The following is a 1,153,433-nucleotide window of genomic DNA, read 5'->3' as shown; positions in this document are numbered from 1 at the left end:
CTTTCAGAAGCAAGAGAAGCTCCGCAGCTGAATCTGTGTCCCCAGAGGTCTGTACTGCCGGGAGGTTAGCTGGGGACCAGTGAAGTGGTGAAGGGAGGGCAGAGAAGCAAATGACAATGTGCCTAGCACAGCTGGGTGCTTTCCTCCAGTCCCCTTTGAGGGCTGGTAAGATTATCCCAGCCTTACAAAGGAGGAAACTGGAGCTCAGAGAGGTTAATGACTGTGACGGTGGACAAAGCCTCTCAGCTTCCATTTCATCCTCTGTATAATGAGGACAATTTACAAATCTCCCAGGGTTTTTTGTGAAATTTAGAAATAGTGTTAAAGTGCTGGCCAGATACATTAATTTTTTAAAAACTAATTAAGGAATATCTTATACCCAGGCACACTGCTGGGCACAGCAGAGTTACAACACTTAACAAGATAGACACAGTTTCTGCCTGTGGGGAGTTAGAGCCAGGGTGTGTATGCGTGTGTGTGTGTGTGTGTGTGCACACGCACATGTGAATGTAAGTGTGCTGGGATGGGAGGAATGGGAAGAATGAGTAACAAACTCCAACACAGTGCATAAGCGACTGCTGAGGGACATTCGGGGATGGCGATCCTGAATTGGGGAGTTCAGGCAGAATGTGCCACTTCAACATGGGGTTTACAAAAGAAAGAAATTCAATGTGACTGGAGCAGAAAATGTATCTGGGAGAGGGGCAAGAAAGGAGAATGGAAAGGAATGTGAACCTGGGGGAGGTCAGGTCAGACAGGACCTTATACATTGTGTTGAGGGAGTTCTTTTTCATTCTAAGGGCACCAGGGAGTTGTTATAGGTGGTAGGGGAGGGGATGGAGAGAAATGTGGGTTCCCTGCAATGAGGTTGCAGCTGGTAGTTTGGACCTCTAGAGTTTATCTCAACTCAGCAGGCAAAGCAATCCACTGAAAACGTCAGTTGGCTCACATTACGTCTTGGCTCTGGGGGTCCCCATGTACCTCTGTGTAAAAGCCAAAGTCCTCACAAGGCCCTCTGTGCCCTGGCTCATTATGCCCTGCTCATTTTGGATGACCCCCCTGCACACTTGGCTCCAGCCACACTGGCCTCACTCTGCCTGGAATGGCCCACTTACCTCCACCTCTTTGCTCAAATCTCACCTTCCCAGCGAGGTTATCCTGACCACCTGTTTAATATAAAAAATCATCCCTGCTAGTACCCACCTCCCCCACTTTTCATACCTTGCCTTGCAGTGTCCACCAGCCCAAGACCACTAGGAACATACCTGCAGTGGGACATGCTCAGTTAATTATGGTGGCAGTGACAGAGGACATATCAGGTGATCATGGGGCATCTCCTTCAGGAAAATTGGGTCACCTACACTTGGAGATTGACAATACTACAGAAATTACCTGTTTGTTAGGCTTACTTTCTGTTTCTCCTTCTAGCTTCAAGAAGATAGGGATGTTTTGACTGTTCTGTCAGCTGATATATCCAGGTACCTGAAACATGTCTAATACATGGTAGAAGCCAAATTCATATTTATTGAAGGAATTAATTAATCCAAGAGCTGACAGGACTCATGATTGTTTGGGGAAGGGAGGCAAAGGGAGGAGCTACAGATGGCACCAGGCTACTGGCTTTGGTAATGGGGTGGGTGAGTGTCATTCCCTAAGATGGGGAAGACAGGATGATGGGCAGGTTGGCAATGTACGTGTGGAGGTGGAGAGGAACTGACAATCTTGAGCTATTTCCAGTTACAGAATCATTAGCTCATTTTCCCATGTCAGCCTCACCCACCCAAGTGCTGGGCTGCAATCACAACCCCACTCCTACCACACCTCACCACCAGGCATACCTGCACCCTCAACAACAGGAATCATCATGCTCTTTTAACATATGCTAGACTCTGCTCTAAACACTGGATGGAGGCTATTTCACCAAGTCAACATCCCTATGATTTTAACGATGAGGTAGAGGGGGATGAGTAACTTGTGAGCCACCAAGCTGGGATTTGAACACAGGTGTCAACTTGAGTCTAAATCACTGCAGAACATTCAGCAGCCATAATTCAGAGGACAGGAAAAAAGGTGTGGTTGAGAAGATGACGTGGCACCAAGGCTAACAGACTTTAGGGTATAGCAAAAAAAGTCCAATTTTTCATGTGTTAGGAGGGGACTGTTTGCAATAAACACTGCTCTGTGTCCCACAGGGAGCCCAAAGGCTGCCCGAAGCCCTCACAACCACCAAATTTCATTTGGCCTGTCCCGCCCCATGGAGTCAGCCCTGCTGGGTTGTGTAACAGAAAGGGACTGGTGCCCCTGACACTGAGCACCAACTGGGAAACTCATAAAAATTTTAAAATGAGCCAAGCTCAGTTCTTCCTTCCCCACCAAGGAGAGCAGCTGAGATCTGTAAAACTGGGTTATTAACTCCACCAGCTCCTGAGTTGCCATGGATACCACCAGCCCAGCATGACGCTTCTTCGGCCCCTTGGTCCTGAAACTACTTTGCTCTTCAGCCCTGACTCATACTAGCAAAGAGAGGGTTTTTCTTGCCAAAACTGGTCCTAAAAGTACAAAAGGTATTTGAAGACTCAGAGCTGGGAGAGCTCATTCAGTTCCATGTCATCTTTGAATCCTTGATTTCTTTCAAATTCTTGTGCACCATGCTAGCTGCATTCACAGTAACATGAGGCTGTGTGCTTCAGTACAGTTGAGCTCTTAGGAGTATGTACTACAACTGAAGATAAAATACACTGGAGGTCTGAAGAGAAGGAACCAAGAAGCAAATTAACTAGTTCAAGTGTCTGTGTATGTGCCTATTACAAACATGGTCATCAGTGACCCTGAAGCTATATTCAAATTACAGGTATTAACACAGTAAAATGAAGCCTAAACTTTGTCCCCATATTGAAGGCCCCAAGTTCCCCCAACACAGAGACTGTGATTGATCCTTGTGTCCCTGAGACCTCACACAAGACTATGCCTGTCATTCACATGCTCAATAATCATTTATCAGGTAAGCATATTTGATGCTACTTCTAATTTTTTGAATGTTCCTTATCTCACTTGAGCTTCACAACTACATGAAGTCAACAGTACAATTGTCCAACTGAGCCAACATCAGTAATATAAATGATAATCATTTAAAAGTGCTACAGTGAAAGCTTTCTTGAAATGTGTCAGTCCTAAGTGGATTGATGAATGGACAGAGGGATGATAGACGGAAAGAGATGTGAACAAGCAAATATAGCAGAATACCAATGGTAAAATGACTGGGCTGGACAAATCTCAAAGGTCCTTCCATTCCCCTAAATTCTGTGCTTTTATTTTGATTTCCTGAGCTTTTATCAGATACTTACTATGTAAAATGAAGAGACGTTAACATTAGTCAGATAAGACTCATTGAAGATTAAGCTTTGCAGCTACTCAGAATTGAGCCAAGGTGTATTAGTCTGGGGCTAGCTTATGCTGTGCTAGCGAACATCACGGAAATCTCAGGGCTTACAGTTACAAAGGCTTCTCTCCCGCTCATGCTGTATGTCCACTACCTGTTAGCTGGGGGCTTCGTTCCAGCATCATTGCCGACATTGTCATCTTTGTTGTTCTCACTCAACATTCAGTTCACAGAGAACTTCTGTATTTGCCTGAGGCAGAGAAGAGAGTCCAACAATACACATTTGCCTCCTAGCCTTCGATCCACTTCCTTGGTGAAAGCAAGTCAGATGGAGTCACAGAACCAAGGGAGGGAAGCAGGTACATTGAATGGTAATACAGTCCTCCTGGCAGAGTAATGTATGTGCTATTTTGTCCTTTCTCTCTTTTTAAGTTATAAGCTTCTTGGAGTCAGTCTCCATTAGGGTATTTTTTTTCCTTATTATGCAAAGTACATTATCTAGAAAATGTTCACCTCTCTGACACCCAGTAAGCATTTCTCATCCATAAGGATTGAATTTCTAATATATTTACCCTCTGAGAAAAGGATTTTCTTTTCTTTTATGTGCAATACCCTTATTTTGCCAGCTCCAGGATGAAATCCTATGGACAATGTTCAGGTTTTAGAGCCTGTGGGACAAAGGCCTTGTATGGCTTTCTTTGCCGGGTTGAGATTTCAGGCTCCACAGCGGGGCCATCTCTCTTTCTGGAAGCGCTCAACCTGACAGTCTGCTATTGTGCCACTGCAGCAGGGAGCAGGGAAAGGGAATCATTCAAGGACCCCAGGGCTCCTGTGGAATTTCCACAAGACAGAGGTGATAATAAAAACTCAATGGAGTGGGACAGTCATGAGAGAGATAATGATTAGCAGTCGGAGTGGGAGGGGGGAAGGGGATTAAAAGAAACCCTGAGGTTTGTTTCCAAGGCAAAGATCTCATCCCCTCACTTGTGCAGCCCTTGCCCCCTGCGCCCTTCTCCTGCACAGATGTCTTTGAGTCTACTTCTTGCAGTGCTGTGCAAGGCCAGGTCCCTCTCCAGAGGCCATTGAGCCAGATGATTCATGCTGTACATACAACCTGGTACATTCTGACAAAGTACTTCACAGCAAAAGCCAAACAGGTACATAAATGAATCAATACTCAAGTGCTCAGCACATTCACACATTATTTGCTGCAGAAACACCCTGGCCCAGGCCCAATACCTGCACCCCTAACTGTGCTGGTCAATATCACTTGTCAATTAAAAACTAAAAGAGTTTTATCACTCCCCCTGACACCCCAGACTCTTGGCTCATAAAATGGATTTCAAGTCTGTGTAAATAGCTTGCTTTGCCCAGCAGCTGCGTTCCTGAAAAGTTTCTTATAAATCAAATCCTCTTTTAAAATGCATGAAACTTTCTGTTTAAACAGAACCCTGTGATTAATCCTTTTATAAGGAAAAGAGTCTTTCTGTAATATAAAAACACCACTATCACATGCCTCCATATCTGCTCTTCCTCCCCCTGCCTTTCCACCCCTCCTGGTGACCTGTCCCCACCGACCCCATTCTGTAAGGTCAACTTTAGGTGTAAATAACATTTTTAAAAGAAGACTTACATCTTTGTAACTTGGAAGCAAACCAAAGACCCATCTTTTTAGCATGTATTTTACAAACATCCTGCAGATAGAGAGGCCTGCAGAATATATATCGCTTGCTTGCAGATGCCACAATGCACAATCACCAGATGCTGATGAGTTTGGCTATGAAAGGAACTAGCTGATGTTCTCTGTAAGAATGGCTCATCATTCCTCATTCTGAACAAAACTGAAGACAGCATCTCAGAAGACAGGTGGAGACACAGTGAGGAAGCATTGATTTCCCTTCCCCAGCTTACCCCATACTTCTAGTAAAGACTGAAAAATAGGATGAATGATGGAAAATATTCTCCAAATGTTGTTGGGAACATCAGCCTATAATTCTGTCCAAGGATGAGGCCAAAGATTAACCCAATGCTTCTTAATCTTTAGTCATTTGGGATTTTTATCACATCTATGTACCACCTGTATTTTTTACTCAGATTGACTCATTATGCTTCACTTACCCTCATGGGAAACAATGATTCAAGAAAGCATAGGGTTGAGACATATTCATATATTTTTGGACACATTAAAATAAATTTGTAACTATTAAAATATGTATTCATCTGAGCTGCCACCTAATGTCATTCTATGGGCCATTATTGATACACACACCACACTTTGCCAAGACTGGACTAGTTGACCTCACCAAATCTGATTGAATCATGATCGTCTCAATTCCCTTACCACTCTTTACCTGAACTCATTCAAAAGACATTATCAGGTATTTACTATACCTGGGCATTGTGCCAGGCATGGGTGATGAAACAAGGAGAGCCCTTTTTTCTGCATAGCATGATTTCATATTTGAAAATATTGTATATATACACATTTTATGTACTTCTGAAACATCACGAAAGATACATATCACATACCATGAATAGTTCATAATTTCATCTTGGTGTTGGAGGAGAAAGTAGAATTTACTTTGTTTCTTTTCATTTTGGCAGGAAGAGTGGTTGCATCTCTTTTTTTCTATTGAGGCATAGTTGAAATATAATATTATATTGGTTTCAGATATACAACATAGTGATTCCACAGTTATCTACATTAATTAAATGCTTACCCCATCTAGTGTAGTTACTGTCAACATAGAAAGATGTTACAGAATTATTGACTATATTTTCTATGCTATACTTTCATCCCTGTGACTAATTTATAATTGAGATTTTTGTGCCTCTTTATCACCTTTGCTTATTTCACCCACCCACCTCAGCCTCTCCCCCCATGGTAACCATCAGTCACCTCTCAATGTCTATGAGTCTATTGCTGTTTTGTTCATTTTGTTTTGTTTTAAGATTCCACATATAAGTGATATCATATGGTATTTGTCTCTTCACCTGGCTTATTTCATTTTGCATAATACCCTCTAGGCCCATCCATGTTTTCCCAAATGGCAGGATTTATTTCTTTTTTAATGGTTGAATAATATTCTGTTATATATATGTACCACATCTTCTTTACCCATTCATCTATTGATGAGCAATTTTTCAGTTGCTCCCCTATCTTGGCTACTGTAAATAATAAAATAAGAGTACATATACCTTTCTCAATCAGAAATTTTGTTTTCTTTGGATAAATTCCCAGAAGTGGAATATGGTATTTGTATTTTTTGTTTCTTGAGGAAACTTTATACTGTTTTCCATAGTGACTGCACCAATTTACATTCCCACCAACAGTGTAGGAGGATTCCCTTTTCTCCATTTCCTCACCAAAACTTGTTATTTCCTATCTTTTGGATAATGGCCATGCCGACTGGTGTGAGACAAGATCCATGAGCATGGGATAGCTTTCCATTATTTGTGTCATCTTCAATTTCTTTCATCAGTGTCCTATAGCTCTCAGAGTACAGGTTTTTCACCTCCTTGATTAGGTTTATTCCCAGGTGTCTTATTCTTTTAGATGCAATTGTAAATGGAATTGTTTTCTTGATTTCTCTTTCTGCTAGTTCATTGTTAGTATATAGGAATATGAGACTTCTGCATATTGACTTTGCATCCTATGACCTTGTTGAATCCATTTTTTAATTCTAATAGTTTTTTGGTGGAGTCTTTAGGGTTTTGTGGTATATTGCCTTTATTATGTAATTATCCACTTTGTTGAGAGTTTTTAGCATGAAAAGATGTTGAATTTTGTCAAATTTTTCAGCATCTGTTGAGATGATCATATGGTTTGTGTCCTTCCTTTTGTTAATGTTGTGTATCACATTGGTTGATTTGAGGATTTGTACCATCCTTGAATCCCTAAAATAAATCCCACTTGGTTGTGATGACTGATTCTTTCGATGTATTTTTGAATTCAGTTTGCTAATTTTTGTTGAGGATTTTTGCATCTATGTTTATCGGGAATATAGGTCTATAGTTTTCTTTTTTTGCAGTGTCTTTGGTTTTGGTTTTGGAGTGATACTGGCCTCATAGAACGAATTTGGAAATATTCCATCCTCTTCTATTTTTGGAATCATTTAAGAAGGATGAATATTAGCTTTTCTTAAAATATTTGGTAGAATTCACCTGGGAGGCCATCTGGTCCTGGAGTTTTGTTTGTTGGGAGTGGTTTGATTACCAATTCAATATCATTACTGGTAATCAGTCTGTTCAGATTTTCTGTTTGTTCCTGGATCAGTCTTGGAAGTTTGTACATTTCTATGAATTTTCTCATTTCTTCTAGGTTGTCCAATTTATTAACAAACAATTTTTTATAGAATCTCTTACAAGTCTTTGGATTTCTATGGTGTCAGTTGTAACTCCCCCTTTTCCATTTCTTATTTTGTTCCCATCTTCTTTCATTTGTTCTTGTTACATCTGGCTAGGGGCTTGACACAGAGAGATTTTGTGCCTTTAGGAGCTTAAAAATAGTGGTGGGGGTGGGCTAAAAAGAAAAGTTATAACATAAAGCATTGTATAAGGAACTGGGAGGAGAAATTAACTTTCCCTCAGGAACAGGATCCTCAAGGGGAATGTTTTGGCTGGGCTTTGAAGAATGCTCAAGATTCTCTCAGATAGGAGTTACATAGGAAAGGCATTCCAGGAGAAAGAATAGTCATGTGCAAAGGCCTGGGAGCATGTGGAAGGACAGCATGTGGGTAGAGTGGGTGAATGCTTTGTGTAAAGAAGAGGAGGAAATTTTAAAAATCAAATTATAGAGGGCTTTTGGATAGGACATTGTGTAATAATATCCTTGAGGTTCACACATGTAAAATGTGACAGAATTTCCTCCCTTTTTAAAAAGGCGGAATAATATTCCGTTGTACATTGTTGTGGGCTGAATTGCATCTCCCCAGAATTCATATGCTGAAGCCTTAATTCCATGTAACTGTATTTGAAAATAGGTCCTTTAATAAGGTAATTACAGTTAAATGAGGTAAGGGTAGCTCCTGAACCCAGTAGGACAGGTGTCCTTAAAGAAGAGGAAAAGACACTAGGGAGGTACAGGCACAGGGAAAAAGCCATGGAGGCAGCCTACAGCATGCCAAAGAGAGAAAGCTTTGTAGAAACCAACCCTGCTGGCACCTTGATTTTGAACTTCGAGACTCCAGAACTGTGAGAAAATAAATTTCTGTTGTTTAAGCCACGTAGTTGGTGGTATTTTGTTATGGAAGTCTTAGCAAATTAATGCATATGTATATACTGTATTTTGTTTATCCATTTGTTTATTGATGGACATTTGGGTTGCTTCCACCTTATAACTATTGGGAATAATGCTGCTATGAACATGGTGGGTACAAATATCTCTTTAAAACTGTGTTTTCAATTCTTTTGGGTATGTATCCAAAAGTGTAATTGCTGAATCATATGGTAATTCTATTTTTAATATTTTGAGGAAACTTCATATTGTTTTCTAAAGTGCTGCACCATTTACAATCCACCAATGGTGCACAAGGGGTCCAGTTTCTCCACATCCTCACCATTTGTTAATTTCTATTTTGTTCTGTTTTTTATAGTAGTCATCCTATTGAGTGTGAAGTGGTATCTCACTGTGGTTTCAGTTTGCGTTTCTTTCATTTTTAGTGAGTACATTATATGTTTTCATGTTTGTTGGCCATTTGCATATCATCTTTGGAGAAATATCTACTCATGTCCTTTGCCCGTTTTAAAAATCAGGTTACTTGTTTTCTGTTGTTGAGTTGTAGGAATTCTTTATGTATTCTGGATGTTAACCCCTTGTCAGATATATGATTTGCAAATATTTTTCCCATTCTGTCTGTTGCCATCTCTCTCTGTTGATTGTCTTCTTTGAAACAGATAAGTTTTTAAGTTTGATGTAGTCACACTTGTCTATTTTTTGCCCATGCTTTTTGTGTCATATTCAAAAAAATCATTGCCAAATCCAAAGTCAGGAAGTTTTTCACCTGTTTTCTTTTAGCAATGTTAATTTTGGGTCTATGTTTAGGTCTTTCAGCCATTTTGAGTTAATTTTTTATGTAGTGCAAACTAAGAGTACAATTTGATCTCATTGTATGTAGATTTCAAATTTTCCTCATACCACTTGTCCTTTCCTTATAGAGTGGTCTTGGTACTCTTGCCAAAAATCACTTGACTATACACACAAAGGTGTATTTTCTGGTTCTCTTTTCCTTTGGTCTATAAATCTGTCTTTATGTTATTACCACCCCATTTTGATTACTGTAGCTTTGTAGTATATATGGGAATCTGGAAATGTGGACTTCACCTTTGTTCTTTTTAAAGATTGTTTTGACTATTCAGGGTCCCTTGAGATTCCATAAGAATTTTAGGATGGATTTTTCTACACAAAAAAATGCCATTAAGATTTTGATAGGGATTGCATTGAATCTGTAGATTGCTTTGGGAAGTACTGACATCTTAAAAAATATGAAGTCTTCTAGACTATGAACAAAGGATTTCTTTCCATTTATTTGTGTTTTCTTTATTTCATCAGTGTTTTGAAGTTTTCAGTGTACAACTTTTTTATATCCTTGGTTGAGTTTGAGTATGTTATTCCTTTTCATGATATTGTAAATGGAATTGATACCTTAATTTCCTTTTCTGATTGTTCATTATTACAGTTGCTTTTCATGGGTTCATTTTGTGTACTAAAATTTTGCTGAATTCATTTATTAGTTCTAACATTTTTTGTGGAATCTAAAGGGTTTTCTATATATAGTGTCATGTCATCTGCAAAAGAAAATTATCTGAATTGATAATTTTATTTCTTCCTTTCCAATTTGGATGACTTTCATTTCTTTTTCTTGTCTAATTGCTCTGGCTAGGACTTCTAGTACTAAGTTAAATATAAGTGGTGAGTGTAGGCACCCTGGTCTTATTCCTGATCTTAGAGGAAAAGCTTTCCATCTTTCACCATTGATTATGACATTAGCTGTGAGCTTTTCATATATATTCTTTATTATTTTGAAGTTTTTCCCTTTATTACTAATTTGTTGACTGTTTTTATCATGAAAAGGTATTGAATTTTGTCACTGTTTTTCTGAATCAATTGAAATGATAATAACATGATTTTTCTTCTTCGTTTTGTTAGTGTGGTAAACTAAATTGATTGGTTTTGGTATGTTGAACAATCCTTGCATCTGAGGAATAAGTCTCACTTGCTCATGGTACATAATCATTTAATATGTTGTTGAATTAGGCTTGCTAATATTTTGTTGAGGATTTTTGCATGAATATTCATCAAAGATATTTTGCTGTAGAGTTTGGGGGGGTTGAGGTTTTTTGGTTTGTTTCTTTTCCCTTGTAGTATCCTTGTCTGACTTTGGTATCAGGGTAGTGCTAGCCTCATAGAATGTGTTTGGAAGTATTCTTTGCTCTTCAATTTTTTGCAAGTTTGAGGAGGATTGTTGATAATTATTAAGTGTTTGATAGACTTCTCCTGTGATGTCATGTGGATTTTTTACTGGGATGTTTTTAATTATTGCTGCAATATTCCTACTAGTTATAGATATATGCTGATTTTCTGTTTCTTCATGTTTCAGGCCTGTAGGTTGTGTTTGTCTAGAAATTTACCCATTTCTTCTAGGTTATCCAATTTATTGGCATTTAATTGTCCATACTTGACTTACAGTCCTTCTTATTTCTGTTACATCACTTGTAATGTCTTTCATTTCTGAATTTTTTGAGTCTCCTTTCTTTTTTATTACTTAAACTAGCTAAGGGTTTGTTAGTTTTTTTGTCTTTTCAAAAAACTAACTTTTAGTTTTAGTGATTATTTTCTATCCTATTTCATTCATCTCTCCTCTAATCTTTATTATATCTTCTCTTCCACTAGCTTTGCATTTAGTTTTTTCTTTTTATAGTTCCTTGAGGTACAGTTAGGTTGTTGATTTGAGATCGTCCTTTTATTTTTTATTTTTTTATTTTGGTATCATTAATCTACAATTACATGAGGAACATTATGTTTACTAGACTTCCCCCATCACCAAGTTCCCCCCACATACCCTATTGCATTCACTGTCCATCAGCATAGTAAGATGCTGTAGAATCACTGCTTGTCTTCTCTGTGTTGTACAGCCCTCCCTGTGCGCCCCCCCACATTATACATGCTAATCGTAATGCCCCCTTTCTTCTTCCCTGCCCTTATCCCAACCTTCTAACCCATCCTCCCCAGTCCCTTTCCCTTTGGTAACTATTAGTCCATTCTTGGGTTCTGTGAGTCTGCTGCTGTTTTGCTCCTTCAGTTTTTTCTTTGTTCTTATACTCCACAGATGAGTGAAATTGTTTGATACTTTAAGGAGAATGGGTATTATGTGTTCTCTGTATGTCTGATAAAACTCCACAGTACATACATCTGGCCCGGCAGTTTTGCTCTTGGGTAGTTTTTTGATTACTGATTCAATTTCTTTGCTAGTAACTGATCTGTTTAGATTTTCTGTTTCTTCCTTGGTCAGTCTTGGAAGGTTGTATTTTTATAGGAAGTTGTCCATTTCTTCTAGGTTTTCCAGCTTGTTAGCATATAGATTCTCATAGTATTTCCTAATGATTCTTTGTATTTCTGTGGAGTCTGTCATGATTTTTCCTTTCCCATTTCTGATTCTGATGATGTGTGTAGATTCTCTTTTTTCTCTTAATAAGTCTGGCTAGGGGCTTATCTATTTTGTTTATTTTTTCAAAGAACCAGCTCTTGTTTTCATTGATTTTTTTATTGTTTTGTTATTCTCAATTTTATTTATTTCCCCTTTGATATTCATTATGTCCCTCCTTCTACTGACTTTGGGCCTCATTTGTTCTTCTTTTTCTAGTTTCAATAATTGTGACTTTATTCATTTGGGATTGTTCTTCCTTCTTTAAATAGGCCTGGATTGCTATATACTTTTCTCTTAGAACTGCCTTCACTGCATCCCACAGAAGTTGGGGCTTTGTGCTGTTGTTGTCATTTGTCTCCATATATTGCTGGATCTCTGTTTTAATTTGGTCATTGATCCATTGATTATTTAGGAGCATGTTGATAAGCCTCCATGTGTTTGTGAGCCTTTTTGCTTTCTTTGTACAATTTATTTCTAGTTTTATGGTGGTTGGAGAAATTGGTTGGTAGAACTTCAATCTTTTTGAATTTACTGAGGCTCTTTTTGTGGCCTAGCATGTGGTCTATTCTGGAAAATGTTCCATGTGCACTTTGGAAGAATGTGTATCCTGCTGCTTTTGGTTGTAAAGTTCTGTAGATGTCTGTTAGGTTCATCTGTTCTAGTGTATTTTTCAGTGCCTCCATGTCCTTACTTATTTTCTGTCTGGTGGATCTGTCCTTTGGAGTGGGTGTTGTGTTGAAGTCTCCTAGAACAAATGCATTGCATTCTTTTACCTCCTTTAATTCTGTTCGTATTTGTTTTACATATGTTGGTGCTCCTGTAATGGGTGCATATATATTTATAATGGTTATATCCTCTTGTTGGACTGACTCTTTTATCATATGTAATGTCCATCTTTATCTCTTGCTACTTTCTTTGTTTTGAAGTCTATTGTGTCAGATATAAGTACTGCAACACCTGCTTTTTCTCCCTGTTGTTTGCATGAAATATCTTTTTCCATCCCTTAACTTTATTCTGTGCATGTCTTTGGGTTTGAGGTGAGTCTCTTGTAAGCAGCATATAGATGGGTCTTGCTTTTTTATCCATTCTATTACTCTGTGTCTTTTGATTGGTGCATTCAGTCCATTTACATTTAGGGTAATTATTGAAAGATATGTACTTATTGCCATTGCAGGCTTTAGATTCATGGTTACCAAAGGTTCACGGTTAGCTTCTTTACTATCTAACTGTCTAACTTAACTAGCTTATTAAGCTATTATAAACACAGTCTGGTGATTCTTAATTTCTCTCCCTTCTTACTCCTTCTCCTCCTTTGTTTATATGTTAGGTGTTTTATTCGGTACTCCTTTGTGTTTCCTTTGACTGCTTCTGCAAGTAGTTGATTTTGTTTTTTGCCTTTAGTTAGTATTTGGTTGGTCTGCTTTCTTTGCTGTGATTTTATTTTCTCTGGTGACATGTATTTTGCCTTAGGAGTGCTTCCATCTAGAGCAGTCCCTTTAAAGTGCCCTATAGAGGTGGTTTGTGTGAGTCAAATTCCCTCAACTTTTGCTTATCTGGAAATTGTTTAATTCTTCCTTCATATTTAAATGATAATCATGCTGGATACACTGTTCTTGTTTCAAGGCCCTTCTGTTTCATTGTATTAAATATATTATGCCATTCTCTTCTGGCCTGTAAGGTTTCTGTTGAGAAGTCTGATGATAGCCTGATGGGTTTTCCTTTGTAGGTGACCTTTTTTCTCTCTCTGGCTGCTTTTAATACTCTGTCCTTGTCCTTGATCTTTGCCATTTTAATTATTATATGTCTTGTTGTTGTCCTCCTTGGGTCCCTTGTGTTGGGAGATGTGTGGGCTTCCGTGGTCTGAGCGACTATTTCTTTCCCCAGCTTGGGGAAGCTTCCAGCAATTATTTCTTCAAAGTCATTTTCTATTTCTTTTTCTCTCTTCTTCTTCTTCTGGTACTCCTATAATGCGAATATTTTTCCATTTGGATTGGTCACACAGTTCTCTTAATATTGTTTCATTCCTGGAGATCCTTTTATCTCTCTCTGCCTCAGCTTTTCTGTGTTCCTGTTGTCTAATTTCTATTCCATTAATGGCCTCTTGCACCTCATCCAGCATGCTCTTAAGTCCTTCCAGAGATTGTTTTATTTCTATATTCACCCTCCCATCTTTATCATTTAGCTCTTGCATATTTCTCTGCAGGTGCATCAGCATGGTTATGACCTTTATTTTGAATTCTTTTCAGGAAAATTGGTCAAATCTATCTCCCCAGGCCCTCTCTTGGGGGTTGTCTGGGTAATGCTGGACAGGACCAAATTCTTCTGCCTTTTCATGGCGATAGAGGCAGGTAGTGTGTGTGTCAGCTGGGAGAACAAAGTCCCTTCCTGCTTGCCGGTCATCTTGCCCTTTTCCACTGCCTGTGTCAGTTACCCACACACCTGGAGCAGCATCCAGGTCAATCCCCTGAGCTGCCAGTGGTCAGTCTCCATCAGGGTAGCCCAGAGCCCTACGGGGAGTGGCAGGCATGCCGGGTGTGTTCTCCTGCGAGATCAGTGCCCCTTCACACATTGCCCTGGCTTCCTCTGCATGCTGGAAGGAGACTCTGGGTGGTTTCTGTGGGCATGGCCACTCTCCGGCTGCTCCGTCATTGTGGTCGGGGCTGCTCTCCAGCTGTGCAGCTGCCCTCCAGCTGTGCAGCCACTCTCTGGTTGCTTCATTGCTGTGGACGGGGCCACTCCTCTGGCTGCTTCACTGCTGTGGACGAGGCCACTCCTCCGGTTGCTCTGCCGCTGTGGGTGGGGTCACTCCTCTGGTTGCTCCGCCACTGTAGGCGGGGCCACACTGGCCAGGGGGAACAAATGGCAGGCTGCTTATACCCATGAGGGGCTTCAGAGCTGCATTGCCACGCAGGGGGCGGGGGCACCTGAAGTTCTTCAGTATTCCCAGCCTGCTGAGCTGAGTGTGCCGGGACGAGTCCATCCAGCTGTGAAGCCCCTGTCCCCTTAAGACTTTCAAAAAGCACTCGCTTTTCTTTTGTCCCTGGGGAGCCGGCTGCAGGGACCCACTTGCAAATTTTCCTTTTCGCTTCCCTAATATCCAGCACAACATGCAATGTGTGTCTGTGCTCCCGGTGCAGATTACTAGGGTTGGGTATTTAGCAGTCCTGAGCTTCCACTCCCTCCCTGCTCCAACTCCTTCCCTCCCACCAGGGAGCTGGGGTTGGGGGAGCACTCGGGTCCCACCGTGCTGTGGCTTGTATCTTAGCCCTTTCACGAGATGCTGAGTTCTCACCGATGTAGATGTAGCCTGGCTGTTGTACTGTATCTTCTGGTGTCTCTTTTAGGAATAGTTGTATTTTCAAAAAATATATATGGTTTTGGGAGGAGATTTCCACTGTGCTACTCACGTTGCCATCTTGGCTCCTCCCCCTCCATCCTTCTTTTTTAATGACAGCACTTAGAACCATAAATTTCCCTCTTAATATTGCTTTCACAGCCTCCATAAATTGTGCTATGTTGTACTTTCATTTTCATTTGTCTTGAGATATTTTCTAATTTCCTTTATTTTTTCTTTGACCCTTTGGTTGTTTAAGAGTATGTTGTTTAATTTCCAAATATTTGTACATTTTCCAGTTTTCCTTCCACTAATGATCTAATTTCATTCCATTGTGATAGGAAAAGATACTTGTATGTTTTTAATATTTTAAAAGAATTTAAGATATTGAGATGTTAATTGAAATTTCAAGATCTTTTTTTTGTGGCCTAACAGGTGGTCTGTCCTGGAAATGTTCCATGTGCACTTGAGAAGAATGTGTGTTCTACTGATTTGGGATACAGTCTTCTATATGTCTATTAGGTCCAACTCATCTATAGTCCTCTGTTTCATAACTGATCTTCTATCTAGTTGTTCTAGCCCCTATTGAAAGTGGAGTATTAAAGTTTCCTACTATTATTATTTAACTATTTCTCACTTTGATGATACCAAGTTTTCTTCATATATTTAGGACTTCTGATATTTGGTGCATATAGATTTATGCTAAATAGTTTTCACCATTGAAAATAAACCCATAGTAAAAAGTAGTAGATCAGTTAATTACCAAGAAGATGCAAAATTAAAACAAAACAAAAGTAATAAAATATAAACAAAATCAATCAAGGGGTACAGATTGTGACATCTGTACAGATTAAAAGTGCAGATTATGACATCAAATTCATAAGTATGGAGGAGGAAGAAGAGTAAAGAAGTTTTAGATTGCATTTGAAATAGAACAATCATCAACTAATATATGGACTGTTATATAGTCAGGAAGCTATTCTTGAACCTTGTGGTAACCACAAACCTAAAACCTACAATAGATATGAATAAAAACTTAAAAACATGAATCTAAACACAACACTAAAGAAAACCATCAAATAACAAGAGAAGAATATAAGAGAGAAAGAAATCAACAGAGAGGAATTGTAAAAACAACCAGAAAACAGTTAATAAAATGGTAATAAGTAGATACCTTTCAATAGTTACCTTAGATTTAAATAGACTGAATGCATCAATCAAAGATATGGAGTGGCAGAACGGATAAAGAAACAAGACCCATGTATATGCTGCCTGCAAAAGACTTGTTTCAGACCCAAATACATACACAGACTAAAAGTGAAGGGATGGAAAAAGATACCTCATGCAAATAATAGGGAGAAAAAAGTAGAAGTAACAGTACTCACATCAGACAAAGTAGATTTTTAAAACAGAGAGTAACAAGAGACAAAGAAGGATATTACATAATGATTGAGGGATCAGTTCAATAAGAGGATGTAGTCATTATAAATATCTATGCACCCAACATAGGAGCACCTAAAAATGTAAAACAAGTACTCACAGAATTAAAGGGGGAGATAGACTGCAACACCTTCAGTTTAGGAGACTTCAACACACCACACACATTAATAGACAGATCAACCAGATAGAAAACAAATAAGGAAACAAAGACAGTCAACAATACATTAAATCAGATGGGCTTAACAGATATCTGCAGAATTTCTACCCAACAGCAGCAGGATACACATTTTTCTCAAGTGTACATGGAATGTTTTCCAGAATAGATCACATACTACACCACAAAAGGGCCTCAATAAATTCAAAAATATTGAAATTATATCATATAGTTTCTTAGACCACAATGGTATGAAACTAGAAATAAATTACACAAAGAAAACAAAAAATCACACAAATACATGGAGGCTAAACAACTTGCTTCTAAATCAATAGATCAATGAACAAATTAAAAAGGAAATCAAGCAATACATGGAGACAAATGAAAACAAAAACTCAAAGGTCCAAAATTGGTGGAACCCACAAAGTCTGTTCTAAGATGGAAGTAACAGCAATATGGGCCTACCTCAAGAAACAAAAACCCAAATAATTGATCTAAACCCACAATTAAACACTCTAGAAAAAGATGAACAAATGAACCTGAAGTTAGTAGGAGGGACATAATAAAGATCAGAACAGAAATAAATAAAATTAAGAAGAATAAAACAATAAAAAAATAAATGAAAGCAGGAGCTAGTTCTTTGAGAAAATAAACAAAATAGATAAACCCCTAGCCAGACTTACCAAGGAAAAAAGAGAGAGTACACATATCAACAAAATCAGAAGCAAAGAAGGAGTAGTCAGAATGGATACCATAGAAATACAAAGACTTATTAGAGAATACTATGAAAAATTATATGCCAATAAACTGGACAACTTAGAAGAAATGGAAACATTCTTAGAAAAATACAACCTTTAAAGATTGACCCAGGAAAAAACATAAAATCTTAACAGATTGATTACCAGTAATGAAACTGAATTAGTAATCAAAAAACTTTCAACAAACAAATACCAGGACTAGATGGCCTCATAGCTGAATTCTCCCAAACATTTAATGAAGAGCTAATACCCATCCTTCTTAAAGTAATATGAAAAGTAGAAGAGGAGGAAATACTTCTAAACTCATTCTATGAAACCAGCATCACTCTTATACCAAAACCAGGCAAAGACAGTATAAAAAAAGAAAATTATAGACCAGTATCCCTGATGAACATAGATGCAAAAATCCTCAACAAAATATTAGCAAACTTAATTCAAAAATACATCAAAAAGATCATCCATCATAACCAAGTGTCATTTATTTCAGGGATGCAAGGATGGTATAATATTTATAAATTAATCAACATCATACTCCACATTAACAAAAAGGATGAAAACCACATGATCATCTCAATAGATGCTGAAAAAGCAATTGACAAAATTCAATATCCATTCATGATAAAAACTCTCAACAAAATGGGAATAGAGGATACATACCTGAACATAATAAAGGTCATATATGACAAACCCACAGCTAACATAATATTTAATGCTGAAAAGCTGAAAGTTTTTTCTCTAAGATCAGGAACAAGACAATTGGAATGTCCACTTTTGCCACATTTATTCAATATAGTACTGGAGATGCTAGCCACAGCAATCAGAAAAAAACGGCAAGATATAAGGTATACATATTGGTAAAGAAGAATTTAAACTGCCACTGTTTGCAGATTCCATGATATTATACATAGAAAGCATTAAAGACTCCACCAAAAAATTATTATAACTAATACTTGGATTCAGCAAACTTATGGGATACAAAATTAATACACAAAAATCTGTTGTTCCTATATACTAACAATGAACTAGCAGAAAGAGAAACCAGGAAAGCAATTCCATTTACAATTGCATCAAAAAGAATAATATACCTAGGAATAAACCTAATCAAAGAGATGAAAGACCTGTTCTCTGAAAACCATAAGAAACTCATGAGAGAAATTAAAGAAGATACCAATAAATGGAAATCTATCCCATGCTGATAAATAGGAAGAATTAATATTTTCAAAATGGCCATCCTGCCCAAAGAAATTTACAGATTCAATGCAATCCATATCAAAATACCATCATTTTTCAATGAACTAGAACAAATAATTCTAAAATTCATATGGAACCACAAAAGAAGACAAATAGCCAAAGCAATCCTGAGAAAGAACAAAAACTTGGAGGATTACGATCCCTGACTTCAAGCTCTACTACAAAGTTACAGTAATAAAAAGAATTTGGTACTAGCACAAGAACAGACCCATAGATCAATGGAATTGAATAGTCAGCCCAGATATAAACTCACCCATATACAGTCAATTAATATATGATAAAGGTGCCATGAATATACAATGGGGGAAAAGACAGTTTCTTCAATAACTGGCATTGGAAAAACTGGACAGCTACATGCAAGAAAATGAAACTGGATTACTGTCTCACACAAAAGTAAATTGAATGTAAGACATGAATCACAAAACTCTCCAGAGAAAACATAGACACAAATCTCTTCAACATAAGCAGAGAAATTTTTTCCTGGACACATCTTTGGCAAGAGAAAAAAAATAAAAAATGAACAAGTGGGACTACATCAAACTAAAAAGTTTCTGTACAGCAAAGGACACCATCAGCAGAACAAAAAGGCAAACACCAGTATGGGAGACTATATTCATAAACGATTTATCCAATAAGGGGTTAACATCTAAAATATATAAGGAGCTCATATGCCTTAACATCAAATGAAACAAATAACCCAATTAAAAATGGGTGGAGGACCTAAACAGACATTTCTCCAAAGAAGAAATACAGATGGCCACCAGGCACATGAAAAGATGCTCCACATCGCTAATTATCAGGGAAATGCAAATCAAAACCAAAATGAGGTATCACCTCACACCAGTTAAAATGGCCACTATCCAAAAGACAGGAAGTAAGTGTTGACAAAGCTGTGGAGAAATGGGAACTTTCCTACACTGTTGGTGGGAATGTAAATTGGTGCAGTCACGATGGAAAGCAGTATGGAGGTTTCTCAAGACACTAAACATAGAAATACTATTTGACTCAGCAATTCCACTCCTAGGAATTTACCCAAAGAAAACAAAATCCTTGATTCAAAGAGATATGTGCACCCTTATGTTTATTGCCACACTATTTACAATAGTCAAGATATGAAAGCAACCTAAGTGCCCATAAATAGATGAATGGATGAAGAATATGTGGTACATATACACAATGGAATATTACTCAGCCTTAAAAAAAGAAATCTTGTCATTTGTAATGACACAGATGGATCTAGAGGGTATTATGCTCAGTGAAATGAGCAGGTGAAGAAAGACAAATACCATATGATTTCACTTATTTGTGGGATATAAAAATAAAGCAAAACAGAATGAACAGAACAGCAGTAGATTTATAAACACTGAGAAGTGACTAGTGGTTACCATGAGTGGGGGTTGGGGTGGGTGGATGGGTGGGAGGGTGAGGAGGGGGAAAGGGGCACAAAAATTCTCAATCATAATATAAGTTGATCATGGGGTTAGTAGTACAGCATGGAGAATATAGTTAGTGATTCTGTAACGTATTTCTATGTTGACATAGTAACTGCACTAGAGGGGTTGAGGATTTAATAATATGGGTGAATATTGTCTGAAACCAATATAAGTTTGTATGTCAATGATACTTCAATAAAAATTAAAAATCGTCAATATGTAACAATCTATCTTAAATGAATAATAACTTACCTTCAATCGCATGCAAGAACTCTACTTTTCTACAGCTCTACCTTTATCCTGTTTTGTTACTGATTTCACAAATCATGTCTTTATATAGTACATACCCATTAATATAGATTTATAAGAATTTTTGTACTTTTATCTTTTAAATTCTGCACTAGAATTAAAAGTAGACTCATGCACCAAAATGACAATGCTACAGGTCTCTCAATATTTCCATATACTTAACTTTACCAGAGAACTTTATAATCTCATATGACTTAACATTAATATCTAGCATCCTTTCATTTGAACTTGAAGGATTCCCTTTAGCAATTTTGTAGGACAGATACAGTGGTATTCAACTTCTCAACTTAGTTTATTTGATAGTCTTAATTTCTCTTTCATTTTGAAAGGATAGTTTTGCCAGATAAAGTATTCTTGGGTGAGATTTTTTTTCTTCCAACAATTTGAGTGCATCATCCCACTGCTTTCTGTCTTGTAAGATTTCTGCTGAGAAATTCACTTACAATCTTACAGAGGCTCCATTATATGTGTAAGTCAATTTGCTGCTTTCAAAATTCTCTCTTTGTTGTCAAATATGACGGTTTGATTATAGTGTCTCTCCGGGTGGGTCTTAGGTTTATTCTGGTTGAAAGTCTTTGAGCCTCTTGAATTTTTATGTCTATTTATTTCCTCAAATTTGGAAAAATTTTAAGGATTGTATCATCAAATAAGCTCTCCCCATTTCTCTCTTTTCTCCTTCTGAAATTCTAATAGTGCCTTTGGGTTTCCCATATTGATCTACCTGATGGTCTCCTGTAAGTCCTTTAGGCCTTTAAAATTTTTCTTCATTCTTTTCTTCTTTTCTCTTTTTTACTCCTCTGACTCAATAATTTCAATTCACCTGTCCTCAAGTTCATTGATTCTTTCTTCTGCTTGATCAAGTTTATTATTGAACCCCTCTAGTGAATATTTATGATTCATTTATTGCATTTTTCTGCTCCAGAATATCTGTTTGGTTCTTTTTCATAGTTTCTATGTTTTTGTTGATATTCTCATTCTGTGCATGTATTGTTTTCCTGATTCTGTTTAGTTGTCTGTCTGTGTTCTCTTTTATCTCACATAGCATCTTTAAGACAGTTGCTTTAAATTCTTGACAAGGTAATTCAGAGATATAAGTATGTTTAGGTCAGTTTCTAGAGATTTATTTCATTCTTTTGATTGGTCTGAGTGCCCCTGTTTCTTTGTATGCCTTGTGAACTTCTGTTGAGATTTGAGCATTTGACTAAACAGCTTTTCCCTCAGTCTTTATAGACTGATTTTGTGCAAAGGAAAGCCTTCATTAATCACCCTTTATAGAGGTTCTGGGACCTCTCAAACCTATTCTTGGTATGCATATCCTCTGGGCTTGTGTATATGCTTTTATTTTGGAATACACAGTTGTTCTTAACTATCTTAATTTTATCAAGAGATAGCCCTGCTTCTTCTCACAATTTTTTGGTTTCTGCTTTTACTGTAGTCCTCTTCCTATAATCTCTTGTTTCCCTTATGCCTGTCCACAGAACTTCAGTCTCTCTGATGCTCTAATATGCTGTAGTACTTGCCTCTGTTTTAAGAGTGTCCTCCAACCTGGTAACTATTTCCAGTAGTATTCTAAATCATAAGATAGAAACCAGTTCCTGAGGCAGCCACCACCAGACAAGTCAGAATGTTGGACAGAAGTTCTACTCTTTTCTTTCTCTCCCAAAAGAGGATCCACGAATTGGGAGGTTTCCTTCCAGTCAGGCTGCACCACACTGAGAGGAGGAAAGGCCAGAATATGAAAGATGCCCCAAACATTCCTACCATTTTCAGTGGCATTTTTATTGACTAAACATTCTCCTGGGTCCTATGACTTCTCAGCTGTTTATAGAATACTCACAATGGCATTCTAGTCAATATATTGCTATTAATTTGGTGCCTCTGTGGGGGAATGAAGGTCTCCAGCTTTCTATTCTAGCATCTTGCTGATGTTACCTTCATCAGTTGTTTTTTGGAAAAAGGTAAAAAGGCAATTCAATGGAGAAAGCATAATCTTTTCATTAAGTTGTCTGGAATAATTGGATTTCCACATGCAACAAAATGAATCTTTACAATCCTTCACACCACATGTGCAAATTTGCAAACTGGATTACAGGCAAAATTGTAAAACCTAAAACTAAGAAACTTCTAGAAGAAAACAAGAGAAAAATCTTGTGATTTTGAGAGACAAAGATTTTTCAACAAATTCAAAAAGCATGATACATAAAAGAAAGATGTGATAAATTGGACTTCATCAGTCTGTTCAACTTCCTGCTTCTTGTTAGGACAAATTGGCAACTTCAAAGCTCTTTACAGGTGAACCATAAACTGGAAGTCCTTAGAGGCAGGTTTCTTGTCAGAGTTACAACATGGAAAAGGAGATTTGAATGCACAGATGGTATTGGTGTGAACTTATTGTTTTAAATATATATTAATAGATATGGAAATAAAGGTACAAAGGTGCAAATATAAATTTCCTATCTCATCACTTTGAAGGCCTAAGAGTAGTGACACCCTAGGATCAATAAGCACACCAGATCTGGGATTCTAAATACCTTTCTTCTATAAAAATACCAGGGTCCTTGGAGAAATTATTTATTTCAGATCTGGAGCAGGACAACTACAAGATGAGCCCAGGTGCTCAAATATTGCTCGAGTCTTGTCAAAAAGGCACAGAAACCAGCTTAAAGGGCTCCCACTCTGCAAATCTAGGATAATTTGAGCATCAAAATGAATGACAGTAACAGATTATAACTAATATTTTAAAAATAGGAATCCAAGGATCCATACTGATAGACATAAGAAATTGAAAGCTCAAGGAAAAATAGAATATTTACATAAACTCAAATATCCCCCCAACAAGAAAAGTTTGTGAGTTACAGAGGGAAGAAGAACTTTATAAAGGCTAATAGACATCACCTTATTAAATGATCAATGTTAATGTCTCTGGTAATGGAACAGGCCATAATCATGTGCCACCTAATAAGATACAAGAAGCATATTTTATTACTTCTGTGATATTCCTGCCAACGATGCTTAACCTGTCTAATGAGAAAACATCAAACAAACCCAAATCAAGGAACATTTACCCAAATCTTGAAAAGCATCAAGGTCATAAAAATCAAGGAACAAAAGCACTGTGAAAGATTAAAGAAGACTAAATAGACATGGCAGCTAAATACAACATATAACCCCGAACTGGATCCTTTTACTAAAAAAGGATTTGGAACAACTCAGAAAACTTGGGTGGAGTCTGAGGATTAGATTGCAGTAATGTATCAATTTTAAGTTCTTGAATTTGGTGGTTTTATTATGTTTTTTGTAGTTATTAAAATATTCTAAGGTAATGGAGCACCATATTAGCAACTTATTCTCAAATGGTTTATATTGTTTTTACAACTTTCTGTAAGTTTGACTTTGTTTAGAAAATGAAGGCAGCTCAAGTGATTGTAATTGTTGTCCAGATGAACCTCAATGAAAACATGAACATGAAGTTATCAGTGCCCTTATCAGAGAACAAGATGGTAAGGCTATGTTTGACAAGGCTTGGAGATTGCTGTGGATGAGGAGCCAGTAACAACAGTGGAGACTATGATTGTCAGTTTTCAGACCTGGAGGAGTAAAAATATATTGGTGCCTTATTAGGAAAATAAAAATAGAAATAGGTAAGTCAAGAAGAAAATTAGGCTTGAGGGAGGACAAGAATGAGTTTGTGTTTTAGATATGTTGAGTTGAAAGAGCAATTCACACAGCCTGTTCAGACTCCAAGTCTGAGATGCTAAACACAGTGTGTGTGTGTGTGTGTGTGTGTGTGTGTGTGTGTGTGTGTGTGTGTGTGTATTTGCTAGGAGGCACTGATCAATGCTGGGTTTGTCTTGTCCCAATAACTGTCTGATATGTGCTTCAACCTTCTATGATTATCTGTTTTGTCAGCACCCTGATTGTCCACATGTGTGGGGGAATAAGCCTAAATATATAACTGATTAGTCTTGGAAGGTTTCCAAGAGTAAAAGCTAAAACCAGAAACTTCCCAAGCTATCTTCAGAGCACAAAGTAGTTTCAGCTCACACAAATCCCGTTTCCAGATGCTCTGTCAGTGGCCTGGATAGTTAAAGATGTGCCTTGCAAAAGGGTTTCAGCCCCTGGCAAGTTCACTATGGATTCAATGAGAATGAAAAATGACAATGGGACATTCTTGGGATGAAAGTGTTTATACTCAACTTTATTCCCATGGTGGCAGGTCAATCACCAGAATCCCAGTCCACTCAGAGTGAGTCTGCATGCAGCAAGCCTGTCTCTGCCTCTCCATTCCCACAGCGTTCTCAATCTCTGTCCTCGGTGCTGCCACCACTCCAGTCTCATCTCTGCTCTCCTGTAGCCTTGCAGCCTTGCAGCCACACATCAGCCATGCCACCATGTCACCCAGAGCACTGCACGGAGCTCTTTATACAGAGTCAATAATGACGTATTGCCCACACGTGTGCAGTGAACTAGCCGACCAGGACCAGGTGAGAATCCTGGCCATAGGAACCTTTGCTTTCTCCACAGACCAAATGCATTTTGGTTGCACAAATGTGTCTATGATAAATTTATTATTTAGTCCCCTCTATAAAGGTAACTTGTGGCCTCAATACCTTATCTAGGCATTTGAGACTCTCTCCAAATGTAACTTTGTAGCCTTGTTTCCTCTCCTCTCCTAGAGTCCCCATTCCAGCCAGCCCTGTCTCCTTTACCTTGTCCAAGCTTACTGTGCTCTTTCCCGCTTTTGAGACTTTACTTATCTTTGTGAGTTTAAATTCAACTCACTGTTGCCTGAGAAATTATTGTGCCAGGCATTCTGCAGACACTAGTTAATAAGACATGATCTCTCTCCTCAAGGAGTTTGGACTCAAGCAGAAATGGAAGGGCCCTATGTGAGGGACAGGAGGGTCTTATGGAGTCAGATATGGGAGAGGAGTGGCTGTGTGGGGCTTAAAATTGGACAGATGTTTACCTTTACAGTTATGACTTGAAGAAATCAAGCCAACCTATGCCCACATCTCCCATTTACAACTGGCTACCCCGCCACCTGGAGAGTACACCATGCTTTGTCATTGTCACTGTCCCTTAGTGTTTATGCCTCAACTAAAAATAAACATTTCCCTCAGAGTGGCCTTTCCTGACCCACCCCTGCCACTAATTACAGTACAATGAGAAGGATTACACTCACACTTCCTTTCTTTCTCATCAGAGAAAATATCCAAGTATATTATAAAGAACTGGAAGCAGGACATCAAAGAGTTTCAGAAACTCAGAACTGGAATGGAGCCCAGCCCCTCTCATGGCAGATGAAGAAACTAAGTTTCAGACAGGGAAAGTGAGTTACCAGATACCACACAGCAGTTCAGATGCTTTTGGTTACAGTAAATGAAAATCTCAACCAAAACTGGCTTACACCAAAAGAGAAATGATTGGTTGATGTAAGTAAACAGAGTTATATCTAGCTTAGATACGATGTGTTTGGGACCCAGTGATGACACTGGGATTGGAATGCTCTCTCCCTCTCCCCCCTCCTTCCTGCTCTTTCACTCACTCACTCTCTCTCTCCCTTTCTGTGGCTCTTCTATTACCATGTCAAAATAGGTCCTCAGATGTCTTAGAGCTACATACTTCCTCATGGATTCCATTTCACCAGTGATTCACCCAAAGCTCCAGAAGTTAGTTTTGTTAGCCATGATTCACCTGGAATGTTATATGGTATATCTCTGCACCCATCACTGTGGACAGTGTACAGGATATGCAGACTGGCTTGAGGCAAATAGTTTCTAGCTCTGGAGCTGGAGATGGGATCAGCTAATCCAAATCTCATGGCTGAGAAATGCTAGATGCTATTGTGAAGAGAAGGGGAGAATGGATGCTGGAGGTTTAATCCACAGTTGTCCACCATGGAAAGTTATTGGCATAGTCACGGATAAAAGCCAGATCTCCTGGCTCTGATTTAATGTTTCATCACATTCTGGAAAAGCCAGGTAAGATATTGTGGCACCAAGATATAGCAAATGGAGCTTTGCATTCCAACAATTCTATACTGACTCTGGAGTGGCAATGCTGAATTCACCTTCCCTCAGGCAGAGAGGAACACCAGGATCTGAATCCAGACAAAGACGGGGTGCAAGAAGAAGAAAGGTGATTACTATGATTACTAGAACAAACTGCAGGTCTAAATCAGGGATGACAAGTGGAGAACCTGGGTAACAATTGTCCCAAATGTACTGCCAATGGGATTGAATCAGCATAATCAATTTAATCTACACATGGTGAGACAGGTCTTCTGGAAAACTGCCCATAAGCGGATCAGCAAGACCCATAATTGGCATATTTAATAAGAATACTGAGACTAAAGATGTAGTCTTTCCAATTTGAAATACCCAGAACAATGCAAACAGAGACTGGCTGGTCGGAGGAGAGAGGGATAAAGGGTAACAGGTGTGATTTATTTCAAAGGAGCCACAGTTCAAAGCTGGCTCCTTTGGGGATCTTTATTTGTATATTATATTAAAAGCCAACCTCACACAATAATGTTCAATGTAATATGTGATTTTTTTCTTGGTTTAACCACCAAAATATTACATCTGCTAATCCTCTTGGAGTTTTCCCAGTCCCATAATGTTTATCTCTTGGCACATAATACTGTCACTGAAAAGCAGGAATGACTTGAGTCTTCTAATAATTTTTACCTCCATTATTCTTAAGTGTTCTGTTGGAGAGAATGGCTGGAGATTCGCAGGACCATTCTACCTCTTGAGGACCCCTTTAAGGCACATACTCAATAAGAAGGAAAATTCCAATTCCTTGAAATGGCTTTTCATAACCTAGTTCTGGTCCACCTTTCAAATTCAGTTTTATTCTCCATTTCTATCTTTATGGCAACAGGGCTAGAGCAATGAGTTTTTCTATACAATTTCCATGCTTGTTTGATGTGATGCGTTATACAAGCTGCATCCTTTATCTTCCCACACATCTATGGGCTAGATTTACATGGTGGTCTTCGGTTTGTGAACTTCAGATTAAAACTTCACCTTTTTTGGTGAAGCCTTCAATTTCCAACAAAAGGAGGTGAACACTGTCCTTTGGATGCCTCATCTCTCTTTCTTAGATCACTCATTACATGTCCTGCATTGTATTATTATAATTTGTACATCCGTCTTACATTTCATGTTGATCTCTGGATCTCCAAGACAGAAGTCATGGGTGATATATCTCTGCTTAGCCTGGATGGATTTCTTGAAGAAAATTCTGAGGCAGAAACTGTCTGTATTTTACTAACTGCAGCACCTTGAACAAGAACAGTTAGATATGACATGAAGGCTTTGAGGGTTAAAAAAAAAAAAAACAAATTGGGAGAGAACCTGAGTTCATTCTCTGACAGGGCTCTCTAAAACCTCCTCTTGATTGTCACAGCCCTGCGTCTTTCACTGTGGAGGCTGTTTGTCATCCTCAGCCCAGAAGAACCTTTATTTATTGAATTACTGTGACCCTGAAAAGTTACTAATCTGTGAGGCAATTTCAGGCCAACATTCTTGGTGGCACTAATCATCTGTAAAAGTTATTGTGAAGTGACATCCAGCTGGCAACATGCCCTGGACTGGGACTTTCCAAGGAAAATTGTCTAGATTAGAAAAACAGACTCTGAAGTCATCAGCTAAAGAATTAAACTCCAACACAAGGGGACCATTTTCTTCCAGGAGTCAGTGGTATACAGGAAGATCTGATGACATGAGATTTTTAGCTTCAGACAAAACTCATCAACAACACATATTTGTCATTCAAATAAAAGTGGAATGAAATGTAGTAGTAACCACAAAGAATATGTGTTCCAGAGTTAAAATCCAAGGTTTGAAACTGGCCCCCTTAACTGAGGAACCTTGAGAAAGTTATCTGACCTCTCTGAGCTACAATGAACTTATCTCTAAAGTGATGAGAGCAATGCCTATCACAAAGGATTGTCTTTTTAAATTGAGTGAGATCACACAAGGAAAGCTCCTAGCATAGTACCTGTCACATAAGGGCACTCAAAAATGTTAGCTATTATCTTATCTACTCTATCACAATATTAGCAAAGTTTCTTGTGTTAAAATTCTGAGATTGATAGCTAAGAGCCATAGGACAAGCTCCTGAGCACAACCTTTCCTAGAGCTGCAACATAACAGGATATCCAGGCCCCTCTTCTGCCTATAGGAATGTGTGTTATCACATATCTTTGAAAGAATGTCCCTCACCCTTGGTCAGTACCCACCTAGATCTTTCTTTCATAGATTTCAAAGACCAGAGTCAGAACCATCTGTTGGAAAATACAGGGAGGATGATTTAAGCTCAATACTTAGAGATACTGCAGGTTTGGTTCCAGACCACGGCAATAGAATAAATGTCACAATAAGGCAAGTCAGATGATTTTTTTGGTTTCCCAGTGTATGTAAAAGTTATATTTAAACTATACTCTGCTCAGTTAAGTGTGCAATAGCCTTATATCTAAAAAAAGTACATACCTTAATCTAAAAATACTTTGCTAAAGGAAACCATCAATGAAACAAAAAAACAAATTACAGTATGGGGTTAACATTCAAAATATATAAAAATCTCATATGACTCAACACCCAGAAAAAACAAAACAAAACATTAAAAAGTGGGCAGAGGACATGAACACTTTTCCAAAAAAGGAATATGGAAGGCCATCAGGCACATGAAAAGATGCTCCACATCACTAGTCATCAGGGAAATGAAAATCAAAATCACATGAGATACCACCTCACACTAGTCAGAATGGCCACTATCCAAAAGACAAGAAATAACAAGTGTTATCAAGGATATAGGAAAGGGAACAGTCCTACACTGTTGTTGGGAATGTATATTGGTGTAGTCACTATGGAAAGCAGTATGGAGATTCCTCAGAAAAGAAACAATAGAAATACCATGTGACCCAATTATTCTACTTCTGGGAATTTACCCAAAGAAAATGAAATCTCTGATTCAAAAAAATATATCTATCCTTATGTTTATTGCTGTATTATTACAGCAGCTAAGATATGGAAACAACAAAAGTGTCTATCAGTAGATGAATGGATAAAGAAGTGGTACATATATACAATGGAATATTATTCACCCATAAAAAAGAAAGAAAGCTTGCCATTTGCTACAACATGGATGAGTTTAGAGGATATTATGTTAAGTGACATAAGCCAGGCAGACAAAAGCAAATACCATATGACTTTACTTACATGTGGACTCTAAAAATAAAACAAAGGAAAATGAACAAAACAACAATAGACTTATAGACACTGAGAAGTGACTGGTGGTTACCATGAGGGAGGGGTTCAGGTGGGTGGGTGAAATAGGTGAAAGTGGTAAAAAGGCCAAAAATCTCAATCATAATATGAATTATCATGTGGATAAAAGTACAACATAGAGAATATAATCAATAGTTCAGTAACATCTTTCTATGTTGATAAATAAAAACTACATTAGTTGGGGTGAGCATTTAATAATGTATATAACTGTCAAATCACTATGTTGAATACTTGAAACCAATATAATATTGTATATCAACTATATTTAAATAAAAAAGTATATCAAAAAATACTTGGCTGAAAAAGCTAACCATCATCTGAGCTTTCAGTAAGTCCTAATCTTTTTGCTCATGAAGGGTCTTGCCTCAGTGTTGATGGCTGCTGACCAATCTGAATGGTGGTTGCTTAAGGTTGGGGGCACTGTGGCAATTTCTTAAGATAAGACAATAATAACATATGCTCCACCTATTGACTTTTCATAAACAATTTCTCTGTAGCTTGTGATGTTGTTTGATAGCATTTTACCCACCATAGACATTCTTTCAAAATTGGAGCCAATCCTCTCAAACCCTGCCACTGTCTTATTAACTACATTTATGTAATATTATAAATTCTTTGTTGTAATTTCTACAAGCTTCATAGAATCTTCACCAGTAGCAGATTCTGTCTCAAGAAACCATTTTCTTTGCTCATCCATAGGAAGGAACTCCTCATTCATTCAAGTTTTACCAGGAGATTGCTTCAATTCAGTCAGATCTTCAGGCTCCACTTCTAATTCTAGTTCTTTTGATATTTCCACCACATCTGCAATTGCTTTCTTCACTGATCTTGAACCCCTCAAGTCATCCATGAGGGTTGGAATCAACTTTTAAATTCCTGTTAGTATGGATATTTTGACATCTTCCCATGAATCATGAATGTTCTTAATGCCATCTAGAAATGGTGAGTCCTTTCTAGAGGTTTTCAATTTACTTTGCCTGGATTCATCAGAGGAATCACTATCTATGGTAGGTATAGCCTTACAAAATGTATTTATTAAATAATAAGACTAAAAGTTAAAATTCTCCTTAATCTAAGAATGTGTGTTGTGTTAACAGGCATGAAAACAACACTAATCTTGTTGTACATGGCCCTTAGAACTCTTGGGTGAGGTGCATTGAAAGTGAACAGTAATATTTTGAAAAGAGCCTTTTTTTAATGAGCAGTAGTTCTCAAGAGTGGGCTTCAAATATTTAGAACCATGTTATAAACAGATTTGCTGCTATCCAGGCTTTCTTGTTCCATTTATAGGCAAAGTAGATTTAGCATAAGTCTTAAAGGCCCTAGAATTTTCAGAATGGTAAATGAACATTGAGTTTAACTTAATGGGCATTAGCACTTCTCATAAGACAGTCAGCCTGTCCTTTGAAACTTTGAATCCTCAAAGGCATTGACTTCTCCCCTCTAGCTATCAAAGTCCCAGATGATCTCTTCTTCAAATAGAAGGCTGTTTCATCTACATTGAAAATCTATTGTTTAGTGTGACCACCTTCATGAATTACCTTAGCTAAATTTTCTAGATAACTTGCTGCAGATTCTACATCAGCACTTGCTGAGTCACCTAGCACTTTTACATTACAGACACAGTTTCTTTCCTTAAACTTCATGAACCAACCTCTGTTAGCTTCCAACTTTTCTTCTGTAGCCTTCCTCACCTCTCTCAGAATTGAAGGGAGTTAGGAGCTTCCTCTAGATTAGCCTTTGGTTTAAGGGAATGTAGTGTCTGTTTTGATCTTCTATCCAGACCACTCAAACTTTCTGCATATCAGCAATAAGGTTGTTTCACTTTCTTATCATTTGTGTGTTCACTGGAGTAGTGCTTTTAATTTCCCTCATGAACTTTTCCTTTGCATTCACAATTTGGCTAACTCTTGCAAGAGGCCTAGCTTTCAGCCTGTCTTGGCTTTCTACATGCCTTTCTCATTAAGCTTAATCATTTCCAGCTTTTGATTTAATTCAATAGACATACAACTCTTCCTTTCACTTGAACACTTAGAGGCCATTGTAAGGTTATAATTGGACTAATTTCAGTATTGCTGTGTCCCAGGGAATAGGGATGCCTGAGGAGGAAAGAGATGGGGAAATAACCAGTTGGTGCAGCAGTCAGAGCATATACAACGTTTATTGATTAAGTTTGCTGGCATGGATCATTGTACCCCACAACAATTACAATAGTAACATCAGTACTATGAAATAATTTAGGTATCATGTACAGGATTGAACCAGAAGACTTTTGAGGCCTTGACTAACCCTAGAATTCAATGCTATTTCTTTTTTTATTGTTAGCACTTCCCTACAGAAAAATAATTTGCTAACATTGTAAAGCATCCAAAACAGGCATTTCAGCTGGGCACTTGCTTTGTGAAGCAAAGCATTTTGCAAAACAAAGATCCCAAAACTGTTATTTTGGTTAATGGGAAATAATCTCTAACAAACATGCTACCAACATTACAAAACTCACACTTGACAAGTCAAAGAAAATTCTACTTGGTAAACTCTTATTTTATAAAGGCATTCACTGAATTTCTTAGCTTATATGCACCTTGAGCTGAATTAAGTTTGAGAGCAAAATATATATTTTTTTGAAGTGCCTGCTTTCTATCTTTTACTACAACACCCTTCTGGCTTTGGAATGTGTCTTTTACCTTCTGGGGAGAATAAAATCTCTCATCCTAATAAAAAAAGCACTTTTTAGATGCCTTAGTATAATAAAGAATTTGTTGGGTCTTTGTCCACAGTTCCTGGCAGGGAGCTTCTAGAAACCTTGAAATTTCTTGAGTGATAGGAATGTCTTTGTATGATGATGAGGTCATTCATGGTGGGCCCTTATATAGCTTCAGGATGGGGCTGGTCAACAGAAACACCAATCAAGTGATTAAAGGATAGTGACCTTGGGCTAGACCCATCCCTGGAGAGGGGAGGAGGCTGGAGATTGAGTTCAATCACATAGCCATGGATTTAATCATCATGCCTATGTAAAAACCCCAATAAAACTTTGAATACCAAAGTTCAGTTGGGCTTCCTCGTTGGTAAATAGCTAGGTGTGCCAGGAGTAGGACACACCTTGAATCCATGAGAAGAGGGCATGGTAACTGCATTCAGAACCCTCCCAGACCATACCCTATATGTATTCTTATAATAAAATTGTAAGACTAGCTCTTTCCTGAGTTCTGTGAATCATTCTAGTGAATTTATCAAACCTGAAAGTGTTGTGGAAACCCTCCAATTTATAGCGATTTGGTCAGAAGTGCAACCTTGGGGCCCCTGAAGGGTGGCTGGTATCTGAGATAAACATAGTCTTGTAGAGGATTGAGCTATTAAACTTGTGGAGTCTGATGCTAGTTCCAGGTAGTCAATATCAAAAGTGACTTACAGTATACCCATTTGGGGCTGGAACAGAATAGATGCCATAACATAAGTTTATTTCACTGGATAGTCCGTGTCTCAGCAATCCCTTCTAAGGGAGTTTGGGCCACCAGAATTATAAAATAGGAACCTACATCTTGGAAGATGATGTAATCGGAGAGATCAGATGGGAAGAAACTGGACCACTGAAGAATTTTGTGGAACATGTAGATTCTTGGACAGACACTCCATAAGCAGAACACAGGCAGCAAGACTTAAGGTCTGGTCATAGCAATTCAGAAAAAAGAGTGAGAATTTCATGCAAAAGTAATGTTTTTACAAGTTCTCATTTAATTCTTATGGAAGATTATCATCATTACCATGATCATCTTTCCTTTTACATGAGAAACTTGAGAAATATGAGACCCAAAGAGTTTTCATTAATAGCACCAAGCTTGTAAGTGTCAGAGCCAGGATGTTTAACTCATTTCTATTTGATTCTAAACCCTTTCCCTATGCAATATGTGATCCCACTCTTCCTTAGGGCAATTCAAGTGTCTCAACACCACTATCTTCAATAGGAGGTCTCTGAGCAGGAGACATGCTCACTTGGCCAAGACCGTGGGACAGACCTTTTATGGTAAGAAAGGAAAGGCATGAGGATGTGTTTTTTTTTTTTTTGTTAAGAAAATGAAGCATGTAGAGAGGTTATAATGACAAGGATTCATACATGAAGGTATAATACTATAAGGAGAAACAGGGAGAAACTTGGTCACAGAATCAAGGCAGAAAAGAGACAGAGTCAATCCAGAAGTTTCTCAGTATTCTTGAGGCTGAGCAACCTGATTCCTCCTGGCAGGAGCTATGGGGTGAGAAGTCTGTAAAGACAAGGACTGGCCAGACAATGAGGTCATTGGTATAAAAGGACAGGTAATATAGTATAACAGGCGGGATGTGCTTGTACTGTGATGAAACCTAATATCATCTGGATTTATAAAAAATCAAAAGTCTTTTTAAAACACAGAGTAGGCCTAGAAGTTGTATCCATAGTTTACCAGTGTGTCATCCAAGGACAAGTGAAAGGTATAATAGTCATTTGGAGATGAGAAGGGAAATTGAGTAAACTGATTTCTCCCTTCAGAGATGTTATGAGGCAAATACAGACCAGTCTTTGCTTAAATCAAAGAAGAATAAAATGTGCTTACATTAAAACAGGAAAAATCACTTGACTGTCATGGAGATTAAAAGGAGTAGAAAGTCAATGGAAGCTGTGTCAAGGAAACAACAGACAGGTCTACCTTTCTTTGGTTATCAACCTTTTAGAAGTTTTGTCAAGTTCTAGCATCTAGCATTTATTTAACTTTTCAACTCTCATCATATCAAAGAACTTTAAATTCACTTTTTACTTATCTGAATTTGAAGTCACCTGTAGTCTATTAAATAATGTTGCATATTTGAAGCTCATAAAATTGGAATCTGGACATTACCTGTTCCGAGACAAGTAATAAAGACAATGACTTATTGGGTTCCTTTCCAGCTTTGCAGTCCTTAATTTATTTTTGATTTTTTAGTTGTGACATATAACATATATATAGAAAAGAATACTCCAGGTTTCCTAATTTTTCTTGTGTTAGTTTTAGTAAGTTGCACTTTTCTAAGAATTCATCTATTTACATATATTGTCAAATTATTGGAAAACAGTTGTTCATAATATCCATTTAACTTTTTTATATCGATGTATTTGAAGTAATATCTCTTTTTCATAGCTGGCATTGGTTATCTGTGCATTCTCTCATTTTTTTTATCAGCCTTAAAGAGGTATCAAATATTATTAATCTTGTCAATAACTTGATAGTATTTCTTTAATTAATATTTCCTTTCTTCTACTTTAGTTTAATTTGAAGCTTTTTTCCCATTTCATGAAATGGATGCTTAGTTCATTGATTATCAGCCTTTCTTCTTTTGTATATTCATTTAGTTATAACATTCCTTCCAGGCACAGTTAATGAGTTTTGAATGTAGAATTTTAATTTTCAGTCAGTTCAAAGCATTTCTAATTTCAACTGAGACATCTCCTTTGACCCATGGTCAATATGATGGATTATGTAGAAATATATTTCTTTATTTTTACATATGTAAAGTTATTTAAGTTATATTTTTGCTATTGATTTCCAGCTTAAAAACATTGACTCTGAAAACATACTCTGAATTATTTCAATCCTTTAAAATTTATTGAGACTTGATTTAAGGCTCATTAATATAACAATAGGGTTTACTGTAAATGGTGAATTATTACAAATGATTCCTTTGTGGTTTTTGAAAGTATAAATATTTTGCATTTGTTGAGTGTGGTACTTTGATTTTCATTTTTAAAAGTGTTTATCAAAAATTCTATATTCTTATGATTTTTTGCCTGCTTTTCCAAGCACTTATGGAAAGAATAATGTTAAAATTATCCGTTATAATTCTAGATTTTTTTTATTTCTTATAATTCTGTAATTTTTCAAGCACATATTTTGAGGTTGTATTTTTGGGCACATTCAAATTTAAAACTCTGATACCTTTCTGATGACTTGGAAATGTTTTATGAGGTATATATATATATATATATATATATACATACATATATTTAGTGTTATTTTATAATTTTTTTAGTGGCTGGTCTAGTTTACAATAAATATGCAGTCAATCCTTATTATTTATGGATTTCATATTTGTGAATTTGTCTGCTCATTAAAATTTATTTGTAACCACAAAATCAACATTTCTGACTCTTTTGCTATCATTTACAGACATGCACATAATGGTGAAAATTTTGAGTCATTCAGCATACACATTCCCAGCTGAGATAAAAAAGGTGATACTCTATTATTTCATATTTCATAATGTAACCAAATGTCCTTTTCATGCTCTATTTAGTGACATATTTTTCACATTTTTTTGTACTTTCTGTTGGTGAATTCATTTGTAGGATGGCTCCCAATTTAGTCCTGAAGTCTAGTGTTCCTAAGTGTAAGAAGGCTGTGATGTGCCTTACAGAAAAAAATACATGTGCATTAAATAAGTTTCATTCATTAATTAGTTATAATCTGTTGGTTGTGATTTTAATATCAACCAATCAACTATATACATTGTAAGATAACTTTAAACAGCAACACAATAAAACAAGGTTATGTATGCATCAGTTAATGTAAATGTTGATCAGAGGCTTGTAGGAACTTAATTATATAGTTATCTTGGGAAATATACCTCAAAATAACATTACCAAGTCACCAGAAAGATATCAGTGTTCATGGAGATTTTATAGAACACAACTAATGGAAATAGAACAAACTGTGCTTAACTTTTCACTATCTACTAGAGACAGTATATATCATTTTAGCTGGAATATAGGGACTGTCACTATATAGGTCTTTTACTTTCCTTTTTTTATCCTGTAATTGTCAGAAATAATATATTAACATACATTGAAAATCCTACTAGACTATGTTACAATTTTTACTTTTAACCACTGTATGTATCTCATCTTAAAACTTAGAGGGGGGAAAACCAGTCTATTATATTTGCCAATATGTTTGGCATTTCTACTGCTCTTCCTTCAGTCCTGAGTTTCTAATTTCCCTCTAACATCATTTCTCCTCCACCTGCAAAATGTATTCTAGCACTTCTTTTAAAACAGGTATATTGGCAATTAATTATTTTCATTTTCCTTCACTTGAAAATGTCCTCTTTCCATGTTTATTCCAGGAATATATTTTCACTGGATGTAGAACTCTGGATTTTTGAGCATTTTAAAAACATTATTTCACTGCCTTCGAGCCTCCATAGTTCCAGATGAGAAGTCTGCAGTCATTCAAATTGTTGTGACTCTACATGTAACTTTTTTTTTGTCTGACTGCTCACAATTTTTTCTTTGTCTTTGGTTTTTAGCACTATGATATGTCTGTGTGGGGATTTCTTTTAGTTTATCTTGTTTAGGGTTTGCTAAAATTCTTGAATCTGAAAATTTATATCTTTCACCAAATTTAGCAAGTTGCCAGTCATTATTTCTTCAAATATGTTTTTTACACTCTTCTTTCCTTTGGAAACTCCCATGATAACTCCAATGTTAGTCTTTTTGATATTTTCTCACAGGTGATTTTATTTTTCAATCTTTTCCACCCTGTTTTTTAGATCATGTATTTTCTATTTATCCATCTTCAAATTCACACTCTCTCCTCTGTAATGTCCATTATGTTTTGATGACACTATATGAATATTTTATTTCAATTATTATATATTTCATTTTAAAACTTCTGTTTGATTATTTATTAATAGCTTCTATTTCCTTGATGAAACTTTCCATGTGCTTCAAGGAGCATCTATCCTTACTTCTTGGAGTATAGTTATAATAGGAACACTAAAGACTGTATAGTATTTCCAACATTTGGATCATCTTGGAGAAGGTACATGTTGATTATCTTTCCCCTTGCATATTTTTGAATTTTTATGGTAGTTTTTTATATGTGGAATAATTTTATGTTGTATACTGGACATTTTGAATATCATGTTAAGAGACTCTCAGTCCTGCTTAAATCCTATGAAGAATATTTTTACTCATTCATCCATTTGTTCATTGGTTTGTATGTAGTAGGCAATAGAACCAGCTAGGACCAGGTCACAAGTTTTGATCCACTTCTGTTGCCTTCAATGTCTGTTTTGTTTTCAAAGTTTTTGTAGCATTATTCAGATATATTATTTGTATATGCCCCCCAAGGGTCAGTTGGGGACCTGAGTGGTAATCTACCCCCAAATATTTTGGTTCTCAAAGTTGTTGGTATGCTATTTAGAATCATATCCACACATGTGCAGCTTGGAGGTTGAGCCTTAAAGTGTTCATTCAAAAAAATTTCATGGGATCCCTTTCTCAAGCTTCCTGCTCTCCACAATTCCCACACTCTCTTCCAGGAACCCCTTTCCTATCCTCTGGCTAAAAATCTAGGGTTTTCTTCTTCTCAAAGTGCTATGTGCTATGTACTTTCCACTATTAGGTCCACCTCAAGGACCAAATGCAAATGGCTTGAGAACAGAGAGAAAAAAACAATGGGAATCACCCCTACTCCTCAAGCAACAGTTATGGTAAGCAAGAAGGATTCACCTTGCTCAGAATTTTAGATGCCTGCTGGCCACTGTTGCCACCATTGCCTCTGCCAGATTTCACTTTTAGGGCTGGGGAGAGAAAGAAAAATTATAGGAAATTTCCCCCACTCCTCTTCCTGCTCCTCGGACAAGAAAGGGAGGGCTTGTCTTAGAGCTCTTTCTAACCACATTTATTGAGCTGTTCCAGGATCTGGTGCCTTTGAACTAATATCAAAATATGCAAGGTGGGGAAAAGTAAGAAAATCACTGACACATAGACCATACTTTAAGTTCAGGTTTTCTTTGCCAATCTGCCTGATGCCATTTACTTTTCAGAGTCCTCAGATCTGTTCCATGTAGTCTGTTCAGGCCTTTTAGTTACATTCAGTGTGAGAAACAGGATGGAGTGTGTTACTTAACTGGAACTGGAGATGTTTTGTGTATTTTTAACTTTTATATAAATTGTATCATACTGTATCATTCACTTAATATTTCATTTAATTTGATATTATCACAGACATAATATATACATATATGTTAACTGCTGTGTATTTTTCTCTACTGATGAATGTTTACTTTGTTTAACTTTTTACTGTTACAAACAACGTCATAATGAACATACTTGTACATGTTGTCTTGTGTCAGTTGTTAGAGTTTCTTTAGAACATATGCCTAGAAGTGTCATTGCTGAATAAAAAGATATGCCCTGTGTATCAAAAAATACTTTCTAAAGTAGTTGCATCAATTAACACTCCTACTGGCAATGGATGAATATTCTCCACTCCTTTCCCACATCCTTGCAAAGTGTTATTAGATTTTTAAAATATTTTCCACTCTAATGGGTGTGAAATGGTGTCTTTTGATTGTTTTATTTTGTATTTGTTTTTCAAATTATTTGCTGACTGCAAATATGTATATATATATTTATACATATATATATATGTATATACACACACAGTATAAAGGTGATATGTGCTAATATAGAAATATAAGAAACTTGGGGGAAAAATAGAGAAGTATGAAGAAGATCATTTTAAGAATCTAATATGTCAAATTAATACAAGTGATTATCTTGGAGGAATACAGGTAGGACTGGGCACAATGTTCAAAGGGTATTTAGCTTTAGTGTAATATTTTAATTTTTTATATAAAAATGTATTAATGCATTTCTTATAATAAAAATTAATTTACTATGTGTGGTGCTGGATGTTAACTAGCCATTGTAATGATCATTTAGCAAATTTTACAAATATCAAATCATTGAGTTACACACCTAAAATATAATATTATATGTCAATTACATCTCAATTAAAAATTAATTTTATTAGATAATTATTTTTTATTGAAGGGTAGTTGATGCACAGTATTACATTACATTGGTTTCAAGTGTACAACACAGTGATTCAACATTTATATACATGATAATTCTAGGTACCAGCTATCACCCTACCAAGTTGTTACAATATTTTTACTATATTCCTTATGCTATACATTACATCATTGCATCCCAGTTACTTATTTATTTTACCATTGGAAGTCTGTCTTTTTTTTTTTTCTTTTTTTGTGAGGGCATCTCTCATATTTTTTGATCAAACGGTTGTTAACGACAATAAAATTCTGTATAGAGGAGTCAATGCTCAATGCACAATCATTAATCCACCCCAAGCCTAATTTTCATCAGTCTCCAATCATCTGAGGCATAACAAACAAGTTCTTACATGGAGAACAAATTCTTACATAATGAATAAGTTACATAGTGAACAGTACAAGGGCAGTCATCACAGAAACTTTTGGTTTTGCTCATGCATTATGAACTATAAACAGTCAGTTCAAATATGAATACTCATTTGGTTTTTATACTTGATTTATATGTGGATACCACATTTCTCTCTTTATTATTATTATTTTTAATAAAATGCTGAAGTGGTAGGTAGATACAAGATAAAGGTAGAAAACATAGTTTAGTGTTGTAAGAGAGCAAATGTAGATGATCAGGTGTGTGCCTGTAGACTATGTGTGAATCCAAGCTAGACAAGGGCAATAAAACATCCACGTATGCAGAAGATTTCTCTCAGAATGGGGGGGTGAGGTTCTAAGCCTCAACTCTGTTGATCCCCAATTTCTCACCTGATGACCCCCCTGCGACTGTGCCTGTCTTAGGTTGTTCCTCCCTTGAGGAATCTTACCTGTCTCTGGCTAACCAGTCATCTTCCGGGGCCATACAGGGAAATGTAAAGTTGGTAAGTGAGAGAGAAGCCTTATTGTTTGAAATGGTTAGCTTTTTACTTCTTTGCATATTTATGCCCTGTAGCTTCTATTCCCAGCATTTGTCTTGAGGTATCTTTACCACTTGGAAGAATTATGATACTCGGTAAATTTGATATGAGGCACGAATTCTATTTAAGGGTTGTAATTAGGAAGGAAGAAGAAAAGCTATAGAAGTAGCAGGAGGAAGAAAACATGGGAAGATTGATTATTTCTTTGACGTATCTTCTTGTAGAGTAACTTCAGCATATATAGGTTTTAAGCTACTACTTAAATTGCGCACACGCATTAACATAATAGGAGTATAGTTACATAACCAAAGCATATCTGTAATTACCAGACATCTCCAGTGAAACAAAGAAAACCAGTTAGGCACCTTAGACATTTGTGAAAACTTATCTATGATATGGTGGATATTGTCCAACTGAACTTGAACACCCTGAGAGAAATCAGACAAATTAAAACAACCCATTCCTGGGGAATGTTCACATCCCTTATGTTCTTTTAACAGTAAATAGTCTGTAGTTGTAAGATTTTGGAGCGCTACAATTTGCACTACTCCTAATTCTTGGTTGAGTTCCAACAGTATAGATCCAGTCAAATTTGTTGTTTTACTATATGCACAGGCCAGCTTAGATATCTCCTTCATTCCCATGGCAAGTCCAGGAACTGGTGGGATGAGTGCATCTACAGCTGTAGCAGTGCGTGGATCTTTGTTGGGGTTTTTTGATGATCATCTTCTGGCATGAGTCTTCCCGAGAGTGCTGATGTTGGAAGTTCTCTTTCATATCGTATCTTAGTTCATTTTCGGGGTAGCCCAATTAGGCTTTGATCTTCTGTATAAACGCAAACAGACCCTTTGCCTACACTTTTATATGCCCTTTATACCCTTGTGTAGAACTCATTGGAGGTTACCACACAGGAACTGCCCTTTTTTTTTTGTTTCCTTTTGTTTTGTTTTGTTTTTGGTATCACTAATCTACACTTACATGATGAATATTATGTTTACTAGGCTCTCCCCTATACCAGGTCTCCCCTATAAACCCCTTTACAGTCACTGTCCATCATCATAGCAAAATGTTGTAGAATCACTACTTGCCTTCTCTGTGTTGTACAGCCCTCCCTTTTCTCCTACCCCCCATGCATGTTAATCTTAATATCCCCCTACTTCTCGCCCCCCTTATCCCTCCCTACCCACCCATCCTCCCCAGTCCCTTTCCCTTTGGTACCTGTTAGTCCATTCTTGAGTTCTGTGATTCTGCTGCTGTTTTGTTCCTTCAGTTTTTCCTTTGTTCTTATATTCCACAGATAAGTGAAATCATTTGGTATTTCTCTTTCTCCGCTTGGCTTGTTTCACTGAGCATAATACCCTCCAGCTCCATCCATGTTGCTGCAAATGATTGGATTTGCCCTTTTCTTATGGCTGAGTAGTATTCCATTGTGTATATGTACCACATCTTCTTTATCCATTCATCTATAGATGGACATTTAGGTTGCTTCCAATTCTTGGCTATTGTAAATAGTTCTGCGATAAACATAAGGGTGCACTGATCTTTCTCAAACTTGATTGCTGCATTCTTAGGGTAAATTCCTAGGAGTGCAATTCCTGGGTCAAATGGTAAGTCTGTTTTGAGCATTTTGATGTACCTCCATACTGCTTTCCACAATGGGTGAACTAACTTACATTCCCACCAGCAGTGTAGGAGGGTTCCCCTTTCTCCACAGCCTCGCCAACTTTGTTGTTGTTTGTCTTTTGGATGGCAGCCATCCTTACTGGTGTGAGGTGATACCTCATTGTAGTTTTAATTTGCATTTCTCTGATAATTAGCGATGTGGAGCATCTTTTCATGTGTCTGTTGGCCATCTGTATTTCTTTTCTGGAGAACCGTCTGTTCAGTTCCTCTGCCCATTTTTTAATTGGGTTATTTGTTTTTTGTTTGTTGAGGCGTGTGACCTCTTTATATATTCTGTGCGTCAAGCCTTTATCGGATGTGTCATTTTCAATTATATTCTCCCATACTGTAGGGATCCTTTTTGTTCTATTGATGGTGTCTTTTGCTGTACAGAAGCTTTTAAGCTTAATATAGTCCCACTTACTCATTTTTGCTGTTGTTTTCCTTGCCCAGGGAGATATGTTCAAGAAGAGGTCACTCATGTTTATGTCCAAGATGTTTTTGCCTATGTTTTCCTCCAAGAGTTTAATGGTTTCATGGCTTACATTCAGGTCTTTGATCCATTATGAGTTTACTTTTGTATATGGGGTTAGACAATGGTCCAGTTTCATTCTCCTACATGTAGCTGTCCAGTTTTGCCAGCACCACCTGTTGAAGAGACTGTCATTTCGCCATTGTATGTCCATGGCTCCTTTATCAAATATTAGTTGACCATATATGTCCAGGTTAATGTCTGGATTGTCTAGTCTGTTCCATTGGTCTGTGGCTCTGTTCTTGTGCCAGTACCAAATTGTCTTGATTACTATGGCTTTATAGTAGAGCTTGAAGTTGGGGAGTGAGATCCCCCGTACTTTATTCTTCTTTCTCAGGATTGCTTTGGCTATTCGGGGTCTTTGGTGTTTCCATATGAATTTTTGAATTATTTGTTCTAGTTCATTGAAGAATGTTGCTGGTAGTTTCACAGGGATTGCATCAAATCTGTATATTGCTTTGGGCAGGATGGCCATTTTGACGATATTAATTCTTCCTAGCCACGAGCATGGGATGAGTTTCCATCTGTTAGTGTCCCCTTTAGTTTCTCTTAAGAGTGACTTGTAGTTTTCAGAGTATAAGTCTTTCACTTCTTTGGTTAGGTTTATTCCTAGGTATTTTATTTTTTTTTGATGCAATTGTGAATGGATTTGTTTTCTTTATTTCTCTTTCTGTTGGTTCATTGTTAGTGTATAGGAAAGCCACAGATTTCTGTGTGTTGATTTTGTATCCTGCAAATTTGCTGTATTCCGATATCAGTTCTAGTAGTTTTGGGGTGGAGTCTTTAGGGTTTTTTATGTACAGTATCATGTCATCTGCAAATAGTGACAGTTTAACTTCTTCTTTACCAATCTGGATTCCTTGTATTTCTTTATTTTGTCTGATTGCCATGGCTAGGACCTCCAGTACTATGTTAAATAACAGTGGAGAGAGTGGGCATCCCTGTCTAGTTCCCGATCTCAGAGGAAATGCTTTCAGCTTCTTGCTGTTCAATATAACGTTGGCTGTGGGTTTATCATAGATGGCCTTTATTATGTGGAGGTACTTGCTCTCTATTCCCATTTTGCTGAGAGTTTTTATCATGAATTGATGTTGAACTTTGTCAAATGCTTTTTCAGCATCTATGGAGATGATCATGTGGTTTTTGTCTTTCTTTTTGTTGATGTGGTGGATGATGTTGATGGACTTTCGAATGTTGTACCATCCTTGCATCCCTGGGATGAATCCCACTTGGTCATGGTGTATGATCCTTTTGATGTATTTTTGAATTCGGTTTGCTAATATTTTGTTGAGTATTTTTGCATCTGAGTTCATCAGGGATATTGGTCTGTAGTTTTCTTTTTTGGTGTGGTCTTTGCCCGGTTTTGGTATTAGGGTGATGTTAGCTTCATAGAATGAGTTTGGGAGTATCCCCTCCTCCTCTATTTTTTGGAAAACTGTAAGGAGAATGGGTATTATGTCTTCCCTATATGTCTGATAAAATTCCAAGGTAAGTCGATCTGGCCCAGGGGTTTTGTTCTTGGTAGTTTTTTGATTACCGCTTCTATTTCGTTGCTGGTAATTGATCTGTTTAGATTTTCTGTTTCTTCCTGGGTCAATCTTGGAAGGTTGTATTTTTCTAGGAAGTTGTCCATTTCTCCTAGGTTTCCCAGCTTCTTAGCATGTAGGTTTTCATAGTATTCTCTAATAAGTCTTTGTATTTCTGTGGGGTCCGTCGTGATTTTTCCTTTCTCGTTTCTGATATTGTTGATTTGTGTTGACTCTCTTTTCTTCTTAATAAGTCTGGCTAGAGGCTTATCTATTTTGTTTATTTTCGAGAAGAACCAGCTCTTGGTTTCATTGATTTTTGCTATTCTTTTATTCTTCTCAATTTTATTTATTTCTTCTCTGATCTTTATTATGTCCCACCTTCTGCTGACCTTAGGCCTCATCTGTTCTTCTTTTTCCAATTTCGATAATTGTGACATTAGACCATTCATTTGGGATTGCTCTTCCTTTTTTAATATGCTTGGATTGCTATGTACTTTCCTCTTAAGACTGCTTTTGCTGTGTCCCACAGAAGTTGGGACTTAGTGTTGCTGTTGTCGTTTATTTCCATATATTGCTGGATCTCCATTTTGATTTGGTCATTGATCCATTGATTATTTAGGAGCGTGTTGTTTAGCCTCCATGTGTTTTTGAGCGTTTCGCTTTCTTTGTACAGTTTATTTCTAATTTTATGCCTTTGTGGTCTGAAAAGTTGGTTGGTAGGATTTCAATCTTTTGGAATTTTCTGAGGCTCTTTTTGTGGCCTAGTATGTGGTCTATTCTGGAGAATATTCCATGTGCACTTGAGAAGAATGTGTATCCTGTTGCTTTTGGATGTAGAGTTCTATAGATGTCTATTAGGTCCATCTGCTCTACTGTGTTGTTCAGTGCTTCTGTGTCCTTACTTATTTTCTGCCCAGTGGATCTATCCTTTGGGGTGAGTGGTGTGTTGAAGTCTCCCAGAATGAATGCATTGCAGTCTACATCCCCCTTTAGATCTGTTAGTATTTGTTTCACATATGCTGGTGCTCCTGTGTTGGGTGCATATATATTTAGAATGGTTATATCCTCTTGTTTGACTGAGCCCTTTATCATTATGTAGTGTCCTTCTTTATCTCTTGTTACTTTCTTTGTTTTGAAGTCTATTTTGTCTGATATTAGTACTGCAACCCCTGCTTTCTTCTCCTCACTGTTGTTTGCTTGAAATATGTTTTTCCATCCCTTGACTTTTAGTCTGTACATGTCTTTGGGTTTGAGGTGAGTTTCTTGTAAGCAGCATATAGATGGGTCTTGCTTTTTTATCCATTCTGTTACTCTGTGTCTTTTGATTGGTGCATTCAACCCATTAACATTTAGGGTGACTATTGAAAGATATGTACTTATTGCCATTGCAGGCTTTAAATTCGTGGTTACCAAAGGTTCAAGGTTAGCCTCTTTAGTATCTTACTGCCTAACTTAGCTCACTTATTGAGCTTTTATATACACTGTCTGGAGATTCTTTTCTTCTCTCCCTTCTTGTTCCTCCTCCTCAATTCTTCATATGTTGGGTGTTTTGTGCTGTGCTCTTTCTAGGAGTGCTCCCATCTAGAGCAGTCCTTGTAAGATGTTCTGTAGAGGTGGTTTGTGGGAAGCAAATTCCCTCAGCTTTTGTTTGTCTGGGAATTGTTTAATCCCACCATCATATTTGAATGATAGTCATGCTGGATACAGTATCCTTGGTTCAAGGCCCTTCTGTTTCATTGTATTAAATATATCATGCCATTCTCTTCTGGCCTGTAGGGTTTCTGTTGAGAAATCTGATGTTTGCCTGATGGGTTTCCCTTTATAGGTGACCTTTTTCTCTCTAGCTGCCTTTAACACTCTTTCCTTGTCCTTGATCTTTGCCATTTTCATAATTATGTGTCTTGGTGTTGTCCTTCTTGGATCCTTTCTGTTGGGGGTTCTGTGTATTTCCGTGGTCTGTTCGATTATTTCCTCCCCCAGTTTGGGGAAGTTTTCAGCAATTATTTCTTCTAAGATACTTTCCATCTCTTTTCCTCTCTCTTCTTCTTCTGGGACCCCTATAATACGGATATTGTTCCTTTTGGATTGGTCACACAGTTCTCTTAATATTGTTTCATTCCTGGAGATCCTTTTGTCTCTCTCTATGTCAGCTTCTATGCATTCCTGTTCTCTGATTTCAATTCCATCAATGGCCTCTTGCATTCTATCCCTTCTGCTTATAAACCCTTCCAGAGTTTGTTTCATTTCTGTGATCTCCTTTCTGGCATCTGTGTTCTCCCTCCGGACTTCATCCCATTTCTCTTGCATATTTCTCTGCATCTCTGTCTGAATGTTTATGATTCTTGTTTTGAATTCTTTTTCAGGAAGACTGGTTAGGTGTGTCTCCTTCTCTGGTGTTGTCTCTGTGATCTTTGTCTTCCTGTAGCTTTGCCTTTTCATGGTGATAGGAATAGTTTGCAGAGCTGGGACGAGTGATGGCTGGAAGGACTTCCTTTCTTGTTGGTTTGTGGCCCTCCTCTCCTGGGAGAACAGCGACCTCTAGTGGCTTGTGCTGCGCAGCTGCGCGCAGACAGGGTTTCTGCTTCCTGCCCGGCTGCTATGGAGTTAATCTCCGCTGTTGCTGTGGGCGTGGCCTGGCTCGGGCAGCTACTCCAAAGTGGTGGAGTCGCATTGGAGCAGGAGCTGTTGGGAGGCTATTTATCTCCGTAAGGGGCCTCCCTGCTCCCTGCAGCCCAGGGGTTAGGGTGCCCAGAGATCCCCAGATTCCCTACCTCTGGATTAAGTGTCCTGCCCTGCCCCTTTAAGACTTCCAAAAAGCACCCGCCAAAACAAAACAACCACCAAAAAAAAAAAGGAAAAAAAAATTTTTAATTAAAAAAAAAAAATTTTTTTAATTAAAAAATAAAAGGTGGTCGCTGGATTTTCTTTATTCTCCGGTGCCAGCCTCAGGCCTCTGCTCACCGGTCTTGCTGCCCTGTTTCCGTAGTATTGGGGTCCCTATCCCTTTAAGACTTCCAAAAAGTGCTCGCCAAAAGAAAAAAGCAAGAAAGCAAAAAAAAAAAAAATGGTCGCTCGCTTTTTTTATCTCCTCCGACACCTGGCCTCCAGTGCCCGCTCACTGTTCTTGGCTGCCCTGTTTTCCTAGTATCGAGGGCCCTGCACTCTGGCCCGGATGGCGGGGGCTGGGTGTTCGGCAGCCCTGTGCTCCGTCTCCCTCCCGCTCTGCCTGCTCTTCTCCCGCCGGGAGCTGGGGGGAGGGGCGCTCGGGTCCCGCCAGGCCAGGGCTTGTATCTTACCCCCTTCACGAGGCGCTGGGTTCTCTCAGGTGCGGATGTGGTCTGGATATTGTCCTGTGTCCTCTGGTCTTTATTCTAGGAAGGGTTGTCTTTGTTATATTTTCATATATATTTGTTGTTTTGGGAGGAGATTTCCGCTGCTCTACTCACGCCGCCATCTTCCGCCCCTCTCTCAAAAATTAATTTTAAAATAAATTATGATTCTCTTCTTGGGATATCTTTTCATTTATATGTTATATGTTTGTGTGTCAGGTGGTATTGCATAGATATAAGTAGATCTTATTTTTTATTTAAAATCTGTTTTTACTATTTATGCCATAATAATTTCTTCATTAAACTTTGTAAACATTCTTTATGTCTGCTCATAAAAGTTTTCAATTGAGATAAAGCTGACATATATCATGTAAGTTTAAGGTATACAATGTGTTAATTTGATACATTTATACATTGCAATGTGATTGCCACCATAGTGTTAGTTAATACCTCTATCACATCACATAATCATCATTTCTTTTTTGTGGTGAGAATATTTAACTCTAGTCTCTTAGCAACTTTGATGTATGTAATACAGTGTTATTGATTATAATCACAATGCTGTGCATTAGATCTCCAGAACTTATTCATCTTATAACTGTAAGTTGTACCCTTTGACCAAGAAGTTCCCCCATTTTATTGTCTGTTTCTATGAGCTTGGCTTTTTCAGATTCCACATGTAAGTGAGATCTTACACCATTTGTCTTTGTCTGACTGAAATCACTTATTATAATGTTCTCAAGGTCAACCTATGTTGTCACAAACAGCAGAATTTCTTTCTTTCTCATGGCTGGATAATACTCCATTTTATGTGCGTTTATATACATATAACATCTTCTTTATCTGTTCATCCATTGATGGGCACATGATATTTATATATCTTGGCCACTGTAAATAATGCTAGAATAAACATGGGAGAGTAGGTATCTCTTTGAGACACTGAATTCACTTCCTTTGGGTATATACCCAGAAGTGGGATTGCTGGATCAATAGCAGTTCTCTTTTACATTTTTTGAGGAAGCTCCATACTGTTTTTCTTAATGGCTGGACCAACTTACATTCCTACCAATAGTGCACAATTGTTCACTTCTGTCTATATCCTCAGCATTTGTTATCTCTTGTCTTTCTGATGACAAACATCCTTACAGGTATGAAGTAATATTTCATTATGGTTTTGATTTGCATTTCCCTGATGATTAGTGATGTGTGGCATCTTTTCATGTACCTGTGGCCACGTGGATGTCTTCTTTGGAAATGCATCTATTCTTTGACTTTCTCTGACCATTTCTAAATCGGATTGTTTGTTTTCTTGTTGTGATTGAGTTGAATGAGTTCTTTATACATTTTGGATATTAACCCCTTATCCAATATATCATTTGCAAGTATTTTCTCCCCTTTAATAGGTTACCTTTTCATCTTGTTGACTGTTTCTTTTGCTGTGTGGAAGCTTTTTAGTTTGATATAGTCCCACTTAGTAACTTTTGCTTTTTTTTGTTGCTTGTGCTTCTGGTGCCATATCCAAAAAGTTGTTGCCAAAACCTTATGTTTTCTTCTAGGACTTTTAAGGTTTCATGTCTTAGGTTTAGTCTTTAATCCATTTCAAGTTAATTTTTGTGAATGGTATTAAGATCAGGATCCAATTTCATTTTTCTGCATGTAGTTATCTGGTTTTCCCAACATCATTTATTGAAGAGATTACCCTTTCCACACTGAATATTCTCTGCTCCCTTATCAAATATTAGTTGACTATATATGCAAAGGTTTCATTCTTGGCTCTCTATTTTGTTCCACTGGTCTATGTGTCTATTTTTATGTCAGTAGTATACTATTTTAATTATTATAGCTCTATAGTCCACTTTGAAATCAGAAGCGTGATAATGCCTCTGGCTTTGTTCTCAGGATTGCTTTGGCTAAATGGGGTCTTTTATGGTTCCATTTAAGGATTGCTTTTTTCTATTTCTATGAAAAATGCCACTGGAATTTTGATAAGAATTTCAATGAATCTATAGATGGCTTTGGGTAGTGTAAACATTTTAGTAATATTAATTCTTCTAATCCATGAACACAAGATATCTTTCTACTTGTTTGTGACTTCTTCAATTTTTTTCTAATTCTATGTTTTTTATGTTTAAATATATTCCTATGTATTTTTTTGTTTTTGTAAACATCTTGCATGGTTGCATAAAGGCTTATCTGCATATGTACGTTATAATTTACTAAACCCTTCACCCCTTATCAGTAGTGGAAATATCTTCAGGTTTTCCTCCTTGAAGCAGTTCATGGAACATCTTTGTCAACATTTTGGATTGTTTTCTCAGATTAAATTCCCATAAAATGAATTAATGCATTGAAGTATATAAACCTTGCTAAGGCTTTTGATATATTCTTCCTTAACATTCTTCAGAAAGACTAGGTCACTTCAACCAATAAGGGCACCTTGCCAGTATTAGGAAATTTTGCTTTTTAATAATTCTCTAATTTGTTTTTTATGTTTCTCAGAGAGGAATTCCATAGTCCTTTAATTTGTCTAAATTATAGTCTTACTAGAGAGACAGGAAAAGTATGTGTGTGTGTCTGGTGTGTCTGTGTGACTATGTGACTGTGTCTGTGTGGGGGGTGCGGGGAGAGAGAGACAGACAGACAGATAGGGAGACAGAAATAGCACTCTTTTCTTAGCTAAAATGTGGCAGTGGACAATACTAAGTTAATCAGTGCCAAAGAAGGGCTAATAAAACAAAATTAACTTTCTTCTTGGTAGAAAACTTTGTTTTTCAACTACATATACTGCAGTAGGCATGTTACTTCAAAATCCCAGCCATATGTAGGCAAGACAACAAATGCCATCGGAAGCAGCGTCTGCACTCAGTCCATTCATTCTGCCCTGCAGAGCAGTGGAAGGAACTGGAGCTTCCGTCTTTCCCGGCAGAGCTAACCTCTGTCCAAAATAACACAGATAAGACACTTTAGATCCCTTGAGAAATGCTGTTATTAAGTGGTTAAATTTAAAAAAAAGATCACTTTATATTACATATACAAGAAAACAGTTTTTTGCTCCCAGGCAATATACTTAGAGTTGTTTTGGGTTTTTTTTTAACCTTGATTTTTTTCACTTAACATATCTTAGAGATCACTCCAGAGCAGTATAGAGAGGGAGTCCTGATTGCTTTATTTTTTTAAATAATTTTTACATTGAAGTCAAACACATAAAACATAAACTGTACCATCTTAACCATTTTTAAGTGTATAGTACAGTAGTGTTAACTACTTTGTTATATAACAGATCTCTAGAACTTATCTTACAAAATTGAAACTCTGTTCCCATTGAACAATTCCCCTTTTCCTCCTTCTCCTGATCCTTATCAATCACCATTCTACTTTCCTAAGTTTCTTTTTGAAACATCCAAATGTGTGTGAAAATCAAATACACACAAAATTTAGTACATAAAACAATTCATAATTCTATAAGCTAGTGCTAAACATTGCACACAGACCCACTTTGCAAAGATGAAAATTATTTGTGAGTTCACTGTTGAGAATCCTGTTTACAATACTTCTAGTTTTTCACTATGCATATTTTAATTTATTGAGGTAATAGTATGTAGAACATTTTTATCTTGCCTTTTAACTTAACTTTTTTAATGTAAGCATTCTATGCACCATTCATCATGCTTCACAGCATCATTTCTAATAGTTGCACAATATACTATAATTTACTACTTCCTTTGGCTGTCTGGAGAGTTCCTATGAGATGGTACTATGATCATCCCCATTTCGTAGATAAGACAGTTGTGCAGTCTAGCACAGGGATGAAAAAAAAATAGTCATCTAAATGGTGATCCTTGGCTGTGATTTCCATAGAAACTGAGAGTTCAAATAATTGCTGTTTTAAAACTTCATTTACCTTGTTTTAGCTGAGCTGGTGTCCATTTCCATGGAAACAGAATAGCAGCAGAGAAGTGAGAACTGGCTTTGGTGAATGTTAGAAACAATTGCTGCCTGAGAGTGGTATGTCACTTCTGAAATCACACCTGCCCAGCCCTAGGCATTAGATATACAACTTGAGTTAGTAGATTACTGACTTTGGAAAGTAAAAAGAAGAGTTCTGCCAGATTTGACACCCAACTCCCCAGCTAATCTTTGTTGTCAGTCTAATTCAGGCAAAATTAGTTTTTTTGTTTTACCTAAAGTTTTCAGAGAGACTACTTAGTTGTCTCCAACATTTTTTAGATACTTTCTGAATATCTATTTCATTCACATGGAAAAAGCTTACTTTTATCAAAACATGATTACTGTTAAGTGACCTGTGCTCTGTGCATAACAATATAGGGTAAAAATTTTATAACTATGGTCTCACACCTTAAGAAATTATCACATATAGCATCAGGTACAAATATTTTAATGTTTTATTATGGAAAATTTAAAACATCTATAAAATTAAACAGAATAAAGTATGAGTCAGCATATCTTGCCCTTGGGCAAAATCTCACCTGCCACCTGTTTTTGTGGTTTTATTGGAGTGCAACCACATTTATTCACTTACATGTTGTCTATGGATGCCTTCCTGCTATGATGGCAGAGTTGCAGCAGAGACCATATGGTCTGAAAGCCTAAAATATTTACTATTGGGCCCTTTTTAAAAAGTGTACTAGCCCCTGATTTAATGAATTCCTGATAACCCATCCCTCACCTTCACCAATCATCAATTCATGGACAAGCATACATTAGCAGGTGAACTTTATTGGTTTAAGCCTCCCTTTGCATCTCTTATAAGGTTTTCCATGATTTAAACAACATAAATATCAATAGTTAAAAATAGTTATAATTACAGGCATGGTAATTAAATTATGCACAAGTTTAGATAGCAACATAGTATTGCTGTCATTTCTTCCTCCCTCTCTGGACTTGTGCCACTCTGGACTTGGTACTGAGGAAAAGAGGGGAGAATAGAAGCCAAAGATGAGAAGATGCTTCAAGGTTGAAAAGTGTGTTTCAGAAAGACATGTGGCAGCTCAGAAGTGAACACTAACAAAGAAATCTCCAGAACCCTCTCTCCCTCACCTCAAACCCTAGGAGCCTGCCCAAAACACACTGTCAGCACTTATTTCAAGATTTTCTTACCCCACAGCTTAGTCTAGCCACAACAAGACTCAGGGTATGTAGAAAGAACACAGAGCCAACAGAGCCTACCAGCTCTGCTGCTGGTGTGCCGCACAATGTCAGGCAGCTCGCTCACCAGTTCTGGGAGAGTGGGTCCACTGTAGACTCAGCTCATCCAGAAATAAAAGGGCGTCATTCCTATCATCATCCCAGATCAAAATTCTAAAGATCAGATGGAAGGGGTGTGCAGACACCATGCTTTTTAGAGCACTGTAGCTCACTCATGTGATATGCTGAGACAGGAGGGATGACTTGCTGAGACCATCCAAATAACACTCAAGAATTTGGAATGAAACAAACCAGTAACAAAAAACAACAAAGGGAGGAAAATCCTTCCTTTGTGTTCCCCATATCTTTTAACTTATTTTCGAGGTACTTTCACATTGATCCACTTATTTTATCCTCAGAATCTGCCTTTAAGGTTTGTGGGCAATTTATCTAAACCCACATTTTATAGATGAAATATGAAGCACTGAGAAGTAAACACCATTTCTCAAGGCTGCACAGAGGCATGATATTCACGCAGAGCTAACCAATAGGACTTAGTTTCTCATTCTAACACATGCTATCTGTGTCTCTTGTAACAAATTTTAATCCCTTTTTATTTATTTTCTGTCCTTTGTAAAATGTGGACAATACCTAACAGTACTTAACAAATATTTTTTCCCACAATGTGTATTTTGTGGGGAAGGAGCTAAACATGATCTTTGTTGTTTCATTTTGGGCTCTTTATAGGTGAGAGACTGAGAGGAAAGAGGAAACAGAGTCCTGCCCTAACTCTGAGTGACTAGTAGACACAGACTATCACTTAGAATATCACTGTGAAAGGTAGAGAAGGATAAATACTCAGCATTTGAGAGAATGTTCTGGTTCTATTCTCAGACATCCTTTTCAAAACAGCAGCTCTAAATGATTAAGACCACCTAGCCTGGCAAGCTATTAGCCTTGATTCTTGGGAATTAAATCTTCACCCAATACTTGAACCAGATGACTTTTGGGTTGACATCTCCATCTAAAAGTTACTAAGCCATTAGGAATTCAAGGCATATTCATGCTCACAGACTGCCAACAGCTGCACTGGCCCAGCCATGGCACCCTCCTTTAGGGAAGCAGAGATTCTGCAGGCTGTCTATGAAGATACCCAGTGCAAGCAAAGGGTAAGGTAGACACTCAACTGCTGTGCCACAAAACTAGCAGGGCCACAGGCTGGCACACAAATGGCTAAGCACAGAAGTCATTAAAATAATTCCAATCTGCCTTCTCAGAGTCATGCCTCTGCATTCTGTTGGCCATGGTGAGATTTTTCTCCTCTTCAGCCTATTATCCTAGTATTCATCTGTCCTGTCAACACATCATAAATTGTTTATAATGCACACTCCAGAACAGCACTGAAATAATGAGAATAAATAGATCCTGGTAGACATATTGCTACCCACCGAGACTGAACTGCTAAACGGCTCATGAATATTTAGGAGCTGTTGACTTGCTTTTTGCCTCACAAGGCATTTGGGAATTTTTTGCCACAAATGGGTGCCTGATGTTTGGGGAGCCATGAAGAGCAAGGATAGAAAGAGGTGAAAGTGGGGCATGTTCCAAGCTCTGTCGCTAACTGGAGAACCTGGCTGTGAGGTTTTTTAGCAAGTCTCTTAAACTCTCTGGGTTCAAATTTGCTAAAAGGTTCTCCTAGGTTTGAATTCTGATTCTGGGGGAAATAGAGGCCTCTCACATGCCACTTCCATCCTCTCAGCCTCACCTGCCTCAGGCTCTCAGGCTGCTTTTTCCAGCCCCAGCCAGTACTGTGAAGACGGTCCCAACTGACTCAGCCTCAGTGTCACGCGGCTGCACCCTGGCAGCGCCTTACCTCAGGCCTGCACCACCCACCCTCGGGCTCCCGCACTACCCAGTCTTAGAATACTGTGCATTCAAGCTCTGTCGGTCAAAGGTTTGACTAATAGGAGATGGGATCTGGCAGAAATTCTTCTCTCCCCTACTCAGCCAGATGGATTGTTCTAAGTACCATCTTTATTTGGCGTTACAGGAGACAGCCCCATGAGACAAAGAAATCAGTTCCACTTACCAGTGGTGGCCAGTTCATCAAGGCAGCCTCATACTGGCTTTTCTTCCTTCTCTGTCTCACCTCCCTGTCCCTCACCCTTGCTTCTTGGGATTTTACTCACTAATAAAGAGGTAGCACATGAGCTTTGCCACAGGATTTGCTTTCTGGAGAAACTGAGCTAGAACACTTGAGCTATTCATGGATCAAATTAGACACTTTAAAATTACAGTCCAATAAAACACCCAAAGTCCTATGCTTGATTTTTTACTGTTTTCAGAAAGTAGAGTATCATCGGGCAATTATTTTATCTATCTACAAACCTACCTAGAGAAAGAGAAAAAATTCCATTCAGAAATTACCTTTAAGTGAGGCAAGAAAATGGTCCTCCCTATAACTAAGATTTCTGTCTGAAATAACCAGTATTCTTTCTGCCATTGCTGCGTTGCTTGGCTTGAACCCAGCAAGATACCAGGTCTCACCACTGGCCCCCTGAGGCTTTGCCTGTCCTTACCGTCACCACTCACTGCCACCATATCTAGGGAGTGATACTGGCTTAGTTCTGAAAATAATGCTGCCTGAGCTTTGTATGCATTTGTGTGTGGCTTCACTAGGGTCCTGCTCATGAAAGGAAATACAAATTTCAAGTATATAAAACTGAATTCTAGAATCTGCACAAAGTGATTCAATTTCAGTATCCTTTGGGTTATTCTCCTGAACCCTGAAGACACTCTCCTAGTTCGCACAAAGCCATATTTGGGTGCCATGGTGCTATGCTGTCCCCTGCCCAGTGTGCTGCCTCCTGCCCCAGCCTCCACCCTCTTTGTTTACAAACCTTGTTCTCTGGGGAGTTGGGTATATGACCCAAGATGGGTGGTCTTGGTACCTTAAGCTACCCCTCAAGACAGAAATTGAGCCAACTTAGGTCAATCAGAGGCCTTTGCTTTTTTTTCTTAACAGAACTAACACAGAAGATTCCCTTTTTTCCTTTGATAGAAGATTTATAGACCTCAGAATTTCCAGTAGTGATGACTGATCACTGCCAAACAGAAAATTTTTCTGGTGCATAATACAATGAAGTCAAGACACAGAAAAAAAGGTAAGAAATGGATAGGAGACAGAGTCTTGGTATCAAATCTGGGTTCTAGACTCAGCTTCATGTTTTCCTACAGCTATTTTTATTCTCTGAGATGCCTCAGTTTTATGTTACTAAATCCCCTTCTTTGCTTAAGCTGCCTGGAATTGGGTTTCTGTCACTCGCAATCAAAAGATTCCTGGTTCATATAGATGTGTATAAAAAGCAAAGCCCTTTCTCTACTTTAATATGCCTTGTGCAAAAGAATGAATTTGATGTAGAGATAAAGCAGGACATTCTAGTTACTTGTGCACTAGTTAGTTAAGCTGGGTTAATGGGTCATCTTTAGACCCTACTCCATCACCCCCTTTTTTTCATACCATTGGGAAGTTTTATCTGGATGCATGCACAAACAGAAACAGGAAACCATAGCTTAAGTCAACCAAGCCAGTTTGCTCTGCTGTACTAAAGTGTAATTTCATTCATGTATGTAGTAGATGGAGGAAAACTCCAAAACGTTTAAATTTTATTTTGCCTAATTCAGACACATTATCAGGTAAATAGAAAATCCAGGCTTATTCTTTGTATGGAGGCTTTTCACCATAGATTTTCATGATCATTTATTTTTATATCTTTCAGAGGCACAGATAGCTGAATAATTATGCATCATGGAATACCTAATTGCATTCAATAATTATATGGGAAGTTGCAGTGTGGAAAATAAAGAGTTACAAAAATAACACATTGTTTCTGACAAAATGAGAGGAAAGTATAGTTCTGGCTCTAGCAGAAACAGCTGCCTGCCATGAGGCTAGTGCTCTTCCTGTTCATCTGGGCAGCTCTGCCACCCATGCACACAGATGTGAAAATGACTGAGACTTCCTGAGAGCTAACTCTTGTGGCTAGGACATGTCTTTCTTGAAACAAATTATGTGGGCTCCTTTCGTACTTGAAAAAGGCTGTTTTTTCAGAAAAAGAATATTTTGTTCAGAAAAAGAATCTGAAATTGATTTTTAGGCATCTGTCATTCTAGCTTCTGGAAGGTTTTCCTCAAAGATATAGACACTTCAGCATAGGGTTTCACAGCTACACATGCTGATGTCTTAGTCATCCAGCTCTGGTGGGCCTGCCAACCATATACTCTGGATTCTTGTGTGAGTCCATTTGCTCCAACAAACAGCTGGAAGTCAAAATCCCTTGCATTTGCACAGCACTGTCTTTTACACAAAGTCCTTCCATTTTAAATGTGACTTCCATTACATTAGGTTTGTAAGGCAGGAATTATTATCACTGGTCCTAACTCATATAGAAACTATGACCTGACTTGTATAGAAAGTATCTCACATACACACACACCAGTGGAAAGTGTCAATTAGCAGTGATCATCTGCTGCTTATTATTTCTCCCTGTAGATATGAGACCATTCCCAATCCTTCTTTATCTTGACCATAGTTAATACACTACTTGATTAGTAGAAAGTGAACTGTATTAATCAATGTGTGGATTCATCTGTGATCTCCTCCCTTCCTATAACTGCCAGCCAATTTAGAATTGTGTGTCAGTCCTTACATCTTTACAAAAAGAAAAGAAAGCATAATGTTATACCATACCAGACTACTGTGAGCCTCAGGATTCCTAGCATTGGTGTGTTAATTCCACAAAACTTAACATGTCAGCAAAGACCTTTACAAAATTCTCGGAAAGATGATACAGAGATAAGTAAAGAGAATATAGACTGGACACTAGATGGTGACTAAAGCAAGCAATTCTCTCCTATCGTTATTGAAAAGCATACCAGCAAAATTTGGCCCCAAAATTTGCTTGCTCTCATAAAATGTTTAAAGTCATTAGGTGAAATCTATCAGGAAGAAAACTAAGGAAGAGATTGGTAATGAAAGGCTAGAACCCAAGGTGAGGGAGGACTAGACCCCTGAGGGGTCTTTATACATCTTTGTGATTTTGTACAGTGTGAAATGTCATCACACAGTAAAAGCACTGGAGAGGTGGTGTTCAGAGACCATCTGCTCTGATGAGGCATGCCGGGTCTATGACATAAGGTCAGCGGGGCAGGGAAACTGACAAACTGAAGCCTGAATTCATCAGATAGTGGGTGAGCAGAGCAGAGCCATCCCTGCTGCTCAGTCTTCTATTACTTGCTAGCTAACTGGTTATTGTTCTTCTGGGTGCTCAGACACCATTTCTGAGAGGCACTTAGTAACTCACTAGTCTCAGTGGAAAGGGAAAACAGGCTGAGTTATTTTGTGAAGAAAATGGAAGAACAGGTTTCTGGGCATAGAAGACAATTAAAAATGACAGAGAGAGAAATATGTCTGTTTTTGGCATTATATTATGTATATTCAGACTGTCAAAGTTGGTGTTTCAAGCCAACCTACACTGAGACGAAGTGCTAGGACCATGCATAGATGAAGTAGGTAGATATCCACACAATATGAATTAAGAGGTGGGCAGACTCCAGATCTTAATGTAGTTTTCCCCTGGCTGGACCCAGCACATTAAGTAGTGATTGCTTCAGTTTCCTCTATTTAAATGCAAATAACTCTGACATAGTTAATATATTATGAGAATCACTAAGCATCAGTGTGATTAGCTTATCAGATCACTTTCCCACTAGACTCCTAAGACATCCTGGTTCAAGATTTGCTTTGACTTAGAAACTAGTCTGTGATCTTGGTTAAGTCCCTTAGCCTCAAGGTGCCTTGATTTCTTTTGTCTAAACTATGGTTTGCCCCATCTACCTCCCAGGACACTGTAAGAATTGAATAAGATAACAAAGCAACATAGACACTAGCAAGTCATCACAACTGGAATTGGAACAGTACTGGAAGCCTGAGTGGGAAAGGGGATTAAAACACAAGAACAACGTTACAACCTAAGGACCAGTCCCAGACACATACTTATTTTCATAATAACACTGCCTTGTGGTTCCAAAAAAGAACATTGAATTTAGAGTCACAAGACCTTTATTTCAAAACTGTTGAACATGAAAGTAGGCAAAGATTATGAGAAGGAAGTTAAATAAAGAAAGATTCAAATGGCTAAATAGTTGAAAAAATACCCAGTCTCACTGGTAATATAAAAAACAAATTAGTAAAACAAGATGCCATTTCCACCCGTAAAATGTATTAATGTCTTTAAATAATAATACACAGACTGTATTATAGAGGAAAATAAACCACTGATGGTTGTACATACTGGACTATTTAGCAATATGGATCAGAAGACCTTAAATTATACGACCCATCAATTCTAATTCCAGTAGTTTCCTTGAAGAAATAAGTAAGACTATGTAAAAACATTTAGCTACAGGACTTCTTGTTATAGTATTGCTTATAATCACAAAAACAATGGAAATTATCTCAATGACCAACAGAAAAATTGGTCATAAATTATGGTACAAACCTACAATTAAATATTATTTACCTATTTAAAAAGCTGTATAAATATGCTTATTAACATGAAAAAGCACCTAATAACTTTCTAAATGAAAAAATATTGCAAAACTGTACACACAGTATTACATCATATATCTTCTTTCCATCAATGTATCTATTGTAAGGCTGGAGGCACTGGAGGGAGAAGGGTGAGGACAATGAAGGTAGAACAGAGACAGCACCAAGTAGCTCTGTGCCATATGGGGAAGGAATGAACAGCTCTTCCTGGATTCCAGTCCCATGACGTGCTGACAAACCCCGGATGCAGACCCCCTCCATCCGGAAGGAGGAGACCTCTGGCTGTCCATCAACTGATGCTGAGCCAATAAAAAATTCCCCACCTACCTCTAGCACAGCCCACTTCCCCCTCCCTTCCCTGTTCTCTTAAAAACTCCCCGCCTCCCCTCCTGGGTGTGACTTCCCTGGCCTGTGATAGCCAGACTGGGGAATCTCTCCCAGGAATTGTGCTCAAATAAACTGCCTGGCCCTTTGTTGCCTCTTGTCGCCTGCTTATTTCAGCTAGAATTTATCTTACAATTGGTACCGAAACCTGGGAAGGAGCATGAGCGCGGGGCCCTGACCGACCACTGGCGGCCCTGCCCCCTCCATCCCCAACTCGAGACCTCAGCCTGCTCTCTGCTGCGTGGACTATTTCCCAGTGAGTCCCTCAGTTTTCCCTGGTCTGTTTCCCTTCCTAGTTCTGCTTCACCTGGTCCATCCAAAATCGTAGCTACGTCCAGGTTAGGGCATCCAGACCACCCTCTGTGGGCATCCGGCCTGCCCCTGGCCCTGTGGTGCAGGAGATGTCCTTAACCCAGGCCCTATGATATCTGCAGGCATCTGGCCCATCCCTGGCCCTGTGGTGTGGGAGACATCCCTCACCCAGGCTCCCAGCACATATCCCCTGACTTGGGGCGCTTGGGAAGCTGGGTGCTCCTCTCAGTGGGATTAGTTGAGTTGGTGATGCAGACATGGGAAACAGCCCTCAAAAGCAGAGGCTCAGACCCCATTGGGGTGAATCATTTCTAATTTGGCTTCTCTATATTTGTCCCGGGAAGTTCACAAATAGAAGCTAGTCTTTCTTTGCTCTGAGGCCGGGCCTCAGTATCCCTTGGACAATCAATCTTGCTGGCCCCCTGAGGGAACTTTCGATTTTGGCCTCCTCACCGACTTGACAAATTATTGCCACCGGAGCGGAGAGTAAGGTGAAATCCCATATGTGCAGGCTTTTTAGACTTTGCGTTCCCACCCAGACCTTTATGTTAAGTGTTCAATGCCTCAAGTTCTCCTGGCCTGAACTCTGGTTAAAGATTGTCAGCCTCTTACTCTGCTCAGTCCTTCCTCCTTTTCAGATCCGCCAGAGGACCTTGGTTTCCCATTTCTCTCAGCTCGCCACCCCCATCCCTCTCCACCACCATCTTTAAGTTCTTTGTCCTCCCCCGTGTTGTTGCCATCTTAAACTCCTACATTCTCAACCATGCTATCGTCCTGCTCCTCTCCTCTTCTGGTGGCTGCACCACCCTCTCCCCCTTTCCTTCTGCCTTCACTGCCCTCTTCCCCCACTGGAACATGCTCCTCCCACCCTCTGGTTCCAGAAGCCACGGACAAGAAGCTAAAAAGAAAAAAAGCAATTAAATATCAGTAACTCAAATCTTTATATCAGTTTGTCTGTGTATATGTTTTTAAATGAAAAGTGTTGCTAACTGTAGTCATTATGTCTCAATTTGTATGTTTGTGTGTCTAAGTGTGTAAATGAAAAATATTTTCCTACCTCCAGGTGGTATTAATAAAAATTGACTTAAAAACAAGTGCTTGTGAAAATTGGGCATTCTAAAACTTCCAGAAAATCTAATAAAAAATATTAAGCATTAATGCTAATTTAAGTTTAACTGAAACGAACATGTCCTTATAGTTATCAGCTGTCAAAGTTTACTTAAAGTCATTTAAGTTGATGTTATCTGTTAAACATTTCAAGAAGATGCTTAAAGAAAAGCTTGACTTTGTCTAATGTTTGGTAAAAGTTTTATAAGTAATCTAGCATGGTTGCTAAAAATAAGTAAACAAGTGTAGCAAATAAACATTTTAATAATAGTACTGTATTAATGTATAACAGTGTATATATATGCGAACAGCCTGAGAATTTTTGTGGTAACCAAAATTCTTAAAGTTTGCCTAATGAGAAATTGTGCTATAAAGCACATTTCCAAAAATGATAATATATGTTCATAGATGTATCAATCTGAAGAATGCTAGTGTAACAGTTTACAGTGGCCTATTTTTCAGTGTTCACTGAAAGTTAAAGTAATGGTTTTAAGTTCTAATGAAAACTACTTAATATAATAATGAAAATATTTCTATATACTAAAGATGTGTGTTTTAATAAGAGAAAGTAAAAAGAATAAAAATTCATTTTGTTGAGGGTAAAAGAAGGTAATTGTTCTAAAGTACAGCTATTTATTTAAAGGGGGAGAACACTGAATGTAAAGAAAAAGTTGTAGAAAACTTGTAGAAAAATTGATAAAGTCATGCTATATGAAATTAAAGCAAGTGAGTCTTGATATCAAGTATACAGCAAAATTAGAATTTTGTTTTCAGTTAAAAAGACAAAGTTTTCTTAAACTGTTAGTCTGCTCAATGTTGAAAGATTGCAAAAGGCTTTCTAATTGTTCTATCAAAATAGTTTCTCATGCTTAAAATCTCAATGAATTGTCTGAGTATTTAAGAAAATGAGATTCTAATATCAAAGGACTAAATGTTAAACTTTGCTAATAACTGTGTAACCTTCTGTATTTGCCTTTAAAATCTTTTATTGTCATTCTAGTTAAATGGATAAGTATTTCTTCATGGTAACCTATAATCCTATTTAAGCAAATGCCAAAGAAACTTTCTTTTGACAACTTTCCAAAATCAAATTCAAAAAAGTGCTTTTACCTCTAGTTAACTATGATATTTTCCAGAGGGCCCCTAGAACATGTCAGAAGAATTTTATCTCCTCATTGGGAAAAATATTTGGCTTATTTGACTTATTTATCTGATATATATTTACCTAGAAAGCACTGTCAAAAAGAATGATGCTAAATTTTGTTACTGAATGTTTTGTGTTACAGAAATATCCAAATTTCCTTATGACAACTGTCTTATGGTAAGCTCTCATCAGATCTTTAACCATTGTCATTTGTAAGTCTTTTGTCATCTATACTCACTGTTTTATTACTCCTAAACTAGTAAAAAACTAGATTTCAGCAGAACAGGTATTAGTTACGTAATATTAAGTAAACTAAGGAAGATGATTTTGTGGGGGTTTTTTCAAATGTTGTTGATAAAGTGTTTTAAGCTTTTTCTCTTAAGCTGACAACAGTTTAGTAAATAACTGCCTTTATAAGCAGAATTGCAACTTTATGAATTGAAACTTTATCTTTCTCTCTACCTGATCCCTCCAAAATTTAAAAACTCTCAGTGACTATTTTTATATTTCATGGCAGTATGTTTATTTGCACAAGTTCAATAAGAATCTGCTTTCCTTGTAAGAGGATCAATTAAAAACACTGGTTATATTACCAAGGCTTTGACTGGAATGTTATACATGAGAGACACGTGTGTAAACTTAGATATGAACAGACAGCTTTAAGGAACTAAGATCGACTTTATAAAGCCAACAAAGCCCCCTAGAAAACTGGCCTGGGTACCTTGCTTACAGAGTTCCCAGCAGCCTTACCAGGTGAGTAAGGAAGGTCACTTCCTGGCAGGTGCAGGAACCTCAGGAATGTCTTGAGAACCTCAAGAAGAGAAGAATTCATCCAAATGTACAGGTACTGCAGGCATAACCTGATGGCAAGTCTGGCTTGGCTGTCTGGCCTCGAGAGGCCTTTAAAAGTTCAATCTGAAATTCCTTACAAAAAGTTCCAGCAAAGCACATTTAAAAGATCCCATGTAATCAATTGCTCTTCTTGCTGCACTTATGCAAATAATCAAGCCAACTGTTAATTATTTTCTTAATCTGGCTACTTCTAATAAAAATGAGGGTGATTTTAAAGAAAAGTGTTGTTTCAATAATGCAGTCTTATCTATACTAAATCCTAATACTAGTCATCGAGATGTAAACTTGATCCAGAATTCTAGTTTCCCCATGATACCTGGCTATGATTCTCAATTAGACTCTTCATATTTCTAGTTCTCATATTCAGCCATGCATTCTTAATCTCATCAAGTTTGTCCTTCCAGAATAGAAAATCCAACTCCAGATGTTGCTACTTAACCTAATAGCACAATTTGTTCTATCTTGCCTAGAAGCCACAAAACTGCAAACAGTAATAGAAATGAAACTCAGAATAGAAGCACCAACCTTCTGAGGCCCTCTCAACTGTCCAGTGATGGAAACCTAGCTGCACCTTTTACTGCACCACCTCTCAGCATGAAGCAGCCAGAGCGGTCATCGCCCCTTTTCCCTAGCAGCAGCTAGAGTCTCTATCTGTAGAGGGCAGAATGAGACAGGGACCATGGGCTTAGACAGAATAAGGTGAGAGCCTCTGGAGAAAGCAAGGCAGGATATTTTCAGTCAGAGCAATGTAGCTACATGCTAAGAAACCCCCCTCCCACAATGCCCCTTGTCAGCCAGTAGTAGCCATATCGAGTCGTTGCCCATTATAACCAAAAGGCTGGAATGTAAGGCTGGAGGCACTGGAGGGAGGAAAGCGTGGAAAGTGCAGGTGGAGCAGAGACAGCACCAAGTAGCTCTGTGACGTATGGAGAAGGAACAAACAGCTCTTCCTGGATTCCAGTCCCATGATGTGCTGACAAACCTCGGATGCAGACCCTCTCCATCCGGAAGGAGGAGACCTCTGGCTGTCCATCAACCAATGCTGAGCCAATAAAAAATTCCCCACCTACCCCTAGCATGGCCCACTTCCCCCTCCCTTCCCTGTTCTCTTAAAAACTCCCCGCCTCCCCTCCTGGGTGCGACTGATAGCCAGACTGGGGAACCTCGCCTGGGAATTGCGCTCAAATAAACTGCCTGGCCCTTTGTTGCCTCTTGTTGCCTACTTATTTCAGCTAGAATTTATCTTATATCTATCAAGTAATATTTATCAAAATGTTTATAGTAGTTCTGTCTGGGTATGGGACCATAAAGTATTTTCATTTTCTTTTTTACCTGTATTTCCAAAATTCCCACAATTAACTTTTTTTGAATATGTAATAATTATTTGTTTTAAGAGACATCTATCAAAATACAATTCTAGTAGGAGTAGTTTTTTAGATTCAAGCCAAGGATTCCCAGTCTATAAAAGGGGGAAGAGGGAATCATCTTCCCTATGCAGTTTACAAAATAATCAAGCATAGAGTGAAATGAGAGGGAGCCAGGGAGGCAGGCAGAGGCCAAATCACATAAAGCCTTATAGGCCATGATGTGGAACTTGAATTGTAATCTATGTGCAATGGGGGGCCAGTTGTGAGATTTTTAAGGCAGGGAATGACACTTGGCCTGATGACTGAACATATTTCATTGAGTCAAATGTAGATTTTTCTAGGTTCCTCGGTTAAAATACAAACACCCTTGATGGGGGTAGCACCTTAATTGTAATCTATTGATCATATCCTCTTTTCTGATTCCCACTGCAGTCCAGGCAAGGTGAAAGCATGGGTGTCTGACTTAGGAGGTTCTGAAACCAGGGCAAAGTGTTTCAAATAGCAAAAGCACATGTGCACCTGAGAGAAACAAAATTGCCAAGGGCAGACCTTGAAAACATCCTCTAGCATCTATTGATGGTGAGGAGAAGAGATTGTAAACTTTGGAATCAAACAGTGCTAAATTCAAAATCTCATTCTTCGGATTTTGAAGACCCTACTAACCTTGGGCAAATTCCACTCTTAGAAGGTTGCTTACAAAAGTACATGGAATGGGCATGACTTGGTATTATGGGCTGAGCGTTTGTGTCCCCACAAAATGTTTAGGTTGAAAACCTACCTCCCCCAATAAAATAGTACTAAGAAATGGAGTCTTTGGGAGGTAATTAGGATTAGATAAGGTAATGAGGGTGGAGCCTGCATGAATGGGATTTTAAAAGTCACAAGAAAACTTCCTTCCCCTCCTCTGTTGTCCACCACATGAAGATACAGTGAGAAGTCAGCAGTCGGCAACCTGGAAGAGAGCTCTCACGAGAACCTAACCATGCTGGCACTTTGATCTCAGCCTCCAGAACTATAAGAAATAAAATTTCTATTGTTTATGAGGCACCCATTCTGTTATAGCAGCCTAAACTGGCTAAGACACTTGGAAATGTGCTGAAATTTATCTAAGTCATCCTATGAATTCCTGAATTGACAACTGCACTGTAGGAACATGTTATGATTTAATTAACTATCATAACAACTGTTTACAATATGTGTAGAACTACCTATGCTAGGTGCTGGGGTTTCAAAAATGAATCAGACAGCAATAATATCCACAGGCTTTCATACACACTATTTTTCTTAGAAAGCAATGAAATTCGGGAAACAGACTTTGGCAAAAAAAAAAACCAAAAACTTCTTAAGCTAAAAATAGCAGGATTAATATTCCAAGCATTTAAAAATGTCCGTGTGACTCTCCACCAGTATGAAAGAGTACTGCTTTTGGGGATACCTTCTTGTTCTGAATTAATTAGGAAGGTGAGTTGGAATCTACATCTAATCTTTAGGGGATTTGGCAGGATGGCAGGAGTTCTGCAGTATAAACTGTTTAAATAGATGCTAATAGCTGCTCATTTGATTTAATGTGTGGTGTGCTATTCAATTGCTCCAGGGGACGAAGGAAGTAGGAGGATTTCCCCTAATAGTCAATCTTGTCTGTAATTGCAATATCTGCCTGCCAAAGGAATTCACAAATATTTAAAAAACTATTCTATGAAACAATAAATTAAGGAACCTGGAGGATATTTGCCACAACAAAAGCAAGAATGTGAAGAGGCAGAAGCTGTAGAAACTGCTATAAAGAAGTTATATAAAGACTTGCTGGAGTTGGAGTCAAAAGTGAGAAGCAAGTTCCAGAAAGGATTGGAGATAAAAGAACTCAGGTTAAATCTAAAGATAAAATGAATGGAGGGGGAAGGGCCAGTCCTTAGAATTCTCCCACAGACTCTCCCTGCCTTCCAATGCACTGCTACAACCATTTACATTCTCAAAGCAAGGGAAACGTATTATTGGGAGGTACATTCTGGGGCAAACACCATAATGGTCAGATGCCTGACCATCTCAGCTTTTGCTATGCCAAAGAAACTCTGGCATCCCAGGCCAAGTATGCTTGGCCCCCTCTCCCAAACTATAGCCTTCTCTTCGGTGACTTTTACTGATATGAAGTTAATAGACTCTTATCCCTCTAACTTAACTAAGATAAAATAAATCTACTTAAAGTCATCTTTTCTTCAAAGTTGGAATTTTCATTAAAAGTTTAAGTTTTCCTTTAAAGTTAGCTAATAGAGTCCTAAATTGCAGTTTTCTGTCTCCTCCTATGGGTAAAATTGCAACATTTCCAGAACCTCTCACCTGGCCTTACAGCATCTTCATATCAATAGGTGTAGGGAAGGGAGGAGTAGTCCATCTTCATGTCAACAGGTGATTACAATGGGGAGCAAAGGCATATCTGGACCTGAGAGTTTGGGTGGGATCCCTTTTTTGCAGCCCCATCACAAGAGGCACAGGTGAGCAGAAGTGAATGACTGCTTGTAAGCAATAATCCCTTTTGACTGATTTTGGTTTCAAAGGCATTTTGCCCCAGTCTGGGAAGGTGCATTTCCCTCAGGAGTTTCATCTGGTGGTAGTTGGCAGGACATCTGAACCTGAAATCTGTCTACATGGGTGTGACCATTGTGCAGGCTGCCTCTAGGGATGGTGGGGAGGCCCCAGTGGCTGCAGTGGTAGAGGGTGCAGCTTCACTCAGGAGCCCCCTATCTGTGGGGCTTCCAATTGAGGAGACCCTAGTGGGGAATACCTAGGTTAAATACCTCCTAGAGGGGTAGGGCCTTCCCCAGAATTGGGGAAGGGTGGAGACACCAGAAGCTGTGTAATTAGCCCTCCATGAGATAGAAGACTGCTTAGAGGCCATGAGTGACCATGTAGCAGCTGGGATTGTGGGATTTCTGTTTCTCAAGATAGTGGAAAGAGTTATGCAGGAGAAAGATACACTTCAGTGTCACTTGGAGGAGCTAGGTGATGACCTATGGGATGCCCTTAAGAAAGAGACAGTTACTGAGAAGACAGGTCATGCTCTTGAAAGATACATTAGCAGTGAGGGAGGAGGGAGCTGGAGAATCCACTTTGCAGGAAGCCGTTGGGGAGGGGGAGGAAAGAGTGGTGCCTTCAGCCCCAGAGACGGTGGAGGAGATGCTGAGGGATGATGAGGGGGTGGGGCCGAGGGCCAACCTGTTGCTGAGGCCACCACCCAAGGCACCAGCCACTCCCGTATTAAAAGCCTGCCCAGTTATAATTAAGAAAATAGAAACACAACAACAATGGGCTCCTCAGTGGGAGGAGCCTCCCCCTCCCCAAGATGTGGAGCACTCCATGCTCCACCTGTATATCCAGGATGAGCGGTGAATGTGAGCATCCACTTTTGGCAGAAGCCTTTGGAACTTCTGCTTACATGGCTTTTGCATCTCTGGGACATGGGGGTGGAAAACATTGTTATGTCAGGTTCTGAAATGGATAGACTGGCTTCCCTGATGACTCACCTTTCCTTCTGGCAGTGGTTGCAAAGCGCCCATTACACCTCAGGGAATCAGGCACTTCTCGATTGGCTGACAGCAGCCATTGGGGCAGTCTGGCCTATTCACAGTGATTTACAATACTTACCCACTACCTGGAAAATGTATGCAGAACTCCAGCAGGTGTTACAGGAGCTGGACATGAAAAATATCATTTATAATATGGACCCCCAGGGTTCTGATGAGGAATTTTCACCATTGGATTTAGAAATCTGGTGCTCCATACAGCTTCCCCTTCTCTCTTTGGGTCCCTAGTGACCATTCTTAGGATACAGGGCAACCCATAAGTGAGGCTGCTTGTACATTAGCAGATCTGGGGGAGGTTGAAATAATAGGAGCATAGAAGGAAGTACAGGCTATAACTGAAAGGAGAGGTGCTAAGGACCCTGTGAAGGTCTCAAGGACCAGATGTGGGTTGTTTGAAAAAGGCCAGGGTAGTGAAAGAAAAACTTGATTGGCAGCCCAAAAGGAACTTGTTAGAACTGTGGCAGTAATTAAAGCCAGAGCAGCAGTGTCAGCTGCTGAGGTCCAGGACATGGAAGCCTGAGGCAAAGCTCTATGTCCAGCCTGTGTCCCTGCAAGACTTCCTGAGGAACACTACTCGGGCTCTGCCTGAGCCCTCATCCTCACAGGAGTATGATTGGGTGTTGCAGTCTGACTGAGGGTGGTGGTCAAGGCCCCCACCTTGGGGGATGTGGTGGGGACTAAAGGCCACATGTAGAATTAGCAATTCATTGGCTCCCTGTGAATGGGCAATATGTCCTGGCACTGGTGGACACAGGAGCTGAATGTTCTCTGATTTATGGCAACTGAGCCTTTTCCTGGGACTCCTGCTGTGATAGATGGCTAGGGGAATAAGGCAATTAGAGTGAAGAAAGCCCAAATCCCTTTGAGAATAGGGCATTTACCCCCAAAGAAGTATACTGTGTACATTTCTCCCATGTCTGTATATATTTTGGGGGTAGATATCCTGCTGGGCCTGTGGTTACAGATCACTGCAGGTGAGTTCAGACTGAGGGTATGTGTGGTAAAGGCAGTTCTGAGGGGACATGCTTAGCACCCGCCTGTAGCTTTGCCTGTACCTCAGTGGGTGACAAACACTAAGCAGTATAAGCTACCTGGGGGGCACAGGGATATTGGAGAATCTCTATAGGAGTTGGAGAAGCTGAGCATAGTCCTTTAATTCCCTTGTGTGGCCAGTGAAAAAGCCAGACAGCTCTTAGTGTATGACTGTGGATTACAGGGAATTGAATAAAGTTACACCCCCTTTGCATGCTGCTGTCCCTTCTATAGCAGCATGGACACACTCAGTCATGAAGTAGGGATGTATCATTATGTAGTAGACCTTCTAATGCTTTCTTCTCTATGGACATGGTACAGGAAAGTCAGGAACAGTTTGCCTTTACATGGGAAGGCCAGCAGGAGACATTCACTGTCCTTCCACAGGGATACCTCCACAGTCCCACCATCTGCCACAGACTTGTAGCCCAGGACTTGGCCACAGGGAAGAAACTGCAAACAGTGTGGCTGTATCATTACATTGATGATATCATGCTCACATCTGATTCTCTTGCAGATTTAGAAGGGGCAGTTCCTAGACTGCTGCAACATCTATGGGAGAAAGGATAGGCTGTGAACAGCACCAAGGTTCCGGAACCTGGTTTGTCTATAAAGTTCTTGGGGGTTGTCTGGTTGGGCAAAACTAAAGTTGTTCCTGAAGCAGTCATAGGCAAGGTCCAGGTTTTTCCCACTGCTACCACTTTGGCAGTACTACCAGAGTTTTTGGTTTTTTTGGGCTACTGGAGAGTGTTTATCTCACACTTGGCACAAACTCTGAAGCCCTTATGGTACAAAATGGCATCAGGTGGGACTGGGATGAAACATGTGCGGCTGTTTTTACTGGTGCTAAGCGAGCAGTCAAGGCCATCCAGGCCTTGAGTATAATGGACTCATCAAGGCCCTGTGAGCCTGAAGTCAGATACCAATAGTCTACGGGGCTGGTGAGTTCGTTTATGGACAGTGCAACAGCGTTTGAATGAGAAGCCCCAAAAATAAGCATTGAATCCTGTGGATATGCTAACACACATTGCTGCCTCTCCTATACAACTGTAGTGCAAACCAAAGAGGAGTTATTGAAGCCAGGATATATCCAAGAGAGCAACATCCTGCTGCCAGCCCCAACTGCATTGAACCCTGGAGACTCTTTTGAGTGGATGTGGCCCTGGACTTTTCAACACATGAACCAGCAATGGCTGGCCCTTCTGGCACCTTGGGAATAAGGCCTGGAAGCTGGCCTCCTGTGGGTTTCTGGAGTAATATCAGAGTGGCCCCAAAGATCATGGTAGTGTACCCAAAATGTCCAGGTGGTAAGAGTATCTTCTGGGGAAGTTTTGTTTTATTTTTATGGGCAATGAATGTACCTCCCATAGCCCTATGTATTGACTCATCTATAACTCCCACAAGGAGGGGGGTGAAAGTCTTGTATACTAGACCAGTATGAGATCCCATCCTGCCACTGTCCTTTCACAAGACCACTCTCTTGCATGCATCCTACCTGATGGACAAGATTTGACTATGCTGGTGTCATTAAAACATGTACCTTATCGCCCTTAAGGTTATTTTCTTCTATATTCCCTGTGATCTGGATGCACCCCCTGGCTGCAGCTGCCATGTGATGACTGCTCTGAACACTCTACCCATTCAGTTACTGCCTGCCTGTGGAATGGGAGAGCTATGGACTAAATCTGCCTAGGACTTTGAATTTAGCTGAATCCTCCAGCTTAAGGATTTTCATGATTTTATTGTTGTTGTTATTGTATGCTATTAGTCTGGTTACAGTGCTCCAGTTTTCCTGTACAGGGGCCATTGGAGAAGATGGGGAACAAGTAGATTGTGGGATGAGATTTCTGGAGAGGTGGTCTGTGGGTAAAATTGCAATGTTTCCAGAATCTCTTGCCTGGCCTTAGTGCATCTCTGTATCAATAGGTGTTACCATGGAAAGAAGTAGTCCATCTCTACAGCAATAGGCAATTACAAGGGGGAGCAAGGGCATATCTGGACTAGAGATGTTGAGTGGGGTCCCTTTTTTGAAGCTGGGTCACAAGAGACACAGGTTAGCAGAAGTAGACAACTGCTTGTAAGCAATAAACAAGTTTCTCCCACTTTATTTCTCCCTTTGACTGATTTAGGTTTCAAAGGCATTTTGCCCTGGGCTGGGAAGTTGTATTCCCCTCAGAGTTACACATCTTAATTAACCACAGAATCTATTTTTATTTCAGACCTCCATATGAAAAATATAATATGACTTAAATAAGTGACACCTTATCAGTCATTACCAAAAAAATCACTTAAGTCATAGGTGAGGAGGTGGACCTTGGGGCCATTAACAAAATTCCAAAATGACAAAAGAATTTTGAAAAATCTGTAGAGTTGATTTTGACAGTTTTAGCTAAGGAAATGTTTCCAATCTAGTGAAAACATCAGGATATAGTAGGTGTGAGTAGGGTCTAGAGTTATTTGGGTTAGGTTTCAAGAATTATAAAGTTTATCATGGCTTGGGCATAAGGTATGGAAGGTCTGTTGTGTCAAACTGAAAATTTGTATTTTATTTTATAAGAAATGAGAAGCTAATGAAGTTTTTCAAGTAGAGAATGACAGAATCAGATATGTTTGTTATTTTAAAAATTAGTGGAATTGTGGAGGAAGGACAGGAATGAAGGGGAATTTCCAGAAAAGAGGTCAGGCAAGAGACTTGAAGCACTGTATTATTAAATACACCTAATATAAAGAAAAACAGAGAAAGCAATAAACATCTGGTTCAAACCACACAGATTCAATAAACCTTCACTTTTTGGGATATTTGATTCAGATGTTCTAGGAAAATAAGAAATAAAAACTCAGAGACACTATAGGAGCCTTCTGTCTCACTTGGTACCACCCAGGTGGACAGCCTATAATGGGAGACTCTGGAAACATCAGTGAGAATATAAAGGGTAGCCTAAGGCAATGGTAATTAGAAAGAATTTGAGAGAATGGATTCAAAAGACTTCCTTAGGTGTGACTGACAAACTGAGTTGAATACTAAAATGAAGGCGAGGAAGGCTGTCCCAGTCTCTCCAGACTGCTGCACTAAAATACCACAGACCGGGAGGCTCAGAAACAACAGAAATTTATTTCTTATGGTTCTGGAGAGAGGAAGTCCAGGATAATGGTGCCAGCAGATTTGGTGTCTGGTAAGGGCCTACTTTTTGGTTCAAAAACAGCTGTCTCACTGTGTCCTCACATGGTGGAAGGGGATGGGGATCTCCTTGGGGTTTCTCTTTTATAAGGCACCAATCCCATTCATGAGGGGTCCAATTTCATGATTCAAACACTTCCCAAAGACCCCACCTTCTAATACTGTCATCTGTGGAAGACAGGATTTCAATGTATGAATTTGGGGGCTGGGGGTGGAGGACACAGACCATGGGAAAATGAAAAGGGCAACTCCCAGGTTTTCAGCTTGGATATAATTTAGCCAGTGGTACCATTAATCAAACATGAAAATGGTTGTGGCAAAGCAGATTAATAGAGTTTGGCTTGGGGTGGTTCTGAAACTACAAGGAGAAGTCAGTGCTGGAGCAACCTTCCTAGTGTCCACACAGGAATAATGTTCTGAACTTGGTCACCTGAACCTTCTGCCTCCTTGCTCCCAATTTTTCCTTTATTGTAACAATATATAGATGTGGTTTCTCAGTGAACTGATTCCCAGAACTGGAATTATGGAGTGATAGGGAAAGGAGCATTTGGCATCTGGAATTTGAACATACCAAGGATGTGCAGGAATCCTCTTAATAGCTTCCTCTCACCAGAATCAGCTACTATCATTTGACAAATATTTGCTTATCTGATAGACAAAGAATGGTTCCCTTACTGTTGTTTAAATTTGCATGTCTTTGATTATACTCAGAGTTGCACATTTTTCCATATGTTTGTTTACTGCTTTGCATTTCTTATTTTGTGAATCATCTGTTCATGTCCTTTGCCCATTTATCTAGTTCAGTTTAAATGTTTTCATAATCAGTTTCAGGAGTTCTTTGTATAACAAAACTATTAACCTAATGTCATGTTGCTTGCAAATATTTTTTTCAGTGTGCCTGCCTTTTCATTTCAGTTTTGAGTTTCATTTTTGCTTTACATACATATATTTTTCATACTTAATCTTTTGTTTAAAATCTTTCTGCCCTCTACTTCTGAGCATTATATGCAAAACCCTTTGGGGGTTAAATGCTTCCACCTCTCCCCTAGCAATTCATCCCACAAAAATGCATAATCTAGGTATCCTCAACTAACTCTCCCTGCCTAAATGCAAAAAGCTCTCTCATACTTCTAGGACTCAACACTTATGCCCCTAATGGCCTTTCTGTCCCCATCAACCAAGATAACATGTAGCCTTTCAGAATCCAGCTCAGGCATCACCTCTAAGGCAGTTCACTAGAGAGGTTTGATGCAGCGGCTGGAGTAAGAGGTCCTGGGCGGAAGTCCCAGATCTGCAATTTCCTCCCCTGCTAAGTGAGAATAAAAGTAGTGTCTCCTCAAAATATTAAACATACAGTTAATATATAACCCAGAAATTCCACACCTAGGCATGTATCCAAGAGAATTAAAAACATATATTAAAACAAAATCTAGTACCTGAGTGTTCATTGAAGTATTATTCACATAGTCAAAAAAATGGAAATACAGTTGTCTGTCAACCGATGAATAGATAAACAAAATGTAATATACCAATAGAATAGAATATTATTCAGGCATAAAAAGGACTGAAGTACAGATATATGCAACCCCATGGATGACCCCTAAAAACATTATGCAAAGTGAAGAAGTCAGACACAAAAGCCACATATTGTATGATTCCACTTATATGAAATATCCAGAATAGGAAGATTCATAGAAAAAGAAAGCAGAGATTAGTGGTTGCAAGGGTAGGGGTAAGGGGACTGGGAGGTGACAGTTTGTTTTGGGGGTGATAAAAATATTTGGAACTAGATGGTGGTGATGGTTGCACTACATTGTGAATGTACTAAAAGCTGTATACCTTAAAATACTTAAAATAGTGAATTTTATGTTATGTAAAATTTGCCTCCACACATGCAAAAAGGGTAGTTAGTACCTATGCCTTGGTGAGATCCCATGGCTAACGAAGATCACACTTGTTTGGGGCACAGGATGCGGCTGGTCTGCTGTGCTGAGCAAACAGGACCCTGGCATGGGGAAACAGCACACAGGGAGTGCTGCCCATCTCCTGGAGGAGGACTGTGCCCCTTGAAGCACATTTTCACTCGCCTAACCCAGCACATACACATGTAGCAGACTTTGCTTTACCTATCTGGGGGCCGCTTATGCAAAGGACTAGGTTATGATCAGCTATGTGCCCTTGTTGCCCAACATAAGGTCTGAAGTATGCATTTATTTTTGTATAAGCTGAGAGTTGCCCAAGGTTTCAAAGTCAGCTGGGAAGGGAGCTGGGTCTCAAACCCAGGAATATACATGTTGGGTGAGTATGAGACTCAAATATCAACTGGAATCCCAGAATTAAGACAGATGGTAAATACCACTTTGTAATTCCACCTTTTATTACAGGAGGAAACCAAGATATAAAAGGTTGTATATTATGCCCACTCTGGACATATGGGATATGGAAAGAGAGGAAGGATTCAAGATACCTTTCTGAAAATCCCATCTTCCCAAAAATTTTCGGTACCTATAAGACTATGACCACTGTTACGGACTAAATTGCTTCCCTCTCCCCCAAAAAATAATGTGTTGAAATCCTTCCCCCAGTGTGAGGTAATTAAGATTAATAAGGTCATAAGGGTGGGGCCTTAACCCAGTATGGCTGGTGTCCTTATAAGAAGAGAGAGGGATGAAGAAAGACAGGCACGCAGAGGCCATGTGAGGACACAGGAGAAGGCAGCTTCCTGCAAGCCCAGGAGGGAGGCCTCGGGATAAAACAAATCTGCAACCACCTTGATGTTGGACTCCCAGCCTCCAGAACTGTGAGAAAGAAATGTCTGTTGTTTAAGCCACCCATTTGTAGTATTTGCTGTGACAGCTAGAGCAGACTAATACAGTCACCAAGAGGCTATTGGATGCCTGATCAGAACTGTCCCACTCACAGGAAGAAAGAAGCCCTGAGTGATGGAGCACCATGAAGTTGGATGCAAAGGGAGGAGATCTCCACATATTCCTCTCTCTTCCTTCCCTCTCACCTCGTGCCTTTGCCCATTTCTGTGGCTGCCCTTGCTGCAGGAAAGTTTCTCTGCCATTGTTTACCAAAAGGAAAGCTAGTTCTGTGAAGGGAGGAGTCAGATGGGATGAATCTGAAGGCCAAAACCAATGACTGGACTTGTAATTCACAGCAGCCTTCTCCTTCTCCTAAGCCCAGGGTGACCTTTCCCTGTAAATTAATCCCATGAAAGGTTTAAGATAAAGGCACTAAATTAAATGGATCATTTTCTATTGCAAATTCTCCTGTCTTACTTACTTTCTGTGCCTGAAATTAGTTTATTTTTGGTTAACACATTTTTTTTCAAAACAGAGTTAAATGCAAATCCTTGCAGAGCTTGTCCGACTCCTGTAATGCTTAACTACATAAAAATCTCAATGTATTATTTATATCCGGATATGCTGCAGCTGAATTTACATGTAAATGTTCAGAATTCCAAGTTCCTTAACTGAAAAAAAAAAAACCTTCACTGCCACTTGCTATCTCCATCTTTTGTTAAAGAGTGAGTTAACACTTTAAAATGAGACCTCAAATCAAGTTAGCATCTTGCTTTAATTCACAAAAGGATGAAAACTCAACATCTGAAAATGTTTGATCTGTATATAAATGCTCTTAGTGGGAAAAAAATATGCAAGAAATATCCCGGGTCCTGAATAAGTACCATCCCTGCATTCAGGGAGACAAGAAAAGCTTGGCTTCTTCTAATAGCGTCTATAATCTGTGAATTTGTACCCTTAAAATAAATTATTTAAGTCCTGAGTGTGTGGTGAGACACAGAGAGAAATCAAACAGATAGATCTGAGCCTCAAAACCTTTACGCCAATTATAATCTTGGAAAGTGATGTCGATGGGAGGCTAACTCAACTCATAAAGAAGCACCAGGATGCAGGCGAGGGAACACACCAGGCTGCAGGCAGAGGCAGAGCCAGGTTCTAGCAATCAGTGAGTAGGGCTGGACTGTGTGAGGGAGGAAGTCAGGAAATACTCCCCACCCTACCACTACACTCTCTATGTCCCTGTATCCGCCTTTTAATGTTTCCATTGCATAGGAGACAGACTGACCCTTGCTCTTACAGTGAGGGGGGCGTTGGGGAGAGGGAGGGAGAGATGAGGGGGAGAGAGAGCCAGAGAGAGAATCAAAGCCACACTACTTTTGGAGAATGGGCTTGCTTGGAGATAGAATGGCTCCTCTAGTGATGTTTCTGACCAGGAGAAAGAAAACGCAGGTTTAGCTCCCCTTTCTGCTCCTGCCATGTGCCTCTGTGATGTCCTCATAATCTCAACAACAGTATGAGTCTATCTTCAGTGAAGGTAGGTGATTGATGTTCCTTGCAATTCTGAGTTCTAGGTTTCTAAGAATTTGTATTAGAACCATCGAACATGACAATAAGAAGGGGCCCGGGAGCCCCCATACTGCTCTAGATTACAGCATCCCTGCAGGCCCCAGGAGTCCCAGTCTCTGGAGGCAGTTTCCTCCCCAGCCTGTGAAGATGAGAAGAGCGAGTTGGGTTTGTGAGTAGGCTGTGCCTCTGGGGAGAATCGTCACTGTGCTGTCAACTATTCAGAGAACTTTTCCTGGAAGACGTGGGTTACAGGTAACTGGAGAACTTTCAGTAAGAGTGAACTAAAAAAGCCTTAGAGAAACCTGAGCTCTCAGGGGCTAGAAGGAGGTACTTTGTCCATAGAAAGTAGAGAGACTAAGATAATAGACATCAGCTGGAGAGGGTGGCCCTTGAGGTCATCGTGTCCTACACTCAGTGCAGGGCATGCCAGAGCTACATGGGTAGCTGTCTGTGTGTCCCCAGGCTGAGTAACACAGAGGGTCACTCAGTGGGGTGGGAGATGATTCCCAAAAGAAGGGTGAAGACTTTAGGTGTTTCACTCCCTTTGTTCAGAGGAGAGAGGGCAAAGAGGTCTGGAAAGAGATCTTCCTGAACCATCAAAGTTTATGGGTAAAGGGGAATGAACAGACCCCAAACTACAAACACTGATATAATTGCTCATATTCGTTAAGCACTTACATGAGAAGCAACATATTAAGCACCTTACATTTGTTGCCTCATTTGATCTTCACAAAATTCCTAAGACATGGATATTATTATTCTGTATTCTAGAAGAGGGCCCAGAAGCATGGACAACTCAGTAACCTTCCCATGCCAGATAGGGGTTTAATCCCACAGGACCAAAGGGAACTTGCCCTTTAATCCTTGTGAAGATTCCTTAAGATTAGTACTGTCATTACCTCCTGCCCAAGTTCCTCCTAATACTACAAGTATGTGGATGTCTTTCTTAAGAAAACAGAAGTTGGAGCTAGGGAGGCGCTGCCTTCAAGCAGCCAGGTTTGGGCAGACGGAGGTGGAGAGCAAAGCACTGAGAAACAGGGACATCGGGGCAGTGGGGATGCTCGCACTGCCTGTGAGCTGTGTCCACACACCCTTTCCTAAGGATATGTCTTCAGTAAATGGCAGAGAAACAGTGTTTACTACTGGATCGCTATGACATACTAAGCCTGGGAATTTTCAGGTTGGATCAGTCATGGGCTGTTGTGGGCTGACTGTTTGTGTCCCTCAAAATTCATATGTTGAAGCCCTACCCCCATTGTCGTGGTATTAGGAAGCAGAGTCTTTGGAAGTAATTAAGTTTAGAACGGGTCATGAGGGTAGAACTTCCTGAATGGGATTAATGCCCTTAGAGGAGAGTAAAGACGGGAAAGTGCTCTCTCTCCACAGGAGCACACAGCAGAGCTCATGTGAGTAGATGGCCACTGGCAGTCAAGGAAGAGAGATTTCACCAAGAACTGAATCAGCCAGCACCTTGATCATGGATTCCCCAGCTTCCAGAACAGTGCAAAATGAATATCTGTTGTTTAAGCCACCCACTCTGTGGTACTTTGTTATGACAGCTATAGCTAAGCCAGGGTTCTCAGCTGCAAGCAACAAAAACAAAGGGAATCTGTTGAGGATACCAAGACATTCCTTGAATCCATGGAGCAGAGGACTTGGGAAAGGGCAGGAAGCAAGGAAGTGTCATACTGTCAGGAAGGGAGACCAGTAGGTACAGCATCTCTCACATCTGAACAGAGTGAGTGGGACACCAATCATCCCCTCTGTTCATATGTCCCCTGCTCTAATTACCAAAAAATTGTGTCCAGACATCAGCAAACTAGAGAGGAAGGCTCTGTCCTCCTCAGTTTCTGCAATGGGAAGAAGGACCTGGAGCAGGTCTTCCCACGAGACGGCAAATGTTGGAAGAGAGGAAATGCCTGGAAGGCATCCAGGTGTGTTGGGCAGGAAGACAAATCCTGGGCAGGCAGAAGTGAGGATACACACTTAGATGTATATGCAAATGGGCCAGAGACAGGAGAGTTTGCAGAAAAGGAGGACAACATCCTCCCATGTCCACCCCTGCCAGGGAAGTCCTCACCTTCCAGGTGCCCAGAGTCCCTGGGACCACAAGAAATCCCACCACCCAGAGTCACTGATGTCTGTTCAGGGAAGGCTGGAGGGAATGGAAGCGAGGGTCAGAGACTCTAGTCTAGAAGGAGCAGCAGAGACGTCAGAAGAAACCCCAAGGAGACTCACCAAGATGGAGTGAATAAATCCATTCCAGGGAAACAGGAAGGTAAAAAGAAACCACCAAACTACCCATTACAATGAGACCATTTAGCTGCACCTGGCATGGTGTCAGGAACCTAGAGGCATCGGCAGAGGAGTTAGCAGCACTCCTTCCCTCCTGACAGCCTTAGGAAGACAGAGATCCAGCTTCCTCTATTTGTGTACCTTTCTGTTCCTGCCTGGGGAACTCCCTGATGCTTTTTTAAAGCCCATTACCTTCCTGTTTTCACTTCCACTTGACCTCCCTTTGCATTAATTTTTTCTTTCTCCAAGGCTGTTGGATTTAGGAGGTAGGGTTGTGTCACTCACCCAGTCACACACTGAACAACTCTCAGCATTGCAGATAAGAATTTATAAGACAGAGTCAGGTTGGCCTGACCCATTGCCTCCAAGCTGTATGACCTGCGCAAGTCCTCTCTGAGCCTTGGGGTCCGTATCTGTAAGACAGCAATAAGACCTCTCTTATAGGCTTGTGACAGTTTTACATGAGGTAAGCAGTGGACATATACCACCCATCACTGTGATCATGCAGGATTAAAAGTCAGTTCTCTTGTGGACCAGGCTCACTGCTGTTCCTGACTCCATGTTGCTCATTCCCCACCCTTGCTGGTGAAGGCAAGGGAAGAGGGAGCCACCAAGATAACTTCTTCCCCAAGGCACAATGGTGATTTTAATGAAAACTGTCAACAGCTTGTAAGGGTAAACAGCCATGTGCTGACCCTGGCCTCTTCTGATATTGCATGAGAGGTTGTCCCTTGGGAGTTTTTTTTTTTTTTTATACAAGGACAGTTAAATAGCTCAATAGCAATGTCTGTGTTCACTATTCATCCAGGACTGGCAAAAGTCATTCCTCTCCCAGGTTCCAGGGTGAAAATAACAAGGATCTTGGGGCTGCTGCCCCAGATACTCAATTCAACTCCCATTATGCTTGCTCTGTATGGGCTGTGACAAACCCTTCTTTTGAGGATTTGAGCACCAGGTCTTGTGCATGACAACCACACGGGATAGTTATCCATGGACAGCTGTGACTGAGTGCATTCCACCCTAGAGAAACAGAGGATTACCAAGAATCTCCCAGCTCCACTCCACAAAGGGGGCTTCAAGACCATTGAGCTGAAGGTGGTTCATGCACCTCTGGGAGGGGCTCATTCATGGATGGATCCAGACTGTTTCTAAGTACCCTGAAATCATATGAAAATTTTATGTGTGTGTGATATGCAAGTCATTTTAAGAAGAGAATAAAGTTTCCATTGATTCTCAATAGGATTCACATATCCCAAAACATTAAAACTAAATAGCAAGAGTCAAGAGGACATACCCATAGGGACCACAGTGAGTATAAATGCATAAAGCAGGGGTGGAATTATGAAAGGGATACAGTGAACTGGAAAACACATTCATATTTAAGAACATATATAGTAAAAACACATTTTAGGACAAACAGAACATGTCAGGCCAGATCTGGTCCATTGCTCACTGAAGTCCAAACCCCACCAATCAATAAGAGAAAGAACTTAACTAAAGTCACAGAGCCAGATGGGACCACACCATACCTGAACCCTCTGACATCCAGGCAGGGGTCTTTGCATAACACCATTGTGTATAGGGGAGAAATAACCAAAGACTAGGCTTAGATGAGCACTCTCACCAAAGATGTAGGAAATCAGGTGGCATCGAAGATGACGCTGCAGCTAGATCTTGAAAGACAGAGAAAAGTTATGTTTGGTGAAGAAACTATAATGCAGCAGAGGCCTGTAAGGTATTTGTTTAAAAGAGATAAGAGTAAAGGTGAAATATCCCATTGAAAGATTTCACTGAAACCTGCTGTTGCCTAATTAACACAGACTGTTTTTAGAGAGACGGAGGCTCTTCAGGCCATTAGTTCTCTCATGCGCATTGGCTGGAAGGTTCTGAAGTACACTGAGTTTGGAAAATGATTCCACCCAATGGTTCCAGTGCCTAACCCACACCTGTGCTAGATAGACAACATCTCAGTCTGATCATTAGTTCCTATAATCTGAGTCAGGGAAATAGAAACGTATTTTATCATCTCAGTAGCTGCTTACATTGAGGGGAGAAAGGCCAGTTAAATCCTTTCACAGGAGAATGTGGCCTTCCCATTCACCTCCAGGTGACTGGACTGGCTCAGGACAGAGGGAGGGGTAGCCTAAGGAATAGGTGGCTGGCAGCTGAGGGATGTCATTGAGAAAATAATATCCCACTTAGCCCCGCCTTTGGGCAAGGGCAAGGGTAGCGTACCTAATTCGTAACTGCAAGGAGTTGGTCATAGGTCACCAAACGTATGGGAAATCTCCCACCTTTTCCAGCAGAGGTGGAGGGGCAGAGGGGTGATGTGAAGATATTGATGCAGCTGCCTTATGAAAGTACTCTACCAAGCAGGAGAAATTGACTGTAGGAGCCACACCATCTATGACTACTCACACAGCATCTACAAGTAGGGTTCTCATCTCTCCCCAGTCTCTCTCGGCTGAATATTCTCCTTTTGCTTTTCCAGGTCCATCCACCCTGAGCTCTGTGCCAGGAGGCTGACCTGTGTGTGCCACAACAACAGGCTTCCATATCCTCTCAGCCCCAGCAGAAGATTAGTGGGAGGGGAAAAGTGAGGTCAAGGTATTTGCTCTCCCTCCTTGCAGGTCACCATGGCTGGCTGCCAAGATCTAGTAGCATAATATTATGTAAAAAAACTAGTATATGGACACATCTATAAATGAATAGGAAATTACTTGGAAGGACAAAAGCATCAACAGTAGTTACTGTGAGGAGGTTGGTATGATTTGATTGGTGTAGGAGCTGAAAAGAAGCCATTTATCCTTAAATATTCATGTTTGAAGTTTTTGATTAGCATGCATTTGTGAATTCTTTTGGTAACTTTAACATTGTTAAATAACTGCACTGGACATATGTTGTGGTCAGAATACCAAAGATCAGGTACCTTCCCAACATTCCTCCAATTATCGCTTGGGGCCCTGAGGCTTGCTCAAACCATTCCAGCTACATTCTGACATTCCTTCCTATACTGCAGATGTAGGAGACATCAAATCTACTCCTTGCAGCCAAGGGTACTAAACAATTCTTAGGTTCTATCAGCTAGATGCATTCACTTGAGATCATTTCAGAACAGAATAGATTTTAGATGAGCAAGGCATCCATTTTACTGGCACAGACGTGGCAGAGGAGGCTACAGCATTGTTCGTGGCTGCCCCGTTGTGGCAGGCACAACAACTACTTAGTTGGACAGTGCTACAATTTAGTTTTCAGAGTCATTCCTGGAAGATCAGCCTAGACTCTTATATTAGTTAGGATTCTAACTAGATAGGTGATAGGTAGGTAGATAAATAGATAATAGATGATAGATAGATAGATAGATAGATAGATAGATAGATAGATAGATAGATAGATAGATATAATAAAGAATTGGTTATCTGATTATGAAGTCTGGCAAATCCCAAGATCTGCAGGGTGAGTTATAAGCTGGAGCCCCAGGAGAGATGACAGTTTAGTTCAGCCCAAGTTCAGAAGCCTGAAAACCTGTAAAACTGATGGTGTGGTTCCACCCTGAAAGTCAGCAGACTTGAGACATCAGGAAGACCCAATATTTTAACAAACATTGAAGCCATTGAAAACAGTGGGCTTGTTTTCAACTCCAAAGGCAGGAAAAAGCCAGTGCCCCAGTTCGAAGGCAATCATGAAGAATTCCCTCTTACTCAGAGTTAGGGTCAGCCTTTTTCTATTTGGTCCTTCAACTGATTGGATGAGGCCCACCCACATTAGGGAGGGCAATCTGCTTTATTCATTCTACCAATGTAAATGTTAATCTCATCCAGAAGCACCCTCACAGAAATACCTAGAATAATATTTGACCAATATCTGGGCACCTTGTGGCCTAGTCAAGTTGACACATAAAATTAGCCATCACAGTTCTGTTCCTTAAGTCCTCTGAATGATTCTGTGATCTACCTACAGGTCTTAATTAATGTCTTTTCCTTAAACAAGCTTAGTGTGACTAAGAATTTCAACCATTAGAGTAAACCACAAAAGTGTTTACTGCAAGACCAAAAAGTTGTCAAAGGAATGAGGAGATGAAAGTGGCTGACATGGTAGAGTTTGAAGACAGGGAAGATCTAATGACTGTAAGAAGGCTGCACCTAGTGGTCCATGGCTCCAAAGGTAAAAGTTATGTGGTCATTTAGCATCAAGGGCCTACTGAAGTCAGACTTTGGTGGACAGAATGGCCAATGGGATATATTGTCATGTGTTCATGAAGACTGTAAGATATTCCTCAGTATATTAGAAACTTGCAAAGAAAATAATTATAAGCTCTGAGCTATAAATATTTGGCTCAAGGTTTGATAGGTAGGTTTTTTTATAACTACTACAAAAGAATCTTTTTTATCTCCACAGGGTAGACATAGCAAAAATGAGAAGCAAAGTCTGACCCTTTCACCTGTGAAATTCATACACTTTACTAATCCTTTATGTAAAAATTAGGGCATTGAATTGGTGGTGGGAGGGGCAGGGAATGGCACCTTGAGAACTGGATTTGCAATATTTTGGAGGAGTTAATTGATTCTGAGTATTCTAAACCCCAAGCCCAACTGATACCCGTTTTGCAGCAGAAACAGCCATTCTTACTCCACCTCAAGGCTGTGAGGCCTCAGTTGAAGAGCCCATAATGATCCTGCCTAAGGTGGTTACATTGCCTCATATCCTGTACCAAACACCTCCCATTGCATTTAGGCTGAACTCCAGACCTATCAGGTCAAACTTAAAGCCAAACCCAGGAGGAGGCCAAAATACTAAGAATAATTACAAAATTTGAAAATTTATCAAATTTATCAGCAAAAACTGGGGGAAACGTATGAAATAGATTCTGAAGGTGCTAAGCACAGAAGGCAGAAGCAGTTTTATCTCAGGCTGCATCTATCAATGTGGATATGCTTACCGGAGACTCTGGTTCAGTGCATTACATGTTTGCTTATTTGGCTGAGTGAATTTAGACTAAATGGTGACCTGCACTGAACACAGTGTAAGTGCCAGAAATTTATTGGAATAATAAAGAAGAAATGCACAGACAAAGAAAGATAGTATTGCAGTAAATTTATCGTGTGTGGCCTGCTCACCCAGCCCTTAATTATATTTTTCAAGAGGGTCCAGAAGGTACTCCCTTCACCAAGGCTTTGAGAAATACATTATAGTTCCACATGCCTGGACATTAAATCGGACAACTCCTTTCTTTCCCATCCCAGTCCTAATCCATCAGCAAATCATGTTGGCTTTGCCTTCAAAATACATCCATAATGCAAATGTCTCATCACAGCACTGCTGTGTCTCTCCTGTCTTCATGAGGCTCCTGGCTGGTCTCCCTGCTTCTTCCACCGTTGGTACTCTCTACACGGTCTTCCAAACAGCCAAAGTGATGCTGTTTTGAGGAGTTCTTCTGATAACCAGTTCTTCAATTCTCTGTCACTGTCCTACAATTCTATTCAGTTCTGATACTAACTACTCAGCACAGACCCCACAAGTTCATGACTCATTCCCACAGTACTGTCCCCACTTCAGAAGCCATGTACAAATGGGGTCCCTAGGCTACCTCTTGGTGTTCACATTACACATATTATACTTTTTGTAATTGTTTCCAGTTTTTGGATGGTCTGCTCAGTCTTATTAATTTTTCTCCTTGCATTTCAGTTTTGGAAGTTTCTATAGACCTATCTGTAATTTGTCTTTCATTCTACTTGATTTGTGTTTATTTGCAACATTTTTTCTAGGCTCTTGAAGTGGGAACTTAGATTATTGGTTTGAGGCTTTTCTCTTTTCTAATGTATACATTTAGTGCTATAAATTTTCCTTTCAGCACTCCTTTAGCTTTATTACACAAATTTTGGTGTATTTTCATTTCCATTCAGTCCAATGTAATTTTTGATCTACTAAAGGACTTCCTCTTTGACACATGGATTACTTAGAAATATATTGTTTAGTTGCCCAATGTCTGGAGATTTTCCAGTTATCTTTCTCTTATTGATTTCTAGTTTAATTTTGTTGTGGTTATAAACATACTCTGTATGATTCAGTTCTTTTAATGAGAGATTGTTTTATGGCTCGTGATGTGGTCTGTCTTGGTATATGTTCCACAGGCACTTAAAAAGAATGTGAAATCTGCTGTTGCAAGTAGATCTTTTTACAAATATCTATTAGTTCCTGTTGGTTGATGGTGTTTTTTAGTTCTTCTATATGCTTGTATATTTTCTATTTTTTCCAGCACTTGTTGAGAGAGAGGCACTGAAATCTCCAATTATAATTGTGGATTTCTCCTTTCTGTTCCATCCATTTTTGCTTCATTTATTTTGAAATTCTGTTGTCTCATACACAGTTAGGATGACTAGGTTTTCTTAGTAAATTCACCTTTATATCATTATATATTGTCCTTCTCTGTCTCTGGTAATTTTCTTTGCTCTGGATTCTACTTTATCTGATAGAAATGTAGCTATTCCATCTTTCTTTTAATTAATTTTCACGTGATATATCTTTTTCCATCTTTTTGCTTTCAACCTGCCTATATTATTACATTTGAAGTGAGTTTTAGTAGGCATAATATAGTTAGGTAGTGTTTTTTATCCACTCTGCCTATCTGTCTTTTAATTGGATTATTTAGAAAAAAATTACATTTAATGTAATTATTAGGGATTAAGTATATTTTCTATTATTCTCTCCATTTTTTGTTTTTCTGAATTTTTCTGTTTCTCTAATATTTTTTAGAGTTCCATCTTATTTGTCTATAGTGATTTTAAGTTTATAAATGTATTAATCTCTTAGTATCTTTAGTGGTTGCTCAAGAAATTGATTTTATATAAGTAAATTGCCACCATCTACTAGTGTCATCTTTTTACCAGTTAGAGTGACATACAGAAACCTCATCTTCTTTTGTTTCCCCTAACACTCCCATTTGTAATATAATTCTCTTAAATGTTTCCCCTGTATACATTTAGATCCACATCAGATAGTATCTAATTTTTGCTTAAAAAGTCAAAAATAATTTTGAAATCTCAAGGGAAGGACAGAGTATTTTTTCTAACCATTATTTTCCCTTCTGGATGTTCCTAGATTCTTGCATTTACACTTTAAATTATAGAATTTCCTTCTCCATTCTTTTAGGGTAGGTATGCAAGTAATTAATACTCTTAGCTTTTCTTTATCTGAGAATATCATGATTTCCCTTCATTCTTGAAAAATATTTTGATGGGATACAGGATCCTGGGTTGATATTTCTTCCAAGTCTGCCAAATATTGACCCCTTCTTCCTGGCCTTCATTATTTCCTTTAGAAATTTACTGTCATTCTAATTTTTTCTTTATGGGTAATGTGTCACTTTTCTTCTGACTTTCAAGATTTTTTTCTTTGTCTTTACTTCTTAAAATTTTAGTTCTAGGTGTATTTTTTAAAGTTTGAATATACTTGATATACAATATTATATTGGTTTCAGATGTACAACATAGTGAGTCAATAATTATATACATTACTAAATGTTCAACATGGTAAGTGAAGTTACACCTGGTTTTGATATTGCAATATTATTGGTTGAATTCTCTGTGCTGTGTGGCCATTCCTATGGCTAATTTATTTTACACTTTGAACTTTGTACCTCTTTATCTTCTTCATAAATTTTACCCATTTCCCCATCTCTTTCCCCTATGGTAACCAACAGTCTGTTATTAGTATTTATGGGACTATTTCTTTTTTGTTTGTTTTGTTTTTTGGATTCCACATATAAATAAAATCATATGGTGTTTTTCTCTACCTGGCTTATTTCACTTAGCATGATACCCTCTAGGTCCATCCATGTTGTCCCAAATGGCAAGATTTCCTTTTTTTATGGCTGAGTAAAATTCCATTGCACATATGTACCACCTCTTCTTCATCTATTCATCCACTGATGGGCACATGGGCTGCTCTGATATCTTGGCTATTCTAAATAATGCTGCAGTGAATGTAGGTGTGCATATATCTTTTCAAATTAGTGATTTTGTGTACTTTACTTAAATTCCCATAGGTGGAGTTGCTGGGTTGTATGGTATTTTTATTTTTAGTTTACTGAGGAACCTCCATGTTTTTTTTCCACAGTGGCTGGACCAGTTTACATTCCCACAAACTGTGTAGGAGGGTTCCCTTTTCTCCACATCCTCGTCAATGCTTGTTATTTCTTGTCTTCTGAATAGTAGCCATTCAGACTGATGTGAGGTGTTATCTCGTACTTTTGATTTGCATTTCCTTGATGATTGGTGGTGTGGAACATCTTTTTATGTGCCTGTTGGCCATCTGTATGTCTTCTTTGGAAAAATGTCTATTCAGGTCCTCTGAAATTTTTAATTGAATTATTTGATTGGTTTTGTTTTGTTTTTGGTTTGAGTTGTATGAGTTCTTTATATATTTTGGATACTTGCCACTTATTGGACATATCATTTGCAAATATATTCTCTAATACAGTAGATTGTGTAAGAATATAGTAATTTATCCTCCATTTGCCCCATGGTCCCAAGCAGAGAAGCTGGTGAGAATCATGCCTGGGCTTGCCTGGGTTTACCCCGCCTTATCTCTAAACATCCCGACCCTCCCCCAAAGCAACAGGCCAAGTGGATCTGCGACAATAAAAGGCACCACGCTGCTGCCCTCTCTGTCTGTCTGTCTGTCTGTCTCTCTCTCTCTGCTGTTCTCTCTCTGCTCTCTGCTCTCTGTCCCGCTGCTCCCTCTCTCTCTCTCTTTCTCCACCCCCCTCTCCCTCTGGGGCAGCCACTCTCTCTTTTAGATAATAAAATCTCTTGTGTGGGCCCGTTTCTCCTGAGTCGTTCTGGGTAAGGAGGGTCATGGCGAGATACCCTTTCAGATTGCCTTTTCATTTTATTGATGGCTCCCTTCACTGTGCAGACTTTAGTTTGATGTAGTCCCAATTTTTTATTTTTGTTTTTGTTTTCCTTGCCCACAGAGATGCATCCAGAAAAAAAATTACTCATGCTATGTTCAAGAGACCTTTGCCTATGTTTTCTTCTAAGAGTTTTATGGTTTCATGTCTTATGTTTAAGTCCTTAATCCATTTTGAGTTTACTTTTGTGCATAGTGTAAGACAGTAGTCCAGTTTCATTCTCTTGCATGAAGCTGTCCAGTTTTCCAAACACCACTTATTGAAGAGACTGTCTTTTTCCCATTGTGTGTTAATGGTCCCTTTGTCATATATAAATTTACTGTATATGCATGGGTTTATTTCTGGGCTTTTTGTTCTGTTCTATTGATCTGTGTACTTATTCTTATGCCAGTACCATACTTTTTTGATTTTGATAGCTTTATAATATAGTTTTATCCACCCCCACCCCATCTTTGTTCTTTTTCAAGATTGCTTTGGCTGTTCAGTCTTTATAGTTTCATGTAAATTTTAGGATTATTTGCTCTAGATCATTGAAAAATGCCATTGGTATTTTGTTAGGGATTGCATTGAATCTGTGTATTGCTTTGGGCAGAATGGCCATCTTGACAATATTAATTCTTCCTATCCATGAGTATGGGAATAAATTTCCATTTATTTGTGTCTTCTTTAATTTCTTTCATCAGTGTCTTATAGTTTTTAGAGTATAGGTCTTTCACCTCCTTGGTTACATTTATTCCTAGGTATTTTATTCCTGTTGATGCAATTTTGAATGGAATTGTTTCCTTGATTTCTTTTTCAGCTAGTTTATTATTAGATTATAGGAATGCAAAAGATTTCTGTATATTGATTTTGTACCCTGAAACTTGACTGAATTCATTTCTTAGTTCTTGCAGTTATATTAGTGAAGTCTTTAGGGTTTTCTGTATAGAGTATCATATCATCTTCAAATAGTGACAGCTGACTGCTTACTTACCTATTTAGATGTCTTTTATTTCTTTTCCTTCTCTGATTATCATGACTAGGACTTACAGTACTATGTTGAATAAAAGTGGGGAGAGTTGGTATCCTTGTCCTGTCTTGTTCCCAATCTTAGAGCGGAAGCTTTTAGCTTTTCACTTTTGAGTATGATGTTAGCTGTAGGTTTGTCATATTGGCCTTTATTATGTTAAAGTATGTTTCCTCCATATCCACACTGTTCAGAGTTTTTGGCATGAATATATGTTGAATTTTGTGAAACCCTTTTTCAGCATGTACTGATGATCATATGTTTCTTAATCTTTTCTTTTGTTATTGTGACATATTACATTGATTGATTAAAAATATCATACCATACTTGCAACCCTGTAATCAGTCCTACTTGGTCATGATGAATGATTGTTTTGATGTATTTTTTAATTTGTTTGCTAATATCTTCTTGAAGATTTTGCATCTATGTTCATCGGGGATAATTGATCTGTAATTATCTTTTTTGTAGTGTCTTTGTCTGGTTTTGGTAATGGAGTAACACTGGTCTCATAGAATGAGTTTGGAAGTACTGCTTACACTTCTGTTTTTTTGAATACTTTAAGAAGGATAGGCATTAGCTTCTTTTTAAATGTGTGTTAGTATTCACCCCTGAAACCATCTGGTTCTGAACTTCTGTTTGTTTGGAACCATTTGACTACCAATTCAATTCAATTGGTAGTTCAGATTTTCTGTTTCTTCCTGGGTATGTCTTGGAAGATCGTAGTTTCTAGGAATTTATACATACTTCTAGGTTGTCCAATGTTTTGGTGTATAATTTTTCATAGAACTCTGTTATGATTATTTGAATTTCTATTATGTCAGTTGTAACTTCTCCTTTTCCATTTCTAGCTTTGTTTATTTACATCCTCTTTCTTTTTTTCTTGATAAGTCTGGCTAAGGATTTGTCTATTTCTTTTAATCTTGAAGAACTATCTCTTGGATTGATTGATTTTTTCTTCTTTTTTTGGTCTCTATTTTATTTATTCTCCTCTAATCTTTTTCATATCCCTCCTTCTACTAACTTTGGGCTTTGTTTTTCTTTTTCTAGTTCCTTTGTAGGGTTAGATTGTTTATTTGAGATTGTTCTTTTTTTTTGTATTGCTATAAAATTTGTATTGCTATAAATTTTCCTCTTAAAACTACTTTTGTGACATCCATATATTTTGAACCATTGTGTTTCTGTCTTTGTTACATGTTTTTTTTCAGTTTTTTTGTTGTATGATTTCCAGTTTAATAACATTGTGGTTCTTAGAAGATGCTTGATATAATTTAAATCTTCCTAAATTAGTTGAGAATTTTTTTGTGCCTTAATATGTAGTCTATTCTGGAGAACATTCCATGTGTACTTGAGAAGAATGTGTATTCTGTTGCTTTTGGGTACAATGTTCTGTATATACCTGTTAAATCCATCTGGTCTAATGTGGCATTCAACACCTCTGTTTACTTATTTATTTTCTGTCTGAATTATTTATTTACTGATATAAGTGGGATGTTAAAGTCCCTTATTATTATTGTGTTGCTGTCATTTTCTCCCTTTAAGTTTGTTAGTATTTGGTTTATATTACTTAAGTTCTCCTATGTTGGGTGCATAGATATTTACAATTGTTATATCCTCTTTTTGGATGGATCCCTTTATCATTATAATGTCCTTTGTCTCTTGTTACATTCTTTGTTTTGAAGTCTATTTTGTCTGATATAAGTATTGCTACCTAAGCTTTTTTTCTTCCCAGTTTTGTGTAGAATATCTTTCTCTATCCCTTCAGTTTTAATCTGTAAGTGTCTTTAGGTCTGATGTGAGTCTCTGGTAGGCAGAAAATAGTTGAGTCTTGTTTTTTCATCCATTCAGCCATCCTATCTTTTGATTGGAAGATTTAGTCCATTTATATTTAAAGTAGTTATCAATATCTATGTACTTATTGCCATTTTGTTAAATATTTCCTGGTTGTTCTTGTCATTCTTCTCTGATCCTTTCTTCCTCCCTTGTTCTTTTCTCTTGTTTGAGGATTTTCTCCAGTATTATGGTTGGATTCCCTTCTCTTTCTTTATTATGTATCTATTGCATAAGTTTTGGTTTGTGGTTACTGTGGGGTTCTTATATGACATCCTATGAATATAACAATCTATATTAAGCTGGTAGTCACTAAAGTTCAAATACTTTAAAACAGCACTACATTTTTTACTTCCCCTCCTCCACATTTTATATATCTTCTTTTACACCTTTTAATTTAATGTTCACTTAAGTAATTTTCAGATGTAATTGCTATTGCTACTTTTGTCTTTTCTACCTTCCTAATATCTTTTAAGTAATTGATCTACTACTTCTGCTATGTTTGATGTACCAGTAGAAATTTTTCCCATTCTTAACTTTCTTGTTTCTATTTAATGTCTTTTCTTTTCCTCTTAAAGAACTCCCTTTAACACTTCTTATAAGGATGGATTAGTAGTGGTGAACTCTTAACTTATGTTTATCTGTGAAAGGTTATCTCTCCTGCAAATCTGAATGATAACTTTGCTGGGTAGAATATTCTTGATTGAAGTTTTTTTTTTTCTATTAAGTGCATTGAATGCTTCATGCCATTCCCTTCTGGCCTGCAGAGTTTCTGCTGAAAAATCAGTTAATAACCATGTGGGGTTCTCTTATATGTAATTAGTTGCTTTCTTATTACTGCTTTTATGATTCTTTGTCTGTAATCTTTGACATTTTAACTATGATGTGTCTTGTTGTGGGCCTCCTTGGGTTCATCTTATTTGGATCTTTGTGCTTCCTGAACCTGGTAGTCTGCTTCCTTCCCCAGGTTATGGAAGTTTTCAGCTATTATTTCTCAAACTAAGTTTTCTACTCCTTTATCCCTTTTCTCCTTCTGGGACTTTCATAATGCAAATGTTAGGACATTTGATGTTATCCCATTACTCTGTCTTCCAAGTCATTGATCCATTCTTCTGCATCCTCTAGTCTTCTGTTCATTTTCTATAGTGTATTTATTATTTTACCTATTGAATACTTCATCTATGATTTGTTCTTTCTTAGATTTTCTCTTTATTGAAGTCTGCCTTGCATTTCATCATTATTTTCTAATGTCTGGTGAGCATATTTATAACCATTACTTTAAACTCTTTATCAACAATCACTCCTCAGTGTCTATGAGTCTGCTTCAGTTTTTCTTTTGTTTTGTTTAGATTCCACATATAAGTGAAATCATATGATATAAGGTAGGTCTGTTAAGTCTGTTTCATTTATTCTTTTTCCTGTGGCTTTATCTTGTTCTATCATTTGGAGTATATTCCTCTGTCTCCTCATTTGTATGACTTTTTGTGTTTGAGTGTATTAATTATTTGAAAAGGCTTTCTCTCCCAGCCTTCAAGGATTGGCCTTGTGTAGGATGGTCCCTTGTGTAGACTGCATGTGCCTCATGGTGATGGCAAACTGGAAACTGAGTGGGCATGAATGGGATTTTCCTGGTGCTAGGGCTCCCAGGGTGTGGTCCCAGGGGCATCTCTGGGTTACCCATTGGAGGGACTCCTAGGTAAACACTTGTGGGTTCTGTGATACTTGGGGTAGGATGGTGGGTCAATGGTAGGTTGGGGGAACACTCCAGGTAACTCCTAGATTGGTGTCAGCTAAGTCTCCTGTGCCTCCTCACCTATAAGCCTGCACATACTCTGGCCCACTGTAAGGAATCCCATGGTTAATGCTGGCCAGGTCCCACCGGCCAGGCCCTGTGTATGCTCACCCACAGACAAATATGTGCTCTGGGTTGTATGAGGGAATTCTGGCATTGGCACCAGCTGGGTCCTGCTGGTGGTATAGTGGGAGCACTGTGTGAACTCACCCCCAGGTTGTGTGTATTCGGGGCCACTCCAAGGAATTCCAGTGTTGGTACTAGTAAGGTGGGATGGAGATCATTTCCTGCACATTCTCTACCCCTCTGGGGAGTTCTGGCAACAGCACCAATCCAGTTTCAGGCACTCTCCCTTCTGACTAGGGAATTTCCAATCCCATTTATGGGGGGCTAGGCCAGTGGATGGTGGCAGGCAGCTAAGTGGGACTGCTGGATCGCCTGGAGGCACATTTGGGTTGGACGGGGGCCAGGAGTCCACCTAGACCAAGTCTGAGACTGATGTGTATGCCCAGAACCTGCTCTTGGCAGCACCAGAATGTGCAAGGAGAGCAAACAATCGGACTGGCTGGTTCCTCTGATCCCAGGTTACCCCCTGCAGTTTCCTTGCCTAATGGCAAATGTTTAATTCTAAAACGGTTTTTTTTCACTTACAGTATAGTTGCAGTTTAAGCTACAAGGCATTTTTCCTGTGCCTCATGGCTGGGAGTCCATATCTGGCTCTCTCAGCAATATCCCTCCCTCTCCCCTCTGCTGTTTATTGTGGTGGGGGTGGGTTTCCCACTGTTACTATATCTTTGTCTCTCCTGCCATTTTTTTTTGTAAATTTGTATTTGTTTATTTACAACATCTGTATCAATTTCTAAAATGCAATTCATGAAACTTAAAGATATATTCAGTCGACAGCAGCATTTACTAAAGTGTGTTTCTCAAAACCTTAGTCCTATATTCAGTCCACAGCAGCATTTACTAAAGTGTGTTTCTCAGAACCTTAGTCCTAGGAGATGGTTATAAAAGCTAAGTTGGGCACTAAAGTCACCTGGTGCCTCTTGTGTCTAAGAGTTTTATGGGTTCATGACTTACATTCAGGACTTTGATCCATTTCGAATTTACTTTTGTGTATGGGGTTAGACAAAGATCCAGTTTCATTCTCTTGCATGTAGCTGTTCAGTTTTGCCAACACCAGCTGTTGAAGAGGCTGTCATTTCCCCATTGTATATCCATGGCTCCTTTATCATATATTAATTGACCTTATATGTTTGGGTTAATATCCTAATTCTCCATTCTGTTCCACTGGTCTGTGAGTCTGTTCTTGTGCCAGTACCAAATTGTCTTGATTACTGTGGCTTTGTAGTAGAGCTTGAAGTTGGGAAGCAAGATCCCCCCCTACTTTATTCTTCCTTCTCAGGATTGCTTTGACTATTCAGGGTCTTTTGTGGTTCCATATGAATTTTAGAACTATTTGTTCCAGTTCATTGAAGAATGCCATTGGTATTTTGATAGGGATTGTATTGAATCTGTAGATTGCTTTAGGCAGGATGGCCATTTTGACAATGTTAATTCTTCCTATGCAAGAGCACGGGATGAATTTCTATTTGTTAGTGTCCTCTTTAATTTATCTTAAAGAGTGTCTTGTAATTTTCAGGGTATAGGTATTTCACTTCCTTCATTAAGTTTATTCCTAGGTATTTTATTCTTCTTTATGCAATTATGAATGGGATTGTTTGCCTGATTTCTCTTTCTGCTAGTTCGTTGTTAGTGTATAGGAATGCAACAGATTTCTGTGTATTACTTTTGTATCCTGCAACTTTGCTGCATTCAGATATTTTGTTCTATTAGTTTTTGAATGGATTCTTTAGGGCTTTCATGTGCAATATCATGTCATCTGCAAATAGTGACAGTTCCACTCCTTTCTTACCAGTCTGGATGCCTTTTATTTCTTTGTTTTGTCTAATTGTCATGGCTAGGACCTCCAGTACTATGTTGAATAACAGTGGGGAGAGTGGGCGTTCCTGTCTTGTTCCTGATCTTAGGTGAAAAACTTTCAGCTTCTCGCTGTTATGTATGATGTTGGCTGTGGGTTTATCATATATGGCCTTTATTATGTTGAGGTACTTGCCCTCTGTATTAATTTTGTTGAGAGTTTTTATAATGATTGAATGAATTTTGTCAAATGATTTTTCAGCATCTATGGAGATGATCATGTGGTTTTTGTCCTTTTTGTTAATGTGGTAAATAATGTTGATGGATTTTTGAATGTTGTAACATCTTCGCATCCTTGAGATGAATCCCACTTGATCATGGTACTCTTGATGTCTTTTTGAATTCGGTTTGCTAATATTTTGTTGAGTATTTTTGCATTTATGTTCATCAGGTATATTGGTCTGTAATTTTCTTTTTTGGTGGTGTCTTTGCCTGGTTTTGGTATTAGGGTGATGTTAGCTTCATAGAATGAGTTTGGAAGTATTCCCTCGTCTTCTGTTTTATGGAAAACTAAGGAGACTGGGTATTATGTGTTCTCTAAATGTCTGATAAAATTCAGTGGTAAATCCATCTGGTCCAGGGTGTTGATCTTGGGTATTTTTTTTTATTACTGATTCAAATTTGTTGCTGGTACTTGGTCTGTTTACATTTCTGTTTTTTCCTTGGTCAGTCTTGAAAGGTTGTATTTTTCTAGAAAGTTGTCCATTTCTTCTAGGTTATCCAGCTTATTCGCATATAGATTTTCATAGTATTCTCTAATAATTCTTTGTATTTCTGTAGTGTTTGTCATGATTTTTTCATTCTCATTTCTGATTCTGCTTACGTGTGTAGATTCTCTTTTTCTCTTTGTAAGTCTGGCTCTGAGTTAATCTAGTTTATTTTCTCAAAGTACTAGCTTTTGATTTCACTGATTTTTTCTATTGTTTTATTCTTCTAAATTTTATTTATTTCTTTTCTGATCTTTATTATGACCATCCTTCTGCTAAGATTGGGCCTGCCTCATTTGTTCTTCTTTTTACAGTTTCAATTAATGTGACTTCAGACTATTCATTTGGACTTGTTCTTCCTTCTTTAAACAGGCCTGAATTGCTACATACTTTCCTCTGAGAACCATCTTCACTGCGTCCCACAGTATTTGGGGCTTTGTGCTGTTGTTCTTATTTGTCTCCATATATTGCTTGATCTCTGTTTTAATTTGGTCATTGATCCATTGATTATTTGGAAGCATGTTGTTAAGCCTCCATGTGTTTTTAAGCCTTTTTGTTTTCTTTGCACAATGTATTTCCAGTTTTATTCCTGTGTGATCTGAGAAGTTGGTTGATAGAATTTCAATCTTTTTGAATTTACTGAGGCTCTTTTTGTGGTCTAGTATGTGGTCTATTCTGGAAAATGTTCCATGTGCACTTGAGAAGAATGTGTATCCTTTCGATTTTGGGTGTAGAGTTCTATAGATGTCTATTAGGTCCATCTGTTCTAGTGTGTTGTTCAGTGCCTCTGTTGTCCTTACTTATTTTCTGTCTACTTGATCTGTCCTTTTGAGTGAGTGGAGTGTTGAAGTCTCCTAAAATGAAAGCATTGCATTCTATTTCCTCCTTTAATTCTGTTAGTATTTGTTTCACATATGCTGGTGCTCCCGTGATGGGTGCATATATATTTATAATGGATATATCCTCTTTTTGGACTGACCCCTTTATCATTATGTATTGTCCTTCTTTATCTCTTGTTTCTTTGTTTTGAAGTCTATTTTGTCTGATACAAGTACTGCAACACCTGCTTTTTTCTCCCTATTGTTTGCATGAAATATTTTTTTCCATCCCTTGACTTTTACTCTGTGTATGTCTTTGGGTTTAAGGTGAGTCTCTTGTAAGCAGCATATAGATGGGTCTTGCTTTTTTATCCATTCTATTACTCTATGTCTTTTTATTGGCACATTCGTCCATTTACATTAAAGGTGATTATCGATAGGTATGTACTTATTGCCATTGCAGGCTTTGGATTCATGGTTGCCAAAGGTTCAAGGGTAGCCTATTTCCTATCTAACTGTCTGACTTTAGCTCACTTATTATATTATTATTAACAGAGTCTGATGATTCTTTATTTCTCTCCCTTGTTATTCTCCTTCCTCTACTCTTTATATGTCAGGTGTTTTGTTCTGCACTCTTTTGTGTTTCCCTTGTCTGCTTTTGTGGTAGCTGATTTTACTTTTTGCCTTTAGTTGATATTTGGTTGGTCTTCTTTCTTTGCTGTGATTTTATTTTCCCTGGTGACATCTATTTAGCCTTATGAGTACTTCTATCTGGAGAAGTCCCTTTAAAATATACTGTAGGGATGGTTTTGGGGAGGTAAATTCCCTCAACTTTTGCTTATCTGAAAATTGTTTAATCCCTCCTCCAAATTTAAATGATAATCTTGCTGTACAGTATTCTTTGTTCAAGACCCTTCTGTTTCATTGCATTAAATATATCACGCTATTCTCTTCTGGCCTGTAAGGTTTCTGTTGAAAAGTCTGGTGATATCCTGATGGGTTTTCCATTGTAGGTGATCTTTTTTCTCTCTCTGGCTGCTTTTAATACCCTGTCTTTGTCTTTGATCTTTGCCATTTTAATTATTATATGTCTTGGTGTTGTCCTTCTTGGGTCCCTTGTGTTGGGAGATCTGTGGGCTTCCATTGTCTGAGAAGCTATTTCCTTCCCCAGCTTGGGGAAGTTTTCAGCAATTATTTCTTCAAAACACTTTCTATCCTTTTTTCTCTCTCTTCTTCTTCTGGCATCCCTATTATGAAAATATTGTTCTGTTCGGATTGGTCACACAGTTCTCTTAATACTCTTTCTTTCCTATAGATCCTTTCATCTCTCTCTGCCTCAGCTTCTCTGTATTCCTGTTCTCTAATTTCTATTCCATTAAAAGTATCTTGCACCTCATGCTTTCTGCTCTTAAATTCTTCCATTGATTGTTACATTTCTGTTATCTCCCTCTGGACTTCATCCCTTAGCTCTTGCATATTTCTCTGCAGGTCCATCAACATGGTTATGACTTTTATTTTGAATTCTTTTTCAATAAGATTAGCTGTATCTATCTCTCCAGGCCTTCTCTCTCACATTGTTTGAGTGATTTTGGACAGGACCAGGTTTTACTGCCTTTTCATATTGATAGAAATGATTGCCAGTGAGTGGTGCATGTGTCAGGTGGGAGAACAAAGTCCCTTCTTGCTTGCTAGTCACCTTGTGCTTCTCCTTGGCCTGTGCTGGTTACCTACACACCAGGAACAGTCTCTGGGATAATTCCCTCAGCTGCCATGGGTGGGGCATTCCTCAGGATAGTCTAGGGCACTCTTGGGGTTCGCAGACATCCAGCATGTGTTCTACTGTGAGAACGGTGCCCCATCATGCCTATGGACTTTGTGCTGGCTTCCTTTGTCTGTGCCAGGCAGCTGCCTTCTGGTGGCATCATCTGGGTCTGGCCCAGTAAGCTGCATGGTGGGAGAAGACTTTGTGTGTTTGCTGTGGGTGGGGCTGCTCCCTGGCTTGTCTGCAGCAATGATGGGTCAGCCAGTTTGCTTGCAGTGCTGGTCAGGTGGAGGAACTGCAGGTTTATAATTGCTGTGAGGGTCTTCCTAGCTGCCTTGCCACCCAGGGGGTTAGGGCGCCTGAAGTTTCTTAAGATTCCCAGCCTACTGGGCTGAGTGTGCCAGGATGATTTTGACCTCCAGTTAAACCCTTGTCATTTAATACTTCTTTTTGGTATTATTAATCTACAATTACATGAAGAACATTAATTTTACTAGGCTCCCCCCTTCACCAAGTCCCCCCCACATACCCCTTCACAGTCACTTTCCATCAGCATAGTAAGATGCTGAAAAATCACTACTTGTCTTCTCTGTGTTGTAGAGCCCACCCTGTACCCACTTCACATTATACATGCAAATTATAATGCCCCCTTTCTTTTTCCCACCCTTATACCACCATTCCCACCCATCCTCCCAAGTCCCTTTCCCTTTGGTAACTGTTAGTCCATTCGTGGGTTCTGTGATTCTGCTGCTGTTTTGTTCCTTCAGTTGTGCTTTGCTCTTATACTCCACATATGAGTGAAATCATTTGATACTTGTCTTTCTCTGCCTGCATTATTTCACTGAGCATAATACCCTCTAGCTCCATCCATGTTGTTGCAAACAGTAGGATTTGTTTTCTTCTTATGGCTGAATAATATTCCATTGTGTATATGTACCATGTCTTCTTTATCCATTCATCTACTGATGGACATTTCGGTTGCTTCTATTTCTTGACTATTGTAAATAGTGCTGCAATAAACATAGGGGTGCATCTGTCTTTTTCAAACTGGGCTGCTGCATTCTTAGGGTAAATTCCAAGAAGTGGAATTCCTGGGTCCAATGGTATTTCTATTTTAAGCATTTGGAGGAACCTCCATAGTGCTTTTCACAATGGCTGAACTAATTTACATTCCCAACAACAGTGTAGGAGGGTTCCCCTTTCTCCACAACCTCGACAACATTTGTTGTTGTTTGTCTTCTGGATGGTAGTGATGCTTACTGGTGTGAGGTGATATGTCATTCTGGTTTTAATTTGCATTTCTCTGATGACAAGTGATGTGGAGCATCTTTTCATGTATCTGATTGCCATCTGATTTTCTTCTTTAGAGAACTGTCTATTCACCTCCTCTGCCCATTTTTTAATTGGATTATTCATTTTTTGTTTGTTGAGGTGTGTGAGCTCTTTATATATTTTGGATGTCAACCCTTTATCAGATCTGTCATTTATGAATATATTCTCCCACACTGCAGGATACCTTTTTGTTCTATTGATGGGATGGTGTCCTTTGCTGTACAGAAGGTTTTCAGCTTGATATCGTCCCACCTGTTCATTTTTGCTTTTGTTTCCCTTGCCCGGGGAGATATGTTCATGAAGAAGTCACTCATGTTTATGTCCATGAGATTTTTGCCTGTATTTTTTTCTGAGAGTTTTATGGTTTCATGACTTATATTCAGGTGTTTGATTCATTTCGAATTTACTTTTGTGTATGGGGTTAGACAGTTATCCAGTTTCATTCTCTTACATGTAGCTGTCCAGTTTTGCCAGCACCATCTGTTGAAGAGACTATTGTTTCCCCATTGTATGTCCATGGCTGCTTTATCATATATTAATTGACCACATATGTTTGGGTCAATGTTTGGAGTCTCCATTCTGTTCCCCTGGTCTGTGACTCTGTTCTTGTGCCAGTACCAAATTGTCTTGATTACTGTGGCTTTGTCGTAGAGCTAGAAGTTGGGGAGCGAGATCCCCCCCACTTTCTTCTTCCTTCTCAGGATTGCTTTGGCTATTTGAGGTCTTTGGTGTTTCCATATGAATTTTTGAACTATTTTTTCCGGTTCATTGAAGAAGGCTGTTGGTAATTTTATAGGGATTGTATTGAATCTGTATATTGCTTTGGGCAGGATGACCATTTTGAGGATACTAATTTTTCCTAGCCAAGAGCATGGGATGAGTTTCCATTTGTTAGTGTCCTCTTTAATTTCTCTTAAGAGTGTATTGTAGTTTTCAGGGTATAGGTCTTTCACGTCCTTGGTTAGGTTTTTTCCTATATATTTTATTCTTTTTGATGCAATTGTGAATGTAATTGTTTTACTGATTTCTCTTCTATTGGTTCATTATTAGTGTATAGGAAAGCCACAGATTTCTCTGTGTTAATTTTGTATCCTGCAACTTTTCTGAATTCCGATATTAGTTCTAGTAGCATTAGAGTGGAGTCTTTAGGATTTTTTATGTACAATATTATGTCATCTGCAAATAGTGACAGTTTAACGTCTTCTTTACAAATCTGGATTCCTTGTATTTCTTTGTTTTGTCTGCTGTGGCTAGGACCTCCAGTACTACGTTGAATAACAGTGGGGAGAGTGGGCATCCCTGTCTTGTTCCTGATCTCAGAGGAAAAGCTTTCAGCTTCTCGCTGTTCAGTGTAATGTTGGCTGTGGGTTTATCATATATGGCCTTTTATATGTTGAGGTACTTGCCCTGTATGCCCATTTTGTTGAGAGTTTTTATCATGAATGGATGTTGAATTTTGTCAAATGCTTTTTCAGCATCTATGGAGATGATCATGTGGTTTTTGTCCTTCTTTTTGTTGATATGGTAGATGATGTTGATGGATTTTCTAATGTTATACCGTCCTTGCATCCCTGGGATGAATCCCACCCAGTCATGGTGTATGATCCTTTTGATGTATTTTTGAATTCAGTTTGCTAATATTTTGTTGAGTATTTTTGCATCAGGGATATTGGTCTGTAGTTTTCTTTTTTGGTGGGGTCTTTGCCTGGTTTTGGTATTAGGGTGATGCTGGCTTCATAGAATGAGTTTGGGAGTATTCCCTCCTCTTCTATTTTTTGGAAAAATTTAAGGGGAATGGGTATTATGTCTTCTCTGTATGTCTGATCAAATTCTGAGGTAATCCGTCTGGCCCCGGGGTTTTGTTCTTGGGTAGTTTTTTGATTACCACTTCAATTTTGTTGCTGGTAATTGGTCTGTTTAGATTTTCTGTTTATTTCTGGGTCAGTCTTGGAAGGATGTATTTTTCTAGGAAGTTGTCCATTTCTCCTAGTTTTTCCAGCTTGTTAGCATATAGGTTTTCATAGTATTCTCTGATAATTCCTTCTATTTCTGTGGGGTCTATCGTGATTTTCCATTCTCGTTTCTGAATTCTATTGATGTGTGTTGACTCTCTTTTTCTCTTAATGAGTCTGGCTAGAGGCTTATCTATTTTGTTCATTTTCTCAAAGAACCAGCTCTTGGTTTCCTTGATTTTTTCTATTCTTTTATTCTTCTCAATTTTATTTATTTCTTCTGTGATCTTTATTATGTCCCTCTTTCTGCTGACTTTAGGCCTCATTTGTTCTTCGTTTTCCAATTTTGATATTCGTGACATTAGATTATTCATTTGGGATTGTTCTTCCTTCTTTAAATATGCCTGGATAGCGATATACTTTCCTCCTAAGACTGCTTTTTCTGAATCCCACAGAAGTTGGGGCTTTGTGTTGTTGTTGTCATTTGTTTCCATATATTGCTGGATCTCCATTTTAATTTGGTTGTTGATCCATTGATTATTTAGGAGCATGTTGTTAAGCCTCCTTATGTTTGTGAGCCTTTTTGCTTGCTTTGTACAATTTATTTCTAGTTTTATACCTTTGTGGTCCAAAAAGTTGGTTGGTAGAATTTCAATCTTTTGGAATTTACTGAGGCTCTTTTTGTGGCCTAGTATGTGGTCTATTCTGGAGAATGTTCCATGTGCACTTGAGAAGAATGTGTATTCTGTTGCTTTTGGATGTAGAGTTCTATAGATGTCTATTAGGTCCATCTGGTCTGGTGTGTTTTTCAGTGCCTCTGTGTCCTTACTTATTTTCCATCTGGTGGATCTGTCCTTTGGAGTGAGCAGTGTGTTAAAGTCTCCCAAAATGAATACATTGCATTCTATTTCCTCCTTTAATTCTGTTAGTATTTGTTTCACATATGTTGGTGCTCCTCTATTGGGTGCATATGTATTTATAATAGTTATATCCTCTTGTTTTACTGAGCCCTTTATCATTATGTAGTGTGCTTCTTTATCTCTTGTTACTGTCTTTTTTTTTAAGTCTATTTGTCTCATACTACTATTGCAACACATGCTTTTTTCTCCCTGTTGTTTGTATGAAATATCTTTTCCCATCCCTTGACTTTTAACCTGTGCATGTGTTTGAGTTTGAGGTGAGTCTCTTGTAAACATCATATAGATGGGTCTTGCTTTTTGATCCATACTATTACTCTGTGTCTTTTTATTGGTGCATTCAGTCCATTTACATTTAGGGTGATTATTGAAAGATATGTACTTATTGCCATTGCAGGCTTTAGATTCTTGATTACCAAAGGTTCAAGGTTAGCTTATTTACTACTTTACTGTCTAACTTAACTCACTTATTGAGCTATTATAAACACAGTCTGATGATTATTTCTCTCCCTTCTTATTCCTCCTCCTCCATTCTTCATATGTTGGGTGTTTTGTTCTGTGCTCTTTTTAGGAGTGCTCCCATCTAGAGCAGTCCCTCTAAAATACCCTGCAGAGGTGTTTTGTGGGAGGCAAATTCCCTCAACTTTTGCTTGTCTGGGAATTGTTTAATCCTTCCTTCATATTTAAATGATAATCATGCTGGATACAGTATCCTTGGTTCAAGGCCCTTCTGTTACATTGCATTAAATATATCATGCCATTCTCTTCTGCCCTGTAAGGTTTCTGTTGAGAAGTCTGATGATAGCCTGGTAGGTTTTCCTTTGTAGGTGACCTTTTTTCTCTTTCTGGCTGCCTTTACTACTCTGTCCTTGTCATTGTTCTTTGCCATTTTAATTATTACTTGTCTTGGTGTTGTCCTCTTTGGATCCCTTCTGTTGGGAGTTCTGTGTGCTTCCGTAGTCTGAGCAACTATTTCCTCCCCCAGTTTGGGAAAGTTCTCAGCAATTATTTCTTCAAAGACACTTTCTATACCTTTTTCTCTCTCTTCTTCCTCTGGTACCCCTATAATGCAGATATTGATCCTTTTTGATTGGTCACACAGTTCTCTTAACATTGTTTCATTTCTGGAGATCCATTTATCTCTCTCTGCCTCAGCTTCTATGCATTCCTGTTCTCTGGTTTCTAGTCCATTAATGGCATCTTGCATCCCATCCATTCTGCTTTTAAGTCCTTCCAGAGATTGTTTTATTTCTGTAGTCTCCCTCTGTACTTGCTCCTTTAGCTCTTGCATATTTCTCTGCATATCCATCAGCATGTTTATGATTTTTATTTTGAATTATTTTTCAGGGAGACTGGTTCAGTTTGTCTCTGCAGATCCTCTCTCAGGGTTGTCTGGACTATTTTGGACTTGACTAAGTTATTCTGCCTTTTCATGGTGATAGCAGTACCTTTAGGCATGTTGCAGGTGTGTCAGCTGGGAGAAGGAAGTCCTTTCCTGCTTGCTGGATGCCTTGCCCTTCTCTGCTGCCTGTGTCAGTTACCTGCACTCCTGGAGCAGCCACTGGGTTAATTCCCTGAGCTGCTGTGGGCGGGGTCCCCTTCAGAGCAGCACAGAGCCCTGTGGGGAGTGGCAGACACACCAGGTGTGCTCCTCCATGATAGCGGTGCCCCTGCCAGGCAGCTGTGTGCCAGCAGCAGGCTTTGGGTCCAGCCCACACAGCTGTGCATTGGGCTGGGATTCTGGTCAGCTGCTGGCAGCACGGCTGATCCTTCTGGCACTGCTGCAGGTGCACACAGGCCTCTCCTGTGCCCCTCTGGCACCACTGCCATTGGCACACACAGGCCACTCCCAGGCCACTCGGTTCCCACCTCCACCGGTTCGCACAGACCTCTCCTGGGCCCCTCTGGTGCCACAGCTGCCAGTGCAAGTGCTCCACTCGGTCACTGCCACTGTGGGCTCGTGTGGACCTCTCCTGGGCCCCTCTGGGGCCGCTGCCACTGGCATGCCTGGGCTGCTCCCAGGCTACTCGGTAGCCACTGTGGCGGGTTCGCACGAGCCGCTTCTGGTCCCCTCTGGTGCTGCCAGTGCACACGGGCTGCTACCGGTCCTCTCTGGCCCCCCCCCCCAGTGCACGCTGCCACTCTCCCACTACTGGGCCAGTGTGTTGGGGTCTGTGCCAGTTGGGGTGAATGACTGGCAGGCTGCTTAGTGCCATGAGGGGCTTCAGAGCTGTGCTGCCACCCAGAGAGTTAGGGTGTCTAACATTCCCCGGGATTCCCAGCTGCTGGCTAAGTGTGCTGGGACAACTTCGTCCAGCTGTGGGTCCCTGTCTCTTTAAGACTTGCAAAAAGCACTCGCTTTTCTTTTGTCTCAGGGGCGCCGGTTGCGGGGACCTGCCCACAGGTTTTGCTTTTCCATTTCTCTAATATCCAGCACCCCATGCACCTTGTGTTTGCGCTCTGGGTGTGGATTTCTAGAGCTGGTTGTTTAGCCGTCCTGGGCTTTCACTCCCTTCCTGTTCCAACTTATTTCTTCCCCCCAGGTTCTGGGGTGGGGGGGGCGTTTGGGTCCTGCCTGGCTGTGGCTTGTATCTTACCCCCTTCGTGTGATGCTGAGTTCTCACAGATATAGAAGTATCCTGGCTGTTGTACTGTATCCACTGGTGTCTCTTTTAGAAATAGTTGTATTCATTGTATTTTCATGTATATGTTTTTGGGAGGAGATTTCCACTGAACTACTCACGCCACCATCTTGGCTATGCACTATCCCTTTAATACTTTTAAAGCACCTGCTTTTCTTTTGCCCTAGGGGATCTGGCTGTGGGGATCTGCTCGCAGTCTCCATCTCAGATTTTACTTTTCCGTTTCTCTAAAATCCAGTACATCATGCAATGTGTGTCTTTGCTCCTGGTGCAGATTACTAGGGCTGGTTATTTCACAGTCCTGTGCTTCCACTCCCTCCTCACTCTGATTCTTTTTTTCCTGCTGGTGAGCTGTGGCAGTGTTAGTGCTCACGTCCCACTGGTTAACTGCTTTGTATCTTACCCTTTTCATGAGATGCTGAGTTCTCGCAGATGTAGATGTAGTCTGGCTGTTGTACTGTATCTTCTGGTCTCTGTTTTAGGAATAGTTGTATTTGCTGTATTTTCAAAATATATATGCTTTTGGGAGGAGATTTCCACTGCCCTACTCATGTTGCCATCTTGAGCACCTCCACCTCCAGCTATGGGTTGTATTTTTTCTACCTGTTTGCATGCTTCATAATTTTTGAATATATGTCAGAGTTTGTGAAATTTTCCTTGTTGAGTGCTGTACTTTATTTTAGTTCTCTAAATATCCTTGAGCTTCATTTTGGAGTGTACTTAAGTTACTCGGAAATAGTTTGAATCTTTTGATTCTTGATTTTAAGCTTGTTAGGAGGGAACAGAGCAACATTTAGGCAAGGTTAAAATTTTCTCCACACTGAGGCAAAACTTTCCAGTATTTTATTGATCCTATCCTACAATTATGAGGATTTTCCTCTCCAGATGTTGTGAACAGGCATTATTTTGGCCCTTTGTAATCTTCAAGGACTTTCCATTCAATCCTTTGGAGAGTTTTCTCACATGCTTGTGCTGAAGAGTATTAGGACTCTTGTAGAACTTTGGTGTTCTGACTTTCAGTGCTCTCCTCTTCAACATGCTGCCCTGCTAATTCTAGCCACTTTAGTATCCCTGGATCTCAGCTCTCTCTCTTCAACTCAGAAAATTGCTTTGTTCAACCTGGGTTGCCCTGCCCTGTGCTGCTGCCTGGGAATTTGCTAGGGCAATTGTAGGGCTTACCTCATCTATATTTTTCATCTCCCAGGCATCACTGTCCTTCTTTATTTGATAGCCAATATCTTTAGAAATTTTAATGTTTTTTCTAATTTGTTAGTTGTTTTAGGAAGGAAAGCACATCTGTTCTCTGTTACTCCATCTACTCTGGGCCCCCTCAGTGGCCACATCCTCCCAGTTCTAGGCTCCACATCTGGGATGCCCCAGAGTTTGAGAAGATGAAAACCAATAGGCTTTTTGAAAAAATTGCCAGCCAGAATTAAAAGTTAATATAGAAAGGCAATGGGATTAACATAGCTAAAACAATGTTGAAAAAGAAGAATCAGTTTGGAAGACTTACCTGACTTCAAGACTTATTATAAATGTATAGAAGTCAAGGTTGGCATAAATGTAGTTCTACAGACCAATGCAACAGAAAAGAGTCCAGAAATAGAACAACATCCTGTGGCCAGTTGAGTGAGAAAGCAAGTCAATGGAGAAAGGATAGTCTTTTCAACAAATGGAGCTGTGGTAATTGTATATTCATATGCAAAACCCCCCATACCTTTACCTAACACTATATAAAAAAATTAATTCCAAGTGGTTCATAGACCTAAATGTAAGAACTAAAAACTGTAAAACTTCTAGAAAAAAAAGAGAAAACTATTGGTTACACTAAAATTTCCTAGACATGCTATAGAAAATATAAATATAAATGAAAAATTGATAAAATGGATTTCATTTAGATTAAGAGCTTTGGGATTTTAAGAGACACAATTAAGAAAATAATGCAAGTAACAGGCTTTTTGCAAGGGGCAAGTTGTCTAAATACATCAGGCAAAGTACTTGTATCTATAATATATAAATTCTTGCAACTCAAGAACAAGAAGTCAAATATCTCAATAAAAATGAAGGTCCTCCTAAAATAAGGACTGAATTTGTGAAGAGATATTCTACAAATGATGATATATGAATAAACAATAAACCTATGAAAAGATTTTCAACATCACTAGTTGTCAGAGAAATGCCAATTAAAAACTACAATGACATATCTACCAGAATGGCTGAACTGAAAGACACTTATTTTACCAAGTATTGGTGAAGGTAGAGGACAATTATAAGTTTCATTCATTGCTGGTGGAAATGCAAAATGGGACAGTCACTTTGGAAAATATTCTGGTAGTATCTCTAACTGTATGACATATCCTTGCCAAATGACCCAGAAATTCCTCTCCTAGATGTTTACTCAATATAAAGAAAAATTTATATCCATAAAGACATGTATGTAAATGTTTATGGTAGAATAATCTACAATAGACAACTAGTGAATGGATTATCAATTGTGGTTTATCTGTATTATGGAATTCTACACTACAATAAGAAGTAACAAAAGATTAATGTACTCATTATCGATGAATCTCAAAAACATACGCAAAGTGAAAGAAGCCAAACACAAAAGTCAGTTGTGGATGATTCCACTTACACAGAATATTAGAAAAAGCAAACCATAAAGCAGATCAGTGCTTGCTTGGGACTGGGAATGGCAAGTGTAAAGGGGCATAAGAAAACACTTCATGGTGATGTTCCATATTTTATGGAACTGTTCTATATGTTAACTTCATCATATACAGTTAACCACAATTCACTAAACTGTACACTTAAAATAAATGCATTTTATTTTACATAAATAATGCCATAACCTTTAAAAACCAAAAAGAGGAAAAACAGATTCCTCATGACTTAAATGCTCAAGTGTAGGAAAAAAACAAACAAAAGGATAATATTCTTGCAAGGAAATCTTGCAGCTTAGGGGTCAGAAAGAATTTCTTAAATAAGACCAGAAATATAGATGCTAGAAAATAAATGACAATAAACTTTGTTTGGCTAAAGAAGCAATTAAAGTCAATGGACAAATTAGATGGGCCAAAATAGTGTAATGTAGAAGACAAGGATTAAGTTGAAAGTATCATTCAAGGTGCTTCTCAAAACTCTAATAAAAATGCAACACTATTAAATAATTGACTAAGAAAAGGTCATAGAAGAGCAAATGTAAATGGTCACAGATATATGAAAAGATGATTGAATTCATTGGTAGCCAGGAGAATGCAAATTTAAAGAGCAATGAGATGGCAGTTTACATTCATCAGAAAGAGCTACACACTTAATACTCCTGGGGATTTAAAGAAGATAATACGGTAGAAATGTGCAATATTTTTGCCTTTGGCAGAAGTAATCTAGCAGCATTTATTTTTAAAAAATACATATATCATTTAACCTTACCAGGCTTCTCCCAAGAATGTCAATAGAAATAACAGCACATGTATTAATGGACATGGGCACTAAAGTCTCTATTGCAGCATTGTTTCTAATGGCACAAAACCAAATCAAAATGTATGCGGGTCAAAAGGGAACTGGTTTAATAAATTCTACTGCATGCGTACTACATTCTAGTGAGCAACCAGTAAAATCAGTGAATTAGAGCTACAGTAAGTGACTTTATTCCACTACTTATTGTTGAGTAAGAAATGCAGATGTTGAAAAGGGTGTATAATAGGCACTATTTTCTACTTTAGACTCTTCAGTGTTTGATTTTTTCATAGTAAACACAAATTACTTTTATAATCAAAAATTGAAAAAAAATCTCAAATATGAAAGAGAGGTAGGTTATTTAAAATAGATTGTTTGCTTATAGAATTTGCAATACTCAGACATTCATTTAAAAGGATGACTTTTTTTTCCCTTATAGAAAATTTCAGGAGGAACCTCTACATTAAAGTTTCACTATTTGCAGGTGGAGTAGGAGTGATAGCTTCTTGGCAAAATCAAATTTAAATAATGGATTTAAATAATAGAAGCCATTATTCAGGATGAGCTTGATGCACTTCCACCCAGATTGAAGATTTAGGCAGTGAAACAGAGCACATAAAAGCCTTACAGTTGCCTCATGCAAATTATGTCATGTTAAAAAGGATTTTAAAATGAAGCAGAACAAAGACTTCAAGGAGAAAGGGTGAGGGGTTAAGTGTCTTTTTCAGCAGTCAGAAAAAAATGATCTCAGCCTTCAGTGGGCATCTGTCTGGTTCCTACTATTTTCAGCAGCATCATTTCTGTAGCTGTGAATTATCAGAATAACAACAAATGTGTATATTTGAAGATTTTTCATTGCCTTCACCCATCTTCTCAAACATACCCAGAAGTCATAATGCTGGAATTACACTGACACAGTCATCCCCATGGAAACAGCCTGGTGTCATAAACATGGCATTATGACTTCTCAGCAGGAGGCGGCAGATGGAATTTTGGTACTGAATCTCTAAGATTTATTAAAAAACACTAATGTTTTAGGGAATAACACCAAGGCAAAAAATGCCAAAAAACAAAAACCCAAAACTGAGAGGGCATGGAGTTGGTCCTGTAATATGCGTGGCTTATGGCTTGTGCTATGTTTCTGATATTTCCAAGGATTTGTTCACCCCTGGGAGGAATTGATTTTACCTATTCTTTTTCTTTTTCATTGTTGTGTTGAGCGCAGCATGTTCTCATTTTATTCATTGGCTGTTCATCTTGGCAGGGGCTGCATTTTCAGATGGAGAAGTTGAGACACCAAGAAGGGAACTGACTAGCTAAAGTTAGTAACAAGTTAGTGTTGAAGCCAGAGCCCTTCTCCTGAATTCCATTCCACACAGTTTTATTTCCCTTTCAATGTCTCCATTATACTTTGAAAGCATAATTTATATATCAGTTAGGATATTATTTTGGTCATTCTATGAGATCCTACTTTAAATAAAATGTTTTAAACATGAAAACAAGTTAGAAGTTCTTAATCTTTCTCAAAGCAGTCCATGGTGTCAGAGACCAGGCTGTTTCTATATTATTTTTCCACTCTTTCTATTGTGTTGTCTCATGTGCTAGTACAGGATAGTACACACCATACCTGCATTCCAGACAGAATAAGTAGAGGGTGTCCCTCCACCTTCTAAGGGCATAATATCAAAGCTGCACATACCACTTCTATTTATGTCCCACTGACAAGAACTTAGTCATTTGGCCACACCTAGTTTCAAAGGAAGCTGCATAGCTATGTGATCAGACAAAAGTGGGTGAACTGTTATTGTGGGAGAAAGGGAAAACATACTGGCAGCAGCCAATGGTCTCTACCATAACTTGCATTGCCTCCAACAGAGTGTTGCTTTCAGTGGATGGTCAACTAGATTTTCAGCTAATGCAATGGCTGTATATTGATTGTGGTGTTTATTTCCCTAAGGGCATTTAAAATTGTAATTACTCTATTAGTTATAGAAATCACTAAATTAACAGAAAGACTGAACATCAGGCCTCAAATCAAGACAAATTAGTGGACCACTAGTGAATTTATTAAGATTTTAACAGAGACCCTCCAATTCAGTTGCTGTGATAACAAGTAAATTTCTTTTTCACTGAATAGTCCAAGATGTGTGGTCCAATGTTGGTGAAGCCTTTCTATGTGCAGATATACACATATCCAGATTCACTACAGTGCTTCTGTATTCAACATGTGGCTTAAGTTCCCTCTGCTTACTGCCGTTCTCCTATCAAGAAGGGAGAGAGAACAGTTCAGAGAGTTGGGGATTTTTTTTCCTTACTATGTGAGGCAAAAATTTTTCAACTCATTTTATTTATGAGAGCTTAGTCATTTGGCACCAGGGGAGCTGGGAGATATGGTTCCTAGTTGGGCCACTATATCCCAAATCCAACTTCATTATTTTGGAAGATGATCACATGGATTTTAGTGGATAGCCATTAGTTTCCTTTGCAGGGAAGCACAGCTGGAATTCAAGTATCTTTTCACTAAAAGAGAGAGAGAGAGAAAAGGAGAGAGGGAAATTTTTGATCATTTAGGCTTAGGCCTTTTGTACACCTATTGGTAGCTATTGAGGAGGCTGGAGGAAAGAGAATGGAGCCTCTTTGTGTACGTGGACTTACATTCCCATCAAGACTATTCATCATGCAATATTAGGCCTTTCTTTCAAGGATCTCTTGGTTCTAGAAATACTCTTTTTTGTCATTGTGTAGCAGCACTACTAATTTCTCTTGACAAATAGGATCCATCACTCCAACCAGCACAACCATTTTTTGGTTGTTTATCTAGTGGCATCAAGAGTTCAAAATAAGCATGTGAAATTTTCAACTTTCTGTTCAATGTAAACATGGTTGCAACTCCCACGTAGAAAACTTTTCTCTTAAATTCAAAAAGACCTCTAAATTAATAGAGTCCAAATTTATAGACATGGGAAGAAAATTTTGAGTCTACACTTTTACCAGTGGATCACTGTGCCAGTGGATTGGAATATATTCCAGGTCTTCAGGAATTAGTAATGGCTCACAACTGGAATCCAGTAATTTCTGAATAGTCTCAGTGTTTTCATTTCCTTAATTTCCATAGTCTTTAGTCCCATTGGCCTTGGCAAGGAGGGAGATTTCCAGTACACACTTGTGTTATCTCAAAATTCTTACTCAGTGTTTCCTGGTCTTCACTTTGTTCCAGGGGCTGTTGGTCTGTGAATTGATTTAGGCCTTGTAACTGAGTAATGGGCTATGCTTCTTTTCATAGTGACTCAAGTAAGTCACTCACGTAAGTGACTCAAGTAAGTCATAGAAACATAAACTATAAATCTGTATGATACAGCATACAGAGCAAGTAGAACCATAAAGTTGCTCATCTGCTTTGGTCCTAGAGACTCCAGTAATTAATTTACTTGTATTGAATATTATTTCACATATTTCTAATTACTGCTTGGGCTCTGCTGTCTATTATAGAAACTATGTTCAACTTGAAGAAGGTGTTTAATTGTTACTAATTCTCTTCTATCATTTCTGGGTAGCATCATCCCAACTGAAAACGAAAGATCTCATTTGAAGGGCAGACTTTTCCATCTTAATCTCCTTCCTGAAAAGAATACCTTCTATATCCTTTTCAAAAATAAATATGTTCTTCTGTCAGAAATGCAAACCTCATTGAACATCTGAAAATAAATAATGTATGATTTAATTACAGACTAAAAAGGAAAAAGCACACACTTATTTCAAAAATTACATTAAAAAGCATTTTACAAAATCTGTTATCTAGTTATGATAAAAAGAACACCTTAGAGAGGGGCGGAAGATGGCGGCGTGAGTAGAGCAGCGGAAATCTCCTCCAAAAACAACATATATCTATGAAAATATAACAAAGACAAACCTTCCTAGAATAAAGACCAGATGACACAGGACAATATCCAGACCACATCCGCACCTGAGAGAACCCAGCGCCTCGCAAAGGGGGTAAGATACAAGCCCCGGCCCGGCGGGAGCCAAGCGCCCCTCCCCCCAGCTCCCGGCCGGAGAAGAGCAGGCAGAACGGGAGGGAGACGGAGCCCAGGACTGCTGAACACCCAGCCCCAGCCATCCGGGCCAGAGTGCAGGGCCCTCGATACTAGGAAAACAGGGCAGCAAGAACAGTGAGCGGGCACTGGAGGCCAGGTGCTGGAGGACATAAGTAAAGTGAGCGACCATTTTTTTTTTGCTTTTTTGCTGTTTTGTTTTGGCAAGAGCTTTTTGGAAGTCTTAAAGGGATAGGGACCCCAATACTAGGGAAACAGGGCAGCAAGACCAGTGAGCAGAGGCCTGAGCCTGGCACTGGAGAATAAAGAAATATGAGCGACCACCTTTATTTTTAATTAAAAAAAAATTTTTTTTTTTTAATTTAAAAACTTTTTTTTTTTTTTTTTTTTTTGGTGGTCATTGTTTTGTTTTGGCGGGTGCTTATTGGAAGTCTTAAAGGGGCAGGGCGGGACACTTAATCCAGAGGTAGGGAATCTGGGTATCTCTGGGCACTCTAACCCCTGGGCTTTAGGGAGCAGGGAGGCCCCTTACGGAGATAAATAGCCTCCCAGCCACTCCTGCTCCAACGCGACTACACCACTTTGGAGTAGCTGCCCGAGCCAGGCCACGCCCACAGCAACAGCGGAGATTAACTCCATAGCAGCCGGGCAGGAAGCAGAAACCCTGTCTGCGCGCAGCTGCGCAGCACAAGCCACTAGAGGTCACTGTTCTCCCAGGAGAGGAGGGCCACAAACCAACAAGAAAGGAAGACCTTCCAGCCGTCACTCGTCCCAGTTCTGCAAACTATTCCTATCACCATGAAAAGGCAAAGCTACAGGCGGACAAAGATCACAGAGACAACACCAGAGAAGGAGACAGACCTAACCAGTCTTCCTGAAAAAGAATTCAAAATAAGAATCATAAACATGCTGACAGAGATGCAGAGAAATACGCAAGAGAAATGGGATGAAGTCCGGAGGGAGATCACAGATGCCAGAAAGGAGATTGCAGAAATGAAACAAACTCTGGAAGGGTTTATAAGCAGAATGGATAGAATGCAAGAGGCCATTGATGGAATTGAAATCAGAGAACAGGAATGAATAGAAGCTGACATAGAGAGAGACAAAAGAATCTCCAGGAATGAAACAATATTAAGAGAACTGTGTGACCAATCCAAAAGGAACAATATCCGTATTATAGGGGTCCCAGAAGAAGAAGAGAGTGGAAAAGAGATGGAAAGTATCTTAGAAGAAATAATTGCTGAAAACTTCCCCAAACGGGGGGGGGGGGGGAATAATCCAACAGACCACGGAAATACACAGAACCCCCAACAGAAAGGATCCAAGAAGGACAACACCAAGACACATAATAATTAAAATGGCAAAGATCAAGGACAAGGAAAGAGTGTTAAAGGCAGCTAGAGAGAAAAAGGTCACCTATAAAGGGAAACCCATCAGGCTAACATCAGATTTCACAACAGAAACCCTGCAGGCCAGAAGAGAATGGCATGATATATTTAATACAATGAAACAGAAGGGCCTTGAACCAAGGATACTGTATCCAGAACGACTATCATTCAAATATGATGGTGGGATTAAACAATTCCCAGACAAACAAAAGCTGAGGGAATTTGCTTTCCACAAACCACCTCTACAGAATATCTTACAGGGACTGCTCTAGATAGGAGCACTCCTAGAAAGAGCACAGCAAAAAACACCCAACATATGAAGAATCGAGGAGGAGGAACAAGAAGGGAGAGAAGAAAAGAATCTCCAGACAGTGTATATAACAGATCAATAAGCGAGCTAAGTTAGGCAGTAAGGTACTAAAGAGGCTAACCTTGAACCTTTGGTAACCACGAATTTAAAGCCTACAATGGCAATAAGTACATATCTTTCAATAGTGACCCTAAATGTTAATGGGTTGAATGCACCAATCAAAAGACACAGAGTAACAGAATGGACAAAAAAGCAAGACCCATCCATGTGCTGCTTACAAGAAACTCACCTCAAACACAAAAACATGTACAGACTAAAAGTCAAGGGATGGAAAATCATATTACAAGGAAACAACAGTGAGAAGAAAGCAGGGGTTGCAGTACTAATATCAGACAAAATAGACTTCAAAACAAAGAAAGTAACAAGAGATAAAGAAGGACACTACATAATGATAAAGGGCTCAGTCAAACAAGAGGATATAACCATTCTAAATATATATGCACCCAACACAGGAGCACCAGCATATGTGAAACAAATACTAACAGAACTAAAGGGGCATATAGACTGCAATGCATTCATTCTAGGAGACTTCAACACACCACTCACCCCAAAGGATAGATCCACTGGGCTGAAAATAAGTAAGGACACAGAAGCACTGAACAACACAGTAGAGCAGATGGACCTAATAGATATCTATAGAACTCTACATCCAAAAGCAACAGGATATACATTCTTCTCAAGTGCACATGGAACATTCTCCAGAATAGACCACATACTAGGCCACAAAAAGAGCCTCAGAAAATTCCAAAAGATTGAAATCCTACCAACCAACTTTTCAGACCACAAAGGCATAAAACTAGAAATAAACTGTACAAAGAAAGCAAAGAGGCTCACAAGCACATGGAGGCTTAACAACACGCTCCTAAATAATCAATGGATCAATGACCAAATCAAAATGGAGATCCAGCAATATATGGAAACAAATGACAACAATAACACTAAGCCCCAACTTCTGTGGGTCGCAGCAAAAGCAGTCTTAAGAGGAAAGTATATAGCAATCCAAGCATATTTAAAAAAGGAAGAGCAATCCCAAATGAATGGTCTAATGTCACAATTATCGAAATTGGAAAAAGAAGAACAGATGAGGCCTAAGGTCAGCAGAAGGAGGGACATAATAAAGATAAGAGAAGAAATAAAAAAAATTGAGAAGAATAAAACAATAGCAAAAATCAATGAAACCAAGAGCTGGTTCTTTGAGAAAATAAACAAAATAGATAAGCCTCTAGCCAGACTTATTAAGAAGAAAAGAGAGTCAACACAAATCAACAGTATCAGAAACGAGAAAGGAAAAATCACGACGGACCCCACAGAAATACAAAGAATTATTAGAGAATACTATGAAAACCTATATGCTAACAAGCTGGGAAACCTAGGAGAAATGGACAACTTCCTAGGAAAATACAACCTTCCAAGATTGACCCAGGAAGAAACAGAAAATCTAAACAGACCAATTACCAGCAACGAAATTGAAGCAGTAATCAAAAAACTACCAAAGAACAAAACCCCCGGGTCAGATGGATTTACCTTGGAATTTTATCAGACATACAGGGAAGACATAATACCCATCCTCCTTAAAGTTTTCCAAAAAATAGAGGAGGAGGGGATACTCCCAAACTCATTCTATGAAGCTAACATCACCCTAATACCAAAACCAGGCAAAGACCCTACCAAAAAAGAAAACTACAGACCAATATCCCTGATGAACGTAGATGCAAAAATACTCAACAAAATATTAGCAAACCGAATTCAAAAATACATCAATAGGATCATACACCATGACCAAGTGGGATTCATCGCAGAGATGCAAGGATGGTACAACATTCCAAAGTCCATCAACATCATCCACCACATCAACAAAAAGAAAGACAAAAACCACATGATCATCTCCATAGATGCTGAAAAAGCATTTGACAAAGTTCAACATCCATTCATGTTAAAAACTCTCAGCAAAATGGGAATAGAGGGCAAGTACCTCAACATAATAAAGGCCATCTATGATAAACCCACAGCCAACATTATATTGAACAGCGAGAAGCTGAAAGCATTACCGCTGAGATCGGGAACTAGACAGGGATGCCCACTCTCTCCACTGTTATTTAACATAGTACTGGAGGTCCTAGCCACGGCAATCAGACAAAACAAAGAAATACAAGGAATCCAGATTGGTAAAGAAGAAGTTAAACTGTCACTATTTGCAGATGACATGATACTGTACATAAAAAACCCTAAAGACTCTAACCCAAAACTACTAGAACTGATATCGGAATACAGCAAAGTTGCAGGATACATAATCAACACACAGAAATCTGTGGCTTTCCTATATACTAACCATGAACCAACAGAAAGAGAAATCAGGAAAACAACTCCATTCACAATTGCATCAAAAAAAAATAAAATACCTAGGAATAAACCTAACCAAAGAAGTGAAAGACCTATACACTGAAAACTACAAGTCACTCTTAAGAGAAATTAAAGGGGACACTAACAGATGGAAACTCATCCCATGCTCGTGGCTAGGAAGAATTAATATCGTCAAAATGGCCATCCTCCCCATAGCAATATACAGATTTGATGCAATCCCTATGAAACTACCAGCAACATTCATCAATGAACTGGAATAAATAAATCAGAAATTCATATGGAAACACCAAAGACCCCGAATAGCCAAAGCAATCCTTAGAAAGAAGAATAAAGTAGGGGGGATCTCACTCCCCAACTTCAAGCTCTACTATAAAACCATAGTAATCAAGACAATTTGGTACTGGCACAAGAGCAGAGCCACAGACCAATGGAACAGACTAGACAATCCAGACATTAACCCAGACATATATGGTCAATTAATATTTGATAAAGGAGCCATGGACATACAATGGCGAAATGACAGTCTCTTCAACAGGTGGTGCTGGCAAAACTGGACAGCTACATGTAGGGGAATGAAACTGGACCATTTTCTAACCCCATATACAAAAGTAAACTCAAAATGGATCAAAGATCTGAATGTAGGTCATGAAACCATTAAACTCTTGTAAGAAAACATAGGCAAAAACCTCTTAGATATAAACATGACTGACCTCTTCTTGAACATATCTCCCCGGGCAAGGAAAACAACAGAAAAAATGAGTAAGTGGGACTATATTAAGCTGAAAAGCTTCTGTACAGCAAAAGACACAATCAATAGAACGAGAAGGATCCCTACAGTATGGGAGAATATAATTGAAAAAGACACATCCGATAAAGGCTTGACGTCCAGAATATATAAAGAGGTCACACGCCTCAACAAACAAAAAACAAATAACCCAATTAAAAAATGGGCAGAGGAACTGAACAGACGGTTCTCCAGAAAAGAAATACAGATGGCCAACAGACACATGAAAAGATGCTCCACATCGCTAATTATCAGAGAAATGCAAATTAAAACTACAATGAGGTATCACCTCACACCAGTAAGGATGGCTGCCATCCAAAAGACAAACAACAACAAATGTTGGCGAGGCTGTGGAGAAAGGGGAACCCTCCTACACTGCTGGTGGGAATTTAAGTTAGTTCAACCATTGTGGAAAGCAGTATGGAGGTACATCAAAATGCTCAAAACAGACTTACCATTTGACCCAGGAATTCCACTCCTAGGAATTTACCCTAAGAATGCAGCAATCAAGTTTGAGAAAGACAGATGCACCCCTATGTTTATTGCAGCACTATTTACAATAGCCAAGAATTGGAAGCAACCTAAATGTCAATCAATAGATGAATGGATAAAGAAGGTGTGGTACATATACACAATGGAATACTACTCAGCCATAATAAAAGGGCAAATCCAATCATTTGCAGCAACATGGATGGAGCTGGAGGGTATTATGCTCAGTGAAACAAGCCAAGCGGAGAAAGAGAAATACCAAATGGTTTCACTCATCTGTGGAGTATAAGAACAAAGGAAAAACTGAAGGAACAAAACAGCACCAGAATCACAGAACTCAAGAATGGACTAACAGGTACCAAAGTGAAAGGGACTGGCGAGGATGTGTGGGGAGGGAGGGATAAGAGAGGTGGAGAAGTAGGGGGGTATTAAGATTAACATGCATGGCGGGGTGGGAGAAAAGGGAGGGCTGTATAACACAGAGAAGGCAAGTAGTGATTCTACAACATTTTGCTATGCTGATGGACAGTGACCTTAAAGGGGTTTATAGGGGAGACCTGGTATAGGGGAGAGCCTAGTAAACATAATATTCGTCATGTAAGTGTAGATTAGTGATACCAAAAACAAAACAAAACAAAACGAAACAAAAAAAAAAGGGCAGTTCCTGTGTGGTAACCTCCAATGAGTTCTACACAAGGGTATAAAGGGCATATAAAAGTGTAGGCAAAGGGTCTGTTTGCGTTTATCCAGAAGATCAAAGCCTAACTGGGCTACCCCGAAAATGAACTAAGATACGATATGAAAGAGAACTTCCAACATCACCACTCTCTGGAAGACTCATGCCAGAAGATGATCAGCAAAAAACCCCAACAAAGATCCACGCACTGCTACAGCTGTAGATGCACTCATCCCACCAGCTCCTGGACTTGCCATGGGAATGAAGGAGATATCTAAGCTGGCCTGTGCATACAGTAAAACAACAAATTTGACTGGCTCTATACTGTTGGAACTCAACCAAGAATTAGGAGTAGTGCAAATTGTAGTGCTCCAAAATCTTACAACTACATACTATTTACTGTTAAAAGAACATAAGGAATGGGAACATTCCCCAGGAATGGGTTGTTTTAATTTGTCTGATTTCTCTCAGACTTTTCAAGTTCAGTTGGACAATATCCACCATATCGTACATAAGTTTTCACAAATGCCTAAGGTGCCTAACTGGTTTCCTTGGTTTCACTGGAGATGGCTGGTAATTACAGGTATGCTTTGGTTATGTAACTATACTCCTATTATGTTAATGTGTGTGCGCAATTTAAGTAGTAGCTTAAAACTATACATGCTGAAGTTACTCTACAAGTAGATATGTCAAAGAAATAATCAATCTTCCCATGTTTTCTTCTGCCTGCTACTTCTATAGCTTTTCTTCTTCCTTCCTAATTATAACCCTTAAATAGAATTTGTGCCTCATATCAAATTTACCGAGTATCATAATTCTTCCAAGTGGTAACGATACCTCAAGACAAATGCTGAGCATAGAAGCTACAGGGCATAAATATGCAAAGAAGAAAAAAGCTAACCATTTCAAACAATAAGGCTTCTCTCTCACTTACCAACTTTACATTTCCCTGTATGGCCCCGGAAGATGACTGGTTAGCCAGAGACGGGTAAGATTCCTCAAGGGAGGAACAACCTAAGACAGGCACAGTCGCAGGGGAGTCATCAGGTGAGGAATTGGGGATCAACAGAGGTGAGGCTTAGAATCTCACCCCCCCGTTCTGAGAGAAATCTTCTGCATGCATGGATGTTTTACTGCCCTTGTCTAGCTTGGATTAACACATAGTCTACAGGCACACACCTGATCATCTACATTTGCTCTCTTACAACACTAAACTATGTTTTCTACCTTTATCTTGTATCTACCTACCACTTCAGCATTTTATTAAAAATAATAATAATAAAGAGAGAAATGTGGTATCCACATATAAATCAAGTATAAAAACCAAATGAGTATTCATATTTGAACTGACTGTTTAGAGTTCAGAATGCATGAGCAAAACCGAAAGTTTCTGTGATGACTGCCCTTGTACTGTTCACTATGTAACTTATTCATTATGTAAGAATTTGTTCTCCATGTAAGAACTTCTTTGTTATGCCTCAGAAGATTGGAGACTGACGAAAATTAGGCTTGGGGTGGATTAATGATTGTGCATTGAGCATTGACTCCCCTATACAGAATTTTATTGTCGTTAACAACCATTTGATCAATAAATACGAGAGATGCCCTCACAAAAAAAAAAAAAAGGACAGACTTCCAATGGTGAAATAAATCAGTAACCGGGATGTAATGTATAGCATAAGGAATATAGTCAAGATATTGTAACAGCTTGGTAGGGTGATAGCTGGAACCTAGAATTATGTATATAAATGTTTTATCACTGTGTTGTACACTTGAAACTAGTGTAATGTAATACTGTGAGTTGACTTCCCTTCAATAAAAAATAATTATCTAAAAAATAAAAAGAACACCTTAGAAACCTTGTAATAAAGAGAATTTTCCAACCGGATAAAAGGCAGCTATAAAAATATATAATTAATATCATACTTATAATGAAAGACTGAATACTTTCTTCTTAAAATAAGGAACAAGGCAAATATGTACACTTTCACCACTTCTAGCAAACATTTTTTTGGAGTTCTTAGCCAGCACAAGATTGCAAGACAAAGAAATAAAAGGCATCCAGATTGAAAAAGAAGAGGTAAATTTTCTTTATTAGCAGATGACATGACCATCTATGCACAGAATCTTAAAGAACCTACCAGAAAACTATGAGAATAAATAAGTTTTTTGGCAAAACTGTGGGGCAGAAGATCAGTATAGAAAAATCAAAGATTTCTATATGCTTATAATAAATAATATCAAATTTTTAAAAAATGATACAACTTGCAATATAAAAATAAATGAAAAAGCTTAGGGACAAATTGATAAAAGATGTGTAAGATCTGTGCATGGAAAATTATAAAACACTGCTGACAGAAACAGATAAATGATATACCATGCTCATAAATTGGAAGACTCAATAATATTAAGATATCAACTTTTCCCAAATTAATTTATAAATTCAATGAAATCATAATCAAAACCTACAGGCATTATTTTTAGAAACTGACATACTGATTTAAAATCAGTAAAATCGGTGTCATCAAAATCAAAGGAACAATAAACAAAATTATTTTGAAGAAAAAGAACAGAGAGAGAGAAGACTTCAGTACCTGATTTCCAGACTTATTAGAAAGCCTGAGGAATTAAACCAGTGTAGTAGTGACCTAAAGACACATGTGTAGAATAGTGGAATGAAGTAGATTCCAGAAATAGGCCCATCGATACATGACTATTTAATTTCTTACAAAAAGTTCTTGAAGAATTGGATATATTCATGGGGGAGGGGAGACCCATGACCTTTACCTCACACCATATACAAATACACAAAAATGGATTCTAACACAAAATGGACTATAGACCTAAATGTGAAACCTACAGTGACAAAACTTGTAGAGGAAAATATGAAAAGAAATCTTAGTTACCTTGTGTTTGGGAACATTTGTTAAATAAGACATAAAAAACACTCAAAAATAATGAATTGAACTTCATCAAAATTAAAACCATTCACTCTTCAAAAGATAGACAATAAAACTAGAAGGGAAGCCACAGACAGAAAGAAAAAAATTACAATAAAAATATGAAAAAAGATCCCTATACAAAAGATATGAAGAACTCTTCAACTCAGTAATAAATCCAATTTTCAAAATGGGCAAAAGTGGTTCTTCCACTTCTGAGATGAAGAAATTGATATACTTTTGTCTATTCCCCTTTCAAAGTGCAACTAAAATCAAACACTAGAAGAGTCAGAAACAAGGAGAGAAAAAAGCAGACCAGCTAAGGACCTCTGAACCTAAATAACAACATGATGATGAGTTCACTGAGTTTTCTTCTGGCCTCATATATTTCAGACTTAGAGCTGAAGAAGCTGACAACTTGGAAATAAGGGTTGAAGACCAAATAAAGTCCCAGAGAGTGTCCAGGAAAGGGGCAACCTAGCAAGAGAGAAAGCATTTAGTCAATAACTACACTTTTCCAGCCAAACATCAGGGAAAAATTATGATCTTTATCCCCATACATGACATCAGAGACCATGGAAGCCTAAACTTCCACCCTAATGAGGCTGTAAAGAGGCATACCAACACCACCCTGAAAGGTGATGTCAGGGAAGGCCAAAAAGGGATGTAGGACTTCATGCCTGCCAGCAGGTAAATAAGTCCTTCCCTATTCAGTGCGTGTGAAAACAGGACAAGTAGAGAGTAAAAACTTTCACTATAGCCCAGTGGTAATGAAGCTACCCCACTACAGTGTCAGTAGAGAGCACATGGGGAGGTGAAACTCCCACCCCTGCTCAGACCTAATGAAGAACCACCAATAAACAGGTTCAGTGCAGGGTGAGTGGAGAACCTAGACTTCTACTCCCATCTAGTAGCAACAAGTAGTGCCCGTACTTCCCCTGCCAGAGAACTGTCAGAAAAATCCAACCAAAAAAACTTTAAAATAATATCCTGCATTTCATAAAACAATATGGAAATTGTCCAATTTTCAATTAAAAGAAGATCACTCATTACACCAGGAAGAAAATAAAAATTCTAAACTGAATGAAAATATAATTGATGTATGTCAACACAAAATGACAGGAATTTTAGGATTATCTGACAAGATTTTAAAGCAGCCATGATAAAAATATGTCAATGAGCAATTATGAATGTTTGTAATAAGAAAAACAATAGAAAGCATTAGCAAAGAACTAGAAAATTTTTTAAAACTGTTAATTTTAGAACACAAAAATGCAATATCTGAAAAAAATCTCAGTGGATGAGATCAACAGTAGAATGGAGGAAACAGAGAAAGAAATTAGTGAAGATAGAACATAAAATACCCAATATAAGCAACAGGTTTACAGTAATAGAGTGAAAAAAATTGAAGAGCACTTCAGAGACGTATGGTACCATAATAAAGATAGAGTGTGTCACCAGAGCATCAGAAAGAGGGAGAAAGAGAGCATGGCTAAAAAGTATCTAAAGAAATAATGGCTGAAAACTCCCCAAATCTGGCAGAGATATAGACCAGAGAGAACACCTTCTATACAATGAGGTATACAGAAATCATTTTAAAAAATGGCAGGAGAGGGGAGGAGCCAAGATGGCAGCATGAGTAGGGCAATGGAAATCTCCTCCCAAAACCATATATATTTTTGAAAATACAACAAATACAACTATTCCTAAAAGAGAGACCAGAAGATACAGTACAACAGCCAGGCTACATCTACATCTGTGAGAACCCATTGCCTTACGAAGGGGGTAAGATACAAGCCGCAGCCCGGCGGGACCCAAGCACTTCCCCCACCCCAGCTCCCGGCAGGAGGACAGGAGTTGGAGTGGGGAGGGAGTGGGAGCCCAGGACTGCTAAATACCCAGCCCTAGTCATCCACACCGGAAGTGCAGACACACATTGCATGGTGTGCTGGATATTAGGGAAACGGAACAGTAAAACCTGCAAGTGGGTCCATGCAGCTGGCACCCCTGGGACAAAAGAAAAGCAAGTGCTTTTTGAAAGTCTTAAAGGGACAGGGGCCTCACAGCAGGACAGAAGTGTCCCGGCACACTCAGCCCAGCAGCTGGGAATCCAGGGGAAATTCAGGCACTCCAGCCCCCTGGGAGGAAGTGCAGTTCTGAAGCCCCTCACAGCAATAAACAGACACCCATCCATTCCCCCTCCGATGCAGCCCCGCCATAGCAGGGGAGCAGCCTGAGAGCAGCCGTGCCCACAGCAACTTCCCAGAGCCTCCTCCACAGCCGCCTAGGCCAGACTCAGAGGCCCCGCCAGCACACACAGATGAAGGAAGCCAGGACAGGGCTCCAAGTCTCGCTGTTCTTGCAGGGGAGCACACCCGGCACACCTGCCCCTCCCCCCAGAGCTCTGAGCTGCCCCGATGGCTGCCCCTCCCACAGCAGCTCAGGAAATAAAACCGGAAGCTGCTTCAAGGACCTGCAGGGTGACCAGCAAGCAGGAAGGGACTTTGTTCTCCCAGGTAAGACATGCGCCAACTGCCCACAACAACCTCAATCACAATGAAAAAGCAGAAGAATTTGATCTAGACCAGAATCACACAGACAACCCCTGAGAGGTAGCCTGGGGAGATAGATTTAACCAATCTTCCTGAAAAACAATTCAAAACAAAGGTCATAACCATGCTGATGTACCTGCAGAGAAATATGCAAGAGCTAAAGGATCAACTTAGGAGGGAGAATACAGAAATAAAACAATCTATGGAAGGACTTAAGAGCAGAATAGATGAGGTGCAGGAGGCTGGTAATGGAATAGAAATGAGAGAACAGGAATGCATAGAAACTGAGGTAGATAAATATAAAAGGATCTGCAGGAATGAAAGAATATTAAGAGAACTGTGTGACCAATCCAAATGGAACAATATTTGCAATAGGGGTACCAGAAGAAGAAGAGAGAGAAAAAGGGATAGAAAATGTATTTGAAGAAATAATTGCTGAAAACTACACCAAACTGGGGGAGGAAATAGTTGCTCAGACCATGGAAGCACACAGAACCCGCAACACAAGGAACCCAAGAATGATAACACCAAGACACATAATAATTAAAACGGCAAAGATCAAGGAAAAGGACAGAGTACTAAAGGCAGCCAGAGAGAGAAAAAAAGTCACCTACAAAGGAAAACTGATCAGACTGCTCAACAGAAACCTTACAAGTCAGTAGAAAATTGCATGATATACTAAATGCAATGAAACAGAAGGGCCTTGAACCAAGAATACTGTATCCAGCATGATTATCATTTAAATATGAAGAAGGGATTAAACAATTCTCAGACAAGCAAAAGTTGAGGGAATTTGCCTCCCACAAACCACCTCAACAGGGCACTTTAAAGGGACTGCTCTAGATGGAAGCATTCCTAAGGTGAAATACATGTCACCAGAGAAAATAAAATCACAACAAAGAAAGCAGACCAACCAATACTAACTAAAGGCAAAAAATACAATCACCTACTCACAAAAGCAGTCAAAGGAAACACAGAAGAGGACAGAATAAAACACCTAATATATAAAGAAAGGAAGAGCAAGAATAAGAAGGGAGAGAAATAAAGATTCATCAGACTGTGTTTATAATAGCTTAATAAGCAAGTTAAGTTAGATGGTTATATAGTAAACAAGCTAACCTTGAACCTTTGGTAACCATGAATCTAAAGCCTGCAATGGCAATAAGTAAATATCTTTCAATAATCTCCCTAAATGTAAATGGACTGAATGCACCAATCAAAAGACACAGAGTAATGGAATGGATAAAAAAGCAAGACCCATCTATATGCTGCTTACAAGAGACGCACCTCAAACCCAAAGACATACATAGAATAAAGTCAAGGAATGGAAAAAGATATTTCATGCAAACAATAGGGAGAAAAAAGCAGGTGTTGCAGTACTAGTATCTGACAAAATAGACTTCAAAACAAAGAAAGTAACAAGAGATAAAGAAGGAAATTATATAATGACAAAGGGGTCAGCCCAACAAGAGGATATAACCATTATAAATATATATGCACCCAATACAGGAGCACCAACATATGTGAAACAAATACGAACAGAATTAAAGGAGGAAATAGAATGCAATGCATTTGTTTTAGGAGACTTCAACACACCACTCACTCCAAAGAGCAGATCTAACAGACAGAAAATAAGTAAGGACACAGAAGCACTGAACAACACACTAGAACAGATGGACCTAATAGACATCTACAGAACTCTACACCCAAAAGCAGCAGGATACACATTCTTCTCAAGTGCACAAGGGACATTCTCCAGAATAGACCACATATTAGGCCACAAAAAGAGCCTCAGTATATTTTAAAAGATTGAAATTCTACCAACCAACTTCTCAGATCACAAAGGTATAAAACTGGAAATAAATTGTACAAAGAAAACAAAAAGGCTCACAAACACATGGAGGCCTAACAACATGCTCCTAAATAATCAATGGGTCAATGACCAAATTAAAATAGAGATCAAGCAATATATGGAGACAAATGACCACAACAGCACAATGTCCCAACTTCTATGGGATGCAGTGAAAGCAGTTCTAAGAGGAAAGTATATAGCAATCCAGGCCTATTTAAAGAAGGAAGAACAATCCCAAATGAATAGTCTAAAGTCACAATTATTGAAATTGGAAAAAAAAGAACAAATGAGGACTGAAGTCTTGAGAAGAAGGGTCATAATAAAGATCAGAGAAGAAATAAATAAAATTGAGAAGAATAAAACAATAGAAAAAATCAGTGAAACAAAGAGCTGGTTCCTTGAGAAAATAAACAAAATAGATAAACCCGTAGCCAGATTTATTAAGAGAAAAGGAGAATCTACACACATCAATAGAATCAGAAACAAGAAAGAAAAAAACAAGACAGACCCCAAAGAAATACAAAGTATCGTTAGAGAATTCTATGGGAATGTATATGCTAACAAGCTGGAAGACCTAGAAGAAATGGACAACTTCCTAGAAAAATACAACCTTCCAAGACTGACCAAGTAAGAAACAAAAAATCTAAACAGATCAATTACCAGCAATAAAATTGAAGTGGTAATCAAAAAACTACCCAGGAGCAAAACCCCTGGGCCAGATGGATGTACCGTGGAATTTTATCAGACACACAGAGAAGACATAATACCCATTCCCCTTAAAGTTTTCCAAAACATAGAAGAGGAGGGAATACTTCCAGACACATTCTATGAAGCCAGCATCACTCAAATACCAAAACCAGGCAAAGTCCCAACCAAAAAATAAAATTACAGACCAATATCACTTATGAGCATAGATACAAAAATACTCAACAAAATATTAGCAAACCGAAATCCAAAATACATCAAGAGGATCATACACCATGACAAAGTGGGATTCATCTCAGGGATGCAAGGATGGTATAACATTCAAAAATCCATCGACATCATCCACCACATCAACAAAAAGACAGACAAAAACCACATGATCATTTCCATAGACACTGAAAAACCATTTGACAAAATTCAACATCCATTCATATAGAAACTCTCGACAAAATGGGTATAGAGGGCAAGTACCTCAACACAATAAAGGCCATATATGATAAAACCACAGCCAACATCATACTGAACAGTGAGAAGCTGAATGCTTTTCCTCTAAGATCGGAAACAAGACAGGGATGCCGACTCTCCCACTGTTATTCAACATAGTACTGGAGGTCCTAGCTACGGCAATTAGACAAAACAAAGAAATACAGGGAATCCAGATTGGTAAAGAAGAAGTTAAACTGTCACTATGTGCAGATGACATGATATTGTACATAAAAAACCATAAAGACTACACTCCAAAACTATGAGCACTAATATTGGAATTCAGCAAAGTTGCACAATATAAAATTAATAGACAGAAATCTGTTGCTTTCCTATACACTAATGATGAACTAACAGAAAGAGAAATCAGGAAAACAATTTCATTCACAATTGCATCCAGAAGAATAAAATACCTAGGAATAAACCTAACCAAGGAAGTAAAACACCTATACCCTGGAAACTTTAAGACACTCTTAAGAGATATTAAAGAGGACACTAAGAAACGGAAACTCATCCCATGCTCTTGGCTAGGAAGAATTAACACTGTGAAAAGGGTCATCCTGCCCAAAGCAATCTACAGATTCAATGCAATCCCTATCAAAATAGAAACAGCATTCTTCAATGAACTGTAACAAATAGTTCTAAAATTCATATGGAACCACCAAAGACCCCGAATAGCCAACGCAATCCTGAGAAGGAAGAATAAAGTTGGGGAGGATCTCATTCCACAACTTCAAGCTCGACTATAAAGCCACAGTAATCAAGACAATTTGGTACTGACACAAGAACAGAGCCACAAAAGAGTGGAACAGTATAGTGTCTCCAGACATTAACCCAAATATATATGGTCCATTAGTATATGATAAAGGAGCCATGGACATACAATGGGGAAATGACAGCCTCTTCAACAGCTGGTGTTGGCAAAACTGGACAGCTACATGTAAGAGAATGAAATTGGATCATTGTCTAGCCCCATACACAGAAGTAAATTCAAAATAGATCAAAGACCTGAATGTAAGTCATGAAACCATAAAACTCTTAGAAAAAAACATAAGGCAATAATCTCTTGGACATAAACATGAGCGACATATTCATGAACATATCACCCTATGCAAGGGAAAGAAAAGCAAATCTGAATGAGTGGGACTATATCAAGCTGAAAAGCTTCTGTACAGCAAAGGACACCATCAATAGAAAAAAAAGGCAGCCTACAGTATGGGAGAATATACTCATAAATGACATCCGATAAAGGGTTGACATTCAAAATATATAAAGAGCTCACACACCTCAACAAACAAAAAGCAAATAATGCAAATATAAAATGGGCAGAGGAGCTGAACAGACACTTCTCCAAAGAAGAAATTCAGATGGCCAACAGGCACATGAAAAGATGCTACACATCGTCAATCATCAGAGAAATGCAATTTAAAACCACAATGAAATATCACCTCACATCAGTTAGGATGGCCACCATCCAAAAGACAAGTAACAACAAATGTTGGCAAGGATGTGGAGAAAGGGGAACCCTCCTACCCTGTTGGTGGGAACGTAAATTAGTTCAAGCATTGTGAAAAGCATAATGGAGGTTCCTCAAAAAACTCAAAATAGAAATACCATTTGACCAAAGAATTCCACCTCTTGGAATTTACCCTAAGAATGCAGGATCCCAGTTTGAAAAAGACATATGTACCTCTATGTTTATTACAGCACTATTTACAATAGCCAAGAAATGGAAGCAACCTAAGTGTCCATCAGTAGATGAATGGATAAAGAAGATGTGGTACATATACACAATGGAATATTATTCAGCCATAAGAAGAAAACAAATCCTACCATTTGCAATAACATGGATGTTGCTAGAGGGTATCATGCTCAGTGAAATAAGCCAGGCAGAGGAAGACAAGTATCAAATGATTTCACTCATCTGTGGAGTATAAGAACAAAGCAAACACTGAAGGAACAAAACAGCCGCAGACTCACAGAACCCAAGAATGGACTAATAGTTACCAAAGGGAAAGGGGCTGGGGAGGATTTGTAGGAAGTGAGGGATAAGGGGGAAAATGAGGCATTATGATTAGCACACATAATGTTGGAGGGTGGCACGGTTAAGGCAGTACAACACAGAGAAGACAAGTAGTGATTCTAAAGCATCTTACTATGCTGATTGACAGTGACTGTAATGGGGTATGTGGAGGGGCTTGATAATGGTGGGAGTCTAGTAACCATAATGTTGCTTATGTAATTGTACATTAATGATACCAAAATAAAAGAAAATAGTGTAAACCAACAATATTTATGAGTATAGGACCATTGCTGGATTATATTTTTTAAGAAAATTTGTATCCAAACAATAATAACTAAGTATGATTTATTCCAGGAATGTGAATTAATATTCTAATCTACCAATTTAATCTATTATAATTATACAGTAAAGGAGGAAACTGTATTACAGCAATAGATACACAAAAGATACTTGATAAAATTTGGTAGCTACTTAAACTTTGAGTAAAACAGTAGTAAACTACTTGAATTATGTCTATAAATCATGGTTTAAAAATATCAACAGTAAAAATTAATTTAAACAACAAATAAAACATTTAATTTGATGTGACAGTATATAGGGGATACCTGCTATGGCTTGTATTTAGTATAAAATTTCTAAAAACTGTAACAATTCAAAGCATGAAATAAAATTGGAAAAAAACATTGGGAAAAATGAACAACAGACTTTTGTTAATGTTTTCTATAAAGAGAACATTGAGAGGTTGGGTTTTGTGTATTTTTTTCTTTGTTTTAAGAAGCTACGGGAATTTGGTAAGGTGGCTGGATAGAAATAATATAAAAATAAATTATTTATTACAGAATCAGTACACAAAAAAATGAAAGCATTATTTACAAATAATAGATAATACAGTGTTAAGAACAAATTTAAAAGAAAGGCCAAGGACCTATTTGAAGATTATTATAAAATCTTACTGATAAGAGAAAGGCCTGGCCAAGAAACTTATTCTTAAACAGGAGGACTTACTGTTAGTGTTAGTTTTCTCCAAATGAATATAGAAATCTCATGCAATTCAAATCAATAGTAGCAATACTTCTAAAAATCTGGATGAATAATCCTAGAGCATATATTTCCTTGAAAATCATGAAGAATAACTATGATGGAGAATAAAATTTTAAGATTATTTAACCACAAATACACTGCGTTTAAATCAAGGTGATACTTGTATAGGTATAGACAGATCAGGGAAATATAAAAGAGACTTCGAAATAATTACCAATGATTGAGACTTTAACAAATGTTTATGGCATGGTATACTTTTATGGCAAAAGATGGATTATTCAATACATGTGCTAGAACAATTTGCTATCCAGTTAAATTGATTCTCATCTGACATCATATCTAAAAATAATTCCTCATGGGCTCTCCCAGTGTTCAAGTCATGGTGGGCTAAGGCCATACTGGATAACCTGTTCACCTCCCACTGCAGAAAACAACTGTAAAGCCTGAACATAGGACAAAAAGTAATCACCTGAAAGTATGGGAGAGTGAAAAGAAGCAGACAGACTCTAGTGGGAAATGCATGCTTACTTGGATTGGGGTAGTGTGTGAGAAGCTCCACAAATTCCCCTCTGCAGCTCCACATAGTGGTGCACACAGCAGCCATGGGGACGCATGCGTGAAAACTTGCCTTCCTTCTAGCTTGGAAAATCTGAAAATTGAAGGTGGAATAAGGTGAAAATTGAAGAGTTGGAGGTGATGGTGTACCCACATAACTGACTCACAAGCTACACATATGCTGAAGACCCAATGCAGCTCAGCTAAATACAGAAGATTGGACCTGAAAGTAGAGCCACTGCTCAAGAGACAGAGTTTGAAGTTTAAGCACAGGCAAGGGGGTTATCTGCTAAAAACACTCTTAAGAGGCAAATAACAGAATCCAGAATTTTCACAGTTTAACACTCATAATGTCCAGGATATAATGCCAAATTATGACATAACTAACAAAATTGAACATATTCTTAAGAAAAAAAACAAGTATGACTCTCAGGATAAACCAGTTGTTGCAACTAACAAAGTTATTTAAATGACTATTACAACAATCCTCAATGAAGTAAAACAAAACAAATTTTTCATTAATGAAAACTTCTGCAAAGAAAATTTAGGTAGAAGATACAGAAACAAGAAAAAGGAACCAAACAGAAATTATAGAAATGAAAAATGTAATTTTGAAATAAAAAATTCACTGGTTGCACTTAAAATCCAAATGAATAAATGACAGGAAAATATAAGTGAATTTGAAGATTGAGTGATAAATATTATCCAAGATTAAGAACAGAAGGGACTAAAAAAAATAGTCTGATTTGGTGTTTTGAAATATCTTTCATGTCTCTGCATATTATGTTCAATCTTCCTCTCACTTTTAGAACAGATGGAATGCAGCTCTAATGAACATTTTAATGTCATTGTCACCTAATGCAATCATCTGTCATTTCTAGATAAATTTGACTGACTTCCCATTATGGGTTGTTTTTTTTAAATTTTCGTATCATTAATGTACAATTACATGAGCAACATTATGGTTGCTAGACTCCCCTCATTATCAACTCCCCAACACATATGCCAATACAGTCACTGTCCATTAACCTAGTAAGATGCTATATAATCACTACTTGTCTTCTCTGTGTTGTACTGCCTTCCCCATGCCATCCCCCTACATTATGTGTGCTAATTGTAATGCCTCATTTTCCCCCTTATCCCTCACTTCCCTCCCAACCTCCCCAAGTCCCTTTCCCTTTGGTAACCATTAGTCCATTCTTGGGTTCTGTGAGTCTGCTGCTGTTTTGTTCCTTCAGTTTTTGCTTTTTTCTTACACTCCACAGATGAGTGAAATCATTTGATACTTGTCTTCCTCTGCCTGGCTTATTTCACTGAGCATAATACCCTCTAGCTCCATCCATGTTGTTGCAAATGGTAGGATTTGTTTTGTTCTTGTGGCTGAATAATATTCCATTGTGTATATGTACTACATCTTCTTTATCCATTCATCTACTGATGGACACTTAGGTTGCTTCCATTTCTTGGCCTTTGTAACTAGTGCTGCGATAAACATAGCGATGCATACATCTTTTTCAAACTGAGATCCTGCATTCTTAGGGTAAATTCCAAGAAGTGGAATTCTTTGGTCAAATGGTATTTCTATACTGAGTTTTTTGAGGAACCTCCATTATGCTTTCCACATGCTTGAACTAATTTACGTTCCCACCAACAGTGTAGGAGGGTTCCCCTTTCTCCACATCCTTGCCAACATTTGTTGTTACTTATCTTTTGGATGGTGGCCATCCTAACTGATGTGAGGTGATATTTCATTGTGGTTTTAAATTGCATTTCTCTGATGATTAACGATGTGTAGCATCTTTTCATGTGCCTGTTGGCCATCTGAATTTCTTCTTTGGAGAACTGTCTGTTCAGCACCTATGCCCATTTTATAATTGCATTATTTGCTTTTTGTTTGTTGAGGTGTGTGAGCTCTTTATATATTTTGGATGTCAACCCTTTATTGGATTTGTCATTTATGAATATATTCTCCCATACTGTAGGATGCCTTTTTGTTCTATTGATGTTGTCCTTTGCTGTACCAAAGTATTTCAGCTTAATACAGTCCCACTTGTTCATTTTTGTTTTTGTTTCCCTTGTTCACAGAGATATGTTCATGAAGAAGTTGCTCATGTTTATGTCCAAGAGATTTTTGCCTTATGTTTTTTTCTAAGAGTTTTATGGTTTCATGACTTACATTCAGGTCTTTGATCCATTTTGAGTTTACTTTTGTATATGGGGTTAGACAATGATCCAGTTTCATTCTCTTGCATGTAGCTGTCCAGTTTTGCCAACACCAGCTGCTGAAGAGGCTGTTATTTCCCCCATTGAATATCCATGGCTCCTTTATCATATATTAAGTGACCATATATGTTTGGATTAATATCTGTACTCTCTATTCTGTTCCACTGGTCTGTGAGTCTGTTCTTGTGCCAGTACCAAATTGTCTTGATTACTGTGGCTTGGTAGTAGAACTTGAAGTTGGAGAGCCTGATCCCCCCTGCTTTATTCTTCCTTCTCAGGATTGCTTTGGCTATTCAGGGTCTTTTGTGGTTCCATATGAATTTTAGAACTATTTGTTCCAGTTCGTTGAACTGTTGCTATTTTGATAGGGATTACATTGAATCTATAGATTGCTTTAGGCAGGATGGCCATTTTGACAATATTAAGTCTTCCTACACAAGAGCATGGGATGAATTTCCATTTGTTAGTGTCCTCTTTAATTTATCTTAAGAGTGTCTTGCAGTTTTCAGGGTATAAGTCTTTCACTTACTTGATTAGTTGTATTCCTAGGTATTTTATACCTTTGATGCAATTGTGAACCAAATTGTTTTCCTGATTTCTCTTTCTGCTAGGTCATCATTAGTGTGTATAGGAATGCAGCAGATTTCTGTGAATTAATTTTTTATTGTGCAACTTTGCTGAATTCAGATATTTTGTTCTATTAGTTTTTGAGTGGATTCTTTAGGGATTTTTACGTACAATATCATGTCAACTGCAAATACTGACACTTTGACTTTTTCCTTACCAATCTGGATGCTTTTTATTTCTTTGTTTGGTCTGATTGCCGAGGCTAGGAGCTCCAGTAATATGTTGAATAAAAGTAGGGAGATTGTGCATCTTTGTCTTGTTCACGAATTTAGGGAACAAGCTTTCAGCTTCTCGCTGTTAAGTATGATGTTGGGGGTGAGTTTGTCATATATGGCCTTTATTATGTTGAGGTACTTGCCCTCTATACCATTTTGTTTAGAGTTTTTATCATGAATGGATGTTGAATTTTGTCAAATGCTTTTTCAATATCTATGGAGATGATCATGTGGTTGTTGTCCTTTTTATTGTTGATGTGGTGAATGTTGTGGATGAATTTTCAAATGTTGTACCATCCTTGCATCCTTGTGATGAATCCCACTTGATCATGGTATATGATCCTCTTGATGTATTTTTGAATTCTGTTTGCTAATATTTTGTTGAGTACTTTTCATCTATGTTGATCCGGGATATTGGTCTGTTATTTTTTTTTTTTTGTGGTGTCTTTCCTAGTTTTGGTATTACAGTGATGCTGGCTTCATAGAATGGGTTTGGAAGTATTCCCTCATCTTCTGTTTTTTGGAAAACATTAAGGAGAATGGGTGTTATATCTTCTCTAAATGTCTGATAAAATTCAGCCTTGAATCCATGTGGTCCAGGTTTTTTTTTCTTGGGTAGTTTTTATTTACTGATTCAATTGCATTACTGGTAATTGGTATGTTTAGATTTTCTGGTTTTTCCTTGGTCAGTCTTGGAAGTTTGTATTTTTCTAGAAAGTTGTCCATTTCTTCTAGTTTATCCAGTTTGTTAGCATATAGATTTTCATAGTATTCTCTAATAATTTTTATATTTCTTCAGGGTCCATCATTATTTTTCCTTTCTCATTTCTGATTCTTTTTATGTGTGTAGATTCTCTTTTTCTCTTAAAAAGTCTGGCTTGGGGTTGATTTATTTTGTTTATTTTCTCAAAGAACCAGCTCTTAGTTTCATTGATTTTTTTCTATTATTTTATTCTTCACAATTTATTTTTTTGTTCTCTGATATTTATTGTGTCCCTCCTTCTGTGGAATTTTGGCCTCATTTCATTTCTTTTACCAGTTTCAATAACTGAATTTAGACTATTCATTTGGGATTGTTCTTCCTTCTTTAAATAGGCCTGGATTGCTATATACTTTCCTCTTAAAACTGTCTTTGCTGTGTCCCACAGGAGTTGGGGCATTGTGCTGTTGTTGTCATTTGTCTTCATGTATTGCTTGATCTCTGTTTTAATTTGGTCATTGATACATTGATTATTTAGAAGCATGTTGTTAAGCCTCCATGTGTTTGTGAGCCTTTTGTTTTCTTTATACAATTTATTTCTAGTTATACCTTTATGATCTGAGAAATCTGTTGGTAGAATTTCAATCTCTTTGAATTTACTGAGGCTCTTTTTGTGGCCTAGTATGCGATCTATTCTGGAGAATGTCCCATGTGAACTTGAGAAGAATGTGTATCCTGCTGCTTTTGGGTGTAGAGTTCTGTAGATTTCTGTTAGGTCCATCTCTCCTTACTTATTCTCTGTCTTATTAATCTGTCTCTTCAAGTGAGTGGGGTGTTGAAGTCTCCTAAAATTAATGCATTGCATATCTATTTCCTCCTTTAATTCTGTTAGTATTTCTTCCACATATGTTCATGCTCCAGTGTTAGGTGTGTAGATATTTATAATGGTTATATCCTCTTATTGGACTGACCTGACCCCTTTATCGTTATGTAATGTCCTCCTTTATCTCTTTGTACTTTCTTTTGAACTCTATTTTGTCTGATACAAGTACTGCAACACCTGTCTTTTTCTCCCTATTGTTTGCATGAAATATCTTCTTCCATCCCTTCACTTTTATTCTATGTATGTCTTTGGGTTTGAGGTGGGTCTCTTGTAAGCAGCATATAGATGGGTTTTGCTTTTTAATCCATTCTATTACTCTGTATCTTTTGATTGGTACATTCAGTCCATTTACATTTAGGGTGATTATCGATATATATGTACTTATTACCATTGCAGGCTTTGGATTCATGGTTACCAAAGGTTCTAGGGTAGCTTCTTTATTATCTAACCATCTAACTTTAACTCACTTATTATGCTATTATAAACACAGTCTGATGATTCTTTATTTCTCTCCCTTCTTTTTCTCCATCCCCTCTGACTTTTTTATTTTAGGGGTTTTATTCTCTACTTTTTCGTGTTTCCCTTGACTGCTTTTGTGGATAGCTGATTTTATTTTTTGCCTTTAGTTAGTATTTGCTTGGTCTTCTTTCTTTGCTGTGATTTTATTTTCTCTGTTGACATCTATTTAGCCTTAGGAGTACTTCCATCTAGAGCAGTCCCTTTAGAATACACTGTAAAGGTGGTTTGTGGGAGGTAAATTCCCTCAACTTTTGCTTATCTGAAAATCGTTTAATCCCTTCTTCAAATTTAAATGACATTCTTGCTGGATACAGTATTCTTGGTTCAAGACCCTTCTGTTTCTTTGCATTAAATATATCATGCCATTCTTTTCTGGCCTGTAAGGTTTCTGTTGAGAAATCTGATGATAGCCTGATGGATCTTCCATTATAGGTGATCTTTTTTCTCTCTCTGGCTGCTTTTAATACCCTGTCCTTGTCTTTGATCTTTGCCATTTTAATTATTATATGTCTTGGTGTTGTCCTCCTTGGTGCTTTGTGTTAGGAGATCTATGGGCTTTCATTGTCTGAGAGACTGTTTCCTTCCCCAGCTTAGAGAAGTTTTCGGCAATTATTTCTTCAAAACACTTTCTACTCCTTTTTCTCTCTCTTCTTCTTCTGGTACCCCTATAATGCAAATATTGTTCTGTTTGGATTGGTCACACAGTTCTCTTAATATTCTTTCATTCCTAAAGATCCTTTTTTCTCTCCCTGCCTCAGCTTCTCTGTATTCCTGTTCTCTAATTTCTATTCCATTAACAGTCTCTTTCACCTCATCCAGTCTGCTCTTAAATCCTTTAATAGTTTGTTTCATTTCTGTTATCTCCCTCCAGAATTCCTCCCTACCTCTTACATATTTCTCTGTCACTCCATCAGCATGGTTATGACTTTTATTTTGAGTTCTTTTTCAGGAAGATGGGTGATTTCATTCTCACCAGGCCCTCTCTTTGATGTTTGAGTGATTTTGGACTGAACCAGGTTCTTCTGCCTTTTCATGGTGATAGAAGTGATTGCCGGTGAGTGGTGCATGTGTCAGCTGGGAGAACAAAGTCCCTTCCTGCTTGCTGGTCACCTTGCCCATCTCCACTTCCTGTGCCAGCCAACTGCTCACAGAGAGCATTCTCTGGGTTAATCCCCTGAGCTGCATGGGCGGGCCATCTTTCGGAATAGCCTATGGCACTGGCGGGGTTCACAGGAGAGCGGCGTGTGTTCTTCTCTGAGAATGGCACCCCTTCATGCTCTCTGGACTCTATGCCTGTCTCCTCTGCCTGTGCTGGGCAACTGCACACAGGGAGTAGCCTCTGGGTTGATCCCCTGAGCTGCTGTGGGCAGGGTGGCCCTCAGGTGGCCTAGGGCACTGGCGGTGGTTGCAGGCGAACATCACATGTTCATCTCAAGTACAGAGCCCCTACATGCCTTCCTGACTCTGTGCTGGCTTACTCCACTTGTGCTGGTCAATCAGGTGCAGGGACAGCCTCTGGGTTGATCCCCTGTGGTGGTGTTAGTGGTGTGGTCCTTGGGATGGCCTAGTGCACTGGCAGGAGTTGCAGGCCAGCAACCATGGGTTTGCTGCAAGAATAAAGCTCCTTTGTGCTTTCCGGTCTCTGTACTGTCTCTCTGTTGTCTGTGCCAGGCAGGTGCACACAGGGGGCAGCCTCTGGGTCTGGACCAGTTAGCTGCACACTGGGAGAAGACTCTGTGTTGTTGCTGTGGGCAGGGCTGCTTCCCGGCTGGTCTGCAGCAATGGCGGGTCAGCTGGTTTGCTTGCAGTGCTGGTGGGAGGGAATGAATGGCAGCAGGTTGCTTATCACTGTGAGAGGCTTCAGAGCTGCATTGCCACCCAGGGGGTTAGGGCACCTGAAGCTCCTTAAAGTTCCCAGCATGCTGAGCTGAGTGTGTCAGGATGATTTTGTCCACCTGTTAAACCTTTGTCCCTTTAAGTCTTTTAAAGCACCTGCTTCTCTTTTTTTCCCAGGGCATCCAGCTGTGGGGACCTGTTCACAGTCTCCATTTCAGATTTTACTCTTCCGTTTCTCTAATATCCAGTACACCATGCAATGTGTGTCTGTGCTTCCAGTGCCGATTACTAGGTCTGGTTATTTGGCAGTCCTGTGCTTCCACTCCCTCCTCACTCTGATTCTTTTCTTCCCACCAGTGAGCTGGGATGAGGGGAGTGCTCATGTCTTGCCGGGTCACAGCTTTGTATCTTACCCTTTTCGTGAGATGCTGAGTTCTCGCAGATGTAGATGTAGCCTGGCTGGTGTACTGTATCTTCTGGTCTCTCTTTTAGGAATAGTTGTATTTGCTGTATTTTCAAAATATATATACTTTTGGGAGGAGATTTCCACCACCCTACTCACAGTGCCATCTTGAGTTCCCATTGGTTTATAGTATGTTTTATATGATAATTATCATGAGTAGGTATTAAATTTATGCTGGTTTCATAAAGTAAATGGGGAAGGTTTGTATTTTCCATGACCTGAAATACCTACATAACAGTGGAATAATCTGTTCTGTACAGGTTAAACTCATCTTGACTATGGTACCATTACCAATGATAGAATTTGAACAAAGCTCTATTTTTCTCCTATGGTCACTAGTTTATTCAAGCTTTCTAATTCTTAAGTAAATTTAGTGATATCTGTTTTTCTAGGGAATCATCTATTTCCTTCACATGTAAAGTTTGTATGTTGCAGAGTTGCATACATTACTATTCTATCATTTTTAAATGGCTGTAGTTCTTCACTCATTCCAAATCTTGCCTGTTTTGCAGTCTCTCTCTCATCTTAATCATACTTGCAAATATTTCTGCTTTATAGGGAAACCAGACAAAGACACCACAAGAAGTCTACATGAAAATAGATGCAAAAATCCTCAACAAAGTATTAACAGAAAAAAGCAAGAGAATCCAGCAGTATATAAAAATGATTATACATCATAACTAAGTAGTATTTATGTTAGGAATCCAAGGTTGGCTCAACATCTGAAAATTAATATAATATGCAATTATCATTAGAACGACTTTTTTAAGCCACATGATCATTTCAAAAGATGCATAAAAACATTTAACAAAATTCAATGCTTTTCAGGATAAGCTAAGAATAGAAGAAGACTTCCTCAGTCTGCTAAAGGACATTTATGAAAAACAAACAGCTAACATAGTGGTGCTAAATTTACAGTGAAAAGCTGAGTGCTCTCTCCAAAGATCAGGAGCAAAATATGGATACCTGCTCTTTCCATTTCTGTTCAATATTGTACTGTAGGTTCTGGCCAAGGCAATTCATCCAAAATAAGAAATGAAAGATATCCAGATTAGAAAGGAAAAAGTACAACTATTTCTCTATACAGATGATATGACCTTACAGAAAACTCTAAAGGATCCATGCACATAAAAGATTAGTACAGCTAATAAATGAATTCAGCAGGGTTGCAAGATCAATATGCAAAAACAGTTGTATATCTATATACTTTCAATAAATAATCTCAAAACAAAATTAAGAAAAAAATTCTATTTACAATAGCATAAATAAGAATAAAATGCTTAGGAGGCAATTAACAAAACATATGCAAGACTTGTACACTGAAAACTAGAAAATATTGTTGAAAGAAATTAGAGTAGTATTCATAATAGCCAAAACATAGAAACCACCAAAGTGTCCATCAAATGTTGAATGGTGAAGTTGTGGCATATACATACAATGGAATGTTATTCAGCCATATAAAGGAATGAAGTGCTGAAACATGCAACAATATGAATGAATCTTTAAAATGTTAGCTTAAATGAAAAATAGCAAGGTACAAAAATTCACATATATGATTCCATCTATATGAAATATCCAGATAAGGAAAATCCATAGAAACAGAAAGTAGATTAGTGGTCAACTAGAGCTAAAGGGATAGGGAGCTTGGGGGGTGATAAAGGGTACAGTATTTCTTTTTAGGGTGATTTAAATGTGTTTAAATTGATTGTAGTGATGGTTACATAGCAAGGGATATACCAAAAAATATTGAATGTACACTTCAAATGGAATGTGAATTGTATGGTATGTGAATTATATCGCAGTAAAGCTGTTACCAAAATAAATAAACTTCTGGAGTCATTGAAGATAAAGGAAAGTCTGAGAAACTCATAGCTAAGAGGACCCCAAGGACACGTGATGATTATATAATGTGGTAACGTGAATGGGATCCTGCAACAGAGGAAGGATATTAGGTAAAAATTAAGAAAATATGAATAAATTATGTACTTAGTTAATAATACATCAGTATTGTTTATTTAGAGAGGCAGGTCAAGATGGTGCAGATGGAGACCCTGAATTCATCTCCTCCCATAGACACAACAAATCAACAGCTATAGATAGAATAAATTCCTTAAAAAGCCCTGTAACTAGATGAACAGAAGCTCCACCACAAAAGATAAAAGGACTATCTTGGTATGGGTAGGAGAGGCAGAGACATGCTGTCACCAAAAACCCCACCCTATGTGCAGAAATCCACAATCATGAGGGATCTCAAAAATACAAAACCTTTTCCTGAGGAGTAAGGGGACTTTCCCCCACATCAGGCACCCAAGCCTTGAGTCCTGCATCAGGGAGATGAGTTCCCATAAGTTTGGCTTTCAAAACCAACTGGGAATGTGTCCAGGAGAACCGTAGAACTATAGGGAACAGAGAACCTGCTCTCAAAGGGTTTGTACACAGACTCACCTTCCCCAAAACCCAGCACAAAAAGCAACAATTTAAAAAGCAGCAGTCATTTGAGGAGACCTAGTTGCTAATCTTAAAGCAACATTAGAAAAGCAGGAACCTGTTGGGACTTTCTCCAGGGACAGAAGTGTTGGCAAGCACCATTTTTGCAATCTCATTCTGCCTGGCTATTGCCAGCACTGATGGATGCCATGTGACAATCTCACTCTAACCTGATAGTGCTACTGGACATGCCATGTCCCCCAATATCTCAACTACAGCACAACCAGGTAAGCACCCAGCCCCACTCTGTACTGCAGACCCTGACACAGCCACTGGGCTTTGTGCAGCCCACATGGGGGGATGCCCCTTGGGCACCTGTTTCCAGTGGCCAGAGGGATTGCACCTCTGAGCCCTACCAGTCATCTATTACACAAGTCCACTCCTTCAAGACTGGCAGAGGTAGCTGTTTTCCCAGATTTATAGAAGCAAACACAGAGAGTCAGGCAAAATGAGGAACATGTCATATGTTCCAATTGAAAGAATAAGACAAAACCTCAGAAAAAGACCTTAATGAAACAGAGATAAGTAATCTACCTGATAAAGAGTTCAAAGTAATGGTAAAAAAAAGATGCTTACCAAATTCAGAAGATGATTGGAAGAATACTTCATGAGAACTTCAATAAAGAGACACAAAATATAAGAAAGTACCAAACAGAAGCCACAGAGCTGAAGAATACCATAACTGAACTGAAAAATACACTAGAGAGGTTCTAGAGCAGACTGTATGAAGGAGAAGAGCAGATCATCAAGCTAGAAGGTAAAGCAATGGAACTCCTTAGAGCAGAAAAAGAAAAAAGAATTTTAAAAGTAAAGATAACTTAAGGGACCTATAGTACAACATCAAGCAGAATAACACCTACCGTGTCCCAAAAGGAGAAAAGAGAGAGAAAGGGGTAGAAAACTAATTTGAAAAAATATGACTGAATACTTTCCCAATTTGGGGAAGTACATTGATATCCAGGTCTAGGAAGCTCAGAGAGTTCTAAGTAAGATGAATCCAAAGAGATCCACACCAAGCACATTATAATTAAAATGTTAAAAGTTAAAGATAATGAGAGAATCTTAAAAACAAAAAACAAAACAGAACAAAAAAACAATTTGTTATGTACAAGAGAAATCCCATTAGGCTAGCAGCAGATTTTTCTGCAGAAACTTTGCAAGCCTAAAGAAAGTGGCATGACATATTCAAAGTGCAGAAAAAAAAACCTACAATCAAAAGTACTCTACCTGGCAAGGTTATAATTCAGAATAGAAGGAAACATAGAGTTTTTCAGATAAACAAAAGTTAAAGGAATTCATAACCACTAAACCAGCCTTAGAAGAAATATTAAGAGGATTTCTTAAAGATGAAGAGAAAGTAAAGTCTCACTGGAAGAGATAAATATATGGTAAAGGTAGTAGATTCATCACTTATAAAGCCAGTATGAAGATCAAAAGACAAATGTAAAATTAATTAAAACTATAATTAGTTATGGGAAACATGAAAAGATATAAAATGTGACATCAAAGACATAAAATACAGTGGGGGGAGTAAGAATGTAGAGTCTGGAATAGGTTCAAATTTAAGTTGCTATCAACTTAAAATAAACTGTTATATATATAAGAGGAATATGTGAAGCTCACAGTAACAACACAGGTAAAATTTATAGCAAACACACAAAAGAAAATAAGAAAGGAATCTAAACATAACACTAAGGAAAGTTACCAAACAAGAAATAAACAGAAAGAGTAAAAAGGAACATAAAGGAACTACAAAAAAAAAAAGTACCCTGAAAACAATTAACAAATGGCATTAAGTTCATACCTACCAAAAATTACTTTAAAAGTATATGGACTAATTTCTTCAGTCAAAGGACGTAGAGTGGCTAGATGGAGAGCAACAAATAAACACTCACCTACATGCTGAATGGAAGTCTCACTTCAGAAATAAGAACACACACAGACTGAAAGCAAAGGGGCAGAGAAAGTTTGCACATGCAAATGAGAAAAGAAAGCAGGTATAGCTATCCTCATTTCTGACAAAATAGACCTTTTTTTTGAAGTATCATTGACATGCAATCTTACATTGCTTTCAAGTACACAACACAGTGGTTCAACTGTTACCCATATTATTAAACTTTAAAGAGAAGACTGTAATAAAAGACAAAGATGGGCATTACATAATGATAAAAGAGTCAATCCAGAAGGAGGGGAAGATGGCGGCGTGAGTAGAGCAGCGGAAATCTCCTCCCAAAACCACATATATCTATGAAAATATAACAAAGACAACCCTTCCTAGAATAAAAACCAGAGGACGCAGGACAATATCCAGACCACATCCGCACCTGAGAGAACGCAGCACCTCGCGAAAGGGGTAAGATACAAACTCCGGCCCCGCGGGAGCCGAGCGCCCCTCCCCCCAGCTCCCGGCGGGAGAAGAGCAGGCAGAGCGGGAGGGAGACGGAGCCCAGGGCTGCCGAACACCCAGCCCCAGCCATCCAGGCCAGAGTGCAGGGCGCTTGACACTAGGAAAACAGGGCAGCAATAACAGTGAGCGGGCACTGGAGGCTGGGCGCCAGAGGACATAAGAAAAGCGCGCGACCATTTTTTTTTTGCTTTTTGGCTGTTTTGTTTTGGAGAGCGCTTTGTGGAAGTCTTAAAGGGATAGGGACCCCAATACTAGGGAAACAGGGCAGAAAGACCGGTGAGCAGAGGCCTGAGGCTGGCACCGGAGAATAAAGAAAAACTAACAACCACCTTTTTTTATTTTTTAATTAAAAACTATTTTTTTTTTATTAAAAAATTTTTTTTTTTCTTTTTTTTTTTTTTTGGTGGTCGTTGTTTTGTTTTGGCGGGTGCTTTTTGGAAGTCTTAAAGGGGCAGGGCGGGTCACTTAATCCAGAGGTAGGGTATCCGGAATCTCTGGGCACCCTAACCACTGGGCTGCAGGGAGCAGGGAGGCCCCTTACGGAGATAAATAGCCTCCCAGCAGCTCCTGGTCCAAAGCGACTCCACCATTTTGGAGTAGCTGCCCGAGCCAGGCCACGCCCACAGCAACAGCGGAGATTAACTCCATAGCAGCCGGGCAGGAAGCAGAAACCCTGTCTGCGCGCAGCTGCGCAGCACAAGCCACTAGAGGTCGCTGTTCTCCCAGGAGAGGAGGGCCACAAACCAACAAGAAAGGAAGTCCTTCCAGCCGTCACTCGTCCCAGTTCTGCAGACTATTCCTATCACCATGAAAAGGCAAAGCTACAGGCAGACAAAGATCACAGAGACAACACCAGAGAAGGAGACAGACCTAACCAGTCTCCCTGAAAAAGAATTCAAAATAAGAATCATAAACATGCTGACAGAGATGCAGACAAATACGCAAGAGAAATGGGATGAAGTCGGGAAGGAGATCACAGATGCCAGAAACGAGATCGCAGAAATGAAACAAACTCTGGAAGGGTTTATAAGCAGAATGGATAGAATGCAAGAGGCCATTGATGGAATTGAAATCAGAGAACAGGAACGCATAGAAGCTGACAGAGAGAGAGACAAAAGGATCTCCAGGAATGAAACAATATTAAGAGAACTGTGTGACCAATCCAAAAGGAACAATATCCGTATTATAGGGGTCCCAGAAGAAGAAGAGAGAGGAAAAGAGATGGAAAGTATCTTAGAAGAAATAATTGCTGAAAACTTCCCCAAACGGGGGGGGGGGGATAATCTAACAGACCACGGAAATACACAGAACCCCCAACAGAAAGGATCCAAGAAGGGCAACACCAAGACACATAATAATTAAAATGGCAAATATCAAGGACAAGGAAAGAGAGTTAAAGGCAGCTAGAGAGAAAAAGGTCACCTATAAAGGGAAACCCATCAGGCTAACGTCAGATTTCTCAACAGAAACCCTACAGGCCAGAAGAGAATGGCATGATATATTTTATACAATGAAACAGAACAGCCTTGAACCAAGGATACTGTATCCAGCACGACTATCATTCAAATATGACGGTGGGATTAAACAATTCCCAGACAAACAAAAGCTGAGGGAATTTGCTTTCCACAAACCACCTCTACAGAACATCTTATAGGGACTGCTCTAGATGGGAGCACTCCTAGAAAGAGCACAGCACAAAACACCCAACATATGAAGAATTGAGGAGGAGGAACAAGAAGGGAGAGAAGAAAAGAATCTCCAGACAGTGTATATAACAGCTCAATAAGCGAGCTAAGTTAGGCAGTAAGATACAAAAGAGGCTAACCTTGAACCTTTGGTAACCACGAATTTAAAGCCTGCAATGGCAATAAGTACATATCTTTCAATAGTCACCCTAAATGTTAATGGGTTGAATGCACCAATCAAAAGACACAGAGTAACAGAATGGATAAAAAAGCAAGACCCATCTATATGCTGCTTACAAGAAACTCACCTCAAACCCAAAGACATGTACAGACTAAAAGTCAAGGGATGGAAAAACATATTTCAAGCAAACAACAGTGAGAAGGAAGCAGGGGTTGCAGTGCTAATATCAGACAAAATAGACTTCAAAACAAAGAAAGTAACAAGAGATAAAGAAGGACACTACAGAATGATAAAGGGCTCAGTCAAACAAGAGAATATAACCATTCTAAATATATATGCACCCAACACAGGAGCACCAGCATATGTGAAACAAATACTAACAGAACTAAAGGGGCATATAGATTGCAATGCATTCATTCTAGGAGACTTCAACACACCACTCACCCCAAAGGATAGATCCACTGGGCAGAAAATAAGTAAGGACACGGAAGCACTATACAACACAGTAGAGCAGATGGACCTAATAGACATCTATAGAACTCTACATCCAAAAGCAGAGGGACATACATTCTTCTCAAGTGCACATGGAACATTCTCCAGAATAGACCACATACTAGGCCACAAAAAGAGCCTCAGAAAATTCCAAAAGATTGAAATCCTACCAACCAAACTTTTCAGACCACAAAGGCATAAAACTAGAAATAAACTGTACAAAGAAAGCAAAGAGGCTCACAAACACATGGAGGCTTAACAACACGCTCCTAAATAATCAATGGATCAATGACCAAATCAAAATGGAGATCCAGCAATATATGGTAACAAATGACTACAAAAACAATAAGCCCCAACTTCTGTGGGACACAGCAAAAGCGGTCTTAAGAGGAAAGTATATAGCAATCCAAGCATATTTAAAAAAGGAAGAGCAATCCCAAATGAATGGTCTAATGTCACAATTATCGAAATTGGAAAAAGAAGAACAGATGAGGCCTAAGGTCAGCAGAAGGAGGGACATAATAAAGATCAGAGAAGAAATAAATAAAATTGAGAAGAATAAAACAATAGCAAAAATCAATGAAACCAAGAGCTGGTTCTTCGAGAAAATAAACAAAATAGATAAGCCTCTAGCCAGACTTATTAAGAAGAAAAGAGAGTCAACACAAATCAACAGTATCAGAAACGAGAAAGGAAAAATCATGACGGACCCCACGGAAATGCAAAGAATTATTGGAGAATACTATGAAAACCTATATGCTAACAAGCTGGGAAACCTAGGAGAAATGGACAACTTCCTAGAAAAATATAACCTTCCAAGATTGACCCAGGAAGATACAGAAAATCTAAACAGACCAATTACCAGCAACAAAATTGAAGCGGTAATCAAAAAACTACCAAGGAACAAAACCCCCGGGCCAGATGGATTTACCTCGGAATTTTATCAGACATACAGGGAAGACATAATACCCATTCTCCTTAAAGTTTTCCAAAAAATAGAGGAGGAGGGGATACTCCCAAACTCATTCTATGAAGCTAACATCACCCTAATACCAAAACCAGGCAAAGACCCCACCAAAAAAGAAAACTACAGACCAATATCCCTGATGAACGTAGATGCAAAAATACTCAACAAAATATTAGCAAACCGAATTCAAAAATACATCAAAAGGATCATACACCATAACCAAGTGGGATTCATCCCAGGGATGCAAGGATGGTACAACATTCGAAAGTCCATCAACATCATCCACCACATCAACAAAAAGAAAGACAAAAACCACATGATCATCTCCATAGATGCTGAAAAAGCATTTGACAAAGTTCAACATCCATTCATGTTAAAAACTCTCAGCAAAATGGGAATAGAGGGCAAGTACCTCAACATAATAAAGGCCATCTTTGATAAACGCACAGCCAACATTATTTTGAAAAGCGAGAAGCTGAAAGCACTTCCTCTGATATCGGGAACTAGACAGGGATGCCCACTCTCTTCACTGTTATTTAACACAGTACTGGAGGTTCTAGCCACGGCAATCAGACAAAATAAAGAAATACAAGGAATCCAGATTGGTAAAGAAGAAGTTAAACTGTCTCTATTTGCAGATGACATGATACTGTACATAAAAAACCTTAAAGACACCACCCCAAAACAACTAGAACTGATATAGGAATATAGCAAAGTTGCAGGATACAAAATCAACACACAGAAATCTGTGGCTTTCCTATATACTAACAGTGAACCAACAGAAAGAGAAATCAGGAAAACAACTCCATTCACAATTGCATCAAAAAAAATAAAATACCTAGGAATAAACCTAACCAAAGAAGTGAAAGACTTATCTCTGAAAACTACAAGTCACTCTTAAGAGAAATTAAAGGGGACACTAACAGATGGAAACTCATCCCATGCTCGTGGCTAGGAAGAATTAATATCGTTAAAATGGCCATCCTGCCCAAAGCAATATACAGATTTGATGCAATCCCTATGAAACTACCAGCAACATTCTTCAATGAACTGGAACAAATAATTCAAAAATTCATATGGAAACACCAAAGACCCCGAATAGCCAAAGCAATCCTGAGAAAGAAGAATAAAGTAGGGGGGATCTCACTCCCCAACTTCAAGCTCTACTATAAAGCCATAGTAATCAAGACAATTTGGTACTGGCACAAGAGCAGAGCCACAGACCAATGGAACAGACTAGAGAATCCAGACATTAACCCAGACATATATGGTCAATTAATATTTGATAAAGGAGCCATGGACATACAATGGCAAAATGACAGTCTCTTCAACAGGTGGTGCTGGCAAAACTGGACAGCTACATGTAGGAGAATGAAACTGGACCATTGTCTAACCCCATATACAAAAGTAAACTCAAAATGGATCAAAGACCTGAATGTAAGCCATGAAACCATTAAGCTCTTGGAAGAAAACATAGGCAAAAACCTCTTTGACATAAAAATGATTGACCTCTTCTTGAACATATCTCCCCGGGCAAGAAAAACAACAGCAAAAATGAGTAAGTGGGACTATATTAAGCTGAAAAGCTTCTGTACAGCAAAAGACACCATCAATAGAACAAGAAGGATCCCTACAGTATGGGAGAATATATTTGAAAATGACACATCCGATAAAGGCTTGACGTCCAGAATATATAAAGAGCTCACACGCCTCAACAAACAAAAAACAAATAACCCAATTAAAAAATGGGCAGAGGAACTGAACAGACAGTTCTCCAAAAAAGAAATACAGATGGCCAACAGACACATGAAAAGATGCTCCACATCGCTAATTATCAGAGAAATGCATATTAAAACTACAATGAGGTATCACCTCACACCAGTAAGGATGGCTGCCATCCAAAAGACAAACAACAACAAATGTTGGCGAGGCTGTGGAGAAATGGGAACTCTCCTACACTGCTGTTGGGAATATAAGTTAGTTCACCCATTGTGGAAAGCAGTATGGAGGTACATCAAAATGCTCAAAACAGACTTACCATTTGACCCAGGAATTCCACTCCTAGGAATTTACCCTAAGAAGGCAGCAATCAAGTTTGAGAAAAACAGATACACCCCTATGTTTATTGCAGCACTATTTACAATAGCCAAGAATTGGAAGCAACCTAAATGTCCATCAATAGATGAATGGATAAAGAAGATGTGGTACATATACACAATGGAATACTACTCAGCCATAAGAAAAGGGCAAATCCAATCATTTGCAGCAACATGGATGGAGCTGGAAGGTATTATGCTCAGTGAAACAAGCCAAGCGGAGAAAGAGAAATACCAAATGATTTCACTTATCTGTGGAATATAAGAACAAAGGAAAAACTGAAGGAACAAAACAGCAGCAGAATCACAGAACTCAAGAATGGACTAACAGGTACCAAAGGGAAAGGGACAGGGGAGGATGGGTGGGTAGGGAGGGATAAGGGGGGAGAGAAGTAAAGGGGTATTAAGATTAGCATGCATGGGGGGGTAGGAGAAAAGGGAGGGCTGTACAACACAGAGAAGGCAAGTAGTGATTCTACAACATTTTGCTATGCTGATGGACAGTGACTGTAAAGGGGTTTATAGGGGGGACCTGGTATAGGGGAGAGCCTAGTAAACATAATATTCGTCATGTAAGTGTAGATTAGTGATAGCAAAAAAAAAACAAAAAACAAAGGGCAGTTCTTGTGTGGTAACCTCCAATGAGTTCTACACAAGAGTACAAAGTTCATATAAAAGTGTAGGCAAAGGTTCTGTTTGTGTTTATTCAGAGGATCAAAGCCTAATTGGGCTACCCCGAAAATGAACTAAGATACGACATGAAAAAGAACTTCCAACATCAGCACTCTCTGGAAGACTCATGCCAGAAGATGATCATCAAAAAACCCCAACAAAGATCCACGCACTGCTACAGGTGTAGATGCACTCATCCCACCAGTTCCTGGACTTGCCATGGGAATGAGGAAGAAGATATCTAAGCTGACCTGTGCATACAGTAAAACAACAAATTTGACTGGATCTATACTGTTGTAACTCAACCAAGAATTTGGAGAAGTGCAAATTGTAGCGCTCCAAAGTCTTACAACTACAGACTATTTACTGTTAAAAGAACATATGGCATGTGAACAGTCCCCAGGAATGGGTTGTTTTAATTTGTCTGATTTCTCTCAGACTGTTCAAGTTCAGTTGGACAATATCCACCATATCATAGATAAGTTTTCACCAATGCCTAAGGTGCCTAACTGGTTTTCTTGGTTTCACTGGAGATGGCTGGTAATTACAGATATTCTTTGGTTATGTAACTATACTCCTATTATGTTAATGTGTGTACGCAATTTAAGTAGTAGCTTAAAACCTATACATGCTGAAGTACTCTACAAGAAGATATGTCAAAGAAATAATCAGTCTTCCCATGTTTTCTTCCGCCTGCTACTTCTATAGCTTTTCTTCTTCCTTCCTAATTACAACCCTTAAATAGAATTCGTGCCTCATATCAAATTTACCGAGTATCATAATTCTTCCAAGTGGTAAAGATACCTCAAGACAAATGCTGGGCATAGAAGCTACAGGGCATAAATATGCAAAGAAGTAAAAAGCTAACCTTTTCAAACAATAAGGCTTCCCTCTCACCAACTTCACATTTCCCTGTATGGCCCCGGAAAATGACTGGTTAGCCAGAGACGGGTAAGATTCCTCAAGGGAGGAACAACCTAAGACAGGCACAGTCGCAGGGGGGCCATCAGGTGAGAAATTGGGGATCAACAGAGTTGAGGCTTAGAACCTCACCCCCCCTGTTCTGAGAGAAATCTTCTGCATACGTGGATGTTTCATTTCCCTTGTCTAGCTTGGATTAACACATAGTCTACAGGCACACACCTGATCATCTACATTTGCTCTCTTACAACACTAAACTATGTTTTCTACCTTTATCTTGTATCTACCTACCACTTCAGCATTTTATTAAAAATAATAATAATAAAGAGAGAAATGTGGTATCCACATATAAATCAAGTATAAAAACCAAATGAGTATTCATATTTGAACTGACTGTTTATAGTTCATAATGCATGAGCAAAACCGAAAGTTTCTGTGATGACTGCCCTTGTACTGTTCACTATGTAACTTATTCATTATGTAAGAATTTGTTCTACATGTAAGAACTTGTTTGTTATGCCTCAGAAGATTGGAGACTGACGAAAATTAGGCTTGGGGTGGATTAATGATTGTGCATTGAGCATTGACTCCCCTATACAGAATTTTATTGTCGTTAACAACCATTTGATCAATAAATATGAGAGATGCCCTCACAAAAAAAAAAAAAAATGGGACAGACTTCCAATGGTAAAATAAATAAGTAACCGGGATGTAATATATAGCATAAGGAATATAGTCAAGATATTGTAACAGCTTGGTAGGGTGATAGCTGGAACCTAGAATTATGTATATAAATGTTTTACCTCTGTGTTGTACACTTGAAACTAATGTAATGTAATACTGTGCGTCAACTACCCTTCAATAAAAAATAATTATTAAAAAAAAAAAAGAGTCAATCCAGCAAGAAGATATAACCTTTACAAATATATATACACCAAACATAAGAACACCTAAATATATAAAGCAAATATTAACAGAACTAATGGAGAAATTGATAGCGTCCAATCGTAGTAAGGGATTTTAACACTCCTTTACATCAGTGGATAAATCATCCCGATACAAAATCAACAAGGAAACATCAGCCTTAAACAACACCAGATGAACTTAGACCAGATGGACTAGGTAGATATATACAGAACATCCATCTAAAAGCTACAAAACACATATTCTTCTCAAGTGCACATGGAATGTTCTCCAGGATAGATCATATGTTAGGCCACAGAAAAAATCCCAATAAATTCAAGAAGATTGAAATCATATCAAATATCTTTTCTAACCATAATGGTATTAAACTAAAAATCAATTACAAGAAGAAAACTGTATAAACCACACAAATGTGGAAATTAACAACATACTACTGAACAACAAATGGGTCATTGAAGAAATCAAAGGAGAAACCAAAATATATCTAGAGACAAATGAAAACAGAAATATGATATACAAAAACCTACGGGTTGCAGCAAATGCAGTTATAAGAAGGAATTCCATAGCAATAGAAGCCTACCTCAAGAAACAATAAAAATCTAAACAATCTAACTTTAAGGAAGTAAAAGGAAGGAAATAATAAATACCAGAGTGCAAATAAATGAAATAGAACCTAAAAAGACAATAGAAATGGTCAATAAAACTAAGAGCTGGTTATTTGAAAAGATAAACAAAACTGACAAATCCCTAGCTAAACCTACCAAGAAAAAGAGGGGGCTCAACTAAATAAAACCAGACATGAAAGAAGAGAAGTTACAACTGATACTATATACAGAAATATAAAGGATCATGAGAGACTACTGTGGTCAATTATATGCCATTTATAATTATATCAAAAAGAATAAAATATCTAGGAAAAAATTTAACCAAGAAGAAGACCTGTACATAGAAAACTAGAAAACACTAATGAAAGAAATCAAAGAAGACACAAATAAATGAAAAGGTATTCCATGTTCATGGACTGGAAGAATTAATATTCTTGGAATGTCCATGATACCCAAAGCAATCTACAGGTTCAATATAATCCATATAAAAATTTCAATGGCACATTTCACAGAACTAAACATGTAGTCCTAAAATTTGTAGGAAATACTAAAAGAATCTGAATAGCCAAAGCAATCTTGAGAAAGAAGAATAAAACTAGAGATATGAAGCACCTTGATTTTGACTATACTACAAAACTATAGTAATCAAAACAGCAAGGTATTGAAATAAAAACAGACACATAGATAAATGCAACAGAATAAAGAGCCCAGAAATAAACCCATGCTTAGGCAATCAATTAATTTATAACAAAAAGGCAAAACTATATTATGGGTAAAAGACAGTCTTTTCAATAGGTGGTATTGTACACTATATACAAAAATTAACTCAAATGGATTAAACACTTGGAACCAGAAAAAGTCTAGGAGAAACATCAGTAGTAAGCTCCTCGACAAATGGGACTTCATCAAGCTAAATACCTTTGCCCAAAGATGAAACTATCAACAAAATGTAAAGGTAACCTACTGAATAGGAGAAGATATTTTCAAATCATATATGCAATAAGGAGTTAATATCTAAAATATGTAAATAACTCGTATAACTCAATAACAAAAAATAAAAATAAAAATTGGGAATAGGATCAACATCACTAAGCTCTATGCTCACCAATCACTACTCTCCACATCACTAACCATCAGGGAAATGCAAATCAAATCCACAAGGAGATATCACCTCACACCTGTCAGAATGGCTAGTATCAAAAAGATAGTATAATAATAAGTGTTGGCAAGGATATGGAGAAAAGAGAACCCTCACGTACTGTTGGTGGGACTGTGTGTTGGTGCAACAACCATGGAAAATGATATGGAGGTTCTTCAAAAATTAGGAAGAGAACTATATGATCCAGCAAGTCCATTTCTGGTTATTTATCCAAAGAAAATGAAAACACTAATTCAAAAAGATATATAGATAACTATGTTCATTGCAGCATTATTTACATAGCCAAGATATGGAAGCAAATATCCACCAATAGACAAATAGATAAAGAAGATATGGTATATACAGTTCACCCTTGAACAATGCTGGAGTTAGAGACACCAACTCCCCATGCAATCAAAAATCCATGTATAACTTCTTCCTTCTCAAAAACTTAACTGCTAATAGCCAACTGCTGACTATTGGAAGCCTTGCCAATAACATAAAGTCAATTAAAACATATTTTGTATGTTATATATATTATATACTGTATTCACACAATAAAATAAGCTAGAGAAACAAAATGTTTTTCAAGTTGTTGCAAATGTCAAAAAAATTTCCAGCATGTTTATTGAAAAAAATCCACGTATAACTGGATGCATGCTGTTCAAACCTGTGTTAAGGCTCAACTGTATGTAAAATGGGATACTATTCAGCCATATAAAGAATGAAATCTTGCCATTTGTGACAGTATGGGTGTACCAAGAGGATATTATGCTAAGTGAAATCAGTCAGACAGAGAAAGACAAATACTGCCTGACTTCACTTCACTTATAAGTGGAATCTACAAAACACACATGCAAATGAAAAAAAAATCAGATTCATAGGCACAAAGAACAGAGTTGGTGATTCCCTGAGGGGAAGGGCCTTAGGTTGGGGAGTAGTGAAATGGTTGAAGGATGTAAAAAGGTACAAACTTCCAGTTATAAAATAAGTAAGTGGTGAGTGTGTGTTATACAGGATGGGAATTACAGTCGATTACATTGTATTAATTTTGCATTGTGACAGATGGCAACTAGACATCGTGGTGATCGGTTTGCAATGTATACAGTGTCCAATCACTATGTTGTACATGTAAAACTAATAGAATTTTTCATGTGAACTATACTTCAATAAAAATTTTTAAAAAAATATATTGGTTAATTAATTGTGACAAATGTGTCATATTACTGTAAAATGTTAGTAAAAGGAAAAACTGTACTTGTGGTATATGGAAACTGTACTATCTTCAGTTTTTCTTTTATCTAAGATTATTCTGAAGTTAAAGTTTATTTTTAAAACCTTTACAATTCTGAAAGAGAAGATTGAGATTCTAACTTTAATTATATTCCTATCAGTTTCCTTTACTGTATATATTTACTTGCTATTGGTTTTGATGCACACATATTTGATTTATCACTATACAATATTCCTTTTTTATTCTGCTTAGTGATTGTACCCTTAAATCCTACTTTAATTTTAACAGAGCCATTTTAGTGGGCCCATGGCATATATGTTTTCTCCAGGATCACAGTAAAGTGGGATCTTTGCAGTATTTCTTACAATCACCTTCACTCCCCCTCTTCACAGTCTATTTCATGGTCACCACTACTTAAAGACTTCAGGAACTTTTTTGTTCCACCTGCATCTTTAACCTCCCAGCTCATAAATTTGCTGAGTATTTATTAGAATCCCCTCCATCGCACTCCTTCTGTTTGAAGAATTTTTGCCTTTATTGTCCCTTATTTCACAATGTCTATCTATATTCGTTCATAGATGTTCTGTTGTTCACGTTGTTTTCCTGTTTTTTCTGTCTTTTTCTTTAGTATTTGCCTTAGTATTTTCTTTAGATTGAGCATGTGGGTGATATATTTCAACTTCCTGCATGAAAATTAATATTTTTAGATCCATTTTTAAAGCATTCAGTTCTTCAGAATTCACAGGGATCCTGAAGTTTATGGACAACTTAAGAAGTCATTAATGAAGAGTGATTCAAACTCTCTCTCCATCTCTTCATTTCTTTAGAAGGGTAGGAAAATCTACTCCCTGTCTGAGGTAAGTGGAAATTTTCTCTTCCATGAAAGACTCTTAGAAATCACCAGGTATGAAGGCAGAAATTGGAGGTTGCTGGAATTTGCCTGCTGAAGCAGCTGGAAGGATTTGGTGCAAGTGTAAATGCAATCAGCATAACTGAAAGGGCAGTTTGGCCTATTGGCCAGGGAGTGTTTAAGACAAATAGAGCAGAGCTCCACACACTGGCTAAGGGAAGGGAGCCAGCCAAGCCAGCCCAGGCAACAGCAGATAGGTAGTCCTTTTTCTGCTCTCATTTCAGAGACTCCATGAAGCAAGATTTAAATTTCTGAATAGCCTTCCTCATAGAAAGACCTGCCTCTCAATAAAAATGAATTCTTGTTCTGGTACTACTCAGATGTTTTAGCACATTGCTACAAGGCCCGATTCCAAGTAAAGGAAGGGGAGGGAAAACGGAGCCAAGGAGAAGTTGCCATGCCTATCTCCAAGTGAATCCACTAGGTCTTTGTAGCAATCATACCTAATCTGAGATTATTTGGGAGAAAGTACTGGTGTTAGTTTACCAGGAGGAATGGCCTGTCTTGCCAACAGGTTTCAGCCCTGGGAAAGTTCACTATGGATTCAGTGAGACTGAGGAATGACAATGGAACATTCTTGGGGTGAAAGAGTTTATTACTCACTTGTCCTTCTGGCAATAGGTCAAGCACTAGAATTACATCTACATCCAACAGTCTGCAGGTTTGTAATCCTCCTTGTCTCTGCCTTTACCCAGAGCACTGGGCAGAGATCTTTATATAGTGACTCAGTCAATAATAGCTTATTGCCTGTGGATGTGGAAGCAGTAGCCTAGCAGCAGGCCAATCATTAAGTAGTTTAGGTTCAGTGGAGGATCCTGGCCATAGGAACTTCAATTTTCCCCACAGGCCTATTACCTATAGATTTAATACAGCTAGGGAAAGACAAACAGATAAACTTTAAGAACCTGACAAGCTTAACTTAAGATTTTTTTTCATATATTTTTATTTTGCTATTATTAATGTACAATTACATGAGCTATAATATGGTTACTAGATTCGCCCTATTACCAAGTCCCCACCACCTACCCATCACAGTCACTGTCCATCAGTGTAGTAAGATGCTATAGAATCACTGCTTGTCTTCTCTGTGTTACACTGTGTGGATAAAATGAGAGTTCCTGTGGCCAGGATTCTCACCTGGCCCTGGTTGACTAGCTCAGTGCACAACTGTGAGCAATACGTGGCTGCTGAATCCATGAAAAGAGCTCTGCCCAGTGCTCTGGGCGTGACATGGTGGCAGGGCTACAAGGCAAGAGCAGAGCAGAGGCTGGAGTGGTGTCAGCATTGAGGACAGAGGCCCAGAGGATGACTGTGTGGGATGACTGTGCAGAGAGGTCCAGAGGACGGCTGTGTGGGACAGCTGTGTAGGCAGAGAGGCCCAGAGGATGGTGGTGCAGACAGAGAGGCCCAGAGGCAGAGACCGGCTTGCTGCATGCAGACTTGCTCTGAGTGAATGGGATTCTAGTGACTGACCTGCCACCTGGAAATAAAGTCAGGTGTAACCCTTTCACCCCAAGAATGTTTTGCTGTCAATTTCTTTGGTCACACTGAATCCACAGCAAACTTGCCTGGGGCTGAAATCCATTGGCAAGACATACTGCCTTCCCCGTATCCCCAACCCCTACATTATGTATGCTAATCATACTACCCCTTTTGCCCCCTTATCCCTCCCTTTCCCCCATCCTCCCCAGTCCCTTTCCCTTTGGTAACTGTTAGTCCATTCTTGGGTTCTGTGAGTCTGCTGTTGTTTTGCTTCTTCAGTTTTTGCTTTGTTCTTACACTCCAAAGATGAGTGAAATCATTTGATACTTGTCTTAATCTGCCTGGCTTATGTCACTGAGCATAATACCCTCTAGCTACATTCATGTTGTTGCAAATGGTAGGATTTGTTTTCTTCTTATGGCTGAATAATATCCCATTGTGTATATGTACCACATCTTCTTTATCCATTCATCTACTGATGGACACTTAGGCTGCTTACATTTCTTTGCTATTGTAAATAGTGCTGCAAAAAACATAGGGGTGCATATGTCTTTTACAAACTGGGCTCCTGCATTCTTACAGTAAATTCCAAGGAGTGGAATTCCCTGGTCAAATGGTATTTCTATTTTGAGTTTTTTGAGGAACCTCCATAGTGCTTTCCACAATGGTTGAACTAATTTACATTCCCACCAGCAGTGTAGGAGGGTTCCCCTTTCTCCACATCCTCGCCAACATTTGTTGTTGTTTGTCTTTTGGATGGTGGCCATCCTAACTGGTGTGAGGTGATATCTCATTGTGGTTTTAATTTGCATTTCCCTGATGATTAGTGATGTGGAGCATCTTTTCATGTGCCTGTTGGCCATCTGAATTTCTTCTTTGGAGAAGTGTCTGTTCTGTTCCTCTGCCCATTTTTTAATTGGCCTTGCTTTTTGTTTGTTGAGGTGCATAAGTTCTTTATATAATTTGGATGTCAACCCCTTATTGGATATGTCATTTATGAATATATTCTCCCATACTGTAGGACGCCTTTTTGTTCTATTAATGGTGTCCTTTGTTGTACAGAAGCTTTTCAGTTTGATATAGTCCCACTTGTTCATTTTTGCTTTTGTTGCCTTTGCCCGGAGAGATATGTTCATGAAGAAATTGCTCATATTTATGTCCAAGAGATTTTGGCCTATGTTTTTTTCTAAGAGTTTTATGGTTTCATGACTAACATTCAGGTCTTTGATCTATTTTGAGTTTACATTTGTGTATGGGGTTAGACAATAATCCAGTTTCATTCTCATACATGTAGCTGTCCAGTTTTGCCAACACCAGCTGTTGAAGAGGCTGTCATTTCCCCATTGTATATCCATGGTTCCTTTATTGTATATTAATTGACCATATATGCTTGGGTTTATATCTGGGCTCTCTAGTCTATTCCATCAGTCAATGGGTCTGTTCTTGTGCCAGTACCAAATTGTCTTAATTACTGTGGCTTTGTAGTAGAGCTTGAAGTAAGGGTGTGCACTTTATTCTTCCTTCTCAGGATTGCTTTGGCTATTCGGGGTCTTTTGTGTTTCCAGATGATTTAGAACTATTTGTTCTAGTTCACTGAGGAATGCTGTTGGTATTTTGATAGGGATTGCATTGAATCTGTAGATTGCTTTAGGCAGGATGACCATTTTGACATTAATAATTCTTCCTGTCCATGAGCACAGGATGTGTTTCCATTTATTGGTATCTTCTTTAATTTCTCTCATGAATGTCTTGTAGTTTTCAGAGTATAAGTCTTTCACTAACTTGGTTACATTTATTCCTAGGTATTTTATTCTTTTGGATGCAATTGTGAATGGAATTGTTTTCCTGATTTCTCTTTCTGATGGTTAATCATTAGTGTATAGGAATGCAACAGGTTTCTGTGTATTAATTTTGTATCCCTCAACTTTACTGAATTAAGGTTTTAGATCTAGTGGTTTTGGAGTGGCTTCTTTAGGGTTTTTTATGTACAATATCATGTCATCTGCAAATAATGACAGTTTAACTTTTTCTTTACCAATCTGGATGCCTTTTATTTATTTGTGTTGTCTGATTGCTGTGGTTAGGACCTCCAGAGCTATGTTGAATAAATGTGGGGAGAGTGAGCATCCTTGTCTTATTCCCAATCTTAAAGGAAAAGCTTTCAGCTTCTTGCTGTTAAGTATAATGTTGGCTGTGGGTTTGTCATATATGGCCTTTACTATGTTGAGGTACTTGCCCTCTATACCCATTTTGTTGAGAGATTTTATAAGGAATGGATGTTGAATTTTGTTGAATGCTTTTTCAGCATCTATGGAGATGATCATGTGGTTTTTTTGTCCTTCTTTTTGTTGTGGTGGTGGATGATATCAATGGATTTTCAAATGTTGTACCATCCTTGCATTCCTGGAATGAATCCCACTTGATCATGATGGATGATCTTTCTGATATATTTTGGAATTCGGTTTGCTAATATTTTGTTGAGTATTTTTGCATCTATGTTCATCAGGGACATTGGTCTGTAATCTTATTTTTTGTTGTTTCTTTGCCTTGTTTTGGTATTAGAGTGATGTTGGCCCAACAGAATGACTTTGGGTGTATTCCTTCCTCTTCTACTTTTGGGAAAACTTTAAGGAGGATGGGTGTTAGATCTTCACTAAATGTTTGATAAAATTCAGCAATGAAACCATCTGGTCCAAGGGTTTTGTTCTTAGGTAGTTTTTTTGTTACCAATTCAATTTCTTTGCTGGTAATTGTTCTTTGCAGGTTTTCTGTTTCTTCCAGGGTCAGCCTTGGTAGGTTGTATTTTTCCAGAAAGTTGTCCATTTCTTCTAAGTGATCCAGTTTCTTATCATATAATTTTTCATAGTATTCTCTCATAATTCTTTGTATTTCTATGGTGTCTGTAGTGATTTTTCCTTTCTCATTTCTGATCCTGTTTATGTGTGCAGACTCTTTTTTTCTTGATAAGTCTGGCTAGGGGTCTATCTATTTTATTTATTTTCTTGAAGAACCAGCTTTTGCTTTCATTGATTCTTTCTATTGTTTTATTCTTCTCAATTTTATTCATTTCTGCTCTAATATTTATGATGTCCCTCCTTCTGCTGACTTTGGCCTCATTTGTTCTTCATTTCCTAGTTTCATTAATTGTGAGTTTAGACTGTTCATTTGGGATTGTTCTTCTTTCCTGAGGTAGGCTTGTATTGCCCTTTTAGCATGGCCTTCACTGCATCCCGTAGATTCTGTGGTGTTGAATTATGGTTATTATTTGTCTCCATATATTGCTTGATCTCTGTTTTTATTCAATCATTTGTCCTTTGATTATTTAGGAGCATGTTATTAAGCCTGCATGTGTTTGTGGGCTTTTTTGTTTTCTTTGTGTAATTCATTTCTAGTTTCCTACCTTTGTGATCTGAGAAGCTGGTTGGTACAATTTCAATCTTTTGGAATTCACTGAGGCTCTTTTTGTGGACTAGTATATGATCTATTCTTGAAAATGGTCCATGTGCACTTGAGAAGAATGTGTATCCTGTTGCTTTCGGATGGAGTGTTCTGTAGATGTCTGTTAAGTTCATCTGTTCTAATATGTTGTTCAGTGCCTCTGTCACTTTACTTATTTTCTGTCTGGTTGATCTGTCCTTCAGAGTGAGTGGTGTGTTGAAGTTTCCTAAAATGAATGCATTGCATTCTATTTCCCCCTTTAATTCTGTTAGTATTTGTTTCACATATGTAGGTGATCCTGTGTCGGGTGCATAGATATTTATACTAGTTATGTCCTCTTGTTGGACTGAACCCTTTGTCATTATGTAATGTTCTTCTTTATCTCTTGTGACTTTCTTTGTTTTGAAGTCTATTTTGTCTGATACAAGTACTGCAACTCCTGCTTTTTTCTTCCTATTAGTTGCATGAAATATCTTTTTCCATCCTTTTGCTTTCAGTCTGGGTATGTCTATGTTTGAAGTGAGTCTCTTGTTGACAGCATATAGATGGGTCTTGTTTTTATCCATTCAGTGACTCCATATCTTTTGATTGGTGCATTCAGACCATTTACATTTAGGGTGATTATCGATAGGTGTTTACTTACTGCCACAGCAGGCTTTAGAGTTGAGGCTACCAAAGATTGAAGGGTAATTCACTTATTATCTAACAGTCTAATTTACTCACTTTGTATGCTATTACAAATACAACCTAAATAAATATTCTTTTTTTATTTCCTCCTTTTTCTTCCTTGTCCATTCTTTGTATGTTATGAATCATATTCTGTACTCTTTGTCTATCTTTTGGGTGACATCTATTTAGTCTTAGAAATACTTCCTTCTATAGGAGTCCCTCCAAAATGCACTGTAGAGGTGGTTTGTGGGAGGTAAATTCTCTCAGCTTTTGCTTATCTGAAAACTGTTTAATCCCTCCTTCAAATTTAAATGATAACCTTGCCTGGTCGAGTATTCTTGGTTCAAGGCCCTTCTGTTTCATTGCATTAAATGTATCATGCCACTCCCTTCTGCCTGTAAGGTTTGTGCTGAGAAATCTGATTATAGCCTGATGGGTTTTCCTTTGTATGTGATCTTTTTTTTCTCTGTAGCTGCTTTTAAAAGTATGTCTTTATCCTTAATCTTTGCCATTTTAATTATTATATGTCTTGATGTTGTCTTCCTTGGGTCCCTTGTGTTGGGAGATCTGTGCATCTCAATGGCTTGAGAGACTATCTCCTTCCCCAGATTGGGAAAGTTTCAGCAATTACCTCCTCTATGACACTTTCTATCTCTTTTTCTCTCTCTTCTTCTTCTGGTACCCCTATTATGCGAATATTGTTCTGTTTGGATTGGTCACACAGTTCTCTCTATATTCTTTCATTCTTAGAGATTCTTTTTTCTCTCTGTGCCTCAGCTTCTTTGTATTCCTCTTCCCTAATTTCTATTCATTTATTGTCTCTTCTACTACATTGAATCTGCTTTTAAGTCCCTCCATTGTATGTTTCATTTCAGATATAGAATTTCTTAATGATTGAATCTCCATCTTAAATTCATTCCTGAGTACTTGAATATTTTTCTGTACCTCCATAAGCATGTTTATGATTTTTATTTTGAATTCTCTTTCAGGAAGATTGGTGAGTTCCATTTCTTTTGACCTTTTTTCTTGGGTTTGTGAGATTTTGGTCTGAACCATGTTCTTTTGATGTTTCATATTTCTGTGTGGTTCCCTCTATTTCCCAGAAGCTCCAGTCTCTGAAGCTGCTCAGCCCCTAGAGTGAGGTTGGGGGTCATAGGGGAGCGGAGCTGGTGACTGGGGAGAGGAAAGATCTGTTTCCTGATCCCTGTCTGCCCTGCCTGTCTCCAGTGTCAGAGCCAGTGGGCTGAGCACACAGGTGTAAACCTCTGTGCTTGGTGCCTCTAGCTGTTGTAGGTGGAGCCTCCCTCTTGCTGGCCTGAGGCCAGAGCAGTGACTGCTGGCTTGCGAGCAGGTGCTGTCAGGCTAGGAGGAAGGCTGAGCAGGCTGCATATCACAGTGTGGGGCCTCAGAGCTGAGTAGCCAGCTAGGGGGATGAAGTGCCTGAAGCTCCCCAAAGTTCCCAATCTGCTGGGCAGAGCACACCCAGACAACCTTGTTCAGCTCTCCCTTCTCCCACGCCTCAAGCTGTGCAAATCCTGCCCATTCAGCAGCCCTCTCGCTGCTAGGAAGCCTCTCAGACCGCGTACCTTTCCCTTGTCCCAGAGCAGCCGGGTGTGGATCCCGTCCTCCACAAACGGCCAGAATCTGTCTCTCAATCACTCCGCCTGTCCCAGCTCCCCATCCTCCAGAGCACCATACAGTGTAGGTTTCTGCTTGCCAAACAGACCTCCAGGGCCAGGTGTTCAGCAGTCCCAGGCTTCCACCCCCTCCCCACTCCATTTCTCTTCCTCCCACTGGGTGAGCTGGGTTGGGGGGAAGGGCTCAGGTTCCTCCGGATCAAGGCTTTTGTACGTTACCCTGTTTTGTGAGGTCTGCTCTATTCGTGAGGTCTGTGTGCAGTCTGGTGCAGCCTTCTTTCCTGTTGTTGTTTTAGAGTTAGTTGTATTAACTATATTTTCACCCTTTCTGTCATTTTAGGAGGAGTTCTCTGTCTCACCTCTCATTCCACCACCTTGAATCCTCTCCCCTTAACTGAAGATTTTATCCCAGGACAAATGGAATGAGTTACTTCGTTATTTCCTCCCTACTTATTGATGTGCATTCTCTCAGCCTTGTAAATGTTCTAAAACCAATGGTCTGGGCCCAGTGACTCACTAAAATTATTAGTACAATGAAATTTTTAATTAGATCTCAAGAAAGAGCCCCTTTTTTAAGGTAAACTCAGCATTTGGCCTTAAGTATTATGAAACATCTTGACCAAAGTCAGACAGGTGAATCCTAGGACCAGGTGGGAGTATTCAGATAATCTTATATGAGTCACTTCAGTTCCTCTTATTCTCAAAACTGCTCTCACCTTATCATTTGAATATACAACATCTGTGCCATTGTTCTCAATTGCGCTCTCTGATGGGAAGGTGTATGACTTGATCTCTTACACATTATAGGTGTTTCATTAGGATTATCATTTAAAATACAGAAAAAAGGCACACTCCAGGGTGCCACATATTAAACATTTTATCTCTTGCCTTTAAAACAATCAGAGCTAAATGTTTTTACAGATAATCCCAGATCTCATTACAGAGGAATAAATGTGGACTCTCATGAACCAATTTTCAGATTCCTCAATAACCTGGCTTATTAACGTTTTCTTTTTTTCCCCCATTTTCACATTTCACCTAGTTTCCTCGACTTTTGAAATTCATTAGAAACTTCTCTGCCTTGTGTATCCTTGACTGTCATCTTGCCAATGGATTTCAGCCCTGGACAAATTCACTATGGCTTCAATGAGACTGAAAAAAATGATAATGGAATGTTCTTGACGTGGAAGTGCTTATACTCAAATTTATTCCCACAATGGCAGGTCAAACACTCAAACCCTGTCCACTCAGTGCAAGTCTGCATGCAGCAAACTGGTCTCTGCCTCTGGGCCTCTCTGCCCCCACAGCCATCTCTGTCTCTGTCCTCAGCTCTGCCACCACTCCAGTCTCTGATCTCCTGCAGTCATGCAGCCCTGCAGCCCTGCAGCAGCCCAGAACACTGGACAGATCTCTTTATATAGAATCAATAGGAATGTATTGCCCACACATGTGTAGTGAGCAAGCTGACCTGGGCCACATGACAATTCTGGCCAAAGGAACCTTCACTTTCTCCATAACTGTATTCTCCTGACTTCAATTCAAGAGATGGTTTCTGTGGTTAATTTACTTAATGCCACCCACACAGACATACTCATAACACAAAAGTTTGCCTGTAGTGGGCTGTCAGGAGTTGACATGTTTATATAATTTTCATGCTTTGCATTGTATTCTGGAGAGGGAAGAAATCACTGAAGCCAGTCTCTGCTGTCCTTGCTTTGCCTTCAGGTATTATTATTAACTATTGAAAACAGAGAGTCTGCAATTGGTCTCTCCTCCTTCAAAGGGCAAACATGGCTCATGAGCAAAGAAGTCCAGAGACTTTCTTGTCTTCCCCTCTGTGGAGAAAATTGAAGTGCCTATGGCCAGGATTCTCACCTGACCCTAAACTACCTGATGATGTAACTGACCTGCTGCTAGGCTATTGCTTCCCCACACTAGGGAATAAGCTGTTATTGACTGAGCTACTATATAAAGAGCTCCACCCAGTGCCCTGGATGGAGGCAGAGACAAGGAGGATTACAGATCTGCAGGCTGTTGGATGCAGATGTAATTCTAGTGCCATGAGCAGAAGTCAGGTAATAAACCCTTTTACCACAGGAACGTTCCACTGTCACTCCTCAGTCTCACTGAATCTATAGTGAACTTGCCCGGGGCTGAAACCCATTGGCAAGACACCCCCTGCCACTGTGATGGGTTGGGGGTCACTCTAGATTTCCAAAGCATTAGTTCTCCCTCTCTATGTAGGAGGGATCGCTTCATGCTCAACTGCAGTGAGCTTCCTTAGTGGAGCAGAAGCCTCTCAGGTCATCCTCCAGCTCTCCAGGCTGAGCCAGTCACAATCCCTTCCTTGGGAATATGGATTGGGACTGCATAGCAAGATTCCTAGCATGTAAACCCAGGTATTGCTGGTGGTCATGTCTTCCAGTTCACCTGGAGGGAAGCAAGGGCACAGGATGAGGAAGGTGCACAGAGATGAGCCACAATAAAGGCAAAGAGCAGCTCCTCCTTAGTGACATCCATGTCCTTAGTTCTGTTCTGGTCTGGAACCCACCTGCATCATGGACCTGTGAGCTAACTTACATCCTTATAATAAATCCCACTCACTGATATTTTTCTCCTGAAACAGCTCCAGTAGACTTCTGAAGCAACCAACAGGGTCTTTACTAATAAAAATATCTAAGTTTTAAAGAATTCTTCTCTCCTTTTCCCCTTTTCCTACTTACCTGCTTGGCCTTTGCCTTCTGTGGTTTTTGCTGAGTCTGAACATGTGCACTTGTGGGTTGTAAATAGTTCTTCCAGTCTTTATGGGGAAAAGATACATTTTATCCTATTCATAAACAGAGGCAGGGAAAGGCATTTCAGAGCTTTCTCTGGTGACTCATCTGTGCCCTCCTATCAAGGGCAATCACTCAGCACTAGTCTGTGTAGAAAGGCAGAACTGTTTTGATAGGATCTTTTACTTTCTTCATGAGAAATCAGAAATATGAATTTTTATGAGAAATCTCTTGATTTTGAAACATTGACTCAATTAATGTTTAAATATGCAATAAAAACACAAAACAAAACAACACACAAAATATTCTGTAGGCTGCTTGAGATCTCTACTTCAGATCCTTATTATTCATAGTATTGTCTGAAAACCAGCATTATTGGCATGATACAGGAACTTACTAAAAATGCAGAACCTCAGGCTCACCCCAGACCTGATGAACCAGAGTCCTCATTTTAACGAGGTCTCCAGGTCATTTGCCTGACAATTAAAGACTGAGACATCCTGGATTAATTCACTATGCATAAAGTAGGCTACATATTGAAATTACCTGAGGTGCTTTAAATAATATTGATATCTGTACCCCACTCCCAGGGATTCTGTTTTCATTAGTTTGGAATACAGCCTGGGCATTTTTTAAAGCTCCCAGGTGATTTTAACATGCAGCAAATGTCAAGAACCGCTGGTCTACCACAGGATCCACCCCTGCCCCTTCCTATTGCCTCCCAGATAATATACCCAGTAGTTCACTCAGACCTTATCTGCCTTGGCCTGTGAATTGGTCAGCCCTGGTCTGGCATCTCAAGACTTCCACAGCAGTTGCAAGTGGAAGATCCACAAATATTACCAGAAGACTTTTTAGGGTTTTTTTGGCCCAGAACAATGTTTCAAAATCTTTTTTTTAATTTGATGATGCTAACACTTTCTTAAATGCTGCAAAGAAACATTGACTATGAAAATCTTAGGAAAATAAATTATTATATTCTAAAGTACTCAATTACATAGTACAAAGATTCCAAACACACAGGGCTAGCCAAGACCTGCCTCATCGATGATCTCAGGCATCTGAAAATCCCGAGTCCTTTGAAAAAGTAGCCAAATGAGGTGAGAGCACCAAAGGAAAATAATTCAGGTCAAAGCCTGAGAGAACATTTTCTTTTAAATTCTGATACCTAATCTTGCACTCTAATCATTGCTTCTGCATTCCAGCAGCTAAAACAAGGTTTCTTATTTTTTTTGTATCTGTGTTTGTACAAAATTCTCACAGTGCGATAAACTGTGTACAAGAAACAAACCCATAATTCTTTACCCTCCCTGCTTCCATGCTCTTTGCAATGTGACTTTGTGACTCACCCCCTCAAGATGTAGAGTCCATTACCCCACCCTTTGAAACTGGCCTGGCCTGTGAATTCCTTTGGCCAAAAGAATGGGCAGACATGACTTTGTGCCAGTTTTGAGACTAGGTCAAGAGACCTTGCTCACTGCTTCTCTCTTTTTGGACCCCTGCTACTGCAATATGAGCAAGCTGGATTAGCTGAATTTGGAGAAGACCTAAGGCCTTCCTAGGCCAGCTAACAGCCAGATGACTCCCAACATTTGAGAAATCCCAGCCAAAACCAGCAGGGTAACATACCTGACACACCAATGAACAAAGATGCATGGGCAAGCCCAGTCAGACCAAGGGATCACCCAAACAGCCCACAGAATCTTGACTTACATATATGCTTGATTTGTTTTGGAGTGATTTGTTACACAGTGATAGCCAACTGATGATCCCTAGCCAAATTCCTAGGGAATTTCAACTTAGACATTAAAGTTATAAAGAAATAGAGTCTAAAGAAATAATTATAAAATAGTTAAGCTAAACTAGAAAAGGAAAGAATGACAAGACCCTCTTATCAACTTTGTTCCTCCACTGGGCCATATCAAGAAGGATGTGTTAATATGTTGGCCAAGGAGCTGAGCAAAAATGGGGCCAGATCATTGGAGATGGGTAAAAGTCAAAAATAGTAGTGACCAGCATCCGATAGTGATTTCTTATCCACTTTCTAATTCTACCACCACTACTGCTCTTCTGTATTTCCTCCCCAGTGTTATGGAACATCTTAATTTGAAGAATGAAGTTATCATGTCCTGAATAACACCAAGCATATGGATTCAAACTTAAATAATTTTTATGACCTTCTAAGAATTACTGTCTGAACCACACTTCTTTGCAGTAGTTATCTGCATGCCATTTTTCTCAGATATGTCCATACTGTAAAATTAGTATGATTTCTCAAATGATAGCATTACAGGTCCTAAGGTTTTATGAAAAATCCCTAAGAAAACTAAACTGTTTAAGAAAGAACTTTCAATATTCCTGCTAGTTCTGAAAATTAGTTTAAAATTTAGTTCAAATGGCAATAGAAAATAGAAAACGTCAGTATTTAAAAGGGGCTACATGTACCACAGACTCAGTCCTCTCCCTCTAATAAACTAGAAGTGGTATTTAATCATTTTTTAGTAGGCAGCTTTGTAGAAAAAATTATTCTGTGTGTAACTCCCTGTCACACAGGATAAAGGCCAAATTTCTGCCAACTCCTCCCAGCCTTCATAGGTGACTTGAGTTTGCCATTAAGTGAACAAAACCTGACACATAATCCCAGTTTAAGGCTCTCTGTGGCTTTTGAGGGATGCTGGTGGCTACATATAAGGAGGAGCCCAAAAACGAACAAGATTCATATTGAGAAACAAAATCTAAGTCTGTCTCACTTCCAGGTAAATAGAAGACTAAGGACATTGCTTTTTACTCCTAACAGTGAGGCCAACAAGCTAAGCACATGGCATGTATATGGATCTTTGCCCCAGGCATTATGAAGGACAGAGAAGCCATCTTCCATGTAGCTACTGCAGTCAAGGAGCTAACAGGCTGCCTGAGAAACAAGATCAGCAAAGCTGAGATCAACGGTGTGTAGATGAGTGCTGCTGAGAGGAGTGGTGCAAATGGAAAATGGTGCCAGAGTTACCAGAGGTAGGCAGAGGACAGAGGAGCCACAGTGAGATGGGCAGGGCAGGCAAGGCCCTGGGAGAGATCAAACAGCCCTCGGACATCAAGGACCCTGTTCATTTATTTTAACAGCATTTTTGAGATCTAGTTGACAAATAAAATACGTATATACTGAAGGTGTACAACTTGACATTTTGTCTTCTTCCTCCCTTCCTTCTTCCCTCCCTCCCTCCCTCCCTCCCTCCGTTCCTTCCTTCCTTTCCTTCTTTTTCCTTTATTCTCTCTTCCTTTCTGTGGTGAGAACACTTAAGGAAATTTCAAGTACACAGTACTGTGTTGTTAGCTGTAGTTGCCATGCTCTATGTTAAATGTCTACTTCTTATTCATCTTGCATAACTGAAACTCTGTACCCCTTGAGCAACATCTCCCCTTATCTGCCTCCCCAAAATCTCTGGCAACCACCTTTCTGCTCTCAGCTTCTCACTATGAGTCCATTTTAGATTCCAAGTATAAGTGAGATCACACAGACTTTGTCTTTCTGTGTCTGGCTTATTTCACTTGGCAAAATGTCAGTTAGGTTCATCCATGTTGTCACATATGGCAGGATTTCCTTCTTTTTTAAAGCTGAATGATATAATTCTGTGCATATCAATTTTTAAGTCAATTCATCTGTTGATGGATACTTAGGTTGTTGCCAAATACAACCTAAATAATGCTGTGAATAATGTTTGGTTTCCATGAATAATGCTGCAGTGAACATGGTGATGCAGATATTTCTTTGAGGTGCTGATTTCATTTCCTTTGATTATACATCCAGAAGTGGATCATATGGGAGTTCTAGTTCTAATTCTTTCTGGAACTCCCATATTGTTTTCCATAATGGCTGTACCAGTCTACTTTCCCACCAACAGTGTACAAGGGTTCTCTTTTCTCCACATCCTCACTAATACTTGTTACCTGTTCTCTTTTTGATAACAGGCATCCTATAATATGTTGTAGGGAAAATGGAAGTTTCTATGGCCGGGATCCTCACCTGACCCTAATCTATTTGATGATGTAATTGGCCTACTGCTTAGGCTAATACTTCCACACCCCATTAGCAATAAGCCATTATTGTTGGCGTTATTATGTAGAGTTCTGCCCAGTGCTCTGCCTGCAGACAGAGACAGAGACAGGCTTGATGCATGCACACTGTCTCAGAGGCAGATGTGATTCCAGCACTTGACCTGTCACCATGAGAATAAAGCTCAGTATAAACCCTTTTACCCCTAATATTCTTTTGTTATTTGGTTTAACTGAATCTAGAGTGACTTGCCCAGGAGCAATAACCCTCAGGTGAGATACATGTGAGGTTATACCTCATTGTGGTGATTTTTATTTGCATTTCTCTGATAAATAGTGATGTTCAGCATCTTTCTATGTATCGGTTGGCCATTTGTGTGGAGGATCTTGTATATTAACTACTCCTTTACAAGTATATCCTGGATCTCTCTCTTTGTTCACACACACACACACACACACACAAACACGAGTGACAATGCTGTTTTTGTGTGGGGAAGTTGGGGTTCATATGGCCAGGATCCTCACTGAACTTAAACCACCTGATGATGTAACTGGCCTGTTGCTCGGCTACCACTTCCACACCTGTGGGCAATAAGCTATTCTTGTGCTATATAGAGAGCTCGGCCCAGTGCTCTGGGCAGAGGTAGAGATGCTAGTGCTCAATCTACTGCCAGGAGAACAAGCCCTGTAATAAACCTTTCACCCCAAAGAACATTTTGCTGTCAATTTCTTTGGTCACATTGAATCCATAGAGAACTTGCTTGGGCTGAAACCCATTGGCAAGACAATTTGTCTCCTTGAATCATTCTCAGCTCTGGAGGTTCTCAGGAGAGATAGCATGTAGGGTCACTGTTGCCATTTCTTCACATTGCCTTGAGCTAGACACCACCTGGGATAGGTGAAATCCCAGAGAAAGAAATGTTACCAAGTGTTACTGATGAGACAAGAGCAACCTAGACATGTGAATCAGGATCACACAACAAAAGCATCTTTTGATAAGTTCCTGTGAATAGCAATTCTTAGAAAGCTTTCTATGGGATGCCATCTGGCTGCATAACTATTACCATAATAAAATAGCACTTGCTTCCACTCTAGCCATGCGCATATCTTTTAATTATCTATACTCCCAAGTTTTCTGAGCCTTTATGCCTAAAATTAAGGGGAGCTTTGTCCTTGCACATTTGGGTTTTCAATACAATTGTAGCACATTTTCCAAAATGCCAAGTAATCTAAAACTAATTTACATCTGAGCTAGGAGTATGTTGGATTTTTAGGATATTTTCTTTCTTCCTGAATTGTGCTCTAATCTAGTAGTAAAATTAGTTAAGTATTCAACTAGGCACAAGCTGCATGATTAGAGAGGATAGCTGTGAGGGCTGGAAGGAAACCAGACTGATTTAAAATTTATCAAGAGATCATTTAGTTCCATGTAATGAGTATTTCCTGCACTACCAGAGAATCGGTCATCATTATTCATTAAGACACAACCCACATGGAGCTAGATTAAGGGGTGATCATTCAGAGGCCACACTAAATTTTACATACAAATGAGACACTGTTGTCTTAAAAGCACAGACCAGCCTAGAGAAGGTAATTTCACCTTGCAGATTATTAAAATAAGCCCCTTCTTCCAGCTTTACCCAGCAGACAACCATGTAGCCTTACTACAATCAACCTGAAATGCGCTGCACGTTGCCTGTCACTGCCTTAATTAAAGTACACCAATCATCCAATTACACTGCATGATTTCTCAAGCCTGTCTTGAAACAAGCCCATAGAAAACCAGGAGAAAAAATAAAATTGAAGAAGAAAGCCCCAGGATTTCAATAGGCTCCAGTTTGCTCCTAGGACATAATGAGTAGAAATGGAGCAAGGTCCTCCATCTCCTGTGTGGTCTGGAAACAGGCGGGGGATGTATGTAGCTCAGCTGTAAAAGATAAACATGAAGTGCTCACCCATGCCTCATTATGAAGTGACATCTGGCCTCTTACTGTCTTTCTCCCTCTAGGCCAACCAAGCTGGGTGGGTGTGGATAAAATGAGGGTTCCTGTAGCCAGGATTCTCACCTGGCCCTGGTTGGCTAGCTCACTACACATGTGGGCAATATATTATTATAGACTCTGTATAAAGAGCTCTGCCCAGTGCTCTGGGCGACACGGTGGCACGGCTACAAGGCTGCAGGAGAGCAGAGCAGAGACTGGAGTGGAGACAGTGCTGAGGACAGAGGCCCAGAGAATGGCCATGCGGACAGAGGGGCCCAGAGGCAGAGACTGGCTTGCTGCACGCAGACTTGCTCTGAGTGAATGGGATTCTAGTGATTGAACTGCCACCATGGAAATAAAGTTGCGTATAACCCTTTCACTCCGAGAATATTCTACTGCCATTTCTTTGGTCTCACAGAAACTCATTGGCAAGACAGTGGGCTCACCTTGGTTATTAACACAATCTTTGAGAGGAAATAGCTCACTTCACTGACCAGGTCATTCTATACACTTGATAAAGTGACCTGCAAAAGAGATCTTTCACAGAAGGTGTACATCCAAATGTCTCTCTACAAATACAAATCAGCTACCCATGTAGAAACTCTTCTTGACAAATGTAACTAGCACTTTCTCAATCCGTGCTCTGTGAATGACACAGCAAAGCACTCAGGGCACATGATATCTTTAATCTTAACCACTCTACAAGGGGTTCTTGAAGTTCAGAAGGGGGCAATAATTTGCTTACAGACAGCATAAGATAAGATGCAGAATAAGAAAATGCTGTTGGACAATTCGAGAAGATAAGTACAGATATCAATTGTTCACAGAGGACTAAGATATGGTTGGGAGCCTGGACCCTGGAAGCAGATCAACTTGGGTTTGAATTCTAATTTTCCCACTTTATAGCTCTATGACCTTAACAAAGCTACTGAACCTCCCTAAACTTCGGTTTCTTCATCACTAAATTGGAGATACTCCTCTGTACTTTAAATTGCAATGAGGATCAGATGAAGTAATAATTAATGCAAAATACTTAGCACATTATCTATGCAAAATAACCATTGTTGGCTATTATTATTTATTATACTATTCTCCTTGGTTTAATCTCCTTTCAATACCTTACTGGAGTAGCTTCAGAACTTTAGCTAAAGCAACTTCCAACAGATGGATGTAAGAAGCGACTGGAGATCAATTGCCATGATGTTGGTAAAGCAGTAATTAAATTGGCATATCCCTAAATGCAACCAGGCAGGAGAGACTGGGCAGTGTCTTGCCAATGGGTTTAAGTCCCAGACAAGTACACTGTGGATTCAATGAGATCAAAGAATGACAATGGAACGTTCTTGGGGTAAAAGGGTTTATACCCAACTTCATTCCCATGGTGGCGGGTCAGTCACTAGAATCCCATCCACTCAGAGCGAGTCTGCAGGCAGTAAGCCAGGCTCTGCCTCTGGGCCTCTCTGTCCCCGCAGCCATCTCAGTCTCTGTCCTCAGTGCTGCCACCACTAGTCTTGTCTCTGCTCTCCTACAGCCTTGCAGCCCTGCCACCATATCACCGAGAGCACTGGGCAGAGCTCTTTATATAGTCAGTAACGACATATTGCCCACACGTGTGTAGGTAGTGAGCTAGCCAACCAGGGCCAGGTGAGAATCCTGGCCATAGGAAACTCCACTTTATCTACAGCACATAGAGCCCTAAGCTCAGGGACAGATGTCATCTTGACAACACCTTTGCTCTGCTCTGGATCAAAGTGGGCTGTGTGACTCTCCCATTAATAGTGCTGGTCAGTTGCAGAGTAGATTTGAGACTTTTCCCAAGACATAGTTTAAGAAGTCTGGACTTCTTATTCTAGAAACAGTGGGAAGTAAAAAATAGTGTCTGAGCAGACGAGGAACACCATGCTTTTAGCAGGGCTGGACTGGAAGGACAAAACTCCTGTTTGAAAAGCTGGTGGGAAGAAGTACCTGGAGTAGTCAGATGAGTGATAAGGAAGAGGAGATGAAAGTGGAAAGAACAAATGAATGGAGATTGTCTTCCTGCCTTACCACTAGACAGCCTGTATAATTAAACCATGTCAATGTGGTTATATAATGGTCCCATTAGCCTGCAGCATATATTTAGCAAGAATATTCTAGAGCTTTGACCCAAAGGGCTATTCAAGGTGGAAAATGTACTCCAGTAGACAGCTGGGCAAGGAAATCTTTCTGGGAAGGAAGGCTCTCAGGCTCTTATAAATCATCTCTTCCTTTCCTGAGCTGGGAGAGGCCCATCATCAGAGAGGACCTTTTCCGGCCACATCAACCAAAGACTTCTGGGAAATGAAGAGAGATGTTTTTTGCTGTTCTATCATATGAGTTCTTGTCCCTTCTGCCCATCTTCCAATCCAGCAGTGGTATTTAGCCACCAAAGCTTCCTTGCTGGTTCCCTGAAAAATAAGCAAAATCATGTCTTGCTTGAGGGACTATTATGAAAGCACTTCAATGATTAACTTTCCTAAATGTGCAGAATGGATTTTTAAATTGTCAGTCCCATTACTCAGCCCCATCCCTGGGCTTCACTCAAAACTAACGCCATGCCCCCACTTTCTCCATCTATCACAAACATAAAAATGGTTAAAAATCCATTTCTGCCTGCTGCCCCTCATTATTATTACCTTAGTTCTTGCTGTCAAGAGACTTTGCTAAAAAAAAGATTGCTATAATTCAGTATTAGCTTATCAGAAAACACTAGTGGGAGTTGAAATAGTAGGCAAAGGATAAAATAGAACCAAAATTCATCGCAGTCATTTTTGTCTCACACTCCATTATGAGCCAGACAATACCCATATTTGTGATGAACATGAAGATTCCCGCATATCATAGGAAAGGCATCGCGATAGTCAGCTGCTGCAATTTTTTTAAGAAACCATCAAGGTTTCATTCCTCCTCCTGAAAAGAACAATATATATTAGAAATGCTCTGATCTCTTATCTACAAACAGCAGAAAAACATTATAATTTAGCTCACTTTGAAGAAATGATGTTTAAACTGCATTTCAAAAGCAGATGATGTGGGTAATTGGCAGCTCTCTGCCTCTAAGAACTGTGACAGATGTCGCAGAAAGCTTTGTTTGGCCAGCATTTCAACAAGAGGTACCCTGGAAGCCCTTAGGTGCCTGCCTGTTCCCTGACAGGGAGTCATGGAAGAAAGCAGCTTTTGGGGGTGGTGACTGGCTTCAGGAATTCTGAAATTTGGTGAGAGCAGTTTTAAAATTAGAAAGCTAATTCTGAAAATGTTGCCAAGTCATATTAATTAAGGCCAGAGCCTCTTCATTAAAAAGAAATAGCACTTGAGTTCGGAAGTCCAATTTAAGTTGCTACAACAAATTAGAAAGGATGGAAGTTACTGGCTAAATATGCAGCATATGATTTTTAGTTGCTTTTCTTAAAGTTAGTGTCAAATTAAAGGCCAACTGGCTAACTGGGGCCAAGAGAGGCAGCCTAGTGGGAGCTAGTGACTCTGGAGCTTGGCTTAACTGCTGCACAAACGCCCTTTGGCCGTAGCCTTACCAGGTGCTGTTCTTCTGTATTTCTAGCCTTGCAACGAGTCGCTCAAATTCTTCTTCCTTACTCCCAGGCATTCATGTCATCCCTGTATCTTAAAACCCTCCAGTGTCTCCCCGCAGCTCTTAAACTAAAAGCCAAGCCTGCAGGGTTCCCACCCGATTTAGTTCGAGTCCCACCTCCAAACTCACACCTACCGGTTCTGCTTTGCTCTCTCCAATCCAGCAACTCTGGGCCTATTTCTACTTGTTCCCACCTCAGGCGCTCTGCATTTGCAGTTCCTTCTCCAGGATTGCTCCTCTCTCAGATCTTCACCTGGCTGTTTCCTTCCCATCATTCTGTGCTAATGTTACCTGCTCTTAGAAGCCTTTCTGATGTTCCCTATATAAAATGTCTTTGCTGCTGCCATAACTCTCTAATCACTATCCTGTTTTCTTTCTTTTAGTTATCACTCTCTGACATCACTGTACTTCTAGTTTATTGTTCTGTCCCTCCACATGAGAACATAAGCTCCTTGAGAACAGAGATCTCACTTGTCTTGCTTATCCCTAGATCCCAGCACCTATAACAGTGCTCAATCAATATTTTTGGAATGAATGAATGAATTTGTTAGGAGACTAACAATACTTACAAATATAGAGATAAATGTTTAAAAACCTCAGCAATTGGGTGAGTGCATACGGAAACAGGTCACCCTGGCCACGCTTCCCAGAGAACTCTACGTGCACCCTCATCAGAACCCTCACTGGCAACTCCAGCCCTGCTGTTCTTCTGGCTGGCACTTGAATTGTAGGAAGTAATCTATAGGAAGTTGCTTAATAGCAAAACCAGCAGTTCTAGCGTTCGCTTCCCAGAGCCATTTACGCATTCATTTGTAGGTATTTTTACCCAGAGATGCATCCTGCAGTCAGCCCCATTAATATCTTACATAAACAAGCCACAAGGGGCACCAGTCAGAAAGTCTTTAAAACAATGTCTCAAGCAGCCTGTACACAGGCAGTGATTTCAAAGTCTGAGTGACGTCCTGCTCAGGAAAGAGGAGTCTGTGATAAAAAGGGGAAACTGAAACTGACTCGCCTTCTGAAGTCCACGTTACTACCTATTTTTCTTACAGTCTGTTCAGAGGTTGTCCTGGGCTGCCACATGCACACCCAGGGAGCACCAATAAGACAGTTTTCCCAGTTATGATGCAAATTGTAAGCATGCTCACTGGAGCATTGTTTTGCTTCATCTTGAGTCAGTGATCCAGAAGGGGAAGTGGAAAGAGATGGAACCAAATGGGGCCAAACTCATCAACTGTGCTTTTGTTCCTTTTAGAGCATTTCAAAATAAATAAAGATTAATGTTTTGTAAAAAGAAGGGCATACGGTCAGTTTGAATTCTCTTGTATGGTTCCTCCATGACTAGCTGATTTCCACCGGTTACAAAATCTCCTCAGATGTGACATAGATGTGTGTGGTTCCTCTATATGCCAAATGACAAAGAAAGTATTCAGGAGATGTAAATAAAGATGGTTATGACAGTAATAATAATTCAGCTGTATTTCCCTGGGAGTTTTAGATGAGAACTCTGGGAGACAGAGCTGTGTCAGACCTCCCTTTGCGGTATCATCAGTATCACTTGGCTTTATCTGCAGGTTGGCAGCTGACCAGGTGCTGCAAGAGGCAGGCTTTCAGAGTGGAAACTAAAACACTCCAGGGTCTGATGGGCTTGGAACCCCTACATTCACAGTCATTGCTTCTCCTCACAATGACAGAAGTCTGAGGGCATTTACATGAAAAGCATTAACATAATCAAGGTGGAATAGATCAAAGCCAACCTCTTTCTCAAATATAAGAAAAAACAAAACTTTTAGAAAGCCAGACCCACTCAAAAGGGCAGCCCTGTCATTTACTCACTCTCTTCACCTCCATTCAATCAATATTGAAGCACATGTCAGGTCCAAGGTCGTCTTTTCTTTTCTTTCTTTTTTTTTTAAGACAGCTTCATAGAGAGATAATTCACATACCATTCAATTCACCCATTTTGGGTGTATAATGCAATGGCTACTCATATATTCGTGGGGTTGTTCAACCAGCATCACAATCAATTTCAGAGCATTTCCATTACTCTAAAGGTAGTGTGCGGTTTTAAGGAGCTAGTCACTTAGTCAATTATCAAGTTAAAATTATGATCCTTGCCTCTGCTTCTTTGAAAAAATGAAACATGTAGCATGAGGAGCTTTTTGGTCTTGGGGCTCCAAGAAGGCCACCTGCAAAGTGACATTTGGATTAAGAGCTGATGGATGAGTAGAAGAGATGCAAGCAAAAGGAATGAAGTGAGGAGGAGGCAGAGAAGGAAGAGCAAAAGGCTTTGTGTTGCATCTGAGGAACCGAAACAAGTATTTTGATTTTTTGAACAATTTAGAACAATTTTCTATTTTTTAAGAGTTTCAAGTCTGCATGCTCTCTCCTCAACCTACCCCCATCCCAGATCAGCTTTTTAGTTCAGAAGTGTATCTCCTGCTGACGGCTGGGGAATGGATTGGCGGGAGCAAGAGGAATGCAGGGAGACCGGCTGGGAGTCCATCGCAGGGTCCAGCCACAAGATAACGGCAGCCTTAACTGGGGCATGGCAGTGGAAATGAAAGCAGTGAATTGATTCAAGATTTGTATAGGACCTGAACTGAAAGACCTTGGTAATTGATTAACTATGGGAATGATGAATCCCAAGTGTGATGCCTCTACAGATGGGTACATGTGTTATGGAAGGAAAACTAGAAGAAAACCAGGATTTTAGGACTTGGCAGAGAGATCATTACAGGTTCAATATTGGGTGTATTGATAGTGAAGTGTCAGCATATTGAGCAGCTAAGTAACTAGTTGAATATGAGTCTGATGACAGAGGTGAGATCTGGGCTGTCACTGTTGTACAGTAGGCTGTTGACCACTGCCATCTTACAACAGGTGAGACCACCCGGGCAGGAGCAACAGAGTAGAGAAGAGGCCTTAGGCAAAGCAAGGGGGTAACAATATTTTAATGGTATACATGAGAGAATAAGTTGTGATAGAGACTGAGAAAATGCTGCCAGGGGAGGAGGTAAACCAGGAGAGTGTGGTGACCTGGAAACCAGGGGAAGATGTTGCTTTAAGTTGGAAGAGGTTGTTTGTTCAAACACTGCTGAAAGATGTGACCTAAAATAATGTCCTTTAGACTTGGTTACATGATTATTAGTGGCCTAGGAAGGGTCATTTCAGTGACAGACAGGGAAGTGAAAAAATAGAACATACGCAGACTGTTTTGAGAAATTTGGCTGTGAAGAAGAGGAGAATGATGGTATAGAGGAAGGGCTATGTGGGGTGAAAGGAGAAGGTTTGTTTTAAGAAGGGAGAGAGATAAGCAAATGTTAAAGCTAATAGGAAGGATTAGTAGAGAGCAGGAAAGAGAGGAAATGACTAAGGGGTGCAGTGCCTGAGATGACAGTAGCAGGTGAGATCCCAGCATAGGTTCAGGGTTGGCCTTAGGTGGAAGGGAAACCTGTTTCTGCCTTAAGGAGCCTGAAGCAAACCTTGGTTTCAGCTTTAGCCAGGAAGGGACCCATGCCACCCAGGAAGCAGGGATGAGGTTTTCAGAAAGCTTACTTGCCATCACTTGCTCTTCATCACACACTGGGTATGGATGAAAATTCTTGTCCTCCACAACCCCCACCACACACATGCACATACACGCACACATGTGCACTGCACACACACATACATGCACATGCACACAGATACATACTTATTAAACACGTGTTTTGGAAGTAGGAACCTCATGGAAGGAGACCCTACCTCTACCTCCTGCCTAAGAGCTTTCTTAGACAGCTAAAACCTCAGTTTAAACTTCACACATCCAAACTTGCTTTTCCGATTCCTCCTGCTCTTAGAGTTGGTCCATCCTCCACCTTCTTGAGATGATGATAAATGGCCAAGTACCCTGGACAGACCAACTGAGACATAATAAGCAGCAAACGGAAGGTCAGAAGTATAGCAGCCCTCCAGTGGGGGTGCTTGGGTCACCACATAACACCCTTTTACCAAAGGCAACAGACAGGCACTGAAAGGAACAGTGGCAGCAGGGGGAGTGGCTGCTGCCAGCCTCTCACCCCTTCTGACCTATAGAATTCACAAAGCCTTAGGCTTGACCTATGAGGGCAGCAGCTGCTCCTCTCTCCAATAAGAGTTCAGGTAGAATGGCCTTGGTGCAGCTCCAGAGCGACCAGGCAGCGGTGAGGACTGCGGCAAGCTCCAGGAAGAGGGGAACCATCCCAGAGCAGGTGCTCAGTGGTTGTGAGGATAAAACAGAATGATGGCTGGGAAAGGTTCTTGAACAGGTGACTGGTATTGTCATGAATCATTAATGTTGGAAGGATTTGGCCAAGATTCATGTAGACCTCTGGCCTGGTGGGAGCTTTGGGCCAAAGGCCTGTGTGGTCACTACTCTAATACCAACATGGACATATGAAAAGTCAAGCTCCCATATGTGCAACAATACAATGCCTGCATATAGTTAAAATGTCATTTTATGCATTGCATAATGGAGTAACTACTATGCAAATGAGTTGTTTTATGCCAAGCAAACCTCAATAATGATGCTATTGATATACTGAAGTGTTATACTTTTCAGTGCCCTTTCTCACTTATCACCCCATTTTTTCTTCACAGTGACCCTATGAGGGGTGGTTTCCCTCATGCATCTGATGAGGAGAGGGGAGCCACGAGAGACCACTGGATGAGCATGTGTGTCCTCCAGCTCATCGTCAGGTGACTAAAGGCAAGAGTTTGACCAACTGGTACTATGCACTGCTGCCTTGGTCTCCTCTTAAAGTTCCTAAGGAAAAATTCACTGGCATAAAGTATTTTAACCAAACAGTTGCCAGCTCAACTCCTGTCAAGGACACAGGGCACGGGGCCAAAGGAGAAGGAATCATGCTGTGCTCACCCTCTACCTTCACAACAGAAAATTAAGGGCGCTGCCCTTGATGCACTGGAGAGCACCACCCAACTGCTGACTCTGCTAGTTCTACTTATTTACTTCCCTGTTCAGTAGTTGAAAAATCACTTGTATTATTAATTTGTGTAAAATCTTCCAACTTCAGAATGTGACTCTAAACCTATTTTCACAAAGCAAAGTTGGAATTCTCAGCTTTTTGTTTTCAAATGACTATTCAATCAGTGGTTCTCATAAACATTGAGCATTCAATTTTTTTTGCCTTTCATTTTCTAGATGAGATAAACATGTACAAGCTTACTGAATTTCTCTAACTCTCACTGCACATCATATATAAAACTACCAAAACATCCCTCATTCCCTTTCCTATTTTCAGACAGACAGACAATTACAGCTCTCTTTGGGAAAATCCCCATTCATATTAAATATTTGTTATCCACTCTCTTTTCTGTCAGTCAACAAACATCAATTCAGTTTCTGCTTTTCCAGCACTGTGGTGGGCAGTGGGTGGAGACCAAAAAATTATTTAGCCTTTACTGAGTGCTGGGCTTCAGAAGGCTTACACTTCATCTAAAGCAAGCACTGGCCTCATGAAATAATGAATGTAGTAGTAGATACTCTGTATTCTATAATTGTTTGGAATTGCATGGCATCCTTGGGCATTCTGAGGCAGAGACTAGGGGGAGGAGGGGCACAAGGATGGAAGGAATGGATGAGAAAGGACAGGAAGAGTATTTCAGGCAAGGGGACCACATCCGTGCCTATTCTGAAGACCACGAGTAGGCTGGATGGACTCAAAAAGGCAAAGAGTAGGGATCCATTAAAGGTTTACTTACGAGATTAACAAGGTGTTTACATTCAGTTTTGCAGTGGCTACAAGGAAACAGATGATTAGATTTCAGTCCTGAGACTGGATGAGTGGAGCATATAGTCAGGCAAAGTGTTTGGCAGTGGGATAGTTCTAGGGACAGAAAGTGACTGTCATTTCCTGCCAGTGGAAGAAATCCAGGAGGAAAAGAACCCAAAAGGATACTTGGCATATTAGGAAGAGGAAGAAACATGTTAATTCAGAACATTGCTAATGTGGAAGCAGTCCTACAGTTTGATTATGATTTCCTTCAAGGATTCTTGAGTCCCTAGGGTAGCATCACTTCTCTCCTGGGCTGCAAGAAACACATCTTGATAATCCAATCTAAGTCACTGTTCTCTTCAGTGGGGGCTTGGGGCTGAGAAGTGGTGTACCATGGACTATAATTTGAAATTAAAAGGTTCCCCTCTCTCTCTCAGAAGATGTGAGCTTTGAGGTAGTACTGAGTTGTTAGACACTGGTCATCTATGGGTTCAAAAGAACCAGTCTGCATGAGAACAACTCTCCCTGTTTCAAAATACAGCACTCTAGTCAGCTTCTCCTATAACCTTGGGAGATGGGCTGAGGCTTGCTCTGGGATCCTTCCAGGCCTGGCCACAGTCTCTGCTGCCTGTCTCCCTCCCCATTCCGCAATGTCTATCAGGAGTTTCAGCTCCAGGTGGGGCCTCACCAGAATAGGGTCAGGGGCACAAGTAGGAAAACTTCCATCTCATCACCTTCTGCTCACAGCATACAAAAAACTTAGTTTCAACCAAGTCTATGGTTTCATTTTGAAACTACGGATCTTAAAAGGAGTTGAGTTTTGGATAGGAAGAGATATTTACAAGCTCTATTGTCCCTGTCAGTAAAATGTACCATGCACTTGGGAATTCTGGGGGAAGTACCTGCCCAGGATACAGCCCCCCAAGGCTCCTGGGTTCTAAGGAAGCTATCCTTATTGGGCTGGAGGCTCCATTAAGAGTGGGAGAGGGAGGATGCACTGGAGAAGCCAAGCAGCAAAAGTGGAAGAAGTTTCCATTCTTCCCTGTTTACAACAAGAAGCGTTCTCCCTCAAAGGACCCTATTTCAGACCTCTTTTTCTTAGCCATTATTGTCAATATAAAAAGATAGATAGCTGGTTTAAAAAGAAAATAACCCAAAATCAGCTGTTTGAGGAGGTGAAGCAAATTAGTGCAATGAGGCAAGAACCCAAATCGGAAATCATACAGATCTTGGTTCTAACTCTACCACTGATTTTTGCAGACTGTTCAACCTCTCAGTCACTTGTTTCCTAATCTGTAAAATGGGAGTAGTAATGGTGTGCCTCATAGAATTGGTGTTAGGGTAAAATAAGGTAAGTCATGCAAAGAGCTTAGCAGAGGTGGAGCCAAAACTCCTGATGAACATTGCAGGGAGGTGTCCCAAGTAAGTGTATGGGCAGGCTCTGGGCAGGATCCCATGGAAGTCTCTGGGTGTACAGCTCTCTGGTTTTTCTGTCATCTTCTGGGGCAGCAGGCATCCTTTCTTTCTAGCTGAGATCTGAGTCCTAAAACACATTCTCTCTTTGTCCCATTTGTGATTTTGTGATTACAGACAGTAAGAAAGGCAAGCAGTCCCACTCACTGCTGAGGAACTTTCTCCTGGTTCAAGCCAGTGGGCAATTATGGAGAAATGAGGCCATTGGGATCCTGACAGAGGGAGCAGAAAGATGTCAGATTCTGAAGACAGGAGGAAGACGACAAGGAGACTTGGCAACTGATGTAAAGAGCTGTTAAATCTGACTGCCGGTTTGGGGATGATGGAGATGCCATGGAGAGAACACCTTGAAGCCACAATGGCCAACGGTCTTTCGTGGGAGGAAAGAACAAGTTCTTTGTAATTTGGATGAGAAAGTGGCTTAATAAAAGATAGTAGGGCAGATAAGTGGAAGTTTCCAGCAGGTAGAGATAACAGTATATATATGAGTTATGAAGATAGAGATGATATTTAAGGAAAAAGAAGGAGGCACCCTTTGAAAGATAGCACCCAGCCACACTGGGAGTGAAAGTCTCAAGGAAGGAGATATGCACAGTTATGTAAGTGGAAGATGAACTGATGAAATGGTGTAGTTGAAGGCACCTTTGCAAAAACCTGGCCCAACTCAGTCATGTTAAGGATAAATAAAGTGAGCTTCAGAGAGCATCAGTGATTTGTCAGGTTGTCCACAACATCAGCAAAATGGGAGATCTGGGACGTGAAATCAAGTCTGAGACTCCCAGTTTGTGTCCTTTCCCACCATTCTAAGCTGGAGAGAAGGAAATGGCTGTGTGCAAGGTGAATGTTAATACTGACCAGCAGGATCAATTGGCAATTGTGAGCTTCTAAATTGGGGTAAAATACACCTATGAATCAAGGAATGGTGAAGAAAAAAGTGAATAAATAGTCTTTGCCCTGTAGTGTAGGTCAACAAGAAACAGCGACAAAAAAGCAGAGCCAGGACAGAATCTTAAAATGAAACAGAATCTCTTTAACTGAGGGCAGAGTGATGATTTCAAAGGCTGGAGAATCATTCCCCTATTTTTTTCAGGATAAGAACATGGTAGAAAAAATAAAATTTAAACATTTCAGTCCTGCTTGGATTTATCTTGCTCCTCCAGCCCAGAGTCATGTGTGAAGTTGACCAGAGGGAAAACTTGATTGCACTGCCAAACTCCTAGGTCATGAGCTGTGTTTTCATAATTTGCAATATCTCCATCAAAAAAAAATCAATTAATCTGAAGAGCTAGAAATGCACGTTGCATGAAAGATTTCTGATTATAGCACCTACCCTCAGACTCTGAAAACTAACACTGCTTTAAATGACCCAAACCCCTTGGGAACTTATCATTTTTTGTGGTGACTCAGCTAGTATTTGAACCAAAATTGCCACTAGGACTTGCCCCTGTAGTTCACTGTACTGAGTGCATAAGAGGGGAGAGTTAATTATCCTCCTCACATTGTATTTCTCCACCAAACAGAGGAACATGATACGGTGGGCACTTGATGGTGAGTGACTGATGTTACTGAGTTTCTTCATTCTCATTTTATTGCGGGCTCAAAAAGAAAGTAAAATACACTCATGCTGTGAACTTTCATTTGCTCCTTTTCAGCTCAGTGTCACTTGTTTGGTACCCTACAGTGCCTGCAGCAAGATGAACTGGGACCTGCCTTTCTGTCATATGGATATGTCTCAGGTGATCTTTTGGCAAGGAAGGAGAAGGATTAAGCCAAGTTCCAAAGTAAATGTACTTTTAGAGTTGCAAGGTTTCCAGTTCCCACATTTAGGGAAACTGCTCCCTTGTGTCCCCATTGTGCTGTTCATGACACCTTACACATGATGACTGAAATCCACACAGCTGCTACATTAAGGTAGTTTTTGCAGTCTTACTGAGGGCCATGACCTAGGATGAGAGTTGATCAGGGAGTTCTGATCAGACTGTTCCATCCCTCTTTGTGTGGAAGTTTTATATGCAGTTTACAGCAAAGGATACATGCAGGGAAGAAGTTATGTTCATTAGTACATCAAAGCAGCGTGTCAAGAATACATTAGGCTTGGTGTCCTCAAAGTACAGTCTATGCACATTCTGGTGCTATCTTGTGTGGGAGAGTTGGCAAGGGTTAGGACTGATAATTCTTTTCCTAAAGAATTCTATCTAGGACATGAGAACCTGACTCCCATTCAGTTTTGTTTTCTTCAGTCATTTAGACCTTTTCTTTCTGGTCATGGGTAAGAGGCTGCAGCCAGCTCACTGACACAATGGCTCTAGGGCATCCTCACAGCACAGTAAGAGCCGTCCTGGTTGACTTAAGACCTCGGCAGCTTGCAAAGCTCACCTTTCCTGTGGGACCACAAACATTTTTTTTAAATTTCACACACATCACAGAGGAACCAATGGTGTTGGAAAGTGGGGATCGGCAAGGGGATAGCGGGAGGTTCTCAACTCTACCCCAGATGCCTCAAACCTTCAAAAATAGATGAACTTGTTTCTTCATGAAGCATGTTTGAACCAGTCAAGTTTGAGAAGTGTCTATTGTTAATATATATCATTTAAATTACCTCATCTTTCTGAGTTCTAATTTTGTGATTGAAGTCTGATTGTTCAGTCACTTACGATTTGTGGAATCTTGGTTCAGATGCTTAAACTCTGTTCCTCAGTTCGTCCTGTGTAAAATGAGGATGCTAGTAATTTCTCCCTCGCAAGATAAGCTAATACATACAAAGTACTAAACCCAGCATCTAGCATATGAGTGCTCAGTAAATGTAAGACATTATTATCCCCCTTAGTACTCAGGCTAAGGGGTAGTATAGCTATCTAATGTTTCAAACTATCTGGTGTTTCAAAACACCAACTCTTAGATTTTCTGTTTTCTGTTTTTGAATTAATTTCTATTTCACTTTATCATTTTCTTTATTTTGCTTTATGTTTATTTTGTTGTAATTTAAAAATTTCTTGCAACAAGAATTCATTTATTCCCATTCTATCTTTATGATGTTTAAAACTGAATTTTTTCTGAATATGGTTTTAGCCATTGTGTATGTGGTAATTTGACTGTAGTCTAGATAATCTGAAATTTCAGTTCTGGTTTCAGAAAGGTATTTCAAAATAATTTCTAAGAGATAGACTTTTTTTCTTTTTTCTTTTGGTTATTACACTAGTTTTGTTTTGTTTTGCTTGATATAAGAGAATGCAGTCTCTACTATTTATAATTTTGAAATGCATGGAGGCTTTCTTTGGCACCCAAAATATGATCAGCTTCAAAATGTTTCAGGGAAACTAGATGTTGTAACCTCAGTTGTTTGGATATGGAATTAAATATTTATATATTAGTGATTATATCCCATACTATAATTATTTATGTTTATAGATTTCATTTGTCATAGGTGTTACTCTGTGTTCCTCTTTACATTTTCAGCCACTTGCTTTTATATCTTAATACTTACACTAATTAGAGCCAACTGCTAGAATAAATATTGCTCATACACATACACTTGCAGTTTCCTACTTTATGTCTAGATAAACAATTACATCGTTTCTGTCCAAATAACTGGGATAGTTTCTGTCTCCTCACAGAACACAGGCTCAGGAGTCAATGACAGGTGTTCTAGTAAGCAAAATATGGGATGTAGGGGACACAGACTGCCCACAGTTAGTCAGGACCTGATATTTAAGCAGTTTTGCAACATTAACACACGGCCACCACATACACCTTGCTCATTGTCACCCCAGCCTACAGGAATGGGGGAACAGCACAGAGGGACAAACAGAGAGGTTTATGGGCCCAGCCTAGAAGCGGCACTCACTACTTTTGTTCACATTGCATTGGAGAACATTCCATTTAAGTCACAGGACCACGCTCTAACTGTAAGAAAGAATAGAATGTATGGTGTATTTGAGCAGTCACATGCCCACTATAATTCTATTACTACAGAAGTGGAGACCAGATTTTAATGGACAGCTAGCAATTTCTGCTATGATGTTGTTTTTGAATTTGTATGTAGATTTAGGCCATTTATATTCTAGTTACAGATTAATACTCATTATTTTAATTCATTGTCTGATATTAAAGTGGAGAGCTGCAATTATAATGCACCTGGAGACTGTCATTTTTCTTTTGTTTTCTATCTTGTGCTATATGGTCAATTTTCTGAACACCCCCACCCTTCCTCCTGGTAATTTTGTTACTTTTGTATTTGAAATGATAAACTTTAAAAAACTTTTTTTCTTGATATATTAACTTTAAAAAATGAAGTGAATATCGAATTCTTGCTGTGAAAGACTAGGAAATTAGCTCACTTATATTTCTTCCTCAGACCCCACTGAGTTTTGTCAGCCAGCTCTAGGATTTTTGTCCCAGTCCATTTATTACATTATTTCAAATCGTGGTTTTTCTTTCAAAACATCTTTACATTCTTTTCTGTAAGTGTAAATCACATTAATTTTATACTTTCTATTAATTGCTATTAATTTTATATTTTGATGGATTAATTGTTCATAAAGACTTTATGTATTAAGTTTTCTCTATTATTACACTCTTCAAATTGAGTCTGTTGGTTGACTGGATTTTGTCAAATGCTGTTTTCATGAAAGGTTCATAGTTGTGATTCCTGAGTTATTGCATATTTAAGAATTAGTTTGCTGACCAAAAATTAAGAAAATGCTAGTATTAATAGAAAAAAAAAGAATCCATTTGCCTTTACAACTGGTTGGCATAAAAAATCTTAGGTCACACTTACTGACTGACATTGAACTTGGTGTGGAGTTGACCCCTAATGATAGGTATTTTTGCTCTAAACTTCTCCAAGTAGCTTCTTTAAGATGTTTCAATGTTGTTCATTCTGTTAAGTTTTTCTGGAACATGACGTGCTCTCTTTATCTGAAGATTTAATTCCCCCTTATTTAGGGAAAACTTTATTATATCTTTTAATTCTTTTTTCTGTGCCAATCATACCTTTCTATTGATGGATACCAATTTTATGTTGGATCAACCTTGTGTACACCGCCCCACCTTCTCAATTCTTTTCGATCTGCATTCACTGAGATCATCTAATCAAATACCATTATATCAGAGACCTTTCTACAACCAGACTTACATTAATAACCTTTGCCATATCCCCATCCTTATTTTTCTTCATAGCATTTATCATAACATGTCACTCCCTGTCCCCAATGCCAGCTAGAACATAAGCTCCATGAGATGAGCTTTGTCTTTTTTCCATCATCATGCCAGCACAGTGTCTGGCAGAAAGCTGATGCTCAGTAAGTACTTGGTCAAATTATCTCAAGCTTTCCCTATATGTCAGCAATTTAGCTTTTGGTTGGGCATATTTTGTTCTTTCCTTTTCTAATTTATGAAACTTGTTTCCCTAGCTCTATTTTTATTTCTGATTGCATTGTCATATTTTGTTGAGTTTCTCTTTCATTGATTTCTTTTCTCTTTCTTTTAGAGTACAGGGCATTTGTGCTGGAGGATGCTCTGTCTCCTAAAGTAAGTTTACATTTAGAACAGGTCCATTATGCTTTTTTTTCTGTATTATTTTTATATAGTTTAGTTTCTTTCCATTCTTCTCATGATTGGCACAGTGAATTTGTGGGTGCCCAAGTAGAATGTGGGTAAACTTCTGAAATTTCTTCCCAAATTGAACTCCTTTGATCTCTCCTAGCTGTTTCCAGCTGAATCTCTTCCTCTTTACCAATAAGTGAGCGCTAAAGTTTACCCTCTTTGGAAGAACAGTCTCATATGTAAGACACTGTCCTTGGAAACAGGATATGCCCTTGACTAGGCAGAACAAATTAAGGTTTCCTAGTATTAAAATAAAATTACTGGGGAAAAAGGATAGTCATCAAAGCCATTTACCATTGCCCATAAGGCCCCTCTCAGGCAACAAGACACAGGTCTGGGTTTTCAGACCATTTATTGTTGGAGCAATGAGTTCTGGGGGATCATGGTCACCCCTGCTCCTCATCTGCCTTCCTCCCAGCTGAAAAGTCAAAATGACCACTCAAAGCTCCTAGGAGGGAGGCATGACCATGGCAGTCATGCAGTTTGTACACGGCACAAAGTGTCCAACTAAGAGGGCAACGGGGGGCTGAAATCCAATTTACACCTGGCTCTCCAAGCCACAAAGCCTGGTATGAGGGTTTATCTGCTCAGAGACAGGAACTTTTTTTTTGCACAGACGCTAAACCTTCTACTCACAGTGCTGAGTGGGCCCAGAAAGAGTGCCTCTTCCTAACTCACACAGATGTCATGTGGGCTGGCAGTAGCCCTGCTGGAGAATAATGCCTGATGGTGGTGGGGGAGGAACCTCCACCCTACAAGGCCATTTTCTGTCTTTTCCCCCTAGATGCTGACTCAACACTCATCTGATTCCCTACAAATGCATTACATTTTCATAATTTACCTACTGACCTTGTCCTCACCCCGCACAGCTTTTGAGAGGCCAGAGTATAGAAGCCAAATACAAATTCTCATGAGTCTTTTGTCTTCCTGCTGCTTTTAGGAGTTCATGGTGTGAGGCTGTACTGATTCCTTTGTTTTGCTGATCCTTTCTCCATTTTTCATTCATGTTTTTAGTTTCTGAGGTGTAGTTTTATGATCTGGCTGCACAATAGGCTGCTACTTCCAGCCTCTCCTTGATTTTAGTGTGTTCTCTCTGTTCTGCTATGATTTTCCACTTTTTAAAAATGCCATCTATTTAATATGCATGCTCACCAATGGCTAAAAGCATCCCTGAATCTACTCTTTTGAGTTCTGGTGAAAAGTGACATCTATTTAGATATTCTCTAAATGTTATTTGGTGTCCATAAGGCACTGCAAGCTTACCACATATTGAAGATGACATCAAGTTAAACCCATACTCTGGTTTTTTAAAATTGAAATATGACTGTTTCAGACTTAAATAAAATGGAAGGATATCTGGAAAACACCATGTTTGTTAAAATGGTGCTCTGGAAATGTAGTTGAATTTTATATTCAGTCAGGAGTTTCCAACAGACGTTGCTTGTACAATAAACTTACACAGTGAATCTGCCATTGTGATAGAGGAAGGTTTAAATCAGATTTAAATCTTGTCATGCCTGGATAAATGTGCTAATACTTTCAGTCAGTATGTAGTACAGCTGCTAAAACATTATGGCTTTGTAGTCCAAATGGGACTTCTAAAATTCATATGAGTTTTGTGTTTTAATTCTTACTATATTTTGCTTTTCTAATTAGAAAACAGATATTGGCTTCTGTAGAGGTGAACACAAAGATTTACTGATCCCAATATATCTTTCAGAACAATAAATTTTAAATTTATCAAAACACAAAGTTGATACTTATGTCCCAGATTCTGAATGCCTTCAATATGGGAAAACAAGAATTCTGCATATGTAACATTAAACAGGAAACAAACTCATTCAGGAAATATGCATTTGCAAGTGATGTTTGATATCGACTAAGACAGTGACAGATTTCTGGCAACTCTGCTCAGCTAATCAGACTTTCTTTTTTAATTCTTAAAAATACAACATAGTTTGCTTTCCTCCAGATTTCAGCAAATATTAAATATTTCAGGGATTTTTTCTTTATTTCCAGCTTCCTTAGCTATGAAGTGTTAGTCCCTGATTTTCACTATACGAGCATCATGTTTTTTATGCTTGCTTTTCAAACTAGGTTCATCATGATCTCTTCATAAACTATCTTAATATAGCAAGTCAAATAATTACCTACTTTATCATATCCCTCCCTTAAGATGTTTGATAAGGTCAGATTTTACCTCATTCTCAATTTTGCCAACCAGCACATATATGACTTTTTGTGCAAGATCTAGGCAGCATAAGTTATGAGACATGTGCCTGACTCCAGACTTTTCCATGTGTTCATGCATCCATTTATTGATACCAGTTTGACTTGTTACTGAAACCACTCGTCCATACTTTCTTAGATCCTTTTGAGACCTTACAAATGGGGTATATTCTTTACGTGAATTTGACACATCTCAGATAAAACTCCATAATAAGACTGGTCAGAATCATGACTCTCTTTGGGGCCAGGGCACAAACTAATGATTTAGCTGCATTGTAACATTCAGTAAGGAAATAAATTAATAAAATTTAAATGTTTAATCTGCTTTCTATTTTGATAAAAGTTTAAGTAAATTTGGTAACAAGATATGTGTAATGGTAGGCACCATGGATTCTCTTCCATTCCATATCCAGATAAATTAAATGAAAATATTCAGGAGTAATAAACCTAGTATTGTGTACATGAGAACAAAGAATGTGTCCAGATACATTTATTAAATCAGAAGTAAAATTTAATAACTTTCAATTTTGTTTTTACTAGTACAAGCTAGGTTGACAGTCCATACTTCTAACAATCTTACATGTCCTATTTTTAATAAGAGCTCAAAGAAAATGTTTCATTAGGTATAGATTCATTACACTGTATTTCAATTCAACACCTACAGTTAGCATGGATAACAAAACCATAATGATGTTTACAAGGTAAAAATTGTATAATAGCTCTGTATACTAAAATATTACCAATAATGCAATTTTTGAGAATCAAAATATCATTTGGCTGATTTTGCTTTTATGATGCATATTAATATCTTCTTACAGCATAACTAAATGCCACTAAAAGAAGTTCACCATTCTTTCAATATCTTTTCATTCCCAGTATGCATTAGTAGTTGGCAAATTCATTTTAATGGCATTAAGGTGGGAATTTAGTCCAAAGAGCAAAGATTCATTTTGATAAGCTTTTTCATCATAAAATATGCAGGGGTAAACTTTTATTCACAAACTATTTCTATCGTTCAGCAAATATTAGTATTATAGTTGACATAACCATGAAAAATTTTTTCACTTGATTAATAGCACTTCTTAACATTAGATTGGCTATGGCATGCAAGAAGTCCAAGAACTCAGCCAAGGGCATGGCAACCACCTCACCAGCATGATCATTCTATACATTAATGGCTACCTTGGTTAAGGGTCAATACAACACTTAAATACTTCTAGAAAATGTGTCTCAACAGAACTTCTTATGCCTTCCTCACTAGCTAACCAGACATGGGCCATCATTGTTTGGCTTGACTTCTCCTTCCAGAAGCAAATTCATCACAACCTTTGTCAAATAGCTGCATGTTCCTCTTTTTCCCAGGGGTGGGGTGTTGTAAAAGGAAGTCATGTCATCCTACAAAGGAAAACAGTAAGCAAGTCATTTGATTTTTTTGTTTGGGAAGAGTTGACAGGTAAAATCAGTGTCAGCTTAGGGGGAAAAATAAATTCACAGAATGATTTCCTTGTGGAAAATAGGAGCTTCTTAAGTTTTTCTTTCATATTCCTGAGGCTTTATTCTCAGCCCATAAAACAAAGACAAACATTTTTAGTATTCTCCTCTTTGATGATAATTTTTATTTACTTAGGGAACCTTTTTACAGATGAGCATAAAATATTAAACAGAGAGCCTGGAAGTGACTCTATTAGGTAGTACACAGCACCAACATAGCTGCTACATATTCCCATCCTCCCCAGGAATTAATTTTATAGCCTTCTGGAATCTATGGCTCCTCTCTGGAAAAAAACATTTTAACTGCTGACTATATAAAGGAAATTTATCTCTTCCAAGATTTCTTTTTAGTCAGAACTTCATAGCTGAATTGACTAGCAATTAAATAAAAGTAACACTAAATCCTCAAGTAAGACAGACTTCCTCTTGCCCCTCAAGTACTCTATTTTGTACTCTGCAAATCTGTTTTGTATTAAATGATAAAAGATTAGGGGTGATCTGTATGGTTGGAACTCAATCAAGAATTAGGAGAAGTGCAAATTGTAGTGCTCCAAAATCTTACAACTACAGACTATTTACTGTTAAAAGAACATAAGGGATGTGAACATTCCCCAGGAATGGGTTGTTTTAATTTGTCTGATTTCTCTCAGACTCTTCAAGTTCAGTTGGACAATATCCACCATATCATAGATAAGTTTTCACAAATGCCTAAGGTGCCTAACTGGTTTTCTTGGTTTCACTGGAGATGGCTGGTAATTACAGGTATGCTTTGGTTATGTAACTATACTCCTATTATGTTAATGTGTGTGCGCAATTTAAGTAGTAGCTTAAAACCTATACATGCTGAAGTTACTCTACAAGAAGATATGTCAACGAAATAATCAATCTTCCCATGTTTTCTTCCTCCTGCTACTTCTATAGCTTTTCTTCTTCCTTCCTAATTACAACCCTTAAATAGAATTCGTGCCTCATATCAAATTTACCGAGTATCATAATTCTTCCAAGTGGTAAAGACACCTCAAGACAAATGCTGGGCATAGAAGCTATAGGGCATAAATATGCAAAGAAATAAAAAGCTAACCATTTCAAACAATAAGGCTTCTCTCTCACTTACCAACTTTACATTTCCCTGTATGGCCCCGGAAGATGACTGGTTAGCCAGAGACGGGTAAGATTCCTCAAGGGAGGAACAACCTAAGACAGGCACAGTCGCAGGGGGTCATCAGGTGAGAAATTGGGGATCAACAGAGGTGAGGCTTAGAACCTCACCCCCCCATTCTGAGAGAAATCTTCTGCATACGTGGATGTTTTATTGCCCTTGTCTAGCTTGGATTAACACATAGTCTACAGGCACACACTTGATCATCTACATTTGCTCTCTTACAACACTAAACTATGTTTTCTACCCTTATCTTGTATCTACCTACCACTTCAGCATTTTATTAAAAATAATAATAATAAAGAGAGAAATGTGGTATCCACATATAAATCAAATATAAAAATCAAATGAGTATTCATATTTGAACTGACTGTTTATAGTTCATAATGCATGAGCAAAACCGAAGGTTTCTGTGATGGCTGTCCTTGTACTGTTCACCATGTAAGAACTTATTCACTATGTAAGAATTTGTTCTCCATGTAAGAACTTGTTTGTTATGCCTCAGAAGATTGGAGACTGACGAGAATTAGGCTTGGGGTGGATTAATGATTGTGCATTGAGCATTGACTCCCCTATACAGAATTTTATTGTTGTTAACAACCATTTGATCAATAAATATGAGAGATGCCCTCACAAAAAAAAAAAAAAAAAAAAAGTATACACTTCCAATGGTAAAATAATAAGTAACCGGGATGTAATGAATATAGTCAAGATATTGTAACAGCTTGGTATGGTGATAGCTGGTACCCAGAATTGTCATGTATGTAAATGTTGAATCACTATGTTGTACACCTGAAACTAATGCAATGTAATACCGTGTGTCAACTACCCTTCAATAAAAAAATAATTATCTCCAAAAAAAAAATAAATAAATAAAATAAAATAAAAGATTAGGGGTAATTTTGAAGAAGTAAGACAATGAAAATGTTCTACAAAAAGCTATTTACTTACTTGTTTTTCAGCATCCTTTAGTCGACTCTCATCTTTTTGAAATTCATGAAATGCTTCTTTCACCAGTTTGTCTAGATCTACTTTGTCTTGAAACTCTAGCTCAGGATTTCTTTCCAGTACAATGGAAACAACCATCAGTAACTAGAAGAGACATTGAAAGCCAATTATATGAACCATAAAAGACACATAGTCTGGATATGTTTTCATTCTTTACCTAGATTGGTGGATGATCCCTGTATTCCATAGTGTGTTGTGTACCACGTTAGGCTTTAGGATCATCTATGGATGGAAACTTCCTACTCTTGTAAATTAGTAGCATAAGTTCTGTTTGGAAACTGTACATTTCTATTTACATTGTGTGTGTCCTTGGAGCGGTATCAAGCTTTTTTAGCCTCTTAAATAGAAGTAATAGTTTAGAAAAGTGAGTTTCCTAACCCTGTCTGTAGTAGATTGCGCCTTATTCACTCGGTGTTTGAACTCTTTCTGGCCTTTTGGCATTGATCCATAGTGGGTAAGACCAAACGAGTGTCCAGTGGAGCAGAGGCTGCCCTAGGTGACAGGCCACAAAGCCAGGAAAGCCAGGTGAGTTAAGTTCTAGATCTAGGCTCATGACCAAATAACTTGGAGCCCAGCACTGTATAATGAGTCTGTGACATCATAACAGTTTCTCAGGGAATCATCATGTTTTCAAAAATACACTTAACTCTGACCTTTTTATGACACGAATACTTTTTTGTTTATATAAACTACCTTAGTTTTAATGCATCATCCTATTGTTTGGCTCTCCCATACAGTAATCCTAAGTAGTAACATTCATTTTAGATAACAAACTATTACACACAAAAATTGTATCTGAGTATATGATGCTTGGTAGAGATTTTCTGATGATAATTATGGTTCCTACTTTTGGAACAGGAAAAAGATCTCATAATTCCCAGTTTGAGAATTTTACTGACTGTTCTTTATCTAAACGCTTCCCAAACAGAACCTGAAAGAATGAAAGGAAACACTTCGAGAAAAATCCAGGGGTCCCAATATGAGAGAACTTGGGGCAGGGCTTTAGTGGGGAGTACAAATTTTTGCTCCAGTTCTAAAGGAAAATTTCTTCTGACCTTATTTTGGTCAACAAGAAGGACCGCTGTGACCACTGTTGGTCCCAGGTGCTGGGCACTGGACACTGAAAGGCTAACATCACAAGAAAGGGAATCCTAATAATCCCATCTTTTCCTGACCCCAGTTTCTAGCCTTATTCCTACCTGTTACAAAACTGATTAGCTGAGGTGTTTCCGGAATACTGCCACTTCAAAGATAAGGCTGACTGTCGCTAGGCTCTGGCTATAGCTCTAGTCACATTGGATTTTAGGAGGTGCCACATATAGTTCATCACTCAGCAACTTTGGTATCAGTAAGATACATTACCCACCTTAAGAAACACAAAGTCTAATGGAGATATTTCCAGAGAAAGAGACAAAAGGAAGATGAGCTATAAATTTAATCCATTCATTCAGGAATTTGCTATAATTTGGTATAATATTTTAAAATGGCAAATGAGCACATGTACACACACACACACAGGCAATGTATATTTTAGCACTTAACTTCATAGAGCAATGATACAGCACAGAATTACATGTCCTCTTTGTTCACAGAGAGATGTTTATAAAGATGTCCCTTAAAATATCAACACTGACAATCTAGTACTAACAAGTGTAGGGAAAAATTTTTGCTTTCTTTTCTATAATTTTCTGAATTATTGAAACATTCTACCATAATCAATCATTATTTCTGTAAACAGAAAATACTAAAAATAAAACAGAAAAAGGTCACTTCCTCTCTTTTTATAGTGTTGTTGCCCTTGCTATGGAGGGGTGAGTGTGTAACTGGAAAAGCTGGACAGTCCGTCTTCCCACCCAGATGTATTTAAGATGTTTGAATTGTTCATGTGCCTTGACTTGGGTCAAGGACATCTGCCTTCCCCAGGACTCTATATATAGGTTGAGGAGTGGAATTCCTGGTTTCTTGGGCAGTGTTTATATACTGGTTTTCAGGGAGCAAGCATAAAGTACTTCTTCAGCAATCAACATTTCTAAATACAAACCTCCACAATGATCTGTCTGTACTTTGGCTGGTCAATATTTCCCAACATGTCTTCAACAAGAAGAGAAAAATTCATCTCATACATGGTCATATCTGACAGGGTTGGCTGCTGAAAAAAATAACATTAACATGCTGCCTTGTTATACTCTGGTTTCTACTTAATAGAGGAATTTCAGTTTCAAGTCAATAATATTTTCCAGTTTCTATAACGCCTTAGTTAGACAACAGCCCAGCTATACATCTGAATTTTAAATATGTCAAACTACTGAAGCCAACTGCTGACTATTGCGATAAACTTTCCCTCTGTTTTTAGGGAAAGAGACTATATTATATATTGTATTTTGTTAGTGTCTTTAAGGGAAAAGGACTATTTTAGAAAGCTATTTCAAAACACAAATGAAACAGCCAAAAATAGAGACAACAAATAAGAGTACATATTGCTTACAGAATTAACACAAGAAGTTATGTTTGCTGTCAGACTAGAATGTAAGTCAGTTGCTAGTGAATTCGTATAATTTCTTTGGCAGGTCCTTTTGGAGCTGGCAGCATAAAAATGCATACAAATAAGCAAAAACAACATTATGTGCAGAAAGGGCAAGAACACAGAAAAAGCAAAACAGAAAGAATATTCTCTACCCTTTGTTTCATTTAAAATAGGAATATTCCATTGTCTTCCCTTCACTTTTCACAAACCAAATGAAAGGAGAAAATAGACTCAAATTCAAATCCAAATCCAAATCTGGGCACAGTGGATTACCCTCAAGGGTTGGAGGAAAGGCTCTCTAAATGTTAGGCTTGTATGGTAGAAAGCAGATGGAGTCACCAGAATTACTATCAGAGATGATGAGTCATACCTATTGCCTTTTATCCCAATGATATTTACAGTGATCTTAATCATAGCCTTACCACTCAAAATGGGACCCAGAAGGAATGTCCCCTTTCAATTAAATAACAGCAAAGTTGTTTGGCCTGGTATAACCCCTAGGTCCTAAATATGCTCCGTTTATTATATTCTACATACACGTTAATGTTTACAGGTAGTACCTAACTTGGGGGAAAAGAAGCTTGGTTCCTGAACACAGTAATTAAAGCACAGAAATCAAAATTGTTTAGATGTCTAGCAATGGAATTAATGGGGTTACAGAAGGAAAGGAAAACTCTTTCACAGTTTCACATAAATTTCCTTTTAGTGTATATAATTTGAAAAGTTGACCTAGCTACCATGCAATCATGAAACCTAGGGAAGAGACATCAAGTTGCCTTATCTCCCACTCTGAAAAGGCTTCAGGAAGGCAGTGCAGCGAGAAGAGGAAAGGCTCAAAAGGGGGAGGGGTCACACTCTGGGTCAGCTACTTCCTAGGCAGGTGACCTTGGGAAAATCACTTAGCTGTGCCTTAGTTACCTCACCTGTCAAATGGGAATACAGTACCTACCTCAAAAGATTGTTGTGAGGACTGAGAAAGCACTTAGAAAAGTGCCTGGCACATAAAAAAAAATGTATTTATACATATATTAATATGTATTTGTTGTTAGCAAAGAGAGGATACTTAATAGAAGTGGCTAGGAAATCAGACAACTAAAATCTGAAAGGGTCTGCCTGGGAAAGAAGCTAACAAAGGTTGCCACAGCCCATTGAACGTAGACACAAGGCCTAGCAGAAGACAGGCCATGAACAATGGAGGTCTGTTCTTTGCTCAGAGGAGACAGTGCTGCCCCATGCAACCGTCACAGAGCATCTGGGAAAGAGAAGGGACACCTGTACTGGCAACCAAATACAACCACCCAACAGTTTGTGAATAGTATAAAGAACACTTTTTAAAAAGCTTTTATTCATTTTTAAAAATAAGTAATAGGTCGACATAGTTCAAAATTTGCAAATTTAAATAGGGTTTTCAATGAAAAGCCCACCTTGTTCCCCAGACCACAATTCCTTTCCCCAAAGGCAAAGAAAAGAATGCTACCAGTTTCTGGTGGGTCCTTCCAGAAATACTCTATGTATCTATAAACAAAATAAGTGTGGATGTTTGTATTTATTTGTATGAAAGACCCTCATCAAAAATAATTTGGTTTATGTTTCAACACTACAAACAAATATGGTACTCAATTTCTAAAAGGCCTAATTATTCATGTTTGTGTATAAGCAGAATGACTTAGATGCCTGGATAAAGTAAAATAATCAAATGAAAGAAGTAGGTCAGTTTACATAACTTGGGAAACCACTGATGGAGGGGGCACTAATTCACATGGACCAAAGTTAAGTTACATCTCAAGTAAATTTAGTGATTATCTAATAATCTAAAAAAGTTGCACATCTTTTACATTCATTGCAATTCACAAGTAATAATTTCCTTAATCACAGCATTACTAAGTTACCATGCTTCTTAGGCCTGATTTAGTTCTGGCTTTTGAATGTATCTTTACTGTTTGTGAGGTCCCCCAGCACTCCTCACCTCCTGGTGCTGAAGGAATACCACCATTCATAGTAATTCCAATACAAGAAACTCTAAGTTTACTGATAAGTAAACAAATGAAGGGTAGTTTGCTTGACAAAGGATTTGGCCAGGTGGTTCCTTTAAATAGAGAGCCTTCTTGAAACATATGAAACATGAAAATACAAGAAAATTTTTGATTAACTAAAGCTTCTAAACAAAATATCCACTTGGTAAAGCAAGGCTTTTGTAGAGAGGGGCATTAAAATTAAAAAGTAAAAGTAACTCAGATTGGGGAAAAAATATTTCCAATCCAATGGATTAGGCTTCTTATTTTCTAGTATATTCCTCCCATCAGGTATCTGGATACCTTTCCTTGAAAACTCAGGAAATGGAATAAGCAGGTTATCTGCAATGCAGAGGGGAAAAGAATTCTCTACCCCATTACATCCTGCTAGAAATCCCTTTTAGTGACACAAATATAGTGGGGCTGTACCTGTGGTAAATGCTTCCCAGCTACAATGATACCATTGGGCGTGCGCTCCAGGATCTGCCACACTCGGTCATAGAACCCTGCGGGAGTTCTGTTCAAAGACCCATCGATCTGACGCCTGTTCAGCCAACATCTATAGACCAAAAGAAAATGCCACAGAGTGGAAAAACAAGCTTGTTCTGGTGGACAACAGGACTTTCAGTATGGATTAATTGTTTCAGTAGGGTGAGAAGTAAAAGCCAAGATCCATCAATGATGCATTCTACCATGTGCTACAGAGGTTACTAAATATTTCATAGTGAAAATAGAGCTTGCAGGAAAGGAGAAAATCTCTAAGATTTAAAAAAATTCAATAGACAAAACTTTATTCTCCAGTAAGTTATAAGGTTGCTTACTATGTGATGAGATGACTAATATGCAAAGAAACTCCATTTAAAATCACAGGAACAGCCAAATTCAAAATGAGTTTATGTGGTCCTTACATACAATAAAATGTAAGCTCCATGCAGGCATGTAAATCATATAGCTTGATCACTCCTATATACCTCTCCCAGAAAAGTACTTAAGAAGCCTAACTGAATGGATGCTCAAAAAGTATATTTCTAATTTAATTTAAGCCTTATATTTTCATTTTATACCTTATATTTAGTTTTTAATTTAAATGTGGTCAAACTACTGATGCTGAAAAACCAACTACAAAATCATGTCATAATACTCAGAATGTAGTGATAAGCCAAAATTCTAGATTTCTTATTTTCATGGATTAAGTATTAAATCTTAAAAGATATAATACTTCATTCACAAACTGCTAAAGATGCAGAATCTGCATAATTTGAAAAGAACACACAAATGAAAGAGTAGTATATTCTTCTAAAAGCTGAAGATTGCAACAAATACATATTTTTTATACTTGGTATTAAGGCAGGCAGCAGAGTGAAATGTGTCATCAACCACAAGGTAGGCATGTCATGACCAACAATATTTCTAAGTATAAAAATTGTTATGTAAGATACAGTAAACAGAAAAAGGCATTTTTGTTCTGGTTAAAGATAACCAAGGAAGTTTTATCATTATGTAGGTGAGAGAGGCATCTCTTTTGGATATCCAGGTTCTTTTGGTGGACCCCGACTCACATGGCTGTGTTCAGTGCTATGCTAAAGAGAAGCCTGAAGGTGTAGGGGCTCCTTGGTGATGTTTTACTTTGGATAATGGATGTGGAAAGTGAATATCCTCTGCATTTATTTATTTTTTTCTATTCCCTTTGCTTGGCAAAAACAAAAAGATGTTTTGAGAGTTCTATGAAGTCATAGTTAATACTACAAAAAGGAAATGTTTGCTTAGACCACCATAAAAAGTAGAAATGTATGAATACTCATATCAGAGGTAGAGAATATTTTAGAATACCTCTATTTTTATTTTTTGGCTTTTTATTTTGGAAAATTTCAGACTCACAGAAAAGACAAAAAAAATAATTTATAAAGTCCCTGTATATATGTATCTCCTTACTCAGTTTCCCCTACTTTGGTCATCTCACATAAAGAATAGTACAATTATTGGAAGCAAGAAATGAATATTGATAAATACTATTAATCTATGGACCTTATTCAACTTTTACCAATCCACCACTAATGCCCTTGTTTTGGTCCCAGATCCAATCCAGGACCCCACACTGCACTTAGTTCCCACGTCTCCTTAGGCTCCTCTAACCTGTGACAGTCTCTCAATCTTCCTTTATCTTCCATGACTTTGACACTTTAGAAAAGACAGCTATTTTGTAGAATGTACCTCAATTTGGGTTTGTCTGACAATTTCAGATGATTAGACTTCAATTACACATCTTTGGTGAGAATACCCAGAAGTGGTTGTACACTTTTTAGTACATCACATGGGGGTACATGATGTTAACGGGCCTTATTTCTGGGATGTGCCTTGATCATTTGGTTAAGGTGGAGTCTATTGGGTTTTTTTCACTAGGAAATTACTATTTTTCAATTAAGAAGCATCTTGAGTGTACATACTTTGAAATTATTCAAATTTTCCATTTTTCATCACACTTCCACACGCTAAATTTAGCATCCACTGATGGTTTTTGTCTGCAACAATTATTACTGTTGTATTTGTCTAATGGTGATTTTTTGTTTCCATCATTTCACCTACACTTATTAATTGGATTCTACTGTTAGGAAGAGTCCCTTCCCTCCCACTTATCTATTTATATCAGCATGGACTCATGGTTGTTTATTGTATGGGTTATATATAATCCAATACTATCTTTATTTATTTTGTTGCTCAGATCGTTCCAGCTTTGGCCACCAAACCTCCTTCAAGTTGTCTCCACTATCCTTCTAGCACAATTCTATAGTTTTTTGGAGCATTTTCTCACTTTCTGGTACCACAAGATGCTCAAGGCTCATCTTGTTATTTTTCCTGCACCAGTCCTGGAATCAACCATTTCTCCAAGGAATGCTGGTTTAATTTATTAGAAGATGGTATTGAGAGATAAGTATCTGAGCACTAGGTTTGCTCTTTGCCTGTGGGGCTTCATTGCTTCTAGGTCTTCTCATTGGACAGAGCTAGGAAAGATAGGATATATACCTACATGTACACATCCACATTTATTTCTGTATCTTTCCATCTGTGTAAAAACCATTAATTCAGATTGACACTTCCAATTCCAATCCAGTACCACAGGGTATATTCTAGCCTTTCCCCTTTCCTTATTTGTAACTATATTCTCCAACAATGAGATATCTGTCTCTCATTACTAATAATTAAATTTCAGAATTGCTAATCCCTACACCTCTATTGAGAAAAAAATTTATTGACTAGAGTACAGTATAGGTGTGCAGTTATTTTTATCTTTAGCTTTACAGTATCCAGTAAATGTTTTCCAAAGTACTTTGGTTAATTCTTTTTTTCTCCTCCCCCTTCAGTGTGGGAATAGTGTTCATTTGTAATACAGTTAGGTTCATTTGTTACTGTTTGTATTGTGTTCCTTCCATAACTAGATTAATTATAATTAATTTTGTTTGGGTATAGAAGACATTATATATATATATATATAGCTCTGACTCTTTAACTATGGTAATTTACCATAGTTAAAGAGTCAGAGCTATACCAATGGTATACTCAGGGAAATATTGCTCTCCCACTCAACCCTATTGCCCAGAAACTATTTTTCCGTTCTTTCCAGCCTATTTCCACCCACTCCCTGAAGGTAGCCAATCTCATTAGTTTCTGATTTATCCTCCCTATATTTCTTTTGCACAAATAAGCAGATATCTCCTTCTTACTTACATTAGGAGTAGCATGATACCCTTTTGTACTTTGCTGTTTTAACAATATAGCCTAGAAATTACTCCATATCAATTCATAAGAGACCACACTCATTTTTTTTTTTACAGCTGCATAATATTCCATTGTGAGGATGTACCACTGTTTATTTAAATAATCTCCTGTGTATGGGGACTGAGGTTATGGGCATTCCAGAATTTGTCTGCTCGAATACTCGCATCACACTGTTTTAATTATAGAGGATTTTAATAGTATGTTTCACTGTCTGTTCAGGCAATTCCTTCTTCTATGTTTTTCTGGTTATTCTTGAATGTTTGTTTTTTCATATGAAGTTTAGTATTAACTTGTTTAACTCCATAAAACAGCTTGTTGGAATTTCATGAAATTTGTAACTGATATTTTTACAATGTTGAGTGTTCTATTCAAGAATAAGGATGCCCTTCCATTTGTTCAAATACAATTTTATAGAAGACTTCTTCTCCTAAATAATTATATTAAAGTTCTTTGTATAATAAAAAACAAAATCTTCAGTTCAATGCGATCCACAAGTATTTGTTTTGTTGTTATTCTAAAGTTAGCACAAGTTAAGTCTATGAAAAGGTACAGCCCTGAAAAAGTTTACAGTCCACTTAGGGAGAGAGTCACAGGCAACCTATTGCAACAATGTTACCAAATACAAACTGTTGGGAGGAGATGGTGAGTACTACAAAGGTTCAGAAGGAAACTGACTAAAGTGTATGAAGTGTTACATCTACACAGAATAATAAAAATTAAGAAACATTTATAAACTATACCTGAAGAAAGTATAAAATTTAAATCAACACAAAATTACAACCAAAGACAGACATTTTAATTACTGTCTCTGTGCACATTGTCCATCTAGTAGAATGGCCTCTGGTACTCTGCTGCCTTTTATGTCCTTTTAGTACCTTATTCATTTCATAGATGAAATTACTGTAAATCCAGAGTGTCTTATAGGTAACAAAGGGCACTCATTACCTTCCATTCTGTTGAGGCTGGAGAATATCCAACAGAAGCTGTTTAACTTCACTAGGTGACAGCTGATATAAATCTGTGGCTGGCTTGTCTCCACCACGGATCTGTAGTTCATACTCCATAGCATGGATGATCCACCTAAAACAAAACAAGGGAAGTATGAACCAATAACTCCTGAAATAAAATTACCTTGTACTTCTCAAGTAATGCCCTTAACAGCACTGACCCATGCAAAGAGGAGTGAAGAAAAGGTCATTTGAATTTTCTGAACCATTCATATAATTACTTCTATCAAGATTATGTGACATGATCAGATTCTAAAAATGAGGCCTGCTCTTGAATATGTGGTTAGAGAGCAACATGAAAATAGGTAAGGACTTAGGTTCATACCGAATGAGAACCTACCAATTTGGTAGGATAATATACTGTATACAAATAGCTGCCACACTATTACTTTCTCAATACCAGATACATGAAAAAACCAAATAGGATAATAATGATTCACTTTAAGAAGTAGGCTGAGATATGCTATTACATAAATGTTATTTTCCTAAGAAGGACAAGCATTTTTCACCCATTTCTTTCACTTTGCAGTCATTCCCTTGTGATTAGAGGGCACAGAGGAGAAGTACCTGCCTTTGAAATACAGGGATATAGTTAGTTATAATTTAATTATACTAGCTTATTAGATAATATACTTTAACCAATAGATTTCAGAAGAATCTTCTTTATAGATATTTAAATATAGACATTTAAATGCTGTTCATAAAATAATTTTTATTACAGAAATAACTTTATTTAGGCAAGCATTTATGGAGAACTATTTGTGTACCTGGTATTTTCCAAGGTGGTATAGTTATATGGCTAGAAAAGCCTACAATATAATTTACTTTATATGCAAGTAATTTATTGTTTAATTTGAGACACTTTTTAAAAAAAATTTTGGTGTCATTAATCTACAATTACATGAAGAACATTATGTTTACTAGGCTCCCCCCTTTACCAAGTCCCCCACCACATACCCCTTCAACAGTCACTGTCCATCAGCATAGTAAGATGCTGTAAAATCACTACTTGTCTGCTCTGTGTTGCACAGCCCTCCCTGTGCACCCCCCACACTATACATGCTAATTGTAATGCCCCCTTTCTTTTTCCCCACCCTTGTCCTTCCCTTCCCACCCATCCTCTCCAGTCCCTTTCCTTTTGGTAACTATTTAATAAAGTATTTTTACAGTTTCATCTAATTTTTTTCATTTATTATATTCTGAGGAAACACCTTCAATAAACTAGTTATGCAAACCAAAGAAAACTGTGGAAATAATACTGTGCCTTAGGGAACCAGAACTCTATACACCATTAGGAAGAGTTGGTGAATTAGTTTTACACAGCAGATTCCTATACTTTATCCTTAAATCCTTTGGTGAATACTGAGTAAGAAACAGAGAGTGCAGCTAAGCATCTGGAAAAAATGTGCCCTCATCATCCTTGCTGCTTTGTCTCCCAAGAAGGGGGCTGTGTAGCCAACCCATTGGGAAAATGCCCAGTTACAGCAACATAGATTTAGAAAGGCTAAGTACTGCACCCAAATATAATTACCTTTCTCTTGAAGACTTCCTTGAAAGGCAATCCACAAGGATATTGCAGGTACCCAAAGTTGATTTGCAAAACAAGATGCATCCTCATGGGATGACTTTAATGTCTCAGTGGAAAACATGGTAAGAAAAATGTTAAGTCTTCCCAGCTGAGCCAAAGGGGTATCAGTCAGGCATATTCTCCTGCTTGCTGGGCCAGGCTGTAGGCCACAGGTAAAGTGTCCCTCTCTGTGACTGTTCCGCTCTCACTCCCCTCTGTTGCCATTTCTGGAAGTTAGGAGTTTAGCAAAGCTACAAGTCAACTGCAGAGTATATGTGCTGTAAAACCCTGAGATAAATTATAGAGGCATGAGATGGACAAGGATGGAACATAATAATTTTTAAAAATATGTTATTACTATTACTGTGGAGAGTACATAATAGATATTTAATGGTAGCTCACTGGTAAGAACAATAAGATGACAAAGTATTTGCCAACAAGTGTTTGTGAGTGTCTTGGCATGCTTAACAACAGAAATGTGACAATTAAAATTTATAACTTGTACTTCTCTAATTGGTTGAAAAGAAAAACTAGACTAAACCTATGTTAATGCCAAAGACTAGAATTTTATTTGCTCATTGTCATTATTAACTGCATTTTTCAAAATGTTACACAAATATTTTTATGCTTGTAACTAAGGGTATAGTTACTTTAATGCTTTGATGTTTAAGTTGCTTATGAAATTAGCTGTTAAAAGTATTTAACCATTTCAGTTAAAGTTCAGTTATAATAAATTGCTCCAAGGACATTTCTTCAAATAAAAAAAAGCTGTATTTTTAATTGTATAGGCTAGACAGAGTATTCTTTTATTTTTTTCTTTATTTAACATTTAAAATTTACATTTGGGGCAGCTTAGTATAATAGGAGGAACATAAAATTAAAAATCTAAAGACCTGCCTTTTCTCAACAAGTCAATGACATGAAAAGAAAGTGGGGGTGGGGCTACTGTTCTAGATTAAAAGTGATAAAAGAGACCTAACGATTAATGCCTTCTGTGGCTTTGTTTGGGATCCTGATTTTCTTTTTTAAAATTATTTTGGGGACAACCAGAGAAATCTAAGAATTAGATATTAAGTGATATTAAAGAATTATTGCTAGTTTTGTTGGGTGTGATAATGGTATTGTGATTATTAAGCAAAATGTCCTTTTTTTAGAGATGTATACTTACTAAAATATTGAGAGGTAAAAGTAAAAATGTCTAGGATTTGCTTTATAATCTATAACAAAAACAAAGATGAAGCAAATATGGCAAATATAACTAACAATTGCTTATACCATTTAAATAGTGGGAATATGGGCAATTACCATATTATTCTATTATTACACATCTAAAATTTTTCATAATGAAAAGCAAAATCCATAAAGATAGATTTGAATACCAATTCTGTCATTTACCAACTGTGCCCCATTGGCAAATTATTTTTCAAATGGGAATATTACTATTTGTTCAGCTAATTTTATGGAATTATTTTAAGGAATAAGTAAAACAATGTATATTAAAGGACTTTTGAAATTATAAGTCATAAAATGTTAGCAAATTCCTTTTATTGACTTCTCAGACCCAGGTTGGGGGAAGGCAATACAATTTTTTAATGTAAGTCTTGGAGTTACTTAAGCAAGTGCCATGTCCATTTAACTTCAGGGGGTATCCTCCTCTAAAATAAGTGACTTTTAAATATTTTAAATGTTTACATTTTTAAAGTCCTCCAAACATTTGAGTTATTAAAATTAAATGTCTATCACATTTATGTTTTAACATCTTCATTACCATAAACATAGATAGTTGGAGATCTAAAAATTTCCCCTCAGGATTCTTCCTTCTGTTTATGAAATCTCAGCAGTATTGTGAGTAGAATACAGAAAATATTATACATAACAGCCATCAGAGAAAGATGATGACTGGTTTTCATTCATTATTCAAAGGAATAAAACTTATCTGTCAGGTAATTAAAATACTTTGATTCATTCAAAAACATTGGCCAAAGTAATCTTTTTAGATTGGAATTCTTCAAAGGACTAAAATAAAAATAGCAAAATAGCCTTAGGTATAAACTACTATATAGCAGTCAGAGACTTAGAGAAAGTTAAATTACCAAGTGACTAACACAGTTAAGTAAATCAGACATTTTATCCATTTTTAGAGCTACTAATCTGAAAGGGCATTAAGTCCTTCACAGAGGGAAACCTGACTTCTTACCCTCATTCCCACTGACAAAATCAACAAACCTGATTTGATAATTCCAGTGTAAAAGCACTCAATGCAAAATGGGGAATGAAAGAAATTTTAAACAAATGTGGAAGGTCAAAAGACTGAAGGTTATCCTTGGACCATATCCTTATAAATTTAGTCTGTCTGAAGAACCAGAGACATGCTCTACTTGCCAATAAGCAAATTAGAAAGTGGCAGATACACATGACTGATCAGATCAACCTTCATATGTATCAAGGTCTGACTTGAGGATAATGAACTCCTCAGCAGTGCTGGAAAAGTATGAAGTGGAGGACTAGTATTCCTATCCAGGGCTGGAGATAAGCTAATCCTTCTAAAAATCTCTCCTGTTGTGAAGTTAGAAGGCATATTGTATATGTACTAGCATTTTTCTTTCCAACATGCCCCAATCAAAGAGTGAAATGTAAAATAAAGTACATGGAAATCTGACATAATTGGTAAACCAGAACGGTTGACATTTTCTGAAAAAAATGCCACAAAGAATAACACTGATCCATATCAAGAAACAATTTTAAAAATAATCATTCTGAGGCTATTTCAAGATACTATGAAATATTTGACAATTTTGCTGTTAAACAAATGCATGAGCAACTGCCAGCAACTACTAAGCCATATAAGAAGAGATGGGAAATTTGCAAGAAGGGGCTTTTTCTTGACTTATATTAATACAAAGAGGGTGATAATTTGATATGACAAATTGAGCTTTGTGTCTGATAACTGGGAAACAATGACTCACCCACCGCCCCCCATCTAATCATAACAGAATAGAGTAGAAAAGCTCCATCATGGCACTTACCTTGTATCAAATGTCAAAACCAAAGACCAATGGATGAGGAACAAAGCATTCTAATGAACTTAGCATTGCAATGATCTCTTTCTCTTACTGCACAAGCAATTTTAGTGTCTGGTACCTATGACACCAGTGGCCTTCTTTAAGTATTGGATGTGTGATCCACAGATGCAGCTGTGAAGGCATTAGAAGACAAGACATGTCTAGAACACAACTGCTTATGGGGGAAGTCCTGGCAATATGAAACGTGTAGATGAAAAAGGCTTGGTAACATACATCTTCAGGGGTTATCTCCCACTAAAGCCTGACTGACAGACTAGAGAAGAAAGTAGTTGATTGGAGGTCTTTACATTAATGGGCCTGTCAGGAATGTAATCTATTTCAACATGAAAGTTGGAGCACAAATCAATAATGAGACAGCAAATCAAATCATTATCAGAAAAGAATACTATTCCTGTGAGCTGGTTAATTTTGTTCACTGGAGTGACTGATAGTAGTAGCTCTGAAGAAATTGCATTGTCAGGATTAACCTTGTAAAAAAAAGAAAAGAGACATGTGGTATTGGATTTTAAAGCAATTGAGGCAGCAGGTGATGTAAATTAATAAATTTTAAAGATCCAAAAGTCTCCAAGAGAGAGGTTAAAACAGAGGTAAAAGTATACATAGTGCAGGAGAATTATGGATAAGATGTACCATGACTGAGACAAATGTTCTTAATTTTTATGTCCATTCAGCCTAGTGAATGTTGGCCTTTCAGGAAGAATATGGTGTTAAAAGCTGACTTAACTATTAGTCTCTTTATTTATAATCAACATTTAAAAGAGAAACAATAGTAAAAAGTCAGATGAGTCTGAAATGCTTTAATTAACCTGTAAGAAAGTAAAAAAAAAAAAGAATGTTTTCTGTGGATCCTCTCCTTCCTTTCTTTTAAAATCACACTACAATCACTATAATGCACAAAGGGATGATATGGAAGAGCAGCAATTTATAAGAAATTTGACATTCAAGGACTCTATAAGTGAATAATTTGATCATCAATTTAAAGCAAACTAAAACCTTCCAGGGACTATTTCAAGGTAAATTTTGTAAAGGAACATATTGTTTTTGTTACTGGCAGTAAACCAACATGCAAAGAAGCCTTTCATGTAAGGATTAGGAGCAGAGGTCTGAGTAAAATTGACTGAGCTGCAATGAAAATATATTAAAAGATATAAAAAATAAAATATTTTTCTCATTCACAGGGACACTGTTACAAGCCCCACAGACAGGAAAACTGTAATTCTCTTAAGTTGTCTGATATGCCTAGAGTAAAAACGGAGTTCCAAAACCTTACTGTTAATGTGGTAGAAGAGCACCATGGGCACAGGTATAAGGGGTTTTAGGATTTTTGTCATGTATTTCATGAGGTCCCACCAGGTGAAGGAGGGGTGAGACCATGTCAGATGGCAGCAGAGAATCCAAATGGGATTTTGAGTTAAGGTTTCTGTATAAAATGCTTGGGGATCATTCCATTGGGCAAATCTAAAGGAGAATCAACCATGGCAGAAAGGGATACCACCAGGGTGAATATGTCTTGTGGGAAGAGAGGATCTTTGCAAACCTAGGACTAGAATACAAGAGTGAGTGTGTGTGTGTGTGTTTCTTGGGAGGGGAGGAGGTTCCCCTTCCTTGGGATTTGTGGTGTGTAAAAAGATAACACCAGAGGTACTTGTTCTCTAAAAGCCACAAAATAGAGGATCTCAAATTACAAATGTCACAGCAATATTGTTGAAGATTTATCCTTTGCAAACATCTTCACATTCTTTAACCAGAATCCCCACAATACAATGAGGAAGCAAAGCAGGGATGGCTTCCCTATTTTATAGAGATGAGAGCTAGAAGGCAGGGTGGGAAACCATGAACTCTGGAGTTATTCACCCTGAGTTCAAATCCTGGTTTTTGGTCTTGCAACCTTGAGCAAGTTACATTGCTGAAATATTACAGTACCTTAATGTCTCTTGCAGTGTACAGGGCTAACTTAGAATCAATTCCAAATCATCTCCACTTCCTTGGTCTCATGATGAATAAAGGAGCAAAATCTCATGTTTGTTAACTTGTAACAATTTAGACTTCTTGGTGTGCCTTGTACTGTACAATGCTAAACAGTAGTGATTCTAGATTAGAAAACTGACAAACAAAAGACAAAAAAACATCTGGAGCCAATGCACATAACAATTACTACATGAATCCTTGAAAAAAAAAATAGGTCATAAGTTGAAATCCTGTAGAAAGGACCAACAGGTATTAAAGTTTTAGAAATTAACAATAAGGCCTATTTCCCTGAGAAAATAGCGAAAGTATACGTAAGTGAAAACATGTACAAAGCACTTAAGGAATAAAGCAAATCCCAGTTCTTTCACTTACTAGTTTGACTAAAGTTGAATCTAAGTTTAACTTTAAAAAGCAGGTGCTAATGCATGGTGTAGAGGGGACCATGGGGAAGACAGTGTAGCACAGAGAAGACAAGTAGTGACTCTGTGGCTTCTTACTACACTGATGGACAGTGACTGCAATGGGGTATGGGGGGTACTCGATAATATGGGTGAATGTAGTGACCACATTGCTTTTCATGTGAAACCTTCATAAGAGTGTATATCAATGGTAACTTAAGAAAAAAAAAAAAGGAAACAGAAAAAAAAAAAAAAGCAGGTGCTAGTGCCTACCTCAAGGTTGTTGTATGGATTAAATCAGATAATATGTGTGAAGTCTCTTTGGCATATTGCTTAGCATTTACGGGTGTTCAATAAATAATATTTGTGGTTATGTTGATGAAGGAAGAGGTGGAGGAAACAGTTTACCAGAGTGAACTTTTGAGTGCCTTAACCACATGTTATTCATATGTGTATCCCCTTAGATCTTTCCTGGGGATGCTGCATAGAGAGGTACAATTATAAGGCAACTAATAAAATACTCTGTTATAATTAACTGCACCATTCCATTAATAAATGAATAAAGAAAAGTATTACATTCTTCTATTCTCTATTTGTATGACTAGATTGTCATATAAACAAGGCCCCGTTTAACTTGGCCATTTCCTGAGGGACATAACTTGTTCACACCAAGTACATGTATCAAAATTAAAAAGAGTCCTTCATTTCTTTCTCTGAGTACAGAGATAGGCTGTGTTTTGTCTTTCCTAAATTCCCCATCACTAGCTCAAGGCAAACTACTTGAACCTGCTTATAACCTATAAATTAAAACAATCTGTCAAATTTTATCAAGCATCTCCCATGAACTAGACCCTGATACAGACAGGAAGATGAGATCTAGTCTCTATCCATAGCAGAAGTAAATTTCTTTAATAAATTACTTTTTATTAAAACAAAATTAGGCTTCTCCTCAACTGAAAACATCCCAGTGTTTAGAGTGGACCCTGTGAGTCCAGCATAAGAGGGAAATATACATAATGAGATGGCAGGGACACTGTTAATACTCACAATGGGACTATAATGCCAAAATTAATTCTAGATTGAGTTTCAGGACAAGGAATATTAAAGTTTCATGGCAAATTTCTTCATTAGGAGGCTTTCTGCTATCAATAAATACTAAGCCACATGCTGCTGCCCTGACATTTTTATTTTGTGTGACACCATGTAAGGAAAGATGATATAGTATATTTCATGGAAGAAATTGAGTATGTGGAGTTCCAGATACAAAAACAGAGAGAAAACTATTTTTAGAATAAATTGGGCATACTTTACTTCCATGAAGAGAAAGATGTTTCAGGTCAGATTTGAACATTAGATTTTTGAGAGAATATAAATTAGCTTAAAATGTTGAATAAGCAGTAAAGGAAAAACTACTAGAGGCTGAAAGACACACCACTGTAAAATCTTGGGAATGTATGAACTTTTACCCTGAGGCTTTGTTGAAACCTCTGCAAGGATGGCTATCACTTAGAGAGTCTCTCCTGAATAGAACATTTATTACCAAGAGTGTGCTTGGGAATAGTTATAACCTACACTTTAGTAAGCCTCAGAGAAATGCCTGAGTCCATAACAATATAGTACTTTTAATACCTTGTACAGACATGTAAAGTCACAATTTTTTGATTTAGAAACAACTCATATGAAAGACCCATTTCTTGTAACTTCACATGTAGTCAAGTGGTTGGGGTTGAAAATATTACAGCAGGAGAGGGGCGGAAGATGGCGGCGTGAGTAGAGCAGCGGAAATCTCCTCCCAAAACAACATATATCTATGAAAATATAACAAAGACAACCGTTCCTAGAATAAAGACCAGAGGACACAGGACAATATCCAGACCACATCCGCACCTGAGAGAACCCAGCGCCTGGCAAAGGGGGTAAGATACAAGCCCCGGCCCTGCGGGAGCCGAGCACCCCTCCCCCCAGCTCCCGGCGGGAGAAGAGCAGGCAGAGCGGGAGGGAGACGGAGCCCAGGACTGCCGAACACCCAGCCCCAGCCATCCGGGCCAGAGTGCAGGGTGCTCGATACTAGGAAAACAGGGCAGCAAGAACAGTGAGCAGGCACTGGAGGCTGGGCGACAGAGGACATAAGAAAAGCGCGTGACCATTTTTTTTTTGCTTTTTTGCTGTTTTGTTTTGCCGAGCGCTTTTTGGAAGTTTTAAAGGGATAGGGACCGCAATACTAGGGAAACAGGGCAGAAAAACCGGTGAGCAGAGGCCTGAGGCTGGCACCGGAGAAAAAAGAAAAACGAACGACCACCTTTTTTTTTTGTTTTAATTAAAAAAAATTTTTTTTTCTTTTTCTTTTTTTTTGGTGGGCGTTGTTTTGTTTTGGCGGGTGCTTTTTGGCAGTCTTAAAGGGGCAGGGAGGGTCACTTAATCCAGAGGTAGGGAATCCAGGATCTCTGGGCACCCTAACCCCTGGGCTGCTGGGAGCAGGGAGGCCCCTTACGGAGATAAACAGCCTCCCAGCAGCTCCTGCTCCAACGCGACTCCACCATTTTGGAGTAGCTGCCCGAGCTAGGCCACGCCCACAGCAACAGCGGAGATTAACTCCATAGCAGCCGGGCAGGAAGCAGAAACCCTGTCTGCGCGCAGCTGCGCAGCACAAGCCACTAGAGGTCGCTGTTCTCCCAGGAGAGGAGGGCCACAAACCAACAAGAAAGGAAGTCCTTCCAGCCGTCACTCGTCCCAGTTCTGCAGACTATTCCTATCACCATGAAAAGGCAAAGCTACAGGCAGACAAAGATCACAGAGACAACAACAGAGAAGGAGACAGACCTAACCAGTCTCCCTGAAAAAGAATTCAAAATAAGAATCATAAACATGCTGACAGAGATGCAGAGAAATACGCAAGAGAAATGGGATGAAGTCCGGAAGGAGATCACAGATGCCAGAAAGGAGATCGCAGAAATGAAACAAACACTGGAAGGGTTTATAAGCAGAATGGATAGAATGCAAGAGGCCATTGATGGAATTGAAATCAGAGAACAGGAACGCATAGAAGCTGACAGAGAGAGAGACAAAAGGATCTCCAGGAATGAAACAATATTAAGAGAACTGTGTGACCAATCCAAAAGGAACAATATCCGTATTATAGGGGTCCCAGAAGAAGAAGAGAGAGGAAAAGAGATGGAAAGTATCTTAGAAGAAATAATTGCTGAAAACTTCCCCACACTGGGGGAGGAAGTAATCGAACAGACCACGGGAATACACAGAACCCCCAACAGAAAGGATCCAAGAAGGACAACACCAAGACACATAATAATTAAAATGGCAAAGATCAAGGACAAGGAAAGAGTGTTAAAGGCAGCTAGAGAGAAAAAGGTCACCTATAAAGGGAAACCCATCAGGCTAATGTCAGATTTCTCAACAGAAACCCTACAGGCCAGAAGAGAATGGCATGATATATTTAATACAATGAAACAGAACGGCCTTGAACCAAGGATACTGTATCCAGCACGACTATCATTCAAATATGACGGTGGGATTAAATAATTCCCAGACAAACAAAAGCTGAGGGAATTTGCTTTCCACAAACCACCTCTACAGAACATCTTACAGGGACTGCTCTAGATGGGAGCACTCCTAGAAAGAGCACAGCACAAAATACCCAACATATGAAGAATCGAGGAGGAGGAACAAGAAGGGAGAGAAGTAAAGAATCTCCAGACAGTGTATATAACAGCTCAATAAGCGAGCTAAGTTAGGCAGTAAGATACTAAAGAGGCTAACCTTGAACCTTTGGTAACCACGAATTTAAAGCCTGCAATGGCAATAAGTACATATCTTTCAATAGTCACCCTAAATGTTAATGGGTTGAATGCACCAATCAAAAGACACAGAGTAACAGAATGGATAAAAAAGCAAGACCCATCTATATGCTGCTTACAAGAAACTCACCTCAAACCCAAAGACGTGTACAGACTAAAAGTCAAGGGATGGAAAAACATATTTCAAGCAAACAACAGTGAGAAGAAAGCAGGGGTTGCAGTACTAATATCAGACAAAATAGACTTCAAAACAAAGAAAGTAACAAGAGATAAAGAAGGACACTACATAATGATAAAGGGCTCAGTCAAAGAAGAGGATATAACCATTCTAAATATATATGCACCCAACACAGGAGCACCAGCATATGTGAAACAAATACTAACAGAACTAAAGGGGGATATAGACTGCAATGCATTCATTCTAGGAGACTTCAACACACCACTCACCCCAAAGGATAGATACACCGGGCAGAAAATAAGTAAGGACACGGAAGCACTGAACAACACAGTAGAACAGATGGACCTAATAGACATCTATAGAACTCTACATCCAAAAGCAGCGGGATATACATTCTTCTCAAGTGCACATGGAACATTCTCCAGAATAGACCACATACTAGGCCACAAAAAGAGCCTCAGAAAATTCCAAAAGATTGAATTCCTACCAACCAACTTTTCAGACCACAAAGGCATAAAACTAGAAATAAACTGTACAAAGAAAGCAAAGAGGCTCACAAACACATGGAGGCTTAACAACACGCTCCTAAATAATCAATGGATCAATGACCAAATCAAAATGGAGATCCAGCAATATATGGAAACAAATGACAACAACAACACTAAGCCCCAACTTCTGTGGGACGCAGCAAAAGCAGTTTTAAGAGGAAAGTATATAGCAATCCAAGCATATTTAAAAAAGGAAGAGCAATCCCAAATGAATGGTCTAATGTCACAATTATCGAAATTGGAAAAAGAAGAACAGATGAGGCCTAAGGTCAGCAGAAGGAGGGACATAATAAAGATCAGAGAAGAAATAAATAAAATTGAGAAGAATAAAACAATAGAAAAAATCAATGAAACCAAGAGCTGGTTCTTCGAGAAAATAAACAAAATAGATAAGCCTCTAGCCAGACTTATTAAGAAGAAAAGAGAGTCAACACAAATCAACAGTATCAGAAACGAGAAAGGAAAAATCACGACGGACCCCACGGAAATGCAAAGAATTATTGGAGAATACTATGAAAACCTATATGCTAACAAGCTGGGAAACCTAGGAGAAATGGACAACTTCCTAGAAAAATATAACCTTCCAAGATTGACCCAGGAAGAAACAGAAAATCTAAACAGACCAATTACCAGCAACGAAATTGAAGCGGTAATCAAAAAACTACCAAAGAACAAAACCCCCGGGCCAGATGGATTTACCTCGGAATTTTATCAGACATACAGGGAAGACATAATACCCATTCTCCTTAAAGTTTTCCAAAAAATAGAGGAGGAGGGGATACTCCCAAACTCATTCTATGAAGCTAACATCAACCTAATACCAAAACCAGGCAAAGACCCCACCAAAAAAGAAAACTACAGACCAATATCCCTGATGAACGTAGATGCAAAAATACTCAACAAAATATTAGCCAACCGAATTCAAAAATACATCAAAAGGATCATACACCATGACCAAGTGGGATTCATCCCAGGGATGCAAGGATGGTACAACATTCGAAAGTCCATCAACATCATCCACCACATCAACAAAAAGAAAGACAAAAACCACATGATCATCTCCATAGATGCTGAAAAAGCATTTGACAAAGTTCAACATCCATTCATGTTAAAAACTCTCAGCAAAATGGGAATAGAGGGCAAGTACCTCAACATAATAAAGGCCATCTATGATAAACCCACAGCCAACATTATATTGAACAGCGAGAAGCTGAAAGCATTTCCTCTGAGATCGGGAACTAGACAGGGATGCCCACTCTCTCCACTGTTATTTAACATAGTACTGGAGGTCCTAGCCACGGCAATCAGACAAAACAAAGAAATACAAGGAATCCAGATTGGTAAAGAAGAAGTTAAACTGTCACTATTTGCAGATGACATGATACTGTACATAAAAAACCCTAAAGACTCCACCCCAGAACTACTAGAACTGATATCGGAATACAGCAAAGTTGCAGGATACAAAATCAACACACAGAAATCTGTGGCTTTCCTATATACCAACAATGAACCAACAGAAAGAGAAATCAGGAAAACAACTCCATTCACAATTGCATCAAAAAAAATAAAATACCTAGGAATAAACCTAACCAAAGAAGTGAAAGACTTATACTCTGAAAACTACAAGTCACTCTTAAGAGAAATTAAAGGGGACACTAACAGATGGAAACTCATCCCATGCTCGTGGCTAGGAAGAATTAATATCGTTAAAATGGCCATCCTGCCCAAAGCAATATACAGATTTGATGCAATCCCTATGAAACTACCAGCAACATTCTTCAATGAACTGGAACAAATAATTCAAAAATTCATATGGAAACACCAAAGACCCCGAATAGCCAAAGCAATCCTGAGAAAGAAGAATAAAGTAGGGGGGATCTCACTCCCCAACTTCAAGCTCTACTATAAAGCCATAGTAATCAAGACAATTTGGTACTGGCACAAGAACACAGCCACAGACCAATGGAACAGACTAGAGAATCCAGACATTAACCCAGACATATATGGTCAATTAATATTTGATAAAGGAGCCATGGACATACAATGGCGAAATGACAGTCTCTTCAACAGGTGGTGCTGGCAAAACTGGACAGCTACATGTAGGAGAATGAAACTGGACCATTGTCTAACCCCATATACAAAAGTAAACTCAAAATGGATCAAAGACCTGAATGTAAGCCATGAAACCATTAAACTCTTGGAAGAAAACATAGGCGAAAATCTCTTAGACATAAACATGAGTGACCTCTTCTTGAACATATCTCCCCGGGCAAGGAAAACAACAGCAAAAATGAGTAAGTGGGACTATATTAAGCTGAAAAGCTTCTGTACAGCAAAAGACACCATCAATAGAACAAGAAGGATCCCTACAGTATGGGAGAATATATTTGAAAATGACACATCCGATAAAGGCTTGACGTCCAGAATATATAAAGAGCTCACACGCCTCAACAAACAAAAAACAAATAACCCAATTAAAAAATGGGCAGAGGAACTGAACAGACGGTTCTCCAAAAAAGAAATACAGATGGCCAACAGACACATGAAAAGATGCTCCACATTGCTAATTATCAGAGAGATGCAAATTAAAACTACAATGAGGTATCACCTCACACCAGTAAGGATGGCTGCCATCCAAAAGACAAACAACAACAAATGTTGGCGAGGCTGTGGAGAAAGGGAAACCCTCCTACACTGCTGGTGGGAATGTAAGTTAGTTCAACCATTGTGGAAAGCAGTATGGAGGTATATCGAAATGCTCAAAACGGACTTACCATTTGACCCAGGAATTCCACTCCTAGGAATTTACCCTAAGAATGCAGCAATCAAGTTTGAGAAAGACAGATGCACCCCTATGTTTATTGCAGCACTATTTACAATAGCCAAGAATTGGAAGCAACCTAAATGTCCATCAATAGATGAATGGATAAAGAAGATGTGGTACATATACACAATGGAATACTACTCAGCCATAAGAAAAGGGCAAATCCAATCCTTTGCAGCAACATGGATGGAGCTGGAGGGTATTATGCTCAGTGAAACAAGCCAAGCGGAGAAAGAGAAATACCAAATGATTTCACTTATCTGTGGTATATAAGAACAAAGGAAAAACTGAAGGAACAAAACAGAAGCAGAATCAGAGAACTCAAGAATGGACTAACAGGTACCAAAGGGAAAGGAACTGGGGAGGATGGGTGGGTAGGGAGGGATAAGGGGGGGAGAAGTAGGGGGTTATTAAGATTAACATGCATGGGGGGGTAGGAGAAAAGGGAGGGCTATACAACACAGAGAAGGCAAGTAGTGATTCTACAACATTTTGCTATGCTGATGGACAGTGACTGTAAAGGGGTTTATAGGGGAGACCTGGTATAGGGGAGAGCCTAGTAAACATAATATTTCGTCATGTAAGTGTAGATTAGTGATACCAAAAACAAAGCAAAAAAAAAAAAGGGCAGTTCCTGTGTGGTAACCTCCAACGAGTTCTACCCAAGGGTATAAAGGGCATATAAAAGTGTAGGCAAAGGGTCTGTTTGTGTTTATACAGAGGATCAAAGCCTAATTGGGCTACCCTGAAAATGAACTAAGATACGATATGAAAAAGAACTTCCAACAACTGCACTCTCTGGAAGACTCATGCCAGAAGATGATCAGCAAAAAACCCCAACAAAGATCCACGCACTGCTACAGCTGTAGATGCACTCATCCCACCAGTTCCTGGACTTGCCATGGGAATGAGGAAGGAGATATCTAGGCTGGCCTGTGCATACAGTAAAACAACAAATTTGACTGGATCTATACTGTTGGAAGTCTATCAAGAATTAGGAGAAGTGCAAATTGTAGCGCTCTAAAATCTTACAACTACAGACTATTTACTGTTAAAAGAACATAAGGGATGTGAACATTCCCCAGGAATGGGTTGTTTTAATTTGTCTGATTTCTCTCAGACTGTTCAAGTTCAGTTGGACAATATCCACCATATCATAGATAAGTTTTCACAAATGCCTAAGGTGCCTAACTGGTTTTCTTGGTTTCACTGGAGATGGCTGGTAATTACAGATATGCTTTGGTTATGTAACTATACTCCTATTATGTTAATGTGTGTGCGCAATTTAAGTAGTAGCTTAAAACCTATATATGCTGAAGTACTCTACAAGAAGATATGTCAAAGAAATAATCAATCTTCCCATGTTTTCTTCCGCCTGCTACTTCTATAGCTTTTCTTCTTCCTTCCTAATTACAACCCTTAAATAGAATTCGTGCCTCATATCAAATTTACCGAGTATCATAATTCTTCCAAGTGGTAAAGACACCTCAAGACAAATGCTGGGCATAGAAGCCACAGGGCATAAATATGCAAAGAAGTAAAAAGCTAACCTTTTCAAACAATAAGGCTTCCCTCTCACTTACCAACTTCACATTTCCCTGTATGGCCCCGGAAGATGACTGGTTAGCCAGAGACGGGTAAGATTCCTCAAGGGAGGAACAACCTAAGACAGGCACAGTCGCAGGGGGGCCATCAGGTGAGAAATTGGGGATCAACAGAGGTGAGGCTTAGAACCTCACCCCCCCCTGTTCTGAGAGAAATCTTCTGCATACGTGGATGTTTTATTGCCCTGGTCTAGCTTGGATTAACACATAGTCTACAGGCACACACCTGATCATCTACATTTGCTCTCTTACAACACTAAACTATGTTTTCTACCTTTATCTTGTATCTACCTACCACTTCAGCATTTTATTAAAAATAATAATAATAAAGAGAGAAATGTGATATCCACATATAAATCATGTATAAAAACCAAATGAGTATTCATATTTGAACTGACTGTTTAGAGTTCATAATGCATGAGCAAAACCGAAAGTTTCTGTGATGACTGCCCTTGTACTGTTCACTATGTAACTTATTCATTATGTAAGAATTTGTCCTACATGTAAGAACTTGTTTGTTATGCCTCAGAAGATTGGAGACTGACGAAAATTAGGCTTGGGGTGGATGAATGATTGTGCATTGAGCATTGACTCCCCTAAACAGAATTTTATTGTCGTTAACAACCATTTGATCAATAAATATGAGAGATGCCCTCACAAAAAAAAAAAAAAAAAAAAAAGGGACAGACTTCCAATGGTAAAATAAATAAGTAACCGGGATGTAATGTATAGCATAAGGAATATAGTCAAGATATTGTTACAGCTTGGTAGGGTGATAGCTGGAACCTAGAATTATGTATATAAATGTTCTACCACTGTGTTGTACACTCTGAAACTAATGTAATGTAATACTGTGCGTCAACTACCCTTCAATAAAAAATAATTATTTAAAAAAAAAAAAATACTACAGCAAACAGAGACTGAACAAATCACGGTATGATTCGAAGTTCTTATAATTGATTCAGAATACCTCTAACTTTTTGAAAGGAACGATTTTAAGAGATAAAAAAGAAGGTTAAATTCTATGCAGTGTATTCACCTCTTGATCAAAAGAAAGAGGAAACAGAGAATGGAAAATTTACCTGAAATATACTATAATTGTTATCAGACAAATAGCTTAAAAAATAGCAACTGTAGCTAAAAAAATTTTAAGTAAAACTGAAAAATACAATTTTAAAAGGTAGAAGTCTAGACAAAATAACTGACACCCATTTTGTAGGAATATTTTTGAGCTATTTTCACAATACATTATACATATATGTAAAGTATTATTTTTTTATAAAAAATGGAATAACACATTTGCAACTTTTTTTCACTTAACCTTGGAAATTTATAAATTTGGTATATAGGCTTTATCTTGTTACTTGTAATCATTGCACAGCATTTATACTGTACAGCTATAAAACTTAAACTACACCCTACTGATGGATATCTAGGTTGTTCCCAATACTTCAAATAATAGTAAAATGAAGAGTGCTATAAAATATATCTTAATTCCTTGAATCAGAATTCTTGAAACAAGAAGTATGCAGATACTGTCAAATAAGCAACTTTTTCTATGTGACTTTTTGAAGGAAAAAATGGGTAATCATTTTTCATAAAGTGTTCCATACTCACATGCAAAATTAAAACTAAGAAATGAAAAGGAAGTCAACCCATCAATAAAGAAGAAAAAAAGTTACAACAAAAAAGCATGGTAGATAGAAAGCATAAAATAAAAGGGAAGGAGAAGGAGATTCTGAAGATGGTGGTGTGAGTAGGGTGGAGGAAATCTCCTCCCAAAACCATATATATTTTGAAAATACAGCGAATACAACTATTCCTAAAAGAGTGACTGGAAGATACAGTAGACAAGCCAGGCTACATCTGTGAGAGCCCAACATCTCACAGAAAAGGGTAGGATACAAAGCCGTGACCTGGCGGAACCCGAGCACTCACCCCACCCCAGCTCACCAGGGAGAGAAAGGGAATCAGGGTGGGGAGGGAGTGGGAGCACAGGGCCGCTAAATAAGCAGCCCTGGTGGTCTGCCCCAGGAACACAGACACACATTGCAAGGTGCACTGGATATTGGAGGAGCAAAAAAGCAAGGTCCAAGATTGAGACTGAACAGGTTCCCATAGCCAGCTGCACTGGGACAAAAGAAAAGTGGGTGCCTTAAAAGTCTTAAAGGAACAAGGGTTTTTAACAGGTGGACAAAATCATCCTGGCACACTCAGCCCAGCAGACTGGGAACATTAAGGAATTTCAGGCATCCTAATCCCCTGGGGGTAGTAACGCAGGTCTGAAGCCCCTCGCGGCAATTAAGCAGCCTGCTGTTCCTTCCAGCATGCCAGCATGGAAAGCAAACTGGCTGACCCATCATTGCTGCAGAACAGCTGGGGAACAGCCCCGCCTACAGCAACCACACAGTTTAGCACAGAGGCTTCTCCCTGTATGCAGTTAACTGGCCCAGACCCAGAGGCTGCTCCCTGCACATGGTTGGCGGCACAGATAGTGGAGATGGGTGCAGAGTCTGGAAGGCACAAAGGGGCTCTGTTCTCATGGCAGAACACACGCCACAAGCCTGCACCCCATGCCAGTGCCCTAGGCCATTCCGAGGGCTACCCCGCTCAAGGTAGTTCAGAGGATTAATCCCAGAAGCTGTTCCCTGCATGTGGGTGACCAGCACTGACAGCGGAGATGGGGGCAGAGTCTGGGAAGCATGAAGGGGCTCCGTTCTCATGGCAGAACACACGCTGCTCACCTGTGACCTCTGCCAGTACCCTAGGCCATCCCAAGGGATGCCCCGCCCATGGCAGCGCAGGGGATTAGCCCAGAGGATGCTTGCTGCACATGGTTCACCGGCACAAACAGCAGAGACCAGGAGGCACAAAGGGGTTTTGCTCTTGGGGCAGAGCACAGGCTTCTGGCCTGTGACCCTGACATTTCCCTAGGCCATCTTGAAGGCTGCCCCGACCATGGCAGCTTAGGGGATTAACCCAGAGGCTGCTCCCTGTGTGCAGTTAACTGGCATATCCAGCACAGAGAGCACAGACAGGCAAGTACCAGCAAGCAGGAAGGGACTTTGTTTTCCCAGGTGACACATGCACCACTTCCCAGCTCCCATCGCCATGAAAAGGGCAGAAAAATCTCTTTCAGTCCAAAATCCGTCAACCACCAGAGAGAGGGCTCGGTGAGACTGAAATCACCAATCTTCCTGAAAATGAACTCAAAATAAAATTCATAAGCATGCTGATGGAGCTACAGAGAAATATTCAAGAGCTAAGTGATGAATTCAGGAGGGAGATAACAGAAATGAAACAAACAATGGAAGGATTTAAGAGCAGACTGAATAAGGTGAAAGAGACTGTTAATGGAATAGAAATCAGAGAACAGAAATACAGAGAGGCTGACACAGAGAGAGATAAAAGGATCTCTAGGAATGAAAGAATATTAAGAGAACTGTATGATCAATCCAAACGGAACAATATTTGCAATATAGGGGTACCAGAAGAAGAGAGAGAAAAAGGGATAGAAAGTGTCTTTGAATAAATAATTGCTGAAAACTTCCCTGATCTGGGGAAGGAAATAGTCTCTCAGACCATGGAAGTCCACAGATCTCCAAGCACAAGGGACCCAAGGAGGAAAACACTAAGACATATAATAATTAAAATGGCAAATATTAAAGACAAGGACAGGGTATGAAAAGCAGCCAGAGAGAGAAAAAAGATCACCTATAAAATAAAACCATCAGGCTATCATCAGACTTTTCAGCAGAAACCTTACAGGCCAAAAGGGAATGGCATGATATTATATTCAATGCAATGAAACAGAAGGGCCTCAAACCAAGAATACTGTATCCAGCAAGATTATCATTTAAATTTGAAGGAGGGATTAAACAATTCCCAGATGAGCAAAAGTTGAGGGAATTTAACTCCCACAAAACATCTCTACAATGTATTTTAAAGGGACTGATCTAGATGGAAATATGCCTAAGGCTAAATAGCTGTCACCAGAGAAAATAAAAACACAGCAAAGAAAGCAGATGAACCAAATAGTAAATTAAGGCAAAATAAAATCAGCTATCCACAAAATCAGTCAAGGCAAACACAAAGAGTACAGAATAAAACACCTAACATATAAAGAGTGCAGGAGGAAGAAAGGTAGAGAAATAAAGAATAATCAGACTGTGTTTACAAAAGTGTAATACGTGAGTTAAGTTACATGGTTAAATAGTAAAGAATCCGCCTTTGAACCTTTGGTAACCATGACTCCAAAGGCTGCAATGGCAATGAGTACATATCTATCAATAATCACCCTAAATGTAAATGCACTGAATACACCAATCAAAAGACACAGAGTAATAGAATGGATAAAAAAGCAAGACCCATCTATATGCTGCCTACAAGAGGCTCACTTCAAACACAAAGACATAGACTAAAAGTGAAGGGATGGAAAAAGATATTTCATGCAAACAATAGGGGAAAAAAAGCAGGTGCTGCACTACTTCTATCATACAAAATATACTTCAAAACAAAGAAAGTAAGAAGAGACAAAGAAGGACATTACATAACGGTAAAGGGGTCAGTCCAACAAGATGATATAACCAATATAAATATCTATGCATGCAACACAGGAGCACCTACATATGTGAAACAAATACTTACAGAATTGAAAGGGGAAATAGAATGCAATGCATTCATTTTAGGAGACTTCAATGCTCCACACACTCAAAGGACAGATCAACCAGACAGAAAATAAGTAAGGACACACAGGTACTGAACAACACATTAGAATACATAAACCTATAAGACATCTACATAATATTCCACCCAAAAACAGCAGGATACACATTCTTCTCAACTGCACATGGAACATTTTCCAGAATAGACTTCATACTAGGCGACAAAAAGAGCCTCAGTAAATCCAAAAAGATTAAAATTCTACCAACCAACTTCTAAGATCACAAAGGTATAAAACTAGAAATAAACCACACAAAGAAAACAAAAAGCCTCACAAACACATGGAGTTTTAACAACATGCCCCTAAATAATCAGTGGATGAATGACCAAATTAAAAGAGATCAAGTAATATATGGAGACAAATGAAAACAACAGCACAATGCCCCAATTTCTGTGGGATGCAGTGAAGGCAGTTATAAGAGGAAATTATATAGCAATCCAGGCCTATTTAAAGAAGGTAGAACAATCATAAATGAATAGTCTAAATTCAGAATCATTGACACTGGAAAAAGAACAAGTGAGGCACAAAGGCAGCAGAAGGAGGGATAATAAAGGATAATAAAGATCAGAGCTGAAATAAATAAGATTGAGAAGAATAAAACAATAGAAAAAATTAATGAAACCAAGAGCTGGTTCTTTAAGAAAATAAAACAAATAAATAAATCCCTAGCCAGATGTATTAAGAGAAAAAGAGACTCTACACACATAAACAGAATCAGAAATGAGAAAGAAAAAAACACAACAGACACCTCAGAAATACAAAGAATTATTAGAGAATACTACGAAAATCTATATGCTAACAAACTGGATAACCTAGAAGAAATGGACAATTTTCTAGAAAAAAACAACCTTCCAAGAGTGACCCAGGAAGAAACAGAAAATCTAAACAGACCAATTACCAGCAATGCAATTGAACTGGCAATCAAAAAACTACCCAAGAAAAAAAAACCCTGTACCAGACGGATTCACCACTGAATTTTATCAGACATTTAAAGAAGACATAAGTTTTCCAAAAAACAGACTAGGAGGGAATACTCCCAAACTCATTCTATGAAGCCAGCGTCACTCTAATACCAAAACCAGGTAATAACAACACAAAAAAGAAAACTACAGACCAATATCCCTGATGAACATAGATACAAAAATACTCAACAAAATATTAGCAAACCAAATTCAAAAATACATCAAGATGATCATACACCATGATTAAGTGGGATTCATCCCAGGGATGCAAAGATGGTACAACATTTGAAAAGCCATCAACATCATCCACCACATCAACAAAAAAGGACAAAAACAACATGATGATCTCCATAGATGTTGAAAAAGCAATCGACAAAATTCAACATCCATTTATGATAAAAATTCTCAACAAAATGGGCACAGAGGGCAAGTACCTCAACAGAATAGAGGCTATATATGACAAACCCACGGCCAACATTATACTCAACAACGAGAAGCTGAAAGCTTTTCCTTTAAGATTGGGAAAAAGACAAGGATACCCACTTTCCCCACTTCTATTCAACATAGTTCTGGAGGTCCTAGCCATGGCAATCAGACATTGCAAAGAAATAAAAGGCATCCAGATTTGCAAGGAAGAAGTTAAACTGTCACTATTTGCAGATGACATGATATTGTACATAAAAAACCATAAAGACTCCACTCCAAAACTACTAGATCTAATATCTGAATTCAGCAAAGTTGTGGGATACAAATTTAATACACAGAAATCTGTTGCACTCTGATACACTAATGATGAACTAGCGGAAAGAGAAATCAGGAAAACAGTTCCATTCACAATTGCATCCAAAAGAATAAAATACCTAGGAATAAACCTAACCAAGGAAGTGAAAGACCTATACCCTGAAAACTACAAGACACTCCTAAGAGAAATTAAAGAAGACACTAATAAATGGAAACTCATCCCATGCTTTTGGCTAGGAAGAATTAATATTGTCAAAATAGCCATCCTCCCTAAAGCAATCTACAGATTCAATGCAACCCCTATCAAAATACTGACAGCTTTCTTCAATGAACTGGAACAAATAGTTCCAAAATTCACATGGAACCAAAAAAGAACCTGAATAGCCAAAACAATCCTAAGAAAGAATAAGGCAGGGGAGATCTCACTCCCCAAATTCAAGCTCTATTATAATGTCACAGTAATCAAGACAATTTGCTACTGGCACAAGAAGAAACCCATAGATCAGTGAAACAGAATAGAGAGTCCAGATATTAACCCAAGCATATATGGTGAATTAATATACAATAAAGGAGCCATGGATATACAATGGGGAAATGACAGCCTCTTCAACAGCTGGTGTTGGCGAAACTGGACAGCAACATGTGAGAGAACGAAACTGGATTACTGTCTAACTCCACACACAAAAGTAAACTTGAAATGGATCAAAGACCTGAATGTAAGTCATGAAACCATAAAACTCTTAGAAGAAAACATAGGTAAAAATCTCCTGAATATAAACATGAACAACTTCTTCATGAACATATTTCTACTGGCAAAAGAAAAAATGAACAAGTGGAACTATATAAATCTAAAAAACTTCTGCACAGCAAAGGACACCATTAGTAGAACAAAAAGGCATCCTACAGTATGGGAGAATATATTCATAAATGACATATCCAATAAGGAGTTGACATTCAAAATATACGAGGAGCTCATGCACCTCAACAAACAAAAAGCAAAAAATCCAATTACAAAATGGGCAGATGATCTGAACAGAGACTTCTTCAAAGAAGAAATTCAGATGGCCAACAGGCCATGAAAAGATGCTCCCCATCGTTAATCATCAGAGAAATGCAAATTAAAACCACAATGAGATATCACCTCACATCAGTTAGGTTGGCCACCATCCAAAAGACAAACAACAATAAATGTTGTTGAGGATGCGGAGAAAGGGAAACCCTCCTACACTGCTGGTGGGAATGTAAATTAGTTCAACCATTGTGGAAAGCAGTATGGAGGTTCCTCAAAAAACTCAAAATAGAAATATCATTTGACTCAGGAATTCCATTCCTAGGAATTTACCCAATGAAAACAGGATCACAGATTGAAAAAGACATATGCTCTGCTATGTTCATTGCAACTCTATTTACAATAGCCAAGACATGGAAGCAACCTAAGTGTCCATAAGTAGATGAATGGATAAAGAAGATGTGGTACATATTTACAATGGAATATTATTCAGCCAAAGAAGAAAACAAATCCTACCATTTGCATAACATGGATGGAGCTAGATGGTATTATGCTCAGTGAAATAAGCCAGGTGAAGGAAGACAAGTATCAAATGATTTCAGTCATCTGTGGAGTATTAGAACAAAGCAAAAACTGAAGGGAAAAAACAGCAGCAGACTCACAGAACCCAAGAATGGACTAACATTTACCAAAGGGAAAGGGACTGTGGAGGATGGGTGGCAAGTGAGGGAGAAGGGGAATAAAGGGCATTATGATTAGCACACATAATGTAGGGCGGTGCACGGGGAAAGCAGTATAGCATAGAGAAGACAAGTAGTGATTCTATAGCATCTTACTATGCTGATGGACAGTGACTTTAATGGGGTATGTGGTGGGGACTTGATAATGGGGGGAATCTTGTAACCAAAATGTTGCTCATGTAATTGTATATTAATGATACCAAAAAAAAAAAAGAAATAATACAAGGAGAAAAAAAAACAGAGCAGGAATAAGTAAGAATATAAAAGAATTGGTACAAATATGCAATATAATTTCTATTAAAAGATAATTTCATATTGGATTAAAAATAAATACTGTATAAATGCTAAATATAAAAGACTTATACAAAATGAAAGAACAGTGAAGGTTAAGGGATAGAAGACAGTGTACCAAGCTGATAATGACAGTAAAAGAAGTAGGCATGACAATAATTGTAGACAAAAAATAATTCAATTGTTATATTTTATGCATTGTAATGGTTATTTTTTAAAAAATCCTTGTCTCTTAGAGATACAAACTGAGCAGTTTGCAAATTAAATGATATGATGGATTTGCTTTAAATCTAGAGGTTGGTGTGGGTGGGATGGGTAAAGGTTTGAGTGAATTAAATTTGGCCATATGATGATCTTGAAGCTGGGTGACAAAGGGCTTTATTATACTATTTTCTATACTTTTGCAGATGTCTGAAATTAAAAAAAAAAATTTTAAGAATTCAATTGATAAAAATTGCAAAGAGAAATTGATGAATCCATAATGATAATGAAAACCATTTAAGACTTATTAGCAATCAAAGATAAAGTAGAACAGAAATAGTAAAGATACTGATGATCCACCTATATAATTAGCAAGCTATACATTTTATTTACTCTCACACACATGCACATTTATTGTGCCTGACAGAGACTATATATTCTTTTCAAATACTTGAGGAATATCCCAAAATCTGGGGGCACACATTAGGTGACTCTATATGCTCAGGTATTATTTGACCCTTACAGTTATGTGATATTTGTACAATAAAAATATATTTAAAAAGAAAAGAAACATTTATAGTTTATTCAGTGTCATAGGTTTTTAAAACATATCATATCATTTCATTTATATAAAACAATGAGGCTGGTATGAAAGTGGGGATAGACAGGATCTGTCATTTATCCCAGGTCACTGAGATGATGAGTAATAAGTGGCTGTCAGTACTTGTACTCAGTTCTCTGAATGCCAGAGCCTGGTCAACTTGCCTTACCACACTGCCACACAAAATCCTTGGTAAGAAGACTCAAGATTGTGACAGCAAATGGATATAGCAGAATATTATTAAAAGAATATAGAATTTTACCAGAGGGTGTCCTCCCATCCAGCTTTATTGAGAATCATTCTTTTCTTAAGGCTTATCCATTTTATTTACAGGAATTTTTACAAGTACTGTGCTGAGTGTTTTTTTTTTTTTAACATGATGCAGCTGTTTAAATCCCTGGAGTCTGATTTTACCAGAGAAGAGAGTTAAACTTCACTATGTCTAACCTGGGGGTTAAATAAACAGAAAGATTCTTTCAGGCCAGTGGTTATTTATTTCTTCAACCACCAGACATTGTCTCTATGATTGAGGGGAAAGATGTACTTTCTGATACAACCACCCGACCTGGACAGCACTTCACTCGGAGAGGCCAAGTCTCTTAGAGGACAACTTGAACAACTCTCTTCATGTAAAATATTTGACTTACCCAATTCGTATTTTCAGCATGCCACTGAATAACTCAGGGTTATTGGAGATGATCCAGCCAATATGGATGACTAGTTCCTGCTGAATGACTGCCTCCCTCTCATCATGGGTATTACACTTATAGTAGATGATGTTCTTAATCACTCTTGGAGACAAAGGATTAGAGATAACCTCTTCTTCATGACCAAAGGCACCCAGAGTTACCTATAAGTGACAGAATTTTATTGTAAAAATTTCCTAGCTACTAAAAGATACAAGAAAAAAACTTAAGGCTCAGGATGACTGGCAGGCTGAAATTACTCTACTTGAGCTAGGGAATTAGGTAGAATAACTCTTCCTGCTATTTATTAAAATGGCTTTCAAAGCATAACTCCCACTGGAGTTCATGATGGTTCATAGTCTAGTCTGAAATATAAGGGTAGGTGAGGGTTCCAGTTAGGGGAGTGGAGGTGAGTGGATAAAAGCAGGGAATGAATATAAATAACTATTAAAATTATTCTGAATGACTTTTTCTCCCCAGAGAAACCAGAATACACTGAATAAAAATTTTTTTAAGAACTCAATTGATAAAAATTGTATTACTGTCCTGTAAAGTTGACACAATTAAGTATTTGAGAGTATATTTTTTGCTTTTTTTATAATTTCTCATGTGGAACTTTTTGCTCTGTAACAACACTGTACTCTTTTTAAAGGCAGGTGTTAACTCATATAGTTCTAATGTAGCCCCCACTTTTCCTGTAATAGTGTTAGGCACATAGTGAGTATTAAAGAACTTGTTGGTAATATTTCTCCTGTGGAGGGGAACACATGAGGCCCCACATATGTCTAGGGAATGAGAAAGCAGGAGGGAAATAACAATGAAAATGCAAAGCAAAAAGTGTCACTGAAGCTGGCAGGAGGAATACTCTGGTCTCTCTCTCTCCTCTATGCTTGGCATTTTGCTTCCCAGAAGAGTCTGTGGCCCTTCCTACCAGCTCATTCCTTCTCCCTGTCTTCCATGTGCAGAGCATGATTATATAAAGGCAGGAAAAAGAAGAGCATATCAAAGGGCCCTCGTGTTTTCTGAGATGAGGGGAGAGAGTAGAATATGGGGTCTCTCCCCCAACTTCATGATGGAGTGAAAACTGAGAAATGCTTGTTTATTGCACTAGAAGTGGGGCTCACCAGTTAGTCCGAGCATGATTACTTGTATTAAAATATCAGTGTGCAAAGAAGAAAACAAACAAAAGGCACATCATTGCCTCTGGAAGCAATGATGACTAGACCACTATTTCATTCCAGAGAGCTTATGGTGATCTGAAAGTTCTTTGTGGAAACAATATTACTTCAGTTCTCAGGGTGGCGTTTCATAAATGAATGTAAACTTTGCTCCATCCCCATTTTTTTTTTAAAGGGGTGGGATGCAGTCAGTGAATGGATGAATGGACCTCAAAACCTGAAGTGGAGCTGCCAGCCTCCAGGCTTACCTAGCTCTGTAAGTGACCGTTTTTCTGGGAAATACGCTGATCTGAAGGACAATGGCCCAGCCTCAGAACACGCCCAAAGTCTTCCAAGAGGTGGGGAGCAGAGTCTTGGGATCACAGAGGCTGCCAGCCTCCACTAGATAGTATACAGAGTGGACATGGCCAACCCTAACCTACCCTCGTCTCCAAGTGTCAGGTGCCAGACACCTCAAAGACCTCCAAAACCTTCTCATATGTTCATATTCAGTGGACTTAACTGTATTTTCAGATATACTACAGGGACCTAAAATTCAATGGAAAACAGCTTCCCAAAATCTGTTAACTTTCAGAGTGGCTCAGTTCAGGGAAACAAGACTGTGACTGGAGGTAAGGACTGCACTGAGGACAGGCACCTAGGTAAGTTACCTCCTATACCTTGGCTTACTAAGCTGGCGAATGAGGTTGAAAATTCCACCTTTTAATAATTTGGAGAAAACAGAAAACAACATATATGAAAGGTATTTAACTTTTTCTCAGGAGTTTTTAATTAGTATAATATTTTTTTTATCATTATTAATATTACGTGATAAGACAGCTTATTATATAACATTTCAAAAGCTGGATGTCAGGATTAAATAATATCAATTTTAATGAATTAAGAGCCCTGAAATATGAGCAATGGGTTGATTACATTAAAGAGGTTTAAAGTATTTCATATTATTGAAGCTTATTATATCCCTAGGTTAATTGTCAAGAAAATACAATAAAGTACACATATCTCAAAGACAAGAAAGAAAGCAAACAGGTTTTCATTCCAACCAAATGATGATTCAGCCAGGTAATTAGAGCATAAAGAAAACAAAACAAGCAATGAGCAGCCACATCCCACTCTGCATACCTACATGCACAGGCTCAATTCAACCCACATTCCCCAAGTGCCTGCTCAAAGCCAGGCCCTATGCTGGGCACACTGGGACAGGTACTGGAGAAGACCTGGGCCCTGACCTCCAGGGGCTCACAGCCTACCCTGAGGTGAGAGACACATATTCAAATGAACTGGGATCCAGGGCAGTTGTGAGAAATGTCAAATGTCTGGTATGAGAACCCAGAGGAGAGAGGGACCACTGCTAACTGAAGATGGCTCTGTGGGAGGAGCTAACAAGAGCTGGCCATGGCGGGAAGGCAGAAGCTAGATGGCAAGGTGACCTAGTGGGATCTGGGGGAGCCAAAGTATTTATAAGGGGGAGAAGAATCTCATGTGGAATAGAAGGGAAAATGTGCCCTTCACTACTCACCTGTCTTTACTCTGCCTATCCTAAACCTGTCTGGAGTACTTCAGTAGGTTATTATTCCACATTCTGTGTCAGTAACTTCACTCATCTCAAGTTAACATAGGAATTGAAAATTACAGCTCTGAGGTGCAGCAGGAAAAAGGAATGGCCTATTTAGTAACCACATCTTTAAAACTAGAGTTTGCTTGGGGAAGGAGTGTTCTGTAGAAGTGCCTGAGCCATTGTTAATGTGGTTCTGAGAGGCCTATAACATTGAGGCTTGCCAGATTTAAAAGCAAGGATCCTACCCAGAAATCTTTGTGACTGTGACCAAGTGAGAGTCCAAAAATCAGATACTTACCTGTTTGCCCTGCACTAAAACATTAGTAATGGATGGGGCCAGGCTGTCCACTACTTTACTTAAAAGACTTGCTGCACGGCGTACAACCGACCTGGGGGCAAAGAAGAGTTTGACACATCTAAAAGATGATGAATAAATGGGACCCCTAGTTGGGGAGATTTAAAAATATGCACAATTAGGTCCTCACATAGAAGTCAGAGGAAACACTGAGCCCAGGACCCTGGACCTAACAGATGAAATCTCCCAGACTATAGGACTATCCAGAATTAGGCAGGGATTCCTCATTCTCATCTCTGTCATGAGCATTATTCAAGCCATTATCAATTTAAAGAAGAAAAGGCAGCTTAACTATCTCTTTGATGAAGAATGGGGTAGGAGAAGAAATTGACTATTCTGAACCTGCATTAAATAATTTATTATGAAGTCTGTCACTGATACATGTCATCTATTCCTATAGTCATTTTAAATCATATTTCTCTTGGTGCCTAGATAACCAAATCCCTGGATTAGAGGACTCACTTAGTACTCAATTTTAGGTAGTGATACAGTGAAATAGCAGTGGGTTTTTTTTCTTGATAAAGTCAGAATGTTGGAGGAAGGAATTCACACTGCTATTTTTATGTTTCTGAAAAAGTCTTAGTCTGTAGGGAGTGCAGATTTTTTTAAAGCACAGCACATGCAAATATGCATTTTTTCCCTCAAAAGTTAAAATTCATATGGAACTTTTAGATGGAGAAAACAAAAAGAGAAATGTTGGTTTAAAACTGTTTTCTTGTATTTCACGATATCCATGAAAGCATGAAAGCTGACCTACAAAAAGCATTTATATTCCTTAATTTCAACATAGATGGACTAGTAGAAAATCAAGTCAATAACTGATAAAGTTAGTGAAACAAACACTTCCTACTTTTAGAGAAGCTTTCATCCACACACTATAAAGACCAGAGACATGTTTAACCCTCAGAATGCAAATAAGCCCACACATCTCAAGCAGCTTGAGTTTTCCCACATTCTGTGTATGTTACCTGTTTCCCATGTACCAGAAAAGTAGTAATGTGTGGGGCTATAGAGGAAGAAAATTTCTGGGTAAAGGCAGCCCCGTAGCGTACCGCCAGCCTGGGTGGGTCAGTGGAAAGCCACAAAAGGGAAAATACAGTAAACAAAACTTCAGGAGTTGGTTTTTTTAAACATAAAAGTCAGTACTCTCAAGATTTGCTAGTTAATAATTTACGTAAAATACAAGTATAATAGATAAAGCAAATCAGGTTTGCCTTGTCAAAAATAAGACAATAAGACTACAGATGTATTTAAGATTTACTGGCTAAAAAAGCAACATCTACTTACATGCTTAACTATGCTGAGAATTTACAGTGAAAATTTGAGATTTAACCATAGGATTATTACATTATTTCTTTTGTATCTATATTTTCTATAAATCATAGAGTTGAAATACTCCTTAGAGACTGCTTTGTCTAATCCCCTTATTTTAGACATTGGAAACCTGAGGGAGTTTCTTACAGCACTATTTGAGATTTATTTTTTTCAAAATTAGATAATAATGGGTCATTAAAAAATATATACACTCTAACTTTCACAATGTTATATTCTACTAGTAAAACTGCTGGAATTACTTCAAAATGTAGAGGGTCATGCATTTAGGCATACCTACTCCATTGTGAACTGAAGTAATTTTATCTCAACTTAACTAAATTTTTTTTCCTCAATCCCTGGAAAGAGACTACCTCTACAGAACATACTAGTTATTTTTCATGAAGCAACTATAACACTTCGATTCATTTAACTTAAGTGGTGAGAGAACTGCCTTCTATTATTTTTGCCTATGATTAAGTGAACCATTGGTCTGTCCTCATGGCCTACGCTAACAGAACAGGTTTCCTGAATATAAAATAAAACCTAAAGCACCTTGCTGGACAGAGGAGGTGCAGGGTAGGAAACAGTCATTGGCATATCATTCCAGAGAATACTCTCCATCCAGGTGCTATTCCTATGGAGGTCTTTATTCCCAGACATTTTTAAGAAAGCCATGGTACAATGGAATGGAGGCAGATCTGCAGATAGTAACAGAATCCAAGTGCTATAACCTCAAAGTTTAAAAGTAAATATTAGGATGAATACAACTATTTTTAAGATTGGTCTATTATCTCTAGGCTATTGAATATAACAACACAACAAATAAAATATAATGACAAGGACACTAATACAAACCAAAGCTTTTTGCTGCCAGCTCTTCTATAGATTCTCTCAATGTGATCAGAAACAGTACCTAGACATTGGATAGTAGAATCTTTATTAAAACAGCTTTTAATTAAATGCATATTATTTACTCTCCTTTAAAGAAATCACTCTTGATTTTCATTTTGTTCCACTAGAAAGAATCCACATCCATCAATGTTCTTCTGAATTGCCTGACATATTCAAATACATAACCCAAACACAGTAAGAATGTCCCCAAGCCCTTGCTACTACTTAGTTTGAGTATGTGATTTTGGTGAGTACTTTATTTCCTGAAATTTACTGTTTTCTTAATTAGTATGCAATCTAATTTTTTAACAGATAAAAAATTTATTGCAGAAAACAAAAAACAGAATATAGCAAATTGAACAAATACTGTAGACTCTGAATATATGAATCTTCATTTATCTGTTCAACAAAACTTAATGGAGACTCTATTATGTGTATCATTTCAATATATAATAGTGCTCAAAAGACACAACTGAGTTCATTATCTGGCTTCATAATGGGTTTGTCAGTAAATCAACCATATGACAGGACAGAGTACCAAAAAAAAGAAACAAGGATAAATATCTTTATCATTTTACCATGAATTTGTGTTTATAGCTTTATAACAAATTGGATAAAATTATATAGAGATTCTGTAAATGCTTATGATTTTCAATGTATCATAAGCTTTTACAGATCAAAAACTTTAAAGTCAAATATCTAAGTAAAAGATGAGTATTATTCCTGTTTATGAAAGTGGTTTAAAAATAATCCTTTCCACATTTTCATATAAACTACATTTGACCCTTGAGCAATGAGTTCGAACTGTATGAGTCCACTTAACATGCAAGTTTTTTTCAATAAATATATTGGAAAATTTTTGGAGATGTGCAACAACTTGAAAAAATCATTTTCTCTAGCTTACTTTATTACTGTAAGTATACAGTACATATAACACAAAATATGTGTTAATTGACTATCATGTTACTGGTAAGGCTTCCAGTCAATAGTAGGCTATTAAAGTTTTTGGAAGTCATATGTTATACATGGATTTTCAACTGTGTGGGGGTCAGTGCCTTTCACCCCCATGTTGTTTAAGGGCCAATGATTTTGGTGAGTACTTTATTCATGTATCTTATATAAATTTTGTTCTATTTTAAAGCACTACTAAAATAACCATTCTGAATTCTAGGTTCCTAATAAAAAATTTGCTTTTTAAAAATCCTTTTGTTTTAGTTAAAGTATAAATTTCAATTAATGTCCTCAATATAATTTGGATTCTGCTTGTACTTAAAATTTGAAGACTAGTAATGAACATGAACAGTTTTTTTTGAAATTTGCTTGAAATTTTCCTGGTATTAAGAAAATTAAGACTATTCAATTTATATGTATAATACTCAAGAAGATTATCTCTTAGATGCAGTAATGCAAAAACTATGCAGATCTTCTTTGAATAATTATCCTTAGTTCACTACCAAAACTATTAATCTTATTAATTACATTGCTGTTTAGAATACTGACTCAATTTCTAGTTGTAACCAAACTAACATGTCCCTCTGGATAGAGGACTTTCAGATGAGTCAAAACTTTGAGTGGCTAGACATTAAGTATTTGAAATGTATATTAATATATAGTTCTATATTATATATATTATAAATTATACATAGCATAATTATTGTGTATATGATTCTATATTACAAAATGCTAGAAGAAGACCATAATATAGAATTCAAAGATTATACTATATTGAATTCAAGTATATACTATACATAGTATAATTATTACATGTATATGATTCTATATTACAAAATGCTAGAAGCAGACCATGATATAGAATTCAAAGATTCCTTAGAGTAGTGATTCAACATACAAATGTGGATAACTGGTTTTGTCCTTAGTGCAGAGTAGACACAGACATGATTAGAAATGATATATTTTTGTTTACAATCATTAGAGCACAATACTATATTAAATGCATGTTCCATTCCAAATGGCTGCTGCAGACCATGAGGGAGCTAATTTTTATAGCTATAATGATTCAATATTGTTTTTGAAAACATGCAGAAAATAAAACTGGAAACAGAAGCAGTCAATAAGCAACTGTGGAATCATCAGAAGTTAACAGTCACAGACAGAATCCAGGCCCCAACACCATTCAGGTAATCAGAGAAATAATCAGGCATTACTTCATGAAAGCAATTTACAAGTCCATATATCAAACAGTCTATTCTACGCTAGGCGGTATGAATGAACATTTTCCATTTAACAGTTAAAAAAAAAAACAAAGAAAAAAAGAGGTTTAACAGAAGAGCAAATAAATTTTAACACTTTAGTGGATATTCATTTATGCATATTTGATATATATTGAAAAATATAAAGGTCTTAGTATTTAAAAATGTTCTCTTAGACATGTACTCTTACCCTCCTTTGTGATGAAGTTGGGGCCTTCTCTTTTGAGCAGTATACCAAGCAGGATGGCTTGGCTAGCCAGACAACTGCAGTCCTGAAAATACATACCACTGTGAGTAACTGGAATTACATGGATATGAAAGTTACCACAGCGGGATAACTAATCACTAAACTTACATGATGAAGAGAGGAAGTATTCTGCTATAGAACTGAGGAAAGGTATAATGTCACTGATCTACTACCAAGCATAAGATGACATTATACAACAATTCATCTTAGAAATAGCTTAGAGACAGAGGGTAGACAAGCTGCCTTCCTAGGGTAAGATTTAACAATTAAATTTCCAAGGAAATGAAATAAGCAATAGACAGAAAATATGTTGTCTACAAGTATTAATAGTGATTCTGACACTCTCTAGGAGATTTGACCAAGTCATTTAATCATTCCCTTTTTGACTTTACTTATTCAAAAATGGGAGAATTTTCTTATTAACTCATTGTGAAGAGATGGATGAAAGGAGGGGACATGTGTAGAGTGCTTATTATATACCAGGACACGATGCTATATGATTTATACTACCATATCAGATTCATGGTTATGTGTATCTACAGAAAATATCAATCAATAACAAGAACTGATGATGTCTGGTAGTATGTATATTTAGCTTACCTGCTCATATTTGAATGGCCCAACAAGACACCACAGTGTTAATAGTTCCATCACTAGAATTTCATTTCTCTAGGTAAGTACTATATCTTAGCCTCAACCCTCTTCTTTTAAAATGCAAGAACCTTAGGGAAGGTAAAACATTAGGTTGCTAATATAATACTCATGTGGATGTGGTTATAGGATTACTTTCTTCAGTGACTGCAGAGACTGAAAGCAAATATTAGACCTAAATACTAGGGCAGGAGAGAAGATCTAGGCTGGGAAAAGGAGCGGAAAGGCACTGAAAGAGAAATCTGGAGATCTCAAAGGCAACTAACACTGACATAACTTCTTTAATAGCTCATAAATATTTTCATACCCAAGACAACCCAACTTACCCTCACTTCCTAAGCAACTTTAAGAATATCCATGCTAATGTGTGACCATGAGAACAATCTCTCATTACTGCCCCGGGTTTAGACAGGCCATCTACCTCCAGGTTAATTGCTACCTTCTCTGAGAGTACAAAAAGCGATATGGCTTGTCCCTGGGAAGTCCTGCTCTGATCTTCACTCAGGGCCATGAGGGAATTACATTTTCCTCACATTCAGTTTTTGAAGAATTTCATGGGTGGGTTTGTTTTTCCATTCATTAATGGTGATATCTGGTTGGTGCTCCTCTTCAGGAGTATTGGGGGTGCTTTTCTGTCGTTTGACTTTTGAATGTTTTGGAAGTTCTAGCTCCTCAAAACTCTTAAATTCTGGAAGCCTAGAAATTAAAAGAAGTTTCAGATTTCTTGCATTTCTAATGTAGTTTCAAGAGACACAACAATAATCCAAAGGGACTTACTCTTCTGTGTCACTGATTCGTAAGAAGTCAAGTTGTTCTACTACAGCTCCAGATATTAGTGTCTGAAATGTGATTGAGAAAAGATTCACAAGTCTTAAATTTATCAACACATACTTTTCTGTAGGTAAGTAATACTTAAAAAAAGAGTTTACTTAAAATATATATATAAATCTTAGATAACTTCTTAAACAAGCATTCTAAAATCATAGGTTTTCACATGTAACAAAACTCCCTTAAATAGAATATATAGATCAAACTACAACACACAAGTCATAATAATAGGAAAGTCAACATAAGGTGAACTATATTTTCTCTCTGTCCTTAGAATTGTGGGCATTAATTTTAAAGCTGAAATTAAAATTTAGTACCTATTAAAATGTTAAAAATATTTTGAAGTTTGAAAAAACACAAAATATAAAAATTGTTTGGGTGCAAGACAATGTGAAATCACACTTTGGATTATGCTACTGTAACATATGTCAGGGCTGTCCAGTGATGGTATACTGCCAAGTCTTCATTCTTCAGGATCATGAAGGTGTTGCTTATCAAAGTCAGTGCTTCTATACATTCTGGCAGCCATTAGCTCAACTGATTATAGGCTGAGCAAGCTAAATGAGTCCAAACTCAAACATAGTTTTTGTTTGTCAGTGGTTCATGGTGAATAGTTTAAATGAATAACTCACAATGACCCTTAGTAATATGTGTCACTTCTAATTATCTGATGAATTGTCAGATAAAATTGAGAAATGTACTGCATAAAAAACAAGCCATAAATTACTTTTAAAATAAAGCAATTCTTCTATCAAAACTGTCTTATATGTATTACTTTCTCTGTTTTTTCACTGTTCGTATCAAATGTGAAGCAACATGACATAAGGAAGTTGTTCTTATTGGCTGATCACTCAAAGTTGTGCTGCTTTCCCCTTTGGTGCAAACTCATAAACAAAGAAGATCATCAACAAATAGCCACTACAAATGTCAGGATGGATATATTACCAGAAATCATACTGAAGCCTCCTTGCAGAGTCTGAGCAAGGAAGGCCAAACATACAACTGATCTGCAATTCTTATGTGCCCCAGCCACAGTCAGGGTCTGAGAGCAGTCTGCACCTGGGCAGAGAGCAGTGTCAAGCACAGTAAAAGTCTGTGGAGGGGTATTTCTTAAGATGCAGGCTCATACCTACACATCTTGCTCTCTAGCTAATCTGTTAGACAAATATTTATGAACACCCATGATATGCTAGACATTGTTAGGTATTGAGGATATAGCATGAACAAAATACACAAAATTCTTGCCCTCTTCAAACTGGGCTTAGGCACGTGTAGGAAGTAGAGAATAAACAAACATACAAAATAACTAAATACATTACATCAGATGATGATGAGTGCAAAGTAGAAATGGGAAAGGTAGGGGATGGGAAGTGCTAGGCAGGGGAGTAGAAGGAAGCAGGTTTGCTATTTTATAAGGTGATCAGAAAAGTCTTCTCAATAGGGTGACATGTAAGCAAACACTGAATGAAGTATTGTGGAAGAGAGTGCAAGGCTGAAGGAACAGCAAGCGCAAGGCAGGAGCATGCTTGGTGTGCTTAGGAGCAGTAAGGAGGACAGCAATAGATGGGGGAGAGTGGTAGATGAGGTCAGAGGAGGAGGTCCAGATCACAGGCAGCATATTGTCCACTGGAAGGACTTTGAGTTTGATTTTGTAAGAGAGTCATTGAAGGCTTATGATATGTGACATAATCTAACTGCCTTATGATCACGAGAGTAGGAAGATGCTAATTGTCTTATGGTCAGTAGAAATTTAGAAGAAGTGAGAAATAATGGTAGCTTGCACCGTGATGTTAGTGCTAGAAATGGTGGGAAGTAATTAGATTCTGGATATAATCTGAGGGTGGAGAAAACTGGACTTGATAGTGGATTGTAATATGGGGTATGAAAGAGAAGAATCAAGAATTATTTAATTCTCAAAGCTGACAGCTAATACTGAAAATATAAGAAAAAAGTTTTGATTATTTTCTATTTTTATTAGCCTACCCACCATTATATACTAATTCTGTCCATAAATTAAATGTTTAATTTAATAGACAAATTCTAAATTTCACTAATGATCTTTATGCCTTTTGATTTAAAAATTTGGTTGCAGAGGCTCCTAAATTCATTTTATAAAAAAACATTATACTTATAATTAATTTAGTAAGCATTAGTACCTTAGTTTTGATGGTAATTAAATAATTTAGTTTTGTTATATATGTGTCAAATGCAATATTATAATATTCAGAAAGGTATCCTATACTCTAATACTTAACTATCTCCTACCCAACCCTTTCCAACTGAACTCCCTACCTAAGATTGCTTTCTCTTCATCCCAACATTCTGCATCCCCACTTGGCTTTGGTTTTGGTTTGGCTTCCCAACTAGAATAAGTCCCATGAGATCAGAAACCTTGTATATATATTTTTTCACCACTATATCCCAACTGCCTAAAGAGGAAGCTCAAAAAATATTTGTTGAATCAATGAACCAATATTTACATATTTTCCTCAGAGACAGTAGTAGAAGGAAGAATACTCTGGGAATGCAGAGATGAGTAAAGCTTGGCCCAAGAGAATTTTCAACCCATAGAGAGAAGCAGGCAAAAGAAACTAGCTACACCTAAAACAAGAGTCAAAGCAAAGGTTCAAGCAAAATGCCACAGAAGTACACTGGAAGGAGAAATTAATTCCAGTCTTGGAGACTTCACTAAAAAGGTGACATTGACCTAAATTATGCAATTAAAGTATGACTTAGAAGAAAAAAAGGAAAAAGGCAACTGTAGAATAGAACAATAGTATGAATAGGACAAAAATTCCAATTACATTCAGAGATGTTGTAGTTACCAAAAATACTTGGGGAATTGAAAGCAGGACTGGAAAAGAATAGCATAGGAAGATGTCCTGGGTAATGAAGCAGGGACGGCAGTGAGGCCAGTGATGAGAGAGATTGCAGTTCATTGGCTATGGAAATTTGAAAGGGCTTGAAATAAAATCTGAGAGAAGCATATAGCTGCCATTTTCACTTACTATATTAAAGGGAAGATGAAGGCTGGGGTTGGGAGTGGTGAGGGGTTTTTGTTTAATGGGTATAGTGTTTCAGTTTTGCAAGACGAAATGTCTTATTCTCTGGTTAAGGACTCTCTACTCAAGGGTACAAGGAACAGAGAGCAGGAGATACAAAGATTAAGCAATGGATTAAGTGAAAGACTGTATACAGCACAGTAGGACTCCCTGGCTCCCTTCCCTCACCCTTTTCTCAGGACATGGAAGCAAAACATATATTCTTCAAGCAAGAGGTTAGATGTTTATTTTCTGGGTAAACTGTAGAGGCCAGAAGAAAAAAACTCCAGATATTGACACCTGGGGTTTACCCCAACAAAAAGGGTAAACCTTACCACCAAACCATCTTATATAAATGAATTCATCATGACAAGAATCCTTGTTTCCAAGTACACAGGTTACAATAAATTTTTTATTCTTCACTCTTAATAATGAATGTATAGCTAAAGATTACCACACATCTGACAAATGCCTCTAAATGAAAGACTGAGACCAAAAAACAGAAAAAAGAAATAATGTGAAAAGAAAATTTCAAAACTCTCTGGTTAATCTTTTCAGAAAAATATGACAAAAAATAATATCCAGAAAATAAGATATTATGAAAAGGACAATTAAAAACATGATAGCCAAAATACAAAACTTTATAGAGGAGCTACATGATAAATATCAAAGAAATTGTGCCAGCAAGCATTACAAAAATCAAAGCAACAGAAAATAAGGAGAAAGGGATAAAAATCAATCAAGTACACAAACATAAGCTCCATGAATATGTAAGCAAACATACTAAACATTTATTGCATTGCCTACAAAGGTCTTGCTTTATAAATTTTCCTCTTTGTTACGTAGTATTTAGGAAAGAATCTATGGAACGATCACAATGTTTTTTACTAGGAAATAAGTTATTTAGGTCCACTGATAGACTGCAATGTGAGTATTTAGGTTAAAGGTCACAAAGGGATGTTAAAGTAGCAAATGTCATTTCTGGTCTGAGTGATTTATAGAACTGGCCTTTAAAATCTGGTAAGACTTCATGGCCTAGAGCTTCTGAAAAAAAAAGAAGGTTATTCCAGGCAGAGGAAGTGGTGTGAGCAGGGGACAAAACCTCAGAAAGTTCAGAACACATTAATTAATTTGTATTGGTGAAGCAAAAATTGTGTTTAGTAGGAGATAACTGTGGGCAGACAGCCTGTTACAGCTAACAGGGAAACACAGAGGGCCTCTGTTATTTAGGAGTTGTGAAGATAATGCAGTAATGTTCCAATTGGAACAAGAACTATCTCCAGGTTGGATGTTACTGTGGAATAAGGACAGTATCTTGGGCTTGTAGGCACAAGGTCACTTCACCACTCTGGACCCCTGTTTCCTCAAATGTAAAACTGAAGTTAGAGATGAGCTATTAAAGTCTTAAGTTCTGTTCGGGAAACCACTGCAACTGTTCAAGCATCAGACTGGAGGGATCAGATAATAGGAGCAGGAAGGTAGGTACAGAATAAAACCATAAAACAAAAACCTTAAATAGAACATATATTAAGAAATACAGCTGTATCTGTGAATTAATTATCCTTAAAACAGAAACACACTGAAAGTCAGAAGACTACCTGTAGACGATCAACATGAACTTTGACTCCTCCAACCATTCCTTTTTTAAAGGCTGCCAGCATATCTAAAATGGGGTTGAATCGGCTACCTCTGAAAAATATAAACAGATAAATAAAATGTACATATTAAAACAGAATGAGAAATTAATAATCTATTACTAAGTGCCCTTTACACATATATGCAAAACACTCTGCCACAATGCTGAGAGGCATACAAAATAACACTTGGAGTCCTGCTTCTAAAAGGGTCACAGTCAGTGTTAATGGAGGTGAAATGTATGCACCTCACTTCCTTCATCAACCTACCTTATGTTGTCTTCCCGGATGAGAACAAGGAAAAGTGGACGTCCATGCATTTTCCAGTATTGCTTAATGAACTGTAGCGCATTCTAACAAAATAAGAATGAGGCAGGATGTAAAGGCAAAGTATCTGAGCTGACCAGCATGCTTGACCTTTAGTGGCAAAGGGCCAACAAAACTCTCATATATCAAGATAAGTCACAAACCCTGGATTATATAGACTATGTAGGGGTAGAAATGTTCTAATACATATAAATATACAAGTATGAATACACACACACAAGTTCATCTAGAAACCTGTTTTAATTTCAAACTTTGTTCTTAAAAGTACACAGAGCACACATGTTTTAAGGCTGATTTTTTTTTCTGGTGGCCTAATAAATACAGTTCAAGAATGGTCCCAGGAAGGAAAAATCAACCTAGGGTTATCATCCAGAAGATTAATTCTCACTCCACATTACTGTGGATTTATATTAGAGCAGGTAGAAGAAGTTAGATGGAATCTACACAAACCATCAGAAATGTGGAGAGATTTCTTTATTTGACTCAATTTCTACTGTCACCATCATCATCATTATTATATCCAAGCCTTATATAACACTTCACCATGTACTAGGCAGTATTCTGAGTGTGTTACATATATTAACCACTTAGTCCTCAGAACAGCCTTATTAGTACTATTCAGCTATACAGATGAGAAAACAGAGACACAGAGAAGCTTAATAACTTGTCCAAGATCACATAGCTGGTAAACGGCAAAACCAGTATTTTAACAAATGCAATCTGGCTTCATACTTCATGCTCTGGACCTTGAATCTGAGCTTCTCTACTCTGAAAATGGAAAAGAGATTGGAGAAGATTTTAACTTACTGGATGTTATGAGTTAGCTGAGGTTTTATCTGACATTCTTCATAAATATAATATTTGCTAACTCAACTTTTGTTCAAAAAGAGATAAACTAGTACTGTTGTATGAACATGGTTTTTAAAATGGCTTCCCCTCTGCTTTTCAAAACTATATCCTTTTACTCCATTTGTAGAAAGGGATATCAAGTAAAGTCATACAACTTCATATGAAACAGTCTCCATCTATTATTCTAATGCTGCAAGTAATTTAACTCTTTCTCCAAAGTCATACAGATGTATTGTACTTTCATATTTTATACTGTGCTAACTTGTGTCATAGACACCCAATTAAATAGGAGCACTCAATTTAATAACACATGATAAAGTCAGTAGAACGAAGTCATCTCATTTCAATAAAATGTTGTTCTAAAGTTACCTTTATATCATCTATCAGCAGCAAAACATCTTGCGACATGTAGAAATCACTTAGGTCGAAAATGATAGGGTAACAAACCACAGTCTTCCCTAGAATGCGATAAATCTGTAAGGGATAATTTAAAAAAAATATCTATCTATATATATGTATATATATCTATATATATATAGATATATATATACACAAAGCAGACCAAAGGCAGAGTTACAGTAGCATAAGTTCTAATAAAAATTAAAACTGATGTTTAATTCTAGAAAAATAAATCAAATACTATCTTATGAAATATGCATAATATTAAGAAATTGTAAAGTTTCTTGATTGGATTTGTATGCTACAATACAAAGTAGCCCACCTCTGGTATGATGAGAAGAGCTTCTGTTTGAATAAATACTGTTATAATCAGGTATTTCACAACATATAGAAATAATATTGCAGTGAGATGCTTATTCATTCCTAGAGGACTTCTGTGATCTCACACAAAACAAGTAAGATTTTCTTGTAGAAAACAGTAACTCAGATAATTAGCACAAGTATATAATGAAATGTGAGAATGGATGCACAGCAAGTGAAACACATTTTAGTCTGTGGTATTATAATCTGAACACTGCTCTACAAGGAAATTTCGTGAGTACCTTAGATGTACCGAGGCAGCCAATGGGCCTATCTGGCCTTCCAGAGAGTCCTAATTTTTCATTGATACCCAGGTGGAAATAAGCCTGTAAGAAACAAATTTATAAATTAGAATCAGGTAAGAATCCATGCTTTTTCTTTCTTTTTCCCCCTTCTCCCCACTGACTACTGACTGCCTTGCTAATTTCTGATCTAAGAGACCAGGAAAACTGTATTCAATAGACTTGTAGGAAAACAAGCTAGCCAATGATATCAACTTAGATCTGGGGGCACTGAGATTTGAGAGCAAAACTTTTGCAGATCCACTTAGCAGCATTCTAAAATTCTGTCATAAATGTCCAATTTGCTTGGTTCTGTCTGATTTGTAAAAGAACACAGAGACAAATGCTCCCTGTATGATAAAAAATATGGCTAATAAAAGTTTTAAAAAATAAGGCCATACATCTCCTACTAGATTTCTACTTTCAAGTATTTCCCACCAACATGGAAATGCCTTTATTGATTTTTCTAATTATATGTGAATTTTATGAAAAATTTAAGCCATATGCTCTAGGTATATGGTCCTGTTTATTCTTACAACCCCTCAGCAGCTGCTTCACTTTGGTGTATGTTGAAAGGAGTATAATTTATTGTGGATCCCTAATAAACACCTGAAGTGTAGATTGGGTTACAGATTTTAAAAAGTATGTAGAAAAATATACACCCATATTAACACACATATGTACACATTATGTATATATTTACATAAATGTGTTCATATACTACACAATCTATTTGGTGTCTCATTTTTAAAAACTTAATATTGTGGTGTTTCAGTTTGGAGATGGTAAACTGAGCCTATAAATTCTACATTTCAATGTTGAAGTGATTGAAGAAATATAAAGACTGGGAAAAATATCTATAGAACTATTTGAAAACAGGGAAGGGTGCCACAGTGAAGTAGAAACTTTCATAATTTCTATAAGATAAAGGCAGACAGTCTTGGAATGAATTAGGAGTTAATCAGTGCTAGAGCTGAGCCTTAATCAAGAAGCCTTCTTACTCTGTTTAACACCTATGCCCTAATTAGGAAGCTCCCAATTTTTTGTTATTTCAAACTATTTCAATAAACATCTTTGCACAATGTACTGTTATTTCTGTGGGTTAATTTCTTAGACTTACTGAATCAAAGAGAGGAAGACATATTCTCTATGAAACATAATGCCAGGTTATCCACCCTCTAGAAATAATGGATAAATTTACATTGGCATTAACAGTGCACATACAGGTCTTTTTTGTCACTCTCTTGGATCAAAATAATATTTCATTTTAAACTATTGTATTCAAATAATTTTTGGTTGATCATTTCCTATACTTAGTGGCTATTTGTATATCCTATAAATTTTTCCATTTGTTCCATTTTCTATTAGGTATTTGTCATTCTTTTTGACTTGTGAGAGATCTTCATATATTAAGAATTTTACCCTTTGTATCAAATATTTTACCTATTTGCTCATCTTCAATGCTGTTATGAAATGTGAGAATACATAGTAGGTCAAACATCATTTCAGCATGTTGTATTTCAATCTGAACATTTTTCTACTAGGAAATTTCATAAGCCCCTTTGATGTACCAAGTTGTTTATGCCATCTTCAGCTATATTTATATTTGTCAATCATTTCCTTAGTGGTTTTTTAGTATTACTATTATTCTAAGGATGGACTTTCCCTCCCAGCAGTTATAAACTGTTCTCCTACTTTTTCTTCAAGTGATTTTATATTTAAGTCATTAAAAAATATATATTTAAAATTTTAATCTGTCTGGAGTTTATTTTTGTATTTGATAAGAGATAGAAATTTAACCTAAAATTTCCTAAATGGCAAATCAAACTGTCTCTACACTATCTACTGATTATGATTCAAACTGATTTTAATATCAACCTCATCATATACAAAACTAATGTCATCACCAGAGGTCTCTGTTCATCCTGCGATGGTGCACACATCTATGTCAGAGTTAGCTCTGTGTCTTTGTCTCCTCCTGCACTATATATTCCTGGAGAAGAGCATCCCAAGGTGGCACTGTGCCTAGCATATAGATAGCATTCAAGAAATACTCGATGGATGAATGAGGGAGCAACTGAATGTCTGCCTGAGCTACATGTGCTATGAATACTGATTCTGGAGTAGCAGTGGTTTTAGACATAGTCAGCTGGCCAGAAAAAGTACTCTGTAAGAATTATGTTGTATAGCTGCACTGAAACTACAGAGCACAACACTAGATGGAGCCCCCTTTCCCTCACATATTATCAATTTTTCAGACATAAACATACATCTAATCTATTTTAGATCTCTTTTTTAGACAAATGATTATATTAATCAAACACGTACAAGTTTAAATATACTACCCTAGGTAGATATCCTTTAAATACCACTCTATCACAGTAAAAGAATTTTCCTTAACTTTCTGAACCACAGTACAAGCATTGTACAGTGTATAACAATTAAGCAGACAGACCTGGAATGCTCCCTGCATTCCAGACAGTACTGTCCCCACAAGGCAGATAATATTACCCCTACATTTTACAAATTCACACCATTTAATGCACTGAAATACAAAGTAGGGGCCAAACAACCCAGAAGTAGAGAAGTACTTCATTCTAGATCTTCACTGCGTTCAGATTCCCCATGAGGCAAATCACAACACAGCCATGACGTCATAAAACATTAACCACACACAGTAAAAGCTCTGCTTTCAGCTGTCTGCACTCACAACCTCTGAAGTGGGCTGAAGGAGGGTACAGCTTCTCAGAAGCAAAGGATCAATCACTGGCATAAGAATATGTGTATTAACTAAGTGTATTAACTAAGGTTTGAGGGAACACTTCTACTTTTAAAAGACAGGCTTATAAAAAGCAGTATACTAGGCAGTGTATCTTAGAGGATGAATCCCAAGATACAGCTAGCTTGGAAGACAGATGTTGTAGCCACAATTAAAGAATCTTCTGGAAAGTTGAACTTCTGGTCATAAATCTGTCTTTTTAACCATACCACACAGCCAACTGTAAATCATTTGTTTTACACCATCTTTAAAACAACAAAATATAAAATAAGTCAGGACCTGACAATAAGTCTTTACCTTTCTCTGAACAGAATGCTTCCTACCACCTCTATGATTCTACAGAATCTTATATATAGCACTTATCAAAGTAGATTGCAATTACCTACTTTTCCCATCATACCACTAGACTCAGAGGTCACAGGGACAGTCATTTTATCTGAGTGCCTCACAAAGTGCTCTGCCCATAGTAGGTGTTCACTGATGAATGAATGAATAAAATGCCACATTTGAGTCATTTGGAGCCATATTGATCTTTTAAATCTTGTATGCATGTTGTCTGGTAGAGTACAGATTCACCTACTATTAAGAGAAGTTGTTGATATAAATTAGGCTTGAAAAAACCAGACTCAAGTTAATTTTTGCTTTGCTAGCATGTTTATCAAAGAATAATAACATTTGCTACCATTATCTGAGCTTTCAGTGAGAGATTATTAAAGTATATCAGCAAAAACAGCCTGTACTTGAACGACCAGTGCATAGTATTAGAGTCCTGGATTTTTGCCCCTTCCATGCAGCTTCCTCTCCTTGCCTTGTGGATCCTCAGTTCCCTCTTGATCTCATTACCTTGTTCTACCATAGAAACCAGGTTTTCATCATATACATCTTGCTGTGATTTTAAAGTGCTACCTACTCTCAAGACCCTTGCATTTTCAGCCTTATCTTTTTAATGGTGGGGGAATAGAGAGCTCTAAATTTGTTAGACTCCCAAAGAGCTGATACCCTGGGTGACTTGGTATCTAGGTTCTGATTTTGTTGCCAATGGGTAGGATCAAGTCTGATTAACAGCAACTCTGAGGCAACAGAGGCATTTTCCCATGCAACATACACCTCACTTCTCTAAGCCTTTGTTTTTGTTGTAGCATCAAGGCTTTGACAACAAACATTTATATCAACCTAATCGACTTAATCTTGACCATTTGAGACCAAGAGATCAAACCTAAATATCTCTACCAAAGACCATGGAATTTATAACTGTATTCTTTTAACAATTACCAAATAAAATATGGTAGCTTATAATTAACTAGGGGAAGTCATCAATTTCTGCCTCTAAAGAACAGGAATATTCCTAAACACAGGTACTTCTGGACCCATCTGCACTGTAGTGCATGCAAAAGGCCTCAAAATTCACCTTCTAAACCAATCCAAATAGGTATGTCACTGCATCAAAGATAAAGTCAGATGCTATTTTACAATTACTTTGAGACCCAGCAAACAAAAGAGGTAGGGATTACTTCAGTCCAAAAAAAGGGTAAGGCAAGGGAAAAAGGGAAATAGTTATTACCATTAAGCAAGCATTTAGACAAGGAATTTTAAGAATTAATGAAAGGGAAAATAATCAAATCTAATGTAAAGCTCAATTTAGACACAGGTATGAAAATTAGGGCTATTTTGTTATCCAAGTGCTCAGTCTAGGTTAGTAATAGATGTTAAGCAAGGAGAGGAATCAGTAAGACCCAGAAGTATAATTTATACACACACAATGCAATTGTCTTTTAGTAATAAAGTCTGATAAATTAGTTTTCAACTTAATTAGACATTTGGATTAATAACCGTATCTCAGAACCAGATTTTAAATGTGCTCTTTACTGTAAACCGTCTAATCGTTATGCTCCAGCATCTCCAGAAAGCACACAGCAAAGAAGCAGAATCACTTACTTTCACAAGCTCCTGCTGAGCCCAAATCTGAATGGGTTCTACCTGCTGAGGAGTTTGAGTCTGAATACCATACGTGTTGAGGAAAACTTGAAGGCTAAAGAATATGGAGGACAAAAAGAAACACTTTTAGGCGATGCATTTATAGTTTGGAAAATGATCAAAGGGGAAGGGAAAAGGGAAGAGACTAACTTGGAGCATGTGATTAATTTGTTAACGGTAGCAGTATGCCATCTGAACTCAAATGCAGAGGCCCTTTTGTATTCTTCATAAAGCATAAGATGGGAGTTTGGGGGGCTGGCAGAGAGTAAGCACTGATTTGGGGAATCCCCATAATCTGTCTGCACTAATTACTCAAAACTACATCCCCAGGCAACACTAGCACTGGTCACAGTCTTTAATATTTCACATCAACTAAAACAAAATTACTTTTAGACATGAAAAGAATATTGTTCTGGCACTTAAAAATGCCATTAATGACATCTTGAAACCTTGTCAAAGGGGGATGTATGAAATTAATCTCTACTACCATATTCAATATTGTAAGCATGAAGCAGTAAGTCCCTCTTCCTCCCCACCAAAAGAACACACCACCCATCTGGATGTCATACCGTTGGCTTTCTGCTACAAGCGCTACATAAACTACCAAGTCATTTTCCAGTGGTCCCTGTAATACAGAGAAAGGGAGAGGGAAAACATTTTAAAAGATCTGGTCATCATCAGCTACAATGAGAATCAAGAACAGTAGTAACCATCTCTGAGCAATTCATTAAAATGATGGACACCTGCTGGCTCTAAGCAGTCACCTCTTTTTCCTTGCTCTCTACTGCCTACTAATCAATTTGATGGTGTAGACAGAGTAATGGAACACCAAGGAATAGAAAATCATATATCTCACCACTACCAGAGGGCATAGCCTATCAGGGCTGTTTTGAATGATGCATCAGAGTAGTTCGGGGAATGATAGATATTTTCCATCATTTAACTCTGAAAGGAAGAGGGGAAACTAAAAATAAAAAATCCAGTTTATGTATTCTCTGTAAAAAATAGATTGTGAGTTAAAATTGTTCATTTGACATCTTAACCACATAAAGGCTATTCCCTTTCTTGTTAGCCATTTTTCATTTGGCACCTTACCTATTAAAATAGCTTTAGTCTAATATATAGTTCCTGTGGTAGAGAATGAACTACCCAGTTGACTATATAATTATCACTGTGTTCATTAAATACAAGCTGTTGGGCTTAATAGTTCTAATCAAAGATAGTGTTGGATATTTGCTACTCTTTTTCATGTGGAAAAGATTCACTATAGCAAGCATATATTACATTTTGTTAAAATGAAACCAATTTTGAGCTGTATATAATTAACAAAGAACACTAGAAGTACCAATAAATTACAGTATTAGGAAGCTCTGAAAATACTGATCAAATATAATTTCTTTATAGTAATGAATCCAACATTCCCAATAGTATGCTGTAAAATGTTTGATTTACCATCAGCCATTTCCACTCTGTGGTATTCAATATGCCATTAGAATTTATGTATGATGGAAGACAAGAAACACCAGAATACATGTATTAGCAGTAAATATCATAATCAAAGGGATGGTTCCCAGAATCACTGAAAGTGCCATTTCAGGCAGACTTCTGTGTAATTTAAATGATATATAAGAGAATATATGATGTTAACAACCCAATAAAAATACACATTAAAAATACTATAAATTAAATATTTTTATTTGATACTTTAAATTTAATGTTACTCAGAAGGATGAGAAAAAATTATTTAGAGTCTTATCAAGATTTCTAACAATAAATGAAAATATTAAGCCTTTTTATCTTAGATGAAATCTAGCATTCATCAAAAGGAGGAGTAACCTTAGAGTGCACCATTATCTCTAATCTTCAGGACATAGGAATTCTTAAGTAAAAAGCAAGTGAATAAAATGCAGATAATATTCCAATAACAATAAATAAGGCAGCTTAACAGATCCTAATTGGCAAATTGGTATCTTCTTTTTAAATCATATACCATTTAGCATAATATTTTTCCATTTGTATGACAGAGTACTCAGATCTAAAATACCTACTACACAAAACTGAATCATATAAGTATCTCATTAGGGGACTATCAGATGGTTCAAGAACTCATCCATTGTAAAATCTCAGTATTTCAGAAAGTTCCAATTAACAAACTGTCTACCATAGTGAGCATAGGCCTTCAACCCCAGTCTAAGTGGGCCCCTTCACCCCATTTCCATCACAGAAAGAATTCACCCCAACAATTCTGTTTTTACCATTTTCTTCAAGCCATCAACATTGTTGTCTAAATCTATGAAGTCTCTCAAAAACTTCCTAATAGTAATTAATACCTTATATTTCTGAGTGGTGTTTTCCTTAATAATATTGTAATACTTTCTGTATTTAGGTTGATAAAGTACACACACTTACATAGTCAAGCCCCGTGTAGTATTAGTGCTTTCCATTTAAATGTATTTATGCACTCATTCATTTGACCAACAGTTAAAGCATACTAACTGCAATATGAGTCTTAAGAAATACCTATTTGGTCATTCAGATGATCAAATACTTATTTCCAAGATATATTTGGTCTTCACAGTTCCTGAAAACACTGTTGAGTTTAAAGGTGAAATTGTGTCTTGTCATGTTAATGAGAGATTTTGGACCCCATCCAAGAGCAGGGGCTAAAGGTTGAATCAGCCAATGGCCAGTAATTTAGTCAGTTATGACTATGAAATGAAGCCCTCACAAAAACCCCAGGGAGGAGCTTACCTGCTCTCTTACATCCTGCTTTTCTATCAGTGAATGTTTCCATGCTTGGGGAACCAGAACACATGGTGCCACTTAAGACAGGCCCCAAGCTCCACAAGGATACAAGTTCCTTTATTTGGGACCTTGCCCCATGTATCTCTTCATTTGGCTGTTAACTTGTATCCTTTACTAAACTGGTAAAGGGAAGTGTTTTCCTGAGTTCTGTGAGCTGCTCTAGAAAATTAATTGAACCTAAGAGGGAGGTGGTGGGAACCTACAATCTGTAGCCAGTAGGTCAGAAGCACAGGTAACTGCCTGGAGCTTGTAACCAGTGTCTGGAGTGGGTAGTGGAAGGCAGTCTTGTAGGACAGAGCCCTTAACCTGGGGAATCTGCTGCTATCCCCAGGCAGACAGCATCAGGATTGAGTTCTTGGACACCCTACTGGTGTTAGAGAATTGCTTGGTGCATTAGAATTGGATCTGGAACTTGAAAGGAGTTATACTGCTGTGTGTAACATACTATTATTGTTGTTGTATATGAAAAAACACTAACATGCAAGGTTCCATGCTAGACCCTGATGTTACAAGATGAATACAACCCAATGTCCCTCCTTGAGGAGTTTACAGCTACTGGGACAGATAGACAACAGGTAAGTTTTCTATTATGTGTTTATTATGATATAGAAGCATTTCACTGACATCTTTTCTTTGGCAGTATAGTTCTATCACATTGAAAAAAACAGCTGCAGGGCATTACATTATATAGACATATCATAATTTATTTCAAAATGTTTATTTAATATTATATTTATAACAATAAATATTGTTGGGTTCCAATATTTCACTTTTGCAGAGAATATAATAATTGTCACTATTTTAAAGAATTACTGAGGATTTAGGGGGAGAACAAGGTGAATACTAAGCACAGTATCTGATACATAAAAGCAGGAAAGAGCACACAAACTTGCTGCAGTTGTATTTATCTGCACACTTATTCTAAGAGAGCTGCTCTTCTCTTCCTTGTTGAGATTTGCTGTAATATCTATTATGCCTTAGATCCCACTGTCTTCTACCATTCTAAGACATGAGGACTATCCATTATCCCACATTTATATGGCTAGTTCTACAAAGAATTCCAAACATCCTTTATAACAGATCCTCAGGTGACTTACCACCTTCCCAATTTTTTCCCTTTTATTTCTCAAACACAGACTGTAATAATTTCCTTAGCTTACTGTCTCTGTAAACCTATACTCTGCCATCTAACCTGCTTTGCCCTTAAACATGGAAATTCTCACACTTAAATCCTTTGTCTTCTATTCACCCCACTTCTTTCTCTTTCTGTCTCTCTCACCAAATTTATTCATTCTGCCAGATGATTCCATATTTATATTTCTAATTTTAAATTTTCTCTTGAGTTCCAGTTCTCACATTTTTAACTGCTTTTTGGAAATTTTCTCTTGGCTATTTCCAATGTGAATAGTTCTAAAACTCAGCTCTTTATCAGTCCTGCCTCTACTTCAAAAAGGCTCATTCAAACTCAGAACCTCAGAATCATCTTTGACTCCTCTTGTTTACCCTCCATATCCAATTTGTCACCAAAATCCTATTGCTCTTTCCTTCATAAAGTATCTTAAATCTTCTTTTCATTTCTATAGCAACATTCAGTACTGAAAAGTAACAATAACAAACACTTTATATAACATTCTAAATTCTATGTGCAGACATTGTTCCAAGTGCTTTAACAAACTATTATCCCCATTTTACAGGTTAACATGTGAGGCAAAGGAAGCCTCTGTAACTTATTCAAGGTCATAGAGTCAGAGCTTGAATTCAAACCCAGGCAGTCTAACTGCAGAATCTGTGCTCATAATCACTCACTTATTCTGCTTTTCGAAGAATGGAAAGAGGGCAGGTTTTAGAATTATAAGACCCATATACAAGTCCTGTCTTATCACTTGTTCCTTCATGATCCTGGTCATCTAATAGATGCTTTAAACTTATTACAGACAAACTGAATTACTGATTCTTGTCCTTAAATCCACTCACCCTCAAAGTATTTCTCATCGCTTTTTGGTCCCACACTCTGTGCTCATTTGATTTGGTCAAAAATGTGTAAGTCACCCTTGATTCCTTTTCCCTTCAAATCTCATAACCAGTAAGAGCAAAACAAAACAAAAAGCAAAAAAAAAAAAACCCCCAAAATAAAACAAAGAACAGGTAATACTTACTGATCACCATGTAACCAATTAAATTATTTACTCATCAACACACCCCTATTAGGTAAGTTACTAAAAATGGTCTCATTTGCTGATGAGAAAACTGAAGCATGGAGTGGTTAAAAACCTCATCCAACATCATAGAGCTAATAAGCGGCAGAGTGAGGATCCAAATCTGGGTCATGTCATCTATCTCCTAAATATTATAGTATATTGTCTGCCTCTCTAATGTGCTGCTAACTCACCATTAAGTCCTATTGGCTCTACTTTCAAAGCATGTCTCCAACACACCACTTCTCTCCATCTATACAGCAACTATCACCCTACTCAAGTCATCATGCTCTTTCTCTTGGTCAACTAACTGTTCTACCTAACTCAGTCTCACCCCACCATCCACAGCAGTCCATCCTGCAAGGAGCAATGAGGGTAGTTTTCCTAAAAAGTGTATGTCCGACCATCTCACTAACATCCTACTCCCCACCCGACCCCCACATGCATACACACACTGTTTAAAACTCTCCAGTGACTTCCTATTGTCCACAGAATAAGAACCAAAGTGCTTACCATGGCCTGCCAGGCCCTACATGATCCATCTCCTGCCTACCTTTTCTTTCTCTTTCTCCCACACCTCTTTTACCATGTTCAGCCACACTGGGTGTCTCTGCCCACTGAACATGCCAGTAGTGTTCCCACCACAAGGCCTTTGCACTGGCTACACTTCTGTTGGCAATGTTTTTCCTTCAGATTACTGCATGAAGGCATTCTTCTTATACAGGTACCAACCATTGTCTCTTCCTCAGAAAGGCCTTCTCTCTCTGCCATAGCCAGCCCCTATCACTTTACCCTATTTTGTCTACTTCATAGTACTTGTCAGCTCCAGAAATTACATTATTTACTTATATGTTCATTGTTACTCACACAAGAAAGGAATTCCCTGAGGGCACGGACCTTGAACTGTCTTGTCCAGTGCTATGTTCCCACTGCTGTATGCACAGTACTTAGTTGGGTGCTTACTTTTTGATAAATGACTTCCCAGGCAAGTTTCTCAATTCTATGTTTATCTGTAAAATGGGAACAGTATTTAGGCTGCCTACCATTCAAGGAAGCATCAAACAAAAGAGGGCATATAAAATATTTACAAACTTTGATCTACTAAACAAATGATATTTATAACTATTCTGTATCTCAATTAGCCTCATTAAAACCTCAGTTTCTATATTGGTAAATTGGAATAAAAATACCTGCTTCATGGGGTTATGAAAATGACACAGAACACATAAGCATTTAACATGAGTATAGCATATACTCTTTAAGTGTTCAAAATCATTACCCTTTTCATCAACTCCAGGAACACAACCACAATCCTAGATTACTGTAATAGATTTCTTCAGTTTTCTGCTTCATACTTGCCTCTGCTCATTGTCTGTACTTTCTAGTCAGGTTAATTTTTCTTCTGTCACTTGTCTGCACTGAGGAAGTGGTCAAAAATATTTGTTGAGTGAATTAAGAAAAGGGAGGAAAAGTGGGTGAGTAAACAGGTATATTTATGTATATTTGGGATATCCCTTTTATACTCCAAAACCAGTGTTTCCCAAATAAAGCCCCAATTTCCTGAGGACTTTTACAACTTCACTGCATCTGTCATTCCCTGTTTATCTCCCATCTGTTTGCCTTAGAACATCCCACTAAAAATAAACTGTTCATTCATGTTCACCTCAAGTTTCTGTCCACAGGTCTTCTGTCCTTCTATATCTGGACTGCTCCTTTGTTCCTTCTATCTTTCCATTTCTTGACTCACCCTTTCAACTCAGTTACCTCCAAAAATTCCCCCAAACATCAGGATGTCCAGGTATCTTCTATCCCTATCAGCAAGAGCAGGTACTGTCTATATGAGTCACTTGGCACTACTCATGTCCTCTCTTTGGGAGGACTTTTTTGCATTAAGAAAGGTCTATATAACTACAGGGTAAGTTCCTTGAGGGGCCTCTCATGCTCACTTCTCTTACCTAGCATGTACACAGTGCCTTATACTAAAAGAAAGGCAACTGGTGTTTACTTGATGGTCTGGAAAAACATCCTTGGTTTTCTTAAAGTATTGCTGTTTACATTTACTAACAATACATTACACAAACCTTCCCTTGAGTATACACAAATATTTTTATCAAAGGGAAATAATAACTAAATACACATATATAAACTATCAAGGAATGTACACAAGTTATTTTAATCATATGATTCAGGACCAATAACCTGTAGTGGGAAATATTCTGATTTAAAACTTTCATTTCATTTCTATAAGTGAATAGAGTAGGATTGGTTTAACAACTTTCAAAGGGTAATCAAACAAACTTTGACATGAATGTGCCCTAGTGTGTTTCCTCCCCCTTGTTCTTTAAACATTTTTTCTAATAGATAATTCACTCATATGGATCAAAAAATTTTGAATTATGAAAGTTTCCAATTAAGTGTCTCTCCCACCTGTGGCCACTGCATATACCATTTTCCCAGTCTACCAACCAGGTACATGCTATGATCATGTGACCTTCCAGAGTTTCCTTTTGCTTATAAAAGCAAGTAAGAATCTATATTCTTACTTTCTCACAGTTTTAGGCAAAATGCAGCATACTACCAGCATTTTTTTCCACTTAATAATTATATATCATGGTATTCTTTTCATATATTAGTATATAGAACATGTCCTCATTTTTGTATAACTGCATAGTATTCCATTTTGTAGATATACCATACTTATTAATGTCATCATTTCTATCTTTTATCATTTCACGCTAGTCCGCCTTTTGAAGTGAAATCTCTGGGCATGGTTATGGTTACATCAGGTTTTGATTTTGCTTACAAGAATGGAACAAGCCCTCAACCTAAACCATTCAGAGGCATTATTATCCTTGGATTATGGGGGTCACTAGGAGACTGCTATCAGAAAAGATCAGTAGGGCTGAATTTTGGGAGGGGCAGTGTGAGGAGTCTGAATCTTTTCTAGGAAAATGGCAAAGAAAAAATATGTGCAGATGTCAATTTACAACTTATTCATGGAAATACCATGATAGCTTATTAATAAAATTCATATTGTTTTAATGGTTATACTTGCTTTATAGTATAGTTAAGAATATCAAGAAATTAATGTATCTCAAGAGCTGGCTATGTAGCATGTGTTATTTAAACACAATGTTATGCACAATCATAAGAACTCCCATTTTTAAAGATAAGGAAAATGATAAGGAGAAAAGTGAAATAATTTGTCAAAGGTCATATATCCAGTTAGTGGTTGAGGTTAAACCTGCCTGCAGGTATGTCTAAGTCTAGAGTCATATGGCATATGTCAAAGTATGTATTTCACAGTACTACTTGCTGCCTTGCTTTGTATTAGTCAGGGTTCTCCAGAGAAGCAGAACTAATAGTGTGTGTGTGTGTGTGTGTGTGTGTGTGTGTGTGTGTGTGTGTGTGTGTGTAAAGAATAAAAAGAGCTTTACTAAAAAGAATCATCTGGGCAGTTACATAGTCTGGCACGCCCTAAGATCTGCAGGGTGAGTCAGCAAGCTGGAAGCCCAGGAGAGCTGATAGTGTAGTTTCAGTCTAAAAACCAAGTGGCTCAAGACCCAGTTCAAATCCAAAGACAGGAAAAAACTGCATGTCCCAGTCGGAGGGCCATTAGGCAGGGAGAATTTTCTTTTACTAGGAAGAGGGTCAGCCTCTTTGTTCTTTTCAGGCCTGCATAATGACCCACCCACATTAGGGAAGGCTGTTTGACTTGCTCAGCCTACTGATTTAAATGCTCATCTCAAAAACACTGTCATTCTCCTCTAGAATGATGTTTGACTGAGTATTTGGGCACCCCATATATCCTATACAAGTTGACACATAAATTAGCATTGCACACATTAAATTAAATACAAGCATCACACTGTTGTAGTAATGTGTTACAATCAAGGGGAGCAGAGTGGTGAACAAAAGCATTTGTGTCCTACCAACAATTCACTCTTCATCCACTTCAGATCAGTCTTTAAGAAAACTCAACTCCAAGTGTTGTCTTCAAAACCCCTATTTTCTTATCTGCTTTTTATATAATTCTTAAGTTCTTGGCAATTAAACTTTAAAATTACCTCTTCTTTTAAGTAATGTATACAAGTATGTAAAATTCATAATTCTTATTTTTGCAACATTGTTTTGAGCCCTGGTCTAAGTAGCTTCATTTTTAATATGCCTTTTGCTGCATAAGATGATCTACTGTGGCTGGCTTGAATATACTTTTTAACAAAGGAAGGGAAAGGGAGGAGAGATAGAAGGGAAGAAAAAAGAAAGCAACAAATAAACGGCTCACACCTCATCTGAGGGTGGTCTTGCGTCAGATAAGGGCAGTGCGTGTCACGCATTCTATGCCTCTGCTTTTGGGGCCTTACAGAAACTCATTTGTGCTTGTTAGCCTTCATCAGTAGGTCCTGCCAACAGCCAGCATTTTTTCATTATACTCATTTTTCAGCAAAACCTCATTTGCTGAAGAAACCAGGCAGATGCTTTACATACATTTCAATTCCAACTGGAGATACCACACCTGCAGTATTTTTCCTGCAGGAATCAAGTAACAGGCTACGGCAGTCAAATACAGGCACATCCTGGCCAGAGCACACTGGCATTTTGCCCTGACATTTCCAACCAAACCAAAGCAGCATGATAGAGACAAGTTATAGGAGAGCAGAGGAAAGACACATAGGAATATCTGAGGACAGACAACATTGAGCATGGTTAAAAAGCTAAACTTGGCTTGAGAGTAGAGCTGGCCAGGGAAAATATGGCCCTTTAGGATCCTTGCATTTATATATTGCATTAGTGATTATATAAGCTTTCTATTTAAGAGGAAAACAAATGAATTTTAGAAAGTATTCCCAGACCATAGACACACAGTTTCAAATGCCCAAATGAATAAATCAGGCAATGCTTTTTGACAGTAGTTCTTTCAATAACTCCAATTACCTTTGAAGAGAGTACTGATCATCACTTTGTCACACCGAGTTGACTTGTAAAACTGTTTTCACTCCCTTCTAAGCACTTGCTGTGTAACTGGATGTTTCTATATTTTTATCTTAAAGAAATGACAGGGACAAAGGTCTTACCTACTTACTGGAAACAATGCTAAAATAACCATACAGGCCCAGGTGGGGAAACCCTGACCCATGGTGTTCACACTGCTTCTATCACAACCAGAAGGAAGAACAAATGATGAAAAACTTACAGAAACATAACAGGAAAAATCAACATTGGTGAAGTGGTGAAATGAGGGTGAGATGGGGAAAAAGAGGCAGAAGGGGGGATATAAGTTCCAAAAATCTAGTCATTTCCCTCAGGATTTCTGTGCCATTTCAAGGACCTCAAGAATTGGCTTACCACCAATGAAAGAGCCCTAATGGTAGACAAAAGGAAACCTTAGCTATGTAGAAAAATGGGGAGAAAGGAAGTAAGCACAACAGGCCAATTTGGTTTTGGTTTTTCTCCTTTGGGTGCTTGTATTGTCCAGATCAGTTCTCTGGTGTCTGAGTTGAAAATGTCAGAGATGGAAGGGTGGGTAATGAAGAAGGTGTGAGGCAGTTTATGAGAGAGAGTGGGTGGCCAGACTCCAGTTCAGCCAGAGCAGCACAACTATGAACCATTTTATATGCTGAAATCTGCCTACGATATTCTGCCTAAGAATCTGAAGAATGGGTTTTCCTTGGTAAAAATCAGTAATCAATTTGAAGGATCAGGACTGAGTCTCAGAGGGAAATGGCCTAGGTCCTACAGCAAGTTAGTGGCTGACTAAGCAGCAGAATCCAGGTCTCTGGATTGATTTGATCTAGAGCTCCCTCTAACTCAGAGTGCCTCATCTTACTCGCTACAGTAAACCTCAAATCCTAGGGAATTGCCAAACATGTGACTCTACTTATGAACAGAAATGAATATATAAACCAAATGTGCAGCTGGTACAAAGTGAAAGAAAGCCATAACGTGAAAGAAGAGTGGTCTTGAAGGGGGAAGAATACAAAACCTGTGCTACTTTCTCTTTCAGTACTAGATGCCCATCCCAAGAACAAAAAGACTGAGCTGATAAGATAGTACAAGAGAGAACATATTGCAAGATTTAGAGCTGCTGGGTTATAGACCAAACAACTATGGAGGTACCCAGCAAGTTCTAGGATCCAACAAGCTGTTACCTTTACATAGCTGTCTTCACTAGTTGTAGCCAAACTGATTTTAGTGTGGATTCTTAGTGGGGACCTGATGGTGGAGGACACACTCTGCCATCAGTCTTAGCAGAGTAAACCTAAAGCCTTCCATAGCAATGAGACTACAATTCAACGATTTTGTGTACTAGAAATGCTCCTGCCTTTGAGGGTTTGTTCACTCATCCAGACAGCATGGCAGGCACTAGGGATGGCAGAGACAGATAAAACACTATCATTTTTCTTCAGTAACTCACCACATATCAGAGAAGACAAATTATATATGGAGTTCAGTAGGATACTAAATACAATGCTCTTAACAGGTGCTCTGGAGGCAAGGGAGGGAACATCTAATTTAGCCTCAGAGAACTGAGGAGGGCTTTATAGAAAAGGTATATGAGCTGTTATTAGTGGATAAAAACATGCTATTAATGAATGTATTCAGTAAATATTTCTCATATACTGTGGGTCAGACAAACATGACAAAGTCCTTTTACCATGAAACAAACTTACATTTCAGTGGGGGAGAGACAGATGATTAAAAAATAAATAAAATATATAAATAATTAAATAATAAAAAACCATCGTAAATACCAGGATAAACATAAAGGGTGATTAAGTTACTGAAGACCAAGGCTACTTTAGGTTGATAGTCAGAAGATAATTCTGTTAAGAGGGTGTCATTAAATCTGGACTGAATTCTATAATAGAAAGGAGCAAGATCTGGTACTAAGCACTTTAGGCAGAAGGAATGTGTAAAGGCCCTGAGATGGAAAGACTTGAAGTGTTTGAGGAACTGTTAGGAGACCAGTGCAACTAGAGCATGAGAATCAAGAAAAAGAATGGTAAGAAAGGAGAGTGGAGTTAAGCCCCAATAGGCAGCAAGACATTGGGCTTTCATCTAAGTGGATGGAAAAGCTAAGAGGGTTTCAAAAGGAAAAGACCCAATGTAATTTACATTTTCAGAACAATAGTAATAAACACATATATAGACCTCACCACAGGCCAGGCCCTGCCCAAACATTTTATATATATTATATATGGTAGCTTATATTATGATGGCTGCTATATAGACATAGTTTGCAGAGGGCAGAGTAGACAGAAAGAGATTAACTGGAGGCTTCAATTGAGAGATAATGGTGACTTGGGCTACAGTGTGGGAATAAAGAAGGAACAAGTGAAAAGATTTCAGAAACATTTAAGAAATAGAATTAATAGGACTGGATTTGGAAGGGAAGAAGTGGTGACATAGGCAGAGAACAATCAAAGATCACTTTTACACTTTTACAGTGTTTAAAGGAAGAGGGAGTGTTCAATGGTGTCTTTGAGGTCAAATAGACAAATCTGAAAAGAGATCTTTGAATATATCAGTTAGGAGGTAGGTCATTAGTAAACTTTTACATGTGGTTTTAGTAGAGTGCTAGTATAAACAGCCAGACTGTGTGCAGTAAGGAGTGACTGGGAGGTGAGGAGATATGAATGATGCAAGGGTTTTTCCAAGATGTCTGAAAGGAAAGAAGGGAAGTGATAGAGAACCTTGACAGAAGGGCACACTGAAGAAATGGGGGGTTTTGTTGTTGTTTTTTGGGTCAGGGAACAATTAAACATGTCTATAGATTCAGAAGATGTAAGTAGAGAGAAAAAAGTTGAAATATAGAAAAAAGAATGGGTATCAAAATAGAACATGTTAAAGGTGGAGGGGAAAATGGTGAGTTAATGCCTAGGAGTGGGGTTTTTCTTAGCATTCTTGGATTAATTAAACCTTCAGTTAATCTCCTTGTGTCCACTGTGCCATCTGCAAACCATGTCTATATAGCAGCCATCGTAACATAAGTTAATAATATACATAAAATGCTTGGGCATGACCTGGCTTATAGTATGTTCTATATATGTGTTTATTACTATTTCATTTCATCCTTACAGGCAGGGATCTCACAACACACTAGGATCCACTAGTCTAGTTTTCATCTCTATTTTTTTTTCTTTTACTTTTTTAAAAAATATGGAACGCTTCACGAATTTGCGTGTCATCCTTGCGCAGGGGTCATGCTAATCTTCTCTGTATCGTTCCAATTTTAGTATATGTGCTGCTGAAGCGAGCACTTCATCTCTTATTTTTATAGGCCTCATGTGAACTTAAACTCTATCTCCTACTGTTAATAATTTTGACCTAGGACAAGGAAAGGCTCATGCTCTGTTCCATAGGATTACTCACTCTTCATTGTCACATTTAACTCATATTCTTGGGCTGACTTTATTAGTTTCTTCAGTCTCTGATTAATGATATGATTAAAAGACTTATAATCAGTTTCCAGTTATCTGACCATGACACAGTGTCCCTTTCAATGCATCTTCATTAAACCATCTGGCTCTCCAAACTGCAGATTTCCAGGACAGAAAATGTTTGAAATCAGATGCTTTAAAAAATAAACAAGGAGAACAATAAACAAGAGAGGATTTTCTTATGAAAACTCATGAAATTTATAAAATTATGAAATTATATGAAAATTCTATATATTATATAAATACAGCTTTCTTCTAGTCTCTGAAAGTGATTTTCAAAAGCTCTATTTCTTAAGCATTGTATTCTGGCATTACTAATTCAGTATCATTCTTTTTTTTTTGAATTTTTAATTTTATTTTGGTATCATTAATATACAATTACATGAGCAACGTGGGGGTTACTAGTTCCCCCCATTATCAAGTTCCCACCACATACCCCATTACAGTCACTGTCCATCAGTGTAGTAAGATGCTATAGAGTCACTACTTGTTTTCTCTGTGCTATACTGAACACCCCCTACATTATGTGTGCTAATCGTAATGCCCCTTATAGATCCCTTCCCACCCCACAACCCCCCCGAGTCCCTTTCTCTTTGATAATTGTTAGTCTGTTCTTGGTTTCTGTGCGTCTGCTGCTGTTTTGTTAATTCAGTTTTTGCTTTGTTCTTATGCTCCACAGATGACTGAAATCATTTGGTACTTGTCTTTCTCCACTTGGTTTATTTCACTGAGCATAATACTTTCTAGCTCCATCCATGTTGTTGCAAATGGTAGGATTTCTTTTCTTCTGATGGCTGAATAATATTCTATTGTGTATACGTACCACATCTTTATCCATTCATCTACTGATGGACACTTAGGTTGCTTCCATTTCTTGGAAAATGTAACTATGCTGCAATAAACATAGGGATGCATATGTCTTTTTCAAACTGGGATCCTGCATTCTTAGGGTAAATTCCTAGGAATGGAATTCTTTGGTCAAATGGTATTTCTATTTTTAGTTTTTTGAGGAACCTCAATATTGCTTTCCACAATGATTGAACTAATTTACACTCCCACCACCAGTGTAAGAGGGTTCTCCTTTCTCCGCATCCTCACCAACATTTGTTGTTGTTTTACTTTTGGATGGTGGCCATCCTAACTGTTGTGAGGTGGTATCTCATTGTGGTTTTAATTTGCATTTCCCTGCTAATTAGCAATGTGGAGCATCATTTCATGTGCCTGTTGGACATCTGAATTTCTTCTTTGAAGTAGTGACTGTCCATATCTTCCACCCACTTTTTAATAGGGTTAATTGCTTTTTGGGTGTTGAGGCATGTGAGTTCTTTACATATTTTGGATGATAACCCCTTGTCAGATATGTCATTTATAAATATATTCTCCCAACTGTAGGATGCCTTTTTGTTCTGCTGATGTTGTCCTTTGCTGTACAGAAGGTTTTTAGCAAGATGTAGACCCATTTGTTCATTTTTTATTTTGTTTCCCTTGCCCTAGGAGATGTGTTCAGGAAAAAGTTGCTCATGCTTATATTCAGGAAATGTTTGCCTATGTTTTCTTCTAAGAGTTTTATGGTGTCATGACTTACATTCAGGTCTTTCAATCATTTTGAGTTGACGTTTGTGTATGGGGTTAGACGACAATCCAGTTTCATTCACTTGCATGTAGCTGTCCAGTTTTGCCAACACCAGCTGTTGAAGAAGCTGTCATTTCCCCATTGTATATCCACAGCTCCTTTATTGTATATTAACTGACCATATAGGCTTTGGTTTAAATCTGGGCTCTCTAGTCTGTTCCATTGATCTATGGGTCTGTTCATGTGCCAGTACCAAATTGTCTTGATTACTATGTTTTTGTAGTAGAGCTTGAAGTTGGGGTGTGTAATCCCCCCTGCTTTATTCTTTCTTCTCAGAATTGCTTTGGCTATTTGGGGTCGTTTGTGGTTCCATATGAATTTTAGAACTATTTGCTCTAGTTCGTTGAAGAATGCCATTGGTATTTTGATACGGATTGCACTGAATCTGTAGATTGCTTTAGGCAGGATGGCCTTTTTGACAATATTAATTCTTCCTATCCATGAGCACGGAATGTGTTTCCATTTATTGGTATCTTCTTAAATTTCTCTCATGAGTGTCTTGTAGTTTTCAGAGTATAGGTATTTCACTTCCTTGGTTATGTTTATTCCTAGGTATTTTCTATTCTTTTGGATGCAACTGTGAATGGAATTGTTTTCCTGATTTCTCTTTCTGCTAGTTCATCGTTAGTGTATAGGAATGCAACAGACTTCTGGGTATTAATTTTGTATCCCACAACTTTGCTGAATTCAGATATTAGATCTAGTAGTTTTGGAGTGGAGTCTTTACAGTTTTTTATGTACAATATTATGTTATCTGCAAACAGGGACAGTTTAACTTCTTCCTTGCCAATCTGGATGCCTTTTATTTCTTTGTGTTGTCTTACTGCCATGGCAAGGTCCTCCAGAACCATACTGAATAAAAGTGGGGAGAGTGGGCATCCTTGTCTTTTTCCCGATCTTAAAAGAGAAGCTTTCAGCTTCTCGCTGTTAAGTATAATGTTGGCTGTGGGTTTGTCATATATGGCCTTTATTATGTTGAGGTATTTGCCTTCTTTGCCCATTTTGTTGAGGATTTTTATCATGAATGGATATCGAATTTTGTCGAATGCTTTCTCAGCATCTATGGAGATGATCATGTGGTTTTTGTCCTTCTTTTTGTTGATGTGGTGGATGACGTTGATGGATTTTTGAATGTTGTACCATCCTGGAATAAATCCCACTTGATCATAGTGTATGATCTTTTTGATGTATTTTTGAATTCGGTTTGCTAATATTTTTTTGAGTATTTTGCGTCTATGTTCATCAGGGACACTGGTCTGTAATTTTCTATTTTTGTGGTGTCTTTGCCTGGTTTGGGGATTAGAGTGATGTTGGCCTCACAGATTGAGTTTCAGAGTATTCCCTCTGTTCTACTTTTTGGAAAACTTTAAGGAGGATGGGTATTAGGTCTCCTTTAAATGTTTGATAAAATTCAGCAGTGAAACCATCTGTTCCAGGTATTTTCTTCTTAGGTAGTTTTTTGATTATCAATTCAATTTCCTTGCTGGTAATTGGTCTATTCAGATTTTCTGTTTCTTCCTGGGTCAGCCTTGGAAGGTTATATTTTTCTAGAAAATTGTCCATTTCTTCTAGGTTATCCGGTTTGTAAGCATATAATTTTTCATAGTATTCTCTAATAATTCTTTGTATTGCTGTGGTGTCCGTCATGATTTTTCCTTTCTAATTTCTGACTCTATTTACGTGTGTAGACTCTCTTTTTTTCTTGTCAAGTCTGGCTAGGTGTTTATCTATTTTCTTTATTTTCTCTAAGAACCAGTTCCTGCTTTCCTTGATTCTTTTCCTTTATTCTTCTCAATTTTATTCATTTCTGCTCTAATCTTTATGATGTCCTTCCTTCTACTGACTCTGGGCCTCACTTGTTCTTCCTTTTCTAGTTTCATTAATTGTGAGTTTAGACTCTTCATTTAGGATTGTTCTTTTTTCCTGAGGTAGGCCTGTATTGCAATATACTTACCTCTTAGCAAGGCCTTCACTGGGACCCACAGATTTGGCAGTGTTGAATTATTGTTGTCATTTGTTTCCATATATTGCTTGATCTGTTTTTATTTGGTCATTAATCCATTGATTATTTAGGAGCGTGTTATTAAGCCTGCATGTGTTTATCGACTTTTTCCTTTTCTTTATGTAATTTATTTCTAGTTTCACACCTTTGTGTTCTGAGAAGCTGGTTGGTACAATTTGAATAGTTTTGAATTTACTGAGGCTCTTTTTGTGGCCTAGTATATGATCTATTCTTGAAAATGTTCCATGTACACTTGAGAAAAATGTGTATCCTGTTGCTTTTGGATGTAGTGTTCTGTAGATGTCCTTTAGGTCTATCTGTTCTAATACATTGTTCAGTGCCTCTGTCTCTTTATTTTCTGTCTGGTTGATCTGTCCTTTAGAGTGAGTGGTGTGTTGAAGTGTCCTAAAATGAATGCATTGCATTCTATTTCCCCCTTTAATTTTGTTAGTATTTGTTTCACATATGTAGGTGCTCCTGGGTTGGGTACATAGATATTTATAATGGTTACACCCTCTTGTTGAACTGACCCCTTTATCATTATGTAATGCTGTCTTTGTCTCTTGTGACTTTTTTGTTTTGAAGTCTATTTTGTCTGATACAAGTACTGCAACTCCTGCTTTTTTCTCCTTATTAGTTGCATGAAATATCTTTTTCCATCCCTTTACTTTCAGCCTGCATATGCCTTTGGGTTTGAAGTGAGTCTCTTGTAGGCAGCATATAGATGGGTCTTGCATTTTTATCCACTCACTGACTCTATGTCTTTTGATTGGTGCACTCAGACCATTTACATTTCGGGTGATTATCTATAGGTATGTACTTATTGCCACTGCAGGCTTTAGATTCGTGGTTACCAATGGCTCAAGGGTAATTCCCTTATTATCTAACATTCCAATTTAAGTAACTTGGTATGCTATTACAAACACAATCTAAAGGTTCTTTTTTTCTTTTTTCCTCCTTTTTCTTCATCCTCCATTCTTTATATATTAGGCATCATATTCTGTTCTCTTTGTGTATCCCTTTATTGACTTTGTGGGCAGTTGATTTGATTTTGTATCTGCTTAGTAATTAATTGTTCTACTTTGTTGTGGTTTTATTTCTCCTGGTGACAGCTATTTAGCCTTAGGAATACCTCCATTTATAGCAATCACTCCAAAATGCAGTGTAGAGGTGGTTTGTGGGAAGTAAATTCTCTCAGCTTTTGCTTATCTGAAAATTGTTTAATCCCTCCTTCAAATTTAAATGATAACCTTGCTGGGTAGAGTATTCTTGGCTCGAGGTCCTTCTGGTTCATTGCATTAATTAAAGAAGAGAATATTTTTTTATGAAAACTCATGAAATTTATAAAATTACTTATAAAATTACATGAAAATTATATGTATTATGTAAATATAGCCTTCTTCTAGCCTCTGAAAGTGATTTTCAAAAGCTATATTTCTTAAGCATTGTATTCTGGCATTACTAATTCAACACCATTCTTAAGAAGTATGGGATGCAGCAGGATAATGTAATTTGATAAAAGGCGACAGGCAATTAGGTTGTGCCTATACCAAATCAAAACTATCAACACATGGTTAATTTTGAAAATGAAGTTATTTTCCAAATTTAACAAAAGAACCTGTCCAAATCAAAACACCTTCATGAGTATAGGAACAGTCTTAATCAGAAACATGCAAAGAGATAAAAGGAATTTAACAGGTCAAATACTCAAAATATAATTTTCTGTATGTTGAATATAATATAAAAAATGTATTCAAATAGTTCCTTAATGAGGCTAAATGCTTTCTTTACTTCCTCTCCAATTCTTCACAAATTCAAATATTTTATTCTATAAAATAGTCTAACTACAATGTTTAATCAATTGAAATTACAAGAGTTTATGCAGGAAGTATTTTAATATATAATGATCCTCAATAAACTCTGAGTACTCAAAAAACAAAAATAAATGAAAAAATTTTCCAATTTTAAGAGAAAGCATAAGAATGACAAAGACTACATAGTGGTTTCACATTCCAACTTGTAACTGATTGATAAATGAGTATTTGTTGGCTTAGCTATAGAAGCACTACACTAGCTGCTGGTCTGGGAGATGCAAAATATAAGACATGCCCTTTATGACTAATCTAGCTTAGTCATAACTGAGAGACAGCAGGCATAACTAATGAGAACAGACATTAATATAGGCCACACTGACAATGGTTCTTTGTTTGACCAAATTTTATTCAGTCTCCTAAACCTTCTTCCAGGCTCATCTGTGTACTTTCTTTGTAAAATTCAATTTTAGCAAGAATCCTGCTTACTCAATTTAACCAGAACCACTTCCCCTCCCTCGATATCTGACCAGGTCCCTTATCTTCCACTCCCCCAGGTGATGTCTGATCACCCTGACCTGTCTTCAGCAAGTAATCCTGTTAGGTTGATTTAGCCAGACTCTCTCTCACCTGTGATGGATGTTTCCTCACTAATTTTCCATCCAATCACCCCCACCCTGCTCCTTGGCTATAAATTCCCACTAGCCCATGCTGTATTTGGAGTTGAGCCCAACCTCTCTCACCCACTGTAAAATCCCATTGCAGTGGTCTTTATACCTATCGTGATGGGCCTGAAAAATAAAGTCTGCCTTACCATCTTTAGTAAGTAGCACTGAATGATTTTTTCTTTAACGCCATGTGGTAAATGCACATTTTTCACCACACTACACCTACTATATACCACTAACCATGGTGTACATGGCTCACCACGCTACACTTCAGGATACCTGGGTTCCAGTCTTGGATCTGTATCTGTATGACCTCAGGATGTCACTTCTCTTTGAATCTTAGTTTCTTGCTCTATAAATGAGGGAGTTAACAAGATGCTCTTGATAATCTTAGTATTCTCCCAATACTGTAGTCTTAATATTCTAGCATGTATGTGAGTAACAATCAATAAATATAAGGATATGGCAAGCCATTCATTGCTTTATTGATGAAACAAGAAAAAATCAGCTCCTTCTGTTACAGAGTTATAGGTAGCTTTACGGCTTATGCAGACACATTTGGTTAAAAAATAAAACATTCCTTAATATGGGCTAAGGTCTATAACAGTATGTCTGGATCAAGTACATCTTAGGTAAGGAAAGGTTGTAGAAAGCCATTTTCATTTTTAAGATTTTTATGTGTCTTAACTTGTTTCACCTTGTAACCTCTTGCTTTTTTCATTAGCTAATGAATACTATGGAATATAAAATATTTCACTTAGAAAAGTATTGAGTAAGGAGGGATCTTTTAATGAAAAGCAATTTAGCTACACCAACAGTCTTAAAAATGCTACAGTGCTGCAGTAAACATCAAATCTTAATTGGATTTTATTAGGATAAACTTCTAGAATATAAATTACTACATTAAGAGTATAGTAAAGGAAACCTTGATACAGTCATATCAAAAAAATTATAGACATTTAAAATATTTTATAAAAATGTGAAAAATAATGATGATAGTATAAGTACATGTTAGTGAATGCAGAACACAGTATCAAATAAGGTTGTAAACATGTAATAATAGCCAAAATGTTGAAAATATAATGCTTTTCTCCAGACTTTTAAGAATTTTTCTCATTCTCATCAATAAAAAAATAATATTATTTATAAAATAAGTTTTTGGAATAAAATAAAAATAGCAATAATATTTACTTAGCTCTTTTGATGTATAATACATTTTGTTAAGAGCTTTACATTCATTAACAATTAATCATTTATCACCAACATGAGGTAGGAATTATTATGCTTATTTAATAGATGAAGAAAGTAAGGCTCAGAGAAATTAATTAAATTGTCTAAGGTTACACAGTAAGTAGAAAAGACAACTTTTGATCTAGGCTTATATGATGCAAAGCCATTATACTTAAAAATAAAATTTATTACACATGTATGTGGTATTATTTAATCTTCAGGAGAATCATGCAAAATTTTATGCACCCATATTTTTAGAATATAAAGCATACCCCCCTTTCCTTCATTAATTTGAAAAAATGTGAAACCAACATATGTATATGTTTTTAGCTCAAATCTGTATAAATATGTACATGATTTAGTAAATAAGTACTGCCTTTTATCCTAAATTTAGAATCTTTGCAGCTTGAAAAGTAAGCTCTTATGGCTAAAAAGCATTCCTTTCATATTGGCCTTTTCTCCAAAGACTGTCAAAGTAGATCAGTCCATTTTAATTGGCATATTAAATGTGTTAGTCTACTTCTCAGATTCAAAGCCAGGGTGTCACTGAAAATGATAAATGTAAAATTGGATTTTTTCAAGGGTGCTTCAACACACATGATGTGATCTATCATGATAATGACATAAATGTAAAACATTCAAGTAGCTGACTAAAAATACTCATACTTTATTCACCAGTTCGATGGCAAAAATACCTGGAACTCTTCAAAGACCTCATGAGAGAACATCACTCTTCAGGAAGTAGGGGCTCCCAAAGCCCAGTCCTCTGGTTTAGAAGAAAGCAGCAATTTATAATACAGGTCATTAAATAAGAGGGGGTTAAAACAGGACTAAAGAATGGGTTTTTCCTCAAAGATCAAGAGACCCTTTAAAACTGTTAATAGATTCAAAATAAGAAGAAAAAAAGGGAAGTTCAGATAAATGTATAATTTATTTATATTTATGAATAAATATGATTTTTTTTCTTATAGAAAATTACCAGGATTAAAGGTGGGCTCAATGGTTTGCACCAGAAGTGAGACCTATAGTAGATTTATTAAAATAATGGATGTATGATACTATTCCATGTACATCTTTATTCTGAAACATAAACCTAGCTTTTTTACTTGGATCTATTTTTCCTCTTCTACATTTCAGCATGGCTATACAGGTCTTCATCTTTGAGATGAAATATTTCATTATATCTCATGACTACTATTGGAGCTTTTAATTTTAGTAAGTTCTGTGGTTTAATTAGAATGATGCTATTAAATATGTTTAAGCTCATTTTTTTTTACTTCCAATTTAACTTTTCTCAGTTCTGTATATTTTTTAATCAAGGTATTTAACTTTCATTGCCTTTGGTATAAATACTCATTGACAGGAGACTCATTTCCCTTAAAGACTGCAGACAACATTAGCTGAAGAGAATTGCTATGTAGTTGTGGCATCTTCAGCTAGGCTTTCAGAAGCATTTTTGATGCCTTGACTATTTTACTCTGTTTTATATTATGATAATCATAAGAACATCTATTCAGTACTCAAATTCACTCCCATGCTTACGGATAAATTTGGCTTTTTGGTCCCACACAAACACTTCTTTCTTTGCCAAGGTAATGAAGTGGATTTTTTTTTAATCCTAGAAATTATGCCTCAGACTGGTTCAAGTATCTGAGAGCATTAGAATGAACAGAACCATATAAAATGAAGCCTCATGCAAAATTTCCTTAAATCACCTAAGATTAATAAACCTTTTAAAAACTGTGAACAGATTTGAAACGAGAATAAAAAAGGGAAGTAGGTATAAGTTCATATTGTAGGAGTGCTATATAATGAATTTACTAAATTAGGAGACGCTGATAACCTCTCTTGTATCACAGTAAACTCACTTCCTGAACAGATGGTCTTCTGTTTAATCGCTGTTTAACTCCCTGCAATCTGGCTTCTGGGCACAATACCCACTAAAATCACTCAAAGGTTACCCATAACCTAGATCATGGAAGCCAGCAACAGAAGTGCTAGAAGGAGAACTATGAATCAAACCCAGCCAAATGACTTTATAGACTGGAGAGCTATACTCTGGATACCTTAGGAGACCTTCCCAAGATTACACTGAGAGTGAAATGCAAGGCCTAAAGACCAGCACCTGAATTTCCACCAGTGCTGTGCCTGTTCTCCCAGCCTTCTAGGTAGTCACCATCTTGAACCACTGTTTCCAAGTCAAAATTCTCTACAATCCCCATCAACTGACGCTGTTTTACTTTCTCTCTAGATACGTTTGTCTTGCTCCTTTCTGAATGTCTCTACTCCAACGTCTGCACTACCTACACCCTTGGCAAAGAATTGAGCCTCAATAGCAACACAACCTTGCACATTTTTTCCTCTTTAATTTAAAGTACGGGGCACCTCAATTAACTACCATGTATGTGTTGGAAGTATCAAAATGCAAATAATAATAATAGATAACATTTGTTGAGCACTTAACTATAAGCCAGAAGCTGTTCTAAACTCTCTACTTATATTAACTCACTTAATCCTTACAATCACTCTGTGAGGTACTATTCTGATTTTATGTGTGAGGGAACGAAGGTACACAAAGGTTAATCAACTTGCACAAGTTTGGATTCAATTTATACAGTATACCTCCAAACACTGTGCTCTTAAACTGTTTTTCTAGGCAGAATGTCCACATTATGAAACTATTTATATTCTTGAATATTAAAATAGAATTTTCCTATCAGAATGTTCTTTTTCTGTGACTCTACCTTTGATATTAGAATGACTTATTTATGCAAAAATTCTGTTGCATTCAACATCTATTTCAAGAAACAAGATGAATTTTTCTCAAATCAGTTTAAAAATGAAGAAAAGAAACCCAATTCCTGGCTGGTCTAATGCTACTGCCTATTGAGTACGTTAGTTTCAGACAGAATCCTGAAAACATTTAAAAAGGTATTAAGTGTGTTTTCCTATTTAACCAGGAATTTTCTGTCTCCTCATTAGCATTAACACAAATTTCAAAAAAACCCCATTTGCTATAGAACTCCAGAAACCCACCCCTCAGTTGCTATAAATGAATATCCCCTATAAGGTCATCTTATCCCCACTGGACAACTGTAATGCAGAATACAGTGAATCAGTACATGGTCAGCTGACTGGTTTCTGCAGCAATCAGACAGACCTTTTCCAAATATGAATGAGCAGCAAAGGCTGGAAACAAACATGGTCTTCAAGTGACTGTTATTTCACATTAACTTGGCAGAGGCACTGCAGTGTTAACAGTGAGAATTTACAGATAAGAGAAGGTAGCCTATACCAGAATCACCCAGGCAACAGAAAATGATGGACTCCTTACAGGAGCAAGTTAGGGTGAAAGGAAAGAGAGTAAACATTGAAAGAAGCATGCTAGCCTCCTGAAAGTGTTTTCCTTTGGATAAGGAAGAAGGAAGTGCCTAATAAAATTACTAAGCTTTAGACTTGTGGACTTGGTCTCATCGTAGTGCTAACAGGGAAGAAGCAAGTAATGATTAGACCCTTGTAACATGATAAATGTATATGTAATGGATCCCAGCATACATTTTACACTGATTTGACACTTTTGCATTTAATTTTTTCAGATCATTTCCACAGGTCTTTCGGTATCCTAAGGCACAGTTGCAAGTACTTCTCTGTGATGTGATAACGAACTAGGCTATTCAGGAAACAAGCTCTTTCACACCATTATGAAAATCATTGCTTCCAACTATTTGACATCCTTTCTTCCTCTCCTTCTTCAGAAAACACCTTCATATTGGTTGTTACTTCACTACTGTGTGACCATGAAAAAGTAACACTAAACCTCTCTGAAGTTACATTATCTATCTGTAAAATGGGTACAATAATAGTCATTTCAGAAAAGTGTTAAGATCAGGCATAATACATATAAAATATTTTGTGCAGTGCCTATAAACAGTAGGTGCAAAATCAATAGTGGTTATTCTTATTTCTCTCACTTCCTTTCTCTTGCCCTGTCAAATACCAAACTAGGCTGATAGGAGACAAAGAAGAATGAGACACATTTACTACTCTGAAGACACTTGCTAGAGACAAAGGCATAAAGTCCAACACCAGTAGCATGGCAAGTGTTGTAACATGGGGTATGCAAACCTCTGTAAGAAAGCAGGCATATGACAGAGTTACAAACCAACAAGACTTGTTTTCAGGGAGTAATTTATAGGATGATGTAGATAAAATGATTCTCACCTGGCCCTGGTTGACTAGCTCACTGCACACCTGTGGGCAATACATGGCTGTTGACTCTATATAAAGAGCTCCACCCAGTGCTCTGGGCATGCAACATGGTGGCACAGCTGCAAGGCTGCAGGAGAGCAGAGCAGAGGCTGGAGTGGTGGCAGCACCAAGGACAGAGGCCCAGAGGACGGCTCTGCAGGACGACTGTGCAGAGAGGCCCAGAGGATGGCTGTGTGGGATGGCTGTGCAGGCAGAGAGACCCAGAGGACAGCTGTGTGGACAGAGAGGGCCAGAGGACAGCTGTGCAGATAGAGGGGCCCAAAGGCAGAGACTGGCTTGCTGCATGCAGACTCACTCTGAGTGAATGGGATTTTAGTGACTGAACTGCCACCTAGAAATAAAGTTGGGTATAACCCTTTCACCCCAAGAACGTTTCACCATCAATTTCTTTGGTCACACTGAATCCATGGTGAACTTGCCCAGGGCTGAAACCTATTGGCAAGACAATTGGCATAGTTGACAGGATTCACTGTAGACCAAGGAAAAAGAGAGGCTGCCCTTATGGAAGGGGTGCTTCAGTGGGCTGCCCCTGTGAATGGGAAAACAGTGGATTGTCCCCCAGTGGGTATGTGGTCTGAGGTGGCTTGCCTTCTAGAGGACTGGGCCCCACCCCAGGACTGGAGGCAAGTGGAGGTGACACCTGAAGCAGTAGAGGTGGCCCTTGGTATAAGTAGATCCTTTGAGAAGCAGAGTGCCTGTGAGGCAGTGGGGACTGTGGGTTGGCTGCTTCTCACAGCATTAAAAAAGTCTACAGAGGAGACTCAAGAAATGGTGACATGAGAACGTGAGCTGCAAACTTCTGTGGATTCCCTGAGGAAGGAGATGGCATTGATGGGAGAGGAGGTGGCACGAGAATGCCGGCAGCAAGGTGCCATTGGAGAAGTAAACAATTCCTCACCAGATGAGATGGCAGTGTGTCAGGTGTTCCGAAGGAGGAAGAGGCCATCGAGGAAAAAGACAAACTCCTGAGGGAAGCACAGGTAGAGGTGGCATGAGAACGTCAGCTGCGAAGCATTGAGGTGAAGGTAAGAGAGCTTCCAGAGACTGAGCTGGCATTGTTGTGAGGCACTATAGCAAAGGAAGCACTTGGGGGAGTGGAGAGAAAGGTGCCATCAGTCCCAGAGATGGAGGAGCTGGGGAAGAATGAAGGGGTGGTGAAGGAGGCACTAGCCCCTGCTGTATTGAAAGCACACCCAGTGGTTGTAAAGAAAATAAAGACCCAGCAGCTGAAAGTTCCCCAAGGAGAGGAGCAGACCTCTCCCCAGGTCATGGAGCACTCTATGGTCCACCCTTACACTCAGGCTGAGCCGGTGGCTGTGGGACTTAGGGGTGGATGGAATTGTTCTGTTGGGATCAGAGATGGGAAAGCTGTCTTCCCTGACAGTGCAGCCCACCTTGAGGCAGTGATTACAAAATGCGAGATGACACGTACAGTAGCTGAAGCAGCAAGAACCCAGAAAGAAATAAGACCTGAGGAATTTGAGGGGCCTCATGAGGGTTATGAGAACCCAGATGTGGGTTGATTTGATACGGGCAGGAGTAGATGGAAGGAAATTAGATGGGAAGCCAAATAGGCTCCTACTGGAGCTATGGCAACAACTGAAACCAGTGCAACAGTTCCAGCCATTAAGACCAAAGAGGCAGAGGTCAGAGACAGAGCCATGAGTCCAGCCTGTGTGTCTGCAAGACTTTTTGCTGGAGAGACTGGAGAACAATGTTCGAGCTTCCTTGCACAGGGACCATTGTAGAGGACTAAGGGCACATAGATTGAGAGGAGAGAATCCTGGAGGGGTGGAGTGTGGATAAAATGAGAGTTCCTGTGGCCAGGATTCTCACCTGGTCCTGGTTGACTGGCTCACTGCACACCTGTGGGTAATACATGGCTGTTGACTCTATATAAAGAGCTCCACCCAGTGCTCTGGGTGCATAACCTCGTGACACAGCTGCAAGGCTACAGGAGAGCAGAGCAGAGGCTGGAGTGGTGGCAGCACTAAGGACAGAGGCCCAGAGGATGGCTGTGCAGGACTGTGCAGAGAGGCCCAAAGGATGGTTGTTCAGGCAGAGAGGTTCAGAGAACGGCTGTGCAGGCAGAGAGGCCCAGAGGCAGAGACTGGCTTGCTGCATGCAGACTCACTCTGAGTGAATGGGATTTTAGTGACTGACCTGCCACCTGAAAATAAAGTTGGGTATAACCCTTTCACCCCAAGAATGTTTCACTGTCAATTTCTTTGGTCACATTGAATCCATAGCAAACTTGCCCGGGGCTGAAAGCCATTGGCAAGACAGATGATTAGATAACATGTTCTTTTGTGTAATTTGTCTTTTCCAAATCAAATGTGACATAGGTAAGTGGGGGTAAGTGAAGCAGGTATTGTTACCCAATTTACAAAAATAAAGGACAGACTAACACTTTGGAGTAAATTATTTCCTTTCATATGTTTCTTTACCAGAGAATCTGAATAATTTTGGCATTTAATTGACTTGGTTTGCATCTAGTTGGGGCCATTTACAGCTGTTTAATGAACATCTACTCTGCTCAAATCTGAGTGCTAAGTTCACTGATAAAGATCAGAAGCATAAACTGTAGCTGGAGAAAAAGATACTTAACAGAAACAATGAGATAAGACTCAAGCATAGGCTTCTAGTTCTAGGCAGTAAAGTGAGCACATTCACTCAATTCTCATTCTTCAGATCTCAAAGAAATGGCCATAAAGATGTTAAATAAACAAAAGACTAAAGTCTGTTGAAGAGAAAAGGAAAAAGAAACATCAAACATCTCCATACATTTCTAGTGTAAAAGATAGCAAAGCAAAGCAGAGTAGATGAAACGGATATAACCCAAACTATACCATTCAGAGTATCACCAAAATGCTGCCATAGGTATGGGAGCTAATCTACCAAATAAAGTGGCTCCAGAAGGGCATTTGGTCTGCAGATACAATGGAAGGCAGGCAGAAGAGGTGGGTGTGACACAGAACTGACTGAAGGTCACAGCAGCCAGCCCCACATCCCCCACAGGGAACCAAGTCAGCAAAAAAACAGGGCTTTTCTCTTAATATACTGAACAAACCAGTTAGGATGAGTTGAGTTAATGCTTCTAGCATAATAGCTTCCTCAGTGTAAAGTCCTTCATATTCTGGCATTTGGCAAGGGTGATAAGGGTCTAGTTTATTCCTCACCAGATCCCTGATAGGAAACTCCCAATCATACCTTCCTCACTTCTTGTTGAGGTAGTGGGGGGAAAAGACTACTTAACACACTGAAAATAATTAGACCATTTACCACACGACTATATGATTAGATAAATGAGTATCACCAGGCATGTGACAAATACCCAGCAAGAAGAAAGAGAAACACAACATTATGCAACACAAAAATAACTTGGATATCACGCTTAGTGAAATAAGCCAAAGAAAGGTAAATATTGTATGATTAAACTTATATGAGGTACCTAGAGTACACAAATTCATAGAGACAAAAGTAGAGTAGAGGTTACCAGGGGCTGGAGGGAAGAGGGGGATTCACTGTTTAATGGGTACAGAATTTATACCAGGGACAATGAAAAAATTTTGGTTATAAACTGCAGTGATGATTATACAACATTGTAAATGTATTTAATGTCATTGAACTGCATAAGTACAAATGGTTAAAATAAAATATTATGTAATATGTATTATACCACAGTAATAAAAGAGAAAAAATATCACTCTGGAAAGTCAAACTGTGCTGTGACAAATGGGTACTCACATGCAAAGAATTAAGAATGAAACCTATCTTACATCATATACAAAAATTAACTGAAAATGGATCACAGACCTAAATGTAATAAAAGAGAAAAAATATCACTCTGGAAAGTCAAACTGTGCTGTGACAAATGGGTACTCACATGCAAAGAATTAAGAATGAAACCTATCTTACATCATATACAAAAATTAACTGAAAATGGATCACAGACCTAAATGTCAGAGCTAAATTTATAAAGTTTTAGAATAAAGTACAGGCATAAACCTACATGATCCTGTATTAGACAGTGGTTTCCTAGCTATGACACCAAAAGCACAGGCAAACAAAGAAAAAATAGGTAAATTAGACTTTTTCTAAATGGAAAACTTCTTTGAATTCAAAATAAAACCATTAAGAAACTGGAATTGGTAGTCCACTGAATGGGAGAAAATATTTGCAAATCATATAAGGAAATCCTACCTAGGATACACAAAAAATTCTTACAACACAATAATAAAAAGAAGTAATCTAAGTTTAAAATGACCACAGTATCCTAATGGATATTTCTCCAAAGAAGATATATATACATACTGCCAATAAAAACATGAGAAGATGCTCAATAACATTAGTAACTAAGGAAATGCAAATCAAAACCATAATGACAGACCACTTCTCACCCACTAGAACACTGTAATCAAAATCATAGATAATGATAAGTATTGATAAGAATGTAGAGAAACTGACCCCTCCTATACTGCTGATAGGAATGCAAAATGGTGTAGTCACTTTGGAAAATAGTATAGCAATTTCTCAAAATGTTAAATAAATATGGAGTTAGCATATAACTCAGGAATTCCATTACATCCAAGAAAAAAGAGAAAATGCTACACAAAATTTCTTACACAAAATTTCACAGCAGCATTATTCATAATAGCACCAAAGGGGAGGCAACCCAAATGTATGCCACCAGATGAATAGATTAATAAAATGTGGTATATTCATATGATGAATGTTATTCTGGCATAAAAAAGAGTAAAATACTGATGCATGCTACAAAATTGATGAACTTTGAAAACATTAAGCAGAGTGAAATAAGCCAGTCATGGAATACCATGTATTATATGAAACCATTTATATGATATCTCCAGAATAGGAAAATCCATATAGACAAAAAGTAGATTACTAGTTGAATTGGGTTAGAGTAGGGAGAGAGAAAGGTTGAGAAAGTGGAGGGTGACTGTTGAAGGTACAGAGCTTCTTTTGCAGATAATGAAAATGTTCCAAAATTGATTATGGTGACTATACTAAATACCATTAAGTTGTACACTTTAAATTAGTGAACTGTATAAGATGTAAATAATGTATCACTAAGGCTTTTATAAAAAGTGCTCAATAATGATATGATTACTCTGGTTATAAAAGACAGAAGGGAGGGGAGAAAAGATGATGGCATGAGAAGTGTGGCAGAAACCTTTTCTGAAAATCACATATATTTTGAAAATACAGCAAAAACAACAATTTCTAAAAGAGTGACCAGAGGTAAGAGTGCACCAGCCAGTCTACATCTGGGATAAGTCAACATCTCAAGGGTACTGTAAAAAGCCATGACCTGACAGGACCCGATCCCTCCCCTCATTCTAGCTCACTGGCAGGAGGAAGAGAATCAGAGCAGGGAGGGAGTGGAAGCACAAGACTGCTACATACCTAGCACTAGAAATCTACCCCGGGAGTGCAGACCCACATTGCATGGTGCTCTGGAGATCAGAGGGGATGAAAAGCAAATTCTGAGACTAAGACATTGAACAAGTTCCCACAATCGGCTGCCCTAGGACAAAAGAAAAGCAGGCACTTTAAGGAACCTCTCAAAAGTCAGAGGGCTGCTAAAGGGGTAAGGGTTTAGAAGGAACAGGTGGACAAAATCGTCCTGGCACACTCAACCCAGCAGGCTGGGAACTTTCAGGAGCTTTGGGCACCCTATCCCCCTAGTTGGTTATACAGCCCCAAGGCCTCTCAACATGATAAGCAGCCTGCTGCTCCTTCCTCAATGCTGCCACTTACGCACAAACTGGCTGTCCCTGCCATTGTGGCAGAACAACTGGAAGGCAGCCCCACCTACAGCAACTACACAGCTTAACACAGAGGCTTCTCTCTGCGTGAGGTTAACCAGCCATGACCCAGAGGCTGCTTCCTGTGTGGCTAACCAGCCGAGACCCAGAGTCTGCTCCTTGACTGGTACAGACAGTGGAAATGGGCACTGAGACCGGGAGCCACAAAGGGGCCTTGTTATCATGGTGGAACCCACACTGCTTGCCTGATATCCATGCCACTGCCCTAGGCCGTCATTAGAACAACCTGCCTATGGCAGTTTAGGGGATTAACCCAGAGGCTGCTCCCTGCGCACAGTTAACTGGCATAGACAGAAGAGACAGGTACACAGACGGGAAAGCAGGAAGGGAGTCGGTCCTCCTAGTGGACACCTGTGCCATGTGCTGGCAAACACTCCCATCACTCTAGGACTATGAAAAGGCAGAAGAACCTTGTTCAATGCAAAATCCTTCAAACACCAGAAAGAGGGCTGGGTGAGACTAAAATCACCAATGCCCCTGAAAAAGAATTCAAAATAAAAGTCATAAGCATGCTAATGGAGCTACAGAAAAATATACAAGAGCTAAGGGATGAATTTAGGAGGCAGATAACTGAAATAAAACAAACAATGGAATGATTTAAAAGCAGATTAGGTGAGGTAGAGGAAACAGGGAATGGAATAGAAATCAGAGAACAGGAATACAGAGAAGTTGAGGCAGAGAGAGAAAAAAGTATCTCTAGGAATGAAAGAATTATTAAGAGAACTGTGTGGCCAATCCAAATGGAAACAATATTTGCATTATAGGTGTACCAGAAAAAGAAGAGAGCGAAAAGGGGACAGAAAGTGTCTTTGAAGGAATAATTGCTGAAAAATTCCCCAAACTGGGGAAGGAAATAGTCTCTCAGGCAATGGAAGTCCACAGATCTGCCAACACAAGGGGCCCAAAGAGGACAACAACAAGACATATAATAATTAAAATGCCAAGTTGAAGGACAGGGACAGAGTATTAAAAGCAGCCAGAGAGAGAAAAAAGATCACCTACAAAGGAAAACCCATCAGGCTTCCCAGCAGAAACCTTACAGACCAAAAGGGAATGTCACGATATAGTCAATGCAATGAAAGAGAATGGCCTCGAACCAAGAATACTTGGCCTGGTAAGATTATCATTTAAATTTGAAGGAGGGATTAAACAATTCCCAGATAAGCAAAAGTTGAGGGAATTTACCTCCCACAAACCATCTCTACAGTGTATTTTAAAGGGACTGCTCTAGACAGAAGTGTGCCTAAGACTAAATAGCTGTCACCAGAGAAAATAAAACCACAGCAAAGGAAGTAAACCAAATACTAAACAAGTGCACAATTAAATCATCTAACCACAAAGTCAGTCAAGGGGTACACAAAGAGTACAGATTATGACACCTAACATTCAAAGAGTGGAGGAGGAAGAAAAAGAAGGTAGAGAAAAAAGAACCATCAGACTGTGTTTATAATAGTGTAATAAGTGAGTACAGGAAGACTGCTAGATAGTAAAGAAGTGGCCCTTCAACCCTTGGTAACCATGAATCCAAAGTCTGCAATGGCAGTAAGTATGTATTTATCAATAATCACCATAAATGTAAATGCACTGAATGAACCAATTAAAAACATAGAGTAACAGAATGAATAAAAAAGCAAGACCCATCTGAATGGTGCCTACCAGAGAATAACCTCAAACCTAAAGACATACACAGACTAAAAGTGAAGAGATAGAAATAGATATTTCATGCAAACAATAGGGAGAAAAAAGCAGGTGTTGCAGTATTGTATCAGACAGAGAAGACTTCAAAACAAAGAAAGTAACAAGAGACAAAGAAGGACATTACATAATGATAAAGGGGTCAGTCCAGCAAAAGGATATAACCAATATAAATATCTATGCACGCAACACAGGAGCACTTACATATGTGAAACAAATACTAACGGAATTAAAGGGGGAAACAGAATGCAATGCATTCATTTTAGGAGACTTCAACACACCACTCACTCCAAAGGACAGATCCACCAGACAGAAAATAAGTAAGGACACAGAGGAACAGAACAACACATTAGAATAGATAGACCTAAAAGACATCTATACATCAATCCACCCAAAAGCAGCAGGATACACATTCTTCTCAAGTGCACATGGAACATTCTCCAGAATAGACCACATACTAGGCCACAAACAGAGCCTCAATAAATTCAAAAAGACTGAAATTCTACCAACCAACTTCTCAGATCGCAAAGGTAAAAAATTAGAAATAAATTGTACAAAGAAAACAAAAAGGCTCAGAAACACATGAAGGCCTAACACCATACTCCTAAATAATCAGTGGATGAATGATCAAATTAAAACAGAGATCAAGAAAAAAATGAAAACAACAGCACAATGCCCCAACTTCAGTGGGACGCAGTGAAGGCAGTTCTAAGAAGAAAGTATATAGCAATCTAGGCCTTTTTAAAGAAGAAAGAACAATCCCAAATGAATAGTTTAAATTCACAATTATTGACACTGGAAAAAGAACAAATGAGGACCAAAGGCAGCAGAAGGAGGGATAATAAAGGATAATAAAGATCAGAGATGAAATAAATAAAATTGAAAAGAATAAAACAATAGAAAAAATTAATGAAACCAAGAGCTGGTTCTTTAAGAAAATAAATCAAACAGATAAACCTCTAGATAGATGTATTAAGACAAAAAGAGAATCTACACACATAAACAGAATAGAAGTGAGAAACAAAAAATCATGATGGACACCTCAGAAATGCAAAGAATTATTAGAGAATACTATGAAAATCTATATGCTAATGAACTGGATAACCTAGAACAAATGGACAACATTCTAGAAAAATACAATCTTCCAAGAGTGACTTCCAAGTATTTCTTCCAGGAAGAAATAGTAAATCTAAACAGAACATTTACAAGCAATGAAATTGAATTGGTAATAAAAAAAACTACCCAAGAACAAAATCCCTGGACCAGATGGATTCACCACTGAATTTTATCAGACATTTAGAGAAGACATACGTTTTCCAAAAAATAGAATAGGAGGGAATACTTCCAAACTCATTCTATGAAGCCAGCATCACTCTAATACCAAAACCAGGCAATAACAACACAAAAAAAGAAAACTACAGACCAATATCCCTGATGAACATAGATGCAAACATACTCAACAAAATATTAGCAAACCGAATTCAAAAATACATCAAGAGGATCATACACCATGATCAAGTGGGATTCATCCCAGGGATGGAAGGATGGTACAACATTCAAAAATCCATCAACATCATCAACCACATGAACAAAAAGGAAGGACAAAAACCACATGATGATCTCCATAGATGTTGAAAAAGCAATTGACAAAATTCAACATCATTTCATGATAAAAATTCTCAACAAAATGGGCATAGAGGGCAAGTACCTCAACATAATAAAGGCCATATATGACAAACCCACAGCCAACATTATACTTAACAGTGAGAAGCTGAAAGCTTTTCCTTTAAGATCAGGGAAAAGACAAGGATGCCCATTCTCCCCACTTTTATTCAACATAGTTCTGGAGGTCCTAGCTACGGCAATCAGACAACACAAAGAAATAAAAGGCATACAGAATGGCAAGGAAGAAGTTAAACTGACACTATTTGCAGATGACATGATATTGTACATAAAAAACTGTTAAGACTCTGCTCCAAAACTAGTAGATTTAATATCTGAATTCAGCATAGTTGCAGGATACAAAATTAATACACAGAAATCTGTTGCATTCCTATACATTAACGATCAACTAGCAGAAAGAGAAATCAGGAAAAAAATTCCGTTCCCAATCACATCAGAAAGAATAAAATACCTAGGAAAAAAGCTAACCAAGGAAGTGAGAGACTTATGCCCTGAAAACTACAAGACAATCTTAAGAGAAATTAAAGAGGACACTACTAAATGAAAGTCCACCCCATGCTCTTGGGTAGGAAGAATTAATATTGTCAAAATGGCCATGCTGCCTAAAGCAATCTACAGATTCAATGCAATCCCTATCAAAATACTTACAGCATTCTTCAATGAACTGGAACAAATAGTTTTAAAATTCATATGGAACCACAAAAGACCCTGAATAGCCAAAACAATCCTGAGAAGGAAGAATAAAGTGGGGGGAATCTCGCTACCAAACTTCAGGCTCTACTACAAAGCCACAGTAATCAAGACAACTTGGTACTGGCACAAGAACAGAACAATAGACCAATGGAATAGACTAGAGAGCCCAGATATAAACCCAAGCATATATGGTCAAAAAATATACGATAAAAGAGCCATGGATATACAATGGAGAAATGACAGCTTCTTCAACAGTTGATGTTGGCAAAACTGGACAGCAACATGTAAGAGAATGAAACTGGATTACTGTCTAATTCCACACACAAAAGTAAACTTGAAGTGAATCAAAGACCTGTATGTAGGTCATGAAACCATAAAACTCTTAGAAGAAAACATAGGCAAAACTCTCCTAAATATAAACATCAACAACTTCTTCATGAACATATCTCCATGGGTAAGGGAATCAGAAGCAAAAATGAACAAGTGGGACCATATCAAACTAAAAAGATTCTATACAGCTAAGGCACCATCAGCAGAACAAAAAGGCATCCTACAGTATGGGAGAATATATTCATAAATGACATATCTGATAAGGGGTTGGCATCCAAAAAATATAGAGAGCACATGTGCCTCAGTAACCATAAAGCAAATACCCCTATTAAAAAATGGGCAGAGGACCCGAACAGACAGTTCTCCAATGAAGAAATTCAGATGGCCGACTGGTACATGAAAAGATGCTCCACATTGCTAATCATCAGAGAAATGCAAATTAAAACCACAATGAGATATCTCTTCACACCAGTTAGGATGGCCAACATCCAAAGACAAACAACAAATGCTGATGAGGATGTGGAGAAAGGGGAACCCTCCTACACTGCTGGTGAGAATGTAAACTAGTTCAACCATTGTGGAAAGCAGTATGGAGGTTCCTCAAAAAACTCAAAATAGAAATACCAGTTGACCCAGGAATTCTACTCCTATGAATTTATCCTAAGAATACAGGATCCCAAATTCAAAAAAAACATATGAACCCCTATGTTTATCACAGCACCATTTACAGTAGCCAAGAAATGGACGCAACCTAAGTGTCCATTAGTAGATGAATGAATAAAGAAGATGTGGTACATATACACAATGGAATATTATTCAACCATAAGAAGAAAACAAATCCTACCATTTGCAACAACATGGATGGAGGTAGTGGGTATTATGATCGGTGAAATAAGGCAGGTGGAGAAAGACAAGTACGAAATGATTTCACTCATCTGTGGAGTATAACAACAAAACAAAAACTGAAGGAATGAAACAGCAGCAGACTCACAGAACCCAAGAATGGACTAACAGTTGCCAAGGGAAAGGGACTGCAGAGGGTGGGTGGAAAGGGAGTTATAAGGGGATTAAGGGGCATTATGATTAGTACACATGATGTAGCAGGGGCACGGGGAAGGAAGTATAGCACAGAGAAAAGAAGTAGTGACTCTATGGCATCTTACTATGTTGATGAACAGTGACTGCAATGGGGTATATGATGTGGACTTGATAATGGGGAGTATCTAGTAACAACAATGTTCCTTATGTCATTGTATATCAATTATCCATTAATAAAAAAACATAAGAGGACAAAGGGGCCATTAAGGACATTGCTACTGCTGAAGAAACATCAACAAAGAAAAAAAAAAAAAAGGAAGAGAAGAAATCTTACCTAATTTTTTTTTAAAATAATTATTTTTTATTTAAGGGTAGTTGACGCACAGTATTACATTACATTAGTCTCAAGTGTACAACACAGTGATAAAACATTTATATACATAATTCTAGGTTCCAGCTATCACCCTACCAAGCTGTTACAATATCTTGACTATATTCCTTATGCTATACATTACATCCCAGTTACTTATTTATTTTACCATTGGAAGTCTGTCCTTTTTTTTTTTTTTTTGTGAGGGCATCTCTCATATTTATTGATCAAATAGTTGTTAACGACAATAAAATTCTGTATAGGGGAGTCAATGCTGAATGCACAATCATTAATCCACCCTAAGCCTAATTTTCGTCAGTCTCCAATCTTCTGAGGCATAACAAACAAGTTCTTACATGGAGAACAAATTCTTACATAATGAATAAGTTACATAGTGAACAGTACAAGGGCAGTCATCACAGAAACTTTCCGTTTTGCTCTGCATTATGAACTATAAAGTCAGTTCAAATATGGATACTCATTTGGTTTTTATACTTGATTTATATGTGGATACCACATTTCCCTCTTTATTATTATTATTTTTAATAAAATGCTGAAGTGGTAGGTAGATACTAGGTAAAGGGAGAAAACATAGTTTAGTGTTGTAAGAGAGCAAATGTAGATGATCAGGTGTGTGCCTGTAGACTATGTGTTAATCCAAGCTAGACAAGGGCAATAAAACATCCACGTATGCAGAAGAATTCTCTCAGAACAGGGGGGGTGAGGTTCTAAGCCTCACCTCTGTTGATCGCTAATTTCTCACCTGATGGCCCCCCTGCGACTGTGCCTGTCTTAGGTTGTGCCTCCCTTGAGGAATCTTACCTGTCTCTGGCTAACCAGTCAACTTCCGGGGTCATACAGGGAAATGTGAAGTTGATAAGTGAGAGGGAAGCCTTATTGTTTGAAAAGGTTAGCTTTTTACTTCTTTGCATATTTATGCCCTGTGGCTTCTATGCCCAGCATTTGTCTTGAGGTATCTTTACCACTTGGAAGAATTATGATACTCGGTAAATTTGATATGAGGCACGAATTCTATTTAAGGGTTGTAATTAGGAAGGAAGAAGAAAAGCTATAGAAGTAGCAGGCGGAAGAAAACATGGGAAGATTGATTATTTCTTTGACATATCTTCTTGTAGAGTACTTCAGCATATATAGGTTTTAAGCTACTACTTAAATTGCGCACACACATTAACATAATAGGAGTATAGTTACATAACCAAAGCATATCTGTAATTACCAGCCATCTCCAGTGAAACCAAGAAAACCAGTTAGGCACCTTAGGCATTTGTGAAAACTTATCTATGATATGGTGGATATTGTCCAACTGAACTTGAACAGTCTGAGAGAAATCAGACAAATTAAAACAACCCATTCCTGGGAAATGTTCACATCCTTTATGTTCTTTTAACAGTAAATAGTCTGTAGTTGTAAGATTTTAGAGCGCTACAATTTGCACTTCTCCTAATTCTTGATAGACTTCCAACAGTATAGATCCAGTCAAATTTGTTGTTTTACTGTATGCACAGGCCAGCTGAGATATCTCCTTCCTCATTCCCATGGCAAGTCCAGGAACTGGTGGGATGAGTGCATCTACAGCTGTAGCAGTGCGTGGATCTTTGTTGGGGTTTTTGCTGATCATCTTCTGGCATGAGTCTTCCAGAGAGTGCTGATGTTGGAAGTTCTCTTTCATATCGTATCTTAGTTCATTTTCGGGATAGCCCAATTAGGCTTTGATCTTCTGTATAGACGCAAACAGACCCTTTGCCTGCACTTTTATATGCCCTTTATAACCTTGTGTAGAACTCATTGGAGGTTACCACACAGGAACTGCCCCTTTTTTTTTTTTTGCTTTGTTTTTGGTATCACTAATCTACACTTACATGACGAATATTATGTTTACTAGGCTCTCCCCTATACCAGGTCTCCCCTATAATCCCCTTTACAGTCACTGTCCATTAGCATAGCAAAATGTTGTAGAATCACTACTTGACTTCTCTGTGTTGTACAGCCCTCCCTTTTCTCCTACCCCCCCATGCATGTTAATCTTAATACCCCCCTACTTCTCCCCCCCCTTATCCCTCCCTACCCACCCATCCTCCCCAGTCCCTTTCCCTTTGGTACCTGTTAGTCCATTCTTGAGTTCTCTGATTCTGCTGCTGTTTTGTTCCTTCAGTTTTTCCTTTGTTCTTATATTCCACAGATAAGTGAAACCATTTGGTATTTCTCTTTCTCCGCTTGGCTTGTTTCACTGAGCATAATATCCTCCAGCTCCATCCATGTTGCTGCAAATGATTGGATTTGCCCTTTTCTTATGGCTGAGTAGTTTTCCATTGTGTATATGTACCACTTTTTCTTTATCCACTCATCTATTGATGGACATTTAGGTTGCTTCCAATTCTTGGCTATTGTAAATAGTGCTGCAATAAACATAGGGGTGCATCTGTCTTTCTCAAACTTGATTGCTGCGTTCTTAGGGTAAATTCCTAGGAGTGGAATTCCTGGGTCAAATGGTAAGTCGGTTTTGAGCATTTTGATGTACCTCCATACTGCTTTCCACAATGGTTGAACTAACTTACATTCCCACCAGCAGTGTAGGAGGGTTCCCCTTTCTCCACAACCTCGCCAACATTTGTTGTTGTTTGTCTTTTGGATGGCAGCCATCCTTACTGGTGAGAGGTGATACCTCATTGTAGTTTTAAATTGCATTTCTCTGATAATTAGCGATGTGGAGCATCTTTTCATGTGTCTGTTGGCCATCTGTATTTCTTTTTTGGAGAACTGTCTGTTCAGTTCATCTGCCCATTTTTTAATTGGGTTATTTGTTTTTTGTTTGTTGAGGCGTGTGAGCTCTTTATATATTCTGGACGTCAAGCCTTTATCGGATGTGTCATTTTCAAATATATTCTCCCATACTGTAGGGATCCTTCTTGTTCTATTGATGGTGTCTTTTGCTGTACAGAAGCTTTTCAGCTTAAAATAGTCCCACTTACTCATCTTTGCTGTTGTTTTCCTTGCCCGGGGAGATATGTTCAAGAAGAGGTCACTCATGTTTATGTCAAAGAGGTTTTCGCCTATGTTTTCTACCAAGAGTTTAATGGTTTCATGGCTTACATTCAGGTCTTTGATCCATTTTGAGTTTACTTTTGTATATGGGGTTAGACAATGGTCCAGTTTCATTCTCCTACATGTAGCTGTCCAGTTTTGCCAGCACCACCTGTTGAAGAGACTGTCATTTCGCCATTGTATGTCCATGGCTCCTTTATCAAATATTAATTGACCATATATGTCTGGGTTAATGTCTGGATTCTCTAGTCTGTTCCATTGGTCTGTGGCTGTGTTCTTGTGCCAGTACCAAATTGTCTTGATTACTATGGCTTTATAGTAGAGCTTGAAGTTGGGGAGTGAGATCCCCCCTACTTTATTCTTCTTTCTCAGGATTGCTTTGGCTATTCGGGGTCTTTGGTGTTTCCATATGAATTTTTGAATTATTTGTTCCAGTTCATTGAAGAATGTTGCTGGTAGTTTCATAGGGATTGCATCAAATCTGTATATTGCATTGGACAGGATGGCCATTTTGACGATATTAATTCTTCCTAGCCACGAGCATGGGATGAGTTTCCATCTGTTAGTGTCCCCTTTAATTTCTCTTAAGAGTGACTTGTAGTTTTCAGAGTATAAGTCTTTCACTTCTTTGGTTAGGTTTATTCCTAGTTATTTTATTTTTTTTGATGCAATTGTGAATGGAGTTGTTTTCCTGATTTCTCTTTCTGTTGGTTCATTGTTGGTATGTAGGAAAGCCACAGATTTCTGTGTGTTGATTTTGTATCCTGCAACTTTGCTGTATTCCGATATCAGTTCTAGTAGTTTTGGGGTGGAGTCTTTAGGATTTTTTATGTACAGTATCATGTCATCTGCAAATAGTGACAGCTTAACTTCTTCTTTACCAATCTGGATTCCTTGTATTTCTTTATTATGTCTGATTGCCGTGGCTAGGACCTCCAGTACTATGTTAAATAACAGTGGAGAGAGTGGGCATCCCTGTCTAGTTCCCGATCTCAGCGGAAATGCTTTCAGCTTCTCGCTGTTCAATATAATGTTGGCTGTGGGTTTATCATAGATGGCCTTTATTATGTTGAGGTACTTGCCCTCTATTCCCATTTTGCTGAGAGTTTTTAACATGAATGGATGTTGATCTTTGTCAAATGCTTTTTCAGCATCTATGGAGATGATCATGTGGTTTTTGTCTTTCTTTTTGTTGATGTGGTGGATGATGTTGATGGACTTTCGAATGTTGTACCATCCTTGCATCCCTGGGATGAATCCCACTTGGTCATGGTGTATGATCCTTTTGATGTATTTTTGAATTCGGTTTGCTAATATTTTGTTGAGTATTTTTGCATCTATGTTCATCAGGGATATTGGTCTGTAGTTTCCTTTTTTGGTGGGGTCTTTGCCTGGTTTTGTTATTAGGGTGATGTTAGCTTCATAGAATGAGTTTGGGAGTATCCCCTCCTCCTCTATTTTTTGGAAAACTTTAAGGAGAATGGGTATTATGTCTTCCCTGTATGTCTGATAAAATTCCGAGGTAAATCCATCTGGTCCGGGGGTTTTGTTCTTTGGTAGTTTTTTGATTACCGCTTCAATTTCATTGCTGGTAATTGGTCTGTTTAGATTTTCTGTTTCTTCCTGGGTCAATCTTGGAAGGTTGTATTTTTCTAGGAAGTTGTCCATTACTCCTAGGTTTCCCAGCTTGTTAGCATATAGGTTTTCATAGTATTCTCCAATAATTCTTTGCATTTCCGTGGGCTCCGTCGTGATTTTTCCTTTCTCGTTTCTGATACTGTTGATTTGTGTTGACTCTCTTTTCTTCTTAATAAGTCTGTCTAGAGGCTTATCTATTTTGTTTATTTCCTTGAAGAACCAGCTCTTGGTTTCATTGATTTTTGCTATTGTTTTATTCTTCTCAATTTTATTTATTTCTTCTCTGATCTTTTATGTCCCTCCTTCTGCTGACCTTAGGCCTCATCTGTTCTTCTTTTTCCAATTTCGATAATTGTGACATTAGACCATTCATTTGGGATTGCTCTTCCTTTTTTAAATATGCTTGGATTGCTATATACTTTCCTCTTAAGACTGCTTTTGCTGTGTCCCACAGAAGTTGGGGCTTAGTGTTGTTGTTGTCATTTGTTTCCATATATTGCTGGATCTCCATTTTGATTTGGTCATGGATCCATTGATTATTTAGGAGCGTGTTGTTAAGCTTCCATGTGTTTTTGAGCGTTTCGCTTTCTTTGTACAGTTTATTTCTAGTTTTATGCCTTTGTGGTCTGAAAAGTTGGTTGGTAGGAATTCAATCTTTTGGAATTTTCTGAGGCTCTTTTTGTGGCCTAGTATGTGGTCTATTCTGGAGAATGTTCCATGTGCACTTGAGAAGAATGTATATCCTGTTGCTTTTGGATGTAGAGTTCTATAGATGTCTATTAGGTCCATCTGCTCTACTGTGTTGTTCAGTGCTTCCGTGTCCTTACTTATTTTGTGCCCAGTGGATCTATCCTTTGGGGTGAGTGGTGTGTTGAAGTCTCCTAGAATGAATGCATTGCAGTCTATATCCCCCTTTAGTTCTGTTAGTATTTGTTTCACATATGCTGGTGCTCCTGTGTTGGGTACATATATATTTAGAATGGTTATATCCTCTTGTTTGACTGAGCCCTTTATCATTATGTAGTGTCCTTCTTTATCTCTTGTTACTTTCTTTGTTTTGAAGTCTATTTTGTCTGATATTAGTACTGCAACCCCTGCTTTCTTCTCACTGTTGTTTGCTTGAAATATGTTTTTCCATCCCTTGACTTTTAGTCTGTACATGTCTTTGGGTTTGAGGTGAGTTTCTTGTAAGCAGCATATAGATGGGTCTTGCTTTTTTATCCATTCTGTTACTCTGTGTCTTTTGATTGGTGCATTCAACCCATTAACATTTAGGGTGACTATTGAAAGATATGTACTTATTGTCATTGCAGGCTTTAGATTCGTGGTTACCAAAGGTTCAAGGTTAGCCTCTTTAGTATCTTACTGCCTAACTTAGCTCGCTTATTGAGCTGTTATATACACTATCTGGAGATTCTTTTCTTCTCTCCCTTCTTGTTCCTCCTCCTCGATTCTTCATATGTTGGGTGTTTTGTGCTGTGCTCTTTCTAGGAGTGCTCCCATCTAGAGCAGTCCCTGTAAGATGTTCTGTAGAGGTGGTTTGTGGAAAGCAAATTCCCTCAACTTTTGTTTGTCTGGGAATTGTTTAATCCCACCATCATATTTGAATGATAGTCGTGCTGGATACACTATCCTTGGTTCAAGGCCCTTCTGTTTCATTGTATTAAATATATCATGCCATTCTCTTCTGGCCTGTAGGGTTTCTGTTGAGAAGTCTGATATTAGCCTGATGGGTTTCCCTTTATAGGTGACCTTTTTCTCTCTAGCTGCCTTTAACACTCTTTCCTTGTCCTTCATCTTTGCCATTTTAATTATTATGTGTCTTGGTGTTGCCCTTCTTGGATTCTTTCTGTTGGGGGTTCCGTGTATTTCCGTGGTCTGTTCGATTACTTCCTCCCCCAGTGTGGGAAAGTTTTCAGCAATTATTTCTTCTAAGATACTTTCCATCTCTTTTCCTCTCTCTTCTTCTTCTGGGACCCCTATAATACGGATATTGTTCCTTTTGGATTGGTCACACAGTTCTCTTAATATTGTTTCATTTCTGGAGATCCTTTTGTCTCTCTCTATGTCAGCTTCTATGAGTTCCTGTTCTCTGATTTCAATTCCATCAATGGCCTCTTGCATTCTATCCATTCTGCTTATAAACCCTTCCAGAGTTTGTTTCATTTCTGCGATCTCCTTTCTGGCATCTGTGATCTCCTTCCGGACTTCATCCCATTTCTCTTGCGTATTTCTCTGTATCTCTGTCAGCATGTTTATGATTCTTATTTTGAATTCTTTGTCAGGGAGACTGGTTAGGTCTGTCTCCTTCTCTGGTGTTGTCTCTGTGATCTTTGTCTGCCTGTAGCTTTGCCTTTTCATGGTGATAGGAATAGTCTGCAGAACTGGGACGAGTGACGGCTGGAAGGACTTCCCTTCTTGTTGGTTTGTGGCCCTCCTCTCCTGGGAGAATAGCGGCCTCTAGTGGCTTGTGCTGCGCAGCTGCGCGCAGACAGGGTTTCTGCTTCCTGCCCGGCTGCTATGGAGTTAATCTCCGCTGTTGCTGTGGGCGTTGCCTAGCTCGGGCAGCTTCTCCAAAATGGTGGAGTCATGTTGGAGCAGGAGCGGCTGGGAGGCTATTTATCTCCGTAAGGGGCCTCCCTGCTCCCTGCAGCCCAGGGGTTAGGGTGCCCAGAGATCTCCGGATTCCCTACCTCTGGATTAAGTGTCCCACCCTGCCCCTTTAAGACTTCCAAAAAGCACTCGCCAAAACAAAACAATGACCACCAAAAAAAAAAGAAAAAAAACTTTTTTTAATTAAAAAAAAAAAAAAGTTTTTAATTAAAAAAAAAAAAAAAAAGGTGGTCGTTCGTTTTTCTTTATTCTGCGGTGCCAGCCTCAGGCCTCTGCTCACCGGTCTTTCTGCCCTGTTTCCCTAGTATTGGGGTCCCTATCCCTTTAAGACTTCCAAAAAGTGCTCGCCAAAACAAAACAGCAAAAAAGCAAAAAAAAAATGGTCGCGCGCTTTTCTTATGTCCTCTGTCGCCCAGCCTCCAGTGCCTGCTCACTGTTCTTGCTGCCCTGTTTTCCTAGTATCGAGCGCCCTGCACTCTGGCCTGGATGGCTGGGGCTGGGTTTTCGGCAGTCCTGGGCTCCGTCTCCCTCCCGCTCTGCCTGCTCTTCTCCCGCCGGGAGCTGGGGGGGAGGGGCGCTCGGCTCCCGCGGGGCCGGGGCTTGTATCTTACCCCCTTCGCGAGGCGCTGGGTTCTCTCAGGTGCGGATGTGGTCTGGATATTGTCCTGTGTCCTCTGGTCTTTATTCTAGGAAGGGTTGTCTTTGTTATATTTTCATAGATATATGTTGTTTTGGGAGGAGATTTCTGCTGCTCTACTCACACCGCCATCTTCCGCCCCCTCCCTAATTTTTAATAATAGAAAGACTTATGAAGATAAATTATCCATTAACAAAAAGAGAAGAGGGAATAAGATGGCCTAGATTCAGTTTTCCCTCTTGCCCTTCAACCTAAAAATTCAATGGATAATAATTAAAGAACTCCGAGAGCTCGAAATACAGGACTAGCTAAGAAACTCAGGACTCGAAAAACGGCAGTGGGATGAGAATCCTGAGATCCCATGTTTTCTGGGCCGAGCATCAGAGAAATCTGTATCCTAAAACAACCAACATGCATAAGGGAAAAAAAAGAAAACACAGAAACAGTAAAAGTGTGTACTGTGTGGCTAAGGGACTGGAAAACAAGAAGCACAACAGAGACCAAGTGGGGAAATCCAACCCTAGCTCCTCCTGTGAGCTAATATTGGCTAACTTGCCTTCAGCAGCAACTTCAAAACCTCTAATGTGCCCACCCAACCACAGTTTCACAACTAGGGTACTGGTGGGCCAATATTAGCAAAAAAGCCCCAGTGAACTGTCCTGACCCCTGCTCCACAAACCAGGCCTCAGTGTGTTTCACCTGCAGCAGCTGCAGCGGAGGGCTGGCCATCCCAACCTGCACTCCACAACTGGTGCCCCAGCAGGCAGTCTGATCCACCTCCAGCAGCAGCTTCACAGAAACAACCCTACCCAACTCCTGTTCCACACCTGGGGAACCAGTGAGTGGGCTGATCCATGCATCAGCTAAGCTTCGTGTTTCCTGACCTTCTATCCAGTGTTGTAAGGGGACTCAGGTCAGAGAGGAATGACATATTACCTATATGAATTGACAAGGGATTTCCATTTGAAAGTATGGAGGCCAAAGGAAGTGGCACAGTGATTCTCAGTGATGCAAGAAAACAACTATCAATCAGGAATCCTGTAGCTAACAAAAGTATTCTTCAGGAATCAAGAGGAAATAATATTATCAGATGAAGGAAAACTAAGAAACCTGTTGTTTGCTATGCAAACTCAAAATAATAGAGGAAGGTTGGGACATTCAGAAAGGAAGGAACAATGGAATGCTGAAAGATGAGATAAGCACAACAGACTAACTTCATGAGTTTCCTTAGTCAAATTCTATGAGTGAAGCAATCTTTTCACACAATATCATGTATTGCTCAATGAATGCATAGGAAAGACCTAAGAAAGTTATGTTGAAAAGGGAAAGAAAGCTAAATGGAAGTAAGGTTTCTACACTTCACTCAAAGTGGTATAATATAGATACAAGTAGGCTTTTGGTAACTATTTATATGATAATTCCTAGAGGAGCCAATAAAAAAATTTAAGACAGCAACATGCTCAAAAACATTATAAATAATCAAAATGGAATTCCAGAAATTGTTCAAATATCCCACAATTAACTCACTGTCCTTCAATGGATGAGTGGTTAAATGATGGTACAGTCATACCATGAAACACTCCTTAGCAATAAAAAGGAATAAACTTGATACATTCAACAACTTGAATCAATCTCATGGGAATTATGCTGAGTAAAAATAAAGCCAATCCCAAAAGGTTATGTACCATATAGTTTCACTTATATAACATTAATGAAATGACAAAATTATAAAATGAAGAACAAATTACTGGTTGCCTTGGATTAAGGAAATGGGTGAGGGAGTGGGTGTGGTAATAAAGCAGTAACACAAGGAATCTCTATGATGATATGCTGATCATACAATTTAGTATCTTGACTGTAGTGGTGGTTACACAAAGTTACACATGGGATAAATAGAGATAACACTACATACACACACACATCCATACTCACATATAAATGGTGTATATATAACTGGTAAAATCTGAATAAGCTCTATGTATTGTACCAAAGTAAATTTCTTGGTTTCATGTTTTATTATAGTTATATAAGATATTAACATTGTGGAAGGCTAGGCCCTTTCTGGACACTTTGCAATTTCTTATGGGTCTGGACTTATTTCAAAATAAAAAGTCATGAAAATTTTTTTTTTTTTTTGTGAGGGCATCTCTCATATTTATTAATCAAATAGTTGTTAACAACGATAAAATTCCGTATAGGGGGGTCAATACTTAATGCACAATCATTAATCCACCCCAAGCCTAATTTTCGTCAGTCTCCAATCTTCTGATGCATAACAAACAAGTTCTTACATGGAGTACAAATTCTTACATAGTGAATAAGTTACATGGTGAACATTACAAGGGCAGTCATCACAGAAGCTTTCGGTTTTGTTCATGCATTATGAACTATAAACAGTCAGTGAAAATATGAGAATATTCATTTGATTTTTAAACTTGATTTATATGTGGATACCACATTTCTCTCTTTATTATTATTATTTTTAATAAAATGCTGAAGTGGTAGGTAGATACGAGATAAAGGTAGAAAACAGAGTTTAGTGTTGTAAGAGAGCAAATGTAGATGATCAGGTGTGTGCCTGTAGACTATGTGTTAATCCGAGCTAGACAATGGCAATAAACATCCATGTATGCAGAAGATTTCTCTCAGAACATGAGGGGGGAGGTTCTAAGCCTCACCTCTGCTGATCCTCATTTTCTCACCTGATGGCCCCCTGCGACTGTGCCTGTCTTAGGTTGTTCCTCCCTTGAGGAATCTTACCTGTCTCTGGCTAACCAGTCATCTTCCGGGGCCATACAGGGAAACGTTAAGTTGGTAAGTGAGAGAGAAGCCTTATCGTTTGAAAAGGTTAGCTTTTTACTTCTTTGCATATTTATGCCCTGTGGCTTCTATGCCCAGCATTTGTCTTGAGGTGTCTTTACCACTTGGAAGAATTATGATACTCGGTAAATTCGACATGTGGCACGAGTTCTATTTAAAGGTTGTAATTAGGTAGGAAGAAGAAAAGCTATAGAAGTAGCAGACAGAAGAAAACCTGGGAAGATTGATTACTTCTTTGACATATCTTCTTGTAGAGTAAATTCAGCATGGATAGGTTTTAAACTACTAATTAAATTGTGTGCACACATTAACATAATAGGAGTATAGTTACATAACCAAAGCATACCTGTAATTACCAGCCATCTCCAGTGAAACCAAGAAAACCAGTTAGGCACCTTAGACATTTGTGAAAACTTATCTATGATATGGTGGATATTGACTGACTGAACTTAAACAGTCTGAGAGAATTCAGATAAATTAAAACAACCCATTCCTGGGGACTGTTCACATCCCATATGTTCTTTTAACGATAAATAGTCTGTGGTTGTAAGATTTTGGAGTGCTACAATTTGCACTTCTCCTAATTATTGGTTGAGTTCCAACAGTACAGATCAAGTCAAATTTGTTGTTTTACTGTATGCACAGGCCAGCTTAGATATCTCCTTCATCATTCCCATGGCAAGTCCAGGAACTGGTGGGATGAGGGCATCTACACCTGTGGCAGTGCGTGGATCTTTGTTGGGGTTTTTTTTTTTTTGCTGATCATCTTCTGTCATGAGTCTTCCCGAGAGTGCTGATGTTGGAAGTTCTTTTTCATATCGTATCTTAGTTCATTTTTGGGGTAGCCAAATTAGGCTTTGATCCTCTGTATAAACACAAACAGACCCTTTGCCTACACTTTTATATGCCCTTTATATCATTGTGTAGAACTCATTGGAGGTCACCACACAGGAACTGCTTTTTTCTTTTTTTATCATTAATCTACACTTACATGACGACAAATTTGTTTACTAGGCTCTCCCCTATACCAGGTCCCCCCTATATACTACTTTACAGTCACTGTCCATCAGCGTAGCAAAATATTGTAGAATCACTACTTGTCTTCTCTGTGTTGTACAGCCCTCCCCTTTCTCCCACCCCCCTATGGATGCTAATCTTAATACCCCTCTTTTTCTCCCCCCCTTAGCCCTCCCTACCCACCGATCCTCCCCAGTCTCTTTCCCTTTGGTACCTGTTAGTCCATTCTTGAGTTCTGTGATTCTGCTGCTGTTTTCTTCCTTCAGTTTTTCCTCTGCTCTTATATTCCAAAGGTGAGTGAAATCATTTGGTATTTCTCTTTTTCCTCTTGGCTTGTTTCACTGAGCATAATACCCTCCAGCTCCATCAATGTTGCTGCAAATGGTAGGATTTGCCCTTGTTTTATGGCTGAGTAGTATTCCATTGTGAATATGTAACACATATTCTTTATCCATTCATCTATCGATGGACATTTAGGTTGCTTCCAATTCTTGGCTATTGTAAATAGTGCTGCGATAAACATAGGTGTGCACTGGTCTTTCTCAAACTTGATTGCTGTCTTCTTAGGGTAAATTCCTAGGAGTGCAATTCCTGGGTCAAATGGTATGTTTCTTTTGAGCATTTTGATGTACCTCCATACTGCTTTCCACAATGGTTGAACTAATTTACATTCCCACCAGCAGTGTAGGAGGGTTCCCCTTTCTCCACAGCCTCGCCAACATTTGTTGTTGTTTGTCTTTTGGATGGCAGCCATCCTTACTGGTGTGAGGTGATACCTCATTGTAGTTTTAATTTGCATTTCTCTGATAACTAGCGAAGTGGAGCATCTTTTCATGTGTCTGTTGGCCATCTGTATTTCTTTTGTGGAGAACCGTCTGTTCAGTTCCTCTGCCGATTTTTAAATTGGGTTATCTGTTTTTTGTTTGTTGAGGTGTGTGAGCTCTTTATATATTCTGGACGTCAAGCCTTTATCGGATGTGTCATTTTCAAATATATTCTCCCATACTGTAGGGTTCCTTTTTGTTCTATTGATGGTGTCTTTTGCTGAACAGAAGCTTTTCAGCTTAATATAGTCCGACTTGTTCATTTTTGCTTTTGTTTTCCTTGCCCGGGGAGATATGTTCAAGAAGAGGTCACTCATGTTTATGTCTAAGAGGTTTTTGCCTATGTTTTCTTCCAAGAGTTTAATGGTTTCATGGCTTACATTCAGGTCTTTGATCCATTTTGAGTTTACTTTTGTATATGGGGTTAGACAATGGTCCAGTTTCATTCTCCTACATGTAGCTGTCCATTTTTGCCAGCACCACATGTTGAAGAGACTGTCATTTCGCCATTGTATGTCCATGGCTCCTTTATCAAATATTAATTGACCATATATGTCTGGGTTAATGTCTGGATTGTCTAGTCTGTTCCATTGGTCTGTGGCTGTGTTCTTGTGCCAGTACCAAATTGTCTTGATTACTATGGCTTTATAATAGAGCTTGAAGTTGGGGAGTGAGATCCCCCCTTCTTTATTTATCTTTCTCAGGATTGCTTTGGCTATTCGGGGTCTTTGGTGGTTCCATATGAATTTTTGAATTATTTGTTGCAGTTCATTGAAGAATGCTGCTGGTAGTTTCATAGGGATTGCATCAAATCTGTATATTGCTTTGGGCAGAATAGCCATTTTGACGATATTAATTCTTCATAGCCATGAGGATGGGATGCGTTTACATCTGCTAGTGTCCCCTTTAATTTCTCTTAACAGTGACTTGTAGTTTTCAGAGTATAAGTCTTTCACTTCTTTGGTTAGGTTTATTCCTAGGTATTTTATTTTTTTTGATGCAATTGTGAATGGAGTTGTTTTACTGATTTCTCTTTCTGTTGGTTCATTGTTAGTGTATAGGAAAGCCACAGATTTCTGAGTGTTGATTTTGTATCCTGCAACTTTGCTGTATTCCAACATCAGTTCTAGTAGTTTGGGGTGGAGTCTTTAGGGATTTTTATGTACAGTATCATGTCATCTGCAAATAGTGACAGTTTAACTTCTTCTTTGCCAATCTGGAGTCCTTGTATTTTTTTTTGTGTGTGATTGCCGTGGCTAGGAGCTCCAGTACTATGTTAAATAACAGTGGGGAGAGTGGGCATCCCTGTCTAGTTCCCGATCTCAGCGGAAATGCTTTCAGCTTCTCGCTGTTCAATATAATGTTGGCTGTGGGTTTTTCATAGATGGCCTTTGTTATGTTGAGGTACTTGCCCTCTATTCCCATTTTGCTGAGAGTTTTTATCATGAATGGATGTTGAACTTTGTCAAATGCTTTTTCAGCATCTATGGAGATGATCATGTGGTTTTTGTCTTTCTTTTTGTTGATGTGGTGGATGATGTTGATGGACTTTCGTATGCTGTGCCATCCTTGCATCCCTGGGATGAATCCCACTTGGTCATGGTGTACGATCCTTTTGATGTATTTTTGAATTTGTTTTGTTAAAATTTTGTTGAGTATTTTTGCGTGTACGTTCATCAGGGATACTGGTCTGTAGTTTTCTTTTTTGGTGGTGTCTTTGCCTGGTTTTGGTATTAGGGTGATGTTAGCTTCATAGAATGAGTTTAGGAGTATCCCCTCCTCTTCTATTTCTTGGAAAACTTTAAGGAGAATGGGTATTATGTCTTTACTGTATGTCTGATAAAATTCTGAGGTAAATCCCTCTGGCTCGGGGGTTTTGTTCTTTGGTAGTTTTTTGATTACCGCTTCAATTTCGTTGCTGGTAATTGGTCTGTTTAAAATTTCTGTTTCTTTTTGGGTCAATTTTGGAAGGTTGTATTTTTCTAGGAAGTTGTCCATTTCTCCTAGGTTTCCCAGCTTGTTAGCATATAGGTTTTCATAGTATTCTCTAATAATTCTTTGTATTTCTGTGGGGTCCGTCGTGATTTTTCCTTTCTCGTTTCTGATACTGTTGATTTGTGTTGACTCTCTTTTCCTCTTAATAAGTCTGGCTAGAGGCTTATCTATTTTGTTTACTTTCTCGAAGAACCAGCTCTCGGTTTCATTGATTTTTGCTATTGTTTTATTCTTCTCAATTTTATTTATTTCTTCTCCGATCTTTATTATGTCCCTCCTTCTGTTGACCTTAGGCCTCATTTGTTCTTCTTTTTCCAATTTCGATAGTTGTGACATTAGACCGTTCATTTGGGCTTGTTCTTCCTTTTTTGAATATGCTTGGATTGCTATATACTTTCCTCTTAAGACTCCTTTTTCTGTGTCCCACAGAAGTTGGGGCTTCGTGTTGTTGTTGTGATTTGTTTCCATATATTGCTGGATCTCCATTTTGATTTGGTCATTGATCCATTGATTATTTAGGAGCATGTTGTTTAGCCTCCATGTGTTTGTGAGCCTTTTTGCCTTTTTTGAACAGTTTATTTCTAGTTTAATGCATTTTTCGTCTGAAAACTTGGTTGGTAGGATTTCAATCTTTTGGAATTTACTGAGGCTCTTTCTGTGACCTAGTATGTGGTCTATTCTGGAGAATGTTCCACGTGCACTTGAGAAGAATGTGTATCCTGTTGCTTTTGGATGTAGAGTTCTGAAGATGTCTGTTATGTCCATCTGTTCTAGTGTGTTGTTCAGTGCCTCTGTGTCCTTATTTATTTTCTGTCTGGTGGATCTGTCCTTTGGAGTGAGTGGTGTGTTGAAGTCTCCTAGAATGAATGCATTGCATTCTATTTCCTCCTTTAGTTCTGTTAATATTTGTTTCAGGTATGTTGGTGCTCCTGTATTGGGTGCATATATATTTATAATGGTTATATCCTCTTGATGGACTGAGCCCTTTTTCATTATGTAATGTCCTTCTTTGTCTTTTGTTACTTTCGTTATTTTGAAGTCTGTTTTGTCTGATACCAGAATTGGAACACCTGCTTTCTTCTCTCTGTTGTTTGCTTGAAATATCTTTTTCCATCCCTTGACTTTAAGTCTGTGCGTGTCTTTGAGTTTGAGGTGAGTCTCTTGTAAGCACCATATGGATGGATCTTCATTTTTTTATCCATTCTATTACTCTGTGTCTTTTGATTGGTGCATTCAGTCCATTTACATTTAGGGTGATTATTGAAAGGTATGAATTTATTGCCATTGCAGGCTTTAAGTTTGTGGTTACTAAAGGTTTAGGGTTAGCTTCTTTACTATCTTACTGTCTAACTTAACTTGCTTGTTGAACTATTATAAACACGGTCTGATGATTCTTTATTTCTCTCCCTTCTTATTCCTCCTCCTCCCTTCTTCATATGTTAGGTGTTTTGTTCTGTGCTCCTTTTAGGAGTCCTCCCATCTAGAGCAGTCCCTGTAGGATGCCCTGTAGAGGTGGTTTGTGGGAGGCAAATTACCTCAACTTTTGCTTGTCTGGGAATTGTTTAACCCCTCCTTCATATTTAAATGATATTCGTGCTGGATACAGTAGTCTTGGTTCGAGGCCCTTCTGTTTCATTGCATTAAGTATATCATGCCATTCTCTTCTGGCCTGTAGGGTTTCTGTTGAGAAGTCTGATGATAGCCTGATGGGTTTTCCTTTGTAGGTAACCTTTTTTTTCCTCTCTGGCTGCCTTTAATACTTTGTCCTTGTCTTTGATCTTTGCCATTTTAATTATTATGTGTCTTGGTGTTGCCCTCCTTGGATCCCTTGTCATGGGAATTCTGTGTACCTCTGTGGTCTGAGAGGCCATTTCTTCCCCTAGTTTGGGGAAGTTTTCGGCAATTATTTCTTCAAAGACATTTTCTATCCCCTTTTCTCTCTCTACTTCTGCTGGTATACCTACAATTCGTATATTGTTCCTTTTCGATTAGTCACTCAGCTCTCTTAAAATTCTTTCATTCCTGGAGATCCTTTTATCTGTCTCTGCATCAGCTTCTCTGCGTTCCTGTTCTCTGTTTTCTAGTCCATTGATGGTCTCTTGCATCTCATCCATTCTGTTTTGAAGTCCTTCCAGAGCTTGTTTTATTTCTGAATTCTCCGTCCTTAGTTCTTGCATATTTCTCTGCAAGTCCATCAGCATGGTTATGACTTTTGTTTTGAATTCTTTTTCAGGAAGACTGGCTAAATCTATCTCCCCAGATTCCTTCTCAGGGGAAGATGTAGCAGATGCCGAAGCTGTCTGGGTTAGTCTTGTCTGGATCATTTTTTTTTGCCTTTTCATGTTGACAGGTGCTATTGACTGTCAGCTGGGAGGGCCAAAATTTTCACTTGCTACTGGCCTTTCTTTACTGAGACAACTGCGACCCCTAGTGGCTTGTGTTGGGTAATTGCGTGTAGAGTGGGTCTTTGTGTCTTGCCTGGCCGGGAGGGAGAAATTTCCCTTTCTGTGGGTGGAGTTTGTCTCAGGCTGCTTCTCTGCTTTCGCAGCGCCTGGAGGGGTAATGGATGGGGGGGCTGTTTGGCTGTTTACCTCCGTGAGGGGTCTCAGAGCTGTTGCCCAGGGGGTTAGTGCGCCCGGTTTTCCCTGTAATTTCCAGCTGCTGGACTATGACCTGTGTTGTTTCTGTCAAGCTGTTAAGTCCCTGTCCCTTTAAGACTTTCAAAAAGCCCCCGCTTTTCTTTGTCACAGGGGCATCAGCTTTGGCACCCGCTCAGAGGTCTTACTCCCTGTTCCCCCAGTATCCAGGGCCCTCTGAGCACGTACTGTGTCTGCGCTCTGGCCCGGATGGCTGGGGCTGGGTGTTCAGCAGTCCTGTGCTCCGTCTCCCTCCCGCTCTGCCTATTCTTCTCCCGCCGGGAGCTGGGGGGAGGGGCGCTCGGGTCCCGCCAGGCCGGGGCTTGTATCTTACCCCTTTCACCAGTCACTGGGTTCTCGCTGGTGTAGCTGCAGTCTGGCCACTGTCCTGCGTCTTCTGGTGTCTCTTTTAGGGCTAGTTGTGTTTGTTGTATTTTCAAAAGTATATATGTTTTTGGGAGGAGATTCCCACTGTCCTACTCACGCCGCCATGTTGGCTCCGCCCCTCGTGAAAATTTTTATTCAATTGCCACCTCAAAAATTTTTGACTCTCAAAATTTGTAATAACTGTGAGAGTAATTTTAAATATGAAACCAGGAAGCTATGAAGAGAGTAATCAGAGAACAAGAATGAGCTATCAGAAATGAAAATACCATTTTGAAAAAAATTCAATATAAGAGCTGGAACAAAAAGTTAAGAAAGATTCCCTCAATGTAGAGAAAAAAGGAAAAAGAAAAGGCTAAAGAAATATAGATCAAAAGAACTCATACAACTCAATACCAAAAAACCCCCAAAAATCCAATTAAAGAATGTGCAGAGGACCTGAATAGACATTTTTCTAAAGAAGACATAGAGAAAGTCAACAGACACATGAAAAGATGCTCAACATAACTAATCATCAGGGAAATGCAAATTGAAAGCACAATGAGGTATCACCTCACACCTGTCTGAATGGCTACTATCCAAAAGACAAGAAATAACAAGTGTTGGCAAGGATGTGGAGAAAAGGGAACCCTCCTACACTGTTGGTGGGGATGTAAACTGATCCAGCCACCGTGGAAAACAATATGGAGGCTCCTCAATAAACTAAAAATATAAATACATATGACCCAGCAACTCCACTTACGGCAATTTACCCAAAGAAAAACAAATCACTAATTTGAAAAAATACATGCCCACCTGTGTTCACTGCAGCATTACTATAATAGCAAAGATATGGAAGCAACCCAAATGCCCACTGACTGATGAATGAATAAAGAAGAAAGATATGGTACATATACCCAACTGAATATTACTCAGCCATAAAAAAGAAGGAAATCACACCATTTGCAACAACATGGATGGACTATAGGGTATCATGCTAAGTGAAATAAGCCAGGTAAAGAAAGATAAATAGCATGTGATTTCACTTATACGTAGAATCTAAAAAACAAAACAACAAAGGAAATAGACCCAACGGTGGTAACCAACAGTGCAAAATACACTGTTAACAAAGGGAGGAGGGTCGGAGGATAGGTGAAATAGTTGAAGGGAATAAAGAGGTAAAAACTGAAAATTGTAAAATAAGTTAGTCATAGGAATGGGAGTAAAACATAGAGGATATAATCAACAATATTGTAAAATCTTCATATGATAACCATGGCAAGCATCTAGTAATGTATCTAATTATTGAGTCACTATGTTGTACATCTGAAACCAATATAATAACTATATCAACTTTATTCCAATAAAAAAAGGGAGAAAGAGATGTAGATGAAAAAAATACTGGCAATAACTTGAAGGCTACTGAATCTGAGATGAATATTTGAGTGCTCAATTTGGGTACGCATAGTACATTATGTTTGAAAAGTTTTATGTAAAAACATTAATTTATAAAATAAAAAAAAAAAATAAACCATTTGAAAAACAAGGAAGAGATAAGGAGGATTATTTTCTATAGGTCTAAGATCCGATTAATAAAAGAGCCCTCATAGAAAGAAGAGAGAAAATAAAAAAAAGGAAAAACATAATTTAGGCAATTCCCATAGCTGAAGAAAGCCACAAATTGAAAGGGTCAACCAAGTGCCAAGCAGAACAAAGGAACACAAGATATACATAAAAATAGGTTCCCATGAAATTTGAGGACCCTAAAATAAAGACAAATTCTCAAAAGGATATAAATCCCAAAATGTACCTTTATTATTGTTTAAGTTACAAAGGTAATAAATAAAATAATTAAAAATAACTACTAAATATTGGGAGATAAAGATGACAGGAAGGTTGGGGTATATGCACGACCTTTCTAAAACAAAGAAGCAACAGATACTGTGTAAAGGTAAAACACCTTACAAAAGAGTTGCATCTACATCATTCAGAAATTTGGAGACAGAGATGAAAATAAATATGGCTAAGAAAAAAAAGACTTCTCTGGAGATGGGGAAATGGTGGAATGGTTAATATTCCGGACGTAAGGTAATGCAACTGTATTGTAAACTTATCTGTATTATTTCACTTTTTACAATACCCATATAAGTAACTTTTACAGTATTCAAAGAAACAGGCACTGTATGGGGCTTGGATTTAAGGGGTCTGAATGAAAAAGAGGCCAGGGTTTGGGGATGAAGATTACACTAAGTGTGGAGGCCTGGAAGAGGGTGAGGGAAGGAGTGATATTAGATCAGCAAGTCTGCTGAGACTGTAGTGGGGAGATTTGGGAAAACTTTGGAGAAACTGAAAGATATAGGTGAAAAATAAGGAATTGAGGTGACTGTGTAGGGCCTCAAATGTTGGAATATGGAGTTTAGAATCTATCCTTTAGGTAGCAGAGAATCACAGAAGGTTTTAAGCAGGAAGTGACATGAATGGATCCGTGCTTCTTAAGATCATGTGTTGTCAAGCACAGAAAATGAACAGGAGAGACTGGAGACAGAGAGAGATTAGTAAAATCATACCATTTAGCAGTAATGAAGTCTGAGTGGTACATAGCAATGGGGATAAATATGGAGAGACAAATCCAAATGCTACTCTAAGGGCACAGGCCAGCATGATAACCATCTGAATACAGGAGTCACTGGCATGAGGACTACTGAAGACAGTGTCCTTATCCAAAATAGGTATTATGGAAAGAAGAGTAGGTTAGAAGAGGGAAGATAACAAATTTGGCATTAGAAAGCTTGGGTTTTATTTTTTGTTTTCTAAACTACTTGAATGACACACCAAAAAAATAAGATTGATGTACATAAAAAAATAGATATATCATGTATACAACTTGATGAGTTGGAGATAATTACACACCTAGAAATGCTGATTTTTAAGTAGTAGATATGCAGAGAGGTGATCAGGTAGTTGGAAATTCAAATTTAAATATTAGGAAAGAGGTCCAGATTAGTAAAATAGATTTAGAGATATTTGCATGAGAAGTTCACTGTTTCCTACATCATACCTTCAAGCACTCAAATACTCAGGTTAAACACTGAGCACTGAGTACCTCCTATGTAACAGCTGTTGCAGTACTATGATAGGTAATAAAGCTGCAATGCTGAATAGAACATGCTCTCTTATCTCTAGGAACTTACACTGTAAGATCTCCAAAAGGTTCTGTTTGGTTTTTTTTTTTTTTTTGGTCAAAATCTCACAATACTCTAAAGAATATCTGCTCTTGCTCACAATGCTTTTCTTTCTGTTCCTTTAAACTTTATGTTTAAAAGGAACTTGTTTCTTTCTCTAAGTAACATCAAGATAAAGCAGCAATTTCTGATTAGATGAGGGTGGCGAGGAGGGTCACCCCAGATGATACTATACTTTTCTGACCTCAGTCTTCACCTCTGGTACAAAAGTATTTCCCTTTTCCTGAAATTAATTTGCTACAAGTATTAATAAAATCAACATTCTCCATTTAATCCTCAGTGTTTTGTGTTTTCTAATGTGCTAATAGCCTTACACATACTCAATTGTGGACCCTTCCACAATTCCGGCACACTTCCTGTTTTCTGGACTTCAGAAACTTCCTTCTGCAATAACCTTTCCGTGAAGGAATGAGTTGATTCAGCAGGTGTACATTGTTCAAATCCTGAGTATTCCCAAGAAACACATATTTTCAGGATGGGCCCTTGGCTGGCTTCCCGGAATGTTTTCTCAGAGGGGAGTGTTTTTGCATGCGTGAGGTCTTGTGCCATACTGTACCAGTTTGTTCAGACGGTTAATGCTAACAATGTGATTTATGGTGGACATATACTTTTTGTCTGGGGAGCTACAGCTTGAGTAACTGAGGTCAGTCATGTAGGTATTACATGCCTATATGACTGACCCCCAATAAAAACCCTGGAGAGTCAACCTTGAGCAAATTTTCCAGGTCGGCAATACTGTGCATGTATTGTCATCACATATTGTTGCTGGGAAACTACTGAGAGAGGACACTTGGAAGCTTGCTCCTGATTTCCTCAGGACTTGCCCCATGTGTCTTTGTTTATTTGATTCTATATCCTTTCACTGTAATAAACTTTAAGCTTCTGAGTGCTGTGAATCCTAGTGAATCACTGAGGTAAAGGGTGGCCATGGGGACCCCTGATAAATCTCCCTTCAAAGTCAGGGATTTCACTCATTTTTCAGGAATTGTCTGACCTTCACTACTCTCTATTTACTTTTTCCAACATCAAGCAGGATTTAAAGCACCTGGTCAATTCCCACATATCAGTTAATTGCAGAGTCTGATATAATCATGACTGAGAGGTCACTTACACCAACATCAAGCAGAGGGCTATGTCTGACTCCTGTATTTCATCAGTCTATGTCACCCAGCCCTAGCAATGGACATAATCATGCCAGGTCTTGGCTACTGTTTAAATGGTTAAGAAAGTGGCTGAGGTACCTCACCATTTTATATACCACCACAACCAAACTGCCAACAGGGTATGGCATGATGATGCCTCCCAATTTCCTACTGCCAGTCCTTCCCATCATCACCACCTCAGAAACTGTACACAATTCTGCACAGATGTAATCCCCACATGGCTGTAGGAGAGGAGCCAGTCCCTGTTCTTAGCCTAGAGCAAGTCTCTTAGCTAGGTTTTGGCTACACGTGGGAGACATGCCATAGATAATTCAGTAGCAACATTAGGAAATGACTTCAATATAAAAAATATACCTAGGGTGAATCTCTATAAAATTCACTCTCACTCACTTGTACTCTAAGCCTCCTTGAGTGGAAGAGAAAAACCTGCAAGTATATTGTATGTCAAATATTACACACAACCCCATAACCTTCCTCATATGTGTCAAGAATGAAATAACTATTTAAATTGTTCATTTTGTTAGCTGTGTGCTTTGATGCTATATGGTTCCTGCACCCATACCTCCAATCTGTGACCTATCATTTTATTTTCTAAGAAAAGGCTTTGAGATTTCATTACCCTACAGAAGTGGATCACCCATGTGAAATGCTATGTAAATGATATATACTGGTCTTAAAATGGCTCAGAATCACAGTTCTGTGTCACAGGAAGTTAAATGTATTCTGTAGTTTACCATTTCTTCAAGCAAAATTGTATATCACAAATTTGTACAGAATGTACACTTGTACTGCACTGACATGAATGGTAACTAAGATAAAGGTCATATCCCCATTTTACATAGGAGCTAACAAGCCAGTGAAAAACTTCTATCACATATTAACATAATTATTTTATATTTTTGAGAAAATCTTAACATTTTTTTATAAGCCTGCCAAAGAGCTTCTCATCTATAAACAACTCAGAGTAATTACATGGTTTGAAGACAGAAGACTCAGAGAAAATTGTGATAGAATTTAATAGAGCTGGTAGGCTCTCCCTTTCACTAAAACAAGCTTTTATTTGTGTGTGTGTGTATGTGTGTATTATCTGTACATGCATGTTTTCTACAGAAGAGCATTCCAATTCTGTAGGCATATCTTTCATAGATGATGATGCTATTCTTATTAAATAAACATTAACTGCTTGGAATCTCAGGTACACACTCAGGTTCATTCTTTTTCTCCTCAGGCAGTTTCCACAATCCACAACACTTTCATTTTAACAGTCTTCACTACTGGTATCATTTCATACTTGAGGGTTTGCTCAAATCAACATCAATCTTGCTGATCCTGCAAACACTTTATTTTGTTGACACAACACAGAATGAATCCACAGCTACTAAACATAAAAAATTTAAACCTATTTCTTCACCAAACGTGTTTCCAAATACTAAGAACAACTCTTGTCAGTCACTCAGTCCTGTCACAGAGAAAGAACACTGGAGAGTCATGAAGCACAGGGCCTTTCATGGGACTCTACTCCCTTCAATAATAGTGCCATCTCATCTATCACTCTGCCACCTACACATGCTGCATCTTCTCAAAGATAATTTACATGTTAAACTTAAACTCTGTGAAGATGAAAATGTTTACTTGCAAGACATCTTGTTAGACACATCTGACTCATACTTTCTCATTAACAAATATAGCCCTTTACCACATGTAACAAGAAGAGGGGAAAGCCTTGCCCTTAGATGAAAAAATAAACACCCATTCAGAATAACATTTCTTCTTCAATTAAGCTTTAGATGTCTTTGCATAAGTCTAAATTAATAAATAAAATATCCCTACCTGATTGGAAAACCTCATGCTCACGTTACGTTGATTCTGTAGTGGGATATAGCGCTGGACAGGATCAATGTCTTTAGGACTTATTAATTCATCAGCTGAAAAAAAAAAAAAGGGAAACAGCATTATCAAAAATGCATCTGTACACTACTATAAAGCAATTAGACCTAACAGGTATCTACAGAAAACTCCAACTAACAAGAGCAGAATATACATCCTTCTCAATGCACATGGAACATCTTCCACATATTAGGTCATAAAACAAGCCTCAATAAATTTAAAAGGACTAAAATCATAAAATGTATGTTCTCTGACCACAATAGAATGAAATTAGAAATCAGTAACAGAAAAAAGTTTTAGAAATTCATTAATATGTGGAAAGTAAACACACATTCCTGAACTTATGCAATGTAGATAAAGCAAGGCTCAGAGGGAAATTTACAGCTGTAATGCCTATATTAAAACAGAGGAAAAACCTCAAATTAATAACCTATTCTTCTACCTTACAGATGAAAAAGAGCAAACTAAGTCAAAAGCAAGCAGAAGGAAGAAGATAATAAAGATTAGAGTGGAAATTAATGAAACAGTATAAAAAAATTAGAGAATGTAAATGAAACCAAAAGTAGAATCTTTAAAAGATCCAAAATTGACAAACCTTTAGCTACACTGACCAAGAAAAAAAGAAAGAAGACTCAAATTATTAAACCAGGAGTGAAAGTTTCATAGTTGCATCCCACTCCTACTTGAAAGACACCTTGTTGGACACATCTGACTCATAGTTCTCATTAACAAATATAGCCCTTTACCACAAGAAAATCTCAACTAACCAGAAGAGAGAAAAGCCTTGCCCTCAGAAGGAAAAATAAATACCCATTCAGAACAAATCCTTTGCATTTACCAACCTTAAGGAGTAAAAGAGAATACTATGAACAAATATATGCCAACAATTTAGATAACCTAGGTAGATACTGACAAATTCCTAGAAATACATACATTATCAAAACTGACTCAAGAAGGAATAGAAAATCTGAACAGACTTGTAACAAAGTGACTGAAATTTCCTGCAAAAAAAAAAAAATTCCAGGATAAGATATTTTCATTGATGAATTTTACCAGATGTTTTAAAGATGAATTAAAAACAATCTTTCATAAACTTTTCCAAAAAATAGCAGTGCAAACACTTCCCAGCTCATTCTAAGAGGCCAGTCTAAGCCCAATATCAAAGTCAAAAACCCACAAGAAATTACAAACCAAAATCTCTTCTGAATATAGACACAAAAATTCTCAACAGAAATACTAACAAGCCAAATCCAGTGATATATAAAAACGATTATACACCATGACTAAGTTGGAGTTAGCCCACAAAAGCAAGGGTGACTTAACATCCTCAATTATTATAATAGAATATTAATAGAACAAAGGACAAAAAACTACATAATCATTTCAGTAGACAGAGAAAACACATTTGACAAAATTCAACATCTTTTCACCATAAAAAGCATTCAACAAACAAGGGATAGAAGGTATCTTCCTCAGCCTGATAAAGAACGTCTATGAAAAACCTATGACTAAATAACACTCAATGGCAAAAGACTAAATTCTTTGCCCTAAAGATCAGGAACAAGAAAATGTCTGCTCTTCCTACTTCTATTCAACATTATATTGGAAGTTCCAACAAGAGAAATTAGACAAGAAAAAAGTAATAAAAGGCATACAGATTGAAAGGAAGAAGCTATAATTAAGACAATGTGGTACTGGCATAAAGACAGACATAGAGATCAATGGGATAGAACTGTGAGTTCAGAAATAAACACTTACATTTATGGTCAATTGATTTTTGACAAAAGTGCCAAAACAATTAAATGGAGAAAAGAATAATTTTTTTCACTATTTAAATAGTACTGGGACAACTGGATATTCAAATGCAAAAGAATGAAGTTGGACCTCTTCCTCATACCATCTACAAAAAATTAAGTCAAAATAGATAAAAAAGTTAAATGTAAAAGATAAAACTATGAAACTGCTAAAAATAAATAAATCTTTCTGACTTTTTTTGTTTTGTTTTGTTTTGTTTTTTCAGAGTGCATCTCTCATATTTATTGATCAAATGGTTGTTAACAACAATAGAATTCTGTATAGGGGACTCAATGCACAATCATTAATCCAACCCAAGCCTAATTCTCGTCAGTCTCCAATCTTCTGAAGCATAACGAACAAGTTCTTACATGGAGAACAAATTCTTACATAGTGAACAAGTTCTTACATGGTGAACAGTAAAAGAGCAGTCATCACAGAAACTTTCGGTTTTGATCACGCATTATGAACTATAGACAATCAGGTCAAGTATGAATATTCATTTGATTTTTATACTTGATTTATATGTGGATCCCACATTTCTCCCTTTATTATTATTATTATTTTTTTAATTTTTTTTCATTTTTTATATTTATTTTTTATTTTTTAAGGAAGGGTAGTTGACACACAGTATTACATTAGTTTCAGGTGTACAACACAGTGATTCAACATTTATATACATGATAATTCTAGGTACCAGCTATCACCATACCAAGTTGTTACAATATTTTGACTATATTCCTTATGCTATACATTACATCCCGGTTACTTATTTATTTTACAATTGGAAGTGCGTGTATATATATACATATATTTTTTTTTGTGAGGGCATCTCTCATATTTATTGATCAAATGGTTGTTGACAACAATAAAATTCTCTATAGGGGGGTCAATGTTCAATGCACAATCATTAATCCACCCCAAGCCTAATTTTCGTCAGTCTCCAATCTTCTGAGGCATAACAAACAAGTTCTTACATGGGGAACAAATTCTTACATAATGAATAAGTTACATAGTGAACAGTACAAGGGCAGTCATCACAGAAACTTTCGGTTTTGCTCATGCATTATGAACTATAAAGTCACTTCAAATATGAATACTCATTTGGTTTTTATACTTGATTTATATGTGGATACCACATGTATCTCTTTATTATTATTATTTTTAATAAAATGCTGAAGTGGTAGGTAGATACAAGATAAAGGTAGAAAACATAGTTTAGTGTTGTAAGAGAGCAAATGTAGATGATCAGGTGTGTGCCTGTAGACTATGTGTTAATCCAAGCTAGACACGGGCAATAAAACATCCACGTATGGATAAGATTTCTCTCAGAACGGCGGGGTGAGGTTCTAAGCCGCACCTCTGTTGATCCCCATTTTCTCACCTGATGGCCCCCCTGCGACTGTGCCTGTCTTAGGTTGTTCCTCCCTTGAGGAATCTTACCCGTCTCTGGCTAACCAGTCTTCTTCTGGGGCCATACAGGGAAATGTAAAGTTGATCAGTGAGAGAGAAGCCTTATTGTTTGAAAAGGTTAGCTTTTTACTTCTTTGCATATTTATGCCCTGTGGCTTCTATGCCCAGCATTTGTCTTGAGGTGTCTTTACTCCTTGGAAGAATTATGATACTCGGTAAATTCGATATGAGGCACGAAGTCTATTTAAGGGTTGTAATTAGGAAGGAAGAAGAAAAGCTATAGAAGTAGCAGGCGGAAGAAAACATGGGGAGATTGATTATTTCTTTGAGATATCTTCTTGTAGAGTAACTTCAGCATGGATAGGTTTTAAACTACTAAGTAAATTGTGCACACACATTAACATAATAGGAGTACAGTTACGTAACCAAAGCATACCTGTAATTACCAGCCATCTCCAGTAAAACCAAGAAAACCAGTTAGGCACCTTAGGCATTTGTGAAAACTTATCTATGATATGGTGGATAATGTCCAACTGAACTTGAACAGTCTGAGACAATTCAGATAAATTAAAACAACCCATTCCTGGGGACTGTTCACATCCCATATGTTCTTTTAACAGTAAATAGTCTGTAGTTGTAAGATTTTGGAGTGCTACAATTTGCACTTCTCCTAATTCTTGGTTGAGTTCCAACCGTATAGATCCAGTCAAATTTGTTGTTTTACTGTATGCACAGCCAGCTTAGATATCTCCTTCTTCATTCCCATGGCAAGTCCAGGAACTGGTGGGATGAGTGCACCTACACCTGTAGCATTGCGTGGATCTTTGTTGGGGTTTTTTTGATGATCATCTTCTGGCATGAGGCCTCCCGAGAGTGCTGATGTTGAAAGTTCTTTTTCATATCGTATCTTAGTTCATTTTCGCGGTAGCCAAATTAGGCTTTGATCCTCTGTATAAACACCCTTTGCCTACATTTTTATATGCCCTTTATATCATTGTGTAGAGCTCATTGGAGGTCACCACACAGGAACTGCTCCTTTTTTTTTTAACAATAATGTACACTTACATGACAAATACTTTGTTTACTAGGCTCTCCCCTATACCAGGTCCCCTCTATATACCCCTTTACAGTAACTGTCCATCAGCATAGCAAAATGTTGCAGAACCACTACTTGTCTTCTCTGTGTTGTACAGCCCTCCCCTTTCTCCCACCCCCTCATGCATGCTAATCTTAATACCCCCTTTTTTCTCCCCCCCATTATCCCTCCCTACCCAGCCATCCTCCCCAGTCCCTTTCCCTTTGGTACCTGTTAGTCCATTCTTGAGTTCTCTGATTCTGCTGCTGTTTTGTTCCTTCAGTTTTTCCTTTGTTCTTATACTCCACAGATGAGTGAGATCATTTGGTATTTCTCTTTCTCCGCTTGGCTTGTTTCACTCAACATAATACCCTCCAGCTCCATTCATGTTGCTGCAAATGGTAGGATTTGCCCTTTTCTTATGGCTGAGTAGTATTCCATTGTGTATATGTACCACTTCTTCTTTATCCATTCATCTATCGATGGACATTTAGGTTGCTTCCAATTCTTGGCTATTGTAAATAGTGCTGCGATAAACATAGGGGTGCATTGGTCTTTCTCATACTTGATTGCTGCATTCTTAGGGTAAATTCCTAGGAGTGCAATTCCTGGGTCAAATGGTAAGTCTGTTTTGAGCATTTTGATGTACCTCCATACTGCTTTCCACAATGGTTGAACTAACTTACATTCCCACCAGCAGTGTAGGAGGGTTCCCCTTTCTCCACAGCCTCGCCAACATTTGTTGTTGTTTGTCTTTTGGATGGCAGCCATCCTTACTGGTGTGAGGTGATACCTCATTGTAGTTTTAATTTGCATTTCTCTGATAACTAGTGAAGTGGAGCATCTTTTCATGTGTCTGTTGGCCATCTGTATTTCTTTTTTGGAGAACCATCTGTTCAGTTCCTCTGCCCATTTTTTAATTGGGTTATTTGTTTTTTGTTTGTTGAGGCGTGTGAGCTCTTTATATATTCTGGACATCAAGCCTTTATCGGATGTGTCATTTTCAAATATATTCTCCCATACTGTAGGGTTCCATTTTGTTCTATTGATGGTGTCTTTTGCTGTACAGAAGCTTTTCAGCTTAATATAGTCCGACTTGTTCATTGTTGCTATTGTTTTCCTTGCCCAGGGAGATATGTTCAAGAAGAGGTCACTCATGTTTATGTCTAAGAGGTTTTTGCCTATGTTTTCTTCCAAGAGTTTAATGGTTTCGTGACTTACATTCAGGTCTTTGATCCATTTTGAGTTTACTTTTGTATATGGGGTTAGATGATGGTCCAGTTTCATTCTCCTACATGTAGCTGTCCAGTTTTCCAGCACCATCTGTTGAAGAGACTGTCATTTCGCCATTGTAGGTCCATGGCTCCTTTGTCAAATATTAATTGACCATATATGTCTGGGTTAATGTCTGGATTGTCTAGTCTGTTCCATTGGTCTGTGGCTCTGCTCTTGTGCCAGTACCAAATTGTCTTGATTACTATGCCTTTATAATAGAGCTTGAAGTTGGGGAGTGAGATCCCCCCTACTTTATTCTTCTTTCTCAGGATTGCTTTGGCTATTCGGGGTCTTTGGTGTTTCCATATGAATTTTTGAATTATTTGTTCCAGTTCATTGAAGAATGTTGCTGGTAGTTTCATAGGGATTGCATCAAATCTATATATTGTTTTGGGCAGAATGGCCATTTTGACAATATTAATTCTTCCTAACCATGAGCATGGGATGCGTTTCCATCTGTTAGTGTCCCCTTTAATTTCTCTTAAGAGTGACTTGTAGTTTTCAGAGTATAAGTCTTTCACTTCTTTGGTTAGGTTTATTCCTAGGTATTTTATTTTTTTTGATGCAATTGTGAATGGAGTTGTTTTTCTGATTTCTCTTTCTGTTGGTTCATTGTTAGTGTATAGAAAAGCCACAGATTTCTGTGTGTTGATTTTGTATCCTGCAACTTTGCTGTATTCCGACATCAGTTCTAGTAGTTTTGGGGTGGAGTCTTTAGGGTTTTTTATGTACAGTATCATGTCATCTGCAAATAGTGACAGTTTAACTTCTTCTTTGCCAATCTGGAGTCCTTGTATTTTTTTGTTTTGTGTGATTGCCGTGGCTAGGAGCTCCAGTACTATGTTAAATAACAGTGGGGAGAGTGGGCATCCCTGTCTAGTTCCCGATCTCAGCGGAAATGCTTTCAGCTTCTCGCTGTTCAATATAATGTTGGCTGTGGGCTTTTCATAGATGGCCTTTATTATGTTGAGGTACTTGCCCTCTATTCCCATTTTGCTGAGAGTTTTTATCATGAATGGATGTTGAACTTTGTCAAATGCTTTTTCAGCATCTATGGAGATGATCATGTGGTTTTTGTCTTTCTTTTTGTTGATGTGGTGGATGATGTTGATGGACTTTCGAATGTTGTACCATCCTTGCATCCCTGGGATGAATCCCACTTGTTCATGGTGTACGTTCCTTTTGATGTATTTTTGAATTTGGTTTGCTAAAATTTCGTTGAGTATTTTTGCGTCTACGTTCATCAGGGATACTGGTCTGTAGTTTTCTTTTTTGGTGGTGTCTTTGCCTGGTTTTGGTATTAGGGTGATGTTAGCTTCATAGAATGAGTTTAGGAGTATCCCCTCCTCTTCTATTTCTTGGAAAACTTTAAGGAGAATGGGTATTATGTCTTCCCTGTATGTCTGATAAAATTCCGAGGTAAATCCATCTGGTCTGGGGGTTTTGTTCTTGGGTAGTTTTTTTATTACCACTTCGATTTCGTTGCTGGTAATTGGTCTGTTTAGATTTTCTGTTTCTTTCTGGGTCAGTCTTGGAAGGTTGTATTTTTCTAGGAAGTTGTCCATTTCTCCTAGGTTTCCCAGCTTGTTAGCATATAGGTTTTCATACTACTCTCTAATAATTCTTTTTATTTCTGTGGGGTCTGTCATGATTTTTCCTTTCTCGTTTCTGATACTATTGATTTGTGTTGACTCTCTTTTCCTCTTAATAAGTCTGGCTAGAGGCTTATCTATTTTGTTTATTTTCTCGAAGAACCAGCTCTCGGTTTCATTGATTTTTTTCTGTTGTTTTATTCTTCTCAATTTTATTTATTTCTTCTCTGATCTTTATTATGTCCCTCCTTCTGCTGACCTTAGGTCTCATTTGTTCTTCTTTTTCCAATTTCGATAATTGTGACATTAGACCATTCATTTGGGCTTGTTCTTCCTTTTTTAAATATGCTTGGATTGCTATGTACTTTCCTCTTAAGACTGCTTTTGCTATGTCCCACAGAAGTTGGGACTTAGTGTTGTTATTGTCGTTTATTTCCATATATTGCTGGATCTCCATTTTGATTTGGTCATTGATCCATTGATTATTTAGGAGCGTGTTGTTTAGCCTCCATGTGTTTTTGAGCGTTTCGCTTTCTTTGTACAGTTTATTTCTAATTTTATGCCTTTGTGGTCTGAAAAGTTGGTTGGTAGGATTTCAATCTTTTGGAATTTTCTGAGGCTCTTTTTGTGGTCTAGTATTTGGTGTATTCTGGGGAATGTTCCATGTGCACTTGAGAAGAATGTGTATCCTGTTGCTTTTGGATGTAGAGTTCTGTAGATGTCTATTAGGTCCATCTGTTCTAATGTGTTGTTCAGTGCCTCTGTGTCCTTACTTATTTTCTGTCTGTTGGATCTGTCCTTTGGCGTGAGTGGTGTGTTGAAGTCTCCTAGAATGAATGCATTGCATTCTATTTCCTCCTTTAGTTCTGTTAGTATTTGTTTCAGGTATGTTGGTGCTCCTGTATTGGGTGCATATATATTTATAATGGTTATATCCTCTTGATGGACTGAGCCCTTTATCATTATGTAATGTCCTTCTTTGTCTTTTGTTACTTTCTTTATTTTGAAGTCTGTTTTGTCTGATACCAGAATTGGAACACCTGCTTTCTTCTCTCTGTTGTTTGTATGAAATATCTTTTTCCATCCCTTGACTTTAAGTCTGTGCATGTCTTTGGGTTTGAGGTGAGTCTCTTGCAAGCAGCATATGGATGGATCTTGCTTTTTTATCCATCGTATTACTCTGTGTCTTTTGATTGGTGCATTCAGTCCATTTACATTTAGGGTGATTATTGAAAGGTATGAATTTATTGCCTTTGCAGGCTTTAAGTTTGTGGTTACCAAAGGTTCAGGGTTAGCTTCTTTACTATCTTACTGTCCAACTTAACTCGATCTTTGTGACTTTTGATTAGACAAGAACATAACATCAAAAGTGACAAAAGAAAAAAAATGAGATAAATCCGACTTTGTCAAAAATATAACCTTTTGTGCCTCAAAGGACATCATCAAGAAAATGAAATGACAGCCCACAGAATGAAGAACTTATTTGCAAATTATACTTCTTATAGGGACTTGTATCTTGAATATAAAAACTCTTACAACTCAATAATAAAAAGACAACCCAATTTAAAAATGGCCATAGCACCTGAATAGATATTTCTCCAAAGAAGTTATACAAATTACCTATAAGCAAAGATGCTCAACCACATCAGTCATTTAGGAAACACTTAACAAAATCACAATGAAATACCCACTTCATACCCTTTAAAATGCTAAAAAACAGACAAGAACAAGGGCCAGAGAGAATGTAGAAAAATTGGAACCTTCATTCACTGCCTGCTGATTAGAATGAAAAATGGTACAACCACTTTGGAAAACAATCCGGAATTGATCAAAATGTTAAACACATAGTTATCGTATGAGTCAGTTATTCCACCCGTAGGTATATACCCAAGAGAAATAAATGTAAACACATGTCAAACAGTAACTTGTACATGAAAGTTCATTGCATCATTATCTGTAACAGCAAAATAAAGGAAATAACCCAATGTCCATTACCCAATGAATGGATAAATCAAATGTGGTATATTTATACAATGGAATGCTATTCTGTCATAAAAATGAATGATGTGCCAAAAGAGAGATGAACCTTGAAAACAGGTTAAGTGAAAAAAGCTAGTCATAGATGGCCACACATTATATGACTCAAGGCACATGAAATGTCTGGAATAGGCAAATCTTTAGAAATAGAAAGTAAATTAATGTTTGTCTCATTATTGTGGGGAGGGTGAAGCTGTATTAGGGGGAAGCAGGAAGTGACTACTAAAGGGCATGAGGATTTTGGGGGATGATGAAAATATTCTAAAATTGTGGTGATAGTTGCACAACTCTGTGAATATACTAGAAACCACTGAATTATAAACTTTAAATAGGTGAAATGTATTTTATGCAAATTATGCTTCAGTAAAGCTTTATTCAATGAAAAAATACTTCATTATTCTATAAATATGTATTTGCATTCTCAAGGAAAGAAACCAGCTCATGAACAGGAGACAAAGTGTTGTCTGATGCAAAATTCCAAGGGAGTTCTGAGATGGGGCATTTTTTACTTGTACATATTTACAAGATGGGAGGAACTGACCAGTCTGAGAAGGCAAGGTGTTCGACTGCTACTGTACTGTAAACATGGAAGCCCTTTCCTTGTGGTAGTTCTTTGCGGTAACTTTTGAGATAGAATATAACAAGAAAGGCAATTTACAGTGCTTGGGAGGAGGGAGTAAGGGGGGCAGAAGGTACTAAGCAAGTGGTCGCTGTTGTCTTCTGCTCTAACATCTCAGAGATACCCATTAGCACCTGAAGCTCACTGCAGCAGGGATTCTCCATGGGGTTGGGGGTACTATGCTGGGAAGGGTTGGTGATGGAAAAAAACCCTGAACGTGATTCTGCATAATTGGGGAGTGCAAGTTGGCATTTACTATGCAAATTTACAGCAAGCATACTCTCTGACCCAGCAGTCACCCATCTATAGTTATCTTAGTTATGCTCAGACATGTGAAAATTAATCAAATAATAACATCAAAAAGAGTCCAACTTCTCCTAAAGTGAGTCAGCATACTTCTTTATTTTCACTGCCTTTAGGCTATGAAAATGTGCTTATTTCATTCTTGATCTTCAGTTCTATACTGATCATGTAAAAATGACGTAAGTTTTATATAAACTCACCCATGTATAAAGTTTACTAAAAAAAATATACACCTCATTTTCTATAGCTTTTTAGGTACTACTTTCAGGTAGTGAATATTTCTGAACAACAGAGCAGACAGTCAACCACAAAAATGCTTATAAATCTCTTTGCAGCTTGGGGAATATTTCTCATTATATTTCTATTCTGGGGTAACTTCAGGATACATGTGCAATGTTAGCCAATAGACAAAATCACCAAAGACAGTTTTAGTAACTCTTGGAAGACGTTTTTAGTAATAATAAAAGTGATAGTACTAGAATAACAAGAAGAGGGAGGAACCACAGCAGCAGCCACAGCAGCTCTGAACAGGAGCCACAGCAACACTTCATGCTTGCTGTTTCTGGTACTGTTTAAGCATCTCATGTATATTAATTTATTAATTTTCATGATCATTTTACAGATATGAAATAGAGGCATTGAGAGATTAAATAACTTGCACACAGCTGGTAAATGGTATATGTTAGATCCAAACACATGTTAGATTCAAATACTCTCTATGGAGTCTAGTCTCTTAACCACATACTAATCTTGCCCTTTAAGAACACTGACTTCTATACAACACAGATGGAAAGATACCAAGGGGAGGAAATAATAACTTAAACTTTGATTTGTTACATTTTTCCTACTCAAATCAGGAAGTGTTATTACAGAACATGCTTCATTCTCTCTGAAAAACAAACATACCTTTGGAAAATTTAAACCAAACCAATATAGGCTTAATTATGGCAAATATTGACACATAATTTCAATTCATTAGTATCAGTTTAGCTTACGATGCAGGGTTGATGAGTACAGTGATATTCTAAATAGCAGCAAATTATTTTCCTATCTCATTTGTCTGATCATTGAGATGTGGAAAAATTTCCACTACCAACAAGCATTTTACATAATTAATGTTTCACTGTCATTCTACAGAAATGAAATTCTATCTTCATTATTTTGTTATTTATAGATGACAGATAAATTTTTAAAGTCTTATATCCTTGGAATGCATAAGTGCTAATCTATTAAAATTGCTATGAATCAGTTAACCAAATCTTTTGAAAAAGCTTATTTCTTTGCACTTCCTTTTCCCTTCTCTCTTTGTATTGCACCTGTATATCTAGTTTGATGTTCCAATTTAAACCATGTGCTCATCTATCATCCTACAAAGCTGTATGCTTCTTACTCATGACTATACTCCACTACCTAGTACAGGATCTGGCATATAGTAGGCACTCAAGGGACTTATTAAACAAAATAATAAATTGGAAATTGGTGGGTTAACAAGTTTGAAAACATCAGATTAAAACTTTTTTTACTGCATTGATTTTTATCATTCAGGAGGCAAATGGAGCTCCTCACTGTGTCAATTCCATGGCACTGGTTTTCTGGAAAAGAGTGGCAAGCCTAAAAGAACTTACACTTGGCCAACTACAGAATATTTTAAATGGAAATAAAAAAACAAGGATTAAAGAACAATGGCTTTCTACATTTCCCAATGCAGTACTAAATCTCAGAAATAATCAAGCATTTCTACAAACAGGGACAGTTGTCTTTAAATCCTTAGAAGACAGATAAAGTTAATTAATATTTGAAGTTTTTATGCATAGAAATGTCTATGATTTTTTTGCTTGTTTACCTCAAGCAATAATTAAGGGTAAAAATAAAATATTAAGAATTCTTGTTATTAAGTGAAAATTTAAAGTAAATTTAATATAGTAAAATGTATTTGATCAAGGTAAAAAATAGGACACACCAAAATAATAGGTTCAGCAGATAACACATGGGGTAAAAATATATGCTTCAAAGCCAAACTGATGTTCAGCTGCAGAGACACATATTAGTAGCATGTTTAAGAAATGAGCTATGGAGGAAAAGAGAATGTAGCTCCTCAGCCTCATCATTATAGCAAAAAATTCCAAATTTATATATACATTTTTAATTCAATTGATTAACAGGATGGACTTCATAAGATTAAATGTCAAGTCCCATGGACAAAGTTAAGTAGAAAAACTGATAGATCTCAATATACAAAGATTTTTAAATTTTGTTCATCAAAAAAAGAGAACACAAGCAGAGTAAAGAGGCAAACAACCTAGAAAAATACCAGAGAGATCTAGTATACCTAATATATAAGACATTTGTGCAAACTCTGAAGAAAAACCATAAAACTGAGGTTGAATGGGCAAAGTAAATAACTAGACAATTCACAGGACACAGAAATGACTAGTATGCTTTTAACATTCAGTATGTAAGTGAAAACAGGATGCAAACTAATTTCTTACCAAGTTAGCAAAGTTTTTATTTTTAATGAGCATATGTAATGCCACAGAGGTTACAGGTGACACACACCCTGTAGACTCCTGAGTAAACCAGTAACATCTCTGTCAGTCAAGGGTTGTATGACCTTGAGTGAGTTGCTAAACTTTTCTGAGCCTTGATTATGACATACACTAGCTACTTCAAAGAGAAGTTAGGAGGATTACTTAGGATAATATTTATAAAGGGCAGAACACAGAATCTGACACAAGACAGGTATTATTAATAGTATTTCTGGGCAAAAGTCTGACAAATTGTGTGCAGAATTTTCTTAGACTCTAGGCATTATTGCTTTCATACTCAATTTTACCAATATATTTGAGAGTGGGATCATAAATTTTTACGTAACTTTTCTAGCCCTTCTGGCAATTCAACTAAAAATTTTAGTTAAGAAAGCTAATCATTTATACAATAAGGTAAAAAGAAAATCTTCCTTAGTGAAACTGTTAAAGTAATACATGTGTTCTCAAGATGTTTATAATGCATGCTGTACAGAAATCCTATATTAGATCACTAGCAATCACATGGATACCATGAAAAAGATAACAAAAGTACTCAGAAATCAATGTCTTTTTTGCTTGAAGTTCCTGAAGCAGAACAGCTATGAAATCTCTTAGCAACCACAATGTAGAAATGTATCTGTACACCCTTATATGTGTACACCCATATATGTTATTTTATCTTAACTGATCAGTAACAAAACCATGTGCTTACTAAGTAAGGAATCAACTGCATTTGAAGTCAACAAACCAATGAAAATCAAGACCTCGGTTTCTTATGTTTCAGGCATGGTGGGGGCACTCGATCACTGACTTGAACTTTAAGCAGCATTAACTTACCAGGCTTAATCAGCAACTTTTATATTTGATAAATATAACTAGGCAAGAAATTTAATGGAACAAAATCAAATGTAAATGGATTTATCTTAGTTACAAACACTGGAATTAGGAAGTACATATCAAAATAACTGGGCTGCCCTCAGAGAGACAGAAACACTTAACTAGATTGTCACATTCCCTTCTTGCTGTAGAGCTACTAGCATGGTGTAGTGACTAGTGCACAGTAGCCTCTACAAATAGCCAAATCACTGAGAAGATGAATGGTTAAGTAGCTACTAGGGAAGCAGTTTCTTTTTGTGATATTTTGTGGCTACAGGGATACCCACAAGAAAGGCCCCATGAGTATTCTGAGTTGCCTGGCTAAAAAGAACTATGAAACATTTTCACAAATACTATCTCTTAAATGGTAGCTAAGAGAGGGAGGGTAGATGGAGGGACAAGAAATAGAAGAACCATTTAAGTGTGTACTTGTCTTACAGTAAATTCTTTATGTATATTTCCTCATCAGTTAATCCTTACAACATAAAAATAAACTGATGATCAAAAAAATAAAAAAATTCTTCAAGTCACATAGTTAAGTAGTAGAATTTGTATTTAAACCTTGAACTGTTGAGTTTCTAACTATTAACTCTTACTAACACTCCTAGGAAATTAAATAATAACCATCTCCAAAATAAAAAAATTATTTGTGAAATTCAAGGAAATTTTTATTCACCTGAAAATTCTGTGAGTTTGTGTGTATTGGAGAAGTTGTAGTTAATTAAAATTGCTCAATAATTAAAGTTTATTTCAACAATATGCCTTCTTCTAGCTTTTAATCTTATTAATAATGTATTCAAAGTATTCATACTCATTCATAAAAAAATTGTTCCATCTACCTATCTTAATTATCTAATATGTAAAGCTTTAATTTTTAATGATTTGGGATCTTATAGTAGTCCTCAAATGAAGGTCATCACTGTGAATATCTGATGTACAGGGTAAGGAAAATTAGTTGCAAAATTAGTTGCATTTGTTTTCAATACTGAAAACACAAGTTAAAGTCTAAAAGTTGGATTTTTTAAAAACTCAACCACTGACATGCTAGTTTTTTTTTTTTTTTAATATTGACCAAGAAAATATATTAAAGTTAAGTGTAGCTTTAGGGAAGTGTTAGAGTAAAGTTATCATTAACCTTGTTATTTTTCTCTAGTTCTCTTAACCTTAAAAAATTTCAAAGAAAAGATCATGATTTTCAAGTGTTTTTTATGTTATTAATATTTTTAAGGTTATATTTGTAAAAATTCAAAAAGGTACATTGGTTTCTACAGACTGATTGCCTCTTACAAGGATAGTTCCTAAACTTTCAAATTTAAATAACTGACGGTATAGCCAATGACCACATTAAGACAAGGTAAATGTTTTATCTTAAAATATAAATATGCTTTATCTGGTTTAAAATAAACATGTTTATAATTTATTTACCCATTTTATAGCAAACAATGATTTTCTAAAAGTCTAAATTTTCTGAAAAAAGAAAAAGAATTACTGTAATAATTAACTATTTTTTTTTCTAGCCATATCAATCCCAGGCTAGATATATAGATAAAAACAGGAAGAAGGTTGGATCTTTAGCCTTAAACCCCAGGTATCAGTTTTCAGCCTCAGAATCACATGAAAATTTCATCATGCTCATTTGTAATTTCCAAGTTGTAGCATATGGAAACTTAAGATTCTGATGTTAAAACTCTTATTCTTAAATAGGTTAACTTTTCCTCTACTACAATTGTTTTATTTAGCTGTGAGTATCAACAAGACTTCTTTGTATTCATGCTAGCAAGATGGAAATAACATTCTAAGCAGAAATAACCTTACCAATTTGGCATGATTCTAAGAAAACTACTCATATTATATATATTTTTCTTATAGGAAATCTGAAATCAAAACATGAATAGGTAATATCAACTCTTTATCAAAGAGCTAGCTGTTCCATTAAAAGAAAGTTTTTCTATAGGCTCTTAAATTTGCATTAAGCAAATACAGAGGCCTAGAAAATACAGTTAGGAAATGAGCAAATTGAAAATAGCCTAAGCTATTTTCTTTGGTTAGCTTCTGTTTGCTCTTATGTATCATTTCTATAAAGCTTGAATTGGAAATCTGCACTTGGAAATATTCTTTCCTAATGGAATGTAAAAAACAAAACCAAAGATGATTACTATTATAGCACAAATTTAGTATTTATGTAGTAAAGCTAGAACAACAAAGACAATAACAGTATTTCATAGTTCTTTTAGTGCAGAGACAGTATTTACAATCAATCTGTCTCATAATCTGTTAACCATAAAGGAATTCTGACTCTAATATGTTAACTTTTTTGATGGAAATGCTAATAATATTTGAAATTTTAGCAAGGGATGGTGCAGAATGATGAATAATACTTTTTTGTGTTTAATAAATTAGCCTTCATTTCAATGTGTCCATAGAATACCCTTATTCAACTGAAGTTTAAGGAGGAGTAGAAAAATAATTCTTCAAAGAATTATGAATAATAGTGCCATTAAGCCTCTAGTTAACTGAGTAAACTGTCAATGTATAGTTACTGGAAATAAGAAAACTTTGAGATAACTAATTCCTTTTGGCAAGTTGTTTCCAAAGCTATGACTAAGCATGACTGTTGTATTAAATCAAATTTTATGACATTGTATAAAAGTAACTCACAAGAACAGACCCACAGGCCAGTGGAACAGAATAGACAGTCCAGATATTAACCCAAACATATATGGTCAATTAATATACGATAAAGGAGCCATAGACATATAATGGGGAAATGAGAGCTTCTTCAACAGCTGGTGTTGGCAAAACTGGACAGCTATGTAAGAGAATGAAACTGGATCATTGTCTAACACCATACACAAAAGTAAATTTGAAATGGATCAAAGACCTGAATGTAAGTCATGAAACCATAAAACTCTTAGAAAAAAGAATAGGCAAAAATCTCTTGGACATAAATATTGGCAACTTCTTCATGAACATATCTCTCCAGGCAAAGGAAACAAAAGCAAAAATGAACAAGTGGGACTATATCAAGCTGAAAAGTTTCTGTACAGCAAAGGACACCACCAATAGAACAAAAAGGCATCCTACAGTATGGGAGAATATATTCATAAATGACATATCCAATAAAGAGTTGACATCCAAAATATATAAAGAGCTTATGCACCTCAACAAACAAAAAGCAAATAATCCAATTAAAAAATGGTCAGATGAGCTGAACAGATAGTTCTCCAAAGAAGAAACTCAGATGGCCAACAGACACATGAAAAAATGCTCCACATCGCTAGTTATCACAGAAATGCAAATTAAAACCACAATGAGATATCACCTCACACCAGTAAGGATCGCCACCATCCAAAAGACAAACAACAACAAATGTTGGCAAGGTTATGGAGAAAGGGGAACCCTCCTACACTACTGGTGGGAATGTAAATTAGTTCAACCATTGTGGAAAGCAGTACGGAGGTTCCTCAAAAAACTCAAAATAGAAATACCACTTGATCCAGGAATTTCACTTCCAGGAATTTACCCTAAGAATGCAGCAGCCCAGTTTGAAAAAGACATATGCACCCCTATGTTTATCACAGCACTGCTTACAATAGCCAAGAAATGGAAGCAACCTAAGTGTCCAGCAGTAGATGAATGGATAAAGAAGATGTGGTATAGATACACAATGGAATATTATTCAGCCATAAGAAGAAAACAAATCCTACCACTTGCTACAACATGGATGGAGCTAGAGGGTATTATGCTCAGTGAAATAAGCCAGGTGGAGAAAGACAAGTATCAAATGATTTCACTCATCTGTGGAGTATGAGAACAAAGAAAAAACTGAAGGAGCAAAACAGCAGCAGACTCACAGAACCCAAGAAGGGACTAACAGTTACCGAAGGGAAAGAGACTGGGGAGGATGGGTGGGAAGGAAGGGATAAGGTGGGGGAAAAGAGAAAGGGGGCATTATGATTAGCATGTATAATGTTGGGGGAGGGCACAGGGAGGGCAGTACAATACAGAGAAGACAAGTAGTGATTCTACAGCATCTTACTATGCTGATGGACAGTGACTGCAATTGGGTATGTGGGGGAAACTTGGTGATGGGGGTGTCTAGTAAACATAATGTTCCTCAAAAAAAAAAAAGATTTTGTTTCATGAAGATCTCTTCATGCTGTTAATGAGTTGCATTATATACATTTGTTTTCATATGTTGAACATTCCTGACATTCCAGAAATAAATGTAACTAGGCCAAAAAAAAAAAAACAGTAACTCAAAGTTCTCACAGCCTTCTGCTAGAAACCTATCCATTAAGCTAAATGCAGCCCCCTAAATAATCATGATACTGGCACCTATCTGACTTTCTTCCCAGAAACTGTCCATTATCATTTGGTGAAACGACATATTAAACAAATTAACAAATATTTACATACTAAGAAATTCTCCCAAGACCTGTTAACAGCATAAACCACCACCCAAGTCCAAGAAAAATGTCAGTGAAGACATTTCTAACAGCTTGATAACAAAGAAAAGGTATGTTCCCAATCCTCTCCACTTACCCAGGAGTTTCGCAATGATATAAAGTGCTTGTCCCCAAAGAAAGAGTTTTCCATCACGGCCACAGTTGCTAGGAAATCGCTTTTGACTACCAGGGTTTCTTTTTTCATATTCTACAAAATCAGCTGGCACATAATAGTACTTTGGTATGGCAGGATAACCTGTGGAGTTTAAAAATAAATATTTGAAATATAATAAATCAGTGTCTTCCCTAAATTTTCTCTCAAAGAAACTGCAATGATTAGAAAGCAGACACGTTGTACAGGAAGTAAAAGATTTGATAGATTATACAAAAGTGGATATTTTAGGTCTTTTCAGAAATAGTGAAAAATGTAGAAAAACCTCTTGACTTTAAAACATTAATTTGACAGCATACATTATACTTTAGCTAACAATATGTACATAATCTCCTTTAACAACATTTAATATTAACACTTTTAAGTGAATCAACAAATATACAGTATGCAAAAATTTAGAGCTATTGAAGAAATTATTTTTAGTAAGATTATTCTGTGGAAGCTTTACAAATGAGATGCTGTGTAATCTTAAATGAAGAATTATAACCCTAAGCCATTGCTTAGAGCAAAGAAATCCCCATTTAAAACATTAAGCTCGTTATCTACCATTCAATATTATTGAAGAGAAAAAAATTCAGCTTCTTCCTGTGACTGACCCATTTAAAAATATTCCTTGGTAGAAACTTTAATTTATTATTTCAAGACTAGAATGTTCATGGATTATATAAAATGGGAAAAAAAACAATATTCTAGAAGAGTGCTACAAAAGACTTTTACCAATGTCATCCATAATAAACTAAATTTTCCTAATAAAATTGCACACCTTTCCCTAAAATCTGCTTCCTTCTCCATTTTTCAATAGTGATATCTGTGTTAAAAATCAGTTAAACAGTCTAATAGTTTGAACTTCACACTCTGAACACGAAGAAGCCTAAATTGTGCTACACTAAACTACCACTTCAATGAAACTAAAAGATCTGATTCAAGAGATTTCAAGCATTATATTTATCACATTATTTCTCACTTTGGGCAAGTGATTATTTGGAGCATAAAGACATAAGTAACTTTGTTCAAAAATTAGTATTTTTTGGAATTCAGTGTTCATACACAAACATTTCACTACTTTAACATTACACGTTTTTAAAGGGAAAGCACATAATGTGAAGCATGCACTCTAAGATACTTCTGGAGAATGTTAAAGAGTAACACAAACTTCATGTGCAATAGGAATGGGGAGCAGTGTTGTGATTACCAGTTTGTGCATTGTATCCACAAGACCATCCATTTTTTACAGCACATAACTTTTAACTTTCACATAAATTATGTTTGCAAAACTGTTTACTCATGGGAATATGTTCTTATTTTATTAATACTTTCAAACTGCAAAGATATCTCGGACATCTTCTCTATAATTCCCTTGAGAATTAGTTTTCTAGTCAAATAGTGACATCAGGTATATTCTTTTATGGGCCCAGCTGGTGTTTTTTTGTGTTTTTTTTTGCTATCATTAATAAACAATTACATGAGCAACACTGTGGTTACTAGTTTCCCCTCATTATCAAGTCCCCACCACATACCCCATTATAGTCACTGTCCATTAGTGTAGTAAGATGCTATAGAATCACTACTTGTCTTCCCTGTGCTATACTGTCTTCCCCGTGTCCCTTCCCCCTATATTATGTGTGCTAATCGTAATGCCCCTTTTTCCCCTTATCCCTCCTTTCGCACCCATCCTCCCCAGTCCCTTTCCCTTTGGTAATGGTTAGTCCATTCTTGGGTTCTGTGAGTCTGCTGCTGTTTTTGTTCCTTCAGTTTTTTCTTTGTTCTTATACTCCACAGATGAGTGAAATCATTTGATACTTATCTTTCTCCACCTGGCTTATTTCACTGAGCATAATACCCTAACTGAAACCATTATACGACTCATAAGACTGGGCCTTTCGATCATTTCTAAAATATTAAATCCATCCTCAAAGGATGACATTTTAGTACCATGGCAGACACTCAAAATAACATGCTAAAGGCCATAGAAGCAACTCCAAAGATGGGGACAGGATGTTCTCAGCAGTGGTAGTGCCTTTACGTTAGGGAAGAGCCTTTCTCAGCAGCCCTTTGAAGGGGACAGCATACACATAAACATAGCATTTCTGGTGACCTGGTAAAAATCACTCACTTTGTATTACTGTCACACTACATACAGTGAAGGAGTTATATGGTAGGTAACAGATGAAGAACTTCTGCCCACCTGGCAAATTACTTTGCAATTACTATAGCCAGGACCACCTAAATTCATCTTTATCCTTGCCTTGTCCAGTAAATTTCATAAAAATGATTTATTCTATTTTGGAATGTTAACTGCTTATCATATAAATTGTTTATGACTATATTCTCCCATATTGTAGGTTGCCTCATGGTTCTGCTGATGGTGTCCTTTGCTGTACATAAGCTTTTTAGTTTGCTGTAGTCCCACTTGTTCAATTTTTATTCTGTTTCCTTTGCCTAAGATATACCCAGAAAAAAACTGCTCATAATTATGTTCAAGAGATTTTTGCCTATGTATTCTTCACCAAAAAGTCCCCCAAATAACTCAATTAAAAAATGGGCAGAGGACATGAACAGACATTTCTCCAAAGAAGAAATATGGATGGCCAAGAGACACATGAAAAGATGCTCCACATCACTAGTATTCACAGAAATGCAAATCAAAACCACCATGAGAAATCACTTAACACCTGTTAGAATGGACACTATCAAAAAGACAAGAAATAACAACTGTTGGTGAGGATGTGGAGAAAAGGGTGCCATCCTATGCTGCTAGTGGGAATGTCAATTGGTGCAGCCACTGTGGAAAGCAGTAGGACTTTCCTCAAAAAAATAAAAATAGAAATACCATTCAACCCAGTAATTCCACTTCTAGGAACATATCTGAAGAAAGCAAAATTCCTGATTCAAAAAGATATCTGCACCCCTAGTTTATTGCTGCATTATTTACAATAATCAAGATATGAATGGATAAAGATGTTTGTAACAATATGGATGCAGCTAGAGGGTATTATGTTCAGTGAAATAAGCCAGGTGGAGAAATACAAATACCATATTATTTCACTTACATTTGGAGTATAAAAACAAAGCTAAACAGAATGAACAAAACAGCAGTAGACTCATAGACACTGTAAAGTGACTAGTGATTACCAAAGGGGAGAGGTTAGGGTATGTGAATGGGGAGGGTGAGGGGAATAAAGGGGCACAATAATTCACAATCATAACTTAAGTTGGTCACAGCGATAGTAGTAGAGCGTAGACAATACAGTAGAAGATTCTGTAATATCTTTCTATGTTGACAGATAGTAACCGTACTAGAGGGGGTAAGGGCTTAATAATATGGGTAACTGTTGAACCACTGTTTTGTATATTTGAAACCAATATAAGATTGTATATCAATGATACTTCAATTAAAAAACAAAGAATTTATTCTAACAAATTAATAGATTCTTTCTATTTGAGGCCCCATTCATTTTTTTAATTGCATATAAATTGATCTGTTTAAAATGTCATCATTTTCACATTTCAAAGGAACATAAAGAAAATGTTAATATGAAGAAATTTTTAAAAAAATAATCCAACTTATACCTTCTGTTGTGTGATGAAGTACTGGAGTCAGAAGATCCTGATATTCCTTTACTTGTGTGGGATTACCTCTAAAAACTCCTAAAATATAAAATATAAAATATAAAATCCAGTAGCATCTGAGTTCAATAAGCACCACAGAAATTTTTCCTTAGAAAAATTTTCCTTACAATTATTTTGGTAATTTCTATATAAATGATAAAAATAAATTTGAAAAGAGGTAATGTAAATGTATGCAATATTTTTCCAGGAAATGGATTTTAGAAGGTCATGTTAGCATTTAGAATTGAAAACTGAATTTTAATTGTAACTTCTCTATTCTTAAGTGTAAATGTTAAAGATACGCACAATGTCAAAGACTACAGTATTCATAATTTCTATTCATAAAAGAAATTCTTTGCAAATATGAAAACATATTTGTATTATTTTTTAAATACTTCAAAGTATTTTTAATCCTTTAAATGATTTAATATGTACTCAGAAAGCAGGAGAGTACCATATAAAAATGCAGAGCAGTTAACATCAGTAAAGTGCAGTCTATTTTGCTAGCTGAAAGGAGTCATATTTCATCTCTGCTTTTCTTTAAACCACTTATATCCTATAGCTTATATTTCAGGAGAAAAGTTCACTTACCATCAATCATCATATAAAGGAAAAACATGGGAAATTCACATTCAATGCCATCAAACAGCTAAAACAGAAAATAAAATATTAAACATTTCACTAGTAATCAATTAGAAGAATACATCAGTTAGAACACATTAATAGAACAATTATAGTTCAGATATACATAAAAGATTTGTAGTAAAAATAAAATTGGGTGATTTTATAAGTAGTTTCACTGTTATTAAGATAATTTCTCAGAACTCTTACTATTCAAAAGCTTTTTCATTTAATCCATCACACAGTAGTCATTCATTCAATAAATATTTACTAAGTACATAGAAATGCCTGGCACCAACCAGAAGGTTATGAAGGCAAAAGGGTAGAAGACCTTCCCTTAAGGGCCTCACAGCCTAGTGGGGAGGCAGGAATATAAATAAACAATGGCAGTACCTTATGAAATATCTATACGTGGTGTATCATGAATGTAGGAAACGGAGTGCCTGAGTCTGCCTAGGAAGTCAGAGAAGGGTATATAGGAAAGGAGATGCTTCAGCTAATGTTTCATATATTTCTCTGGATAGACAATCTAGAAAACTGCATATAGAGAAAACAATACAAACTACAGATGAACAGAAGGAAAAAATTTGCTAAAGAAAGCAAAGAAACTACAATTCAGTATTTCTGGAACATGCAAGGAAGAAATAGTGAAAGCAGAAGACAACAGGTGGGCCAGGCCAACCAGATGAGGAAGGGCCTGGAGAGTCATGCTGAGAGACTGAGACTTTGATCTGGAAGTGACAGGGAACTAGTCTAAATAAATCTGAGCAGAATCATAGTTACTTACTAGATTTACTTACTAGCTGAACAGTTGGCAGTAATGAAGAGAGTTTTAAGGGCAAAAAATAAGGAGACCAACTGGAAGGCTACTGGGAGCAATCCAAGGAGAAAAGATGACAGCTTAAACAAAGGTTTCTCAACTTCATCACTATGACATTTGGGTCAAACAATTCTTTGTTTTAGGGGGCTGTCCTGTGCATTATAGTATGTTTAGCAGCACCCCTGCCTTCTACTTTCTGGATGCCAGTAGCATCTATTAAGTTGTGGCAATAAAAAATGTCTGCAGATATTGTCAAATGTCTTCTGGGAAGCAAAATCCTTCCTGGTTATGTCTCACTAACCTAAACCAAGGAATTAACAGACAAGAAGGGACAGACTGTAAAATTTAAAGGAGGTTAAATCTGTTAGGCCTGGTGACTGACAAAGAAGGTTTAGTGATAAGGAAGAGCCTGGAGTGACTCTCAGGTCGGGACTTGGGCAGAAGAGTGGGAGTTAAACATAGGCAGATTGTAAGGCATCCAAGTGAGGATGTCTAAAAGGCAGCTGGATATATGGTAGGGCACTCAGGGCAAGAAAAATAAGTTAGGGATAGAGATCTGGGGTTAAAAGTGATAGCTGAAGCTATGACTGCATGGACAGTATGAAAAGAGAATGGGATTGAGGATGGAACCCAGGAGAAGAAAATGTTTAAGAGGATGCAGAAGAAGAGGAACATGAAAGAAAACACTAAGAAAGACAATGACAGAAATAAGAGAACTGGCAGAAAATGGGGTCACCAAAAATGGAGACCATTCCAAGAAAGAGGACTCAGTTAAGACTCTCAAATGCCAAGGAAAGGTACAATGAAATAAGGTCAGAAAAATATCCACTACATCCTAGTGACTAAACCGACTGAAGCTAACACAGCTACTGGAAAATGTTGGAGACTCTAAGAGGTGCAATGTAAGGTGAAAGAGTGAGTAGGAGACAAAAAAGATGACACACCAAGAATAGACCATGCTTTTCAGAAGGATAGCTAGAGAGAGGATTGGAGGCAGAAAGGAGTGAGGGATTTGTTTTTTTAATGATGAACATCAATATGTTTATGCTGAGGAAAAGAAGCTGATTTTCCTCTTATCAGTGGATAAAACAAATAAATAATGCAGTAAGAGTTCCAAAGTAGTAAAAGACATGGGTGTACAGGTGGAGGGTTAGAATGAAGAACAGAGAGCACCCTGTGAGCCAAGAGATATGGAGGTAAGTATGGATGAAGGACAGATGCAGTGGAGGAGGCCAAACAGAAACAAAAGACTATGAAATAGGAAGTAAGAAGTCAAATATGGGAACTTAAGAACAAATGGATAAAAGCTGGAAAAGCTTGTAAGGGTTGTTCCTGGCAGAATCACATAGCAGGTCTGACAAGCAGTGAAAGCAAAGAGGAGGACTTAAATAAACGATGTCTTGAATCTGGGGTAGCATCTATCCACACTGTGGTGGCTCTCCTTGCTGCTCAGTAGCAGGTACAAAAACAGACAAAGTCAGCTGGATTGATATCCAAAGTTGAAAATGTGCAGGCTGACAGTTACAGTAGGTCCAATTCAAATGTAAGTGCTATAAATAGGCAAAAGAAATGCATTAATAGAAAAGAAATATCAAATAGTGTTTAAGCAATAAATGGATCTTCTGGCCCAACCTAGAAGACTGCTATAAAGTTTCAAGTATTTACACAATAAAATGGCTTCTAATGCTTCCAAATGATAGTTGTGATATTAAATAAAATGATAAATAGCTTCTCTCGCTGCCCAGCAAAACTAAGTGTACAATAGATTTTAAAAGAATGGTATTTATTTGTCAAACAAATTACAAGGTAACATGTTGCCTAAACATTTTTTGTGTGTGTGTGTCAGACAGTGGCATGTTTGTTTTTTTTTGTAGATAATTATTTTTTATGGAAGGGTAGCTGACACACAGTATTACATTACATTAGTTTCAGGTGTACAACATAGTGATTCAACATTTATATACATGATAATTCTAGGTAGAAGCTATCACCATACCAAGCTGTTACAATATCTTGACTATATTCCTTATGCTATAAATTACATCCCGGTTACTTATTTATTTTACCATTGGAAGTGTGTACTTTTTTTGTCTGTGTGTGTGTTTTTTGTGTGTTTTTTTTGTTTGTTTCTGTGAGGGCATCTCTCATATTTATTGATCAAATGGTTGTTAACAACAATAAAATTCTGTATAGGGAAGTCAATGCTCAATGCACAATCATTAATCCACCCTAAGCCTAATTTTCGTCAGTCTCCAATCTTCTGAGGCATAACAAAGAAGTTCTTACATGGAGAACAAATTCTTACATAGTGAATAAGTTCTTAAACGGTGAACAGTACAAGGGCAGCCATCACAGAAACCTTCGGTTTTACTCATGCATTATGAACTATGAACAGTCAGTTCAAATATGAATACTCTTTTGGTTTTTATACTTGATTTATATGTGGATACCACATTTCTCTCTTCATTATTATTATTTTTAGTAAAAGGCTGAAGTGGTAGGTAGATACAAGATAAAGGTAGAGAACATAGTTTAGTGTTGTAAGAGAGCAAATGTAGATGATCAGGTGTGTGCCTGTAGACTATGTGTTAATCCAAGCTAGACACGGGCAATAAAACATCCACGTATGCAGAAGACTTCTCTCAGAACGGGGGGGGTGGGGGTTTGAGGTTCTAAGCCTCACCGCTGTTGATCCCCAATTTCTCACCTGATGACCCCCCTGCGACTGTGCCTGTCTTAGGTTGTTCCTCCCTTGAGGAATCTTACCCGTCTCTGGCTAACCAGTCATCTTCCGGGGCCATACAGGGAAATGTAAAGTTGGTAAGTGAGAGAGAAGCCTTATTGTTTGAAATGGTTAGCTTTTTATTTCTTTGCAGATTTATGCCCTGTAGCTTCTATGCTCAGCATTTGTCTTGAGGTATCTTTACCTCTTGGAAGAATTATGATACTCGGTAAATTTGATATGAGGCACGAATTCTATTTAAGGGTTGTAATTAGGAAGGAAGAAGAAAAGCTATAGAAGTAGCAGGCGGAAGAAAACATGGGAAGATTGGTTATTTCTTTGACATATCTTCTTGTAGAGTAACTTCAGCATGTATAGGTTTTAAGCTACTACTTAAATTGCGCACACACATTAACATAATAGGAGTATAGTTACATAACCAAAGCATACCTGTAATTACCAGCCATCTCCAGTGAAACCAAGATAACCAGTTAGGCACCTTAGGCATTTGTGAAAACTTATCTATGATATGGTGGATATTGTCCAACTGAACTTGAACAGTCTGAGAGAAATCAGACAAATTAAAACAACCCATTCCTGGGGACTGTTCACATCCCATATGTTCTTTTAACAGTAAATAGTCTGTAGTTGTAAGATTTTGGAGCGCTACAATTTGCACTTCTCCGAATTCTTGGTTGAGTTCCAACAGTATAGATCCAGTCAAATTTGTTGTTTTACTGTATGCACAGGCCAGCTTAGATATCTCCTTCCTCATTCCCATGGCAAGTCCAGGAACTGGTGGGATGAGTGCATCTACAGCTGTAGCAGTGCGTGGATCTTTGTTGGGGTTTTTTGATGATCATCTTCTGGCATGAGTCTTACAGAGAGTGCTGATGTTGGAAGTTCTTTTTCATATCTTATCTTAGTTCATTTTCGGGGTAGCCCAATTAGGCTTTGATCCTCTGTATAAAAACAAACAGACACTTTGCCTACACTTTTATATGCCCTTAATACTCTAGTGTAGAACTCATTGGAGGTTACCACACAGGAACTGCCCTTTTTTTTTTTGGTATCTCTAATCTACACTTACATGATGAATATTATGTTTACTAGGCTCTCCCCTATACCAGGTCCCCCCTATAAACCCCTTTACAGTCACTGTCCATCAGCATAGCAAAATGTTGTAGAATCACCACTTCCTTCTCTGTGTTGTACAGCCCTCCCTTTTCTCCTACCCCCCCATGCATGCTAATCTTAATACCCCCCTACTTCTCCCCACACCTTATCCCTCCCTACCCACCCATGCTCCCCAGTCCCTTTCCCTTTGGTACCTGTTAGACCATTCTTGAGTTCTGTGATTCTGCTGCGGTTCTGTTCCTTCAGTATTTCCTTTGCTCTTATATCCCACAGATAAGTGAAATCATTTGGTATTTCTCTTTCTCCACTTGGCTTGTTTCACTGAGCATAAAACCCTCCAACTCCATCCATGTTGCTGCAAATGGTTGGATTTGCCCTTTTCTTATGGCTGAGTAGTATTCCACTGTGTATATGTACCATTTCTTCTTTATCCATTCATCTATCGATGGACATTTAGGTTGCTTCCAATTCTTGGCGATTGTAAATAGTGCTGCAATAAACATAGGGGTGCATTGGTCTTTCTCTTACTTGATTGCTGCATTCTTAGGGTAAATTCCTAGGAGTGCAATTCCTGGGTCAAATGGTATGTTTCTTTTGAGCATTTTGATGTACCTCCATACTGCTTTCCACAATGGTTGAACTAATTTACATTCCCACCAGCAGTGTAGGAGGGTTCCCCTTTCTCCACAGCCTCGTCAACATTTGTTGTTCTTTGTCTTTTGGATGGTAGCCATCCTTACTGGTGTGAGGTGATACCTCATTGTAGTTTTAATTTGCATTTCTCTGATAATTAGCGATGTGGAGCATCTTTTCATGTGTCTGTTGGCCATCTGTATTTCTTTTTTGGAGAACCGTCTGTTCAGTTCCTCTGCCCATTTTTTAATTGGATTACTTGTTTTTTGTTTGTTGAGGTGTGTGAGCTCTTTATATAATTTGGACGTCAAGCCTTTATTGGATGTGCCATTTTCAAATATATTCTCCCATACTGTAGGGTTCCTTTTTGTTCTATTGATGGTGTCTTTTGCTGTACAGAAGCTTTTCAGCTTAATATAGTCCCACTTGTTCATTTTTGCTGTTGTTTTCCTTGCCCAGGGAGATACGTTCAAGAAGAGGTCACTCATGTTTATGTTTAAGAGGTTATTGCCTATGTTTTTTGCCAAGAATTTAATGGTTTCATGGCTTACACTCAGTTCTTTGATCCATTTTGAGTTTACTTTTGCATATGGGGTTAGACAGTGGTCCAGTTTCATTCTCCTACATGTAGCTGTCCAGTTTTGCCAGCACCACCTGTTGAAGAGACTGTCATTTCGCCATTGTATGTCCATGGCTCCTTTATCAAATATTAAATGACCATATATATTTGGGTTAATGTCTGGAGTCTCTAGTCTGTTCCACTGGTCTGTGGCTCTGTTCTTGTGCCAGTACCAAATTGTCTTGATTACTATGGCTTTACAGTAGAGCTTGAAGTTAGGCAGTGAGATCCCCCTTACTTTATTCATCTTTCTCAGGATTGCTTTGGCTATTCGGGGTCCTTGGTGTTTCCATATGAATTTTTGAATTATTTGTTCCAGTTCATTGAAGAATGTTGCTGGTAGTTTCATAGGGATTGCATCAAATCTGTATGTTACTTTGGGCAGGATGGCCATTTTGACGATATTAATTCTTCCTAGCCACAAGCACGGGATGAGCTTCCATTTGTTAGTGTCCCCTTTAATTTTTCTTAAGAGTGACTTGTAGTTTTCAGAGTATAGGTCTTTCACTTCTGTGGTTAGTTTTATTCCTAGGTATTTTATTCTTTTGGATGCAATTGTGAATGGAATTGTTTTCCTGATTTCTCTTTCTATTGGTTCATTGTTAGTGTATACGAAAGCTACCAATTTCTGTGTGTTAATTTTGTATCCTGCAACTTTGCTGTATTCCGATATCAGTTCTAGTAGTTTTGCACTGGAGTCTTTAGGAATTTTTATGTACAATATCATGTCATATGCAAATAGTGACAGTTTACCTTCTTCTTTACCAATCTGGATTCCTTGTATTTCTTTGTTTTGTCTAATTGCCGTGGCAAGGACCTCCAGTACTATGTTAAATAACAGTCAGGAGAGTGGGCATACCTATCTAGTTCCAATCTCAGAGGAAAAGCTTTCAGCTTCTCGCTGTTCAGTACGTTGGCTGGGGGTTTATCATAGATGCGCTTTATTAAGTTGAGGTACTTGCCCTCTATTCCCATTTTGCTGAGAGTTTTTATCATGAATGGATGTTAAATTTTGTCGAATGCTTTTTCAGCATCTATGGAGATGATCATGTGGTTTTTGTCTTTCTTTTTGTTGACGTGGTGGATTATGTTGATGGATTTTCTAATGTTGTACCATACTTGCATCCCTGGGATGAATCCCACTTGCTCATGGTGTACAATCCTGTTGATGTATTTTTGAATTCGGTTTGCTAACATTTTCTTGAGTATTTTTGCATCTACGTTCATCAGGGATATTGGTCTGTAGTTTTCTTTTTTGGTGGGGTCTTTGCCTGGTTTTGGTATTAGGGTGATGTTGGCTTCATCAATGAGTTTGGGAGTATTCCCTCCTCTTCTATTTTTTGGAAAACTTTAAGGTGAATGGGTATTATGTCTTCTCTGTATGTCTGATAAAATTCCGAGGTAAATCAATCTGGCCTGGGGGTTTTGTTGTTTGGTAGTTTTTTGATTACCGCTTCAATTTCATTGCCGGTAATTGGTCTGTTTAGATTTTCTATTTCTTTCTGGGTCAGTCTTGGAAGGTTGTATTTTTCTAAGAAGTTGTCCATTTCTCCTAGGTTTCCCAGCCTGTTAGCATATAGGTTTTCATAGTACTCTCTAATACTTCTTTGTATTTCTGTGGGGTCCGTCGTGATTTTTCCTTTCTCGTTTCTGATTTTGTTGATGTGTGTTGACTCTCTTATCCTCTTAGTAAGTCTGGCTAGAGGCTTATCTATTTTGTTTATTTTCTCAAAGAACCAGCTCTTGGTTTCATTGATTTTTGCTACTTTTTTTTTTCTCAATTTTATTTATTTCTTCTCTGATGTTTATTATGTCCCTCCTTCTGCTGACCTTAGGCCTCATTTGTTCTTCTTTTTCCAATTTCGATAATTGTGACATTAGACCATTCATTTGGTATTGTTCTTCCTTCTTTAAATATGCATGGATTGGTATATACTTTCCTTTTAAAACTGCTTTTGCTGTATCCCACAGTAGTTGGGGCTTTGTGTTGTTGTTGTCGTTTGTTTCCATATATTGCTGGATCTCCATTTTGATTTGGTCATTGATCCATTGATTATTTAGGAGCATGTTGTTTAGCCTCCATGTGTTTGTGAGCCTTTTTGCTTTCTTTGTACAGTTTATTTCCGGTTTTATGCCTTTGTGGTCTGAAAAGTTGGTTGGTAGGATTTCAATCTTTTGCAATTTACTGAGGCTCTTTTTGTGGCCTAGTATGTGGTCTATTTTGGAGAATGTGCCATGTGCACTTGAGAAGAATGTGTATCCTGTTGATTTTGGATGTAGCGTTCTGTAGATGTCTATTAGGTCCATCTGTTCTAATGTGTTGTTCAGTGCCTTTGTGTCCATACTTATTTTCTGTCTGGTGGATCTGTCCTTTGGAATGAGTGGTGTGTTGTAGTCTCCTAGAATGAGTGCATTGCATTCTATTTACTCGTTTAGTTCTGTTAGTATTTCTTTCAGATATGTTGGTGCTCCTGTATTGGGTGCATATATATTTATAATGGTTATATCCTCTTGTTGGACTGAGCACTTTATCATTATGTAATGTCCTTCTTTATCTTTCATTACTTTCTTTATTTTGAAGTCTGTTTTGTCTGATACTAGTATTGCAACACCTGCTTTTTTCTCTCTGTTGTTTGTATGAAATATCTTTTTCCATTCCTTGACTTTAAGTCTGTGCATGTCTTTGGGTTTGAGGTGAGTCTCTTGTAAGCAGCATATGGATGGATCTTGCTTTTTTATCCATTCTATTACTCTGTGTCTTTTGATTGGTGCATTCAGTCCATTTACATTTAGGGTGATTATTGAAAGGTATGAATTTATTGCCCTTGCAGGCTTTAAGTTTGTGGTTACCAAAGGTTCAGGGTTAGCTTCTTTACTATCTTACTGTCTAACTTAACTCACTTATTGAGCTATTATAAACACAGGCTGATGATTCTTTATTTCTCTCCCTTCTTATTCCTCCTCCTCCATTCTTTATATGCTCGGTGTTCTGTGCTGTGCTCTTTCTAGGAGTGCTCCCATCTATTGCAGTCCCTGTAAGATGCCCTGTAGAAGTGGTTTGTGGGAGGCAAATTCCCTCAACTTTTGCTTGTCTGGGAATTGTTTAATCCCTCCTTCGTAGTTAAATGATACTCGTGCTAGATACAGTAGTCTTGGTTCGAGGCCCTTCTGTTTCATTGCATTAAGTATATCATGCCATTCTCTTCTGTCCTGTAGTGTTTCTGTTGAGAAGTCTGATGATAGCCTGATGGGTTTTCGTTTGTAGGTGACCTTTTTTTTCTCTCTGAGTGCCTTTAATACTTTGTCCTTGTCTTTGATCTTTGCCATTCTAATTATTATGTGTCTTGCTGTTGCCCTCCTTGGATCCCTTGTCGTGGGAGTTCTATGTACGTCTGTGGTCTGAGAGGACATGTCCTCCCCTAGTTTGGGGAAGTTTTCAGCAATGATTTCTTCAAGGACACTTTCTATCCCTTTTTCTTTCTCTTCTTCTTCTGGTACCTCTATAATGCAGATATTGTTCTGTTTCAATTGGTCACTCAGCTCTCTTAGAATTCTTTCATTCCTGGAGATCCTTTTATCTCTCTCTGCATCAGCTTCTCTGCGTTCCTGTCCTCTGTTTTCTAGCCCATTAATGGTCTCTTGCATCTCGTCCATTCTGTTTTGAAGTCCTTCCAGAGCTTGTTTTATTTCTGAATTCTCCTTCCTTAGTTCTTGGATATTTCTCTGCAAGTCCATCAGTTCGGTTAAGACTTTTGTTCTGAATTCTTTTTCAGGAAGACTGGTTAAATCTATCTCCGCAGGTTCCTTCTCAGGGGAAGATGTAGCAGATGCCGAAGCTGTCTGGGTTAGTCTTGTCTGGATCAAATTTTTTTGCCTTTTCTTGTTGATAGGTGCCATTGACTTGTCGGCTGGGAGAGTCAAATTTCCACTTGCTACTGGCCTTTCTTTACTGGGACAACTGCGACCCCTAGTGGCTTGTGTTGGGCAATTGCGTGTAGACTGGGTCTGTGTCTTGCCCAGCCGGTATGGAGGAAGCTCCCTTGCTGAGGGCGTGGCCAGCCACTGGCTGCTTCTCTGCTATGTCCGCACCCCGGAGGGGTAATGGACGGGGGGCTGTTTGGCTGTTTACCTCTGTGAGGGGGTCTCAGAGCTGTTGCCCAGGGGTTTGTGTGCCTGGGTTTCCCTGGAATTTCCAGCTTCTGGACTGTGACCTGGGTTGTTTCCATCCAGCTGTTGCATCCCTGTCCCTTTAAGACTTTCAAAAAGCACTCGCTTTTCTTTGTCACAGGGGCATCAGCTTCGGAACCCGCTCAGAGGTCTTGCTGCCCTGTTTCCCTAGTTTCCAGCCCTCCACGCGTGCACTGTGTCTGCACTCTCGTGTGGATGGCTAGGGCTGGGTGTTTAGCAGTTCTGGGTTCCCTCTCCCTCCATGCTCCGACTCCTCTCCTCCCGCCCAGAGTTGCGGTGAGCGGCGCTCAGGTCCCGCGGGGCCGGGGCTTGTATCTTAACCCTTTCACCAGGCGCTGGGCTATCGCATGTGTGGATGTAGTCTGGCTGTTGTCCTGTGTCTTCTGGTCTCTCTTTTAGGATTAGTTGTATTTGTTGTATTTTCAAAAATATATATGTTTTTGGGAGGAGATTCCCACTGTCCTACTCACGCCGCCATCTTGGCTCCGCCTCCTGCCTAAACATTTTTTTATATATAGATTCATGTAACCCTATATATCTTCAGTTAGTGAGATAAAGTTATGATCATGCTTTCAAAAATAGCTTTCAACATATACAACTAAAGGAAAATCTTCAGCAATGTGGATGGATGTTTACCTTTCTTTGGGTGTTAAAGTTCTCAGGATAGCCTACAAACAGCTAGAATAAATCTAGATAAAGTGGTATGTATGTGCATTTGAAACATAAAATACTTTAACACGAAATATTTAGAGGACTATATTTCAAAAGGAAATGGCTAGGTGAAACAGAATAAAAAGCATTTGTCTAATAGATTGAAAGTTGCTTCACTAATAGACATTTTTTATTATGTAAGACAAACTGCATAGAGCAGGTAGGCAAAGTTTCTATAAATGCAATAGAAAACTTATTCATTCAGTGAGTCAACATGGTCCAAAATGTGCAAATGGACCTTAGTGGTAGTAAGGGCTAACACTAATCTAGTACATACTATGTGCCAAGCACTGTTCTAATCACTTTTATGTATATATTAACTCATTCAATCCTTATAAGAACCTCAGTAATACAACCCATAATAGTAGGCACTATTATTATTTTACCAATGCATAGTATTAAACACAGAGAGGCTAATTAACTTGTTCAAGGCCATTACAGCTAGTAAGTGGAATAGCTAGAATTCAAACCCAAGTTTCCCTCCTGAAATGGAGCTTTTAACTGCTCTGTTACTTTATGTTGTCTGACATGGGTTATCTTTTGATACCTTTATTTCAGCTGGTTTGTAGTAGCGTCTGTTGGGATCTTCCAAGGAAGTTCTATACCCATCTCTCAAGAAACGTTTAAATCCATATTTTCCTTTTAATTTTCTAACCACTTTATCAAGCGTCTGGCTAAACAGAACTTCATCATCCAGGGCAAATGCAGGATAACTGATGCAGGGGAGCAGGGCAGCATCTGTGTTCTGGGGCAATAAGAAAAAGAAGAGAATGTAAGTGCCTGAAGTGATATTATCAACACAGCCCAAGGAGAATCACAGAAATGAAAAGTCAAAGGTTATCTAACTTAGTTAGATTGCTGTGCTTCCAGGGACAGATAGACATTTATTTATGTGGCATGGCTTAGTGAACCTTATGGCAAAATAAAACTTTAATCATTAATAAGGAGTATTTTCAAGGTTTAACACTGGAACTAAAACTTTATTCATTATGGCAGTGTGTAAAAATTTAACACCAGTAATTAGTCATCACAACTTAGTTTGTCATAATAATTTAACATCATTATTATGACATCATGAAATAATGTCATGAAATAATGAAAGAGAAAACAACCTAAACATATGACAGTTAGCTGAGTAAATAAGCAGCTATTAAAATTTATATTGTAGAAATGTCTATTGATATGGAAACGTGTTTGTTCATAGAACAAGTTTAACAAGCACTATAACCAATATTTTTTCAGTTTTGTAAAATAAAAATATATATGTAAATAAAATTATGTGGAAGCATGTAAAAAAATGTTGTCAACCTAAGATTTTGAATGAATGGTAGAATAATGAGTAGATATTTAATTATTTGCTTATTTGTGGGTTGTTTTTCTTTTATCATAATCTTGTGCTACTTATATAAAAGTAATTTTTCAAATAAATTATTCCATTTTAGGTGTTTTCTAAGAACACAATCATAAATAATCCCTAGAAAAATCTACAGTCAGGTATAATAGTGTATCAGACAAAGAGAAAACACAAATCAAATGAGAGAAAAGAAACAAGGCAAGTAATTTTATTCATAAGAAATATAAATTGTGAAAAAAATTTTCTAATATTCTATGACAAAAACAATTATTTCGGTATAATGTTGCTAAAAAATATATATTTATCTAATTTCCTAGTTCTACAAGAGACTCAAAGGACAATGCAGCTTTGTCTACAGCTCTGTTCACTTCTTGAACAAAGTCTCCACAGGCCAGGATAATTTGAGGCAACATCTATTCTCTCTTTTCATCTTTTCTGGCAACCTCTAAAATTTTGGAGCACTTTCTTGAAAAAGAAAACAAAACAACACAACAATCATAAAAGGTAGTTCATATTAATTTGCTTTAAAAATATCTTACATGTGATCTTGATTCTCTGGGCAACAGTGAGGACAAAGTTTGTCTATTGCGATTGTGAGCATCAAGATCCACAAATATAACCGACCAAGAACAGCCCTGGAATGACAGAGAAAAACATTTCCTAATTACAAAAAAAGAACTTGTAGAATGCTGGGCATTCTGACTGCAAGTAATTTAACAAAAATGCTAACCACTGGTTGCATTCAAGAGTGACATGATAGGTTTTACTTTTTTTATATAGACAGTATTTCTCAAATTTTGTGCAATAAGCATATTAATTTTATAATAAAAATGTTATTTTTTACATTTTCCCTATTTCTCCTTTGCTTATGAATCAACTATATGCTTACAGCATAACTAATCAATTAAGGATATTTATTTTAATAAAAATAAAAGCTGAGCAGGATCATGGGAAGATGGCAGTATGAGTAGTTCAGAGGAAATCCCCTCCCCAAAACATATATATTTATGAAAATACAATAAATACAACTATTCCTAAAAGAGACACCAGTGGATGCAGTACAACAGCCAGGGTACATCTACATCTGAGAGAACTCAACATCACACAAAGGGGGTAAGATACAAGACGCAGCCAGGCGGGACCCGAACGCTCCCCCACCCCAGAACCCAGTGGGAAGAAAAGAGTCAGAACGGGGAGGGAGTGAAAGCCCATGACTGCTAAACAACCAGCTCTAGAAATCCGCACCTGGAACACAGACACAAGGTGCACAGGGTGCTGGATATTAGAGAAACAGAAGAGCAAAACCTGTGGGCAGGTCCCTGCAACTGGCGACCCTGAGACAAAAGAAAAGCGAGTGCTTTCTGCAAGTCTTAAAGAGACAGGGACCCCATAGCTGGATGAAGTCGCCCTGACACACTCAGTCAGCAGCTGGGAATTCCGGGGAAATTTAGGCACCCTAAACCCCGGGGAGGCAGTGCAGCTCTGAAGCCCCTCACAGCACGTAGGAGCCTGCCAGTCATTCCTCCAACTGGCATGGACTCCGACACACCAGCCCAGTAGCGGGAGAGTGGCAGCGCACGCCGGAAGGAGGAGATGCCAGAAGGGACCTGGAGTGGATCGCGTGCGCCAACGGTGCCAGATGGGAACAGGAGAGGCTTGTGCGAGCCCGCAGAGGTGCAACCAACAGCCGGGGCGCGGCTCGCGTGCACCGGCAGCAGTGAAGCCAGAGGAGCCCGGTAGAGGCCAGTGCAGGAAAGCCCCGCGTGCACCTGCAGCGGAGCCAGAGGGAACAGGCACACTCCTAGCAGCCGACCAGGATCCAGCCCAATGCACAGCCGCACGGGCCAGATCCAAAGGCTGCTGCTGTCATACAGCTGACCGGCAGGGGTGCTGCTAGCATGGAGGAGCACACCTGACGTGCCTGCCACTCCACGCAGGGCTCCATGCTTGTCTGACGGAGACCCCACCCACAGCAGCTTAGGGGACTAACCCGGTGGCAGCTCCAGGAGTGTGGGTAACGGTCACAGGCAGTGGAGAAGGGCAAGGCATCCAGCAAGCCGGAAAGGACATTCTTCTCCCAGCTGACACACCCGCAACCTGCCTACAGCCACCGCTATCACCATGAAAAGGCAAAAAAATTTAGTCCAGTCCAAGATAGTTCAAACAACACCTGAGAAAGGATCTGCAGAGGCAGACCAAACCAGTCTCCCTGAAAAAGAATTCAAAATAAAAATCAGAAACATGCTGACAGAGCTGCAGAGAAATATGCAAGAGAAATGGGATGAAGTCCGGAGGGAGATTACAGAAGTGAAACAAACTCTGGAAGGATTTATAAGAAGAATGGATAAGATGCAAGAGGCCATTGATGGAAAATAACTAGAAACCAGACAACAGAAATGCATAGAAGCTGACGCAGAGAGAGATAAAAGGATCTCCAGGAATGAAACAATATTAAGAGAACTGTGTGACCAATACAAAAGGAACAATATCTGATTTATAGGGGTACCAGAGGAAGAAGACAGAGAAAAAGGGATAGAAAGTGTCTTTGAAGAAATAATTACTGAGAACTTCCCCAAACTGGGGGAGGAAATAGTTGCTCAGACTACAGAAAAACACAGAACTCCCGAGAGACGGGACCCAAAGAGGACAACACCAAGACACATAATAATTAAAATGGCAAAGATCAAAGACAAGGACAGAGTATTAAAGGCAGCCAGAGAGAGAAAAAAGGTCACCTACAAAGGAAAACCCATCAGGCTATCATCAGACTTCTCAACAGAAACCTTACAGGCCAGAAGGGAATGGCATGATATATTTAATGCAACGAAACAGAAGGGCCTTGAACCAAGGATACTGTATCCAGCACGATTATCATTTAAATATGAAGGGGGGATTAAGCAATTCCCAGATGAGCAAAAGTTGAGGGAATTTGCCTCCCACAACCCACCTCTACAGGGTATCTTAGAGGGACTGCTCTAGATGGGAGCACTCCAAAAAAGAGCACAGAACAAAACACCCAACATATGAAGAACGGAGGAGGAAAAAGAAGGGGAAGAAATAATCATCAGACTGTGTTTATTACAGCTCAAAAAGCAAGATAAGTCAGACAGTAAGGTAGTAAACAAGCTAACCAGGAACCTTTGGTAAACACGAATCTAAAGCCTGCAATGGCAAAAAGTACATATCTTTCAATAATCACCCTAAATGTAAATGGACTGAATGCACCAATCAAAAGACACAGAGTAATAGAATGGATAAAAAAGCAAGACCCATCCATACGCTGCTTACAAGAGACTCACCTCAAACCCAAAGACATGCACAGATTAAAAGTCAAGGGATAGAGAAAGATATTTCATGCAAACAACAGAGAGAAAAAAGCAGGTGTTGCAATACTAGTATCAGACAAAAAAAGACTTCAAAATAAAGAAAGTAAAAAGAGATAAAGAAGGACATTACATAATGATAAAGTGCTCAGTCCAACAAGAGGATATAACCATTATAAATATATATGCACCCAATAAAGGACCACCAACATATGAGAAACAAAAACTAACAGAATTAAAGGAGAAAATAGAATGCAATGCATTCACTTTGGGAGACTTTAACACATCACTCACTCCAAAGGACAGATCCACCAGACAGAAAATAAGTAAGGACACAGAGGCACTGAACACCACACTAGAACAGATGGACCTAATAGACATCTATACAACTCTACATCCAAAAGCAACAGGATACACATTCTTCTCAAGTGCATGGAACATTCTCCAAAATAGACCACATACTAGGCCACGAAAAGAGCCTCAGTAAATTACAAAAGACTGAAATCCTACCAACCAAGTTTTCAGACCACAAAGGTATAAAACTAGAAATAAACTGTACAAAGAAAGCAAAAAGGCTCACAAACACATGGAGGCTTAACAACAAGCTCCTAAATAATCAATGGATCAACGCCCAAATCAAAATGGAGATCCAGCAATATATGGAAACAAATGACAACAACACAAAGCCCCAGCTACTGTGGGATACAGCAAAAGCAGTCTTAAGAGGAAAGCATATAGCAACCCAGGCATATTTAAAGAAGGAAGAACAATACCAAATGAATGGTCTAATGTCATAATTATCAAAATTGGAAAAAGAAGAACAAATGAGGTCTAAGATCAGCAGAAGGAGGGACATAATAAAGATTACAGAAGAAAGAAACAAAATTGAGAAGAATAAAACAATAGAAAAAATCAATGAAACCAAGAGTTGGTTCTTTGAGAAAATAAATAAAATAGATAAGCCAGACTTATTAAGAGAAAAAGAGAATCAACACACATTAACAGAATCAGAAACGAGAAAGGAAAAATCACAATAGACCCCACAGAAATACAAAGAATTATTAGAGAATACTATGAAAACCTATGTGCTAACAAGCTGGAAAACCTAGGAGAAATGGACAACTTCTTAGAAAAATACAACCTTCCAAGACTGACCCAGAAAGAAACAGAAAATCTAAACAGACCAATTACCAGCAACAAAATTGAGGCGGTAATCAAAAAACTTCCCAAGAACAAAACCCCTGGGCCAGAAGGATTTACCCCAGAATTTTATCAGACATACAGAGAAGACATAACACCCATTCTCCTTAAAGCTTTCCAAAATATAGAAGAGAAGGGAATACTCCCAAACTCATTCTATGAAGCCAACATTACCCTAATACCAAAACCAGGCAAAGACCACACCAAAAAAGAAAACTACAGACCAGTATCCCTGATGAACGTAGACGCAAAAATACTCAACAAAATTTTAGCAAATCGAATTCAAAACTACATCAAGAGGATCATACACCATGACCAAGTGGTATTCATCCCAGGGTTGCAAGGATGGTACAACATTAGAAAATCCATCAATATCATCCACCACATCAACAAAAAGAAGGACAAAACCCACATGATCATCTTCATAGATGCTGAAAAAGCAATTGACAAAATTCAACTTGCATTCATGATAAAAACTCTCAACAAAATGGGAATAGAGGGCAAGTACCTCAACATAATAAAGGCCATATATAATAAACCTACAGCTAACATCATACTGAACAGCGAGGCTGAAAGCTTTTCCTCTGAGATGGGGAACAAGACAGGGATGCCCACTCTCCCCACTGTTATTCAACATAGTACTGGAGGTCCTAGCCACGGCAATCAGAAAAAACAAAGAAATACAAGGAATCAAGATTGGTAAAGAAGAAGTCAAACTGTCACTATGTGCAGATGACATGATATTGTACATAAAAAATCCTAAAGACTCCACCCCAAAACTACTAGAACTAATATCAAAATTCAGCAAAGTTGCAGGATACAAAATTAACACACAGAAATCTGTAGCTTTCCTATACACTAACAATGAACTCATAGAAAGAGAAATCAAGAAAACAATTCCATTCACAATTGCATCAAAAAGAATAAAATACCTAGGAATAAACCTAACCGAGGAAGTGAAAGACCTATACCCTGAAAACTACAAGACACTCTTAAGAGAAATTAAAGAGGTCATTAACAAATGGAAACTCATCCTATGCTCCTGGCTAGGAATAATTAATATCATCAAAATGGCCATCCTGCCCAAAGCAAAGCAATATACAGATTCGATGCAATCCCTATCAAATTACCAACAGCATTCTTCAATGAACTGGAACAAATAGTTCAAAAATTCATATGGAACAGCCAAAGACCCCGAATAGCCAAAGCAATCCTGAGAAGGAAGAATAAGGTAGGGGGGATCTCGCTCCCCAACTTCAAGCTCTACTACAAAGCCACAGTAATCAAGACAATTTGGTACAGGCACAAGAACAGAGCCACAGACCAGTGGAACAGAATAGAGACTCCAGACATTAACCCAAACATATATGGCCAATTAATATATGATAAAGAGCCATGGACATACAATGGGGAAATGACAGTCTCTTCAACAGATGGTGCTGGCAAAACTGGACAGCTACATGTACAGAATGAAAATGGATCACTGTCTAACCCCATACACAAAAGTAAACTCCAAATGGATCAAACACCTGAATGTACATTATGAAACCATAAAACTCTTAGAAAAAAATATAGGCAAAAATCTCATGGACATACACACAAGTGACTTCTTCATGAACATATCTCCCCAGGCAAGGGAAACAAAGACAAAAATGAACAAGTGGGACTATATCAAGCTAAAAAGCTTCTGTACAGAAAAGGACACCATCAATAGAACAAAAAGGTATCCTACAGTATGGGAGAACATATTCATAAATGACAGATCTGATAAACAATTGACATTCAAAATATATAAAGAGCTCACATGCCTCAAGAAAAAACAAATAATCCAATTAAAAAATGGGCAGAAGAGTTGAATAGAAAGTTCTCTAATTAAGAAATCCAGATGGTGAACAGGCACATGAAAAGATGCTCCACATTGCTAATCATCAGAGAAATGCAAATTAAAACCACAATGAGATATCACCTCACACCAGTAAGGATCGCCATCATCAAAAAGATAAACAACAACAAATGTTGGCGAGGCTGTGGAGAAAGGGGAACCCTCCTACATTGCCGGTGGGAATGTAAATTAGTTCAACCATTGTGGAAAGCAGTATGGAGGTTCCTCAAAATGCTCAAAATAGAAATACCGTTTGACTCAGGAATTCCACTTCTAGGAATTTACCCTAAGAATGCAGCACTCCAGTTTGAAAAAGACAGATGCACCCCCTATGTTTATCACAGCACTATTTACAATAGCCAAGATATGGAAGTAACCTAAATGTCCATCAGTAGATGAATGGATAAAGAAGATGTGGTATATATATACAATGGAATATTACTCAGCCATAAGAAAAAAACAGATCCTACTATTCGCAACAACATGGATGGAGCTAGAGGGTATTATGCTCAGTGAAATAAGCCAGGCAGAGAAAGACAAGCACCAAATGATTTCACTTATATGTGGAGTATAAGAACAAAGGAAAACTGAAGGAACAAAACAGCAGCAGAATCACAGAACCCAAGAATGGACTAATAGTTCCCAAAGGGAAAGGGACTGGGGAGGATGGGTGGGAAGGGAGGGATAAGGGTGGGAAAAAGAGGGCGTTACGATTAGCATGTATAGTGCGTGGGGGGCAGGGGAGGGCTGTGCAACCAGAGAAGACAAGTAGTGATTTTACAGCACCTTACTATGCAGATGGACAGTGACTGTGAAGGGGTATGTTGGGGGGACTTGGTGAAGGGGGGAGCCTAGTAAACATAATGTTCTTCATGTAATTGTAGATTAATGATATCAGAAAAAAAAAAAGCTGAGCAACAACTTTGATAATGAATAAAGGTAGAATTTGGATTCACAAAATCTGAATTGTACAGTTATAAAAGAATGTTGATTATACAACCAAACTAAACAAACTTAGATACGACCTAGAATTATGGATATAAAAAATCACTTGAATAAAATGTGAAGGTAAAAGAACCTCACAAAATACTAGCTAATATTCATGATATGTCAGGCACTGTGCTTTACGTTTTACATGGATTATTATCATTTAATCCTCACATGCAGGTATTATTGTCCCCATTTTACTGAAAAGGTGCCAAAAATTAGTTTAACAGAACAAGTATTCAAAATCAAGTCTCTGACACAAGCCCACACCTAGGTTATACAATTTCTCACACTAAAAATATCTTTCAAGTAAGAACCAAAACTTCAAGAAAAGACAAATGTAACAAAAAATGTCAAATGGTCTGACCAAATTAAAACTATTTACTATTTAACCATTAATAGTTTCCATATCCAAGAGCATAGTCATAAGTAAACATGGCTTTGTTTTTTTAGTGTGGTACTAAATATTTTGAAAATGCAGAGAATGAAACTGTAATACAAAGATGGCTTTCATTACAGAAGAAAACTCAGAAAAATGTAAGTGGAAAGGAAGAAAACTTTCATAAATTTCACATTGCTTAATATTACCTTCTAAATCTCATCCCAATTATCACCAACTTCAAAGATGCATTCATCCTGAAACTAAAATACCTCAAATCAATCACCTAGACTGAAATTCAAAATCTAGTAAGTACCTATGCCCTACATCCAAGTACTAAACTCACTATATGTATAACATGTTCCTGGTTACCCATATTCATACATGAATATTAGGTCATAAAATAGAATCATTTCTCATTTATGATATCATGTCTTAAATCTGAACTCTGACAAGAAAATCATTAAATGAACAAGGAATGAGTGAGGCTGTCTCTCAACAACTGGATGAATGCTAAATTGTCCTTTCTGTTATTTGAAAGTCCCTACTTCTCACCTCTACTTACAAAATTGAGTCCAACAAAGTTTCATGTACCAGCTGCCATTATCAGAGTAATGTGTTCTCTGCTTTAAGGAGAACAAACAAGAAGCAAGATAGAACCTCTCAGCTTAAGGAGCTTACCCAGGTGACATACATCCTGAATCAGATGACTGTTAAACCAAACAACAGACTGCACATAGTGATATGTGACTATGTGTCACATGAGTGGCTTGAATGAAAACTAATAAAGTTAACGGAAGGAAAACAAAATAGAGAACTTAGGCTACTTAATAGAGAAAGTAAGGACCAGAACTAGGAGCTGAATTTGTGAAGAAAGGGGAGCAAGTAGGGTGGTTAGAACAAAACAGCAGAAAAATGAACGGGTATGAGATGTTGGAAGCCTGTGAATACACAAAGTAACAGGACTTATAATTTGTCCTTAGGCTGATAATTAATGAAGTTAATTGCATGCCAAATCAGTCTTACTTGAATTAAAAAAAAATACAACCTAGAATTTTTAGATACGACCTAGAATTATGACCTAGAATCTATGGACTGTTTCATTTATCAAACATAAAGATAATTTATAAATAATGAAGTAGCAAATTTGGCAATTCTTGCCACTGTTCGAATAATATAAATAACTATCTTCTATTTTCTGGCCACAAATAAATGGCTTATTTATCTAAATCAAAGTATTTGCTCAGATCTCTTCCTCTGCCAGCCTCCAAGAAATATGTGCAAAAAATATATAATCTGATGTTACTGTATTTGAACACAGATCAAAGTCTAGTTAAGTATATTGCTTGGCTGTACTCTTAAAAAATATACCACAATTTAGGTATACAGTCCAGATTTACAGAAGAATAAAATTCACCCAAGGCCATGGGCAGCTATTCCTATTCAGGAGCAAAATTTTTAAAAAGACATCAAGAAGAACCTATATGTGGACTTAACTGTCACCTATTTCAAATTATCAGAAATATTAATTTTAGGCCTGCAAATTGCAAAGGAAGCTAGATTTGTCTGCATTGCCTTGAATATTTTGCATAATATGAGCAGTCTCTCTAGTCATCACAATTCAGATTCTGGCCTCAGCTCATCTTGATTCCTCTCTAAAGACAGGCATATGATAGGATGTTTTACATGTATATGTCACTCCAGAGTATCTGATTAATTATGGATATTTTATTTTCATCTTCCATTTCCTCAAATCATCACAACTCTGCCATAATATCCTGACTCCATCTAAAGAGTATGTTTTCAAACTGACAGTTCAAATTTCACTACCAAATTGAGTTTCTGTACCTGTATTCTAATAAATATGCTAGAAGATGATTCAACCTGACCACTGTCACGGGAACTTGAGTTCCAATGGTGGGAAAAGGCTGTAGTGAACCATCAACTCCAGTCTCCATAACCACAACACTTCTGAGATAGTATCTGAGACAAACAGTGACATTATGACATAAGACACTGATGATCTTCTTAGTCTCAAAGAAAATGACTTGAAGAATTGTCGGGGCTTACTTTGCCCCATCCATCAGTCACTTTTCTGAACCTGAGCTAATGAGTCTACTGCCCTCATCTAGCAACAGAGAATAACCCAAGATGGAATTGGTTGTGTATGTACTCATCAGGATATATACTATACATGATCTTTCTATTCTTCTGGAAACAAAAACACACCACTGTGATCAGAAAACTTTCTTCTCCAGTTCAGCATCAGGATGTCCTTTAGCTCTATGGCAGAGCCTGGCAAGCACTCTTCTTGCATAAAGGATATTTACAGTGGGAATTACCCCTCTGCACCATGGCTATGGTGGCAATGTGTGTGTGAACAGTCAACTTTCACTTACTGATGCAACGGTATCTTCTAGTAGCCCTTCTCACAAGCCATGCTCCTCCTCTCTACAGAAGGTCCTACCCACATCTGTTAGAGGAATTTTCAAACTACAGAGAGAGATGAACCTGAGTACTAACTCTCAGGGTTTCAGAAGAGCAGAGCTGAGACTCAGACCCAGGAGTCACAAAACTGTTGTTTCCAATGTCTGTGACAGTTGCTGAATGTAAATTATAATTTATTTAAGTATTTCTATTTAAATATTGCTAAATATTACTTAATAATATTTCTATATATTTGTCACTATATTTAGACAGAATATATTTGAAACCATGATAAAACATGGGATTCTTACATTGAGAGGATTATATGAATATATTTCTCAATGCTCCAACTTAGCATTTATTATAAACTTATCATTAAAGAAATTAGGGCATTTTATCACATCTTCTTAATGATATTTTATCGCAAAGAAAAATGAGTTTAGAAAATAGTTTCAGAGTGAAGATTTAAATGATGGATTTTTTTCTTGAATGAAAAGGTAAATCTGATATTTAAAAAAATTTTTTGGAACACATAATCATAACCAAAGCTAAAACTTACTCTTCTCAACAATTTCCCATTAAAATAAAAATTACCATTTGTTTTATTCTATACACTGAAGCACACAAAGAGGAAAAGGTAAACCTTTTCACACTTCTCATCAAGTTCTGAACTCCTTCAGAATTTCAATAATTAAAAGAAAATGGAGTGGTCAAAAGGTATAAACTTCCAGTTGTAAAATAAGTAAGTCCTGGGGGTGTAATGTACAGCATGGTGACTACAGTTAATAACATTGTTTTGTCTATTTGCATGTTACTGAGGGAGTAAATTTTAAAAGTTCCTATCACAAGAAAAAAAAATTTAACTGTGTGGTGAAGGATGTTAACTAAGACTTATTGTGGTGATCATTTTGTAATATGTAAATATTGAATCATTATGACATACACCTGAAGTTAACATATTATTATATCAATTAAATCTCAACAGGAAAATTTAATTAAGAAAAAGAATAAGAAAATGGCTGAAAGATTAAAAGAAAAATGCACAGCTCTCACCTCTAAATGTAGAAACATTCAAGAGCCAAGATTTCCAGTACTAATAGTTGATATTCCAGATTCATTACCAAGTGGTTTTGGTTTAATTCCTGATTCTGTCTCTCCACTGTATGTCCTGTAAAAAGCCTCCTCAACTCTCTGACCATTCATTTTGGCAGAAGGGCCCTTTCAGCTCCAAAGATCTATGCCTCTCTGAGTTGTCACCAACAGGGGATGCTCTTTGAAATAGCATGCTTTTTGAAAGCTCTAAATTAATTTAAAGACAGATGATCAGGTCTTCCAAAACACTCTATCAACAGTCTTCAGAAGTAACTGAGAACATCCATCTGACCTGAAATCCATCAAGTCTTCAGGATTCTTGGGGTTTTCATTTGAACAAAAACATTTCTTGTTTATGTCAGTTTTTCTTCCAGCCACTGACTTTTCATTAGTCCACAGCTCTCTTAAGTACATAGAGCTACATTATAAAATGATTAAAGACTAAAAAGATTATTTTTAAATGTGAAACTGCTTGGCAGGTATAGTTTTAATTTAACTGTTGTAAAGGTGGGAATTTTAACACTTTCAAAGTCAAGTTTCTGTAATTCTCCACATCAGAAAAAAAGATGAGAGAGAATTTACAAACTAGGATACTCTCCAAAAAATGGAAGACAGAGAGGCTCTACCTGCAACACATGACACCTATGCAGCTAAATGAGTGTAACATTATTTGTCTATAGTTCTATCTGAAATGATGGAACAGTCAAGTCAGTAAAGCATAACTATTCTTGAAACATACGTGAGATAAAAAAGGTCAAGAACCAACTCCGCTTAGAGCAGTTGTTCTCACCAGTGGCTGCATATTGGAATTCCTGAGAAGTATAGAAAAATCTCAACACCAAGGCCTCCCCCAGGCCAATTAAGTCAGAATCTCTAGGGGTAAAGCACAGGTATCAGTATTGTTTTTTAAATTCCTCAAATAATTCCAATGTACAGTGAAGAGTGGGAAATTATGGTTAGGGAACCATACTGGCATTATTTATAACTCAGAGTAAAAATGCATAGTATAGCAATTCAGTGTTTTTAGAGCAATGGCTAAGAAATCTATGAAAGCTTCTTGGGAAAAGGAGATTGAAGTAGAGCCCTGAAAGATAAGTAGTTAGGAAAGGTACCAGGTATGTGTTAAGGTAGTAGGTGGAGGGGGTGCACACTAGAAATGTAAGCAACATATACTAAGACTCAGGTATATCACGATGGTACAATTGCCAAAAAGAGCTGACCACTAATTAATAACACCTGACCTAGACATACCACTCTATTCAGCCCACTATATGGTATGCCATGGAAGGCAGAAGAGCAAGACTTGCATCTTTCTAGAATGCTGCTGTACCACTCTGGTTAGAACACTACTCCTTTCAGTCTCCCTGAGATATTTTCTAGAGGTTTTTCAGTTCAGTCTCTTGACTCTTCTTCTTTTGTATCACCAGTACTTCATAGGTAAGAGGTAACACTTAGAGGGTTTAATATCTGCCAAGCACTATGCTATGTTTTTAAAATTTTTTTATTTATTTAATTTATTTTATTTTGTTATCATTAATCTACAATTACATGAAGAACATTATGTTTACTAGGCTCTCCTCTACCCCAAGTCCCCCCCACAAACTCCATTACAGTTACTGTCCATCAGCATAGTAAGATGTTATACAATCACTACTTGTTTTCTCTGGGTTGCACAGCCCTCCCCTTTTCCACACCCCCCACATTATACATGCTAATCACAATACCCCCTTTCCTCTTCCCCGCCCTACCCTTCCATTCTCCCCAGTCTCTTCCCCTTTGGTAACTGTTATTTCATTCTTGGGTTCTGTGATTCTGCTGCTGTTTTGTTCTTTCCGTTTTTCCTTTGTTCTTATACTCCACAGATGAATGAAATCATTTGGTGTTTGTCTTTCTCCACTTGGCTTATTTCACTGAGCATAATACCCTCTAGCTCCATCCATGTTGTTGCAAATGGTAGGATTTGTTTTCTTCTTATGGCTGAATAATATTCCATTGTGTATATGTACTACATCTTCTTTAGCCATTCATCTACTGATGGACACTTAGGTTGCTTCCATTTCTTGGCTATTGTAAATAGTGCTGTGATAAACATAGGGGTGCATCTGTCTTTTTCAAACTTGAGTGCTGCATTCTTAGGGTAAATTCCTAGAAGTGGAATTCCTGAGTCAAACAGTATTTCTATTTTGAGCATTTTGAGGAACCCCCATACTGCTTTCCATGATGGTTGAACTAATTTGCATTCCCACCAGCAGTGTAGGAGGGTTCCCCTTTCTCCACAACCTCACCAACATTTGTTGCTATCTTTTGGATGGTACCCATCCTTACTGCTGTGAGGTGATATCTCATTGTGGTTTTAATTTGCATTTCTCTGATGATTAGTGATGTGGAGACACATCTTTTCATGTGTTTGTTGGCCACCTGAATTTCTTCTTTGGAGAACTGTCTGTTCAGCTCCTCTGCCCATTTTTTAATTGGATTATTTGCTTTTTGTTTGTTGAGGTGCGTAAGCTCTTTATATATTTTCGATGTCAACCCTTTATCGGATCTTTCGTTTACAAATATATTATCCAATATTGTAGGGTACCTTTTTGATCTATTGATGGTGTCCCTTGCTACACAGAAGCTTTTCAGCTTGATATACTCCCACTTGTTCATTTTTGCTTTTGTTTTCCTTGCCCGGGGAGATATGTTCATGAAGAAGTCGCTAATGTTTATGTCCAAGAGATTTTTGCCTATGTTTTTCTCTAAGAGTTTTATGATTTCATGACTTACATTCAGGTCTTTGATCCATTTTGAATTTACTTTTGTGTATGGGGTTAAACAGTGATCCAGTTTCATTCTCGCACATATAGCTGTCCAGTTTTGCCAGCACCATCTGTTGAAGAGACTGTCATTTCCCCATTGTATGTCCAGGGCTCCTTTATCGAATATTAATTGACCATATATGTTTGGGTTAATGTCTGGAGTCTCTCATCTGTTCCACTGGTCTGTGGCTCTGTTCTTGTGCCATATTGTCTTGATTACTATGGCTTTGTAGTAGAGCTTGAAGTTGGGAAGTGAGATCCCTCCCACTTTATTCTTTATTCTCATGATTGCTTTGGCTACTTGGGGTCCTTGGTGTTTCCATATGAATTTTTGAACTATTTGTTCCAGTTCGTTGAAGAATGTTGTTGGTAATTTGATAGGGATTGCATCAAATCTATATATTGCTTTGGGCAGGATGGCCATTTTGACTACATTAATTCTTCCTAGCCAAAAGCATGGGATGAGTTTCCATTTGTTAGTGTCCCCCTTAATTTCTCTTAAGAGTGTCTTATAGTTTTCTGGGTATAGGTCTTTCACTTCTTTGGTTAGGTTTATTCCTAGGTATTTTATTCTGTTTGATGCAATTGTGAATGGAATTATTTTCCTGATTTCTTTTTCTATTGGTTCATTGTTAGTGTATAGAAAAGCCACATATTTCTGTGTGTTAATTTTGTATCCTGCAACTTGGCCATATTACGATATTAGTTCTAGTAGTTTTGGAGTGGAGTCTTTAGGGTTTTTTATGTACAATATCATGTCATCTGCAAATAGTGACAGTTTAACTTCTTCTTTACCAATCTGGATTCCTTGTATTTCTTTGTTTTGTCTAATTGCCATGGCTAGGACCTCCAGTACTATGTTAAATAACAGTGGGGAGAGTGGGCATCCCTGTCTTGTTCCTGATCTCAGAGGAAAAGCTTTCAGCTTCTCGCTGTTCAGTATGATGTTGGCTGTGGGTTTATCACATATGGCCTTTATTATGTTGAGGTACTTGCCCTCTATACCCATTTTGCTGAGAGTTTTTATGATGAATGGATGTTGAATTTTGTTGAATGCTTTTTCAGCATCTATGGATATGATCATGTGGTTTTTGTCTTTCTTTTTGTTGATGTGGTGGATGATGTTGATGGATTTTCGAATGTTGTACCATCCTTGCATCCCTGGGATGAATCCCACTTGGTCGTGGTGTATGATCCTTTTGATATATTTTTGAATTCGGTTTGCTAATATTTTCTTGAGTACTTTTGCATCTACATTCATCAGGGATATTGGTCTGTAACTTTCTTTTTTGATGGGGTCTTTGCCTGGTTTTGGTATTAGGGTGATGTTGGCTTCATAAAATCAGTTTGGGAGTATTCCCTCCTCTTCTATTTTTTTGGAAAACTTTAAGGAGAATGGGTATTATATCTTCTCTGTACGGCTGATAAAATTCCGAGGTAAATCCATCTGGCCTGGGGATTTTTTTCAGGGGTAGTTTTTTGATTACCGCTTCAATTTCTTTGCTGGTAATTGGTTTGTTTAGATTTTGTGTTTCTTCTTTGGTCTTGGAAGGTTGTATTTTTCTAGGAAGGTGTCCATTTCTTCTAGGTTTTCCAGCTTCTTAGCATATAGGTTTTCATAGTAGTCTCTAATAATTCTTTGAATTTCTGTTGGGTCCATCATGATATTTCCTTTCTCATTTCTGATTCTGTTGATGTGTGTTGATTCTCTTTTTCTCTTAATATGCCTGGCTAGAGGCTTATCTATTTTATTTATTTTCTCAAAGAACCAGCTCTTGGTTTCATTGAATTTTTCTATTGTTTTATTCTTCTCAATTTTGTTTCTTTCTTCTCTGATCTTTACTATGTCCCTCCTTCTGCTGACTTTTGGCCCCATTTGTTCTTTTTCCAATTTTGATAATTGTGATGTTAGACTATTCATTTGGGTTTGTTCTTCCTTCTTTAAATGTGCATGGATTGCTGTATATTTCCCTCTTAAGACTGCTTTTGCAGCATCCCACAGAAGTTGGAGCTTTGTGTTGTTGTTGTCATTTATTTCCATATATTGCTGGATCTCCATTTTAATTTGGTCATTGATCCATTGACTATTTAGAAGCATGTTGTTAAGCCTCCATGTGTTTGTGAGCCTTTTTGCTTTCTTTGTACAGTTTATTTCTAGTTTTATACCTTTGTGACCTGAAAAGTTGGTTGGTAGAATTTCAATCTTTTTGAATTTACTGAGGCTCTCTTTGTGGCCTAGTATGTGGTCTATTCTGGAGAATGTTCCATGTGCACTTGAGAAGAATGTGTATCCTGTTGCTTTTGGGTGTAGAGTTCTATAGATGTCTATTAGGTCCATCTGTTCTAGTGTGTTGTTCAGTGCCTCTGTGTCCTTATTTTCTGTCTGGTGGATCTGTCCTTTGGACTGAATGGTGTGTTGAAGTCTCCTAAAATGAATGCATTGCATTCTATTTCCTCCTGTAGTTCTATTAGTATTTGTTTCACATATGCTGGTGCTCCTGTGTTGGGTGCATATATATTTAGAATGGTTATATCCTCTTGCTGGACTGAGCCCTTTATCATTATGTAATGTCCTTCTTTATCTCTTGTTACTTTCTTTATTTTGAAGTCTATTTTGTCTGATACTAGTACTGCAACACCTGCTTTTTTCTCCCTATTGTTTTTATGAAATATCTTTTTCCATCCCTTGACTTTTAGTCTGTGCATGTCTTTGGGTTTGAGGTGAGTCTCTTGTAATCAGCATATAGATGGGTCTTGTTTTTTTATCCATTCAGTGACTCTTTGTCTTTTGATTGGTGCGTTCAGTCCATTTTCATTTAGGGTGATTATCGATAGGTATGTACTTATTGCCATTTCAGGCTTTAGATTCGTGGTTACCAAAGGTTCCAGATTACTTTCCTTAATATCTAAGAGTCTAACTTAACTTACTTAGTATGCTGTTACAAACACAATCTAAAGGTTCTTTTCTATTTCTCCTCCTTTTTCTTCCTCCTTCATTCTTTATGTATTAGGTATCAAATTCTGTACTTTTTGTCTATCCTTTGATTGACTTTGAGGATAATCAATTTAATTTTGCATTTGCCTCACAATCAGCAGCTCCACCCTCCCTACCGTGGTTTTACTACCTCTGGTGACAGCTATCCAACCCTAGGAACACTTCCGTCTACAGCAGTCCCTCCAAAATAGACTGCAGAGATTGTTTGTGGGAGGTAAACTCTCTCAGCTTTTTCTTATCTGGAAATTGTTTAACCCCTCCTTCAAATTTAAATGATAATCTTGCTGAATAAAGTAATCTTGGTTCCAGGCCCTTCTGCTTCATGGCATTAAATACATCATGCCACTCCCTTCTGGCCTGTAAGGTTTCTGCTGAGAAGTCTGATGTTAGTCTGATGGGCTTTCCTGTGTATGTGATCTTATTTCTGCCTCTTGCTGCTTTTAACAGTCTGTCCTTATCCTTGATCTTTCCCATTTTAATTACTATGTGTCTTCGTGTTGTCTTCCTTGGGTCCCTTGTGTTGGGAGATATGTAGATCTCCATGGTCTGAGAGACTATGTCCTTCCCCAGACTGGGGAAGTTTTCAGCAACTACCTCCTCAAAGACACTTTCTATCCCTGTCTCTCTCTCTTCTTCTTCTGGTATCCCTATAATGCAAATATTGTTCTGCTTGGATTGGTCACACAGTTCTTTCAATATTCTTTCACTTTAAAGATCCTTTTTTCTCTCTGTGCCTCAGCTTCTTTGTATTCCTCTTCTCTAGTTTCTATTTCATTTATTGTCTCCTCCACCATATCCAACCTGCTTTTAATACCCTCTATTGTGTTCTTCAACGATTGGATTTCCGACCTGAATTCATTCCTGAGTTCTTGGATGTCTTTCCATACCTCCATTAGAATGTTGATGATTTTTATTCTGAACTTCCTTTCAGGAAGAGTCACGAGGTCCATATCATTTAAATCTTTCTCAGGAGTTGTATTAAGAATTTTACTCTGGACAAGGTTCCATTGACATTTCATGTTTGTATATGGCACCCTCTCGTGTCCAGAAGCTCTATTTTGGAGCTGCTCAGCCCCTGAAGCAATGTTGGGGGTCGCAGGGGAGCTGTACTGGTACTTGGGGGGAGGAAAAAGCTGTTCCCCGCCTCCTGGCTGCTGTGCCTGTCTCCACTTCCTGAGCCAGTGGGCCGGGCACACAGGTATAAGTTATTGTCCCAGATCAGCCGTATATGGATCTCTGCTTTCCACAAGCGGCCATAATCCCAGTCTGCCCAGGTACTCTGCCTGTATTAACTTTCCAACCCGGTAGTCATGTGAGTCTCATGAAAGTACCATGAAATGTAGGTTTGTGCTCCCAGAGCAGATCTCCGGAGCTAGGTATTCAGCAGTCCCAAGCCTTCCACTCCCTCCCTAATCAGTTTCTCTTCCTCCCTCTGGTGAGCTGGTGTAAGGGAAGGGCTCCATTACCCCGTTTGGTGAGGTCTGCTCTTTCCTCCAGGTGTGTGCAGTCTGACCCCATCCTCTTTCCTGTTGCTCTCTCAGGATTAGTTGCCCCAATTAAATTTTCTAATTGTATCCAGTTTTAGGAGGAAGTCTCTGTCTCTCCTCTCATGCCTCCATCTTTTATGCTAAGCTTTTTATTTGCATGAAAACCTTCTGAGTTACATCTTTGTGTCATTAATTCTACTGTTTTAGATGAGGAAGCTGAGACTTAGGTAAATAACTAGCCAAAGTCACAGAGCTCACTGGTGGGAGTATAAAGCACATAGTGATCCTGTCTCTTAATGTCATTTCTTTATGCCACATTAACCTTCTACTTTTTCCTTTCCTCCTTCCCTCTCTCCCTTGCTTCTTACTATCTATCTCTAATTCTCTACATACACACACACACATTCATATACACCCACAAACACACATTTATATAAATGTGTTGAGAATGAGGCAGGAAAACACACACATTTAAATGGGTGTGTCAGGAATGAGGCAGAGATAAAAAGGAAATGAAAAGTAATGAAAGATACATGTGGGATTTCTATGAGAATGTTGTCTCTTCCAGGGAGAGAGGAATGTTGATACAAGCAAACAGAACATTTCTAGAGGCATCAAGAATCTCTAGTAGAGACATAGTATTAATACTCCTGATTTTCAATAGGCTTATACACCCAAATCTCCATGAGCTCTGATCCATCCAAATCTCCAGCCAGAGTTCTTGAGAGAACAAGAGTGTGATTGACAGTCACATTGTGAGCACCCAGAATGAACTGCTGCTTCCCTCTTCCTAATCCTTTCAAGGCAATGGGCATTTTTCGTTCTTCATGTACTGGATATAACCAAAGTCTGTCTTCCAGAGGAAGTTGGAGTGAAGAGAAAAGAATTTATATATTTGGGGAGGGGCAGAGAGGTAGTTATCATGCTCGAAACCAAAACTTTCTCAAATTCAAGATTTGAGGTACACGGTTTTATAATCACTATAACAAAAAACATGTCACATTTTGCACATATGCATAACTTCCTAAAATATATCTTCACTGACTTAGAATCTTAAATGCTTAAGCTTAATTATAATATGAGTTGGAAACTTCCTTTGCCCTCCCATTTTAGGAAACTTGCTAAAAAAAATTAGTCAGCTCCTTGATCTAGAGAAGTAACCTGTATTCCTACATTTTATTGTCTTCCACTGACAACTCAGTCAGGGTTCAGAAACTGGTTGAATATCTTATTAAAATTTAAGACAACCATCAGTTTCCCTTCTGTCCCAAAGAAAATGAGAATTGGACACATAATTACATCCAGTTGAGGGTTAAGCTAGGATCAAAATTTCCAATTCTTTGGCTGCACACATTATTGCACTGATTCCCCTCAGCATTCAATATACATTAATATACATTAAATTGAAACCAACATGAGAACTGACATGGAAAATATGTGGTATTTAATGCCAGGAATATTTAAAAATGTGAAAGTTCAACAACACACTTGAGGGAAAATGAGATTCTTTATGAAGAGACTTTTTAAAATTAAGCAATGCTTTTTAGTCAGAAAACTAAAATTTAACCGGCAAGTCATATTCAGAAGAAAGGTTGTTCAACCATGGGTTGCTAGATAAATTTCAGACTTTCTCTGACCATAAGGAGTGAGCTGATTATGAATTGCCAAATTAATTGAATATGCAATTCAAAAAATAATCAAAGTTTGTTGTTTTTATTGCTGTTGTTTTACCTGGTTGCCAAAGAGGTTGAATCCATTAATTGCTTCTAGAGCTGCTTTTGCTAAGCCAACGGAGCTAAAAGATAAAAGGAAATAGTTTATAACTCATATATCTGGTTGCAAAATAAGAACCATTATCTGATGAATATTCACAAGCAAGTTTATTAACACTTACAATGACTTCCATAATAAAAATAATATCTAAAAGACTTCAGTCTGACATTTCACTATTTTAATTTGTCTTTTTTATAGTTAGCAATCTTCTGGGAAAAATATTTCTAAGTTCACCTTGATCTAGACAAATGGTCATACTACTGAAGGAAGTAGTTTTAATTCCAGTATCATTTCTATTCACTAAGTCAAAAAAAAAGAGATGAACTTTAGAGGAAGGTGTATTATGATGATATGAACACAGTAATAACCAGGCTGGGCATCATTAGTTAAGATCAATTTAACAGAGCTTTTCTGACATCAATTGTGAACCTTAAAAAAGATTCTGCATGTCATACACTTATCAGAGTGTAGTTTAATATACCCATCCACATACTCTTTGCTCAGAGTCCAATAAATAGGAATTACTTTATGTTCACAGAACTGATCACCATACCTCTCATTTTTTGCTATATTCTTCTCTTTTGTAATGAAATGTGTACTCCTTTGGCCTTTCAAATGCCATATACAATAGTGCTGGAAAATTGGAAGAACCAAATTTCATTCAAAATATGACACTGTCATCTTATAAATATCAACCTTTAAGTACCTTAAATCTAATATCCAGTTTATTTTATGTATTGCAACTTTTTTTACTCAAACCAATTGCGTATGGCATTAATATCATTTAAAAATAATGATCTGTCAATCATTTCAGCATTTCTCTAAAGCAGTGATTATCAAAATGTGATCTCCAGATAAGTAGCATTACCTGGAAACTGTTGGAAATGCCATTCTCATTTCTCTCTGGGAGTGGGCCAGGGCCCAACAATCAGTGTTAAAAAGCCCTCTGTGTGTTTGAGCATGCTTTAAATCTGAGAACCACTGTCTTAAGCTATTCATGTCATCACGATCTACATTTTCTATGGGTTGTTTACATGAAATGATCTCAAGGAAGTGTTATTTTTATTACAGGATAGTAAATAGGTGGGAAACATTTTTAAATATATGGATGGGAAGGTGGACTAGACATAATCTTCCCTATTCTTCTTACTAAGTACAATTAAAAACCCTTGACATTACATAAACATAACCATAAAAAGACTCAGGAAGATAACAAGAAGGCATACTGACTAGGAGCCTTGAGATTCTAGGAACAATACTGTGGTAAGTTCCCTGAGTTTCCTTATTGCCTCATGTATATCAGACTTAGAGCTGAGGTAGCATCAAATCGGAAATGCCAGTCAGTGAATAAAAAAAAAAAAAACCAATACAAGCCTGCTCTGTCTAGTCAAAGGAACAGAAAAAAGGCAGTCCAGCAAAACAGAAAACTGATAGACTATAAGCACTCAGGAAACACTGTGGCCCTACCCCAACCCACTCCTGTAAAGGCTGAGTGGGAATCCTAGACTACTATATTACTGAATCTATAATGAGGAACACACCCAACCTCCAAACCTCTCAGCTGTGGTATTGTCAGATAAGCCCAAGGAGGAAGCCAAAACTTTCATTCCCAATGGGTGGTAAGAAGTCTCCTTTCTCATACCATAGTGTCAATGGAGATCACATATAGAACCTAGACTTCCACTCCCATCCATCAGAAAAAAGGTGAAGCTCCCCTTCCTGCTGGGAGGCCATCAGTGAAAGTCCAGTGGAGAGTGAGGACATTCACTACTGCCCAGCTATGAATAAGCCACAGCCTTTCCCTATCATGTAACTAGAGGCCAACCTGGTATCAGTAATGAGGGATATAATAGTAATAGGCAGAAAATAGGAAAAGAAGGCATAAAATATCCTTCCCTTTTGGAAGGCAGAAGCAGAAGCCTATTGGGGAGCTAAACATTCCACCCAGACCCAACGGTAATGAGGAGTCTCTGTCCTGAGTGTCAACAAAAAACCTGGCTTTACATTCTCAACTGGCAATAACAGGGTGATGCCTTTCCTTTCTTTGCCTGCCAAAATAGTGTTCAAAAAATACAGCTAAAATGGAAAGTTAAATAAGACCCACAGTCCTACACTACTCAAAATGTCCATGTCTCAATCAAAAATCCCATATCATATTTAGAACAAAATAGATCTCAAACTGATTGAAAAAGAACAATAAGTAGATGCTAACACTGAGATGAAAGAGATATTAATTTTCTGACAAAGGTGTAAAGCAGCCATAATAAAAATGCTCAAATGAGCAATTATGAATATGACTGAAATAAAGATAGGAAGCCCAACTATGAAACAGTCTTGGCAAAGTTTTTAAAACTGAAAAATACAATGATCAAAACAAAAAGCTTAGTGGACAGGATTGATGGCAGAATAGGGAAGACAGAGAAAGAACTCAACTGGATTCCTAATTAAAACCCTTAAATAGAATTCGTGCCTCATATCAAATTTACCGAGTCTCATAATTCTTCCAAGTGGTAAAGATACCTCAAGACAAATGCTGGGCATAGAAGCTACAGGGCATAAATATGCAAAGAAATAAAAAGCTAACCATTTCAAACAATAAGGCTTCTCTCTCACTTACCAACTTTACATTTCCCTGTATGGCCCCGGAAGATGACTGGTTAGCCAGAGACGGGTAAGATTCCTCAAGGGAGGAACAACCTAAGACAGGCACAGTCGCAGGGGGGTCATCAGGTGAGAAATTGGGGATCAACAGAGGTGAGGCTTAGAACCTCACCCCCCCGTTCTGAGAGAAATCTTCTGCATATGTGGATGTTTTATTGCCCTTGTCTAGCTTGGATTAACACATAGTCTACAGGCACACACCTGATCATCTACATTTGCTCTCTTACAACACTAAACTATGTTTTCTACCTTTATCTTGTATCTACCTACCACTTCAGCATTTTATTAAAAATAATAATAATAAAGAGAGAAATGTGGTATCCACATATAAATCAAGTATAAAAACAAAATGAGTATTCATATTTGAACTGACTGTTTATAGTTCATAATGCATGAGCAAAACCGAAAGTTTCTGTGATGACTGCCCTTGTACTGTTCACTATGTAACTTATTCACTATGTAAGAATTTGTTCTCCATGTAAGAACTTGTTTGTTATGCCTCAGAAGATTGGAGACTGACGAAAATTAGGCTTGGGGTGGATTAATGATTGTGCATTGAGCATTGACTCCCCTATACAGAATTTTATTGTTGTTAACAACCATTTGATCAATAAATATGAGAGATGCCCTCACCAAAAAAAAAAAAAAAAAAAAAAAAAGGACAGACTTCCAATGGTAAAATAAATAAGTAACCGGGATGTAATGTATAGCATAAGGAATATAGTCAAGATACTGTAACAGCTTGGTAGGGTGATAGCTGGAACCTAGAATTATGTATATAAATGTTTTATCACTGTGTTGTACACTTGAAACTAATGTAATGTAATACTGTGCATCAACTACCCTTCAATAAAAAATAATTATCTAAAAAAAAAAAAAAAAGAATGTGACACTATCACATTCTTATTTGCAGAGATTTGAATTTACTAAACATGTCTTAATTATTTATTTACTTATTTATGGAAAACTATTTCTTACACAGTAATATTTTGTTCATTATACCTCAATAAAGCTGAAAAAAGTGAAATGATAAAAAAAAAAAAAAAAAGAACTCAACTGGAAAATAAAACAACAGAAATACCCAATCTGAACAAAAGAGAGAAAATAGACTGAAAAAAAATATGAAGAGAGCCTCAAGGACCTGTGGGATGATAACAAAAGATCTAACATTCATGCCTCTGGACTTCCTGAAGTAGAGGAGAAAAAGGGCAGAGCTAAAAAAAATGTGCTTGAAATAATTACAGAAAACTTCCCAATTAGCAAGAGACAAAAGCCTACAGATTCAAGTAGCTGAGTGGAACTCATATAGAATAAAATAAAACTATCCATGAAAGAGTACATCATAACTTCTGAGAACTAAACACAAATTAAAACTCTTGAAAGTAGCCAGAAAAAACACTTTACCTATTGAGGGAAAAACAAATCACATTAAACTGCTTATAAGCCACCATGAAGGTTAAAAGAATGTGGAACAAGAATTTTCAAGCATTGGAAGAAAAACTGTCAACAAGAATTTTATGTTAACAAATACATTCATTTTTATATTTGTTTAAGCAAGACAGTCTTATTCTTGGATGAAGGAAAAGTAAGAGATCTATCACCACCGGATCTACCCTAAAAACATGACTAAAGTTAAGTTTTCAAAACAGAAAAGAAATGGTTGAAAGGAAGAAGGAAATAAAAAAAAGAAAACTACCAACCAACCAACCTTAGGACAATTAAAAAGGAAGAAAGAATATGGTAAACAAAAATAAGGGTATATAGAATGACTTTTCTTCTTCACTTGAGAAAAAAATTATGCTTGACAGTTACAGCAGAAGTTAAAACACTGTCGTTTAAAATGTACATGGAAGAAATATTTAAGATAAATATATTATAAATGGGGGAGGGTAATAAGATATAAATGGAGGCAAGGTTTCTTCATTTCCCTCCAACTGATAAAATGAGTTGTTGTGTGTGTATAATACAATACCAAGAGCAATCACTAAAAGCTGTACAAAAAGATACATTCACGGAAGATGACTGGTTAGCCAGAGACGGGTAAGATTCCTCAAGGGAGGAACAACCTAAGACAGGCACAGTCGCAGGGGGCCATCTGGTGAGAAAATGGGGAGCAGCAGAGGTGAGGCTTAGAACCTCCCCCCTCATGTTCTGAGAGAAATCTTCTGCATACATGGATGTTTATTGCCCTCGTCTAGCGCGGATTAACACATAGTCTACAGGCACACACCTGATCATCTACATTTGCTCTCTTACAACGCTAAACTCTGTTTTCTACCTTTGTCTCGTATCTACCTACCACTTCAGCATTTTATTAAAAATAATAATAATAGAGAAATGTGGTATCCACATATAGATCAGGTTTAGGGGTCAAGTGAATATTCATGTTTGAACTGACTGTGTATGGTTCATAATGCATGAACAAAACCGAAAGCTTCTGTGATGACTGCCCTTGCACTGTTCACCATGTAACTTGTTTGCTATGTAAGAATTTGTACTCCATGTAGGAATTTGTTCGTTATGCATCAGAAGATTGGAGACTGATGAAAATTGGGCTTGGGGTGGATTAGTGATTGTGCATTGAGTATTGACCCCCATATACAGAAATTATTGTTGTTAACAACTATTTGATCAATAAATATGAGAGATGCCCTCACAAAAAAAAAAAAAAAAAAAAAAAGTACACACTTCCAATGGTAAAATAAATAAGTAACCGGGATGTAATGTATAGCATAAGGAATATAGTCAAAATATTATAACAGCTTGGTATGGTGATAGCTGGTACCTAGAATTATCATGTATATAAATGTTGAATCACTGTGTTGTACACCTGAAACTAATGTAATGTAGTGCTGTTGTCAACTACCCTTCAATAAAAAAAAAAAAAAAAGACACACCAAAAAAAAAAAAAAAAGATACATTCAAAATCACTACAGATAAATCAAACAGCAATTCTAAAAAATGTTCAAAAACCCACAGGAAAGTAGGAATAAGAAAAAAGGTAAGTAAAAAACAGAAAGCACAAACACAAAAGAAAGATAAAAAAAGCAGATGTAAGGCCAAACATATCAATAATTGCTATAAATATAAAAGGTATATATCAATAAAAAGAAAGATTCTGGCAGGTTGGTTTAAAAACATGACCCAGCCATACACTGTTTACAAGAAACTGGCTACAAGTATAACAGTATAGGTTGCAAGTAAAAGGATGAAAAAAGAAATATGTAAACATTAATCAAAAGAAAACAGCAGTGACTATATTACTATCAGATAAATAGACTTCAGAGCAAAAAAAGTACTAGAAACAGAGAGGGATATTATAATGATAAAATGGTCAATTCACCAAGAAGACATAGCAATCTTAAATGTGTAGGCACCAAAACAGCTACAAAATGTGAAGCAAAACTGATTGAACTCAAAGGACAAACACACAAAAAGCACAATTATAGTTGAAGACTTTAACACTCTTCTCTCAATGATTAAAACTAGACAGAAAATCAGCAAGAATGTAGAAGAACAGGATCTAATCATTTTTGGAACACTCTTGCTATGGACTGAACTGTGTTCCTCCCAAATTCATATGTTGAAGTCCCAAACCCAAATGTGATAGCATTTGGAGAGGGGGCCTTTGGAAGGTAAACGGTTTAAGAATAGGTCATGAGTGGGTGGGTCCCTGAAGATGGGATTAGTATCTCTACAAGAAGAGAACAGAGCTTGCTTTTTCTCTCCATCTTTGCCAGGAGAGGATACTACAGGAAGGTGACCATCTGCAAAGGAGTCCTCACTGGAAATTTGAATTATTTGGCACCTTGATCTTAGATTTTCTAGCCTCCAGAATTGTTGAGAAATAAATAAATTCCTGTTGTTTAAGCTATCTACTTTGTCATGGCAGCCTGAGCTAATACAAGGGTTCTACATAACAAATGCTGAGTACACATTTTTTTTCAAGTACCCACCAACATGCCAACTACCCACCAACTGTACTACTGAACATTTATACCAGATAAGTGAAAACTTTTGTTCACACAAAAACATGTAAAAACCTTTGTTTCTGGTTTTGGTTTCCTGTGGTTTACAAGTTATATCAAAGTTTACAAATGACTTACAACTATGTTTTAAGAGTTTTATAGTTGTATAGGTTTTTAATCAATTTCCAGTTAATTTTTGAATATGGCATGCACTGGGAATCCAATTTCATTCTTTTTCAAGTGGATATCCAGTTGTCCCACCACCATTTGTTGAAAAGACTATCTTTTTTCTCTTTAATTGTCTTTGCACCTTGGTCCTGATCAACTGATCATCATGTATAAGTTTATTTGTGGACCATCAATTCTATTCTTATACCTGTATTTGTTCTTATGCCAGCACCACACTAACTATTGTAGCATACTATTGTACATATAATAAGCACATTGTTACAGCAAATTTTGAAATTGCAAAGTATGAGTACTCCAACTTTGTTCTATTCCAGGGCTGTTTTGGCTATTCTGGGTCCTGTGCATATCCATATGAATTTTAGGATCAGCTTGTCAATACCTGCAAAAAAGACATTTGGATTTTTGATATAGATTATGTTGAACACAGGATATCTTTCCATTTTTGTATGTCTTCTTTAATTTCTTTCAGTAATTTTTTATGGTTTTCAATGTGCAAGTCTTGTGTTTCTTTTGTTAACCTCTTCTACTTTTTTAAAATGAGGAAACTACAGCTCCAAGAGATTAAGTGTAGGTGGCTTTCAAATCCATCCTTACTTTTCTGTGTTGAAAACTCCAGTCCCTGCTAGAATGTGTGCTAACCATTTACCCTGGTTTTCAAGAACAATTGGACCAATAATCTGTGTTTAAGATACTGTCTTATTGGCTCAAATCTACAGTCTAGAATTTCACTGCCAGCGAAGGAAGTCCTTGATGGTTCCAGTACTTAATGAATGGGTTAAACAAACTTCCTAACAACTCACACGGTACTGCTGATATACAGAAGAAAACAGCAGCAGTCTTTTTACATATCCAAAATAATTTTAAAGAAATTACCTGAAAACTGAAGGAATAAAGTCCAAGTGAAAAATACATGGTGGTTGAAAACATGTCTGCAAATTCTTTGCCACTCTTCCCACCAAAAGGTAGATCTTATTCCCTGTCACTGGAGTATGGCCTGGTTATTACTGATTCCAACAGATAGGATGTGGGGGTAGTTATATAGCATGAGTTCTGAGGCTGTCATAAAAGGCAATACAGCTCCCATCTAGCCATGTCTTTGGAGATGCTGGCCCTTGGAATGCAGCCACCATGTTGTGAGGAAGCCTTGTAGAAAAACTTCACAAAGGTTTGTTGGCAGACAGTTCCAGCTAAGGTCCCAGTCAACACTGACACGCAAGTGAGGAAAACTTTAAGTTGACTCCAGACCCAGTCACAACTGACAATGAGAAACCCTGAGCATGAATCACCTAGCTTAGCAACCCTCAGAAACAGAAGTTAGAAATATTAAGACATTGTTGTTTTATGCCTCTAAGTTTGGAGTAGTTTATTTGCAACAAAAAACAGAAAATAATCTAAGTCATGTTCCTAAGTCTGTCACATACCCAAATCTATTAGGCCAATCATACTTAGCTTTGTATACTCCAAATGGAAACCAAATAGTACATGCACAAGAAGTCCAGACTCCTAGATCCTAAAATTAGAACCTATATTTGGACAGTTCATTAAAAAGCATTCATTTTCAACTGTTTTTCTTGTTTAAGAATGTGTTCCCAATGTCCTGGAAGTTCTCCATTAGACCTCATTACACAAACACTTACATGAATTTAATCAAGTAATACCAGAAAATATGAATATACAGTGTGAGGTATATGTGTCAAGACTGCAGTATTTTCAGAAGTGAGAGAAAATAATCTATTTAAAAGGCAAATACATAAAAAAAATTTCTGTACTGGAGGAGATACATAATGTAGGCACTCCAAGTTCAGTCTTTACCAATGGTGCAAAAAGACAGCTAAGGGATGAATTTGGAAAATGTGTTCTAAATAAAGCATTACAAAAGAAATAAACATTGTACCTGAACTACAGAAAATGCTGAATTCTTTCCAAACATATTCCTTATGTGATCTTACATTTTACTGGCAAATATAATACATATGCTGTAAGAATTAAAAATATTTTACAGGTACAAGACATTCTCAGAAAATTATTCTATTATTAGCTAATGAATAAATTAATATATGGTGATAATATGAATAGGACATTCAGCAATTCGATTTTTGCATGGTATTACCTCAACACTCACTAAAGAGGGCTAAAATAAAATGACATTTGCTTGGGAGGTAGTTTGTAATAAAGTGGTTTGTTATATAAATCAAAGTTCTTATAAAAAAGATAATAGGTTTGGAATAGGTAATTTATAACCCACCGTGGAATCTAAAAAATTAACTGGCAAGCCTGAGAACTAAATTTACAATCTCCTGTTCATTAACACTAAGCTTTAACTCCCTGAGCTACCCAAACATATTTCCTGAAAGAACAAGGACTTTCCAAGACTATGGTTTTAATAGGTTCAGTACAGCAAAAATACACAAAATGATGCAGAATGTGTGCATAGATGCTTTTATCATAGCTTAATGAGTGGAACATCACAAATGATTTAAAAAGACTAGTGACTTTAAATAACAAGTACAGTATGGAATACAAAGGTCAGTAAAAGCATCTTAAATTGAGCAAAGTGGTATTATGGTGGTTACTTGATATTTTAGTGATGGCTTTCTTTTCTGAAGTCAAGAAAATAAAACATAAAAATAAAAAATAAAAAACCTTGGAAAATAATATTTAAATTACTTGCTTCTATAAAGATTATACTGCAAATACAAGATTTTAACAAAGTAAAAAAAGGAAATTGTGTTGTTAAATGTGAAGTTCTATTTAGAAGTTAATGTTTGAAAAACTTTTCTTTCCATTTGGGCCTATAGCTACATGACTAAGTTATTAAGTAATAGAGAAGTCAAAGTTATGTTTGTGATTCGATTCGCATTTTATAGAAAACTCATCTCTTCTCCAAAACAAAGAGTTTTGGTTTAAAGGGATAATAGCCCCAAAGAGCATGATTATCCTTAAAAAATGAGGAGAGGAATATACAAAGATTAAAATACTTGAATTAAACTTGGAGCAGCTGAAAAGACTAATTGGCTATGTAACTCTGAGGGATAAGAATCAGTGCTATAATAACTAGGTACAAAAATGATACATGGAAGATAAATCAAATCAAATAATACATGAGTTTTAAATATATAGGAATTTATTAAAAAGCTTAGAGATGGGACTTAGGATTAAAGATGGCGGTGTGAGAGGTGAGACAGAAGCCTCCTCGAAAAAACACATAAAATATCAAAATATAATTAATGCAAATAATCCTGAAAGAGCAACAGGAAAGAAGGTGGTGCAAGACTGCATACACCTGGAGAAAAGAACAGACCTCATGGAACAGGGTAATGTACAAAAGCCACGATCCAGTGAGACCTAAGCCCTTCCCTCACCTGAGTTTACTGGAGGGAGGAAGAGAAACAGAGCAGGGAACGAGTGGAAGTCTAGGACTGCTGAACACCAGCCTGGAGATCTGCTCTGGGAGCACAAACCAACATTGCGTGATGCTCTGGAGGTTAGTGGGGTGACAAAGTTAAGACAGGTGGAATACCTGGAGAGACTGTGATTCCAGCAGCCTGTGAAAAACAGGGATCCACAACTGGCTGCTCTGGGAGGAAAGAGCGGTGGGAAGTCTGAGAGACTTACTAACAGTGAGAGGGCTGCTAAAGGGGCAAGGATTGCACAGAGCTTACTGCTCAGGAGAAAGGATATTTGGACAAAATTGTCAGGGTGCACTCTGCCTATGAGGTTGGGAACTTTCTGGAGCTTCAGGCATTCCATCCTCCAGGCTCACTATGCATCTCCAAGGCACCCACTATGATACACACAGCCTGATGCGCCTTCCTCCCAGCCAGCCTGTACTGGCTCACAAACTGGCAGCACCTGCCCTAGCATCAGGAAAGCCAGAGGGAAGCCTGAATACTGCAGCTACAAACTCAAAGAATAGAGGCTTAATACCTGTGTGCTTGGCCCATGGGTTCTGGCAGTGGAGGGAGGCATAGCAGCTGGGAAGCAGGAAACAGCTCTTTCCTCCTCCCAGGCACCAGTGCCACTCCACTGTGACCCCTGACATAGCTCCAGGGGCTAAGCAGCTTCAGAGAGTAGAGCTTCTGCACACTAGAGGGCGCAACATACAAATACGAAATGTCAAAAGAACCTGGTTGAAACCAAAACCCCACAAACACCAGAAAAGATGTCAAGTGAAACTTAACTCATCAATCTCCCAAAAGAGATTTCAAAATGAAAATCATAAACATGCTCATGGAGCTACAGAAAAATATTCAAGAACTCAGGGATGAATACCGGATGGAGATTCAATCATTATGCAATACAGTATCAGAAATGAAACATACAATGGAAGGAGTTAAAAGCAGATTATATATAGTGGTGGAGATGGTAAATGGAACAGAAATTAGAGAAGAGGAATAGAAAGATTCTGAGGCACAGAGAGAAAAAAGGATCTCTAAAAATGAAAGAATATTGAGAAAACTGTGCGACCAATCCAAACGGAACAATATTTATATTATAGGAGTATCAGAAGAAAAAGAGACAGAAAAAGGGATAGAAAGTGTCTTTGAAGATGTAACTGATGAAAACTTCCCCAATTTGGGGAAGGAGATAGTCTCTCAGGCCATGGATGGGCACAGATCTCCCAACACAAGAGACCAAAGGAAGACAACACCAAGACATATAATAATTAAAATGGCAGAGATCAAAGATAAGGACAGACTACTAAAAGCAGCCAGAGAGAAGAAAAAGATCACATGCAAAGGAAAGCCCCTCAGGCTATCAAAATACTTCTCAAAAGAAACTTTACAGGCCAGAACAGAGTGGCATGAAATATTTAATGAAGCAGAAGGGCCTCAAACCAAGAATACTTTATCTGGCAAGATTATAATTTAAATTAGAAGGGGAGTTTAAACAATTTCCAGATGAGCAAAAGCTGAGAAAATTTACATCTCACAAACCGTCTCTACAGTTCATTTTGGAGGAACTGCTATAGATGGAACTGTTCCTAAGGCTAAATAGCTGTCAAGAATGGAAATAAAACTACAGTTTTAATTTAAGAAATTAGAGTAATTAATTGCTAAGCAGATGTAAAATTAAATCAATTACCCCAAAGTCAGTCAAGGGATAGACAAAGAGTACAGAAAATGACATCTAATATATAAAAAATGGAGGAGGAAGAAAAAGGAGGGAAAAAAAGAACTTTAGATTGTGTTGGTTATAGCATACTGAGTTAAGTTAGACTCTTAGATAGGAAGGAAGTTAACTTTGAACATTAGGTAACAATGAAACTAAAGCCTGCAATGGCGATAAGTACATACCTAGCAATATTCACCCTAAATGTAAATGGACTGAATGCACCAATCAATAGACACAGAGACAATGAATGGATAAAAAAACAAGAACCATCTATATGCTGCCTACAAGAGACTCACCTCAAACTCAAAGACAAACACAGACTGAAAGTGAAGTGATAGAAAAAGATAATTCATGCAACTAACAGGGAGAAAAAAGGAGTTGCAGTACTTGTATCAGACAAAATAGAATTCAAAACAAAGAAAGTCACAAGAGACAAAGACAGCATTACATAATGATAAAGGGCAGTCCAACAAGAGGATATCACCATTATAAATATCTATGCATGCAACACAGGATCACATACATATGTGAAACAAATACTAACAGAATTAAAGGAGAAAATAGAATGCAATGCATTCATTTTAGGACACTTCAACACACCACTCACTCCAAAGGACAAATCAACCAGATAGAAAATAAGTAAGAACTCAGAGGCACTGAACAATACATTAGAACAGATGAACCTAACAGACATCTGTAGAACATTCCACACAAAAGCAGCAGGACACACATTTTTCTCAAGTGCACATGGAACACTTTCAAGAATAGATCATATACTAGGCCACAAAAAGAGCCTCAGTAAATTCAAAAATATTAAAATTGCATCAAGCAACTTCTCAGACAACAAAAGTATGAAACTAGAATAAATTACACAAAGAAAATGAAAAAGCCCAAAAACACATGGAAGCTTAACAACATGCTCCTAAATAACTAATGTATCAATGACCAAATACAAACAGAGGTCAAGCAATATATGGAGACAAATGACGACAATGATTTAACATTGCAAAATCTGTGGGATGAAGTGAAGGCTGTGCTAAGAGGGAAGTATACTGCAATAGAGGCCTACCTCAGGAAAGAAGTACAATCCCATATGAACAGTCTAAACTCACAATTAACGAAACTAGAAAAAGAAGAACAAATGAGGCCCAAAGTCAGTAGAAGAAGGGACATAATAAAGATTAGAGCAGAAATTAATAAAATCAAGAAGAATAAAACAATTGAAAGAATCAATTAAAGCAGGAGCTCATTCCTTGAGAAAATAAACAAAATAGACAAACCCCTAGTCAGACTTATCAAGAAAAAAGAGATTCTACACACACAAACAGAATCAGAAAGGAAAAATCACTACGGACTCCACAGAAATCCAAAAAATTATGAGAATACAATGAAAACTTTATGCTAACAAACTGGATAACCTAGAAGAAATGGACAACTTTCTAGAATAACACAACCTTCCAAGACTGAACCAGGAAGAAACAGAAAATATGAATATACCATTTACCAGCAATGAAATTGAATTGGTAATCAAAAAACTACCTAAGAACAAAATTCCTGGACCAGATGGTATCACAGCTAAATATTATCAAACATTTAGTGAAGACCTAATACACATCCTCCTTAAAGTTTTCCAAAAAGTAGAAGAGGAGGGAAAACTTCCAAACACATTCTACAAGACCAGCATCACTCCAATACCAATACGAGGCAAAGAAACCACAAAAATAGAAAATTACAGACCAATATCCCTGATGAATATAGATGCAAAAATACTCAACAAAATATTAGCAAACCGAAATAAAAAATACATCAAGAGGATCATACACCATGATCAAGTGGGATTCATCCCAGGGGTGCAAGAGTGGTACAACATTCGAAAATCCATCAGCATCATCCACCACACAAACAAAAAGAAGGACAAAACCACATGATCATCTCCATAGATGCTGAAGAAGCATTCTACAAAATTTAACATCCATTCATGATAAAATCTCTCAACAAAATGGGTACAGAGGAGGACAAGTACTTGAACATAATAAAGGCCATATTTGACAAATCCACAGCCAACATCATACTTAACAGTGAGAAGCTGAAAGCTTTTCCTTTTAGATCGGAAATAAGACAAGGATGCTCACTGTCCCCACTTATATTCAACATAGTTCTGGAGGTCCTAACCACGGCAATCAGACAACACAAAGAAATAAAAGGCATCCAGATTAGTAAAGAAGAAGTTAAACTGTCACTATTTGCAGATGACATAATAATGTACTTAAAAAACCCTAAAGAAGCCACTCCGAAACTACTAGATCTAATATCTGAATTCAGCAAAGTTGCAGGATACAAAATTAATACAAAGAAGTCTGTTGCATTCCTATACATTAACAATCAACTAGCAGAAAGAGAAATCAGGACAGCAGTTCCATTCACAACTGCATCAAAAAGAATAAAATACCTAGGCATAAACCCAACCAAGGAAGTGAAAGACCAATATCCTGAAAGCTACAAGACACTCATGAGAGAAATTAAAGACAAAACCAATAAATTGAAATACATCCCATGCTCATGGATAGGAAGAATTAATATTGTCAAAATGGCCATCCTGCCTAAAGCAACATACAGATTCAGTGCAATCCCTATCAAAATACCAAGAGCATTTTATAATGAACTAGAGCAAATAGATCTAAAACTCATATGGAACAACAAAAGACCCCAAAGAGCCAAAGCAATCCTGAGAAGGAAGAATAAAGCTGCAGGGATTATACTCTCTGACTTCAAGCTCTACTACAAAGCCACAGTAATCAAGACAATTTTGTACTGGCACAAGAACAGACCCACAGACCAATGGAACAGACTAGAGAGTTCAGATAAAAACCCAAGCATATATGGTCAATTAATATACAATACAGGAGCCATGGATATACAGGGAAATGAGAGCCTCTTCAGCAACTGGTGTTGGCAAAACTGGTCAGCTACATGCAGGAGAATGAAACTGGATTATCATCTAACCCCATACACAAAAGTAAGCTCAAAATGGATCAAAGACCTGAACGTAAGTTATGAAAGCATAAAAGTCTTAGAAGACAATATAGGCAAAAATCTCCTGAATATAAAAATGAGCAACTTCTTCATGAACATATCTCCCCGGACAAGGGAAACAAAAGCAAAAAATGAACAAATGGGACTACATCAAGCTAAGTAGCTTCTATAAAGCAAAGGACACCATCAGTAAAAATCAGTAAAACAAAAAGTCATCCTACAGTATGTAAACGACATATCCAACAAGGGGTTAACATCCAAAACACATAAAGTACTTACACGGCTTAACGACCAAAAAGCAAATAACCCGATTAAAATATGGGCAGAGGATATGAATAGACACTTCTCTGAAGAAGAAATTCAGATGGCCAACAGGTACATGAAAAGATCTCTAGATCGCTAATTATCAGGGAAATGCAAATTAAAATCACAGTGAGTTATCACCTCACACCAGTTAGGATGGCCAGCATCGGAAAAGACTAAGAACAACAGAAGTTGGCAAGGATGTGGAGAAAGGGGAACCGTCCTACACTGATGGAGGGAATGTAAATTAATTCAACCATTGTGGAAAGCAATATGGAGGTTCCTCAAAAAAGTAAATATAGAAATACCATTTGACCCGGGAGTTCCACTCCTAGGAATTTACCCTAAGAATATAAGTTCTCAGTTTCAAAAATACATATGCATCCCTATGTTTACTGCAGCACTATTTACAATAGCCAAGATAAGGAAGCAACCTAAGTGTTCATCAGTAGATGAATGGATAAAGAAGATGTGGTACATATACCAAATGGAATATTGTTCAGCCATAAGAAAGAAACAAATCCTACCATTTGCAACAACATGGATGGAGCTGGAATGTATTATTTATGCTCAGTGAAATAAGCTAGGCAGAGAAAGTCAAGTACCAAATGATTTCATTCATTTGTGGAGCAAAACAGCAAAGCAAAACTGAAGGAACAAACACCAGTCAACTCACAAACTCCAAGAAGGGACTAGCGGTTACCAAAGGGGTGTGGTGAGGGATTGCAGATGGGGAGGGAGGGAGAAAGGGATTGAGAAGTATTATGATTAGTGTACATGGTGTCAGGGGGATCATGGGAACAGAGAAGGCAAATAATGACTCTGTGGCATCTTACTACACTGATGGACAGTGACAGCAATGGGTATGGGTAGGGGACTCGATAATATGGGTGAATGCAATAACCACATCGTTCTTCATGTGAAATTTTCATAAGCTTCTATATCAATAATACCTTAATAAAAATTGTAATAGTAATAAAAGAAAGACTTCGAGACTGAACAGAAGAGAATTACATGATATAGTTCCAGACACCTTAAGAAAGGAGCATGTTGTTTGAGGAAAGTCAAGTCAACAGAAAAAAATCAGAACAGGGAATGGGTGCTTAGAAAACTTTTCAAGAGAATCATAGTCAGCTTAGAGCAATAGGCCTTTTTACTAAAGCCCTGAAAAGGGTGAGGTTGTTATTAGGATGGGGTTCAGATAAATGTAATGAGATCACTTTTTGGAAAAAATTCTAAAGTTTACATAATAAATGCTAAATAACTCAACACTTGGACTAAAAGCATACCAGGAAACCTGGGGCTGAAAAGGGCATATCAAAAAGAGACTTGACCAAAGCATTAAGCTGAATCAAGCTTTACTGATAACTAAGTGAAGTCATCCTTGAAATTTACTGGAATTTCACCAAGACTATACACACTGCTGGTCTTTCAAGCTTTAGAAAAACTATTTAAGAGTTTACATTACTATGTAATACAGTAAAATCTGGATTTGGAGGCCAACTACCCTGAAATCTAGTTCAGGCTCTACTTACTACCTACTGATTTATAAGGGAGGAGGGATGATAAAACCTTCTAAATTCAGTTTCCTCCTGTATAAAAGGCAGTAATGTTCCCTGCCAGGCCTAAATAAAAAATGTTCTGAAACTGTACAGTGCCAGAGATTGCAATTATTATAAGGCCACTGAGCACAGATACTAAGGAGAGAGCCTGTGACCCCAGTATATTACATGTATGTTTTCGGGGGCGCCCAGTGATGGTAGGTAATCTTTGATCAAGGTGCAGAGAGAAGGGATGTACTCAGTGTGGCAAGGAAGGAAGGCACATTTAATAAAGCCAGTCACTTTGGCCAAGGCCTTAGTGAGTATCAAGGGAACAGTCAGATTGTACTCTCTCTCTGACTCCTGCTAAGGACTGTATAACACAGTGACGAAGAGTAGTAAAGGAAGGTACAAAGAGCAGTATGCATATTTATAGCAAGAATTACTGTACAGTATTTCAGACTGTCTGAAATTATGAGAACAGCTTAAGGATATACAAGGATATTACATTAAGCAATAAAGATCAGATCCAACTAGGCACAGAAAATTCTGGGATATCTTAGAGCAGCAACTGACTAAAAATTGTGATTTAATCCCTGGCTGGTAGCAGCTTTACATTCCACTACAAGGTTGTAAGCACAGAAAGATACTGGCCTCCCACTACTACCAGTATCACCACACCCATGAGAACCAGGGGGCTCAGTTCTCCTCAAGTTTCCAAATATACCTTTTGGCAACAGAGATCATACATCCAAAACAGGCTTGTGGAGATCTGAGCTCAGTAACATTGGCAAAAAAAAAGAGTTTAAAGTTCTTTTGGGGAATTGTAAAGTGTTATACCATGGAAAACCAGAAGATCAGTGTGTTTAAATGTATAAAATCCATCATCCAAATCTAAATGGCAAACTTCATTTCCCATCCATTTGAATAAAACTGGGCTGCTACAGTTAAGATTAATTTTGCATGGAAAACATAGCAAAGAACATCACATAACGATTTTCCAAGCCTTGAAATAAAATCCTTAATGATTAAATTGAAAAAATGTCATCTCAGTTACAGGAAAATAAGTTTTTTCACTCGGGACCTTCTAACACCCTCACTTTCTAGGGTTTATTGTAACTGTTTCCTAAGGTTCTTTCTAACTTTATTGCAGTTTTTATAATCAGAAAAACCGATACTCTAAATATTTTATACTAAAGATAATGTCAGTGGGATCACATGGTTATTAAAAAGCACAGGACTGATCAATCATAAATACTAACAAGTTAAATTTTTAAAAGTTACCTTTTCTAACCAAACCCACTTTATTTCTTATAATTTGGCAGGTAATCAGAAATGTTTAGAACTTAATTTGGATGAGAGTTGAAACATAACATTATTTTGTTTTTAGTATCTGCCAGAATTTGTTAATGTCTGAACTGAACTTTTCCACAAATTCTCTACTTTACTGACTACTTCACTGATTATTACTATTCTGCTCTACATGATAAAGATGTCTCACATGAATCATAAAACTTGTAGAAAAATATTTGTATCAGTTGGCTGGAGTTAACAGGAAAATCCTTTTGTTTCAATCTTTGTTACTAAAATATTCTTAAATGTGTGAGTATACTTTTCAAAACTTACTTATGCCTGGTATAAAAATGCTTTATATATGTATAAATTCAATAATTGCAACAACTTTATAAAGTAGAAGCTATTATTAGCTTCATTTTATAAATGAAGAAACTGAGGTAGAAACTTTACAGAGCTAATGGTCTGGAATCAGTTTTTAATTTACTAAATATCTTTCAGCAGCTTAATTTTTTGTGTGTGATTAGGTCCTTCTACCAAAAAAACATAGAGCTATAGATTCCTCTTAACCAGTGTTTTCTAAACCATTTCTCTACTTCATTTAAGTCTCAATGATCTCAACAGACCTATAGCTGATAACCTTTAAATTCTTAAATATTTTTGTGTGAAATGAGTAGGACTAATTGAGCTATACTTTTTAGTAAAAAGATGACCTCCTGGGCATAAAATTAGGATACCTGAAAGGTACAATCAGTCACTAAAGCTATTTCGCTAACCCTAAGTAATAAACAGAATTCATAACTACTGACATCAGCCATCAGTTATTGTTCTTCATTTAAACCCACTAAACAATAGCTCAATACCGCTTACAGAAAATGAATGTTGAGTTTTATATAAAGGGTATGACTATCTCTAGTTGGGAAAAAATCAGCTCTATAACATACAAGGCAATTTTTACATGCAACACATATACAATTGATATTTGGCAGTTTCAATATACTTGATCTTTTAACAGTGTCACTTCAAAGAGGAAGAAAAATTGACTTGGTTCAGCAGAAAGGCCAAGCTTTGCGTTGGAAGCTTATATGCATATACTGACATCTTGAGAAGCTGGGAAAGATACCCTCCTCTTTTCCTGCTTCTGTTTATGGGCACTGAGAGCAGATTCTTGTTTAACTTTTAAGTGAATTTCATCTGTATCATATATAGAATTTAAAAAGTTGAAAAACATGGAAACCACAGTTCCAATCTAATGCTTTGGTTTTTATTAAATTCTTCATGTTTAAGTTATTAAAAAAATTAGCACTCAAAAATCAGCAAATTACCTTGAATGTAGCTCTGTGCTGCCATTATTATATTTGCTTCCTCTTTCCCAGATACCAAAGTCAGGTACACGGTAAACTCTTTCTACACAAAATACAAGGTTTTGAATAAAAGACACCTAAAAGAAAATAAATAAAACATAATGACAAGTTCAATAATATGTTCTTTAGGTAATAAGAACAATTAAATAACATGTGAAATCCAAGTACACACTTGCCTACCAAAACTTTTTAACATGTTGAAATTCTTACGATTATTACATTACTATGAATAATCTGTTATACCTAGTTTTTCTAATATAAAATCTAAAGTTAGAACCTAATATTACATAGCAAAGAAAAAAATCAAAGCCTGTCAATGTTCCAACCATAATTTCTCAATGATATATCTATTACTATTCATGAAGACTGGCCATCTTAAGAATTAAGAAATATACAAAGCATGTTTTATACTAGAAAATAGTATTTGGAATTTAAGATGTCTATATGAAATGTTAAATAAATCTAAAACTTTGGAGATAAAAAGGCATTTCTCAGTTATGAAATGAGCCAGTCCCAAGTTGGATCAACATGGAGTCTTGAGTTCTTATCCCTGCAATCTAAACTTTCTTCTGCCTTTCTATAGCTGTAAGTACCCAATTTTATAAACTCAAAGCATACAACTAGAGGTGGGTCCCAAACAATAAATCAATAGGCCAGGAAGCACAGCATCCATGTAAAGATTTCAGACATTTGATGAAATTTAAGTTTCAAAAGTAACTATGGAAAGCAAAGATTATGGTCAGTTGTCATTTTTTATTTTTACTTTGGTATAATTAAAGTTACATGAGGAACATTATGTTTACTAGACTCCTCCCATCACCAAGTCCCCCCCATAACCCCATTACAGTCACTGTGCATCAGCGTACTAAGATGCTGTAGAATCACTACTTGTCTTCTCTGTGTTGCACAGCCCTCCCCATGGCCCCCCCAAATTATACATGCTATTCGTAATGCCCCCTTTCTTTTGCCTTATCCTTCCCTTTCCACCCATCCTCCCCAGTCCCTTTCCCTTTGGTAACTGTTACTCCATTCTTGGGTTATGTGTTTCTGCTGTTGTTTTGTTCCTTCAGTTTTTTTCTCTATTCTTATACCCAACATATGAGTGAAGTCATTTGGTATTTGTCTTTCTCTGCCTGGCTTATTTCACTGAGCATAATACCCTCTAATTCTATCCATGTTGTTGCAAATGGTAGGACTTCTTTTCTTCTAATGGCTGAATAATGCTCCATTGTGTATATGTACCACATCTTCTTTATCCATTCATCTACTGATGGACACTTAGGTTGCTTCCATTTCTTGGCTATTGTAAATAGTGCTGCAATTAACATACGGGTGCATATGTCTTTTCCAAACTGGGCTGCTGCATTCTTAGGGTAAATTCCTAGGAGTGGAATTCCTGGGTCAAATGGTATTTCTATTTTGAGCATTTTGAGGAACCTCCATACTGCTTTCCACAGTGGTTGAAGTAGTTTATATTCCCACCAGCAGCATAGGAGGGTTCCCGTTTCTCCACAACCTCACCAACATTTGTTGTTCTTTGTATTTTGGATGGTGGCAATCCTTACTGGTGTGAGGTGATATCTCATTGTGGTTTTAATTTGCATTTTTATGATGATTAGCAAAGTGGAGCATCTTTTCTTCTTTGGAGAACTGTCTGTTCAGATCCTGGGCCCATATTTTAAGTGGATTTTTTGCTTTTTGTTTGTTGAGGTGTGTGAGCTCTTTATATATTTTGGATGTCAACCCTTTATCGGATCTGTCATTTATGAATATATTCTCCCATACTGAAGGATGCCTTTTTGTTCTCTTGGTGGTGTCCTTTGCTGTACAGAAGCTTTTCAGCTTGATATAGTCCCATTTGTTCATTTTTGCTTTTGTTTCCCTTGCCCGGGGAGATATGTTCATGAAGAATTCACTCATGTTTATGTCCAAGAGATTTTTGCCTATGTTTTCTTCCAAGAGTTTAATGGTTTCATGACTTACATTCAGGTTTTTTATCCATTTCGAATTTACTTTTCTGTATGGGGATAGACAAATGATGTAGCTTCATTCTCGCACATGTAGCTGTCCAGTTTTGCCAACACCAGCTGTTGAAGAGGCTGTTATTTCCCCATTGCATGTCCATGGCTCCATTATCATATATTAATTGACCAAATATGTTTGGGTTAATATCTCAACTCTCTATTCTGTTCCACTGGTCTGTGGCTCTGTTCTTGTGCCAGTACCAAATTGTCTTGATTACTGTGGCTTTGTAGTACAGCTTGAAGTTGGGAAGCGTGATGCTCCCTGTGTTATTCTTCCTTCTCAGGATTGCTTTGGCTATTCTGGGTCTTTTGTGGTTCCATATGAATTTTAAAACTATTTGTTCCAGCTCACTGAAGAATGTTGTTGGTATTTTGATAGGGATTGCATTGAATCTGTAGATTGCTTTAGGCAGGATGGCCATTTTGACAATATTAATTCTTCCTAGCCAAGAGCATGGGATGAATTTCCATTTCCTAGTGTCTTCTTTAATTTCCCTTAAGAGTGTCTTGTAGTTTTCAGGGTACAGGTCTTTCAGTTCCTTGGTTAGATTTATTCCTAGGTATTTTATTCTTCTTGATGCAATTGTGAATGCAATTGTTTTCCTGATTTCTCTTTCTGCTAGTTCATTTTTACTGTATAGCAAAGCAATAGATTTCTGAGTATTAATTTTGTATCCTGTAATTTTGATGAATTCAGATATTAGTCCTAGTAGTTTTGGAATGGAGTCTTTAGGGTTTTTTATGTACAATATCATGCCGTCTGCAAATAGTGACAGTTTGACTCCTTTCTTACCAGTCTGGATGTTTTTTATTTCCTTGTTATGTCTGATTGCCATGGCAAGGACCTCCAGTACTATATTGAATAACAGTTGCGAGATTGTGCATCCCTGTCTTGTTCCTGATCTTAGAGGAAAAGCTTTCAGCTTCTCGCTGTTAAGTATGATGTTGGCTGTGGGTTTGTTGTATATGGCCTTTATTATGTTGAGGTACTTGCCCTGTATACCCATTTTGTTGAGAATTTTTATTATAAATGGATGTTGAATTTTGTCAAATGCTTTTTCAGCATCTACGGAAATGATCATGTGGTTTCTGTTCTTCTTTTTGTTGATGTGGTGGATGATGTTGATGGATTTTCGAATGTTGTACCATCCTTGCATCCCTGAGATGAATCCACTTCATCATGGTGTATGATCCTCTTGATGTATTTTTGAATTCGGTTTGCTAATATTTTGTTGAGTATTTTTGTATCTTTGTTCACCAGGGAAATTGGTCTATAATTTTCTTTTTTGGTGGGGTCTTTGCCTGGTTTTGGTATTAGAGTGATGCTGGCTTCATAGAATGAGTTTGGAAGTATTCCCTCCTCTTCTATTTTTTCAAACACTTTAAGGAGAATGGATAGTAAGTCTTCTCTTTATGTCTGATAATACTTAGCGGTGAATCCATCTGGTCCAGGGGTTTTGTTCTTGGGTAGTACCGCTTCAATTTCTTTGCTGTTAATTGGTCTGTTTAGATTTTCTGTTTCTTCCTTGGTCAGTCTTGGAAGGTTGTACTTTTTTTGGACATTGTCCATTTCTTCTAGGTTTTGCAGCTTGTTAGCATATAGATTTTCATAGTATTCTCTAATAAATTTTTGTATTTCTGTGGGGTCTGTCATGATATTTCCTTTCTCTTTTCTGATACTGTTGATGTGTGTAGCTTCTCTTTTTCTCTTAAGTCTGTCTAGAGGCTTATCTATTTTGTTCATTTTTTCAAAGAACAAGCTCTTGGTTTCATTGATTTTTTTCTACTGTTTTATTGTTCTCAAATTTATTTATTTCTTCTCTTATCTTTAGTATGTCCCTCCTTCTGCTGACTTTGGGCTTGATTTGTTCTTTTTCCAGTTTCAATAATTGTGACTTTAAACTTTGCATTTGGGAATGTTCTTCCCTCTTTAGATAGGCCTGGATTGCTATGTACTTCCCTCTTAGAACTACCTTTGCTGCATCCCACAGAAGTTGGGGCTTTATGCTTTTGGTGTCATTTGTCTCCATATATTGCTTCACCTTTGTTTTAATTTGCTCATTGATCCAGTGGTTATTTAGAAGCATGTTGTTAGGCCTCCATGTGTTTTTCTTTGTACAATTTATTTCTAGTTTTATGCCTTTGTGGTCTGTGAAGTTGGTTGGTAGAATTTCTATCTTTTGGAATTTACTGAGGCTCTTTTTGTGGCCTAGTATGTGACCTATTCTGGAGAACATTCCATGTGCACTGGAGAAGAATGTGTATCCTGCTGCTTTTCTAAGTAGAGTTCTGTCGATGTCTGTTAAGTCCATCTCTTCTAGTGTGTTTTTCAGTGCCTCTGTGTCCTTACTTATTTTATGTCTGGTGGGTCTGTCCTTTGGAGTCAGTGGTGTGTTGAAGTCTCCTAGAACAAATGCATTGTATTTTATTTCCTCCTTTAATTCTGTTAGTATTTGTTTCACGTATGTTGGTACTCCTGCATTGGGTGCATATATATTTATAGTGGTTATATCCTCTTGTTGGGCTGACCCCTTTATCACTATGTAATGTCCTTCTTTATCTCTAGTTACTTTCTTTGTTTTGAAGTCTACTTTGTCTGATACCAATACTGCTACACCTGCCTTTTTCTCCCTATTGTTTGCATGAAATATCTTTTTCCATCCCTTGACTTTTAGTCTGTGTATATCTTTAGGTTTGAAGTGAGTCTCTTGTAAGCAGCATATAGATGGGTCTTGCTTTTTTATCCATTCTGTTACTCTGTGTCTTTTGATTGGTGCATTCAGTCCATTTACATTAGGGTGATTATTGAAATATATGTACTTACTGCCACTGCAGGCTTTAGATTTGTGGTTACCAAAAGTTCAAGGTTACCTTCTTTACTATGTGTCTAACTTAACTCACTTATTTAGCTATCGTAAGCACAGTCTGATGATTCTTTCCCTCCCTTCTTATTTCTCCTCCTCCAATCTTTATATGTTAGGTGTTTTATTCTGTGTTCTTTTGTGTTTCCTGTCACTGCTTTTGTAAGTAGTTGATTTAATTTTTTTGCCTTTAGTTAGTATTTGGTTGGTCTGCTTTCTTTGGTGTGATTTAATTTTCTCTGATGACATCTATTTAGGCTTAGGAGTGCTTCCATCTAGAGCAGTCCCTCTAAAATTCCCTGTAGAGGTGGTTTGTGGGAGGCAAATTCCCTCAACTTTTGCTTGTCTCGGAATTGTTTAATCCCTCTTTCATATTTAAATGATACTCGTGCTGGATACAGTATTCTTGGTTCAAGGCCCCTCTGTATCATTGCATTAAATATATCATGCCATTCTCTTCTGGACTCGAAGGTTTCTGTTGAGAAGTCTGATGATAGCTTGATGGGTTTTCCTTTGAAGGTGACCTTTTTTCTCTCTCTGGCTGCCTTTAATACTCTGTCCTTTTCTTTGATCTTTGCCATTTTATTTATTATATGTCTTGGTGTTGTCCTCCTTGGGTCCCTTGTGCTGGGAGTTCTGTGGACCTCCAGGGTCTGAGAGACTATTTCCTCCCCCAGTATGGGGAAGTTTTCAGCAATTATTTCTTCAAAGACACTTTCTATCCCTTTTTTCCTCTCTTCTTCTTCTGGTACCCCTATAATACAAATACTGTTCTGTTTGGATTGGTCACACAGTTCTCTTAATATTCTTTCATTCCTAGAGATCCTTTTATCTCTCTCTGCATCAGCTTCTCTGAATTTCTGTTCTCTGATTTCTATTCTATTAGCAGCCTCTTGCACCTCATCCGGTCTGCTGTTCAGTCCTTCAAGAGATTGTTTTATTTTTGTATTGTCCCTCTGTACTTGCTCCTTTAGCTCTTGCATATTTCCCTGCAGATACATCAGCATGGTTATGACCTTTATTTTGAATTCTTTTTTGGGGAGATTGGTTATCTCTATCTCCCCAGGCCCTCCCTCGGGGGTTGTCTGGGTAATTTTGAATTGGACAAAATTTTTCTGCCTTTTCATGGTGATAGAGGTGGCTGTAGGCAGGTAGTGCATGTGTCAGCTGGGAAAACAAATTCCTTTCCTGCTTGCTGGTCACCTTGCCATTCTCCCCTGCCTGTGTCAGTTATCTGCACTCCTGGAGTAAACTTCGGGTTAATCCTCTAAGCTGCTGTAGGTGGGGTCTCTGTCAGAGTAGTGGAAAGCCCTGCAGGGAGTGGCAGGTGGCCCGGGTGTGCTCTCCTGTGAAAGCAGCACCCCCATCTGGCAGCTGTGTGCTAGCGGCAGCCTTTGGGTCTGGCCTGGGCAGCTGTGAGCCGGGATGAGATTCTGGGAGTCAGCTGGGGGCACGGCTGCTCCTGAGCCGCTCCTCCACTGCCACTGCTGGCTCCTGTGGGCCACTCCCAGGCCCCTCTGGCACTGCTGCCGCCAGCACACGCAGATGCTCTCCCACTACTGGGCCAGTATGTCGGGGTTCACAGCAGTTGGGGGAACGACTGGCAGGCTGCTTCTCGCCATGCCAGGCTTCAGAGCTGCACTGCTGCCCAGGAGGTTAGGTCGCCTAGAGTTCCCTGGAATTCCCAGGTTCTGGGATGAGTGTGCTGGGACGACTTCATTCAGCTGTGAGGTCCCTGTCCCTTTAAGCCTTGCAAAAAGCACTCGCTTTTCTTTTGTCCCAGGGGCATCAGTTGTGGGGACTCACTTGTAGGTTTTGCTTTTCTGTTTCTCTAATATCCAGCACACCGTGCCCCGTGTGTCTGTGCTCCTGGTGCAGATTATGGGAGCTGTTTCTTTAGCAGTCCTGTGCTTTCACTCCCTCCCCGCTCCGACTCCTTTCTTCCTGCCGGGGGTTTGGGGTAGGGGGTTGCTTGGGTCCCACTGGGCTGCGGCTTGTATCTTACCCCCTTCGTGTGATGCTGAGTTCTCGCAGATGTAGATGTAGCCTGGCTGCTGTACTGTATCCAGTGGTGTCTCTTTTAGGAATAGTTGTATTTGTTGTATTTACAAAAATATATATGTTTTTGGGAGGAGATTTCTGCTTAACTACTCACACCACCATCTTGGCTCCTCTCCTCTCAGTTCTCATTTAATAGAAGTTTATTCATTTTACTAAAAACCAGTGGGTTTAAATGGGCTACTGTTCCTGATTAAAGGGTTTTTAAGTTAGTCATCATGTTTAGCTCAGTATCACAAAATCAATATGTGCACTTTGCCTACCTTTCATATCAAGACTCCTCTGAAGTCCCTTACCCCCACCTTACACACATAATTAATATAATGCATATACTTTTAAGAATGACACAATAATACCATTAAAAATAAAGATAAGGTTCCACCAGTAGAGCAGGAACTTTGAGAAATTACAGGAGGAAACAAAAGCAGTAAAAAAATTAGTTGAGAAATCGGAGCTGAGGAAACCATAGCCTCTTAAAATGGTTCTTCCTTGTTTTCTAGGGTCTCTGGAAAGTCTCTAAGCCCAGAGTCAACAAATACATTGATCAAGTGTTGATCAGGGAGCAGTCTACCCAGATTCTCCCACAAATGATGAATGGCTGGGGTACCTGAATCCAACCTTCCCATTTTCCATCCCAAGGTAGATATTTGTTCTCAGAGCCAAGAAGAGCTCATAAATTTCAGTGAAGGAAAAAGCAACTCTGATGTTGAGCCTACACAGAAATAGAACAAAGCATAAGATAATTCCAAATTTCCAGAAAACATACATCTGTCCCACAGTTTCTCCACCCAAGAGTGGAGCAGTATATACCTACAGTAAACTGTGTTTTACTTCAAATATTGGTGAGGGTCTCCCCAATGATCCCAATTTCTTCTGCTTTGACTATATGCCTTAAGGGAAACCTGCCTGTATAAAAGGAATACATTTTATATTCCAGTGACCAGGAGTTTTATATTCCAATGGACCAGGAATTTTCACAAAATTGGTTCATTTTCACAAAAGCTGGTGTCTTTGACAATTTCTTGGTCTTTATAGAGTTATTCAGATTATATAAAACTTAGAGAAGTACTTGATCATTTCTCCAAATTTAAATTTTGAAACCATCTAAATCCTTGCTTTCATGACAAGCTTCCTAACTATATAGTTCATTTACCTGTTTCTTCACCCTCTTAAGAGAACTTCAGGACCAAGATGTAAGGCAGTCATCTCAGGCTGTATAAATGGTATAATAAGTGGCTAGAAAGGTATCTTTGGTTAACAAGCCCTGCGAAGAAAACTAAAATATCACTTAGATTCCAGTTCAGCAAGTATGGAGTTTCGAAACTGCCATTTCCCTGCATTCTAACAAGTAAACAAGCTGAACAAACTGAAAAATTAACAACTCTTCTTGGAGCCATAACAGAGGGGAAGACACAGAGCAAACTGCTGGCCCAAGATTGGAGAGACCAACAGCTGAATTCAGGCAGTCATGGCTTCCTGAAGTAAAAACTCATAAATGGAAACAACTTTGGGAACCAGTGCTGACGTGGTACAACCTGAACTGTAGTTGGTGAACTGCTCAGTCAAACACTGAGAACTAAAACTCCAAGAGTTAAAAACTCCAGGAGGACCCAGCCATAAGGTGGTTTCTACAGTGTTATGAGATTTACCTTTAAGAGCTCAACCAGGTTTCTACTGAAAATACTGGACAAAAATCTCCTCTGGCTCCCAGCATTGGGAGGGGAAAAGGAAGCATTTTGAAATACATCAAAACTGTTTTTCTTAACAAGGCCTCCCCTCACAGGAAACTAGTTAACCACAGCCTGAGCTGCAGGGCTATTATCACAGCCTGCCTGACCTGGAGAAGAGAAATACTCAACTCTAGCCAACCACAGCCATCTGTTTTACCTAAAGAAATAAGAAGAAAAAAACAAACAACCCCTAAGAAACACTAGTGAAGTTCAGTCTAGAAACACAGGCTAACTAAAGGATGAGACCTAATCATACCTCACCAAGACACTATTAAAGCCTATTTACAACAGATGAATTTATGAGGTATGTCCTCTCTGGGTATCAATAAAAATTTCAAGGCTTAACAAAAGGCAAAAAAACACAATTTTGAGAGACAAAACAAGCATCAGAACTACACACGACCACAATATTTTAATTATCAAACAGAATTTAAAACAACTATAATTAACATACTAATCATAATGTGGGCTGTAATGAACAAAAGAGACAGAATATAAGAACACATGGACAATTTAATCAGAGAGATGGAAATTCTAAGAAAAAATTACCCAAAAAAATGCTGGAGAAAAGACATTACAACATAAGTCAAAAATTGCCACTGATAGATATATTCAATTTGACACAACTGAGGAAAGAATCTCTGAGATACAGAATATATCAACAGATTCCTTGAAAACTGAAAAACAAAGAGAACAAAGATTCAACAACACAGAATATTCAAGGCCTGTGGGGCAACTAAAAATGTATAATATACAACTAATGGGAATACCAGAAGACAAGACAGAAAAGAAGAGAACAAATATTTGAAACAATAAGATTGATTTGAAACCCAAATCAATGCCAGACAAGCTCAGAGAAAACCAAATGCTTTAAAAAAAACAAAAACAAAAACAAAACCTGCACCTTGGCACATCATTTTCACGTTACAGAAAATCAACAATAAAGAAAAAATCTAGAAGGAAGTCAGAGGAAACAACACCTGGCCTATAGAGAAACAAAAATAAGAATTACACCTGACTTCTCAGAACTCATTTCTGAGAGTGGAGTAAAATATTTAAATAATTGAGACAAAAAATCCCTACCAATCTGGAATCCTGTAACCTGCAAAATTACCCTTCAAGAGTGAAGCAGAAATAAAGGCAAACAAAAATTGAGGGAATTTTTTGCCAGTAGACCTGCCTTACAAAACAAAAAAGTTAGAGAAGGAAAAAAAAATGTAAGTCAGAAACTCAGATCTACATAAAGTAAGAGCATCAAAAAAGGAATAAGATTTTTTTAAATTCTATTTTTCTTATTCTTAATTGATAACTGTTCAAAATAATAACAACAATGTTCTAAACTCTTCCTCAATTTGTAAACATTTCACAGTTCTGTTTTTTCTACAAGACAAGTGGTTTTCCATGCTCTTGTTCTACAAACACATATTTGACTACTGTGTCTTCTTTACCACCCATATCATTCTATATCAAGCCTGTATTTCACACCTACTATTTGGTCAAAAACATCCTGTGAATTTTGACAGAGTATCAAAATGCTTGTGTCTGTCATTCAAACCTAATTTTCCACCCTATCCCCATGTGCCTCAATATACTTCCCAATCTGACAGGAACCATAGGTTCCAACTTGGTGGGCTCAATGCTCATTCCCAAATAAAATACTTTTCTATGAATCTTCCTTCAGTATTAGTTCAAAGCTTCCCTCCTTGATGAAGCCTCTGACTTCTTTCTCTTAACTTAAACTGCACTTAGAGTCAAGACCAGATTCTTAATTTGTTTCATGTGCCCCCCTCCAACTCCCTGTATTAGAATACAAGCCCACCATCCCTTATTTGCCATATGAAAATTGCACTCTGAAACCAGTTGTTTTTGCTTTTAACTTATCTGTCAGCAAAACCCAGAATTAACCTGAGGCTATCTGCCTTATTTAACTCACTTTATGTAAATGTGCATGTCTTATGCAAAAATACTACTGTACTGATTATAGGGTTTTTCCCTAAACCCTGCTAGGGATATTATACAAAGAAAGTATCCAAATAGTTCTGCTTTTTAAAACCCAAAAAAATTCTGATATCTATAACATATCTGGTCCATATAACATAAAAGGTTTTTCAGATAAGGTACTATGAACCTATAAACATTTTGAACTGAAAAATATGCATTTCTTATATTTTGCATAAAAGTAATACTGTGTTTTAGCAAGGACTGGACACGTGGAGGAAAAAGGAGATTGCTAAAATATGAAAATAAAGATTACAACCATACCCAAAGATAGCATATTCTGTGTACTAACTGACTAGTTCATGTACTCAATGTTTTTAAGCTCTTTGCTCCACCTTCACATAAATTTCTAATTTGTATTACCTTACTTTGAAAATATGTATTTTTTTAAAGTCACTTTTGGAAAAAAGATTACAGACAAAGATTTATAATCTGAAAGAACCTAAACAGTCAGAATAAATGTCTTCTGTGGTACTTTCTGAGTATGCTTAGCTTATGTATAAAACAGTAACTCAAATATATGACAGAGTTAAATGCCAATGAAACAATCACACTTTGGGTGTTAGTGAAACAGTATAATACTGTGCTAAAAAAACAAACTCTTTATGGACTTTATAAAATTTAAAGTTAAGTGTAATATGAAAAACAATGACAGATTAGAGATTAAGAAGGCCTCACAGTGAATATAAATTAAGACTCTATAGATATTTAATTCAAAATATTCACTATAATAAGTCAATATTGTTGACCAAATTGTATATTAACTCTTCAGTTTTAGGATTAGGCTCTTAAAAATGACAATTGTAGGAAAATTTGTAAATGAGAGGATATTTTGGAAAACTCAGGTAAGGAGGATTACAAATCCTTAAAAGAGTTTTAATAAATATTCACCAAAATAAAATAATTCAGACCAAACACCAAATGCTAAGTTAAAATGATATTTTTATATGTTCAGTTAATAATAATGGGTACTGTGGAACTGATTTCTACTTAGTGTTGTTTCCCTATAAGAAACATTTCAGAGGATTAAAGATGGCAGCATGAGAGATGAGACAGAAGCTTCCTCCTAAAACCACATATAATATGAAAATATAATTAATACAACTAATCCTGAAAGAACAACAGGAAAGAGGACTGCGCCAGACTGCATACACCTGGAGAAAAGAACAGAGCTCATGGAACAGGGTAACATACCAAAGCTGTGGCCTGGCTGGGACCCAAGCCCTTGCCCCACCCCAGCTCACAGGTGGAAGGAAGAGAAATGGAGCGGGGAGGGAATGGAGGCCTGGGACTGCTGACTGACTAATTCCAGAGATCTGCTCTGGGAGCGCAAACCTACACTTCATGGTGCTTTCATGATACTCTCTTGATTAGGGGATTGGAAAGCTAAGAGTGGCAGAATTCCTTGAGAGACTGAAATTCCAACCGCTTGTGGAAAGCAGGGAACCATATCCAGCTGCTCTTGGACAAAAGAAAGGTGGCTAGTCTCAGAGACTTCTTAACAAGGAAGCCCTTAGCAAGAAGGCTGCTAAAGGGGCAAGAATTGCACAGAGCTTACTGCTCAGGAGAAAGGGCAGGTAGACAAAATTGTCCAGGTGCACTCTGCCCAGCAGGTTGGGAGCTTTCACGATCTTCAGGTGCTCCAGCTCCCTGGCTGGCTACACAGCTCTAACAACCTACTCTGTGATAGGCAGCCTACTGCGCCTTTCTCCTGGTCAGCCCCAACTGGCTGGCAAACCGGCAAAACCTACCCTGGCATTACCCCAGCCAGAGGGAAGATCTGTCTACAGCTACTACAAAAGCAAAGCATAGAGGCTTCTACCTCTGAGCCTGGCCCACTGGGTCAGGCAGGGAAACAGGCAGAGCAGCCAGGAAGCAGGAAACAGCTCCTTCCTCCCCACAGTCATGAATACCACTCCCCTGCAACCCCCAATGTTGCTTCAGGGGTTGAGCAGCAGCAGAGAGTAGAGCTACTGGACACTAGAGGGCGGCATATACAAATATGAAATGCCAAATGTACCTGCTTCAGAGTAAAATTAATAAAACTCTTGAGAAAAATGACATCGACCTCATGACTTCTGGAAAGGGAGTTCAAAATAAAAATCATTAATATGCTCATGGAGGTAAGGAAAGATATTCAAGAACTCAGGAATGAATTCCAGTTGGAGATCCAATTTTTGAAGAGCACAATGGAGGGTATTAAAAGCAGATTGTATATGGTGGAGGATATGATAAATGAAATAGAAACTAGAGAAAATGAATACAAAGAAGCCGAGGCACAGAGAGAAAAAAGGATCTCTAAGAATGAAAGAATATTGAGAGAACTGTGGGACCAATCCAAACGGAACAATATTTGCATTATAGGGGTACCAGAAGAAGAAGAGAGAGACAAAGGGATAGAAAGTGTTTTTGAGGAGGTAATTGCTGAAAACTTCCCCAATCTGGGGAAGGAGACAGTCTCTCAGGCCATGGAGATCCACAGATCTCCCAACACAAGGGACACAAGGAAGACAACACCAAGACATATAGTAATTAAAATGGAAAAGATCAAGGATAAGGACAGATTATTAAAAGCAGCCAGAGAGATAAATAAGATCACATACAAAGGAAAGCCCATCAGGCTAACATGAGACTTCTCAGCAGAAACCTTACAGACAGAAGGGAGTGGCATGATATAGTTAATGCAATGAAGCAGAAGGGCCTAGAACCAAGATTACTTTACCCAGCAAGATTATCATTTAAATTTGCAGCAGGGTTTGAACAATTTCCAGATAAACAAAAGCTGAGAGAATTTATCTCCCACAAACCATCTCTACAGTCTATTTTGGAGGGACTGCTATAGATGGAAGTGTTCCTAAGGTCTAATAGCTGTCACCAGAGGTAATAAAACCACAGTAAAGAAGTAGAACAGCTAATTATGAAGCAAATGCAAAATTAAATTAACTATCCCTAAAGTCAATCAAGGGATAGACAAAGAATACAGAATATCATACCTAATATACAAAGAATGGAGGAGGAAGAAAAAGGAGGAGAAAAAGAAAAAAACCTTTAGATTGTGTTTGTAGCAGCATATTAAGTGAATTAAGTTAGACTCTTAGACAGTAAGGAAATTAACCTTTAACCTTTGGTAACCAGGAATCTAAAGCCTGCAATGGCAATAAGTACATACCTATTGATTATCACCATAAATGTAAATGTACTGAATGCACCAATCAAAAGACACAGAGTCAATGAATGGATAAAAAAAAAAAGCCATCTATATGCTGCCTACAAGAGACTCACTTTAACCCAAAGACATACATAGACTGAAAGTGAAGGGATGGAAAAAAATATTTCATGCAAACAATAGGGAGAAAAAAGCAAGTGTAGCAGTACTCGTATCAGACAAAATAGACTTCAAAACAAAGAAAGTAACAAGAGACAAAGAAAGACATTACATAATGATAAAGGGGTCAATCAAACAAGAAGATATGACCAGTATAAATATCAATGCTCCCCAAACAGGAGCACCTACATATGTGAAACAAATACTAACTGAATTAAATACATAACTGAATGCAATACATTCATTCTAGGAGACATAAACACTCCACTCACTCTGAAGGACAGATCAACCAGAACAAAAATAAGTAAGGACACAGAGGCACTGAACAACACATTAGAACAGATGGACCTAACAGACATATACAGAACTCTACACCCAAAACCTGCAGAATACACATTCTTCTCAAGTGCACATGGAACATTTCCAAGAATAGATCATATACTATGCCACAAAAAGAGCCTCAGAAAATTAAAAAAGTTTGAAATTGTACCAACCAGTTTATCAGACCACAAAGGTATGAAACTAGAAATAAATTATGAAAAGAAAATGGAAAATCCCACAAAAACATGGATGCTTCACAACACGATTATGTTCCTAAATAATCAAAGGATCAATGACCAAAAAAAACAGAGATCAAGCAATATGAGACAAATGACAACAATAATTCAACACCACAAAATCTGTCAGATGCAGTCAAGGCTGTGCTAAGAGGAAAGTATATTGCAATACAGGCCTACCTCAGGAAAGAAGAACAATCCCGTACAAGTAGTCTAAACTCATAATTGATGAAAGTAGGAAAAGAAGAAAAAATTAGACCCAAAGTAAGTAGAAAGAGGGACATAATAAAGATTACAGCAGAAATAAATAAAATTGAGAAGAATAAAACAATAGAAAGAATCAATGAAAGCAGGAACTGGTTCTTCAAGAAAATAAACAAAATAGATAAACCCTTCGCAGGACTTATCAAGAAAAAAAGAGAGTCTACCACATAAACAGAATCACAAATGAGAAAGGAAAAATCACTATGGACACCACAGAAATACAAAGCAATCTTAGAGAATACTATGAAATATTACATAGCAATAAACTGGATAACCTAGAAGAAATGGACAACTTTCTAGAAAAATACAACATTCCAAGGCTGACCAAGGAAGAAACTGAAAATCTGAACAGACCAATTACCACCAATGAAATTGAACTGGTAATCAAAAAACTACCCAAGAACAACACACCTGGATGAGAAAGACGGCTTCACCGCTGAATTTTATCAAACATTTAGTGAAGACCTAATACCCATCATCCTTAAAGTTTTCCAAAGAGTAGAAGAAGAGGGAATACTATCAAACGTTCTACAGGGCCAGTATCACTCTAATACCAAAACCTGGCAAAGACCACAAAAAAAGAAAACTACAGACCAATATCCCTGATGAACATACATGCAAAAATACTCAAAGAAATATTAGCAAACCGAATTCAAAAAACATCAAAAAGATCATCCATCATGATCAAGTAGGATTTATTCCAGGGATGCAAGGAAGGTACAATACATGAAAATCCATAAATAACACAAAGAAGGACAAAAACCACATGATCATCACCATAGATGCTGAAAAAGCATTTGACAAAATTCAACATCCATTCATGATAAAAATTCTCAACAAAATGGGTACAGAGGGAAAGTACCTCACATAATAAAGGCCATATATGACAAACCCACAGCTAACATCATACTTAACAGCGAGAAGCTGAAAGCTTTTCCTTTAAGATCGGGAACAAGACAAGGATGCCCACTTTCCCCACTTTTATTCAACATAGTACTGGAGGTCCTAGCCTCACCAATCAGACAACACAAAGAAATAAAAGGCATCCAGATTGGCAAGGAAGATGTTAACCTGTCCCTGCTTGCAGATGACATGATATTGTACATAAAAAACCCCAAAGAATCCACTCCAAAACTACTATATCTAATATCTGAGTTCAGCAAAGTTGCAGGATACAAAATTAATACACAGAAATCTGTGGCATTCCTATACACTAACAATGAACTAGCAGAGAAAGAAATCAGGAAAACAATTCCATTCACAGTTGCATCAAAAAGAATAAAATACCAAGGCATAAACTTAACCAAAGAAGTGAAAGACCTATACTCTGAAAACTACAAGACACTCATGAGAGAAATTTAAGAAGATACCAATAAATGGAAACACATCCCATGCTCATGGATAGGAAGAATTAATATTGTCAAAATGGCCATCCTGCCTAAAGCAATCTATAGATTTAATGCAATTCCTATCAAAATACCAATAGCATTCTTCATTGAACTAGAGTAAATCATTCTAAAATTCATACAGAATGACAAAAGACATCGAATAGCCAAAGCAATTCTGAGAAGGAAGAATAAAGCTTGGGGAATTACGCTCCCCAACTTTAACCTCTACTACAAAGCCACAGTAATCAAGAAAATTTGTTACTGGTGCAAGAACAGACCCACAGACCAATGGAACAGACTAGAGAGCCCTGATATAAACCCAACCATATATGGTCAATTAATATACGATAAAGGAGCCATGGACATATAATGGGGAAATGACAGCCTCTTCAAGAGCTGGTGTTGGCAAAACTGGACATCTATATGCAAGAGAATGAAATTAGATTATTGTTTAACCTCATATACAAATGTAAACTCGAAATGGATTTATGACTTGAATGTAAGTCATGAAACCATAAAACTCTTAGAAGACAACATAGGCAAACATCTCCTGAATATAAGCATGAACAACTTCTTCCTGAAAGCATCTCCTTCAGCAAGGGAAACAAAAGCAAAAATGAACTCATGAGACTACATCAAACTAAGAAGTTTCTGTATGGCAAAGGACACCATCAACAGAACAAAAAAGCATCCTACAGTATGGGAGAATATATTTGTAAGTGACATACCTGACAAGGGGTTAACATCCAAAATATATAAAGAACTCACATGCCTCAACACCCAAAAAGCAAATAACCCAATTAACAAATGGGCAGAGGATATGAAGAGACAGTTCTCCAAAGAAATTCAGATGGCCAACAGACACATGAAAAGATACTCCACATCAATATTCATCAGGGAAATGCAAATTAAAACCACAATGAGATATCACCTCACACCAGTAAGGATGGCCAGCATCGAAAAGAATAAGAACAACAAATGCTGGCGAGGATGCGGAGAAAGGGGAACCCTCCTACACTGCTGGTGGGAATATAAGTTGGTTCAACCATTGTGGAAAGCAGTATGGAGATTCCTCCAAGAACTAAAAATAGAAATACCATTTGACCTGGGAATCCTATTACTTGGAATTTACCCTAAGAATACAACTTCTCAGATTAAAAAAGACATACGTACCCCTATGTTTATTGCAGCACTTTTTACAATAGATGAGATATGGAAGCAACCTAAGTGTACATCAGTAGATGAATGGATAAAGAAGACGTGGTACATATACACAATGGAATACTATTTGGCCATAAGAAAGAAACAAATCCTACCATTTGCAACAACATGGATGGAGCTGGAGGACATTATGCTCCGTGAAATAAGGCAGGTGAAGACGAATGCCAAATGATTTCCCTCATTTGTGGAGTATAACAATGAAGCAAAACTGAAGGAACAAAATAGCAGCAGACTCAGAGACTCCAAGAATGAACTAGTGGTTACCAAAGGGGAGAGGTGTAGGAGGGCGGGTGGGGAGGGAGGGAGAAGGGGATTGAGGGGTATTATGCTTAGTACACATGGTTGGGGGATCACGGGGAGAACAGTGTAGCACAGACAAGGCACATAGTGGATCTGTTGCACCTTGCTGCACTAATGGACAGTGACTGCATTGGGTATGGACTGGTCTTGATAATATGCGTAAATGTAGTAACCACATTGTTTTTTTATGTGAAACCTTCATAAGAGTGTATATCAATCATACCTTAATAAAAAATTTAAAAAAAACATTTCACTATCACAGTTTCAAAAAGATACTTGCCAATTGATTTTGCTTAAATGTAGTAAGTGCATATTAAAAGGTTTTTTTCCCTCCCTGCATCTTGTATTCATCAGATGTTTAAGGCTTTTATGATTTTATACACTCTAGCATAACTGAACCCTACTTTCAGTCAGTGGCTGCCAGGGAAGGATAAAGCTGTGGGTAGTCTTAATTTACCTCACAAATATCCTCACTGATACCCAAGATAAAGTGGTTTTAGTTCTGGCACACTATCTCCCTGCGAAAGCATATGCTACTAAAGTGCCTGCACAGCAATCTCCCTGGTCACAGTATGGGTGGAAAAGTGGGTTTCCATCTGGTTCTCTTCTTTCTTGCAGGACTTTCAAAACAAAAGCCTCCATTCTTGATTTGCTTTCTGTTTTCTCTCCTTCCATTTTTTGTAATCCCTACTTCCTTCTTTCCCTAAGTATCCTCAACAGAAATTATTTACAATTCTTTTTAACCAGAATCCCAAATTCTCACAGCACACACACACAAAAAAGTTTAGAGACCAAATGCAGGTGTATTAGAATTTCCTATATGAATAACTTTCTACTAGGTAGGAGAATCTTGCCAAAAAGCAAGTCAGGTTTCATTTTTTCAAGAGAATATTAAATATGCTAATATACAAATAATACTTTTCTCTTGAATTAGCCTAGGTTATACTATAAGGTCAGAAGAAGAAAAATAATTCCACTTTGGTGCATGGAATTTTTTTTTTTTTTTTAGAGGGCATCTCTCATATTTATTGATCAAATGGTTGTTAACAACAATAAAATTCTGTATAGGGGACTCAATGCACAATCATTAATTAATCAACCCCAAGCCTAATTCTCAACAGTCTCCAATCTTCTGAAGCATAACGAACAAGTTCTTACATGGTGAACAAATTCTTACATAGTGAATAAGTTCTTAAATGGTGAACAGTGCAAGGACAGTCATCACAGAAACTTTCGGTTTTGATCACACATTATGAACTATAAATAATCAGGTCAAATATTAATATTCGTTTGATTTTTATACTTGATTTATATGTGAATCCCACATTTCTCCCTTATTATTATTATTATTATTATTAATAAAATGCTGAAGTGGTAGGTAGATGCAAGATAAAGGTAGAAAACATAGTTTAGTGCTGTAAGAGGGCAAATGTAGATGATCAGGTGTGTGCCTATAGACTAAGTATTAATCCAAGCTAGACAAGGGCAACAAAACATCCACGGATGCAGAAGATTTCTCTCAAAACAGGGGGGGTGAGGTTCTAAGCCTCACCTCTGTTGATCCCCAATTTCTCACCTGATGGCCCCCCTGTGACTGTGCCTTTCTTAGGTTGTTCCTCCCTTGAGAAATCTTACCCGTCTCTGGCTAACCAGTCATCTTCTGGGGCCATACAGGGAAATGTAAAGTTGGTAAGTGAGAGAGAAGCAATATTGTTTGAAAAGGTTAGCTTTTTACTGGTGCATGGAATTTTTATTCAAACACTCCTCAAATGTTCAGTTTTAATATACTAAACAGGCATGTCAGAAATGTCTTGATCCTAGGAAGAACTCAGTTATGAGTATATTTTTTAAATTACACATTACATAAAACACACACAAAAATAAAGGCAGACACACATGAAACCATCAACTAAATTTAATGGATGTTAACACAGTGTCTTCTCTGCTTTATATTTCATTTTAAGGGCATGAAACAGAAACAGTTAAGGGTCTTTTTCCACAGCCAAGTCACTCCCCTTCCCCCAGGTAACTATTGTCCTGGAATTGGTATAAAAAAATTCTCCATGTTTCATACTTTATTGCATATACATGAATAATGTTGTTTTTGCATCTTGGAATTCTACATTAATGGCATCATATTATATGTATCTTTTTCGTAACTTGCTTTTTTTATTATGTTATTTTTGAGATTTGTCCATGTTGATATATGTAAATGCAATTGGTTTTAAACCTATATAATACTCTATTCTTTTAAAATACCACAACTCACTCATTCATTCTCTTACATATGGGTACTTAGTTTAATGAAAAAAAACTATTTTACAGTAAGTTTAGGCTTACAGAGAAATTACAGAAAGAGTAACCTAGCCTCCCCTAATGTTAACATCTTATTAACTGTGATAACATGAGCAGAATTAAGAAATTAACATTGGTACAATACTATATTGACTAAACTTAAAGACTGTATTAGAGTTTTACTAATGTTATTTTTCTGTTTCAGGATCCTAGCCAGCAAACTTCACTGTATTTAGTTTGTAATTAGGAGAGTCTTAGTTTGTTTCTTCCTCACTATTTCATACTGTTTATCATGTCCTTGACACTTGAAGAGTATGCAACAGTTATTTTGTCACAATTTGAGTTTGCCTAATGTTTTCTCAAGACTGGACTGAGATAACTTTTGGCAACAGGTTATGCTTTTTTGGCAAGAATATGACAGAAATAATGCTGTGAGTTTCTTAGTGCATCAAATCACAAAGATGATGATGTTTGACATCTTAGTCTTCTTACAGGTGGCCATAACCTTGATCACTTAGTTATGGTTTCTGCCAGGGTCCTCCTCTGTAATGTTACAATCTTTCTTTTTCTGGTTAATAAATATCTTAAGGGAGATGTTTTCAGACTACATATTTTGTTTCTCTTCTTACTTTTACCCAATAATTTTATATACCAATATTCCTGATGAATGTAGATGCAAAAATACTCAACAGAATATTAGCAAACCAAATTCAAAAATACATCAAGAGAAACATACACCATGACCAAGTGGGATTCATCCCAGGGATGCAAGGATGGTACAATGTTCGAAAGTCCATCTACATCATCCACCACATCAACAAAAAGAAAGACAAAAACCACATGATCATCTCCATAGATGCAGAAAAAGCATTTGACAAAATTCAACATCCATTCATGATAAAAACTCTCAACAAAATGTGTATTATGTACCTCAATCAAATAAAGGCCATATATAACAAACCCACAACTAACATCATACTCAGTGGTAAAAAGCTGAAAGCTTTTCCTCTATAATCAGGAACAAGACAAGGAACCACCCACTGGGAAGTCCTAGATATCGCAAACAGACAAGAAAAAGATTATTGGTAAGGAAGAAGTAAAACTGTCACTTTTTCAGATGACATTATACAATATATAGAAAAACCTAAAAACTCCACCAAAAAACTATTAGACCAAATAAATGAATTCAGCAAAGCTGAAGTTACAAAAGCAATATACAGAAATCTATTCCATTTTTGTATATTAGTAATAAAATAGCAGAAAAAGAAACCAAGAAAACAATCCCATTTACAACTGTATCAAAAAGAATAAAATACATAAGGAATAAGTTTAACCAAAGATGTGAAAGACTTGTAGAGTGAAAAATATAAGACATTTATGAAAGAAATTGATCACAATAGTAAATGGGAAGACTTCCATGTTCATGGATAGGAAGAATATTGTTGGAATGGCCGTATTACCAAAATTCAATGCAATCCCTGTCAAATACCAATGGCATTTTCCACAGAACTAGAGCAAATAATCTTAAATTTTTATAGCACACAAAATAGTAGCCAAAGCAATCTTGACAGAGACAAAAGCTGAAGGTATCAAACTCCCTGATTTCAACCTATACTATAAAGCTACACTAATTAATATAGTAAGGTACTGGCACAAACACAGACACATCGATCAATGGAAAAGAATTGAGAGTCCAGAAATAAACCCACACGTATGGACTGAAGGCCTAAATATAAGACCAGAAATCATAAAACTCCTAAAAGAACAGATAGGAAGTAAACTCTTGAACAATGGCATTAGTAATATTTTTCTGGATATGTCTCAGCATGTGAGGGCAATAAATTTAAAATAAATAAATAAACAAACAAGTGCGATCACATCAAAAAAACTTCTGCACAGCAAAGGAGACCATCAACAAAATGAACTGAAGAAAACATTTCCAAATTACATATCTGTCAAAGGGCTAGTATTCAAAATATATAAAGAATTCATAAAGCTCAAAACACACACACACACACACACACACACAAATCTGATTAAAAAATGGGCAGAGGTTATGAATAGACATTTTTTCAAAGAAGACATACAGATGGCCAATAGACATATGAAAACAAAGGCTCAACATCACTAATAATCACCTCACAATGATTCAGAAAGGTTAGTATCAAAAAGAGAACTGTTTGTGGGAATATAAATTGGTGCAGCCACTATGGAAAACAGTATATAAGTTCCTGACAAATTAAAAATAGAAATATCATATGACCCAATGATTCCACTTCTGGGAACTTATCCAAAGAAAATGAAAATACTAATTCAAAAATATATGTGCACTGCTACATTTACTGAAGCATTATTTATAACAGCCAAGATATGGAAGCAACCTAAGTGTCTATCTATAGATGAATGTATAAAGAATATATGGTACATATAAACAATGGAACATTAGCCACCAAAAAAAAAAGAAATCTTGCCATTTGTGACAACAAGAATGGACCTAGAGGGTATTATCTAAGTGAAGTAAGTTAGACCAAATGATTTCACTTCTACGTAGAATCTAAATAAATCTAATAAGACAAATGAATAAAGAAACAAACAAAGCAGAAGGAGACTCATAATATGAAAAACAAACTAGTGGTTGGCAAGGGGGAGAAGGAAGAGAGTATGGGTAAAATAGATGAAGAGATTAAAGTGGGACAAATTTCCAATCATAAAATAAGTAAGTTAAGGCAATGAGAAATGTAGCATACAGAATAGTAAAAAATACTGTAGTACCTTTGTAAGGTGATAGTTGGTAACTATATTTATCATGATGAGCATTTCAAAATGTATATAATTGTTGAATCAATATGTTGTATACATGAAACCAATATTGTTTATCAACTATATATACCTCAATAAAAAACATAAACAAAATAAGTTTCTAACCTTAAAAAAATAGTTGGTTTTCTTGAAACACTGTGTTGTATATTTGAAACCAATATAAGATTGTGTATCAATGACATTTCATTAAAAAAATAGTTTTGTTGACAATCTCTATTCTAATTTTATATATCATTATTTCTACTTTTATATTTATTACTTTCTTCTACTTGCTTTGTGTTTAGTATGGAACTCTTTCTTCTGACTTTAAACATAGGATACTTAACTTGCTAATTTTCCATCATAATTCTTTTTAGTGCATGCAGTCCAGGCTAGAAATTGCCTACTAATAACACTTTGGCTACAATCTACAAGTATTGGCATTTGGTGTTTGCATTCTGATTCTATAGTATTTTTCAATTAGCATTTTCATTTCTTCTTCAAAGTCATAAAATAGAAGTGTATATTTTAGTTTCTAAAAACAGGATATTTGGTGGGCATCTTTAAGCTATTAATTCTAAATTCAATGTGGTCAGAGAACAGAGCCACTGATTCTCTGATATTCACTTAGTTTTTGTAGAGATTTGCTGAGACTAATTGTACTATTCAAATAATCCATATCTTACCTTTCATTTTTTCTCTCTTTGATTTATTACTTTCTAAGAGAAATGTGTTAAAACTCTCATACTTATTTCATTAAATTTTTGCTTTATATATTTTTAGGATATATTGTTACGTATATACTGTATTGTATCCTCTTAGTGAAATGTTCCTTTAATCATTAAGTATTATCACTCTTGGGAGAGAGGAAAAGATGGCGGCACGAGTAGGGTGGCAGAAATCTCCTCCCAAAACCATATATATTTTGTAAATACAGCAAATACGACTATTCCTAAATGAGTGACCAGAAGTTACAGTACATCAGCTAGTTTACATCTGCAAGAACCTAACATCTCATGGAAAATGGTAAGGTACAAAGCCGCGACCCAGCAGGACCTGAGCACTCCCCACACCCCAGCTCTCCAGTGACAGGAAAATAATCAGAGCGGGGAGGGAGTGGAAGTACAGGACTGCTAAATAACCAGCCCTAGTAATCTGCCCCAGGAGCACAGACAAACATTACATGGTGCTCTGGATACTAGAGGAGGGGAAAAGCAAAATTCGAGACTAAGACTGCAAACAGGTTCCCACAGCTGGCTGCCATGGGACAAAAGAAAAGCAGATGCTTTAAAAGTCTTAAAGGGAACAAGGGTTTAACAGGTGGACAAAATCATCCTGGCACACTCAGCCCAGCAGGCTGGGAACTTTAAGAAGCTTCAGTTGCCCTAACCCCCTGGTTGGCAACACAGCTCTGAGGCCCCTCACTACGATAAGCAGCCTGCCATTCCTTTCTACCTGCCGGCACCTGTGAGCAAACTGGCTGTACAGCCATTACGGCAGGCCAGGCAGAGAAAAGCCCTGACTACAGCACCAAACAGCTTAACACAGAGGCTTCTCCCTGACCACTGCTAATTGGCTCAGAACCAGAGACTGCTCCCTGCATTCTATTGACCAGCAACGACAGTGGACATGGGTGCAGAGACTGGGAGGCATGAAGGACATTGGTTCTTATGGTAAAACACGTGCCACACACCTGCGACCCCTGCCAGTGCCCAAGGCCATCCAAAGGGCCGCCCTGCCAATGGCAGCTCAGAGGATTAACATAGGGGCTGCTCCCTGCATGCGGTTAACCAGCACAGACAGTGTAGATGGGTGTGGAGACCAGGAGACACGAAGGGGCTCTGTTCTCAAGGCACAACACATGATGCCAGCCTGCAAACCTCGACAGTGCCCTAGGCCAAGGGCCTCCCTGCCCACAGCAGCATAGGGGATTAACCCAGAGGCTGCTCCCTGCACGTGGTTGACTGGCACAGACAGCGGAGATGGGCGCAGAGACCTGGGAGCATGAAGGGGCTTTGTTCTCATGGCACAACACATCCTGTTGGCCTGAGACAACCGCCAGTGCTGTAGGCCATTCTGAAGTCTACCCACCCATGGCAGGTTAGGGGATTAAACCAGAGGTTGCACCCTGTGCGCAGTTGACCAAAATAGACAGAGGAGACAGGTGCGGAGATGGGTAGGCATGAAGGGCCCTTGTCCTTGTGGCAGATACACACTCTGCTGGCCTGCAAACACTGCCACTGCCCTAGGCCATCCCAAGGGCTGCCCTGTCCACAGGAGCGTAGGGGATTAACACAGAGGCTGCTCCCTGTGTGTGGTTAATGGGCACAGACAGAGGAGAAAGGCAAGGCAAATGACAAGCAGGAAGAGACGTTTTACTCCCAGCTGACAAAGGCGCCACTTGCCAGCAACCACTCCCATTACCATGAAAAGGTAGAAGAACCTGATTCAATTCAAAATTCAAAAAGGGTTCAGTGACACCAAAATCACCAATCTTCCTGAAAAAGAATTCAAAATAAAAGTCATAAGCATGCTGATGGAGCCGCAGAAAAATACTCAAGAACTAAGTGATGAATTCAGGAAGGAGATAACAGAAATGAAACAAACAATGCAAGGATTTAAGAAGAGAATAGATGAGGTGGGGGAGACTGTTAATGTAATAGAAATTAGAGAAAAGGAATACAGAGAAGTTGAGGAAGAAAAAGAAAAAAGGATCTCAAGGAATGAAAGAATATTAAGAGATCTGTGTGACCAATCCAAGTGAAACAATATTTGTATTATAGGGGTACCAGAAGAAGAAGAGGGAGAAAAAGGGATAGAAAGTTTCTTTGAAGAAATAATTGCTGAAAAAATCTCCAATCTGGGGAAGAAAACAGTCTCTTAGGCCATGGAAGTCCAAAGACATCCCAAAACTAGGGACCCAAGGAGGACAACACCACGACATATAATAATTAACACGGCAAAGATCAAAGACAAGGACAGGGTATGAAAAGCAGCCAGAGTGAGAAAAAAGATCACCTCCAAAGGAAAACCCATCAGGCTTTTCTGTAGACACCTTACAGGCCAGAAGGTAATGGCATGATATATTCAATGCAATGAAACAGAAGGGCCTCAAACCAAGAATACTGTATCCAGCAAGATTATCATTTAAATTTGAAGGAGGGATTAAACAATTCCCAGACAAGCAAAAGTAGAGGGAATTTAACTCCCACAAAACATCTCTACAATGTATTTTAAGGGAATGATCTAGATGGAAGTATGCCTAAGGCTAAATAGCTGTCACCAGAGAAAATAAAAACACAGCAAAGAAAGCAGATAAACCAAATACTAAATTAAGGCAAAATAAAATCAGCTATCCACAAAATCAGTCAAGGCAAACACAAAGAGTACAGAATAAAACACCCAACATATAAAGAGTGCAGGAGGAAGAAAAAGAAGGTAGAGACATAAAGAATAATCAGACTGTGTTTATAAAAGGGTAATAAGTGAGTTAAGTTAGATGGTTAAATAGTAAAAAAGCCACCTTTGAACGTTGGTAACCATGACTCCAAAGGCTGCAATGGCAAAAAGTACATATCTATCTATAATCACCCTAAATGTAAATGCACTGAATGCACCAAAGACACAGAGCAATAGAATGGATAAAAAAGCAAGACCCATTAATATGCTACCTACAAGAGACTTACTTCAAACCCAAAGACATAAACAGACTAAAAGTGAAGGGATGGAAAAAGATATTTCAGGCAAACAATAAGGAAAAAAAGCAGGTGTTGCAGTGCTTCTATCAGACAAAAAAGACTTCAAAACAAAGAAAGTAACAAGAGACAAAGAAGGACATTACATAATGATAATGGGGTCATTTCAACAGGAGAATATAACCATTATAAATATCTATGCACCCAACACAGGAGCACCTACATATGTGAAACAAGTACTAACAGAATTAAAGGAGGAAACAGAATGCAATGCATTCATTTTAGGACACTTTACCATTCTACTCACTCCAAAGGACATATCAACCAGACAGAAAATAAGTAAGGACACAGAGGCACTGAACAACACATTAGAACAGATGGACCTAACAGACATCTATGGCACTCTCCACCCAAAAGCAGCAGGAAACACATTCTTCTCAAGTGCACATGGAACATTTTACAGAATAGACCACATACTAGGCCACAAAGAGAGCCTCAGTAAATTCAAAAAAGATTGAAATTGTCCAACCAACTTCTCAGATCACAAAGGTATAAAACTAGAAATAAATTGTACAAAGAAAACAAAAAGCTCCCAAACACATGGAGGCTTAACAACATGCTCCTAAATAATCAATGTAACAATGACCAAATTAAAAGAGATCAAGCAATATATGGAGACAAATGACAACAAACAAGAACACAATGCCCCAACTTTGGTGGGGCGCAGCGAAGAGTTCTAAGAGGAAAGTATATAGCAATCCAGGCCTCTTTAAAGAAAGAAGAATAATCCCAAAGGGATAGTTTAAATTCACAATTATTGACACTGGAAAAAGAAGAACACATGAGGCCCAAAGTCAGTAGAAGGAGGGACATAATAAAGATCAGAGAAGAAATAAATAAAACTGAGAAGAACAAAACAATAGAAAAATTAATAAAACCAAGAGCTGGTTCTTCGAGAAAATAAACAAAATAGATAAACCCCTAGCCAGACTTATCAAGAAAAAAAGAATCTATACACATAAACAGAATCAGAAATGAGAAAGGAAAAATGACGACGGACATTACAGAAATACAAAGAATTATTAGAGAATACTATGAAAAATTATATGGTCACAAACTGGATAACCTGGAAGAAATGGACAATTTTTTAGAAAAATACACCCTTCCAAGACTGACCCAGGAAGAAGCAGAAAATATGAACAGACAAATTCCAAGGAATGAAATTGAATCAGTATTTAAAAAACTACCCAAGAACAAAATCCCCAGACCAGATGGATTCACCGCCATGCAGGAGAATGGAACTGGATTACTGCCTAACTCAATACACAAAAGTTAACTTGAAATGGATCAAAGACCTGAATATAAGTCTTGAAAAACCTTAAAACTCTTAGAAGAAAATATAGGCAAAAATCTCTTGAATATAAACATGAGCAACTTTTTAATGAACATATTTCTCTGGGCAAGGGCAACAAAAGGAAAAATGAACAAGTGGGACTATATGAAAATAAAAAGCTTCTGTACAGCAAAGGACTCCATCAGCAGAACAAAAAGGCATCCTACAGTATGGGAGAATATATTCATAAATGAAATATCCAATAACGGTTTGACATCCAAAGTATATAAAGAGCTCATGCGCTTCAACAACTAAAAAGCAAATAACCTGATTAAAAAACGGGCAGACAATCTGAACAGATACTTCTCTAAAAAAGAAATTCAGATGGCCAACAGGCACATGAAAAAATGCTCCACATTGCTTAACATTAGAGAAATGCAAATTAAAACCACAATGAGATATCTCCTCATACCAGTTAGGATGGTCAACATGCAAAAGAGAAACAACAAATGCTGGTGAGGATGTGGAGAAAGGGGAACCCTCCTACACTGCTGGTGGGAATGTAAGTTGGTTCAACCATTGTGGAAAGCAGTTATGGAGGTTCCTCAAAAAACAAAGAATAGAAATCCCATTTGACTCAGGAATTCTACTCCTAGGAATTTACCCTAAGAATGCAGCAGCCCAGTTTGAAAAAGACATATGCACCCCTATGTTTATCACAGCTCTATTTACAATAGCCAAGAAATGGAAGCAACCTAAGTGTCCATCAGTAGATGAATGGATAAAGAAGATGTGGTACATATACACAATGGAATATTGTTCAGCCATAAGAAGAAAAGAAGTCCTACCATTTGCAACAACATGAATGGAATTAGAGGGTATTATGCTCAGTGAAATAAACCAGGCAGAGAAAGACAAGTACCAAATGATTTCATTCATCTGTGGAGTATAATAACAAAGCAAAAGCTGAAGGAACAAAACAGCAGCAGACTCACAGAACCCAAGAATGGACTAACAGTTACCAAAGGGAAAGGCACTGGGGAGCGTGGGTGGGAAGGGAGGTATAAGGGGAATAAGGGGCATTACGATTAGCACACATAACAGAGCTGCAGGGCATGGGGAAGGTAGTATAGTGCAGAGAAGTCAAGTAGTGACTCTATAGCATCTTACTATGCTGATGGACAGTGACTGTAATGAGGTATGTGGTGGGACTTGATCATGGGGGAAATCTAGTAACCACAATGTTGCTCATGTGATTGTACATTAATGATACCAAAATAAAGAAAAAAGTATTATCACTCTTTATAACTATCTTAAATACACAGTGTGGGAAACAAACTGCTGTATAAAGAATATCCCCAAATATAGTGGTATTGAAGATGTAATTGATCTCACATACAGTATGGCTGGTCCATGTATGATATAGTTCTTTTTGTTTGTTTCATTGCTGTCTTAACCCAGTTTTAAGGCCCTGGTTAGAGAATGGTTGGCATCTCTTACTGAACAAGGAAGAGGATTAAGTCCAGATTAAATTCACACTCCAGACACTTCCCTTACAAGGTTCTTACACTTTGTGCAATTATGCACCCACCCTAATCACCCCAGATACCCTATAAAGAGAGAAAGACTCCCATGCAGTGCAGCCCATGAAAGTATTCAAATTAGTGAACATTAAAAGTCTACAAAACCTAGTTAATCCTTCCCAGCTTGCCATATATATACAGTTACAGCTTGTTGTTACCTTGTCATTCATTACAATCTCTTTATGTGGCCTACATTGGTGCTCTCTCTCTCATTAGAGCTGCAAACAACAAAAAGTTGGGGATTTCATCTATTCAAATGTCACTGTGTTTCCAGCCATCAAAAAAATATTTAAATCTTAAAAAACACACATTGGTGGGGCAGCTTAGTTCCACAGTGTCATTTAGGGATCCAAGTTTCTTCCATCACTTGTTCCATAATTCCCCAGGGGCTTCCACAGGAATGGAAGCAGAAGGAGGATTTATGTTTACCTATTTTGCACAAGACTCATCATGCTTTCCTAAATTCAGATTATCAGTCATCATCTCTCCAAATATTGCCTTTCCCCAATTTTCTCTCTCCTTCTTATGAAAGATATTTTGGACCTTCTCATTCCATCCTCAATTACTTTTAAACTCTCATATTTTTTATCTTTTTACCTCTCTGTTCTACATTCTGGATAATTTTCACAGAACTATCTTCCAGTTAAAAAAATTCTCTCTTCAGCCATGTCCAATCTATCCCTTAACACATCCACTAGCCTTTTAATTGTTTATATTTTTTATTTCTATTAATCATATTTGGTTCTTTTTTATACATTTCTTTTCAGTCTTTATTTTGTCTCCACAATATAATAATTCATAATCACAGTATCAGTTGGTCATGGGGACAGTAGTACAAAATGGAGAATATAGTCAATGATTCTGTAACATCTTTCTATGTTGATAGATAGTAATTAAACTAGAGAGGATGAGGATTTAATAATATGGGTAACTGTTGAGCTACTGTGTTGTACATTTGAAACCAACATAAGATTGTATATCAATGATACTTCAGTTACAAAAGAAACACAGTGAGATATCACTTCATACCCACTAGAATTATTATAATTAAAAAATACAGTAAAAACCAATAAGAATAAGTGTTGATTAGGATGTAGACAAATTGGACCCTCATACATTACTGATGGGAATGTAAAATGGCACATTCACTTTGGAAAACAATTTGGCAGTTCCTCAAAAAGTTAATATTAAGTTATATGATCTAGAAATTTTACTTCCAGATATATAGCTAGGAGATCTCAACTATACCTAAATCCCAAAACTTGATGTGTAGGTATAGTTTGATGTGTACATGAATATTCATAGCAGCATTATTCGTAAGTCAAAAAGTAAAAAACATAAATTTCTAGCAACTGATGGATAAGCAAAATGTGGTGTACATATACAATGCAATATAATTTAGTCATAAGAATGAAGTACTGACATATGCTACAACAAGTATGTACCTTGAAAATATGCTAGGTGAAAAAAGCCATACCCAAAAGGTCACATTATATGATTCCCTTAGTATCAAATGTCCAAATAAATCCATAGAGAGGAAAGGTAGATCAGTGATTGTCAGGGTGGGGGTTAAGAGCAATGGTAAATGACTGCTAATAGGTACAAAGTTTCTTTTAAGGTGTTAATGACTTTCTAAATGTGACTGTGGTGATGATACTTTCACAACTCTGAATACAGTAAAGCCAATGAATTATTAAAACAAACAATTAGGCCTAACAGGCATAAAAAAAACAAGACCAAATGACAAAAAAATTGATCATAATAACAAACCCATAGGTAATCCATACATTAGAGTTATCAAAAGTAGAAGTTAATATAAAAATAATAAAGTTCAAGAAGAAAAATTTCTAACATGCAAAATTCAGTAGAAGGTATCAATCTAAAAAAGAAAATTCAAATGTATATTCTGGAATTAAAAAGTAGGATACCTAAAATTAAAAATTCAGTATAAACAATCAATGGAAATAAACCAGTAAAACATTTACAATTCAAAGTACAGATAGTAAAAAGGAAAGAGAAAAGGAGAGAAAAAAAGGAATGAAAAGATATAGTGAAATATTCAGGTATAAAGCTCTACATACATTCAGTTGGTTATCTCAGAAAAGAAAAAAAAAAGGAGTGCAAGCAATATTTGAATATATGCTAGCTGAAAACTTTCCAAATTTTATGAGACAGTATGCTCAGATTTTAAAACTTCTATAAACCCCAAGAAAAATAAATACAGAGAAAAGCATAACTAGCACATCTTAGTAAAACTTGTACAAGTGGAAAAAAGGTGCCCAAGAAGACAATGTTTTCATAGAAGCAACAATAGAATTACAGCTGATTTATTAAAAAAACAATGGAAACCACAAGACAATATGACATATTTAAAGTATTGAAAATAATTGTCAACCTAAAATATACTGAAAAAATGAAATAGAAACAAAGAGATTCTCAGAAAACCATAAGGAATGGATAATGATCCTAGTCAGAACACCCGAGGAAAGAAAGATGATCATCAGAATGGTACATGTGAAAGTATTATGTACAGAAATAGATATGCTATTTTACATTATTGTATACAGCAATAACATTAATTTTTTGTTCAGTTTAAAATACCTTATAATTAAATGTCAACAATAGCATAGTGGCTGGCAGATAGATAAATAGAGCTAAAATGTGTTCAGGGCTTGAATGGTCTGGAAAACAGTCAAAGTACAAATATTGAATAGACTCTATAAGTTGAGGATGCTGTGATTTCTAAAGTAACCATTAAAACAATAATAAAATAAATCTTAATGAGTTAATTGAGGGAGTATGCTATAATAACAAATACCTAACAAATCCAAATATGTAAGAATTAACAAAAAAATAATGGGACCAAGAGACCAGACCAATAACAAACAAATAGAAATATGAAAGATTTAAACCAAAACACATCAATATTTGCATTAAATGTAAATGAACTAAGTTCTCCAACTAAAAGAAAAAGATTGCCAGATTAGATTTAAAAAAACAATAACTAAAAAAGTGCACCAGACAAACAAGGATACAGATAGTATGAAGGTAAAAGAAAGAAAAAAGAAATACCATACAGATATTAATCAAAAGAAACTGGTCCAGTTAGTCAAAGAAGATTTTAAGAAAGAAATTTTATAGGTAGAAATGGGACGTTGCCAGCTCAACATAAAGGTGTAACAATCTCAAGTCATATTCGTGTATTTTTTTTTCCTTTTTTTTTTTTTTTTTTTTTTTTCTCTATTGAAGGGTAGTTGACAACAGCATTGCATTACATTAGTTTCAGGTGTACAACACAGCGACTCAACATTTATATACATGATATTTCTAGGTACCAGGTATCACCATACCAAGTTGTTACAATATTTTGACTATATTACTTATGCTATACATTATATCCCGGTTACTTATTTATTTTAAAATTGGAAGTGTGTTTATATATATATACATATATATATATATATATATATATATATATATATATATATATATATTGTGAGGGCATCTCTCATATTTATTGATCAAATAGTTGTTAACCACAAGAAATCTCTGTATAGGGGGGTCAATACTCAATACACAATCATTAATCCACCCCAAGCCCAATTTTCGTCAGTCTCCAATCTTCTGATGCATAACGAACAAATTCTTACATGGAGTACAAATTCTTACATAGTGAATAAGTTACATGGCGAACAGTGCAAGGGCAGTCATCACAGAAGCTTTCAATTTTGTTAATGCATTATGAACTATACACAGTCAGTTCAAATATGAATATTCATTTGATTTTTAAACCTGATTTATATGTGGATACCACATTTCTCTATTATTATTATTTTTAATAAAATGCTGAAGTGGTAGGTAGATACGAGATAAAGGTAGAAAACAGAGTTTAGTGTTGTAAGAGAGCAAATGTAGATGATCAGGTGTGTGCCTGTAGACTATGTGTTAATCCACGCTAGACGAGGGCAATAAACATCCATGTATGCAGAAGATTTCTCTCAGAACATGAGGGGGGAGGTTCTAAGCCTCACCTCTGCTGCTCCCCATTTTCTCACCAGATAGCCCCCTGCGACTGTGCCTGTCTTAGGTTGTTCCTCCCTTGAGGAATCTCACCCGTCTCTGGCTAACCAGTCATCTTCCAGGGCCATACAGGGAAATGTAAAGTTGGTAAGTGAGAGAGAAGCCTTATCGTTTGAAAAGGTTAGCTTTTTACTTCTTTGCATATTTATGCCCTGTGGCTTCTATGCCCAGCATTTGTCTTGAGGTGTCTTTACCACTTGGAAGAATTATGATACTCGGTAAATTCGACATGTGGCACGAGTTCTATTTAAAGGTTGTGATTAGGTAGGAAGAAGAAAAGCTACAGAAGTAGCAGGCAGAAGAAAACCTGGGAAGATTGATTATTTCTTTGACATATCTTCTTGTAGAGTAACTTCAGCATGGATAGGTTTTAAACGACTAATTAAATTGTGCACACACATTAACATAATAGGAATATAGTTACCTAACCAAAGCATACCTGTAATTATCAGCCATCTCCAGTGAAACCAAGAAAACCAGTTAGGCACCTTAGGCATTTGTGAAAACTTATCTATGATATGGTGGATATTGTCCGACTGAACTTAAACAGTCTGAGAGAATTCAGATAAACTAGAACACCCCATTCCTGGGGACTGTTCATATCCCATATGTTCTTTTCACGATAAATAGTCTGTGGTTGTAAGATTTTGGAGTGCTACAATTTGCACTTCTCCTAATTCTTGGTTGAGTTCCAACAGTATAGATCCAGTCCAATTTTTGTTTTACTGCATGCACAGGCCAGCTTAGATATCTCCTTCATCTTTCCCATGGCAAGTCCAGAAACTGGTGGGATGAGTGCATCTACACCTGTGACAGTGCGTGGATCTTTGTTGAAGTTTTTTTTTTTTTTTTTTTTTCTGATCATCTTCTGTCATGAGTCTTCCCGAGAGTGCTGATGTTGGAAGTTCTTTTTCATATCGTATCTTAGTTCATTTTCGGGGTAGCCAAATTAGGCTTTGATCCTCTGTATAAACACAAAAAGACCCTTTGCCTACACTTTTATATGTCCTTTATATCATTGTGTAGAACTCATTAGAGGTCACCACATAGGAACTGCATTTTTTTTTTAATCACTAATCTACACTTACATGACGAATACTTTGTTTACTAGGCTCTCCCCTATACCAGGTCTCCCCTATAAACCCCTTTACAGTCACTATCCATCAGCATAGCAAAATGTTGTAGAATCACTACTTGCCTTCTCTGTGTTGTACAGCCCTCCCTTTTCTCCTACCCCCCATGCATGTTAACCTTAATACCCCCCTACTTCTCCCCCCTCCCTTATTCCTCCCTACCCACCCTTCCTCCCCAGTCCCTTTCCCTTTGGTACCTGTTAGTCCATTCTTGAGTACTGTGATTCTGGTGCTGTTTTGTTCCTTCAGTTTTTCCTTTGTTCTTATATTCCACAGATAAGTGAAATCATTTGGTATTTCTCTTTCTCCGCTTGGCTTGTTTCACTGAGCATAATACCCTCCAGCTCCATCCATGTTGCTGCAAATGGTTGGATTTGCCCTTTTCTTATGGCTGAGTAGTATTCCATTGTGTATATGTACCACATCTTCTTTATCCATTCATCTGTCGATGGACATTTAGGTTGCTTCCAATTCTTGGCTATTGTAAATAGTGCTGCGATAAACATAGGGGTACATTGGTCTTTCTCATACTTGATTGCTGCATTCTTAGGGTAAATTCCTAGGAGTGCAATTCCTGGGTCAAATGGTATGTCTGTTTTGAGCATTTTGATGTACCTCCATACTGCTTTCCACAATGGTTGAACAAGTTTACATTCCCACCAGCAGTGTAGGAGGGTTCCCCTTTCTCCACAGCATCGCCAACATTTGTTGCTGTTTGTCTTTTGGATGGCAGCCATCCTTACTGGTGTGAGGTGATACCTCATTGTAGTTTTAATTTGCATTTCTCTGATAATTAGCGATGTGGAGCATCTTTTCATGTGTCTGTTGGCCATCTGTATTTCTTTTTTGGAGAACCGTCTGTTCAGTTCCTTTGCCCATTTTTTAATTGGGTTATTTGTTTTTTGTTTGTTGAGGCGTGTGAGCTCTTTATATATTCTGGACGTCAAGCCTTTATCGGATGTGTCATTTTCAAAGATATTCTCCCATACTGTAGGGTTCCTTTTTGTTCTATTGATGGTGTCTTTTGCTGTACAGAAGCTTTTCAGCTTAATATAGTCCCACTTGTTCATTTTTGCTGTTGTTTTCCTTGCCCGGGGAGATATGTTCAAGAAGAGGTCACTCATGTTTATGTCTAAGAGGTTTGTGCCTATGTTTTCTTCCAAGAGTTTAATGGTTTCATGACTTACATTCAGGTCTTTGATCCATTTTGAGTTTACTTTTGTATATGGGGTTAGACGATGGTCCAGTTTCATTCTCCTACATGTAGCTGTCCAGTTTTGCCAGCACCATCTGTTGAAGAGACTGTCATTTCGACATTGTATGCCCATGGCTCCTTTATCAAATATTAATTGACCATATATGTCTGAGTTAATGTCTGGATTGTCTAGTCTGTTCCATTGGTCTGTGGCTCTGTTCTTGTGCCAGTACCAAATTGTCTTGATTACTATGGCTTTATAATAGAGCTTGAAGTTGGGGAGTGAGATCCCCCCTACTTTATTCTTCTTTCTCAGGATTGCTTTGGCTATTCGGGGTCTTTGGTGGTTCCATATGAATTTTTCAATTATTTGTTCCAGTTCATTGAAGAATGTTGCTGGTAGTTTCATAGGGATTGCATCAAATCTGTATATTGCTTTGGGCAGGATGGCCATTTTGACGATATTAATTCTTCCTAGCCATGAGCATGGGATGCGTTTCCATCTGTTAGTGTCCCCTTTAATTTCTTTAAAGAGTGACTTGTAGTTTTCAGAATATAAGTCTTTCACTTCTTTGGTTAGGTTTATTCCTAGGTATTTTATTTTTTTTGATGCAATTGTGAATGGAGTTGTTTTCCTGATTTCTCTTTCTGTTGGTTCATTGTTGGTATATAGGAAAGCCACAGATTTCTGTGTGTTGATTTTGTATCCTGCAACTTTGCTGTATTCCGATATCAGTTCTAGTAGTTCTGGGGTGGAGTCTTTAGGATTTTTTATGTACAGTATCATGTCATCTGCAAATAGTGACAGTTTGACTTCTTCTTTGCCAATCTGGATTCCTTGTATTTTTTTGTTTTGTCTGATTGCTGTGGCTAGGACCTCTAGTACAATGTTAAATAACAGTGGGGAGAGTGGGCATCCCTGTCTAGTTCCCGATCTCAGCGGAAATGCTATCAGCTTCTCGCTATTCAATATAATGTTGGCTGTGGGTTTTTCATAGATGGCCTTTATTATGTTGAGGTACTTGCCCTCTATTCCCATTTTGCTGAGAGTTTTTATCATGAATGGATGTTGAACTTTGTCAAATGCTTTTTCAGCATCTATGGAGATGATCATGTGGTTTTTGTCTTTCTTTTTGTTGATGTGGTGGATGATATTGATGGACTTTCGAATGTTGTGCCATCCTTGCATCCCTGGGATGAATCCCACTTGTTCATGGTGTACGATGGTTTTGATGTATTTTTGAATTCGGTTTGCTAAAATTTTGTTGAGTATTTTTGCGTCTACGTTCATCAGGGATATTGGTCTGTACTTTTCTTTTTTCGTGGTGTCTTTGCCTGGTTTTGGTATTAGGGTGATGTTAGCTTCATAGAATGAGTTTGGGAGTATCCCCTCCTCTTCTATTTCTTGGAAAACTTTAAGGAGAATGGGTATTATGTCTTCCCTGTATGTCTGATAAAATTCCGAGGTAAATCCATCTGGCCCGGGGGTTTTGTTCTTTGGTAGTTTTTTGATTACCGCTTCAATTTCGTTGCTGGTAATTGGTCTGTTTAGATTTTCTGTTTCTTTTTGGGTCAGTCTTGGAAGGTTGTATTTTTCTAGGAAGTTGTCCATTTCTCCTAGGTTTCCCAGCTTGTTAGCATATAGGTTTTCATAGTAGTCTCTAATAATTCTTTGTATTTCTGCAGGATCTGTTGTGATTTTTCCTTTCTCATTTCTGATACTGTTGATTTGTGTTGACTCTCTTTTTCTCTTAATAAGTCTGGCTAGAGGCTTATCTATTTTGTTTATTTTCTCAAAGAACCAGCTCTTGGTTTCATTGATTTTTGCTATTGTTTTATTCTTCTTAATTTTGTTTATTTCTTCTCTGATCTTTATTATGTCCCTCCTTCTGCTGACCTTAGGCCTCATTTGTTCTTCTTTTTCCAATTTTGATAGTTGTGACATTAGACCGTTCATTTGGGATTGCTCTTCCTTTTTTAAATATGCTTGGAGTGCTATATACTTTCCTCTTAAGACTGCTTTTGCTGTGTCCCACAGAAGTTGGGGCTTAGTGTTGTTGTTGTAATTTGTTTCCATATATTGCTGGATCTCCATTTTGATTTGGTCATTGATCCATTGATTATTTAGGAGCATGTTGTTTAGCCTCCATGTGTTTGTGAGCCTTTTTGCTTTCTTTGACCAGTTTATTTCTAGTTTAATGCCTTTGTGGTCTGAAAAGTTGGTTGGTAGGATTTCAATCTTTTGGAATTTACTGAGGCTCTTTTTGTGTCCTAGTATGTGGTCTATTCTGGAGAATGTTCCATGTGCACCTGAGAAGAACGTGTATCCTGTTGCTTTTGGATGTAGAGTTCTGTAGATGTCTATTAGGTCCATCTGTTCTAGTGTGTTGTTCAGTGCCTCTGTGTCCTTACTTATTTTCTGTCTGGTGGATCTGTCCTTTGGAGTGAGTGGTGTGTTGAAGTCTCCTAGAATGAATGCATTGCATTCTATTTCCTCCTTTAGTTCTGTTAATATTTGTTTCAGGTATGTTGGTGCTCCTGTATTGGGTGCATATATATTTGTAATGGTTATATGCTCTTGATGGACTGAGCCCTTTATCATTATGTAATGTCCTTCTTTGTCTTTTGTTACTTTATTTTGAAGTCTGTTTTGTCTGATACCAGAATTGCAACACCTGCTTTCTTCTCTCTGTTGTTTGCTTGAAATATCTTTTTCCATCCCTTGACTTTAAGTCTGTGCGTGTCTTTGGGTTTGAGGTGAGTCTCTTGTAAGCAGCATATGGATGGATCTTGCTTTTTTATCCATTCTATTACTCTGTGTCTTTTGATTGGTGCATTCAGTCCATTTACATTTAGGGTGATTATTGAAAGGTATAAATTTATTGCCATTGCAGGCTTTAAGTTTGTGGTTACCAAAGGTTTAGGGTTAGCTTCTTTACTGTCTTACTGTCTAACTTAACTCGCTTGTTGAGCTATTATAAACACAATCTGATGATTCTTTATTTCTCTCCCTTCTTATTCCTCCTCCTCCCTTCTTCATATGTTGGGTGTTTTGTTGTGTGCTCTTTTTAGGAGTGCTCCCATCTAGAGCAGTCCCTGTAGGATGCCCTGTAGAGGTGGTTTGTGGGAGGCAAATTCCCTCAACTTTTGCTTGTCTGGGAATTGTTTAATCCCTCCTTCATATTTAAATGATATTCGTGCTGGATACAGTAGTCTTGGTTCGAGGCCCTTCTGTTTCATTGCGTTAAGTATAACATGCCATTCTCTTCTGGCCTGTAGGGTTTCTGTTGAGAAGTCTGATGATAGCCTGATGGGTTTTCCTTTGTAGGTAACCTTTTTTTTCTCTCTGGCTGCTTGTAATACTTTGTCCTTGTCTTTGATCTTTGCAATTTTAATTATTATGTGTCTTGGTGTTGCCCTCCTTGGATCCCTTGTCATGGGAGTTCTGTGTACCTCTGTGGTCTGAGAGGCCATTTCTTCCCCTAGTTTGGGGAAATTTTCAGCAATTATTTCTTCAAAGACATTTTCTATCCCCCTTTCTCTCTCTACTTCTTCTGGAATACCTATGATTCTTATATTATTCCTTTTAGATTGATCACTCAGCTCTCTTAAAATTCTTTCATTCCTGGAGATCCTTTTATCTCTCTCTGCATCAGCTTCTCTGCGTTCCTGTTCTCTGTTTTCTAGTCCATTAATGGTCTCTTGCATCTCATCCATTCTGTTTTGAAGTCCTTCCAGAGCTTGTTTTATTTCTGAATTCTCCTTCCTTAATTCTTGCATATTTCTCTGCAAGTCCATCAGCATGGTTATGACTTTTGTTTTGAATTCTTTTTCAGGTAGACTGGCTAAATCTATCTCCCCAGATTCCTTCTCAGGGGAAGATGTAGCAGATGCTGAAGCTGTCTGGGTTAGTTTTTTGCCTTTTCATGTTGACAGGTGCTATTGACTGTCAGCTGGGAGGGCCAAAATTTTCACTTGCTACTTGCCTTTCTTTACTGGGACAACTGCGACCCCTAGTGGCTTGTGTTGGGTAATTGCGTGTAGAGTGGGTCTTTGTGTCTTGCCTGGCCGGAAGGGAGAAATTTCCCTTTCTGTGGGCGGAATTTGTCTCAGGCTGCTTCTCTGCTTTCGCAGCGCCCGGTGGGGTAATGGATGGGGGGGCTGCTTGACTCTTTGCCTCCGTGAGGGGTCTCAGAGCTGTTGCCCAGGGGGTTAGTGCACCCGGTTTTCCCTGTAATTTCCAGCTGCTGTACTGTGACCTGGGTTGTTTCCGTCAAGCTGTTAAGTCCCTGTCCCTTTAAGACTTTCAAAAAGCCCCTGCTTTTCTTTGTCACAGGGGCATCAGCTTCAGCACCCGCTCAGAGGTCTTACTCCCTGTTCCCCCAGTATCCAGGGCCCCCTGGGCTTGTACTGTGTCTGCGCTCTGGCCCGGATGGCTGGGGCTGGGTGTTCGGCAGTCCTGGGCTCCGTCTCCCTCCCGCTCTGCCTGCTCTTCTCCCGCCGGGAGCTGGGGGGAGGGGCGCTCGGGTCCCGCAGGGCCGGGGCTTGTATCTTACCCCTTTCACCAGTCGCTGGGTTCTCACTGGTGTAGCTGCAGTCTGGCCACTGTCCTGCGTCTTCTGGTCTCTCTTTTAGGGCTAGTTGTGTTTGTTGTATTTTCAAAAGTATATATGTTTTGGGGAGGAGATTCCCACTGTCCTACTCACGCCGCCATGTTGGCTCCGCCTCCTTCGTGTATTTTTATACATACATACACATATATGGAGAATGAACAGAGACATGTACAACATGTAAAAGATACAAATAGCCTAATAACACAGTTTACCTAATTAACAATTAAGACACTGAACTAAATAGCATTTTTGTTGTGATTCTATGAAACATTACCAATAATGACCATATGCTAGGTCATAAACAAATCTCAACACATTTTAAAGGACTGAAACCATATTAGAGTATGTTCTCTGACCACTGTAGTTTTATACTAGAAACCATATCAAAAAGAAAACTTCCAAATGTTTAAAATTAAGAAATACATTTTTAAATAACTCACTGGCAAAAGAAAAAATCATAATGGTATTTTGAAAATATTTTTAACTGAATGATAATAAAAGTATGATATAAATAAACTTTTAGGATGCAGTTAAGCAGGGAATATTTAAAGCCTTGAAAGTATACATTAGGGAAATAAACTAAAGACCAATGATCTAACCTTCTATATAAAGACAAATCTTGAAAGGGATAAATTAAACAAAGAAACTAGAAGGAAGGAAATAAAGATATGAGTAGAAATGAATGAAACAAAAAATCAACATACAGTAGAAAAACTGAAAACTCGTTCTTTAAAAAGTCTAATAAACTAAAAACCACAAGTTAAGATCAAGCACAAAAGAAAAGATGTCACAAATATCAAATTTGGGAACAAAAAGGAACATCATTACAGAACCAATATATGTTAAAATAATAAGAGGAAATTATGAAAGATTTTATGCCAAGATATTGAGGATTAAGATTGAAGGGAAACTTTTTCTTGCAAAATACAACTCATCAAAACTACTACTACTTCTACTATTACTACTACTAATAATAATAATAGTAATAATAGGTCAGTAATAAGTGGGAATTGAGATTAGTAAAATGAGCACTTACTTATACTTTAGACTTTGTATTTCTTTGAATCTCCCTATAACTTATGAACTGTGGCTTAGTACTTGAGTTTTCTTTAAGATATATGCTTAACAAAGGTCAAAGAAACAAAATAAGAAAAAGTTACACTTAGTGAATTTAATAGTATTCTAATTCTTTAACTTTGAAATGTTTGGTTAAATAAAATGGCATCACTGAAATTTGGTTAATGACACCAATGAAAATTCTAAGATGCCAGAACACTTCAGAAAAAGAGTGGGTACCTAAAATAAATAAAAGCATCAGGAAAACGAGGCTGCAGCACATATGAGACAGTTTTCTCATTTGGTGTTCCAACTAAAGAATATTGGCGTACTCACAAATCTCTTCACATTTTTCACATACAAGGGGCTACCAGGTTAATTTTCACATATGACTTTACCATTTGGGTTGGAATATGGCATTCCATATTCCAATATCCTGAAAAAATGATGATGTATATTCTGATTTGTGTTAGGAACTATTATGCTTGCTGATTAGTCTAATCAAAAAGCTCTAAAGATTATAACACCTAAAATAGCTTTTGTCATTTTTATATATAAGGTACAAATATTGCAGTTAAGATGAATGATACATGATGAAAGATTCTTTCATAGACAGGACCTAGGAATAATTTATTAAGCCACAGTTTTGGTTTATTGTTCCTAAACTGTTTATGAAAAAAAAATATTTGCATAAACAGGTGTGCTGAATGCCTGCTTTCCTTTTAAGAGTGAGAAATTTGGGACCTGCTAGGCAGAAGGTGTTTACATAATCAGCCCCCAAAAACACCTTGGACAGTAAGTCAAATGAACTTCCATCCATGGTAGACACACTTCATGTAACTATCACCAATTGATACTGGAGGGATATAGCATGTTTTGTACATGGAGGGAAGACTACTGTAAGCCTGCACTTGATTTCCTCTGGGCTTTATTCCATGTGCCTCTTCCCTTGGTTGAATTTACTTTGTATTTTTTCATGTAATGAATCTTATCCATAACTATGACTACATGCCAAGTACAGTGAATTCTCCTAAAAAATCACTAAACCTAGGGGTCGTCTTTGGGACCCCGACATTCATTTTTAAGTTACCCTGAAGTAAAATTCCAAAAGAGAGTTAAGAGTCTACAAGATTGTTAAAACTGATCTGGCTCAAAGAAGCCATGCATTGACTCCTTCTAAGCAACATTTCAGATGAATATAATCCTAAGAGTGTTTCTAGACACAAAAATATTTCCAAATCCTTAAAACTATAGGTTGTGTTAAATGTTTTGCCTCAAATTTCGAGAATTGGTAACACAAGTCCAACCTTCAATCATATGAAGTCAGAGGATGGAAATCAGTTATCAGAATGATCCTTGGAATTTTTTCTCATTTAAAGTCACAAGCCCATGTAACTATTTCATCTTCTCACCTCCTGAGCACTCCACCTCCTTGGCCACTTTTCAGTCAGCTTACATTCCTGCTTTCAGTTTTATCAAGACAATAGGAGCAATCAGAAGAGAACTTCTACATCTACCAACCTCAGTATTTATCATCATACCCCACATCTATCCATTATATTCACATTCCTTCCTGCTATATTACCTGAAATAGTGATCCTAGCTAAAAACAATGCCCCTTCCCCAACTTACATACTGTAGCTCATCCTACCTTGTCTCTTAAAGAACTTTGGTCTTATGCTTGTCTTGAACCACCAAGTTTCCAATTATACTGAATCTTTCCTAACAGCCTATCTCCCACTCTGAACAAAATTCTCCCCTGATTCTGCATCCTCCTCTAGCTACTATCCCATTTCTGTGATCATTTTTTAAGAAAACTCCTCAAAAGAGTTATTTCTGTATCTCTTCTTCTTTTCCTCCAATCAGAGTTTTGTTCCCACTGAAATTTTTCCCAGTAAGTTCACCAGTGACTTCAGTGACATTGTTTGCATAGTCCCTATTTAATATGCCCATTGTCCTGGAATAATGATTAATAGTACACCCCTCCCTTTCACTATCAAAAATCCCCAGGTTCAGAAATTAAGTTTTTGGTCACCCCATGAATGCCTACAGTGTTGAAAAAAGATGGTCATCTTATTTGACTTCTGAATATTAAGTTGATTATTCCCCACTTCTTGAAGCACTTTCTTCAGTTAGCTTTTAGGATACCCCATTATCCTGTTTCACTGACCTCTCTTTCTCAATGTACTTTGCTGGATTCTCATTATTTCTCAAATCTCGTGTATCCAGGATTTAATCCTTCCCTTCTCTAGCTATACTCCCACTCCAAATTGTCTCATCTAGTCTATGCTAATCACTCCCAAATTCATATTTCGAATCCAGCCCTCTATCTTAGACTTCTGACTAGGCTATCCAACCGCCAATGTGATAGTCTCATTCAATATGTAATAGGCATCTCCAATTTAATGTACCAATACCAAACTCCCAGTTCATACCTGTATCACCTCTACACAGCTAAATATCTTTACTACTTGAGTTAATAGTATCTTCCAGATAGTCAGGCTCACAAATGTGTGATCTTCAACTCTTTTTCTTCACACTACTTATCCAATCCATAAACTAGTTTTACTGAATCTACCTTTATATTGTATCCAAAATGAAATACCTTTGATGTCATCATGCTAGTCCAAGCTACAAACATTTTTACCCTTGGCTATTAAAATAACTGCTCTCCCTCACTCTAATCTTTCCCTTCTACAGTCTCTTTTCCACACAGCAACCAAAGTAATTCCTTTGAAACAACTCCAATTATATCATACCTGTGGCTTTGCTATCCTGTCATTCTTGGAGCAAAATCCCAGGGTCTCATCATAGCCTCTGACTACCCAGAAGTAATCTTTACACTCTCTCACCATCTACTCCACTCCAACTTTGAGTATCTTCTAGCTATTCCTCAATCACAGCAAGCACATTCAATCCCAAGGGCTTTACACTTTACATTTCCTCTGCCTCAAGTGTTCTTCCCTGACATTTGCATAACTTGTTTTCTTATTTCATTCAGGTATTTGCTCAAATGTTCTGTTTTGGAAAGGCCTATTCTGACAACTCTACTTAAAATGGTTCCATAGTTTTCTATTTTTCCTCTTATGCTGTTAAAAAAATTTATCACTATCAGACATTACACTGTATATTTAAATATTTATTTAATTCTGTTTTCCTCATTATAATTTGGACCTCATAACATTAAAGACTAATCTCTTTTTTCACTGATATGTTCTCACTGTTTAGATCCTTGTAGAAACTCAATAAATATTTATCAAATAATTGCATGGAATCTATATATAAATAAGTTTGTACCCCTGGATTTTCCTGGCTGCACTTGTAACTTGAACATGATGATGTCACATGACATGAGTCACTCTTAGCTGTAGAGGACAAAGATGTAATACCTACTGTCAGTTACAGAATACGTTCTGGTGCCTAACGGCAGTTTAAATCCCAGCCCTCCCACTGACTACATGTGCAGCCCTGGACAAGCCGCTAGCTGGCTCTCTGTATTACTTCTGTCATTTGTGAAATGAAGATAATAACTGTACTTATCGGTTAGTGATGCAGAGATTACGTAAATTTATATATATGGAAAGCACTTTGAATAGGGACAGCACATATAAATGCTATATAAATATTAGCTATTATAATTATGTTACATACAACTTTGGGAAACAAGGATGACAGTATCTTTACTTTTACAGAAAAATATCTTTAAATAGTTTTGAGTAACTTATTCATTTTTCTGTGCATACTACTGAAATACAGGAACTAGGAATACCGTGTAATCCTTTCATAGCACTCAGAGAAGATATTTATTCTAACTTTTAAAAGACAGAAACCCCTCAAGTGTAGCCTGAAAACCACCAAAAGATAGAATCTACCACACGGAAGTATACATACAGTAAAGAGAAGAAAAAAATTTGCTAATATTTTAAAGAGAAAACATATACACAAAGCAAAAGTAAAAATTCAGTTAATATTGAGAAACAGAATACATAAAATACCTATCTTTAAAATTAAAACTAAAAGTCTTAGTGTGTAAGAGAAAAAAATCATATCTTAAAGAAATATCTCTCTACGAATTTCAACGAAAAACTATTGTTTAGTAGGCTGGCTCCCAATCATACCCAACTGCTGCTTTTTATGTCCTGTGTGTTGCCCCATATTATAAAATGATGGAGAGTGACTTCTGAAGCTAGGTCATAAAAACAGTGTAGTTTCATCTTGCTCTCTCAGATCACCTGCTCTGGAGGAAGCCACCTGCACATTGTAGGAACACTCAAGCTGCTCCATGGAGACCCGTCTTACCAAAAGCCATGTGAGTGAGCCATTTTAGAAGTGGGTCTTCCCAGCTCAGGAAAGCTCAGTTGAATCTAGCCGACAGCTTGACAGCAACTTATGCGAGATCCCATGTCACACTACCCTGGTTAGCTGTTCCCAAATTTCTGACCCACAGAAATTTTGAGAATATAAATGTTTATTCTTTTAAGCAACTAAATTCTGAGGTAATTTGTTACAGAGCAATAGATAGCTAATACAATAAGAAAGAAATTCCAAATGTCATACAATGTGAAAAGAAGATATCTTCACGAAATAAAACATGGCACATGAGACAGTGAATAAAGCAGACTTTCCCAGGTTTCATGTTGAACAAGCACCTGCAGTTTTGTGCAGTGTTATTATAAGGCTTACAACCTATACTTCCTCTGAAGAACTTAAGAAGTAACTGGCCACTCCTGAATAAATAAACTTTCATTCATGGAAGTAACACTCAAGCATGTTTATCTAAAGGAACTGGAGCATGCAGGACCATCTGACAAACTTCTGTCATACAACTGCATCTACAGGCCATTCCAAGTATTAATGTTTATATCCACTTAAATTTTAAGTTTGTAAGGAGAATATTTGACATTAGATTTTTCTAAGATGACATGATACTTGTGGCCCATCATTAAAGAATGCCAAATCAGTCATGTAACAGCATGACACTGGAAAAGGCACATTGGAATCCATACAGGTAGTTTTTCCACTTCCATGTATAAAGATTTAGCTGATACAATTTAACACAGAGACACAATTAACAGGTTTTAACATATTAATTAAAAAATAAGAGCAAATTCAAAATGTAAGAAGGGAAGGCTGAATTCTGATTAAGTCTTCACTTTAAAAATTTTATTCAAAACTTATAGTTGTGGGGTCGTCAAACTCTAAACAATCCCTTCTTTATTATATGAGTCTTCTAATATGAATGAGGCTTTTCCACAAAAAGCAACAAAAATTTATCTTAAAACACAAAACAAAAACCTATTTATTACACACATTTATGGGGCATGGGATTGATTTTAAATAAAGTAAGTTTTTTTGGACCCATTTCTGAATTATTCCTTCCTTGTCTCTTTAAATCTACTTTTAGATCTACTTTTAAAATTTCTTTACGGAGGATGTCACAGAATGTGACATAGAATGCCACGTGGTAGTTCATTACTTTGTCCCTCCCCAGAAGATGTAAATGAGTCGCAATCTTCATAAACAAAGGACTGACTTAATGAACTTTATATTTGGGATATACGTGTGTATGTGTGTGTGTATATATATATATATATATATATATATATACAAACTTAAATAAAAATATGTAAGTTGAATGTATATTATGGGTTTCTCTTCAGATTAAGAGAAAGAAAATAACAGTGCCAGGGCAGAACTACAGAAGTTTGCCTCATACACAGTTTTTATTTTTAATAAAAATCCATTACCTGCAAATGTGTGCAACATTACTTGTATGGACACCAATGCAGCCTGGGTACTCACAAAACACGATACATGTGTGCAAGCAAAGAAAGACATTAGAAAATGAGTATACATTACTGTTCCTGTCCTTAGGAAGCATGTTCCCTAGCAAGGCTCATCAGCAAAAACGTTGGCACTCAGTATACCTTAGGAAGGAAACACATAAACCTTAAAACAGCTTTGTTTTTTTTTCTTAAGGAACTATAATGCGGATACAGAGTTTATGTAAATGAGAGAATCAGTAAAGATATGATGAGCTATCAAAAGAAGGAAAATGGCTTATTAAAAACCCAAAGTGCTGACAACATACTACATATATGTGGGCTGTATGTGTATGTGTGTGTGTGTATAGCCCCAAACTCTATATTCTTCAATCCTAAGAAAAATAAGGACTTGGGAAAATTAAAAATTTGATAGTAAATAGAGAAAGAAGTGAGTGGTAGTTCCACTTCCCTCCCAGGTCCTTGGATTGCCCTGAGACTTACATGTGGCTGAGAACTGAAGAGAAGAGATGGGATTAAGAACTTGCCATTCAGGGCATAAGGGACTATTAGAAAAGAAAATAGCCCCAAGTCACACCACCTTTCAAAGGATTAATTTCTCTGAAATACCTGGACAAAATGAACTTCATTCATTGAAATATTCTGTGCAGGCCCATTTACTGCCTCCCCATATGAACCTGACACAGTATATAAAATCTAAAGTAAAATGACAGAGAGCAGAGACAACACATTTTATTATTCTAGGATTTTAAGTGTACATGTTGAAGGCCTATTAATATTGGCTACATAAAAATTTTATATGTCAAATAAAAACTATAAAGCTAAGACAAAACATAAATAGGAAGCAAAATAGAAAATAAACCTTAAGAGAAAATACCAAAATTGTTTAAATACAGATAAGTCCTATAAAACAGAATGGGAAAGTTAAAACAGTACCATATTTTTTTGAATACTGTCAGCTGACAACTGAAGTTTTAATATGAACTATGGTAGATAATGAGAAAGCAAAAAACAAATAAATGTTAAAAATAAAAATAAAAAAAGAACAAAGCTACCACTAATGAAGGAAATTTTACCCCAATACCATCAATAGCATTAGTGGGAAATCACTTGCAGCTATCAATGTCAGTTACTACTTATTGTAAATGACTATCACATTGTGTTCTCCTGGGACATGGGACACTTCTCCTAGTGCTTGAGAGTTTCTATGAGAAGCTAAACTAGTTGGTTCTCAGAGCCCTCCTCTCCTTAAGGTCAAGTTTATTATTTGTTTTTTATTTTAGAATGCTGCTTAAATTGGTCTGAAATAGCAGTCTCCCAACTTCTCCCCTACCCAAAATGTGTGAACGCCACTATTTCACAATATTATAAAAACACAACTATTTGGATGAAATGAAACATGTAATTCTTTGATGAATCAAACAGAATAACTAGTGGGTATTCTTTTTTTTTTTTGTGTGTGTGTGTGTGTGTGTGTGTGTTTTGTAGATAATTATTTTTTATTGAAGGGTAGTTGACACACAGTATTATATTAGTTTCAGGTGTACAACACAGTGATTCAACATTTATATACATGATAATTCTAGGTTCCATCTATCACCATACCAAGTTGTTACAATATTTTGACTATATTCCTTATGCTATACATTACATCCCAGTTACTTATTTATTTTACAATTGGAAGTGTGTACTTTTTTTTTGTTTGTTTGTGAGGGCATCTCTCATATTTATTGATCAAATGGTTGTTAACAACAATAAAATTCTGTATAGGGGGGTCAATGCTCAATGCACAATCATCAATCCACCCCAAGCCTAATTTTCGTCAGTCTCCAATCTTCTGAGGCATAACAAACAAGTTCTTACATGGAGAACAAATTCTTACATAGTGAATAAGTTACATGGTGAACAGTACAAGGGCAGTCATCACAGAAACTTTCGGTTTTGCTCATGCATTATGAACTATAAACAGTCAGTTCAAATATGAATACTCATTTGATTTTTATCCTTGATTTATATGTGAATACCACATTTCTCTCTTTATTATTATTATTTTTAATAAAATGCTGAAGTGGTAGGTAGATACAAGATAAAGGTAGAAAACATAGTTTAGTGTTGTAAAAGAGCAAATGTAGATGATCAGGTGTGTGCCTGTAGACTATGTGTTAATCCAAGCTAGACAAGGGCAATAAAACATACTAGTGGGTATTCTTAATTTTTTACCATTACCTTTTCTTTATTATTCATCCACAAGTATACTGTAAATAGATTTTATGTTATAAAAAAAGCACAAGTGGAAGAATGTACTAGACACAAACTACTAGAGGGCAGGACTATGTGTACCAATTTCATAGCACTCTCAAGTGCAGATCAATGATGATTTTGATGTTTAGTGTACAGGACAGTTACTCTTCCTGCATGGATCACAGGAGAGGAACAACAGCAAGTAAGTAGAGCATGCTTAATCTTTGATGGGATTCTTATTATATGTACCATCTCAATAATAAAAGCTTTTGCTCCCACTGTGGCACATGTGTCAGCATGTGTGCCTGTGTGTTGGTTCAAGCATTAGTGCCTATGAAAGAAATGCTTCTCAACTTTGTGATATAAATTCCTTTCAAATTTCCTAATAAGAATAGGAACATGGCATTATTTATCTTTTGAAAAACATCAGGAACCCTACTGAGGTCCCACAAATAAAAATAATACAATATGATAAAAGAATCTTTTAAAAGGATAGGTTACAAAAAGCAATGATGTGACAAAAAGACATAACTCTGAGAAACCTGCAAATGCTATTTTACTTTCATTGTTACTAAAATTTCCTGAAAGTGATGTGTTTTTTTTTTGAAAGTTATGTTTTTACTTCAATACAGCCTTCACAGGAATGAAATTTTACAACCAATCATATATATTGTTCTTTAAAGTGCTTTGCATTGAAAATATAAAGACTTTTTGATGCAACATTTAAAATCCATATCTGATTCTATGATTTTAATAATAACCCATTTTTATGAGACTAAAAATAAGTTTTAAAAAGTAAAAGAAAAAAATATATTTAAAGATATTTCCAGAGATGAAATTTATTACGAGAGAATTTGAGCAAATCATCATACCTCATCAGTGTTATAGATGATCTGAAGTCCTGAGGAAATCATTTCCACAAGGTAAAGGAGATACAGTGACACTGTATTTATCTGATAACAAATAACATTAAAAGGTTAAAGAAAACAACAAATATATTATGTCACGACATTAAATGTAAAAGCTAAAATTACAAGTCATTTGTTCTAATAGTGGCATAGGAACTTTCCTTCCCTATTGTGAAATAAAGAATCTATGGATTTACTTCACAGTAAAATCCCAGCTTTATATATACAACTCTAAATATTCAAATTCCTTGTGATGGTTAATATCTAATTAGGAAAATGGATGCAAATGGAACTGTTATTGTTTTTATAACATTTGTGTTCTAAGACTTATTTTCGAACTCTGGGTGTAAAGCATTTCTACTTTGAAATAGTTTTGTCCCACCGGCACCTATATAATGTCAAACCAACTCAAATCTATGTCAATGAAAAAGTTACTTAGCAAAAAAAAGCATTAGCACTATGCTGGTACACCATAAATAATAGGCAGTGCATCTTGAAAACAGTTTTATTTTCAGAGAATACAGAATTTAGTAATCAACTGCAATGACAAATAATTTTAATCAATGGTATAGAATATAATTTAAAATATATTTATGAACAAAAGAGTTTTATATACAAATGAGTTATTTTCTTCTTTTAGGAATTATTAGTCTATTAAAGATAGACATTATATGGTCTAAACAAAGAAAGAAATGAAGACAATAATGTCCACTTAAAAAAAAAAAAAGATCCTCCTAGAATCCTAAATGGGATTGTAAATTGTCTCAAGTAAACAAGCAATGAAAGACTACAACATGGACTAACCTTGAAAATATGTCAAATGAAAGACGCCAGTCAAAATAGTCCATATATTTTATGATTCCACTTACATGAAATGTATACAATAGGAATATTCACAGATAGAGACTGTGATTGACTAGGGCTAGGGGCTTTGGGAGAGATGGGAAGTGCCTGAAAATGAGTACACATTTCTTTATGGGGTGATGAAAATGTTCTGAAACTGATTGTGATAGTGGTTGCACAACTCTGTGAATATATTAAAATCTATTAAATTGTACACTTTAAGTATGTGAATTTTGTGTTACATAAATTTTATCTCAAGAGCACTGTTATACAATAAATAAATAAGTAAATAAATGGGAAGCAGTGAAAAATTTTCATTTAGCTAAGAAAACTGCTAACCCAAGTTAAAAACAAAGAATAAGCAAGATGCAATTTTGTCCCTATGTAATTCTAACCCAGAAGATTACTACCTTCTGCCAGACTAGGTGGCTTGTGTCTTCCTTAACTCTCCTTCTACCCAGTATTACTGAGTAACTGCACAATGTTGGGGCAGAAAATTATTTGTGCTCTACAGGCCTTGTATAATGCTGCCTTGTGTCTCCATGCCCAGGATTTTCACCTAAGCATCTTTGCCATAGATATCTTTGCTGCAGTCATTTTCATCACATAACTAATTGGCCATAAGGCAATTTTGTTGCAAAAGATTAAAAAACAATATGACAATTTGGTTTCATTTCTCCATTGCCTCAGTATTCTCATTTTTATTTTATATAAATCTTAGTCATCATAATGGTCTATATAGTGGCACAGAGATTTGAACCCACATTCCCCACAGAATTTTGGAACATCTATCAACAGATAAGTGATGATATGCCAAAACAAACAACAGTGAAGTAACCTTTCACAACATAATACAAAGCTCAGTTACAAATATACATCCTAGTATTTGGAAACTGATACCTCTCTTAAGGCAGGAAGAAATTTTAGTTAAAAAAAAAAATGCAATGCCAAAAGAGAAGACACAAAAACAAGCAAAGAAAATAAAAACATATGAAACTATGAATGAAAAATTTTTAAGTGCTTAGAAAAAATTCAAAAATAAAATCAGTTATTTGTGCAGTCTACTCACATTTTAAATGTACTCAAATATTTTATATTTTGCAATATAGTTTTTATTTTGTCATTCACTTTTGATGCTCCATTATATGTCCTTTTTAATGAAAGTCCCTCTCTTATTTTTCATATTTCTCTTTTACAGCAAAATTGACTTACAGCCAATTAGTTATACAGTGAAGACGTTTGAGGAGAAAATGCTTGTAGCAAGATGCTTATAGCAAAACTACCTAGAACTGCCCCCAGAGTCTGGTAGTGCTGGTGACTCTCTCAGGAACAAGGAATATCCAGACATCTCCTGACTTCCTAGCATCCAACGTCCAGTGGGTATCAGAATCTTGTCAAAGTCCAAGTGGGACACAAAGAAATATATAGGATTCTGGTTTCAGGGATTTTAGACTGACAAACTTTTGGTGGAGAAGAGCTTGACCCCATTGCCAGACTCACATTTTCTTTCAGCAATAACACTGATCTTCCAAGAAATGACTTACAAGAAACTTCATTTCTATGGACAACCATTTACAGCCACACCTTCAAGATCTCTCTGCTCTGACTTCTGGGAGAAAATATCAGTAAGTGGCAAACTGTATCTTTAGAGACTACCAAACATTAGGTTGACTGGCATTTATTTAAAACCTGCTATGTACCAGACACTGGGCTTGAATTCTGGGATACAAAAATAAATGAGCCATTATCTTCTGGAAACCCTATTTCAGACAGTGAACATATTTGTCAAAGAAAAGGTACATAAAATCTAATTACATGATAATTATAGGGAGAAGGAGAAGTGCTATATTCACATAACACTGATTTTCCAAGGAACTAATTACAAACAGGTGTAAGAGTTTCTTCTGCATAGAAAAGGGGACAACGCACTTTCTGTGTTTGGAGGAGTCATACTAAAGTAAGAAATTTCAGATTTCCAAACAGAGAGACACTATAAAAAGGAGATACTCTTATTTTAATAAGGAATACATAAATAATAAGTATTCTGTCCTAAAGATAGCAGAACCAAATGATGAGCTGGAAGAAAATCCATTAAAAAAATAGCATATATAATTCTGCATACTAGAAAGAAGGCAACAAGATGTCCAGTGAAAGACAATAAAGGTAAGAGAAAAAAGTGAAAACAAAACATAAAATCCTAGTGTATTCTTAGTCTAGGTATAAAATTTAATAGATTAGACAAAATTTATAGACTCCAGAAATGCCTTTTGGAATTATATTTTAGTGGTATGTTTTCACTTTATTGAAGATTGATGTATTAAAAATGAACTGCCATGTAACAAAAATTTCTCAATGCTATTATATCACTGTCAATTGTCCTTTATTCCCTAGTTCCTAAGTGTTGAAATTCTACTAAATTTGATAATAAGCACAAGCTTTTGACACTGAAAGAATTATAGGATTCCTTCTTCTAGGTAGTAATAACCCATCCAGGAGCCCTTTTTGCATGTGGACCAAGAACTCAAGTCAGATTTTATGTTGCATCACAATAACTAATTCAGCCCTGGTGGTTAGCATTTCACTTCTTCATTTCTTAGTTGTTTATTACTTCATTTTTTAACAATTTATGAAATCTACTTTTCAAAAATTTTTTAAATTATAAATGGACTCAAATCTTCTATGATGAAGAATATAAATAGAGAAGATAAAGACCTGTAATAATCTCTTTTTACCTGAAGATGACCATATTGGTCATAGGAGAGGATCTCATCACCTGTATGCACATTGAAAACAGAGTGAAGACATGTGGTTGTACGTGGATCCTGCTTAAACTGCTGGACCTAGAACCAAATATAAAATCGAAGTAATGCTAGTAATTCACATTCTCATACAAGATAGAGGTTTTAAGTTATTTTTCATGAAATTTTTAATGTGGAAAGCTATAGCTTATAGGCAGAGGACAGAACAAAGCAGAAATCTAAAGAAGCAAAACACAAAATTCATAACTACTATCTTAATAGAATTAACATGATTGTTGAATACTTAATTGGTATTCATAGCAACTCAAGTGTAATACTAAGCTTTTTAATGTAGTGCAATGGCTTTTGCATCTTATTTTAGAGTCATATAATGGTTTCTGGGAGACAGGATTCCAGGGGTCGTATCCCACTACTATTTGGAAATGCTTCCATGACACCCAGTGAAAAAGTGCTGCAAGCATTCTAATTCAGTAAGTGTTCAAAACTTCAAATGCTATTTCTTTCTCTGAGGATCATAAATTGTGACCTATGCTCCTGTTAGTATGTTCTTATTTCCTTTTCCACATATGTTCTCCTTACTAAGGTATCAATTCCAATAGAACATAGGTCATAATTTTACTTATTAATTGAACATAAAGTTTAATAAGTAAATACTAAGTGATCTAACACACAAATTCCAAGGACAAAAAAAAAATTCAGCTACTTTTCTAGGGCCTGTTCAATTCAACCTGGCAAACATTAACTGATACCAATAATATGTCAAACACCATTCCAGTCCCTGGAAGGACAAGATGAATAGAAATAGAGAATGAATAGAATGACAGTTCTATGTAAAGGCAATGACTTTTTTCTCTCTGAAAAGATATATGATGATAATATCTGTGTAGTTATGAATTTGCTTTGTCTCACTTGGATAAGGAACCACAGATAACTATACTCTCTTCTCCACCTTCAAAATTATTCTCACCCTTAAAATCTTATCTCAGAAAATACCTTTCACAAAGTCTCTTCTGAACCCCAATTAAAATTCTTCCCTCTGGACTCCCACATTAGTGCTTAACCCTCAGTTATTTCTCCTTCCTGTTATTTTTATTAGTTGTATATATCTCCTATTATCTTATAAGCTTCTAGCAGTTTTATCCAATATGGTAGCCACTAGCTACATGTAACTAATTCAATTAAACTGCAATTATAAAATTTGGAAATTCATTTATTTAGTCCTACTGACCACATATCAGGTACTCAATAACCATATATGACTAGTGGCTTCTGTACTGTTCAACATAGGAATATACAACATTTTCATTAACACCGAAAGTTTATTGGACAGTACTATGCTAGACAGCTAATGCACCTTTGCACCCACCAAGAGCCTTGCACAAACACAGTACTCCCTATAATTGAAGTCAACAAAATGAAAGTCAGGACCTATCAGTAGGTAACCAGGAATGAGAGAATAAGGGTAAAGGTGTTAGAGTAGGTAGAGAGCTAGTCATAAGCAAGGAGAAGGAGGGGGAATTCAGACAGATGCTTGCTACATTCTACACATTCTGTAAAAGCTGTTCCTGTGGCATGGGAGTAAGGGTACAGATTATAGGCCAGCCAAAACTGGCTACTTCCAATGTGGAGGAGCAGTTGACCCTGACTTCACTTCCAAATACATTATAGACTCACTAACACAGTGAAAATAATGCCTTCCCATGCCATGACAGTTCTGAAGAGAACAAACTATAGCCAAAAAAATATAGTGCACAAAGTGAGGGTGGAGCACACCCGAACTCCACATGGACTCCCTGTGTTTCCTTTAAAATCTAACCCCACTTTATGAATATTCATTTCCTTTCGTATAAAAAAGGCTGCTTATTGCCTCCTCAGTGACATCCCCTCTGGGTCTGCCTTTATCCCGACTTTCCCATTGCATACTCTCTCCTTTCTTTAAACTGTAAATCTCCAAACAAACTCTTAATGCACATAAGCATTTCTGTGTCCATTCTTGAAATGTTTTTCACATGGAGACCAAGGGCCAGTCTCCAGTAACAAAGGTATCAATGTAGTACATCTTCTAGCTATAAAGTGATCAAGCCATCTAGTGTTAACTCAGCGAAGGTGAGAAGGCCATCTGTTCCCCATACCTGAAATTACTGGCAACAGTCCTAGACTATACAAATAGAATTCAATGTGGTCACTCCTTTCATATGACCATGATTATTATCTCAGGTATTGAACATTATTCTGGGCTCTTAGACAAAAATGTGGTTAAATTAAAACAATATAAATATGCCCACTGATTAAGGATCTAAAAAAGGATATGGTTTTATCAGCTTAATAAAGTTATTGCTGCAGTTCACAAGGTACTATTTGTTATTTGTCTTCAAGACACATAAATACTCAGCATGGGAATGTATATTCAATCACTGTGTCAGGGGAAAACAAGCTCTAAATGATTAAAGGCACTCAAATGGGGAATTACATAAACTATGCTTTGAGTCTTAAAAGTGGTTAAAACACAAATAATTTAAAATTTCAGAAAATAAAGTAAGACCCAAACTCTATAAACTCTGAAAATTAATGCGACCTAATGTATGTGAATTACAGACAAAAAGAACTCTTGGAAGCAGTAAAAAAACAGGGGATATTAGTATTTTATTTGATGTCTGGCATGTAAAAACAGAGAGTAATTGATGGAAAATCTTCTAAATTAAAGAAAATCTAATGTTTTCTCTGCTTGTTCTTAGATTTTCCCTGAAAACTTTAATCACTGATTGAACAGCTTATCACTCAGGAAAAGTATTCTGCCACCCATTCATGATTTATAACCTTAAAATATGTACTTAAGTGTGAAAACTAATCTCATAATGAAAATGTGGAAAAATTTTATAAAATTGACATGATTGACCATGAAATAGGAAGTACTTAGTAGCATTTAAACAAATCTTCTAGGTAGATAACTAGGAACAGCAACATTCATAACCTATTGTAAAGCAAATTTTTGCTCTCTAAACTACTAACTGCAGATTGAATTAATTCTAAAAAATTTTGAGTGCTCTACTACAAAGCTACAGTAATCAAAACAATTTGGTACTGGCACAAGAACAGACCCACAGACCAGTGGAACAGAATAGAGACTCCAAACATTAACCCTAACATATATGGTCAATTAATATATGATAAAGGAGCCATGGACATACAATGGGGAAAAGACAGCCTCTTCAACAGTTGGTGCTGGCAAAACTGGACAGCTACATGTAAGAAAATGAAACTGGATCACTATCTAATCCCAGACACAAAAGTAAATTTGAAATGGATCAAAGGCCTGAATGTAAGTCACGAAACCATAAAACTCAGGAAAAACCATAGGCAAAAATCTCTTGGACATAAACATGAGCGACTTCTTCATGAACATATCTCCCTGGGCAAGGGAAACAAAAGCAAAAATGAACAAGTGGGACTATATCAAGCTGAAAAGCTTCAGTACAGCAAAGGACACCATAAATAGAACAAAAAGGTAACCTACAGTATGGGAGAATATATTCATAAATGACAGATTCGATAAAGGGTTCACTTCCAAAATATATAAAGAGCTCACACACCTCAACAAACAAAAAGGAAATAATACAATTAAAAAATGGGCAGAGGGGCTGAACAGACACTTCTCCAAAGAAGAAATTCAGATGGCCAACAAACACATGAAAAGATGCTCCACAATGCTTGTCATCAGAGAAATGTAAATTAAAACCACAGTGAGATATCACCTCACACCAGTAAGGATCACCACCATCCAAAAAACAAACAACAACAAATGTTGGCAAGGTTGTGGAGAAAGGGGAACCCTCCTACACTGCTGGTGGGAATGTAAATTAGTTCAACCATTGTGGAAAGCAATATGGAGGTCCCTCAAAAAGCTCAAAATAGAAATACCATTTGACCCAGGAATTCCACTTCTAGGAATATACCCTAAGAATACAGGACCCCAGTTTCAAAAAGACAGAAGCACCCCTATGTTTATCACAGCACTATTTACAACAGCTAAGAAATGGAAGCAACCTAAGTGTCCATCAGTAGATGAATGGATAAAGAAGATGTGGTACGTATACGCAATGGAATATTATTCAGCCATAATAAGAAAACAAATCCTACCATTTGCAACAACATGGATGGAGCTAGAGGGTATTATTCTCAGTGAAATAAGCCAGGCAGAGAAAGACAAGTACCAAATGATTTCACTCATATGTGGAGTATAAGAACAAAGAAAAAACTGAAGGAACAAAACAGCAGCAGAATCACAGAACCCAAGAATGGACTAACAGTTACCAAAGGGAAAGAGACTGGGGAGGATGGGTGGGAAGAGAGGGATAAGGACATGGGGGAAGAAAGGGTGCTCTATGATTCGCATGTATAATGTTGGGGGAGGCATGGGAAGGGCTGTGCAACACAGAGAAGACAAGTAGTAACTCTATAGCATCTCACTATGCTGATGGACAGTGACTGTAATGGGGTTTGTGGGGGGGACTTGGTGAAGGGGGGAGCCTAGTAAACATAATGTTCTTCATGTAATTGTACATTAATGATATAAAAAAAATTGTTTTGATAGAAAAAAATAAAATAAGATAAAAATCTTTATCAGAGCTTCCCAGCTAGTGTGCTCTGCTCTTGTGTTGGCTGGGAAAGTCCTGGGATGGCTGGAGTCTGTGTGCTGGTCAAGTCTGGCCACAGAAGCCTCATACAGGATTCTACATCCCCTCCAGATTACCCTAGTGTGCTATGCAAAGATGATTTCCTTCCGTATGTACCATGATGTGAACATGTTTGGGTTCTCACATCTGGTGAGATAATACAAATTTTATTGTTTTGCTGATGTCAAAGAAGTGTTATTTAAAAAAAAGAACTTTACAGGTGCTAGAATTTAAATATTTAAATATACTTTGGTTTATATATACAGAAAAGAAAAAAATTTTTTGAATGCTTCTCCTCAGGGAGTATTAGAAAAGAGAATAGCAATATGAACTTCCAGGGATAAAAAATATGTACATTAGTACACAGACATTAAGAAAAGTGGCAAGACAGTAATAGAAATCAGATTGCTCTACATTCTGCAAATCAAGGATGACTATATTCACTCAAATTGATAATAAACTAAAAAATATCTCCAGTAGGTAGTATTTTTAGAAAATATGTGAGGAAGCATATTTTATGATGAGAAATCAATAAAAGTAGAGAGCCTTAGACTTTCTAAGACATGATTTTACTTCAGAAGACAAAAAGATAAGCCTTAAGGTCAAAGAACAAATGAACATTACAAATATGCTTCATTTTAGTTTTACCGAAAAACTAAAAGATACATATTTCACATATTAAGATACAGTAAATGATTCCTACTGCTATGGAAAAATGAAGGAAATGGCAAGCACCAATAGTAGGAGAAGGTATGGTAGAAGGCAGTGCACTGGGCACACGGTTCAGTCTCCTTGAGGCAGTCCCTTACACTTATGTGGAATATAGTGATATCCTCCATTCCTACTCTAAAAGGCTATGGGGATCAAGAAGGACAACAACAATAAAAATGCTTTAATATTTGTAAAATCCTACATTTTGTGGTATGCATAAATGTCTAATCCCAAAGTGACCCACACCTTTTTAGAACTCACACTTACTCTGATGATGTACTATTGTATCTACATAAGGAAAGAATTGCTAATCCTATAATGTAAGGAATTCAAGACAGCTTAATTCACATTTAAGCTGAATTCAAAAGAAAACAAAATTGTGAAGACTGGTTAGTAAGACTAAATAATAGAAAGAAACATTAACAACTGACTAAACAAGGAACAAGGTAAATCTCGGTATTACATCATTTCCTACCTTTAGATAAGCAATTTTAATTTAAGTATGTCAGTTTGTTTAGCAAATACATTAAATTAATGGCACTCACAATGTTTCCTTGAAAAAAAAGTTGATTTCACAGACATTAGACATTCATGAAGTAAGAAATGTGAAAAAAACAGTAAACTCCTCACACTGAAAAAAGACATTAAAAGCAATTACTTGAATATATATAACATACTAGTTCTATTCAAGTATGCCAATAACATACTCTTCCTTCCAAGCATTACAAAAACTTTATAGTAATGATATGCAAAATCAAATTTTAGGAGACAAATTAGAGGTTCATTAAATGTCTCTATTGGGGGGGAGCCAAGATGGCAGCATGAGTAGGACAGTGGGAATTTCCTCCCAAAAACATATATATTTTTGAAAATAAAACAAATACAACTATCCCTAAAAGAGAGACCAGAAGATACAGGACAACAGCCAGACTACATCCACACATGTGAGAACCCAGCGCCTGGCGAAGGGGGTAAGATACAAGCCCCAGCAGGCGGGAACCAAGCGCCCCTCATCCCAGCTCCCGGCGGGAGGAGAGGAGTTGGAGCGGGGAGGGAGAGGGAGAGGGAGCCCAGGACTGCTAATCACCCAGTCCTAGTCATCCACACCCAGAGTGCAGACACACAGTGCGAGGAGTGTGGGAAACTAGCGAAATGGGACAGTAAAAACCTGTGAGCAGGACACTGCAGCTGGCGCCCCTGGGACAAAGAAAAGAGTGCTTTTTGAAAGTCTTAAAGGGACAGAGCCCACACAGCTGGACAGAAGTGTCCGAGGACACTTAGCTCAGCAGCTGGGAATCCCGGGGAACTTCGGGCACCCTAAGCCCCTGAGCAGCAGCTCTGAGACCCCTCACAGTGATAAACCGCCCCTATCCATTCACCCTCCTGAGCACCACCATAGCAGAGCAGCAGCCTGAGGCTTGCCATGCCCACAGCAAGGGAGCTTCCTCCATAGCGGCGAGCAAGACTGCCCAACACAACCTGCTAGGGGTCATGCCATTCTCCCAGTAAAGAAAGGCCAGGAGCAAGTGGAAAGGGTTTTGGTTCTCTCAGCTGACAGACGAGTCAACAGCATAACACTGCATCTATCAACATAAAAATGCAAAAAAATTTGATCCAGACTAGACTAACCCAGACATCCTCCACATCCTCCCCTGAGAGGGAATCTGGGATATAGAGTTAACCAGTCTTCCTGAAAAAGAATTCAAAACAAAAGTCATAACCATGATGATAGACTTGCAGAGAAATATGCAAGAACTAAGGAGGGAGAATACAGAAATAAAACAATCTGTGGAAGGACTTCAAAGCAGAATGGATGAGATGCAAGAGACCATTAATGCACTAGGAATCAGAGAAGAGGAATGCAGAGAAGCTGACGCAGAGAGAGATAAAAGGATCTCCAGAAATGAAAGAATATTAAGAGAACGGTGTGACCAATCAAAATGGAACAATATTCATATCATTGGAGTACCAAAAGAAGAACAGAGATAAAAAGGGATAGAAAGTGTCTTTGAAGAAATAATTGCTGAAAACTTACCCAAACTGGGGGAGGAAATGGCCTCTCAGACAACAGAAGGGCAACACCAAGACACATAATAATTAAAATGGCAAAGATCAAAGATAAGGACAGAGGATTAAAGGCAGCCAGAGAGAACAAAAAGGTCACCTACAATGGAAAACCCATCAGGCTATCATCAGACTTCTCAACAGAAACCTTACAGGCCAGAAGAGAATGGCATGATATATTTAATGCAATGAAACAGAAGGGCCTTGAACCAAGAATACTGTATCCAGTATTAATCAATTAATCAAATTAATCAATATTAAATTATCATTTAAATATGAAGGAGGGATTAAACAATTCCCAGACAAGCAAAAGTTGAGGGAACTTGCCTCCGACAAACCACCTCTACAGGGAATCTTAGAGGGACTGCTCTAGATGGGAACACTCCTAAAAAGAGCAGAGAACAAAACACCCAACATATGAAGAATGGAGGAGGAGGAATAAGAAGGGAGAGAAATAAAGAATCATCATACTGTGTTTATAATAGCTCAATAAGCGAGTTAAGTTAGATGGTAAGATAGTAAAGAAGTTAAACTTGAACATTTGGTAACCACAAATCTAAAGCCTGCAATGGCAATAAGTACATATATTTCAATAATCTCCCTAAATGTAAATGGACTGAATGCACTAATCAAAAGACACAGAGTAACAGAATGGATAAAAAAGCAAGACCCATCTATATGCTGCTTACAAGAGACTCACCTTAAACCTAAAGACAAACACAGACTAAAAGTCAAGGGATGGAAAAAGATATTTCATGCAGATAATAGGGAGAAAAAAGCAGGTGTAGCAGTACTGGTATCAGATAAAATAGACTTCAAAACAAAGAAAGTAACAAGATATAAAGAAGGACCTTACACAGTGATAAAGGGATCAGCCCAACAAGAGGATATAACCACTATAAATATATATGCACCCAATGCAGGAGCACCAACATATGTGAAATAAACACTAACAGAATTAAAGGAGGAAAAAGAATGCAATGCATTTGTTCTAGGAGACTTCAACATACCACTCACTCCAAAGGACAGATCCACCAGACAGAAAATAAGTAAGGACATAGAGGCACTGAAAAACACACTAGAAGAGATGGACTTAACAGACACCGACAGAACTCTACATAGAAAAGCAGCAGGATGCACATTCTTCTCCAGTGCACATGGAAATTTCTCCAGAATAGGTCACATACTAGGCCACAAAAAGAGCTTCAGTAAATTCCAAAACACAGAAATTCTACCAACCAACTTCTCAGACCACAAAGGCACGAAACTAGAAATAAATTATACAAAGAAAACAAAAAGGCTCACAAACACATGGAGGCCTAACAACATGCTTCTAAATAACCACTGGATCAATGAGCAAATTAAAACAGAGATGAAGCAATATATGGAGACAAATGACACCAAAAGCATAAAGCCCCAACTTCTGTGGGATGCAGGGACGGTAGTTCTAAGAGGAAAGAACATAGCAATCCAGGCCTATCTACAGAGGGAAGAACATCCCCAAATGCAAAGTTTAAAGTCACAATAATTGAAACTAGAAAAAGAAGAACAAATCAAGCCCTAAGTCAGCAAAAGGAGGGACATAATAAAGATAAGAGATGAAATAAATAAAATTGAGAAGAATAAAACAATAGAAAAAAAAACAATGAAACCAAGAGATAGTTCTGTTAGAAAATGAACAAAAAGATAAGCCTACACCAAGGCTTATTAAGAAAAAAAGAGAATCAACACATATCAACAGAATCAGAAACAAGGAAGGAAAAATCATGACAAACCCCACAGAAATACCAAGAATTAATAGAGAATACTATGAAAACCTATATGCTAACAAGCTGGAAAACATAGAAGAAATGGACAACTTCCTAGAAAAATATAACCTTCCGAGACTGACCAAGGAAGAAACACAGAATCTAAACAAACCAATTACAAGCAACGAAACTGAAGCAGTAATCAAAAAACTACCCAAGAACAAAACCCCCGTTCTAGATGCATTTACCTCGGAATTTTATCGGGCATACAGAGAAGACATAATACCCATTCTCCTTAAAGTTTTCCAAAAAATAGAAGAGGAGTCCCAAACTCATTCTATGAAGCCAACATCACCCTAATACCAAAACTAGGCAAAGACCAACACCAAAAAAGAAAACTACAGACCAATATCCCTGATAAACATAGATGCAAAAATACTCAACAAAATATTAGCAAACCAAATTCAAAAACACATCAAGAGGATCATACACCATGACCAAGTGGGATTCATCCCAGGGATGCAAGGATGGTACATTAGAAAATCCATCAACATCATCTACCACATCAACAAAAAGAAGGACAAAAACCACATGATCATCTTCATAGATGCTGAAAAACCATTTGAGAAAATTCAACATCCATTCATGATAAAAACTGTCAACAAAATGGGTATAGAGGGTAAGTACCTCAACATAATAAAGGCCATATATGATTAACCCACAGCCAACATCATACTGAACAGCGAGAAGCTGAAAGCTTTTCCTCTGAGAACCGAAACAAGGCAGGGATGCCCACTCTCTCCACTGTTATTCAACATAGTACTGGAGGTCCTAGCCACAGCAATTAGACAAAACAAAGAAATACAAGGAATCCAGATTGTTAAAGAAGAAGTTAAACTGTTCCTGTTTGCAGATGACATGATATTGTACATAAAAAACCCTAAAGACTCCACTCCAAAATTACTAGAACTAATATCGGAATTCAGCAAAGTTGCAGGATACAAAATTAACACAAAGAAATATGTGGCTTTCCTATACAATAACAATGAACTAATAGAAAGAGAAATCAGGAAAACAATTCCATTCACAATTGCATTAAAAAGAATAAAATACTTAGGAATAAACCTAACCAAAGAAGTGAAAGACCTATACCCTGAAAACTATAAGACACTCTTAAGAGAAATTAAAGAGGTCACTAACAAATGGAAACTCATCCCATGCTCCTGGCTAGGAAGAATTAATATTGCCAAAATGGCCATCCTGCCCAAAACAATATACAGATTCGATTCAATCCCTATCAAATTACCAAGAACATACTTCAATGAACTAGAACAAATAGTTCAGAAATTCATATGGAAACACCAATGACCCCGAATAGCCAAAGCAATCCTGAGAAGGAAGAATAAAGTGGAGGGGATCTCACTCCCCAACTTCAAGCCCTACTACAAAGCCAACATAATCAAGACAATTTGGTACTGGCACAAGAACAGAGCCACAGACCAGTGGAACAGAATAGAGATTCCAGACATTATCCCAAACAGATATGGTCAATTAATATTTGATAAAGGAGCCATGAACATACAATAGGGAAATGAAAGTCTCTTCAACAGATAGGGCTGGCAAAACTGGACAGCTACATGTAAGAGAATGTAACTGGATCAGTGCCTAACCCCATACACAAAAGTAAATTTGAAATGGATCAAAGACTTTAACATAAGTCTTGAAACCATAAAACTCTTAGAAAAAAACATAGGCAAAAATCTCTTAGACATAAACTTGAGTGACCTCTTCTTGAACATATCTCCCCGGGCAAGGGAAACAAAAGAAAAATGAACAAGTGGGACTATATCAAGCAGAAAAGCTTCTGTACAGCAAAGGACACCATAAATAGAACAAAAAGGTATCCAACAGTATGGGAGAATATATTCATAAATGACAGATCTGATAAAGGGTTGACATCCAAAATATATAAAGAGCTCACACACCTCAATAAACAAAAACCAAATAATCCAATTAAAAAATGGGCAGAGGAGCTGAATAGACAGTTCTCTAAAGAAGAAATTCATATGGCCAACAGAGACATGAAAAAATGCTCCACATCACTTGTCATCAGAGAAAAGCAAATTAAAACCACAATGAGATATCACCTCACACCAGTAAGGATTGCCTCCATCCAAAAGACAAACAACAACAAATGTTGGCGAGGTTGTGGAGAAAGGGGAACACTCCTAACATTGCTAGTGGTAATGTAAATTAGTTCAACCATTGTGGAAAGCAATATGGAGGTTCCTCAAAATGCTCAAAATAGAAATACCATTTGACCCAGGAATTCAGCTTCTAGGAATTTACCCTAAGAATGCAGCACTCCAGTTTGAAAAAGACAGATGCATCCCTATGTTTATCGCTGCACTATTTACAATAGCCAAAATATGGAAGCAACCTAAGTGTCCATCAGTAGATGTATGGATAAAGAAGATGTGGTACATATACACAATGGAATATTACTCAGCCATAAGGAAAAAACAGATCCTACCATTTGCAACAACATGGATGGAGCTGAGGGTATTATGCTCAGTGAAATAAGCCAGGCGGAGAAAGACAAGTACCAAATAATTTCACTCATATGTGGAGTATAAGAACAAAGTAAAACTGAAGTAAAAAAATAGCAGCAGAATCACAGAACCCAAGAATGGACTAAAAGTTACCAAAGTGAAAGGGACTGGGGAGGATGGGTGGGAAGGGAGGGATAAGGGCAGGGAAAGTGAAAGGGGGTATTACGATTAGCATGTATAGTGTGTGGGGGGCACGGAGATGGCTATGCAACACAGAGAAGACAAGTAGTGATATTACAGCATCTAACTAAGCTGATGGACAGTGACTGTGAAGGGGTATGTGGGGGGACTTGGTGAAGGGGGGAGCCCAGTATACTTAATGTCCTTCATGTAATTGTAGATTAATGATACCAAAAAAAAAGTCTCTATTATCAGCTTGTGAATAAATTTACTTTTTCTGTTAATATTTTTTTGCTGCTGTATGCTGGGGGCAGAATAAATGATATTTTAGTTTTGACTTTAGACACAAATCTTAATAAAATGTACTATGACAAAAACTTAATGCAATATTCACACAATAAAAACTTACAAAATATTAAGTGATCGAAAATGCCTGCCTAATTACTGATGTGTTACTTTGCTAATGAATAATCAAACTTGGGGGTGATCTTGAGGACAAGTGACACGATGATTTACAAAAATGGACACATTAAGGAAAGGACTAAAGAGGTGAGACACAGGCTTCCTCCTAAAACCACATACAATAGGACAATATAATTAATACGACTAATCCTGAAAGAGCAATAGGAAAGATGGCTGTGCCAAATTGCATTCACCTGGAAAAAAGAATAAACCTCAAGAATGGGGTAATGTACCACTGCAGTGGCCCGGCTGGACCCAAGTGCTTCCCCCACCCCAGATCACGAGCAGGAGGAAGAGAAAGGGAATGGGGAGGGAGTGCAGGCCTGGTACTGCTGAATACCTAACTCTAGACATCTGTTATGGGAGCATAAATGTACATTTCATGGTTCTTTCACGGTATTCTCATGATTAGGGTGTTGAAAAGTTAAAACAGGCAGAATACCTGGGGAGACTGAGATTCCAGCCACTTGTGGAAAGCAGAGATCAATATCCGGCTGCTCTGGGACAAAAGAAAGACGGTCAGTCTGAGAGACTTCCTAACAGCAAGAGGGCTGCTAAAGGGGCAAGGATTACATAAAGCTTACTGCTCATGAAAAAGGACAGGTAGACAAAATTGTCCGGGTACACTTTGCCCAGCAGGTTGGGAACTTTCGTGAACCTCAGGCGCTCCAGCTCCCTGTCTGACAACACAGCTCGAAGGATATGCAGCCTACTATGCCATTCTCCCAGCCAGCCCCACATGGCTCACAAACCAGCAAACCCTACCCTGGCGTTAGGCCAGCCAGAGGGAAGCCCTGTCTACTGCAACTACAAATGCAAAGCATAGAGACTTATACCTGTGCGCTCGGCACACTGGTTCTGGCAGTGGAGGCAGGCATAGCAGCCAGGAAGCAAGAAACAGTTCTTTTCTGCCCCCAGGCAACAACACTGCCACCCTGAAACCACCAACATTGCTTCATGGGCTGAGCAGCACCAGAGAGTAGAGCTTCTGGACACTAGAGGGCACCATATAAAATAAGAAATGCCAAAGAAACCAGGTTCAAAATAAAATTATGAACACAACACCTGAGAAAGATTCAAATGAAATCAACCTCATGAATCTTCCTGAAAGGGATTTCAAAATAAAAATCATTAACATGCTCATGGAGGTACAAAAAAATACTCAAAAACTCAGGAATGAATTCTGATCTGAGATCCAATACTGGAAGAGCACAATGGAGGGTATTAAAGGCAGATTAGATATGGTGGAAGAAAAGACAAATGAAATATAAATTAGAGAAGAGGAATACATAGAAGCTGAGGCACAGAGAGAAGAAGGGATGTCTAAAAATGAAAGAATATTGAGAGAATTGTGTAACCGACCCAAATGGAATAATATCCGCATTATATGGTTACCAGAAGAGGACGAGAGAGAAAAAGGGATAGAAAGTGTTTTTGAGGAGGTAATTGCTGAAAACTTCCCCAGTCTGGGGAAGGAGACAGTCTCTCAGGCCATGGAGATCCACAGATCTCCCAACACAAGGGACGAAAGGAAGACAAAACCAAGACACATAGTAATTAAAATGGAAAAGATCAAGGGTAAGGACAGACTATTAAAAGCAGCCAGAGAGAGAAATAAGATCACATACAAAGGAAAGCCCATCAGGCTAACATCAGACTTCTCAGCAGAAACCTTACAGACAGAAGGGAGTGGCATGATATAGTTAATGCAATGAAGCAGAAGGGTCTGGAACCAAGATTACTTTACCCGGCAAGATTATCATTTAAATTTGCAGCAGGGTTTAAACAATTTCCAGATGAACAAAAGCTGAGAGAATTTATCTCCCACAAACCATCTCTACAGTCTATTTTGGAGGGACTGCTATAGATGGAAGTGTTCCTAAGGTTTAATAGCTGTCACCAGAGGTAATAAAACCACAGTAAAGAAGTAGAACAGCTAATTATGAAGCAAATGCAAAATTAAATTAACTACACGCAAAGTCAATCAAGGGATAGACAAAGAATACAGAATATCATACCTAATATACAAAGAATGGAGGAGGAAGAAAAAGGAGAAGAAAAAGAAAAAAACCTTTAGATTGTGTTTGTAACAGCATATTAAGTGAATTAAGTTAGACTCTTAGATAGTAAGGAACTTAACCATGAACCTTTGGTAACCACAAATCTACAGTCTGCAATGGCAATTAGTACATACCTATCAATAATCACCCTAAATGTAAATGGAATGAATGCACCAATCAAAAGACATAGAGTCACTGAATGGATAACAAAACAAGACCCATCTATATGTGGCCTATAAGAGACTCACTTTAAACCCAAAGACATACACAGACTAAAAGTGAAGGGATGGAAAAACATATTTCATGCAACTAATAGGGAGGAAAAAGCAGGAGTTGCAGTACTTGTATCAGATAAAATAGACTTCAAAACAAAGAAAGTAACAAGAGACAAAGAAAGATATTACATAATGATAAGGGGTCAATCCAAGAAGAAGATACATCCATTATAAATATCTATGTGCCCAACACAGAATGTGCATCTACATATGTGAAACAAATACTAACAGAATTAAAAGGGGAAATAGAATGCAATGCATTCATTCTAGGAGACAACAAAACTCCACTCACTCTGAAGGACAGATCAACCAGACAGAAAATAAATAAGGACACAGAGGCACTGAACAACACATTAGAACAGATGGACCTAACAGACATCTACAGAACACTACACCCAAATACAACAGAATACAGATTCTTCTCAAGTGCACATGGAACATTTTCAAGAATAGATCATATACTAGGCCACAAAAAGAGCCTCAGTAAATTCATAAAGATTGAAGTTGTACCAACCAGTTTCTCAGACCACAAAGGTATAAAACTGGAAATAAATTACGCAAAGAAAATGAAAAATCCCACAAACACATGGAGGCCTCACAATATGCTCCTAAGCAACCAATGGATCAGTGACCAAATAGAAATAGAGATCAAGCAAAATACGGAGACAAATGACAACAATAACTCAACACCACAAAATCTGTGAGACCTAGCAAAGGCCATGCTAAGAGGAAAGTATATTGCAATACAGACCTACCTCAGGAAAGAAGAACAATCCCATATGAACACTCAAAACTCACAATTAATGAAACTAGAAAAAGGAAGAATAAAGGAGGCCTCAAGTCAGTAGAAGGAGGGATATAATAAAGATTAGAGCAGAAATAAATAAAATTGAGAAGAATAAAACAATACAAAGAATCAATGAAAACAAGAGCTGGTTCTTTGAGAAAATAAACAAAATAGAGAAACTCCTAGCCAGACTTATCAAGAAAAAAAGAGAGGATACACATATAAACAGAATCAGAAACGAGAAAGGAAAAATAACTATGGACACCAGAAACATAAAGAATTATTAGAGACTACTATGAAAAATTATATGTCAACAAACGGGATTACCTAGAAGAATTGGACAATTTTCTAGAAAAATACAACCTTCCAAGATTGACCCAGAAAGAAACAGAAAATCTGAACAGACCAATTACCAGCAATGAAATAAAACTGGTAATCAAAAAACTACCTAAGAACAAAACCCCTGGACGAGATGGCTTCACTGCCGAATTTTATCAAACATTTAGTGAAGACCTAATACACACCCTCCTTAAAGTTTTCCAAAGAGTAGAAGAAGAAGGAATACTTCCAAAGTCATTCTATGAGGCCAGCATCACTCTAATACCAAAACCAGGCAAAGACACCACAAAAAATGAAAACTATAGACCAAAATCCCTGACGAACATAGATGTAAAAATACTCAGCAAAATATTAGCAAACTGAATTCAAAAGTAAATCAACAAGATCATCCATCATGATCAAGTAGGATTTAGTCCACGGATGCAAGGATGGTGCAACATTCGAAAATCCATGAACATCATCCATCACATCAACAAAAAGAAGGACAGAAACCACACAATCTTCTCCATAGATGTTCAAAAAGAATTTGACAAAATTCAACATCCACTCATGATAAAACTTGCAACAAAATGGGTACAGAGGGCAAGTACCTCAACATAATAAAGGCCACATATGACACACCCATGGCCAACATTTTATTTAACAGCAAGAATCTGAAAGCTTTTCCTTTAAGACAGGGAGCAAGACAAGGATGCCCACTCTCCCCACTTTCATTCAACATAGTACTGGAGGTCCTAGCCTCGGCAATCAAACAAAACAAAGAAATAAAAGGCATTCAGATTGGCAACAAGAAGTTAAACTGTTCCTGTTTACAGATGACATGATATTGTACATAAAAAACCCCAAAGAATCCACTCCAAAATGACTAGATCTAACATCTGAACTCAGCAAAGTTGCAGGATACAAAATTAATACACAGAAATCTCTTGAATTCCTATATACTAATGACTAACTAGCAGAAAGATACATCAGGGAAACAAATCCATTCACAGTTGCATCAAAAAGAATAAAATACCTAGCAATAAACCTAACCAAGGAAGTGAAAGACCTATACTTGGAAAACTACAAGACACTCATGAGAGAAATTAAAGAAGATACCAATAAATGGAAACACATCCTGTGCTCATGGATAGGAAGAATTAATATTGTCCAAATGGCCATCCTGCCTAAAGCAATCTACAGATTCAATGCAATTCCTATCAAAACAACAACAACATTCTTCAATGAAAGAGAGCAGATCATTCTAAAATTCATATGGAACCACCAAAGACCCCGAATAGCCAAAGCAATCCTGAGAAGGAAGAAGAAAGCAGGGGGGATTATGCTCCCCAACTTCAAGCTCTACTACAAAGCCACAGTAATCAAGACAATTTGGTACTGGCCCAAGAACAGACCCATAGACCAATGGAACAGACTAGAGAGCCCTGATATAAACCCAAGCATATATGGTCAATTAATACACAATAAAGGAGCCATGGACATACAATGGGGAAATGACAGCCTCTTCAACAACTGGTGTTGGTAAAACTGGACAGCTACATGCAAGAGAATGAAACTGTAATATTGTTTAACTCCATACACAAAAGTAAACTCAAAATGGATCAAAGTCCTGAATGTAAGTCATGAAACCATAAAACTCTTAGAAGACAACATACGCAAAAGTCTCCTGAATATAAGTATGAGCAACTTCTTCCTTAATGCATCTCTTTGAGCAAGGGAAACAAAAAGCAAAAATGAACAGATGGGATTACATCAAACTAAAGTTTCTGTACAGCAGAGGACATAATCAACAGAACAAAATGGCATCCTGCAGTATGGGAGAATATATTTGTAAATGACATATCCAACAAGGGGTTAACATCCAAAATATATAAAGAACTCACATGCCTCAACTCCCAAAATGCAAATAACCCAATCAAAAAATGGGCAGACGATATGAAGAGACAATTCTCCAAAGAAGAAATTCAGATGGCCAACAGACACATGAAAAGATGCTTCACATCACTAATCATCAGGGAAATGCAAATTAAAACCACAATGAGATATCACTTCACACCAGTAAGGATGGCCAACATCGAAAAGACTAAGAACAACAAATGCTGGTGAGGATGCAGATAAAGGGGAACCCTCCTACACTGCTGGTGGGAATGTAAGCTAGTTCAACCATTATGGAAAGCAATATGGATTTGCTCAAAAAACTTAAAATAGAAATACTATTTGACCTGGGAATCCCACTCCTTGGAATTTACCCAAAGAACACAACTTCTCAGACTCAAAAAGACATATGCACCCCTATGTTTATTGCAGCCAAGATATGGAAGCAACCTAAGTGTCCATCAGTAGATGAATGGATAAAGAAGATATGGTACATATACATAATGGAAAACTATTCAGTCATAAGAAAGAAACAAATCCTACCATTTACCACAACATGGATGGAGCTGGAGGATATTATGCTCAGTGAAATAAGCCAGGCGGAGAAAGACAAGTGCCAAGTGATTTCCCTCATTTGTGGAGTATAACAACAAAGCAAAACTGAAGGAACAAAATAGCAGCAGACTCACAATCTCCAAGAAGGGACTAGTGGTTACCAAAGGGGAGGGGTATGGGAGGGCAAGTCGAGAGGGTGGGAGATGGGGATTGAGGGGTATTATGTTTAGTACATATGGTGTGGGCCGTCACAGGGAAAACAGTGTAGCACAGAGAAGGCAAACAGTGAATCTGTGGCATCTTCTACACTGATGGACAGTAACTGCATTGGGCCATGCGTGGGGACTTGATAATACGGGTAATGTAGTAACCATATTGCTTTTTCATGTGAAACCTTCATAAGAATATATATCAATAATACCTTAATAACAAATTTTTTAAAAATGGACACATTAAATTAGGACCTGGGGACACAGTGATGTAGTTAAGTGGAGGGATCATTATATTTGTATAGAGCTTCACAGTTTAAAAAGTTTTATTATGTATATTATTTTCTTTACTTCCACAATAACCTTGTAATGTTTGCTTTTTTTCTAAGCCTATAATTCCTGACTTCTTTGCAAATAAATGAAGTATTATATTATTAAAGTTCACTTAAGACAGAGTATTCAATGTCTCAAAGGACTTTTGATAAGGATTTTCTTAAGTAATATAATACTGGTTATTATATTATGGATATGCAAGATTCCTGAGAAACTGAGTCTTTATCAAGCAAACACTAGACACAAAATACAAACAAATTCAAGCCTAACTAATGATTCTCAATTACCTTTTCCTTAAGGTGTTTCTTTATTTTCAGTATTTCAAAATGTTAGGTGGGAAGAAGGCAGAGGCTGTTTTAACTATCTAGACTGTCCTAGGATGTGGCTTAATCTTTCTAAAAGTACATTCTTCTTCAGAGACGCTGTTACTATACTGGTTAAATTAATCCTTCAGAATGCTATGAGAATTCCAGTCCACACTACAGTGTTTTACCTTATCGGCCTGACGCATATAGCAGTAGAGAATTCCTCTCATACATTTTATAGCCGAGTGCTCCAGCTCATGGGTCCTTCCCTTGTCATCATCAATGCGCCTGGGTGAGAGAGATAACTCATGAGACAAATTGGAAATGCATTTGAAAAGGAAGCAGAGCCTTTGATAATTAAGTATTTAACTCTCTAGCTAATCTTATGTTCTGGGGACATCTACCAATTCTGTAACAGTGAAACTCCATTTTCCCAGCAGATGTAGAAAAGCAGCAATAAAAAAAAAATCCTATGATGCGACTTGTGCAGGTTTCACCTTCTTTTAAGGAAGCCAATTGTTTTATAAATAACATACAATATTTTCTATATTGACTTGGTTGAAACTTTAAAGGATAATTTTATATCGAAAAATCAACCAAAAGATTTTTTAAATTTGCTTCACAGAGTAAAGGCAACTTTTAAAATCAACTCCTTTAGGTTATGCAATGGCTACTTGGATTCAAGTAAGTGAAGATTAAAGCAGACACGTGCCTTCCTTGCTGTGTCATGTATTTAAGAATGGCAGCGTGGGCACTTCAGTCAAGAATGCCTTCAACAAACACAAATTCATTATGGTACATGACATATTTGGGCAAAAAGTTTTATATTCTCAGGTCTTACTTTAAAATCAATTGACCGTAATTTACATCTCTTGCTTTTAGAAAGAAAAAACAGCTAAAATCTCACTAATAAACTAGGTTAAAATGTTCTTTTTGTCCCTGAGCTCCTTTTTCATTATGGATCAGCAATTTTCAAATGGTGGATAAGAGATACCCAATACTGAAAAATAGAAGTAGCTTATTCATTGCTTCACTAAATTGTAGCTAAAATATCTGGTGAGCATTCTCACCTGACAAAAAGCATCACCTGTCTCCTTAAAAAGCATATTATAATTACTTCCTCTTCCAATTGCAAATCTCATATACCACTACTAAGAAGAACGATAATCATTTTAATATAGTATGGTAAATACCAGCAAAATGAAAATTATTTGTCATTAGAACATCATTCCTCTTTTCATATATAGGAAATGCAGTAAAACTAGCATGATTTTGCTCTATGCTATATTTTTTCCCCTTCTGTCAGACATAAGTGTCTTAACAGAGGCAATTTACGGCACAGATACCAGAGGTGTTGATATATGGAGGAAATAACACAGCTGCAGTGTAACAAGCTCAATGAAATGTTCTATGTCCAATTCCAACCTCATATAATATACAATATTTTTCAGAAAAAACAGGCTTTTCTAAAATTGTCTTTAAAATAATTCTCTGCCCTTAATTTCAACAAGTATAAAACCAAGACTAAAATGTTCCATAAAAATTCAACCAGAATAAAGAATCCTATTTTAATGAAGTTCTCCTGTTTCTCCTTTCTACTGCAAATAGTGACCAAAAGAATTATTTCTCTTCTAAGAAAGTAAAAGAGCAGTTGCATTTGAGTAAAAACAATTAGGACATCAGGATACATTTATTATCTTTCATAAGATTTAAAGTGATTGTGGTGACCCAAAATAATCTCTATGTTCCACCAGGAACTGCATTCTTTTGCAAGCTCTATGGATGCAAATTCAAGTTTTAATAAGATTTGAAGAATATTTTTAATTTAAAAAAATGTATAAATGAAACAACTTCAAATTAAAGTCTAGTCAATTTATTGATCATAAGCTATGTGCAAGTGTTGACCAGATATTTCTATGAAATGAAATTTGATTTTATATCTAAGCCAGAATTCCATACTTATAAATATATAATAGTGAAGAAAATAGACATTTGAATCCTATCATTGGTGCACAATTTCCCCACAGACAAGCTTCAAGGAATATAATATCAGAATATTGTTTGGTAGAAATAGTTATATAACATGATTATTTACTAGTACTAAGGTAGGGCCATCTATTATATTCATCTTCTAATAAAACAGTGATAAATCTAACACTGAGAGGGAAAAGCCTGATTTCCTGCAGGAAGGCATCCTCTCTCTCACTCTCAGACAGGGCTGCAAGGCATCTCATCATTTTGCCTTGAGTTTTTGTTTTTCCAATACATAAACATTTAAACAGCCAAAAAATTATTTTCCAAGTCAATACTCTTAAAAAATCACTTATTCTTCTCAAATATGAAAACTAAATTCCACATTTAAAAAAACTAATTTAGAGTTATTTTTTTCCTAAAAGTTATATTAAAAATAAACAAAAAATGTAAAAGCCTTACATGATATTTTTAATATAGCATAAAGTATATATTTAACTTCTTTTAATAAATTTTGTATAGTTGAGTAGGTACAGAAACAGTTTTAACCTGAATCACATGAATCAAAGTGATGTAGTTATTTGTAAAATAATTACAATAGTTATAATTACAATAATAAAATATAAGCATTATATTTATTTACATTAATTATAATAAATACATAATTATGTAATTCAATTATAATTTAAATAATAGAACATTTGGAACTACAACTTGATATATAAATGACATTTTAAAAAGTCAAACATATAGTAAGCTTTTCTTCCCTCCTATAAAATAAAACAAGATTACAAAGTGGAACTGTAATAACATACGTAAGAAAAACAAACTATTTCAAAGTATATTTTCAAAAATAAATTATTTCACTGTCTCTAATAATAAATTATTGACTGCATCCAATTGAGTAATGCCTAAATTATACTCCAAAATGTGTATGAAATATAAATGTGCATAAAATAATCTTTTTAAGTCCTTAGTATATCCACACAGAGATGTACACACAAATTAAAAAAGATAAGAAGTTTCATGAGACCATTAATAAGACTAATTGAAAACTAATGCAATTAGAAAAATCAGACTCATAATTTTTATAAACCATCAACTTTATATTGTGTATTCATTATCAAAAAGAGGTAAATTCCTAAAGAAAAATATTAAAAGCTTAATTTTTGAGAAATTTCTAATGCAAACTATACGATTTCATTGCCATTTACAAGTAGAATTCTATAAATTTTACAACATGAGAATTCTCTAAACTAATCACCACAGTTTAATTTTGTGAGAGTAAAAAGTGCTTCATAATAATTCTGTGATAAGAACCCTTGCATTTCCCCAAATCGGAGAGATTTCCCTTGCTAGTAACACAAAAACTCTGCTACTTCAAGAGAAGATAAATTATCCAGTGAGTTAATACATAGTGTACCCAACAAAGAGAGGACTTCAAATTCTCTATCAGATGTTTGATGCCTTCTGAGAAAAGGTCTGACTCTTGTATTTTTTTTCAAGAATTTCCCCCCAACATTTTATTTAGAATAATTTCAAACCTCTAAGAAAGCTAAAAAAACACTATAATGAATAAATCTTTTACTCTTCAACTGGATTCATCAGTTACTAAAGTTAACTTACACTCTTTATCTCTAATTTATTTTCTGCAATATTTAAAAGTAAGCTACAAAGATCATCACACCTACATAATTCAGAAATATCTCCTAAAAATGAGGATATTTTCCTACATAATCATAATATATAATATCACTATCATACCTAAGGAATTTAATATTGATACTATATTATCTAACATATAATCTATATCAAAATTATCCAGTTATCTCCAAAATATGCTTTATAAGTGGTTTTTTTTGGTTGTCATATTTTAGTCTTCCTTAATCTAGCCATCTGGATGTCTTTTTTCTAATGATTTTTAATAGTTACATTTTTTAAGAGTCCAGGGAAGTTATCTTTTAAGTAATCACAATCTAGCATTGTCTAATTGTCCATTCACAAGTAGATCCATTTCAACGTTTTGTTAAGAAGTCAACATGGATGATGTATACTTACCACCATGTCACATCACGAAACACCTAAAGTCAGTCTATCCTATTATTGGTTTAACCACTTGGTTAGGGTTCTATTGTTGCTCACTGAATTCCTAAGACCAGTAATAGTTTGACATTTAACAAAGCTATCCTGTGCTTACATGGAATAGGTAAAAAAAATGCTTGTGACATTAGCAAACAAGGATGCTAAAGATGACTACTTCATATTATCTCAGTTTTTTTATTCTTTTAGAAATGCAACACATCAATAATTTAAGACAGGAATCATATTTATATGAAAAATACAATGTTCAAATTAGAAGTAAATGAATATGTCACCTTCAGAAAATTAGTATTCAGAATCCTAACCTTAATAACAGTTAAAATGTATTAGTACTGACTGTGTCAGGACCCAGGTTGGAGACTTCCTATGTATAATTAAATAAATAAACAGAAATTCTGTGTTGTTAAAGGATTTTTTTTTACTTTCATTAAATAATTATTTGACTTAAAAACCAGATTTAGTAAGTGATGCCCCAAAGAAGTGCAATGGAAAAAATACTGAACTGGCAGGGAAAGAGGTGGGAGTCCTGGCCTGGCTATATCATTAACTAGTGTATAATTTGGACAAATCTGTTAACTACTCTGGGGCCCAGTTTATCATCTGCAAAATTCTATCATCATCAATTCCTTCTATGACTGAAACCAACCAACTCAATGAGAATGGGTAGTTCATTTTGCCAAAGACATGCTGATTTACAAACCTAGAGAGAAAAAATTCTAGTTACAAAGTCATAAAATGTTAGAACTATTCTTGCATAAAATCCTTAAGTAAGCCAACTGTTTAGAGACCCTAAAAGGATGTGTGAGCTATCATAGGTCCCACAGTGAGTCATCAGCAGAGCAAAAAGATAGCTTCCCAATATGTCTCGGGCTCACAAAATCCTATCACCTAGGCTTGGAGTTACTAGTAGAACACACACCAGCTTACCTATATGCAAGAGCCAAAGCCCAAGCCCCAGCAGCGCAGTACAGGCTGTCCTGGACTTTGGCCTTCTGATCATCACCACATGTTTTAGTAGGAAATAGACCTGTGGTTGGACTTTGATACAGCAGTAATGTTGACTTGACTGCAATTGAAGACAAGAAAAAGAATGAATTATACAGCCATTCATTGTCCTTGGGCTGAAGGTCTTAATCTTCCCAAGATTCCTCATCTTAATTCTGACAATTTTGTTGTTTCTAAACTTAGTTGTAGTATAAAACTTCTGAATATGCAGAAACAACTTTACTTAAATCACTCCAGCCTAAGTGGGAATCCACCTTGCATGAAGGGGTCTTTCTACTTTTGAGGAAAGGACTCAGCTAATTAGCACTTAAAAAGCCTTTTAGCATATCTTGATTAAAATCAGTAAGTGTTTGTAAGGCATCATTAGGTGCAGCAAAAAGATCAACCAAGAATTTAAGTGTATTTTCAACAAATCAGTTCAACAGGGAAACATAATGAAAATGTACCACAAAGAATGTCATACAGTCACTAAATCCAAAGCCAACTCGATTACTAAACAGGACAGAATCCTATTTTCCACTGATGACTAGTTTGTGCCTGGACTTCAGAGGAATGTATTCATTTCATACACTATATTATAAAGTTTAGGGGTATGTTACGATTTCAAAACTGAATCCCATCCTTGTATGACCTGAAAACAGCAAGTAAATAATTTTTTGTGAACATTTTAATCTTACTTAAATAAAAGAAGTCTGAAAATAATATTTTATTACCTTTTTTAAGAGTCTTAAAATAGAAAACTAAACACATTAGCACTACATTTCCTAAAAGCTATTTTATTCCTGTCTAACCATAAATGGATGAATAATGTTTTTCCTCAAAATACATTAAATTACTCTGACCTAGATTGGTATATGTCAACTACTTTTAGGATACTTTATCAAAGGTCTAACACACTCTGGTCTTTCACAGACTAAAGAATTAAATTCCTTTCTCTTTTTTCAGACTAAACTGCCATTATCATCATTATTTCTTTCAGAATACCACGGTATTTGTTATTTTTCCTAGGGAAAAGAACTGGTCCTCATTTAAAAGGTAGTTTTAAATTTTTCTAGCTAGTTATGGCTATAAAGATAATAAAAGGGCAACCTAAGAATATATGTCAGAATCTCAACCAAAATAATTTGAATCACGGGTTCACATGATATTGATGTGAATCAGAAAGATACTAATCTGAGGGGAGACAAATAAAATTGTATATTATTTGCCATACTAAGTCATGTAAATTACAGTCAAAGCAAACTGACAAAAATTAATAGGCATTTCCAACTTATGGTTCTGGTAATCAAAGAAGAGACCCATACAAGTATAACTCAAAGTTGCTTACCCCCATTAAAAAACAAACTTTGCCAGGCTGACTCTGGCAAAAACAAAACAACAAAAAATCCAGACACGTGACATTAATAACAGTAACTTGATTACCTTTTGTATCTCAATGAATTGGAAATGGATATAAAAGGTTCAGGACTACCTGGGCACCATGTAGAAGTAAATGAGCAAGGAATAATTCAATCAATTTTTGTTTGTCTAACTGTAAAACAACAAATAGCCTCTAGTTCTCAAATCTGGTAATGATTAGGAAGGCTAAAAGAACAGAGGGGGCATTGGTTAAAATTTTAAAATTATTCAAGGGATAGATATGATTTGACAGATTCCTTTTGTAGTCCCAGTACCAATATGCAATTGGAATACATAGCTGCTTAAGCACTGAAATACACAAACATCCAAATTTGAGAACATCAACCACATAATGTATGGAATATAACTAAGGCAGAGTAAATACTAATACAGTTACTCAAGGACATGTTTTCCTCAGGTTTTGCTTACCAATTCTGTAATAATGATCCAATTTATCCCACAGAGTTTCATTATCAGGTCTTGGAAGATTAATGCTTTTAAGAGGTTCATAAACTGAGCCTAAAAGAAAAATGAAAACCCATCAAAATCAGTCATTTTCATCCAGATAAACAAAGAAAACCTCTAAACAAATGAAGAAGCACTACTCAGCAAACTGATTTTCATTTTTATATGTGAACTGCCATATTTCACAACTGGTCATATTTTTGGTGGGAGAAGAGAAAAATATAGAAGAGTTCTAAATGTTAAGAGATACCCCCCACCCTCACTCTTGGCAGTTAGTCCAAATAACTTATGAATATTGATCCTAACAACTCAAATAGCACTAATACTCATGTGGTAGTCACTAACTCAATAATTTCAGTTCTCTTTGAAAAATATTATCTACTTATATGTCCTGATATTCAAACCTTATTCCCTTTGTTCATGCTTCATCAGGCAATTTCCTGTCAGATGCTCATACCCCAGAAACTTCAAGAAAAAAGATAATGCTGACATGTTCCAAAGTCATCCACTCCATGAGTATTTAGATAGTTTTTGTAAGGCTGGAAGTACTGGATGGAGGAAAGCAAGGACAGTGCAAGCAGAACAAAGACAGCACCAAACAGCTCTGTGCCATATAAGGAATGGACAGCTCTTCCTAGATTCCAGTCCCGTGAAGTGCCGACAAACCCTGGATGCAGACCCTCTCCATCCGGAAAGAGGAGACCTCTGGCTGTCCGTCACCCGACCCTGAGCCAATAAAACTCCCCACATACCCCTGGCATGGCCCACTCCCCCATCCCTTCCCTGTGCTTATAAAAACTCCCCGCCTGCCCTGCTGGGAGCGACTTTTCCAGCCTGTGTTTCGGACTGGCGAACCTTGCCCAGCCTGTGTTTCGGACTTGTGAACCTCACCCGGAATTGTGCTCAAATAAACTGCCTGGCCTTTTGTTGCCTCTTGTCGCCTGCTTATTTCAGTTAGAATTTATCTTACAGTTTTCATACAGAAATTCTGAAACCCACACTTTCTCCTAGGGTAGAAGATATTCATGTCTCCTTATCTGTGTTGTAAGCAGAAACCATATCTACTTCTCAGCCGTGAAAACCACTCCAAGGTGTTGCAGAGCACACTCCTCGAAAGTTACAAGATACATAATAATCATGATAATTTGGTACAAAATGGATACAGAAAATTGTTCACTTGACTAGTGCACTTTTTCAACGGCTGACTTCAAGGAAGACATTGGAAACTTCAGCCATCAAACTAAGTACTGTCTCTCATTCTTTGTTAAAAGCATGCAAATAATAAACTTCACAAATCACATTCAGTCCACCTCTGGATTCAGGCAACATATGCCATATAGCCTAAAAACACAGCACAAGTATAAACCTATGATTCCCCTGGTGAAACTGAGAAATCCCCTCGGGGGATTTTATAGGCATGCATTAAGAATGCTTCTAAAGAAAATTAAAGCATTATGCTAACAAAATTACTATGTCCAGTATGCTAGTTGAAAGCCAAGGTATTGGGAATCTCTGTTTAGGCAGACATTAAACATTATGAAGCAAATATGGAAGGGATCTATATATTCAGACAACGGTCTTAGAATCTTCTGTTGGAAAAAGACATGATTTATGGATAAAAACAGGGAATAAGAAATGACCTGCTCTGAATGAAGAGATTTTTCTAAAAACGAGCAATGACACCAACCAGAATGTCCCCATAGTAAACAATGGGGAGACCTACCAATATCGAACAGGAAAGTAACAAGACTCCAACACAGTACTAAGGGGTCCAGCCATGCCCTCTGCCTCCTCTGAAAGGAAAGGAGCGACACACAGCAGCAATTCACTGGAGAATTCCGCTTTATTAGGGAAAGGTGCTGGGTTATATAGGAAGGGGCATGGGGTGATTGTGGTGTTACTTCTATGGGGCTGGTGGCTATTGGCTAGGTGCTGGGATTGGGAGGCGGGGCGAGGCGTGATTGGGCTTCAGGTGGCGCCGGCGGGAACCGAGGACCCGGAAGAGAAGCAGGAGGTTCACCATCTTATGGGTGGGAGCCCTTCAATTAGCTCTTCAATGGAGAATGCCTTCAATGGAGGCATTCAATTAGCTCTGGGTTGGTATAAGTATATAGGCAGCCTGACAACTGGGAAGAAATAATATGGCCACTGCTTGCACATTAAGTGCTAATCTGTGGAAGTCTATACACTCTCAGTGAAGCTCAAACAATAATCAATGAAACCAAATCAGGTACAAAGCATCACAAGTTTTACATTGTGCACACATATATATAAAGATTAAAGGAGACACCTTTGCTGGGGTGGAAGGATTGTGGATGAACATTTGTTTTATTTAGAGTGTTGTTTTATTTAGAGTTAATATGTTGCTTCATATAAGAAAAGAGTTAATATATTGCTTCATGTAAGAAATATACACACACACACACACACATACACTTTCATTACAATTAGGTAAATGTGGGTAAAATTGAAACATTTCCAAAATATCTCGCCTGGCTTTAGTATATCTCCATATCAATAGGTGAACAAAGGTGGAAAGAAGTATGACTTTAGTGCATTTGCATCTTTCCTCAGGGGTGGAGAAAATCATCTCCATATCAATGCGTGATTTGATTACCTGAGCAGCAGAGGGCTTATCTGTACCTGAGAGGTGAGGGGGAGGGCCCGTGTTGTGGCTGCTTGAGCAGAAGAGAGAGATAGGCCTGACTGCAGTTTGTGAGCAATAAACAGGTTTTAAACTTTATTTCTCCCTTTGACTGATTTTGGTCTTTAGGGGTATTTTGCCCCTGGATTTCCTTTCCCTGGACTTACAATTGGGTAGTGTTGGCAGGATTCCTGTGAACCCGAAATCTGTCATAATGGGTGCGACCTTTGGGAAGAAATGATGGGGAGAAGCAGTGCTCGTGCTGAGGGACATGTGTCTACACTCGTGTGGTCGTGGAGGCGCCACCACCACTGCTGGCCATGCTGACCCCAGCCTGTGGCCCGAGCCTAAGGCTACTGCTTCTGCCACTGCTGCTGCTCTTGCTGCCGGCTGGAGCCTGTCCACAACCATGGAAAGGAGCAGAGGTCTGGGTCACCTTGAAGCAACTGGCTGCTGTGTACCACACCTTGCTGGCTACAGAGCACATCGCCAGAACAGCTCCGACCAAGGTAATAACCTCCTATTACATAGCGGGGTGGGTGTGAGGCTGGACCCAAAGGCCACAGAGTGGTGTGGCACAGACATCTACCATATATCATGTGACTGGCCATTTGCCTTTGGCATCCCCAGGGAATGATGAAGCAGACACATCAGCCCAGATGCACTGGCTAGAAGGAAAGCCTGCCTCTGATGTGGTCCAATGGCTACATCAGTGTTTGTTGCACATGGGGCAAAAGACAATGTGGGCCCATCAGTGGGGCTTGCCTTTCACCTTTGAAGAAGTCAGCCGTGCCTGGAAGGAGTGCCCTGCACATTGTGATTAGCAAACCACCAAGAGGGTCCTAGAGCGTCTCTCTGCAGCCTATGGTTGGTCGCTGGTTACTGACAGAGATTGAGGTACCCACTTTATTGGACACGTGTTGCAAGGATGGGTGCAGCAATTAGGAGTAAAATGGATGTGGCCCTGGACATTTCAACACATGGACCAACGATGGCTGGCTCTTCTGGCACCTTGGGGAAATGGCCTGGAAGCTGGCATTCTGTGTATTCCTGTTATAACAGCAAATTGGCCCCCAACAATCAGTTATTTGCTTCTACAGTCTTTGTGTCCTGGATGTACCCCCTGGCTGCAGCTGCCTTGTGATGGATGGAATGGATGAGCTTTGGACTTAATCTGCATGGAACTTTGAACCTAGCTGAATCCTCTGGCTTGAGAATTATGATTGTGTTGCTGTTGTCAAGAAAATAATGTTTAAAGAGATGCTTGACTTTGTCTAATGTTTGGTAAAAGTTTTGTAAGCAATCTAGCATGATTGTTAGGAATGAGTAAACAAGTGTACAAATGTATTTTGTGCTTAGTGAAAGATTGTGCTGTAAAGTACATTTACTTAATCTGCATACGCTGAGCCTCTGGCTTGAGGATTATCAAGATTTTATTGCTGTTGCTATTGCATGTTACTAGATTGGGCAGAAGAGGGGGATCGAGTAAATTGTAAAGCAAAATTTCTGGAAGGGTAGATTGTGGGTAAAATTGAAACATTTCCAGAATATCTCACCTGGTTTTAGTACATCTGCATATCAATAGGCGATCAGAGGTGGAAAGAAGTATGGCTTTAGTGTATTTGCATCTTTCCTCAGGGGTGGAGAAGTTCATCTCCACATCAATGGGTGATTACCTGAGGAACAGAAGGCTTATCTGTACCTGAGAGGTGAGGGGGAAGGCTGGTGTGGTTGCTGCTGGAGCAGAGAAGAAAGAGGGCCTGAAACTACGGTTTGTGAGCAATAAACAGGTTTTAAACTTTATTTTTCCCTTTGATTGATTTTGGTCTTTAGGGGTATTTTGCCCCAGGATTTCCTAACACCAGACCTACACAGGGTAAATTTAATTAAAGCACTGACACAAGTATGACCTTTCACAGGAGAAAAAATTTTATTATAAATCTAAATCTGCAGAAAGGCCTATAGGATTCTGGTTTTCTCCCTCAATTAAAATAATTCTTTTTAGATTAAAAAAAACAAGACAATGTTCCAACCTAAAACAGGTATTATTAACATTTGGTACATTCTTCTCAGGCTATTCTGTAAGCAATATACACATGTGAATATAAATTTTATATGCATAAAATTTACCATACATGGAATCATAACCTACATGCTATTTTTACCATGGTGTAGTTGCACTGGTATCTGTAAAGTTCTCCACTGCCTGGGAACATATATTCATATTTTGTAAGTGTTTTCTGTAGCATTCAACACTGGATATTGGTATACAAAGCAAAAACACACAGTAAACAGTACACTTTCATTTTTCAACAGGTCTTCAGTTCTAGCAGAAAAATACACAAAATTTGTTAAAGGAGACTCCTACCCAAGGAAAGAAAGAATCGTAGCCCCATCTGTTTTTTACTTTTTTCATTTTTTATTAAGGTATCATTGATACACACTCTAATGAAGGTTTCACAAGAAAAAAAATGTGGTTATTGGATTCACCCTAATTATTGAGTCCCCCCCAATAACCCATTCAATCACTCTCCATCACTGTAGTAAGACGCCACAGTCTTCTCTGAGCTGCACTGTCTTCCCCAAGACCCCACACCCACCATGTGCACCAATCATGAAACTGCACAAGCACTGTCACCCTCCCTCCACAGCGGCACTCCCCCACCCTCCCCAGCCACACTCCCCCACCCCTTTACGTTGGTAACCATGAGTCCCCTCCTAGAGTCTGTGAGTCTGCTATACATTGTTCCTTCGCTTTTGCTTTGTTGTTATACTCCACAAATGAGGGAAATCATTTTGTAGTTGTCTTATTCTGCTGACTTACTTCACTGAGCATAATACCCTCTAGCTCCATCCATATTGCTGCAAATGGTAGGATTTTTCACTTTTTTATAGCCAATAGTATACCATTGTGTTTATGTACCACATCTTCTTTATCCATTCATCTACTGACGGTCACTTAGGTTGCTTCCATATCTTGGCTATTGTAAATAGTGCTGTGAAAAACACAGGAGTGCATATGTCTTTTTGAAACCATAAGTTGTTTTCTTTGGGTAAATTTGTAGAAACAGAATTCCCTGGTCATATGTTACTTCTACTTTTAGTTTTATGAGGAACCTCCACACTGATTTCCACAATGTTTGAAATAGTTTACATTCCCACCAGCTGTGTAGGAGGGTTCCCCTTTCTCCGAGTCCTCAGCAGCATGTGTTGTTACAATTCTTTTCTAAGTTGGCAATTCTAACGAATGTGAGGTGATATCTCATTGTGGTTTTATGTATTTCCCTGATGATTAGTGATGTGGAGCATCTTCTCATGTGCCTGTTGGCCATGTGAATTCCTTCCTTGTAGAACTATCTGTTCATATCCTCAGCCCATGCTTTAATAGGGTTATTTGTTTTTGGGTGTTGAGGCATGTGACTTCTTTATATATTTGGGATGTTAAAACCTCGTCAGAGGGTGGAGCCAAGATGGTAGCGTGAGTAGAGCAGCGGAAATCTCCTCCCAAAACCACATATATTTATGAAAATATAACAAAGACAACTCTTCCTAGAACAGAGACCAGAGGACACAGGACAATATCCAGACCACATCCACACCTGCAAGAACACAGCGCCTCGTGAAGGGGTAAGATACAAGCCCCAGCCTGGTGGGACCCGAGCGCCCATCCACCCAGCTCACGGCAGGAGGAGAGGAGTTAGAGCGGGGAGGGAGAGGGAGCCCAGGACTGCTAAACACCCAGGCCCAGCCATCTGGACCAAAGCGCAGACACAGTGCATGCGTGGGGTCCTGGATACTAGGAAAAAAGGGCAGCAAGACCTGTGAGCGGGTCCCTGAGGCTGAAGCCTAGGGACAAATAACAGCGAGGGGTATTTTTTTTGGGGGGGGAGTGCTTTTTGGAAGTCTTAAAGGGACAGGGACCACAAAACCAGACGGAAACGTCCCAGAACACTTAGTAGAGCAGCAGGGAATCTGGGGATCTCTGGGCACTGTAACGCCCGGGGCAGCAGGGAGCACGGAGGCCACTCATGGAGATAAATAGCCTCCCAGCCGTTCCCCCTCCAACACAGCTCCACCATTTTGGGGAAGCCGCCCGAGGCAGGCCACACCCACAGCAACAGCGGAGATAAGCTCCATAGCAGCCTGGCAGGAATCAGAAGACCTTTCTGTGCACAGTTGCCCAGCATAAGCCACTAGAGGTCGCTGTTCTCCCAGGAAAGTAAGGCCACAAACCAACAAGAAGGGAATTTCTTCCAGCCGTCATTCGTGCCAACTCTGCAAACTATGTCTATCGCCATGAAAAGAAAAATTGCAGGCAGACAAAGATAACAGAGACAACACCAGAGAAGGAGACAGACCTAACCAGTCTTTGTGAAAAAGAATTCAAAATAAAAATCATAAACATGCTGATGGACATGCAGAGAAATATGCAAGAGCTAAGGGATGAAGACCGGAGGGAGATTACAGACGCCCGGAAAGAGATTACAGAAATAAAACAAAATCTGGAAGGATTTACGAGCAGAATGATAAGATGCAAGAGATCACAGATGGAACAGAAAGCAGAGAACAGGAATGCATAGAAGTTGACATAGAGAGAGATAAAAGGGTCTCCAGGAATGAAACAATATTAAGAGAACTCTGTGACCAATCCAAAAGGAACAATATCCGTATTATAGGGGTACCAGAAGAAGAAGAGAGAGAAAAAGGGATAGAAAAGTGTCTTTGAAGAAAAAATTGCTGAACACTTCCCCAAACTGGGGAAGGAAATAATCGAACAGACCACGGAAATACACACAACTCCCAACAGAAAGGACCCAAGGAGGACAACACCAAGACACATAATAATTAAAATGGCAAAGATCAAGGACAAGGAAAGAGTTTTAAAGGCAGCTAGAGAGAAAAAGGTGACCCATAAAGGAAAACCCATCAGGCTATCATCAGACTTCTCAACAGAAATCTTACAGGCTAGAAGAGAATGGCATGATATATTAATGCAATGAAACAGAGGGGCCTTGAACCAAGGATACTGTATCCAGCATGATTATCATTTAAATAAGATGGAGGGATTAAACAACTCCCAGACAAGCAAAAGTTGAAGGAATTTGCCTCCCACAAACCACCTCTACAGGGTATTGTAGAGGAACTGTTCTAGACGGGAGCACTCCTAAAACTAAACAGATGTCACCAGAGAAAATAAAATCACAGCAAAGAAAGCAGAACAACCAAATACTAACTAAAGGCAAAAAAATAAAATCAACTACCCACTAAAAGCAGCTAAAGGAAACACGAAAGAGCACAGAATAAAACAACCAACATATAAAGAATGGAGGAGGAGGTATAAGAAGGGAGAGAAGAAAAGAATCTCCAGACACTGTACATAAAAGCTCAATAAGTGAGCTAAGTTAGGCAGTAAGATACTGAAGAGGCTAACCTTGAACCTTTGGTAACCATGAATCTAAAGCCTGCAATGGGAATAAGTACATATCTTTCAATAGTCACCCTAAATGTTAATGGGTTGAATGCACCAATCAAAAGACACAGAGTAACAGAATGGATAAAAAAGCAAGACCCATCTATATGCTGCTTACAAGAAACTCACCTCAAACCCAAAGACATGCACACACTAAAAGTCAAGGGATAGAAAAACATATTTCAGGCAAACAACAGCGAGAAGAAAGCAGGGGTTGCAGTACTAATATCAGACAAAATAGACTTCAAAACAAAGAAAGTAACAAGAGATAAAGAAGGACACTACATAAAGATTAAGGGCTCAGTCCAACAAGAGGATATAACCATTCTAAATATATATGCACCCAACACAGGAGCACCAGCATATGTGAAACAAATACTAACAGAACTAAACGGGGAAATTGACGGCAATGCATTCATTTTAGTAGACTTAAATACGACACTCACCCCAAAGGATAGATCCACCAGGCAGAAAATAAGTAAGGACACAGAGGCACTGAACAACACAGTAGAGCAGATGGACCTAATAGACATCTATAGAACTCTATATCCAAAAGCAACAGGATATACATTCTTCTCAAGAGCACATGGAACATTCTCCAGAATAGACCACATACTAGCCCGCAAAATGAGCCTCAGTAAATTCCAAAATACCGAAATTCTACCACCCAACTTTTCAGACCACAAAGGTATAAAAATAGAAATAAATTTTACAAAGACAACAAAAAGGCTCACAAACACATGGAGGCTTAACAACATGCTCCTAAATAATCAATGGATCAATGAACAAATTAAAATAGAGATCAAGGAATATATGGAAACAAATGAAAACAACAACACAAAGCCCCAACTTCTGTGGGATGCAGCGAAAGCAGTCTTAAGAGAAAAGTATATAGCGATCCAGGCACACTTGAAGAAGGAAGAACAATCCCAAATGAATAGTCAAATATCACAATTATCGAAACTGGAAAAAGAAGAACAAATGAGGCCTAAAGTCAGCAGAAGGAGGGACATAATAAAGATCAGAGAAGAAATAAACAAAATTGAGAAGAATAAAACAATAGCAAAAATCAATGAAACCAAGAGCTGGTTCTCTGAGAAAATAAACAAAATAGATAAGCCTCTAGCCAAACTTATTAAGAGAAAAAGAGAATCAACACACATCAACAGAATCAGAAATGAGAACAGAAAAAGTCACGACAGACTCCACAGAAATACAAAGAATTATTAAACACTACTATGAAAACCTATATGCCAACAAGCGGGAAAACCTAGAAGAAATGGACAACTTCCTAGAAAAATACAACCTCCCAAGACTGACCAAGGAAGGAACACAAAAGTTAAACAAACAAATTACGAGCAAAGAAATTGAAGTAGTAATCGAAAAATGACCCAAGAACAAAACACCCGGGCTGGACGGGTTTACCTCGGAATTTTATCACACACACACACAGAAGACATAATACCCATTCTCCTTAAAGTTTTCCAAAAAATAGAAGAGGAGGGAATACTCCCAAACTCATTCTATGAAGCCAACATCACCCTAATACCAAAACCAGGCAAAGATCCAACCAAAAAAGAAAATTCCAGACCAATATCCCTGATGAATGTAGATGCAAAAATACTCAACAAAATATTAGCAAATCGAATTCAAAAATACATCAAAAGGATCATACAACATGACCAAGTGAGATTCATCCCAGGGATGCAAGGATGGTACAACATTCAAAAATCCATCAACATCATTCACCACATAAAAAGAAAGACAAAAACCACATGATCATATTCATAGATGCTGAAAAAGCATTTGACAAAGTTCAACATCCATTCATGATAAAAACTCTCAGCAAAATGGGAATAGAGGGCAAGTACCTCAACATAATAAAGGCCATCTATGATAAACCCACAGCCAACATTATATTTAATAGCGAGAAGCTGAAAGCATTTCCGCTGAGATCGGGAACTAGACAGGGATGCCCACTCTCTCCACTGTTATTTAACATAGTACTGGAGGTCCTAGCCACGGCAATCAGACAAAATAAAGAAATACAAGGAATCCAGATTGGTAAAGAAGAAGTTAAACTGTCACTATTTGCAGATGACATGATACTGTACATAAAAAACCCTAAAGACTCCACCCCAAACCTACTAGAACTGATATCGGAATACAGCAAAGTTGCAGGATACAAAATCAACACACAGAAATCTGTGGCTTTCCTATATACTAACAATGAACCAATAGAACGAGAAATCAGGAAAATGACTCCATTCACAATTGCATCAAAAAGAATAAAATACCTAGGAATAAACCTAACCAAAGAAGTGAAAGACCTATACCCTGAAAACTACAAGTCATTCAAGAGAAATTAAAGGGGACACTACCAAATGGAAACTCATCCCATGCTCGTGGCTAGGAAGAACTCATACCATCAAAATGGCCATCCTACCCAATATACAGATTTGATGCAATCCCTATCAAATTACCAGCAACATTCTTCAACAAACTGGAACAAATAGTTCAAAAATTCATATGGAAACACCAAAGACCCCAAATAGCCAAAGCAATCCTGAGAAAGAAGAATAAAGTGGTGGGGAGCTCACTCCCCAACTTCAAGCTCTACTACAAAGCCACAGTAACCAAGTCAATTTGGTACTGGCACAAGAACAGAGGCACAGACCAGTGGAACAGATAAGAGACGACAGACATTAACCCAAACATATATGGTCAATTAATATTTGATAAAGGAGCCATGGACATACAATGGCGAAATGACAGTCTCTTCAACAGATGGTGCTGGCAAAACTGGACAGCTACATGTAGGAGAATGAAACTGGACCATTGTCTAACCCCATACACAAAAGTAAATGCAAAATGGAACAAGACCTAAATGTAAGTCACAAAACCATAAAACTCTTAGAAAAAAACATAGGCAAAAGCCTCTTAGACATATATATGAGAGACCTGTTCTTGAACACGTCTCCCCAGGCAAGGAAAACAAGAGCAAAAATGAACAAGTGGGACTATATTAAGCTGAAAAGCTTCTGTACAGCAAAAGACACCATCAATAGAACAAAATGGAACCCTACAGTATGGGAGAATATATTTGTAAATGACAGATCCGATAAAGGCTTGACGTCCAAAATGTATAAAGAGCTCACCCACCTCAACAAACAAAAAACAAATAATCCAATTAAAAAATGGGCAGAGGAACTGAACAGACAGTTCTCCAAAAAAGAAATACAGATGGCCAACAGACACATGAAAAGATGCTCCACATCGCTAATTATCAGAGAAATGCAAATTACAACCACAATGAGGTATCACCTCACACAAGTAAGGATGGCTACCATCCAAAAGATAAACAACAACAAATGTTGGCGAGGTTGTGGAGAAAGGGGAACCCTCCTACACTGCTGATGTGAATGTAAATTAGTTCAACCATTGTCGAAAGCAGTATGGAGGTTCCTCAAAATGCTCAAAATAGACTTACCATTTGACCCAGGAATTGCACTCCTAGGAATTTACCCTAAGAATGCAGCAATCAAGTATGAGAAAGACCAATGCACCCCTATGTTTATTGCAGCACTATTTACAATAGCCAAGAACTGGAAGCAACCTAAGTGTCAATCAGTAGATGAATGGATAAAGAAGATGTGGTACATATACACAATGGAATATTACTCAGTCATAAGAAGAAAACAAACCCTACCATTTGCAACAACATGGATGGAGCTAGAGGGTATTATGCTCAGTGAAATAAGCCAAGCGGAGAAAGACAAATACCAAATGATTTCACTCATCTGTGGAGTATAAGAACAAAGGAAAAACAGAAGGAACAAAACAGCAGCAGAATCACAAAACCCAACAATGGACTAACAGGTACCAAAGGGAAAGGGACTGGGGAGGATGGGTGGGTAGGGAGGGATAAGGGGGGGAAGAAGAAAGGGCGTATTATGATTAGCATGCATAATGGGGGGGTGGGAGAAAGGGGAGGGCTGTACAACACAGAGAAGACAAGTAGTGATTATACAACATTTTGCTATGCTGATGTACAGTGACTGTAAGGGTGTGTGGGGGGGGACCTGGTATAGTGGAGAGCCTAGTAAACATAATATTCTTCATGTAATTGTAGATTAATGATAAAAAAAAAAAAAGAAAAGGGGGATTACTCCCTGTTAGGATAAAACTAAGTGTAAATCAACAATTAATGCATGCTTTAAATATCCTTATTTTTGATCATTTAAAGGGTGTCAGATGATCAGCTATGAAAATACATTTTTCTGATAATATTCCTTTCTCTTAAAAAAAAAAAAAAGCAGTTCCTGTGTGGTGATCTCCAATGAGTGGTTGGCTCTGTGCTCTTTTTAGGAGTGCTCCCATCTAGAGCAGTCCCTGTAAGATGCCCTGTAGAGGTGGTTTGTGGGAAGCAAATTCCCTCAACTTTCGCTTGTATGGGAATTGTTTAATCCCTCCATCACATTTAAATGATAATTGTGCTGGATACAGTATCCTTGGTTCAAGGCCCTTCTGTTTCATTGCATTAAATATATCATGCCATTCTCTTCTGGCCTGTAAGGTTTCTGTTGAGAAGTCTGATAGCCTGATGGGTTTTCCTTTATAGGTGACCTTTTTCTCTCTAGCTGCCTTTAAAACTCTTTCCTTGTCCTTGATATTTGCCATTTTAATTATTATGTGTCTTGGTGTTGCCCTCCTTGGGTCCTTTCTGTTGGGAGTTCTGTGTATTTCCGTGGTCTGTTCGATTATTTCCTTCCCCAGTTTGGGGACGTGTTCAGCAATTATTTCTTCAAAGACACTTTCTATGCCTTTTTCTCTCTCTTCTTCTTCTGGTACCCCTATAATATGGATATTGTTCCTTTTGGATTGGGCACACAGTTCTCTTAATATTGTTTCATTCCTGGAGATCCTTTTATCTCTCTCTATGTCAGCTTCTATGCGTTCCTGTTCTCTGGTTTCTATTTCATCAGTGGCCTCTTGCATCTTATCCATTCTGCTTATAAATCCTTCCAGAGTTTGTTTCACTTCTGTAATCTCCTTCCTTGCATCTGTGATCTCCCTCCGGACTTCATCCCTTAGCTCTTGCATATTTCTCTGCATGTCCATCAGCATGTTTATGATTTTTATTTTGAATTCTTTTTCAGGAAGACTGGTTAAGGTCTGTCTCCTTCTCTGGTGTTGTCTCTGTGATCTTGGTTTGCCTGTAATTTTGCCTTTTCATGATGATAGAAATAGTTTGCAGACCTGGGATGAGCGACGGCTGGAAGCACTTCCCTTCTTGCTGGTTTGTGGCCTTCCTCTCCAGGGAGAACAGCGACCTCTAGTGGCTTGTGCTGGGCAGCTGTGCGCAGACAGGGCTTCTGATTCCTGCCCGGCTGCTATGGAGTTTATCTCCGCTGTTGCTGTGGGCATGGCCTGGCTCGGGCTGCTACTCCAAAATGGTGGAACCGCGTTGGAGGGGGAGCGGCTGGGAGGCTATTTATCTCCGTGAGTGGCCTCTGTGCTCACTGCTGCCCAGGGGGTTAGAGTGCCCAGAAATCCCCAGATTCCCTGCCTCTGGACTAAGTGTCCCAGGATGCTTTCTTCTGGTTTTGGGGTCCCTGCCCCTTTAAGACTTCCAAAAAGCACTCGCCAAAAAAAAAAAAAAAAAAAAAAATTAAGTAAATAATTTAAAAAAAAAAAAGCTGCTCGCTTTTCTTTGTCCTGTGGCGCCGGCCTCAGAGACCTGCTCACCGGTCTTGCTGCCCTGTTTCCCTAGTATCCAGGACCCCACACATGGACTGTGTTTGCCCTCTGGTCTGGATGCCGGGGGCTGGGTATTTAGCAGTCCTGGGCTCCCTCTCCCTCCTCGCTCCGACTCCTCTCCTCCTGCTGGGAGCTGGGGGGAGAAGCGCTTGGGTCCTACTGGGCTTGGGCTTGTATCTTGCCCCCTTCGCGAGGTGCTGGGTGCTCGCAGGTGTGGATGTGGTCTGGATGTTGTCCTGTGTCCTCTTGTCTCTATTCTAGGAAGAGTTGTCTTTGTTATACTTTCATAAATATATGTGGTTTTGGGAGGAGACTTCCACTACTCTACTCATGCTGCCATCTTGGCTCCACCTCCCCTTCCTCCTCCATCCTTTATATATTAGGTATCATATTCTATACTCTTTGTGTATCCTTTCATTGACTTTTAGAGTAGTTGATTTGATTTTGTATCTGCTTAGTAATTAATTGTTGTACTTCTTTACTGTGGTTCTGTTTTACCTGGTGGAAGCTATTTTGCCTTAGGAACACTTCCATCTATAGCAATCCCTCCAAAATACACTGTAGATGTCATTTGTGGGAGGTAAATTCTCTCAGCTTTTGCTTATCTGAAAATGGGTTAACCCCTCCTTCAAATTTAAATGATAATCCTGCTGGGTAGAGTACTCTTGGTTCGAGGCCTTCTTGTTTCATTGTATTAAATACATCATGCCACTTCCTTCTGGCCTCTAAGGTTTCTTTTAAGAAGTCTCATGATAGCCTGATGGGTTTTCTTTTGTATGTCATCTTTTTTCTCTCTCTAGCTGCTTTTAAAAGTCTGTCCTTATACTTGATCTTTGCCATTTTAATTATTATATGTCTTGGTGTTGTGTTTCCTGGGTACCTTTTGTTTCACTGCATTAAATATATCATGCCACTTCCTACTGATTGGGAGACCTGTGCACCTCCATGGCCTGAGAGACCACTTCCTTTCCCATGTCAGGGAAGTTTTCAGCAATTATTTCTTCAAAGACACTTTCTATCCCTTTTTCTCTCTCTTCTTCTGGTACCCCAATCATGCCAATATTGTTCCGTTTGGATTGGTCACATAGTTCTCTCAATATTCTTTCATTACTAGAGATCCTTTTTTCTCTCTGTGCCTGAGCTTCTCTGTATTCCTCTTCTCAAATTTCTATTCCATTTTCCTTCTCTTCTACTACATCTAATCTGCTTTTAAATCCCTCCATTGTATGTTTCATTCCAGATATGGAATTTCTTACTGATTGAGTCTCCATCCTAAATTCATCCCTGAGTTCTTCAATATTTTTCTGTACCTCCATGAGCATGTTTATGATTTTTTTTAACTATCTTTCAAGAAGATTGGTGAGTTCAGTTTCACTTGGGCATTTTTTTGGTGTTTGTGAGATTATGGTTTGAATCAGATTCCTTTGATGTTTCATATTTGTATATTGCAACCTCTAGTACCCAAAAACTCTCGTCTTTGGATCTGCTCATCCCCTGGAGTGCAGTAGGAGGTCACAGAGGAGCGGTGCTGGTGCCTGGGAGTGGAAAGAGCTTTTTCCTGCTTCCAGGCTGCAGTGCCTGTCTCCACTGTCAGAACCAGTGGGCCGAGCACACAAGTGTAAGCCTCTGTGCTTTGCATTTGTGGCTGCCTTAAGTGAGACCTCTCTCTGGCCTGATGCGAAGGCAGGGACTGTTGGTTTGCAAGCCGGTCATGGCAGGCCAGGAGGAAGGCAAAGTGGGGGACCTTGGAGCTGAGTATCCAGCCAGGAGGATGGAGCACCTGAAGCTCCTGAAACTTCCCTACCTGCTGGGCAGGAAATGCTCACAAAACCTTGTCCACCTATTCCTTCTTCTGCACAGCAAGCTCTTGAAGTCCCGGCCCCTTCAGCAGCCCTCTTTTTCCTAGGAAGCCTAAGAGTGCCCACCTCTCCTTTGTCACAGAGCAGCCAGATGTGGATACCTGTCCTCCACAAACAGCTGGAATCTCAGTCTCTCTAAGTACTCCTCCTGTCTTAGCTTTCCAATACCACTAATCTCCAGATCACCATACAATGTAGGTTTGTGCTCCCAAAGCACATTTCCAGGTCTTGTTGTTCAGCAGTCCTAGGCTTCCAACCACTCCGTGCTCCGTTTCTCTTCCTCCCACTATTGAGCTTGGGTGGGGGAAGGGCTTTGGCCCTGCTGGATCAAGGCTTTGGTACATTACCCTGTTTCGTGAGATCTGCTCTGTTCTGCAGGTGTATGCAGTCTGGCACAGTCTTCTTTCCTATTGCCCTTTCAGGATTAGTTGTAATAACTATATTTTTGTACTATATGTGGTTTTGGGAAGATTTCTGTGTCTCACCTCTCATGCCCCTATCTTTAATCCCCTCACCGCATCTGTTTTTAGTTAATGATTCTCTACCTTTGGGAATTGAGCAAGTGGAAGTTCACTCATATTAATTATTCTAACTTTAAGATCCTCTCCTGCCTTATTTAACTGTGAGCAGCTAAATTTACAGATACAGGATATGATGAAACTGTGATTTTTCAGTCAGAAACAAGTCTCTGAAAGACTAAGGCGTACAGTTTTTGAAGACTTTTAAGTGTAGAGATGAATTAACTAATACAAAAGTGAATAACCAAAGAAGAACCACAAAGAAGCAATGAACAGCCAAAAATCCCTGAGCTACATGTTCCAGAAGAAGATATTCAAGAACTGAGCAGAATATGAAAACCTTCTTTTACAGAAAATCAAAAAACCCATTAATTTCATGACATTTTTATATTCCTTGTATTCACATATGCATGTAGAGAAGGTGAGGAGAGCAGGAAGGGTATAGACCAGGTAGACATGGAAGAGCAAAGAGCCTTGTATATGAACATACAAAATATATGCAAAACACATCTCTGATTTATCAGTAAACTGTTAAAACATAAATTTTCAAGCAGCTAAAACAACAAGGGTTCCCAGAGTACAATAACTTACATGTTTAACCTACGTATCATCTATATGAGATACAATATATTATCAAGTAACTTTGAAATTTGTTACATCATTGACTTCAGATGATGTTTTCTTCATCTTAAAATTCCCTTTTGACTCCTCCATTGATAAAATATAGAATGATGTTACTATAAAAGGGACAAGTAATTCCAATACATTCTCAACTGTATAATCCTAATGCTATTACTAGGAGGTTCTTAATATTTACTGAATTGAACTGGGTGACCAACCATCTTGGATGCCTACAGGCAGAATTAATTTTGTACCATCTTCTATAATCTCACGGACCTTTTCAAATACCTTAATGATAGCTCATCCTTATCATGACACATTTTATTTTCACTGATTAATCAGTTATACTATACTGGCAGCTCATCAATAATGACAATCATATCTAGTACATAATAGATAGCAGCAAATGTTTAGTAGCAAGGAAGGAAAGAGAGAAGCTATGAAAAATATGTTCCAGGAAACTTTTGATGACTAATTTCCAACTTTATTTTCACAGGCTGCCCTATCTCCTGCTACTGCCCCATTCATTTCATCTAATTTAACAATCAAGTCATACCTCTTCAGAAGTAATTAGACAAAGTGAAAAACTTAACTTACCAACTTGAGAATGGATACACATAACTTTTATAGTTAAATATTTGAATACATATGCATGACTCAGTACTTTGAGCATCTTCAAGATAATCAATACCTCCTTAGAGTACAAGAAACAAAATGTAAACTATGATTTTCTTTATATTCATTTCTGCCACACACAGAAATTTAAAACATTAAGGAACATATGTGCCCCTATTATGATACCTCCATTCAGTGAACAACTTCAAAACAGTTAAAGGAATGACATAGATCAATTTGTAATATCATGAAAGACCAAAAAATTTAGTGTCATAGAGATGTAACTACACCATGTGTTGCAAAACTAAGCAAAATAACTATTCATGTGTGATGTTTACAAACATAAATGAATATATAGTTGACTAAATACTTTAAAAAAGCCTAAAGGGATACTTATCTAACTGCGAAAATGATTAAAACTAAATTACTGTGATTATCAGTACTACTAAAGCACAGTGATTTTTTACACTACATATTTATGGTTATCAAAATATTATACATGAAGCTATTTGTTATTTGTAAAACTTTTAAAAATGAGAACTGGAACATTTGAATGCCTACTATTATACACTGTCCATGACACTTTACACACATTGTCCAATTTCATCATCGCCCTGATGAAGCTATGAGGTTGGTATTAAATGGAAGCACAAAGAAGTTCTTCAATGGTAATCTGAATTTGAACACAGGGCTCACTAAAGGAAAATTGTATGAGTGCTCTTTTTCCTATACCATGAAACCTTATAAAAATGCCTGGCTGAAAAGATTTAAGAGCTCTTAATCCCTGCTTTCATTTTCTGCCTTAAACAAAAGATTGCTCCAAAATTACACACATAAGTGTAATGCCAACAAGTACATTTATACTTACTTAACCCTGATTGATTGTCACAGTTCATTTGAACCTTCAACTTACTAAGTTTATATTGTTCGCCATAGCAAGTTGGGTAAGAAACATATTTTAAATATAAAATATGAAATAACACAACTTTATATAAATGAAGTAAAATTCACCTGTTCTACTTATCCAAGTAAGATGTGAAAAGGTCATCTCAATATTTCTATTTTATTTTCAATACAAAGGTAATAAGTTCTTTCCAGCGACCTTTACAAAAGGAGCATGGCCTATAAAATCTATTAAAAGATATTAAATCCAGTTGATGTTTCATATGTTGACCTTATGAAGACCAATCACTCAATTAGCTATTCAATTTTCCTCTCTTATTTATAGTCTAGTAGAATACCTTGCCACATAATATAACATGAATTTGTAAGATTTCGGAGAGGTCAGACCTGAATTCCAACAAGTCTAATCTTTAAAAAATGTTTTTGGAACTCTTTTAATAAAACAAAAAAAAAGGCCTTCAGAACTGACAAAAGTATTAAAATTTCCTCAACAGTAGCTGTTTCATTCACACTTACAACCTCAGTGCCAACAGTGTCTGCACACAGTAAGGATGCACTAAATATTTATTGAACAAATGGAATTAATACACTCAACATCCATTCATGAAAAAAACTCTCAACAAAATGGGCACAGAGGGGAAGTACCTCAACATAATAAACGCCATACATGACAAACCCACAGCCAACATCATACTTAACAGCAAGAAGCTGAAAGCTTTACACCTAAAATTGGGAAGAAGACAGGGATGTCCACTCTCCCCACTGCTATTCAATATACTACTGGAGGTCCTAGCAACAGCAATCAGATAAAAAAAAGAAATACAAAGCACCCAGATTGGTAAAGAAGTCAAACTGTCACTATCTGAAGATGACATGATATTGTACATAAAAAACCCTAAACACTCCACTCCAAAACTACTACAACTAATATCAGAATTCAGCAAAGTTGCAGGATACAAAATTAATACACAGAAATCTGTGGCTTTCCTATACACTAACAACGAACTAGCAGAAAGAGAAATCAGGGAAACAATTCCATTCACAACTGCATCAAAAAGAATAAAATACCTAGGAATAAACCTAACCAAGGAACTGAAAGACCTATACCCTGAAAACTATAAGACACTCTTAAGAGAAATTAAAGAGGACACTAACAAATGGAAACTCATCCCACGCTCTTAGGCAGGAAGAATTAATATTGTCAAAATGGCCAACCTGCCTAAAGCAATCTACAGATTCAATGCAATCCCTATCAAAATATCAAGAGCATTCTTCAATGAACTGGAACAATTATTTTCAGTACAAAGGTTTTAAGTTCTTTCCAGTGACCTTTATAAAAGGAGCATGGCCTATAAAATCTATTCAAAGATATTAAATCCAGTTGATGTTCCATATGTTGACCTTATGAAGACCAATCACGCAATTAATTACTCCATTTTCCTTTCTTATTTATAGTCTAGTAGAATAACTTGAACAATAGTTCAAAATAGTTCTAAAATTCATATGGAACCACAAAAGATGCCAAATAGCCAAAACAATCCTGAGAAGGAAGTATAAAGCAGGGGGGAACTCACTTTCCCAACTACAAGCTCTACTACAAAGCAACAGTAATCAAGACAATCGAGTACTGGCACAGAACAGACCCACACACCAGTGAAACAGAATAGAGAGTCCAGATATTAACCCAAACATATATGGTCAAATAATATATGATAAAGGAGCCATGGATATACAATGGGGAAATGACAGCCTCTTCAACAGCAGGTGTTGGCAAAATTGGACAGCTACATATAAGAGAATGCAACTGGATCACTGCCTAACCCCATAAACAAAAGTAAATTTGAAATGTATCAAAGACTTGAATTTAAGTCACGAAACCATAAAACTCTTAAGAAAAAACAGGGAAAATTCTCTTGAACATAAACATGAGCAACTTCTTCATGAACATACCTCCCTGGGCAAGAGAAACAAAAGCAAAAATGAACAAGTGGGACTATATCAAGCTGAAAATCTTCTGTACAGCAAAGGACACCATCAATAGAACAAAAAGGTATCCTACAGTATGGGAGAATATATTCATAAATTACAGATCCAGTAAAGGGCTGACATCCAAAATATATAAAGAGCTCACAAACCTCAACAAACAAAAAGCAAATAATTCAATTAAAAAATGGGCAGAGGAGCTGAATAGACAGTTCTCTAAAGAAGAAATTCAGATGGCCAACAGGCACATGAAAAGATGCTCCACATTGCTAATGATCAGAGGAATGCAAATTAAAACCACAGTGAGTTATCACTTCACATCAGTAAGGATGGCCACCATCCAAAAGACAAACAACAACAAATGTTGGAGAGGACGTGGAGAAAGGGGAACCCTCCTACACTGCTGTTGGGATTGTAAATTAAATTAGTTCCACTATTGTGGAAAGCAATATGGAGGTTCCTAAAAAAACTAAGAAAAGAATCCCATTTGCCCTAGGAATTCCACTCTTAGGAATTTACCCTAAGAATGCAGCAGCCCAGTTTGAAAAAGATATATGCACTACTATGTTTATTGCAGCACTATTTATAATACCCAAGAAATTGAAGCAACCTAAGTGTCCATCAGTAGATGAATGGATAAAGAAAATGTGGTAAATATACACAATGGAATATTATTCAGCCATAAGAAGAAAATAAACCCTATGATTTACAAAAACATGGATGGATCTAGAGGGTATTATGTTCAGTGAAATAAGACAGGCAGAAAAAGAGAAATATCAAATGATTTCACTCATCTGTGGAGTATAAGAACAAAGAAAAAAACTGAAGGAACAAAACAGCAGCAGAATCACAGAACCCAAGAATGGACAAACAGTTACCAAAGGGAAAGGGACTGGGGAGGATGGGTGGGAAGGGAGGGATAAGGGAGAAAAGGGGACATTACAATTAGCAGTCAAAATGCAGTGGGGAGGCAAGGGGAGGGTTGTACAACACAGAGAAGACAAGTAATGATTCTTTAACATCTTACTATGCTGATGGACAGTGACTGTAATGGGGTTTGTGGGGGGGGCTTGGTGAAGGGGGGAGTCTAGTAAACATAATGTTCCTCATGTAATTGTAGATTAATGATACCAAAATAAAAAAAATGTGAAGGAGGGATTAAACAATTTCCAGATCAGCAAAAGTTGAGGGAATTTACCTCCCACAAACCATCTCTACAGTGTGTTTTAAAAGGACTGCTCTAGAAGGAAGAAATCCTAAGGCTAAATAGCTGTCATGAGAGAAAATAAAACCACATAAAGGAAGTAGAGCAATTAATTACTAAACAAATGCAAAATTAAATCAGTTACCCACAAAGTCACTCAAGGGATAAAGAAAGAGTACAGAATATGACACCTAACATATAAAGAATGGAGGAAGAAGAAACAGAATTGGGGAAATGAAAATATTTAGATTGTGTTTATAGTAGCATAATAAGAGCAAAGGCAGACTGTTAGATAATAAAGAAGCTGCCCTTGAGCCTATGGGAAGCACAAATCTAAACCCTACAAAGGCAATAAGTACTATCTATCAATATTTGCTCTAAATGTAAATGGACTGAATGAACCCATCAAAAGTCATGGAGTTACAGAATGAATAAAATAGAAGAGCCACCTAAATGCTGCCTATAAGAGACACACTTCAAACCCAAAGACATACACAGACTAAAAGTGAAAGAATAGAAAAAGATATTTCATGCAAATAATAGGGAGAAAAAAGCAGGAGTTACAATACTTGTATCACATAAAATAGACTTCAAAACAAAGAAAGTAACAAGAGATAAAGAAGGACATTATATAATGATAAAGGAGTCTGACAAACAAGAGGATATAACCATTATAAATATCTATGCTCCAAACATAGGAGCACCTACATATGTGAAACAAATACTAACAGAATTAAAGGCAGAAACAGAATGCAATGCATTCATTTTAGGAGACTTCAACACACCACTTACTCCAAAGGATAGATCAACCAGAAAGAAAATAAAGAGACAGAGGCACTGAACAATGTATTAGAACAGATGGACCTAAAGGACATCTACAGAACACTCCATCCAAAGCAACAGGGTGCACATTCTTCTCAGGTGCACATGAAACAGTCATATTAGGCCACAAAAAGAGCATCAGTACATTCAAAAAGATTGACATTGTACCAAACAACTTCTCAGATCACAAAGGTATGAAACCAGAAATAAATTTTGCAAAGAAAACAGAAAGGCCCACAAACACAGGGAGTCTTAACAACATATTCCTAAATAATCAGTGGAACAATGATCAAAGAAAAATAGAGATAAAACAATAAATGGAGACAAGTGAAAACAACTGCTCAACACCCCAACTTCTGTGAGACAAAGAGAAGGCAGTTCTAAGAGGAGAGTACATAGCAAAATGTACCTATCTAAAGAAAGAAGAATCCCAAATGAACACTCTAAACTCACAATTAATGAAACTAGTAAAAGAAGAAAAAATAAGGCCCAAAGTAAGTAGAAGGAAGGACATAATAAATATCAGAGAATAAATAAAATTGAGAAAAATAAAATGAAAGAATTAATGAAAGCAAGAGCTGGTTTTTTGAGAAAATAAACAAAATAGATAAACCCCTAGCCAGACTTATCAAGAAAAAAAGAGTGTACACACATACACCGAAAAAGAAATGAGAAAGGAAAAGTCACTGTGGAAACCACGGAAATATGAAGAATTATTAGACAATACTATGAAAAAGTATATGCTAACATACTGGGTAATTTAGAAGAAATGGACAACTTTCTAGAAAATACAACCTTCCAAGACCAATGCAGGAAGAAACAGAATATCTGAACAGACCAATTACAAGCAATGAAATTGTATTGGTAATCAAAAAACTACCAAAGAACAAAACTCCCAGACCAGAAGGATTCACTGCTGAAATTTATCAAACATTTAAGGAAGACCTAATACACAACTTCTTTAAATTTTTCCAAAAAGTAGAAGAGAAGGGAATACTTCCAAACTCATTCTATGAGGCCAGCATCACTCCAATACCAAAACCAGGCAAAGATACCACAAAAAAAAGGAAATTACAGACCAATATCCCTGATGAAAATAGATGCAAAAACACTAAACAAAATATTAGCAACCTGAATTAAAAAATGCATTAAAAAGATCATACCTCATGATAAAGTGGGATTTATCCTAGGGACGCAAAGATGGTACAATATATGAAAATCCTCATTTACTACGTCAAAAAAAGAAGGGCAAAAATCACATAATCATCTACATAGATGGTGAAAAAGGATTTGACAAAATTCATCATCCATTCATCATAAAAACTCTCAATAAAATGGGCATAGAATAAGTACTTCAACATAATAAAGACCACATATGACAAACTCACACCCAACATTATACTTAACAGTGAGAACCTGCAAACTTTTCCTATAAGACTGGGAACAAGACAAGGATGCCTACTCTCCCCATTTTTATTCAATGTATTACTGGAGGTCCTAGCCACAGCAATTAGACTACACAAAGAATTAAAAGGCATCCAGATCAGTAAGGAACAAGTTCAAACTGTCACTGTTTGTAGATGACATGGTATTGTACATGAAAATCCCTAAAGAATCCACCAAAAGATGACTAGAACTAATATCTTAATTTAGGAAAGTTGGAGGACAAAAAGTTAATACACAGAAATATGTTGCATTCTTATATACTAATGATGAACTAGCATAAAGAGAAATCAGGAAAACAATTTCATTTACAATTACATCTAAAATAATAAAGTACCTAGGAATAAACCTAACCAAGGAGGTGAAAAACCTGAAAACTACAAGACACTCTCGAGAGAAATTAGAGGAGGCACCAATAAATGGAAATACATCATGTGCTCATGGTAAGGAAGAATTAATACTGTCAAAAAGGCCATCCTGCATAAAGCAATCTACAGATTCAATGAAATCCCTATCAAAATACCAACAGCATTCTTCAACGAACTACAACAAATAGTTCTGAAATCATATGGAACCACAAAAGATCCCAAATAGCCAAAGCAATCCTGAGACAGAAGAATAAAGTGGGGGAGAGAGGGGAATTACACTCACCAACTTCAGGTTCTACTACAAAGCCACAGTAGTCAACACTACTTGGTACTGGCACAAGAACAGACCCATAGATCATTGGAATAGAATATAGAGTTCAAATATAAACACACACATATAGGGCCAATTAATATATGTTAAAGGAGCCATGGATATACAGTGCAGAAATGACAGCCTCTTCAACAACTAGTGTTGGCAAAATTGGACAGCTACATGCAAGAGAATGAAACTGGTTCATTGTCTAACCCCATACACAAAAGTAAACTCAAAATGGATAAAAGATGTGAATGTAAGTCACGAAACCATAAAACTCTTAGAAGAAAACAAAGGCAAAAATATCTTGAATATACACATGAGCAACTTCTTCTTGAACACATCTCCTCAGGCAAGGGAAACAAAAGCAAAAATGAACAAATGGGACTACATCAAACTAAAAAGCTTCTGTACAGCGAAGAACACCATCAGAACAAAAAAGCATCCTATAGTACGGGAGAATATATTCACAAATGACATAGCCAATAAGGGGTTAACATCCAAAATATATAAATAGCTCACATGCCTCAACACCCAAAAAGCAAATAACCCGATTAAAAATGGGCAGAGGATCTGAACAGACACTTTTCCAAAGAAGAAACTTAGATGGCCAATAGGCATGTGAAAAGATGCTCCACATTCCTAAACATCAGAGAAATGCAAATTAAAACCACAATGAGATAACACCTCACACTGGTTAGGATGGCCATCACTCAAAAGACAAGCAACAACAAATGCTAGCGAGCATGCAGAGAAAGGGGAACCCTCCTACTGCTGGTGGGAATGTAAAGTACTTCAAGCATTGTGGAAAGCAATATAGAGGTTCCTCAAAAAACTAAAAATAGAAATACCATTTGATCCAGGAATTCTAGTCCTAGGAATTTACCCAAAGAAAACAAGATCACAAATTCAAAAAGACTTATGCACCCCTATGTTTATTGCAGCACTATTTACAATAGCCAAGATATGGAAGCAACCTAAGTGTTCATCAGTAAATGAATGGATAAAGAAGAGGTGGTACATATGCACGGTGGAATATTATTCAGCCATAAGAAGAAAACAAATCCTACCATTTGCAGCAACATGGATGGAGCTAGAAGGTTTTATGCTCAGTGAAATAAGTAAGCCAGGCAGAGAAAGATAAGTACCAAATTTCACTCATTTGTAGAGTATAACAAAAAAGCAAAAAGTGAAGGAACAAAACAGCAGCTGACTCCCAGGACCCAAGAATGGACTAGGGATTACCCAGGGTAAAGCAGGTTGGGAGGGTGGGTGGGAAGGGAGGAAGAAGGGGATTAAGGGATATTATGATTAGCACACACAATGTAAGGGGGGCATGGGGAAGGCAGTATAGCACAGAGAAGAAAAGTGACTCTGTAGCATCTTACTACACTGATGCACAGTGACTGTAATAGGGTATGTGGTGGGGACTTGATAATAAGGGGGAATGTAGTAACCACACTGTTGCTCATGTGAAACCTTCATAAGATTGTATATCAATGATACTTAAAAAAAAAAAAAATCATATAACATTTTAAAAAATTAAAAATTTCAGAGGACCAGAATATACATTTTCTATAGAAGAAATACAGATGGCCAACAGGTATATGAGAAAATGCTCCACATGACTAATCATCAGGGAAATGCAAATCAAAACCACAATGAGATATCACCTCAAGCCACTCAGAATGGCTGCTATTCCAAAAAAACAAGAAATAAGTGTTGACAAGGACATGGAGAAAGGGAACCCTCCTACACTGTTGGTGGGAATGTAAACTGGTGCTGCCGCTATGGAAAGCAGTGTGAGGGTTCCTCAAAACACTAAAAACAGAAATACCATAGGACCTGGTAACTCCACTTCTGATAATTTGCCTGAAGAAAACAAAGTCACTGATTCAAAATCACCCCTATGTTTATTACCACATTATTTACAATAGACAAGATATGAAAGCAAGCAAAGTGTCCATCAATAGATGAATGGAGAAAGATGTGGTACATATACACAATGGAGTATTATTCAGCCATAAATGAGAAAGAAGTCTTGCCATTTGGGAAAAAAATGAATGGACCTAGTGGGTATCATGTTAAGTGAAATAAGTCAGGCAGAGAAAGACAAATACTTTACAATTTCATTTATATATGTAATCTAAAAATAAACAGAAAACCAAATGAACAAAACAGAAATAAACTCAGACACAGAGAAGGAATTGATGGTTACAATGGGGAAAGGGCTGGGATAGGTGGGTGAAATAAGTGATGGGGATAAAGAAGCACAAAATCTCAATTATAAAATCAATTATTCACAGGGATGAAAGTACAGGATAGAGATTATAGTCAATAATACTGTTATATCTTTATATGCTGACAGTAACTACACTTATTGGGGTGAACATTTGTTGAATCACTAAATTGTACACTTGATAGCAACAGAATATGGTATATCAATTATATTTCAGTAAAAAATTAATTAGAGCAACTAGCACAATGTATATTAAATATTAATTGCCTGCCCCTCTGCAGTTTTAAACTGTCTAGTCTCCAACACAACATAGTGACTGATCAGAAAACATGAAATCAAGGAATTTTTGGGTAACTGGCTTTGTCAGGTTAACATCAGAATCCTCTTGATCAGTACAAGGATGGATTTTAATCAACCACTTACATAATAAGTAATTTTTCAGAAACAGCAAAATGATAACTGAGTGGAACTTGAGGTGTAAATGTGATACATAATGTACCTTTGGTTTGCTATACATATTTTAGTACCTATGTACAAAACCAAGATTACCACTTTCTCTAACCATGCCAGAGGAATGAGCATTACTTACAGTGAAAAAGGAAGAAAAGTGCCACTAAAATGTGAGTCTCTACTACAGAGAAGTGATGCTAACAGTCTTCAATAAAATGTTATAACCAAAAAAAATAATCATTTCTGAAACATGACTATTCAGAGCTACCCTTAATTTCACTAATAAGTCACTAAAAACCTCTAGGTCTAATTAGGGCCAATTGTCAAACATCCCAGAAAAGCATGCCATCTCTGTGGGGAGAAAAAGCAAACTCAAGACCCTTGGGAGAGAATCAAATCACTCAATAAGTGTAAGATGAGTATCAGGCTGCCATACCCATGCTATAATGAAATGTTATATTAACCTACTTCCTAATACATACAGTTAAAATTACAGATGGAATACCACAATAGTTATTCTTAAAGTTCGAAGTGCACTCATCATGCAATACACTATTCAAACCACCTAGTTTGGCTTAAAATTTTTCAAGTCTATTCTCAAATGTAACATAATTTTACCATAGGTTTATAGACTATTAGTTCTGTATATAGTACAAAACTGCATGAATGTAACTCTGGGTGAAAACTAAGAATATTAAAATATTACAATTTTGCTATACTTTATTTTGCACAATTTAGTTATAAGGATTTTATTGTAGCAAAAAACTGAAAACTGGGAAAAATGGATATTTAAGGTATTCAGCTTATACTATTGCAAATAAAACTAAAGTACCACTATAACATGAATCCATAATAGAAACAAGTGTCTTGAACCTGCTAGTTTTTTGTAGTTACTTTGAAGTTACTTTGAAGACTGCTATTCTTTCCAAAAATAAAAAAATATATATTGTATTACTTAATCACCTACTTCATTTCTATGTTCATTCTATAAGACTGTTGAATCTTACCTTACAAAGGTACCTAGGGAGAAAAGACTTCTAAAGCCACTGTTTACTGGCATCATTCCACTTTAAATGAAAAGCTGTATGAGATATGAAAGAGAACAAATCCTCCCACAAACTACCACCACCACGAGAAGCCTCCACAAAAATCTTAAAACAATCAGCATTTAAATTTCTCAAAGAAATACCTGTGGAAAATAAACTGGACTGGGGGAAAAAATAAGCTTAACTTCTAGTGCTAACCAATTATGCCTCTCATTTCCATTGAGCTGGCTAGGCAATTCCTTGAAAATGGAGGCAGTCACTACACACTCAAGCAGAGTTACCTCTGCAAATGGTGACTAGAGGGTCCTCTGGACAATAACGGGATCACCAAATATAATTCCTAAAATCATGTATGGGAGAGGGTGGAGCCAAGATGGCTGTGTGAGTAGAGAAGTGGAAATCTCCTCCCAAACACATATATATTTTTGAAAATACAAGAAATACAACTACTCTGAAAAGAGAGACCAGAAGATACAGGACTACAACCAGACTACATCTACACCTGTGAGAACCCAGCGCATCATGAAGGAAGTAAGATACAAGCCACGGCCTGGCAGGACCCGAGCGCCCCTCACCCCAGCTCCCGGCGGGAGGAGAGGAGTCGGAGCGGGGAGGTAGAGGGAGCCCGGGACTGCTAAATACCCAGCCTTAGCCATCCGCACAAGAGCGCAGACACACAGTACATGGTATGCTGGATACTAGGGGAATGGGGCAGTAAAAAATGCGAGTGGGTCCCCGCAGCCAGCACCCCTGGGACAAAAAAAAGCGAGTGCTTTTTGAAAGACTTAAAGGGACAGGGACCCCACAGCTGGATGGAGGTGTCCCAGCACAATCAGCTCAGCAGCTGGGAACCCAGGGAACTCTGGGCGCCCTAATCCCCTGGGCAGAAGTGCAGCTCGGAAGCCCCTCATGGTGATAAACAGCCTCACACCAGTAAGGATCGCCACCATTTAAAAGACAAACAACAACAAATGTTGGCGAGGTTGTGGAGGAAGGGGAACCCTCCTACACTGCTGGTAGGAATGCAAATTAGTTCAGCCATTGTGGAAAGCAATATGGAGGTTCCTCAAAAAGCTCAAAATAGGAATAACATTTGACCCAGGAATTCCACTTCTAGGAATTTACCCTAAGAATGCAGCAACCCAGTTTGAAAAAGACATATGCACCCCTATGTTTATTGCAGCACTATTTGCAATAGCCAAGAAATGGAAGCAACCTAAGTGTCCATCAGTAGATGAATGGATAAAGAAGATGTGGTACATATACACAATGGAATATTATTCAGCCATAAGAAGAAAACAAATCCTACTATTTGCAACAACATGGATGGAGCTAGAGGGTATTATGCTCAGTGAACTAAGCCAGGTGGAGAAAGACAAGTACCAAATGATTTCACTCATATGTGGAGTATAAGAGCAAAGAAAAACTGAAGGAACAAAACAGCAGCAGAATCACAGAACCCAAGAATGGACTAACGGTTACCAAAGGGAAAGGGACTGGGCAGGAGAGGTGGGAAGGGAGGGATAAAGGTGGGGAAAAAGAAAGGAGGTCTTATGATTAGCATGTATAATGTGGGGGGGGCATAGGGACGGATGTGCAACACAGAGAAGACAAGTAGTGACTCTACAGCATCCTACTACACTGATGGACAGTGACTGTAATGGGGTTTGTGGGAGGGGACTTGATGAGGGGGGAGTCTAGTAACCATAATGTTCTTCATTTAATTGTAGATTAATGATAATAAAATGAATTTTTTAAAAAAAGAAAATAATACAGGCAGAAACATATAACGTGCTTTCAAGGTAACATTTAAATAAAAAATAGTGCTTTACCAACTTGCCCCAAAATACTGTTTTCAAGCAGTTCCAGTATTGATCAATGCACTTTGTCTATGTATAATCATGTAAATGAGATGTTTCAACCATTATAGCTTTGATGCACCTCTCCTTAACTTAGATTTCATTTTTTTTTTACTTGTATTCGTCAAGACAATTGTTATTCACAAGAATAAAAGTTCTTTTCTGTAAGTTAAAAACATAACACTGATGGGCTCCAATCTGACATACTCTTAATGTGAAACTGAGATCTTTCTCTAGTGTATTATTTAGCACTGAATTTAAGACTTTTACAAAATAAAATATATTTTACTTTTCATCTCCATGGATGTTTTCTTTTATAACTGAAAGTTTGTACTTCTTAATCCTTTTCACCTATCTTCTCACCCACACCCACCCTCTGGAAACTACCACTTTGTTCTCTGTACTTATGAGGGTGTTTCTGGGTTTTTCATTAGTTTGTTCATTTGTTTTTTAGATTCCACATATAAGTGAAATCATATGGTACTTCCTTTTTCCGACTTATTTCACTTGGCATAATATCCTCCAGGTTGTTGCAAATGGCACTATTTTATTCTATTTTAAGGCTGAGAGATATTACATTTGCATATACACATCTTTATCCATTCATCTAAAAATGGGAAGTTGGGTTGCTTCCATTATCTTGATTATTGTAAATAATGTTGTGATGAACATAGGGGTGCATATACATTTTCAAATTAGTATTTTAATTTTTTTCAGGTAAATATCTAGAAGGGAATTACTGGATCATATAGTATTTCTATTTTAATTTTTGAGGAAACTCCATACTGTCTTCAGTAGTGACTCCAACAATTGTATGAGTCTTTATATTTTGGATATTAATTCTTAATTGAATATGTGATTTCCAAATATTTTCTCCCATTCAGTAGGTTACCTTTTCATTTTGTTAATCATGTCTTTTGCTTTGCAGAAGCTTTTTATTTTGAAGTAGTTCCACTTCTTTATTATTGTTTCTGTTGTCTTTGGATTTGGAGTCAGATCCAAATAATTAACCACAAGAGTGATGTCAAAATTACTGCTTATGCTTTCTTCTAGGAGTTTTATGGTTTCAGGTCTTCCTTTCAAACCTTTTATCTATTTTCAGTTAATTTTAGGTTAGTAAACTACTTTCATTGCTTTGCATGTGGCTGTCCAATTTTCCTAACCCCATTTATTGAAGAGACTCTCTATTCTGTTCCATTGATGTGAGTCCATTTTTATGCAAATACCATACTACTTTGGATTACAACAGCTTGGTAATACAGTTTGATATCAGGGACTGGGGTACCTCCAGCTTTGTTGTTCTTTCTGAAGACTGCTTTTTCTACTTGGGGTGTTTTATGGTTCCATAAAAATTTTAGGATTGTTTTAGTTATGTAAAAAATGTCACTGAAATTTTGATAGGGATTGCATTCAATCTGTAGATTTCTTTGGATTATATGGACATTTTAACAACATTATTTGTTCCAATCCATGAGCACAGAGTATCTTTCATTTGTGTTTTCTTTCATCAATGTCTTATAGTTTTCAGTGTACAGATCTTTCACCTCCTTGGTTAAATTTGTTCCTAGGTATTTTATTATTTTGATGTAATTGTAAATGGGATTGTTTTAATTTCTCTGAGAGTTCACTGTTAACATATACAAACACACCTTATTTTTGTATATTAATTTTGTGCCTTGAAACATTACTGAATTCACTTATTTTAAGTTTTTTGTCAGAGTCTTTTGGGTTTCCTACAAATAAAAACATTTTTTCTACAAATAGTGAATTTTATTTATTCCTTTCCAATGTGGACACCTTTTATTGTTTTTTCTTGCCTAACTGCTCTACCTAGAACTTCCAATATTATGGTATGAAAGTTATTAGTGTGGTCATCCTTACCTTGTTCCTGATCTCAGAGGAAATGCTTTTCACCATTGAGTTTGATGTTAGTTGTGAGCTTCTCATATGTGGCCTTTATTATGCTAAAATACATAAAGACTCTTTATATACTTTGTTGAGAGTATTTATCATAAATGGGTATTGAATTCTGTCAATTCCTTTTTCTGTATCTAGTGAAATGATCATATGATTTTTATCCTTTAGTTAACATGGTGTATCGTGTTGATTACTTTGAAGATGTTAACCCATCCTTATAACCCTGGAATAAATCTTGCTTGATAATGGTATGTGCTTCTTTTAATGTATTGTCAAATGAGATTTGCTATTATTTTGTTGAGGATTTTTTGCTTGTAAGTTCAATGGGGATATTGGCTTGTAGTTTTCATTTTTGGGGTGTTCTCATTTGATTTTAGTATCAAGGTAATGCTACCATCATGAAATGAGTTTTAAAGTGTTCACTCCTGTTCAATTTTTCGAAGAGTTTGAGAAAGATGGATATTAAATATTTGAATGTTGGTAGAATTCACCAGTGAAAGTGTCTGGACCTGGACTTGTTTGTTGAGAGGTTTTTGATTACTGATTCAATTTCTTACTAGTAACCAGTATATTCAATATTCTGTTTCTTCATGATTCAGTCTAGGAAGATTGTACATTTCTTGGAATTTTTCCATTTCTTCTAGGCTGTCCAATTTATCAGTATATAATTATTAAAAGTAATTTCTTACAATCATTTTTCTTTGGTAGCAGTTGTAACTTCTCTTTCATTTCTGATTTTATTTGAGCAGTTTCTCTCAGTGAGTCTAAAGGTTTATCAATTTCAAAGCAGAAGCTCTTAGTTTCATTGTTCTTTTTCTATTGTATTTTTAGTCTCTATTTAATTCTATGATGACCTTTTATTCCTTCTACTAACTTTGGACTTCATATATTTTTCTTTCTAGTTCCTTTAGGTGTAATATTAGGTTGTTTGCGATTTCTCATTGTTTCTTGAAATAAAACTGTATCACTATGCAATTCCCACTTAGAATTACCTTTGCTGCATCCCACTGATATATTGCATTTCATTTTCATTTGTCTCAATGTATTTTTTAAATTTCTCTTTTGATTTCTTCATTGAGACATTGGTTGTTCAGTACCATATTGTTTTATAACACATTTGTCATTTCTCCAGTTTTTGTAATTGATTTCTACTTTCATACCACAAAAAGTAGAAAAGATGCTTGATATCATTTCAGTCTTCTTAAGTTTATTGAGACTTTTTCTGTGGCCTAAGATATGATCTATCCTCAAAAATGTTCCATGTGCACATGAAAAGAATGTGTATTCTGCTCCTTTTGAGTGAAAAAGTCTACATATATCTATTAAGTCCACCTGTTCAAATGTGTCATTTAAAGTCAAAGTTTCTTTATTAATTATGTCTGGGTGATCTATTGTTTGTAAGTGAAGTATTATTATGCTACTGTCAATTTCTCTCCTTAGCTCTGTTAATATTTACATTACAGGTTTATGTGCTTCTTTGTTGTGTGCATAAATACTTATAAATGGTGTAGCATCTTCTTGGATTGACCCCTTTATCATTATGTAATGGCCAGGTCTGTCTTTTATTACAGTCTTTGTTTTCTATTTTGTCTAAGTATGGCTACCCCAGCTTTCTTTTTTCTTTCCTTTTGCATAAAATATCTTTTTCTATCCCTTCACATTCAATCTGTGTGTGTCCTTACATCTGAAATGAGTCTCACGTAGGCAGCATATAGCTGGGTCTTGTTTTTTGAATCCATTCTGCCACTCTGTCTCTTTTGATTGGAAAATATAGTCCTTTTACATTTATAGCAATTATTGATAGGTAAGTACTTATTGACATATTTATCTGGTTGTTTTGTAGTTCCTCTGTTCCTTTCTTCTGCTCTTGCTTTCTTTAGTGTTATGCTTAGATTCCTTTCTCATTATCTTTTGTGTATCTGCTATGGGTTTTTGTTTTGTGGTTATTATAAGGTTTACACATAACAGCCTACATATATAAAATGGTCTATTTTAAGTTGATAGCAAATTAAGTTTGAATGCATTATAAAGCTCTTCTAAAGCCTCAATGTTTTATGCTTTTGATGTGTCTTTTAGCTCTTAGCTAATTACTGTAGCTATAGTTTTTACTAATTTTGTGTTTTAACCTTCATAGTAGCTTTATAAGTGATTAACCTGCTACTTTTACTATATATTTGCCATATTTAAAAGTGAGATTTTAACTTTCATATATTTTCTTGTTAATAACTAGCGCTCTTTTTCTTTCTTTTCCAGGTGAAAGAAGTCCCTGTATCACTTTTTTTAAGGCCAGTTTAGTGGTGATATACTCCTCCTTCACTTTTGCTTATATGGATAACTCTTATTCTTGCCTTCAGTTCTGAAGGATGACCTTGTGATAGAGTACTGTGGGTTTTAAGTTTTTTTTCTTTTAGCACTTTGAATATTTCATGCCACTCCCTTCTGGCCTGCAAAGCTGCTGGGGAAAAATCTGCCTGGGGGACTTCCCTTGTATATAACAAGTTGTTTTTCTCTTTCTGCTCTAAATACTCTTTTCCTTTGGCTTTTGACATTTTAATTATAATGCGTCTTTTCGTGGATCTTTTTGGGTTTATCTTATTTGCACTTCCCTAGGCTTCCTGTATCTGGATGTCTGGTTTCTTTTCCAGGTACAGGGAATGGTTTCAGCCATTATTTATTCAAATAGGTTTTCTGCCCTGTTCTCTCTCTCTTCTCCTTCTGGAACTCCTATAATGCAGCAGTTATTCCACTTACTGTTGTCACAGGTCCCTTAAACTGTCTTTAGTTTCTAAATTTTTTCCTTTCTCCTACTCTGTTGGATGAGTTCTGCTGCTCTGTCTTCCAGATCACTGATCCTTTCCTTTCCTTCTTCTAGTCTGCTTTTCTTTCCTTCTTCTAGTCTGCTGTTGAATCTCTGTAGTGGATTTTTTCAATTCAGTTATGTGTTCTTCAGCTATGTGACTTCTGTTCAGTATGTTCTTACATTTTCTCTGCCTTTGTTTAAGTTCCAGCTGTGCTCATCCATTCTCCCTGGTTTGTGCGCATCTTTATTATCATCACTTTGAAGTCTTTATCAGATAAATTATCTTTGTTTCATTAAGGGTTTTTTTTTCCTGAGTTTTTATCTTGTTCTTCGCTTTTGAACATACTCCTGTTTCTTTATTCTACCTGACTCTCTGTGCTTGATTCTATGTATGAGGCAACAGAACTACTTCTCCTACTCTTGACGAAGTGGCTTTATGTAGGAAATTAACGTTATCATTCAACTTTGCCCTAGCTCTTGGTTGTCTCCCAAACCTTTGTTGATTATCTAAGCACGCTGATTTATTCTTGATAGGTCACAGTTGTTTAGAGTGTGTAAAGATGTGTCAGTGTTTCAAAGGGAAGGATCTCAGTCAGCATCTACTTTCAGGCTGATAGGAAGCCATAATCTCATGAAGTAACTTTTTGAGTATATACAATTATATACAGTTCCATGGGACCACAATTGTATACACTACTGGCCTACTGTCCAAGTCATCTAGAGGTGTCCCCTAGGTGACAGTTGCAAAAATCAGTGCTCTAGCAAGTGCATAAGCTCCTTCATGGGAAGTACCAGCAAGCTATTTCTAGGGCAAGGGAGAGTGCAAATGACGATTTCCCTGTCCTACATTCCTGGCAGTACTACCATATCCTCCAGATCTGTGGGAAACCTGATGCCTACCCTCTGGTTGAAATTCCAGGACAAGTAAATAGGCCTTTTTCACAGGAAGACTGAGTATGTTTCAATATGCTGTGTAGTGCCCTTTGGTTGGTAGCCTGACAGGAACTGTCCTTCCAATTGTTTTAGTCCCATCAGACCTAAAACCAAGACTCCCTTGATCACCAGTGCTTAGACAATCAAGGGGCATCACTATGTGGACTGTGTGTGCCTACATGTTTTAACAAAGCAGTAGGAGAGCACAGAGTTGGGGCATTATCTGTTATCTGTAACAACACAGAAGAATGCAGGGCAGGGCATGCCCACCAAATTTAGAGAGACAATGGGAGATCACAGGACTGGCAACTGCTGGCTTTAAGGAGGCAGTGGGAGAATTCAGGGCCAGGGCACCTATGCTGGCTTTAACAAGGGAGCAGAAGAGAAAAGGGCCGAATTTACACATAGGCTTTAGCTTTAATGAGACAGAAAATGCAAGGCTGGGGAGTGCCTGTTTGCTTTAGCAAAGGAGTAGGACAGTGCAGGGCTTGGGTATGCCTGCTGACTTTACTGGGGCAGTGGGAGAATGCTGTTACTGTGAATGTCCACTGGTGCTAGCAAGATAGAGTGCCCACGGGCATTAGCAAGGTAGAGCAGGAGTGAAAAATGGCACCTTCCATTTCCTCCATCCCCCCAGAAAGTCCCAACAGGTACCTGTTCCTCTAGCAGACATTTTAAGACTAGCAAATGAATCTCCTTTGCATGTACTTTTCAAACTACTGCTTTTGCACTGGGTCCCAGGGCAAGTGAGTCTGCATTTGAGCCCCTAGATGAGAATCTCAGTTCCCTACATCTCTTTGGGTCTCCAAGATCCTGAAAATAAACCCTGTTGGTTTTCAAAGGCAGATGTTTGGGGGTTTATCACCTCCAGTGCAGGTTCCAACACCTGGGGTGCCTGATGTGGTGTGTGAATGCCTTGCTTCTTTCAGAGAAGTTCAGTATTTTTCAGATCCTTCCCTATTGTGGGTGGCATCTGTGCCAGAGGTGGGATTTTGATGAGACCACTCCTCTGCCTCTCCAACCCATCTTGATGTGACCGTTTTATCCTTTGCTGTTGAGGAGTTGTTCAGCTAGTTTTATGGTCTTTTTTCAGAGGGAATTGTTCTATGTGAAGCTGTAGATTTGCATGTCTGCAGTAGGAGGTGAGTTCAGGATATTCCTATGATGCCATATTGTACTGTTCCCCTGTGTGGAATATTTCTGTGTGGAGGTCTTATCTGTTATTTGTAACAGTTCAGAGATACTTGCTTTGGGTTATGTTATCTTGTTTTCATTCAAATACACACTGAAGCTCAATTAGTTATAGCCACTTAGTCTCAATTCACAACAGGCTGTTATAGCCTTTACAACTGCAATATAATGAGTCATAAGAAATACATATTTGATCATTCAGATGACCAAATATATGCTCCCGGGTATATTTATTCTTCATCCAGTTTTGGAAAACACTGCAGACTTATAAAGTCAAGTGGGTGTCTTGTCATGTTAATGAGAGACTTTGGAACCCCAATTAAGGGCAGGGACTAGAGGCTGAATCAGCCAATGGCCAATAATTTAGTCAATCATGACTATGTAATGAAGCTCTCACAAAAACCCCTGAGAAGAGCTTTTTGTTCTGAGCTCTCTTGAATCCTGCCTCTCTGTCGGAGAGAGTTTCCATGTTCGGGGAAACCAGAACAGCTCCAAATGCCACTGAGCCAGGTGGCAATCTCTACAAGGATAGAAGCTCCTTTATTTGGGACCTTGTCCTATGTATCTCTTCATCTGGCTCTTAACTTGTATCCTTCACAGTATTCTTTATTAAACTGGTAAACAGAAGTGTTTTCCTGAGTTCTGTGAGCCACTCTAGCAAAGTAATCGAATCTGATGGGGAGATCACAGGAACCTCCAGTGTGTAGCTGGATGGTCAGAAGCACAAGTTAACAGCCTAGGGCTTGCAACTGGTGTATGGAGTGGGAGGGTGGAGGACAGTCTTACGGGACATAGGCCTTTCCCTGGAGAATCTTGGGCTGTCTCTGGGCAGACAGCATCAGAATTGAGTTGAATTCTCGGACACACTGGTGGTGCTCGAGAATTGCTTGGTGTTGTGTGTGTGGGAAGACCCCTCCCCACACACACTGAAACTGGGTCTGGGAACCCAAAAGGAATTATAATACTATTATACTGCTACATAACACTGTTATTGTTACATAGGAAAAAACATCATAGCAATACTAATAATTTGCTCAGTGAACACAAGGATAAAAAAAAATCTGAGCAGAACATAAAGTTAATTATTATAATTTGAAGGAATAAAAACTATTTGAGGATTAGAAATTATCACTGGACCCTTTCTCCTGAAAGTCTATACCATATTGCTATTTGTACCTAAGATCTCCATCAAATTTAAATCTTTCCTCAGTCTTATTTATCCCACTTTTTAAATATATTTTGAATATTTTCTTCCCTGTTTCCCTCGTCACTTTCTTGATTCAAGGCCATAGGATGAATATTTTAATGAAAAGTGGAGAGTTGTACCCAGGGCTTACCACTTTTCTAGCAGTCCTTCACGGGCCAAAAGAGTAATCATTCTAAAGATCAGGTTATATAACACCCTTACATAAACCTTTCCAGTGGTTCTCTTATTACCTGAAGGATAAATGCAAACCAGAATCTGCTGTGCACCATGCCACTGTTAGATTTCTAGATACCTTTCCAGCCTCCTCTCCCATTTACATTCCCTGCTCCAGTGCTACTAATCTACCTGCAGCTCCCAGAAAGGAAACTCTCTGGCTTCTGCATATGTACCTTGAGATGTTCTCGGTGTTAATTAACTTTTCCATGTAAGCCTGGTTCTTTCCCATAATCTCTTATTCTGCTCCAGTGATGTCTTACCTTTATATATTTTCTGTCTATCCTCTTCAACTGCACCCCAGGTTTCAATTAATTGCTCTACTGGTCCATGGCATCTTATACATGCTTCTTTTAGCTCTGAAGTCACTGCATTGCTATTAGATAATTACATATCCACCTCCTTTCTAGGTTATTATGAAATCCATCAGAGACTGAACTCGTTGTAGCTTTGTATCAATAGCCCCTGATATAGAGCTTGGTACTAGGGCCTTAAAGTTGAACAAATTAATAAATCACACTAAAAAGAATTAATTCAGTTTTGCCACAGAATGAACTTCTCAGTACTCTACATTACCTAATCATTTCACCTTTTACTTGGTAAATGAGATATGATTAATTCATTTTCTAGCTATTTCTTAACAAGAACATATTTTCATACTAAACATGTTTGCCCCAGTGGTCAGATACAAAAAGCCTTAATGTTCAAATTCAAAAAAGAAATATAATAAATGAAGCAAAATAGTGACCTTACTGTATAATAACTTTAAGACTTGGTGAGGACAGTCATGATTATTCTCTTAACAGTGGATGGCATCTAAAGGGAAAAACTGCATGGCTCTGACTGCCTTTGTCCTTGCATATAAAAACCCTGCACCATCTCTTTGTCCTGATTTTTGCTTTCCCTGAAGGGAAAATAGAAGCAACATCACAGATTTTCATCTACATTGCTATCAAAATGTAAGTCATAAGTAGCATGTTTATTTTTTACACACAGAGAAGGTCAATGCTGTTTAATAACTAGGTCCAGTCTATCACAGTAGAGACTTTACCTAAGATACCAAGAAATCTGAACTTCGCATTTAAATTTAAAGAATATGGTAATGAAGGACAGTAAAATGACAGACTTTAAGTGAAGTAGAAAGAAATCAACTTCCTAAATTTTGCCATATTACCAGATTAAGTTAACAATTATTCAGAATAAGGAATGATATAAAAATATACCTTTACTCTCAAAAAAGTGGGTATAGAAGGAATATACCTCAAATTTTATAATAAAGGCCATATGTGACAAACCCACAGCTAACATCATTCTCAATAGTGAAAAGGTAAAATCTTTTCCACTAAAATCAGGAATAAGACAAGGATGCCTACTCTCACCACTTTTATTCAACACAGGACTGCAAGTCCTAACCACGCCAATCAGACATGAAAAAGAAATACAAGGTGTCTGGATTGGTAAAGAATAAGAAACACTGTCCCTATTTGCAGATGTCATAATATCATACACAGAAAAATGCAAAGAGGGGGGTGGGGCGGAAGATGGCGGCGTGAGTAGAGCAGCGGAAATCTCCTCCCAAAACAACATATATCTATGAAAATATAACAAAGACAACCCTTCCTAGAATAAAGACCAGAGGACACAGGACAATATCCAGACCACATCCACACCTGAGAGAACCCAGCGCCTCGCGAAGGGGGTAAGATACAAGCCCCGGCCCCGCGGGAGCCGAGCGCCCCTCCCCCCAGCTCCCGGCGGGAGAAGAGCAGGCAGAGCGGGAGGGAGACGGAGCCCAGGGCTGCCGAACACCCAGCCCCAGCCATCCGGGCCAGAGTGTAGGGCCCTCGATACTGGGAAAACAGGGCAGCAAGAACAGTGAGCAGGCACTGGAGGCTGGGCGACAGAGGACATAAGAAAAGCGCGCGACCATTTTTTTTTTTTTGCTTTTTTGCTGCTTTGTTTTGGCGAGCGCTGTTTGGAAGTCTTAAAGGGACAGGGACCCCAATATTAGGGAAACAGGGCAGAAAGACCGGTGAGCAGAGGCCTGAGGCTGGCACCGGAGAATAAAGAAAAACGAACGACCACCTTTTTTTTTTAAATAAAAATTTTTTTTTTTTTTAATTAAAAAAATTTTTTTTCTTGTTTTTTTTTGTGGTCGTTGTTTTGTTTTGGCGGGTGCTTTTTGGAAGTCTTAAAGGGGCAGGGCGGGCCACTTAATCCAGAGGTAGGGAATCCGGGATCTCTGGGCACCCTAACCCCTGGGCTGCAGGGAGCAGGGAGGCCCCTTACAGAGATAAATAGCCTCCCAGCAGCTCCTGCTCCAACGTGACTCCACCATTTTGGAGCAGCTGCCCGAGCCAGGCCACGCCCACAGCAACAGCGGAGATTAACTCCATAGCAGCCGGGCAGGAAGCAGAAACCCTGTCTGCGCGCAGCTGCGCAGAACAAGCCACTAGAGGACGCTGTTCTCCCAGGAGAGGAGGGCCACAAACCAACAAGAAAGGAAGTCCTTCCAGCCGTCACTCGTCCCAGTTCTGCAGACTATTCCTATCACCATGAAAAGGCAAAGCTACAGGCAGACAAAGATCACAGAGACAACACCAGAGAAGGAGACAGACCTAACCAGTCTTCCTGACAAAGAATTCAAAATAAGAATCATAAACATGCTGACAGAGATGCAGAGAAATACGCAAGAAAAATGGGATGAAGTCCGGAAAGAGATCACAGATGCCAGAAAGGAGATCGCAGAAATGAAACAAACTCTGGAAGGGTTTATAAGCAGAATGGATAGAATGCAAGAGGCCATTGATGGAATTGAAATCAGAGAACAGGAACGCATGGAAGCTGACATAGAGAGAGACAAAAGGATCTCCAGGAATGAAACAATATTAAGAGAACTGTGTGACCAATCTAAAAGGAGCAATATCCGTATTATAGGGGTCCCAGAAGAAGAAGAGAGAGGAAAAGAGATGGAAAGTATCTTAGAAGAAATAATTGCTGAAAACTTCCCCACACTGGGGGAGGAAGTAATCAAACAGACCACGGAAATACACAGAACCCCCAACAGAAAGGATCCAAGAAGGGCAACACCAAGACACATAATAATTAAAATGGCAAAGATCAAGGACAAGGAAAGAGTGTTAAAGGCAGCTAGAGAGAAAAAGGTCACCTATAAAGGGAAACCCATCAGGCTAACGTCAGATTTCCCAACAGAAACCCTACAGGCCAGAAGAGAATGGCATGATATATTTAATACAATGAAACAGAAGGGCCTTGAACCAAGGATACTGTATCCAGCACGACTATCATTCAAATATGACGGTGGGATTAAACAATTCCCAGACAAACAAAAGCTGAGGGAATTTGCTTTCCACAAACCACCTCTACAGAACATCTTACAGGGACTGCTCTAGATGGGAGCACTCCTAGAAAGAGCACAGCACAAAACACCCAACATATGAAGAATCGAGGAGGAGGAACAAGAAGGGAGAGAAGAAAAGAATCTCCCGACAGTGTATATAACAGCTCAATAAGCGAGCTAAGTTAGGCAGTAAGATACTAAAGAGGCTAACCTTGAACCTTTGGTAACCACGAATTTAAAGCCTGCAATGGCAATAAGTACATATCTTTCAATAGTCACCCTAAATGTTAATGGGTTGAATGCACCAATCAAAAGACACAGAGTAACAGAATGGATAAAAAAGCAAGACCCATCTATATGCTGCTTAGAAGAAACTCACCTCAAACCCAAAGACATGTACAGACTAAAAGTCAAGGGATGGAAAAACATATTTCAAGCAAACAACAGTGAGAAGAAAGCAGGGGTTGCAGTACTAATATCAGACAAAATAGACTTCAAAACAAAGAAAGTAACAAGAGATAAAGAAGGACACTACATAATGATAAAGGGCTCAGTCAAACAAGAGGATATAACCATTCTAAATATATATGCACCCAACACAGGAGCACCAGCATATGTGAAACAAATACTAACAGAACTAAAGGGGGATATAGACTGCAATGCATTCATTCTAGGAGACTTCAACACACCACTCACCCCAAAGGATAGATCCACCGGGCAGAAAATAAGTAAGGACACGGAAGCACTGAACAACACAGTAGAGCAGATGGACCTAATAGACATCTATAGAACTCTACATCCAAAAGCAGCGGGATATACATTCTTCTCAAGTGCACATGGAACATTCTCCAGAATAGACCACATACTAGGCCACAAAAAGAGCCTCAGAAAATTCCAAAAGATTGAAATCCTACCAACCAACTTTTCAGACCACAAAGGCATAAAACTAGAAATAAACCGTACAAAGAAAGCAAAGAGGCTCACGAACACATGGAGGCTTAACAACACGCTCCTAAATAATCAATGGATCAATGACCAAATCAAAATGGAGATCCAGCAATATATGGAAACAAATGACAACAACAACACTAAGCCCCAACTTCTGTGGGACACAGCAAAAGCAGTCTTAAGAGGAAAGTATATAGCAATCCAAGCATATTTAAAAAAGGAAGAGCAATCCCAAATGAATGGTCTAATGTCACAATTATCGAAATTGGAAAAAGAAGAACAGATGAGGCCTAAGGTCAGCAGAAGGAGGGACATAATAAAGATCAGAGAAGAAATAAATAAAATTGAGAAGAATAAAACAATAGCAAAAATCAATGAAACCAAGAGCTGGTTCTTCGAGAAAATAAACAAAATAGATAAGCCTCTAGCCAGACTTATTAAGAAGAAAAGAGAGTCAACACAAATCAACAGTATCAGAAATGAGAAAGGAAATATCACGACGGACCCCACGGAAATGCAAAGAATTATTGGAGAATACTATGAAAACCTATATGCTAACAAGCTGGGAAACCTAGGAGAAATGGACAACTTCCTAGAAAAATATAACCTTCCAAGATTGACCCAGGAAGAAACAGAAAATCTAAACAGACCAATTACCAGCAATGAAATTGAAGAGGAAATCAAAAAACTACCAAAGAACAAAACCCCCGGGCCAGATGGATTTACCTCGGAATTTTATCAGACATACAGGGAAGACATAATACCCATTCTCCTTAAAGTCTTCCAAAAAATAGAGGAGGAGGGGATACTCCCAAACTCATTCTATGAAGCTAACATCACCCTAATACCAAAACCAGGCAAAGACCCCACCAAAAAAGAAAACTACAGACCAATATCCCTGATGAACGTAGATGCAAAAATACTCAACAAAATATTAGCAAACCGAATTCAAAAATACATCAAAAGGATCATACACCATGACCAAGTGGGATTCATTCCAGGGATGCAAGGATGGTACAACATTCGAAAGTCCATCAACATCATCCACCACATCAACAAAAAGAAAGACAAAAACCACATGATCATCTCCATAGATGCTGAAAAAGCATTTGACAAAGTTCAACATCCATTCATGTTAAAAACTCTCAGCAAAATGGGAATAGAGGGCAAGTACCTCAACATAATAAAGGCCATCTATGATAAACCCACAGCCAACATTATATTGAACAGCGAGAAGCTGAAAGCATTTCCTCTGAGATCGGGAACTAGACAGGGATGCCCACTCTCTCCACTGTTATTTAACATAGTACTGGAGGTCCTAGCCACGGCAATCAGACAAAATAAAGAAATACAAGGAATCCAGATTGGTAAAGAAGAAGTTAAACTGTCACTATTTGCAGATGACATGATACTGTACATAAAAAACCCTAAAGACTCCACCCCAAAACTACTAGAACTGATATCGGAATACAGCAAAGTTGCAGGATACAAAATCAACACACAGAAATCTGTGGCTTTCCTATATACTAACAATGAACCAACAGAGAGAGAAATCAGGAAAACAACTCCATTCACAATTGCATCAAAAAAAATAAAATACCTAGGCATAAACCTAACCAAAGAAGTGAAAGACTTATACTCTGAAAACTACAAGTCACTCTTAAGAGAAATTAAAGGGGACACTAACAGATGGAAACTCATCCCATGCTCGTGGCTAGGAAGAATTAATATCGTTAAAATGGCCATCCTGCCCAAAGCAATATACAGATTTGATGCAATCCCTATGAAACTACCAGCAACATTCTTCAATGAACTGGAACAAATAATTCAAAAATTCATATGGAAACACCAAAGACCCCGAATAGCCAAAGCAATCCTGAGAAAGAAGAATAAAGTAGGGGGGATCTCACTCCCCAACTTCAAGCTCTACTATAAAGCCATAGTAATCAAGACAATTTGGTACTGGCACAAGAGCAGAGCCACAGACCAATGGAACAGACTAGAGAATCCAGACATTAACCCAGACATATATGGTCAATTAATATTTGATAAAGGAGCCATGGACATACAATGGCGAAATGACAGTCTCTTCAACAGGTGGTGCTGGCAAAACTGGACAGCTACATGTAGGAGAATGAAACTGGACCATTGTCTAACCCCATATACAAAAGTAAACTCAAAATGGATCAAAGACCTGAATGTAAGCCATGAAACCATTAAACTCCTGGAAGAAAACATAGGCGAAAACCTCTTAGACATAAACATGAGTGACCTCTTCTTGAACATATCTCCCTGGGCAAGGAAAACAACAGCAAAAATGAGTAAGTGGGACTATATTAAGCTGAAAAGCTTCTGTACAGCAAAAGACACCATCAATAGAACAAGAAGGATCCCTACAGTATGGGAGAATATATTTGAAAATGACACATCCGATAAAGGCTTGACGTCCAGAATATATAAGGAGCTCTCACGCCTCAACAAACAAAAAACAAATAACCCAATTAAAAAATGGGCAGAGGAACTGAACAGACAGTTCTCCAAAAAAGAAATACAGATGGCCAACAGACACATGAAAAGATGCTCCACATCGCTAATTATCAGAGAAATGCAAATTAAAACTACAATGAGGTATCACCTCACACCAGTAAGGATGGCTGCCATCCAAAAGACAAACAACAACAAATGTTGGCGAGGCTGTGGAGAAAGGGGAACCCTCCTACACTGCTGGTGGGAATGTAAGTTAGTTCAACCATTGTGGAAAGCAGTATGGAGGTACATCAAAATGCTCAAAACAGACTTACCATTTGACCCAGGAATTGCACTCCTAGGAATTTACCCTAAGAATGCAGCAATCAAGTTTGAGAAAGACAGATGCACCCCTATGTTTATTGCAGCACTATTTACAATAGCCAAGAATAGGAAGCAACCTAAATGTCCATCAATAGATGAATGGATAAAGAAGATGTGGTACATATACACAATGGAATACTACTCAGCTATAAGAAAAGGGCAAATCCAATCATTTGCAGCAACATGGATGGAGCTGGAGGGTATTATGCTCAGTGAAACAAGCCAAGCGGAGAAAGAGAAATACCAAATGATTTCACTTATCTGTGGAATATAAGAACAAAGGAAAAACTGAAGGAACAAAACAGCAGCAGAATCACAGAACTCAAGAATGGACTAACAGGTACCAAAGGGAAAGGGACTGGGGAGGATGGGTGGGTAGGGAGGGATAAGAGGGGGGAGAAGTAGGGGGGTATTAAGATTAACATGCATGGGGGGGTAGGAGAAAAGGGAGGGCTGTACAACACAGAGAAGGCAAGTAGTGATTCTACAACATTTTGCTATGCTGATGGACAGTGACTGTAAAGGGGTTTATAGGGGAGACCTGGTATAGGGGAGAGCCTAGTAAACATAATATTCGTCAGGTAAGTGTAGATTAGTGATAGCAAAAAAAAAAAAAGGGCAGTTCCTGTGTGGTAACCTCCAACGAGTTCTACACAAGGGTATAAAGGGCATATAAAAGTGTAGGCAAAGGGTCTGTTTGTGTTTATACAGAGGATCAAAGCCTAATTGGGCTACCCCGAAAATGAACTAAGATACGATATGAAAAAGAACTTCCAACATCTGCACCCTCTGGAAGACTCATGCCAGAAGATGATCATCAAAAAACCCCAACAAAGATCCACGCACTGCTACAGCTGTAGATGCACTCATCCCACCAGTTCCTGGACTTGCCATGTGAATGAGGATGGAGATATCTAAGCTGGCCTGTGCATACAGTAAAACAACAAAATTGGACTGGATCTATACTGTTGGAACTCAACCAAGAATTTGGAGAAGTGCAAATTGTAGCACTCCAAAGTCTTACAACTACAAACTATTTATTGTTAAAAGAACATATGGCATGTGAACAGTCCCCAGGAATGGGTTGTTTTAATTTGTCTGATTTCTCTCAGACTGTTCAAGTTCATTTGGACAATATCCACCATATCATAGATAAGTTTTCACAAATGCCTAAGGTGCCTAACTGGTTTTCTTGGTTTCACTGCAGATGGCTGGTAATTACAGATATGCTTTGGTTATGTAACTATACTCCTATTATGTTAATGTGGGTGTGCAATTTAAGTAGTAACTTAAAACCTATACATGCTGAAGTTACTCTACAAGAAGATATATCAAAGAAATAATCAATCTTCCCATGTTTTCTTCCGCCTGCTACTTCTATAGCTTTTCTTCTTCCTTCCTAATTACAACCCTTAAATAGAATTCGTGCCTCATATCAAATTTACCGAGTATCATAATTCTTCCAAGTGGTAAAGATACCTCAAGACAAATGCTGGGCATAGAAGCCACAGGGCATAAATATGCAAAGAAGTAAAAAGCTAACTTTTTCAAACAATAAGGCTTCTCTCTCACTTACCAACTTCACATTTCCCTGTATGGCCCCGGAAGATGACTGGTTAGCCAGAGACGGGTAAGATTCCTCAAGGGAGGAACAACCTAAGACAGGCACAGTCGCAGTGGGGCCATCAGGTGAGAAATTGGGGATCAACAGAGGTGAGGCTTAGAACCTCACCCCCCCTGTTCTGAGAGAAATCTTCTGCATACGTGGATGTTTTATTGCCCTGGTCTAGCTTGGATTAACACATAGTCTACAGGCACACACCTGATCATCTACATTTGCTCTCTTACAACACTAAACTATGTTTTCTACCTTTATCTTGTATCTACCTACCACTTCAGCATTTTATTAAAAATAATAATAATAAAGAGAGAAATGTGGTATCCACATATAAATCAAGTATAAAAACCAAATGAGTATTCATATTTGAACTGACTGTTTATAGTTCATAATGCATGAGCAAAACCGAAAGTTTCTGTGATGACTGCCCTTGTACTGTTCACTATGTAACTTATTCATTATGTAAGAATTTGTTCTACATGTAAAAACTTGTTTGTTATGCCTCAGAAGATTGGAGACTGACAAAAATTAGGCTTGGGGTGGAATAATGATTGTGCATTGAGCATTGACTCCCCTATACAGAATTTTATTGTCGTTAACAACCATTTGATCAATAAATATGAGAGATGCCCTCACAAAAAAAAAAAAAAAAAAAAAAAAAAATGCAAAGAGTACACCAAAAAAAACTATTAAAACTAATAAATAAATTAAGTAAAGTCACAGGATAGAAAATCAAATATATGGAAACTACTTGCATTTCTGCATATCAATAACAAAGTAGCAGAAAGAGAAACTAAGCATACCATACCATTTATCAATTACATAAAAATAATAAAATACCTCGGAATAAACCTAACCAGGGAGGTGAAAGACCTGTACTCTAAAAACTGTACGACACTGATGAAAAAAATTAAAGATGACACAAATAGGTGGAAAAATATACCATGCTTATGGATTAGAAAAATTAATATTATTAAAATGGCCACATTGCCAAAGTAATGTACAGATTCAATGCATCCCAATCAAAATACCAATGGCATTTTTCACAGAACTAGAATAAATCTACAATTTATACGGAACCACAAAAGACCTCAAACAGCCAAAACAATCTTGAAAAAGAACAAAGCTGGGGGTATCATGCTCCCTGATTCCAAGCTTTCCTAAAAAAGCTGCAGTAATTAAAACAGTATGGTACTGGCACAAGAACAGACCCACAGATCAATGGAACAGAATATAGAGCACAGAAATAAACCCACACATATGTGGTCAATTAATATATGGCAAAGGATCCATGAATACACAATGGGGAAAAGACAGTCTCTTCAATAAACAGTGCTGGGAAAATTGGTAGCTATATGGAAGAGAATGAAACTGGATTACGGTGTAACACCATACACAAAAGTAAACTATAAATGGATTAAAGGCCTAAATGTAGAACATGAATCCATAAAATTCTTAGAAGAAGACATATACAGGAATCTATTAAACATCAGCATGAATAATTTTTTTCTGGATACATCTATCCAAGCAAGGGAAAGAAAAGCAAAAACAAACAAGTGGAATTACCTAAAACTAAAAAGCTTATGCACAGCAAAGGAAAACATCAATAAAATGAAAAGGCAACCTCCTGCATGGGAAAATATATTTGCAAATGATATATATACTAAGGGGCTAATATAAAAAATATATAAAGAACTCATATAACTCGACATAAAAAAAAAATCCAATTAAAAATTTCAGAGGACCTGAATAGACATTTTTCCAAAGAAGAAATACAGATGGCCAACAGGTATATGAAAAGATGCTCCACATCACTAATCATCACGGAAATGCAAATCAAAACCACAATGAGATAACACCTTATACCACTCAGAATGGCTGCTATTTAAAAAACAAGAAATAATAAGTGTTGGCGAGGATGTGGAAAAAGGGAACCATCCTATACTGTTGATGGGAATGTAAATTGTTGGAGTCACTATGGAAAACAGCATGGCAGTTCCTCAAAAATTAAAATAGAAATACAATACAATCCAGTAACTCCACTTCTGAGTATTTACCTGAAGAAAACTAAAACACTAATTTGAAAAGATATATGCACTCCTATGTTTATTACAGCATTTTTTATAATAGTCAAGATATGGAAGCAACTAAAAGTCTATTGACAGATGAATGGATAAAGAAGATATGATGTATTACAAAGGCAATATTTCTCAGTCTTAAAAAAGAATGAGAAAGATGGCAGGGTGAGAGGAGAGACAGAGGCTTCCTCATAAAACTGGAAACAATTAGAAAATTTAATTGGAGCAACTAATCCTGAGAGAGCAACAGGAAAGAGGATGGCATCAGACTGCACACACTTGGAGAAAAGAGCAGACCTCAGTGAACGGGGTAACGTACCAGAGCTGTGGCTCCGTGGGACCTGGCCCCTCCCCCACACCAGCTCACCGGCGGGAGGAATACAAATGGAACAGGGAGGGAGTGGAAGGCTTAGAACTGCTGAATACCTCGCTCCGGAGATCTGCTCTGGGAGCACAAACCTACATTTCATGGTGCTGTCATGAGACTCACATGACTACTGGGTTGGAAAGATAATACAGGCAGAGTTCCTGGGGAGAAAGGGATTCCGGCTGCTTGTGGAAAGCAGGGATCCATATCTGGCTGCTCTGGGACAAAAACTTATACCTGTGTGACCGGCACACTGGCTCAGGCAGTGGAGACAGGCACAGCAGCCAGGAGGCGGGGAACAGCACTTTCTTATTCCCAGGCACCAGTACCGATCCCCTGCGACCCCCGACATACCTTCAGGGGCTCAGCAGCTCCAGCTTCTGGACACTAGAGGGCACCATATACAAACATGAAACATCAAAGTAACCTTGTATAGAGAAAAATTCTTAATACAACTCCCGAGAAAGATTTAAATGATATGGACCTCGTGACTCTTCCTGAAAGGGAGTTCAAAATAAAAACCATCAGAGGAGAAGCCAAGATGGCGGCGTGAGTAGAGCAGTAGAAATCTCCTCCCAAAACCACAAATATCTATGAAAATATAACAAAGACAACTCTTCCTAGAATAAAGACCAGAGGACACAGGACAACATCCAGACCACATCCACACCTGCGAAAACCCAGTGCCTCGTAAAGGGGGTAAGATACAAGATCCTGCTGGCGGGACCCGAGCGCCACTCCCCCCAGATCCCGGCGGGAGACGAGTAGGCAGAGGGGGAAGGAGACGGAGCCCAGGAATGTTGAACACCCAGACCCAGCAATCCAGACCAGAGAAGAGACACAGTGCGGGCACGGGGCCCTGGATACAACGGAAATAGGGCAGCAAGAACGGTGAGAGGGTACCGGAGGCCTGGCGACGGAGGACATAAGAAAAGTGAGCAGCCATTTTTTTTTTTTTCTGTTTTGTTTCGGCGAGCGTTTTTTGGAAGTCTTAAAGGAATAGGGACCCCATACCAGGGAAACAGGGCAGCAAGACCGGTGAGCAGATGCCTGAGGCTGACGCCGGAGAATAAAGAAAAACAAATGGCCATTTTTTATTTATAAATTTCTTTTCTAAATTTTTGAAAATTTTTTTTTTTTTTTTGTGGTCGTTGTTTTGTTTTGGCGGGTGCTTTTTGGAAGTCTTAAAGGGGCAGGGTCAGACACTTAATCCAGAGATAGGGAATCCGGGGATCTCTGGGCACCCAAATACACTGGGCTGCAGGGAGCAGGGAGGCCCCTTACGGAGATAAATAGCCTTCTGGCAGCTCCACCTCCAATGGGACTCCACCAATTTGGAGCAGCTGCCCGAGCCAGGCCACGCCCACAGCAACAGCGGAGATTAACTCCATAGCAGCCCGGCAGGAAGTAGAAGACCTGTCTGCCCGCAGCTACCCAGTACAAGCCACTAGAGGACGCTCTTCTCCCAGGAGAGGAGAGCCACAAACCAACAAAAAGGGAAGTTCTTCCAGATATCACTTGTCCCAGCTCTGCAAACTATTTCTATCAACATGAAAAGGCAAAACTACAGGCAGACAAAGATCACAGAGATAACACCAGATAAGGAGACAGACCTAACCAGTCTTCCTGAAAAAGAATTCAAAATAAAAATCATAAACATGCTGACAGAGATGCAGAGAAATACGCAAGAGATATGGGATGAAGTCCAGAGGGAGATCACAAATGCCAGAAAAGAGATTACAGGACTGAAACAAACTCTGGAAGGGTTTATAAGCAGAATGGACAGGATACAAGAGACCATTGATGGAATTGAAACCAGAGAAAACGAAAGCATAGAAGCTGACATAGAGAGAGATAAAAGGATCTACAGGAATGAAACAATGTTAAGAGAACTGTGTGACCAATCCAAAAGGAACAATATCCGTATTATAGCGGTACCAGAAGAAGAAGAGAGAGGAAAAGGGATGGAAAGTATCTTGGAAGAAATAATTGCTGAAAACTTCCCCAACCTGGGAGAGGAAATAATCGAACAGACCACGGAAATACACAGAACCCCCAGCAGAAAGGATCTAAGGAGGACAACACCAAGATACATAATAATTAAAATGGCAAAGATCAAGGACAAGGAAAGAGCTTTAAAGGCAGCTAGAGAGAAAAAGGTCACCTATAAAGGAAAACCCATCAGGCTAACATCAGACTTCGCAACAGAAAACCTACAGGCCAGAAGAGAATGGCATGATATATTTAATGCAATGAAACAGAAGGGCCTTAAACCAAGGATACTGTATCCAGCATGACTATCATTCAAATATGATGGTGGGATTAAACAATTCCCAGACAAACAAAAGGTGAGGGAATTTGCTTCCCACAAACCATGTCTACAGGACATCTTACAGGGACTGCTCTAGATGGGAGCACTCATAGAAAGAGCACAGAAAAAAACACCCAACATATGAAGAATCGAAGAGGAGGAATAAGGGAGAGAAGAATAGAATCTCCAGACAGTGTATATAACAGCTCAATAAGCGAGCTAAGTTAGGCAGTAAGATACTAAAGAGGCTAACTTTGAACCTTTGGTAACCACAAATTTAAAGGCTGCAATGGCATAAAGGACATATCTTTCAATAGTCACCTTAAATGTTAATGGACTGAATGCACCAATCAAAACACACAGAGTAATAAAATGCATAAAAAAGCAAGACCCATCTATATGATGCTTACAAGAAACTCACCTCAAACCCAAAGACATGTACAGACTAAAAGTCAAGGGATGGAAAAACATATTTTAGGCAAACAACAGCGAGAAGAAAGCAGGGGTTGCAGTACTAATATCAGGCAAAATAGACTTCAAAACAAAGAAAGTAACAAGAGATAAAGAAGGACACTATATAATGATAAAGGGCTCAGCCCAACAAGAGGATATAACCATTCTAAATATATATGCACCCAACACAGGAGCACCAGCATATGTGAAACACATACTAACAGAACTAAAGGGGGAAATAGACTGCAATGGATTCATTCGAGGAGACTTCAAAACACCACTCACCCCAAAGGAGAGATCCACCGGGCAGAAAAAGAGTAAGGACACGGAAGCACAGAACAACACAGTAGAGCAGATGGACCTAATAGAGATCAACAGAGCTCTACATCCAAAAGCAACAGGATACACATTCTTTTCAAATGCACATGGAACATTCTCCAGAATAGACCACATACTAGGACACAAAAAGAGCCTCAGTAAATTCCAAAAGATTGAAATCCTACCAACCAACTTTTCAGACCACAAAGGCATAAAACTAGAAATAAACTGTACAAAGAAAGCAAAAAGGCTCTCAAACACATGGAGGCTTAACAACAGGCTCCTAAATAATCAATGGATTAATGAACAAATCAAAATGGAGATACAGCAATATATGGAAACAAATGACAATAAAAACACTAAGCCACAACTTCTGTGGGACACAGCAAAAGCAGTCTTAAGAGGAAAGTATATAGCAATCCAAGCATATTTAAAAAAGGAAGAACAATCTCAACTGAATGGTCTAATGTCACAATTATCGAAATTGGAAAAAGAAGAACAAATGAGGCCTAAGGTCAGCAGAAGGAGGGACATAATAAAGACCAGAGAAGAAATAAATAAAATTGAGAAGAATAAAACAATAGCAAAAATCAATGAAACCAAGAGCTGGTTCTTCGAGAAAATAAACAAAATAGATACGCCTCTAGCCAGACTTATTAAGAGGAAAAGAGAGTCAACACAAATCAACAGTATCAGAAACGAGAAAGGAAAAATCACGACGGACCCCAGAGAAATACAATTATTAGACAATACTATGAAAACCTATATGCTAACAAGCTGGGAAACCTAGGAGAAATAGACAATCCTAGAAAAATACAACCTTCCAAGACTGACCCAGAAAGAAACAGAAAATCTAAACAGATCAATTACCAGAAACAAAATTGAAGCAGTAATCAAAAAACTACCAAAGAAAAAAACCCTCGGGCCAGATGGATTTACCTCGGAATTTTATCGGACATACAGGGAAGATATATTACTAATTCTCCATTAAGTTTTCCAAAAAATAGAGGAGGAGGGGATACTCCCAAACTCATTCTATGAAGCTAACACCACCCTAATACCAAAACCAGGCAAAGACACCACCAAAAAGGAAAACTACAGACCAAAATCCCTGATAAACGTAGATGCAAAACTACTCAACAAAATATTAGCAAACCGAATTCAGAAATACATCAAAAGGATCATACACCATGAAGAACTGGGATGCATCCCAGGGATGCAAGGATGGTACAACATTCAAAAGTCCATCAACATCATCCACCACATCAACAAAAAGAAAGACAAAAACCACATGATCATCGCCATAAATGCTGAAAAAGCATTTGACAAAGTTCAACATCCACTCATGATAAAAACTCTCAGCAAAATGGAAATACAGGGCAAGTACCTCAACATAACAAAGGCCATATACCATAAACCCACAGCCAACATTATATTGAACAGCGAGAAGCTGAAAGCATTTCCTCTGAGATGGGAACTAGACAGGGATGCCCACTCTCTCCACTGTTATTTAACACAGTACTGGAGGTCATAGCCACGGCAATCAGACAAAACAAAAAAATACAAGGAATCCAGATTGGTAAAGAAGAAGTTAAATTGTCACTATTTGCAGGTGACATGATACTGTACATAAAAAACCCTAAAGACTCCACCCCAAAACTACTAGAACTGATATCGGAATACAGCAAAGTTGCAGGATACAAAATCAGCACACAGAAATCTGTGACTTTCCTATACACTAACAGTGAACCAACAGAAAGAGAAATCACGAAAACAACTCCATTCACAACTGCACCAAAAAAAATAAAATACCTAGGAATAAACCTAACAAAAAAAGTGAAAGACTTATACTCTGAAAACTACAAGTCACTCTTAAGAGAAATTAAAGGGAACACTAACAGATGGAAACTCATTACATGTTCATGGCTAGGAAGAATTAATATCGTCCAAATGTCCATCCTGCCCAAAGCAATATACATATTTGCTGCAATCCCTATGAAACTACCATCAACATTCTTCAATGAAATGGAACAAATAATTTAAAAATTCATATAGAAACACAAAAGACCCCGAACAGCCAAAGCAATCCTGAGAAAGAATAATGAAGTAGGGGGGATCTCAATCCTCAACTTCAAGATCTACTATAAAGCCATAGTAATCAAGACAATTTGGTACTGGCACAAGAACAGAGTCACAGATCAATGGAACAGACTAGAGAATCCAGACATTCACCCAGACATATATGGTCAATTAATATTTGATAAAGGAGCCATGGACATACAATGGCGAAATGACAGTCTCTTCAACAGATGCTGCTGGCAAAACTGGACAGCTACATGTAGGAGAATGAAACTGGACCATTGTCTAACCCCATATACAAAAGTAAACTCAAAATGGATCAAAGACCTGAATGTAAGTCATGAAACCATTAAACTCTTGGAAGAAAACATAGGCAAAAACCTCTTAGACATAAACATGAGTGACCTCTTCTTGAACATATCTCCCCGGGCAAGGAAAACAAGAGCAAAAATGAACAAGTGGGACTATATTAAGCTGAAAAGCTTCTGTACAGCAAAAGACACCATCAATAGAACAAAAAGGAACCCTACAGTATGGGAGAATATATTTGAAAATGACAGATCCAATAAAGGATTGACATCCAGAATATATAAAAAGCTCACATGCCTCAACAAACAAAAAACAAATAACCCAATTAAAAAATGGGCAGAGGAACTGAACAGATGGTTCTCCAAAAAAGAAGTACAGTTGGCCAACAGACACATGAAAAGATGCTCCACATTGCTAATTATCACAGAAATGCAAATTAAAACTACAATGAGGTATCACCTCACACCAGTAAGGATGGCTGCCATCCAAAAGACAAACAACAAGAAACATTGGCGAGGCTGTGGAGAAAGGGGAACCCTCCTACACTGCTGGTGGGAATGTAAATTAATTCAACCATTGTGGAAAGCAGTATGGAGGTACATCAAAATGCTCAAAACAGACTTACCATTTCACCCAGGAATTGCACTCCTAGGAATTTACCCTAAGAAGGCAGCAATCAAGTTTGAGAAAGACCAGTGCACACCTATGTTTATCGCAGCACTATTTACAATAGCCAAGAATTGGAAGCAACCTAAATGTCCATCGATAGATGAATGGATAAAGAATATGTGTTACATATTCAATTTGGAATACTACTCAGCCACAAAACAAGGGCAAATCCTACCATTTGCAGCAACATGGATGGAGCTGGAGGGTATTATGCTCAGTGAAACAAGCCAAGCGGAAAAAGAGAAATACCAAATGATTTCACTCACCTTTGGAATATAAGAACAGAGGAAAAACTGAAGGAAGAAAACAGCAGCAGAATCACAGAACTCAAGAATGGACTAACAGGTACCAAAGGGAAAGGGACTGGGGAGGATGGGTGGGTAAGGTGGGATAAGAGGGGGGAAGAAGAAGGGGGATATTAAGATTAGCATGCATGGTGGGGTAGTAGAAAGGGGACGGCTGTACAGCACAGAGAAGGCAAGTAGTGATTCTACAACATTTTGCTATGCTGATGGACAGCGACTGTAAAGGGGTTTATAGGGGGGACTTGGTATAGGGGAGAGCCTAGTAAACATAATATTCATCATGTAAGTGTAGATTAATGATAACAAACAAACAAACAAAAAATCAATTCCTGTGGCGGGAACTCCAATGAGTTCTACACAAGGGTATAAAGGGCATATAAAAGTGTAGGCAAAGGGTCTGTTTGTGTTTATACAGAGGAATAAAGCCTAATTTGGCTACCCAGAAAATGAACTAAGATACTATATGAAAAAGAACTTCCAACTTCAGCACTCTCTGGAAGACTTATGCCAGAAGATGATCATTAAAAAACCCCAACAAAGATCCACGCACTGCTACAGGTGTAGATGCACTCATCCCACCAGATCCTGGACTTGCCATGGGAATGAGGAAGGAGATATCTAAGCTGGCCTGTGCATACAGTAAAACAACAAATTTGACTGGATCTATACTGTTGGAACTCAATCAAGAATTACGAGAAGTGCAAATTGTAGCACTCCAAAATCTCACAACTACAGACTATTTAATGTTAAAAGAACATAAGGGATGTGAACATTCCCCAGGAATGGGTTGTTTTAATTTGTCTGATTTCTCTCAGACTGTTCAAGTTCAGTTGGACAATATCCACCATATCATAGATAAGTTTTCACAAATGCCTAAGGTGCCTAACTGGTTTTCTTGGTTTCACTGGAGAGGGCTGGTAATTACAGGTATGCTTTGGTTATGTAACTATACTCCTATTATGTTAATGTTTGTGCGCAATTTAATTAGTAGTTTAAAACCTATCCATGCTGAAGTTACTCTACAAGAAGATATGTCAAAGAAATAATCAATCTTCCCATGTTTTCTTCTGCCTGCTACTTCTATAGCTTTTCTTCTTCCTTCCTAATTACAACCCTTAAATAGAATTCGTGCCTCATATCAAATTTACCAAGTATCAAAATTCTTCCAAGTGGTAAAGATACCTCAAGACAAAGGCTGGGCATAGAAGCCACAGGGCATAAATATGCAAAGAAGTAAAAAGCTAACCTTTTCAAACAATAAGGCTTCTCTCTCACTTACCAAGTTAACATTTCCCTGTATGGCCCCGGAAGATGACTGGTTAGCCAGAGACGGGTAAGATTCCTCAAGGGAGGAACAACCTAAGACAGGCACAGTCACAGGGGGGCCATCAGGTGAGAAATTGGGGATCAACAGATGTGAGGCTTAGAACCTCACCCCCCTGTTCTGCATACATAGATGTTTTATTGCCTTTGTCTAGCTTGGATTAACACATAGTCTACAGGCACACACCTGATCATCTACAGTTGATCTCTTACAACACTAAACTATGATTTCTACCTCTATCTTTTATCTACCTACCACTTCAGCATTTTATTAAAAATAATAATAATAAAGAGTGAAATGTGGTATCCACATATAAATCAAGTATAAAAATCAAATGAGTATTCATATTTGAACTGACTGTTTATAGTTCATAATGCATGAGCAAAACAGAAAGTTTCTGTGATGACTGCCTTTGTACTGCTCACCATGTAACTTATTCACTATGTAAGAATTTGTTCTCCGTGTAAGAACTTGTTCGTTATGCTTCAGAAGATTGGACACTGACGAAAATTAGGCTTGGGATGGATTAATGATTGTGCATTGAGCATTGACTTCCCTATACAGAATTTTATTGTTGTTAACAACCATTTGATCAATAAATATGAGAGATGCCCTCACAAAAAAAAAAAAAAAAAAAGTACACACTTCCAATTGGAAAATAAATAAGTAACCAGGATGTAATGTATAGCAAAAAGAATATAGTCAAAATATTGTTAACAACTTGGTATGGTGACAGCTGGTACCTAGAATTATCATGTATATAAATGTTTAATCACTGTGTTGTACACCTGAAATTAATTTAATGTAATACTGTGTGTAAACTACCCTTCAATAAAAAAGAATTATCTACAAAAAAAGAAAAACAAAATATAAAAAAAAATAAAAATCATCAACATCCTAATGGAGGTACGGAAAGACATCCAAGAACTCAGGAATGATTTCAGCTCCGAGATCCAATCATTAAAGAACACGATGGAGGGTATTAGAAACAGGTTGGATATGGTGGAGACAATAAATGAAATAGAAACTAGAGAAGAGGAGTACAAAGAAGCTGAGGCATAGAGAGAAAAAAGGATCTCTAAAAATGAAAGAATATTGAGAGAAATGTGTGACCAATCCAAGCAGAACAATATTCGCATTATAGGGATACCAGAAGAAGAAGAGAGAGAGAAAGGGATAGAAAGGGTCTTTGAGGAGGTAGTTGCTGAAAACTTCCCCAATCTAGGGAAGGACATAATCTGTCAGGCCATGTAGATCCACAGATCTCCCAACACAAGGGACCCAAGGAAGACAACAGCAAGACACATAGTAATTAAAATGGGAAAGATCAAGGAAAACGATAGACTGTTAAAAGCAGCCAGAGGCAGAAATAAGATCACATACAAAGGAAAGCCCATCAGACTAACATCAGACTTCTCAGCAGAAACCTTACAGGCCAGAAGGGAGTGGCATGATGTATTAAAGGCCATGAAGCAGAAGGGCCTGGAACCAAGATTACTTTATCCGGCAAGATTATCATTTAAATTTGAAGGAGGGATTAAACAATTTCCAGATGAGCAAAAGCTGAGAGAGTTTACTTCCCACAAACAATCTCTGCAGTCTATTTTGGAGGGACTGCTATAGATGGAACTGTTCCTAGGGTTGGATAGCTGTCACCAGAGGTAGTAAAATCACGGTAGGAAGGGTGGAGCAGCTGATTGTGAGGAAATGCAAAATTAAACTGACTATCCCCAAAGTCAATCAAGGGATAGACAAAACTACAGAATTTGATATCTAATATCTTAAGAATGAAGGAGGAAGAAAAAGGAGGAGAAATAGAAAAGAACCTGGATTGTGTTTGTAACAGCACACTAAGTGAGTTAAGCTAGACTCTTAGATAGTAAGGAAAGTAATCTGGAACCTTTGGTAACCACGAATCTAAAGCCTGAAATGGCAATAAGTATATACCTATCGATAATCATCCTAAATGAAAATGGACTGAACGCACCAATCAAAAGACATAGAGTCACTGAATGGATAAAAAAACAAGACCCATCTATATGCTGCTTAAAAGAGACTCACCTCAATACCAAAGACATGCACAGACTAAAAGTCAAGGGATGGAAAAAGATATTTCATGAAAACAATAGGGAGAAAAAAGCAGGTGTTGCAGTACTAGTATCAGACAAAATAGACTTCAAAACAAAGAAAGTAACAAGAGATAAAGAAGGACATTACATAATGATAAAGGGCTCAGTCCAACAAGAGGACATAACCACTATAAATATATATGCACCCAACACAGGGGCACCAGCATATGTGAAACAAATACTAATAGAACTAAAGGAGGAAATAGACTGCAATGCATTCATTTTAGGAGACCTCAACACACCATTCACTCCAAAGGACAGATCCACCAGAAAGAAAATAAGTAAGGACACAGAGCACTGAACAACACACTAGAACAGATGGACCTAATAGACATCTACAGAACTCTACATGCAAAAGCAACAGGATACACATTCTTCTCAAGTGCACATGGAACATTCTCCAGAATAGACCACATACTAGGCCACAAAAAGAGCCTCAGTAAATTCAAAAAGATTTAAATCCTACCAACCAACTACTCAGACCACAAAGGTATAAAACTAGAAATAAATTCTACCAAGAAAGCAAAAAGGCTCACAAACACATGGAGGCTTAACAACACACTTCTAAATAGTCAAAGGATCAATGACCAAATTAAAATGGAGATCCGGCAACATATGGAAATAAATGACAACAACAACAACACAAAGCCACAACTTCTGTGGGATGCAGCGAAAGCAGTCTTAAGAGGAAAGTATATAGCAATCCAGGCATATTTAAAGAAGGAAGAACAAACCCAAATGAATAGTCTAATGTCACAATTATCAAAATTGGAAAAAGAACAAAAAATGAGGCCTAAAGTCAGCAGAAGGAGGGACATAACAAAGATCAGAGAAGAAATAAACAAAATTGAGAAGAATAAAACAATAGAAAAAATTGATGAAACCAAGAGCTGGTTCTTTGAGAAAATAAGCAAAATAGATAAGCCTCCAGCCAGACTTATTAAGAGAAAAAGAGAATCAACACACATCAACAGAATCAGAAAAGAGAAAGGAAACATCACGATGGACCCAAAAGAAATACAAAGAATTATTACAGACTACTATGAAAACCTATATGCTAAGAAGATTGAAAACCTAGAAGAAATGGACAACTTCCTAGAAAAATACAACCTGCCAAAACTGACCAAGAAAGAAACACAAAATCTAAACAAAACAATTACCAGCAAAGAAACTGAAGTGGTAATAAAAAACTACCCAAGAAAAAAACACCTGGGCCAGATGGATTTACCTCGGAATTTTATCAGACATACAGAGAAGATATAATACCCATTCTCCTTAAAGTGTTCCAAAAAATAGTGGAGGAGGGAATACTTCCAAACTCATTCTATGAAGCCAACATCACCCTAATACCAAAACGATGCAAAGACCCCACCAAAAAAGAAAATTACAGACCAATATCCCTGATGAACGTAGATGCAAAAATACTCAAGAAAATATTAGCAAACTGAATTCAAAAATATATCAAAAGGATCATACACCATGAAAAAGTGGGATTCATCCCAGGGATGCAAGGATGGTACAACATTTGAAAATCCATCAACATCATCCACCACATAAACAAACAGAAAGACAAAACCACATGATTATCTCCATAGATGCTGAAAAAGCATTTGACAAAATTCAACATCCATTCATGATAAAAACTCTCAACAAAATGGGTATAGAGGGCAAGTACCTCAACATAATAAAGGCCATATATGATAAACCCACAGCCAACATCATACTGAACAGCGAGAAGCTGAAAGCTTTTCCTCTGAGATCAGGAACAAGACAGGGATGCCCGCTCTCCCCACTGTTATTTAACATAGTACTGGAGGTCCTTGCCACGGCAATTAGACAAAACAAAGAAATACAAGGAATCCAGATAGGTAAAGAAGAAGTTAAACTGTCACTATTTGCAGATGACATGATATTGTACATAAAAAACCCTAAAGACTCCACTCCAAAACTACTAGAACTGATATCTGAATACAGCAATGTTGTAGGATACAAAATTAGCACACAGAAATCTGTGGCTTTCCTATACACTAACAAATGGCCAATAGAAAGAGAAATCAGGAAAACAATTCCATTCACAATTGCATTAAAAAGAATAAAATACCTAGGAATAAACCTATCCAAAGAAGTGAAAGACCTATACCCTGAAAACTATAAGACTCTTAAAAGAAATTAAAGAGGACACTAACAAATGGAAACTCATGCCATGCTCTTGGCTAGGAAGAATTAATATTGTCAAAATGGCCATCTTACCCAAAGCATTACACAGATTTGATGCAATCCCTATCAAAAGACCAACATTCTTCAATGAGCTGGAACAAATAGTTTTAAAATTCATATGGAACCACAAAAGACCCAGAATAACCAAAGCAATCCTGAGAAGGATGAATAAAGTGGCAGGGATCTCACTCCCCAACTTCAAGCTCTACTACAAAGCCACAGTAATGAAGAAAATTTGGTACTGGCATAAGGATAGAGCCACGGACCAGTGGAACAGAGTAGAGACTCCAGATATTAACCCAAACATATATGGTCAATTAATATTCGATAAAGGAGCCATGGACATACAATGGGGAAATGACAGTCTCTTCAACAGATGGTGCTGGCAAAACTGGACAGCTACATGTAAGAGAATGAAAGTGGATCACTGTCTAACCCCATACACAAAAGTAAACTTCAAATGGATCAAAGACTTGAATGTAAGTCATGAAACCATAAAACTCTTAGAAAAAAACATAGGCAAAAATCTCTTGGACATAAACATGAGTGACTTCTTCATGAATATATCTCCCCGGGCAAGGAAAACAAAAGCAAAAATGAACAAGTGGGACTATATCAAGCTGAAAAGCTTCAGTACAGCAAGGTACACCATCAATAGAACAAAAAGGTACCCTACAGTATGGGAGAATATGTTCATGAATGACAGTTCCAATAAAGGCTTGACATCCAAAATATATAAAGAGCTCGCACACTTCAACAAACAAAAAGCAAATAGTCCAATTAAAAAATGGGCAGAGGAGCTGAACAGAAAGTTCTCCAAAGAAGAAATTCAGATGGCCAACAGACAGATGAAAAGATGCTCCACATCATTAGTTATCAGAGAAATGCAAATTAAAACCACAATGAGATATCACCTCACACAAGTAAGGATGGCTACCATACAAAAGACAAACAACAAATGTTGGCGAGGTTGTGGAGAAAAGGGAACCCTCCTACACTGCTGGTGGGAATGTAAATTAGTTCAACCATTGTGGAAAGCAATATGGAGGTTCCTCAAAATGCTCAAAATAGGCTTACCATTTGACCCAGAATTCCACTTCTAGGAATTTACCCTAAGAATGTAGCACTCCAGTTTGAAAAAGACAGATGCACCCCTATGTTTATCGCAGCACTATTTACAATAGCCAAGAAATGGAAGCAACCTAAGTGTCCATCAGTAGATGAATGGATAAAGAAGATGTGGTACATATACACAATGGAATATTATTCAGCCGTAAGAAGAAAACAAATCCTACCATTTGCAACAACATGGATGGAGCTAGAGGGTATTATGCTCAGTGAAATAAGCCAAGCAGAGAAAGACAAATACCAAATGATTTCACTTTTCTGTGGAGTATAAGAACAAAGCAAAAACTGAAGGAACAAAACAGCAGCAGAATCACAGAACCCAATAATGGACTAACAGTTACCAAAGGGAAAGAGATTGGGGAGAATGGGAGGGTAGGGAGGGATAAGGGCAGGGAAGAAGAAAGGGGGTATTATGATTAGCATGTATAATGTGGGGATTGGGGGAAAGGGGAGGGCTTTGCAACACAGAAGACAAGTAGTGATTCTACAACATCTTACTATGCTGATGGACAGTGACTGTAATGGGGTTTGTGGGCAGGACTTGGGGTAGGGAAGAGCCTAGTATACATAATGTTCTTCATGTAATTGTAGATTAATGATAACAAAATTTAAAAAAAAAGAATGAAATACTGTCATCTGCAACAACCTTTGCATAATAAACAACAATTATGCTAAGTAAATTAAGTCGGACACAGTAAGACAAGTACCACATGATTCAGTTTTATGTGGAATCTGTTGAACAAACTAACAAACAAATAAACAAAAACCCAGAAACAGACTAATAATATAGAGAAGAAACTGGCAGTTGCCAGAGGAGAAATGGGTTGGAGGAATAGGTGAAATAGGTGAAGGGAATGAAGAGGTAGATATTCATGATTATAAAATAAATAATCACAGGCATGAAAGGCACAGCATGGGGAATATAATGAATAATATTATAATAACCTGCTGTAATGACAGATATTAACTACATTATCATGGTGAGCATTTTTTAATGTATGTAAATGTTTAGTCATCATGTTGTATACCTGAAACTATTATATTAACTATATGTCAATTAAAAAAAGAGAAAAAAAACACAAGCTCTGGAATCAAACTGTATAGACTTGAACTAATTCCATTACTCACTATACTGTCTATAAGCAAGCAAATTAACCCTCATTAGTAATAATACCTGTTTGATAAGTGTTACTTTTAGGATTAAGACAGTCAATATATGTAAAATGATTAGAAAAGTACCTGGTATATGGTAAATGCTCAATAAACATATTACCAAGAAAAAAGATATATGTACTCCTGTGTTTACTGTAGCATTATTTACAATAGCCATGATATGGAAGCAAACTAAGTGTGCATCAGTGGATAAATGGATAAAGAAATTGTGGTATATGTATATATGTGTATACAATGAAATATTACCTGGCCATAAAAGAGGAGTAAGATCTCACTATCTGTATGGACCTTAGAGTATTATGTTATGTGAAATGAGCCAAACAGAGAAAGTGGACACCATATGATTTCATTTAATGTGGAACCTTAAAAACAAAACAAAAAACAGAACAACAACAACAAAAACCCTTACAGATACAGAGAACAGACTGGTGGTTGCAAGAGGGGTAGGGAAATAGAGGGTGAGTGAAATGGGTCAAGGAGTTCAAGAGATATAAACTTCCAGTTATGAAATAAGTAAGTCATGGGAATGTAATGTACAATACAGTGACTTTAGTCAATAATAATTGTATTGCATATTTGAAAGTTGCTAAGAGAGTAAATATTAAAAGTTTCTTATAAAAAACTTTTTTGACTTTGCATGGTAAAGATAGTAACTAGACTTACTGCAGTAAGTCATTTTGCAGTGTACACAAACACTGAATCACTATGTATTAGATGTGAAGTTATATGCTAATTACATCTCAGTAAAAATAAATAAATGTTAATTTAGGAAAGATTCCACAATGTCAAGATAAACCTCAGGAATCTGTAAATTAACAAAACAAGCTCTTACTTTAAATACCTCTATATTAATGAAATTTAACATGGAAAATTCATTGTTATCAGCAGACCATTTAAAAGATATTTAACACAAACAATAAGTAAAGGTCTAAAATCAACCAGTTTATAGGAGCCATATTTAAAAGGGTTTCAATTCAAATGGAAAAATTCCATCAAAGCAGAAAGAATAGCAATAGAAATTATTAATATTCTCTACCAAAGCCTAGCACAATACCAAATAAAATTATTTTTACATAAGAATTTTTTAATTATTATTTTTAAATAAGATACATTATTTAAATGTATTTAGAAATATGAAAGTTTAAAATGTCATCCAATTAGGCACAGTTCTATTTCCTATACTCCATCATAAGCAAAGCCCATGATTCACACAGACCTCTAAGAGATGCTCTCTAGAGCTCTAGATTTCTTACCTAGCAGATGACATCATTTAATCATATCTGTAGCATCCAACTGGTCAAAATCTAAAAATACTACTCACTTTGAAATCACTCACCCACAGGATGGTCTCCTGTGCAAAACTTCTTAAATATATTGGTTTTGCTTAAGGAGAGAGGATATAATAAAGGCCGCTTACATTAAAATAGCAAAGTCTATGATCAAATACACACATACACACACAAAAAAGCGCTACTTGAAACATGTCAAAATTTCCATCCTTGTATCAGTTAGTGCTTATATTAAAACACTGACCATTAAAAGTCACTCTAAGTTTAGAAGTTTGGTCCCTTGACCTTAATTTTTGAAGAATTAGATTTGCACAACTGCCACAGTTATACGGATGAACAATCATGACGGAAACATATTTAAAAGAAAGAAAGTAAAAAAAAAGATGAGACTGAAGTCATCCTAAATCAGAGGTTTAGATGTAAATTACCAAAAAGAAATTAAAATTAAAAAATAAGCTGCCCTGCGCTGTTGCTGTTGTAGCTGCATTCATCCCACCGGTTCCTGGACTTGCCATGGGAATGAAGAAGGAGATATCTAAGCTGGCCTGTGCATACAGTAAAACAACAAATTTGACTGGATCTATACTGTCGGAACTCAACCAAGAATTACGAGAAGTGCAAGTTTCAGTGCTCCAAAATCGTGCGACTATAGACTATCTACTATTAAAAGAACATATGGGATGTGAACAGTTCCCAGGAATGTGTTGTTTTAATTTGTCTGATTTTTCTCAAACTATTCAAATTCAGTTAGACAATATCCATCATATCATTGATAAGTTTTCACAAATGCCTAGGGTACCTAACTGGTTTTCTTGGTTTCACTGGATATGGCTGGTAATTGTCGGTCTGCTTTTGTTATGTAGCTGTATTCCTATTATGTTAATGTGTGTATGCAATTTAATTAGTAGTTTAAAACCTATACATGCTTATGTAACCCTACAAGAAGATATGTCAAAGAAATAATCAATCTTCCCATGTTTTCTTCCATCTGCTACCTCTATAGCTTTTCTTCTTCCTTCCTAATTACAACCCTTTAGTAGAATTCGTGCCTCATATCGAAAATTACTACCGAGTATCATAATTCTTCCAAGTGGTAAAGATACCTCAAGACAAATGCTGGGCACAGAAGCCACTGGGCATAAATCTGCAAAGAAGTAAAAAGCTAACCTTTCAAACAATATTGCTTCTCTCTCATTTACCAACTTTACATTTCCCTGTATGGCCCCAGAAGATGACTGGTTAGCCAGAAATGGGTAAGATTCCTCAAGGGAGGAACAACCTAAAACAGGCACAGTCACAGGGGGGCCATCAGGAGAGAAATTGGCGACCAACAGCGGGGAGGCTTAGAACCTCACCCCTCCCTGTTTTGAGAGAAATCTTCTGTATCCGTGGATGTTTTGTTGCCCTTGTCTAGCTTGGATTAATACTTAGCCTATAGGCACAGACCTGATCATCTACATTTGCCCTCTTACAGCACTAAATTATGTTTTCTACCATTATCTTGCATCTACCTACCACTTCAGCATTTTATTAAAATAATAATAATAGTAATAATAATAATAATAATAATAAGGGAGAAATGTGGGATTCACATATAAATCAAGTATAAAAATCAAACGAATAATCGTATCTGACTTGATTGTTTATAGTTCATGATGCGTGATCAAAACCGAAAGTTTCTGTGATATGACTGCCCTTGCACTGTTCACCATGTAAGAACTTACTCACTATGTAAGGACTTGTTCACCATGTAAGAACTTGTTCGTTATGCTTCAGAAGACTGGAGACTGTTGAGAATTAGGCTTGGGGTTGATTAATGATTGTGCATTGAGTCCCCTATAAAGAATTTTATTGTTGTTAACAACCATTTGATCAATAAATATGAGAGATGCCCTCTCAAAAAAAAAAAAAATTAGGTTCCTGGAATTATGAAACTATTGTGAGTGACATTGTAGGCCAAATTGTCAATGAAATTCTTTGCTTTAACTTTCCTTTTGCTTCTTTCAGACAATTTTTTTCCCTCAAAATTTGTTGCTCTGAGAGAAGAAAAGGTATGCTTTTAGATGTCTCATCAGATTAAGTGATTTTAATAATAAATTCTTGTGCAAAAAAAAAAAAAATAAGCTGCCCTATAAGCTGAAAACTCCATGGGAAAAATAGTCCACTGACTAAAGCCAGCAAGCCAAGGTCATCTTCTTGACATACTAATGGTTTATAATAATACTCAACTATCAGATATGTATGACCAACTTTAAAATGTTAATGTAAGCACATAAAAAAAAAGAATTAAAATATTTAGAAAATTCTTCACTGGTTCAACTACTGGAAGAAGATAGAAATACAAGTTAAACAACTGATAGGATTTTATGTTTTCAAAACATACCAGGAAGCAAACCCACAGATGATGGACTATCCAAAGCTCAGCTGCCCAAACCTGTACCCGGTGAGTATCCTTACCAGAGTACCTTTACATTTTTGGCAATAACACTCAGGCTGTCAGCCAGATAACATCATGGCCATTCATCTCCATGAGGAGAGCCTATACATTTGGAAAAAACTAATCTTGAGCTTTAAGACTTGAATCTTAAATGGCCAAAAAGGAAGGTGATAGAAATGGCATGAGGTTACTGATTTATTATTGCTTTATTATTAAATACAGTGATAAGCTTTTAGATTTTTTATAAAACAAATTAAAAACGAATGATGCATATTTTGAAAGACAACAAAGAACACCTGAAACATTTAACATATCAGAACCTGAAAAACGGCCTATATCAATTATACACTTCAGACAGTTCTCACTGCTGTTTCTAGAAGTCATTTAATGTACTATATCTGTTCACCAATAAAAGGCATCTCCCTCAAGAAATTTGTGAAATATGAACTAAAAGAAAAGAAAGTTATGGAATCAATAAATTTAAAATGAAGTATAATTCCCTTTAAAGGAGTAAGATGTAGTCATGTGATTTTTGGCAAAAAGACTAATAAAGTCAGTAGGAAAATAAGGAACAAAAAGTAAAATAAATAAAAAACAGCAACTATTTTTTCATCTTTTTAAAACCACTTCTAATCAAGGCAGCAAAGGCCTAATATGACAAAAATGGGAACAAGTGTGAATTTATTTAAAAACACATCATAGAACACTACAATGAATTATCAGAGCATATATCAAACTTTCAAAACCAAATATATAACATTCAATTACCATTTCCTGTTGTTTTCTGCTCAGAAATTTAAAAATATCTCCAAAATCATGAAAAACCTATCATAATTGTGTACATGTGTACAAATCAAAACAAAAAAGAATTTCCTATCTTCCATAAACCCAATACTTGTTAACAGCTAAATCAAATGTCCATACGTATCTTTCAGCCTGAACCAAGATATGGCAGCACTTTGTGCAGTTTTGCATATTATTCCTCAAAAACAGAATAGCCAAATTGGAATTTAAAAATATGGACAGAGATCATCATAACACAAAAATAAAATACAGATGTAAGAATTTACTATATATGTACACAGGAAATTTTTCTTTGTTAAACTGAGTCTCATTCTAAAAGTCAGTCTGTTAAATCAAAGATTATGTAATAAGTGGTAGATAAATTCTAATGCATAATCAAGGGGGCCATATTTTCTCAATCCAGGCTAATGAAAGTCAGTATCTGTGCTTTTATGGTCATTCATTATCAACATGGATTGAGTACCCCATGTGGCCCGCACTGCGCACTGTTTAGATGTTAACAGAGACAGATAACACATGGCTTCTCCCATCAGCTGCTCCCTGCTTAATCCCCACTCTCCATCCCATATTTTACATAGAAGCCAGAGGATCTTCACAAAATGTTACTCAGTCTTATCACTGCACTACTTCAAATTTTCAATGGCTTTCTCTTCCATTTACAATAAAATCCAAATTTCTTCAAGGCTCCCAGTGCCCTGCCCATCCCAGCCACCTTTTCTCCCTTATTCCTGTCATTTGCAATGCTTTGTCTTTTGGCCTTCTCAGTGCTCCTCAAAAGTCCAGCTCTGTCCCCAAGATCCTAACCTAGAACTCTCCTCACCCTAACTTCTACTGGACTACTATTTCCTCCTTCAGGTCAAATGCTACTTCCAGAGAGATCTTGACTGAAGTCTCACCCTTATCCTGCAGGAGATGGAGAGCTGATGTTTGCTGTTAAGCAAGGGAGTAACAGGTCAGTTCTTTATTTTACAAAAATCACCTAGATAGTAAACTGTAGAATGGACTGGCTTGAGAGGTGGTACAATGGGAGGTGATGGCTATAGGTTATAGGCAGCAAAGTTAAATAGGAAACAACTGGAAGACTCCAGGAGAGAGAGAGAGACTACATGTACGCAAAAGCAATAATATCATCTCTAGCTTTGCCTGAAGTTCCATGACCCTATGAGCTAGACCAGTATCATATATTACAAATTTCCAATGACATCAACTCTGTTCAATAAACATTAATTTGAAATGAGTGACAGAAGAGAAGTGACCATCACAAAGATGCAAATAATAATCATTGCCATTAATTTCTGGAATACTAGGCACTATGCATGATGAAGAAGGGAAAAGCAACAATAGTTAGGAGCAGTGGCACTGACTGAGTTTGTATCCTAGGTGTGTGAATTTATATTGTCTCTATTTCTCTATGTTTTGATTTTTTCAACAGAGAAAGTAACTATAGGATAGGATTGTTGTGAGATTTAAATGTAAAGGACTGAGAACACCACTTTTCACATACTAAGTAGTCAATAAAAATTAAGACATTAGAGAGGCAGGCAAAAGCCAGTGACTTGGGGTCATCCAAGGGAAGGGGCTGCGGATTTTATGCTAACTGTAATGAAGGATCACAGGAAAGTGACATGATCTGACTTATATTTTTTAAAGTCTTCTCACTTCTAGATGGAGAACAGATTGCAGTGAGGCAAGAATGTTAAGGCAGGAAACAGAAAACTACTACGTCAGTAGTTTAGACCAGAAATGAAAGTGGCGAGGAAGGTAGGAGTACACAGCTAGAGAAAAACAGATTTTGGTATACATTTTTGAAGATAAGACTAGAAAGAATTTACAAATGAACTTAATAAAAATGGTGAAGTTAAGAGACATGACCTCTATATTTTTAGCTCAAGCAGCTGTTAGAATAATAGTTTAGTTTACGGAGATGGAGAAGCTAAGGGAGGCACATGTTTAGGGTGGGAATAGGAGTAGAAAATAAGAGTTTTGCTTTGGCCAGGTTTACACTTGAGATGCCCATCATATATCCATTTGGAAATGTTCAGTAGATATCAGAAATTCTGGGAGCTCCTCTTACCCTTTCTCTGGCTTCACAGAAGACTGAAGATAAAGAAAACAGCAAGAGGAAAATAGCTTTTAGGATGCACAATGTATGTATTCTGTAACAATCTAAGCAGTGAGACAAGCCATTGTACTCTTTATGAAACCATTTCACTTATAAAATCTGAAGCAACATCTTTGCTGAGGATAATGACATAGAAAGAGAGTAAGCTTTAAGGCCAATGAGATTCATGCCAAGGGAGTTAAGCCATATCATATGGCCTCTATTTCCTGAATCTTCTAAGATTACAGAGTAAGACCTAGTAAAAAGAGAGCAGAGCACCCAGAAGGATACAATTTACATATGCAACTGAAAATTCCAAACCTCTGAAGGGAATCCATTTCATACCCAATGTAAGACAAATATATCTTCTATCTATACGATAACATTATTATAAAATAATGACTGTACTCCCTGTTGTCTGACAAGTTTCCATGGAAACTGTCAAACAATTTCTTTAAACTTGTAATGATTACTGACAAAAACAAAATGGACTTAGAGTAAAATGAGGGCTAGGTTCTAGGTAATCTGATTCAAGCTAATAGTATTTCAGCATGTCAAGTTTTCTTACTCAAACGACTACACAGAGGGTAGATGTCAAAATGACAGAAAGAGAGAAGCAACCATGCTGGATTTTGTATAAGTCCTATTCTTTAATATCTATCATAATATAGTAAAAGACACATATTTTTAGGAAAGATAAGAACTGAATTCATTGGGCAGCTGCTAAATGTCAAGTGTTTTGCGCATAACATATCATTTAATCATCATGATACTCCCTCCAGGTAAGTTTTATTACTCCTATTTTTACAGAGGAAACAACCAAGTCTCAAAGATGTAAGGTAACTTGCTCAACATCAAAAGGTAGTAAACAACAGGACCAGGATTAGAATCAGGTATAGCCAACACAAAATGTATACTCTTTCCTTAGGTTCTTAAAGGAGGTCACAACCACAAAACTCCAGAAGCCTCAAGCCTATGTTCTCCTTAAGCCAAAAAAACCTTTCTTTATTAGTTGACTGCTAAATTAGGCTGAAAACAAGGCTACTATTAATGCCTAAAAGAAGAGAGTATCAGACATGTAAAGTAAAAGGTTGAGTTTTGCCCAGAATATACAAATAAAACTTTATCAGGTACTGATAAGCCCATTAAATCAAATTAATCAAGGAAAATTAATCAATGAACCTAAAAAGAAGGAAAGGAAAAAAATCAAGTCACATGCTGAGAAACTCACTTAGATGCTGATAAACTCAGGGAGGCAAGATAAACTGATAATTCATTTTTAAGATGGAGTAATTTTTTAAATTATCACTTAAGAACAAAAGGTAAAATTCCAAGACATTTCTTGTCACAAAATGCCATAACAATTACTACAAATAATTGAATGATAATGCCAAAGTGACTGCTGCAGCTAACTGCTAATGTAATATATTGTATAGCTGTGGTTAGTCACAGGAGAAATTGAAGCAATCTGAGGTACTGGGTGCTGCACTCCTTCCCTAACAATTGGTTTATTTTGGTTGTGGAATTTGCCTATAAATTCACTCTTCTGTACATTTTACTCCATGGTTTTAAAGAAAACAGTGGCATCAAGATCTCTCTTTGTGTTTAAACAGTCATAACAAAATAAATTATATCCAATCACAGCACAGAATGACACATTAACAGTCAGAGCACAGCTCAAGCATGCACACATATAAATGCAGGACACATACTAAATTCAATAAGGAATAGAAACAAAGACAAAAATAGCAGAAACACACCCAGGAGGATTAAAATGAATAAAATGTCTAGGTACATTGGAAACCAATTTCCACAATCAAGATACTAGCTCTCACTTTGGTAACATTAAATAGTTTCTAGCCAAAAGTACCAGGGAGCTCAGCTGTGACCCCAGAACAGGCTTTAAAATGACTGTTGAGTGAAATGACACCATAAAACACTCTCCTACAATGATAACATCCAAGGAACTCTAATACAGGAAAACAAATCATTTCTAACATGAATGCAGTATTTCTAAATCAGTAAGTAAACTATGAATGCAAACCATTCTGGTATTTTACCAGGTAAAGGCTTTAAGTATTTCTTTAAGTCACTGCTAAGTTTTGGTCAGAGCACCAAAAATAGTGTAAATATTGAGTAATTTGTAAGGAATAAGTCTTTAAAATAGCTTAGAAAAGTGAAGTTTGGTATTTTTTTATTTCTTGGTGCATCCTATTTCAATGTAATAAACATGCTAGAAAAGCTTCTTGTATATGCTTTCAAACACTGTATACAATATTAAAGCACAGTTCTTAGGTTTGAAATTTTTAGGACTATTGATGCGTAAAAGCCTTCTTTAGCATTCTTTTTCCCCATAACTGCTGAATGACTTTGCTAGTGCTGAAAACCTACGCCCTTCTTAGGAAAGCCAAGATGGACAACAGAGTCTGGTGCTTAGAAGAAAGAAAACACAGTTTAAGGATAAATGTCCTCTTGTTCTCCTAGTTCAAAGATTAAATCAGAAATCAATTGGCATTGCCAATTATTATATGGCATTGCCATATAATATCCTGTCATTTAGCAGATGACAACTGAAGACAAGGACCATTTTCATTCCTTTAAGTATAAGCTTTGTTTTCTCCTATTTGTGATTCTTCCAGAAGCTGTTTCCTATTTCTTCAAAATTTTCCTCCTCCATATTGCCAAAACAGGACTTGAAATATAAACAGTAATAAAGGGGGAACCACTTTTGAAAGGTTATAATAAAACCAAAAAGAAAGAGTTTTCACTCCCATCATTTGGGCTGGATCATCTCAACTTTACCTATTAATGAGTCCTGAGGCTTCTGCGTAAGGCACATTAGAAACAAGAGCAGCTTCTTGCCTTAAAGACTTCTTCCAGAATGTTCACACAGACAACAAATTTTAAATGGCCCAAGGTGGGTCACAGCCTACAGAAAAAAGCCCTAAAGGCATCAGTCTTCATTTCAGTTCCATGGCCACTTAACAAAGCCCTTTCCTTCTTCTGTAAGGCAAGACTGGACACATCCAAAGGTATGAGTTCCTAAAGGGAATCCATGTGTGGTTTTTCCCTGATGTATGTATCTTCTCAAAATTGTTTCTGAAATCCTGGTCACTCAACTAGGGAGCAATTCCACAGCTTTCATCCAGCTTGCAAAAGGTCTCACCAAAATGGCAGCATTAAGAGCCACTGTACTATCTCCTCCAGCCCTTATACCAGAGAACCATGGGATGGAAAACAAAGCAAATAGCCTTGAAACATTACAGTCTCAGGACCTGCGGCAAATTGCATCACCTCTGTAGGCTTCACTTTCTTGTCAATGAAAATGTATATAAAAATACCTACTTCACAGGAGTTGAAGGGTAAATAGTTGGGATGTTAACCAAAAAATTCTAGTTTATAAGGGTTAGTTCCATTAGGCAAGAAGACAAAAATCATTTAAGAAGCTTTTTATGTACCCATTTGACAGCTGAGGCTCCTAGACACTGAGGAGCCATCCCTAGTCAAAACAGAGCAACTGTAAAGGCAGGACGTCTACTTTGCACTTCTTAAGCCCCACACCCCACCACAGAGCACACTCAACATACAATGTAAACTTGAGCCTAACAGCAGCAGAAATGGTGTTCAGGCATGGGCCCACCAAAGAGGAAATAACACCAAAATGATATCGTATGTATGGTGACATCAACCTTCAGAAACAAAGGTATTTAAAATTACCAAGTGACCCTTTTGGGGTCTACACACTTACCAGACCTTAAGAAAGCTGGTGGAGAAGAGACGTCTGCATCAGGTGAGCTGGCCATTTCAAATTGTTGACTCTAATCGTAAGTGTCGCAGGCTAAACTACAGCAATTTTCATACTGTTTAGTGAAGGTTAGAAGCAATCAGCATTAGATTAATTGAAAGCAGTGTGAGCAGTTATTAACATGATGCAGTGTGCGACAAAGGCAGTAATTGAGGTTCATTATAATTTTATTTTCTCTTATGACTTGAAAATTCGATTTTCTTTGCTTTGATAAATTACATTTGCTTATATGGATTTGGCAGGAAATACGTAATATCCACTTATTAAACATTACATAAGAGTAGCATCCTCTATTGAGCAGTGAAGTGACTATGCTACTATGTAACAATGCTCATTACTCTGAAGTAGCTTCTAAGTTTCAAAGAAAGCTTGGTTTATATATTCTTTAAAAGTCACAAACAGAAGTAGGTTGGTTGTTTTTAATGACACAGGAAATCAATGATTCACTCAAGAAATTTTACAGATTACATGTTACCAGGATCTGAAACCTCAGCTAATTAGGAGGAATGACTTCAAATGGTATCTCTTACTACTATGATGTAAACATACAGGAACACCAACATTTCCATCATGCACTTAACTACTTTGCACAGGAAACTAGATTTAAGTGACTCCATTTCACAACAGTTAAATAAAATTTGAAATTTTTTTCTCAGCTAAGAAAGAAGGCAGGTTGATAAAGCTTGCTATTATGACATGCATTTCAGAGGAAATAAAGACTGGAGAAGAAAATAAACCATATGCTTTTTAAAGGAAAGGAAAAATGCTGTGAAATATATGATGAGGGCAGAGCTCACTCAGTTCCCTGTAAAAAAACTGGGGTTACTCTCTTTGATCAGATATTATCAGTCCAATAACACTTTATATAGCTCAGATAGACACATTGTTAGTGGTCAACTCAATAATTCAATACGACATAAAAATTTTAAGAAAAATTGTGAAAAAATATGTGACTATTCCAAGTAAATTTATTAACTCTAAAATGTAGTAAGGATTACTTGAAAATTTCTCCCATACTTTCGTGGTAGTTTTGCTATAATCCTAAGAAAATAAATGCAGAACTTTTTATGGTTAAGTTTACAAACAGAATGAAATTAACCAAAGATGGGGTGAATTTCTCCTGTGAGATTTATGAACTCAAATATTTTTTCAAATTAAAAAAAAAGGTGGGGTGGGGGAAGAGTGAACAACATCTAAGAACTTCATAAGTGGGGAAGGTTCAACACATAACTGGGCACATCAGCTGAGAAAAAAAAATCTCAATATCAATGCATATGCAGAGTTAGTTTTCCTAGGGTTACGCCTTTCATGTTCTTAGATTAGCAACATGGACATGAGCATCTCCCAACATTAACAACAGAGTAATGACCATTCTTTAAAGGGTATGATTCCTAGTTGAAGACTTATTCCACCATCTTTCCTGTTTATAGACACACTTTTATCTCAACATTACATACACAGTCGGCCAGAAATAAGGTTAAGTTTCAATCCTGGCTCTCAAGAGTTCCTCAGCCACAAGTGCTAACTTCAAAGCCATGACTTTGCAATTTGAACAAGTCAGTTCAGGACACTTCAACTGTGAACTGCCTGCGCAGCGTCTTCTGACCTCGGAGGCCTTGGGTGTGGGAGGCATCACCAGAACTAAGCGTCCTGGGTCCACGTGAGAAGGAAGGGGGCCCCGCTTCCTTCTGAGCCCTAACTACTCAACGTGACCCCGTTAGTAGCCTAAGGTCCTGTTCCCCTCAATTTATGCCACGTAGATAACTGGCCTAGGGCTCAGTACTCGTTAGGAATGTAAAAGCGAAATATGAAATACGGCAACGGGCAGCCGCCGGGTTTCTAGGACCAGATCACAGTCATATCTAAGAATCAACTTATCTGACTTTTGTGGAGAAACACACATAGGAAGGACACACTCTCTTTCCCAGGAATGTGGCAGCTGCACGATAGTTCTGAGGAAGATTCTGTGTGAAGTCGACACCACCACCTACTTTCTAAGGGGGAACACACATGAAGTAAAGCTGGGGCCACCACGTACTTGCTAGAGGACGAGAGGAGACATCAGGTGGAAGGCCAGTTCTACCGCTGTCTTTCTGAGGGGAAACTCGCGGGTACAGGGTTCGTTGCAGGACCCCCACCTGCCTACCGCCCAAGGAGCTTGAGAGGACCACCCACGGCGCGAGGGAAGGGGGTGGCACTCCAGCCAACCAAACCTGAGCGCTTGGCCCGGGCTCTTCGCTCCAAAACCTTCCAGCTCACTTCAGCCATGAGCCCCGTCGCACCGACCATCAGGCTGGGGACGCAGCCTTGGCCACCGCCCCCGGGACCGCCTGTCAGCTCCGCCCGGCCTGCCCCGCCTCCCCCGCGCGACACTGTCGGGAGGCGCGCCGGCCGGAAGTGAACGGGAGGGCGATCTTCAACTTCGCTCGGTGGCCTCCCAAGCGTCAGAGGGATAGCCCTAGGAGAGAGTGCGCGGGAAGCCGGCGACAGCCTGTACCAGCGTTGGGGCTGCGCGCTTTCCCTCTCTCTGCTGGCGGCACGGTGCTTTCCGGCTGCCGTCAAGTGCGGCATTGGGCCGGCGGGCGGGAGCCGCGGGGCTGCCATGGCGGTGGCGGGCCGACTGCCGAGCTCCTGGTTATTGCTGGCGCCTCTAATCGGGGGAATCGCGCTACTGGGAGTCGGGCCGGTTCTCGTGCGGGCGCTGCACAACGTCACGGCCGAGCTCTTTGGGGCCGAGGCCTGGGGCACCCTAGCGGCCTTCGGAGACCTCAACTCCGACAAGCAGACGGACCTCTTCGTGCTGCGGGAAAGTCAGTGCTTGCCCGGTCCTCCCTCTGTCCGCTGTCCCTGTGCCCCTCCCGGTGTTCCCCACACCCCTGGCCCGGATGGCCAGTCCTCCTGCATTTCCCGGACCTTGCCTCCTAGCTCTGTCTCTTTCCCTTTATCTTCGGCATCCTTGATAGCTTGCCCATTTTCTTCTTTTCCAGGCCCTGGCCCGGCCACCCCACAGTTTGATCTACTCCCCCCACCCCCCACAAAGCCCTGGGAACACCCCAGTGTTGTTTTTCCCTGAGAAGCTGGGACCTTCACCCACTCACCCCTTTCTCCCCGTGGAATCACCTTCCTTTCAAAGCCCTTCCTGATTTCCCAGGAGTCTTTGTAGCTTACCTCTTCGTTCCTTCCCAAGGCCCCTTCATTCTTTCTGCTTTACGTCCTTTGATATTCCTTCCCCTTTGATGAACTGGATAGATGCAACCTGACAGTTTCTTCTCTTGGGGGACTTCTGCCTGCCTCATTTACCTAATTCAACCTACTCCTCCTTTTGTCAGGGTCCCAGATTTCTTTGAAGTTACTGTGCCCTCCCAGTGCCCTAAACACTACACAGCTCACACAAGCATTTTGCAGAAGCCACTGATAAAAATCCAGTGTCTCCTTGGGAAAGAATTCACAAATTGCAGGTTCTTCTCCCTCCTGCGCTGTGTAGTCTTTTATGTGCGCCTGACCCTTCCTCACTTCAGTCACCGCCCTAGTCTTCCAAATCTGTTTTCTTTGCCAACTTGAGGTTCTTGGGTATTCTTTGCCTTAACCATCACTTAAAACTTTTTTGTAAATCTTGATGCTGACAATGGGCATGAGAGGGTGTTAACATTCTTGAGTACCCACGGAAGCAGGTATTGTTTAAGGTCAAGTCCAGGAGGAAAGGTATTAAATCAGTTATACAGAGCTTTACTGACAGGATCCTAGCCCAGATTACTTGGGATCCTTAGCAGAACCCCAGAATCTCTTGCGGACACTAGATATGTTTCCTATCTTTGACTTCATGTATTACAAGAAGGGTGCATATTGCCAAACCTGTAGCTACTCCATCCAAACTGGATACAGAGACTTTCCTCTTAACTTTAAAGATGGCTTGTGTTTGATTAAACAATTTCAAAAGTCTGTTCCAGTGAGCACTCCTTGAGCTACAAGAAAGCATCAACTTTAAGGATAATTCCTTAGGAGCTGCAAGAGGAGGGTCTTGGATGATTCAGCTTTTTCTGCTTAAATACATAATCACACCCTTGTTACTGTTCAGATATCTACAGTAGGAGTTCCTGTGTCCTTGGTGTTATGCATCTGGGTAATAAATTAAAACTCTTAAAAGGGGCTGTGTGTTGTTTTGGGGAAGATGAAGCTTGATATATATAGTATAGTTAGAAGGCATGTTTCTTTAGGTGGTTCTTTGAAGTCAACCCATCTGACTCCTTGCTTAGAAGCCATTGGCTTCAATTTGTCTTGACTAATTTCTGTGTTCATCTTCCCTGTTTCTCTGCTGCTTTGAACATTGAATTTGTGATATACTGTTAGGAATCCCCATTCCATCATACCAGTAGGACTAACCTTGAAAGGGCAGATGAACTGGAGTAAAATACCCGTTTTCTTGTTGAGAACTGCTCTGAAAGCTTCTTGTAACCACAGATGGGAGATCTTACCTGGAGGCATTTTTCTAATATTACATATTGACTTCTTTTAGGAAATGATTTAATCGTCTTTTTGGCAGACCAGAACGCACCCTATTTTAAACCCAAAGTAAAGATATCCTTGAAGTAAGTACAAATGTATTTGTTTCTTTAAAAACATTAGTTATTAGTGTAACAATGGATATGCAACAGCTACTTGGATTGTCTTTGAAATAACTTTTACTCAACTATAGTGCTGACACAAAACCATTAGTTTTTTGTAAGAGTAGCAAGTAATTTGTTAGGAAGAATAGTGAATATACCAACCTTTAAAAAGGATTTATTTTTTGAAAAATAAATTTGAGTGGATCTGAGTCTGTTCCTGCATTAATAACCTTCATCTCTGACGACAATCTTCAAATCTGAAAATGCTCTCTTGAATGTGTTGAGGATTGTCCTTCATCCTCAATGTGCCAGTTGAGCAGCTCACCCTCAGGCTCTTCAGGTCAGCTATTTGTTTTGTGGGAAGTGGTGCGGAGTCATTTGCACTGCAGAAACAACTGTGTTCTAGATCGCTGTTCTAATTTATTTTTTTGTTTTTTGACCTGGTATGTGTTGAGTTTCTAAGATTGATTTTTGGAGGAATTTAGATCAATCTGAATTTTTTAAGCGTTCACATAATACTTACTGTTTTTCTTTTATATGACTGGCATTGCATGAAACACAGGGGCTCCCCCATCAATAGTGAGCCAACCCAGTTTTGAAACTATGAGAAGCAATAATTGATTGCTCTCTGTTTCAAGGAGGAAGAGATCAGTCAGTGCAGGCCAAAGTGGCAGCTTCTAGAAAGTCATGGGACTTGAGCTTGACGTGAAGTAGAACTTAAGTGAGGGCTTTGGGACACAGCACTAAGAAGAGATGGCAGCAAAAACAGCTTGTCATGAGGAGAAAGATTTGACTGACAGAACTTTGGAGAGTTGTGGTCTAGAAAAATGAGATCTGGGCAAACTAAGAACATTCATAAATATCAAAAAGAATTGAACTCAATCTCATGAGAAGTGAGGGGGATCATTGCAGGTTCTGTTTGAAGGAGAGATGAAGATAATACTATTTTAAGTTGATTTATTTGTTAACCATGTGCAGGATGAATTGGTACGTAGAAAGATCAGAGATTACTTAGAATACTTTTAAAAAATGTTTAATTCTCAATAAAGGCTAATGAATACTTAGACTCTACAATATTTAATTTAAATTCAGATATGTTAAAAAAAATTACCTTGGTTTAGAATATTGAGAGGAAAGTTATAAATGGATAAACAGAAACTTATCCCTCTTGAGAAATGTTCCTGGGTACTAGATGTCAGCGTGCTTAGAGTAGGGAGAGAAAAGAAGATAAATATTGTATACAAAAATGAACTGCATAGAAGTGATTTTTCTTTCATAAGATGAGAAGTTAAAGAAATATATGGAGCCATAAAGGACTAAATTTTTTTTAAATCCCAATTATTTTCTTTTGATTAGTGTACAAATGTGTTTTTCTTTGTTTTATATACTTTAAAAATTTAGAAACCCTTGTTTTTATTTAGAATATTTTTCAAGGTAAAAAGAACTATCTTTTATCCTTTCCTTCCTGTTTCACCCTGTTCCTCTCTCAAGTACAGTCACTTTTAAAACTTTTTGCTATTTCTTCTGGAGATTATTTCTGTATCTTAAAATAAGTTTTTACATTGTGATTTTTTTGAGTTATTGTTTTCATCTCTTGAATTTCTTTGTTAGTGTAGCATTTGTTTATTTTCCTTTCCAGAAGGTTTTCTTTTTCTATTAGCATAGATAAGGATTTAACATCTTTAAATTATCTCCATCATCTTGATATAGTTATATTTTTAGTCAAATCAGTAGTCATTGTTTACATTTTGACCACAAATTCTGTGTACTTATGAAACAAGCAGTATACAGCATTTGATTTCTTTACTGGAGTAAGATACTGTTTTTCTGAAATTAAATTGCATAGTTTTCTGTGTATGTATCCTTAATTTCTTTGTAGATGTTCCATTATATCTGCCTTGTTCCTGTTGTACATTTTTGTTTTCCCCATTAAATGTTCTACACCTACCCAGTCTAGATTAATTCTCTAGGCCTTTTGCAGAGTTGATTTGGGGACTTCCCCTTTGCTGTTCTTTATTGAATCCCTGTTTCTTTGGTCCTGTGCCATTTTGTTCTTAGCTTTTTCATTTACCGGAGTGTGTCCTTCAGGAAATTCCTGAGAAAGGATGCATGATATTTCCTTCCATGTCCAAAAACTTTCTACTCACTCTTAATATTTTAATTGGCTAATAGTCTTGTAGCTTTGCGGGGTGTTGTTTTAAAATCCAATGCTATTCTATCTTGTAATCCTTCAAATATGACTTGTTTTATTTTTAATTTGGAAGCTATTGGGGTCTCTTCTTTATTCCTCTTAAATTTCATGATGATGTGCCTTGGTGTAGATTATTTTTCATTTATTACACTAGGCATTAATTAAGTGGGCCACTTCAAGCTGGCAGCTTCTCTCTTTAGGGGCTTTTGAAATGTTCTTATGTTATCTCTTTGATAATTTTTTTGTTCTTTCAGAAATTCCTATTAGTTGGTTATTGGACTGCTGGGCCCATCCTTTATTCCTTTATCTGATCTGTGTTTTTGTCATTTTGTTTTGCTTTATTTTCCTTTCCAGAAGGTTTTCTCAATTTTATCTTAAACCTTCTATTAAATTTTTTCTGTTGGCTGTCATATTTTTTGTCTCTAGAAGATTTCTGTGTTCCCGTACTGTTCTTTTCTCTTAGCATGTTCTTTTTTTTTTCAATGAACATAATTTGTTCTCTTATGTATTTAAGAGTGGTTTTGAAGTTTTCTTTTGTTCCCTCCATTATCTCTGTTTTCTTCAGGTTCCTTAATACTGTTTGTTTTGGCACTCTTTAATATTAATAATTTTCTTCAAATGCCAGAAGCATCTATTCATATATTAAGAATTAAGGCACTGAAGAGCTAATTCAAAACTCTTAGCACAGTGAGACTTGTCCCTTGTCTTTTGCCCTGTGGGTATGTTCTTGGCTGACTGGCATATAGGAATAGGGTACAGCTAGGGGCAAGGGTCAAACTGTTCCTTTTGTAGTCTTTCCACTAACTCACTATTTTTAGCTTAAAACAAAAACCTTGCCCTCTGATGTAACTTAAATCTCTATACCTGAAACTTCCCCAAAATAAACTATTTTGTTCTTGCCTTGCTATGCGAGAGGGAGATGGTACCATCACTCACAATATAGACTTTAATTAAACCTGTTTTCAGCCTTGTGCTTCACTCTTATCTTCCACTATTTCTGATGACTTCAAATTCTGAGCCTCTCAGAGATTCTTCAGGGTAATAAGCTTTCCTCCTGGAGCCTTTTTCTCCAGACACTTTAGCTTAGTGTTTCCTTTCACTTTGCCTTGTAGTTTCCTTGCCCTGCTAAGTCAGTTAGCATACCTCCATCTGCTCTCTCCTTTCATGATCTCTTTGTCTTTGAGGGCTATACATTTTTTTTTTATTCTTTCCATATCATTTTAGTGGGTTCTTTGAAAGAAGAGATAAGTGCATGTGTCAATCTAATATCTTTAAAAGTTCTACCTCCTATTTTTACAACTGTAAAGAAGGTGGGCAGTTGTAGGAATAAAAACCTGTTTGGGTTAAATGACTGTCTAATCCTTTGTTGTATATTCCTATTTCAGGGAACTTTTTGTCCCCTAAATCATAAATGTATTTGGACAAGTATGTGCAGTAATATATATACACATGCACATGTAGAGGTGTACACTTTACATACAGCTTGCTACATCTTACCAGGTATTGTTGCTATACCATTCATTTTTAAAAGCCAGGTATTTTTCATGGAAAGGTTAAGGTGTTGTTGGAATTCTTTGGTGAAACTGGCATTGCCAAAAGTATCTCACCATAATAAGGAACAATTTTAGAGGCAGACACAACTGACTCAATTCCATCTGTTTCATTTAACTAGCTTTTTAACAATGGATGCTCTTTAATCCCTTCAAAACTCAGTTTTCAAGTCTGTTCAATGAAAACAGCACCTGTTGTAGATGGTTATATTTAATGATCAGATAATAACTACTAAGCACTTGGTGTAATATCTGGGACATAGTAAGTAGGTATTATAATAAAGCAATTATTTGTTTTTCTTCACTAAGCTTAACCTTTTCAGTATTTCCCTCATTTTCACTTTAAATGAAACCTGTGTATCTGTATTTTTAGATTCTTGAAACCATTTAGAAAATAATTGTCTATAGTCTGTTTGGTAGCTTGCTGTCTTGCTATTTGTGCTAAATAAATTTAAATTGAATTTAAGACCTCTATTTTGGTTGGGTCACTAAAACACCATTATAACAAGATTCAGGAATGTTTTTTTAAGTTTTCAAGGCTAATATAAATAATTTTAGAATTACTTCATTATCAAAAATGTAAAACTACGTATGTATGTTTTGATCAGCTATTGCCAGTTTTGGTAAAAAGAACTTATTTTACATTGTCAATGTTGTATGGCTTCCAGGAATAAAATTATTATTTAGTTTTCACTATATATTTCAAATATGCATTAAAATCCAAAATTAAATATTTTATAAATACTATCTTTTAACTGATTAAATGACAGCGATGTGCCTTATTATCATTTTAAAAATTATGAACCTCCATTTGTTACACACACCATCCAAATGTCTTGGTATCCTTGACAAAGGAACTAAGTAAAAGGACTATATTAGCCAATGCTTGAACGTAAAACTGAGCTTTTTCTTGAAATACTTAAGGTTTGTCTTGTTTCCTAAGACTACACTGTATTCCTCCTGAATTCTTTCATAAACCAAGGAGTCCTCCATATACAAGGAATGATAAGATGTTAAGATGTTAAAGAAGAGAATGAAACTAACCAGTTCTATTGAAAATATTTTTGTATGGTACAAATATAGAGGTGCCCTTTTTCATTATTATTCAACTGGGTATCTTTCAGGAATCACAGTGCATTGATAACAGGTGTAGTCCCGGGAGATTATGATGGAGATTCACAGATGGATGTCCTTCTGACGTATCTTCCCAAAAATCATGCCAGCAGTGAATTAGGAGCTGTTATATTCTGGGGACAAAATCAAACATTAGGTGAATTTGTTTTAAGAGTTTTTAATATTTATCATTGGTTATTAAAAGAAAAATATGCCTGGTATTCTTAGCTAAATACAACAAAATAGTGTTCTGAAATCAGTTAAAAAATGCAGTTATTGAGTGTCAGTAATTGTCTGTAAAAACCTTTGTAAGTGTCAGTTTTCTGATATTTCAACCAGAACAGGTCTGGAGTTAGTTTCAGAAAATGAAGTCCACTCTTACTAGCTTAAGGAATAGAGAGATTTATTAAAGAGTTTTTATGTTTTATAGAATTAATGGGATGACTGAAGACTATGTTCAGTATGAACATTCAGGAACAATCCTGACAGCTTTCAAGGAAGTTATTGGTGTTTTACTATCAGAAAGGGGCCAGTTGCACAACTGCTAGAATGACACTGAGCCTGCTGTGGTTCTCACCAATGAAGTGGATGCTTTGCACCCTTCCTCTTCACACTCACAAATTCATTGATCGGTCACTGAGACAGAAATGGCAGAAGCACAACCTTCACCACACTCATGCCTTCCAAAACTGACCGTGTGTCTGCTTGGCAAGGCTTACATTTTACTCAGATGCAAGGGTATCTGAGAAATGCTATTATTCTTTTCTAGTCTCCCCAGTACAAGAGAGCACAAAAAGGTTGGAATAGAGGATGAGAGCCAGTCTACTGTATCTACCCACAAACCTTCAAGTCTTACCTGAAAAGCCAATAAATTATACCTAAATACACAGCTTTGTTCATGGAGCCAGATTTCAATGTGGGAGGAATAAAGGGGATGCTGTTATGTTTTCTGTAACATTTGGGAACACAGGCAATAATCCCAATATTGCAAAGTCATTCAGTCAATGGGAATCTACAGAAGCAATGAAAAGCACTGCTTGTGTGGAAGCAGAGACACATTTTAAATCAGCTACTTTTGTGTATATTGGCTCCATTATATCAAAACCTTAATTGTCAACTGCTCTGGTGCTAAATTGTATTTAAAGAAGAATCATGTGAGAGGTTTTTAGGTTGAAAACTCAAGAAGAATTTATTGTAATGCTGGTCTTTGCTGTAGAGTGAACTCTCCCAGTATTTTGTCTTTACAAACTTCATGTCCATTTCAGTTAGATTTATAGTATCTTGTTAATGGTAATAGTTGGAATTAATTGGAGATGAATCTTGAAAAGAGTAAAGAATATTTTTCCCTAAGAGTAGAAATCAAAAGTAAATAAATACCTGCTAATTTACACATTTTCTTTCTTTACAGATCCTAATAATATGACCATACTCAATAGAACTTTTCAAGATGAGCCACTAATTATGGAGTATGTATGTGCTAACTCTGCTGTGAATGATTTTTAACTTATAATTTTTTCATAATCTACTTTGCTAAGTAATATTGAAACTAAATTCATTCTCTCCCTTTAAAGATGATATGGGCCTATATTCTTGATTATGTATTTATTTGCTATGATGGAGGAAAGAGAAAAATGAAATTCAGTATTTTAAAAAGAAGAAAAGATTTATGTTTTTGTTCCAATAGTTTTGAATGTATCCATTATGGATCTATATTGATTCTAGCTATGTTACTACTCAAAGAATTAAGATAACTGTTTTTAGGTAAAACTGTTAGTGCTTTATTGACAGATATGAACACTACAGGGTTCCCTCCAGAGACTTAGAAAGACTTCTGTATTAAGGAGAAACTTTTGTCCTTCCTTTGTGTTATTATTTATTTCCTCAAAATAGACTCATGTACCAGGATAAATTTAAGCCAAATTTCTGTCAGAATTTTTGATTAATGAGATAGAAATCATTTTGTGGACTAAAACAATGCATGGCCCCTGTTTCCAGTGCTGCCTTTCATACAGTTATTAAAATTATTGCCATATATCATTAAGGCAGTAACCATTAGAAGTCTGAACTGTAATTCCATGATTTAATCTCGAAGGTGCTTAGCTTGATTTTTTTCATAGTTGTGTATTTTTTCTTTATTGTTGTAGTATTTAATGGCTAGTATGAATTTTTATAACAGCTAAGGATTACTTTTGTTGCTTGTTTCTCCAAAGCCCATATAACTAAACAAACTTGGTCATGATTCTGAGGTACGTGCTATCTCCTTAACACTCAGGAATAGGCCAGGTTATGCAGAAGTTACAGACAACCCCAAAACTCCACAACACAAGTTTATTTCTTGCTTACACTGCATGTCCAGGGTGTGTCAGTGATAGGTTCTGCTCTGGGACATCCCTCAGAGAGTCAAGCTATTAAAGCCCCATCATCTGTGGAGCCAGAACCTCTGAAACACATATTCTCTTTATTTCCGTGGCAAACTTAAAGAGGTCTGGAGGGTTCAGTAACAAAAATTAAACACTTTGGTGTAGAAGTGATACGTATCTGACACTTCTGCTAACATTTCATTGACAGCAGATTCTGGTTAGCACTGTAATGTTTACCACACCTCCCAAAGGTTACTTTTCCTTTATAGCTAAATTAAAAATGAGAATTTAATAAAATAGCTACTTGATGTTTTTAATGTTTTTTTTCAGCTTCAATGGTGATTTAATTCCTGATGTGTTTGGTGTCACAAATGAATCCAGCCAGCCTCAGATACTATTAGGAGGGTGAGTAAATATGATTACAACCATGTGATTAATTGTACATGTTGCTGCTACAGGGACTCTCTGTCTACATGAACTGATTGCTTTAACCGAAGGAAAGAAAATACAGCTCATTGGGAATCCTTGTTCTTAGAGACTTTTAATAGGACATTCACTAAACATATAATCTTTCTCAGACACTTTGGATTTAATCTGCAACTACTTTCTGTGTAGAACTAGCTTAATCCCTTTATCCTTCTGCAAGTTAAAGATATAAACTTTACAGGCCCTCATTTAAATATTAGTTCATTAGATGTTTTAAGAAATGGAAAGATTTAATGTAAATAGAATGGATTGCTGCATTCTTGGATTTTCTACTTTATTAATGTTAGCTCCCAGACTTTTATTAACAAGCCTTTTTCCTTCCTCCTTTTATTTGTTCAATGAGCAATCAATAATTGCCTGAAAATGTAAACAAACACTCCTCTAAACATTAGAGACATTTCCGTGTATGCTTCACCAATATGTGTGCTAGGACTCTTAATATCTAAGCATTCCATTCTTAGGAAAAACTAGCTGGAATCTTGCAATTCAAAGATCTAATTCCTCTAGACTTTAATAGAATTGTCCTCACACAGGAATTCATGATGGCAAGATACTTTTCATGAGATACCTTCAATTTAGTTAATTTTTTCTTTATCTGATAAACCAAAAATTGAGTTCAGGAGTAGAGAACACATATATTTACTGTTCTGATGTTCAAGTGCAGAGAACCACATTTATCAGTCTTGCCCAGGTACTTAGAAATCTAACAAATTTTCTTTTTGTGTTTTGGAGTACATTTTTACAGATAAGTTTTGAAATGTGATTCAAAGGTGCACAGATTATTGTCAAAATTTGAGATATTATAAGGGGAAACTGTCAAATTTCATATCACATTTTCCAGAAAGTTTTCAATAAAGAACATTAGTGATGGTGACCTTGGAAAGACTTATTTTGAATCTTGAATGAAAAACCTGTTTTTTCCTGGAACTTTGAAAAATATCTGGTAGAGAACTCTGATTTTGAGACCAGTTGAGTGGTGCCTGTTTTACCTTTGTGGCCATGTCTAGGGGGAACTGAATGCTGGTAGGCTGGGGTGACACACAGGCTAAACCATGCTAGTTTACATGTTTTACAAAATGGAAAGTATTAATGTAAATAGGATGAATTGCTGTAGTCTTGGATCCTCCACTATACTCATATTAGCTCCCAGACTTTTATTAGCAAGCCTTTTTCCTTCCTCTTATTTGTTCAATGAGCAATCAATAATTGCCTGAATATGTAAACAAATACTCCTCTAAACCACTGGCAACATTTCCATGTATACTTCACCATGTATCCTTGGTCTGGGACTACTCAAGGAACCCTGTCCTATCCTTTCCACTCCTCAAAGGCAGACATGTGATGAGAATGTGGTGATGACTTCTGGCCTGCTTTATTTCATAGTTACCTCCATTTTAGTCAAGAAATATTTGGTATTTCTTTATTGTGGTATAATTTGACCCTTAAAAATTAATACTTAAGAAACATATTCTTGGTAATTTTAAAAAGTCTAGTATCTTTTTTTATTGTAGTATCATAAATAATACAGTCTAGTATGGTTACTGTCAACCACAGATGTAGAAAGATGTTACAGAATCATTGACTATATTCTCCATGCTGTACTACTATAGGTTGACCAACTTACATTGTGATTACAAATTATTGTGCCCCTTTATCCCGCTCACCTTCCCCCGGCATCCACCCCAACCCCTGCTCCTTGGTAACCATTAGTTAGTTCTTGGTGTCTATGAGTCTGCTGCTGTTTTGTTCCTTTTGCTTTGCTTTGTTTTTATATACCAGAAATAAGTGAAATTATATGGTATTTTCTTCCTCCACCTGGCTTATTTCACTGAGTGTAATACCCTCTAGATCCATCCATGTTGTTGCAAATGGCAGGATTTCTTTTTAAACTGACTGAATAATATTCTATTGTATGTAAGTACCACATCTTCATCCATTGATCTAGAGATGGACAATTTGGTTGCTTCCATATAACGACTACTACAAATAGTGCAGTGATGGACATAGGGGTCCATATATCTTTTCGAATGAGGGATTTTGTTTTCTTCAGGTAAATTACTAGAAGTGAACTTACTGGATCAAATGCTGTTTCTATTTTTAGTTTTTTGAGGAACCGCCATACTGCTTTCCACAGTGGTTGCACCAATTTACATTCCCACCAACAGGGTAGGAGGGTTCACATTTCTCTGCATCCTGGCCAACATTTGTTACTTATTATCTTTTCAATTGTGGCTATTCTAACTTGTGTGAGGTGATATCTCATTGTGGTTTTGATTTGCATTTCCCTTATGATTAGCGATGTGGAGCATCTTTTCATGTGCCTGTTGGCCGTTTGTATTTCTTGTTTGGAGAGACATCTGTTCAGGTCCTCTGCCATTTTATAATTGAATTGTTTGTTTCTTGGGTGTTGGGCAAATGAGTTCTTTGTATATTTTGGATAGTAACCACATATCAGATGAGTCATTTATAAAGATATTCTTTCATACTGTAGGTTGCCTTGTGGTTCTGTTGATGGTGTCCTTTGCTGTACAGAAGCTTTTTAGTTTGATGTAGTCCCACTTGTTCATTTTTGCTTTTGTCTCCCTTGCCCGAGGAGATGTGTTCAGAAAAAAGTTGCTCATGTTTTTATTCAAAAGATTTTTGCCTATGTTTTCTTCTCTGACTTCTATGGTTTCATGACTATATTCAGGCCTTTGATCCATTTTGAGTTTACTTTTGTGTATGGAGTTAGACAGTAATCCAGTTTCATTCTCTTACATGTAGTTGTCCAATTTTGCCAATACCAGTTATTCAACAGGCTGTTTTTTTCCCCATTGTATATCCATGGCTCCTTTGCCATATATTAATTAGCCATATATGTGTGGGTTTATATCTGGGCTCTCTTTTCTGTTCCATTGATCTATGGGTTTGTTCTTGTGCCGTTCCAAATTGGTTTGATTCCAGTAGTTTTGTAGTAGAGGTTGAATTTAGGCAGTGTAATCCACCCAGCTTTGTTCTTCATTCTCAGGATTGCTTTGGTTATTCAGGGTCTTTTGTGGTTCCATATGAATTTTAGAACTATTTGTTCTAGTTGTTGAAGAATGCTGTTGGTATTTTGATAGGGATTGCACTGAATCTGTAGATTGCTTTAGTCAGGATGGCCATTTTGACAATATTAAATCTTCTATCCATGAACATGGGATAAATTTCCATTTACTTGTGTCTTCTTTAATTTCTCTCATGAGTGTCTTTCACCTCCTTGGTTAGGTTTATTCCTAGGTATTTTATTCTTCTTGATGAATTGTGAATGGAATTGTTTTCCTGATTTTTCTTTCTGCTAGTTCTTTGTTAGTATATAGGAATGCAACAGATTTCTGGGTATTAATTTTGTATCCTGCAACTTTCTGAATTCAGTTATTAGCTTAATAGTTTTTTGGTGGAGTATTTAGGGTTTTCTGTGTATAATATGTCATCTGCAAATAGTGACAGTTTAAATTCTTCCTTACCAATTTGGATGCCTTTTATCTCTTTGTTTTGTCTGATTACCATGGCTAGGACCACCAGTAGTACATTCGATAAGTGTGGTTATCCATTCTGCCACCCTGTGCTTCTGATTGTTGGATTCAGTCCATTTACATTTAAGGTAATTATTGATAGGTATATACTTATTGCCATTTTATTGTTTTCTGGTGGTTCTTATAGCTTCTGTCTGTTCCTTTCTTCCAATCTTATACTCTTGTTATTTGATGGTTTTCTTTAATGTTGTGATTAAATTTCTCTTTTTTAATTTTTTTGTGTATTATTATGGACTTTAGTTTTGTAGTTTCTAAAGGTCCAAGGATAGCTTCCTTACTATATATAACAGTCTATATTGCTCTATTACAAACATAAACTAAAGTTACTTTCTTTTTTCCTTCTTCCTCCTCCATACTTTATGTATTAGATGTCATAATTTGCACCTTTGTTTATCCTTCCCTGATTTTGTATATAGTTAATTTTGCTTCTTTTGTTTTAATTTCATACTTGCTTGGTAATTAATTGGTCTACTGCCTTTTCTGTGAGTTTGTTTTCACTGGTGAAAGCTATTTAGCCTTAGGAGCATTTCTATCTACTGCAGTCCTTTTAACATATCCTGTAAGACTTGGTTAGTGGTGGTGAATTCCTTCAACTTTTGTTTATTATTAGGGAATTTTTAATTCCTGCCTCAAATTTAAATTGTAATCAGGCCAGGTAGAGGATTCTTGATTGAGGTCCTTGTTTTAGTACATTTAATTTTTCATGTCACTCCCTTCTGGCCTGTAATGTTTCTGCTGAGAAGTCTGCTGATTCCCTGTTGGGTTTTCCTTTATAAATAATCTTTTTCCTCTCTGTGGCTGCTTTCAGTACTCTCTCTTAACCTTGATCTTTGCCATTTTAATCATTATGTCTTGCTGTTGTCTTCCTAGGCTTCCTTTTGTTAGGGACTCTCTTCACTCCCATGACCTGAGTATCTGTTTTCTTTCCCAAATTGGGAGAATTTTCAACAATTATTTCCTCAAAGAGCCTTTCTATCCCATTGTTTCTCTTTTCTCCTTTTGGTACCCCTATTTTGTGAATATTGTTTTGTATAGATTGGTCACATAGTTCTCTTATTCTTTCATTCCTACAGATCCTTTTTTCTCTCTGTTTCTCAGCTTCATGTGTTCCTACTTTCTAATTTCCATCTCATTGACTGTCTCTTCTACTTGCAGTAATCTGCTCTTCAGTCCCTCCATTGTATATTTCATTTCAGTTACTGTGTTCTTCAGTTCTGAGTGTCTCTCATTCAGCTTTTCTATCTCTTTGTTGAAGTCCTCCCTGAGATCCTCAATACTTTTCTGCTTATCAGTGAGCATGGTTATGACTTCTACATTGAAATCTTTATCAAGAAGATTGGTGATCTCCATTTATTTAACCCTCTTTCTGGTGTTTTCTGTAGTTTTGTTTGGAACATATTCCTCTGCCTCCTCATTTGTCAGGGTTTCTGTATTTCTTCCTTTCTGTTAGATGATCTGCTATGCTTCCTCGCCTATAGAGTAATAGCTTTATGAAGGAGACATCCTGTGGTGCACAGAAGCTCAAGACTCTTATTCTGCTATGCCTGGTTCTACTTTGCAGGATCACCGGCTGTAGTTGGTATACAATGGCAGGTCCACCTTTCTGTGTGTCTACTGGTAATGGTCTGATTCTGCAGTGCCAGCAGTTTGGCTCAGCCACCTTTGTGATCAGAGCAGAACCTCTGCTGGGATTGCTTTGGGCAGCGCCTCCCACTGAGTGCCCTGCAGCAATGGCCGGGCTACAGGGTTATTAGGGTAGGTGGGGCTGTTGTGTGGCTCTGGGGCAGGGTGGGACCCACAGCACCTGGCTTGAACACCAGTGAGGAGGAAGGAGCTCTCAGGACTGGCTCCTGCAGGCACCTCCACAGTTGGGCTGAAACGGACTGAGAAAGCTGGGAGAGTCTCTCTGTGCCCGACAGGTAGCACAGTCTGATGCTGCTTCTGGGCCAAGTGGGTTGACTCACTGGCAATGTGTTCAGGTAGGTAGCTAAGTGCTGCATTGCCAACAAGGGGGATGGAGCATCTATGGCTCCCGAAAGTTCCTGACCTGTTGGACTGAGGGAGGGCTGGGCAGGTATCATGGTCCTTCCCTTTCTCTTGTGGAGAGAGCTCTGTCCAACCGTCACCCCTTTGGCACCCCTCCCACTGCTGACAAGCCTTTCACGCTGCACCTCTACTTTGGGTCTCAAGACTTGCAGATTTTTCCTGTCTTTCACCAGTGGCTGGAGTCACAGCCTCCCAGAGTGTTCCAGCTGTCTCTGGTGTCCAGCCCTGCAAATCACTGGAACCTAATGTAATGTGGACTTGCACTGCTGGAGCAGATCTCCAGGGCCAGTTCTGGGCTACTGTCCTCTTCTGACTCTGTTCCTCTTTCTCCCACCTGTGGGTGGGGGTCAGGGGAGGGCTTGGGGCCCACTCGATTGAGGCTCTGCCACTTTACCCTTTCTGTGTGGTCTTTTCTTTCCCAGTTTTAGGTGGTCTATTCTGCAGTCTTTCAGGTATTTTTCAGGTTTAGTTGTATTTGCTGTACTCTCTTCTTTTATGTTTTTTTGGTAGGAGTTTTCCGCCTTACCTTTCTACTCTGCCATCTTTTTCTCCACCCCTCTGAAAACTTCTGATATCTTTATAGGTATTCCACTTAATAGAAAACTATTTAGAATATCATGTTATAGTATCATAGCTTATTCTGAATTCTATATTATGTTTTTTTCTCTGATGCTTCTTTAAAAACTACAGTTATTAATACTTAGTCTGCCTAAAGAGTTGTTCACTTTTACTTTTTCTAGATGGTACTCTGGTATACTTCAGTATTCTGGCACACTATTCTGGTATTTTATGATATTTCTCATTTCAACATCAGTTACAGATTAAACAATTGTAGCTACACATATTGTAAGTAACAAGTTTGCAACCAAGATTTGTCTTGATACCAATTTAAATAATAAAGTTACATAAATTGGCTTAAAGAATCTCTCATAATAGCATTAACATTTGAATGACTGGCAATGTCAGGATTCAGACCACAGAATGCTTATTATGTCCCTACGGAATCAAACATTAATGTGTTACAACAATAAGAGAAATGTATTTAGGCTGTATTAATTTTATAAGTTGGAATGCATTTGCATAGGTTCTTAAATTAGAAAGCCATCAGCATTGACATTTTGGACTATTTGCATAACTTCCAATTAGCACAAGCTTATTTATCAAGAAATCTAAGCTACCTTTTATAACTTAAATATTGTGCTTATGGGAATGCCAGAACCAAGATTATCTTAAATTTAATTAAATTTTGCCAGTACCTTAATTTTATGAGAAATTTTCAGTGATCTTTGAATAGAGTGCTAAATGCTCCCAATGGATTTACTGGAAAGCCCATATCTGTAACATTGCCCTTTGCAGCCATAGAAATAGGTGATTGCCCACAAGTTAACACTAGCATGACCAATTTGGTTGGAATAAAGGTGCAGATGGCATCTAAGCAGGCAGTGGTAATAATAGGCAGAAGAATCTCTTTTAATGGGTATAGTGTGGGTTATTGATGGGACAGGAAAAGTGCTAAAGCTATTGAGGTGCCAGAAATAATTTAAGTGTTTTAAATGATAAAAGGTGAGGCTTCTGCTTGTGCGTCAAACCTTACTTTAAAATGGCTTGAAATAGTGTAATAATGTGCTACATTACTTAGAAATAACACCTACTATTAAGTGTTAGAACAGGTTTCACAGTGATGTGAGGTTATCGTTAATGAGCATTTTCAATAAAAGGGTATTTGAAATGATGTTACATAAGCATTCAGAATATTGTTTTTAGTACTGATGTGAGAAAGCACTTGTACCTATAATTTTAATCAAAGCCAAATATGGTGTTGGTCTGGTCAGATTTTCTATAACTCATATATAAGAATTCAAATACATTTCTGCGTCAGACTCAAGTTATGTACTTTAAAATGTTAATGTAAGTATGTGACAGATAAATACTTTTCCATATTCTGTTTATCTCACAAGTGATTGCACGAAAATTGTGGGTGTAATATTGATGGCACTGAAAACAGCTATTTTTTTATTCTAATTTTTTTATTAAGGTATTGATATACACTCTTTTGAAGGTTTCACACGAAGAACAATGTGGTTACTAAATTCACCCATATTATCAAGTCCCCACCACATACCCCATTGCAGTCACTGTCCATCAGTGTAGTAAGATGCCACAGAGTCACTACTTGTCTTCTCTGTACTACACTGTCTTCCCTGTGACCGCCCCCAACACACCATGTATACTAATCATAATACCTCTCAGTCCCCTTCTCCCTCCCCCACCCCTCCTCTTCGGTAACCGCTAGTCCCTTCTTGGAGTTTGTAAGTCTGCTGCTATTTTGTTCCTTCAGTTTTGCTTTATTGTTATACTCTACAAATGAGGGAAGTTGTTTGGTACTTGTCTTTCTCTGCCTGGCTTATTTCACTGAGCATAATACCCTCCAGCTCCATCTACATTGTTACAAATGGTAGGATTTGTTTCTTTCTTATGGCTGAATAGTATTCTGTTGTGTATATGTACCACATCTTTATCCATTCATCTACTGATGGACACTTAGGTTGCTTCTATATCTTGAACAGCCATTTTTAACTGTTAATTATGTTAGTGGGTATTTTTCCTCTAATTTCAGAAAAAAATCTCTATCTTATGAACATAGTTAGCTACTCTCAATCCAGAAGGAATAAATCCCTATTTTTCTATGTATTATCTTTTCTCATATTATAACCAATGACTGATTGACTTAATCATTGTTCAGTTTTACTGCTGAATTTGACTTGTTGATGCATTATAGAAAATATTGCAAATATTTATCTTTATGAAATAATAATATGGTATTGTATCACTTAAATCTATTTAGAAAAATTATGAAAAAGATTATGAGATTAATAATAACCAAAGAAAACCAAATAATCATCAAGCAACTTTTAACTTTGTAATCAGCATTAGTATTTATAATTTTAACCCAAAAAAAGGTGGCTTTGAAATGATTCATATTTTCTTAGAAATCCCCTAACAGCCCCATCTGCTTCTCACCACATACAACATTATATTTTAAACATTGTTTAAAGAAATTTATTGAAACTGTAGAAATAAAGTTTTTATTGGTATTTCCATAAAAACAATATATCAGTTTTCTAACTTTTCTCTTTTCATAAAGAAACAATGCTATTAGTGATAAATTCATTTATCCTCCCATTGTTTGTCACCTAACCGTATCTTTTCTTTTCAAAATGAAGCCAGAGAAATAGTGAAAATCCTTAGCAGATGATTTAAAATTGTGTATGCTGCGGTTATATGTCAAGTGTCTTGTTACTTAAAGATCCATATTTTATTTATTGGAGTCCACCAGAAACTTTTGAGGGGACAATTAAATGATCCACAATTCCCTGGTGATTTATCATATGCTTTGTTTTAGGTTCTGGTTGGCCTTGTTGTATGCAAGTGAACTTTGGTTTATTTCCAAGTGAATGATTTAAGATGTTATTCTCAAAATTTATTCATTTTGCTTTTAGCTACATCTTATACCTTAAATGTGTATTCTTTGTAATAGTCAGAAAGATACCAGCTTTTTTTGAGAAAAACATTTTCCATGGTTTCTATACAAAGAGATTTGTAGTAATATTTCATCCTGAATATTGGTATTTTAATATTCTTGTGTCTTGAATTCAACATATTCCTGTTATCATATATCAAAATTTTGTTTCCTTCTTTGAGGAGAAATTGTTTTATTTCATTACTATTTGCATATGTTTTGAAAAAAGTCCATTTTAAAATAAGTATAGAATACACTGAACTGTATGCTTAAAAAATGTTTAAGATGGTGAATGTAATGTTATATATATTTTACCATTATGAAAAATTGAAAAAGTAAAGCAAGCATAGTTAGAGAAGTTGTACATAAAGCAGACTTTGAGTAAGATTAGTATATGTTATCATTTGAATTTAGGGTAAAATGAATCAAAATAGTTTATAATTTTGGAAAATACAGGTTAAGACCTCTTTCATTAGATTCCTATTGCAGGTTTTTACAATGTATATGCTGTTGAAAATGCTCTACAAATACTTGATTTTATTTTTAGCAGTCTGAAGTCCTAGGCCCTTGAGACTCAGTTCTGAGTTCCACAGTCATTCTGACTAGAGGTGTGGGTTCAGCTGTGGGGGCCTATGCTTCTATTCAAACAGCCTACTCTTCTGTTACATCTGCCTGCCCTAGGAACAAGTGTTTTTCCTCACTTCTCTTATGTGCAATATTGCTATTACATGTCTTATAGAAGTAGGAATATTGTGACAAAATAGGGATATGGCTGAAAGAAATCACATTTTCTCTTATGAAGATAAGATATTATTTCTGATAAGTCCTTAAGATTTATTTGGTCCAATCCACACCATTTATAGTTTTTTAATTTTTTTAATTTAAATTTAGTCAATATACAATATCATTTTTTTTTTGTTTCAAGTATACAAATAGTAATTCAACAGTGAAATACATTATTAAATCCTAACCCCAACTTCGGTAGCCAGTATCTGTCAACTTAAAAATATATTGCAAAACTACTGACTATATTCTCTATGCTGTACTTTCATCCCCATGACTTATTTATGTTGTGACTGAGATTACATTGCATTTGTAGATTGCACTGGGCATTGTGGCCATTTCAACAATATTAATTATTCCAATCCATGAGGATGGGATAGATTTCCATTTATTTGTGTGTTCTGTTTCTTGCATCAGTGTCCTATAGTTTTCAGAGTATAAGTCTTTCACTCCTTGGCTAGGTTTATTCTTAGGTTCTATTTTATTCTTTTTGATGCAATTATGAGTGGAGTTGTTCTCTCAACTTCTCTTTTTGCTAATTAGTTGTTAGTATATAGGAATGCAACAAATTTCTGTGTATTCATTTTGTGTCCTTCAACTTTACTGAATCCATTTATTAATTCTAGTAGTTTTTTGGTGGAGTCTTCAGGGTTTTCAATATATATAGTATCATGTCATCTACAAATAGTGACAATTTTACTTCTTTATCAACCTGGATGCATTTTATGTGTTTCTCTTGTCTGATGGTTATGGCTTGGACCTCAAGTCCTATGTTGAATAAAAGTGGTGAGAGTGGCATCCTTGTCTTGTTCCTGATCTTAGAGGAAAAGATTTCAGCATTTCATCATTGAGTAAGATGTTAGCTGTGGGTTTTTCATATGTGGCCTTTATTATTGTGAGGTATGTTCCCTCTGTACCCACTTTGATGAAAGTTTTTGTCATGAAATGGATGTTGAATTTTGTCAAACAGTTTCTCACAATCTATTGGCATGATCATATGGTTTTCGTCCTTACTTCTGTTAATGTGTTGTATCACACTGATTTGTGGATTTTATACCATCCTTGCATCCCTAGAATAAATCACACCTTGTCATGATGGATGAGCCATTTGATGTATTTTTAAATTTGAATTGCTAATATTTTGCTAAGGATTTTTTGCATTCATGTTCATCAGGTAAATTGGTCTGTAATTTTTGGGTTTTTTTCTATTTTCTTTCTCTGGTTTTTGGTATTAGAGTGATGCTGGCATCATACAATGAAGTTTGAAGTATTCCCTCCTGTTCTAGTGTTTGGAATGCTTTAAGAAGGATGGGTAATAGCTCTTCAGTAAATGTTTGGTAGAATTCGCCTGTGAAGCCATCTGTCATAGACTTTTGTTTTTTGGGGTTTATTGAGGACCAATTCAATTTCATTAACTGGTACTCAGTCTTTTCTTTCTGTTTCTTCCTGGGTCAGTTTGAAAGAGTGTATGTTTCTAGGAATTTGTCCATGTCTTGCAGGTTGTTCAGTTTATTGGCATATAATTTTTCATAGAATTCTCTTATAATTCTTTGTATTTCTGTGGTGTCAATTGTAATTTCTCCATTTTTGTTTCTGATTTTGTTTGTGTCCTCTTTTTATCTTGGTAAGTCTAGCTGTTTTTCTCTATTTTGTTTATTTCTTGAAATACTTGTTCTTGGTTTCATTGACTTTTGTATTTTCTTATTCTCTATTTTGTTTATTCCTGCTCTGATCTTTATTATGTCCCTTCTTATATTAACTTTGGGTTTTATTTGTTCCTTTTCTTCTAGGTCCTTTAGTTGTAATATTAGATTGTTTATTTGTGATTGTTCTTGTTTCTTGAGGGAGTCCTGTATTGCTGTAAACTTTCCTCTTACAACTGCTTTTGCTACATCCATCCCACATATTTTGAACTGTTGTGTTTCTGTTTTCATTTGTCTACATGTATTTGATTTCTTCTTTGTCCATTCATTGATCAGTTGATTATTTGGAAGCAAGCATATTGTTTATCCTCCATGTTTGTTTGTTTGTTTAGTTTTCTTCATGTAATTGATTTCTGGTTTAATACCACTGGGATCTGCAAACATGCTTGATATATTTCAATCTTTTTTAATTTATTGAGGCTCTTTTTATATCCTAATATGTGATCTATTCTGGAGAACATTCCATGTGCACTTGAGGGAAAGGTGTATCCTGCTGCTTTTGGGTGGAATGTTCTGTAGATATCTGTTAAGTCCATCTGGTCTAATTTGCCATTTGATGCCTCTGTTTCCTTATTTTCTGTCTGGATGATCTATCCATTCATGTAAGTGGGATGTCAAAATCCCCTAGTATAGCTGTGCTGTGGTCAGTTTCTCTCTTTACGTCTGTTAGTGTTTGTTTTATATATTTAGGTGCTCCTTCATTGGATGTGTAGATACTGACAGTTGTTACATGCTGTTGTTGGACTGATCCCATTATCATTATGTAATGTTCTTCATTGTCTCTTGTAATTTTCTTCATTTTGAAGTCTGTTTTGTCTGCTGTGAGTACAGCTCTTCTTGCTTAGATATCTTTTTCCATCCCTTCTTTTTAAGCCTGTATATGTCTTTAGGTCTGAAACAAGTCTCTTATAGGCAGCATATGGGTGGGTCTTGTTTCTTTATCCATTCTGCCACCCTTTGTCTTTTTACTGGTGCAATAGTCTATTTATATTAAGGTAATTATTGATAGGTATGTATTTATTAGCATTTTATTCATTGTTTTCTGGTTGTTTTTGTAGTTTCTCTCTGTTCCTTTCTTCCTGTCTTATATCCTTCTCTTGTTATTTGATGATTTACTTTTATTGTTATGCTTGGGTTCCTTCTTTTAATTTTTTTGTCTATATATTGTAAGTTTTAGGTTTGTGGTATCCATGAAGTTCATAGATAGTTTCCTAAGTATGTAACAGTGTAAATTAAGTTGATGGTCACTTGATTTCAAAACATTCTAAAAGTACTATGTTTTTCTTCTTCCTCCTCCACACTTTATATATAAGATGTCATAATCTACATCTTTTGTTTAGCCCTTGGCTAATTTTGTGTACAGTTGATTTTACTACTTTTGTTTTTTTAACTTCAAACTTGCTTAGTAAGTAATTTGTCTAGTACCTTTACTATAGGTTTGTTTTCACTGATGAAAAATATTTAGACTTAAGAACATTTCCATCTAAAGAAGTAAATATCATATCCTATATGGCCAGTTTAGTGGAAGTGAATTCTTTTAACCTTCATTTATCTGGGAAACTTTTAATCTCTTCTCCACTTCTGAACGTTAACCTTGCTGGTTAGAGAATTCTTGGTTGTAGGTTCTTCCCGTTAAGTACATTAAATATTTGCCATTCCTTTCTAGTCTGTAGTTTCTGCTGATAAATCTGCTGTTAGCCTTAAGGAGTTTCCCTTATAGGTAACTGTCTGGCTCTCTCTTGCTGCCTTTAAGATTCTCTTTGTCTTTCATCTGTGCCATTTTAATTACTACATGTCTTCATTTTGTCATCCTGAGGTTCATCTTGTTACAGTCTCTCTTCACTTTATATACATTTTCTTTTTTTTTTTTTTTAAGTGTACAACACAGTGGTAGAACATTTATATACATAATTCGAGGTTCCAGCTATCACCCTACAAAGCTGTTACATTATCTTGACTATATTCCTTATGCTATACATTACATCCCGGTTACTTATTTATTTTACCATTGGAAGTCTGTCCTTTTTTTTTTTTTTTTTGTGAGGGCATCTCTCATATTTATTGATCAAATGATTGTTAACGACAATAAAATTCTGTATAGGGGAGTCAATGCTCAATGCACAATCATTAATCCACCCCAAGCCTAATTTTCGTCAGTCTCCAATCTTCTGAGGCATAACAAACAAGTTCTTACATGGAGAACAAATTCTTACATAATGAATAAGTTACATAGAGAACAGTACAAGGGCAGTCATCACAGAAACTTTCAGTTTTGCTCATGCATTATGAACTCTAAACAGTCAGTTCAAATATGAATACTCATTTGGTTTTTATACTTGATTTATGTGTGGATACTACATTTCTCTCTTTATTATTATTATTTTTAATAAAATGCAGAAGTGGTAGGTAGATACAAGATAAAGGTAGAAAACATAGTTTAGTGTTGTAAGAGAGCAAATGTAGATGATCAGGTGTGTGCCTGTAGACTATGTGTTAATCCAAGCTAGACCAGGGCAATAAAACATCCACGTATGCAGAAGATTTCTCTCAGAACAGGGGGGGTGAGGTTCTAAGCCTCACCTCTGTTGATCCCCAATTTCTCACCTGATGGCCCCCCTGCGACTGTGCCTGTCTTAGGTTGTTCCTCCCTTGAGGAATCTTACCCGTCTCTGGCTAACCAGTCATCTTCCGGGGCCATACAGGGAAATGTGAAGTTTATATACATTTTCTACTCTGATCTTTATTGTGTCCCTCCTTCAGCTAACTTTCAGATTCATTTGTTCTTCTTTTTCTTTAGTGAGTTTAGACTATTTGGGATTGTTCTTGTTTCTTGAGATAGGCCTGTATTGCTGTGTACTTCCCTCTTAGAACTGCCTTCTCAGGGTCCCACAGATTTTGGGCTATTGAATTTTTGTTTTCATTTGTCTCCCTGTATTGCTTGCTTTTTGTTTTAATTTTTTCAGCTCCATTTATTATTTAGAAGTATGTTTCTTGAGGTAGTGTAAATTTGATTGGATGTCTGTTTCCTCCCCAGACTGGGGAGGTTTTCAGCTTTTATTTCTCCAAAGAAACATTCTACTCCTTTGTCTCTCTTCTTCTGGTACCCATATTATGTGAATATTGTTTTGTTTGGAGTTATCGTTAGGATCTTCTTAGGATCTCTCTTTTAGAAATTAGAATCTGAACAGCTTCTCATTTTTAGAAATTCTTTTTTCTCTCTGTTTCTTAGCTTGGCTACTTTGCTCTTCTCTATCTTTCATCAGTCTGTTGTCTACTATTTGTTCCAAGAACTTATTTTTCATTTGAGTTGCTGTATCATTGATCTTTGTGTGGCTTTTTTTCATATATCCTATCTCTCTGCTGAAGTTCTCACTGAGATCATCAATTGTTTTCCCCAGTTCAGTGAGCATCTTTATGACTGTTACTTTAAAATCTTTATCAAGAAAATTGCTAATCACCATTTCATTAGCCCTTTCTCTGGTGTTTTATTTTGTTGTTTTGTTTCGGACATAATTCTCTGCCTAATTTTGTCAGAGTTTCTGTGTTTCTTCCTTTGTATTAGATAGATCAGCTATGCCTTCTGGTCTTGAAAGTAATGGCTTTATGAAGTGGGCATCCTGTTGTTCCCAGAAGGTCAAAATTCTTTGCTCACCAGTACCTGGTTCTCTTTTGCGGCTGAGATGCTATTGGTAGACCATGGGCGGGGCCCACCTTTCTGCTTGTTTGCCAGCAGTGACTGATCCCCAGTTTGCCTGTGTGTGACATGAGGCACTTCTGCTGGGACACATTGTGGGTGGGGCAGTCCTGTGTCTGCTGGTCAGCAATGATGGCCTGCTGCTAGGTGGGGCAGATACACAAGCAATCACTGCAGCAGGGTTGAGCTACCATCAAGGGAGCTGGTGAGTGTCAGAGCTGCCTCCCGCAAGGACCTGAACAGTAGGCCAAAATAGGGCCAGGAAAGTTTGGTTCACCCTCCACCTTTCTGGCAGAAGAGCCAGAGAGCCACTGGTCCAAATGTGCCTCAGGTTGGGTGTGCAGGGACACACCACTGCCAGGCTGAGCCACTAACAAGGGAGAAGGAGAGTTTGGAGCTGGTTCCATCTAGTTGGGCTGAGGGAGGACTAGCAAGCATCATCCACCAGCCTTTAATTCTTAGGAGAGAGTTCCATCAAACCCCTACCCTTGTAGCAGACTTCCCGCTGCTGGCAAATCTCTCAAACTGCCGCCTCTGTGTTGGGTGTCAGCTGGACTGAGTCCACAAGCAGCAGGAGTCTCAGCCCCCCAGAGTGCTCCAACACTCTCTGGTGTCCAGCCCTGTTAATCACCAAAGCCCAGTGCAATGTGAACTAGTGTTCCCAGAGCTGATCTCCAGAGCCAGGTGTACCAGATTCCGGAGCATTATTCCCCTACCCTCAACTCTATTCCTTTCCCTCCTGTTTATGCGCTGGGATAGGGGACAGTCGTGGATCCCAGTTGATCATCATTCTGCCCCTTTGACCTTCTTGTGAGATCCTCTCTTCTTCACCAGGTGTAGATGCTCTGTTCTGAAGTCTTCAGGTCATTTTCAGGGTTAGTTGTATTTGCTATAGTTGCTTCTTTGGTGTGTATGTAGGGGGGTTTTGCCTTGCCATCCTACTCTACCATCTTTTCAGAATATCCTTTACCCATTTGAGTTCTATTACAAGTCCAAAGGGAATGAATGACCTTTCTAGTGCTTTCCAGGGTGATTTTTGTGATGATTGTTTTCCCACTCTTCTCCCATATATCCTCGTCCTCCCTGTGCCTCACAAAGATGCATACCATGGACAGCTTATCTGTCCTCCATGAGACTTGGAATTGGATGGGGAAGGAAGAGAAGAAAGAGAATCTTAAACAAACCTATATGATTTTTTAAATACCTACTGAGTATGTCAGGTTGACACTTTACATCAGTTGTCTCATAATTTTTCTCACAACAGATAGCTTGTGTGATTAAAGAGGCTGACTCAAAGGTAAAGTAACCACTGCAAGCTAACAATATATCAATAAATGATATACTTGGGATTTGAATTTTGGGTCTTCCAGGTTCTAAAGCCTGTGTTCTTACCTTCTTTTATGTATAGCCATTACCATTACTGTAGTCACAGAGGGCCTTTGGTGGTGCTTCTAGGTGGCTAGTTGGGACTTCCTCCTAACATAGTGATTGCTGTGTTTCTAAGACGGAGCATTGCAAGAGGTGTAGGCAGAAGTTTCAGATCTCCTCAGGGCCCAGACCTGGAGGATAAACATCACTTCTGCTGCATTCTGTTGGTCAGAATAGATCAAAGAACTAGTTAAGAGTCAAGGGAATTAAAGAATACATAGCCTGTTGCTGTGGGCATGGCAAAATTGAATTGCAGAAGAGCATGTGAGATGGAAAATAATGTGGCCATCTTTGCAAACAAAACACAGTAGGCTGTGTTTATTTACTTTATCATAAGTAAAGACTTGTAAAGCAATGTGCAAATACAGATCATTTGAGCAGTTAACCTTCTAGATCCTCAGGTTTCATAGATACTTCTACCTAAAATTAATGTGCCTGAGAATGTACCTGTTTTCTTTATAACATTCTCCTCTTTCATATGAGAATACCGTATTTCTTACCTTCCTATATGTTATTAATGGTGCATTTCCTGGAGAGTAAAAACCCACAGGGCACCAAACACAGATATACTAAGCTAATGAAATTTCCAGTCTTTCCTTTCTTAATACCTATTTCTCATAAGATGAAGCTTGGCTGCAAAAGGAGGCATTTTGATGCATATTTAGGTAACTTCAGATGTGCTGGATTGGGTTTGTAGGAGTAATAACTGTTGTGGTTTTAATGACTTTGCCTCTTCCATTCCTTGACTGTTGTCAAAGAATCTGTAATTGTTGAGAGAGAGATCAAATTCCACAAGGGAGACCTTTTACCTATTAGTACTGTATGTATCCCTAGGACATATCATTAACTGGAAAGAAGGTACCTTTCCTGCCAATGTAGCTTTGGATGATGACAATAATTGTTTCTAATGTGACTGGAACGTTCTCTAGGACTACTCATGGATAAAACTCACATAATTTCTTTCATATTTCAGACCTTTCATGTGTGCATTTTTCAATAATGTAGCTAAAACCTATTTTATCAAATCATATCAAGAAAAACCCATTAAATTCAAGTATCCTATTTTGTCTTATGAAATGTTTGCTGTCTTCTTTGTCCTATCAATAGAAAATAAATTTACTTTCTGGCTCCTGAGCTAAATAATTTTTTGTACTATATACTTTTCTCATTTATTAAAGTCATAGGAAGAGTTTGTTATATCTCAAGAAATAACAAGTGGTCCTCTCACTTTTATACTCTATTTTTAAAAGCTATACACCAGAGTTCAGTATTCACATTTACTAAGGATTTTGTTTCTTATCATACTTCTTGTATTATAGCTGTATTACACTGTGGTGTTAAAAGCTTACTAATGCTAAACAGCATGTTGCTTTACTCTTGTTTTTAACACATTTATTTGAATTGTAAAACTGAAGTCAAACTCTTTTTGGCAGAAAATAACTCATTTGGAGACTGGTTTGACAGTGAGGACTGGTTTTGCTAATTGGATTATATGGCAGACATTGTTCATATATTGAAGGAGCTAAATCAACAGTTCTTTTTTTTAATTTTTAGTTTTAGCATTTGCAAAGGTAGAGCGAATGGGACAGTGACTTTTGCCTGTCGGTTACCTGTCATCCCTGTTATCAACTCTTAGCCAGTCTTACTTCATTCCTGCCTTTTCCCTCATTTTTCTCTTTCAGCCCCCTCCCAAGACACTTTTAATCTATAAATATTTCAATATGTATATACTAAAAATAAGGATATTTTTAAATATACGTAATCACAATATACTTATGATACCTAAAAATTAAGAGTAATTGCTTAATATTTCCAGGGAGATTTCAATGAAAATATAAGAGCAACATTTCTTAGCATTTATATCTGTAAAAATGAATAGGAATAGACTTTATGTCATTCTAGCAATGTCTCATTCTAGCAATATCATATTGTAAGGATAAATAAACTAATATATTTTAAGGCTCCATTCATCTCTTCAAAAAATACATTTCTAATAAAATTTTACCTTTGTTTTAATAAGTTGCCAAATTACACAGTATGTATGTACAGTTCTGCACTAATAATTAAAATAACCTCAGAGAGATTTTTTTTAAATACTTGCATACACACAACCAATTTTAATACCAATTTTAATGTATGTACCCATTTGTAGACATACATTTCTTTGGAGATGTGTGATAGAGTTATCACTAAAAAGACTTCAGATATAAAAACATTTTACATCATTTGTTCTGTAAGAGAAATGGAATAGCAGTAAAGTCCAAGGATAAAGGGAAATATGTATAATTAAAGAAGTGCTTGTTCATGTATGTGGTTTGTGTGCATGTATGGATGATGGTGGACAACTCAGTGTGCTATTGATATTCCACTGGGCACATTTTTAAGAGTAATCATTTTAAAATCTCAGTAATTCCAATAGCTTTGAAACTTATGTATTTTTGTAGCTACTTAACTGACAAAAACATTAAAATCACTTCTTAGAAATGAACTTAAATATGTTAAGGGATATATATTTTTTCAAAATTCTTTCAAAGCCTATCTGAATAAAATTGTTTGAAGACTATTGAACTAAAAACTAAGAACTAGGCAACTTAGAGAAACATGCTAGACCCATCTCCTAGAAACTGCTTACCTGGATATCTTAAATAATGATAATTCAGTACAGACTGATCATTGAAAAATGGGTGGATTAGTAGTCATTTCAAAGAGCAATTACCATAGGCAACCAAAAGCTACAGCTGACATTAATTACACTTAAATTCATGCTATTAAAATTAAAATGCAATCTATTCTTTGAGATTAAGGGTGATGATACCCACAAATTAGAACACCTAGACATAATTATGTTTCCTGTAGGGGAAAGCTAATAATTCCAATTTTCTATAGATGTCAAGAATTGTCAACAAATGGACTCAGCATGGTTCAAAACTGCCCACTTTTTCATCTCTGCTGTTTCTTCCTTTATAATCAAAGCAGTTTGTATTTGTGATCTTGAACTTCAGATGAAGTTGAGCACATGTATGAGAAGATATAGTTTATGTGGGTTTTGGTGCTTGAAAAATATGGTATCTTCATCTTATTATGGAAAAACTATGTGTACAAAGAGCAACATTAAAGGTAGAAAGAGAAATGAATTTTATTTTCAACTATAAACTTAATTTAATTCTGTTGTACACCTGTATATATATTCAATTTTCAGCCATCTTAAAATGCACCACAAAAAAGAAACAGCTCTTCCCCTTTCCTCCCTACTTTTGGTAAGCACTAGAATGATGAACACTGTGTATAAAATAAAACATAAGAATTAGCTAACTGCCCTTTAAGAGATGTTAATGCATAATAGCAGAGTGTAGGCAACAAGTATGAAACTTAAAATACTGTGAAGACTTTTAATATTGATTCCAAATGGTTAAGAAAGCAAGATTACAATGAATATTTTGTTAGGAGTTGAAAAATCAGATGTCTGAAGGAGCCCAGGAGGAAACTGAAGTGAGTGAAGTAGTTTAGGAATGTTGGAACTTCAGCTGTCTGTGACACTTAGCTCTGCCTGAAAAGGGCCAGCAGTTTGCCAGATCTTCTGCTTTTTCAAAGGAAGCTGAAAATCCAGATTTTTATGTGAACTCTAATTTTTTTGTTTTACCAGTGAAGACTATTGAAGTTTCTTAAAGCAATGTATAGGTCCAGTAAAACACATCTTTAGTCTGAATTTGGCCCATAGTCTGCTACTTTATAACCTTTGCTTTAGCAGTCATCTAGATTCTTCATTTGAAATGTACAGTTTGTTAAATAGTTGCTAGGACAAAATGTCACAAGTTAGTTGAGGTTTTCCAAAATTCTAAGTATAATTTATTTCAAGGCAAACCTGTAAAAAAATTCTATAGGGAATGACATCAAAATCTACTCAGGTAGTAATTAATTACAGACAGCTACATGATTAACCTCATTGAGCTCACCTCTATAAAAGCTTTTTTTTTTCACTTTTTGTTTATAATTACAAACTGGTTGGAAACATTGGGAAACTTCTGAAATGACTTGGGTTAAATCTCTAGCTTGAGTCTCATTATTTTGTTAGTAATTAAAAATACTTTAATGCTTAGAATTTAAAGAACCTATGAATAAATGGCCTACCTTAGAAAGAAGTGAACCAGCCATTATTAAATTGTACTTGATTTAAAATTATTTTAAGGATTTCTAACCTCATATAGTATGATAGAAGAACATGCCATGAATGCTTGGCATTGAATTAGCATACAACAAATGCTAAATACAATTTCTCATTTTTTTAAAATATTTTCTTATTCTTATACTCTTAGATTTGGGGCTTTGGTTAAAATAATAAAGCCAGATCATATGACTGCTGCTTGGTTTTGTTTTTACTATCTTGTTTAGGTAACAGATGAGGTCCAGTGTATGCTAAAAAAGAGTGAGGAAGAAAGTTATTGGGAAGAATTAGTGTAGAACATGGATGCTTTGTATAAAGAAAATTTTCTCCTGATGAATGCTTGTTCTTTTTCCCATATTCCACCTGCCAAGAACAATTTAAGAACAATTTAGTCAATTGTCCTCTGTTTTCTAAACACATCAAAATCAAATTCACAAATAAACCTTTTTTTCTAATCTAATCAATTGAATACTACATTAACAATTAAGCTGGACTTAATTAACTTTAAACTGCTGTTCATAGATGACATGTCTATGCTTCCATATTGGACTAAAACATAGTACTATGAAAAAACAGCAAATTCTAACTACAAGTAGAGAAGAATAGGAGATGCTATGTGAGACTATGATTGAGTCCAGCCCGTATTTGGGATCCAAGTCTTCAGGAGGCAGATACAAACACCTGTGAGCCAGGAATCTAGAAAAGCTTATACTCTGAAAAAGATGTTCCTCAAATAACTTTAATGCAAACCAAAGTACTATTAGTACAGAAGAGTATAACAGGAAAACAGTAAGGGAAGAGCAAAGGCCTTTTGAGAAACTTGATGAAATAAATGGGAATGCTTTTGACATGAGTTTCTTTATTGACTGGAAATTTTAAGGGAATGATTCCTCTTCCTTCTTTAGTTCATAGTAGTCTACCAGTATAACCTTTCTGGTTTTGATAATTATACATAAGATGTTAACATTAGGGGAAACTGGATGACTATTATATGAAAACATTGTATGTTGGTTTTTTTATGAGATAGAATTCATATCACAAAATTAACCATTATGAAGTATACAGTATTTACTACATTTACAACATGCGGCCATCACCTACTTCCAATAGCTTTTTACCTACCTCCAATAGCTTTTCCTTACTCCAAAAGGAAGCCATGTACCACTAAGCAATCACACTCCCACCCCCCCTACTCCCAGCCCTTTGGTAACCACTCATCTGCTGTCTCCATGGATTTGCCTATTATGGGTATTTCATATAAATTCTCATGGAATGTGACCTTTTCTATCTGGCTTCTTTCACATAGCATAGTGTTTTAAAGGTTCGCTCATATTATAGCATGCGTCAGTACTCTAGTCCTTTTTGTGGCTGAATAATATTTCCATTGTATGAATATGTGGAATTTTGTTTGTCCTTTAATCTATTTGGTGGACATACGAGTTATTTCTACTTTTTGTCTATTGTGAATAGTGCTGCTAAGAGCAGTCATGCACGGTATTTGTTTTCAGTTGTTTTGGGTATATCCGTAGGTACAAAATTGGAATGCCTTATGGTAATTCAATGTTTAACTTTATGAAGAACTGCCAAACTTTTTGCACAGCTACACACCATTTTATATTCCCACCAGCAATGTACAGGAGTTATTATTATTATTTCCTCATATCCTCTCCAACATTTTATGGCTTTTGATTATTGCCATCTTAGTGGTTGTGAAATAGTTTCTCATTGTCACTTGATTTACATTTCCTTAGTGACTAATTATGTTGGGTATTTTTTAATATGCTCCATAACCATTTGTGTACCTTCTTAGGAGAAATGTGTACTTCTTTGCCCATTTTTTAATTAGGCTGCTTGTTTCTGTTGTCAAGTTGTAAAATTTCTTTATGTAATCTGGATACAAACCCTTTTTGGAAATCAGATTTGCAAATATTTTCTCCCAGTCTGTGGAGTTGATTTTTCACTTTCTTGATACCCTATGATATACACAAGTTTTTAATTTTGATGATACCATTTGCTTTTTCCTTTGTTGCTTATTTTTTTAGCGTCACATCTAAGAATCCATTTTCAAATTCAAGGACATGAAAATTTACTCCTAGGTTTTCTTCTAAGAGTTTTATACTTTCAGCTCATGTATCAACTTTTAAGTTAATTGTTGGTATATGGTGTGAGGTAAGGTTCTAAATTCATTAATTTGCATGAATCAAAACTTTGGAATTAAGATTCATAAAATATACTAATCCTCATTATCCACACTTCTGGAAAAAACCATCCATGTAAATTGTTTTTTATTATCCTTAAAAGAATCAAAATAAACATAAGAGCTAAAACTATAAAGCTCTTAGAAGAAAACATAACAGGTAAATCTTCAGGACTTTGATTTTAGAAGTTAATTCTTAGATCTGACACCAAAAGAACAAACAATAGAAGTAAAAAATAGATGAACTAAAGGCATGAAATATAAAACATTTGCATTATCACAGGGCACTATCAAGAAAGTGAAAAAGACTGTTGCCTGATCCTGGACCCCAGCAGGAATTCCCCGCATCAGCCTAAAGTGCACATGGGCCATGGGAGAACATGCATATGCACAATATCTTATCCCAGTCTTCAACAGGACCATAGGCACCAATGTTTGAGTTCCCAGAAGCACCCCAGAGCATGCAGGGGCCAAGGGGGGATATGTACAAAGCCTGACTCCATGACACCAGTGGGACCTAGTGGATATCTAATGCAGGAATTCTCTGGAGCAGTCTGGCCAAGAGCATACATGGGCATATGAGTAGGCACAGGGGACTCACATGGCACCAATCCAAGAGTTAGCTGACTCACCACTTGCCAAACACCCTTTCCCCACCAGTGGAGAACCCATAGGTGTCCATCCAGGGTCCCCACCAATGGGCCCCAAGTGCTTTGCCCCTGAGACCACACCCTGGCTGCTACAACACTTGGAAATGCCCATCTCCACTTACTCAGCTTCCAACATACCAAAACCACAGGAATGCACAGTCTACACAAGGTACTCTCCCACACACTGCCAATCCTTTTAAGACTGGGAAAGTGATCCCTTTCAACTAATACATAGAAACAAAAACAGAAAGTCATACAAAATGAGGAGACAGAGGAATACACTCCAAATGACAAACACACACACACATTTAAATGAAACAAAATTAATCAGTCTACCTATTATAAGAGTTTAAAGCAATTGTTATAAAGATACTAAGTGGACTTGAGAAAACAATAGCAGAACTCAAGGAGGACCTCAAAAAAGAGATAAAAAGTCTAAAAAAAGAGCCAATAAGAGAGAAAGAATTCAATATATGAAATAAAAAACACACTGGAGGGAATGAACAGCAAACTAGAAAAATGCAGAAGAATGGTTCAGGGACTTAGAAGATAGAGTAATGAAAAGCACTCAAGCTGAATGCAGAATGAAAAAGAATGGGACAACATCAGATCCTAACATCCACATTATAGGAATCCCAGAAGAAGGAAAGAGAGAGAAAGGAGTAGTAAATTTATTTGAAGAGGTAATAGCTGAAAACTTCCCTAACCTGGGGAAGGAAACAGTCTACCGGGTCCAGGAAGAAATGAGAACTGCAAACAAGATGAGCCCAAGGAGGTCCACACCAAGAAACATCATGATTAAAATGTCAGAAAGATCAAAGATGAAGAGAGAAGCTTAAAAACAGTATGAGAAAAGTAATGAATTACTAAGGAAAACCCCATTAGGTTATCAGCTGATTTTTCTACAGGCCAGAAGGAAATGACATGATATATTCAAAGTGCTGAACAGAAAATACCTCCAACCAAGAATATTCTGTCCAACAAGGTTTTCATTCAGAATTGGAGAGATACAGTTTCACATATAAGCATACATGAAAAGAGTTCGCTACTACTAAACCAGTCTTACAAAAAATGTTGAAGTGCCTTCTTTAAGAGGAAAAGAGCCTAACTAGAAGAAAGAAATTCAAGAAAGGGAAATATTTCCACTAGTAAAGCAAATATGAAAATGGTAATAGATCATTTACTTAAAAGCTAATATGAAGGTGACTAAAACAAAAGTAGCAAAAACAATTACATCTAAAATCTGTTAAGGGAATCATTTAATAAAAAGGTGTAAAAGAAGATACTATATACATAAAACATGTAAGAGAGGGAGTAGGAAGTGTAGTGATGTTAGAATGCATTCAAATATAAGTGGCTATCAGCTTAATATAGATTGTTATATTCATAGGATACCATATAAAAACCCCATAGTAACCACAAACTAAAATCTTAGATACACACACAAAAAAAGAGAAGGAAATAACAATTCCCCAGCCATAACAATAAAGATAGTCATAAAATATAAGAGACAACAGCAAAAGAGGAAAAAAGAATCTGAGAAAAACAAAACTGTCAGGAAACATTTAACAAAATAGCAGTAGGTATATATATATATGGCTAATTATGTTAAATGTAAATGGCCTAAACCTTCAGTCAAAACAAATAGGGTGACTGAATGGAAAAGAAAAAACAAGATCCATCAATTTGCCACCTACAAGAGACTAAAATTGAAGGGATAGAAAAATATATACCATGCAAATAGGAATGGGAAAAAAAGTTGGATTTGCAACATTGTCAGACAAAATAGACTTTAGAACAAACAGCAACGAGACAAAAAAGGACATTACATAAATGTATACATGTAAACACGATAAAGAGATCAGTCCAACAATAGGATATGACAGTCGCAATATCTATGCACCCAGCATAGAAACACCTAAGCATATAAACAAGACACTAACAGATCTAAAGGAGAAATTGATAGCAACATAATAGTAGGGGATTTTAACACCCTCATGTGGATAGATCATCCAAACAAAAATAAAAATGGAAATAGAGGCACTGTATGACACATCAGACCAGGTGGGTGTGACATATATGTGGAACATTCTACATAAAAGCAACAGAATACACATTTTTCTCAAATGCCTATGGAACATTTTCCAAAATAGATCACATAATAGGAAAAAAAAAGAAGTCTTAACAAATATATGAAGAATGAAACTGTATCAAGCATCTGCTTAGACCACAATGGTATGAAATTAGAAAATAATTGCATGGATAAAACAAACACGTAAAGGCTAAATAACATGCTTCTAAATAATCCATGAATCTGGGAACAAATCAAAAAGGAAATCAATATGTGGAGACAAATGAAAACAGAAACATACAGTCCAGAATATGTGGGATGATGCAGAAGCACTTCTAAGAAGTAAGTTTATAGCAATTTCAGCCTTCCTCAAGAAATGGCAATCACAAATAAACAGTAACCATACAACTAAAGTAATGAGAAAAAGAAAAACGAATCCCAGCGTTAATAGAAGGAGGGACGTAATAAAGATCAGAGTAAAAATAAACTACTGACTAGGAAAACAACAGGAAAAAAATCAATGAAACCAAGAGCTAGTTATCAAGAAGATAAACAGAATAAACACTTAGCCAGACTTAGCAAGAAAAAAAGAGGACACAAATAAGCAAAATCAGAAATGAAAACAGAGAAGGTAGAGCTTCCACCACAGAAATCCAAAGAATTATAAGACAGTTTTTTGAAAATTACATGCCAATAAATTGGGCAACCAAGAAGAAATTGATTAATGCCTAGAAACATACAATCTTTCAAGACTGACCCAGGAATAAACAAAATGCGAACAGACCATTGCTAGTTAACAAAATTAAATGGTAATCAAAAAACTCCCAACAAGCAACATTCCAGAGCCAGATAGCTTCATGGGTGAACTCTACCAAATATTACGGACAATCTAATACCTATCTTTAAAGTATTCCAAAAAATAGAACAGGAGGCAATACTGCCAAACTCATTCTGTGAGGCCAGTATTATTACTCTAATACCAAAACCAGACAAAGGCAACACAAAAAAATAAAAACTACAGACCAATATCCCTGATGAATATACATGCAAAAATCCTCAACAAAATATTAACAAATTGAATGTTAGAATACATCAAAAGGATCATACATCATTACCAAATGGGATTCCAGTGACACAAGTATGGTGCAATATCCACAAATCAATCAAGGTGATACACCACATTAACAAAAGAATGAAAACCATATGATCTCAATAGATGTTGAAAAATCATTTGACAAAAGTCAACATCCATTCGTTGTTTGAACATTCATCAAAGTAAGTATAGAGGGAACATACCTCACAATAAGAAAGGCCATATATGGCAAACCCGTAGCTAATATCATACTCAATGGTGAAATGTTGAAATATTTTCCTCTAAGATCAGGAACAAGACAAAAATGCCCTCACTCCCCACTTTTATTCAACATAGGACTGAAGGTCCTAGCCATGGCAATCAGACAACTCAAAGAGATTGAAAGGAAGACAGCAGCAATTCACTGGAGAATTCTGCTTTCTTAGGGAAAGGTGCTGGGTTATATAGGAAGGGGCATGGGGTGATTGTGGTGTTACTTCTACGGGGCTGGTGGCTATTGGCTAGGTGCTGGAATTAGGGAGGCGAGGGGTGATTGGGGTTCAGGTGGCGCTGGCGGGAACTGAGGACCCGGAAGAGAAGCAGGAGGTTCGCCATCTTATGGGTGGGGGCCCTTCATTCCCCCCTTTCTCCTCTATGGGGTTGTGGATGTTGCTTTCTCTCTGACTGCTTCCTGCTGAACAGGGGCGGAGAAGGGAGTGAGGGCTTGCGGACTGAGAGGAAAGGGTTGATAGGACTCCCCACAGTAAGGACGAGTAGATGTGGACTTCTTCAGGTTGGAAATCAATGAAGGTTCCCTGTAACCATAGGTCGAGGACTTGTTGATTCCAATGGTGCCAGGAGGATACAGGTGCCAGAAGCCAGGCGTCTGTGGCCATTGTTTCCAGGAACAATTTCCAGCGGAGAGAGGAGTCCATCTCAGCGTGTGGTGAGGAGGTTACATGAGGGTGAGGGATCTTCTGTGGCTAAAAGTTCCTGAGTAAAAGCTGGTTGAAAGTTTGATTAGAGATTTTACCGACTTGGGATTTGATAAACTTTACAAGGCAAGAAGAGACAGGTGAGGAGAATGATTATTATAGGGCCTGCAATGGGCCACAGCCAGGTGAGGAAGGGGTTTGTTAGTATTGAAGAGAATGGGTTGGAGGAGTAATACTGTGGGTACCAGGAGTTACCCATGTAGTGAATGGCGCCAGAACAGTAGGGACATCTCTGTAGGTGTCTGGCCATTGCCTGCAACAGGCTTGTTTTTGGTCATAGAGGAAGCAGAGGTAGGGAAAATAAAGGTAGCTGCTAGTGAACACTTCGGTGGAGGGAGGAAAGTGGAGGTATAAAGGCTTGGAGCAGCCTTTCAGAGGGCAGTCTGATGTGACAATGAGGGCAGTAATTTTTGTTTGATGCTGTGTGTAAGTCTGTCTGACTTTGAATCACCATACAAAGGAGGCTGGGGTGGCGGGGAAGACAATAGGAATGAGGAAAAAAAGCGAGAGAGAGCGAGGGAGCAGTAAAGGAGGAAAAAGTCATGATTAGGGTATGGATGGCAAAGGGGGTGAACAGGATTTTGGAGGAAAGAGGACAGTAAGGTCAGGAGTCTGGAGGGAGGGAGAGTCTGTATACTTCTGCAGGTTAAGAGATCCTTTAGATGATGTGGGGGCAGAATGGTAAGGGGCACCCCGAATGTCAGTTTATGAGCTTTCTTCTGCAAGAGCTGTCCAGCGGCTAATGTCCGTAGGCAGGGGGCCCATCCCCGAACTGTGGAGTCTAATTGCTTGGAAAGATAAGCTACTGGGGCAAAGGATGGGCCTTAATATTGGCCTAGGACTCCTAGAGCTTGACTGGACCTCTCATGAATGTATAATGAGAAGGCTTCGACAAATCAGGAAGATGGAGAGCTGGGGCTTCCACAAGGGCTCGATGGAGCTTAATGAAGGAGTGTCGGGGTGAGGAGGATAATGGTTCTTCAGGGGGGCCCTTGCTGAGGTCGTATGGGGTCTTGCCAACAGGGAGAAGTTAGGGATCCACACTCTAAAATACCCAGCCAGGCCTAGAAAGGAAAGGATTTCCGTCTTGGTTTTGGGAACGGGCAGGTCAGAGAGGAGCCATTTTATGTCTAAGGTAATGGACTTTCTTTGCTGAGATAGAAGAAATCCGAGGTAAGTGACAGAGGGGAAGAGATTTGAGCTTTGACAGGGGATACCCGGTAACCTCTGGAAGCTAGAAGGTTAAGTAGGGAGGCAGTGTCAAGTTGAGACTGTTCCCACGAGGGACTGCAGAGTAGAAGATCGTCCACGTATTGTAATAAGGTGGACTCAGAAGCCTTGTGGCAAAACTATCCAAGTGAGTTGTTCAGAATGTCTTGTGTATGGGTCCGTCCAGGTGAAGGCGAAAAAATATTGGGAGGAGGGGTCCAGAGGGATAGAAAAAAATGCGTCCTTGAGATCTAGAACTGAGAAGTGGGAGGCCAAGGCAGGGATCTGCAATAAAAGGGTGTATGGATTTGGGACTAAAGGATGGGTAGGGACGATGGCCATGTTGATGAGGTGAAGGTCTTGGATGAGGCGGAAAGATCTGTTGGTTTTTTTAACAGCTAATATGGGGGTATTAAACGGGCAGTGAGTGGGTCTGAGGTAATTTTTGTTTAAAAGATCTTGAATGATGGGTTGGAGGCCTATGAGGGCTGAAGTGGTTAGGGGGTATTGGGCCTGAAAGATATACTGAGAGGGGTCACGTAATTTGATAGAGGCAGGAGGACATAGAGCCACGGAGGGGCTTGTAATGTCCCAAACATTGGGATTTACAGGGTGTATGAGGGCAGAACTGGAGCTTTCATTGGGTAGAGGGGGGTCGTCGGCTATGAGGGCCATTAGAAAGGGAGTACTGGGGGCCGTGGGAGTGGATATAGTCATGGAAACATGGAGGAGAGAAAGGATGTCCTGTCCTAGTAAGGGGATGGGACACTGGGGCATAACCAGGAAGGAGTGGGAGAAAGGTATGAGATTGTCCTGGATTGTGCATAAAAGGGGGGGGTTTTAATGGGAAAATCTGTTTTCCTCCTACCCCGACTATAGGAGTAATGGCAGACGTGGTAGGGCCCCGGTATTCTCGCAAGACTGAGAAGGTGGCTCCTGTATCTAGGAGGAAGGAGATGGAGCGACCGTCTACTATTAAAGTAACCTTGGGCTCCTTTTTAGTGATGGAAATGGTCAGGCGAGAAGCCCCTGGGCCCCGTCAGTCTTCTTCTGCCAGCCCCACTACAGCGGGCTTAGGATGGGGGTTGTTCATCCAGCCTCCCCTTCGGGTGGTTGGGCAGTCAGATGCCCAGTGGCCCTTTTTGTGGCATCTGGGGCATGGGGTGGTAGGAGATCTGGGGGAGGGGCATGCCCTTGACCAATGTCCCTCTTGTCCGCCCTTGAAACAAGCTCCTGGGCGGGGCTTGTTTGTAGAAGGGCGCCCAGGTTGTGGTTTTATCAGCTGGGCCAACATTTGGAAATTGACCTGATTAGCCTTTTGTTTACATCACTCTTTCTCCTCCTCCCAGTTATGGAAGACTTTAAAGGCCACTGTTAGGATCTCAGTCTGTGGGGTAGCAGGGCCCTGTTCTAACTTTTTGAATTTAGCTTTAATGTCGGGGTAGCTTTGAGCTAGGAAGTATGTCATAAGGACATGTCTCCCGTCAGGCATTTCTGGGTCCAGGCTGGTATACTGTAATAGGGCTTGAGTGAGTCTGTCTAAGAACTCGGAGGGAGCTTTTGAAAATTGACTCTTTACGAGCTGCGTTTTTCAGACCTGCTATTAACCAGCAGGCGAAGATATCTCGAGAGCGGAGACTCACGGCGGTGTTATAATCTCAGTGTGGGTCTTGTTCGGGGACAGTGGTGGGGCCAGGGGGATAGGTGGGGTCAGTCCTGTGGGTTTCGGTGGTGTGCATTTGGGTGAAGTCCCAAACTCGTCTATGCTCTTCAGGAAGGTGGGTATTGCCTAGGAGCATGAAAATGTCATGATGTGTGAGGCTGTATGACTGGAGGGTCCATTGAAACTCCCTGATATATGTCGTGGGATCAGTGGAAAAGGAACCTAGGCGTTTCTCAAGTTGGGCTAAATCTCCTAAGGAGAAAGGGACGTGAACGCGCACGATGCCTTCAGATCCTGCTACCTCCCAGAGGGGGCGATAATTTTGGGAGGCCCTCGGGACCGAGTCTGAGGGGGACTGAAGGGTTCAGGCTCAGTCTGTGGGGGAGAAACATGTGATGGGGGCAAAGACAGAGGAGGCTCCTGGGACTTAGAGGGGGGCTGAAAGGCTCAAGCTTGATCTGCAGGGGGTTGAGGTGGGGGAGGAGATGGTGGTGGAGGAAGGGGGAGGGGCTGTTGTAGGAGAGGAGTGGGAAGGGAGTGAATGGAAGGCTTTTGCAGGGGAGAGACGGCTTGCAGGGTAGGAGAACTTGGGAGGAGGCGGGGGGAGGAGGAGGCGGCGGCGGCGAGGGAGGCGGAAAGCTTCAGTATAGGGAATCTCCTTCCATTTTTTCAGGCGCTGGCAGTAGTTAAAGAGATCGCGAGTGATGTTAGGATCAAGAGTTCTCCCTGTGGGCCATTGGTTGTTATTGTCTAGGGTGTATGTTGGCCAATCTTGGGAGCAGTATTTGTGGAGAAGTTTTGGTTTTATATCAGGCATCAGGGAGAGGGTGGCTAGATACTTGAGCAGGCATTCAAGAGGTGAACTTTCAGGGAGGGATGAGGAGGCTCCCATGGCTAAAGGACAGAGAAGGAGACAAACAGGGGAAGACGAACAGAGATCCTCAGACTGGGAACAGACCACAAGGAGACAAAGGGCGTCCCCAATGATCCTTAGTGGTCTGCGGAAACTCGTATACGAGTCGGTTTCTTAGGAAGTGTGAGTCGTCACCCAGACTTCTCTAAGAAGGCAGAGTGCCGGAGTCCGAGGTACCTAGTACTATGAGTTTTCGGCGGAAGGAACAGAAGGAGGGGGGAGGGAGCATTCTCATCCGCAAAGGAGTCACCTTGTTTATGGCTGTTGGAGGAGGGGCCTGGGCCTGAGGGTCCGCTGCAGCCGTGAAGGCCTAAGGCGGGGAGAATTCCCTCCTCGTCCTCGAGCGTCAGGGCCTTGCCAGTCGATCACGGTCAATGGCGCTGCGATAGCTCAGGGAAGAGTGGCCCACTCTGGGGGAATACTTACCCAAAGGCCAGAGAGGATTGGTAAGTGTGATGAGCCAGCGCCAGAAGAAGAGGACGAGGGCAAGCTGCTGCTGATGTCGGGGGAAGATGGGGCCCAGTTGGGGTGTCCCGTCTCCCGGGTTTCAGCACCAATGAAAGGAAGGGAGCGACACACAGCAGCAATTCACCGGAGAATTCCCCTTTATTAGGGAAAGGTGCTGGGTTATATAGGAAGGGGCATGGGGTGATTGTGGTGTTACTTCTACGGGGCTGGTGGCTATTGACTAGGTGCTGGAATTAGGGGGGCGAGGGGTGATTGGGGTTCAGATGGCGCCGGCGGGAACTGAGGACCCGGAAGAGAAGCAGGAGGTTCGCCATCTTATGGGTGGGGGCCTTTCAGAGATAAAAGGCATCCAAAGTAGTAAGGAAGCAGAAAAACTCACTATAGATGTCATGATACTATATATAGAAAACCCTAACAACTCTACCAGAAAACTTCTAGAACTAATAAATGGATTCAGCAAAGTTGCAGGACACAAAATCAATACATAAAAATGTGTTGCTTTCCTATATACTAACAACTAACTAGCAGAAAGAGAGATCAAGAAAATTCCATTTACACTTGCATCAAAAAGAGTAAAATACTTAGAAATAAACCTAACCAGGGAGGTGAAAGACCTGTACTCTGAAAACTGTAGGACACTGGTGAAAGATACTGAAGAAGATCCAAGTAAATGGAAATCTATCCCATGTTCATGGATAGGAAGATTTAATATTGCCAAAATGGCCATCCTGCCCAAGGCAATTTGCAGATTCAGTGCAATCTCTTATCAAAATACCAATGGCATTCTTAAATGAACTATATCAAATAATCCTAACCTTTATATGGAACCACAAAAGACCCCAAATAGCCAAAACAGTCTTGAGAAAGAACAAAGCTGAGGGACCCTGATTTCAAGCTATAGTACAAAGCTATGATGATTGAAACAGTATGGTACCAGCACAAGAACACATCCATAGATCTGTGGAACAGAAAAGAGAGCCTGGAAATACTCCCATGCATATATGGTCAATTAATATATGACAAAGGAGTCATGAATATAAAAAGGAGAAGAGACCGTCTCTTCAGTAAATGGTGTTAGGAAAACTGGACAGCTACATGCAATAGAATGAGACTAGATCACTGCCATTCCCCATACACAAGGGCAAACACTAAATGGATTAAAGACCCAAATGTAAGACAGGAAACCATAAAGCTCTTAGCAGAAAACATGAACAAGAATCTCATGAACATGAACATGAGGAACTTCTTTCTGGATGTATCTCCCCAGGCAAGGGAAACAAAAGCAAAAATAAACAAGTGGGACTAAATCAAAATAAAAACTTTAAAAGCAGAGCAAAGGAAACCATCAACATGATACAAAGGCAGCCTACTGTATGGGAGAATATACTTCCAAATGATATGTCTGATAAGGTGCTAATATCCAAAATATATAAAGAACTTGTACAATGGAACACTAAAAAACAGTAATAATCCAATTTAGAAATGGGCAGAGGACCTGAAGAGATATTTTTCCAAAGACATACAGATGGTTGACAAACACATCAAAAGATGCTCTACATTACTAATTATCAGGGAAATGCAAATCAAAACCACAGTGAGATACCGCCTCACACCAGTCAGAATGGCTATCATCTAAAAGACAAGAAATAACAAGTTGTCAAAGATGAAGAAAAGGGAACCCTCTTACACTGTGGAGATGTAAATTGGTTCAGCCACTGTTGAAAATAATAATTCCTCAATAAACTAAAAACAGAAATGGTATATGACCCATCAATTCCACTTCTGGGAATTTACTCAAAGCAAACAAAATCATTTTTTTGAAAAGATAAATGCACACCTGTGTTCAGTGCAGCAGTATTTACAATAGCCAAGATACGGAAGCAACTCCAGTGTCTATCAATAGATGAATGGGTAAAGGTGTGGTATATATAAACAATGGAATGTTACTCTGCCATAAAAAAGGACATCTGCCAATTGCAACAACATGGATAAACCTTGAGGTTATTAGGCTATGTGAAATAAACCAGGCAGAGAAAGGTAAATATCATATGATGTCACTAACATGTGGAATTTAAAAACAAAACAAACAAAAAATAGACCCCTATATGTTGGACAACAGACTGTTGGTTACCATAGAAAGGGTGGGTAGAGGAATGGGTAAAATAGGGGAAGGGGATAAAGAGGTACAAACTGCAGATTGTAAAATAACTTAGTCATAAGAATGGAAGTACAACATGGAGATAACCAATAATAATGTAGTATCTTGGTATATGGTAGTGAGGTAACTACACATTCTGTGGCAAGCAAAATGTATATAATTATTGAGTCACTATGTTACACATCTGAAACCAATGTAATAATTGTATATCTACTTCATATCAGTCAAAAAAAAGTGAAAATACAAAAAGAGTATGTGAGAAGTCTTACAACACAAAAATAATGCAATAAATAACCCAGTTTAAAAATAGATGAAGGATTTGAGTAGACCTATCTCCAGAGATATACAAATGGCCAGTAAGTACATGAAAACATGCTCAACATCATTAGCCATCAGGAAAATGCCAATCAAAACCACAAGATACTATATCACACCCTCTAGGGTATCTATAATAAAACAAATGTACAGTAATAAGTGTTGAGAAAGAAATAGTGATACTGTAACCCTCTTACATTGTTAGAATGTAAAATAGTAAAACCACTTTGGAAAACAGTTTGTCAGTTCATCAGAAAGTTAAACATAGTTACCATGTGACCCAACAATCCACTAATAGGTATATATGCCAAGAATTGAAAACATATGTCCACATAAAAAGTTTTACATGAATATTCATAGCAGCATTACTTGTAATAGCCAATAATAGAAACAAGCCAATGTCCATCAACTGATAAATAAATTAAAAGTATAGCTGTAAAATGAAATAATATTCAGCCGTAGAAAGCACTGAAGTGCTGGCATATGCTACACCGTGGGTAGATCTGAAGATATATTCTAAATGAAAGAAACCATATACAAAAGGCCATATATGATTCTATTTATATGAAATGCCCAGAATAGGGAAATCTATAGACAGAAAAATTAGTAGTTACCATAGGCTGAAGAGAAGGGAGAATGGGAATTGATTAATGGTTCAGGGTTTCTTTTTGAGGTGATGAAAATATTTTGGAATTAGGTAATGGTGATGGTTGCACACTGTGAACATATCAAAAGCCACAAAATTCTATATTCTAAAAGTGAATTTTATGGCTGGGAAATACCTTCATAAAAAAGCAAATTTTTTCATTACCTTACTTGCAGCAATTTTTCTGTCTTAAAACAATGCTCTTGATACTTGCCTTAAGAAAATATCTTTTTTTTTAGGAATTTATCGTGGCATCCTGCATTGACCACTAACATTAAAATGCGAATTCCACATTCTCATGCATTTATTGATCTGACAGAAGACTTTACAGCAGGTGAGTTACATATAAATGTAAAATATTGATTTTGACCTGCCAAAGAATTAGATTTTATTTACTACTTTCTTATTAATCATTTTTTTATTGAACTGAATTATAAAACCCAAATGTTAATAGGTAGTAAGGAAGTCAGTGATATTGGATACATGTAAAAAGTAATGGATAAAATAAATAAGTCTTCAGTAGTATTGTTTGTTAACCACATCATAATTTAGGCCCTTGATTTATGAATTTGTGATAATTTAGACATGTTGCCTGATATTTCTTTCCCTTTTCATTTAAAAATTGATAAATAATTTCTAAAAATTAAAAACATTTAAAAAATTTCAAAGACTTTTTAAAGATTTTTATTATGGAACATTTTAAACAGAAAAGTAGACAATGGTTTACAGGTTTACTGCTTGTCTTCTACTCTACAAGATTCTACTAGTTATGATATATACATATTTATCATCACCTTGCTTCAACAATTATCAGTATAGTATATGGCCAGTTTTGTTTCATCTGTACAACTACCCAGGAGCCCCTCCCATCCCAGATAATTGCAAAGGAAATCCCAAATATCATATCCTTTCATTTGAAAATATTTCAATCTATATCTCTAAATGATAGTGTTGATTTCATTTTAAGCAACCACAGAATCATATTTAAACCTAAACAAATTTAACAATTCCTTAATATCATCAAATAATTGTTCACTTTCAAAATGCCCCAGTTACCTCTGAAATGTTTTTTATGAAGTCAGTACATTCATACATAGGAAAAACATCTGTGTTGTAGAATTACTCAGTCTGGATTTTACCAATTCTATCCCCATGGAGTTAAAATGTGTCTCTGTCCCCTGTACTTCCTTTGAACCAGTAGTTAGATTTGGATCCTTGATCAGAATCAGGCTTTTTTTTTTTTTAGTCAAGAAGAGTTCCTAGACAAAAGGTGGGCTTGTGGTGGATTAATGATTGTGCATTGAGCATTGACTCCCCTATGCAGAGTTTTGTTGTTGTTGACAACCATTTGGTCAATAAGTATGAGAGATGCCCTCTCAAAAAAAAAAAAGTACAGACTTCCAGTTGTAAAATAAATAAGTAACTGGGATGTAATGTATAGCATAACATAAAGAATATAGTCAAAATACTGTAACAACTTTGTATGGTGATAGCTGGTAGCTAGAAATATCATGTATATAAATGTTGAATCACTGTGTTGTACACCTGAAACTAATGTAATACTGTGTGTCAACTACCCTTCAATAAAAAATAAAAATAAATAAATAAAAAAAGAAGAGTTCCTAAGTATTGCTGCTTATCTCAGATCATTAGAAACACATAATTTAGGTTTTCTCTCTTTTGTGATGTTAAGATTGATCAGTAACTTCAGTTTTTCTCAGCTTAGACCATTCATTATAATGCTCTCCTAATGATCTTAGCAGCTATTGATGATCATTGTCAGGTCAATTATTTCAATAAGTTACAAAATTGTGGTCTAAATATGTCACTCCCCTGTATATATTATTTTCTGGAATTTTTTGTTTTAAATAAAAAAGAAAATTCCATCATTATCTCTTTAATCACCTGAAGTATAGTTGAAACAGACAGGTTAAATGCATGATTTTTTTTCACTCCTCTCCACTTTTATTTCCAGTTTTTTAAAAAGAGTGGTAAAATAAACATAATGTGAAATTTACTGTCTTAATTAACTATATTTAAGTGTACAGATGTTAAATACATTCATAACGTTGACATACCATCTAACTCTTTTCATCTTGTAAAACTAAAACTCTGTACCCATTAAATTGTAGGTCATTCTACCCTTCCCCCGAGCCTCTGACTCCCACTAATCTACTGACTTGATTTTGACTACTCTTAAGTACTTCAAATAAATGAAATTATACAGTATTGGTTATTTTGTGATGTCTTATTTCAGTTTGCATAATGTTGCATAATGTCCTCAGGGTTCCATCATGTTGTAGCAAATGTTAAAATTTCCTTCCTCTTTAAAGCTGAATAATATTCCATTGTCTATATACCACATTTTGTTTATCCATTAGTCTATTGATGGACAATTGGAATGCTTCCACATTTTAGCTATTGTGAATAATACCTCTATGAAAATGGGTATACAAACATCTCTTAGAGATCCTGCTTTCAATTCTTTGGATATATATCCAGAAGTGGAATTGCTGGATCATACGGTAATTTTTTGAGGAACTGCCATCATAGCAGCTTTACCATTTTACATTTCCACCAACAGTGTACAAGGGTTCCAGTATCTCCACATACTTGCCAACATTTATCATCTGGGTTTTATTTTTTTGTAGTAACCATCCTAATGAATGTAAGATAGTATCTCATTTTAGTTTTGATTTGCATGTCCCTAATGCTTAGTGATGTTGAACATCTTCTCATGTGCTTTGGCCATTCATAAATCTTTGGAGAAATATCTATTCAAGTCCTTTGCCTGTTTTTAAGTGGGTAGTTTTATCGGTTTGGTGTGCTTTCGTTATTCTCTATTCATCAGTTATATTATTTGCAAATACTTTCTCTCATTTTATGGCATGCCTTTTTACTCTGTTCAGTGTCTTTGGTTGCAAAAATTTTAATTTTCATAAAGCTCAATTTGTCAATTTTTGCTTTTGTTGCCTGAGTCTTTGGTGTCCATCGAATAAATCATTGCCAAGTCCAATGTCATGACGCTTTTGCCCTGTATTTTCTTATAAGAGCTTTGTACTTTTATCCCTTGCATTTAAGGGCACTGATCCACTTCAAGTTAATTTTTGTGTATGGTGTTAGGTAAGGGTCCACAACCTCATTCTTCTGCATGGATAGCCAGTTTTCTCAGCACCATTTGTTGAAAAGACTTGTCATTTCTCTAGTGAATGATCTTGGGACTCTTGTCACAAATCCTTTGACCATATATTCAAAGACTTATTTCTGGACTCTGTATTCTATTCCACTGATCTGTATGTCTGTTTTATGCTAGTACCACCCTGTTTTGATTACTGTAGCTTTACAGTAAATTTTGAAATTGGAAAACATGAGTCTTCCAACTTTGTTCTTTTTCAAGGTTATTTTGGCTGTTTGGGGTTCCTTGAGATTCTGTAATGATTTTAATATGGATTTTTCTATTTCTATCCTTTATGGATAAGGAGTGTACTCTCTCTGCAGATCACTTTGAATAGTATTGACATCTTAATAATATCATCTTCCCATCCATAAACATGAAATGTGTTTCCATTTATTTATGTCTTGATGATTTCTTTCAGCAATTATTTATGGTTTTCATTGTACAAGTCTTTCACCTCCTTGGTTAATTCCCAAGTATTTTATTCTTTTGGTTCTTTTTCAAATGTTCTTGTCTTCTTACTTTTCTTTTTGGATTATTCATTGTTAACGTATAGAAGTGCAACTGATTTTTGCATGTTAATTTTCCAACCCGCTACTTTGCTGAATTCATTTATTAGGTCTAATGCTTTTTTAATGGAATTTTTAGAGTTTTCTACATAAAAGATCATATCACCTATGAATAGAGATAATTTCACTTATTCTCTTCTAACTGGATGCCTTTTATTTCTTTTGTCTATTCCTCTCATGTTTACCAGCTTTCAAACACTTCCAATGTACTTTTGCAGTTACATTTATATACAGCATATTAATTGCAAATAAGTAAAGCATTCTTGGTAGCTGCTATAAGTAATAAAACTCACTTCCTTTAAAAGTGTTCCATGATTAAAACACCTAAACTTTATTTGAAAATAGTAGCAAATAATATTGTCAGGCAGCTGCATCTGGGGAGGTCTCTCCTGAAGGAGAAAGAATTCTCAAGCAGGTCAGACAAGTGTAGGCAGCGAATGGCAACTGCTTTGCAGGCAGCAGAGAGCAAGGAAGAATAGAGGGAGAAAAGGGAAGCTCATTGAACTCCTGCTTGGCATAGGGCAAATCCCTTGTGAACTCCTAAAGCCAGGGTCGCTTGATATCCAGTATCTGCTTGAATCTACAATGTGGAAACTAAGATCCTACCACCCCAGGATTTGGGGGAGCTGCAGAGCACTGGATGGAGTGAGATTACATTCTGAGAACTTCCCAAAGGCAAAGAAAGGAGATTTCCAGGCAGCTACTTAAGACCATGATCGTACAGCTGTCCGGGTCACCCAGGCAAAAGGAACTTCCAAGCTCAAATCAGAGATCTCAGTAGCCCTTTCCTGCTTGTCTGAAGTAGGACAGAGAGAGTGAAAACTTGTGCTCAAGTCTAGAAAATAGAACGAAATAGCAAAGTAACAAGCATGCTTACCACTGGAAGAGTGCACAGACAAAACAGTAAGTTGAGCAGTGAGAAATCTTTATTTAAGGCAAAAAGTACACAAAAAAGGGGGAATGCAGGCAACCTCAGAGAGGAGGTGCACTTCAGGGCTTAGGATTCTGTCTTTTAAGGCTTAAGAATGGGGCAAAGGACAGTGGTGCCAAGGGGTAGGGGTCTTATGATGTCTTTTTCCAGTGAGAGACATCATGACACCATCCATATCCTCTAGGTATTCTGTTAAAAAAACTTAACACAAGAAATGTATTGATCCTGTTCTCCAAGATAGTGATTACCCTCAAGTACTGGGAACATATCAGGACTCCTTGCCTTACCTTACCAAGGAATATGTTAGGAATCCTAACTCCCTGGTTTTTAAAATGGAATCTTGACCTTAAGATGGAGTCCCTCCTGTTCTTTTTTTAATTGAGATAACGTTGATATACACTCTTTTGAAGGTTTCACAAGAAAAACAATGTGGTTATTACATTCACCCTTATTATCGAGTCCACCCCATACCCCATTGCAGTCACTGTCCATCAGTGTAGTAAGATGCCCTGTAGTCCCTGTTTGTCTCCTCTGAGCTACACTGTCTTCCCCATGATCCCATGTGCACCAATCCCTCCTCTTCTTATACAATTTATATCTTGGCATTTTCATTATAGGCAGGAAAAGTTAATCATGATACTTGTCCCATGTCCCTGCCTTACCTCAATATTGAATAATTTAAACATTCTATCAATTCTGGATGATGTGGACTTTGCTAGCACATTTTCATTATGTATATATATAATTTGCAAAGTTCAGAAAGTTTTAAGGCTCAAATTTACCTTGGAATTTAGTGACTTAAAACAAAACCCTAAGTTAAGCCTTTTGCCCAGCAAGTTTTCTGTGGTTCTAAGAGTTTAGGTTTCTGAGTAATGTGTTGAGGTTGGGAAGAGAAGAAAGAATTTAAGAAGAGAAAAGAGGTTATTTTTGCTTTGGTTTTCCTGATATACTAAATAAATTAAGTGAAAAAACAATAAGGTTTTGAATACATTGCCATGAAAATTGCCTTAAAAGCTTGTTTTTCAAGATAAGACAATTCTAGTTTGGTTCATCTTCTGTTATCTCATTCCATATATACAGAAACACACAAACTTTTTTTTTTATAATTCCTTTTTGAGGAAAGATCTAACTTATGAGGTTTTAAAAACTTAGTTTCTTTTATTTCAGTAATATTAGACTTAATTAACTTTGCATTTAAGTAACTTTTAAAGAATTTTTAGCTATTTTTATACAATCAGCAAAATCTACTTTAAAAATTTTGTGATGAAATAAATCATAGCCACTTGTTCATAGGATTTGTTATTTAAAGGAAAATGTAAAGAAATTATCTTTGAGTAATCTTTTGGAAGTTAAGTTAAAATATGAGGAAATATTTAAAATTACAATTGTTGGAACTGTGTTACTCAAAACATTATCTCTGCCTTTTAAATCAGTTCAGCAGTTACTTAGTGCCTGCTCCATGAAAAGCCCTGTACTCCTTATTATGTGAAATACAAAGACAATAGGAAATGCTTTTAGCCATCAAAGATCATTTAGTTTTCTGGGAGAGGCTTTACAAGTCTAGCCATAATATGTGGCAGAATGAAATAAGTGCAAATTAGTTACAAACCTCTATGTAATAACAAGGGAGGTGGGCTATATGAGACTCTAAGAGTCCTATGCAGTTGAGCTAAGAATTGAGCTAAATGAAAAACATGGTGAGTTTTATGTTTCTCATTGTCTATAGTATGCTCATTCATTAGAAAATAGTTTTTCCAAATATTAGCTCTAAAAGGAATTCTTAATATAAGTGAGACTTCCTATGGCAGACAAGCTATATAGTATAGTAATTGAATTCTCCATAGCAAGTAATTCTTAAAACATTTTTATTTGTTTATTAGGTTTTTAAAAAATAATTATACCAAAATTAATGCCTATTATCCATTATGTGGTTGTAACATAGTTTATGTAACTAACCCTTTTTGTTAAAACCATCGTTTCTAGGTTGTTGTTTTTTATACATAGTGCTCTGGTGCTTTATTTTGTGCACATCTCTCATAAGTTCCTCAGGGGGAGTTCTTGGAAGTGAAATAACTGGGTAAACAAATATAAATATTTTTAATAAGTTGAAACATTGCCACATTGCCTTCCTTAAAGTCTGTACTTAGATTCTCTGCCGTTGCCAACACGTGGGTATTAGCTTTTTAAAAATTATTACCATTTTGACAGGTGAAAAAAAAATTAATTATGATTTTAATATAAATTTGTCAGATTATTATTGAAATAGGATCTTTCTTTTTCTTATGTGAATTGACTTTTTCTATGTTTTCCTTTATGTTTTGCTGACAGTTACCAGTTAGTTAAGGCTATCCTTAGAGAATGAAAATGAAAATCAACATGAAACTAAATGAAAATAAAAACTAAGTGTGAAAATTAAAAACATTAACACCAAAACCCAACTCAGTGAAAACAGTTCATTAGGAAAGCCAAGTCAGCAGAACCCATGATATAGCCTAGACCAGGACCAGTCTTGGAATGTCAAGGAAGATGAATGGTCTCCATGTCCTATGTCATTTATCTGTAAATATCTTCTTTCTCAGCTGGACTTTTGATATGGTTCCATTTTATAACAGACCTGGTTTCTGGTATTTGTCTTTAGTTTTGAAGGCAGATACCATTTCTTTAGTTATCTAATGAGGTGAACAGATGTTAAGATTGATTTTTCTTCTGTAGGAATAAACAAATGTAACAGTCTACTCTAGGTGACCAATGGCTGTGCATTTCTGCTGTGCATGGAGAAGTGATCCAAGAGACTAAAAGCCAGACTTTATTTTCTTAAGATGGATTTTTGAAAAAAATTAGATAATGAGAATAGTGTGTTGATATGCAAAATGTTTTAGAGTATTAAAGAACTAGAAACCTTGAAGACTGTTGGAAAAGCTATAGCATATATGGAGTCAGAGCTGCCATCATTAGTTGGTAGAATAACAGAACTCTCAGCCAGAGTAGAGAATTCAGGAAGAGCATTTAATTTGGGAGAATGTATCTTAAGACAAAAATCTATTTGAGGGAATGAGTGGCATATACATGCCGGCAAACCATTGTCAGTTTTGCCCTAGAGCTTGAGAAAACAGGTCAAGGTCAAAGTGTTAATTTGGGGATTCTTCTGCATTGTTGAGGCCTTAGGAATAGCTGAGCTCTGAAGAAGTGAGCTTGGAGTGGTAAAAAGAGAGGGCTATAAATTCAGTATTTATTTTATTTGCTTTTGTTTGACCGTTTATTTATGTGTGTATGTGTGTCCTTTTTTGAAATTATTTAGAAGTTACATGATTATGGCAAAAACTCAAAACAATTCAAAGGTGTATGAAGCAGAGGCAACCACTATTTTCAGCTTCTTCTGTATCCTTCCTGAAATGTTCTGTATAGATATACACACACTACGTTTTTACCCAAATGGATTTAAGTTTTGTATGTAATTGTGAATCTGTCTTAATTCAGATATATTAGCATATCAGTGCATACAGATCTACTCTATTTAATGGATTAATGGTGTTGAATTATATAGATACTCTAATTAAATATTCATTTCTCAGTGGACATTTGTTTGCTTCTCTTATTTACAGCAGTACTCCATTAAACATTTCTATTCATATGTCTCTGTTCTTGTGCAAACAGGAGAGTATTAGATATTCTCAGCCTTTTAATTAAGATTGTGCCTGGCTTTACCTTCCCTTAAATATCTCTTATCATAATATATTTCAAATGTACTGAAGAAAACAAAGAATAAGCTAGAATAAACAAAGAATACTTTTTAATTCTAATACGTATTGTTGTTGCCATTCAGTGACTCTACCAATTTATAGTCGTCTCCAAAATGTATGAAAGTGCTCATTCTTACCAACATTGGATATTTGCTTATCATTTGTGTTTTTAAACGTGTATTTATTAATTATGAATTATTTCAGGCACACAAAAAAATAAATATATTTGGTATTCTAAATGTTCGCATTTTTTTCTGGTCTAGTAGATAAGAAATCATATCTTGTTTTAGTTTGCATTTCATGAGTTGTTATTAATGTTAAACTACTTTTCATATAATTTCTAGCCATTTGTATTTTTTTCTTGAAATTGTTCATATTCTTTGCCCTTTTTTCTGTTAGAGTTTTTTTTTTTTTTTAATTTGTGGAAGTTCTTTGTACCTTAAGGAAATTAGTCTTGCTTTGTGATTTATTCTATACGTATCTCCCAGCTTGTATAACTTTTTACTTCATATATAATATTTTTGGGGGGAGACTATATATAGAATTGCTAAATATTTACTAAGCAAATTTTTCTGTCATGGTATTAGTTTTATATTGTGCTTGGGAAATGCCATTTTTATGTAGGATTTTTTTAATTAAGCACATTTAAAAAATATTTTTGGTGCTAATATGTCTTTGCATTTAAGTCTTTGATCCAGTTGGATTTTCTTCTTGATATTTTTGCTCTGTCTTTAGATATACATCTCTCTATATTGATGGCCCCTGAAGAGTCCTTATTCAGCAGCACAGGCTTCTTTCTAATTCCTGCCTTAGAATTGAGGAATTAATTCCTGTACATATTGTTTACCTATGTCCTCCCGTATAGCATATGTGGATCATCTTTTCCTCCTTATGGGCTTGCCAGAAATGAAAGGAATAGTCCCAGTTGGTCATTTAAACAAATGATTTATATATATTTAAATAAAGAATATCATAAATAGTGACATTAAAACTTTAACAAACTGCCACATAGGTATGTACACAGGAAATATAGCCACTTTGTTTTCTAACGTTGTGGCTCTATGCCTTGGGCAAGTATGGGAGAAAGGGAAATTAAACTTCTCAATTACAATTATCTTTAGGGTTTTAATTTGTGGTTAAATTTTTAGTTTTTGTAGATCTTACCCCATGTCTTCTTGTAACAAAAATGGCAAATGGTTGAGCCTAAAGTTAGGTTAATATATCTTCAAGCAGTTGGAGGGATTGGTCTTTGTTCTGAGGTCCTTATGCCACCACATTGATGGCCCTCATATATTAAGTACCCTGCTGGCATTTGCTGCTGGAGTTACAGCTGGGAACCTCCTGATCTCTTCTCCTGGCTCTGTCAGAGCCTCATACTGTGCCCTGGATGACTTGATCCTATCTTGAATCTCACTGTTCTAACAGATTGCTCTGAAGCTCCACCACTTCCATCCAGCCCTTTGACTTGGGACTGTCCATCACTCATTCTCTCCCATAGGATTCTCTTGCCTATCTCATAGTAGGTTCATTGGACCTCAACTTGACTACCTTTTATGTTCACCAAAGGGGATCTTAAGTCCTTGTGTACACATCAAAGTCAAAGGAAATTTGAGATTACTAGGTTAGACCCTCTAAGCTGCCTTTTATGTGTCACTCAGGATAGCCCCTGTAATATAGCTGTCATCTCAAAACACAGGCTTCTACCTGAAGCAAGGGCCAGGTCTCCCTTTGTACTCTGCCTTCCCTTCAGCTTCATCAGTTTCTATATTCTGTGTCCATCTGCTCCAGGTGGAACCCTGACTTTGAGGCAAGGAGAGGTGGTCAAGGAAACTGGCCTTGAATCTCCTCTGTCTTCCTCCAATCTGATTGCTCCTCTTTGCCTCAGGCTATCTCATTGCCTCTCTAGGTAGCTGACATCCAAACTTGAGTTCTTTCAACCTGTGAGTTAAAGTAAAATTTGTTCAAATGTCCAGGTTTTGCTTTTAATATGTAAACAGAATTCTGAGGATTTAGAAATCCCTTTTCATTCTCACAAAGCCTGACTTTCAATACTTTTTTTCTGGCTAGAGACTCAAAAACTGCTATCTTGAAAGTTAGAAGCTGACTAATGGATTATTTTTGCAATCCTGCTGTAATAACCGTAATCTTCCCCTGGGCCAACAGTTCTCAAAGTGTGGTCTGGATATCCCTGAAGATTGCAAAGACCCTTTTGGAGGGTCCATATTACTCAAAATAATTTTCATAAAAACCGTAAGACATATTTGCCTTTTTCACTCTCATTCTCTCACATTCTCTTCACTGTCATTCACTTGGTTTCACTGCCACAAATATTCAGCAAAGCTTCCCAGAAACTTTAAAGCATGTAATAACTTCATTGCTGTAACATCTTGTGTGTGTGCTTATTCTTGGGTTTTTTAAATGTCTCAGTTTTAATCTTTAATATGGTAAATTATATCAGTATTGTATCTATTATATGGATAGATATAGCTCACATAAACAAGCTATTTGGGGTCCTCAGTTAATTGGGGTCCAATTTTTAAGAATGTAAAGAGATCCTGAGACCAGAAAGCTTGAGAACTGGTGCCTTAGGCAAATGGATGCCTCTGACTGACTGGGGTCACTACACAAAGTAATGAGGCAGAGTAATGTAATATCCATGATATGTACGTACTTTTATCTAGCAAAGATAAGGTCTTGGCTGTGACAAGTCAGATAGATTATAACAGTCTCTAGAAACTCACACACACACACACCGCTTCTTATTGCTGCCAGATAGTTGGCATGGTTCAGCATCCAGCCTTGAAAAACAACCAAATGAAGGAGTTTACAGGCTGGTCTCTTGGTGAGATGATATATATAACCCTTGCCCCAGGGACTCTACCATTTTCTTTGTTATTTGTCTGCTTATTACAAAACTGGAAAGGTATCACTTTATATGATATTACTCATGTATTTTACTTTTAGAATTTGAGTGTTCACACTCAGAATGCCTCCCCAGTAACTTTTATGAGCAAGGTGGCCAGGTCTTGTTAGGCTTGTTAGGTACTGTGTCTTTGGAAAGGCAAGGGAAACATGACATTTTTTCCCCAGTGCTCATGAAATATAATTGAAATGCAGCACTGTGAAATTTAGAGTATACAGCATAATGATTTGATTTACATGCATTGTGAAATGATTACCACAACAAGTTTAGTTAACTTCCATCATCTACTATAGATGCAAGAAAATAAAACAAAAAAAACCATACACACACACAAAGTATTTTTTCCTTGTGACATGGACTCAGAATTTACTCTCTTCACAACTTTCCTCTGTATCATACAGCAGTGCTAGCTATAGTCATGTTGTACAATACATCCCGAGTACTTATTCATCTTATAACTGGAAGTTTGTTATCAGTTGACCACCTTCATCCAATTCCCATTCTCTTCCCTTCTCACCTCAATAACCACAAATCTGCTCTCTTTTCCTGAGTTTGGTTGTTGGTAATGGTGGTGGTGGTGGTGTTAAGAATGCATGTATAAGTAAGATCATATAGTATTTGTCTTTCTCTGTCTTGACTTATTTCACTTAACATAATGCCCTCAAGGGGCATCCATGCTGTTGGAAGTGGCAGGACTTCCTCTTTTTTATGGCAGAATAATACTCCATTGTATGTAGATAACGCAGCTTCCTTATCCATTTGTCCATTGAAAGACACTTAAATTGTTTTTATGTCCTATTATAAATGAACATGGGGGTACACATATCTCTTCAATATAATGATTTCATGTCATTTGGATATATTCCTAGAAGTGGACTTGCTGGATCATATGGTAGTTCTATTTTTAATTTATTGAGGAATCTCCATATTGTTTTCCATAGTGTTTGTACTAATTTATTATCCTACCAAAAGGGTACAGTGTTCCCTTTTCTCATATCCCCACCAGCATTCATTAACACTTTTCATTTTGATGATGGCCATTCTAACAGGATTGATGTAATATCTCACTGTGGGTTTGATTTGCACTTCAATATGGTACTATAATTTCTTTAGTATCACAAATACTCTCACTTATTCATCAGTTTCAGTAATTATTTACTGAGCCTTTATTTGCAAAGCATTTTATTAGAAACCAGAGGTTCAAGGATGGAAAAAAAGATCAGTAGATTTAAGTAGTTTATACCTCAAGGATGTCATTATAACAAGACATCATCACTCTATTCATACTGTCTGTATTCAAAAGTTTAAGCTTGATTTTCAAACATACTGATTTATGTTTTAAATGCTTTTTTGTATTTTTTATTGGAATAAAACAGATATACAATGTTATATTGGATTCAGATGTACAGCATAGTGACTCAATAATTATATGCATTTACTAGATGCTTGCCACAGAAAGAATAGTTACCCCATTACCATTCCAACATACTGCATTATTATTGGTTATATTCTCCATGGTGAACTTCCATTCCTATGACTAACTTGTTTTATAATTTGCAGTTTATACCTCTTTATTCCTTCACCTATTTCACCCATCCTTCTACCCACCGTCACTGTGGTAACCAACAGTCTGTTGTCCATATTTATGGTTCCATTTTTTTGTTTGTATGTTTTTTGTTTTTTTTTTATTTCCACATGTAAGTGCCATCATATGGTATTTATCTTTCACTGCCTGGCTTATTTCACTTAGCATGATAACCTCTAGGTCCATCCATGTTGTCGCAAAAGGAGGATGTCCTTTTTATGGATGAGTAATATTCCATTGTGTATATGTGCCGCATCTTCTTTATCCATTCATCCCTCAATAGACACTTGGGTTGTTTCCATATCTTGGCTATTATAAACAATGCTGCATTGAACATAGGTGTGCATTTATCTTTTCAAATTAATTTTGTTTTCTTTGGGTAAGTTCCCAGAAGTGGAATTGATGGGTCATATGGTATTTTTATTTTTAATTTATTGAGGAACCTCCATATTGTTTCCACGGGGGCTGAACAAATTTACATCCCCACCAACGATATAAGAGGGTTCCCTTTTCTGCATATCCTCAACAACACTTGTTATTTCTTGTCTTTTAGATAATAACTGTTCTGACTGGTGTGAGGTAATACCTCATTGTGGTTTTGATTTTCATTTCCCTATTAACTAACAATGTGGAGCACCTTTTGATTTGTCTGTTGGCCATCTGTATGTCTGAAAAAACTGTTCAGGTACTGTACCCATTTGCTAATTGAATTATTTGGTTTTTGGTGCTCCATTTGTATATGTTCATCATATATTTTGGATATTAGCCCCTTTTTAGATATATCATTTGAAAGTACATTTTCCCATACGGTTGCCTTTTCGTTTTGTTAATGGTTTACTTTGCTATGCTTTTTATGTTTTTATTTTGATTTATCCCACTTGTTTATTTTTACTTTTGTTTTGTTTGCCTGGGAAGATACATCCAGAAAGAAGTTTCTCATGTTAATGTTCATGAGATCCTTGCCTATGATTTCTTCTAAGGGATTTATGGTTTCTTGTTTTACATTTAAGTCTTTAATCCATTTAGAGTTTACCCTTGCGTATGGTGTAAGGCAGTGATCTAATTGCATTCTCTTGCATGTAGCTGTCCAGTTTTCCTAACACCGTTTATTGAAGAGACTGCCTCTTCTCCATTGCATATTCATGATTCCTTTGTCATATATTAATTGACCATATGCATGGTTGTATTTCTGGGTTCTCTGTTCTGTTCCACAGATGTATGAGTGTGTTCTTGTGCCGGCACCATACTGTTTCAGTCATCATAGCTTTGTAGTATAGCTTGAAATCAGGTTCCCTCAACTTTGTTCTTCTTTCTCAAGATTACTTTGGCTATCCGGGGTCTTTTGTGTTTCCATATAAAGGTTAGGATTAGCCAGATGGCCATTTTGGCAATATCAATTCTTCCTATCCATGAGCGTGGGATAGATTTCCATTTACTCTTATCTTCTTCAGTATCTTTCACCAGTGTCCTACAGTTTTCAGAGTATAGATCTTACACCTCCCTGGTTAGATTTACTTCTAAGTATTTTGCTCTTTTTGATGTAATTGTAAATGGAATTTTCTTGATTTCTCTTTCTCCCAGTTACTTATTAGTATATAGTAATGCAACAAAGTTCTGTGCTGATTTTGTTTCTTGTAACTTTGCTGAATTCATTTATTCTAGTAGGTTTCTGGTGGAATCTTCAGGGTTTTCTATATATTATATCATGTCATGTACAAATAGTGACAGTTTTACTTCTTCCTTACCAATTTTGATGGCTTTTATGCCTTTTTCTTGTCTGACTGCCATGGCTAGGATTTTCAGTCCTATGATGAATAAATGTGGTGAGAATGGGTATCCTTGTCTTTTTCCTGAACTTAGAGCAAAAGCTTTCAGCTTTTCACCACTGAGTATTAATGTTGGCTGTGGGCTTGTGGTATATGGCCTTTATTATTGTGAGTTATGTCCCCCTATACCCACTTTGTTGAGAGTGTTTATCATGAATGGATATTGACTTTTGTCAAATGGTTTTTCACCATCTATTGAGATCATATGGTTTTTGTCCTTCCTTTAGTTAATTTGGTAAATCACTTTGATTGATCTGTGGTTATTGTATCATCATCCTTGCATCCCTGGAAAAATGAATCATTAATAATTGATCATAATGAATGACCTTCTTGATGTATTTTTTAATTTGGTTTGTTAATATTTTGTTGAGGATTTTTGTGTCAGTATTCATTAGGGATATTAGTCTGTAGTTTTCTTCTTTTGTAGTGTCTCATATGTTTTTGGTATTAGACTTTAAATGTTTTTAAATGCAGTAGAATTTCAGACCTACTTGCACATTACTACTCGAGTATCATTTTTAGTGCATTTGGTGGAGCTCTACAAGATTCTTATCTGTCTCCTTGCATCTGCTTGGTGATTGCATGGCTTTAAGTGTCATCTACTTGCTATTACTCCTAAATTTACATATCTCCACACTGGACTTCCCTCCACGCTCAAGAGTCACATACCCAACTACCTGCCAGCTATCTCCACATCTATGTCTGTGTTTGATAAGACAATTCAGACTGTATTTCCTAAACTGCATCACTGATCTTCCCCTTCAGAATTCTTCAATCCATAATCTTCCCATCTCACTGAATGGCAACCTCAGCATTCCAGCTTCTCTGTCAAGATGCTGGTGTCATATTTGACACACTTTCACTCTGCATATCAAGTCTGTAGGAAATAGTGGTCATTTTGTTTTCAGAATATACACACAACCTGACCACTCTCACCACCTCCACTGTAGTCATCCTGCTCCAAGACAACATAACATTTGTCATCTGAATTATTCCAGTTACCTCTTCCTTGCTTCCATCCCAGTCCTCCTATAGTCTGTTTTTAACATGTGAGCTGCTATGATCCTTTAAAATTGTAAATCAGTTCATATCAGTATTCTCAAAGTTTTTCTAGTGGCATCTTTATTACATTTAAAGAATTAGCCAAAGTCCATAAAATTGCCTACTAGGTCCCACATAATCTGCTCCACTGTCCTCTCTGACCTTCTGTTCTATTTTTCCACTGGATGTCTTTCATGAGCCATACTAACCTTGATATTCCTTAAACACTACGAAGGTCTATTCTCAAGGCTTGGGTCAAGTAGCTATTTTCTTTGCCTGTGATATTATTCCTCCACATACCTATATCATGCCTTTCAGGTTATTTCTCTAAATATCTTTCATTTCCTTCACATCTTCATTCCTATGTCATCCTATTTGACATTAAGACCTGCTACCTGCTATATTCAAAACTGCAACTCTTAAGCACTGTCCTTTGCCCTAGCTCTGCTTTAATTTTCCCCCAAAGCCCTTTTATTTACTAAAATATTATATATTTATTATTTTTATTGTGTCTTCTCATACTATAACATAAACTCCATGAGGGCAGGGATTATTGTTTGTTTTTTCACTGTCATTTCTCCAGTGCCTGGAACAGTTCCTAGCACCAAATAGGGACTTAAAGGTATCACCTTTTGGGCAGTAGAACAGAATCCAAAGACAGCATATTTTTAAGTGCTCCAACTGTCTCTAATTGTAGGCCTCTTTCAGCCAAAGACTTAACAGCTAACAAAGAACTCTTTCTGAAAAGGTTTGCAAAAGTTCAAACATATTTTTGAATGAGTTTTCTCTTAAAACTCTACAGGGGATTTCTCAGAATTATATGCAAGCTTAGGAACTTTGGCTGTGGAAATTTAAACAGATGTAGAAAATAATAGAGACATTTTTCAGAATTCTGTACATTTTCTAAAAATACAATCCATTCCAACCCTTAAGATATCATAAAGTTATCTTATAAATCCCTTCTAAATGCATTCACTTTGAAATAATTGAAATTCTGTTCTAAATAATAGTTGATCGCTATCAGCAAGATGAAGAGACTGGTTTACTAAAAATTGCAGCTGCTTCTGATGTTATCAGTATGTTCTCTGACAAGGATGGGGAATCAGGGAGATCAAGTAAAAGGAAATGGTTTTTTTGTAAACATCCTATAACATCTCTAATACTTACACAGGTTTACTCCTAAACACTTTTTTTTTTTGACTGATGCTGCTGCATTTTTTCTTTATTTTAAAGTATCTTTTAAATGAAAACATCTGAATATAGGGTAAGCCCAGGACTTCTTGAGCTTCTACCTCAGCTATTCTTGATTTGTCCTTTCTTTTTTTTTTGGTATCATTAATATACAAGTACATAAACAACACTGTGGTTACTAGATCCCCCCTATTATCAAGTCCCTACCTCATACCCCATTACATTCACTGTGCGTCAGCGTAGTAAGATGCTATAGAGTCACTACTTGTCTTATCTGTGCTATACAGCCTTCCCCATGCCCCCCATATTATGTATGCTAATTGTAATGCCCCTTAATCCCCTTATCCCTCCCCTTCCCCTACCTGCCCCAGCCCCTTTCCCTTTGGTAACTGTTAGTCCTTTCTTGGGTTCTGTGAGTCTGCTGCTATTTTGTTCCTTCAGTTTTTGCTTTGTTCTTATACTCCCCAGATGAGTAAAATCATTTGTTACTTGTCTTTCTCTGCCTGACTTATTTCACTGAGCATAAGACCCTCTAGCTCCATCCATGTTGTTGCAAGTGGTAAGATTTGTTTTCTTCTTATGGCTGAATAATATTCCATTGTGTATATGTACCACATCTTCTTTATACATTCATCTACTGATGGACACTTAAGTTGCTTCCATTTCTTGGCTATTGTAAATAGTGCTGCGATAAACATAGGGGTGCATATATCTTTAAATCTGGGATCCTACATTCTTAGGGTAAATTCCTAGGAGTAGAATTCCTGGGTCAAATGGTATTTCTATTTTGAGTTTTTTGATGAAACTCCATACTGCTTTCCACAATGATTGAACTAATTTCCATTCCCATCAGCAGTGTAGGAGGGTTCCCTTTTCTCCACATCCTGGCCAACATTTGTTGTTTGTCTTTTGGGAGGTGGCCATCCTAACTGGTGTGAGGTGATATCTCATTGTGGTTTAATTTGCATTTCTCTGATGATTAGCAATGTGGAGCATCTTTTCATGTGCCTGTTGGCCATCTGGATTTCTTCTTTGGAGAAGTTTCTTCTCAGATCCCCTGCCCATTTTTAAATTGGATTATTTGCTTTTTGTTTGTTGAGGTGAATGAGTGCTTTGTATATTTTGGATGTCAACCCCTTATCGGATATGTCATTTATGAATATATTCTCCCATACTGTAGGATGTCTTTTTGTTCTACTGATGGTGTCCTTTGCTGTACAGAAGCTTTTTAGTTTGATACAGTCCCACTTGTTCATTTTTGCTCTTGTGTCCCTTGCCTGTGGAGATATGTTAATCAAGAAGTTGTTCATGTTTATATCCCAAAGATTTTCCCCTATGTTTTCTTCTAAGAGTTTTATGATTTCATGACATACATTCAGGTCTTTGAGTTTAGTTTTGTGTATGGAATTAGACAGTAATCCATTTTCATTCTCTTACATGTAGCTGTCCAGTTTTGCCAACACCAGCTGTTGAAGAGGCTGTCATTTCCCCATTATATATCCATGGCTCCTTTATCGTATATTAATTGACCACATATTCTTGGGTTAATATCTGGACTCTTCTGTTCCAGTCATCTATGAGTCTGTTCTTGTGCCAGTACCAAATTGTCTTGATTACTGTGGCTTTGTAGTAGAGCTTGAAGGTGGGAGGCAAGAACCCTCCCACTTTATTCTACTTTCTCAGAATTGCTTTGGCTATTCAGGGTCTTTGGTGGTTTCATATGATTTTAGAACTATTTGTTCCAGTTCATTAAAGGATGCTCTTGATATTTTGATAAGGATTGCATTGAATCTGTAGATTGCTTTAGGCAGGATGGCCATTTTGACAATATTAATTCTTCCTAGCCAAGAGCATGGGATGAATTTCCATTTATTAGTGTCTTCCTTAATTTCTCTTAGGAGTGTCTTGTAGTTTTCAGAGTACAGGTCTTTCACTTCCTTCATTAGGTTTATTCCCAGGTATTTTATTATTTTTGATGCAGTTGTGAATGGAATTGTTTTCCTGATTTCCCTTTCTGCTAGTTCATCATTAGTGTATAAGGATGCAACAGATTTCTGTGCATTAATTTTGTATTCTGAAACTTTGCTGAATTCAGATACTAGTTCTAGTAGTTTTGGAGTGGATTCTTTAGGGTTTTTTATGTACAATATCATGTCATCTGCAAATAGTACTGTTTGACTTCTTCCTTACCGATCTGGATGCCTTTTATTTCTTTGTGTTGTCTGATTGCCATGCGATGTTGAATAAAAGCAGGGCAAGTGGGCATCCTTGTCTTGTTCCTGATCTTAGTGGAAAAGATTTCAACTTCTCACTGTTAAGTATGATGTTGGCTGTGGGTTTGTCATATATGACCTTTATTATGTTGAGGTATTTGCAGTCTATATCCCTTTTGTTGAGAGTTTATATTATGAATGGATGTTGAATTTTGTCAGATGCTTTTTCAGCATCTATGGAGATGATCATGTGGTTTTTGTCCTTTTTGTTGATGTAGTGGATGATGCTGATGGATTCTCGAATGTTGTGCCATCCTTGCATTTCTGGGATGAATCCCACTTGATCATTGTGTGCAATCCTCTTGATGCATTTTTGAATTCAGGTTGCTAAAATTTTATTGAGTATTTTTGCATGTATGTTCATCAGGGATATTGGTCTGTAGTTTTCTTTTTTTGTGGTGTCTTTGCCTGGTTTTTGTATTACAGTGATGCTGGCTTCATAAAATGAGTTTGGATGTATTCCCTCTTCTATTTTTTGGAAAACTTTAACGAGAATGGGTATCATGTCTTTTCTGAATGTCTGATAAAATTCAATGGTGATTCCATCTGGCCTGGGGGTTTTCTTATTGGGTAGTTTTTTGATTACTGATTCAATTTCATTGCTGGTAATTGGTCTGTTTATTCCTAAACACTTTTGAAAGAAACTTTACAGAGATATTAGTCTGCTGTACTAATATTACACTTCGTTATTTCATAACTATTGGTTACTATTGTTAGTACCAGCTCTTAATCCAGAAATGTGCACCCCATTCTCACCTCCAAAAAAGTTTATTAAAGTATTGAATCTGCCATAACTTTTTTAGTCTTTATCTAAAATAAAGTCCAGAATTAATAATAGCAGTAATCACTATCATACATAAGCCCAGCCTTATTTAAATCCTCACAACCTTATTGAACAAGTTCTATTATTAACCCCATTATGCATATTGTGAAACCAACATAGAACGGTTAAGTAACTTCCCCAGAGTCACACCAAGAAAACCTTTCTGCTCTAAACTTTCAGTTTATTACATATTTTACTTAACTGTGTAGATATGTATTATTCACATTGTTGTGGTCCCAAACCACTTTGTGAATCTGGAGGAAGCTGTTGAACGTCTTCAAGAAAAAAGCCCATAAAAATATAATTTTACGTTCATAAACACCTGGAAACCTATCCATAGACTCCCTAGAATGTCTCCTAGTTAAGAATGAATTAATACGGGCTCATTTTACATACTCAAACATTATAGACATATATGATGCAGAAAACATGAGTCCCACATTACTCTAAATCCTAGATATTAGCATTACTATTGCTTTAGTCTGTGTTCATAAATTGTTTTTCTAAGCATATTCTGTGCATTAAAGAAGCCATATGTGATTTTGTTTTGTGGGGTTTTTTAACGTTAGGACTATATTAAATTGTAAAACCTTTATTCATCAGAAGATATCATTAATAGAAAGGCAAGCCACAAATTGGGGGAAATATTTGCGACATATTTAACCAAATAATGAATTGACTTCCAAAATAAAGAACTCCTATAAACAAGAAGAAAAACTAACACCCTACTAAAAAAATGGGCAGAAAATATGGAAAAGCATATCACAAAAGAACAAAGATAGACCAATAAACATACATGTTCAACATCTATAGATACCATAAATTAAGTGAAACCTCAAGATAACATTTTATACTCATCAGATATATAACAATTACTAATTGAAAAGACTGTTCTGATTACACAGAGAAAAACTTTAAGACCTTAAGTTTATACACATTGATATGGATGAGTCTCAGAAACAACATGTAGAGCAAAAAACGTGTCAGAAGTGTGAGAGCAGTTACATAGATTTCAGAACTGCAGAACTAAATAATATCTATGTGTACATGAAAGAGTAAGGACATAGTAATTTGAAAATAACCTTCATGCAGGAGGAAGAAGAAAAGATTAAACAGAGATTCACTAGGTTTGAATGGCAGAGGAGTGATCTACTTGTTAAGGGAGCAGAGGATACTTGAGTGTTTTATTATTCTTTGTATCTTTGATAGATTTTGTTTGTATGAATCCTTTCATAATTTAAAAAATGATTATCAAAAAAGAGGGTCCAACTATACATACCATATTGTAACTTCCTTTTTTCATTTAATTTAGATCTACCTCATCTTTATCATAGCTGAATTATATTATTTTACATGAATTAGTATTTATTTTAACATGTTAAGTCTTGCCACTAAAGACAGTGTGGAAAGGCCCCAGTAATAAATGCTTACATATTCTGGTTTGTGATGGGATTTTCTTGTGTTCATGAGAATTTTGCATATTGTCTGTATAGATACCACTACCATCAGTGTGTTAGGGCTTTTACTTTGTCGATTTAAAATTTAAATTTTGTTGGTGTAAAGCTTACTTAAACTTTAAATGAACACAGGCTGTAGTGCCACTGTACTATTATGTGTAGCACTAAATCATTTGATAGGTGTTTCTCTATAATCTCTTACTCTCATTATACCCTTGCCTTTTTCTTTATAATGATACTGATTTTTTTAAGAGTCCACACCACTTGTTTTATAGAATGCCCCACATTCTGGATGTACCTGGTTGTTACCTCATGGTGTTTAACTTTTCAGCACGACTTCTTACAGCAAAAGAATAGAAGGTACTCCAGTGAGTTCAGTGTTTTGGCTTATCATGTCTTCACAAAGTACATGAACTTTTCTTTTTTTACGTTATGAAGAAGGAGAAGGAATAAATGCTGTAAATGCTGCAAATACGATCCTTTAAAAAAAAAAATGAAGTAGAAGCATAATGAGTGCTTGTTATACATCAGTTATATTTCCACACAGAGAGCAGTATGTTGGCCATAAGTAGTTATAGTCTCTGTGATCTTTCAAACAACATCAAATATTTTTTTGGTATCATTAATCTACAATTACATAAACATCAAATATTTTAAGTTCCTTTTTTCTTATTACATTATAGTACTAACATTAGTGTAGTATGTTAGTTACTCTATAGAAATAACAACATGGCATTTCTTCCTTTCGTTCAATTATTTGTTGTAGTTGTTGCATGAAGTATGATTTTTTTCCATGTGTTAAAAACAGAAGTATATTTCAGTATGTTAGATTCTAATATGTTGTACATCTATTCTTTGGTTCTATGCAAAGATATTTGATAGTCATGTTTTATGATTCTACAAAAAGTCTCCTTACATGCATAATCAATTTGGTCACCTAAATCACTAGCTGATAAATTCAGCTTATTTATAAACGCTGTTGAGATCAAATAGTTGAAGTCAGTTGTCCGTTTGGTACCGAGTAGAAGTATGTTCCAGATATTTATAATTACACAAGAGTAAGCGAACATTATTCAACAATCATGTACACTGGCTCTGGATGACCAAATCTAAAGTCCTCCAGGATGGTATCCCATGAAGTCCAACCACGTCAGGCTTTGCATTCTTGCCTTCACAGCCTGGGTTTTGGTCGAGTCCCTTTTGTTCTTTAAGACTCTGTCTCCTAATTTGTAAAAATAGGGATAGTATCTCTTAGTTTGATTTAGTTGCTTTAGAATGTTTCTGCCTAAAAACAGTAGTAAGAAAATATTTTACATCATAACCAGTATACACATAGTTACAAAATGTTTGTTTGTAGGTATATACCTATACAGGTAAAAACAAATATATTTTTACATAACAAGGCTTACCCATACTGTGTGTGGGCACACTTCATTTTAAAATGTTGATGAAATTGATTTCCTGACCCAGTAAAGGGTCATGACAGTTGGTTTGAAAGCACTATATAAATATTCAATTAATTTCAGATTGTGCTACCAAAATGATCCTGCCGCTTTAGTCATTCAATTAGCAAACATTTATTGGGCAACTGTCATGTACCTATATGAACAGAATTGGCAGTCTCCAGCCTTGTAAAGTTTGTAGACCTTTGGGAAAGAGAGAAGATAAACAGGAAAATGTGTCATTGTGAACTGTCACCTAAGCCACAAAGAAATCCATGGGCAAGATGTTTCACATAAGCATGTAAAAGAATGCCAAGGAGGTTCAGCTTTAGATTGGGCATAAGATGTTGAAACTAGAGGTAAAAGGACTAAGATAACTAGAACAAGAATGAGGAAAAGCTTCTTTGGGGCGCTTGAAACTTGTCTTGACCAGACAAGTTTTACAATTTTGCTTTAAGTTGTGTCAGTTTGAGTCACTGATTATTTATTTATTTATTTTTAATTTTTTTATTGAAGTATAGTTGGTTTCAAGTATACAATACAGTGGATTAACAGTTACCCATATTGTTAAATTCTTACCCCCAACTAATGCAATTACTATCTGTCAATGCAGAAAGATGTTACAGAATCATTGGCTATATTCTCCATGCTGTACTACATCCCCATGACCAACTTATATTATGATTGAGAATTTTTGTGCCCCTTTATCCCTCTCCCCCTCCCCCATGGTAACCACCAGTCCCTTCTCAGTGTCTATGAGTATACTACTGTTTTGCTTTTAGATTCCACAAATAAGTGGAATCATATGGTATATGTGTTTCAACATCAGGCTTATTTCACCTAATGCCCTCTAAGTCCATCCATGTTGTTGCAAATGGCAAGATTTCTTTCCTTTTTATAGAAAATAATATTCCATTGTGTATATGTACCACATCTGTATCCTTTCATCTATTGATGGACACTTTCATTGCTTTCACATCTTAGTTATTGTAAATAGTGGAGCAGTAAACATAGGGGTGTATCTGTCTTTTCAAATCAGAGATTCTGTTTTCTTCAGGTAAGTTCCTAGAAGTGAAATTACTGGGTAATACGGTATTTCTGTTTTTAGTTTTTTGAGGAACCTTCATACTGCTTTCCACAGTGGCTACACCAATTGACATTCCTACCAAGAATGTAGGAGGGCTCCCTTTTCTTTACATCCTTGCCAATGTTTATTATTTCTTATCTTTTGGATGGTGACCATTCTAACTGGTATATGGTGATATCTCATTGTAGTTTTGATTTTCTTTTCCCTGATGATTAGCAATGTGTAGCATCTTTTCGTGTGCCTGTTGGCCATCTGTATGTCTTCTTTGGGAAAATGTCCTTTCAGGCCCCCAACCATTTTTTAATCAAGTTATTTGTGTTTTTGGTGTTGAGTCATATGAGTTCCTTATATTTTTTGGATGTCAACCCTTTTTACTGGATAAATAATTTACAGATATATTCTCCCATACTGTAGGTTGCCTTTCTGCTCTGTTGATGGTGTCCTTTGCTGTGCAGAAGCTTTTTTAGTTTGATGTAGCCCCACTTATTCACTTTTTATTTTGTTTCCCTTGCCCAAGGAAATGCGTCCACAAAAAAGCTGCTCATGCTTATGTTCAACAGATTTTTGTCAATGTTTTCTTCTAAGAGTTTTATGGCTTCATGTCTTACACTTAGATCTTTAATCCATTTCTAGTTTACCCTTGTGTATAGAGTTAGTACACTGGTTATTTTTAAATGAACTAATTATAGTTAACCACATAAATAATGCTTGCACGAATCATTTTTCCAAATGATTTTGATCTTTAACTCTCTGGTCCATTTAATAACTATCCACATGGTCCATCACCACTCATTTCAGGTACCAGTCCCATGATGATACCTAGTCCTTATCTCACGGAACTCCTGACCACAACCTCCTGTCCTTTCAGATCTTATTTACCCTAGGCAATATCTAATACAACTTTTCTGTCCTTATGACACTGGCTTTCATTGACCTCTGTGAAGTCAGGTTTTCTCTCTTTAGAATCTCCTATGGGCTCTTTTTTCTCTCTCTGACCCATAGATTTGGGTAAAGCTCAGGATTTTGTCCTCAGTTCTCTTCCTTTTTTACACCAGACACTCTGCTTGGGCACCTCATTGACTTGTCCACTTCCATGGCTTATATCAGTTACATAAGTTATGCCACTTACTCCTAAATTTTATCTCCCATCCCAGATCTCTCTTGTGGATTATCACTCCTGTAACCCACAGGCATTTCAAACTCACCATGTCCAAACCAGAACATGTTGTCTTTCCTTCAAAATCACCTCATCCTGCTTTGCTTCCGTCTCAGTGAGTGGTAACATTATCTCCCCAATAATTAAGCCGCATACAAGAGTCATTCTTTTTTTTTTTACTTTTTTATTACAATATACAATATGACATGGATTTCAGATGAACAACATAGTTATTTAACAATTATACACATTACTAAATGCTCACCACAATTAAGTATAGGTACCATCTCTCACCTTACAGAGATACTGCAATATTATTAGCTATATTTCCTATGCTGTACTTTCATCCCCGTGACTAAATTATTTTATAATTTGAAATTTGTACCTCTTTATCCCCTGTACCTATTTCGCCTGATGCCCCCCACCCCATGGTAGCCAACCATCCATTCTCTGTGGATTCTGTTTCTATTTTATTTGTTTCTTCTTTTTTTTTTTCATATTCCACATGTAAGGAAGCTATATGGTATTTGTCTTTCTCTTCCTGGCTTTTTCACTTTGCATGGTACCGTCTAGGTCCATCCCTGTTGTCGCAAATGGCAGATATCCTTTTTTATGACTGAGTAATATTGCATTGTGTGTATGTACATCTTCTATATCCATTCATCCGTCAGTGGGCATATGGGTTACTTCCTTATCTTTGCTATTGTAAATAATACAGCAGTGAACATAGGTGTTCATATACCTTTTCAAATTAGTGATTTTGTTTTCTTCAGGTGAATTCCCAGAAGTGGAATTGCTGGGGTTTGTGGTATTTCTATTTTTAATTTATTGAGAAACCTTCATATTGTTTTCCACAGTGGCTGGACCAATTAATATTCCTACAGCAGTGTAGGAGGTTTCCTTTTTCTTCACATCCTCCCCAGTGCTTGTTATTTGTCTTGTTGATTTTAGCCATCCTGACTGGTATGAGGTGATACCTCATTGTGTTTGATTAACATCTCCTTGATGATCAGGGCTATGGAGCATCTTTTCATATGTCTGTTAGCCATCTGTATGTCTTCATTGGAAAAATGTCTATTCAGGTCATCTGCCCATTTGTTATTGGGATTATTTATGGTTTTTTGGTGTTGTGTGAGTTACTTATATATTTTGGGTGTTAGTGCCTTATCAGATATATCATTTGCAAATATATTCTCCTGTATGGTCAGTTGCCTTTTGGTTTGTTGATGGTTTCCTTTGCTGTGCTTTTTAGGTTTTTATTTTAATGTGGTCCTACTTGTTAATTTTTCTTTTGTTTCCCTTACCTAGAAGGACATAAGCAGAAAAAAATTGGTAATGTTGATGTTCAAGAGTTTACTGCCTGTGTTTTCTTCTAGGAGTTCTATGGTTTCATGCCTTAGATTTGGTCTTTAATCCATTTTGAATTTATTTTTGTGAATACTGTAAGACAGCGATTCAGTTTCATTCTTTTGCATGTCGCTGTCCAGTTTTCCCAGCAGCATTTATTAAAGAGACTCTTTCCCCTACTGTATATTGTTACCTCCTTTGTCATCTTGTAATTGACCATATGTGCATGGGTTTATTTCTGAGCTTCCTATTCTGGTCCATTGGTCTGTATATCTGTTCTTGGGTCAGTAGCATACTATAATTCAATGATGGTTTGATAGCCTCAAATCAATCAATGTGATATACCACATTAACAAAAGGAAGGATAAAAACCATGTGATCATCTCAATACATACTGAAAAAGCATTTGACAAAGTTCAACATCCATTCATGCTAAAAATCTCAACAAAGTGGGTATAGAGGAAACATATCTCAACATAATAAAGGTCATATATGACAAACCCACTAATAACATCGTACTCAATGGCAAAAGGTTAAAATATTTTACTCTAAGATCAAGAACAACACTTGGATGCCCACTATGACTGCTTTTATTCAGTATGGGAGTGGAAGTCCTATCCATAGCAATTAGATAAGAAAAAGAAATAGACATCCAGATTGGTAAGGAAGGAGTAAAATTGTCACTGTTTTCAAGTGATTTGATATTATGTATAGAAAACCCTAAAGACACCACAAAAGAATTAGAATTAATAAATTCAGTAAAGTCTCAGGATACAAAACCAATGTACAGAAATCTATTGCATTTCTATATACAAATGATCAACCAGCAAAAAGAGAAATTAAGAAAATAATCCAATTTACAATTGCATCACAAAGAATAAAATGCCTAGGAATAAACCTATCCAAGGAGACAAAAGACCTGTACTTTGAAAACTGTGAAACTTGATGGAAGGGAGAGGAGGAGCCAAGATGGCGGCGTGAGTAGAGCATCGGAAATCCCCTCCCAAAACCATATATATTTTTGAAAATACAACAAATACAACTATTCCTAAAAGAGAGACCAGAAGATACAGTACAACAGCCAGGCTACATCTACATCTGCGAGACCCAAGCACCTCAAAAACGGGGAAAGATACAAGCTGCGGCCTGGCGGGACCAGAGCGCCACTCCTACCCCAACTCCCGGCGCGAGGAGAGGAGTCGGAGTGGGGAGGGAGAGGGAGCCCAAGACTGGTAAATACCCAGCCCTAGCCATCCGCACCGGGAGCACAAACACACAGTGTGTGATGTGCTGGATACTAGGGAAACAGGACAGTAAAACCTGCAAGCAGGTCCATGCAGCCGGTGCCCACAGGACAAAAGAAAAGCGAGTGCTTTTTGAAAGTCTTAAAGGGACAGGGACCCCACAGCTGGACGGAAGCATCCTGGGACACTCAGTTCAGCAGCTGGGAACCCCAAGGAACTGTGGGCGCCCTAACCCCCTGGGCAGCAGCGCAGCTCTGAGCCCCTAATGGCGATAAACAGCCACCGGCCCATTTCCCCTCCGACCCGGCTCTGCCATAGCAGAGCAGCAGCCTGAGACCGGCCACACCTACAGCAACCGGGCAAGAATCAGAGACACTGTCTGCGCACAGCTACCCAGCACAAGCCGCTAGGGTTCGCCATTCTACCAGGAGAGGAAGGCCACAAACTAGCAAGAAGGGACATTCTCCCAGCTGACACACATGCCAGCTCCTGAAAACTACCTCTATTGCAATAAAAAGGCAGAAGAATTTGATCCAGACCAAAATCACAGAGAAAACCCCTGAGAAGGAGCATGGAGAGATGAACCTAACCAATCTTCCTGAAAAAGAAATCAAAATAGAGGTCATAACTATGCTGATGGAGTGGCAGAGAAAAATGCACGAGCTAATGGACAAAGTACGGAGGGAGACTAAAGAAATAAAACAATCTCTGGAAGGACTTAAAAGCAGAATGGATGAGATGCAAGAGGCCATTAATGCAATAGAAACCAGAGAACAGGAATGCATAGAAGCCAACTTAGAGAGAGATAAAAGGATCTCAAGGAATGAAACAATATTAAGAGAACTGTGTGACCAATCCAAAAGGAACGATATCCGCATTATAGGGGTACCAGAAGACGAAGAGAGAGAAAAATGGATAGAAAGTGTATTTGAAGAAATAATTGCTGAAAACTTCCCCAAACTGGGGGAAGAAATACTCCTCAGACCACGGAAGTGCACAGAACTCCCAACACAAGGGACCCAAGGAGGAAAACACCAAGACACATAATAATTAAAATGGCAAAGATCAAGGACAAGGACAGAGTTTTAAAGGCAGCTAGAGAGAGGAAAAAGGTCACCTACAAAGGAAAACCTATCAAACTATCATCACACTGCTCAACAGAAACCTTACAGGCCAGAAGAGAATGGCATGATATATTTAATACAATGAAACAGAAGGACCTTGAACCAAGGATACTCTATCCAGCACGATTATCATTTAAATATGAAGAAGGGATTAAACAATTCCAGACAAGCAAATATTCAGAACACAAACCAGCTCTATAGGGTATTTTAGAGGGACTGCTCTAGATGGAAGCACTCCTAAAGCTAAATAGATGTCAGCAGAGAAAATAAAATCACAGCAAAGAAAGCAGACCAACCAAATACGAACTAAAGGCCACAAAAGCAGTCAAAGGAAACACAAAAGACCACAGAAATAAACACCTAACATACAAAAAATGGAGGAGGAGGAGAAATGAGGAGAGAAATAAAGAATCATCAGACAGTGTTTATAATAGCTCAATAAGTGAGTTAAGTAAGATGGTAAGATAGTAAAGAAGCTAACCTTGAACCTTTGGTACCCACAAATATAAAGCCTGCAATGGCAATGAGTACATATCTCTCAATAATCACCCTAAATGTAAATGGACTGAATGCACCAATCAAAAGACACGGAGTAATAGAATGGATAAAAAAGCAAGACCAATCTGTATGCTGCTTAAAGGAGACTCACCTCAAACCCAAAGACATGCACAGACTAAAAGTCAAGGGATGGGAAAAGATATTTCATGCAAACAACAGGGAGAAAAAAGCAGCGTTGCAGTACTAGTATCAGACAAAATAGACTTCAAAACAAAGAAAGTAACAAGAGATAAAGAAGGACATTACATAATGATAAAGGGCTCAGTCCAACAAGAGGATATAACCATTCTAAATATATATGCACCCAACACAGGGGCACCAGCATATGTGAAACTAATACTAACAGAATTAAAGGAGGAAAGAGAATGCAATGCATTCATTTTAGGAGACTTCAACACACCACTCACACCAAAGGACAGATCCACCAGATAGAAAATAAGGACACAGAGGCACTGAACACCACACTAGAACAGACAGACCTCATAGAAATCTATAGTACTCTACACCCAAAAGCAGCAGAATACATATTCTTCTCAAGTGCACATGGCACATTCTCCATAATAGACCACATACTAGGCAACAAAAAGAGCCTCAGTAATTTCAAAAAGATTGAAATTCTACCAACCAGCCTCTCAGACCACAAAGGTATAAAACTAGAAATAAATCGTACAAAGAAAGCAAAAAGGCTGACAAACACATGGAGGCTTAACAATATGCTCCTAAATAATCAATGGATCAACAACCAAATTAAAATAGAGATCAAGCAATATATGGAAACAAATGACAACAACAACACAAAGCCCCAACTTCTGTGGGACACAGCGAAAGCAGTCTTAAGAGGAAAGTATATAGCTATCCAGGCATATGTAAAGAAGGAAGAACAATCCCAGGAAGAACAATCCCAAGTGAACAGTCTAACGTCACAATTATCGAAATTGGAAAAAGAAGAACAACTAAGGCCTAAAGTCAGCAGAAGGAGGGACATAATAAAGATCAGAGAAGAAATAAATAAAATGGAGAAGAATAAAACAATAGAAAAAATCAGTGAAACCAAGAGCTGGTTCTTTGAGAAAATAAACAAAATAGATAAGCCTCTAGCCAGACTTAATAAGAGAAAAAGAGAGTCAACACACATCAACAGAATCAGAAACGAGAAAGGAAAAATCACGACGGACCCCACAGAAATACAAAGAATTATTAGAGAATACAATGAAAACCTATATGCTAACAAGCTGGAAAACCTAGGAGAAATGGACAACTTCCTAGAAAAATACATCCTTCCAAGACTGATCCAGAAAGAAACAGAAAATCTAAACAGACCAATTACCAGCAAAGAAATTGAAGCAGTAATCAAAAAACTACCCAAGAACAAAACCCCTGGGCCAGATGGATTTACCTTGGAATTTCATCAGACATACAGAGAAAACATAATACCCATTCTCCTTAAAGTTTTCCAAAAAATAGAAGAGGAGGGAATACTCCCAAACTCATTCTATGAAGCCAACATGACCCTAATACCAAAACCAGGCAAAGACCCCACCAAAAAAGAAAACAATAGACCAATATCCCTGATGACGTAGATGCAAAAATACTCAACAAAATATTAGCAAACCGAATTCAAAAATACATCAAAAGTATCATACACCATGACCAGGTGGGATTCATCCCAGGGATGCAAGGATGGTACAACATTCGAAAATCCATCAACATCATCCACCACATCAACAAAAAGAAAGACAAAAACCACATGATCATCTCCATAGATGCTGAAAAAGCATTCGAAAAAATTCAACATCCATTCATGATAAAAACTCTCAACAAAATGGGTATAAAGGGCAAGTACCTCAACATAACAAAGGCCATATATAATAAACCCACAGCTAACATCATACTGAACATCGAGAAGCTGAAAGCTTTACTTCTGAGATCAGGAACAAGACAGGGATGCCCACTCCCCCCACTGTTACTCAACATAGTACTGGATGTCCTAGCCATGGCAATCAGACAAAACAAAGAAATACAAGGAATCCATATTGGTAAAGAAGAAGTCAAACTGTCACTATTTGCAGATGACATGATATTGTACATAAAAAACCTTAAAGACTCCCCTCCAAAACTACTAGAACTAATACTGGAATTCAGCAAAGTTGCAGGATACAAAATTAACACAGAAATCTGTTGCTTTCCTATACACTAACGATGAACTAGCAGAAAGAGAAATCAGGAAAACAATTGCATTCACAATGGCATCAAAAAGAATAAAATACCTAGGAATAAACCTAACCAAGGGAGTGAAAGACCTGTATCCTGAAAACTATAAGACACTCTTAAGAGAAATTAAAGGACACTAAGTAATGGAAACTCATCCCATGTTCTTGGCTAGGAAGAATTAATATCGTCAAAATGTCCATACTGCCCAAAGCAATATACAGATTTGTTGCAATCCCTATCAAATTACCAACAGCTTTCTTCAACAAACTGGAACAAATAGTTCAAAAATTCATATGGAAACACCAAAGACCCTGAATAGCCAAAGCCATCCTGAGAAGGAAGAATAAAGTGTGGGGGATCTCGCTCCCCAACTTCAAGCTCTACTACAAAGCCACAGTAATCAAGACAATTTGGTACTGGCACAAGAACAGACCCACAGACCAGTGGAACAGAATAGAGACTCCAGGCATTAACCCAAACATATATGGTCAATCAATATATGATAACGGAGCCATGGACATACAATGGGGAAATGACAGCCTCTTCAACAGCTGTTGTTGGCAAAACTGGACCACTACATGTAAGAGAATGGAACTGGATTATTGTGTAACCCCATATACAAAAGTAAATTCGAAATGGATCAAAGACCTGAATGTAAGTCATGAAACCATAAAACTCTTAGAAAAAATCATAGGCAAAAATATCTTGGACATAAACATGAGCAAGTTCTTCATGAACATATCTCCCTGGGCAAGGGAAACAAAAGCAAAATATGAACAAGTGGGACTATATCAAGCTGAAAAGCTTCTGTACAGCAAAGGACGGCATAATTAGAACAAACAGGTACCTTACAGTATGGGAGAATATATTCATAAATGACAGATCCGATAAAGGGCTGACATCCAAAATATATAAAGAGCTCATGCACCTCAACAAACAAAAAGCAAATAATCCAAATAAAAATGGGCAGAGGAGCTGAACAGACAGTTCTGCAAAGAAGAAATTCAGATGGCCAACAGACACATGAAAAGATGCTCCAGATTGCTAGTCATCAGAGAAATGCAAATTAAAACCACAATGAGATATCATTTCACACCAGTAAGGATGGCTACCATCCAAAAGACAAACAACAACAAATGTTGGCAAGCTTGTGGAGAAAGGGGAACCCTCCTACACTGCTGGTGGGAATGTAAATTGGTTCAACCATTGTGGAAAGCAGTATGGAGGTTCCTCAGAAAGCTCCAAATAGAAATACCACTTGACCCAGGAATTCCACTTCTAGGAATTTACCCTAAGAATGCAGCAGTGCAATTTTAAAAAGACAGATGCACCCCTATGTTTATCGCAGCACTATTTACTATAGGTAAGAAATGGAAGCAATCTAAGTGTCCATCAGTAGATGAATGGATAAAGAAGATGTGGTACATATACACAATGGAATATTATTCAGCCATAAGAAGAAAACAAATCCTATCATTTGCAACAACATGGATGGAGCTAGAGGGTATTATGCTCAGTGAAATAAGCCAGGCAGAGAAAGACAAGTAGGAAATGATTGCACTCATATGTGGAAAATAAGAACAAAGAAAAACTGAAGGAACAAAACAGTGGCAGACTCACAGAACCCAAGAATGGACTAACAGTTCCCAAAGGGAAAGGGACTGGGGAGGATGGGTGGGAAGGTAGGGGTAAGCCCGGGGGAAGAAAGGGGGTATTATGTTTACCATGTATAATTTGGTGGGGAGCATGGGGAGGGCTGTACAACAGAGAGAAGACTAGTAGTGATTCTATAGCATCTTACTATGCTGATGAACAGTGACTGTAATGGGGTTTGTGGTGGGGACTTGGTGAAGGGGGAGCCTAGTAAACATAATGTTCTTCATGTAATTGTAGATTAATGATAACAATAAAATAAAAAGAACTCGATGGAAGAAATTGAAGGTGACACAAATAAGTGGACAGGTATTCCACACTGATGCATAAGGAGAATCAATATTTTTAAAATTGGCATATGGCCCTAAGCTGTCTACAGATTCAGTACAATCCCTATCAAAATATCAATGACATTTTTCACTAAACTTGATCAAATAATCCTCAGCTTTGTGTGGAACCATGGAACACTCTGAAGCCCAAGCCGTCTTGAGAAAGAAAAAACAAACTGTGGATATCACACTCCCCAATTTCAAACTGTGCTACGAAACTACAGTAATCAATACAAGAATCATTCTTGTTCCTCCTGTTTCTTACTCTTCTCATCCAATCTATTTCCAAATCTTCATGGTTTTGCCTCCCAACATCCTTTTAAACCACTATTTCAACTACCCATATTTACGCCACTATTGTATCTTGCTTTACGTTACTATGACAGCTTCCTGACTGGTCTCATAGCCACCAGTCTCCTTCTCAAATCCAGTCTGTGGGTGGCAAGGTCTAAAATAAAGATTTGATCTTAAAACACTTTTATTAAAATGTCTTAGTGGTACCTCATTACCAACAGGAAGAATTTCATTGCTTCTTAGTGGCCCTTCCTGGTCTGGTTATGCTCAGTGCTCCAGCTTTAGCTCTCTGATTCAGTCTCTTTCTTTGTGTTCCTGCCAGCTCGAACTTACATGCCATTTCTTCTACCCAAGACACTCTGAACTCCACTACTTCCTTTCACCTGGCTGACATTTTCATATCCTTCAACTCTCATCTGACACCTCTCTTTTTTCTGGGAAGCTTTCTTTGACCACTACCCTACCCCCCACCCTCCCCACCACACACAGTGTAGTGGCTACTGCTCTGTTATTATTGCTTGTTTACTTATCTTTTTCTTCTGGTTGAGTGTCAGTTCTTAAGGAGAATGACCCTATCTGTTCTGTTCACCATTTTAGCCCCTGCCTCCTGACACAATACAGGTGCCTTGTGATAACTAGGAAGAAAAGTGTGAGAAAGCCTGTTGCAACAGAAGAAACTGTACTTATTGTGGTTAAGAATCCAGGCTTTGAAGTCCAGTGGGTCCGGGTTCCTATCCTGGGCTTTACCACTGACCAGCTAAACAAATTATTTTACCTAAGCTTCAAACTCCCCATCTGTAAAAATTAGGATGTTAATAGTTCATACCTTGCAGTGTAGGGAATAAAATTAGAGAACACATGCAAACTATCCAGTACAGTACCTGTAGCATAATAAATATAAGAATTAGCTATTATGTCATTCCATTTAATATATGAACAGATAGAACTAAAAATCCATCTGATTATCACTGTAACATTTTTGACAATAAAACACACAAGTAGAGAACTACATGACCCCACTGATAGAGAATGCTTAATTATTGTCAACAGACACAGCATACTACTATATGTGGTCTTCAACTCCTGAAAATATTATAAAAAGGTAACTGACATCCCAGTTAGATAAAAATTAAATTTTCGTATGAGTTAAAATAAAAATCTTTACTTGTTTATAGGGAACCATGAACCTAACTACAGTATATTAAAAATGTACTTTGTAAGTGTATGCTGCATGAAATAGAGGAGAGACTTTATTATAGCTGATAACAAATGGAAAGAATGTGAGATTTCTGAACTTTTTCTTATAGAAACTACTGTCCACTAAGCTGTATCTCTAATTTTTTCTTAAAGAAGGAAAATTATTTAAGAAATTGTTAAAATTCCTTTAATAGTATTGTTCCATTTACCCTTTTATCTCATGTTCACTGAACTATTAATAGGAATAATCATATCAATTATCAATTTACTTCAACACTGGTAACATTTCTTATTCTCTCAATAATCTGTCAATAATCTGTCAGTGTTCACCTTGCCCTCACAATTTGTTCTGTGGAGTTGATTAAAAGAACAGGGAGAAAAGCTCTTCCTTCCTCCTAATGTGAAAAGTTCTTCCCCTTGTGGGTTTTATCTGCCCTGATCCATGCATGTGGTTTGGAGAACTAGTCTTCTCTCTCTGATTAGTGTTCACAAAAACACTGTCTGATGAATATGCTTTCCCAAGTATAGAAAGAGCACCAGAATTGAAATCATATTAGCTCTTCAGTGTCACTAGGGCTCCATTTGATATACTAGAGATGGAAGAAGTGACACTTTGGCATGATGGTTATCATTCTGAACAGAGTTCATGCCAATGATTAAATTCCTTACCTGTCAGAAAGGATGTGATTTCCTTGATGACATTGTTGCCTTGGGGACTTTGGTGTCTGTTTTCAGGGAGAGGAACAGAAAGGCAACCTGAGTCAAGTTAATATTTTCTTCTTAGAAAAAAATTGTCCTTTGTTATACTCAGGCTATATAAATTAACATCATTACAGAAAGTAACTGCTAACTGAAGTGGGCCAAACAAAAAGTTTTATGAAACAGCAAAAAATGGTACAAATTCAGAGGCTTGAATTATCTTGAAGAGAAGTTAGAATGACTGAAGAAGTTTAGTGACCCAAGTTTTAGCTTTCATGAGTATTTCCAAGATGAAGTGGTACAATTTGTACTCAGTTTTTCAGGAAGTATTTAAATACTTCTTATATTAGTTCTGGCCTTTTTTTCCCTTTCTTTTGCCTCATACTTCCTGCTATTTCTTTGTTCCTCTAAATAAACACTGGAATGAAGAGAGGAAATTAAAGTTTTTCAAGTTTTCTTTATTTTTAGTAGTTGAAGGGTGTATGTAGCAGTGCCGTTTAAAATGCATGTAGTTTAAAACCTAAATTTCATGCTAGCCTGCTTGTGTGTCTGGTTAACTGTAGGAAAATGATGTTTCTTACCAGGGGCCTTCCTATTCTAATAAGGAGATGAGACATCAATGAAGTATTAAAGAGGGATTAAAATCATACTAAAAAGTGCTAGTAAACTGAAAAGACAAATTATTGATAAGTTCACAGTCATATATAAGGCCTCCCAACTCAGTGATTTTGTGTCATTTTTTTGTTCAGCGACCTTCAGTGGCTCTTTATCTTTTAAATTAGGTACTAGTTCTTTCACCTGCGTATAGTGTGACCTAGCCTCCTTCCCAGCCTTTTCTCCTTTAAAAGACCTTCTGTATCTTTTAATCTGAATGACAGTCTCCTGAGGTAGACTGTTTTGTCTCCCTCAGGGTTTCTCAAGCATGGCATCATGGACATTCTGAGCTGCTTAATTCTTTGTTATGAGGATCTGCCATGCACACTGTAAGATGTTTAGCACTGTCCCTGGCCAGTACCCTCGACCAGTAGTAGCCAAAAATTTCTCTGGACACCACCAAATGTCCCTGGGAAGCAAATTACACTTAAAAATTATTTCTGCCCTGTGTTTCTGTGAATCTCCTACTCCTTTGAGGCTTCTGCCCCCTAGCTTCACCAGCCAGCTTCCACTCTTCATTACTAACTCCTGCTGTGATTTCATTGTTCACAGAGATGACCCAGCCCAGCACCAAGACTCTCCACCTCAGCTACCTCAGTTTACTCCTTGTACCTTGTAGGTATCAGAAAACATACGGTCCCAGTTGATTAGTGAATGTAGTATCCACCACCACCACCTATCCTTTTAGGCTGCTTGCTTCAGTGCCTTCCCTGTAACACTTCCTGGACCTCACTGGAACCTCCAGGCCACTGACTGATCCTGCGACTTCAGATCCACCTATACCCACTCTAGCCTGCACTTCCTTCCCTGTCCACAGTGCATGATTATAATCTCTTGCAGATTACATGTAACTTCACTCATTCTTTTAGACTCAGCTACTCTAATCCTACGTAATCCCAGCCACCTACAGTCTTTCTTGAAGAAAACACATTATAATCATTGAGTTAGGTTCTCTATCTCACATTCTCAAGTCAACCCCTCATTTTATTCTATCTCATGGTTGCTGAGCTTTTTCTTCACTTTGTCACAGTTTGAAACTGAAGTACCCATCCTGCTATAGATCAAGTGGTCTCACTCCCTTCCTTTTCTTCTTCTCCCTCCTTCCTCTCTCCCTACTACTGCCCTTGGAGAAGAAAGCAGTAAACACATTTCAACAACCACGAATAGTTATACCTGTTCCATTTTGGCATTTAGCGATGTATTTGCTCCCAGAAGCTACAGAGACAAATGTCGGCCTCCCACTCACTCCCACATCCATATACTTAAGAAAATAAAAAGGCACAGTTGAATGTTTTCTCTACTTTTCAAGTAGACTAACATAACAAAATATACTTTGGATAACTGAGTAAACATAAATTGAGTCATCATATTTCTGAAACATAAGAAGTCTTTTACCAGGAGACTGGTATGACATTTAGTAGCAGATTATGTTGCATGGTTTGATATTTCTTCACACCTGCTTTCTGAATATAGATATGCTCTTAATCTGATATCTAGGATCACATACTGCTGACAATAGACACAAAACAATAATATTGTATTTTCTGTATAAGTGGACATTTTTGAAACTCAGCTTTTTTGACAACATTTTGAAATTAAATATTTTTGTTAATAGAACTCTAGAGTAGAAACTTCATTTTAAAACTATTTGGTTCCCTTAGACACTCAGCTCGTACTGACTATATAATAATGAAAATAAAATTATGTTTTCCTTCTATTGTACAGTACTTTCCATGTGTTAATATATGCCAAGCAATGATTCTTAATCACCTAAAGATTACTTTCAGTCTTTGTCAATAACTGATGGAATGATGCTGGTATTCTGTTATTATAATGTTTCCTTTTCATGGGTTTAGATTGTAATACAGACTTTTAAATCAGTCTTGTTTGCCTGGGACTTCATCTGAATTAGAAAAGATCTGCTGTGTCTTTTAATCTGAATGACAGTTTATGGCATCCCCAAACCATGTATATTATCCCAGTAAACTTAAATGATTGTTGTAGCTCATGATATTTTTAATACCCAATGTAATGAATGCACAAGTAACTTAAATTGTTTGAGCTATTACCTAGTATATTCAATGTGAACTAAGTCAGTTTCTTTCCGTTATAGTTGGTTTACTATGGACTTTAAGTCTATTAAGTGTTATGGACTTTGAAACTTACATTGGTGCAGTTAAGGAAAACATAAAATTAACATTCAACTTAAGTCATTTAAAAATGTTTCGGCCAAAATGTTTATGTTTCTCTTAGTAGAAATTGTCTGTAATCATAATGGACTCATATCATAATGTACAGTTGACCCATGAATAACATGGATTTGATCTGAGTGGGTCTACTTATAGACAAAATTTTTTTCAGTGAGTAAATTGAAAAGCAGTTTGGAGATTTGCAACAACTTGAAAAAACATTTTCTTTCCTCTTAACCTACTTTATTGTAAGAATACAGTATATAGTACATGTAACATATAAAATAACTGTTAATTCACTGTTTTATGTTGTTGGTAAGGTTCCTGGTCAACAGTAAGCTCTTAGTAGTTAGCTTTTGGGACAGTCCAAAGTTATATGCAGCTTTTCAGTTGTTCAAGGGTCAATTGTATATTGTCATGCAAAACAAAAAAGTTTAAAAGGAAATATTCAGTTGTACCATTCTTACCCTTTCCCTAAAACCAAGAGAGCTAATTTTCCATTGTTGTTTTTTGAAATCATGGAGTAAGAAAGAACTTTAATTTTTAATGATTGGAGATCACATTTTCATGGAGGTTGAATGCCTTGAGAGTATTTGAGGGTATTTGAAAATGCTTTTGGTATCCATGCTTAGAATACTAAGTGATTATGATTAACACATGGGGTAAAAGAAGCTAAAAGCATACAGGATGACTTTTTATAAATTAAGAGATCATCTTCTGTTTAGGTTTGTTGTTTTGTTTTGTTTTTTACTTAAGGTGAAATAGAATTTTGTTTCTGAAATAAACTTTAAAGTGGAATTAGTCTATGTTAGTGACTCATGACAGATTTTAAAACAAAGCTATCAGGAGGACAGAGTAAGCTGAGGTAGAGTGTACTTTGACTCCCAAGAGTTGCAAGCTATCAGCTGACCTTTAAAGTTTATAATATTTTCCAATCAATTTGGTATGCCACACACACACACACCCACACACACACACACCCTTTTAGTTTTTCCTTAAAAACACTTAGGGTATAAACTACTAAACATAGTATGAATTGTTAAAGCCTGCTGCTAAGTAAGTCCTTTCCATTGCTCACAGAAGCATTTCTATTACTACTAGAATAAATGGTAATTCCAGTGTACATACCAAACTACATAAGATGTTCAATATCCCAAATGATGAATCCTAGTCCATGTTTATAATTGAGCACTCAATTTACCAAAAGAGACTTAAATTATAAGCTCTATTTTAAAATGACACTGAACTGTTAATATATTATGGTTACCCATAGCTTTATTAATCCCCAAAACATTAAACAGCCAAATATTTGATGAAATTTGTTATAATTCATTGGTCTACTAACTTTATATTTATGATGACCATAAAGTCACTCTTTTCTTATATTTTTAAATTTAAATTTTTTTTATTATGCACATAACATAAAAATTTACCTAGCCGTTTTTAAGTATAGTTCAGTAGTATTAAATATGCTCATAATGTCCTGCCATCACCAACATTCTTCTCTGTAAGTCTTACCATCTTGTAAAACTGAAACTCTATACACATTAAACAATAATTTCTCATTATCCTCTTCTCCCAGACCCTGGTAACTACCATTCTACTTTATATCTTTATGATTTTGACTATTGTAAGTTCCTCATATTCGTGGAATTATAAAGTATTTGCCTTTTTTGTGACTGGCTTATTTCACTTACCATCGTGTCCTTAAGGTTTATCCACATTGTAGCATATGCCACAATTCTCTTCCTATTTAAGGCTGAATAATATTCCATTATATATATATATACCACATGTTGCTTACCCACTCATCTGTTGATGGATACTTATATTGCTTTCAAGTTTTAGGTATTGTGGACAATGCTGCTATGGATATGCAACAAATATCTCTTGGAGACAGACCATCCCTTCAAGTTTTTGAGTGTATGCCCAGCAATAGAATTGCTGATCACATGGTACTCCTGTTTTTTCATATTTTGAGGAACCACCATCACAGCAGCTTTACCATTTATCCTTCCTACCAACAGTGCACAAGGGTTCCAATATTTGTTCCACATACCAACATTTGTTATTTTCCTTTTTTTTTCATAGTGGCCATCCTAATGGTGTAAGGTGGTATATCATTATAGTTTTTATTTGCCTTTCCCTAATGATTAGTGGTGTTGAGCATCATTTTTATACTTATTGGCCATTTGCATATCTTCTTGGGAGAAACATATATTCAAGTCCTTTGTCCATTTTTTAAATCAAGTTGTTTCTGTTCTTGCTGAGTTTTGGATTTTTCTGTATATTTAGAATATTACTCCCTTATCAGATGCATGATTTGAAAATATTTTCTCCTGTGAAGTGCTCTGTTGATATTCTCTTCTGGTACAAAATACATTCTTAGTTTTTATGAAGGCCAGTTGTGTGTTGTTTCTTACCTGTGCCTTTGGTGTCCTATCCAAGAAATTGCCAGATCCAATGTCATGAAGCTTTTGCCCTATGTTTTCTTGGAAGTTTTAAACTTTTGGGTCTTACATTTAAGTCTTCAATCCATTTTTAATTAGTTTTTGTATATTGTTGAGATAAGGATCCAACTTTCATTCTTTTGCTGTGGATATATAGTTGTCTCAGTGCCACTTGTTGAAAATACTTGTCATTTCCCCATTGACTGGTCTCAGAACCCTTTTCAGAAATCATGACATGTATATGAGGGTTTATTTCTAGGCTCTCTTTCCTATTGGTTGATATAGTTGTCTTTATGCTAGTAACACATTGTTCAGATTACAAGAGCCTTCTAGTAAGCTTTAAATCAGGAAGTATATGAGTCCTCCAGCTGTGTTCTTTTTCAAGATTGTTTTAACTACTTGGATCCTTTGATATTCCCTATGAATTTTAGGATGGGTTTTTCTATTTCTGCAGAAAATGACATTGAAATTATGTTAGGGATTGTGTTTAGGTCACTTTGGGTAGTATTGGTTAATTCCTAAGTTTTCATTCATTTTGATTCTCTTGTAAATGATGTTTATTTCCTATTTGGATTACTCATTGTTATTGTGTAGAAATGCAATTGATTTTTGCCTGTTAATTTTGTATACCTCTACTTTGCTGAATTTATTAATTCTGACAATTTTTTGTGGACTCTTAGTGTTTTCTACATATAAGGTGATATCAACTATAAAGACAGATAATCTTACTTCTACCTTTCCAGTTTGGATGTCTTTTTTTTTTCCTTGCCTAATTGCTCCAGCTTGAACTTCCAGTCCTATGTTGAATAGAAGTAGGGATGGTGGTCATCCTTTCTTTGTACTTGATATTAGAGGAGAACTTTTCAGTCTTTCACCATCAAGTATAATTGCTGTGCATTTTTTATATCCAACTTTTATTATGTTGAAGTCATTTCCTTCTATTCTTAGTTTGTCAAGTGTTTTTTCAATCATAAATTGGTATTGAATTTTGTCAAATGCTTTTTCTGCATCAGTTGAGATGATTGTGTTTTTTTCCTTCATTCTGTCAATGTGGTATATATTGATCAACTTTCAGATGTTAAACCATCTTTTAAATCCCATTTGGTCATAGTGTATACATTAGTATGCTGCTGAATTCAATTTGCTATTATTTTCTTGAGGACTTTTCAATCAATATTCATAAGGGATATTAGTTTGTAGTTATTTTTTTTGTAGTGTCTTTGTCTACCTTTGATATCAGAGTAATAATGCTGGCCTCATAGAATAAGTTTGAAAATGTTTCCTCCTCTTTGATTATTTTTGAAAAGTTGGAGGAAGATTGGATTAGTTTTACTTTAAATGTTTAAAACTTAGTTAACCAGTGGAGCCATCAGATCCATTTTATTATATTCTTTGGAGATTTTTTATTATTGATTCTAACTCATTGCTAGTTGTAGGTCTATTCAGATTTTCTATTTCATCATGATTTAGGTTCATAGTACTCTCTTATAATCCTTTTTCTTTCTTTAGTACTAGTCGTAATGTTCCCATGATCATTTCTGATTTTAGCAATATGTACCTTCTCTCTTGTCTCTTAGTCCATCTACATAACGGTTTGTCAATTCTGTTGATCTCAAAAAAACAACTTTTGGTTTCATTGCTGTTCTCTTTTTATTCCCTGTTTATCTCTAGTTTGATCTTTATTATTTCTTTCCTTCTGATAGCTTTGGAATTTGCTTTTCTTTTTCTAGTTCTTTTAATTGTAGAGTATTGATTTGAGATCATTCTTGTTTTTTAATGTTTATAGCAATAAATTTCCCCTATAGCACTGTTTTCTGCTATATCCCATAAGTTCTATAATGTTGTGTTTTGTTTTCATTCTAAGTATTTCCTAGGAAATACTTGTTTGATCCCTTATTTCAAGAGTGTGTTGTTTAATTTTCACAAGTTTGTGAGTTTTCTAGTTTCATATGATCTATTCTAGAAAATGTCCCATGTGCACATGAAAAGAATGTGTATGCTGCCATTGTTGGGTAGTGTTCTGTTAATATCTGTTAGATCCAGGTGGTTTATTTTGTTAAGTCCTCTATTTCCTTTATTCTGTCTGGTTGTTCTGTCCGTTATTGGTAATAGGGTTTTGAAGTCTCCACTATTTTTGTAGAACTATTTCTCCCTTCAATTCTGTCTGTTTTACTTCATATTTTGAAATATGAGATACTTCATATTTTATTTCATGTTTTGCTCTTCTGCATTAGGTGCATGTGTATTTATAATTGGTATACTGCCTTGCTGTATTAAATGTCTTATTAATAGGTAATGTCCATCTTTCTCTCTTGTAGACTTTTTTTGATATAAAATCTATTTTGTCTAATACTAGTGTAGGCACCATTATCCAATTTTGATTTCTCTTTGCTTACAATATCTTTTTCCGTCCTTTCACTTTAAATCCATTTGTGACTTTGGTTCTAAAGTAAGTCTCTTGTAGACCCATATAGTTGGAACATGTATTTTTATCATTCCACCAACTTCCACCTTTTGATTGGGCAATTTAATCTATTTATGTTTAAAGTAATTATTGATAAAAAGGGACTTACTTCCATCATTTTGCTATTTGTTTTCTATATGAATTATAGTATTTTTATTGCTAATTTCCCAAATTACTTTTATGTTTAGTTGATTTTTTTGTAATGAAATGTTTAGTTCCTTTCTCATTTCCTTTTGTGTATATTCTGTATCTATTCTCTTTTGGTTGCCGTGGGGATTACTTTTAACGTAAAGTTATAATGCTCTAATTTGAATTTACACCAGCTTTACCTCAGAAACAAAAACTATTCCTTTACTGCTCAACCTGAGAGATTGTCGATGTCACAAATTTAAATCTTTATTCATTGTGACCAAAAAAATTAATTAACAATTCTTTTAAACTCATTAGTCTCTTAAATAAGTAGAAAACAAAATGTATTGTTACAAAACAAAATTATAGTAATACTAGCTTTTAGAAAAATGATATTTTAAACAATGTATTACTCTCTTACATCATGTAGAAAAGAGTAAGTTGCAATACTAACTTTTATAATTGCCCATGGATTTACCTTTATTGAGATCTTTATTTCAACATATGGCTTCAAGTTACTGTCTAAGGTCCTTTCATTTCACCCTGCCAGACTACCTTCACTATTTATTTCAGGGTAGGTCTAATGGTCATGAACTCTCCCTTAGCTTTCGTTTACCTGGGAATGTTGTAATTCCTCCCTTACTGTTGAAGGACAGGTTTGCTGGATTTAGGATTCTTGGTCTATGTTTTTTTTTTTTAGCATTTTTAACATATAGGCCTGCTGCCTTCTGGCCACCAATGTTTCTGATGATAAATCTGCTTTTAATACTATTGAGGATCCTTTGTATGTGATGAATTGCTTTCAAAATTCTCTCTTTGTCTCTTGAAAATTTTTATTATGTTTCAGTGCATTCTCTTTGAATTCATCTTTTTTGGAGTTCACTGAGTGTTGGATACATATATTAAAGTCTTTCATCAAATTTGGAAGTTTTCAGCCATTTTTTCTTAAAATATTCTCTCTGCCCCTTTCTCTCTTCTAAGACTCCTGCAGTATCTCACAAGTCCCTTAGGCTTCCTTAATTTTTCTTCAGTCTTTTTTCTTTGTGTTCTTCGAGCTCAGTAATTTCCAGTGCCCTTATCTTCAAGTTTGCTAATTTTTTTCTTCTGCCTGCTCATATCTGCCTTTGAATTGCCTCTAGTGATGTTTTCATCTCAGTTATTGTACTTTTTTGCTCAAAAATTTCTCTGTGGTTTCTTTTTAGGTTTTCTATCTATTGATTTCTGCACATCTTTAGTTCTTTGGTGATCTTTAAGATAGTTGTTTTAAGGTATTTGTCTAGTAGATCTGTTATCAGCTCTTTTTCAGGGACAGTTTATTTTATTCCTTTGAATGGGCTGTACTTACCTTTTTCTTTGTATTCATTGTGATCTTTTTAGTGAACACTGGACATTTGAATCTACTAATGTGGAAACTTTGAAATCAGATTTCCCATCTTCCCCAGGGCTTGCTGTTTTTTTGTTACTGCTTTTGTTTATTTTTTTTGTTGTAGACTCTGTTTATGCCAGGGATCAACCTGAGGTGTAAACTTAAGGTCTTCTCAGGTGTTTTCTGGACCCATGCCTTTCCTGGGCATGTGCACTCATTTTCTGATTTTCCCCATATATGCAGTTGCATTTTAATGTCCTAGTCCTTAATGTCTGTCTCCTAAATGGGGAAAAAGAAAAATGGAGAGTGCAAGGGACACCAGCCTTCAAATCCACTTAAAGTCACTTCAGCTGGAGGCAAAGAAGTTGCAACAAGGCAGGAGGCGCAGCAACAATGGCCACCCTCCTCTTTGTCTGCACCTCTGTGACAAGAAGTAGCAATCAGATACCAGAGAATTGGTATCTGGATATTTGTAAGGCAGGGTCCTTTTTCCTACCCCAGCTTCTGTAAACTGTGTTGATGCTGCTTCAGGAACATGTGCACAGTTGCCTCCATGGAGCTCCAAAAGATGGGTAGCTGATAAGAGCTGCAACAGACCAAAATTAACTCCAATTTACCATCCAAACCTTCTCCTGAAAAGTTGGAAGCCTTCGGTAGACTACAGAGTTCCAAATAATTTGATCAGACTTGTCAGTGCAATTGTTGTCTTGGTGGGGAGACAAATCCTTGGTGCTGCTACTCCACCACCTTCCCAGGACATCTCCCTTAAAATCACTCTTAACTGAAAAAAACTCAAAAAGATCGGTCCTGTATGCACTAAAGAAAAGCCAAATTTGCCTGTTGTTTCTTTGCCACTCATACTTGTAAGATCTCCAGTCTACCAATGACCCTCCCTTGAGCTCCCAGAACACTTCAACACCAGTATAGCTATTTGGATCATGTATTGTGCATGCTGTATATCATGACATGATTGGTTAACTAATTATGTTAGAGTAAGAGGCTCAGGCATCCTCAAGTATGATGTCAGATCATTAGGTGGAAGTGTCTTTGGCTTTTGTTAGAGATTCAGGAGACTCTGGGGACCAAGTGACCTTACTTACTTCCTCCTGAGCATTTAAGCTCCAGTTGTCCTAAAATGACAGGTCCACCACTTTTCTAGCTCTGCATCTCTTTACATATTATTTCTTTTCCCTCTGGTTGGCTGACATTTCTCCTCAGAGGTTATGGCTTTAGACGTGTGCATAGTCACCCTGGGATGACAGTGATTTTAATAGGGCTTTCTTCATTTCTTTCCCTGATCACCCCAGCTATTACACTGCACTAATTGCCAGCTGATTATTATTCTTAACAGTACCTTGGGACATAAATTTCTCCACAGCCAATAAGATTAAGTTTGGACTCCTTTGCAAGTTAGTTTTTTTTAGGTCAGTGCTTTAGGTTGCTTAGACCCCAAGAAGTCTCTTCTTATTTCTTCTTTCTCTAGTTCCCTCTGGTAAGCTGTCCACTCTCTAGTTTAGGTTGTTTCCTTCATGAAGCTGACAGCCTCCTCTTAATTGCTTTCCCTCCATTGGTTTTGAGTGTGCTCTTAAGCTTGAACTTGCCCCATTTATGTTTCAAATAAAATCAATTCCTTAGACAAGAGCTTTGGAACTCTGTCTTACAGCCTGCCTCTCCTCCTAAGCAAAATCTCTGAACTATGGCCCCAGAGCTGGGAGCCTTGGGAACCAGGACAATAATATACTCTCTGAGTGACAAATCTGCCTTAGGAGCAAAGTACAGGGTGAGGGGTATAGTTTCTGATCTTTTTGGCTTGGCTTGGCTTTCCAGTGTCAAGCCAACAGCCTGCAAGTGAGCTGGGATGCCGGTGACTAGAGCCCCACTATGTTCAGAGTGCTGTGCCTGAGGTAGATCCTCCACTGTGAGTGGAGGCTGAGTTGAAGAAGGGATTCCCTGGCATCTCAGGTACACTGGCTTGGAATTTACACGTTAAAATTACAACACGTTGCTGAGGGAGATGAGAAATGCTGGTACCTGCTCCTCCCAGGTACATAAAATAACATTTCACCCTAGAGGAATAGATTGGTATAAACAGACACTCACTATTCTTACTGAATTTTAGTACATTTTCTTGAAAAGTTTTTCTTCATTTGCCATAGGCTCTTAAAATAATTTCCAGAGGCATTAAATGATTTTCTTTAATGTTTTCCCTCAATTATGCTTGTTTTTCTGGGGAGCAGGTCTGTGGCACTAACTCCTCACATTACCATTCCAGAGATGGAACTTCTGCCCTTGGTGGGCATTTGCCAACCTAAAATTAGACCATCATAATGCCAAATGATTTTTATGTAAACCTATGGCCTTGAGTTTTGTTGTTCTCTTTTTCTGGTGGGACTTTTTCAGGATGAAGGATTATAATGGATGCTAACATGAGACTATTCTGCATGTTAAAGATTTCCTATTAATTATATATGATATATTTACAAAGCATCATTATAACATTCCTCTTTGTCTTAACAAGCCATTTCTTTCTTATTTTTGATACAGTGTTTTAATTAGTTTTTCAGTTTTAAGTGATGAAATTCCATTTCTCATGTAAGGCCCTTTGACATTAAAAAGAAAGATTAAATCTCTACTTATTGAAGTGAGCACTCTTAATATGACCTAATAACATTCTACTATTACAACAAGCAGAGAAGACAGAGTTAAAACAAGATTAATTAGAGATTTATTAGTCACATATGGTTTACTATTTGCATTACAACTGCCTACTTTCCATATCATTAAAGATGTGCTTTTGGAGTTAACGTTAAGTTTCTTAAATTATTTCATGTAGCTATTTGAAAGAAACCTTTAGTGCATTTAATATACTTAGTTTTCACAGTTAATCATTACTATACTTGTTTCTGCTTCAGAAGAAATTTGTATTTATGATTTCACATGTGAAGTATAAGGATTACTTTAATCAAAGTCCATAATCTTGAGGAAATTAATTCTCAGAATTATCATGAACTTTTTTAATATCACAGCTAGAATTTAGACAGCTGGAATGGGTATATGAGCATTTTTGTAGTTGTCAAGTGTGCTCAGTGTGCATATTACATTAATAAGATAAGGTTTATTTAATATTTATTTTTGAATGAGTTAGAGGTCATGAGTATGTCTCATTATTTTAATAAGTTGCTTTAACTTGAAGTTTCTTGATGATCTGTTTGGTTTTAACTTACTCCATGTATAAAAAGCTTTATATGCTATCAAGTGTCACATGTTGGGATTGTTAGCATTTCACTGGTATATCATAACTTCTAAAACTAATTACCTCTGAAGTTTCTGACACAAATGTCACCTTTTCAGTAAAGCCCTGCCCAAATTTATCCAAGTAGTGAGTATCTTTGCCAACTCAGTTCCCATCATATGCATTCATAATTCTAGCAAAACTGTTGCCATGTGGTATTTGTTTCCCCATCCTTCTCCTCCAGGGACAGAAAGTTCCTAAAAGGCAAGGAGCGTGCTTCATTTGTGTTTATCTAACCTAATTGAGTGCCAAGCACATAGGGGGTGCTTGGGGGTGCTTAAAAGATGTTAAATGAGTGGGTTGATATGATTTGAAAGAAATCTTGAAGATCATTTAGTCTAACCACATCATTTTATAGGCAAGGAAATGAAGCCCAGAGAGGTTAACGCTTTGCTTTACTTTTTCCAAGTTACTGGAATTTATTACACTTATAACATTTTATCACTACACTGCTCTAGATTCAGCTAAAATATTCACTTCCAGTATGTTCCAGAAAGGATGCATAGAATCCATATAGATGGATTATCTTATTACTACAAGCTACTGTTACTCTAGTCACAGAAAGTTCCTCTCTAGTGCTTAGAAAGGAAAATGAGACCACTTAATGAAGACGGTATGCAAATGAAAAGTTGTTAGAGAGGACAGGGCAGAATTGCCCACTGTTAGAGTATACTTTTGAGTGACTATGTACTTAAATAATTTTAAATAACTCATTTGTATTGTTAACTGTCCTACCCTTGGATTTACAAGAGAACTAATCTGCTAAACTCTGCTAAGCATATGTATTGTATTTCGCAGGTCACTGTGACATACTTATCAGAGAGACCAATAGGTTTTAATCGCCAGTTTTAGAACATTCATCACCTTGGTTGAATTGTGCCCCTTAACAAATAAATAACTTTCAGGTTTAATTTGATTTTAAATGTGTAGCCACTATTTTTGTGAGCAAAATTGTGATTTGTTCTCTAACTCACACCTCCTGAGTAAAAGCCCATCATGTAGCGAAAATTAAGAATTCTGTTAAAAATGAAACAACTCAGGAGACAGAATTGCATAAAAGATATATTTGTGGGGAAAGTCCTTTAACATCAGTATAGACTACACAGTCTTTTTATAGGAAATAAGTACTGAGAAATCCAACGTGTCATGTTTCAGCCGCCAAAAGAAATGTTTTTGGATAGTAGAGCTTGTATAGGCAATTGTTGAATAATTAGCAAGTATGACATCTTTATAAACTTGTAAATGAGATATAGGTAGATATGATAAGAAAGGATACAGATTTGGGAATGAAAGGGACTAATGGAAGTAGGTACTGTGTAAACCAAATGGATACAGACTGACTTAAGTGCCTTAAGAAAAAACCTCAGGCCAAATGCAGTTCTCAAATTTCTATTATAAAACATTTATTCAAGTAAATTTACCTCAATAAGAGTTGATGGAAAATCTGAAAATCTTAGTGGTGACTAATGCCAAGTTCCTCTTCTCCAGTTCTCTCCAACATATTAAGTGTCATCATCTCTAATGAATTCTTTACCTTCTGGAACGTAGAGGATTCTTTGAAAAGATGGAGTATTGCCTCATATTGGACTTTTGAATTAAAGTTTCTGTTAACCAATAGAAACATTACAAGATTGAAAATATTAAAACTGCAAACTCCCCCAGATTTCTAAAGATCCTGCCCTCATAGGAATAGAAGAAATATGTGACTTCAACTGAGATAATACAGTTAACACTAGAATCAAAATAATTGCTAAACCTTTGAAGATCATTAATCTACCATAATTACCTTGATTATATTTCCCTTAAAAATATAATATACATATTATGAAAAATAAATTCCCTGTGATAAAAATATAGAAATTAAAGTATAACCATTCCTTATTTGTTAATAATCCTCATCAAATGAAAATTATAAACCCTCTTCAACATTCATTTGCAGGGCAATTAACAGACTCCCATCATCATTGCTGCCAGCAACCTAATACCTGGAATTTATTGTTTTCCACTGAGGTATTCATATTCATACACGGTCTCAAATAAACCCAACCTTTTTTCTTTTTCTTGCAACAAAAGCACTTCTGATAATGAGCTGACTGATGAGGGAAGGCAGGGTGAGAGTATGTTTGTTGTTTACCCAGCATTAAGGCCTTTTTGTAGTAATGTGTGCCTGTGTTCCAGAGTGTGGTGTCTGAGTCTGTGTCTTATGTACACTCTCTTAAGTAAGACGTCATCACAACTCTCTGCGAAGTATAGTGAAGAGGGTCATTTTTTTGGCCTATTGTTTCAGGATTGGAAAGAGAAAGAAAGGAAAGGAAAGTTTAGATAAAAGGTTATTAACTTAAAAAGTGAACTTTAAAATTATTCCTAGAAATTAAGATTTCTTCTGAAGAATACTGTCTTGTAAATCGGGACCTATTCAAACAGGTTCCTCACATCATCTTACCAAATTAGTGCACCTGTACAAATTAGTGCACCTGTAAAAAATTATTTGGCAGTATTATTAGATATAAGGAACATAGGGAGTAGGGTTGGTTCTCTGCAAACAAATACATAACCAAAGCAGCAGTCTATCAGAGGTTTCAGTTAACTACCTGTGGTTCAAATTGAGTCTGTGGACATGTTTTAATTTATTTTTATTTTTATCTTTTTGCCCATACTGCTTAAAATATTCTGAATTAGATCTCAATATTTACAAGTATAATTTCTCATATTTAAAAACACATTTCCTTACTATAACAATTTCCCAGAGCTCATTAGCTTCTTTCCTTTTTGGTCACTGATAAGGTCATTTCAGTTAATCTGAGTACCCTATTTCCTATCTCATCCATCCTGAGACCCTTAATCAGTCTGAGTCCCCTGTATTTCTTTACTGTTTGATCATCTTGGTTGTACCAAGACCTCTTAACTTATTTAAGTTAGGGCCTTATGCCTTACAGCATGTGAGTTGGTGACCTCTGAGCTAGAAAGCAGTTAAACTCCTGCAGTGAAGGGGAAGAGTTGTTGGCATTAGCTGGTTTATCTGATGACTTCAACAGTCATGTGGCCTTAGTGTGCTTTTCTATGAACAAGAGGAAACAGGTGAAAGATATTTTTATTCTACACTGTCATGCTGCCCTTTCACTAATAACTGCACCCAAGCAAAACTGGACAGTACTATAGATCAGATGTAAGCGTGAGCTTGGCATATGCTCTGGGCTCACACATAAAAGCAGTACAGATTATGGTACTGCTTTGAACCATTCTTTGTGAAAATGTATAAAGCTTCTAGAAAATACCACAAATACTCTATTGACTGCATTTTTCCAAAATGAGCCATAGTATTACTCCTTTAGAAATAAGTGACTATCATTCAAGGAGAATTCTTCATGCAGCAACTTCTAAAAGTATTCTAATTATGAATAATTTTTTAAAATTTCATCAGAATATTTTTCCCAAAACATCAGCACTAAAATATATAGAGTGCAGTGCCTGAAATCACAATTTTAATGTCTTTCTTCTTACGACAGTATATGAAAAGGGTGTTAGGTATCCATTATTATTAAACTTTAAATTCTGATTGTAATCCTAAAACTCTGTTTTTATTTTTTTTAGTAAAGTGTAGTTCACATGGCCAAACTTCCAGTTTAAGTTTCTAAAACTTCTAAGACATCCTTTTGCTGCTAACTTTAATCAAAGGGCTCTTCATTTGAAGGGAAAGCTGTGCTGCACTTGGCAATAATTAAAATGCAGTGGCTTAATCCTTTCAAGCTATGAATGAAGATAACTGAAGCATAAACCATTTGATGTTTCTTTTTTTATGATATACACTCTTATGAAGGTTTCACATGAAAAAACAATGTGGTTACTACATTTACCCATACTATCAAGTCCCCACCCATAGCCCAATGCAGTCACTGTCCATGAATGCAGCAAGATGCCACAGATTCACTGTTTCCCTTCTCTGTGCTACACTGTTTTCCCCTTGACCCCACACACCATGTGTACTAAACATAATACCCCTCAAACCCCCTCTCCCTCCCTCCTCACCCACCCAGCCACACCCCTCCCCTTTGGTAACCACTAGTTCATTCTTGGAGTCTCTGAGTCTGCTGCTATTTTGTTCCTTCAGTTTTGCTTCATTGTTATATCCACAAATGAGGGAAATCATTTGGCATTTGTCTTTCTCTGCATGGCTAATTTCACTGAGCATAATGTCCTCCAGCTCTATCCATGTTGTTGCAAATGGTAGGATTTGTTTCTTTCTTATGGCCGAATAGTATTCCATTGCATATATATATATATATATATATATATATATATATATATATATATATATATATCACATTTTCTTTATCCATTCATCTACTGATGGACAGTTAGGTTGCTTCCATATCTTGGCTATTGTAAAAAGTGCAGCAGTAAACATAGGGGTGCATATGTCTTTTTGAATCTGAGAAGTTGTATTCTTTGGGTATATTCCAAGGAGTGAGATTCCCGGGGTTAAATGGTATTTCTATTTTTAGTTTTTTGAGGAACCTCCATATTGCTTTCCATAATTGTTGAACTAGCTTACATTCCCACCAGCAGTGTAGGAGGGTTCCCCTTTATCCGCATTCTTGCCAGCATTTGTTGTTCTTATTCTTTTCGATGCTGGCCATCCTTACTGATATGAGGTGATATCTCATTGTGGTTTTAATCTTCAATTCCCTGATGATTAGTGATGTGGAGCATCTTTTCATGTGTCTATTGGTCATCTGAATTTCTTCTTTGGAGAACTGTCTCTGCATATCCTCTGCCCATTTGTTAATCGGGTTATTTGCTTTTTGGGTGTTGAGGTATGTAAGTTCTTTATATATTTTGGATGTCAACCCCTTGTCGGATATGTAATTTACAAATATATTCTCCCATACTGTAGGGTGCCTTTTTGTTCTGTTGATGGTGTCTTTTGCTGTACAGAAACTTTTTAGTTTGATTTAGTCCCATAACTCATTTTTGCTTCTATTTCCCTTGCTCGAGGAGATGCGTTCAGGAAGAAGTTGCTCATGCTTATATTCAGGAGATGTTTGCCTATGTTGTCTTCTAAGAGTTTTATGGTTTCAGGACTTACATGCAAGTCTTTAATCCATTTCTAGTTTACTTTTATGTATGGGGTTAAACAATAATCCAGTTTCATTCTCTTGCATGTAGCTGTCCAGTTTTGCCAACACCAGTTGTTGAAGAAGAGGCTGTCGTTTCCCCAGTGTAAAGCCTTGGTTCCTTTATCGTATATTAATTGACCATATATGGTTGAGTTTATATCAGGGCTCTGTAGTCTGTTCCATTGGTCTATGGGTCGGTTCTTGTGCCAGTACCAAATTGTCTTGATTACTGTGGCTTTTAGTAGAGCTTGAAGTTGGGGAGCGTAATGCCCCCAGCTTTATTCTTCTTTCTCAGAATTGTTTTGGCTATTTGACATCTTTTGTGGTTCCATATCAATTTCTGAACGATTTTCTCTAGTTCATTGAAGAATGCTGTTGGTATTTTCATAGGAATTACATTGAATCTGTAAATTGCTTTAAGCAGGGTGGCCATTTTGACAATATTAAATCTTCCTATCCATGAGCACAGGATGTGTTTCCATTTATTGGTATCTTCTTTAATTTCTCTCATGAGTGTCTTATAGTTTTCAGAGTATAGGTCTTTCACTTCCTTGGTTAGGTTTATTCCTAGGTATTTTATTTTTTTTGATGCAACTGTGAATGGAATTGTTTTCCTGATTTCTTTCTCTGCTAGTTCATCGTTAGTGTATAATAATGGAACAGATTTCTGTGTATTAATTTTGTATCCTGCAACTTTGCTGAGTTCAGATATTATATCTAGTAGTTTTGGAGTGCATTCTTTAGGATTGTTTATGTACAATATCATGTCATCTGCAAACAGGGACAGTTTAACTTCTTGCTTGCCAGTCTAGGTGCCTTTTATTTCTTTGTGTTGTCTGATTGCCGTGGCTAGGACCTCCAGTACAATGTTCAATAGAAGTGGGGAAAGTGGGCATCCTTGTCGTGTTCCCGATCTTAAAGGAAAAGTTTTCAGCTTCTCGCTGTTAAGTATGATGTTGGCTGTGGGTTTGTCTTATATGTCCTTTAATATGTTGAGGTACTTGCCCTCTATACCCATTTTGTTGAGAGTTTTTATCATGAATGGATGTTGAATTTTGTCAAATGTGTTTTCAGCATCTATGGAGATGATCATGTGGTTTTTGTCCTTCTTTTTGTTGATGTGGTGGATGATGTTGGTGGATTTTTGAATGATGTACCATCTTTGCATCCAAGGAATAAATCCTACTTGATCATGATGTATGATCTTTTTGATGTATTTTTGAAGTTGGTTTGCTAATATTTTGTTGAATATTTTTGCATCTATGTTCATCAGGGATATTGGTCTGTAATTTTCTTTTTTTGTGGTGGCTCTGCCTGGTTTTGGTATTAGAGTAATGCTCTCCTCATAGAATGAGTTTGGAAGTATTCCCACTTCTTCTACTCTTTGGAAAACTTTAAGGAGGATGGGTTTATGTCTTCACTAAATGTTTGATAAAATTCAGCAGTGAAGCCATCTTGTCCAGGGGTTTTGTTCTTAGTTAGTTTTTTTTTTTTGATTACCAGTTTTATTTCTTTGCTGGTACTTGGTCTGTTCAGATTTTCTGTTTCTTCCTGTGTCAGCCTTGGAAGGTTTTCCTAGAAAGTTTTTCATTTCTTCTTCATTATCCAGTTTGTTAGCATATAATTTTTCATAATATTCTGTAATAATTCTTTGTATTTCTGTTGTAACCGTCATGATTTTTCCTTTCTCTTTTCTGACTCTGTTCATGTATGTAGACTCACTTCTTTTCTTGATAAGTCTGGCTAGGGGTTTATCTGTTTTGTTTATTTCCTCAAAGAACCAGCTCTTGCTTTCATTGATTCTTTCTGCTGTTTTAGTCTTCTTGATTTTATGTATTTCTGCTCTAATCTTTATTATGTCCCTCCTTCTACTGTCTTTGGGCCTCATTTCTACTTCTTTTTCTAGTTTCCTTAATCATGAGGTTAGACTGCTTATATGGAATTCTTCTTCTTTCCTGAGGTAGGCCTGTATTGCAATATACTTTCCTCTTAGCACGGCCTTGGCTGTGTCCCACAGATTTTGCAGTGTTGAATTATTGTTGTCATTTGTCTCCATATATTGCTTGATCTCTGTTTCTATTCGGTCAGTGATCCATTAGTTATTTAGGAGAATGTTGTGAAGCCTCCATGTGTTTGTGGGATTTTTCATTTTCTTTGCGTAATTTATTTCTAGTTTCATACCTTTGTGGTCTGAGAAACTGGTTGATACAATTTCAATCTTTACGAATTTACTGAGGCTCTTTTTGTGGCCTAGTATATGATCTATTCTTGAAAATGTTCCATGTGCATTTGAGAAGAATGTTTTTTCTGCTGCTTTTGGGTGTAGAGTTCTGTAGATGTCTGTTAGGTCCATCTGTTCTAATATGTTATTCAGTGCCTCTGTGTTCTTACTTATTTTCTGCCTGGTTGATCTGTCCTTCAGAGTGACTGGAGTGTTGAAGTCTCCTAGAATGAATGCATTGCATTCTGTTTCCCCTTTTATTTCAGCTAGTATTTGTTTCACATATGTAGGTGCTCCTCTGTTGGGTGCATAAGTATTTATAATGGTTATATCCTCTTGTTGGACTGACCTCTTTATCATTATGTAATGTCCTTCTTTATCTCTTGTTACTTTCTTTGTTTTGAAGTCTATTTTGTCTGATACAAGTACTGCAACTCTTGCTTTTTTCTCTCTATTAGTTGCATAAAATATCTTTTTCCATCCCTTCACTTTTAGTCTGTGTATGTCTTTGGGTTTAAAGTGAGTATCTTGTAGGCAGCATATAGATGGGTCTTGTTTTTTATCCATTCAGTGACTCTTTATCTTTTGATTGGTGCATTCAGTCCATTTACATTTAGGGTGATTATTGATAGGTATGTAGTTATTACCATTGCAGACTTTAGATTAGTGGTTATCAAAGGTTCAAGGTTAACTTCCTTACTATCTAAGAGGCTAACTTAACTCACTTAATATGCTATTACAAACACATTCTAAGGGTTCTTGTCTTTTTCTCATTCTTTTCTTCCTCCTCCATTCTTTATATATTAGGTATCATATTCTGTACTCTTTGTCTATCCCTTGATTCACTTTGGGGAAAGTTAATTTAATTTTGCATTTGCTTAGTAATTAGCTGTTCTACTTTCTTTACTGTGGTGACAGCTTTCAACTTTAGGAGCCCTTCCATCTATAGCAGTCCCTCCAAAATAGACTGTAGAGATGGTTTGTGGGAGGTAAATCCTCTCAGCTTTTGCTTATCTGGAAATTGTTTAATCCCTCCTTCAAATTTAAATGATAATCTTGCCAGATAAAGTAATCTTGGTTCCAGGCCCTTCTGCTTCATGGCATTAAGTACATCATGCCACTCACTTCTGGCCTGTATGTGTCTGCTGAGAAATCTGATGTTAGCCTGATGTGCTTTCCTTTGTATGTGACCTTATTTCTCTCTCTGACTGCTTTTAACATTCTGTCCTTATCCTTGATCTTTGGCATTTTAATTACTATATGTCTTGGTGCTGTCTTCCTTGAGTTCTTTGTGTTAGGAGATCAGTGGATCTCCATGGCCCAAGAGACTATCTCCTTCCCCAGATTGGGGAAGTTTTCAGCAATTACCTCCTCAAAAACATTTTCTATCCCTTTCTTTCTCTCTTTTCTTCTTCTTCTGGTACCCCTATAATGCAAATGTTGTTCCATTTGGATTGGTCCCACAGTTCTCTCAATATTCTTTCATTCTTAGAGATCCTTTTTTCTCTCTGTGCCTTGGCTTCTTTGTATTCCTCTTCTCTAGTTTCTATTTCATTTATCACCTCATCCACCATATCCAATCTGCTTTTAATTCCCTCCATTGTGCTCTTCAACGATTGGATCTCCGACTGAAATTCATTCCTGAGTTCTTCAATATCTTTCTGTACCTCCATTAGCATGTTAATGATTTTTACTTTGAACTCCCTTTCAGGAAGAGTCATAAGGTCCATGTCATCTTTCTCTGGAGTTATATTAATTTTACTCTGTACCAGGTTCCCTTGGCATTTCATATTTGTATATGGCGCCCTCTAGTGTCCAGAAGCTCTACTCTCTGGAGCTGCTCAGCCCCTGAAGCAGTGTCCAGGATTGCAGGGGAATGGTATTGTTGCTTGGGGGAAGGAAAGAGCTGTTTCCTGCTTCCCAGCTGCTATGCCTGTCTCCACTGCCTGAACCAGTGGGCCGAGCACACAAGTATAAGCTTTTGTCCCAGTGCAGCCGAATATGGATCCCTGCTTTCCACAAGCAGCTGGAATATCAGTCTCACCAGGAATTCTGCCTGTCTTAGCTTCCCAACCCCGTAATCACAAGAGTATCATGAACGCACCATGAAATGTAGGTTTGTGGTCTCAGAGCAGATCTCCGGAGTTAGGTATTTAGCAGTCCCAGGTCTCCACTCCCTCCCCGCTCTGTTTCTCTTCTCCCCGGTGAGGTAGGGTGCGTGACGGCCTTGGGTCCCCCATCTCTGGTACGTTACCCAGTTCTGTGAGGTCTGCTCTTATCTCCAGGTGTATGCAATCTGGTGCAGGCCTCTTTCCTGTTGCTCTCTCAGGATTAGTTGTATTAATTATATTTTCATATTATATGCTGTTTTAGGAGGAAGCCTCTGTCTCTCCTCGCATGCCACCATCTTTTTTCCTATTTGGTGTTTTTGTACACATTTACTTGATAGTGTGTGTTTTCTGGAGAAGAAACTGCATGTGCAATGAGTATTTTCACTATTTTACTTGTTAGAAGATTCTAATGAAAAAGCATTTAATTGACTTTGGAGTTATCCTGATTTTTCACCAACTCATGATGTGATCTTTTGTTAAGGATTATTCCTTCAGATGAATACCAGTAATGTCAGCTATCATCTAGTTTCTTTTAACATTTTTTTAAATTAGTTTTCAAGACAGAAAAGGCAAACCCATATCTAGAATATGTGTACTCCTGTAAAGAGAATTGTTCCCGCTTCTAGGGTGGAAGGAATCCAATGTAAACCACATTACTCCAACTCTTTATTCTGCCCCACCCTGCTCCCTGTCCTCCGTGCCCCACCCATCATTCTATCCTTGATCAAGCACTGTCAAAATACTCTCCTGGCTTCTGTCAGCACATGTTAGCTAGGTCCTGAACTTAATTCAGGCTATAGTCCCTTTTACCTGTACATGTCCATCACATTCCTGGACAGGTTATTTTGTAACTTAACTCCACTTTTTAGCCTAGTAGCCAGGAGAGAAGCTAGCACAGACTTTAGGATGTAGGAATCATGTTGGCTAATGGGGGGTAAACTCCTTCATCTTCAAACAGAAGCTAACACCAGCCTTTAAGTGAAGAGTGGGCCAGTTACGCAGGCTCTGCAGGTTTAAGTGAACCTGGAGATTCAAAATTTTCAGGTTCATCACCCAGATGTACCTGTCCCGTGGGTTAAGTATCATTCTTTCCAACTAAGGCCCTAACCTTAGCATATCAGTACAGCTTAGCTTTGAGAATATAACCTTCTTGGAAGCTCTTCTACTCTTACCATTAAGTCCTGGTCTTGGTCCTCAGCTCTCCTTGCCCTCCTGCTGCAGAAAATGAGAACCTCATTATATGCTACCCAAGAGGCCCTCTTAACTTTCACACTTAGCTTTCATTTTCCAATCATGCTCAGCTTTTGTGTCTTTGCTTTATTTCCTCAATTGAGCTTAGCAATAACCATCTAATTCCACTGTCCTTATACTTAGTGTTTACCCATATTTCTCAAAAAGCCTAAACTATCACACCCACTAGTGTATTCCCTTCTACCAGAATACTATCCCAACACAGCACCAGTAAAAGTAGTAAGACTGCCTGTGCACTGCTTACACCGAGTGAAGGAATCCTTACTGCCAGCCCCGTGTTATGTGATCCAACTCCAGAATCTCAGTGTCTGCTGTCTCATCTGACTTCTGGTACAACTGGTATGCTGGGTTCCCTAGGAAGCAGACTCTGAAATATAGATTAATGTATAAGAAGCTTAATTTTAGACTTTGTAACAAATATCACTAGAAGGTCGGGAAGGAAGCAGAGTTGAGCTGTGATTCAGTGTCAATAAAAGCTTCAACTGACCTTGGGCCCTCTAAATGTGGAATGGCCCTGCAGAGTTGTCCTGAGTTGTGTTGAAGCCATCTATCCTTTACTCTTCTGAATTGAACAGTTACTGAATGCAGGCTAGCACAGAAAGGGACACAACCTTTGGCAAAGTAATCTTTCAGCCAAAATTGTTCCAGAAAGGGCTGACTACTTAGGGCTGTCTACCAGCAGCATTTCCATCATCAGAGAGAATAGGTCCTTCATTTCTAAGAGGGGATCTTGGTAGCATGTCACAGCATCCATTAGAATTTCATTGAATACATTTCCTTTAATTTTATTATGTGAATTACTGTTAACCATGTGAGAGGGTGAGAACTTTATTGCCTTGTTAACTAAAATTTATTGTAGCTATTGTTCTCATTTCATTCAAAGTCTGAGGCAGAATTCTTCATATTGAATTATTAGTAGTTATCTTTATTTTTATTTTTCTACACATATATGTTTATAGCCTTTTTACATAACTGAGTAGTGAGATGAGATTTTTTAAAATCTATTTTACAAGATACTTACAATCCCTTTTCTCACTTTACTATTTTTCAGTCTTAATAAATAGCTAGTAAAGCTATGAAAATAGAATCAGCAAACATTTGTGTATTATAGTTCTTAAATTTTCTAAATATTAATGAAACAGCAGGAACCTCATAATTTATCACCTCTTATGCAAATATATTGAGACTAATGCAAAATCAATAGAAAAAAACATTCTATTTTTTCCAGGAATTGTAATAGATTGCTGATAGCCACTCCCTTATAACTATCCCTGCTTGGTCATTTGTGGTAAAAGAATAGCTCTTTCAATCCCATAGTACTAACTGGCTTATCAAGGCAATGAGTCTTTAATCCCTTGTTGGAAAGATGCCTCCTCAGTTGTTATCAAATGACTTAAAAATTTCAATGTTTTCAGTTTGAACAAGTTCACCTGTGTTATATTACATGATAGCATAATTGCCCCTTTTCGGGATTTTGCTTCTTTGAAATAGCTCAGAGCTTGTATTGATATGGCTTCCGGTGATTCTTAGAAATCTCTGAGCTGTTAATCCCTAATCACCTTCTTACTCTGATTATCCACATTTTCAAGTAATTTTAAACATGTAACAGCTTTTAAACATTCTTAGTACAATTGTCACTATGATTAGTCATACTTATTTTTTTTGAAGTACATTAACATAAGATCCTTCTTTTCCCAAGACTCCATTTAAAGATGCAGTAGAGTATTTTTAGATAGTCCAAGCAGATTTGCAAGAACCATGATATCGTTTATTCAACCATCATTTGAACCCATACTATTTCCAAACACAAAGAACACAGAAAAATAAAGATCAATTAGGCATGACTCCTCCCCTCCAGAAGCTCAGTAAAGACAAATGTGAAACCAGAATGTCATGGTATATTGTAATAACCACAACTATAAATACATCACACTGGAATGACATTGGAGGGAAAGCTGTGCCTAGGGAGAGGAAGGGCTTCAGGAAAATTGGGACACGAGCTAATTCTGAAGAATTAAAATTCTTTTAATTGGTGGCTATGAGGTAAAAGGAGAGTTAGCTTCTTGTGAGGAAAGTAACCGGAAATGAACCTGGAAATAAAGGTAGGTAGGTCTTTACATGAGGAGAAGAGATCCTGGAAGAGAAGGAATGAGATAAAATTTGTACTTTTGTTCTTTAATCATGTTGATGACAATATGGAGGTTACATGGGAAAAGGAGAGGAGGTTGGCTGTAGGTACATCATCACACAAATCTCATATATTGAGTTTTCCTAGATGAATATGGAAATAAACACTTCATTGGGAATATGTGTTTGACATAGTAAAGAGTACATTTCTATATCCATAAGGCAAAGTATCCTTAGTATGGTGAAAAAATAGCTATAGAGATATTTGATACATTGACATAAAGAATGTTTCCACTTACTCAGAGTCAGAAGTTTTGAGTTGAATTTTGTTATAAACTAATTATAACAGTGAACAAATTATTTAGCTTCTGGGGATTTTATGAAAATATTATAATTACATAAATTAACTTCATTAAGTTCATATGAAACCTTTACAGAAAATACATTAAAATGTGAATGATCATTTTCTAAACATACTTAATGGGGGAAAAAGCCTTTTCTTTTCTTTAAAATAGTCATGGTCTTCACATCACTCTGAATAATTTCCATTTTTTAAAGCACCAAAGAATATTGTCATTTTAATATTCACCTCATCATTTAAAAATTTTATATGTTTCCCAAGAAAAATTGCCATTATGCAAACATAATAAATACTGCTACTAGGATAGATTTGCAGTTCACCTAGTCTGTGCATTAATAAGATGTTTGGTTTGACTGTCAATCTATTGTTTTTCAAAAAATTTTATTTAAATTCTTGGACTTTCCAATAAGACACTTTCTTTAGTTGGAATATATGAAGACAATTCTACTACCCAAAATTTTAAATATAATTTATTCTTCATTTAACATGAATACTAAAGATTTTGGATGTTGTAGCACTGTGATTTAAAATAATGCTGAAACTATGATATATGATACATATATATGATATATACATGTTACTTTTAGGGTGAGAAAGCAAAATGTGATTGCAATCAGATTATCTTTTTTACAAATATAGTCTACCTTAGAAAAAAAATGTGGAAGATAAAGTAATACACGTAATTTTTCTTAAAAATAAAGAATGCTTTTGAAGGACTAATACTAAAAATACTAAATGCTTTTGAAGGACTAATGCTCTTTTTAAAAACATTTTCCTTAATTGTACTAATACAGGATCATCTTTGTTTTCTTTTATGGGATCAGTGTCCTTAAAATATAATTAACATGTTTAAGTACAACTCTATTAATAAGTATTTTTATGTATTGCATTGCTTCCTGTTTTTAAATGTATGCCTCTAACAAAGCTTACCATTTTATTATTTTCCTTCTAGATTTATTCCTCACAACATTGTCTGCCTCTAGTACTTTCCAGTTTGAGTTATTGGAAAATTTGGTAAGAAATTTTTTCTTTGAAGCATTTCTAAATGATGGCTTTCAGTAAAAGCACACAATTTTAGAAAATAAAATGAAAGTAATCACTTGGTCGGTTAATTTCAACAATAAATAGAATAACTTTAAAAGCTTTCGGTTGCATTGCTGCATTCAAACTACTGTGTATTGCTGAAGGAAATGATTCATTCAGCATCAGTTCCTCTGCAGGTTTTTAGGCATGACTGCCAATTAAACCAATCAGTCTGCCCTAATGCGCATGTTAACAGGGCTCCTGCTAGGCTGTCAGCTGTTGAGAGAGGTTACTGTCATTTAATTTGTCAGCATGGTGGTTTATTGAAAACCTTTTTAAAAGACTAATTTTCCCTCGTTGCCTTCAGGCTTACATAAGAATTAGAAAAACAAACACTAAACTTACTGCCAACTTGACTGGATTAAGGAGTCTTTCTTTCCCAATATATATATTTTTAATTGCAAACAGAAGATTCCCTAACTGATGCCATGACTTCATTATATTTTTACCTTGATTAGATTACATATAAAATATTAATGAAGAACAGACCACTCAAAATCTTAAATTTTAGGCTACATAATAGAGGGCAGGATTTACTGACAGCCCAAATGGGCCAGCCAAGTGATGGTCATGAAGTAATGCTCAACTATTAAACTTCACTTTTCTCATGTGGAAGACGGATGAAAGAGTGTCTGCCTCATAGAATATTTGTGAAGATTAAATTAAGCAATGTGTGTAAAGTGCCTGGCATACAGTATATGTATATAACCAGTTTTAGTTTTAGATCTCTTGATTTTCTCAAACAATGTGTGTAAGGTGCCTGGCACCCAACAGATACTTAACAATTTTAGTTCTAGATGTCTCATTTCCCATCTTTTTACTCTTGATTGTTTATTCAATTCAAATAAAACCTGAAACATTTTATAAATTTTTATTAGAAGATTGCATTGTTTAGATCTGTAAACAATGCAAAGCACAAAGCTTATGGAAGGTGATTGATTATTAGCCGTCTCTTAGAGCACAGTCAGTGATGTTGGCCTGACTCAGATTTCTTCGTGGAGGGATTCTCAGATGAGGAGGGGAGCTTTGTTTAGATAAGACCAGGGCTTTTAAATACCACTAACTACTTCCAAACTAAGCAATTTCATGGGGTTTTTTTTTAATGGTACAAGGGAAAGGAAGAAGGACATCTAAACCAGAAAGAATGAATTTTTGGTTAATACACCACTTTTTTTTTTAAATTTTATTTTGGTATCATTAATCTACAATTACATGAAGGACATTATATTCACTAGGCTCTCCCCCTCACCAAGTCACCCTCACATACCCGTTCACAGTCACTGTCCATCAACATAGTAAGATGCTGTAAAATCACTACTTGCTACTTGTCTTCTCTGTAATACACCACTTTTTTAAAAATGTTATTATATTTGTTTTTCTAATGATACAAGTATAGTGTTCAGTCTCAGTAATTACTATTAATTAAGTCTCCCTCTGCCAGAGGATTTTTGTTTTCAGGGGGCCTAGAAAGTGAATCTTGAGGTACTAAAAAATTAGAAAGTGAGAAAAATCAATCATTTTGAATGATTAATTTGTATTGGGGGAAGCCTCATTACAAAAAAACTATAACATGTATATAAAATTATGAAACATTTTTAAGTATATTATGTCCCCTCAGCCTTTTCTGATTTAAAGGTAATAAAAGTGAAGAAGCTCAATAGGAGAAAAATCTTCATGAAGAGACTAGATTTGGGTTGGGATCTCTTTTCCCCTTTATTATTATTTTCTTTAAAGAAAATTAATAAATTGACTATTGGACAATAAATACTGAGGATTGTTCTTGCTATAAAAAGCAAGTCAGGAAAGTATCCTTGTTAACAGTGAATCAATAAGTATAAATTAAGGGGAATGTAAATTCAAAACCGCTGAAATAAAGTGTAGATTTTGTAAAACAGAGGATTATTTTCAATTAGAGATTGGGTGAACAATTTGCAGTTGCACATTAATTGACAAAAGAAATTCAAAACCTATAAAGCCATATTAGCTAGCAGAAGACTAAGAGCTGCAACTAACCTTTTGAATGTCAGTTGTGCACACACCACCATGGTAGGTGCTCTGAGAGATTCAGAAGTGAACAGAGCTTATAGGCCAGAGTAAGGCAAAGAGGTGAATGTGAACAACCCTGGCTGGTGTGATGAGAGGTACAAAGTTCATGCTACAAGCAGTTCAAAGACAGAGCAGTTATTTCCATTTGGTCCGCCAGGATTATCAAAGAAGTCTTCAAGAAAGATGTGGTTTTTGAAATGGCTAGTGTAGATGAGCAGGATTTTTGTGGTTTCAAGTGAAAAAAAAAGGAAGTATACAGGAAATACAGGACATACTCATACTGAGTGACTGGTTTGGCCAAAAACATGAAAAAGTACAGAAAAGTAAGATTAGAAAATTGATTTAATCAAGATCAGCAAAGGCCTTGACTTACAAGCTAATTTGATTGAGAAGCTTTTAAAGGTTTTAGGACTGGGGCTAAAATGAATAGAGCTTTCATTACTGCAGTTAATCTGACTACTGCATATTAGATAAATTTGCATGGAAAAACTGGAGGTGGGGAGATAACTTAGGTGGAATTTACTGTAACTGAGAAAGAGGTAAATAATTAAAGGAGTAAAATGTTGGGAATGGACAAGAAGGGAAAAATATGGGAAGACAAGATGACCATTAATGCAAAGGTAACTTGTGTTTTGTGCTGATGACTGTAATGGAAAAGATGAAAGAAGTCTTATTATGGGGCAGGAGAAAAAGTATTTTAGATAAGAGATCTAACAAGGAAGTAGTTAGAAATGTAGGACTAGAACTCAAGGAAGAGAGTAGACAAATGTCGTGAAGGGAAAGGTCAAGAGAAGAATGGCAAAGCCAGCCCCTGGGACAACACCCACCACCACCCTTTATGTCACAGATATTTTCAGTTTTGGCATTATTGCCACATGGGGCCAGATAATTATATTCTTTATTGTGGAGATCTGTCCTGTGCATTGAGGTAGTTTAGCAGTATCTCTGGCCTCTACTCGCTCAGGTGCTAATAGCCACCCCACTAATTATGACAACCAAAAATGTCTCCAGACATTGTTCAATGTCCCCTAGAGAACAAAATCACTCCCAGTGAGAACCATTGCTTTATGTGAATAAAGATGTGGACTTAGTCATTGTATATTGCTTCCTGATCATTTTTTTTAATGATCATTTTTTAATATTATAAATGTGACAGTTTTAACATTATATTAAAAAAATGTAGGCCAGAAGAACATAGGCAATTGTCCATGAAAAGGTACTTGTTACAACACTAGAATAAGTCACTGAAATTCAGGCAGAAAATGGCAAGTAGTCTACTCTGTCAATGGCAGTGGTTTAAGCTGCTTCAATGGTGGGTGGTAGTTGTGGTAGCAGAAATAGTAGTATTACTACGTTCCTACTACTAGTGGTAGTTAATGTTAACTAAAAATATACTGTGTGCATATACTGTGCTGAGCACTGTGTGGATTATCTCACTAATCCTCACAAAAACTTTGTAGGAATACATTTTAGAGATAAGTAAATGCATGCTTAGATTAGAACTAATTTATTCAGACCTCTAGGCTAGTAAACAATGGAGCTGGGAGTTGAACTAGGAAATCTTTCTCTTAAGTTTCTATCCTTAAATCATTGTACAGTCATTCCAGAAACCAAGTAGGCTAAAGAAAAGGTAGGTAAAGGATGTAGCTGCAGGAGTTGGCCCAAGTTCGGATTGCAGGAATACAGTGAAGGCCAGTAAGGACAGCATGTAAAGGATGGCACAGAGTGGAGTGGATGAGTCTTAAGAAGCAAAAGTACTCGCAGCTCACAAGCACAGGACTGCTGTTACAAAATTACCTTGTAAGTGCCTGCTAACTTTACATTTTGCACAACACCTAACCTTTCATTCCGTTGATCCTCTGCAGAACCCTGCAAATAGACAGTATGTTTATCCCCTTCTAACAGTTAAAGAACCAAGACCCATAGAAGTAAGTGGCTCTTCCAAAGTGATACAATTTATCAGTGACAGCAGGCCTTGAACCCACATCATCTAACTCCATGTCAGGTGTCCTTTCTACCAACTTACCCTGCTCTCTGGATAAAAGAGTATTGATCATGGGCTTGTCTTTCCTACATTAAATAGTAACATAGGCAACTTCATCTTTGAAAGTAAGTGTAGTCATGTGCCACTTTAAAATCCATTATCTAGTAAGAGTAATAAAATATGATAAAGTTTATTGAATCATTTTTATCAAATACTCATAATGTAAATGATACTAATCTGAATGGCATTAAGTTATATAAGTTTGTACTGCCAAATGGAGTAAAGAACAAGTAATAATAATGATGAAAAGTTAAATACAGTAAAGTATTTTCTTTTCCCCCAATTATGTCATCTATATAATCTATATAATGTATTCTTCAATCTCTCACTGTAGTAGGAATATACTCTCTTTCTCCAGCAATTAAAAAGGGTTATTCCTTTTCTTCTGTTGAGGTTCATGGTGAATGTGGCAAGTTAGACATAGGAGGCCATTGCCTGGGAAATAGTCTATGTTCTTGATGGAGATGCATCATGACATTATATCAGGAAACATTTCTAGATATATTTATTAAGTTTAACAGGATGTCAGCGGGGTTATTCATTCATATAATGGGTTAATATTCAGCTTTATGTTATATGAGGCTGATGTTATATGCCATTCATTCTAAAACCATTATGTCCACACAGAGTGGCCATAATGTACCAAATGCTGTGATCTTTATAAAATGCAAAACATACTTAACACTTAAGTCAGCAATTTGGCAACTTTGGTACATCTCTAAATGTAATTTCAGGTACTCAGCAAAACTGGAGAGAAACTTAAACTAAGGTTTAAGACATATAAATAAGATTTCTATAGAAGAATCATTCAAGAAGTACATCAGATACTTTAGTAATGATAGCCAAAGCATGTTTCTGTATGTGGATAATGGAGTGTTAAAATGGCTGGAAAATTACCTGTCACAAAAAAGATCTTACCCACTTATTCATAGTCCTCAAACACTTGGTCTTCATTCTTCCAGTGTAGCAAAGCCTTTTTCTATAAATGTCAAATGATTTCTTAAGAAGTTATCTTGCAGATATACATTGTCCTTAGAGGAACAAAGAAGGAAAAGTATTTTTCTAATTAATGTTTTAAAATATATAGGTGTCCTACATAAAGTGTACATATGTAAGAATCAGAGTCAGTGTATATCAAGTAATGATAGAGATGTCAATCATAAGAAAAGAGCTCTATATAAAACTGAGAGCTCAAAATCTCAAATTCAGTGTTTTATTTTTCTTACGTAGGAACCTGAAGTTATAGAAAGAAAAGGCAATAATTTAAAGAAATGCAAATTATTTTTGTAAGTCAAATGTGTACTGCTCCATTTTAGAAAGAGTAACTAAAACAAAGGATTTCTAATGGGTTTTCCTCTTTTGTTTAGCTTAGTTACCTGGTACATGCCAACTGTTACAGTCCTTTGCTCCCCTTCTCATTAATACATAAACTTGCGTTGGTAATCAATTGGCCCTTTAAGGACCAATATACTTCTCATCTCACTTCAGTGTATTTTCTTAACTGTCTCCAATAGAATCTTCTTCCCTTGAAATCTGTAAAACATTGTGTCTTTGCTACTTACTTGTACCACTTATGTTACCTTCAGAAATTCTGTTTATCTTACATATGTTATCTCTCAACTGGATTGTTAGCTCTTTCAAGGTAGGAAGTATTTTTTTATACTGCTTTATATTTCCAAAACCTTCCATGGTACTTGAAAGTGGAAGACACTCTTTATGTCTGAAATTATGATGATGATTTAGTAAAGTATTCATACCAGAATTGACAGCAAGGAAGGCACTCCAAACAAACATCTTCATCAATTCATAGTTTCTTTTTGTTTTTTGATAAAAGTGAAACAGGAAATTAGAATAATTTTTGTGCAGAACAACAAAAGCCTTAAATTATTAATTTCTCTGCTTCAGTTAAAATGCTTTGTTTCACACTTGACAAATGAAGTATGATAGTCTAATCCAAAATATTCTGCCTTTAACAGGATGGAAATTTCTCTATCCACACTGTATTTGAAAAGCCTCAAAATATGATGGTGGTTGGGCAGTCAGCATTTGCAGACTTTGGTAAGATTGTTTTCATTTTTCAGATTCTCCCTGTCTCTGACCACATCATATTAATTTCCCATATCAGAAGATAACTGTAGTGTCTTCAGAACTATTTTACATTTAAAAGATGCCTATTCTGTTATACATTGCATATGGTCAAATAAGGAGAAATTTATGACATGTATTTTTAAAATTATAGTTTGAACTTAAGGGACTTCTCTTTGTAGAAATAACATACAAAACAACAAAGTCTGCTGAAGCTTTTTTAGAGGATACCAAGTGTTAATTATTGTAAAGTCTTCATGTATATCCAAATTATGGAACAAAAAAATTGAAGGAGTTAACCTGACCTCTTGAAACTTGAAACTTGAATACTAAAAACTATTTTTAATTTTGTCTTAATTCCAAAAAAGAGTAACATCTATTGTGAATTCAACACAAGAGGGTATAATATGAATCTGTTTTCCATAAGGTTCTACACCGTGAATCAAGTTCACATTGGTCAGGGACTTCCAGAACATACATGGTTCTTTCATCACTTTTCAGTGCAAATATTGGAAGGATTTTTGTGTTAGTTGGAAAAATGGTCTAGGTGGCCACCACCTAAGATTTCAAAACTCACTGCCATCCTGCGTTACCTTCATTCTGCCAGTAAACACCCCTGCCCTTTCCTCAAAAATGCAGATAACATGTCACCAAATCTACGGGCCTCAGTGTCCTCATTTATAAGATGGTGGTGATAATGACCATATGCCCACTCAAGGCTGCTGTGAATAAAGCACAGTGTTGGGCACATAGGAGCACAAGAAAATTACTACACAGTAATTTTCATTGGACTCACCTGGTTTTCTTATTTGCTGCTACTCTTTGCTCAGTGGTCTGAATCAGCTAATTGTGAGTATTGTAGATGAATCCCAAGGCAGCTAGAGCAGAGGTGTAACAGTGCTATTTGATGAAGATATCAACATGAATCTCTATATTGTACTGCATTTTAGTTGTATTACATTGAATATTACTTTACTTTTTTGCAAATTTTTGGTTCCTTTATTCTTTAATTCAAAAAGTCAGGTGATAGAATACGTGAAATTATTTTTTTAATTTGCTGATTGACTTGATTCATTGGATTAATGACAAATCCCTTCACATGTCTCCCTCTAGGAAAAAGTATATATATTACATAAATCTCAGGGGGCTTATAGACTTCCCTTAACTCTTGGTTAAAACCACCAAATTAAAAATTATTTGTTTTATGATTCTGTGTTTTGTATGATAAAGTGCTTTTTGCTTTTAACAAAATTATTAGTAGCTTCACTTTAAAATTTTTTAAATTGTGTTGATAGAAACACAGGCATTTACGTGTTGCCATTTTTTAAATGTGCAGAATATAGGGCATAGTCAACTAAGAAACATAACTATATTTCACCCCTACATTTCAACTTTTGGTAGTATATCAGTAAACTTTAATATCCTGCAATATCTTTTTAAAAGTCCATGCATTTTTAGTTGGGTATTATCAAAAAACAAGACTGCTAATGAGTCCAAAAAAGCAGATGGCATTGAATAAGGTTATGAATATTAATATATACAAAATAATGCATTTTCCTGTACATTTGAATACATCTGTGAATTGCATCCTGCCTTCCATCCTCCACCCGTCTCACTCCCACCAAGTCAAGGGAAGTGAATGACAGCCAGGAAGTAAGCATGATTTCAGAATCTTGCATTCATTTGGGTAAAAAAATGCATATACTTAGATAAATTACATAGCTCACAGGAGGAATACTGTACCAAAAAGGACTGTTTAAATGGCTCCCAACTAACTTAAGTTGTCTAGGAACATAAGTGTTTTACAGCTATGATAAAGTTTTTAGCTGCTAATTTAAAATGTTTTTTTAAAGATCAAAAAATCTATAAATTTAGGCTATTCTGGTATAGCAAAATGCAGGTGGGTAGGGTAGTCTGAAGTCAAACCAAGTATCTTTAGCAAATTAAGCATGGAAATAATTATTCAAATGAATTATAATATTTGTTTTATATGACAAAGAAATAGTTTCACAGAAATGAGCCAAATAAAACTCCAGTAATATTACACAGCAAATAAAAATAATGATTATGAGAATTCAGGAGAAAAGAGCAGAACTATAGTTGTACAATATGATCATCTAAGAAAAAGCAGACTACAAAGAAGTATATCAAAATGATAATAACGGTTGCATTAAAGTAGGAGAATAGGTTATCTTATTCCCTGTTTTACAGATTTTCTGTTATGTAGTTTGATTAAATTAATGCATCTAATAATGAAAAGGCAAATTATAGAAGAGTAACAGCCAACAATGGTAAGAAACCAATGTATTAAAGTGTTAGATTTTCACAGTATTTGTAAGTTCATAGATAATTGATCCCCTCCTCTGAGCTGTATGAACAACTCCTTTAGAGAAGGTCATGTATTTTCATAACAGCTTTAATTCCAGCAAATAAAATTCAAAAATTAGACCTTGTGTTACACTAAAAATACTGCACTGAATACCAGATAAGAAAGCAAAAACTTTTAAGGCAAGATACTTCCTTTAAGAAAATCACAATCCAAAACCATATGATGTCACTTATATGTGGAATCTTAAAAAAATAAGGACCTTGTGGATACAGAGAACAGATTAACGGTTGCCAGAGAAAAGGGGTGCAATTGGTGGATAAAATGGGTGAAGGGAGTCAAAAGATACTAATTTCCAGTTATTTATTAGTTAACACTGTATTGCATGTTTGACGGTTGCTAAGAGAGTACAATACACCACAAAAGTTATCACAAGAAAAAAAAGTTTTGTGACTATGTATGGTGACAGATGTTAACTGGATTTATATGATCATTTCATAATATACACAAGTACTGAATCATTAGTGTCTATACCTAAAACTAGTGCTAAATGTCAGTTATATCCTAATGAAGATGAGAGTTGTGTACCAATGTTGGTTTCTTAGCTTTCACAAATGTACCATTGCAATATACTTTATCTTTGCAACTTTCCTGTAAATCTAAAATTATTCCAGAATAAAAAGTTATTTTTAAAAGTTTTAAAACTATATATATATATATATATATATATATATATATATGGTCTATGTGGGAAGATTTAAATATGTAAAAAATACAAGAATATGTCAAAAGGACATGTCAACCAGACAGAAAATAAGTAAGGAGACAGAGGCACTGAACAACACATTAGAACAGACGAACCTAACAGACATCTACAGAACATTCCACACAAAAGCCGCAGGATACACATTCTACTCAAGTGGACATGGAACATTTTCCAGAATAGGTCACATACTAGGCCACAAAAAGAGCCTCATTAATTCAGAAGGGTTGAAATTGAACCAACCCACTCTCAGACCATAAAGATATGAAACTAGAAATAAATTCTGCAAAGAAAACAAAAAATCCCACAAGCACAAAGAGGCTTAACAGCATGCTCCTAAATAACCAATGGATCAATGACCAAATAAAAATAGAGATCAAGCAATATATGGAGACAAATGGAAACTACAACTCAACTCCCCAATGTCTGTGGGGCGCAGCGAAGGCCATTCTAAGAGAGAAGTATATAGCAATACAGGCTTACCTCAAGAAAGAAGAACAATCCCAAATGAACAGTCTTAATTCATAATTAATGAAAATAGAATAAAAAAAGAACAGTCGAGGCCCAATATCAGTAGAAAGAGGGACATAACAAAAATCAGAGCAGGAATAAAAAAAATTAAGACTAAAACAATAGAAAGAATCAGTGAAACCAGGAACTGGTTCCTCGAGAAAATTAGATAGATAAACCCTTAGCAAGATTTATTAAGAAAAAAAGACTGTACACACATAAACAAAATCAGAAGTGAGAACGGAAAAGTCACTACGGACACCACAGAAATACAAAGAATTACTAGAGAATACTATGAAAAATTATATGCTAACAAACTGGATAACCTAGAAGAAATGGATAACTTTATAGAAAAATACAACCTTCCAAGGCTGACTCAGGAAGAAATAGAATTTCTGAGCAGAACAGTTTCCAGCAATGAAATTAAATTGGTAATCAAAAAGCTACATAAAATCAAAAGACCTAAAAACATGGAGACCAGATGGCTTCACTGCTGAATTTTATCAAACTTTTAGAGACCTAATACCCATCCTCCTTAAAAGTTTTCCAAAAAGTAGAAGAGGAGGGAATACTTCCAAACTCATTCTATGAGGCCAATATCACTCTAATACCAAAACCATGCAAAGACACCACACACAAAAAAAAACCATGCAAAGGCACCACACACACAAAAAATTACACACCAATATCCCTGATGAACATAGGTACAAAAATACTCAGCAAAATATTAGCAAACTGAATTCAGAAATACATTTAGAAGATCATCCATCATGATCAAGTAGGATTTATTCCAGGGATGCAAGGATTGTACAATATTTGAAAATCCATCAACATGATCCACCACATCAACAAAAAGAAGGACAAAAACCACATGATCATCTCCATAGAAGCTGAAAAAGCATTTGACAAAATTCAACATCCATTCATTGTGAAAACTCTCAACAAAATAGGCATGGAGAGCAAGTACCTCAAAAAGGTCATATACGACAAACTCATACCAATATCATACTTAACAGCAAGAAGCTGAAAGTTTTTCCTCTAAGGTCAGGAACATGACAAGGATTCCCACTCTCCCCACTTTTATTCAGTATAGTACCGGAGGTCCAAGCCACAGTAATCAGACAACACAAAGAAATAAAAGACATCCAGATTGGTAAAGAAGAAGTTAAACTATCACTGTTTGCAGTTAACATGATAGTGTACATAAAAAACCCTAAGAAATCCACCAAAAGACTATGAGAACTAATAATTTAATTCAGCAAAATTGCAGGATACAAAATTAATACACAGATATCTGTTGCATTCCTATATACTAACAATGAACGAGCAGAAAGAGAAATCAGGAAAACAATTCCATTCACAATTCATCAGGAAGAATAAAATACCTAGGAATAAACCTAACCAAGGAGGTGAAAGACCTATATCCTGAAAACTACAAGACACTCATGAGAGAAATTAAAGAAGACACCAATAAATGGAAATACATCCCATGCTCATGCATAGGAAAAATTATTATTGTCAAACTGGCCATCCTGCCCAAAACAATCTGCAGATTAAATGCGGTCCCTATCAAAATACTAACAGCATTCTTCAATGAACTAGAATAGTTCTAAAATTCATATGGAACCACAAAGGACCCTGAATAACCCAAGCAATCCTGAGAAGAAAGAATAAAGCAGGGGGATCTTGCTCCCCAACTTCAAGCTCTACTACAAAACCACAGTAATGAAGACAATTTGGTACTGGCACAAGAACAGAGCCACAGACCAGTGAAACAGCATAGAGAGTCCAGATATTAAACCAAGCATATATGGTCAATTAATATATGATAAAGGAGCCGTGGATATACAATGGGGAAATGACAGCCTCTTCAACAGCTGTTGTTGGCAAAACTGGACCGCTACATGTAAGAGAATGAAACTGGATTATTGTGTAACCCCATACACAAAAGTAAACTCAAAATGGATCAAAGACCTGAATGCAATTTATGAAACCATTAAACTTTTAGAAAAAAACATAGGCAAAAATCTCTTGGACATAAACATGAGCAACTGCTTCATGAACATATCTCCCTGGGCAAGGGAAACAAAAGCAAAAATGAACAAGTAGAACTATATCAAACTAAAAAGCTTCTGTACAGCAAAGGACACCATCAGTAGAACAAAAAGACATTCCATAGTATGGGAGAATATATTCATAAATGACATATCCGATAAGGGGTTAACATCAAAAATATATAAAGAGCTCATGCACCTCAACAAACAAAAAGCAAATAATCCAGTTAGAAAATAGGAAGAGGATCTTAACAGACACTTCTCCAAAGAAGAAATTCAGATGGCCAACAGGCACATGAAAAGATGCTCCACATTGCTCACTAATCATCAGAGAAATGCAAATTAAAACCACAATGAGATATCAGCTCACACCAGTTAGGATGGCCACCATCCAAAAGATAAACAAGAAAAATGTTGGTGAGGATGTGGAGAAAAGGGAACCCTCCTACACTGTTGGTGGGAATGTAAATTAGTTCAACCATTGTGGAGAGCACTACGGAGGTTCCTCAAAATAGAAATCCCATTTGACCCAGGAATTCCACTCCTAGGAATTTACCCTAAGAATGCAGGAGCCCAGTTTCAAAAAGACAGATGCACCTCTATGTTTATCACAGCAATATTTACAATAGGCAAGAAATGGAAGCAACCTAAGTGTCCATCAGTAGATGAATGGATAAAGAAGATGTGGTACATATACACAATGGAATATTATTCAGCCATAAGAAGAAAACAAATCCTACCATTTGCAACAACATGGATGGAGCTAGAGGGTATTATGAGTAGTGAAATAAGCCAGGTGGAGAAAGACAAGTACCAAATGATTTCACTCATCTGGGGAGTATAAGAACAAAGCAAAAACTGAAGGAACAAAATAGCAGCAGACTCACAGAACCCAAGAATGGACTAACAGTTACCAAAGGGAAAGGGACTGGGGAGGCTGGATGAGGAGGGAGGGATACTACGCTAATGGATAATGACTGTAATGGGGTATGTGGTGGGGACTTGATAATGGGGGGAGTCTAGTAACCATAATGTTGCTCATGTAATTGTACATTAATGATACCAAAATAAAAATAAATAAACATAGACTTTTAAAAAAAGACAAATACCAAATGATTTCACTCGTTTGTGGAGTATAACAAAAAAGCAAAACTGAATGAACAAAACAGCAGCAGATTCACAGACTCCAAGTAGGGACTTGTGGTTACCAAAGGGAATGGGGAGAGGAAGGCTGGGAGGGTGGGAGGGGGAAGGGGATTAAGGAGCATTATGATTAACACGCATAATGTAGGGGGGTCACGGGAAGGGCAGTGTAGCACAGAGAAGTCAAGTAGTGACTCTGTAGCATCTTACTACACTGATGGACAGTGACTGCAATAGGGTGTGGGGGAACTTGACAATATGGGTTAATGTAGTGTCCACAATGTTGCTCATGTGAAACCTTCATAAGATTGTATATCAATGTTACCTTAATAAAAATAAATAAATAAATAAAAATAAAAGAATATAGAAACAACTGCCATAGTATAAGAGAAACCAGACTGTAGTTCATTGTTAATTATGAAGTTAATTTCATAGGGTCAAAGTCTTATGTCAGTATGGATCACTCTAGGCCAGAAAAGGTTAGGAAGCCTCATGGAAGAGGAGAGATTTGGGACTGGACTTCAAAGTAATTCTGAGGTTTGACTAAAAATATGTGAAGGTGTGAAAACAGGGTGTGATTAGTGACTGATAAACAGTTTATTCTCTATTCAGTTTGGCATTTTTAAATAGGGAGTTTCTATAAAAATGTAGAAACACAAGAATGGATTAGGAATACACTGGATTACCAAGTGAACAGGAGATGAACAAATGTTAATTTTATTCTGTGAAAGTACTGGGAGGTAGCAGGGTTTTGACCAGCTCTTTGTTAATACCTTTTTAAATTAATTTGATAAAGTAAAGTTTAGCAGTCTTCTAGTCTGGTGGGCTATGCAGTAGGTAATACTTCTTGAACATGGAATAGGAATCAGGAGGAAATGATTAGTATCTCTGAAATGAGTGAGATTTTTATATCAAAAGAAAGGCAGGTTTTAATATAAAGTCAGGGAACAAATCAGGGCAGGTGATGGTAAGAGCATGAGCTAAGTACATCAATAAACAGAGGGACAGGTGTGAGAAACTTGGCAAAGAATCAGTAAATTTAGTGATTGGGTTGATACTAGAAAAACTAAAAAGAAATAACCTCTGAATGACTAAGAGAATCATTCTTTTCTCTTCCTCCCTTCATAAGAGATAATGTAATCAAGAGAGAAAGCTGGTTTGGATATTAAGATACTTTATAGTCACCGCATTAATTACACAAATAGACAAAGTTGTACAAACTAGGAAACCTAAATTCAGAAATAAAATCAAAAGTTTGAAAATCTTCCAGGAGCCTAGAGGTCAAGACCTGAATGAGCCCTCCAAGGAAGAATGTAAATAGTTTGTCAGAGGGTTAAGGAGGGAAAAGAAAAAGAAGCACTAAAATGTGGTCAGGAACCACTGAAGATATTAGAGTGAGATTCAAGAGGATGACCAAGAAAACACCTTTGGATTTATAGGTCAGCAAGGTACTAATGGCTCAAAGATAATCATTTACAGAGCTCTTAGCAGTCCCTGGGCTATAGAATTCAGCTGATAAATAGTGGCTGCTACTAGTTAGTGTGGGATGATGTCCTAGGCTCTGGCCTCAGGCTTGGGAGATCTGCAAGCAGTAAGTACTCATCTTCTCAAAAACCAATTTTGTGGGTTACCCTACTATAGCACCCTTTTACACTATGTTAGAGTTGAGTGTTTTTCTAGGTAGGGTCAGATAATCAAATTACAAAATTTCTATAAATAAGGTGGTATTTCTTTATTAAATTATATAGGACAAAAAAGAAAATAAGGTATATATTTTTCTATCAAAAAACAATTACATACAGTCAGACTTGGAGAAAATACTGATTTGTATGCAATGTCAGATGTAGGGGAAATCGATAAAAAGCTACAAAAGCAAAGGGAAAACAGAAACCTTAACAGATTGTCAGCATTTTCTATAGATCGAATCACATGTGAATCACATAATATATAAATTTATACATCCAACCCTGATGCTAATTCTTGTGTATCAGATCATAATAAGATCACACTTTATTCTTCAAGAGAAAGTAGAATACCTGGCATGTTGGTAAAGGCTGGAAATTGTCAGTTAGGTCTCCTATAAGAAAATTAAGGAGCTATGAAAATAAAAAACTTTGTCATCCATGAAAGTTATTAACTTGTTGGGAAATATTGAACCTCTTAAAGATGGTACCATTGATGGTTGAGACCAGAGCTTACTCAGTTGAGTATCCCCAATGGCTAGCATAGTAGATAATCAATGATGTTTATTAAAGTGAAGGAGAAAGGGAAACCCCACAATCAAGTTATTTTATGAAATCTTTATGAGACTTAGTAAAAGTTCAGGTTTGAATTCCAAATTAACCATGGTAGAGCTAAAATGCCTTGTTCTAAATGACATAGCAGTTATACTTCCTCTTGTTTTATAATTAGGTGTATTTGATAATAGTCTGACAAATTAAAATTTTTTCTTGTTAGTGCTTGATCTGAAGACAAAAGTAAATGGGCCATGTGTGGAAATTTGAGTTTATATTTAGCCTGAATGCTAATAGGTAATTGAATGTTCATATTCTCTCCTACAAGAGAAATTTAAAAATCAAATAGCTTCAAACAGACAGATGGTTATATTATAAAAGAGGCTGTATAGGGGAAAGTTCTAGGTGCTTTCAGGGCTTGGTCTTATTATGTGAACCATTTAAGGCTGATTTTATTCTGAAGACTTAATAGTGGATTTTGTTACTTAGAGTTGAAAATTGGCTGCTCTTTTGTTAAGTAAGTCTTACTTATTTTTTCATCAAAAAGGAACACAATTCCAATCAAGAATAATCAATAAAACAAAAAAGTTTGAGGTTTCAGTATTCTCTCCTATATGTACTACTATAGTATCATCATTGCCAGTCAGAATTTAAGTAAATGCAAATACAGAATACTTTGATGTATGGAATATGGACAAATTAGATATAAGTACCAGATTGAAGGAATTTGGAATATAATGCTTATATTTCCTTTGAGTGAATGTTACTGTACAGGTAGATCAGTTCAATAGTTTAATCTGTTCTTTAAAACTTTGTAGTGATCAATTGTTCTTCCATTCAGTTTTCTTCCTGTTTTGTACTTAGAGATGTACAAGATGTTAATTTAGTCAAAAAATACTTCTTGAATGTCTACTATTTTTACTGCTCTGTTTTAGATGCTTGGCATGTAGCAAAGAATGAAGCATACAAAAACCTCGTTCTCATGGAGTTTAAATTCTGTTAAAGGAGGAAAGACAGCAAGAAGTAAATTAGTAAAGTACTTTTAGAAAGCAATAAGAGCCTTGAAGAAATGAAAGTGCTATAATAGGAAGTGAGAAAGGCTAATTTCGATAGCTGATTGAGATCATATTTGACCTGAGACTTGAATGAAATCATAGGAGGTCTTCAGTGTTCCATGGAGAAAGAACACCTGTGTGGATGTTCAAGGAGCAAAAAGAATGCTGGCATGTAGTCAGGTTTTTGGGGCCTTGTGGACCATGGTAAGGAGTTTGGATTTTATTCTAGTTAGAATTAGAAGTTTCAAGGAGATGTGTTAAGAGGATATGCAGTTAACCACACAAAGGCTATGATGTCTTGGACCAGTACAATCACTAGGAGATTGTCAGAGAGTGGCCATATTTAAGATATATTGGAGACAAAGTTAACAGGACTTGCTGACTTGCTGATTGATTGGATGGGCATTAGAGGGAAGAGAAAAAGAATAAAAGATGACTTTCACATTTGCGGCTTGAACTACTGTCTATGGTGACACCATTCACTGAGGTAGGAAAGGAGTAAAAAGAGGAATTTTGGGGTTCTGTTACTTAAGGCACAAGTTGGAGATACAGGCTCTGGAGAGACATAGAGTTATCAGTATATCCCTGTTTAAATGCATTTTAGAAGGTAGAAAGGGGATAAATGAAGACTTGCCCAAAGTATCGCACCTTTCTTCCTAACACTTTAAATATAACTATATTCCAGGCACACTACACCATGAGAGCTTTTGCCCTTGCTCATTCCTCTGCGTGGGATGCCCTTCCTCCAGGTATTCCTCATGGCCCACTCCCTCAACACTTTCAAGTCTTACTAAAATGTCTCCCTCCCCAGGAGACTCTCCCTGACCACTCTATTTAAAGTTGTAACCCTCCAGACACCAATCCCTTTTCCCTCTTTATTTTTCTTCATAGCATTTATCCCTCTCTACATACTATTCATTTTACTCATGTACTCTCACTAGAACATACTCCAGTGGTGTGTTTTGTTCACTGCTATATCTCATGTCAGGAGCAGTGCCAGTCATATTGTAAATACTCAATGAGTAATTTTGAATGAATAATTAAATGAAAATATTCTAATTGATTTAACTAACTGGTTTTTAAGAATTGAGCCCAATTTTAAGACATGTCTTAAATATCTTCAACCACAATACTAAAGCAAAACTTCTGAGTGTCAGTAACATGATAAGAACTGATCTAATATTACTTCTGCTCATTTTTATTAAAGTTGAGCAATTAAACTAAAAATTGTTCTGAATCTGTAAAATAGGTGGGTGCTGATTTCAGTAGGAGACATCTTAGGTGCTTATAAATTCTTAAAAATTCTTGGTTTTCATATTTCTGTTTTTCTAATTCCTGAATTCTGACAACATGCATTACCTATATAGTATTTATTTATTTAACATTTAAACAAACCAGTATATTTACACAGATTTTGGATTTTTTAGTGCCAGTTTGTTCTGACCTGATCAAAATAAAAGCGAAAAAAATCAATTGAAACAATTCTCCCTCCAACCTGCTAGACTTTTATCTCTCTCACCTGGTCCTGCTCTTATCCTACCAAAGAAAGAAAGACAACACTGTAATACATTTTTTGGTAAAAGTGTAATATTTTACAAGCACACATTGCCATATGGCGCAAAGAGTGATTAGACATTGTTAGAATTATCTTTTTAATCCAGTTCATTAGTATTTCTTTTCTATCCCATGTCACTGTGGCAGTTGCACTGCAGTGGTTGCCATAGCAAAAATGATTAGTCCCTCAGTTTCTACTTTCTAGCAAAGACCGTGAGGCATCTATCTTGGTGAGTCATGGATGCCAGATGTGATTCTGATAAATATTCTGAATGCTTTTTGATTGGAAATGGTAATTTATATATAAATTATATAATTGCTACTTCAGAGTCTTGATTTTATACATACTCAGCATTTAAAGCAGACCAGGCTGTATTCATTTTTTTTTAAGATATACAAATATGAGGAAAAATTAGGACCCTAAATCCTTGAAACCTTAATGTACAAGTTTATGTATGATAGATTCTTTCCTTTCTATAATAGAGGTATTTGGGGATTTTTTTAGCAAAGTTATTCTTCTGACATATTGTATTCTCAAAACCACACTGTTCTGTTAATTTTTTTAATGGTACATGGTATTACAAACATATAATTAGTCCTTTCGGTATTAAATTTAAAGTACTTAAAAATTCTATAGAAAAATGTTATGTTTTACATTATTACTTTACTATTTTGTAAAATTAACAAGTGATACCTTTAATAACTTCATCTAATATAACCCACAACTTAATCAGGAAACTTGTCTCTCTAAGCCTGCCCTAATTAATAGAGTGGATCTATGGTAATGGAGCAATCCATAAAACTGCCCTGTAAACTTCACCATGCATTTATCTCTTCATTACCTGATTGCCACAGTACTAGGAAAGTAATTATTGCAGGATCTTGTCTATTATTAGATCTTCCAGATACATATAGCCTCGGAAAAAATATAAGTCGGTGGAATTCATTCCTCTCTGGGTTATTACAACTGAGGGGTATTTCTTGTTATCAAAGCAGTATAGAAGCTTGAGAGTAAGTCATGCAGATCCCAGTGCCACCCCTTTTCTAAATGTTCTGTCCCATTTTCAGACAACCCATGCTTCCATTTCAACCCCATTTTCTTCCATCTGAAACTCTGTGTTTTCATTCTGTGTAAATGTCCCATCCATCGATAAGCAAAAACAAAGATGTGCTTCTTGGCTGTAGATAGGTACACAGCACTTCTGTGCTTAACCTTCACCCTCTAAACTGTTGAATGATGGGTTGGATGGATAGGTGGATGGTGGATAGGTAGTTGATGGATGGATGAAATTGCCCTTTGCTACTTACCCTTGTCCAGAGCAGTCTACTTCCGTAGCAGCTCTCACAAAGCAATCCATTCTTCACAATAACAACTCAGTTCCCTTTTATTTCCTGTTAGGCATGCTTAATATGCCTCTTCCTTTCATATTACACCCACAAAACTAATATATTCTTAATTAAATCAGCAGGTAAATTTCAGGTTAGTTAACCAGTGACAATAAATTAAACAGTACTTATTATTTGTTAAGAACTCTTTTACAAAAAGTGTTCTACATTTATCTCAATTAAACCTCCCAAACCTCTCTGAGGTGAGCAGTATTATTTATCCTCATTATACAGATGTGGTAATGGAGTTCCAGGAGGTTAAGAAACTTGCTCAGGGGGACAGAGCTGGGAATTGGCAGAAGTAGAACATGATCCTTGGCTCTGTCTCACAAGCTATGTTCTTAAATACTATAAACCCCTTCTTCTACATTAGTTCTTAAAATGTAGCACCAACCTCATTGATGGCCACCAACAGTAACTTCATGATAGCCACTGTTTATGTTTTTTTTAAACCATATAATATGTTGATGGAGAATCTTTCTGCTGCCTGCATTTTTCAAATGGATTTTCCCTCAATATTTTTACAGTTTTTATACTATCTGATCATTTTCCCAAGTCATATCCACCTCGGTGGATAATGTATATGGTTATGTATATCAGTAATTCCAGAATATATAAGGCTTATGGATTCCAAAACCAAGCATTGATAATTTTGACACAGGATTCATTATAAATATCTCTTGGATTAAGACAGCTTTCAGAATATCTCTTAATTATCAAATATGATAAAATTTTAGTTATTATTAGTGTAAATCCATGCCACTGTTAATTTTCTGAGTACATGTGGGAGGGCATTTCCTAGAAATTAGCTCCTTGGATCTTCTTTGATTTTGATTGTTTCCCCTACTCCAGTTTATGGCTTTGCAGCCACATACACTTTCAGTCAATTTTTGAAACTCTCACTTATAAATTGTGCTTGTCCTTTAACTAGGCTCTTTCTAAATTTAATCGAATACATTCTTAAACATCCACTAATAAATATATACAAATTTTTTATGTTCTCTCCTAGTTCATATTTTTTAAATCAAGCATTTTTGGCTTCATATTATACAGATGATTTCTTTTTTTTTTTTGTAGATAATTATTTTTTATTGAAGGGTAGTTGACACACAGTATTACATTACATTAGTTTCAGGTGTACAACATAGTGATTCAACATTTATATACATGACAATTCTAGGTACCAGCTATCACCATACCAAGCTGTTACAATATCTTGACTATATTCATTACATCCCGGTTACTTATTTTACCATTGGAAGTGTGTACTTTTTTTTTTTTTTTTTGAGGGCATCTCTCATATTTATTGATCAAATGGATGTTAATGACAATAAAATTCTGTATAGGGGAGTCAATGCTCAATGCACAATCATTAATCCACCCCTAGCCTAATTTTTGTCAGTCTCCAATCTTCTGAGGCATAACAAACAAGTTCTTACATGAAGAACAAATTCTTACATAGTGAATAAGTTCTTACATGGTGAACAGTACAAGGGGAGCCATCACAGAAACCTTCGGTTTTGCTCATGCATTATGAACTATAAACAGTCACTTCAAATATGAATACTCATTTGATTTTTATACTTGATTTATATGTGGATAACACATTTCTCTCTTTATTATTATTATTTTTAATAAAATGCTGAAGTGGTAGGTAGATACAAGATAAAGGTAGAAAACATAGTTTAGTGTTGTAAGAGAGCAAATGTAGATGATCAGATCTGTGCCTGTAGACTATGTGTTAATCCAAGCTAGACAAGGGCAATAAAACATCCACGTATGCAGAAGATTTCTCTCAGAACGGGGGGGTGAGGTTCTAAGCATCACCTCTGTTGATCCCCAATTTCTCACCTGATGACCCCCCTGCGACTGTGCCTGTCTTAGGTTGTTCCTCCCTTGAGGAATCTTACCCGTCTCTGGCTAACCAGTCATCTTCCGGGGCCATACAGGGAAATGTAAAGTTGGTAAGTGAGAGAGAAGCCATATTGTTTGAAATGGTTAGCTTTTTATTTCTTTGCATATTTATGCCCTGTAGCTTCTATGCCCAGCATTTGTCTTGAGGTATCTTTACCACTTGGAAGAATTATGATACTCGGTAAATTTGATATGAGGCACGAATTCTATTTAAGGGTTGTAATTAGGAAGGAAGAAGAAAAGCTATAGAAGTAGCAGGCGGAAGAAAACATGGGAAGATTGATTATTTCTTTGACATATCTTCTTGTAGAGTAACTTCAGCATGTATAGGTTTTAAGCTACTACTTAATTTGCGCACACACATTAACATAATAAGAGTATAGTTACATGACCAAAGCATACCTGTAATTACCAGCCATCTCCAGTGAAACCAAGAAAACCAGTTAGGCACCTTAGGCATTTGTGAAAACTATCTATGATATGGTGGATATTGTCCAACTGAACTTGAAGAGTCTGAGAGAAATCAGACAAATTAAAACAACCCATTCCTGGGGAATGTTCACATCCCTTATGTTCTTTTAACAGTAAATAGTCTGTAGTTGTAAGATTTTGGAGCGCTACAATTTGCACTTCTCCAAATTCTTGATTGAATTCCAACAGTATAGATCCAGTCAAATTTGTTGTTTTACTGTATGCACAGGCCAGCTTAGATATCTCCTTCCTCATTCCCATGGCAAGTCCAGGAACTGGTGGGATGAGTGCATCTACAGCTGTAGCAGTGCGTGGATCTTTCTTGGGGTTTTTTGATGATCATCTTCTGGCATGAGTCTTCCCGAGAGTGCTGATGTTGGAAGTTCTTTTTCATATCGTATCTTAGTTCATTTTCGGGGTAGCCAAATTAGGCTTTGATCCTCTGTATAAACACAAACAGACCCTTTGCCTACACTTTTATATGTCCTTTATATCATTGTGTAGAACTCATTAGAGGTCACCACATAGGAACTGCATTTTTTTTTTTTAATCATTAATCTACACTTACATGACGAATACTTTGTTTACTAGGCTCTCCCCTATACCAGGTCCCCCCTATATACTCCTTTACAGTCACTGTCCATCAGCATAGCAACCTGTTGTAGAATCACTACTTGTCTTCTCTGTGTTGTACAGCCCTCCCCTTTCTCCCACCCCGCTATGGATGCTAATCTTAATACCCCTCTTTTTCTGCCCCCCCTTATCCCTCCCTACCCACCCATCCTCCCCAGTCCCTTTCCCTTTGGTACCTGTTAGTCATTCTTGAGTTCTGTGATTCTGCTACTGTTTTGTTCCTTCAGTTTTTCCGTTGTTCTTATATTCCACAGATAAGTGAAATCATTTGGTATTTCTCTTTCTCCGCTTGGCTTGTTTCACTGAGCATAATACCCTCCAGCTCCATCCATGTTGCTGCAAATGGTTGGATTTGCCCTTTTCTTATGGCTGAGTAGTATCATTGTGTATATGTACCACATCTTCTTTGTCCATTCATACAGATGATTTCTTTAGCTACTCTCTCCTTTAATGGTCTTAATTTGAAAGATATGCTTATAAGGATGTCAGTTAAATCTTCTACTTCTCGTATTTCTTTTTTTTTTTAATAATTATTTTTTATTGAAGGGTAGTTGACACACAGTATTACATTACATGAGTTTCAAGTGTACAACACAGTGGTAGAACATTTATATACATAATTCTAGGTTCCAGCTATCACCCTACCAGGCTGTTACAATATCTTGACTATATTCCTTATGCTCTACATTACATCCCGGTTACTAATTTATTTTACCATTGGAAGTCTGTCCTTTTTTTTTTTTTTTTTTTTTTGTGAGGGCATCTCTCATATTTATTGATCAAATGGTTGTTAACGACAATAAAATTCTGTATAGGGGAGTCAATTCTCAATGCACAATCATTATTCCACCCCAAGCCTAATTTTTGTCAGTCTCCAATCTTCTGAGGCATAACGAACAAGTTTTTACATGTAGAACAAATTCTTACATAATGAATAAGTTACATAGTGAACAGTACAAGGGCAGTCATCACAGAAACTTTCGGTTTTGCTCATGCATTATGAACTATAAACAGTCAGTTCAAATATAAATACTCATTTGGTTTTTATACTTGATTTATATGTGGATACCACATTTCTCTCTTTATTATTATTATTTTTAATAAAATGCTGAAGTGGTAGGTAGATACAAGATAAAGGTAGAAAACATAGTTTAGTGTTGTAAGAGAGCACATGTAGATGATCGGGTGTGTGCCTGTAGACTATGTGTTAATCCAAGCTAGACCAGGGCAATAAAACATCCACGTATGCAGAAGATTTCTCTCAGAACGGGGGGGTGAGGTTCTAAGCCTCACCTCTGTTGATCCCCAATTTCTCACCTGATGGCCCCCCTGCGACTGTGCCTGTCTTAGGTTGTTCCTCCCTTGAGGAATCTTACCCGTCTCTGGCTAACCAGTCATCTTCCGGGGCCATACAGGGAAATGTGAAGTTGGTAAGTGAGAGAGAAGCCTTATTGTTTGAAAAAGTTAGCTTTTTACTTCTTTGCAGATTTATGCCCTGTGGCTTCTATGCCCAGCATTTGTCTTGAGGTATCTTTACCACTTGGAAGAATTATGATACTCGGTAAATTTGATATGAGGCACGAATTCTATTTAAGGGTTGTAATTAGGAAGGAAGAAGAAAAGCTATAGAAGTAGCAGGCGGAAGAAAACATGGGAAGATTGATTATTTCTTTGATATATCTTCTTGTAGAGTAACTTCAGCATGTATAGGTTTTAAGCTACTACTTAAATTGCACACACACATTAACATAATAGGAGTATAGTTACATAACCAAAGCATATCTGTAATTACCAGCCATCTCCAGTGAAACCAAGAAAACCAGTTAGGCACCTTAGGCATTTGTGAAAACTTATCTATGATATGGTGGATATTGTCCAACTGAACTTGAACAGTCCGAGAGAAATCAGACAAATTAAAACAACCCATTCCTGGGGACTGTTCACATGCCATATGTTCTTTTAACAATAAATAGTTTGTAGTTGTAAGACTTTGGAGCGCTACAATTTGCACTTCTCCAAATTCTTGATTGAATTCCAACAGTATAGATCCAGTCAAATTTGTTGTTTTACTGTATGCACAGGCCAGCTTAGATATCTCCTTCCTCATTCCCATGGCAAGTCCAGGAACTGGTGGGATGAATGCATCTACAGCTGTAGCAGTGCGTGGATCTTTGTTGGGGTTTTTTGATGATCATCTTCTGGCATGAGTCTTCCAGAGAGTGCAGATGTTGGAAGTTCTTTTTCATATCGTATCTTAGTTCATTTTCGGGGTAGCCCAATTAGGCTTTGATCCTCTGTATAAACACAAACAGACCCTTTGCCTACACTTTTATATGCCCTTTATACCCTTGTGTAGAACTCATTGGAGGTTACCACGCAGGAACTGCCCTTTTTTTTTTTTTTTTTTTTTTTTTTTTTGCTATCACTAATCTACACTTACATGACGAATATTATGTTTACTAGGCTCTCCCCTATACCAGGTCTCCCCTATAAACCCCTTTACAGTCACTGTCCATCAGCATAGCAAAATGTTGTAGAATTACTACTTGCCTTCTCTGTGTTGTACAGCCCTCCCTTTTCTCCTTCCCCCCCATGCATGTTAATCTTAATACCCCCCTACTTCTCCCCCCCTTATCCCTCCCTACCCACCCATCCTCCCCAGTCCCTTTCCCTTTGGTACCTGTTAGTCCATTCTTGAGTTCTGTGATTCTGCTGCTGTTTTGTTCCTTCAGTTTTTCCGTTGTTCTTATATTCCACAGATAAGTGAAATCATTTGGTATTTCTCTTTCTCCGCTTGGCTTGTTTCACTGAGCATAATACCCTCCAGCTCCATCCATGTTGCTGCAAATGGTTGGATTTGCCCTTTTCTTATGGCTGAGTAGTATCATTGTGTATATGTACCACATCTTCTTTGTCCATTCATACAGATGATTTCTTTTGCTACTCTCTCCTTTAATGGTCTTAATTTGAAAGATATGCTTATAAGGATGTCAGTTAAATCTTCTACTTTTCGTATTTCTTACAAGCTTTTCAAAATAAGCTGCCAGTTTTAAAACAGTGGCATATTTTATGATAAGTAAAGACAGTGGATAATAGGAATTTAGTACATCATACATAAAGCACTTTGAAATCAATCACCATTAAAAATGATAGTTAAAAGTGGTTGAAGGCTTATAAAGTGTAATACATTTTTTATTTTAAATCTATTAGAAATCACCTATAGCAGTTAGTAGTATTTGCCATTAAAGATCTTTCATAGGCTTTAGATTCACATAATCTTAGATTCAGATTTCAGTTCTGGGTTATTCAAACTCCCTGACCAACTATTTCCTCTTCTGTAAGATGGGATTATAATGAGATTTGTGATAAACATAAAATGATATTTTAGGCAATAGTATATACTGAATAAGTGTGAACTGTGAAAATAATAATATTTAGACCATTTACTTATAGCTTAATGTCCTCTTTATTCAACATATTATTTTAAAAGATACAAGAGAGGAGTTCCTAGTACAGAAATCTTTCTTCAGAGTCTTTCTCCTTTCCCTTCTGCTCCTAGAACATCTACCTAAAATTTTTTGTCTTCACTACCCTGTATTCCTCAAACCACCAAATCTCATGAAGTCGTATCTTCTTCATTTCTCTTAAAGCTGTCCTTTACTTCTTAGTGGATACTTCTTTAACTCATCTCCCTTCTAGCTTATTGAATGATTACTGATATTCCATCTCTATTCTTGTGTCTCCCCAAGCCATTCTCCACTCTGTAGTTCTGCTGCTACACAAAATTAATCTGAATACTAAAATCCTTCAATAGATAGCTCTTTGTTCCCTTAGGATAAGTCCAGGCTTCACTGTGGCACACCAGGCCCTTTTAGTTTCTACTTATCTGCAAGTAGACTTTACAGACATAACAGCCTATATACAGTTCTCCAAATATATCATAGTTCTTTTTCTCTTTCACTTCCTGGCTTGTTTATGTATGTGGGATTCACTTTGCCTGGAGTCCCCTTCCTCCTCTTTTCACCACTTAATCCCTACTCATCTTTCAGGTTTTAATTAATAACTGTTTTTAACACTAACTACAGTACCTGACATATAGTAGGCTCTCTGGGAGTATTTGTTAGGTGCTTACTGCTTACTTGGTTGATTAGATAATTATGTCAGAGTTTCCAATTAGAATAGAGTGGTTTGCTAATACCTTTTTGCTCCTGCTGTACCTATTCTGTTGCAGTTTTATTTACTTTCGTTTCCCTCAGTTACCTAGGAGTTGCCTGGAGACAAAGCATGACTTCACCTTTACATTTCAGTGTCTAGAATAGTGGTTGGCACATAGTAAATGCTTAGTAAATGTTTAATGAACTATTCTTTTGAAAAAAGTCTGCTTAAATAAATTCTTCTAAATTTTAACAGTTTTCTTGAGGTGTAATTTGTACGCCATGAAAGTCTCTGATTGTTAAATGTAGAGTAGTAAGTTTTAATAAACTGATACTATTGTGCATTCCTGACCACAATCCCAGTTTTGAAATACTTCCATTAAACAGAAAGTTCCCTCCTGCCGTCCATATGTAGTCAGTCTCTACTCCTACCCCAATCCCAGACTAATCTGTGTTTTTTTTTAACTGTGGTTAAAATATATGTAAATACAACTTGCCATTTTAACCATTTTTAAATGTACAATTCAATGGCATAAATTACATTCACACTGTTGTAAACCATCTCCACCATGTGTTCACAAAACTTTTTCAACACCCAAAACAGAAACTCTGTAACTATTAAGCAATTATTTCTCATTCCTCCCTTCCCCTAGCCCTTGATAACCTGTGTTAATGAATGTGCCTATCCTAGGTACTTCATGTAAGTGGAATCATACAATATTTGTCCTTTTGTGTCTGATTTATTTCAGTTAGCGTAATGTTTTCAAGTTTCATCCAGGTTCCAGCAGGTATCAGAACTTCATTTTCTTTTTGATTACCCATTCATCTGTTGATAAATTCTTGACTTGTTTTTACCTTTTAGTTATTGTAAATAAGACTGAGATGAACATTGTATCTGTTTGAACAATTATCTGTTTGAGTCCCTGCTTTCAATTCTTTAAGTGTATGCCTAGAAGTGGAATTTCTGGGTCATCAGGTAAATATTATATGTTTAACGTTTTGAGGAACTAAAAACTTTCGCATAGTAGCAGCACCATTTCACATTCCTGCCAGCAAGACACAAAGGTTCCAATTTCTTTTTTCCTTTTTTTGTTATTGCTATTATAGTATTCCTGGTAGATGTTATGTGGTATGTCATTGTGGTTTTCATTTGTACTTCTTCAATGACTAATGATACCAAGCATTTTTCCATGGACTTATAGACCATTTGTATACATTTGGAGAAATGTCTGTTCAAGTACTTGACTCACTTTTTAATTGGGTTGTCTGGTTTTTTTATTGTTGAATTGTTAGAGTTTCTTATATATTCTGGATGTTAAACCCTTTATATGGATATTTTGAATTGTTGGAGTTTCTTATATATTCTGGATGTTAAACCCTTTATATGGATATTTAAGCATTTATATTAAATATACATGATTTGCAAGTATTTTCTCCCATTCTGGGTTGTCTTTTCACTTCCTTGGTAATGTCCTTTTTGATGCACACAGATTTTAACTTTGATAATGTCATCTATATATTTTTTTCTTCCTTGCTTTATTGTCATATGTAAGAATCCATTACTAAATCCAAGGTTATGAAGATTTTCCCTTATGTCTTCTACTAAGAGGTTTATAGTTTTTATAGTTCTTTAGCTTTAGCTCTGAAGTTTTGGTTGATCCATTTTTAATTAATTTTTATACATGGTGTGACTTGGGGGATCCATTTGATTTTTTTGCACATGAAAATCCAGTTGTCCCACCATGATCTGTTGAAGACTATTCTTTCCTTTCCCCCTTGAATGATTTTGGTACCTTTGTCAGTTGTCCATAGATGTATGTGTTTATTCTGTGCTGTTAGTTCTATCCTTATCTGTGTCTATCCTTATGCCAATACATATTGTGGTGTTTTTGTTTAAGTGAAATATAATTGACATACAGCATTGTATTAATTTTAGATATGCAACATAATAATTTGATATGTCTATGTATTACAAAATGGTTACCACAATAAGGTTAGTTAACATCCATTACCACACATGATTAAAAAATATTTTTCATGTGATAAGAACTTTTAAGATCTACTCTCTCAGCATTTTTCAAATATACAAAACAACATTGTTAACTATAATCACCATGTTATACATTACATCCCCAGGAATTATTTCTAACTGGAAGTTTATACCTTTTGACCACCTTCACCATCCACCCCCTACCTCTGGCAACTACCAATTGTTGTCTTTTTGTGAGTTCAGGTTCTTGTAGATTCCCCATATAAGTGAGATCATACAGTCTTTGTCTTTCCCTGTCTGACTCTTCATTTAGCATAATGCCGTCCAGTTCCATCGTTGCAAATGGCAAAATTTCCTTCTTTGTTATGGCTGAAACATAAACCATTGTGTATGTATACCCCATTTTCTTTTCCCATTCATCCATTGCTGGACAGTTAGGCTGTTTCCATGTCTTGTTTATTGTAAATAATTCTGCAATGAACCAAGGGGTAAATATAGCCATACCACATGATCCAACAATTCTGTATCTGCATACTTATTCAAAGGGATACTGCTTTTTATCTCTCTAAAATCGATGGTAATGTACCCACTTTCATTTCTGACTTTAGTGATTTGCATCTTCTCTCTTTTTTCCTTTGTCCATCTAGCAAAAGGTTTGTCAATTCTTTCCATCTTTTCAAAACAGCAATTTTTAGTTGCATTGATTCTATTTTCTATCCTCTATTTTCTTTATCTGTAACAAACTGTTTATTATTTTATTTTTCCTGTTTTTGATTTAGTTTGCTTTTTTCCTCATTCCTCAAGAGCTACACTTAGGTTGTTGATTTGAGCTCTTTCTGCTTTTTTTAATGTAGGCGTTAAACTTACAGCTATAATTTACCTCTGAGTACTGCATCCCATAAATTTGGGTATGCTGTGTTTTCATTTTCATTCATCGGCTAAGTATTTCCTAATTTCCCTAGTGATTCTTCTTTGACCTGTTGATTGTTTAAAAGTATGCTGTTTAATTTTCACATATATGTAAATATTTCTGTTTTCCTTCTGGTATTGATTTCTAGCTTCATTCCATTGTGGTCAGAGAAGATATGTTATGATTTCAGTCTTTTTAAATTGATTGAGACTTGTTTTGTGGTCTAACACATGGTCTGGAGAATGTTCCATGCGCCCTTGATGAGAATGTATATTCTGCTATTGTTGATTAGATTATTTTATACATGACTGTTAGGTTTAGTTGGTGTTTTTAGAGTTATGCTTAAATCCTCTTACTTCCTTTTTAATCTCTCTTAATGTTCTGTCATTACAGAAAGTGGGGTATTCAAATGTCCACCTATTGTGGAACTGTCTGTTTCTCCTTTCAGTTCTGCCACTGATTGCTTCATATATTTGTGGGCTCTGTATTTTGGTGCATATATGTTTATGATTGTTATATCTTCTTAGTGAAGTGACTCTTTGTCAGTATGTACATTCCCCTTTTGTCTCTTACAACAGTTTTTGATGTACAGCCTATTTTCTCTGATACTAATGTAGCCTCCCCAGCTTGCTTTCTTTACTATTTACACAGAGTATCTTTTTCAGTCCTTTCAATTTCATCCTATTTGTGTCTCTGGAAATATACTGTGTGTCTTATATATATCATATATAGTTAGACCATTTTTTTTCTGGTATCATTAATGTACAATTACATGAGCAACATTATGGTTACTAGACTCCCCCTATTATCAAGTCCCCACCACATACCACATTACAGTCACCGTCCATCAGCATAGTAATATGCTATAGAATCACTACTTGTCTTCTCTGTGTTATACTGCCTTCCCTGTTCCCCACCCCCCCACATTATGTGCGCTAATCATAATGCCCCCTTATCCCTCCTTTCCCACCCATCCTCCCCAATCCCTTTCCCTTTGGTAGCTGTTAGTCCATTCTTGGGTTCTGTGAGTCTGCTGCTATTTTGTTCCTTCAGTTTTTGCTTTGTTCTTATACTCCACAGATGAGTGAATCATTTGGTACTTGTCTTTCTCCACCTGGCTTATTTCACTGAGCATAATACCCTCTAGCTCCATCCATGTTGCAAATGGTAGGATTTGTTTTCTTCTTATGGCTGAATAATATTCCATTGTGAATATGTACCACATCTTCTTTATCCATTCATCTACTGATGGACACTTAGGTTGCTTCCATTTCTTGCCTATTGTAAATATTGCTGTGATAAACATAGAGGTGCATCTGTCTTTTTGAAACTGGGCTCCTGCATTCTTAGGGTAAATTCCTAGGAGTGGAATTCCTGGGTCAAATGGGATTTCTATTTTGAGTGTTTTGAGGAACCTCCGTAGTGCTCTCCACAATGGTTGAACTAATTTACATTCCCACCAACAGTGTAGGAGGGTTCCCTTTTCTCCACATCCTCACCAACATTTTTCTTGTTTATCTTTTGGATGGTGGCCATCCTAACTGGTGTGAGCTGATATCTCATTGTGGTTTTAATTTGCATTTCTCTGATGATTAGTGAGCAGTGTGGAGCATCTTTTCATGTGCCTGTTGGCCATCTGAATTTCTTCTTTGGAGAAGTGTCTGTTCAGATCCTCTGTCCATTTTTTAATTGGATTATTTCCTTTTTGTTGTTGAGGTGCATGAGCTCTTTATATATTTTGGGTGTCAACCCCTCATCAGATATGTCGTTTATGAATATATTCTCCCATACTGTAGGATGTCTTTTTGTTCTACTGATGGTGTCCTTTGCTGTACAGAAGCTTTTTAGTTTGATATAGTCCCACTTGTTCATTTTTGCTTTTGTTTCCCTTGCCCCAGGAGATATGTTCATGAAGCAGTTGCTCATGTTTATGTCCAAGAGATTTTTGCCTATGTTTTTTTTTTAGAGTTTTATGGTTTCATGACTTACATTCTACCAAACTCTGCCCTTTGATTGGAGAGCTTAATCCATGTACACTTAAAGTGATTACTGATAAAGGACTTTCTTCTGTCATTTTGCTGTTTGTTTTATATATGTCATTTAGCTTTTAGTCCTTATTCTTCTTTTGTGTTTAGTTGACTTGTAGTGAACCATTATGATTCCCTTCTCATTTGCTTCTTTGTATATTCAGTAGATTTTGTGTTTTGTGTTACCATAGGAATTACATTTAAGAACCTACAGTTATAACATTCTCATTTGAATAAAAACTAACCTATTATTATAGCATACAAAAACTGTTCCTACACAGCTCTGTCCCTTTTACTTTCATGTCCCAAATTACATCTTTATATAACAATAACAGATGTATGATTCATTTACGCATTTGTCTACTATATCATATAGGAAATAAAAAGTGGAGTTAACAAGAAAAAAACACAGTGTCATTGGCTTTTATATTTGCCTGTTTCCATTTACCAGAAATTTTTTCTCTTTATATGGCTTCGAGTTAGTGTCTAGTGTCCTCTCTCCCAAGAGAGTTAGGGCAAGGGCAGATTGAAGTACCACAAAGTTTTCCTACCACTTTTATCTTGCCTTTTTTGCTTAATTCAGCATTTGCTTGGTTGTTGTCAAACTTTGACTGTTTCAGAGTTCTGACAAAGTTTCTATGAGTTTCTGCTTGGCTTTTTGTTTGTTTGTTTTCTTGATGTATCTGTTAGGAACCAGAGCCTGGAGATGCCTAGCGTGCCATTTTGCTGATATCACTTGATCTATTTTGTCTCTATAATATTGCCTACTTTAGAAATTTTATATAAGTGGAATCATACAATATTTCTGACTTCATAGAGTTAGCATCATGATTCTTAAATTCATTCATGTTGTCATAAGTCTTAGTAACTTGTTCCTTTTATTGCGGAAGAGTATTCCATTGTCTGTATATACCACACTTTGTTACCCATTGATGAAAGTTTTAGAATGTCTCCAGTTTGGAGCTCTTATGAATAATACTGCTATGAACATTTGGGTAAAAGGCTTTTTGTAGACATACAGTTTCATTTTTTCATGTGTTATTAGTAGGAGTGATATTACTACATCTGCGTGGTAAGTGTAGCTTAACTTTTCATGAAATTGCCAAATTTTTCTCCAAAATGGCTATACCTTTTTAAGTTATTTCCAGCATAGAATAAGGTTCCAGTTTCTCCACATCCTTGTAAACATCTAGTATTGTCATTCTTTTTTATTATAATCATTCTGCTAGTGTGCAGTGGTATCTTGTTTTGCCTTTTATTTGCATTTCTCTTATGATTAACAGTGCTGAGCATTTTTTCATGCATTTATATGACATTTGTATGTTTTCTCTAGTGAAGTGTCTATTTCAGTTCTTTGTCGTTTTTAAAAATGGTTGTGCATCTTATGAAGTTGTAGGACTTCTTTGTATATTTTCGATGCAAATCTTGTATCATATATGATTTGCAGATATTTTCTCTCAGTCTGTGGTAGTCTTTTTGTTTTCCTAATAGTACCTTTTGAAGAGCACAGTTTCACATTTTTATGAAGTACACTTTATTAGATTTTGCTTTTGTAGATCATGTTTTTAGTGTCATATCTAAAAAATACTTTCCTAACCCAAGAACAGAAAGATTTCTCCTGTTTTCTTCTATAATTTTTCTAATGGTACCTCTTACGTTTAGTTCTATACTCCATTTCAAGTTAATTTTAAATAAGTTATTGAGTGTTATGTATTTTTTTCAATTCAAAATAGTATGTATTATTTAGATTATTTTCTAATCATAATATTTGTGTGTAAGGAGAGTAATATCATGAAATGGAACCTTTTAGAGAGATTATACTAATATTTACTGACGATTATTTGCTGTAGCTCGGGGTGAGGAAAAAACTGCAGTAATTTGTTGATTCTCAAAGTTGAAATTACATAGATCCAGGTGTCAGCATTATTATCCAGCTGACAGTTCTTCAACCACATAAAGATGTATAATTTGCATAGAAACAAGGTTTCAAGAAATGAATCATAGACCAAAAAATAAAAAATCTCTTGAAATTATTTGCTTTAGGATTTTTTTTAAGAATCATTACACCTAGATTTAAGTATTTATTTAATGTAGAATGAAATGTGTTCTCTGTAACTATAACTCATCATACTGGGAAATAACATCGTTTTTCACAGAACCAAGAACAAATACACTCCTATGTTAAGGAGAGAGTTTTTAGATGGGAGTAGCATTAGTGGATTTCATTGTAGTTAGCAAAACCAATTATTAACTAAATGAAATGGAACACAATTAAAAATTTTTTCACATATGACACTATTATTTCACAACACTCATGGGTGATTATGGGCCAAATAATATAGTGAATGCTATGTCTTGAACATACCTAATTAGTAAGACACTGTTTAATCTACAGTGAAACCATGCAGATGTGGATGTCACACTTCACTGACTTTTGAAATCTCAGTTCGGACCATTGTGTTTTCAAGTTTTAATACTGCTTAGTAAATACCGAGTCAGTGACAAGGAATACATTTGTCTTCCAATACATTTGTTTTCCTGTTCAAGGAGCAAGGTAGAGAATGCCAATCCCTTAAAGCAACAAGTGCTCATGTCTGGTGTGCTTGTTTTGTGGATTAGAAAACTGAGCATGTGTGTTAAAGCAACTTGCCTGTTCCTGAAGTCAGTTCTTAGTATAAATCCATCTCCTCCCCTAACTAATCTAAAGAATTTAGGAAAGTTACTTGACCATTTTATATTGAATTCAATAAGTACAATATTAATATACTTTGCTAAATGAAAATTTCTAGAATGAGTGTTCATTTCTTATATACCTAAACTGATCAACTCAAGAGTAAGATAAAGAGGTCATATTTAAGGATGTATTCTTCATTACTGGCCACTTTCTTTAAATCCAAAGGAAAGCAGTATACCCTAGCTTTTTGCTAGGTTTCTAATTCTGGTTGAACCCTTAAAAAATACATGCCAATTTGAGTAAGGAAAGAAGTCTTGAATAATAAACTTAGGTAGAATTCAAATCCCAGGTTTCCTGCTACTTACCAGCTTTTTGCCTAGAGTATTAATATTGCCAAGCATTGTGTCCTCTTCTCTAAAATGAGAGTAATATTATTCATGGGGTTTTTTTCAGAATTAAGTGTGATAGCATATATAAAAGAACCTCTACTAGAACTTGGCAGATGGAATTATCTGTTCTCTTCCCCCATCCCAGGGCGTACACCCTTTGTTTGTATAGAAGTGAACAAAATTAAGAACCACAGCATTAGGCATTGTGTGTTTATTTAAGTTGAGACAATTACATATCTAGATATTTTCTCCTCTTTTTCTTCAGCGCTTATGAGCACAATTGAAACGTGTTTATAAATGTGATAGTAAGCAATGTTTCAATTATTTTATAAGGTGAATAACCCTTTAAATCACTCTGGTACCTTTACATAAACTGCTGCTCTCTACAGAATTGTATTTGGAAAGCCCTTACATCAATAGTCTGATGTGTGCAGTGACTTATGCCTAACAGAATAATTACCTGGTCCTGGCTATTTCTGTATGATAACTATTCCCTAACAGAGCCCACATGGTTGAAGAATGAGTGGAGTTGTCTTGGCTCTTTTTCTCTGTGTGATCATGGACAGTTTTAAACTTTCTGGGCCTTAATTTTCTCATCTATAAAATGATGGTAAAGGGCAAAATTTCTGTGGCCCTTTTTTTTTTTCTAACATTTGAAATCAGTGAGAAATTAATGTAGTCAGAGCTAACCGTTTTATTCTGTTGGCTAATTATTTAAAATAAAATACTAATAATTAGGAAAATATATGAATAAAGCAATGTTAAGAGGTCCTTAAACCTCTTATTAAGTAGAACATTTAACTTTTAACTAATGCCCATGAAGTGATTGCAGAGATCACAGCTGCCATAGAATTCATTGTTCAGTTTAGTTATGAATTTAGCAACTTCAGAAAGTTTGATTCCCTATTTGTCCTTTGAAAATGATGAATAATAAAGATTTTAATCTTGAAAATGAATATCCTGTGAGAGTATTATCACATTATCAGTTGTTTATTTCATCCATGCCTGTCCTTCTGACAAGAAGTTCACGGCTATCCATTGAAACACAAGTCAACCCAAACTAGAAAAAGTGAAACTACTTAAGGCATTTCATGCATAAGAATCTTTCTTTTTTTTTTATGAGGGATAGAAATATACTCTTAAAGACAAGGATCAAAGACCTGAGAGCTTGATGTCCTAACAACTTGGGTATTTGTAAAAATTGCACATTTGGTTGTTTGATAGCTCTCCTAAATAAATTGTGACTCTCAATGGAAATTATAGCCAACTACTGTACAGTTGTGAAGGGAATTAAAGATGTTTATCTTCTGAGAAAAAGTGCTAATTAGCTCACTGATCTTACAAACAAGTGACTAAAAACTTCTAAAATACTTTTTTCGTGGAAATTGAAAATTAGCATGAGTGTTTATTTTTCAAAACAATATTTATATATTCAAATTAGTCTACATATTTCTGAAATTTGTCTTTCTTTGTACTTTTGCACTAGTCCAAATTTATTTAAAATACTGCCAGTTGTAAAAGGATCTCAAAAGTGAAGCTCCCAAAGATACATATTTCAATGAAAGATGAATATAGGCAAAAGTTTTAGAATAAGCCTAATTAGTGGTTATTATCAGTGCTATTTTAATGGGAGCCATTTTTACACTCTTTTGAGGTAATACCTTCATACATGCTCTCCAGAGGAAATTAAATGGCCATAGCCCTTCCCCACTTTTTTGGAATGATGATTATTGCCTATGTAAAAGCAGCTGGCTTTGACATTGTATCATTTGACATCTTTGAGTGTTCATCATCCTAACAATAACTACCATTTTTTAAGTCTGTATGTGCCAGACTCTGTGCAAAGTGGCCAAGAATAGGGACTCTGGAGCCAGGCTTCCTGGGTTATATTCTGGCTCTGCCTCTTACTGACTCAGTGATTATAGGCAAATTACCTAATCTCTTAGTACCTCTATTGCTTCTTATGTTAAAAGGGGATGATAGTTTAGGATAATAACACAGTAAGAGTTGTTACAAAGATTAAATGAGATAATACATGTATAAAACTTCTAAGTGTTTTGAATATAGAATACACTCAATGAATACTTGTCAGCATCATTGTCATCATCATTCAATAGTTATATTGGGGTACTGCATACATTTTACAAATAAAGAAATGAAGTCTAAGAATGGTAGATAACTTGCCCTCAGTTGTACTGCTAGCAATTGATACCAGAGATTTGAACCCAGGTCCTTTTGGCACCTACACATGCTCTTAAACTATGTTGTCTTAGTGCAAGTGGACTCTTGATAGCATTTTAGAATCATGGAACCTAGCCTTTTTATTGTATGGATGGAAAAACTGATTTGGCCAAGCACCTTAGTAACTGAACAATATTGAAAGCTAAGTCTTTCCCATTTCCTTTCTACCACCCCTAAACATGTCTACATAGCCTGAGAATTCTTTGGGAAAGCTTTCATTATATGCATTTTGATTCTGATCTCTGCCCAAATACAAAATACTAGATTGTTAACATTTTATTAAAACATCCAAGTGTAAAGATTTCATTCCTATGTAATTTTACTTGTACTGCCATTTTTTGCTTCCTTATTATCAAAACAGAGTTTGAGACATTTTGCTTCCCTTTTTCGCTTAAGTGTGAATTTTCATGTTTAAATAGATTTCTATTCTTTTTGTGGTAAGGCCTTATTTTGGCAGCAGGATTGTGCTGGTAGAAAAAGACTAGCAGCTGCCTTTCTCTGCCCTTTAGGGTGGTTGTTAATAAATGTATAAAGTAAAAATTAGGATTTTGTTTCAGCATCTTGTTTATTTGTAGAATCCAGATTATGGTTTTAATTTAGCTGGTAATTTGTATTAATAGGTTACTTTGTTAGTAGGACTAAAGACCACTCAAAGAAAAAATGTTGATCTCTTTCATTTAAGTGAGATAATCTTTTTGTTTTGTTTTGTTTATGAAGGTATCATTAATATACAATTTTATGAAGCAACATTGTGGTTACTACATTCACCCATATTAAGTCCTCCCCCATACCCCATTGCAGTCACTGTCCATCAGCGTAGTAAGGTGCTATAGAGTCGCTACTTGTCTTATCTGTGTAAATGAGCTAACCTTAAAATGATCCACACACACAATTCCATGTATATTGAGAACACTCAAAAGTGCATAAACAAAATAATATTCTAAATATCACTCAACTCAGTGGAAAATAAGGAGGATGTTAAAGTGAACTAATCAGACGTATAACAAATAGAATAGACTTAAGTCTTCTGCTATTTTGCCAACATAATTTTAAATAATATACAGTTTAATTCTTAAAGATATATTCAAAAATTATAAAGTACTAAGAATATTTGTATTCATTTTGATATTCATTAGGTACATGAACATTATAGGGAAATTATACTATATCCATGCATAGTTAAATAAATGCACCGTGTTAATTTTTAATAAAGATACAAGAATTGTAATTTCACAGGACATTTGATAATTAATATAAATAATAGAAAGTTTTAGAGTTAATGATAAGAATCTTAAGAATAACCTAGTTCAACCTTTTCCTCATCACCCTCCTCCCAGCTTCAGAAAGTAAAATAAACAAGATCATGTAGAATGTTTAGGAGACATTTTTACCATCATCTACCTACTCGTGACTGGGCTGGAATTGGGCCTCTTTACCCCATTACCTCCCTAGTCACCAAAACAGTTGGCTTTTACTTCTGCTCACATAATAGAGCAGGAGAAACTCAGAATAGGAAGTTGAATAGATCATGATTTTGATTTATAAAATTCTTATTAGGGAAAAAAAATCACAGACGTGGTAAGCCAAAGAATTAGTATATTCAGCAAAAAAAAAAAAAAAAAAAAAATTCAGCTGATAAGTATCCTGAAGACATTATTGAAGCCTAGTAGATATGTAGGTATTGAATTGACAATGAAAAGTATTTTGTCATTTCAATAAGAACAATAAACAGAATTTATCAAGAGAAAAAGAAATCACCATGAAAGTCCTATTTCATGACCAGCTATCCACAAAACCAGTTTTAAACTTATGTTAAAGCAAATTCAGTTAACTTGATATATCCCAACCTCACACTTTCCAGCATCAGCATGTCTGATAATAACCAGCAGCATCATAAAGATTACGATTTTTCTGTTCTGGTCATGTTCTTATTATTTGACAATGTTTTTCTTATCACTGAAATTGTGCTAAGGCCCTAATACTTTGGTAGACTTTTTCCAATCACATAATTATACTAATACTGTAGTTATACAAGTATAACAAAAATCAGTCTGTATGCTATTTAACATCTGAAGCAACATAAGTAAACTGATGTACATATTCATAATTCTGTAACCTATGTCATTTAAAATGAGTATTTTGAAGAAATCTTAAACATCTATATGGTAATGTGATATGTTCTTTCTCTTTTTTTCTTTTTTACTTTTTTGATGTAGGATGTTTTTTGATGTTTCTCATTGCTGTAGTTCAGTTTATGAGCATTAAAAAAAAATTGAGGAAATCCTAAATTTTCCTACATGCCATCTATTTTTATATGCTAGTCATCATGTATTTTAAAATTCCAAATTTTGTTTCCCTAAAAAAATTAATCTGGCTATTATATAGTAATCATTTTTGTATCATATTCAATTTATTTCTGTGCCAATATCTTCTCTTATGTTAATGATGTGTTCTTCTGAAAAATATAAAGTGATACCATTTAATATGTTAGAATAGAAGTTAAAAAGTAAGGATTTTTGGTAATTTTTTTTAGTATGTGTATTTCTAACTTTGCATTAATAATGGTTCACCAAAAAATGTAGTATTATATGTGAATACATTATCTGTCATATGTCTCACATGTCTCTTGACAAATGTAATAGGAAACTGTTATACCTACCTATATCTCGAGTATATTTTAATAAGGAATACAGTTTTAGAAACCCTGTATAGAAATCTTTCAGCCTGCGTCCCTTCTTTTAAGTGTTAAGGAAAGCCTTGAATTCTGTGTAGAACCGTCTACCATTAATTAGTCATGTGACTTATAATTTGTATGTCTTATGTGTGCTATAGCCATCGACGAGTAGATTTTACAGATGGGAGGAGTCGTTTGGGTTTACTCCTCTTTGGAGCTGTTATGACACATTCTACTCTGTAATTCTGAAATTACTAATTTATTTTTGTTACTAACCTCAGAGTTTCAAGTTACAGATTTCAATATTTTTAGTCACTCTACTTATAGTTTTTTTTCTCCCTCTGATTTTTGCTTTCATTTTTCATGACTAAATGTTTCAGTGTTTCCTACTAGAAGCATTACAGTGGGTCTGGAAGTCAGAACTCTAAAAAAGTACCCAGTCCTAGGAGTTACACATTTTTTACTCTACTGACCACCTTCTAAGCACAGTATACCACTGTCCTAAGTACACACAGCATAGCACAATGATAGACGGGATATATAGGATAATGTACACTGTATAAAGAAAACAACCTTTACAGTTTTTTCCAAATTATTTCCCCCACATTTGATCCTCACAGTGACCCCTCTGGTAGCCAAATTATGTTCCTTTTGATCATTTTATTGATAAATATAAATAATACAAGCAATGTTGAGTTTCTTTTTTGAAAACCATGGATCATTCAGTAAGTGGTGTGAGACAACTAGATACAGCCATGTGTAAAAAAGTATGGTAGAATCAATTCTCACATCTTATGCTAAAATAAATTCCAGGTGAATCTAAAACTTAAAACTGAAAATAATAGCCCAAAGTACTCTGAATTGGAAAAATCTTTATAAGTTATAAGCAAAACCTAGAAGATATAAAGGAAAATGTTAATAAATAGACAAAAGAATCATTTTTTAATGTGGAAAGGACTTCTACTACACTTTGGCAAGAAAAAGACCCAATACCATCATTAAGAAGAAAACTAAAAATGACAGTGAAGTACCATTTTCACTTGTCAAAGTGGCAAAAATCAAAATATTTGGTAATTTACTTATTGGGGCACATTCTCTGGCAAAGATTCTCAAAATGTGGTCCAAAGTATAGACCTGGGATGGGGGTGGGGGTACATGCAGCTCTTTGAGGGGATCCACAAGGTCAAAACTACCTTCATAACAATACTAAGATAACTGTTTGCCTTTTTCACATTGTTGACATTTGTGATGATATAAAAACAAAGGTAGCACAGATCAAAGCAGTGGCACCAAACTTCTTTAGCATTCATTGTATTTTTCACCACCATATACTCAGTGTTAAAGTAAAGAAGGAAGAAGAAGAAAATGAGAAAAATTGTTTGACTTAAGGTTGTTTTTGATGAACCAGCAAAAAATAATAATTGTGTTAGATCTTGACCCTTGAATACATTTATTTTTAATATTCTGTGTCGGGAAATAAGAGGTATGCATAAAACACTTCTGCTGCACACACTGCTGTGTTTGTCCTGATGGAAAGCTCTGATGCAATTGAGTTGCAAAGCTGAACTAACCCCTTTTATTTTAATGAAACATCATTTTTACTTGAAAGAACAACTGACAAACTATGGCTATTCAGACTTTGGGATTTGGTACACATTTTCTCTAAAATGAACAAAATGAACTTGTTACTTCAAGAAAACAATTGACAGGAAGGTACCAATGGTAAAATTTGATCTTTCAAGCAAAAATTGGAATTTAAGAAAACTTTTATCTGCTACCATAATCTGACAGCTTCCCAATACCTATAGACTTTTTTCATGAGATTGGTGGTGATAATAATTAATGTGAATTTTTGACATTGTATAATAAAATAATTCACCATTTAGAAGATATATATAGCCAGTGTCTTCTAAATGTTCAGTTGATTTTACAAAGTCATGAGTTGGTAAAATGTCCATTCAAAGTGCAAGATTACTAGATTTTAATTAACAGAGTAGTTCCTTCATATAGCTTTAGATTCTTCTATGCTATAAGAAATTATCACTTGTTGAGTTCTTGTGATAGTGTGGAAGAATATCCATAGTTATCTGAAAAGGCTATGAAAATACTTTTTCCAACTACGTATTTCCACATTTGTCAACCAAAACAACAGATTACATACAAAAGCAGTATGAAAATCCAGCTTTTTTCTTTTTTTTTCTTTCTTTTGGTATCATAAACTATAATTACATGAACAACATTATGGTTACTAGACTCCCCCCATCAAGTCCCCACCACATACCCCATTACAGTCACTGTCCGTCAGTGTAGTAAAATGCTATAGAATCACTACTTGTCTTTTCTGTGTTGTACTGCCCTCCCCGTGCCCCCTCTCTACATTATGTCTGCTAATCATAATGCCCCTTTATCCGCCTTATACCTCCCTTCCCACCCATCCTCTCCAGTCCCTTTCCCTTTGGTAACTGTTAGTCCATTCTTGGGTTCTGTGAGTCTGCTGCTGTTTTGTTCCTTCAGTTTTTGCTTTGTTCTTATATGCCACAGATGAGTGAAATCATTTGATACTTGTCTTTCTCTGCCTGGCTTATTTCATGGAGCATGATCCCCTCTAGCTCCATCCATGTTATTGCAAATGGTAGGATTTGTTTTCTTCTTATGGCTGAATAATATTCCATTGTGAATATGTACCACATATTCTTTTTCCATTCATCTACTGATGGACACTTAGGTTGTTTCCATTTCTGGGTTACTGTAAATAGTGCTGTGATGAACACAGGGGTGCATATGTCTTTTTTCAAACTGGGCTGCTGTATTCTTATAGTAAATTCCTAGAAGTGGAATTCCTGGATCAAATGGTATTTCTATTTTGAGTTTTTTGAGGAACCTCCATACTGCTTTCCACAATGGTTGAACTAATTTACATTCCTACCAACAGTGTAGGAGGGTTCCTCTTTCTCCACATCCTTGCCATCATTTCTTGTTATCTTTTGGATGTTGGCCATCTTAACTGATGTGAGGTGATATCTCATTGTGGTTTTAATTTGCATTTCTCTGATGATTAGCAATGTGGAGCACCTTTACATGTGCCTGTTGGCCATCTGAATTTCTTCTTTGGAGAAGTGTCTGTTCAGCTCCTCTGCCCATTTTTTAATTGGATTATTTGCTTTTTGTTTGTTGAGGTGCATGAGCTCTTTATATATTTTGAATGTCAACCCTTTATTGGATCTGTCATTTATGAATATATTCTCCCATACTGTAGGATGACTTTTTATTCTATTGATGTTGTCCTTTGCTGTACAGAAGCTTTTCAGCTTGATATAGTCCCACTTGTTCATTTTTGCTTTTGTTTCCCTTGCCCGGGGAGATATGTTCATGAAGCAGTTGCTCATGTTTACGTCCAAGAGAAAAAATCCAGCTTTTTTCTTCTAAGCCAGATAATAACACTCTTCTCATAATGTTTTTTAGAAAATAGTTTTTCACAAAAGTATTATTTGTGATTACATGTGATAGTTTATGGCTGTTATTTTTTTTTTTTTTAATGATTTAAATAATTATTTTTTATTGAAGGGTAGTTGACGCACAGTATTACATTACATTAGTTTCAAGTGTACAACACAGTAGTAGAACATTTATATACATAATTCTAGGTTCCAGCTATCACCCTACCAAGCTGTTACAATATCTTGACTATATTCCTTATGCTATTCATTACATCCCGGTTACTTATTTATTTTACCATTGGAAGTCTGTCCTTTTTTTTTTTTTTTTTTTTTTGTGAGGGCATCTCTCATATTTATTGATCAAATGGTTGTTAACAACAATAAAATTCTGTATGGCTGTTATTTTTAACTTAATAAATATTTAAGTATTTCTTGGTCTTAATTTCTATATGATGTATACCCATAGATAAAACTCACATAAAGATAAAGTCTGCATAAGGTCCTCAGTTTTTTGATCCTCATAGTACAAAGGATCCTTGAGACTAAAAAGTCTGAGAATTACTCTATGGAGATTAAAATAAAAATTTTAAATTCATGTAACCATTGAAAGAGTAATTTTCATTTTAGGAATTCATACAATAGATACAATCTCACAAACATGAAATAATATATGTACAAACTTACTCATTGTTGGATTGTTAGGACCACCAAAAGATTGGAAATAACTCAGTGTTTATACATCAGTAGAGAACTGGTTGTATCAAGATAAATCCATACAATGTAATGCTATATTGTAAATGAGGCAGATATAAATTCATCAATATAAAGCAATCTCAAAGATAAATAAAAAATTCAAGGTGACTTTCGTGTACTACTATTTGTGGATAATTATATATGTTTTATGTCTATGCATAGACTACATGTTGAAAGATACACAAGAAACTGCTGCAGTGGTTGCCACTGTGGAGGGGAGCTGGAGACAAGAGTAGGAAAAAGACATTTCTATAAAACTGAATGCCTCTTGAACAGTTATAACAAATACAAAAACAGCTATAGCTGTTACCCCCCAAAATCCTAGTATTTTTAAAGTTATTTTTCCATTTCTTTCCCAAAGTTATGTGGCTAACTATTAATAGCTAAGCCAGGTTAAAAATCCAAATCTAACTGATCTTGGTTCTACCGTCTTTCCATTACATTAAAATCTCCACACACTTTCATGTAATGACAAAAAATGATTGTTTTATGTAGTGGTAATTGCTTCGTTGCAATAATGAATGGACCTGCCCAAGAGACACAAGCAATTGCAGAATAAAACATGGAGTCAGTCCCAAGAGGCTGGGCTAAACTCCTTTTGAATTCAGTTTTGGAGATTTGATAGGCTTGTGATAATTATATATCTCTCTTAATATGTACATCTACACAAGGAAGGGTATTTAGTCCTTCTATCTCCTTCCAAGTGAAGACACTGTCTTGGGCAGACATTACATGATACATTAAACCATAGCAAATAATTCAGTGATTAAAACAATACAAAATCAGGCCCCAAATTTAAAAACGAGGTGACTACTTCATTTTGAATGTCTAGGATATCAAAATCTGTAAACCTCATTAGGTAGGGAAACATTAGATATCAGGGAGCACTAGAGGAACTGATGAGTAACCTCATCTGTAGAGGTTTTTGCAGAACATTGTCCAGCTTCTCAAAAACCACACAGTTGGAAATAATGTCTTTATTCCTTCATCTGCTTTTTTATTAATATAATTTACTGGTGCTTTTTATAAGCCAGGGCCTGAGAGCTTTATAACTCTTGAAGTTCATGCTATGTAAAAGACACTTAAAAGTATGTGTAAAGATGTAAGTGTAGATTAATGATAACAAAAAAAAAAAAAAGCAGTTCCTGTGTGGTGACCTCCAATGAGTTCTACACAATGGTATAAAGGGCATATAAAAGTGTAGGCAAAGGGTCTGTTTGTGTTCATACAGAGGATCAAAGCCTAATTGGGCTACCCCGAAAATGAACTAAGATACGATATGAAAAAGAACTTCCAACATCAGTACTCTCTGGAAGACTCATGCCAGAAGATGATCATCAAAAAACCCCAACAAAGATCCACGCACTGCTACAGCTTTAGATGCACTCACCCCACCAGTTCCTGGACTTGCCATGGGAATGAAGAAGGAGATATCTAAGCTGGCCTGTGCATACAGTAAAACAACAAATTTGACTGGATCTATACTGTTGGAACTCAACCAAGAATTCGGAGAAGTGCAAATTGTAGCGCTCCAAAATCTTACAACTACAGACTATTTACTGTTAAAAGAACATATGGGATGTGAACAGTCCCCAGGAATGGGTTGTTTTAATTTGTCTGATTTCTCTCAGACTCTTCAAGTTCAGTTGGACAATATCCACCATATCACAGATAAGTTTTCACAAATGCCTAAGGTGCCTAACTGGTTTTCTTGGTTTCACTGGAGATGGCTGGTAATTACAGGTATGCTTTGGTTATGTAACTGTATTCCTATTATGTTAATGTGTGTGCGCAATTTAAGTAGTAGCTTAAAACCTATACATGCTGAAGTTACTCTACAAGAAGATATGTCAAAGAAATAATCAATCTTCCCAGGTTTTCTTCCGCCTGCTACTTCCATAGCTTTTCTTCTTCCTTCCTAATTTCAACCCTTAAATAGAATTCGTACCTCATATCGAATTTACCGAGTATCATAATTCTTCCAAGTGGTAAAGATACCTCAAGACAAATCCTGGGCATAGAAGCCACAGGGCATAAATCTGCAAAGAAGTAAAAAGCTAACCTTTTCAAACAATATGGCTTCTCTCTCACTTACCAACTTTACATTTCCCTGTATGGCCCCGGAAGATGACTGGTTAGCCAGAGACGGGTAAGATTCCTCAAGGGAGGAACAACCTAAGACAGGCACAGTCGCAGGGGGGCCATCAGGTGAGAAATTGGGGATCAACAGAGGTGAGGCTTAGAACCTCACCCCCCCTGTTCTGAGAGAAATCTTCTGCATCCGTGGATGTTTTATTGCCCTTGTCTAGCTTGGATTAACACATAGTCTACAGGCACACACCTGATGATCTACATTTGCTCTCTTACAACACTAAGCTATGTTTTCTACCTTTATCTTGTATCTACCTACCACTTCAGCATTTTACTAAAAATAATAATAATAAAGAGAGAAATGCGTTATCCACATACAAATCAAGTATAAATATCAAATGAATATTCATATTTGAACTGTTTATAGTTCATAATGCATGAGCAAAACCGAAAGTTTCTGTGATGACTGCCCTTGTACTGTTCACCATGTAACTTATTCACTATGTAAGAATTTGTTCGTTATGCTTCAGAAGATTGGAGACTGACGAAAATTAGGCTTGGGGTGGATTAATGATTGTGCATTGAGCATTGACTCCCCTATACAGAATTTTATTGTTGTTAACAACCATTTGATCAATAAATATGAGAGATGCTCTCAAAAAAAAAAAAAAAAAGTACACACTTCCAATTGTAAAATAAATAAGTAACCGGGATGTAATGTATAGAATAAGGAATATAGTCAAAATATTGTAACAACTTGGTATGGTGATAGCTGGAACCTAGAATTATCATGTATATAAATGTTGAATCACTGTGTTGTACACCTGAAACTAATGTAATACTGTGTGTCAACTACCCTTCAATAAAGAATAATTATCTAAACAAACAAACAAAAAAAAAGTATGTGTAAAGGTAAATTACATGTAAAGACACATTTAAAATATGCTGTATAATAATGGGTTACTATTGAATACATGCTTTTTTTTCCTCCTTTGGCCACAATAATAATTATGTAAGTAAGTCAAAAGCCACATTGTTAAAAATTGGTTATTTCAAAATTAAAGCCTGAAATGGGGTGTTTTTCCAATATTAGATTAATATTTAATCACAGAAAAATGAGAAACTTAAAAGCAGGCACTGTCCGTGTAATAGGTAGCAAGGGCCAGATTAATATTTTTAATTGAATCACATTCATTACAAAGCCATACGTCAAATTCTTCAGTTTATCCAGGTTGATGCAGATGGTATACAAGTAGGAAATTATGTCTGCCATACAAGAGCACCTTCTTTTATGGCTGTTAACTGAAAGTTTTTTTTGGCAGATGGAGATGGAAATATGGATCACTTACTGCCAGGCTGTGAAGATAAACACTGCCAGAAAAGCACCATTTACTTAGTGAGATCCGGGACAAAGCAGGTATATGAGCTTGTTTTTTTAATGCAAATAGAATTAGGTTCTTAAAAATATATCTTAAGAGTTTAGAAAAGGTGTAATGAAGAATCAGAAACCAACACTAAATTATTAACTTCCTCATTTTAACTTAATGAAATGCATTTATTTCTATTTTTTATTTGTTCAAAGAGGAGATAAGTGCTGTCATTATCATTTTGGTGAAGAAAATCCAATCTTCATCCTGTTATCAGCCTCTGATAGACTGGGAATATGCTAAATCCACACTACAACTATAATAAAGGATTATGCAGAAGAACATCATATCTGTTTTCAGGACTAATCTTGTTTTTATTTGTGGTATCTAAATCTATTTCATCATGCTGACCTTTTACCTATAGCCTATAGGTAAACAATTTAGAATCTAAAACAGTAGATGATTCATGTACTGCTAGATGATGACATTGAGAATTGTTCCTATTGATGGCAACTGAAAGGATGTAATATAGTACCAGAATTAATCAGTTTTATTTTCTATTTGGGGGTAACAAATGATACACGTTGACTTTTTTAGACCTTGCATTTTATACTAAGTCCCTTTTTTAATACATTTTATACTAACACACTTAAGAAAAATCTTCACAGTCAGCATTCTAAGACCATTTAACTATTACACCTGTAAGTTTATTATCTTGAGTTTAAAACTTAAGTTTTAAATCACTGAAAACATTAGGTCAGGTAATTCCTCCTCATTGGTTCATAGGTATACGTAAACCTAGTAATGATAGCCTGTCTTCAAGTGACAGGTACTGTAAGAATGTTTTTAAATTATGTAGTCATCTCTCTCTGGGAAGATGAATGTCCCAGTTCTTTGATGACCAGTAAGGATATCACATTAATGAAAAATCTTCTTACTTTTTAAACCTTAATATATTTACCTTAACAGGAACACTTTATCCTCATTAATAAACTATCAGCCTCCTCAGAAATTTGTGGTAACTTGGCATTTTGTGAAATTTCCCAATTTCCAAAACAAAACCAACAATTTTTTTTAAAGTCAAGCGAAACATTAAAACATTTTCGTGATATATAATACTTTTTTGCTTTAAGAAAGATTTAAAATTTGATTAAAAATGCAGACAAATTTTTACAACAACTCATTTTCCATAAGCATATCTTTATCACTGAGCTGTTTTGTTCTTTTTCCATAGCAAATTATGTTTTCTTTGGATAACCTAGAAAATGTTTGGAATACCCTGTGTACTTATATCTTTTTCAAGAAGCCATTTTTTATATAGTTTGGCTTGCAACCATATATAGAAGTCGCCTGCATAAGAAAAAAAAATCAGTAGGCATGTTTGGCCTCTTGCCATTTCAAGCCACCTGCACTTCCTTCTCTTTGGACATCTCCAGGTTATGTGCCAATATCCATACTCGTAGTTAATTATGGGCATGTCTGTAAGTTTAGTGGCATGATTTCCACTCTTGAGATTTTTAGTTTGCTTTACTTTATTAAAAATGAAGATTTGGTTATGCAGAAGAGATGGGGATTTCCAAAATTCATTTTGAAATCAAACTATTCTCTCTGTTCTCTTCTTTATAATCAATATAGAAATAATTTCCTGAAAGTGTAGCTTCCAGTGTCTTGATGCCATTCTCCTGGGCAGACAGAGCTTGTCAAGGCTGACAGTGTTTGGAAAGCCTCAGAGATGCTTGGCTTTGAGGATGACTAAAGTCTTCATCATGTATAAGGGGCACAGCAGGAGAACAAGGGAGACTCTGTCATGGTCTAATTGCCTTCCTACGATGGTCCTCCTGAAAGAACATCAAGATAGATGATAGTACAGTTTGTTCTATTTTTTAAAAACATTCATTTGACATTATAGTTCTACTCAACACAGATTTTTTAATGGGGAATTCAATTATGTAATTATTAACATAAGTTTAAGCCTAAAATTCTGATTCTGTGAAAAACCTTTTAGGTTCTATGTGCCAGTTCAAAAAAAGATGACTAGTGATAAATTTTTAAAGGAGGCTATTTTATTTCCAGAGTATCAGTTACCTATTCATCAAAGTGAATGTTGTAGAGATAGAAATCTTAAGATGATGCTTATTTTGAGGACCGTTAATGGGTTATTTATTCCACAAATCTTTTTCTATAATAACTCTAAAATATAATCTTTTTTCCTCTTAATCCGTAGTGGGTTCCAGTACTACAGGATTTCAGCAATAAAGGCACACTTTGGGGCTTTGTGCCATTTGTGCATGAACAACGACCAACTGAAATACCAATTCCAATTACCCTTCATATTGGAGACTACAACATGGATGGCTATCCAGATGCTCTTGCCATACTGAAGAATACATCTGGGAGGTATGGAAATTAAGTCAAGCCAGAAATATTTATAAAATATCTTCACTATGATACTTTGTAAGCAAACAGCTCCTAAATATGGTACAATCCCTTAAATGATGAACCCAGTTCCTGTTTCTTTACATAGTCTCTGACTTCTCCCAACTGCTTAGAATACCTGCTCTTTTTCAGATATATTTGCTATAGAGCAGAAATGACTGTCTAATCTAGCACAAAGCTTAATTTTCATTAAAAGGAAACTTGATCTTTAAAAGGTTAAAATTTTTGAAGAAGGTGATCCAGTTCTGTTTTGAGACTGGACATCATGATGGTTAAAGAGCTGATCCCAGGCTTTAATCTCAGTTCAACCACTTGCTACCTATTTGACCTTGGGTAGATTACCTAAGCTCCTTAACTACAACATGAGAGTAGTAATTGTACCTCTGTTGTGGAGTTGTAATAAAGATTAGGGGTAGAAATAATGTAGCAATTGGTAAGATACTTAGCACATACTGACATTACTTTCAGTGACTATTGTCTTGCTGTTCCTTGTTTTGTGATAGCATTGAAAATTCCATCGTGACTATTGATATTTTTGTGTGAATATATTGCATTATCAATGATTTTGAATTCTGCACCTGTTTTTTTTCCCTTAAATTGAGGTACCAGTAGATAAACCAGTATACTTAAATTCATAATTAGCTTAAATCTTAGCTGATTCCATAAATACGACTCTTCCGGGAAGGACTCATGGTGCAACAGTAGAGTGTCTGATACCATAAATATGACTCTTCCTATATTTTAATACCTTATTGTTTTCTTTATATCAAAATTACTTGTATTTCTTGGCATTTATCCTTTCTTGCCTCCTACATCATACCCATAATTTTTATTCTGAGCATTAATTTGTTTGCTCTGAAATTAGTGATGATTCAGCTCCACATTTACTACCTGGTTCATGATGCAGTACTACTTCCCTGGAAAAAAATCAAGCATGTTGTTACTTTTAACACCCAACAATGTTGTCTAAAAATGTGATTATTAGCGAAACATATTATTAGTGAGGGTCCCTAAATATTTATAAAATTTAGAGAGAGTCTGTTCTTAAACCTTTCCAATGACCTTGATTTGAAAGTATAATTGCTCTGAGTTGTATTTACAGAACAGTCCAGGGACACAGTCATCATGCTCCATAAAACAGAGGGCATACACTCATAACCTGTGAGAAAAGCAAATCTGATGTAACCAAAACAAACCTGTGAATTGAATTTTATTATTATTCCTTTTAAAGGTATAATGACATATAAAAATAAGGAAATAAAATATCACTTTATTTTAGGCATTAACCCTATTCAAAAGAATAGGAAATTGCACCTTAAGTGCATTTAAGTCTATGATTACTCATCCTTAGAAGAACATCTATGTAAAATTTATATTTTAGTGATAAAAGTATTTTATCAACATTTTCTGTTTTAAACTATTAAATATTTAAGTTCTTTGCCATTTAAAAATAATGACGTGTTAACAGCTAATTCAGCAGGAAATACTATAGCTCTATAGGACACATAAGAGGCAGTCATAGATTCTTGATGCTTTTGTAAAAGCAACTGTTTAAAATCCAGGGTTCCTTTTCTGTTTTTTTGGGATAGTGGAGAATTGAAGGATAGATTTCAGTTCACTGCAGTATTCAGTAAATTGCTAGATGAGAAGAAGCCCTATACTTGAAAGAGAGATGTACATCTGGAAGAATTCAGTGTAATATATTATTTGAAACAGAAGAAGAAGAAGATATAGTGTGCATTATCATCTGTTCCTATGTGAATTCACTTTTGTTGAAAAAAGCATTGTAGAATTTTTAACTGATTTCAAGATTACTGTATTGCTGAGAATTAGGGCAGGGTTGATATTTTTAATTTGAAGGGTTGGAGAACTCTACCTCCTTTTTTTCTGCAGCTTTAGAAAATCAAGTAGAGAATAACTATGTAGAAGAAAATAAAATCCACATGTATTTCATAAAAAAGAATTCTGAAACCATGGTTTATTAACGTATTTTTTGCTTGCTTGTTTTGAGAAGAGTTATTGTTTGCATTTCTCTTTATTTTTCTTATACTAAGAGCCTAATTTGCCATAAGTTAACCTCTAAAATAATGTTACTTGAAAAAGATCTCTATTAATGACATTTTATAGAATCCTCAAGTAACTCTAAACAAAACAACATGGTCTGAGATCAACCATTTTACATCTATGCCACCATGACTGGAAACCCTTTCTTTTTTCTTTGACAGTCCCATTATAGTAATTTCCTTGTGTTTACTGTACAACCATGTTGTCTTAATTCTCTGAATTTTCATGTTTTTGAGAGAAGAAAGGCAAACTTAAAATGATTGTTCCACTGTATTTGGTGATGGTGGTGCAGGTAGTCACCATTTTACCCCCTCCTTCTACCTTGCTAGTACCACTTGCCACAGCTCTGCCCCACCAGAGCTGGCAGGTGGGTTTGCCCTGGCCTAGTGCCTACCCTGCAGCCCCACCAAAGATGATATATGTACATAGTCCATACAGGAGATGCCCCTTGAATGCTGGCTCTAATGGCCAGTGAGGGCTTGGGTTTCTGGTCCCCACAAGACTGAAACAATTGGAGAGACAGTCTTGACAGGCTACCACCCTCAGGGAACTATACAGTCAGCAGACTGAAACACACCCCCAGTCTTCCTATGACCACTCTTGTAAGAATGTCTAGTACATAAAAATGCTGAGAGTCAAACAAAATGAGGAAATAGGGATATGTTCCAAATGAAAAACCAAGATAAAACCCCAGAAAATAAACCTTAGTAAAATAGAGATAAGTAATTTACTGAAAAAAAGATATGGTCAAAAAGATGCTCACCAATCTTGGGAGAAGAATGGATGAACACAGAACTTAAACAAAAAGAAAATGCAAGAAAGTACCAAACAGAAATCAGAGACCTGAAAAATATAACTACTACTGAAAATCACTGGAGGGATTCAATAAAAAACTAGGTGATTTGGGTAGGTAGTGAAAGTCACTGACAAGAGAAAAAAGGAGCAAGCCAGAGACAAATTGAGGAAATCCAGAAGTCTTTTGAATCTTGAAGAGAAAAAGGAACAAGCGTCTGTCTGTATATTCCATAGGAACAGTTCCTCACCAAAACTGTATACTGTCAATGGACAGTATGTACCAGCATGTGGTTCTTAAACTAGTAATTCAGAAACTAGAGGAATAATCTGGATGTGTTGGTGTTACATTCAAGCCACCATTATGTAAGGATGCAAGGATGAAAAATGACCACAAGCAAATTGGAATCTGGGACTTTATTAAGAAATTAATTACTGTAGACTTCTACTGAACATATTAGCTAATTATCCCTTTAGTGTAATCTGCATGTTTATCTTCACCCTCTTCTTTATAGAACAATTCAGCTTCATGTTGATTCTCTGACTCATCAAGGAAAGGTTGCATTATGTTCTAGATGTTCTGCTTTGGAAAAAGAGGAAACTGACAGTGTAAAAGCTTATATCTACTTGAATATTTCTAGCCTCTTTTGTTTTTAATTTTCATTATGAAATGTATCAAAGGGTTTCGTCATCATTTTAAATTATATCAAATCTCTTACTAATTTTATGTTTTATGCTAAAATGCTTCACCACAATTACTGTTTAAAGTAAAGTCATTCATCTTTTTTCCAAGAATGTGAATACTAACAAGACTTCCCAAATTACAACAAAAGAATACAACATTGCATGCCGATTCTGCAGAGTAATGTTTGGTGGTAGTTTGCAAAATAAACCTTGGTTTGCTATGATCAATCAGTATTTTCATCTGTTCAAATGTTACTAGGGAGTATACTTGTTTCTAGCATTAGAATCTACATCTTTAACTCTTACAACCTAAATCATTAACTAATCTTGATTAATGAATAATAACTGGGTAGGGAAGTCACCTACATTCATAGGTTAGTAAAGTCTGAAAAATATTTTAATATTTTTGGTTAAGAGTATTTTACAAAATTGCAGGTAGGAGAAGAGTAGGGTTGGTTTTTTGTTTGTTTTTAATTTTTTATTAAGGTATTATTGATATACACTCTTATGAAGGTTTGACATGAAAAAAAAATGTGGTCACTACATTCACCCATATTACCAAGTCCCCACCCATACCCCAATGCAGTCACTGTCCATCAGTGTAGTAAGATGCCACAGATTCATTGCTTTCCTTCTCTGTGCTACACTGTTTTCCCCGTGACCCCCACACCATGTGTACTAAACATAATACCCCTCAATCCCCATCTCCCACCCTCCCGACCCGCCCTCCCACACCTCCCCTTTGGTAACCACTAGTTCATTCTTGAAGTCTGTGAGTCAGCTGCTATTTTGTTCCTTCAGTTTTGCTTCGTTGTTATACTCCACAAATGAGGGAAATCATTTGGCACTTGTCTTTCTCCGCCTGGCTTATTTCACTGAGCATAATGTCCTCCAGCTCCATCCATGTTGTGGCAAATGGTAGGATTTGTTTCTTTCTTATGCCTGAATAGTATTCCATTGTGTATATGTACCACACTTCTTTATCCATTCATCTACTGATAGACACTCAGGTTGCTTCCATATCTTGGCTATTGTAAATAGTGGTGCAATAAACATAGGGGTGCATATGTCTTTTCGAGTCTGAGAAGTTGTATTCTTTGGGTAAATTCCAAGGAATGGGATTGCCAGGTCAAATGGTATTTCTATTTTTAGTCTTTTTGAAGAACCTCCATATTGCTTTCCACAATGGTTGAACTAGCTTACATTCTCACCAGCAGTGTAGGAGGTTTCCCCTTTCTCCGCATCCTTGTCAACATTTGTTCTTCTTAGTCTTTTCCATGCTGGCCATCCTTACTGGTGTGAGGTGATACCTCATTGTGTTTTTAATTTGCATTTCCCTGATGATTAGTGATGTGGATCATCTTTTCATGTGTCTGTTGGCCATCTGAACTTCTTCTTTGGAGAATTGTCTCTTCATAGCCTCTGCCCATTTTTTAATCAAGTTATATGCTTTTTGGGTGTTGAGGTGTGTGAGTTCTTTATATATTTTGGATGTTAACCCCTTGTCGGGTATGTCTTTTACAAATATATTCTCCCATACTGTAGGATGCCTTTTTGTTCCGTTGATGGTGTCCTTTGCTGCACAGAAGCTTTTTAGTTTGATTAATCCCATGTGTTCATTTTTGCTTTTGCTTCCTTTGCTCAAGGAGATGCATTCAGGAAGAAGTTGCTCATGCTTATATTCAGGAGATTTTTGCCTATGTTGTCTTCTAAGAGTTTTATGGTTTCATGAATGACATTCAGGTCTTCGATCCGTTTCGACTTTACTTTTGTGTGTGGTGTTACACAATAATCCAGTCTCATTCTCTTGCATGTAGCTGTCCAGTTTTGCCAACACCAGCTGTTGAAGAGGCTGTCATTTCCCCACTGTATGTCCATGGCTTCTTTATCGTATAATAATTGACCATATATGTTTGGGTTTATGTCAGGGCTTTCTGGTGTGTTCCATTGGTCTATGGGTCTGTTCTTGTGCCGGTACCAAATTACCTTGTTTACTGTGGCTTTGTAATAGAGCTGAAGTTGGGGAGCATAATCCCACCAGCTTTATTCCTCCTTCTCAGAATTGCTTTGACTATTCAGAGTCTTTTGTGGTTCCATATGAATTTTAGAACAATTTGCTCTAGTTCGTTAAACTGTGCTCTTGGTATTTTGATAGGAATTGCATTGAATCTGTAGATTGCTTTAGGCAGGATGGCCATTTTGATGATATTAATTCTTCCTATCCATGAACACAGAATGTGTTTCATTTATTGGTATCTTCTTTAATTTCTCTCATGAGTGTTTTGTAGATTTCAGAGTATAGGTCTTTCGCTTCCTTGATTAGATTTATTCCAAGGTATTTTATTCTTTTTGATGCAACTGTGAATGAAATTGTTTTCCTGAATTCTCTTTTCTGCTAGTTCACCGTTAGTGTATAGGAATGCAAGAGATTTCTGTGTATTAATTTTATATCCTGCAACTTTATTGAATTCAGATATTAGATCTAGTAGTTTTGGAGTAGATCCTTTAGGGTTTTCTGTCTGATTGATCTGTCCTTCAGAGTGCGTGGAGTGTTGAAGTCTCCTAGAATGAATGCATTGCATTCTATTTCCCATTTTAATTCAGCTCGTATTTTTTTCACATATGTAGGTGCTCCTGTGTTGAGTGCATAGATATTTATAATGGTTATATCTTCTTTTTGGATTGACCGCTTTGTCATTATGTAATGTCCTTCTTTGTCTTTTGTGACTGTATTTGTTTTGAAGTCTATTTTGTCTGATACAAGTACTGCAACTCCTGCTTTTTTCTCCCTGTTAGTTCCATGAAATATCTTTTTCCATCCCTTCACTTTTAGGCTGTGTATGTCTTTGGGTTTAAAGTGAGTCTCTTGTAGGCAACATATAGATGGGTCCTGTTTTTTCATCTGTTCATTGACTATATCTTTTGATTGGTACATTCAGACCATTTACATTTAGGCGTGTACTTATTGCCATTGCAGGCTTTAGATTCATGTTTACCAAAGGTTCAAGGTTAACTTCCTTACTATTTAAGAGTCTTAACTTAACTCCCTTAATATGCTATTACAAACGCAATCTACAGGTTCTTTTTTTCTCCTCCTTCTTCCTCCTCCATTCTTTATATATTAGGTGTCATATTCTGTACTCTTTGTCTGTGCCTTGATTGACTTTGGGGATAGTTGATTTAATTTTGCATTTGCTTAGTAATTAACTGTCCTACTTTCTTTACTGTGGTTTTATTACCTCTATTGACAGCTATTAAACCTTAGGAGCACTTCCATCTATAGCAGTCCCTTTAATATACACTGTAGAGACTGTTTGTGGGAGGTAAATTCTCTCAGCTTTTGCTTATCTTGAAATTGTTTAATCCCTCCTTCAAATTTAAATGGTATTCTTGGTTCCAGGCCCTTCTGCTTCATTGCATTAAATACAACATTCCACTCCCTTATGGCATGTAAGGTTTCTGTTGAGAAGTCTGATGATTGCCTAATGTGCTTTCCTTTGTATGTGATCTTATTTCTCTGTCTGGCTGCTTTTAATAGTCTGTCCTTATCCTTGATCTTTGCCGTTTTAATTATTATATGTCTTGGTGTTGTCTTCCTTGGGTCCCTTATGTTGGGAGATCTGTGGGTCTCCATGGCCTGCTAGACTATCTCCTTCCCCAGATTGGGATAATTTTCAGCAATTATCTCCTCCAAGACACTTTCCATCCCTTTTTCTCTCTTGTCTTCTTTTGGTACCCCTATAATGCCAAAATTGTTGCATTTGGATTGGTCACACAGTTCTCTCAATATTCTTTCATTCCTGGAGATCCCTTTTTCCTTCTGTGCCTCAGCTTCTTTGTATTCCTCTTCTCTAATTTCTATTTCATTTATCGTCTCCTCCACCATATCTAATCTGCTTTTAATACCCTCCATTGTGCTCTTCCACGATTGGATCTCAGACTGGAATTCATTCCTGAGTTCTTGAATATTTTTCTGTACCTCCATGAGCATGTTAATGATTTTTACTTTGAAATCCCTTACAGGAAGATTCATGTGGTCGATTTCATTTGAATCTTTCTCAGGTGTTGTATTCATAATTTTACTTTGAACCAGATTTCTTTGGCTTTTCATATTTGTGTATGGTCCTCTCTATTGCCCAGAAGCTCTACACTCTGGGGCTGCTCAGCCCCTGAAGTAGTGTCAGGGGTCACAAGGAAGTGGTAATGGTGTCTGGGGGGAGGAAAGAGCTGTTTCCTGCTTCCCAGCTGTTGTGCCTGTCTCCACTGCCAGAACCAGTTGGACAAGCACACAAGTATAAGTCTCTATGCCTTGCATTTGTAGTTGCTGTAGTCAGGGCTTTGCTCTGGCTTACCTAATGCCAGGGTGTGGTTTGCCGGTTTGTGAGCCGGGTTTGCTGGTTTGCGAGCCAGGTGGGCCTGGCCAAGAGAAAGGTGCAGTAGGCTGCGTATCATGGAAGGGGTCCTTTGAGCTGTGTAGCCAGACAGGGAGCTGGAGCACCTGAAGATGAAGAAAGTTCCCAACCTGCTGGGCAGAGTGCACCTGGACAATTTTGTCTACCTGTGCTTTCTCCTAAGCAGTGACCTCTATGCAATCCTTGCACATTTAGGAGCCCTCTTGCTGTTAGGAAGTCTCTTAGACTGCCCTCCTTTCTTTTGTCCCAGAACAGCTGGATATGAATCCCTGGTTTACACAAGTATCTGGAATCTCAGTCTCTCCAGGTATTCTGCCTGCCCTAGCTTTTCAACCCCGTAGTCACAAGAGTACCATGAAAGCACCATGAAATGTAGGTTTGTGTCCCCAGAGCAGATCTCCCAAGTTAAGTATTCAGTGGTCTCAGGCCTCCACTCCCTCCCCTCTCCGTTTCTCTTCCTCCCGCTATTGAGCTGGGTTAGGGGAATGGCTTGGGTCCCACCAGGCCACGGGTTTGGTACATTACCCTGTTCTGTGAGGTTTACTCTTTTCTCCAGGCATATGCAGTTCGGCGCCACCCTCTTTCCTGTTGTTCTTTCTGGATTAGTCATATTAATTATATTTTTATATTATATGCTGTTTTAGCAGGAAGCCTCTGTCTCACCTCTTACGCCACCATCTTCAATTCGAGTAGGGTTGGTTTAATAAACTGTTTTCAAATTTTTAAAAGGTACTGAATTCAAAAATCATAATCACTTCAGTGCTGGGTTTAATAAAATTCATTACCTCCTCCTAAGCAAATTATTATAAAGGCTCCAAGAGTATCCAGTATGTGATTTTTCTAAATTGATTTTTACCATGTAGAATATCTTGTTAGGCTTAAGTTTACTCTCACTTTTACAGTATTTCTGATCACTGTATCTGGTTCAGTTGACTTGGTATCACAAATGAGAAAGATTACTGAATTTTCCCAATACAGTGTGGCAGAATAAAAAACGCTGAGATAAATTTTTAAAGCTTGTCATGGATATTAACTCATTTTTTAGGTTTGTTTTTTATCTTTTTATTTAGTTTATTTCATTGAATATTTAGTTAATCATAGGTTTTTGCCCTTTTCTTATTTTGTAATAAGTGTTTTTTAAGACTAAATATTTCCTGTGTACTTGGCTTCAGATCATATATTTTGGTAACCGATGCTTTTGTTCTTTTCTTTCTTTAATTTTTAGTTTCCCTTAACCTAAGACTTATTTTAAATGGTGTTTTTAAATGTTCACATAAATATGTTGGGGTAATTATTTTTCTGTTTTGAGGATTGGTCTATTTTTATTGTTTATTTTTAAAGTTATTGCATTACAAACATAGATACGTCTTGTTCAAGACTATTCAAAACTTGTTGAGAGTTTCCAGGTGGTTTTCTGATTTTCCTGAATTGGTATTTGAAATATCATTCATATAAATTGTTATTTAAGTCTGTATACCCTTACATATTTATTACATACTTTTTAAAGTATATATGAATATATGTAATTTTCAGCTTCTCTGTCAATTTATAAGCTTATAATCTTGATTATTAGGTGCATATGGTTTTATGAGTTTTGTCCTTACATTTTTTATTATGAAATGTCCCTGTTTTTCTACTTAGTGCTTTTTGCTTTGAACTAATTATTTTGTCATTGTAATATTATAACTTATACACTATTTCTCTCAGCAATTACCAGGCATATGTTTCTATCCCTTTATTTTCAAAATATCACAGAAGGAAAAAATTCAGTAAATTGAGAAGACCTTAAATGTACAATTTGATGACTTTTATATTATACCTATGTTACCAGTACTCCAATCAAAATATGAAACTTTCCATCACCCCAGAAAATTTTGTCATTCTCCCCTTCTAGTTAATCCCCAGTTCTGATTTCTACTGACATCAGTGGGTTTTGCCTTTTCTTGAATGCCAGAACACTGCTGAAAGTAATTAAAGAATATCTTTAAAAAAAAAATACCACATTCATGCATCTGAATACTCAGTATTGCTAGAATGTAAGTTCTCTAGCTTGATCTGTAGGTTGAATGCAATTCCCATCAAATTCCCTACAAGCTTCTTGTAGAAATTGATAGTATTTATATGAAAAATTACATTAGCTTGATTAAAAAATGATAATTAAGAGCTATTTTAGCCAAAATTATCTTGAAGGAAACAACAAAGGTGGAGGACTCATGGTACCTGACTTTAAGACCTATTATGACACTGTGGTAATCAAGACACTTCTGGTATTTATATAAGAAAACACATAGAGATCAATGGAATGGAATAGCAGATACCAAAATAGAACTATAGATATTATGATCATCTGACTTTTTTACAAATGTACAAAGGTACTTCTTTGAGGAAGGTATGCAAATGGCCAGTAAATATATTGAAACTGTGTTCAACATCGTTGGTAATTAGAAATGTGCATCACTGTAAATGTAATTAAAGGCATTTTTGTATACGGTCTCACATCTAATAGAATGGTTGCAATTAGAAAAACCAGTAATGAAGCCAGCATCACTCTAATACTAAAACCAGGCAAAGACCCCACCAAAAAAGAAATACAGACCAATATCCCTGATGAACATAGATGCAGAAATAATCAACAAAATATTACCAAATTCAAAAATATATCAAGAGGATCATACACTATGATCAAGTGGGATTCATCTCAGGAATGCAAGGATGGTACAGCATTCGAAAATCCATCAATGTCACCCACCACATCAACAAAAAGAAGGACAAAAACCACATGATCATCTCCATAGATGCTGAAAAAGCATTCGACAAAATTCAACATCCATTCATGATAAAAACTCTCAACAAAATGGGTATACAGGGCAAGTATCTCAACATAATAAAGGCCATATACGACAAACCCACAGCCAACATCATACTTAACAGTGAGAAGCTAAAAGCTTTTCCTCTAAGATTGGGAACAAGACAGGAATGCTCACTCTCCCCACTGTTATTCAACATAGTACTAGAGGTCCTAGCCACAGCAATCAGGCAAAACAAAGAAATACAAGGCATCCAAATTGGTAAAGAAGAAGTCAAACTATCACTATTTGCAGATGACATGACATTGTACATAAAAAACCCTAAAGACTCCACTCCAAAACTACTAGAACTAATACCGGAATTCAGCAAAGTTGCAGGATACAAAATCACCACACAGAAATCTGTGGCCTTCCTATAAACTAATGATGAACAAACAGAAAGAGAAATCAGGAAAACAATTCTATTCACAATTGCATCAAAAAGAATAAAATACCTAGGAATAAACCTAACCAAGGAAGTGAAAGACCTATAACCTGAAAACTACAAGACACTCTTTAAGAGAATTTAAGAGGACACTGACAAATGAAAACTCATTCCATGCTCTTGGCTGAGAAGAATTAATATTGCCGAAATCTTGCCTAAAGCAATCTACAGATTCAATGCAATCCCTATCAAAATACCAACAGCGTTCTTCAATGAACTGGAACAAATAGTTTGAAAATTCATATGGAACCACCAAAGACCCCAAATAGCCAAAACAATCCTGAGAAGGAAGAATAAAGCAAGGGGCATATTGCTTCCCAACTTCAAGCTCTACTACAAAGCCACAGTAATCAAGACAATTTTGTACTGGCACAAGAACAGAGTCACAGACCAGTGGAACAGAATAGAGAGTCCAGCTATTAACCCAAACATATATGGTCAATTAATATATGATAAAGGAGCCATGGTCATACAATGGGGAAATGACAGCCTCTTCAACAGCTGGCGTTGGCAAAACTGGACTGCTACCTGTAAAAGAATGAAACTGGATCATTGTCTAACCCCATACATAAAAGTAAATTCAAAATGGATCAAAGACCTGAATGTAAGCCATGAAACCATAAAACTCTTAGAAAGAAACATAGGCAAAAATCTCTTGGACATAAACATGAGCGACTTCTTCATGAACATATCTCCCTGGGCAAGGGAAACAAAAGCAAAAATGAATAACTGGGACTACATCAAACTGATAAGCTTCTGTACAGCAAAGGACACCACCAATAGAACAAAAAAGGCATCCTACAGTATGGGAGAATATATTCATAAATGACAGATCCGATAAAGGGTTGACATCCAAAATATATAAAGAGCTCCTGCACCTCAACAAACAAAAAGCAGATAATCCAATCAAGAAATGGTCAGAGGAACTGAATAGACAGTTCTGCAAAGAAGAAATTCAGATTGCTAACAGACACATGAAAAGATGCTCCACATCACTAGTCATCAGAGAAATGCAAATTAAAACCATAATGAGATACCACCTCACACCAGTAAGGATTGCCACCATCCAAAAGACAAACAGCAACAAATGTTGGTGAGGATGTGGAGAAAGGGGAACCCTCCTGCACTGCTGGTGAGAATGTCAACCATTGTGGAAAGCAGTATGGAGATTCCTCAGAAAACTCAAAATAGAAATACCCTTTCACTCAGGAATTCCACTCCTAAGAATTTACCCTAAGAATGCAGCAGCCCAGTTTGAAAAAGACATATGCACCCCTATGTTTATCGCAGCACTATCTACAATAGGTAAGAAATAGAAGCAACCTAAGTGTCCATCAGTAGATGAATGGATAAAGATGTGGTACATATACACAATGGAATATTATTCAGCCATAAGAAGAAAACAAATCCTATCATTTGCAACAACATGGATGGAGCTAGAAGGTATTATGCTCAGTGAAATAAGCCAGGCGGAGAAAGACAAGTACCAAATGATTTCACTCATCAGTGGAGTATAAGAACAAAGAAAAAACTGAAGGAGCAGAACAGCAGCAGACTCACAAGAATGAACTAACAGTTACCAAAGGGAAAGGGACCGGGGAGGATGGGTGGGAAGGGAGGGATAAGGTGGAGGGAGGAGGAAGGGGGCATTATGATTGGGATGCATAATATGTGGGTGCTGGGCACGGGGAAGACTGTACAGCACAGAGAGGACAGGTACTGATTCTACAGCATCTTACTATGCTGATGCTCAGTGACTGCAATGGGGTATGTGGGGGCAACTTGGTAATGGGGGGAGTCTAGTAACCATAATGTTGCTCATGTAATTGTAGATTAATGATACCAAAATAAAAAAATTTTTAACAAAAGTAAAAAAAAAAACCAGTAACACCAAATTTTGGTAAGGATGTTAAAGAGCTAATACTCGTATACATTTTTTTACAGCAATGTAAAGTTGTACAGTCATTTTGGTAAAGTCTGGCAGTTTATGAACTCAACCATACCTTTCCTATGATCGAACATTTAAATTCCTAGGTACTTATGCAAGAGAAATGAAAGCTGAAGTTCCTGAATAACTTAGGAAGAAATGTTCTGAGTATATTTATTCATAATACCAAATTGTAAACAAGTCAAGGGTCCATAACAAGAAAATAGATTAACAAAGGATTGTTTATTTAAATCTGCTGAACAAAATTTGATCTGGGTTCTTTGAAAAAAGTCTTTAGAAATATATAAAAGGTAAAAGATGAAGTTCTGATATTCTGTCAAATTATACAGTCATTCTCTATATTATCATCATTTGTCAGTCATATAAAATACTAAGCTGAAAGAATTAGAAATATTTATTTTTAGTCTAAATCAAAAGAGACACACACATTTAGAGATCTGACTTTATTGTAATATATTAATCTCCATTTTCTTCAGTTCTAGTCTATTGTCTCCAGTGAAAATTGGCAGGAAGAACCACCTTTGATTCTTTATTGATATGGGGAGGAACATTATCTAATGGGCACTGTTTGGTTTTGCTTGCTGGTCTGTGTGTTTTGTTTTCATTGTCTTTTAGTGTGCCTATTTAGTCACACTATTAGTCACACTATATTTACTTTTATAAAGACACAGAGTACCGTTTCCCTCTACTTTTTAAAAACATGGCTTCATAGGCTTTTAGAACTGAAAGGACATTTAAAATCTATCCACTTAATTTATTAATTAGTTGGGGCTCAGAGAGGTTAAGTGACTTATGTAAGATCACTCAGTAGTGGAAGTGAATGATTACTTAGGTAGTTATGAATCCAGTTCACTGAACTTTCCATTTTATTGTGCTGAATATTTATTCACTCAACAATTTGGCTGCACTTGAAAAGCAGCATTATGCTAGTATGTGAAGATACTAGTATGTGAAGATACTAGAACCAGGCAAGATACATATGAATCCTTACTTTCATGTTTTAGTCTAACTGCACAATTCTTTACAAAATGTTAAGTGCTATGGTGGAGTAGCACTTGAAATAGTGCAGTAAAAATGTACAGCAGGGCCATTTCACCTATTCTAGAAGGATTCAAATGGGAAGAATTCCTTGAGGAAATGAGGTCAGTAATTGAAGTTGTCATGGATGTCTGACATTACATAAGACAGAAAAGAAATGAATAATTTGAGAGATTAACCCTACCCATGAGTTCTAACAAAGAAGCTAATACTCACTTTTAATCTTTAAAGCCAGCTGAGTAGACATTTCTACAAAGAAGATAAACAAATGGCAAAAAACACATGAAAAGATGCTCAACATGATTAGCAAAATATACATCAAAACCATAATGAAATACCACTTCATACCTACTAACAGCCAAAATAAAAAGAACAATAACAAGTGTGTTAAGGATGTGAAGAAATTGGAGCCCTCATATACTGCTGGCAAAAATGTAAAACGATGCAGCCAATTTGGAAAACACTTTGGCCATTCCTCAAAAATGACATTCTCTTGAGAACATTCTCTGTTAATGGAGAATCTTTTAATTTGTGTCTTTGCAACGTATTTAGGCTGAAATTTTACCAAATAATCCAATTCTGGTTTCTTTTTGATTGACAGTTCTTCCCTCAATTTATCTCTTTCCTCTGAAATTTTACTATTATCCATAAAACCAAGTTTTATTTTCAAAACTTTTCTTCAAAACCTACTCTGTTAAATGCCCACATACATTACTTCTCTGCTTCCCATGTAGTTAGCCACAAATCAGCTAAGCTTTCTGCCACTTTATTAACAAGGATCTCCTTTCTTCCAGTTTCCAGTAATATATTCCTCATCTCTTTCCAAGCCCTCACCAGCAGAGCTTTTTAACAGCTGTATTCCTATCAGCAATCTGTTTATGATGATTTAGATATTCTCTGCAAAGATACAGGTTTTCCTGCTCATGTTTGCCACATCATTCTGAGCCTTTGCAAGGTTGTTCAAGGCAGTGTAGGCTCTTTCTATCATAATCCTCAAAATTGTTCCAGTTTCCTCGAGTTATCCAATTTCAAAGCCACTGCCACATTTTTAGGTATTTGTTGCCACAGTAACCCACGTCTGATACCAAAATATGTATTAGTTTCCTATTGCTACAAATTTGCTACACAAATTTAGCAGCTTAAAACAACACATTTATGCTACAACAGTTCTGGAGGTTAAAATTTTCCATACGGGTTTTCTAAGGCTAAAAAAAACCAAGTTGTCAGCAGAGCTGGTTTCTCCTCAAGGCTCAAGTGGAAAGTTCATTCATTTCCTCTTTCAGCTTCTAGAAACTATCATTCTCCTAAAGCCACATCAGCAAATCTTCTGGCCCCACATCACATCACCTTTTTTCTCCTCTACTGCTGTCTTCACCTCACCTACTAGCTCTAACTTTGCTCTCCTCCCTGTCATAAGGTCATTGGGCCGACACCTCAGGGTCCTTAACTTGATCACTTCTGAAAAGTTACTTTTGCCATATAAGATAACATATTCAGAAGTCCTGGGGATTAGGATTGGGGTGGCCATTATTCTGTCTGTCAAAGGTTGTATATTGGTACATTTTTGTCAGTATAATTGCCATTATTTACTGAGCATTGATGATGTGTCCTGGTGCTTCACTAAGAGTTTTAAATATGGTATTTCATTTAATCCTCACTGTCCCAGTAAGCTGATACTATTGTTACCCCATTTTATAGATGAGCAAACTGAGTTTGCTATAAATGAACTGAACACAACACATATGAAAGATGATAGATGGGGCTTAAATACTAAATTTTTGAAACCTAGTGGAATAGCCAAACAATCTTGAAAAATATCAAAGTTGGAAGTCTCAGACTTCCTGCTTTTACAACTTACTACAAACTGTAGTAATCAGAAAAGTATGGTACTGGCTTGAAGACACACAATAGAATAGAATAGAAAGCCTGGAAATAAACCTTCACATACAAGATTTTTAACAAATGATTTTTTTACAGAGGTTCCAAGATCATTTAACAGGAAAGGTCAGTTTTCTCAACAAATGGTGAGAAAACTGAATATCCACATACAAAAAAATGACATTGGCCCCTTACCTTACACCATATACAAAAATTATCTCAAAATGAAACAAGGACCTAAGCTTAAAGGCTAAAACTATAAAACACTTAGAAGAAAATATAGCAGGAAATCTTAATGACTTTGGATTTGGCAATAATTTTCTGGATTCTCTGAAAGCACAGGAAACAAAAGAAAAATAGACAAATGGAACTATATCAAAATGATAAATGTAAATTAAAAGACACTATCAACAGAGTGAGGAAACAATCACAGAATGGGAGAAAATATTTATAAATCATATATCTGATAAAGGGTTAATGTTCACAGTAGATATAGAACTCCAACAAATCAGTAAGATAATTTTTTGTTTGTTTGTTTGTTTGTGAGGGCATCTCTCATATTTATTGATCAAATGGTTGTTAACAACAATAAAATTCTGTATAGGGGAGTCAGTGATCAATGCACAATCATCAATCCACCCCAAGCCTAATTTTCGTCAGTCTCCAATCTTCTGAGGCATGACAAACAAGTTCTTACATGGAGAACAAATTCTTACATAGTGAATAAGTTACATGGTGAACAGTACAAGGGCAGTCATCACAGAAACTTTCGGTTTTGCTCATGCATTATGAACTATAAACAGTCAGTTCAAATATGAATACTCATTTGATTTTTATACTTGATTTATATGTGGATACCACTTTCCTCTCTTTATTATTATTATTATTTTTAATAAAATGCTGAAGTGGTAGGTAGATACAAGATAAAGATAGAAAACATAGCTTAGTGCTGTAAGAGAGCAAATGTAGATGATCAGGTGTGTGCCTGTAGACTATGTGTTAAACCAAGCTAGACAAGGGCAATAAAACATCCACGTATGCAGAAGATTTCTCTCAGAACAGGGGGGGTGAGGTTCTAAGCCTCACCTCTGTTGATCCCCAATTTCTCACCTGATGACCCCCCTGCGACTGTGCCTGTCTTAGGTTGTTCCTCCCTTGAGGAATCTTACCCGTCTCTGGCTAACCAGTCATCTTCCGGGGCCATACAGGGAAATGTAAAGTTGGTAAGTGAGAGAGAAGCCTTATTGTTTGAAAAGGTTAGCTTTTTACTTCTTTGCATATTTATGCCCTGTAGCTTCTATGCCCAGCATTTGTCTTGAGGTATCTTTACCACTTGGAAGAATTATGATACTCGGAAAATTTGATATGAGGCACAAATTCTATTTAAGGGTTGTAATTAGGAAGGAAGAAGAAAAGCTATAGAAGTAGCAGGTGGAAGAAAACATGGGAAGATTGATTATTTATTTGACATATCTTCTTGTAGAGTAACTTCAACATGTATAGGTTCTAAGCTTCTACTTAAATTGCGCACACACATTAATATAATAGGAGTATAGTTACATAACCAAAGCATATCTGTAATTACCAGCCATCTCCAGTGAAACCAAGAAAACCAGTTAGGCACCTTAGGCATTTGTGAAAACTATCTATGATATGGTGGATATTGTCCAACTGAACTTGAAGAGTCTGAGAGAAATCAGACAAATTAAAACAACCCATTCGTGGGTAATGTTCACATCCCTTATGTTCTTTTAACAGTAAATAGTTTGTAGTTGTAAGATTTTGGAGCGCTACAATTTGCACTTCTCCTAATTCTTGATTGAGTTCCAACAGTAAAGATCCAGTCAAATTTGTTGTTTTACTGTATGCACAGGCCAGCTTAGATATCTCCTTCATTCCCATGGCAAGTCCAGGAACTGGTGGGATGAGTGCATCTAAAGCTGTAGCAGTGCGTGGATCTTTGTTGGGGTTTTTTGATGATCATCTTCTGGCATGAGTATTCCAGAGAGTACTGATGTTGGAAGTTCTTTTTCATATCGTATCTTAGTTCATTTTCGGGGTAGCCCAATTAGGCTTTAATCCTCTGTATAAACACAAACAGACCCTTTGCCTACAATTTATATGCCCTTTATACCCTTGTGTCGAAATCATTGGAGGTTACCACACAGGAACTGCCTTTTTTTTTTTTTTTTGGTATCACTAATCTACACTTACATGACGAATATTATGTTTACTAGGCTCTCCCCTATACCAGGTCTCCCCTATAAACCCCTTTACAGTCACTGTCCATCAGCATAGCAAAATGTTGTAGAATCACTACTTGCCTTCTCTGTGTTGTAGAGCCCTCCCTTTTCTCCCACCCCCCATGCATGCTAATCTTAATACCCCCCTACTTCTCCCCCCCTTATCCCTCCGTACCCACCCATCCTCCCCAGTCCCTTTCCCTTTGGTACCTGTTAGTCCATTCTTGAGTTCTGTGATTTTGCTGCTGTTTTATTCCTTCAGTTTTTCGTTTGTTCTTATATTCCACAGATGAGTGAAATCATTTGGTATTTCTCTTTCTCCGCTTGGCTTGTTTCACTGAGCATAATACCCTCCAGCTCCATCCATGTTGCTACAAATGGTTGGATTTGCCCTTTTCTTATGGCTGAGTAGTATTCCATTGTGTATATGTACCACATCTTCTTTATCCATTCATCTATTGATGGACATTTAGGTTGCTTCCAATTCTTGGCTATTGTAAATAGTGCTGCAATAAACATAGGGGTGCATCTGTCTTTCTCAAACTTGATTGCTGCATTCTTAGGGTAAATTCCTAGGAGTGCAATTCCTGGGTCAAATGGTAAGTCTGTTTTGAGCATTTTGATGTACCTCCATACTGCTTTCCACAATGGTTGAACTAACTTACATTCGAACCAGCAGTGTAGAAGGGTTCCCCTTTCTCCACAGCCTCGCCAACATTTGTTGTTGTTTGTCTTTTGGATGGCAGCCATCCTTACTGGTGTGAGGTGATACCTCATTGTAGTTTTAATTTGCATTTCTCTGATAATTAGCGATGTGGAGCATCTTTGCATGTGTCTGTTGGCCGTCTGTATTTCTTTTTTGGAGAACTGTCTGTTCAGTTCCTCTGCCCATTTTTTAATTGGGTCATTTGTTTTCTGTTTGTTGAGACGTGTGACCTCTTTATATATTCTGGACGTCAAGCCTTTATTGGATGTGTCATTTTCAAATATATTCTCCCATACTGTAGGGTTCCTTTTTGTTCTATTGATGGTGTCTTTTGCTATACAGAAGCTTTTCAGCTTAATATAGTCCCACTTGTTCATTTTTCTGTTGTTTTACTTGCCCGGGGAGATATGTTCAAGAAGAGGTCACTCATGTTTATGTCTAAGAGGGTTTTGCCTATGTTTTCTTCCAAGAGTCTAATGGTTTCATGACTTACATTCAGGTCTTTGATCCATTTTGAGTTTACTTTTGTATATGGGGTTAGACAATGGTCCAGTTTCATTCTCCTACATGTAGCTGTCCAGTTTTGCCAGCACCATCTGTTGAAGAGACTGTCATTTCGCCATTGTATGTCCATGGCTCCTTTATCAAATATTAATTGACCATATATGTCTGGGTTAATCTCTGGATTCTCTAGTCTGTTCCGTTGGTCTGTGGCTCTGCTCTTGTGCCAGTACCAAATTGTCTTGATTACTATGGCTTTATAGTAGAGCTTGAAGTTGGGGAGTGAGATCCCCCCTACTTTATTCTTCTTTCTCAGGATTGCTTTGGCTATTCGGGGTCTTTGGTGTTTCCATATGAATTTTTGAATTCTTTGTTCCAGTTCATTGAAGAATGTTGCTGGTAGTTTCATAGGGATTGCATCAAATCTGTATATTGCTTTGGGCAGGATGGCCATTTTCACAATATTAATTCTTCCTAACCACGAGCAAGGGATGAGTTTCCATCTGTTAGTGTCCCCTTTAATTTCTCTTAAGAGTGACTTGTAGTTTTCAGAGTATAAGTCTTTCACTTTTTTTGTTAGGTTTATTCCTAGGTATTTTATTTTTTTTGGTGCAGTTGTGAATGGAGTTGTTTTCCTGATTTCTCTTTCTGTTGGTTCACTGTTAGTGTATAGGAAAGTCACAGATTTCTGTGTGTTGATTTTGTATCCTGCAACTTTGCTGTATTCCGATATCAGTTCTAGTAGTCTTGGGGTGGAGTCTTTAGGGTTTTTTATGTACAGTATCATGTCATCTGCAAATAGTGACAGTTTAACTTCTTCTTTACCAATCTGGATTCCTTGTATTTTTTTGTTTTGTTTGATTGCCGTGGCTAGGACCTCCAGTACTATGTTAAATAACAGTGGAGAGAGTGGGCATCCCTGTCTAGTTTCCGATCTCAGAGGAAATGCTTTCAGCTTCTCACTGTTCAATATAATGTTGGCTGTGGGTTTATGGTATATGGCCTTTGTTATGTTGAGGTACTTGCCCTCTATTTCCATTTTGCTGAGAGTTTTTATCATGAGTGGATGTTGAACTTTGTCAAATGCTTTTTCAGCATCTATGGAGATGATCATGTGGTTTTTGTCTTTCTTTTCGTTGATGTGGTGGATGATGTTGATGGACTTTTGAATGTTGTACCATCCTTGCATCCCTGGGATGAATCCCAGTTCATCATGGTGTATGATCCTTTTGATTTATTTCTGAATTCGGTTTGCTAATATTTTGTTGAGTAGTTTTGCATCTACGTTCATCAGGGATATTGGTCTGTAGTTTTCTTTTTTGGCGGGGTCTTTGCCTGGTTTTGAAGTTAGGATGATATTAGCTTCATAGAATGAGTTTGGGAGAATCCCCTCCTCTATTTTTTGTAACACTTTAAGGAGAATGGGTATTACGTCTTCCCTGTATGTCTGATAAAATTCCGAGGTAAATCCATCTGGCCCGGGCGTTTTGTTCTTTGGTAGTTTTTTGATTTCCGCTTCAATTTCGTTTGCTGATAATTGGTCTGTTTAGATTTTCTGTTTCTTTCTGGGGCAGTCTTGGGACGTTGTATTTTTCTAGGAAGTTGTCCATTTCTCCTAGGTTTCCCAGCTTGTTAGCATATAGGTTTTCATAGTATTCTCTAATAATTCTTTGTATTTCTGTGGGGTCCGTTGTGATTTTTCCTTTCTCGTTTCCGATACTGTTGATTTGTGTTGACTCTCTTTTCTTCTTAATAAGTCTGGCTAGAGGCTTATCTGTTTTGTTTATTTTCTCGAAGAACCAGCTCTTGGTTTCATTGATTTTTGCTATTGTTTTATTCTCCTCAATTTTATTTATTTCTTCTCTGATCTTTATTATGTCCCTCCTTCTACTGACCTTAGGCCTCATCTGTTCTTCTTTTTCCAATTTTGATAATTGTGTCATTAGACCATTCAGTTGAGATTGTTCTTCCTTTTTTAAATATACTTGGATTGCTATATACTTTCCTCTTAAGACTGCTTTTGCTGCGTCCCACAGAAGTTGGGGCTTAGTGTTGTTGTTGTCATTTGTTTCCATATATTGCTGGATCTCCATTTTGATTTGGTCATTGATCCATTGATTATTTAGGAGCATGTTGTTAAGCCTCCATCTGTTTGTGAGCCTCTTTGTTTTCTCTGTACAGTTTATTTCTAGTTTTATGCCATTGTGGTCTGAAAAGTTGGTTGGTAGGATCTCAATCTTTTGGAATTTTCTGAGGCTCTTTTTGTGGCCTAGTATGTGGTCTATTCTGGAGAATGTTCCATGTGCACTTGAGAAGAATGTATATCCTGTTGCTTTTGGATGTAGAGTTCTGTAGATGTCTATTAGGTCCATCTGCTCTACTGTGTTGTTCAGTGCTTCCGTGTCCTTACTTATTTTCTGCCCAGTGGACCTATCCTTTGGGTGAGTGGTGTGTTGAAGCCTCCTAGAATGAATGCATTGCATTCTATTTCCCCCTTTAGTTCTGTTAGTATTTGTTTCACATATGCTGGTGCTCCTGTGTTGGGTGCATATATATTTAGAATGGTTATATCCTCTTGTTGGACTGAGCCCTTTATCATTATGTAGTGTCCTTCTTTATCTCTTGTTACTTTCTTTGTTTTGAAGTCTATTTTATCTGATATTAGTACTGCAGCCCCTGCTTTCTTCTTGCTGTTGTTTGCTGGAAATATGTTTTTCCATCCCTTGACTTTTAGTCTGTACATGTCTTTGGGTTTGAGGTGAGTTTCTTGTAAGCAGCATATAGATGGGTCTTGCTTTTTTATTCATTCTATTACTCTGTGTCTTTTGATTGGTGCATTCAGCCCATTAACATTTAGGGTGACTATTGAAAGATATGTACTTATTGCCATTGCAGGCTTTAAATTTGTGGTTACCAATGGTTCAAGGTTAGCTTCTTTAGTATCTTACTGCCTAACTTAGCTTGCTTATTGAGCTGTTATGTACACTGTCTGGAGATTCTTTTCTTCTCTCCCTTCTTATTCCTCCTCCTCGATTCTTCATATGTTGGGTGTTTTGTGCTGTGCTCTTTCTAGGAGTTCTCCCATCTAGAGCAGTCCCTGTAAGATGTTCTGTAGAGGTGGTTTGTGGGAAGCAAATTCCCTCAGCTTTTGTTGGTCTGGGAATTGTTTAATCCCACCATCATATTTGAGTGATAGTCGTGCTGGATAAAGTATCCTTGTTTCAAGGCCCTTCTATTTCATTGTATTAAATATATCATGCCATTGTCTACTGGCCTGTAGGGTTTCTGTCGAGAAGTCTGATGTTAGCCTGATGGGTTTTCCTTTATAGGTGACCTTTTTCTCCCTAGCTGCCTTTGAAACTCTTTGCTTGTCCTTGATCTTTGCCATTTTAATTATTATGTGTCTTGGTGTTGTCCTCCGTGGATCCTTTCTGTTGGGGGTTCTGTGTATTTCCGTGGTCTGTTCGATTATTTCCTCCCCCAATTTGGGGAAGTTTTCAGCAATTATTTCTTCTAAGATACTTTCCATCTCTTTTCCTCTCTCTTCTTCTTCTGGAACCCCTATAATACAGATATTGTTCCTTTTGGATTGGTCACACATTTCTCTTAATATGGTTTCATTCCTGGAGATCCTTTTATCTCTCTCTATGTCAGCTTCTATGCGTTCCTGTTCTCTGGTTTCAGTTCCATCAATGGCCTCTTGCATCCTATCCATTCTGCTTATAAACCCTTCCAGAGTTTGTTTCATTTCTGTGATCTCCTTTCTGGCATCTATGATCTCCCTCCAGACTTCATCCCATTTGTCTTGCATATTTCTCTGCATCTCTGTCAGCATGTTTATGATTCTTACTTTGAATTCTTTTTCAGGAAGACTGGTTAGGTCTGTCTCCTTCTCTGGTGTTGTCTCTGTGATCTTTGTCTACCTATAGTTTTGCCTTTTCATGGTGATAGGAATAGTTTGCAGAGCTGGGACGAGTGACGGCTGGAAGAACTTCCCTTCTTGTTGGTTTGTGGCCCTCCTCTCCTGGGAGAACAGCAACCTCTAGTGGCTTGTGCTGGGCAGCTTCGTGCAGACAGGGTTTCTGCTTCCTGCCCGGCTGCTATGGAGTTTATCTCCGCTGTTGCTGTGGGCGTGGCCTCGCTCAGGCAGCTGCTCCAAAGTGGTCGAGTCACGTTGGAGGGGGAGCGGCTGGGAGGCTATTTATCTCCGTAAGTGGCCTCCCTGCCCCCTGCAGCCCAGGGGTTAGGGTGCCCAGAGATCCCCAGATTCCCTACCTCTGGATTAAGTGTCCCGCCCTGTCCCTTTAAGACTTCCAAAAAGCACCCGCCAAAACAAAACAATGACCCCAAAAAAAAAAAAAAAAAAAAAAAGTTGGCCGCTCGTTTTTCTTTATGCTGCGGCGCCAGCCTCAGGCATCTGCTCACCGGTCTTGCTGCCCTGTTTCCCTAGTATTGGGGGGCCCTATCCCTTTAACACTTCCAAAAAGCGGTCACCAAAACAAAACAGCAAAAAAAAAAATGGTTGCTCGCTTTTCTGGTGTCCTCCAGTGCCAGGCCTCCGGTGCCTACTCACTGTTCTTGCTGCCCTGTTTCCCTAGTATTTGGTTCCCTATCCCTTTAAGACTTCCAAAAAGCGCTCGCCAAAACAAAACAGAAAAAAAAAATTGGTCGCTCACTTTTCTTATGTCCTCCGGCGCCCAGCCTCCAATTCCCACTCACTGTTCTTGCTGCCCTCATTCCCTAGTATCCAGGGCCCCCTGTGCATGCACTGTGTCTGCACTCTGGCCCGGATGGCGTGGGCTGGGTGTTCGTCAGTCCTAGGCTCCGTCTCCCTCCCGCTCTGCCTATTCTTCTCCCGCCAGGAGTTGGTGGGATTTGCGCTCGGCTCCCCCCAGGCCGGGGCTTGTATCTTACCCCCTTCCTGAGGCACTGGGCTCTCTCAGGTGCGGATGTGGTCTGGATATTGTCCTGTGTCCTCTGGTCTTTATTCTAAGAAGAGTTGTCTTTGTTATATTTTCATAGATATATGTGGTTTTGGGAGGAGACTTCCGCTGCTCTACTCATGCCGCCATCTTCCGATCCCCCTCCAGTAAGATAATTTTTTAATGGATAAAGGTCTTGGATAAACATTCCTCCAAAAAAGATACAGAGATGTCCAATAACCACATGAAAAGATGCCTAATAATGTCATGAAGTACTAAAGGAATACAAAACAATACTGTAATAATAGTAATAATACCACTTCACACCAGTTAGGATGGCTATTACTTTTTTTAAAAGAAAAGATAAGAAAGTTTGGCAAGGAAGTGGAGAAATTGGAGCACTTGTGTTTTTCTGGTGAGAATGTAAAATGGTGCAGCTTCTATGGAAAACAGTATGGTGATTCCTCAGGAAATTAAAAATAGAATTACTGTATGATCTAGCAAGTCCACTTCTGGTTTTATAACCAAAGGAATTGAAAACAGGGCCAACAGATATTATTTGTAAACCGTGTTCATAGCAACATTATGCACAGCAGCTAAGATGAAAGCAACTATTGTGCCCATCAATAGATGAATGAACAAAACATGGTAGATGTAATAGAATATTATTGAACCATAGAACAGAAGGAAATTCTGACACAATGTGCATGAACCTTGAGGGTATTTTGCTAAGTGAAATAAGCCAGTCACAAAAGGACAAATACTTTTTTGTTCCAATTACATGAAGTACCTGGAGGCGTCAAATTCATACAGACAGAAAGAATTATGGTTATCAAGAGGTGAGCGGGGAGAAGGGAGTAGGGAAATAGTGTTCAATGAGTACAGAGTCAGTTTTTGAAGATAAAAAAAATTCTGGAGATGGATAGTGGTAGTGATTGTACAACAATGTGAATGTACATAATGCCATTGAGTTGTATATTTTAACATTGTTAAAATCACACATTATGTACATTTTCCACAATAAAAACTATCTAGTAGAATGTTAATGGTTAACAGCATCTGCAAAAGGTGGAGGCAATATAATATGTAATCTAAGGGGAAAAAACTCAGTTCTTACTATAATAACCTTGAAAATATCTAAAATACTCCTTTAATCAACTGAACTGATTTATTTTTTTCTGTTTCTTCTGTCCTAATGTTTGTGTTATTTTAGTTTGTGAAGGTATTTTTTTCTCTTCTACAAATTAATTTTTTCATGTATTCATTAACTTAGAAAATAAATAGTGCTGGGCATTTTTCAGGTGTTAGAACAGGATCAAGAAAAGACCAAGTACTTGCCACTCATTGAGCTTTATGTTCTAGTGGTTGGGACTGAAGCTGTGATGTCTACCTTCACACGTTTGTCATATAAGGCATTGCCAAAGTAATACCATTTGAGATTAGGCTGAAATGATGAGGAGATAGCCATGTGAGAAATATTGCATCATAAAATTTGGTCATTAATTTACTCACTGGACAAATTTTATTGAGGGTGTTCCTGGTCCTCTTCTATACTCTATACTTCTATATGGAAAGAACAGCAAATAGAGTCCCTTATTTCCTAAAACAGATGGTATAATGAAAAGAATAGAATACAAACAAATATATGTAAATATATTATAAAAAAGTAAGATATAAGTGCTATGAAGAGCAAAATTAAACAAGAAATAGTATGACGGAGTGGAGGACAGTGGAGAGATAGTACATAATTTTTTATATAGAAATCAGGTGAGGCCTTTTTAAGTGATACTTGAGCAAAAACCTGAATGCAATGAGCAAGAAATCATAGGAATATCTAGTTAAAGAGCATTCCAAGTAAAGGAGGAAAGTCCTGAAAGATCATAGTGTTTTCCAGGAAAGTGAGTATGGCTGGAGTCAGTGATCTAGAAAATAGCAGGAAATGAGGCCAGAGAAGTAGCCAGGGGCCAGATCATTTACAGCTTTGTGGGCCATATTGAAGACTTTGGCTTTTACTTGAAATATCATAGGAAAACTTTAGGGATTTAAACAGAAGCAGGATTTAAATTCTAAAAGAAACATTCCTAATTATTCTTGCTGCTGTTTCTGCAGTGGGTTTGGGGTAAGGCTGGGCAAATTCAAATAAGGGAAGCCAATTAGGAGGCAGCTGCACAATTCTAGGCAAGAAATGATGGCGACTTAAGGTGGTAGCAGTGAAGGTATGGGAAAGTATATGTTTTTCTATATATTTGAAGGTGGAACCAACAGGCTTTCCTTATGAATCAGATGTAGAGTCAAAGAGAATGAGAGGAGGCAAAGATAACTCTAGGTTTTTGCCTTGACAAGCTGGGTGAATGGGGGCACCATTTCCTGAAATGAGAGCACTAAAAAGGAAACATTCTGGGCTTTCTGTAAAACCTGTTTGCTTGGGATGGTCATTAGCCATCCCAGAGGATGAGTTGTATAGATAATTGGATATGTAAATATGAAGTTCAGGAGAGATCATATAAAGTTGAAGTGGAAAAAACTTGAGGAGAGGCCAATTTATGTATTTAAAACCTTACAAATGAATGAGATAATTTAGGGAATTAGTATAGATTGAGAAGGAATCTGATAATTGACATATAGGGCCTCCCAACAATTACAAGTCAGGAAGAAAAATTAGCAAACAAAAGACACTGAGGAGGTATGACCAATGAGGGAAACCATCACTGTGGCTTCCAGAAGAAAGAGTTGGAAGGAGTTAGAAATGATCACTGCATTAAACGTTGTTAAGACTGTGAATAAGCTGAAACCTGAGAACTAGATTTAGTAATGCAAAGCTTGAACAAAATTGTTTTCAGGGGATTAAGGTCCAGTTGAAGTAGATTCAAAAATAAATGATATATGGCCCCGGAAGATGACTGGTTAGCCAGAGACGGGTAAGATTCCTCAAGGGAGGAACAACCTAAGACAGGCACAGTCGCAGGGGGCCGTCTGGTGAGAAAATGGGGAGCAGCAGAGGTGAGGCTTAGAACCTCACCCCCCTGTTCTGAGAGAAATCTTCTGCATACGTGGATGTTTTATTGCCCTGGTCTAGCTTGGATTAACACATAGTCTACAGGCACACACCTGATCATCTACATGTGCTCTCTTAGAACACTAAACTATGTTTTCTACCTTTATCTTGTATCTACCTACCACTTCAAAATTTTATTAAAAATAATAATAATAAAGAGAGAAATGTGGTATCCACATATAAATCAAGTATAAAAACCAAATGAGTATTCATATTTGAAATGACTGTTTAGAGTTCATAATGCATGAGCAAAACCGAAAGTTTCTGTGATGACTGCCCTTGTACTGTTCACTATGTAACTTATTCATTATGTAAGAATTTGTTCTACATGTAAAAACTTGTTTGTTATGCCTCAGAAGATTGGAGACTGACAAAAATTAGGCTTGGGGTGGAATAATGATTGTGCATTGAGAATTGACTCCCCTATACAGAATTTTATTGTCGTTAACAACCATTTGATCAATAAATATGAGAGATGCCCTCACAAAAAAAAAAAAAAAAAAAAAAGGACAGACTTCCAATGGTAAAATAAATTAGTAACCGGGATGTAATGTAGAGCATAAGGAATATAGTCAAGATATTGTAACAGCCTGGTAGGGTGATAGCTGGAACCTAGAATTATGTATATAAATGTTCTACCACTGTGTTGTACACTTGAAACTCATGTAATGTAATACTGTGTGTCAACTACCCTTCAATAAAAAATAATTATTAAAAAAAAAAAAAAAGTGTAGTCAAAGGGTCTGTTTGTGTTTGTACAGAGGATCAAAGCTTAATTGGGCTACCCCAAAAATGAACTAAGATACGATATGAAAAAGAACTTCCAACATCTGCACTCTCTGGAAGACTCATGCCAGAAGATGATCATCAAAAAACCCCAACAAAGATTCACGCACTGCTACAGCTGTAGATGCACTCATCCCACCGGTTCCTGGACTTGCCATGGGAATGAGGAAGGAGATATCTAAGCTGGCCTGTGCATACAGTAAAACAACAAATTTGACTGGATCTATACTGTTGGAACTCAACCAAGAATTTGGAGAAGTGCAAATTGTAGCGCTCCAAAGTCTTACAACTACAGACTATTTACTGTTAAAAGAACATAAGGGATGTGAACATGCCCCAGGAATGGGTTGTTCTAGTTTATCTGATTTCTCTCAGACTGTTCAAGTTCAGTTGGACAATATCCACCATATCATAGATAAGTTTTCACAAATGCCTAAGGTGCCTAACTGGTTTTCTTGGTTTCACTGGAGATGGCTGGTAATTACAGATATGCTTTGGTTATGTAACTATACTCCTATTATGTTAATGTGTGTGTGCAATTTAAGTAGTAGCTTAAAACCTATACATGCTGAAGTTACTCTACAAGAAGATATGTCAAAGAAATAATCAATCTTCCCATGTTTTCTTCCGCCTGCTACTTCTATAGCTTTTCTTCTTCCTTCCTAATTACAACCCTTAAATAGAATTCGTGCCTCATATCAAATTTACCGAGTATCATAATTCTTCCAAGTGGTAAAGATACCTCAAGACAAATGCTGGGCATAGAAGCCACAGGGCATAAATATGCAAAGAAGTAAAAAGCTAACCTTTTCAAACAATAAGGCTTCCCTCTCACTTACCAACTTCACATTTCCCTGTATGGCCCCGGAAGATGACTGGTTAGCCAGAGACGGGTAAGATTCCTCAAGGGAGGAACAACCTAAGACAGGCACAGTCGCAGGGGGGCCATCAGGTGAGAAACTGGGGATCAACAGAGGTGAGGCTTAGAACCTCACCCCCCCTGTTCTGAGAGAAATCTTCTGCATACGTGGATGTTTTATTGCCCTGGTCTAGCTTGGATTAACACATAGTCTACAGGCACACACCTGATCATCTACATGTGCTCTCTTACAACACTAAACTATGTTTTCTACCTTTATCTTGTATCTACCTACCACTTCAGCATTTTATTAAAAATAATAATAATAAAGAGAGAAATGTGGTATCCACATATAAATCAAGTATAAAAACCAAATGAGTATTCATATTTGAACTGTTTAGAGTTCATAATGCATGAGCAAAACCAAAAGTTTCTGTGATGACTGCCCTTGTACTGTTCACTATGTAACTTATTCATTATGTAAGAATTTGTTCTCCATGTAAGAACTTGTTTGTTATGCCTCAGAAGATTGGAGACTGATAAAAATTAGGCTTGGGGTGGAATAATGATTGTGCATTGAGCATTGACTCCCCTAAACAGAATTTTATTGTCGTTAACAACCATTTGATCAATAAATATGAGAGATGCCCTCACACACACACACACACACACAAAAAAAAAAGGACAGACTTCCAGTGGTAAAATAAATAAGTAACCGGGATGTAATGTATAGCATAAGGAATATAGTCAAGATATTGTAACAGCTTGGTAGGGTGATAGCTGGAACCTAGAATTATGTATATAAATGTTCTACCACTGTGTTGTACACTTTAAACTAATGTAATGTAATACTGTGCGTCAACTACCCTTCAATAAAAAATAATTAAAAGGAAAAAAAATAAAAAAATAAAAAAATAAATGATAGCTTACAACTTCAGAGAAAATAGGATAATCAAAATAAACCTTTTTCCTCTGAATTATAACTGAAATTACATAAAACAATTATCATAAGACCTGAAAGTTGGCAAAAAGAAGTTGAACTGGCTAGGGACTTGAGGATTGGAGGGATTACTCAGTATGAGTTCCCTTGTTTTTGTTTTTGCATTTTTCTAGTTGTTTGAAATCTTTTAGGGTTTTCTTTTGTTTTGTTTTGTTTTAGGGCGTTGGGGGGAGCTGCTTGTTTGTTTCCTTCTTACATATCCTGGCCTGGGTGCCAGATTACCTGCAACTCAGAAATACCACTGGCAAAGACAAAACAGAAAATCCCAAGACTCTCAATCCAAAGGACTGGGAAGATGGAGGACAACTGTACAGTGAAAATCTTTTTTAGGCAAACTTGCTATTATTTCTCATAGACTGTGAGGCCAGAATTTCAAGATCAAGGTTCCATAGGGTTGGTTTCTGGTAGAATCCTCTCTTCATTGCTTATAAACAGCCACCTTCTTGCTGTATTCTCACATGGCCTTTCCTCTGTCTCTGCTATCTCTTCTTATCAGGACACAAGTCTCCTGTTGAATTAGGTCCCCACCCTTATGACTTAAGTTTAACCTAATTACCCTAAATGCTCTATTTCCAAATACAGTCATATTAGAAGTTAGGGCTTCAACATAAGAATTTCAGGGTAACACAATTTCAGTCGATAGCACCTGCTGTGTTCTAAATGAACATCAGGACAGAAGCCACTACCCCCTTGTTGGGTGATATAGAGATTGGGAAGTGGAGCCTTGTAGAAAATACCAACTGTGTATTCATAGGCAAAGGTAGCATTCTGCTGCTTCTCACTTGGTAAAGAGACTGAGGCAAAGCCCTTTTGACCATTAATGAAGTGTCATCCCTTCCTGTCCCTCTTACATGCTTTGCAAACTCTGGGAATGGAGTGTTGTTGACCATCCCCACCTTATTATAAGCAAATGTCAGCAAAGAGCCAGTGCCCTACCATCTACCAACAAGAGAAGGCAGAGAAGATTAAGGAGAGGAGAGAGTAAGAGAAAGATTCTTAAATCTATGTTTGAAGTTCTGGAAATTCCTGTAAGTGTCCTATGCATGGAAATGATGAGGGTCAACAGAGAATAACTTTGGACAACTGAACTATATTGTGGAATACTGCCTAGGTTTCAGAGTGGTTTCTGGTAGCAGACAAGACCAGAAGAGCATTGCAACGACTTCAAAATCTAAATTGACATTACAGCTGAAGTACCCAAAAGTGAGTTGGGACATGCATTCTGATTGACTCCTCTGAAATAGATTTGAATAGAAACTACAGTTTTATAACATCAAGTATCAAAGAAACAATCCAGTTACGCAAAGCTCTGCCTTTGCATAACTGATAGCTGATAGGTGCCAACAAGATAACACAAATATCCTAATTATCTAAAAAGTGTAAACCACTATCATAAAAATACTCCAACAATTATAAGCCCTATTGAAATAAGTAGAAAAAGAGCAAAGAAATAAAGTAGACCAAAATGGAAATTTTCGAACTGAAAACCACAATAACTGAAATTTAAAACTCATGGAATGCTGCCTCAGTAGCAGAATGCACATCACAGAAGAAAGAATTCCCTTGAACTTTATCATAAAAAGAAATTATCTACCCTGAGAATATAGATTGAAGACAAAGAACAAAGTCTTAGAATTCCGTGATACAATTATAAAAGATCTAGCATTCCTGTCTTTGAAGACCCAAATGTATGACTGAAAAGTATTTGAGGAAATAATGGTTGAAAAATACCCAAATTTATTGAAAGACATAACCTACAAATTGAAAAAAGTAAGCCAACTTCAAACATATTAGACCCAAAGAAATCCACATATCCTAATCAAATTTATGAAAACTAAAGATAAAGAAAAAAATCATGAAAATGATCAAAAGAAACAGCATTGCCTTTAAGTGAATAGTATTCAAACAATTACATATTTCTTATCAGGAACCATGACAACCAAGAGGAATTATCATAACATTTTCTAAGAGCTGAAAGAAAAGAATCATAAACCCAGAATTCTTTGCCTAGCAAAATTATCCATCAAGGATGAAGATAAAATGAATATGTTTACTTTTTTGTATGGTATAACAAGGACCCGATTTCATACTCTTACATGTAGCTGCCAGTTTTTCCAGCACCATTAATTTAAGAGACTGTTTTTTTCCCCATTGTGTATTCATGGCTCCTGTGTCATATATTAAATGACCAGATATATGTGTGTTTATTTCTTCTCTCTTTATTCTGTTCCATTGATCTGTGGGTCTGTTCTTGAGCCAGTGTCATACTGTTTTAATCATTGTAGCTTGACAGTATAGCTTGAAAAACCAGGAGCATGATACCCCTAGCTTTGTTCCTCTTTCTCAAGATTTTTTAGGAACTGAAAGAAAATCATAAACCCAGTTTGTTTAGTTTGTTTTGCCTAGCAAAAATACCCACCAAGGATGAAGATTAAATAAATATATTCTCAACAGATGAAAGCCTTTAAAATCTGTAATCACTTGACTTACTGTAAAATCATTATAAGAAATTATTCAGACAAAATAATCTCAGAAAGAAACAATATCAACAATGAAGAAAGAAAAAAATGGCAAATATCTGTATAAATACAATAGATTATTATTTTCCTCTTGAATTACTTAATCCGTGTTTGATGGTCAAAAGCAAATAATGTAACATTTGTGAAATGGCTCTTGATGTGTGAAGAGGTAATATTCAAGATAATCATACCATAAAGAGTAAATGAACTAATTGGCAAGTTTTCTTCATTCAAATTGAGTGGTAGTGGTGCTAGTATATGTTGACATATGTTGTATGTAAATGTAATCTTTAGAGCAACCACTAAAGAAAAAAGATACGGATAGTTAGAAACAAAATAACAAATTAAAATGCCATATTTTTTAAATATTCAAACTAACTCAGAGGCAGAAAAGGGGATAAGAATGAAACAAGGTGGAGAAAGCAGGAATTGATGACATAACTGACTTAACACACAATACTTATGTTAAATGCAAATGGTTGAAACACATTAATTAAAAGACAGAGACTATCAGAATGGGTAAAAAAAATCCTGACACTGTAATATGCTGTCTACAAGAAAATCACTTCAAATGTAAGTTAAGTTAGTAAGTTAAAAGTAAAAACAAGTCATTAGTAAGTTAAAAGTAAAAACATAAGCAAAGATGCAATACCAACAACAGTGAAATGAAAACCGGAGTAGCTACTTTAATATCAGTAAAGTAGACTTTAGAGCAAAGAAAATTATCAATAACAAAGTCTTACAGGATTATAAGAGGGTTAATTCACCAAGAAGATAGTGCAGTCCTAAATGTGTATGTGCGAAATAACAGAGCTAAATACATGAAGCAAAAGCTGATGGAGCTGAGAGGAAAAATAAACAAATCTACAAATACAGTCAGGGACATCAGTAACCCTCTCTCAATCTATAGAACCACTAAACACAAGATCAATAATATAAAGACAAACTGAACAATATTATTAACCAAAAAGATGTAATTCACATTTACAGAGCACTCCACTTACAACAGAATAATACACACTTTTTTCATGTGAGCACATGGAACATTTACCAAGGTAAAACCAACGTTAACAAAATATCTGTAAAACATAGGGCTGTAATGGAATTAAACTAAAAGTCAGTAAAAGATAACAGGAAAGTCTCTAAACACTTAGAAATTTAAAAATGCCCTTGTAAATGATATGTGAGTGAAGTCTCAAGGAAAATTTTTAAATATATTGAACTAAGTGAAAATGAAGATATATATAAAAATATCTGTGAAATATGAAATACAAAGCGGTATCTATGAGAAAATTTATAACACTAAATGTTTACATTTGAAAATAGCTGTATCAAATCAACAATCTAGAAAAAAATGAGAAAAAGAAAGCAAAATAAACTCAAGCAGTTGGAAAGAAATAATACAGATAAAAGAAGAATTCAATAAAACTACAAACTGAAAAACAGTAGGCAAAGTCAGTCACATCAAAAGTGAAAAAGAGGATATTGCTACAGACCTTACAGCCTTTTAAAAGATAATAAGGATCCCATGCTCATGGGTAAGAAGAATTAATATTGTCAAAATGGCCAACTTGCTCAAAGCAATCTATAGATTCAGTACAATCCCTCTTTACAACCAAGTGTATGTAGCTTATTCCGTGAATGCAAAATTAGTTTAATATAAAAACTCACTGCATTCTTCCACTAATAGTCTAATGAGGGGGGAAATCACATTAGCATAAAGTTACTTGACAAAATTCAAGTCCCACTCATGATAAAAACTCTCACAAATATGGAATTACAGGGAATTTTGTCAGCTTAATAAAGAATTACAAAAAATGTACAGCTAACCTTATATTTAATTCTGAAAGACTAATGGTTTTTCCTTAAGATTGGGAACGGGCAAGTATGTGTACTTCCACCACTATCATTAAGCACAGTGCTTGAAATCTTACCCAGTAGAGGAAGGCAAGAAGTGGAAGTGAAAGACAGAAACTGCGAAGGAATAAATCAGATTTCCTCTATTGCAGATGACAAGATGGTCTGCATAAAAAATTTCAAAGAATGTAGGAGAAAAAAATTATAGAACTAATAAATGACTTTTGGAAGGTTGTAGGATATAAGATCAATAAGCAAAAATCAATCTTATTTTATATACTGGCAGTGAACAGTTGGAAACAAATTAACAATATAGTTTAAAATTTAACAATGAGATATTTAAGTATAAGTAAAATTTGTAATCTATTTGCCAATAACTCCAAAATACGAATAAATCAAGGAAAGCTGAAGAGACTTTAACATATTCTTGAATTGGGAAACAACACAGAAAAGATAGTACTTTTCCCATCTCCCCAGTTAGTCTCTCCATCGATTTAATGTTGGTCCTATCAAAATACAGTAGAATTTTTTTGTAGATATAAACAGATTTTGTAACTCAGGTGGAAAGACATAACTAGAATAGCTAAATCAGTTTTGAAAAATAAGAAAATTGTAGGAATCACTGTGTGGTAAAGATTTTGCTATATAGCTACAATAATCAAAACTGGTTTAGCAAAGCAATAGACACATAGATCAATGGAACAGATCAAAGAATCACACAAGTACAGCCAATTGATTTTTTGACAAAAATGCAGTAGTATTTCAGTGATGAAATGATAGTCTTTTTAAAAAATGGTATTGGAACAGTTGGATATCCATAGACAAAAAGAACTGTTTTAAATGCTGGAAATGTAGCAAATACAATTAAAACATACATATCCTAAAAAAAACACAATAAAAGAACCAGCTCAACCTACACTTCATACCTTATACAAAATACAGCTCAAAGTGGATCATAAACTTGTGTAAAATGTCAAAGTATAAAACTAGAACAAAACAGAAAATCCTTGTGACCTTTATGTTAATTGAGGAGCTCTTAGACATGACATCAAAAACCCAGTTAATAAAAAGACAAAAATTGATAAATTCATCTTTATCAAAATTCAAATGTTTCTTCTGCAGAATACATTTTTATGGGGATTAAAAGAAAAAAAGCCACAGAACAGAAGAAAATATTTTCAAATCTCACTCAAAAGGACTTGTGTCCATAATGTATAAAGAACTATAAAAACTGTAAGAAAACAAGATTCAGAATGTTCCAAAGTTTCTGTGAGTTAAACTTAGAATAAACAAAAAATGTGAGAATCTCAAGGCTTTCGTATATATTCACCATTTCTTAAGTTATTCTCTTCTCATAGATTGTACATAGCTGTGCTGTCAGTGAGTAATATTTACTGTTATTATCTGATAATCACTGTTTCTACTCTAGTTGCTGAGTTATTTTCTCCTCTCATATGGGACCATTCTCCCTTCCTCCTCATTGCCATGACTGGCTTTTTCCTGAAATAGCAGCATCAAGGATTCCAAAATAGTAGTTTCACAACTTTTATTATGCAGAAATGTTTTTTATCTAAGCCTGAGCAAAGCAGGTCTGTAACAGAATGGCAGCCAGATTGCTGTCCAGGCAGGATAGAAGGAACAAGTTGCCTGCTTATCCCTTTTCTTCACTCAAGTCTCTCCCATTCCACCTGGGTTCTGGGTACTTGTGTATAATGATCTGCCATCTGAAATATGAAATGGGCAGCACTACTTGGCTAGTCTGTTCCTGCACCAGACTCACTAAACCAGTCCTGGTGTTCATGCATTTTCCTTGCAAATCACCATCACTCTTAAGAAATCCTAACTTTTTGTCACATTTTGCTTCGCATTATTCAGATACCACTGAGACCTCTGTGAATCTCATGTTCTGCCTCTCATCTTTGTGTCTCTCTTACTTACATGAAAACATGTATTATGCACTAACACTTTCATACACAGAATCCCCATTTGTAATCTTTCTAAGATTGTTTGCTTTAAACAAGGACTAGACCAATATTTAGGACCCACTGATGAATGGAAATAAACTTTAGCTGCCCTTTAGACAGAAGGAGAATTAGAAAACAAAAAGAGGAAGATATTTGAATAAAAATTTGTGTGAAGTTGAAAGAAATTTGATGCCAACTCTTCTATAATTTATTTAATATATATATGTATGTATGTATAAATATTATATGCACACACATATAATTTAAATATACATTTAAAGGTGATCTGTTTGCCTAAGATGCTCTTGCTGATTATAGGCAATTCTGAGTTTGAAAAACATAAGCTCCCTCCAAAATCCAAGAGCTAATATAAGTATGCTTGTACATCACACACAGCTGTCTCCTTACATAATAAAGCATGTAGATAACATGTTCTTCAAAACACACTTTTGTTTTTCTAGTATGTGTTTTATGTGTGCATACTAATTTTTCAAAATCCACTGTATGTTTTAAACTACAGTACATCTGAATTTGGTCTAATCACACTTCAATTGCTTGGTAGCCACATGTGGCCTAGTGGTTACCATGAGTTTGGACTAAATCATCCTCATTCTTCACAACCTGAAAATTCAAATTTGTGGTTATCTATATATCAAATTTCATTTGTTATATAATTTTAAATTGCATGTTAAATGACCATATCTAATATCCCTTTAAGTTTCCAGGTATTGTGCTCATTCTAAATATATTTTTATATTTAATTTTTATATTTGGAAAGTAAAAATGCATGGATTATATCTCTAATAAAATAAGTAAACTAATTTTAGCATAATCTTATGTCCTGTGTAGCTCAATTGAATATATACTCTAGAATGTTTTTATATATCATTGCATGTAAGCTACCACAGTATCAGTGATAACCACTGGCACTCATCAGACTCCTCTCATGTGACAAAAAGTTATAGAGAATAGGGATACTTATATCCAGTTTAATATTAGAAATGTTTATGTACTTTAAATACAAATTTATTTGCAGTCCAAGTTTTCTTGATCTTATTTTGGTAATACTAATATATCCTGTAACCACAAAGATATTTTCCTGTATTTTATCATAAAAGTTTAAAATTTTTCCTTCTCGCATACAGGTTTTAATCTGTTTATTCATGTGTACTGCATCAAAGGGATGTTATTATATTCTTTTCTTCTTGAATACCTAGTTGTTCCTATATTTATCAGACAGTCTTTTTTCCCCATTGATTCTAATGCCACCTTTGTCATTTATCAAGTTTTTCTATGTACATGGTTCTATCCCTGTGCCTTCTATTCTGGTGCTTTATCTCATTTGTCAGTTGCTACTGATTCTATATTGTGTTAATAATTGTAGCTCTAAAATAAGTTTTGATATCTGATAGAGAAAATCTTCCCATGTAATTTTTTCCTTCATAATTGTCTTGATTACTCTTGTCCTTTTGTTCATCCACATAAAATTTTTAAATTAATTTTTCTTCTTTGACCAAAAAAACCTGTTGGGACTTTGATTTGATTACATTTTACTTAAAGATTAGTTTGTAAAGAGTGGCATCTTTGTGATGTTGAATCTTCCAGTTCATAACAGTTGTTCGTATTTTCTTAAAATATTCTTTAGTAATGTTTTTGTCATTATCTTCATAAAACTTGTATATTTCATTAGATTACTCTTTGATAACTTAGAGATTTAATTGTTACCATGATTTTTCTATTAGTTTTCATCTGATTATTATGGGTGTGTGAGAAGACTATTGATTTTCACGTATGGATCTTATATTCACCAATCTTGCTTTATTCTCTTATTCTAATAGCTTTTATATTCTCTTGGGTTTCCCATGCATATAAGTCATTTCATTTGAGTTGTATGACTCTTCTTTCTTTTTCTGTTCTTATTGCATTAGCCGGGACTTTATATCATTATAGTGTTGAGTAGTAGTGGTTTTATCTGGCACCATTGACTTATTCATGACCATAACTCATGGTTTTATTCAAAAGAATAGTTAATTTTTTAAATATGTAACAAAAGCTGGCATGATTTAATAGAATGCAAATATGGTACAGTATTTTTTATTTTGTTTTTCTAATAAACACAAATTATAGAAATTTAGAAAGTACAAATAAAAAATAAATTTAAATCATCCATAATTACATCACCCATAGATGAATATTTGCATTTTGGTATATGGCAGAATCACAGTTTAGGTTTTAAAATCAGTCTAAAAATGGCAAAATTACTCGTAAAATCCATTAAATTGCCTATAAGTTTAAAATATATACAGATTTGTATAATCCTTTCTATACATACATATTGTGAAATGAAATACAGAATACAAGTGAAATTACAATTCTCTAGCCATTTACTATACTCATGGAGTTATTCAACAACCTATTATATATTATTCTCTCACAGTGTGCCAAGCATTATACATACATACAGTTGAATTCAGGACATTAAATGTATATGGATCAACTCCCTTATGACTCCCTTAAGTCACCTTACTGACTTAAGAACCTATGCTTGTGTAAAGATGCAACTCTCTCATAAAATGTACCATAATTTATAAATACTTACTGTGTATTTACTTGCTGGCATTTTTGTTTAGGTCCATATTTGCCATTTCAAAAATGATGCCCTTTGTAATAGAAAAACAACAACAGTTGAAGAAATTTAATAGCAAGAGAGAGAGGTCTGGGATTTTTAAATTCCAAGAAAGTATATTATTCATTCTAAGTCCTTTCAGGAGGTAGATGACCAATGTCAGCTAAACAGAGTAGAATAATAGCTTGATACATGCTCAGGTACATGTGGGAAATTTAGCAGATTTGTGAACATGAATCCAAGCAAGGGAAACTGTTCAAATAACAGAAACCCGATATATGAAGTACAGTTAGCCAAGCTTTAAAATGCTATTGTTCATAGGTCTTAGAAACTCCTTCCCTCCCTTCCAAATAAGTGAACATCAGAAACTAAATAGAATACCAAAGTTAGAGTTGTACATATTTGTCACTGTTGATATGCCATAGAGTTTTAAATATTAGAGTTCTAAAGAGCGAAGAAGAAATCATGGACTGACTGAATTCAAGCTCCTTTTGCATTATCGCTAGGGTATTTAAACAGACTCACACAGATTTTTTCCCACAGAACGTAAGTTGAAATCATGGTATTTCACACTGTAGTTCCAGTCTCTCTACATCTTCAACAACTTAGTAGCATGTGTATCCTAACGTGGGAATCACAGTTTATAAGTGATATTTTCTATATATTTTCATTATCATAAGTATGCCAATACTTGGCAGTTTTAAAGCTATCATCACCCCAAAAACAGAATTTTATCTCACTTAAGCCTAATAGTAAAATGTAATTTAGGATGATGAGCTTAAATTTTAAATGGGGTTACTTGGGGTCACTCAAAGCCAAGAAAGACCTGACAAGGAAAAAGTTTTCCGTATTATGGAAGCACTGATTGTGTTACATATCCTCTTTCTTTCAGAGTTTTAGTTAATTAACTAAATGTTTTGTCCTATGCTTAATAAAGTGTTTAATAGATGATTATGTATACATTCCTGGTTTAATCTTACTTTAATGCACTTTCATTGGTGGGACAATGCCCCTTTCTTAAGGTGCATAATTATCTTAACTCAGCATGTTGGCAAGCTTTTCCCAAGAAGATAAAAATCAAAACTAAATGTGGTTAGATCTTTCATCTTGAAGGTATTCCGGTACATAGGATTTCTTACCTTTCATAAACTAATGAATATTTCATAGAAGTTGCTTTTAAAATATTGTATCAAAACAAAATATGGCTGGTAACAGAACAATTTATCTTCCTTGATTGAATTTTATTGGTATCCCCAACTACAAATGAACATGACTGATTTTTATCTAAAAATAATATACAGATGAATCAGTTGTCCAGAGTCCCTTGATAAAGTAGACATTTCTTCAATGTTTAAAACACCTTAGAAATTCTTTTTTAAGAATTGTCTATATGAGGAGTGACTGCTAATGAGTGTGGAATTTCTCCTGAGGGTGATGAAAATAATATGGAATTTAATGTGGTGATGGTTGCACAACATTGTGAATATACCAAAAACTGACAAATTTAAACTTTAAAATGCTGAATTTTATGGAATATTAATTACATCTCAGTAAAAATAAGTCAGAGTCAGACTCACATAAGTTTCACTGCTTTATATATATTTGACTGTGTAAATATTATACTAACCAACTTAATAACTAACCTTAACCATACACTTAAATTTACTTTAACTGCTTACATTGAAGATTTACCATCACTGAAGATGTCAAAAGATTTGGCAGCCTTTGAAGGCATTCTTAAAGAGGATCACAAAAACATTGTCATCAATGACAGTATAGAATATCACAAGGAGCTCACTTGAAAGACACAAGATTTACAGGTGTTCTGAGATTATTCTTTTACAAAAACCAGTCATACCAAATTGTCACATTCAGTCTTGTACTTTTTTGTGCAGCAATCCAGGGCTACTTTAGGGTCTTGTGAGGTATCCCACTACCCCAGGCAAGTGTTTGACTGTTCTCAGATTCAGTCTTATTGGGGGTAAAATCCCCATCAAGCAGACCACACCTCCATATTTCCCTTTGCTTCTAACATATTCGATCATTTCAGAAATAGATGAACTTAGAAGAAACAGTGATTAATAATAAGTTAAGCTTTTAGTGTTTTTCTTATTACAAAAACACTACCTGGTAACTTTTGCTTAAGAAATATTTATGGAGTGCCTCTTCTACTGAAGCCAATTCTGGGTGCTGAGGATGCAAGTGTGAATGAGGATAAATTTGGGAAAGGCAGACATTAAACAAGAAAATCACAAAAAAGAAAAATATAAGGTAATGCTAAGACTGTGTAGTGAATTAAAATAGGTGATGTGAGAGAATGGTGACTATAAGAAAATACTGTTTTCTGTTCACTACAGAAAAATACCTACAAATCAAAAGAAATAAAACATGTAAACCCTGCCTAAAAAGAGACAACCACCATTAATCTTGAGTGTGTATTTCTTTCCAAATTCTGCTGTACCTCCATGTGCTCATGAGTGTGTATATGAGTATCTGTGTGATGTTTTGTTTATATTGCAAAACAAGATCATACCTTTAATATAGTTTTATGACCTGCTTTTTTCACTTAACATATTATGAACAGTTTTACACATCAATTTTACACTCTAATAGTGTCATTTTAATACATAAAATATTTCATTGGGTTGATTTAGCCAATCTCCAGTTACTGGTTGCTTGGACTATTATAGCATAACTCAAAAAAGTTGCAAGGGAAGATTTCATATTTAGCTAAAGTTTACATTTCAGACAAATCATGTTAATGTTTTAAATTTCCATCACTGTAAGATACATAGTTTCATACTTCTGGGTGGTAGTTTTTGTTTTAAACTTTATCAGCCCTCTGAGGAAATTGCACAAGGTGGAATCTTCAGCTAATGACAGTTCTTCCTATATTTGTTCCCTCACATATTTAATTCATATTTACAACACAAGTTGTTTTAACTTCTAGGTTAAGACCTAGTCTTCTTTGCCATGTGAATGTCCAGCTATCTTCTCCAACCTGCCTTTTCTAAAACTAAACTTAGTCACATCTCTCCTTCTTTTCAAATCCAACTCCTCCTCATAATTTCCCTGTTTACTACAGAGATATCATCATGGCCTCAGTCATTTTACTCTAGAAAAGTTAAATTACTTTTGGCTCTCCTCTGCCACACAGGTACAGTTCTCTTCCATAGTGTAATTTTTAGACTTCTTTTCCATTATCACTGCTACCTCTCTAGATCAAATCACTTTCTCCTTATCCTGAATTACTGTAGTTTGCTCATTGATTTCTGTCTTTATTTGATTCCCTCTCCATTTCTATTCCACCTGTATCCACTGGATCTTGCTGCATCACTTATCCCTGTTCCTTTGCCTTCAAAAATTTTCTCATTCCACCCTCTTTTCCCCAATCATTATTTAAAAATTTGTAGTCTCCCCAAACTAAAAAAAAAATAAGTATGTGACTCTGGAGAGCTGTCTCTGTTACCTTAAATTCACCCATAACCTCCATGATCTGCTTTCAGCCCACCCTAAACCACTCTACTAAACCTCTCATTCAGTCCTAGTGACTTCTAATTGACAAATTCAGCAGACACTTCACACTCTTCATGTCCCCAAATTCTTGCCTACATTTGGCCACTGAAGATTTACTCCTAAAACTTTTTTGGTTCCCTCTAGATTCTCTCTAACTGTTCTTTTGCAGTCTTTTCTAAGAACTCTTCATCTTGTCCACCTTAAATATTGGTATACTGAGAGTTCCATTCTCATCCTTTTGTTCTCTTCTGCATATTCTTCGTCTGCTTTGCCACTTATAAGCTTAGGCCTACTAAATCCCTGTATCTGGGCCCCCCAACTGCATATAACTGCCTGATGGATCTCCCCCTGAATGCTCTACCTATGACACCCAAATCTGAAAGTATCTTCTCTCCCCTAAAACTGTTCTCAGGGTACTGTTCACTTCAGGTGGTGATACCATAAGTCATCCAATCACTCAAAGCACAAATGTGGAAGTTATCCTTCATTTCCCTTTCTCTTGAACATCATTTCCTCTCTCCCTTTTTCCTTATCCAACTCATCACTATCCATACAGTATTAACAATTATAATTTCCTAACCAATCTTTGTTCCTCTTCATGTGTACTTTATAAGTTGTGGTATGTCCATGAATTTTCCACTCTTAAAGTCTGACTATCCTACTTATGCCATTACCCAACTAATAAATAGAGTGACTACTATACTTCATTTTACATAATAAAAACACAAATATAGTACCTAGAAAGAAAAGATAGTGGCCTACCAAATTGGCCAACATGAAGAACTTTGAATAAAGATAAGCATGACAAAATCTTTTCTAACCACTTACTGACTTCTGACAGGAACTTTTAGCATCAATCAGTCTTACATACTATTAAATTTTGCCTTTCAATTGGCCTTGCTCTATAAAAGATACTTGGTTCTTCCTTTCATTCAAGAAACCTTGACTGTCTGCCCAGTGAATCTTAACATCCTAGATGCTGTCTGGGAGGCATATTGCTTTTGTTCAGAGATCAGGTGAACTTTATTCTGAATATCAAGTTTATCATCTCTTTTGAACATTTCTGGTTGTAAGTAGTCTGTATTACAGAAACATATCAATGATTTTTAGTATTTCAAAGTGGAAGTTTTACTTTGCTATATTAGCTTAGCTGAGGATTCTGCATTTAGTAATAGCTCCCAGCATGGGTTTTAGAGAAGCATTTCAAGAAATTTTTGTTTCATTTTTAGAGAATTCCTAATGGACTTATTTGTGTTTCCTCTTAATTTGTTTTTCTTCTGTGTTGAACTGCCTTTCTTAAGGTTTACACAGAAAGATAGACATATCCCCAAATTAAACCTCTTTTTCTTCCATCTGAGGCTAGGCTGATAATGAAATTGGAAAGTTAAGAGGAAGAAAGTTAAGGACAATCTAGAAGAGCAGAACTCACTGGAGATAGCAATGACTAAAGTGGACACACAAGCTCTAAGAGCAGCCAGGGAGAAAATCAAACTCCAAGTTAAATGATCCATCAGCTACCTTTGTTAATTAGAAATAAAACAGATGCACACAGCAAGTAACAACCTAGAATAACCCAAGCTTTGTCAAGTGTTAGTGTATCGAGAAACAACATCAATTTTATAGCCTTTGAAGAGAAATTAAAACCAGTCTCAAAAAAGGTGCATACTAGATGTATAAATACTGGCCTCTTCAGAGAATAGGCATTTGGTGTGTACATTTTACATGTTATGTCACTAAAGTATTTCCAGTGGGTTTTTTTTAAGGGTTATTATTTCCTGCAACTCTATTTTATTCACAGCTTTATTGAGATATAATTCACACGCCATACAATTCACCCATTTACCATATATGTCAGTGGTTCTTAGTATATTCACAGAGTGGTGCATTCATCACCACAATCAATCTTAAAACATTTTCATCACCCTGCAAAGAAACCCCACTCACCATAGCCACCACTCTTCAATCTCATCAGCACCAGGAAACCACTAGTCTAATTCTGTTTGTACAGTTTTGTCTGCCTGGACATTTCATGTAAATGCAGTCAAGTAATGAATGGTTTGTTCTGACTTAGCAGGGTGTTTTCAAGGTTAATCTATGTAGTAGCATGTATTCATTCTTCATTTCTTCCTTTTGATCAATATATTCCATTGCATGGATATACCACATTTCATTCATCCATCAGTTGATGAATATTTGGGCTGTTTCTACTTTGGGGCTGCTATGAACATTCATGTGCATAAACATGTGGACAGGCTTTTTTTGTGGACATGTTTTCATTTCTTTTGAGATACACCTAGATGTGGAATGCACTTAAGAATGGAACCCTGTGTATCAGCATTTGAAAAATGACCAGACTATAGTAGTTTCCAAAGCCCTGGTACCATCTGCCATTCTCATCAGCTGTGTATGAGGTTTAGAATTTTTCTGCCTCCCCACCAGCACTACTACCTGTCCTTTTTATTGTAGCCATCCAAATTGCTATGAAGTGTTATCTCGTGGTTTGCAGTTTCAGATGACAATGATGTTGAGCTACTTTTCACCTGCTTATTGGCCATTTGTGTATCTTCCTTGCAATTTGTGTAAATTGTCTATTTAGGTCCTTGCCCAGTTTTAAAATTGAGTTGTCTTTTATTATTAAGATATGAGAATTCTTTATATATTCTAGATACAAGTCCCTTAGCAAATATGTGATTTGCAGAAATTTTCTTCCATGCTGTGAGTCATCTTCTCACTTTCTTGATGGGGTCCTTTGAAACACAAATGTTTTCATTTTGTTGATGTCAAGTTTATTTTTTCTTTTGTGGTTTGTGTTTTTGGTGTTTTTCTCATGAATGAGTACCATATATTTCTAACAGCTTAGTTGAGGTTTACTTGACACAGAGTAAACTACATATCTTTAAAATATATACACTGATAAGCTTTGACATATACCACCTATAAATATATCACTACACTCAAGAAACACACCCATTACGCACAAAAGTTTCTTTTTAACCCTTTCTAATCTACCCTTCTCCTTCATCTCCCCTCCCCTCACCCCACTGGCAACCACCAGTCTGTTTTTTGTTACAGTGGTTTACACCATATTTTCTGCTATTTTATAGAAATGGGATCATGCAATATATGCTTTTTCATGTCTGGGTTCTTTCATTCAGCATTATAATACTAAGGGTCATCCATGCTGTTACATGTATCTTTAATTCATTGCTTACTATATTACTATAGTTGAGGAGTATTCCATCATATAGAAATATCATTTACTTATTATATCCATTTACATGTTGATGGACATTTGGGTGCAGGTCTGGTTATCACAAATCATCTGCTGTGAACATTCCTTCAAAGTCATTGTCTGCATAAAGACAATTATCCCAGGAAAATACAGAAATGGCCAATAAGCACATGAAGAGAAGCACTCAGCATTGTTAGTTATCTGAAACTACAAACCACAAGTTGTAAGCTTTTATTTATCTTAGCTAAATACCAAAGAATGAAATGGCTGGGTCTTTTGGAAGGTGCATATTTAATTTTTTAAGAAAGTGCCAAACAGTTCCAGTGCTTCACTTTTCAACATCGGTATGGTCAGCTATTTTGTTTGTAGTGTAGCTCTTTGTACTTTTTTTTTTTGTTATCATTAATCTACAATTACATGAAGAACATTATGTTTACTAGGCTCCCCCCTTCACCAAGTCCCCCCCCACATACCCCTTCACAGTCACTGTCCATCTGCGTAGTAAGATGCTGTAAAATCACTATTTGTCTTCTCTGTGTTGCACAGCCCTCCCTGTACCCCCCATGCTAATTGTAATGCCCTCTTTCTTTTTCCCCACCCTTATCCCTCCCTTCCCTCCCATCCTCCCCAGTCCCTTTCCCTTTGGCAACTATTAGTCCATTCTTGAGTTCTGTGATTCTGCTGCTGTTTTGTTCCTTCAGTTTTCCTTTGTTCTTGTACTCCACATATGAGTGAAATCATTTGGTACTTGTCTTTCTCCGCCTGGCTTATTTCACTGAGCATAATACCCTCTAGCTCCATCCATGTTGTTCCGTATGGTAGGATCTGTTTTTTTTCTTATGGCTGAGTAATATTCCATTGTGTGTATGTACCACATCTTCTTTATCCATTCATCTACTGATGGACATTTAGGTTGCTTCCATATCTTGGCTATTGTAAATAGTGCAGCAATAAACATAGGGGTGCATCTGTCTTTTTCAAACTGGAGTGCTGCATTCTTGGGGTAAATTCCTAGAAGTGGAATTCCTGGGTCAAATGGTATTTCTATTTTGAGCATTCTGAGGAACCTCCATACTGCTTTCCACAATGGTTGAACTAATTTACATTCCCACCAGCAGTGTAGGAGGGTTCCCCTTTCTCCACAACCTCGCCAACAAGCGCTGCTGTTTGTCTTTTGGATGTGGCGATCCTTATTGGTGTGAGGTGATATCTCATTGTGGTTTTAATTTGCATTTCTCTGATGACTAGCGATGTGGAGCATCTTTTCATGTCTGTTGGCCATCTGAATTTCTTCTTTGGAGAACTGTTTGTTCTGCTCCTCTGCCCATTTTTAAATTAGATTATTTGCTTTTTGTTTGTTGAGGTGCGTGAGCTCTTTATATATTTTGGATGTCAACCCTTTACCAGATCTGTCATTTATGAATATATTCCTCCGTACTGTAGGATTTCTTTTTGTTCTACTGATGGTGTCTTTTGGTGTATAGAAGCTTTTCAGCTTGATATAGTCCCACTTGTTCATTTTTGCCTTTGTTTCCCTTGCCCGGGGAGATATGTTCATGAAGAAGTCACTCGTGTTTATGTCCATGAGATTTTTGCCTATGTTTTTTTCTAAGAGTTTTATGGTTTCATGACATACATTCAGGTCTTTGATCCATTTGGAGTTTACTTTTGTGTATGGCGTTAGACAGTGATCCAGTTTCATTCTCTTACATGTAGCTGTCCAGTTTTGCCAGCACCATCTGTTGAAGAGACTTGTCATTTCCCCATTGTATGTCCATGGCTCTTTGTACTTTTAATTTTAATTTCTCTAATAGATGATTTCAGAATATATTTTGTATTTCCACCAGTGATGCACCAGGGATCCTTTTCTCCATGTCCTCTCCAGCATTTGTTATCTCTTGTTTTTTGATGATAGTCATTCATAAAAAGTTTTTGTATGGACATATGTTTTCACTTCTCTTGTGGTATACCTAGGAGTGGAACCCTGGATCAAATGGTAACTCTTTTGAGGAACTGCCAAACTGTTTTCCCAACAATGAATGAAGTTTCCAATTTCTCCACATTCTCATCAACACTTATTATTATCTTTCTTTTTTATTATAGCCATCCTGATAAGTGTGAAGTGGTATGTCATTGCAATTTTGAATCAGAGTTCAATAACAGCTAATTATGTTGGGGATGTATCTGTATTGACCATTTGTTTATCTGCTTTGGAGAACTGTCTATGCAGATCCTTAGTCCATTTTTAAAATTCATTTGTCTTGATTTGTGAGAGGTTTTATATGTTGTAGACACAAGTTGGTTTTCAGGTATATGATTTGCAAATATACTTTCCCCTTCTTTTTGCTTTCTTCATGGCTGTTACATCTCTTACTTTTACTTTTTCCCTATTTATATTTTATATTATATTTAAGATGGATTTCTTTTACATAGCATAAAGTTGGGTCTTTTTAAGCCAGTCTGACAGTCTGTACCTTTTTTGGATTTAAACTCTTTGTATTTCATTTCAGTATCAGTATGGTTAGATTTAAGGGTATCATCTTATGTGTTTGATTCTTTGTTGTCTTTTTCCTTTTTCTGCCTTCATTTGAATTAGTTGAGCATTTTTTATGATTCCATTTTCTTTTTTTGTTAAATTGTTAACTATAAAACTTGTTATTTTAGTGGATACATCTTTAACTTATCTAACTATCTTCAAACAATATTATACCACTTACAGTTTATTTCATTACTCGCTTTCTGGCTTTGGTGCTATTATTTCACACATTTTGCATCTACCTATGTCTTTAACACTACACTCTGTTGTTTAATTATCAATTATCTTTAAAGAGATTTAAGTAATATAAAAAAAATTTCTATTTACCTTCATTTTTAACATTTTCACTGCTTTTCATTCCTTTGTGTAAATATAGATATTCATTTGGTGTCATTTTCCCTCTGCCTTGGTGTACTTCCTTTAACATTTCTTAGAGTGCCATAAAGAAAAATACCAACATAAGTGACTATCTAAATATTATTAACCTTGTAGTAAAGGATACCATAAATTTTAAAAACAAAGGCTGAAGTGAAATGTTTGCAATATATCAGAGTAATAACAGCACATATAATAATAGCAGCAGCAAATATTGAATGTATGCTGTTCTGTATACCAGGCAGTATACTAAACTGTTTACTATGTATTTTCTCATTTAATCCTTACAACAGCCATTTGAAGTAAGATATTATTTTTACCGCCATTTTACCAATAAGGATATGAGAATAATAGGAAAGGGGCTAATATCCCTTAAAATCAGAGTTGTCCTAAAAATCAATAATTAGAAAAAACATTTAAGTGCCAGTTCTCAGAAAATGCCAGTTCTCAGAAAATGCATAAATAGCTGGTAAATATCAAAGTAGTACTCAGCTTCTCTCAAATTCAGGAGAATGAACTGATCATTTTTAAGCTTATTACAGGCAAAGATAAGAAGCAATGATGTTAACATTGGCAAGATATGAAGAAGCATTTATTCATATACTACTAGAAATATAAATTGGTACATTTTTTAGAGGTCCGTTTAGCATTACCTACTGACATTTAAAATACGCAGTCCTTTGACCAGATGACTATCATTTGGAAATCCTTCTACAAATTCCCAAGGAAAAATAACTTTTATATGTGTGTATTATGTTGGAGAACAATTGAAGACAACCTATCAATAGCAGGGCATTAAAATGAATGATGACTTAGCCATATAACAGAGTAGTCATTGAAAAAAATGAGCATGTGGGAAGCAGGCAATTTGATGGATTGCTGTGGAGAGATCCAAATTAATATAACCTCCCTTGAGGGGGAAATTCCAAAATAGATATCAAAAGTCTTCATTTGGACTATATCTTTTTCCCCTATTATTGAGTGGAAAGAAAAAAATTGCAGAAAAATACGTGTAGAAGAAGAACCCATTTGGATTTTATTTTAAGGCTATATGTACTTACATATTTGTGTATTCATAGAGGAAGGTTTGGAAAGAAGCACACCAAATTGTTAACAGTGGTTATCCCAGGAAAGGAAGAAATTCAACTTTTTAAAGGACTCCATTACTTAAATTTTACAATAACTTTTGTAATAGTTTTGAAAAAATAGTTTTTAAGAAGGTTTATTGGTTGTAATTGCTAAGAACACATAGAGAAACAGATTCAAAGAAGCAAGACTGTCTGTCCGCAGGTAGATTATGGTTCTTTCCTAGGCTTAAATGGAATTTTATTTTTAAAGATAAGATATTGGGCTCCACCTGTAGGGCTCAATAGAACCTAAAAGACCTGAAATTTTATAGACACCAAGTTCCACAGTGCAAGACCAACCTAATTAGTGAGCAGTGAGATAAGAACCATATTGCATGGCATTTATAATCTTTATCAACTAATATCAGAAATTAAAATGACATTGAATTGCACAGTTCAAGTTTATGTTGTAGGGTGTGCTGTGTATTTGAAAGTGGCCTGAGTTGCATAATAATGAAATCTCTACATTAGCTTTGTAAAGGGAAACCAGGGGGACACAGTCACTCAAAAGGTTAACCTGTGTGATGCATTGGTTATAGAAGATTTTAGAAAAGCTGCATTTGTTACATGGTCTCATGTTTTAATATAATCTAATAACAAAATAGGGTTCTTCATTTCTGTGAACTATCTAGTAAAATTGTTTAACTAAAAAGGTAGAACGGATAAATTACCTGGAAAGAAGAACACAAATTAAAATTTAAAAGTCAGTTATTAGACAGGAGACAAAGAAGAAATTACTATTCCTTCTAGTGGAAGAATACTATTATGTTAGATATTGAGCAAAATCATTTCAAAGTTTTCCCAATAAATGTCATAATCTGGGAGTTTTTTTTCCTTTCTTAAAGATTTGTTCTTATAAACTATTTGTGTTGAAATTTTTTATCTAGAAAAATAATCTGAAGCCAATCATTGTATTTAGTGAATGATGCAAATTGAATATTTTGTATATAGTCTGCCTTATTGTATTAAACACTAAGAAATTGTCCTTTCTTATAATAGAGCTTTTTTTCATTTTCCAAATTACCCAGACCCAAATTAATATTTTCATAGAGAAAAAATAAACCTGTCTATAATGTGTTTAATTATTAAAGAAAATTAAGCATAATAATAAAATTTAAGCCCTTTAGCCTATTATTTTCTATGTACATAGAGGGAAGTGAAGGAATGCATATATCGAAAAACGTGTATAAATAGAAGGCATTACATAAAATCACACTATTTACAAAAGTTACTTCTATGTTTAAAAGAAATATCTTTACATGGCATGGCATTGCAATACGTAAATAAGAATGGTGATAATATACACTTTTACTGATATCTAACTGAATGACAGAAATTGCATTTAGTATTTCATTTTTACAACAATCCTATGATATAAGTACTCTTATTACTCAGTTTACAAAGGATCTGAGTTAGAGGTTAAATAACTGCTCAAGGTCACATAGCTGCTAAATGACAAAGCCAGGATTTAAATCCAGGTAATCTGGCCCCAAAATCTAAGTTCAACCTCTTTTTCCTATAGCGAAGAATTCAGGAGAAAGAACTTCTTAACTGTGTACAGTACATTGCTGCTTCTGAGAGGTGCTTAGCAATATCTACCTTATGCCTGTGTAGGAAGCTGAAAGTCTATAGTTATAGATTCACTGCTTTGGATTTAGAAGACTTAGAAGAGTTGAGGATATCAGAGGTCTCCAGTTAAAATGCACATTTTCATCTGAGGAATGTACACAATAAAGGGATAATGACAGTGTCGAGGATGTCAGTAACTGAACACAGGGAGTAGCTGTGGAGTAGCAAGAGAAGAAGGAAGGATGAACTTGGAAACTCCAAATACAACGACAGAGACCAGAAATGGACTAGCCTCAGAGGATTTTTGCTGAAGGCTGGTAAATGATAGCCATAGTTTTTCATAATGGAGTACAGCAGTCAATAAATTACACCATTTACTATCCCTTTGATTCTGGGAAATACAGCACAGCTGATGCCACACAGCGTTGATGTGTTAAATTAACTAAATGCCTCTCCTTTATTCTTGTAGCAATCAGCAGGCCTTTTTATTGGAGAATGTCCCTTGTAATAATGCAAGCTGTGAGGGTGCACATCGGATGTTTAAAGTCTACTGGGAGCTGATGGACCTAAATCAAATCAGAGATACCGTGGTTGCCACCTTCTTCGACATTTACGAAGATGTGAGTTCAGGGCCCACCTTGTGTTTGAAGTCTAACTGCATCCACTTCGTCTCACTTTCACTTCACCCTGTTTGACCAGAAAATGTAGATGAGATAGTGAAAACAAATGACTTAATTAAAGAAAGCCCCTTTTAATGTTAAATGGCAAAGAGAGCAAATTTATTGACAACACCGACTGATCAGTACAGTGAAATACAAAAATGCCTTCATCTCATTTTGTGCTTACTTAATATTAACCACTAGAGTACCATGCTGAGACTGGCAGGTGCACATGTGCACCAGTAGCAGAAGCAACGCCAGCAATTACAGGCCCTTGAACCTGCACAAGACCACAGGAGCAGAACTCTCTTAACTTTGTGAGCCAGAGCTGCCATCTCTTGCCACAGATTCTTAAAAACTCTTCTTCAGTTGCCAGGTGACCTTGTGAAAGGCACTTGGGGCCCTGGCTTCCTCTTTCCTAATGTGACAAGCAAGTTTACCATTCAGAAAAATAATAAATTTTAATAAAAATATGTTAAATTCTGGAGTTAATATGTCCTAGGATATCCGTGTAAAATAATGAGTATAATTTAAAAAGTTAAATGCCCGTCAAGACATTTACGTCTTCCCAAGCCCCATTTCTGGTTTGGTTTGTTTTTTATGAGGCTGGTTCTCAATTATGTATCCAGGTCTTTATTTTCCTCTGTTTCTCTGCTACCAAATCTTGTGTTAATTTCACTTTTGATAATCAGTTTCCAAGCATAAAAGTAATTGGCAAAAATAACACAAGGGAAAAAAAGAGAATGGGCTGCAAATTAATTTTTAATTTCTGTACATAAAAAAACCTCATAAATGAAACAAAATTGTTTTTAAATCTGAATTCATAGAAATGAATTTGCTATGAAAGAGGCAAATAATTAATGTCCTTAATATAAAAAGGGTTAATACAGACTGAGTACTTCATGAAAAACTCCCTTTGGATTTAGAAGACTTGGAAGAGTTGGGGATATCAGAGGTCTCCAGTTAAAATGCATTCTCCTTTTTGCAGAAAAAAACACAAGAGGCTAACAAAAAAAAATATGGTAAATGATCAACTTCTAGACTCAGCAGAATGAACATATAAATAAGCACACCTTTTTTCTCCAAATAAAATTAGCAATGCTTCCTCCTTTTTTAGGGAAAGAAAATGATAATATGTGGTGATAACCACGATAGATAAAAAGGTACACTGTCTCATTGTTGGCAAGGATTTGGCAGACCATGTCATACATACATAGGCTTTGAAAAATCCATGCAAATATGTCTTGGAGGAAATACACCAAATGCTAACAGTTATCACAGGAGATTAAAGTTACAGATGTTTTTTGTTTTATTTACATTTTATTCATGTTTTATATTTTAACAAGTCGAATAAATTAGGTTTACATTTACATGATAAACATGCCATGCATTTTCATCTTTTCAGTCCATCTAGTGACTTTTCTTAACATTTTTTGTTTATGTCTTTTCCAGGGAATCTTGGACATTATAGTACTAAGTAAAGGATATACAAGGAATGATTTTACCATCCATACACTAAAAAATAACTTTGAAGCAGATGCTTATTTTGTTAAAGTGATTGGTGAGTATTTATTTTATATGTCTGAAAAGTCCCATTTAAAAAGCTTAACATCTGAACATAAACACGAGCGACTTCTTCATGAACATATCTCCCCGGGCAAGGGAAACAAAGGCAAAAATGAACAAGTGGGACTATATCAAGCTGAAAAGCTTCTATACACCAAAAGACACCATCAGTAGAACAAAAAGAAATCCTACAGTACGGAGGAATATATTCATAAATGACAGATCTGGTAAAGGGTTGACATCCAAAATATATAAAGAGCTCACGCACCTCAACAAACAAAAAGCAAATAATCTAATTTAAAAATGGGCAGAGGAGCAGAACAAACAATTCTCCAAAGAAGAAATTCAGATGGCCAACAGACATGAAAAGATGCTCCACATCGCTAGTCATCAGAGAAATGCAAATTAAAACCACAATGAGATATCACCTCACACCAATAAGGATCGCCACATCCAAAAGACAAACAGCAGCGCTTGTTGGCGAGGTTGTGGAGAAAGGGGAACCCTCCTACACTGCTGGTGGGAATGTAAATTAGTTCAGCCTTTATGGAAAGCAGTATGGAGGTTCCTCAAAAAGCTCAAAATAGAAATACCATTTGACCCAGGAATTCCACTTCTGAGAATTTACCCTAAGAATGCAGCAGCCCAGTTTGAAAAAGACACATGCACCCCTATGTTTATCGCAGCACTATTTACTATAGCCAAGAAATGGAAGCAACCTAAATGTCCATCAGTAGACAAATGGATAAAGAAGATGTGGTACATATACACAATGGAATATTATTCAGTCATAAGAAGAAAACAAATCCTACCATTTCAACAACATGGATGGAGCTAGAGGGAATTATGCTCAGTGAAATAAGCCAGGTGGAAAAAGACAAGTATCAAATGATTTCACTCATGTGGAGTATAAGAATAAAGAAAAACTGAAGGAACAAAACAGCAGCAGAATCACAGAACCCAAGAATGGACTAACAGTTACCAAAGGGAAAAGGACTGGGGAGGATGGGTGGGTAGGGAGGGATAAGGGCAGGGAAAAAGAAGGGGGTATTATGATTAGCATGTATAATTAGCATGTAAGGCAGGTGATGGGGAGGGCTGTGCAACACAGAGAAGACAAGTAGTGATTCTACAGCATCTTACTATGCTGATGGACAGTGATTGTAAGGGGGTTTGTGGGGGGAACTTGGTGAAGGGGGGAGGCTAGTAAACATAATGTTCTTCATGTAATTGTAGATTAATGATAACAAAATTTTTAAAAAAAAGCTTAACATCAAGGAGCCAAGATGGTGGCATGAGTAGGGCAGTGGAAATCACCTCCCAAAACCATATATGTTTTTGAAAATACAACAAATACAACTATTCATAAAAGAGAGACCAGAAGATACAGTACAACAGCCGGGCTACATCTACATCTGCGAGAACTCAGCGCTTCATGAAGGAGGTAAGATACAAGCCTCGGCCCGGTAGGACCCAAGTGCCTCCGCCCCTCCCCCCAGTTCCCGGGTAGGAAAAAAGGAGTCAGAGTGGGGAGGGAGTGTGAGCCTAGGAATACTAAATACCCAGCCCTCGTTATCTGCAACAGGAGCACAGACACGTTGCGTGGTGTGCTGAATATTAGGGAAACAGAACAGTAAAATCTGTGAGTGGGTCTCCGCAGCCGGCGCCCCTGGGACAAAAGAAAAGTGAATGCTTTTTGAAAGTCTTAAAGGAACAGGGGCCTCACAGCTAGACAGAAGCGTCCAGGCACACTCAGCCCAGCAGCTGGAAATCCCAGGGAAATTCAGGCACTCAAGCACCCTGGGAGGCAGCGCCGCTCTGAAGCACCTCACAGCGATAAAGAGCCTCCAGTCCAGTCTCCCTCTGGTGGGGCCCAGCCATACCAGGGAAGCACCCTGAGAGTGGCCGTGCCCACAGCAACCACCCAGAGCCTCCTCCACAGCCGCCTGGGCCAGGCTCAGAGGCCCCTCAAGCATGCACAGACAGGAAGCTGGGACAGGGTGAAAAGGGTCACCAGTCTTGCAGGAGAGCACACCCCATGCACTTGACCCTCCCCACAGGGCTCTGGGCTGCCCAGACTGCTACCCCACCAGCGGCAACTCAGGAAATAAAAGCGGAAGCTGCTCTGAGGACAGCAAGGCAACCAGCAAGCAGGAAGGGAGTTTGCTATCCCAGCTAACTCACATGCCAACTGCTCACGACTACCTCTATAGCCATGAAAAGGCAGAAGAATCTGATCCACTCGAGAATCACCCAGACAACCCCTGAGAGGGAGCCTGGGGAGATAGATTTAACCAACCTTCCTGAAAAAGAATTCTAAATGAAGGTCATAACTATGCGGATGGGCCTGCAGAGAAATATGCAAAAGCTAAAGGATCAAGTTAGGAGGGAGAATACAGAAATAAAACAATCTCTAGAAGGACTTAAGAGCAGACTGGATGAGGTGCAAAAGTCCGTTAATGGAATAGAAATCAGAGAACAGGAACACAGACAAGCTGAGGCAGAGAGAGATAAAAAGATATCGAAGAATGAAAGAATACTAAAAGAACTGTGTGACAAATACTAATGGAACAATATTCACATTATAGGGGTACCAGAAGAAGAAGAGAGAGAAAAAGGGATAGGAAGTGTATTTGAAGAAATAATTGCTGAAAACTTCCCCAAACTAGGGGTGGAAATAGTTGCTCAGACCATGGAAGCCCACAGAACTCCCAACACAAGGGACCCAAAGAGGACACCACCAAGACGCATAATAATTAAAATGGCAAAGATCAAGGACAAGGACAGAGTATTAAAGGCAGCCAGAGAGTGAAAAAAGGTTACCTACAAAGGAAAACCCATCAGGCTATCATCAGACTTCTCTACAGAAACCTTACAAGCCAGAAGAGAATGGCATGATGTATTTAATGCAATGAAACAGAAGGGCCTTGAACCAAGAATATGGTATCCAGCAGGATTATCACTTAATTATGAAGGAGGGATTAAACGATTCCCAGACAAGCAAAAGTTGACACAATTTGCCTCCCACAAACCACCTCTACAGGATATTTATAGGAACTGCTCTAGATTGAGGCACTCCTAAGGCAAAATAGATATCACCAGAGAAAATAAAATCACACCAAAGAAAGCCAACGAACCAAATACTAACTAAAGGCAAAAAATAACATCAACTACTCACAAAAGCAGTCAAAGAAAACACAAAAGAGCACAGAATAAAACGCCTAACATATAAAGAATGGAGGAAGAAGAATAAGGAGAGAAATAAAGAGTCATCAGACTGTGTTTATAGTAGCTTAGTAAGCAAGGTAAGTTAGATGGTTAGATAGTAAAGAAGCTACCTTTGAACCTTTGGTAACCACGAATCTAAAGCCTGCAATGGCCATAAGTACATATCTTTCAATAATCACCCTAAATGTAAATGGACTGAATGCACCAATCAAAAGACACAGAGTAATAGAATGGATAAAAAAGCAAGACTGATCTATATACTACTTACAAGAGACTCACCTCAAACCCAAAGACATTCAGAGACTGAAAGTCAAGAGATGGAAAAAGATATTAAATGCAAAGAGAAAAAATCAGGTGTTCCAGTACTAGTATCAGACAAAGTAGACTTCAAAACAAAGAAAGTCACAAGAGATAAAGAAGGACATTACATAATGATAAAGGGGTCAGCCCAACAAGAGGATATAACCACTATATATATATATATGTACCCGATATAGGGGCACCAACATATGTGGAACAAATATTAACAGAATTAAAGGAGGAAATAGAATGCAATGCATTCATTTTAGGAGACTTCAACACACCACTCATGGACAGATCCACGAGACAGAAAATAAGTAAGGACACAGAGGCGCTGAACAACACATTAGAACAGATGGACCTAATAGACATCAACAGAACTCTACATCCAAAAGCAACAGGATACACATTCTTCTGAAGTGCACATAGAACATTCTCCAGAATAGACCACAAACTAGGCCACAAAAAGAGCCTCAGTAAATTCAAAAGATAGAAATTCTACCAACCAACTTCTCAGACCAGAAAGGTATAAAACTAGAACTCAATTGTACAAAGAAAGCAAAAAGGCTTACAAACACATGGAGGCTTAACAACATGCTCCTAAATAATCAATGGATCAATGACCAAATTAAAATGGAGATCAAGCAATATATGGAGAAAAATGACAACAACAGTACAAAGACCCAACTTCTGTGGGACACAGCAAAAGCAGTTCTAACAGAAAAGTGTATAGCAATTTAGGCCTATTTAAAGAAGGAAGAACAATCCCAAATGAATAGTCTAAAGTCAAAATTACTGAAATTGGAAAAAGAAGAACAAATGAGGCCTAAAGTCATCAGAAGGAGGGACATGATAAAGAACAGAGAAGAAATAAATAAAACTGAGAAGAATAAAACAATAGCAAAAATCAATGAAACCAAGAGCAGGTTCTTTGAGAAAATAAACAAAATAGGTAAGCCTCTAGCCAGACTTATTAAGAGAAAAAGAGAACCTACACATATCAACAGAATCAGAAACGAGAAAGAAAAAGTCACGACGGACCCCACAGAAATACAAAGAATCATTAAAGAATACTATGAGAATCTATATGCTAACAAGATGGAAAACCTAGAAGAAATGGACAACTTCCTAGTAAAATACAACCTTCCAAGACTGACCAAGGAAGAAACAGAAAATCTAAACAGACCAATTACCAGCAATGAAATTGAAGAAGTAATCAAAAACTTTCCCAAGAGCAAAACCCCCAGGCCAGATGGATTTACCGCAGAATTTGATCAGACATACAGAGAAGACATAATACCCATTCTCCTTAACGTTTTCCAAAAAATAGAAGAGGAGGGAATACTTCCAGACTCATTCTATGAAGCCAGCATCACCCTAATAACAAAACCAGGCAAAGACCCCACCAAAGAAGAAAATCACAGACCAATATCCCTGATGAACACAGATGTGCAAAAATACTCAACAAAATATTAGCAAACCGAATTCAAAAATACATCAAGAGGATCATACACCATGATCAAGTGGGATTCATCTCAGGGATGCAAGGAAGGTACAACATTCAAAAATCCACCAACATCATCCACCACATCAACAAAAAGAAGGACAAAACCCCATGATCATTTCCATAGATGCAGCAAAAGCATTTTACAAAATTCAACACCCATTGATGATAAAAACTCTCAACAAAATGGGTATACAGGCCAAGTACCTCAACATAATAAAAGCCATATATGACAAACCCACAGACAGCATCATACTTAACAGTGAGAAGCTGTAAGCTTCTCCTGTAAGATCCAGTACAAGATGGATGCCCACTCTCCCCACTGTTACTCAACATAGTACTGGAGGTCCTATCCACGGCAATCAGACAAAACAAAGAAATACAAGGAATCCAGATTGGTAAAGAAGAAATCAAACTGTCACTATTTGCAGATGACATGATATTGTACATAAAAAACCCTAAACACTCCACTCCAAAACTACTAGAACTAGTATCAGAATTCAGCAAAGTTGCAGGATACAAAATTAATACACAGAAATCTGTGGCTTTCCTATACACTAACAATGAACTAACATAAAGAGAAACCAGGAAAACAATTCCATTCACAATTGCATCAAAAGAATAAAATACCTCGGAATAAACCTAAACAAGGAAGTGAAAGACCTATACCCTGAAAACTACAAGACACTCTTAAGTGAAAGAGGACACTAACAAATGAAAACTCATCCCATGCTCTTGGCTAGAAAGAATTAATACTGTCAAAATGCCATCCTGCCTAAAGCAGACTACAGATTCAGTGCAATCCCTATCAAAATACCAACAGCATTCTTCAACGAACTGAAACAAATAGTTCTAAAATTCATATGGAATCACCAAAGACCCCAAGTAGCCAAAGCAGTCCTGAGAAGAAAAAATAAAGTGGGGGGATCTCACTTCTCAACTTCAAGCTCTACTACAAAGCTATAGTAATCAAGACAATTTGGTACTGGCACAAGAACAGACCCACAGACCAGTGGAACAGAATAGAGACTCCAGATATTAACCCAAACATATATGGTCAATTAATATATGATAAAGGAGCCATGGACATACAATGGGGAAATGACAGCCTCTTCAACAGCTAGTGTTGGCAAAACTGGACAGCTACATGTTAGAGAATGAAACTGGATCATTGTCTAACCCCTACACAAAAGTTAATTCGAAATGGATCAAAGACCTGAATGTAAGCCATGAAACCATAAAACTCTTATAAAAAAACATAGGCAAAAATCTCTTGTACATAAACATGAGCGACTTCTTCTTGCACATATCTCACCACACAAGGGAAACAAAAGCAAAAATGAACAAGTGGAACTATATGAAGCTGAAAAGCTTCTGTACAGCAAAGGACACCATCATAGAACAAAAAGGCATCCTACAGTATGGGAGAATATATTCATAAATGACATATCCAATAAAGTGTTGACATCCAAAATATATAAAGAGCTCATGCACATCAACAAACAAAAAGGACATAATCCAATTAAAAAATGGGCAGAGAAGCTGAACAGTTCTCCAAAGAAGAAATTCAGATGGCCAACAGACACATGAAAAGATGTGTCTCCACATCGCTAATCATCAGAGAAATGCAAATTAAAACCACAATGAGATATCACCTCACACCAATAAGGATCGCCACCATCCAAAAGACAAACAACAACAGTTGGTGAGGATGTGGAGAAAGGGGAACCCTTCTACACTGCTGGTGGGAATGTAAAATTAGTTCAACCATTGTGGAGAGCAGTATGGAGGTTCCTCAAAAAGCTCAAAATAGAAATACCATTTGACCCAGGAATTCCACTCCTAGGAATTTACCCTAAGAATGCAGCAGCCCAGTTTGAAAAATACAGGTGCACCCCTATGTTTATCGCAGCACTATTTATAACAGGCTGAAATGGAAGCAACCTAAGTGACCATCAGTAGATGAATGGATAAAGAAGATGTGGTCCACACACACAATGGAATATTATTCAGCCATAAGAAGGAAACAAATCCTACCATTTGCAACAACATGGATGGAGCTTGAGGGTATTATGCTCAGTGAAATAAGCCAGGCGGAGAAAGACAAGTACCAAATGATTTCATTCATATGTGAAATATAAGAACAAATGAAAAACTGAGTGAGCAAAACAGCAGCAGAATCACAGAACCCAAGAAAAGACTAATAGTTACCAAAGGGAGAGGGACTGGGGAGGATGGGTGGGAAGGGTGGGATAAGGGGCAGGGAAAAAGAAAGGGGGCCTTATGATTAGCATGTATAATTGGGGAGGCACGGGGAGGGCTATGCAACACAGAGAAGACAAGTAGTAATTCTACAGCATCTTCGCTGATGGACAGTTACTGTAAGTGGGTTTGTGGGGTTGTCTTGGTGATGGCGAAAGTCTAGTACACATAATGGTCCTCATGTAATTGTAGATTAATGTTACCAAAAGAAAAGGAAAAAAAAGCTTTACCTCCCGGAGTCTCTTGAGGCTCTGTGTCTTGTGACTTCCCAGCCTGAGTGAGGGTGGCTACTGGGTAGCACTGCCATGTAAGTAACAGTCCTGGAGAAAGTGTTCATACACCTCGAAGCTCAGACCCAGAGACAGCCATTTTGGTGTATGAGGTTTTAGTTTTTGAAAACAAGATATTGCATTAAAGATATCAGCATAAATGTTAATAACATACTTTACAGAAAGGTCACAGAAATGAGATACCAATTTAAAGTATTCATTTGGGAAGAATGTCCTTCCATTGGTTTGAGATATCCTTCCACTCTATATTAGTTATTTGCCTTAAGAAAGACAGTTACTGTGTAATTACCCTTTTCAAAGCCATCTTTGAATGTCCAAAGTTGGTTTTGCCCTAAATTTATCCTAGTATTCTACGTAGTAACCACATTGTTTTTCTTGCAAAGCCTTCATAAAAGTATATATCAGTGATATCTTAATTTTTTTTTTAATTATCCTAGTATTCTAATGCTCAAACCAAGTAGTAAATGTCACTTGTTTTCCAGGTAAGACAATATGGGTACTTAAGCTTTTATACATGGCTAGGGAAAGATAAAACTATCCTTCTGCCTGTTCCCCCACTGGTTCCCAGGACACCACTATCCACAGAACACTTTCCAAGATTTATATAAAGACAGGAGATCCATGTATTGCAGAATGTTTGGGTCCCCTAACTCCCTGGAATCAGAATGAGTTCCTAGCTCTAACTTTTTTCTCTTACCCCTGTCAGCTACATTTGGAGATTCTGCATTCTAATTCTGTCCTACTAGTCCTTAACTCAAATATCTAAAAAACATATATGAAGCCATATTTTCCTAGCACTTTAAAAATTTTAACAGTTATCTTCACCTTTTATTTCCCCAATAAGATGAGACCTCTAGAAAGCTCTTATTCCCCTGCCTGCTCCCAGATTTTGTTGAAATTATGCGTAAATTTATTTCTGGATGATTGATTTTGTTTTACCTTTTGTGCCTTCTGTTTTACAAACCTTTTTTTAATAATTAACAACCATGTTATTAATGATTATTTAAAATTAACAGTAATTACCAACTTGATTGCTACTATTTTATTTATATACTATATCTTTCATTTTATTCATTCTAATTCCTATTTCTTTTTGCTGAGGAACTTCCTCTAGTGACTTTCAGAAAGTTGTACCTAAGTTAATATATTTTCTGAATACTGGTATATCTTAAAATATCTTTCTCTTGCCCTTACATATCAGCACCAATTTTGCTAGTATAGAATTCTATGAACATTGCTCCATTGTCTTCTTGCACAGAATATGGTAATCTTTGAAATTCTCTCCATTTCCTGCATATTCTCCTAAGTGTGGAGCATTGATATGATTGCTCACTTTGGTCTTCTTTCTTTTAAGCTGCTGTTTTTTTTTCTTCATGTATCTGAGAATTTTTCTCTGCTTACAGTTCTAAAAGGAATCTGTGTCGGTAGACAATATGGTGGCTGAAGCACTTTGCATATAATTTTGCCCAGCAGACAATCACCTTTCTCCCCTCCCCATGCAAGAGCTCCTTGGGGCTCACCAGCTGGGAGCTGACGAGAGGTGGAAGAAGTATTTGAGTGTGATGGTGGCTTCAAGCTTCTCAAATAACAGCAAAAGTGATGTCTTGATGGCAAACTGCAACCACCTCTGAGAATCACTAGTGGGGAACACTGTAAGAGTCCTTGACTTACCATTCCTTTGGCTTCAATCTGAGGGATCACCTGACTCTCTCGAGTCTGACAGGAGTTGCACTTTACAATGGGAAGAAGACAAGGGGAGTTACAGGAAGGCACAGTTTGTTAGACAATCTCACTGCTTTGCTGAGCCTTGTTGTTACTTCACCATATGGACTCATACATTTGGGTTTTTTGGCAACACCCTAAAATTGTTTAGTATACTGTCTAGAAGTACCAGCAAATCCCCCACTTTACTTAGCAAGAACCTCTAAGTGACAGGTATAACTGTTCACCATATGACCGTTGCTTGGCACAGTCCCAGGCATCCTTCAGCTCTTCTTCCTTCCCCAGCCCCACCATGGCTTGCCCTTGTTCTCAGCTGCTGCTGCTCTAACACTAAAGGTTTTCAGTAGTCTGCTGGGAAATCCATCTCTGCTGTTGCCACACTGACTCTGTGACCTGTTCAGCAATAGTTGGCTATTTTCTCAGTATTATGTACTTATTTAACACCCTTTAGAAATCCCTTAAAATACCTGACATTAATGACTACACACTTTTATTTTCATACATTTTTTATCATTATATTCATATTTAGGGAATTTATATATATAATATATATGATATAATTATATATTAATTATATATAACATGTAATTATATGATAAAATCATGTATTATTATATATGATCTATATGTTTTGCATTTTAAATTATTTAACTAAAAGTTGTTCAAACCTATTTACCTAGAACCAAACTTGTTTTTTGTTTTTTTTTTGTCATGCATTGTGTTATTCTTTACAAAAAATCCTATAGTTATCCTGACAATGCTGATTTCAGTAATGGCCCAAATATGTTTCTATCTCATGACCTTTGTGTATTTTTATGTTTGCCCTGTATTCATGCCCCTTGGAAATGCCCTTTCACACTGATGCTGGGCTTGGTCATGTGACTGTTTTCACCAATGGGACACGAACAGAGTAGATGCCGGCTGAGACTTGAAATGTACTTCTACATCTGGGCTCATTTTTCTGCTCCTCTTGGAAGCCCAAGCTGTCATGGGAATGAGTCCAAGCCAGCCTGCTGGATGATGACACATTGATAGTGCCATTGTTCCTTAGCTGTCCTACCTGACAGCCAGCCAGTCTCTAACAGCTGGCAGCTGACCCCAGATGCCTGAGCAAGTCCCTTTAAGATCAGAAGAACGGCCCAGATGAACTAATCCCCAATTGCCTGCCTATAACCATGAATTCAGAAATGACTGAATTCAGACAGATGTAATTCTGTCTTTGCCTATTTGTCTTTCAGAAAGTTAAGTTCCCTGAGGCTTTACAATGGCATCTTTCAGCTTTTGTATCCTTAAAGCCACGATGTTTTGGGGTATCTTACTGAGGATACAAAAAAGCTAACTGAAATAATTCCCTTTTGTAAATGGGGTCATATAGGCTCAAAAAGATTGAACAAGTTTCTGTGACCACACAGCCAGTAAGTGACAGTATTGGGAAGTGAATTACTTCCCTCCAGATCCACACTGCTCCAGCACACGTTGGGAGCCATATTTAGTGGCTGTAAGGACAGGAATTACACCAGACAAGGTCATAGTACCTGGGTTGAGGTTCATCTGGAGTTGAGAAAAGCCCTGGTAAGGGGTGCTCCATCTCATTCTGTTTGTCTTCCACTCTTTTCCCTTAATTGTTTTTTTTTTTTTTTTTTTTGTGAGGGCATCTCTCATATTTATTGATCAAATGGTTGTTAACGACAATAAAATTCTGTATAGGGGAGTCAATGCTCAATGCACAATCATTAATCCACCCCAAGCCTAATTTTCGTCAGTCTCCAATCTTCTGAGGCATAACAAACAAGTTCTTACATGTAGAACAAATTCTTACATAATGAATAAGTTACATAGTGAACAGTACAAGGGCAGTCATCACAGAAACTTTCGGTTTTGCTTATGCATTATGAACTATAAACAGTCAGTTCAAATATGAATACTCATTTGGTTTTTATACTTGATTTATATGTGGATACCACATTTCTCTCTTTATTATTATTATTTTTAATAAAATGCTGAAGTGGTAGGTAGATACAAGATAAAGGTAGAAAACATAGTTTAGTGTTGTAAGAGAGCAAATGTAGATGATCAGGTGTGTGCCTGTACACTATGTGTTAATCCAAGCTAGACCAGGGCAATAAAACATCCACGTATGCAGAAGATTTCTCTCAGAACAGGGGGGGTGAGGTTCTAAGCCTCACCTCTGTTGATCCCCAATTTCTCACCTGATGGCCCCCCTGCGACTGTGCCTGTCTTAGGTTGTTACTCCCTTGAGGAATCTTACCCGTCTCTGGCTAACCAGTCATCTTCCGGGGCCATACAGGGAAATGTGAAGTTGGTAAGTGAGAGGGAAGCCTTATTGTTTGAAAAGGTTAGCTTTTTACTTCTTTGCATATTTATGCCCTGTGGCTTCTATGCCCAGCATTTGTCTTGAGGTATCTTTACCACTTGGAGGAGTTATGATACTCGGTAAATTTGATATGAGGCATGAATTCTATTTAAGGGTTGTAATTAGGAAGGAAGAAGAAAAGCTATAGAAGTAGCAGACGGAAGAAAACATGGAAAGATTGATTATTTCTTTGACATATCTTCTTGTAGAGTTACTTCAGCATATATAGGTTTTAAGCTACTACTTAAATTGCGCACACACATTAACATAATAGGAGTATAGTTACATAACCAAAGCATATCTGTAATTACCAGCCATCTCCAGTGAAACCAAGAAAACCATTAAGGCACCTTAGGCATTTGTGAAAACTTATCTATGATATGGTGGATATTGTCCAACTGAACTTGAACAGTCTGAGAGAAATCAGACAAATTAAAACAACCCATTCCTGGGGACTGTTCACATGCCATATGTTCTTTTAACAGTAAATAGTCTGTAGTTGTAAGAGTTTGGAGCGCTACAATTTGCACTTCTCCAAATTCTTGGTTGAGTTCCAACAGTATAGATCCAGTCAAATTTGTTGTTTTACTGTATGCACAGGCCAGCTTAGATATCTCCTTCCTCATTCCCATGGCAAGTCCAGGAACTGGTGGGATGAGTGCATCTACAGCTGTAGCAGTGCGTGGATCTTTGTTGGGGTTTTTTGATGATCATCTTCTGGCATGAGTCTTCCAGAGAGTGCAGATGTTAGAAGTTCTTTTTCATATCGTATCTTAGTTCATTTTCGGGGTAGCCCAATTAGGCTTTGATCCTCTGTATAAACACAAACAGACCCTTTGCCTACACTTTTATATGCCCTTTATACCCTTGTGTAGAACTCGTTGGAGGTTAACACACAGGAACTGGCCTTTTTTTTTTTTTTGCTTTGTTTTTGGTATCACTAATCTACACTTACATGACGAATATTATGTTTACTAGGCTCTCCCCTATACCAGGTCTCCCCTATAAACCCGTTTACAGTCACTGTCCATCAGCATAGCAAAATGTTGTAGAATCACTACTTGCCTTCTCTGTGTTGTACAGCCCTCCCTTTTCTCCTACCCCCCCATGTATGTTAATCTTAATACCCCCCTACTTCTCCCCCCCTTATCCCTCGCTACCCACCCATCCTCCCCAGTCCCTTTCCCTTTGGTACCTGTTAGTCCATTCTTGAGTTCTGTGATTCTGCTGCTGTTTTGTTCCTTCAGTTTTTCCTTTGTTCTTATATTCCACAGATAAGTGAAATCATTTGGTATTTCTCTTTCTCCGCTTGGCTTGTTTCACTGAGCGTAATACCCTCCAGCTCCATCCATGTTGCTGCAAATGATTGGATTTGCCCTTTTCTTATGGCTGAGTAGTATTCCATTGTGTATATGTACCACATCTTCTTTATCCATTCATCTATTGATGGACATTTAGGTTGCTTCCAATTCTTGGCTATTGTAAATAGTGCTGCAATAAACATAGGGGTGCATCTGTCTTTCTCAAACTTGATTGCTGCGTTCTTAGGGTAAATTCCTAGGAGTGCAATTCCTGGGTCAAATGGTAAGTCTGTTTTGAGCATTTTGATATACCTCCATACTGCTTTCCACAATGGTTGAACAAGTTTACATTCCCACCAGCAGTGTAGGAGGGTTCCCCTTTCTCCACAGCCTCGCCAACATTTGTTGTTGTTTGTCTTTTGGATGGCAGCCATCCTTACTGGTGTGAGGTGATACCTCATTGTAGTTTTAATTTGCATTTCTCTGATAATTAGCGATGTGGAGCATCTTTTCATGTGTCTGTTGGCCATCTGTATTTCTTTTTTGGAGAACCGTCTGTTCAGTTCCTCTGCCCATTTTTTAATTGGGTTATTTGTTTTTTGTTTGTTGAGGCGTGTGAGCTCCTTATATATTCTGGACGTCAAGCCTTTATCGGATGTGTCATTTTCAAATATATTTTCCCATACTGTAGGGATCCTTCTTGTTCTATTGATGGTGTCTTTTGCTGTACAGAAGCTTTTCAGCTTAATATAGTCCCACTTACTCATTTTTGCTGTTGTTTTCCTTGCCCGGGGAGATATGTTCAAGAAGAGGTCACTCATGTTTATGTCTAAGAGGTTTTCACCTATGTTTTCTTCCAAGAGTTTAATGGTTTCATGGCTTACATTCAGGTCTTTGATCCATTTTGAGTTTACTTTTGTATATGGGGTTAGACAATGGTCCAGTTTCATTCTCCTACATGTAGCTGTCCAGTTTTGCCAGCACCACCTGTTGAAGAGACTGTCATTTCACCATTGTATGTCCATGGCTCCTTTATCAAATATTAATTGACCATATATGTCTGGATTAATGTCTGGATTCTCTAGTCTGTTCCATTGGTCTGTGGCTCTGCTCTTGTGCCAGTACCAAATTGTCTTGATTACTATGGCTTTATAGTAGAGCTTGAAGTTGGGGAGTGAGATCCCCCGTACTTTACTCTTCTTTCTCAGGATTGCTTTGGCTATTCGGGGTCTTTTGTGTTTCCATATGAATTTTTGAATTATTTGTTCCAGTTCATTGAAGAATGTTGCTGGTAGTTTCATAGGGATTGCATCAAATCTGTATATTGCTTTGGGCAGGATGGCCATTTTGACGATATTAATTCTTCCTAGCCACGAGCATGGGATGAGTTTCCATCTGTTAGTGTCTCCTTTAATTTCTCTTAAGAGTGACTTGTAGTTTTCAGTGTATAAGTCTTTCACTTCTCTGGTTAGGTTTATTCCTAGGTATTTTATTTTTTTTTGATGCAATTGTGAATGGAGTTGTTTTCCTGATTTCTCTTTGTGTTGGTTCATTGTTAGTATATAGGAAAGCCACAGATTTCTCTGTGTTGATTTTGTATCCTGCAACTTTGCTGTATTCCGATATCAGTTCTACTAGTTTTGGGGTGGAGTCTTTAGGGTTTTTTATGTACAGTATCATGTCATCTGCAAATAGTGACAGTTTGACTTCTTCTTTACCAATCTGGATTCCTTGTATTTCTTTATTTTGTCTGATTGCCGTGGCTAGGACCTCCAGTACTATGTTAAATAACAGTGGAGAGAGTGGGCATCCCTGTCTAGTTCCCGATCTCAGAGGAAATGCTTTCAGCTTCTCGCTGTTCAATATAATGTTGGCTGTGGGTTTATCGTAGATGGCCTTTATTATGTTGAGGTACTTGCCCTCTATTCCCATTTTGCTGAGAGTTTTTAACATGAATGGATGTTGAACTTTGTCAAATGCTTTTTCAGCATCTATGGAGATGATCATGTGGTTTTTGTCTTTCTTTTTGTTGATGTGGTGGATGATGTTGATGGACTTTCGAATGTTGTACCATCCTTGCATCCCTGGGATGAATCCCACTTGGTCATGGTGTATGATCCTTTTGATGTATTTTTGAATTCGGTTTGCTAATATTTTGTTGAGTATTTTTGCATCTACGTTCATCAGGGATATTGGTCTGTAGTTTTCTTTTTTGGTGGGGTCTTTGCCTGGTTTTGGTATTAGGGTGATGTTAGCTTCATAGAATGAGTTTGGGAGTATCCCCTCCTCCTCTATTTTTTGGAAAACTTTAAGGAGAACGGGTATTATGTCTTCCCTGTATGTCTGATAAAATTCCGAGGTAAATCCATCTGGCCCGGGGGTTTTGTTCTTTGGTAGTTTTTTGATTACCGCTTCAATTTTGTTGCTGGTAATTGGTCTGTTTAGATTTTCTGTTTCTTCCTGGGTCAATCTTGGAAGGTTATATTTTTCTAGGAAGTTGTCCATTTCTCCTAGGTTTCCCAGCTTGTTAGCATATAGGTTTTCATAGTATTCTCCAGTAATTCTTTGCATTTCTGCGGGATCTGTTGTGATTTTTCCTTTCTCATTTCTGATACTGTTGATTTGTGTTGACTCTCTTTTCCTCTTAATAAGTCTGGCTAGAGGCTTATCTATTTTGTTTATTTTCTCGAAGAACCAGCTCTTGGTTTCATTGATTTTTGCTATTGTTTTATTCTTCTCAATTTTATTTATTTCTTCTCTGATCTTTATTATGTCCCTCCTTCTGCTGACCTTAGGCCTCATCTGTTCTTCTTTTTCCAATTTCGATAATTGTGACATTAGACCATTCATTTGGGATTGCTCTTCCTTTTTTAAATATGCTTCGATTGCTATATACTTTCCTCTTAAGACTGCTTTTGCTGTGTCCCACAGAAGTTGGGGCTTAGTGTTGTTGTTGTTATTTGTTTCCATATATAGCTGGATCTCCATTTTGATTTGGTCATTGATCCATTGATTATTTAGGAGCGTGTTGTTAAGCCTCCATGTGTTTGTGAGCCTCTTTGCTTTCTTTGTACAGTTTATTTCTAGTTTTATGCCTTTATGGTCTGAAAAGTTGGTTGGTAGGATTTCAATCTTTTGGAATTTTCTGAGGCTCTTTTTGTGGCCTAGTATGTGGTCTATTCTGGAGAATGTTCCATGTGCACTTGAGAAGAATGTATATCCTGTTGCTTTTGGATGTAGAGTTCTATAGATGTCTATTAGGTCCATCTGCTCTACTGTGTTGTTCAGTGCTTCCGTGTCCTTACTTATTTTCTGCCCAGTGGATCTATCCTTTGGGGTGAGTGGTGTGTTGAAGTCTCCTAGAATGAATGCATTGCAGTCTATATCCCCCTTTAGTTCTGTTAGTATTTGTTTCACATATGCTGGTGCTCCTGTGTTGGGTGCATATATATTTAGAATGGTTATATCCTCTTGTTGGACTGAGCCCTTTATCATTATGTAGTGTCCTTCTTTATCTCTTGTTACTTTCTTTGTTTTGAAGTCTATTTTGTCTGATATTAGTACTGCAACCCCTGCTTTCTTCTCCTCACTGTTGTTTGCTTGAAATATGTTTTTCCATCCCTTGACTTTTAGTCTGTACATGTCTTTGGGTTTGAGGTGAGTTTCTTGTAAGCAGCATATAGATGGGTCTTGCTTTTTTATCCATTCTGTTACTCTGTGTCTTTTGATTGGTGCATTCAACCCATTAACATTTAGGGTGACTATTGAAAGATATGTACTTATTGCCATTGCAGACTTTAAATTCGTGGTTACCAAAGGTTCAAGGTTAGCCTCTTTAGTATCTTACTGCCTAACTTAGCTCGCTTATTGAGCTGTTATATACACTATCTGGAGATTCTTTTCTTCTCTCCCTTCTTGTTCCTCCTCCTTGATTCTTCATATGTTGGGTGTTTTGTGCTGTGCTCTTTCTAGGAGTGCTCCCATCTAGAGCAGTCCCTGTAAGATGTTCTGTAGAGGTGGTTTGTGGAAAGCAAATTCCCTCAGCTTTTGTTTGTCTGGGAATTGTTTAATCCCACCGTCATATTTGAATGATAGTCATGCTGGATACAGTATCCTTGGTTCAAGGCCCTTCTGTTTCATTGTATAAAATATATCATGCCATTCTCTTCTGGCCTGTAGGGTTTCTGTTGAGAAATCTGACGTTAGCCTGATGGGTTTCCCTTTATAGGTGACCTTTTTCTCTCTAGCTGCCTTTAACACTCTTTCCTTGTCCTTGATCTTTGCCATTTTAATTATTATGTGTCTTGGTGTTGCCCTTCTTGGATCCTTTCTGTTGGGTGTTCTGTGTATTTCCGTGGTCTGTTCGATTACTTCCTCCCCCAGTGTGGGGAAGTTTTCAGCAATTATTTCTTCTAAGATACTTTCCATCTCTTTTCCTCTCTCTTCTTCTTCTGGGACCCCTATAATACGGATATTGTTCCTTTTGGATTGGTCACACAGTTCTCTTAATATTGTTTCATTCCTGGAGATCCTTTTTTCTCTCTCTATATCAGCTTCTATGCGTTCCTGTTCTCTGATTTCAATTCCATCAATGGCCTCTTGCATTCTATCCATTCTGCTTATAAACCCTTCCAGAGTTTGTTTCATTTCTGCGATCTCCTTTCTGGCATCTGTGATCTCCTTCCGGACTTCATCCCATTTCTCTTGCATATTTCTCTGCATCTCTGTCAGCATGTTTATGATTCTTATTTTGAATTCTTTTTCAGGGAGACTGGTTAGGTCTGTCTCCTTCTCTGGTGTTGTCTCTGTGATCTTTGTCTGCCTGTAGCTTTGCCTTTTCATGGTGATAGGAATAGTCTGCAGAACTGGGACCAGTGATGGCTGGAAGGACTTCCTTTCTTGTTGGTTTGTGGCCCTCCTCTCCTGGGAGAACAGCGGCCTCTAGTGGCTTGTGCTGCGCAGCTGCGCGCAGACAGGGTTTCTGCTTCCTGCCCGGCTGCTATGGAGTTAATCTCCGCTGTTGCTGTGGGCGTGGCCTGGCTCGGGCAGCTACTCCAAAATGGTGGAGTCGCGTTGGAGCAGGAGCCGCTGGGAGTCTATTTATCTCCGTAAGGGGCCTCCCTGCTCCCTGCAGCCCAGGGGTTAGGGTGCCCAGAGATCCCGGATTCCCTAACTCTGGATTAAGTGACCCGCCCTGCCCCTTTAAGACTTCCAAAAAGCACCCGCCAAAACAAAACAACGCCCACCAAAAAAAAAAAGAAAAAAAAATTTTTTTAATTAAAAAAAAAAAAAGTTTTTAATTAAAAAAAAAAAAGAAGGTCGTCGTTCGTTTTTCTTTATTCTGCGGTGCCAGCCTCAGGCCTCTGCTCACCGGTCTTTCTGCCCTGTTTCCCTAGTATTGGGGTCCCTATCCCTTTAAGACTTCCGAAAAGCGCTCGCCAAAACAAAACAGCAAAAAAGCAAAAAAAAATGGTCGCGCGCTTTTCTTATGCCCTCTGTCGCCCAGCCTCCAGTGCCTGCTCACTGTTCTTGCTGCCCTGTTTTTCTAGTATCGAGCACCCTGCACTCTGGCCCGGATGGCTGGGGCTGGGTGTTCGGCCGTCCTGGGCTCCGTCTCCCTCCCGCTCTACCTGCTCTTCTCCCTCCGGGAGCTGGGGGGGAGAGGCGCTCGGCTCCCGCGAGGCCGGGGCTTGTATCTTACCCCCTTCGCGAGCCGCTGGGTTCTCTCAGGTGCGGATGTGGTATGGATATTGTCCTGTGTCCTCTGGTCTTTATTCTAGGAAGGGTTGTCTTTGTTATATTTTCATAGATAAATGTTGTTTTGGGAGGAGATTTCCGCTGCTCTACTCACGCCGCCATCTTCTGCCCCCCCCCCCCAAACTTGTTTTTAAAGGTCAATCTTCTGCTGCATTTAGCAAAAATGTCAACAAATTTATATGGGTATAAAAATATACTGAGCTATATAAGAAATTATATGTGTATAAAACACATACACCTACCATATTTGCTATTCAATGTTTTTGCACATAATAGAAAACAGCATCAAAATTACTTGAAAGATAATTCACTTTACTTTGTATATTTCTGTATTTAAGTTTTTCACAATGAGTTTATGATTTTTTAACTTAAAAAAATAATGAATGAAACACAGATAATCAATAATACATGAGAAATGTTTCCATAGAGCATCTAAACTAATGTCTAAATAATGTCTGGAAGGGGTATGTTTTTTCACACATGATATTTGATTATGTATTCATGTGTCTTAAAGAAACAGACAAAACACATTTTCGGAGAATGAATATGAGGAGTCACTCATAATTCAGACAGGGAATTTTAATTTTAAATGCTACTAAAATCACTATGCACTATTTACCTTTACACCTTTGACTTTATTCTAGTAATCCTTCCCCAAACCTGCACATTGATATGGTGTTACAGTAGTTAGGGCTATTTCTGGTATTTATGGTGTGATAGGACTACTTTGGTATTGGCATTTGTGTAAGGTAGATAAGATACACTGAGTCACAAAGCTACACTTTTGTATCTTTAAGAATACATTGCTATATAGACCTAACCAGTCTTCCTGAAAAAGAATTCAAAATAAAGCTCATAAAAAAAAAGAATACATTGCTATAACATAGTGGGGATTAATATGAAATGTTAACATCCTAAGCCTTCCCATTTTTCTTTTAATTTTTTACTAACGCATTATTGATATAGACTCTTATGAAGGTTTCACATGAAAAAACAATGTTGTTACTACATTTACCCATATTACAAAGTCCCCACCCATACCCCATTGCTGTCACTGTCCATCAGTGCAGTAAGGTGCAACAGATTCACTATTTGCTTTCTCTGTGCTACACTGTTTTCCCCGTGACCCCTCACACCATGTGTACTAAACATAATACCCCTCAATCGTCTTCTCCCTCCATCCCCACCTGCACTCCCACATCCCTCCACTTTGGTAATCACTAGTCCCTTCTTGGATTCTGTGAGTCTGCTGTTTTTTTTCCTTCAGTTTTGCTTCATTGTTATATTTCACAAATGAGGGAAATCATTTGGTACTTCTCTTTCTCTGCCTGGCTTATTTCACTGAGCATAATACGCTCAAGTTCCATTCACGTTGTTGCAAATGGTAGGATTTGTTTCTTTCTTAGGACTGAATAGTATTCCATTGTTGTGTATGTACCACACCTTTATCCATTCATCTACTGATGGACATTTAAGTTGCTTCCATATCTTGGCTATTGTAAATAGTGCTGCGATAAACATACTGGTGCATATGTCTTTTTGAATCTGAGAATTTGTATTCTTTCGGTAAATTCCAAGGAATTGGATTCCCAGGTCAAATGGTATTTCTATCTTTATTTGTTTGAGGAACCTCCATATTGCTTTCCATAATGGTTGAACTAGCTTACATTCCCACCAGCAGTATAGGAGGGTTCCCTTTCTCTGCATCCTCGCCAGCATTTGTTGTTCTTAGTCTTTTCGATACTGGCTATCCTAACTGGTGTGAGGTGATATCTCATTGTGGTATTAATCTGCAATTCCCTGATGATTAGTGATGTGGAGCATCTTTTCATGTGCCTGTTGGCCATCTGAATTTCTTCCTTGGAGAATTGCCTTGTCATATCCTTTGCCCATTTTTTAAAGAGGTTATTTGCTTTTTGGGTGTTGAGGCGTGTGAGTTCTTTATATATTTTGGATGTTAACACCTTGTCAGATATGTCATTTACAAAGATATTCTCCCATACTGTAGGATGCCTTTTTGTTCCGTTGATGGTGTCCTTTGCCTTACAGAAGCATTTTAGTTTGATGTAGTCCCATGTGTTCATTTTTGCTTTTGTTTCCCTTGCTTAAGGAGATGTATTTAGGAAGAAGTTGCTCAGGTTTATATTCAGGAGAGTTTTGCCTATATTGTCTTCTATGAGTTTTATGGTTTTATGACTTACATTCAGGTTTTTGATCCATTATGAGTTTTCTTTTTCCATATGGGATTAGGCAATAATACAGTTTCATTCTCTTGCATGTAGCTGTCCAGTTTTGCCAACACCAGTTGTTGAAGAGGCTGTCATTTCGCCACTGTGTATCCATGGCTCCTTTATCATATACTGATTGACCATGTATGTTTGGGTTTATATCTGGGCTCTGTAGTCTGTGCCATTGGTCTATTGTTCTGTTCTTGTGCTGCTACCAAACTGTCTTGATTACTGTGGCTTTGTAGTAGAGCTTGAAGTTGGGGAGAGTAATCCACCCACTTTATTCTTCCGTCTCAGGATTGCTATGGCTATTCCGGGTCTTTTGTGGTTCCATATGAATTTTAGAACAATTTGCTCCAGTTCATTGAAGAATGCTGTTGGTATTTTGATTCAAATTGCATTGAATCTGTAGATTCCTATAAGCAGGATGTCCATTTTAACAATATTAATTTTTCCTATCCATGAGCACATGGTGTGTTTCCAATTATTGGTGTCTTAATTTCTCTCATGAGTGTCTTGTAGTTTTCAAAGTATAGGTCTTTCAGTTCCTTCATTAGGCTTATTCCTACATATTTTATTCTTTTTGATTCAATTGTGAATAGAATTATTTTTCTGATTTCTCCCTCTACTAGTTCATCATTATTGTGTAGGAATGCAAAAGAAATCTGTTCATTAATTTTGTATCTTGTAACTTTGCTGAATTCATATATTAGATCTAGTACTTTTGGAGTAGATGCTTTAGGGTTTTTTATGTACAATATCATGTCATCTGCAAACAGTGACAGTTTAACTTCTTCCTTTCCAATCTGGATGCCCTTTATTTCTTTGTGTTGTTAACTGCTGTGGCGAGGACCTTCAGAACAATGTTGAATAAAAGTGGAGAGTTGGTGTCCATGTCTTGTTCCTGATCATAAAGGAAAGGCTTTCACCTTCTCACTGTTAAGTATGATGTTTTAGCTGTGGGTTTGCCATATATGGCCTTTATTATGTTGAGGTACTTGCCCTCTATACCCATTTTGTTGAGAGTTTTTATCATGAATGGATGTTAAATTTTGTCAAATGCTCTTTCAGCATCTATGGTGATGATCATGTGGTTTTTGTCCTTTTTGTTGATGTGGTGGATGATGTTGATGGATTTTCTAATGTTCTACCATGCTTGCATCCCTGGGATGAATCCCACTTGATCATGGTGTATGATCATCTTGATGTATTTTTGAGTTGATTTGCTAATATTTTGTTGAGTATTTTTGCATCTGTGTTCATCAGGGATATTGGTCTGTAGTTTTCTTTTTTTTTGTGGTGTCTCTGCATGGCTTTGGTATTAGAGTGATGCTGGCTTCATAGAATGAGTTTGGAAGTATTCCTTCCTCTTCTATTTTGGGGGAAACTTTAAGGAGAATGGGTATTATGTCTTCTCTAAAGGTCTAATAAAATTCAGCGGTGAATCCATCTGGTCCAGGGATTTTGTTCTTGGGTAGTTTTTTGATTACGGATTCGATTCATTGCTGGTATTTGGTCTGTTTAGATTTTCTGTTTCTTCCTTGGTCAGTTTGGAAGGTGTAATTTTGTAGGAAGTTGTCCGTTTCTTCTAGATTTTCCAGTTTGTTAGCATATTGTTTTCATAGTATTCTCTAACAATTCTTTGTATTTCTGTTGTGTCCATCGTGATTTTTCCTTTCTCATTTCTGATTTATTTGTGTAGATTCTCTTTTTTTCTTAATAAGTTTGCCTCATGGTTTATCTATTTTGTTTATTTTCTCAAAGAACCAGCTCTTCCTTTCATTAACTTTTTCTGTTGTTTAAGTCTTCTCAATTTTATTTATTCCTTCTCTGATCCTTATTATGTCTCCTTCTCCTGACTTTGGGCTTCATTTGTTCTTCTTCTTCCAGTTTCCATAGTTGTGAATTTAGACTATTCATTTGGGATTATTCTTCCTTCTTTAAATAGGCCTGGATTGCTATATACTTTCCTCTTAGAATGGCCTTCACTGCATCCTACAGAAGTTGGGGCATTGTCCTGTTTTTTTCATTTGTCTCCATGCATTATTTGATCTCTGTTTTAATTTGGTCATTGATCCATTGATTATTTAGGAGCATGTTGTTAAGCCGCCATGTGTTTGTGAGTCTTTTTGTTTTCATTGTACAATTTATTTCTAGTTTTATACCTTTGTGACCTGAGTAGTTGGTTGGTAGAACTTCTATCTTTTTTAATTTATTGAGGCTCTTTTTGTGGCCTAGTATGTGGTCTATTCTGGAGAATGTTCCATGTGCACTTGAGAAGAATGTTTGAGAAGAATGTGTATCCTGTTGCTTTTGGATGTAGAGTTCTATAGATGTCTGTTAGGTCCATCTGTTCTAGCATGTTGTTCAGTGCCTCTGTGTCCTTACTTATTTTCTGTCTGGTGGATCTGTCCTTTGGAGTGAGTGGTGTGTTAAAGTCTCCCAAAATGAATGCATTGCATTCTATTTCCTCCTTTAATTCTGTTAGTATTTGTTTCACATATATTGGTGCTCCTGTATTGGGTGCATATATGTTTATAATGGTTATATCCTCTTGTTGGACTGAGCCCTTTATCATTATGTAATGTCCTTCTTTATCTCTTGTTACTTTCTTTATTTTGAAGTCTATTTTGTCTGATACTAGTATTGCAACACCTGCTTTTTTCTCTCTGTTGTTTGCATGAAATATCTTTCTCCATCCCTTGACTTTTAATCTGTGCATGTCTTTGGGTTTGAGGTAAGTCTCTTGTAAGCAGCATATAGATGGGTCTTGCTTTTTTATCTATTCTATTACTCTATGTCTTTTGATTGGTGCATTCAGTCCATTTACATTTAGGGTGATTATTGGAAGATATGTACTGATTGCCATTGCAGTCTTTAGATTTGTGGTTACCAAAGGTTCAAGGTTAGCTTGTTTACTACCTTACTGTCTGACCTCACTTGCTTATTGAGCTGTTATAAACACAGTCTGATGATTATTTCTTTCCCTTCTTTTTCCTCCTCCTCCTCCATTCTTCATATGTTGGGTGTTTTGTTCTGTGCTCTTTTTAGGAGTGCTCCCATCTAGAGCAGTCCCTCTAAGATACCCTGTAGAGGTGGTTTGCGGGAGGCAAATTCCCTCAACTTTTGCTTGTCTGGGAATTGTTTAATCCCTTCTTCATATTTAAATGATAATTGTGCTGGATACAGTATCCTTGGTTCAAGGCCCTTCTGTTTCATTGCATTAAATATATCATGCCATTCTCTTCTGGCCTGTAAGGTTTCTGTTGAGAAGTCTGATGATAGCCTGATGGGTTTTCCTTTGTAGGTGATCTTTTTTCTCTCTCTGGCTGCCTTTAATACTCTGTCCTTGTCCTTGATCTTTGCCATTTTAATTATTATGCGTCTTGGTTTTGTCCTCTTTGGGTCCCTTCTCTCAGGAGTTCTGTGTGCTTCTGTCATCTGAGCAACTATTTCCTCCCCCAGTTTGGGGAAGTTCTCAGCATTCATTTCTTCAAAGACACTTCCTATCCCTTTTTCTCTCTCCTCTTCTTCTGGTACCCCTATAATGCAGATATTGTTCCTTTTGGATTATTCACACCGTTCTCTTAATATTGTTTCTCTCCTGGAAATCCTTTTATCTCTCTCTGTGTCAGCTTCTATGCGTTCCTGTTCTTTGGTTTCTGTTCCATCAATGGCCTCTAGCATCTTATCCATTCTTCTTATAAATCCTTCCAGAGATTGTTTCACTTCTGTAATCTCCCTCCAGACATCTTCCCTTAGCTCTTGTATATTTCTCTGCAGCTCTGTCAGCATGTTTATGATTTTTATTTTTAATTCTTTTTCAGGAAGACTGGTTAGGTCTGTCTCTCCAGATCCTCTCTCAGGTGTTGTCTGAACTATCTTCGACTGGACTAAATTTTCTTCCTTTTCATGGTGATAGCTGTGGCTGTAGTCAGGTTGCGGGTGTGTCAGCTGGGAGAAGAAAGTCCTTTCCTGCTTGCTGGATGCCTTGCCCTTCTCTGCTGCCTGTGTCAGTTACCCGCACTCCTAGAGCAGCCACCGGGTTAATCCCCTAAGCTGCTGTGGGCGGGGTCTCCATCAGAGCAGCATGGAACCCTGCAGAGAGTGGCATGCACGCCAGGTTTGCTCCTCCTCAATAGCAGCGCCCCTGATGGGCAGCTGTGTGCCAGCAGCAGCCTTTGGGTCTGGCCCGGGCAGCTGTGCGTCGGGCTGGGGTTCTGGTCAGCTGCTGGGAGCACAGCTGCTCCCTCTCGCACCGCTGCAGGTGTGTGTGGGCCTCTCCCGTGCGGGCCACACCCGGGCTGTTCGGTCACCACCGCCACGGACTTGCACGAGCTACTCCCAGTCCCCTCTGACGCTGCCGGCACACGCAATCCACTCCCGGTCCACTCCAGCGCCGCCGCCCCCAGCGCACGCTGCCACTCTCCCACTACCGGGCTGGTGTGTCGGGGTCCACGCCAGTTGGTGGAACTACTGGCAGGCTGCTTAGTGCCGTGAGGGGCTTCAGAGCTGCACTGCCGCCCCAGGGTTTAGGGCGCCAAAATTCCCTGTGATTCCCAGCTGCTGGCTACGTGTGCCAGGACAACTTTGTCCAGCTATGGGGTCCCTATCTCTTTAAGACCTGCAAAAAGCACTCGGTTTTCTTTTGTCTCAGGGGTGCCGGTTGCGGGGACCTGCCCACAGGTTTTGCTTTTCCATTTCCCTAATATCCAGCACTCCGTGCACCTTGTGTCTGCACTCCGGGTGCGGATTTCTAGAGCTAGTTGTTTAGCAGTCCTGGGCTTTCACTCCCTCCCCATTCTTTCTTCCCGCTGGGTTCTGGGGTGGGGGAGCATTCAGGTCCCGCCTGGCTGCGTCTTGTATCTTACCCCCTTTGTGTGATGTTGAGTTCTCTCAGATGTAGATGTACCCTGGCTGTTGTACTGCATCCACTGGTGTCTCTTTTAGGAATAGTTGTATTTATTGTATTTTCATAAATATATATGTTTTGGGGAGGAGATTTCCTCTGAACTACTCACACTGCCATCTTCCTGTGATCCCTCTATTATTTTTTTATTATTATCAATTTTCTCCCTAATGACTGCTAATATTTGCTTTATATATTTAGGTGTTCTTATGTTAGATGCATAAATATTTGCAATTATTTTATCGTCTTGTTTGTTTGATCCCTTTATCATTATGTAATGTCCTTCTTTGTCTCTTGTTGCAGTTTTTGCCTTAAAATCTATTTTGTCTGGTATAAGTATTGCTACTCCAGCTTTTTTTTCACTTCCATTCACATGAAATATCTTTTCCATCCTTTTACCTTCTGCCTGTGTGTGTCTTTAGTTCTGAAGTGAGTCTCTCATATGCAGCATATAAATGGGATTTTTTTTACTCATTCAGTCACCCTGTGTCTTTTGATTGGAACATTTAGTTCATTTACATTTAAAGTAATTGTAGTTATATACTTACTGTCATGTTAATTGGTTTTGGTTGTTTCTGTACTTACCTTTTTAAAAACACATTACTTTGCAACTTTAAGAAGTCTTTTAACCTTCTGATTGAGAAATACAACATAGAATCAGTAGAGTACACGAAATAAATATAGAGGTTTCAGTGCAGGGTTTCCCAAACTTAGCATATATCTGAAAACCTGAGCCTTTCTTTTTCTTTGTTGCTTCTCTTGCTCTCCCCTTGTATATGATTACTTCCTTTAGTGTTATGCCTGGATTTCTTTCTGTTTTTTGTGTTATTATGGGTTTTGGTTTTGTGATTACCATGAGGCTCATATATAACATCCTATGTATACAGCAGTCTATATTAACTTGATGGTTGCTTACATTTAAACACACTATAAAAGCACTACATTTTTACTCCCCCCTCTGTTTTATGTATATGACATCTTATTTTTACCTCTTTCCGTTTTGTGTCTCTTAATTTTTTCAGTTATAATTGATTTTACTACTTCTGTCCTATAACCATCACACTAGTTTTATAAGTGATAGCTCTACTCCACATACTATATGTTTGCCTTTAACAGTGAAGCTTTTTCCTTTCATAATTTTCTTCTAGTTATGGCCTTTTCTTTCCCTTTAACATTTCTTCTTCAGTCAGTTTGGTGGTGATAAACTCCTATAACTTTTATTTGTCTGAAAAATTCTTTTCTCTCTCCTCCAGTTCTCAATGATAAGTTTGCTGGGCTGAGTATTCTTGGTTGTAGCTTTTTTTTTTCTTTCAGGATTTTGAATATATCATGCCACTCCCTTCTGGCCTGCAAAGTTTCTCCTAAAACATCAGCTGACAGTCTTACAGAGTTTCACTTTTAGGTAACTATCTGTTTTTCTCCTGATGCTTTTAAGATTCTGTCCCTATCTTTAATTTTTGACATTCATATATTTATTATATGTCTTGCCATGGACCTCCGTGGGTTCATCTTCTTTGGGGCTCTGTGCTTTCTGTACTTAAATGTCTGTTTCCTTCCCTAGGTTAGGGATCTATTCAGCTACTATTTCCTCAAATATTTATGTCCTTTTCCTTGTTTTCTCCTAAAACTCCTTCAGTGTGCTTGCTAGTATGCCTGATGTTGTCCAGAGGACCCTTAACCTGCCCTCCTTTTTATATTCTTTTTTGTTTTTTCTGATGTTCAGCTGGGGTGATTTACATGACCTTGTCTTACACATCTCTGATCCTTTTCTCAGCATCTTTTGATCTGCTGTTGATTCACTCATTTTTCATTTCACTTGTATTCTTCAACTCTGATTGGTTCTTTTTAATATTTTTCCATCTTTTTTAAGTTCTGAGGTTATGCACCCTTCTCTCAAGTCTGGTGAGTATCTCTATATCCATTACTTTGAACCCTTTACCAGGTAGATTGCTTACCTCCATTTCATTTCATTTTTCTTCTGAGTTTTTGTCTTATTCTTTTGTTCAGACTATATTCCTCTTTCTCATTTGGTCTGATTCCCTGTATTTGCTTCTGTGTATTAGGTAAGTCAGCTATGCCTCCAGGGCTTCAAAGCAGTGGCCTTATAGCAGTAGCAGGTGTCCTGTGGGGCCCAGTAGTGTACTCCTCCCTATTCACCAGAACCAAGTGTTCTAGGATTCCATGTTCCATCCTATTGTGACTGGGCTGTGACTGCTGTGGCTGCACTACTGGTTAGAACTAGCTCCCAGCACAGCTGACCAAGAGGCCTGGCAGTAGCTGCTGCAGGCCCACTGCTGGATGGGTTAACTCCTGGTGCATCTGGCTGAGAGGCCAGTCACCACTGCTGTCGGTGTGCTATTGGGCATGTCTGAGGTAGAAGTCACTTTGGAAGGGTACTGGTCCCAACCAAAACTCCCTGTTGGACATGGTGAGTCAGGTGCTGCTTTGGAAGGATTCCTGCTAGGGTAGAAGGGTTGGGTGTGGCAGGTTCACAGGTGAATGCTGAAGTCAGTCAAGTGGTGTTAGCAAGGTAGATGGAGAATGTCAGAACTGGCTCCCAAAAGTGTCTGGCCAACTATCCTGAAGGAGGGCAAAAAAGTAGTGCCCACTAGCACTTATATTCTCAGAGAATCTTCTATAGATCTCTGACTCTCTGGCACACACCCCAAAATTATTCAATAAATCTCTTTCACACATAATCCAGGTACTTTACAAACTGCTGCCTCTGTGCTGGGTCTCAGACTGAATGATAGCCTTCTAGCACTTTAACAGCATAGTGTGTTTCTTATAGCCCTCCTGCTCTCCCAGAGTTATGCCTCACTTATTTTCAAAGCTCCCAGCATCAAGCCCACTGATTTTCAAAGCCAGGTATTATGTGGGCTCTTATTCTTGGTGTATGTCCCTAGGAATGAGGATGCCTGATGTGGAGCTTGATCCCCTGGCTCCTCAGGGCGGACCCCCATGCCTATGATATACCTTACATTTGTGGTGGATCACCGCACTGGGGTTTGATCTTGACCACGTCTCTGCCCCTCCTGCCCTTCTCAATGTGGCCTTCTCTTTATGTCTTTACCTGTAGAAGATCTGTTCTGCCAGTCTTCAGGAGGTTTTCAGAGGAAGTTCACCATATGTAGTTGTGGTCTTGATGTGTTCATGGGAGGAAGTAAGGATTCTCCTACTCTATCATCTTTCCTGACATTGGTTCTTGATGTCCTTTGTTTTCTATTGGACAATCATCTAACTCATACCTAGAGCTCTTTGTATATTAGCGATAGTATTTAATTGTAATGTATATTTTTTAGATGTTCACACCCTTATCATTAGCTTTTTAAAATTTTATAGCATGTTTTTTATTTCATAACAGCTCTGAGATATAATTTACGTATACCATTCACCAATTTGACATATACAATTCAACAGCTTTTAGCATACTTACAGAACTATGCAAACATCACCACAATCAGTTCTAGAGCATTTCCATCACCACAGAAGAAACCTTCTACCCTTTAGCTATCACCCTTGATCCCCCATATTACTGCCTCCAACCTAGGCAACTGCTACTTTCTGTATCCATAGATTTCCCTATCTTGGACATTTCATATAAATGGGATCATATAATATGTTGTCTTTTTTGACTGACTTCTTTCACTTAGCGTAATGTTTTCAAAGTCCATCTATGTTGTAGCATGCATCAGTACTTTATTCCTTTTAATTGACAGATAATATCCCATTATATGAATATATCACATTTATCAATTGATGACATTTGGATGGTTTCTGCCTTCTGGATATCATTAATAATACTGCTGTGAACATTCATGTACAAGTTTTTGTGTGGATATATATTTTCTTTCTCTTGAGATATACATAAGAATAGAATTGCTAGGTTAAATGTGACCTCTGTGTTTATCCTTTTAAGGAATTGGCAGATTGTTTTCTAAAGTAGATGGACTATTTTACATTCCCACCAGAAATATATGAAGGTTCCAGTTTCTCTACATCCTCACTAACATTTGTTATGATCTTTTATTATACCCATCCTAATGGGTGTGAAATGGTATATCATTGCTTTTTTTGTTTTGTTTTGTTTTTTACTGTCTTAACCTTTTTTTTTTTATTATGGTAAAAAACATGTAACATATCATTTATCATCTTAATCACTTTTAATAGACAGGTCTTTTAAGTAACATTAAGTATATTTACACTGTCCTGAAACAGAGCTTCAAAACTTTTTCACCTTGCAAACATTAAACTCTATTACCCATTTAAAAACTGCCTCTTTTCCAGTCCCCTTCTACCCCTGGTACCACCATTCTACTTTCTGTTTCTGTGAATTTGACTACTTTAGTTATCTTGAATAAGCAAAATCCTATGGTATTTGTCTTTTCGTGACTGGCTTATTTCACTTAGCATAGTGTCCCCATTATTTATATACATCATAATGTGTGTCAGAATTTATTTTCTTTTTAAAGCTAAATAATACTCCATTGTGTGAATCTATGACATTTTGTTTATCTGTTCATCTGTTGATAGACATTTATTTGAGTTGTTCCCACATCTCAGATACTGTGAATAGTGTGCATTTCATTGTAGTTTTGGTTTTCATTTCCCTGATGGCTCTTGATGCTGAGCATCTTTTCATAATCTTTGTATTTCTCTGTATCTTCTTTGAAGACATGCCTACTCAGATCCCTTGCCCACTTTTCAATTGGGTCATCTTGTTATTATTGAAGTATAAAAGTTCTTTGTATTATTTGTGTCTTTACTAAATTTAATTTTCATGTATGAGTTAAAGTCTTAACTTTATCTTCTTCCAAATAGTCAATTATCCAGTACCATTTATTGAATAATCCATCTGTTCCCTCCTTTAACAAGTATTACTGAGCAAATACTTTGGGTAGGCCCTTAAAAAAGTAAGGATAAAATGATGCAGAGCTTACATACTAGTACAAAGACAGACTTGTGAGTAAATAATTACTATTCAGCGAGATAATGGTTTAAATGGAGACTTATGAAAATCATTTTGGGACAAGTGGAAATACCAATATCTGCCCAAAGTTGAGGGAAGAGGAACAAACGAGAGGGAAAAGCTAGTTCCTGGAAACTTTGAGAATGAAAGTGTTTCTCTCCATTCATTATTCAAGAATGAAAGTAAGTTTCTTACTGTGCTGTGCTAGAGTAAGAAACTTAAACACTGAAAACTGTTTTGCAAGTGCACAATATTTATTTCATTGTTTCCTCAAGTTGTATTTAATGTAGGCATGCTGTAGTAAATGAACAGGTATATTCTTTTGTGATGAAATATCATGCTCACTTTTTGGTGTCTTTGTACTTGTATACTCCACTTAAGTATAATATTTCTATTAGAATAATTGTCATTTCACATTCATAGAATGTAAATAATTTTAAGAAACCATTTTTCTATGGATAAATTTGAACAAATGTTCATAATTATTGAAATCATACTTACTGAGCAGGACTGTCAGCTACCTTTCCTTAATTTATAATATGTACAATATTTAAAAACACAATGTCCACTTTGTTACAAAGGCATCACTTCACATGAAATGGTAATAATGTAGTTATGTTTCAAAACTCTGTTATGTATAAAATATGTTCAGATATTCCAACCTTTTTTTTACAGTGATTATAGAATGTAATTATTTTTTAATATTTATTATAGACCTATCAATTATTTTACAGTTATGTTCTCCATAATAGTTATCAAGGGTACCCAAAATCTTTGACCCAAAAACCTTGATTAGATAAATGGAACAAGTCTAATTTGAGATATAAAGTGTTAAATGTTCTATTTGTTTTTCTCAGTATACATTTAATTGGTTTGCATTTGGCCCTTCTCTGTCAAATTCTAAGTCATCCTTGGAACTTAGCTAATTAATTAGAAAATAGAAGTGACAGTAGGAATGCTATGATATAACCAAAATTAATTATCACATCCATATTTCACAAACAGCAGCATCTTGACTGCTTAGTAAGGCTTTTGAAATACTGGTATAAAATGAACAATAGTAACTTAATTTACTCAGATCTAAATAAATTGAATTGGTTTCTGCTTATAATCATGAATCAATAGAGCATATTAATAGATTTTAGGGGAAAAAATTAGAGCTCACTTTAAGTATAAGTTTATTTATAACAGCAATAATAGCTTTTTCTTTTTTTTCCCACAGTTCTTAGTGGCCTCTGTTCTAATGACTGTCCTCGTAAGATAACAGTAAGTAAACTTTACTCTTAGTTGTAAATATTTCTGTAAAAATTTTCTTCATGATAGAAACATACAAAATAGTTGTTATTGTTTATAGTCAAATTGTTATTACTCTTTAGGAGTGATTAAAGCATCTTTAAGTGCACAAGAAATCTTTACTGGTAATAAATTATCTTGCCTAAAAATTTCTCACCTCAAAGTTCACCTTCTTTCTGAAGCCTTTTCTAATATCCTTGGGAAATGGCCACTCCTCCCCATTATTCTGCCATTTTGGTATATATGGTACTTGATCAAATTTATCTATTTATATGAAATGTCTCTCCACACAAGACTGTAATCCCTTGAGGTTAAGAACAGTGTCATCTTTATACCTGGTACATAGCACAGGGTCAAATATATAATAGACAATGATTTTGTTTTGGTATAGTCTTAATATGGACTTGTTAACAGAATGTTTCAGTGAAATAATGAAATGTGAAAATAATTAGGCTTAGTTTTTGAAATTGCCAATTCATGTAAGATGTAATAAGGATATTACATTATATTTGAAAGTGTGTGTCTGTGTATGTTGGTATATTGATTCATAAGAAACTATCTCCCACTTAAAAATGAGGAAACTGAGGCTCAAATTAAATTTCAAAGTCACAGAGCTGTTAAGTAGTGGAACTAGAACACAAAGCTAGGTTCTGGTTATAGTATCATATTTTGACTACCCCATTAAAGCACTACATGACCAACATTTTATGTATGGTTGGAAAACTGCCTATACTTAAGACCTGTGGAAACAGACCTTGACTTAGAGATTTGCATGCAGAGATTTAATCTAGACTCAACTTCAGAGCAACACCTCTGAAGTAATGAGGAAAACAGAATTGTCCAGAGAAGTTGGTCTGTGATTCATGTGGAGCTGTGAAGCTAAAGATTGTCCTTCAAAAGTGACTCAAACTGAGGCAAAGGAGCCATGCCTCTGTATTCCTGCATCATTCCTGCATCAATAGACATTGCATGCAGGCAGTCCCCAGGAAGGAGTTATAATTTGTATGAGCCAGCTCCCTTTGGCTGAGGACAGTTTCTAGGTAGGAATCCAGCTGTGAGCTATGAGCAGCCAACACTTGGAGCAGCTTGAGGAATAAGTTCCTCAGGACTGAAAGGAATATCTGAACACTACATCACCACATCCACTATGAATGTGTATGAGTACTTAGTCAAACTCATCTGCTTTCATATCATTATAAAAATAGAGATGTGTAGTAAGGTAGGATTGTGAGAAGGAGGGATGCAGAGAGCATATGGGAACTCTATACTTTCCACTTTGCTATGAACCTGAAACTGCTCTAAAAAATAAATACATTAAAAAAATTTTTTTAAGTACAGATGTGATTAATTAAGACTAAGTATTAACTTGGTTATTCAGGTGTTATCTACCCAGTTTGTGAAATACTCAGACCATTTGTTTCCTCTTCCTTTCTTTGGTTCCTTTCTGTCCTTTTCCTTCTGGTAGTCCCGATAACACATCTGTTACTCTTTTGTTAATTGTTCCACAGTTCTTGGATATTCTGTTCCATCTTTTTCATTAGATACTCTCTTTGCATTTCAGTTTTTTAAGTTTCTATTGATAAATCTTCAGTCTTATTGATTCTTTGGCTGATTTTAGTCTTGTGATGAGCCCATCAAAGGCATTCTTGATTTCTGTTATTTGTGTCATTTCCTTTTGATTCAGTCCTAGAGTTTCCATCTCTCTGCTTACATGAACTATCTCCCACTTAAAAATTAGGAAATCTTTGCTTGCATGTTGTCTTTTTTTTTAACACTAAATCCTTTTAACATACTAATCATACTTATTTTAAATTTCTAGTCTGGTAGTTCCAACATACCTGCCTTATCTGAATCTGGGACTGATGCTTGCTTTGTCTATTCATGTTCTTCTTTCTGTCTTTTAAGCATGCCGTGAATTTTCTGTTGAAAGCCAGATATATATTAGATGAAATGAACTGAGATGGATAGGCCTTAGTATGAGGGTCTGTGTTTACCCGGCTGAAATAAATAACAACTGTTTGTACGGATTGCAGTAGCAGTGCTGTCAGTGGCAGAATTTTCCTACATTATCTTTTTGTCTCCTCTCTTGGATCTCTGTTTTTTCTGTAGACTTACTCTTAAGTAGGATCTGAGACCTGCAGTTCTCTAGCTGTAATCCCATTATTAAACAGGAGCCCAATTGATATGGTGGTAAGATACAAGAATAAGAGAAGCATCTTTTAGTCCTATGATTAAGTCTCAGTCTTAGCCTGTGCCCCTGGGGCTGTAGCTTTCACAAGTGCTTCTCAGCTTCCCCTCTCCCTTAGGTGAGACAGGAAGGCTAGAGGGGGCTGAAGTTAGGGTATTTCCTCTTCCCCAGGTTGGTAAAACGCAAGTGCCTTAAGATCTGGTAAAATAGTTTTCCTTGAGGGCAGGGTGGTGTTAAGGAGACCAAAGAGCCCTGGGCATACTTCAGAATGGCTGCTTTTACCTCTCTGTGCTAGAATCAGGAGGGTGGGTTGGTGGGTTGGTTTTTACTGATCTTCCCTATGAGAACCTGGTGTGACTTCTGGAGGTGAAAATCACAAAAGTGTAGGGTTCCTCTAAACTCCCAGAGTTTGGAGCTCTCAAACTAATTCACACTGAGCTTCCAACAATATCTAACAGTTTACGTGTTCCTACCAGTACTGGCTAGGGTTTTAGCCTTCAGCTTCTGGGCTTCTGCTCCCAGTAAGCTGTGATTCTCTGTATTCACCTCTCACCAGTTCTCCTGGTAGCAGTTTGCTCAGTGACCTCAGTTCTCTGATGGATCTAAACAGAGTTGATTTTCAGCTTCTTCAGCATTTTTGTTGTTGTGTGAGGATGGGAGTAATGACTTCTAAGCTCTTCACACGGCAGACTAGAAACCGACTCTCCTTGCATTTTTATTAGTATTACTTTATTTTTTATTGCTTACAGCTTTATTGATGTAGAGTTGACATGCAACAAACTGTACAACTTTAATATACAAAATTTGGTGTTAAAACATTTATGCTTATTGTGTGTATATAAATGTACACACAATATATATTTTTAACAGATATATGTGTATATAATAGCAGTATAATTAACAATGTATCATATCCAAAAGTATTTCTGTGTCCCTTGGCTGTCCCTCCTTCCCTTCCTTGACCCCCCTCCCTACCCCACTGTTCCTCAGGTACCACTGAGAGGTTCTCTGTCAGTGTTGCTGTATTTTAAAAGTTGTTTTTATCCATATTACTTCATGACTTTTATCAAAAAATCTTCTTTTGTGTCATAAATTGCTCTGTACCTTGAATTTTTTTGACTTTTTAAAGTATTTTAAATATCTAACTATAAACTAGTATAATAAAACTTCTTGTGCCCAAAATACCACACAGCTTCAACACTATCATCATATACCCAGTTTTATTTCACCTACACCCCACTTACTATATTTATTCCACTCACAACCCCCTTAGATTATTTTAAGGCAAATCCATCATATCTTTTTTGTAAATGCTTAAGTGTTTATCTCTAAGAGATAAGGTCTTTACATGTTAGACCAGAAACTACCATTCTTCATAAGAACTATTGTATATCCTTTCCAGTCTCCACCTTATACCCAACCCCAACTTCCAGTTCTCAGTAATTGACCTTGTCTACTACTTCAAAGAGAAAATAGGAATGTAAAATAGGAATTTCTTCAACCATCTGCAGTAACTTTGTGAAAGTTATTTAACTCCTATTAAGCCTCTTTCTTGCCATCTAATAGCTCCCTTCTTACATGAGTCCTATTGCTGCTCTAACAAATTACCATAAACTGAGTAGCGTACAACAACACAAATTTATTCTCTTAACAGTTCTAAAGTTACAAGCCCAAATGTGCTTCACTGAGTTAAAATCAAGGTGTCCACCAGGCTCCATTTCTTTGGAGGCTTTAGGTAGAACCCATTCCCTGCCTTTCACTTCTTGAGAGTACCTACATCCCTTGTCTCATGGCCCCTTCCTCCATCTCCAAGTCCAGCAGTGTAGCAACCTCTGTCACTGCCCCTAACCCATCCTGCCTTCCTCTTTTGTGTATAAGGACCCCTGGATTACATTAGGCCCACCTGGATAATGCAGGATACTCTCCCCATCTCAACATTCTTATTCACTGCTCACTTCAGCAGCATGTATGCTAAAACTGGAAACAATACAGAGATTAGTAATATGACCCATGCATAAAGATGACACACAAATTTGTGAACCATTCCACATTTCTGTGAGAAAAAAAGAAAGATCCTTAATCACATCTGTAAAGTCCCTCTTGCAATATAAGCTAATATGTTTACCAGCAGTTCTGGAAATTAGGATGTGAACATCTTTAAGAGACCATTACTCTGCCTACCACACTCCCTCCTTAGGTTTTTGTTAAGATTAGAAGAATTAGTGTAGGTGAATCACAGCAGATACCTAATACACAATAAACATTCAAAAAGTGTAATAATGTTAATTTCCCTGCCTCTGTAACATTCCTATATTAGTAAGGATAGTTCTGAATACCAGAAATGCTGGTGTTTTCTTTGCCTTTAGGATGGGACTAGGTGTCTACTTGACTTCCTGACTTTCTTACCATATAATTTTTTAAATATGTGTCTCAAATTTATGAAATATGAATATGAAAGATAGTATTTTCAGTGAAAGCTGCCATAAACAACTACAAATCCAAATAATATTTATATTCTTGTTTCCTGGATTTTTATTTAAATATATAAATAATTATTTGAATCATTCTCAGTATAAGGCGTATTTTGGCCTTCCTCTGTTACTGGAACTTGTAACTTCTTTCTCTGTCACTTGGTAATTCTTTTTACCAAAGTTTGGTGACTGTTTCTACTTTGTAGATTGAGTCTAGAAGCAGGCAGACAAGTGCTTGTCCAGTTGAACAGCAGATTTTAGAAGTAATCCTTTTATACTCTATATACAAAGTGAGTCTGTGCATATTCCTTTTAAATAGCTTCATGAGGGCAGAGATCTATCTGTTCTGCTTGCCAGTATATCCTGAAACCTAGCACAGGTTCTTGTGCTTACCAGTTTGTCAGTTAACTTCTGTAGCACTAAATGTAATTCTTTCATCCACATCCATCCCTTTTGCTTTTTCTCCTGAATGTATTGTGCTGTGGGGCCCACACACCTCTCAGGGACCTCATTCCACTTCTTATTCTATCTGGCCTGTGCAGTCAGCCTCCACCTATCTGTTAGTGTATTCCCTTCAGCATTTTTAAGAGTGCCCAAATCCCTCTTATCTATAAATTCATACATAAGTACCTTCTAAAACCCCATTCTCTCTCCAGCTATTACCCAGTCTCTGTTTTCTCTTCCCAGCCGAACTTCCTTGAGTTGTCTACAGCTGGATCTCCCTAATTACTTACTTCATATCCTTAACCCACTGTTGTAATCTAGCCTTTGACCTCATACCAATGAAAGTGCATTTGATTCTGCTGATCACTCCTTCTAGGAACACTCCCTTTCCTTGGCTTGCTTCTCCCTTCCTAGCTCCTCTTCTACCTCTCTGGACATTCTTTCAGGTTCCTTTATGGACTTTTCCTTTGCCAACCCTTTAAGTGTTAGTGCTTCTCAGGGTTCCATTCTAGGTTCTCTACTCTCTGTGTGTATACCCTTAACTTGAGTTATTTCAATCTCATTCTTAGCTTTTTTTTTCTGCCATTTATATATTGATTACTCCCAAATCTATTTTCTAGCTATTTCTCCTGAGCTTCAGACTTTTATATCTCAATATCTTATAAGGAGCTCCAAAACTGAAATCTGATATTTCCCCACAAAAACCCACTCCTCTTCCTATATTCCCTATCTCAGTTATTTTTTCCTTTCCCTTACCCCAGAATCTACTCATTGTTCTTGTCCCTTTTCTCCATCCTGTGACTTTAGGTCAAGCCGTCATCCTTTTTTGCCTGACTCTTGGAGTTTTCTGAGCCATCCTTCATAAAGTGACCACAGTGACCTTTCTAAACTACAAACTTTCAGAGGCTTCCCTTTGCCCTTGACAAATGGTCCAAATCTAGTTTATTGAGACAGAGGCTTTGTTTACCTCTTTGGCCTTTTCCCTTGCTATTCCTCCTCACTCCCTCTCCCCGCTCTGTCAGCCATGCTATGATCTGCCTTGCTTTCCCATCTCTAACGTTTTGCATATTCAGCCTCTGCCGGAAGCCTCCTCTCCTCCACCTTCTTCTAGATTTCTTCATGTAACCTTCCAGTCAACTCTCAGACTTTATTACCTCAGAATCATTCCTTGGCTCCTTTAACATAAGTACACACCTTCTGTTGTTTTTTAGCAACCTATGCTTAGTTTGTCCTACTACTTATCACTTTTGTACATGATGAATTATCTGTGTTGAGTCCTTAAAAAGGAGAGAATGTATCCTGATTTTTAGTCTGTTCTTACTCCCTAACACAGTGCTTTACAATGGTAACACAATAAATATTTGGTGTGTGAATAAATGAGCATTTCCTAAAATTTGGGTTGTTTTTTAAAAATGGGCCTTCATTGTACCCATTAAATGTACCAGACCATCTCTTATCACAATTATATATTCATTGTAAGTTTAAACACTTGAAAAATAAATTACAAGCTATTCACAAGAGAAATGGATTTTGCAAAGCCCTAATACAAAGGGAAAACATTCCTTATTTATATTCCCAGAGATACTTCATTATGAGACACAAATGTTTCAATTGTTATTACAAACAGATTTCTAGTATATGTAGCAGAAACATTTTCATCTTTTCAATCAGAAGAATTCTCAGGCCTTTATCTGTTCTGTGTAGGAATATTCTGACAAAGCATAAACCAAGTAAATTTATTTTTATTTTGACTAAATAAATTATCTGACTTGATACTGTTTCACCTCCCCATCCTTTAAAGGATACCAGGTATTATTACTTCAACAAATATTTATTGATCACAACTGATTTATTTATTGGATATCTTCTTAAAATATCATTTTCTCTTTAATTCTAAGTATGTCTTTTCTTTTATCATACCTACCTGATAATATCACATTTCCTGTATGAAAGATAGATAATCATATAAACATTATCTTGCAGTTTTAACAGGAAAATAACCAAAATTAAAGAAAATAATTTATTGAATTTAATGTGTTGAAGAAATAATTAAGAAACAATATAAAAAATTCAGTATTGAACTAAATTGGTCAATGTACCTAACACAAATGAACATAAGGAAAATATCAGTGAGTATTTCTAAGAAACATGAACAGGATAAACAAATAAAATTTACCTTTGAGAAAAATAATGTCCATACGGTAAGCAACTATTCTCTAATATCTTAGAATTATAAATTTACATTGGATAATTAAACCTAATATTGATTTTGTCTAACATAATATGTCTTATAAGTTCTGGCAGTTTTACTTTACAATCTAGAGCCAATGATGTAGAATATAGTTTGCCTCCATTGTAGGAGCCTAAGACCTTGAAACAGAGTCTTAGGAAATCAAGTACTTCACACTGACATAAAAACCACCAAGATTTATCCAGGTTACTGAAAAAAGATAGTCACCAAAAACAATAGATTTAGTCCTGATTTTATATAAGTCAGTAGGCATACAGAAAACAGTTAAGAAGTATCTGTATATTACCACACCTACAACACTACATTGCATCAGTATGACTTATCTTAGAATAAGAAAAAAGGAGCATTTTTACTTATACTATAAAAAAACTGTGAGATCACTAATATTTTTTAATTTAACTTCTCAGAATTCTTTCAAATACCAGACATGATGTTTCAAAGGAAAGATAGGACAATAGGATAATCTGTGAAAGATCTGTAGTAAAATTTTCCCACAGAAAGGGAACTTACTAGATGATGGGTTACAGTGCTCAACATTCCATAGGAATAGCTGTTGTCTTAACCCTTTCTTACCAAGATTTATCAAGTCAGCTAACTAGATGTGTTCCACAAAAATCTGTTGCTGCTTTATTGAAAAAAAATTCAAAGAGAAAACAGTTCTTTTTATAGAAACTGTAGTATATGTGTTCGTTTCATTATGGAAGAATTCATTCCACTCAGACAACTAAGATTAGCATACAACATGCCACTTACCATAGATCACATCCTCAAAAGTGTGTGTGGAAAAGTCAGATGAAACTAAAGATCTGCAAAAGCATCACCAAATCCATTCCTACACACCCAACTCAGACTGCTCCTGCTGGTTACAAGCCAGGAAAAAAACCTGTGCCCTTTTGGTTCAGCTTAAGAATTTAGATGCCTCACTCTATAAAACACGAAACTGTCTCATGAAATTTTTTTTTGAATAAGGTTTAATTGATATACAATCTTATGAAGGTTTCACATGAGCAAGATTGTGGTTTCATCATTCACCCATATTATCAAGTCACCCTGCTCACCCCTTTGCAGTCACTGTCTATCAGTGTAGTAAGATGCTATGGAGTCATTACTTGTCTTCTCCATGCAGTACTGCCTTCCCTGTGACCTATGTATATTCTGATTGCTAATTACAGTGCCAATTAATTCCCTTCTGCCTCCCTCCCCACCCACTCTTCCCAACCCCTTCCCTTTGGTAACTGCTAGTCCCTTCTTGAAGTCTGTGAATCTACTGCTGTTTTTTTTGTGGGGGTGTGATTGTTTTTGTTTCTTGAAGTAAGCCTCTATTGCAATATATTTTCCTCTTAGAACTGCCTTCCCACAGGTTCTGGAATGATGAGTTGTTGTTTTCATTTGTCTCCATATATTGGTTGATCTCTGTTTTTATTCGGTCACTGATCCATTGATTATTTACGAGCATGTTGTTAAGCCATAATGTGTTTGTGGGCTTTTTTGTTTTCATTGCATAATTTATTTCTCATTTCATACCCTTTGTGGTCTGAGAAGCTGGTTGGCACAATTTCAGTCCTTGTGAATTTACTGAGGCTCTTTTTGTGGCCTAGTATGTGATCTATTCTGGAAGATGTTCCATGTACACTTGAGAAGAATGTGTATCCTGCTCCTTTTGGGTGGAGTGTTCTGTAGATGTCTGTTAGATCCATCTGTTCTAACTCATTGTTCAGTGCCTCTGTCTTGTCAGTTATTTTCTGTCTGGTTGATCTGCCTTTTGGAGTGAGTGATATGTGGATGTCTCCTAAAATGAATGCATTGCATTCCATTTCCCACTTTAATTCTGTTAGTATTTGTTTCACATATTTAGGTGCTCATATATTGGGTGCATTGATATTTATAATGGTTATATCCTCTTGTTGGACTGACCCCTTCATCATTATGTAATGTCCTTTGTCTCTTGTTAGTTTGTTTTCAAGTCTGTTTTGTCTGATACAAGTACTACAACTCCTGCTTTTTTCTTCCTATTATTTGCATGAAATATCTTTTTCCATCCCTTCACTTTTAGTCTGTGTATGTTTTGGGGTTTGAAGTGAGTCTCTTGTAGACAGCATATAAGTGGGTCTTGTTTTTTTTTTATCCATTCTCTAACTCTGTATCTTTTGACTGGTACATTCATCCACTTACATTTAGGTTGATTATTGATAGATATGTACTTACTGCCATTCTAGGCTTTAGATTTTTGTTTACTAAAGGTTCAAGGGAGCTTCCTCACTATCTAACAGTCTGTCTTAACTCACTTATTATGCTGTTTCAACCACAATCTAAAGGTTCTTTTTTTCTTCTTCTTCTTCTTCTACTTCCTCCACTCTTTATATATTAGGTGTCATATTTTGCACTTTTCATGTGTCTCTTGACTAACTTTGTGAGTAGTTCATTTAACTTTTATTTGTTTAGTGATTAATTGGTCTACTTCCTTCACTGTGGTTTTATTTTCTCTGATGACAGCTGTTTATTTAGCCTTAGAACCATTTCCATCTATAGCAGTCCCTCCAAAATACACTGTAAAGATGGTTTGTGAGAGGTAAATTCCCTCAACTTCTGTTTATCTGGAAATTATTTAATACCTGCTTCAAATTTAAATAATAATCTTGCCAGGTAGAGTATTCTTGGTTGGATACCCTTCTTTTTCATTGCATTAAATATGTCATGCCACCCACTTCTGTCCTGTAAGGTTGCTGCTGAGAATCTGATGATAGCTTGATGGGCTTTCCTTTATATGTAATCTTTTTTTTCTCTCTGGCTGCTTTTAATACTCTGTCATTGTCCTTGACCTTTGCCATTTAATTATTGTATGTCTTGGTGTTGTCTTCCTAGGGTCCCTTGTGTTGGGAGATCTCTGTACTTAAATGGCCTGAGAGACTATCTCCTTCCCCAGATTGGGGAAGTTTTCAGCAATTACCTCCTAAAAGACACTTTCTATCCCTTTTTCTCTCTTCTTCTTCTTCTGATACCCCTATAATGAGAGTATTGTTCCATTTGTATTAGTCTCACCACTCCTAGAGATCCTTTTTTTTTCTCTCTGTGCCTCAGCTTCTTTGTTTACCTGTACTCTAATTTCTGTTTCATTTACCATCTCCTACCTCATCTAATCTACTTTTAAACCCCTCCATTGTATGTTTCATTTCAGATACTGTATTTTTCAAACTTTCTGTCTCTTTCTTGAAGTCCTCCCTTAGATCTTGAATACTTTTCTGTAGCTCCGTAAGCATGTTTATGATTTTTAATTTGAAATCTTTATCAAGAAGATTGATGATTTCAGTTTTTCTTTCTGGTGTCTGCTGAATTTTTGTTTATACAAAATTTTTTTGCTGTTTCATTTTTCTAGTGATTCCTATGAAATAACTTTATGTAGGCAGCACCCTCTAGTACCCAAAAGCTCTACTCTCTGGAGCTGCCTAACACCTAGAGCAATGGCACTGGTCGCAGGTGAGTGGAACCAGTGCCTTCCAAGAGGAAAGAGCTCTTTCCTGTTCCCAGCTGCAGTGCCTGCCTCCACTGCCAAGTCCAGTGGGCCAAGCACACAGGGAGGAGCCTCTGTGCTATACCCCTGTAGCTGCCATAGATGGGGCTACCCTCTGACTGGCCTGGCACAATAGTGGGGGCCGCAGGTTTGCAAACCTGTGGCAGCCAGGAGGAAGGAGCAGCAGGCTGGATATTGCAGTGGGGAGCCTTGGGGCTACTGTGGCCAGCCAGGGGAGTGGAGTGTGTGAAGCTCCTGAGAGTTCCCAACCTGCTGGGCTGAGTGTGCCAGGATGATTTTGTCCACCTTCCCTTTCTCCTAACCAGGGATCTCTGTGTAATCTTTGCCCCTTTAGCGCCCCTCTCACTGTTAGAAAGTCCTTTAAAGTGAACACCTTTCTTTTGTCCCAGGGGTCCAGTTGTGAGTACCTGTTCTCCACAAGCGACTGTAATCTCAGTCTCTCCAAGTATTCCGCCTGTCTTTGCTTTCCAACCCCACTGATCTCCAGAGCACCATGCAGTGTGGGTTCGTGCTCCTGGGGCAGATCTCCAGAGCTGGATGTTTAGCAGTCCTGGACTTCTGCTCCCTCTCCATTCCATTTCTCTTCGTTCCTGCCTGTAAACTTGGGTGGGGGAAGGGCTTGGGTCCCGCTGGATCATGGCTTTGCTACATATCCTTTTCTGTGAGGTCTTCTATTTTCCCCAGATGTAGGCAGTCTGTTCTGCAGCCTTCGGGTCTCCTCTTTCAGGATTAGTTGTATTTGCTGTATTTTCTTGTTTTATGTGGTTTTGGAAGGAGGTTTCTGCCTCACTTCTCACGCCACCATCTTTTTCCCCATCTTATGAAATTTTGCAGGACTCCATAATTATTAATTTAATATATGAAGTTTGAAGAAGTTTTCTATTTTACTTACTATTAAAAGTATGTCCATGTATAGCAAGTAGCTTTTCCTTACTCTGTATATATGGAAACATTTCTAAACATTAAATCATTGGCATGTAAACCTTATGTTAAAGTGGTAAGTCTATTTCGGACTAGTTACTTCTTAGATGTCTGTAATTGCTGCCTTTCTGCTGCTTCTGTTGTTTACAACAGAAGTGGGTAATAGACCAAATCCAGCTTGCTGCCTGTTTTTATGAAAATAGTGTTACTGGAACACAGCCACATCCATTTGTTTACATATTGTCTATGGCCACTTTCATGCTACAACATCAAAGTTAAGTAGTTGTAACTTTGTTTAGCAGTCCTGCTAAACGTGATGGCCCACAATACCTAAAGTATTTACTATCTATCTGGCTTTTTGACAAAAGCTTTGCCAACTCCTGGGCTAGAATAATAACTGCAATAGAAAGTAAAAGTTACTCTCATCTTTTTCTGATCTGCTATGTGTTCTGACCAGTACACCTAAACTTTTTAAGCCAGCTCCTTGATTATTCATTTAATTAGTAGTTTTCCTTATCTGAGATGTTCTCTACAAATTATTAAACTGCCTAAAGTACAGGATTCTTTTATTTTAAATACTCTGGATTTACTGCTCAAGGTAAGACTGCTCCCCTCTTCATGGACATTCTCTTTCTCTAAATTTAAATTCCATGCCAATTAAAAGCTGTTAGTAAATTTTAATAAAGGTTATTTGATTCTGAAATATCTGTATTTCTTGATGTGTTCTATTTGCCTCTTTGCTTGTTAAGGCAATTCTGCTCCTACACACATTCCAACAATATCCTATACTTTACTTACATACCTAGCTAATAGACAGCCCTAACTTTGCCTGTAAGAGGAAAGATCATGCTGTTTTATGTTATACTTAAGGACAAAAAAATGAGTATGCTAATGCCATAATAGTATAGTACATGTGAAAAGTTATACAATAAATTCCTAAAGATCATACCTTTTAGAGCTAAATAAATTAAAATGAATCTAAGCATTGCAGATCACATCACACAATTCAGAAAGCTTCTTAATGATTTCAACTCTAATCTTTCTGTAACTGCCTTTCAAGTCTATGAAATTTCAATTCTGTGAACCATCATTTCACTCCCTTGCTTTTGTATTGGTTGACAAAGGAGCACTGATACCAAAAACATAATTTTCTGCACCACTAAAAGCAATTGAAAACAATGAGAAGTGTTTCAAGCATTGTTTTATGTGCACTCAACTGAATTAGTGGTTTTATTCTCTTACAGTCAATCAAGTCCAAACGTTAGTACAAAACTTTAGGTTACACTAAATACTCTGATAAGCTGCCTGTTTTTATAACATATATATAGTGTAGTCCCAAATAGATCAGTGGGTCTTAAAGAAGGGTCCCCAAACCAACACCATCAACCTCACTGTGAACTTGTAAGAAATGCACATTCCCACGATCCACTCAGACCTGTCTATCAATGTCTAAGAACGTCTGGGGATGAGGCCAATGAATCTATACTTTAACAATCCCTCCAGGTGATTCTGATGTATGCTGAAGTTTGAGAACTAAAGCACTAGATTTTCAGGAAGTGGATTTATTTACTGTAAGTGAACACCCTTGTCTTCTTACATAGCAATTGTGTATGCTTGGAAGTGGAATTTCATTCCAAACATACATTCTTACAAATAAATCATTCCCAGAACTTTAAAATCCTACAATGCATTAATGAAAACTACCATGTATATTTGATAGATGTTTCTGGTTTTGATCAAAATAATTTTGCTCAGTAATTCAGTATAATTGAAGATAAGGTTTCATTACCAAAAAAGACATTAACTTATTTGGCCAAAATAAAAAACTAATACATATTGAGCACTTACTCTGTGCCAGGCCTTGTTCTAATTATTTTATACATATTTACTCAATTTTCACATAATGCTATGAAATACGTACTGTGATTGCCCCTAATTTAAGATGAGGGAACTGAAACAGAGAGGAGTTAAATAACTTGCCGAAGGTCAGACAGAAAATAAACAGAAGAGGAAAAATTTGAAACCAGATTGTCTGAACACGATAGAAATTTATTTTCTCACAATTCAGGAAGCTGGAAATCCAAGGTCAGGATGCTATTATGGTCAGGCTCTCCTCCTGGCTTGCCATGGGCCACCTTCTTACTGTGTGCTCACATGGTCTTTCCTAGGTTTATGCACACAGGCAGCAAGCTTTCTGTTATCTCTTCTTATCAGGGCACTAATGCCATCATGAGGACCTCACTCTCATAACCTCTCTAACCCTAATCACCTTCCAAATATCCTCACCTTGGTGGTTGGGGCTTCGACATAGGAATTCTTTGGAGAGACAAACATTGAGCCATAAAAATTAAGTAAATTATATCAGAGAAGTGTGAAAAAGAAGTTATATGAAACTTTCACTTACATGTTTTCATAATTCCTGATTGATATTCTCATAGTTTGAGCTCCGATTTATTAGCTTTTCAGGTTTCACATAAAGGAATTTAAGATGTGCACATAAATATTAAATGAAATAGAGCAATTGTTTCAAAACTCTTAATATTTTAAATTGAAAATTCTTCAATGATATAAATAATCATTCCTCAAATTATAAATTATAAAAATTGAGATTTCCTTTAGATCGGTACTAATATAACCCAGGTATGTGAAAGATATTAAGTATAGCAATACACCTAACACATGTACTGTATTAGAAAACACACAAAAATTATTCCAGATCTCTTGGCACTTAGAATAATCCTTTTTAGTATACTTTGAACATTCACACAATGGTAATTGGCACTATTGGGTGGGGATGCAGGCAAGGCTCTGAAATGTGTAATGCTATGATATATGGGTTAAGAAATCAAAAGACAGGTACATGTATCATTCATGGCATTTCAGTAAGGAAGGGCAAATTAGGAATTGAATTTCTCATTATGTACATGGTTCAGAGCAGCATTCTCAAACATCTTCCATCTGAGGACCCCAAAGAGTTTTTCTTTATGTGAGTTATACCTATCAATATTACTCTATTTGAAATTAAAACTCAAATAATTTTTTATTTTTTATTCATTTAAAAATAACAGTAAACCCATTCCATGTTAATACAGCCTATGTTTTATGAAAAACTAACTTTATTTTCCAAATTAAAAAATTAGTTAAGAGTGGCATTGCTTTACATTTTTTCAAATCTCTTTAGTACCTGGCATAACAGAAGACAGAATGTTCTCCTTTCTTTTTGCATTCAGTTTTTTGTTTTGGTGGAAATATATAAAAAAAAATTTAACCTCACACAGACATGTAATAGAAACAGGGAATGTTTCATAACCTGTTCAGATAATTGATCTGAACTTACCAAGTGGCAATTACTTAAAAGTTAGTTGTAATGAGGAATTTGAAACCATATAAATGAATTTTCCCTACTGTGTTACGTTACCCACTTGTTATTTAGAAATATAATTTCCACACTTTTATAAATTTCTCAAACTTCTCATTGTTGTCCATTGTGGTCAGGAAACATACTTTGTATAATATCCGTACTTTTACATTTGTTGGGGTTTGTTTTGTGGTCTAATATATGGTTCTCCTTGGAAAATATTGTGTGAACACTTGAGAACAATATGTATTCTGCTGGAATTGGGACAGTGTCCCATACATGTCTGCGAGGTCTAGTTGATTCATAGTGTGTTCAAGTATTCTATTAACTATTGATCTTCTGCCTAATTCTGTCCATTAATGAAAATGGCGTATTAATAATAATTATAGTAGTATCCAAGCGTTATTGTTGAATGACCTATTTCTCCTGTCAATTCTTCATATATTTTCTGGCTCTGTTGTTAGGTGCATTAATGTTTATGTTATGTCTTCTTGATAGATTGACCCTTTTATCATTATAAAATGGCTTTTTTTATCTCTGGTAATTTTAGTCTATTTTATCTAATATAAGTATGGCTATTCCAGCTCTCATTTGGTAACTATTTCCATGATATAGCTTTCCCATGCTTTTACTTTCAACCTGTTTGTTGTCTTTGAATTTAAACTGTCTTTTAAAACCGGCATATAGCTGGGTTATATTGTTCTAAACATTCTAGTAATCTCTACCTTCTGATAGCTGTGTTTAATCTATTTACATATATATTTATTACTGATAAAGTAGGGTTTATGTTTGCCATTCTGCCATTTTTTCTATATGCCTTATGTCTTTTTTTATTTTGCTTCTCTACCATTACTACTTTTTGTATGTTGCATATTTTCTAGGATATGGTTTTAACTCCCTTGTTTCTTGTATGTATTTTTTAAGTTATTTCCTTAGTGGTTTCTCTCAGAATTAGTCTCCATCTTAACTCAGAAACAATCTAGTCCATATTGATACCAACTTAATTTCAATATCATAAAGTTTCCTCCAAAATACCTGTTTACTACACTTTCCTTTTTGCTTGTATTGTCATGCAAATTACATTCCTCATGCGTTATAAGCCAAACAACGTGGTCTTTAAATTACCACTTTATGAAGTAGTAGTAGTATTTTAAGTTAGGAGGAAAAGCTGCAAACAAAAATGCATTTATACTATCTAGTATATGTAAGATAAATTTTAGCCGAAATAAGCAGGCGAAGAGAGGCAACAAAGGGCCAGGTAGTTTATTTGAGTGCAACTCCCAGGTGATGTTCCACGGTCTGGGTATTACAGGCCGGGGAAGTCACACCGGTCAGGGAGTTGGGGGCTTATAAGGGATTAGGAGGGGGAGGAGTGGGCAAGCTATCCTAGGGGTGTGGAGAGGTATGATTGGCTAAAGGTGACAGACAACTAGAAACTTTTTTTCCTTCCAGGAGGAAGGAGGCTGACATCCGGGTCTTAGTTGGCACATCAGAAGGATGGAATTCAGGAAGAGCCGTCCCCTTTCCATATAAGGCACAGACCTTGGGGTCTGGTCTGTTCTCCCCCTATGGCATCTCTCTGTTCTGTTTACAAGTCCTTGTTTTTCCTTCCTCCAGCCTAACAGTATATGTACTTATAGTTACCTTTATTGATACTGTTTATTTATGAAGATTTGAGTTACTGTCTGCTATACTTTCAGTTCAGCCAGATGAACTCTAGTACTTCCTGCTAGGTGTGTTAATATGAAATTCCATCAGTGTTTATCTCAGTTTAATTTCCCCTTCATTTAGATAATGTTGCTGGATTTTTAGACTTCTTGATTGACAGTCTTTTTCTTCAACACTTTGAACGTGTCATCTTGTTGCCTTCTAGCCTCCTTGGTTTCTGATGATAAATCAGCTTTTAATTCTATCAAAGAGCCCTTGTACATACTAAGTTGCTTATCTCTTCTTGCATTTAAAATTCTCTTTCAACAATTTAACTATGATGTATTTGGTGGGGTCTGACTATGATGTATCTTGGTGTGGATCTCAAGTTTATACTACTTGAGTTTTTTGAGCTTTTGGATGTGCAAATGAATGTATTTAATTAAAATTGGGCAGTTTCAGCCATTATTGCCTCACATATCCTACCACTTTGTCCCCTTTCCTTTATGCTGGGACTCCCATTATTATTGGTATCTGATGGTGCCCCATATATCTCTAGAACTCTGTTCCTTTTCTTTCTGTTTCTCAGACTGGGTAATCTAAAATGACTTATCTTCAATTTTGTTTATTCCTTCTTCTGCCGGTTTAAATCTGTTGAGCCTTTCTAGTGACTTTTTAATTTCCCTTATTAATTTGTTTTTGTGTGTGTGTGATTTACATCTCTTTATTGATACTCTGTTTTAGTGACACATTGTGCTCATAATTTCCTTTAATTGTTTAAAGATGATTTCCTTTAGTTCTTTGGAGATATTTTTAATAGTTACTTTAAAGTCTTTGACTAATAAGGCAAACATCTAGGCTTCCTTGAGAATAATTTCTATTAACTGATTTTTTTTTCCCTCTGTATGAACCATGCTTTCCTGTTTTTCTGTGTCATAATTTTTTGTTAAACTCTGAACATTTTAAAGAATGTGTTAACCCTGGAAATCCCTTCCCTGGGTTTGTAATTATTGCTGTTTGTTTTTGTTCCTGTTGTTTGTTCAGTGGCTTTCTTGGACCTTATTGTGTATAGCCATTGAAGTGCCTACTCAGCTCAATGATCAGCTATGATTGGACATAGGTTTCCTTAAATCAGAGATTAGGTGAGAGATTTGGACCTTCTCGGGTCTCTTATCTAAATGTACTTCACTAAAATAAATAAATATAAATCGTATTGCACATGTGTGGCTTTCTGGATTCCCAGAAATATGTCATAGCTTTCTAAGCCCTCCTTTGAGCATCTCATTAGCATTTTTCCTTTTAAGGTTTGGTCAACCTCTCATTATCACGAGTTGTTATCACTACATCAGGCAGCTTCAATATACACAATTGCTAACTGTTTTTATCAAGCATTCCAGTTTGATAGGGCTGTTCCCACAGAGTGAGCTCTCAGTCTGGCCAAATAAAAATAAATAGTTAGAATGAGCTTTTCAGGTAGCTGCCAGACAGGTCATATAGTGACAGTGCTCTGGGATGGGCTTTGTGGAACTCCCAACCTGTTCTGCCCTTCCGTTGCCTACTAGGTTATTTCTTTGCCTATGTACCTTAATTGCATAGCTGTTGGTTTCAATACTAGTTCAGAGCAGAGAGAGGGTTATGGGAACAGGGCAAATTAAAACACAACACAATATTCTTTTCAAGATTCAGTTGCTTTTCTTAAATAGGTACTCTTTGGATTCTTTGGATTCTTGCAAACCTTTGGTTGATTTCCAGAGTTCTGAAAGTTTGACAGTTTTTCTTTCCAGCATTCTTTCTCATTACTTTTATGAAGAAGATTTTTTATGTCCTACATATACCACTCCAGAAGTGATTTCTTCCTTACTCTATTACTTTAAAATCTCTTGGTCTGTCATGTACTTTGAATGATCTTTTATCCATGCATGACTTTGTAACATCAAGCACTGGTCATTTGGAAAATATTGGTTTACCAAGTTATGCAGATCTTCCTAATGTTAACACACTGCATTATATAATATTTTTAAGTCACATATGTTAATATCACCACTAATTTCCTCAAACAGTTGTTAAGTTTTTACATGTGTCAGCTCACATACAGGGCTTTCAAAATTCCAATTATCATTAGCAACAAATACTGACAGTCATCTTCTTAAAAGTGACAGACTAGACACACTTTGTCATTTTCACAAATATGTTGGCTAACTACCCAAGTCTGAATAACTATAGTTTAGTGCCACTGCTAATTATCCACCCTTTTTGCAGTGGGTTATTGGGACTCCCAGAAGTCCTTGCACCACACTCAGAGAACCACTGTGTGAAGGAATCAAATCTGGATTTCTGGACCTTGTCTGCAAATATCAGAGTGACTAGCCCATTGTGAGAAGTGAATTTCAGCTTTAGGACTCATAATAATGAGACTTCCTGACCTGATTTTTTTTTCAATTAAACATAGGGCAAGAGAAAAAAAAAATGCCTAAATAAATGTGTGAAATAAGATACTGTGTATAGTAGTATGAAATTATTCAAGTGGGAATTAGAAAAATATTCAAGAAGATAATTGATAAGGTTTATTGAAAACAATGCATATAGCCCAAGATATTTAAATATAGTATTCCAGTACATAGACTAGACTATGCGTGATCAAGTAAATTTGAGGTTATAACATAGGGATAAATGTAGCCTCAGTAAGTATTATCTCCAAGCCTTGCTAGAATGAAACAAGTTTAAAGTATTAAAGGACATAACCTATTCCAAAGAAACAAACCTTGAAGAGATTAAATTAATTTCAGAAGTATGTATCACATTAACAAAGTTTGTTGCTAAGCATATGAAGCCATGCTTATAATGGCAAAAAAAATACAAATGAAAATATGTATCATTCAGCTATAGACTGAAAAATAGTTATGCTATAATCATACAATGATGTACTCTACAGAAGTGAAAATGAACTACAGCTACATGCTTAATTATGAATGAGTCTCAAAGTATTGTATTTTTAAAAGCAAGTCATGGAAGGATACATATAATATTGTTCCATTTACATAACAATTAAAAACAGATATAACCAAATATATTCTAACATATTTACATATATGATATGATAAAACTATAAAGGAAAAAAGGATACTTGCTTAAAGAAGATAATTCCATAGTTTAACTTCTAGTCAACCATTGTGGTTTGCCTTAAAACTCTGTATATCTAAAGAACACTGTCTTTTCTCTTGCCCTTCTGCAAAACTAGTATAGAATTTTGGTAATTCTTTCATTGGAAATAATATGCTGTATAAAGTAGTATTTCGTACAAACTAGTATGTTGTACAATATTCCTTCTAAACTTAAGTAATAAATACCTCATTCATAAGTTTGTTTTTATTTGTATGATACTCTTGATGAATCTTTTCTTCAATTAGTAATGTCTTCTGAGTAAGTCCATTCCTATAGCAACCTGTTTTCTCATGGTCATTGAAAAAACATGGACTTCTAAAGTTCTTAAAATATCAACCAGGTAATTGAAGTATCTTTGAAATTAATTATTTCTTCCCTATTATCCTAAAGGAAAATCACTTCTAGAATATCATTAAACCATCTAAATGTCTTCATTAACTTACCCCTACTTTACTAGGAAGAAACAATAGAATTTTGAATTTTGTGAGTACTCAAAGCATTTCTTTGGTCATTTTGTCACCTCTTCTTATAACAAAAATAAAACAAACAATGGAAGGATTTAAGAGCAGACTGGATGAGGTGCAAGAGACTGTTAATGGATAAGAAATCAGACAACAGGAATACAGAGAAGCTGAGGCAGAGAGATTAAAGGATCTCTAGGATTGAAAGAATATTAAGAGATCTGTGTGACTAATCCAAATGGAACAATATTCACAAAGCCTGCAATGGCAAAAAGTACATATCTATTGATAATCACCCTAAATGTAAATGGACTGAATGCACCAATCAAAAGACACAGAGTAATACAATGTTTAAAAAAAGCAAGACCCATCTATATGGTGCTTACAAGAGACTCGCCTTAAACGCAAAGACATACGCGGACTAAAAGTGAAGAGTTGGAAACAGATATTTCATGCAAACAATGGGGAGAAAAAATCAAATGTTGCAGTACTTGTATCAGACAAAATAGACTTCATAACAAAGAAAGTAACGAGATAAAGAAGGACATTATATAATGATAAAGGGGTCAGTCCAAAACAGGATATAACCATTATAAATATCTATGCACTCAACACAGGAGCACCTACGTATGTGAAACAAACACTAACAGAATTAAAGAAGGAAATACAGTGCAATGCAGACATTTTAGGAGACTTCAACACACCACTTACTCCAAAGAACAGATCCACAAGACAGAAAATAAGTAAGGACACAGAGGCACTGAACAACGCACTAGAACAGATGGACCTAACAGACATCTACAGAACTCTACACCCAAAAGCAGCAGGATATACATTCTTCTCAAGTGCACATGGAACTTTTTCCAGAATAGACCACATAGTAGGCCACAAAAAGAAACTCAGTAAATTCAAAAACATTGAAATTCTGCCAACCACCTGCTCAGATCACAAAGGTATAAAACTAGAAATAAAGTGTACAAAGAAAACAAAAAAGACTCACAAACACATGGAGGCTTAACAACATGCTCCTAAATAATCAATGGATCAATGACCAAACAAAAACAGAGATCAAGCAATATACGGAGACAAATGAAAACAACAGCAAAGCACCGTAACTTTTGTGGGACGCAGCGAAGGCAGTTCTAAGAGGAAGTATATAGTAATCCAGGCCTGTTTAAAGAAGGAAGAACAATCCCAAATGAATAGTCTAAAGTCACAATTATTGAAACTGCAAAAAGAAGAACAAGTGAGGCCCAAAGGCAGCAGAAGGAGGGACATAATAAAGAAAAGAGAAAAAATAAAATTGAGAAGAATAAAACAATAGAAAAAAAATCAATGAAACCAAGAGCTGGTTCTCTTTGAGAATATAAACAAAATAGATACCCCACTAGCCAGACATATTAAGTGAAAAAGAGAATCTACACATATGAACAGAATCAGAAATGAGAATGGAAAAATCACAACAGACACCACAGAAATACAAAGAATTATTAGAGAATACTATTAAAATCTATATGCTAACAAACTGGATAATCTAGAAGAAATGGACAACTTTCTAGAAAAATACAACCTTCCAAGACTGACCAAGGACGAAACAGAAAACCTAAACAGACCAATTATTAGCAACGAAATTGATTTGGTAATCAACAAAATAACCAAGAAAAATATTTCCAGTTCAGGTGGATTGGCCACTGAATTTTATCAGACATTTAGAGAAGACATGATACCCATTCACCTTAAAGTTTTTCAAACAATAGAAGAGGAAGGAATACTTATAAACTCATTCTATGAAGCCAGCATCACTCTAATACCAAAACCAGGCAAAGACCGCACAGAAAAAGAAAAACACGGAATAATATCGCTGATGAACACAGATGCAAAAATACTCAACTAAATATTAGCATATACATTCAAAAATACAACAAGGGGATCATACACTATGATCAAGTGGGATTCATCTCAGGGATGCAAGGATGGTACAACATCCAAAAATCCATCAACATCATCCACCACATCACAAGAAGGACAAAAACCACACAATTATCTCCATAGAATCTGACGAGGCATTCGACAATATTCAACATCCTCTCATGATAAAAACTCTCAACAAAATGGGTATAGAGGGCAAGTACATCAACATAATAAAGGCCAAATATGACAAACCCACAGCCAGCATCACACTTAACAGCGAGAAGCTGAAAGCTTTTTCTTTAAGATTGGGAACAAGACAAGGATGCCCACTCTCCCCACTTTTATTCAACATAGTACTGGATGTCCTAGCCACAGCAATCAGACAACACAAAAAAATACAAGGTATCCAGATTGGTAAAGAAGAAGTCAAACTGTCACTATTTGCAGATGACGTGATATTGTACATAAACCCTAAAGAATCCACTCCAAAACTACTAGAACTAATACCTGACTTTAGCAAAGTTGAAGGATACAAAATTAATACACAAAAATCTGTTGCATTCCTATACACTAACAATCAACTAGCAGAAAGAGAAGTCAGGAAAACAATTCCATTCACAATTGCATCAAAAAGAATACCCAGGAATAAACCCAATCAAGGAAGTGAAAGACCTATATCCTGAAAACTACAAGAAACTCTTATGAGAAATTAAAGAGGACACTAACCAATGGAAATTTGTTCCATGCTCTTGGGTACGAAGAATTAATATTGTCAAAATGGCCATCCTGCCTAAAGCAATCTACAGATTCAATGCAATCCCTATCAAAATACCAACAGCATTCTTCAACGAACTGGAACAAATAGTTCTAAAATTCATATGGAACCACAAAAGACCCCGAATAGCCAAAGCAATCCTAAGAAGGAAGAATAAAGTGGGGGTATCTTGCTTCCCAACTTCAACCTCTACTACTAAGCCACAGTAATCAAGACAATTTGGTACCGGCACAAGAACAGACCCATAGACGAGTGAAACAGAACAGAGAGTCGAGTCCAGATATTAACCAAAACATATATGGTCAACTAATATACAATAAAGGAGCCATGGATATACAATGGGGAATTGACAGCGTTTTCAACATCTGGTGTCGGTAAAACTGTACAGCTACATGTAAGAGAATGAAACTGGATCTTTGTCTAACCCCATACACAAAAGTAAACTCGAAATGGATCAAAGACCTGAATTTAAGTCATGAAACCATAAGACTCTTAGGAAAAAACATAGGCAAAATCCTTTGGACATAAACATGACCAACTTCTTCATGAACATATCTCCGTGGGCAAGGGAAACAAAAACAAAATGAAGAAGTTGTACTATATCAAGCTGAAAAGCTTCCGTACAGCAAAGAACACCATCAATAGAACAAAAAGACATCCTACAATATGGGAGAATATATTCATAAATGACGTATCCAATAAAGGGTTGACATCCAAAATACATAAAGAGCTCACACACCTCAACAAACAAAAAGCAAATAATCCAAGTAAAAAAATGGGCTGGGCTGCTGAACAGACACTTCTCCAAAGAAGAAATTCAGATGGTCAACAGGCACATGAAAAGATGTTCCACATCGCTAGTCATCAGAGAAGTGCAAATTAAAACCACAATGAGATCACCTTCCACCAGTTATTATGGCCACTATCCAAAAAACAAACAACAACAAATGTTGGCGAGGATGTGGAGAAAGGGGAACCCTCCTACACTGCTGGTGGGAATGTAAATTAGTTCAACCATTGTGGAAAGCAGTACGGAGGTTCCTCAGAATGCTCAAAATTGAAATACCATTTGATCCAGGAATTCCACTCCTAGGAATCTACCCTAAGAATGCAGGAACCCAGTTTGAAAAAGACGTATGCACCCCATGTTTATCGCAGCACTAGTTACAATAGCCAAGAAATGGAAGCACCCTAAGTGTCCATCAGTAGATGAATGGATAAAGAAGATGTAGTACATATCCACAATCGAATATTATTCAACCATAAGAAGAAAACAAATCCTACCATTTGCAACAACATGGATGGAGCTAGAGGGTATTATGCTCAGTGAAATAAGCCAGGCGGAGAAAGACATGTATCAAATGATTTCACTCATCTGTGCAATATAAGAACAAAGAAAAACCTGAAGTAACAAAACAGCAACAGACTCACAGAACCCAAGAATGGACTAACAGTTACCAAAGGGAAAGGGACTGGGGAGGATAGTTTGGAAAGGAGGTATAAGGGGGAAAAGGGGGCATGACGATTAGCACATATAATATACCGGGGCATCACGGGGAAGGCAGTACAACACAGAGAAGACAAGTAGTGATTTACAGCATCTTACTACACTGTTGGACAGTGACTTTAATGGGGTATGTGGTGGGGGCTTGATAATGGCGGGAGTCTAGTAACCATTATGTTGCTCAAGTTATTTTACATTAATGATATCAACATTTTTTAAAAAGTAAAACAAATATCCAATAAACTATTTGACTATATAAGTACAACTATCAAATAATTTACAGTGTTGAGAATTTTCTACTAACAGATTCCTTTTGAATAGATAACATATATTATGTATTTATGGAAATGTTCTCCACATATTGGAATTATATGTAAGAATGTTATACTTTATTTGAAATAGATTTGCTTGAAACTTGCAATGATTTACTTACTCACCAACGCCTAACCATTCCTTTTTTATTGCAGCCATTTGGAGTAAATCAGCCTGGACCTTACATCATGTATACAACTGTAGATGCAAATGGATATCTGAAAAATGGTTCAGGTAAGACTAGATACAATTTCCACAATGCTTTTAGTCCTATATATTGGCAAGATAAACCGGACAACAATAATTACCATCATGTTTTCACACCCTTTATAAAATCTTTACTTTTTATATTGTACTTAGTCTTTCTGTGGACTTACATCAGTAATTACAAAAAGTCCCTGTGACAAATGCATTAACATTAATTCCTCATATATCCTATTGTGATAGAGCCAAATCATTATCTTTATTTTTAGTTGAAATAACAAAAAGACTGAGTGCAGTTATTTGAGTTATCTTCATCAGAGTGTGAAGTGGTAAATTAATTAACAACGCTCTCTTTAGAAGAAGAAATAAAAGTTCGGATCCTATCTACAATGTAAATTAATCATTGGTTTTTCATATGTGAAATAGAAGCTATAATATGTAGAAGTTTTTTGATAAATGTCTATAAAGAAAATAATGTAGTTATACAGTTGAATAAATAATAAAGGGAAATTCAATCAAGACAAAAAGTAAATAAGACTAAGCAAAGAATGTCTGTTTCTGACAGCTATCAGACTGAGACCCAAAATCACAGCAAATACAACTGTGATAATTTCACTTCCTTAAATAAGAAAAGGAATCCTTCCATATTAATATGCTTCTTTAAGACTCCTAGAGTCCTCACCATGAAGGAGTATAGACAGAGTTGGTGTTACTCCCCCATTTTTATAGACCAAAAAGAAAGAACTCACTATGTGGACATTCTCATTTCATATAATGGCCTAACATAAATATACAAGACTGTGTCTCCTTTTTAGATAATTGTACACATTGAAGATTATCAGTCATACTACAGCTTCAGCACAGAAACATTTTAAAACAAAAACTGTTTAAAACTTTCAAGGAGAAATTGACAAACACAATTATAATCAAATACTTTAATATACCATTATCAATAAAGGAAACTTAATAAGTAAGGATATTTGAGTTATTTGAATAGATTATTAATTCATATTTTAATTCAGATATATATTGAACAAAAATGGTTCTAGGACCAGCTGGTTTTATCTTTTACCAGTTAATTCCATTAAACTTTCACGATGCAGATAATTTAGTGCCAGGTTAGGATATTCCAGAACATAGAGAAAAAAGGTAAAGTTACTTATTTCATTTCATGAAGCTAGGATAACTTAGGCAAAGCCAACATATCCAAAACCAAATTCTTAGCTCTCTGGTGAATTATTAATGAAAAATGTGATCTAAAATACTAACAATTTTCATTAATCTGTATTTTGAAAGAATTGCTTAACACTAACAAGTAGGTGACTGTCTCAGGAACACATTGATGGTTTAAAATGTGGGAAATCTCTTTGTCATCATAACAATTGATCAATTTTTTAGATACCTGTCTTCCTTTCTTTTTTTCATATAATAATATATTATGTAATTCTTCCCATGTCTGTTCATATAGTTAGTCCTAATTTCCTTTGGAATTATTTTGTATTTTGATATAATAATTACTCCAGACAATCCTCAGTTGTTTCCTTTTTTCAATGTAGCACAACAATACAGCAGTAAAAATCTATGTGCATATATTTTTGTTCAGTTAAATGAATAACTGTCACCTCACAGGAAAAAAATATCTGGAAGAATATTCATCAAATTGTTAATGTTTATCTAGGGGGAGCAAAGATTTCAAGAGATTTACTTTCTACATGGTACATTTCTGTAACCACTTACTATTTTTAGTCCTTTTAAATTTAATTTTTTTTAATTTTACAGCAAATCAGTCTAGCAAAAATATTACTCTTAAAATTAGATACAGAAAATATTTTTTGATTCTTTAAACCTTGATTCATTCAAAAAATCATATTTACTGAACTTCTATTACAAACCAGACATTGGCACCTAATAGGATATCTTACTAGATGCTAAAAACCCATTCAGCAATATTCACACTCACTGCTATTTTTCCAAGTTAATTGAAGAATATTTCCTATCATGATTTCATGTTGTTCTACTGCAAAACAGTAATGGAACATCGGGTTTATTTTTATTAAATCAAATATTTACTTCTTCCCTAGATTGGGAAGAAAGGTAAAATCATAAAAACAACGACGAGAATATCTACAGAAAAGATAAATACAGTTAAATGCATAAGTCAAATGAATGCATGGACTTTCATGGCAAAAAATCATAAACAATAACAAAAGGCAGTAGCAAACTGGGAGAATCTAAATGTCCAACAGTAGAGAAAATAAATTATGTCATTTAATAATAATTTCCAGCATACAAATTATTTTAAAATAATTTTGATGACATGAATAGATGTTTATGGTATAACATTTGGGAGGGTGGCACATCTACATGTATAATCCAAATTAGATGTGTGTATTTTCAAATGTACCTATGTGTAGGAAAACTATTTAAAAAAAATGACATACAGAAATATTACCATGATTATCTCTTGGTTGTGGGATTTTGCTTTATATATTTTTTGCATTTTAGTTTATTATACTGATCATATTTATATTTCTTTAGGAACTACTATTATGAAAACCTGCCCCAAATCTTAAAGATAAAAATACCTACTTTAAATGCTAAGAATGTTGAAATCTATAGAAGTATTACTTGTTTAAACCATACCTTAAACCCATTCAGCCCCACTGGTAAAGAACTTTTTTTCCACTTTAGGAAGAGAAGAGTCGAATACGTGTACTACAGAAGCCACAGCCCTAGTTTTCCCACAGAGCACCTGAGGGTCACTATTCATTACTGGGGTCATGAAATTATTTTAGTGGCTTATGATAAGGACTTTTTACTTAATACAATAAGAAAACAATAGAAAATATCAGTACACCATAGATAGTTAAATATTGTTGCATGAAAGTGTTAAGGGTTTGTGATAATGTGTTGATACTGAGTGATGAGAAAAAAAGTAGCTTTTGTTGTGGGTCATCATCAAAAAGTTTGAAAGCCAGAAGACTCAGTGCTATTCAAAATAGACCTAACCTGATTATTATTTTGCTTAAAGAGATATTATCGTTGATACCAAATACTTTATGGTCTTTCTCCACCTCCTAGCAAAGTTGGAATACCCAAATGTTATTAGAGCTACATTATAGAGTCATTCATTTTCTAAATAATCAATAGTTCCCATGACAGGTCCCAAAAAAAATTAAATTTAACTACATTTGTCTTGAGCATTTTGGAGCTAAACTCCTCTGGTTTTTAAATCTGTGATTTTGCTTACTGTTCTTGTAAATTAGCTAGAGATCCGCATTACAGATCCAAATTCCCTAAACAACATTTGATAAGAATTTAGTAGATTGGCGCATGTTAGCAAAATTGTGTGGACTAATGAGTTGTTGCACATATGTGAATAACAACATTATTAGGCAAAAAATTGTTTTTCTACCCACTGAATTACTTATTTGGCCTTGCTATCTAAATCAAAAGGGAAAACTATTTCCCTTTAGTCCTCTTAGGTTACTATTTGTAATATATCTGGAAAAAAAAACACATAATTAACCCTTTCCTTCTAGTCAACCTTCATCACATGCCTCAAATAGAGTAGTTAAAATGTATATCAGACTGAGGGCACAGTACGTCAGAAGGCAAAGAAGCCTTTGGATTAAGGTATAACAAAAATATTGAGAAAAATGATTTGTTGTAACACATAAGCACATTGTCTTTATAAAATTTCATTTATAATCTTTCAGATTTCTCAATTTTAATCAATAATTGCCTGTTATATCTTCAGAGTCAAAAAAACATATTATGTTCATTTCTCACACATATGTTTTCTAAAATTGTCTTCAAAGGATGGTCATGTTCTACTTAACTAAATGTTTTTATCCATAAAATAATGTTTTTAGTCCTTATCATTTACTTTAACCAATCATCACATTTTAAATTGTCATACTCACAGTTCAGAAAAAAAATTTTAACCTAAGCGGTATTTAATTAATCGAGCATATTTTTGTGTCAAAAATTATAACTCATAACAACATAAAATGGACATTTCTTCTTTTTCCATGACATTGTTCTCCTCTGAGAAAATGAATTTTTGCAAGAATAAGCATTCCCTTACCTTACTCTTGCATCAACCACAGATCTGACAGGAATAGTCAAGTTGACAGAGAAAAGAAAGACAGCTTGGCCAAAACAGAAGTAACAAAATAGCAGCATACTCATTGACAGTGAGAAGGGACTGGTACTTACCAAGAGAGGGCTTGGAGAGGGTAGAAGGGAGGAAGAAGGGGATTAAGGAGCACAATAATTCACAATCACAATATAGGTTGGTCACGAGGACAGTAGTACAGCACGGAGAATATAGTTAATGATTCTGTAACATCTTACTACGTTGATAGTGACCACACTACAGGGATTGAGGATTTAATACCAACATAAGATTGTATATGAATGATACTTTAGTAAATAAATAAATAAATAAATAAAAGGCAAGTAAATCTTAAATTACCTAGTTTCATTTTTAAAAAAAAGAAAGGGAACCTGGCTAATGTGGGCAATTTTCTTTCACTGAAATGAAAGGGAGAGAGGGAGAGAAGATAGGGAGTAGCTCTAATCGTTAATCTTCACATCCTCTTCACAAAAATTGAGTGATTGAATGAATGAATGAAGTATATAGAAAGTCTAAGATTAAGAAAATGTGCAAATTCAGCTTTTCAGCACCTAGAAATCCCATCTGCACAGATGCAAATGAGTCAAAGTCATCTAGAAAACTCGAAAGAAAATTACAAATTGTAGTGCCAACTAAAACAAAAGATTTGCTTCATGAAAATTTATTTACACACTGATTTCTCGTATAGTGTTACAGTCAATATAGATCCTAATACTGAAGGAAAAACTGCCACACTTGGAACAGAAAATGCAAAAAAATATAATTTGTTCTGTGGTTTTTGCTAGCAAATGTTATCCCACAGTTGTTATAAATAACTCAACAAACCCTGTCTACTGTGCAAGTATATTTGGCATAGATATTTGATTAACATTAAAACTTCATTTATTACTCAGTAATGCCATTGATCTACTCCTTCTCATTGGTTTAGTCATACTTAAGGACTTAACTATTTTCATAATCAATGTTTCCCTCTAACTTCAGTTGTGCACAGTACAAACCATAGAAAGCTACTATGTGCTACAATAAAGGTCAAAGTTCACAAATATGTAGACAATACCTGTAACATAGAAAGTACTCAGTACAAGTTGAAAGTACAAGAATGAAATAAAATTCTTGAGATAATTTTCTCATGCATGTTAAACAAAGCATTGCCAATAGAAGGAATTATTTTCCTATAAGTTGAGTCTAAAATTGCAACAGAATAGTATTTGAAAATAACTAGATTCTGTATCTAAATGAAATAAGCCAGTCACAGAAACACAAACAGTGTATGATTCCACTTACATGAAGTACCTAGAGTAGTCAAATTCATAGATAGAAATTAGAATGGTGGTTGCCAAGAGGGGAGTAGGGATTTAGTGTTTCATGGGTTCAGAGTTTCAGTTTTGCAAGATGAATTGTTCTGGAGAAGGATAGTGGTGATGGTTGCACAACAGTGTGAATGTACTTAATGCTACTGAAATGCATGCTTCAAAATGACTAAGATGGGGGATTCAAGATAGCAGTGTGAGAGGTGAGACAGAGAACTCCTCCCAAAACCACAGATACTGTGAAGATATAGTTAATACAACTAACCCTAAAACAGCAACAGGAGAGAAAGCTGCACCAGACTCCACACAGACCTCATGAGCAGAGCAGGCCTCACAAAATAGGGTAACTTATGAAAGCCTTGATCTGGCAGGACCTGAACCCTTCCCCTACCCCAGCTCACCAGTGGGAGGAAGAGAAACAGAGCAGAGGAGAGGGTGGAAGTCTGGGACTGCTGAACACCTGACCCTGGAGGTCTGCTTTGTGACCAGAAACCTACACTGTGTGGTGCTCTGGAGGATGGAGAACTGGGACAGGCAGAGTGCTTGAGACACAGATTCCAGCCATTTATGGAGGACAGGATCCACACCCAGCCGCTCTGGGACAAGGGAAAGGCAGGCCGACTGACAGGCTCCCTAGCAGTAAGAGGGTTGCTGAAGGGGTGGGGTTTGCACAGAGCTTGGTGCATAGGAGAATGGAAAGGGGGACAAGGTTGTCTGGGTGCGCTCTGCCCAACAGATTGAGAACTTTGGGGAGCTTCAGGCACTCCATCCCCCTGGCTGGTTACTCAGCTCTGAGGTCCCCCACTGTGATACCCAGCCAGCCAAGCCTTCCGCCTGGCCTGACAACAATGGCTCACAAACCAACAGTCACTGCTCTGGCATCAGGCCAGCCAGAGGCCCCACCTGCAACAGCTAGATATGCCAAGTACAGAGGCTTTCACATCTGTACTCAGCCCACTGACTCTGATACAGGAGACAGGAAGGGCAGATGGGAATCAGGAAACAGATCTTTCCTCACCCCAGTCACCAGCTCTGCTCCCCTCTGACCTCCAACCTCCCTCTAGGGGTTGAGCAGCTCCAGAGACTGGAGCTTCTGGGCAATAGAGAGCACCACACATAAATATGAAACATCAAAAGGACATGGTTCAGACCAAAATATCACAAACCCCAGAAAAAGGGCCAAATGAAATGGAACTGACCAATCTTCCTGAAAGAGAGTTCCAAATAAAAATCATAAACAAGCTTATGGAACTACAGAAAAATACTCAAGAACTCAGGAATTAATTTAAGGTGGAGATTCAATCATTAAGAAATTCCATATCTGAATGAAACATACAATGGAGGGATTTAAAAGCGGAATAGATGGAGTAGAAGAGATGGTAAATGGAATAGAAATTAGAGAACACGAATACAAAGAAGCTGAGGCACAGAGAGAAAAAAGAATATCTAAGAATGAAAGAATATTGAGAGAACTGGGTGACCAATCCAAATGGAACAATATTCCTGTAATAGGGATACCAGAAGAAGAAGAGAGAGAGAAAGGGATAGAAAGTGTCATTAAGGAGGTCATTGCTGAAAAAATTTCCCCAATATGGGAAAGAAGATAGTCTCTCAAACCATCGAGATGAACAGATCTCCCAACACAAGGGACCAAAGGAAGACAACACCAAGATGTATAATAATTAAAATGGCAAAGGTCAAGGATAAACACAGACTTTTAAAAGCAACTAGAGAGAGAAAAAAATATCACATACAAAGGAAAACCCATCAGGCTATCATCAGATTTCTCAACAGAAACCTTACAGGCCAGAAGGGAGTGAAAAGATAAATTTAATGCAATGAAGCAGAAGGGCCTCGAACCAAGAATACTGTACCTGGTAAGGTTATTTAAATTTGAAGGAGGGATTAAATAATCTTCAGATAAGCAAAAGCTGAGAATTTACCTCCCACAAACCACCTCTACAGTGCATTTTGGAGGGACTCCTATAGATGGAAGTATTCCTAAGACTAAATAGATGTCACCCAAGGGATAGACAAAGAGTACAAAAAATGATTCATAACATACAAAGAATGGAGGAGGAAAAGAAAAATAAATGAATCTTTAGGTTGTGTTTGTAAACAGCATACAAAGTGAGATAAACTGTTAGATAGTAAGGAAATTACCCTTGAACCTTTGGTACCTGCAAATCTATAGCCTGCAATGGCAATAGGTGCATACCTATCAATAATCATCCTAAATGTAAGTGGTCTGAATGCACCAATCAAAAGACGTGTAGTCACTGAATGGATAAAAAAACAAGACTCATCTATATTCTGCCTATGGGAGACTCACTTCAAACCCAAAGACATGCACAGACTAAAAGTCAAGGAATGGAAAAAGATATTTCATGCAAACAAAAGGGAGAAAAAAAGCAGGTGTTGCAGTACTAGTATCAGATAAAATAGACTTCAAAACAAAGAAAGTAAAGAGATAAAGAAGGACTTACATAATGATAAAGGGATCAGTCCAAGAAGATGATATAACTATTAAAAATATCTATGCACCCAACACAGGATCACCTACATATGTGAAACAAAACAAACAGAATTAAAGGGGGAAATGGAATGCAATGCATTCATTTTGGGAGACGTCACCACACCACTCACTCCAAAGGACAGATCAACCAGACAGAAAACAAATAGACAGAGGCACTGAACAGCATGTTAGAACAGGTGGACTTAACAGACATCTACAGAGCATTCCATCATAAAGCAACAGGATACACATTCTTCTCAAGTGCACATGGAACATTTTGAAGAATAGATCATATACTACACCACAAGAAGAGCCTCAGTAAATTAAAAAAGATGTACCAACCAGCTTCTCAGAACAAAAAGGTATGAAACACGACATAAATTACACAAAGAAAACGAAAAAAGCCCACAAACACATGGAGGCTTAATAACATGCTCTTAAATAATCAATGGATTGATGACCAAATAAAAACAGAGATCAAGCAGTGTATGGAGACAAAAGACAGCAGTAATTCAACACCACAAAATCTGTGGGACACAGCAAAGGCCGTGCTAAGAGGGAAGTATATTTTAATACAGGCGTACCTCAGGAAAGAAGAACAATCCCAAATGAACAGTCTAAACTCACAATTAATGAAACTAGAAAAACAAGAAAAAATGAGGCCCCAAATCGGTAGAAGGAGGGACATAATAAAGATTAGAGCAGAAATAAATAAAACTGAGAAGAATAAAACAATAGAAAGAATAAGAGCAGGAGCTGGTTCTTCAAGAAAATTAAGAAAATAGATAAACCCCTAGCCAGACTTATCAAGAAAAAAAGAGAGTCTACATACAAAAACAGAATCAGAAATGACAAAGGAAAAATCAAGATGGACACCACAGAAATACAAAGAATTATGAGAGAATACTATGAAAAATTATATGATAAAAACTGGGTAACCTAACATCACCCTAATACCAAAACCAGGCAAAGACACCACCAAAAAAGAAAACTACAGACCAATATCCCTGATGAACGTAGATGCAAAAATACTCAACAAAATTTTAGCAAACTGAATTCAAAAATACATCAAAACCATCGTACACCATGACCAAGTGGGATTCATCCCAGGGATGCAAGGATGGCACAACATTCGAAAGTCCATCAATATCATCCACCACATCAACAAAAAGAAAGACAAAAACCACATGATCATCTCCATAGATGCTGAAAAAGCATTTGACAAAGTTCAACATCCATTCATGATAAAAACTCTCAGCAAAATGGGAATAGAGGGCAAGTACCTCAACATAATAAAGGCCATCTATGAAAAACCCACAGCCAACATTATATTGAATAGCGAGAAGCTGAAAGCATTTCCGCTGAGATCAGGAACTAGACAGGGATGCCCACTCTCCCCACTGCTATTTAACATTGTACTAGAGGTCCTAGCCACGGCAATCAGACAAAACAAAAAAATACAAGGAATCCAGATTGGCAAAGAAGAAGTCAAACTGTCACTATTTGCAGATGACATGATACTGTACATAAAAAACCCTAAAGACTCCACCCCAGAACTACTAGAACTGATATCGGAATACAGCAAAGTTGCAGGATACAAAATCAACACACAGAAATCTGTGGCTTTCCTATATACCAACAATGAACCAACAGAAAGAGAAATCAGGAAAACAACTCCATTCACAATTGCATCAAAAAAAATAAAATACCTAGGAATAAACCTAACCAAAGAAGTGAAAGACTTATATTCTGAAAACTACAAGTCACTCTTAAAAGAAATTAAAGGGGACACTAACAGATGGAAACGCATCCCATGCTCATGGCTAGGAAGAATTAATATCGTCAAAATGGCCATCCTGCCCAAAGCAATATACAGATTTGATGCAATCCCTATGAAAATACCAGCAACATTCTTCAATGAACTGGAACAAATAATTCAAAAATTCATATGGAACCACCAAAGACCCCGAATAGCCAAAGCAATCCTGAGAAAGAAGAATAAAGTAGGGGGGATCTCACTCCCCAACTTCAAGCTCTATTATAAAGCCATAGTAATCAAGACAATTTGGTACTGGCACGAGAACAGAGCCACAGACCAATGGAACAGACTAGACAATCCAGACATTAACTCAGACATATATGGTCAATTAATATTTGATAAAGGAGCCATGGACATACAATGGCAAAATGACAGTCTCTTCAACAGATGGTGCTGGCAAAACTGGACAGCTACATGTAGGAGAATGAAACTGGACCATCGTCTAACCCCATATACAAAAGTAAACTCAAAATGGATCAAAGACCTGAATGTAAGTCATGAAACCATTAAACTCTTGGAAGAAAACATAGGCACAAACCTCTTAGACATAAACATGAGTGACCTCTTCTTGAACATATTTCCCCGGGCAAGGAAAACAACAGCAAAAATGAACAAGTGGGACTATATTAAGCTGAAAAGCTTCTGTACAGCAAAAGACACCATCAATAGAACAAAAAGGAACCCTACAGTATGGGAGAATATCTTTGAAAATGACACATCCGATAAAGGCTTGACGTCCAGAATATATAAAGAGCTCACACACCTCAACAAACAAAAAACAAATAACCCAATTAAAAAAATGGGCAGAGGAACTGAACAGACGGTTCTCCAAAAAAGAAATACAGATGGCCAACAGACACATGAAAAGATGCTCCACATCGCTAATTATCAGAGAAATGCAAATTAAAACTACAATGAGGTATCACCTCACACCAGTAAGGATGGCTGCCATCCAAAAGACAAACAACAACAAATGTTGGCGAGGCTGTGGAGAAAGGGGAACCCTCCTACACTGCTGGTGGGAATGTAAACTTGTTCAACCATTGTGGAAAGCAGTATGGAGGTACATCAAAATGCTCAAAACAGACTTACCATTTGACCCAGGAATTGCACTCCTAGGAATTTACCCTAAGAACGCAGCAATCAAGTATGAGAAAGATCAGTGCACCCCTATGTTTATCGCAGCACTATTTACAATAGCCAAGAATTGGAAGCAACCTAAATGTCCATCGATAGATGAATGGATAAAGAAGATGTGGTACATATACACAATGGAATACTACTCAGCCATAAGAAAAGGGCAAATCCAATCATTTGCAGCAACATGGATGGAGCTGGAGGGTATTTTGCTCAGTGAAACAAGCCAAGCAGAGAAAGAGAAATACCAAATGATTTCACTTATCTGTGGAATATAAGAACAAAGGAAAAACTGAAGGAACAAAACAGCAGCAGAATCACAGAACTCAAGAATGGACTAACAGGTACCAAAGGGAAAGGGACTGGGGAGGATGGGTGGGTAGGGAGGGATAAGGGGGGGAGAAGTAGGGGGGTATTAAGATTAGCATCCATAGCGGGGTGGGAGAAAGGGGAGGGCTGTACAACACAGAGAAGACAAGTAGTGATTCTACAACAGGTTGCTACGCTGATGGACAGTGACTGTAAAGGAGTATATAGGGGGGACCTGGTATAGGGGAGAGCCTAGTAAACAAAGTATTCGTCATGTAAGTGTAGATTAATGATTAAAAAAAAAAAAGTGCAGTTCCTATGTGGTGACCTCTAATGAGTTCTACACAATGATATAAAGGACATATAAAAGTGTAGGCAAAGGGTCTGTTTGTGTTTATACAGAGGATCAAAGCCTAATTTGGCTACCCCGAAAATGAACTAAGATACGATATGAAAGAGAACTTCCAACATCAGCACTCTCGGGAAGACTCATGCCAGAAGATGATCATCAAAAAACCCCAACAAAGATCCACGCACTGCTACAGCTGTAGATGCACTCATCCCACCAGCTCCTGGACTTGCCATGGGAATGAAGGAGATATCTAAGCTGGCCTGTGCATACAGTAAAAAAAAAAAAAAAAACTTGGTAACCTAGAAGAAATGGACAACTTTCCTGAAAAATACAACCTACCAAGGCTGACCCAGGAAGAAACAGAAAATCTGAACAGACCAATTACAAGCAACAAAATTGAATTGGTAATCAAAAAGCTACCTAAGAACAAAAGCCTTGGACCAGATGGTTTCACTGCTGAATTTTATCAAACATTTACTGAAGACCTAATACCCAACCTCCTTAAACTTTTCCAAAGAGTAGAAGAGGAAGGAATACTCCCAAGGTCATTCTGTGAGGCCAACATCACTCTAATCCCAAAACCAGGCAAAGACACCACAAAAAAAGAAAACTACAGACCAATATCACTGATGAACATAAATGCAAAAATACTCAACAAAATATTAGCAAACCAAATTCAAAAATGCATCAAAAAGATCATCCACCATGATCAAGTGGGATTCAGCTCAGGGATGCAAGTTTGGTACAACATTCGAAAATCCAGCAACATCATCCACTACATCAACGAAGGGCAAAACCCACATGATCATCTCCATAGATGCTGAAAAAGCATTTGACAAAATTCAACATCCATTCATGATAAAATCTCTCAACAAAATGGGTATAGAGGGCAAGTACCTCAACATAATATAGGCCATATATGACAAACCCACAGCCAGCATTATACTTAATAGTGAGAAGCTGAAAGCTTTTCCTTTAAGATTGGGAAGAAGACAAGGATGCCGACTCTCCCCACTTCTATTCAACGTAGTTCTGGAGGTCCTAGCCATGGCAATCGGACAACACAAAGAAATGAAAAGCATCCAGATTGCTAAGGAGGAAGTCCAACTGTCCCTGTTTGCAGATGACATGATATTGTACATAAAAAACCCTAAAGTATCCACTCCAAAACTACTAGATCTAATATCTGAATTCAGCAAAGTTGCAGGATACAAAATTAATACACAGAAATCTGTTGCATTTCTGTACACTAACAGTGAACTAGTAGAAAGAGAAATCAAGAAAACAATTCTGTTTACAATTGCATCAAAAGGGATAAAATACCTAGGAATAAACTTAAGCAAGGAAATGAAAGACTTATACTCTGAAAACTACAAAACACTCCTGAGAGAAATTAAAGATACCAATAGATGGAAACTCGTCCCATGATCTTGGCTAGGAAGAATTAATATTGTCAAAATGGCCATCCTGCCTAAAGCAATCTACAGATTCAATGCAATCCCTATCAAAATACCAACAGCATTTTTCAATGAACTAAAGCAAATAGTTCTAAAATTCATATGGAACCACAAAAGACCCCCGAATAGCCAAAGCAACCCTGAGAAGGAAGAATAAAGTGTGGGGGATTACGCTCCCTGACTTCAAGCTCTACTACAAATCCACCTTAATCAAGACAATTTGGTAGTGGCACAAGAACAGACCCATAGACCAATGGAACAGACTAGAGATCCCAGATATAAACCCAAGCATATATGGTCAATTAATATACGATAAAGGAGCCATGGATATAGAATGGGGAAATGACAGCCACTTCAACAGCTGTTGTTGGCAAAACTGGACAACTACATGTAAGATAATGAAACTGGATTATTGTCTAACTGCACACACAAAAGTAAATTCAAAATGGATCAAAGACCTGAATGTAAGTCATGAAACCATAAATCTCTTGGACATAAACATGAGCAACTTTTTCATGAACATATCTCCCCAGGCAAGGGAAACAATAGCAAAAATGAACTTGTGAAACTATATCAAACTAAAAAGCTTCTGTACAGCAAAGGACACCATTAGTAGAACAAAAAGACCTCCTACAGTATGGGAGAATATATTCATAAATGACATCTCCAATAAAGAGTTGACATCCAAAATATATAAAGAGCTCACGCACCTCAACAAACAAAAAGCAAATAAGCCAATTAAAGAATGGGCAGAGGAGCTGAACAGGCACTTCTCCAAAGAATAAATTCAGATGGCCAACAGGAAAAGATGCCCCACATCACTAATCATCAGAGAAATGCAAATTAAAAGACAAACAACAGCAAATGTTGGCGAGGTTGTGGAGAAAAGGGAACCCTCCTACACTGCTGGTGGGAATGTAAATTAGTTCAACCATTGTGGAAAGCAGTATGGAGGTTCCTCAGAATGCTCAAAATAGAAATACCATTTGACCCAGAAATTTCACTTGTAGGAATTTACCCTAAGAATGCAGCACTCCAATTTGAAAAAGACAGATGCACCCCTATGTTTATCGCTGCACTATTTACAATAGCCAAGATACGGAAGCAATCTAAATGTCCATCAGTAGATGAATGGATAAAGAAGTTGTGGTACATATACACAATGGAATATCACTCAGCCATAAGAAAAAAACAGATCCTACCATTCGCAACAACATGGATGGAGCTAGAGGGTATTATGCTCAGTGAAATAAGCCAGGCAGAGAAAGACAAGTATCAGATGATTTCATTCATTCATCTGTGGAATATAAAAACAAAGCAAAAACTGAAGGAACAAAACAGCAGCAGAATCACAGAACCCAAGAATGGACTAACAGTTACGAACGGTAAAGGGACTGGGGAAGATGGGTTGGAAGGGAGCGATAAGGGGAAAAAAGGGGTATTATGATTTGCATACATAATGTAGCAGGGGGTGAATACAGGGAAGGCAGTATAACACAGAGAAGACAAGTAGTGATTTATAGCATCTTAGTACGCTGATGGACAGTGACTGTAATGGGGTATGTGGTAGGACTTGATAATAGGGGAGTCTAGTAACCATAATTGTAATTTGTACATTAATAATAGCAAAATCAAAGAAAATGACTAAGATGGTGTATTAGGGTTCTGCAGATAAACAGAACTAATAGGGTACATACACATGGTTCTATATTTACATATATCAGAGATTTATTCCAAGAATTAGTTCATGTGATTGTGGAAGTCCCACAGACTGCCATCTGCAAGCTGGAGAACCAGCAAAGCAGGTGCTGTAATTCAGTCTATCCAAAGGACTGAGAGTCAGGGGAGCCAATATTTGAGAGTAGGAAAAAAATGGATGTCCCAACTCATGCAAAGAGCAAATTCACCCTTCTCCACTTTTCTGTTGTAATGAGGATCTCAAAGGTTTGGATAATACCCACCTGCATTGGTGAGGGCAGATTTTTCTTAGTCAAATGTTAACCTCTTCTGGAAACTCCCTCACAGGCACACCCTGAAAAAAATGTTTACAGACTATCTGGGCATCTCTTAGCCCAGACAAGTTGACATACAAAATGGTATTTTATGTTATATGAGTTTTACCACAATTAAAAATAAAAATTAAAAGCCCTAAGAAAATATATGTGGGTGATTCCAAGAACTCTCTATGGTCCTATTTAAAATCATAATTTTGTTTAACATATACGTCATTAGCTTTTTTATTCCCAATAAAATCTTGACTTTTGACAACACACCTGTTATACCTAAATCTTGTCAGCCACACCTATCATACCAAAAATTGACCCTTACTAACCAGCTGTCATAGAAGAAACTTCAAAATAACTAACCGTGGTCCCACAGGCTGCAAGTATATATAGCATTAGTTCCTTTAGCTACTCCAGTAGGCTCATTGAAAACTATGTGATGTTACAACCCAGAGTATTTTAAGTATCATCATTTTTTTCCCCTAAAATGCTTCTCAGATAGTCAATAAATTCAATCATTTATCTTAAACAGGAATGCTTTTGTATTTTGATAGCTTCCAGTTTTGTTAACATTTGTTTATACCTCTATTAAAGCTCTCTGTGTAATTATTTCTTTACTTGTTTGTTGTGCAAGTAGATATGCACACACTCATCACTCATGCCAAGGTATGTAAAAGTAAAATAAAGTGTAATGAGAACTGACAGGTAGAGATATGGCAGAATGTGTGGGCCCCTGTCCACTATCTTGCAGTAAGGCACACTTGCATCAGCTATAGGGGGATGCACTATAGAAAATAGTACAAGTAAAAGATAAGTCCACAAAAATGTAAAAATCTGTGTGGCATTCTATATTTTATATGGATATTGAATAAATAAATTGGGAATATCTATATAAAAAGAGATTCCTCGTTAAGGAAAATGACCTTGCTAGAAAGGAAGAATCTCTGGAACTAAGCCTTAATTATTAGCCTGTTCTTTTATTAGTTGATCTTGGACTTGCTGAGCCAGCTCCTTGATAAGTTATTAAAAAGGTAGGAGAAAATGAGCCCAGGACCATCATGATTTGCTCTCCCTTAAAGTAGAAGCTCCTTAACTTACAACTCTTTTCTTAATTATTTTTGCTGTTTGCAGTGCCATAAAAGTCTAGCAAATTATATTACTATTTAGATAAGTACATAGAAACAGGGGAAGATCCAAATAGTCACAGAAGTTTAGAATCTTAACTGAATATTAATGAGTTTTATAATGTTTGTAAGTTCTGTAGTTTATAGCAGGATTTCTCAAATCAGCACTATTGACATTTTGGGCCAGATAATTTGGGGGGTGGCGGGGCAGGTAAGTTTTTCTGTTTATTATAGGATGCTTAGTAGTCTCCCTGCCTCTACCCACAAAATGCCAATAATACCCTCCTGTCACAACAATCAAAAACATCTCCAAAGAACAAAGCAGGAGGCATCACATTTCCTGCTATAGCAATCAGAACAGTAGGAAACTGGCATAAAAAGACACATACACCAATGGAACCAAACAAAAAGCCCAGAAATAAACCCCTCATATATGGTCAACTAACTTTTGATAAGGGAGCCCAGAATATTCACTGGAGAAATGATAGTCTCTTCAATAAATGGTCTTGGGAAAGTTGGTTATTCACCTGTAATTTAACGCAGTTAGAACCCTCTCTTACACCACTCTCAGAAATTAACTTGAAATGAATTAAAGAATTAGATGTGAGACTGGAACCAATAAATTCCTGGAAGAAAACAAAAAGCTCCTTGCTTTGGGTCTTGGCAATGACTTTTTGGATATGATACCTTAAAGCACAAGCAACAAAATCAAAAAGTAGGACTACATCAAACTAAAAAGCTTCTACACAGTAAATGAAGCAATCAACAAAATGAAAAGAATGGGAAAGATATTTGCAAATCATCTAACTAATAAAGGGTTAATATCCAAAATGTATAAAGAATTCCTACAACTCAATAAAAGAAAAGTAACCCAATTTAAAAATGGACAAAAGACCTGAATAGACTTTTTCCCAAAGAAGATATACAAAAGGTTACCAGGTATATGAAAATGTGCTCAACATCACTAATCATTAGAGAAATACAAATCAAAACCACAATGAGATGCCACCTCATACCTGTCAGAGTGGCAATGCTCAAAAAGATTAGATAAGTCATGTTGGTGAGAATGTGGAGAAAAGGGAACCCTTGTGCCCTCTTGGTGGGATTATTTGGTACAGTCACTTTGGAAAACAATGTGGAGGATCCTCAAAAAATTGAAAATAAAATGACTACATGATCCAGCAATTCCACTTCTGGGAATATATCCAAAGAAAATGAAAACACTATGTTAAGAGATATTTATACCCCCATGTTTATGGCAGCCTTATTTACAATGGCCAGGACATGGAAATAGCCTAAGTGTCCATCAACAGATAAATGGATAATGGATACATACATACACATACGTAAATACAATATTATTCAGCTGTTAAAAAAAAAAGGAAATCCTGCCATTTGTGACATAAATAGGCCTTGAAGCATTATGCTATGTGAAATAAAGCAGAAAAACAAATAGTGTATGATCTCACTTCTAGGTAGAATCCTAAAAAAAAACAAAAACATATAAAAAGAGATCAGATTTGTAGTTGCCAAAGGTGGGGGGTAGGAGGAGGGGAAACTGGATAAAGGTGCTGATAAGGCACAAACTTCCAATTATGAGGTAAATAAGAACTAGATGTAATTTAAAACTTGATGACTAGTTTACACTGCTCTGTGGTATTTTTAAAAGTTGTTAAGAGAGTACCTAAGGGTTCTCATCACAAGAAAAAAACTTTTCTTTTCTTTTTCTTTGTACCTATATGAGATGATGGGTATTAACTAAACTTACTGTAATCATTTTACAATATATGTAATGTAACTTATTATGCTGTACATGGAGAAAACAAGTAATGACTCTATTACATCTCACTACACTGATAGTGATTGCAGTGGGGAGGGGGCTGAAGGCTTGATAATATGGGTGGAATGTTGAAACCACAATGTTGTTCACATGAAACCTTCAAAAGATTTTATATCATTGATACTTTTAATTAATAAAAAATTATTATGCTATACACCTTAAACTTATACAGTGCTGTATGTCAATTGTATCTAAGTAAAACGGGTGGGGGAAAATGTCTCCAGACATGATCTCTCCACCTAGAAGCTAAGGTTTTTAATTATGCTTAGCAGGAAGAATAGGGAAACATGTATCTACTATAGAGTCTTCCTAGAAGGGAACGTTCATGTGAGTGGTTTTGATGCAGAAGAAAAATTAGTGGGAAAAACTTTCTTGCCTGTTAAGTTTTGTACTTCTGAGTTTGACCATGCAAGTTCCTGTTGCCACAGTTGAAGTTTAGCTTCTCAAAGAAGAGAGTGGCAATGTTAGACCAAGGGGGCAGGAATAAAGAGGGGAAACACCAGCCTTAGACTTGTGTTTAGGCAATACTCAGTTTATTCCAGTTTCAGTATAACTCTATTGAATCAGTGTTCCATAATTCCTTTTTTAAAAAGTCTTAACCTTACTTTCATGACATAGCAGTCTTGGTTTTTATAGCATCTTTCAATTCCTAGACTTCTAGAATAAAACTAAATACATCATCTAAGAAAACATAATTATGCAGTATTACCGAGCAATTTATTTATTCATCTCATTTGTGTATATAAGGAAAGGTACCATGATAAGGTACAAGAACAATGTATCATGAAGACAAAAATGGAGGAATTTCTAATCAATGAACTATAGTATGCAGGTATTACAGTATTTAGTTTCATCTGGAATCTACTAATTGGTGTGGTGTTTGGGACTGCAATAAATTAAATTCACTTTATTAGGAGCAATACTTAAAAATGCAGCTGTGATCTTTTTTGTCTTCTGTGATGTACTTTTAGAACAGAATGTTTTAACATCATGATTCCCATATAATTATTTTGACTTTAGTAAGGTAGAAAAGATTAATGTTAGCATAGTACTATTTTCAGCTAATTACCGGAGATGAAAAACAATACCTTTATGTGTGTATCTCTCTATCCATTGATGCTCAGGATTGACACTTATATTAAATGAGAATTAATATGATATATAATTAACAATAGAAATTATTTTAGCAATTAAAATGGAAAAATGGAATGTCTCCATGGAAAACACCTACGAAAACATATGTACTATGTTATTGTTAAGCATGTTTCAGGAATAAAAGTATTTTCTTCCTCTATTCATATTAACTAGAGTTTTCTCATTAGCCAAATTTCTTTCAATTGAAATAAGATGGCAGATTACTAATGTATAAATTGCAGCTCTGTTTTTATTGTTTTTTAGCATAATGATTGCAACTCTAATTTACATAACAGATCAGAAGTATACCAGAAAATCCATCACTCTCATGTATAGCTGAAAAGGCACAAAATTCTTAAAATCCAGCAATGCCCCATTAAGAAAAATGTCACTACCACTGAGTTATAAACACTAAAAGATCACTTTTAGAACCTTGAAATAATTTTAGTTAGTTCTGTGCATATTACAAGCACTGCATTCAAAGCAGTGTGTAAAAAGCCCCATAATAAGGATACAAAGATAAATAATACAAAGTCAGTCTTTTCCCAAAACAACTAGTGAGATTACTATCAAGATTTGTTGAAACTTTAAACCTTGTCAGAAAAGATTACATGATTAATTATGAGATAAAATATACTAAGCACCCATGTGAATCAAATTTAGGAGACTTTGGGAATTTTTTGCTGCCTTACAGCTTCAGTGAAATAATATTTCATAGGTCCTCAATTCATTCCACCACATTGTGTTTGGTTCTTTATTCATTTTGTCCTACTGTCAATAAACTGAGACTGAGGATTTGATACAAAGATAAGTTCAGTAAGAATATTCCTAGATTTAAGTAGTATGCAAAATGGACAATTATTCCTAAATGTAAATTTTAATTCTCTTCTTTCTCATAGAATATTTTTAATTTTAGAAAAGATGATATATTTATTCTGAATGTGTTTACTGCCACATGCATAGTACAGATATCATTAAATCTCAAGAGTACACATAACTAGTCTCCCTATTGCAGTGGTTCCGAAACTTTGTTTCTTTTAAAAGTCCCAATATCCATTGTTACTATCTTATAGGACCTTTTAAAGCATATTATAGGGGAAATAAGCTAGGAATTTAGTAAATAAGTGATGTATTCAGTACATCTGTTTTCTCTTTAATGCAGTTTTTCTAATATGTTTTTGGTTTTGATTAGAGTAATAATTCTCAACCGTAGCATACATCAAATCACCTAGAGAACTAATTAAAAACAAATTGCTGAGCTCCACCAGCAAAGTTTCAACCCAGTAGGTCTGATATGAAACCAAAGAATTTGCATTTCTAACAAGTTCCCAGGAGGTGGTCCAGGAGTCCAGGGACCACATCTTGAAGACTATTGATTGATAAGATTTTTTACAACTATGAATATACCCAAACTTTGAATTATAAGTATTGTATTTTCTCTTTTTGTCTGGCATAAGGTTTATTAGGTACCACTAGTCCTACAATAACTCATTCAGCTTCTCCATATCCCCACAATTGGAAATTTTTATCTCAAATATAATGACATTTAAGAAGACAATATAGGTAGTACTGGTGTTGTTACTAACCATTGACACCATCACTTTTGTTATCTGCTTAAGGCATTATTTTCATAGGGGGAAATGATCATTGATTACTTATTTCTAATTTGTAACCTTTAGTGTGTAGAAATGTGCAAGTGAGTAATTAGCATTGCTGCTATGAGTATGAAATGCCACTTAAATTTTCCGTGTTACAAATATGAAACTTATAAGTAATTCAATATGGCATTCTAATACATTGGTAAGTTTGAAAACTAATGTTTTACCTCAAAACTACTCATTCTGTAATTATTTCAAGTTAAAAGTATAGAAAATGAAAGAGTTTTATGGTTTATGGCTGAATAATTTTGCTACATTCTTTGTAAGACTTGATACATGTGACAGAACTTGTCTCACTAAATGCCTCAGTTCCTGTAACACCGTATCTAATATATCATGTCTTGCACTCAATGAACAATTACAAGGCAAAAAAAAAAAAGGAGACCCACAGTCTGAAGAGACAAAGCAAACATCAGAACCAGACACAGATTTTGGAATTATCAAACAGGAATATTTTATGTTTTCTTAAATCTGTAACAACAGTCTGTTTCTACTGCCTACCAAAAATGTAATCTCTGAGCCCTAATAGAAGAAATTATACTACAGAGCTTATCACACCTTGACTTTTACTAACTCAAAATGCAAAATCAATTGGGCAAATATACTGAAGTAAATCAGAGAAAACAATTTTGTCATATATTTATTAAAACTGGCCTTGTACTTTCATGGGTCTTACTCCCAGGAACTCCACTATGGTCTCATGATGAAGAGCCCAAAAAGATCCCTCACATGCCCAGAACACTCTCCATCACAAAAGCCTACTCTCCAAGGAAAAAGACTTCATGAGGGAATGGTGTTTTCCTAACACCAGCCCCTCCAGCCTTCCTATCCCACAATAATAGCCTCAGTTCCTGTAATATCATATCCAAAATAATCATATCTGAAACTGAATGAAAAATTACAAGGCAGGAAAATAACACTGAATAGACAAAGCAAACATCAGAATCAGACTCAGATATGTCACAGTTTGGAATTTTCAGACAATAAATTTAGAATGACTATGATTAATATGCTAAATGCTCTAATAGAAAAAATGGACAACGTGTAGGATCAGATGGATATTGTAGGCACAGAAATGGAAATTCTAGGAAAGAATCAAAAGAAAATGCTAGAATTCAAAACCATTATAAGAGAAATGAAGAGTCCCTTTGATGGGCTTATCAGTAGAGTAGATATGGACAAGGAAAGAATCAGTGAGCTTGAAGACATGTCACTGGTAATTCTCCAAACTGAAATGCAAAGACAAAAAAGATTGGGGGGATAAAAACACAACAGAATATCAGAGAACTGTGGGATAATTTCAAAGTGTGAAATATATGTATAATTGAAATATCAGATGGTAAAGAAAGAACAGAGTAGAACTAAGTGAAGGAATAATGGCCAAGAATTTTCCAAAATTAATGACATATACTAAAGCACAATTCAGGAAACTCAGAAAATACCATGCAGGATAAATACCAAACCTACATCTAGGTGCATATCATAATCAAACTGCAGAAAGCCAAAGACAGAGAGAAAATCTTAAAATAAGCCAGAGGAAAAAAATGCCATACTTTGCCTACAGCAGAAAAGGATAAGAATTACAGCTGACTTCTTGTCAGAAACCAATGCAAGCAAGAAGAGAATGAAATATTTGAAGTGTGGAAGTGTTGAAAGAAAAAACTACCAACTTAGAATTGTGTATCCAGCAGAGTTATCTTTCAAACATGAAGGAGAAATAAAGAGTTGGTATCAAACAAAAACTGAGGTGATTCATCACCAGCAGATCAGCCCCAGAGGAAATGTTAAAAGAAGTTCTTCATAGAAAAGGAATATGATAGGTCAGAAACTCATATTTACATAAGAAAAGAATAACATCAGAGAAGGAATAAATGAAATAAAATATAACCTCTTATTTTTCTTAGTGGATTTAAAAGATAACTTTGTTCAAAGTAATAATAGCAGTGAACTGGATGATTATAGCATACGGATAAGTGATATGAATGACAGCAATGCTATAAGAGATAAGAGGAAGGAATCAGGAAAACTCTGTTATTTATTTAAATTGATCTTTTCCTCAAAATGACGATCAGGAGTCCTTCCTTACCACTAGCTATCTGTGATAACCTCTTTCAGTGAAACAATAATGGGCTATAAAACTAAAATATATTGTATATTCCAGATGAGTGACTTTGCTACACCCTCCCCCAAATTTATAGAGAATAAAGAAAACATGAGGTTAAAAAAGGGCAAGGAATAGTAAGAAAGAAACTTATAAGGACACATCTATGAAATAAGTATGAGTAAGTAAAAAAGATAAAAAAGCAAGAGAATAGAAATTGTAACAGAGGGATTACAAATTGACAAGTGAAAGGTTTAAAAGAATGAGAACCATTTGTAATGTGCATGTTGTCTGAGGGTGTAATGTGCATGTTGAACAATAAATAATTGCTTAAAGGAATATATTATGCTTTGCTTAAAAGCCAACTATGAAAGAATATACAGAGATATACCTATCAATTTTAATAAAAATGTGTTTGGGAAGTACAGACTTGAGTCAATCGGAAAGGGAAATAAATATTAAGAAGCAGAAGGTGAGAACTTAGGAGTTTAAGAGAATATGCATACTGAGAGTCACAACTTGCATCCTCTAGGAAGAAGCTGCATGTGAAATGACTTTAACACAGGAAAAATTAAGACATTTTTGTGTTTGATGTCTATTGATAGCCAGGTAATTCCCTCCAGTTCTCCCCAAGTTGACTAACATGTGACAGCTACCTAGTCTAATGAACTCTTATTTTTAAATCACGTTTCAGTAAAAATAACCTATCTTGCAATCTGGGACTTAAAAAGCCTCCACTCACCTTTGGTTTATAAAGTAGAATGCGTCTTTTATCCCTGTTTCAGAACTAAGTTTTACTCTCATGTGCTTTTTTGTCGCTACCAAACAGCTTATAGCAAAATGCCATGGCCCCTTGGTTTGCCTTTCAGATATATATATAGATCAAAATGGAAAACAAAGTGCACTAAACTGTAAGCCAAGCTTTCCCATTTAGCTCATTTATACTGCATTCTCCACTTTGGAAAGCAGAGTGGTTTATTTTTTTTTAATCCAGAGAATGACAGTTGAAACATTATTGCGCATAAGCTCAGAAGAGTTTACCTCCCTCGTACAACTCTGTGATGGAGTACTGACCATTAAATTAGACCTCCACAGAGTAACACCCAATGCAACTTGCTTTTTGGCTTTATGAGAGTTATGGATTTATTTTATTCTTTCCCTTTGCATTATTTTTCACGTTTTGGCAATGGTTTTTATCATTCCTTCATTAAATGCCTTATGTGCATTAAGCTATAGAAAAGCAGTTATCAAAATCAAAATTCTCATTTCCTCAAAAACTGAAAAAGAATTAATATATGAACTGTTCGTTCTACTTCTAGGTATATTCCTAAAAGAATTGAAAATACATGTCACACAAAAACTTGTATATGAATTTTCATAAAAGCATTCTTCTTAATAGCCAGAAAGATTAAAAACACAACAAATGTCCATCAACTGATAAATGAATGAACAAGAGGTAGCATATCAATACAATGGAGTATTATCCAGTCATAAAAGCATGAGGCATGCTATAACATGGATAAATCTTATAAAACATTATTCTAAGTGAAAGAAGCCAGAAACAAAAGGCCTACTGTACAATTTCATTTATGTATAATACCTAGAATAGGCAAAGCCATAGAGACTGAAAGAAACTGGGGGTGGGGGGCAGGGCAGGCAGTGATTAGTAGGGACTGTGGAAGAAATAGGAAGTGTCTGCTAATGGGTATGGGGTTCTTTGTTGCAGTGAAGAAAATGTTCTGGACTTAATGGGTGACCAGGTGCACTGTCAATGAGTAGTAATACTTTCAAAAGAATCTTTTTCCTGAGCAGTAGGTCTCAACAGTGGGTTTCAAACATTCACCAAGCCACATTGTAAACAGATGTACTGTCACCAGGCTTTGTTGTTCCATTTATAGAACACAGGCAGGATAGTTTTAGCATAATTCTTAAGGGCCCCAGAATTTGCAGAATGGTAAATCAGCATTACCTCAATTTAAAGTACCAGCTGCATTAGCCTCTCACAGGACAGTCGGCCTATCCTTTGGAGCTTTGAAATCAAGCACTGACTTCTCTCTAACTATAAAAGTCCTAGATGGCGTCTTCTTCCAATGGAATGCCATTTCATCTACACTGAAACCCGCTATTTAGGGTAACCACCTTCGTTATCTTAGCTAGATGTTTTGGATAACTTGTGTGGCTGTTATTACATCAGCAGTTTCTGTAATTTTTCTTTTAGAGACAACTTCTTTCCTTAAAATTCATGAACCATCCTCGGCTAGCTTCCAGCTTTTCTTCTACAGCTCCTCCCCTCTCTCAGCCTTTATACAATTGAAGAGTGTTAAGGCCTTGCACTGAATTAGGCTTTGGCTTAAGGGAATGTTGTGACTGTTTAGATTTTCTTCTATCCAGTTCATGTGTTCACTGGAATAGCACTTTTCATTTCCCTCAAGAATTTCCCTTTACATTCACAACTTGGCTAGTGCAAAAGGCCTAGCTTTCAGCCTCTGTCAGCTTTCCACATTCCTTCCTTCCTCACTATGGATAAAATTAGAGTTCCTGTGGCCAGGATTCTCACCTGGCCCTGGTTGACTAGCTCACTGCACACCTGTGGGCACTACATGGCTGTTGACTCTATAAAAAGAGCTCTGCCGAATGCTCTGGGCGCAACACAGTGGCAGGGCTACAAGGCTGCAGAAGAGCAGAGCAGAGGCTGGAGTGGTGGCAGCACCGAGGACAGAGGCCCAGAGGACAGCTGTGCAGGACGACTGTGCAGAGAGGCCCAGAGGATGGCTGTGCAGGCAGAGAGGCCCAGAGGACAGCTGTGCGGACAAAGGGGCCCAGAGGCAGAGACTGGCTTGCTGCATACAGACTCACTCTGAGTGAATGGAGTTCTAGTGACTGACCTGCCACCTGGAAATAAAGTTGGGTATAACCCTTTCACCCCAAAGAATGTTTTGCTGTCATTTTCTTTGGTCACACTGAATCCATAGCAAACCTGCCTGGGGCTGAAACCCATTGGCAAGATGCTCACTGAGCTTAATCATTTCTAGCTTTTGATTTAAAGTAAGATGTATGACTCTTCCTTTCACTTTAACACTTAGAGGCCATTGTAGGGTTTTATTAATTGGCCTAATTTCAATTTGTTGTGTGGCAGCAAACAGGGGGGACAGTCAGTGGAGCACTCAAAAGACATACATTTATCAATGCACACTTTCTATGGGCATCATTTATGGTGACCCAAAACAACAATAACCTCAAAGATCACTGATCACAGATCACCATAACAAACATAATAATGTGAAAAAGTTGGAATATTCTATAAATTACCAAAATTTGACACATGAAGTGAGCAAATGTTGGGAAAATGGCGCCAATAGACTTGCTGGACACAGAGTTACCACAAACCTTCAATTTCTAAAAAATGCATCTGTGAAGCACAATAAAATGAAGTATGCTCATATTTCTTGTTCTTAAGCTTATCACTAAGTAGACTTTTTAAAAAACAGGATATACGTATATGTATTTAGTGACATTAAATTAACACATCTTAGATTTGTAATTCCATCACAGATTGATTAAGGTAATTTACAGTCACCAGAGCAGCTGATATATAGCCGGTGCTTAATATGTATAGAATAAACAAACTTAGTGATTAGTGAGATATATGTACACTGAAAACTAGATTTTTCCAAATTCCAAGTAAAATGATGTACCTTAGTCATATAAGCCAGAAGAGTTTTTTCCATCAAGCAGAGAACTGCTTCATTTACTTTTTCCATGTGGGGAGCCATCCATTTAAATAAATTCAATGGATTTTTTTTTAAATGAGAAGGTAGAAGATATTAGTTCAGGGTTTTTTAATGGAATGTATTTGATATACAATATTATGTTGGTTTCAGATATAAAACCTAGTGGCTTTATAATTAAATACACTACTAAACACCACGGTAAGTATAGTTACCTGTTACCATACTACAATATTACAGTATTATTAGTTATATTCTCTATGATGTACTTTGATTCCTATGACTATTTATTTTGTAATTGGAAGTTGGTCCATCCCTCTTTATCCCCTTCAACTGTTTGACCCATCCTCCCACCCCCTTTCCAATGGTGACCAGCAGTGTGTCGTCCATATTTATAGGTCTATTCTTTGTTTATTTTGTTTTTTAGATTCCACATATAAGTGAAATCATATGGTATTTGTCTTTCTCTACCTGGCTTATTTCACTTAGCATGATACTCATCTATGTTATCGCAAATGGCAGTATTTACTTCTTTTTTATGGCTCAGTAATATTCCATTGCATATATATACCCCATCTTCTTCATTCATTCATCTACCAATAGGAATTTTGGTTACTTCCATATCTTGAGTACTGTAAGTAATTGTACAATAAACATAGGTGATTAATATTTTTGAAATAGTCGTTTTGTTTTCTTTGGGTAAATTCCCAGGAGTGGAATTTCTGGGTTGTATGATATTTCCATTTTTTTTGTTTTTGAGGCACCTCCATTTTGTTTTCCACAGTGGCTGGACCGATTTACATCCCCACCAACAGTGTAGAAAGGTTCCCTTTTCTCCACATCCTTGCCAACAAGTTACTTTTTCTTCTTTGGGTAGTAGCCATTCTGACTGCTATAAGGTGATACCACTGATTTTGATTTGTATTTTTTCATTGAATTATCCTGATGTTTAATGATACAGAGTATCTTTTCATATGTCTGTTGGCCATCTATATGTCATCTTTAGAAAAATACCTACTCAGGTCATCTGCCTACTTTCTAATTGGATCATTTGGGCTTTTTTGGTATTGAGTTGTATGAGTTATTTATTTATTTTAGACATTAGCCCTTTATCAGATAGTTGCAATTGTAATCTCCCAGGTAGTAGGTTACCTTTTCTCAATGATGGTTTCCTTTCCTGTGTGGAAGCTTTTTAGTTTGATGTAATCCCACTTACTTTTTTTTACTTTTGTTTTCCTTGCCCCAGGAGACATATCATGAAAAAAATTAGTCAAATTGATGTCCACAGATTCCTCCCTATGTTTTCTTCTGAGTTTCATGTTTTCATGTCTTATATTTAGGTCTTTAATCCATTTATAGTTTACTTTTGTGTATGATGAAAGACAATGTTCTAGTTTAATTCTCTTGCATGTAGTTGTCCAGTTTTCCCAACATTAGTTGTTGTTGAGGCTCTCTTTTCCCCATTGTATATTCTTACCTCCTTTGTCTTATGTTAATTAACCATATATGTGTGGATTTACTTCTGGGCTCTCTATTCTGTTCCGTTAAGCTATATATCTGTTCTTGCACCAATACCATACAGTTTTAATCACTGTAGCTTTGTACTGTAGCTAGAAATCAGGAAGAATGATACGCCCAGCTTTGTTCTTTCCTCAAGATTGTTTTGGCTATTTGGGTGTCATAAATGTTAGAATTCGTTGCTGTATAGTTCATTGGAAAATATCATTGGCATTTTCATGGGAATAACACTGAATCTATAAATTGCTTTGGGCAAAATGGCCATTTTGACAATATTAATTCTTCCTATCCGTAACATGGGATAGCTTTCCATTTATTTGTATCTTCCTTAATTTTTCTCATCATGTTATAGTTTTCAGAATACAGTCTTTCTCCTCTTTGGTTATGTTTATTCGTAGGTATTCTGTTTGATGCAATTGTAAGCGGCATTGTTTTCTTGATTTTTTTTCTGCTAGTTCACTCTTAGTATATAGAAATACAATATTTCTGTATATTGATTTTGTATCCTGCAACTGTACTAAATTCATTTATTACTTCTAGTAAATTTTGGCAGAGTTTTTAGAATTTTCTATGTATAGTGTCATGTCATCTGCAAATAGTGATACTTTTACTTCCTCCTTACAAATTTGGATGCCTTTCCTTTCTTTTTCTTGTGTCATTGCAGTGGCTATGACTTTGAGTACCATGTTGAATAAAGGTTGTGAGAGTGGGTATCCTTATTTTATTCCTGATCTTAGAGGAAAAGCTTTTATTTTTTTATCACTGAGTATGATGTTAGCTGTAGGCTTTTCATATATAGCATTCATTAGGTTGAGCTATGTTTCCTCTATACCCATTTGTTGAGAGTTTTTATCAGGAATGGATTTTGAATTTTGTCAAAGCTTTTTCTGCATCCATTGAGATGATCATACAGTTTTTTTCCTTTCTAAATGTGATGTATCACATTGACTGATTTACGAATATCAAATCATCCTTGCATCCCTGGAAGAAATCCTACATGGTCTTGATAGATGATCCTTTTGAGGTATTTTTTAATTCAGTTTGCTAATGTTTTGTTGAGGATATTTGCATCTATGTTCATCAGAGATAATGGTCTGCAGTTTTCTTTTTTTGTATTATCTTTGTCTGGTTTTGGTATTAGAGTGATGCCAGCCTCATAGAATGAGTTTGGAAGTATTCCCTCTTTTGTTTTTCCACTACTTTCAGAAGGATAGGTATTAGCTCTTCTTTAAATGTTTGATAGAATTCAGCTGTGAAGCTATCCATACCTGGACTTTTGTTTGTTGGGAGTTTTTTGATTGCCAATTCACATTCATTACTGGTGATTGGTCTGTTCAGATTTTTCTGTTTCTTCCTGGCTCAGTCTAAGAAGACTGTACATTTCTATGAATTTGCCCATTTCTTCTGTTGTCCAATTTATTGGCATGTAATTTTTCATAGAATTTTAATTCTTTGAATTTCTGTGGTGTCAGTTGTGACTTCTCCTTTTTTGTTTTTTATTTTTTATGTAGTATCTTTTTTTCTTGATGAGTCTGGCTAGGAGTTTGTCTGTGTATCTTCTTGAAAAACCAGCTCTAGGTTTCAGTGATTTTTTTCCTATTGTTTTCTTAATCTATTTTTTTCTACTCTGATCTTTGTCATGTCCTTCCTTCTAACTTTGTTCTTTGTTCTTTTTTCTGGTTTCTTTAGTTGTGATATTAGATTGTTTACTTGGGATTGTTTTTCTTTCTAGATGTAGGCCTGTATCCCCTCTTAAAACCACTTTTGCTGCATCCCACATATTTTGAACTGTTATGTCTGTTTTCACTTGTATCCATGTACTGTTTGAGTTCCTCTTTGATCTGTTCATTGATCTATTGATTATTTAGAAGCAAGTTGATTAGGTCCATGCATTTGTGTATTTTTTTGGTTTTCTTGATTTAATTGATTTCTCGTTTCTTAATCATTGTCATCTGAAAAGATGCTTGATACAATTTCAATCTTAAATGTTTTGAGACTTCTTTTATGTCCTTATATGTGATCTGTTCTGGAGAATGTTCCATGTACAATAGAGAAAAATATGTATTCTGTTAAATCCATCTGGTCTAATGTGTCATTCAGTTCCTCTGTTTCCTTACTTATTTTCTGCTTGGATGATCTATCCATGGATATAAGTGGGTTGTTAAAGTTCCCTACTATTACTGTGTTACTGTCAGTTTCTCCTTTCAGTCTATTAGCATTTGTTTTATATGTTTAGATGTATACAACTCTCATAACCTAGTGTAGGACTTATTCCTTTATCATTATGTAATACCCTTCTTTTTCTCTTGCTAGTTTCTTTGTTTTGAATTCTACTTTGTCTGATGTAAGTATCGCAACTCCCGTGTTTTTTCCTTTCCTATTTTCATGCTATATCTTTTTGATCCCTTCACTTTCAGTCTGTTATCTGTCTTGAGGTCCGAAGTGAGTCTTGTAGGCAACAAATAGATGGGTCTTGTTTTTTATCCATTCAGTCACCCTTTTTGATTTGAGCATTTAGACCATTTGCATTTGAAGTAATTCTTAATATGTATGTACTTATTGCCATTTTGTTAAATGTTTCCTTGTTATTTTTCTTGTTTTTCTCTGGTCTTTTCTTCCTCCCTTGCTCTCTTCTCTTTGTGTTTTATTACTTCCTTTAATGTTATGGTTGATTTCCCTTCTCTCTTTTTTTGCATCTATTATGTTTTTGGTTTGTGGTTACCATTGGGTTCTTATATGACATCCTATGAATAAATATAGCAGTCATATTAAGCTGAGGGTCGCTTAAGTTCAAACACATTCTAACATCACTAAATTTATTACTCCCCCTCCTCCATATGTTCTATGTATATACTGTTGTGTATATATCCTATACACCTTTTTATTTTGTGATTATTAGCTAGTTTTTAGATGTAATTGCTTTTGCTATTTTTCTCTTTTTGCCATTCTTACTAGGTTTTAAGTACTTGATCTACTACCTCTATTCTGTTTGCTTTACCAGTAGAAATTTTTTTATACAATTTTTTAAAGATATTACTAATATACTCTTATGAAGGTTTCACATGAAAAACAATGTGGTTACTACATTCACTTGTATTATTGAGTCACCCCCATGCCCCCCTGCAGTCACTGTCCATCAGTGTAGTAAGATGCCACAGTCTTCTCTTAGCTACACTGTCTTCCACATGATCCCCCACACACCATGTGTACTAATCATAATATCCCTCAATCACCTTCTCCCTCCCCACCACCCGTCCTCCCCCATCCCTCCCTTTGGTAACCTCTAGTACCTTCTTGGAGTTTGTAAGTCTGCTGTTTTTTTGTTCCTTCAGTTTTGCTTTGTTCTTGTACTCCACAAATGAGAGAAATCATTTGGTATTTTCTCTGCCTGGCTTATTTCACTGAGAATAATACCCTCCAACTCCATCCATGTTTTTGCAAATGGTAGGATTTATTTCTTTTTTATGCCTGAATATATTACATTGATAAATGTACCACATCTTCTCTATCCAGTCATCTACTGATGGACACTTAGGTTGCTTCCACTTCTTGGCTATTGTAAATATTGATGTGATAAACATAGGGTGTATATGTCTTTTTGAAACTGGGATCCTGCATTCTTAGGATAAATTCCTAGGAGTGGAATTCCTGGGTCAAATGATATTTCTATTTGGGTGACTGAATGGATAAAAAACAAGACCCAACAAGATAAAAAACCTCCATACTGCTTTCCACAATGGTGGAACTACTTTACATTCCCACCAGCATTGTAGGAGGGTTACCCTTTCTCCACCTCCTCATCAGGATTTGTTGTTCCTATTCTTTTCTATGTTGGACATCCTAACTGGTGTGAGGTGATAGCTCACCGTGGTTTTAATTTGCATTTCATTTCCCTGATAATTAGTGATGTGGAGCATCTTTTCATGTGCCTTTTGGCCATCTGAATTTATTCTTTGGGGAATTGTCTGTTCACATCCTCCACCCATTTTTTAATAGGGTTGTTTGCTTTTTGGGTGTTGGGGTGTGTGAGTTCTTTCCATATTTTGGATGTTAACCCCTTGTCGGATAGGTCATTTACAAATATATTCTCCCATACTGTAGGATGCCCTTTTGTTCTACTGATGGTGTTCTTTGCTGTACAGAAGCTTTTTAGCATGATGTAGTCCCAATTGTTCGTTTTTATTTTGTTTCCCTTGCCTGAGGAGATGCGTTCAGGGAAAAGTTGCTCATGTTGATATTGAAGAGATTTTTGCCTATATTTTCTTCTAAGAGTTATGGTTTCATGACTTACATTCGGATCTTTGATCCATTTCAAGTTTACTTTTGTGTATGCAATTAGACAATAATCCAGTTTCCTTCTCTTCCATGTAGCTGTCCAGTTTTGCCAACAACAGCTGTTGAAGAGGCTGTCATTTCCCTGTTGTATGTCCATGGCTCCTTTATCGTATATGAATTGACCATATATGCTTTGGTTTATGTCAGGGCCCTGTAGTCTGTTCCATTGGTCTATGGGTCTCTTCTTGTGCCAGTACCAAATTGTCTTGATTATTGTAGCTTTGTAGTAGAGCTTGAAGTCGGGGAGCATAATCCCCCCAGCTTTATTCTTCTTTCTCAGGATTGCTTTGGCTATTCAGAGTTTTTTGTGGTTCCATATGAATTTTAGAACTATTTGCTCTAGTTCATTGAAAAATGCTGTTGGCATTTTGATAGGGATTGCATTGAGTCTGTAGGTTGCTTTAGGCAGGATGGCCATTTTGACAGTATTAATTCTTCCTATCCATGAGCATGGGATGTGTTTCCATTTATTGGTATCTTCTTTAATTTCTCTCATGAGTATCTTGTAGTTTTCAGAGTATAGGTCTTTCCCTTCCTTCATTAAGTTTATTCCTAGGTGTTTTATTCTTTTTTATGCAATTTTGAATGGAATTGTTTTCCTGATTTTCTGCTAGTTCATTGTTAGTGTTTAAGAATGCAACAGATTTCTGTATATTAATTTTGTATCCTGCAACTTTGCTGAATTCAGATATTAGATCTAGTAGTTTTGGAGTGGATACATTAGGGTTTTTTTTATGTACAATATCATTTCATCTGCAAACACAACAGCTTAACTTCTTCCTTACCAATCTATATGCCTTTTATTTCTTTGTGTTGTTTGATTGCCATGGCTAGGACCTCCAGAACTATGTTGAATAGAAGTGGGGAGAGTAGTCATCCTGTCTTATTCCCAATCTTAAATGAAAAGTTTTCATCTTCTCGCTGTTAAGTATGATGTTGCCTGTGGGTTTGTCAAATACGGCCTTTATTATGTTGAAGTACTTGCCCTCTATACCCATTTTGTTGATAGTTTTTATCATGAATGGATGTTGAATTTTATCAAGTGTTTTTTCGGCATCCAGCAACATGATCATGTGGTTTTTGTCCTTCTTCTTGTTGATGTGGTGGATGATGTTGATGGATTTCCAAATATTGTACTATCCTTGCATCCCTGGAATAAATCCTACTTGATCATGATGGATGATCTTTTTTATGTATTTTTGAATTCAGTTTGCTAATATTTTGTTGAAGATTTTTGCATCTGCATTCGTCAGGGATATTGGTCTGTAATTTTCTTTTTTTGTTGTCTTTTCCTGTTTTGGTATTAGAGTGATGCTGACCTCATAGAATGAGTTTGGAAGTATTCCCTCCTCTTCTACTTTTTGAAAAACATTAAGGAGGATGGGTATTAGGTCTTCACTAAATGTTTGATAAACTTCAGTGGTGAAGCCATCTGGTCCAGGAGTTTTGTTCTTAGGTCGTTTTTTGATTGCCCAATCAATTTCATTGCTGTTACTTGGTCTGTTCATATTTTCTGTTTCTTCCTGGGTCAACCTTAGAAGGTTGTATTTTTCTAGAAAGGTGTCCACTTCTTCTAGGTTATCCAGTTTGTTAGCATATAATTTTTCATAGTATTTTCTAATAATTCTTTGTATTTCTGTGGTGTTTGTAGTGATTTTTCCTTTCTTATTTCTGATTCTGTTTATGTGTGTAGACTCTTTTTTTTCCTTGATAAGTCTGGCTAGGGGTTAATCTATTTTGTTAATTTTCTTAAAGAACCAGCCCCTACTTTCACTGATTGTTTCTATTGTTTTATTCTTGTCAATTTTATTTATTTATGCTCTAATCTTTATTATGTCCCTCTTTCTACTAGAAGAAATGTTTACCTTTTATAAATATCTTGTTTCTAGTCAGGGTACTTTTTTTCCTCTTGAAGAACTCCCATTAACATATCTTGTAAGGCTGTTTTAATAGTGATGAACTCTTTTAACTTACATTTATCTGTGAAGTCTTTATCTCTCTTTCAATCCTAAAAGATAACCATGCTCCGTAGAGTATTCCTGGTTGGGGACTTTTTTTTCCTTTTAGCACTGTGAATATATCATCCCATTCTGTAGAATTTCTGCTAAAAAAATCAGCTGATAACCTACCGAGTTTTCCCTTATAAGTAATCTGTTGCTTTTCTCTTGCTGCTTTTAAGATTCTCCCTGTCTTTGATCTTTGACATTTTAATTACAGTGTGTCTTGTTGTTGGGCCTCCTTGGGTTCATCTTCTTCCAAGTTCTCTGTACTTCCTGCGTCTGGTGGACTGTTTTCTTCCCCAGGTTAGGGATGTTTTCAGCTCTTAGCTCCTCAAATAATTTTCCCATTCCTCTTTCTCTCTCTTCTCTTTCTGGGACTCCCATAATGTGGAATTTATGACGTTTTATTTTATCCCAGAGCTCTCTTTCTCTATCCTCATTTCTTTTAATTATTTTTTCCTTCTGCTCTTCAGCTTGAGTGCTTTCCATTACTGTAACTTCCAAATCATGGTCCATTCTTCTGCATCTTCTTATCTGCTGTTCTTACCCTCCAGTGTTTTTTTTTTTCTTTATTTCATCTATTAAATGCTTCATCTCTCATTGGTTCTTTTTTAGATTTTCTATCTCTTTGTTGAAGTCCACGTTGAGTTCCGCTATTGTTTCTCAAGTCTGGTGAGCTTCTTTATAACCACTGCTTTAAGCTCTGTATCAGATTTGGATTGTTTAACTCTGTTTCATATAGTTTTATTTTTTCTGGGGATTTTTATTCTGTCATTTGAAGCATATTCCTCTGTCTCCTCATTTTATATGACTTTCTGTGCCTGAATCTGTGAATTAGTTAAAAGGGCTCACTCTCCCAGTCTGGAAGGATTGGCCTTTGTTGGAGAATCCCATGTGTAGACTGCATATGCCTCATTGCTTTGGGAAGATGGGGTCAAGTGAGCGCGGGACAGGCTCTCTCAGGTGTTGAGGCTCCCAGGGCATGATGATCCCAGAGGTGTGGTTTGGTAGGGGGTGGCCATCGGAGGCACACTCTGCATGACTCCTGGATTGGTTCCAGCTGAGTCCCTGTGCCTTGTCACCCATAAACCCATGCATACTCTGGGCATTATGGGGAATTCCTACATCCATGCGTGCTGGGTCCCACTGGCAGTGTTGATTCAGGCTCCAAGTATGTTATCCCGCAGCCTGTGCGTGTTCTGGGCCACTCTGGAAATTCCCACATCAGGTCAAACCAGGTCCCTCTATATGGAATCAGGCCACTGAGTATTCCCCCATGACCCCTGCACTCTCTTGCCTGCTCCAGAGAATTCATGCATTGGCAGCTGCCCATTCCTGCTATCAGCATGGAGTCAGGCCCTGCACACATTCCCTAGTGGTGGATATGTGCTCTGGACTGCTCTGGGGAGTTGCCTGGGCAGCAGTGACCCACAATTTCATGCACCCTCCCTGTATGTTGGGGAATTTTCTCATCCTGCTCATGGGAGTTGGGCCAGTGGGTGACAGCTGGCAGCAAGGCAGGACTGTTGGATCTCCTGCAGGCACCCCTAAGTATGCAGAACCAGGGGTCTGCCTAGAACAAGTCCGATTGGCGTATGTGCACAGACCTTGCTCTCAGCCACTCTAAGATGTGTGGAAGGGTAGCAAACAGTCGCACTGGCCAGCTCCTCCTGGCCCAGAGTCCTCCAATGGTTTCCTTGCCTAGTGGTGGATGCTTAGTTCTGAAACTTGGGTTCTTTCACTTACAGTCTAGCTGCACTTTATACCCCAGGGCTTTTTTCCTGGGCCTCAGGGCAGGGAAGGTACACAAGGCTCTCTCAGCAATATTCCTCCCCTCCCCTCTGCCTGTAGCTGTGCTAAGGGTGGGGCTCTCCCTACTCAGCCATCTTTGATTTAGTTAAGGTTTTAAATGTCAAATGACTATAGCCTGAAAAGTATCCAAATTTTTTTATTAAACTCCAGTATTTTTATTATTCTCATTTCTTTTGGCTTCCCCTCACCTTCCTAATCTAGTTTGTCCTTTTTTCCCCACTTTTGAATTCTAGTGTCAGTTTATAATATGACGTTGAGAACTACAGGGCAGTTTAGCCTGCAGACAACAAATAGTTGTTCTTATTTGCAATTATTTGTTCTATGTATAGAAATTAGCTGACTCCAATAACTGACTAAATACTTCAGCAATTTAAATGTTAAAATTCACCATTTTAATATTTTATCACTTAATTTCTTTAGCTACTATTTTATCTTAGTTGCTAATTTATTATTAAAAACATGGCCACTGATGTATTTCCAGAAATCATACTACTATAATGCCTATAATATTCTCTATTATGCAGAATATTCAGGGTTTGGGGGATCTCAGATCAAATCAAATGCTTTGATAAGAAGCCTCTTAAGATTGCCTTAGACTTTTTAACTGATTTCCACAGAATTAGTGTACGTATATGTAGCATCTAACATACATATTTTCTATAAAGTTTGCATGTAAGTTTGAAATTTGGAACACTTTTTTTAAAGTATTTTTAAATATTACGAAAAGGATTATATTGTCACAGTAGAGCATAAACACCAATTTAATTGCTAGACTTTTTCTGGCTGGGATATCTGATTTGATAAACATTTACAATGAGCACTTTCATATTAGATAATACAAATTATTACCCCAGGTTGGCATTTAAGTAAAAAAGACCATGATAATTGTTATAGCTAGGGAGATTTTATTAGCTCTATCAGAAACTTACTCTGTTAGCAATTAAAATAGATTAGCAGCAAAGGAAAGCAAGTGATACTGCATTAAAATTTAATTTATCATTTATCAAAACCTTTTAATCCATTGATTTTAATAGAATCCTAATCACACTTGATAACTTTGTTATGAGAAAAAAATACATCAGCACCAGAAACAGTCTCTCTATTCCTTTGCCTTTCCAGAAAGAACATGTATCAGTCACCTTATGAGCAAAAAACACATTGATTAAACAAACATCTCTCACTTAGAGAGGAAAGACTTAGGGCAGACATAACAGTATACCAGAAGCATGATTCTCTTAGGCAGCTAGAAAATGAGAAACAGGCTATTAAAGAATACTTGCCAGTTAGTAAAGGAAACCCTACTGGCCAGATAATTTTTATGTCAGAGTCCATACATAATATTAGATCTATTTACAAACATATTTTTCTTTCAGAATCTTCACTTCATTTTTCTTAACCTCTACCATTCATGTTATTATACAGCTTCCCATTCTCAAAATTACAAATTCTCCTCACAGAGGAACAAACATTGTCCCCTACCTGATGCTCTCATATTCTTATAGGAAAATACAATTTGACATGCATACCCCATGGGGAAAAAAAAACATGATAATTTTCTTTTAACATCCCCCTACAAGCAGCGAGAATAGTCCTAAAACTTTGTGCCAGTTTGTAAACCTCTCAAGTATCTGAAATGAGCCAGAGAAACTGAGTTTCTTGTCATTTAGGTCAAGGGCCAGTCCATATCCAGAGCATTTTCTTTTTCATAATCATGTCGTGCATGGGTATAATTGAATTAAACTCTTCCTCAGCAAGTTGGTGCCCGAAGGTAAGCAAGGTAAACCAGCCTCATCTCACAGAAGAATTACTTACTAGTACTGGCTTTAGACACAGAAGAGGAACATCACAAAGCCCAAAATATACTCAGTGGGCTCAGATACCACAACTATGAAGTATGACCCTAACTAATCCTTGATTTACAAAATAAAAGAAATGCCATGTTAGCTCAAATGACTATGTACAAAAATCACAGATGCCCAGGTCAAATCCTAGGACTCCACAGATCCAAACAGTAAAATAAACACCTAGCATTAGAGGGGTTATTTTATGTCATCAGGCCCTTTTTATAGAGCAGTAAGAAAAATATCACACTTCTATTTCAACTGAAAACAAGATTGCAGGTGATGATGAGAGTGTGGGATTTGGAATTAGACTGCCAAAATTAAAACCCCAGTTCCACCATTTAGTACCTATGTGTTTTTGGTCAAACTGCTTAACCTCTCAATTTCTTCATGATGAAATGGAGATAATAATACTCTATTATTAACAATACTTGAAATAATGCACCAGAAGCACTGTCACAGTTTTTCACACATCATAAGCACTTGATAACTGTTAATTATTTAATGATTTCTTACAGAAGGTATTTATCTTCATTTTTATACTTTGTCCTCTTTTGGTGTTCTGGCATCACCGTTTTAATTGATGTCAGTGTATTGTTGTTTCAGAGCTGTCAATTGAGAACAAATACTTCTCAGAACAATTTTTTCTCCCAAGAGGAAGTATGGTTTTTCTCTAATGTTGCAACAGAACAATGATAGTTTGAATGTGTCCTTTTATATCATTTTTAAAAAGATGCTATTTTTCCTCTATCTAAGGCAGTGCCAGATGAGTTACAAACATTACTCTTAAATGAAAATTTCATGTGGCTTAGAGCCTTGCAGGGAGGTAGAATTCAGTGCTGTTTGGACTCAGAATAAAACACACACAAACACACATGTTCACACACTAAGATAAAATTTTGGTGTTTTTTTTTCCCTTTGGCTAGTGAATCTTCCATGTTCCAGCCTCATATGTCAGCATATATACATTATTTTTTTATAGAGGCATGAGAGCTACAGTTCTGATTGAGTTGATATCTAATATTCTTAAACAATGAAGTTGGCTTCAATATCTTATCTAAAAACAGTGCATGGGAATCATTACAATGGAATTCATCTCCTGTACTGCCTGGTTACTTAACTCAAGATCTTAAATTACAGCATAACGAATTTTACAATGGTGTTAACCAATCAGAATTGCATGTCAGTATAGTATCTCCTGGAAAATTATAATAGATCAACTTTAGAAACTATAATTTTTTAAATTGCATCAACAAATATATGTTTGAACTACTTTGGAAAATCATACTATGATGTAGTCATAAAAGAACATACCAGCATTTGAATCTGGTAGTTGGGGAATCTGATACCACAAGTGCCCTTTATGTATGTATTATAAATCATTTAAAATTCTTATTCATAACTGACGCTTTACCTTTAGGTAGACTTTCTATACTCGTATCTATGTGGTAAATTAATATAGTATTTTGGAATTGGAATATGTTTACAAGTCTCAGGTCTGACAAATTTGGAGAGTAAAATTTATTTCATTTATTCATTCATTCTTTGAATAAATATGTACTGAGTGCCTAATACAGGCCAGACCTATTCTAGGCTTTTATAAAATAGAACTGAACTAAACAGACCAAAGTCTCAGCCCACATAGAGATTTTACATTCTAGTAAGAGAAAAGACACAATAAATCTAAGTAAATTTGACGTTATGTAGTTATTAGGAAGTAATAAGTACTGTGAGGGAGGTTAAGCAGGGGAAGGAAAAAGAAGAATTTTATGTAGGGTGTCCGAGTGGGCCTCTCTGTGAAAGTGTCATTTGAACAGATTTGACAGAAGTAAGGGAGTTAGATATATAGTTATCTTTTGGAGAATATTCCAGGCAAAGGAAAAAGTCAACGCAAAGACCCTAAGGTATAAGTATTCCTGGAATTACCAAAAAATGGTGAAGAGATCAGTGTCCTGAAACAGAAAGAAAGAGGGGTATTAAGAAATAAAAAATAAATCTGAGTTAAATGAGTGGTTGGCAGTATAAACTAGAGATGACAAGTTTTCTTCTGAGTGAAGAAGTAGATTATAGGAAGAACAATAGCTAAAGCAAGAAAACTAATTAGAAAACTATTTAGAATTCAAGCTAGAGGTGATGGTCACTTGGAGTGATGGTCAGCAGTGGAGGTAAAAATATGTTTTTGGATTGTGAGTTTTGGACTATGGATATATATTTGACTTCTTGCCAGACTGGGTATTGTCTGTGAGGAAAAAAAAGAACTATAATTAAAGGGTTACTGACCTGAGCAAATGAAAAGATGGGAGTTGCCATAATACATCTGCCAATTCAATAGGTGTAGGAAGGAAAATCAGGAGTTCTGTTTTGCATTTCTTTTGTCTGTAGTATTTTTTAGATATTGAAATAGAGGTGTTGAGCGTAGAGTTGGATATAAGACCCCAGAGTTCAGGGATTGGAAATCTAGATTGGAGTTAGAACTTGAGAGAGAGTTCAGGAATGACGTAAGTTAACTTGGTCGTATATAACTCTCAGGTTATTTTGGAGATAAGTATAGCCAACAAGGAATTCATAGTTACCAAGGGTTAGTAGATACTCTCCTTACTACTAGTAAACATAAAAGAAAATCTCAAACCAACCTTGTGCAAATAAAGACATTAACTAAGTACACATCCATTAGCATGCAATCACAAAACAGTTGAAATAATCTGTTTTACACTACTTTGCATGAATGGTTCATTCAAGGTAGAGAAAAATGTTTTCTAATTTTAGTATGTGCATAGTGAAATTAGAAAACACTTTTAGACAAATGACAACAACTCAACACACCAAAATGTAAGAGATGCAGAAAAAGCGATACTCAGATTGAATTTTATGGTTGTAAACATCTACATTTAAAAACAAGGAAGATCTCCAGTCAATAAACTAAACTTTAAGCCTTAAAGACCTTCAAAAAGAAAACTAAACTAAACCCAAAGCCAACACAAGGAGGGAAATAATAAAGGTTTAAGCAAGATAACTGAAATAGAGAAATCACAGATATCAAAAATTCATTCCTTGAAAAGATCAAAAGTTACACTCCTTTAGCTAGAATGAATCAGAAAAAAAAGAGATACAACAAAAATCAGAAATGAACTTGGGAACATTACCAACCTTACAGAAACTGAAAGGATTATAAGGGAATGTACTGTAAACAACTGCACATCAACAAATTAATCTAGATGAAATGGACAAATTCCTCAAAGTACACAAATACCTAAAGTGACTCACAAAGAAGTAGAAAATCTCAACAGACCTATAACAAGTGCGAGATTGAATCAGTGTTAACTCCCAAAAAGAAAAACCGAAGACTTAATTCTACAAACCATTTAAGGAATTCACATCAGTCCCATTCAAACTCTTCCAAGAAATAGAGGAGGGAGCATTTCCTGTCACATTCTGTGAAGCCAGCATTACCATCCTACCAAAGCCTAACAAAAATGCCATAAAGGAAAGAAGAAGAAAAAACTACAGACCAATATCCCTTGTGAATATTAACGTAAAAAATCCCCAATAAAATGCTAACAAACCAAATCTAATTGCACATTATTATAAACTCCATGAGGGATTTGTCCCAGGAATGCAGTTTGTTCAACCTAAGAAAACCAGTCGGTTAGATATACCACAATAATAGAACTAAGGAAAAAACAACACAGTCACCTCAGTAGACAAAGAAGAACCACTTGACAAAATTCAATACCTTGTCATAATAAAAGACACTCAGCAAATTAGAACTAGAAGGGAACTTCCTTAACATGGTAAAGAGCATTTATGAAACACCCACACAGCTAACATTCTCCATGGTGAAGGACTGACAGCATTCTAAGATCAAGAACAAGCCAAGGATGCTCTCTTTCACTACTGTTATTCAACTTAGACTACAATTTTAGACACAGCAATTAGGCAAGGAAAGGAAATAAAAAGACATCCAGATTGAGCATAAAGAAGTAAAGCTATATGTATTTGCTCATTATTTGTTTCTCTATATAGAAAATCTCATTAGAATCCACACCAAAATCTTCCAGAGCTAATAAACAAATTCTCCAAAGTTGTGGGGTAAAAAATCAATACCCAAAAATTAGTTATGTTTCCACACACAAGCAGTGAATAATCCAAAAAAGGGAGTTGTAAAAACTATTCAATTTATAACAGCATCAAGAAAAATAAAATAACTAAGAATAAGTTTAACCAAGGAAGTGAAACACTTGTACACTGAAAACTAAAACTCTGCTGAAAGAAATTAAAGAAGACCTAAAAAATAGAATGTTCATGGATTGAAAGACAGTGTTAAAATGGCAATATTCTCCAGAGTGATCAATAAATCCACTACAATCCCTATCAAAATTCTTACGGTCTTTTTGGCAGAAATGAAAAATTCAAATTCATATAGAATTGTAAGGGCCCCTGAAAAGTCAAAACAATATCAGAAAAGAAAAGCAAATTAGAACTAGAAGGGGACTTCCTTAACATGATAAAGAGCATTTATGAAATGCTTTTATACTAACCAAGTTCAAAACTTACAACAAAGCTGTAGTAATCAGCTGTGTGGTACTGGCATAAAGGTAGACATGTAGATCAATGGAATACAACTGAGAGTCCAGAAATAAGCCCAAACATCTATGACCAATTAATTTTTGACAAAGGAGCCAAGAATATTCACTGGGGAAAGAACAGTCTCTTCAACAAACCATGCTGGGACATCTATGTGGTGACATACAAAGAATGAAGTTGGACCCCTATTTCACTCCATTTAAAAGAATAAACACAGATCCATGACCTAACTAGAAAAGCTTAAACCATAAAACTCTTTGAAAAAAACACAGGCGTAAAACTTCACTTCCTCAAATTTGGCAATGATTCTTAGTTCTGATACCAGAAGCACTAGTAACAAAAGAAAAAACAGGTTCGACTTCTTAAAAATGTAAAGCTTTTGTGCATTAAAGAACATTTTTAAGAAAGTGAAAAGGCAACTTCACTGAATGGGAGGAAATATTTTCAAATCTTACCTCTGGTTTTTCTAGTTTCCATAGCATATAAAGAACTTTTACAGTTCAACAAAAAAAAAATTTTTTTTTAATGATCAACAGAATAGACATTTCTCCAAAGAAAATATACAAAGGGCCACTAAGCACATAAAAGGACGTTCAATATCTTTGGTCATGTAGGAAATGCAAATCAAACCTACAGCTACCATTTCACAACCACTAGGATGGCTCTAATGCAAAAGTCATTAACAAATGTCAGTGAGGATGTAAGAGAGACATCCTTCATACCTTCCTGGTGAGAATGTAAAATCGTGCAGCCACTGTGAAAAACAGTATGGCAATTCCTCAAAAAATTAAAGAAAATTAACATATGATCTAGCAGTTCCACTTCTGAGTATATACCCAAAAGAATTGAAAGTAAGGTCTCAAAGTGATATTTTTGTACACCCATGTTCATAGCAGCATTACTTATAATAGCTAAAAGGTGAAATCAATCCAAATATCTATCAATGGATGAATAGATACACAAAGTATATGCATACAAGGAGTATCACTCACCTATAAAAAGGAATGAAAGACTGATACTTGCTACAACTTATATGAACTTTGAAAACATTATGCAAGGTGAAAGAAGCCAGACACAAATGCTCACATGTTATATGATTCCTTTTATATGATGCATGTAGAATAGAAACTGAAAGCAGACTCGATGTTAACAGAGCAGAAGGGAAGGGGAGTGATTACTGAATGCAGTGTCTTCACGGGATGGTGAAAGTGTTTGGAACCTACAAGGATCTAGTGGTTGCACAACATTGTGAATACACTAAAGGCCAGCTAATTTTATACTTTTAAATGGTTTATTGTACATTATTGTGAATTTTACCTCAAAAAAAACAGTAATAGAATGGAGTGAAATGGGTGCTTTCATTGAAAACTGGTGGAAATGTAAAGTAGTATCTTTTTTAGAAACCAACCTCTTTTTAGAAATCAGGCTTTTTGTATGTCATCATCCAGGTGTCCCTGTATAATTTGTTGAAGAGGCTATTCTTTCACCCAATGAGTAGGCTTTCTACTCCTTGATTCAGTATTCCATATCTAGGAATAAGAAAATAATGTGGATGCAGATAAATACTGATAAGCCTTTATTTATAATAGTTAAAGATTAGGAAAAATCCTTAATCTCCAACAGTAGATTAATTTTTTTGTAATGATGACTTAGGAAGGTACTATATAGGCAATAAAATTATCTTTTTGGTAATGTCTGTAGATACAGTTTTAGAGAAATAATTTTAAAAGATGTGTATATATGTATTTTAAATGTGTTATCTGCTTTTCTCTTAATGGGATTTAAGCGTTGCTTTAATTTTACTCTCTGTTTATCTGTTTTTTAAGAGTTTTATTTGATGAGGAAATATTCAAGAAATAATATTGAGTGAAGAGCAAGAATACTAAAGTATGCTGACATCTTTATTTGTGTATGAACAGCCTTGGAGAAAACAATTACTTGATTAAAAACTTTGCTGAGATAGAACTATAAATTATGTCTTTATTTTTAGATTTTGGATGATTTTGTTTTCATTCTTTTTAATAGTTTTTAAGTCTTATTAAACATACAGTTTTAATTTGGAATTTCTTATTTGATCTTTTAAATGGAGTACTATTGATAAATGTTCTCTTTTGGTTCTTTGATAAGGTAAATAATTTTGATAGGAAAATAATTTATAAGTCTACTTTCATGTCTGTCAAGTCAGTCTTTGCTAGAAGTGTAATATAATACCTTGTATTTAATTTTTACCTCAACTATGTAATAAATTTCATGTTAGTAAAGATAGCTGTTATGTATTGAATATTTACTGTGTGGTAAACTCTTCTTTAAGGCATTATCATTCAATTAGCGTAAATCCACAAAGCAGACTAATTCTACAGAGCATGCATTCACTATATTGCTTTACAGTTTTATATACATTTTTAATGCCTATCTGTAAATTCACTATTCCTTTCCATTTTCTCTATTTCTAACATAAGAGCTATTAGAAAATGAATACATATACTTTCCAGTGCTTTCATACTTCTGAGTAACATTACTAATGCTTAACAGAACCCCACTGAATATTAAAGTATTTAGATATTAATTAACCTTGTCATTTTTATAAATGTTCATTTTAATTATGTAACAAATACCTAGCAAATATATACACTTTTTAAAAGTGAACCATAATAAGGAGAAATTTTTTGTCATGCCACTGTGAGAACCTCATGAACCTATTCTCCCCAAAACAACAACAAAAATACTGGCCAAACAACTAATTTCAACCATTTTGGAACTCTGAAAATTAACCCAAGCCACAGAATGGATGAACTGTGCATCATCTATCCAAAAGGAAATACAGATCCTCAGTCTGTGGTATTTTAACTTAGGCTATTTCCATCCCATCTCCCTTCCCTACTTAGTGGTGCAGAAGTGTTGCAGCCATGAAAAGCCAGCAGCCTCACAGTCAGTGTATAGGACAGACCTTTGGAATTCAGTTAAAATGCCTATCCCCAAAGCACTCTGAAATGGGAGAATAAATATCAGAAGAAATAACCACCCAAATTCAATGAAAAACATTAATCTGCACATCTGAGAAACTCAAAAAACTCCAAGTCAGATCAATTCAAAGAGATCCACACAAAGTCAAACTGTCAAAAAACAAAGACCTCTTGACAGCAGCAAGAGACATTACTTATCACATACAAGACAACCTCAATAATATTAAAAGCTGACTTACCGAAACCATAGAAGCCAGACGGAATCATACATTCAAATTGCTAAAAAAAGAAAAGGAAAACTTTCAACCAAAAATTCTTTATGTGGCAAAGGTTTTCTTCAAAAATGAAAAATTTTAGACATTTCTAGTAAACAAAAACAAAATTCCATCTCCAGCAGACTTCCTCTATAAGAAATATTAAGAGGAGCCCTTCAGGCTGAACTGAGAGGACAACTAGACAGTAACTGGACTCCGCAAATAAGTGAAAAACAACAATGATACTGTAGATAAATATAAAATATGGTAACCATCTACCACAGAAACCATTGAAGATCAGCAGCCTTGACTCTATGCTGCCCCATGGCCATGGGCCTTAACAAGGGCAACAAGGTGACCAAGAACACATGCAGGCCAAACAGCCACCACCAAGGGTGCCTCACCAAGCACTCCAAGTTCATGCAGGATATGATCGAAGACGTGTGCAGCTTTATCCCATATGAGCAGCACACCATAGAAAGTTGCTCCAAGTCTCCAAAGACAAGTGGGCCCTCAAGTTCTTGAAGAAAAGGATAGGGGTATACAGCCATGCCAAAAGGAAGAAAGAGGAGCTCAGCAACATCCTGGCAGCCATGAAGGATTGATATAATAAACCTTATAATAAACTGCATATAAACCTTTTCAGGATAAAAATAAAATATGGTGTGTTTTTGTAATGTAGTGCCTCTTATTTCCTATCTGATTTAAAAGTCAACTGAATAAAGTAATAATTATAAACTTTGGTTGATGAGCTAGTAATGCACAAAAATACAATTTGTATAACAACAATAGCACAAAGAAGTGGGGAGGGAACATACCTATATTGGAGCAAAGTTGTTATATGCACTAGGAATAGGAGTTTTTTTATTTTAAGTTAATATGCTAATACTCAGGGCAACTACTAAGAAAATAATTCAAAAATATGGAATAAAAGAAACAAATAGGGAACTAAAATGATATACTAGAAAACACTTAACAAAAGAAAACAGTAATGTAGTAATAGAAGAATTAAAAAGACATGACATACAAAATCAATAGTAAATGGCATACAGGAATCCTACGTTATCAAAATTTACATTAAAAATATGTGGAATAAATACTCCTATCAAAAGTTTAAGATTGGCAGAATGGATAATCAAATATGACCCAACTACATGCTGTCTACAAACAATACACTTCAGATTCAAAGATACAAATAAATTGAAAGTAAAACATGGAGAAAATTACACCATGTAAAGAGCAAATGAAAGAAAGCTGAAGTGGCCATTCTATTATCACATAAAATGAGACTTTAAGACAAAAATTGTTAACCAGAGTCCAAATTTAAAAATACATCAAAAAGGTCATCCATCATGATCAAGTAGGATTTATTCCAGGGATGCAAGGATAGTACAGTATTTCAAAATCCATCAGCATCATCCACCACATCAACAACAAGAAGGACAAAACCACATGACCATCTCCATAGATGCTGAAAAAGCATTTGACAAAATTCAACATCCATTCATGATAAAAATTCTCAACAAATTGGGTATAGAGGGCAAATACCTCAACATAATAAAGGCCATATATGACAGACACACAGCCAGCACCATATTTAAACAGCAAGAAGCTTGAAAGCCATTCCTTTAAGATCGGGAAAAAGACAAGGATGCCCACTCTCCCGACTTTTATTCAACATAGTTCTGGAGGTCCTAGCCATGGCAATCAGACAACACAAAGAAATAAAAGTCATCCAGAATGGGAAGGAAAAAGTTAAACTCTCCCTGTTTGCAGATTACATGATACTGTACATAAAAATCCCTAAAGTAACCACTCCAAAACTACTAGATCTAATATCTGAACTCAGCAAAGTTGCAGGATACAAAATTAATACACAGAAATCTGTTGCATTCCTATACACTAGCAATGAACTAGCAGAAAGAGAAATCAGGAAAACAATTCCTTTCACAATTGCATCAAAAAGAATAAAACACCTAGGAAGAATCCTAATGAAGGAAGTGAAAGACCTATATTCTGAAAACTACAAGACACTCATGAGAGAAAGTAAGGAAGACGCTAATAAATGGAAATTCATCCCATGCTCTTGGGTAGGAAGAATTAATATTGTCAAAATGGCCATCCTGCCTAAAGCAATCTACAGATTCAATGCAATCTCTATCAAAATACCAACAGCATTCTTCAACAAACTAGAGCAAATAGTTCCAAAATTCATATACAACCACAAAAGGCCCTGATAGCCAAAGCAATCCTGAAAAGGAAGAATAAAGGTGGGTGGATTATGCTCGCCAACTTCAAGCTCTACTACAAAGCCACAGTAATCAAGACAATTTGGTACTGGCACAAGAACAGACCCATAGACCAATGGAACAGACTAGAGAGCCCAGATATAAACCAAAGCATATATGGTCAATTAATATATGATAAAGGAGCCATAGACATACAACAGGGAAATGACAGCCTCTTCAACAGCTGGTGTTGGCAAAACTGGACAGCAACATGCAAGAGAAGGAAACTGGATTATTGTCTAATCCCATACACAAAAGTAAATTTGAAATGGATCAAAGACCTGAATGTAAGTCATGAAACCATAAAACTCTTAGAAACATAAGCAAAAATCTCCTGAATATAAACATGAGCAACTTTTCCCTGAACGCATCTCCTCAGGCAAGGGAAACAAAACAAAAAATGTACAAATGGGACTACATCATGCTAAAAAGCTTCTGTACAGCAAAGGACACCATCAGCAGAACAAAAAGGCATCCTGAAGTATGAGAGTATGTATTTGTAAACAACATATCCGACAAGGGGTTAACATCCAAAAATATACAAAGAACTCACACACCTCAACACCCAAAAAGCAAAAAACCTGCTTAAGAAATGGGCAGAGGACATGAACAGACAAGTCTACAAAGAAGAAATTCAGATTGCCAACACGCACATGAAAAGATGCTGCACATCACTAATCATCAGAAAAATGCAAATTAAAACCACAATGAGATATAACCTCACACCAGTTAAGATAACCTACATCAAAAAGACTATAAGAACAAATCCTGGCAAGGATGCGGAGAAAGGGGAACCTACTACACTGCTGGTGGGAATGTAAACTAGTTCAACCATTATGGAAAGCAATATGGAGGTTCCTCAAAAAACTAAAAGTAGAAATACCATTTGACCTGGGAATTCCACTCCTAGGAATTTACCCTAAGAAAACAAGTTCCCAGATTCAAAAAGACATATGCACCCCTATGTTTATTGCAGCACTATTTACAATAGCCAAGATAATGGATGCAACCTAAGTGTCCATCAGTAGATGAATGGATAAAGAAGATGTGGTACATATACACAATGGGATACTATTCGGCCATAAGAAAGGAACAAATCCTACAATTTGCAGCAACATGGATGGACCTAGAGGGTGTTATGCTCAGTGAAATAAGTCAGCCAGAGAAAGACAAATACCAAATTATTTTCCTCATTTGTGGAGTATAACAAGGAAGCAAAACAAAAGGAACAAAACAGCGGTGGACTCACAGACTCCAAAAAGGGACTAGTGTTACCAAAGGCAAGGGGTAGGGGAGGGTGGGTTGGGAGGGAGGGAGAAGGTGATTGAGGGGTATTATGATTAGTACAAATGGTGTGGGAGGTATCGTGGGGAGACAGTGTAGCACAGATTGGACAAGTAGTGACTCTGTGGCATTTTACTACACTGATGGACAGTGACTGCAGTGGGGTATGGGAGGGGATCAATAATGTGGGTGAATGTAGTAACCACATTGTTTTTCATGCGAAACCTTCATAAGAGTGTATATCAATGATACTTTAATTAAAAAAAGACGAGAAAAAATTGTTACTAGAGGCAAAGAAGGACATTTTATAATGCTAATAAAAAAGTCAATCTATAAGGAAGACATTTAACAAGTATAAAGACAGATGTACCTAACAACAAAGCCCCCAAAATACATGAAGAATTGAGGAGAGAAATTAGTAATTCAATAGTAAATGATTGGTGACTTAATACCCCACTTTCAATAATAGATCAAACAACTAAGCAGAAGATCAGTAAGGAAAGAGAAAATGACTGTAAACCAACTAAATCTAAACCTAACAGATGTGTAGAACACTCTAACCAGCACAGGCAGAATATGCATTCTTCTCAAGTGCCCAAGGAACATTTTCCAGGATAGACCATCTGCTAGGTCATAAAACAAGTCTCAGTAAATTTAAAAGGACTGAAATCATCCCAAGCATGTTCCTCAATTACAGTGGTGTGATATTAGAAATCAGTAATAATTTGTAAATGCCCACGTATGTTGAAATTAAGCAACACACTCCTAAAAAACCAATAGGTAAAAGAAGAAATCATAAGGGAAACTAGAAAACACTTTAGGTGAATGAACCAAATATTCCAAAATGTGTGGGATGCAGCTAAAGCAGTGCTTAGAGGAAAATTTATTGCGGTGAATACCTGTATTAAGGAATAAGAGCAATCTGAAATCAATTTGCATCTTAAGAAACTAGAAAATGAAAAGCAAACTAAACCCAGAACAAACAGAAAGCAGGAAATAATGAGAGCAATTAAGCAGGGAATGGAAAAGCCTAGAGAAAACCAGTTAAACCAAGAGTTGTGGGGTTTTTTTTAAGATTAATAGAATGTACAAACCTTTAGCTAGACTGGCCAATAAAGAAGACTCAAATTACTAAAATACAGTGAGGAGACTGCTAACAACCTTATAGAAATAAAAAAAAGAAGCTACACAAATTGCCAATAAGCCCATGAAAGAAAGCTTAGCATTATTAGTCACTAGGTAAATGTAAATAAAAGCCATAATGAGATACCACTTAACAACCACTAGCATGGCTGTAATCAAAAAGACAAACTGTTACTGAGGATGTAAAAAGTTGGAACCCTCGTACATTACTGATGGGATTGTGGAATGTCACAGCCATTTTGGAAAATATAAGTCAACACAAAAACTTGTATGTGAATATTCACAGCAGCATTAATCATAAAAAGACCACATACTGCGTGATTATATGTATTTGAATTTCCAGAATAGGCAAATCTATATGGAAAGTACATTAGTGGTTACCTACAGCTGGGAAGGTAGGAGCTAGAAGTAAGAGTAACTACTACTAGATATAGGATTTCTTTTGTGAGCAATGAAAATGTTCTACAATTTGATTATGGCTGGACAACTTTTTAAATGTGCTTAAAACCACTTACCTGTACACTGTAAATGGGTGATGTTTATGGTATGTGAATTATATCTCAGTAAAGCTAATTTCTTTAAAAAGTGAATCATTAGTATTAATGAATGACATTTCATATTTTTATCCTTAAAGAATAAGTTCTGGCACTTAAATTTTTAACATTTAATCATTTTAGTATTTGATGAGAGCAGTGTTTCCCAAAATGTCTTTCTTTTTTTTTTTTTTTTTTCAATAAATTTAGCTGGACAACTTAGCCAGTCAGCACATTTAGCTCTCCAGCTACCATACAATGTACTTGGTTTAGGTCGAAGTGCAAATTTTCTTGATCATCTTCATGTTGGTATTCCCCGTCCATCTGGAGAGAAGGTGAGTAACAATTTATTTTGTTTGCAATGAATCTGTGTTTCAAAAATCTCTATTCAAATATTTGAATTCAAATAATTCAGGTATTTTTTATTCCCTTAAAGGATAAAAAAAATGATTGATAGTGACCTATCTAAACTTATCTTACACAGAGCACATCATAATTTGAAGCTAATTCTCCGCTGCCTTTCTCATAGACTTCACAACTTCCTATCCCTCTTACCTGCTTTTTTTCCTTATCATTTTCACCATCTAACTTATATATTTTTTATTTATCTTGTTTATTGTCAGATTCCATCTCAACTTGAATTTTTGCTGCAAGCAGTATTCGTACATAGTATGTTGAAAAGTGCTTGGTGCTTAAGTGTGTGCAGTAAATATTTGTTGAATTAATGAATCCATGAGACAGAAGTATAATCCTTCCCTGAAAAGATCAAAAAAAACTTTTTGTCAAAAGGGCACAGTCCTATTTTGGGCTTAACAGACATAAATTTAGCTCAGTCCATACCTAGAATTTCAGTTAATCAAAGAGTTCTTACGCTTTTGCCTTATTTATTTAGAATGATAACTGTTTTTAAAGTTTACTGGATGTTAAATGTTCTTAAATTCTCTTCCCAGTCTATACGAAAACAAGAGTGGACTGCAATCATTCCAAATTCCCAGCTGATTGTCATTCCATATCCTCACAATGTTCCTCGAAGGTAATGTCCTTGCTTGAACTGAATTTGGTAAAAATAGTCAACTCTGAATCATAGATACAGTTACATCTTTTAAAAACTCTCTGTTCCTACTGCATTCCCATGTATGCCATCACTTAATTTGCTTAGAGCAAAACTTAAATGACTAATCATTCCTACACAAAAGATCTCCAGCATTTTTCATGAAGAACAAATTAAACCTTATTACAAAAACAGCAGGTTAATTAGGAATTTCTACATATTCTGCTTAAATGGCCTGGCCTTCAGTTTACTAGCTATAAGTTCTAAAATTTCAGAATACTGAATTTTTTCACAAGCATTAATCTTTTAAATAAATGCTTTGAGAACTGGTATATGTTCCACAGTGGTTAGGTACAAACTCTGGAGTCAGACATAAGCTAGAAACTAAGATTCATGCTGACTGAGATTTGGAGCTAGTCCTTTGTCTTCTCTGAGGATCAATCTCTGCCTCTGCAGAATGGGAGATAGAATACCTCCCTTATAAGGATGAAATATGCTAACACAGTGCCAGCATACAGTGAATTTTCAGAGAACAGTAGGTATTTTTACCCTTATTAACAGAGTATGTTCCTTTTATAATATAGAATTAAACTCTGAAACCTTAATCTTTGTTCACCTTCCTTTAAATTACTAGATTGATTCCATCTTTTTTTAAAAATAGATTATGAAGATATTCATTACCATTTAAATTTCATTGGAAAGAATATAACTTGTTCTTAAGACTAGTCTGATACCAATATGAAAAAATAACCAAAGAGAAATAGTGTAATGTATCTATGAATATGTAACCAGTGGGGTCCTGCCCATTACATTTCTTCTCAAAATGCAGGCTGTATTGTTTTTTTCATTAAGTTTTTAGATAGGGTATATATATAGTGTTTGCTAGACACAGCTTGCAGCTCATTCCAGTTCTGTTCAGTGAGGTCACATTAAAATCAGCTATGAAGGTAGTATTTACACTATGAAAACTGGCAGTCAGGGCTTCTCTCCATCCAATGATAGCCAATTTACCAGCATATGAACAGGTGTATTTTATGGTGGACTTATGGACTTTAGAACCAAATTACTGAAGAAAACAACTTAATACACCACTGTTTTAAGTAGGATAGCATCAATAGAAATAGTTATATAGTCTGGGTTCAGAATTTTCTAATAGGCCTGTATTGTATTTTTGTTAGTTTTCTATACATAAAATTTACAATGAAATTTAAAAATCTGCACCATGAATAGGAAATTAAATTATGCTACTCCTATATGGTGCAACATCATGACATAGAATAGTCTCCTAAAAATAGAGTGGTAAGTAAAAGACAAGAAAAGGAAAATGCATTCAAGAGTACAGATAATAAGCAATCATTTGTGACTTTAAAAAGATATCTGTGCTTACATGTTTATATATGCATAGGCTATTTATGGAAGGACATGGAAGAAACTGATAAGAATGATTGCTTCTGAGTAAGAAACTGAGGATTGGCCTTTTGTCCAATTTTTTTCTTACCAAAAGTACTATATTCATGGATTTTCAAAATATATTTAAAAAGTAGAACTACCATAATCTCATGAAAAAAAAACTATTTTTAAGTCTGAGGAAGGGACTAAGAATAATTATCTCAACTAATTAACAGTATTTGTTTTCTTAAAGTTTTCTCACTCCTGAATTTCTGGAAAATTCAGTTACAGCTTTCTTCCATAAACCTCAACATTTTTCTTGTTTCTCTTGTTCTTTCTGAAGAAATGTTATTTTCAAATTTATGTACATAATAAAAACCAAATTGATTTTAGTTTGAGGTGTATTTTGAGATTTATTGACTAGAGGCTAACTTATGGATCAATAAATTTTAATTATCCTAAAATAAGTCAATTGCTACTTGCTATTCATCACAATGGTCTTACCTTTACTAAACTTTTGAAATGAAAATAAACAGAATGGATTAAAAAAACAAGACCCATGTATATGCTGCCTACAAGAGACTAATTTCAGATGTAAGGACACACACAGACTGAAAAGTGAAGGTGTGGAAAGAGTCCATGCAAATGAAAACCCAGAGCAAGTTGGAGTATTTATACTGATAACGGACAAAATAGACTTTACAACAAAGATTCTAGCAAAAGACAAAGAAGGGCATTACATAATGGTAAGGGGGTCAATGCAACAGAAGGTTATAACATTTATAAATATTTATGCACCCAATATAGAAGCAACAAACTATATCAAGCCACTATTAACAGACCTAAGGGAGAACTTGACAGCAATATATAACAGTAGGGAATTTTAAAATGAAAATATATCCATTATCTATTTTCAGGGAGAACAAAAATTTCTTTGTATATAACCTCCTGCTGTGTTGGTGATAAGAACCTCAATTTTAGGCTTTTCAGAGTTTGCAAATGCATACTACATGGATGGTTATAGAGGAAAAACCTAGTTCTATTTATGCTAAGTCTTCATGATAACATTGAGAGACTTGTAAAAGTGATTTTTTAAGAAATATGAACATAGTTATAGTATATAAACCCTCCAACATGACACAGAAATGGTAAAGCTTTGCACAAGCCATCTATGTACACCCACTTGGACAAATGGCTCTTGTAGTTAGTTGGTCCCAGTGCGTATATGAACAGGGGATCAAAAAATAAGATGATATAGAAATCTTATCAAAATCATATGACTATGCAATGATTCTGTAACATCTTTCTACATTGACACATAGTAACCTCATTAGAGGGGGTGAGAATTTAATAATATGGATAACTGTTGAACCACTATGTTGTATATTTGAAACCAACATAAGATTGTATATCAGTTATACTCAATAAAAAAAATTATATGACTATGTAGCCTTAGAGTTCAAGTTTTCAAATTCAGCAAGTCAACAAAGATGTAAAAACAATGTCTCAGATTGGTTTTAGACTTTATTTGGACAACTTAACAATGTCCAAAGTTCACTTGATAAGTTTATCTAAGAATAATTCTCACAGGATCAAAGAAAATATCAAAGCATCTTACCAAAAATTCTATCCTAGTTCACTTCTCTGAGTAAAATCTGAACTCTACAGGATCATCAATAATCTTAGCCCTAAATTTAACGGCTTTTAGTAAATGAACTGACTGATTTTTAATAAGCTACTTTGCTTTTTGGTCATAGTAGAATTTTCTTTTTAAGTTCAAATGTGTAATTTTAATTCTTCTGTTTTTGTCTACAGCTGGAGTGCCAAACTTTATCTTACACCAAGTAACATTGTTCTGCTTACTGCTATTGCTCTCATTGGTGTCTGTGTTTTCATCTTGGCAATAATTGGCATTTTACATTGGCAGGAAAAGGTTTGTTCATTTAAATGAAACACTAACTTTGGTTAATTTATAACAGTAACACATTGCTCTTTAAAAACACTGTTTTAAACTTTTTTCTCATGACTGGGATTTTCTGATTTTTCACCTTCTTTCCCTAATGTCATCTTATTGATGATAATTTCTTTTTGCCCCATAAATTACTAGTGTCTCTTAGCAATTCTTACAAACATAGAAGACTATTTATTTTAAAACTTCGATGCTGTACAGTAGTAATCAAGTGGTCACCCCAAAATCAAGTATATGGAAGAACTTAATTAGAAACAATTTTGTAGTAGCCTGAGAAAGAATTTTTTTAATGAGCCTGTATTCACTATCTGTTGATAGAGCCATGGACACTTTTTTCCATGAATAACAGCTATCTCTTTCATAAAGAAGGTAAGCACAGAGAGGATAAATGATTTTCTCAAGGTTTAGATGGGAAGTTACAACTATAGTGATAAACATCTTTTCCAACCATCAAGGATTCTTTTCACTAAACTAAACTGATATCTGTTCTTCAGTATAATACCTGAAATAGTGATTAAAAACAACACTCTTAGGTATAAATCGAAAAAACTAATTTCTATTTGTATATGAATATATATTAAGCATGTAAGTAGCAGTGTTCCCCAAAAAGAGCTTCTTTTTGTCACAAAGATCTTTTTTGCACCTACTTTGGGTTGTCATGCCCATCATAATCATTTTTGGTTAACTAAAATTACCATTTCTTTTCTCTTAGCTGTTTTAACTTATGAAAAAGACCTTTATTGTTATGATAAATATGCATAGGTTTGTCTGTCCAAAAAATGCTCTCCTTTACATATGAAAAATTTTAACAAAGTCATATATTTTGTTAATTTTAAAATCGCAACTTAAGGGTAAGATCAAGGGTGACCCAAAGTACATTTGTCCAGAAGTGTCATAACATAGTCTGAAATATTTCATAGCTCTAGATCTATGAGGGAAAATAAACAGATTTCATTAATGTCTCAGGAGATCTGATTATAGCATAAACATGGTGGACATAATAATAATGATGCAGTAACTAAAAAATTGAAGTTTTAAATACAAATATGGATTCAGTGACATATACTACACCTCCCTATGGTATTTTGGTCTTCTACCTTTTTGACCACTTCTCTTTCACCTGTACTGCCTGCTCCTTTCTACCATTTCCTAACCACAGAGTCTGCCCGAGGCCCTCTTCTTTCTACACTTTCCCTGCCAATTTATCTAAAATCATAGCTTCAGCTTTACCTCAGATATCCCCAGCCAGACTCCCACCCCTTGGAATGAACGCTCCTCCCCACCATTTCCATAAATATGTACTATCTTTTTTTAGCTTTTGCTTTCCTCACACCAGTCTAGAAGTAATCTGTCTCTCAGAATATTGGCAACATTTTTCACTCTTTACCCTGCAATAGTTATCAAGTATATTTTACTTTTTTTCTTTCTAGGCTTTTAAAGTCCTTGAGAACAAGATACAAAACTGAGGACTTTTTTTAATCCCTCAAAATACCATGGACAGTACTTTCCTAGGACGTAGGGTTAATAAATATCTGCTAACTCAATAAGCTAAACCAAAAATAATTAATGTACTTTTATAGTAGTTTAATTATCATCCATGCTAAAAATGGGGAAAATGTAATAGCTGATTCCATCCTTACAGAATCTAATGTTTACTTCTACTTTCAAATAAATAATAAATAATTAACTACTAAGTAAGGAACATGTCTTACTGTTTTTTAAATTCAATTAAAGGATCGTTAATTATAAAATAGCGACTGTAAGCTACAAACATATTTCATAAGATTATTGCATAATAAAAATCACATCTTTTACATACTTATTTCTGAGGGCATTTTTATAATTAACCATTTTGTATTTCAGAAATTAGTCTTTCTTGACATTTTCCTATCATTTATAAAATAATGTAAAATTCTTTTTCAGAAAGCAGATGATAGAGAAAAACGACAAGAAGCCCATCGGTTTCATTTTGATGCTATGTGACTTGCCTTTAGGATTACATAATTGAATGGCTATTCACTTGATTAATTGAAGCACTAAATTTGGCTTAAAGAAGAAAATAGGGAATTTTGAATATTATTTATAAATGATGCATCCATTGGTAGTTATTGGAATGTATTCAAATAAATATGGTCTGAATGTGTCACACGGTCTTTTTTTAAAGCACTTTGTATATAATAATTTGGGCTCTTTATTCAACAGTGCTGTACATTTTTGTTCCTTTGTGGAATGTGTTGCATGTACTCAGGTGTTTATGTATTTATAATCTTATTAGAATAATAATGATGGAAAAAAGACATGAATAAATAAAAATAAATGAGCAGGGATTTTTGTGTTCCATTTGGTCTTGCTTCTTACAATGCAAACTATACTTTTGTAAATGTGTTACAGATAAAGTCATCAGAGCAGGTCAGGGGTCTCTCATGGATGGCATACAGTATTGGGGACTCTGGCTGTGGGATTGCAGTCAGACGGACTTGCCTTAAACTCCAATTACAACTCTAACAAGCTATTTGAACCTAGCAAATTGCTTAACCTCTGTGAGACTCAGTTTTCTTGTTTATGAACAGTACTAATAATAATATTCACTTGAGTTACTGTAAACATCAAGAGGGATGATGTATGTAAAGTGCTCACTCAGCCCATGCCTGGCACAGAGTAAGTGCTCTCCATAGGTGGTAGTTGTCATTATTATTTTTAGATAGTGTTTTAAAGATCTCTACAACTAATTATCAAAATACATTAACTCAATAAAATTTTATTTCCAGACATAAGGAAATCATTTTCCTTGGAAAACCTAAATTCTTAGTGGCTGATATCATATATAAAGATGTATTACTTGCTCATATTAACTAAAAATGATAGTACCTTCCAAGAATAAATGTGCCCTAAAAAATTTCATTTGAACACTGATCCTTATGTAGTAATGAAGAGCATTTGATGTCTTGAAACTGCTGTAGACAGCATCTGGGAATGCAAATCTTCAATCACATTTCTATTCTCAAAAGCTTATAGAAGTCTATAATTTACATTCAGACTTCATTGCAAATTTTTGTGAACTTCACCTCACCAAAAACTATTTTAAGACTTAAATCTAAGATTGTGGAAAACATGTATATATATCAGTGTTAATAATTTTCTGATATGCAAATAAACATGTGATGGCTATAAAATATAAAATCTTACCTGAAAACAATTTTGTTTTTCATGTTATTTTTTTCTTTACAGTTCACTGAGAATGGCATGTATATAAGTGGTTTACTTTGTGTATCTAAGCATGTTAATATGTCCTAATAAATATTCTGTATTGAAAGAAAGTATTTTGATAAAACTGTAAATAATTATTTTGGAGCATCAAGAGGCCTTACAGGTTATGAGGTCTAAGTCACTTATCTGGACTGGAAGATAGAGGTAAAGTGATTGACCCATTGCCTCTTTGTGAGTCTGGGCAAGAAAAAAATTTCTTGACTACTCAGTTATTCACTAGACAGTTAACTAGCAATATTATGACAGGCATTATTCCAACACTGTCACTGTCCCTAAAGACTGTCAGGCATAGTATTCATCAGTTGATAGAGCATGAGTTTTAAAATTAATTTGGATTCATGGTCTACTAGGAGTAGTGTTATAGACAAATAAAATGGTAATGACAACTAAAAATACAATCAGTAACATTATACTGTGTTCCTGTATCTTAACACAAGTGCAACATCAGTGACATTTATTAAGGGACAGCAGGTGAAAAATGTGTCACAACATTGAGAATCAAATTAATTTTGAATTTAGCAGAAAGAGCACAAGACTTTGAGGTCAGACAAATCTGAATTCAGAGCCTAAATCGTCCATTTTGTGACTTAGTCACTCTACCTCTTTGAGCTTTCATTTCTTTGCCTGTAAAACAAGGATAGTGAGTGACTACCTGTCTACAAGGATGGTTTTGTGTCTAAATGGCAGTATGTACATAGGAGGTACTTGATAAATACTGTTTCCTTTCTTCTGGCTTACCGTTGCAGTGACAATAACATTTTTTACTATCTTCCACTAATCTGTACTTCTATAATTAGTCCTCCCTTTTTTGGGGACCAGGAGGAGTGACTAAGACAATCATTTTGAAGATAAAAATTACATTATTTGTAAACACTATAAATTCATTGTTGTTAACATACTACTTATTTTGATTAGCCTTTACATTTCTCCATCCACTAGCCAAAAAACCATACATTTGCAGAAACTTAATTCCAAAAAGTTTCTCATTCCTAGAAGGCTTTAAGGGTAACAGGTGACAAATTTTAAACATACTTTGCTTACCATTCCCATTCCTGGTAAGAAAAGGTGGGGACCTGTTATGGGTAGAGATATCTAGAAATTCACCCTCAGATGATTATCCCTACAAATTTGTGAGAAGAGCATCCTTACTAGCATGGCTGCTACTAAACCATAAAAGAGAAAAAGATCCTGGTTTCATGGACAGCCTTCCCAACAAAATATGTCCTATAGCAAAATGTTTCAAGATACAGGAAAAATGAGATCACTAACCCTCCACAATGAACCTTAGATTTATACAGTGGTCCATTGGATTCATATGGTAATTGTAAGGGAGAATGAGTTTTATTCCATGTTTTAAAAATAATTTTCTTCTTGTTTTTTTAGAGGGCTTCTAAGAATAAAAGTCAGGAAACAACCCTTACAAAGAGCTGGAACTACTTAAAAAAAGAAATAAAAACTTGAATTGTGTCCAACAGACCCTAATCACAAAATGAGGGTTAAGCTAGGCTAAGCCAAGCTAAGGATTAACTCATCAATATAAAGATGAATGAGACACTAACCAGCCCTTGTGGTGACATGCAGCTTGGTTTTCTGTCACCCAGCCAGTTATTTTTAAATACTAATAAAACAGGTAACAGATTAAGGCATGCTATTGATCAATACCTGTACAGAGGAAAGGAAGAAAGCAAGACTGGGAAAAGGGAGAAATTTAGTCATGATGCATTCTCAAAAGAAGCTTCATAAACCCTACAGTGAGTTAAGAGAGAATGACCTCTCCGGTCTCCTCACCTGTCCCAAATTAAGATAAGAAGACCTCTATACCCCTACCTTCATCAATTATTGGCAACAGACTGCCTCAAGAGCCTCTATCAAGAAAAAGAAAATAGGCACAAATTACCAATATCTGAAATGAAAAAGGAATGTAACTACAGGTAATGTATATATTAAGACGTCAAGAATAATTTTATACCATTGAATTTGAAAGTTTAACAAAGTAGACCAATTCCTAGGAAAATATCACTAAAAAAGACTCAAACAGAAAACCTAATTACTCTGGTAGATGAAGTGGTGTCCAGACTCTCCTTCAAAAGTACAGGATTTATTATCCTAATTTCTTCAGTAGTCAGTTATAAACCCCCTTTGGGGACTCACTTAGCTGAAAAGAGCAGGCTCACCAAGATCACTCTTGTTCTTGACATAAAAATAACTAAATTTATGTAAACTAAATGCATAAAACAAAAGCAGACCTGTAAGGAGAAATATACACATCAACTATTTAGGCTGGAAACATCAAAGCTCCCCTATAGTGACTGATAGGAAAAATAAGCAGAAAATAGGAAACTTAGAGATAACCTGAGAAGCATATCAACCTAACTGAATGGATGTTTATAAAACATTCAAACTTAAGTACACATGGAGCATTTGCCAAGATAGACCACATTCTGGGCCATGAAACAAACCACCAAATTTAAAAGAACAAAATATCACCCAAAGATTCTTAAACTACAATGTAACTAAACTAGAAAGACACCTAGTAAATAACCAAATATTTGGGTGTTCATGTACTTTTAAATAGTCATGGACTCAAAGAGGAAGTCTCAAAGGAAATTTTAAAATTTTTAACCAAATAAAAATAAAACAACATAAAATGTCAGAGTCAGAGAAAACAGTGCTTAGAAGGAAATTTATAACCTAAAATTCATATATAAACAAGAAAGAACTAAAATGGTAACCTAAGCTTCCTTAATGAACAGGAAAAAAAAGATCAAATGAAACCTAAAGCAAATAAAAGAGGAAATGATTAGAGCAGTAATTAATGAAATAAAAAGCTGATTCGTTGGGGAATAAAACAGTAATATTGATAAACCAGGCTGACCAGGGGGGAAAAATGCAACAATGTGGATGGACCTCATGGGCATAATGCTAAGTGAAGTAAGTCATGCAAAGACAAATATCATCTGATCTCACCTATATGTGGAATTAAGAAAAACAACAGTTCACAGAGAACATGTTGAGGTTACCAGAGGCAGAGGTAGGAGCAGGCAAAACAGGTGAAGGCACTCAGAAGATAAAAACTTCCAGCTACAAAGTAAGTCCTAGGAATGAAATGCACAGCATGGCAATTGTAGTTAATACTGTACTGCGTATCAGAGCTGCCAAGAGCAAGCCTTAAAAGTTCTCATCACAAGAAAAAAAAAATCTGTGGCTATATATAGTGATGGATATTAACTAGACTTGTTGTGATCATCTCACAATATATACAAATATTGAATCACGTATACACCTGAAACTAATATAATGTATGTCAGTTATACCTCAATATAAAAGGAAATGAAAGAATAATACTGATATACCCCTAACTAGGCTTACCAGGAAAAAAAGAATAGACAACATGAATAAATAACAAAATACCCAATATAATAAACAAAAAAAAAGATATCTCACAGACATCAAAAGGATAATACCATGAATAGATTCATGCCCATGAATTCAATAAACTAGATAAAATGGATTAACTCCTTAAAAAGATATAAATTATCAAAACTCACCCAAGAAGAAATCAAAGAACCCTATATCTATGTCTTAAAGTTAAATTTTTATATTAAAAAACAAACCTTCCACACAAGAAAATTCAATGAAATGATGGTTTCACTGGCAACTTTCACAAACACTTAATTGAAAAATAATGGCTATTCTACAGTGTTGTGTGCATAAAAAGAAGAGGAAAGAATACTTCACACCTCCTTTTATAAGATCAATATTTCCCTAAGACCAAAACCAGACAAAGACATTAGAAGAAAATTAAACTACAGGCCAATACAGGCCTATCTCATCTTACTTTGGCTGCTCTTTATTCCACTTTGCAGATACCGCTTTTTTTTACAAATTAAAGGATTATAGCAATCCTGCATCAAGCAAGTCTATCAGCATCATTTTAAAAAATCATTGTCCATATCATGTCTCTGGGTCATATTTTGGTAACTCTCAAAATATTTCAACTTTTTCATTATTGTGTTTGTTATGGTGATCAGTGATCTTCGATATTACCATTGTGGTTTGGGGCACCACAAAACACGCACAAATGCAACTTAACTTAATAAATGTGTGTGCTGATGGCTTCACGCACTGGCTGTTCCCCCATCAGCCTCCCTCTCCTCTGGCCTCCCTATTACATGAGATACAACAATATTGAAATTAGACCAATGAGTAACCCTACAGTAGCCTCTGAGTGTTCAAGTGAAAGGAAGGGTCACATGTCTCTCACTTTAAATCCAAAGCTAGAAATGACTCAGCTTATTTAGGAGGGCATGCTGAAAGCTGAGATAGGCCAACAGCGGGCCTCTCACACCAGGTAGCCAAGTCGTTAATGCAAAGGAAATATTCTTGATGGAAATGAAAAATAATACTCCAGAGGACACACAAATGAAAAGAAACCCTGTTGCTGATACAGAGAAAGTTTGAATAGTATGGATAGATCAAACCAGCTATAACACTCCCTGAAGCCAAAACCTAATCCAGAGCAAGGCTCTAACTCTCTTTGATTGTTTGGAGGCTGAGAGGTGATGAAACTGTGGGAGAAAAATTGGAGCTATCAGAGGATGGTTCATGAGGTGTAAGAAGCGTCTCCAAAACTAACATAAGAATGCAAGGTGAAGCAGCAATTGCTGATGCAGAACCTGCACAAGTTATCCAGAAGATCTAGCTCCAATCATTAATGAAGTTGGCTACACTAAGCAACACATTTCCAGTGTAGATGAAACAGCCTTCAATTGGAAGCAGATGCCATCTAAGACTTTGATATCTAGAGAGAAGTCAGTGCCTGGCTTCAAGCTTTGATACATTTCGAGTTTACTTTTGTGTATGGAGTTAGACAATATTCCAGTTTCATTCTCTTACATGTAGCTGTCCAGTTTTGTCAACACCAGTTGTTGAAGAGGCTCTCTTTTCCCCACTGCATATTCATGGCTCCTTCATTGTATATTAATTGACCATAGGTGTGTGGGTTTATATCAGAGCTCTCTATTCTGTTCCATTGATGTATGGGTCTGTTCTTGTGCCAGTACCAAATTGCTTTGATTACTGTGGCTTTGTAGTAGAGCTTGAAGTCGGGGAGCATAATCCCCCAGCTTTGTTCTTCCTTCTTAGGATTGCTTTGGCTCTTCAGGGTCTTTTGTGGATCCATATGAATTTTAGAACTATTTCTAGTTCATTGAAGAAAGCTGTTGGAATTCTGATAGGGATTGCATAGAAACTGTAGATTGCTTTAGGCAGGATAGCCATTTTGACAATATTCTTCCTATCCATGAGCACAGAATGCATTTCCATTTATTGGTGTCTTCTTTAATTTCTCTCATGAGTGTCTTATAATTTTCACAGTATAGTTCTTTCACCTCCTTGCTTAGGTTTAGTGCTAGGTATTCTTTCTGATGCAATAGTAAATGGAGTTGTTTTTCTAATTTATTTCTGCTAGTTAGTTGTTAGTATATAGGAATGCAACAGATTTCTGTGTATTAATTTTGTATACTGCAACTTTGGGGAATTCAGATATTCTAGTGGTTTTTTTAGTGGATTCCTTAGGGTTTTCTATGTATATCATGTCATTTGCAAACAATGACAGTAGCTTCTTCCTTACCAATTTGGATGCCTTATCTCTTTGTATTGTCTGACGGATAGGATCTCCAGGACTATGTTGAATAAAAGTGGTGAGAGTGGGCATCCTTATCTTGTTCCCAATCTTAGAGGAAAAGCTTCCAGATTTTTGCTATTAAGTATGATGTTGGCTGTGGGTTTGTCATATATGGCCTTTATTATGTTGAGGCACTTGCCCTCTATGCCCATTTTATTGAGAGTTTTTATCATGAATGGATGTTGAATTTTGTCAAATGCTTTTTCAGCATCTATGGAGATGATCATGTGGTTTTTGTCCTTTTTGTTAACGTGGTATATGATATTGATGGATTTATTAATATTGTATCATCCTTGCATACTTGGAATAAATGCAAGTTGGTCATGATGGGTGATCTTTTTTGATTCAGTTTTCTAATATTCTGTTGAATATTTTTGCCTCTTTGTTCATCAGGGATACTGGTCTGTAATTTCCTTTTTTGTGGTGTCTTTGTCTGGTTTTGATATTATAGTGATGCAGAACCAAAACTTCCTTAGTCTAAAAAAGGATATTTACAAAAAATCTACAGCTAACAACATACATAACTTTATGTTGAAGCCAATGCTCACTTATCTTTCCAAAAATCTTACAACCCTTAGGTATTATGCTAAATCTACTCTCCCTGTGCTCTATGAATGGAACAACAAAGCCTGGATGATAGCACATCTGTTTACAATATGGTTTACTGAATATATTGAGCCCACAGTTGAGACCTACCACTTAGATTATTTTTTAAAATCCTCTCAAAATATTACTGCTCATTGACAGTGCACCCCGTCACTCAGGAGCTCTGATGAAGATATACACTGAGATTAATCTTGTTTTCCTGCCTGTTAACACAACATCCATTCTGCAGCCCATGGATCAAGGAGTAATTTCAAGTTTCAGGTCTTATTATTTAAGAAATACATTCTCATAAGGCTGTAGCTGCCATAGTTATTCTTCTGGTGGATCTGGGTAAAGTAAATTGAAAACCTTCTGGAAAGGATCCACCATTCTAGATACCATTAACAATATTCATGATTGATAGAAGTAAAAATATTAAACAGGAGTTGAAAAGTTGAGGGAGTAATTGCAAATGTAGTAGAAAGAGCAAGAGAACTAGAATTACAAGTGGAGCCTTAAGATGTGACTGAATTGTTGCCATGTCATGATTAAATTTGAATGGATGAGGGGTTGCTTCTTATGGATGAGCAAGAGTGGTTTCTTGAGATGGAATCTATGCCCAATGAAGATGCTGTGAAGGTTATTGAAATAACAATAGGATTTAGAATATCACATAAACTTAGTTGATAAAGCAGTGGTAGGATTTGAGAAGACTGACTCCAGTTTTGAAAGACATTCTGCTGTGGGTAAAATGCTATCAAACAGCATCACATGCTACACAGAAATCATTTGTTAAAGGAACGGTTAATCAATAAAACTTTGCTGTTGCTTTATTTTAAGAAATTGCCACAGTGCCCCCCATATTCAGCAAGCACCACTCTGATCATTCAGCAGCCACACACTGAGGCAAAACCCTCCACCAGCAAAAAGATTCAGATTTGATGGAAGCTTACATTATGTTTAGCATTTTTTAACAATAATATATTTTTAATTAGAGTATATGCATTGTATTTTTGGTGAGAGACGAATGTTATCACACACAACAGACTACAGAATAGTGTAAACATAAGTTTTATATGCACTGGGAAACCAAAAATTCATTTAACTCACTTTATTGCAATATTCACATTATTGCAGTGGTCCAGAACCAAACCTGCAATTATCTCTGAGGTTTGCTGTATCCTTCATAATACATTTGCAAAAATCCTCAACAAAACATTAGCAAATTTTATCCAGAAATATGTAAAAGATATGCCATGATCAAGTGGGTTTCATCCAGAAAGCAATAACAGTTCACTATTTGAAGGGGAAAAAAGCAATATAATGCACCATATTAACAAATCAGAAAATTCATCCATCTCACAAAAAGATAATTTGGCAAAACCTAACATCCATTCCTAAATTACAAGAAGAAATCTAAGCAAACTATGACTAGAACTTCCTTAGTCTAAAAAAGGATATTTACAAAAAATCTACAGCTAACAACATACTTAATGGTGAGAGACTGAATGCTTTTCCCCCACAATAAGGTAAAAGGCAAGGATGTCCTCTCCCACTGATACTTTACAACATAATGCTGGAAATTTTAACTGGAATAATAAGCCAAGAAAAGGAAATAAAAAGCATACAGATTGAAAAAGAGGAAATAAAACTGTCCCTATTAGTAAATGACATGATAGTCCAGAAAATTCCCAGGAATCTATACACACACACACGCACACATAAAACCTCCTAGAATTAAGTAAATTCAGCAAGTTCAGTAAGATACAGGGTCAACACAAAAAATATCAATCATTTCTAAACACAACAAGCAATTGGAAATTGAAACAAATTAATACCATTTAAAATAGATCCAATAAGTGAAATTCTTGCTTAGAAATATAGCAAAATGTGTTGAAAACTATAAAATGCTGATGAAAGAAAGAAAGGAAGACTTAAATGTAAAGACACTGTGTTCATGGATTAGAAGTTTCAATCTAGAGATGCTGACATTTTCCAAAGTGATCTATAGATTTAAATACCACCCTATCAATATCCCAGCAGTGTCTTTTGTAAATACAGGCAGACATCAATATGAAGTAAAAGAACAAGAATAGTTTGAAATAATTTTGAAAAAGAAAACAAAGTTGAAGGAATTGAAGTACCTGATTTTAAGGCTATAAGCTGTAGTAATCTAGATAGTGTGGTTTTGGCAAAAAGATAGACACAGAGAGCAATGGAACAAAATTAAGAGTCCAGAAATAAACCCATATAAATATAACTATTTGATCTTGGGCAAAGCTGTAAAATAGTGGAAGACAGTTTTCTCAACAGTGTTAGAATGATTGGTCATCCATATGCACAGAAAAAGAAAAAATAACCTTGACCTACACCCTCATACCTTATATAACTCATACCATACTCATAAACTTAGTACCTTAAATTTAAATAATAACAAACAATGTTAAATGTAAAACATAAAACTAGGACTTTCAGAAGAAAACATCAAAAGAATTTCTTCATATACTGGGGTTAGGCAAAGAGTGCTTAGAAGTGACACCAAAAAGTGTGATCCATAAAAGAAAAAACTGATAAATTTGACATCATCTAAATTTAAAACATTCTCTTTACCAAAGACTTTCAAGAGAACAAATAGACAAACTACATATGCCAAGAAAATATTTACAAATCACATATCCAACAACAGACTTGTATTCAGAATGCTTAAAAAGCTCTCAAAACTCAAATTTACAAAAATTAATAACACAGTATAAAAATAGACAAGGACTTGGATTTTCCAAGAAGACATACAAATGGCAACTAAGTACATGAAAAGATATTTCACATCATTAGCTGTTAGGTAAATGATTAGTAAAACCATGAAAAGGCTCCACTACACAGCTATTATAATAGCTATAACAAAAACATACAATTTTAAAATGCTGACAAGGATGAGAAACAAGTGGAATTTTCATATATTCCTGGAGGGAGTACAAAATGGTAAAGCCACTCTGGAGAAGTTTGGTAGTTTCTAAAGTCAATTGCATTTTCACATACCAGGAAATCAGTTACAAAATGTATGTAAAAGCAGGTAGCATTCAGGCAGAGAAAAGATGGCAGCGTGAGTAGTGTAACAGAAATCTCCTCTCAGAACCACATAGATTTTGAAAATACAGCAAATACAACTACTCCTAAAACAGTGACCAGAAGTAACAGTACACCAGCCAGTCTATATCTGTGATAAGTCAACATCTCATGGAAAAGGGAAAAGTAAAAATCCACTACCCGGTGGGACCCGAGCACTCCCCCCACCCCAGCTCACCATTGGGAGGAAAAGAATCAGAGCAGAGAGGGAATGGAAGCACACAGGAATGCTAAATATCTACCCCTAGAAATCTACCTTGGGAGCACAGACCCACATTACATGGTGCTCTGAAGATTAGAGGGGCTGAAAAGGAAAGTCTGAGACTATGACTTGCGAACAGGTTCCCACAATGGACTGCCCTGGGACAAAAGAAAAGGAGGTGCTTAAATGGACCTCTCAACAGTCAGAGGACTGCTAAAGGGGCAAGGGTCTAGAAGAAGGAACAGGTGGACAAAATTGTCCTTGGCACACTCAGCTCAGCAGGCTGGGAATTTTCAGGAGCTTCAGGTGCACTATCCCAGTAGTTGACAGTGTAGCCCCAAGGCCCCTCAATATGATGAGCAGCATTCCACTTGTTCTCCCCACCAGAACCTATGCACAAACCGGCTGTCACTGCCATTGCTGCAGACCAGCATGAGGGCACCGCCACCTACAGCAACTACACAGCTTAATGCAAAAGCTTCTCCCTGTGCACAGCTAACTGGTCCAGACCCAGAGGCTGCTCCCTGTGCATGGTTCACTAGCACACACAGCAGAGACAGGCACTGAGACCAGGAGCAATAAAGCAGATTTGTTATAATGGTGGAACCCACGCCACTCGTCTACGACCCCTGCCATTGTCCTAGGCCATCCCGAGGGCCACCCTGCCCATGGCAGTTTAGGGGATCAACCCAGCTGCTCCTTGCATGCAGTTAACTGGCACAGAAAGTGGGGACAGGCATAACAATGGGCAAGCAGGAAAGGACTTTGTGCTCCAAGCTGACACCGTGCCACTCACCAGTGAGCACTCCCATCTCTCCACGACTATGCAAAGGCAGAAGAAACATATTCAATCCCAAATCCCTGAAACACCAGAAAGAGGACTCAGTGAGTCTGAAATCAACAATGTTTCTGTAAAAGTATTCAAAATAAAACTTATACACATGCTGATGGACTACATAAAAATATTCAAGAGATAAGGGATGGATTCAGGAGGGAGATAACTAAAATGAAACAAACAATAGAGAGATATAAAAGCATATTAGGTGAGGTAGAGGAGACAGTGAATGGAATATAAATCAGAAAACAGGAATACAGAGAAGCTGAGGCAGAGAGAAAAAAGGATCTCTAGGAATCAAATAATAAGAAAACTTTGACCAATCAAAACAGAACAATATTTGCATTATAGGGGTACCAGAAGAAGAGAAAGAAAAAGGGATAGAAAGTGTCTTTGAAGACATAATTGCTGAAAACTTCCCCAAGCTGGGGAAGGAAATCATCTCTCAGGCCATGGAAGTCCACAGATGTCCCAACATAAGGAATCCAAAGAGGACAATACCAAGACATGTAATCATTAAATGGCAAAGATCAAGGACAAGGATAGAGTATTCAAAGCAGCCACAGAGCGAAAAAAAGATCACCTACAAAGGAAAACCCATCAGGCTATCATCAGACTTCTCAGGAGAAACCATACAGGCCAAAAGGGAGTAGCATGATATATTTAATGCAATGAAGCAGAAGGGCCTTGAACCAAGAATACACAACACAGCAAGATTATCATTTAAATTTGAAGGAGGGATTAAACAATTTTCAGATAAGCAAAAGTTGAGGGAATTTACCTCCCACAAACCATTTCTACAGGGTATTTTAAACGGAGTGCTCTAGATGGAAGTGTGTCTAATGCTAAATACCTGCCACCAGAGAAAATAAAGCCACAGCAAAACAAGTAAACTAACTAAATACTAACCAAATGTAAAATTAAATCAGCTACCCACAAAATCAGTCAATAGATACACAAAGAGTACAGATTATGACACCTAACATTTAAAGAGTGGAGGAGGAAGAAAAAGGAAGGAGAGAGAAAAAAATCATCAGACTATATTTATAATATCATAATAAGTGAGTTAAGGTAGACAGCTGAATAGTAAAAAAGCTGCCCTTAAACCTTTGGTAACCAGGAATCTAAAGCCTGCAATGGCAATAAGTACATATCTATCAATAATCACCCTAAATGTAAATCAACTGATTGCACCAGTCAAAAAACATAGAGTTACAGAATGGATAAAAAGCAAAACCCGTCTATATGCTGTCCACAAGAGACTCATTTCAAACCCAAACACACACACAAACTAAAAGTGAAGGGATGGAAAAAGATATTTCATGAAAAAAATAGGGAGAAAAAACCAGGTGTTGCAGTACTTGTATCAGAAAAAATAGACTTCAAAACAAAGACAGGAACAAGGGACAAGGACATTACATAATGATAAAGAGGTCAGTCCAATAAGAGGATGTAACTATTATAAATATATATGCACCCAACACAGGAGCACTTACATATGCATAACAAATACTAACGAAATTGAAGGGGGAAATAGAATGCAATGCACTCATTTTAGGTGACTTCAACACTCCACTCACTCCAAAGGACAGATCAACCAGACAGGAAATAAGTAAGAACACAGAGGCACTGAACAACACACTAGAACAGATGAACCTAACAGACAACTATAGAACACTCCACCCAAAATCATCAGGATACATACTCTTCTCAAGTGCACATGGAGCATTTTCCAGAATAGATCACATACTAGGCCACAAAAAAGACCGTCCACAAATTTTAAAAGATTGAAATTCTACCAACCAACTTCTCAGATCACAAAGGTATAAAACTAGAAATAAATTGTACAAAGAAAACCAAAGGGTCACAAACACATGGAGGCTTAACAACATGCTCCTAAATAATGAGTGGATCAATGACCAAATTAAAACAGAGATCAAGCAATATATGGAGACAAATGAAAACAATAGCACAATGCCCCAACTTCTGAGGGAAACAGCAAAGGCAGTTCTAAGAGGAAAGTATATAGCAACCCAGGCCTATTTAAAGAGGGAAGAACAATCCCAAATGAATAGTCTAAAGTCACAATTATTGAAACTGCAAAAAGAAAAACAAATCAGGCCCAAAGGCAGCAGAAAGAGGAACATAATACAGATCAGAGAAGAAATAAAATTGAGAAGAATAAAACAATAGAAAAAAATCGATGAAACCAAGAGCTGGCTCTTTGAGAAAATAAACAAAATAGATAAACTCCCAGCCAGCCAGACTTAAGAAAAAAAGAGGATCTACACACATAAACAGAATCAGAAATGAGTAAAGAAAATTCAAAACAGACAACACAGAAATACAAAGAATTGTTAGACAATACTATGAAAATCTATATGCTAACAAACTGGATAACCTAGAAGAAATGGACAACTTTCTAGAAAAATACAACCTCCAAGACTGAGCCAGGAAGGAAGACCAATGACCAGCAATGAAACTGAATTGGTAATCAAAAACTACCCAAGAACAAAACTCCCATACCAGATGGATTCACTGCTGAATTTTAGCAGACATTTAGAGAAGACATAATACCCATTCTCCTTAAAGTTTTCCAAAAATAGAAGAGGAGGGAACACTTCCAAACTCATTCTATGAGGCCAGAATCACTCTAATACCAAAACCAAGCAAAAACACCACAAAAAAGAAAGCTACAGACCAGTATCTCTGATAAACATAGATGCAAAAATACTCAACAAAATATTAGCAAACTGAATTCAAAAATACATCAAAAGGATCATACACTATGACCAAGTGGGATTCATCCCAGGGATGCAAAGATGGCACACCATTTGAAAATCCATCAACATCATCAACTATATCATGACAAGTAGGAAAAAAGTCACATAATCATCTCCATATACGCTAAAAAAAGATTTGACAAAATTCAACATCCATTCATGATAAAATCTCTCAACAAAATGGACATAGAGGGGAACTACCTCAACATAATAAAGGCTATATATGACAAACCCACAGCCAACATCATACTTAACAGCGAGAAGGTGAAAGTTTGTACTTTAAGATCAGGAAAAAGACAAGGATGTTCAATCACCCCACTTTTATTCAACATAGAACTGGAGGTCCTAGCTATGGCAGTCAGACAATAGAAAGAAATAAAAGGCATCCATATTGGTAAGGAAGAAGTTAAACTGTCACTGTTTGCAGATGACATGATATTGTATATTAAAAAACCCTGAAGAATCCACTGCAAAACTACTAGAACTAGAGTCTGAATTCAGTAATATTGCAGGATATGAAATTAATACACAGAAATCTCTTACATTCCTATTCACTAAGAATGAAATAGCAGAAACAGAAAACAATTCCATTCACAATTGCATCAAAAAGAATAAAATACCTAGGAATAAACCTAACAAAGGAAGTGGAAGACTGAAAACTACAAGACACTCATGAGAGAAATTAAAGAAGATACCAGTAAATGGAAACACATCCCGTGCTCATGGATACAAAGATTCAATATTATCAAAATGGCCACCCTACATAAAGCAATCTACAGATTCAGGGTGTGAACGTACAATTCTCCAAAGTTCAGATGGCCAATGGGCTCATGAAAAGATGTTCCACATCACTAATCATCAGAGAAATGCAAATTAAAAGCACAATGAGGTATCAGCTCACACCAGTTAGGATGGCCAACAACTAAAAGACAAACAACAGCAAATGTTGGTGAGAATGTGGAGAAAGGGGAAGCCTCCTGCACTGCTGGTTGGAATGCAAATTAGTTCAACCATTGTGGAAAGGAATATGGAGGTTCCTCAAAAAACTAAAAATAGAAATCACACTTGACCCAGGAATTACACTCTTTGGAATTTACCATAAGAATGCAGCAGCCCAGTTTGAAAAAGACACATGCACCCTTATAAGTTTATCACAGCACTATTTACAATAGCCAGTAAAGGGAAGCAACCTAAGTGTCCATCAGCAGATGAAAGGATGAAGATGTGGTTCATATACAAAATGGAATATTATTCAGACACAAGAAGAAAACAAATCCTACCATTTTCAACAACATGGATGGAGCTAGAGGTATTGTGCTCAGTGAAATAACACAGGAGGAAAAAGAAAAGTATCAAATGATTTCACTCATCTGTGGAGCATAAGAACAAAGAAAAAACTGAAGGAACAAAACAGCAGCAGATTCACAGAACACAAGAATGAACTAACAGTTATTAACGGGAAAGGGACTGGGGAGGACGGGTGGGAAGAGAGAGATAAGGGGGAAAAGGGGGCAATATGATTAGTAGAGATAATGGAGGGGGGGTCACAGGGAAGGCAGTACAACACAGAGAAGTAATGATTCTTTAATTCATGTGTTATTGATATACACTCTTATGAAGGTTTCACAGGAAAAAACAATGTAATTACTACATTCACCCACATTATCAAGTCGCCACCCATACCCCAATGCAGTCACTGTCCATTACTGTAGTAAGATGCCAGATTCACTGTTTGCCTTCTGTGTGCTACACTGTTCTCCCTGTGACACCCTACATGATGTGTACTAAACATAATACCCCTCAATCCTCATCTCCCTCCCTCATGACCCACCCTACCACACCCCTCCACTTTGGTAACCAGTAGTCCCTTCTTGGTGTCTGTGAGTCTGCTTCTATTTTATACCTTCATTTTTGCTTTGTTGTTATACTCCACAAAAGAGGGAAATCATTTGGTGCTTGTCTTTCTCCACCTCCTTATTTCACTGAGTATAATAACCTCCAGCTCCATCCATGTTGTTGCAAATGGTAGGATTTGTTTCTTTCTTAGGGCTGAATAGTATTCCATTGTGTATATGTACCACACTTCTTTATCAATTCATCTACTGGTGGACACTTAGATTGCTTCCATATCTTGGCTATTGTAAAAAGTGCTGCAATAAACATTGGGGTGCATAGGCCTTTTTGAGTCTGAAAAGTTGTATTCTTTGGGTAAATTCTGAGAAGTGGGATTCCTGGGTCAAATGGTATTTCTATTTTTAGTTTTTTGAGGAACCTCCATATTGCTTTCCACAGTGGTTGAACTAGCTTACATTCCCACCAGCAGTGTAGGAGGGTTCCCCTTTCTCCACATCCTCGCCAACATTTGTTGTTGTTTGTCTTTTGGATGGTGGCCATCCTAACTGGTGTGAGGTGATATCTCATTGTGGTTTTAATTTGCATTTCCCTGATGATTGGTGATGTGGAGCATCTTTCCATGTGTCTGTTGGCCATCTGAACTTCTTCTTTGGAGAATTGTCTCTTCATATACTCTGCCCATTTTTTAATTGGGTTATTTGCTTTTTGGGTGTTGAGGCATGTGAGTTCTTTATATATTTTGGATGTTAACACCTTGTCGGATATGTCGTTTACAAATATATTCTCCCATTCTGTAGGATGCCTTTTTGTTCTGTTCATGGTGTCCTTTGCCTTACAGAAACTTTTTAGGTTGATGTAGTGCCATGTGTTCATTTTTGCTTTTGTTTCCCTTGCTTGAGGAGATGCGTTCAGGAAGAAGTTGCTCATGCTTATATTCAGAAGATTTTTGCCTATGTTGTCTTCTAAGAGTTTTATGGTTTCATGAATTACATTCAGGTCTTTGATCCATTTTGGGTTTCCTTTTGTGTATGGGGTTACACGATAATCCAGTTTCATTCTCTTGCGTGTAGCTCCCCAATTTTGCCAACACCAGTTGTTGAAGAGGCTGTCATTTCCCCATTGTCCATGGCTCTTTTATTGTATTATTAATTGACCATATATCGTTGTGTATATATCAGGTGTCTCTAATCTGTTCCATTGACGATGGTTCTCTTCTTGCACCAGTACCAAATTGTCTTGATTACTGTGGCTTTGTACTAGAGCTTGAACTTGGGGAGCATAATCCCCTACCTTCGTTCTTCCTTCTCAGGATTTCTTTGGCTATTTGGGGTCTTTTGTGGTTACATATCAATTTTAGAATGATCTGCTGTAGTTCATTGAAGAATGTTTTTTGTATTTTCATAGGAATTGTACTGAATCTGTAGATTGCTTTAGGCACAATGGCCACTTTGACAATATTAATTCTTCCTATCCATCAGCACAGGATGTGTTTTCATTTATTGGCATCTTCTTTAATTTTTCTCATAAGTGTGTTGCAGTTTTCAGAGTATACGTCTTTCGGTTCTTTTGTTAGGTTTATTCCTAGGTATTTCATTCTTTTTGATGCAATTGTGAATGGAATTGTTTTCCTGATTTTTCTTTCTGCTAGTTCACTGTTAGAGAGTAGGAATGCAACAGATTTCTGTATATTAATTTCATATCTTGCAACTTTGCTGAATTCAAATACGAGATCTGGTAGTTTTGGAGTGGATTTTTTATGGTTTTTTATGTACAGTATCATGTCATCGGCAAGCAGGGACACTTTAACTTCTTCCTTGCCAATCTGGCTGTTTATTATTTCTGTGTTTTGTCTGATTACCAAGGCTAGGACCTCCAGAACTCTGTTGAATAAAAGTATGGAGAGTGGGCATCCCTGTCTTGTTCCTGATCTTAAAGGAAAAGCTTCCAGCTTCTCACTGTTAAGTAAAATGATGGCTTTGGGTTTGTCATACATGGCCTTTATTATGTTGAGGTACTTGCCCTCTATACCCATTTTGTTGAGAGATGTTATCTTGAATGGATGTTGAATTTTGTTGAATGCTTTTTCAACATCTATGCGGATGATCATGTGGTTTTTGTCCTTTTTGTTGATGTGGTGGATGATGATGATGGATTTTCAAATGTTGTACCATCCTTGCATCCCTGGAATAAATCCTACTTGATCATGGTGGATGATATTTTTGAAGTATTTTTCAATTTGTTTTGCCAATAGTTTGTTCAGTATTTTTGCATCTATGTCCATCAGGGATATTGGTCTGTAATTTTTTTGTGTTGTCTTTGCCTGGTTTTGGTATTAGAGTGATGCTGGCCTCATAGAATGAGTTTGGGACTATTCCCTCCTCATCTACCTATTGGAAAACTTTAAGGAGGATGGGTATTAGGTCTTCACTAAATGATAAAATTCAGCAGTGAAACCATCTGGTCCAGGTATTTTGTTATAAGAAAGCTTTTTGATTACCAATTCAATTCTGTTGCTTGTAATTGGTCTATTAATATTTTCTGTTTCTTCCTGGGTCACCCTTGGAAGGTTGTATTTTTCTAGGAAGGTGTCCATTTCTTCTAGGTTATCCAGTTTGTTAGCATATAATTTTTCATAGTATTCTCTCATTATTCTTTTTATTTCTGTGGTGTCCATAGTGATTGTTTCCTTCTCATTTCTGATGCTGTTTATGTGTGTAGACTCTCTTTTTCTCTTGATAAGTCTGGCTAGGGGTTTATCTATTTTCTTAATTTTCTTGAAGAACCAGCTCCTGTTTTCACTGATTCTTTCAATTGTTTTATTCTTCTCAATTTTATTTATTTATGCTCTAATCTTTATTATGTCCCTCCTTCTGCTGACTTTGGACCTCATTTCCTCTGGTTTTTCTAGTTTCATTTATTGCAAGTTTCGACTATTCATATGAGATTGTTCTTCTTTCCTGAGGTAGGCCTGTATTGCAATATAGTTTCCTCTTAGCCCGGCCTTCACTGTATCCCACAGATTTTTGTGGCATTGAATTATTGTTGTCATTTATCTCCATATATTGCTTGATCTGTGTTTTTATTTGGTCATTGATCCATTGATTATTTAAGAGCATGTTATTAAGCCTCCATGTGATTGTGGGCTTTTTTGTTTTCTTTGTATAATTTATTTCTTGTTTCATACCATTGTGTTCTGAGAAGCAGGCTGGTAGAATTTCAATATTTTTTAATTTACTGAGGCTCTTTTTGTGGCCTAGTATATGATCTATTCTTGACAATGTTCCATGTGCACCTGAGGAGAATGTGTATTCTGCTGCTTTTGGTTTGAGTGTTCTGTAGATGTCCATTAGGTCCTTCTGTTCTAAAACATTGTTCAGTGCCTCTGTGTCCTTACTTATTTTCTGTCTGGTTGATCTCTACTTTGGAGTGAGTGGTGTGTTGAAGTGTCCTAAAATGAATGCATTGCTTTCTTTTCCACCTTTAATTCTGTTTGTATTTTTTTTCACATATGTAGGTATTCCTGTGTTAGGTGCATAGATATATCCTCTTGTATCTTCTTGTTATATCCTCTTGTTGGACTGACCCCTTTATCATTATGGAATGTCCTTCTTTGTCTCTTGTTATATTTTTTGTTTTGAAGACTTTTTTGTCTGAAAAAAGTACTGCAACACCTTCTTTGTTATTTTCATGAAATATATTTTTCCATCCCTTTACTTTCAGGCTGTGTATGTCTTTGGGTTTGAAGTGAGTCTCTTGTAGGCAGCATATAGACCAGTCTTGTTTTTTATCTATTTAGTGACTCTATGCTTTTGACTGGTGCATTCAGGCCATTTATATTTACGGTGATTATCGATATGTACTTATTGCCATTGCAGGCTTTAGATTCATGGTTACCAAAGGTTCAAGGGTAATTCTCTTACTATCCAATAGTCTAATTTAACTCACTTAGTATACTATTACAAACACAACCTAAACCGGTTTTTCCCTCCTTTTTATTCCTCCTCCATTCTTTATATATTAGGTATCATATTCTTTACACTTTGTCTATCCCTTTCTTGACTTTGGGAGTAGTTGATTTGATTTTGCATCTGCTCAGTAATTAATTATTCTACTTCACTTTTTTTTATTTTCCCTTGTGACAGCTATTTAGTCTTAGGAATACTTCCATCATAGCAGTCCCTCTAAAACACACTGTAGAGGTGGTTTGTGGGAGGTAAATTCTCTCAGCTCTTGCTTATCTGAAAATTGTTTAATCCCTCCTTTATATTTAAATGATAACCTGCCCAGGTAGAGTATTCTTGGTTCAAGGCCCTTCTGTTTCATTGCATTAAATATATCATGCCACTCCCTTCTGGCCTGGAAGGTTTCTGTTGAGAATTCTGATGATAGCCTGATGTGTTTTACTTTGTATGTGATATTTTTTCTCTCTCTAGCTGCTTTTAAAAGTCTTGTGTTTATCCTTGACCTTTGCCATTTTAATTATTATATGTCTTGGTGTTATCTTCCTTTGGTCCCTTGTGTTGGGAGATCTGTGCATCTTGATGGTTTGAGAGACTATCTCCTTCCCCATGTTGGGGAAGTTTTCAGCAATTACCTCCTTAATTACACTTTCTATCCCTTTTTCTCTCTTCTTCTTCTTCTGATACCCCTATTACGGGAATATTTTTCTATTTGCATAGGTCACACAGTTCTCTCAATATTCTTTCATTCTTAGAGATCCTTTTTTCTCTCTGTGCCTCAGCTTCTTCTCTAATTTCTATTCCATTTACCGTATCTTCTACTACATCAAATATGCTTTTAAATCTTCTTATTGTATGTGGCATTACAGATATGGAATTTGCTAATTATTGAATCTCTGTCCTAAATTCATCCCTGAGCTCTTTAATATTTTTCTGTACCTCCATGAGCATGTTTATGATTTTTATTTTTAACTCTCTTTCAGGAAGTTTGGTGAGTTGAGTTTCATTTGGCCCTTTTTCTTGGGTTTGTGAGATTTTGGTCTGAACCACTTTCCTTTGATGTTTCATATTTCTATGTGGTACCCTCTAATGCCCACAAGCTCTAGTCTCTGGAGCTGCTCATCCCCTGGATTGAGGTCGGGGTTTGCAGGGGAGCTGTACTGGTGTCTGGGGGGAGGAAAGAGCTGTTTCTTGCTTCCCAGCTGCAGTGCCTGTCTCCAGTGTCAGAGCTATTGTGCCAAGCACACAGGTGTAAGCCTCTGTGCTTTGTGTCTGTAGCTGTCCTAAGCAGGGCCTCCCTCTGACTGGCCTGTTGCCAGTGCAGTGACTGCCAGTTTGTGAGCTGTTGCCAGCATGCCAGGAGGAAGGCACAGCAGGCTGCGTATTACAGTGGGGGGCCTCAGAGCTGAGTAGCCAGCCAGGGAAATGGAGTGCATGAAGCTCCTGAAAGTTCCCAACCTGCCAGGTAGAGTGCACCCAACCTTGTCCACCTATCCCTTCTCCTGCCCATCAAGTTCCATGCAAACCCCGCCACTTCAGCAGCCCTCCCACTGCTAGGAAGCCTCTCAGACTTCCCGCCTTTCCTTTGTCCCAGAGTGACTGGATGTGGATCCCTGTCCTCCAGAAATGGCCAGAACCTCAGTCTCTCAAGTATTCCACCTCTCTTAGCTTTCCAAAACCACTAATCTCTAGAGCACCATGCAATGTAGGTTTGTGCTCCTAAGCCGATCTCCAGGGCTGGGTGTTCAGCAGCCCTAGGCTTCCACCCCCTTCCCACTCTGTTTCTCTTTCTCCCACTGGTGATCTGGGGTGGGGGAGGGGTCTGGGTCCCACCATTTCAAGGCCTTGTTACATTACCCTGTTTCAATAGGTCTGCTCTGTTCTCCAGGTGTACACAGTCAGGGGTGCAGCCTTCTTTCCTGTTGCTTTTTAGGATTAGTTGTATTAACTATATTTTCATACTATATGTGGTATTTGGAGGAGTTTTCTGTCTCACCTCTCACTCCACCATCTTCAATAAATCTCCTTTCATGTCCTAAATGTCCTTCTACATGGGTTTTTATACAATAAAGTATCATACACACATGACATTAATCAAATGTAGTAATACATACAACACAGATTAATCTCAAGCAAAAATGCAAGATGCAAAAGAAAACAGAATACATGCTGAATGACTATTCATACAAAGTTCAAAAATAGGAAAAACTAATCTATGGCATTTAAGGATGCACTTAAGGTTGGAAAGGTATAAAGAAAAGGAATAAAATGATAAAAGTCAGAATACTAATGAACTGTAAGAAATTAAGAGATATGACCAGGCAAAAGCACATGGGGGCCTGCATGATATAGGTGCAGTTTCATTTCTTGATCTGGGTAGTACATGGTATTTTGCTTTAAACTGTATGTATAAATTTGCTTTAGGCATTTTTCTGAATTGTACTGTATTTCAAAATCTTTTTTCTGTCCATCAACGTAGTAAGATGCTGTAGAGTCACTACTTGTCTTCTCTGGGTTGCACAGCCCTCTCCATGCCTCCCCCCACATTATACATGCTAAACATAATGCCCCTTTCCTTTTTCCACCCCCTTATCCCTCCCTTCCCACCCATCCTCCCCAATCCCTTTCCCTTTGGTAACTGTTAGTCCATTCTTGGGTTCTGTGATTCTGCTGCTGTTTTGTTCCTTCAGTTTTTTCTTTGTTCTTATACTCCACATATGAGTGAAATCATTTGGTACTTATCTTTCTCCACCTGGCTTATTTCACTGAGCATAATACCCTCTAGCTCCATCCATGTTGTTGCAAATGGTAGGATTTGTTTACTTCTCATCACTGAATAATATTCCATTGTGTATATGTACCATATCCTCTTTATCCATTCATCTACTGATGGGCACTTAGGTTGCTTCCATTTCTTGGCTATTGTAAAAAGTGCTGCAATAAACATAGAGGTGCATCTGTCTTTTTGAAACTGGGATCCTGTATTCATAGGGTAAATTCCTGGAAGTGGAATTCCTGGGTCAAATGGTATTTCCATTTTGAGATTTTTGAGGAACCTACATATTGCTTTCCACAATGGTTGAACTAATTTACATTCCAACCAGCAGTGTAGGACAGTTCCCCCTTCTCCACAACCTTGCCAACATTTGTTGTTGTTTGTTTTTTGGATGGTAGCCATCTTTACTGGTGTGAGGTGATATCTCATTGTGGTTTTAATTTGCATTTCCCTGATGATTGGTGATGTGGAGCATCTTTCCATGTGTCTGTTGGCCATCTGAATTTCTTCTTTGGAGAACTGTCTGTTTAGCTCCTCTGTCCATTTTTTTATTGGATTATTTGCTTTTGGTTTGTTGAGGTGTATGAGCTCTTTATATATTTTGGATGTCAACCCTTTATCAGATCTTTCATTTATGAATATATTATCCCTTACTGTAGGATACTTTTTTGTCCTTTGCTGTACAGAAGCTTTTCAGCTTGATACAGTGCCACTTGTTCATTTTTGCTTTTGTTTCCCTTGCCTGGGGAGATATGTTCATGAAGAAGTCACTCATGTTTATGTTCAAGATATTTTTGCCTATGTTTTTTCTAAGAGTTTTATGGTTTCATGACTTACATTCAGGTCTTTGATCCATTTCGAATTTACTATTGTGTATGGGGTTAGACAATGATGCACTTTCATTCACACGTAGCTGTCCAATTTTGCCAACACCAACTGTTGAAGAGGCTGTCATTTCCCCATTTTATGTCCATGGCTCCTTTATCATTTATTAATTGACCATATATGTTTGGGTTAATGCCTGGATACTCTATTCTGTTCCACTGGTCTGTGGCTCTGTTCTTGTGCCAGTACCAAATTGTCTTGTTTACTGTGGCTTTGTAGTAGAGCTTGAAGTTGGGCAGTGAGATCCTCCCTGCTTTATTCTTCCTTCTCAGGATTGCTTTGACTATTTGGCGTCTTTGGGTGTTCCATATGAATTTTTGAACTATTTGTTCCAGCTCGTTGAAGAATGCTGCTGGTAATTTGATAGGGGTTGCATTGAATCTGTAGATTGCTTTGGGCAGGATGGCCATTTTGAAGATATTCATTCTTCCTAGCGAAGAGCATGGGATGAGTTTCCATTTGTTAGTGTCCTCTTTAATTTCTCTTAAGAGTGTCTTATAGTTTTCAGGGTATAGGTTTTTCACTTGCTTGGTTAGGTTTATTCCCAAGTATTTTATTCTTTTTGATGCAATTGTGAATGGAATTGTTTTCCTGATTTCTCTTTCCATTAGTTCATTGTTAGTGTATGGGAAAGCCACAGATTTCTGTGTATTCATTTTGTATCCTGCAACTTTGCTGAATTCCTATATTAGTTCTAGTAGTTTTGGAGTGGTGTCTTTAGGGGTTTTTTATGTACAATATCATGTCATCTGCAAATAGTGACAGTTTAACTTCTTCTTTACCAATCTGGATTCCTTGTATTTCTTTGTTTTGTCTAATTGCTGTGGCTAGGACCTCCAGTACTATGTTGAATATCAGTGGGGAGAGTGGGCATCCCTGTCTTGTTCCCGATCTTAGAGGAAAAGCTTTCAGCTTCTCCCTGTTCAGTATGATGGTGGATGTGGGCTTAACATATATGACCTTTATTGTGTTGAGGTCCTTACCCTGTATATACCATTTTGTTGAGAGTTTTTATCATGAATGGATGGTAAATTTTGTCGAATGCTTTTTCAGCTTCTATGGAAATGATCATATGGTTTTTGTCCTTCTTTTTGTTTATGTGGTGGATGATGTTGATGGATTTTCAAATGTTGTACCACACTTGCATCCCTGGGATGAATACCACTTGGTTATGGTGTATGATCCTTTCGATGTATTTTTGAATTCATGATCCTGTTGAGTTATTTTTGCATCTACATTCATCAGGGATATTGGTCTGTAATTTTCTTTTTTGGTGGGGTCTTTGCCTGGTTTTGGTATTAGGATGATGCTGGCTTCATAGAATGAGTTTGGGAGTATTCCCTCCTCCTCTATTTTTTGGAAAACTTTAAGGAGAATGGGTGTTATGTCTTCTCTGTATGTCTGATAAAATTCCGGGGTAAATCCATCTGGCCCGGGGGTTTTGTTCTTGGGTAGTTTTTTGATTACCGCTTCAATTTTGTTGCTGGTAATTGGTCTGTTTAGATTTTCTGTTTCTTTCTGGATCAGTCTTGGAAGGTTGTATTTTTCTAGGAAGTTGTCCATTTCTCCTAGGTTTTCCAGCTTGTTAGCACATAGGTTTTCATAGTTTTCTCTAATAATTCTTTGTATTTCTGTGGGGTCTGTCGTGATTTTTCCTTTCTTGTTTCTGATTCTGTTGATGTGTGTTGATTCTCTTTTTCTCTTAATAAGTCTGGCTAGAGTCTTATCTATTTTGTTTATTTTCTCAAAGATCCAGCTCTTGGTTTAATTGATTTTTTCTGTTGTTTTATTCTTCTCAATTTTGTTTCTTTCTTCTCTGATCTTTATTATGTCCCTCCGTCTGCTGACCTTAGGCCTCATTCGTTCTTCTTTTTCCAATTTCGATAAGTGTGACATTAGATTATTCATTTGGGATTGTTCTTCCTTCTTTAAATAGGCCTGGATTGCCATATACTTTCCTCTTAAGATTGTTTTCGCTGTGTCCCACAGAAGTTGGGGCTTTGTGTTGTTGTCGTTTGTTTCCATATATTGCTTGATCTCTATAGTAATTTTGTCATTGATCCATTGATTATTTAGGAGCATGTTGTTAAGCCTCCATGTGTTTGTGAGCCTTTTTGCTTTCTTTGTACAATTTATTTCTCGTTTTATATCTTTGTGGTCTGAGAAGTTGGTTGGTAGAATTTCAATCTTTTTGAATTTACTGAGGCTCTTTTTCTGGCCTAGTATGTGATCTCTTCTGGAGAATGCTCCATGTGCACTTGAGAAGAATATGTATCCTGCTGCTTTGGTTGGTGCTCCTGTATTGGGTGAATATTTATTTATAATGGTTATATCCTCTTGTTGGACTGACCCCTTTATCATTATGTAATGTCTTCCTTTATCTCTTGTGACTTTGTTTTGAATTCTATTTTTCTGGTACTAGTACTGCAACACTGCTTTTTTTCTCCCTGTTGTTTGCATGAAATATCTTTTTCCATCCCTTGACCTTTAGTCTGTGCATGTCTTTGGGTTTGAGGTGAGTCTCTTTTAAGCAATATGTGGACAGGTATTGCTTTTTTATCCATTCCATTACTCTGTGTCTTTTGATTGGTGCATTCAGTCCATTTAAATTTAGGGTGATTATTGAAAGATATGTACTTATTGCCATTGCACGCTTTAGATTTGTGGTTACCAAAGGTCCAAGTTTAACTTCTTTACTATCTTACTGTCTAACTTAACTCACTTATTGAGCTTTTATAATCATGGGCTGATGATTCTTTATTTCTCTCCCTTCTTATTCCTTCTCCTCCATTCTTTATATGCTAGGTGTTTTATTTTGTGCTCTTTTGTGTTTCCTTTGACTGCTTTTGTGGGTAGTTGATTTTGTTTTTTGCCTTTAGTTAGTATTTGGTTGGTCTGCTTTCTTTGCTGTGATTTTATTTTCTCTGATGACATTTATTTAGCCTTAGGAGTGCTTCCATCTAGAGCAGTCCCTCTGGAATACCCTGTAGAGGTGGTTTGTGGGAAGCAAATTCCCTCCACTTTTGCTTGTCTGGGAATTGTTTAATCTCTCATTCATATTTAAATGATAATCGTGCTGGATACAGTATTCTTGGTTCAAGGCCCTTCTGTTTCATTGCATTAAATATATCATGCTGTTCTCTTCCGGCCTGTAAGGTTTCTGTTGAGAAGTCTGATGATAGCCTAATGGGTTTTCCTTAGTAGGTGACCTTTTTCCTCTCTCTGGCTGCCTTTAATACTCTGTCCTTTTCCTTGATCTTTTCCATTTTAATTATTATGTGTCTTGGTGTTTTCCTCCTTGGTTCCCTTGTGTTGGGAGTTCTGTGTGCTTCTGTGGTCTGAGCAACTACTTCCTCCCCCAGTTTGGGGATGTTTTCAGCAATTATTTCTTCAAATACACTTTCTATCCCTTTTTCTCTCTCTTCTTCTTCTGGTACCCCTTTAATGTAGATATTGTTCCATTTGGATTGGTCACACAGTTCTCTTAATATTCTTTCATTCCTGGTGATCCTTTTATCTCTTTCTGTGTCAGCTTCTCTGCCTTCCTGTTCTCTGATTTCTATTCCATTAATGACCTCTTACACCTTGTCCATTCTGCTTTTAAGTCCTTCCATCAGCATGGTTATGACCTTTATTTTGAATTCTTTTTCAGGAAGATTGGTTAAATCTATCTCCCCATGTTTCCTCTCACGGGATGTCTGGGTTATTCTTGTCTGTATCAAATTCTTCTGCCTTTTCATGGTGATAGAGATAGTTGTAGGCAGTTGGCGCATGTGTCAGCTGGGAGAACAAAGTCCCTTTCTGCTTGCCTGTACCTTCCCTTCCTGTGAGAATGGCAACCACTAGTGGCTTGTGCTGGGCAGCTGCATGCTGACAGGGCCTCTGAGTCTGGCCCTGTTGACTGCAGAGGAGGCTCTGGGTGGCTTCTGTGGGTGTGGACATTCTCAGGCTGCTGCTCCACTGTGGCATGACAGCACCAGAGGGGGAACGGATGTGAGGCTATTTATTGCTGTTAGGGGCCTCAGAGCTGCGCTGCCGCCCAGGGGGTCAGGGCACCTAGAGTTCCCCAGGATTCCCAGCTGCTGGGCTAAGTGTGCCGGGATGCTTCCGTCCAGCTGTGAGGCTCCTGTCCCTTTAAGACTTCCAAAAAGCACTCACTCTCTTTTGTCCCAGGGGTGCCTGCTGTGGGAACCTGCTCGCAGGTTTTACTGTTCCATTTCCCTAGTATCCAGCACACCATGCACTGTGTGTCTGTGCTCCCGGTGCGGGTGACTAGGGCTGGGTATTTAGCAGTCCTGGGCTCCCACTCCCTTCCCACTCCAACTCCTCTCCTCCTGCCGGGGAGCTGGGTTGGAGGGAGTGCTCAGGTACGCCAGGCTGTGGCTTGTATCTTAGCCCCTTCATGAGATGCTGGGTTCTCACAGGTGTAGATGTAGTGTGGTTGTTGTACTGTATCTTCTGGTCTCTCTTTTAGGAATAGTTGTATTTGTTGTATTTTCAAAAATATATATAGTTTTGGGAGGAGATTTCCGCTGCCCTACTCACACAGCCATCTTGGCTCCTCTCTCCAGATTACATATTTTATAGCACAAGAACTAGGTTGTGTTTTGTTACTAATAATTGCAAGAATTTAGATACACCTTCCTTACAAATATAAGAATTGAAAAACACTGATATGAAGTTGAATGTATACATTCTAATCATACTAGTATTAAAAATAGTTATATCAAGCAGCATAGATATTCAGTCAAGCCCTTAAGATGAATATGTAAGAAAGTTGTATTATATAGCAAATAATACCAAATAACTATATTAAGAACTTTACACTTCAATATTATGGCTTCATGTTGTACAAAGAAAGTAGCACTGATTTCAGCTTATTGTAAACAGGTTTAAGCATAAACAGTTCTCCTTTTAAAATGGGATTTTGGCTTTTAAGATCCCATATGTTAGCAATATTTTTCCAAGAAATATCATTAGGACCTTAGTTTCTTGCAATCAAGTAAAAGTAACTGGATGACGAGAAATTTTCCTGATAACGTTGAAATACTTTATATAGTAGGCAATACTTCTTAAAAACTTCCTTGCTTTGGAATTATGCTAAGCAGAAATTTGAAAACAAGTTTAGGTGACAGTGTTTTGAAAGAACAGGTATGACTCTGTAGTGGCAGCTCTTCTTCAGTATCATTAACACAGGAATAATTTTGGTCCATGAGTGTATGCACTGAATTGTGTATCCCAAAATTCATAGGTTGAAGATCTAATTCCCCAATAGAACTGTTTTTGGAAACATGGTCTTTAAGGATGTAATTAAGGTTAAATGAGGTCATAAGGGCAGGACCTTATGCAATCTGACTGGTGTCTTTATTAGTAGAGGAAAAAGCATGAAGAGTTTGCAGTGCAGAGAAGGACCATGTAAAGACACAACAGGAACTCTGCAGTCTACAAACCAGGAAGAGAGGTCCCACCAGAAATCAATCTTATCAGCACCATGATCTTGGACTTCAAGCCTCCATAACTGTGAGAAAATTAATTTCTATTGTTTAAGCCACCCAGTCTATATTATTTTATTATGGCAGCCCCAGCAGACTAATATAATGAGTTTAAAAATAAAAATTTTCCTGTTTTCTTTCCCTAAAAAACCCCTACAGTTGAATAATAACAACAAAAATTCATACACTGAGATCCTATATGATTGTATTTCTCACCAAATTTCACCATCCTTGTAGTCATATCTACACACTGTGAGAAAAGCAGTGTGAGATCCCTACTTTACTACAAATAGATTTTCTGTACATCAGTTTAGTATATGTAAATCCCTCTGTTTTCCTTGGTTATATCTCTGTATCAGTCTGCTCAGGCTGCCATAACAAAATGCCACAGACTGGATGACTTAAGCAACATTTATTTTCTCATAGTTCTGGAAGCTTGACGTCCCAGATCCAAGGCTCCAGCCAATTTGGTTTCTGGTGAAAGCTCTCTTCCTGGCTTGCCTTCTCACTATGTCCTAACAGGGCACTTCCTTCATGCTTATGCTCTGATAAGATCTTCTTATAAAGACACTAATCAAATCAGAGCCCCATCCTTATGACTTCATTTAACTTTAGAGGCCCCATCTTCAAGAGTCACACTGCTGGTTAGGAGTTCAACATATGAATTGTGAGAAATTTAAATAAACATGTAGTCCACAGAAATCTCTAACATAACAACCTGCCTTTCTAGGCTATCATCTAGCTCCCAAACTCTAGCAAAAAAGGAGAGACAACCAAATTCTGCTCAGTACATAGAGATGAAATGCTGCACTTTTAAAATGCAGCTAATAGTAAGTCAGTGCTACATACCATTCAAGTGCTGCAGGACACTTGATCAGAGAAAACCAAATTAAAATACAAGAATGATTCTGTGAGGAGTTGGAGAGGCTATACCTACACCTGGAAGATCAGGAGGATGCAGAGAAATCAGAGTTTTCAGTCACCTGGGATCTGGCAGAGAATCTGGAAACAGACTGGGTGCTACTGGGTGGTCTTCCAGGGAACTAATAATTCAAATACACAACTCCCCAGCTGAGAGATATACAAACTGCTTTCCTTTTGATTTAGTTAACATATACCCACGCAGTACTCTCAGCTATAGTCTGTGCTTTACCACATTCCTTGAAAAACCTATATAATAGACAATTATACTAGTATGTCCAAAAGATAGGGGTCTTAAAAGGAAGCCCCAAAATAAACATTTCCCAATCTACTCCTTGGGAGTCTATTCCCCAGCCGACATACTAGAGGTGAAAAAAGACTTTTTAGGATTTCATCAAAATGGTACTGCCAGTAAGAGAAAAATGACAAAGTCCTGTGTATATACTTTCTGAGTTACTACAGTTGCTCTAATCTTCACCATTTTATTATACTCTTCAACTTCCAGAGTAATCTTCCCAGAACTCCATTATCTCAATACTAAAAACTATGCCTCTGGCCTCCTGAATCTAGTACAAACTCCTCTGCCTAGCATTCAAGCAAGGTTCTCCATAATCAAAGTCCAAAGATAAAGATATTCAACTTTATTACCAAACACAGTACTTGCCCCAAATGTGATGCTCACCCCGGTTGCTTGCCTGACGTGGGAGCTCTTCTACCTTCTCTCCACTTGCCACCCACAGCCTTTCCATTCTTTGTGTGTCACCTCCTTCATGAAGCATTCTCTGATGACATCACATACACTGATTCTTCCTTCAGTCGACTATGCAGTAAGAACCTGTTATGCTCCAGAAGCTGAGAGGGCTCCTACCTCCTGATTCTTTTTGTGCGCCATTGTTTGTGACATAGATTTAACTCTTATTCTTGTTCTAGTCTCCCAATATGTGACTTTATTATATTTGTGGAAAAGGCTTTTAAATGTTTTATTTACTAGTTGGTTCTCTTCTCAGTCTCAGTTTAGGTGATTTGTCCTCAGGAGCACCCCCCCCCCACAGGTTTTGTATCTTCCATAGCACGTGGCGAAGGGCTAAATACCTTGATATTGTTATTAAATATGTTTTCATTTGTAATCTTGGTGAATACTTACTTTTGTGCCTTTCTTAGAGGGTTAGAAGGAAAGAGAGATTCTTTTCCTCATGCCTGGAGATTCTTTTCAGTGGCCGGATATTGTCTTTAACCATAACAAGACAAGCATTTATGGAGTTCTTACTATCTGTCAGACACAGTCACAAATATTCTATCTACTAATAGATAAGACATTAAGATAGAGCCTTAACCACGGATGTTTCCCCAGAACCTATCATTGTCTTCTGCACATAGTAAACATCCAGTGTGTGTTGAATGAATATATGAATGTAGTTTCCCTGCCCTCAAACAGCTTCTATTTTAATGGAATGGGATAAATGGGATACAGGTGATGAACAAATAAACAAGTAGATGAGAATGTAATTCAGGGCGTGATTTACTGTGGAGAAAATAAAACAAGATAATTTGCAAATTTGGAGATTTTTATCAGCATGGCTTAGTGGTTAAGAAGACAGTCGCTGGTAGAATTCCTGGGTTCACAGCTCTGCCTCCCTCACTCGCTCTGTGGCTCTAGACAAACTATTTCATCCCTCTGGCCTCGTTTATCCCATCCCCTAATAGTCCCTAACGCAGGAGGTGAGTCTGAGGACTAAAGAGTTGATACGTAAAGTGTTTGCAAGTGTGCCTGCTAACCTAGGAAGCGCTCAGTACTGTTAGGAATCGCTACCCTCGGTCACGGAAACTCACCAGGCTCTCAGGGAAGGTGAGAGCCACGCCCCCTTTGCCCCTAAGCCCCGCGCATGTCCCTGCCCACCTGCCCCTCGCAGGGAGTGAAGCAGGGCGGACCTGGGCAGAGTTTTGACCCTGATCTGAGGTCTTAAGTGGCCCAGAGATCGGTGCCCATTTCATCTATGAAGGCGGACGATGATGGGCAGGCGGCGCGGGCTGCCGAGCTGGGGACGGCCCCCACGGCCCCCGCTCGGTCGCAGGCCTCGAGGGCTCGGGCCGGCTCACTCGGGGGCCCTGCGGCGCAGGGGGTGGGGGATACCGGTCCCCGCTCGGCGTCGGCCTCCCGGGCGATGGTCAGCGGCGGAGCTGGGGCGAGACGGCGGCGCCCGGACCCGCTAGCCCCGCAGCGAGCGCAACGGCCGCGGGCGGGCGCGCCTGCCGGGCGATCGGCGGAGAGGGCGCGACGGCCGGCGGGCGGGGCGGGGGACGGGGGGCGGACCCAGCGCGCGGCTGCGCGGCCGACACGCGGCGCTCGCGCTCCGGGCTTAAATGAGCCGGGGCTCCCCGCGCAGCCACTTCAGCGGGGCCCACGCCGGGGCCGTCCCTCGCGTCTGCGCTCCTCGGCCGCGGGGCGGTCGATGGGACCGAGCGCCGCGGAGCGGGAGGCGGCGCCCGTCGGGGGGCTCAGGCCTCGCGGGAGCCCGCCGCGGGGCTGGGGCATGGGGAGCCGCAGGACGTGAGCCCTGCCCCGCGCGCGGGCGGGCAGCCTGGGGGCCGACGATGGGGACGCAGCGGGACTGCCGCCGCGCCAGGCCCTGAGAGCCACACCGAGCCTCCGTCGCCTCTGTCTCCGCCTGGCCGCCGCCTCGGCCCTTCCCGAAGCTCTGGGCCGCTGGGAACATGGCCCTGAAGCAGCTCTGCTCGGTCCTCAAAGGTAAGCGCCCGCGGCCGCGCACGGCGCCCCCTGCGGGCGGAGGCCAGCGTCTCCGCGTGCCTGCCCGGCGCCGGGCGCCCGCCGCGCCTCTTTGTTTGGTGCGCGCCGACCGCGGAGCCCCCGCGGCCGCCCGGTGGTCCGCTCTACGAGCGCTGCTCCCCAGCCCTCTGCGCGTCTGCGGGCTACGGGGAACTAGTGGGAGCGCGCGGTGGGGTCGGCAAGCGGCGGCCCGGGCCCTCCGAGCTGTGCCCTCGCGCCTCTTCCTTGGAATTCCGCACGTCGCTTTGCAAAGTTGTGGGGTTCGTGTAAGTGGAGCAAAAGCCGGTCGTCTTAAGCATTCAATGACAGAAAGTCATTCCACGCGAACCATAAAAGGTCCAGCCGAGGCGGCTCGGGCAGTTCTCGAAGAGCCCCCGCGGTGGCAGGTGGCTGGTGGCGTATGGCCTGCGGGCCGGGCCGGGTCCCACCTGCTGTGGCCACGGAGGCTGCGGCATCACTGCGGGCGCCGCCACTCGCCTCTGCTCGGGCCGCCCTCACGGGGCTGCGCGCGGCCGCTGCCCGGGACCTCGAAACACCCTGCGGCCGGTGTCTGTTTCGTACTGATTTGTTGTACCGGGAACTAAAGCAGTCGGCTTGCCAAGCACACAGCTGTGAAACACTGAAGCTGCTTCGCATTTTCCAGGTGTTATTTTCGATTAAAATGTATACACTTAAGGTAATTAGGATTGTGACACAAAGTTGTTTCTGAAACTCGGTCTGAATAAATCCCTTTTCAGAGGAAAACCACCACCAAGAAAGGGTTCCCCCTTTCCCTTACTGATTTAAATTCAAAAACTGAATAGCTGTATGCTTATAATGTTGTAGAATATTCTCTTTTTTTTCGTATTGGGTAGAAGTTATGGCATTGTAGTAGCTGTCAGATTTAGTGTATTATTGTATCTTGATATTTGTAGAATGAAAAATATTGGTGTCTTTCCCTCCTCCATATTAACACTTTTTCAAATTTGTTTCATTAGACAATTCAGTATAATTATGCTTTTAATTTTAATGGACACATCTACTCTCCAGATACTCCTAAATTCATATTGAGATTTCAGAAATTTAAGATGTTTACCCAACTGAATACTTACATATACAGTTTGAATGTAATAAAGTAACATGGAACTTAATAGCTCGTGAATATTTCAGTCACCCTATGAATTCTTAGTGATTCCCTCGTACTAAAATCAAAACCGAAATTGCGTAGTTTTTCTCATCTGTTAACTCCTAATTTATATAGCCAATCCTTTGAAATTAAGATTTTGTTTTACTCTTTCAAAAATAAACCGTATGCGCAGTAGGATTTCCGATGATGCTCCTTATAGGAGTTCGCTTTCTTGTTCCTTAGGGCTGTCAAACATCACAATGACAGTCCCTCTGAGCCCCCCTGGGGAGAAATCAAGGTAGCTCTGTTACACAGCTTTACCTGCAGAACTTGAGAAAACGCAGCTGGACCTGACCAAATCTGATACTTCCTGAATGGGAAAGGATTTGCAGCTTTCCTGTCTTGCCTTTGTCGTGGGTCCGCACCGCCCTCTCTGGCCACTGTGGTGAACCATTTCATTTAGCTATTAACACCTTTGAGGAAAGAATTCCGTGGTGAGCAGAGCTACAGAGGAAACAATGTAGTAGCTGCCTTTTATTTTTGTAATGTTACTCAACCTACACATTTTATATGCAGAAGTGTTTTTAAGGCTCAAGCTAAATTTTTGCTGTTGTAGTCTTACTAGAAAGGAAAGCAAGCTAATTTTAATTCTTCTAAAGTTTATGTATATGTGTTTGTAAATATGGGAATTGGTCTAATAAGATCCAAGAAATTAACAAAAGCCAATTCTGAGAAGGAAATATAGGAGACTGGGGATACAGGAGTGAAGGGAAGTCTGTTTCACTGCAGGTTCACTTGTATCACTTGATTTTATTTCAACCAAATGCATGTTACCTCTACAAAAATTGATATTTTACTTTTTTACAAATCACCTTTTAGAAAAACATTGGCTTTTTCTAGTGCTGCCATCCATTGTGTACACCAAGGCATAAAAAAAGTAGCGCTTAAGTACCCTGTAAGGTGAATTGCTTCAACATGGAGGAGGTTCTTATCAGAAGCAGTTATCTAACATCTGCATAATATAGATATTACCTACCCAAAAGCTTGTGTAGGATATTATGGTCACTTTCTAACAAAACAAATCAGCCATAATGAGTGTGTGAGATTTTAAGTTAGAAGGTAATTTTCTTTAGGATGCCATTGATTCTTTTTGCTTTACTTTCAGCAATGAATACGAAAGGATAACTACTAAAGCTTTTAAAATCTTTCATATATTGTTGAAACTGAATAATTCACTTTTAACTGTTTAACTGTTTATGATCACTTCAGGTCTTATAAAATTTGACTTAACCTTCTGTCAAAGTTCAGTAAGGATCATAGGCACATGAAAATACTACATTAGGATTGTAAACCCATTTTTTGCTGTTTTTATTCACTCTGCACACTTGATTCGGGAGAATCCTATTAGACTCAGTTACATTTAAATCTGTATAAATGGTGGTTAAATTTATGGTGTAATAGATCATAAATTTCCCTCAGCAATGTATTTTAAAAATCTTATCAAAGACTGGGACAAATATTAATTCTTGTCCTTCATTCTTAAGCCTCATCCAAGGAAGTACACTATACAGAAATAAATACAGTACTGAAAACTTGTCTCTTTAATAGTGATATTTTTAAACAAAGCCTTGTTAAAAATTCACTTTCTGGCTTTAAAAGTCTGATTAAATGATTGTTTTGTTACAGTAAATCCTCATCTAGAATCCAGTTTATCTATGTTTCGAAACCAAACTCACCTTTTAGGAGAAACTTGCAGCCTTGTTATACACACATGTGCATTACAGAACAAGTTCACATCAAAGCCACTTTCAGTCCTTTTGGGAATAAGATAGAAAACAGATAACCTTATAAATAAATTTCATATCTAAAGTTTTAAAACAAGAATCCAAGTTCTGCTCCAGATTACTACTACTTCAGAACAACCTCCTATCATTGTTAAATTTATGTGCCTGCAGAGTAATTGTTAGTATTAAAGAAAATACATATCCCAGGGTACTTCAAGACCCCAATTATTCTGGTCTTTGAGTTGGAAAGGCGATCTAATCTAGTGGTTTCCAAACTTTCCTTAACAGGAGAAATTCCTCAGAGGCACCTTTTTAAATAGTTAAAAACAAAATAAAAACAACAGCTAAGAGCAACACTGCTCTGAAGTGATGAGGGTCCTTGACTTCTCAAGCTCATCATAGTGGTCCGCCCCAAAAATGACACTTTCAAAATATATTGTACATATATTATATCACAAAATTACGGAGTGTACTAAAGTTCAATTATTCCTAGTCAAAATGACACTAAAACATGTTGTTTAAATATGCCTGGAGTATATTGGAAATTACTAGTGGGTTAGAAGAAAACAAATGCTCTTTTAAAATGTAACCTAGTTTTATTATAATCTAAAGGCAGTTGCAGTGGTTGTGTAAGGAAGACTCCTTTGTAATTAGAGCATTCAAAACTGCCATCTCAGGAGCATGTGGCTAACCAGGAGGTTTTACCACATTCTGCAGGGAAGAGCAATCTCTTCTGCTACAGTTACTTTATAGAACTGATTGACATTGTGATCAGCTCATGTAGGCTGGAGTGGAGTGGTCCCAAAGTTCACCTATCCATCTTTTTTCGTAACTAGTAAGTAAAATTGAGCCTGATCAAATTTGGGTACTTTTTTGTTCTTTGGAACCTAATTTATTGAAAACAAGTTATTACTATATCAATTAGTATGTGGACTATAATAGAATCCCATTCAGCTTCCATTATAGAAAATAGTAGGGAGCAGAAACCAGTTAGGTGGTTGTTACGTTGGGTATCTTGTGACAGGTTGAATAAACCCCATGTTTACCATTTACATGCTTGAAACAAGATGGCTTAGAAAGAGGCACATGTAATTACTAACGAAGGTAAATTGAACCAGCTTGAGAAAAGTAAAAGTAGTGGCAGGGTATCTGAAAAGGAAAAAGAAAAATCAATTCCTTTGCTATCCCCTGATTTATGCTCAGACAAAAAGAAGCTGGGTTATTTGTGTGGCTCCTCTTAACCATGATATGTGTGTGTGTTAATTTATTAGTGTAGGGCTCTCTGTACTAGATATTATAGTTACAAAACAAAAGATGCAGTCAGGATCAGGCTTAGTTTCTCATGTATTCATCTAGTTTTTATTGAGTGCTATTGTGGGCCAGGCAATCTTCTAGTCACTAAGATGCATCAGTGAATCAAACAAGGCCCCTGTTTCTACTAGGAAGAGACAAATAATAATAATAAAAAAAACTACCAGGCAATAGAAATAATAGTTAAAATGTTGCTTATATAATAAAACAGATGAAGAAGAAAATATAAGCCTCTTTAGAGTCAGGGAGGCCTAAAACGACAGGAACCAGACATGCAGAAAGATTCTGGGTAGAAGGAATAGCTAGTTTCTGAGGCAAGAATTAGGTTGGTGTATTGAAATAATGGGAAGAAGGCCTGTGTAGCCATAGATAGCTGACAGAAGGTCAGAGAGGTAGTAAGATGTCAGGTCACATAGGATCTCTGAAGTTAGTGTAAGGAGTATGGATTTATTCTAATGTAATGGGCCTTTGTTGGAAGGTTTTATAAAGCACTGTGATGTGGTCTGATTTATGTTTTGAAAGGATTGCTGGCTGCTGAGTACAAAGTAGACTGGGAGACTGAGGCAGAAACAGCCAGTTGTCTCCTGGTAATTCTGTGAATTTTAACCAAGCACTCAGTCACCCAACATAAAGACTAGATTTCCAGCTTTCCTTCGGATTAGGTATGGCTGAGTGACTAAGTAAATCTGGCCAGTTAGATGTATGTGTGACTTTGGGGAAGTGGTGGTATTTTTTATCATTCAGTTAAAATTTTTATTTTGAGATTATTGCAGATTCTTGGCAAGTGTTTTTAAAGGAAAGAGAAAGTCCTTATGTCATAACGTCCTTCTTGCTGACTTCAATGCAGGCATGGTAGCTGTAATGAAAATATAATGGCTGCCACTCCACAACCATACCGGACCCTAAGATGACCTTGGAAATTAAAGTGATACACAACTGAACAGTAACAAGGAGCTTAGGTTCCTAGCAATGATAATAGCCTTCATTCTAGCCCTTGACTACTTATCTCCATAGTTTATTTACTTGACAGAGAAATATACTCTCTATCTTGTTTAAACTGTTGGTTTAGGTCTTTCTCTTGCTCATACCAAACCTAATGCTAACATTATGGAAGTATGCAAAATCAATGAAAGAAACAAAACCAGACAGAGAGAGAGCTGTTGAATTAGTCACAGATGTAAAAAGTCTGAATGCTACCAAATACAATTAATCTTGAAAGAGTTCCTTTAAAAAGCAGGTTTAAACAGTGTGATGGTAATTTTGTAGAAGCAAAAGGAGGTCCATGGCAAGTGCAGATGTTCAGAAAGAAGTTCAGAGAAAGAAATATTTGTAAGATTTTATAAGACTGGGTGGTAGAGCATTCACCATTTCCAAAACCAACTCATCAACAACTTTTAGCCCCTCCTGTGCCCTGCCCCATCCATTTGTCCCGTACCATCATCAAAGGAGAAAACAGGCTGCCTCTATTTCTTTGAGTAAACTATCATTCTATTGCAGTGGTCTTCAGAGTGCGGCCCCAGAGCCAGCAGCATGAACATCATTGGGAACTTGTTAAAATGCAAATTCTCAAGCCCCACCCCAGACCTACTGATCAAAATCTCGGAAGTAAACCCCGCCCCCTCCATCTGTGTTTTACTCAGACCCCTAGGTGACTGTGGAGCACACTAAAGTTTGAGAGCTACTGTCCCAGTGACTCAGTTCTCAAACCTGGGAATAGAATTGTTGGGTGCAATTTGTGTATTTTTTAGCCTTGATGTATATTACCAGATAAACCTCCAAAAAGTTCTGCCTGTTTACAATCTAATGGCAGTCAGTTTCTTATATCCTAACCAACACTAAAATCTGCATTTTTTGACATTTTCTAAAGCTGAATTTTTTTAGTTGTTTTCTGGAACATTTTTATTATGGCATAATCTTTTTTTCCCCAGTTACTTGTAGATTTTACTTGTGATTCTGTCTTTAGTAAATAAAGATGTTCTTCACCAGAGGTATGCATAACTTACCATTTTTTTTCCAGTTTAGTATTTAGTTTTCTATTTAGCTTGAAGTAAGGATCTACTTCCCCCTCCCAAATAACTAACAGGTTATCCCAGAACCATTTATCAAAACCATCCTTTCCACCAAAAGTTTCAAATATCACATATATCCTAATAAAAAATATCAAAATAAATATGTCATAATCATTTCTGCCATTTTCTGTTCCTTAAGAATAAGAACAATGTCTACTTGGGACTGTAGCCCCAAGGGCTGACTCACTGTCATACAGGGGGTACTGGGTATGTTTGTTGACAGGTAATTTATTTCTCCTTATACCACTGCTACATTTTTTAAATTACTGTGGCTTTATAAAACAAGTATAGATTATTTTTGTTTTACATTCTTAAAATTTTTTAGTTTTCCTTGGCTAATATAAAAACGTCTTCAAAATGAGCATCAGAAATATTTTAAGTACCAAAAGAAAACTAAGATTTTGATTAAAATACCATTAAATGTATGACTTACTGGGAATAATATTATTTATCCAAAACATATTACTTCTCCACTGTATTAAATTTATTTACTGTTTTATTCATTTAACTTAGTTTCCCTTAATAAGTGTAATAATTTTCCAAGTAGTTCTTTGACTTCTAGCTTTTAAAAAATATCTATAAATAATAGTTTGTCTCCTTTCCAGTACTTATTGCATTGTCCAGAGTTGCCACTCTGAAGTAACAATGGAAAGAATAAACCTGACCTCGATCTTCACATTGGAAAGTAGGTCCTTTAATTTAGAAGGCCTGGGACAAGATGCTGTGTAGTGTTAACATTAACAGTGATTCAGGGCTGAAGGGGGTAAAATAGAAGGAGTAGCTCTGAGGATTTGTTTTGAATCACCTATCTTTATCATTGAAGTCTTCATTTTTAAATCAGATCTGTGCACAGGTTACTGCAAGGCCTAGGCTAAACCCCACAAGCAGAGGTAGGCATAAATGATGGGCACTATTATTTTTCAAGCATCAAATAATAAGCAGTACCCGGCATAACCAAATCATATGGCTCTGGAGTTGAGAATTTTATTCTGGTGTGGATTTCTGCCTTAAAGATTTAGTGCCTTTCTGGTACACTGTCTTTGAATTCAAAGTGTGAGGTATTTCTGGATTTGAGAAATTACTGCCTTTTGGTGAGAAGAAGAAAGGACAGGTGACACATAGCTTGGGACTAAAGACAGAACAGAACACCCCAGCTCTGTTGCATTTTCTAAATGATTCCACTGTTTGATATTAATGGAAGTTGTTTTAATATCTCAGCCTGATTACAAGTACTTATAAAAATCCTAGTACATAACTCAGAGGAAACTATGTTCATTATGATTAATAGTCACAACTTTGTCACCAACAACTGTATCACTAAATATTTCTGTCCTAATTGTTGTGCAGATTTGCCCTATTCTTTGTACATCATTTTTATGTTCAGTGACACAGCTCCTTTGGTTGATTGAGTTGTGAACAGTTTTTTAAACTATTTTTTAACAACTATTGTTAAACTATAAACAACTATAGTTAACTAATGTTAACTATGGCAAAAAAGAAAATTGTGAGTAGCCCTCTTAAAAAATAGAAAAGAATAATAGGTTTATTTGGTCTTGTAATTTTATTTTTAATACAGTTGTTCTGCCTTAGTTGTGTCTGTGCAAATGTCATAAATCAGGTATTTTACACAGCCAAATTTGTATTGGTCATTATATAATTTTCCTGGCACAATCATCTTTTTGCCATTGTTTTACTGTTGCTCTCCTGGTTTCAGTTTGTTGATTTATTTGTCTTCTCTGCCTGACTTTGTATTACTTGCTTATCAACTGTGAGTTTTAAGTGTGAAAACTGGTAAATGGTTGCGCCTGTGATTCAAGAGGAAAGGTATACTGAGCACAAAATTTTGACTAGTTATATATCATCTGAATGGTATGCCTTGAGAAATAGTGTCCTCTAACAAAATAAATTGATACAAATGAATGTTATTTGCTCAACTGCCAGATATCCACTATTACACAAGGTTTTCTTTTTTCATCATAAATCTTTTGTTTTTAAAAAATGCATTTCAAGACTCCATTCCTCTAACTCTGAACTGTTGCAAAGATGTGAAGAGTTTTAAGGAAGGATTCTTCCTACATAACATCTTCAACACTACTAACAAAGGGAAGGGGAGTTAAGAAAATATTATTAAGAAAAGATAGAGGAGACAAAGGTCAGCAAGGACACAAGAAACTAAAGATGAAGGGGTCAGATGATTAGATTATAAAATGTAAACAACCGAATGGCAAGAACAATCTCATTGGTGACTTCGGGTAGTGCATACTGCATGCTATTGAGTGAACAATGGTTATGACCATCCACCAGTCACCTAACAACTTCTTCCATGCCTCTATCTCCCTCACCACGAGCATCCTATAAGTCACCAATTGCAGTTGACTCTGTATCTGAATCATGTTATAAATCTCTCCTCTTTTCTATTTCCACTACCACTGCTTTTCCTCAAGACCTTCTCATCTTTGCTTCCTAAATGACCTTCCCTCTTCTCTTTACCTCACAGCCATCAGGATCATTGATCTGAAAAAGATGTGATAATGACACTTCCTACTTCAAAAACGCACTGTGGCTTCTCTATGGTCAAAAGTCCAAACTCTTTAGCATGGCTCTCAGGACCTTTGACAATCAGGTTTCATCCTGCTCTTTCTGACCCGATACACCGCAGCACCCCTCCACATGCTGACTGTACTGTATTACTCAGCCTTCACTAACACCTCCTGTGGATAAGTGCTCATGCTTCCATGTTTTTGTTTAAGCTGTTTTTTCCTTCCTCTCCTGCACTGAAGTCCCAACTAGAACACACCTTTTTCCCAAGTTTTCTTCACTCCATTCCTCTTAATCCCAGCAGAATGAATCCCTTCTCCATTTCCATTATGTTGTCTGTATAACCGCTGTTAAACTCATCTTCACCTTATATCATAGATTACTTTTGACAATAGATTGACTCCCTAAGTATGGTAGTTTGTCCTAATAACTATCATTTATATAGAAGAATGCCTAACACTTTAGAAGTGCTATGTGCATCACCTCATTTAATCTTCACACAACCTTATGAGATTGGTACTCTTAGGACGACAGCCCCATTTTACAGTTAACAGAGCTGAAAAGGTGTCACAGCTGGTACACAGCAAAACTTTAACCCCAGCCTAGATTCACCTAACTCCTAACATACTTTGCTTAACTCTTAACTATTTTGTTATATTTCTCCCTCCACATCTGTGTATCCTCAGTGCCTGCTATCCAGTAGGTTCTCTGAAAGTGCTTGTTGGCTGAATGAAGAATAAAAATTCCAGTTTACAGAGGAGTTTGGAGCAGGCTGGTAGTGTGATTTCCATTGAAAGGGAGAGTGAAGGGTATCAGTGCACCATTCATAAACAAAATGTTTAAAAGAATCTTCAAAACACATTACATACACAAAAGAATTTGCTATGTTGATTTGGTCTCAGAAATGTTCAACTTGAAGAAAAAGCTTCATTTTATAATATGCTAGCTTTTTTAACAGGACACAGCACAGTACTGCACAACTATAAAATGCCTTGAATTGATTTCTAGGATGCTGCTGCCCCCTTACTTCTGTCTTTATTATGAATGTTCTGGCAAGTCAGATAATCTAATTGAACTTTTACTGGCATATAACATTGCAGAGCTAACCATAATGCATGTAAATGTTTGAGATGGAGTACAGTAAGTTTAAGATAATTGGGGTCATCAAAGTTTGTTGCAAAAAAGAATGTTGTTTTTTAATTCATCATAAATTGAAAAATGCTTCAAATGCCATGTACCATTAGTGCGTATATAATGAGTACAATATCAATTACGCTTTTCTTGGTTTGTCTTAAGGGTCAAATTGTACATCAGAACATAACATTTAACACTTAAAAATCTTGAGAGTGAATGTTAGTTATTCTGATACTATATAACTCTTAAAAATCACTTGAGAGTGGTTTTACTTAATCTTTTTCTGTCATCTGATTTTCTTTATAAATTTAGTGCCATGTAATAGAGATTTGTTTTATTAACATCTCTTCTCTGTTATTTCTCTAGTGTTGTTAATAACAATACTTGTAGTGGAAGGGATTGCTGTGGCCCAAAAGACCCAAGGTAAAGTATTTACAGTGATAACGTACTGCATGTTCAGGACAGTGGGATGGCTTATTTGAAAGGATTCTAACTTTTGAGTACTATGTTCATAAGCCCTCAGGGGTGTTCCAGTAACCCATGGCTTCCTGTCATCCTATCCGCCTCAATGTAACTGGATTCAGCTGCAGTTAACTAGAGTAAATTGTGGACATAAAGTCTTGCCCTGATAAATTTTAAAAATTGACATGACTAGTAGCTCCTAGCACACCATGGATTATGTCCAAAAATTAAATGAGATTCGTGCTTTATCACTAAGCAAAAATAAAAATCTCTTTCCATTAATATTTTATTCAGAATACTATAAACCTGTTTCTGATCATTCTTGTTTATGAAAGAAGATAAGCCAGTGTGATTTTTGAACCACATTTTCATGTCAGTTTCTTACATTTCCTGTACACCCTGATTTATTTTTTATTTTCATCAAAGTTATACATACACATGACAAAAATCAAAGCATTCTAAGAAATTAATTAGGAAAAATCAGTCCCTCATCCTGCCCTACCCCACTTCTGCTCTATGAGGATAACCACTCTTTAGCTGATTCTTTTAATATTTCCCTGCATATTTCTAAATAACATGCTATACTGTTACTTCTTAATTATTTTAGTTTTAGATATTCGGTAATGATTTCCCACCATGGAAAAGGAGAAGTTACCTCTTTCAAATACCTACTTTCCACCGCCAGTTATATACAGTTGTTTTTTTTTCCTTTACATCTGTACCACCTGTTTCAGTATAGTTATATCAAAATTCTGGCTACTCGGGGTTTACATTAAGTCACTCATTGAGGTTTTCAATATGAAAATTTCATCTTTCAGTTTAGGAACTTTTCCTTTCCTTTTTCTTTTGTTTAATTTTTAAATTTCCTTTTCTGCATTTTCTCTGTTCTGTCTTTCAGGAGTTCCTATTATTGTCCATGGGTGTGTGTGTGTGTTTAATATGTTCTATTTTCCATCTGTCTTTTTACTCTATTTTCTTCTCAATAGTCTCTCTTGAGATTACTTCAACTTTATCTTCTAAGCCAGAAGTTGGAAATCTCTTTCTGTAAAAGGCTGGATGGTGAATATCTAAGGCTTTGCTAGCCTTACAGTCTCAGGAGCAACTCTTCACCACTGTTGTCATAGTGTCAAAGCAGCAATGGAAGCAGTATGCACAATTGGGCATGAATATATTCCAGTAAAACTGTATTTACAATAACAGGCAGCCAGCCAGATTTGGCCCAGGGTCATAGTTGCAGACCTCTACTATAAACTTTCTACTAACTTTTTTCATTTCTTCTATTCTAGAAGCTTTCTTTTGTTTTCTGAGTATTCTTTTTTTAAAGTATCCTGTTCTTGTTTTATGGATATATTCTTTTTCCCTGAAGTGATTAAATAATGTTGTTTTGTGATTTTTTAAACAATATTTTGTATATAATCTTTGTTTCTTCAGAGTTGCTTTTGCTTGTGTTTTATATGTTGTTCATATTAGGGGCTCTCCTTGTGCTTGGTGATCCTTGAATGTCTGCCCTTATTTATGAGAGGAGCACTGAAATTTGACCACTAGCCCTCTGTAAGTGCAGACGGGGCTCATTCCCTGTGACCTTCACTTCTGAGTGACCCAACATTGGGGAACCCTGAGTCTGGGTGATCATGTCTTTTTCTTTGGGCTGATTAGATTCCTCAGAGTAGAAACTTTCCATCTCCTGCTTAGAGGCTCTCCGTCTGACCAAGAGGCCTCTGGGCGTTGAGTGGGGAAGACACTAGGGGTGTTCAGCATGTTCACATTCACCCAATCTCCATGTTTTCAGATTGATATTTCCATCTCCAGCCGTGTCTGGTGTCCCCTAGTCCAATTACCCTGTTCTACCTTCTCCAAAGAAATAATCTCACTTTCTGGTGTGGTGGAGGAGCAGCAGCTACCTAGATTTATGGAGTAGGGAAAAGTATTGGGAATCAAATTGTTCTAAATAGACTTTTAACCAAGCCTCATGTTTTAAAAAGCTTGATTCTACCCCTCCATCCTTATCCCCTCTCCCACTTCCAGAGATGCCTAGTACTGCTAGTTGTTACTGCATCTACCTCTTTGTGCTTATGGGTTTATGCCCTTTAAAAAAGTCTGTTATGGTTCTTTAGGTGGAGTTTGAGGAGGGCAGAGTGCTAAATGCACGTATTCAATCTATAATCTTTAATTAAAATCCCTTTGTAATCTTTGAATCTATTCGACTTTTGTGTTAAACTACATATAGAGGAATCGTACAAGAGATAAACTCCTGGGATCCTTTTATTTTTATGTTAGAACTGAATTTTATAGCATTTTAGTGATTTATCAGATTCTGCCACGTGGTTCTGCCATTGTAAAATCTCACCATTTTATTTCCCCACTCTCTCACCAGGCACACCTGTCTTCCAGCAGCACCTCTCCTGGCAGGCACAGTACACAGTCTTACCTTCCTTTCACTTCTGCAGTCATCAGTTTGTTTTGCCAAATTTGACAGCGGTTCTTACAAAGCCAAATGCAGTATATGTGTAACATAGAGTGGGCAACTGTTTGGGGAATTTGTGGGGAAGAGAGAAGAATGCTATTCTCTTTTGGTGGAATTAATGTTTTAAATGCTATTTTTCCCTGAGATGGACAAAATATTGGAATCAAGCACATTCCTGCAACCCAGTGTGGAATTTGGGTTCGAACCAGCAATGGAGGTCATTTTGCATCACCAAATTATCCTGACTCATACCCACCAAATAAGGAGTGTATCTACATTTTGGAAGGTACTTGACCAATTTTTGCCTTTGATTGGATGAATTTCTACTTTATTGTAAAACTAAATACATTGTTAAAAAACCAGTTTGAACAAAATTCTAAATATATTTGTGTTAAACTCTAGTAATTATGAATATTTCTGAATACTGAACACATTAACAAAATAACAGTTGAAATTTTATAGGAATTTTAAGTCTCCTAAAATATATTCAACTAAATGCATCAGTATTTACATGAAACATCTCTAATAAGACACTTGAACTTACTGGCTGGCATCTCTTATTAGGCTTTATGCAAATTTGTGTCCATGGTTACATAAGTTCCTGTCATTTCTTCTATTTTTCCATTGGTACATTGTATATCGTGAGCTAGGTATTAGCTTCCAACTCTAATTTTAATCAATTAAGTACATTTAACTAATTTAATTAATAGCATATGCCAAAGGGAAAGATTACTGTAGTTCTACAGAGGGGCATTATTGTTAATAATATAAAATACAACATGATAAATTTTATATATACCAATTCTCCTTATGATCTCCTTCAGTGAAGCAGTAACAGCAGTTGTTTTCCCTTTTTCCCTTGTGTTGGGTTGTTTATACTTTTTTCTTGTTCATGTTGCCCTAATTTGCTTACTCTTATTTTCTAGCTGCTCCACGTCAAAGAATAGAGTTGACCTTTGATGATCATTATTATATAGAACCATCATTTGAATGTCGGTTTGATCACTTGGAAGTTCGAGATGGGCCATTTGGCTTCTCTCCACTTATAAACCGTTACTGTGGTGTGAAGAACCCTCCATTAATTAGATCAACAGGGAGATTCATGTGGATTAAGTTTAGTTCTGATGAAGAACTTGAAGGACTGGGGTTTCGAGCAAAATATTCTTTTATTCCAGGTAATGAAGTTATCTTTAGTTTTAGAATATTAAGTGTAGAAAAGATAAAATTTAGTCAAGTTAATCAAGTCAGAGTTTTAAATAAATTAGCAAGGTCAAGGGGAAATCAGTCCAGTAATAAATAAAAACAAAAATTGGAAGTAGAGCTGAGTCACTTGAATTTTGAAGCATATCATAGATGGTATCACATTTTTTTCTTTGATTTATGTTTTATAGTGTATATAAAGGCCAAAAGCATCAAAATAAATGTTTTTAAAAATCAAATTATTTTCATAATCCCACCCAAAATTATTTTGGCAGGTTTTTCCATTGGAATGATTGGATTAACCACTTATTTGAATAATAGTCTCTAGAAAATATTGAGCAATAGAAAGAATACTGCTCTGCCCTTGGAGGCGAAAGATCTGGGTTTGGATTCTTTCTCTGCAACCTAATAACTGTAATACTATTAAGCACAGAGTTGTGTCTGAGAGTTGCTATTGGCAAATGGAAATTCCTATTTCCATTAGTTTCCATTCAACTTGCCTGAGGCTCTCATAACTAATCACCACAAATGTGGCAGGTGAAAACAACAGAAATGTATTTTCTCAGAGTTCTGAAGGACAGAAGTCCAAAATCCAACAGGCCACCTGCCCTCTGATGCTCCAGGGGAGAATCCATTCCTAGCCTCTTCCAGCTCCTGGTGGCTGCCTCAGCATTCCTGGGCTTGCGGCCCCATCACTCCAGTCTCTGCCTCCGTCCTCACAACCTCTTATCTCAAAATCTGTAACTTAACAATCACATTTTTGCTGACTAAATAAACTCACTGGTTTGTTTGTTTTTTTTACCATATAAAGTAATATTGACAGGTTCTGAGGATTAGGATATGGACATATATTCAGGAGGGGCTGGTCTCCATTTAGCACACTCTGACCATCTTCCCTCTCCATTGTATGTGAGAACACTGGGGAACTGTGAAGTCCTATCCAGGGTAAAAATATGCATGTCCCTAATGCAGAAACATAAAGATATGCAAGTTATTGCTCCTGTCTTCAAAGAGCTTGCAGACTAACAAGATGAAAAAGTAACTGAGTGTAACAACTATATGATCTTTTTGCTTTTATTCATGTTTTCATGTAAGAGATTTGTTAATTTAAAATTTTTTAACATAGCCATAATCTTACATAAAATCCTATATATAAAAAATTAGTGTTGACTCTTTGCTGTCTATCCCGTCAGATGTTTTCCTGTATCTGTGTATTTTACTTAATGTACATAACATACCTGCCTTTTGCCTGAATAACAAACATTTTTTTCCTTTGGTAAACATGGAAATTATTAAGTGTTGTGTCACTATTTATGTTCTCAATGCCAAACATATAACATTTTCAAGTAAAATGTATCTAGTAGACTTGATTTCTTAGAACAGTTTTGGGTTCACAGCAACACTGAGAAGAAAATACAGACAGAGTCACCATCTATATCCTACCCACCCCACACAGAGCCTCCTCCAAAATCATCATTGTGCACCATAGGAACATTTGCTACAATTGATGAACCTGCAGTGATACATCATCCTCACCATAAGTCCATAGTTTACATTAGGATTTACTCTTGGTGGTGTAAGTTCTGTGTTTGGACAAAGTTTAATAATATGTATCCACTATTAGAGTATCATACCGAGGATTCCACTGCCCTAAAAATCTCTGTGCTCCACCAAATCATACCTTCTCCCCCAATGCCTGGTAACTACTGATCTTATACTGTCTCTGTAGTTTTGCCTTTTCCAGAATGTCATATAATTGGAATTACCATATGTAGACTTTTTAGATTGGCTTACACTTAGTAATATGTACTCAGGATCCTCCATGTTTTTTCGTGGCTTGACAACTCATTTCTTTTTAGTGCTGAATATTTTATTGTCTAGATGTACAACAGCTTGCTCAACCATTTTATTGAAGGATATCTTGGTGGCTCCCAAGTTTTAGCAATTACAAATAAACCTGACATAAACATCCATATGCAGGTTTCTGTGTGTACAAGTTTTTAACTCATTTGGGTAAATACCAAAGATTGCGGTTTTTGTGTCATATTAAACATTTTGTCTTTTTAATTTTTGCTTAAATGGTTAGTTGTGATGGTTGCGCAACATTGTGAATGTACTTAATGCCACTGAATTGGACACTTAGAAATGTTTAAAAGGACAAATATTATATTACATGTTATATACTACAATAAAGATAAATTTTAAAAAATTACAAACAGGTTTCTTAAAAAAACTTAATTTGAAAGTTCAGATAGGACTTTTGTATTTACCAAACTGCCAGAATGAAAAAAATACTAGTTTAAAATGTCTCAGGATCTTTAATAAGCCTGCAAAACCTATTTCAGGGCACATATTACTGTATGTAACTGGGTGTTTAATTCTTGTTTCAATTGTTTTTAATTCCAGATACTTTAGGTTATCAAATTACATACTGAAAAAAGTGGCAGGAAAATTTTTAGCTTATTTTAGCATATATTTCAGAGACTTTTCTTTTTTAATTTAACAAAATAAACCCAACTTTGCTAAAAGGGGCAAAGACACTCAGCTCTTTTGCAAGAAATGTCAAAGAGAAATTTAAATCTTAATCAGCGTTGGAATAAAAAGTCATAGGAACCTTCTGGCAAATGAATCAGAATTTCTTAATATACAGGCAAGAATTCTAGGATATTGTATTATTGCATTAAAATTACAGAATTATCCCAGTTACTTCCATGAAGTAACAATCCATTAAGAACTTCTGCCTCAACAGATACCACCAGTAGCTTAAGGAATATCATTTAAAAGATATTAATTTATCATCCTTGTTATTAGGCCTCATCCAGATATACCAATACTTACACAAAATTTATTTATTATTATTGGTTTTCTTATTCATTTTGTTATCATTAATCTACAATTACATGGAGAACATTATGTTTGCTAGACTTCCCCCTTCACCAAGTCCCCCCCACAAACCCCATCACAGTCACTATCCTTCAGTGTAGTAAGATGCTGTAGAATCACTACTCATCTTCTCTGTGTTGCACACCCCTCCCTATGCCCCCCCCACATTATACATGCTAATCATAAGGCCCCCTTTCTTTTTCCCTGCCCTTATCTCTCGCTTCCCACCCATCCTCCCCTGTCCCTTTCCCTTTGGTAACTGTTAGTCCATTCTTGGGTTCTGTGAGTCTGCTGCTGTTCCTTCAGTTCTTCTTTGTTCTTATACTCCACAGATGAGTGAAATCATTTGGTACTTGTCTTGTTCCGCCTGGCTTATTTCACTGAGCATGATATTCTCTCGCTCCATCCATGTTGCAAATGGTAGGATTTGTTTTCTTCTTATGGCTGAATAATATTCCATTGTGTATATGTACCACATCTTCTTTATCCATTCATCTACTGCTGGACACTTAGGTTGCTTCCATTTCTTGGCTATTGTAAATAGTGCTGCGATAAACATAGGGGTGCATACATCTTTTTAAATCTGGGCTCCTGCATTCTTAGGATAGATTCTTAGGAGTGGAATTCCTGGGTCAAATGGTATTTCTATTTTTAGTTTTTTGATGAACCTCCATACTGCTTTCCAAAATGGTTGAACTAATTTACATTCCCACCTGCAGTGTAGGAGGGTTCCCCTTTCTCCACAACCTTGACAACATTTGTTGTCTGTCTTTTGGATGGTGGCGATCCTTACTGGTGTGAGGTGATATCTCATTGTGGTTTTAATTTGCATTTCTCTGATGACAAGCGATGTGGAGCATTTTTTCAAGTGTCTGCTGGCCATCTGAATTTCTTCTTTGGAGAACTGTCTGTTCAGCTCCTCTGCCCATTTTTTAATTGGATTATTTGCTTTTTATGTTTGTTCAGGTACGTGAGCTCTTTATATATTTTGGATGTCAACTGTTTAGTGGATCTGTCATTTATGAATATATATTCTCCCATACTATAGGGTACCATTTTGTTCTATGGATGGTGCCCTTTGCTGTACAGAAGCTTTTCAGCTTGATATAGTCCCACTTGTTCATTTTTGCTTTTGTTTCCCTTGCCCGGGGAGATATGTTCATGAAGAAGTCACTCATGTTTATATCCAAGAGATTTTTGCCTATGCTTTTTTCTAAGAGTTTTATGGTTTCATGACTTACATTCAGGTCTTTGATCCATTTCGAATTTACTTTTGTGTATGGGGTTAGACAGTGATCCAGTTTCATTCTCTTACATGTAGCTGTCCAGTTTTGCCAGCACCATCTGTTGAAGAGACTGTCATTTCCTCATTGTATGTCCACGGATCCTTTATCATGTATTAATTGACCATATATGCTTGGGTTAATGTCTGGAGTCTCTAATCTGTTCCACTGGTCTGTGGCTCTGTTCTTGTGCCAGTACCAAATTGTCTTGATTACTGTGGCTTTGTAGTAGAGCTTGAAGTTGGGGAGTGAGATCCCCCCCACTTCATTCTTCCTTCTCAGGATTGCTTTGGCTATTCGGGGTCTTTGGTGTTTCCATATGAATTTTTGAACTATTTGTTCCAGTTCATTGAAGAATGCTGTTGTTAATTTGATAGGGCTTGCATCAAATCTGTATATTGCTTTGGGCAGGATGGCCATTTTGACAATATTAATTCTTCCTAGCCAAGAGCGTGGGATGAGTTTCCATTTGTTAGTGTCCTCTTTAATTTCTCTTAAGAGTGTCTTATAGTTTTCAGGGTATAGGTCTTTCACTTCCTTGGTTAGGTTTATTCCTAAGTATTTTATTCTTTTTGATGCAATTGTGAATGGAATTGTTTTCCTGATTTCTCTTTCTATTAGTTCATTGTTAGTGTGTAGGAAAGCCACAGATTTCTGTGTGTCAATTTTGTATCCTGCAACTTTGCTGTATTCCGATATCAGTTCTAGTAGTTTTGGAGTGGAGTCTTTAGGGTTTTTTACGTACAATATCATGTCATCTGCAAATAGTGACAGTTTAACTTCTTCTTTACCAATTTGGATTCCTTATATTTCTTTGTTTTGTCTAATTGCTGTGGCTAGGACCTCCGGTACTATGTTGAATAACAGTGGGGAGAGTGGGCATCCCTGTCTAGTTCCCGATCTCAGAGGGAAAGCTTTCAGCTTCTCACTGTTCAGTATGATGTTAGCTGTGGGTTTATCATATATGGCCTTTGTTATGTTGAGGTAGTTGCCCTGTATGCCCATTTTGTTGAGAGTTTTTATCATGAATGGATACTGAATGTTGTTGAATGCCTTTTCAGCATCTATGGAGATGATCATGTGGTTTTTGTCCTCCTTTTTGTTGATGTGGTGGATGATGTTGATGGATTTTCGAATGTTGTACCATCCTTGCATCCCAGGGATGAATCCCATTTGGTCATGGTGTATGATCCTTTTGATGTATTTTTGAATTCAGTTTGCTAATATTTTGTTGAGTATTTTTGCATCTATGTTCATCAGGGATATTGTTCTGTAATTTTCTTTTTTGTTGGGGTCTTTGCCTGGTTTTGGTATTAGGGTGATGTTGGCTTCATAGAATGAGTTTGGGAGTATTCTCTCCTCTTCTATTTTTTGGAAAACTTTAAGGAGAGTGGGTATTATATCTTCTCTGTATGTCTGATAAAATTCTGAGGTAAATCTGTCTGGCCCGGGGGTTTCGTTCTTTGGTAGTTTTCTTGCTTCAATTTCTTTGCTGGTAATTGGTTTGTTTAGATTTTGTGTTTCTTCCTTGGTCAGTCTTGGAGGGTTGTATTTTTCTAGGAGGTTGTCCATTTCTTCTAGGTTTTCCAGCTTGTTAGCATATAGGTTTTCATAGTATTCTCTAGTAATTCTTTGTATTTCTGTGGGGTCCATCGTGATGTTTCCTTTCTTGTTTCTGATTCTGTTGATGTGTGTTGATTCTTTTTCTCTTAATAAGTCTGGCTAGAGGCTTATCTATTTTGTTTATTTTCTCAAAGAACCAGCTCTTGATTTCATTGATTTTTTTCTATTGTTTTATTCTTCTCAATTTTATTTGTTTCTTCTCTGATTTTTATAATGTCCCTCCTTCTGCTGACTTTCAGCCTCATTTGTTCTTCTTTTTCCAATTTCGATAATTGTGATGTTAGACTATTCATTTGGGATTGTTCTTCCTTCTTTAAATGTACCTGGGTTGCTATATACTTTCCTCTTAAAACTGCTTTTGCTGCATCCCACAGAAGTTGGGGCTTTGTGTTGTTGTTGTCATTTTTTTCCATATAATTGCTTGATATCTAATTTAATTTGGTCATTGATCCATTGATTATTTAGGAGCATGTTGTTAAGCCTCCATATGTTTGTGGGCCTTTTTGCTTTCTTTGTACAATTTATTTCTATTTTTATACCTTTGTGGTCTGAAAAGTTGGTTGGTAGAATTTCAATCTTTTTGAATTTATTGAGGCTCCTTTTGTGGCCTAGTATGTGGTCTATTATGGAGAATGTTCCATGTGCACTTGAGAAGAATGTGTATCCTGTTGATTTGGATGTAGAGTTCTGTAGATGTCTATTAGGTCCATTTGTTCTAGTGTATTGTTCAGTGCCTCTGTGTCCTTACTTGTTTTCTATCTGGTGGATCTGTCCTTTGGAGTGAATGGTGTGCTGAATTCTCCTGAAATGAATGCATTGCATTCTATTTCCTCCTTTAGTTCTGTTAGTATTTGTTTCACATATGCTGGTGCTCCTGTGTTGGGTGCATATATATGTATAATGGTTATATGCTCTTGTTGGATTGACCCCTCTCTCATTATGTAATGTCCTTCTTTATCTCTTGTTACTTTCTTTGTTTTGAAGTCTATTTTATCTGATACTAGTACTGCAACACCTGCTTTTTTCTCCCTATTGTTTGCATGCAATATCTTTTTCCATCCCTTGACTTTTAGTCTGTGCATGTCTTTGGGTTTGAGGTGAGTCTCTTGTAAGCACCATATAGATGGGTCTTGTTTTTTTATCATTCAGTGACTCTATGTCTTTTAATTGGTGCATTCAGTCCATTTACACTTAGGGTGAGTATTGATAGGTATGTACTTATTGCCATTGCAGGCTTTAGATTCGTGGTTACCAAAGGTTCCAGGTTACTTTCCTTACTACCTAAAAGTCTAACTTAACTCCCTTAGAATGCTGTGACAAACACAATCTAAAGGTTCTTTTCTGTTTCTCCTCCTTTTTCTTCCTCCTCCATTCTATGTATATTAGGTATCATATTCAGTACTTTCTGTCTATTCCTTGATTGTCTTTAGGGATAGTTAATTTAATTTTGCATTTGCTTAGCAATTTAGCTGTTCTGCTTTCTTTACTGTGGTTTTATTACCTCTGGTGACAGCTATTCAACCTTAGGAACACTTCCATCTATAGCAGTCCCTCCAAAATAGACTGTAGAAATGGTTTGTGGGAGGTAAATTCTCTCAGCTTTTGCTTATCTGAAAATTGTTGAATCCCTCCTTCAAATTTAAATGATAATCTTGCCAGATAAAGTAATCTTGGTTCCAGGCCCTTCTGCTTCATGGCATTTAATACATCATGCCACTCCCTTCTGGCCTGTAAGGTTTCTGCTGAGAAGTCTTATTTAGCCTGATGGGCTTTCCTTTGTATGTGATCATATTTCTGTCTCTGGCTGCTTTTAACAGTCTGTCCTTATCCTTGATCTTTTCCATTTTAATTACTATGTGTCTTGGTGTTGTCTTCCTTGGGTCCCTTGTTTTGGGAGATCTGTGGATCTCCATGGCCTGAGAGACTATCTCCTTCCCCAGATTGGGGAAGTTTTCAGCAACTACCTCCTCAAATACACTTTCTATCCCTTTCTCTCTCTCTTCTTCTTCTGGTACCCCTATAATGCGAATATTGTTCCACTTGGATTGGTCACACAGTTCTCTCAATATTCTTTCATTCTTAGAGATCCATTTTTCTCTCTGTGCCTCAGCTTCTTTGGTTTTCTCTTCTCTAGATTATATTTCATTTATCGTCTCCTCCACCATATCCAACCTGCTTTTAATACCCTCCATCATGCTCTTCAACGATTGGATCTCTGACCTGAATTCATTCCTGAGTTCTTGGATGTCTTTCCGTACCTCCATTAACATGTTGATGGTTTTTATTTTGAACTCCCTTTCAGGAAGATTCATGAGGTCCATATCATTTAAATCTTTCTCAGGAGTTGTATTAATAATTTTACTCTGGACTAGGTTTCTTCGCCGTTTCATGTTTGTATATGGCGCCCTCTAGTGTCCAGAAGCTCTGTTCTGGAGCTTCTCAGCCCCTGAAGCAATGACTGGGGTCGCAGGGGAGCGGTACTGGTGCCTGGGGGGAGGAAAGAGCTGTTCCCTGCCTCCCGGCTGCTGTGACTGTCTCCACTGCCTCAACCAGTGGGCCGGGCACACAGATATAAGCTTTTGTCCCTGAGCAACCAGATATGGATCCCTGCTTTCCACAAGCAGCCGGAATCCTAGTCTCCCCAGGAACTCCACCTGTCCCAGCTTTCCAACCCCACAATCAGAAGAGTATGATGAAAGCACCATGAAGTGTAGGTTTGTTCTCCCAGCGCAGATCTCAGGAGCTTGGTGTTCAGCAGTCCCAAGCCTTCCACTCCCTCCCTAATCAGTTTCTCTTCCTCCCGCCAGTGAGCTGGGGTGGGGGAGGGGCTCGGGTCCCACTGGGCCATGGCTCTGGTATGTTACCCCATTCGGTGAGGTCTGCTCTTTCTTCCAGGTGTATGCGGTCTGGCCCCATCCTCTTTCCTGTTGCTCTCTCAGGATTAGTTGCACAAGTATATTTTCTAACTGTATCCAGTTTTAGGAGGAAGCCTCTGTCTCTCTTCTCACGCCGCCATCTTTAATCCTCTATTTTATAAATATGACTTTAACTAGACACAGCCACAATTTAGCTAATGATGCATTGTCTACTTATTTTGACATTTTTTTTTCTTTTAGCAGTAAAATTGTGGAATCCTCACCCACTTTATAAAAGCAATGTAGTAAAATAAGAAAAGTGCCTAGAAAATTGGAATCCAGTCCTGGCTTTGCCATTATATGAGCTAATAAAATCATAATCTTTGTCTGATTTTTCATCTATAAAATGGAATATTACATATCTTCTTGATGTTACTGTCATTAGCATAATGTTAAATATAATGTATGTAGAAACTCGAAAGTACTATGAAATCAAATGTAGGGTATTATTGTCTAGAAATACTAAGCATTTTATTATAATTTGTCTATATTCTAACCACAAGCCATATAAAATTCTCATAATACATAAAACTAATAGAAGAAAAACAGCTGCATTTTTTTCAAAGAATCTTTACATATAAAATTGTCTGATTTTTTCTAATCTTTCAAAATATTATTCAGGTAATTAAGAGCACTGTTTTTGATGTCTGTTTCTTTTAGGAGTCTAAACTTATTTGCAAGTTTATCATATATTCATATATGTAAGATTCATATGTAAGATTTTGTAATTTTGACACTAAAACATCAGTTACTTTAGTTAATTGATTTCATAAAAATGAAATACCTGGCCAATTTAATTAAATCAGTTAATTTGATATAAGCTATTGGTTCTCAGTCTTCTGTGGACTGCTTCGTAGGGCAGAATATCCTGTGTGTCACATAATTCATCTTTCTTCTCCCTGCCATTGTGAAAAAATGGCTTGCTAGCTACTATACATAACATAAAATTCTCCACTTTTACCCTTTTTAATTGTAAAAGTCATTGACTTTGAGTACATTTACAATGTTGTGCAACTGTCACCACTATCCATTTCCAGAGCTTTATTCTCATCCCAAGCTGAAACTCTGAATCCATTAAACACTAACTCTTCACTCCCTCTCTCCCGACGCCTGACATACACTGTATCTGTCTGTTTGTATTTGTCTATCTAGACACCTCAATAAATGGAATCATACAATATTTGTACTTTAATATCTGGCATATTTCACTTAGTATAATTTCAAGATTCATCCATGTACCATGTATCAGAATTTCATTCCTTTTTTTTTAAGGCTGACTAATACTCTTACATATTCCACATTTTGTTCATTTATCTGTCAATGGACTACCTACTACTATTGACAAAAATTTATACGTTGCAGGTAGCATAAATAAGTTATTCATGATGGGATAAGTATAAACATCATTTTAAAAATGACCCTGTAAGTGAACACCTGACTATGCTCATAAATAGCCAGTCATCTGTAGTTGGTACCAGTGAGAGCTTTCTCTTGCTTTGCTATTAAATGTGGCATCAGACATAACTTAGGACATTAAGCTTTAAACGAATTCTGAAATATCTCAAGGTCAATGATTTTCTTTTTTTTTTCTGTTACAGATCCAGATTTTACCTACTTAGGAGGTATTTTAAATCCCATCCCAGGTTTAGTATATCACCTCTTTTTTCTCATGGCATTTTTGATCATCTTATTTTCCTTTGATCATCATTCATCTGTTCTTTCTAGATTGCCAGTTTGAGCTCTCAGGAGCTGATGGAATAGTGCGTTCTAGTCAGGTAGAACAAGAAGGAAAAACAAAACCTGGCCAAGCAGTTGATTGCATATGGACGGTGAGAGCTACTCCAAAAGCTAAGGTATTACTGTGTATTGAGTTACTTCAGAGAACAGAATAAGATATAATTTGTATAATGTGTTATTTTGGTTCATGTAGATATTTGTTTAGATCAACTGATACTACATCTTTATAAAAATTGATTTTATTTCAGTCACATTATTGGGCCCCTTCTGAGGTCTCAGCATTGTTATAGTTAAATAAATTAAAATATAAGTTTCAGGAATATTGTGCATACATTAAGAATTTTAAGATCTTAAAAATCTGTGTATTCCTAATTGGAGAGTGCAAGTATTGATCAGTATGATCATTGATAAATAAAAAACTTTATGAAGAGGAAAAACAGGCCACAAGACGTTGAAGTGTCTTGTCAAAGGCCTCAGAGTTGGTCATAGTGTCAAAACCAAAAACACAAATATTTAGAGTTTTAGTTGTGTTCTCACCTTGTTCTCTGCTAATCATGTAGAGTTTCTTTTTGGAAAACACCAAAGGGAAGGGTGATTTTTTAAAACTCTGACAGATTGAGACTGGTTGCTAACCACTTTTGCTTATTTGCTTTTAATTTACTTCTAGGAATATTAATAGAGTTAAAATTATACTTTATGTGTATTTGTGCAAAGAAAGGGGACAGTGACATTAAGAAAACAAACCTTTAAAGAATTATGAAAATCAAATATAGAGAGATATGGTGGTAGAATGGATTAGATAGCCTGAAAACCTGTTACAGAAGATGTGGAAACATTGGGTAAAATGTAACAAATATCCTTTCAAAAGTACAGATAAACTCCAAAAAAATTTAAAAAGTAATTCTTACAGACTAAAAATGAAGAGAGAACTATAAATCAGATCAATAAACTGAAAACTGATGGTTTAAATATAATACCCCTTGCTGACTTCAGTAACCTGTGACTACTCAGAGTAGATATACCAGGACCTTGGTATTAATACCCACACTGAGACATAAAAAGCCTGGAGTTCATGTGATCTTTGTGAGATCCCTCACATAGCGCTGGAATCCTCAAAGGGAGATGATTGTCATGAAATGAATGGTGGAGTAGAAAAAAATCTTCCAATAGAACAGGTTGATACCAAAAATCTTAACTTTCTGAGCTCAGTCTCCGGATGGGTGTGAAGCTGGGGTCTCCCTTAAAACTTTACACCTAGAAACCTGTCCTAATTAGAATTTGGGATGTGATTTTGCATTCCATGCTCAATCTAGCAACCTCTTAGCCCAAAAGTTAACAAAATGGTACTGGACTCAAAAAAAACATTTTGAGGTACCTGGCAAAAATAAATACAGAAATAACCATAGAGACTACAGGATTGCCATAGATAAAACACAGCTTCATAAACTTAAATTTAAATATCATAAACACCTTCATAAACTCATAACCCAAAATTAGAAAACACAGCCCACGAGTAAGACAGCAGATAAAACAAACAGCAGGAAATTTAGATCCCCAAGAACTTGAGTGTTTTGAATATCCTACAAGAAGGAATTAAAAAGATGAGAGGAAAATGACCAGATACACTTTTAAAATAACTACAAAGAACTTCCTCTAGTAAAAAGTAAAGTTACTGAAAGGTAGATCTGAGAAAATTACCCAGAATGTAGCTATGGGGTAGGGAGGGCAGTTTATTAAGAAAACTTTCCAAAAATTGACAATAGGTGTTGAAATGCAGTGATTCTCAAAGCAAGGAAAAAAATATTCTTTTTTAATGGACACCCAGTTACACTGGCCGAGAGCCAATTACATTACAGACAAGAAAATCTTTTAAATGACTTGAGAGAAAAGAGAGGTCGCCAACAAAGAGTAACATCAGAATCATCAATACGGAAATAGAAGCCAGAAGACAGTAAAAGAATGTTTTCAACATTGCTGAGAAAAAAATTAATAACTGGTAATCTAAATTCTGAAATTCCATATCCAAGTAAACTGTCAATCAAGAACATGCACAAAATTAAGATATTTCTGGGCAAAAATAATAAATGGACCTAATGCTACAGTTAGAAACCAAATATATTTTAATTTAGGATAACAATAGGAAATTCTGAAAATACAAAACCAAGAAAGGAACACCAGACTAATATCAAAAGAGAGCTAATAAAGCTATTAAAATAAAAATCAAGAAGGTCACTAATTCACAAAAAAAGATAAAATTTTAAGTTTTATGTATTAATATATTATCAAAATATACAAAATATGAATTGCCAATTGCTGGGGAAAATTGACAAATCCACAATTATAGTGGGTAGATTTTCAGTTCTCAGTACTTAATCATAAAAAAATTCGTGATGCTCAGAATATTTAAAAAACACACTGTGCCTAATGGGATGTGGTATCTTGCTCCCAACATCAAGAGAACATGCATTCTCTACAAGCATTCATGAAACATTTATAAACACTGACCCATATGCTAACTAAAAAAAGGAAGTCTGAAATATATGCCAGTGTTTGGTATCATGCAGAGCATCCTTGGACAAAAATGCGATTAAACTAAGAACCAGCAACCAAAAGATAACTTTAAAGCCCTATATGTTTGGAAATTTAATGATATACATTTAGTAATTCATGGGTCATAAAAGAAGTCAGGATGGAAAATCAAACACTGAAATTTAAAACTCAATAATGAAAATACTGCATATCTAAATTTGTGGGATGCAGCTAAAAGTACTTTGAGGGAATTTGTGACCATAAATGCTTCCTTAAAAAGAAGAAAATGAAATTCAGTGAGCTAAGATTCAATTCAAGAAGTTAATAGAAGGGCAAAAAAATCTCAAAGAGTAATTTAAAAAGCAGAAATACGGAAACAAACTTACAAAAAGAATCAACAAAACCAAAAGCTGGCCCTTTGTAAAAGATAGTAAGCATACATCTGGCAAGGTTGACTTGGAAAAAAAGACAAATAATATTAGAAAAGGAAAAGGTAATGAATTAACTACAGCAGAGATTAAATACTGTAAAATATACTATGAAGACTGCTGAACAACAACAAAATCCTGAGTATTTCTTCAATAAATAACTGACAAAGGGAAAAAGAAAAACATCAGGGGAATTTACAGATTGAAAGAAATGAATTGACAATTGCTGGGGGAAATTAAACATGTCATTGTTGACATGAATTAAAAGGCAAATGAACTTGTGGATTGAAATTATAAAAAGGGACATTCAGAGATAAAGTCTGAAACTGGCATGTGATACAAAGAAATTATTCACTGGTTTGATAATAGGATTGAGGTTATTTTTTAATTGGTCTGTTTTTCATGAAATGGAACTGTTTTTCGTGAAATGCTGTTCTCGGATTTGTCTCAAATATGTGAAAGGTGGAAGCGTGGAGGGGTGTAGATAAAGCACGATTGGTTCAGTTGATAGTTATTAAAGTTAGGGGATGGGTTTATGATATTGTTTTGTCTGTTCTGGCATATTTGAAATTTTCCATAATCAGAGTTTTTTAGACTATAAGAGAATATTATGAATAATTTTTTGCTAATAAAATTGTAAACAGTCTAATGGACAATTTCCTGAAATACGTAAAGTATGTGTGTGTGTGTACATACAAATTTAAATATATATATATATGTAATATACCAAAATTAAATCAAAGAAATAGAAACTCTTGCCACATTAACAAAATTGATTTTGTATTTAAAATATTAGCAGAAAAACTGGCCAGATTAAATTCTACCAAATACTCAAGGAACATGTCATATAAACTGTCTTAAAAACTGAAGATTTAGAAAGAATATTCTACAGCCTGTTCTTTCAAAACTAAATAGATAGCATAAGAGAATTATAAACCAGGATTATTTGTAAAATGAAGTGGGAAAAAAAAGACCCAAAGAACTAAGCAATAACAAACTAAAGAAAGTGTTTTTTTGTTTGTTTTTAAGAAATCATGACCAATATGGGCTTATCCTAGAAATTTTTGGACATCTTAATATAAGAAAATCAAATGATATAGTTTATCATTTTAACAGGTTAAAGGAGAAAATCCAAATATATCAATATATGCAGAAAAAATATTCAATAAAACTTAAAACCTATTGATAAACAAAAAGCTCAGAAAATTCCAACATAGGAAGGTGCATCTTCAGCATAGTGAAGACTATTACTAAAACCCTAAGACAACATCATAATTGTGGTATCTTAAAGCCATTTCCTTTAACCTCATGAACAAGTCAAAGTTGTTTATTCTCAATATTTTGTTTGATGGTATTCAGAAATCCTAGTCAATGCAACAAGGTCAGAGAGAAAAAAATAATTTTATCAATTATAAAAATAAGTTGCTTTTCTGTACAACAACCAAAAGCAGTTTGAAAATAAAGCTTTTTAAAACACCATTGCAATAAGAACAAGTCATAAGGTATCAGGAAGTAAATTTTAATATGATATTGAAATACATAAAAGAAGGCCTAACAGAAATCAAGAGGGAGAGAAACACACCGTTCTTGTGGATAGGAAATTCAAATTCACAAAAATGTTCATTATTCTCAAATCTATCAATTTAGGATAGTACCAATCCAGATCTCAGGTGGACTATCTTTGGATCTTAATAAGCTAGTTTTAAAATTCACATAGAAGAGGAAACAGTCCAGAAGAACCATGGTAATTTTGAATAAAAACGAAGTGGGGATACTTAACTTTCAAGATAACAGTTGTGGTAGTTGGAGAGAAGGCAGTTGTCACTGGGTTGTACAAACTAGTAAAACTGAATAAAATGTGTAAAAATAGAACTATACACATATGGAAGCTTGGTATACAGTGTTACAAATGTGTAACATTCCAGATCAAAAGGAGACACTTGATAATTGACACTACAGCAACTGACTTGATGTTAAATCCCTGTCTTACACTTGATATAAAATCAATTCCTAAATGTTAAAACTAAAAGTTAAAAGAAATTCTAGGAGTATAGTTCTATAACGTTTGGTTAGGAAACAGTTTACTAAAAACAGAAGACACAATGTACATGCCATAACAATAAGTAATCAATTTTACTGCATTAAAATAAGCTCAACTTCCAGAACCAACCAAGAGAAGTACTACAGCTTACTTCTTTTATTAAAACTAAAACCCCTGGATGGAATATAAAAAGCAACTACATGAAGATTCTGAAAAGTAACCATAACAAGGCAAGTATGGGAATAAAGTCAAAACTTTAATGCCCCATAAAGGGGGTAAGAGTCACATTTTTTTCCTCCTCCCTTGTCTCCCAGGCTCATTCATGGAACTCACAGTGGTACAGAGGCAGGAACTTAGAATGTGCTCTAGCCAGAGGCCTGAGAAAGTCCTTACAAACTGGAGAATGAGGAGGGGTCTCTGGTTCGTTGTTTCCTCTGTACTAGTTGTTTTCAAGGTCAGCCACCTGGGAAGGTCCTGCAGTGCAGCAGCTACAGCAGCAACTAAAACCCCAATTGAAACTCCATTGCCTTCACCAGTGGGACTGGGTAAGGATATGATGATGCCTAAGAGAGTATAGAGGGACTCCACATTATTTTCTTCCATCTCAGTCACTCAGAACTCACAACAAGTTAGGCAGCTAAAGTACTGAGGAAAACAACTGTTCCGGCCACCAGAGGAACTGGGAAGAGGCAACCATGTTATTCAGAGAGTGTGAAGGACGGCGTGGACAGCAGGGAGTTAGAGGCAGGAAAGCATTAATTCCACCTCATCCCCAAGGTGTGTGTGCACAGAGCATGGCACAAAGAAACATGGCACTGGTGTCCACAACCACATTACAGTATAAACCACTGCCCACGTGCCTGAGTGGGGCATGCCTTTAAAACTGAATCAACACCAGAACCACCACCACCCGTGAAAAGTGAGACAGTACATGCAGTCTGAACCCAACTGGGTAGATTGCCTGACAAAGTAAACAAAACCCAACATTTTCTGGGGATTTTTAAGAGCACCCAAAGCCTAATACTATATTTGAAATGTCCAGGATATAATAAAAATTTCTATAGAAACAGGGAAATGTGATTAATTCTGAAAAGAAAAACCAGTCAACAAATCCCAACCCTAACAGGACCTAGATAATGGAGTTATCAAAGATTTTAAAGCAACAATATAACAATGTGAGATAAAGGTAAACACTTCTGAAATAAATGGAAAGATAGACTTCAGCAGAAAAACACCAACTGTAAAGAACCAAGTGGAAATTTAGAACTGAAAATGAAGACTATAATTTTTGAAATTAAAAAAAAATATTCATTGTATGGGTGCAATGGGAGAATGTAGATGATTCAGAAAAGTAAGTAAACTTAAAGATAACTCAGTAGAAACTATTCAGTCTGAAGTAATGAGAAAAAGACTTGAAAAATTAATAGAGCCTCAGGGACCTATGGTACAGTTTCAGAAGGCCTAAAATTCATGTCACTCAAGTCTCAGAAGGAGAAGAGGAAGGGATAGTTACAGAAAAAATATTTGAAGAAATAATTGCTAACAATGTCCTAAATTTGGTGAAAGACATAAATTTACAAATCTAAGAAGCAGCAACTACCAAAGAAGATAAAAATGAAAAACAAGGCCTACACACATCAAAATCAAACAACTTAAAACCAAAGATTGAAAATCTTGAGATCTGACAGAGAAAAATGATGCATTTTGTGTAAGGGAACAACTATTGGAATGACTGTGAATTTCTCCAGAAATCATCAAAGCCAAAGACAGTGCATCAAAAATCTTTAATTGCTTAAAAAAGAAAAGAAAACCTGTGAACCTCAGAATTTTGTATTCAAAAAAAGTCTTTCAGAGCAAAAGGGCAAAATAAATACATACCCTTATGAAGACAAACAGAATTTGTTGCCTGTCAACTTGCTATAAAATAAGTGCTAAAGGAAGTTCTTTAGATAACAGAGAAATAATTCTACAAAGAATCTAGAAACTTCATGAAGGAAACCAAATAAATGGTAAATATCTGGATAAATGTAAACCTTTTTACCAACATCAGGAACAAAAGAGGATATCACAGACCCCACTAACAGTAAAAAGAATAATAATAAGATACAGTGAACAGCTTTATACCCCAAAATAAGATGACTTGGATGAAATGGACAGATTCCTTAAAAGCCACAAGCTGCCCAAACACATCTAAGAAGAAATATGTAACTTGAATGGCCATATATTTATACAAAAATATTAAAATTTTCTCTTCCAGGAAATAAAAAAGGAGGAAACACTTCTAAACTCCTAAGACCAGCATTACCCTGATACCACCACACAAAGACATTATAAAGAAATTACTGACCAGTATTCCTCTATGGTATTGTTATTTATAATAAGAAATAAGTGTTTGGTCTTCATCACCATTTCTGGCACAGAGCTCCCAAAATCCTTGGTCTTTTCTGAGTGATTAGAGCATTAGGAGCATCTTTTGTCCTCATCCTGAAACACTCCTAAAAATGTTTCCAGGCCATAAAAGTGAAATGGGTGTCTTATTATTCATAACTAGCTCCTTTCAACGATAGCTAAGTCTATGTTAATTAGGTAACCTTTGAAAATCTGCTAAAGATGGGGACTGGTTACCAGGGGAACCAACCATGAATGGAGAGTTGAACTTTTAGTCCCACCCCCTGATTTCTGGGGAGGAGAAAGGGGCTAGAGATTGAATCAGTCACCAATGGCCAATCATTTAATCAATAGTGTATGTGTAAGAGCCTCCATAAAAATTCAAAAAGAGGGTGTTCAGAGAGCTTCCAAGTTGAAAACCAGAGTGCTCCCACATGCTATTGTTCTAGACCCCAAACCCCAACGGGACAAAAGCTGCTTTGTTCAAGACCTCATCCTATGTCTCTCTCCATCTGATTATTGATCCATATCCTTTATTATTTTTTATACCTGGTAATAAACCAGATATATGGTGAGTAAACTGGTTTCCTGAGTCCTTTAAGCTGCTAGCAAATTAATTGAACCCAACAAGGGAACCATGGAAACCTTTGATTTACAGTCATTCAGATAAAATCACAGGTGACAGCCTGAACTTGTTGGTGTCCAAAGTGGAGGACAGTCTTGTGGGACTGAGTCCCCAACCCTTGGAACTTGATGCTGTCTCTGGGTAGATAGTGTCAGAATTGAGTTGACTTGTAGGACACCCAGCTGGTTCCAAGAATTGCTTGGTGGTGTGGAGGTGTTACCAGAATCATTGCTCCAGAAAGTAGAGGCAAAAATCCTCAACAAAATATTAGCCAGTCTAATCCAGCAATTTATAAAAAATTTAATACTTTTACATGATCACAACCAAATATAATCACAACCAATTGTGTTTATTCCATTAATGCAAGACTGGTTCAACATTTGAAAAATCAATGTAATTCACCATATAAATAGACTAAAGAGGAAAAGCTCCATGATCATCTCAATTTGTTAAAAAAGTAAGTACCCATTCATGATAAAAGTCTCGGAAAAATAAAAATAGAGCATAACTTCTCTAACCTGGTAAAGGGCACCTATAAAAACCTACAGCTGACACCATACTTAATGGTGAAAATCTGAATGCCTTCCCCCTCAAAATTAGTAGCAAGGTAACTGATTCAACACCATACTGGAAGTTGTAGAAGTGCTAAAGGGTAGACTTTAGTCATCAAGACAGTGTGGTACTGAGAGGACAGACACATAGATCAGTGGAGCAGAATAGAATCCAGAAATAGATCCATACCAATATAGTTAACTGATTAATTTTTTAGAGATACAAAGGAGAAAGGATAGTCTAACAAGTGGTACTGGAACAATTGTATAGCCATATGCCAAAACTAAAAAAAAAATGACCTACACCTAATTCGTTATACAAAAATTAACTCAAAATGAATCATAAACATAAGCATAAAATCATAAAGCTCTTAGAAGAGTATAGGAGAAAATTTTTTTGACCTTGGTCTAGTCAGAGAGTTCCTAGGTACAACATCAAGGGAGAATCCATAAAAGAAAAATTTACAAATTGAACCTCATTAAAATTCAGACTCTCTCTGTAAAAGACATGGAGTGAAGAAAAAAAGCCACCAACTGGGAGAAAATCTTTGCAAATCACTTGCTGAAAGACTTCTTTAATCCAGAACTCAAAAGTTGTCAATAAGGAACTCCCCAATTTAAAAATGGTTAGGAGATTTGAACAGAGACTTCACCAAAAAGATTTAACATTATAAAAATTCAAATTAAAAGCACAATAAGCTTGACAGAAAAGAGATGGCAGAGTAGAAAGGCAAGGCGGAAAACCACCTCCAACAAACACATAAAGCAACTACAGCAAATACAACTAAACCTGAAACCAACCTGAAGACTACAGAACAGACCACCTACGCTTGGTGAAGAAGAAAAGACTGCACAGAAAAGGGTGAAGTGGCAGAGCCACCATCTGGTTGGACCCAACTCCTCTCCTCATCCCAGACCACAGGTGGGAGGAAGAGGAATGGAGTGGGAAAGCGTCAGGTACCCAGGATCTCTGCACACCTGACCCTGGAGATCTGCTCTAGGAACACGAGTCCTCACTGCTTTGAGTTCTAGTGATTGGCGGGCCTGGACACCAGGGCCAACACTGGATGGCTGAGACTCCAACTGCTTGTGGAGGACAGGCATGCTCCACCAGTCCTGCTGAAACCCAAAGCAGAGGTGGAAGTTTGAAAGGTTTGTAGCAGTGGGAGGAATGCCAGAGGGACAAGGATGGATGGAGCTGTCTCCACAGGAGAATAGGCAGGTGGAAAATACCTCCCCAGACCTCTGTCAGCCCAACAGGCCAGGTGCTCATGGGAGCCCCAGGCACTCCATCTCCCCTCACTGGCAGTTCATCCATATAGTGAAATTATTCAGCAATAAAAAGGGGTGAACAATTGGTACATGCAGTAAAACAGAGATTCTCAAATGCTTCATGCTTAGAGAAAGAATGCAGACTCATTACATACTGTGTGATTTTATTTATATGAAGTTCTGTTAAAGCTAAACTGTAGGACAGGAAAAGATCATTGTTTGCTAGGAATCAAGATCGGAGATGGATTTTGACTGCAAAGAAGCAGCATGAGAGAATTTGGAGACAGATGATGGGATTGTCCTTTATAGCCACACGACTAAGCTTTTGTCAAAGAATTTTACTATATGTAACTTGAATAAGGACCTAGTGTCTTGACATGACAAAGTGTCAGCAAGGACTGAGTAATGGAAATGTTCTTAACTTGCTTTAGAAGAATAAACTGCCACAACCACTGTGGAAAGCCTTTTGGCATGCTCTGGTAAAGCTGAAAATGGTCATGTCCTACAACACAACAACTACACTTCCAGATACATAGCCAAATGAAATCATCATACATGAGCATAATGAGAATACAAGAATGTTTACTACAGTACTATTGAACATATGAAAATGCAGGAGCAAGCTAACTGTCCAAAAGGAGAAGGGATAAAGATTAATAAAAAAAATTTTTTGAATACAAAACTGCACTGTGTATTTTTATAGATACATAATTATGAAAATATAAAAATGTGCATAGGAGTTATAAAAATTAAACTCAGGGTTTGTAGGAAAGATAATGGGACCATAGTATTCACCTTTATCTGTAACACTGTAGTTTTTATCTTTTTATTTGACAATATTTAATAATTAAGTATTTAAATGTTTAAGAAATTAAATATTTCTTAGATCTTGCTCTTTTTTGAAATATTTCATAAGGAAATAATTCTATATTCATGAATATTTTAGTGTTATCTGAAATATTAAATATTAGACAGTATTATACTTAATAAAAGTAAATCTTTTTAAAAGTTAAAAACCAATAAATATTACACAGTTGACATAGGCATTTGGTCAATTTTTTCTTTTGTTTATTTAATTGATATACACTATTACCTTAGTTTCAAGTATACAACACAGTGGTTCATGCAATTACCCACATTACCAAATCCTCACACCCAACAGTACAGCTACTATCTGTCAACACAAAAAGATGTTACAGAATCAATGACTATATTGTCCATGCTGTACTACCATCCCTCTGTCCAACATATATTATGATTGAGAATTTTTGTGCTCTTTTATCCCCCTCACCCTCGAGGGCCCTCTCACCTACCCCAGTCCCTCTCCCATGGTAACACTAGTCCCTTCTCAGTATCTATGAGTCTACTGCTGTTTTGTCCCATTTTACTTTGTTTTTATATTCCACAAATAAGTGAAATCGTATGGTATTAGTTTTTCTCTGCCTAGCTTATTTCACTGAGCATAGCACCCTCTAGATGCATCCATGTTGTTGCAAATGTCAGGATTTCTTTTCTTTTTATGGCTGAATAATACTCTATTGTGTTATGAATCACATGTTTTATCCATGCATGTATTGATGGAAACAGGTTGCTTCCATATCTTGGCTATTGCAAATAATGTGCAATAAACATAGGGGTGCATATATCTTTTTTGATCAGGGATTTTGTTTTCTTCAGGTAAATTCTTTAGACATGAAATTGCTGGGTCAAATGGTATTTCTGTTTTTAGTTTTTTGAGGAGTCTCCATTCTGCTTTCCATAATGGTTGAACCAATTGACATTCCCACCTACAGTGGGGTTCCCATTTCTCCACATCCTCGCTAACGCTTGTTATTTCTTGTCTTTTGGAGAGTGGCCATTCTGACTGCTGTGAGGTGACATCTCATTGTAGTTTTGATTTGCATTTCCCTGACGATTAGCGATGTGGAGCATCTTTTCAAGTGCCTGTTGGCCATCTGTATTTCTTTGGAGAAATGTCTGTTCAGGTCCTCCCCCCATTTTTAAATTGGGTTATTTGTTTTTTTTTGGTGTTGAGGTATATAAGCTCTTTATGTATTTTAGATGTTAACCCCTTATCAGATAAATCATTTATGAATATATTCTCCCATACTGTAAGATGTCTTTTTGTTCTGTTGATGGTGTCTTTTGCTGTACAGAAGCTTTTTAGTTTGCTATAATACCACTTGCTCATTTTTTATTTTGGTTTCTTTGCCTGAGGAGATGTGTCAAGTAAAAAATTGCTCCTATTTGTGTTCAAGAGATTTTACCTCTGTTTTCTTCTAAGAGTTTTAAGTTTCATGTCTTTCTTTAGGTCTTTTGTCCATTTTGAGTTTACTGTTGTGTATGGAGTTAAATAGTAATCCAGTTCCATTCTCTCACATGTAGCTGTCCAGTTTTCCTAACACCAGTTATTGAAGAGACTTTTTCCCATTGTATGTTCATGGCACCTTTATCATATATTACTTGACCATATATGCATAGGTATATATTTGGTCTCTCTGTTCCATTGATCTGTGGGTCTGTTCTTGTGCCAGTACGCTATTTTGATTACTGTAGCTTTGTAGTATAGCTTGAAGTCAGGGAGCATTGTATCCCCAACTTTATTGTTCTTCCTTAGGATTGCTTTGGCTATTCAGTCTTTTGTGGTTCCATATGAATTTTAGAACTGTTTGTTCTAGTTCATTGAAAAATGCTGTTGGAGTTTTGATGGGAATTGCATTGAATCTGTAAATTGCTTTGGGCAGGATGGTCATTTTGACAATATTAGTTCTATCTATCCATGAGCATGGGGTAGATTTCCACTTATTTGTGTCTTCTTTAATTTCTCTCATGAGTGTCTTATAGTTTTCAGAGCATAGGTCTTTCACCTTCTTGGTTAGGTTTGTTCCTAGGTATTTTATTCTTTTTGATGAAGTTGTTAATGGAATTGTTTTCTTGGTTTCTCTTTCTGCTAGTTCATTGTTAGATTATAGGAATACAACAGATTTCTGTGTATTAATTTTGTATCCTGCAACTTTGCTGAATCCAGTTATTAGTTCAGATAGTTTTTTGGTGGAGTCTTTAGGGTTTTCTGTGTATAATATCATGTCATCTGCAAATGGTGACACTTTAACTTCTTCCTTATTTATTTGGATGCCTTTTATTGTTTAGTGTTTTCGGACTGCCATGGCTGGGACTCTGTTGAATAAAAGTGGTGAGAGTGGACATCCTTGTCCTCTTCCTGATCTTAGAAGAAAAGCTTTCAGCAGCTTTTCACCAGTACATATGATGTTAGCTGTGGGCTTGTCTTATATGGCATTATATTGAGGTATGTACACTCTATGCCCATTTCATTGAGAGTTTTTATCGTGAATGAATGTTGAATTTCATCAAATGGCTTTTCAGCATCTATTGAGATGATCATGTGGTTTTTATCCTTTTTGTTAATGTGGTGTATGATATTGATTAATTTACAGATATTATACCATGTATCCCTGAAACAAAACCCACTTGGTCATTATGGATGATCCTTTTGATATATATTTGAATTCAGTTTGTTATTAATTTGTTGAGAATTTTTACATCTATGTTCATCAGGGATATTGGTCTCTAATTTTCTTTTTTTATGTGTGTGTGGTATCATTGCCTACTTTTGGTATTAGAGTGATGCTGGCCTCATAGAATGAGTTTGAAAATATTCCCTCCTCTTCTGCTTTTTGGAATACTTTAAGAAGGATGGGTATTAGGTCTTCTTTAGGTGTTTGGTAGAATTCAGCTGTGAAGCCTTCAGGTTCTGGTATCTTGTTTTTGGGGGGATTTTTGATCACCAATACTAGTTTATTGATGGTAATTGCTCTGTTCAGAGTTTTCTGTTTCTTTATGGGTCACTTCTTGGAAGGTTGTATTTTTCTAGTATGTTGTCCATTTCCTCTAGGTTGTCCAATTTATTGACATATAAATTTTCATCATATTCTCTAATAATTCTTTTTATTTCTGTGGTATCTGTTGTGACTTCTTTGGTTCTGATTTAATTTATTTGTATGCTCTCCTTTTTCTTGATAAGTCTGGCTAGAGGTTTATCTGTTTAATTTCTCAAAGATTCAGCTCTTAATTTCATTAATTTTTTCTATTGTTTTATTCTTCTCCATGTTATTTATTCCTGTTCTGATCTTTATTATGTCTCTCCTTCAACTAACTTTGTTTAATTTGTTCTTCTTTTTCTAGTTTCTTTGATTGTGAGTTTAGACTGCTTATTTAGGATTGTTCTTCTTTCTTGAGGTAGGCCTGATTTGCTATGTACTTCCCTCTTAGAACAGCTTTTGTGGCATCACACAAATATTGGACTTATATTTTTGTTTTCACTGGTCTCCATGTATTGCCTTATTTCTGTTTTAATTTGGTCATTGATCCATTGATTATTTAGAAACATTTTGTTTAGCATCCACATGTTTGTTGGATTCTCTATTTTCTTTGTGTAATTTATTTGTAGTTTCATACCATTGTGGTCTGAGAAGTTGCTTGATAAAATTTCAATCTTCTTGAACTTCTTGAAGCTCTTTTTGTAGCCTAGTATGTGATCTATTTTGGGAAATGTTCCATGTACACCTAAGAAAAGTGTGTATCCTACTGCCTTTGGGTGGAATGTTCTATAGATGTCTGTTAAGTCCATCTGATCTAATGTGTTGTTCAGTGCCTCTGTTTCCTTATTTATTTTCTGTCTGGTTGATTTATTGATGTGAGTTGTGTGTTAAAATCTTCTACAATGAATGTTTTGTAATCTGTTTCCCCATTTAATTCCTTTAGTATTTGTTTTACATATTTAGATGTTGGTTGTGTATATCTTTACAATGGTTATATCCTCTTGTTGGACTGACCCCTTTTTCATTATGTAATATCTCTCTTTGTCTCTTGTTACTTTCTTTGTTTTGAAGTGTATTTTGTCTGATATAAGTACTGCTACTCCTGCTTTTTTCTCCCTATTATTTGATGAAATATATTTTTCCATCCCTTCACTTTCAGTCTGTGTATGTCTCTGGGTCTGAAACGAGTCTCCTATAGACAGCATATAGACGGGTCTTGTTTCTTTATCCATTCTTCCACTCTCTGTCTTTTGACCGGTGCATTCAGTCCATTTACATTTAAGGTATTTTTAGGTATGTACCTATTGCTATTTTATTAATTGTTTCTTGTTTGATTTTATAGATCCTTTCTCTTCCTTTCTTCCTCTCTTATACTCTTCTCTTGTTATTTGATGGTTTTCTTTAATGTTGTGCTTGGCTATATCTATTTTTTATTTTTTGTGTATCTATTATAGGTATAGGTAGATGGGTACCAAAGGCTCAAGGATAGCCTCCTGACTATAAAGCAGTCTACATTAAGTTGCTGATTGCTCAATTTCAAACACAATCTAAATGTTCTTTTTTTCTTCTTCCTCTTCCACACTTCAGGTATTAGATGTCATAATCAAAACTGTTTAGCCTTAGGAACATTTCCATCTATTGCAGTCCCTTTAATATACTCTGTAATGCTGGTTTTATTATAAATTCTTTGAGCCTTCATTTATCTGGAAATTGTTTAATCCCTTCTTCAAATTTAAATGATAATATTACCAGGTAGAAGATTCTTGGTTGAAGGTCCTTCTGTTCCAGTACATTAAATATTTCCTGCCACTCTCTTCTGGCCTATAAAGTTTTTGCTGAGAAGTCTGCTGCTAGCCTGATGTGGTTTCCCTTGTAAGTAATCTTTTCTCTCTCTCTGTCTTCACTACTCTCTCCTTATCCTTAATCTCTGCCATTTTAATTATTATATGTCTCCGTGTTGTCATCATAGGGTTCCTTTTGTTAGGGGCTGTCTGAGTTTCCATGACCTGAGTGTCTAGTTACTTCCCCAAATTGGGGAAGTTTTTAACAATTATTTCCTCAAAGACACTTTTTATCCCTCTGTCTCTTCTTTTGGTACCTCTATCATGGAAATATTTTGGTTTGGATTAGCCACACAGCTCTCTTATTCTTTCATTCCTAGAGATATTTTTCTCTCTCTGCTTCTCAGCTTCATTGTTTTTGTTTTCTCTAATTTCCATCTCATTGAATGTCTCCTCTACTTGCAGCAATTTGTTATTTATTCCCTCTATTTTGTGTTTCATTTCAGTTACTGTATTCTTCAGCTCTTGTATCTCTTTGTTGAAGTCCTCTCTGAGATCTTTAATACATTTCTGCAGATCAGTGAGGATATTTATGAATTTTACTTTGAAATATTTATCAAGAAGATTAGTGATCTCCATTTCATTTCACCCTTTCTGGTATCTTATCCTATAGTTTTGTTTGGAACATATTCTCTGTCTCCTCATTTTGTCAGAATTTCTGAGTTTTTTCCTATGTATTAGATGGATCTGCTATGCTTCCTGATTGAGAGAGTAATGTTTTATGAAGAAGGCATCCTGTGGTACCCAGAAGCTCAGGACTCTTTCCTCTCCAGTGCCTTCTTCTTTGCTGTGGAGTTCCAGCTGCTGTTGGTGGGCATTGTGCAGGATCGCCTTTACTGTCTTCCAGCAATGGTTTATCTCAGTCAGCTGAGGCCATGATTTGCCTCGGCTGGGCCTACGTGATCAGAGCAGTGGTTTCTGCTGGGATAATTGTGGGTGGGGCAGTTGCAGGGTGAGTTATGCAATGGCAGCATGCATGGACACAGACTGGTGGCAAGTCACCCAGTTGCAGACCCTGGGGTGCTCAGTAGTGGCAGCAAGACATGCAGTGTGAGAGTGTGTGGGCACACAGAGAGTTCTGTGGTGTGCACAGTGACAGTAGCAAATTGTGTGCTGGGAGAGTGTGGGAGGGTTTAGGCAGTGAGTCACTCAGTGGATGTCCCCATGGGCTCACAGTGGCAGTGCAACATGCATGGTGGTGGGGCCATGTGGGCAAGCACGGTAGCCAGTTGGATGGTGGGAGGATGCTCAGGAAGCGGAGGCAGCTATTCATGCAACAGCAACTGGTCCTGCGTACACCCCCTAGCAGCAGCAAGGCACAACAGCGCCGGGCGTGGTCACCCATGGGGCAGAAGGAACTTTTGGAGCTGGCTCCTGCAGGCCCCTCCCTAGTTGCACTGAAACAGGGACATGAAAGCAGGAAGAGTATCCCTGTGCCTGCCAGGCAGCAAAGTCAGATACTCTGGGCCGAGTGGGTTGGCATGTTGTTGGCACACACAGGGAGGTGCCTCTAGACTGAGCCACCAGTGAGGGGAATGGAGCACTCCTGAGAGTGCTTGATCTGCTAGACTGAGGGAGGGTTTTGGAGGTATCATCTACCTGCCCTTTTGCCTAAAGAGACAGCCCCATCCAAACCACTCTCCTCTAGCTCCCTTCCCACTGCTGGCAAGTCTTTCAAACTGCTGCCTCTGTGTTGGGTCTTGGTGGGACCACAGGAGTATGGCTGTCCTCCGCAGGCGGCTGGTGTCTCAGCCTCCCAGAGTGTTCCAGTTGTCCCCAGTGTCCAGTCCTGCTAATCCCCAGAACCCAATGCAATGTGGACTTGTACTCCTGGGGCAGATCTCCATGGCCAGGTGTGTAGAATTCCTGGGCTCTATTATTCCTCTTCCTTCCACCTATGGGCTGGGATGGGGGAAGGGATGGGGTCCTACTTGGTCACAGCTTTGCCTCTTTACCCTTTTCTCTGTGGTCGTCTTTTCTCCAGGTGTAAATGGTGTGTTCTGCAGTCTTCAGTTTGCTTTCAGGTTTAGTTGAATTTGCTTTAGTTGCTGCCTCTGTGGGGGATGGGGGGTAGGTTTCCATCTTGCCTTCCTACTCCATCATCTTGAGGCTCAATTTTTTTTAATTGTGCTAAACTAAATGAGTAAATGGATTATTTTATTTAAGACATGAAAAAAAGACCACCATAACCCTTTAAAATACTCAAAATGCATGAAATTAATGGTTTATGTTCAAGAAAAAAGCCACTTCTAAATATGTGCACAAAAAAAAAGGCATTGTTTGAGTATGCAAGTTGTGTTTTAGTCCATTGTAATCAGTGGCCTGTCCATAAAAATAGTGGCTTTCTGATGATTTCATTGCATTTCTGTTGGGGCATTCAGAGGCTCCAATAAATAGCTTCCCTTTTCTCCACTGGAGTTATGAACCATTTGAGAATGTACAGATTTAGAATTGTTCTTTCATTACAGCAAAAGCTAAGGGAAACAGCTTAATGAGAGAGTTAAATTAGACTTGCTTGTTCCACCTCCCACCTAAGTCTAGGTGACTATCTCACTCCAAGGAGATTCAGCATCAACAGAAGAGACCCACTTCCCGGTCACTGTTACCTACTCACTGGTCCATAGAAAGAAGGAAATAAAAAGAGGCCAAATCCTCCACCATCCAAGTAACTCACTCACTGGGAAGGGAATAAGAGTCAGGTAAGAGGCCAAGAGGGCTAGTGAAAGATCTCTCATGCAGTCTGGGAAAGAGATTACTTGTGACCCTCCACCCATTTCAATTTGTCAGAGTCATATAGTTAGAAATATTTTCTGAAAATTAATTGAACTAAACTTCAATATTTAGCTGTACCCCATAATAGAAAAGAATATCCTTCTTTTCAAATGACTTATCTTAAAACTTTTTGACTTGAAAAATTATATCTTTAAAGAGCATTTACTGTGGCCTTTACAGTTCCATGCTTCTTTGGATTAAAGAAAAAGAATAAATACTTCAGATTTATTGGTGGTTTTCCTGATATTTAGCTCTATCAATTCATACTTTTCTTAAATGTAGTCACTTATTCATTACTGGCTATGAGCAAGACTTATACTGGATATAATTAGTATATGACCTTCTCATTGGAAGACCTTACAAACTAATGTGGAAGATGTAATTAAAGTATTAGTGATACTTGCTGCCACAGAACCACGGCAGAGTATTTTGGTTATATAAGTAATGGAGAAAATAATAGATGATAGATTCAAGAAAACATTGCTTCTATGTTAAAATGCATTTATGAAGATCTTGTAAAGTTTTTGAAATAGTAATTCTATTTCATTACCAATTTTTCATCATTCTCATGTAAGTGGCAAACTGCTGATTTAAAACAAGCCAACTTGGTCAAATTTTAACTCTTTCAACTGTACTTTTTAGCTGTTCACTTGCAGTTTTTAGGGGAAAATAATACCTGACATTTTCATTTTATGCAGCCCTTAAAATTAAAAGATAAGGGAGGAGCCAAGATGGCAGTGTGAGTAGGGCAGCAGAAATCTCCTCCCAAAACCATATATATTTTTGAAAATACAGCAAATACAACTATTCCTAAAAGACAGACCAGAAGATAGAGTACAACAGCCAGGCTACATCCACACCTGCGAGAACCAGCACCTCACGGAGGGGGTAAGATACAAGCAGCGGCCCGGCAGGACCCGAGCGCGGCCCCCACCCCAGCTCCCCGGTGGGAGGAGAGGAGTTGGAGTGGGGAGGGAGTGGGAGCCCAGGACTGCTAAATACCCAGCCCTAGTCATCCGCACAAGGAGTGCAGACACACAGTGTGTGGTGTGCTGGATACTAGGGAAATGGAACAGTAAAACCTGCAAGCTGGTTCCCACAGCCAGCACCCCGGGGACAAAAGAAAACCGGGTGGTTTTTGAAAGTCTTAAAGGGACAGGAGCCTCACAGCTGGATGGAAGCATCCTGGCACACTCAGCCCAGAAGCTGGGAATCCTGGGGAACTCTGGGCACCCTAAACCCCTGGGCAGTAGCACAGCTCTGAGGCCCCACATGGCAATAAACAGCCTCCTGCCTGTTCCCCCTCTGGCGCAGCCCCGAAATAGAGCAGCAGCCTGAGACTGGCCACGCCCCCAGCAGCCGCACAGACTGGCCACGCCCCCAGCAGCCGCACAGAGCCTCCCCACACCTGCCCAGGCCAGACAGACTCCGTCGGCCCGCAGCTCCCCAGCACAAGCCTCAAGGGATCGCTGTTCTCACAGGACAGAAAGGGACTTTGTTCTCCCAGCTAACACATGTGCCAACTCCCCAAGACTACCTCGATCACCATGAAAGGCAGAATTTGATCCAGACCAGAATCATACAGATGTAACCTGAGAGGGAACCTGGGGAGATAGATTTAACCAATCTTCCTGAAAAAGAATTCAAAATAAAGGTCATAACCATGCTGATGGAGCTGCAGAGAAAAATGCAAGGGCTAACAGATAAAGTTGGGAGGAAGAATACAGAAATAAAACAATCTCTGGAAGGACTTAAAAGTAGAATGGATGAGGTGCAACAAGCCGTTAATGTAATAGAAATGAGAACAGGAACACAGAGAACCTGACACAGAGAGAGATAAAAGGATCTCCATGAATGAAAGAATATGAAGAGAACTGTGTGACAAATCCAAACGGAACAATACCTGCATTATAGGGGTACCAGAAGAAGAAGAAGAGAGAAAAAGGGATAGAAAGTGTACTTGAAGAAAGAATTGCTGAAAACTTCCCCAAACTGGGGGAGGAAATACTCTCTCAGACCATGGAAGCACACACAACTCCCAACACAAGGGACCCAAGGAGGAAAACACCAAGACATATAATAATTAAAATGGTAAAGATCAAGGACAAGGACACAGTATTAAAGGCAGCCAGGGAGAGAAAAAAGGTCACCTACAAAGGAAAATCCATCAGGCTATCATCAGACTTCTCAACAGAAACCTTACAGGCCAGAAGAGAATGGCATGATATATTTCATGCAATGAAACAGAAGGGCCTTGAACGAAGAATACTATATCCAGCACTGTTATCATTTAAATATCAAGGAGGGATTAAACAATTCCCAGACAAGCAAAAGTTGAGAGAATTTGCCTCCCACAAACCACGTCTACAGGGTATTCTAAAGGGACTGCTCTAGATGGAAGCACTCCTAAGGCTAAATAGATGTCATCAGAGAAAATAAAATAACAGCAAAGAAAGCAGACCAATGTAATACTAACTAAAGGCAAAAAATAAAATCAACTACCCACAAAAGCAGTCAAAGGAAACACAAAAGAGCACAAAATAAAACACCTAACATACAAAGAATGGAGGAGGAGGAATAAGAAGGAAGAGAAATAAAGAATCATCAGACTGTGTTTATAATAGCTCAATAAGCAAGTTAAGTTAGATGGTAACATAGTAAAAAAGCTAACCTTGAACCTTTGGTAACCACGAATCTAAAGCCTGTAATGGCAATAAGTACATGTCTATCAATAATCACCCTAAATGTAAATGTCTGAATGCATCAATCAAAAGACACAGAGTAATAGAATGGATAAAAAAACAAGACCCATCTATATGCTGCTTACAAGAGACTCATGTCAAACCCAAAGACATGCACAGACTAAAAGTCAAGGGATGGAAAAAGATATTTCATGCAAACAATAGGGAGAAAAAGCAGTGTTGCAGTACTAGTATCAGACAAAATAGACTTCAGAACAAAGAAAGTAACAAGAGATAAAGAAAGACATCACATAATGATAAGGTGTCAGTCCAACAAGAGAATATAACCATTATAAATATATATGCACCCAATACAGGAGTACCAACATATGTGAAACAAATACTAACAGAATTAAAGGAGGAAATAGAATGTAATGCATTCATTTTAGGAGACTTCAACAAACCACTCACTCCAAAGGACAAATCTACAACACAGAAAATAAGTAAGTGCACAGAGGTGCTGAACAACACACTAGAACAGATGGACCTAACAGACATCTATAGAACTCTACATTCAAAAGCAGCAGGATATACATTCTTCTCAAGTGCACATGGAACATTCTCCAGAATAGACCACATACTAGGCCACAAAAAGAGCCTCAGTAAATTCAAAAAGATTGAAATTCTACCAACCAACTTCTCAGACCACAAAGGTATAAAACTAGAAATAAATCATACAAAGAAAGCAAAAAGGCCCACAAACACATGGAGGCTTAACAACATGCTCCTAAATAACCAATGGATCAATGACCAAATTAAAATAGAGATCAAGCAATATATGGAAACAAATGACAACAACAACACAAAGCCCCAACTGTGGAACACAGCAAAAGCAGTCTTAAGAGGAAAGTATATAGCTATCCAGGCATATGTAAAGAAGGAAGAACAATCCCAAGTGAATAGTCTAAAGTCACAATTATCAAACTTGGAAAAAGAAGAACAAATGAAGCCTAAAGTCAACAGAAGGAGGGACATAATAAAGATAAGAGAAGAAATAAATACAATTGAGAAGAATAAAACAATAGCAAAAATCAATGAAACCAAGAGCTGGTTCTTCGAGAAAATAAACAAAATAGATAAGCCTCTAGCAGACTTATTAAGAGAAAAAGAGAATCAACACACATCAACAGAATCAGAAATGAGAAAGGAAAAATCATGACGGACCCCACAGAAATACAAAGAATTATTAGAGAATACTATGAAAACCTATATGCTAACAAGCAGGAAAACCTAGAAGAAATAGACAACTTTCTAGAAATATACAACCTTCCAAGACTGACCAAGGAGGAAACAGAAAATCTAAACAGACCAATTGCCAGCAATGAAATTGAAGCGGTAATCAAAAAACTACTCAAGAGCAAAATCCCTGGGCCAGATGGATTTACTGCGGAATTTTATCAGACATACAGAGAAGACCCATTATACCCATTCTCCTTAAAGTTTTCCAAAAAATAGAAGAGGAGGGAATAATCCCAAACTCATTCTATGAAGCCAGCATCACCCAAATATGAAAACCAGGCAAAGTCCCTACCAAAAAAGAAAATTACAGACCAATATCCCTGATGAACATAGATGCAAAAATACTCAACAAAATATTAGCAAACCAAATTCAAAAATACATCAAGAGGATCATACACTATGACCAAATGGGATTCATCTCAGGGATGCAAGGATGGTACAACATTAGAAAATCCATCAACATCATCCAGCACATAAACAAAAAGAAAGAAAAAAATCACATGATCATCTCCATAGATGCTGAAAAAGCATTCGACAAATTCAACATCCATTGATGATAAAAACTCTCAACAAAATGGGTATAGAGGTGCAAGTACTTCAACATAATGAAGGCCATATATGATAAACCCACAGCCAACATCATACTGAACAGTGAGAAGCTGAAAGCTTTTCCTCTGAGATCGGGAACAAGACAGGGATGCCCACTCTCCCCACTGTTATTCAACGTAGTATTGGAGGTCCTAGCCATGGCAATGAGACAAAACAAATACAAGGAATCCAGATTGGTAAAGAAGAAGTAAAACTGTCACTATTTGCAGATGACATGATACTGTACATAAAAAACCCTAAAGACTCCACTCCAAAACTACTAGAACTAATATCGGAATAAGCAAAGTTGCAGGATACAAAATTGACACACAGAAATCTGGCTTTCCTACACACTAACAATGAACTAATAGAAAGAGAAATCAGGAAAACAGTTCCATTCACAATTGCATCAAAAAGAATAAAATACTTGGGAATAAACCTAACCAAGCAAGTGAAAAACCTATACCCTGAAAACTATAAGACACTCTTAAGAGAAATTAAAGAGGACACTAACAAATGGAAACTCATCCCATGCTCTTGGTTCAGAAGAATGAATATCTTCAAAATGGCCATCCTGCCCAAAGCAATATACAGATTCAATGCAATCCCTATCAAATTACCAACAGCATTCTTCAACAAACTGGAACAAATAGTTCAAAAATTCATAATGAACCACCAAAGACCGCGAATAGCCAAAGCAATCCTGAGAAGGAAGAATAAAGCGGGGGGAATCTCGCTGCCCAACTTCAAGCTCTACTACAAAGGCACAGTAATCAAGAAAATTTGGTACTGGCACAAGAACAGACCCACAGACCAGTGGGACAGAATAGAGACTCCAGACAACTGAAACATATATGGTCAATTAATGTATGATAAAGGAGCCATGGACATACAATGGGGAAGTGACAGCCTCCTCAACGGTTGGTTTTGGCAAAACTGGACAGCTACATGTAAGAGAATGAAACTGGATAACTGTCTAACCCCATACACAAAAGTAAATTTGAAATGGATTAAAAACCCAAATGTAAGTCATGAAACCATAAAACTCTTAGAAAAAAGCATAGGCAAAAATCTCTTGGACATAAACATGAATGACTTCTTCATGAACATATCTGCCCAGGCAAGGGAAACAAAAGCAAAAATGAACAAGTGGGACTATATCAACCTGAAAAGCTTCTGTACAGCAAAGGACACCATCAATAGAACAAAAAGGTATCCTACAGTATGGGAGAATATATTCATAAATGACAGATCTGATAAAGGGTTGATCCAAAATATATAAAGAGCTCACGCACCTCAACAAACAGCAAATAATCCAATTTAAAAATGGGCAGAGGAGCTGAACACAGTTCTCCAAAGAGGAATTTCAGATGGCCAACAGACACATGAAAAGATGCTCCACATCGCTAGTCATAGGAGAAATGCAAATTAAAACCACAATGAGATATCACTTCACACCAGTAAGGATCACCACCATCCAAAAGACAAACAACAGCAAATGTTGGCGAGGTTGTGGAGAAAGGGGAACCCTCCTACACTGCTGGTGGGAATGTAAATTAGTTCAACCATTGTGGAAAGCAATATGGAGGTTCCTCAAAAAGCTCAAAATAGACATACCATTTGACCCAGGAATTCCACTTCTAGGAATTTATCCTAAGAATACAGCAGCCCAGTTGGAAAAAGATAGGTGCACCCCTATGTTTATCACAGCACTATTTACAATGGCCAAGAAATGGAAGCAACCTAAGTGTCCAAATAGATGAATGGATAAAGAAGATGTGGCACATATACACAATGGAATATTATTCAACCATAAGAAGAAAATAAATCCTACCATTTGCAACAACATGGATGGAGCTAGAGGATATTATGCTCAGTGAAATAAGCCAGGCGGATAAAGACAAGCACCAAATGATTTCACTCATATGTGGAGTATAAGAAAAAAGAAAAAACTGAAGGAACAGAACAGCAGCAGAATCACAGAACCCAAGAATAGACTAACAGTTACCAAAGGGAAAGGGACTGGGGAGGATGGGTGGGTAGGGAGGGATAAGGGGGTGGAAAAAGAAAGTGTGCATTACGATTAGCATGTATAATGTGGCGGGAGGCACGGGGAGGACTGTGCAACACAGAGAAGACAAGTAGTGATTCTACAGCATCCTACTACACTGATGGACAGTGACTGTAATGGGGTTTCTTGGGGGGGACTTGGTGAAGGGGGGAGCCTAGTGAACATAATGTCCTCATGTAATTGTAGAGTAATGATACCAAAATTTTAAAAATGAATCTTTTTCTCTTGGTGCATCAGTGTGAAACTAAGTTTCCACTTTGTTTTACATTGAATTCAAGGGGTGATAAAACCATGCAAAGTAGCAGGTCCCAGTGATTGCCCATACAGTGCTCCTCCTCAGCTCTTGTGAGAAATGAGTAGGACACCAAGGTGTTCACCCTGGAGCACCCCATAGTGTAGTATAAGGACAGCCCTGTTCAGAAAAAAAAATTTAAAGATAAGAATGCCATAGTACTGCTACCTCAGATATAGCAACTAGAACGGGAGTACTCATTAGTTGTCTTTAATGGCATAGAAGGAAATCTTTATTCTTCACTCACTAAAATTTTATTTTAATTGTAGAGTCACATAGCAACTAGCTCTAAAAAGTGACCTGTGTGTGTACATGCATAGAGAAGGCATCCCCAGGGAGTGAGAATATACAGTCTAGAATCAGACCAGCATAGGTTCAAGGTCTTAATCTCTTTGAGCCAATTTCCTCCCTGCCTGTAAAGAATAATATCTGCTTCATTCAGTTCTTTTAGAGATTATGCTCAAAGTCTTTCTAAGCCCACAACCTAAAGATTAGTGCTCTCAGTCTTTCTAAACCTGCAATCTAAAAGAAATCTTAAAAATGGGCAGAGAAATACAAGTACCAAATGATTTCACTCATCTGTGGAGTATAAGAACAAAGAAAAAACTGAAGGAACAAAACAGCAGCAGAATCACAGAACCCAAGAATGGACTAACAGTTACCAAAGGGAAAGGGACTGAGGAGGATGGGTGGGAAGGGAGGGATGGGGGGTGGGAAGAAAGGGGGCATTATGATTAGCATGTATAATGGGGGGGCACGGGGAGGGCTGTGCAACACAGAGAAGACAAATAGTGATTCTACAGCATCTTACTACGCTGATGGACAGTGACTGTAATGGGGTTTGTTGGGGGGACTTGGTGAATGGGGGAGTCTAATAAACATAATGTTCCTTATGTAATTGTAGATTAATGATACCAAAATAAAAAAATGGGTCCAGCATATGTTAAGAAATAATTTAGTGCCAGGTAGCAAGCTGCATATAAGGTTACTTAAAAACATAGGATAATAATACTGCTATTTGGTAACTAGTTGATATCTTCTTGACTGAAAATGTAGACATGTTATTTATGGGGAAAAATCTTAAAACTATTTAAATGTGCAATTGTAGAATAGTGGGTAAATAAATAACAGGACATCATGGAAATGATTATGGTTATGAAGAGTACAGATAATGGTTTTGATGTGTTACAGCAAAAGCAGGATGTACCTTACAATTAAACTTACGTTTTAAAAATAGGAAGAAAACCTGGAAAAAATTGATCACAGTGATTGTCAGAGAAATAACACTATTAATGATTGCTCTATTTTCCCAATTTGTCAGTACCATGAGATAGCTTTTATAAGGAAACTATGTAAGACAGTCATGCCTCATGGAGTAAAAAGTATCTTCTCTTTATAGGAAAGACACAAACTTTAGGATCCCTAATGCTCATTCTGTTGTTAAGACAACCAAAGAAACAACCATTATCCTTTGTTCTTTCAACTACTTAGGCATTAGCCTTTATCTATTGTTTTTCTGTCAGCTGTCAAGCTCAATTCAGTCTACCGCATTGACTGGGTAATAGAACTACAAAATTCATATATGTACCTTTTTAAGAGCAGGGTTTTTTTCTTTGTTTTAATGTTACAGATTTATTTGAGGTTCCTAGATTATCAGATGGAACACTCCAATGAATGCAAGAGAAACTTTGTTGCAGTCTATGATGGAAGCAGTTCTATTGAAAATCTGAAGGCCAAGTTTTGCAGCACCGTGGCCAACGATGTAATGCTGAAAACAGGAATTGGGGTGATACGAATGTGGGCAGATGAAGGTAGTCGGCTCAGCAGGTTTAGAATGCTGTTTACTTCTTTTGTGGAACGTAAGTAAATCCAATAGCACTGAGATTTTTTACATAATTTTGATTTATTCAGAGTACAATTACTGAGACTGCAAGTCACAGAGGATGTAGAAATAGGTAAGTCTTAGTTTCTATTTTCAAAGAATTAACCTGTTATGGGCAAAAAAACAGGTCACTGCATAAATTTCAACATCACATAATTATAAAAATGAAAACACATATTAGAGAGTGCAAAAAGTAAAGAATTCTCTCAAGATTTTCAAAATTAAGAGTAATTGTCAATGGTAGTAATTCAGCTTGGTGAACTAATAATTATGAATCCACCAAACCATTCTCATCAAAGATGTAGATAAGCTGTGTTTTCTTTTTTAACTTTTTAATTTTAAGCTTACAGAAAGTTATAAAAATAGTCCAGAGTTTTCATATGCCATTCATTCAGATTTCCCTAATGTGGTAAAACTGGAAATTAATGTTAGATACAGTATTATTGACCAAGATGGAGACCTTATTCAGATGTCACTAGTTGTACCATTAATGTCCTTTTCCAGTCCAGGTCCACACATTTCCATTTGTTGTCATGTCTGTCTATCTGTGACAGTTCCTCATCTCTAATGATCTTGATGCATTTGAAAGGCACTGGCCAGTTATTCAGTAGCAATGCTCATCATTTGGGGTTTGTCTAATGTTTTCTTATGTATTCAGTTGAGTTTATGCACTATTGTCAAGTATCATTGAAATTATGTTGTGCCTTTATCAGCACATCACATTAGTGAGGTGGGGGTACATAATGTGAAAGTGTGTTAGGTTAACTTTGACCACTGTCTTAGGTGCTGTCTGCTGGGTTTCTCCACTATAAAGTTACTAATTTTTTCCTCTCTAAAAAGTCTCTTTGAAACTATGCAAATATCCTTTTGTTCACTAATTTTAGCATCCATTAATGGTTTCTACCTGTAATAGTTATTATTGCAGTATTTATAGTGATTTTATGTTTCCATCATTCCTTCTACACTTATTAATATAACTTCACAACAAGGAAGAGCAATTCCTCTCCCCTCATTTATTTATTTATATCAGTATGAACTCATGAGTATTTATTTGATTCTATTATTAAATGTATTATATTATTCTATAATACTAACATTATTTTGCTGCTCTAAGCCCCAGCTCTGGCCATTGGGAGCTCCTTCAAGTGCCTCCTGTATCCTCTTGATGTGCTTTTTTTTGAAAAATCACTTCCTTCCTTTCTGTTACCATAGGATGAACTAGGCTCAGCTGGTGTTTCCTGACCCAGCCCTGGAACCAGCCCTTTATCTTTCCTTCCTACAGTGAAAAACCTGGCTCTAATTATCCATGATATATGTGTTGTTCAGTCCTAGTATACATATAAAGTAATCTTAGAATTGCTAGCCTGTATCCCTGGTTAGACATTCCCCAGCAGAGGAAGTTATTTGTGTAGGGCTCCTTTTGTCTTTATCCATTCCATCAAAATAGGCTTTTCAGTTTCTGAGGTTAGTTTCTGCCTCCATTCCTTGTGGTTGTGTGATTCATTTGTAATACACTTAGGTTCATCTGTGACTGTTAGGTCATTTTGTGTTCCCCCTCATCATAGTTACTTTAAACTGTTTTTATTTTTGGAGTACTGGAAATATTTCCATTGTCCACAGAGCAATGCAAGAAGATACACTCAGAGCTGCTCCCTCCTCTGTCAACCCAGCCCCACTCCCCTGCACTTTGCACTCCACTCCTACTCAGTCTCTGCAGGTAGTCAATCATATCAGTTCTAGTGTATCCTTCCTGTATTTCTTTTCACACAAATGAGCTGATACTTGTGTATTTTCCTATATCCTCTTTTTGCTTGAAGGGAAGTGTATTATACTCTTCACACTGCTTCTTTTACTTAACAGTATGTCCTGGAAATCACTTTGTATCAGTTCATAGAAATCATCCTTATTTTTGTAACTGCATAGTAGTACATTTTATATACTTTAGTCAATCTCCTATTTATGGGCATATGGGTTATTTCCAAGATTTTGCAATTACAAGCAGTGTTACAATGAATAATATTATGCATATGTACATATGTGTTTTCATATTCCTGGAGATGTATCCTCAGGATAGATTCCTAGAACTGAGATTGCTAACTTAAAAGGTAAGTCATGTGTTGTTTACTAGATACTGCAAAACATCCTTCCAGAAGGGTTGCCTCTTTCTTGAAAAATTATTGTATAATATATATAACATAAAATTTACCGTCAACCATTTTTACATGTGCGATTCAGTGATATTAAGAACATTCACGATGTTGTGTGACCATCAACACTACCCATTTCCAGAACTTAAGTATTATCCCTTACTGAAACCCCATACCCATTAAATAATAACAACTCTACCATAGCCTCTATTCTTTCTGTCTCCCTGAATTTCCCTATTCTAGGTACCTCATATAAGTGGAATCTGCAATATTTGTCCTTTTGTGTCTGACTTACTTAGCATAATATTTTTAAAAATTTCAGTCATTTTGCAGCTGAATAGTATTCTGTAGTATGTAATACCACATTTTGTTTATCCACTCATCTGCTGATGGACATTTGAGTTGTTTTCCAACTTTTTAGCTATTGTGAATAAAGCTGCTATGAGCATTAGTATGCAAGTTATATATATTATATAACATATAAACTATATAAAGTTATTTGTTTGCATCTGCTTTCAGTTCTTTGGAGTATATATGTACAGGTGGAATTGCTAGATCATTTGGCAATTCTACATTTAAATATTTGAGGACCCGCTACTGTTTTCACAGTGGCTGCACCATTTTACATCCCCACCAGCAGTGCAGCAGGGTTGGTCCTCATCCTCACCACACTTGTTATTTTGCTTTTTTAAATAACCATTCTAATGGTTGTAGGGTGTGTTTTTCATTGTGGTTTTTGTTTGTATTTCCCTAATGATTACTAATGTTGAGCATCTTTTCATATACTTCTTAACCAACACCAATGTCTGAATGAGTGTCCTTTGCTCATTTTTTAATTTCTCTGTTTTGTTGTTAAGTTGTAAGGGATCTTTATATATTCTGGATGTTAATCTCTCATCAGATATATGATTAGCAAACATTTTTTCCTAGTCCATGGACTATCTTTTCACTGTCTTATGGTGTCCTTTGAAGGATAAAGGCTCTCATTTCAGTGCAGTCCAGTCTATCTGTTATCTTCTTTGTCTTGCTTTGGGTGTCATAGTCAAGAAACCATTGCCAAGACAATGTCATGAAGATTTTCCTCTGTTTTCTTATAAGAATTTTATAGTTTTAGCCCTTATACTTAGTTCTTTGATCCATCCTCAGTTAATTTTTTCTGTGCTGTAAGATAAGGGCCCAGCTTCATTCTTTTATGAGTGGATATACAGTTTTCCCAGGACCGTTTGTTGAAAATACTGTCCTTTCCTCAGTTAATGGTCTTGGGGCCCTTGTCAGAAATCATTTAACTTATATGTGAGGGTTTTTTTTTTTTTTTTTTTTTTTTTTCAAGGAGACGTCTATTCTTTTTTTTTTTTTTTTTTTTTTTTTAAATAATTATTTTTTATTGAAGGGTAGTTGACACACAGTATTACATTACATGAGTTTCAAGTGTACAACACAGTGGTAGAACATTTATATACATAATTCTAGGTTCCAGCTATCACCCTACCAGGCTGTTACAATATCTTGACTATATTCCTTATGCTATACATTACATCCCGGTTACTAATTTATTTTACCATTGGAAGTCTGTCCTTTTTTTTTTTTTTTTTTTTTTTTTTTTGTGAGGGCATCTCTCTTATTTATTGATCAAATGGTTGTTAACGACAATAAAATTCGGTATAGGGGAGTCAATGCTCAATGCACAATCATTATTCCACCCCAAGCCTAATTTTTGTCAGTCTCCAATCTTCTGAGGCATAACAAACAAGTTTTTACATGTAGAACAAATTCTTACATAATGAATAAGTTACATAGTGAACAGTACAAGGGCAGTCATCACAGAAACTTTCGGTTTTGCTCATACATTATGAACTATAAACAGTCAGTTCAAATATGAATACTGATTTGGTTTTTATACTTGATTTATATGTGGATACCACATTATGTGAGGGTTTATTTTGGGGCTGTCTATACTGTTCCATAGGTCTGTTTTCCTAATGCCAGTACCAATTTTCTTGATTACTGTAGCTTTGTAATAAGTTTTGAAACCAGGAGGAGTGAGTTCTTCAACTTAATGTTCTTTTTCAAGATCATTTTAGCTGTTGAGGGTTCTTTGAGATTCCATAAATTTTAGAACAGGTTTTTCCTATTTCTGCAAAAAACACATTTGGGATTTTGATAGGGATCATAATGAATCCATGGATCACTTTGAGTAGTATTGTCATCTTAGCAATATTAAGTTTTTCAATCCATGAACCCAGGATGTCTTCCCATTTATTTTTCTTCTTTAATTTCTTTCAGCAATGTTTTGTACTTTTTGGTGTACAAGTCTTGCATCTCCTTGGTTAAGTTTATTCCTAAGTGGTTTTATTCTTTTTGATGCTGTTGTAAATGGAATTATTTTCCTTTCTAATTGTTTATGTATAGTGTATAGAAATCAACTGATTTTTATGTGTTGATTTTGTGCCTTACAACTTGGCTGCTTTAGTTTATTAGTTCTAAGTCTTTGTGTGTCAGGGGGATTCTACATATAACATCATGTTGTCTGTGAACAGAAATAATTTTACATTTCCCTTCCAATTTAGATGCATTTTATTTCCCTTTTTGCCTAATTGCTCTGGCTACAATTTACAGTACTATATTAATAGAAGTGAAAGTTGACATCCTTGTCTCGTTCCTGGTCTTAGGCAAAAAGCTTTCAACATTTCACCATTGAGTATGGGGTTACACCATTGAGTATGGGGTTTTCATATATGGCCTTTATTGTGTTGAGGAAATTTTCTTCTATTACTACTTTATTGAGGGTTTTATCATGAAAAGGTTTTGAATTTTGTCAAATGCTTTTTCTGATTGAATTGAGGTAATCATGTGGTTTTTGTTCCCTTCTTTATGTTAATGTTGTTTATTACACTGATTGATTTTCATAGGTTGAACAGTCCTTCTCTTCCAGGAATAAATCCCACTTGGTCATGGTGTATAAACCTTTTAATATGTTGCTGAATTCAGTGCTAGCATTTTGGTGAGGATTTTTACATCACTATGCATCCAAAAGATGTTAGTCTTCAGTTTTATTTTCTTGTAGTATTCTTTGTCTGGCCTTGATATCAGGGTCATGCCCATAGAATGAGTAAGAAATGATTCTTCCTCTTCAACTTTTTGGAAGAGTTAAAGGATTGGTATTAATTTTGCAAATGTTTGGTAGAATTTACTATGAATCCACTTGGTCCAGGGCTTTTCTTTGCTGGGAGGTTTTTAAATTACTGATTCAACCTCCTTGCTAGAAATCTATTCAGATTTTCTATTTCTTTTTTATTCAGTTTTGGGAGATTATATGTTTCTAGGAATGTGTCCATTTCATCTAGGTTAGCAGTGTCTTAATGTACAGTTGTTAGTATTTTCTTCTAATCCTTTTTTATCTATTAGATCTTCAGTAATGTCCACACTTGCATTTCTGATTTAGTAATTTGAGTCTTTTTATCTTTCTCTTTCTTCCCCTTAGGCTGCATAACTGAAGATTTGCCAATTTTGTTGATCTTTTCAAAGAATCAGTTGTTTGATTTTTATTTTCTCTAGATTTCTATCCTCTGTATTTATCTTGGTTCTAATATTTATAATTTCAGTACTTCTAACAAAGGCATAGAAGTTTGAGTTTAGTTTGCTCTTCTTTATCTAGTTCTTTAATTTATTGATTTGAGATCTTTCTCCTTTAGTGTAGGGATTAATATCTATAAATTCCTAAGTTTTGGTATGTTGTGTTTTCATTTTCATTTGTCTCATTTGTGTCATAACATTTGTCTTCTAATTTTCCCTGTAATTTCTTATTTGACTCATTGGTTGGTTAAGAGTGTGTAGTTTAATTCCCACATATTTCTGAGCTTTCCAGTTTTCCTTCTATAATTGATTCCTAGTTTTATTCCATTGCAATTAGAAAAGATACTTTGTGTGAGGTCAGTCCTTTAAAATTAAGATTTTGTGTGTGTGTGTAGCCTAACATATGGTCTAGTGTGAAGAATGTTCTTATGTTCCTGAGAAAAATGAGATGTACATTCTACTGCTATTCAGTGGAGTTATCTGTATATGTCTGGCAGATCCAATCAGTTTATAGTGTTATTCAAGACCTTTATTTCCTTTGATTTTCTGTGTGGTGGTTTTATCTATTATTAAAAGTGGGGTATTAACGTCTTTAACTATTGTATCTGGCAATGTTTGCTTTTTATATTTTGGGGCTCTAATTTTTGGTCCATATATATTTATAATTGTTATTTCTACTTGGTGAATTGACCCTTTTATCAATATACAATGTCCTTCTTTGTCACTTGTAATAGTTCTGACTTTTTAATCTATTTTTGTCTATTATTTATATCACCACACCAGCTCTCTTTGGATAACTGTTTGCATGAAATATCTTTCTCCATCCTTTTACTTTCAAACTATTTATGTCTTTAGATCTAAAGTGACTCTTGTAAAACACTATATAGTTGGATCTTGTTTTTTTTAATATTCTGCCAATCTGTGCCTTTTGAATGGAGAGTTTAATCCTTATACTTTTAAAGTAATTACTAATAAAAAGAGCTTACACCATTTTGCTGCTTGTTTTCTATATGCTATAACTTTGTTGTCCTTCATTTCTTTCAATACGCCTTTTGTGTTGAGTTGATTTTTTGTAGTGATACATTTGAATAGTCTATTATGTATATCCTTTAGATATTTTCTTACATTTGAATTTCTATTTTGAATATCCATTAGATATTTTCTTTTGTGGTTTCAAAGGGGATTTTGTCTTTTTATGAATTGCTTAAGTCTTTAAAAGTCATCTTTACTATTTTGTGAGCATGTGGGAACTTTTTCATATTAAAGAATGCTATAGTTCAGTGTAGGCACTGACCCAGCTTAAAAGTGGAAAAACTTTGAATACAGATTTTAGGATCTTTTCCTTAAACTCCTGATAATTCAAATGAACAAAACCCCACAAAGAAAGATTGGTTCTGCTGCCTTTTCATAATTTATCCCTTATAAGTTCAAGATACTATCTCATGGATTCTGTATTAAAATCATGATTTTATGTGACCATTTATAGGCATTATTACAGCTAAATTCTTATATTGTATTTTTAAAGGTACTATATGGGCATTTAGTCAGTTGTATTAGGAAGGTGATGTAGCCAACCTGCATGCCTTCCGCCCATATATTAACCATACGAGTTACATTAACCATATGAGTTACTGTATTTGCTATGAAGATAAAAAATGAATGAAATGCCTCTGTCCTAAAGGATCTCTAGTCACTTAGATGTGCAACATACATGTAAATGAGGCAGATACAGGATTGACTGTTACAAAGACCATTTAAGACAGAAAACAGAGTGCTTCCTTGTTGAATATAAAGTTCCTTCTAGCAGACAGCATCAGTTATAAAGCACACAGTCATTGAAGGTTGGTCCCTTGAGCCTTTGAGTTTGAGAGTAGGTAGATTTTAGAAGGTGGAATTGTTAATTGAGGTTGTTATTCCAAATAGAAGTAATGAAATGAACACAGGCTTAGAAACAGCTAATGTAGTCCACAAGAAGTAGTAAAAAAAAAAGAACAGACAGAAATGATCCAGGAAAGGTAAAGTTGGAATTCAAAGGCCTTTAAATTAGAGGCTAAATTTAAACTATGTTACAGGCACTGGGGAGTTTTGAAGGGTTTTGTACTACAGACTGACATAATCAGAGCTGTGCTTTAGTTGGGGCAGGAAAGCTAGTTAGGAGGCTACTTCCACAGTGAAGGTGGGAAGCTAGGAAGATCTCAACCAAAGCAGGGATAACGAGGATTAAGAAGAGTTGTGGAGATGGAATCAACAAGATCTGATGACTGATCAAGAATGGAAAGTAACAGAAAATGAGTCAAAGTTACCTGCAATTTGGGGTCTGATTGACTTGGCAAATGAAAACTGAACAGATAAAAAGGACAAAAGTGCTGAGTTATTTTGGATATGGTGAATTCCTCAAGTAGTTGGAAATGTTATTGGAAATTATAAACTCAGTTTGTTTTAAAAAATTTTTGAGACCCTCTCAAACTTGAAAAATAACTATACAAAGGCCATTTCACTCTTTCAAATAACTACAAAGCAGTGATTGTTACACAGAGATAGAAAGAAAACCTCTTCGCCTCCTTACTTTTTCCTCGTTTATTCCCAACATCTGAACCTTTGCTCTCCAGTACAGCCACATATAGCTGCCAACCACTTATAATGTGGCCAGTATAAACTGAAATGTGCTGTAATTATAAAAATGTATCCCAGATTTCAAAGACTTGCTTTGAAAGAAAGAATGTAAAATATCTCATTAATATTTTATATTTATTACATGTTAAAGTGAGACTATTTAGGATATTGCTTCAGGGCTGTCCAACACAACCCACATGTTCTGTGATTTGCTAGAAGGACTCACAGTACTGCATATATTTGTACTCACAGCTAAGGCTTATTGCAGTGAAAGGATGCAAGACAGGATCAGCAAGAGGAAAAGAATGAGTCTGGAGAAATTCTTTCCCAGGCTTCCTTATGCTCTCTCCATCCCACAGGGGGCACACTGAGCATGTTCATTTCTCCAGCAAGAAAAAATGCAGTAACATGTACAATGTTTCTGCCCAGAGAGGCCCACTAGAGACTCAGTGCCCAAAGGTTTTTTGGGGGGCTGTTCACACAGACACTCTCTGCCTTGCTTGTACCAAAATTCTGTATTCACAGAGGAAAGCCATTATTTAGCATAAACAACATTGTTAATACAAACTCTAGGCCCCATGAACCACCCTTATCAGTCAGGGAATGGAGGAACGTCAAGTTCCTGGAAGCCAGCCAAGGGCCATCCTTGCACACTGACCCTTCTAAGGTAGCAGCCTCAATCCTACTATATTAACTCTTTTCTGCACAGATATATTGGGTTAAATAAGCTGTTAGTAAAATTAACTCCACTTATTTCTTTTTAAAGACTTTTTAATGTGGCTACTTGCTCACATTTTTGACTCAACATTATTTTGGGCAGCACTGGTCTAAATCTTATATAAGAAGTTGTTCTCTAATGTGTTTTACTTATGGTGTTTTCTCTATATACATGAATGATTTTTTTATTTGTACAAATCTGATAAGTACACAGGTAAAATGTCTCCTTTAAGTGGTATCTTTACACTAATCACTAAATATAAGACTAAGTCAGAGGCTGAGATAGACTTAAGTTCATATCCAAAATTTAGTTTTATTACTCAAGAACAAGAAAACCAACCCTCCAAAATAAAAGGTGTGTGGGTGATCAAAATAAAGGATTTCATGAATTTTTATAAAACACAAGTCCCAGTTTGAAAATCTCCTTTTGATAAGCACATCAGAGAGCTAAAAACAGTACATTTTTACATGCTTATTATTAATTCATATTGTTAAACTGTTTCTTTTGTTCTCTAAGCTGTTAATGATTTGTAATTGTTACAAAAACAGTCTATATTTCAGAAGAGATTTATATAAATGGGCTAATACTCATGAGAGATTCACTTCATACCTACCCATTATAGATTGCAGATGTGACTAAAATAGTATAACTTGGCTAGAATGAGTGATAGAGAATAACAATCAGGATATGTTTGACTTCTTCCCAAGCACTGAATACTAGTATATACCTCACTCTTTAAGAAAGAATATAGTTTTAGGAAAATAATTTATAGCACTAGGACTGTGAAAGCAGCAGAAGATATTTTTGTTAGAATTAAATCCATTATGTGATTTTCAGTGACATATTGCCTGCAGCCCCCCTGCAGGCTTAGTTGAAGTGCAGAACTATCTTTCAGCCTCATTGCCACATCTCAGCAGAAGTAGAGGGGGGCTGAAATCCTAACCCCCTCCTTTTTCCCATGCCTTGACCAATTAGTGAGTAAAAGGGGGAAGTAGAAAGTCCTCAGGCTGTAAGTAGAGAGCAGTTCATTACTGGCACTATTTTTGCTATTATCTTTGTCCCTAATAAAGACCTACAATTCAGCCATTTTATATAGTTTTGGATTGAAGCTTGTCATTAGCATCCCGTGTCAATAACTGATACTTTGATTCTCATTATTAACAGTTATGCTTGTCCATTGAAAATCCATAAAGGTTAATACATTATAATTATGAACATAATTCACATTTCTACAAAACAAACTCTGACAGTATCACTGCTGCTTTCTAAATGCTTTAAATAATGTGGAGATCATTTGTAAAGAACTCTACAATAAAAACTGAGGTTATTTTCCACTCATTTTTCAATCAATGAGAAATACTGAGCAGAAAACCTGTCTTTTTTTTGCCACTTTTGCAGCTATAACAGGCCATGAATATGCAGTCACATAAGTTCTGTGGATGAACTTTTAAGAGTTAAGGATAGTTTGACTCAGAATACCTAAAAGGCACACTACTTTTGATACCTCACTCAGCCTATCTTGAAAATAGCTTCTCTTCCCTGTATCCACATTTGTAAACTGTATGAAATTGGTACAATTTTGAATTCAACATGTAATATAATATAGTATGTAAAAGAATTATGGTGTAGTATATAAACAAAAAACATAAAACTCCAGTATTTAGAAATTAGGAATTCAAAAATGCTGTGTGTTCTCTAGGACATTTATCATATTTTAAAGGGCACACATTGTGTCATATTATATATGTGACACAACTGAAGTGGGCACACTCATTTATTTTGTACTTAAGTAAAATACCACCATACATCTTCATTGGTTTTTCTGTCCTTAATCTAATGGCTTATTTATGTAACTAATACTTAGTATCCTTATGGTGAGCTGTGAAACCATCAAGCATTTTTTAAAGAATCATGAAATACTTATTTTAATAGTTTAAATGATACCATTTTGACAAGTTAACAGTTTTGGACTAAATTACTTATTATATACTTTTTTTTGCACTTGTATTGAAAACAGAAGTAGCAACCTGACTGAGACCACTAATTACATAGTGTCATCAGATTCTATAACCAGAAGTCTGAGATACCCTGTAGTCCCTCCCATTCATTTAAAAAGAGAAAGCTGAGACCCAGGGAGGTTAAATACCTTACAGTATACAGGAGAGCTGATAACAAAATACATTTCTGTTAATTACTAGTCCATTTTTCCACTTTTTGCTTCACAGCACTTTTTCCCAAGTTATTCATAGCTTTTAGCTGTTTTAGACTCTTTAGCCTTGAGAATGACCTGGGTTTATTATGCTTAAACTGTAGTGAATAAGTACTCAGAAAATAAGCAAGCTTAGAAGTTTAGTGTGGAGAATTATTAACTCTACATAGATAAAAGTCATGCCTAAACTCCACTTGCCTTACAGTGGGGAGGGAGAAGAGATAAACAAATCCTAGTTCATAATGATGAACCATAGATTACTATCCTGCCCTGGAATTTGGGTGAATATTACCTTTTGGGAATTCTGCCCCAAGAAGAGATTATATTGCCCTGTAATAACAAAGCAATTTTGGATGTTTTCTATTTTATGTACTGAAGAATAATTAATATACAATATTGTATTAGTTTCACATGTACAGCATAGTGATTCAATATTTATATACATTACAAAATGCTCACCACAATAAGTCTAGTTACCATCTGTCACCATAAAAAGTTGTTACAATATTCTTAACCATATTCCCTATGCTGTACATTGCAAACCCCCTGATTTATTTTATAACTGGGAGTTGGTACTTCTTAATCCACTTCACCTAGTTCATCCATCCCCTCACCTGTATTCACTCTGGCAGCCGCCTATTTGTTCTCTGTATGTATCAGCCTGTTTCTGTTTTGTATTATTCATTTGTTTTATTCTACATATAAGTGAAATCATATGGTATTTGACTTATTTCACTTGGTATAGTACTATTTAGGTCCAAATGGCAAGATTTCATTCATTTTCATGGCTGAGTAATACCCCATTGTAAGTATGTACCACATCTTTATCCATTCATACATACATGGACACTTAGGTTGCTTCCATATCTTGGCTATTGTAAATAATGCAGAAGTGAACATGGGTGCATATGTCTTTTTGAATTAGTGCTTTCCTTTTCATTGGATAAGTACCTAGAAGAAGAATTGCTGGATCATATGGTAGTTCTATTTTTAGTTTTTGAGGAACCTCTGAACTGTTTTGCATTGTGGCTTTACCAATTTACATTCCTACCAAGAGGGCACATCCACACCATTGCCAACACTTATTTCTTGTCTTTTTGTTGATAACTATATTCTCACGGGTGTGAGGTGAGATCTCCTTGTGATTTTGATTTGCATTTCCATTATGGTTAGTGATTTTTGTTTTGTTTTGTATGTTTATTTGTTTTGTGATCTCTATTGACCTACATTTATCAGGTTATGTTTTGGGCTTTCTAGGAACCCAATACCTGTTTTTCCAGCCCATGTTCAGAGTTCCATTGAGAAATAGACAAAGGGAGTCAGGCAGGTGGATACCATTCAATTTTATTACTGGTACTGCAAGTGGAGAATGTGGTTAGGTATTCCAAAGCTTCCTATAACTAAACTAAAGAGAGAGCCTTCTTTTTTGAATAAGAGAAATACTAAATTCATGCCTATTCTTTTAATAACATTCATTGTATTTTTTTAGCATTTTTATTAGGTTCATGGTATTTTATTTAAAAAACAATACTAGGGGAAACAGACTAATCCCATAAAATTTTTAATATTTCTTTTCATCTTTAACTTTTGAAAAGAAAATAAAAACTATTTGAGATCCATCCATATAGCATAGGGTGATATTCACTTTTTTAAACTTTTTATTAAAGTATAATTGACATACACTCTTACGAAAGTTTCACATGAAAAAACAATGCGGTTACTACATTTACATTTACCCGTATAATCAAGTCCCCACCCATACCCCAATGCAGTCACTGTCCATCAGTGCAGCAAGATGCCACAGATCCACTATGTCCCTTCTCTGTGATACACTGTTCTCCCCGTGATCCCCCACACCATGTGTACTAAACATTATACCCCTCAATCCCCTTCTCCCTCCCTCCCCACCCACCCCCCACTTTTGGTAACCACTAGTTCATTCTTGGAGTCCCTGAGTCTGCTGCTGTTTTGTTCCTTCAGTTTTGCTTCATTGTTATACTCCACAATGAGGGAAATCATTTGGCATTTGTCTTTCTCCACCTGCCTTATTTCTCTGAGCATAATGTCCTCCAGCTCCATCCATGTTGTTGCAAATGGCAGGATTTGTTTCTTTCTTAGAGCTGAATAGTATTCCATTGTGTATATGTACCACCTCTTCTTTATCCATTCGTCTACTGATGTACACTTAGGTTGCTTCCATATCTTGGCTATTGTAAAAAGTGCTGTGATAAACATAGGGGTGCATATGTCTTTTTGAATCTGAGAAGTTGTATACTTTGGGTAAATTCCAAAGAGTGGGATTCCCAGGTCAAATGGTATTTCTATTTTTAGTTTTTTGAGGAACCTCCATATTGCTTTCCACAATGGTTTAACTAGCTTACATTCCCACCAGCAGTGTAGGAGGGTTCCCCTTTCTCTGCATCCTCGCCAGCATTTGTTCTTAGTCTTTTCGATGCTGGCCATCCTTACTGGTGTGAGGTGATATCTCATTGTGGTTTTAATTTGCATTTCCCTGATGATTAGTGATGCGGAGCATCTTTTCATGTGCCTGTTGGCCTTCTGAATTTCTTCTTTGAAGAATTGTGTCTTCATATCCTCTGCCCATTTTTTAATTGGGTTATTTGCTTTTTGGGCGTTGAGGCATATAAGTTCTTTATATATTTTGGATGTTAACCCCTTGTTGGATATGTCATTTACAAATATATTCTCCCATACTGTAGGATGCCTTTTTGTTCTGTTGATGGTGTCCTTTGCTGTACAGAAACTTTTTACTTTGATGTAGTCCCATGAGTTCATTTTTGCTTTTGTTTCCCTTTCTCGAGGAGAGGGGTTCAGGAAGAAGTTGCTCATGCTTATATTCAGGAGATGTTTGCCTATGTTGTCTTCTAAAGAAGAGTTTTATGGTTTCATGACTTACATTCAAGTCTTTGATCCATTTCTAGTTTACTTTTGTGTATGGGGTTAAACAATAATCCAGTTTCATTCTCTTGCATGTAGCTGTCCAGTTTTGCCAACACCAGCTGTTGAAAAGGCTGTCATTTCCTCATTGTATGTCCATGGCTCCTTTATCATATATTAATTGACCATATATGGTTGGGTTTATATCAGGGCTCTCTAATCTGTTCCATTAGTCTATGGGTCTGTTCTTGTGCCAGTACCAAATTACGTTCACTACTGTGGCTTTGTAGTAGAGCTTGAATTTGGGGAGTGTAGTGCCCCCAGCTTTATTCTTCCTTCTCAGAATTGCTTTGGCTATTCAAGGTCTTTTGTGGTTCCATGTAAATTTTAGAATGATTTCTCTAGTTCGTTGAAGAATGCCGTTGGTATTTTGATAGGAATTGCATTGAATCTGTAGATTGCTTTGGGGAGGTTGGCCATTTTGACAATATTAAATCTTCCTCTCCATGAGCACGGTATGTGTTTCCATTTATTGGTATCTTCTTTAATTTCTCTTAAGAGTGTCTTGTAGTTTTCAGAATATAGGCGTTCCACTTCCTTGGTTAGGTTTATTCCTAGGTATTTTATTCTTTTTGATGCAATTGTGAATAGAATTGTTTTCCTGATTTCTCTCTCTGCTAGTTCATTGTTAGTGTATAGGAATGCCACAGATTTCTGTGTATTAATTTTGTATCCTGCAACTTTGCTGAATTCAGATATTAGATCTAGTAGTTTTGGAGTAGATTCTTTAGGGTTTTTATGTACAATAGCATGTCATCTGCAAACAGGGACAGTTTAACTTCTTCCTTGCCAATCTGGATGCCTTTTATTTCATTGTGTTGTCTGATTGCTGTAGCTAGGACCTCCAGAACTATGTTGGATGTTCACTCTTGAGAAACATATATTCTGAAAATTAAAAATGAAGAGATTTTGGAAATAAATTTTATTTGATTCTATTTTTGGAAGTCAGAGTGGTTAGTTGATTTTGGGGGTGCTTCTGCCATACCTCTACAGTCAGTTTTAGTTGGGGAAAAAAACAGCTATCCTAACTTATCGGCTTTCAGATTCTGTTACATGTCTTTCCACTGAAATTTGTGGTACTGCTATCTTGGTGCTTCTGTCTCCAGCTGGAACTTTATTTCCCAACAGAAGTAAACACACCAAATCATGATCTAGAGTAACAGCTGTTTACATATACAGGAGAAGTGTTAAATAGAGGAGTGTGTAGCGTACGATGGGAACACACTGGAGTCGCTGCCCACCTAAGAGAACTGCTGGGAACTTTCACAGAGCGAGTCACTTGGGCTGATCCTGAAGATGGGCAGGTGGTCATCTCCAGGAAGGGAAAGACGGTGATATTCCCGCTGAAAGAATAGCTCATACAAAATATAAAATTACATGGCATATACTCTGTGTATCTTTACTGTTTAAAGATCAGTTTTTGAAATTCCAGCATGTTTTCATTTTCCCTGTGGTAAAATCAAATAACCATTTGTAAGTGTATAGTTCAGTCACATTAGGTACATTTACGTGCTTGTGCAGCCATCACCATCATCCATCCAGACTTCTTCATCTTCCCAAACTGAAACTCTGTCCCCGTTGAGCACTAACACCCCATTCTCCTCTCATCCTGTTCTCTGGTAACCTCTGTTCTCTTCTCTGTCTCTGTGAATTTGAGTGCTCTAGGTGCCTCATATAAGTGGAATCATACAGTATTGGTCCTTTTCCTTATTTCACTTAGTATAATGTTTTCAAGATTCATCTATGTAATAGGTTATGTAGAATTTCATTCTGAATAATATTCCATTGTATGTATAAACCACACTGTAGTTTATCCACTCATCCACTGACAGACATTTGTATAGTTTCCACCTTTTGGCTTTTGTGAATAGTGCTATAAATGAACGTTGTTATACAAGTATTTGTTCAAGTCCCCACTTTCAATTCATGTGGGTACATACCTAGAAATGGAATTGCTATAGTGCATGGTAATCTATGAAAATTTCTAAGAAAACATCATACTGTTTTCCACCGCAGCTGCACCATTTTACATTCCCACCAGCAATGCACAAGGGCTCCAGTGGGTCCACAGCCTCACCAGCCTCTTTTAATGTTTTGAAAAAATTTACCAGGCTATACACTTGTTCCATAAGAGCCATTCCAAATATATTCATATTGTCATTACATTAAAAATGACCTTTGGAAAATATTGGCCTTTGTCTTATTGTTTGGATTGTACCAAGTATATACATGAAAAGGCCTTTGAGGTAAGATACTGACTTTCTAAGAAACTGAAAACCAAATGTAAAAGAGTTTATAGTCTCTGTGCTTTCCATTCTTCACAATGAAGTTTTCTTCTTTTCTACAGCTCCCTGCACAGGCAGCACTTTCTTTTGCCATAGCAACATGTGCATAAATAATTCTTTAGTCTGTAATGGTGTCCAAAACTGCGCATATCCTTGGGATGAAAATCATTGTAAAGGTGAGTCTGCTGGTGAAGGCCAACCTTTCTGAGAGGAGAGTGTCTTGCCTTTCATTAAGAAAGACTTAACATATCCTTTACTACAACTGCTTGCATAGCTGCTTTTGCAGAAATGGAGATTTATATTATAAATGTTCTTTTAAATGGATCATAGACCTCTAGAATGTGGTAAAAGCAAAGAAAAATACTTATTCTCAGCAAAAACATTTTTTCAGAAAAGCTGTTTTTTATTTTAAATGGTTTAAAAGGCTATCATGATAGTTCCTGCCCATATGTTTTTAGTCATTTGCATTCTAAAGATACCTTAGTCTCAAAATAAATTAAAATGTAACCTTAGGAGTATCATTATTTTTAAAACTGCATAGGAAAACTATTTAATAAAAATCAACTGATGGATTCAGTCTTACAATGTAAAAGCAGATTTGTTGTAAAAACTGCTTTTTTTAATTTCACAAAATTTCCTATGCTGTATTTCCAATGTATACTCCCTAAAAGATAAATATGGCTGTGGTAATAAATGTCTATAAACATTATCAAATCACTGTCTCAGTTCAAAAGTTTAGTTATCTTTTATTCTCCAAGAGTTCAATAAACATCTTACAATGAAAACTTACTGTAATCTGGTATGACTGCCTTAAATACTTGACATGAACTATTTTCAAATAGTAATTCAAAAATAATAGACCATGAAAACATACCTGAGTGGGTCAGTCAGATCATATGGTTCTCTTGATGACAGCCATCAGTAGAAATACTGAGGATATATTTAAAATTAGCAGTTGGTTAAACATACCATAGAACGGAAAGGTAAACTTGATAGAGCAAGAGTATTTGTTTTGGCAATTCCTATACTCATGTATTTAATTTGATTTGCAAGTTATATGCATTCATGTACCTTCTGAGTAAAAAACCAAGTCCTTTTTCTGTTTTGTAATCTATCTAGCTATATTGCGATTGGCTAGTTCAACTGAAAATCATAAGAAGATTGTTTTGTTTAAAAACCTAATTTCAAATTGCATTATCTGTGGTGTATTTGACACAAGTGTCCTCTGTTACCTAAAAATACCTTACCAGTTTGTGACAGGATTCATTCATGAATTTTGAAAGCTTTGTCATTTGTCTTTCTCTTTCTGCAGAAAAGAAAAAAACAGGACTGTTTGAACAAATCACTAAAACTCATGGAACAATTATTGGCATTACATCAGGGATTGTCTTGGTCCTTCTCATTATTTCTATTTTAGTACAAGTGAAACAGCCTCGAAAAAAGGTCATGGCTTGCAAAACTGCTTTTAATAAAACCGGATTTCAAGAAGTGTTTGATCCTCCTCATTATGAACTGTTTTCACTAAGGGACAAAGAGATTTCTGCAGACCTGGCTGACTTGTCAGAAGAACTAGACAGCTACCAGAAGGCACGCCGCTCCTCCACGGCCTCCCGCTGCATCCATGACCACCACTGTGGGTCGCAGGCGCCCAGTGTCAAACAAAGCAGGACCAACCTCAGTTCCATGGAACTTCCTTTCCGAAATGATTTTGCACAACCACAGCCAATGAAAACATTTAATAGCACCTTCAAAAAGAGTAGCTACACTTTCAAACAGGCACATGAGTGCTCTGAACAGGCCCTAGAAGACAGAGTAATGGAGGAGATTCCCTGTGAAATTTATGTCAGGGGACGAGAAGATTCTGCACAAGCATCCATATCCATTGATTTTTAATCTACTAAAGGTGATATTAATGATTAAGTATGTATGTATGCCGTCTACAGAGCACCCATACTATTTTCAGCAGCCAGCCCTTTTCCCCTATCAAATCAAGGCAGACCTTCATTTCCCATTAACTATTGTAATGGTGAAGTTTTTATTATCTCAGGCAGTCTATATATGTTAAAACAACCAAGGAACTTTCTCCATTCAGTGAAAAAAATAATCATCTATTGCTTGGTGTCATATAAGCAAAACACCAGTTAAATAGCATTTGAAGAGGAGAGTAGTCATGTTGAGCCAGGCTCAGGCTGCCTGCCAGTCTTTGCAGCAGGAACACAGCTCTTGATTGATCCAGCTCTGTCAATTTTTTGATCCCACAAAAAGTTTAAACCTAAGATTTTTCTTTACATTCCTTTGATTTTTCTTTCCTCTTATTTGTTTTATAAGCCAGTACCTTTACCATTTCAGTTTCTTACATAAATATAAGTGGTTAACGTGCCACACATATTTCAGTAAAGGCATCTGTTTTAGAATTTGTCAAAATAAACTAGTTACTGTGGTAAGTGCCAATTATGTTTCGTCCATCTGTTTCTTCTTGACTAATTTCTGTACTGCTTCCTTTTAATTACTGGATCCTTAGTCTTTATTTCCCTTGAAAAGTAGAGGATATGATTTATCACCTTTAAGACATATTCTGTCTTAGTTATATTATACTAGAAAATTTCATAATCCTGAGACATATACACCATTGCCAGTTACAACATAAAACTTTTGGAAAAAATTACATCTTCTAGAAACCCTTTGAAATTTCCCAAGTTTGGTCACTTTCAGTGATAACTGTGAGCAGTCATTTAATTCATTTTGGGGGAGGCCTGTAGTTATGTTTATTTCCAGCATTTCACATCACCAGACCTGTGTTTCCTGATTTTTAAAAAAATTTACTTCCTCCCTTTGTATTGGCTTATCTCATGGCATATGGTAACCAAGGTTATATGAGAGTTAAAGGAAAACTCTAAGAAACTGTAAAGCCTTTAGATTGCTTCTTACTTGGGACAATACATTTTTCTAGTTCTTACCAAGAATAACAACTTCCTTTTTTTTTAAACTGCATTTTTGACCTGTTTTTTTTTATGGTATATAAACAATTTATAAACATGATATAAAAACTCATTGTGTTTTTTTAGACTTTTGATATTATTTGATACTGTATAAACTTTATTAAATCAAGATTAAAGACCTTCATGACAGATTTTTCAGTTTTCACATAAGCCACTTGTATATAAATATGCTGTGATAGATCTGTATGCTATAATTTATTGTAAAGACCTTAGTAATGAGCACTTAAGTTTTAGTTTCCTTTTGTTAATTGCATTTAATTTATGATGAATTTTTCACTGTGTAATATTTATTGTTCAAAATCACTACACAAGTCTTGTATTAAAATATACATGATTCTTCAATCATGATTTTTTACTGAGATTTTGGACCTTAATATATATATGTGGAAAGGAATCATTTAACAAATTACAACCAATACAGGCCATTTAAAAGAGATAAATTCTCATTTTCTATATTTTTGCAGTAAATTCTCAATGAAGTGAGAAATTGAAGTTTCTCTGGACTTCATTGATTCTTTTAAATATCACATCTCTGTTTTCTCAGATTAGTGACAACTGCAACCTAAATATGATACATATATAATACTTCAAAATGTTTATTTCACATTTTTTGTTTTTTAAAACATATATAATATCCAGGAAATAGGAAAACCTACACATAGTATATTCATAATTTAAATTTTTTTTAAGTCATTTACCTTCGGAAGTTAAAAAGACTTAATGAATGTAGTGTTCCGTGAACTAATATACCAGAGCCAGATTAGATAGCTAAATTCTTTCAGTGGCAATGTGGAATAGGCATTCCAGTAGGTAACATGCTATCCAACATTTGAACATTATAGTAAATACTTAATATAATAACTGTGATATCATTGTTCATTATGAAGGAACATTAGCATATTTTCTATGTTAAATTATGTCTATTAGAAAAACAGCTGTTAAATCCATCTTTAACATCTCTAGATTATAGTAGAAAATAATACAGTATGCTTAACTGCATTATAGTCACTTGTAACTATATTTTTATTTTTGAAATTTGTATGCTATTTTCTTTGAAAGATCATGAAGAGACCTACAAAATACAGAGCCTTTAAAGAAGACAGTTAACATTATAACAAAGAAGTACATGGTTTCAGGCAACTCAGCAAGTAAAGCTTGGACAGCAAATTTGGTTCTAAATTTTCTGGCTGTCAAACAAATGAAATAGTTTTTGTTTTTCACAGTAGAAAACACAAACTTATCTGCAGAGGTTAGTTTTATCTCAAAGTAAAGAGAGGGATGACATTATATTGAAAAACAGCTCCTCAATTTAAAAAAGATGCAAAATGCAGAGAGAGATCATAGTAGTAAATCTTATCCCAGTGAAGGCACATCTTAAAGTGGTTTAGGAACATTGGTTTCTGATCAATCTATCTGCAGGGATAGAACTGAGGAACCAAATGACCAATAGCTAAGCCAGCCTTAGGGTGCCATATGCTTTCATTGAACTAGAGATGGGTTATTAGATCTCACTTATTTCTTAGTCAAACGTGGCAGTACACTATAGGGAGAGAATGGAACTAATAAATTTTAGACATTTTTACCAGCATATGCTAATGGCTCTATACAGGCATACCTCAGAGAGACTGCAGATTCAGTTCTAGACTATTGCAATATAGTGAGTCAAATGAGTTTTTTGGTTTCCCAGTGCATATAAAAGTTATGGTTACACTGTAGTCTATTAAGTGTGCAATGTCTGGGAAAAAAACAACATATATATCTAAATTCAAAAACACCTTATTGCTGAAAAGTGCTGACCATCATCTGAACTTTCAGCAAGTCATCTTTTTTGCAGGTGAAGGGTGTTGCCTTGATGTCAATGGCTGCTGACTGATCAGGGTGGTGGTTGGCGTGGCTGAGGCAATTTCCAAAGGCAGCAGTGAAGTTTACCACATCAACTGACTCTTCCTTTCACCAGTGATTTCTCTGTGGCATGTGAAACTGTTTGACATCATTTTACCTACAGTAGAACTTCTTTCAAAATTGGAGTCAATCCTCTCAAACCCTGCTGCTACTTTATCAACTAAGTTTATGTACTATTCTAAAGTCTTTTGTTGTCATTTCAACAAACTTCACAGCATCTTCACCAAAAGCAGATCTGTCTCAAGAAACCACCTTCTCTGCTCATCCGTAAGAACCAACTCCTCATCCATTCAAGTTTTATCATGACATGGCAACAAGTCAGTCACATCTTCAGACTCCAGTAGTAATATCAGAGGTCACTGATCACAGATCAATATAACAAATACAACAGTAATGGGAAAGTTTGAAATACTGCAAAAATTACCAAAATACATGATATAAACAAGAAGTGAGCAAATGTTGGAAAATTGGCACTCATAGAGTTGCTTCATGCAGGGTTGCCACAAACCTTTAATTTGTAAAAAAAAAAAAAAAAACGTAGTATCTTCAAAGCACAATGTAGCAAAGTGCGATAAAACAAGGTATGCCTGTATATAGCCTTTCATCATTGAGGCCAGTGAGAAAACTTTACAATTGTTTACTAATGTGAAAGCTATAGATTTCAGTAATGGAAGACAAAATTTATCCATCATGCAAAAGTTATTAAACACTTTACAGAGAATATAGTATCCAGGGTTAAATGTACAGTAGAAAATGCAAATCTGGAGGGAAGAATATTTTCAGTTCAGGGGTGGCAGTAGGTACACCTTGACGATATGCCTACAAATGGCCGAAGCCTACTAAACCCAACATCTGAAGTGTGTAGGAACAAAGTATCTTTTGTGAGGAGAAATGTTCAACCTAAAGGTTTAACAGGAAAAGGATTTCCCAGTTTCACATCACAAAATAGATTTTGTTTTGTTTTGTTTTGTTTTTTTCACAAAATAGATTTTTAAAGTGCTTTTGACTTGTTGGCAACTTTTGTGTCAGTGTCTTTGTCATATTTCATATAGTTATTAGGCATTAAAAGAACCTTCTAATGTCCACTTCGAACCATTTGTGTAGTTCTGTTGTCTGAGGCAATGGATCTTCCTTGCTTCAGGAGTGCGTCCTCTGGTGAGGCAGGGTCACAAAAGCCTGGTTGTGATTCCAGTAATTCTCGAAGGAGATGATGTTCTCTTATAAAATGGTGTTTGCTGTATTCATAGTTGGGAGGAGCCTGGAGTTCTTGAATTTTTTAAGACCCCAGAAAGATGATGTGGTCTGTCTATTAAATGAGAAAACCAAAGCCCAGAGAAATGAGCACCCCCATCGCAGAACTACTGCAGTGTGCTCCCTCGCTTGTGCCATCTCTTGCTGTAACTGGCTCTAAGTTTCGAAAGTCAAGCGATTTTAGACAACAGCCCAGATGTTCCCTGTACGCTTGTCAATCATTCTGATTTAAGATGTAATTTAACCTATAATAATTTTTTCACAAAGTATTATATTTTACTCTTTTTTCTTTATCTTTGTAATACTTTATTCCACAATTTTGTTGCTATGATTTCTTGGCATCTGCAAATTCTGCAAGACAATTACTGTGAATTCTTAATAAACAATATTTGCTAACAATTTATGGGTTTGACACTAGACAGAGCTTCAGTGTTTTGCTTTTGTTACCTTTTCTAAATCTAAAGAAAACAATGTATACTCTAGAAATTAAACATTTGTGTGTTGTATGCATCTCTTGAGTTTGGAGAATGGTTTGAATTTTGAGCCTTTATAAATGACAGGTTGACCTCAAATTTCTTTTTTAGTTCTCTGCAAATTCAGCTGTCCATGTTTTATATACCTCTACTAATAAATTCAAAATTCTGAATTTTCTTTTCTTTAGTAACCTTTTTCATATATTTCTGTGATTGGTTTAATGACTACAAAAACCCAAGGAGCTAATGACTGGGGTGCATGTTTACTATGTACTTTCTTGAGTAAAATTTTTTTAAACAATGGATTTTTCTTTTAGAGATGAACTTCCAGATCATTTAAGAATTCTCATATGCTTAATACTGGATTTGACACCTCACAGGAAGGAACGGGCCCTTGTACTAGAAATAAAACCTTTTGTTTTGATTTCCTTGCTTTTACTTCAATATCAGAGTCTCTGGAAATGACAGAGAATATTTACTTCCATGGCAGAATTGGCATGTCCTGTCCAATAGCTTCCAAAGTAAAATAATCACAGTTACAATAAAATAGAAAACAATCCTCAGGTGATTACTCCACTTTCAGTGTTCAAATTAATCTTCAAATGAAGATGAGAAAAAAGAAAGATGAGTTTAGTCTCAAGTTGCCTGCAGGATCCAGCCTGCTGCGTGCAGTCCCCAAAGTGGCAGTGAGGACCTCCCCAGCGTGGGCTGTCGGAACGCTGTCCTTTTGCGGTGCAGAACGCATCAGTCACAGCTACAGCCTAGCAGATTTCACAAAAGGTGTACACTGAAGAGAAAGCAAAGGAAGGCAAAAACTCCTCGGAGTTTTACAATCATACAGACACAGACGAAGGAGCAAAGGTAGTTACCACTGGTCTGTCTCTAGAGTTACAGAGCAATTTTACTTTCTGTGTTATTTCAAATCAAGAAAGCTTTATCTGAAAGTGCTCTCACCTTCCATGCTTTGTCATGCTCTGTAACATCTGGTGCCAGCAGGCCACCAAGCCAGTACATACGTCATTAAAACATTTGAATAGCTGCTGATTGCTAGGAGGAATCTCCTTCAGAAATATAGGTATTGAACCATGCTTTTCAAACCTTGTTCTATTCTTCCACTGATGACTTTGTCCTATTGTATTGGCTGCGTTTCAGAGATGTAGTCACAAATTTTGAACAAAAAATAGTCACGTGATCATAGAGTTCTTTCTATACCTTGAGTTATTTTATCACTCTGTTTGTTATGTGTTAAGCCTCAGAAGACAATTTAACTCTAAAAATAGGCACAAGTAACGGAACTTGCTGCAACTGGCTCAAATATATAGCCTCTGCCCCTCACATTTCTAGGCAGGCAATCTGACTTCCTCAGTCATTAGTTTTTAACATTAAAAAATCCACACAGCTTGTGGTAGGAGCCTCTAAGCTCCCAGTGATCCCTGCCTCCTGGTACTGTCTTGTATCATCCCCTGTGCTTGAGTGTGAGCTGGACCTAGGGACCTGCTTCTCATGAATAGAATATGGCTAAAGTGACGTCACTTCTGAGACCAGTACCTGCTAGTACTATTCACACTTTCCTGCTTTGATGGAAGCCACTTGCCATGTTAAGATGTTCAGTGGAGAGACCCATGTGACAAGAATTGGAGGTTTCCAGCCAATACTTAACATGGCACAGAGGCCCACAGTCCAACCACCTGCAAAGAACTGAATCCTGCCAGCAACAGGTGAGTGGGACTGGGAGGGGATCCAGCACCCACTGGAGCCTTGAGATGACCTCAGGCAACACCTTGATTGTAGCTTGTGAGAAATCTCAAGCCACACCTAGAGTACTGACTCAGAAGCCCAAGGTAATACATGTTTAAAGCTGCTAAATCGGGGGTAATTTGCTCTGCAGATAACTAATATGAAGGTAGAAAAAGACATAGTTAACTAATACAAAGGTAGAAAAGGACAATATTATATCCCAACTCCACCCCTAGAATAAAAGTGGTTGATGGAATTTAACATGTTTTATGCTTGCAGAAAAACCACCACAGCCATGAGCATATCAGCTTGAAGCTGGCAGCACTGAAGGAGAACTGGTCGCCTTCTGCATGAGAACCTGTCAGCTATCCCACTCCCACCTGCCACCAATGAAAACTAAATTCCATTCTCCCTCTCAAGCACAGTAATAAGATACTGAGATTTGATTCTACATTTGAAAGTAAATTATTAGATTACAATTAAATCCTAACTCTGGAAGTGTCTTTTAAGTGACTCATGAAGTCTCTTGATTTAAGATGATATTACCTAAAAATAAACGATAAAATTCTGGTCAAATTCTATATGGTGTTCCCATAATTCAGTCAATATCTTTCATATTTCTAATCACATTAACACCCAGTTTTCTGGGCTGCAGATCTAGTCGCAACTCTATCAGTACTTGGAAAGGTGATTCTTGGAACAACTGATTCGGAGAGCACTGGTACCCTTGCCCACACCTTTTCAAAGGTGGAGGGAACTGTCACTGAGAAAAGAAATACAAGCTTTTCATGTTCTGCCCCCAAAATGAGAAGTGTAGCCAAAACGTCTTTGCAGCAAGTTCTCTGTTTTGATGAAAAAAAATTCCCTGGGGAAAAGGAAATACTCCTTTTTTACTATGCTTTGCTCTGGTCAAATGTTGGAAAGACCAACTCTGTAAAGTCTGTCTGAAATTGTTTTCAATAGCTGGCTGACACCCACAGCTACCTGCCATAAAGAAAATTGTATCTTTAATCATATCTGTGTATGAATTTTTCCTTTGAATTTGAAGCTGCTGTGGTTGACATCATTTTGCCCTGTGGGTATAATTGCGTCCTAAATTCTTTTCTAATTTGAATAATTGGATCTTTGCCTCTAGTTGCTTTGAAAGGTCCACCTTACCTCTGATCTATGCAAGAGAGGCACCAAATGAATCACTCGCCTTCCCCATCCTGCCATTTATAATTCCTAGATGGCAATGAGTGAGCGTGCTACTTGAAGTTTTTCTCTTCTGCGGGATTGGAACAAGTGCCTGCCTTCCACTAGGAGCCTTGTGGATGTCCTCTGTTATTTTAAAGTAAGCATAGCACACAACACATTTTACAAAAACCTTCCTGTCCTGCTATTGCTACCTCCTTTATTGCTGATCCAGTGTTTTGTTTTGTTTTCCCAGTACTTGCAGATGCTTGCAGATTTTTTAAGGAAATAGTACACCACCAAACCAGGTCTTCTGAAGAAACTCCCAAGTTTGTCAGTGAAAATGAGAGAAGTTGCCTGAATGGTACAGGTCAGTAGTAGGCTGAGAGCTGTACAAAAACTGCCTCTCTCAAAAGCCACATCCTAAAGGATGTGCTAGGGAATGCTTCTATTTTAAGCTTGTGTTCTCACCTCTCTACCATGGAAAAACAGCTTGCTTCTCTTCCCCTCATCAGGTAGGCAAAGAAAGTGATTGCACACTGTTTTTAATTTCAGGTTTACATAAACCCACAGTTTGAGAGCATTGATTTGTTGTCCTGTAATCTACACTTGAACACACTGAGCTGCATTTAGGCAGCATGCCAGATGTGTAAAGTCAGAATTTAATGACGACATTTCAGTAGCAGCCCCAGAATTTAGTACAGTACCACTGTTGAATACTAATGTGCCACTAGCAAGAAAACAAGAGAACAAAAACAGCTTCTTTCTCAGTTACTTTTTTGTTCCTTTCTTAGAGATGGAGAAAACGAAAGCAATTAACTATTTCATGGAAACTTCATTTCATAAAGAAACTCCAGTCAAAAGCAACCCATGGTAATTGTTGCTATGTTCATTGTACTTTATCAACCAAAGGTAAATTAATTTTAGCACTTTAAAATATTAATTGCACTGCCTATTTATGAAGATGTTCCTAAAGATTTACCAAGCATTTTTACTTTCTGAAAGTAAATAGACACATGAGAAGTATTGTGAATAAAGCCACCATATGATATCATCATTTCTGCTTCTCACAAATTACAAAATGGAGTTCCTTTTCCCTTTAAATAGAAGGGAGGGGGAGAAAAATCTAATTTTTGAAAAAAATAAATGTTCTTATCCTACAGAATGGGAATCCTCAAGCTCAGCACTGTTAAATTTTTAGACCACTTGATTCTTTATGATGAAGGGCCCTGCAGGGTGTTTAGCATCCCTGGCGTCTACCTGCTGGACTCCAGGAGCACCACCCCCATTTGTGACAACCTGTCTCCAGATACAGCCAGATGTCCCCTGGGGGAAGGAGGACAAAATCAACTCCTGTTGAGAACCTCTACTATACAGAAATTAAAGAGTTTCTTTAAATCAAAACTGTCGAATTATGTTTTAAAGAAATACTTCAGGTTTATGAAAAGGTATAAAGAGCAGTGAGCACCCACATACTCAGAAACCTGCTTAACCCTTCCCAGTTTCATTCCCCTCCGTCCCTCAGAGGTCCTGGATTTGGTGTTTATCATTCCCATGTAGTTATTGGTTAAAAGTTATACAGTCAATTCCTTATTTTTGTGTCTGACCTTCACATTTTCTCATGAATGCATCAAGTCTAAAATTATTATTTCTGCCCTCTTTCTTAACAGAACAAGAATCATATAGTGCCTTATCTCCAGCTACCCCTCTTCCATGTTATTATTTTAGTTCTAACTTGTTTCATCCCAAATGGTCAATATTTTTGTTTTTATAGTGAGTATTTAGACATTTCTCCATGCTTATCAGTTCATCTGCACTTCATACTGTATTGCTTTCCAGGCCTTACATCTCAGATCATTATTCTTCTGCCTTCCTTTGAAAGTTATTTGTTGACACTCTACCTAGCTGTAGATTTGTCCAACTTTTACTTTTCTGAACATCTATTTCCTCCTCATTACTGTATGATAGTTTATCTGGGTATGGAAATCTACAATGACAGTTATTCTCTCTCAGTGTTCATTTTATGATGATCTGGCTTCTTTTATACATCTAAATTCCTTTATCTATAATTTATCTTTTCCCTCTTAACTAATTTTATAACAGTGTCTATTTTTGCCACTTCACTATAATATGTATACATCTGTATTTATTTTTATATTATTATTGTGATTTCATATGCTTCTTGAATCTAAAGATATTTATACTTTACCAGTTCTGGTAAATCCTATCTTTTGTGTCTCTTAATCTCTCAGTATTTCCATCCCTTCATACTTTCCACAGGCTATCTATTCTCTTTACCCATATCTAACTTCTTTTTGACTTATGGTAGTTGATTTTCTTGGGTTCCAGTGAGTACTTAACTTGTATAATTATATTGGTTATTTCTAGAAACTCTATCTAGTTCTTTTCCAAATCTACCTGCCCTTTTCTTATAGTACCTTTTCCTTTCCTGTGTATTTTTATTCTATTTATTTTCCTTAACCATTTTATACATAGTTTATATTTTATATTACATAATTCCATTACCTAAATTTCTTCACAGTTTTGGTTATTTGTCATTTCTGTTGACTCATACACATGGAGGTTTGTTTCTTGGGTGGTTGTTAATTTTACTGTGAGCATATCTGTAAAAAGGCTCTATAATTGTGAGAATCTGATGAAGCCTGGTATGAATATATTCTTTCCAAAATAGATTTGCATTTGCTTCTATTAAATGCCCCACAGGGTGCTTTCAACCCAGGATAACTTTAGATTAATTTCTCATATTGAGATTTTCAAAAACCACAGATATTATAAAATTCATTATTAATTTTGTTGAAGTATATTTTACATTAAAAATGTACACAATTTAAGTATCTACTGGGTGAGTTTTGATAAATATATGCACCCATGTAGCCATCATTCCAATCAAGATATAAAACCTTTCAGGCACTCCCAAAAGATTCCCTTGAGCCTCTTACCATAACTCCCAGCAACCACTGATTTGCTTTCTGTCACTACAGTGAAGATTTATATTTCATAGAGTTTCATATAAATGGAATTATAAGTTAGATACTCTTTTGTGTCTTGCCTTTTTCACTCAAGATAACAACAGTTCCCATTAACCTATGTTGTTGTGGGTATCAACAGTGCATACATTTTTGTGGCTGAGTAGTATTCCATAGCTGATTATACCCCAGTTTATTTATTCTTTTGTTGGTGAACATATGGATTATTTTCAATTTTTGGTTATTATGAAGAATGCCTCTGTGTACATTCATATACAAGTCTATGTATGGATATATCTGTTTATATCTCATGTCAATATCAAAGAGTAGGCTTGCTAGATCATATGTAAGTACATATTGCACATTTTAAGAAACTCCCAAATTGTTTTCTGAAGGCTGTACCATTTTACAAATTCATCAGCAATGTATGAGGATTCTATCTGCTTTACATATGCATAAATACTTGGCATCATTATTCTTTTTAATTTTAACCATGCTGATGAGTATGTATCACATTGTTTTAACTTTTATCTCCCTAAAGACTAATGATGTGGTGTTTCTTCATATGTGCTTATATATCTTCTATGGTCGGGCTTTTATAAAAATATTTATAGAAGTATTTTATACAAATACACAAATATTTTGTCAAATTTTTATTTGGTTGTTTCTTATTATATAATAGTTCTCTCTATATACATAATTATATATAGTATGCATAATTGTATATTATATATATTTTTATTATATATTGTATGTAATATTGATATTATGTATCAAGTATATATAATAAGAATATATATATATACAAGTCCTATTCCAGATATATGTATTGTGAACTTTTCCTGGTTTTTACTCTCCTTTCTTTACTTTAAACATCATAAACTTATTTCATATTCCACATTCAATATTTCAAATATCTAAATTTCCAATTGTTTTCACTGATAGGTAGAAATGCATTTGATTTTTGTTTACTGACTTTAAACACAAGCGTGCTAACCTCACTTAATCAAGTAGCATTTTGTAGATTCCTTTGGATTTTCTATGTATGTGGACATAACATCTGTGAGTAAAAGCAGTTTTATTATGTATGCATTTTATTTCTTTTTCTTACCTTATTACAGTGGTGCTAGGACTTCAGTATGATATTAAATAGATGTGGTGAGAGTGGATATACTTTCATTGTTCTTTATCTTAAGAAGAAAGCATTCAGTCTTTCACTATTTAGTATTAGGTATACTTTTTTCACAGAGGCCTTTTATCATGTTGAGAAAGTTCACTTCTATTCCTATTTTACTAAGAGATTTAATTATGTACAGGTGTTGAATTTTATCAAGTGCTTTCTTGGCATCTATTGAGATGATTATGTATCTTTCCTATTTTTATATGGTAAATTACATTGATTTTTCAAATGTTCAACCAATCTTGCTTTCCAGGGGTAAATTCATTTGGTCATAGTGTATTATATTTTAAATATGCTGCTAGATTAAATTTCTAATACTTTGTTAAGGATTTTTTACATCTATGTTTATGAGGAATATTGGTTGTAAGGTTCTTGTGATGTCTTTGATTTTGGTGTAAGGGAAATGAGTTAACTCATAAAATAAGTTAAGAGGTATTTTACTTCCTCCTGAATTTTCTGATTTTTGCATACAATTGCTACTATTTCATCCTATAATGTTTAATAGAATTCACCAGTGAAGCCATCTAAGCCAGTTATTTTGTCTAACAGTTTTTAGTGGAGAATTCATTTTTAAAAATTGATGCAGGGTATTTAGTTTTTCTGTTTCTTCTTAGGTCAGTTCTGAAATTCAAAGAATTTGGGCACTTCAATTAGTTTGTTCATTTTATTGGCATAAAATTGACCATTATATTCCTTTACTATCCTTTAAATATCTGTAGAATCTCTTGTGATATCTCCTATTTCATTCCCAATATTAATAATTTGTACTTTCTTTCTTTTTTTCTTATCAGTCCAGCTAGAGGTTTGCAACTTTTTTGGATGTTTACCAAGGCCTGGACTTTGGTTTAAATGATTTTCTCTGTTGTTTGTCCATTTTATATTTTATTGATTTCTACTCTTGTAATTCTGTTTTCTTGTTTCTACTTTATTTGAGTTTACTTTGTTATTTTTCTAGCTTCTTAAGGTGGAAGCTAAGATTATTGGCTTTAGACATTTCTGTTATTAGCAATGTATTTATTATTGATTTCTAACTTAATTATTTTGTGATTAAAAAGCACACCTTGTATAATCTCTTTCATTTTAATTTATTAAAACTCATTTTATGGCCCAGCATATGGTCTCTCTTCATAAAAATTCCATCAGAAATTTAAGAGAGTGTAGTAGCTGGGTGTGGTGCTCTATAAGTATCACTAGATCTAGTCAATTGATAGTCCTAATTGCATTATTTAAGTTTTCTATATATGTATTGCTTTTCTTTTTTTTATTAAGGTATCATTGATATACACTCTTATGAAGGTTTGACAAGAAAAATATTCTGGTTACCACATTCACCCATATTATCAAGTCTCCCCCATATCCCAATGCAGTCACTGTCCATTACTGTAGTAAGATGCCACAGAGTCAGTACTTCTCTTCTCTGTGCTACACTGCTTCGCCATGACACCCCCCACAACATGTATACTAACCATAATACCCCTCAATCCCCATCTCCCTCCCTCCCAACCCACCCTCCCAAAACCCCTCCGCTTTGGTAACCACTAGACCCTTCTTGAAGTCTGTGAGTCTGCTGCCGTTGTGTTCCTTCAGTTTTGCTTCGCTGTTACACTCCACAAATGAGGAAATCATTTGATACTTGTCTTTCTCTGCCTGGCTTATTTCACTGAGCATAATACCCTCCAGCTACATAGATGTTGAAAATGGTAGTATTTGTTTTCTAATGACTGAACAGTATTCCATTGTGTATATGTCCCACACCTTCTTTATCCATTTATCTACTGAAGGACACTTAAGGAATTGCTGGGCCAAATGGTATTTCTATTTTCAGTTTTTTGAGGAACCTCCATATTGCTTTCCACACTGGTTGAATTAATTTACATTACCACCAGCAGTGTGGGAGGTTTCCCCTTTCTCCACATCCTCGTCAGCATTTCTTATTCCTACTCTTTTAGATGTTGGCCTTCCTAACTAGTTTGAGGTGAAATATCATTGTGGTTTTAATTTTCATTTTCCTGGTGATTAGTGATGTGGAGGATCTTTTCATGTGCCTATTGACCATCTGAATTTCTTCTAAGGAGAATTGTCTTTTCATATCCTCCACCCATTTTTTTTATAGGGTTATTTGTTTTTTGGGTGTTGAGGCATATGAGTTCTTTATATATTTTGGATGGTAACTCCTTGTGGGATATGTCATTTACAAATATATTCTCCCATACTGTAGGATGCCTTTTCCTTGGCTGATGGTGTCCCTTGCTGTACAGAAGCTTTTTATTTTGATGTAGTCTCATTTGTTCATTTTTGCTTTTGTTTCCCTTCCCCTAGGAGATGTGTTCAGGAAAAAGTTGCTCATGTTTATATATTCAAGAGATTTTTGCCTATGTTTTTTTCTAAGTGTTCTGTGGTTTCATGACTTACATTCTGGTCTTTGATCCATTTCAAGTTTACTTTTGTGTACGGAGTTAGACAAATCCAGTTTCATTCTCTTGCATGTAGTTGTCCAGTTTTGCCAACACCAGTTGTTGAAGAGGCTGTCATTTCCCCATGCATATCCATGGCTCCTTTATCATTTATTAATTGACCATATATGCTTGGGTTTATATCTGGGCTCTCTAGTCTGTTCCATTGATCTATGGGTCTGTTCTTCTGCCATTGTGAAATTGTCTTAATTACTGTGGCTTTGTAATAGAGCTTGAAGTTGGGGAGCATAATCCTCCCTAGCTTTATTCTTCCTTCTCAGGATTGCTTTGGCTATTCAGGGTCTTTTGTGGTTCCATATGAGTTTTAGAACTGTTGGTTCTAGTTCATTGAAAAATGTGTTGGTATTCTGATAAGGATTGCATTGAATCTGTAGATTGCTTTGGGCAGGATGGCCATTTTGACAATATCAATTCTTCCTATCCATGAGCATTGGATGTATTTCTATTTATTAGTATCTTCTTTAATTTCTACCATGTAGTTTTCAGGGTATAGGTCTTTAAGTTCCTTCATTAGGTTTATTCCTAGGTATTTTATTCTATTTGATGCAATTGTGAATGGAGTTGCTTTCCTGATTTCTCTTTCTGCTAGTTCAACAGATTTCTGTGTATTAATTTTGTATCCTGCAACTTTGCTGAATTTAGATATTAGATCTAGTAGTTTTGGAGTGGATTCTTTAGGGTTTTTTATGTACAGTATCATGTCATCTGCAAACAGGGAGAGTTTAACTTCTTCCTTCCCAATCTGAATTACTTTTATTTCTTTGTGTTGTCTGATTGCTGTGGCTAGGACCTCCAGAACTAGGTTGAATAAAAGTGAAGAGAGTGGGCATCCTTGTCTGGTTCCTGATCTTAAAGGAAAGGCTTTCAGCTTCTCACTGTGAAATATGATGTTGGCTGGGGTTTTTCATATATGGCCTTTATTATGTTGAGGTACTTGCCCCTCTGTACCCATTCTGTTGAGAGTTTTTATCATGAATGGATGTTGAATTTTGTCAAATGCTTTTTCAGCATCTCTGGAGATGAGTATGTGATTATGTCCTTCTTTTTTGTTGATGCAGTAGATGATGTTGATGGATTTTTGAATATTGTACCATCCTTGCGTCCCTGGAATAAATCCTACTTGTTTATGATAGATTATCTTTTTTATGTATTTTTTATTTGATTTGCTAATATTTTGTTGAATATTTTTGCAGCTTTGTTCATCAGGGATATTGGTCTGTAATTTTCTTTTTTGTGGTGTTTTTGGCTTGCTTTTGGTATTAGAGTGGTTCTGGCCTCATAGAATGAGTTTGGAAGTACTCCTCTACTTCTTGGAAAACTTTAAGGAGGATGGGTTTGATAAAATTTAGTGGTGAAGCCATCTGGTCCAGGAGTTTTGTTCTTAGGTAGGTTTTTGATTACCAATTCAATTTCATTGCTGGTAATTGGTCTATTCAGATTTTCTGTTTCTTCCTGGATCAGCCTTGGAAGGTTGTATTTTTCTAGAAAGTTGTTCATTTCTTCTAGGTTATTCAGTTTGTTAGCATATAATTATTCATAGTATTCTCTAATAATTCTGTGTCTTTCTGTGGTGTTTGTAGTGATTTTTCCTTTCTTATTTCTGATTCTGTTTATGTATGTAGACTCTCTTTTTTCCTTGATAAGTCTGGCTAGGGGTTTATCTATTTTGTTAATTTTCTTGAAGAACCAACTCCTGCTTTCATTGATTCTTTCTATTGTTTTATTCTTTTCAATTTTATTTATTTCTGCTCTAATCTTTATTATGTCCCTCCTTCTACTGACTTTGGGTCTCATTTGGTCTTCTTTTACTAGTTTCATATATTGTGAGTTTCCTCTGTTCATATGGGTTTGTTCTTCTTGCCTGAGGTAAGTCTCTTGAAATATACTTCCCTCTTAGCAGGGACTTCTCTGCATCCCACAGATTTGCAGTGTTGAATTATTGTTGACTTTTGTCTCCATATATTGTTTGATCTCTTTTTATTTGGTCATTGATCCATTGATTATGTAGGAGCATGTTGTTGAGCCTCCATGTGTTTGTGGGCTTTTTTTGTTTTCCTTGCATAATTTATTTCTAGTTTCATACATTTGTGGTCTGAGAAGCTGGTTGGTACAATTTCAGTCATTTTGAATTTACTGAGGCTCTTTTTGTGACCTACTATATCATCTATTCTTGAAAATGTTCCATGTGCAGTTGAGAAGAATGTGTACCTGCTGCTTTTGGGTGTAGAGTGCTGTAGATGTCTATTAGGACCATCTGATATAATGTTTTTTCAGTGCCTCTGTCTCCTTACTTATTTTCTGTCTGGTTGATCTGTCCTTTGGAGTTAGTGGAGTGTTGAAATCTCCTAAAATGAATGCATTGCATTCTATTTCCCCCTTTAATTCTGTTAGTGTTTGTTTCACATATGTGGGTGATCCTGTGTTGAGTGCATAGATATTTATAAAGGTGATATCCTCTTGTTGGACAGACCCCTTTATCATTATGTAATACCCTTCTTTGTCTCTTGTTACCTTCTTTGTTTTGAGGTTTGTTTTGTCTGATACAAGTACTGCAACTCCTACTTTTTTCTCCCTATTAGTTGCATGAAATACCTTTTTCCATCCTTTCACTTTTAGTATGTAAATGTCTTTGGGTTTGAAATGAGTCTCTTATAGGTAGCATGTAGATGGATCTTGTTTTTTTATCCATTCAGTGACTCTATGTCTTTTGATTGATGCATTCAGACCATTTACATTTAAGGTGATTATCGATAGGTATGTACTTATTGCCATTGCAAGCTTTAGATTCTTGGTTACCAATACTAACTAACAGTCTAATTTAACTCACTTGGTATACTATTACAAACACAATCTAAATGTTCTTTTTTTTTCTCCATTTTCTTCCTCCTCCATTCTTTATATATTAGGTATCATATTCTGTACTCTTTGTCTGTCCCTTGACTGACTTTAGAGGTGGTTGATTTGATTTTGCATATGCTTAGTTATCAATTGGTCTACTTTCTTTACTATAGTTTTATTTCCTCTGGTGACAGCTATTTAGCCTTGGGAACACCTCCATCTATAGCAGTCCCTCCAAAATACACTGTAGAGATGGTTTGTGGGAGGTAAATTCTCTCAGCTTTCACTTATCTGGAAATTGTTCAATCCCTCTTTCAAATTTAAATGATAATCTTTCCAGGTAGAGTATTCTTGGTTCAAGGCCCTTCTGCTTCATTGCATTGAATATATCATGCCATTCTCTTCTGGCCTGTAAGGTAGGTTTCTGTTGAAGTCTGATGATAGCCTGATGGGTTTTCCTCAGTATGTGATCTTTTTTCTCTCTCTGACTGCTTTTAAGACTCTGTCCTTGTCCTTGGTCTTTGCCATTTTAATTACTATATGTCTTGGTGCTGTCTTCCTTGTGTCCCTTGTGTTGGGAGATCTGTGCACCTCCATGGCCTGAGAGACTATCTCCTTCCCCAGACTGGGGAAGTTTTCAGCAGTTACCCCCTCAGGAACACTTTCTATCCCTTTTTCTCTCTTATTCTTCTTCTGGTACCCCTATAATGATAATATTGCTCTGTTTGGATTGGTCACACAGTTCTCTCAATATTCTTTCATTCCTAGAGATCCTTTTTTCTCTCTGTGCCTCAGCTGCTTTGTATTTCTGTTTCATTTACTATCTCCTCTACTTCATCTTACCTGCTTTTAAATCCCTCTATTGTATATTTCATTTCAGATACTATATTCTTGAACAGTTTGTATCTCATTCCTGAATTCTTCCCTGAATTATTGAATATTTTTCTGTAGCTCCATGAGCATGTTTATGATTTCTGTTTTGAAATCTTTCAGGAGATTGATGCATTCAGTTTCACTTGGTTTTATCTTGTGTTTGTGGGGTTTTGGTTTGAACCAGGTTCCTTTGATGTTTCATGTTTTTAGGTGGAACCCTCTAATGCCCAGAAAGTCTACTCTTTGGAGCTATTCAGACCCTGGAGCAGTGGCGGAGGTCACAGGGGAGTAGCGCTGGTGCCTGTTGGGAGGAAAGAGGTCTTTCCTGCTTCCCAGCTGCAGTGCCTGTCTCCACTGCCAGGGCCAGTGGGGCAAGCACACAGGAAGAAGCCTCTATGCTTTGCACTTGTATGTGCCATAGATGGGGCTGCCCTCTAGCTGGCCTGGCGCAATAGCAGAGGCACCGGGATTGCGAGCTGGTGCTTGCCAGGAGGAAGGCACAGCAGGCTGCTTTTCACAGTCAGAGCCTCAGAGCTGCATAGCCAGGCAGGGGCATTGTAGCACCTGAAACTCCTGAAAGTTCCCAACCTACTGGGCAGAGTGTGCCCAGACAATTTTGTCCACCTCTCCTTTCTCCTGAGCAGCAAGCTCTGTGCAATCCTTGCCCCTTTAGCAGCCCTCTCACCATTCAGGAAGTCTCTCAGACTGCCTGCCTTTGTTTTGCCCCATAGTGGCCAGATATGGATCCCGGTTTTCCACAAGTGGCTCGAATCTCAGTCTCTCCAAGCATTCTGCCTGTCTTAGCTTTCCAACCCCACTAATCTCCAGAGCACCGTGTAATGTAGGTTTGAGCTCCCAGAGCAGATCTCCAGGGCTGGGTGATCAGCTTTCCTAGGCCTCCACTCCTTCCCCACTCCATTTCTCTTCCTCCCTCTGGTGAACTGGGGTGGGGGAAGGGCTTACATCCCTCCAGATCATGGCTTTGATACGTTACCTTTTTTTTTGAGGTCTGCTAGTTTCCCCAGGTGTAGACAGTCTGCCACAGCCTTCTTTCTTTTTGCTCTTTCCGGATTTCATGTATTTGTTTTATTTTCATATTATATGTGATTTTGGGAGGAGGTTTCTGTCTCACCTCTCACACTGCCATCTTTAGTCATATGTATTGCTTTTCAACCTATTAAGAGAGGTGTTTTGAAATCTTGAACTATAACTGTAGACTTGCCTATTTCTCATTTTGCTTCTGTCAGTATTTGCTTCATGTGTTTTTAAGTTTTGATATAAGATTGTCTTCTTGTTGAACTGACCACTCTCTCATAAAATTACCCACTTTATCCCTGAAAATGTAGACCTGTCCATTGTAACCCTGACATATATACCACTTACATTTAATATAATTGTTAATATGGTTAAGTTTTCATTTCCCATCCTGCTATGTGTTTCCAATGTGTCTCATCTGTCCCATCTGGTCTTTATTCTTTTTTCTTTTCCTGCCTTCTTTTGTACTGGATTTTTTTTTCATTATACCACTTTTCCTTTACTTTCTGGCTTAGCAGCTATTGCAGCTTTGCTTCTTTTTTAAGTGGTTGCTCTCAGGTTTTCAATACACATATTTCAATACACATGTAAAATTACACTTTAAATAATTTTTCAATTCACATATTATGTAAGAGCTCTACACCAATAACATTCCTTTCTACTCTTCCATCCTTTCCAATATCACTGTTATACATTTTACTTCTACTCATGCTATAAGACCAAAATATATTGTTCTCAGTTTTCTTTAAGCAATCAATTATCTTTTACCAAAAAAATTCATGAAGGGAAATCTTTTGCATTTACCCACATATTTAGTATTTCCTGCACTCTTTCTTCTTTTGTGAAGATCTAAGTGTCTATCTGGTATCTATTTCTGCCTGAAGAACTTCCTGTACTATTTGTAGTACAGGTCTCATTGGGTTTGTCTGAAGATGTATTTTTATAAACCATGTTTGCTGGCTATGTAATTCTAGGTTGACAAATTTTTCTTGTCTTTCAGAGTTTTAAAGATGGATTATTATTGTCTTCTAGTTTGCATTTTTTTCTGACAGGAAGTCGGTAGTCATTCTTTGTTTCTGTATATAATGAGTCTCTTTTTCTGACTGCTTTTAAGATTTTTCTCTTTATCGCTTTATTACTGCATTTTGGTGGGATCCACAACTGCTGCTGACACTTGGAGCTCTAAAAAGGCCCACTGGTTCAAAGTCTTGGTTGCCTTTTTGTTCAGATATGACTGGCTGGCTGATATGTAGTGATCTTATCATAGTAGCATTAATATTTGCAAATATCAACAATTCAAGCCAAAAAGTCTGTGCAGGAACTTGCACATTTATGTGTACCTATGTGATTACTCAAAAAAATCCTCTTCCCCATGTTAAAGAAAAACACTGCCTGACAGTAGTTAAGGTGGTAAAAACAGATTTTATTCAGGAACTATTGCAGAACAGGAAAAAAGACTTAAGTATAGAACTAGGCTCACCTCCAAATATAGCATGAACAAGTGGAGAGTTACAGCTGATTGACAGGATTGGGGTTAGTGGATGGAAAATTACTAAAAAGAAACACCAAACATAAGGGGAAATTCTAGTTAAAGAGATTTAAACAGGATTCTTGGTGAGGACAGGCCAAGGTGATCATACATCACCCATGGGATGGTGGAGGGAGGGAATTTGACCAGGGATTGAGGGTGATTAGATATCAGATATGGCTGTACTCTCTCTAAACTGGTTTAGCAAGATCCTTGCAGGCCTGACAAGACAGACGCCAAGGTTGCAGCCTAGAGACACCACAGGAACCTCACTAAAGTTTAATCAAGGAGGGAGCCTTTTGTTACCAACAGCAGAATACATTCTTCCCAAGTATACACAGAATATGCTGTAGACTAGACCACATATTAGTCTATAAAACAAATTTAAACAAATTCTCAAAAATTTAAGAAGATTGAAATCACACAATCTTTTCCAACCACAATAGAATGAAACTAAAATCAAGGCAGAAGGAAAACTGGGAAATCCACAGCAATGTGGAAATTAAACAACACACTCTTATCGCAGCTCTCTCAGCCTTTCTACCCTATAGGGTATCTACCATCAAGCATATTTCTTCCAATCTACTTCCCCACCTTAATGGTGAAGTGCTAGACATGTCCCAGCATCCTTGAGCCCCTATTCCTTGCTTTTTCTATGATATTCTTAAAGACAATCTAAGGATACACTGTTCTTGCCCCCAAGTAATGTATTTACAGTTCAAGGAAATATAAGGGTACATGTAAGAAACAGCAAATACCAGATTTACTGCCACTGAAAGGAATCAAGCCAGAAGACTTTCTGAATGTTTGAGCACTTTTTCTGGAGGAGGAGATCACCTGATAAGGCAGTAGACTTCCCAAACAGTGGCAAGACTCAGAATGGAGGGGGACTCCTCAAGCCAACAACAAATAGGGAGCCTGTTATGTCTCTGGCTGAGACCGGCCCTCTTCCTGCCCCAGACAGGGAGGACTGCACAAGCCCCCCTGCGGATGTCCCATTCACCTGTGTGTGTTCATGAAAAGCCTGTGATGACAAAGGGAGTAGGATATAGGTGCCACATTATTAATTATTAATTCTGATTGCCCAAAACATGCCTACATGCTTTCAGACACATCCAGACTCCAGGATCCATGGTGCTGAGCTGGAGATGAAAGGGAATAGAACGAACTCCAAGGAAACCAGAAGAGATGAAAGGATTGCAGTCTTCAAATAATGCCAAAGACTGAGACACTCAAATTCAGTTTAATGGAGTGAATGTGGCAGATCCTATCAGACATCAATAAGATGGAGTACAACTTCAGAAAGCCTTCAGTAAGAAATCAACAAGTCCTAGTCCCAAAACACTGGGGTTCCCTTGATCTTGGTCAGTGGATAGGGAGTGCTTCTTGTGGGGAGTGTTCCTTCTCTCCAGACACAGAGTGGACAGAACTACAAATGGTCTGTATAAACAAAACTTTTGTATTAGGACTCTTTGATTTTTAAATTAACAACAGCCTAATACAATTCAGTTGAACAAAAAATGGAAATTTACATGGCTCACACAGTTAGGAAGAATACTGGGGAAAAACACATAATTCAGACTTTCTGCAAGAACCAGGACCTCAGGGGCTGGAATTTAGAACTTGACACTTCCCGGTTCATCTCTGCATGCGTCTGCTTCTCAGTGTCGATCTCATTCTCTCTCCCTGTGAGCAGGCTTCCTCCACATGGCAAGTACATGTTGACATTCTTCTAGCACCTTCATTCCAAAGACACAAAAGTCCCAAGAAGAAACGAATGGACCAATTACTGGACCACTTTCTGCAGCCAAAGGCTTGGAATACCTACCTAAGGTGAGCAAGAAGGGGATCTGAGGAAATGCTAAGTCTCTCACTGGGAGCGTTTAAATGTAATCTTCCTTTAAATTCATATTGCTAAGAAAACTTGTTCAGCCTGAAAGCAGTGAGATAAGAGGGAAAAGGTTGTTTTTTAAAAAAGAGTACAAAACTATCAGAACTGATAGTTGCACAATGACACTGAGAGGGGTGGGAAAATTCAATTTTACATGTAACTCAAAGCAATATACTCATAAATTTTCCCTATACGAATACAGAGCTGGAAAATGAAAATCATATGTAGTGGCCACAGACAGAGCTCTGGGTGCCCTGAACCAGTGATCAGCCTCATCTGTTACCCACTGGTAATCTCCCACCAAATGATCTCATTTTCTCAAGCCAGTGCCACTTCTGCCTGAGGCTGAAAGAGTCCATAGTGGAAAAGACACTCCTGAGATTTCAATCTCACTTGTTGGGGGTTGGGGAGTGGGGCCTTCTCCAGGCCACTGCCCCCCAGATCAAAGGGGTCTCTCCTTTTCCTCTGCTGCACGTGTCAATGAATCATCTTAATAATCTTTCATTGCAGAAGCATAATGTGAATTTTAGAAAATGAGAAAATACTAAGAGGCACTATAATTCACAATCACAATATGGGTAGGTCACAGGGAAGTCAGTGCAACACAGAGAAGACAATGACTCTACAGCATCTTAGTGCACGGATGGATGGTGACTGCAGTGGGGGGGGTGAGGACTTTATAACATGGGTGAATGTTGAAACCACTGTGTTGTTTGTGTGAAACCTTCATTAGATTGTATATCAGTGATACTTTAATAAAAATAGGAAAATGAAAAAACACTGAAAAGCAGTGATGAAAATAATGCATTTCTAACCATTTAGACTATACTGTAGCCCCCTTGTATGTATCCTTCCAGATTTTTTCTGTGTGTAGACATGTATGTATGTTGTTTTTATCAAAATGAGGTCTTACTGCACTTACAGTTTTTTTATCTCGACTTTTACTTTGAAAAATTTCAAACCTACAGTAAGTTGAAGAATTAGTATAATAAGCATCTATAAACATTTCACCTAGATTCATGAATTGGTCCACTGTGCCACATATATTTTGTCTCTCTCTCTGTCCCCAACATATTTATATAGACATCTATGTAGATGTGCATGTCTCTGTATGCAGATATACAGATAGTTACAGAGAGAGCTACACAGATAGATATAGCAACACATATACAGGTCTGTATTAACCATTTAAGAGTAAGTTGACCCTCCCTCTAAATACTTAGCATGTTTCCTAAGCACAAGGACAGTCACCTTCCCCACTGGCAATCAGCACCCTCAGGAACACCAGCACACAGCACCACTGTCCAGCCCGCAGCTCACAGAGGCCATGCTGCCCAGTTCCACCCGTGACAGTGGGTATTGCAGGCGGGGTTCTTTGGAGACACAAGTGGAGATGGAGTCTGAGATACAAGATGTTTGTCAGGCACCTGTGCCCATGAAAGAAAGCAGAAGCAGAGAAAGCAGTTGAACAGCAACAGTGCCCTGAAAAGCCTTGTCTGCCCAGTGGAGAAGCTCTGGACAGAGAGTTGCCCCTCAGTGTCCTGTATGGAGCCAAATGTGTTTGATAGCCCCTCACGGCTCGGTCACACCATGGGGCTGCCCTGGAAAGGCCTGACCAGGGGCAATGCAGCTCTCCAGCTGCAGCAGATCCAAAGGAGCCTCACTCTGCAAACAGGCAGCAAGTTTAGGGGGAGATCTGCATGGGACACTGCCATGCCCCCCAGAGCAAGACTTTTTTTAGAAAATCTGGATGTAATCAAAGGTCATTTGTTGCATTAAGTCAGTCTCCTTCCCCTGCCTTTTTCTGTCTTTTATGATAGTAACATTTTGAACGGCCCAGTTAGTTTCATGGTATGTTCTTCATTTTGGATTTATGTTACGGTGTTTCCTAACCTGCTTTGTACAGTCAAGTCTTCTTCCATTTTAATAAAAGTTCATAATCATGTAACACACAAACAACAATCAGATTTTCCCAACTAACTACACCCACTTCATCTGACCAGCATCAAGTCCAGGACTACAGCCTGCATCTAGGACTTACATTCTCAACCTTGAATCCAGCACAGTATTCCTGTTTTGTGATTAAGCTTGGTGGAGAGACTGGACCATTTGTCCTGAAAAGAGCCCCATCCTCTGAGTGGTCTGGTTGCTTTTATGTGGTGTCATTTAGTTGGGCCCCTCACTTGAGCAATTCCAGGTAAGCATTTGGGCTGTAATACATAATAGGTGGGGTTGTATACTGTGAAACACTCATTATCTGATCTATGTACATGCACTGTGGGCCTTGAAGCACAGGTCTTCTACTGCGTTTCAAATGCCCACTGCTCCTCTCTCCTCTGCTCACAGCTCATGGCACACCTCCAGCTGTTTAATAGAAGGCATCACACCCACTGGACAGCATCAGATGGGACTGAGGGTAGAGGCCAGTGAGGAAAGCTTGTACAGGCAGGAGGCCTGTGTTCTCACCGTGACTCCATCCTCGCCTTTCTGTGTGCCTTTAGGTGAACCCTTTGACCTCTCCTCTCATACCAAAGCCACAAATGCAGCATTCCTCACCCTGCCCAGACTGAGGGCAGTGAATAGGATCCCAAGAAGTATAAATGTGGAAGTGCTTTTCAAACTGGAACACAGTAAGTAAGGCGTGAAGGACTCTTTGCACCTAGAGGGCAGGACACCAGCCAGCTCATCCCCATGATGGGATGATGTGAGCTGAATTGGGGAAATCCACCCCCTGCAACAGCGCAGCCAGAGGAACACAACCCACACATCCACCCCTGTACTTGACACTCATGATTTCTACTGTGCCAAGCAGATTGGATTGTCAGGCAGCCCACCCCTGGGAAGTAAGAAGCCAAGTCTCAGAGAAGATCACACAACCAGCCTGCTTCTGCCAGTGACTCCCCAACTCAACCTCCCTTCAGTGATACACAGGAGCTCAAAAGGAAGGAATAAAGAGGCTTCAGACCCCCAGAGAATGAGCTCCAGGAAACTAGGCTGCAACCTGCCATGCAAATGGCCTGGATTTGTGGTTAGGCCAGGCAACCTTGGGCTAAAGTGCACCCCAGGGTCAGAGGGAGCATCCCACACATGCCAAGGGTCCCACAAAGCTTGGAAGCAACCAATGCCTAGCTGTTGCCTGCAGACAAGGAGGCCCAGAAAGAAGCCCAGCCAAAGCCCAGTAGGATAGTGTGTCTATAAACTGGGTATGAAATGACTGACAGGAAGCTGCAGCATCAGGCTGCAGGACTCAGGACGTTCATCCCTCCCTCTCCCCAAGGTTTTAGGACATGGAGAAGCTTGGGAGGAGGAGCTACTGGTGTCTTAAATATTGTGAATGTTATTCCTCCCTGGAACTGCCCTTTGAGGAGCTGCAAACCAGCAGCCCCATGGCCTAGTCAAGCCTGCTTCATTTAGCCAATATAGTGCTGTTGCTTTTCTATACCCGTGAAGGCCATTGGGTGCTCTCCACTTTGCCATAAGAACCACCACTCCTTTGTCTCAGTTCAGTCCTGTGCTAGCCTGTGCTGGCCGCTTCATCCTTGGAGAAACTGAGGCTGCAACATTAGAGGCAGGTAGCTTCCCACCTTAAAGCCTGCTTCCCAGGCTAGCTGAAGTGATGGCCCCCATCAGAGAACGGAGACTCTGGTGCCCAGTAGGGGGCTAATCCTTGGGCTGAGTGTCTCTCAGCTGTCCTGCTGCTGTCTGCGATCCCACTATTGGAGATTCATCCTCGAGGTTAAATGCAAACTCCCTTGGGAAAGGAGGAGGCATGTTACCTCACTAACAGCTTAGCATAATTTGGTTAATCAAATATCAGAAGAGATAAAGAAAGGAAATTGGAATCTATTAAATATTTGTTTTGTGCTAAGTATGGATACACCATTCCAGTTAGCCTCCCTGACTATAAGATAGATGTTATGCCCATTGTACAGATTAGAAAACCGAGATAAATTTCTTCACTTAACTTGCACAGCAGAAAAGCACAAGCCAGTTTTTGAACCTAGATCTGAATGTGAAGTTGTGTTCTTTCCTGTACACACACCATGCCTCCCTGAGCACCTCTACTATGGGCCAGACACAGGACTAGACATGGCATCTGTCCTCTCCCAGCTCCCAGGCTGGCAAAGAGGGAGGTTAGCATGTGTACATGGCAAGGGCTCTGGCCCCTTTTCCCTGACCCAAAACTCAAGCTAAGATTTTGTCAGAGTGACAGCTACCATGGGCAGGACATGGGATGATTTTAGGTGAAATACAACTTCAGCTATTTTGTTTCAATAGCTAGTTATATACTTAATGTAAAAATATAGCTAGTTCATCAAATATGTGGTTTCACAGACATTGCTTACAATCAGGCTGCAGCAGCTGGCCTTATGAGGGCTGAGTAAAGCCCAGGGGAAAGGAGAGAAAATTGCTCTGTGTATCCCAGATGGCCACTGTGGTCCTTCCGGGGATGAGGAGTCCCCACTACATCTCCTCTGGGCACCTGCCCTCTCCAGGTGTTGCTGAAAACAAGACCTCTTCTTAAAATCCAGAGCACCTACAGCTCCTGACCGCACGTGGTGGCCTCGCCCCTTGTCTCCCAGCCCATGTCTCAGGTCAGCTGAAGTGGCTCAGGAGGGCAGCTAGGTCTCAGGTACCACTTCAGACGCTGTACAGAGGCCAAGTAGGAGTTGTCCTCAGAGGGAGTCACTAAGAGCTCCCCACTCCTGGTCCTGGGGCCCCATTCAGTGCACACATGCACACACACACACACGCACACATGAGTGCACACACACACACACACACACACCAGCAATTTGTATTAGGAACATCACTACCTCCTTGGCAACCAAGGCACAATTAAGGCAGCAGTCTGGGAATCTGATACTCATTGAAAAGGAAAATAGCCATAAATGATTAAGAGTAATTTGCTTAATAAGAACTCAAGAGCAATGTGGAGCCAAGATGGCGGCGTGAGTAGAGCAGCAGAAATCTCCTCCCAAAATGATATACATTTATGAAAATACAACAAATACAACTATTCCTAAAAGAGAGACCAGAAGACACACAACAACAGCCAGACTACATCCACACCAGCAAGAACCCAGCGCCTTGCAAAGGGGGTAAGATACAAGCTGTGGGCCCGGCGGGACCCGAGTGCCCCTCACCCCAGCTCCCAGTGGGAGGAGAGGAGTCAGAGCAGGGAGGGAGAGGGAGCCCAGGACTGCTAAATACCCAGCCTTAGCCATCGCACCAGAGCACAGACACACAGTGTGTGGGGTGCTGGATACTAGAGAAACGGGACAGTAAAACCTGCAAGTGGGTTCCTGCAGCCGGCGCCCCTGGGACAAAGAAAAGCGAGAGCTTTCTGAAAGACTTAAAGGGACAGGGACCCCACAGCTGGACAGAAATGTCCCAGGACACTTAGCCCAGCAGCTAGGAATCCCAGGGAACTCAGGTGCCCCAAACTCCTGGACTGCAGCGCAGCTCGGAGGCCTCCCATGGAGATAAACAGCCTCTCACACATTTTGCCTCCAACGCCACTCCGCCATAGTGGAGCTGGCCATGCCCACAGCAGCAGGGCAGATTCTTTCACAGCGGCCAGGCAAGAATTAGAAACCCTGTCAGCGCACAGCTGCCCAGCACAAGCCGCAAGAGGTCGCTACTCTCCCAGGAGAGGAAGGCCACAAAGCAGCAAGAAGGGATGTTCTCCCAGCTGACACACACACCAGCTTCCCGCAACTACCTCTATCGCCACGAAAAGGCAGAAGAATTTGATAAAGACAAGACTAACCAAGACATCCTCCCCTGAGAAGGAATCTGGGGAGATAGACCTAACAAATCTCCCTGAAAAAGAATTCAAAATAAAGGTCATAATCATGCCAATGGACCTGCAGAAAAATATGCAAGAGCTAAGGGATGACATCTGGAAGGAGATTACAGAAATGAAACAATCTCTGGAAGGATTTATAAACAGAATGGATGAAATGCAAGAGGCCAATGATGGAATAGAAACCAGAGAACAGGAACGCATAGAAGCTGACACAAAGAGAGATAAAATGATCTCCAGGAATGAATCAATATTAAGAGAACTGTGTGACCAATCCAAATGGAACAATATTTGCATTATAGGAGTACCAGAAGAATAAGAGAGAGAAAAAGGGATAGAAAGTGTCTTTGAAGAAATAATTGCTGAAAACTTCCCCAAACTGGGGGAGGAAATAGTCTCTCAGACCATGGAGGCGCACAGAACTCCCAACACAAGGTATCCAAGGAGGAAAACACCAAGACATACAATAATTAAATTGAAAAGATCAAGGACATGAACAGAGCATTAAAGGCAGCCAGAGAGAGGAAAAAGGTCACCTACAAAGGAAAACCCTCAGGCTATCATCAGACTTCTCAACAGAAACCTTACAGTCCAGAAGAGAATGGCATGATATATTTAATGCAATGAAACAGAAGGGCATTCAACCAAGAATACTGTATCCAGCACGATTATCATTTAAATATGAAGGATAGATTAAACAATTCCCAGACAAGCAAAAGTTGAGGGAATTTGCCTCCCATAAACCATGTCTACAGGGTATTCCAGAGGGACTACTCTAGATGGAAGCACTCCTGAGGCTAAATAGATGGCACCAGAGAAAATAAAATGACAGCAAAGAAAGCAGACCAACCAAATACTAACTAAAGGCAAAAAATAAAAGCAACTACCCAAAAAAGCAGTCAAAGGAAACACAAAAGGGCACAGAATAAAACACCTAACATCTAAAGAATGAAGGAGAAAGAATAACAAGGGAGAAAAATAAAGAATCATCAGACTGTGTTTATAATAGCTTAATAAGAGAGTTAAGTTAGATGGCTAGATAGTAAAGAAGCTACCCTTAAAACTTTGGTAAACATGAACCTAAGGCCTGCAATGGCAGTAAGTAAATATTAACCACGAACCTAAAGCCTGCAATGGCAATAAGTACATATCTTTCAATAATCACCCTAAAGGTAAGTGGACTGAATGCACCAATCAAAAGACACAGAGTAAAAGAATGGATAAAAAAGCAAGACCCAGGGTGGAGCCAACATGGCAGCGTGAGCAGGATAGTGGGAATCTCCTCCCAAAAACATATATATTTTTGAAGATTCAACAAATACAACTAATCCTAAAAGAGAGACCAGAAGACACAGGACAACAGCCAGACTACATCCACACGTGCGAGAGCCCAGCACCTGGTGAAAGGGGTAAGATACAAGCCCCGGCCTGGCGGGACCCGAGCACACCTCCCCCCAGCTCCCGGCGGGAGGGAGAGGGAGCCCAGGACTGCTAAACACCCAGCCCCAGCCACCCGCACCAGAGCGCAGACACAGTGCATGCGTGGAGGGCTGGAAACTAGGGAAACAGGGCAGCAAGACCTCTGAGCGGGTGCCGAAGCTGATGCCCCTGTGACAAAGAAAAGCGAGTGCTTTTTGAAAATCTTAAAAGGACAGGGACTTAACAGCTAGATGGAAACAACACAGGTCACAGCCCAGTGGCTGGAAATACAGGGAAAACCGGGCACACAAACCCCCTGGGCAACAGCTCTGAGACCCTTCACGGAGGTAAACAGCCAAACAGCCACCCTGTCCATTACCCCTCCGGGCACTGTGAAAGCAGAGAAACAGCCTAAGGCAAACCCTGCCCACAGAAAGGGAGATCCATCCATATCGGCCGGGCAAGACACAAAGACCCAGCCTACACGCAATTACCCAACAAAAGCCACTAGGGGTCGCAGTTGTCCCAGTAAAGAAAGGCCAGTAGCAAGTGAAAAGTTTGGCCCTCCCAGCTGACAGTCAATAGCACCTGTCAACATGAAAAGGCAAAAAAATATGATCCAGACAAGACTAACCCAGACAGCTTCGGCATCTGCTACATCTTCCCCTGAGAAGGAACCTGGGGAGATAGATTTAACCAGTCTTCCTGAAAAAGAATTCAAAACAGAAGTCATAACCATGCTGATGGACTTGCAGAGAAATATGCAAGAACTAAGGAAGGAGAATACAGAAATAAAACAAGCTCTGGAAGGACTTCAAAACAAAATGGGTGAGATGCAAGAGACCATTAATGGGCTAGAAAACAGAGGACAGGAATGCAGAGAAGCTGATGCAGAGAGAGATAAAAGGATCTCCAGGAATGAAAAAATTTTAAGAGAGCTGAGTGACCAATCTAAAAGGAACAATATCCACATTATAGGGGTACCAGAAGAAGAAGAGAGAGAAAAAGGGATAGAAAGTGTCTTTGAAGAAATAATTGCCGAAAACTTCCCCAAACTAGGGGAAGAAATGGCCTCTCAGACAACAGAGGTACACAGAACTCCCATGACAAGGGATCCAAGGAGGGCACCACCAAGACACATAATAATTAAAATGGCAAAGATCAAAGACAAGGAAAAAGTATTAAAGGCAGCAAGAGAGAAAAAAAAAGGTTACCTACAAAGGAAAACCCATCAGGCTATCATCAGACTTCTCAACAGAAACCGTACAGGCCAGAAGAGAATGGCATGATATACTTAATGCAATGAAACAGAAGGGCCTCGAACCAAGACTACTGTATCTAGCACGAATATCATTTAAATATGAAGGAGGGATTAAACAATTCCCAGACAAGCAAAAGTTGAGGGAATTTGCATCCCACAAACCACCTCTACAGGGCATCCTACAGGGACTGCTCTAGATGGGAGCACTCCTAAAAAGAGCACAGAACAAAACACCCAACATATGAAGAAGGGAGGAGGAGGAATAAGAAGGGAGAGAAATAAAGAATCATCAGACTGCATTTATAACAGCTCAACAAGCGAGTTAAGTTAGACAGTAAGATAGTAAAGAAGCTAACCCTGAACCTTTGGTAACCACAAACTTAAAGCCTGCAATGGCAAAAAGTTCATACCTTTCAATAATCACCCTAAATGTAAATGGACTGAATGCACCAATCAAAAGACACAGAGTAATAGAATGGATAAAAAAGCAAGATCCATCCATATGCTGCTTACAAGAGACTCACCTCAAACCCCAAGACATGCATAGACTTAAAGTCAAGGGATGGAACAAGATATTTCATGCAAACAACAGAGAGAAGAAAGCAGGTGTTGCAAATCTCGTATCAGACAAAACGGACTTCAAAATAAAGTAACAAAAGACAAAGAAGGACATTACATAATGATAAAGGGCTCAGTCCAACAAGAGGATATAACCATTATATATATATATGCACCCAATACAGGAGCACCAACATACCTAAAACAAATACTAACAGAACTAAAGGAGGAAATAGAATGCAATGCATTCATTCTAGGAGACTTCAACACACTCACTCCAAAGGACAGATCCACCAGACAGAAAATAAGTAAGGACACAGAGGCACTGAACAACACACTACAACAGATGGACCTAATAGACATCTATAGAACTCTACATCCAAAAGCAACAGGATACACATTCTTCTCAAGTGCACATGGAACATTCTCCAGAATAGACCACATACTAGGCCATAAAAAGAGCCTCAGTAAATTCCAAAAGATCGAAATCCTACCAACCAACTTTTCAGACCACAAAGGCATAAAACTAGAAATAAACTGTACAAAGAAAGCAAAAAGCCTCACAAACACATGGAGGCTTAACAACACGCTCCTAAATAATCAATGGATCAATCACCAAATCAAAATGGAGATCCAGCAATATATGAAAACAAATGACAACAACAACACTAAGCCCCAACTTCTGTGGGACACAGCAAAAGCAGTCTTAAGAGGAAAGTACATAGCAATCCAAGCATATTTAAAAAAGGAAGCACAATCCCAAATGAATGGTCTAATGTCACAATTATCGAAATTGGAAAAAGAAGAACAAATGAGGCCTAAGGTCAGCAGAAGGAGGGACATAATAAAGATCAGAGAAGAAATAAATAAAATTGAGAAGAATAAAACAATAGCAAAAATCAATGAAACCAAGAGCTGGTATTTCAAGAAAATAAACAAAATAGATAAGCCTCTAGCCAGACTTATTAAGAGGAAAAGAGAGTCAACACAAATCAACAGTATCAGAAACGAGAAAGGAAAAATCATGACGGACCCCACAGAAATACAAAGAATTATTAGAGAATACTATGAAAACCTATATGCTAACAAGCTGGGAAACCTAGGAGAAATGGACAACTTCTTAGAAAAATACAACCTTCCAAGACTGACCCAGAAAGAAACAGAAAATCTAAGCAGACAAATTACCAGCAACGAAATTGAAGCAGAAATCAAAAAACTACCAAAGAACAAAACCCCCGGGCCAGATGGATTTACCTCGGAATTTTCTCAGACATACAGGGAAGACATAATACCCATTCTCCTTAAAGTTTTCCAAAAAATAGAAGAGGAGGGGATACTCCCAAACTCATTCTATGAAGCTAACATCACCCTATTAACAAAACCAGGCAAAGACCCTACCAAAAAAGAAAACTACAGACCAATATCCCTGATGAATGTAGATGCAAAAATACTCAACAAAATATTAGCAAACTAAATTCAAAAATACATCAAAAGGATCATACACCATGACCAAGTGGGATTCATCCCAGGGATGCAAGGATGGTACAACATTTGAAAGTCCATCAACATCATCCACCACATCAACGAAAAGAAAGATAAAAAGCACATGATCATCTCCATAGATGCTGAAAAAGTATTTGACAAAGTTCAACATCCATTCATGATAAAAACTCTCAGCAAAATGGGAATAGAGGGCAAGTACCTCAACATAATAAAGGCCATCTATGATAAACCCACAGCCAACATTATATTGAACATCGAGAAGCTGAAAGCTTTTCCTCTGAGATCGGGAACTAGACAGGGATGCCCACTATCCCCACTGTTATTTAACATAGTACTGGAGGTCCTAGCCATGGCAATCAGACAAAACAAAGAAATACAAGCAATCCAGATTGGTAAAGAAGAAGTTAAACTGTCACTATTTGCAGATGGCATGATACTGTACATAAAAAACCCTAAAGACTCCACCCCAAAACTACTAGAAGTGATAGCGGAATTCAGCAAAGTTGCAGGATACAAAATCAACACACAGAAATCTGTGGCTTTCCTATACACTAACAATGAACCAATAGAAAGAGAAATCAGGAAAACAACTCCATTCACAACTGCATCAAAAAGAATAAAATACCTAGGAATAAACCTAACCAAAGAAGTGAAAGACTTATACTCTGAAAACTACAAGTCACTCTTAAGAGAAATTAAAGGGCACACTAACAGATGGAAACTCATCCCATGCTCGTGGCTAGGAAGAATTAATATCGTCAAAATGGCCATCCTGCCCAAAGCAATATACAGATTTGATGCAATCCCTATGAAACTACCAGCAACATTCTTCAATGAACTGGAACAAATAATTCAAAAATTCATATGGAAACACCAAAGACCCCGAATAACCAAAGCAATCCTGAGAAAGAAGAATAAAGTAGGGGGGATCTCACTCCCCAACTTCAAGCTCTACTATAAAGCCATAGTAATCAAGACAACTTGGTACTGGCACAAGAGCAGAGCCACAGACCAATGGAACAGACTAGACAATCCAGACATTAACCCAGACATATATGGTCAATTAATATTTCATAAAAGAGCCATGGACATACAATGGTGAAATGACAGTCTCTTCAACAGGTGGTGCTGGCAAAACTGGACAGCTACATGTAGGAGAATGAAACTGGACCATTGTCTAACCCCATATACAAAAGTAAACTCAAAATGGATCAAAGACCTGAATGTAAGCCATGAAACCATTAAACTCTTGGAAGAAAACATAGGCACAAACCTCTTAGACATAAACATGAGTGACCTCTTCTTGAACATATCTCCCCGGGCAAGGAAAACAACAGCAAAAATGAGTAAGTGGGACTATATTAAGCTGAAAAGCTTCTGTACAGCAAAAGACACCATCAATAGAACAAGAAGGATCCCTACAGTATGGGAGAATATATTTGAAAATGACACATCCGATAAAGGCTTGACGTCCAGAATATATAAAGAGCTCACACACCTCAACAAACAAAAAACAAATAACCCAATTAAAAAATGGGCAGAGGAACTGAACAGACAGTTCTCCAAAAAAGAAATACAGATGGCCAACAGACACATGAAAAGATGCTCCACATCACTAATTATCAGGGAAATGCAAATTAAAACTACAATGAGGTACCACCTCACACCAGTAAGGATGGCTGCCATCCAAAAGACAAACAACAACAAATGTTGGCGAGGCTGTGGAGAAAGGGGAACCCTCCTACACTGCTGGTGGGAATGTAAACTTGTTCAACCATTGTGGAAGGCAGTATGGAGGTATATCAAAATGCTCAAAACAGACTTACCATTTGACCCAGGAATTGCACTCCTAGAAATTTACCCTAAGAATGCAGCAATCAAGTATGAGAAAGACCAATGCACCCCTATGTTTATTGCAGCACTATTTACAATAGCCAAGAATTGGAAGCAACCTAAATGTCCATCGATAGATTAATGGATAAAGAAGATGTGGTACATATACATAATGGAATACTACTCAGCCATAAGAAAAGGGCAAATCCTACCATTTGTAGCAACATGGATGGAGCTAGAGGGTATTATGCTCAGTGAAACAAGCCAAGCGGAGAAAGAGAAATACCAAATGATTTCACTCATCTGTGGAGTATAAGAACAAAGGAAAAACTGAAGGAACAAAACAGCAGCAGAATCACAGAACTCAAGAATGGACTAACAGGTACCAAAGGGAAAGGGACTGGGGAGGACGGGTGGGTAGGGAAGGATAAAGGGTGGGGAAGAAGAAGGGGGGTATTAAGATTAGCATGCATGGAGGGGTGGGAGAAAGGGGAGGGCTGTACAACACAGAGAAGGCAAGTAGTGATTCTACAACAGTTTGCTATGCTGATGGACAGTGACTGTAAAGGGGTATATAGGGGGGACCTGGTATAGGGGAGAGCCTAGTAAACAAAATATTCGTCATGTAAGTGTAGATTAATGATTTTAAAAAAAAGGAGCAGTTCCAGTGTGGTGACCTCCAATGAGTTCTACACAATGATATAAAGGGCATATAAAAGTGTAGGCAAAGGGTCTGTTTGTGTTTATACAGAGGATCAAAGCCTAAGTTGGCTACCCTGAAAATGAACTAAGATACAGTATGAAAAAGAACTTCCAACGTCAGCACTCTCTGGAAGACTCATGCCAGAAGATGATCATAAGAAAACCCCAACAAAGATCCACGCACTGCTACAGCTGTAGATGCACTCATCCCACCAGTTCCTGGACTTGCCATGGGAATGAGGAAGGAGATATCTAAGCTGGCCTGTGCATACAGTAAAACAAAAATTGGACTGGATCTATACTGTTGGAACTCAACCAAGAATTAGGAGAAGTGCAAATTGTAGCACTCCAAAATCTTACAACCACAGACTATTTATCGTTAAAAGAACATACGGGATATGAACAGTCCCCAGGAATGGGTTGTTCTAGTTTATCTGAATTCTCTCAGACTGTTTAAGTTCAGTCGGACAATATCCACCATATCATAGATAAGTTTTCACAAATGCCTAAGGTGCCTAACTGGTTTTCTTTGTTTCACTGGAGATGGCTGGTAATTACAGGTATGCTTTGGTTATGTAACTATACTCCTATTATGTTAATGTGTGTGCACAATTTAATTAGTAGTTTAAAACCTATACATGCTGAAGTTACTCTACAAGAAGATAAGTCAAAGAAATAATCAATTTTTCCATGTTTTCTTCCACCTGCTACTTCTACAGCTTTTCTTCTTCCTTCCTAATTACAACCCTTAAATAGAATTCGTGCCTCATATCAAATTTACCGAGTATCACGATTCTTCCAAGTGGTAAAGATACCTCCAGACAAATGCTGGGCATAGAAGCCACAGGGCATAAATATGCAAAGAAGTAAAAAGCTAACCTTTTCAAACAATAAGGCTTCTCTCTCACCAACTTTACATTTCCCTGTATGGCCCTGGAAGATGACTGGTTAGCCAGAGACAGGCACAGTCGCAGGGGGGCCATCAGGTGAGAAATTGGGGATCAACAGAGGTGAGGCTGAGAACCTCACCCCCCCGTTCTGAGAGAAATCTTCTGCATACGTGGATGTTTTATTGCCCTTGTCTAGCTTGGATTAACACATAGTCTACAGGCACAGACCTGATCATCTACATTTGCTCTCTTACAACACTAAACTATGTTTTCTACCTTTATCTTGTATCTACCTACCACTTCAGCATTTTATTAAAAATAATAATAATAAAGAGAGAAATGTGTTATCCACATATAAATCAAGTATAAAAATCAAATGAATATTCATATTTGAACTGACTGTTTATAGTTCATAATGCATGAGCAAAACCGAAGGTTTCTGTGATGGCTGCCCTTGTACTGTTCACCATGTAAGAACTTATTCACTATGTAAGAATTTGTTCTCCATGTAAGAACTTGTTTGTTATGTCTCAGAAGATTGGAGACTGATGAAAATTAGGCTTGGTGTGGATTAATGATTGTGCATTGAGCACTGACTCCCCTATACAGAATTTTATTGTTGTTAACAACCATTTGATCAATAAATATGAGAGATGCCCTCACACACACACAAAAAAAAGTACACACTTCCAATTGTAAAATAAATAAGTAACCAGAATGTAATGTATAGCATAAGGAATATAGTCAAAATATTGTAACAACTTGGTATGGTGATAGCTGGTACCTAGAATTATCATGTATATAAATGTTGAATCACTGTGTTGTACACCTGACACTAATGTAATACTGTGTGTCAACTACCCTTCAATAAAAAATAATTATCTAAAAAAAAAAAAAAGCAAGACCATCTATACGCCACCTACAAGAGACACACCTCAAACCCAAAGACATGCACAGACTAAAAGTCAAACGATGGAAAAAGATATTTCATGCAAACAATAGGGAGATAAAAGCAGGTGTAGCAGTACAGGTATAAGACAAAATAGACTTCAAAACAAAGAAAGCAACAAGAGATAAAGAAGGACATTACCTAATGATAAAGGGCTCAGTCCAACAAGAGGATATAACGATTATAAATATATATGCACCCAATACAGGAGCAACAACATATGTGAAACAAATACTAACAGAATTAAACGAGGAAATAGAATGCAATGCATGCATTCTAGGAGACTTCAACACACCACTCAATCCAAAGGACAGATCAACCATACAGAAAATAAGTAAGGACACAGAGGCACTGAACAACACACTAGAACAGATGGACCTAAAGGACATCTATAGAACTCTACACCCAAAAGAAGCAGGATACACATTCTTCTCAAGGGCACATGGAACATCCTCCAGAATAGACTACATACTAAGCCACAAAAAGAGCTTCAGTAAATTGAAAAAGATTGAAATTCTACCAACCAATTTCTCAAACCACAAAGGCACAAAACTAGAAATAAATTGTACAAAGAAAACAAAAAATCTCACAAAGACATGGAAGCTTAACAAAATGCTCCTAAATAATCAATGGATCAATGACCAAATTAAAACAGAGCTCAAAGAATATATGGAGACAAATGACAGTGACAGCACTAAGCCCCAAATTCTGTGGGATGCATGAAGGCAGTTCTAAGAGGAAAGTATATAGCTATCCAGGCATACTCAAATAAGGAAGAACAATCCCAAATGAATAGTCTAAACTCACAATTATTGAAACTGGAAAAAGAAAAACAAATGATGCCCAAAACCAGCAGAAGGAGGGACATAATAAAGATCAGAGAAGAAATAAACAAAATTGAGAATAACAAAACAATAGAAAAAATCAATGAAACCAAGAGCTGGTTCTTTGAAAAAATAAACAAAATAGATAAGCCCCTAGTCAGACATATTAGGAGAAAAAGAGAATCTACACACATCAACAGAATCAGAAATGAGAAAGGAAAAATCATGAAGGACTCCAGAGAAATACAAAACAATATTAGAGAATACTATGAAAATCTATATGCTAAAAAGCTGGAAAACCTAAGAAATGGACACCTTCCTAGAAAAATCTAACCTTCCAAGACAGACCAAGGAAGAAACAGAAAATCTAAACAAACAAATTACCAGCAAAGAAATTGAAGAAGTAGTCAAAAACCTACCCAAGAACAAAACCCCTGGACCAGATGGATTCACCATTGAATTTTATCAGACATATAGAGAAGATATAATACCCATTCTCCTTAAAGTTTTCCAGAATATAGAAGAGGAGGGAACACTTCCAAACTCATTCTATGAAGCCAGCTTCACTCTAATACCAAAACCAGGCAAAATCCAGCCAAAAAAGAAACTCACAGACCAATATCCCTGATGAACATAGATGCAAAAATACTCAACAAAATATTAGGAAACTGAATTCAAAAATACATCAAGGGGATCATACACCATGATCAAGTGGGATTCATCTCAGGGATGCAAGGATGGTACAACATTTGAAAATCCATCAACATCATCCACCACATAAAGAAAAAGAAGGACAGAAACCACATGATCATTTCTATAGACATTGAAAAATCATTTGACAAAATTCAACATCCATTCATGATAAAAGGTCTCAACAAAATGGGTATAGAGGGCAAGTACCTCAATATAATAAAGGCCATATATGACAAACCCCCAGCCAACATCATACTGAACAGCGAGAAGCTGAAAGCCTTTCCTCTGAAATTGGGAGCAAGACAGGGATGCCCACTCTCCCCACTGTTATTCAACATAGTACTAGAGGTCCTAGCCGCTGCTATTAGACAAAACAAAGAAATACAAGGAATCCAGATTGGTAAAGAAGAAGTCAAACTGTCACTATTTGCAGATGACATGATATTGTACATAAAAAAACTCTAAAGTCTCCATTCCAAAACTACCAGAACTAATATCTGAATTCAGCAAAGTTTCAGGATACAAAATTAATACACAGAAATCTGTTGCTTTCCTATACACTAACGATGAACTAACAGAAAGACAAATGAGGAAAACAATTCCATTCACAATTGCATCAAAAAGAATAAAATATCTAGGAATAAACCTAACCAAGGAAGTGAAAGACCTATACCCTGAAAACTACAAGACACTCTTAAGAGAAATTAAAGGGGACACTAACAAATGGAAACTCTTCCATGCCCTTGGCTAGGAAGAATTAATATTGTCAAAATGGCCATCCTGCCTAAAGCAATCTACAGATTCCATGCAATGCCTATCAAAATACCAACATCATTCTTCAATGAACTGGAACAAATAGTTTTAAAATTCATATGGAATCACAGAACACCCCAAAGAGCCAAAGAACTCCTGAGAAGGAATAACAAAGCAGGGGGTATCTCGCTGCCCAACTTCAAGCTCTACTACAAAGCCACATTAATCAAGATAATTTGGTACTGGCACAAGAACAGAGCCACAGACCAGTGGAACAGAATAGAGAGTCCAGATATTAACCCTAACATATATGGTCAATTAACATATGATAAAGGAGCCATGGACATACAATGGGGAAATGACAGCCTCTTCAACAGCTGGTGTTGGCAAAACTAAACAGCTACATGTTAGAGAATGAAACTGGATCACTGTCTAACCCCATACACAAAAGTAAATTCGAAATGGATCAAAGACCTGAATGTAAGTCATGAAACCATAAAACTCTTAGAAAAAAACATAGGCAAAAATCTCTTGCACATAAACATGAGTGACTTCTTCATGAACATATCTCCCCAGGCAAGGGAAACAAAAACAAAAATGAACAAGTGGGATTCTATCAAGCTGAAAAGCTTCTGTACAGCAAAGGACACCACCAATAGAACAAAAAGGCATCCTACAGTATGTGAGAATATATTCATAAATGATAGATCCAATAAAGGGTTGACATCCAAAATATTTAAAGAGCTCACACACCTCAACAAACAAAAAGCAAATAATCCAATTTAAAAATGGGCAGTGGAGCTGAACAGAGATTTATCAAAAGAATAAATTCAGATGGCCAACAGACACATGAAAAGATGCTCCACATCACTAGTCATCAGAGAAATGCAGATTAAAACCACAATGAGGTATCACCTCATACCAGTAAGGATCGCCACCATCCAAAAGACAAACAACAAATGTTGGCAAGGTTGTGGAGAAAGGGGAACCCTCCTACACTGCTGGTGGGAATGTAAATTAGTTCAACCATTGTGGAAAGCAATATGGAGGTTCCTCAAAAAGCTCAAAATAGAAATACCATTTGACCCAGGAATTCCGCTCCTAGGAATTTACCCTAAGAATGCAGCAGCCCAGTTTGAAAAAGACATATGCACCCCTATGTTTATTGCAGCACTATTTACAATAGTCAGGAAATGGAAGCAACCTAAGTGTCCATCAGTAGATGAATGGATAAAGAAGATGTGGTACATATACACAATGGAATATTATTCAGACATAAGAAGAAAACAAATCCTACCATTTGCAACAACATGGATGGAGCTAGAGGGTATTATGCTCAGTGAAATAAGCCAAGCGGAGAAAGACAAATACCAAATGATTTCACTCATCTGTGGAGTATAAGAACAAAGGAAAAACTGAAAGAACAAAACAGCAGCAGAATCACAGAACCCAAGAATGGACTAACAGGTACCAAAGGGAAAGGGACTGGGGAGGAAGGGTGGGAAGGGTGGGATAAGGGGTGGGGGAGAAAAGGGGAATTATGATTAGCATGTATAATGGGGGGGCACAGTGTGGGCTGTGCTACACAGAGAAGCCAAGTAGTGATTCTACAGCATCTTACTACGCTGATGGACAGTGACTGTAATAGGGTTTGTGGGGGGGACTTGGTGATGGGGTGAGTCTAGTAAACATAATGTTCCTCATGTAATTGTAGATTAATGGTAACAAAAATAAAAAATATATATAGGGCTAAGGGAGGTACATTCACTGCCATATAAATAAAACAAAACTTCCCCGTAAGATGTTCTTACCGCCTTTACATTTTGTTACACTACCATGATCTTTGGGGGCCACTATGCTGTTACTCCAGAAATCCACAGGAGGCCAGCTTCCATGCCTTATCCCCAAGGTGCCAGAAGGGCCAGCCATTGCTGGTTCATGTGTTAAAAAGTCTTGGGCCACATCCATTCAACAGGGTCCCCAGGGTTTAATGCAATTGGGGCTGGCAGCAGGATGTTGTTCTGTGGGCCATATCCTGGCTTCAATAACTCCTCTTTGATTTGCACATACAATTGTATAGAAGAGGCAGCAATGTGTGTTAGCATGTCCACAGGGCTTAAAGCTCCTTTTCAGGGTGTATTCAAACGTCATAGCACTGTCCATAAGCAAACTAGCCAACCCCATAGACTACTGGTGTCCGACTTGAGGCCAGATTTCAACAAACCATTGTACCTCTCTATCATGCCTGCCCCAGTACAGTTGTATGGTACATGAAACTTCCACTTTATTCCTAATCATTAGTAGCCTGTACTTCCTTTTGTGCTCTTATAGTTTCAACCTCCCCCAGATCTGCTAAAGTACGAGTAGCTTCACTTATGGTTTGCCTTATGTGGGGAGCAAGAATAGTCACTAGGGATCCAAAGAGAGACAGGGGAGCTATATGGAGCACTAGCTTTCTCATTCTTACAGTGAACAACTCATCATTGAGGCCCTCGGGGTCCATATCATAGATGATGTTTTTCATGCCCAGCTCCTGTAACACTTGTTGGAGCTCTGCAAACGTTTTCCAGCTAGTGGGTAGGTATTGTAAATCACCCTGATTAGGCCAAACTGCCCCAATGGCTGCTGTCAGCCAATCCAGAAGCACCTGATTCCCTGAGGTGTGACAGGCACTTTGCAACCACTGCCAGAAGGAAGGATGAATCATCAGGGAAGCCAGTCTACCCATTTCAGAACACAACATAACAATGTTTTCCATCCCCATATCCCAGAGACCCAAAGCCATGTAGGCAGTGGTTCCAACAGTTTCTGCCAAAACAGAACACTCATGTCCACCAGCTCATCCTGGGTATTGGGGTGGAGCATGGAGTGCTCCACAACCTGGGGAGGGGGCAGCTTCTCCTGCTGAGGAGCCCACAGTTCTTGCATTTTTATTTTCTTAATTACAACCAGGTGGGCCTTTAATTCAGGAAAGGCTGGTGCCTCTGGTGGCCTCAGCAACAATTCGGCCCTCAGCCACACCCCCTCATCCTCTCCCAACATCTCCTCTACCATCTCTGGGGTTGAAGGCACCACTCATTCCTCCCACTACCCCACAGCCTTCTGCAATGCAGATTCCCCAGCTGCCTCCTCCTAATGTATCTTCCAGGAGCTAATGTATCTTCCAGGAGCACAACCTGTCTCCTCAATAACTGTCTCTCTTAAGGGCATCCCATAGGTCATCATCCAGCTCTTCCAGGCAATGCCGAAGTGTGTCTCTCTCCTGTCAAAGTGTATCTCTCTCCTCAATAACACTTTCCACTATCTCAAGGAAAAGACATTCACAATCCCGGTGGCTACACAGCCCCTCAGGGCCTCTAAAGAGTCTTCTATCTCACGGAGGGCTAATTCCACAGCTTCTGGTGTCTCCACCCTTCCCCAATTCTGGGTAAGGCCCCACCCCTCTAAGAGTTGCTTTACCTTAAACCAATTCCCCACTAGGGGCTCCCCAGTTGGAAACTCCACAGATAGGAGGCTCCCTGGTGAAGCTGCAGCCACTGGGGCCTCCCCACCATCCACGGTGGGGGTTCCAGACAACTCCCCACCATCTCTAGAGTCAGCTCAGACAAGAGTCGCACCCACGAAGACAGATTTCAGGTTCAGAGGTCCTGCTGACTACTATCAGATGTAACTCTGGGGGGAAATAAGTTCCCAGCCCAGGGCAAATTACCTTTGAAGCTGAAATCAGTCAAAGGGAGAAATAAAGTGGGAGAAACCCATTTATTGCCTACAAACCCATTTATTGTCCACTTCTGATCACCCATGTCTTTTACGACTGACTGCAAAAAAGGGACCCTACCCAACCTCTCCAGTCCAGATATGCCTCATTCACCCTTGTAATTACCTATTTTATGGAGATAGACTACTTCTCTACACCCCTTGGAAACACCTATTGATATGGAGATAGCACTAAGGCCAGAAGAGAGATTCTGGAAATACTGCAATTTGACCTACACATAGTCAGCCTGAACCAAGAAACAGCCTGCAAGCCATTCCTCTGCAGGGCAGTTCTGAGTGTGTGCTGACCACACCTCACCCATAGCATACCCTGGCACCCCAGGACCAGATGGCAGATGATCAAACTTCTCAAACTATGGTCACCTTTGTGCCCCATCACAATGTTCCCAACCCTTCCTGCTCCCCCTTCATTGCTCCCAGGCTGCTCTCAGGAGTGGAAGGAACTAGGCCTTTGAGTTCAGAGACAACAGTTCAAGTTCAGCCAGGGCTGCTGGGTATGATTGTGTGCCTTGCACCCCAAAACAACTGGAAGATGGGATTTTTTCTGCCACCTATGTGCCTGCCAGACTGAGTTCATCCAAAAGTAGCATGTGAGCTAGTGGGGGCACCAGCCAAGGCCCTGCTACTACTCAGATGTGCAAGCAGGGGAAAGTCATGGCATCTTCTCCAAGCCTTGGTTTTCTCACCTATAAAATGGGGATAATAGTGATATTTGTTCTGCCCACCTGGCAGGTGTGGGTTGGCAACATGTGGGACCTGGCAGTGTTTTGTGAACTACAGAGACACTGGCCCATTTGGGGACACTTCCCTCCAAGGCCCTGCATGACCACATCTGACCTCTTAGCATGCCAGGGCCTGTCCTGGCTCTTCTCCTGGGACATGGAGGCACTTTGAGACTCTGCCCCTGCCACACCTGTCCCCCTCTCATCCTTTCGTTTCTCCTTCAAGACCTCTTCTCAAGTTGCTCTTAAATCTTCTGTATTTTTTAAAATTTATTGTAAAATAATCAATGATCCTGGCTTAAAAATATTCAAAACAGAGGAAGAAAATATTCTGAGGAAGAAGATGAAAAAGAGAAGTTTCCCTTCCTCAAGGCCCTCAGCCTCACCCTGCATCTGCAACCTTGGTATTCTCTGCAAACAGCCAGGACATGAGACAACCCTCTTGCTGAGTGCCCCCATCCTGTCTCACAAAAATCAGTTGCACACACACCCCTCAGTGAGCAACATGGACCAAACCGAAATGTTCATAGGGAAGAATCAAGTGAACACCTCATCCCTCAGCAGAGGGCTTCCAACCCCCTGGTCATCTGTAGGCAGTGAGATGAGCCTGGCACCACCTGCTGGGGACCTGAGGCTGCTGCCAAGATCCTCCTGCCAGGGAGCTGAGGTGGGGATTCTGGACCTGCCCCTACAAGGGAAGGAGCTGCCTGGGTGGGCTGACAGCTTTTCTGAAATGTAAGTCACAGCATCTGCTGACCCACAAGAATAGATCCAGTCCCTTTATAAACTCGAGCCCTCAGAAACGCCATCCACAGGCATCTGCAGGCCTCCTGCCACAGGGGTGATGGGGGAAATCAGTTCAGGGCTCTCAGGATCTTTCTAAGGGTAAGCCGCTGGTCAGGGGCCTGGTTTCTGGCCCCACCCCATCCTGACTGCAGCGTGGCCTGAGCCCAACAGCTTTTCCTCTCCACCTCAGTTTCCCCAAGTTTACTAATCAACATTGAATTCACTGAGCCTGGCACTTGTAATACATCTTTAAATCCTAGCACTCATTCTCTACTGTCCTCAAAGAAAAGTCCCTGCAGGTCACGAGGCTAGTAAAGGCAGAGCCGAGGGCTGCGCCTCCACAGTCTGAGGGCAGCCCCACGCCAGCCCCCTGCCATCCACACCTTGGGGTGCAGCTCAGACTAGGAGGATTCTTTGGCTCAATAGAAACATAGGGCCTTCTTTTCACAAGAGACTTGGGGAATGGGGAGGAAAGACATCTTGAAAAACCCTTTCTGGTTGTCTGTGGGCAGTGAGATGAGCCTGGCGCCACCTGCTAGGCACCTAAGGCTGCTGCCAAGGGGTGACATTTGGGGAGGCCCAAGGTTAGAGGGAGAAGGCAAGAGGCTTCTCCCTGCCAATTTACGGAGTAAGAGGACATTCAGAGTCCATCCATAGGCTGGGGCCCAGACACCTTCATGGACACCTTCAGATCCCCCACCCCCCATGTCTCTTAAAATTCAAAGCCCCAAATGGCCAGCTCTGTCAGCCCAGCTTGAAGTGCAGGGGTGGCGTGAATGAGCCCTGTGCCACCCTAGTGCAGTGATTTGGGGGGTTCAGCAGAGAACTCAGCTTCAGGCCACTTGCCCTTCACAGGGATTCCTCTTCAGGACACAGGACCTACAGGGACCACTGCCTGTTTGGGGAACATCAAAAACTAGAGGCCTGCCTGAGCTGCCCTCAGTCCCCGAGACATGTCCTAAGAGGAGAGGCCAAGGAGGCTCTGGATGCCATAGTGAAGAGGGTCTGAGACTCCAGGCCCTGCCATGCCACACATTTCCTGGGATACCCTGGGCAAGGTCTTAGCTTAGGACTCATGGTTTCAAGAGACAGCAACCCAAATCCTACCAGCCTAAGGGAAAGGGTTTATTGGGAGGATATTGGGGCTTCTCACTACCCATGTGCCTCAGAGACAGCGAGATTGATGGACTCAGATACTACAGGATGCTGCCCACTCCTCCCTGTTCTCTTCTCCCTGTTCTATCACTGCATCTACCTTCCTGATGTCCTCCACATTGGCAGAACAGGGCTGCCATGGCTCCAGCTATCACCCAGGGGATGGGGGAAGTCTGCTTCCCCTTTATTCTAGTTGCTTTAGTTTCATCTTGACAAGTCTCAGAGAAGGGCTCTGAATGACCAAGCCCAGGTCAGTAGCCCATTCCTGGGCCAATAAGGTTTGCCAAGGGGGCAGGGCCACATGACAAGGCAGATACACTGGCCACCTGTATGTCTATATCATTCCCAGAAGAAATTCACTGGGGACCAGGAAGCCACTCCAGTTGGTGTCCGTTACACCTCTCAGACATTTTCCCCCAGTGGACTGAGGCTGATGCTGGTGCCTACATCATGGTGGCTGGGAGTTATTGATGGCATAGTGTGTATATAAAGTGTTTGCTGCCCAGAAGTACTCAACAAATGTTAGCTTTATTATTGTCACTGTTACTGTTGCTAGTAGGATTTTCTCTAGCCAGCTGAGGACTGAGGTTCCCTGAGAAGTCTGTGGGTACAGCAGCGACTCAGCTGTTGGTCCTGCCTGAACCTGGTTCTCTAGAGTTCACTCACTGGCCCCAAGGTCAGCACAGACATGGACATGCCTGAGGTAGGTGGACAGGGTGTCTGAAGGACAAGATTCCAGGATGGCCCATTCTCTAGGTATACCCCTCCCCAGACCTCAGTTTTATTGTCCATCAAATGGAGGAATAATCCAGACCTTCTTTCCTCTACCACAGTTGTGAGGAACAAGAAAACATGAGTGGAAAGGAAACTGCAGAATCTTATTAGCAGTTTATTATTGTTGCTATTAATTATCATCTCCAGAAAACTGCTGGGATTATGAGCCTGTGTTTCCCTCACATTTTCTCTAATGGCCATTACAATGAGGGAAGCCAAGCTGACTTCATTTGCTAATGCCAGCTACTAAATTATGCAAACCAGATCTGCTAATGAATCTCTCCCCTCTGGCTGCTGGCGCTGATTCATTTTTTCTGTGCCTTCTTGGAAGGATAAGAAGGGAAGGGGCCCTGTGTTCACTGTCCCTCCTCCACACTGGGCAGCCTGCACACACACCCTGGACATGGGCCTCATAAAATGTGACTCCCCATCCTGAGAGGCATCAAGGGGGCTGAATAGATTCTTTGATAATTCAAGGTGGTTTTTAGCTTTTTTTCAGTTTGAATAGAATCAAATAGCTTGTCCCAGAAGGAAGAAAAAGGCCACCGTTGAATTAATGGTAGCACACAAATGACTTCTCTCTTTCTCTCTCTGTTCTATTTCTGATGACTATTTATAGATCTGAGTCCTGTCACTGTAAATGAGGGACCTTTCTCTCCCCCATCCTCCACTGCTCCCGCCCCAGCTCCTGAGGGTGGCAGGAATTGGGGGAGTTCAGAAGAGACTCTGGTACTGGGCAGCCCATGCCCACACCCTCTTTAAGCTGTCTCCTGCACACAGCTGCTTCCCCCCTCCTGACTCTGAGCTCCTCCGGGACAGGGCTGGGTCTGCATGCCCAAGGCTAGGTCGAGTCTGGGCACAGGGCAGGACTCACACCTGTCTGTTAGTTGGGGTACTTCATGGCAAAGCAAGAAACACTTAGCCAGAGAAGGTAATTTACCTGAAGGATCCAGGCAGCTCATAGATGAAAAGAAAGGGCTAAACAAACTTTCCCAGGTTTGGAAAGGCAGAAGCTAGGGCCACCGAAGGCCCAGGGGACAGGAACTGTGTTTTTAGGGCGCAAATCCTCTCCAGGTGTTTATAGGCCAAGTGGTTCAAATCCCACAGTCCAACACTCACCATGTGACCTTGGACAAGTTCTTTAATAATCTCTCTGGGGTTAATTTATTCCATGAAGTGTGGGTAGCAGAGCCTTCCTTCTCATCTCTCACAGTTGTGTATATAACCAGCTGCCACCTGCACTCATGCAGTTCTTTGAAATTTAAATTAAACTGGTGGGGACCTCAGATCTCTTGTCAAGAAATCCAATATTTCCCCCCAAGATTTCTGTAACTCCTTGAGGATGTTGCACTCAGGGCCACCTCCTGCCCATGCTAGTGTCTCCAGCTCAAGGGAGATTTATGTCTTGTTCCCATGGCTGTTCATGGGTCTTTGCTAAGTGCTGACCCCAACAAGCAACTCAGCCCCTTCCTAAACACTCCCACCAGACATTTATATGTGAAGAATCTTTACTGAAAATGGGGAAAGAGGAGGTTTACACTGCCACTCATAAGAAACCATGTAAGCATATTAGACTGTCTTCAAAGACACAAGAAGGCAGTATAGCATAGCAGTTAAGAGTTCAGACTGGTATAGGTTCAAATCCCAGTGCTACCACTTACTGGGCATGTGACCTGAAACAAGCTACTTCATATCACCTCCCTACAGAATAGAGGATTAAATTATCTTGTAAGGTGCATGCATGTGAACTTGTGAAAGAATTTAGGATAGTACCCAGTACAGAGTAAGTCCATGTAGGGGTTGCTGATTATTGTTAAGAGAATGGCCTCCTGTTATCTTGCCCCACACAGCACACTCCACCTCCTCCCTTCTCTACATTGCTCCACTCTTACCCAAAATCTCCTTGCATTTCTTATGTGGTACAATTTGATGATCTCTTTGCCACACTATCACTTTACAAAACAGAATATTACCTTCCACCCCAAAATTGTTTTATCAGTGAATTTCTTCCTACAGCTAAAATGATACTCAATGATGAAAAGCTAAAAGTTTTTCTTCTAAGATCAGGAACAAGATAAGGATGCCCACTCTCACCAATTTTATTCAATACAATATTGGTAGTCCTAGCCACAGCAATTAGGCAAGAAAAGGAAATAAAAAGCACCCAGATTGGAAAGGAAAAAATAAAACTGTCACTTTTCACAGAAGACATGATACTGCATATAGAAAACACTAAAGATTCCACCAAAAACTGTTAGAACTGATAAGTGAATTCAGTAAAGTTGTAGGATACAAAATAAATATGCAAAAATCTGTTGCATTTCTGTACACTAATAACAACTAGCCAGAAAGAGGAATTAAGAACACAATCCCATTTACAACTGCATCAGAAAGAATAAAATACCTAGCAATAACTTTAACCAAGTAGGTGAAAGATCTGTACTCTGAAAACTATAAGACACTGATGAAGTATATGGTCAATTAATATATGATAAAGGAGCCATGGATATACAATGGGGAAATGACAGCCTCTTCAACAGCTGGTGTTGGCAAAACTTGATAGCTACATGCAAGAGAATGAAACTGGATTATTATTTAACCCCATACACAAAAGTAAGCTTGAAATGGATTAAAGACTTGAATGTAAGTCATGAAACCATAAAACTCATAGAAGACAACATAGGCAGACATCTCCTGAATATGAGCATCAGCAACTTCTTCCTGAACCCTTCTCTGCGAGAAAGGGAAACAAAAGCAAAAATGAACTCATGGGACTACATCAAACTAAAAAGGTTGTGTATGGCAAAGGACATCCTCAACAAAACAAAAAAGCATCCTACAGTATGGGAGAATATATTTGTAAATGATATATCCGACAAGGGGTTAACATCCAAAATGTACAAGGAACTTACACACCTCAACACCCAAAAAGCAAATAACCAGATTAACAAATGGGCAGAGGAGCTGAACAGACAGTTCTCCAAAGAAGAAATTCAGATGGCCAACAGACACATGAAAAGATGCTCCACATCACTAATCATCAGGGAAATGCAAATTAAAACCACAATGAGATATCACCTCACACTAGTAAGGATGGCGAGCATTGAAAAGACTAAGAACAACAAATACTGGTGAGGATGCAGAGAAAGGGGAACCCTCCTATACTGCTGGTGGGAATGTAAGCTAGTTCAACCATTGTGGAAAGCAATATGGAGGTTCCTCAAAAAACTAAAAATAGAAATACCATTTGACCCTGGAATCCCACTTCTTGGAATATACCCAAAGAATACAACTCAGATTCAAAAAGGCATATGCACCCCTATGTTTATCACAGCACTTTTTACAATAGCCAAGACATAGAAGCAACCCAGGTGTCCATCTGCAGATGAATGGGTAAAGAAGCTATGGTACATATATACAATGGAATACTATTCAGCCCTAAGAAAGAAACAAATCCTACCATTTGCAACAGCATGGATGGAGCTGGAGGACATTATGCTCAGTGAAATAAGCCAGGCGGAGAAAGCCAAATGCCAAATGATTTCCATCATTTGTGGAGTATAACAATGAAGCAAAACTGAAGGAACAAAATGGAAGCAGACTCAGAGACTCCAAGAATGAACTAGTGGTTACCAAAGGGGAGGGGTGTGGGAGAGCATCTGGGGAGGGAGGGAGTAGGGGACTGAGGGGTATTATGTTTAGTGCACATGGTGTGGGGGATCACGTGGAGAACAGTGTATCACAGAGAAGGGACATAGTGGATCTCTGGCAACTTGCACTGATGGACAGTGACTGCATTGGGGTATGGGTGGGGACTTGATAATATGGGTAAATGTAGTAACCACATTGTTTTTTCATGTGAAACCTTCATAAGAGTGTATATCAATCATACCTTAATAAAAAAATAGACACTGATGAAAAAAGTGAAAACAAAAAGAAATGGGAAGATTCTATTCACATGGATTGGAAGAACTAATACTGTTAAACATCCATACTACCTGAAGCTATCTACAGATTCAATGCAATCACCATCAAAATTCAAATCACATTTTCACAGAAATAGGATGACAATCCTAAACTTTGTATGGACCACAAATAGCCAAAGCAATCTTGAGAAAGAAGAACAAAGTTGGAAGCATCACACTCCCTGATTTCAAACAATATTACACAGCTATAGTAATCAAAACAGTATGGTATTGGCCTAAAAAGAGAAACATAGATCACTACAGCAAAACAGAGAGCCCAGAAATAAATCCACATACATAAAGTGAATTAATTCACAAGAAGCCAAGAATATACAATGGGGAAAGGATAGTATCTTTAATAATCATATTGAGAAAACTGGACAGCCACACACAAAAGAATGAAACTGGACCACTACCTTACACTGCACACAAAAATTACTCAAAATGGATTAAAGACTTGAATGTAAGACCTTTTAGAAACCATAGAACTTCTAGAAAAAAACATAGGTGGTAAGCTCCTGGACACTGGTCTCAGCAATATTATTTTGGATCTGGCTCCAAAAGCAAAAATAGACAAGTGGGACACATCAACAAAATTAAAACAAAACCTACTGAATGGGAGAAAATATTTATAACCCATGCATCTGATAAGAAGTTAATCTACAAAATATATAAAGAATCATACAGATAGAAAAGGTAAAAAATACAAACAATCCAATTTAAAAATAAAAGATCTGAATAAATATTTTTCCAAGGACATACAAATGGCCAAGAGGCACAGTAAAAAATGTTCAACACTAATCATCAGAGAAGTACAAATCAAAACTACAGTGAGATACTGTCTCATACCTGTTAGGAATCATTATTATCTAAAAGACAAAAAAACAGAAACAAAAACAAACATTGGTGAAGATGTGGAGAAAGGGGAATCCTTGGGCACTATTGGTGGGAATGTAAATTGGTGCATCCACTATGGAAAACAGTATGGAGTTTCCTCAAAACATGAAAAATAAAACTATTATATGATCCAGCAATTACAGTTCTGAGTAGTTATCTGAAGAAAAAGAAAACACTAATTCAAAAGGGTGTATGCACCCCATGTTCATTACAGCATTATTTACAATAGCCAAGATATGGATGCAACCTAAGTGTTCACCAATAAACAAATGGATAAAGAAGATGTGGTACATATATACAATGGAATATTACTCAGCCATAAAAAAGAATGGAATCTTGCCACTTGCAAGAACATAGGTATACCTGGAGGGTATTTTGCTAAGAGAATTAAGTCAGACAAAGACAATACCATATGATTTCACTTAAATGTGGAGTCTAAAATGCAAAAGACACAAATGAACAAAACAAAACAGAAACAGACTGCTTGAAGGGGAGAGCCTAGTAAACATAATGTCCTTCATGTAATTGTAGATTAATGATACCAAAATAAAACTAAAAAAAAAATTAGAAACAGACTGCTTGATGCAAAGAACAAATTGATGGTTGCCAGAGGGAAGGGAGAAAGGGAATGGGCAAAATAGGTGAACGGGATTAAGAAGTACAAAGTTACAGTTATAAAATAAGTAAGTCACTAGGATGTAATGTACAGAATAAGAATGTAGTCAGTAAGATTGTAATACTTTTGTATGGTGACACATGATAACAAGAATTATTATAGTGATCATTTTATAATGTATGTAAATATCAAATCACTATGCTGTACATCTGAAATAAGGGACCTGGAACAAGCTACTTAATATCACTTCAATTAACACTTTGATTAATTATTAACTATTCAATTTAATTCATTTATACTTAATTAAAAAAATAATTGCTTAATGTTGGTGTCCCTCTTTAAAGTGCCAACCATTAAAATAATATATTTTTCATACTCAGTTCATGAAGATCAGATAAATGCCAAAGTGCTTTGAAAACCACAAAGTAGAGCCTACATATGAAGGGCTATTAAACCTGTTTCTTTGAGTGACCAATTACAAACAAAGTTTCCTTAAACATATCCAAACTTCTCTTTGCTTGTATTATGGACATCTGTCTCTTCAAGCACTGTCTTGTGGAAATTATAAGCTCCCACGGATTTTTTTGAAACAATCTTTTAAAGGCTCAAAAGGAACTCAATTCCATTATCTGGAATTAAATAAACCCATTCCCAACCATCCCTTCCCACTTTTTAAACTTTTTATTGGAAAATAATTTACACATGGGAAGACATATCATTAATTCCACACCTGCATTACCAGCTTCCAGCTCAAGACAAAGAACATGGCCAGCTCCTAGAAGCATCCCTTCTGTCTCCTTCAGTCACTGCCGTCAAAGGGTAACCATAATCCTGACCTCTAACAAGATATATTAATGGTGCCTGTTTTTGTACTTTATATGAAGAGTCATTTTGTGTGTCTGGTTTCTTTCCCCTCACATTATGTCTAAGATTCATTTATTATTGCATGTAGTTAAGATTATCATTCTCATTGTTGCCTAGCATTCCATCATGTGGAAATGCCATGATTTATCCATCTACTTTTGATGAATGTTTGGGCAGTTTCCAGTTTGGACCTATCATGCCTCACATCGCATTGGACATTCCAGTAGATGTTTTTCAACATACATATGAATGTATTTCTTTTGGTTATCTACCCAGGCGTGAAATTACTGGTATCATGGAATCATTTTAAATAGAAATTACTAAATGTTTTTCTTCCCATTCTTTCTTTTGAGTATCTTCCCTCAGATCACACTCTGTAGGGAAGTGATGTTAAGTAGCTTGTTCCAGGTCCCATGCCTACAAAGCATGCTACATGGAATTTGAGCTTATGCTCAAATTTGGTGCTGTAATTTGAGCCTATGCTCAGAGGTTGACCTCTAAACCACTAGGCTATATCCTCTCCCTGTGTTTCTGAGAACAAAGAGTCTAATATACTCTATAAAGTGATGTGTATTTTGCAATGTAAACCTCCAGAAGAGGAACCCTGAACTTAGGAGAGCAGAACTAATGCACAGTAGGTATGTCTGCTTTTTGCTCCAGGAGGAAACACTATCACTTCAAAGGTTGTTTGCTCTACAGGCATACTGCAGAGATATTGAAAATTTGTTTCCAAACAACTGCAAGAAAGTGAGTCAAATAAATTTTTTGGTTTCCCTGTGCACATTAAAGTTATGTTTACACTGTACTGTAGTCTATTAAGTGCACAACAGCATTATGCCTAAAAAATTATGTATGTGCCTTAATTAAAAAATACTTTATTGTTAAAAAATGCTAACCATCATCTCAGCTTTCAATGAGTTATAATCTTTTTGCTGGTGGGAGGTTTTGCCTCAGTGTCTATGGCTGCTGAACGTTCAGGGTGGTGGTTGCTGAAGATTGTGGTGGCTGTGGCAATTTCTTAGAATAAGACAGCCATGAAGCTGCCACACCAAGTGACTCTTCCTTTCACCAATGATTTCTCAGTTGCACACAGTGCTGTTTGATGGCATTTTACCCATAGTACAATGTGTTTCAAAAGTAGAGTCAGTCCTCTCAAATCCTGCACTGCTTTATCAACTAAGCTTAGGTGATATTCTAAACCTTGTGCTGTCATTTCAACAAGCAATTCACAGGATCTTCACCATAGGTAGACTGCATCTCAAGAAATCACCTTTGCTCATCCCTAAGAAGCAACTCCTCATCCATTCAAGTTTCATCATGACATGGTAGCAATTCAGTCATATCTCCACTTCTAATACTAGTTCTCTTGCTATTTCCACCATATCTGCACTTAGTTACTCCACTGGAGTCTTGAGCCCCTCAGTCATCCATGAGGGTTGGAATTAACTCCTTCTAAACTTGTCATTGTTAATATTTTGACCTCCTTCCATGAATCACATATGTTCTTAATGACATCAAAAATGATGAAAATTGAAGATGGCGGCATGAGTAGAGCAGCAGAAATCTGCTTCCAAAACCATGTATATTTTTGAAAATACAACAAATACAACTATTCCTAAAAGAGAGACCGGAAGATACAGTACAACAGCCAGGCTACATCTACATCTGCGAGACCCCAGCACCTCACGAAGGGGGTAAGATACAAGCTGTGTCCCAGCGGGACCGAAGCGCCACCCCTACCCCAGCTCCCCAGCAGGAGGAGAGGAGTCAGAGTGGGGAAGGAGAGGGAACCCAGGACTGCTAAATACCCAGCCCTAGCCATCTGTACCGGGAGTGCAGACACACAGTGTGTGGTGTGCTGGATACTAGGGAAACAGAACAGTAAAATCTGCAAGCAGGTACCCACAGCTGGAGCCCCTGAGACAAAGAAAAGTGAGTGCTTTTTGAAAATCTTAAAGGGACAGACACCGCACAGCTGGATGGAAGCGTCCTGAGACACTCATCCCAGCAACTGGGAATCCCGGGGAACTCTGGGTGCCCTAACCCCCTGGGCGGCAGCACAGCTCTAAGACCCCTCATGGTGATAAACAGCCTCCCTCCCGTTCCCCCACTGGTGCAGCCCCACCATTGCGGAGCAGCAGCCTGAGGCCGGCCATGCCCACAGCAACCACGGAGCTTAAACCACAGTGGCCGGGCAAGAATCACTCCATCTGCACGCAGCTGCACAGCACAAGCCACTAGGGGTCACCATTCTCCCAGGAGAGAAAAGCCACAAACTAGCAAGAAGGGATGTTCTCCCAGCCGACACACACGCCAACTCCCCACAACTACCTCTATGGCCATGAAAAGGCAGGAGAATTTGATCCAGACCAGACTAACAGAGACAACCCCTGAGAAGGAGATTGGGGAGAAAGACCTAACCAATCTTCCAGTAAAAGAATTCAAAATAAAGGTCATAACCATGCTGATGGACCTGCAGAGAAAAATGCAAGAGCTAATGGAGAAAGTAGGGAGGGAGACTACAGAAATAAAACAATCTCTGGAAGGATGTAAAAGCAGAATGGATGAGGTGCAAGAGGCCATGAATGGAATAGAAACCAGAGAAAAGGAATGCATAGAAGCTGATGCAGAGAGAGATAAAAGGATCTCGAGGAATGAAACAATATTAAGACAACTGTGTGACCAATCCAAATGGAACAATATAGGCATTATAGGGGTACCAGAAGAAGAAGAGAGAGAAAAAGGGATAGAAAGTGTCTTTGAAGATATAATTGCTGAAAACTTCCCCAAAATGGGTGAGGAAATAGTCAATCAGACCACAGAAGCACACAGAACTCCCAACAAAAGGGACCCAAAGAGGACAACACCCACAGAAGCACACAGAACTCCCAACACAAGGGACCCAAAAAGGACAACACCAAGACAAATAATAATTAAAATGGAAAAGATCAAGGACAAGGACAGAGTTTTAAAGGCAGCTACTGAGAGGAAAAAGGTCACCTACAAAGGAAAACCAATCAGGCTACCATCAGACTTCTCAACAGAAACCTTACAGGCCAGAAGAGAATGGCATGATATATTTAATGCAATGAAACAGAAGGCCCTTGAACCAAGAATACTGTATCCAGCATGATTATAATTTACATATGAAGGAGGGATTAAACAATTCCCAAACAAGCAAAAGTTGAGGGAATTTGGCTCCCACAAAACACCTCTACAGGGTATTTTACAGGGACTGCTCTAAATGGGAGCATTTCTAAGGCTAAATAGATGTCAACAGAGAAAATAAAATCACAGCAAAGAAAGCAGACCAACCAAATACAAACTTAGGCAAAAAATAAAATCAACTACCCACAAAAGCAGTCAAAGGAAACACAAAAGAGCACAGAATAAAACACTCAACATATAAAGAATGGAGGAGGAGGAGGAATAAGAAGGGAGAGAAATAAAGAATCATCAGACACTGTTTATAATAGCTCAATAAGCGACTTAAGTTAGACAGTAAAATACTAAAGAAGCTAACCTTGAACCTTTGGTAACCACGAATCTAAAGCCTGCAATGGCAATAAGTACTTATCTTTCAATAATCACCCTAATGTAAATTGACTGAATGTACCAAACAAAAGACACAGAGTAATAGAATGGGTAAAAAGCAAGACCCAACTATATGCTGCTTACAAAAGACTCACCTCAAACCCAAAGACATGCACAGACTAAAAGTCAAGGGACAGAAAAAGATATTTCATGAAAACCACAAGGAGAAAAAAGCAGGTGTTGCAGTATTAGTATCAGACAAAATAGACTTCAAAATAAAGAGAGTAACAAGAGATAAATAAGGATATTACATAATGATAAAGGGGTCAGTCCAACAAGAGGATATAACCATTATAAATATATATGCACCCAATACAGGAGCACCAGCATATGTGAAACAAATACTACAGAATTAAAGGAGGAAATAGAATGCAATGCATTCATTTTAGGAGACTTCAACACACCATTCACTCCAAAGGACAGATCCACCAGACAGAAAATCAGTAAGGACACAGAGGCACTGAACAACACAATAGAACAGAAGGACCTAATAGACATCTATAGAACTCTACATCCAAAAACAATAGGATACACATTCTTCTCAAGTGCACATGGAACATTCTCCAGAATAGACCACATACTAGGCCACAGAAAGAGCCTCAGTCAATTCAAAAAGATTGAAATTCTACCAACCAACTTTTCAGACCACAAAGGTATAAAAATAGAAATAAACTGTACAAAGAAAGCAAAAAGGCTCACAAACACAAGGATGCTTAACATGCTCCTAAATAATCGATGGATCAATGACCAAATTAAAGTAGAGATCAAGCAATATATGAAAACAAATGACAACAACACAAAGCCCCAACTTCTGTGGGACGCAGCGAAAGCAGTCCTAAGAGGAAAGTATATAGCAATCCAGGCATATTTAAAGAAGGAAGAACAATCTCAAATGAATACTCTAATGCCACAATTATTGAAATTGGAAAAAGAAGAACAAATGAGGCTGAAAGTCAGCAGAAGGAGGGACATAATAAAGATCAGAGAAGAAACAAATAAAATTGAGAATAATAAAACAATAGAAAAAAATAAATGAAACCAAGAGCTGGTTCTTTGAGAAAATAAACAAAATAGAAAAGCCTCTAGCCAGACTTATTAATAGAAAAAGAGAATCAACACACATCAACATAATCAGAAATGAGAAAGGAAAAATCACAATGGACCCCACTGAAATACAAAGAATTATTAGAGAATACTATGAAAATCTATATGCTAAGAAGCAGGAAAACCTAGAAGAAATGGACAACTTCCTAGAAAAATACAACCTTCCAAGACTGACCAAGGAAGAAACACAAAATCTAAACAAACCAATTACCAGCAAAGATATTGAAGCAGTAATCAAAAAACTACCCAAGAACAAAACCCCTGGGCCTGATGGATTTACCTCAGAAATTTATCAGACATACAGAAAAGACATAATACCCATTCTCCTTAAAGTTTTCCAAAAAATAGAAGAGGAGGGAATACTCCCAAACTCATTCTATGAAGCCAACATCACCCTAATACCAAAACCAGGCAAAGACCCCACCAAAAAGAAAATTACAGACCAATATCCCTGATGAATACAGATGCAAAAATACTCAACAAAATATTAGCAAATCGAATTCAAAAATACATCAAAAGGATCATACAACATGACCAAGTGAGATTCATCCCAGGGATGCAAGGATGGTACAACATTCGAAAATCCATCAACATTATCCACCACATCAACAAAAAGGACAAAAACCACATGATCATCTCCACAGATGCTGAAAAAGCATTCAACAAAATTCAACATCCATTCATGATAAAACTCTCAACAAAATGGGTATAGAGGGCAAGAAGTACCTCAACATAATAAAGGCCATATATGATGAACACACAGCCAACATCATACTGAACAGCGAGAAGCTGAAAGCTTTTCCTCTGAGATCGGGAACAAGACAGGGATGCCCACTCTCCCCACTGTTATTCAACATAGTACTGGAGGTCCTAGCCATGGCAATTAGAAAAGAAATACAAGGAATCCAGATTGGTAAAGAAGAAGTTAAACTGTCACTATTTGCAGATGACATGACATTGTACATAAAAAACCCTAAAGACTCCTCTCCAAAACTACTAGATCTAATATTGGAATTCAGCAAAGTTTCAGGATACAAAATTAACACACAGAAATATGTGGCTTTCCTATACACTACAATGAACTAATAGAAAGAGAAATCAAGAAAACAATTCCATTCACAATTGCATCAAAAAGAATAAAATACCTAGGAATAAACCTAACCAAGGAAGTGAAAGACCTATACCCTGAAAACTATAAGACACTCTTAAGAGACATTAAAGAGGACACTAACAAATGGAAACTCATCCCATGCTCTTGGCTAGGAAGAATTAATAGAGTCAAAATGGCCATCCTGCCCAAAGCAAAATACAGATTTGATGCAATGCCTATCAAATTACCAACAGCATTCTTCAATGAACTGGAACAAATAGTCCAAAAATTCATATGGAAATATCCAAGACCCCGAATAGCCAAAGCAATCCTGAGAAGAAAGAATAAAGTAGGGGGGATTTTTCTTCCCAACTTCAAGCTCTACTACAAAGCCACAGTAATCAAGACAATTTGGTACTGGCATAAGAGCAGAGCCACAGACCAGTGGAACAGAATAGAGACTCCAAACATTAACCCAAACATATATGGTCAATTAATATACGATAAAGGAGCCATGGACATACAATGGGGAAATGACAGTCTCTTCAACAGATGGTGCTGGCAAAACTGGACAGCTACATGTAAAGGAATGAAACTGGATCACTGTCTAACCCCACACACAAAAGTAAATTTGAAATGGATCAAGGACCTGAATGAAAGTCATGAAACCATAAAACTCTTAGAGAAAAACATAGGCAAAAATCTCTTGCACATAAACATGAGTGACTTCTTCTTGAACTTATCTCCCTGGGCAAGGGAAACTAAAGCAAAAATGAACAAGTGGGACTATATCAAGCTGAAAACCTTCTGTACAGCAAAGAACAGTATCAATAGAACAAAAAGGTACCCTACAATATGGGAGAATATATTCACAAATGACAGATCTGATAAAGGGTTGACATCCAAAATAGATAAAAAGCTCACACACCTCAACAAATAAAAAGCAAATAATCCAATTAAAAAATGGGCAGAGGAGCTGAACAGACAGTTCTCCAGAGAAGAAATTCAGATGGCCAACAGACACATGAAAAGATGCTCCACAATGCTAGTCATCAGAGAAATGCAAATTAAAACCATAATGAGATATCACCTCACACCAGTAAGGATCGCCACCATCCAAAAGATAAACAACAACAAATATTGGCAAGGTTGTGGAGAAAGGGGAACCCTCCTACACTGCTGGTGGGAATGTAAATTAGTTCAATCATTTTGGAAAGCAGTATGGAGGTTCCTCGAAAAGCTCAAAATAGAAATACCATTTGACCCAGGAATTCCACTCCTAGGAATTTACCCTAAGAATGCAGCAGCCCAGTTTGAAAAAGACATATGCACCCCTATGTTTATTGCAGCACCATTTACAATAGCCAAGAAATGGAAGCAACCTAAGTGTCCAGCAGTAGATGAATGGATAAAGAAGATGTGGTACATATACACAATGGAATATTATTCAGCCAGAAGAAGAAAGCAAATCCTACCATTTGCAACAACATGGATGGAGCTAGACGGTATTATGCTCAGTGAAATAAGCCAGGCAGAGAATGACAAGTACCAAATGATTTCACTTATCTGTGGAGTATAAAACAAAGAAAAACTGAAGGAACAAAACAGCAGCAAAATCACACAACCCAAGAATGGACTAACAGTTACCAAAGGGAAAGGGACTGGGGAGGATGGGTGGGATGGGAGGGATAAGGTGGTGAAAAAGAAAGGGGGCATTATGATTAGTATGTAAAATGTTGGGGTGGGCATGGGGAGGGCTGTACAACACAGAGAAGACAAGTAGTGATTCTACAACATCTTACTATGCTGAAGGACAGTGACTATAATGGGGTTTGTGGGGGGGACTTGGTGAAGGGGGGAGCCTAGTAAACATAATGTTCATCATGTAATTGTAGATTAATGATAACAAAATAAAAAAATATATAAAAATTATGAAAACCAGAATGTTTTCTATTTATTTTGCCTAGATCCGTCCAGAGGCATCATCTATGGCAGCTATAGCCTTATGAGATGTCTTTCTTTAATAAGTCAATATTACCTATGATCCATGGGCTGCAGAATGGATGCTGTGTTAGCAGGCATGAAACCAACATTAATCTCGTTGTACATCTCCATCAGTGCTCTTGGATGACCAGGTGCATTGGGAATGAGCAGTAATACTTTGAAAGCAATCTTTTTTTATGAGTGGTAGGTCTTATCAGTGGGCTTAAAATATTCAGTAAACTGTCACCTAGGCCTCATTGTTCCATTTATAGATCACAACAGAGTAGATTTAGCATAATTCTTAAGGGCTCTATGAGTTTCAGAATGGTAAATGAGAGTTGGCTTCAACTTAATGTCACCAGCTACATTAGTCCCTCACAAGACAGTCAGCCTCTCCTTTGAAGCTTTGAGGCCAGGCATTAGCTTTCTTCTTTAGCTCTCGAGTCCTAGATGGCATCTTCTTCCAAAAGAAGGCTGCTTCATCTACATTGAAAATTTGTTGTTTAGTGTGGCCACCTTCATTAATTACCTTAGCTAGATTTTCTGGATAACTTGTACAGCTTCTACATCAGCACTTCCTGTCCTTTTATGCTATGAAGACAGCTTCTTTCCCTAAGCCTCATGAACCCATCCTCTGCTAGCTTCAAACCTTTCTTCTGCAGCTTCACCATTTCCCTCAGCCTGCATAAATTGGAAAGAGTTAGGGCCTTGCTCTGGATTAGGCTTTGGCTTAAGGGAATGTTGTGGCTGGTTTGATCTTATCTCCAGACCTCTCAAACTTTCTCTTATGTTAGCAGTAAGGCTGTTTGACTTTCTTAACATTCATGTGTTCCCTGGAGTAGCACTTTTAATTTCCTCCAAGAACTTTTCCTTTGCATTCACAACTTGGCCTACTGTTTGACAGAAGAGGCTTAGCTTTCAGCCTAGCTCAGCTTTCTACATGCCATCCTAAGCATAGTCATTTCTAGCTTTTGATTCAAGTGGAAGACATACAACTCTTCCTTTTACTTGAGCACTGAGAGGCCATTGTAGGGTTATTCACTGGCTTAATTTCAATATTGTGTCTCGGGTATTAGGGAAGCCAATCAGTGGAGCAGTCAGAACACACACATTTATCAATTAAATTCACTATCTTATATGGGCACAATTCATGGTGCCCTAAGCAATTATAACAATAACATCAAAGATCACTGAAAATAGATTACCACAACAAATCTAACAATGAGAAAGTTTGAAATATTGTGAGAATTACCAAAATGTGACACAAAGAGATAAAGTGAGTCAATGATGTTGGATAAATGGTGCTGATAGACTTGCTTGATGCAGGGTTTCCAGAAACCTTTGATTTGTAGGAAATAACACTATCTGCCAAGCACACAATGAAATGCAAAGCACAGTGAAGTGAGGTATGCTGGTACAAACTCCTAGAAAAGATCAGCTGAAACAAAGGCAGGCAGTACCTTGCTCATGAGATGTGTGAAAATTCGAAACCCATAGAGGGCTGTCTCCTAACACTCAGCTTCTCTGGCCTAGAGACTGGGTTCTGCCTACCTCCAGCATCTGCTGCTTCCATCACCAGCAGAGATGCTGGGGCTGTGCACAGAGCCAGAGGATCTGGAAGGGTGGGCTGGAAGGGAGACTGGTGCCATCAGGTGCCACGAGCAACTTCAAAGCCAATTTGCACCAGGTCTCCTGGGGCACACCTCATTCTCTCCTCTGCTCTTTGTCTTTCTCTCATTCTCTGCTTCTCTATATCCTGTCTTGTGCATTTTATTTTATTCTCTCTCCATTGCTGCTTCTTCTTCCCTTTTTCTCGCTTTCTGTGTATCTCTCCTACTTTCTGTCTCTTTCTCTCTTGATGATTTTTAACTCTGGGGCTGTGGACAACTTTAAAACACAAGTTAAACATATGCAAACCCACTAATTTGAGGAAAGAAGCAATCCCCTGCCCAGAGATAACCACAGTGAACATTCTAGACAACACCCCAAGGTTTTCCAACATGTTACCACCAAATTGAGATCCTACATAGATGGCACTCACACTTCCTAGACACTCCAAAGAAGAAAAGGCCTGTGAGAGGGCTGGGACTGTCTTCCCCTTGAGTAAAGGAATGAGGGAGAACTTGGGCCCATTGCTGGCTGCTCAGGGCCTTGTTCTTCTGGGACACCAGACAATCCTGAGACCTTTTTCCAAGCCCAATTCCTGTCCACAGAGTCAGGTGTAGGGGCAAGTCAGGGATAGAGCTCAGCTGTGAGGGTCCTCAGGGATGGGACCTAGGGCAGAGACCACATCTGCTCCCCCAGCCCTAAGCAGGCTTCCAGGGGGAGGCAAGGCTTGTAGGCAGGGAGGAGCCTCTGGATTGTGGAGCAGAGGCTAGAAAAGAGGAGGTGGGGCAGGAAGTATGTCTGTGTGTATGTATACATGTGTATACAGACTCACATGGACTTTCAGCTCCATCCCTGCAGACATCGGGGGGTCCTTCCATAGCTGCACAACTGCTTTTCTTTAGCTCAGATCTGACTAATTTCCATTCTTAAATGTGCCTCAACCCTCAACTGCACCCTAGGTTGGGCTGGGAGGGCAGCCTGGCCAGATGGACTGGGAGGACCTACAGGGTTGGTGGAGGGCATTAGGTTGTTTATGAATTTTCATGTTACAAACAATGCATTTCCAAGGTTTTCAAAGTACAAGAAATTCAGACAGTAGCCAAGATCATAGAATAATGTTAGACATTCTCCTTTAGCCTGTCCCCATTTCAGTCCCACTCCCTGTGCAGGTGACCACTGAAAATAGTTTCTTAGTATCCTCTCAAAGTTACTCTTCATATACACAAAAATAGGAGCCACATGAAACTTTGTTTTTTAACACATCAGTCTGCAGGATTCTGTGACTTACTTTTTTTTCTGCTTACTCAACAAGGCCTCCTGGTCCCTCAGCACCGTCTGAGGGGCAGCCCTTGCACTAGTTGCCGGGATTCCCCTCTGACCTCAGAAGGCCTGGACTTGCTCTCGTGGGGCTTGCAGGAAGACCCTCCACCATTAGAGAGGAGGGGATGTGCCGTGGTTCTCTCTCCTCTTTGACTTGGTTTCAGAGCAAAGGAAGAGGCAAACTCAGGCACTTGTGAAACTGTCCGGTTTCCTGCAAGTGGTGAAGGAAAATCATTTCACAAGCCAGCCTGCCCTCTGGTGGCCAGAGTTAGGGGCCAGTTGTGTTTATTTCTATCAAAAAACCCTTCTCCCAGAGGCAGCCCCTGGGAATGTGCTCAGGAGGCTGTAACTGCCCCACAGTGTCCATCTGCTCTTGCTCTCCCAGCTACCAAATGAACCCCTCCCTCAAAGTCACCTCCCAAAACACCTCCTCCCAGAACATTTCCCCCAGCCCAGACCTCCCTGGAATACTTGGCACTTCCCACCTGTAACAATGTTGCTAATAGTTGCTCCCTCTCCAGGGGGTTCTCCAGGGCACACCCTGCCAGGCCATCTCACCCCAAAGAGTCTGGCACAGGGCTCTCTTCACCATGGGTGCTCAGGCTGTTGCTGATGAATTTCAGATAAACCAGAAAAGACGTCACTGGGAGGGCCTGGGTGGGGGGCCCATGGATGCTGAGGGAGCTCTCCCAGGGGCTATATCTCCCAGAGGGTATCAGGATGCCAAATGAAAACACTGGATGCCCCAACCAATTTTAATTCCAGATAAACAACAAATTTTAAAAAAAAATTTTAATGTACGTATGTCCCAAATATTGCATGGGACATATGTAAATTTTTTTCTGTTGTTTATCTAGAATTTGAATTTAACTGATGTCCTGTATTTCTGTATGCTACATCTGGATCCCTACTGAGAGGAGCAAAGGCCATAAGGAGCCCATTCGGGCAAGGTGGTGGGTTGTGGGGGGAACACTGGTGAGCAGGTCCTACCTAGAGAGGCTAGGGCAGGGCAGGGGGGCCGGGTGTAATCCACCTTGGGACTAGAAAGAGGAGAATAGTAATGAAAACTTCACATGTTTACCTGGAGTTTATGTCCACATCATGAGGGTGGGAGGGGCTGAAAACAAGGAGAACCTTACCTGTTCTGAGGCTCTGCTCAAACATTCTCAGTCCCAGTCTGCCTTGGGGCCCTTCCAACCGCAAGGGGCCCCCCCTCATGCATCTTCAAACTTGTGTCTGCAAGACACACCCAGCATGCACCACCACACCCATAAGGGCAGAAGTTAAGTCTCCTTTGGCCATTCCCCCAAGGCACCCAGAAGGTGTCAATATCTGTGTTAAACAAATGAATTGAAGAGGCAAAGTAACTGGATACCACCTGCCTGTGCCACTTGCCAACTATTGCCTCATAGGTAAAGTGGAAATAATAACCAGGCCAACCTCATAAGGGAGTTAACTGATGCAGAGTCCCTAGAACAAGGCCAGCAACATAGTCAGTGCTTGAGAAACCATTGCCAAAACACTGCTTATTGAGAGGAGTCACCACAGATTTTTCTCCTGGAAGGTGCTGCATTCCAGTTCTTTTGCACATCTGATGGCACCTGTAACAGCCACAGAACACGGGAGGAGGTTTCCTCCACTTCCTGAGCAGGCTGCAGGTGAGTCCACGAACGCAGTGTGATTATCACATTTCCTCAGCAAAACAATCCCTTGGCCCCATCTCCCTGTGACCATGGCTGTGCATCTATGTTTCTAGTAATATTAGAACCCATTTATAGTGATTTACGGTAATTACACTGGACAAGAATTTGATGACTATTAGGCCTCTTTATTTGACTGAAAAACATTTAAGGCATGAAGCTATGTGAGACAATCAGCACCAGCACCATTACGAAACATCCTTGTATTTGGAACCAATTTGGAGTGTCATTTTTGATATCACAGATTATCTATCTTTGGATTTCAAGTCCTTGATATCTGTGTTCTCCTGCTGGTATCAGGAGGGCAGCCAGAGGCAGCAGGCCTGCTCTGGGAATAGGCAGCCGGGCAGCCACCAACCTCCTACAAATTAATTCCCAGAGGATGCCAGGGTGACTAGCATCATTCTCTACCTCCTGTTCACAGCAGACACTAGGACAAATGTAAGCACCATCTAAAGTCCTGCCTCAGTGCCCCTCTCCTTCCCTTCTTTCAGAGCAAATAGCCAGGACTGCCATCCAGCCAGCACACACCAATACCATATACTGGCTGTGCTGGGTTGGTGTTCATGCTAAACTCAGTGTTTGAATATCACCCCTGGGTAAAAACCGCCATGAAATTACAACAAATGGGAATCTCTCAAGCTGTGATTTTGCCATGCCAAAATAGCTGGGCTAAGAAGTAAAAAATTAATTAACAGTCTTGATATTTTATATTCCACAATGACAAATAGAACATACTCATCTGCATTTTTCACTTTCCATCTAAATGTTTTATTGTGGATACGCACTCTGGCTCCTTTTCAGATGACTTCAACCTGCCCACCCCCAACCCTGGCAAAAGCAAAGTGAAAAGATTCTGCCCAGGAAGACCCGAAGTGAAGCCATGAATGAGCAATACTGGGGGCCTGAGCCTGTGCCCAGACCCCCTGCAGCAGTCTCACGGGTCCCTCTGCTGTTTTCAGGGACCCCAGAGAAGATTTTTCTCTCTAAAAGTGAGAACATTTATAGTTCATGATGCGTGATCAAAACCGAAAGTTTCTGTGATATGACTGCCCTTGCACTGTTCACCATGTAAGAACTTATTCACTATGTAAGACCTTGTTCACCATGTAAGAACTTGTTTGTTATGCTTCAGAAGATTGGAGACTGTTGAGATATAGGCTTGGGGTTGATTAATGACTGTGCATTGAGTCCCCTATACAGAATTTTATTGTTGTTAACAACCATTTGATCAAGAAATATGAGAGATGCCCTCTAAAAAAAAAAAAAAGTGTTGGGATTTTTCCAGCAAGCATTTAAGTTACTGGATGGTCACTCATCCTTTTGAGGTTTGTTTTGAAACTTTGCTAGGTTGCTTTTACAGTAGCTTTTCATCTGGGCTAATTTATCCTTATTATAAAGGAAGACTCATCTGGGGTCTCTTCCAAATGCCCAATGTTCAACAAGACTCCCCACTCAAAGCTGTTCAGAACTCTAATGTCTCCTGCTCTGTGTGGGATCTGGGAATTATTGAATTTACAGCTCCTGAGTATTTTTCACCCAATCTTGCAGTTGCAACCTGTGCCTTTGTATAAGGTATCAGGGCTTTAGTATTCATCAACGAACTCAAGAAAACCTGTGTGTTCAGATGTCTAGGGCTTTCTCCCTCCCTCCTGGTTCTCTACCCTGCAAATTCCAGCCAATTCCAACTGTTCAAATTCTGAGCTCTGTCTTCTCAACTTGGCAGGACCACCATGCTCTGCTCGAGGTCCTGTCACTGTGCCAGGGTCTACAAAGTGCCTCCACGAAGGAATCCAGGACACTCACCATCTCCCAGGAATCACTCTGCCCTGTCTCTTGTCCAATGTCTGAAAACTGTTTTTGCCCATGTACATTGTTCAGCTTTCTCTGTTTACAGCAGGAGAGCTAGTCTAGTAACAGTTATACCACCATAAACAGAAATAAAAATCTTGTTTGCCTTTAAAAAAAAAAAACAGTGAGAACAGTGAGTGCCATGTGATTCCTCTGACCTTCATTTTAATGAGAAAGAAAAGAAGGAAGCAATTACTAGGCTGAGGAGCTCAGGGATGCCCAGGTCTGGCAGGTCCAATTCACTCATCCTCCTCTTTATTTGGAAACTTGGGTTGACTCTAATGGTGAGAAATAAAGTGGCTTCCAGAAGCCTCTCTGGACAGTAATGGAGCAGAGGCGTCCTTTCTTTAAATAGACACTAAAATATGCAAGAACACCTGTGTCATCTGGCTGCCCACATACTAAGTTTTGGATACCTTATCTGCTCCTGGTAATTATATCCTGTCTAACTCCAGCCATTTCACTGTGTCCATTTGGAGGGAAAATTCATTGTTTTCATGTCCAGTGGCAAACTTAGGGTTTTATTTGCACAAACAAAACAGAACATGAAACAGACACTGAAGATAAGTATGGAAAACTATTTCAGTGTTAGTGCAGGTGATTTTAGAACATCCCTCTCCCTCTCTTTCTGCCTCTGTTCCAGCTGGGGGAGCATGCATGGCAAGAGGTCATCCTGACATTGATGGTTTTAGACCATCTTCTCTATGCTTTTACAAGGCCTGAATGGGAAACTGTTTACAGGAGAGTGATAACTCTAGCCTCCCACAAGAGAGATGGCACAAACCTAAAGGGCCAAAGGGCAGGTGTCCACCTTATTCCCCTGGTCGGGAGGCCAGGGCCTGAGGAACCGGGGCTGAGAGGGCAGGTTTGTGTTTTGGTTAACTAATGTCTGTCCCCAGTGCTGGCCGGTAGCCCGGCCCCAGACTGTGGGTGGTGGATACGTGGTATCTTTTAACCCTCTACACACCCTCCCTGGGAACTTGTGTCCACATGAAATAGCTAGACATTTCCTCTGAGTCTCAGAGCTAAAACTCCAACTGCCTCTCTGAGAGCTCCCCATGGATTAGTCAAGCTCAACACATTCAAACCAAATCCAGGTGCTTCCCCAACCTGCCCTCCCCAGCTGCCTTTCCAGTACGCCTAGAAGTCTCCTGGACATAGCCCCCCATCCTCAGCCCATATAGCAGATGCTGTTGATGTCCAGCCCATGTCCCTCAGGATTGACCATATCTGGTCGGTGGCACTGGCACACTTCCAACACTTCCAGGGAAACTCATTCTTCCCAGGCATGGCAGGCTGCAAGTGCCAGGATGTTAGAACTTTCTGGGAGCAGCCTTTCCAATGACTGATGGCTCCTTCATCCCTCTGAGATGTCTATTTTACACCATTTCACAGAGTTCCCCACAGGATTAAGCCAAAGGCAGGATGATCTTTTGAGCATGCAACATGTGCAGCTGCACAGAGCCCTGTGCGTGGCTGAATACTCGGCTGTCATAATTTTGAAAATACTTCATGAGCCAAAAACCTGACATTTCCATTTTGCACTGAGCCCTACAAATAATGCAACTGGTCCAGCCCATGGAGTGGCTGGCTTGAGAAGACACTGGTTGCCTTCTGCCCTTCCTTCCCTGTCTTTCTTGCCCTCCTCCCTGCCACTGTTTTCTGACCCCCAAATAAACTACTTGAACTCAAATCTTTGTCTCTGAGTTTGCTTCTGGGGGAAGCCAATCCATGAACCCTCTTATCCATTTCTCTGGAATCTGTCCACTACTCTAGGTTATCCTCACATAGCCATGGCACTCACTCTTGCCTGGACCACTGCAGTGGCCTCAGCCATTCTCTCTGGGTCCACTCTGCTCCCTCCAACTCCTTCTCCACAGTAGCCAGAGGGTGGGTGGGTGGGTGGGTGCATTGGTTGGTTGGTTTGAATATGGCTAATCATGTCACTTTCCTGTTGAAACATTTTAACAGTTAATTGTTGAAGCTGGATGATGGTACATAGAGGTCTCTTACCTCCTTCTTTCTACTTCTATATATATTTTTTAAGTCCATAATAAAAGTTGAAAACAAAATCTTAATTGCTTTTTCCCTATTGCTTTTATGAACAGACAGAACCACTTAGCCCATGAGGCTCTACATGATCTGGTGGTCCTTTCTTTCTTGCTGTCTATACATCAGCTATCCAGGCCTTTCTTTCCTCAGATGCACTATTTCTTTTCGCCTCAGAGCATTTGTATATGCTGTGACCTTTGCCAGGAATACCTTCTCTCCTCATACTGCTCACTCCCCTACCCCATACCTCTTTGTCTAGTTATTTAATAACCTTTTTTTCTCAGCTTTTCCTGATCTTTAAAACAGGATAATAACAGTACCTGCCTCAGAAGGTTTCCTTATAGGATTGTTAGTAGGATAAAAATGCTGGGCACAAAGTGAACTCTCAATAACCACCAGCCATTATTAGTGTTAAAATAATGCTGTTCCTTCCAGGATTTGAGTAAAGTTGACAATCCAGGAAGCCTGGCCATGTTTATCCTATGGCCCCAAGAGCCTCTGAATTTCCTTTGTTCCTGCATCCTGAAGAAAATCCAAGGCCAACAAGGCCTGCAGGCCACCCTTCACCCAATAATGGTGAGAATCAAGTGAACTTTGAAGGTACTGAGGGCTTGTGAGCATGCTGCATGATCATCAAATACTTGGGGGACTCAAGATAAGCTATGTTCCTCAGTGAATCAGAAGCTCTGAGGCTTATGCCAGCCTGCCCAACTGGTTCCATCCAACTACTGCTGGCCTCTGATCAGGCAGCCACTCATTTAATCAGGTTTAACCTGAGGTTATCATAATTAACCAGAATACCATACACTTCCTCTCTGTGATTCAGCCAGCATCTTGAGCTGCTATGTGACCATTTGATAATGGTTTAATTGGGTATCATTATGTCCACACAAATCCCAAAAGGTATCATGTGCTAGAGTTATGGAAAGGGCAACCCATAGTTACTGCTATAGATTATATGTCCCCACAAAATTTGTATGTTGAGATATCAGACCCCAAAATGATGGTATTAGGAAAAGAGGCCTTTGGGAGATGATTAGTTCATCTAAAATGATAAGATGATAAGGGTGGATTGCTCATGAATGGGATTAGTGCCCTCATAAGAGAACCAAGAAAGGTCTCTTGCCCCTTTGGCCATGTGAAGTACAGAGAGATCACTGTTTATGAACCAGGAAGACAACCTTCACCAGAAACAGAATCTGCCAGCACCTTGCCCTCAAGGTACCCAGTCTCCAGACCTGTGAGAAATAAATATTTGTTTTTTAAGACACACAGTCTGGGATATTTTTGTTACAGCAGCCCAACTGAAGTAAGACAGTTAATAAATGCCTGATAATGTCCAGTCTCTGTGCCAACCCTTTGACATCTTTGGTATCTCATTGATTCACCCCAAAGTTACTCTTCTTAGAGGTTCTGAGGCTCACAAGAGTCTAGAAACTTGCTCAAGGTCACATAGGGAAGATTCAAAACCAGATCTACCTGGCCTTAAGCCTGTTTGTCCAAGGTCTAGTGGTTCCCAAATTCAAGATTCCTGGGCCCCATCCACCTACTTCTAATTCAGTAAATCTGAGGACAGGCCTGAGAATTTGTATATTTAAAGTTTCCTGGGTAACTCTAAAGATGAGTCAGGTTTGAGAACCATTTACACAGAGCCACTGTATTTCCCCAAATCCAAACAAAATGGCCCCATGAGGCTCAATTTGTAACACTGGCTTAATTTCACCACTTGCTTGAAATAATGAGTTAACTGATTTAAATTAAATAGTGCCCATCTTATTTCAAATCAAGCCTTTTAACATCTCAATACATAAAGTCCTTTATTTATTGACTAAATCTGTCCCCAGACTTATTCTGTGCATAGACTATGTGCACTGTAAACTACTTTCACTCTGTGCCTCCTCTCACACTCTAATCACCTAGATGCAGAAATGGAGCATCTATCACCTCAGCCTGCAGAGAAAGACGCTCAATACATGCCTCAGCCCAGCACACGTAGCTTGATAGGAAAAGATAGCCTTGTTGTCCTTCAATTTTACAGCAACAATTTTGGCTCCTGAAATTCTATAGGCTCCTTTCTGGCAGGAAGATTAGACCAAGAGCTGCATTAAAGATACAGTTCTGTGCCCTCCAAGGCATTAATAGACTAGAATTATGTTGGAGCTTTCTAGAACTATCTCTGCAGTCAGAACTAAGAGTCTGAACCAATTCGAGAGAGATGTTGCTGCTTATAAAAAGGAGACTTGCTGAACGTATAAATTGATTTTTATGAATTTCTTGCCCTGCTTCTGATTTCAGCACTAGAGCATGTCAGATTAAGTTTCTAACAAACACCTTTCCCAGTTCAAAAATTGGGCTTACGATAAGAACCACTTTTAATAAGTCAATGAGTCTATATAGTGGGTTATTTCATACAGACTGGGTTTCCCTATTAAACAGTATAACCCTCTTGTGTTCCACTACTCTCCACAGAAAGCCTTAAGGAGCAATAACTAACTAAATAGCTAAAATAAATGCTTAAATCCTCTGTTAAAAAATAATAATACAGCCATATTTAAACATTTAAAAATAGATTGCTGCCTGTCCTGATGAGCCTCTTTCCTTCAGAGTTGGCCAGAAAAGATATTTTAAAAGATCCCACAGAATTAGAATTAAAGAAGAAAAAAAGCTACTGGGAAAGGCAGATGATTATGGTAGTATAAATGATGCCAAAACATTTTAATGAAGACTGGAACATAGTCAATTAACTCTTGTGTACACCATATCAAGAAACATGTTTGATCTTTTTCCACTGAATTTTGATTTTTCTTAATTTGATTTGCCTGACTGGCATCAAGACTGTGTGTTTATCAATTTCTGTTTGAAGTTTGACTTAGTCCCAGCCCATATGGCTCCAGTTGAATAATGTGTGGAGTGTGGTAGTTTTGCTTGTTTTGACATCCCATCATTTGGTCCTGGGAGGGCCAAAGACACACCAGGTCACTGCCCAGGGGTTTAGCCACTGTGTCCTTTCTTTTAGGTACTAGACAGACTACAGTGGACATGAAGAAAGACACACTGAGGAGGCACACAACCAAGCATGGGGTGGGAACAGGCAGACAGGTTTCACCAACAGGGGACTTTGCAGCTGCATCTTGAAGGATGAGTAAGACAACAACTGGCAGATCATACTGTCTCAGGGACCAAATTAAGCAGCCAGCTGATGCACAGTCAATTCATTGTATGTCGCAGAGCCTGTGTGGTGGCTAGTCCTCTCTTCTTGCAAACATCCTCTCCTCTTGAGGAAAGTATTATTGGCAGATTTCCCCTGGCACACATTCTCAACTTTCTGTTTCTGTTTTCGAGATTGCCTTTGCTAACCCACTAGACTAGTCTGTGCAGCACAGGACTGTGTGGGTAGCTATCTTGTCAGCTCTGCTGTGTCACCCCACCTGGTACTCATTTTCAGCTCCTCTAATCTTTCCTCCTATGACAACCCACAACCTTTTAATCTCATGTTATGTGCAGACCAGGGGGAAAAGACGTCCAATGGGCTGCCAAGCCCTGGGGGACAGGGCACTGTGGAGGATCCTTCAGGGTAAAAGGAGTTTCTGCGGCCTGAGCCCACAGACAAGCCAGACATCTGGGAAGCAGTGATCTTTTCTGCCAGGGCTGCCAAAGGTTTTCCCAAATCCTTCCAAATGGCACTCTTTGAGTATGGTGGGCTCCACTTTAAGTATACTCAATTTATGAAAACCTGAGTTGACAAAACACAGACCTCAGGGGCACATCAGGGTTTCTTACTCTGTTCAGCATTCAGGGCACTTCCTCAGCCTGGAGACATATGCATTTCATCAAGTCTGAATATTCCTTTTTCCATAGGGTCATTTCTCACATTGCTTAATTATCCCAAGTCCTCAGGGGCATTAATTATTTTGATGCTGTGTCTGCTGATATTCTCTAATGGTGTATCAATTCCCATATGAGCTCATCTTTCCTGGGTGTGTGTGTGTGCATGCGTGTGCTCTGTGAGCTCTGGAATGCAGAAATGGCCCTACACACCAAGTCTGAGTTTACCTCTGCCGAATATCCAAATATTTCGCCTGAGATTCATTTTTGAGTTAATTTATTGACTTTGTATTGCTACAGGAGAAAGGAAGAGTAAATTTGGGTTCCATATCCATGTGTGGAGTAGGTTCGGGGTTTCAACTTCTCAAGGTGGTCTTTTTTTTCACCCAGAGTCCTGACAAAATAAACTTGCACTTTGGGAAGATAGGAAGTAGTTTTTGTTTTTTGTTTTTTTGTCCCCTAGTCACAGAAATGCAGTTATTTCCAACCCCAGGTTTATGGGGGTCAGTTCCAGCTCTCCAACACTTGTGGCTAGAGGCCATGTGTACTCTATCATTGTGGCCATAAAACTGGGCTGATATCCAGTCCACCTTCTCCTGGGCCATCATGGCATTAACTGGCATGGGTACCATGCAGGGGTGAGCTCCCCTTTATTGTTGGCATCTAGGACATTTTCTTTATTTTGAGCTTGGCATTAGATTTCAACTTTAAAAGAACATTTTTAATCTACTGTTTACATCAGAGGAAGGTCCACATTAGTTCATTATCTCATATTCTGAAACCAAAAGTAGAGTTAATATTTTAAAAAGTAAGATAAATTATGACCAAAAAATATACTAGAGCAGGTCATAGGAACTGTGCAACTATTATATTGAGCTTCCTAACAGGTAAAGGGAAATGGGAGATACATAAGGTTCTTCTTACCAAAAAAGAAGAAAACGTACCAAGTATAAGAAGAACTTACCTTTAGGTCTGTTTGTATTTATACAGAGGATCAAAGCCTAATTTGGCTACCCAGAAAATGAACTAAGATACGATATGAAGAAGAACTTCCAAGATCAACACTCTCTGGAAGAGTCATACCAGAAGATGATCATCAAAAAACCTCAACAAAAATTCAGGCGATGCTGCAGTTGTAGCTGCATTCATCCCACCAGTTCCTGGACTTGCCTTTGGAATGAAGAAGGAGATATCTAAGCTGGCCTGTGCATACAGTAAAACAACAAATTTGCCTGCATCTATACTGTTGGAACTCAACCAAGAATTAGGAGAAGTGTAAGTTGCAGCGCTCCAAAATCTTGCGACTATAGACTATCTACTGTTAAAAGAACATATGGGATGTGAACAATTCCCAGGAATGGGCTGTTTTAATTTGTCTGATTTCTCTCAGACTGTTCAAGTACAGTTGGACAATATCCACCATATCATAGACAAATTTTCACAAATGCTTAGGATGCCTAACTGGTTTTCTTGGCCTCACTGGAGATGGCTGGTAATTATAGATCTGCTTTGGTTATGTAACTGTATTCCTATTATGTTAATGTGTGTGTGCAATTTAATTAGTAGTTTAAAACCTATACATGATTAAATTACTCTACAAGAAGATATGTCAAAGAAATAATCAATCTCACCATGTTTTCTTCCATCTGCTACCTCTATAGCTTTTCTTCTTCCTTCCTAATTACAACCCTTATATAGAATTTGTGCCTCATATCGAATTTACCGAGTATCATAATTCTTCCAAGTGCTAAAGATACCTCAAGACAAAGGCTGGGCATAGAAGCCACAGGGCATAAATCTGCATAGAAGTAAAAGGTAACCTTTTCAAACAATATGGCTTCTCTCTCACTTACCAACTTTACATCTCCCTGTATGGCCCCAGAAGATGACTGGTTAGCCAGAGACGGGTAAGGTTCCTCAAGGGAGGAACAACCTAAGACAGGCACAGTCGCAGGGGGGCCATCAGGTGAGAAATTTGGGATCAACAGAGGTGAGGCTTAGAACTTCTCCCCCCCTGTTTTGAGAGAAATCTTCTGCATCCATGGATGTTTTATTGCCCTTGTCTAGCTTGGATTAACACATAGTCTACAGGCACACACCTGATCATCTACATTTGCTCTCTTACAACACTAAACTAAGTTTTCTACCTTTATCTTACATCTACCTACCACTTCAGCATTTTATTTAAAAAAATAATAATAATAATAATAAAAAAGGGAGAAATGTGGTATCCACATATAAATCAAGTATAAAGATCAAATGAATATTCATATTTGACCTGATTGTTTATGGTTCATAATGCGTGATCAAAACCGAAAGTTTCTGTGATGACTGCCCTTGCACTGTTCACCATGTAAGAACTTATTCACTATGTAAGAATTTGTTCACCATGTAAGAACTGGTTCATTATACTTTAGAAGATTGGAGACTGTTGAGAATTAGGCTTGGGGTTGATTAATGAATGTGCATTGAGTCCCCTATACAGAATTTTATTGTTGTTAACAACCAGTTGATCAATAAATATAAGATATGCCCTCAAAAAAAAAAAAAGAACTTACCTTTACCTTATTCGAATTAATCCTGATCAAATAGTGGACATGGAGTCATGCTGACAGCATGTGCCCTGAAAGGATGTGATGTAAAGTGTACTTCGCCACTGTGATGTTCTTCCAAATAAGTCCATAATTTGTAAGTAAGAAAATGTCAGACAAACCAAACTGAAGACAGCCCACATTAGCAGGAATTCTCAAAACTGTCCCAGTCAGGAAAAACAAGAAGAGACTAAGAAACTGTCATACACCAGAGACGATCAAGGAGGCAGGATGTCTAAATGTAATGTGATATTCTGGATGAGACTCTGAAACAGAAAAAGGACATTAGTAGAAATACAAGTGAAATCAGAATAAAATCTGTAGTTCAGTTAATAGTAATGTACCAAATTGGTTTCTTAGCTGTGACAGAGGTATCATGGCAATGTAAGATGTTAACACCAAGGAAGACTCGGTAAGGGGCTTATGGGACTCTCTATACAATCTTTGCAACATTTCTGTATATTCTAAAGTAAAGTTTATTAATCCCACCTTCCCTGCCAAGGAAGTATGGCCACATATTTGTTTCCTTCTGTTCAATCAGAGATTCTGCATGATCTGTTCCTTATTTGAGTGGCAGGGTCTTTAACAAAGCCCATAGTAGGATTGATTTGGTCACTCCTAAGCATCTTTATTTCTCACCATTTATCAGCATTCTTCCATTGATGCCCTTTCAGCAATTTTTCAATTCCTGTAAGCATTTTTAATGAAGTTATATTACATTGCCTTTTTAAATAATTTTGAAGCATCTATCAAATGCTTAGGTACAAATACCTTGTTTCCTTCACAGATTTATTCTATAATTCTAGTGAAAAGAACCATATTACTCTTTTCAAAGTGTCTCAAGGCCTATAGTCCTAACATTTGCTATTCACAATCCCACCATTTTCTAGACTTTGGCAGTTTATTATTCTGTTTTTTAAAAACAGAAAGTGGAAACCAGAATCCCTCATTTATCAGTTCTTGAAGAACAATATAAACTATTGCAAAGCAACTGAAAATTTTAGGTATGATGGAAAGACTAATAATAAGTCAGTACTATGTTTGCTAATTTGCCAAGATTTGGAGTGGGTTTTTTAATTAAATGGAAATTATAGAGAAAAATAATGTTTAATTCCATTGGTACCCTCAGAGGCATTTCCTCTGCAGTTAATGCTTGGAATGCTCCTTTACCATCTTCGCCATATCCTCTTCTAAAAGATATTTTCCTCCATGTGCAAATTATTTTATTGAAAACGTTTACTCTATTCTTATTCACTGAAGAAAGTTGTCAATATTGCCATAATTTAGAAGAACTTTTAATTTCTTACTCTCTTTCCTGGATTAAAAATAATTTCTCTACTATCCGTGCCAATTTGAAATATGCTGCCAAATCTTGCAAGACCCATGGTGTCATTTCTACAACAAAAGGAGTGTAAACCATAGCCTGAAATAAAAGTTGCAACCTGGCCACCCATTAGCCAAATCTGGAACACAGGTTTGTTTTGGTAGGCCCCATATAACTCTAGAAAATCAAATAATTCCATCTAAAAATCTAGATTTCATATTCTCTTGATGCAGCAGTTCTGGCAACACAGGACTCACAATTCCAACTGGTTACAATTAGCTGGGCCTGCAGAGCAGCTTCCTCATTTAGCTGACAAACAAGTTCTCCAGAGTGCCACAATCCTCATCAATCCAAACTGAAGACACCCAGTTTACCCCATTGATGCATCTCTGTAGCTAACTGAATTTCTAAGTCCTGATCTAGAATATCAGTTACCTCCTTAGTCTAAATTATTTTCTTTGATATGTCATAAAGAGAAAAAGAAAATAACTAAAGATATGAAGCAAAATGAACCTTGTACACACCTTACATAAAACCAGTTTAAAGTCATCACTTTACACATTTGTAGAATAAGTAATAAAGAAATTAATAACATTTTACTATAAGTGTACTACTTTGGGAAAAACACTCTTGAAGCTGCCAGCCAAATTTTGTTCTTATTACTCCAGAAGCAAAGTCACTGCCCAACCAGTACCCTTCTTTGCAGTTGCCATGGATCCTAATGACTTTAAATTACATGCTGAGCATTTTCCTAAATTTGAAATGTAACCATGACCAGAAAACACTAATTCTCAGATGATGACCTGTGATCAATGGCACTGAAAGAGGGAAAGAGAAGACAGCCTTTCCTACATCCTTTACCAGAGTGACAACACAGTTAGAGAGATGGGAGACTTTGCTGCTAGGAAAACATAGCCTCCTTGGGGCAGAACAGCACAAACGTGCCAGAGATACACACTGTCAGCCCCATTTTATTGGACTAAAGTGGACATTGATTTTTTAATGTCTATGCCATGAACAAAACTGTATAAATATGAACTTTTCCCCTAAAAGCTTAATCTATAATACTACATACCCAAAAAAAAGGTAATGATTTTTTTCAGACTAATAGAATGTATGTCCTGCTTCTTCTTGATTATAATAAAATTCATTTTGTCTTAACTATTTCTAAATTATCTACCACATCTTAGAGCCCTGAATCAAAGCCAGATATATTATGTGTTGGACTCAGAGTCTTTTATATCCCTTTGTCAAAAGTCAGCAGGAGTTGGTAGAATTGTATCTGGGAAGTTGGACTGAAGGCAGCAAACTACAAAGGCCAACTGTCCAGAAGGCAGAAAGAACCAATAAGAGCTGGGGACACACACACACACACACACACACACACACACACACACACACACACAGGTATTCATGTCCTGGGACCGCAGTCTTGATCTAAGCCACTTTCTGGCCCTGGCAGCTCAGCCTCCTACCTGGGCCTTCTCAGCTGTTCCCCTTAGGGCTTCTCTCCCCAGGAGCAGCTAACAGATTCCATTGCCCTCTTGCTCAGGCCTACCAAGTACTCTGCCTCTTTTAACCCTATGAAGGTGATAGAAAGAGGAACGCAAAACCTTAGCAAATAGAGCCCTCTGAAAAATTAAATGCAGACCAGGAGGACCATTTCCAATGGATTTTTCTTTACATGATGTAGTAGGAGGGGGCTGATATGCTGGGGACAGGGGGAGGGGAGGACCAGCTGGGTAGCACCTCAGAACAGAACCCTAAAAGTAATGCTAAGAGAATAATAACGTTGTGGCAGAATAACAGCCCCAAAGAGAATAATACCTCTTTGCCCATCACCTCCTCCCCATCTCCATCTATCCCAGACTAAAACAAAAGACACCTCAACTGAGAGCTGATAGACTGGGTAGGGGAGAAAGCAGTGGAAGGAAAGCACTGAAGATTTAGACGCAGGTAGTATATGGATAAAGGGGGCCTGATGCTGTCTGGTGGACAATGCAGAAGGAAACACACTAAAACCTGAGAGCAAACAGGCTTTGTCCCCTGCATGGGAAGTTCCAAAACTCCAGAGAGGAAATGGCTACACAGGCGTCTGGGCAGATCTGGCTGTGGACAGACAGTTCCCTCCCAAGCCCAAGCACAGCAATGACAGCAACAGGAGAATGGCCCTACTGATCCTGCAACTGTGTGAAGCCAGCTATATGAGCTGAAGCGACAAGGCAGAGGTGGGGACGGATGGCTCCATGGACACCTGGGAGGCAACACAGAGGATGCACCCCAGCTTCTTGGTATGACACAAGCCCCTCAAGCTTAGAAACCCACAGGAAGGAAGGAACTCTACATTTCCACAACCTCAGTCAAACAGGGTTCACGAGCTATAGGGTAACAGAAAAAGTTATTTTTCTGGCACACCTCAGTTGTGTGCCTACTTCAAAATGTAAATTAATCTAGTTTTTGCCAAGGATGACAGCACTGTGAAGCTGAAATCATAAAACATTCCCCAGCCACACACAACGGTGGTCAGTGTGTCTGACATGAATAATGCATGGTGGTGTGTTGCTTATTAGGAATGAGTAATTTATTTTGTGATCTAAAATTTAAACCCTTCAATATGCCTCCCAAGGTCATCTGATTTGGAAAACTAAAAAGGAAAACTGAAGAATGAATAAGACTATAGAAAAAGCAGAAACAGTTTTACTGCATTTTTTTCTAATATGAACTCTGTTTTGGCCAAACAAGGTAAATTAGTAAGCCAATCTGCTTCTGGGTACAATTTTTATTAAAATTTGGTAAAAATGGGAAAGTGCATTCTGTGTCTTTGTTTTGTATATAAAATGGGACTATATGTGCTTATATGCACAAAGAAAGTGTCTGAGATGATAACACAAGATGTTAGTAACAGAAATTGCCTCCTGGGGAAAAGCGCTAGGGGTCTGGAGTAGAAGAGAAATAATTCTTTACTGTGAATGCATTACTTTAAAAGCAACATCAGCAATTAACCAAAACAAAGAGCCAAAGCCATTGGTAAGCCAACATTACTAGAGTAATGCAGAGGAAGCTAGTGAGCAAGGAAGAGGACAGAGCTGGACACTGCTCTGGGAGGGACATACAGTTCTCATAGTTACTGGTCTTGGATCCCAGGGGTCAAACCTTGTAAATCTTATAATAAAACCTTTGCTTGAGTAAGCTTAAGGGGATCTCTGTTCCTTGCCACTCAAAAGCCCTAACTGAAATAGCCAGTCTCTTGGGAAGGACGGCTGATTTGAAAACAGAAAGTCTAGACCAGGCACTCCCAGCTTATCTATTTTCCGCATTAGTAATGGGAAGGAGGCTGAATCACATTTTTCACTCTGTTTTTCACCCTTTACTGTAGGCAACAGATATAATATGAAAGCTTTCAGTTAAGAGAAACCAAACATATTACAAAATAAATCCTCAAATGCACAACTTATAATTGATAGGGATATATTAATAACACAAGTTCAAAAGGAATGTAACAGAAACTTGATTGAATTACAAAATATACAGAAAAGGCAAAAGAGCAGATGTTTCTGATATTTCTCATCTGCTTTCTCTTGGCCATGGTACTAAAAGATGGGCTGGATTCTGTATCATATGGCTTATCAGCTCTATTCTGGCAAATCTTTATAGTTACTAATATGATGATGCATTTTACTTACTATTTTAGTTGAAAGTCCATTTTGTGATCTTGATGATCCATTTAAAACCTTCTAAAGTTAAAAGAAGGTACAATATGTATGGTAACTAAATGGGAATGACCTGCTGAAATATTAAATGTTTCCTTTCAAGCAGATTATCAGGAGAAGCTGCTTTTTTGAAGAAAAACACAACAAAGCTAACAAAGTCCACCAAATACCTTCCAGCCTCAGGGCCTTTGCATCTGCTGTTCCCTCTGCCTTGAAGTTTCTTCCCTCAAAGAGGAGCTTAGCCAGTCTCCTTACCCTACTTCTGGTCTCTGCTCAATTGTCTTCTGTATAGTGAGGTCTTCCCTGGCCACCTTATTTAAAATAGCTTCTCCCCCTCTCAGTCCCACCTTCCCATCCCAACACTCTTTAGCCCCATTCTCTGCTTTACTTTTCCCTAGCTTTTAGCACTATTATTCTTTCATTTGTTTTTGGCATGGCTTTCTCCCATTCCGAATTGAAATCAAGTTTGATGAAAGCATTCCTCTAGGAAGAATTTGCTGTTTTATTCCAAATGTACTCCCAGGCTCTAGCACAACGTCTGGCACAGAGTAAATCCTCAACAAATGGGAAGATTGAATGAAATCACAATGACTGGATGTTGCAGACAGGACACGCAGATGAAGTCTTACAAAATTGATAGATATATTCCACACATTCTCCCTACTGTACATCTGAGATAAATCCTTTGCTATATATATGACACTTACAAAGGCAAGTCAAGGAACTGTACTTTAGGGGGAATAGTAGGCTTGGTGAGCATAGATTTCATCCTTATATACTTGTATCCACAGGCCCCACTGAGAGGTTGCTAATGCCACAAGTGTTCTGTTCTTAGACCAAATTTGAATCTTCTACATGCTGAGTGATTTGACAAGATAAAGGTGGCTGATATTCTTTACAGCACAGCTCATGCAAGAATTAATATATGTAAAAAGTGACCTGTTGTTTAAATTCTTCACATATTTCCTGAGGTGACAAATGGTTTAAAAGATTTAGGAATATTTAGGAAGAAACTTGTGTGCTAGACAGGATTTGGTACTTTCAGTAAGAGAACAGTAATGATAACTGGGGAAGGAAAGAAAGAGAGAGAAAAGGTTCCCACTGCCTTCCCATGATTACAACACATGATCAGGTGTTGTAGGGGATGTAGGGAATGAAAGAAGTCCATAAAGATTCATTTAATTTTACTGTCCTTCAAAGCTAATATAACTCTGGAAACAAGTCACCAAGTTGGAGTCAACATGTAGGTTTAGAAGCCACTTCATCTGCCAGCTTAAGATAGGCACTAAATGACATGAGTAGGCTAGAAATGAAAAAGTGGAGCTCAGGGTGAAGTAAGAGAGAGGTTGTTCGTGATGAGAGCAACTGAAGGATGAGGGTATTAGAGTATAAAGGCGGAAGTACTACAGCAAAGGGGAAGTAGGGCCCTGAGTGTGTACTTTTGTGCTTTGTAAGCTTCTTAAAACAGATACAATAAGAAAGTTCTCAGTTAAGAGAAATCAAACTTATTATAAGATAAATCCTCATATGCCCAACTTATAAATGACAGAGATATAATAAGTTCAAAAGGAATATAAAACTTGATTGAGTTACAACATATACAGAAAAAACACCTGAGCAGATGCTTCTGAGCAGAACTCTAGTTTTGCAAAGTGTTTTTTTTTGTTTTGTTTTGTTTTTTGTAGATAATTATTTTTTATTGAAGGGTAGTTGACAAACAGTATTACATTAGTTTCAGGTGTACAACACAGTGATTCAACATTTATATACATGATAATTCAAGGTACCAGCTATCACCATACCAAGTAGTTACAATATTTTGACTATATTCCTTATGCTATACATTACATCCTGGTTACTTATTTATTTTACAATTGGAAGTGTGTACTTTTTTTTTTTTTGTGAGGGCATCTCTCATATTTATTGATCAAATGGTTGTTAACCAACAATAAAATTCTGTATAGGGGAGTCAATGCTCAATGCACAATCATTAATCCACCCAAGCCTAATTTTCATCAGTCTCCAATCTTCTGAAGCATAATGAACAAGTTCTTACATGGAGAACAAATTCTTACATAGTGAATAAGTTACATGGTGAACAGTACAAGGGCAGTCATCACACAAACTTTCAGTTTTGCTCATGCATTATGAACTATAAACAGTCAGATCAAATATGAATACTCATTTGATTTTTATACTTGATTTATATGTGGATACCACATTTCTCTCTTTATTATTATTATTTTTAATAAAATGCTGAAGTGGTAGGTAGATACTAGATAAAGGGAGAAAACATAGTTTAGTGTTGTAAGAGAGCAAATGTAGATGACCAGGTGTGTGCCTGTAGACTATGTGTTAATCCAAGCTAGACAAGGGCAATAAAACATCCACGTATGCAGAAGATTTCTCTCAGAACAGGGGGGGTGAGGTTCTAAGCCTCACCTCTGTTGATACCCAATTTCTCACCTGATGGCCTCCCTGCGACTGTGCCTGTCTTAGGTTGTTCCTCCCTTGAGGAATCTTACCCGTCTCTGGCTAACCAGTCATCTTCCGGGGCCATACAGGGAAATGTAAAGTTGGTAAGTGAGAGAGAAGCCTTATTGTTTGAAAAGGTTAGCTTTTTACTTCTTTGCATATTTATGCACTGTGGCTTCTATGCCCAGCCTTTGTCTTGAGGTATCTTTACCACTTGGAAGAATTATGATACTCGGTAAATTTGATATGAGGCACGAATTCTACTTAAGGGTTGTAATTAGGAAGGAAGAAGAAAAGCTATAGAAGTAGCAGGCGGAAGAAAACATGGGAAGATTGATTATTTCTTTGACATATCTTCTTGTAGAGTAACTTCAGCATGTATAGGTTTTCAACTACTAATTAAATTGCGCACACACATTAACATAATAGGAGTATAGTACATAACCAAAGCATACCTGTAATTACCAGCCATCTCCAGTGAAACCAAGAAAACCAGTTAGGCACCTTAGGCATTTGTGAAAACTTATCTATGATATGGTGGATATTGTCCAACTGAACTTCAACAGTCTGAGAGAAATCAGACAAATTAAAACAACCCATTCCTGGGGAATGTGCACATCCCATATGTTCTTTTAACAGTAAATAGTCTGTAGTTGTAAGATTTTGGAGCGCTACAATTTGCACTTTTCCTAATTCTTGGTTGAGTTCCAACAGTATAGATCCAGTCAAATTTGTTGTTTTACTGTATGCACAGGCCAGCTTAGATATCTCCTTCCTCATTCCCATGGCAAGTCCAGGAACTGGTGGGATGAGTGCATCTACAGCTGTAGCAGTGCGTGGATCTTTGTTGGGGTTTTTTGATGATCATCTTCTGGCATGAGTCTTCCAGAGAATGCTGATGTTGGAAGTTCTCTTTCATATCGTATCTTAGTTCATTTTCAGGTTAGCCCAATTAGGCTTTGATCCTCTGTATAAACACAAACAGACCCTTTGCCTACACTTTTATATGCCCTTTATACCCTTGTGTAGGACTCATTGGAGGTCTCCACACAGGAACTGCCTTTTTTTTTTCTTTTGGTATCATTAATCTACACTTACATTACAAATATTATGTTCACTAGGCTCTCCCCTATACCAGGTCCCCCCTATAAACCCTTTACAGTCACTGTCCATCAGCATAGCAAATGTTGTAGAATTTGCTATGTGTTGTACTTCTCTGTGTTGTACAGCCCTCCCTTTTCTCCCACCCCCCCCATGCATGCTAATCTTAATATCCCCCTACTTCTCCCCCCCTTGTCCCTCCCTACCCACCCATCCTCCCCAGTCCCTTTCCCTTTGGTACCTGTTAGTCCATTCTTGAGTTCTGTGATTCTGCTGCTGTTTTGTTCCTTCAGTTTTTCCTTTGTTCTTATGTTCCACAGATAAGTGGAATCATTTGGTATTTCTCTTTCTCCGCTTGGCTTGTTTCACTGAGCATAATACCCTCCAGCTCCATCCATGTTGATGCAAATGGTTGGATTTGCCCTTTTCTTATGGCTGAGTAGTATTCCATTGTGTATATGTACCACTTCTTCTTTAACCATTCATCTATCGATGGACATGTAGGTTGCTTCCAATTACTTGCTATTGTAAATAGTGCTGCGATAAACATAGGGGTGCACTGATCTTTCTCATACTTGATTGCTGCATTCTTAGGGTAAATTCCTAGGAGTGCAATTCCTGGGTCAAATGGTATGTCTGTTTTGAGCATTTTGATGTACCTCCATATTGCTTTACACAATGGTTGAACAAGTTTACATTCCCACCAGCAGTGTAGGAGGGTTCCCCTTTCTCCACAGCCTCGCCAACATTTGTTGTTGTTTGTCTTTTGGATGGCAGCCATCCTTACTGGTGTGAGGTGATACCTCATTGTAGTTTTAATTTGCATTTCTCTGATAATTAGCGATGTGGAGCATCTTTTCATGTGTCTGTTGGCCATCTGTATTTCTTTTTTGGAGAACCGTCTGTTCAGTTCCTCTGCCCATTTTTTAATTGGGTTATTTGTTTTTTGTTTGTTGAGGTGTGTGAGCTCTTTATATATTCTGGACGTCAAGCCTTTATCGGATGTGTCATTTTCAAATATATTCTCCCATACTGTAGGGTTCCTTTTTGTTCTATTGATGGTGTCTTTTGCTGTACAGAAGCTTTTCAGCATAATATAGTCCCACTTATTCATTGTTGCTGTTGTTTTCCTTGCCCGGGGAGATATGTTCAAGAAGAGGTCACTCATGTTTATGTCTAAGAGGTTTTTGCCTATGTTTTCTTCCAAGAGTTTAATGGTTTCATGACTTACATTCAGGTCTTTGATCCATTTTGAGTTTACTTTTGTATATGGGGTTAGACAATGGTCCAGTTTCATTCTCCTACATGTAGCTGTCCAGTTTTGCCAGCACCACCTGTTGAAGAGACTGTCATTTCGCCATTGTATGTCCATGGCTCCTTTATCAAATATTAATTGACCATATATGTCTGGGTTAATGTCTGGATTCTCTAGTCTGTTCCATTGGTCTGTGGGTCTGTTCTTATGCCAGTACCAAATTGTCTTGATTACTACAGCTTTATAGTAGAGCTTGAAGTTGGGGAGTGAGACCCCCCCTACTTTATTATTCTTTCTCAGGATTGCTTTGGCTATTCAGGGTTTTTGGTGTTTCCATATGAATTTTTGAATTATTTGTTCCAGTTCATTGAAGAATGTTGCTGGTAGTTTCATAGGGATTGCATCAAATCTGTATATTGCTTTGGGCAGGATGGCCATTTTGACGATATCAATTCTTCCTAGCCACGAGCATGGGATGCGTTTCCATCTGTTAGTGTCCCCTTTAATTTCTCTTAAGAGTGACTTGTAGTTTTCAGAGTATAAGTCTTTCACTTCTTTGGTTAGGTTTATTCCTAGGTATTTTATTCTTTTTGATGCAGTTGTGAATGGAGTTGTTTTCCTGATTTCTCTTTCTGTTGGTTCATTGTTAGTGTATAGGAAAGCCACAGATTTCTGTGTGTTGATTTTGTATCCTACAACTTTGCTGTATTCCGATATCAGTTCTAGTAGTTTTGGGGTGGAGTCTTTAGGGTTTTTTATGTACAGTATCATGTCGTCTGCAAATAATGACAGTTTAACTTCTTCTTTACCAATCTGGATTGCCTGTATGTTTTTGTTTTGTCTGATTGCCATGGCTAGGACCTCCAGTACTATGTAAAATAACAGTGGGGAGAGTGGGCATCCCTGTCTAGTTCCCGATCTCAGAGGAAATGCTTTCAGCTTCTCGCTGTTCAGTATAATGTTGGCTGTGGGTTTATCATAGATGGCCTTTATTATGTTGAGGTACTTGCCCTCTATTCCCATTTTGCTGAGAGTTTTTATCATGAATGGATGTTGAACTTTGTCAAATGCTTTTTCAGCATCTATGGAGATGATCATGTGGTTTTTGTCCTTCTTTTTGTTGATGTGGTGGATGATGTTGATGGACTTTCGAATGTTGTACCATCCTTGCATCCCTGGGATGAATCCCACTTGGTCATGGTGTATGATCCTTTTGATGTATTTTTGAATTCGCCAATATTTTGTTAAGTATTTTTGCATCTACGTTCATCAGGGATATTGGTCAGTAGTTTTCTTTTTTGGTGGGGTCTTTGCCTGGTTTTGGTATTAGGGTGATGTTAGCTTCATAGAATGAGTTTGGGACTATCCCCTCCTCCTCTATTTTTTGGAAAACTTTAAGGAGAATGGGAATTACATCTTCCCTGTATGTCTGAGAAAATTCCGAGGTAAATCCATCTGGCCCGGGGGTTTTGTTCTTTGGTAGTTTTTTGATTACTGCTTCAATTTCGTTGTTGGTAATTGGTCTGTTTAGATTTTCTGTTTCTTCCTGGGTCAATCTTGGAAGGTTGTATTTTTCTAGGAAGTTGTCCATTTCTCCTAGGTTTCCCAGCTTGTTAGCACATAGGTTTTAATTGTATTCTCTAATAATTCTTTGTATTTCTGTGCAGTCCGTCGTGATTTTTCCTTTCTTGTTTCTGATACTGTTGATTTGTGTTGACTCTCTTTTCCTCTTAATAAGTCTGGCTAGAGGCTTATCTATTTTGTTTATTTTCTCGAAGAACCAGCTCTTGGTTTCATTGATTTTTGCTATTGTTTTATTCTTCTCAATTTTATTTATTTCTTCTCTGATCTTTATTATGTCCCTCCTTCTACTGACCTTAGGCCTCATTTGTTCTTCTTTTTCCAATTTCGATAATTGTGACATTAGACCATTCATTTGGGATTGTTCTTCCTTTTTTAAAAATGCTTGGATTGCTATGTACTTTCCTCTTAAGACTGCTTTTGCTGTGTCCCACAGAAGTTGGGGCTTAGTGTTGTTGTTATTTGTTTCCATATATTGCTGGATCTCCATTTTGATTTGGTCATTGATCAATTGATTATTTAGGAGCGTGTTGTTAAGCCTCCATGTGTTTGTGAGCCTTTTTGCTTTCTTTGTACAGTTTATTTCTAGTTTTATGCCTTTGTGGTCTGAAAAGTTGGTTGGTAGGATTTCAATCTTTTGGAATTTTCTGAGGCTCTTTTTATGGCCTAGTATGTTGTCTATTCTGGACAATGTTCCATGTGCACTTGAGAAGAATGTATATCCTGTTGCTTTTGGATGTAGAGTTCTATAGATGTCTATTAGGTCCATCTGCTCTACTGTGTTGTTCAGTGCTTCCGTGTTCTTACTTATTTTCTGCCCAGTGGATCTATCCTTTGTGGTGAGTGGTGTGTTGAAGTCTCCTAGAATGAATGCATTGCAGTCTATTTCCCCCTTTAGTTCTGTTAGTGTTTGTTTCACATATGCTGGTGCTCCTGTGTTGGGTGCATATATATTTAGAATGGTTATATCCTCTTGTTGGACTGAGCCCTTTATCATTATGTAGTGTCCTTCTTTTTCTCTTGTTACTTTCTTTGTTTTGAAGTCTATTTTGTCTGATATTAGTACTGCAACCCCTGCTTTCTTCTCGCTGTTGTTTGCTTGAATTATGTTTATCCATCCCTTGACTTTTAGTCTGTACATGTCTTTGGGTTTGAGGTGAGTTTCTTATAAGCAGCATGTAGATGGGTCTTGCTTTTTTATCCATTCTATTACTCTGTGTCTTTTGATTGGTGCATTCAGCCCATTAACATTTAGGGTGACTATCGAAAGATATGTACTTATTGCCATTGCAGGCTTTAAATTTGTGGTTACCAAAGGTTCAAGGTTAGCCTCTTTAGTATCTTACTGCCTAACTTAGCTCGCTTATTGAGCTGTTATATACACTGTCGGGAGATTCTTTTCTTCTCTCCCTTCTTATTCCTCCTCCTCGATTCTTCATATGTTGGGTGTTTTGTGCTGTGCTCTTTCTAGGCATTCTCCCGTCTAGAGCAGTCCCTGTAAGATGTTCTGTAGAGGTGGTTTGTGGGAAGCAAATTCCCTCAGCTTTTGTTTGTCTGGGAATTGTTTAATCCCACCATCATATTTGAATGATAGTCGTGCTGGATATAGTATCCTTGGTTCAAGGCCCTTCTGTTTCACTGCATTTAATATGTCATGCCATTCTCTTCTGGCCTGTAGGGTTTCTGTCGAGAAGTCTGATGTTAGCCTGATGGGTTTTCCTTTATAGGTGACCTTTTTCTCTCTAGCTGCCTTTAAAACTCTTTCTTTGTCCTTGATCTTTGCCATTTTAATTATTATGTGTCTTGGTGTTGTCCTCCTTGGATCCTTTCTGTTGGGGGTTCTGTGTATTTTCGTGGTCTGTTCGATTATTTCCTCCCCCAGTTTGGGGAAGTTTTCAGCAATTATTTCTTCTAAGATACTTTCCATCTCTTTTCCTCTCTCTTCTTCTTCTGGAACCCCTATAATACGGATATTGTTCCTTTTGGATTGGTCACACAGTTCTCTTAATATTGTTTCATTCCTGGAGATCCTTTTGTCTCTATGTCAGCTTCGATGCGCTCCTGTTCTCTGGTTTCAATTCCATCAATGGCCTCTTGCATCCTATCCATTCTGCTTATAAACCCTTCCAGAGTTTGTTTCATTTCTGTGATCTCCTTTCTGGCATCTGTGATCTCCCTCCGGACTTCATCCCATTTCTCTTGCGTATTTCTCTGCATCTCTGTCAGCATGTTTATGATTCTTAATTTGAATTCTTTGTCAGGAAGACTGGTTAGGTCTGTCTCCTTCTCTGGTGTTGTCTCTGTGATCTTTGTCTGCCTGTAGCTTTGCCTTTTCATGGTGATAGGAATAGTTTGCAGAGCTGGGACGAGTGACTGCTGGAAGGTCTTCCCTTCTTGTTGGTTTGTGGCCCTCCTCTCCTGGGAGAACAGCGACCTCTAGTGGCTTGTGCTGGGCAGCTGTGCGCAGACAGGGTTTCTGCTTCCTGCCCGGCTGCTAAGGAGTTTATCTCCACTGTTGCTGTGGGCATGGCCTGGTTCAGGCCTCTGCTCCAAAGTGTTGGAGTGGCGTTGGAGGGGAAGCAGCCTGGAGGCTATTTATCTCTGTAAGGGGCCTCCCTGCTCCCTGCAGCCCAGGGTTTAGGGTGCCCAGAGATCCCCGGATTCCCTACCCCTGGATTAAGTGTCCCGCCCTGCCCCTTTAAGACTTCCAAAAAGCACCCACCAAAAGAAAACAACAACCACCAAAAAAAAAAAAAAAAAAATTTAATTTAAAAAAAAAAAAAAAAAGGTGGCCTCTCGTTTTTTCTTTATTCTCCACCGCCAGCCTCAGGCCTCTGCTCACCAGTCTTGCTGCCCTGTTTCCCTAGTATTGGGGTCCCTATCCCTTTAAGACTTCCAAAAAGCGCTCGCTAAAACAAAACAGCAAAAAAAAAAAAAAAATTTGTCGCTCACTTTTCTTATGTCCTCCGGCACCCGGCCTCCAGTGCCCGCTCACTGTTCTTGCTGCCCTGTTTTCCTAGTATCCAGGGCCCTGCACTCTGACCCGGATGACTGGGGCTGGGTGTTCGGCAGCCCTGTGCTCCGTCTCCCTCCCGCTCTGCCTACTGTTCTCCTGCTGGAAGCTGGGGGGAGGGGCGCTTGGCTCCCGCCGCGCCAGGGCTTGTATCTTACACCCTTCGCGAGGCGCTGGGTTCTCTCAGGTGCGGATGTGGTCTGGATATTGTCCTGTGTCCTCTGGTCTTTATTCTAGGAAGGGTTGTCTTTGTTATATTTTCATAGATATATGTGGTTTTGGGAGATTTCCGCTGCTCTATTCACTGCCATCTTGGCTCCAATGTGTGTGCAATGTGTTTTTTAACACAAAAACTTTTGTTTTATAAACAAAAGAATTTTTTAATCAACTCATATGGAAAATGCTTGGAAACATAATATATTCAGAAAAATTCATTCACTCAGCAAACATGTAGTCAGTGTCTATGCCAGATACTTTGCTAGGAAATAAAGACAAAAGCCACAAATCTTACCCACTAAGAGCCTGAAGACTCCTGGGTTAGATATTCAAGTTGCACATAATCCAGAGTGCTCAGGGTTCAGTGTACATATGTACATATATTGGAATTGGTTCGAACATGCTACTTTGTATTACCTTTTTCAGGGAGTTTATATTATTCTTTACACATGTGAACATTATTTCAGTGCAACATACTATTTTTGCAGATACAACTCACCACCAACTGTGTGAGACCATTGCCCACATTGATCCTCAATCTTCTCTTCTTTCATACCTCAACCACAGACCCATAAGCCATTACTTTCTGTGCTGCTTTAAACTTGATATAGAATTCTGCCACTGCTAAACATCTGACACCAAGAATGCCCTGGATATCTGTTGCATGGACTGTTGCAATAACCTCCTAACTCCTGCCCTTACTACTCTTTAAATCCTTCTCAGTACAGCAGAATACACTTTGAAAATGTCCGTCACATTACTTCCCTACTCAAAATCATCCAGTGCCTTCCCACCTTACCCTGGGCAGAAGCCAGTCTGCACGATGAACGTAAGGCCATGGGTATCCTCTCTTACTCTGCCTTTCTAATTCATCGCCTGACTGATCACAAGGCGCATACTGCTACCTTACGAGTCTGTATACATGCTGTTCCTTCTGCTTGGACTGGAATGCTTTCTTCAGCTACCTGGTACCTCCTTCCCATTTCTTTTCAGACTTTACTCCAGTGTCCCTCTTTTAGAGAGGTTTTCTCTGTTTACCGCATTTAAAGTTTCAGCACTATACCCCTTCCCCCCCAGTATTTCCTATTCTCCTTTCCTGCTTTTTCTTCTTCTTAGCATTGATCACTATCACACTTATTATACACTTCACTTGTTTACCAACTGGAATATAAACTCCATGAGGGTAGGGACCAGCTCTGGATTTTTTTCACTGACCATTTTTCCCCCCAGGGGCTCAGAAGAGTGTCTTTACCAATATTTCACTTTATATTTGTAAAATGAATACATGAATATTTTGCTTTATACAAGGGATTCATTTATTCATTCCAGACATTTGCTTACTATTGAAAAAATTCTCATTGACCGAACTCTACTCTCCCTTTCCCTCTTTTTCAACTAGGACTGACTTTTAGCCTTCTATATTTATCTCTGCATTGTCCAATTTAAACAAGAATCCGGATAAGTCAGTTTAAGAATCCCCCATTCTTCCTATTTGATCACCCTCAACATCTAATCAAGTTCTTCACCCTCCACCATCCCCCAGACGATGTCTGATTCAATAAGAATCCTATTTGGTTGGTTTAGCCAGCATCTCCCCCTACCCTTGTTTCCTCTCAATTTCCTTTTAACTGACCCCCACCCTACTCCTTGGGTATAAATTCCTACTTTCCCATGATGTATTCAGAGTTGAGTCCAATCTCCTTTTCTCATTGCAAAGTTCTATCCCACTGGTCCCTACACTTATCACATGACAGTCTCTCCCGTTAAGTCTTCCTTACCATGCTTTAACAAGTGTCATTTGAATACTTTTTTTAACACTATGTATAAAGCACTTTTTAAAGTAGAGGAAATAAAACAAAATATAGTTCCTGCTCCCGTGAAACTTACAGAAAAGTGGGAAAGAATATTTAAACTACTTTCATATTCAGAAAACTCACTAGACAACATGTCATTAGAACCATGCTCCTTGGATTGTGCAAAAATCTACAGATGGCGTTTGCTTTACCTATAGAGCACCCAGACCCTAGTAATTATAGTATTGTTTATCTCCCATCTCCAAAGACCAGTGGAATCCTTCAGTAGTAGTGGTAAACCACATTCACTTCTCAATGTCCATCCAATTCTGGAATTCAGTTGCTGGAAAACAAGTCATGTTGAAACTGTCTTCATGGTGTACAGTCTGTGAGGAAAGAGGTTGTGCCCATTCTACAGTACCTGGCAAGAGTATTCTATAAATGTTAGTTGTTACAGACGACCACCTCAGCAAAGGAGAACAATCACCATTTGTGGCCTTTCCCAGAGCAACTTACAGAACAGTAGTTACAAGTAACATATAAAATGTCATTAATCCTTCTAAGAAGAGAGATAAAAAGAACTATTAAATTCTTGCAGAAGTCAGGCCACCATTGAAATGATGGCTTTCTAGATAGAGAGGGCTATTCATTTATGACCCTTCTTAGTCGACCAGTCCTCTAATGTGGCACAAAAAAAGTATTTTAATGGCTTATCTTTTTTTTTTAAAGGAAGACATTTGTTTATTTGGATTAAAATTTTTATCTTTATTTGCTTTACAAACTCAACACAGGTACATTGCTTAAATGATTAAGTGATATGAAACAGACCACTCCCAACTCATTTTGCAGTTTCCTACTTTTTTACCTCTAGATTTCTAAAGAATATGCCAGTGGTTCTCAGACTTTTTGTTCTCAGGACCCCTTTACAGTTTGAAAAGTTTTGAGGCCCAAAAGAGGTTTTGTCTATATGAGTTACATCTATAATTATCATATTAGAAAATAAAACTGAGAAACGTTTTAAAGTTATTTACTTATTCCTTTTTACATGACAATAAACATCCTAACATAAGAAATTTTTAAAATTATGATATCATTAATATACAATCACATGAGCAACACTGTGGTTACTAGATTGCCCCCATTATCAAGTCCCCACCACCTACCCCATTACAGTCATTGTCCATCAGCATAGTAAGATGCTAAGAGTCACTACTTGTCTTCTCTGTGCTAAACTGTAATTGCTTATCTTTGATTTGCTGAAAGAAAATTTCAGAATGAGATTTCCAAGGAGACACAGACTTGAACTCTAATGATTTCAGTGAGTTTCATCTCTCATAGAGATCTCCCTCAAGATTATTTGACCATGATTTCTTATAGAGGAAAAAAGGGCTCCCCCATTGCCAAGCAAAGAGTCCTCTAGATTTCTTCTGTGTATTTTTCCAGTTGGGCCTGAGTAGCTTGTTTCTTTATTAGGGAAATCTGCTAGCCAAGTTCATGCTAAACTACAGCTAAAGTAATGTCTCCATTTCATTGACCTAGAAACTGTAATTCAAAGCTAGTGTTTTTACAGTTTTGAGGTAGTATCTCTCCCTGAATCACAGGAGAAAGCTAATGGCTTTGAACTCAAATGGCAAATGCTGATGCTGATGGCTGTTGGCTTTGTACAGTCCCTTGGGAACTCTTTAATTTCCTGGGTATTTGAATTAGTGCCTTCTGTTCTAAAGAAAAGTTGAAGTTTCTTTCCATTAAATCACCTTCCTCTAAAAAGTTAAACTATCAAAAATAAATTCAAAACTTGAATGCCTTATAGAATGCCCTTGAAGAATTAGATCCTATTCCTTAAAAGCTGGGAAAGAATAACTTTTAAGGCATTTTCATCTCTGGCACAGATGTATATCTTAATTACCAGATAACAAGTATCCATCGATAAAGAACTCATTTAATAAAGCATAATACATCATCACAGTGTATGTTGCTACAAAAAAGAACCAGAAAAAATAAGAATGAGGATTATCTCTATGTACTGATGTGGATTTTCAGGATTCATTAGGTGATCAAAGCCAGTGCACAGCAATACATACAGTATTCTACTTTGTATGTTAAGAAAAAGTGGAGATAAGGATTTAAATTTATATTTGCTTGATTGTATAAAGAGACAATGGAAGGATAAGTAAGAATTATAGGCAATGGGGGTAAGGTAAACAGGGGGAGAGGACAGGGCTGGAAGCAAGATTTCTCTGTATAACTTTTATATAGTTTAGACTTTAGAATTATATAAATTATTAATGAAACATTTTAAAACTTAATTTTCTTGTAAGCACGATGTCTATGTTCATAGACTTGTAGGTCTAAGAAACATTCAAGTTGAGAGAAGTAAATGTGAAAAATAAGTTGTTCTGAAAGTAATGTAGTCAAATTTTTCTATAGTATGTTAAATCAAGTACTTTTTTTCCTTCTTCATTTGAGAAACTGGTCAGTCCTGCAGAATTAGAAATTTAGAGAAAAAGCATTAGTACTCTTGATTAGGCTAGAATTGGGGAAACGTCTGATCTTTTAATATAATTAAAGTTCCTTAATAAATCATCCTTGGGTTTGTGCAGCCAGATCACACCAGATTTGTAAATGTTTCAAAACACTATCAGATAGTGCTAACAAGTTTAAATTCCTGTGGATTGGTTCCAAAATTTTCATTACCCTGAAAATAATTCTTCTGTGCCCTATGGAATTCACTGTCCATCAAAATTCCCATAGCTTCAACTCCTTTGAACACTACCTTTGCCTTCTTGTTCAAATGGAAACCTGCAGCCCTCTCAAACTGTGGCTGTTTTTCCACTTTACCCCTAGGCCTGGAAGATGACTTCAACCAGTTCCACCACAGAATAATTGCTGCAAAATTCTATCCCAGTCCTGAACTTTTCCCTGAGCTCCACTCAGGTGGAGCTTAATTCATGTAATTCAGTCTGATTCCTTCATCAGGAATCTACATAACAGGAATTACAGTTTCTAGGTCAATGAAATGGAGACATTACTTTAGCTGTAGTTTAGCATGAACTTGGCTAGCAGATTTCCCTAATAAAGAAACAAGCTACTCAGGCCCAACTGGAAAAATACACAGAAGAAATCTAGAGGACTCTTTGCTTGGCAATGGGGGAGCCCTTTTTTCCTCTATAAGAAATCATGGTCAAATAATCTTGAGGGAGATCTCTATGAGAGATGAAACTCACTGAAATCATTAGAGTTCAAGTCTGTGTCTCCTTGGAAATCTCATTCTGAAATTTTCTTTCAGCAAATCAAAGATAAGCAATTACAGTTTAGCACAGAGAAGACAAGTAGTGACTCTTAGCATCTTACTTACTATGCTGATGGACAATGACTGTAATGGGGTAGGTGGTGGGGACTTGATAATGGGGGGAATCTAGTAACCACAGTGTTGCTCATGTGATTGTATATTAATGATATCATAATTTTAAAAATTTCTTATGTTATGATGTTTATTATTGTCATGTAAAAATCTACATCACTAGATAGTGGAATTTCAAATTTAACTCCGCCAAAATAGAATTCTTGATTCACACCATCGCCAGATCTGCTCTGTTCCTCCCTTAGTCTTTTTTATCTCTATAAATGACTCCACCACCAGCTTAGTGCATCAAGTCAAAAATCCAGAGGTCATCTTGATCTTTCTCCTTTCCAATATCCACACCAAATCATCAAGAAGTCCTGTACTACAAGGACCCATAATCTACTGATAGTACTCCATTCTCATTAAAACCCCATCTCCATATCAGTGGGTAATTACCTGGGCAATGGAGGGCTTATCTGTACCTGAGAGGTGAGGGGGAGGGCCGGTTTTGCTTCTGCTGGAGCAAGAGAGATGGCCCAGGACTGCAGTTTATGAGTAATAAATGGATTTTAAACTTTACTTCTCCCTTTGAGTGATTTCAGTTTTTAGAGGTATTTTGCCCCAGGATTTCCTTTCCCTTGACTTAACAGCAACTAAAAGAATACACAAAAATTAGACCATAAGACTGTTCACAGAAGCATTGTTTACAATGTTTAAAAAAGTATAATCAATGTAAGTGCTCAAAAACAGAATCACCTTATCCTGCTTTACAAAATATAATGCCCTGCCCTACTTCTGATCAGTTAAGACCTCTGGGAGGAGAGACCCAGGCACTGGCATTTTAAAAAAGATATCCAGGGGTCCCAGTGTGCACTTACCAGGTGGGCTATCTTGAGGCGAATTTACCCAGTCTCATTTCTTCATACCACCAATACACTAATGGGGAGGGGGAGGTCCCAAATTTACATGTTCCTGGACAGCTATCCCCTCCAACTCCAATTTAACTTAGGTAAGCTTAACTGCTTACTCAACCTTGTTCCTTTAATCTCTAATAAGCACTTCTAACTTAACATTAACTCTTTTACTTGTACCCCACTCCCATTTCCATACAATGCTTAATACTATCAGCTCCAAATTCAAAATACACCCAGAATCCATTCCTCACCAACTCCACTTCTTCTACCATAGCCCAGTCTCTCACCTGGGTTTTACTGCAGTTGCTTCACAACACAGAGTGATGCACATAAAATGCCAGTAGTTTATGTCTCCTTTCTGCTCAAAACCTTTTAACCGCTTCCCATCTCACTCACAGTAAACGCCAAGTCTTTACAATGGACCTGATTGGGTCTCCCACAACCTCTCTGACTAATTTGCTGTTACCTAGCCATGCTGACCTCCTTCCTCTAACGTTCCGGCATGTTCAGGCCCATGCCTGGAAAGTTTTCTCAAATACCCTCAGGGCTAACTCCTTCACTTTCTTTAGATTGAAGTTCAAATGTCACCTTATCAATGAAGCCTTCCCCAAATACCCTAAATACAAATAGTATCCAACACCAATACTCCCTACTTCTCCTTTTTCTCCAGAGCACACATTACCATCTGATCTACCGTATATTTACTTGATTACTGTCTTTCCTGGTAGGATGTAAGTTCTATGAGAACAGGGATTTTGTTTTATGACTATATCCCTAACCCTGAATAGTGCCTGACACATAGTGGGTCCATAGTATGTATTTATTGAGTGAATATACGTAGACATATTTCTTCCAGTCAGTTTCTCTTACTACTTATAATTTAAAAGAAAATTAAACCTTCAAAATGTATTGACAAGGCAGGATTTGACAGGTTAGCAGTGGGGCTATATAACATATACACCACATGTGTAGTATGTATGTGTATGTACACACCATATACAACCATGCTGCCTATCACTGAAAAATCTAGTTTAGGGACTACAATGTATTTTGAGGATTATCCAGTGATCCAGACCCCCAAATTTTTTCTTTTCAGAGTAACATCAATTCTGTGGTCCTAATATCCTTGTAAGAGCCATTAACACTTTATTCTGTACTCCCTGAAAAATAATTTTAATTGGCATCATCTTCACTGTACATTCAAAGCTTGTTAGATAAAAGGCAGAAAGCAAAACTACTGTCTGAACTGCTTGAATCATATATCCAAGGCTGTAAAGTAATGGATTACATGGTTCTGTATTCAGCTAGTTGTGAACAGTATAAATGGCCTTAAAAAAATGTAATTCACACACTCCCTCCCTAGGCCTTATCTACTTCCTCCCCACTTCAACTCCATACAGTTACACAAGTGCATCAAATTTTAAAAGAGGAATTGAACAATATAAGCCTGGCAGAAATCTGAAATCTCTCCAGCCTCAAACTTAAATCATTTGCCTAGGGAGAACAGCTCTCAGATGCACTATGACTCAGCATTTTATGGTGCCTGAAACATGAAATGAGATAAAGGTCTTGTTCCCTTGATTGCATTAGCTAAATTTGGACCTAAAATAAATGAGCTACCTTAAAAACACAAAGTCAGTAGCTGAAATATTACAGTGCTAGCAATGACAAAGGTTTAACTCAGTATGTGATGACAGGGAGGAGAGCCTGTGTCAGCTGAAGCACACACAACTGTTCTGAAATAACTTGCTGATCTATAAAATTAGCAATCATAATACCGAGTACAATTAACATCCAGAAATGGAGACAATATTGTAAATAAATGAGAACAAAATAAAAATATTAACTATGGTGACTGGTTTAGAGCCAGGTAAAAAAATAATTTAAAGCTAGGAAGGGAATTTACCCAGCTACTTTTTACCAGAGTATCAGTTAAAACTGAACCAAGTGAGGATATTTTCCCCTTGTTAAAAAAGAAAAAAAAAAAGGGAAGAAGAAAAATTGAGTAAAACTGAAACAAATAGAAAAGTCCAGATCTTTTTGACTCTGTATGGGCAGAAAGACAATAAAATGAGAATAAGAAAAAGTATATGAAGGTTGCAATAAAGATAAAGTTTTCAGTTCATATTCTCAGGTGGAGCAAGAATTAATGGAGGAAGAATAGAATATGGTAAATTGGCAAGCAAGGAGATCTGAAGAGATAGGATCATGAAAAAGGACTGAGGGGTATTGCAGGTATTCCACAGAGGCAACAGAGGAAGTTGGGGAATCCCACTAGGAAAGCAAGGAATTTAAATGAATAAATAAAATGAATAGAGATGTGGAGACAGCCTATAGGTAAATGGGCAAAAACAATTGCTAATACTTGGTTTTAGCTCCTGTTCTATGTACTCTATATGTATTAAATCTTAATCCTTAAAGCAAGCCAGTGCTATAAATATATTAAATCCTATTTTACATGTGAGGAAACAGCTCTAGAAAAGTTAACTAAATTGCTTAAAGCCATCACATTGTTAAGAAATGGCAGAGCCAGGCTACCAATCCACACAATCTACACCACAATTTTACACTACCTCTTACGAGCATCTCAAAATGAGAAAAGTGAGTAAATTGAAATTATGGAGGCTTTTACCACTTAGACCTTCTGGAGTACAGAAATAATAAATTTCCCCTAGGGAAACTATAGCCTATTAACGGCGTTCAGATTCGCACCAAAATACCATTCAAACTGCACATCAGACCTGTCTACAAAAGGCACAATCTAAGGGAAGTGGAAACTCAAGATACCAGTGTTCACTAGGCTGTGGAATCAAGAACTTATAAAGAGTAGCATTTTGAATAGCATTTGAGGAAAAAGAAGAGTTAGGTGGAAGGAGCATCACGACTTCACATCAACTACTCACCGGGGTTTTCAAGATAAATTTCAAAGTCCTTGGCTGACATTGGTGAATACACGTAGATATATTTCCTCCACTCAGTTTCTCTCCCTACTTATAATTTACAAGAAAATTAAACCCCAAAATGTATTGACAAAGCTCTCCACAACTGGATCTGGAGGAATGCCGAGGAAGAGAGATTATCCTGAGTGAGATAATTATGCTGGAGTCTTTACTACCAGTTCGGGTTTCAAAGGAGAATATCTTCTTTTCCACTTTTCATAAATCGTTAGTGAATTGGAAGCAAGGCACTCAAACTTATTCTTTTGAAATACTCCCCTCCCCCATTCCAGGCGCCTGTACATCGCAGCACGTGGTAGTAAGCGAATGTAAATCAATGTGCATCAATTACCAGAGGACTGTGAGGGCTAATTTTAAAGCTCTCAAGTAACAGACCTAAACACATTATCCATATGCTACAGGTGGACAATGATTTGGATCTGGATATCACAAACCAGCTGTGAAAGGACATGAGGCAATTGTGAAAATCTAAAACATGGGCTAGGAATTAAAGGAATTAGTTTCATTAAATGTGATGTCATTATGCGTTACGAAGTCATCGGTTTTATGTATATATATATATATGTATGTATACACACACTTAGGGTATTTATGAATGAAATGATTTCCCTTAAAACACTGGAGGTTAGAGTATGGGGGATAGATGCAAAATTCGTATAATGTAGCTAACTTTGAGCTTTTGGGTGTATTATACTATTGGTGAATGTTCGAAAATTCCCTAATATGAAACACCACACACACACACACACACTACTTTTTCATAGTCCCGCGGGAACCAGACCCAGATAGTCCCGCCGCCTGCGTCTCGGATTCTGAGGACCTGTGCGTGCAGAACGGGCCTACTTAGGGAGCGGGACCGGCTTTCTCTCCCGCCGGAAACTTGCAGCCATCAAGAGGACGGCCTCTTCATCCCCTCAGCACCGCGCATAAACGCCTTTCGGAAAGAGCCGAATTCCTGGAGAGCACCAGGCAGAGCTATCCCTCATTTTCTACTCTGGACCCCGACAAGCGGCCTGCAACCAGAGGAGAAGCGAGCAAACCCCCGGCACAATCCCACCCATGACCCCAAACCCTGCGACGGAGCGCTCGGGGGCGGGCTGTGCGCAGCGACGTCACGGCGCGGCGCGCGCCGGGTCAAAGTTCAGCCCCGCCCCCGCTTCCCCCTTGCTGTCTCCCTCGGCCTTCGCTGCTGCCGACGCTGCTGTGGGCCTGGCTCCGCTCCGTCAGCTCCGTCGCCTTCTTCCCTGAGCGCCGCGCGGCCGGTCGCCATGGCGAACGTGGCCGACACGAAGCTGTACGACATACTGGGCGTCCCGCCCGGCGCCAGCGAGAACGAGCTGAAGAAGGTATCGGGGAGGGGGCTGGCCTGACAGGGTGTGAGCGGAGCGGGCCTGCGCGGCTTTGGTGGCGAGGCCACGTTACGGGGAGGCCCGCGAGCCGGCAGCAGCCGCGGCCGGCCCAGGCTGGGGGCCGCGGCAGCGAGACCGGCCTCGGCTGACCTTGGGCCGCCTGCCATGCCCGTCCGCAGATGCAGCAAATAAAACCCACCTTTGGGCAAATACGACCAAAACCTTCCCTTTCTCCCTTCCCCGGAGGGGAGCAGAGGCCGGGAGCTGCCGGGAGGCAACTGCTTGCCCAGCGCTCCCTGGGCCGAGGTCAACACCCTGGAAAAACAGGTTGGGCAGAGGCGCCCAGCGCATCCCGGCCCCGGAAGAGAAGTCCACGCCGCGGACGTCGGCGCCGGAACTTAGTCGGGGCTGGTCTAGGGCCTGGCGGGAGGGTCAAGGCTGCCCCCGCCAGAGCTGGGGATGTTTCCTGGAAGCCGCGGCTGCCGGAGCTCCTCCCTCTCTTCCACCCTGGTGGGTCTGTGTGGGGTGTATTGGTCTGTGCCAGGGAACCTAAATGTTCTGTTCCCGCTGCAGGAATAAGCCGTGGGTCCCAGCCAAACACCTCAGTGTGCACTGCCTAAAAATAAATATATAAGGCCACACTGTCGCTGTTTACAATGCTGCGAATCTCTAATCTCAGAATTTCAAAGCTCTTCAAGCATTTGATTAAAGCCCACAGCATCTTCACGGGGCTTAGGGTGTCCGTATTTGTACGAGAAAAATGAGAATGCTCCTCAAGCAGTGGTACCGGTGGTACGGTCGAAAGTAAAGTGCACTTCCTGTTACCTTACCGGAAATGCTAGCCGGTATTATGTAATTCATGTGTCTGAATGAAGGACTGAAGTGCTGTATATCTTGATCACCTAAATGTATGCAACTTCGTTATGACTGAGGCCACCATGTGAAAATAAAACAAGATTTAGAAGCTTCTCGGCATTTTCTTGATAATACAACTAGAAGGCAAGAGCCGTCATGATCAGGGATTCTTACCTTAGCTCAATTTTTGGTGATTTAAGCCAAACAGTCTCTTCTTTAGAGTTATTGGAGTCTTCCTGGTCTGGTTACTGGCTGTCAAAGACATTTAACAATAGTGAAAATGTGGGATTTTTCAAAAAATTTTTCTCTAGTATTGTTTCATGGTTTGTGTTTGGCTGCCATATAAACCTATTTTCAAGTATACTAACTGCTTTATTAGATTAAATTAAAGAATACCGAGATGGGAAATGTCTAACAATCCCAATGAATAGAAGATATTTTTGGATGCTTATGATTTTAGAACATTGCTTCTCAGAAAAGTGGATGCTAAGTTGGTACTCACAAATCTTGAAACTGTTCTTTGTATATAACTTTTATTTTAATCCTTTATTGTAGGCATACAGAAAGTTAGCCAAGGAATACCACCCTGATAAGAATCCAAATGCTGGTGACAAAGTAAGTTATTTGATACTTTTGTGCCCTGAGGTTTCAACTTAACCTTAAATTGCCCTCCTTGAAAAAAGGAATGTTATAAGAAAAGTCCTCTGTGCCCATAGAGCCAAATTTTTATGTTGAGTATATCGATTTTGTAATGGGAATGGGAAAATTCTGGGTAGGTGAGAAGTAGGACCAGAATGAAACCAAAGATAGTTTACAGTTTTCATTAGATTGTGTTTTTATTAGATTATTTATTCTATTTTTATTAGGTTCTGGATTTCCTGTAGAAACAATTACCAGTTGTTTTCCTTTTTTACTTTTATAGTTCAAAGAAATAAGTTTTGCATATGAAGTACTATCAAATCCTGAGAAGCGCGAGTTATATGACAGATATGGAGAACAAGGTCTTCGGGAAGGTAGCGGCGGAAGCGGTGGCATGGATGACATTTTCTCTCACATTTTTGGTGGGGGATTGTTTGGCTTCATGGGCAATCAGAGTAGAAGTCGAAATGGCAGAAGAAGAGGAGAAGACATGATGCATCCACTCAAGTGAATATCTTTTTTCTTTTTTAAAATATATTAAGTACTTTTTTCCCCCCAAATTGTAATACTCAGTAAAAGAGAAAAGGTATCAAAAATGTTGTATTCTTCAGGGGAAAAAATCTTCCATTTGCCTTACTGTCCTCTGGGTGACTAAATTAAATTTGATAGCCTGGATGTTTGTATTTTGCTATAGATCGTAAAGAATAGTTGGTGTTCTTACACCAGTAGGAAAGTGGTTTTGTTATATGCTTCTGAGGTCGCTTGTTACTATATGATTTTAAATTGCAGCTTTGAACATTCTTATCTTTAAAGTATTTAAATCTTCCAAATCACTTTTATTTAAAAACTTAAAAAGTGAGTTACACTCTTTCTGGTTTGTTTATATGTTACAGTCCTAAATTGGTTTCCATGGAGCTTGCTGCCTTTAAGCCTGACATTAACCTGCCAACGTATGAATGGTGTCTGACCTTGATCTTAGACTGCAAACAATGAGAAAATAGTTATTTCACTCTGTAAAATTTGTGGGGTATTTTCTCCTGTTAATTTTTGGTGAACAAATACTAGTTTGACTTGTAAATGCCAGAGACTGAAGTTAAAGTGTTTATTTAAGATATTTCTTACTAGTTTATATATTTGAGTAGATAAGAGGAAGTAAAGTATAAACTTACATTGTTTGAGCCTCATTCTTAAGTTTGTATTTTAAAAGCATTTCCTCTTCAGAAAAAATAATTTGGTTGTCATTCCAAGAGTAGTACTCATGCAGTGTGAATTAATTCTTTCGTGTTTTTTGATATAGAAATGGTCTAAGAAGTAAATAGGATCAAGAGAGTGCTTGCTGTACCTTTTTCTTACTCTCCTTAAATTTTCCATACTGTACAGTAAATGCAGTTTTGTTTCCTGATGTTTTAACATGATTCAGAATTTTCCTTACTATAATACTGTATTTTGGGTGACTTTATTATATTTCATTCTGTGATTTATTTAGTCAACCTTCTTTCAGAAGGTTGGGTTAAATGGAGGGCTCCTGCATGATGCTTGACCTTGTTTAGTTACTAGTTTAATCAGAAAATGCAGCAAGGAAATAGTTGACCTGATCCTTGTAGGTTCTAGTTTTGAGGACCATATATACTGTCCATAGCCACAAAATGAAACCTTAGTCAGTTGACTTAGTGTAAGGTATTTTTAATTCATTATTTTTAAAGGTTTTAGTGGAATTTGTTGTATCAGCTGTCACTTATATAGGATGTTGCCGGGGTTTTTTCTGTAATTGTGCTGCTTTGGGTGTCTTTTATATATGGCTTTATTTCTTCTTGACAGATTCCCACGCAGGCTTCAGTGTTGTGAGGCTGATAACTATAACTAAATTACTATGTGGAGGATTGTGCCAGTGTAGCCCTGCTAGTAGAGAGTGCTAGCTTTGCCAGACTATTACCCACATTTTTCCTTCCCTTGACCATGTTTGTTGACATAAGGATTTTTCTGGATTTTTTAGGTAGTCATTTGCATACTAATTGTAATTAAACCTATAACTTGGAAGAGACTCAACCTATTTGTTCTCTGAAAGTGATTTGGTTAAAGGTTCATAGGAATATTAAAGGCAGGTGCAACCAATTGCTTTTGTGTGAGGTTATGCTTTAGATAGATACTTCCATTAGGTGGAAGTGTTGGTAATGTTTTGTCCATAAGTATTTTATTCGAATACTGCCTAGAATGAGTAAAAGTTTATGAAATAACAATTTTCAGAAAGTTTTAATACCACAAAATAGTATAGGTGCTTTGCAAAACACTTTGTTTGAAGTTTTCCTCTGTTTTAAAGTAAATCATTACTATTAAGATTTAAAAATAATGAGAAGGGTAAAACCAAAATAAATGCATCACTGCCAGATCCTAAGTGGATACTATTTTTGAATCATAGACCCCTTTGAAAAGTTGATGAAAAGTCGTTCAGATATACAATTTGCTTAAATTGTTGACCTGTAAATCTTCTAGACTCTATTGAATACCTGTTATTTTCCTCCTCTCTGTCACAGTGTGGATAAGGCCACTTTCTTTCTTTCCCTTTTTTTTTTTTTTGAGATGTGCAATCTTGTGCCTCCCCATAAGTTGTGATATAACTTGGAGCCTTTCTAAATTGTCCTTGGAGGAGCAGAGCCTTGTCCTAGAGCAGGGACTCTGGAGCCAAATGTCTATGCGATCTTCAGCAACTTAACCTGTTTGGTTTTGTCTTAAAATGCGGATAATAATTGTACCTATTTGAGAAGGTTGGATTAGATGGCGGGCTTCTGCATGATGCTTGAGCTTGTGCAGTTACTAGTTTTATCAGAAAATGCAGCAAGGAAATTGTTGACCAGATCCCGTCGGTCTGGTTTTGAGCAGTGTATGTACTGTCCATAGCCACAAAATGAAACCTTAGTCAGTTGACTTAATGTAAAGTATTTTTTTAATTCTTTGCTTTAAAAGGTTGTAGTGAAATTTGTTGCATCAGCTGTCACTTAAATCTTTTATTTAAGAGAACTTGGCATTTGATAGAACCTAATTGTTTTCTCCCCAGAGTATCTTTAGAAGATCTGTATAATGGCAAGACAACCAAACTACAACTTAGCAAGAATGTACTCTGTAGTGCATGCAGTGGGTAAGTGTGTGTTCTGGTTTATTAAATAAATTTAATCTGTTGTTTCAATGACTCATTTAGTCTATACCTGCTACAAGTTACTCATGATGTAAAACTACCCAACACAGAAAATTTTCTATTATTTCTGAAAGTCTGTTTAAAAACAAGTCATTCATTAGGGGTTGAAGATGAAGGTGAAACAAGTATAATTCCTGTCTGTCATGGCCTGTTGGAATAGTCTGTGGGCAAAAATCTAATTTATGCTTTTACTTGCTTTAGCCAAGGTGGAAAAACTGGAGCTGTTCAGAAGTGTAGTGCTTGTCGGGGTCGAGGTGTACGCATCATGATCAGACAGCTGGCTCCAGGAATGGTGCAACAGATGCAGTCTGTGTGTTCTGACTGTAATGGAGAAGGTATGCATGCCAATTCTTCTCTGATTTTGTGTTGAAATGGATTGGGAATGCAGAAATTGGAGAGACTTACAAATTTTCTTTTTTAATGTGTTTTTATTAATCTTATTAAAGAAAAGATACAAAGAGTTCTAAAAGAAAAATGTGAAAGTATTCCAATTATGCATAGATCCAGTGAACACAGATAACCAGTAAATCTGTATTGTGTTTAATGAAATGTTAGTCTTTTTTAATTCCAAAAAGATGGGCAGAGTTTTTTGTCCCTTTATATTTTGAAAGGTTATATTTGGTAAAGAGGGAGATAGCAAAGTGTTATCATTCTAATAAGTAGATTTCACTGTAAGCTTTAGGTAGCTCTTAAGGATAGATACTGGGGTTGAAGTTATCTCACAGAGGTAAATATTTTAGGCTTTGTGGGCAAAATGGTTTCTGTAACGACTGTTCACCTCTGCCCTTTTAGTGCTTTTATAAGTCACGGACAACGTGTAAACAAATGGGCTTGACTGACTTCCAGTTAAACATTACAAAAACAAGGACATGCCCAGTTTGGTCTGTAGGCCTTAGTTTGCCAGCCCCTCTTCCAGAGCAGTGCTGTGCAATAGAATTTCTCTGCAATGATATATGAAATATTCTGTATATGTAATGTCTAGTACAGTAGCCACCAGCCTTTGAATATTTAAAATGTGTCTGTGACTGACGACCTGAATTTTTTTACTTTAATTAATTTAAACTTTAAATAGCTGCACATGAATGGTAATTACCATATTGTACAGCACAGTTCTAGAGCATCCTTTCAAAATTGCTTCTGGAAGTAGCGAGATAATTTGGAGAAGCTACATATTTTATTCCCCCCATGGAGAGTCTCAGTGGATTTTATCTCAGTAAAGTTTCTTTAAGAATTCCCACCGCCAAGAAACCAAACTTGGCTGAAATCTTTTGCCATGTACCATTACCATTTTGAGGAACTGGTGTTTTATAGAACATACTTTGCAAAAGCAGTGTTCTAGAAACAGTCCCTCAAATCATTAATTATACATGACATCTAAGCATTGAAGTGCGCCAATAATTAGCCATTAAAGTTATGCTCTTTTACCACAATGTACTATGTACAACTTCAGTTTTACTTTTACTATACCACTAATCAGATGTTTCAGAAGAATACATACAAAAGAGGCTGTTTTGTCTTCAACATGGTATGGAGGTAGTTAGTGCCAGCTAAAATTCAGTCATCTCTTAATTGGCTTTGCAAATTCTCACTGGTAGTATACCTAAATAAAAGGAAGATCCATTATAGGACACCTGAGCAGAGTTTAGTCTATGATATAAATGAAATCCAGTACCAACTATACAATGTAATAATGAGCTGTAAAGGGTATTTAAATTTTTATTTGGATGTCTCTGTCAACAGAATTAAACTTACATGAAACTAAAACTGAAAACAAAAGATGAAGGAGCATTTTAAGCTCCAGCATCTGACCACCCATTTTGTTTCCTCAATCCTTTAGCTTTGTTTTAACTTAGGGAGTAGAGTAAGAAACCAAGAAAGTATTATTTAAGATATATTAAAACTCCAGAGTATAAGAGACTAGTAGCTGGGTCCTTCAGGTAACCTGTACTAGTATGTGAGTTTTTGTAGTATGTATTAAGAATACTTTAAACAAAACTCAAGGTAGCGATTAAAAGACATCCAGAAAATTAATAAAGGCATTTTTATCAAGACCTATTTTACTTAAGAGTGCAGTGTAGTGCTCTTGCTGGAAGGTTGAATGACCTCTCTTTCCAGGAGAGGTCATTAATGAAAAGGACCGCTGTAAAAAATGTGAAGGGAAGAAGGTGATTAAAGAAGTCAAGATTCTTGAAGTCCACGTAGACAAAGGCATGAAACATGGACAGAGAATTACATTCACTGGGGAAGCAGACCAGGCCCCAGGAGTGGAACCAGGAGATATTGTTCTTTTGCTACAAGAGAAGGAACATGAGGTAATTTCCTTTTTGTTTGTTTTGTTTTTGTTTTATCTAGAAATGGGTCTTACATGCAAGGTACAGGTTCAATCTGTTTGTGTTCCCTGTAGCCAACAGTGAACATAAATGAGGTTAAATGATTAAGCTGAGTTCATAAGAACTGACTTGCTTAGTAGACCAACACGGCAGGAGTGGTCAGAAGCACTGTAAAAGGAGTCAGTTTTGGTCCTAGCTCAGCAACTGGCTAGCACTATAATCTTAAGTAATCCTGTTGTCTATGTATCCCAGTTTTCTTGTTTATGAGAATAAGGGCATTGGACCAGATGATCTAAGGCAGCTTATTTTTCATTATAAAACTCCTTTGATGGGTGGTGAGTGGACAGCTTCAGTCCTCAATGCTGCTATGTTGATTTGTTTTACATATTGGGTATCCAGATGAGCTTTTCTTGTAAGAAAGGTTCTGCAGTTTAAAGAAAAATTATTATTTTGAATATGTATTGTATCTGGTATGTACCAGGCAAAATTAACTGATATAATAATGTGGTCTAGTATATGTTATTTTGATCATACCATTGCAGTGGCAATATTTTTTAATATGCTATATGGTATACTGTAGACCTTTATTCATGAAGAGTGTATTTGGAGCTATTCATAGAAACATCCCTTAGAAATCACCTAAATTCTTGAGTATTATAGAAGTATTTGCCAGTATTCTGGCCTCGTACTTAATCACATAAACTTGAATTCCTCTGAAAGTCTTCATATCACAAGTCATCTGCCTTTTTACTTTGCACTAAAATTTTCTCGTATTTGATGGTGATTTCTGCAATTAAAGTAAATTTTAAAAAATCACTTCAAGAATTCAATAGAGAACAAAGCCATATTGAGATGCAGATTCTGGCAATTTGGTGAGATTCATTCCCTCACTGGGTTGTGACTTGCTTTCCTACTAGTCTTTCTCAGGGTGTACTAGTCAAATTTCTTGCCTCAGCAAAGCTGTATAAATTACTGTATGTATCTTAGCCCTTTGTGGATATTGTGAACCTCCAAATGACAAGGGTCTTCTAGATTGCTAAAAATAGAATTTCTAGGATTTTGCCTTGGGACCTTACAGGTTGAAATGTTTGTAAGCTTAAGATTCTCTGTTAACTGGCATTTTAGCCACTTCCTCATTTGTTCATTTTTGCCTTCCATGCACATCATACTAGGCATAAAAGGTAGAAAGATAGATAACCAAGTCATCAAGATGCTTGTAGCCTACTTACATGTAGAGTAAACTGTATGGAAAGATGATACAAAAAGCATGCGGGTATTTTCACTGGGACATCAGTGAAACAGTGAGAGAGGTTATCAAATGCTGCCTGGCAGTGCAGCAGCAGGCAGTAGTGAGGAAGTTAGTCTGTATTTGGAAGAGAGTAAAGATGATGTTTTTGGGTTTTTAGCATGTCACACTGATGGTGAAACTTTTTTACCCCTAAGTTTAGCCCTTAATAGTGAAATGTAATTCAGTTGAGATTTTTAAAATAAAGATTACTGGAGTCTGAGACAATGGACTTAAGTTCTGACTTCCATTTACTAGCATAGGCCTCCCTGGTCTTGGCTTTGCTTACTAAAAAACAAAGATAGTCCTGCCTCCGAAGGATACAGCAGAATCAGTTGAGATAATGAATAAGCTGCTTTTCCTTCTTGGGGATGTGGGGAGCCATTCAGAAGATCACCTCTTAAAATTGTTGGTAGCAGTAGAATTGCATGTAATTTCCAACATACAGCAGATATAACTAACATAGAAAAAAGAAGATGTTAAAGGCAAGGATGGAAGTTCTTCTAAGTCAAAGGTTGTTCTTTCTTGGTTTTTATTATGACCAGTAAAATAAATTTGAACCTAAGATGAGATTTAAGCATCTTGTTTAATTTATACCACTGAAAATACTAACCTTCTGAAGAAAATTTGATTAGTGTGGGCTTTTTATCACTCTGCTAATAGTTGTGCTGAAGGAGTTGAATTATGAGGTCATGAGATTAGGATAAGTGCTATAACCAAGACAGTGTATGCCTTCTGATCAAAAAGCACTCATTTGAGAATGCGATGTATCATGAGTATTCATCTTTCACAATAGGTGTGTGTGGGTTTTGGTGAATTGACTACCATTTGCATTTGAACAGCAAAATCCAGAGTATCTGCTGGTGTTATCCCTTCTGTATACTTTTGTTTTTCAGAAGTCATCACTTCTAAGTGTTTTACTGTCTGGTTCTTGGTTATCCCTGTTTATTAATCCTCTTTTTCAAAAACTCCCTGTCTTTGCTTGCTTATTCTCTGTTCAGATGCTCACATCAAATTGTCATGCCTACCCACTCTTTCTGCCAGTTTCCTCCCCACAAAAAACAACCCTGATACCATATTTTTAATTTGGGTCATTTTAAGTTGAGTTCTCCTATCCAAGAACATGATGTCCTTTCTTGTGTCCTTCTTTAACCAAAGCTGTAAGGATATTTGGTTAAAGATGTGTCTTAACACTAGCCTTTCACAGTTCTAAAAGCATTGAAACATTCTACATTAAAGAATCCTTGTTGAATTTGATTTTTCCACCCATTGTGAGAAATAATTAAGTAAATGCACATGGGTAATAGACATTTAGCAGATCTCAAAGTTTAGCATACATTAGAATTGCCTGGAGGTCTTGTTAAAACTACAGATTGCTGGCCCCGCCTCCATAGTTTCTGATGCAATACATTTGGTGTAGAGACCAAGAATGTGCATTCCTACATGCTTCCTGGTGCAGCTTGATGCTACTGGTCCAGGATAATGGATTGAAATTAACTCTCCTTCAGGGGTAAATTTAGGAGGATAATTAGGAAAAAAGGTTATCTTTCAGATTTCCTCTGTTCCCAAAATGAACCAGCTAGCATTATTCTTTGGAAGAGACTACTGTATTGAAAAATCTAAATAACCTTTCACTGCATTTAATTTTGTTTCACCTTAAAATTCAAAATGTAGATATTTATAAACTCCAATAAGCAAAAACTACAAATTTGTTTCTGTCCTGTGTGAAATTGGATGTATTTTTCCCTCATGTTGAGAGGTCTTGATACTTACTGAATACCCTTTTGCATTAGCTAGTCCACAGGTTTATTATAGTGTAATAATAAGCCAACTTTACCATTTGCTGCTTGTTTACATTCATCTAAGCAAGTTTTGAACTTTAGGTAAGGTAAAACTTGTTTGTACATGTGTGAAGCTTGGGATTGAGCCTCTTTACTCGTTCAGCTTTTTATGTTGAACTTGGACCCTCCGCTTCCCCAGTTTGGGAAACACTCCAAGGTTAACTGGTTCTACAGAATTCTCCTGGGCCTAATGTACCTTTTTTTCCAGAGTAAAGGTCAGGAAATGGTCTATAAATGCAGAATATACCTGGTTCTGTTTTTGGAGCCTCAGCTGTGCCTTATGAACCATTGTTTTCCCAATTCCTATGCTTTTCTTACAGGAGTGACTAGCACATTGAGAATGGTTTCCTTGGGGCTCTCTTGTCCCCTCCTAGAGTGAGCCAGGAGCTCTATTCTCTCACTTTATTTCTAAATAAAAGCCTGTGCCTTGCTCTCCTAAAAAAAAAAAAGAGAGAATGGTTTCCTTATGTAAATACAGGGAATTACAGATGGAGACAAGCAGTAAATAGTGGAATTAAGGTTTTGAAATTGATTCAAAGAACACAGTAGAGCAGAGTGTGGTTCCATAAATTTTTTTTTAATTTTTGTGTGTTTTATTTGCCAGGTGTTCCAAAGAGATGGGAATGATTTGCACATGACATACAAGATAGGACTTGTTGAAGCTCTATGTGGATTTCAGTTCACATTTAAGCACCTTGATGGACGTCAGATTGTGGTGAAATACCCACCTGGTAAAGTAATTGAACCAGGTAAATCTTGGTTTTTTTCTGATCCAGGATTCCATGTATTTTACAATTTGTAATTTTCTATAGTAGATAACCCTCAAAACAGTATTACAGAGCACCTTTCTTCTTGGGTAAAATTCTTAGTAGTTTCTTCTTTACTTAAATAATAGGATGTGTCCGTGTAGTTCGAGGTGAAGGAATGCCACAGTATCGTAATCCCTTTGAAAAAGGTGATCTTTACATAAAGTTTGATGTGCAGTTTCCTGAAAACAACTGGATCAACCCAGATAAGCTTTCTGTAAGTATTCTCTCTAAATTTAAACAGTGGATGACTTTAAGTTTAATTAAGTTGTGTTTCTTTGTCACCTTCCATTTGTGTTTGGTGTTAAGATTAGGTAACACAATCTATGACATTTTACTTTTTTAATATTTGAGTGATTGATGGGCTGTCCTAGTTATTAAAGAAGTGATTGCTGGTATAAATGTTGATGGAGCCAAGCAGGGAATAATAATGAAGTAAAGCAAACTGGTGTGAGGTGGTGGTGGGAGAATTGGGACACCTGAAGAATAGATCTCTCACCTGAAGAGGGTAACCCCCAGCTTAGTATCTACTGGTTGTTCCGTGCAGGCAAGCATGTCTGATGTGAAATTTTCCAGTGTTTAAATGGTGACAACTAATTCTGGGCATTCTGTTTTGTTTTCTAAAGTAATAGATGACTTGCACAAAAGCTGTCTGCAAGTTTGGCCTGTGGGTCATCAGTTTGTGATCTCTGGCTTAGAATGCAAAGACTTACCTCTTTTAACTCTCAAAGAAGTACATACCTTTGTATACCTTTTGATTGTATCAAAAGGGAAGTTGATGAAGGTGTCTTACAACTAATCTTATTTTTGTTTGTTTTAATGAAGGAACTAGAAGATCTTCTGCCATCTAGACCAGATGTTCCAAACATAATTGGAGACACAGAGGAGGTAGAGCTTCAGGAATTTGATAGCACTCGGGGCTCAGGAGGTGGTCAGAGGCGTGAAGCCTATAATGATAGTTCTGATGAAGAAAGCAGCAGCCATCACGGACCAGGAGTGCAATGTGCCCATCAGTAAACTCTGCAAACAAATTACACAGGTGGATTTTCTTTCCACGTTTGCCTGGTTTGTTTTCAGCGATCCAGCTGGAGTGTGTGGTCAGTCCAGATGAACTGATGGACATCTGTTGGTCTATGTGTAACTTTAAAAATTGGTATAGTATCTACAGAGTGTATAATTTAAACTAACCACAAAGCTTTACATCTTCATTTCGACTGTTCTGTAGCAGAATAAAGCACTTGAAAGGAAACAACTCTCTTTTACACATGGGTTATAAGTTTTAGCCCTGGTATCTGTGCTTGATTTTTATCAGTTTTGTGTAGATTTTATGTTTAATATTTTACATTCAATCCCACATTGTAAAGTTTGTGTACAATTTGTCCTGAAGCTTTGTGTTTGGCTGCACCTGCATAAGCTGCTACAAATAGAATAAAGAATTTCATAGCCTGTGTCTATCATTTAGATGCATGGAAAAATGGGCTTTGCACACAATGGGTTTGGAGCTGACTGGGAACAATGAAAAAAATAACGTTAGGTATGGTTGTAAAGGTTTTTTTTCTTTTTTTTTTTTTTTTTTTTACCATCTTGTGAAAGGTTTCCAAAACTTGATAATAAAAAGCTGTTGGTGTAAATTATTCTTTATGTTAATTTTTAGAAGGAAGAATTGCATTTTGAACTATAAAATGTTATCCTTAAACTGGAGAATGTATCAGTTCTGGTTCTTAAACAGCCCTTAAAAACCTATTGGCCTAAAGCTTCTGCCTCAGGTTCATGCCCATTTTATAGTTTAAAAGCAAAAGAAAGTGGTATGTTGGTAGAAACAGGCTTTATTGGCTTCAACTGATGCTTTGTAGAGTCAAGGACATCTGAGTTTCAAAACTCGTAAGTAATGATCCTGACACTGGGGCCAGGTTAACCTAGCCTCTATCTCCCCACAACCATCCCCTTTTTAAAAGTAACATAACAGCAAATAATTAGAACCATGTCTGCATAAAACCTGTTACAATGCTCTGTTTTCATTAAATGTTAAATTAAAGATTCTCTGTCTCCATTAAGTTGAATATTTGAGATTGGGGGAAGCATTGATATTACTAATGTTTTACAGAAAAGACTCTTAGGCTGGTATGAGAAAAATCAGGTAAAACTACTATTAAAAGGTTGTTGTATTGCTCTTTCCATCTTTGAATTACCTTATTTTCATTCCCAGGGTAGGTATTTTTAGAACACACTTTAATTTTAGGGAAAAGAGACATCAGTTACACATCTTAAATTTGTAAAAGAACAAATGCAGGGAAACTGAAAACTAAAAATTTAAGGGTTTTATGCCATCCCTAAGCCTAAACAGAGTACTTGTAGTTAATTTCCAGAACTAACAACCCCAAATGAAAAAAAAAAGGGGGTCCTGGCATTAATCGAGGTCTCTGAAGTTGAAGTTATTGCCCTATGCACTCTACCTCCCTTGTACAAAAAATATTTTACAGCCAGCCTGGGCAAGATTCAAAAGCATAAAAATTTTATATCCAAGTTTACTTCCCACAACCAAGTTAAGCATAAGAAATGCAATGGTGATATAAAGTTTGTAGCCTTTCCAATAAAAGCTTATGAAAGAGTTGTTCAGTGTAGTCTTTCTTTGAATTCTTCCCAGCAAAGAAAACCATATAGAAAGGGGATATGACCTTGCTAAGATCTGTTTTACTCAGTCTAGCTCTACTTTATATAGAGCACTTGCCTAGAGAATAAGCATGAGCCATATCACCAGTACAAAGAATCTTTTTAATGGCTTTATTGAAATACTCATGCCATTAAATCTACTTTTCACCAAGTATGTAATGCGATGGTTTTCAGTACATTCAGATTTTGGAACCATCACTAGTAATTGCACATTTTCATCACCTCAGTAAAACGCCAAATGCATTAGCATTCACTCCCCATTCCATTCCTCAGCCCCTGATAGAATCACTGATCTGGTTTTGTTTCTAAGGATTTGCCTAATTTGGGCATTTTCTATAAAATGGAATCAATATGTGGCCTTTGTTGTGTTCATTTAGTGTTTTTAAGATTCACCCTTACTGTAGCATTTATCAGTTCATGCCATTGCCAAATACCATTCCATGCATATGTTCACCCATCCTTCAATTGGTGGACACTGGGTTTTTTTCCATTTGGAATACTGATGAATATTTGTGTGCAAATTCTTTGCGAGGACTATTTTTCAACTTAGATACATACCTAGGAGTGACATTACTGGGCCACATGGTAACCGTTAAATCTTTTGGTGAATTGTCAAACTTTTCTGAAAAGGCTGCACCATTTCACAGTCCTACCAGCAATATATGAGAGTTTCATCTGTCTTACAGCCATCCTAGTGAAGTGCTTGTGATTTTGAATTTGCCTAGTGACTAATGATGTTAAGCATCTTAGCATATGCTTACTGGCCATTTGTCTCTTCAGAGAAATGTTTGTTCAAATCCTTTGCCCATAATTAATTCAGATTTTCTTAGTTTTTACTTTTTTCTGTACCAGGATACTGTTTTACACTTGTGATACCTGCATAGGCACTTCTTGGCTGTGACAGTTCTCAGACTTTGTTTTTGTTGATCTAGACAATTTTGAGGAATACTGGCCAGGTACTTTGAAGAATGTCCCTCTACTACACAAGTAGAAGTTGTTTCTAACAGCACTAGTTGCAGGAATGAATCAGCATAATTAAAAGAAAAACCTGTTTCCTACATGGAGTTAGTGCAGACCCCATAGGTTAAGAACTTAGTCCCACAAGACTCCCCAACTTCAGATGCCAAACTCAAGTCACCTTTAACTTCTGTCACCCATACTTGCCAGCTGGTTATAAATTAGGGTTACACACAACCCACTCCTCAGGTTTGATAATTTGCTAGAATGGCTAGGGTACAACTCGGGAACAGCATTTACTTAATGCCACACAGACTAAGATCCATAAACCTAGAGTCTTTGCTGCCTTGACTTTTCTTTCAGTGTATTTAAGTAAACATATAAATAGCTGGAATTTCACTATAAAAAGATGCATATAATCAGAATTCTTGTGACTAATTCATCTCTAGTTGCAGGGATTTGATAAAATTCTCAAGAACATAATCTTGTACAGACTTCTAGAGAATGTTGTTAGTATGGTTCTTGTTTTTAATTTCTGAAAGTTCATGTAAATCTCTGGTGGACCATTTGTCAGCGCCATCATAAGTCAGGCCAGAGATGCTAGAAGACCTGACTACTATAGGATGCTATAGGGAGAAAAGGACCTGTGAAAGCTCTTTTGCAGTGGTAGGTTGAGAGCCTTCAATCAGGGATATATTTCAGCATCCGTGGGTGGACAGCTAATCCCCTCTTGTGATCTACATATTTTCTGTTAGGAAGGCTGTACACGATCATTAAAAAATCTAGAGAACTATGTGATCTGGAGAAATGAATAATCCCCCTCAAATCCCACACATGAGACTAACAATACAAACAGATTGGTCTTTATTCTTAAAAAAATTTTTTTAATACATATAGAGCCAAATATCCCATCTTAAGTCCTCTTCCCAGATGCAACCACTTTTGCCAGTTTCTCATGTGTATGTAAAAATGGGATACAACTTATTTTACAACTATTCTTTGGTCTTACTATTCTTTTGGCATATTTGCATTCTAATAACACAACTATCTGTCTTCTTTTTAATGATCTCAAAGTTCTTTGGATGAATGATTATCCATTCTTCTATTGATAAATATTTGGATTTTTTCCACTTCTTTTTACAAACATGGACATGGCTAATATGTATACAATGCACAGATTACAAAATTAAGCTCCTAATGCATAAAACACCGGCAAGCAGCAGGACCTCAATAAATATTTATTGAATGAAGGAAGTGCCTCTTGATCTTCTGACCTAAATTCCTGAAAAGGAACTCTAGAAAAATAATATATCCCTGTTACTACACCAGAATTGGGACGGAACCGAAATGTGTTTAAAATGAATATATTCCAATAGTCGTAGCGAATTCTCAACTTCTTCACTACCAAGACCTCATGCTGAAATATTTTGCTTCCCAAACAAGCTATGATTACTTACATTTTTACTTTATTAAACCAAAGTCATAAAATGGGGATCTATATCCTCAAAGGTATAGCTGATCCCTTGTCCCCAACCCTCTTGATCTTACTTTCCAAATAAGCCAGTCAATATAGGTAGCAGTGGTATGACAGGACAACATGGTGACACCCCACCCCGTTCTCTTTCTCACCCCCATTGGTCCAGGGATGTCATAGAGCTAAAGCTCCTTAGGTTCTGGGTCTTCTCTGGCTGGATCTTAGACATCAGTCAGTAGCTAGATACCCAGAATCATCATCCTAGGAAAGACAGACAGTATATCATGATAGTCTAGAGATGTCCACTGTAGTGGCCCCACTACAATAATTTATGCTTTGAATTCTTCATTTCTTGCTGTCAAAGAGAGTCAACCATTGGTTAGCTGATTGTTTAGAGGCGGCAAAAATACAAGACTTCAAGGATGGAGAAGCAGTGCTCTAGGCGAGCTCTGCCTTCACTCTTGAGAAACTCTCTGACTCCTTACTTTAGTATGGCTTTGGTCTCAAAAGAGTTTGTCCAGAGTTTCCTTGTCCTTCATTTTACTCACAGAGGACTATGGACTAAATTTGTTCAACACAAGAGTCCTCAAACTAATATTTGGTCCTCATAAAATCTTTAGAATGGCTTTGCCAATGGTATACATTTTTATCTCACTAAGACGTTCCAAAGCATGAGTATATAAAGATTAACATTCTGCTAACACTGACTAATACACACTTACATCTAAGACATCTTGTGATTGCAATTAATGAAAACACACCAGTCACAAGAAGCATATCTGGAGGGGGAGTAATCATAACACATTATCTTGTATCATTGAAGGTCCAAGAGTCTTTGTTCATGGACAGTCATGGGACCAGAGGTCTACCTAAGAAACAAGAGTTGGCACAAAAGAAATCAGCTCATAAAGAGCTCCCCAGGAGGCAGTATACCCTTCTTTAAGGTCCTGAATTAGAACACCTAATACAGTAGATCCATAGAGAGACAAAAGCTCTCTTTGTTCCATGCCCATAGACCACCAGATCTCCGGCCCAGGCTAGTCAACCCCAGTTCAGTTCCCTTTGTTTGCTTGAAAAGGACAAGGCAAAAACTATGTCAGGAATGTTAGGACTTATAATGAACTTCTTTTTTTGGTACTTTGGCTACCTTCATTCAATACCCTGTCTTCAGGTACTTATACTCTGGTTTTCCTCTAAAGCCAGGGGTCAGCAAAGTATAGCCCATGATCAACTCTAGCCTACCACCCATTTTTATAAATAAAGTTGTAATGGAGTACAGCCATGCTCATTCTTTTACATATTTTCTACGCTGCTTTCATGCTACAATAGCAGGGTTGAGCAGTTACCAATAGGGGCCATATGGTCTGTAAAGCCTAAGATATTTACTGTATGGACCTTTACAGGAAATTTTGCCTACTTCTCCAAGAAATCACTACCTTCCTCACTCTTGTGAATTAGAGCCAGTTTGAGTTGGGTTTTCTGTCATTTTGCAACCTAGTCCTTCCTGTCATAAAGGTAGTCCAGCATAAATCACTCCATCTTCTAGCGTGGCTTAAAACACATGCCCAGAGCAATGGGCCATTCCTATCATAGATGGGCAGGAGCTATGTTGCTTTGACCAGAAGCTGCCACTTGTTTTTTGTCAACAGGATCAAATATTTGAAATTGGGCATTTCCCAGAAAACCTTAGGTGTACAGTCACCATCTGATAATGCCTCACTTATATATATTGATGGTAGAAAATAACAGATACATATATATTTGATGAGAGAGCAATAGTACTGTGGATTAACAGGCTTAACAAGAGGAAAGCTTGCTGACTCCTCATCTCAGGGTGTGGATGGTGTCAGAATAGCCAACCAATGGAATGATTGATATGTGCCAGTGTTTCACATGTATTACGTCATATGAAGCCCACAACAACCCTGTAAAGTAGAAATTATTATTGCCCCAGTTTACAGATAAGGAAGCCAAATAGAGATACAAAGGAATTTCAGAAATGTCACGTGGCCAGTATGTGATGAAGAGAGGATTCTAATTCAAGTCCAAATTCTAAGGCCTGTGCTCTTCAGCATATGCTAAACAACCAAGCCAGGAACCCTAAGCAGCAACAATTACTCACACTTCCACAAAAGTCAGAGTGGGGCTCTCATCAGCCTGGTGTGGGTCATATGCCACCCTTGAACCAGTCACTGGAGTGGGCATGGAGAACCAGTCATATGCCCAACCATGAGCTTGAAGTGGGGCAATTATTTACAATAGCCAAGATATGGAAGCAACCAAAGTGTCCATCAATAGATGAATGCATAAAGAAGATGTGGTAATTATGTATAATGGAATATTATTCAGCCATAAAAAAGAAAGCCTGCCATTTGTGACAACATGGATGGACTGAGAGGGTATTATGCTCAGTGAAATAAGCTAGGTGGAGAAAGACAAATACAATATGATTTCACCTATTTGTGGAATCTAAAAATCAAACAAAACAAAATAAATGAAACAGCAGCAGATTTTTCATGTGAAATCTTCATAAGAGTGTATATCAATAATACTTCAATAAAATATTTTTTAAAAAAACAGCAGACTCATAGACACTGAGAAGCGACTGGTGGTTACCATGTGGAAGGGTTGGGGTGGGTGGGTGGGTGGGGAAGGGGATAAAGGAGCACAAAATTCCCAATCATAATATAAGTTGGTCACGGGGATGAAAAGTGAAGCATGGAGAACATAGTCAATGATTCTGTAACATCTTCCTATGTTGATAAACTACACTAGCCGGGGCAAGGATTTAATAATGTGGGTAACTGGTGAACCACTGTGTTGTATACTTGAAACTAATACAATAATACCAACTATACTTCAATAACACAAAGCAAAGCAAAGCAAAACACAAAAACACTGCCCATAGGATCCCATATCCTGCTGGTGCTTAAACATTTTTTCATCTAGAAATCCCTTTCTAGGCCTTTATCTTAGGGAGATGATGGTAGTGCCACAATATTCAATATGAAAATGTTTGTTGAAACTGTTTACATCTGTGAGTAACTGGAAATTATCTTAACATTCCCCACTTAATTTTGTCACAACCATTCAATGCATAGTATGTAGCTGTTAAAACACAATGTTTCAAAAAATGTTTTATAATATGTAATTTATAATAGAAGATGCATTCGATATGATGTTTTTAACATATATTCCTGCATAACTGTCATAATAGAAGGTACACAAAGTTGAAAATAACGATTTTCTCTGCATTTCAGATTTATGGATGTTTAAAAATGTTTTTATTATGAAAATATACACAAAAGTAGAATAATATAATGAACCAGTATACATTATTTCATGCATTATCAATATTTGGCCATTAATATTGCTTTACTCCTTTTTTTAAATTAAAGTATCACTGATCAGATCGGTTTCTACAACACAATGATTGCATTAAGCAGTTGAAAACTAAATCTGATTGATCCAGCTATGCTGTAAAGACAAATAAGGGCTTACAACTTTTTAACAGCTTAGTGATTCTTTAGAATTCTTAAGAATTCTTCTCAAGGATTAGCCAGCCCAAGTATTTTAGGGCAGAACAACATTATAGGGGAAAATCCCATCTTTAAGAGAGACAGACTGACAGAGACAAAGAGAAAGTTAGAGAGACTGATTTCCATAACCAAATACTTTTTAGGTAGAGTTATCTCCAGGTTACCCAGCAGGTCCCTGCTTAAAACACCCTGCCTGCATTTAAACAGCCCAAACCAGCCCAGACACACTTACTGCTCTGAAAAAACTGGCAATAGTCACAGCATTTCCTCCTCCCTGTTCCCTTTGCTAAAAATCAAGCTGAGTGTTTTGTTTGAGCATCTGTAAAAGAAGATACCTACAACTCTTTCCTTCCCCCTATTTTTTCCTATGCATATACCAACATATGGATTGTCTGAAAGCAATAGAAACAACTCCAGCTAACTTGGCCAAAAGGGAGGATTTATTGGCCCTTAGAATCCAGGAAATCAGAAGGGCAGATATTAGCTAGGGACTTCCAAGGCAGATGAAGAATTTCAGGACAAAACACACGAAGGCCTTTGGGCCATGGACTCTCTTTCTGATTCTCTCTGAATGTCAGTTTTGTTTTCTAACTGAGGACCTCTTTTCCTCCATGAAACAAAATCCATGTTTGTGTTTGGGCCTTGAGTTTCATGTTTTAAAAAAATTATTTTAGCCTTTGGATAATTAGATTCTGTGTTTCAAGTTAGAATATCCTGGGAATGGATTTATTGACTAATCCAAAAACCAAGGGGTACAGACTCACCGAAGATTAAGACAGCTCCCTTACTTGGGGGAGAGAAGAATATTCCCAGGAGATGGACAGGGTGAGTCTGATCAGACAAAACTGCAGATGTCTGCTGTTACACACACATGGCAATGCAATTGATGCTTCCAGTTAACAGTGCTTCTTGGAGAACTATTCACATCAGCAGATATCAGTGTACTCACCTGGATTAACAGTTACATGGCATTCCATTGAAGAGATATGCTAATCCCTTGTTAATGGATATTTAGACCCCCTACCCCTTTTGCTCTGGCCAGCAATGCTGCCAAGAACATCCTTGAACCTGTATCTTTCACACATGGGAAAACACTCTAGGACAAATTCCCAGAGGTGGAATTTTTAGATCAGGGGACGTATGTATTCCCTCTCACCCCACCCCAATTAACTCTTTTGAGCTGTAATTTTGATGCCGGGGTTCTTGTTTGCAAAGTCAAAGAATGAGCTTCACAAACATCCAAGGTAGGAGAGCCAGGGAGAGGCTTTTATTTAGAAATAAAGTGAGAGGAAAGAGCTCCTGGCTCATTCCAGGAGGGGACAAAAGAGCCTGGGGTGGTGTGTTGTCTAGGGGATTTATAGGCAGTTGAGGATTTTTGGGAATTGAGGGCTTAGAGAGCAGACTTGTACCACCTGCCCTGCCCTCAAGGTGGGCTGGGTTGTTGTCTGTTTGCTAGGGCTGTTTACAGTGAAGTCACGGGTTATGCTGAGATACCTTGCAGAACACTCAAACATTCCAGGCCAAGTTGCTCCTGGCCTTTTGACCTTTAACTGATCTCACTGAAGATGTCTATATTCCTAGTCTAGTATCTTTACCCTAGAGAATTAGTGTGACCTTGACTTTACATAATGCTGAACACAGAGTTTCGATAGGGACTTTACATTATTACATTGCTTTGACTGTAAATATCCTGCCTTGCTTTTTCCAGAGGCCCTCACCCTACTCTGTCTAAGCCCATGGTCCCTGTCTCAATTTCACATAAAGTGAAATACACAAGTCATTAAGTGGAGAGTTCTGAAAGTTTTAACAAATGAGTACACCAGTGTAACTCACAGCCCTAAAAAAGACATAGACAGGCCATGATGGAGTAACAGAGACTGGATTTACTCGATCACTTTAAACAACTAAAAAAACTGAAAAATAATAGTCACATGAAACAATAGGTTCCAGACATTGGACAAAAGGCAGCATGAGACAGTGTCTCTGAGAGATGAGAAACAAATGAAGGGGGCCCTAGGATGCCCCAGCTTTCTGCTTACCCAGAGCTTTCATGCCACAGCACATGGAAAGGGATCCCGACCAGTGCCTTCTTATATAAGCTCTGGTGGATATGTGAACTGCTTTAGGGTCCACAGTCTCCCTGCCACAGGCCGCTGGCTCATCTAAGTTAGGCCTGTTGGCAGTGGACCTCACACATTGTCCTTAAAAGATTTAACTAAATATCTTCGATAGAAACAGGCTGAGTTAAATAAGTGGGAATAAGGAATGAAACCTAAATCAGGGGAATTTTTTTTTCATTTGCTTAATTCACAGTTCAGTATTTGGTTATAATTTGTATCATTTTGGATCTGTACTCCAGACAAAAATAAAGCAACTTAAAATATTGTGTTTAAAGAAATTCAAGTGTTCTATCATTAAATTATTTACTTTATAAAAAATTTGTATTTCTCTTGGATAAATAACTCACTAGGGATGGAATTTCTGGGTCATAGAGTAGACATAGGTTTTACTTGGTAAGAAGTCACTGATTTTCTAAAATGATCTTATCATTTTACATTCCCACCACCAAAATTTGTATTGCTCCACATCCTTGACATTTGGTATTGTCAATCTTTTTCCTCTTAGTCATTCTAGTGATATCTTAGTGCTCTTAATTTGTATTCTTTCCCATCCCTGATGATGTTGAGCATTGTTCCACGTGCTTATGGGCCCTTTGTGTATCTCCTCCTGAAAAGTGTCTGCTCCAGTCTTTCTTGTTTTTCAGTTGGGTTGTCTGTCTTGTTGTTACTGACTTTTTAAAGGTCTTGATATATTCTTGATACAAGTCCTTTTGAGATTTGGTTTCTGCAAATGTTTTCTCCTACTCTGGCTTTTCTTATCACTTCTTAACAAGTCCTTTAAAAAGTAATTGTTCTTCAGAGAAGACAAGTAGTGACTCTACAGCATCTTACTATGCTGATGGACAGTGACTGTAATGGGGTTTGTGGGGGGGACTTGATGAAGGGGGGAGCCTAGTAAACATAATGTTCCTCATGTAATTGTAGATTAATGATACAAAAAAAAAAGTTGTTCTTAATTTTTATGTGGTTCAATGTATCAATTTTTTATTTTATGATTTCTGCTTTTTTGTCTTAAGACTATTACCTACCTCAAAGTTGCAAAGGTACTCTCTTATGTTTTCTTCTGGAAGATTTAGTTTTAGCACTTAACATTTTAGGTCTGTGATCCATCTCAAATTTTGCATATGTGAGAGGTAGGAGTTGAAGTTCTTTTTTCCCCAAATGGCTATCCAGGTATTACAGGTCATTTGTTGAAGAGACTCTCCTTTCCCACTGTGTTGATTTGGCAGGCTTGTCAGAAATTATTTTGTCAATTTAAGTGTGTCAAAGATGTATGTGTGTGTGTGTGGTCTCTGTTATGCCAAATAAATGTATGTGAATCTGTTTCTGGACTCTGTTCTGTTCTATTATTTGTCTGTCCTTTCAGTAATACCATACTGTCTTACTATAGTTTTAAAGTAGCATGTGGCTATTTAGTGTTGACAGTGCCAAAATGCCTTTCTAAAAGGTTGTACAGATTCACACCCCTACCAACAAGTTTCCCAACTTTTACCAGCATGGGGCATCATCAACCTTAGAAATCATGGGACATGACTTACTCATTGCTGTTTCCCCATCACTGAGCACTGTGTCCACCACACAGATGCCTAGCTGTGCAAATGAAAGACAAGAGGCTTTAGCCCATCTATGAATATTGCCAACACATATTAATAAAGCTACCCAAGGTAGCCAAGAGGAGGTGATCAACTGAACTCCAGGCAAATGTTTCTGAAAGTCCAAAAGACTGAGTCATTAGGATTAGGTTGCAGTAATAACAACAAAAATAATAGCTAACTCTTACACAGCACTGACTCTGCACAAGCACGTGGTCCTTGTTGTCATGGCTCAGACGACACCCATCACAGCTGCATGCCAAGCAACTAAAGGAGAGGGTGGGGAAGAAGAGGGACAGTGGGCAGCCTCCTGCTGAGGAAGTTTCCAGCAACCACCACCTGACCCTGTGCCAGCAAGGGAGACTGGGAAATGTGGGTTTGATTTACTCAGTTCATTACTTCTCAGGTGTAGCCTGTCCTGTACAACCAAAAGAACCCTCAGTTAAGCACTGTTTCCTTGAGTGGGGTTTTGGTACCCAATGTGCATCATGATGCTGCCCCAAAAGATTGGGGGCACTTTGTTTTAGAATTTTTGTCAGAAATGGCAAACAACACTTACCTTCATCATGAAGGGACCAAGGCCCACAAAGGTCCTTTGGCAGAGGGTACAACCCCATGTAAATATAAAGGAGCCCAGTGATGCCAGTTTGTAGCTGGCACCTGTGGGTCAAGATGGACCTGCACCAAAAACCTATATTCATTTTTCCTAGAGTTGTAAAAAGTTATTTAAAATTGGACCCTCTTCATAAAGACTCTAACGTAACTGGACCTAATGCATTTTTATTTCAGAAACTGTGAACAAAAAAGGTTATCATTGACAAAAAATAACTAACCAGTGCACTTTGCCTAGCAGAATATGTTCAGAAGTGTTGGGAAATGGTCCTCCTTGCCTCTAAGTATATTTTCATATTGTATCTGGCATAGTGAGGCTGTATTTTTCCCTTCAATTTCAACATTATTGAACACATATCATATTGCACTGCTCTAAAAGCAGAGATAATCCCAGAAAGCACTCAGCTAGTGAGGATACTTGCCAGGAACTGTGCCGAATGACATGCACACACATACTTTTTTCCTATTTAATGTTTACAGTTATCCTGTTACCTGATGAGCAGGTATGATTAGTCCCAATTACAGATGATTACAGAGGATCGGTGGCGCCACAGTTGGTCGGTGCTGGAGCCAAGGTGCTCACCATGGTGGGCCTCACTCTGGACGGCACTGGGGAGGTCCTTGGAGTTTATGGAAAAAACCCACTCTTGAAAATGTTCCACAATAAGCCTAAATACAGGGGTGAGGGAGGAGAATACTTTGCTTATATAGAGATGTTTCTTATGTGGCTTATTTGGAAATCCAAAAACTGTATACAATTTAAATGCTCAAGAGTGCTGCGAACTCAATGATGGCTCATCCATAGAACTGATGAAGTACCATCCAAACTGCTCATTGGGCACTTTATCTAGCATGCTCTAGTATGGTAGGGGGAAAATGTTAGGATCCCAAACCACACACACACACTCATCTTAATCAGACAGAAATATTATCAGGAAAAGCCAGCAAGGGAACCTCCCAGAATATTAGGCTTGATTAACTCTGGTTAGAGTATTACAGGGGATTTCAAATTTTCTTGACTTTTATTTTCTAGCTTTTCCACATGAACATGTTTACATGGATAATTAGAATTTTTTTTGAGTTGTATATTTTTTCTGTAATGTGCACTTTTAAAATGCTCCATCCTCATTCTAAGTACCACTAGATTCTAGGTATTTTTAAAGTTTTCAAATTTAATACCTTAAAAGGACTTCAAAGGGATGCCCCAGTATTTGCATTCAGAGCAAAGATGGAATGGAAGAGACAAAAAACGTCAGTATGTCTCCTTTTTTGTTTAAGTGGGAGAATGAAATCACAATAGAAAATCCTAAGTGACCCGTGCCTCTTAAGGAAGGGGGCTGGGTGGATGACTGGTATTGTTTCATCTTCCTTTATCTCCGCTGGGAATGGGGTGTCACCTGGTTTGGGTGCAGGATGAAGGCCTAAGGCAGGACACCTGACAGGCCTCAGGAGGCACTGAGAAGGTAGGTGGCTGTGCACACCCTCCCACACTTGACAGAGAACAGCCTTGCCCCAAGCCATCCTCTGCCCCACCAAAGTACTTCTCTTAAACTCAGTACCAATGCTTGAATCGAATTTTAGTACTGAACTGTCTGGTGGCCATTCCATCTGTAGGCTTTCTGAGGACAGTGACCAAATCTTACTAGCTTTGGACTCATTCCCTGAAAGTCTGAGGCTCATAAATGGGTCCTTCTCAGACATTTGCTGAGGTTGTCGATGCATATTAAAGAAAACTATACTGAAAACAGTCTAGAATAATAACTGTTTTTTCCAGTCCTTATTTGTATAATAAACTGTACCAAGTTTAGTCCCCAGAAAAGATATGTATGCATATAGCGAGGGAGGGTGCAGAGCATCTCCAGTCCCCTTAGTTATCAACCAGTAATGACTCAAACCACCTTTAACACACCTTCCCCCAGCCCCTCAAGAGCCACCAGTTCTCCAACCCCCTTTCCTACAGAGCAGCTTCTCCAATGGCTCTGATGGGGCTAATGATTCTGAGTCCCTTCTCTACCTCCTGCTCTGTGCACATGGCCAGCAAGGAACCTTCTCTTAGGGCCATGAAGACTGGTTCATGGAAGGGCACATGGGCCAAAATAGCCAATCAAAGCCCTTCCTTGGAATTTTTCAGTGTAGACTGGACAAGACAGGCTTTGCATTTCACAGAGTGAACATGGGAACCGAAGCCAGCTTCCCTCCAGGACTTCAATAAATTCTTTTTTGCTTAAAATAGTTTGAGCAAGTTTCAATTTCTTCCAACGGAAAGAGTCCTACCTTTTCTTCTATTTTCCAAATTATCTTTAATAAAGATATAAAAATTCTAGCTTTGGGAGAAAAAATAAGTTTTGAATTCTAAAACCACACATCAAAGCTGATGTGGCTCTGAAGTGTGGGGAAATGGCTTGTACTGCTTTTATCCAAGACCCCCTTTCTCCAGCTGCCCCCACCCCCATGAAGCTGTTCATTCTTTTACCTCCTCTAGAAAGCCTTGTATTCATTTAAACACTGTCCCACTTGAGGAGGCACAGCCACCTTAGGCAACAAAAAGCATCTCAGGGTCCTTGGGGTTGACATGTAAGAAGAAATGGAAGCTGTGACTGAAATTGGTAGTATTTGGGGGGAAATGTTCATTATTGTTCTGGGAACATAAGTTTTAAGAGTGAAGATGTACAATTAGTGACATCCACTTGATATTTAGTATTAAACTACAAGGAGAGGTTAAACACAGTCACCATTTTGGACATGTATTTTATTGTTTAGAAATTTCCAGCAGTTATCATTAAGTACCTTTGTCAGGAGATGCCTATGAAAATCTAGATTGGAAAACAGGGACAGGCAGGCCTGTCAGCATTTCCTGAAAATTCATACAACACAAGGGCAGCAAGCAGCCTGGCCCTGAGGTGCCGCTGGTGGGACACACAAGACACAGCCCAGCATCCCCCACATGCGGACCTACTCAGACAGAAAACTTCACAGATGTAAAGTGTGACCCCAAACGTTAAACGACTTTCTGGCAGGGCCCAAATAAGACACCAGAAGAGAATTCATAGAAAACCAGACCTATCATGATCAGCATTCCTACCTGAATGAAGTTAATCTCCTAAACCAGCCGACCTTATGTTTTTATTCATTTATTTTAAAAGCAAACCAAGTGTATATATGGCATCTTTTAAAAAATCATGTAAACGCTGCAAATTTTTTAGGGGTTATTTATAATCTAAAGAGATTTATAAAAAACTACTGGACTTGTTAAATGACTACAAATACTAACTCCCCTTCCCCCCATGAAAAAGAAACTGTTATAAAAATATAAAAAATATACTAGCTTCTACTATTTTACCTTTCCACCAGAAATCTCACAACTCTGGGACACATCCTGGTTTATGTACCATATGACGAGCACAAGTGCAATTTTTCAATTTGTTAAGGAAGGAAAAGTTCCAAAACATTCCCTTTGTTACTTGAGACTGTGGCTACTTTCTCCATAGGGATTGTAAGCTAGTGAGTAGTGACATTTTGAAGTTGTCTATTGTGTTCCCCTGCATGGAAGTTATAGCACAGAAGGCTTCCTTCAAAGCTCACTACTCTTCATATTCTTCTCTACAGCTCCTTTAATTCCTGTTTGGGACTTATTGGTCCCCAGACTCCTGAGCTGGCCTTGGCTTCCCTAGCTGTCCACTGTGGAAGGCTGATGGCAGGAGGGGCATCTTGGTAAAGGAGAAGGGGGCACTAAGCCTGCATGCAGACCACAGTGCCTACCTTCGGGGAGTGTGGGTTGGACCCCTACCCAGGTTTGCTAATGCCAGACAGGCTGCAGCTTTGGCAGATGATAGGCCCCTGACTGGGAGAGATGACTGATGCTCAAGACAGCCTGCAGAGTCTGGAAGGGGAGCCAGCAGCAAGTGTGGAGGCAAAACACTTTGCATTCAAAGTTTTATAAACTTCTAACTGATCACATGTACTCTTCTACAGCAGCCAAACTTGCAGCCATTTTGACCAATAGAGGGCCAGGGAATGGACCAACTTTGTTTGAGGCAACAGATGCTACAGGAGGAGAGTGAGGTGTGTGACTGCATCCAAGTCCTTGAGGATGCCCCTCCCTCATTAGGACATTTTCAGTGTTTCATTATCCCTCCTGTCGCCAGCAGGGGGAGATGTGTGTGAAGGTTCAATGAAGCCCTTGGGTGAGAACAGTTGGTGGATTAAGAGATGGATCCACGCCACCAAGCAGTATCCTTCCATGTGACTGGGATATTGGTTGGCTGGGCCCTGTGTCCCTGAAGTCCAGTGAGACCTCTCTGATGGAGGACCCAGCCAGAGCATTCTCTAGAGAACCCTTCACCCCCAAAGCCCTCATGTGTGCAGTCCTCACCACCTGCTGCACACTCCCAAGTGGAGACTTGGTTCAACTGGGAGCCTGGCTCTCACCTCTCCCCTGCACGACCCTCTGACCCTGGCTGTGGCCCTCAGTGCCTGCTACAACCTAGCTTGGCATCCAGGCCAACCCTGGGCACTACTGCCTTCATTATTCTTGTCTGAGAACCAGGCTGTCTGGCCCCAGTACAGATGGTGGGCCCTCTCTGAGCTTCCAGTGCACTTCCCGGCTCTCCTGTTTGAAGCACTAGATCTCACAGCACTGAGGGTTTTTCACAGATGATGGTGGTAAGTTTGGGGTCTGCAGTCCTCCCATGGTTAAGTCATCATTTCCTGACACCTTGTTTCTCTAGATCTGAAACATCTCTCCCAACATACCCTGGTTGTTTTAAACCCCAAATGAACTTTCCAAAGCAACAATAATAACAGATCCAAAGAACACTGGCTACATATGCTGAGCAAGTCCCCTCCTACTTTGGCTGCATCAGAAAAACACAGGGCATCTGTGATATTCCCAATCCACATTTGCTCAGAAGAGAAGTGCTCCCAACATCAAGGCACAAAGAAGTCTCCTGGGGTAAAATGACAATGGAGGCGACTAGTGACCTTTGCGAGGCCTGAGGCAGAGTTGCTGGGGAGGGTGAGTCCAGTCTGGCCTGGGCGGGCATCAGGAGGAAGACTGGAGAACCGGGGTCTCCCTCGAGGCCTGCGGAGCCTTCATGCGTACTTCTCCAAGAACTTCATGTGAAAGTCCTTCACCTTCTGCAGAACCGTCTTCAGCTTCTCCACAGGAGGGAGGATGGTCATTCTGTCAGGAGAGAGGGCAGCATCAGCCTGAACACAAGCTGCTCTGGGACAGAGAGAGGAATGAGCCCAGCAGCTCCTGCCTTCACCTGAAGCTTGAAGATGAGGAGGTGTGGACAAGCTGTGTGGGGAGGGGCAGGCCTGTCCTATCAGCTCCCACGGAGCTGATGGCAGCCCCCCGACAGGACCACAAACTTGCTGAACAGTTCTCTGCCCTCACCCCCACCCCAAATACATTTACTTTTTCACAAGTAACCCATAGGAACAACAGCAGTAAGACGGAGGCTGCACTGAAGCTCCCTAACACATTCACCCATCACCACCAAAGGCCTGCAGAACATTCTGACCAGGGTACAGAACTTTCTCTAGAGCACAACTTGGTGTTTCCTACAGATAGAATGCAAGACTTCACTCCTGCTAGACGGGCCTTTTTTCTCTGTCTTATAGTGGGAACCTCCAGTTACAACTGTCCTGCCAGAACTCCCAAGGTCCCATGGTAATGAACGCCTCCCCCACAACACTGCCAATATGCTTCCTCACCCTAAAGGCATGTTGGATTTAACTGCCTTATGAACAAGCTATGAATTGCCAAGGTGGACCTAATAGGTGGAAAGGCGAGACACACAAGTTTGTCCACCTGGTGCACACTGCCCACAACCTTGAACTGAGGCAAGATTTGGCTCAAGGTGCTAAGTTCATGACATTTCTGCTCTGAGCACCTACTGCAGGAGGCGTCTGAAAGCAGTGTGCATGGAGAAGTGCTCTTCTGAACAGGGCTGGCTGTAGTGGGGAAACCCTGGCCAAGCTGCTCCAGCTGCCTCAGCTCTAGGAGTTCCCCTCCACAGGGGCAGAGTTACATGGCCTGTGAAATGCATCACAGTAAGTGGAGCCAAGTCCATTGTTTCAGATGCAGCATCCTGGCAGGTGTTCAGTACAGTGGATAGCTACTGAGCACCTGGATGCTGGACACTGCTATCATGGAGGTTAAAACAGGCAAGTATGATCATCAAAAAACTTCAACAAAGATCCTGGTACTGTTGCAGTTGTAGCTGCATTCATTCCGCCGGTTTCTGGACTTGTCATTGGAATGAAGAAGGAGATATCTAAGCTGACCTGTGCATACAGTAAAACAACAAATTTGACTGGATCTATATTGTCAGAACTCAACCAAGAATTAGGAGAAGTGCAAGTTGCAGTGCTCCAAAATCTTGCGACTATAGACTATCTACTGTTAAAAGAACATATGGGATGTGAGCAGTTCCCAGGAATGTGCTGTTTTAATTTGTCTGATTTTTCTCAAACTATTCAAATTCAGTTAGACAATATCCATCATATTATTGATAAGTTTTCACAAATGCCTAAGGTACCTAACTGGTTTTCTTGGTTTCACTGGATATGGCTGGTAATTGTAGGTCTGCTTTTGTTATGTATCTGTATTCCTATTCTGTTAATGTGTGTACACAATTTAATTAGTAGTTCATTAAAACCTATACGTGCTTATGTTACTCTACAAGAAGTTATGTCAAAGAAATAATCAATCTTCCCATGTTTTCTTCCATCTACTACTTCTATAGCTTTTCTTCTTCCTTCCTAATTACAGCCCTTTAGTAGAATTTGTGCCTCATATCGAAAATCACTGAATATCATAATTCTTCCAAGTGGGAAAGATACTTCAAGACAAATGCTGGGCATAGAAGCCACAGGGCATAAATCTGCAAAGAAGTAAAAAGCTAAACTTTTCAAAGAATATTGCTTCTCTCTCACTTACCAACTTTACATTTCCCTGTATGGCCCCAGAAGATGACTGGTTAGCCAGAGACGGGTAAGATTCCTCAAGGGAGGAACAACCTAAGACAGGCACAGTCGCAGGGGGGCCATCAGGTGAGAAATTTGGGATCAACAGAGGGGAGGCTTAGAACCTCTCCCTCCCTGTTTTGAGAGAAATCGTCTGCATCCGTGGATGTTTTATTGCCCTTGTCTAGCTTGGATTAACACATAGTCTACAGGCACACACCTGATCATCTACATTTGCTCTCTTACAACACTAAACTAAGTTTCCTACCTTTATCTTACATCTACCTACCACTTCAGCATTTTCTTAAAAATAATAATAATAATAATAATAATAATAATAATAATAATAATAAAGGGAGAAATGTGGGATCCACATATAAATCAAGTATAAAAATCAAATGAGTAATCATATTTAACCTGATTGTTTATAGTTCATGATGCATGATCAAAACTGAAAGTTTTTGTGATGACTGCCCTTGCACTGTTCACCATGTAAGAACTTGTTCACCATGTAAGAACTTGTTCACCATGTAAGAAATTGTTTGTTATGCTTCAGAAGATTGGAGACTGTTGAGAATTAGGCTTGGGGTTGATTAATGATTGTGCATTGAGTCCCCTATACAGAATTTTATTGTTAACAACCATTTGATCAATAAATATGAGAGATGCCCTCTCAAAAAAATAAAAATTAAATAAATTTTAAAAAACAGACAAGTAAAAACACACTGGGAACATTTCACAGTATGTGATAAAGGGAGGCAGAGTGGCCAAGATGACCCTGGAGCCCACCCAGTTTTGTTTAATCCCTGGGCACAGGGTCTCAGCGTGGCTCTGCAGCAGGTCTGAATGGGGGTGGGACTGGGTGGGCACTATGAGTCAGGAGGATGGGGCTGTACCCATCTCAGACTCTGAAGCCACCAGCCTGCTTAATGTGAAGCCCTAGTTTCCCAAGACAAACCTCGAACCAGCCCCCTGGTGAAGAGAGGATGTGGTACCTGAAATGGTAGGTGCCTTCCCTCTGCCCAAAGCCGCTGCCAGGCACCACGCAGATGCCCGTCTCCTCCAGGAGCTTCATGCAGTAGAACATGTCGGGGGCCATTCTCTGGGCCTGTGGGAGCAGGGCAGAACTTAGGATCCACTGCTGGCTCGGCGCTGCACGGAGCACACCACTGAACACTCAATGCCAATCACAGTGACACGGCGGGTTCTTTCCCAGGGCCGCCACCTCCCTTCCCCACTTTCTGTGAGAACCAAGGCAGGGCACTGGGCTGGGGGCAGCTGGAGAGGTCACAAGGAACCCGAGGGCTACTTCAGGGTGGCCATGGGCTGGGGTGCAGGGCCGGGCCTCAGGGAGCCCATCATCTTCCCGCAGTAAGATCTGACTGAGGGGTTCACAAAGACCAGAGCCCCTAGGGCCAGCACCTCTCCCCAGGGCAGTGAGCAGCTGCCAGCCCAACACCCCAGACCTGAGCAGCTTCCACGGCTTTGATGGGGATGAAGATCCGAGGAAAGGCGTACATGGCCCCCTGCAAGGGGTTGCAGTGGATTCCTGGGACTCGGTTAAACAGGTCCTCTGTCAGCTTAGCTTTTTTGGCCAGATTATTGAGGACAGACTCCTTCTCCTGATGAGACAGAGACAGCACAGGAGTCAAAATCTCGACATCACAGATTGGCTCTAGCACTGAAACTACCCCTTCAGTGTGGGGGTAAGAGGGCAGGTAGGCTTGCATGTGCCTGAACACAGCACACCGGGGAGTTGGGCGAAATGCCCATTCCTCTGTGGGGGCTTCCTCCACATTTGGCCTTCAAGGCTGTCATGTGCCCAGGCACATGAGTATAGGAAGTGTGTGGGGCACCTGCTCCATGGGTTCTGTTCTCATACCAGGATGGCACTTCTGAAAATGAGAAATCCAGCCCCTGCACAGCAGTGCAAATGGTCTTGGCCCTGGACAGAACACCCTAGAATATGCTTCTAGGGGATGGCCCCCTTGCTTCATTTTGGGGGGGCCACCCCTCCACACTTCCATCTGTGTAATGTGCATGGGGAATATAGCCCAGGCAAAGCAAATCAGTGACTGGCTCAGAGGTGGACATGTGTCCAGAAAGTACTGCCTGAATGGGGGATGAAAGGCTGTGGCCTGCAGACAAATGGATGAATAAAATACAGTCTAGACACACAACAGAATATTAGTTAGCCTTAAAAAGGAAGCAAATTTTGACACTTGCTCCAAGAGGGACAGACCTTAAAGACATTACACTAAGTGAAATAAACTAGTTACAAAAAGACATACTGTATGATTCCATTTATATGAGGTTCCTACAGTGGTCATATTCATATACAGTAAGTAGAGTAGAACTTGCTAGGGGCTAGAGGCGAGGGTACTGAAGAGTTAGTGTGTAACAGGTACAGAGTTTCAGGTTAGGATGATGAAAAGGTTCTGGAGATGGATGGTGGTAACAATTATACAATGTGAATCTCCTTCATACACTAAACTGTTCAGTTAAAGATGGCTAAAATGGTAAATTTTATATTCTGTGTATTTCACCAAAATTAAGAAAAACAAACAAAAAAGATGTGAGCCTGGAACAGCTGAAAACCCTTTGGTTACATGACCCTCAAATTCCTTTTTCATTTAAACTAGTGAGAGTTGGGTTTTTATCATCTGTAATTGAGAGTCTGACTGGATAGCTTGGATCTGCAAGGCATTTGTTAGGCCAGAGCCAGGCCCAAGGCCTAGAATCAATGCCATGCCCACCCATTTCCCCTTCAGTTAAGTAACAATCTCCCCAGCGTGTTCTCAGGACACATGGGCCCTCCCTCTGGGTGCCTGCCCATCTGTAGTGCTCACAGGTGAGGAAGAGGAAGGGGTCCCCGCCCCACACACACATGCATGTGCAGTCCTCCACTTCAAAACACCAGCCAGCTGCATCCTCAGACTTGGCCTCATAGCAGTAGTTCAGGAACCACAATGGCCCCTGGAGGCCATCTGGTGAGAGGCTGGCTACCGTGACCCTGAATACACTGTGGATACTTCTGACCCTGGCTGCAGCAGTGACACACACAGGCCATAGCAGACTTACCCTGCTGAACTGCTCAAATGACTCCTCTCCTGGCACCGGGGGGTTCACAACAATGTCCATGGCAGCCTGCCCAGACACCGGTGGGCACAGGCGCACCGAGAGCAGCTTTACTAGCTGGCCTTTGATCTCAGGGTGCAGGTTGATCACCTCCATGTAGCCTCCTCTGTAGCCACACCTGGGCAGTGGAGAGGGGAAGAAGACCCTCCAGTCACAGAGAGACCACAACTCAGTGCAATCTGGCTATCCAGAACCTTCTGCAATCATTCCCATGGCCAACAGTGTGGCCAAGTGCTTGCCAATGGAAGGTCAACAGAAGTGATAGGTGCCGAGTTCACATCGCTTCCCTACAAGGAAAAAGCAAGCTCTCTCCTTTCTCTTTCCCTTTCCCACTTCCTCAGCAATGGAGACGCTGGAGCAGCAGCCTCGGTACTAGAGATGGATGCCACATTGAGAAGGCAGAGCAGTCCCACCAGCCCTGGACCCTGAATGACCTTGTGGTCATGTATCCTACCTTTGGACTGTTATGTTGAAGAGAGATACACTTTCATCTTGTTTCAGCCATTGTATTTTTGGGCCTCTTTGTTATAGCAGCTTAGCATGAACTCTAATACATTAGTCTCTGCTGCAAAGGGGCACATCACTCAGGCCTGACACTCCCCTGCACAGGCTCCAGGAGTGAGCATATGATTCTCTGGTGCCAAAGAGCATAGGCTAAGGACTTCTGCTGCAACTTTTTGCTGCCTGAAAACAAAGTCAACCGAAAGGAGAGTGGAGCGGAGAAAGAAAATGAGACAAGGCAAGAAAGCAGAGACAGAGTCCTGTTGACATTTTTATGACACCTGATTCAGCTCACTTCTGGACTTTTTATCAGTGTGGATTAAAAAATAAAAGCCTCTTTGGCATAGGCCAGTTGAGTTTGTTACTTACTATCAAAAGGATCATGACTGATAGAGTCAAATCACAAGAAAATAAACAATGAGTTTTTTAAAAATGGACTTACAGAACCAAATCAGCTCCATCAGTCACACTTTCTGGAGCTGTACCTCCTTCCCTGGACTATGATTGGTAATGCTCAGACTAATGACTGCAGAAATGCAGGCACCCTGAGGCAGGAACCTAGTCTTCCCTTCCTCTGTACACCCCATACCGTCAATCTCAGAGCCCGACATGATGAGATACTCAGTAAAATGCTTATGGAATCAGGCTGCACAACTGAACTAGCAAAGACAGGTTTCCACCTCATCCCACAACTGGACTTTTCAAGTGAGAACATAAATTCTGGCATTGCAGGAAGGTTTCTTCTAACAAGAGTTTAAAGGAAGACTTTTCTGCTTAATCCTCTGCTGATGAGCACAATATCAAGTTGAGCAAGGCAGTGTAATCCTAGGTGCTCAGGATCTGAGGACAACAGGTGACTGCTTGGGATAACCAGCATCCCAGGGACCAATTGTTATAAGAGTTGTCAACAGCGCAGGTGAAGCAATGTGATAAACACACCTGAGTATGAATAATGAGTTAATAGAGGACAGATTTGTTTAGGAAGTTACACAGCATTTGAAAGGCCAGCAAAGAGGTAGCACTGCTAGTAGGATAGCCAGAAAGACCAGCATAAATCAACCCCTGCCCACATCAAATGAAGCCGAGAGCAGCTGGGCAATCTCCCATGGGGACAACTCCCTAGACCTGGCCAAGGTATTTCTTCAAGCTTCAGTTACACTGGCCTCCAGCATAATGAGACCCCTCTCACATCCTGACACCTGGCACATAACAGAATCCCCACAAAGTCAGAGAATGAATGTGCTTGGCTGCAAATGCACTGGCCCTGCCTTCTCAGTCTCCTTTGCAGATTTCTCCCCTCTTCTCCAACTACTGAGCAGTGAGGGTCTAGGCCCAGTTTTTGGACCTCTTTTATATATATACTCACTCTCTATGAGATTAATCTAGCAACTCATTCACTGACATCTCCCAGACTTAAATCTCCAGCTGTCTATCAACCCTGAGCTATAGACTCACATCCACCTCTATCCGGATATCCAATGTGAATTTGCAAATTTAATGTGTCCAAAACCAACTCTCAATCTTTCCCCAAAACCTGCTTCACCCACAGCCTTCCTCATCTATTGATGGCAATTCCATCCTTCCTGTTGTTTGATCAGAACACTTGGAATCATCCTTGATGCCTATTTCTCACCCCTACCTTTTCCATCAAGCAACTTCTGTCAACCCCACCTTCAAATATACCCAGGATCTGATGTCTTCTCCCCATCTCTACCCTGACTCACAGTACCTCACATGGGCTATAGTAGCCTCCTAACCTGAGTCTGCGCTTCTATTCTTCCCCTACAACACAGCAACCAGAGAGAGACTAGTAAAAACAAGTCAGATGAGGCCACACCTCTGCTCAAACCTTCCAATGGCTCCCACTTCATTTTGAGTAAAAGCAGAAACTAACCTAAGTAGCCCAGGTAATCCGGCCTCCTACGACTTCTGCCACTTTCTCCCTTACTCACTCCTTTCCAGTCCCCTTGCTGCTCCTGGAATATGCCAGGTATGCTTCTACCTTAGGGCCTCTGCACATGCTGTTCCCTCAGGTATCTGTACAGCTCCCTCCCTCCCACTCTTTTGGAACTTAACTAAAAAGCCAACTCCTCAGCAATATTACCCTTAGTTCCTGGCATTCCCATCTCTTCTCTAGTTATTTGTTTACCTGTCACATGATTCTAGTCATCTATCTGTTACTTCTCTCTCCTCACTAGAACATAAACTCTGTGAGGGCAGGGATTGCTGTGGTTTGCTCACTACTATGCAAGATCAGTGCTGGACTCATAGCAAGTGCTCAATAAATATTAGCCAAATGAACACACACAGGACTGAAGCTGACTCTTTGCCCGTGTTGGGGTGGGGTGCACACAGCACTTGTCTCCTCAGTCTGCTTTCCCTGGCCCCTCAGATTTCAGTTAGTGTTGGAGCAATTTGGCAGGAATCACGCTTGCTGGAAGCTGCTGTGGGTACTGTTTTGTTTTCACTGTTTACTGTACTTAGGCTTCTTTCAAGCACGGTGTTATTTTATGCAAGCCCCTGCACAAGGGCTGTCCTCACACCCCTGGGCTCCCCCCCTTGGGGAGGTGTGGCCTGTCTCCTGCTTCCTAGACCAGCAGAGGCCATATATAATGGTGCCTTCTCTGTCCAGTGGGTTGACTGTAGGGTGGGGCAGAGGAGCGCTGGAACCAGTTGGCCCAGGGATAGTGGGAGGCAGATGGAGGCCAACATACTCGCCCATGTAGCCTTTGGAGGTGGAATGGAAGGAGGCAAGCTCCACGTTGCTGGAGTACTCGGGCCCCATCTCATAAAGCACCTTCTTAAAGGAATGGAATCTGCAGTCTGGAGAATACACGTTATCCTGGTACACCTGTGGGAGTGGAGAGGACAGGGACAGTCACTGAAATTCCCCCAGGGGCCTGAGCTCAAGCAGGCTGCTGCCGAGGGAGGGCACCTGACGTGAAGCCCAGGCCCCAGTGCCACTTCCAGGGACAAGCCAGAACGTGCCCAAAGGAACCTTCTAGAACAAGTGGAACGGCCTCAGGCTGAACACCCACCTGATTTCTCCCACACTCACCTCCACCCATCCCCAGGCCCACTTTCTACCTCATCTGACCAGTGACAATCTGACCCCCACGGACTCCCTCCTGCCCAAGCATGTTTTCTTCCTATTTACTTTCTTCAGTAAGACTAATAATGAAAGCAGTCATGTGCCTATCCTCCCATGTCCCTACTTGACGAGCTAGTGGGATTCTCTCAGCCCTCTGTGGCACCCACCCTGGTTGGTGGTACTGATTTTCTACCCACGTTCACTGTCAGCCTCCCCCACTAGGCTGTGAACACGAGCAGCACCCACCTGTGTTGCTCTGCCTGCCTGCACAGGCCAGCGCTCATCAGGCAGCACACACTCTGCCCTTGGTGATGAACGTCCCATACGCATTTTGAGAGCAGTGAAAGTAAGGCTCTCTGGGGTCACTGTGGGTCAGGGGGAAGGTCAGCTGGCTCCACCTTTAACAAGCCAGGCATTGCTCTGCTTCTCCTCCTCTCCCTTTCCCCAGACCCAGACAGAAGGAGGTTTGTGCACTGATCACGAGGAAAACCTGGGTCACCCTGGTACTCCTCTCCTTTAGAATCGAAGATTTTAGGCCCATCTGCTAACCATGTCAACAGTTTGGTAAGCTGTATGCGTGTGTGGGAGGGGGAGGGGGTGCTAAGGAGCGGGGATAAAGAAACAGAGCTAGTATGCTAGAAGCTTCCACTAACCAGAAATCATGCAGAAAAGAAGATGAAGTGAAAACAAGATTTGACAGGTTTTCCATTCCTTCCTTGCAAAGCAGGAAAAAATGGGCAGGCACCGGCTCCAGAGATGGTGTTCAAGAAGCAATAGCCATTGGGTTAACTAAGATTCCCCTCCTCATAGGCTACTGTGAAAACTAAATGAAATGGTGAATATGGACACCCAAGGAGGCACAGGGCACCAGCACATGTCCCCCAGCACCCACCCTCCCTTGAGAAAGAGCACCTAAATGTGCCCTCAGGGAACAACTCCCCTGCACCTACCTCATTTGGAGGTTTGGGAGGACAGGGACCGACTCCTTGCTTAGGACCTAGTCAATTTGCATATTCTAAGCCCCAGGCCACAGTGATTGGTTCAGCAATGGGTCTGCCACAGGAGCTGCACCAGTAAGGCTCAATTCTGAGACTTCTGCTGCAACCACCAGGAAGAAATGCTCTCTTTCTAGGCTGAGAGGAGGGCAGGCCAATGTGTGAGGGTAACATAAAAGAGAGACTCTGAACAGTACGGTTTGAGTCCCTGGATCCAGCCCCACACCTGTGACAATCACCATCTTTCAACTTCTCTTTTTTAAGTTTAAAGTGGTTTGGGTTAAATTTCTGAAATTTATAACCAAGAGTCCAAACCAATATACGAAAGATTTAGGTCCTATTCACATGTTATATAACACTGAACATCCTCATCCTTGGTTACAATCTCCCTAACACCCACAAGTTCTCTCTGTATACAGAACAATCAGGCCTGGTTCCCTCCCCTAGAAGAGAAGCTCTCGGAGGGGAGAGCTGGGCCATTCTCACCTCATCAGCCAGGAGAAAGAGTTTCTCCTCCCAGGCAAAGTGAATGACATCTTCTATGCACTTCCTGCTTTGCACCTGACCTAAAGAATTTCCCAAGAAAACCAGAATGTAGGTTTAATGCTGTTTAAGTTGTCCCTAGGTGAAAACACTACCCAGAACCACTCAGTGTCCTGTGCTCCCTTCATGACCCTAAGAGATCACCCTCCTTAGCTGCTGTGTCTGGTGGGGTGTAGTCAACCTCCAGGGATCTGACTCACTTAGGCCAAGGATATGGAGGAAGTCGTGTTTCACATTCAACTTTCCTGTTATTCTTATGAGGGGTGTGACTGTGTGTGGTGGGGCACATTTGTCTCCGTCTGAGCTGAAGGACAGAAAGGCATGGGAGTGTAATAGCAGGAAAATAAAACTGAAGGGATTAAATCAATCACTTCAGCTCCCCTCTTACCACCCACTAACAGCAATCAATGGAGAGCCTTGTATGGCTGATGAGAGTAACCAACTTCTTCCCAGAAGCACATACAAGCTCCATGAGGCAGAGGCAGGGACAGGTCTGTCTGGCTCACAGGCTATCCTCAAAGCTGGCACTCAGCAGGTGCTCAGCACATATTTGCAGAATAAGTGCTAAATGACTAAGCCTGCATACCAGCTCCAGCCTCCCATCAGCAGTTCACAGGAGCTGTGCACCGAGGAAGTTAAGGTGCAAGCACTCAGTTTCCCCTTTCAGGGTCTCCCCCTTGATGACTCAATACAGAGTGGCAACACTCACCATCCCTTTTAGAAAGTAAATGCAAACAGCAAAATAATAATCTATCAGTTCATAGGAAATGCCATAGGTGGGAAAAGGAACTAGTGCCACGAGGTGGAAATGGAAGTTTTCCCCAGTGTTTCCCGAGACCTGCCATGAATCTGGCACTGGGAGTATCTGAGGTGCTCACATACCCTTTGGAAAAGCACCACTGACTTACTAAAAATGGCTGTTCTTTACTGTACATATATGTGTATCTATAGGTATGCTTATGTATATGTATGTATGTATTTGTACACATTATTTATATATATATATACACCTTGATCCAGAGTAGTATGTAGAATACATTACCTGTTTAAAAAAAACCTATATTGTCTGTGCAAGATATCAACAATATGTCTGGAAAAAAGTAGATATATCTTATAAGATCATAGAATTGATTAAGACAGGATTTTGGCCTTGATGTAATTCCATTACTAAAGGTCCAACTTTTCTTCCAAGAAAGCACCAACTGGACTTCCTATGTACCAAGCTCAGGGTTCTGGAGTTCCAGAAGAGCAGCAACCCTAGATACCACAAGAAACTAGCTGCTATTCTGAGACAGACAGGGGCTGGCTCCCCACGGCACTGTGCCTGGTTGCAAGTGCGCCTGGCCTTGCAATCTCACAAACTGTATTCTATTAAAATGCAGGCAAAGATCTGAGCACTAAGGATATCAAAACCATGTGCACATAACGCCAAGGGGAGCACAAAGAGGAACTAAGCAAGGGGCAGGGCCTCAGGAAGCCTGCGGCTCAGTGGAGGTAATTAGACTGGCTGTCTGCAAATAATTTCACTTATGTGTGGCATGCAAACTTGTAGACAAGGACAGAGCTTATTTTTCTCCAGTCCCTGTGAGTCATTCCAAACAGACCTGCTAAGCCAATGGATGGACAAGCTCCTGCAATGGTGTTTCAGGAAAAGGGAGTTACATGGCTTTAGAGGCCAGGGCCCATGTGGGCCCAGCAGGGGAGGACACAAGATCACCTCACAGGAGTGGCTTTGAGACAGAGGCTGGAGGGGGTCTCCTAAGTGCCTCCTACCAGAGGCTCAGCCAAAGGAATTTCCCACAAGCTAACAGAAGCATCTGCTGCTTTTACCTGCCCTTCTTTGAGTAACAGGGCTCAGACGTCCTAGGGGGAACTCCCTCTCTTTGCAACTCAGCAGGGCATGGGGCACAGACCTGGCCAATCAGAGTGATTTGACTGGTTCAGGAATGGGCAGCCAACCCAGCTTTGGCTAAGAGTCTGGCATGGGACTTTGAAACTATGAGTGAGGCTCTCTGCTGAGGTTGCTTAAGCTCATAGGCCATGGCTGGAGCTGCTGAAGGACACTCCAAAGACAGATCCTTCCTGAGAAGGGCTCCAACCTAGCAGAGTAGAGCTGGCCAGTGGAGGAAGGCTCCTATGACAGCCATGCTGACTCAGCTGTGCTGCTTTACCCCTGGACTTCAGTTTCATCATCCAGTTCCCTTGGTCTCAAGCTGGGCTTGTCTTAAAACCCAGAGAGCCCCGGCTTCATGTCCCGGTCCGTTTGACACTTTGGAGCCAAGTGGCCACAGAGACAAGATCATGGTCATCATGGTGGGTGTCTATTCTCCATCCCCCACCTTCCAGTAGGTGACTGATTTTCATGTATTAAGACCGCAGAGAGCATAACCAGCCTCTGCCTGCTCATTGTCACTCTTTAAAATACAAAGTAAGTATATTTCCTAAGATGAAGGACTTGCTACTCCAAATTGGGATCAGAAGCATCAGCAACATCTGGGAGTTTGTTAGAAATGCAAATTCTCCAGCACCACCACAGCCAATTACATCAGAATATCTGGCTGTGGGGCCCAGCAATTTGCTTTTTAATAAGCTGAAGTTAGAACCACTGTCCTATAGGGCTCTCATCCTTGGCTGCAAAGAATATTGATGCCTAGGCCCCATCTTAGGAGATTCTAGGACTAGACCTGGCCTTTGACATTTTTAAAAGCTCCTTTGTGATTCTGATGTGCAACCAGAATTAAGAGCACAGCTCCAGCCATCTCCCTACTGCATTGTGGGTAGAATTTTCATCCCTAAAGCTGGTGTAAAAAAGCCAGTGTTAAACCAGCTGCACCCATTTTCTGCACTCAGGAATTCAAGTGGTGCTTTCAGCTGATTGAAGCATCATTTGATGTTCCCAAGAGCAGATTTCCACAATCAGTTCCAACGCTTTTTGGCCCTGACCCAATTTATCTCAGCAAAGGAGGAGAGAGGAGCCCTTGTTCTTGGCATCCAAACAGCATTGGGTGCATATGAAGCCAACAGCCCAGAAAGATCAAAAGAGGCAGGACTACATTTCTTTTTAAAGAAAAATACGCAAAATTAGGACTGCTTTTCAACTTATGGAACAGGATTTTTTGGCTTGCTTGCTTTTGTTTTTAACGTGGCATTTCCTTTTCAGGTCTCAAAGTACACGGCAATGCTGTGTCAAAGAAAAATAATAATGCACACACCAGCATTCTGAAAACTGGTTCAGAAAAACAAGTAGGAGTAAAGGTAAAATGAGGCCTGTGATTAATGGTAATGGTTTGTGTGTGAGTTATCTCGAGGAGATTCTTTGCAAATGCAAAAATAGGGAGAAAAAACTGTTCCTAATAATAACAATTCAACTCTATCCAAAAAAATGCCTGCATCTGCTCACCTCCAAAGGTGGCCTGAAACAAATTCTATGGCGTTACATTAGCAAATCTGAAATTGGAATGGGAAACTGGGACCAAAGAGGACTTGACATTATTTCTTAACTCTTTAGTGTCCAGACATCCAGTACACCATCTAGATACCATGTCCCCCAAGAAACTGGCAAGGAAGTGAAGCACAGACCTGTTGGGTTTCCAGGGTTGATGATGCATAGCACCTTGGGGTCACAGTGGTCTTTGGCCTCCTGCACGGCCCGCCGGAGCTCATTCACATTCAGGGCCCAGCAGTTCTCCTCATCCAGGTAGTAGTTCACCTGGATGGCCCCAAGCTCAGAGATGACCGCTGAGTAGAGAGGGTACTGCGGGATGGGGATCATCACCCCTGTCCGTGACTTGCCGCCCCCCGAGACCAGGATCTTCAGGATCGTCTGCAACCGAGAAGTCACATCTTACAGGACGACTGCTGCTCCCTACCCCGTGGGCCCAGCCCCAGCCTGACCAGTCACCCCACTGCTGGCCTTCAGAGCAATCCCATGGGAGTTGCTTAACTTCCTTGAGTCTCGTTTTCCTCCTACGTAAAACGAGTTCCGCCAGAAGGAATAAGCAAAATTAAATGCTTTAACGTTCTTAACACAGTGCAGGGCATGGAGTTAGATACAATGCTTGTTAGTATTTTTAAAAGGTCTTCTAAAGCAGTTGTCTACAAACTGGCCCTGTCTTAGAATTATTCTGACCTTACCCCTGAAACTCACTCAGTATGTCTGGGGTGGTCCCGGAACTGGTCTTGTCAGTAATTATCAGTACCTCAAGTTGGACAGAGTACCCTGAGGAAGGGATTGTTGAAATGGGATAACATACCCATCTACTACCACCAGGTGGCGCTTCAATGTGTCTCCAAAGCTGAGTGGGCCCTACCTTGCAGGATTCCTGAGAAACCAGGCCACAGGAATCCTTTGGGGCACTGGTGGAGGTGGCAATAACTCAGTTAATAAACCAAAACTCTCTTTTGGGAGAGTCCCCACATTACTCACAGACCCAGTTCCTTGCTGGAAGAATACCACCTGATTAAAAAGTGCAATGACTTTTGCTATTTTTTTATTGAATCTTGAGGATGCCTCCCTCCCCGCCTCCAAGACTTTTTGCCTGTGTTCAGGCTTCTCTGGGAATTGAGAGGGGCCTTGACAGTAGAACATAATGGAAGATGTGATGGCTAGAGGCCTGAGCCCGACCCAAATGCCACAAAAGACTGACTTAAAGCAGGCAGACCACTTCATGTTGGGCCTCAGTTTCCTCACAGACTCCAGAAAGAGATTAGTGCATTTGAAAGGCTTTGGGAAAGGGTGAAAGCACGGAATGAACATCAGAAACAAGAGCCTTGGAGGCCAAGAGAAAAGGAACCCCATTATAGGAAGGGGTCAAGCAGCACACACTTCTTGAGTGGCGCAAATCAGTGAGTTGAGGGCACCTAGCACCAACCAGGTGCTGGGAGGAGCATGCTGACGGGGAATAGAAGGCCACAGACCCCTCAGACCCAGGATTTCTGACCTTCTGCTGAGTAACCACTGACACCAGCCCCTCTTCACCCTGTCCATGGCTGACCCCCAGCCCAAGCTCTTCCTCACATCATACTATGAACATACTATGCCCCCTCCCTGCCAAAGCTGTAACTTAAGAACATAAATCTAATAATGCCCCATGCCTGCTTCAAATCCTTCAGTGGCTCCCCATTGCTCTTGGGATAATGCCCCAAATCTTCAGCGTGGCCTCCAAGGTCCTGTGGGACTCAGGCCCCATCTGTGTGTCCAGGCCCTCCTTGTGTGTGCTCGTCCACTGTGACTCTCCATTTCCAGACACACAGCCTCCCTCCAGCTCAAGACCTCCACATGTGTGGCCCTTCAGCTCAGAGCACCCTCCCTCCCCAAGTTCATGCCTACATATCCTCCAGATCTCTACCTGCTCAGTCTTCCTTGGAGAAATCGCCCTGCCTCCCTCCTCTACCCACCTCCTGTGGCACTTTGTCCTCTCCACCCAGAAGAGAAACTGAAAGCTTATGATTTGACATTTACTTATGTGGTATTAAATGCTGGTCTGATACAGTACTAAGCAGAGGCCAGATGTGTCTGGTTTCCCGTGTTCTCCTCAGCACCTGGGAGAGGAGGAACACTGGTACTGCTGAGTGAGAGGAAGGCCAGTGCCACGAGGAAGACAGGTACCCTCGAGCTCCCCAGGACTTCTTCCCAGCCAGACCTGCAGTGTGCATGCTGGAGGGAAACCAGGGCTGCAGTAGCGTCCAGGTTCACGGAAGACTGAACAAGGTAAGGACGACAGCAGGCCACCGAGGTGCGGTGAACAACAGAGACAGAGAGCCAGCCCCTCCACCCAGGCCTTATCACCCTGCTATCAAGCACACATGCTTCGACCTAACATGCAAGGCTGTTCTTCACGTGGGCAAACAGTGGATAACAAGGAGCTGCCCTCTCACCCCTCCCACATACAGAAATGCCATCACTGGCTCCAGTGGTCAGGTAAATGTTGTCAGGGTCTGCAGGCACGCCGCCATCTCTCCTGGTGATGTAGGCAGCCACATCTTGACGGATGCAGTTGACGCCCTGGCTGGCACTGTAAGACCCTGTAAGACAGCAAGCAAGACAGTGACCAGAGGCAGGATGTCTGTGTATTCACATAATGACCTGGGGGTGGGGCTCAACTCCCACTACTCTAGGCTCTAGAACTGGAGCATGCTGCTTAACCACCTGAGCTTCATCCAACCCATCCTCTCATCTGTCACTTATCTACCCACTCACTCAGCCACCCACCCACCCATCCACTCATCCTCTCAGTATTTACTGAGAACCCACAACATGTCAAGCATTTTCTAGGCCCTAGCCTCTAATCAATTAAGTGGTGCCCATACCTGTTTTACCCACCCTCCATGGTCTATGACAATATAAATCATTACAGCTGGGATTACTATGCTTTAATCACCATTATCTACACATGGTTCCAAAGAACTTGAGAAAATGGGCTGACCCAAAGAGTACATGCCAGCCCCAAGAGTCCAGAGTCCTGACCAGCACTGAGCATAGATTGCTGGGGCTGTTGATATGATTCCCTGTACCCCCACCCCATGTCAACAATATCCTCAATCTGTGGTTTAGAATTAAAATCCAGACCCCCATTTGTATGATGTCCAAAACCAGGCAAAGCTAATTTAGTGCTAGAAGTTAGAACAGTGGCCTCCAAGTATGGACTGCAAAGGGCATAAAGGTATCTTCTGTGGTGCTGGCATGTTCATTATCTTGATCTGGGTGGTGGTTACACAGGTGTGTACATGTACCAAGCTTATGCAAGCTGTACAATATTCGTGCATTTTACCATGTTTGTTATACCTTAGTAAAGAGTATTTTTTTAAATTGTCAGGCCAATGCTCATGTTTTTAGAAAGAAATTAAAAATAGGTGCACAAAGTCTGTGGAAGGAGACTCGAAATGGTGAGATTAATTATCATGGGATGTGAACAAGGAGGCTGGAGCTCAGAGGCAGGAGGCAGATTTTTCACTCCATATCCTTTATACTGTTTTGAATTTTATACCATGTTTAAAAAAAACCAGCCTGTTCCTTCTAAGGCTACTGCTAAACAACCATCAGGAGGCATGATGGGGCTTCTCTGGGCCTCAGTGTGTCAGGTCCAGGCCCCACAACGAGGAGGTAGAAGGTTTGAGGTTCAGACTGAGAGATCCCCAGCTCTGCTGCAGCCTCTCTGACCCGCACTGGGCTCACCCTTCCCCTCTCACCACCTGTAAAATGGGGTTACTGGACCAGTTCTCTAAGGTTCAAGTGGCAAACATTAACATGTATTAAATTTGGGTGGTAGGTACAGGGATTTTGTTATATTATTTTGGGTACTCTCATGCATTTGAAATGTTTTCTAAATTAAAAAGTAGGAGGTAAAAAAACCGGTGTTAGAGAAGCCTTCTTCAACTGGGTGACTGACTTGATTTTTCTGAGCTCCCATGCCCAGAAACCCTCTAACTGCTCCTTATTTCCCTCTGCCTTCTTTCAATGCCCTTCCCTCCAGAGGCCTAGCCATTCCCACACCACGCAAGCTTCCTTCTTTCTGCCTCTTGGTCACCTGCTCAGGCCTTCACCCACTGGCAAACTCTCTGCTCCTGCAGGCCAAGGCCTTCTACTCTTTTCCTTTACATCTTCTGTGATGCTCCAAACCATAATTATCCTTCAAAGTTCAGATCTAGTTTCTCTCCAGGAGGCTTGTCCTAAAGATACTGCTCCACCCACAGACTCTCCTTGCCCTATAATTTCTCCAATTACTGTGTTTTATACAGATGAAACCCTGCCTCTCTTTGTTGGCTGTAAGCTCCCTGAGAGCAGGGACCATTACCTACTTCTTCTGTGCATCTCTGCTAGTGCCCCTATCCCCCTGCCAGGCCCCAAACCACCCCACCCCTACTTAGGACCCACTGTTACAGTAGGTAGACAGCCAGAGAAGAGGAGGGAGGAGGTTGGGGTTTTGGGCCAGTGTTTACATTGGTAAGTGCTTCTTTATATTCTAAACATTTTGTGTAAACTGTTCTCATCGTACATGAGGAGTGACCATGTAGACAAGACCTGGTGGCAAAACTGACTGGTTCCAACATGGAGGAGCGGCCCCTGATCTCACCCCAAAGTACACCATATGCTGATTCGCACGCGAAAAGACACACCCCTTGGTGCCACAACAGTTCCCAGGCTGATCATCTAAGGACAAAAAGAGGGCATCACCCTATTTGCCTGGAAATCCCCCCCACCAATTCTGAGAAAACTCCACCCATCCAGATGAATATTCCACCCCCTGCTTAAACTCCAGCTATTAAGACCACAGAGCAGCACCCCTCTCCCCCACCTCCCAATCTCTGGAGCAGGCCTGCACTCCCTTCCTTGAGTGTGTGCTTGTGCCTTGTTAGACTACTCTCGGCTTGTACCTGCACCACCTGCTCATGAATTCTCTTTCCATCAGAGCCAAGGAGATCTCCCCGGCTTCGACTGCCTGACACCACCACCATCCTGCAACGATGGCAACCCCGCCCACAGTCTACAGACTGGCACCATCCCCACTTCCAACTCCTTAGCCTCACTGCGGACCCGCACCCAGACCCTTCACTTGCTTACACTCAGGTTCTGAAACCTCAGGGCCCCTGCGCACACCATTTCCTCTGTCTGCCTGTGTCTGCAGGCTCTCATACTCTTCCTACCCATAAATTTGAATGCCACCTTCTCCTTAAACCTCTCCTCTACACTAGACTCCCTGGTTGTAACCCCACAGCTCTCTGCTTTTTCTCCAAGAACTCATGAAAATCAGGGATATAGTTTGTGAATTCTTTTTGTTTCTCAAATAGTTTCTTGAACACAAACTCAACCTGAGTGCCTAGAGCAGTGCCTGGTACATGGCATGTACTTAGAGAGAGCTGGACAAGGGCCCACCCCACCAACCCCACCAGGTGCCTAGGTTCTACCTCAGTTCTACTAAAGAACCAGGACACAGCCTGAGAAATGAATCACTCACCAAACAGAAAATAAATGAAGCCCCAGTGAGAAGTCACTTTAAAGGGCATGATGAAAACACCGAGGTGAGTTCTAACACCTGTAAGTACTTAGTAATTCCCTCTTGGGTCAGGTGGTCCTGGGATATAGTGGCATTTTCCATTTCCTTTACTTCTCTGGGTGGATACTCAGGTTGCCCAAGACTTAACTAAGAGCACCACCCACCACTGTGGCCTGCTGTGGGCCAGGACCATAATGCCCCGCCCCCTGCAGTGGGCAGAGATGGGAGTGACCCCTAGGTGTGGGGCTTCTTCAAAAGCCCAGGAGATTAATACAAATTATTCCTAGTTCAAGGATGAGGAGAGCACCTACCTCAACTGTCCTCCTCATGAGGTCCTTAGACTCTAGAGCTCAGTGCAAATCCCCAAAACCAACTGTCCTCTTGCTACACCTCAAGAGGACTCAATACAGATGAGGCCTCCCAACCCTAATTCCTAAGCCCTGGCTGACAGAAATGCATAAACTTGATGAGGTTAGTAGGAAGAACAAAGATGCCTCCCACATCCCCCCACATCCACAGCAGACCTGCAGAAGGCAAACCCCCTCCCCCACCTCTTGGCTGCAGCTTCCAGGAGCCTCAGGCCCACGGCCAAGGGGTCTTTCATGGCCTCTGAGAAGCACCTTTGTCCTCTGGGCTGTGCAGGGCACAGGAGGAAAGGAGCCTGGAGGCCAGGCCTCTGGGCCACTCTCCACCAGCTTGCGGTTTTGGCCTTGCCACACAAGGTGTCAGCCCACACCCCACCCAGACTGACAGGAAAGCAAAGGGTGTCTGGCCCCTTCCTGAGAGAGACACCACTAAGGACAGTGCCCAGACTCAGAAAGAGGGCTGGTGGGGTGACCACAGCCACTAAGGTTAAGTGCAGAGCTCTCCATAAAGGGACAGATCAGAAAAGGGGAGATGCAGGGAAATGACAGAGGCCCAGGCTGGCTGATCCCCCGCTGAGCAAGCCACAGGACTCCCTGTCCCACGTCCTGGAACATTCAGGCACATGTCCTAGAAAAGCTTTAAGAACAACTGTTCTCCTCAGAGCAGGGCAGCTGGATCCCCTGTGTAGGCACTGGACAAAGGAATGGGGCAAAAACAGAAAAATAAATGTGAGATGAGAACAAAGAGCCAGAGGCCCAGAGGCTAGAAGTCCATCTCAGCTGGGAAGGGAGGGAGAATATTATATTCACATGTACAGGGGCCAAATTCCAGGGCCTCCTGCCATGGAGCCCTCTGGTGCTTCGTGACCTCTGTCCAATAGGAGGCAGATGGCTAGAAATGGACTCCCAGCAGAGAGGGGCAAATGCTGGAGTGACAGGAACACAGTAAGTGGAGGCGTGGGCAGCAAAAGGAAGGAGACCACCAGAAGGCAGCCAGAGCCATCTCACAGGGCTTCCCTTCACCAACAACTGACTACCACCTCCCAGACAATGCAGGGATGTGTAGGGTGCACAGCTGTGTGTTTGGAGCTGGGAGCCACAGAGAGGTGGGACGAAGCTGGGGTCTGAGCTTCCATTCAGCCTCCCATTACTGAGGCCAATTACTGGGTTTAACCTTCTGCGTGAAGGTCAGGTGTCCTGGCTCCCAGGTGTAAAACCAAAATCCTACCAAATGCAAGCTCTTGCACCTGAAGTGCCCAATCAACCAAAAAACATCAGCAAAGAGGCTAACAGAGTACGGACAAGAAGAGGAACACGACTCATTTACTCTGCACATCAGCCGCCCCACACACATTCACACTCCCACACATAACCCTCCATTTGGGGCCAGGGCCCAGGCCCATGCTGAGAACACAGGTTCATTTCATGCCCTTGGGGGCCTGGCAAGTTGGGGCCTTACCCAGGCTGTTCCCGCCACAAGCCTGTAGGATCCTCTGGGCTCGTTTCTTAGCATCTTCTGGGAAGCTGGGGCTGTCCAACAGGTTTGGATAGGTGCAGAGAGCCATCACCTGGAGGAACAGAGGCACGGGCTGGGTTCCCAGCACTCCCACGCTGGGGCCCCAGGACAGACATGCAGGGCCCTGGGCAGGAGATGGGATGAGGCCAACTCCAAGGGACAGTGCTGCAGCAGGCTTCTCCACGACGGCTCCAGCCTGTGAGAGCCTAGGGGTAGGTGGGGAAGAGGACACGGCTCTCTGCAGCAGAAGGAGAGATGGTGAGAGCTAGGGTACCCACCCCATAGCCTGGGCTTGGGACCCAATAGTGGGCTGCCAGAAGAGGACCGGGGAACAGAATGAGCCTGCTACTCAGCCCCCTGGCCCCAACTCTTCCATACAGGATAGCAGCTCACACACCCAAGGCCCCAAGAGCCAGGGGTCTTCTGAGCAGCTGCCCAGGACTGAGCAGGCAGTTGAATGCTAGCTGACGGGAGGACTGCACAGACTCACTTCCTACCTCACAGCCTGAGCTCCCTCCCCCTTGCCCTGGCCCCCCCCCCAACCCCGTTTTCACCATCACCCCCTTTCTGGGCCAGAACTGAAAACTGGATCAGCTTTCTCATCTCTGTAACAGAGAAAATCACTCTAACATCACAAATTAAGAGGATTAAGCAGGGAAATGTTTGCAAAAGTGCCAGTAAACCCAAGCTCACCAGGCAAGTCTAAACTGGCAGCTTAGGAGCAGTGCCAGGAGCACTGAGGAGTTTGGGGGCTCACAGCTCTGACACCAGCTCGGTGACTTTGGATGGACGCCAGTTTCTTGGAGCCTGGCTTTTCTTCATTTGCACAGTGGGCAGTGATCTGGCCTGCCCTCCTCCCAGGGGTCCATGTGAAGGTCAAAGGATATGTGCAAAGGCTGTAGGAAGCCAGCACCAGGTGGGAGAGGCTGGGCCTGCCACAGACAGCAGCAGGACTGGATTTGGGAATGTCAGCCAGCCAGAAAAGGCTGAGGCAACAGGCACCTGTTCATGCCCACAGCCCTAGGCACATGTGCAGAGCCTCTGTCTCCCACAGCTGTGTGCTTCCAGGACAACCAAGGCCCTTCTGACCTCCTCCCGAATCCACTTCCCTGGCAGAGCTGCTGTTTGGTCTGATCCATTTCCCTATCCTGGGTCCAACTTGGGCCGCTGACATGCTCATGAGGTCAACAGCAGTGGTCATGGGAGGGAGGTGCAGGGGGTCCTCAGATGGATGTCTGCCTCAGGTCTTCTCCCCCATACCTGTGTGAACCCCTCAGGGGCTGCAGGCTGGGGCCCTTCTGCCCAGCCACTGCAGCAGGAGACACAGGCAGGGAAAATGAGAGTGGAGTGTTCAGCACTCACTTCCCTGCCTGCCCAGCCCACAAACTTTAACCACACACAAGGATCATATTTTGCTCCAAAACAGGCTCCGGTTCTCTGGGAAAAAGCTTTCACCACAGCTGGTCTCCAGCCTCTGTTCAGAACATCCTGTAGCATTCTCCCACCCTGTTTTTCCCAGCCCACCAACCCCACAATTTTGGCCCATGTGGCATACTTGTTGGAGCTCAAACTAGAACAGACTTGCCCCTGGAGGTCTCGGGCATGAGCTGGGTCACATCAGCAGGGCAGCCAGGAGGGCAGCAGCTGACCACAGTCACCAACCCCCTACTGGGCTGGGCTGAGGCCTTTACACGCATCTCATGGAGGTCCCCGGTGATCCCAAGCAGTGCTCTGGTGATCTCCACTTGCCCCAAACCACCCAGCTGGGAAGTGGCACAACCAACCCTCAAACCTGTCAGGTGGCACTGGAAGCCACATGTGGACCCCCACACGCCACCTCCCAGCCCACTGAGCTTCCATCCCTCCCACCCGCCTCTCCAATGCCCTCAAGTCTGAACTCAGCATCTCAGACCATGCACTTGAAGGGCATCCCAGGGAGCCTCAGACACTAGAGCAACCCTGAAAGGGGTTTAGCAGTTTTAGGCGACTGAGGAGGCTGAGGGAGAGAATCAGAGGACAGCAGGCACTAGAGGAGGCTGCTTCTCTATACCAACTCTGAGGGATTCTGGAGCCTGCTGTATCCCAAGGGGGCTAGACAGGCAAGGAGGCAGAGGTGAGAGGAACTGGCTAGCCCCACCAGCCTCTGGTTCACTGCTCTCCCAGCAGCCTCTGCTCCCAAAGGCCAGCTCACCTGTCGAAGGAAGGTGATTGGCTGCTGGCCCATGGCCTGGGCATCCCCGATGTTGGCACGGATGACCTCAGTGAACGGCTTTTTGATACCCTGAGCAGAGAGAAGTGAACAGCTGGTTAGGGACTCTCCAACCCTGGATTCCAAAACCAAGCAATGCTCCCAGGATATTAATATGCAGCCCTATTTTGAGGTGTCAGGCATAGTGCCAAGCCCTTGACATATCTGGCCCCATTTAACCTTCACAACTACTCCTTGAGCAAGAACTAGTATTAATTCCATTTTACAGATGAAGAAATTGAGGCTTTGAAAGGCAAAGAAACTTGTACGAGGTCCCATAATTGATAAATACAAGTACTGGGATTTAAAGCCAGCCTCCAAGATCACCCTTCTTAAGCCTGTGCTCCACTGTCTCTCACCTTTCTAGAAGCCTGGAAGAGATTCCTAGGGCTGGAGAGCACCCCAAGGCAACTGCAGCTCCACAACCAGAGTCACTTAAGAGCCTATCTAAGAAGGCCCTGGAGCCAAAGCGGTGGGAGGGAAGCAGGGGTTAGCAGCAGAGGCCACCAACATCAGGGCAGGGATCCCACAACTCCCCAGCTCCCCACCTGCAAAGAGCCTAAGTAACTTGCCAGAGGCACTGCGGCCATCCTCCCCTCTAGAAGACCCCCATCAGCAGGGACCTTGGGGAGTTGTTCCCCTGCAACCTGGCTTTGCAGAATGAAGCATGTGGGCTGATTTTCATATTCTAAAAAGCCTCAAGGATGAAAAGAATGGCTGAACAGCTCAACTGATGCCACTGCCTGAGCACTGCGTTAGTACAGTAAAGAGGTCCCAGAGAGGAAGCGCTCCAAGGCCCTGACCACAGCATTACCAGGGAGGTAACTGAAGACACCTTGGTTGCTGCAAAGGAGAAAATGTGGTTCAGATGGAGGACTGTGGGGATCCGCAAAGGTGGGAATTCCACACAGCTCCCTGGTAAGCCAAGAATCAGCCACTGTTAACAATCAAAAGTGGGTTCAAGGACCTTGCAGGCATCTGAAAGGATTATCTGAGATGAAAGCTATGAAAGTGGGTGGCAGAGTACAAATACCATCATCTCACAAAGCGGGACCGGGAACAAGGCTGCAGGGGTCATGCAGGAGGAAGCAGCGGGTGGGCAAGGACATGGCAGTACTGAGGTGGCCTGGATGGAAGGCCTGTCCACCTTTCCATGTCAAGTTGTCCTTTCCCTAAAGGAACCTTAAATACAAATTTTAAAGACATAATTCTATGGTTTTCACACTTGTCTTTTTCTCATTTCATACCAAAAAAACTCCAGTAATTTTTCTCCCTTTTTAAATCAGTAATACAAACCTTAAGTAAAAGCCAATGGGCTTAAGAGATGAAAGCAGCTGCCAATAAGGTTTTCTGACCCTCCTTTGCTACCCCTAAGCCTCTACTGTAAGAAATTCTCCAGGGGCTTCTCCAGCAGGAGGCATAGGGGGCTGAGGAGGTGCCGCAGAAATGGCCCTGGACCTTCATAAACAGGGTCTGACAAGTCTCCAAAAGCTGTTTTAAGGAGGAAAAGAGTTCTTTTAATTCCTTTGTGTCCCTTAGTCAGGGCTGGCCAATATGGAAAGAGGTCCCTGGGGGCATGGAGAAGCAGCCAAATGTCCTAAAGACCTAGGTGGGGAGAGGGAGTGCCACCCACTGCTCTGGGTGAGGCCAGGGTGAGAGCAGGCGCCCTGGTGATAGGCTTGTGGCCTCAGGGTTCATCCTACAGGCGGGAGCCAAGAAGGCTGGGGATGAGTGAGCAACCCAAGCTACTGTGTGCAAAGGTGAGGGCCTGACCCATCCACTGGCATTGGTCTGGGCTCCTGGCACAGGACCCTCTGTCAGCCTGATTGAATGGCTCCCCCAGGCCTGGCTGGCTGAACACAGGTGATTTCCATGGTGTACAGTCCATTCTTTGGTAGGGAGTAAATCTGTCACAGGGGAGGGCTGGGAACCAACACACAGCTACGGATCCTCAGCCAGCCCACTGCAGGGAGAGAATAATGCCTGGAACTGGGCCCTGGATGTTCCCCTCCTGTGCCCTCCCCTTTCACTGGTTCAATCACTTCAGGGCCTGCCGACAAGGGCCCTGGGAACAGTGAGGATCTCCTTCCTTGTGTCTGGGTGCCTCCAGATCTGATACTTTCTATGATAGATAAGCTGGGGGAGGGAAATTGGCTCCCTTGAATAGGCAGGGAACCAACCTGCCCAGCCAAGGGCCACCACAGAGAAAAAGCTTCTGGGAAGACTCCTGCGTCTAGGCACTCAAGGTCTACATGGGTTGGGAAATATAAAGAAGCCAAGAGCAGACTCCCGCCCAGAGTGACTTGTCCAGGCCTGGCAGGCACACTTCATGGTGACCTTGCCTCAGCATTGCCCCCAGAAGCTAGCCAGGTCAGTACATAGCATCCTAGTTCCCTCTCAAAGCAACCTAGAGCCCACTTGTCTAACCCATCCATGCACAACCCACCCAGAGCTGTCTCTCCTCGTGGGGCACTAAGATGAGGTCCTGCTCAGGACCTCCCACCATTCGGCTCAAGGCAACATCAGAGGAGTAGGCCCCAGGCTCTGGGGGCAGTGCATTTCAGAGGGTGTTAGTGAGGAGAACTGTCCTTCCCAGCACACAGGCCTAGCATTACCATGAGAACCATGGGGAACATCTATGACTCTAATAGGCATAAGGCCATCTCCTACACGCAAGGAATGGCTCCCATCACTTCATGTGGCATGTGGACAGAAAGTCTTGGAAGGACAAGTGTTAAGTCATGTGGACAGTTACTTCCTAGAGAACCTCCTCCTCATTCAACAGATACTTATGGATCACCTGTTCCTCACAACAGGAGAGGCCACTACCCTTGGAGCCTCGGGCTGGTGAAGAATAAGAAATGGGAGGTGGAAGGGAGAGAGGGCGAGGCAGTCCCCAGGCCAGGAAAACCATATGAAAAGCCCCTGGACTGAGAGGACTGGGACTGGCAGGAAGTCCTACAGAGCTCTGTAAGGAGGTCCCAGGGACAGACTGGCTCTCTCTGAGGCCCCTGAAAACAGGTGCATTTCACAGCTGTGGACATGAGGCTCAGCACAGGCACTGGCCCCCACCATTATGGAAAAACAAGCAAAGCTGGAAGAAATGAGCCAAAGCCACACACGCCCATGATTAAGAGCTTAGGTGGGCCCCCCAAGGGCTGCTTCCTGCCCATCAAAGCAGGAAGGCTGGCCGTAGGCTCCCAAACTCTTGGGGGTCTGTGGGAGGGTCAACCTTAGAAGCTGAGATTTGCAAGGCAGAAGCAGAGATGGAAACTGAATGAGTTCCATGCAGGATAACTCATGACAGCAAGGCTGAGACCCAGGCAGGAGCCCCATACCCCACAGAGCACATTCGCAGACCCAGAGAGACTAAGGAGGAAAGAAAGGGAAGAGGGGCCATCGACACTTCATCCCAAGCATCTCTCATCAGCTTGAGAACAAAAACTCTTAGGAGTTCTAACTGGCTTCTAGCTGTTCAAATCCTCACCACTAACATCCCAAACTAGTCTTTAGAAGAAATGAATTGGCCCCACTCTTCAGAGGAATAAACTGAGGCCAAGTGCTCTGAATGATTTCTCTGAGACACACAGCACAAAAAGCAAAACCCAAGCGCAGGCCTCACGGTGACCTGGGCAGGGTGGGCAGGTTTGTCCCACTGGAAGCCTACATGACATATTTCTTTATTTTAAAGTAGCATCTAAACTCTCAATTAAATAACCAATAAGACCTGTACTTGGCACATTTAGGGTTTCTATTCATGGTTCTCAGCTGACTATTACAGTTTATCAGAGCCCCCTCCGTTCTCATCTGTATCTAGATGCAGCACACACCGAGGGTAACAGTGCTAGTCAATTCTTCCCTCTATGAATGTTCTGCCCCGACTGTATGTACTTTTATAAACAGAAGTAAAGCCACCCATCTCCACTTGTGCCAACCTCCTCCCCTCCCCCAGCAAGGCAAAGGAAAAAGAAATAGGTTGAGGAAGAACTGACAGATCTTTTCAAAACTTCTGCTAATTGCAGCTTATTTTTACTTGCTGCTCCCAGTTAAAACCAGGATCTTAAAAGCTGCTAAAAGAAGCTTCTCTCCCTTGGAGCTGCTGTCAGGGAGAAACAGGGCCTCCCTGAGAGCACACAGACCAAGCTAGACAAGAATGGCCTCTTTCATACCCAACCTCCCTCCTCCTTCAGGCTTTCCTGAGCATTCTCCATTTCTATCACAGGACAGGACCTGCCCGACAAGCCACCCCAAAGTTAAACACCAGAGCTATGTGTTCAGCCAAACAGCCAGCACTGTTTGCAGAGCATCTGGTGAAATGATTCCATAAGGCAGCATAAATGCCTTGGGAGCACTGCGGGCCATCTCAGGTTCTGCAGGACACCTTCAGATGGACAAGGAGGTACGAAGGGCAGGGGTAAACCCTGGGCCTATCAGGCCACTTCGCTCCTTTTATAGAGGGAGGAAACCTAAGCCCAGAAAGAATATGAGATTCACCCCAAGCTACCCTATGCCCTACAAATCCTTGCCTATCCCATCTCTAGCCAAATCACTTTATAAAAGAAGTCCAGTTTTGATCACTACAGTTCAAATAGAGATAGAAAAACTTAAGATGTGCAAAGACAAGGAAAGGAAGGAAGGTAGAAGGAGGAAGAAGGAAAAGAAATGACTGGGAAAATGTGGCTGTCTCAGAAAGGGTACTGTTTAAGCTAGCAAAGTGGAGAGAGGCTGTCTCCCAAGCCTGAAATATTTAAGCGAGGCTGTATCTCCAGCACCCAGAGCTGGGCAACTGAGTCTCATTTTACTCAGGGGTAGGCACGGGATTATGGGGCATCTGCCCCATAGGGTATTTCCAGCCAAAACGACCAAGAAATTTGTCCTCCTCGATCATCGAACCACACCCTGTTGGAAACCCTTCCTGGTTCCCTACTTCACACCAAAACTTTGCACCATAAAGTCCTGATGCCTGCACACACGATTCCCTACTTGCCATCTCATTCACCTCCCATATGCGTCTGCCAAACAGTGCTCTCCCAACAGCAGCAATCAATCACCTTCCCCAAATGTCCAGAATTTCCCTACCTTCTGTCTTTGCTCACAGCCCTGCTCCCACCTGGAAAGCTTTCACATTTTTCTCTGCCTGTTAAAAAAAAAATCCCACCAATCCTTAAAGAACTGGGAGAGGAGAGGCTCAGGCCCAGAGAACGATAAGGCAGTTAGCTCCCTCAAGACAAAGATTCGTTCCTTTCTGTCCCAATCATCCTCTTGGAGCCCCCACCCAATGTGCTATTTAGCAAAAGGTAGAGATAATCCTTATTATGGAACCCCTACCAGCTCTAGAACAAGAGAAACCAGTTGTAAAGTGATAAACTAGGAACAATTTAATCTCAGATTTGTTTTGACAGGGAGCCTGCTGTCTCATAGAAGGCCAGCTCCAGTCTGGGAGTAGAGCAGCAAAAACCCATTTTCTGCCCCCAGCCCAACACTGGGCCAAGGAGGCACAGAAACCAAGCCTTCTGCAGGCTAGGCTTTAAACCTAGCCCTGCAAGTAGTCAGAGGGAGACACTGGACTCTGACTTGTCCAGCTCACTAATTTGAGTCAGCAGAACTGGGTGTTCCAACAAGGTGTCAGCAGGCCATGAGTTCACCAAACCCCTCAAGTCCCCATGGGAATGGGGGCCAAGTGTATGGTCCCACCGTGGCTTCCTCCCATGCATTCAAAGAACACTAAATGACCAGCTTGCTCCCAAGACTTTCAATTGTGATGCCTCTGAGAGCAAGATCAAGGAATCCTTCTCCCACCCCCATTCTGGGTTATAACTATCGTGAGCAAGCAGCTGGGGGACTATTTCATCATTTCTTACAAATCTTAGCAGTGTTTACTTTCTTTAATATTACCCTTCTGGACTCCACCACCTGAATTCCACCCAGATTAGAACTCTGGTTTGCTACAGGGGCATGTTTTCCATTCACCCCAGTCACCCTTGTAACAGGGAGGCAGAAAGCACTCCTGGGTGTGTGGTCATTTTACACACAGCTGTGAACTCAGCTAGCAGGAGACCAATATGCACTTAGCCCAGGGCCATCCTACCAAAGCCCGAGACTCTGACTACCCACTGGGATGACTGTGTCCTCACAAAACAATATATGGCTAAAAGTCAAAGTTCCAGAGGGGGCCTAAAGGAAGGAATTGTGCAGGACCCTCCTCCACACCCCAGCTCTTGTACAGCAGTCATTACCCGCAGAATGACCCAAAAGTTTTAGGAGGGTTAAAAGCTTCGGGAACAAATCCCAGTCTCCTCAGAGCCTTCCTATCTCCCGTCCTTCCTAACATGACTTCCCACCACTCCCATCCCACACCCCCATTCCACTGCTGCTCCATTTTACTTTCTTCAGAGCACTTACTCACTATTTGAAATTCTCTTGTTTCTTTACTGCTTGTTGTTAGCACCCCCTTCCTCCCCACCCCCCACCGCAATAGATCTTGGTTCCACTTGGGTAGGACAGCTACACAACGCACAGCGCCTGGCACTACGGGCCACTGACTTATAATTGATGAATTCAATTCAACAAGTGAATCGCATTTGAGGGCCTAACTTTGTGCCAGCTGCTGGGGACTAGTGGGTGAAGCGATGGGAGGGCATTCCCTTGTGTTAGCCAAGCTTGGCCGAATCAAAGAGCTGGCCACCAGAGTGGGAGGACGTCTAGCGGACGGACCCTAGCAGCGGACAGCTGCTACTTTTCACGTCGGCGCCCCTAGTCTCCCCGGGCCCCCTGCCCCGCGGGCCCAGCGCCCGCGCTCACCCGCTGCAGCTCTAGCTCTATCTCGCCAGCCTTGAGCACGATGGGTCCCCGCACCGCGTACTCCACAGCCTTCACCTGAGGGTTCATGGACTCCAGCGTAAGGATACGCTCGCGTCGGCTCCGCTCGGGCCGCACCTTGAGCACGGCCGAGGCCTCGGCGGCCGCAGTGCTCTGACTACGGCCCCAGGGGCCCGGTGTCCGGGGGCAGCAGCCCCGCCGGACCAGCGCCGCCGCACGCTGCATCGCGCACCGGCCCAGACAAACCTTGGCACAAAAAGAGAAAAAAAACACACGTCGCGCACAGCCCAAGGCGGCACCCGTCCCCCCAACCCCAAACCCAGCCAAGGGCTCTTTCAGCGAGAGATGCCAGCCTGGCTCGGGGCTGGGTGCCCATCCCCCGGGGTCTCGGCCCCTCCACCGCGCCACTGCAGAGCCCACGCACTGCACACCAGGTTTTGCAAAGGCTGTGCCCAATGCATGCATGCAACGTGCCTATCGCCTCCTGGCCACCCCTCGCCGCACCCCGCTAGCGCGCGTTCCTGAAGCTACTCCGGGGTTCCTGCGCCGGCAGCTGCATCCCAGCACCCGGCGCCCGCACCGCCCGGCCCCCTGCGCTTGCACACCCACTGCCGGTGAGTCCGCCCCGGACCCGCCCGCTGGCTCCTGGGCCTTGTAGTTCCAAGGCCGTTTCTAGAGTAGCTGTGGTGAACTGGCCGAACTACAAATCCCTTAGTGCCCTTCGGGGACCGGCAGGAGGCGGGAGCCAACGCCTGGCCCAGCCAAAGGCTGGGCGGGCTCTTTGTCCACTTAGAGGGAATGGAGAGCCGGGCGGGGGCCGCGCAGGGGCTGTTCGTTAAACCTATGCTAGTTTAGAACTATTTGCAGCTTCTCCCTGGAAGCGCATCCCTGCCTTCTCTCACACCCCACCCAATTCTCGGCCCCAACACCTTCAAAGACGCAAGCTGACAGATGGTGCAGTCCTCGCCCAGAGTTTCATCATCCAGAGCACGACGGTGGCAGCTGCCGCTCCACGGGTACTGGTAGGAAGTGGAGGTCGGGAGTTTGGGCCTTGACTGCCACTCTGAACGGAGACCTGCTGTGGGGAAGTTGGAGTTCCTATGGCCAGGATTCTCACTGAACTTAAACCACCTGATGATGTAACTGGCCTGTTGCTAGGCTACCGCTTCCACACCTTTAGGCCATAAGCTATTATTGCGGCTATATAGAGAGCTCCGCCCAGGGTTCTGAGATGAGGCAGAGACGCTCGTGCTCGACCTACCGCTGGGAGAACAAGCCCGGTAATAAACCCTTTCACCCCAAAGAACGTTTTGCTGTCAATTTTTTTGGTCACATTGAATCCATAGCGAACTTGCCCAGGGCTAAAACCTATTGGCAAGACCCTTGCCTACAGTATCTAAGGGTTTTTGTGAGATCGAAGGGCCAGCACCTGGCCTGTACCATGTAGCCAGCCTTTCCTGACCCCTGCATCAGAAGCCTTCCCCCACCTGCATTACCTCTTTTTATTTCCTCCCAAGCATTTGAAATTCTGTTGTTTAGTTTTTACTGGCTTGGGGTCTGCCTCCCCCATTAACCTTGTAAGTTCCAGAAGGGCAGGGGCAGCTTTTTTCTTGTTCATAGTATTCACAGCAGTTCTAAGTGTTCCCAACACATAGGCATTCAGTATATATTGATTGAAGAATGAGTGCTCAGCACAGGGTAGCTATTATTTTTGGCAAAGGTGTCTCCAGGCAAAGCCATTCTTGGCTCACCCAGAGCACGTGCAGGACAAGAGTAGGGATAAAAGACACAGGGTCTGAAATACTAAAATCCACAGAGAGGATGTGGGGGAAGTCATTCCCCTTTGTGGGCCTCGGATTCTGTATCTGAAAAATAAATTGAATTAAATGACCTCTAAGGTCCCTTCCCATCTTGGAAACTCTGTCTAGGTATTTCAGGCAGAAAAACAGCACAGAGCTCCCTCACACCAACAAACACAAACTCACATTAGATTTGTTAAAGTAGGGGGCAGGAGGCAATTAAAACGCAATTGTGTAGGGAAAAAGGTACAAGAAAATCTGGGTTTGAGTATAGGTGCATAAGTATTTGCCCCTGGCTGATTTTGAGTATTTACTTAGTCTTTGTAAGCCTAGTTTCCCTATCTGTGAAATAGGGTAACACACCTACCTCATGGGGATGTGGGGAAAGTTCAGTGAGGTAACTCTAAAAGCCAAGAGTTTGGAACCTTGTCATGAGAATGTCATGTACTTTGATTAAATTATCAGTAAAGAGGAAGGGGTGATGGAGAGAGCAACAGATCTCTCCGAGTAATCCCAAATTAGGACTGTTAACCAGCTTGGCCCAACAATTCCTAGTTGTTTTGGCTTCTCAACGCTGGTTCCACCCCTACCACTTGTACCTTCCCACTTTGTCTCAATGGCCAGGTATTCAGTCCCCAGGTAAAAGACTCTTTCCCAAAGAATCCACTGCCTTCAAGGACATATTCTCACCTGCTCTGCCAAGTTGGAGAGACATACACCAACACATTCCCCTCTACTTCCAAACCCTCTAAACCTTAACCTACCTGTGATGTAAACACAGTTCCTCACTGTCCATCCAAGGGTCAGTGTACTTCCTGGTGTCTCCACCCCTGATCAGAAGGGGCAGGGTTGCTGGGAGGGAGGGCAGGGTTAGAGAGGTGAGCACAAATCCATTTACACAAGTGGGAAAAACAATACCCAGTACACAGCCCATCTACGTAGGCTCCCATGTAATCATTGTAGAAAACAAGTTAGTGACCCAAATATGTCCTCTCCCAACCTGTCATACTGTGTGAGAACAAGGCTCCCTTGCTTTCTCGTGAACCACACTTTATAATTTGCAAAGCACTTTCTTGCCTGAGAGAGAAAAAGCACCCTTTAACAGGATAGACATTGATAAAGTAGAAGGAACAAATGCAACTCCCATGTTACAGATGAGGCTCAGAGATATTAAGTGACTTGTTCAGGTATGGCATAATTAAGTGTAGAGCAGGAACTGTGATTCCTCACCTAGTGCTACAGGCCATACATGTAGGGACCAGACTTGTAAACTGATACTTGAGTTGCGTTGCAATGCAATGGCCCTTAACAGGCTTTGTGGTGATGGTTGTGGTGATGGTGATGTAGTAAGAGTGTGAACCTTCCTTTTATTTTGCCCTCAAAGACCAGATTGGGGTGGGGCAGGAGTAGGCTTCTAAATATTAAAAATACAATTTGTTTGCAATGATCATGAATGCCATCCCTTTGAGCTGGATGAGAGCTTGAAATACTCAGCAAGCTCTTGATGACCCATACAGTTGGGAGAATCATGTTTGCAAGACATGTCACCAGTCTAAATTCCTTAACTTGGCAAGTTTCTACAGGGTACCTACCATGTACCAGGTATTAGGCTGAACTCTGGGACTACAGTGAGTCACACAGATGGTCCTTGCCTGCACAGACCATATGGTTTCTTAGGTAAGGCAGAAATCAATTAGATAACCACACACACAAACACATGATTACAAACTGATAACAGCTGGACAGAAAAATTAAGAGTTTTATGAGTTTTGCTTACAGCCCAGAGGGCTGAGCAAAAGTTTTTCAGAGAAGTGGAATGTGAGCAGCCCCTAAGCCTGGTAGAAGGAGGAGCAATACTGGTGGGTATGGTAGATGCAGAGATGTGCCCTCACTCTTCAAAGGAGAACTTGCCTTCCACCAAGGCATGTGACAGCAGCCAGCCTCCACCTGTCAGTGCCCTCAAGGTCTGCCTCACATGCACAGATCTGTCTTGCTCACAGTGACTGTCCTGCCCTAACTGGAGGAGCCTGCACCCAGTGACCTAGCAATACTCAGAATGTGTCTGCTCAAGGGCTTTCCCACCAGGCTGGCTGAGGCTTTGGCAGGCCTGCATCACAACTTTTCTTGCTCTGTCCTACCCTTTTTCCTCTCACTCTCTCTTACAGCAGTGGATCCCTAATATCCGTCTTGCCCATCACACTCACTCAGTGTCAGTGGTGAGGTGACAGCATCCCAGCCTGGGATGCTACAGAGCTTCATGGAGGGCAGAGGAGCTCCAAGAAGGCTAGGGTGCCTGCAGGGCCGACTGTGAGGGAGGGGCATGGCTGGAAGATGGGTCAGAGGTGAGTGGTGTTAGGACAGGCAGGCCAGGTCCTGACTGGAACAATTCCAGTTTTCATCCTAGGAATAGTTAGGACAGAGTTTCAGTTTGGGATGATGATAAAGTTCTAGAGATGGATGGTGGTGATCATTCTACAACAATGTAAATGTACTTGATACCACTAAATTGTGCACCTAAAAACGCTGAAAATGGCAAATTTTATGTTATATATATCTTACCATAATAAAATAATGAACAATTTTCTGTGTAATGCAAGAAAATTTAGAAAGGGAAACAATGTAAATCTTAGAATGCTTATGGCCTTGTTTCAGAGAAGGCTACTGAGCTGTTTCTGGGGTGTTCAGAGGCATTTGAACTTCTCTCTCTCTTACATACCAATCAGCTCTCATTCTTGTCCTTTGTGCTTTCCTTTCTAAATAGGGGCCTCATTTAAAGAAAAAATCAGTCTTGAGTTTTTAAGGGAAAATCAGAGGGGATTTCATTGAAATCCCACCTGGTCTGAGTCTCTTTGAAGCAAATTATTGCCTCTCTAAAAGCAAATATTGGTTGAGGTGAGCCAAGACACATGGATCAGGACATTTTCAAAATGACGTACAAAGTGGGTTAAAGATAAACTTGTGATACAAAGCCAAGTTAGACACAGGCAACTGGCATGTTCAAAATAAGTGTAATTTATAGAGATTGAGGCTAAAGAAAGACTTTTACAAAAACAGTATTTATAGTTCAGTATTGCATTGATAACATTTCTCAAAGCAGAGGCAGGCACATTGTGGTCTCAGCAACTGCTCAACAATTTCAGGAGGTAATGGAGAATGAGAAGAGGAAGGCGTAGATCTGAAGGAGAGAGCAATTGTAAAAGCCGCAGGAGTGAATACAGCCTCTTTCATTCAGAGTGTTTGTTGTTCCACATTCCTTGATTTCTTGCTTCCTGCTGTTGGGGGAATATGAGGACTCTGACTTTGCATCTTCCATGGCAGACACTTGGGAAAGACTTCAGGAACAGTCCAAAGGACTAATAATATAAAGAGAATCCTTACCGGCACACTCAGTGACTTAAGCTATTTAGTGCCTTAAAACATAGACAAAAGATTAAACAATGACTCAAATCAATATTTCCAGTTGTTTTACTCTCTGAGTTTTCCCGTATATTTTCTTTATGAAGCCACTGAATCTTTCACCTAGAGAAGCTTGCAAAATAGTTTCAGAACCTTAGGAGAAAAGATATTTATGCAATACTAAAAGCCTTCACACTTTGAAGTTCTCATTTATTCTTTTAATTTTTGAATTCTGGTGTACTTATGAGACAGGGACCATGGATGTAGTCAGAGTAGGGTGAGGGCCTCCGGAGGGGGCAGGGCGAGATATTTGCTGTCAGAACAATGTAACTATATGCAAGGAAAACCCCCTGCTAAAACTCTATATTAAACATTGAGCTCTAGAATCATTCTTCAGTGAAATCAGTTAATGTTCCCCAGATAAAGAAGAGTAGCACATGTTTTATTATGCTAACCATTTATAATCATGTGTAAGGTTCACTTTAGCATACTAAAAGGCCCAGGCCTATGTGCTGTCTTTCCTCCTTCAGATCTGATGAAATTATTTTGCAAGCTGGGCAACTAATTTAGCAAGTAAGCCCAGGCATAAACAACACAGTATAAAGCAGGAAGGATTCCACCTTAAAGATAAGATTGCATTTTAATACCCAAGAAGTTAAGACGTTAGAAATTCTTCACTTACTCTTTAGCAAACTGCCTCAGCCCACCTTGGGGACTGAGCAGGTGGCCTTGTTTCATATGACCCCAGACTAAGATGTTAGTATCTCAGGGAGAAATCATCAGAGGAAGTTGCTTGTGTTAAGTTAATTCTAAGTATTCAGAGACCACTTAACAAGTCCACACCCCTAAGTTTTTTTCATGTTCTCTAAAAATCCTCAGCTGCCTATAAAACCCCCTAGACAACGCACCACTACAGACTCCCTTGTCCCCTTCTGGCGTGAGCCGGGAGCTCTGTCCCTTCGCTGTATCTCTAAATAAAAGCCTGTACCTTGCTCTCCTACCTTGACTGTGAAGCTCATTCTTCGGCTTCCTGAACAAGAACCCCGGCATCACTTACACATTATTCAGACCCCCACCCTGTGTTTTAAGAAAGGAAATGTGTTTCCTATTTTATGTCTGGGGAAATAACAGATATTTACCACTTACATGATCTATGATTTGAGTTTAGCACCAGGGTGGCCTAGCATAAAGCTTTATTTATTAATAATACATTATTAAAATTATAGCTGTTAACTTTAAAATTAAAAGCCAGTTATCTTACCAGCAACAATGGTTTTGTTAGGCAGAAAGACGGGAGTGAGACAGGGACCATTGGCTTATACAGAATAGGGTGAGGGCCTCTGGAAAAAGCAAGGCAGGATACTTGCTGTCAGAGCAATGTAACTACATGCAAGGAAACCCCCTGCCAAAACTCTGTGTTAAACATTAAACTCTAGAGTCATTCTTCAGTGAGATCAGTTAATATTTCCCAAGTAAAGAAGAGTAGCACTTGCTTTTATTATGCTAATCATTTGTAATCATGTGTAAGATTCCCCTTACCATGCTAAAAGGCCCAGGCCTATGTGCTGTCTTTCCTCCTTCAGATCTGATGAGGTAATTTGCAAACTGGGCAACTAATTTATCATGCAGACCCAGCTGTAAACAACATAGTAAAAGGCAGGAAAGATTCCACCTTAAAGATAAGATTGCATTTTAACACCCAGGAAGTTTAAGAAGTAAGATTCTTAGCTTACTCTTTAGCAAACAATACCTCAGCCCACCTTAGGGGCTGGACAGGCGGCCTTGTTTGATATGCTCCCAGACTAAGACAGAAATCATCAGAGCAGGAAGTTGCTTGTGTTAGGTTAATTCTAAATATTCAGGGACCACTTAACAAGTCTACACCCCTAAGCCCTTTATCAGGTTCCCGAAAATCCTCAACTGCCTGTAAAACCGCTAGACAATGCACCACTACAGGCTCTCTTGTCCTTTTCTGGGGCGAGCCAGGAACTCTGTCCACTCACTGTATCTCTCAATAAAAGCCTCTCCCTGGCTCTCCGACTTTGGGTGTTTGTGAAATTCATTCTTCGACTCCACAAACAAGAACCCCAGCATCAGGAGTGGGATGAAAAGAGGGTGGGGCCCACCAAGAACTCTGGAGGTAATCAGATAAAGCCAGAGAACCAGAAAGGACAGAGTTTATGCCCTTTGCACTGTGAGTTCAATCCACATTCTCTGAATCTGGGCTGACCTTAAGACTTGCCCTAGCTAATGCAGGTGATCAATAGGGCACAGACATGGGACAAGCATTAATTTTCCTAAAAAATGCTGAGATTGATGCCGGGGTTCTTGTTTGAGGAGCCGAAGAATGAGCTTCCCAAACACTCAAGGTAGGAGAGCAAGGTACAGGCTTTTACTTAGAAATAAAGTGAGAGAATAGAGCTCCTGGCTCATGCCAGGAGGGGACAAGAGAGACCATAGTGATGTGTTGTCTAGGGGGTTTTATAGGCAGTTGAGGATTTTTCGAGAACATGAAAAAAAAACTTAGGGGTGTGGACTTGCATCACCTGCCCTGTCCTCAAGGTGGGCTGGGTCATAGTCTGATTGCTAGGGCTGACAGCAGAGTCACGGGTTATGCTGATACCCTTGCAGAACACTCAAACATTCCAGGCCAAGTTCCTTCTGGCCTTTCAACCTTTAACTGATCTCACTGAAGATGTCTATATTCTTAGGTACCTTCCCCTAGAGAATTAGTGTGACCTTGACATTGCATAATGCTTAACAGAGTTTCAATGGGGACTTCTTTGCCCATTGTTACATTGCTCTGACTGTAAATATTCCACCCTACTTCCCCACCCCCAGGCCCTCACCCTACTCTGACTACACCCATGGTCCCTGTCTCAAGATTAGCATAATAAGAACAAGAGGGACTTATTTTAAAGAGCTAAGGTTCAATTTTTGAGAGAGAATTGTGAAGTCTGATACCTAATATTCTTTGATTATCAGCTAATTACTTACCTTAAAGCAAGGCAAGCAGTCTTAACTGATGTGTTCCTAATACATGGGAGTGGCCACTATATATATATATATATATATATATATATATATATATATATATTTTTTTTTTATAATACTGTAGTTTAATGCAATTTCTTTTTTTTGGTAGATAATTATTTTTTATTGAAGGGTAGTTGACACACAGTATTACATTACATTAGTTTCAGGTGTACAATACAGTGATTCAACATTTATATACATGATAATTCTAGGTACCAGCTATCACCATACCAAGTTGTTACAATATTTTGACTATATTCCTTATGCTATACATTACATCCCGGTTATTTATTTTACAATTGGAAGTGTGTACTTTCTTTTTTTTTTTTGTGAGGGCATCTCTCATATTTATTGATCAAATGGTTGTTAACAACAATAAAATTCTGTATAGGGGAGTCAATGCTCAATGCACAACCATTAATCCACTCCAAGCCTGATTTTCGTCAGTCTCCAATCTTCTGAAGCATAATGAACAAGTTCTTACATGGAGAACAAATTCTTAAATAGTGAATAAGTTACATGGTGAACAGTACAAGGGCAGTCATCACAAAAACTTTCAGTTTTGCTCATGCATTATGAACAATAAACAGTCAGTTCAAATATGAATACTCATTTGATTTTGTTAGGGTTAGGGACTCCAGGGCTTCTCCAGAGAACAAGCCACACTGGCCCGGAGATGTAAATCCAAGCAAAGTCTTTATTCAGCCAGCTAGCTGGGGCTGACAGCACCTCCCCTGACATGCAGGTCGAGTCTGAGCTGTTGACCCCCAAGCAACTTTAGGTATAGATTATATAGGATTTCCACAGCCATTGCACCAAAGCCCATACATTACCACAACCAATGAATTTAAAACACATCCCATGCTTTAACCAATAAAGTTGAAACGTGGACCCGCCGCTTGCCTGACCTTTGCACGAGCATCCCTTAACGTCTTGTCATGAGTTTCGTCCCCCTTAGGGTATGGAAACTGGGTGGCTCTCTCTCTAGGGTGTTTCCTGCATTCCTTTACATTCCCCCCTTTTCTTGACTAAACTGAGGAATCTTCCACAGCAGCATCTAGGGCCTGATACCTTTGACGAAGGACTAAAAGTTGGACAGTGTCAATCCTTTCCTGCACAAACCTAACAAGCCTGTTAATTATGCATGGGCCAATCGTAAGCAGCAACAGCAGGATGACCAGTGGCCCTGCAATGGCCAAGAGGAGGGTAGCGAACCAAGGTTTGTATTTGAACCAAGACTCAAACCATCCTTCGCTACTTTCATATTCTCTACGTCTCTTCTCTAGATCTTTCTTCAGTTTGGCCAGGGAGTCTCTTACTGCACCTGTTTTGTCTACATAGAAACAATATTCTTCCTTTAAGGCTGCGCACAGCCCACCTTCTCTTAAGAACAGGAGGTCCAGGCCTCTTCAGTTCTGTAGAACTACCTCCGACAAGGAAGTGAGGGATTGCTCCAGGTCTGACATTGTCTGTCGGAGTTGTTCTAGGTCCCTATCAATTGCCAGCCTCAGGGCTGTAAGCCCCTGTTCCCGAGTTACAAGGGCTGCGACCCCAGCGCCTGCCCCTGCTATCCCTAGGGAGAAGAGGGCCCCAATTGTCAGGGCAGTAACAGGCTCCCTCTTTCTCCGTTGGGGCTTGGCACTTCTTCCCAAAAAGAAAGGAGGGATTCATGAGAATGATATATTAGGCGAGGTAGAATGGCCATGAGCACACAAAACTCACTGCTAGCATTGAACACAAGGGTGGATAGGGCCGGGGTGAGGCCTGCCTTTGAACAGAGCCACCAACCCGAGGAGGGTATAATCCACTTTCCTGGCTCCCACGTGGTGTTATTATAGGAGGAGCATAACTGACTCTGGGCCGTAGGGACTGTGCCCACACATGTACCAGCGATTGAGACCTGAGCGATCGTAAGTCCCCTCAGTCCCCTGTCCCAAGGAGTGGGATAGGAGTCGTTGATAGTGTAGGAGCCATTTATCCTGACTGCCTCATAGAAGGGGGGTGAACCTGGGTAGCATAACCAACAGGGATCAGTGAAGGAGGGAGTGGAGTGGTTCAGAGTTTCTGCTACTGCCTGCACCATCTCCCACAAGGGGTTATCTAACCCGGACGGACCCAAACCCGGTCTTCCTGCGGGTTCTGGAATCAGCTTCACAGATGTGGTTCCCTTGAAAGTCCATATTAAGGCGCTTATCAGCAGGATCCCCTTCATCTTCAGCTTAGGTGTAGTTTTAGAGGATTCGCAGGATGCTGCTGCACCTTCCACTCCTCCTTGCGGGCTCCTGGATCCTTGTGAGGCAGGACCTTCCAAACGTGGGTGTGATGCACCCGGGGAGCGATACCATCTACCTTGAGGGCAGTGGGGGTGGTAAACAATACAACGTAAGGTCCCTTCCACCTGGGCTCGAGTGTCCTCACTTGGTGTCTCTTGACCCACACCATGTCCCCTGGGACTATGCCATGTTCCAGGCTCAGAATCTTCCCGCCCTCATAATATGCTCTAATCAGGGGCCAGATTTCCTGTTGCATTTTAGCGAGAGCTTGCAACACATTCAGGTAGTCAGGGGCCGGGTCCCCTGCCCCGGAAAGCTGTACTCACCGAGTTATGGGTGGAGGAGCCCCATACATTATCTCAAATGGAGTTAAACCATGTACATAGGGGGAGTTTCGAGCATGGAAGATGGCTAAGGGAAGGAGGGTCACCCAGTCCCCGCCAGTCTCTAATACTAATTTAGAAAGGGTCTCCTTCAAGGTCCGATTCATTCTCTCTACCTGCCCAGAGCTTTGCGGGTTATAAGCACAATGTAACTTCCAATCTACCCCCAAAGCCTGGGCCAGTCCCTGCAGGATCTTGCTAACGAAAGCCGGGCTGTTATCTGAACCTATGGCTTCAGGGCAAACAGCCTCTCCAGATACGCGGCCGGGCTTTCCTTTTCTCCCTGAACAATAGTTTTTACCTTAGCTAGGTTAGTGGGCCATCTGGCAGCCGCCTGGAGACCAATCATCAGAGTCTGGCGGTAGACCCGGAGACACTCCCTACCTTCTGCAGTCCTGAAGTCCCAGTTTGGGCGTGTAAGTGGAAACGCCTCGTCAATGATGGGCTGGAGGGTAGTAGGTCTTCCATTTTCTCTGAGGACATTTTTCCTGGCCTCATTGAGGATGCGCTCTTGCTCTTCCGTTGTGAAGAGGGTGCGGAGCAACTGCTGGCAGTCGTCCCATGTGGGACAATGGGTGAACATAATGGAGTCTACCAGACCTATAAAACACTTGGGGTCTTCCGAGAAGGGAGGGTTCTGAGTCCTCCAATTATAAAGGTCACTAGATGAAAAGAGCCAATACTGATATTGTTGAGCTCCACCCGGACCGCCTGCACCGATGGCACGCATGGGCAGAACCAGTACTGCTTCTTCTGAGGTGGAGGAGGGGGCCTCCCCTTCTTGCTCCCTCACCCCTCGAGGCCTCAACTGCATTCCTCCCACTCTACCTGGCGCCCAGCGTGGAGCCAGGGCGGGAGAGCGTGAGGAAGCTCTTTCTGGCCTCCTGCCTTCTCCTGCTGAAGAGTCTGGGGAAGCTGTGGCTGCCAGATCCCTGCTGGGCTCCCCAACCTCATTCTCTACCCCTCCAGCAGCTTCACCCCCTTCTCATGCATACAGGGGTGGCCGCTCAATCGGCAGAGGGGGGTAGAGGGGGGAACTGTCAGGGAGAACAGGCGGCACACTCGGGTGCACAGGGTTTCTGGCCCTATGATCAGGGGGTTTTAGATCTTCCTCTATGACAGGGGCAACTAAGACAGAGGTTTTAGTGGGTCAGTGTGAAATTTCCCCACCAAAAAAAGGCCTCAGCCAGGAAGGGGGATTCTTGGCCAAATTTTCCCAGACAAGAATATAGGGAAGCTGGTCAGGGTGGCCCTCAGGGTCTGGCCGGGAGATGACGGCTTTGACCTTGCCAATAAGGTCCAGGGAAAGAGACCCCTGGGTCGGCCAGCCTACTCCAAAGGAGGGCCACTCAGCTGAACAAAAGGTATCAAGCTTACTTTTCTTGATACTAAGACTCATGTATAGGGCCTGTTCCTTGACCTTCGGAAAGTGGGAAAGGATCAGACCTTTAGGAGTAGCCTGAGTCTGGCCCATGGTGAATAATGCAAGGAAGACAAAAGGCGAAAAGTAGAAGTGCCACTTAAAACAAGATGATGACTGGTGTATGTGCTTGTGGACGAGTGCCTGTCTTTGCACAGTTTTTCTTCTGTGGGGGACACGAATTTATCTGGGATTCGGGGCTGTGACCCCCTTATCCTGTCATGGGAGTCTTCCAGCGGCGGGCGCCCTAATGGCTCTTAATTGCCTGACCCGTGCCCGCAGGGGAATGATTTAGTGGCAGAAAGGAGGAACAGAGAGAACAGGAACAGGAGAGCCTCAGAGTAAGAGAAACTTAAAGGGAAAAGCGCAAAAGGAAATATAAACCAATACACCATAAAACAATCAACAATAACACCAAACACACACACCACATTTGATCACACTCACTCGGACCGGTCCTTCTCTCACTCTGGTGCGCACCACACTCACCACTTTCAGGATCCTCAAAAACTCTTGTGATTCTCCCGAAAGGCGTCCACTCGGACTGCCGCAGGGTGACGAGCTCGATCCTTTACTCCTTGGGCGCCAGGTTCCTGCCGATCGGACTTCCCTTCCTAAGGCCGAATCACTCGGACCTTAGGGCCAGGATTGGTTACCTGGGCTTCATCCAGGGTCACTAACCTGGGGGCCGGGACTACCAACTTGGACTTCCTTACTCGGGATCACTAACCTGAGACCAGACATGGGATGGCGACTCCCGCTATATAATGGATTTATGCAGACACGAGGGGGCGAACCTCGAATTACATTGCCCCGTCCGGACAATCAGACCTTGCCTCCAGCCATCATTTGTTCTCTGGGAAGTGGCTCGGATCCCGGACGAACCCCCAAAATGTTAGGTTTCGGGACTCCGGGGCTTCTCCAGAGAACAAGCCACACAGGCCCGGAGATGTAAATCCAAGCAAAGTCTTTATTCAGCCAGCTAGCTGGGGCCGACAGCACCTCCCCTGACATGCAGGTGGAGTGCGAGCTGTCGACCCCCAAGCAAATTTAGGTATAGATTATATAGGATTTCCACAGCCATAGCACCAAAGCCATACATTACCACAACCAATGAATTTAAAACACATCCCATGCTTTAACCAATAAAGTTGAAACGTGGACCTGCCGCTTGCCTGACCTTTGCACGAGCATCCCTTAACGTCTTGTCATGAGTTTCGTCCCCCTTAGGGTATGGAAACTGGGTGGCTCTCTCTCTAGGGTGTTTCCTGCATTCCTTTACAATTCTTATACTTGATTTATATGTGGATATCACATTTCTCTCTTTATTATTATTATTTTTAATAAAATGCTGAAGTGGTAGGTAGATAAAAGATAAAGGTAGAAAACATAGTTTAGTGTTGTAAGAGAGCAAATGTAGACGATCAGGTGTGTGTCTGTAGACTATGTGTTAATCCAAGCTAGACAAGAGCAATAAAACATCCACGTATGCAGAAGGTTTCTCTCACAACAGGGGGGATGAGGTTCTAAGCCTCACCTCTGTTGATCCCCAATTTCTCACCTGATGGCCCCCCTGCGACTGTGCCTGTCTCTGGCTAAACAGTCATCTTCCAGGGCCATACAGGGAAATGTAAAGTTGGTAAGTGAGAGAGAAGCCTTATTGTTTGAAAATGTTAGCTTTTTACTTCTTTGCATATTTATGCCCTGTGGCTTCTATGCCCAGCATTTGTCTTGAGGTATCTTTATCACTTGGAAGAATCATGATACTCGGTAAATTTGATATGAGGCACGAATTCTATTTAAGGGTTGTAATTAGGAAGGAAGAAGAAAAGCTATAGAAGTAGCAGGTGGAAGAAAACATGGGAAGATTGATTATTTCTTTGACTTATCTTCTTGTAGAATAACTTCAGCATGTATAGGTTTTCAACTACTAATTAAATTGCGCACACACATTAACATAATAGGAATATAGTTACATAACCAAAGCATACCTGTAATTACCAGCCATCTCCAGTGAAACCAAGAAAAGCAGTTAGGCACCTTAGGCATTTGTAAAAAACTTATCTATGATATGGTGGATATTGTCCAACTGAACTTCAACAGTCTGAGAGAAAACAGACAAATTAAAACAACCCATTCCTGGGGACTGTTCACATCCCATATGCTCTTTTAACAGTAAATAGTCTGTAGTTGTAAGATTTTGGAGAACTACAATTTGCACTTCTCCTAATTCTTGGTTGAGTTCCAGCAGTATAGATCCAGTCAAATTTGTTGTTTCACTGTATGCACAGAAAAGCATAGATATTTCCTTCTTCATTCCCATGGCAAGTCCAGGAACTGGTGGGGTGAGTGCATCTACAGCTGTAGCAGCGTGTGGAACTTTGTTGGGGTTTTCTGATGATCATATTCTGGTATGAGACTTCCAGAGAGTGCTGATGTTGGAAGTTCTTTTTCATATTGTATCTTAGTTCATTTTTGGGGTAGCCCAATTAGGCTTTGATACTCTGTATAAACACAAACAGACCCTTTGCCTACACTTTTATATGCCCTTTATACTCTTGTGTAGAACTCACTGGAGGTTACCACACACTAATCTACACTTACATGATGAATATTATGTTTACTAGGCTCTCCCCTATACCAGGTCCCCCCTATAAACCCCTTTACATTTACTGTCCATCAGCATAGCAAAACGTTGTAGATTCACTACTTGCCTTCTCTGTGTTTTACAGCCCTCCCTTTTCTCCTATCCTCCCATGCATGCTAATCTTAATATCCCCCTACTTCTCCCCCCCTTGTCCCTCCCTACCCACCCATCCTCCCCAGTCCCTTTCCCATTTGTACCTATTAGTCCATTCTTGAGTTCTGTGATTCTGCTGCTCTTTTGTTCCTTCACTTTTTCCTTTGTTCTTATATTCCACAGATAAATGAAATCATTTGGTATTTCTCTTTCTCCGCTTGGCTTGTTTCACTGAGCATAATACCCTCTAGCTCCATCCATGTTGCTGCAAATGGTTGGATTTGACCTTTTCTTATGGCTGAGTAGTATTCCATTGTGTATATGTACCACTTCTTCTTTATCCATTCATCTATCGATGGACATTAAGGTTGCTTCCAATTTTTGGCTATTGTAAATAGTGCTGCGACAAACATAGGGGTACACTGATCTTTCTCATACTTGATTGCTGCATTCTTATGGTAAATTCCTAGGAGTGCAATTCCTGGGTCAAATGGTAGGTCTGTTTTAAGCATTTTGATGTACCCCCATACTGCTTTCCACAATGGTTGAACTGACTTACATTCCCACCAGCAGTGTAGGAGGGTTCCCCTTTCTCCACAGCCTCGCCAACATTTGTTGTTGTTTGTCTTTTGGATGGCAGCCATCCTTACTGGTGTGAGGTGATACCTCATTGTAGTTTCAATTTGCATTTCTCTGATAATTAGCGATGTGGAGCATCTTTTCATGTGTCTGTTGGCCATCTGAATTTCTTTTTTGGAGAACTGTTCAGTTCCTCTGCCCATTTTTTAATTAGGTTATTTGTTTTTTGTTTGTTGAGGCGTGTGAGCTCTTTATATATTCTGGACGTCAAGCCTTTATCGGATGTGTCATTTTCAAATATATTCTCCCATACTGTAGGGTTTCTTTTTGTTTTATTGATGGTGTCATTTGCTGTACAGAAGCTTTCCAGCTTAATATAGTCCCACTTATTCATTTTTGCTGTTGTTTTCCTTGCCCGGGGAGATATGTTCAAGAAGAGGTCACTCATGTTTATGTCTAAGAGGTTTTTGCCTATGTTTTCTTCCAAGAGTTTAATGGTTTCATGGCTTACATTCAGGTCTTTGATCCATTTTGAGTTTGCTTTTGTATATGGGGTTAGACAATGGTCCAGTTTCATTCTCCTACATGTAGCTGTCCAGTTTTGCCAGCACCGTCTGTTGAAGATACTGTCATTTCGCCATTGTATGTCCATGGCTCCTTTATCAAATATTAATTGACCATATATGTCTGGGTTAATGTCTGGATTCTCTAGTCTGTTCCACTGGTCTGTGGCTCTGTTCTTATGCCAGTACCAAATTGTCTTGATTACTATGGCTTTATAGTAGAGCTTGAAGTTGGGGAGTGAGATCCCCCCTACTTTATTCTTCTTTCTCAGGATTGCTTTGGCTATTCGGGGTCTTTGGTGTTTCCATATGAATTTTTGAATTATTTGTTGCAGTTCATTGAAGAATGTTGCTGGTAGTTTCATAGGGATTGCATCAAATCTGTATATTGCTTTGGGCAGGATGGCCATTTTGACGATATTAATTCTTCCTAGCCACGAGCATGGGATGAGTTTCCATCTGTTAGTGTCCCCTTTAATTTCTCTTAAGAGTGACTTGTAGTTTTCAGAGTGTAAGTCTTTCACTTCCTTGGTTAGGTTTATTCCTAGGTATTTTATTTTTTTTGATGCAATTGTGAATGGAGTTGTTTTCCTGATTTCTCTTTCTGTTGGTTCATTGTTAGTGTATAGGAAAGCCACAGATTTCTGTGTGTTGATTTTGTATCCTGCAACTTTGCTGTATTCCGATATCAGTTCTAGTATTTTTAGGGTGGAGTCTTTAGGGTTTTTTATGTATAGTATCATGTCATCTGCATATAGTGACAGTTTAACTTCTTCTTTACCTATCTGGATTCCTTGTAATCTTTTGTTTTGTCTGATTGCCATGGCTAGGACTTCCAGTACTATGTTAAATAACAGTGGGGAGAGTTGGCATCCCTGTCTAGTTCCCAATCTCAGAGGAAATGCTTTCAGCTTCTCGTTGTTCAGTATGATGTTGGCTGTGGGTTTATCATACATGGCCTTTATTATGTTGAGGTACTTGCCCTCTATTCTCATTTTGCTGAGAGTTTTTATCATGAATGGATGTTGAATTTTGTCAAATGCTTTTTCAGCATCTGTGGAGATGATGATGTGGTTTTTGTCCTTCTTTTTGTTGATGTGGTGGATGATGTTGATGGACTTTCGAATGTTGTAACATCCTTGCATCCCTGGGATGAATCCCACTTGGTCATGGTGTATGATCCTTTTGATGTATTTTTGAATTCGGTTTGATAATATTTTGTTGAGTATTTTTGCATCTACCTTCATCAGGGATATGGGTCTGTAGTTTTCTTTTTTGGTGGGGTCTTTACCTGGTTTTGGTATTAGGGTGATGTTAGCTTCGTAGAATGAGTTCGGGAGTATCCTCTCCTCCTCTATTTTTTGGAAAACTTTTAGGAGAATGGGTATTATGTCTTCCCTGTATGTCTGATAAAATTCCGAGGTAAATCCATCTGGCCGGGGGGTTTTGTTCTTTGGTAGTTTTTTGATTACCGCTTCAATTTCGTTGCTGGTAATTGGTCTGTTTAGATTTTCTGTTTCTTTCTGGGTCAGTCTTGGAAGGTTGTATTTTTCTAGGAAGTTGCCCATGTCTCCTAGGTTTCCCAGCTTGTTAGCACATAGGTTGTAATTGTATTCTCTAATAATTCTTTGTATTTCTGTGGGGTCCGTCGTGATTTTTCCTTTCTCATTTCTGATACTGTTGATTTGTGTTGACTCTCTTTTCCTCTTAATAAGTCTGGCTAGAGGCTTATCTATTTTGTTTATTTTCTCGAAGAACCAGCTCTTGGTTTCATTGATTTTTGCTATTGTTTTATTCTTCTCAATTTTATTTATTTCTTCTCTGATATTTATTATGTCCCTCCTTCTACTGACCTTAGGCCTCATTTGTTCTTCTTTTTCCAATTTTGATAATTGTGACATTAGACCATTCATTTGGGATTGTTCTTCCTTTTTTAAATATGCTTGGATTGCTATATACTTTCCTCTTAAGACTGCTTTTGCTGTGTCCCACAGAAGTTCTGGCTTAGTGTTGTTGTTGTTGTTATTTGTTTCCATATATTGCTGGATCTCCATTTTGATTTGGTCATTGATCCATTGATTATTTAGGAGCGTGTTCTTAAGCCTCCATGTGTTTGTGAGTCTTTTTGCTTTCTTCGTACAGTTTATTTCTAGTTTTATGCCTTTGTGGTCTGAGAAGTTGGTTGGTAGGAATTCAATCTTTTGGAATTTTCTGAGGCTCTTTTTGTGACCTAGTATGTGGTCTATTCTGGAGAATATTCCATGTGCACTTGAGAAGAATGTATATCCTGTTGCTTTTGGATATAGAGTTCTATAGATGTCCATTAGGTCCATCAGCTCTACTGTGTTGTTCAGTGCTTCCGTGTCCTTACTTATTTTCTCCCCGGTGGATCTATCCTTTGGGGTGAGTGGTGTGTTGAAGTCTACTAGAATGAATGCATTGCAGTCTATTTCCCCCTTTAGTTCTGTTAGTGTTTGTTTCACATATGCTAGTGCTCCTGTGTTGGGTGCATATATATTTAGAATGGTTATATCCTCTTGTTGGACTGAGCCCTTTATCATTATGTAGTGTCCTTCTTTATCTCTTGTTACTTTCTTTGTTTTGAAGTCTTTTTTGTCTGATATTAGTACTGCAACCCCTGCTTTATTCTTGCTGTTGTTTGCCTGAAATATGTTTTTCCATCCCTTGACTTTTAGTCTGTACATGTCTTTGGGTTTGAGGTGAGTTTCTTGTAAGCAGTGTGTAAGTGGGTCTTGCTTTTTTATCCATTCTATTACTCTGTGTCTTTTGATTGGTGCATTCAGCCCATTAACATTTAGGGTGACTATCGAAAGATATGTACTTATTGCCATTGCAGGCTTTAAATTCATGGTTACCAAAGGTTCAAGGTTAGCCTCTTTAGTATCTTACTGCCTAACTTAGCTCGCTTATTGAGCTGTTATGTACACTGTCTGGTGATTCTTTTCTTCTCTCCCTTCTTATTCCTCGTCGTCCATTCTTCATATGTTGGGTGTTTTATTCTGTGCTCTTTCTAGGAGTGCTCCTATCTAGAGCAGTCCCTGTAAGATGTCCTGTAGAGGTGGTTTGTGGGAAGCAAATTCTCTCAGCTTTTGTTTGTCTGGGAATTGTTTAATCTCACCATCATATTTGAATGATAGTCGTGCTGGATACAGTAATCCTTGGTTCAAGGCCATTCTGTTTCATTTCATTAAATATATCATGCCATTCTCTTCTTGCCTGTAGGGTTTCTGTCGAGAAGTCTGATGTTAGCCTGATGGGTTTTCCTTTATAGGTGACCTTTTTCTCTCTAGCTGCCTTTAAAACTCTTTCTTTGTCCTTGATCTTTCCCATTTCAATTATTATGTGTCTTGGTGTTGTCCTCCTTGGATCCTTTCTGTTGGGGGTTCTGTGTATTTCCGTGGTCTGTTCGATTATTTCCTCCCCCAGTTTTTGGAAGTTTTCAGCAATTATTTCTTCCAAGATACTTTCCACCCCTTTTCCTCTCTCTTCTTCTTCTTGTACCCCTATAATATGGATATTGTTCCCTTTGGATTGGTCACACATTTCTCTTAATATTGTTTCATTCCTGTAGATCCTTTTATCTCTGTCTATGTAAGCTTCTATGCGTTCCTGTTCTCTGGTTTCAATTCCATCAATGGCCTCTTGCATCCTATCCATTCTGCTTATAAACCCTTCCAGAGTTTGTTTCATTTCTGTGATCTCCTTTCTGGCATCTGTGATCTCCCTCCAGACTTCATCCCATATCTCTTGCATATTTCTCTGCATCTCTGTCACAATATTTATGATTTTCATTTTGATTTCTTTTTCAGGAAGACTGGTTAGGTCTGTCTCCTTCTCTGGTGTTGTCTCTGTGATCTTTGTCTGCCTGTAGCTTTGCCTTTTCATGGTGATAGGAATAGTTTGCAGAACTGGGATGAGTGATGGCTAGAAGAACTTCCCGTCTTGTTGGTTTGTGGCCCTCCTCTCGTGGGAGAACAGCGACTTCTAGTGGCTTGTGCTGGGTAGTTGCGTGCAGAGAGGGCTTCTGCTTCCTGCCTGGCTGCTATGGAGTTTATCTCCGCTGTTGCTGTGGGCGTGGCCTGGCTCTGGCCGCTGCTCTGAAGTGGTGGAGTTCCGTTGGAGGGGGAGCGGCTGGGAGGCTATTTATCTCCGTATGGGGCCTCCCTGCTTCCTGCAGCGCAGGGGATTAGGGTGCCCAGAGATCCCCAGATTCCCTACCTCTATATTAACTGTCCCACCTTGCTCCTGTAAGACTTCCCAAAATCACCTGCCAAAACAAAACAACGGCCACAAAAAAAAAAAAAAATTTAAAAATTAAAAGAATAAAAAATAGCCGCTCGTTTTTCTTTATTCTCTGGCGACAGCCTCAGGCATCTGCTCACCGGTCTTGCTGCCCTGTTTCCCTAGTATTGGGGTCCCTATCCCTTTAAGACTTCGATAAAGCGCTCACCAAAACAAAACAAGAAAAAAAGAAAAAAAATTGCCGTTCGCTTTTTTTATGTCCTCCGGTGCCAGGCCTCCGGTACCCTCTCACCATTCTTGCTGCCCTGTTTCCCTAGTGTCCAGGGCCCCGCACACGCATTGTGTCTGCGCTCTGGCCTGGATGGCTGGGGCTGGGTGTTCGGCAATCCTGGGCTACGTCTCCCTCCCGCTCTGCCTACTCTTCTCCCACTGGGAGCTGGGGGGAGGGGCTCTCGGGTCCCGCCATTCCGGGGCTTGTATCTTACCCCCTTTATGGGGCACTGGGTTCTCTCAGGTGTGGATGTGGTCTGGATGTTGTCCTGTATCCTCTGGTCTTTATTCTAGGAAGAGTTGTCTTTGTTATATTTTCATAGATATATGTGGTTTTGGGAGGGGATTTCCGCTGCTCTACTCACACCGCCATCTTGGCTCCCTCCGAGTGGCCACTATCTTAAGAACAAAGGTTTATACAGAATTACCTAGAGGGCTGGCTATAGACAATGACATTGTCTTTCACAGGAGATAAACATCATGAAACTGTCTGATAAGCCTACACCCAAGGACCCTTTGCCTTTATTCCACTCTTGAAACTTCTCAAAAGACAGAATCCCAGCTTTTGGGTGCACCTTGTCCTCTCTGAGGTTGTGCGCACTCACCTTTTTTTGAGTATGTCAGTCCATCCTGCTTCAGATTAGTTGGAGCGGCTACTGAGAGTTTTGGGCTTGCAAGTTCTCATTGAAAGAAAAGAGGAGATGCAAACTCAGCAGTCCAAGCAGGTTTATTGATGAACCTGAGAGGGACCCCTCTGTTCTGGCCAGCAGAACAAAGAAAAAAGAGGTTCTCTAAGAGGTCAAGAAGCTTTTTATGGTCAGGTTTTTGGTGGGCTCTTTGAGGGGAGGGGTCAGGGGAAAGGTGGGCTTGTGGCTTGCTGATGTGTTCTCTGGGGGATGCTTGTAGCCTAGGAAAGATGACACCTAGGTCTCTCTGTGATGGTGGGTGGCCTTATTCAAAAGGTGGTACCCCTGTCAGGATTCTATTGCTCATCACCTGGGTGACCTGGGCAGAAGTGCAGCTATAAAATCATGGTCCTTAGTAGCCCGCCTGAAAATCTGTTTTCTTTGCCTTTGGAAAGTTCTCAGAACATAGTCTCACTCCATCGAGTGTTATGCAGCTCCCCCAAATCCTGGGATGGTAGGGATTCAGTCCCCGAATCATGCAGATTCAAGCGGACACTGTACACCACTGGTTTTAGGTTTTGGTAAGGGATATGCCGATGTTGAGCAGCAGTTCAATGAAGTTCCCTTTCCTCCCTCTGTTTTTCCTTCCTCTCTCTGTTTTATTCAAGAAAACCTGCCTTTATCTACCATGACTCTAGCCTGTTCCTCCCTTCAAATATATTTAAATAAAACCTTCATTGTGCTTCACTACTGCTTCATTACTGTGTCTCTGCCCTTCAATTCTTTGTTGCAGCAGGGACAAGAACAAAGAGGAACAAACTCATCCCCCCAACAGTTTTATTTGGGAATAGCTGAGAATTGCAATCCAGGACATGCAAGCTATAGCAGAGCCACAGACATGTTGGGAAACAAGAGAGGAACATTCTTTTATAGAGGAAAAGGGCCACATTGGAAGGCTGTCCTAAGCAAAAAGAGTTGGACTCCTTTTCCTCTGTACCATGGCTTCTCTTTGAATGCGTTGTAATAGGCTCTCATTGGCTGGGCAGTTTTGGGGAGACAGAAGGTGAAAACCTTCCTGCTGAATATTACAGTAGCTAAAACAGTAGGGCATCTGTCTCTTCTGGTTGGGTCTGAGATTTACGAGGAGTGGTGGGTGTGAGAGCATCCCCTGAAGGCCTCCAAATGCCATGTCAGTGAGTTTTCCCTTAATTAATTTTCACATAGCAAATACTTATTAAGCATTTTAAATGTGTCAAATACTATGCTAAGTGCTTTACTACCTCATTCTGTACAAACTTTAGAATTCCCTGTTATATTTACTACTGTTGTGCCCAAAGTTGCGAATCCCAGAAGACCACGAAGGAGACAACACCAATGCAAAAGCAGAGAGCCTTTATTCGAGCTAGCTCAAGTTCAATCTCTCATCTACACCAACGCAGTGGCAAGATGCCAGAGAAAGAGAGCGCGTTTGCCCCAGAACAAAGGTTTTATGGGTTTCCAGGGCGGTTTGGGGGGTGATGGCTGTGGCCCTGGCTGATTGGCTGGGCCTGGGGGTAGTTGGGGGGTGATGAGTTGTGGCTTTGGTCAGTTGGCAGGGTCTAGGGGTGGTGGGTGTACTTCTTGCTGACTGGAGGGGAGAGAGACCAAGCTCTGATTGGATGAAATAGGATCCGGGTCCCAATTGGCTAAAATAGAATCTGGGAGCTTGCCCTTTCATTCCCCCCTTTCTCTGGATCCTAAGGGACCCAATCATGGGTCTAATAAGGTTTTGCAGTTGTAAGGAGATAAAGGCTGATACTGTTGTCTTAGCACCATTAGCTGGACTGTATTAACTCTATTTTTAATAAGTTATCAGGTAAGCAGGAGTAACAAGATTACTAGGGGCTTGTATTGAGCAAGGAGGACTATCAGTTGGAC

The 1,153,433-nt window shown here is 37.9% G+C and overlaps 5 protein-coding genes and 2 non-coding genes across 13 annotated transcripts; 4 read left to right on the top strand and 3 right to left on the bottom strand.

Annotated features, from left to right (window-relative positions):
* Positions 1 to 189,952: 189,952 nt before the first annotated feature.
* On the bottom strand, positions 189,953 to 541,134 carry PHKB (phosphorylase kinase regulatory subunit beta). 4 transcript variants are annotated; one of them, XM_036927465.2, is made up of 32 exons: positions 540,994 to 541,104; positions 538,724 to 538,835; positions 464,294 to 464,383; positions 462,389 to 462,527; positions 457,579 to 457,678; positions 438,236 to 438,343; positions 434,625 to 434,705; positions 384,182 to 384,297; positions 364,712 to 364,775; positions 344,944 to 345,039; positions 343,598 to 343,795; positions 332,191 to 332,248; positions 331,561 to 331,638; positions 327,916 to 328,074; positions 309,805 to 309,899; positions 249,821 to 249,876; positions 249,213 to 249,306; positions 244,460 to 244,543; positions 243,828 to 243,932; positions 242,553 to 242,635; positions 242,247 to 242,337; positions 237,557 to 237,618; positions 237,313 to 237,475; positions 236,072 to 236,153; positions 233,636 to 233,693; positions 231,410 to 231,500; positions 228,337 to 228,539; positions 202,378 to 202,512; positions 198,088 to 198,217; positions 195,164 to 195,271; positions 193,066 to 193,206; positions 189,953 to 190,859 (listed from the first exon to the last, which is right to left on the bottom strand). In XM_036927465.2, the coding sequence occupies exons 2-32, from the start codon at positions 538,776 to 538,778 to the stop codon at positions 190,722 to 190,724; spliced, it is 3,261 nt and encodes a 1,086-aa protein (XP_036783360.2). In that variant the 5' UTR covers positions 538,779 to 538,835; positions 540,994 to 541,104; the 3' UTR covers positions 189,953 to 190,721. The 4 variants fall into 4 exon arrangements, with proteins under 4 accessions (XP_036783360.2, XP_036783361.2, XP_036783359.2 ...); XM_036927466.2 differs by lacking the exon at positions 540,994 to 541,104 and adding an exon at positions 540,664 to 540,774; XM_036927464.2 differs by lacking the exons at positions 231,410 to 231,500; positions 538,724 to 538,835 and adding an exon at positions 232,435 to 232,525 and having other exon boundaries at positions 540,994 to 541,134.
* On the bottom strand, positions 262,406 to 262,512 carry LOC118933316 (U6 spliceosomal RNA). Its single transcript, XR_005033077.2, has one exon. It is a non-coding gene; the product is annotated as a U6 spliceosomal RNA (small nuclear RNA).
* Positions 541,135 to 541,234: 100 nt separating the features above from the next.
* Positions 541,235 to 868,170, top strand: ITFG1 (integrin alpha FG-GAP repeat containing 1). The gene is made up of 18 exons (XM_036927467.2): positions 541,235 to 541,590; positions 543,294 to 543,366; positions 548,250 to 548,395; positions 549,647 to 549,704; positions 550,929 to 551,003; positions 586,571 to 586,665; positions 648,891 to 648,952; positions 655,088 to 655,169; positions 695,902 to 695,996; positions 698,171 to 698,343; positions 750,352 to 750,502; positions 751,994 to 752,102; positions 784,174 to 784,217; positions 809,334 to 809,412; positions 860,776 to 860,900; positions 861,516 to 861,598; positions 864,821 to 864,938; positions 866,898 to 868,170. Exons 1-18 carry the CDS (start codon positions 541,383 to 541,385, stop codon positions 866,955 to 866,957), a joined length of 1,836 nt encoding a protein of 611 aa, XP_036783362.2. The 5' UTR covers positions 541,235 to 541,382; the 3' UTR covers positions 866,958 to 868,170.
* Positions 788,380 to 788,487, top strand: LOC118933317 (U6 spliceosomal RNA). Its single transcript, XR_005033078.1, has one exon. It is a non-coding gene; the product is annotated as a U6 spliceosomal RNA (small nuclear RNA).
* Positions 868,171 to 910,418: 42,248 nt separating the features above from the next.
* NETO2 (neuropilin and tolloid like 2) lies at positions 910,419 to 971,367 on the top strand (the record flags this gene model as incomplete). Its single annotated transcript, XM_036927460.2, has 8 exons — positions 910,419 to 910,491; positions 913,140 to 913,280; positions 913,921 to 914,169; positions 924,497 to 924,520; positions 924,624 to 924,751; positions 951,483 to 951,711; positions 968,300 to 968,413; positions 969,550 to 971,367. Coding segments are annotated over 8 exons (1,539 nt in total), but the record flags the coding sequence as incomplete, so codon positions are not given.
* A 99,488-nt stretch (positions 971,368 to 1,070,855) lies between these two features.
* Positions 1,070,856 to 1,084,062, top strand: DNAJA2 (DnaJ heat shock protein family (Hsp40) member A2). The gene is made up of 9 exons (XM_036927457.2): positions 1,070,856 to 1,071,074; positions 1,072,488 to 1,072,547; positions 1,072,855 to 1,073,078; positions 1,075,624 to 1,075,704; positions 1,075,963 to 1,076,096; positions 1,077,877 to 1,078,073; positions 1,081,822 to 1,081,966; positions 1,082,113 to 1,082,240; positions 1,082,849 to 1,084,062. Exons 1-9 carry the CDS (start codon positions 1,070,997 to 1,070,999, stop codon positions 1,083,038 to 1,083,040), a joined length of 1,239 nt encoding a protein of 412 aa, XP_036783352.1. The 5' UTR covers positions 1,070,856 to 1,070,996; the 3' UTR covers positions 1,083,041 to 1,084,062.
* A 13,656-nt stretch (positions 1,084,063 to 1,097,718) lies between these two features.
* On the bottom strand, positions 1,097,719 to 1,131,327 carry GPT2 (glutamic--pyruvic transaminase 2). 4 transcript variants are annotated; one of them, XM_057492676.1, is made up of 12 exons: positions 1,131,098 to 1,131,327; positions 1,130,151 to 1,130,414; positions 1,123,293 to 1,123,382; positions 1,121,045 to 1,121,153; positions 1,116,118 to 1,116,251; positions 1,113,807 to 1,114,050; positions 1,110,171 to 1,110,250; positions 1,108,313 to 1,108,449; positions 1,105,041 to 1,105,215; positions 1,103,426 to 1,103,581; positions 1,102,955 to 1,103,067; positions 1,097,719 to 1,100,169 (listed from the first exon to the last, which is right to left on the bottom strand). In XM_057492676.1, the coding sequence occupies exons 2-12, from the start codon at positions 1,130,391 to 1,130,393 to the stop codon at positions 1,100,079 to 1,100,081; spliced, it is 1,572 nt and encodes a 523-aa protein (XP_057348659.1). In that variant the 5' UTR covers positions 1,130,394 to 1,130,414; positions 1,131,098 to 1,131,327; the 3' UTR covers positions 1,097,719 to 1,100,078. The 4 variants fall into 4 exon arrangements, with proteins under 4 accessions (XP_057348659.1, XP_057348658.1, XP_036783345.1 ...); XM_057492675.1 differs by lacking the exon at positions 1,131,098 to 1,131,327 and adding an exon at positions 1,130,673 to 1,130,808; XM_036927450.2 differs by lacking the exon at positions 1,131,098 to 1,131,327 and adding an exon at positions 1,130,650 to 1,130,767.
* Between the last annotated feature and the right edge of the window lie 22,106 nt (positions 1,131,328 to 1,153,433).

The sequence above is a fragment of the Manis pentadactyla genome, chromosome 15 (assembly GCF_030020395.1).
Source record: "Manis pentadactyla isolate mManPen7 chromosome 15, mManPen7.hap1, whole genome shotgun sequence".
Taxonomy (NCBI): domain Eukaryota; kingdom Metazoa; phylum Chordata; class Mammalia; order Pholidota; family Manidae; genus Manis; species Manis pentadactyla.
The sequence above is the reverse complement of the archived record's forward strand: the minus strand, read 5'-3'. Positions and strand labels throughout refer to the sequence as shown.

Coding starts and splice junctions, on each gene's coding strand:
- DNAJA2 (XM_036927457.2), top strand. CDS start 1,070,997: ATGGCGAACGTGGCCGACACGAAGCTGTACGACATACTGGGCGTCCCG. Junction 1,075,705..1,075,962: donor CTCTGTAGTGCATGCAGTGG/GTAAGTGTGTGT, acceptor TACTTGCTTTAG/CCAAGGTGGAAAAACTGGAG. Junction 1,081,967..1,082,112: donor TGGTAAAGTAATTGAACCAG/GTAAATCTTGGT, acceptor CTTAAATAATAG/GATGTGTCCGTGTAGTTCGA.
- PHKB (XM_036927464.2), bottom strand. CDS start 541,069: ATGGTCGGTGCGACGGGGCTCATGGCTGAAGTGAGCTGGAAGGTTTTG. Junction 434,706..438,235: donor ACCAATATGGTCATCTTCAG/GTAAAAAGAGAT, acceptor ATTTGTTATCAG/ATAAATACAGTGTCACTGTA. Junction 242,636..243,827: donor TGCTGATAGATGATATAAAG/GTAACTTTAGAA, acceptor TTATTTTGTTAG/AATGCGCTACAGTTCATTAA.
- GPT2 (XM_057492676.1), bottom strand. CDS start 1,130,393: ATGCAGCGTGCGGCGGCGCTGGTCCGGCGGGGCTGCTGCCCCCGGACA. Junction 1,116,252..1,121,044: donor TTGTGGCGGGAACAGCCTGG/GTAAGGCCCCAA, acceptor GCTGTCTTACAG/GGTCTTACAGTGCCAGCCAG. Junction 1,114,051..1,116,117: donor GAGCCAGTGATGGCATTTCT/GTATGTGGGAGG, acceptor TCTCGGTTGCAG/ACGATCCTGAAGATCCTGGT.
- ITFG1 (XM_036927467.2), top strand. CDS start 541,383: ATGGCGGTGGCGGGCCGACTGCCGAGCTCCTGGTTATTGCTGGCGCCT. Junction 586,666..648,890: donor GACAGAAGACTTTACAGCAG/GTGAGTTACATA, acceptor TTTTCCTTCTAG/ATTTATTCCTCACAACATTG. Junction 648,953..655,087: donor TTGAGTTATTGGAAAATTTG/GTAAGAAATTTT, acceptor TGCCTTTAACAG/GATGGAAATTTCTCTATCCA.